The sequence below is a fragment of the Triturus cristatus genome, chromosome 3_1, assembly GCF_964204655.1.
Source record: "Triturus cristatus chromosome 3_1, aTriCri1.1, whole genome shotgun sequence".
NCBI lineage: Eukaryota > Metazoa > Chordata > Amphibia > Caudata > Salamandridae > Triturus > Triturus cristatus.
This window is the reverse complement of record NC_140583.1, coordinates 35291928-36161632: the sequence shown is the minus strand read 5'-3', so window position 1 is coordinate 36161632 and position 869705 is coordinate 35291928. Positions and strand designations below refer to the sequence as shown.

Sequence of the window (869705 nt, the reverse complement as noted above, 5' to 3'; positions counted from 1 at the left end):
TAGGGAAAAGGGTGTGGCCGCACACTATATCATATTCTAGAAAAGTTTGCTCCTTTGCATCATGGTACATGCTGTCCATGATTTGGGCTCCCCTCAGCGATATCGAAAGATTGAGGGTTGTAGAAATAGTCAACAAAGCAATGCACAGTTTTCTAATAACTCCAGCAATACATTAGTTCAGTAGCAAGATGAAAGAATAAGGGAAAACATTTGAAACATCACGGCATTTGCAACAAAAATGTCTTAATCCGAAAATATCCTGAAATGACTGAAGAGCTCCATTGGCAAAGCACGGCAACACTCGGAGACAACAACAGGCCCAAGATGCTATAGCACACCAGATCTATCGATGCAAAAGAGTCACACCATTAGAATACAAGGCTCAAGGACCTATGGGTAGATTATGCCAGTATAGATATACAAGGCATTCACTGATGTATTTTTCAACATAATTCCAGTATCAGAGAGTCAGTTAGAAATTACAGAACATCAGTACCTATAGGTTGATGTAGCATCCTCCCCGGCCTGGACTAATGAACACGCCACACAGACCTCCGGATTGCACGTCTTCACTACTCAGCATACAATCACACACTGCACTCTCGTTATGTCATAACCGTTAATAACCGCACCATAACACCTCCCAGCAAGTTATAAAAGCCTTGTTGAGCCTGCCCAAAACCGCAAGGTCCGAGTGCACATAGTCTCATAACACTACATCTTCCCCCTTGTTAAATAAAAAGTGCAAACAATAGTCACATTATATTTCTTCGATAAGGCGTCAAGATGCTCGCACCAGTTGCCAGATCGAGTGGTATGAAGAGGTTGAGACGCGCCCTGTTCCTGCACTGATGGCACAGGCTCGGTTGCTTGATCTGGACCAGGGGTCAACCTGTACTGAGAGCTACTTATGTTCAATGAAATGCATTGAGAGCTACTAATATTATTAGTGTTGTATAATCTCCATTTTTTTAATATGTATATAAATTCAACCAAGCAAAAGCTTTCTAATTTAATAATCTGGGCTGCACACAGGTGAGCTACTCAGAGGTAGCTGGAGAGCTACAGTAGCTCACGAGCTACTGGTTGTAGACCCCAGACTGGACTGTCAGGCGAGGCCGCCTCATTTGTAATTACAGGATCTGACGACAGTCGAGGTCAGTGCTTAAAGAGTGACAAGTCCCGTGTGATGGACTTTCTGAGACGATGCGCCGTCACCATATGTCCTTTGCATGTCACAACCCTCAAAGGATTGACAGCAGAATGTCTGTTTTCTGATTAAGTTTCTGCTTGACCAGGACCAAGTCACCTCATCGAAGGCTGTGTCTTGTGCTCATTGACGACGGTCAGCATATGTTTTCATTCCAAGAAGTGTCCGTGACACAAACCTTATCAGCATGCAAGGATCGATCTACTGTCCATTGTGGCAGTTTGGTTCCGATAGCTCTCCTAGATAGCAAGGTGGCAGGACTCTCGCCAGTTGTGGAGTCAGGAGTTGATGTGGAGTTGATGCAGGCCCTGGTTTAACTTGATTCTTTCCATCGATGCTCGTTGAATTACCCATTTGGGGTACCCATTATTCACTCCACAACACCATTAGCTTGCGTGGAAGCCATTTCATAACTGTTCTTCATCATGGATGAGCCTCCCAGCCTTATGATACTAAATAATTACCAAAGACCTGTGGAACGAGAGCAGAGGTGACGTGACCCTGGATGTGCTAAACATTATTTAATGTAAGCAGCTGATATTGCAAAGCAAGGCTAGCTTACAGACACCATCACTATGGGACATGAGGCTAGTTTAGCAACACGCATTTACAGATCCCTTTCCTGTAAGTAGCAAGGCCTGTGTGTTTCTGATAGGAAAGGTATTACAACAGCAGAAACCATTTCCAGTACATTGTACATTGCATCAGCCCAGAAAGTACCCAACTGTCACAATCAAGAAACACTTGGGTAACAAGAACCCCACCACCTCACGTCATGCAGGTATCACGCAGTGTTGACCTCTTCTGATGAGCCTGGGGTTCAATAATTGTGTAACTTGCCAAGTCTGATGATGGGCAGTAGACACCCGTCCATTATTTCTGAGAAACTGTTTTAATTTTGCACTTTTAATAGACATGTATTGATAAATCATAACTCCCTTTTTTCCGTGGTTCGCAAGCATAAAAGCTTGTGTGAGACTTCCCCTTGTTGGAGATTTGGCCGCTAGCTGCCTGTCTCCATGTGCAATTATTATTGGCTTGTATTAAATATCTCTTCATGTCATGAGCTGACCGAGTCTGTTGGTTATTTATGTTGAATTCTACACTTGATGCCTCAGGGGTGGGCTCTTTTGGTGTTTGGCATTTACTGGGACCACAAATTCCTTGAACTCTTTGCTATTGAACTGCGGACCATCGTCAGATTTGAGAATGGCGGGGATACCTCACGCTGCAAAGATGCCATCCAGCCGCCAATGGCTGTTGATAATAACTCCTCTACCAAAGGAAAGCATGAATACGCATCAATGACTACCATGAGATGAAGTCCGCTTCCTAGGGGCTCAAAACAATCAACTGCAGGTCTCTCCCAGGCGCGTGCAGGAAGGTCAGACATTGTCACTGGGTGCTGCGTCACTCTGAGGGAAAAACAGTTGCAAAGATGGCACCCTTTTGGTTCCCTGTCCACTCGTTCATCTAGGCGTGGGAACAACACTCGGTCTCTTAATGCTCGTTTGGTGGCTACACTGCCACAGTGTCCTTCATGGGCTAGTTGAATAACTTGCTGTCTTAGGCTCTCTGGTATGATGATTCGTGCGCCTCGCAAGTCAACACCTTCCCTGGTAACGGATAGTTCATCCTGTGAATTTTTGAATTGTTGAAATTCAACTTTGCCAGCAAACGGTCAAGCATGGTTCCTTCATGATTGAGTTGAATGATGTATTTGAGGTTAAGCAGGTTCATATCAGCATTAGTAGCAGCAATGAGCTGTTCAACTGATGGGGCTGTTGGTGATCTGGACCTCACAATGAAGGTAATGTACTCGCAGACATTCCTCAGACTGTGCCGCTGTAAAGATACTCGTGAAAAGTACTCAGTAGGGTGCTGATCTTTGCCGGGCTTGTGTGCAATTGAATTGTAATACTCTTGCAGCCGCAACGCTTGCAGGCCAACACTACAGCCAGACTCTCCTGCGACTGAGAATAGGCGCATTCTGTGTCAGACAAGATTCGAATTGAATAGGCCACAATGTGTCTCCTGAGCGTTCGGTTGACCACTATGTTGAGCAAGAAGTGCCCCCAGCCCCACCAGGCTCACATCGATTGTGATCTCAGTATGTAACTTGGGGTTCAAAAAGGCCTTCTCAGTTGCATTTTCAAGCACTTGTTTTTTTTCTTTTGAAGATTTGATCACATGCAGCAGACCACTGAAAAGGGACATCTTTTTTGTCAAGTTTGTCAATGGGGCACTCACAGTAGTAAAGTCACAAATCTACCTTGAGCAATAACTGGTCAAACCTAAGAAAGATTGCAGCATGGTGACATCTTGTGGGTAGCAGGTGGCTGATAGTGCTTGCACTTTATCTGGCTCAAGAGTCATTCCCTCATCAGAGACTATGTGCAGTAGTGGCTCCTGGAGGGAGTGCTGCAGGGCGGTGAGGTGGGGCGGGGGAGGGGTAGGCTGGTGGGTAGTAAACCACGGAATACGGCCGAACGGAAGTAAATACATAAATAATAATGCAGTGTGCACAGTGTCATTCATTTTGTTTATTTATTTATGTACTTACCCCCGTTTGGCCGTATTCCGTGGTTTACTACCCCCCACCCTGCCCCGCCTCACTGCCTCGCAGCACTCCCTCCAGGAGCATGTGCACAAAGAATTTGAGTTTGGTCTTGTGAAACTCACACTTTGCTGCATCTAGAGTGAGACCTGCCTCAGCAAATAACTTTGCGTTGCTCCAAATTCCAGTATGACTTCACGGTAATTGGAAACACTGGTTGAATTACTCGACGTATAACATTCTGAAATATTTCTGCAGCTGACGAAACTCCAAATCTCAACCTGTTATATCTGAACAAACCAACATGAGTCAAAAAAGCAGTGATGTACCTGCCATTGTCTTCCAACTCGAGCTGATGGTATCCCTTGTTCAGGTCAAGACAGGAGAAGACTTTGGCACTGTTCAGTTGCATGATCATGTCCGCTATGTGTGGAACAGGGATGTCTTTTTCTCTTGATTGCTTTGTTGGTCTGGCGCATATCCACACAGATGTGCATTGCACCTCCACTGTCTAAACAGGCATGCACTGGACGAGGCTCCTTGAAGAACGTGAATTGGCGCTTGCACTGACAATGTTTTATGTCTTATTGTCACTATGATTGACCCTTGACTCTGCAATGGGTTAGAAACAGCGCGCGTACATACTTTCATGCTTGACAGGTTGAGGCGTGGCACAGGAGATAGGCTGTTAACTCTTCAACTGGCATGACATTAATCGACACACCACTGTCGATGATAACGGTTATGGCACAGCTGATGACCTTTATTGTAATCTTGGGGCAATGTCCAAATGAATTCTTTTTTGCATGGTTGTTCCCCTTTGATGTTTGTTCCTCTTTGCAAGCAGCCAAACCTACATGTGCCTGTCGTTCCTTGGCTGATGTCATCATCAAACATCCATCTTCTTCACTGACGCTCAATAAAGATGTTGACAAGCCTTTGTAGGATGAACATGAAGACGATCGACTTGTCGTAACTGATGTCACTTTTTGGCTTTATGAGTGTGGAGAAAATGCTTTTGGAACCTTCCGGCATACATTTTCTCTTCTCACTGCGACGTAGTTAGTTTCTCTTTCACTTTGCAAACCATTATGAAGTGGGTTTCTTTACCACAACCTTTGCATGTTTGTTGTATGGCTGGACATTTGGCTTCATGGGGAAATAAAAACCCACATTTGAAATCAGCTTTGTCTTCTTTGGAGGCGTCGACTTACAAGCATCTACCTTGTGCTCGCTTTTCATGACCAATGCCAATTAATTTCTCGCTGTTGCAGCTTTCATATCAGCAGCTTGTCGATCTGCTTTTTCACCAGCCCTTGTAGCAATTAGTACTTTCTCTGAACTGAGCGTCTTTCTCAACATGCGTCTACCTAATGAGCCTGAAATACAGCCATCAATAACACTGAGGCATATGGCTTTGCCATCATGACAGTCACTAAACTTGCAGTTTTATAAGCACATCAAGTCTCTCAACAAACTCATCCATCGTTTCAGCACCTTGATTGGTTGAAACTGTACCTTTCATAGTCGACATTCGGCATCGGATTGAACTTGGCTTCCGACGCCTCCGTGATTTTGCGGAATGATATGGCATCAGTCTGCAAGATTTTCTTCAGCACTTCTTTCACTCGGCACTGGCTCGGTTCTTTAAATATTAAATAATTGTTTTTATCACCTACTCCTTCTAGGGCATCTATGAGGTCTTCAAGCTTCTCAAATCATGCAGTCCACTTGGTGCCAATATTCTGCTTCTTGGCGGTGTCGCCTGGCGATGGCGGTTTCAGAAACGCAGCCGAGTCGTACTTCGCACTCTTTTCTATTGCAGTTGAGAGCATTTGCCGTTCAGACAGCTTTCGCTGTGCATTTGAATCCATGCCTTCTGTAAGCTCTGGCCTTGTACTTGACCTTGGGCCGCGATGCCCGGTCGGAGGTTGTATGGCATTTCCGTCCTCCTTGATAGTGAGTTCTCTGTTTCTCGCACCTGGTTGCCATTGCTTTCATCTTCCTTCTTTTTTTTTAAATTCTTTTTATTGTTAATCAAAACACCGTCACAGTTTACATTTGATAGAAATCATAAGGCATGGTGGTTACTGACACATTACACACAATTCCACAGTATCCTGCGAAGTATTCTTTACAGTGCATGATAGAACATTAAGTTATTATATCCTCCGGGGGCGGCTATGCCGGTAACATAGGTGGCTCGCATATGGTACCTCTATAGTCGTTCCATTTCCCCCATATTTGTATCCATTTTCTAGGGCATCCTCTCGTGACATACACCGTTTTTTCTCGAAACATGGACCAGTCCATGTCCCCTTGCTATTCCCTCATCGTCGGGGATGTGTGGACTCCCCACTTCCTTGCAAAGTTCTTCGTAGCACATTCAAGCCTAGTGTTACCCAGGTTTTCTCTTTACTCCTCAAGTCAGTCGGCTCCCATATATTTAGGAGACACCGCTTGGCCTCCATTGTTATTGTCTGCCCCAAAACTTCCCTCATACATGAGGTAACCTCCCTCCAATAGCTCGCTATGTGAGGGCATACCGACAGTACATGGAAAAAGGTGCCTTCTTGGCCACACCGCTGTCTGCAATTGGTGTCATTTCCATACCCCATCCTGACCAAAGCTGGTCCGGTTACATATATCCTGTGCAGTATTTTCAGCTGCACCAGTTTCAACTTTGAAGATATTGCCCCCACCCTCAGTGATGCCAGCGCTTCCATCCACACCTCCTCATCAAGTTCTGTTTGGTCACTTTCCCACGTTGCACGGAGCCGCGGAAGGGGATCAGGTGAATGATTTATACGTTTTAGGTACGTCAGGGAAATTCCCTTCTTGGGCATATAGCCGTCCAGAAGCCTGTCCTCAAGAGGAGAGGCCTCAGGAGGGGTCTTCCCCTTCAGGATAACAGAGTGTAGTGCATGTCGCACCTGCAAGTATCTGAATCTTTCAGTGTCTACAAGGTCAAATTGGACGGCTGTGAAGGGTGTTACCTCTCCTTTTTCCCAGAGATCGCCCACTCAAGAGATCTCTATAATGTCCCACTTGTCGAATGCCTTCGTCTTCCAGAGATCTCTCAGTCGTTCAGTGTCCCATAGTGGGGTAAACCGCGTTATGGTCTTTGCCCATCCCATCCCATCTCATTCTGGACCAGGTGCCAGACCTGTACAGAGTGTTTTGTAGGGCCTGTCAGGGGGAAATTGGCTGGTTTAGAATACAATGCTCTTATGTAATTCCCCCGGGGAGGAGCCACCTATCCATGGCATAGCCAGGATACGTAGGGGGCCGGTGTATACAGTGGTTGAAAGCTGTTAGTTTTACTACCCAGTAGCATTTTTAATATTTGGCAAACCGATACCCCCATCATACCAGCTCAGCACTAACCGCGAGAATGCGCTACGTGGACGACCATTTCCCAGAGCAGTGACCGCTGCGCACTTTCCACCTGTCTGAAATATAATGGGGGATTCTGGGCAGGTGAATTTAGTAAGACGTATAAGAACCGAGGCAGAGACATCATTTTAAATAATGCGGCTCTCCCCAATAGTGACAACGGAAGAGATTGCCAATGTTCTACATCAGACTTCAGTTGCTGCAACGGTGGTTAGAGGTTAGCACTATAAAATAATTTGGGATCGCTAGTGATAAAAATCCCCAAATATTTAAACCCCTCTGTCACTATCTTGAGTTGATATTCTTTTGGTAGGACCGGCGGTGTGCCCTGAAGCACGAAAATTAGAGACTTGGACAGTTAATAGTGTATGTACCGATATTAGTAAAGATGTTAAAGACTCTGCGCAGGGATCTATTTGGAGAAGTATAACAAAATGTCGTCTGCGTGAACGATATCCGGTCCTCCCAGTCATCAGCCCAGCGCAGCCCTCTTATTACGGGGTTTCGTTGGATCCAGCAGGCCACGGGTTCTACTGTAAGCGCAAACAGCAGGGGGGACAGGGGGCACCCTTGTCTAGTCCCCCTGTGGAGGTGGAATATAGAAGATTTTTTGTTGTTGACCACTACCTGCGCTAGTGGGTCAGTGTATAAAAGTCGGACCTAATTGATAAATTTAAGACCAAATCCCAACCTTTCCAGGATGGTGAACAGGTATGGCCACTCTATGGTGTCAAACGCCATGGTGGTGTCTAGAGACACCACAACTGCATCTTCCATTATGGTGTCAGCCCTACCCATAACACCATGTACCCTCCTTAAATTCAGGGATGTATTACCAGACGGCATAAAGCCAGATTGGTCCGGATGGACCAGCTCTGGAAGGACACGAATCAAGCGGTTGGCAAGCAATGTGGTCAATATTTTGGCCTCTGCGTTCAGCAGCGATATGGGTCGGTCCGACGTGCAGCTGTCTCTTGGTTTCCCCTCCTTAGGTATCACTACTGGGGTGGCCAATCTTTGGTCCTGGGGAAGGGGTCTCTCCTCAAGACTCTCTATGAACATTGCTCTGAGGTAGGGGGCTATCTTATCAGGCTGTAATTTGTACAATTCTATTGGGAGGACATTAGGGCCCATTGCTTTTCCATGGGGGCCATCGAATCGCTATAGAGGCGACATCTGTACCCCACCATTACAATCAGCCTCTGGAGACATGCAGTCTCCTTAACTCATCCCGTTGTGTATGCTGTGCTGTATCATTGCTAAACTTGTATGTGTCTGATTGAATTATCTTCTTGATTGTAATGTGTTCAATTTCTGGAATGAAGTCGATGACTGTTAATAAAAAGAGTTAATAAAAAAAAGAAAATTAGAACAATATATTGAATAAATAGCTTCCCAGATGAAAATGAGACAGATGGTCGTATTACTCGATTGAAGTCAGTTTATTTTATTGAAAAGCAGTTAATTCTTTAAAAAGCACCACACAATTGCTTGCCAACGCATTTCATCCCTCACTGGACTTCTTCAGGGCTTCATCATGGTCTTTATCTGCTGGCGGTGTGCAAAATGATTCACGGTGATTTTTATTATTAAAAAGCGGCGAAGGCGATACAATGTATTAGTGATATGATTCACGTAATCAGTATTATTCCAGTAAGCGTCACTAGGCGTCCGAGACGGTTCATAGGTGTCAATAATATAGGATACTGCGGTATTTAGAATAGTCAATTTAGTAACAGATTCCACGTTACCGATGTTATGTCAGTCTATGTTACGACCTTATCCGTGGAATAGTTGAACACAGGATATCTGTAAACCCCTGGCTTTTCAGTGAGTTGTGGGCAGGGCCGGCTTTAGGGCGGTGCGACCGGTGCCACCGCACCGGGTGCTGGCTTCCTGGGGGCGCCGTGTTTGAAAGTTTATTATGCTTTTGAAGCACCTGCTGCAGCGTTTCTTTCCCTGGCAATTACCAGGCCTCACATAAATGTCAAGATAAGTCGTGTGATTAATTATCTTCCTGGAGAGAGATCAGCGTTTTGTATAGGTGAGGTTTTGACTTCGGTGAAGTTAGTGCAGAGGGTTAATATGCCTGCTGCAAAGAACGCGTACCAAGTAGATTACAGAGTGCGTATGATGTAAACAGATCAGCAGGTTACTGCTTTCAAAAGAGACATCCTTTTGTTACTTGCAATTTATAAATTAAAGTCCTAATATAGGATAGTGAGCTATTAACTTTCATCCTAGAACTGCATACACACTGCAAAGTATACATTATTGGAGCATTGATTAATGTTGCAAAAAGGGTTAATTTGGCTAGAAATCGATTCTTATTATTAAAGAAAACTCTCTACTAGCCTGTTTCTTTTTCGACTCTGAGTTTGTGCTTCTCCACACCAAGCACTCTTAAACTATACTGCCTACCAGTATGGATGACATGTGACTCCTACACTTTTAGTCCTTTGGCTTATGTAACATTTCCTACACACTGATTTACACACGTATGTTTGATTGTCTCGGACACCCTACACTGGTATGAGTGGCGCTATATAACTAATTCAATGCATCTGAGAGAGAGTGATTATGGTGACTTGGTCACTGTTAAAGGGTGCTAGTGAGAGAATCCGTGGTGAAGGTGGACATTGGGTGGGCGCCAACACACATTGTCGCACAGGGCGCCACCAGCACTAAAGCCGGCCCTGGTTGTGGGCAAAGTATGCTGCCCTCTGCACGAGTGCGGCCGTCCGGTTCCCTCCAGGTACCACATTCTAATTGAAAGTTAAGCGAACAACCACAGTGGACAGACCAAAACTACCAGAAGGCAACCAAATTACTCCCCACAACCATGTTCATCCAAACGTGAACGTGTGGATGACACAAACTTTATCAACATCATCCTTGGACCACAGCTGTCGCAAAGTTCAAAATTCAGCATGGATAGAGGAAGCCCGGGATACTGCGGAGCACCGAGGAAGCCCGGGATACTGGGGAGCACAGAGGAAGCACCGGGATACTGCGGAGCACCGAGGAAGCCCGGGATACTGCGGAGCACCGAGGAAGCCCGGGATACTGGGGAGCACCGAGGAAGCACCGGGAGATACAGGCACAGAAGAAGCAAAGCGAACATCAGCGCATAGAGGAAACAACAGATAGAAAAAGGCATAGACGAAGAAGTGGATACCTGAGAGCACTGGATGCAGGGGGCACAGAGGGTGGCATAGTGGAAGCACAGGATAGTGGAAAGCACAGAAGAAGCACTCAATGCAGGAAGGTACAAAGGATGCAAGGATACCAGAGGGAATAGATAAGGCACGGGATATTACAGAACATTGAAGAGCCTGAGGATGGGTCACTTCATGTCTTTTCTTCCTTTCTCCCTACTCTTACTTCTATTCTTTCTCCCTCCTTATTCGCTCCTCCTTCTTTTCCTGCACATCCTTCCCTTGCTGCTTTCTTTCTATACTCCTTTGTTTCTCCCCTCCTTACAGCCTGTCCTTATCTGGCTTCCGTCTCTGCTTTCCTCCTTACTCCTCTCCTCACTTCCTACTATTCTTTCTAATTTCCTTCCTCCCCTCCTTCTGTCTCACTCCATCTCCATTTGTTCCTTCTTCTCTCACTCCCCCACCCATCGTTCCTTCCTTTCTTCCTCTTTCGCCCTCCCGTGCCTTCCTCTTCCTCCCTCCCTTTCTGTCTGTCTTTCTCCCTCCCCTTCCTTCCTTCCACTCTCTCTTCCTTCTGCCATCCGGACACATTTTGCTAAAACATCTTCTGGCTCTTGCAGGTCCTTGTGTGGATAGTTATCTTTTATGTCACATGAAGGTTGAACATTTGAAGAGGGAAAGGTCCATTTTAGGTCTCGCCTAAGACGTCCTAGGCGCTGTCTTTTGAGAGACATATTGTTTTCTAACAGCAGGCCTAGCGACACCCCCTTGTTTACCATTGGTAGGCTTCATTGTTTCTCATTGTTTCTCTCATTTGCTTGTTTTTTATTGGTCATCTGCTGTAGACTGCTGTAGACTTCCGTCCTCTTTCTGTGTTTGTATTACTTGTGTTTTTCCACTGCTCCTTTTCTATAGTGCTACTTCTTTCTTTGTGTTTCAGTGTGTCCCCCTCGTGTACTTCTCCCCCTTCCCTGTTCCTCCTGCCAGCTGACCCTCCGCTGTCCATCTTGTTGTCCCTCACTCACCATTCCTTCATTGTTTCTCTTGCTCCCCCACCCTCTGTTGCACCATTATCCACGTTGGCCAGCTCTCCATGTTGACCATGTTGCCACAACCATCTGTCCTCCTTCGATGGTCCGTGTTAGCCCTCAATTGCGGCCTTCCACCATTGTCCGCATTACCCCGGGCACCCTCTTTTCCCGTCCCAACCACCATGTTGCCCTGTCACTCTGTTTTCGATGTTGCCTCCCCTCGCCATAACAAACAGATGCCAATGCTGGCTGCGTCATATCACTTTTCTCCCAGGCCGGACTGGCTGTACCAGGCGTTGGCCGTTTCCCCGAGATGCTGGAAGGATGGGGTCCGCTTTTGTTACGGGGGGCGGTTTTGTGGCAGTGCAGCAGTTTTAAAAGCACTGCAGAGTTCCTTGTGTATCCAACAGTTTTCAGGCGACAATAAATGTGCCAAGGTAACTCTGTTGATTACCGTACCTGCTGGAGAGAAATTGATTTTTTATCTATTGGCAGATTTGACTCATCTTAGTTAGCGCAGAGGGTTAATATGCCTGCTGCAAAGGGCATATACTATTCAGATCACAGAACAGTAGTTTATGTGTATAACTCAGCGGGTTACTGCTTTTGTCACGGATATCATTTTGTTACTGTGCAGTTTATAAGTTACAATAGTAATGTGGGTTAGAAAGTTATGCTTTTTTGTTCCAGTCTTTCATTATCCTAATTTTTCTAAAAAGCACTTCTTTGGGTAGAAATAAATTCTTAATAGTAAAGTCAACCCTAACCACTTTGTTATATTCTGAATGCTGAGTTTGTACTACCCCAGACCAAGCACCTTTAAAAAATGTGTACCAGAATGGATGCCGTAAATTCTACACCTTGTGGTTCCCTTTATCTTATGTAAATTTTCTACACACTGATTTACACAAGTCTGATTCATTGTCCCTGTATGTGTGTGTGTGATGTAAGATGCTCTGACACCCTACATGGGTATGAGAGGCGCTAAAAAACAAATGAAATACATGTGAGGGAGGGGCTATGGAGAGATGAGAGGCACTGTTGGAGGGTGATAGTGAGGGAATCATTGAAAAGCCCCAATAAAGATTGTATCCTGGTGCTCCATTTTTGCAATTTTTTCCAAATGGTCTTGGGGGAAGAACCCCCAAGCCCTCTGGGCTTGTAGTGGTCAGGCTCGCTCACTGTGCTTGTCCACTATGCACCATCTGGGGGCTGGTCTGACAACATTTGCCAGGCCAGCTTTAGGTTCCCAGTCCCTGCTTTTTCCCCACTCCCTCTGTTGTCCATGATTCACCACCCCCACTCGTTGTTCTTTGTTGCCTCCTGCCCTCTTTCCAGCCACCATTAAAAACAAGCATTTGCAATGCAATAGGTCTCGCATTTGTGAGAATTAAAGCTATTGGCATTGTATGTGGCAATGCCTTTTATTTATCGTTTTTGATAATCAACACAAGTAAAAGGCACTGTCATTTACAATGCCAATAGCTCAAACTCTTGTAAATGCGACACCTTGGAAAGTAAAAGAGTGCCTGGCGCGCTAAAAGTTGCAGGAAAGTATGTAATGTTTGCAGTAGGAGAAAGGCAATAAAGAAAATAGCAAACAAACCCGTGATTGTTATAGAGTCAAGAATTTCACAATGTTATTCATTGTAGACAAGGCCTAATGTGGCCGAGAACTAGAAGTCTAAGCAAACTGGCACCCAAATACATGGCAGTCAGAGCTCTTTGATCAGCCACCTGAAAACGAATTCCACAACTCAAATGTGGAGACAGATTATCAGAAGTACACAGAACAGGAATCTGGGTTCTGCTGTCACGTTGCATGCATATTGTTGCAAACACTCGAACTTGAGAAATCCTCTGATGACGGAGCTGTTGAGGCGGGCATCTGAACGTGAGAGAACCAGTCACGCAGAGGGTGACAACTGAATACTAAAGGTGAAATCTTCCATGCATTTCGTTACACAACTGCTACCACTGAGCGTCCACTATTCTTGCTGAACATTCACTGCTTCAAAGTGATCACAAGAGGACACCTTAGGGCTGGTAGAAAAACGTGCAAATAAATAAACTGCTCTCTGTACCTGTACTGCAACAGAAGTTCACCTTCTCTCGCCAAAGCTTGTTCACCCCAAAATCATGGACACTAGGAGTTGTTCTATGTATCCATTGTGTTGGTGGAAAAATAATCACATATAAAGGAAAGTCTTAGGAGGCACATGATGGTGGCGAGGGGCAGAAAAACAGTGGTGGGATGATGCATAAAAATATTTGTACACAGAGCCAAATAACCGAAAATAGGACTACGGGGAAAAATTGGCGAGTTAAGATGGTGTCGCAACTAAACCACTGCTACACAAAAGGCAAACTTAACTGATTAACATTAGTAATCAGGAAACGGTCTCAGAAAAGACTGACAAAAATCTCAATCCATTTTAAAGAGCTGTTCAACTAAGAAAGGGCACTTAAGTCAGGCACGCTGCGGTATCAGTGGTAAACACAAGTACAATAACAGAGAATATGAAAAAATATTTTCAAAAGCAGCAATAGAAGCTAAAGAAAAGAATCATTAAACATACAAAGTAAACGGTTGTAGTGGGTGAATGCACAACAATGCACAATCGGTAAAACTGGACTGCACGCTAGGGGGAAGACGGTCACGGATTGGGGTGGGCTCCAGGATGTAAACAGGAGATACCATACTACTAACAGAGATAAGATCAGCACTTCGCCGAGGACACGAAACGCAAACACACTTTAACAAGAACAAAAGAAGCGTGAGCAAAAAGGAGATGGAGAGGGCGGAGCGAGTGAGTGGCCGGGAAGTGTAGGCGAGGAGAGAAGCGCGCGCCCGCTTGGAAGAGCAGTCTGCTCTTTTTTGAAGCACATACTCGTGCTTGTGGCGTGCCCCTGTGCGCTCCCATAAGGTGTATGCTGCCACAGGCACGAGTATGTGCTTTGAAAAAGGCAGAACGACAGCTAATGGTCTCCTGGGCAGCGCACTTGCGCTGCGTAGGCGAGACCTAAAAAGCACAATGATGCATCCAACGCTGGCCACTTCGTAGCACTTCATTTAACTTTCAGCCACGCTGCTGTACAACATGGTTAAAAACATTGACAAAGTTGTTACCTTGCGTAGGCGAGACCTATTAGCATTGCCTATGCTTGTTTTATGATGTTTGTAGTACCATGAATGCTAAACGGACTAATTGAAATAGCGCCAACAGCATCCCCCATTTCTTTGCCCCCTGCTGCTCCTGCCCGTTTACACCATCTTGGCGCCTCAGGAGTCGCGTTAACGACCCTGATGCTGCCTTTACAAGCAGCCCTGGATATCTCTATCCATACCTTGTACCACTGCTCCAATAATTATTAAAATAGAGCTAACACATGCAAGCATTGCCAACCCATTAGGTCTGACTAGCATTTACAGTTATGAGCCAGGCCCATTGCCTTTGTCAGAGTCTGTGTTGTAGGTGTATATAAACCCAAGGGCATTAGACTACTGTACAAGAGAAGCAGAATGTTTTACATAATTTCCAGGCATAGGGAGATTAAGAGATGTGCAGAGAATCGCATGTTGTTGAGCTGGGGTCGCCCTTCGAAGGTGGCTCCCCAGTTCCTAGATCGATAGCACGAAGCGCTAGACCACAGCGCCTTGCCACATCTACATCCCCACAACAGATGGATCGGTCTGCTGACACTGGAGACGCTAATCACACAGTGCCCACCGCTACTCTCTGCTGGGACAGCACGCGCTGATAAACCGGATTGTATGAAGCAAGGTTCTGGCTGCAATAATGGTAAGGTAGCTTAGGTGGGTGATGCGTCTGCACAAGAGATCTGGGCGTAGGAAGTGTGGGGGACGCAGGGGATATATCCCCCACCCAGATTTTGCAGTGGGGAGGACACGGGGGACAATGATGGGGGGGCGAGGGGACAAAATAATTTAACCGCTCTATTCTGTCAGTGGCAGGGCAATTCTGGCACGTCAAAGCACAACCTACAATGGGCTGCACTTGACCTGTGACCTAGTGACCACACCGTCATCCGTTCCACTCAACACGTATGCACAGACGTCACCCAAGGATTACACTGACACATTCGTTATGGGTGAAGAACTGCTGCAGGTTTATTTCATACAACATAAGTATGACGATAGAGTGGGTTATCTTACGGGCGATCCAGGGCAAGCAGCCCCTCGCTGCTCCGCCCGCCTTGCGAGCCAGCACGCACGGTGGGTCGATGCCCGGCAGTGCGGCACATACTTTGCAGATCCTCCTTTGGATCACGTGATCTGTCTAATACTCCCGCCCCTTTTTACGGGGGCGGAGCGTGTTATGGCACACCCCCGGTTGGTTAGGCCCCCCAACCGCCCGAAGGACTAACGGGGCGCCGTCGCGGTCTTCCAAGAACCTCCTTCAGCTCCCGGACCTTGGCTCGGGCACCTTTACTGTGCCGGACAGGGGTACCCTTACTGTACCGACTGTCGCAGAGGTACCCTACTGTACCCTTCTGCCTCCAGATCGCCCTGTAACTCCGCCTGCAACACAAGAAAAAACATTAAAACATTCCAGTTGCGCGCGGCCTACGCCGCGCAGGGTAAGCGGAAAGGGTGGGATCTCGCGCGGCCAGGAGTGTACGCAGGAAGCAGAGGGCGATCTACGGGGGCGGGGGGCTTAAATAGGGCCTGGCCCCGCCCAGCCCAGCGGCCCGCCTCCCCCAGTAATGCCTATTGGGGCCTCCCCTCCCCAAGGCGCGGCCTCTCGAGAGAGGTGGAACAGGGGGGGGGAGGCTCCGACGGGTGGCCACTAGAGAGCTGCCCTGCTGATGTCCCCCTGCGTGGGACGCGGGCAGCGGCATAGTGACCACACCGTCATCCGCTCCACTCAACACGTATGCACAGACGTCACCCAAGGATTACACTGACACATTCCTTATGGGTGAAGAACTGCTGCAGGTTTATTTCATACAACATAAGTATGACGATAGAGTGGGTTATCTTATGGGCGATCCAGGGCAAGCAGCCCCTCACTGCTCCGCCCGCCTTGCGAGCCAGCACGCACGGTGGGTCGATGCCCGGCAGTGCGGCACATTCTTTTCAGATCCTCCTTTGGATCACGTGATCTGTCTAATACTCCCGCCCCTTTTTACGGGGGCGGAGCGTGTTATGGCACACCCCCGGTTGGTCAGGCCCCCCAACCGCCCGAAGGACTAACGGGGCGCCGTCGCGGTCTTCCCAGAACCTCCTTCGGCTCCCGGAACTTGGCTCGGGTACCCTTACTGTGCCGGACAGGGGTACCCTTACTGTACCGACTGTCGCAGAGGTACCCTTACTGTACCCTTCTGCCTCCAGATCGCCCTGTAACTCCGCCACAGCTCTGGGAAGGCTCCCGTCGCTGCCAGAGTCCCTCCCTTTCCCTCCTTTGCTGTTACTGATGCCCTGCCCCTGCGAGCGCCTCTTGCACATCCAGCAACAACATGTCCATCCCTACCCTGGACAGGTGCACCCCATCAGCCTCATAGAATCCCTCCACCTTCTCTTGGATCAATGCATGTCTGATGAAACCCATGCCCCTGCGCTCCATGAATTTCTGCATGGACCTATTGACCCTCCTGCGCGACTTATCTACCGCAGCCGGAGACCTGGCTCCCCTCCAAATCCTGCGGGGGACGATCTCTGACCACCACAGTTCGCATGAACCCAGTGCCTGACTGATGGCTGCCAAGTCAACTTGCATGGACTGAAGCAGGGCCCTCCTTCCCCTGGCAACAAGGTCATTCCCCCCAAGGTGCAAGATGAGGACCGACGGCTGGGCCCCCCCAGCCGCCAGGGCATCGACCCACCGTGCGTGCTGGCTCGCAAGGCGGGTGCCCCGTGCTTCGCTCCATTTCATCCCCGGGGAGCCCAACCATGCAAACTGTGTGTTAACGAAACTCTCCAACCAGTTCCTGTGCGCTGCCCAGCGTTCCAGCCTTGTGATGTAAGAGTGTCCCATCAACCATACCTGGTGGCCTGCCAAATGAAACGATGAAGCAGCTTTAGGCAGTCGTATATTTATTTGCACACAAACCTCTTGGGGTATACACGTTAAGGAACACTCTGAAATGTACATATACTTGCACCTATGTTTCGCCCCACACCTGCCAGAATACTGCGGCCTCAAGGTCGGACATATCTTTTAAAACAGTCGGAGTTGTATTGTATTGTATTGTATAAACTCTTTTATAGCGCTGTCTGCCACCCAACGGGTATCCTGGCGCTGAGAGACTGTAAAAAACCTGGAACAGTAAGAACGAGAGCCGATGGGCCAAGATTGTTGCACTCTATTCTCTACCAAAAAGCCACGTCTTAAGATTTTTTCTGAAATTCAGCAATGATTTGGCTTGTCGTAGTTCTTGGGGGATCTGGTTCCAGAGGCGGGCTGCCGCCGTGATGAATGCCCTGCCTCCCGTCTTGGTGTGTTTTACTCTGGCGACCACTGCCAGACTTTGGCTAGTGGACCGAAGAAGTCTCTTTGGTTCATACCATGAGAATCTATCACACAGAGGGGGCGGACCAATATTGTGAAGGGCTCTGTACATCATGACCAGTGATTTAAACTCAATCCTTTTATTGACCGGGAGCCAATGAAGGTCCCTCAGTGCCAATGTTGTTGAGGAGTCACGTTGTCTCCCCAGGGCCAATTTGGCTGCGGCGGACTGTATTCTTTGCAATCCCTGTATAGTATACAGGGGGGCGCCCAGGTACAGTGAATTGCAATAGTCCAGCTTGCTTAGGATCACACTCTGAACTACCAGAGATCTGGTCTCATTAGGGAGAAGTGGGAGAATTTGACGCAGAGCTCTTAATAAGGCAATACAGGTACCTATGGTCTTGTTCGCCTGGGATTGCAGCTGGAGATCTTTGTCCATCATAACCCCCAGGTTACGGACTGTTTTTACTGCCAATGTCGGGGCGTCTTCCGGTCGAAGCCGGAACTCACCCAGAGGATGTTTAGGTAGTCTAGCTGCACAGCAATGCAGTAACTCTGTTTTCCTGGCATTCAGCTGTAGTGAGTTGGCTCTCAGCCAGTCTGAGACTTTTCGCATGCATGCCTGGAAAGAAGTCATGGGCACAGCATGCTCTCCTTCCAAGGAGAACATTAGCTGAATGTCATCAGCATAGTTGACCACTTCAATCCCGTAAGATTTTATTAAAGGGATCAGGGGTCTCAGATAGGCATTAAAGAGTATGTGGCTGATAGAGTCCAGGAGGATACAAAAGGCGTCAGGGTCACTGCCTGTTGACGATCCGTCAAATATGACCGTAGCCATTCCAAGGCGCGACCTGTCACCCCCATATCTTCTAACCTTGCCAACAGCACTGAGTGATTAACCGTGTCGAATGCTGCCGACATGTCCAGCAGCACCAACATGGAGGAGCAGCCACTGTCGGCACGCATTCGAAGTTTGTCCAAAACGGTAATCAATGCAGTTTCCGTCCCGTGCCCAGGCCGGAAGCCAAACTGGTCCCTGTCCAAAATCAGATGTTCTTCCAAAAAATTTGACAAGGATTTGCTGACTAGTTTTTCCAAGATTTTGATTGGAATTGGCAAAAGGGAGATAGGGCGGAAATTAGCTGGCAGTGATGGATCAAGAGAGGGTTTTTTCAATAGTGGGGTGACCATTGCCTGCTTCCACCTGCTTGGTACAGTACCTTCGCTCAGGGATTGACAACAGATCTGCCACAAATCTGAGAATAGAACGGGTCCGAGCTCCTTTCAGATCTTATGAGGAAGGGGGTCCAAGGGTGAACCTGATGATATCTCCCGCGCTATCTCATTGAAAGAATCCTCCGTAGGGGGGTTAAAATGGCTCAGTGCAGTGTCTCTCCTGGTATCTACACTAATCTGGGAGGGCTCTATATCGTTCTGATTGAACCCACCCACGATGTTGTTGACCTTCTCAACAAAAAATGTAGCAATTTCATTGCACAAGTTTTGTGATGGATGGACAGTACTGGCCAGGCAACCCGGGTTACTAAGGTCTCTAACGATGTTGAAGAGTGCCCTAGTTCCGTTGGGTGCCTGCAGAATGGAGTTAGCATAGAATTTCGCCTTAGCTTTCCTAATAGCTGCCTTGTATTGTATCCAGCGCCCCACACCCTTAACGCCCTAAGGACCCATGCCGGCCTTAGCGGCAGAGGTGGTGGCGCCAATTCGGAAAGAGTGGAAGGAGAATCTGCGCCCACTCCCTGATAAACCCCCCTTGGCAAGGGCGGCCCCCAAGATGCGATCAAACTGAAACCTGGTGAGGGGGGCCCCATCCGCATGTATCAGGACGGGCCCCGGGGTCGCTGGGTGCATGGCCAGGTACTCTCTGACTGTATGGACCGGGCAATACCTGGTGTCCCCCAGTGCCCGTAAGACTACTGTCGTTCCCCTCCCCGCCTGGTCCGTCTTGGATTTACGGATGCGGAGCTCCAGTGCTACATTGAGACAGACATCTGCTATTCCCAGCGCTGCGCCCGACAGGTCGACCTTGGATTTCGCCACCAGTTCGCTAACCCTGAAGGCCCCGAAGAAGGCCAGGCAGAATGCCGTTGCGAAGAGCCTAGCGTCGAACGGGGAGTGGGTAACCAGGGGTACTGCGCCTAGAATGTGCTGCAGGTCACCGAATTCAATGGGCGCCCTGGTGTCCGGTTGTCTGATCTCCTCCCTGGCCCAACCCTTCAGGGCCACCCTGATCTTGAACGACCCCGTTGGGTCGACACCCCCATCTAGCCTGGTATCGTGGCGCATGGCAGCCAGGTGACCACATGTCCATGAGTGGCTTTTGCCGTTCTCTTTGGCCCACACTACGAAGCTCTCTACTTGTTCCTCGCTCCCCGAGGCTTGTCCCCCCTGTGCCTCCACTACTGCTCTAAATGTCGCTAGCTGGGAGCTGTACTTCTTCTGTGTCGCCGGCGCCAGGGACCTCTCCCCCATCTTCCTCAGTCGTTCCCCCACCATAGCAGGCGCCAAAGGGGTGCTGGGAATGGTGTCATCTCCGCCCTTGCCCGCGGCCATGCCTCTCGGAACCGGAGCCACTCAAAGCGAAAAAGAGCGTCAGCTGCCACATTCTTGACACCCGCGATGTGCCGCGCCCTAAACTCAATGTTGTTGCGCAATCCTGCCTTCACTAACTCCCTAAGCAGGCTTAGAACTAGCGGGCAAGAGGCGGTAAGGCCGTTTATGGCGTGCACCACCACCATGTTGTCCAACTAGAAAACCACTTTCCTGTCGCTTAGCGTTGCCCGCCATAAGTGCAGGGCCACGAGGATGGGGAAGAGTTCCAACACTGCAATATTGCTCGTTACTTTCTTTTTACGCCATGCATTCGGCCACCTCATCGCACACCACTCTTCGCCCAGGATCACGCCAAAACCTTCCCTACCTGAAGCGTCTGAGAACAGGCAAAGCTCCTGGCTTGCTATCCACGGGGCCCTCCAAATCACCGTACCATTGAAATTGCTGAGGAATTCCGCCCACATCGCTAGATCCGCCTTCAAGCCTGAACTCAACTTTACAAAATGGTGCTTCTGTAGTACATTGGCCGTGGCCCCCGCCAGCCTCCGCGAGAATACCCTGCCAGCTGGTATCACCCTAGCTGCGAAGTTCAACTTGCCCACCAGGCTCTGGACAGCCCCTAGGGTCGCTTTGTCCTTTCCCAGCAGCGCCTGGATGTTCTGCTGCAAGCCCTGAACCTTATCAGCGGGAAGCCTCGATTCACCTTTAACCGTGTCCAGCTCCACACCCAAAAAGGTCAGGACCTGCGCCGGCCCCTCGGTCTTACCTGGGGCTAGGGGAACCCCTAGGAACTCAGCCACCTCCTCAAAGCGCCTCAACCCTGCCGCACACTCGCCTGTCCCTGCAGGGCCAAAAAACAAAAAATCGTCTAGGTAATGGGTCACCTGCGTGATCCCATGGAGGTCCCCCAATGCCCACTGAAGGAACGAGCTGAAGGCTTCGAAGTAGGCACAGGAGACTGCACACCCCATCGGCATGCAGCAGTCGTAAAAGAACTGCCCCGCCCACTTGAAGCCCAGCAGGTGCTGGCTTGCGGGGTGAACCGGCAGCAGGCGGAATGCAGACTCAATGTCCGCCTTGGCCAGCCACGCCCCTTTTCCCGTTCTACGCATCATGTCAATGGCCATGTCCAGTGAGCAGTACGACACTGAACATGCCCCTTCATCTAACCAGTGGTTCACTGAATTGCCCTCGGGGTATGATAGATGGTGGATCAAGCGATAGGCGCCCTGCTGTTTCTTCGGTACCACCCCCAGCGGTGAAATCAAGAAGTGTTCGAGGGGAGGGCTGCTGAACGGCCCCGCCACCCTCCCCGCTGACAACTCCTTTTGTATTTTTTGGGCTACCACCCCGGGCAGGTCCCTGGCTGACTTTAAGTTCAATGCGTCCCTGGACACCAGTGGCCCCTTGTATGGTATCTTAAAACCATCGAGGAACCCTCCAGCTAGTAGGGCCCTGTCTTGCACTAATGGATAGCGCCTGATGAGTGGGATGAAATTATCCATGATGATGGGGGATGGGCCCTTGGAGGGCCCGGGGCGCTGTGCGGGGGCAGGTGCGCGTGGGGTGATGGTGGGGTCCGATTGAGGTGGGGGGACCGGCCCTTGTGGCCTCATTGGCGTTGCGTATCTGTTCTGTTGTGTGGGGTGGGTTGTGGGGCGCCCTGGCTGGAGGTGCAGGCGTTCGCAGGGTGTTGTGCACCACACTTGCTGCAGCTGTGTGTAAATTTGCATGCTCTGCCCCAGGTGCAATTGCCCCCGTTGTATAGCCGACACGTGCCTGAATTGAAGCGCTTGGAGCCCTGCCTCTGCCCTCTCCCCTTGCCCCCCCGAAATGACTGCTTGAAGGGGCGCCTAGGGAACTGATCCTTTCTCCTGTTATCTGACTCCCCTTGCCCTTTGTACGACTGATCCCTCCCCTCCTGGGTGGGCCGGCACATGTGTTGGACCCATAGTTGGATCTCTTTCTGGTCCCACAACAGGTCCGGGCATATGGCCATTCTCTTCCGGAAGTCTTGATCATAATAAAACCAGCCCAACCCCCCAGAGCGCCTCGCCTCTTCCTGAATTGTGCTAGCATATTGCATGAGGGCCTCACTCTGGTCTGGGAATTTCTGTACAACCACTGCCGCTAAGATGGTGAATGCTGACGTCCAGTTCTCAATTGTCCTATCCGGCCAGCGTTGGTATCTGAATTTTTCCTCCTCCTTACGACCCATCTTTCTAGTGTCCATGCCTGCCGAACCGTGCATGAGTAGTGTAAGGATATCTATGTACTCCCGCCTCCAAATCCCCTCCTTCGCGGCCTGCGGTACCATCCACGCCAGGGAACAACGGCCAGATGCCAAAGGTGCCTGGGTGACAAGGGGTCTAGGAACCTCCCCTGTGCCCTCCCCTACTGGGACAGCTGACCCTGGGGCCACGGCGGGCTGGGCCGGCGGCGCCGCCCCGCTCCCTGTGCTGGGATCGGGAGCAACGTTAGCGGTGGCCGGACCATTAGCAGGTGGGGTGGGTGTGGAAACCGGTGCTCCACCCGTAGGTGCAACCGGTGTAGTAGTTGCGGGGGGGCTAGCATTCCCTGTGGGTGTCAGCACCGAAACCCCCCCAGGCTCACCAGTAAGTGTTTCCAAAGCGGCGTTCTGTCCTGCCCAAACTTGGAGCACAGGAGCTTGTGCTGCCGCGGTCACTGCCGCTGGGGTCACCTGTGGCGGGGCAGACAAAGCGTCCAAGCGGCCCTGGAATACAGTCATGAGGCTCAGCATGTGGTCCATGGCCTTACCCATTTGCGCCATGTCCTTGATGCCTGTGGCGGAGTCATGCACCCCCGATGTTACAACGGCCGGCACGGTGCTACGTGGTGCTGCCGCCTGCCGTTTCTTTGTTGGCGGGGCCTCAGGCATGTCTTTGGTTGTGGGCTTGCGTACCCGGGTGGACCTCCAGGGCTCCGCCCCCGAAAGGCCGGGGTTACCCTCGGCAGGGGGGGATGCGACAACCACGCCTGAGTCGTCCTGCCTGCGAGCTTCGATAAAACCCTGCACCCACGCCGGCCCCTTCTCACGAGCGATCGCCATGAATTCTGCCCACATCCCGTCTTGCGGCACGCTCGTCTGCGTCTCGTCAATCGATGTTTCCTGGGAGAAAAGTGGACTCGGGGTCCCGATATCATCCATGTGCGCGGTGCTCGACCCTTGCGGTCACAGCTTGCACTTGTGCCCCTTCGCGCCTTTCCCGCGATCCCTCGCTCCTTATGTTTGCAGGCTGTCCCCCCGGCGATCTGTTGGGAGAGAGAGAAACGTCGTTAGCCCGGTGCAGTGGCCCCCACCCAGAGCTCTAGTTTACCCCGTGTATTCCTATGCCTTAACCCACATCGATCTTGTCAGCAAACGCTCGTAGCTCACAGTTGCATGTTCGGACCTAAAATTGGGGGTTATGTGCAACCAACAGATGCAGCACATGCAGAAATCTCAACAAGGGGGGGGGCCTCAGGCTAAGGAACCACAGATCGGATAATCAGCATCTACGAGACGATCCCTAGCCAAATTAACCCCTTCTGCAACATAGTAAGTATTCTAATAATGTAAGCTGTCTGCGTTGAGTATGCATTAACAGATGAACGCTCGAAGCACGCTGTTGCATCTGAAGACCTTAAATCAAAATTTTGCAAGTCACAAATGGATGCCTCTTTAGAAAGCAGCAACCCGCTGACCCACGTGCGTCACGCGCACTCTGTAATCTACTCGGCACCCACTCTTCGCAGCAAGCACGTGAACAATGCAATCCCTGCCTCAATCATCGGCCTTCTAAGCAGCCAACCACTACATGCTGCATGTTTATATAGCGCGAATTTGACCAGAAGGTATTGGAGCACTTACGTGAGCGCCGTATTTAAATCACACATCACGGCACTGGGGGCTTAGCATGGTGCAAGTTATATAGCGCGCCTTCGACCAGAAGCTATTGGAGCGCCTTGCGTGGGCGCCGTATTTAAATCACACATCACGGCACAGGGGGCTTCGCATGCTACATGTTATATAGCGTGCATTCGACCAAAAGGTATTGGAGCGCTTTGCGTAAGCGCCATTTTTAAATACCACATCACGGCACTGGGGGCTTGGCATGCTGCATGTTTATATCGCGCGAATTCGACCAGAAGGCATTGGAGCGCTTTGCGTGAGCGCCGTATTTAAATCACACATAACGGCACTGGGGGCTTGGTACCACATCTCATGCTCGAATATCCCCGATCTTAAAGAAGAGTTTGGAATTTTGCCTACTTATGACACTTTGACAGCGTTTCCGGGACTCGAACCCTTGTCCTGTGAGATCCTATATAACCCCAGGCACAAGACTTACCATTGAGCTATAGCTCCTGGCGATCACTGTCTTACATTACGCATCGAGGCACGGGGGGGCTTAAGTGTAACATTCACATGCTCTAATGTCCCGATCTCGCGGGCTCCGCACTCGCAAATGCCGGGCGCGACCCATGGGCCCGAACCTCATATCCCCCAACCGCGTCCCGCTCGCAGGTTGAACCGCCCACAATTTTGCCCCGCTCCCCTCATCCCCCCCACGCAACGCACTCGCTCCCGAGAGCGCCCCGGGTTAGCATCACCCACGATCCAAGCAACTCCCATCATTGTAGTGCTGGTGGGGGGTGAGGGGGGGGGACCCAGGACCCACGCACGCGCATAACGGCTCTCACTGCACAACTGCTGGGATAGCTCCGTGGCGGGCCCCCCACGTAGGTACGTCCTGATGCTGTGCATTATACTCATGCCCGAAGCTTGTGTTATCAGGTTGGAGATTGCTGGAACTCGCTCCATCCGCATTACAGCGCTTTACATGAGCGCCAGTTTCGTAACACAAGGACCCAATCGGGGTTTGATCTTTTTCGTAGGCACGGGGAGATTAAATGCTCTGGCCGGAGACAAAAGATGTCGGGAAGATGCCGGGGCTCGAATCTACCAAATCAGACGCACCGCCCGTACGCTTCCAACCAAGAGCTCGGACAGCCCGTACACATGAAACCGGGCCAGAATATCACCCCCCCCAACCCCTGGCGGTGTTATACAAGTTACACCTTTTATAGTGGCACGGTGCCGGGGAGGAGTGGAAGTCTCACCGTCGAAAGTATCCGTCCCTCCGTCTCCGGGTGGATCCGAACCACCAACCTTACAGTTAACACTCGAACACGCTAACAGTTATCGCCACGAAGACCACGTGCTAAGCGACAAGACGACAACCATTGCATGGGACGGGAACCACTACCGCTGTTTCCAAGCCGAGACATGCGATGCCCGGAGGGGCGGGGGAGGGGTCGCCGCGCGCAAGACGCGAATCGCCTCCTCAAGAGCACGACTACCAGACGTGCAAACCAGGTAGAGCGACTCCAGCAAACCCCATGCGGCAGGCGCTGCCGGGGCGATGCCCCCACTAAGCAAACATCCCATCCCCTCATTTCGGACGGCCTAGTAGCGCTCACAATCGCGCTTTTCCCCACAAGCCCCCAAGGCTCTTCCTTCCCGCCACAAAACTGGCCTAATACGATAGCCGCAGCGGCCTTCCGAGGCGCAGGACCCCACTTGCGCCCCCCCCACCCGTGGCCATCCGAGCCACAGGGCCCCGTCAACCTGGTTCTGCCCAGGGACAGGGCCGGGGTGGGAGGGGTTTTGCAAGACTCACCGTTGCTCGTTGCTCTTGCAAATCGCACGACGACGGAGGGGCCCGGATCGCAGCGTGTGGCAAGGACGTCAACCGTTGGTGTCCGAGGCTGCGACTGAAGTAACGACGAGGTGGGCGATCTCGCGCAGCCAGGAGTTTACGCAGGAAGCAGAGGGCGATCTACGGGGGCGGGGGGCTTAAATAGGGCCTGGCCCCGCCCAGCAAAGCGGCCCGCCTCCCCCAGCAATGCCCATTGGGGCCTCCCCTCCCCAAGGCGCGGCCTCTCCAGAGAGGTGGAACAGGGGTGGAGGGAGGCTCCGACGGGTGGCCACTAGAGAGCTGCCCTGCTGATGTCCCCCTGCGTGGGACGCGGGCAGAGGCATTCCCATTTGTTGTGCTTCAAACCTCTAGGAATGTTTTCTCACCTCGCCCCCCCCCCTCACACACACACATCTGCAGTCTGCACGTCCAGGACAAGGGAGAGCGGTAGTTTGGTGACCGCTGTCTGCATCCTGCCCCTCCCCAGCCCAGCCCTAGCGGATTTGACTGTTTCACGCTGCGCGATTCAGCCAATCAAAGGCGAACGTTTGTTGAAAGGTTTATTTTGTGCAGTTGAACCTCGCCCCGGAACATGACAACAATTAGTATCAGCCCCAATCCAAGCACACTTCTTGGGTTCCGCTGTGTGTCAGATGTGTTGGTCTGTCCTGGTATTTACACAAATAACAATTTAAATACCACTATTTTGTCTTATTTCTTCTATAGCGCTACTTAAACCAATCCAGGGTGTCGGAGCGCTTTACATCACACATACACATTATACATTACCAATAATTCATATGTCTGTAAATCAATGTACAGGTTGTGTTCCATAAGATAGTGAAGGTTACAAGGTGTGGGAGTCTCAAGTCCTTTCTTCATAGCTCTCTGTGCTATATTAGAAGGCTTACAATTTATGAACTGCAAGTAATTTAAGGATCTCTGTGTTAAAAGCAATAACCAACTTACTCATTCACAGAAAATAAAAATATCTGTCATCTGCGTGTTACATACTGTACTTTGCAGGAGACATACTAACAGTAGCGGCCGGGGGTGGGAGTGCTGCGGGGTGGTGGGGCGGGGCGGTGGAGCAGGGTGGGGGTAGTAAACTATGGAATACGGCCAAACAGAGGTAAGTAAACAAATAAATAAATAAAACGAATTTCGTTGTGCGCGCTGCATCCCATTTGGCAATACAGCACACGCAATTGAAATTCGTTTTATTTATTTGTTTACTTACCTCTGTTTGGCCGTATGCCATAGTTTACTACCCCCCACCCTGCTCCACCCCCGCCCCGCCTCACCGCCCGCAGCACTCCCACCTTGGCCGCTACTGCATACTGACCCTCTTTGCTACTTTGGTTCAAAACTGGGACTAGGCAAAACACCTGCCCCTCCAACAAGTGCATTAATCTCAGGCGTTAGCTTACCATGATTATTAGTGTTTCCTGAGATTTAATGGGTACATAAATATCTATGCAATAGATGCGTTAACCACATAAGATGTATTTTAAAATGCAGACTTTTCAACCAATTAAGCCTAACAGACACACTGCCATGTTTCTACTTGTTGTCAATTTCTTTCTGGCAGAGTTTTATTAAATAAATGTCAGTCAGTCAAAACTTTTATTTCGGTAAAATACCATAAAAAGACATAAATACATATTTACAATAAAATTAATAAAAGATGAACATTTGCATGTAATACAATCCATCAAGAATTAAAAACATGTTTTACAAATTAAATGCACATTTAGAACACAATTGAATACATTATTAAAAGGACAAGGTGATATCAATGAGGGTGTACACACATAGAGCAGCATCCCATCCTTAGACAAATCTCATACCTAAAAGCGCTTTCGCTGCAATGCTAAATTCACCTCAGTGAGAGCAGATTATGGTCTATCGATTTTCAATTTTTAACACCTTGAATACCACATGGAAAGGAGAAATCTAGCCATCGCAAACACTATCATGGGGGTAGTATCATATATGAGGATTCTAAATACCTTCTGATAATCCCTGAGACCCCTAGATTTGCAGAGTTGAATAATCCATTTAGCTCTTTCCTGGGGTGTAAAGGGGGCAAAAGAGCACAACATGCAACTCTGACTCGCAGGTATCAACACACTCTGGACAAAAGCTCGTTGGACAGAGCACGCTGGACCACCCATGGGCTAAAGCCCTCTGAGGAAGAGAACCATGTCTGAACTGAATATATCATTTCTTGGCCAGTGGAGGATCGATAACATCCAAAACATTTTCAAAATGGGAACTGATCTTGATATCCAAAAAGGTGTTAGTAAGCCTACCCAAGGAAGAATTGAGTAATATTTCCATTCGATAATGCTGAAGAGCCGCGCTCAATGATTTCTTGGTCTGTAAAGCACAAGACTCCTCTGGTGACGTCCACAGGTCCCCCTTACCTAAGGCATAACACAGGTTCTTAATGTGCATTAGCCATGGGATTTTCCCCGTATTCCCTCTTGACAAGAGATCACCAAGGTCCTGCCTATAGCTCACAAGCTCAGGTGTTGACCAAAGACGTCTCCAGTACAGGAGTGGACGATTTGGGGCAATCTCATCAATAGGAACCAGACCTAAATCCCATCTCAGGGGGGTTAAGGGAGTACTCATGGGTAATTTCAAAAGCCGCCTAATAAAACTGTTCTCAGTTAAAGTTAGAGGGCCAATGCTACAATGGCCCCAGAGCTCTGCACCATATAGCACCCCCCCTCTTGCTTGGGATTTATAGATTTTCATAGGGGGGCCCAAGGATTTAGATGGAGTGTTATTAAAAACCTTCAAAATACCCCCCACAGATTTTGTCAACTTCAAATTGGCCTTCGCCAAATGAGACCCCCATTTCATTTTATCATTAAGAGTTACCCCAGGTAGTCAAATGTAGATACTCGGTCTAGCACTATTCCTTCCATCTGAGGATGAGGACAGTTGGCTGGACTAGAGCTGAAGACCATACATTTAGTTTTGGATAGCTTCAGTTCCAGATTCCTTAGTTTACAAAAGGAGCAGAATGCCTCTAATGTACGCTGGATGCCCATAAAAGATTTTGACAATAAAAGCGTGTCATCCGCGAACATTAGGGCAGGTATCTTTCGCCCCGCTAACCTTGGGGAGTCCAGATTACTAGCACACAATAAATCATCTATCAACCCATTAATGAAAAGAGAAAATAAAGTTGGAGCCAAAACACACCCCTGCCTCACACCCTTTTCAACCGGGAATGGACCCGAAATTTCCCCGCTTCTCCCGTATCTAACCATTGCATATGTTCCATCATGCATACGCTTAAATAGATGGCACAAATAAGGGGGGGCGCCCATCTCCAATAGTAATGCCCAGAGCTTCTCCCTTTGAACCATGTCAAACGCAGACCGAAGGTCCACGAAAATCAAAAAAAATTGCCAGCTCCAATAGAAACCGTCTTCCAATAGACCAACTGTAGTCTGAACAGTTGGTCGATAGTGGAAACTTTTGCTCGAAAGCCCGCTTGAAGAGAAGCTAGGATGTGGTGTTCCTCCATCCAACTCTGTAATCTTGTTAAGAGCATGCGGGCAAACAGTTTCTGTAGAACATCTATCAAACTTATAGGGCGATAGTTAGACGGGTCCAGGGGGGAAGATTTTTTGTGGATAGGTAAAATTTCAGCTCCTAACCAAGTTTGGGGAATCTCGAGGCCCTGCAAAATAGCATTAAAGTAAACCCAAATGTAAGGAGCCCAGATTTTTTGTTCACTTCGATATAAGTCACCTGGGAACCTATCACGACCCGGAGCTTTCCCCAATGATAAACTACTGAGAGCCAGCTCGATTTCCAAAAGGGTACAGGTTTGGCTCTCCAAGTCCACATGTTCCGGATAAGCCATAGCAATAGCATTTGTTTGGGCTGCTAGGTCTATTCCACAGTCAGAGTTACTAAGCAAATAGAGGGGCTTAAAGTGCTCTAGCCACACCTCTTCGCTAAGGTTGGGAATAATTGCAGATGGACTTCCTGCCGAACCAGCTCAAACAAGATTCCAGGATACCCTGAAATCTCGGGCTTCTAAGGCTAGCTTAATACTTGACCACCTCGAGTCCTCCCACTCGGATTTTGCCTCCTTCATCAGGTTTTTATAGTTATCCCTCGCCAATCTAATGCTTGACTGGGTGCCCAACTTTACTTCCTTAATCAAAGCACTCTTAGCCAACCTACAACTTTTGTCGTACCAGTGATCGTTCTTGATTGTCCTAGGCCTCTGTGTGGCAGTACTATAAAAATAACCGGCCATGGAGCTAAGCAGTTTATTGTGAATGGACTGCAGGCCCAGGAGATAATGCTGGGATGAATCTCCATTAAGACTCAAGAGGTGGGAGACCTCTGCTAAAGAACAGGCAACATGGCGGTATAATTCCGCCAACTTAGCCTCTTCTGTCACAATTTTTGCCCACCTAATGCGTCTGCCACCTGCAGCTAAAACCAAATTCACACTGCTCGTTGTTACTAAACCCCTAGAAAAACTACGACCCCGATATTATCTGCTAGTTCTAGTGTCAGTAAATTGTGATCCCTGTCAACCCTAGGGATGACAGAGAAAGCTCCCAGATAGCCCCAAAAATCCACATTCACCAGAATATAATCAATTGTTGAACAATTCCCAGGTCTATTAAAAGTATGTGAACCCGGGACATCGGGAAGAAGTCTGCCATTACAGGCCCTAAGAGAATGTAAAATAACTAACCTATTAATCTCAAGGCCAAAGGCAATAAACGTTTTTCCGGGTACATAATACAGTCTGGGATTGTACAATTTCCGTTCTCATCCGAGGTCACTGAAGGTATCCCAAGAAGGGGTTCAAAATGACAATTAAGATCTGCTCCTATAATTTTGTGAGACGTTAGGGGAAGAGAATGTAAAAGAGCATCTAAGGCACCCAAAATCGATAAGCCCAACTGGAGGGGATAAGGACGTAAGTAGACATTAAGAACTACCAACGAATAGCCAGCAGAGAAGATAAGCACTAAGCATAAAATATCTGGGCACTGAGTATCAATGGTCTTAACTGAACAACCAAGATGAGAAGCAACCCAGATGGCTAACCCCCCCGAAGGTCTTCCCCTGACTCCTTGGACCGCTGGTATATGGAAAGACACATAACCTACCCTCACTGGGATAGACCGTAGCCAAGTTTCCTGAAACAAACATATGTCATAACTATCCATAAACTCTCCCCACTCTGGATTGGGGAGTTTAGACCCCAGTCCAGCCACGTTCCAAGACCCTACTAAGCATCTACGTGTCGCTGTTTGAGAAGAACAGTCCTCAAAAAGTGCACAGGCAACAGAGGAGGGAGATGCTACTGGGTCTAGTACCTGACTCTATTATCCCTCGTGCTAGGCTGTTACTTTGGGAGGATAGGGGAATAACTATTGCTCCTAACCTAGTTCCATGTACCAAATTGTGAAGGGCCGCTTCCGTACTACAGCCATCCATTACCTGACCCCCTTTCACATTCATGGCCCTTCCTTCATCGTGTGTCAATGGTGGTGGTCAATCCACAGAACTAAGTGCATTAAATGAATTGGCGACCGGAATATTATAATCATATTCCTGGCTATGTTGATGGAAATAGGATAGATCCGAGGGCCTTAGAATACGGGGATGCATATAAAAATACCCCAAATGACAGGTATTGATAGAGCCTACTTTAGTCGACCCTCCATGATCCAATATATGACCAACTACTCTTGGATCCCTGAAGTTAATTATAACACAATCCCCGCAAATATCTTTAGGTCTGGTCCCCAACCAACAAACTCTCCGCACAAACAAAATCTCCCCCAAACCTACTTCATTTAGAGGTCTATGGTTTCTTAGCCAATAGATAACTTTATTTTTTAATTCGTAGTAGGATTCCCCCCTATCACTGGGCAATGGAGGTACTCCCGTAAGCACCATCACGTAAGACGAAGCTTCGGGGGGTAACTGCGGATATGAAGGAGATTTAATCAGGCCATTTTTACCAAAATTCACAAGTGGGTTAGGTTGAAGCCTACCCGCCCCCAGATCCCGTGTACCGAGAGCCTTTGGGATAGAATGTTGTTCGCAGGGGGCCGGACCAGTAGCAGCTCGGGGGAGGTTAAGACAGGTAGATGGACCGGGAGCATTTAGGGGTTGAGTTGGCATCAACGAGGGCAGCTGGACTGGGTCCTGTGTGGTAGGTTGTTGAGAAGTACAAGAAACCCGTGGGGTGACTTTACTATTCATGTCAGATGCTCCCAAACCCCCCAAGATACCAGGATCATGTAGAGCAGAATTTAGCTGGGTTTTCCCTGCACCTTTATTATTAATCAGTGTTACTAGTCTGTCGATCCTGGTCGACAGAGATTTAAAAAGGGCATTTGAAGTCTGCTCTATGTGTGCCTGTAAATCAATTATTAAATGGGTAACCCACACAGGCGGGCCCGAGGTTACTGGATGGGGAACAGAATCCAAATGACCAGGAATAGATAAAGAAAGCGTTGTAATTTTAACAGTTTTTTTGGCGAGCTTCTTTTTCTTAGCCCGTGCTCGCGGTTTATGTGCCACTGGAGATACCATGGAGGATGTAAGCCAAGCAGCCTCTACTGGCGCGTTCTCATCAAGTGGAATCTGGGCACATGGTAAATGTGTAAAAGAAGGCAACATAAACGACATAGCATCCGCCTCATCCTGAGTTACTATGTCTACGAACAATTGTCTAAAGACGGTGCAGGGGGAATGGCAGGGGTGATTGACAGCCGCCTCTCAGTGTTTTCAATAGCTGATGCCACCACCCCAATGGTTTTCTGGCGCATTTTGTCAATGGCTGTGAGGCTCGGGAGGGGCGGGTTCGAAGTTGCTAATTGCCTAGTCATTGCGCGTGCGATGGTGGGCTTACAATGTTTCCCCATTATTTATTCACAAGGAGCATAAGCACAAAATCTTCCTTGTGAATATCACAACTAGTTACCAATAGAACAAATACTTAAAATTAAGCAATAACAGTAAAAATACGATTTGACTGACTATATCGAAAACTACAAAACACATATATTTACCACATAAGTGGGTAAATCAAAGTCCAACAGACCCCCGGACACTGTTTAGGGGGGTGGCCCAGCCCAGCCTCCTCCAGCCTCGGACAGCCACAGACGGCCCGCCCTTTGCCCGGGCTTGGCCCGGCGCGTCCCGCGCGCGTCCTCGCGGGACGAGGGACCATGCGAGGCCTTATGCGCCTCCGGGCGTGTAGTAGGCGGCGGGTCCTGCCCAAGGTAGTCCTGGGAGATGAAGTCCTGCACAGCAGCGGCACCGGCGGAGCCAAGCCCGGCCGTCCGACACGCCGAAAATAACACAGGGACCAAGAGTCAAAAAGCAGACGTAACCCCGGCCAGGAAGACAGGAAAAGCAGCCACAGAGTCACAGGATCACGTAGGTAAGCCCGGTGTTAAATAGACCAACAAGGGGACTCAGCACCAGGCGAGGCTTTATGCGCCTCCGGGTGCGTAGTAGGCGGAGGGTCCTGCCCAAGGTAGTCCTGGGAGATGAAGTCCTGTAGAGCGGCGGCACCGGCGGAGCCAAGCCCGGCCGTCCGACACGCCGAAAATAACACATGGACCAAGAGTCAAAAAGCGGAGGTAACCCCGGCCAGGAAGACAGGAAAAGCAGCCACAGAGTCACAGGATCACGTAGCTAAGCCCGGTGTTAAATAGACCAACCAAATAAATGTATAAGTGGAGGTTCAGAGCTTGTGGCGGGGTTGCATCTCTTTCGGGTCGTAGCTTGTCCGCGGCGTCCACGCTGCCGCGGAGCTCCTCCCGATGCAGTGCAGACTTCCGATGTCTGTCGATCTGCCGGCGATGCAACCCCGACAGCCCCTACAGTTGGACTTAATGTATTTGCCATCGTCTTGCCACGAGTCGCCATCGCGGGGGGGACCCTTCGGCTTTATACTGCTCAGCGTCTCTTCGTGCCTCATATCAGAACACCAGCAGCCAGAACCGGAGCCAGAACTCAGCGACCCATAGATCCGCTGGCAGACGACCCTTAACTCCTGCTGTCTCGTTGCTGCCAAGCATGTAGGGGTACAGTGGTAAGCCTGTTCTTGCAGTACTCCTAGCAACATTTCCAGGGTTTGTTTCAACATCCTGATTCTATCATTGGAGGGTGCATTATCCTGGGGGAGGCCTCAGTGGATCAGGGTACTAGCGCTGCAAGCGGTGCCTCAGCCATCCGCCATCTTGCTTCCGTAGCACCCACCCAAGTATCGATCGAATCAGGATGATCCCAACATTTTCAATGATTTTAGAGATGGAATTAGCACTATGGCCATCCCCACTAATAATATGTGGAGATATGAATATTGACTATGAAGTACGCAGTGCCCGAACTCAAATATATCGGGGAAGAAAACCACGTGTTCACAAGGCTGTATCGACCCTGATGACCAGTCATGACTTATCGGATGTGTGGGCAGTAAAACATCCCACCGATTCAGGATATACTTATTTTTCAAACCCCCATAAGACACATGTTAGACTAGGTTAGGTTAGGCATCACATTTATATGTTAACCATGCCTTATTAAGAGGCCAATGCAACTCAATGGAAATTAGAGTAAGGTGATCGAACTTCAGAGATAAACATATACTTCTAGTTTGGCATCTAGGACAGTTTTCAGTGGCAAGAGGCAGGCTTGTGAGACACCCACAAGGACAGCATGGCCGGAGTCCAGTCATGATAGTAACTTTTTTAGTAGAAGAGAAACAAGAATGGCTTATTCTTTTCAGAATCCAGAGGTATTAGCTTGCCATTTTAAAGATTTTGTTTATACGTTGGAGTCAAATGCGATGATGAGCGATGAAACAGCGGGTGAAATTGATGGGAAGTCAGCAAAGTCTATGAGTCTATGGGCTTTTGCATTTCATTGTCCACTAATAAAATCCTGGCTGGCATTCTGATCGATTGGTCAGTTTGTTTGGCCGCAGGGCCTAGTGGTTGGAAGCAGGCCAAGGTGATTCCTCTTTTAAGCAAGCCCTCTGCAGACAAAACCAATCTTGATAATTTCCATCCCATTTTTTTACTAAGATTTTAGAGAAACTTATAAACAAGCAGCTCTCTGTTTTTTGGGACCAAAATGCGCTTCTTCACCCTACCCAGTCGGGCTTCCGCCCGGGTTTCAGCACCAAGACCACACTGTTAGAGGGCTCAGATACAATTAGGCTAGCAGTAGGTCAAGGGAAGCAGGTGGCACTGCTTTTGAACCGGTCTCACATTCGACACTCCTGCAGCACCTCGAAGCCATAGGTGTCGGTGGTTCAGCCTTGGCATGGCTCCGTTCCTTTTTGAGAGACATGTCCCACTCAGTCTGGATGGTCCTGTTTGCCTATGGTCCTGAACCATTCTGTTATGGTGTCCCTCAGGGGTCTGCACCAAGCCCCACATTGTTTTCAATGTGAATATGACAGCTGTGGCACCCCTAATTGCACCCTTTGGAGTACAGAACGTATCTTATGCAGATGATACGCAACTGCTCCTCGCCCTTGACAGAAATTCACTTAATGCAACTCGCAACTTCTAGACCTGCTCTGCCTGTGTTTCAGTGGATGCGCAATAGTGGCCGCCAATATAGTATTAAGAAGACAGAAATTCTGTTCTGCGGGGTCCCCCTGCCCAGCTGGGACAAAGACCATTGGCACAAGGATGTCCCCCCGCCACCTCCTCCAACCATGGTAGCGTGCAATCTTGGGGTAAAATTCGATATTGCTGATTCTTTTGCCCCCCAGGTGGAAGATAGTAGGCACCAGCTTTGGGCTGCTAAAAACTTTAAAGTTCCTCTAACCCCCATCACCCCCGCACCCCTCCCCCCCACCCGCCACAGCAGAAAACAGTGATCCAGGCCTTGATCTCCTCAAGTCTGGATTATGCTAACTCTCTGTACTGGTGCCTACCTGCCTATCTCCCATCTGAAATGAGGAATTAATACCAGCAAGGAGATGGATGACTGAAGAGATCAAGCTGGTTGGTGAGGTGTGAATCTGTTGACAAATACTGAGGGCCTTTGTGTTAAAATTCTCTGTGTGCCAGAACCAAACATTTGAACCTCACACATTCTTTTTTAAGCGACCAGTGCAGTTCCTTTAGGCCTGGCTGGATCTGGGCACTCCTGGGAAGGCGTAGTAGAAGCCTGGCACCAGCTCTGATCTCTGCAAGATAAAAGAAAAAATCCATGGGTGGCACATCCTTCTGTGTTCAAGCAGCCAAATATGGAACTCTTTACCTCCTAACATAAGATCCACTGACAGCCATCTTCTCTCCAGAAAACTACTCAAGAATTGGCTCTTCCCCACATAAGCACCCTACGCAAACAGAAATATACAACATATTCCTCTGTATATAAGCATAATTTGTACAATAGATAGGTACCTATATATGTGTATTGCTTGTGCGACAGCTCCTCCTCAGACAAACTCATATTTTAGTTGCTTGCTACCAAAACAATGGAAGTCGTTTCCCTTGACACTTCTGATAGTTTCCCTCACTCATTGTTGTTTGTGTCTTCACTACAGCCAGGTTGAGGGTGAAACTTTTTATTCTAATTCTGGCTCCTCCACCTCCACTCAACGTAGTGTGATCCTGGATATGTCATTCAATCTAACTTAGCTTCATGCACTGCTAAACTCTTAGAAAGGTGCTACTAAGAGGCACATTTAAAGTGTCTTTTAGCCCCCCCATTACTTACTTTTCGTTGGCTTCATTGTCACCCTTTTTTTCTTCCTTTTCATTGATGAGCGCATTTCTACGCATGCCAGCTTCACTTTGCGTCCATGTTTCTGTTTTCTTCCCTGAAGCATGGACCAAGTACTGTTTCTCAATGTCTTCTTTTCCCAGCTTCTCCTACAAACAATTTTCCTCAACTGCAAAGCTGGTCAAAAGGCAAATACAATTCTGTCTGTTCCTGCTGCTGGATCACCCTCTTCACGCTTCCCAAAAGTTGCAGATATATATGTTATGTTATGTTATGTTATGTTAAATCCTTTTATAGCGCGCAATAGCTATTCCAAAGAGTGTCCCAGCGTGGAGCCAAGAGGAGAAACAACAAAAGTGAGTGACTACGGGAACAGATATGTTTTTAGTAGTTTCTTGAAGCAAAGCGGGTCTTGAGTGTTGCGCAGAGAAAATGGAAGAGCATTCCAAGCCTGGGAGGCTTTAACAGCGAGCGAGCCGCCCCCCACCTTAGACCGGGAGAGGCGCGGCACTATAGCCAACAGAAGAGCTGATGAGCGCAGAACTCTAGACGGAACGTAGAAGGAAAACCGCCTCTGCAGATAGATGGGACCCAGATTGTAGAGGGCCCTATGGGCAATTACCAGAGCTTTAAATTTGACCCTCTCCACCATGGGCAACCAATGCAGAGCGCGAAGATGAACACATACACTACTTCTTCTGGCGATTCCAAGAAGCAGCCTTGAGGCCGCATTCTGGTTCACTTGCAGTTTATTCATGGAGTAGCCAGGTAAGCCAACATACAGGGCATTAGCATAGTCCAAACGAGACAAAACTAACGCCCGAATAACCGTTTCCTTAGCAGACCTTGGGAGGAGAGGGAGAAAACTCCTAAGTGTCTTAAGAAGACCAAAACAACAGCCTGAGATCTTATTCACCTGGACAGAGAATGAGAGATTATCCTCAAACCAAACTCCTAAGTTTTTTGCGAATTTCCCATTAGATGAAGGAGAGGGGAAATCAGGGGGCCAGATCCTACTTCTAAAATCCGAGGGGAAGTTGCCGTACAGAAGGATCTCAGATTTGTCTTCGTTGCACTTCAGTTGAGCTCTAGCAAGCCACCCAAATACCGATGACAAGCCCTTCTGCACAGGCAGAACTGAATCTTCACCCTTGCCCCTTGTAAAAAGGAGCTGGGTGTCATCAGCATACGCTATCACCTTAGCCCCCAACTACTCGGCCAAAAAGACCAAAGGAGTGACATAGATGTTAAAAAGAAGGGGGCTAAGGGAAGAGCCCTGAGGAACACCTGTAGAGACCTCCTGCAAGGACGAGGCCGCCGGTGGCAGCCAAACCTGTTGGACCCGCCCCTCCAGGAAGGACCTCAGCCAAGCCAAGGCCAACCCGGAGACCCCAATCTCAGAGAGGCGAGTAAGCAGTTTGGAGTGCAGCACCATGTCAAAAGCCGCTGACAGATCAAGCATAACCAAAGCTGCTCTGCCACCAGCATCTTGGCAATACCGGATTGCTTCAGAGCTCTCAAAAAGCGATGTGTCCGTGCTGTAGGAAGCCCGAAACCCAGACTGAGCTGGATGCACAGCATCAGATTTTTCCACAAACTCAGTGAGTTGTCTGGTCACCACCTTCTCACAAACTTTGGCTAAGCTGGGCAGAAGAGATATTGGGAGCTAGTTCCCGGGAATCGAGGGGTCAAGAGTAGGCTTCTTCAACAAAGGAAGAATTTTGGCCTGTTTCCACTCCAGCGGAACCCAAGCCTCACCAAGGGAGGCATTAATAATAGCGTTAACCTCGGGGTTAATGATCTCCGCTACTGCTGCCAGCAGTCTTGCCGAGCAGGGATCCGACGGAGAACCGGACTTTAGGCCCTTAAGTATTTTCAGAGAACTGGCGGGATCCACGGGGGAAAAAGCTGACAATGCGTGTTTTGGAGTACCCTGTGGTGGCACAGACGGCCCATCACCCACAGGAGAGTCCGCACACGGAGTAAAAGTCTGCTGGATCAAACGGATTTTCTCAAGGAAGAAACTAGAAAGGGTGTTACAGCAGCCAACCGTGGCTGGGCGAATACAGGTTAGAGCAGCAGGAGACGTGAAACTCTGAACTATATGGAAAATCTCCTTAGTATTGTTGCGAGCCTGCTCGATGCGGTCTGTAAAATCTTGTTTTTTGGCCTGAAAAATGGCCAAATAGTAGATTTTTTGTCTTCACCTCAGAGCAGCCTTCGCCAGAGGACAATAGCCGCAGCGACGCCAAATCCGTTCAAGCTTTTTACATTCCCGTTTGAGCAAGCGCAAATCAAATGAAAACCAGGGATTAGACGGCGAGGCTCTCAAAAATCTAGAAGAGGTGGGAGTAGCAAGCAAACTCATAGACTTAACTAACCAGTTTGTAAAGCCCACGAGACTCCCCTCAAGATTACCAGTAAGGGTCGGTCGAGAGGCCGCCAAGGCCCCAGCCAAGGTGACGGGATCCACCTTTTTATAAGCTGGTTTCCGAGAGATAGATTCCGCCCCACAGATCGGAGCTAACTTCCAGGGGGAAAAGATAATAAAATGGTCAGACCACGCAAGGGGTAAAGGGTCCTCCACAAAAATGTTAAAATTAGAACAGATAGGATCAAGGATATGACCGCCCTGATGCGTTGGATGGACAACCCATTGCGACAGTTGGGCAAGCTGAAAAATATCCTTCAGGGCAGTCGCATCTCTACACGCCCCTTGATCAAGGTGGATATTCAGATCACCTAAAAACAAAAACTGCGAGAAGCGAAGAGCCCTGGTGGTCAGCGCATCGCCCCAAGACTGCAAAGCGGAGCAAGCAGAACCCGGAGAGCGATAGATCAGAGTCCCACCCAGCAGAGAATGGGGGGAGAACCTGATACTAAAGTCCAGTGCCTCCCCCACCCCTCAAGCATGAGTCTCGCCCCTAATAAAATCCCACTTCTCTCTGAAAATGGCAGCCACTCCACCGCCCCTTCCCTCTAGACGATCAGCCCTAGCAACTTTGTATCCCGAAGGGATAGCCAAAGTGGCAAAAGGGTCAGAGTTAGCAACAAGCCACATTTCCGTAAGGAACACAAGGTCCACCGGACGATCAGTAAGAAGCTCAAAGACCTCGTGGTGATGTTTTTTCAGGGAGCGCACATTTATCAGAGCTGCAGAAATGGACAGCGACGTAGCATGCTTAAGCTTGGGACCTAGAGCGGGCGAGACAACTTGAGGATTAGCAGGTAGACGGAAGCCACAGGCAGCACAAGCATGCTCCTGGGGCGTCAACAGGTCAAACTGAGAGTGGATGAGACCTGAGGGCAATCTCAAAGCTGCTAGCTCATCCCTACCGTAGGTCAGCGCGGTCTGGGCGCCCCTAGGCCGGCGGGCAGAGTAGCTGGCCCTGGCCTCTGCCGGGACGCTGACGGGCGCAGACGGGCGCAGACGGGCTTGCCTTAGGCGCGCCTTCAGCGTGCCAGCAGCGCGCCCGCTGCGCGTCCGCCCCTCGCGCATATTTATAAGCCGGCAGCCAAGAAAGACTAGAGAGCGCACTGCCCAAGATGGTGCCTCTAGATGGCTGACCGGCAAAGCAGGAAGTAGGTGTAGCCCCCACAGCACAAACAAAGTTAAATTTCCCCCAGCTGATTTCAACAAGATAATATGTTTGAGGCAGCTTCACGCACACAAAAATTATCAAAAATGATTCCTGCCTAATTTGTTAAAAACACATAAAAATTACACGAAGCACTAGAAATATACACAAATCAGGAATTGAGGCGAGGCAGGCACGAACTGAGTTAAAGTTAAAACCCCTCAAGGCAAGCGCGTCCGCGTATTTACTCATAGTAAACTTGCTTGATGTACATTTTTGGTCGTACAAGACACAAATCATCAGCCTAAGTTCAGCACTCATAGTTCTACAAAGAGGTGGTTAAATACATGAGGTCATCAAGTGCCGCAGCCACAAATGAGAAGTTATCTGGTTGTATCTATAATTCACTATTTCATAAAATATGGCAAATGGGGTTCTACAATGGCACAGTGAATCAGTAACCCCTCCATGGCTCAATGTTTTCCATTCTACCAGATCAAGGGCACCTTCACTCAAGGGTCTCCAAGCAATCAAAACATTCATCTCTAAATCTGTGACCTTTGGGCAAATATTGTTCTCAAAGAGGCCAGGCACCAATAAACCTCCCCCGCACGCCTCACTATTGACAATGTCATCACACAAAGGGTGTGTTTTTCTTTTGAGCTTCTTAACAAATGTTACTTGTAAATTAATCAGCATCGTTTTAAGCAAGCCCTCTGCGCCTTCAGTCATTGTTTCAATTAAATGCTCAATATTTTGGCCCGAATAATCCTAGCGAGAGGCATATTTGTTAGTTTTGAGCATTTTGTCGTTTTGTGAGCCTCCCATATAACAAGGTTGTTGTGCTTTAGTGCATCTCACACACTGCTCATTTGTGACCTTCCACCCATTCATTTGTAAGCTCCACCCACAAACACTATTTTCCTGGCAATGCCCACCGTTGTCGGAGGATGCAGGAGTGATGTCGGTGACCTTGTCGCTGCAGCAGTGAGGACCAGGCGACACTGAGGAAGACCAGGAGCAGTGCACCAGCTGTCTCACAATGAAAGTTGAGTACCAGGGGGTCGGTGTCTGGCGGGAGCACCAAGAAGCCTTGACAGCTGCAACGGGCGTGCAAAGCGAAGAAGGAGCAACATTAGGACCAGAAGAATCCAAGGAACTCACTACATGCAGGAGAGTCGGAGCAGGCCCCAAGCAGGCAGAGGAGCCCACTGAAGCAGGTGAAGAGCCTTGAGAGGACCCACAGGCCGAAGGCACACGAGTCGCAAGAGGACCTCGAGCAGCTCAACAAAGATGAAGGCTTACGGCACAGAGGATGTGGTGAGGATGCTGATCTTGGCAGGGAGAGACGCTGGAGGCTGGGGCTTCTTGTAGCCCGAAGATCTCTGGAGTGCAGAGCCAACAAGCCTTGGCAACGGCAAGTCAACATGGGGCAAAGGGGTTTTGTCCCAGTGGCTGAAATGAGGGATACTGGCCTTAAAATTGCAGAGAATACAGGTCAGGCCTCAAGGGTGTTGCAGAACCAACACATGTGTTGCTGAGCCTTCAGAAGTCTGTGTGACGTCAGGAGCAGCAGACTGGTCAGCTTCATTGTGGTGCCTGCAGTACTTCAGATTTCCTTGATGCCAACAGGTCTGGTGAAGATCCTGGAAGAAGTACAGACACAGACAATGCAGAAGACTTGAAGAACAGCGAGGCCAGGAGCAGAAGGAATCTTCCTTGATGCAGTTTTGGTTGCAGGCGAAGTCCAGCGAAGTCCAAGTATCAAGTCTGTCGAAGAGTGATGTGGTTTCAGGCTTGAGTCTTGTCTGGGGACCCACCTACAGGTAAGCCCTTTTCTACCCTAAGAAAGGGGTTAGGACAACTCAGAGGTCCCGCCCAGAGGAGGGGTTGGACAGAGGGGAGGATACTCCTCTGTCTTCTGTCGAGTTTCACACTAGAGCAGCAGATAAGGGCTCCCTGAACTGGCTCAACCTGGAGTATGCAAGGCGGGCACCAAATGTGCCCTTCAAAGCAGTCTGGAGTGGCTGGCAAGCACCCCCACCCCGTCCAATACACTAAGTCCTGTCTGGGAGGTGGTCACACCTCCCTGTGACAGGTAACCTATTGTTGTACCTTCCCCTGCTCAAGATCAGCTCCTTAGCGCCTTGTAAATCTCCTTACTGAATACATGTTTGGCACTGGGATCCGTGCATAAATCAGAGTGGTCATCAGAGTCCAGGTACGGTCATGAAAAGGCTGACCCAATGACTCCAGGACACCAAGGACCCACTGTTCCACTCCTGGACATTTCTTTAACATATCATCCTTATCAGATGCAGTGGGCTCAATTAAAACTAAAACAAACTACAACTCACAGAATGCACTGATGTGTTAAACCGAAACCCAGAACTCCATGTCTCCCCATGACATAGTGTCATCCGGTTACCCTGGGCATAAAACGACTTTATTTATTAACAACTGTGCCACAGGCACAAGGAGGAGCAAGAGTGAATACTTCCAGGGCATGGCCTACTTAACCTCAGCTCTCCTGTAGAAATCTCATCCCCGAAAGGGTCAGACCGGCTCGCTTGTTGCATCATGGGACGGGTTTTAAACATTGTCAGGCCTGATTTTGGCTCTAAGGTGCGAATCCTACAGTTCACGTGTTCACGATGCCGACTCACACTTTAATCCATCACTACATTTAGGGGCATATTTACAAGAACTTAACGCCGCCGTAGCATCATTTTATGATGTTAAGGCGGCTTGTTTTTTAAATCGCTTTATATACCTGTTGCCGCTAACTGCAGTTAGCGGCAATTTTCCAGCGTAAACATGAATTTTCAAGATCACCACTTCTGTTAGCTGGACTTAATGAAAATGAGATGCAAGGTAGGCGTTCCCGTGAAAAAACTGCTGCTAAACACACTTCATGACATTTAGACGGAAATCCCAGTATGTCGATAACCCACAAAACCACTGCTAAGAAGCGTTTTTTTAAGACCAGAAAATAGCTGGTCTTAAAATTGGTGCAAACACTTGGGCCCACATATGGGATGTCTGGGTGCCGGACAGCGCTGCAAGGAATATTGCTGCGCTGCGCTGCCCTGCGCCAGAACAAAAGGTCAGGAATGCGCCCTATCAATAAAATAGGGCGCATTCCTGGGCCCCATTCATGAAAAGTGTCGCATCACTGCGATAAAACTGCGATTGGACACTTTTCACTGCGCCCTCCTTGCCACAAGATGGCTGTTAGAATCTGGGGTCTCTGGTTGGCGCAGGTATGCACTTGCGACAAGCAGGGACTGTGAGAAGTTGGCCTGATATGTAGTGCTCACTATTCTAGTGATCACTGTGTATCATTCCAAACGACCCTTATTGATGATTGGTTGTAAGTCAACCTTTTAGACCAGCTATCCTAGTAGCGTGGATACGAGCAGTCTTAGGCTAAACTCTAGAGGGCGTGTTAAGCCAGCTGTTTACCATCACATATACCCCTTGAACACCAAGTGAAAGGACACCACACAAGTTGTTATGAAAATAAAAGGATATTTATTTATAACAAGACTACCCTGGCTCTTTATGAGTCAGGGAGCTAAGCACACTACAAAACTCTTAGGAAAATACTTCAGTTGCACAATTTACACAAATGCCCGAGGGGCACGAGAAACCATCTACACTAACAGTGAAATGCGAATGGTTAGAGTCTGGAGGTACTGATTCCGGGGTGATCCGATCAGTGGGACTAAACGAAAAAGGAACTGGACACTTGTAGAGCGAACCTGCGATGGAGCACCGAGATGCTCGATTTACCTAGCCCGGAGGCTGCGGCTGCGTGAAGTTCGTCAAGATGTCGGGAGTCCTCGTGTAGTCTCCGGAGCCTGAAAGAAGAAGTTGCTGGCAGGCGACCAGTGACGATGTTCAGAGCGATCCAAGCCTGGATCGGTGGTGAAGGAAAACCTGAAAGCAGAGGGGACTCAGTTCTCAACCGCAAGCCAGCGATCGGGTGGGTACCAGGAGGGTATCGGCTGAAGTCACCTCGACCAGGTGAGTGGGTGACGTCGGACTCGGCTGTTCCTCGGACCAGGAGGCGCGGCGGCGACCAGGATGGAGGGCGAGCTGTCCCACGAAGGCGTCTGCTGTCGATGATGCTGGGCCCAGGATGGGGCAGCGGATCTTGGCAGTGGCCACCCAAGCGGGGGAGTCAAGATGGCGTCGGGAGTGGACCAGGAGGGTCCGGGGTACTCCTCTGTTGAAGGGGAGCAAGAGCCAGTCTGGAGCAACCAGACCGGGGATGCAAAATAATCTTGGAGCGTCGTGAAGAGGGCCACAAGCCGGTCGGCAAGTGGTCGGACAACGCGGTGAACAGCAAGGAGCGGAAGGGCCCCCCACACAGATCTTGTGGATGCTGGGGAGACAGACTTCGATGCTGGAGCTGCTCAGGGTTTAGGGCTTCTCAAACCCTAGGTGCACTCACTCGAGGGTCCCTCGGTGGGCGTGCTAGATAAGCGTCGTGCAGGTCCTGAAGATAGCCGGTCCCGCAGGTCTCGTCACACCTACGACTCTCAGCTGAGCTGATGAGGGAGGTAAAAGGTCAGAGATGGCAGGGAACTCGGGTCTCGTCGAGCTGGGCAGTCTTGATCCGTAGGAGAGACTTACAGCAAACCGCAAGTGCTTAGGTGGTGCCTGCTGGTGCAGGGTGGCTACTCCTTAGCCACAAGGGAGAGTCTTCAGAAATAGTCAAGAGTTCCTTTCGTGGAAAGTGGTTCGTGATTCGGAGGTATCCGATTATCTGATTATCCAATTTGGGAAGGGGACTCGCTCCTACCTTTATTCTAAGAAAAAGGGGTTGGCCCGTGACTAGGTTCTACCTATGGGTGGAGCCAGGAGGGGGGTGGTTACACCCCTATCCTTTGTCCGGCTTCGCGCCAGCTCAGGGGCCGGTGTGCCCCCGAAACTGGTTTGAGCCGGGCTATGCACAGTGAGCACCGGGGTGCCACTTGCAGTCACCTTCCTTTCAGCCCTGCCCACCTGGGATACACAAACCCTGTCTGGGACGGTGCTAACACCGCCCTCGACAGGAAACCCTTTGTCCAAGCTCCCTTTGCTGGAAGGTCCCCCAGCAGCAGGAGGTCAGACTTGTGTCTGGTGGCAGCATCCATTTTGTGATGCTGAGGCTTGAGTCAACTTTAACCGGGGTTCAGGGTTACTTCCATGTCGTGCCCCTCTAGAAGGGGGGAATGCTAACCCCGTCGCCAGAACTAGCGAGGGGTTCGTATTCCAATTCGTATGACACCTTACTCGACATGTGTAGGTGATGCGATGCCAAAGTTAGCAAATAGTTGGCCCGCGTCACCATGGAACGGCTATTAGGACTTGGTTCCGCAAGCCGTCGACGGGCTCGGCTCGCGCCAGAGCACCATCCCACATGACTCCCCGCACTCTGCCTTCAGGATTGATAAGGCCTGCCATAGGAGTGACTGATAGGAATCCATGTGTCCATTTTAGGGTTAGGTGTAGGAATACTACACCTACAGCAACGGGTGATTACACCACGTGGCCCCAGCTGTCGTGCAGCCAGTTGTGTCAGATTTGGGCGGCCATTCCAGGGGTGGCATAATACATGCTGCAGCCCCTGGTAGGCCCTGGGTACACCGATACCCTGGATACCTGTGGTATGCTGAGACAGGGACTGACAAGGCGGCCCAGTTCCAATTAGTGGATGCACCTAATGTACATGTGTGTTAATTTCGAGAGAGAACAGCTAGGCTGTGGGTCTGATCGGCAGGCCCACAGCCGGGGAAAGTCGTAAACCAATGAAGCAAAAGCAAAAAATCTGGGTGATCGTAGGATTGCAGACCCTACTCTCCTACATGACCCCCCCCCAAACTTTGGGACAATAAGCTAACCTTGACCAGGTGAGTCTTCTTGCTCTAAGTGGAAATACCTGGAGAGCCCATCTGCATTGCCATGATCAGTGCCAGGTCTATGCTCCACTGTGAAGTCCATCCCCTGTAGGGAAATGGACCACCTAAGTAGTTTGGGGTTTTCACCCTTCATTTGATTTAGCCACAAGAGGGGCTTATGGTCGGTCTGAATCTTGAAGTGAGTGCCAAACAAGTATGGCCTCAACTTCTTCAGGGCCCAAACCACAGCAAAGGCCTCCCTCTCAATAGCTGACCAATTCTTCTCTCTGGGGGTCAGCCTCCTGCTAATAAAAGCTATGGGCTGGTCATGACCATCAAAATTCAGTTGCGATAGAACAGCTCCCACACCCAGCTCCGAAGCGTCTGTTTGGACAATGAATGGTTTGGAGTAGTCTGGACTCTTTAGGATAGGTGCTGTGCACATGGCCTGCTTTAGGTCATCGAATGCCTTCTGACAGCTTGCTGTCCACTGAACTTTTTTTGGCATCTTTTTACTTGTCAGGTCGTTTAGCGGGGTCACAATGGATCCATAATTTCTGACAAATTTCCGGTAATAACCAGTCAGGCCCAAGAAAGCTCGAACCTGAGTCTGGGTGGTTGGAGGAGCCCAGTCCTGGATGGCCTGTATTTTGCTCTCCAATGGTTGAACCTGGCCTCCACCTACAAGGTGGCCCAGGTATACAACCTGTGTCTGCCCTATCTGGCACTTGGTGGCCTTGATAGTGAGGCCTGCCTTCTGCAGGGCCTCTAACACTTTCCTCAGGTGGACCAGGTGATCCTCCCAGGTGGAGCTAAAGACAGCGATATCGTCCAGATACGCCGCACAGAAGTCGTCCAACCCAGTGAGAACTCGATTCACCAGCCTTTGGAAGGTGGCAGGTGCATTTTTCAACCCAAAGGGCATTACCACGAACTGATAGTGCCCACCCGGGGTAGAAAATGCTGTTTTGGGCTTGGCCTCCTCAGCTAACCTGATTTGCCAATACCCAGCTGTCAGGTCAAACGTACTTAAGTAGTTGGCCGAGGCCAACCGGTCGATAAGGTCGTCTGCTCTTGGTATCGGGTGGGCGTCAGTCTTAGTGACTGCATTGAGACCTCTGTAGTCCACGCAGAACCTCATCTCTTTCTTACCGCCCTGGGTGTGAGGTTTCGGCACGAGCACTACGGGACTAGCCCAGGGGCTGTCCGAGGGTTCAATGACTCCCAGCTCCAACATTTTCTGCACCTCTGTCTTGATGCAGTCTCTGACGTGATCAGGTTGCCGATAGATTTTACTCTTTACGGGTAGACTGTCCCCAGTGTCGACCTCATGGGTACACCAATTGGTCTGACTGGGTGTCAGAGAGAACATATGTCGAAAGGATTGAAGAACCTGTTTACAATCCCTTTGTTGATGTCCAGAGAGGCTGCCACAAAAGACAACACCATCTACTGATCCATCGTCAGGGTTCTGAGAGAGCAGGTCCGGGAGAGGGTCACTCTCCTCCTCCTGTCCCTCATCTGTGGCCATGAGCAAGCCCATGCCCTCCCTGTCGACATATGCCTTGAGCCTGTTTACATGGAGCACCCTGTTGGGGCTCCGGGGAGTCCCCAGGTCTACCAGGTAGGTGACCTCTCCCTTTTGCTCAATGATCGTGTGGGGCCCAGACCATTTGTCTTTGAGTGCTGCTGGGGCCACTGGCTCCAGCACCCATACCTTCTGTCCAGGCTGGTACACAGTCAGGACAGCCTTTTGGTCGTGCCAAGCTTTCTGTAATTCTTGTCTCGCCTCAAGGTTTTTAGACGCCTTTTCCATGTACTCCGCCATCCGCGAGCGGAGACCGAGCACATAGTCCACAATGTTTGTTGCCGGCTTTCTGAGAGGTCTCTCCCATCCTTCCTTTACCAAACAAAGGGGTCCCCTTACAGGATGTCCGAACAGAAGCTCAAAAGGGCTGTAGCCAACCCCCTTCTGCGGGACCTCTCTGTAGGCGAACAAGAGGCAGGGTATCAGGACATCCCATCTCCGCCGAAGCTTTTCAGGTAGTCCGTGAATCATCCCTTTTAGGGTCCTGTTGAATCTCTCAACAAGCCCATTGCATTGTGGGTGATAGGGTGTGGTGAATTTGTAATTGACACCACATTCCTTCCACATAGCAGTCAGATATCCCGACATGAAGTTTGCACCTCTGTCTGAGACGACCTCCTTAGGGAAGCCCACTCTGGAGAACACTCCAAGTAGGGCCCGTGCCACCACAGGTGCTGTAGTGGTCCTAAGGGGAATAGCTTCAGGATACCTGGTGGCGTGGTCCACCACCACCAGTATAAACTTGTGCCCTGATGCTGTCTGGGGTTCCATTGGTCTGACAATGTCGATCCCCACTCGCTCAAAGGGTACCCCCACCACTGGTAGTGGTATGAGGGGGGCCTTTGTCGTGCCACCTGACTTACCACTGGCTTGGCAAGTGACACAGGAGCGGCAAAACTCCTTCGTATCTTCGGACATGTGGGGCCAGTGAAAGTGTGGAACAATTCTGTCCCAAGTCTTATTCTGGCCTAAGTGACCTGCAAGGGGAATCTCGTGGGCCAAGGTGAGAAGGAAACCTCTCAGAGACAAGGGGATGACCAGCCTCCTGGTGGCACCAGGTTTGGGGTCTCTTGCCTCAGAGTACAGGAGTCCATCGTCCCAGTACACTTTGTGGGTACCTGTGGCGTTCCCTGCAGCCTCAGCAGCAGCCTGCTGTCTGAGGGGTTCAAGTGAGGGGCAGTCTAACTGTGCCTTCCCCAGGTCTTCCCTGGAGGGTCCCCCTGAGCCCAGAAACTCAACCTGACCAGGTTCAAGCTCTTGCGGCTCAGTTTCCCTCAGTTCCTTAAGGTCAGCCTCCTCGGAGACTTGATCCACGACCTGGGGCAAGGGGGAAGGCGAAGCCTTACCCTTACTGCTCCTTTTCTTGGAAGGTGTCTGGTCCGTTCTTCCAGGATCCAGCACCTGTTCAGTGGGGCATCTTTTGGCCTGTGACCTGGTCACAGCAAGGACATGTGCTGGCAAGCCTAACATCTCCATGTGAGTCCTCTGCTCCACTTCTGACCATTGTGACGTTTCCAAATCATTGCCCAACAGACATTCTACGGGGAGGTCTGAACTAACCACAACCTTTTTCGGGCCACTTACCCCTCCCCAGGAGAAATCAACAACTGCCATACTGTGATTGGTAGTGACGTTGCTGGCATTGGTCACTAGGTAACTGGTACCTAGCATGATCTGTCCAGGGTCCACGAAGTTAGGCGTCACCATGGTGACACTGGCACACGTGTCCCTGTAGGCCTGAGCCACTTTTCCATTGATCAAAGGTGTCTGTCTGTATTTGCCCAAAGTATTGGGACTGACATCAGGGGACATATCCATATCCCCTGTACAGACAAGGACGGCCTGAGTGAGCGTGCCGACTAAGTCGTCACTCCCCTCGGTTCCCAAGGTTAACCCAACTAATGCCTTGGGAGGCGCACTACCACTGCTGACTGTACTAGGGGGTGCAGGTGCCTTAGGGGCTGCAGTGGCAGGAGTTTGCCCTCCTTTCTTGGTGCACTCACTAAACCAGTGAGTCTTACTTTTACAGTATTGGCACCACCTTTTTGACTGGCCTTCTTGAGTCTTCTTCTTCTGTGAAGCCTGACCCCCACCCTCTTTGGTTTGTTGGGGACCTGTCGAAGACTTCTGGTCATTTTGTTCGTTCTTGTTACCCTTTTGGTCTGCTTTCTTCTGACCACCCTGGTTCTGGTTCTGGTTCTGCTTGACCCTTGTTCTGACCCATCTGTCTGCCTTCTTTCCCAATTCTTGGGGAGAGGTCAGATCCGAGTCGACAAGGTGCTGATGCAACAATTGGTTCTGACAGTTGTTTAAAATCTGTTCTCGCATGATAAGATTGTACAATCCTGTGTAATCAGTAACCTTGCTACCCAGCAACCAGCCTTCCAAAGCCTTAGTGGCACAATCAACAAAGTCAGTCCAATCCTGAGACTGAATTTTCTGGGTGTCCCGGAACAGCACCCGGTACTGTTCCGTGGTTAAGCCGAACCCATCAATCAGTGTGTTCTTCAGGACTTGGTAGTTGTTAGCATCCTCAGCTCTAGTAGTGAGGAGCTTGTCCCTTCCTTTACCTTCAAAGGAAAGCCACAGTATAGCTGCCCACTGACTTGGGGGGACGCACTGGACAGTGCAGGCCCTCTCCAAGGCAGTTATCCACTTGTGGATGTCGTCCCCTTGTTTAAAGGGGGGCACTATTTTACTCAGGTGTCTAGTGTCTATACCCCTGTCTTTCTCTCTATTGAGACTGCTGCCACCAGTGGGATCTAACCCACTTAATTTCTGCTCTCGGGCCAGGGCAAGTCTTTCTTTGGCGAGGGCAAGTTCTTCCCGCTCGATCCTCAGATTGACTTCCCTCATCTTCGCTTCATGCTCCCTTCTCTGAGGGGACGTCATTCCTCTCTGAGAAGATGCCTGAGAGACATGTGTATGAACCGATCTGCCGGAGCCTCTGGAGAGAGACCTAGCTCGTCCGTTCCCAAGGTTAAGCCTGCTTGAGCGTGGGCCCGGGGCTCCCCCAGTTCCATTCTCATGCCTGCTTAAGTTGGTCCTTGTAAGCCTGCTGACTACCACTGGACCTTTGTCTGCCTCGTCTCCCGATAACTCGTCCTCGTCCTCCTCCTCTGTGTGGAGGTCGAGGTCGGGGTCACCGAGGGTTCCCTCTAAGGGAGGCATGTTCCCATCTGCACTGGGGGGACCTGTGTTAGAGGACCTCCTAGCATCGTACGCCTCTAAGAGACCTATCAGTATTGCGATGGTAGGGTTAGAACCCTGGTTTAGCTTCCTGGAGGCACACAGTTGTCGCATCTCCTTGAAGCTAAGAGTTGCATATCGTGACACGACCTGTGGAGGGTCACTGACCACTAAGGGAGTCTGCGAAGACTCTCCGTGGATCGACATGCCTTTCTAGTGAGGTGTAAGTGTTGCACCTACCTACACTATGGGTTTACCTACTGATCCCTTGCTAGGAGTTGTAGTCAGGGTGTGCTAAGCCCTGTTACACTACAACAGCCGGTTCAGTAGAACTCGGAGTATTCTAAGTTAAGTTATATGTACCTGGGTACTTATGTGATCTTTCACTGTGATATTCTTAGGATACGTGTGTGGTAAAACAACAGCAAGCTCAAATCCCAACCGCTGCTCACCAATGTGAGAAGTTGGCCTGATATGTAGTGCTCACTATTCTAGTGATCACTGTGTATCATTCCAAACGACCCTTATTGATGATTGGTTGTAAGTCAACCTTTTAGACCAGCTATCCTAGTAGCGTGGATACGAGCAGTCTTAGGCTAGAGGGCGTGTTAAGCCAGCTGTTTACCATCACATATACCCCTTGAACACCAAGTGAAAGGACACCACACAAGTTGTTATGAAAATAAAAGGATATTTATTTATAACAAGACTACCCTGGCTCTTTATGAGTCAGGGAGCTAAGCACACTACAAAACTCTTAGGAAAATACTTCAGTTGCACAATTTACACAAATGCCCGAGGGGCACGAGAAACCATCTACACTAACAGTGAAATGCGAATGGTTAGAGTCTGGAGGTACTGATTCCGGGGTGATCCGATCAGTGGGACTAAACGAAAAAGGAACTGGACACTTGTAGAGCGAACCTGCGATGGAGCACCGAGATGCTCGATTTACCTAGCCCGGAGGCTGCGGCTGCGTGAAGTTCGTCAAGATGTCGGGAGTCCTCGTGTAGTCTCCGGAGCCTGAAAGAAGAAGTTGCTGGCAGGCGACCAGTGACGATGTTCAGAGCGATCCAAGCCTGGATCGGTGGTGAAGGAAAACCTGAAAGCAGAGGGGACTCAGTTCTCAACCGCTAGCCAGCGATCGGGTGGGTACCAGGAGGGTACCGGCTGAAGTCACCTCGACCAGGTGAGTGGGTGACGTCGGACTCGGCTGTTCCTCGGACCAGGAGGCGCGGCGGCGACCAGGATGGAGGGCGAGCTGTCCCACGAAGGCGTCTGCTGTCGATGATGCTGGGCCCAGGATGGGGCAGCGGATCTTGGCAGTGGCCACCCAAGCGGGGGAGTCAAGATGGCGTCGGGAGTGGACCAGGAGGGTCCGGGGTACTCCTCTGTTGAAGGGGAGCAAGAGCCAGTCTGGAGCAACCAGACCGGGGATGCAAAATAATCTTGGATCGTCGTGAAGAGGGCCACAAGCCGGTCGGCAAGTGGTCGGACAACGCGGTGAACAGCAAGGAGCGGAAGGGCCCCCCACGCAGATCTTGTGGATGCTGGGGAGACAGACTTCGATGCTGGAGCTGCTCAGGGTTTAGGGCTTCTCAAACCCTAGGTGCACTCACTCGAGGGTCCCTCGGTGGGCGTGCTAGATAAGCGTCGTGCAGGTCCTGAAGATAGCCGGTCCCGCAGGTCTCGTCACACCTACGACTCTCAGCTGAGCTGATGAGGGAGGTAAAAGGTCAGAGATGGCAGGGAACTCGGGTCTCGTCGAGCTGGGCAGTCTTGATCCGTAGGAGAGACTTACAGCAAACCGCAAGCGCTTAGGTGGTGCCTGCTGGTGCAGGGTGGCTACTCCTTAGCCACAAGGGAGAGTCTTCAGAAATAGTCAAGAGTTCCTTTCGTGGAAAGTGGTTCGTGATTCGGAGGTATCCGATTATCTGATTATCCAATTTGGGAAGGGGACTCGCTCCTACCTTTATTCTAAGAAAAAGGGGTTGGCCCGTGACTAGGTTCTACCTATGGGTGGAGCCAGGAGGGGGGTGGTTACACCCCTATCCTTTGTCCGGCTTCGCGCCAGCTCAGGGGCCGGTGTGCCCCCGAAACTGGTTTGAGCCGGGCTATGCACAGTGAGCACCGGGGTGCCACTTGCAGTCACCTTCCTTTCAGCCCTGCCCACCTGGGATACACAAACCCTGTCTGGGACGGTGCTAACACCGCCCTCGACAGGAAACCCTTTGTCCAAGCTCCCTTTGCTGGAAGGTCCCCCAGCAGCAGGAGGTCAGACTTGTGTCTGGTGGCAGCATCCATTTTGTGATGCTGAGGCTTGAGTCAACTTTAACCGGGGTTCAGGGTTACTTCCATGTCGTGCCCCTCTAGAAGGGGGGAATGCTAACCCCGTCGCCAGAACTAGCGAGGGGTTCGTATTCCAATTCGTATGACACCTTACTCGACATGTGTAGGTGATGCGATGCCAAAGTTAGCAAATAGTTGGCCCGCGTCACCATGGAACGGCTATTAGGACTTGGTTCCGCAAGCCGTCGACGGGCTCGGCTCGCGCCAGAGCACCATCCCACATGACTCCCCGCACTCTGCCTTCAGGATTGATAAGGCCTGCCATAGGAGTGACTGATAGGAATCCATGTGTCCATTTTAGGGTTAGGTGTAGGAATACTACACCTACAGCAACGGGTGATTACACCACGTGGCCCCAGCTGTCGTGCAGCCAGTTGTGTCAGATTTGGGCGGCCATTCCAGGGGTGGCATAATACATGCTGCAGCCCCTGGTAGGCCCTGGGTACACCGATGCCCTGGATACCTGTGGTATGCTGAGACAGGGACTGACAAGGCGGCCCAGTTCCAATTAGTGGATGCACCTAATGTACATGTGTGTTAATTTCGAGAGAGAACAGCTAGGCTGTGGGTCTGATCGGCAGGCCCACAGCCGGGGAAAGTCGTAAACCAATGAAGCAAAAGCAAAAAATCTGGGTGATCGTAGGATTGCAGACCCTACTCTCCTACAGGGACCATTTCCTCTAAGTCAGGGCGTAGGATTACCTCTTTAAAAATAACCCCTGCTCACCCTCTAGGTAACGTGGCGCGAGCAGTCAGGCTAGATTTCCAGAGGGCATTAGGTTAAGCGTTCAAGATATCCCACACAATAATCACCACCCCACCACACAGAGACACAAGACTGTATTTATGTGAAAAAATAAAGTTCTTTATATATAAGAATTCTTTACGCAGGCTTTCAGAAATACAGTTCTTCACTTAAATGAGGTTCCAGTTACTTTCAATGCTTTTAGGCAGTCCACAGATGTTAAAATGGCAGTATTCTACTTCAAATAGACTTCTTTTGGTGTCTGTGCGCTTCGTAGCGCCTTTGGTACGCTTCGGACAAGGTTTTAAACGTGTCTTGCCGTTTCTCACGCTTCTCGCGTGAGCATGCATACTCGGGAAGTGAACCATACGGACCGTACCCTCGTAGGTACGTGTCGTACATGTCTAGTGCGCCTCTTTCCAACCCTCACGCTTCTCGCGTGAGCGCCGTCTATGTATTTTCCACAGTACGGACCGTACCTTCGCTGAACAGCTGATGCGACTCGTACCAAAGCCCCCGCTTCACGCGTGAGCAGCGTAGCGCGGCGCCAGTGTCAGTACGGACCGTACAAAGGTCAGTACGGTTCGTAGGAGCGCGCTCGTAGTTGCACAGTACCTTGGATCTTGCAGGGGAGTTCGTGGCGGCCGCAGCAGTCCCGCACAAGGGCGTCTCACGTCGCGCTGCAGTCCCGGATCTCCAGGGGATGGCGATGCTTCGTGGGGCGCTCGGGGAGATCTCAGCTGCCACGAAGGTTTCAGAAGCAGGAGGGTCGGCTCGGGGGTGATTCTTAGCGCGTCGCAGCGCTGTCGGCTTTGCTCCGGGTGTCGGACCAGGTGCTTGGTGTCCTTACAGGGATCTCAGCGGCGCAGGGTCGCAGAGGCTCGGCGCTTGGACGTCCGGGGTCTCTTCTTGGTGTGGCGAGCTACGGCTCGGGGGGCAGCTGCTTGCTGTGCTAGGGCCAGGCAGGCAGGCCTTTGCGGTGCTTACAGTAGCCCCGGTGGCAGACGTCGCGGTGCTCGGAGAGAGAGAGGAGCACACAGGTTCTCTGGGGGTCAGCGTTACAGGATCACCTCCAGCAGCTTCTCTTCTTCTTGGGGAAAGGTAGCGCCCACTGTTCCTGGGGCGCAGTTCAGGGGGCAAGTTCACCAGCAAGCCCTTGAAGATTGTTTAAAAGCACAAGCTGAATAAAAAGTTTCTTCTACAGTCTTTTCCTCTCCTTCCAGCAGCAAGGCACCCACCACAGTCCAGTCTCTCAGGCTTAGAGACGGTACTCCTCCATGCAGCTTTTCCAGGTCCTTCTCTTCAGGCAGAGTTTCTTCTTGGCGCAAACAGGATCTGATTTCTTAGGAGAAGGGCTCCTTCTTTTATAGCACGTTTCTTTTGTTCTTTGTCGCCAGGGGGCCTGGGCCTGGCTCAGTCCAGTTTTGGAGCACTTTGTTGTGGTGACTCTGCTCTTTCTTTTCAGCAGCAGGGCAGAGACATCAGCCGCTCCACAGGGGGCGGAGCCGGCATTGTGGTGGCAGAGCACAGGTCTATTCAGAGTCAAGGTGTACTCCTCCCACCCATCCTGGTGTAATCTCTCTACCCACCACCTGGCAGCCAGCCTGTCTCCTGGAATTCCCCAGCCCTGCTCCTTACTGTTACTAGGCAGAACACACACACACAGCAGAGGCGGACTGAAATGGCCAGGTCAGTAAATACTAACTTTCTAAAAGTAGTATTTACAAACACAGGATATTAAAATAAACTTTACTAACAGAAGTATTTTATTATTCTGAGTTCAGGCATACTAAATATAACTTTCTACCATGCTCTATGAGTCCACTGGGATTACAACGTGTAGTAATTCCAGCAGCCCATTCTGGCCTTTGGAGAGCAGGTAGCCTTCAATAGTGAAAAACGAAAATGGCTGTAATTCACTATTAGGACATGCCACACACATCAGGGCATGTCCTACCTTATACCTACAATGCACCCTACCCTTGGGCCTACCAGAGGGGTGACTAATATGTAGTTAAGTGAAGGTTTGGGGACTGGCAAGTAGGTGCACTTGCGCAATAAGCGCGACAGCACTAGACCGCGCACAGGTTCTGCAGTAGCAGACCCTAGACACATTTTACCAGGCCGCTTCTGTGGGTGGCACAACCAGTGCTGCAGTCCCACCAGCAGCATTTGTGTTTACAAGCCCTGGCACTCCTGGTGCACTTTACTAGGGGCTGATAGTAAACCAAATAAGCCAAACATGGACACCATTTAATGTATACACTTTTCAAAGGGAGCACTTGCACTGTGGCACTGATTAGCAGTGGCACAGTGCCCTGAGCAGCTAACAACAAAACACAATGAGGCACATCAGCAAAAAGTGGAAGGGAAACTCACGCCAAGGTGCCAGGTCTAACAAATAGCCTGACAGTTCTAACAATGGCTGTGCCGTATTTACTGTATAGTGTTCCATGTCACAATCAATGACAGATATGTCTGGAATCCTGACATATCTGTTGGCTCTAAAGTCACACATTGCTGCAGTTGTGTCACAAGCATGACGCAACTCCAGCAATGCATGGGGCCAGCCTCTCCCTATGGCACTGCGTCACCCTTACGCCTGCCATGAGGCATGGCGTCCTAGAATTTTCGCAGTGAAATGTGATAGATTTCACTGCGCTTCTCCTACGATGCTTTGTTGTGTGGGAATGTCCACCCTTTACAAGGTCACGAATATGCCTAAATACGGCATGTAAAGTGGCTTTATGTGGCTTGTAAACATGTTGTGGCACATTGCCCAACAGGAACGTCCAACACGTGACATCACAGCGTTGCACGAGTGCTGCTAGGGCCTCATAAATGAGGCCCTTAGATAATAGAAGAACTCCCACAAATCATCCTTGGCAAGGTCAACAACTTCGTGAACCTCCTGCCATCGCAGCTCGGAGCATCAAGGAGACCACAACCACCACCCCTGACATGCATCGCTCACCTGAACAACTGCTCTGTTCCCTTTGGGTGACAACTGGACCTGATCCCCTCTAAGTGCTGATCTCTGTACACCGGAACTTCCGCAACAGGAAGCTGGGGACCAGGAACTGCAGAAAACCAGAGACTCTCCAGGGCTGTCTGTAACCGTGGAAGAAGGAGAGATGCACAACCAGTCAACATTAAATTAGGTTATCTGCCGTCTGAGGTGTCACATCCGGGGGCTGCACGGACTCCGCACCAGATAACCACGTCGCAGTGGAGCGCACGCCGCTGGGGAAGCTTTCAAGGGAAGTTTTAGGATCCTGTCTTTGAGTGCAATTGCACAACATCGCAGCCGCATGCAGCGACTTCAAACTTTCTTGTTCAACCTGCTGTAGATTGGGATTGGCTTGTAGTTGTGGTGGGGATGCCAGCTCCTCCTACACCTCCCAGTACGACTGGATCCATGAATGACAGTGTTAGACCTGTCAGCCCTAGGCTGGTCTTTCCCTGTGTTTTTGCCCTTGCCTCATTTTTTCCCACCCTCTTTTTCGTTGGCCTTAGGTCTCCGAGCGCCTTTCCATTGCTAATCAGTGTTAAGGTGCAGGTGCTCTTGATGCAGTTCGGGTTACTCAATTTCCCCTTACTTCCGCAGACAGAATGATTCCTCAGTCACACGCACATACACACATCACACGCTGGTGCGGCCCATAACACCAACATTCATTCTCTCAAACTATCCGTGCCTACAAAGGGACATCAGTTCCGAACCAAACTGCTTTCTTTGATAGAGGAAAACCACTTCTCCTGAATTCCCCTAACAATTCCTCCATCAATAGGTCGATCGAATCATTTAGTTGTTATTTAGTCCAATGATACTTTTAACTCCCAAATTAATCAATAAACATTTCAAGGAAATAATCACCCGACACATTAATTCAAATAATCATTTTCTTTAATCTAATTTAAATGCAGGTTAAATCTTAATAATGCAATATCATCTTTAATCATATTTACCTATTCTGGCTAATTGTCGTTTTCTAAGTCAGAACTGGTCCTCAGTAAATTCGTCAGAGTTCTTGTTTATCATATAAAGTCACCGTCCTCTCCGTCAGCATAAGGATGTCTGATCATCGGTTCTCCGTCAGCTGCCCTCTTAGCCCTCTCTAGTCTACTAATATTTATACTAAAATTTACATATCAAAAGTTACATTTCTCATTTCACAGGAATATGATTGGCTAAATTCAAATACATCTCAGCACATCAGGAAACATTTTCAAATTTTCCCATGCGGGAAAAGTCTCAAAGCAAATGTATGGGAAAGAATAATCCGTGGTCCTAAATGTATCAGTTCGTTGGTAACAGGTTGGGTTCGACAGTTCATATTCTCAATTGCAACAGTTTCTTCACGTTCAGGGGCATTGGCACCTCGCCCAAGGTAGTCTTCATGGGCATGGTCTGACAGGTCACACAGGGGACATGAACGAAGTCAGTGCAGGCGCCTTTCTCCATTGTTCAAATGGTGAAGTAATGTACTTTAGTTAGGTTTCAGTCGGCGGCCATCTTTTGGTAGGCCAGAATAGTCAACTTAAGCAAAGAAACACAAAATCGTAATTAATACATGGAAATGATTAAAACAGTGTTATTCGCTTGCTAATACCCTTATGTGTATGCATTTATCTAGCCATATGCAACATCAAAAGCCGTTAATGCTGGTTCATTTAAGCGCAAATCACAATAACATTACTCAAGCAACATTTATCGTTTTAATTTGCATACAAACTTAGTTCACCTATTATTTTAGCCATGCAAATGCATTCCCACGTGTATTCTTTCTGTTAATAAGGTTGGTTTAGTTCTTTCACATCAAACTATTAATTATTATAATTATTTATTAATCATTTTAATATAAACATATATAAATGGATTGAGTATATAAAAAGAAAACATTTTACCCGCTCCATCACTCTCTTCTACCAATATGGCTGCCACAGGCCCCTGCTACTGCGGAGTGGCCTTTTTAGTAGCACCCTAGCTGCCAGGAGCTGGCTGGGACCCTACAACATTGTTGCGACACCAGCCCGCCTTTTTTCTCCTATAGCTAGAGTGGGGAAGCTCCTGGAACTTGCTGGAACCTTCTAGAAGAAGGGTGAGGTTTACTTTTGCCGCCTTAGAGAGTGGTCACCTGACCTAGGGCTACTTAAGGAAAGGAGGGAACATTTTTTAGTCAGTTGGGGCGACGCAGACCTGGGGGAACCTACGCAGGAGTTTTAGGCGGTAGGGCCTAGTCAGGGACCTATGCCACTGAAAGTGACAGGGCTTAGGTGCTGCCTTTTAAGTTGAGTGAGGGATCCTGAACTAGCCCACTGATCTGGGCCAGTGGGAGGGGAACCCAGGGACAACCTACCAAGCCTGACTAAGAACTACCTAGTCACCAAATCAATCTACCACCCCCCCCCCCCCCCCGAAGGAACAAACCTACTAAGGGCACCAAAACCAACAAGCACCACAGAAACTTACCACAGAAACTTACCACAGAACTGCTGGGGGATCGACCAGGTACATGCGCTGTGCCACTCCTGCGCTCCCTGACTTAACCTGGGCCCTCTCCCTAGCTTGTACTGCCGCGGGCGAGTGGCCTGCCACCTCCCAGCCTACCTGCCCCGAGCCGGGGCGTCACTGTGAGAAAAAGGGGGCGCTGGGCGCCAAACCAATCGCCACCCTCCAAGCTGCAGGCCACCCCTTAATTTCCTCCACCCCCGCTGCGAGGGACCTAGAAATCACACACCGCCGCAGCCCTGTGCCGCAAAGTTCGCACCCGATTATCGCTGGGGGGCCCGCGGGGAAGACCGGGGCCCCACCGCCGCCGTCGCGGCCCGTGCGACGCGACCCTCAGGAGAGAGGGCCGCAGGAATCCGAGGAATGGCCTCGTTGGGCCTGAAGCTACTCCGGGAGGGCCTCGATCGGCCCTGAAGCCAGGCACAGAGTCACCTGACGGGGGCGGACTGCCAAACGCCGCCCCCGCCGCTTTGCTATCCGCTGATTGGGCCGCGCCCCCTGCAGGCCGCGCTGTCATAGGCGGCTGCGGGCGCGACGGGCCCTGTCCTCCGGCGGAGGAATTTCCCGAACCACGGGCAGCCTTCGGCCCGGACACCGCCGGGCGACGCACGCGGCTGACGGGAGAGGCTCTGGAGCAAGCGAGCCCCCGCGCAGCCGAGGATCGTCGGAAGTGACCCGCGAGGGTTCGTAGACCAAGGTAACCCCCCGGGGTAGAGGGCGGGACGCCCACGTGGGGCCCGGAGCACGCCCGTCCCCCAGGGGGGATCCACCATCATATCTTTTGGCCCCATATCACTCCGGACAGGGCCGACTCGACGACCGAACTCCGGCCTCAGACTGCCAGACGATAACGGCTCGAGGTCAATGCGCTAACTCCGCTCTCTGCTTGTATGCCCGGGTGAAAGCCCCGCTGAAAGGTTTGGACCTCTGGTTCTGTGTAGCGCTCCAGTGGGATGATGATTAGCTCTTCGGTGATCTAGTCTGGTTAGCGCTCCAGTGAGATGATGATTAGCGCATCAGTGATCTAGTCTGTTTAGCGCTCCAGTGAGATGATGTTTAGCGTTGCCATGATTACAATGGTTAGCACTTCAATGTCCCGCAATGTTTAATGCGCCAATGTAATGCCCTGTTTTAAAGCGCTATGGATTTGCTATGTGCAGCGCTATGCTTAAAGGCCATGTTTTGAAGCGCTATTTAATTGCTATGTGCAGCGCTATGCTTAAAGGCCATGTTTTGAAGCTCTATTGAATTGCTATGTGCAGCGCTATGCTTAAATGCCATGTTTTGAAGCGCTATTGAATTGCTATGTGCAGCGCTATGCTTAAATGCCATGTTTTGAAGCGCTATTGAATTGCTATGTGCAGCGCTATGCTCAAATGCCATGTTTTGAAGCGCTATTGAATTGCTATGTGCAGCGCTATGCTTAAAGGCCATGTTTTGAAGCGCTATTGAATTACTATGTGCAGCGCTATGCTTAAATGCCATGTTTTGAAGCGCTATTGAATTGTTATGTGCAGCGCTCTGCGTAAATGCTGGGTTTGACGCTCCCCAGGATCGCCAGGTGCCGCGCTTTGATTCAATGCCAGGTTTTGATGCTTTAATGAACTGCCAATCTATTCCTAATGAAATGCTTTTGATCCTAATGTTGATCTAAATAAAACTGATTGGTTTTATTCAACCTACTGTTGTGGTGTCAATTATTGCGGGCGTTTCCTGTCTCAGTGGATGTGTGTGCTGTATGGTCACTTTACACGTAAGCCTTTGGATGCCTACCTGCTCGCGCCACGCTACCCCCATAGGGCCTGGTGACCCCCGATCCTACAGACAGCTTGTTGCGCAGACCCTTCACTCCCTGTCTGCAGCACCTGGCGACAAGTAGATTGCAGCCAGGTGCAGACATGTTCAGCGGCATCAATGATTTGTGTGTCAACATCTGAGTTCACTCACAGCCTTTAAGAATAGAGGAGGGAGTAATTGATGCCCAACTCTCGGAGGCATCGCTTCACCGATAGAGACGAGCCCCTCTGCCTCTGCACCCCCGTGGCATAGTCAGGGAATAAAATAACTGTGGTGTTATCCACTTTCACCTCTTCTAGCTTGTGTACCTCCCTCAGGACAACATCACGAACCCTGTAGGAGGCGGAAGAGAAAGGGTCTAGGTCCTGTCCCCAGCAGCGGGTGGCTCAGCAGCACTCGATGGACCTGCTCCACAACAAAGAATGGGGAGAGTGCACCTGCTGGCAGTAGGTCACACAACCATGTCTCAGTATATTCCACTGCATCAGCCCTTCTGCTCCCTCAGGCAGACCCAACACCCTCCCAATGACCAAGCACGTCCTCTGCTGTTCTTGACAGTGACTTCACATGTGCCATTAGCTGCTGCGCCGGGTACTCGGGGGGACTTTGGCCAGTTCCTGCTCAATGTCGTGTCCTTTTGCAAGGCAGCTTGTGATGATCTGCGCGGTCCTGGATGAAGTTGACTGTGATTTTGTCTATGCGGCCCTCAAAGGAAGTCCCCGTTTGTTCGAGGGAGGCACCCGCTGTGATTACAGAGTCTAGTTTGGAGTCCAGGCTGTCCACTGTCACCACGCCAGGTGGCCAACAATCACCAGCTGCTCGTTTCACCAACACGGAGGAGCGGCCAAATATCAATGGCGCCCCAGTCTGCAGGCGGGTCATCGTTGCGCCAGATGCCCAGGCACTATGTATGACATGCGGTGCAGTGCAGTATGGCCAGCCAACCACTCTCCTCCAGTCAGGTGTATGCTAGCCAGGAATCATCGGTCGGGGGGCACCAATGGAAATCCCTGTACACCCAAAAGCTTACTACCAGGGGTTGAGAAAATGGGTTGTGTGATGGAACTATGCATGCCTCAACAATGCATTCCTGAACCACGCATGGCTTTACCACGCAAATTTGTGGCAAAGACATGATTGGTAAAGGGACATGTATGATAAAGATCACACTCCTGCCCCTCTGCCCGAGCCCTAAAACTCAGCCCCCTAAAAACGACTCCAACCTCAGCCCCCCTCCTTGAGCCCTGAAACCAGCCGTACCCTCTAAAATCTACCCCACCTACCCCCTGCCCCAGCCCAACTGCCCTCTTTGCCTATTAACTGCCTCTTTCATGTCCCCTGCTGTGCCATAAAAATCGCAACCCCCCTCCAAGCCCTGAAATCTACCCTAACCCTTACAAACTACCCCAAAACCCCACTTACCTCACCGCCTTGTCCCGATCTTTCATCGACCTGCTCTTCTGCCGAGCTGCAGCCAGCATATGAGTGGTTAAAGCATGTGTGGTTAACCTTGCGATGTCGGAGCACACGTGGCTGAGGCCGCGGTGTACTGACTGTTTCCCCACGAAAGGCAGCACCACCCGGTCGTCTCCTCCAATCTAACTGTGGGGGCCAGATTCTGTGTTCCCCAGTGCCCCAGTGAGTGATGGCAGATCAAGCATCATGCCCAAGAGCCTGGGCCGAATCGACCCCTAGGCCTCCTTCGCTCTGCTCCACGTCCCACCTCCTCCACACCTGGACATCGACACTGGGGCTCAATCCGCTGCGCTCTCTCCAAATCTGACTCAGCCAGCAGGAGCCTCAGCCATGTGGGATTTCACAAGCCTGGGTACAGCTGGCACCTTGAAGTCCGCTGGGGAACCTCCCTATGCAGGTGATGCAAAAGGGCCCCCTTGTGCGTGAATTTGCAGTGAAACCACCACACAAGTTTGGCCCAACTCACTGGCCTCACCCTCCACAGTGTCCGGACAGCCTCACATCCTCCAGCCTGTGATGCAGAGAGGAGTGGCACACCATTGGCTATCTCCTCCGTGCACCCCGGTGTAGTGGTGGTGCGTGTCATACAATACAGACCTCCCTACTTCGGTGCACAGGAGCGCCTCTACAGATCACAGCTTCAAGGGGAGCCAGGCGGTCTTTGCAACGTGTCTCCATGTGACCTGCCAGATGTTGCCACTACGTAAGTGCTGACGCCTCAATGTCTGCGACCACAGCCCATAGGCTTGGGCCTGACGTGGTCCGCTTCTACCGTCAGGCCACAGCGACTCTACAGCACCAGCGCCTCCCACTCCAGGTCTCAGATGCAGGCCCAGCGAGGCCTTCGGGCCCCAGAAACTGTCTGTGCTTCGAGGCATCGATCACCAAGGTGTCGTATGGATGGCTTATGAAAACTGCGGCATCACAGTTTTTCCCCAGCGATGCACCTCTTTTCACATACGAGGCCCTGCCTGGTTCTGCATTTCCTCTTCCCCTGGGACTCTAGCTGGTCACCCTGACTGTTGGGAGGTTTGGGGGGGGTTGTTGACTTGTGCTGAACTTGGCCCTGGCTGCTCCATTCAGCCATCCATTGTTTTTTTTGTTTTGTATTTTTTTAGGTGTATTTATGGCTAGTTTTGCCTCTTGAGGCTGAAAAGTGGCATTGGGCTGATGCGTGAATTTTTTTGCCGCTATTGGGCCTTTTGTCACTTTTCTCTCGCTAACATCAAATCTGTTATTGCCTTGAAGCTAGTGTTAGCGACAGTTTTTGCCGTGGCTAGCTGATACATTTGCCATGTAGCAACGCATTGTACATACGTTGCTGACAAGGCGATAGTTTTCGGTGATAGACAGCGCTAAAAAATTGTTGCTAACTACCGCAAAAACTGGTTAGCAGCAATTCATGTAAATATACCCCTTAGTGTGGCAGCAGTGACATCTGATAGTAGCGCTACGACAGTGGCGTAGCTAGGGGGGGCGGTGGGGGCGGTCCGCCCCAGGCGGCACTATTTTGGGGGCGGACAAAGGTATTTAGGCTTGCTTTCGTGGACGTTCGGGGACGGGCAGAGAAGGAATAGGACTCGGGCAATGTCCTCTTCTTTGAAGAAAGGGTTCACAACCTCTTTCCTTCTTTCATTTAGTTGCTTCCCTGTGAAATGGATCCAAAAAAGAAAAACACTCTTGCGGGAAATGCCCTTTTTCTGACATTTTTCTATTCCAAAGTGCAGCAGGAGGGGGAGAAATATAAGGTTTTAAATATGAAAAATAAATACATAACTAAATAAAGCAAGACTGGGTGGTTGCAAAGTGGCCAGATTGGTTTTATTCACATCCAAACACATCATCCTCACTTTACAGACTTTGCAGTGAAGAGCTACTTTCGTTTTCTCGTCTTTCTGTGAACAGCATTGTTGTCCCCAGGTGGGGAAGGGCCCCATTCCTGGAGGTACTGCAATACCTGGTTGATGGGTGGATTGGAAAACAAAATGCGTACCATGGCTCTGTGTTTATGGATGTGGTCTTTTTAAACCATACTGCTTACGTTTATTAAGGATATAAGCAATGGACATTGAAACGGTTCCCTTCAGGGCCTTCTAGTCATGTCCATAACTTTTCAGGTAAAACCACTCGCTGATTTCTGAATAGTGAGTGAGAGATCGTTCAGGTAACCATGTTGTTTCTGCTTACATTTCACATGCTTTACTTAATTTTGCATTCCCTATGAGTGTTTGCTTTTACTTTTTTTTTTTAGGCAGCATATTACTCTTATCAAGTGCATAATTAGAATTGAGCCACATCCAAGTGCTTATAGCGGGCACAATTAGGTTGTAGCTGAAGGCAGTGCGAGTTTCTCTCAGTGGGGCAGTATGGTGTTCAGTGGGGGAGAGGATGTGGCACTATGGCCAGAACTGTCGAATTTGGAACTGGGGAACCAGGTTCAGCCTTCATGACCAGTCCACCAGACCACTCTACTGAGGGAGCATATTTCCATGCTAGACCTTAGAAGGCCCCACTAGACCTTAGAAGGCTTGATGTCTTAGCACAAGCAGGTGTACCCTAGTGGTGTCAATTGTGGGTTAACCTTGAAGGCCTGTCCACCACAATCCATACTGAAGTTCATCTCCAGTCTTGCGTGCAGGCCTACGAAGCAGCACACCCTAGAACAACAGTGATCCAGTCGCTGTGACTCTGTCACTGAGGTCACATGAACCTTGAGCAGGTTAGGGCGGTGCGAACGTGGGTGTGCGTAGTGTTTGCAAGTATATTATGGTTTAAAAATAACTTGCTGCTTCCTTCCTGGCCTCCAGCTATTTTCAGAAACAATAAAAATGTCATGATAACTTTGGTGATTAATGTTCTTCCTAGATAGAGATGGAGTTTTGTCTAGTGGAAGGGTTGACTCCTGGAAAGGTAGCACAGAGGGTTAATGTGCCTGCTGCAAAGAACATGTACCATGCAGATCACAAAGTGCACTGCTTTAATGGGGGGACCATGATGAATGGTCATTTAATGTCAGCTGTGGATGATGGATCCCTGAACAGTGTCATGTATGTGCATGTTTGCATTGTGCTGAGGGGATTACCAGGTAATTGTTCACGCAGCTCTCTGATGGATGTCACATGCGGTTTTTCTAAGTCCCCAGATAGATCATGCAGTCTGTGTGTTCTCTTTTGTACTGCCAGTCACCGGTGTATTCAACTGTGTAGCCTTGGACTGTGTCATGTATGTGCTTGTAACTTGTCTCCCGGTCCTCTTTCAAGTGATGGCCGTCCTTTTTCCCCAGCAACCCCCCCTCCCAGGGGCGGCAATCTGAGGGATAGCCCCGGGCGCCACAAGCTCTAGCTACGCCTCTGCGCTACGAGGCGTTGATATGTTGGCGCTATGCGGAAGCTGCATCCTTCTATCCGAGTTTGAGCTGCCTTCACCACGCCTCTCCAGACCTTCACATGGGCACGGCCGCACCCGGGCAGGAAGGTTTCCCAACCGGAAGCGCGCATCCTGCTCCCTGACATTAAAGTTTAAAGTTTAACCTGGCTCTGGTCTCTGTGAGCTCGAGACTTTGTTTAGCACAGACCGTGATTGTGCCGTGTTTGTTTGGACAGAAACAATCCCAGTCTCGCTACATTACACCCGCTCTCCTATATCTCCTATTGAAGCGCTTTGTTTCATGAGCTCGAGGAGAGGAGCTGTAAACACAGGACGGGTCAATTCGACCCGAACATGGGCGGATCTCGGGGGAATGGAGGGGGTCGGGAGTGGGGGTGGGCATTTGTAAAATAATAAGTGCTGGGGCCCAGAGTTTTGATCAGAACCTCGGCGCGGCGCTAGAAATCTAGGCTGCGTAGCCTCGTACCCCCTCCTGCCTTTTTAACCCCTCCGTGGCTCTTTAAGCCCCCCTCCCCCAATCCCCACACCCCTTTATCTTTCTCTTAGCGGCTCCTGCTTTTTTCCTTTTTCATGATTTATTCTTTCCATCCTCCTTGTGTGTTTTTTTCTCTCCCTTCTCCTGGGTCAACGGAGAAAAACGAGTGGAGGTGGGCCCCACCGGCTCAAATTAAGGCCAACCAAAGGTAGGGTGACCAGATTTTGAAAACCAAAGAACGGATATTTGGCAAACATAGACGAAGGGCTACAGTGTTACATCCGCCCAGGAGCACACAATGACTGAAATGACAGTGCTTTTCAACATAGAAATTCAAAGGAGGAGGAACTAAACTAAATGCAACTTGTAAAGCCAGCCTCACGCCTGTAAATGACCCTGCCTTCTGATCAAAGCCTCTAGTTTGCCCTGCCTCGGAGCACGTACAAATGCGCCTTCCTTTCTGTTCAGTGAAACATCTCCAACAAAGGGGACATGCCCTAGATTGCCTGAACTCTGTAGGGTCAGCTGGTGAAACACTGACTGTCCTGGGAATCCTAGGACACCGGGTCACCAAAGGAAACGCATTTTAAACATATTGATCGAACTCGAAACACGTTTTAATGACATTTAGCGATGTTTATAGGCTACTGGCGAGTATCGATAAAAAGGGAAATTGGTGATTTGCCAACTAAAAATGTGCAGTTTGCAATAAGAAGCACTTTTCACAAACCAGTTTTCACAAGGTTAGTTTAAGACAACCCCTTTTCACGATTTTCCCAAAATTCTTTTTATGAAATGACAATGAGCTCATGAAATAGTTTTAATTCCATCTTCCGAAGAGGGCTCAGTCTGACCTTTAAACAAAAGCCCATTTTACAGTCAGCTCATCAGGACCCTGCAACATCTGCTTGTTTGCGGCCTCACAGTTGTACTTGTCACAGAATATTGTAGGTAAAACCTTTCCATTTGGCTCGATCAAGTTTGAAAGAAAACATTTTACTAATTGTAATTCATCAAAGGTGGTCTATGCAATCTTTTGCCCATGCATGAAAATATACATAGGTCAAACCGCTCAGAAAATAAAGCTTCGCATTGGGCAGCACAGGAGCAGAATAAGATGCAACACGGAAAATGCTCCCTTGGTGGAACACTTCATGGAAAAGGCACACAATGAAAGAGACTTGACTTGGACAATTATCACACAGATCAAACCACCACCACGTGGTGCGGATGTGTCACAGCTACTAAACAAGGAAGAGCTCCATTGGATATTAAGGACCAACAGTATCCGCATGGGACTCAATCGCCTTGAGGATTGGACGTCCCTCCTCTAACTGAATGTGCAAAATGGTTACAAATTACTGTGTCAAAGAAATGTTTTGTCTCGATCCTTGTATAGAAAATACTCTCTCAATGTGATTTTCTGTATCCATTTCTTAATAGCTGAATTGTTATTTTGTGTGTATAATTCCAAACAGGTTTTGAAAATTTTCACTGTAATTCACGTCACCACCACCTCTATTTCACTATCTCTTATTCACCACTCCAAAATGGCCACCGCGTCTTAGCTATCTGACTGCCATTTCAATATGGCCACCACTTCACTATTTCTCACTCACCACTGCAAGATGGCCACTGCGTCTTAGTTACCTGACTGCCATTCCAATATGGCCACCACACAGTCAGCATTAGTCCCTTCTTTATTATTTATTTTATTTTTCCAGACCACATGCTCTTTGCTAGCTTTATAGCCGGTTCTCTTAGGACAGTCTAACAGCGATCCCCGCCAGAGATGCCGCGTCCTGCGATTCTGCAACCGGCACCACTGTAAATACACAATCCCTAACCCGCATAGCCTTGCTCTAGTCTCACTGTCACTTAATTTGAATAATGCCCGTGCTTCCTTTCCCCAGTGAGCCGTGATCTGGGCGGTTTCCTTGATAAACACGCGGGATATCCTGATATCGACGCACCATTGATGGTAATTATACTCTGCCCCCTTCTCTCACGCCCAATCTGCCCTGAATGCACTATACTTATGATTGCTTAACTTCCCCATAGGTCTTAATCCTTCTCTACCTGAACTACCTTCCCTGCTTTATGGACCAGCCTTGGTAATACCTTTTTCCTCTAATGCAAATGCGCCGTTTACACCAGACTAATCACTATATAGACAACTGTGTACCCAGCACCGTTAAGTCTTCGCTAATGCACCGGTCAACTTTGACCCTTTCACCTCTATTCTAAATATTGTCTCGCACTGCGCCATATGTAACGATCTGGTTTTTAATTCACCTGGTTCCCCTATTGTTCCCAAATGGAACTATGGTTTTTAATATCTTCGCGCACTGCGCCGTCTTTTTTTAAACATGGTGATAGCTCCTATTCTATTTTTCGCCGCCTACGCCAAGCACCGATCACAGTTCCTAAACACACTTCACTATCCAAACATAGTGACTGCACCATTGTTTAGTGCACAGTATGACATCGTTGTTCTAGCACTAAGCATGCCTGAAAAGAACGGTCCGTTTGGTGCAAACCGTATCACTAATTTTATCCATGTCACTTCTGTTCTAAATTTACATGCCTGGCCTTGTATTTACAGTGTTTTTTCCTTCTCTCCCTTATTTTTATTCCCAACAAATGTCGTTTGTATGTAGCATGAAAGGCAAATTGTTTATAATTCCAAGACAAACATGATTTATATACTTGTCCTGAAGATGATGCCATTTATTTTGTTTTTCGGCATCGAAACGTCGTCGACACAATAGGATCATATGTACTGAATATGCTTGTGAATGCTCTGTACAATGGTCACTCAAATTATAATCAGTCTGTTCACTGATTATAAGTATACAGACCGGTTTGCTCGCTGTTGCCGATATTTGTTGGTTTGTCTTGTTCACTGTAGGTCACGGGCTGTGCCCCCTTGACATTACTTTCTGATTTTGTGCATCGCCAAATAAATTCCTGTCCGGCTGGACAAAGGACATAAATACTATTTAGTTTGTGTATATCCTTATCTTAATCCCCCAACTACTAGGGTCCACTGTTTTTTGTAATAAGTTAACGCCCAAGGTCCCTAGTGTATTACCTTCGGGTTCCCTTGTCTCTCATAACTCTTAGTGATTGGTCTGAGCACTGTGTTTCGGGGCTTAGACGCTGACTGGGGCCTGGGCATGTTCTCCACATAGGCTGTAATGCAGCCTGCATGGTGGACATGCAAAGTGCGTAAGACTGTTTGGTCGACCTGAGACGGCCGGCCAAGCAGTCATTGTGCACCTATGAGGGTGCCCCCACTTCTCCCCTGCCTGCCCCTTAACGCAAAGCTGCGGAATTAGGAGAAAATAATAATAACACGCGCTATCATTTTATTTTCCCTTTATTTCACTGCTAAAAAGCAGTGGGGTGATGCTCCTCCGCCTTAGGGAGGACCTGCCACTGCCATACACCAGTAGCGGCTGGTGTCAGGGAAATGTGGTGGGCAGCACAGGGTGGCCTGTTACAAAACAAACAATAAAAACGTACCTGCTGATCATCTGATCGCCGCTCTTCCGCTCCCCTGGGCACAGGCTGAAGCTCCCAGCGTCCCTTACAACCAATCCAGATGCTGATGTCATACCCATGAGAGGAGTGTTGGGATTGGCTGGAGCGAGCTTGTTTTGCGCTCAATCAGGAGCTGGGAGCCTCTGCCTGTTGATCTCTCCACCCAGCAGCACACCTGGGTTGGAGAGATGTCAGTGCACATGATGGTTTGGCCGTCAAAGACGGTCGGCCAAACTTTCATGGAGACTGACAGCAGGCCCCCCCACTCCTCCTCCCCCTGCTGCAGTGCTGGGGTCCCACCCCCTCAAAACTCGGCTACAAAGCGAAAAATAAAATGATCCTCTTTTTATTTTTCATTTGCCTCTGAAGGGAGGGGGCGACGCTCCTCCACCATAGCAGAGGAGACGCTGCTGCAGCACGCCTGATCGCAGGATGCGTGACTCAGAAGTCTCAGGTGCGATTCAGAACGCAGCGTCCATTCCTCCTGGCCGCATAAGGGCCAATCAGTTGGCAATATTATTGCATGTTGATGATTGTGTTGGGAATCTGTGCTGTCCTTTATCAAAATAAAATAGATATTGTTAGAACCCCACATGCAGCAGCTCTCATCTGAGATGACCGAGCTACATCCGTGCAGGAAGCCACCAGGACTAAAAAACTGGCAATAAGGTAATTGTATTGGAATACTTTTGCAACAAATGGTTTTCTAGCATGCAGGGCGGACTAGGAACGTAAAACAGCCCTGGAAAAAATGATTAATTCAGCCCCCATGTGCAGATATGCCAATGCGCGCTAGAAACAGAGCAACTCTTTCAAGTTGCCACCTGGATCGGGTAAAGAGAACCGCCACTCCAGGATGCGGGGCTCCAGCCGTCTAGCGGATTGCCCCCTTGCCCGGCTGGCCAGTCCGGCCATGCCAGCATGCCAGGGATATACAAGTATTGCTTCAATCCCGGAAGACATAGAACATGTGGCGGATGGACAATGCCCTTCAACAGGAACAGAAATAGGGCCTCTTAGCAGCACGTGTTCTAATAATAACATGCATGCTTTGATTTGTGTTCTGGAGCCCCCAGCACATACAGTGCCAAATTCACTAAATATCATTGTTGTTTTAAAATCCGTTAAGGGCAATGCGCATGATGAAATGCACCATTGGTGAGGAATTTCTTCAAAATTCCCTCGCGATGAATGACCACATTCTCTATAATGGTTGTTCACGAACCTCTACACTTATTCTAGGAGTTCGCTCGGCCTGGACACCTAAAGGGGCAGCCATCCATGGAGCACAAGAGGCACCGGGCAGGGCTCTCAGCTTGTCATTGTAACACTGGAGCGAGTATAGCACAAAATAATGTTTTCATTGAGCAATGCTTTATGTTGATGCCCCATTACACCCAATATCAGACTTGAGCTGCTTTTGGTGGACACAGGTTTAGTTTTACAGCAGAACCAGGTTTGACCAGCATTTTTCTGCCAAATACGTGTTTGGTAAGGTGGTTATGCAATGCCTACACAAAGGGGATGTGGGTGTACGGTCTTTGCATACATACCACCCTGAGAAAAAACACTCAAGGCAAACGTTAATGCAAATTCCACACCTCTTACAATGCACTCTGGGAAAGTGATCCCAGGAGCTTTGCATTGGCGGAAGTGGTGAGCCTCTGGTTAGACACAAGTTATATTTTCAGGCTTCAGATCGCTGAGCTATCTTTCAATCCACCCCAAGGTCAGGTATCCGACACCTGAGGTATCCTCAGTTACAATGCTTCACCACCAAAGGACACGAGACACATCCTGTCTTTCCTGCTCAAGCTCTAAAATTGCAACCAGCCCTGCGTTTATGGCCTGAGATCTCCAACCAAATATACGGAAAACCAATATAAGAAAGATATGGGTCGAGATGAGTTAGTGCTTAGAAAGTGCAATGAACACCCTGTGGATCTTTGGGCAGAACTTACCAACAACATCAGAAAACATATGAAGTTAATCAGGAAATAGGTGAATTTTAAGAGCCTTCCTAATCCTAGACTGGCCCTCTCCTTTCTGTAGGCCAAGGCAGAGGGCATTCCAACTATAAGAAGCGATAAAAGAGAGGCAACTTGCCTTTTTACTCCTCCTCCCCAACAAGCCTTTGTAAATCGAAGGGACCGCCGGCAGAAGGAAAGGGCCACACTAAACCGATCACTTAGACTTGGAAGCGAACAAATCCGCGGCTTGAGGCGTGTTTCATAAGGCTCTGTGGGCAAAGCAGAACATCTTAAGATGGTTCCTTCTAGAAACTGGCAACCGGTGCTGCTGACAGTGAGCCTTGAAGTCCCTCTCAAAATACCTTAAACTCATGATAAATCATGGTGCCATGTTCCGAACGCCTTGAAACTTGTACCTAGCTGACTCAGTAGGATCAACATACCACACACTGGTATAGGTCAACGAGGCAGGTGGAAACGTCATCTATACTGACGTCATTCCAGTCAGCCACAGGGGCGGGTCCTAAACTAGGCCTTAAAATCATCCAGCTAGCATCTAGTAACTGGTGCTCTTCAAGGAGTTCAGAAGGCACGCGAGCCAGAACTTTTCAACCATTTTAGTGAATTCTTGCACAAGAAAAATGAGCCTATAGTCAGCGCTGTCTTGTGGTCCAAGTATGACTTCTTCAAAAGGAGTTCGATGATCCCTTTCTTCCATTCACCCGTGACAGATGAAAACAGATGTTAAGGGTAAAAGTAAATGTAAATTGGGAATCGACATGGACAAGGTAAAAGCTTTACAAAAGCCTTACCGAGTGGATTTTACAGATAAGGACATTGAGAATCTGAACAATGCAGGCCGAACAGGACAGATTAAGGAAATGATTGCCTTGCTGAAGAAATGGGGAGATGTAGAAAGATGGAAAGACAGATGGTACCGAAAGCGAGAGGATGGGCAGATAGAACTTACTCGGCATTTCCCCTGAAAGAAAAAGAGAAGGCAGTGACAGCTTACCCCATGAGAGAGATTCCAGGAGGTGGGTACGTACATGTCCCATGGACCAGACAGGCTATTTTGTCATTTACGAATGATTTTCCTCGACTAAGGGAAAAGCCCGTTGAGTGGTACAGACAGGTCGGCAGATTTGTAAAACTGTCAAAAGTACTGTGGATTGACCTGAATAGTCTGTTTGATATAATTGTACCAGCAGACCTGTGGGCAGAATGTAAAATAGTCATAGACTGGCCCACTAAGGAATACCCGAGAGATCCAAAAACAGGAGCTCCAGACCCGGAGGTAATGAAGAAGTATGAGCAGGTTATGGCCTTCTTGAAAAATAAGGTACCTCCCAAGGAAACAGACTGGGTTAAAATAGATCGAACACACCAGGAATTGAAAGAATCAGTCCATGCTTACTATGAAAGACTGATACTAGCTTTTAAGCAGTTCAGTGGAGATGAACACCTGGGTGACAAGGATTTGAGTCATTTTGTGTATAGATTTGTGTATGGTTTGCGACCGGAAATCAGTGAAATGATACGGCAGCACACCGTAGACTGGCAGAGTAAGAAAATTGATGAGATTCTGAGACATGCAAAATACTTCAGTGATGAGATTGAGGCAAAACAGAGGAAGCTAAAAGAAAAGGCAATGTGGGCACAGGTGAAAGTTGCAGAAAGACAGGAAGCTCAGTTGGTTGAACAGGCAAATAACCCAGGAAATAAACCCAGGTTTGGTCCAGGAAAAGGAAAGGGGAACATCGAGGAAGCCAAGAAAAAGTTTCCATGCCACAACTGTGGAAAATTAGGGCACTGGAAATCCGAGTGTAAGAATTCACCGTCTACTAATGAGGACAATCCATCATTGAATTCACAGGTGCAGAGTGAGGGGTGTGGTCAGCATCGACAACAGCAGAAGGCTGATAAGCAGCAGAATCAGGTGCCAAAACCACCCTTGCCACAGAGAAGAGGATCTCAGAAGTACAGCCAAGAGTCGGGATTCTACGATGAAGAGCAGGTAACCAAACCAAAACGCGCAAGCGCAGTTTCTCAGTACTGGCTGAAGAATGAGGGAAGTGACTCTGAGGGAGACTTCTGACATTGCCGAAGAGAGGAAGAAAAGTGCGTACTTGGCGCAACTCTAGAAATAGACCAGGCAGGGCCTTTTGTAGATGGAAAAATTAATGGCGAAAGTGTCACTTTTCTAGTTGACACAGGGGCCACGAGATCAACTGTCAGGTCAGCTGATATAAAGAATCTTCCTCTCTCGGATGAAGATATCCAAGTAGTTGGTGTGTCCAACACACAGATTAAAACTCTACTTTCTGAACCAGTAAGGGTTAGAATAGGGAAATTTTCAGACATGCACCGATTCGTGGTGTGTGACACAAGTCCTGTGAACTTGCTAGGCAGGGATCTGCTATGCAAGATGAATTGTACTATTTTCTGTACTCCAGATGGAATAACCTTTGAGACACCTGATGAGGATGTTCTATACAGAATGACCATGGATAACAGAGAATGTGAGGCTTTGGGAACATATGCAATATTTAATCCAGATGCATTGCCCCCAGAATTAAAACAGACAGTGAAAGCAGCCGTTTGGGATTTCACTGGAGAAGATGTGGGTCTGATGAGAAATGTAGATCCGGTAAAGATTACTGTAAAAGAGGGAGTGGTTTACCCAAACATACCGCAATACAGATTGACACCTGAAATAATTGAAGGAATAACCCCCATAATTGAAAAGATGATCCAGCAAGGGGTGTTAAGAGAAATATTGAGCAGCCCATGTAATTCACCGATAATGGGACTGAAGAAACCTAATGGAAAGTTCAGAATAGTACAGGATTTGAGAAAAATTAACAAGATTGTTGTGCCATGTTGTCCTATTGTGCCAAATCCATCAGTGATTTTGTATCAGATACCCCATGATGCAGAATGGTATACGGTAATTGATTTGTGCCATGCTTTCTTTTCAATCCCATTGCATCATGACAGCCAGCCAATATTTTCTTTTAGATTTGGAGAACGGATTTTGGCATGGTGCCGAATTCCACAGGGGTATACAGAGAGCCCTTCAATATTTAATCAATTGCTAAAGAAATCTCTGGAAAGTCTGACAATGCCTGAAAATTCGGTCTTGGTCCAGTATATTGATGACCTACTTGTGGCATCAAAAACACGTGAAGCTTGTGAAGTAGACACCATTGCATTACTGAATCACTTGGCAGATGGAGGATTAAAAGTATCTCCAGCCAAATTGCAGTTCTGTAAGAAAGAAGTCCAGTATCTGGGACATAATATTGAGAAAGGCCTGAGAAAAGTGGCCATTGACAGGATCAAAATCATTAGGGGAATGAGAGCACCAATGACACAAAGAGAGGTGAGAATGTTCCTGGGAATGGTGGGTTACTGTCGTCAGTGGATAAGTAACTTTTCCCTGATTGCCAAACCATTGATTAAATTGACCAACAGTGAGGTGAAAGACCCATTGGAACTAAACCCAGAAGAAATGGCTGCATTCAGAGAGTTAAAAGGCAGACTATGAGAAGCTCCTGCCCTAGGAATGCCTGACTATGAAAAGGAATTTGAGCTGTATTGTAGTGAGAGAAATGGATGTGCACTTTCAGTGTTAATCCAGAAACATGGACGTCTGAGGAGGCCAATTGCCTATTTCTCAGCAACTCTTGACCCAGTAGCTGTGGGTTTACCAGGTTGCCTGAAAGCAGTAGCTGCTACCTGCAAAAGTCTGGAACAAAGTGAGGGAATCATAATGGGATACCCTGTACGGGTATTCGTACCTCATGATTTGGCAATCCTTTTGACAAGGAGCCGGACACAGTTCATGTCTCATAGTCGGCTGACTAAATATGAGAAAGTCATTCTTGGTGCAACCAATGTGAGCCTGGAGAGATGTGTGAATGTGAATCCAGCGACACTGTTGCCTGATGCTGAAAGTGTGGGAGTGAGAAATGACGTTGATCATGATTGCCTGGATGTACTTGATTACTGTACAAAGCCAAGGCCAGACATAAGAGATCTACCACTGCCTGAGAGTGATCATGTGTTATTTGTGGATGGATCTTGTCTGAGAACAGATGAAGGAGTGTTGAGTGCTGCATATGCTGTGTGTAAAGTCTCAGAAGTTGTGGAAGCATCACCCTTGAAAGGAGTTAAATCCGCTCAGGTGGCAGAATTGGTGGCCTTGACCAGAGCATGCAAGATTGGGAGGAGTGTGAGAGTGACTGTGATGACTGACAGCCAGTATGGCTTCGGAGTTGCCCATGATTTTGGCCAGCTATGGCTACAAAGAGGTTTTCTGACCTCAAGTGGAACTCCTATAAAGAATGCTGAAGTGGTTGGAAAACTGCTAGAGGCGATACAGCTGCCTAAAGAACTAGCAGTTGTAAAATGTGCTACTCATGGTCATGGTGATGATTTTGTAACTGTGGGAAACAAGTTCGCCAATGACATAGCACAATACTGTGCAAGAAACAATCATTCGATTAACACCGAATTCTTAAAATTAGGATTTTTCTCAATTTAGTAGTCCTAAATCTAAATTTAGGACTACTAAATTGAGAAAAATCCTAATTTTAAGACTTTCGGTATTCACAGAAGGCATTTAGGAGTCCTAAAGTTAGGAGTCCTAACTATACTACTACTAAACTGAGAAAAATCCTCATTTTAAGACTTTCGGTATTCACAGAAGGCATTTAGGAGTCCTAAAGTTAGGACTCCTAACTTCTGTGAATACCGAAATGAGTACGTGCCTTCTGTGAATACCAAAATGAGTAGGTGCCTTCTGTGAATACCAAAATGGTAGTAAGTTTAGGATTTTGTCTTAAGTTAGTTCTGTGAATCGGGCCCTACGTGTTTTAAGAGAAATCCTCGGTTTCTTGTTCTGCCACAAGAATTTGTTAAAAGTGGGGACAATTATTGCCAGAAATTCTTCATTTAAGGTCATGGGGAGCATGCTAATTAGACAGTTAACTAAAGGGGTGATAATTATTTTGAGTGACTCGGTCCTACCCCACCAGGGAAAGAAATTTTGGAATTAATGACCTCGGTCTAGTGGGTCTTAAATCTTTTTGTGTATTGTCTTTTCGTTGTGATGTAAGGTAGTGATGAGGTTGTTATTGAATTTTCTCCCTAAGTACTTGATGCAACCTGTGTTATGCTGGCCCAGAGTTAGCCAAAATATCCTTATTTCCATGATTGTTGAGGAGATTGACTTCCGACTTGTTAGTCCCCCAAAACCTGAATAGAATGCGAACAGTTCTTGAATCCACTGAACATGACAAGTCTGTTCCCTCAGGAACCATGGTGACAGACTTCAAACTTTCGCTCAGTCACAAGTGCATTATTTTGCTCAGAAAAATATACAAAGAATTTACGGAGGGGCGTTTTCAATATTTATTGAACCATAGTGATTCTTGTATAGAAAATATGGGCTGCGATGATTAATAGACAGAAGCAGAGAAAAGTTATAATAGGTGTCAACACAGAGAATGAAACAAAGAGTTCCACCATCTTGTTGAGACCGGTTATATATGCATACAGAAAAAGGAATGGCAGTAAGGGATATTTAAAGCTGTACTAACCACTTAGTCACTACGTGAAAGCTTCACAACAATCTTATAGTGTATGTGCCCACCTCTGAGGTCCGCTGCCACAGGACCTAAAAATAAGCATACACAAAATAGAGCACAGAGAGGCACAATGGATGAAACAGATATACAAAAGAGAAAAATAATAATCTTTTTGGAATCTTCAGTATGGATAATTCTTCTTTTAATGTTTCCAGGAAAAATGTGTGAGATACACACAGAAGCAGCCGACGCGTTTCACCCGTAAAAGGGCTTCATCAAGGCGATAACGGAGGTAAAGTGCTAAAGCACGGACTGGTTTCCATGCTCCCTCCAATTAGAGCTCAACACTGAAGATACGTGTCCTCAGAACGAAAAACTAGGAAGAAGAAGCATCTGATCCCATATTCATATATTTGGTCAATAGCTCGAGTAGGCACAGTCGGAAAGCTGTGCAGCTATTGTCTTCCCGAAGTAAAAGACTCGAAAACCGAGGAGTTGTCAGTTCGAGTAAAAATCACGAGGACACGTATCTTCACTGTTGAGCTCTACTTTTCTGTAATCTGGTTGATTTCGAGGCTCCCATCATTCTGGGTGGAGATTTTAATATATTATTGGCTACCAATCTTGATAGATCCTCCGTACGTATTCCGATTCCCTCCCCAGAGAGGTGGGCATATTTGATGGATATGGCAGAGAATTTCAATATCTGTGATGTCCTTCGTGGAGTTAAAGGGAACTGTAGGGATTACACCTTCCACAGTAAGTAGAATGGACACTATTCCGGACTTGACTATTTTTTTTATGGATAGGAAGGAAGTGGAGAAAGTAGTGGGGATCGAACATCTTCCTATACACCTGTCAGACCATGCAGCTATGCTCTTCAAAATCGGGATAAAGGCCGCCCGCAGTATCGGAAGATGGACAGTTAATAGAACGATTTTGTTGCAGGCAGAGAGAGTGGCAAAGATACGGCTAAGTTGAGTAGAAAATTTCTCCTTGAATATAACATCAGCTCCTATACATGTAGTATGGGAAACATGTAAGGCTTGGCTTAGGGGAACGAACAAAACTTTATCAGTGAACTGGGTGAAGGAAGAAAAGGCGCAGCTAACGCAGCTAGAAGAGGAGATGGCAAAATCGGAGGAGGTATTAAAAGCTAACTTACTGTGTGAAGAGGAAAGGAAGGGGATGCTAGAAATACTTGTGGATCTGCAATTGAAGTTTAGAGTTAAGGTTGAGGAGAAGATGATGCAGCAAGTGGAATTCTATACGGGAGTGTTGCGGGAAGCTGTTGGCCTGGAAGTCAAGGTTGGAAAGAAATCATGATTCTATTAGGAAGATTATTGACGGAGATACAGGTAAGACAGTAGAAGAGAGAAATAACATCAAGACATTTTTTCAGGGGTTACATACAGAAGACTTACCGGTAAATAAGGAGGAACTGGAACACTGGCTTCTAGTAAAGCATCTCCCTAAATTGTCTAGCAACCAACAGCAATATCCGGGTCAAGCAATCGACGGTCACAACATTTTGGCGGTAGTGAAAAAACTAAAAAGAGGGAAAGCCGCAGGGCCTGATGCGATTTGTAGTAAGCTATACTCTGTAATTTCAGGGAGAATATCTCATTCTGGTTAAATTATTTAACTCTGTATTGATAGATGGTAGGCCAATCCCGGAGTCGTGGAACTAAGCCATAATTTTCCTGATTTTGAAGCCTGGTAAGAACCCCTTACAGTGTCAATCTTACCACCCAATCTCATTACTCAATTGTGATTATAAAATCGTTACCAGTATCCTTAAGCTCATCTGAATAAAGTGGTGGGGCATTTGATACATGAGGATCAAAAGGCCTTTCTGCCTGGGAGAAATATGTGAGCACTTAAACATACCCTATTAGGCTCAATCGATGTAGCTACAACACAAGGAGACCCACTTGCGTTTGTCCTTGGATGCCGCTAAGGCATTTGATCGTGTTAATTGGAGGTATCTCAGGATTGTTTCATAACACTTTGGATCATCTAAAATTCTGATAGACTCATTGTTTAAAATCAAAAGCGCCCAAGCTGCTAGGATCCTTGTGGACGATAGTTTGTTGTCACCCATAAGAATAGAAAGGGGAAAAAGACAGGGTTCCCTCTTTCCCCCATACTGTTTGACCTTTATATCCTTTGCTCAGAGTCTAAGAATGAATGATGGGATAAAACCCTTTTAAGTCGGAGCATATACCAAGAATATCTCTTTATATGCAGATGATTTAATGGTTTATACTTCAGATGTACTTTCTGCTTAGCTACGTCTTATGACAGAAGCAAGGAGGTTCAGTTGATTTGCAGGGTATGAGATCAATGAAGAGAAAACAAAATAATGGCTGAGAACCAGAATAGTGGAGAGATAACAAGTGTTGCTGATATTAGGTATTTGGAGATAAAAGCAAACAAAGATATAGAGAAAATCACATCGGCAAATCTGAATAACGTGGTGTGTGAGATGGGGAGATATTAAAAAGATGGCAGAATCTTCCACTCTCAACATATGGATGGATATTTTGGTGAAAATGTCTGTTCTTCTCAAGTGTACTTTTTCTGTTTAATAACATCCCATTACATTTCGACAAAGAGGCTCTTTTGAAACTACAAGGGAGCATAACCTCATTTATTCGGGCTAGCAAAGGAATACGCCTTTCTTGGAAGAAGCTGCCAAGGAAAGCTGAGGTAGGAGGGTTAGGACTCTCCAACCTACAACTTTATTGTCGGGATTTTCAGCTTAAAAATAATAGAATGCTTCTGCTACATCTAGACTAGACTTTGTTAAGGGTTATGTTCAGGGATATGTTGTTGGGCTTACTCGAGGAAGGCTTCTCTTACAAATTTGGGGCACCAAAATTCTTTTAAAAAGTCAGACTGAAATGTCTACAGGCCCAGAGGCAGTACAATGCAGCCCACAAACGCACCAAGGTAATCGTGGAACGCACATTTGGCGTGTTGAAGTCACGTTTCAGGTGCCTGGACGTCACAGGTGGAAGGCTTCTGTACAGCCCTGACATCATGTGCAAGATGATCGTTGCATGTTGTGTGTTGCACAACATATGTATACGCAGCAAAGCACCATGGATACCAGTTCCAGAGGCACCGGATGATGATGATGAAGATGAGGCAGGTGGACCACACCCCACTGCAGCCGCAGCAGGAATAGCTCGCAGGGACACCATCATTACAAATTTCTTCAGATGAGCACGTCACATTGTGACAGTTCTTGGCAATCATGGGACAGTACAGAATAACCACAGGCACAGCATGTGCAAATAAATGCATTCCAAAATGACATTCCCTAAGTGCATGTCACTCACCTGTACAGGCACATCACTCAGACAAGTGTGAGTGTGACATGTGTTGATGACGATTTTATGATGTGTTCATGGATGGTGGTTGTGTCACCTCTGTGCAGACGGGCTGTTTGGGGTGTCACGTATTCGAAATACCAGTTCTGTGTGTCACAGCTAGTAGGGTATCCCACTCTTCGGCGTTTCACGTGTGTCCAAGATCATTCTATTTTGGCTGCCATTTGTGACCTACAGGTGACAACAGGGCTCCTTGTGGGGTCAGTTATGTACCACCATGATGCAGGGATGCCCCCTGTGACTCAAGTCCCACAACATGGGCAACATGTATGTAAGCGGGAGTCACTGCCCCTACATTTGTCCATGCTGTCATTATTGCTTGATCATGGCAATGACACGTCTGTGTGCAGGAGGGGTTGCTTGTCCCTCTGCAATGTGAAGGGGAGATGCGGTTTCACTGTGTGTTCCATGAATGTGTCTGCATTGGCGCAGTTAACATGCAGACTGCATGTCAATGTACATTGTGACTATGAGGAGATGCGTATGTGATGCGGGACAATGGTCATTTGTTTTACGTCACGGATGTGGGGTTGTGCTCGTACATTGTCATCTCCCCGTTTTTGTACTCTGCTTTTATGGTGCATTTTCCCACATGACGCGTGGGAATTGCAGGCCTATTGCTGGTTATCCCTGATTTTTGTATCGTGATTGACCTCATCGCAGCTTTGTTTGCATTCGTGCTTGTATTTGTGCGGCGTCGCGTTGGTTTTAACGCAGTCATTTTACGCCTTATCGTGCGTCTATTGCATGGTGCCGCTGTGTTGAGAATATCACGTTAACACAGAGTTATTTTCCCGCGATAGACTGCGATGTCAAGAGTTGCGTTAAGCTACTTTTGCAGTAATTATCACACGTTCCTGAGAATATGCCCTGTAGGGTATTAAAGAAAGGGAAGGTGTGATAAAAAAAATTGAAGGCAGACAAAGGGGGAAAAGGTAAGAAGGGGAGTGTGTATAGGCTGGCAAATACAAAAATGGGGTGGGGAAGTTGTAAAAGTAAAACAAAGAAGTAAAGCCGGAGGATACAAGACCTAAGGGTATTAAAGGAAGGGGAGGTGAGAGGGGTTAAAGCAAGTCCCCCTCGAAAAAGGGGAGGTTACGGAGATGAAACCCCCTCGAAACAATAAATAAATAATGAAAAAAGGCACATTTCTTCAAAATTGATTTCGCCAGCTTGGTTTCAACAACTGGAGAAAAACATTTATAAAAAATGGTCAAAAAGGTTCGGCGACAAAAATTTGGTAGAACCAATTTTTTTAATTATGTAATATTCCATATTCAACTATGCTAATTAATGCCAGTTCATCCAGAGGAACAGCAGTGATGTCTGTTGTGAACACTGGGGGTGGTGCCCATTATTATAATTAGAGTTTTATTTTATCCCTAAATTATGTTTACATATTTTGTGCATGTCTCTAGCTTTACCTGGATATTACATAAGCAGAAAGCTCCAAACATGGGTGTATTTTTGGAGCCTGTGCAAGCAAGGATGTTGTGAAGACACCAGGGTGAGCCTGGGGTTTCCCAGGGCCAACATGTTGTGACCTCGTCCGTCCTGGTGAGGGCGCAGTCTGGTCTGGGCTCACGGTGAGTGGTTAGGAGATCTGTGTAGGTGAGTGGCAGGGACGCCCAGGACTGGGAAACAGCATTCCTGCCCAGTGATAGCCACAGCTGGTTGAGAATCGAGAGCTAGAAAAAGACATCCTTCACTTAAACGAGTATATTCAGAAGCCATCCTGGACAAAACATACTTTGGGGGCTCCTTTATGGAACAACTTTGAAATTATTACCTATTTTCGGCTAATTCATAAATGACAAAAAGCATGTGTTAAACTATGAGAAGCAGATGCATCGAAGGCAGCTGAAAGCTCCAACTGGCTAGCATTCAGCAGCAAAGCAGCAGCAGAAGAAAGCTCTGGCTGGCTAGCATTCAGCAGCAAAGCAGCAGCAGAAGAAAGCTCCAACTGGCTAGCATTCAGCAGCAAAGCAGCAGCAGAAGAAAGCTCCGGCTGGCCAGCATTCAGCAGCAAAGCAGCAGCAGAAGAAAGCTCTGGCTGGCCAGCATTCAGCAGCAAAGCAGCAGCAGAAGAAAGCTCTGACTGGCTAGCATTCAGCAGCAAAGCAGCAGCAGAAGAAAGCTCCTGCTGGCCAGCATTCAGCAGCAAAGCAGCAGCAGAAGAAAGCTCTGGCTGGCTAGCATTCAGCAGCAAAGCAGCAGCAGAAGAAAGCTCCTGCTGGCCAGCATTCAGCAGCAAAGCAGCAGCAGAAGAAAGCTCTGGCTGGCTAGCATTCAGCAGCAAAGCAGCAGCAGCAGAAAGCTCTGGCTGGCCAGCATTCAGCAGCAAAGCAGCAGCAGAAGAAAGCTCCTGCTGGCCAGCATTCAGCAGCAAAGCAGCAGCAGAAGAACGCTCTGGCTGGCTAGCATTCAGCAGCAAAGCAGCAGCAGAAGAAAGCTCCTGCTGGCCAGCATTCAGCAGCAAAGCAGCAGCAGAAGAAAGCTCTGGCTGGCCAGCATTCAGCAGCAAAGCAGCAGCAGAAGAAAGCTCCAGCTGGCCAGCATTCAGCAGCAAAGCAGCAGCAGAAGAAAGCTCTGGCTGGCCAGCATTCAGCAGCAAAGCAGCAGCAGAAGAAAGCTCTGACTGGCTAGCATTCAGCAGCAAAGCAGAAGAAAGCTCCTGCTGGCCAGCATTCAGCAGCAAAGCAGCAGCAGAAGAAAGCTCTGGCTGGCTAGCATTCAGCAGCAAAGCAGCAGCAGCAGAAAGCTCCGACTGGCTAGCATTCAGCAGCAAAGCAGCAGCAGAAGAAAGCTCCGACTGGCTAGCATTCAGCAGCAAAGCAGCAGCAGAAGAAAGCTCTGGCTAGTGTTGATAAAGGAAAGACACAGTGAGGCTGGCTTGTGGATGTTCAGTGGCCCAGTGCATGCTTCTAAAATAAGACATATGCACAGACCGCTTGGAACTGGAGCTTTGTTTACCAGGTATTCGTGATTCCAGGTAAATCCCTCTTTACAGCTGGCATTCTGCATCAACACTGAGAATCAGAGCCCTGCTCCAGGGATTTCTACCATTCTATATCGTACAAACGAATAATGGCTTGCTTAATCCTCTTGCCCTGCCTTGTCCCTGGTACCCTCTGTCGCGCAGTGGGTTCTGCGTGTGGAATCTTCCCAGGTTTTCTGCTTTTTGATCACCTGGTTTTTGGCATTTTCACTTAGGGTGAGCCCCCAACGGAAACACACAGCTAATGGACTGGGCGTGTTTACCGCCTTTTAAGATAAGGCCGCTGCATTGCAGGAAGGGTAAGGAGCACTTGTCTGGTAACACATGAACACGTGTGCACACGCATGTAGGCTGAGCGTGTAAGACTACCATCGTGCACAGCCCGGTAACTGCTCACAGGTTGCTTGATGCAGAGGGGAACCTGCAGGGTTCGCTATTGAATTGGGCAGCCCTTATAATATTAATGGACACTTGGCAGACCTGGCCCTGTTCCCAGGTTCATCCCCCACATTTTTGCCTTTTGCCTCCTATTTTTCTGACCCTGTTTTCGTTGGCTATAGGATCCTGGGCACTTTACCACTGCTGACCAGTGCTAAAGTGCATATGCTCTCTGTATGAATTGTGACCTAATGTGTTTCATGCACAATACTAAGTGATATTCGGTCTAACTGGTATGTTCATGACAAGTGCCTAGTGGCACAGCGACTTACATGATGTGGTCTCATGTATGTTACATGCTATGAAGTGATTTATGGTCTAATGTGTTTTTATGTACAATACAAAGGCTATTTTTAAATAACCTTCTCTAGGGTCTCTATTTGGGGTGTGCCTAGTGTGTCACTGGTGTGTGTGTGTGTGTGTGTGTGTTGCGCAAACGCTTTACACATTGCCTCTGGGATAAGCCTGACTGCTCTGCCAAGCTACCAAGGGGGTGAGCAGGGGGTATCTTGGGTGTGTAAATCCCTTATCCTAACTAGATAAATATGTTCTGCCTGGCTGAGGTGTATACCTTAGCCAACCAGAAACCCCATTTCTAACAACACTCAATAGGGAAAGTCAGTGTGGTTTACTGTCTTGTCTGCTGTGGCACTTTATTATACACATGGGGTGGGGATCTGCCTCAGAGTGCAGTTTTGTTACCATTTGGTGTGCAAAGTCCAGTGACAAAAATTGGGTGGAACATGTGTGCCAAGATCAACTCTGCAAGTTCCAAGAAGGTATCTTCACAACATATGGAGGCATCCAGAACTGTCATGTTTCTCTGGCGCGGCTCAGGATCAGAGTCCAGGCCTTTTGTCACCCTGCTGGGCTATGCTGACTCGATTGCTCTCCTGCAGCAGAAACAACGGCCTCCCCGCACGTAGAGAGCGATCAGCAGTGCTTCACTCAGCTCCTGAGTACGAAGGGAGTGGAGAGACACAATTGCATCCATCAAATACCAGTCCCACTGTACCAGGAATGGGACAGCCCAGGCCCCCTGAACAAAGGAGGGGACCCAGACTTCTGGAGCTCACACAGGAGGGGCACCTCTTTGAAGCTCTGGTGGGAAAGGCCTTGTCAGTGATGCTAGCATGGGGTAGAGCTGAGCCCCCCAGAGGAGATGAGACCAGTGACTCCTGGATGATGACACCTTGAATTGTCCCAGCATGTTGTGCAAGAGGACTGGGACAGAGGCAGAGGGTGATGTAGCACCCTATGATTTGCGAAGGGTTACTAGCTTCTAGAAATTTCTGCTCCCTCTTAAAAAGTCTTGCACATAGGGGAGAGAGTGTTTTTGGTTAGAACTTTACACGGACTGGACAGCTGCAGTCATGGATAACTGGGAAGATGAACCCCCTAATGCCCACCTGAGCTAAGGACCCCAGGACCATTGGGTCTCCCCCTAGGACCAAGGAAGCTGGTTGCCTTACATCACCCTGAGGCCCAGTTGAAGAAAGACTGGACTTCTATACTAAGTCTGGGCGGAGTTCACAGAGTTCCGCTACGCAGATTTCGCGAACTGCAAAAAAAACTCTGCTGCGCTACGTGGAGCTCTGCAAGTGGCGGAGTGTGATAGATAAATGCTGTTTGCTGTGATTTTCAGTGCCAGGTGCTTGTCCGCACTGTGCAATCATCGTGAACGGCACCATGCACAGTGCAAGTGGGCCCAGCTTCCTTGCTGCCACTCGAGAAGATTTTCACTTGAGCTGCAGCTACGGACGGTTTCTCAGCGCGAGCGGTCACAAGCATACGCGACCACTTGCAATGAGAAATCTGACTGACTGCATTAAGAAATCTTGCCAGGAGGTTGATTTTTCACGCTCATGCTCGCCAACTTGACGTTGAACGCGGGCGAGGGAAAAAACTCAGCTCCGCTTCGCGGAGCAGAATTTTGGGGAACTCTGCGTAGCGCGGAGTGCGGGAAACTCCGCAAACTCCGTGAGCGGAGCGGAGTTCATCACCCAGACTTATTCTTTACCCAGGAGGAAAGAAGTGCCAGATGAGAACAAACAAAAAGGCTAATACAGGTAGCCAATGGAACCAACTCCCTGCAAAGTGTGTCACCTCAAGGGCCATGAGGCCTAAGGAAAAGGCTCCAAGAGGCTATGGCTCACCGCCGGGAGCAAAACGTGCCCAGGATCAGACAAAATGGCCCAACGGAGCCTGAGCTAGTGAAGGGGAAAATTTGACCACCCTCTTCCCCCCAGCAAGAACAAAGAGCACGTGGAGCTCCCTTGCACAGTTTGTAAAAATCTCTGGGGTAGGCTAGGGCCTGGGGGTCAACACAAGGAGTTTAGAACAAGAGTGCTCTGGAACCCATCTCCAGGCCCCCACCACCTAAGGAAAAAACCGGGGAAGCACCAATGCAGTCCAAGAGAACCCAGGAAGGTGTCCGGGATCCCAACTCCAGGCCCGATGTCACCAAAAGCTGGAAGCGCCATTATGCTCCCCCTAGAGGAGGAGGATGGGCCTGTGACCCCATTTCCGGGCCCCCAACATGAGTGCAGAAGGGGGAGCACCACTATGCTTCCCAGCAGAGGTGAGCCTGCCCCACTCCTTATGCCCGTATCTGGGTGGAGCAGGCGGCCACCACAGGAGAAAACTCCCTGCACACAGGAGCAGGCAGCGGAGAAGAGCAATACCGTCTCCCTCACCCTCAGCAAAGAAAACTGCTGTCCGAGCAAGGAGCTGGCTGGGGGAACTGAGGGTGGGCTTCCTGCCCTGCCTCCGATGAATGGAGACATCTGGGAGTACCCAGGAGGGACAGCACACCCTTAAAGAAAAGAAAAAGAAACAAGCATTTACAATGCAATGATCTCGGCAATATTATAGGTAGAGCTATTGGTATTGCTCATTATTTTTTTATCATTATTGTATCCCTAAATAAATGGCATTGTCATTTCTATTGGCATTAGCTTTTTTTTTTGCATATGTGATACCTATTGCATTAGCCGAGAGAGAGTGAGGTAGTGAGATAGAGAGAGTGAGGTATTGAAATAGAGAGTGAGGTAGTGAGAGAGAGTTAGATAGAGAGTGAGGTAGTGAGATAGAGAGTGAGGTAGATAGAGAGTGAGATAGAGAGTGAGGTAGTGAGTGATGTTGTGATGTAGTGAGATAGAGAGAGAGGTAGTGAAAGAGAGAGTGAAAGTGAGTTAGTGAGATAGAAAGAGTGAGGTAGTGAGATAGAGAGTGATTGAGGTAGTGAGTGAGAGAGAGTGAAGTTGTGAGGTTGTGAGCTAGAGAGTGAGGTAGTGATGTTTTGAGAGAGAGAAGTTGTGAGGTAGTGAGATAGAGTGGAGTAGTGAGGTAGAGAGTTATGTAGTGAGAGAGAGTGAGGTAGTGAAACAGTGATGTAGTGAGGGAGAGGGATGTTGTGAAGTAGTGAGATGTAAGCAGAGTGGTGTTGTGATGTAGTGAGATAGAGAGAGGTAGTGAAAGAGACAGTGAAAGTGAGTTAGTGAGATAGAAAGGCGCAGCAGCGACCCCCAGCTCCCCAGGCGAAGACGAGGAGGTCCTTGGCGCCGAGTGCAGTGGCAGGGTAAGGGCTTAAGCAGCGGGGGAGCGGATGCGGTCCGGCGGCTAGATTGCCGACCTTGGTGCGGGAAACCATAGTTCGACACTCGGGGTCGCGTCCACATCTCGTGATCCTGTCTAAATCCCTTAACCCCCCCCTCGTGCCTGAATGCGCAACGTAACCGGCGCGCATGTAGAGTGCTCCAATACCTTCGGGCGAGTTTGCGCTATATAAATAAAAAAATTTAAAAAGTTAGGACAAGTACTTTACTAAAGCTGGCTCCTATTACTCCTTAATGTGTACCGGCATCCCCTCATTCCGAATGCAACGATCGTAAAGGAGTCTCCCCCGAGTGGAATGCTAAGTGGGCGCCATTGGTGCGGAGGGCGCAGGAGTCGGTGGAACAGATGCAAGCTGTGGCCTTAACTCTCGTGATCCTGGGTAAATCACTTACCCCCCCCCCCTCCTGCCTGAATGCGCAACATAACCGGCGCGCATGTAAAGCGCTCCAATACCTTCGGGCGAGTTTGCGCTATATAAATAAATACATTTTTAAAAAGTTAGGACAAGTACGTTACTAAAGCTGGCTCCTATTACTCCTTAATGTGCACCGGCATCCCCTCATTCCGAATGCACCGATCATAAAGGAGTCTCCCCCGAGTGGAATGCTAAGTGGGCGCCATTGGTGCGGAGGGCGCAGGAGTCGGTGGAACAGATGCAAGCTGTGGCCTTAACTCTCGTGATCCTGGGTAAATCACTTAACCCCCCCTCGTGCCTGAATGCGCAATGTAACCAGCGCGCATGTAAAGCGCTCCAATACCTTCGGGCGAGTTCGCGCTATCTAATAAAAAAATTAAAAAAGTTAGGACAAGTACTTTACTAAAGCTGGCTCCTATTACTCCTTAATGTGCACCGGCATCCCCTCATTCCGAATGCAACGATCGTAAAGGAGTCTCCCCCGAGTGGAATGCTAAGTGGGCGCCATTGGTGCGGAGGGCGCAGGAGTCGGTGGAACAGATGCAAGCTGTGGCCTTAACTCTCGTGATCCTGGGTAAATCACTTAACCTCCCCTTGTGCCTGAATGCTCAATGTAACCGGCGCGCATGTAAAGCGCTCCAATACCTTCGGGCGAGTTCACGCTATATAAATTTTAAAAAAAAGTTAGGACAAGTACTTTACTAAAGCTGGCTCCTATTACTCCTTAATGTGCACCGGCATCCCCTCATTCCGAATGCAACGATCGTAAAGGAGTCTCCCCCGAGTGGAATGCTAAGTGGGCACCATTGGTGCGGAGGGCGCAGGAGTCGGTGGAACAGATAGTAACAAGCACACCACTGCCTTTCTCCGAGGCGAAGCAGAAATGCCTCGGAGAAACGCAGCGCCGGTTTTCAGATTCGGGGGCGTGGCTAAAAAGTGGAAAGAAGAGCAGGGAACATGCCCCCGAATCTGAAAAAGACGGAGCCTATTTGGAGGGACGGCTCTCTCCTCCAATGGCTGGCCTCCGTTTAGGAAGCCAGCCAATGGAGGAGAAGCAAAAAGAGAGGCGGGCTAAATAGCCACTCTAAGAATCATTAAATCTCCGGACTACCGGTTCTGCCTTCGGCAGACCGGACGGTCCCTCGACCTAAAAAGGACAGCCAGGTGGTACAAGGTGCACGGCACAACAAAGAACCCAGCCAGAGTCACTAGTTACTTATGGATGCTCCTAGGAGGGATGGCCCCATAAGCCCTGTGGGACATTTTAGCAAAAATGTTCTCAGTGATGTGGTGGCCCCAAGACATTAACGTGGGCACATGGTAGCAATGCTTTATTACACTTAATAATTGCAGAGAGATTATGGTTCCTCAAGTCAGTTATGAAATGAAGTATTACCATGACATGTGATTCTGGTAACCTGGTCCTGATGTAAAAGAACACCCTCTATATGGTTATGTGCTGTATTATACATGGGGGAACTGAGTTTTGGGGGTCATGACCCTTTAAGGGTCAAATGCAATGTTGCCAAAGGTATTTCCACCAGCCGTATATATATATATTTGTAAATTGCTGCGTAGTACTTCTTATAGTGTGTGCATAATAAATGTGCTTTTCTAAAGAAAAAGCACACACTGGAAAGTCATTTATTGATTGTTATTACAGTGCGCCAGCAATTGACGATTACTAGCCCACATCACCGACCGTGAGAAGGCCTTGGACTGCTCGGCTTTGCTATCCTGAGAGAGTCAAGTGCTACAATAAGGTGCTTTGTTCCAAGTGAAGGAGTCAATAAAGACCCATTACCTGTGCAGGTCACACATCTAATGGCCTGTTCCCTTTGACGTAAAGTCTTAAGGTCCGACTTCATTTTTAGGTAGGCTCGACTCCATCTTAGGGGATGGAGGTTGCCATCTTCTCAATTTTAGGTAATGGGAGTCACCTAATCCTCAAATTATGCAGATTCACTGTCATGTCTGCCACTAATGGAGATTTCATCTGACTGTATCGTCCTAAAATCTGTGAAAGAGTCATGTCATTTAGCTAAATAGAAGTATAACACCTGATGCGACATCAGTCTGGGACAAGTGTCTACTTATCACCATGTCAAGGTCGACTAAGAACAAATACAGAAATATAACCAAAATAGTGTAGTCCGAATCGATGTCCTTTCATCTTATATGTTCATAAGGATATGTATAGGACGCAAAGCTAGATGCACATAGTTTATGTCAGACATTCCTAAACTTATGTCAGAAATACCAGTCTTGAATAAGATTTAGTATCTAAGGGCTGTCACTCGACCACTTGTCAGGAGAAGTCCTCTGCCCAGGTTATCACGGGAGATTCTGCCGGAATCTACTACCAGCACATTTTGAAGATGCTACAACTCATCTGAAGCTGATAAAGCAGGGCCCCGGAGAAAGGCTGCTACCAGAGCGTGTTTGCCCTTCGCAGGAAACACTGCCTTCACGCCTCAGCCAATAAGGACTGCTCTTGCAGTCAACAAGGCATGCAGTGTGTCTCTTTTCCTAACTCTAGAATGCAAAGTTCTCTACTTTCCGTGCTCTTTTAGTCTAGGGGATAGGAGTAGGACTTTGATGACATTTTAATCATGTTAGAAATTTTCATTTTATTCTTGTTGTTCACAACTTGACTTCTTACTATTTTTATGATATCTGTGTAGTTACTTTTAATGTTCTGAGAAATAGGTTGTTCCTGTTGTTATAAATGCTTTTAGTTAAAAGCGTCCATTCTTCTTAGTGCAGTGTGTGGGTGTGATGTTGAGAATAACGAAATAGGTTTGTTTCTGTTACCACAGTGCCCCTGATCCCATCACAGAGATTGTTGTTAATCCAAAACCAATATCTCTACTTCAACAATGTATTGGGTGGGGTTCTGCGGGGCTACAATAACCTGTCTTTCACATTCAGCGCTGGCGCATTGAACTGCGTTCACCTGTCTCACCCATGGGTAGGAACACAAACCTTGTAGAACTACGCCAAAGTCATCGTTTAGGCAACGCCTAACATCCTCTTATCATGTGTGCACTTCTTTAGCTAAACTGTGACCTGCAGCTCTGCTGCATAACAGAAATGGAAGTGGGCAGGAGATATGAGAAGAACAGAGAGGGAGGCAGAACAGTAGTACGAGAAAAGTGAAGTAGTGGGAGGAAGAAGATAGAGATGAGGTCAAGAGATAGGTAATATAGGGAGAGACATGAGGTGTAGAGAGAAACGTGAGATAGCCAGAAAAAAAGAGCTAGAGAGGTAGCCATCTGAGGCTGCAGATAAACAAAGATATGTCAAGAGATAAGTATGTGTTTAAAGAGAGGTAAACATTGTAAACAGAGAGATAGGGAGAACGAAATGTAGAGAGTATCAGGGTGGGGTAACCAAGGGGTGAGGTTAAGCTAGAGATATAAGGTCAAGACAGACAGGTAACTTAAAGGGAGCTGCGGTAGACAGAGTTAGCATGAAAGTTGTAAGGTAATGAGAGATGAGTTAAAAGGAACAGTAGTAAAAGGAGCGAGAGAGGAAGTGGAGAGATGACGTAGCAAATGAAGGGTCAGGTAAATTGAGAATTTAAGTAGTGTGCACGATGATATAGTGAAAGAGGTGTGATGTAGAGAAAGAAATAGTGGAGAGAGGTGAGGTTGAAAGTAGTAAGGGAGAGACAAGGGTGAGGGAAATAGAGAGAGGTGAGGTACAGAAAGATGGAAAGCGATACAGCAGCGAGGGATACAGGGATGTGATAAAGCAAGACAGCAGTGAAGTGCAGAGAAAAATTTGAAAAAAGAGTTAAGTTAGGTAAATGGAGTAGAGATGTAGAGAGAGGCACGGAGACCAGCCGGGAGAGGGGTGACGACATGAAACAGATAAGGGAAAGGGAGGTGGAGTGGAGAGAGATGTATTGACAGAAAGGTGAGGTAGACCGAGGTGAAGTAGAGCCAGCTGAGACAGAGAAACGGAGCAGTACTTGGAGATGAATACATGGGTACAAAGAGTGGGGTGGTAGAAGAGGAGAGGTGAGAGCAATCAGCATAAAAGGAGGTAGAGAGTCCTAGAGAGAGGTGACACAGGGGTAGTCGGAGATAGGGCTATATAGAGAAGTGAAGGAATTAGTGATTGGGGAGGTAGAAAGAGATGAGGTACAGCAAAGTAAAGAAGTCAAAAGAAAGAAGTGACATAGAGCAAGATAATAGAGAAAGAAAGGAAAGAGGTAGAGAGAGAAACACGGTAGGCGGAGGAAGGTGAAGTGAAGAGATCAAACTAATTATTATAGTGAAAGTGGGCGTGGTCTTTGCCAGCGGGTGGCCTCAGAGACCTGCTGCCCTGGGCTGGTCTCAAGGCCGTAGGCCCCACGGTCTCTTTCAGCACATCTCCCTCGATGATAAACTCACAGTTCTACATCAAGTTCAAAAAGTGATGCCATAAGGGGCAGAAGCAGCAACAAGTACATTTCACAATAAGATAAAATAAACTTCTTGTTAGGAACAGGAATTTTTCTTTCTTTGTTTCCATTTTCCTTCTCTTTCTTTCTTTCCTTTATTTTCCATCTTCGTTCCACCTTTCTTTCCTCCATTATTTTTGTCTCTTTCTTTGTCGCTTTCTTCTATGTATTCTTTCCTTTATACTTTTCATCTTGCTGCAATGTTTTCTGCCTTTCTACCCTATTCTTCAATTCAACTTTATTAAAAACTTTCCTTATTTACTTTTTTCCATCTTTCTTTCTGTATCTGTCTGCCCTGCTCTTACTCCTTGCTGGCACATATTCCCTTCATTTGAAGCTAAAACATGTTTTTGTTTCCAGCGGTATTGATTTTTCCTCCATTCTTTCTCGCTCTTTTGGTGACTGCACTTCGCCTCCACCCTTCAGCCCTGTAATGCCATCAGGTTATTTATGGAATTCTGCCCAATACCTGACCAATGGCAAAGCGTCCTTGAAGCACAATTACGTTTTTTTTATTTTTATTTAATTGTACATCGGACTTTCCCAATTACTTTAACAGGGGGCCCCTAGGAATGTCGGGGCCCTGGGCAAATGACGACTTTACCCATGCTCTATTTTAAATTGGAGTGTCCTGGCACTAAAACCAAACCGAGACTGAGGTTTAATACTAATGAGAGAGGGAAACAGTGAAAGAGACAGGTTTTCAGCTCTTTATGGAAAATAAGATGGTCTTCAGTAGACCTGAGGGTTAGAGCTTGGGCATTCCAAGCCTGGTTATGTGGCCATCAAGATAACCTTTTCCCAATCTGGCTTTCCTGAATTTAGGAATGGATACCAAATGAAGATTAGCAGAGCAAGATTGGAAGTCAGATCCTAGTGAACAGATGGCCCTTTTTTAAGAAAATTGCCAGAAACAGAGAGACGTCCAGATAGACCTCTTGAGAATCGTTAGCCAGTGTAAGGCCCAAAGATGGGTGGTGGTAAAAAGGGCCTGTTCACAAACTGCATTTCATAGCCCATAGAGTAGTATGACTGTAGTAATACTCACGTAGTACAAAATTACATTAAAAAACGTACGTGCTGAGACCTCTCCTATCTTTTCTATGCAGAGAAATCTCAGCCAACGTAGTTGAGAAATGCATAGACGTAGGAATATATTTCTATAGTATATGTGAGAGGGGATACAAAAATAGTTACTTCTAAATGGGATGGGGTGAGGGAGGTGTAAGGCAGTGTTAAGGAGAGGTAAGGTACTACAAACACCCATCCACAAAAGAGTAAGATCACTGCTATTCACAAACTACACTTCTGAAGATGGTATAGTCCGAAAGGTCCCTAAACAGCAGTAAATATACATCAGCCCAGCCTTGGAGTAAGTCTAGCACCATACATGGCCACTCACAGGTACTGTAACTCACTCCCTTAGAAAATAATGAAGGCAGGAACTGAATGTAACACATGGCACATAATATTAAATACATTTTTTTATACACACACAGGTGTGTATATATATATATATGTCTGTGTGTGTGTGTGGGTATGTGTGTGTGTGTGTGGATATATACTTATCTATATATGAATCTTTTTAGTATGTAAATGATTGATTAAATTAAAATGTAAACATTTAATAATTTTAAAAAATCATAACTAAATTATTTTGAATGAAAACATAATGAAGTTCAAATATTAACTTTTTAATAAAAATATATCTTATTTGTATTAAATACAAAAACACATACATTTCAATCACATTTACTAAATATTAATTAAATATTAAAATGTAAATTGTCTTTATATATATATTTTAAAATCAAACTAATATACTTTGATTACTTAGGAAATAAACAATTCCTTGAAAATGTATGCTGCAACGTTTTATTTTATTAGTTTTAGAATAATATTAATTTTTTATAGTATTTTATAATAAGATTTTTACATTAAAATTTTTTTTTTTTTAAAGAATTATTCAACTTTATTATTTTTCCCTATAATTTCCCATGCGCAGACCTTTGCCTACATGTGAAAGGTTGCTAGAGGTAACTTCACACTCGTAAATTCTATCGCCAATGTCCCCACCTCCTCATTTCACAGGGGGTAGTGTGTTTTTTGGTACAATCTACACTCGGAAATTGTGAGTACTTGTAAACTTACACCTAGGTGCAATACTAAATTCACACATAAGTAAATCTACATGCGTCAAACTGTGTTTTTTTTTTTGGTTCAATAAAGGTCTTTAATAACAAAAAAAACAAAAAAAAAGTAAATATGCCCCATACTGTTAGGAAATATCAAATACATTGCCATTCAATCCTCACTATTCAAAGTTCTGCGGTTTACCAACCCTTGTCTGCTGTAGGCGTCTCAGGTTTGCCAACTGGCACAGTATTGAGAAGTGGTATGCCCAGGCACCCGGTGCATTTGGTCTGGTCCCATGATTGGTAGGTGTTTGTTACTGCAGTTGACAGGGCGGTCTCTGGTGTTATTGGTGCATGTCCTGTTTGCATAGGTCATTCTCCTTTCTGACTGCAGGTGTTGTACAGGGACTGCTTGTCTCTGAGTGAATACGCCGACAATGAGCGTATTTCTATAGAATGCCAACAGGATTGCAGCATCTCTGTCACCCGCCTCGCTCTAGACGTTCTGCATGGATGCTGATGATTTGCCTCCCGATCCTGGGAATTTGGTTCCCAAAATGCTTGCCATGTTTAGCCAACTGGGTTAGAGACATTTCAGTTAGGTAGTTTGATGACTCCTTATAAATTCAGTATGGCTACAGTTACTTCCTGTGATATCTCCTTCAATCTTTCAGCGTCTTCCTATTCAAGCAGCTCTGGGTTGTGATTCAACGTGCACCAACATCGCTCCATGTTGGTTGCTCACTCTGGATCCTCTGGGCACTTCTTGTTTCTGCTGTCTTCTGTTACTGCTGCGTGTCTTGGTCCACTTGCCTGAATTTCCAGAATTGTTTTTCTGCTCTGTTTTTGTTTTGGAAACTGGAGTTTTCACCAGTCTGCATTTTTCTCTCTCCCCTGCTTCAGTGTTAACATATCAATCTGGAGAAAGGCCATTTTCTGGGACCAAGAGAAGAAATACAACTGTAACAGTGTAAAGACTAGCTATTGACGTATAGGCTGACCTACATTGGCCAAGACTTGGAGGTGCATCGGGATTACAACATCCTACTAAAATTATTAGAAAACAGAATGGGACTGTCTGGGTAAGAGCTCTCATAGTTTGCATCCTTCCTGCATAATCGCTCACAAAGTACCAAACTAGGCAACTCATTCTCTGACACCTCACCAGTGAGGTGCGGAGTCCCTCAAGGGTCGACCATTGCCCCCCACACTCTTTAACCTATATAGGGAAATCCTCAAACGATCGAACATTGCATACCACATGTAAGCAGACGACACACAACTATACTTAAAGACATCTTCCCTTGATAACGTCATTCAACTAAATAACAAGCGAGTCAAAACTCAGTCCTGGCTATCTCAAAACCACCTCAAGCTGAACTCTCTGAAAACAGAATTCCTTCTTTTCTCCCCTCAAATAGCTCCTCACTCATCCAAGATTGACCCAAGCACCTAGACGCCCTCAACTGCAAACCTACCATTATTGACTCAACGAGATCCCTTGGAATAGCACTACACAAGAACCTAAACATGATAGCTCACATCCGTGCTACCACGCGCCATGCGTCATTCCAACTCAGATTACTGAAGAAAATGAAACCATTTCTGCCACCTACAGACTTCAAACAAGCAGTACAACCACTAGTGGTCTCCAGACTAGAAAACGGTTCGGCGACACTGTCGGGTCTGCCCAAAGCGAGAACAGCTCCACTCAAAACAACCCATACTGCTGCAGTTAGACTGCGCTAGATGCTTTGAACACATCGCCCCATTGCTCAAGTATCCAGACTGGCTTTCCCTCGAGGAAAAATTGCTTGCCTCACATACACACAGCATCACACTTTAACGAACCAAGTTACCTGGCAGAAAAGATTCGAATCTCAGGTGGCAGCTGCTACCTAAGAAGTGCAAACTCTCTCAGACTTGAACCTCCTAGATCCAATAAACAAAAAACTATACACGTTCCTTCTCCAGATCAGCACCAAGGATCTGGAACTCATTTCCACCCAAGGTGCGTTCATACCTATTGACCCACTTTTCAGAAAAGATTCTATTGAATAGACTCCTTTCATAGACTCTCGGGGAGCCTCTCCTCAGGGCGCAGCGGACGTCACAATGTCAGCAATATCTAGATTGGTCTAGATTGGTCAGAAGCACTTTCTACACAGGAGAACTCCACTTCAAACATTGCTCCCCTGGGTACCTGGATCTGAATAGTTTCAGAGCAGCAGCAGAATCCCCACCAGGAAAAATATCGATCAGTGCCTATTGGAGCACAGACAGAATATCGAGTTGTAACTATCGACCCACCATAATACCGAGTTGCAAATATCGTAATGCAAGAATATCGACAGCAAGAATATTGTGGTCCAGAATATCGACAGTAAGATAACAAATATTGGTTTTTTTAATATCGAAGTCATTAATATCGTTAGTAAAAATATCGTTGTTTATATTATCGATTTTTATATTAGTGTGATGTATTTTAGTATGCATTATAAAAATATGTGATTTAATTTTTTTGTATAAGTATTGCTTTTTTTTATGTATGTGTGACAAAAATGTATGTTAATTAAATTTTGCGTTTTAGTTCTGTAGCGAGTTGTGGATTTATAGGGGAATAGGGTGGGAAGTCATTTAATTATAATAAAATGAATATTAATTTTATTTGAAATAAATGTTGTGTTTTAGTTCTGTGGCGTGTTGTGGCATTATAGGGGAATAGGGTGGGAAGTAATGTAATTATAATAAGGTAATTAATAGTTGTTATTTATTAGTATTTATAAATAATTATTTAATTAACTATCAATTGGTTATTAATTTGTATGAATTAATTAATTGATAATTGTTATTGTGTTATATTTTTGGGAGCAAGTTGTGGGTTTATATAGGGGAGTAGGGTGGGAAATAATTTGATTATAATAAGGTCATTAAAAATTGTTATTTATTAGTATTTATAAAAAAAATTTTATATTTAATTATTTAATTATTTATTGGTTATTAATTATTATTAATTGTGTTATATTTTTGGGACCGGGTGGAAAGTAATTTAATTAGAATTAATTCATATTTTTTATTAATCTATATTTATTTATGTAATATTTAATAATTTTAATTGTGGTAAATAATGTATTAGTAATTCGTTATTGATTGGTTATTAATTTGTAATAATTTATTAATTGTGTTAATTGTGTAAATTCTTTAGCAGCAGGTTGTGGGTTGATAGGGGAGTAGGTGGAAAGTAATGTCATTTTAATACTTTTTAAATATTTTTTATAAAATAGTTATTTAATGTTTTGTAGTGTTAATTGTAAGTAATTAATTAATAATTGTTTATAAATTGCTTGTTAATTGTTATTAATTGAGTAATTAATTGTTAATTAATGATGTTAATTGTGTCATGTTTTACGACATTGGTGGTGTGATTTATAGGGGAATATGGTGTGGGGTAAATTAATTAATAGTTTGTTAATTAATGCTAATTAATTTGCTGGAGAGGGAACAGTGAATAATTCCCCTCCACTATCGAACACTTTTCCTACTGTTGCACTTGTTGGAGTGGGAATAGTAAATTATTCCCCTCCGCTATCCAACACTTTCCCTACTGTTGCACTTGCTGGAGTGGGAATAGTAATTTTTACCCCTCCGCTATCCAACACTTTCCCTACTGTTGCAATTGCTGGAGTGGGAATAGTAAATTGTTCCCTTCCGCTATCCAACACTTTCCCTACTGTTGCACTTGCTGGAGTGGGAATAGTAATTTTTACCCCTCCGCTATCCAACACTTTCCCTACTGTTGCACTCCCTGGAGTTGGAATACTAAATTATTCCCCTCCGCTATCCAACACTTTTCCTACTGTTGCACTTGCTGGAGTGGGAATAGTAAATTATTCCCCTCTGCTATCCAGCACTTTCTTTACTGTTGCACTTGCTGGAGTGGGAATAGTAATTTTTACCCCTCCACTATCCAAAACTTTCCCTACTGTTGCACTCACTGGAGTTGAAATAGTAAATTATGCCCCTCCGCTATCCAACACTTTCCCTACTGTTGCACTCACTGGAGTAGGAATAGTAATTTTTACCCCTACGCTATCCAACACTTCCCTACTGCTGCACTCACTGAAATGGGAATAGTAATTTTTAAACCCTCCGCTATCCAACACTTTCCCTACTGTTGCACTCTCTGGAGTGGGAATAGTAATTTTTACCCCTACGCTATCCAACACTTTGCCTACTGTTGCACTCTCTGGAGTGGGAATATTAATTTTCTCCCCTCAGCTATCCAACATTTTCTTTACTGTTTCAGTTAATGTAGTGTAAACTGTATTTTAAAAAGATTAAAATTATTTTAATATTTTAATTTATTATATATATATATATTTTTTATTTTTGGTATTAGTGTATGTGTATATATATATTTATAATTTTTCATATATTTCTAATAATGTATAATTTATTAAAATAGTTTTTATCTATATTAGTTAAATATGTATATTATATTTTATACAAGTATGTTTGATTTATTTTTACATTATGGTGCCGATTCCGATCCGTTTAAATAAATTACCGTACGACTCGTATCCGTATTTTTTTACATACGAATCGTACAAGTGCCGTCCCACCAGTGAAGTACGATTCGTACGTGAAAAATACATACGAATCGCTTCGGGAAAAGTCTACGAGACGTCCCCGGACAGTTTTACATACAAATCGTAAAACTAAAGTCCGAGCGCGCAAGTACGATCCGTATCGCCCTTCCGGCATGGAAAAGGCCCCGTACGGAGCGAACGCCGTTCCACTCGTATCCGGGTAAACTTGTGCCCGGGATACGAGTCGTACAGCCCCCCCCATATGTCAGCACCGTACCCCCCCATGTCCGCACTCTACCCCAGCCCCGTACGTGTACGCACCGTACACCACCACCGTACCCCAGCCCCTTACTTGTACGCACCGTACCCCACCACCGTACCCCAGCCCCGTACTTGGACGCACCGTACCCCAGCGCCGTACCCCAGGCCCGTACTTGGATGCACCATACCCCAGCCCCGTACCCCAGCCCCGTACATGTACGCACTCTACCCCAACACCATACCCCAGCCCCATACATGTACGCACCATACCCCAACACCATACCCCAACCCCATACATGTATGCACATACCCCAACACCGTACCCCAGCCCCGTACTTGAACGCACCGTACCCCACCACCTAACCCCAGCACCGTACTTGGACGCACCGTACCCCAGTGCCGTACCCCAGCCCCGTACATGTACGCACCGTACCCCAACACCGTACCCCAGCCCCGTACATGTAAGCACCGTACCCCAGCCACGTACATGTACGCACCGTACCCCAAGACTGTACCCCAGCCCCGTACTTGGACGCAGCGTACCCCACAAACGTACCCCAGCATTGCGTATGTACGAACCGTACAACAACATTACATATGTGAGCACTGTACAACAACATCGCGTATGTACGCACCTTACATACGCTAAAACGACTCGTACAGAACCAGGACACTGTAAAACAGCACAAGGAGGGTCAATTCGACTCGCACAACACCACAAAACACGTCTACAGTAGAAAAAACATCTAAAAGACTGACCTGGCACATCCAAACAGGCAAACAGAGGCCCAAACTCACAACCACCTCTTATAACACACCCACCAAAATTTCAAACCCAGCCACACCCACAAATGGACCAATAAAAAGGGCCCACACTCACAAACCATGAGCCTTTGCAACAGACCCACTGCTGACAGACACCACACACAAACAACTGCACCCATACACCTTAACTTACACACCTTTACACAACCTCATTCACACATACCCCTCTACACATTCACACACACACCTACACATTCACACCCACACACCCACAACCATCCACACCCACACCCCACACCATGCCCACAGACAAAATTCAAAAGTTCACAAGGGAGGAGCTGGACATCCTTGTCAACGAAGTCATCAGAGTCGAGTCACAGCTCTTTGGAACATTTGTCAGACAGACCAGCATAGCAGAAAAATCACGCCTGTGGCAGAGGATCGTCGATCGGGTGAATGCTGTTGCACCCATCAGAAGGACCAGGAATGAATGCCAAGCCAGGTGGTACGATCTGCGGAGGGCAGTCAAGCGCAAATTGAACGAGGACTACGCCCAGAGCAACATCACTGGAGGTGGGCTGCCCGGCAGACTGGTACATTACCATCCCTGGGAGGAGAAGGTGATGGCCCTGCTTCCGCCGGTGGGAGTACACGGAGTGGAAGGAGTTGCTGAGCCTGGTGAGTACACAAACAACTTACGTAACATGGGGGTAATGGCATCCACACCCCAACTACAACAAATGCACTCACCTACCCCCAAGCCCTCCCCCGGACACAACCACACTCAAAAACAACGCTCATGCCACTAACATGTGTATGCCCCATTCACAAAGCAAGGCCATGCCATGTCCCAGGCTACACAAACCACAAACCCAAGACTGTATGTCCGGGATGCTGGGAGAAGCTGAGTCTGATGTTCAGGTAGGCCTGTCTGGCGTTGTGGAGTGCCTTGTGTGCGTGGGTGAGAAGCTTGAAGGTGATCCTCTTGTCGATGTGGAGCCAGTGCAGGTCACTTAGGAGGGGGGTGATGTGGCGGGGGGCATTGTCGATCAGTCGTGCGGAGGCGTTTTGGAAGCGTTGTAGCCACTGTTGGTGTTTGGATGGGAGTCCTGTGTAGAGTGCGTTGCCGCAGTCCAGTCTGCTGCTGACGAGGGCCTGTGTCACTGTTCTACTTGTTTCGGTCGGGATCCACCTGTAGATCCGGCAGAGCGTGCGTAGGGTGTTGTAGCAGGAGGAGGAGACGGCGTTGACCTGCTTGGACATGGAGAGGGAGGATGCGAGGATCAATCCTAGGTTGCGTGCGTGGTCGGTGGGTGTCGGTGCTGTCCCCAGAGCGGTCGGCCACCAGGAGTCATCCCAGGCTGAGGATGTGTGTCCGAGGATGTGGACCTCCGTCTTGTCCGAGTTCAGTTTCAGATGGCCGCTCCTCATCCAGTTGGCGATGGCCCTCAGACCCTCGTGGATGTTTGTTTTGGCGGTGTGAGGGTCCTTGGTGAGGGAGAGGATGAGCTGGGTGTCATCGGCGTAGGAGATAATGTTGAGGTTGTGGTGGCGGGCCACTTGTGTGAGGGGAGCCATGTGGATGTTGAACAGCGTCGGGCTGAGGGATGGTCACTCACCCCTTACACAAGCACACACCCCCAGGGCAGCCAATGGAGTTAACCCACTCTCACAATGGACATGTGACACAACAAGATCAAGCTACAGCCAAAGAAGCATCCAAGCCCAAATTCGACATGTCAAACACCCTGGAGAACATTTCAATCAGTCCCCTGCAACATACCCATCCACAAGTGAACATTGATCTGAATGCTAGGCACATACAACTACGTGGAGGAACTGTGGCAACTAGAATATGTATGAAACATGGATGTCGCATTAAACAGCATTAACATTGTCTCTCTCTCACACACAGGGCAACGTCATGGATCTCCCCCCAACAATGGGGGGGAAGTATCACAGTCCCAGGCTCGGGAGGAACCTGATCCCACCGGCAGCGACACCTCACAACACTCCGCGGATGACCCCAACCCACCTGGCCCCTCTGGTGTCCAAGCCCCTGCAGCACCTGCTTCAGGTACATCTGTGCCAACCACCACCCCCATTCCTGCCACATCCCAGGAGACACCCAGGAGCCCTCACTTAACAACTGAGCCAGTCTGACCTGGAGGGACAAGGTTTGCCGGGCACCCAGGAGGAGGCAGACAACACCGCAACTGCCATCCCTCAGGGGTCCCGTAGACCCGATGTGCCCACAACGGCAGGCCAGGCTCGTGTGGGCAGGGGTGGTGGGAGTGGAGGCAGGCGGAGGCGAGAACCTGACCAGACAGCTGAAGGGTATGTCACACGTACGCAACATCATGGAGGCATACCGGCGTGACACCAGGGCCATCAGTCAGGTAGTGGCGACCCTCACAGACATTAAGAATCAGCAGGCCGAGCAACACGCCAGTCAATAACAACACCAAGGACGGATGGAGGCAAGACTGGCTGAGCTCCTGGCGGTGCAAACGGACATAAGCCGTTCACTCCGTCGGATCGCCGACAACATGGCCAACCCTCCCTGTGCCACCAGGCGAAGACCAACACCAGCCACAGGAAGGGAGGAGGAGTAGGATTAGTCCGACGGAGCGTCCCAAGCATCGTCAAGGCCTGCATCTGAGGGTCCCCGGAGGAAGGTGGGTCGTCCACGGAAAAGACCGTAAGAGGCAGCGGACCATCCATATCTCCCAGGTCACCTGGGCTGGCACCTGGCCTTCATGCGCAACAGCAGCACCTCATTCACTGACATTCTCTGCCACATGGACTTGCTGGTCACAGTATGACCAATGATGACCAACACTGTGGTCTGGACTCTGATGACTTCAAATGCCAAGGATCCCATCTCCCCCTGTGAACTTTGGATTCTATGCACCCGGTAGAGCACCTTATTTTTTTCTAACAAAACACGCACCCCACTGAGAATAAAACTATTTATTCATTATTAGATGTTGCAGTCATTTTGCATTAGTCCACAACATACGTGTGGGTAAATGTCAAACTATGCCTGAGTGTTGAATTAACTCCAGCCATCCATACCCAGGGATCTGAGTCCGGTACAGGACACACATGGGTCACAATGTATCATCCGATACAGCCTGGGAGCCCAATAATCACCCGTGATGGCCTCAAGCTGCTGAGGGGGGGTTTGCAATACTGTGCGGACAGACCAATCAGGAAGAGAATGATGAAGGCCTAGAGGTCATGGCTCATGTGGAGGTTCCCGGGGAGGGAGTCCCAGGTATGTTTGGCCAGGTGGGAGAACCATCTCCTTCATGCTGGACTTTTGTGGATGTGAAGAATGGTGGCCAGGCCAAGTTTGGATGCATAGAGTTGGGCCAACAGGGTCTTGGATGACAGACGTACAAGGTTGATTTTGGGGTCTGGGGTTGTTGACTGCCTCCTGAGTGTGTGTGAGGAGTGTGAAGGTCATCCTGCAGCACACAGTGATCCCTTGCAGCTATCTCAGGTGGACGGTGATGTTGATGGTGTGCGGGATGTTGAAGCTGAGGTGTGCAGATGCACCCTGGATGTGGACAAGTTTCCCGTGAGTTTGGATGTACTTGCTCCGTAGAGGGCGGGGCAGTAGTTGACACGGCTGGTGTCGTGGACCTGGGGGATGGTCTGTCTTTCCTTGGAGTGGATCTATCTGTGGATCATGTGCATCATGCAGAGGGTGTTGCAGCATGAGGTACAGATGCTGGTGATTTGCATGGCAAATGTGAGTGACAAATCCATGATGCACACCATCTTGTGTGCATGGCCACTGGGTGCTTGTGTAGGGCCCCTGCGGGTGGGACACAAGGAGTTGAGCCAGCTGTACGGGGACAATCCTCAGATGATTACCTCAGTCCTGTACAAGTTCAGCCTCAGGTGGCTGATGTTCAGCCATTCATCCACGGACCTCATGCCTTCTTGAATGTTGGAACTGGCAATGGCTGCGTCTTTGGTGAGGGTGAGGAGCAGCTGGGTGTCAATGGCATACGACATGATGATGAGGTTGTGTGCGCATGTGATGGTGGAGAGGGGGGTCCTGGACACATTGAAGATTGACACGCTGAGAGATGATCCCTGGGCCATGTGCCAGATGACGCCACTATACTACATGCTGAAGGCTTGAGTCCCACTCCCATGGCCTTGCTGGTGGACGGAGCCGGTGTGGAGTAGGAGGGACATGATACGGTTGGTGTGACATGGCCTGGAAGGCGGGGCAGCGCTGTGTAGGCAGTTGGAGTTGCACACTCAGCATGCAAAGGTGTTGTGTGTGCGCTTAGGGTATGCCTGAGAGCAGGCGGTTGATTTTCGGATGGACATTGCTTGGAGGGTGGCTGCAACATCAGACTGTAGTGTGATGTGGGTCATGCAAGGACATGAGGGTCGTGCAATGTGCACGTTGCATGTGCTGACGGTCCTGCCTTTGGCACCGCGTGGCCGCAACAGTGGCACAGACAAGATGATGCCAGCCAAATGAATGGGTGGAGAGAGGCAGGGAGAAGCATCTTTGAGGCGTGTGTGTTGCCGAATCCCGCTACTTTGTGTGCCCTTGTTGCCGGGGCCGCAGCAGCAGGCGGCATGTCCTGGAAACTATGCCAAAAGTAGCACACAAAGACAAGGATGTCAGAAAGGACAACTGCAACAGGCGTATGTAAAGGAAGGAGTGTCCGGTTACCCATGGCACACCCAGAGAAAATGGATGCACAATCACCAAAGATGACTGACACAGGATCAGCAAACAGAAGGCCGAGCTGCGCACAGGAGACACACCCTCAGCAAGCGTTGACGGCCCGTCGTGGGGACCAATATGCCCAAATACATACACAACCATGGACTTCATGCACAATAGAGATTCTAACCCATGAAGAACTGCCTGCATGTAGCCAAACTACACATAGACTCATATGCACAATCTTTGACAACTATGCCAGAGATGCCGCATGCAAAGTGGCAAGAGACCTGCATTCACAGAGATGAGGCACCTTGGAGGGTGAGGAACACCTTTATTACTCAGGCTCACACTAAGGGAAATGCATCAATATGAACAGACTCACAGGTCATTTGGCTGAACATGTGGGACCTACACTGGACACCCCCTTCACAACACAGATGTTGTAAATCCAAACGGCCTGGCACACAAGTGAAGGGGATGAGCCAAACACACCCTGCTGCACACGGAGAGGCTGCAATTCCGCATTGAGCCTCTAATGGGGATGTCCCACACTATGTCCACCCGTAGCATCCAGTATGTTTCTGAGGGAAGTTTTACACACATTGATGCCTTCATCAGAATCCACAAACCATTACAGATGACTGTCACGAAGGTTGACTATCAATTCATGGGAGTCATGTGCCCCATGGTGAGTCGACATGTATGCATGGTAACCCAACATGCACAGGAGCAGTCTCCACACATTCCAAGCACGTAACACCCCCAAAATGCCTTGCTGCATTCCTCACCCAAAATGACTTTTCGCCATGTCCGCGCATGGAACGCTGATTCAGCACACGTTGCAATACTCATGAGGAATAGCAGGAGGCCAATGATGACACGACCAGACAACATGCGCAAGACCCTGTGGATGACAGACACACAAGAAGTCAGCTAAAAGATTGTTATCCGCATACATGGTCATTTACTCTACAGGAATAATGTTGTCACCATGCGAATTGAAAATTTAGTGTCTCAGCTAAAATGAGTGGAATGACATCATCACTCGAGTGACACATCAGAACACACATCTAAGTCACTTAGCATACAGTCAGCTGGACACACACATTGCAACACATGCCACACAAGGCTCCAAGCGTGCACACTCAGACCCAGTGACTCACCATTATGAGAAGAAGTTGCGTATGAGCTGACTCCGGATATCCTCCTCCTCCTCCTCACTTGCCTCGTGACCAAGCCCTTCATCCTCCACGGGTGGATGTTCCTGCTCATGCTGCTCCAGGATGAGTGGCACTGCCTTCTCCACTGCCATGTAGTGCAGCATGCAGCACACAAGGAAGATTTTGCAGACCTTTGCCGGTGCATATGGGAGGGACCCGCCTGTCTTGTGAAGGCACCAGAATCGGCACTTCAGGAGGCCAAACGTCCTCTCAATCACTCGCCTGGTCTGCCCGTGTGCATTGTTGTAACGGTGATCTACAGCTGATCTTGGGTTGCGGAGAGGCATCATCAGCCATGGCATGTTGGGATAGCCAGAGTCCCCTACATGGAAACATCATGTAAAGAAGTGGGTCAGGAGATGCCGTAAGATACAAAGATACCGCAAAACACAGGACAAACAGAGTATACCCACTAACAAGACATGCTCGTTCGTTGTGCAGCCGCAGCATCATTTGTGGCACCCTGCTATGCCTCATGATGTAGGCATCGTGTGCTGACCCTGGAAAACGTGCACAGACATGGGAAATCAGCATGTTAGCAAGACACACCACAAGGGCATTTATAGAGTGGTAATGTTTACGGTTGCGATAGGCGACCTCCTGTGCCTGTGGTGGTACCAAAGCCACATGTGTCCCATCAATGGACCCAATGACATGGGCATCCCTCCCAGGGCATAGAAATCACCCTTGACACCTGTCAACTCCTCAGGAGTCGGAAAATCGATGAATTCATCCAGGTGCTCCAACATGGCTGCTAAAACATCATGCAGGAGACGGCTGAACATCGTCTGTGACATGCCACCAACATCAGCTATGGTGAATTGAAACGTACCTGTGGCAAAAAAATGTAGGGCTGCCATCACCTTCATCTTGGGGGTCAGCGCAGTAGGATACCTGTGTCGTGGTTGGAGGAGTGGTGCCAGCTTGGCGGTCAAGTCCTCAATCAACTGTTGGGTGAATCTGTAACGTCGTATGCAGTCACGTTCCCTCATGGCCCCCAAGTCTGGCATTGGTCTGGCGACAGGCGGTGCCCTGCAGAAAATTTGAATGAATAACGAAGAGTGAGAACATAACATCAATGTCAATTAACTGAGCACATGCTCAACTGCTAATACACATCTGCTAAATACAGAGTTTGGTTTGTGCAATACATCCAGGACACGTATGCAAGCCAGGTGATACTCCTACAAAAATCCAGCTACACCCGTTGATTGTCAAGTCTACATGACATGCCCTGAAACGAGCTGTGGGACAGTGTCAGTGAACAGCCAGAGACATCACAAGAGTAACATACATCCACATATCTGCATTTGAAGCATGTCATCTCATACAGACAGCTGACGGCAAGCTAGATGCACAGATCACATGGAATGTCAAATGTACAGATCAAACACATTGCGATGAAGGGGTACACGTGAAAACAGAAAACACAGACCTTGAGACGGCGCAGATATGTCCTCATGTCAAAATATCATGTTCGATGCATACAGACACACGTTACGTGGAAATCCACATGTGGCATGGTGTGCATAGATGTGTGCCATGCCCATCTACACACAGACACATGTTGGATGCAGCAACAGCAGATGCAGTTGACGGAACACCAACAGCAAGCTCATGGGAACACATGACACATACATGACATAGTCACATCGGTGCACGCTGGTCGTTAAATGTCAGTTGTTAGTGTCCCTGTCCCTGGCATCAGGGGACAGTTGCAGGTGGTGGTGACTGTGCCATACCAGTGATGCTGTGCTTGACACGTTTGTACTACATGCACACATGTGCAAAGTGTGAAGGGGAAGTGTGCCACATAGTGCCCCATCACACATGACATGTGTACACAGGTCATCACACATCAATTGTGCAAATACATGAGGAGACATGTGCAGTATCACTGCCTGACACACCTAGGCCCTGCACATGAAGGACAGCAATGACAATGACTTGATGTACATCCTTGTGCGAGTCTGAGACCTCCATTCCTTTCGTGTGTGCATCCTATCAACAGTGTAAGCGTGTGAAACGCGCTGTACACACGCTCTGAGGGCGTGTGTACGGTCCGTATCACTAGAGTTGTGTGGCCGTAGGAGTACGCGTGGTACGGACCGTACAAGTACGGTCCATATCACTATAGTAGTGGTGCCGTAGGAGCACGCGTGGTACGGACCGTACACACGTACGTGTACTACCAGTGCCTACACGTACGTGTAGGCACTGGTAGTTAGTACATGTACGTGTAGGCACTGGTAGTACATGTATGTGTAGGCACTGGTAGTACCCGTACGTGTACTACCAGTGCCTACATGTACATGTACTACCAGTGCCTACCCATAGGTGTACTACCAGTGTGTACACGTATGTGTAGGCACTGGTAGTACACGTACGGGTACATGTACTACCAGTGCATACCCGTACGTGTACGCACTGGTAGTACATGTACGTGTAGGCACTGGTAGTACACGTACGGGTATGTGTACTACCAGTGCATACACGTACGTGTACGCACTGGTAGTACCCATACGTGTAGGCACTGGTAGTACACGTACATGTAGGCACTGGTAGTACACGTACCTGTACGTGTACTACCAGTGCCTACACGTACGTGAACGCACTGGTAGTACACGTATGGGTACGTGTACTACCAGTGCCTACCCGTACGTGTACTACCAGTGCGTACACGTATGTGTAGGCACTGGTAGTACACATCCGGGTACGTGTGCTACCAGTGCGTACCCGTACGTGTACGCAGTGGTAGTACACATATGTGTAGGCACTGGTAGTACACGTACGTGTAGGCACTGGTAGTTAGTACATGTACGTGTAGGCACTGGTAGTACATGTATGTGTAGGCACTGGTAGTACCCGTACGTGTACTACCAGTGCCTACATGTACATGTACTACCAGTGCCTACCCATACGTGTACTACCAGTGTGTACACGTATGTGTAGGCACTGGTAGTACACGTACGGGTACATGTACTACCAGTGCATACCCGTACGTGTACGCACTGGTAGTACATGTACGTGTAGGCACTGGTAGTACACGTACGGGTATGTGTACTACCAGTGCATACACGTACGTGTACGCACTGGTAGTACCCATATGTGTAGGCACTGGTAGTACACGTACATGTAGGCACTGGTAGTACACGTACCTGTACGTGTACTACCAGTGCCTACACGTACGTGAACGCACTGGTAGTACACGTATGGGTACGTGTACTACCAGTGCCTACCCGTACGTGTACTACCAGTGCGTACACGTATGTGTAGGCACTGGTAGTACACATCCGGGTACGTGTGCTACCAGTGCGTACCCGTACGTGTACGCAGTGGTAGTACACATATGTGTAGGCACTGGTAGTACACGTACGTGTAGGCACTGGTAGTACACGTACGGGTACGTGTACTACCAGTGCGTACACGTACGTGTACGCACTGGTAGTACACGGACGTGTAGGCACTGGTAGTACACGTTCAGGTATGTGTACTACCAGTGCCTACCCGTACGTGTACTACCAGTGCGTACACGTATGTGTAGGCACTGGTAGTACTGGTAGTACACTTACGGGTACGTGTACTACCAGTGCCTACCCGTACGTGTACTACCAGTGCGTACACGTACGTGTAGGCACTGGTAGTACACGTACAGGTACGTGTACTACCTGTGCATACACATACGTGTCAAACGCACTGTGCAACTGGTGCCGTAGAGGTACGTGTGAAACACACCATACCTGTGTGTGGATTTGAAAATTACATACGGGACACATAAGAGACAAGTATTAGGCACTAAATGCATGCTGGTTGTAATGGATACAGAGTTTTCAGTTCAAATTTTTCCATCAGGTGTCCTGGAAAAGTCAGTTGGCCACAAAATACAATGTTGCAAAGTGGTTGTTGACTTGACATGATGCTCAAAATTTGAACGATGCAAATGCTGTCACTGGTGTATGTGGAAAGGGATTGGAGTAAACGTAAGATGCGAATGAATCTGACCAATCACTATGTACTCCTCCAATTGAATGCCCCTCAGCAAGACAGATATAAGTCAGCCAGAACCCATGAGAGGGCACTTGCCTGCACAACTTTCCTGTTGACAACACTGCTGCTGTCTGTGCTTCCTCTGGCACCATGTCAAGGTCTGTGGAGAGGGCCCAGCCATTCACCCAGGAGGAGAATGAGGCATTGCTGGATGTCATCCTCCCACAGTACACCAGCCTGTATGGGAGATCAGGGGAGCAGGTGAGTGCTGACTCCACTACCTTTGACTGTGCACCTTTTTTGTGACTGTCACTTCTGGCATTGTGTCCAGGTGTGACAGATATGCAATGTTGTTTAGAGTGGGTCCCGGGGGGGAATGGCTTATGTCTCCCATGCAGAGCATGATGTAGTTCATGTGTGCACTCCTCACTTGCATTGTACTTACTGTGACATTCACTGCATAGTGCATGACACATTCAGCCTGGCTAATCCTTTGTGGCATTTTTTGTCTATAGTCCTGGGGTGATTCAGTGGTCCCCCCGGTGTGACAGGTGACTGTACCCACAGATGTGTGTGAGTTGAGTGGAGCTGTGGTGAGAGTGTCCAAGTGATGTGTACGACCCCTGGACATTGATGTGTGTGAATGTTCCTTGTCATGTGGGTGAGTGTCTATGTGAAGTGTTGCACCACAGCTGCATGGAGGAGGCAACAGCTCTAGCCATCTGATGTGAGAATTAAGCCGTGCTGTGTGTCTGAGCTAGCCCCACACCTGTGACACCCCACAGGCAAGTGGCACATGTGCAGAGTGAGGTTTGTATCCGCTGTTGCCAATGGCATGTGATTGATCTGTGCCTGTGTGTGCCTGTGTACTCTGCTGAGGTTGCGTCAGTGGCCTGGGGCATGTAACTGTTTGGAGGTGCTGTCCATCAGCCTGGTGTTGCTTGTGATGCACAGTGTGTGCCATGATCATGGAGTGTGTCGCACCCCTCATGCCCCCTGTGTACTTTCAATGCCATGTAGTGCATTGGGGCTTCCACAGAGGCCAATGTCCATATGACAAAGATGCTATTCCTTGGCAGCATCCTATGCCCTGTTCAACATATCAAAGATGTTCAAATGTGTATCTCTCTGACATGGAGCAGGTGTAGTGATGTTGTCTCACTTTGTCATCCTCACAGTTAACTGCCTACGAGAAGGGGGAGATCTGGAAGCGGGCCGTCAGGGCCGTGAGATCGGTGGAGGGTCACAGTCGGCGCCTAGCCCAAGTCCGAAAACGGTGGCAGGACATCCGGTGCTGGACCCGGAGGATCGCCCGGGTCCTGCTGGGGGACTCACCTCCAAGCCCCCACGGCGGGCGCCGACACCTGACCCACCAGATGAGGCGTGTCCTGGCGGTGGTCTTCCCTGACATGGATAGGCAGTTACAGGAGAGACAGCAGCAAGGAGGGGGTAGGTACATGTGTGTTTGTTGTGTGTCACCAGCTTTTGGAAGTGCTCAGTCACCTGGATACACTGCCAGGGTTTATATGTGCAGTGCATATCCTGTTCCCCCAAGTCAACCGGTGCTGTTCTTCCTCCCTTCCCCTCCTTGACATGTGTTCCCTGGTCTGTGTGTAATCACTATTGCACATGGTCATCTAGGCTGCCAGTTAATCCAAGTGCACATTGCTTTCTGCATCATGTGTGGGGGTGGTCTGTGACATGTGTTGGTACCTTGCCTGTGCCCTGTCCTGTTTAGTCATTTGGGGGTCCATATTTGTTGGCACTGATGCTGAGTCTCAACATAGGAGTGTGAGGTTTCAAATCAACAGATTTGCAGCATGCATGATCGATGTTGTGGCCTCAGACATGATGTGCATGAGTGGGAGATATGCATAGTGCCGGGACGGTTGCTCATGTTACAGTCAGATCATTCCAGGACCATGGAGCAGTGTGCCCACTACAATCCCCTGAGGCACCCTTGCCTCGTAATCATGTGTGTCATCCAACACTGTGCCCATTCTCTGTGTGTTCAGCATAAGTTGGCCTCTGTGGCATTGTTCCCTGGCCTCATTTGTATTCATCTAAAGTGTGCTACATGTGTCCACTGGACAGGGTGACCCCATTTGGCTTGTGCATACTCACACTGGGCAGTGCCTGTGTGTCTATTTACAACTATCTGTTGATGGTTGTTTGTCACAAATATGTGTTGGCAGCCTCACAAGGTGATGTGGAGTACATTTGGGAATTCTTGATGCACATTTTTGTAAACCCTGATTAAGAGGTGTCACTTCTTGATCTGTCTCAATCACATTGTCTCAGGTATGGGGGGTTTGTGCGGGCGAGGCCTACATGTCCAAACCTTATGTCTCCTTGCCAGGTCTGACCTGTGTGTGATAATTGTCTGGACAGACACTCAACATGCAGTAACCCAGTGATGTTGTGTAGGGTTTAATGTTTGTGCTTTGCAGCATGTGTCAAAAGTTTAAATACATGATTCCTGCTCATCCATTTTTGGCACCAGTGTGTGGTCCAGATGCTACGTAGTTTTGTCTTTGTGTGCTGACATCTGTGTGGACATTCTGGCTTGCCATGAGGGTGTCTGCTCAGTGCAGGTGTGCCTTATTCCAACACAATTGCTGGCCCATTAGCTTATGCATTGTCCTGTGTTTGGACATGTGTGCCACTCCACATGACAGGCAGTGGGTCAGATGTGTTGCCATCTGTGTCATCATGGTACGGATGGCCATGTGACAGGTGGCATGATTCAAGTTGTTAGTCAAAAAGTCTTGTACCTTGGCACTCACTACACTTGTCAACATGTCTTCATGTTTTCAATGCTTGACTTTGATGTTTTGTTGTGAAGGACAATAATGTGCCTGCATGACAGATGTCTCCCAAGGAAGTGCACAAGAAACCACCTTTACACTTTCTGGGAAGACGCTGGCACGTATTAAAGAAAGGCACAGTTCGAATAAGACTGTTTTTCAGATTATACATATCCATGTTCCCACAGTGTGGTGGCATTTGGGTAAGTCCTTGGTTGTTGCTGATACCAACTTACGAGTGTCAAGTCATCCAGACCACCGTGGTGCCATGTATATGTACTTACTGAAACCCCATTTCTTTCTAACAGTGGCTTCTTTGAATAAGGCTGGCAGCTCATACAATGACTGTGTAAATGTAGTTTTGTGTGCACCTCCTTGTGTGACTTCTTTTATACAGGCACATGTGTGTTCTGTTCACAAAGTGGCACATTCACACATTCTAAACATGTAGATTGTGTAAAGTGGTGTGATTCCCAAGGGATCACAATGTATTTCGTTTGGGTTTCCAAATTACTTACAGGTCTCTGAGTGTGGGGACACCTTCAGCATTGAGGTCTGTTATTTAGCCTTGGGTGCACCAATACTGTTACTTTCACAGTAAACAAGAGGTGGCATGCCTTCATAGTATTGCTGTTCTCAAATGTTCCCAGACACTAGCTTCTCAGTATATTTCTAAATCAAGTTTTTGGCTGTTGTGTCCTATATTTCCTTGTTTCCAAGTGGCATGGTGGGTCAACCAACTGGGCAGTACAGTGCTTACATATGGGCGGAGTAATCTAGATGTTACTCATGATGCATTGCCTGATATGCACTGTGACCTATTTTGTTTTGACTCATGTGTCAGATGTGTACAGGTGACTGATTATTTTCTGTATTTTCACCTTGCCCACAGCATCATCGGAGGAAACCGAGGGAGACACCTACACGGACCTGGAGGAGGGATCCAGCACCGGTGCCACCACTGCTGGTGAGTCTGCAGGAGCAAGTGGCACGGAGGGCGAGGGGAGTCAGGCGGAGGACCTGTCTGGTGGCGAGACCGACTACGACGCTGACAGGTCCGAGGCTGAACTCATCGAGGGGGCGGAGGCTGCTACAACACCTGGCAGCAGCACAACATCTGTCCCCGCCTCCTCCATTCCCATCACCGCCCTCCCAGTTGCTCCGGTCCCTTCTGTCCGTGCAGGGTACCACCATGTCTCCTTCGTGTCAGGTACCGCACCCTCTGCCCATGTCACCCCTGCTGGCCTCACTGCAGAGTCTGTGGACATTCAGCGGCAGTTGCAGGTTGGCCAGACATCAATGCTGAATGTCCTCCATGGCCACACCAGACTGCTGACACAGATGGTGTCGTTCATGGAGGGCATGTCAGCAGCGATGTCTGACCAACGGATGTTGCTGAGGTCCATGGACTCTTCACTGATGGCAGCAGTGAGTCTCCTGCAGTGCTTCGTCCCCCCCCACCCCAGCCCCATCCACACTTCCCACTCCCATTCCTGTCCCATGCACACCCAGACATTCCCAAGCAAGCACCCCACCACACAGGCAGCACACCACCACGTAAGGGCAAGCACACACCTCCTGGCACGCACACTCAGGGGGATAAAGGCACACCCACTGGGTCTGGGGCACACAGACATACACGCAGCCACAGTCTGAGTCCGCATGCCTCACTACCTAGTCCCTCCAAAAGCACTCCCCTTGGCTCCCCTGCCACACAGTCAGACAAGGAGAGCTACATGTCTATGCTGGGCGTCAGCCCCACTGTGTCACCAGCCCACAAACGGGCAAGGCACTCCCCGGGTAGGGGAGTTGAGTCCCCCCCCCATGTCCACCCCCTCCCCCAGTAGTGCTGCACCCCATCCCTCCGACCCCCCCCCCTTTGTGCCTGTGGTTTCTTCCGGTGCAGGGGATACTCTGGACGCCCTGGCAGAAGTGTGCAGTGCCGAGCTCACCTCCACCTTTGGCGCTGCCCCACCCCCTGTGGTGGAGGCGTCCGGCCCTGCACCCACCACACCTACCCTTACTCCTCCTGTCCCTGCGGTGCCTGGTCCTTCCCCACATGATGCGCCCCCCCCCCCCCCCCGTCGACGAACCTGGGGGTTCCACTGTGCAGGCAAGCTAGGGGAGACGCGTGCCCATGTGTCCCCCCCAAGGACTTCTATTCTGGACTGGCCATTGGCCTTTGTATATAGTGTTCTTGTAAAAAAATATTTTTATGCTGATTAAAACATTTTCTTTTTACTTTGAACACTATTGCATTTCAGGTATTGATGTTGATGCTGATGCTCCAGGAGTTGGGGTTGTGGTAATGTGTTATGTTTCTGGCAAAGGTTCGAGTCTGATGGTCATGAGGTGGACCATGGGATCTGCGTGCCATCACAAGGTCTCTGCAAAGGATCTTTGGTCGTGTGTGTTATTTGTTTTTTAATACATTGTACCAAGGAGTGTCCCTTCCTCCGTGGCACCTGACATCTTCCCTGCAGAGAGTTGCACAATTGTTGTGCTGACCTGTGTATACATTTCCTTTGTTGGTGACGGATCCCTTCCACTATGGCCATGCCTGCTCAGCAATGTCTCCGGCTGCATCGTCTGTGCTATCCTTGCTAGTCACTGTACTTGTGTATTGAGTATGTTGCCATGCCTTCATGGAGAAATTCTCCCTTTTCCACACTATGCATGTGTGTAATCCCAGCCTAGCACACATATGGTACTTGTTCTGAAGGGTATTTGGGCACCTGACTCACAATTGTGGGCATTGTATCTGTGGGAACTCCACCCTATTCCTTCCATGAGAGACAACATCTTGGTGGCTGTCCCAGCACCTGTACATTCCTATCAGCCCTGGGATGTGCGTGACAGTGTGTGTTCCCTTTGGCTCTCTTAGTTTAGTAGGCATTGACATGACTATACAGTCTTGTGGCATGATCTGTGTGTGTGTATTGTGCTGCATCCGCCAGGGGTGGATATGCATGTGCCATTTGTCCTCACACCCACATGTGGTGTGTCATGCAGTGGGGGAAAGACATCCATCCTCATGGGAGTGGGACACTGCTGTCAGTGATGTGTTGTTATGGCACTATCACCATAGTCGAAAATTAGGGATGCGTACATACACCCATGGAGTTGTGGTCATCTGATAATGATGTACACACACCCCTGTCTCTGTCCACTGCTGGGAGTGATAGGCACCCACCCCCATGTCTCTGTCCACTGATGGGAGCGATAGGCACCCACCACTCACATGTCTCTTTCCACTGCTGGTATTCCTCTGCACCCACCCCTCACATGTCTCTGTCCACTGCTGGGAGTGATAGGCACCCACCCCTCACATGTCTCTGTCCACTGCTGGGAGTGTTCGGCACCCACCCCTCACATGTCTCTGTCCACTGCTGGGAGTGATAGGCACCCACCCCCATGTCTCTGTCCATTGCTGGTATTCCTCTGCACCCACCCCGCACATGTCTCTGTCCACTGCTGGGAGTGATAGGCACCCACCCCCATGTCTCTGTCCACTGATGGGAGTGATAGGCACCCACCCCTCACATGTCTCTGTCCACTGCTGGGAGTGTTAGGCACCCACCCCTCACATGTCTCTGTCCACTGCTGGGAGTGATAGGCACCCACCCCCATGTCTCTGTCCACTGCTGGTATTCCTCTGCACCCACCCCTCAAATGTCTCTGTCCACTGCTGGGAGTGATAGGCACCCACCCCCATGTCTCTGTCCACTGCTGGGAGTGATAGGCACCCACCCCCATGTCTCTGTCCACTGATGGGAGTGATAGGCACCCACCACTCACATGTCTCTGTCCACTGCTGGTATTCCTCTGCACCCACCCCTCACATGTCTCTGTCCACTGCTGGGAGTGATAGGCACCCACCCCTCACATGTCTTTGTCCACTGCTGGGAATCCTAGGCAGCCACCCCTTACATGTCTCTGTCCACTGCTGGGAGTGATAGGCACCCACACCTCACATGTCTTTGTCCACTGCTGGGAATCCTAGGCAGCCACCCCTCACATGTCTCTGTCCACTGCTGGGAGTGATAGGCACCCACACTTCACATGTCTTTGTCCACTGCTGGGAATCCTAGGCATCCACCCACACACCCATCCGCACCCTTGGTGCAGTACACTGCTGTCCTGGGCATAAAAACACCCCAATATACTGGTTATATGCTGCTCCAGGCCCTAAGCCAACATTCGTGGCGTGTGTACGCCTTGTATCACAAATGTACTGGTGCCCTAGGGGTAGGGGTGATGTGGACCGTACCCCCGCATTCATAGGGTGGGTACGGTCTGTACCACGCGTATCCCTACGTCACCAGTACAATGGTGGTACGGACCGTACCCACGCTCTGAGGGTGTGGGTACGGTCCGTACCACCATTGTAGTGGTGACGTAGGGGTTCGCGTGGTACGGACCGTACCCACGCACTCAGAGCGTGGGTACAGTCCGTACCACCATTGTAGTGGTGACGTAGGGGTACGCGTGGTAGGGACCGTACCCACGCCCTCAGAGCGTGGGTACTGTCCGTACCACCATTGTAGTGGTGACATAGGGGTATGCGTGGTACGGACCGTACCCACGCTCTGAGGGCATGGGTATGGTCCGTACCACGCGTATCCCTACGTCACCACTACAATGGTGGTACGGACCGTACTCACGCTCTGAGGGCGTGGGTACGGTCCGTCCCACCATTGTAGTGGTGACGGGTACGCGTACACGTCCACTTCCGTTGTTGCGATACGCAGGGATTGGTGGACACGCCCCCCGAAGTGACCAGACCCTGGAGGTAATGTATGTCCTCCATATTGTATGTTTTAATTTGTGTAGGGGGTATGTTTCATACCCCTCACCCCCCCCTTGACCCATGGGTGTTGTTCTCACCTTCTGCGGCATGTGCGTCGGGTTCGGTGCACCAGGTCGTAGGCTAGGAGGGGCGGAATGAAACGTAGGATGGGGTCCATGGCTGTCCGTCGCGTACCGTTGCTCCTTATTCGCGTCGTCCTCAATTTCCCGGGAGTTTTTGGCTGCCGTAAAAAATGAGCCGTGCGGAGTGACGTAGGCACGAATCGTACTTGCTGGTCCGTAAAACGCTGCCTGACTCCGTACGGACGTCACGTATGCGATGTCCCGGATCAGAATTGTGGATATTTTTTAGCCGCACGTAGTTTTGTACGATTCGTACGGAAATGGTATTTCTGTACGATTCGTACTTGCTGGTTTGTAAGGTGGATTTCCCGGGTACGAGTCGTACGGAGAATACGCTCCATACGACCATTCGTACCCGGGTTTTACAGGATTGGAATCGGCACCTATATGTATCACTTATAATTTTAAACATTTTCCAATAATTCTAACTATGTTTTTTAAATATGTATTATTTCCTTTATTTTACCTTATTTTTTAAACATTTTTAAAAAACAATATTTTTAACAATGATATTTTTAACAACGATATTTTTTTTTCCTCGATATTTTTGTACTTATCATTATGTAGATACGACTTCGATATTCTGGACAACGATAATTTTTTGTCAATATTTTTGTACCTCGATATTTTCGTTGTCGATATTCTGTCAGTGATCCGTGCCTATTAATGGAATGACGGACGTTTAGTTTGATATCTGTTCCAACAGCCCATTGTGTCATTTTCTTTTGATGTACTTGTCTCTGTTTATTTTTGCTCAGTCAATCTTATGTAAATACCCTTGGTTTGCGCTTTATTAAACACTCTAAATAAAAATAAATAAAAAAAATCAACAGGCAGAAATACTGAATATTGCACCTGAAAGATTCAGGCATCAATGCTGCTGCAAACGTATGACTACATCAATCCCAACAGTGTCCAACGAGGAAGACGAAGAAGAAGAGACATCAGGAAAACTAGTGAGCTTTAAAGAAAAAAAGCTAGTTGAAAGTTGAAGCAAAATAATAACAGTTCCTAACTCTTTACTCTCATAAAAATAAAGCAAGTAGGGTTCAGAAAACAGGAATGCAAGTGTCTTCTTCGCGGATATCATACATGTACTCCTGTTACTTCTGACGTGTATCTTACACCTCAACACATTTTTCAGGTGATAGTTCTTCGGATTACCCTAAATAGGTGTAACTTACCTTGCAAAGAAAAAGAAAGAGGGTAGTGCAGTTTACATCTGCTTTCATAAAGCACCCTAACTGTATGTATATATATGCAGCCTATTTAGTAAAATTGTTGTGACTACAGCCCATTACTCCTTAGCACTTAATTTATTAATCCATCCATCGGATTATCCAATAAACCAATGCATCTAGGTGTCCGCCTTGCCATCTGTCTAAGTGCTGCGCCTGATAACTGCATGGCCTGCAGTTCAAAGGTTTAAATCCTGGCTGGGCTGGTCCAAACTTTCATAATTTATTTATTAGTTTTAGGTATATATAGATCGCTTGATTACTCAAGGTGTCCTGTATAGATCACTTGATTACTCAAGGTGTCCTGTATAGATCGCTTGATTACTCAAGGTGTCCTGGATAGATCGCTTGATTACTCAAGGTGTCCTGGAAAGATCACTTGATTACTCAAGGTGTCCTGTGTAGATCGCTTGATTACTCAAGGTGTCCTGTATAGATTGCTCAGATTACTCAATGTGTGATGTATAGATCACTTGATTACTCAAGGTGTACTGTGTAAATAGGTTGATCACTCAAGGTGTCCTGTATACATCGCTTGATTACTCAAGGTGTGATGTATACATCGCTTGATTACTCAAGGTGTCCTGTATAGATCGCATGATTACTCAAGGTGTCCTGTGTAGATAGGTTGATTACTCAAGGTGTCCTGTATAGATTGCTTGATTACTCAAGGTGTCCTGTATAGATCTCTTGATTACTCAAGGTGTGATGTATAGATCGCTTGATTACTCAAGGTGTCCTGTATAGATTCCTTGATTACTCAAGGTGCCCTGTATAGATCTCTTGATTACACAAGGTGTGATGTATAGATAGCTTGATTACTGAAGGTGTCCTGTATAGATCGCTTGATTACTCAAGATGCCCTGTATAGATCTCTTGATTACTCAAGGTGTCCTGTATAGATCTCTTGATTACTCAAGGTGTGATGGACAGATCATTTGATTACTGAAGGTGTCCTGTATAGATCGCTTGATTACTCAAGGTGTCCTGGATAGATCGCTTGATTACTCAAGGTGTGTTGGATAGATCGCTTGATTACTCAAGGTGTCCTGTGTAGCTTGCTTGATTACTCAAGGTGTCCTGTATAGATCGCTTGATTACTCATGGTCTCCTAGATAGATCGCTTGATTACTCAAGGTGTCCTGTGTAGATTGCTTGATTACTCAAGGTGTCCTGTGTAAATTGCTTGATCACTCAAGGTGTCCTGTATAGATCTCTTGATTACTCAAGGTGTCCTGTATAGATCACTTGACTTGATTACTCAAGGTGTCCTGTATAGATCACTTGATTACTCAAGGTGTCCTGTATAGATCTCTTGATTACTCAAGGTGTGATGTATAGATCGCTTGATTATTGAAGGTGTCCTGTATGGATCACTTGATTACTCAAGGTGCCCTGTATAGATCTCTTGATTACTCAATGTGTCCTGTATAGATCACTTGATTACTGCAGGTGTCCTGTATAGATCTCTTGATTACTCAAGGTGTCCTGTATTGATCGCTTGATTACTCAATGTGTCCTGTATAGATCGCTTGATTACTCAAGGTGTCCTTTATAAATCGCTTGATTACTCAAGGTGTTCTGTATAGATTGCTTGATTACTCAAGGTCTCCTGTATAGATTGCTTGATTACTCAAGGTGTCCTGTATAGATGAAGGTGTCCTGTATAGATCGCTTGATTACTGAAGGTGTCCTGTATAGATCTCTTGATTACTCAAGGTGTCCTGTATAGATCGCTTGATTACTCAAGGTATCCTGTATAGATCTCTTAATTACTCAAGGTGTGATGTATAGTTCGCTTAATTACTGAAGGTGTCCTGTATAGATTGCTTAATTACTTAAGGTGTCCTGTATAGATCGCTTGATTACTGAAGGTGTCCTGTATAGATCGTTTGATTACTCAAGGTGTCCTGTATAGATCTCTTGATTGCTCAAGGTGTGATGTATAGATCACTTGATTACTGAAGGTGTCCTGTATAGATCGCTTGATTACTCAAGGTGTCCTGTATAGATCTCTTGATTACTCAAGGTGTCCTGTATAGATCACTTGATTACTCAAGGTGTCCTGTATAGATCTCTTGATTACTGAAGGTGTCCTGTATAGATCTCTTGATTACTCAAGGTGTGATGTATAGTTCGCTTAATTACTGAAGGTGTCCTGTATAGATTGCTTGATTACTTAAGATGTCCTGTATAGATCGCTTGATTACTGAAGGTGTCCTGTATAGATCTCTTGATTACTCAAGGTGTCCTGTATAGATGTCTTGATTACTCATGGTGTGATGTACAGATCACTTGATTACTGAAGGTGTCCTGTATAGATCGCTTGATTACTCAAGGTGTCCAGTATAGATCTCTTGATTACTCAAGGTGTCCTCTATAGATAGCTTGATTACTCAAGGTGCCCTGTATAGAGCTCTTTATTACTCAAGTTGTCCTGTATAGATCACTTGATTACTCAAGGTGTCCTGTATAGATCTGTTGATTACTGAAGGTGTCCTGTATAGATCTCTTGATTACTCAAGGTGTGATGTATAGTTCGCTTAATTACTGAAGGTGTCCTGTATAGATTGCTTGATTACTTAAGGTGTCCTGTATAGATCTCTTGATTACTCAAGGTGTCCTGTATAGATCGCTTGATTACTCAAGGTGTCCTGTATAGATCACTTGATTACTCAAGGTGTCCTGTATAGATCACTTGATTACTCAAGGTGTCCTGCTGCTGTACTGGGGACTTTGACATGAAAGCAATGATCAGGAATCTTATAGCCTAAAGAATCAATTTATTTCTGAAGATTAAGAAGTCATTGTAGGGCCTCCTGTCCAGGGCACTCCAGGCCACTGCTTCTTGATAGAAAAATTCTGGGCATCCCAATCACGGACCTAATCTTCGGAACCACCAGCAGAGATGCAGAGGGAGATCTTAGATGACGCATGAGGCAGACCTAGAAAACATTTGCACAATAAGGGGTGCATGTGATCTTGGGCTAAAATCCAACCTGTAGAAAATGGTTCCCGGCAAATGTATTTTGCCGAACCATTGTTGATGATTTCTTAGTGTTAGAATGGCTTTCACCAGCTTGAGGAACCCAACCTGATGAAATCATTCTTGAAGAAGCTTTTGTTTCTTCACGTTTGACTTGCTTTTCGTGGCTTTTATGAGGGTCCCTTGTGTTACTCCCCCTTCCATTTTACTTCATTTTTTCAAACTCCTTACTTCCGCTCCTCCTTTATTTTTCTTTACTCTTACTCCCAATATACTCTCTTTGTTTACATACTCCTAACTTTGCTTATTGCTGTACTCCCTTTTTTTACAACTCCTCTTACTCCCATTCCCCCTATACTACTTTTCTACAATAAATTTCTCCCCCTCTTGCTTTGCTCACATTTATTTTACAACCACTTACTTCCACTCCAGCTTTACTTCAGTTTTCCAGGGATGCAGCCTGACTTCAAGTGGTTAAAAAAGAACAAATCTAGTTCAACGCCTTCTCTCTAATTCCAATGCTTCTCAAGTGGTGAGACACCGTGTCGAATGCTGTACACAGCCAAGTAAGGGTAGGGCTGCGGTGCCTACCTGGTCAGTAGGATGGCCAGTAGGAAGGGCGACCAGTGCTACCTTTCCTAACTGAAATGGTCAGAACTGCCTGAAAGGGATTGCGGAGAAGATTGATCTTTATGATTCCGCAAGCTGCGCTTCTTCAGGCAGCGCTTCACGGTACGGGAGAAGAGACACGGGTCGATCATGCGATAACTGCTTGTTACAGATGTATCCAATGAAGGTGTTCAAGGAGGGACTAATACACGCCTTCTTGCAGTCTGAAGCTACGCAGCCAACCACAGAAGAGGACTTTGCCAAACTCAAGCACCAGATCCATTGTGCAAACTAATGTTGGGATAACAGTGGCTAGTTAGCAGGATGACAGGAGCTAACTGGGGTTGTCCCCAGAACCAGAGTTGAGAATTGACATTTGCTCAGTTGTGAGTTGAGTTTTTAGTAAACTAAACCCTGTTGAAAAGGTTGAAGATTCACAAGGTTAAGGTGACTCGTAGGTGGTTACCCATCCGGACGTCTCCTGACAAAGACCTGCCTTACATTGGGCAGCAGACAACTGAAGCGTCAAAAAGAAAGGCGGACATGCGTTACAGAATTCCAACGATGGGGTTACCATGTGCCGAATACCACCAGGTCTGGAAGACTCTTCACGGTTTTAAAATCTTCTTGAGTGACATTGCTACTGTATAAAAACCTTGACCATAAAACTGAGTGTGTGCAAGATGTATTTCCTTTTCATATTTGCACAGAGTTTGCACTGCATTCTGGTAAATATTGATGCGCCAAGCCCTTCCTAAACCTTTATACGCTTTTTGCACTGTTGCCAAAGCAGTGATATCACTTGGAGCGGAAGTGCCCTTATGAAATGAGACTTGGGTTGCCAAAGGTGTGACATGGTCCATTGATGAAGGAATGCGAGAGTTAACAGTATCATTGTTCATCGGTGCTTCTTCTTGTTGGCTACATGTCGTATCCTCTAAAACAGAGCTAGGGGCTTTAGTTTGGTTCTTCTCAGAAGAGCGGCTAAGGTAGAACCCATGTGAGGCGAGTCAAGATCGAGGCAAAGCAGCATGGTCAGAACAGGTCACCAGATCATAACTCAGATCAGACTCAAATTAACTGAAGGCAAAAATAAGGCCTATGGAATGACCAGGAACATATGTGGATCACTCACAAAACAAGTAAGTCACATTTAAGGATCCCTGTTTTACATTTGTACTGATTGTTACAGAAAAATGCACACAGAAAACAATGTATTTTCTATTTTTTATTTGTGGAGTTTTCTATAGCGCAAACATGACCAGAATTGGGTATCAGAGCACTTTACATAGCACCAGTTGCGTTACAGACGGACACATTCATTTTTGTTAGGCATGGGGAGAATACGTGATTTGCCCAGAATCACAGGATGTCAAGCGTCCTTGCTGAGACTCAAACCCGGTTCCGCAGCTCCGAGGTTGACCGTCCTAGCCATTAGGCCATATCTGTATTTATTTTTAAATATAGATAAAAACGGAAATTGGGTGCTTTTTGAGTGATTCTAAATACACTTTGCCATGACTGCCAGGCCAATAACTGTGTAGATTGATAGGTAAGGGGGTGTTAAAAAAATAAGGCATTTTAGTGAAGAGGCTTAACCCCTTCAGTGCCCGCCCCTTTCCCCGCCCTGTGCCGGCCGTTGTATTAGCGGGCGGGGTCTATGACGAGCTGGACTCGTCATGGGCACAGCGCCACCGCGGCCCATGACGAGTCCAGCTCGTCATGGGCACTGAAGGGGTTAAACAGCAGTAGATGTGCACAAGGCTGATACTGAAATGTGCATATTTTCATATAAGTGCATTGATTTATCTTCTGCAGGTGTTCATATTACTGAAACCTGGCAGGCCTTCAAGCATGACTCTATATTTATTGGTTAAATAAATGTTGATATATACCAGTTTCATCTTTCCTTTTTTACAAACCCCATAATAATGATAGATAAATACAGATAAAATTGACAAAAAATAAATATGGATAAATACAGACGAAAATGAGAAAAAAATAAATGCCATAAAACCGGCATATTGGAAGAGGCTGCCAGGTTAGTAGGGACTGGACACATATTAAAATCCCCAAGAGCTGAAAATGCTGATGCTCCTAAAACCAACAGAGTAACAAAGTTGGTGAAGGCGCTAGCAATCATAGTAGTGCCACCTCAATAAATAGCCATATGAATCCCTCAATCCCACTTTTTGCCCTGCTGACCAACATTCAGGATTTTAATACCCGCTGTCACCACAAGGTGAATATTGCGGATGGATGAATCTTTAATCCAAGACAGAGTTATTAAAAATAAATTTAGGTTCTGGTCTTACACAAACTGACATATTGTTGCTATGTTAAAAATGTAGGGCCTGATGACAATTTTAGCTGTTATTTGTCGCACCTGCTAAATAACTTTACCACAGGGTACATTATTTATCGGGTGAGATAAAAAGCACCTATTACGAGTTTGTGGGGAATAACATGCAGATTTTGATGTTTAAAGCACCAAAATCCACACGGGCCAGTAAATACCATACCATTTTCCCATGTTAAGTTTTGCCAGGATCGTCCTGCCGAACGTTCATGAGAGTTGAGGTATTTAATGCATTTGTATTAATCGGATGCGTTAAATACTGCCAAACTCATAATTCAGCCCCATGCATGAACAGGGATTTATGCATTTGGCAGAATACACCAAACACATAGTAATCAGACCTTAGAAGGGCTGAATACAGCGTGACAGGCTAACGTGCACCGGCTCTCTGTCACACGGCTGGTCAAATGCTAGCTCAGCGTGTCACGATTTAGTGGCAGGGGCCATCCTCAGCAGTTGCTGTCTCGTACACATTGTTTTTTCTGAGGTCAAAGGGCCAGTGTTTCTGAATGTGGTCATATTTGATGGGTGCAGACGGTCTTGCCTTTAATATATCTTTGACATACCACACAATGCTCGCCCACTGCTTGGTTGTACTTGAAGGCTGTCTTTATGGGGTCCCGTTACCTTGCACAAGCCTCATCGGTGTTTTAACAACTAGACCATTAGTGATCGGGCCAAAATGGCCAGGGCAGCATAGGGTGACCAGCCTTCCAAGACAGAAACCCCTACAGGCTCCACAGTCAATCAATCAATCAATCAAACTATTTGTAAAGAGCGCTACTCACCCGTGAGGGTCTCAAGGCGCTAGGTGGGGGTGGGAAGCTGTTACTGATTAAACAGCCAGGTCTTGAGGAGTCTCCTGAAGGTCATCAGGTCCTGGGTCTGTCGTAGGTGGATAGGGAGGGAGTTTCATGTCTTGGCGGTGAGATGGTAAAAGGATCTGCCGCCGGTGGTTGTTCGGTGGATGCGTGGAATGGTGGCGAGAGTGAGGTCAGCGGAGCGGAGCTGGCGATTGGGGGTGTAGAAGATGAGTCACTTGATGAGGTATTCTGGTCCTGCGTTGTGGAGTGCTTTGTGAGCGTGTGTGAGGAGCTTGAAGGTGATCCTCTTGTTGACGGGTGGGCGATGATGTGGCTGTAGTGGGGGATGTTGAGGATGAGGGATGCGGAGGCGTTCTGCATGCGTTGGAGTCTCTTCTGGAGTTTGGTCGTGGTTCCTGCCTAGCGGGCGTTGCCATAGTCCGGCCTGCTGATGACGAGGGCCTGAGTGACCGTCCTTCTGGTTTCGGTGGGGATCCATTTGTAGATCTTGCGAAGCATACGGAGGGTGTTGAAGCAGGAGGAGGAGACGGCGTTGACTTGTTTGGTCATTGAGAACGTTGAGTTCAGGATGAACCCCAGGTTGCGTGCATGGTCGGTGGGAGTCGGCGTGCTTCCCAGCGAGGCTGGCCACCAGGAGTCGTCCCAGGCGGAAGGGGTGAAACCGAGGATGAGGACCTCCGTCTTGTCCGAGTTCAATTTCAGGCGACTGTTCTTCATCCATTTGGCGACAGCCTTCATCCCTGCGTGAAAGTTGGTTTTGGCGGTGGCGGGGTCTTTGATGAGGGAGAGGATCAGCTGGGTGTAGTCGGCGTATGAGACTATGTTGAGGTCGTGTGGTCGTACGATGTTGGCGAGCAGTGTCATGTATACGTTGAAGAGGGTCGGGCTGAGGGATGATCCTTGGGGTACGCCGCAGGTGATCTGGGTGGCTTCGGATCGGAATGGAGGGAGGCGGACTCTCTGGGTTCTGTCGGTGAGGAAGGAGGTGATCCAGTTCAGGGCTTTGTCATGGATCCCCGCGTTGTAGAGTCGTGTGCGCAGGGAGTGGTGGCAGACGGTGTCGAAGGGAGCCAAGAGGTCCAGGAGGATGAGGGCCGTGGTTTCGCCGTTGTCCAGCAGGGCCCTGATGTCGTTGTTGGCGGCGATAAGGGCAGTTTCGGTGCTGTGGTTGCTGCGGAACCAGGATTGGGACGAGTCCAGGGTGTTGTTCTCTTCGAGGAATTGTGTCAGTTGTCTGTTGACAATCTTCTCGATGACCTTCGCCGTGAACGGGAGCAGGGAGATTGGCCGGAAGTTCTTGAGGTCCTTTGGGTGTGCCTTGGGTTTTTTGAGCAGGGCGTTGATCTCTGCGTGTTTCCAGCTTTCCGGGAAGGTTGCAGCCTCGAATGAGCTGTTGAAGATCTTACGGTGTTGGGTGCAATGATGGAGCTCGCTTTGTTGAAGATGTGGTGGGGGCGGGGGTCTTATGGTGAACCGGAGTGGATGGTGCTCATGGTTTAGCAATTAGGACAATAAAAAAAACACTTATATTTATATATAAAGTTTTATATAGTGCGACTATAACGCCTGCAGGTTTCAGAGCACTTTACAATGTTCAAGGCAATTTGTATAAAAATGATATCATCAAGAACGGGACATGGTAGGGTAGAATCTCCTAGAGAAAACACCTCAGGTCCCAGATGGACAACGGCCCCAAACAATGTGTATATCCCAGGGTTTGCCACGTTCCACAAGCCGGCAATCCCTTCTAAACATGGCCGTCCTTCTGGAGTGCTACTTACTCTGATCCAAATTGCACTAAATCTTGAGATAAAGGAGCATCAGACCAAAACAATGATCTCCTTTGGGTCAGACTAAAAGCACCCAAAGAAAGTCGCTAGATATCGTAAATGTCTGTGCAAGAAGCCCAAGATCAGGCAGGTCATCTACTATACAGGCATTGGATGAGTTACTGGACGCAAGACCGAACGACCTCCCACTAGTGGTGGCAGGAGATTTTAATGTAACATTTGAACCTCTTGACCGGGAAGATATTCTTGAGATCAAAGAGGAAGGTAATATGTGGCCAATCCCTCCATTAGATTTGCCTCCAAAAACGAAATGGTCCCAAGCAGCACTCCAGTTAAATTCCCTTAGTCTTACACATAGGATACGGACTGTAAGTGGAAGGACCAAGTCTGACAAAGATGGGGGAATGACTTTTGTCTGGCCTAAAGGGTTGAGTCGGATCAATTACATTCTTGTGGACCTTTGCTTATGGCTACTTGTAATTGATATGTCTATAATTGAAAAAACTGAAAGTGACCATAATCTCTTGAGTCTCGCAATTGAGCAACCGTGGGTTGCGAATACTAGGGAGCCCAAGACCACCTTTCTACAAGGGAGGTGACTCCTTCTAACGATGGGCGTGGCCTAAAATGGTCTACAATATTGGCGGACGAATCTAAGCTCGCTAAATTAAAACAAGATCTCGAGAACCACCTACAACTTTTGTCCTTCAGGGCTAGAGCCAGCTATAGTACTTTACACTCCAAGTTTTTTGAACAATTGGCCAAGAACTTTATCAATTACCAACATAATCCCAGGTTGAAAAAAGCAAAGACTAAAAACGTAACCTCCTAGTTCTCAAAAGACTGCAGAACCCTAAAAAGATGGCTGACCCTTGATATACGGCATGGGGACATTGCGTCAATTCGGGAACTGAGGAAGCAGTACAAACTAGCCCAAACGAAGGCCAAGAGGGATTGGGATGAAAGGAGATGGGAAGAACTAAGAGATTCTGTCTCGAGCCCTGATGCCGGCATGTTTTGGTCAATTGTGGGCAAGGGCAATCACGAAAGGTCCCCGCCCCTAGCTAATAATATCCCCCCTCATCAGTGGCAGGAACACTTTGGTTCTCTCTACTCACTTCCCTTAGCACAAGCTACGGAAGAACAAGCGCCCGATCCAGTACAGCCTTCATACAACCTAATATTTACTAGAGAGGAAATTTGGCCTCACTGGATGCAATCGTCTCCGCCAAAGCTTCAGGCCCTGACGGCATCCCAGGAGATCTTTTTAGGTCAGATAGGGAAAACTGGGCCACATACATATTAACCCTTGCTAATGACATCGCGGGAGGAGGGAGCATCCCTGGATCTTGGAAAGGAGCAGAAGTTATCCCTATTTTTAAGAAGGGTGATAGGTCAATGCATGAAAATTATCGGCCGATCAGCCTGATCGACTGTGTTCAGAAAGTCGTCTGTCACTCGCTTCTGGCGAAAATCACGGACTGGATGGAGGAAAACGACATTCTATCCTCCTCCAAGCGGGCTTCAGACAAAAAACGGGCATACTTGATCAGGTTTTTCGGCTATATATGCTCTATTGGAAGGTGGTCTTGTTGGGTAAAAGGAGTCTGTATATTGCATTTATGGACTTAAAAACTGCATTTGACCTTGTTCCTAGGGAGAATTTATGGTGGGTGCTTAGGGAGATGGGCATGCCCATGGGTATTCTTTCACTCATGATTAGGCTTCACAATGAGAATTTTACTAGGGTTAGGTGGGGTAGTAAGGGACAGGTCACCAATCCCATCATGGTGCAGCGGGGAGTCCGCCAAGGATGTGTTCTGGCCCCAACTCTTTTCTCATTGTATATCAACCATATAGCAGAGGCCTTATCTGCCATCCCAAATGCAAAAATAACAATTGATGGACAGAATGCAGAACAATGTCATACATTCACCCCAGTACAGAGATCTGGGCCTAAATCCATCGTTTTTTTGCTCACCATGCCATTCCAGATCTCTTGACTGGGGGAGAATGTATGCATTGTCAGCATTCCGTCCATCATTTGTTTGTTGTAACGCTTTTCGCCCTAAGTGGGATGGGTATTCCCAGACGTGGGACCCGTGCTCACTACGCCACTGGAGTCAAGCTATCCTGGCTGATGACGGCTGATAGCCAGAAACCGGTCCTAGGATGCTTGATTCCGGTCCAGGGAAGACATGGCTTGGCAGTTCGGGCTGGACTGTTCCCATGAGGCACAGGGTCAAGACTGATTTGCATATGGCCATGTCTAAACTGGGGTGGTGTAGTGGGCAAAAGAACGATGGATTTAACCCAGATCTCTTGACTGGGGGAGAATGTATGCATTGTCAGCATTCCGTCCATCATTTGTTTGTTGTAACGCTTTTCGCCCTAAGTGGGATGGGTATTCCCAGACGTGGGACCCGTGCTCACTACGCCACTGGAGTCAAGCTATCCTGGCTGATGACGGCTGATAGCCAGAAACCGGTCCTAGGATGCTTGATTCCGGTCCAGGGAAGACATGGCTTGGCAGTTCGGGCTGGACTGTTCCCATGAGGCACAGGGTCAAGACTGATTTGCATATGGCCATGTCTAAACTGGGGTGGTGTAGTGGGCAAAAGAACGATGGATTTAACCCAGATCTCTTGACTGGGGGAGAATGTATGCATTGTCAGCATTCCGTCCATCATTTGTTTGTTGTAACGCTTATCTGCCATCCCAGCGGCTGTCCCGCCCTCAGCAAAGCAAAAAATACCTACTCTCCTATTCGCAGATGACACCCTTCTCATCTCAAAGACCCCAAAGGGCTTGCAGAACCTATTAGACCACTTCAAGCTCTCGTGCGATGGGAGGGGGCTTGAAATAATACATCAAAAACCAAGCTCATGCTCCTAAATCCTCCTAAATCTTTTAAGGGTAATCTGTTTCTAAATGACATCCCATTGCAGAGAATCGGCTCCATCGACTACCTGGGAATACAACTTTCCAAGGATATGGCCTGGAACCACCATCTTAATAAGGCCTTCCTCAAATTTTCCCAGGTAACCGGGGTCCTGCGTAAAGAACACCGCCTCTCCCACACTAAGCCTGTTGCTCCGGCATTAAAATTGTATAGATGTAAGGCCGTGAGCAGTGCCCTCTATGGTGGTGAGCTTTGGGGGATGGTGAAACCCAACAATCTCCAACAGAGAGCACTCAAAGCATCTCCGACAGGGAGCACTCAAAGCGTCTCCAACATAAAGCACTCAAAGTGTCTCCGACAGAGAGCACTCAAAGCATCTCCAACATAGAGCACTCAAAGCATCTCCGACAGAGAGCACTCCAACCATCTCCAACATAGCGCACTCAAAGCATCTCCAACAGAGAGCACTCAAAGCGTCTCCAACATAGAGCACTCAAAGCATCTCCAACATAGAGCACTCAAAGCATCTCCAACAGAGAGCACTCAAAGCATCTCCAACATAGAGCACTCAAAGCATCTCCAACAGAGAGCACTCAACATAGAGCACTCAAAGCATCTCCAACATAGAGCACTCAAAGCGTCTCCAACAGAGAGCACTAAAAGCAGCTCCAACAGAGAGTACTCAAAGCATCTCCAACATAGAGCACTCAAAGCATCTCCAACAGAGAGCACTCAAAGCATCTCCGACAGAGAGCACTCAAAGCATCTCCGACATAGAGAACTCAGACCATCTCCAACAGAGAGCATTCAAAGCATCTCCGACAGAGAGCACTCAAAGCATCTCCAACATAGAGCACTCTAAGCATCTCCAGAGCACCTAAAGCATCTCCAACAGAGAGCATTCAAAGCATCTCCAACAGAGAGCACTCAAAGCATCTCCAACAGAGAGCACTCAAAGCGTCTCCAACATAGAGCACTAGAAGCATCTCCAACATAGAGCACTCAAAGCGTCTCCAACATAGAGCACTCGAAGCATCTCCAACATAGAGCACTCAAAGAATCTCCAACATAGAGCACTCAACGCATCTCCAACAGAGAGCACTCAAAGCATCTCCAACAGAGAGCACTCAACATAGAGCACTCAAAGCATCTCCAACATAGAGCACTCAAAGCATCTCCAACATAGAGCACTCAAAGCATCTCCAACAGAGAGCACTCAAAGTGTCTCCAACATAGAGCACTCAAAGCATCTTCAACAGAGAGCACTCAAAGCATCTCCGACAGAGAGCACTCAAAGCATCTCAAGAACTCAAAGCGTCTCCAACATAGAGCACTCAAAGCATCTCTAACATAGAGCACTCAAAGCGTCTCCAACATAGAGCGGTCAACATAGAGCACTCAAAGCATCTCCAACAGAGAGCACTCAAAGCATCTCCAACAGAGAGCACTCAAAGCATCTCCAAGAGAGAGCACTCAACATAGAGCACTCAAAGCATCTCCAACATAGAGCACTCAAAGCATCTCCAACATAGAGCACTTAAAGCATCTCCAACAGAGAGCACTCAAAGCATCTCCAACAGAGAGCACTCAAAGTGTCTCCAACATAGAGCACTCAAAGCATCTCCAACAGAGAGCACTCAAAGCATCTCCGACAGAGAGCACTCAAAGTACCTCGAGAACTCAAAGCGTCTCCAACATAGAGCACTCAAAGCATCTCTAACATAGAGCACTCAAAGCGTCTTCAACATAGAGCACTCAAAGCATCTCCAACAGAGAGCACTCAAAGCATCTCCAACAGAGAGCACTCAACATAGAGCACTCAAAGCATCTCCGACATAGAGCACTCAAAGCGTCTCCAACATAGAGCACTCAAAGCATCTCCAACATAGAGCACTCAAAGCATCTCCAACATAGGGCACTCAAAGCATCTCCAACATAGCGCACTCAAAGCATCTCCAACAGAGAGCACTCAAAGTGTCTCCAACATAGAGCACTCAAAGCATCTCCAACAGAGAGCACTCAAAGCATCTCCGACAGAGAGCACTCAAAGCACCTCGAGAACTCAAAGCGTCTCCAACATAGAGCACTCAAAGCATCTCTAACATAGAGCACTCAAAGCGTCTTCAACATAGAGCACTCAAAGCATCTCCAACAGAGAGCACTCAAAGCATCTCCAACAGAGAGCACTCAACATAGAGCACTCAAAGCATCTCCGACATAGAGCACTCAAAGCGTCTCCAACATAGAGCACTCAAAGCATCTCCAACATAGAGCACTCAAAGCATCTCCAACATAGGGCACTCAAAGCATCTCCAACATAGAGCACTCAAAGCATCTTGAGCACTCAAAGCGTCTCCAACATAGAGCACTCAAAGCATCTCCAACAGAGAGCATTCAAAGCACCTCCAACATAGAGCACTCAAAGCATCTCCGACAGAGAGCACTCAAAGCATCTCGAGCACTCAAAGCGTCTCCAACATAGAGCACTCAAAGCATCTCCAACAGAGAGCACTCAAAGTATCTCCAACAGAGAGCACTCAAAGCATCTCGAGCACTCAAAGCGTCTCCAACAGAGAGCACTCAACATAGAGCACTCAAAGCATCTCCGACATAGAGCACTCAAAGCATCTCCAACATAGAGCACTCCAACATAGAGCACTCAAAGCATCTCCAACAGTGAGCACTCAAAGCATCTCCAACAGAGAGCACTCAAAGCATCTCCAACATAGAGCACTCAAACCATCTCCAACAGAGAGCACTCAAAGCATCTCCAACAGAGAGCACTCAAAGCATCTCCGACAGAGAGCACTCAAAGCATCTCCGACAGAGAGCACTCAAAGCATCTCCAACATAGAGCACTCAAAGCATCTCCAACAGAAAGCACTCAAAGCATCTCCAACAGAGAGCACTCAACATAGAGCACTCACAGCATCTCTGACATAGAGCACTCAAAGCGTCTCCAACATAGAGCACTCAAAGCATCTCCAACATAGAGCACTCAAAGCATCTCCAACATGGAGCACTCAAAGCATCTCGAGCACTCAAAGCGTCTCCAACATAGAGCACTCAAAGCATCTCCAACAGAGAGCACTCAAAGCATCTCCAACAGAGAGCACTCAAAGCATCTCCAACAGAGAGCACTCAACATAGAGCACTCAAAGCATCTCCGACATAGAGCACTCAAAGCGTCTCCAACATAGAGCACTCAAAGCGTCTCCGACATAGAGCACTCAAAGCGTCTCCAACATAGAGCACTCAAAGCGTCTCCAACAGAGAGCACGCAAAGCATCTCCAACATAGAGCACTCAAAGCGTCTCCGACATAGAGCACTCAAAGCATCTCCAACATAGAGCACTCAAAGCATCTCGAGCACTCAAAGCGTCTCCAACAGAGAGCACTCAAAGCATCTCCAACATAGAGTACTCAAAGCATCTCGAGCACTCAAAGCGTCTCCAACAGAGAGCACTCAAAGCATCTCCAGCAGAGAGCACTCAAAGCATCTCCAACATAGAGCACTCAAAGCATCTCGAGCACTCAAAGCGTCTCCAACAGAGAGCACTCAAAGCATCTCCAACATAGAGCACTCAAAGCATCTCGAGCACTCAAAGCGTCTCCAACATAGAGCACTCAAAGCATCTCCAACAGAGAGCACTCAAAGCATCTCCAACAGAGAGCACTCAAAGCATCTCCAACATAGAGCACTCAAAGCATCTCCGACAGAGAGCACTCAAAGCATCTCGAGCACTCAAAGCGTCTCCAACATAGAGCACTCAAAGCATCTCCAACAGAGAGCACCCAAAGTATCTCCAACAGAGAGCACTCAAAGCATATTGAGCACTCAAAGCGTCTCCAACAGGGAGCACTCAAAGCATCTCCAACATAGAGCACTCAAAGCATCTCCAACATAGAGCACTCAAAGCATCTCCAACATAGAGCACTCAAAGCATCTCGAGCACTCAAAGCATCTCCAACATAGAGCACTCAAAGCATCTCCGACAGAAAGCACTCAAAGCATCTCCAACAGAGAGCACTCAAAGTATCTCCAACAGAGAGCACTCAAAGCATCTCAAGCACTCAAAGTGTCTCCAACATAGAGCACTCAAAGCATCTCCAACAGAGAGCACTCAAAGTGTCTCTGACATAGAGCACTCAAAGCATCTCCGACAGAAAGCACTCAAAGCATCTCCAACATAGAGCACTCAAAGCATCTCCAGAGCACTCAAAGTGTCTCCAACAGAGAGCACTCAAAGCATCTCCAACATAGAGCACTCAAAGCTTCTCCGACAGAAAGCACTCAAAGCATCTCCAACATAGAGCACTCAAAGCATCTCCAGAGCACTCAAAGCATCTCCAACAGAGAGCACTCAAAGCATCTCCGACAGAAAGCACTCAAAGCATCTCCAACAGAGAGCACTCAAGGCATCTCCAGAGCACTCAAAGCATCTCCGACATAGAGCACTCAAAGCATCTCCAGAGCACTCAAAGCGTCTCCAACAGAGAGCACTCAAAGCATCTCCAACATAGAGCACTCAAAGCATCTCCAACAGAAAGCACTCAAAGCATCTCCAACAGAGAGCACTCAAAGCATCTCCGACATAGAGCACTCAAAGCATATCGAGCACTCAAAGCGTCTCCAACATAGAGCACTCAAAGCATCTCCAACATAGAGCACTCAAAGCATCTCCAACATGGAGCACTCAAAGCATCTCGAGCACGCAAAGCGTCTCCAACATAGAGCACTCAAAGCATCTCTGACAGAAAGCACTCAAAGCATCTCCAACAGAGAGCACTCAAAGCATCTCCGACATAGAGCACTCAAAGCATCTCGAGCACTCAAAGCGTCTCCAGCATAGAGCACTCAAAGCATCTCCGACATAGAGCACTCAAAGCATCTCGAGCACTCAAAGCGTCTCCAACAGAGAGCACTCAAAGAATCTCCAACATAGAGCACTCAAAGCATCTCCAACATAGCGCACTCTAAGCATCTCGAGCACTCAAAGCATCTCCAACAGAGAGCACTCAAAGCATCTCGAGCACTCAAAGCGTCTCTAACATAGAGCACTCAAAGCATCTCCAACAGAAAGCACTCAAAGCATCTCCAACAGAAAGCACTCAAACCATCTCCAACAGAGAGCACTCAAAGCATCTCGAGCACTCAAAGCGTCTCCAACATACAGCACTCAAAGCATCTCCAACAGAAAGCACTCAAAGCATCTCCAACAAAAAGCACTCAAAGCATCTTGAGCACGCAAAGCGTCTCCAACATAGAGCACTCAAAGCATCTCTGACAGAAAGCACTCAAAGCATCTCCAACAGAGAGCACTCAAAGCATCTCCGACATAGAGCACTCAAAGCATCTCGAGCACTCAAAGCGTCTCCAACATAGAGCACTCAAAGCATCTCCGACATAGAGCACTCAAAGCATCTCGAGCACTCAAAGCATCTCCAACATAGAGCACTCAAAGCATCTCCAACATAGAGCACTCAAAGCATCTCGAGCACTCAAAGCATCTCCAACAGAGAGCACTCAAAGCATCTCGAGCACTCAAAGCGTCTCCAACATAGAGCACTCAAAGCATCTCCAACAGAAAGCACTCAAAGCATCTCCAACAGAGAGCACTCAAAGCATCTCGAGCACTCAAAGCCTCTCCAACATAGAGCACTCAAAGCATCTCCAACATAGAGCACTCAAAGCATCTCCAACATAGAGCACTCAAAGCACCTCGAGAACTCAAAGCGTCTCCAACATAGAGCACTCAAAGCGTCTCCAACGGAGAGCACTCAAAGCATCTCCAACATAGAGCACTCAAAGCGTCTCCGACATAGAGCACTCAAAGCATCTCCAACATAGAGCACTCAAAGCATCTCCAACAGAAAGCACTCAAAGCATCTCCAACAGAGAGCACTCAAAGCATCTCGAGCACTCAAAGCGTCTCTAACATAGAGCACTCAAAGCATCTCCAACAGAAAGCACTCATAGCATCTCCAACAGAAAGCACTCAAACCATCTCCAACAGAGAGCACTCAAAGCATCTCGAGCACTCAAAGCGTCTCCAACATACAGCACTCAAAGCATCTCCAACAGAAAGCACTCAAAGCATCTCCAACAAAAAGCACTCAAAGCATCTTGAGCACGCAAAGCGTCTCCAACATAGAGCACTCAAAGCATCTCTGACAGAAAGCACTCAAAGCATCTCCAACAGAGAGCACTCAAAGCATCTCCGACATAGAGCACTCAAAGCATCTCGAGCACTCAAAGCGTCTCCAACATAGAGCACTCAAAGCATCTCCGACATAGAGCACTCAAAGCATCTCGAGCACTCAAAGCATCTCCAACATAGAGCACTCAAAGCATCTCCAACATAGAGCACTCAAAGCATCTCGAGCACTCAAAGCATCTCCAACAGAGAGCACTCAAAGCATCTCGAGCACTCAAAGCGTCTCCAACATAGAGCACTCAAAGCATCTCCAACAGAAAGCACTCAAAGCATCTCCAACAGAAAGCACTCAAAGCATCTCCAACAGAGAGCACTCAAAGCATTTAGAGCACTCAAAGCCTCTCCAACATAGAGCACTCAAAGCACCTCCAACATAGAGCACTCAAAGCATCTCCAACATAGAGCACCCAAAGCACCTCGAGAACTCAAAGCGTCTCCAACATAGAGCACTCAAAGCGTCTCCAACGGAGAGCACTCAAAGCATCTCCAACATAGAGCACTCAAAGCGTCTCCGACATAGAGCACTCAAAGCATCTCCAACATAGAGCACTCAAAGCATCTCCAACAGAAAGCACTCAAAGCATCTCCAACAGAGAGCACTCAAAGCATCTCGAGCACTCAAAGCATCTCTAACATAGAGCACTCAAAGCGTCTCCGACATAGAGCACTCAAAGCGTCTCCAACAGAAAGCACTCAAAGCATCTCCAACAGAGAGCACTCAAAGCATCTCCAACAGAAAGCACTCAAAGCATCTCCAACAGAGAGCACTCAAAGCATCTCGAGCACTCAAAGCGTCTCCAACATAGAGCACTCAAAGCATCTCCAACAGAGAGCACTCAAAGTGTCTCTGACATAGAGCACTCAAAGCATCTCCGACAGAGAGCACTCAAAGCATCTCCAACAGAAAGCACTCAAAGCATCTCCAACAGAGAGCACTCAAAGCATCTCCGACAGAGAGCACTCAAAGCATCTCCAACATAAAGCACTCAAAGCATCTCCGACAGAGAGCACTCAAAGCATCTCCGACAGAGAGCACTCAAAGCATCTCCAACCTAGAGCACTCAAAGCATCTCCAACATAAAGCACTCAAAGCATCTCCAACAGAGAGCACTCAAAGCATCTCCGACAGAGAGCACTCAAAGCATCTCCAACAGAGAGCACTCAAATCATCTCTGACAAAACTTGGCTCAAGTAGGAAATGTATCTGTGAGTCTGCCTATATTTTAGCCACGCGATGGTTTGTATCTATGAGGACAGTGAGACCCATACACCTCCCGTAGTTCAATTTCATGTCTATTTTAATCCTTGTGAGTTTTATATTCAACGGTACCTTTTAAAATTGTACAACTTTTATAATTGAAGTGCACCTTTTGATGTATATTGACATATACGTAATTCATCCTCCGAATCTGTGTCTTTTATGGTACTGTTTACTGAAATAAAGATTTGATGAAACAGCCCCAAAAAATGTGCATAGCCTGTGAGAACTAAGCATCTTGAACGAAACAGTTGGTAACTTTAAAAATACACTTGTAAAATATCAAACTGTCGAGTTAAGAAACAGTTAAAATTCAATAGGAAGCAGGTGAAAAAGCAGAGAGTGTGACAGTATCAATGCAGATCCTCAAGGGGGCGTGCTCGCCATAGTGGGCTGTTTTTAGGTCTCGCCTGAGACAGCGCTTTAGCGCTGCTCTGGCGAGACTTATAGTAAGCGAGTTTTGGAAGTGCAAACAGTGGCTTTTCAGGCCTCCAAATACAGTACATGTGCGCCGTCCAGGCGCGCGCACCATTTGGAGGCCTGAAAGCACTCGTTTGCTTTCACTTTCGCGGGCCACACGGCCGCTTTGAAGTGTAATCGCGATCACTTACATTTCGCGGGCGCTTTGATGTCCTCAGTGAGCCGCGCGGCCACTGAGGACATCAAAGCAGCCGCGAAAGTGCTCAACATATGCCAGCCTGCGTGCCTCTCTCCCCTACCCCCGCACAGAGAACTTACTTTTAAGTAACTTACTACAACTGACAGGGTAGCAATCAGAGGCGCAACTAGAGCCAAATTTCGGGGGGGGCTGAGCAAAAATTTCGGGGGGGGCTGAGCAAAAATTTTGGGGGGGCTGAACTTTAAGCAATAGGCAGAGTGGAGCTGCAGGGGCTCTTAGAGGGGGTGAAACAACAGCAAGGCCTCATTAACATGCAAATGGTCTTTTAAAGACCTGTGAAGTGCTCGGGTGCGGCTGCTTTTTTGCCCGGGAAGGTGTCTCAGACCAGGCTGCCACACACGACGGGGGGGCTGAAGCCCTGTGAGTCCAATGGGTGTTGCGCGCCTGGTAGCAATACACTTCTGCCAATTTTCTATGTTCTCAAACAAACCTCCTTTAAATGTAAAGAACATACGTAATTTGGATAGTATATTTTCCTTTTTTACAGCATTATGCAGTCCAGTAAGACTCTGATAGTAGGCCCTATATAACAAATTGTTTATCATTTGCGGTGCATTCTTACTCAATGGTTCCTCCTTTCGGTCAATTGCTTCATTCCCCTTCCTAATTTCCACCTTTCCCTAGCTAAACCTACCTACACCCTTCTGTTTCCCAATCATTCCTTTGACTTACTTTTACTTCCTTCTCCTTTCTACCTTGCAGTTCCCAATTGTTCATTTTGTTCCTTCTCAGTTCTTTCTCCATCGTTCCATTCTCAGTCTTGATTTCTTTCTTCTTGTTCTATTATTCTCACCCTGTGCTTTATTTCCTCACAAAATCGTTCTCATCTTCAGCTCTTCTTTTCTCTCAATTTATTCCATTCACTTCATTTGTTTATTCACGTTCCTTCCTTATTCTCCAATTTTATACGTTTCCTCTATCTTTACTCGTCCTTTCATCTACCCCTTTCATTTGTTTCTTAACATTTTCACTTTCCTTCTCCCACCGTCTTCACCACCCTTTTGCTTTCACTCCTTCCTCAATTCTCCCCTTTCACTTTCCTCCTGCACGTTTCCTCCCTCCCCCTTTCACTCCCTATTGAGGTCATGCTTTTGCACATCCCTTCTCGTCTCGTGCCAGGGGTAGGCCGTGTTGTTTCCTGTCCCTGGCCGTGCGTAAGCGGGGCTTTTGTAATTGTAAACCAGTTCTCTGCATGAAATGCGTGTCCTGACTGCGCTCTGGTGATAAGAGCGTGAGCTGGAGTAATCAAAGAGAGATGTGCAGCTCCTATTTCAAAACTCGGCAAAAAATGCCCTCGGGACACCTAAAGTGAACCAATTCTTCGCGAACCCCTCACAATCCCCTCAGTGTCGCTCAAGGATGGAAGTGTGTGTGTGTGTGTGTTGTGCGGGGGGGGGTCACTGCAGGCTAATGCGTCGTCAATGATAGACGTATGTACTTCAGACACAGAGCAGAACAAACCACTTCTTAGCCCCCTTGAGAACAAGCATTTGCAATGCAATAGGTCTCGCATTTATGCGAGTTTGAGCTATTAACATTGCAAATAACAATGCCTTTTAGCTTTGTTTTTAAAACATAAATAAAAGGCGGTGTCATTTACAATGCCAATAGCTTAAACTTGCGTAAAAACGTCATTTATTTCGGCGGGCACTTATCACTTTGGCTTCGTTTCATCTTGTGGAAATGAAATTCCCATGGTGCATCTTGCACCATTGGGTCTGGTCATTATTTCCTCCTAATCCAGGAGTTTATGAAAATATCCACTGTTCAGTTGCACTTGTCGGCGCAGTGTTGTTGCTTCGTAGCACTATAAGCAACATATGCTGTATTTACTCAACCGGATCGTTCTAATGCTCCTGTCCGTCAAATGAGCGAAAATCCGGTTCCAATTTCAGCAGCAGACGCACCAACCCACAGAGCTTTCCTCACCATTAATGTTTTCTTACCAAGTTTAACGAAACAAGGGCCGGGTTGGAAAAATGCGCCGATTTTGAGGAGCCATTTAAAAGGGAAATTACGGGGTCTTGGGGAATGGCTCACGCCCTGAGGGTGGTGTCGCCACGAGAGCTATGCCGGGAATGTCGCTGGGTTGTGACTTCATGTGAGAAAAGAGCAGGTAATAGAATGCAAATGCGGTCTTGATAAGACAAGCAAGTGAACACCTGGCCCTGCCTAATGAACGAGCATTTTTTTATTCACAGGAATGACACATCTTATAATTAGAAACCAGGGCCTGCATTCTTTACCTGGGACAGACGCAGATCGCAGCTCCCCCTAAATGTCGCCCCAGTTCCCTGTCTCCAGCCCCAACACACTTTCATGGAGGAAACATTTTTGGAAGGGGGCGGGGAGGGGCTCTGAAATCACACTGCATATTAGTAAAAGAGGTCACCTTCCGCTGTTTGCCTTCCTGTAGTGTGAGTCCCACAGCTTACTCTGTGAGTAGTTCTGCGTTACTCCAGGCTCGGTCCCTTTGCACGGGTGCAAAGTGGTGCAAATGGCGGTGTCAATCAACTTTTGCAGAAAAAAAGTTTTGTGTGGTGTTGAAAAGTCGACACAAACACTCCACAAAACTGCTTCAGCTCACCTGGAACCAAGCACCTGTTAATATATGCAAAGTGGATGTAAAGTTGCGTAAACTCTGCAAACGCCCTAAGATTCCACACGAGGCTAGATCGACTTAAGTGGAATGACCTAGCTTTGTATGGAATTCCTGCACTAGTTGAAAGCAGAGTCAAACAATAGGCATCTGCACAAGTTATTACACCTAATGCCTGTGAAAAAATAACATCCCATTGGATATAACCATAGGCCCTTGCCTGCGCATATAAATATGCCCGGGAGGGTGCCCCTCATGTTTAGATTGCCTTGGCACCACGCTGGTGAACATGAATGATGTCATCATGAGCGAGCAACTCTCGGTAAATATGGGGCTGCAATTTTACCCCAAGGCGGGGCCACTGGCATTATGCAATTCTGCGGCCATGGCTTTTTTTCGAGTAATTATGGATTTTCCGCTCTTGCCACATAATCCATCTGCTGCGTGAACTTCATATTTTAACCCCCAAATATTGTTCCTAACACAAACCTATAAAAAGTTACTTAAAAGGTCACAACATGTTCCACCTCGGTCTCTCCTCACCCTCCACCTCGGTCTCTCCTCACCCTCCACCTCGGTCTCTCCTCATCCTCCACCTCGGTCTCTCCTCACCCTCCACCTCGGTCTCTCCTCACCCTCCACCTCGGTCTCTCCTCACCCTCCACCTCCGTCTCTCCTCACCCTCCACCTCGGTCTCTCCTCACCCTCCACCTCCGTCTCTCCTCACCCTCCACCTCCGTCTCTCCTCACCCTCCAACTCTGTTTCTCCTCACCCTCCACCTGTCTCTCCTCACCCTCCACCTCCTCACCCTCCTCACCCTCCACGTGTCTCTCCTCACCCTCCACGGCTCTCCTCACCCTCCTCGTGTCTCTCCTCACCCTCCACATGTCTCTCCTCACCCTCCACACGTGTCTCTCCTCACCCTCCACACGTGTCTCTCCTCACCCTCCACACGTGTCTCTCCACACCCTCCACACGTGTCTCTCCTCACCCTTTACATGTGTCTCTCCTCACCCTCCACACGTGTCTCTCCTCACCCTCCACACGTGTCTCCTCACCCTCCGCCTCACCCTCCACATGTGTCTCCTCCTCACCCTCCACATATGTCTCCTCCTCACCCTCCACATGTGTCTCCTCCTCACCCTCCACAGGTGTCCCCTCCTCACGCTCCACAGGTGTCTCTCCTCACCCTCCACACGTGTCTCTCCTCACCCTCCACACATGTCTCTCCTCACCCTCCACGTATCTCTCCTCACCCTCCACGTGTCTCTGCTGCACGCCACACACTGCTGCACGCCACACACTGCTGCACGCCTCACACTGCTGCACGCCACACACTGCTGCATGCCGCTGCATGCCACACACTGCTGCACGCCTCACACTGCTGCACGCCACACACTGCCACACACTGCTGCACGCCGCACACTGCTGCACGCCGCACACTGCTGCACGCCACACACTGCTGCACGCCACACACTGCTACACGAAACATTGCTGCACGCCACACACTGCTGCACGGCACACACTGATGCAACCGGCACACTGCTGCACGCCACACACTGTTGCACACTGCTGCATTACTCACTGCTGCATGCTGCACGACACTGCTGCACGCAGCACACTGCTGCACGCCGCTGCACGCCATAGTGCTGCATGCCTCACACTGCTGCACGCCGCACACTGCTGCACGCAGCACACTGCTGCACGCCGCACACTGCTGCACGCCACTGCACGTCACAGTGCTGCATGCCTCACACTGCTACACGAAACACTGCTGCACGCCGCACACTGCTGCACGCCGCACACTGCTGCATGCCGCACTGCTGCATGCCGCACACTGCTGCACGCCTCACACTGCTGCACACCGCACACTGCTGCACGCGGCACACTGCTGCACTCCACACACTGCTTTTATGCAAGTATATGCTACTGACATTGTAAATGACAATGCCTTTTATTTGTTTTAAAACCAAAGCATAAATAAAAGGCATTGTAATTTTACAATGCCAATAGCTCAAACTCTTATAAATGCGAGACCTATTGCATTGCAAATGCTTGTTATGTGTTAGAATCAAAATGTGCACCACAGCTGATACATAAAGTGCTATATTTAACCCCATTTGTCTATGTCAATCTGCCCACCGACCCGACCTTCTGTCTCTCCCTCTCTCTCCATCTCTCCATCTCTCTGCCTCTCTGGCATTGGATGGCAACAGAAACCTTTTCCTAGAACAGGGCGCTATGAGCCTGGTGTCTGTGGTTACAGAATGTACGTAACTAAAGGGGAACTAAAAACAGTAACAGCACAAGCTGGGAGAATACACACAAAAGCAGGAGGCGCAGAACAGGAAAGACAGAGACACAGCACAATTATCCCATATGCATGAGGAATCACAATATTGCCGGAAATATTAGCTTTGCCAATGCTTGTTTAATCAAATCTAGAGCAGATGTAGTGTAAAAACCACGCTATGACTGCGGTTCTCTTCTTTCAAAGTCCAATTTCTGAGCCCACAAATGGTAGTTCAATGAACCTGTCAAATAGGGCACTTGGCCCCATCGAATAATGGGAAACATCACTGGGCCATGAGCAGGACTTCCAGCAGAAGCGTTAAGATGGCGGCACTAGGACCTCAAGCCTGCTGCTGGTATGGACTGTGAATGACAGGCAGGATGACCCCAGGGCAGGGGGTCTTAACCTTCTGACATTTCTGGACTCCCACTGAATGACTGTTGAGAGCTACAGGTAGACACCAGGCAAATGCACACACTATGTAATACTTTCTTTAATTCACAAACAAAAATATATACAAAAAGTCACATTTTCATGGGAGGGTTGGAGTTTTTGAAACCTTGGTTTTATTTCTGAAAGACAACGCGGTATGCAAGACTCTAGCATGCCACTTTGCTTTTTTGCTCCTAAGCAGCCGCTCTTTAATCAGCGCTTCAACTGAGGCCGCCAATCGTCCGCACCGCTGTTTGCTGGGCCTGCGCTGCTTCTACAAATCAAGCTAAGGATGATAACTTTGAGCCTGATTATGAGTGCGGCAGTCATAAGACCGCCGCATTCGTCCTGGCGACGGTCCGTCCGCTGCAATACGCTTCTAAAAGTTGTTGCAGCGGAGGACCACTGGCTGCGCCAGGGAACAGTCATTCCTTGGCTGTGGCGTAGCGGTGCCGCAATGTAACATGCTCAGCGAGAGCCCCCCCCCCCATGAAAAGGCTGGTGGAGCAGAAGCAAAGGGGGCCATCTAGGGCCCCCATGCCCCCCGCTATGAGATACATTCAGTCTGTATTCCCCCAAAGTTCCAGCACAGCATGAACGTCACTGTCAATGCCGTGCTGCAACTTTTTTGCCATTCCCATGGCGTTGCCTGTTTTCCAGGCACCGCCATGGGACAGGCGAAGGACCGTCCTCCATACATGAGTTCAACTCGTAATAAGGCGCACGGTCCTTGCGCAGCTTTGGTGGTGCAGTGTCAGCGGAGAACCGGCGTAGCACCGCCAAAGTCATATTTAGGCCCTTAATATTTAGCTTGAATTTTACATATTTTCATGTTAGACTTGTCACCCCTAGGGAGGTCTTCACCCAAACCTTTTTGCCTGCGTACCCCTGTTTTTGCTGAGTCGTTTTGTTGGGTTTATGATTCGGAGCACTTTACCAGCGCTGAGCAGTGTCTCACTCCACACAGTGCTTCGCTTTCGCATGCGCAGATGACTCTCTGAGCCACCATACCATAGTTATTCCCACTCCAAGACGCCACACAAGCAGCCTTAAGGCAGTCCTTCTAGCGACACTTAGCACCAAGCTGTAGGAAGGGATGGCCTTGAAACAGGCTGATGTGCTGGAAACAAGCAGACCCGCTGTAAAGACATGGGGCCCAATGTATCAAGAGAGTTATTTGCGATTCCCTAATTGCGAATCACAAGGATTCACAATTACAGAATGTTAGACGGACCGGGAGGGTCGGCCGAGGACAAGGGGAGAGGTCTCCGGGGAGAGCCGTCTCCAGCGATCGTACAGATGAGTAACTTCCCCCCCACAGATGTACACCACACAAGGATAGGATTTAACGTTCTTTATAGGCGATTTCTTAAGGTACGATGGAATGGTACAAGGAGGTCTGGACTCAGGGGTCCCCTCGATTCTAGTCTCTTGGTTTGGGAAAGGGGGTAGCGGGACAGTCTGGTTACCAATCTGGTAGATGTGATGATGGATAGCTCACAATCCTCGAGCTCGGTGTTCTAGCTTGGACGGGCCGCGGCAGCGCCAGCAGGTCCCGGTGAAGGTGGTCGTTACACGGTCCGCGGCAGCGCCAGCAGGTCCCCATGAAGGTGGTCGTTACACGGTCCGCGGCAGCGCCAGCAGGTCCCCATGAAGGTGGTCGTTACACGGTCCGCGGCAGCGCCAGCAGGTCCCGATGAAGGTAGTAGTTACAACGGTCCGCGGCAGCGCCAGCAGGTCCCGACGAGGATGGAGGATGCAGAAGGCCGCGGCAGCGCCAGCAGGCAGGACGATAGTTCACAAGGCAGGGCTACGGCAGCGCCAGTAGTCCGTCAAGGCTGAGTTCTTCTCGGTGTCTCTCGACTCCAGGATACAACTGCCTTCCTGCTCTGGAGCTGCCCTAGTTATAGGTCTGGCGCCCTTTGATGTCCGGACCCTCGCACTTGGAGGTCGGGAGGTCCGGGATGAGGGAGTCCAGACACCCAGCAGGGGGGTGGAGCCAGCGCCCGGGGGAGCTGGAGGGCGATCGGCACCTGGCGGGGGAGAGCCATCGACACTTCTTTCTCCCATCGACCTGCCAAGTGGTCCGTTCACCTCCTGGGTGGATGGTGGTGCCGGGATGTCGGGGCCTGGCCAGGCCCAGGGTTAGGGTCGAGCTGAGGCCTCGCGGCCTCGTGGTGCAGTGTCCAAGATGGCGGCCGGGCCGGGCGAGGGAGCCGGTAGTGGTTCGGCCCCATGATACAGAGAGGTCCGGGGGCAGGAGTCCCGTCTGGGGACGGGGTGCGGGTTGTTTCTGTGGGTAACACCTGGAGGGCCGGGGCTCGGGCCCTGTTATGCGGGGGGGGAGCAAGCCCTTCATGTGGCCTGTCCAACACAGAATCACAAAAAGCCATGTATGGAAGTGTAAAGTACAGCTTTTGCGATTCCTAGGGGGTCGCAAATGACTTACCTCATGAATATTAATGAGGTAGGTCGCAATTTACGACCCCCTAGGAATCGCAAAAATCACGGGGATGGTGGCCTGCTGAGATCAGCAGACCACCATGTCCGTGATTGCTTTTAAACAAAGCAATCTTTTTTTTGTAAAGCAGACCGATTTCCTTAAAGGAAAACAAGATGCTTAAAGAAAAAGTCAAATCAAAAGTTTTCTTTTCATTTTTAAAGAGCAGGGAGTGGTCCGTGGGATTAGTGCCTGCTCTTAAAAATGGTTTTACAACATTCAGAAAGGGGAAGGGGTCCCTTGGGGAACCCTTCCCATTTGCGAATGGGTTATCACCTACTTGAAGTAGGTGGTAACATGCGAATGTTTTGCGATCGCAATTGCTGTCACAAAACATTCATACATACCGATGCGATTCGGTATTAGGAAGGGACGCCCTAAACACGCCCCTTCCTAATAACAGGTTACCAAATCTCAAAATTAGGTTTGCTGCATCGGAAAAGCAATTTTTGCGTTCGCAAAGGGGCAGATTCTGAGAATCTGCCCGTTTGCGAAAGCAACAATGCTTGATACATCTGCCCCATGATGCTTAAAGCAGCAGCTACTTCAAGAAGGCCTCACACTTTATTAAAATGTTGAATATAGTGCGTGGCCTTTTCGTTCAATATCTTAAATCCAAAAGTGCCTGTTTGAGAGGCGAGTACATAATCAATACTGTTGGGTGGGGCTGTTTACTCACGGAAAAGGCTACTTCCGGCAGCCTCCTCATGTGAGCAGGGGTGAGACCAAAGCTCACGGCAAGTGCTAGAAATGAGTCGGGGTGCCAAGAATGAAAGACGATAACACATGATAAGCGTCCTTCAGAGAGCCAGCGTTTACACATCAGAGAGCGCGCGCAGCTAACTCTGGCGCTGCCGCCATTTCTTAATAATCCGTCTGTCTTTTTCAAAACAAAATCTTTGGAAGCAAGTCATCCTTCTCCTCACTGAACCAGTTCAAGTATTTACCGTCGCGTCGGTGAGTTCAAACCGAGACAAGCTGAAAAACACAAGCAACCATTTCATATTCAAAAGACGAAAATAATACAGCGAACCGGAGGTTGGCCAAAACCCTCAAATAACCCAACGTTTTAGCATCACTATATTGACTCTCAACTATTGGAATGTATGGACATGAAATAGTTATATGTTTTATAAAATGATTTAAACGGAGGATTAATAAATTGTCAAAAGTCCACGTGTTGTCCAAATATTTTTTTTAAAAGCAGTCAATGGCTGTCTGGAGAACTTTTCTGATGTTTTTGTTGACTGGGCCCCGCCTTCAGCATTGCTTAAGGGCCTCCCCCTTTTTCTCGATGAATAAACGAGGAACACCTTTCACAACAAGACTTGTGAACGCTTAGCCTATTTTTTCCATTTGCTACAACATTGTGTGTTTTTTACACAAACATTTGCTCTGGGAGGAAGAAAGGACAGCGTTAAAAAATGGCGTTCGGACCTCCACGCGAGACAAAATGACTGATGGTGAAGGATATCTTTCACTAGGATCTGCTGAATGTGCAGTTTTTTGCTGAATAAAACGCCTCTAATCCCGTTAATTGCGGCAACGTTGATTTTCCTGCAGCTAAATGTTCCCTTTATTACCGCCTCATTTAGTCATCACTACTTTATAATTTGCTCATGCATTGCCGCATAATTTCAGTGGGTGCAGGGTACTTTGAGGCACAGGCATCCAGGGAGTCGGTAGGCCCAGAAGTAGAGCTCACCGCACAATCACATACCTCGCCAAAAACAGAAAGAGGTGGTCTGCATGACACTGGTGAGCAAGTAGTTTAAGGGAATTTGTTCTTAGACATGAGGACTCCTCTTAGCCTCAGCTGCTCTGAGCAGCACTGAGCCCATCATGCCAGAAGGAAGGACTCTGACGTTCCTGCAGCAGCAGCAGGCATGAACGACACTACAGGTGTGGTGTCTGTGTTTGTACAGGTGCGGAAGATGCAGGGCAGAGACTGGCACTGTATTATAGTTTATTTTGGTGCCCCATGGTCAGGGCCACTGGAATTATGCGTTTGTGCGACCTCTGCAATTTTCGCATAATTATAAATGTGCCACATTTACCACAGAATCCACCATCTGGCACCTCATCCGCAGATTTTAACAAAAACTAAATTTTATTTCTAGCTCAAATGGTTCGTAAGTTACAAAAAATGCAGTGACACGTGTTGCAGCGCAGTGAAGGCCCTTTGGAAAAACTGACTGGTCAGCCTTCTGTTGCTTATTGCTATATTTGGATGTTAAGCGGTACTAACGGGGTGCAACCAATGCAAAGACAGTGTTACCAAGTTTAAAAATGACAACATAATGAAGTAATACTATTACAAAATGTTGCGCATTATACCACATAATTTGCCTATTATGCCGCATATTTTACTCAACCTTGCCACATAATTTGGCCCTCTCCTGCCGCATAATTCCAAGGCCCTGCCTATGGTGTACATTGCTCCTCTTCTTCCGGGGGAGCTTGTCTTCACTCACACACTCCCTGCTCTTGCCTCCACTGGAACACCCTCCTGCTTGAGGCGAGGAAGGTCGCAGATGGTCCAACGATGACGTTGATGCTGCTCCACGTGGTTGTATGTGCAAACCACGCATTCCTTTCCAACGCAGTCCAAGCCACAAATGCATCTTTACAACGCAGGTCGTTACAATGACTAGACTTGGGGAAAGCACTGGACTTTGGAATAGTATAATTTACTACTCCAATTCCAGTTTGTGCAACAGTAGGGAAAGGGTTGGACTTAAAGTCCACATCAGTCCAACAACGCTTTCCTTAAGGCAAGTTGTTACATGGTAAAGGAGTGGTTCGAGCCGCATTGTAAAGGTTGTGTTCCCTCCTCACTAAAGGAGGCGTGTCCTCTGACATTCCTCATGCTAGTAAATACGCAGCAGAAGGATGTACGTCTTCACGATGTCATTACACACAGTGAATGTTCATTATCAGGCCTTTCTACGCAGGACCACTCTGTAAACAGACTGATTCCAGGGGTCCCTTCCATATGGGGGGTGACACATAAGCAGGGCCACTGGAATAATGTGCAGGAGAGGGCCAAATTATGTGGCAGGGTTGACTAAATTATGTGGCAAGAAAGGCAAATTATGCAGCGTAATGCAGCACATTTTGTTAATATTACTTATTTTCTCATTTTTCCACTTGTTAACACTGGCTGGGCATAGGCTGTGCCTCATTAGTACCCGTTTAACACCCAAATATAGAAATAAGCAACAGAGAGGTGACCAGTCAATGCATGCAAAAGGGCTTCCACTGCAACACGTGTCGCTGCATTTTAGTAACTTTTGAACTGTTTGAGCTAGAAACATTTTTTTGGTTGTTAAACTCTGGCGTTTATGCAGCAGATGATGGATTATGTGACAAATAAGGCAGATTCATATTTAAAAGGTTGAGGCTGCACAATCGTACAATTCCACATAAGAAGAGGTAAGAGCGCAGACTGTGAAAGCTCATTGTGAGCGATGAATGCTGAGGAAAAGTCTTAGCAGGAATGCAGAACTCTTGTGTGCCCACACAACGCATGTGGTGGAACCCTTGATGGAGATAGATTTCTCAAGATTAAGCATCGCTCTATTTTGTGTTTCAGACAGACTGCATTTAAAAATGGTACACAGATTTTGGTGCAAGTGAAAACACATGACACATAAAACATGAAATGATGCCTAGTCAATTGCGTTTTAAAAGTGGCACTTTTGGTGCGTGCAAAGTGAAAAACATAAAACGAGGCCTGGTCAAAATTCTTACAGTCTGAAATGCTTGTGCTGAATTAACGTGTTTTTGCAATGTAGAGAAACTCGTGATTGCAGTTTCCTTGTGTTCTCTCTTCCCAGCTTCTTTTCCCTGTAAATTACCCTCCCTGTTCCCGTCTCAAGAGACTTTGGCTTTGTTGCATATTTAGAGAATCCATATTCAGTTCATAACACATCTTTTTATAATGTGTATTAATTAATCAACCATGCACTAACACTACATGTGGGGCAAACGCCTTTTGCATAAAAAGCTATCTAAAACATTAGAGCATGTTGCTATGAATATGCATTAACTGTTTGCGCTTTAAAAATTTGCACTGGTGCATGTGTTATGCTCTGTTGTACATTGCACATTTTTGCATGATGTGCAAAAATAATAGAGAAGCTGCTTTAAACTAATAGCTTTTGCTAGGTAATAACTAATACAGGGTACTAGTATGGGGGGAGGTAAGAAAAAGGGTTTTATTTAATAAATTAATACACTTTTGTGTTCGTTTTGTTTTTGGGACTACCATAAAATTGCTGCCTGGGAATCCAGCATGGCTGGGAATTGTGCTGAATGAGAGACGCATGCGCAGAACCAGCTACATGAACTGCCAAGTGCCTCTAGTGAAGACACATGGGTCAAGGCCACTGTGAACTGTACATTCTTGTCATCCTGCCAATGTACCAGTGTTTGTGGGAAAGTATCATTCCTGCGTGCGATGTGAAAGCATGAAGGAAATAGACTGATACATTTTTTCCTATTTAATGTTTCAATAATGTATAATTATTGATGGTGAAACCTATGATTGTATTAAGCATTAACGCTTCCTTTGTTAAAACCGGTATGAGTTGGATTTGCAATGAGAACAGGATGGTAAGACCCTCATGTCACCTATGCTAACCAATCACAGTGCGAGTTTCTACTGAAACTGCAACATTATTAGTGTAGTCAGCCAAGAATTAGAGTATAGATTAGTGCCTTAGAGACTAGAAGAGATAGGAGGAGGGAGGAGAGGGAGCAGATCTGACACAGACATCATATGGGTTAGGTACGTGAACGTCGCGGGTGCAGCCTGGGAGGAGATTGCGTCCGAGGAGAGACAGAGGGAGGTGGGGTTCTTGCTCATATGTTTTTTTCAGAAAGTCCTTGCACGTCATATTTTTGGCAAGGCAGATCACATTCCTCTGTGGTCTTGTGAAGGGCGGGCAGTCTCTCTCTGTGAGGCACAGAGAGGCAGATTGAACAGCCCAGGGCAGAGAGTACAGCTTATGGAACTGGTTTAGATTTAGATGCTAAAACTCTAAGCTTATGCTTTGACTAACTAACTAGATTTGTAAAGATGTATTTTTTTTATGCATTTATTTCTCTTTATGGGAGACTTTTGCTAATTATTAATTATTGATTAGCCTTGAAAAACTCACTCTTGAATTATAATTTTCCTGAAACTCTGAAGAGTTCTGACTGACATAGAATTAGGGGTTTTCCTCATTTATGGAGTGCTTTATATGCAACCTGTGAAATGTTTTGTATTAATTATTTTTCCTATTTTCAATTCTGTAACCTGATTGAATATTTGACTAATGAATAAAGGGTCAGAGAACTTTAACTTTTAACTAGAAAATAAAACCCTTTAAAAATACTCACAACTCTCTTTATTGGCTTAAATATTAATTGCATTTTTGATTTTTCATGTTTATGTAAAGGCTCCTTAAGGTAAGACACGGTGGCAAGGGTCCACCACCTTTACAGTAGTAAACTAGAGGTAAATGAGGTTTTGGATTAAGAAATTACTGTGAAATTACCGCTGGATCACCCTTTATAATAACAAAAGTGAAGAAAAAGCAGGGGCATGAATGAAATCCAGCAATGGTGCAGCCCAGCATTTCAGGTGGACGAAAGACCAGGCCACCTCAGAGGTGCGCCACAAAGACTTTGCCGGGGCTTTGGTACTCTGCATCGACAAAACCTAATCACTTTGAAAAGGTGACAGATCAGTAGATGCAAGCATAGGCCTGTGGTCCACGACTGGTTATAGAATTAAACAATATTAGTAGATTTATAAATGTCTGTACATAAAAAAGCAAAATTGAAAGTTATAAAATGATCTGTGAAAGTGAAAAAATTAGAAATTTGAGGCTAAACATTAAGTTGGGATCTGGACTATATTGATTTGTGGGAGCAGTGCAGGTTAGGAATGTAGTATGGACGACTGCCGGCCCTAACTGAGGCAGCTCTTGTATGTGCTTACAAGGAAGCTTCCCCTCATAGTAAAATACACAGAGATGTGCTAAACTCTCACATATCGCTTCGTCTTTTAGAAATAAAACTACATTTTGAAGTGCGCCAACCTTCTCATAAAAATTTACATTTTCGCATATTTGTGTTAATAAAATATTTAATAATGTGTGTCTTATACTTGTTTCCGTGTTTTTGTGGTACAAATCATAAAAGAACTTGGGCAGTGGTCCCCGGCTTCCAGCAGTGATACTGTGGGGGTCCATGGAACCCCAAATGTTATGCTAAGATGACATTGAACACCTCCAGGGCATGGAGAACGACTCCCACCACTGCATCACTGAAGACACGGATGATGAGGAGGAAATGCAGGCTGTATCCTTAATATGCCATGATGCTCTGAACAACCAACTGCCCCGGAAGGCCAAGGTGAAGCTACAAGGGCAGAGCCAGTGACTTCCATGACACCAGGGCCACTGTAGACGCCATGGCATCAAAGCATTACAGTCCTAACCCACTCTAGACTACCAATTCACAGGTATATAAACACAGCAACCTTCAACCATTCCACAGAAAGTAATCTTAGCAGGTTGAGTAGCTGATGGCAAGGCAAAATAAGGAGGGAAAACTGTCCACCATGGAAGCTGGCACAGGAGTAAGTAAGGAGGGAGAACCGTCCACCATGGAAGCTGGCACAGGAGTAAGTAAGGAGGGAGAACCGTCCACCATGGAAGCTGGCACAGGAGCAAGTAAGGAGGGAGAACCGTCCACCATGGAAGCTGGCACAGGAGCAAGTAAGGAGGGAGAACCGTCCACCGTGGAAGCTGGCACAGGAGTAAGTAAGAAGGGAGAACCGTCCACCATGGAAGCTGGCACAGGAGCAAGTAAGGAGGGAGAACCGTCCATCAGGGAAGCTGGCACAGGAGCAAGTAAGGAGGGAGAACCGTCCGCCAAGGAAGCTGGCACAGGAGCAAGTAAGGAGGGAGAACCGTCCACCATGGAAGCTGGCACAGGAGCAAGTAAGGAGGGAGAACCGTCCACCATGGAAGCTGGCACAGAAGCAAGTAAGGAGGGAGAACCATCCACCATGGAAGCTGGCACAGGAGCAAGTAAGGAGGGAGACCTGTCCACCATGGAAGCTGGCACAGGAGCAAGTAAGGAGGGAGAACCGTCCACCATGGAAGCTGGCACAGGAGCAAGTAAGGAGGGAGAACCGTCCACCATGGAAGCTGGCACAGGAGCAAGTAAGGAGGGAGACCTGTCCACCATGGAAGCTGGCACAGGAGTAAGTAAGGAGGGAGAACCGTCCATCATGGAAGCTGGCACTGGAGCAAGTAAGGAGGGAGAACCGTCCACCATGGAAGCTGGCACAGGAGCAAGTAAGGAGGGAGAACCGTCCATCATGGAAGCTGGCACTGGAGCAAGTAAGGAGGGAGAACCGTCCACTATGGAAGCTGGCACAGGAGCAAGTAAGGAGGGAGAACCGTCCATCATGGAAGCTGGCACAGGAGCAAGTAAGGAGGGAGAACCGTCCACCATGGAAGCTGGCACAGGAGCAAGTAAGGAGGGAGAACCGTCCACCATGGAAGCTGGCACAGGAGCAAGTAAGGAGGGAGAACCGTCCATCATGGAAGCTGGCACAGGAGCAAGTAAGGAGGGAGAACCGTCCGCCAAGGAAGCTGGCACAGGAGCAAGTAAGGAGGGAGAACCGTCCGCCAAGGAAGCTGGCACAGCAGTAAGTAAGGAGGGAGAACCATCCACCATGGAAGCTGGCACAGGAGCAAGTAAGGAGGGAGAACCGTCCACCATGGAAGCTGGCACAGAAGCAAGTAAGGAGGGAGAACCGTCCGCCATGGAAGCTGGCACAGCAGCAAGTAAGGAGGGAGAACCGTCCACCATGGAAGCTGGCACAGGAGCAAGTAAGGAGGGAGAACCGTCCACCATGGAAGCTGGCACAGGAGCAAGTAAGGAGGGAGAACCGTCCACCGTGGAAGCTGGCGCAGAAGCAAGTAAGGAGGGAGAACCATCCACCATAGAAGCTGGCACAGGAGCAAGTAAGGAGGGAGAACCGTCCACCGTGGAAGCTGGCACAGGAGCAAGTAAGGAGGGAGAACCGTCCACCATGGAAGCTGACACAGGAGCAAGTAAGGAGGGAGAACCGTCCACCATGGAAGCTGGCACAGAAGCAAGTAAGGAGGGAGAACCGTCCGCCAAGGAAGCTGGCACAGGAGCAAGTAAGGAGGGAGAACCGTCCGCCAAGGAAGCTGGCACAGCAGCAAGTAAGGAGGGAGAACCGTCCACCATGGAAGCTGGCACAAGAGCAAGTAAGGAGGGAGAACCGTCCACCATGAAAGCTGGCACAGAAGCAAGCAGGGAGGGAGAACTGTCCACCATAGAAGCTGGCACAGGAGCAAGCAGGGAGGGAGAACTGTCCACCATAGAAGCTGGCACAGGAGCCCTACTGACGAGCCCGCTGCATAGAAAAGACAAGTGAAGCAGTTTACTCTCAGCATCGGCTTGGTTAAGGTTAAATATACCGTCGCTAAATTCCTGTCACTCTTCCAAAACATGGGCTGCATGGATCGAGAGTTCTAACAGCACATCTGACAACGGAAGGGGTGTTCACAAGACCTGCATGGGGTATTCCAGTATTTCATCGTAGCTGATGCTGAAGAGCCAAAGGCTGCTCTCATAAGAGGGATTGTCAATGCAGCAATCCCTGGTGAGAGGGATGAACTCAGACCCATTATGGGGTTAATTGAATACTTCTCAGGAAAGTGGCCCCAAGCTTAACTCCTCTCCCTGTCAGAAACAGGTTTCAGCCACTTTCCAAACTAGAAAGAATTGACTGACACTGTGGGAGCCCCTGTGATCCCCCTTTTCCAAGGTGGCGTCAGCATTCTCAGATTCACACCAAGGATCAAATAGGGCCAAAGGGGGTAAGGGCCGAGGGGAGGTGGGGCTTAGAGAGAATATCCCTACTCCTATAGATATTAATTCTGTGGCGACGGACTCTTCTTTGGTTGAATCCCTCTCTATGGGCACTGCCATTAAGTTGCATCTACCGTGTGCCCATCTTCATGTCCAAACTTTCACTTGCGATCGCCCCATAGTAGGGCAGGTGTCGTTGGACATTCCCGACAAGTCCATCGTAGGACCACTAGCCAAAGAATCAAGGACACTACTGTTGTCATGGAATATCGCTGGACTCCAGGGGAAACCCATGATCCTGGGTGGGGGTCATTTATTGACACCCATGACTTAGTTAAAATGCAGCAAACATGGGCACTGGTGAAATGTACCGCAACTATAGCATAGAAGCTATTCCTTCCACAGCTGGACGCCTTTCTGGCGGACTCATTGTTTGGGTTAAGAATTCCTTGGACCTTACTGTTAAAAGGCTGGCAACCCACAGTTAGGATATTCTTGGTCTTTCTTTGAGAAGCCGCAATGGACCCACGGTGACCTCTATAATGTATTTCTGACAATTATGCTATAGGAGATATGCGCGAACGCAGTGGAATAATTCTTCATATGATTGTACTTTTCTCTATTTTTAACTATTAATTGCTGTACATCTGGCCTTTTATCATTGATATACTGTAGTATGGTGATTTGATGTTAAACTTCCTTTTACTACTGTGTTTTTATTGTATAATTAGGCATAAACTCTGAACTGGTCCCACGAATTGTATTTTTACACTTTTTATAACTGAATTGTTTTATATACTTCTTTTATGGATGGATAATTCCTTCTGAATACAGTCACTATTGATTGATTGATTGACCTCTGTAATGTTTATAATCGCTCACCTCCCCGCAATAGGGAATCTCCCACACTACCCCAACTGGCATGTCTGTTGTCTACGAGAGATGTCCGCTGGTAATCGCAGGTGTCTTGAAAGTCGCCTTCGAGCCACTGGATGGCTAGTCATCTGTTTTCATCTTGGAGGACAAGGCCAGAGGTATCCCTCCTCTTGAGATTGACTCCCTTTCCTCTCGGCCAGTGGCCGCGATGCAATTGTAACCCTAACATTAAATCATGGCATTTGTGCATGCAATGGGAGGTTTCTGTCTGATTTAAACTGCGCTCACGGGGTCCCAGATGTGGCAGAATTGATTATGTCCTGTGGGACCCAGAGCTTTGGCATATAGCAGTTGACTTTGAAGTAATCCATCACACGGATAGTAATCATAGCACCCCGCAGCTCAAAATGGGAAGTTATTCCCTTTGGAATCCCAATTTATTGGGACAGAAGTCTGACTCCAGGGTTAGTCTGAACAACAACAGAAGGTCAATAAAATGGTCTCAACTATCCCTTGATTTGATCTCCCAAGCTGACAAATTCAAAGTATTTAATGAGACACGTACTCCTCTCATTGACCATCCAGGCGCAGGGTTTCTATTAGATCACCTTCCGACACTGTTTCGTGCCCTGGAGTCTCACTTTACTAAGGCCCAAGAGGGTACACATATTCTTTCACCCAAGCAGCTCCCGTCTCGGTATAATAAAGAGTGCTGTCAGGCAAAGTCCATGTTAATCGAGGCTGTCAAAAGTGAAGATAATGAGGGAATCCGGGTAGCCCGATTAAATTATAACGACTGACCTCTAGTACCAAACAAAATTGGGTGGGTGCGAATTGGCAAGCCTTAGTTGAGCCATCCAGTCACAACGACTCGCAGAAGTTCTGGCAAATATTTTCCTATAGCTGCCTACGATCTGTTAGCCCATTGGAATTATCAATACAACACCAACAATGGGTCGATCATTTTTCAAACATATTTCCTATTCCAAATACAGACTTGGGCACCCATGAACATCTTCCCCGAGAACAGGAACTTGCATATGTGACCTCCCCATTGCAGTTTTGCCTTGATGAAACTCTTGGGGCAATTGCAGACACGCCTTCTGGGAAGGCTCCGTGTCCTGACAGAATTCCAGGAGGCCTGTTTCACTCTGAATCCCAGGTGTGGGGCCCCTACATCAACAAACTATCAAATGATAATCTGGCAGGCGGACAGGTCCCAGAATCTTGAAAAAATGCTGAGATTATTCCAAAATTCAAAAAGGAAGACAGAGGTTCACCAAACAATTAATGGCCCATCAATCTTTTGGATAACTTGCAGAAGATTGTTTGCCACCAGATCCTGGACACAATACAGCTCTGGATGGAAGAGACAGACAACTTGACACCTTTCCAGGTGGGTTTCCAGTTCCTAGGCTCATTACAGTGAATCAAGTCTTTTGGTTCGACCTCATAATATCTCAGTACCTCAGGCTTTCTAGAGATCATCTCTGCTTGGCCTTTGTGAACCTCAGAGCAGCCTTCCACCTGGTTCCAAGGCAGCACTGTTGATCCACCTTGGCTGCTATGGGTATTGACCCATCTTTACTGGACATCCTCATATGACTCCATAGTAATACCACAGCACAGGTTAGATGGGGCCTGGGTGGTGATCTGATTGATTTAATTGCAGTGCAGCTTTGAGCCAATCAATCAATCAATCAATCAGGGAATTGTAAGCTTGCTACTGACCCGTGACGGTCTCAAAAGCGCTGGGGGTGGGGGTCAGCAGTTCCGTTCAACCTAATAGCCAGGTCTTGAGAGTCTTCCTGAAGGTGTTCACGGACGGGGCGCATCTGATGTCGATCGGGAGCTTGTTCCAGGTCTTGGCCGCGATGTGGGAGAAGGATCTTACCACTGATTTGGCTCTGCGGAAGCGTGGGGTTTCAGTGAGGACGAGGTGGGTGGAGCGGAGGTTCCTTTTGGGTAGGTGGAGGGTGATTCTGTCATTCAGGTATTGGGGTCCGGGGTTGTGCAGGTATTTGTATGCGTGAATGAGTATCTTGAAGGTGACTCTCTTCTCGACGGGGAGCCAGTGGAGTGTTCGTTGTTGTTGGCTGATGTGCTCGTATCGAGGGATACCGAGGACAAGTCTGGAGGTGGTGTTTTGAATCGTCTGGAGCTTGCAGAGTAGAGACTTGTTTAAGCCGGCGTAGAGGGCATAAACAAGTCCAGCCGGCTGGTGATGAGTGCGTGGTTGACTGTCTTCCTTGACTCACAAGGGAACCATTTGAGGATCTTGCGAAGGATGCGGAGGGTGTTGAAACAGCTGGAGGCAACGGTGTTGACCTGATGATTCATGGAGAGGGAGGAGTAGAGTATGATGCCGAGATTTCTAGTGTGGTCCGTGGGGGTCAGGAGGTGCCGAGGGTGGTGGGACACCAGGTGTTGTTCCATGCCGATGGGATGGTTCCGAGGATGAGGACTTCTGTCTTCTCCGAGTTGAGCTTTAGGCAGCTGTTGATCATCCAGGCTGCGACGTCCTGCATTCCTGCCTGGAAGTTGAGTCTGGTGGTGGTGAGGTCCTTTGTGAGGAAGAGGATGAGCTGGGTGTCGTCCGCGTAGGAAACTATATTGCGGCCGGGCTGACGGACGATGGCGGCGAAGGGGGCTATGTAGATGTTGAAGAGAGTTGGGCTGGGTGATGATCCTTGTGGGACTCTGCAGTTGATTTATGTGCGTTCAGAGAAGAAGGGTGGCAGTCTGACCTTTGGCTTCTGCCGGTGAGGAACGACTGGATCCAGTCGAGGGCGGCTCCTTGTATTCCGGCGTTGTGTAGTTTGGCAGTGAGAGTGAGGTGGGAGATGGTGTCGAATGCAGCTGACAGGTCGAGTAGAATCAGGGCTGCGGTGTTGCCTTGGTCTAGGAGGGTGCGGATGTCATCTGTGGCGGCGAGAATGGCGGTCTCAGTGCTGCGGTTGCTGGTAAATCCGGAATGGGAGGGGTCGAGGATGGCATTGTCTATGATGAAACTTGTTAGTTCTGCATTGACGGTCTTCTCCGTGACTTTCACCGCAAAGGGGAGGAGCGGGATGGGCCGGTAGGTCTTCAGGTCCGTCGGGTCTGCTGAGTGCTTCTTGAGCAGGTGCCTGACTTCTACACGTTTCCAGTCATCGGGGAAGGTGCCGGTCTCAAAGGTGGTGTTGAAGGTGTGTTGTAGTTCGGTGGCGATGGCGGCTCTGTGGTAGATGTGTGGTGGGCAGGGGTCAGGGGGGACCCTGAGTGGATGCCTTTCATGGTTGAGGCGGTTTCTTCGGTCATGCTCAGTGTCCAGGAGGTTATGGTGGGCTGGCTGGTGATGCTGTGGGATCGAGCGTCCGGTCGTTGAAATTGTTGTAGAGGTTTCTGATCTTCGGGTGGAAGTAGGACCCGAGCTTGTCACAGAGATCCTGGTAGGGGGTGTTGTCCGTGGCTTCGCTGTGGGGTTAGGTGAATTCCTGGATGATGCTGAAAAGTTCCTTGGAGTTGCTCGAGTTGGCGAGTATTTTGTTGTGGATAAAGGTCCTTTTGGTGGTTCTGATGTGTTGGTGGTATTTTGTCATGGCATCCTTGTAGGTGGTGTAGTTTTCTGGTGTCTCTCTGTTTCTCCAGTTCTTCTCCAGGTGTCTGCAGGTGTGTCTGCCTTCTTGGCAGTCGGTGTTAAACCAGGCGGCTTTCCTGGGGTTCTGTTTGTCGGGGTTACGTAGCGGGGCGAGCATGTCTGCACAGGTGGAGATCCATGTGTGGAGTTCCCTGGCTGCGAGGTTGGCGTTGGTTGCAGCGGCTGAGGTTGTGCGGTTGAGGGTGGAGTTGAGTTGCTCCTCGGTGCCTCTTCTCCAGTTTCTTTATGGGGGGGCACGGAGAGGGTTTCGGTGGCTTAGGTTTGTCAACTATGAAGTGTACGCAGTGGTGGTCGGTCCATGGGGGTTGCGTGATGTGACTGAAGTGGACGCTGTTTCCTCCTGCGAAGATGGGGTCGAGGGTGTGTCCTGCCTTGTGGGTAGGAGTGGTAACGAGTTGTTTCAGTTCGATGCTGGCGAGGTTGTCACGGAGGGTGGTGGAGTTGGGGTCACTGGGGTTGTCAAGATGGAAGTTCACGTCTCCGATGAGCATGTAGCCCATGGCAGCGATGGCGTGGGGTGCTACGAGGTCAGTGATGGTGTCGGCAAAGAGGACCCGTGGGCCAGGGGGTCTGTAGGCAAGAGTGCCGCAGAGTGTGGAGTTGGGGCTGGTCTGGACCTGGAAGCTGCAGTCAAGGTCATCATCATCTATCCTGTAGCACCGACATCGGACGGCATTCATCTTCCAAGTCTTCTGGTCACCCCTGAGTGACATAGACTCTGTCCCCTCTGCTTTCAGGTACTCCTATTCAAGAATCCACATTTTGATTCCCACGGACACTTACTCCTCTTCCAGCAGCTGCACTTTCCTAAAGTCCTCCATTGGGTTTGACGGAATTTTCTGACACTTCACACATATGCACCTGGCTTCCCTGGTGTAGGTAACGTGGGTACTAGGATATCCACGGGTGGGTTGGCTTTCCAACCTTCTTCAGGGTCCACTAGAAAGGGTCCTTAATCTTTAAAAATCCAACCGTGACTTGCACATAGACTTGTACAGAACACACAGTCGTGTTCCCACACTGCACATGCTCTCCCTGGGGTCCCTATCTACTTACCTTGGGTGGTTCTGTGGGTCCCCAGCAATTCTAGGTCCTCTCGACACTGTCTTGATCCAAGTCATGGTTCTTATACCACTTTCTTAGTAAATGGTTTGGTCCCACCTTGGGTCTCTGTGTATTTCGTACTATTTACTATTTTTCTTTGCAAAAGTATTGTGTGCTTTGTATTTATCTCCATGTTTGAGATACTTGAACACTGTATAGAGTATTATATAATAAATACATGTTTGTATAAATACTTGGTGTGGTTCTTTTCCCTTAATCTATACTATAGGATTACATTCTGGTAAAACAAGCTGCTTTACACTCCGGGACTAAGCCTGAAGGCTGCTCTCCACAGCTACCACTTAGAGAGCTTTCTAAGGTTGTCTAAGACCTCTTAAATCACCATGACAGTTGTCTGGACTGGTGCAAGGTGCCCACTTACATCAGTGGACATCATATACCAGGCCAGCCTCCCACACTTTCTCATCCTCATTCTTTCCACCTTTGGGTTTTTGTTTCTCATGCTCCGGGTTAAATTCTGATGAGGAAAACAATTGCACTGCTCAAAGCTGGCATTTCTGTCTAATCTTAATAATCCACTGTTTGTCTTAATAATACTGTAATCTATAATTTATCGCATGTTTTACCTATGCTCTCTAGCCTGCCTTTAAACGACCAGTGGGAGGGGGGAGCCAGTCACAAAGGTACTAAGTGGCCAATTTCAAGTTTGACACTCACAGCCACCATACAACTAACAAGTAATAAAAACACCAAAAGAACAAGTCCCTGAGGGCAGATGTCATACATGACATGGGGCAAGTGGGCAACGCTGTATTGACATGTCAGGCTATGCTGTGAATGACAGGCACACTGGGAGCAGAGTCAATCACATGTCTGCATTATTACACCTTAAAAGCTGTGAGGTGTGAGGAAGAGTCAGTCACAGGATGGCCTGTGGAAAGCCAGATGAAGGCTCAGTCACATGACAGATTTGCTTCTGAAAGGCTGGTACAGATTTTAAACATGTCAGAACCGTGACGATGAAAAAGTCGTTGTGGTAGGCGCCAACTGTCACATGTTAGGATCCCCTTTGAAAGCTTATCTGGGCTAATTCTTGCACAGGAAAGGTCGATAGGGCTGGGCCAGTGTCACTCTCATCCACAGTACTCTCTCCTCCATCTGAAAAGACTCTGCCAAAGCACTGCTGCATTACATGATGCAAATTAAGTTACAATCATCTGGACAAATTAAGGTTTTGACACCTAAAATATATATTTTACTCTTGTTTTAAGAAAACAAGGTTACCTGGAGAACTTACGGGTATGGAAGCTAAACTGATTTGACCTGTGTGTTTGAGAGCAATTTGTTGATTGTTCCACCCCTGAGAAGCACTGCTGCCACTTTAGCACTGCTGCCACTTTACCACAACTGGCGGCTGCTATGGCACTGCTGTTGCTTTGTTTACAGGGGGCCGATATTACAGCACTGGTGCAAAACCGGCCCCCACCCTCTGGCCCACCAGGAAAATGCCCGGTGCCCGCTACAGCCAGTCCGGCCCTGACCACGTCAGATGAACAACGACAGCCACCCATGTCAGATGAACAAGTATGCCACTCATGTCAGGTGAACAAGGATATTCACCCATGTTAGATGCAAAACGACGAACACCCATGTCAGATGAACACGGACGGTCACCAATGTCAGACAAGCAAGGATGGTCACCCATGTCAGGTGCACAAGGACGAACACCCATGTCAGATAAACAAGGACGGTCACCCATGTCAGATGAACAAGGATGGTCACCCACACCAGAAGAATTAGGACGGTCACCCAGGTCAGATGAACAAGGACGTTCATCCATGTCAGATAACCAAGGATGCTCACTCCTGTCAGATGAACAAGGACGGTCACCCATGTCAGATAACCAAGGATGTTCAATCCTGTCAGTTGAACAAGGACGGTCACCCATGCCAGAAGAATAAGGACGGTCACCCAGGTCCGATGAACAAGGACGTTCATCCATGTCAGATAAAGAAGGATGCTCACTCCTGTCAGATGAACAAGGACGGTCACCCATGTCAGATAACCAAGGACAGTCACCCATGTCAGGTGGACAAGGACGTTCATCCATGTCAGATAACCAAGGACGGTCACTCCTGTCAGATGAACAAGGACGGTCACCCATGTCAGATAACCAAGGATGCTCAATCCTGTCAGTTGAACAAGGACGGTCACCCATGCCAGAAGAATAAGGACGGTCACCCAGGTCCGATGAACAAGGACGTTCATCCATGTCAGATAAAGAAGGATGCTCACTCCTGTCAGATGAACAAGGACGGTCACCCATGTCAGATAACCAAGGACAGTCACCCATGTCAGGAGGACAAGGACGGTCACCCATGTCAGATAACCAAGGACGGTCACCCATGTCAGATGAACAACAACAATCACCCATGTCAGATAAACAAGGACGGTCACCCATGTCAGATAAAGAAGGAAGGTCACCCATGTCAGATAGCCAAGGATGGTCACCCATGTCAGATAACCATGGATGCTCACTCCAGTCAGATGAATAAGGACGGTCACCCATGTCAGATGAACAAGGACGTTCACCCATGTCAGATAACTAACGAAGGTCACCCATGTCAGATGAACAAGGACGTTCACCCATGTCAGATAACCAAGGACGGTAAACCATGTCAGATGAACAACGACAGTCACCCATGTCAGATAAACAAGGACGGTCACCCACGTCAGATAACAAAGGATGCTCACTCCTGTCAGATGAACAAGGACGGTCACCCATGTCAGATGAATACGGACGGTCACCCATGTCAGATAAACAAGGATGGTCACCCATGTCAGATGAACCACGATGGTCACCCCTGTCAGATGAACAAGGATGCTCACTCCTGTCAGATGAACAAGGACGGTCACCCATGTCAGATAACCAAGGACGGTCAATATGTCAGATAACCAAGGATGCTCACTCCTGTCAGATGAACAAGGACAGTCACCCATGTCAGATGAACATGGATGGTCACGCATGTCAGATAAATAAGGACGGTCACCCATGTCAGATTAACAAGGACTGTCACTCCTGTCAGATGAACAAGGATGCTCAATCCTGTCAGATGAACGAGGATGGTCACCCATGTCAGATAACCATGGATGCTCACTCCTGTCAGATGAACAAGGACAGTCACCCATGTCAGATGAACACGGATGGTCACGCATGTCAGATAAATAAGGACGGTCACCCATGTCAGATTAACAAGGACTGTCACTCCTGTCAGATGAACAAGGATGCTCACTCCTGTCAGATGAACGAGGATGGTCACCAATGTCAGATAACCATGGATGCTCACTCCTGTCAGATGAACAAGGACGGTCACCCATGTCAGATGAACAAGGACAGTCACCCAGGTCAGATGAACAAGGACGGTCACCCATGCCAGAAGAATAAGGACGGTCACCCATGTCAGATAACCAAGGACGGTCACCCATGTCAGATAACCAAGGACGGTCACCTATGTCAGATGAACAAGGACCGTCACTCCTGTCAGATGAACAAGGACCGTCACTCCTGTCAGATGAACAAGGATGCTCACTTCTGTCAGATAACAAAGGATGCTCACTCCTGTTAGGTGACCAAGGATGGTCACCCATGTCAGATAAACAAGGACGGTCACCCATGTCAGATGAACAAGGATGGTCACCCATGTCAGATAACCATGGATGCTCACTCCTGTCAGATGAACAAGGACAGTCACCCATGTCAGATAACCATGGATGCTCACTCCTGTCAGATGAACATGGACGGTCACCCATGTCAGATAACCATGGATGGTCACCCATGTCAGATAACAAAGGATGCTCACTCCTGTCAGATAAAAAAGGACGGTCACCCATGTCAGATGAACAAGGACGGTCACCCATGTCAGATGAACAAGAACGGTCACTCCTGTCAGATGAACAAGGATGCTCACTCCTGTCAGATGAACAAGGACGGTCACCCATGTCGGATAACCAAGGACGGTCAATATATCAGATAACCATGGATGCTCACTCCTGTCAGATGAACAAGGGTGGTCACCCTTGTCAGACAACCAAGGACGGTCACCCATGTCAGATGAACAACGACAGTCACCCATGTCAGACAAACAAGGACAGTCACCCAAGTCAGATAACAAAGGATGCTCACTCCTGTCAGATGAACAAGGATGCTCACTCCTGTCAGATGCACAAGGACGGTCACCCATGTCAGATAAACAAGGATATTCACCCATGTTAGATGCAAAAGGACGAACACCCATGTCAGATGAACACGGACGGTCACCAATGTCAGACAAACAAGGATGGTCACCCATGTCAGGTGCACAAGGACAAACACCCATGTCAGATAAACAAGGACGGTCACCCATGTCAGATGAACAAGGATGGTCACCCATGTCAGATAACCAAGGACGGTCACCCAGGTCAGATGAACAAGGACCGTCACTCCTGTCAGATGAACAAGGATGCTCACTTCTGTCAGATAACAAAGGATGCTCACTTCTGTCAGGTGAACAAGGATGGTCACCCATTTCAGATGAACACGGACGGTCACCCATGTCAGATAAACAAGGACGGTCACCCATGTCAGATGAACAAGGACGGTCACCCATGTCAGATAACCATGGATGCTCACTCCTGTCAGATAAACAAGGATGGTCACCCATGTCAGATAACAAAGGATGCTCACTCCTGTCAGATGAACAAGGACGGTCACCCATGTCAGATGAACAAGGACGGTCACCCATGTCAGATGAACAAGAACGGTCACTCCTGTTAGATGAACAAGGATGCTCACTCCTGTCATATGAACAAGGACGGTCACCCATGTCAGATAACCAAGGACGGTCAATATATCAAATAACCATGGATGCTCACTCCTGTCAGATGAACAAGGACGGTCACCCATGTCAGATGAACAACGACGATCACCCATGTCAGATAACCATGGATGCTCACGCCAGTCAGATGAATAAGGACGGTCACCCATGTCAGATGAACAAGGATGTTCACCCATGTCAGATAACCAACGAAGGTCCCCCATGTCAGATGAACAAGGGTGGTCACCCTTGTCAGATAACCAAGGACGGTCACCCATGTCAGATGAACAACGACAGTCACCCATGTCAGACAAACAAGGACAGTCACCCAAGTCAGATAACAAAGGATGCTCACTCCTGTCAGATGAACAAGGATGCTCACTCCTGTCAGATGAACAAGGACGGTCACCCATGTCAGATAACTAAGGATGGTCACCCATGTCAGATGAACAAGGACCATCACTCCTGTCAGATGAACAAGGACGGTCACTCCTGTCAGATGAACAAGGATGCTCACTCCTGTCAGATGAACAAGGACGGTCACCCACGTCAGATAAACAAGGACGGTCACCCATGTCAGATGAACAAGGACCGTCACTCCTGTCAGATGAACAAGGACCGTCACTCCTGTCAGATGAACAAGGATGCTCACTTCTGTCAGATAACAAAGGATGCTCACTCCTGTCAGGTGAACAAGGATGGTCACCCATGTCAGATGAACACGGACGGTCACCCATGTCAGATAAACAAGGACTGTCACCCATGTCAGATGAACAAGGACGGTCACCCATGTCAGATAACCATGGATGCTCACTCCTGTCAGATGAACAAGGACGGTCACCCATGTCAGATAACAATGGATGCTCACTCCTGTCAGATGAACAAGGACGGTCACCCATGTCAGATGAAGAAGGACGGTCACCCATGTCAGATGAACAAGAACGGTCACTCCTGTCAGATGAACAAGGATGCTCACTCCTGTCAGATGAACAAGGACGGTCACCCATGTCAGATGAACAACGATGGTCACCCATGTCAGATAACCATGGATGCTCACGCCAGTCAGATGAATAAGGACGGTCACCAATGTCAGATGAACAAGGATGTTCACCCATGTCAGATAACCAACGAAGGTCACCCATGTCAGATGAACAAGGGTGGTCACCCTTGTCAGATAATCAAGGACGGTCACCCATGTCAGATGAACAACGACAGTCACCCATGTCAGACAAACAAGGACAGTCACCCAAGTCAGATAACAAAGGATGCTCACTCCTGTCAGATGAACACGGATGCTCACTCCTGTCAGATGAACAAGGACGGTCACCCATGTCAGATAACTAAGGACGGTCACCCATGTCAGATGAACAAGGACCATCACTCCTGTCAGATGAACAAGGACAGTCACTCCTGTCAGATGAACAAGGATGCTCATTCCTGTCAGATGAACAAGGACGGTCACCCATGTCAGATGAACAACGACGGTCACCCATGTCAGATGAACAACGACGGTCACCCATGTCAGATAACCAAGGACGGTCTTCATAACAGATAACCATGGATGCTCACCCCTGTCAGATGAACAAGGACGGTCACCCATGTTAGATAACCATGGATGCTCACTCCTGTCAGATGAACAAGGACGGTCACCCATGTCAGATGAACAACGACTGTCACCCATTTCAGATGAACAAGGATGGTCACCCATGTCAGATAACAAAGGATGCTCACTCCTGTCAGATGAACAAGGACGGTCACCCATGTCAGATGAACACGGACGGTCACCCATGTCAGATGATCAAGGACAGTCACCCATGTCAGATGAACAAGGACGGTCACCCATGTCAGATGAACAAAGACGGTCACTCCTGTCAGATGAACAAGGACCGTCACCCATGTCAGATAACCAACGACGGTCAATATGTCAGATAACCATGGATGCTCACTCCTGTCAGATGAACAAGGACAGTCACCCATGTCAGATGAACAAGGATGGTCACCCATATCAGATAAACAAGGATGGTCACCCATGTCAGATGAACAAGGACGGTCACTCCTGTCAGATGAACAAGGACGGTCCCCCATGTCAGATAACCATGGATGCTGTCTCCAGTCAGAAGAATAAGGACGGTTGCTGGAGCAGGGTTTTTACTTTAAAACCAAATACCTGTTTCATTTTCGTATGTCATTATTAAAAGTACTACTGATTAATTGGTAATTACTAAAGATTTGTCGAGTCTTGTCTAACCAACCTTATTAACAGAAGAATTACACGTGGGAATGCAATTGCATGGCTAAAATAATAAGTGAACTAAGTTGGTGAGCGAATTGACAGTAATAGATGTTGCCTATATGATGTTATTGTGTTTTGCGCTTATAATAAACATGCATTAATGGCTTTTGATGTCGCAAATGGCTAGATAAATACATACACATAAGGGTATTAGCAGGGGAATAACACTGTATAATCATTTCCATGTAGTAATTATGATTTTGTGTTTTCTTCGCTTAAGTTGACCATTGTGGCCTGCTGTAAAATGGCCACCACCCGCAGCCTGCATTCGAGTAGATGAGAATATGAAAAGAGGCTTTGCGCTGACTGCGACCCTGTCCTCTGATAGAACTGAAAAGCCATGAACATGACGACAAATCTGGGAGTGTTGCCAGATGCCCCTGAAGGTGAAGAATTGTTACAACTTTTAAATCCGACCTGATGAACTTATAAGGGTCCCATGGATGAGATACATTTTATCCTAAAGAGACATCCGTAGAAGTAACAAATTAGCCATGGACTTCTAATTTCTATTCAGAATTTGAAACTATCAATACATGAGAAAATCTAATGGTGTAGCTTAATGTACCAAGACGACATAATTTCCGCCAATTGACTGTTTTGAAAGTTATACTTGCAACATTTGGAATGTATATTTTGGTATAAATATAAGTAGACTAGAGAGGTCTAGCGCCACTTCTCGAACCAATGATCAGAGGTCCCGACGCTGACGGAGAGGACGGTGACTCTACATGACGGCTAGAAAACTTTTTTTTTTTTTTTTTTTTTTTGAAACCGTTTATTGCAGTTTGTAAAAGTTACAGGTATGGGCCTACAACCACCCGGCCGGCCGCTAGAATGACAAAAGCATATTGCATACATACAGTAAAAGTCTCTCGGCAGTGCAGAGCAGTGAAACAGGAGTAATCAATGGTGCAGGCCACACAGCTCCAAGCCCACAGTACGGTTCCCTTTTCTTGAAACAAAACAACACCAAAAAACCACACCCGCAAGGCAACCCGCGATCCAAAGTAACAGCACGTGCTCCAGAAGTGGGGGATCCGAACCAGCAGCAGAACTCTGAGGAGGGGAATGGGAGTAAATCAGGGACTGGGGGACCGCGCGCCCGCGGCCGAGGGAGGGGGGCCGTCTAGGGAGACGGAGCAGGCGAGGCAGCCGGTAGCAATGGTGGCTCACAAATACCCCCGCGGTAGGCGTTCCAGGGGCCCCAGAGTTTCACCCACGCCCCAGGCTTACCCCTCGCCACATACACCACCTTTTCACGAAACATACACCAATCCATATGCTCTTTCCAGGCCGACACCGCAGGGGGCCTCTGGGATCCCCACAATTGAGCAATGTCCCGCTTAGCTATCATGTATCCCAGAGTCACCCACCGCGTCTGCGGGACCGAATAGTCATTCGGTTCCCATACATTCAGCAAGCATCTCCTCGCTTCAGGCAGCAGCGCGACACGCGTAACCACACGCAGGACCTCATGCACACCACGCCAGAATCGCTCCACCTTCGGGCACTCCCACAGTATATGCATGAAAGTCGCCAACGCACCACAGCCACGCTTACACATTCCGTCACCAGCAAAACCCATACGCAGAAGCCGTGGCCCCGTCACGTAAACCCGGTGAAGGATCTTGAGCTGGACGAAACGAAGGCGAGCCGGGATGGCCACCTCTTTCGGAGAGGCCACCGCGGAAATCCAATCCTCGTCGTCCAGCTCCAGCCCGTCGGCAACCCAGGCCTCACGGAGACTAGTCAGCAGGCACGATCTATCGTTGATCAGTTTTTTGTATATGAGGGAGATCGTGCTGTCCGGTACATGGCCATCCAGCACTCTGTCCTCCAGGGGGGAAGACTCCGGAATGGATGCGACGTCCGGGAAGACGGAGCCCAGCGCATGGCGGACTTGTAGGTACCGAAAGTACTCACTGCCCTGCAGCTGAAACTCCGCCTGCAGTATCTCAAAAGTCTTGAATCCCCCCCTCGTCCAGAGATCTCCCACCGTGCTGATTCCGATCGTGTCCCACTTCTCGAAGCCCTTCGACGTCCACAGGGAGCCCAACCTCTCAGACGCATACAGCGGTGACGCCCGGGTCAAACGGTCCTTCCACCCCATAGCTGCATTAGCCGCGTGCCAGACACGCACCATGACACGCGTCGGTCCCGTCAAACGGGAGTCGGGCGCGCCAGAATAGAGCGCGCGATTGTAATCGCCACCGGGTAGGAGCATCTTATCCATCTCAAATGCCGGGTTCAAGGCGGGCCCATAAAGGCCATGATTAATTGCAGCTAGTTGGAAGGCCCAGTAATACCGTTTAATGTCCGGGAGGGCGACCCCCCCATCGTACCACGGGAGCGTCAATTTAGCCAGAGCAATGCGCGGCCTCCCGTCCCAGAACAAGCGCCGCTGGAGGCCCTCCACCTCACGGAAATAGCGTGCCGGGACCAAGTCCATAGTATTCTGGAGGGCGTAGAGGAAGCGCGGCAGAGACATCATTTTAAACAAGGCCGCTCGGCCGAGCGGCGAGAGCGGCAGACGCCGCCAGCGCACCACGTCCTCCTTCAAGCGCTGGAGGGGGGGTAGCAGATTCCGCTCATAGCGGGCCTCCGGGTCAAGTGTGATATAGATACCCAGGTACCGAAAACCTTGGGAGGCAATCTGGATCGGACAGTCCCGTGGTAGGGCCGGAGCCTCCCCGGAAAGCACATAGACACAGGATTTCGCCCAGTTGATGACCAGGCCTGAGTTGCGACCGAATGAGCGCAAAACATCAACCAGGACGATTAGTGATTTACGCGGGGAGGCGAGATACAGAAGGATATCGTCAGCATAGAGGGACACACGGTCCTCATGCTCGGGAGTCCAGCGGAGACCACGGATAGAAGGGTGCCACCGCAGCCACTCCGCCAGGGGCTCCAGGGCCAGGGCAAACAGGAGAGGCGACAGGGGGCAACCCTGTCGTGTACCCCTCCCCAGCGCGAATGGGGCCGAGACTCGCCCATTCACTACCACCTGCGCCAATGGGCCCGAATATAGCAATTTGACCCAGCTAATGAAACCCGGGCCAAACCCGAATTTCGCCAGCATCGCCCAGATGTATGGCCATTCAAGCGTATCAAACGCCATGGTGGCGTCCAAGGACGCCAAGATGGCCGGCTCCCGCACAAATGGGACACGCGCGAGCACCCCGTGCAAGCGCCGCAGATTGAGCGCCGTGTTGCGGTGCGGTATAAAGCCAGACTGGTCTTGGTGGACCAAATCGCCCACCACGCCAACCAACCGGTTGGCCAACACCTTGGCGAGGATTTTGGGCTCCGCGTTCAAAAGCGAAATCGGCCTATAGGATGTGACCCGTTCACGGGGCTTCCCCTCCTTGTGGATCACCACAATTGTGGCCAGACGCTGGTCCGGCGGGAGGGAACCCTGCGAGTGGGCCGCCAGGAACATCGCGCGCAGGTGGGGCGCCAACACATCCGGGCGTAGCTTGTAGAGCTCGATGGGAATACCATTGGGGCCCATGGCCTTGCCGGATGCAACCGAGCGAATAGCCAAGGCAATTTCGTCCGAGGTGGGAGGGGCGTCCAGCGAATCCCTGTCCTCCACCGTTAGGGAGGGCAGTGCGATGTCCCGGAGCAGGGCATGGGAATCTTCCTCCGAGCAGGGGGAAACCGGGGAGTAGACTTCGCGGAAATAATCCGCGAAGCAGGAGACAATGGCTTCCGGCTCAGTGACACACGCACCATCAACACTCTCAATCAAAGGCACCACGCGGCTCGCTCTCTCCCTCTTATCCAACCACGCAATCAATTTGCCAGCCTTATCACCCACATCATACAATCGCCCCTGCTGCTCTCTACTGAGGCCCCTGGCCGCCTCCGTGACGAGGGCCCGATAGGCCGCCTGCTTTAGGTGTAGAACATGCAACTTGGCGTCTGTTACCCCGCTCCCCAGGTCACCCTCCAGTTCTGCAATCTCGGCCTCTACCCGGGTCACCTCCTCCCGCTCGCGCCGCCGGGCATGGGAGATAAAGGAGAGGGCCTCCCCTCTAAGGACTACCTTGAAAGCCTCCCACAGGGAGATGGCCGAAGAGACCGACCCCACATTCTCGTCGAAATATCGCTGTAAGGATTTGATCAAATCGGCACGAATGGTGGGGTCGCGCAAATACCATGCATTGATTGGGGCCACCCTGCCATCCCCCCTCGGGAAGACATCGAAATGCAACAACAATGGGGAGTGGTCTGAGATACCCCGCGCCAAATGGCGCACCTCCCCCACCCTCCCTGCATGGGCCGCCGGGACAAGGATGTAATCAAGCCGCGAGAGGCTACCATGGGCACCCGAGTGGAAGGTGTACTGTCGCAATGCGGGATGCTTTAATCGCCAGCAATCCACCAGGCCCAGCGTGTCCAGAAGGCCGGGCAGCCACGCCTGTGCCCGGGGGAGGTCCCTAGGGGGATGGCGATCCATAGACCCAGAGGCTACCGCATTAAAGTCCCCTCCAACCACCAGCAGGCCACTCGGAAGGTCCAGAAGGAGGCGCCCCAGGTCCGCGAATGTGGTGGCTTGTAACCCAGGCGGGACGTACACTGATATAAAGATAAACACTCTACCCTCCATTCTTCCCACCAGAACCGTGTAGCGTCCCCTCTCATCATGGCGCACCTCATCAATCTCCAACGGGAGCGAGTTCTTGATCATAATACCCACCCCCCGCGAGCCCGAGGTGAAGCCGGAATGGGCCGCCAAACGATATCCCCGCCGATTCATTGCATGAAAGGAGTTACCTATAAGGTGCGTCTCCTGCAGGAAGACAATATCTGGTGAAATACGTTTTAAGTACTGCAGGACCACACCACGCTTAATCCTATCCCCCAGGCCGTTAACATTCCATGACAACACAGTCAAATCCCTACCCCCCATCATAAGTCGAAACAATCGGTCGTCCCCCATCGAGCATCCTAAAAATAACAACATAGTAGCGGGTTTGCCCTGCGGTGCTAACAAACAACACACCCCCCCCACCCCCCGGTCCCAACAGAACTCCCCCCTCCCTGCACCCCTGCATGAGCCCAGACAGCCCCCCCAAAGTGCAGTGTGCCTGTCGCCCCATAGCTAAAATACTAACTAGTCCCCCAGAGGAGGAGGGAAGCCCCCAACAGACCCCGCACGACCTCCATAGGAGGGGAACATACGCAATCAATAAATGGTGAAGGAACAACGTCCAGAGCAAGGCCTATTCAGTCACCCCTCAATTCTGATCCGGCGGGCCCTCCTCGCCAGCCGCGCCCCCCCCCCGCCCCCCCGGCCCCGATCTCCAGGCAGAGTGTCCAGCCAGTCCCCAGCCGCCTCGGGCCGGTCAAAGAAGTGCGTGCGACCATCCACCTCTACCCTCAGCTTAGCTGGAAAGAGCATTGAGTACTTGAGGTTTAGGTCCCTTAGGCGACGTTTAACACCAAGAAAGCTCTGTCGCTGCTTCTGGACCGCCGGAGTAAAGTCTGGGTAGAAATGTACCTCCATGTTGTCAAGCTTGACCGGTCCCTGTTGCCTGGAGGTCTGGAGGATAGCATCTCTGTCCCGAAAATTAAAAATCCGGGCAATGAGAGGCCGTGGCGGGGCACCAGTCTTAGGTCTGCCCCCGGGGACCCGGTGAGCACGCTCCACCGCAAAAAGCTTACTCAGCCCCCGGGGCTGGAGATGGGTCAGGATCAACTCTTCCACAAAAAGATCCGCCGCCTCCGCCTCTCGTCCCTCCGGCACCCCCACAATACGGACATTATTCCTCCGGGCCCGACCCTCGGAGTCCTCCAGTCGCCGGTCCATCAGGGCGCTCGCCTGGCCAAGCCGTCGCACCTCCTTCTGGAGGGCCACCACGTCTGTCGTGAGGCTCGTTGTGGTGTGGGCCAGGGAGTCGACTCGGTCGTTTGTTTTGGACAAGTCTGCCCTCACAAGGCTCACATCCACCAGGACCGAGTCTATTTTTTGCGCTAAGGTGTCGAAACGCTGGTCCACCGAGGCCTTCATCTCTGCGATGGCGCCCATGACGTCCCGGAGGGTCAGATCCACCGGATGAGCAGATGCCTCCGTCGGGCCCACCGGGGATGCACGCGATGTCTCCGGAGAACCCTTCTGGAGCGTGTAGCGGTCCATACTGTTGGCCTGGTGCGCCGTGCCACGGCGGGTCGTCTTCACCTTCGCCCGGTCGCCATCTTGTTTGGTGGACATGCTGGCTCTTCCACCGTTGTGCCAAGCTCCCCAAACGGGCCGCTATACCAGGTCACGGGTGCCAGGGGGGGGGGCAGGGGCGACCACCGAACCGCGGGTCAACCCACCGCCGGCGGGTCAGCCGGGCTCCTGGACAAGGCCACACCACCGCACCCCGCTCCGCAGCCCGACCCCGCTTGAGAGCTAGGAGGGCGCAAAAGCGAAAGTGAAAGTGCGGGGTACGCCAGTCGCCCAGCCCCGCTCGCCGCTGTTATTCACTTTGTCCCCGGATCGCCCCACTACTCCAATCCGGGGGGCCGGCGAGGAGAAGGCCGCAACCTTCAATCGATGCTCCCACCGGCGTTCGGGGTCCGATTCGAGCCCAAAAAACGGGTGGCGCCTCAGCTCCGGTTCCCCAACACAGTCCCCTCAACAAGGACAGGATATCGCCAGGATTAATTCAGGAGGTCGCGGAGGTCCTCGGGAGCCTCGCACCTACGCGGCCATCTTGGTTGCGCGCTAGGCTCCTCGCCGACGGCTAGAAAACTTTAACTATTTGCTGAGGACCAGTTCTGACTTAGAAAACGACTTTTAGCCAGAATAGGTAAATATGGAAAATAGGAACTTGCATTTAATTGGCTTTTCTTATAAATTTTAGATAAACAATATTCTGTTTGAATTACTGTGTCGGGTGGTTATTTTATTGTCATTTTTATTGAATATTTAGAGTGTTAAGTTGTATCACCAAATCTATAGCAACTAGTTGATGCCATTGACCTCAGGGTACATGCAGATTGGTTAGGTACAGAAAAGTGTTTCCCCTTGTTCATGGCACGGATGGAGTGGTAGGATGAATGTTGGTGTTATGGGCCCCACCAGCGTGTGATGTGTGTGTGCGCGTGTGACTGTGAAATCACTCCGTCCGTGGAAGTAGAGGGGATTCGGAAGCTCCGATCTGCACCAGTTTCTTGGTAGCAGAATGATGGTTAACTATTGTCTTGATCTGGTAAATTTGCGTGTATATAAGCTTATTGATTATTGATTATTGATTGATATTGATATATGTACTAACACTATATGTTGAAATCGTATTGAGTTTTATGTAGTGTGTACGGCTTCTGGGACGTAGGAAGTCGGTGACAGTTCCGTAGTACGGCAGAGGGAAGCGCTGCTCTCGGAAGAGGCGGGATTGTTAGCCCTGCATGTAGACAGGGGAAAACGTGTGACAATTGAAGTTGCGCGTCGCATTGTCTGGGTTCGATAAGGTAGCATCGCCGTGTGTTGCCATTAGAGATGTATTTTCTGTGTGAGAGAAGTGTATATGATAGCGAAGGTTATCTGTGAAGTTCTGGTCTTAGGTATCAGGGATCCTTATGGCATTCCGATAACGCTTATCACTAGAAAGGTAATAGGTATTCTCTGAGCTCGTTAGAGGGACAGAGCAGAGGTAAGCGCTGTTTTGTTAACGTGTGATATAATTCTGTAGTAGGACAGACTGTTCGCTGTTCTTGGGAAAGACAGGATTCTGTGTGAATGTACTACATTTTCTGGTATGAAAGTGCGTGAAGAGAAGGCATTCTGGTTAATTGTGAAACTCTTAGGAGCATTCCGGAGAAAACAGTTAATTGGTGCTTGCTAGAAGGGTAGAGTAGAGGGATGTGCTACTTTATCAACGGAAGTAACGATTCCGTAGTATGGCAGAGGTAAGCGCTGCTCTCGGGAAAGGTGGAATTCTCGTGGGAAAGGTCTTTTGCTGTTCTGTGGCTAGCGAAGCAGACAATGGAGATGTTTGTATGTTGTAACTAACAGACTCGTAGAAGTTGAAACAAAGTCTACCAAGTAGTTTTGTAAAGGAGGGGTAGACGAGAGACAGGAGACAGGAGCAGGAGCTGCCGCAGCGATTGCTGACGTCAGGAAGACCGCGCTGTGATTGGACAGTGGGTTAGAACGGTGGAAGCACGGTGATTGGTGTGCTGGTGTACGCCGCGCAAGGATTGGGAAACATACAGGGTGACGTAGACGCTCCAGGATTGGTGCGTTAGTGTGAGTCGCGTTGAGATTCGTGGACTGAGTCAGTGACGTAAACGCTCCGGATTGGTGCGTTAGTGTGAGTCACGTTGCAATTGGACAGGAGATCGTACAGTTGTAGAAAAGACTAAAGGGTTGCGGGAAAAACAAGAAAATGTATTACCACGCTGAGGAAAAGAAAAAGAAATCCTTGTTTAGTAAGGTTAAGACCTGGTTTGACAAGGATAAGGATATTGTGACTAGGGAAGGACAGTTACTTCCTCCGATAAGAACCCCCGCATCCTTCATGGTTGCAAAGGATGGGTATCATACCTGTATTTGGTTAGACAATTGGGCAAAGTACACCAAAGAGGATGGAGTTTTAGCTTTCCCGGAACATGGCTCATTTAATCTGGCCATATTGAGAAACTTACGGGAGAGGATGATGAATCTAGAGCCTCGGCCTAGGCCGACGCAGTTTGAGGCGTTGACTGAATGGGAAGATGAAATGCATGAGCGGGAAAAGCAGAGGAGTGGAGGAAACTACAGGTACATGTTTGGACGAAAGTATGATCGCGAAACTCATCATGATCGGATGAGAAGATGGCGAGATGCCAGTATGACTGAGGGATTATATCCTGTAAGAACTGCAGAACAGACAGAAGGAAAAAAGTGTACAGAGAAAGAACATAATGTAGAAACAAGGAGGTATGGGGCGAATGAGTCTGAAGATGATGTCTTAGATGACATGTTCTACAAGAGACCACCCCCGTATAGACGAGAACCAGAAGTAGGAACACCAGTTACCCCGATGAGAGACACCCTGTGGATAATAAAGACAGAAGTTATGACTCCTGAGTTGAAAGGCAGTAGTTCTCTTGCAGAGAGAGAGAGAGAAAGGGAGAATGAAATTGAGGATGAAAAGACCAGAGAACTAGCAAGAACCACATTGGAATTAACAGAGAAAATTAGAGAATTGACTAAAAATCTTGAAGCAGTTACGGTGCCTGTAACAATAGGTCCGGTTATGCCTATTTTTGAGAAGCAGAGGACTGGTGAAGGTGGTTTAACAGTTCCATATGTAGGCAACAGACTGGTTGTTCCTCCAGAACAGACAGAAATGAGATCGGGAGAAAATCAGTGGAGATCAGGAGAAAATCAGTGGAGACATACCATATGTGGAGGAGAGTTGAATGTGCAGACTAACTCGATTTTGAATTCCGGTTGTGTGGAAGGGAACAGAATGACTGGAGGATCGATCTTAGAACCACAAAGAGTGACAGAACCAGTGGGTGCAGAAAAATCTACGGGGATAACTGCTGAAGATCTGAATGATTTGCTGAAAGTTTTGCAGGGAAAAGAAAAAGAATCTCAGGCAATTGATATAGCTAGACTACGTATGGAATTGGAGGAGCTAATAGTAGGAACAATTCCTACAGAAACGCTGAAAAACTATCAGGATGGGGAAATACTATTTTTGTGCAAGAGCATCACATGGAGAGCAAAGAACATACATGACAGGTTGAAAGGAATAGCCAGTGAAATGGGAATTGACATGGACAAGGTAAAAGCTTTACAAAAGCCTTACAGAGTGGATTTTACAGATAAGGACATCGAGAATCTGAATAATGCAGGTCGAACAGGGCAGATTAAGGAGATGATTGCTTTGCTGCGAAAATGGGGAGATGTGGAGAGATGGAAAGATAGATGGTATAAAAAACGAGAAGATGCAGCAGACAGAACTTACTCAACATTCCCTATGAAAGAAAAAGAGAAAACAGTGACAGCTTATCCCATGAGGGAGATTCCAGGAGGAGGGTATGTACATGTCCCATGGACCAGACACGATATTTTGTCATTTACAAATGATTTCCCTCGACTGAGAGAGAAGCCCGTCGAGTGGTATAGACAGGTTGACAGATTTGTGAAGTTGTCAAAAGTGCTGTGGATCGACCTGAATAGTCTGTTTGATATAATTGTACCAGCAGACTTGTGGACAGAATGTAAGATAGTTATAGACTGGCCGACAAAGGAATACCCCAGAGATCCCAAAACAGAGGCACCTGATCCCGAGATAATGAAAAAGTATGAGCAGGTTATGGCTTTCCTGAAAAATAAGGTACCCCCCAAGGAAACAGACTGGGTTAAGATAGATCGAACACATCAAGAAGTGAAAGAATCAGTCCATGCTTACTATGAAAGACTAATACTAGCTTTCAAACAGTTCAGTGGAGATGAACATCTGGGTGACAAGGATCTGAGCCATTTTGTATATAGATTTGTGTATGGCTTGCGACCTGAAATCAGTGAAATGATAAGGCAGCATACAGTAGACTGGCAAAGCAAAAAGATTGATGAGATCTTGAGACATGCAAAATACTTCAGTGATGAGATTGAGGCAAAGCAAAGAAAACTGAAAGAAAAAGCAATGTGGGCACAGGTGAAAGTTGCAGAAAGACAGGAAGCTCAGTTGGTTGAACAAGCAAATAACCCAGGAAATAAACCCAGATTTGGCCCAGGAAAAGGGAAAGGCAATATTGAGGAAGCAAAGAAAAGGTTTCCCTGCCACAATTGTGGAAAATTAGGGCACTGGAAATCCGAGTGTAAGAATCCACCGTCTGCTAACAATGACAATCCATCATTGAATTCACAGGTGCAGAGTGAGGGGTGTGGTCAGCAGCAGCAACAGCAGAAGGCTGTTAAGCAGCAGAATCAGGTGCCAAAACCGCCCTTGCCACAAAACAGAGGATCCCAGAAGTACAGCCAGGATTCGGGGTTCTACAATGAAGAACAGGTAAACCAACCAAAACGCGCAAGCACTGTGTCACAATATTGGCTAAGGAATGAGAGAAGTGATTCTGAGGGAGACTTCTGACCGTTCCGAAGAGAGGAGGAAGAGTGCGTACTTGGCGCAACTCTAGAAATAGACCAGGCAGGACCTTTTGTAGATGGGAAAATCAATGGTGAAAGTGTTACTTTTCTAGTTGACACAGGAGCTACGAGATCGACTGTCAGGTCAGCTGATATAAAGAATCTTCCTCTCTCGGATGAAGCAATCCAAGTAGTTGGTGTGTCCAACACACAGATCAAAACTCATCTTACTGAACCAGTAAGGGTTAGAATAGGGAAATTCTCAGACATGCACCGGTTCGTGGTGTGTGACACCAGTCCTGTGAACTTGTTAGGCAGGGATTTGCTGTGCAAGATGAATTGCACTATTTTCTGTACCCCAGATGGAATAGCCTTTGAGACACCAGATGAGGATGTCCTATACAGAATGACCCTAGATAACAGGGAAAGTGAGGCTATTGGAACATATGCTGTATTTAATCCGGACGAATTACCCCCAGAATTGAAACAGACAGTAAAAGCAGCAGTTTGGGATTTTACTGGAGAAGATGTGGGCCTGATGAGAAATGTAGATCCAGTAAAAATTACTGTAAAAGATGGAATAGTTTATCCAAACATCCCACAATACAGACTGACACCTGAAATAATTGAAGGAATAACACCCATAATTGAGAAAATGATCCAGCAGGGGGTGTTAAGAGAAATAATGAGCAGCCCATGTAATTCACCTATAATGGGACTGAAGAAACCTAATGGGAAGTTCAGAATAGTACAAGATTTGAGAAAAATCAACAAGATTGTTGTGTCATGCTGTCCCATTGTGCCAAATCCATCAGTGATTTTGTATCAGATTCCCCATGATGCAGAATGGTACACAGTAATTGACTTGTGCCATGCTTTCTTTTCAATTCCGTTGCATCATGACAGCCAGACGATTTTTGCATTTAGATTTGGAGAGCGAATTTTGGCATGGTGCAGAATCCTACAGGGGTATACAGAGAGCCCTTCGATATTTAATCAATTGCTAAAGAAATCTCTGGAGAGTTTAACGATGCCTAAAAATTCAGTTGTGGTCCAGTACATTGATGACCTGCTTGTGGCATCAAAAACACGTGAAGCTTGTGAGACAGACACCATTGCTTTACTGAATCGCTTGGCAGATGGAGGATTAAAAGTATCTCCAGCCAAATTGCAATTCTGCAAGAGAGAAATCCAGTATCTGGGACATAATATTGAGAAAGGCCTGAGGAAAGTGACCATTGACAGGATCAAAATTATCAGAGGAATGAGAGCCCCAATGACACAAAGAGAAGTAAGAATGTTTCTGGGAATGGTTGGTTATTGTCGTCAGTGGATAGGTAACTTTTCCTTAATTGCCAAGCCACTGATTAAATTGACTAAACGTGAGGTGAAAGACCCATTGGAATTAAACCCAGAAGAAATGGCAGCATTCAAAGAATTAAAGAACAGGCTATGTGAAGCCCCTTCCCTAGGAATGCCAGATTACGAAAAAGAATTTGAGCTGTACTGTAGTGAAAGGAATGGATGTGCACTTTCAGTGTTAATCCAAAAACATGGACGTCTGAGGAGGCCAATTGCGTACTTCTCATCAACACTTGACCCAGTAGCTGTGGGTTTACCAGGTTGCCTGAAAGCAGTAGCTGCTACATGCAGAAGTCTGGAACAAAGTGAGGGAATTATAATGGGATATCCTGTACGGGTATTCGTACCTCATGATGTGGCATACCTTTTAACAAGGAGCCGGACACAGTTCATGTCTCATAGTCGCCTGACTAAATATGAAAAAGTCATTCTTGGTGCATCAAATGTGAGTCTTGAGAGATGTGTGAATGTGAATCCAGCAACGCTGTTGCCAGATGCTGAAAGTGTGGGAGTAAGAGATGATGTTGCTCATGATTGCCTGGATGTGCTTGATTACTGTACAAAACCAAGACCAGACATAAGAGATCTGCCACTGCCTGAGAGTGATCATGTGTTGTTTGTGGATGGATCTTGTCTGAGAACGGATGAAGGAACGCTGAGTGCCGCATATGCTGTGTGTACAGTTTCAGGAGTTGTGGAAGCATCACCTTTGAAAGGAGTTAAATCCGCTCAAGTGGTAGAATTGGTGGCACTAACAAAGGCTTGCAAGATTGGAAGGAATGTGAGAGTGACTTTAATGACTGACAGCCAGTATGGCTTCGGAGTTGTCCATGATTTTGGCCAGTTATGGCTACAAAGAGGTTTCCTGACCTCAAGTGGAACTCCCATAAAGAATGCTGAAGTGGTTGGAAAATTGCTTGAGGCGATACAGCTGCCTAAAGAACTAGCAGTTGTAAAATGTGCTGCTCATAGTCAAGGTGATGATTTCGTCACCCTTGGGAACAAATTTTCCAATGACATAGCACAGTATTGTGCAAGGAATAATCACTCCATTAACCGGAGTAAGGAAAGAGAAATGTCTTCTTGTTCCTTAATGTTTACTAATGTGGTGGGAACATGGGAGGAAGTGAAGCAGTTGCAGGATGAGGCAGGAGATGAGGAAATGAAAGATTGGGTGAAAGCAGGTTGTGCACCAAGGGAAAAAGACCACGTGTGGGTCTATAGGGATGGAAGACCAGTCATGCCCAATAGCATGTTGTCAACAATGGCACGGATGTATCATGGCCAGGGACACCTGGGGAGGGATGCTATGATAAGGGCCTTTAAGCAAACCTGGTACAATGCAAAATTCAGGCTGATAGCAGAGAGTCTCTGTCAGAGATGCCTGATATGTCAGCAATTCAATCCTGGAAAGAGAACAGTGGTGAGCCTAGGTACAATAGGCAGGGAGGGAGGACCCTTCACAAGAATGCAGATAGACTTCATCGAAATGCCCCAAGTCAATAGATTAAGGTATGTCCTGGTGGTAGTCTGTTTGTTCTCCAGGTGGGTGGAGGCATTTCCAACAAGAAGGAATGATGGGGTAACAGTGGCCAAGCTACTGTTAAGAGAATTCATCCCAAGGTATGGGTTCCCAGTGACCATTGAATCAGACAGAGGAGGACACTTTTATAATGAAATCATGGGTTTGATCTGTGAAGCATTAAGTGTACAGCAGAAGCTACATTGTGCTTACCGACCAGAGGCTCCTGGCGTGGTTGAACAAATGAATGGTACCATCAAAAACAGAATTGGCAAAATGTGCCTGGCCACAGGAATAAAATGGCCTGATGTCTTGCCTCTAGTCCTGATGACCATTAGGTCTACTCCAGACAGAACAACAGGTTTGAGTCCACATGAAATCATCATGGGACGTGCTATGAGACATGCATTTGTACCAGTCAACAAGCTGATGACTATAACTGATGACATGATTTTGGATTACTGTAAAGGCCTGGCTGAAGCAGTTCATTCTGTGTTTCACCAGGTTGGAGAAGACGCCACCACACTTGAAAAGAAACCAGCCCATGATCTGAGCCCAGGGGACTGGGTAAGAATAAAAGTCCACAGAAGAAGAAATTGCCTGGTTCCAAGGTGGGGAAGGCCAAGACAAGTCGTTCTGACCACAACGACTGCTGTGAAATGTGCTGGAGTGAAAAATTGGATACATGCAAGTCACACTCTGAGAGTTCCAAATCCAAGTGACGGCACTGGAAAAGAATACTTTGAAGAATCAGATTCCAGTGGTGATGCAGACAGTGAGGCAGTAAAAAGAAAAAAGAATCCTGAAAGGGGGGAAAGTGAGTCAAGAGAAACTTTTGTCCCACCAGAAGAAATTCTGAAAAGAACATTGCAAACTTCAGAGACAAGTCCAGATTCTGAAGAAGTGTCTGAAGTCCCAACTAACAGTGACGAACACAAAAAGAAAGAAAGAAAAGAAAAGAACATTCCAACAGAGGTGACACCTGAATCAAATGAGAAAATTGTACAAGTTCCACCTGAGATAATTCTTGAAGAAGAAGGGACAGAAAAAGAAAGAGAGGGACAGATTGCGGAAAAACCCCGAGGAGGTGTAGGGAACATCGACTACAAGATAGGTGAAGGGACAAGTAGACAGCAAAAAGATTGCGTGTCGGAGACCCGAGGAGGGACAGAAGTAGGGAAATCTCAATTGGTGGAAAAAGAGACTGTTGGAGAAAAGGAAATTGTTGGAGAAAGGAAAATTGTTGATGAACAAGAGGCAACTGAGACAGAATCTGATGAAAGTGAAAGTGAGATACATGAAGGACGAGTTCTGAGAAAGAGAACTTGGATTGGAGAGAGAAACAGTAAAGAGGGAAAACAAAAGAGAAATGCTAAAGGAGATCTTTGGCCCAACAAAATAAAGAGACTGAGATATCGACTGACACGAGTTCACTCATCAAAAGCTGAACAAGTAAACGAAGTGTCAAGTCAAAACCAAACGAAAGGAGAGGAAACAAAGATATCTGAAGGAACTAAAAGAATCAGAAAACCAAACCAGAAGTATAAGTCACCAGAATGGACGTATGTGGCACTGCCTGAACAAGGTGAAGAGGCAGACAGTCAAAGAAATCCAGAGGAGGCTTTACTGAAAGTGGTTGAAGAAGAAGAAGCAGTTGGAATCCTGAGAGTTATCTTGTCCAACATTGGAGAAGAAACAGATGTTCAGGACCTAATACAGTTTGATGATGATGAGGAAAGAGTGAAGAGTGATGAAAATCCAAATTGAGTAAATCCAAAGAAGTCACTTGAAGAAGAAAGTGAAGAAGTAAACTAAGGCCTAATAGATTGTAATAATCTGGTGGGTACTTGCTGCCCTAAACAGTTCGGTAGTGGAGTAGAAGAGGCTAAGTCAAAAGACACGGTCAAATTAACAAGATGGCTAACACTGAGAATAATCAAAGTAGACGTACCTTCATGAAAAGTTGATGCAAAATGTGCTGCTGCTGTGCAGGATTATTAATGCTACTTTGGAGCGTGCTTGCTCTACTGATCTCTTTTAGAGTAACAATTGACACTTTAGGAGGACATACTGAGAACATGACTAACATAGGGAAGAGTTCACAGAAGATAGTTCCGACTAGAACTAGCAATGTATATGTACATAAGGATAGGTCTATTAATGAATTTTCTAGCAATGTGTTTTCAAAATTATTGTACGAATATGTAAGGACAATGGATGTAAGGGATTGCTACGTCTGTATGCAATTACCTTCCTCTGTTTCAGAAGGAGTGACTTATCATCACCTTCCGGCTACGTATGGAATTTCATGTAGTGTGTTGATTAGTATATTTTATCAATTAGGGAAATTAGATTATAACATGTCTAATGTAGATAATATTCTTGGGCAACTGCCTATGAATAAAGAACTGAATCCTGCTAAAGAAGCTAACACCTTAGGTGAGATTTTTATTGAAACTAGAGAATTAACATTAGAATATGTTTTTAGAAACAATTTAACATGCAGTTTGAAGGAAGAGGAGAAAACTTTCCTAGACATGGTTGAGAGAAGAAGGTTGAACATGCATAAGAAAGCAGAAGGACATAAGATGAGTGAAACAGTGTGGGATATTGAGAAAGAAAAAGAGTTGAAAAATGGAGCCAGTCCAACTATGGCTATAGATGCACCACAGAAAGGCAAATTATGTATTACCAGGAAGAAATCCCAGTATGATTATTATTTTATAGGGACTACTGAGTGCCATGATACATACTTTATTGCAACCGGATGGGGATTTAGAGGTGGAGAAGATCCAGTCTTTCCGGGAGTGTATTATATTTGTGGGAACAAGGCTTATTACAGGTTGCCTGACCATTGGTATGGCACATGTTATGTTGGCCTGGTCTTTCCAAAGATTTTTCACATGGATAGAGTAGAAAATGCTGTACAAACTAATTCATTAACACGCTATAGAAGAGAAACATGGACAGAAATTGTAGGAGATATTTTTGGAGCTTTAATACCAGCAGTGGGAATTTCATTGAATGCATATGGCATTCAGAAGCTGTCAACAGTGGTGGATCGCTTGTCAACAAGCACCGCTGGAGGCTTTCTTTTGGTGAATACTGAAATGGTTGCTTTACGCGCTATGGCGATGCAAAATCGACTTGCTCTTGATATTCTATTGGCAAAAGAGGGTGGAGTCTGTGGAATGCTGAAAGTTCAACATTGTTGCACTTACATTCCTGACGAAAGCAAAGACCTAAAGGTCTATATCAAAATATTACTGATTTGCATGAAGAATTAGTACCACTGGAAGCTGAAAGTATCTGGACTAAAATGGCTAATAAGATGATTGCTATTAAGAATTTTGTAGCTAAAATAGGTAGTACCATATTTGGAAAAGTATTATTTCCATTAACGTGTGTAATTGTTGCATTATTAATTCTTAGATTAGGGTGTATGTGTTGTAGATACAGAAGAAATAAAAAGAAAATAACACAAGAAAAGGTTAAAAAGAGACAAAAGAAACGAGAAAGAGATCCACCAGAAATAGAATTAGAAGAATTGAGAGAAAGTATGTATATAGAAACAAAAAGAGAAAATGATAAGGAATCAAGAGTTTAAAAATGAACAAGAAGACATTTTGAATTTCTTCAAAAAGGGGAAATTAAATTGATTTTTTGGGTTTTGATTTTTGTGGTGATAAGATATCACCAAAGGGGGGATTGCTGGAGCAGGGTTTTTACTTTAAAACCAAATACCTGTTTCATTTTCGTATGTCATTATTAAAAGTACTACTGATTAATTGGTAATTACTAAAGATTTGTCGAGTCTTGTCTAACCAACCTTATTAACAGAAGAATTACACGTGGGAATGCAATTGCATGGCTAAAATAATAAGTGAACTAAGTTGGTGAGCGAATTGACAGTAATAGATGTTGCTTATATGATGTTATTGTGTTTTGCGCTTATAATAAACATGCATTAATGGCTTTTGATGTCGCAAATGGCTAGATAAATACATACACATAAGGGTATTAGCAGGGGAATAACACTGTAAAATCATTTCCACGTAGTAATTATGATTTTGTGTTTTCTTCGCTTAAGTTGACCATTGTGGCCTGCTGTAAAATGGCCAACACCCGCAGCCTGCATTCGAGTAGATGAGAATATGAAAAGAGGCTTTGCGCTGACTGCGACCCTGTCCTCTGATAGAACTGAAAAGCCATGAACATGACGACAAATCTGGGAGTGTTGCCAGATGCCCCTGAAGGTGAAGAATTGTTACAAATTTTAAATCCAACCTGATGAACTTATAAGGGTCCCATGGATGAGATACATTTTATCCTAAAGAGACATCCGTAGAAGTAACGAATTAGCCATGGACTTCTAATTTCTATTCAGAATTTGAAACTATCAATACATGAGAAAATCTAATGGTGTAGCTTAATGTACCAAGACGACATAATTTCCGCCAATTGACTGTTTTGAAAGTTATACTTGCAACATTTGGAATGTATATTTTGGTATAAATATTAGTAGACTAGAGAGGTCTAGCGCCACTTCTTCTCGAACCAATGATCAGAGGTCCCGACGCTGACGGAGATGACGGTGACTCTACATGACGGAAGAAACTTTAACTATTTGCTGAGGACCAGTTCTGACTTAGAAAACGACTTTTAGCCAGAATAGGTAAATATGGAAAATATGAACTTGCATTTAATTGGCTTTTCTTATAAATTTTAGATAAACAATATTCTGTTTGAATTACTGTGTCGGGTGGTTATTTTATTGTCATGTTTATTGAATATTTAGAGTGTTAGTTGTATCACCAAATCTATAGCAACTTGTTGATGCCATTGACCTCAGGGTACATGCAGATTGGTTAGGTACAGAAAAGTGTTTCCCCTTGTTCATGGCACGGATGAAGTGGTAGGATGAATGTTGGTGTTATGGGCCCCACCAGCGTGTGATGTGTGTGTGCGCGTGTGACTGTGAAATCACTCCGTACGTGGAAGTAGAGGGGATTCGGAAGTTCCGATCTGCACCACGGTCACCCATGTCAGATAACCAAGGAGAGTCACCCATGTCAGATAACCAAAGACGGTCATCCATGTCAGATAACCATGGATGCTCACTCCTCTCAGATGAACAAGGACGGTCACCCATGTCAGATGAACAACAACGGTCACCCATGCCAGATGAACAAGGACGGTCACCCATGTCAGATAACCAAGGACTGTCACCCATGTCAGATAATAAAGGATGCTCACTCCTGTCAGATAACAAAGGATGCTCACTCCTGTCAGATGAACACGGATGGTCACCCATGTCAGATGAACACGGACGGTCACCCATGTCTGATAAACAAGGATGGTCACCCATGTCAGATAAACAAGGACGGTCACCCATGTCAGATGAACAAGGACCGTCACTCCTGTCAGATGAACAAGGACCGTCACTCCTGTCAGATGAACAAGGATGCTCATTCCTGTCAGATAACAAAGGATGCTCACTCCTGTCAGGTGAACAAGGATGGTCACCCATGTCAGATGAACACGGACGGTCACCCATGTCAGATAAACAAGGACGGTCGCCCATGTCAGATGAACAAGGACGATCGCCCATGTCAGATAACCATGGATGCTCACTCCTGTCAGATGAACATGGACGGTCACCCATGTCAGATAACCAAGGATGCTCACTCCTGTCAGATGAACATGGACGGTCACCCATGTCAGATAACCATGGATGCTCACTCCTGTCAGATGAACATGGACGGTCACCCATGTCAGATAAACAAGGACGGTCACCCATGTCAGATGAACAAGGACGGTCACCCATGTCAGATAACCATGGATGCTCACTCCTGTCAGAGGAACAAGGACGGTCACCCATGTCAGATAACCATGGATGCTCACTCCTGTCAGATGAACATGGACGGTCACCCATGTCAGATAACCATGGATGCTCACTCCTGTCAGATGAACAAGGACGGTCACCCATGTCAGATGAACAACGACGGTCACCCATGTCAGATGAACAAGGATGGTCACCCATGTCAGATAAACAAGGATGGTCACCCATGTCAGATAACAAAGGATGCTCACTCCTGTCAGATGAACAAGGACGGTCACCCATGTCAGATGAACAAGGACGGTCACCCATGTCAGATGAACAAGAACGGTCACTCCTGTCAGATGAACAAGGATGCTCACTCCTGTCAGATGAACAAGGACGGTCACCCATGTCAGATAACCAAGGACGGTCAATATATCAAATAACCATGGATGCTCACTCCTGTCAGATGAACAAGGATGGTCACTCATGTCAGATGAACAACGACGGTCACCCATGTCAGATAAGCATGGATGCTCACGCCAGTCAGATGAATAAGGGCGCTCACCCATGTCAGATGAAAAAGGATGTTCACCCATGTCAGATAACCAACGAAGGTCACCCATGTCAGATGAACAAGGGTGGTCACCCTTGTCAAATGAACAAGCGTGGTCACCCTTGTCAGATAACCAAGGACGGTCACCCATGTCAGATGAACAACGACAGTCACCCATGTCAGACAAACAAGGACAGTCACCCAAGTCAGATAACAAAGGATGCTCACTCCTGTCAGATGAACAAGGACGGTCACCCATGTGAGATAACTAAGGACGGTCACCCATGTCAGATGAACAAGGACCATCACTCCGGTCAGATGAACAAGGACGGTCACTCCTGTCAGATGAACAAGGATGCTCACTCCTGTCAGATGAACAAGGACGGTCACCCACGTCAGATAAACAAGGACGGTCACCCATGTCAGATGAACAAGGACCGTCACTCCTGTCAGATGAACAAGGACCGTCACTCCTGTCAGATGAACAAGGATGCTCACTTCTGTCAGATAACAAAGGATGCTCACTCCTGTCAGGTGAACAAGGATGGTCACCCATGTCAGATGATCACGGACGGTCACCCATGTCAGATAAACAAGGACTGTCACCCATGTCAGATGAACAAGGACGGTCACCCATGTCAGATAACAATGGATGCTCACTCCTGTCAGATGAACAAGGACGGTCACCCATGTCAGATAACAATGGATGCTCACTCCTGTCAGATGAACATGGACGGTCACCCATGTCAGATAACCATGGATGCTCACTCCTGTCAGATGAACAAGGACGGTCACCCATGTCAGATGAACAACGACGGTCACCCATGTCAGATGAACAAGGATGGTCACCCATGTCAGATAAACAAGGATGGTCACCCATGTCAGATGCTCACTCCTGTCATATGAACAAGGACGGTCACCCATGTCAGATGAAGAAGGACGGTCACCCATGTCAGATGAACAAGAACGGTCACTCCTGTCAGATGAACAAGGATGCTCACTCCTGTCAGATGAACAAGGACGGTCACCCATGTTAGATGAACAACGATGGTCACCCATGTCAGATAACCATGGATGCTCATGCCAGTCAGATGAATAAGGACGGTCACCCATGTCAGATGAACAAGGATGTTCACTTATGTCAGATAACCAACGAAGGTCACCCATGTCAGATGAACAAGGGTGGTCACCCTTGTCAGATAACCAAGGACGGTCACCCATGTCAGATGAACAACGACAGTCACCCATGTCAGACAAACAAGGACAGTCACCCAAGTCAGATAACAAAGGATGCTCACTCCTGTCAGATGAACAAGGATGCTCACTCCTGTCAGATGAACAAGGACGGTCACCCATTTCAGATGAACAAGGACAGTCACTCCTGTCAGATGAACAAGGATGCTCACTCCTGTCAGATGAATAAGGACGGTCACCCATGTCAGATGAACAACGACGGTCACCCATGTCAGATAACCAAGGACGGTCTTCATAACAGATAACCATGGATGCTCACCCCTGTCAGATGAACAAGGACGGTCACCCATGGTAGATAACCATGGATGCTCACTCCTGTCAGATGAACAAGGACGGTCACCCATGTCAGATGAACAACGACTGTCACCCATTTCAGATGAACAAGGATGGTCACCCATGTCAGATAACAAAGGATGCTCACTCCTGTCAGATGAACAAGGACGGTCACCCATGTCAGATGAACACGGACGGTCACCCATGTCAGATGAACAAGGACGGTCACCCATGTCAGATGAACAAGGATGGTCACCCATGTCAGATGAACAAGGACTGTCACTCCTGTCAGATGAACAAGGACCGTCACCCATGTCAGATAACCAAGGACGGTCAATATGTCAGATAACCATGGATGCTCACTCCTGTGAGATGAACAAGGACAGTCACCCATGTCAGATGAACAAGGATGGTCACCCATATCAGATAAACAAGGATGGTCACCCATGTCAGATGAACAAGGACGGTCACTCCTGTCAGATGAACAAGGACGGTCCCCCATGTCAGATAACCATGGATGCTGTCTCCAGTCAGAAGAATAAGGACGGTCACCCATGTCAGATAACCAAGGAGAGTCACCCATGTCAGATAACCAAAGACGGTCACCCATGTCAGATAACCATGGATGCTCACTCCTCTCAGATGAACAAGGACGGTCACCCATGTCAGATGAACAACAACGGTCACCCATGCCAGATGAACAAGGACGGTCACCCATGTCAGATAACCAAGGACTGTCACACATGTCAGATAACAAAGGATGCTCACTCCTGTCAGATAACAAAGGATGCTCACTCCTGTCAGATGAACACGGATGGTCACCCATGTCAGATGAACACGGATGGTCACCCATGTCTGATAAACAAGGATGGTCACCCATGTCAGATAAACAAAGACGGTCACCCATGTCAGATGAACAAGGACCGTCACTCCTGTCAGATGAACAAGGACCGTCACTCCTGTCAGATGAACAAGGATGCTCACTCCTGTCAGATAACAAAGGATGCTCACTCCTGTCAGGTGAACAAGGATGGTCACCCATGTCAGATGAACATGGACGGTCACCCATGTCAGATGAAGAAGGACGGTCACCCATGTCAGATGAACAAGAACGGTCACTCCTGTCAGATGAACAAGGATGCTCACTCCTGTCAGATGAACAAGGACGGTCACCCATGTTAGATGAACAACGATGGTCACCCATGTCAGATAACCATGGATGCTCATGCCAGTCAGATGAATAAGGACGGTCACCCATGTCAGATGAACAAGGATGTTCACCCATGTCAGATAACCAACGAAGGTCACCCATGTCAGATGAACAAGGGTGGTCACCCTTGTCAGATAACCAAGGACGGTCACCCATGTCAGATGAACAACGACAGTCACCCATGTCAGACAAACAAGGACAGTCACCCAAGTCAGATAACAAAGGATGCTCACTCCTGTCAGATGAACAAGGACGGTCACCCATTTCAGATGAACAAGGACAGTCACTCCTGTCAGATGAACAAGGATGCTCACTCCTGTCAGATGAACAAGGACGGTCACCCATGTCAGATGAACAACGACGGTCACCCATGTCAGATAACCAAGGACGGTCTTCATAACAGATAACCATGGATGCTCACTCCTGTCAGATGAACAAGGACGGTCACCCATGTCAGATGAACAACGACTGTCACCCATTGCAGATGAACAAGGATGGTCACCCATGTCAGATAACAAAAGATGCTCACTCCTGTCAGATGAACAAGGACAGTCACCCATGTCAGATGAACACGGACGGTCACCCATGTCAGATGAACAAGGACGGTCACCCATGTCAGATGAACAAGGATGGTCACCCATATCAGATGAACAAGGACTGTCACTCCTGTCAGATGAACAAGGACCGTCACCCATGTCAGATAACCAAGGACGGTCAATATGTCAGATAACCATGGATGCTCACTCCTGTGAGATGAACAAGGACAGTCACCCATGTCAGATGAACAAGGATGGTCACCCATATCAGATAAACAAGGATGGTCACCCATGTCAGATGAACAAGGACGGTCACTCCTGTCAGATGAACAAGGACGGTCCCCCATGTCAGATAACCATGGATGCTGTCTCCAGTCAGAAGAATAAGGACGGTCACCCATGTCAGATAACCAAGGAGAGTCACCCATGTCAGATAAGCAAAGACGGTCACCCATGTCAGATAACCATGGATGCTCACTCCTCTCAGATGAACAAGGACGGTCACCCATGTCAGATGAACAACAACGGTCACCCATGCCAGATGAACAAGGACGGTCACCCATGTCAGATAACCAAGGACTGTCGCACATGCCAGATAACAAAGGATGCTCACTCCTGTCAGATAACAAAGGATGCTCACTCCTGTCAGATGAACACGGATGGTCACCCATGTCAGATGAACACGGACGGTCACCCATGTCTGATAAACAAGGATGGTCACCCATGTCAGATAAACAAAGACGGTCACCCATGTCAGATGAACAAGGACCGTCACTCCTGTCAGATGAACAAGGATGCTCACTCCTGTCAGATAACAAAGGATGCTCACTCCTGTCAGGTGAACAAGGATGGTCACCCATGTCAGATGAACATGGACGGTCACCCATGTCAGATAAACAAGGACGGTCACCCATGTCAGATGAACAAGGACGGTCACCCATGTCAGATAACCATGGATGCTCACTCCTGTCAGATGAACAAGGACGGTCACCCATGTCAGATAACCAACGATGCTCACTCCTGTCAGATGAACATGGACGGTCACCCATGTCAGATAACCATGGATGCTCACTCCTGTCAGATGAACAAGGACGGTCACCCATGTCAGATGAACAACGACGGTCACCCATGTCAGATGAACAAGGATGGTCACCCATGTCAGATAAACAAGAATGGTCACCCATGTCAGATAACAAATGATGCTCACTCCTGTCAGAAGAACAAGGACGGTCACCCATGTCAGATGAAGAAGGACGGTCACCCATGTCAGATGAACAAGAACGGTCACTCCTGTCAGATGAACAAGGATGCTCACTCCTGTCAGATGAACAAGGACGGTCACCCATGTTGGATAACCAAGGACGGTCAATATGTCAGAGAACCATGGATGCTCACTCCTGTCAGATGACCAAGGACGGTCACCCATGTCAGATGAATAACAACGGTCACCCATGTCAGATAACCATGGATGCTCCCGCCAGTCAGATGAATAAGGACGGTCACCCATGTCAGATGTACAAGGATGTTCACCCATGTCAGATAACCAACGAAGGTCACCCATGTCAGATGAGCAAGGATGGTCACCCTTGTCAGATAACCAAGGACGGTCACCCATGTCAGATGAACAACTACAGTCACCCATGTCAGACAAACAAGGACAGTCACCCAAGTCAGATAACAAAGGATGCTCACTCCTGTCAGATGAACAACGACGGTCACCCATGTCAGATGAACAACGACGGTCACCCATGTCAGATAACCAAGGACGGTCTTCATAACAGATAACCATGGATGCTCACCCCTGTCAGATGAACAAGGACGGTCACCCATGTCAGATAACCATGGATGCTCACTCCTGTCAGATGAACAAGGACGGTCACCCATGTCAGATGAACAACGACGGTCACCCATTTAAGATGAACAAGGATGGTCCCCCATGTCAGATAACAAAGGATGCTCACTCCTGTCAGATGAACAAGGACGGTCACCCATGTCAGATGAACACGGACTGTCACCCATGTCAGATGAACAAGGACGGTCACCCATGTCAGATGAACAAGGACGGTCACTCCTGTCAGATGAACAAGGACCGTCACCCATGTCAGATAACCAAGGACGGTCAATATGTCAGATAACCATGGATGCTCACTCCTGTCAGATGAACAAGGACGGTCACCCATGTCAGATGAACAAGGATGGTCACCCATGTCAGATAAACAAGGATGGTCACCCATGTCAGATGAACAAGGACGGTCACTCCTGTCAGATGAACAAGGATGCTCACACCTGTCAGATGAACAAGGACGGTCACCCATGTCAGATAACCAAAGAAGGTCACCCATGTCAGATGAACAACGACGGTCACCCATGTCAGATAACCAAGGACGGTCTTCATAACAGATAACCATGGATGCTCACCCCTGTCAGATGAACAAGGACGGTCACCCATGTCAGATAACCATGGATGCTCACTCCTGTCAGATGAACAAGGACGGTCACCCATGTCAGATGAACAACGACGGTCACCCATTTAAGATGAACAAGGATGGTCCCCCATGTCAGATAACAAAGGATGCTCACTCCTGTCAGATGAACAAGGACGGTCACCCATGTCAGATGAACACGGACTGTCACCCATGTCAGATGAACAAGGACGGTCACCCATGTCAGATGAACAAGGACGGTCACTCCTGTCAGATGAACAAGGACCGTCACCCATGTCAGATAACCAAGGACGGTCAATATGTCAGATAACCATGGATGCTCACTCCTGTCAGATGAACAAGGACAGTCACCCATGTCAGATGAACAAGGATGGTCACCCATGTCAGATAAACAAGGATGGTCACCCATGTCAGATGAACAAGGACGGTCACTCCTGTCAGATGAACAAGGATGCTCACACCTGTCAGATGAACAAGGACGGTCACCCATGTCAGATAACCAAAGAAGGTCACCCATGTCAGATAACCATGGATGCTCACTCCTCTCAGATGAACAAGGACGGTCACCCATGTCAGATGAACAAGGACGGTCACCCATGTCAGATGAACAAAGACGGTCACCCATGTCAGATAACCAAGGATGGTCACCCATGTCAGATAACCAAGGTTAGACACCCATTTGAAATGAACAAAGACCATCATCCCCGTCTGATGAACAAGGACAGTCACCCATTTCAGATGAACAAGGACAGTCACCCGTGTTAGATGAACAAGGATGGTCACCAATTTTAGCTGAACACGGAACATCACCCATGTCAGATGAATATGGAACCCATGGGGGAATCGGCAGCCGATCTCCATGGGTCATGAGAGGAACGGATGTAGTCTGTCTCACTATGTTCTACCCGTGAGGAAAGAATGCATCCAATCCAGGGCTTTGTCATGGATGCCAGCATCGTGGAATCTCATGCTTAGGGTGCGGTGGGAGACATGTTGAAGGCGGCCGAGAGGTCCAGGAGGATGAGGGCTGCTGTTTCTCCCCGTTAGAGGTGGGCTTGGATGCCAACGGAGGCGGCGAGGAGGGCAGTCTCGGTGCTGTGGTTGCTTCAGAATCTGGATTGAGAGGAGTCCAGGACATGGTTGGCCTCTATGAACTTGGAGAGTTGTGTGTTGATGGTCTTCTTAATGACCTTGGCTGGGAAGGGAAGCAGGGAGATTGGTATGCAGCTCTGGAGGTCTGTCGGGCAGTTAATGGTTTCATCAGCAGGGGGTTCATGTCGGCATGTTTCCAGTCATTGGGGAAGGTGGAGGTCTCGATGGAGTAGTTGATGGTGCGGCATAGTTCGGGGGCAATAGTGGTTGTGGCTCTGTGGAAGATGTGGTGTGGGAAGGTGTCCGAGGGGGCTCCGGAGGGAATGTTCTTCATGGTCTTGAGGGTGTCACCTGTGGTGAGAGAGGTCCAGTGGAGCAGGATCCGTTGGGGGGGACGTCGCTGTCGAGTGTGGTGGTGGCGGGAGTGATGGACGGGCCTTGTGTGTTGAAACTGTCATTAATCTGCTTGATCTTGTGGTGGAAGAAGGTGCCAAGTTTTTTGCAGAGGTCCTGGGAGAGTGGGACTTCTCTTGTTCGCTGTTTGGTTTGGTGAACTCCTTGATGATGGTGAAGGGATTACTTTGCTGTTGTGTGCATTGGCGTTGATTCTTTCTTGGATGGTGGTTTTCTTCATGGTTTGGAGGAGGATGTGGTGTGCGGTGACGACGGCTTTGAAGGCTGCGTGGGTTTCCGGGGTTTTGTTGTTCTTCCATCTCTTCTCGAGCCTTCTACAGTTACATCTGGACTAGTGGGGAGCAGCATTGAACAAGCTGGCTTTCTTGGCATGTTGCTTGCTGGGTGCTTTCTTGAGGGGCGCCCACGCATCGGAGCAGTTGGAGATCCATCGTTGGAGGTTGCGTCCTGATGTATTGGCATCAATGGATGTCGGCGGTGTGGTTGTGCTGAGGGAGGCGGTAAGATCTGCTTCAGTGACCTTGTTCCAGTCGCGGCGGGGGAGGCGGTGGGTGCGGTGGTGTACGGTGGGTTTGGTGATGGGGAAATTAACGCTGTGGTAGTCGGTCCAGAGGAGTTCGGAGGTGTGGCGGTAGGCCATGTCAGATTGTAGGAAGCTGGCTCTCTATATAGTGTACTGAAGCGAAGTACATTGTGCAGAGTGCAGAGAGTCCATTGGATCACTCACTGCTACACCGAGGGTCAAGTAGATAATACTGAAGCTCTTTTTGTGGTGGTGTGGGCGTGCAGTTGGGCTTATCAGAGGGTAGTGCTAAGCTTTTGTTGCACTTACAGAGACAATACATGAGATACACACTCAAGTATAAATCTGAGACCAATTTATAAAAATAATATCGATTTTTATGTATTCTGTAAGACCAAGAACTTCGATCTACAGTAAGTAATTTAGGAGTTACCATTTTTAAGAGTTCAGAAAATATATCACTTTTGTGCCAATAACGCACCTTTGAAGTCAATGGGGAAATGCAGACAAATGCATATAAAATCAGGCAATGCTTTCACAAAGTTCACCTTCTCCTTTTAGGTCGATAGTGGGACTATGTCCAAAGTTCCAGCAGCTGAAGAGCGGGAGCGTCCCGGTTTATGCCGGGAGCAGGGTGCTGAAGGTGTTGGTAGCTGGTGCGGTACGATGAAAGGGGGTCACCTAGAAAGGTACTCCACAGGGGACTTAGAGGTAAGTCCGGTGGGTTCCACTAGAGGGAGGTGGTCAAAAGGGATGCAGGACCATGTCTGTTTTGTCATTACCGGGGCAGGTGGGCTGGGTGCAGATCAGATAGGTCAGCCGGGCGATGTGCGTCAAAAAGCCTTCAAGGTCAGAAGCAGGCAACTTGGAGAAGAGATTTTGGGACAGCTCGGCCACTCAGGATGTGGGTCTCAGAGGTCTTGATGTCCCTCGTGGGTGCTTGCTTCTGGTATCTTTGTAGTCTGGTATGGACTCATTGTCTCTCTGTATGCTGCAGGGGGTCTGGTACCCGAGATATTGGTACAATGTGGCTCCCGTAGGGTCTGGTATCTCCAAACTTAGTGGGGAGACAGATCTGACCCTCCGGAGCTGTTGCACCTCTTTTGGAGTGAGTGCTGCGTCAGAGTCGTCGGGTAGCAACAAGTTGACAAACTGGACTTAGCTGGATCGATGCCTGCGGTGTGCAGGGGAGTGATAACTTCATTTTAAGGGAGATTCTTGGCTATTTTCGAAGTCTGGAGGAGCTCCAGGTTTCTTGAAGTCTTCACAGGTTCTGGATGACACAGAACACTCTGATTGTCGAGTCCTGGGGGCAGCAGGCTGGGTTTGGCTCCAATGTCTTCTGCAGCAGGGCTTCAGTTCTCAGGCGCGAGTCTTCTTCGTCCTGGTCTTCTTCTTGTTCATTGAATCTGAGTTCCAGGTCTAGGGAGGCCACCTAAATACTGTATTTAGAGGTATTACAGGGGGGGACAGGTAGTAGCTAATGGGCTTCCTACCTTTAGGGTCCCTACACCCTCTAAGTGACCACTTCCTGTGGGAAGATGCACTACCCTAGCCCTGATAGGTTGTGTCTCCACATCTCAAGATAGTGAATTTTCAGGAGATAGCTTCACATCGCCTGCCACACCTTAGGGGTGGTGCTGGTTGAATGTGTACACTCCTCCTCATCTACCTAATTTTCCCGCCTGTTCACCCACCAAAAGTGGACCAGGACAGGGGGGTTGGCATCCCCCACTATCTGGGGAAGCCTGGGCTGAACTTCAAAGGCAGCAATGCCTTTGAAGCTTCCTGCTCTGGATGGCCATTCTGGCCTGGGGATGGTGTGAAGCAATTCCACCCACAGCAGGCTCTGTTTCTGGCCTCTGAGAGCGCAGGCTCTCACTCCATGAGGTCCGAAACAGGCCTGGTGGTGGCAGGCTAGCTATGACTAGTCAGAGATCCCACCAGTGTTTGGTATGTTTTCAGGGGACCCTCTAAAGGGTCTCCCGTGTGTATTTATTTAGAAATACCACACCAGCATCTGTGAGGATTTATTAAGACAAGATGTTTGGTACCAAACATCTTAGGGTACAGTGAAGCCATCATGAAGCAAAGAAACTAGTAATGACAAGTATCTATCCCAGGTACTCCATGGCTTCCCTGCGCACTTTCAATATCCAAGAATGGCTCCGATATTGCAGCGTTATACATGCTCATGCAGATATGCCCACACATGGGATACAGTGCATCCTGCCTCAGGGCTGTAAGGCGTGCAGTACGGGTGACTTACCTATACCTCATGCAGTGTATGAGGTCATGACGTACAGGGCTGTGTGCCCTGTTGACTCATCGGTTTTCTCTACACTAAGACACGCAGCCTGCAGTGACAGTTTGCATGGTCTTGGTGAGGGGTCTCTGGGTGGCACAATTGGTGCTGCAGCCCCAGAGGACCCTCTTCCGTACCCATGCCCTAGGTCCTAGGGGTATCATTTACCAAGGACTTACAGGGGGCTGAGGTAGTGTCAATTGTGTTACAGTTTTCAAAAAGAGGTCTGGCACCTGGCTAGCAGGGACCTAGTGCACTTACGGTTCAAAATCACAACAGGCATCAAGCAAAAACCGAGGGCTAACCATGTCAAAAGAGACACTTCCCTGCACAGATGAACAAGGATGGTCACACGTCTGATGAACAAGGATGGTCATCCATATCAAATAAAAAAGGACAGTCACCTGTGTCAGATGACCAAGGACAGTCACCCATGTCAGATGAACCTCGTCTGATGACCAGTGAGGAGACCGTCGAAGCTTTCATCCTTTAAAATGCTCCCTGCAGAGGACATCCCGATATAGGAGCAGTTTCACCCTTCCTAACACCACTACGACCAGGATGAACAAGAGCAGAAAGGGGGGACACATAAGACAAGACAAGGGTTGGACTGAGACATAAAATAGACCTGCGCACCACAATAGAAGTGACCCCCATTAGGGAATTGGATATCTAAAAAGTGTCCCGTATTTTGAAATTGGGCCCGCTTTGAACTTGTGCAGACGTGCTTTAGTGTTTTGCCCGGTATGGCAGGCAGCATGAATTTCAGCTTGCTGTAGAAATGTTTGTTTTAGTATCAGGAAAATCAACAGTAAAAATCCTGCCAGCAGACCATAAAAAAAAAGGCCAACAACAGCCATGAAACCTACACACAGCCCTGTTGTACCAGCCCCTCGGACACTGCCTGATTGCCCTACAGGTAGAGCACTTGTACCCAAAAGATATAAATAACACACTTTTAAATGAAACGAATTCTCAATTTATAAATGTGAATAATAAGTAAGTATATACAATGCAATATATGATGGTGCAGTTGCTCCACAGTGAGTAGGATCAGTGTGCTTGGAGAATACTTGTAAATAGGTAAGGAAGAGTCAAGAATTGAAATGCCAATATACATCATATTTACACACAATCAGGTGGATCCCTGGCTGTGATTGATTCACATCTTGTTATTCCACAGCTGCAAGATACAGCATGTGTTCTTAAACTTACCCAGAAGTGGAAAAAATAACCCAGTAGAGGTAGGTAGAAAGAGTCGACGGTTAGACCCCAGGCGGTGGACAGGACAATGAACCCTTTGAGACTAAAATGTTGTTCTGTGTAGGAATCGAGGCCACGTATAGAATGGCTTGCATGCTACTTTACTACTGGCCTTGTTGTTATGCCAGTGCAGTGGAGGGGCGTGAACATTTTGAAGTTCATGTTTAAAAACTGTCACTTCCAAAAATGTCCCTCAATGTGTGATCAAATCTGATGTACTTACGTTGAAGCGCTTTTACATGTGAAATAAATTAAACTGTTTGGATTTTGAAGAGTCTATCGCATATTTATATGGTGTTCGTCGCACAGTTTACATGCAAATTATTTTCAGGGCTCGGGTCCTTCATGGGCTCTTAGAACCAAGGCAGGCACTTGGCCCCGCCCACTCTACACATCCTCCGCCGTCTATCTGTGTCTCACAAAGGCCATCACCCTCCCTATTTGAGAGGGAAACAGGGCGGGTTCCAGTGACGGCCAGCAGCTGTATTGAATGCCCACCTCGGAGACCGAAAGTTAATAATTATACAATCGCCAGTAAAACATTTTTTCGAAGGTCCGATCCAGCCTACTCTACGTGTTGTCAGGATCTGGTTTGTCCCTTCCATTGGGTAATTACAGTTGTTAGCTAACCAAAACCCTACTTTGTTTGTAAGAGACTCATGATCTTCAACCTGGCCAAATGCAAGTTTAGGTACATTGGCCAGGATTGCCACATAGGCGCTGCATTCGGGAGGCAGATTTGTAACCAGGGATATTTTCCTTTCCTCAAAGGCTGACACTCTTAAGCCATCTGGTTTTACAGAATTGGATATGGTAAATGTATCCGGTTTAGTTACTGATCTGTCTTCCTGAGATGGTTTAAGTCCATAATTATTAACTGGGTTACCTGGTACCATAGATCGATCATTTCCCTTCTTCCTCACTTCTAAATCAGTAATCAGCTCTTTTAAATTGTAAGGGGGATATTAGATGCATTAAGGCCCTGAGTAATCTTAAACAAGCTCTCAGATGCAACCCCAGAAACTCGGATATAATTAAGGCCTCACGCGCCGAATACACTACAGCTTTAAAAACTAGAAAGACGGAACTCCAAGAAATAGCTTGGGAAGATTTAGGTTTGGCAGCTGATACTAAAAATAGTAAATTGTTCTGGGATACCGTAAACAGCACCTTCTTGAAGGATGATCATATCCCCGAAATTAATTCCCATATCAATAGTAACGATTGGGTAACTCATTTCTCCAATATTTTTAATCCCATTAATACAGTTGAATCACCCACTCAATTTAACCCGCATTCTGATGAATGGCCAATTACTCCTTTATCCATTAGCGTAGAAGAAGTCACAGACGGCATTATTAGCAGTAAGGGAGGTAAAGCACCCGGACCCGATGGGGTCCCCATAGATTTTTACAGGAATGAAATTGTTCTATGGTCCCCTTTTTTAACAAGAGTTTTTAATGCCGCCGTTGAGACCCATTTTCCTTTATCGTGGGGTAAATCCATTATTGTACCCATTCATAAGAAAGGAGTCAAAACTGACGTCTGTAATTACCGCCCAATATCTCTACTTGACTCATCTATTAAGATCATGAGATGGGTCATGCTATCGAGATTAGAAGCGTGGGTCCAAGAGAAGGCAGTTCTTACTCCAGTACAATATGGATTTAGAAAGGGAATTGGCACACTAGAGCAGTGTGTCAATTTGGACCTCCTAATTGGAAAGCATACTTTAGCTAGGGAAGGAAATGTATATCTATGTTTTGCTGACCTCAGCAGTGCTTTTGATCTGCTAGATCATTCAATTTTATGGCTTTTACTGTTAGACATGGGTGCGCCAAAGGAGATTATTTATTTCTTAGCGAGAGTATACGAAAACCTGTCAAGTAAGGTGCGACATGGCCCTCTAGGTGAATACACCCCTTCTTTTAAGGTTAAAAGAGGCATCCGACAGGGCTGCGTTCTGGCCCCATTGCTTTTTTCTTTGTTTATTAATGAAGCTGACGCAGCCCTGAAATTGTTTGAGTCGGATGCCCCCAGGGTTGACGGTATGCCCGTTCCAATTCTTTTATACGCAAATGACGCGGTCTTACTCTCCCGCACCCCTATTGGTTTACAACGCCTTATGGATAATTTTACCGCTTTTTTATTGCCAAATGGAAACTTTTAAACAACAAATCAAAAACTTTCGTAATGGGTTGCGGCAGGAACCCTATAACCTCCAGTTCTTATTACATTGAAGGCTCTAAAGTACAGACAGTCAAAACTTTTAGTTACCTAGGCATTACGTTTGCAGGAAATCGGTCCTGGGTCCAGGAACAGGACAATGCCAGTTCTAAGATGTTGAGGAATATTCATGGCATTATTAGATTCGCTGCCAAACTAGGTAACCGGCGCATTAGAGATATGTTGACAATTTACGAGATACGATGCGTCACCGCAGCTCTATACGGTGCAGGTGTTTGGGGCCATTGTCAATGTAACAAATTACAACAAGTTGAAAATTCATTTTTAAAGCGCCTACTGTGTGCTCCTTTATCTGCTTCTACTGAACTTATCCATAGGGAAGTGGGCATTAAATATATCTCAGACCTGGCCTCAGTACGCCCCTCCTACTATGGAAATCTATATGGTCAAAAGAGGAGACTACGTTTACACAATCCATAATACGGGACAGCCTCGGGTCGGAAAATTGTTTAAAAATACCCTGGCTCAACTATAACATCCACTGGTTTAAAATTTTATTCACATGTAATATCCGATCGGATCCTGAGTGTTCAGCCTCTGTTGTCAGAACCGAGATAAAAACAGTTATGATGGCTAACAAAATAGAGGCGAGATTTCATTCTATTAAGTCCCAATCAATCAACTCTCGTATTCTATTTAGAAATGGACCTTAAACAGGGCTTCCGAAGCTATTTATCAGTCGTGACCAGAGCACATCATCGTTTCGTGTTGACACGCTTAAGACTGGGTACTATACACCATCTTGTTAATTTCCCAGTCACGAAACAGAGTTCTACTCACCCATGTCCATGCGACGGAGTCTCCCACCAAAGTTGTTGCCACATGCTACTTTTTTGCACATTTTATACTCCTCTAAGGAAACTTTATTTAAAACCATTCTTTTTATATTACAATGCTAGATTTTATAAAAATGCCATGGAGTTGCTTCTTAGGTTGGATGATCCGCAACTGTGTTTTTACCTAGCCACATTCCTTTTAAAAGCTATTAACATCAGGAAATCTTTGATTATTGATTATTGATTATATGCTCCTTTATCCTGCACCTGCACTTTGAATTAGGCTCGCTCATACCGAACCAATACGCTATGGGAATTTTGTGACTCATGTTTTTGCACTTTAGTATTTGACACTTCCTCTTTATGAATTCTGACATTTTATTCTTTTAATCCCACTGTTTATATCTTGTTTCGTCGTATTTTATCAAACTGTTTACTGAATGTATTTGCTTATATGTTTGATCTATTTGACCGAATAAAAGCTAATTGAATTGAAATTGAATTGAGAGGGAAACAGGGCTTAAGAATGTTTGCTTGTTCATAAATTCTTCCTCCTAAAAGTCCCACAACATGGAAGAGAGTGAGTGGGAGGCTGAACCCCGCCTTCCCCCAACACCTCAGTCCGAGAGTTGACAATCCGGTCCTTCCAGCCCTGCAGACTCTCGGTGGCGTTAACAAGGCAGGGTTTACCTGGCCCGGCGCATACCTGCCCTTCTTTCAAGAGGCTGAATGTAACCGCAGACAGTGTGGCCTCAATGAAGTCAATCAATCATGATATAGAGCGCTGTAAATCACCCGTGGGGGCGTCAAGGCGCTGGAGTCACTGGCTGATACGCGGTGGGAAAGGAGAGCGCACAAAGAGAAACGGAGGGCCCCGGGGTGGAAGGATAAAGCAGTAAAAAAAGAAGGCAGAAGTGACCGAGGGCAGCAGCCCTGGAGGGTGCAGCCCCTGGCATGAGGCCATCCCTGCCTGGCCAGCAGGTGCCCATGAGTGTCACCAGGCTCTGCTGTGGGTGTGTCCTCGCGCTCCTACGTGTTTGCTTTTCAGACTCGATTTTCAGGAACCAGCAGAGCCGCCCGCAGCTGCTGATTGGCAGAGGGCACGATCACACCAGGAAGTGTGAGACCTCACTGTTGGAGACAGAAAGCGCCCAGAAGCAAGGGGGAGAGCTGATGCTCCAGGGTCCACACCGAGAGGGAGTGACGGTGCGGAGGAACACGACGCACGAGGGTACTCACACACTGAAGTGAGAGAGAGAGACGGGCCCAGGACAGAGAGGCAAGGAGGTACTCACAAACTAAGGTGAGAGGTAGAGACGGTGCCCAGGACAGCGAGTAAAGGGGGTACTCACAAACTAAGGTGAGAGGTAGAGACGGTGCCCAGGACAGCGAGTAAAGGGGGTACTCACAAACTAAGGTGAGAGGTAGAGACGGTGCCCAGGACAGTGAGGCAAGGGGGTACTCACAAACTGAGGTGACAGAGAGAGACAGTGCTCAGGGTAGAGAGGAAGGAGGTACTCACAAACGGAGGTGAGAGGTAGAGACTGGGCCCAGGATAGCGAGGCACGGAGGTACTCACAAACTAAGGTGAGATGTAGAGACGGTGCCCAGGACAGCGAGGCAAGAAGGCACTCACAAACTGAGGTGGGAGGGAGAGCGGCGGTGCTTAGGGCAGAGAGGCAAGGAGGTACTCCCAAACTGAGGTGAGAGAGAGACGGTGCCCAGGACAGCGAGGCAAGGAACCTGAGGTACTCACAAACAGAGGTGAGAGGTAGAGACTGTGCCCAGGATAGCGAGGCAAGGAGCTACTCACAAACTAAGGTGAGATGTAGAGACGGTTCTCAGGGTAGAGAGGCAAGGAGGTACTCAAAAACAAAGGTGAGAGAGAGAGACGGTGCCCAGACAGCGAGGCAAGGAGGTACTCAGAAAACTGAGGTGAGAGGTAGAGACGGTGTCCAGGACAGCGAGGAAATACGGTACTCACAAACTGAGATGAGAGGTAGAGACGGTGCCTGTTAGAAATGAGGGGGCTCTGGTTGACGCAGGTGTGAACCCACAACAAGCAGGGACCCTTTACTTCTTGTCAGGGCGAAGGATGACTCCCCAGAATAACCCCTGCTCCCCCTCTAGGTGCGTGGCGCGAGCAGTCTAGGCTAAGTCTCAGGCGTATACGGTTAAGCAAATGCAATTACACATACAGTAAACCCCTTGCATGCACCACAAACGGACACCAATCAGGAAGTATATAAAAATAAGCTTTTATGTAGTTTCAGCAGATTTAATACAAGGCCCAGTAACGTTGAACTGATGGGGCCACAATTCTTAGGAATACGGTAAAGTTCTCTTTGTTTACGGAAAGTTCTTTAGGCGGGCACAAGGTGACTGTAGGCCTCAGCGCACTTCGTGCTGAGGCAGCGCCCAGGGAGCACACAGCAGATGACAGGGAAATAAGAACGTTGCGGACCCTGGATCCGATGCGAGCTCGCGGTCGAGTTCGTAAGTACAGTACCTTGTTTCTTGACGCAAAGGCGGGTGCAGGATTTCAGCGGCTCTTCGACAGAAGAGCGAGGCGGCGTCCGGGGCTCCCACACTTCACGATGGGTGTCTGATCTTCAGGCTCACGACAAGAGCGGGGTGTTGCAGGTGGCGGGTGAACAAAGCGGGGCAGCCGGGCACGCAGATTACGTCCGGGCCGTCCGAGGCTTGGAGATGCTCACAACGCCGATTCCGGCGGGAGGGTGAAGGTGCACAGCGAGCCTCCGGCGAGCGAGGTGACAGGGGCAGCCCAGCACAGCGTAGGGGGAGCGGCTCCGATCGAGCGAGGCTCTTCCCAAGGCGGGGGCGGCTAAGCAGTCCTGGTCACGGCTCAAGGAGGGACTGGGGCACGAGGGTCACAGCTCCGGCGAGGGAAAGGACACCACAGTCCAGCAGCAGGCGAGTGAAGATCAGGTAGAGCCCAATGGTCCCGGGGCTCAGTTCAGGGGGCAAGCTCAGTTCCAAGCCCTTGGAGATCGTTTTGGAAAAGCACAAGTTTTGAAAGTAAAAGTAAAGTAAAAGTCTTCAGCAATAGCTTCTCTTCTCCCCTTTGGCAGCAAGGTCACCACTGTAGGCCAATCCCCCAGGATAGGGACAGTCTTCCTCCTACAGCTTTCCCGGTGCCTCCTCCTCAGGCAGAGATTCTTCTTGGTCAAAAGCGGATCTAGTTTCTCAGGAGCAGGGCTCCTCCATTTATACAGCAAATCTTTTGTTCTCCCAGGCCAGGGGGGCCCTTGCCTAGTCCAGTCCGGTTTCTGAGCACTTTGTTTACGCGATGCAGGCTTCTTCTTTCAGAGTGCAGGGCAGAGTCATCAGACGCTCCACAGGGGGCGGAGCCGGCATTGAGGGGGCAGAGCACTGTCTATTCAGAGCCTAGGAGCACTCCTCCCACCCATCTACTTGTCGATCGTCCTATTCATCACCAGGCTACCTAGCCCTGCCCATCTGGGTTCCCCCAGCCCTGTCACTCACACCAGCCAGATATCAGATACACATCACGCAGAGGCGGCTGAAATGTTTAGGCAAGCAAAGGCCAGCTTTCTAAAAGCGGCATTTGCAAACCCGGAATATTAAAATAAACCTTGCGAAAAGATGTACCTTATTATTCCGAGTTCAGGCGTACCAAACTCGATCTTCTACCATGTTCCCTGGGTCGGTTAGGATCATAGGGTGTAACAATCCAGGCCGCCCATACTGGCCTATGAGAACAGGGTAGCCTTGCAGTAGTGAACAACAAGATGGCGGTCATTCACTACTAGGACATGCCACGCATCCAGGCTTGTCCTACCTTAGGCTTACAACGCACCCTGCCCGTGGGCCTACCAGAGGGGTGACTAACATGCAGCTAAGGGAAGGTTTCAGGGACCGGCAAGTGTGGGCACTCGCCAGTCAGCATGTCAGTACCAGACTGCACGCAGGTTCTGCAGGGGCAGACCCTAGACACATTTTACTCGGCCGCTTCTGTGGGTGGCACAACCCGTGCTGCGAGCCCACCAGCGGTGCTTGCATTTACATGCCCTGGCGCTCCTGGCGCACTTTACTGGGGTCTGACAGTAAATCAAACAATCCAATCATGGAATCCAACCAACATATACAATTTACAAGGGAGCACTCGCACTGCGACACTGGTTGGCAGTGGCACAGCGCGCTGAGCGACCAACACCATAAAAACACATGAGGCACAGCGACAAAAAGAGGGAGGGAGACTCACGCCAAGGTGCCAGGTCTAACACGTGTCCCCTCCAGCTGAAAAGTGGGGAGAACTACCCTACCCCAGGGAGTTCCTCATCACTAAGGCGGAAAAATCTGGACAGACCGTCAGCATTGGCGTGATCTGTACCAGGGCGATGTTCCACCGTGAAATCCATACCCTGTAGGGAAATGGACCACCTCAACAGCTTTGGATTCTCACCCCTCATATGCATCAACCATCTGAGGGGCCTGTGGTCCGTCTGAACCCGGAAGTGAGACCCAAACAAGTAGGGTCTTAGCTTCTTCAGCGCCCAGACCACAGCAAATGCCTCACGCTCAATAGCACTCCACCTCTGTTCCCGTGGAAGTAACCTCCTGCTAAGAAAGGCTACGGGTTGATCTAGGCCCTCCTCATTAATCTGTGAAAGAACAGCCCCCACACCATGCTCTGAAGCGTCTGTCTGAACGATAAACTCTTTGGAGAAGTTGGGAGCCAAGAGCACGGGCGCCGTGCACATAGCAGTTTTCAAGGCCTCAAAAGCTTTCTGACAGGTGTCAGTCCAAATCACTTTCCTGGGCTGCTTCTTCGAAGTCAGCGCTGTCAAGGGGGCAACCATGTTGCCATACCCCTTGACAAACCTCCTGTAGTACCCGGTGAGACCTAGGAAGGCTCTCACCTCCGTCTGGGTTTTGGGCGCCTCCCAATTCAGGATGGTTTCTATCTTGGGCTGAAGGGGTGCCACCTGGCCACTCCCAACTTGGTGTCCCAAGTACACCACGGAACCCTGCCCGATCTGGCACTTACTCGCCTTGATCGTGAGGCCTGCCTTGCGCAGCGCCATCAACACTTCCCAGAGGTGACGCAGGTGTTCCTCCCAAGTGGAGCTGAACACTGCGATGTCATCCAGGTAGGCTGCACTGAACGAATCCAGCCCTGCCAACACCTGGTTGACCAATCTCTGGAAGGTGGCAGGGGCATTCTTCATCCCAAATGGCATAACCCGGAACTGGTAGTGCCCATCTGGGGTGGAAAATGCTGACCTCTCTTTGGCCCCCTCGGTCAAGGCGATCTGCCAATACCCAGACGTTAAATCAAACGTGCTGAGGTAGTTGGGGCAGCCCCATGCCGATCGATGAGCTCATCAGCTCTGGGGATGGGGTGTGCGTCAGTCCTCGTGACTGAATTGAGTCCTCTGTAGTCCACACAGAACCGGAGTTCGGGTGTGGCTCCCGGCGCTGCAGCCTTTGGGACCAAGACCACGGGGCTGGCCCAAGGACTGCTAGAAGACTCAATTACCCTGAGTGCAAACATCTTGGAGACCTCCTCCTTGATGCATGTCCTCACCCTGTCAGTCACCCTGTAGGCCTTGTGCCGCACAGGTGGACTATCCCCAGTGTCCACATCATGGACGCACCAATCAGTGACACCAGGGACCAGGGAAAACAGGTCAGAAAATTGTCCCAGCAACTGGCGACAATCATTCTGTTGCTCAGGGGTCAGGCTGGAAGAGAGGATGACACCATCCACTGACCCATCTTGCTCCTTGGCTGACAGGAGGTCAGGAAGAGGTTCTGTCTCCTCTTCCATTCCAGCATCTGTTGCCAAGAGCATGCCCACTTGGGACCTCTCCAAGTGGGTCTTGAGGCGGTTGACATGTAGGACCCTTAAGGGGTTCCTAGGAGACTTCAGGTCCACCACGTAGGTAACAGGACTCTTGCGCTCCACCACCTCAAAGGGACCGGTCCACTTATCCTGGAGCGCACACGGCTCCACGGGGGCCAAGACCCATACTTTTTGTCCAGGCTGAAGCTCTACCAGAGTGGCATTCTGGTCGTACCACCGCTTCATCTCCTCCTGGCTGGCTTCCAGATTTGCCTCAGCAAGTTGCCTGAATCGCCTAGTCTGATTCCTGAAGGCCAGCATGTAACTATATACATTCTGGGGAGGTTTCCTGGGAGATTGCTCCCAGCCTTCCTTGACCAGACTTAGAGGTCCTCTGACTGGATGACCATACAGAAGCTCAAAGGGACTAAACCCCAGAGACTTCTGTGGCACCTCACGGTAAGCGAAGAGAAGGCATGGTAAGAGGACGTCCCACTTACACCTCATGGGTCCTTCTAGGCCCATTATCATGCCTTTGAGGGTTCGGTTGAATCTCTCAACCAACCCGTTTCCTTGGGGGTGGTAAGGTGTGGTGAACTTGTAGGTTACACCACACTCTTGCCAAAGAGATTTCATGTACTTGGACATGAAATTGGTACCTCGGTCAGACACCACCTCCAGAGGGAATCCCACTCGGGAGAAAATTCCCATCAGTGCACGTCCCACCACGGGGGCCGTCACTGTCCTCAGAGGAATGGCTTCCGGGTACCGGGTGGCATGGTCCACCAGGACCAGGATGAACCTATTGCCCATCGCTGTCCTGGGGTCCAGTGGCCCTACAATGTCAATCCCCACTCGCTGGAATGGGGTACCGACCACAGGGAATGGCTGGAGTGGAGCCTTCTGCTTCCTTCCACTCTTTCCACTTGCCTGGCAAGTCTGGCATGTCCTGCAGTGAGTATCTGAACTCCTGCGCATTTGAGGCCAATAAAAGTGGGTGACAAGCCTTTCAAAGGTCTTGTCCTGCCCCAAATGCCCTGCCAATGGCACATCGTGAGCCAGCCCCAGTAGGAAGGCTCTAAAAGTCCTGGGGTACCACCAGCGCACGGGCTGACCCAGGCTCAGCAACCTTAGGCTCAGTATATAGGAGGTCGTTCTCCCAGTAAACAAAATGTGATCCTGACTGATCACCTGCGGCCTGGTCTGCAGCCTGCTGCCGCATACCCACGAGAGAAGGGCACTCCTTCTGTGCCTTGCAAAAGTCCTCCCTGGTGGGACCCCCTTCCTGCTGCCAATGGGTCAGCTCCGGCAGGTCTCCCAGTTCAGCTATCTGCTCCCCTGTAGGCTCCAGGACATCCCCCTCAAGGTCTGCTTCCTCCTGGACCGTGGGAACTTCAGGGGACGGCTTCCCGCGCCCCTTGCTCCTTCTCTCTGAGGCCGGTTCCTGGGCCTCCCTCTCAGGCTCCAGGACCTCTTGAGTACCTCTACTGGCTGCCATGGACCGTGTGGTGACACACGCCCAATCCGGCATACCCAACATCTCCAGGTGAGCACTCCGCTCCACCTTAGCCCAAGGTGAGCTCTCCAAATCGTTCCCTAACAAACAGTCTACAGGCATGGCGGGCCTCACAGCTACCTGAAGAGTACCAGAGACCCCCCCCCCCACTCAAAGGGAACCTGAGCCACCTTGCAGTGTCTCTCTGTGTTGTCAGCGGCGACAACGGGGTAGAATGCATTGGGGACCCCCTGCTCTTGAGACACCAGGTGACACCTGACAGCTGTCACACTGGCTCCTGTATCTCTAAGAGCTTCCACCCTATGGCCATTTATGGTCACCCACTGCCTGTACTTCTTAGTGTTCTCAGGCAGCTGGGTTGGAGGGACCACTTCACGGTCTCCTAGCGAGACCAGGGACATCTCTGCGGGACCCCACCCACCTTGGACATCCTTTCCTCCCCCAAGGCTACACTAGTCACCTGCCGGGGTGGAGCACCAGTGGGTGCGGGTTTACCAAACAATGGACACTTCACATCAGAGGCAAAATGCCCCAAATTGTTACACCTGGAACATCTGACGGGCCCCTTCTGAACAGGAGGACCTGTCGGGGCCCCGGTCGGTTTCTGGGGTGGGGGAGGCTGAGAACCCTTCCCTTGGTTCCCTTGGGGACTATTTTGGGGCCCTTTTTGGAACTGCTTCTGTTTACCCCTGTCCCCCCCACTCTTCTGCTGGGGACCCTGCCCACCTTTGGCGGAATCTCCCACGGTACCCTTGTGGACCCTGGTACTGACCCAGCGGTCCGCCTCCTCAGCAAGCTTCCTAGGGTTAGTCAGCCTACTATCGATCAGGTGCTGGCGTAGCTCAGGAAAACAATTACTGGACAAGTGCTCCCAAGCCATTAAATCAAGAAGCCCTTGATAATCATTTACCTTACTACCCTTTACCCAACCATCCAGCGCTCTGCAAAAGAAAGTCACATACTCCACATACGTACTATTGGGAATCTTAGTGCAACCCCTAAACCTCTGTCTATATAACTCAGGGGTCAACCCATACCTAGCCATCAATGCTTCTTTCAAATGGGCATAAGAATTATGAACATCAGCAGGTAAATCTAACAGTGTGTCCCGCCCTTCACTCAGGAACCGTCCCCACAACCCCGCTCCCCAATCTTTCTCAGGGACCCGGTGGGAAGACATGGCTACCTCGTAGGCTCTGAACCACTGCCCGATGTCGTCATTCTTGAAGAACTCCTTCACTACATCCTTGGGAATATAAACTCTTGGTTCCGCCGGTACTGGCGGTGTGCTGCCACCAGAGGGATTAAGCTCCAAACTTTTTGCTTTCAGCTCCAGCTCCCTCAGCTTCATGTCATGCTCTAATTGTAGTTTCTTTTCCTCCATGGCTAATCTTTGTTTTTCCATATCCATCTGCCCATGAAGTTTTGCCATCTCCACCTCGTGTGCCCGGGTTGCGGCCCTGTCTGCCAACTCTTCTGGCGACAGGCTTCTGCCAAACTCATGGACACTTTCTGGTGGAACCATTTCCACCTGATTCTCTGGCGCCTTTGACTCATACCAGGCCCTCAGCGCCTTCACGAATTGTTCCTTCTTTTTCAATCCAGTTTGGGCAATTATGAACTTGGAGCAAAAACCTTTCAATTCTTCATTGCTATAATTCCGAAGTGCGCTTTCTTCCCAATCTATGTCCTCAAATCCAGAGATTATAGAAGCTGCCCTTCCGGCGGGAAGTGAACCAGGCATGGTTCTAACAACGGAGATTCTTGGCAAAACAAAAACAAATTCTAGTCTTGTGGCTGTGTTACTGGTCTGCTCTCACTACGTGGTGATCAGTGATTCACTATACGCACACCACAAATGCAAATCCGTAAAATCCCACCGCTGCCACCAATGTTAGAAATGAGGGGGCTCTGGTTGACGCAGGTGTGAACCCACAACAAGCAGGGACCCTTTACTTCTTGTCAGGGCGAAGGATGACTCCCTAGAATAACCCCTGCTCACCCTCTAGGTGCGTGGCGCGAGCAGTCTAGGCTAAGTCTCAGGCATATACGGTTAAGCAAATGCAATTACACATACAGTAAACCCCTTGCATGCACCACAAACGGACACCAATCAGGAAGTATATAAAAATAAGCTTTTATGTAGTTTCAGCAGATTTAATACAAGGCCCAGTAACGTTGAACTGATGGGGCCACAATTCTTAGGAATACGGTAAAGTTCTCTTTGTTTACGGAAAGTTCTTTAGGCGGGCACAAGGTGACTGTAGGCCTCAGCGCACTTCGTGCTGAGGCAGCGCCCAGGGAGCACACAGCAGATGACAGGGAAATAAGAACGTTGCGGACCCTGGATCCGATGCGAGCTCGTGGTCGAGTTCGTAAGTACAGCACCTTGTTTCTTGACGCAAAGGCGGGTGCGGGATTTCAGCGGCTCTTCGACAGAAGAGCGAGGCGGCGTCCGGGGCTCCCACACTTCACGATGGGTGTCTGATCTTCAGGCTCACGACAAGAGCGGGGTGTTGCAGGTGGCGGGTGAACAAAGCGGGGCAGCCAGGCACGCAGATTACGTCCGGGCCGTCCGAGGCTTGGAGATGCTCACAACGCCGATTCCGGCGGGAGGGGGAAGGTGCACAGCGAGCCTCCGGCGAGCGAGGTGACAGGGGCAGCCCAGCACAGCGTAGGGGGAGCGGCTCCGATCGAGCGAGGCTCTTCCCAAGGCGGGGGCGGCTAAGCAGTCCTGGTCACGGCTCAAGGAGGGACTGGGGCACGAGGGTCACAGCTCCGGCGAGGGAAAGGACACCACAGTCCAGCAGCAGGCGAGTGAAGATCAGGTAGAGCCCAATGGTCTTGGGGCTCAGTTCAGGGGGCAAGCTCAGTTCCAAGCCCTTGGAGATCGTTTTGGAAAAGCACAAGTTTTGAAAGTAAAAGTAAAGTAAAAGTCTTCAGCAACAGCTTCTCTTCTCCCCTTTGGCAGCAAGGTCACCACTGTAGGCCAATCCCCTAGGATAGGGACAGTCTTCCTCCTACAGCTTTCCCGGTGCCTCCTCCTCAGGCAGAGATTCTTCTTTGTCAAAAGCGGATCTAGTTTCTCAGGAGCAGGGCTCCTCCATTTATACAGCAAATCTTTTGTTCTCCCAGGCCAGGGGGGCCCTTGCCTAGTCCAGTCCGGTTTCTGAGCACTTGTTTACGCGATGCAGGCTTCTTCTTTCAGAGTGCAGGGCAGAGTCATCAGACGCTCCACAGGGGGCGGAGCCGGCATTGAGGTAGCAGAGCACTGTCCTATTCAGAGCCTAGGAGCACTCCTCCCACCCATCTACCTGTCGATCGTCCTATTCATCACCAGGCTACCTAGCCCTGCCCATCTGGGTTCCCCCAGCCCTGTCACTCACACCAGCCAGACATCAGATACACATCACGCAGAGGCGGCTGAAATGTTTAGGCAAGCAAATGCCAGCTTTCTAAAAGCGGCATTTGCAAACCCGGAATATTAAAATAAACCTTGCGAAAAGATGTACCTTATTATTCTGAGTTCAGGCGTACCAAACTCGATCTTCTACCATATTCTCTGGGTCGGTTAGGATCATAGGGTGTAACAATCCAGGCCGCCCATACTGGCCTATGAGAACAGGGTAGCCTTGCAGTAGTGAACAACAAGATGGCGGTCATTCACTACTAGGACATGCCACGCATCCAGGCTTGTCCTACCTTAGGCTTACAACGCACCCTGCCCGTGGGCCTACCAGAGGGGTGACTAACATGCAGCTAAGGGAAGGTTTCAGGGACCGGCAAGTGTGGGCACTCGCCAGTCAGCATGTCAGTACCAGACTGCACGCAGGCTCTGCAGGGGCAGACCCTAGACACATTTTACTCGGCCGCTTCTGTGGGTGGCACAACCCGTGCTGCGAGCCCACCAGCGGTGTTTGCATTTACATGCCCTGGCGCTCCTGGCGCACTTTACTGGGGTCTGACAGTAAATCAAACAATCCAATCATGGAATCCAACCAACATATACAATTTACAAGGGAGCACTCGCACCGCGACACTGGTTGGCAGTGGCACAGCGCGCTGAGCGACCAACACCATAAAAACACATGAGGCACAGCGACAAAAAGAGGAAGGGAGACTCACGCCAAGGTGCCAGGTCTAACAGTGCCCAGGAAAGCGAGGCAAGGAGGTACTCACAAACTAAGGTGAGATGTAGAGACGGTGCTCAGGGTAGAGAGGCAAGGAGGTACTCACAAACGGAGGTGAGAGAGAGACGGTGCCCAGGACAGCAAGCCAACGAGGTACTCACTAATTGAGGTGAGAGAGAGAGACGGTGCTCAGGCCAGTGAGGCAAGGAGCTACTCAGAGAGAGAGAGAGAGAGAGAGCCCAGGACAGAGAGGCGAGGAGGTACTCACAAACTCAGGTGAGAGAGAGAGCCCATGCCCATGACAGCGAGGCTAGGAGGTACTCACAAACTGAAGTAAGAGGTAGAGAGATGGTGCCCAGGACAGCGAGGCAAGAAGGTACTCACAAATGAGGTGAGAGAGAGACGGTGCTCAGAGTGGAGAGGCAAGGAGGTACTCACAAACTGAAGTTATAGGTAGAGATAGTGCCCAGGACAGCGAGGCTAGGAAGTACTCACAAACTGAGGTGAGAGGTAAAGACGGTGCCCAGGACAGCAAGGCAAGGAGGTACTCACAAACTGAGGTAAAAGGGAAAGACGGTGCCCAAGACAGCGAGGCAAGGAGACACTCACAAACTGAGGTGGGAGGAAGAGACGGTGCCCAGGACAGAGGGGCAAGGAGGTACTCACAAACTGAGGTGACAGAGAGAGACTGTGCCCAGGACAGAGAGACAAGGAGGTACTCACAAACTGAGGTAAGAGGGAAAGAGACAGTACCCAGGACAGCGAGGCAAGGAGGCACTCACAAACTGAGGTGGGAGGGAGAGCGGCGGTGCCTAGGGCAGAGTGGCAAGGAGATACTCACAAACTGAGGTGAGAGAGAGATGGTGCCCTGGACAGCGAGGCAAGGAGCCTGAGGTACTCGCAAACAGAGGTGAGAGGTAGAGACTGTGCCCAGGACAGCGAGGCAAGGAGGTACTCACAGACTGAGGTGAGAGAGAGATGGTGCCCAGGACAGCGTGGCAAGGAGGTACTCACAGACTAAGGTGAGAGAGAGACGGTGCCCAGGACAGACAGGCAAAGAGGTGCTCACAAACGGAGGTGAGAGGTGGATATGGGTGCCCAGAACAGAGAGGCAAGGAAGTACTCACAAACTGAGGTGAGAGAGAGACTGTGCACAGGACAGCGAGGCAACAAGGTACTGACTAACTGAGGTGAGAGAGAGAGACGGTGCTCAGGACAGCGAGGCAAGGAGCCTGAGTTACTCGCAAACAGAGGTGAGAGGTAGAGACTGTGCTCAGGACAGCGAGGCAAGGAGCTACTCAGAAACTGAGGTGAGAGAGAGAGAGAGGGAGAGACAGAGCCTAGGACAGAGAGGCGAGGAGGTACTCACAAACTGAGGTGACAGTGAGAGCCCGTGCCAAGGACAGCGAGGCTAGGAGGTTCTCACAAACTGAGGTGAGAGGTAGAGAGATGGTGCCCAGGACAGCGAGGCAAGGAGGTACTCACAAATGAGGTGAGAGAGAGCTGGTGCTCAGGGTAGCGAGGCAAGGAGCCTGAGGTACTCACAAACAGAAGTGAGAGGTAGAGACTGTGCCCAGGACAGCGAGGTAAGGAGGTACTCACAAACTGAGGTGACAGAGAGAGACAGTGCCCAGGACAGAGAGGCAAGGAGGTACTCACAAACTGAGGTAAGAGGGAAAGAGACAGTGCCCAGGACAGCGAGGCAAGGAAGCACTCACAAACTGAGGTGGGAGGGAGGGCAGCGGTGCCTAGGGTAGAGAGGCAGAGGTACTCACAAACTGAGGTGAGAGAGAGACAGTGCCCAGGACAGCGAGGCAAGGAGCCTGAGGTACTCACAAACAGAGGTGAGAGGTAGAGACTGTGCCCAGGACAGCGAGGTAAGGAGGTACTCACAAACTGAGGTGAGAGAGAGACGGTGCCCAGGTCAGCGAGGCAAAGAGCTACTTCACAAACTGAGGTGAGAGAGAGAGGCGGTGCCTAGGGCAGAGAGGCAAGGAGGTACTCACAAACTGAGGTGAGAGAGGGAGACGGTGCCCAGGATAGCGAGGCAAGGAGCCTGAGGTACTCACAAACAGAGGTGAGAGGTAGAGACTGTGCCCAGGACAGTGAGGCAAGGAGGTACTTACAAACGGAGGTGAGAGAGAGACGGTGCCCAGGTCAGCGAGGCAAAGAGCTACTTCACAAACTGAGGGGAGAGAGAGAGACAGTGCTCAGGACAGCGAGGCAAGGAGCTACTCAGAAACCGAGGTGAGAGAGAGAGAGAGACAGAGCCTAGGACAGAGAGGCGAGGAGGTACTCACAAACTGAGGTGAGAGAGAGAGCCCATGCCAAGGACAGCAAGGTAAGGAGGTACTCACAAACTGAGGTGAGAGGTAGAGAGATGGTGCCCAGGACAGCGAGGCAAGGAGGTACTTACAAACGGAGGTGAGAGAGAGACGGTGCGAAGGTCAGCGAGGCAAAGAGCTACTTCACAAACTGAGGTGAGAGAGAGAGACAGTGCTCAGGACAGCGAGGCAAGGAGCTAGTCAGAAACTGAGGTGAGAGAGAGAGAGAGAGAGCCTAGGACAGAGAGGCGAGGAGGTACTCTCAAACTGAGGTGAGAGAGAGAGCCCATGCCAAGGACAGCGAGGCTAGGAGGTTCTCACAATCTGAGGTGAGAGGTAGAGAGATGGTGCCCAGGACAGCGAGGCAAGGAGGTACTCACAAATGAGGTGAGAGAGAGACGGTGCCCTGGGTAGCGAGGCAAGGAGGTACTCACAAACTGAAGTGAGAGGTAGAGATGGTGCCCAGGACAGCGAGGCTAGGAAGTACTCACAAACTGAGGTGAGAGGTAGAGACGGTGCCCAGGACAGCGAGGCAAGGAAGTCCTTGTGAGAAGTTGGCTTGGTATATGCTGTTCACTAGTTATAGTGGGCACCTTGTACCAGTCCAAACAACCTCTTATTGATGATAGATTAAAAACAACCTTTATTGAAAGCTATCCTAGTGGTAGCTATGGAGAGCAGCGTTCAGGATAAGTCTTGAAGGAATGTAAAGCAGGTTGTTTTACCGGTCTATAATCTCTTGAGTGGCTAAATGAAAGGAGACCACACCAGGTATATATATAAAATATATGTATTTATTACTAAACACACCTCTCTAGTCTCTTTATGAGGCTAGAGGCAAAAGCACATAAGTTGCACTTCAAATATTACAGTAATTTAGCACAATACACGTTAGGCCCTAGGGGCGGACCAAACCATATACTAAGAAAGTGGTATAAGAACCACAACTTATCTAGACACAAGGCCTAGAGCCTGTAGAATCGCTGGGACACCAAGGAATCACCAAAGGTAGTGACACAGGGTACCCACGGGGGCCGTGTGCAGTGTGAGAACACAGCCGCGAGCTCCCGTTAGCTTCTATGGGGAAAGTCGCGGTTGGATTTTTAAAGTTTAAGGACACTTAGGAGTGGACAAGGAACAAACCCTTTTGGACTTAGATGGTTCTAGGGCCAACACCCACGGGAGCACCAGAGTACTCGTGTTACCTCACCCAGGGAAGCCGGGTGCATAGGTGTCAAATGGTGTCAGGTCGCGTCGTCGTTTTCAATGACAGGAGATGGAAAAGTGCTGATGCCGTGAAATGGAGAAGTGTCCCAAGAGATCCAAGCCTGGATCAAAGATGTGAAGAACCTGAAAGCAGAGGGGACAGAGTCTGGGTCACTTGCCAGTGACCAGGGGCACGATAGACGAATGCCCACCGATGCCGGGTGCTTCAGGTGAGAAGAGGGGATGCTTGACTCTTCAGCCACGAGGACCAGGAGGCGTTGAGGACGACCAGGAGCTGAATTCGAGCTGTCCCATGAAGGATGTCGAATGCTGCAGCATTGGTGCCCGGATTGGACACAACAAGCCTTGGCAACAGCAACCCACACAGGAAGAGAAGAAATGCTTCGGCGCGGACCAGCAAGGTCCTGGGGACCCCCCAAGCGATGTAGAGTCAGGGCACGTCTGGAGCAACAAGGGAAGCCCAATGGAAGTAAGGGTTGCCTTCACAGGGACCCACCAGTCGACGGACCAGGGATCGCAAAGGAGCCTCAAGCGAACACACAAAGGGCGGGCTCACGGAACACTCGTGGAGTGTAGGCCAGCAATCTTCGGTGGAAGAGGTGTTCGGCGCTTGAGCTACAAGTAACCCAATGCACAGCCTCAAAGGACATCGAGAAGCTGATGCACTTGCAAGCGTGTGCAGTGACCAGGAGGTCCGGTTCCACATTACCCACGACAGCTACGGGTCTCAGCTTTGCTGGGGACTCGGGTCGGTCTCGGGGAAGTCTGGAAATCTACCTCCTGTGATGCAATTGCTTCGGAGGTCGGCGGGAGCTTCGGAGATGCACACGAGTCAGATGCTTTGTTGGTGGCTGCCAAGCAGGGGAGTAACTCCTTTACTCCAAGGGAGATTCTTCAGTCATCTGGCGTCGTGCAGATCGTTGAAGTTCCAGGATTCAGTTTCAGAGTTTCGTCCAGGGATATCTAAAGTTCCGGTTACAGAGGTTCCTTTTTTATACCCAAGGAAGGGGTTGGACTAACTCGGGGGACCAACCTATGGGAGGGTTTGGAAAGAGCGGTGGCTACACCCATTTCCTTTGTCCATTTCACCAAATGTGCCCCCAGTGCAGGACTTCAAAGCACTCTCAGAGTGCACCCACCCAGCCCCAATACACTAAAGCCTGTCTGGGAGGTGGTAATACCTCCCTGTGACAGTACACTTATTGTCCAGGCCTCCCATGCCGGAGTTTGGGTCAGCAGCAGGAGGCCAGACTCATGTATGTGGCTACAGCATCCATTTTGTGATGCCAGGGCTCTTTTAAGCTGGTACTGGGTATACCGGCGCTGTCATGTATCTCCATCTAGAAGGGTGGGCTCATACTCCCACACCAGTTACTGGTGTGGGGGTATGATTCCAAGGTGTTTGACACCAAACACAACATCTTTCCGTGCAGCCAGTCTTAAGATAGCATTTACAGTTTGGTTATAATGCACCTAAGAGTATATGGTCGGGCTGCATAACAGACAACCCTGGAGAAGAGATTCCGAAGGCTGCAGAGGGGCTCTGCTCATGCATAGGCATCTTCTCACATAAAACCAAGCCCCCTGCCTTCAGGATTGATAAGGCCTGCCATAGGGGTGACTGATAGGTTTATATGTGCAGTGATAGGTGAGATATAGTGAACTTATATCTCAGTAATGGGTGCAGGCACTACCTTACCCAGGCTGCAGTAGCAGACCTGTGGTGTCATTTTGGAGGGCTTCCCTGGGGTGACATAATACATGATGTAGCCCCTGGTAGGCCTCTGGGGTACCTATGCCCTGGGTACATAGTATACCCTATACTAGGAACTTAAAAGGGCACCTCAGAATCCAATCGGTTGTATCCTAAGGTACTAGGAATCCATTTAGAGAGGAAGCAGCTAGGCTGGGATCCTGAATAGCAGGACTCCAGCCAGACTAAAGTAAAAAAACAGTGTTACATCGGCAAAAAGTGGGGGTAACCATAAGAAGCAGATCCTACTTTCCTACACAACCCCCCCCCCCCAAATGCAAGGACATTAAACTAACCTTGACCAGTTGAGCCTTCATGTTCTAAGTGGAAATATCTGGAGAGTCCATCTGCATTGGCATGGTTACTCCCAGGTCTATGTTCCACTGTATAATCCATCCCCTGTAGGGAATTGGACCACCTTAAAAGTTTGGGGTTTTCACCCTTCATCTGTTTTAGCCATAAGAGGGGCTTATGGTCTGTCTGAACAATAAAGTGAGTACCAAACAAGTGTGGCCTCAACTTCTTCAGAGCCCAAACCACAGCAAAGGCCTCCCTCTCAATGGCTGACCAACTTTTCTCTCTGGAGGTCAGCCTTCTGCTTATGAAAGCTACTGGCTGATACTGACCTTCATAATTCAACTGTGACAGTACAACCCCTACCCCCAACTCAGATGCATCTGTTTACACAATGAACTTCTTGGAGTAATCAGGACTTTGCAGAATGGGAGCAGTGCACATGGCCTGCTTCAGGTCATCAAATGCCTTTTGACAGCTAGCTGTCCACTGAACCTTTTTGTGCCTTTTCTTGGAAGTAAGGTCATTCAATGGAGTCACAATGGAGCCGTAACCTTTTACAAATCTTCTGTAATACCGAGTCAGGCCTAAGAAGGCTCTCACCTGAGTCTGGGTAGTGGGAGCAACCCAGTCCATTATGGTCTGGATGTTGCTCTGTAGTGGTTGAACCTGGCCTCCACCTACAAGGTGGCCCAGGTACACAACCTGACTCTGCCCTATCTGGCACTTAGTAGCCTTGATAGTTAGGCCTGCTTTTTTCAGGGCCTCCAAAACATTCTTTAGGTGGACCAGGTGATCCTCCCAGGTGGAGCTAAAGACAGCAATATCATCTAGATATGCTGCACTAAACTCTTCCAGGCCTGTAAGGACTTGATTCACCAACCTTTGGAAAGTGGCAGGTGCATTCTTCAAACCAAAGGGCATCACCACAAATTGATAATGCCCACTAGGGGTACAAAATGCTGTCTTTGGCTTTGCATAATCAGCTAGTCTGATCTGCCAGTAGCCAGCTGTCAAGTCAAATGTGCTTAGAAACTTGGCTGAGGCCAAATTATCTATTAGCTCATCTGTTCTTGGGATGGGATGGGCATCAGTCCTAGTGACTGCATTGAGACCCCTGTAATCCACACAAAACCTCATCTCTCTCTATCCATCTTTGGTGTGAGGTTTAGGCACAAGGACTACTGGACTAGACCAAGGGCTATCTGAGTGTTCAATGACTCCCAAATCCAACATCTTTAGGACTTCTGTCCTGATACAGTCCCGAACATGATCAGGTTGCCTGTAAATCGTATTTTTAACAGGCAGACTGTCCCCAGTGTCCACTTCGTGAGTGCACCAGGTAGTCTGACTTGGAGTCCGAGAAAACATATGTCTGAACTGGCTGAGAACGTTTCTGCTGTCAGTTTGCTGCTGGACAGTGAGGCTGCCTGCCAAGGCTACACCATCTACTGATCCATCACCAGGGTTCTGAGAGAGCACTCTCTTCTTCCTGTCCCTCATCAGTAGCCATGAGAAAGCCCATATCTGCCCTGTCAACATATGGTTTTAGTCTGCTGACATGGAGTACCCTATGGGGACTCCTGGGGGTTCCAAGGTCTACCAGGTAGGTAACCTCCCCGTTCTGTTCAACAATTGTATGGGGGCCACTTCACTTATCTTGAAGGGCTGCTGGGACCAAAGGCTCCAACACCCACACTTTCTGCCCTGGCTGGTAAACAGTCAGCACAGCCTTTTGCTCATGCCAGGCTTTTTGCAATTCCTGGCTGGCCTCAATGTTTTTAGTTGCCTTTTTCATGTACTCTGCCATCCTGGAGCAGAGACCAAGAACATAGTCCACTATGTCCTGTTTAGGGGGTTTGAGAGGTAACTCCCATCCCTCCTTCACCAGACACAAAGGACCTCTAACAGGATGGCCAAACAAAAGTTCAAAAGGGCTGTAACCAACCCCCTTTTGAGGCACCGCCCTGTAGGCAAATAAACGGCAGGGCAAAAGGATGCCCCATCTGCACCTAAGCTTTTCTGGGAGACCTTTGATCATGCCCTTTAAGGTTTTGTTGAACCTTTCAACCAAACTATTGCATTGTGGGTGATAGGGTGTGGTGAATTTATAATTCACTCCACATTCCTTCCACATTGCAGTCAAGTAACTAGACATGAAGTTTGTACCCCTGTCAGATACTACCTCCTTAGGGAAACCCACTCTTGAGAATATACCCAAGAGGGCCCTTGCCACCACAGGTGCTGTAGTGGTCCTAAGTGTAATGGCTTCTGGGTACCTAGTGGCATGGTCCACCACCACCAGGATAAATCTGTGCCCAGATGCTGTCTGAGGATCCATGGGACCAACTATGTTAATCCCAACCCTCTCAAAGGGAGCCCCCACCACAGGTAGTAGTATCAGGGGGGCCTTTGTGGTTCCACCTGCCTTCCCACTGGCTTGACAGGTTACACAGGAGCGACAAAACTCCTTAGTGTCTTCAGACATGTGGGGCCAATGAAAGTGAAGGACAATTCTGTCCCATGTCTTGTTTTGGCCCAGGTGTCCTGCTAGGGGAATATCATGGGCTAGTGTCAGTAGGAAGCCCCTAAACTTCAAAGGTATTACCAACCTCCTGGAAGCACCAGGCTTGGGGTCTCTACTCTCTGAATATAGGAGTCCACCATCCCAATAAATGTTATGGGTGCCACTAGCATTCCCAGCAGCCTCATCAGCAGCTCGCTTTCTGAGGGGTTCGAGAGAGGGGCAGCTGTGCTGCTCCTGGCTCAGATGTGCCCTGGAAAGGCCCCCTGTCCCCAATAACTCAACCTGGTCAGGTTCCAGCTCCTCTGGGACAGTTCCTTCTTCAGGTCCAAGATCATCTCCCTCAGGAGGCTGATCTGTATTCTGAGTCGGGGGGGAAGGCATTGACTTAACCCTACTGATCCTCCTCTTGGGAGGCACCTGGTCCATTCTTCCAGAATCCAGGGCCTGTTCAGTTTTAGACATTTTGGCCTGTGACTTGGTCACAGCAAAGGAAAAAAACAAAAAAAAGGAAAAAAACAGAGAAGAACAGTTCCTCTTAATGGCCGAGTTAGTAGGGATCGCTGTCCTCTAGAGTCACTGTCCTCCACAATTTCACACATGGTCTTCACATAAACGGCGTTCTCAGATCAGAAGATCTCCGCTAAAGATGCCACCAGGCCCGTTGGACATTGCAGCGCCGGTCCGACGAGGAGCGCCCAATGATGAAGCATGACACCCTAACAGGTGTGTGAGGGCAACAAGATCTGAAATTTTAATTTCCCTCCCAGAACAGATCTAACAGCTGACTACTAGCGATCCCTACTAACTCGGCCATTAAGAGGAACTGTTCTTCTCTGTTTTTTTCCTATGCATATCCTAGGGAGCATCAGAACAGGACCTCTCTAAATAACCAGCTCTCCTATCCCCCTTTTTGATTATACGTTGGTCACAGAAAATACATGTACAGGGATCCCTAGCATTTCTGCATGTGTCCTGATCTCCACTTCAGCCCAAGCTGAAGTTTCTAGATCATTGCCAAGCAAGCATTCAGCAGGGAGGTCTGCACTTACCACAACCTTCTTGAGGCCAGTTACCCCTGCCCAGGAGAAATTAACAACTGCCAAGGAATGGTCTGTCCTGACATTGCTAGCATTGGTCACTTGGTACATTTCACCAAGTATAATCTGCCCAGGATCCACAAGATCCTTTGTCACCATTGTGACACTTGCTCCTGTGTCCCTGAATGCCAAAGCCTCTTTTCCATTAATCAAAGGCTGCTGTCTGTATTTGCCCAAGTTACTGGGACTCACAAAGGAGGACATGTCCATGCCTCCATCACAGATCGGGACAGCCTGAGTTGGAACTCTGACTAGGCCAGAGTCCATCTCAGAACCCAGGGTTAACCATACTACACCCTTATTCTGAGTACCACCAATCGTAGCTGCACTAGGGGGAACAGTTGCCTTTGGGGCAATGGTGGCTGAAGTTGAGTCTTTGGACTTTGTATAGTCACTAGTCCAATGGGTTTTTTGTTTACAGATTTTACACCATGGTTTCTTTTGGCCTTTACCTTTGTTAGATTGGGACTCCCCCCAGATGCAGATTTTTGGGGACCTTGAGAAGACTTCTGGTCTTTTCCCTTCACCCCCCCCCCCCTCCTTGTCAGAGTTCTTGAATCTTGCTTCTTTGGGTCACCACCTTGGTTCTGAACCTTCTGCATCACACTGGTTCTGACCCATGTGTCTGCCTTCTTTCCCAATTCTTGGGGAGAGGTCAGATCAGAGTCCACCAGGTACTGATGCAACAGCTGATTTTGACAATTATTAAGGATCTGCTCCCTCATAATTAAATTGTACAATCCTTTGAAATCACACACCTTGCTGCCAAGCAACCAGCCCTCCAGAGCCTTAGTAGCACAATCTACAAAGTCCACCCAGTCTTGATTCTGTGCCTTTTGGGTATCCCTGATCTTTAACCTATATTGTTCAGTGGTTAGGCCAAACCCATCCATCAGTGCACTCTTCAAGCTTTGGTAATCATCAGCATCCTCTTCTCTTACAGTGAGGAGCTTATCTCTACCCTTGTATGCACAGGAAAGCCACAAAATTGCTGTCCACTGCTCCTGGGGGACCTTCTGTACTTTACAGGCCCTTTCCAGTGCATTAATCCATTTGTGGATGTTATCCCCATTCTGGTAGGGAGGGACAATCTTGATTAGATTGCTATGGTCATGAGACCTCTCCCTAACAATAGGGAAGTTGTTGCCACCATGGGACTCTAGTCTCATCTTTTTTCTAGCTCTATGAATCTCTAGGGACTCCCTTTCTATGGCTATCTGCTCTCTTCTGGTCCTAAGCTGAGCTTCCTCATACTGGAGCAGTCTCTCCTTTCTCTCTTGAGAGGTTTCCCTCCTATGAGAGGAAACAGAGGTCCCTATGAAGGTGTCAGAATGGTTAGACTCCTGAGAAGGAGATCTGGACCTTCTAGGCACACTCCCAACTCTTCCTGGTGGAGTAGAGAGAGGGCCATCATGGCCACCTTCCTCATCTTCAGGAGGAGTTGCATTATCCAGGTTAGGATCAGTGTCATCCTCCTGGCCAGCTCCAGAGGTCAGGTCAGGGGTGTCTGTACCCCTGGGCCCTTCCTCATCAGCTGCCCCACCCACTCTACCTACCCCATCAGACCCTGAGGTCTTTCTGAGATCATCTAGAAGGAGTACATCTATGAGGCGTTAGGTATTTGCACTTTTGGCTGTCTTCAACTTCCTAGTACTACACAATGCTCTCAATTCCAAGAATGGAAGTTTGTCATACTTAGAGGCTAGAAGCCCATTGGCTTTTGGCAAGGACCCACTGGTTCCTGGCCTTGAAGACATACTAGTGAGGTGTGGTGTGGTGTATGCATTACCTACTCTAGTGTGGCCTACTAAACTCTCTTGAGTTGTAGGAAGGGTGTGCTAAGCCCTTGACACACAACTCTAAATTCAGTAGAACTTAACTGTATTTTAAGCTTGTATTATATGTACCTTAGGTACCTTTAGTGGTTTTCAGTTAGCCACTCACTTGAGATTATCTGGTAAAACAATAGCAAGCTGGAATCCCACTGCTGCCACCAATGTGAGAAGTTGGCCTAGTATATGCTGTCCACTAGTTATAGTGGGCACTTTGTACCAGTCCAAACAACCCCTTATTGATGATAGGTTAAAGACAAGCTTTACCCACGACAGCTACGGGTCTCAGCTTTGCTGGAGACTCGGGTTGGCCTTGGGGAAGTCTGGAAATCCACCACCTGTGATGCAATTACTTCGGAGTCCGGCGGGAGCTTCGGAGATGCACACCGGTCAGATGCTTTGTTGGTGCCTGCCAAGCAGGGGAGTAACTCCTTTACTCCAAGGGAGATTCTTCAGTCATCTGGCGTCGTGCAGATCGTCGAAGTTCCAGAATTCAGTTTCAGAGTTTCGTCCAGGGATATCTAAACTTCTGGTTACAGAGGTTCCTTCTTTATACCCAAGGAAGGGGTTGAACTAACTCAGGGGACCCACCTATGGGAGGGTTTGGAAAGAGGGGTGTCTACACCCATTTCCTTTGTCCAGTTTCGCGCCAGAGCAGGGGCTGGTAGCCCCTGCAACCGGTTTGAGCTGGACTATGCACAGGGACACCAGTGCAGGACTTCAAAGCACTCTCAGAGTGCACCCACCCATCCCCAATACACTAAAGCCTGTCTGGGAGGTGGTAACACCTCCCTGTGACAGGAAACCTATTGTCCAGGCCTCCCCTGCCAGAGTTTCGGTCAACAGCAGGAGGCCAGACTTGTGTCTGTGGCTGCAGAATCCATTTTGTGATGCCAGGGCTCATTTAAGCTGGTACCGGGTATACCGGTGCTGTCATGACTCTCCCTCTACAAGGTTGAGGTCATACTCGCTCACCTGGTGTGGGGGTATGATTCCAAGGTGTTTGACACCAAACACAACATGTTTCCGTGCAGCCAGTCCAAAGTTAGCATTTACCGTTTGGTTATAATGCACTTCAGAGTATATGGTCAGGCTGCATCACAGAGAAGAGATTCCGAAGGCTGCAGAGGGGCTCTGCTCATGCATGGGCCCCCGCTCACATAAAACCAAGCACCCTGCCTTCAGGATTGATAAGGCCTGCCATAAGGGTGACTGATAGGTTTATATGTGCAGTGATAGGTGAGATATAGTGAACCTATATCTCAGTAAGGGGTGCATGCACCCCCTTACCCAGGCTGCAGTAGCAGACCTATAGTGTCATTTTGGAGGGCTTCCCAGGTGTGGCATAATACATGCTGCATACCCTGGTAGGCCTCTGGGGTACCTATGCCCTGGGTACATAGTATACCATATATTAGGGACTTATAAGGGCACCTCAGAATCCAATCTGTTGTGTACCTAAGGTACTAGGAATCCATTTAGAGAGGAAGCAGCTAGGCTGGGGCCCTGAATAGCAGGGCCCCAGCCAGACTAAAGTCGAAAAACAGTGTTACATCAGCAAAAAGTGGGGGTAACCATAAAAAGCAGATCCTACTCTCCTACAGTACTCACAAACGGAGGTGAGAGATAGAGACAGTGCCCAGGACAGCGAGGCAAGGAGGTACTCACAAACTGAGGTGAAAGACACAGTGCCCAGGACTGCGAGGCAAGGAGGCACTCACAAACTGAGGTGGGAGGGAGTCGGGCCCAGGACAGCGAGGCAAGGAGGTACTCACAAACTGAGGTGAAAGACACAGTGCCCAGGACTGCGAGGCAAGGAGGCACTCACAAACTGAGGTGGGAGGGAGTCGGGCCCAGGACAGAGAGGCAAGGAGGTACTCACAAACTGAGGTGACAGAGAGAGACTGTGCCCAGGACAGAGAGGCAAGGAGGTACTCACAAACTGAGGTAAGAGGGAAAGAGACGGTGCCCAGGACAGCGAGGCAAGGAGGCACTCACAAACTGAGGTGGGACGGAGAGCGGCAGTGCCTAGGGCATTAAGGCAAGGAGGTACTCACAAACTGAGGTGAGAGAGAGAGACGTAGCCCAGGACAGCGAGGCAAGGAGCCTGAGGTACTTACAAACAGAGGTGAAAGTTAGAGACTGTGCCCAGGACAGCGAGGCAAGGAGGTACTCACAAGCTGAGGTGAGAGAGAGACAGTGCTTAGGACAACAAGGAAAAGAGCTACTCAGAAACTGAGGTGAAAGAGAGAGCGATGGTGCCCAGAACAGAGAGACAAGGATGTACTCACAAACTGAGGTGAGAGAGCGAGAGAGAGACGGTGCCCAGGACAGAGAGGCAAGGAGGTATTCACAGACTAAGGTGAGAGAGAGACTTTGCTCAGGGTAGAGAGGCAAGGAGGTACTCACAAACTGAAGTGAGAGAGAGATGTGCTCGGGTAGAGAGGCAAGGAAGTACTCACAAACTGAAGTGAGAGGAAGGGATGGTGCCCAGGACAGAGAGGTAAGGAGGTACTCACAAACTGAGGTGAGAGAGGGAGAGACGGTGCCCAGGACAGCGAGACAAGGAGCCTGAGGTACTCACAAACGGAGGTGAGAGGTAAAGCCGGTGCCCAGGAGAGACTGTGTCAAAGGCTGCTGAGAGATCTAGTAACACAAGCATTACTGAGTTACCCGCGTCCAACCCACGGCGCAGAAGCACTGTTTCCGTGCTATGGCCAGGTCGAAAGCTGGATTTGCAGGACTCTAGGATGTGATTGGTTTCAAGGAAGGTAACTAGTTGTTTGTTAATTAGGTTTTCGAGCAATTTGCCCAGAAGAGTTAACAAGGATATGGGTCGGTAGTTGGCCGGAGAATATTGGTCCAGGGAGGGTTTCTTTAGGATATGACGAACACAAGCCGTCTTCCACTCAGATGGAATGGAGCCGGTTTCCACCGAACAATTAAAGATCTCTAGTACTGTTGGGGCAAGATAGTGGGGCAAGATAGTTGGCCAGTAGAGCCATTATTTTGGGTGGACAGATGTCCTGAGGGGAACCGGATTTAGCTGTGATCAGAGATCTACTGATTACCCCCAGGGTAAAAGGAGTGAAACTATCCAAAGAATAGGGAGGCTCCTTAGACTGGTCCCCCTTAGGACTAATGGTCTCAGCTCCAGGCAAGGAGGGGAGGTTGAGTTTTGCATAAATGTAAGAAATGTTCTCCTGGAGAAAATTGGCCAGCGAGTCGCAGAATTTCTGAGATATAGCGCCGAACTGGGCACAGGCCCGAGGGGTGACAAAATCATGAACAATGTTAAAAAGAACTTTAGGGTAGTTACCAGCCTGTTCAATTTGATCAATGATGGAATTACGCCTTGAAAATTTGAAATTATGATGATGGCAGGACAGGGCTTGTTTATAGAGATGTTTATCATGCGGCAGTTTGCTTCTATGCCAACGTCTCTCTAGGTTCCTACATTTTGATTTTTCTTGTTTTAGCTTATAGGTGAACCAGGAGGCCGATGGACGATGTTTGGAGGGGCAGTTGTTTTTATAGGGGACTGTGTTGCCAGGGCTTTATTTAGGGCTGCGTTGAAGGATTCCAATAGGTTGGTGACCTGTGGATTGTTTTGCGGCCCGCTAGGAGAAAAAGCTTTCCTAAAGGCCTCAGGATGAAGTCGATGCCATGATCTAAAGGCACGTGGTGCTGGTCTGCTATTACTCTTAAAGATAGGGGGAAGGGGAGACTGAATGTGGAAGGTAATTGAGAAATGATCAGTCCAAATGAGGGGGGTTGGAGCCTTACAATCTAGAAGTTCTGAGTTGGAGAACAGCGGGTCTAGTGAGTGGACCGCTATATGTGTGGGACCCACAACTCATTGAGAGAGTCCTAGCGTTTCCAGGTCCGCTAAGAGCTTAGAGACCTCGGGATTGGTGTGGTCTTCCCCATGGCAGTTGAAGTCGCCTAAAAGTAAAAATGAATTTGAGGCTAGAACGTGTGTGGCTAGTTCTTCCACTAACAGTTGGCTAAAATTAGATTTGAATCCTGGGGGCGATAGATCAATGCTCCACTCCAAGAATCAGAGGCAGAAAGATTTATTTTAAAAATACCCATCTCTACTGAGTCAGAGATGGTGGTTGCAATCCATGTTAGCTTAATTTAATTTTCAAAGGCAATAGCAATGCCACCGCCCAATTTAGGCCCTCTGTCTAGCTTAATCAGATTGTAGTTCTTCTAAGGTTCCTGTAGATGAGTACAGGGGCAGATATAATGCCTCTCAAGTGTCTGTAGACTGATACAGGGGAAGGCACTGAGGTCTCAAAGCTGTCAAAAGAGGTGTAGGGGCAGAACTGAGCCCTCCTTCTTTAGAGGGTGACAGGAGCATTACTGAGGCCTCACAACTGTCTGTAGAGAGGCATGGGTGGCACAGGCTTCACACCTATCTTTAGAAGGGCAGTGGTGTAAGCCATGAGGCCCCTCGCTGCCAATTGTGAAAGGGCAAAAGGATAGAACATATGTCTCACACAGGTGACTGCAGAGAGGTGCAGGAGGAAGCGCAGAGGGCTGTTGCTCACATCTCTAACAGGCTAGTGCACAGAGGTGCGGGTTGGAGAGCTGAGGGCTCACGCTGCCACCTATAAATGGGTACAGACGCAGAAAGGGGTTTCTCATGAGCGAGTGCGCAGAGGGGCTGGATGGAGTGCTGAGGGCTCTAGCTGCCACTTGTAAATAGGTACAATCAATCAATCAGTTGTTTATAAAGCACGCTACTCACCCTGGAGGGTCTCAAGGGGGGGGGGAGGGGGGCAGCTCCGGATCAGTCGAAGTGCCAGGTCTTGAGGTCCTTCCGGAACATGTGCAGGGTCGGGCTTCGTCTGACGTTCACCGGGAGCTCGTTCCAAGTCTTGGCTGCGATGTAGGAGAAAGCTCTCCCGCCTCTTCTGTTTCTGCGGATGCGGGGGACCTCTGCCAGTGCGAGGTCGGTGGAGCAGAGGTTCCTCTTGGGTACATGGAAGGATACTCTCTCGTTGAGGTATTTGGGTCCGATGTTGTTGAGGGATTTGTAGGCGTGGGTGAGGAGTTTGAAGGTGACCCTCTTCTCGACGGGGAGCCAGTGGAGGTCTCGTAGTTGTTGGGTCATGTGTTCGTGACGCGGTGTCCCGAGGACGAGTTTGGCTGCGGCATTCTGGATGGTTTGGAGTTTGTGTAGAAGGGTTCAGTTGATTCCGGCATATAGGGCGTTGCCATAGTCCAGTCTGCTGGTTATGAGCGCATGGGTGACAGTCCTCCTGCAGTCGGGGGGATCCATTTGAAGGTCTTGCGGAGGATGCGCAGGCAGTTGAAACTGGTGGAAGCGACGGCGTTGATCTGGTGGTTCATGGAGAGGGCGAAGTCGAGGATGATGCTGAGGTTTCGTGCGTGGTCTGTAGGGGTGGGTGGACTCCCGAGGGTGGAGGGCCACCAGGTGTTGTCCCAGGCGCAGGTGCAGGGTCCGAGGATGAGGACCTCGGTCTTCTCTGAGTTGAGCTTCAAACAGCTGTCTTTCATCCAGGCAGCCACGTTCTTCATTCCTTCCTGGAAACAGAGTCTGGTGTCTTTGGGGTTCTTCGTGAGTGAGAGGATGAGCTGGGTGTCATCGGCGTAGGATACAATGCTGAGTCCATGCTGTCTCATGATGGCGGCGAGGGGGGGCAATGTAGATGTTGAACAGTGTGGGGCTGAGCGATGATCCTTGGGGTACTCCGCAGTTGATGTTGGTGGGTCCGGAGAGGAAGGGCGGGAGTCTGACCCTCTGGGTTCTGCCGAAGAGAAAGGATTGGATCCAGTTGATGGTGGCTTCTTATATCCCCACGTCGTGAAGTTTGGCTGCTAGCGTGCAGTGTGAAACGGTGTCGAAGGCTGCGGAGAGGTCTAGAAGGATAAGGGCCGCAGTGTGTCCTTGGTCGAGTAGCATGCAGATGTCTTGGTGGCGGCAAGGAGGGCAGTCTCGGTGCTGTGGTTACTGTGAAATCCAGACTGGGAGGCGTCTAGGATGGAGTTCTCTTCAATGAAGGCGGTCATCTGGGTGTTTAAGAGTCTCTCTGCGACTTTGGCCGCAAAGGGGAGGAGAGAGATGGGCCAGTAGTTTTCAGGTCTGTTGGGTCAGCCCTAGGCTTCTTGAGGAGGGGGTTAACCTCTGCCCACTGCCAGTCGTCAGGGAGGATGCCAGACCTGAAGGAGGCGTTCATGGTCCGTACTAGTTCTAGGGCGATGGCGGCGGTGGCCCTGTGGAAAATGTGCGGTGGGCAGGGGTCAGTAGGGGCTCCTGAGTGAGTTTTCTTCATGGTCGCGGTGATGTGTTCGACGGAGGCGGGATTCCAGGACATGATGGTTGGCTTATTGGCAGCGTTGGGGTGGAGGGTGGTGTCCAGCGTCTGTTTGCTGAAGTTGTTGTAGAGGACCTTGATCTTCAGATGGAAGAAGGAGCTGAGCTTGTCGCATAGTTCCTGGGAAGGTGTGACGTCCGTGGCTTCGCTGGGGGGGTTTGCGAACTGCTGTATGACATTGAACAGTTCCTTGGCGTTGGTCGTGTTGGTCTGGGCTTTGTCTCTTATGAAGGTCTGTTTGGTGGTTCTTATGCGCTGGTGGTATTCCTTCAGGGCACTCCTGTGGTTGTTCCATGCTTCCATGGTTTTCTGGTTTCTCCAGGTTTTCTCTAGGCGTCTGCAGGAGTGTCTGGCTTCTTGTAGTTCTGTGGTGAACCAGGCGGCCTTCAGAGGGCGTTGTTTGGCGTGGTGACGGAGGGGTGCGAGCTTGTCGGCGCAGCGGGAGATCCCTCAGTTAAATTCTATGGCTGCGGCGTTGGTGTCGGTCGTGGCGCTGGGTGTGGGTCTTGGAGGAGGATGGTGTTGAGGTGTTCCTCTGTGACCTTGCTCCAGTTCCTTTGTGGTGGGGGCGGGGGGTCTTGGGTGCAGTGGTGGTGTTGAAGGTGAAGTTAACGCAGAGGGGCTGGGTGGTGTGGCTGAAGCAGATGTTTGTTCCTCCTGCGAAGACAGAGTAGAGGGTGTGTCTAGCTTTGTGGATGGGCGTGTTGACTAGCTGCTTCAGTCCGAGGTTGGCGAGGTTGTCGAGGAGCAAGATGGAGTCGGGGTCGCTACTGTTGTCGAGGTGGAAGTTCAGATCCCCGAGTAAAATGTAGTCCATGGAGGTGATGGCGTGCGAGCTCGGCGATGGTAGTTGCGGACTGGGTGCGAGGTCCCGGCGGTCTGTGGATGAGGGTGCCGCGTAGCGTGGTCCTGGGGTGGAGGTGTTCTGTTTTGGAGTGAGGGTCACTCGTGCTGGATGTGGAGAGTCGGAGGGGGTCTTGTATGCGATGGCGAGTCCTCCTCCTGGGCGGTGGCGGCGGTCCTTTCTCTGGATCTTGGAGCTGTTGGAGATGGCAGTGGCGATGTCGTGGCCGGAGGTGGCGTTGGTCCAGGTTTCCGTGAAGAATGCGATGTAGGGTGAGAGGGTGTTGATCACGTCCCAGATCTCTACGGCGTGTCGGTGTAGGGAGCGCACGTTGAGGAAGATGCATGTTAGGGTTTCGGCGGTGCGTGCATCAGGCGGGTCTTAGGCGGTAGTGGGGGTTTTGTCGATGGCGAAGGATCTACGGCAGGGTCTGCACGAGAACTGTCCATGGGTGGTGTTTGGCGAGGCTCTTTCACAGTCGGTGTGTGTTCCGGGATTGAATGTGTGGAGGGTAGTGGAATCGTAGCGGAGGGGCATAGGAGAACCAGAGTTCCTGGTGAAGGTCGCAGTCGGGTCGCGGACGGGCGCAGATGGGCTTGCCTTAGGCGCTCATTCGGCAAGCCAGCGGCGCGCCCGCTGCGCGCGACCGCACAGTGGCCGCCATTAAGTAGGGGAGGGGGGTGGGACTGGATGTGGGGAGGCGGGAGCGGGGGTGGGAGGGGCCACAGGGGCAGCAGCAGCGGGAAATAGGCTATAACCAAGGAGGTCAAGAATCAATCAAGTGCAAGGAATAAACGTAAATTAAAACTAAAATTAAAACAAAAACGAGTCTCCCAGCAAGTCAGGAGAAGAGCAGGTGGTGCTGGGTACAATATGCGAACTCAGAAGGCGGGAGGGCTCAGGAGCTGAGGCGGTGAGGTGCTGCAAGTGGAGCTACTGGGGAGAGTGCTGGCCTGGACCGGAGGTACAGATGCATAAAGAGGCCTCTCACGGGCGAGTGCGCATAGGTGAGGGATGGAGCGCTGAGGGCTCACGCTGCCACCTGTATATAGGTAGAGACGCAGAAAGGGGCTTCTCACGAGCGAGTGCGCATAGGTGCGGGGTGGAGTGCTGGGGGCTCACGCTGCCACCTGTAAATAGGTACAGATGCCTAAAGGGGCCTCTCACGGGCGAGTGCTCAGAGGTGCAGGATGGAGCGCTGAGGGCTCTCGCTGCCACCTGTAAATAGGTACAGATGCAGAAATGGGCTTCTCACGAGCGAGTGCGCAGAGGTGCAGGATGGAGCGCTGAGGGTTCTCGCTGCCACCTGTAGATAGGTACAGACGCAAAAATGGGCTCCTCACGAGAAGGTGCGCAGAGGTACTGGATGGAGCGCTGTGGGCTCTCGTTGCCACCTGTAAATAGGTACAGACACAGAAAGGGGTGTCTCACAAGCGAGTGCGCAGAGGTGCGGGATGGGGCGCTGAGGGCTCTCGCTGCCACCTGTAAATAGTTTCAGACGCAGAAAGCGGCTTCTCACAAGCGAGTGCGCAGAGGTGCTGGATGGGGCGCTGAGGGCTCTCGCTGCCACCTGTAAATAGGTGCGGACACAGAAAGGGGTGTCTCATGAGCGAGTGCGCAGAGGTGCGGGATGGGGCGCTGAGGGCTCTCGCTGCCACCTGAAAATAGGTGCGGACACAGAAAGGGGTGTCTCATGAGCGAGTGCGCAGAGGTGCGGGATGGGGCGCTGAGGGCTCTCACTGCCACCTGTAAATAGGTGCGGACACAGAAAGGGGTGTCTCACAAGCGAGTGCGCAGAGGTGCTGGCCTGGGTGGAGCGCTGAGGGCTCTCGCGGCCACCTGTAAATAGTTTCAGACGCAGAAAGCGGCTTCTCACAAGCGAGTGCGCAGAGGTGTGGGATGGAGCGCTGAGGGCTCTCGCTGCCACCTGTAAATAGGTGCGGACACAGAAAGGGGTGTCTCATGAGCGAGTGCGCAGAGGTGCGGGATGGGGCGCTGAGGGCTCTCGCTGCCACCTGAAAATAGGTGCGGACACAGAAAGGGGTGTCTCATGAGCGAGTGCGCAGAGGTGCGGGATAGAGCGCTGAGGGCTCTCGCTGCCACCTGTAAATAGGTGCGGACACAGAAAGGGGTGTCTCACAAGCGAGTGCGCAGAGGTGCTGGCCTGGGTGGAGCGCTGAGGGCTCTCGCGGCCACCTGTAAATAGTTTCAGACGCAGAAAGCGGCTTCTCACAAGCGAGTGCGCAGAGGTGCTGGATGGAGCGCTGAGGGCTCTCGCTGCCACCTGTAAATAGGTGCGGACACAGAAAGGGGTGTCTCATGAGCGAGTGCGCAGAGGTGCGGGATGGGGCGCTGAGGGCTCTCGCTGCCACCTGTAAATAGGTGCGGACACAGAAAGGGGTGTCTCATGAGCGAGTGCGCAGAGGTGCTGGATGGAGCGCTGAGGGCTCTCGCTGCCACCTGTAAATAGGTGCGGACACAGAAAGGGGTGTCTCATAAGCGAGTGCGCAGAGGTGCGGGATGGGGCGCTGAGGGCTCTCGCTGCCACCTGTAAATAGGTGCGGACACAGAAAGGGGTGTCTCACAAGCGAGTGCGCAGAGGTGCTGGCCTGGGTGGAGCGCTGAGGGCTCTCGCGGCCACCTGTAAATAGGTGCGGACACAGAAAGGGGTGTCTCATGAGCGAGTGCGCAGAGGTGCGGGATGGGGCGCTGAGGGCTCTCGCTGCCACCTGTAAATAGGTACAGACACAGAAAGGGGTGTCTCACAAGCGAGTGCGCAGAGGTGTGGGATGGAGCGCTGAGGGCTCTCGCTTCCACCTGTAAATGTGCGGACGCAGAAAGGGGCTTCTCACGGGCGAGTGCGCAGAGGTCCAGGATGGGGTGCTGAGGTCTCGCTGCCACCTGTAAATAGGTACAAATACAGAAAGGGGTCCCTCACAGGCGGGTGCGCAAAGGTGCACGATGGAGCGCTGAGATCTCGCTACCACCTGTAAATAGGTACAGGCGCAGAAAGGGGCTCTCTCATGGGCGAGTGGTTAGAGGTGTGGGATGGAGCGCTGAGGGCTCTCACTGCCACCAGTACATAGGTCAGACACAGAAAGGGGCTTCTCACGAGAGAGTGCACAGAGGTGCGGGATGGAGCGCTGAGGGCCTCTACTGCCACCTGTAGATAGGTACAGACGAAGAAAGGGGTCTCTCATGGGTACGTGAACAAAGGTGCGGGATGTAGAATTCATAACAACCAAACTTCTCCAAGTCTTGATTGTGTCTTACCAAAGGAACAACATGTTTCCAACTGCAATTTATACACAATCACCATGGACCCCAGCCGGGGTTTAGTAAGAGAAAAAATATTGTTGAAATGAATTCTCCAAACTAATCCATACAAAATTGATAAAATAGCACAATCACCAAAAAGGCGCACCTCGGGACTGATAGGGAATACCAACCATCCACAAATCCTTTTTTAGTTTCCTTTAAAAAGGTTTCCTTCTAGTAGATTCTATAAACAAATGCAAAACCATATTCTCATGTGGTGCCTTCACATCGACAAGTAATTATTAGTAGTATACAAGAAGAAGCCACAGCCCCGGGGTGCATGTTAGACGTAAAGTGTTGTGTCAAATTGACACAGAACGAAAGACCCGGTTCATGAGGGCTTTTTAAAGTACCAGCATATTAAATCTTACTTGTAAAATCATGGTGAGCTCCATTTAGTTTGAGAAACACCCTAACCCGAACAAAGCTCAGAGCTCGCCCATGCTGAACACGTAAGAGAGCTGTAGGTAAGACCAGTATAACCAGTACCATCTTTGATGGAAGAGTTCGGACACCCAGATGGGGAGGAGCCAGGTCAGGTATGGAAGATCCCCATGACCGGAGAAGCTACTCTGTGAGGCCAAACTGGGTGTTAGCTGCTGTCTTGCAGGCATGTAATTATGTTTCGAGACTGTATTGTGGCGAGAAAGCACTCCAAAAAAGCGAAGGAAGACTTTTTCAACACCTTGCGTGACGAGCTGTAGGGACACTGGAGTCAGATCATCGACAAGGCTCAATAGCAAATGTGCTCCAGAGAACAATAGACATGATGAGTACAGTGGGGCTGCTTCCTAGGAAGTCAGAGGGTGGAAAAAGAAAGTGGCAATTGGCGAAGAGCAGCTGGCTAAAGTGGAACACATTGTGTCAAGGGTAAAAGAAGCAGAGAACTTGTGAGAGGAGTTCAGTCTACAGAGGCAAGTCTGGAGACTGAAGCTCTGTGAGGTACCATCCATTAGGCCAAGTGTGGAGAATGCCAGAATTGCTCTGAAGGTCAATGTGGAGGTTCCAGATAACATGAGATGGGCACTGAACATCCAAGTAGTTGGGGTTCCACCATCTCAGTGTTGAAGCCCATATTCTGGCAAAGATAGTCTTTTTTGTTGATTGCTGGACGCCCACTGAATAATCTGGCTTGCCCTCTGGTGAAGAAGGCTTTTGAAATGCCATCTTAAGGAACTAAGTCCAGTGGCAAAAGTATGGTGCCACTGCAAGACCCATAATCGTGAGTCTGTTCTGAAGATAGCAGCAGCTTTGAAACTTGACATTCAGTGTCAGAACCACAGAATATTCTTATTTTCAGAGGTCAGTGTGGGGACCCAAGAAGAGACACGTAACCTCATGGAGTCATAGAGAGAGTGACTACCTATGGGAATTTTGGTAACTATGTGGATTCCTGCTTAAAGAGGATCTCCTAGGGCATTCTAGTTTACAATGACAGTGATACAGTATTGACGAAAGTCCCAAGAAAACTGGAGGAGTGTGGCTGGACTGCAAAGGTGGAGAAATGTTAGTTCAGAGAATGCTCAATATCGAATCTCTGGGCCACACAATAAGAGGAGAGGAGATAAAAACAAGAGTGAACTTTGTTGAGGCAGTATCAGGAGTGCAAAAGGCTTAAAGTAAGGAGGAGGCAAAAACAACCTTGTGTTTTTTAGAGTATTACTCCAGGTCTGTCGGGGATTTTGTGAGTATTGCAAGAGCTCATTTAGGAAGGAGTTGGGTTTGAGAGGACTGTAGACCATCAAGAAGCCTTTGATGTTACTAAGAAGGAGACTGCTAATGACAACTCTCAGTGGGTTTGTTGTGACGAAGAAGATGATATTAACGAGTGATGCTGGTTTGAAAGGATTAAAAGTGGTTTTATTGCAGACTGGCAAGAAAAGAGAAATTGTTATCGTGTTTGCTTCAGAAGCAGCGTGTAAAGTGCATGACATCCATTTGATTTTTGCTACATATTCCTCAAATGTGTAAAGCAGAGGTTTTCAGACATTTTTGGTCTGAGCCCCCGAAGCTAAATATTTTGAAGTTGGGCCCTCCTCCAAAACTTTATGTTAAATATTGGAGGAGCAGGAGGGACAGGACTGAGCTTACTGGGCAGGGATTATGAGATCATTTTAGGGTTTGTTTTTCTGTAGCTCATAATGAACACTAAATGTAAGACTTAAAAAGAGTAAATGCATCAGACAAAAACAAATGGATCAACTAACGTTGCTTCCCTCAATCTGGGTGTTGTGTGCACCTCACACTCCTGGGCTTCAATGCAACAGCACCTGCTTCACTAACAATATACTTCTAGCTACTTTATTGCAAGTGGGCTGCCTCCTCTGCTCTTTTTAAAAAAACACAGTCCACCCCCATTTCCCCCTGTCTCCCTCCTTGCTATTTCCCTGAGGCCCAAGCTAAGGTTTCTACTCTGCTTTAATATCCTCCCCCCTTGGGCCATAGCTCTGAGGTCCACAGCAACACTCACATTGCATGGGTGCACTGCACCCTAATGCAAGTAAGGAACAATAATAAAACAGCAATAATTGAGGTTTAGTTGGCCCTTCAGACCCCTAGGGCCTTTTGCTACTTTTGTTAAAATAACAATCATTCCATCCCTGAATGGTTAATGCGGGCCTCGGGGGCCTCTTGCTGAAAGTGAAAGGGCGTACAGGTCTCCTCTGCTGTAAAAACTAGGGAGAGACGCAAATATAAATATGAAACAGGCCTTTTCACCGATGTGCCTGCTACCTGTGAGAAATGGTAATGTGTGCAATTAATTAATCACCAAATGTGAAGGCTGCTTGGGAGCCAGTATTGGCTTTAATTGACGGTGCCTCTTGAAGCTCCATGGTGACAAAGAGGTGGTTTCTGAGGGGTGATGATTATCAGCTAAGATCAATGTTTTAATGGTCACTTAGAAAAATGTTGGTACTAAGTACAGTCCAATTAAGTATACAGTCTGACTACATATTACTAAAATATATACTTTGAAAGCTGTTGTTTTATCTCAAACACTAAATCATTTTGAAACAGTCTGTCTTATGCTGTGTGTAAAACAATTTAAAAATGATGCCACATAATCACAATGCTCTCTGTCATAGACTCGAACCACGGGGCACTATAAATACATAAGTCACTATTTCCCACTGTACCAACCATGATTCTGTGACTCTCTGGCCTTATAAACATACACAAACACACACACAGCTGCAGTGATCGCATTAACTAACTGAGGTTTCATAACGTAAGAGTGCCTTTGCCAATGATTAATTTGCATTTCTTTTTCATCTAAGGTTTGTGTGTTTTATATATGCAGTTAACTTGAGGTGAAAATAACAGCTACAGAATATGTTGTTCTTTATAGGTCTTACCTACAAACCGTGCATGTGCTGTCGTTGCAAGGTGTATTGCTTACTATACATGGCTCGGAGCCTGCCCATTGCTTACCATTCATTAACATTATTGTCACTCTTCTTTGCTGCCTACTAATTGCCCAGAGCATGCCGCTCGTCACTTCTTTTTTTCCTGTGAAGCATGGACCTCGCAAATTGATTCATCCTAATTAGTGTCTGTCCGCTGCTCACTCTGTGACTGAGGTACTATTTCTTCTTTACCTCGCACTCACCCCATCTCCATGCTGCTTCTTCCCTTGCTGACTCTGTTAAGAGTTAACACCGTCAGGCAAGGAGGCCGTTCGTTTTCGTTTCTGGCACCATCGCTCTGGAACAAAATGCCTTTCCATCTTCGTAGCATACCAGAACATGGTAAATTCCGTAAAGAGTTGAAACCTGGCTCTTTATTAATTAGCCCCGGTCCGTCCACTTGAGCAGTCTACAAGCGCCATGAGACTCATATGAGTGATATGTGCGCGATACAAATTCTACTGATTTGATTTGATTTGATTCCCCTCTCATCTCTCCTTCTGCCCCAACTTCTGAGAGTCATCATAGAACTCCTGGAATTTTAACTCTGAAATATCTTTGGTTTAAAGCTTTGACAATCTCATCCGTTTGCAACAAGCATATTGTTACACATTATCATTTTCTATCGTGACTGAGTAACAAGCACATTTGCTACTCTTGTTTGGAAAGGGCTTTTAACATTTGTAGCTCCACAACACTGCTGCCACCTGGCTCCATCTCCTTTACCCCCCAACCAGTACAATATATGTTGCTCCCTCGCCCACTAGCCCCTCCCAAGCTAAAATGCATTTATTTGTAAACAAACGAGTTCTTGCTGAAGAGTTACACATACTAACAAGCTCCTGCATAGGCATAAGATTTTTACATAGATTGTAGGTCGAGATTCTTGGTAACATATTGTATTTTAATTGCATTTATATAGCATGATGCTTTGAAGTGCTATAGGGCAATTCAGTGGCCACTTGGGCAACTTTCAATACCACACAGTGCCACTTCACGCAACATACATTGCTATTCCATTGCACACAATGCCACTCCATTCCACACAATTCCACTTATTGTTTATCCACTCTACCATACTCCACCCACTGCAATGCCACTTCACTCCCCTTAATGACAATCCACCCCACTCAATACCACTTCACTTAATGTCACTCCACTAAATGCCACCCCACGCTAGTCAGTTACTCAGTATGTCGCACTTCTCATTTATTTGGGGGGGGGGGGGCACCCTCTTAACAGCCTGACTTCACCTGCATCAGATGTGGTGTGTGTGGTAGCAGGGTGCAAAGTAGAATCGCCAGTATCAGTAAATGCTAGAATGCTCCACGAGTCTCAGAGAACTGCCACCGTATAACCTGGCCCAGCACAGCTGCCAAGTTTCCCAGGATCCTAGGTGTGTGTACTGCTCTAGTGCAGGCCTTTTACTTTGAATTATGGGGCCTGTAGTCCTGTTTTATAATGAAATAAACAAGACTACGAGTCCCAGAATTCAAACAAAAAAACCTTGACTGGTGCAGCACATCACACATGGGCCTGCTATACTTGACAGGGTGCCCCAGTCTGTGGGTCTCTCACTGACCAGGGTTGAGTCCAGGGACAATGGTAGCAACCAAAGGTCACACCAGGTGACTCACTCCGTAGCCCCACCCTTCCCCCTCTGTCACGGCCAGGGGACTCCCCCCGCGGCCACTCCCCTCCCTTCTGCCAGCCCCAGGGGACTTACCCCCTCCTCCCGAACCCGCCCTTCCCCTCAAACCCAAGGAAGCAGATGAAGGGGGCTATCATGACCGGCGCCCTGGCCGTGACTGACTGACTGCCTTAGGCCCACCCCCTTGTACCTGCGCCCCGCCCACCGCACGCTGGCTCGTGGAGCCAATAAGCATCGGCCTTTTGTGTGGCGCACTAGGATTGGCCAAGGTGCCTCTCAATGCTCCAATCCGAGTTCGCTTTACACATTAGCCCTCCCTCGGCTCCCTGAACATGTGCAGTCTTGGGATTGGTTGTCACGGGACCCGGAAGTGCCCAAACTACAGACAAATGTCATCCCTTTAAGAGCTCAATAACGGTGGTGGCGCCGGTCCCCGGTGACCCCTGTCTGGAAAGGATGGCCCCTGGGCACCGCTGGTGACGAGGCAGCGGAAGGGTGGTTGTCTGTGCGGTGAAGTGAGCTCGAGCGATGGGTGCAAGTGGGCAGCAGGCTGAGCAGTGAGCCTCTAGCGTCGCCTCAGGTGCCCACCCCCCCCCCCAAGTCCCTGCTTCTCCCCCCCCCCCACCCCCGCCTCCCAATGTGTCCGTTACTCTCCAAATCCTAACTGCACTTTCTGTTTCTTGCCCCTCCTTCCCCGGCTATGAGCAGAACACTGAAGCTGAAGAGGTCGGGCATCCTCAGGATGGCTCTCGGCGGCGCCCTGCTCGAGGCCGACGGCGATGCCAAGGAGCCCAGGCAGTCCTTCCTGCTCCGGGCCGTGAAGATCTTCCTGGTGGTCTCCCTCTACTGGTTCACCTCCATCACCATGGTCTTTCTGAACAAGTACCTGCTGGACAGCCCCTCCCTGAAGCTGGGGGCGCCGCTCTTCGTCACCTTCTACCAGTGCCTGGTCACCGTGCTCCTCTGCAAGGGCATCAGCCTGGCGAGCAGCCTCTGGCCTGGGGGCGACCGCTCGGGGCTAGCGCTGCGCTTCGACCTCAAGGTGCTGCGCAGCATCCTGCCCCTCTCGCTGGTCTTCATCGGCATGATCACCTTCAACAACCTCTGCCTCATGTACCTGGGGGTGGCCTTCTACACCGTGGGCCGCTGCCTCAGCACCGTCTTCAACGTCCTGCTGTCCTACCTGCTCCTCAAGCAGACCACCTCCGCCTACGCCCTGCTGGCCTGCGGGGTTATTCTAGGTAAGTCACTTGTGCGCACAGGTAACGGGGGTGAGTGGTAGAAGTGCAGGTAAGTGGCAGAACACGAGCCTCATGCATGCACCTGACAGTGAGCCTTCTCTGTGGAGGTGAGTGCACACAGACGCATGCCACATTTTAATTCCTGTGCCACAACGGCTTGTTAATTTTAATTTCTGTCCGAGAAATGCATGTCATGTTGTATTATGAAAACAGATTGCTGTGTGTCTCTGTTGGGCTTAAACTCTCTCAAGTCTTGCGAAAGAAAGCAGGTAGTAGTGTCCCTAACTAGAGAAAACCGCACATCCACACTTAAAAAATGTTGTTGAGGAAATAACAGTGACATGCGTGATAAATGTATACTTGATATGTCATCAACAGGGTGCTATTTCAGCCTTTAACATCCAACTACAACCAAAAGGTGTTATGTACACATCAAAAGGATAATGTGCATATACAATAAAAGGAAAAATAAGGCTATTACAGCACAACCAAAAAGGACAATTAGTAAATCCACAGTATTTGGTCATGGGTCAATATAAGCCCGTATCATAGTTGTAGTTGCTTCAACATAAAAGGGACAAAAATAGCGACATCAGTAAATCGTATAGATGACATCAAATCTTCCCAAATATTTTCTTGGTATGCTTTATTACACTTCCAGATATATATATATATATATATATATATATATATATATATATATATAAGAATTTTTCCAGCACACAATAGCCAACACGTGTTTCGTCTGACACACACTTTTTCAAGGCTGGAATGACAAAATACTATCATAAATTTATACAATTAAAAGAAAATTGCATTATTCTAATTTAAACAGATATATTTATTTACGAAAGAAACGGCCAATGGTAACAAACAATAGTGAATGCAATCGTGGAGAACAAACCAAAACAATAATGGATCTATTTCCATTTAATTAACCAACAAGTGCATGGAGAGAATCACCGCAAAGTGAAATAAACAAAGAAAGTGCTGAAAAGAGAAAACCGAAGATTATTATAAGCCCAAGAATTTACAAAGATGCGTTAATATCATACAAGAAACTCCAAAGAGTGAAAGGAAGATTCCAAGTGCTAACGGAAAATAGTGTGATACTCAAACTACTCTATACCCAAGTATATATAAAGAGCTATAGGTAATGTCAACCTACCAAAGATTGAACAAATGAAACTTTATGGAGTGCGTAATATGCAGGTACAGCACATCCCACTACAGATTGTACTAAGATCCAATTATACAGGATACAAGTTGAATAATCCAAAAGTAAGACTAAATGCAGAAAAAGAAAAGTGGAAACGCATAAGAAAAAAGAGTCATCCGATCTGTATAAAGGGCGACATAATATCTTGTGAGTGAGCACAACTAAATCTCAAACGCCAATCACAAAGGATAGCCACCAAAGCATAGAAGTGCAAGTCACACTCTTATCAAAAAACTTTTTTTTATATATAAGTTAAGTACGACATATACTCAGATTTAGTATACAACGTAGCTAAAATAGGATATTCTATGGTGTTGTGTAAATAGCCACATACCCAATTATATGAGAGGGAAACCAGCAATAATAATACGATGACTTGTATAACAGCACTTTCCATATAGCAAATACCTAAGTAGCACTAATCATTGGTCACCAATAGATATTCTTTCAACTGTGGCACAACTCCAATATAGATAAAAAACACCAGATGGTATAGAAAAATAAATCAACCCAAGCCCACGAGAGAGAAAGTCACATTGCGAGACAACTGCATGTTCAATATGGACTCACCCGAAAAACGAAAATTCCAGAAATGAATAACAAAACGGGGAATAGAGAATAATAAATCCCCCGGTTTAAGAGGTAAAGATTCTCAAATGCGAGTGTAGATGAATTCAATGCCAATAAGCAGTAACAGGAACATGTCATAGGCTAACTATGATATGTTGACACCTGAAATAAAGATAAAACGACTGTAAAGAATATGATTAACGCAGCTCAAGAACAAAAACCAAAGTCTGGTTAAAAAGAGTCCAGTCCTCAATCCCGCTTACCTATTCTTACACATGTGTGCGTCGCAGACCGCAGTATGGCGAAAACTAAGTAAGCGGCCATTGTGTTTTCGTCACTAGTGTGTATATATACAAGTCAAACAAAGAATCCTGTGTCAAAGTCACATGACTACAAGATCGAAAAAGCCCACTAAAAATTATTGTGAATCCTGAGTAGACCGGCGCCATCTTAAACTATACCAATCGTCCCAAGAGTATGAACAGTGACGTATTTTTAACCAAGTAACAGTGTAATGAAATGCAAGTTATTTAGTTTTTTGCCATATCTCGGCTTATGATACACACATGTTTTTCAATAAACAAGTGTAACTTGCATTTCATTACACTGTTACTTGGTTAAAAATACATCACTGTTCATACCCTTGGGACGATTGGTATAGTTTAAGATGGCAACTGTCTTCATAATAATCTTTAGTGGGCTTTTTCGATCTTGTAGTCATGTGACTTTGTATAAGAATAGGTAAGCGGGATTGAGGACTTGACTCTTTTTAACCAGACTTTGGTTTTTGTTCTTGAGCGGCGTTAATCATTTTCTTTACAGTCGTTTTTTCTTTATTTCAGGTGTTAACATATCACTGCTTATTGGCATTAAATTCATCTCTCACATTTGAGAATCTTTACCTCTTAAACCGGGCGATTTATTATTCTCTATTCCCCGTTTTGTTCTTCATTTCTGGAATTTTCGGGTGAGTCCATATTGAACATGCAGTTGTCTCGCAATGTGACTTTCTCTCTCGTGGGCTTGGGTTGATTTATTTTTCTAACTTGTATATAAAAAAACTTTTTTTGATAAGAGTGTGACTTGCATGTCTATGCTTTGGTGACTATCCTTTCTGATTGGCGTTTGAGATTTAGTTGTGCTTACTCACAAGATATTATGTCGCCTTTTATACAGATCGGATGACTCTTTTTTTTTTTTTCTTGTGTTTCCACTTTTCTTTCTCTGCATTTAGTCTTACTTTTGGATTATTCAACTCGTATCCTGTATAATTGGATCTTAGTACAATCTGTAGTGGGATCTGCTGTACCTGCATATTACACACTCCATAAAGTTCCATTTGTTCAATCTTTGGTAGGTTGACATTACCTATAGCTCTTTATATATACTTGGGTATAGAGTAGTTTGAGTATCACACTATTTTCCATTAGCACTTGTAATCTTCCTTTCACTCGTTGGAGTTTCTTGTATGATATTAACGCATCTTTGTAAATTCTTGGGCTTATAATAATCTTCGGTTTTCTCTTTTCAGCACTTTCTTTGTTTATTTCACTTTTCGGTGATTCTCTCCATGCACTTGTTGGTTAATTAAATGGAAATAGATCCATTATTGTTTTGGTTTGTTCTCCACGATTGTATTCACTATTGTTTGTTACCATTGGCTTTTTTTTTTCGTATATAAATATATCTGTTTTAATTGGAATAATGTAATTCTCTTTTAATTGTATTAATTTATAGTATTTTGTCATTCCAGCCCTGAAAAAGTGTGTGTCAGACGAAACACGTGTCAGCTATTGTGTGCTGGGAAAAATCTTTTTATATATATCTGGAAGTGTAATAGAGCATACCAAGAAAATATTTTGGAAGATTTGATGTCATCTATACGATTTGCTGATGTCGCTATTTTTGTCTCTTTTATGTTGAAGCTACTACAACTATGATACGGGCTTATATAGACCCATGACCAAATACTGTTGTTTGGATTTACTAATTGTCCTCTCTCAAGTCTTGACGTCTCTTCTTGTCCATGTTTTGCATTAGCGATCACTGCTTTTTAGAAAATGTGATCTTGGTAACTTTTTCTTAAGCTATAAAGTATCAATTTATGATGCTTGGCACCCCCATGCGATGTGTTCTGATGAATTCAGACTGCGTACAATCCCGTCAAACATCCTATCTTGGAGATAAAAAAAAATACGTTGGATTGGTCCGAATCTTATAAGAACTGACAACATGTATGGAGCAATAAAGAGCTAAAGCTCTCACTAGCCAGGTCCAAGAAGAGCAAGAGAGAGCATGTATTTTTGCATCATATTCTTTCACATTTAGAAAAATGCACTGCAAACGTTTTTGATCTTGACTGCGCATTTGTTGTTCATTCAGTAAAAAATGTATGTTGTGCATTTAAGGGGTAAAAGAGCTACTATTTACAGATAAAGGGATCTCTCCTCATGAAAAAATGTTGGTATGGGGTGAAAATAGCAGGAGGAGGAAGTGAAATACAATTCTGCTAAAACTCTACCAGTGAAGGTGGCAATCGACATCAAAGTTGGCAGGTTTGTGTGGGAATATGACATTCCTGGCTGGGAAGAATCTATAATTCCTTTTTAATTTATAAACCGTTATATCTTGAGTTTGTCCCTATTTGCGTCTGCCCCAGCTCATGTTGGATTCTGTTTTAGCTTTTGTCCCCATCATCTATAAAAAGTGTCAGATTTGTGCGTTGAATTCCTTTTCTGTGAACAATGCCATCATGTAACTCAAGAGCCTACCCAGTCTCCCTCCCTACAAGTCTTTGATCATATTACAACTAGTTGTAGAAACACAGATCGAAATGAATATACTCACCTTCATACTGATATTGTTGCAAGTACTCCATGTCCACTGTAGTTCGGTCCGTAGCAAACGTGCGAGAATTAGCATTTCTTCAGCTGAGACAAATTGAACATTATCACCCAAAGCATTCGACCTGATGTTGTGCAAGCTGTAGAAAGTCAAGTGAGTCTCTAGAGTCAGCCGGTCAAGATGGATATTTAGGTCCCCTAAAACAATGTATTGGGAGAAGCAAAGCCCTCGAGAGACCACGGCGTCACCCCATGTATTGAGAAAGGACCCAACAGAGTCAGGGGCCCTTTAAATCAGAGAGCCACCCAACGTAAAATGGTCCGAAAAGCGGATGCTGCAGTACAAGGCTTTACAGTCGCCCCAAGAGCTGGTGTCTCCCCTACAGAGATCCCACTTATCCTTATACATAATAGCCACTCCACCCCCTCTACCCACTGGGCGGTCTGTTCTAGAGATCCTGTAGCCCTCCGGAGTGGCCATGGCGACAATAGGATCAGAGTTACTGTCAAGCCAAGTTTCTGTAATGAACAGAAGGTCCACTGGTTTATCTATAATCAGGTAGAAGACGTCCAGATGGTGTTTTCTTAGAGATCGTACCTTAAGAAAAGGCTGCCCGAATCGGGGGAGGTCTAGTGAAAACAGCACTGTTGTGACCTAGGATCAAGGATTCCGAACGCAGCCTGAGGCCGCACAGCGGGCATCTGGAATCAAGACCGGTGTGCAGGTCCAGCTTAAATAGGGAGGGGCACGGTGTGGGACGAAGTGAGCGTAGTGACTCACCCGTGTAGCACAGCCTATCCACTGAAGCAATGGCTCGACGGGCAGCATGACTGGCCCTGGCCCCTTCTGGGGCGTAGACGGGCTTGCTATAGGTGCGCCTGCTGCGCGTGTCCGCGCAGGGTGCATAGCTATGGCCCCGGCAGCCAGAAAGACTAGAGAGCGCACTGCCCCAAAATGGCAACTCTCACTGGCTGACCGGGATACCGGGAATGCCCTCTCCAATTCAACCCCCCTTCACAATTCAAATTCATACAATAGTGTTACAGATTAGAACAGAATCCAAGTTAAAATAAATATTTTTGAAAAAGGCCTAACGGTAAATTGTTAAAAACAAGAAATAGCAGCAATACGTGTTCAAGGAGCGAGGTAAAGTGTAAAAACGGGAGCAGGAGTCAAAGTAACCCCTCAAGGTACCTGCGTCCATGCAGCGTGCATATTTATGCCCCCGGCAGCCAGAAAGACTAGAGAGCGCACTGCCCCAAAATGGCGACTCTCATTGGCTGACCGGGATACCATGAAGTGAGTAAGCCCTCTCCAATTTAACCCCCCTTCACAATTCAAACTCATACAATAGTGACACAGATTAGAACAGAATCCAAGTTAAAAGAAATATTTAAAAAAAAGGCCTAACAGTAAATTGTTAAAAACAAGAAATGGTAGCAATACGTGTGCAAGGAACGAGGTAAAGTGGAAAAACGGGAGCAATAGTCAAAGTAACCCGTCAAAACCATAAACTGGTTTCAAATTATGTGATCCTGAGCAAGTATTTTTATTCACTGAGACGCCATTTTCTTAATCACATATGAGCACTTTCATATCCACGAGTTCAGCACGTCTGCTGTACAGAAAACTATTTTGTTTGATTTAATAAATTAAACATTGGTTCTATGTAGAATACAAATCTAGCCACACAAAGAATACACATGACCGCTGACTTGCCTCTTAGTTCATTAACTTCATGTCATCAGAGCGGTGGCAGGAATGTTTCTCAAATCATGTTTAAAAACTATCACTTTTCATAAATACGTAATTAAAGCACAAAGTAGCAGCACGTTGCCATTTGCAATCAGCAGATTTTACAATTAAATGGCCACAGAATTTGTCACTGACATATGGTTTTAAAACTATTTAGTGTTTAATGTTTGGAAATAAAGTGGCTGCAAGTAGTTCTTGTTTGCACATTGCCAAAGTAATGTATTCTGATTTACTTTGCTCCTATTTAAATCTTTGTTTGCATTACACTTCTGAATTACAAAAAAAGCTCTTTCATAATTGCTGTTCTATTTTGAAATACTGACATTTGACATCCTTTCGTTTCACAATTCTTCTCCGCTCACTTGACTAAAACCATTACCTGTAATAAGTGAAAGAAAAGTAAAAAACATTTCCCAGGAACAGATAGGCAACAATTAGTAAAAAGTCAAACTGACATTTGCCCTCTGTGCTTGAGCAGTCAGCAAATATGTCAAGATAAAAAAAAGATTTGAAGGCGTCTTAATTGCTCATTCACTTCTGAATGAGCAGAACACCGGTTTCTTCCAGCTTAAGTTTACTCACCAGCAAGGATGAGTAAGTGCTAAAAATAGCCCGACCTGATAAAATCTCACTCGCAATTGTGAGTGGGCGAGTTGATTTTTCGAGGCCTGGTTATTCAGTGCAATGATGCCTACGAGTGAACATGCCCTTTAAAAATGCATGTTATATTATGTTAAGACAGTGGAAGTGTATTGTCTGCAGTCCTAAAGCAAGACGGTGGAGACCCAGACACTTAAATGAGGAAGGATGGAGACAAGACTACCCATAGAAATTCTATGTGGTCCTTTTAGAAAAGGCTTGCTGATTAGGCCATTCTGAGTTCTATCATTTGGTGGATGGTCATGGAGATGAGGCAGTAGATTCTGTTGTTAAAGGTGGGGATATTTCTAGAGAGTGGCTGCTCTTTTCTCTTTGCCTGATTGTATTTCATGAAGGCTGCCGAGAGCCTGGTGCAGAGCCATCCCTTTTCATTGTGCCCAATTGTTAGGTACTACTTCAAGGAACCAGCATCATCATTATCACCATCACCACCACCTGTTGAGAGCACCACTGCCTCGCGCAAAGGCTTTGTCTGCACTGCAGCCAGAAAATGACATTTGAAAAGGTAACTAGTCAAACTGGTTCCTAGACGTTAGACAGTGGATCAGCATCCCCCGTCAGGTAAATGCCTATAATAGTGTGACCCAAACCACCCCACTTGCTTCCAGTTCCAAGCTCCTCCACCGTACAAGCGAGAGAGTGCTCCACGATTTACTCTAAGAGCTTCTGTGATATTAGGACTGGTGTCTGCATAATGTAGGATCCAAATGAAGACACAGACACCTTGCAGGTAACTTGAGCCTGTGTTTATTCCTTCATAAAGTCCAACTCCGTACTAGCAGTGTGTCCAACCCTCCTCCCGGTCTCTCCTCTCAATCGTTGAGTACAGAAGGTGGAATGTTGGGCACAGACGTGCTAGCGAACCCAAACACACTCTAGAACACAATATTTCCCCCTCCCTTATAAAGTAAAAAAAAAAAACACAAGTTCTAATAATACTAAGAAAATAAAAAATTTAAGGACAATAAAATAACAAGAATAAAGGGCAAACACTAAAAATAATCGGATATAAGAAAACTAAACAGTACCACAGTTAAATGAATACAACAACAACCCCTCAATAATTAGGATTAAAAGAATACTGCTGCAATAAACGAATTGTAACATTACTGAAAGTCCACTTCACAAAATCCTGCAAATATGAAGGTTTAACAATTCTTCTGCCTGACCTAGCCATCACATATATGTTGCTTTTACTGGCAGAAGACTGAATAACTTTATTCTTGACATTAGATGCATTTTTAGTGATACTCTTATGACTACTATTAGACAGATCCCTGTTAGCAGTCTCGCCGTCCATTTGTTTCTTTTCGCTTTCCACCTCCTCGTTTAACCACTCAAACTTACTACAACCTGGTGTACACCTGTACTCGGAGAACCCATTTTTGGCTTTATCATTGCATAAACCAATCTTCTGGCTTGCCAAACTTTACAATCACTTAGTAATGCAGCATTGTACATAACTTCCTTTACTTGCAAAAGTTCAGAAAATCTGCTTTCTCTTTTTCTTAACAACCACTTTTACTAAATCACCCACATGGAGCTCAAGTCTTTTAGTGCCATGTTTTTAGTCATATCTAGATGTACACACTGCCTTACCCTCATTTAACTTGTTCCTCACCGACTCTACTGGTACAGCTATTTCCATTGTTTTGCTCCGCCATCCTAAATTGTCTTTAGATCGTGGCTCTTTTCCCCTCATGAGATGAAAGGGTACCTACCCTGAAGAGGTACATTGTGTAATCCTGTATGCCCATACTCTGTCCTTAAATTCTTTCTACTAATTAAGATTGTTACTATTGGACATTTCTATAATAACTTTAATCACACAATTAAGACGTTCGGCACAACCATTAACCCTCGGCATGGTAAATGGATGTGGTTTTTAGAATAATACTATCTTCTTTGCACATTCCACGAACCTATCTGACACGGATTGACCACCATTGTCACTTTTAACTGTTTTGGGTAAGCCTTCCCTTTGAAAAAAATGTCGTCTAGGAATTCTGTAACCACTCTAGAGTCTGCTACATCCACAATCTTTAACTCCGGCCATTTGGGAAAAACATCAACTACGACAATGGTATATTTAGTCCTTCAATCAGTACTCTCTACTGGGTCAAAAAATAACCACCCCATCTTGTCCCACGGTACCTCTGGCACTCCATGGGATGCAAAGGAGGTTTTAATGTTACTTGGTTTTTATCAGAGTTGACACACTTTGAGAAATATCTCACCAGTTTTTCGACTATCCTGTCCTTACCTGTACCCACCAGTACAAACGCTTCTCCCTACTCTTTGTTTTAACCATGCCCAGGTGGCCTTCATGACACCAATTTTATAATCCTTTCACATAAAGAACTTGGTGGCATCAAACTTCCACATCTGAACACCAAACCATTTTCAAAGGATAATTCATTCCTGACTTCCCACTACGCGATTATTTAATCAGTTAATGCTCTTTTCTCCGGCCAACTCTCTGATCATATCCATGTTTCTGGTCAAAATTATATCCGTTTAAGTCTCCCGTAACCAGGCTTCATTATTCACTCCTGATGGATCCTTGGTCCCCAATACTGCCATCCAACAGTCATTCCACTCATCAGGCCGGTCACTTATTAACGGCAAAGAAAGCCTACTCAAACGATCCACAATTTTGTTTCCCAACCCTGTTAAATATTGTACTTCATAATGATATTCTAATAAATTCATAGATAATCTTGCAATCCTTGGTGAGGCATTGTTGAGTCCTTGTGTGGTAAGTACTTTGCATAGTAGTTTGTGATCCGTGTGAAGGGCTACTTTTGATCCCCAAACAAATTGCCGGAAATTGTGCAGACCCCAAACACCCCCTTAAGTTTTTCTCTCTCTATAACAGAGTATTTTTTTCCTGCGGGGGTGTAAATGCTCTTGATGCGAATGTCACTACATGTTCTTTTCCTACTGCGTCAACCTGAGAGTACTGCCCCAATTCCTTTTTCACTGGCATCGGTTATTACATTTTCCTCACATTTAAGATCATGACCACAAAGAAACGGCACCTCACTCATGTCCTTTTTGATACCCTCAAACGCTGTTTGGCAATCTAGATACCGATCTGCATTCTGTTTTTTAATAACTGACTAATAAGGTACATTTAGCACGAGAAAGTAAAATTCAGCTACCCCCCCCTCCCACCAGAAAAGCTGGCACTTTTTCTTTGTTACTGGGTGGTGGGGATTTTTAATAGATAATACAGAATCCTCTTTATGTGCAATGCCCAACTAATTTTGTGTCCCAATTACGTCCTTTCTTTTCCCTATTTTACATTTAGCAGCTTTTGCTGTGAGCCCATGATCTTCCAAATACTTTTATTGACGCCTTATGTTCCTCTTTGTTTTCTCCCATCACTAAAATGTCATCCTGGAAGAAAGTTACATTAGACACCTTTTAGATAATAATCTATACATTAAACGCTGAAACATGGTGTCTGCCGACGCTAGGCCAAAAGGAACTCTTCTGAACTGGTAGCAGCGGGCAGGTGTTTACTATCTTGGTGTAATAATACCTGGTGGTATGTTGACATTAGATAGTCGAAAACCAGCTCATGTTTCTTGTTATATACAGTAATTCACTTATATGTGATAATGGAAATTGATCAATACATTTGTTCTTATCGAAGTCTCTGAGGTCAACACACAATATTATCTTGTCATTGGATTTCCTTGCTAAAACCTGGGGTGCGACCCAGTCAGAATGTTCGACTTGTTCAATCATGCCACTACTTTCCATCCTGTTCAATTCTGTAATGACCTCTTCTATAATGCCCAATAGAATGTTGCAGGCCTTGTGTATTTTGGATACGGCGTTTTGTTTTTTAAAAAAATGTATGTGCAAACCCTTTAAGCTTTCCTATGTTACCAGCAAACACTTTGGTAAACTTTCTGACAAAGTTATCAAAAAGATTTGATTCCCCTTCCACGACCTACACCGGATCCAGGCTGTTGGGATCTAGAAGAACACCTAATTTGCCTCAATCCCACCATCCCAGGACAGAAAGACCACGCTCAGACACATGCATTTTACAATCTGAATGTCTCCCTTTAAATTCAATTTGTGATTCACGAAATCCCATCAATTCTTTTGCTTCCTCCATTTAACTTAAGGGTTTGATGTCAGTTTGGGATAATTTAGTACCCAGTTCACCTACAAACAGATCATTCCATACTTGTTTGTTGACAATGGTACATGGAGGACCAGAGTCTGCCACAAGCTTAATTCGCTTGCCTTCTGCTACAGCCTCACATAATGGTTTCTCTCTACGCTGTCCCTCAATTTCTAAAACCTCTTCATGTACACACAAAACAAATACATCCTCTTGTTCATCACTCAGATGCTCTTCCGTGTTGAATCCTTCCACGAGTCATTTTACAAACTTATATGTGCAACATACTTTTGCAAAATGTCCTTTTTCATTACATTTAGAACACCACTGGTACAAAGCTAGACATCTTTTATTATGAGCAAAATGGCTGGAACTACCACAGCAATAGCTTTTTCCTCTCAACTCTTCCATAAGTTGTCCTCCTCTTCAGTCTTCCATGTGTCGTCCACCCGCCCTTCTGAAATTAGTTTCTTTATTTTTAGGTCGAGGGACCATCCGGTCTACCGAAGGCAGAACCGGAAGTCAGGAGATCTTATGTTTCTGAGAGTGGCTCTTTAGCCCACCTCTCTTTTTGGCTCTCCTCCATTGGCTGGCTTCCTAAACGGAGGCCAGCCATTGGAGGAGAGAGCCGTCCCTCCAAATAGGCTCTGTCTTTTTCAGATTCGGGGGCGTGTTCCGTGCTCTTCTTTCCACTTTTTAGCCACGCCCCTGAATCTGAAAACCGCCGCTGCGTTTCTCCGAGGCATTTCTGCTTCGCCTCGGAGAAAGGCAGTGGTGTGCTTGTTACTATCTGTTTCACCGACTCCTGCGCCCTCCGCACCAATGGCGCCCACTTAGCATTCCACTCGGGGGAGACTCCTTTACGATCGTTGCATTCGGAATGAGGGGATGCCGGTGCACATTAAGGAGTAATAGGAGCCAGCTTTAGTGAAGTACTCGTCCTAACTTTTTTTTATTTATATAGCGCGAACTCGCCCGAAGGTATTGGAGCGCTTTACATGAGAGCCGGTTACGTTGCGCATTCAGGCACGAGGGGGGGTTAAGTGATTTACCCAAGATCACGAGAGTTAAGGCCACAGCTTGCATCTGTTCCACCGACTCCTGCGCCCTCCGCACCAATGGCGCCCACTTAGCATTCCACTCGGGGGAGACTCCTTTACGATCGTTGCATTCGGAATGAGGGGATGCCGGTACACATTAAGGAGTAATAGGAGCCAGCTTTAGTAAAGTACTTGTCCTAACTTTTTTTTATTTTTTTTATTTATATAGCGCGAACTCGCCCGAAGGTATTGGAGCGCTTTACATGCGAGCCGGTTACGTTGCGCATTCAGGCACGAGGGGGGGGTTAAGTGATTTACCCAAGATCACGAGACTTAAGGCCACAGCTTGCATCTGTTCCACCGACTCCTGCGCCCTCCGCACCAATGGCGCCCACTTAGCATTCCACTCGGGGGAGACTCCTTTACGATCGGTGCATTCGGAATGAGGGGATGCCGGTGCACATTAAGGAGTAATAGGAGCCAGCTTTAGTAAAGTACTTGTCCTAACTTTTTTAAAAAATTATTTATTTATATAGCGCAAACTCGCCCAAAGGTATTGGAGTGCTTTACATGCGCGCCGGTTACGTTGCGCATTCAGACACGGGGGGGGGGGGGGGGGGGGTTAAGGGATTTAGCCAGGATCACGAGATGTGGACGCGACCCCGAGTGTCGAACTCTGCCGACCTTGGTGCGGGAAACCAATCTAGCCGCCGGACCGCATCCGCTCCCCCGCTGCTTAAGCCCTTACCCTGCCACTGCTCTCGGCGCCAAGAACCTCTTCGTCTTCGCCTGGGGAGCTCGGGGGCGCTACTGCGCCTTTCTATCTCACTAACTCACTTTCACTGTCTCTTTCACTACCTCTCTCTATCTCACTACATCACAACACCACTCTGCTTACATCTCACTACTTCACAACATCCCTCTCCCTCACTACATCACTGTTTCACTACCTCACTCTCTCTCACTACATAACTCTCTACCTCACTACTCCTCACTACTTCACTCTATCTCACTACCTCACTATCTCACAACTTCTCTCTCTCAAAACATCACTACCTCACTCTCTAGCTCGCTACTTCACTCTCTCACTCACTACCTCAATCACTCTCTATCTCACTACCTCACTCTTTCTATCTCTCTAACTCACTTTCCCTACCTCTCTCTCTATCTCACTACATCACATCACTCACTACCTCACTCTCTATCTCACTACCTCACTCTCTATCTCACTACCTCACTCTCTATCTCACTACCTCACTCTCTATCTCACTACCTCACTCTCTATCTCACTACCTCACTCTCTATCTCACTACCTCACTCTCTATCTCACTACCTCACTCTCTATCTCACTACCTCACTCTCTATCTCACTACCTCACTCTCTATCTCACTACCTCACTCTCTATCTCACTACCTCACTCTCTATCTCACTACCTCACTCTATATCTCACTACCTCACCCTATATCTCACTACCTCACTCTCTATCTACCTCACTCTCTATCTACCTCACTCTCTCTCACTACCTCACTCTCTCTCACTACCTCACTCTCTCTCACTACCTCACTCTCTCTCACTACCTCACTCTCTCTCACTACCTCACTCTCTCTCACTACCTCACTCTCTCTCACTACCTCACTCTCTCTCACTACCTCACTCTCTCTCACTACCTCACTCTCTCTCACTACCTCACTCTCTATTTCAATACCTCACTCTCTCTGCTAATGCAATAGGTATCACATATGCAAAAAAAAAGCTAATGCCAATAGAAATGACAATGCCATTTATTTAGGGATACAATAATGATAAAAAAATAATGAGCAATACCAATAGCTCTACCTATAATATTGTCGAGACCATTGCATTGTAAATGCTTGTTACTTTAGTCTTGCTCGGGTTTCCCTACAGGTTTCTTTTTAATAGTGGATTTATTTAGCACTCCTACACTTTTCTCTTCGTTGGTAGCAATAACAGCCATCGCACACCTAGAGGTAAGTTCTGCTTTGGCTACAATAGCAACCATGTCTTTGGATGTAGCGTCATTCATAACCCCCAATCAGTCTTGAATGTTAAGATTATTGCAATGCATGATTACCTAATCCATTACTAGATAATGTAAATTGCCAAATTTACACGTAAGATCCAGTTTTTTAGAGCTGAAATGTAATCCTCATTTCTTTTTCTTTTTCTCGTTTTCTGTGATAGAAATTTTAAGTCAATTGAAGTGCATACTGTGGGCAAAAAATAAGTATTCAGATCATCCAGTGCATTCGTGAATACTTCACCCTCCTCTCCCAATCTAGGTTATTTGTTGATGCGATTGTAAACTTTGAGACCAACAGGACCTAGACAATGTAATAGAATAATTTTTTCCTACCCGTAAAAAAGTCTTCCTCGTCAAAATTGGATAAATAGTTGTTAAAATACTCTCTCCATTCCTCCACTTTCATGTTTGGTTCATCCTCTTTTATCATAAAAGATTGTGGAGCAGGTCAATTCATGGTGCTCATTTTGTAATGGGAGAGACCAAACAAAATGTATTATGTTGGCTCTGGACTTTGTAGATACAATGTATATAAAGTGTACTTAAATGGAGGTGTGTGTCTCACAGAGTGTGCAGGCTTGATTTTCCTGAAATAGTTCAAAGTAGGTGGGTCTGTCACTGAGCGTACCGGCAAACTAATTGAAGAACTTAAGAGCGCAGCAGGGTCCCATTTACCGTTATCACTATACGAGAGATCTGCAATTTTTAAAATGGTCTCTTTACCTAGAATACTCTATCGGTTACAGAATTTCCCGTATTTTATCTCTCGTACGTGCTTCGCTCAAGTCAACAATATCCTAAATAAGTTCTTGTGGAATGGCGGTGCCATTTGTGTGGCACTACGGACGTGTACACAATCGACATACTGCGGTGGCATCGCGGCGGCAGATGTCTATGCTTATTATGCTACATCCCATCTGTTGATTATAAATTAATGGTGATATATTTGCCTATGGATCCAGCTTTTGCGCTTGAACACCTAGCAATGGAGGACATCCCCCCCACCATCCTGAGGCTCTTGTATAGCCACGTGAACCTCGACTTCCTACCCCCGGCCAGTAAAACAGTAATCCATCTCTGGCGACACACTGTCAGAAGCATGGACTGGCAGGGCCGCTTAACACAGATGACTCCACTATGGCATGGCACATATCTGCGCCCGGTAGCAGCACTGTCTGGGTTTCATAAATGGGATTTATTGGGTATTTCCTCTTTGGGGGATGTCATGCAGGGTACTACTCTTTAATTGCTCCAACATCTACAAACCGATTTCCAGTTGCACCGGACATAGTTTTACAAATACCTTCAAGTGAGGCATGCCCTGACACCCTTGATTCACTCGATCGACGCTCTGCCAGAATTTCATCCCCTGGAAGGTCGACTATTAATGGAAGACTTACGAGCACATAAGATTCGTCAAATCTATCAGACATTAACCACCCACACCCGTACTACATTACATAAAACCGGGGAGGCATGGGAAGAAGACCTACTTGACATGACAGATAATGATTGGTCAGAGGCCCTCGCCAGCCCTCGTGGTGCGGCAGTTTCCACACGCTACCACCATATCTAATTTAAATACATTCACCGTATAAACTTCACACGTTTCCGCCTTTGACAGATGGGGGTCATTGAGTCCCCTACATGCCTCTGATGCGGGGAGGCGGAGGGCACTTTTCTACACACAGTTTGGGAATGTGGTGCGTTGCTGCCTTTCTGGCATAAAGTTGCGTCCTGTTTGGGCCCAGGTTTTATTGTGGGATCTCCCACTTGATCCTAGATTGTTCCTGCTTCATTGTACGGAGGGGATCGGTGGGAACCACTATAAACAACATTTACTCTTTCTGGGTATCACACTTAAAAAGCACGATATTGCCCAACCCTGGTAGTGGACTTCTCCCCCAGTTATAGGTGGGTGGAACAAGGCGATGGATAGCTGCATGGGAGCAGAGATTGCAGTATTTCAGGCCCGAGGTTGCCCTCAGAAGCATAGAAAAATATGGTCCCGCTGGGCTTCTTACCGAGGCATAGACTTGGCCCCTCTATCACAAACAGAACCTTTATAAGATTTGCTGTATACATTTTACCTGACCATTATATTGCTCAAATCACAGTAGTAGTATATAGCGCGAACATGACCCGAATTGGGTATCCAAGCGCTTTACATAGCACCAGTTGCATTACATGAGGACACATTCATTTTTGTTAGGCACTGGGAGATTAAGTGATTTGCCCAGAATCACAGGATGTTCAGCGTCATTGCAAAGACTCGAACCCAGTTCCCCCGTCAAGGTCGACTGCCCTAGCCGTTAGGCCAACTCCTCTCCCCTACTATTGTCCGTGTGTATATATACATTTAGACACCCTGCGCTCAATGAGGTCTATAGTAGCCCATGTCATGTTCCAGTTGTTCTGCCTGCAGGTTTCGCTGGTCATATATTTGTATGTAATCATTGGCGTTTGTGATCAGAAATGTTTCTATAATATATGCAGTGGGCTTCGGCTCCTTAAGTGCCATGAAAATCAAATAAAATTTGTTGTTAAAAAAGAAAGCGCAGCAGACAATTTCTCCCACTAAGATGTCTGCCGCCGGCGTGCTGTGTACTGACGCGCTCATAGAATCCCTAGTAACCAGCACACACCATAGTACTGTTGCGAGCTCCTTTGTATGAGCACGTGACAGTGGCACACAGCTGCAGAAAAATGTAAACAAAAACTAGGATGGCTTGTACACTTAGGCGTTCTAGTTGTTGCGGATGAGAATACATGGGGACACATGATGAGGAATGCTGCATCGCCCTTTGTGAAAAGTGTTGGGCTTTTGACAGGCTGGCTGGGGATGAATGCACAGAGGCGCGAGGAGAACCTGCTGCGGGTGTAGTCACCACAAACACTGCTTTATCTTAAAAGTCTCTGAAATATAAATATACTCCAAAGCGCCTAGTGTAGAGAAAGTGTGACATTGAACTTCCGTAGCTGCAGGGCAATTCAAACGGCAGCAGCTGATATATGGTTCTACTTGCGTTCCTCTGGGAAGTGGCTGCATGGGTGGGAGCTTGACCAAAGCTCAACGCCAACTTGTAGGATTCAAATGAAGACACGGACCCCTGGCAGGTAACTTGAGTACATGTTTATTCTCTTAAAGTCAGGCCCTGTACTAGCTGTGTGGTCAACCTTCCCCCCAGTCTCTCCTTTCAACTGTCGAGTACCAAAGGTGGAATGTTGGGCACAGACGCACTAGCGAACCCGAGCACACTCTAGAACACAACACATAACAGCCAGTCCTGCCAGTGGTAAAGAGACCTTGCCTAAAGTATGTGCTGCTTGCTGCAGAAACTGTGTCCTAGTGGAACTCTCGCATTAGTGCCACGCCTCCTTAGCGCTTTCCGGCCTTGCTGGGGCTGTCTTTCTTCTTCCTCCTCCGAGCTCACGGAGGGATCGGCGCCGGAGCTTCGTTCTCGGAGAGGGCGCCGGAAAGCGCACAGCACACGAGTGTAGTGGTGTGGGGTTTGCGGACCCCGAGGACCTGCCGTTGCTGCCTGTAAGCTCTACCTGCTTGCCACTTGCTCCTTAAGCCCCGTAGTCCTCCCGCTGCCGCACTACCATCGGACCGGCAGCCGAGGGGAGGACTACTACTCCTAGGGGGCTTAGCGGCGCGCACGTCGCATTACGCGCTCGGAGGCGCCATAAATCCAGTCTGACATCGGTGGAGCGGGTGTGACTGTTTGCGGACCCCGAGGGTGGAGCGGGTGTGACTGTTTGCGGACCCCGAGGACCCGCTGTTGCTGCCTGTAAGCCCTACCTGCTTGCCACTTGCTCCTAAAGCCCCGTAGTCCTCCCGCTGCCGCACTACCATCGGACCGGCAGCCGAGGGGAGGACTACTACTCCCAGGGGGCTTAGCGGCGCGCACGTCGCATTACGCGCCCGGAGGCGCCATAAATCCAGTCTGACATCCACGTCGCGGGAGCGTCCGGGGCTAAGCCCGGGCAAAGGGCGGGCCCTCTGTGGCCCTCAGTGGCTGAGGTAGGCTGGGCTGGGCCCTGTTACTTTCATTGCCCTTGTCGTTATTCATATTATATACGTCTGGCAGTTAGAGGAAGGAACATTCTGTGAAATTATTAAGTCGCTTCCTTGCTATCTACTACCGGTTAGTTACTGCTGCATCTCCAGAACTATATTTATTCTCCTATGAACCTTGTACTATTTTGTGACTTTTTCTTCTGGAGGTAAATTACTTGTATAACATCGATTTGTGGGAAAAGTCTGCAGAAGATGTCTAAAAAACTCCGTTCAGGAAGGTTAGTGGGAGGAAAACCTGGTGCTAAAATAGATACCATCCGCACAAGAAATAAATCTGTGAATAATCCCCCGTTGAAGGGTCAATGCCAACTCTTTGAGCTATGGGACATTCCTATGGATAAGAAGTCTAATTCTGCTGTAAAGGAAGCTCTCCGCTCCGCAGTTCAGGAGGATCTTACTCAAGCTGTTACAAACTCCTTGTCCTCATCCTTGCTGACCGCGCCACCGCAAACAGCAGCAGCGGTGAATGCCTGCCCTGTACATCCTGAAGGGGAGGGGGAGAGTAATCTTGTATCTGAAGGAAAACTAGAGAATCAACCACCTATGCCTCAAGCTGTTACTTTGAATGACAGGTTAGGTGGGGATTCCTCACCGTTATCTATTGATCTTGAACTTTGCGGCCGCTATGTAAATACAGCTAATTTGGAGACTCTGGATCCTATTAAGCCTTCTGGGGGTGCTACTCCCTCTGGGCTAATGTTATATAGTAGTACCCCTTCGTTAAACGGACAGGACATCTCTGATCTGTTAAATGTTTCCAGGAGCTCGGGTCTCAATCTTTCTGGTATTTGTCGTCCAGCTGAAGCTAGTGATAAACCGATATCAGAATCCATGATTGCTTTGGAACAATTATTAGCCTCCATTCTATTTCTCCTGGGGAAATTTGTAGGCAGCTCGGATTGTATCCTGGATTCAGTTACCCAAATACTGAAGACATTGTTACAAAAATCACCAGATACGAGGAGTGTTTCCCCCTCCAAGGCTGAACCCAGTTCTCCAAAGGGGAAAATAAATGCGCCCATAGTGGATACTGGCATAAAGGCTGCAGCAATAGTTCATGAAATTCATACTACAGTTCAGCCTTTAACCGCAGTGCCCAATTGTGTTAAGAACTCTGTTCTAGAGATTGAGGAAGAAAACAAATCTATTTCCGGTTCTAAAGTGGTTCAAGATTTATTCCCAATCTTCATGTCTGAAAATAAAAAAGAACTTTCTGAAGATAAACAAGAGGTAAAGGTAAAAAACGGTAAACATAGAAATAATAAAGGGAATAAAAGGAAACCAATCCGAAAATACAGGAAGAAAAGACAACGACGGATAATCTCCCAAAACTCTCTAGTTGCATCGGAGAACGAAGAAATAGACTTGGATCCAACTTCTACGTCTCTAAAGGTGGAAAGTGAATTTTGCCCACCAATGTCTTTGGAAGTTTTGCCGCAAATGGAGGGCCCTCTTCCGAGTTCCTCTCCATCGACTGCGACAAGAGCCCCAATCCTATATCAACTTGGGCCCCTTAACCCTTTGGCCTCCTCTTTCTCTCCTGCCCCAGAGATTGGAGACCGCTCTCTTCCTGCGCGCCATCCAAAAAACTCAAAGGCTCATGTGGACACTCTCGTGTTAGACTTTTTACCTTTATTCGATGCAGATATACCCCTAAACAGAGCATGGCTACTTAAGCGTTTTAGCCAGATTGAAAGTCTCCACCCTATTCAATCTAGGGACATTGAGCTAGTCTCTTTGTCTGGTGGAGACAGGGTTTTGAGTATAAGGGTTACATTTTATTCACCTATCATTGTAAATTTGATATTACAGCAAGCTGAGAATTTTCAACGCACAGGTATTGATGTTCTCCCTATTTTTAACCTTGGTAATACCAACCCTTCCCTTGGGATGGCACTAAAGGGTGATAAACAAAATGGGGTAGCCTCCCCTCTTAGAGACCTGAAGATTTGGGTCTCTAAGGGGAAACGTTCGGTCTCTCAGGTAAAGCCACTCCCTCTGCCTCAGAATTCCTCCTTCATAGAGGATAATAATCGGTGGAATTGGCTGCACAGTGCTTTATCTACTAAGACCACAGATAACCCCAAATTGTTTCACCATCTTTAACACCCCATTGAAAATTATTTCTTGGAATGCGGCAGGGATTCATAGTAGCCCAGAGAAATTTGACCTTTTATTCTCTTTAGGAGCAAATGTGATTTGTATACAGGAAACCTGGTGTATTAATATGCTGGACGTTTCAAAGGATTTCTATGTTTTGGAAGTGCCAGCTGCCCCTTCCAAGAAAGGTCTCGCTAGGGGGGGAATCGCTTGTCTATTATCAAATAAATTGCAGTGGAGATTTTCCCATTACACCGACCCAAGTAAATTTTTTCACGCTATAACAATAGCAAATCTGTTTAGTAATTTTAAAAAGTCACCCATTGTTATTCTTAATGTGTATATTCCTCCAGAAGAGCGTTTTAATCTCATATTGAAGCAGGTATTTCGATATATTGATCAAATTAAAAATGTTCCATCCCCTCCGGAAATCATTCTCGTAGGAGATCTGAACTGCAAAATTTCCAATGCTAGTCTGAAACTTTTTAGAAATAAATCTAAAGAAGAGGCGCATTTTGTTCCCCAACCCCTCTTCCCAGATAAGTTAGTGACTAACAAAAGAGGAAAGATTCTGCTAAAAGAACTAGCGGCCGTTGAGGGACTTATATTAAATGGGAGATTCCCGTCCGATGTGCCTGCCAAATTTACACACAAGTCTCCTTTTGGGTCTTCTATCTTGGATTATGCAATCTCGGATTATGGCTTGTTTCCGTGTATTCAGGACTTTAAGATTATTCCTACATCTCTGAGCGACCATAGTGTAATGCTCATAACTATTTCTTTAAATCCCATGCCCACTGCGCCATGGTCCCTTAACGGCGGGGACGCTGCTTTCCACGCTTCCACGGGAAGGTGCTTTTGGAATCCTTCTGCCATTAATGGGGTCCAGGATATATTATGTGAAACTTTAATAGAATTAAATGAGTGGCGTGGTCTAGAAATAGTTAATTTTGAAAAACTCATGCGAAACATTATTTTACATGTAAAAAAGACTTCCCGCCCTAGAAAAGGGGTAGTGGTGCCTAGTATACTACGCATCCTGAACAAGGAAATAAATAAACTAGTCCGTGAGCAATATCTAGATAGAGTTATGGAACGAGAAAAAGAAATTTCTAGACTAAAAAGAAAGAGATGCAGACTAAAGGCGAAAATAAAAAAGGAGAAGGAAGATACAGTTTGGATCAACTTGAGGGAATCAGTTGTTCATGGTAGGATTAGAGAATTTTGGGCAATAATTGGGAAGGGATGTGGTACTAGAATAAGCCCTTGCCCCATCCCTATAGCTGAAGAGGTATGGATCACTTATATTCGGGACCTCTATGCAGGGAATGGTATTACAGGTGAAGATATTGTCCTAGATGCAACGCCCGAAGGACTCATTAATTATCCCACAGAGGAAGCAATTGAGATGGCTATAAAAAATATGCGTGCCTCTGGGGCAATGGGTCCTGATGAACTCCCTATGACATTCCTGAAGCAGGATCCTTTAAGGTGGAGTAAAATCCTGTATCCATTGTTTAAAGCCTGTTTCTTGTCAAAAATGGTACCTGCCTCCTGGAGGGGAAGTATCTTGGTCCCTATTTTTAAGAAGGGAACCAGGGATAGCCCCAGCAATTATCGTTTGATAGCCCTCCTCGACTCTATCGGAAAGGTCTTTGCGAAATGTCTTTTAAATTTCCTCTCCGACTGGGTCGAGGAGAATAATATCTTGCCTCTTGAACAAACTGGCTTCCGTAGGGGGCATGGTACTTTAGATAACCTCACCGCTCTCCATGTGGTTACTGATAAATACGTGCAGGTGAGAGGGGGGGTGGTGTATACGGCTTTTATTGATTTCTCCACAGCGTTCGATAAAGTAGATCGTAGAACGCTGTGGAGAAAATTGGCAGCTCTTGGTGTTCCAGCTTATCTATTGGAGCTTGTTCGGACTCTCCATACAGAGACTTGGTGTAGTGTCTTGCAAGGGGGCGAAAGGGGGCTCTCCCACCAAATTTCGTCCTTGAATGGCCTTAAACAAGGCTGTTTATTGGCTCCCCTTTTGTTTTCCTTATATACTGTAGACCTACCCGCCGCCTTGTCTGCCAGTGAGGGTATTGCTCCGGTGATGGGGGGGACCCCAATATCCTGCTTGATGTATGCCGATGACGTCCTTATTCTAGACTTGACTCCTAAAGGACTTACAAATCGGCTACATGCCCTTCATGTTTTTGCTGCTGCCCATTGCATGAAGATTAATATATCTAAAAGTAAAGTTATGTGCATAGCCGGTAAGAAGAAGTGCCGATCTGTAAATTTTGGATGGTATATCGGCGGCCAAAAACTGGAGGTTGTTAACTCCTATACCTTCCTGGGGAAAATTATCACGGCTAACTTGAGTGAGAGGCCCCATATTGAGCATAGTTCACGCAAAGCCCTCGCCCATGGCAAAGGTTTAAACTCCCTCTATCAGGCTACGGGGAAAAGGCACTTTTCGTGTTTACTGGAGGTTTACAGGTCTAAAATCCCCGCAACGATACTGTATGGTATAGAACTTATAGAGGTGAAATATTGGGACTTTTGCCATAAGATTGAGGGGAAACTCTTAAGATCCCTATCTTCTCTAAATACTGCGTGCTCTTTGGCCGCTTGTAGGCTCGATTTCGGTCTCAGGAGCAGTTGGGTACAGGGACTATGTGCCCTAGTAAAATGGGTGGCCTGCCTGGCTAGAGCTGAACTAGGGACGATGAGAGCTCTCCTCAGAAGTGAATTACTGGGTAATTTTAAAGAGTTTTCACAACTTGTAAGGAATTTTAGAAAAGCCGTAACCCTTCTAAAATTAGATGAAAACACCTTGTTTTTGTATTCTCCCTTACAGTTAAAACTCGTATTAAAACAGGCCTCGTGGGAACTATGTTTTCAGTCTGATAAGAAGTTAATCTGTGAAAAAAGGGATGTAGACCTTCTCCTTAATTCTTATGTGATGAAGTTGGCCCAACCCTATGTCACATGGAACTTGCCGCATGGTATTCGTAGATTCTGGTTTCTTTTACGTTACGACCTAGTACCTTTAAATCTACTTTTATCCAAATGGTACGGTTCTTCTCCTATGTGCAATTTATGTAAATTGAGTACCCAGGATTGTATGCATGTTTTATTGACCTGCCCTGCGCTCCGTATATTGCGTCTCAGATGGTTAAAACCTATTTGTATCCGTCTGGGCATTTCCACTTTGAACGGCTTTCTCCAAGCACTTTATTGGCCTCCTAATGAAATGTTCTGTTTCTATATTTTTAACTTTTTTAAAGGTTTTTTAGCTATTTATTAACATGCCTCTGGAGATGTTTGACATTGCTTCCTGCTGTAGATCTGTCATTGTATGTTATTTTTGTACTTAAATATGTTTCTTAAATGTTATAATCTTGATATGTATTTGTCTTCTGCTTTTATCATTGTAAACTTCTATGTGGCCCTCTTTTGAGAGCCAAAACATAATAAATAAAATTGAAATTGAATACAAGCCTTCCTGCTCAGAGGGGAATGAGTGTGTCTGGCCCTGCAGGAAGAGAGACTGTCCACACCCAGTTGTGTCCTGGGTGTGTGGAGCACCAAGATGAAGTCAACTGACATGTACAGTGTAAAGATAAGCCTGCTGATATGAATGCTTTTTACTCATCCTCCTACAACCTCACCTACCCTACATGCTGATCGCATACATGAATTTACATCTCTCCCTGTTGTTGCATATAACCTGTTTTTTCTATCTGAATTCCATAGATATTGGGGCACCATAGGAAGCAGAAATAGGGCAGAATTGGAGGTGACAGGACAATTAGCTAACCCATAAGTGGTAACATCAAATTCAGTACTGAACCCTCATTACTGAATGTGATATGTTTTGTTGTGAGATAAAGTACTCTTTTGTTGTTGTGAAGACCAGCATTGGGCTGGGCAGTGAATCTGAGTCTTTCCCGCCCCACCCCAAACACTGCCTCCCTGAGAAGCCTCGGACTGCTCTCCACTCAGAGTCCAGTGCGGAAAGGCAAACAGCCAAAATGACTATGGTTCTAGTCCAGTTTTGCCTGCCTACCCAGTGGCCCCTAGAAGGAGGTCGGATAGAGGGGAGTTGGATTCCCTCTATCTGCGATATCAGACTTGAGGAAGGGGTAAGGCTGCACTGCACAGTGCCTGTATCTGTGGTAGCATGATTGAATGAATAAGCGATGACGTCAAGTGAGAGGACCAGCATGGGCGCTTGGTTCCCTGTAACAGAAATGACCTGTTTGTGGAGAGCAAGAGTCTTGGCCTTTAATTCCAGGTATTAGCAATAGAAAGACTATAGTAAAAAGTAGGCTGTTCTCTTTGTGCCTGTGCCAACATACCTGTGGAGAGGCCATTTGATCATTGGTTTCTGTTTTGCCACAGTGTCAACCTTTGTAGTGTCTATAACCACATCTATATCAAACATTTTGCATTCTGGGCACTATCTTTCACTTGTGGGCTCATTACAAGTGATGCAGTTCTTTTGGGAGGGTGGATGCTGTTATCAGGTGGGGCTTGGTGGAATCTGAGGCAGTATCCGCTGGGGTAAATTGAGGGGAGAATCTGCAGAGGATGGGGGCTGGGTCAATCAATCAATCAATCACTGCATTTGTAAAGCGCGCTACATACCCGAGAGGGTCTCAAGGCGCTGGGGAGGGGGTGGGTGCTACTGGTCGAAGAGCCAGGTCTTGAGGAGTCTTCTGAAGGCCAGCAGGTCCTGGGTCTGTCGTAGGATGGTGGGGAGAGTGTTCCAGGTCTTGGCGGCGAGGTAGGAGAAGGATCTGCCGCCGGCGGTGGTTTTTCGGATGCGAGGGACTGTGGCGAGGGCTACGTTGGCTGAGCGGAGGCTTCGGGTGGGGGTGTGGAAGCTGAGTCGGTTGTTGAGGTAGGTGGGTCCGGTGTTGTGCAGTGCTTTGTGTGCGTGGATCAGGAGCTTGAAGGTGATCCTTTTGTTGACAGGGAGCCAGTGCAGGCCTCTCAGGTGGAGTGTGATGTGGCTGCGGCGGGGGATGTCGAGTATGAGTCGGGCCGAGGCGTTCTGGATGCGTTGGAGTCGTCTCAGGAGCTTCTTTGTAGTTCCTGAGTAGAGGGCGTTCCCGTAGTTGAGTCTGTTGGTGATGAGGGCCTGGGTAACGGTTTTTCTCGTGTCGAGGGGGATCCATTTGAAGATCCTGCAGAGCATACGGAGGGTGTTGAAGCAGGACGCGGAGACGGCGTTGACTTGCCTGGTCATGGGGAGAGTGGAGTCGAGGAAGACCCCCAGGTTGCGTGCGTGGTCCGTGGGTTCCGGGGCTGTGCCTAGTGACGTGGGCCACCAAGAGTCGTCCCAGGCTGATGGGGTGGGTCCGAGAATGAGGACCTCTGTCTTGTCTGAGTTCAGCTTCAGTCTGCTGTCCTTCATCCAGTCGGCTACGGCCTTCATTCCTCTGTGGAGGTTAGCTTTGGCGGTGTGGGGATCTTCGGTGAGGGATATGATCAGCTGGGTGTCGTCGGCGTAGGAGATGATGTTGTGTTGTCGTACGAGGGGGGGGGCCATGTAGGTATTGAACAGCGTCGGGCTGAGGGAGGATCCCTGTGGGACGCCGCAGATGATCTCGGTGGTTTTGGAGCGGAAGGGTGGGAGGCGGAGGCTCTGGGTTCTGCCGGAGAGGAAGGATGTGGTCCAGGTCAGGGCCTTCTCTTGGATACCGGCGTCATGGAGGCGTGCTGATGGGGTGCGGTGGCAGACCGTGTCAAAGGCTGCTGATAGGTCCAGGAGGATGAGGGTGGCTGTTTCTCCTTTGTCCATCAGGGTCCGGATGTCGTCAGTGGCGGCGAGGAGGGTGGTCTCGGTGCTGTGGTTGCTGCGAAAACCGGATTGTGAAGGCTCCAGGATGTTAACTTCGAGGTAGCGGGTCAGCTGTTTGTTGACAATCTTCTCGGTCACTTTTGCCAGGAAAGGGAGCAGGGAGATGGGCCGGAAGTTCTTGAGGTCCTTGGGGTCTGCCTTGGGCTTCTTCAAAAGAGCGTTGATCTCGGCGTGCTTCCAGCTTTCTGGGAAGGTTGCTGTCTCGAAGGAACAGTTGATTGTTTTCCGGAGGTGTGGTGCGATGGTTGCGCTGGCTTTGTTGAAGACGTGGTGAGGGCAGGGGTCCGATGGGGATCCGGAGTGGATGGAGTTCATGATTTTGATGGTGTCTTCGTCGCTGACGCTGGACCAGACGGTTAGGTGACTGGTGCGAGTGGTAGTCGCAGGGGGGTGGATTCGGTGGTGGGTGCGGTGGGGTCGGAGTTGAAGCTGTTGTGGATGTCGGTGATCTTGCGGTGGAAGGTGGCCAGGGAGTCGCACAGGTCTTGGGATGGTGGGATGTCGATGGTGTTGGAGCTGGGGTTGGATAGTTCTTTCACGATGCTGAGGAGCTCTTTGGTGTTGTGTGCGTTGTTGGCTAGGCGGTCCTTGAAGGCGGTCTTCTTGGCGGTCCTGATGAGTTGGTGGTGTCTACGGGTGGCGCTCTTGAGGGCTGTGTGGTTGTCTGGTGTTCGGTCGTGGAGCCATTTCTTCTCCAGCTTCCGACAGGTGTGCTTGGAGATCCGGAGATCCTCGGTGAACCAGGTGGCTTTCTTGTTGGTGTGGTTGGTTGTAGAGGTCTTGAGAGGGGCGAGGGTGTTGGCGCAGTCGTTGATCCACTGTGTGAGGTTGGTCGCGGCGGTGTCTGGGTCGGTGGGTGGTCTCAGAGCGAGGGCGGTAGTCAGTTGGTCCTCGGTGACCTTGCCCCAGCAGCGGCGTGGTAGCTGTTGGGTGCGGTGGGTTTTCTGAAGGTGAAGTGGACGCATCTGTGGTCGGTCCAGTGTGGTTCGGTGGTGTGGTTGAAGGAGACGTGGGGGCTTGCGGAGAAGATGGGGTCGAGCGTGTGTCCAGCGGCGTGAGTAGGTGTCGTTACGAGCTGTTTGAATCCGAGGTTGGCGAGGTTGTCGATCAGGGCGGTGGAGTTGGCGTCGTTGTTGTTCTCGAGGTCGAAGTTCAGGTCCCCGAGGAGGATGTAGTCCGTGGAAGCGAGGGCATGGGTGCTGATGAGGTCGGCGATGGTGTCACTGAACTGTGGGCGGGGTCCGGGAGGTCTGTAGATGAGAGTTCCTCTGAGGGTGGTGTTGGGGTCGGTATGGATCTGGAAGTGCATGTGCTCGGCGGTGGTGAGGGTGTCATCGGTGTTCGTTGAGATTTTGATGGAGTCTTTGTGGATGATGGCGATTCCAAGTTGTAGGTAAATTTTATGCAAATAATTAGGACCCCCTGAAGATTCCTAGGACAGGGTAATATATGTTTGTAGAATAACAACCTAGGCAATTCTTGTGAGTAGCAGTTGTAAATAATTTCTATCTAATAGTCAGAACAGTATAAGCAGTGAGACGAAAAAATTAAAATTGTAATTCTTTTTTAATTATAAATTCTGGGTACATTCACAATTAAAAACAAATTTAATATACATAGTAAAATTATGACAAATACTAAAATAAATTGTGGGTTACACAGGGATAAAGAATAAACAAATATGGTGGCACAACTGTATATTATTCGACGCGCGTTTCGGCGTAGTTAACGCCTTCGTCAGGAAAGCTAAGGCCACAATTCCTGTAATATAAACAGAAATATAAAAATTCTAAATCATATTTCGTCACTGCCAGAGTATTTGTTACAAATTCTCTTAATGTTGAGTTTAACATATTTTAAGTCTGACTAAGTAGTTTGATTTAATAAACATGTGGTATGCCTTCAATCACAAGATTATAATTGTGACTTTGTTGTAACAACGCTGAGTTCGATCACAAAAAGAAGAATATCTGAGACATCATCAACTTACAGATACAATAGAACTATTAAAGCAGTATATTCCATTCTTTAACATTTCAGCCTATTGCTAATTAGTAGTAATTTTTACAGGAAGAAGAAGTAGTGAGAGGATATAGAGCAGATAGTTGTGTTCTCCATTAATTTAATTTAAGACAGGATAATTCGTTACATGTCTACCTGTGCTTCAAGGATCAAACGAGGGGTTTCCAGGAATTTAGGTAAGTTATTTTTCTTGTAGGTGGATGCCTATTAATGTAGAACACATGATTAGCTGATTTTATTAGAAGCCATTTTCTTTATACTAGTTCATCCCAAGTTGATTAATACCTTAATTGATGTTTATTCATTCAAATATAGTAGATGTTGAAAGGGGATGGCTGTTCTTTTATGTTCTGTATTCCGATAAGTCCATGAACATGGCACAACCTAAGGTGATAGGAATTAGAGGATATATAGCTTGCTGATATTTAGAAGGGAATGAAACAGCACAGCTTGGTTACTCATTAGTGCCGTTGTTACATTACCTTATTTAGTGGAAGTTTTACGTATAGATGACAATTCTTTAATGCTTCATTGCAAGCAGTTCTTATATGTTTTAAAACCTAGGAAAATGAAAACACGAGGATGTTCAAGTGACTATTATATATATTTAAGTCTAAATGTGAGTTAAAGTTTGATTTAATGTGGTTGCCGCATTACCTGGTATCGAGTAGATTCTTGTAAGTGCCGGTCTTGATAAAAAAGGTTGATATATAAAACAGTGGCAGTAGAGACGTCGCAGGTATGATATAACCTAGGAGTGGGATGACATGAATGAAGTTAAAGTAATGCGTGGGGGAAAGATGTGGAAATGAGAGTAGTTACTGTGCTATTGATACGAAAAAAATATGTATGCTGCTAATAGTCTGCCAATTTGAAAAGAGTTTCGCTTATTAGATAATGTTTGGATCAAATGTTTTAACATGATTCCTAAATGTGCGAGAGATATCGTTATAGTGTAGTTTAAACATGCAACGTTTGATAGTTGTTAGTAGGCCTTCGTCGTGTCGCATTAAATGAGAAAATGTCTATCGGTCGATCTGAACAGGTTTACTTAAGTATTGAAGGTGCCTAAAGAGTAGACCGTGTCGTTTCTAGTGATATTCTCCGATTCGTTATTTGTATGTTACACGTGGACGCTGCTACATTGTATATACGCGCAAAGCGAGTGATGGACGACTTGTTACAGATTTATGTTAGGATCTAAAATATTAACAGTCTTGAGTTTGTTCTTAATAGCTCAGTCACGTAATCTAATATTAAGTTTTTACGGTGAGATCAAGTGGCGGGCAGGCTTACCTTTACATTAGACGCGTTATCGATGTCGACCGGGCTCTTTGGATAATGGTTGAAACAATGTATCGATGTATCCCGTCTATATATTGGTATTCGTCTTTATGAGTGGTGCCTTCCCATTGGTGCAATTCTAGAGCCTAACGTCTGAAAATTACGTAGCTTAAATGACGTTAGGTTACGTTTACAGCGTATTGAAGTGGCTAACCTATCAATGCAACGTATCACTTTTCAAGTTATGTATTAACGAACGTGATGTAAAAAATACGGCGCGTGGCGTAGCGGAATTCATTAACATATGGTGATCTTTCACATATCGCAATTCGTACTTTTATCGTTTAGATAGTATATAAAAAGAGGTATGTGTGTCGCCGGCAAATGGTACAACCTCCATGTTGTATGAGGGAAGTCTTTTGGATTTTTTCACTAAATACTTTTAAAAATGGTCTCAACAATGAATTACCGTGGGAAAATGCAATCATCTAAAGTACCCTTTAATCTGCTAACTTTCTCAATACAACATGCATTCACCCTCTATCTTAGTAGTGATACACCCTCTCCATTAAGAAACCCTATAAATCCAAGAAAGCTCTGAGAAATCCCTTCCCCTAAAAATAACATAATGGACGTAAGGTTCTTCTTCCTAATCCTTTCCGTAGAACTTCCCCTGTAATCTAATTTTGTGCTGTACCAATTAATTCATTACTACAGCTACAGTACATCACAACAACAAAAGTTTTAAGACTTACTTTTGAGCGAATAGGAAAAATAACAAAAGGCCTCTCATTATGTCACTAATGTGACACAGGATTTATTCCATCATACAACATGGAGGTTGTACCATTTGCCGGCGACACACATACCTCTTTTTATATACTATCTAAACGATAAAAGTACGAATTGCGATATGTGAAAGATCACCATATGTTAATGAATTCCGCTACGCCACGCGCTGTATTTTTTACATCACGTTCGTTAATACATAACTTGAAAAGCGATACGATGCACTGAAAGATCAACATATGTTAATGAATTCCGCTACACCACGCGCCGTATTTTTTAGATCGCGTTCGTTAATACTTAACTTGAAAAGTGATACGTTGCATTGATATGTTAGCCACTTCAATACGCTGTAAACGTAACCTAACTTCATTTAAGCTACGTAATTTTCAGACGTTAGGCTCTAGAATTGCACCAATGGGAAGGCACCACTCATAAAGACGAATACCAATATATAGACGGGATACATCGATACATTGTTTCAACCATTATCCAAAGAGCCCGGTCGACATCGATAACGCGTCTAATGTAAAGGTAAGCCTGCCTGCCACTTGATCTCACCGTAAAAACTTAATATTAGATTACGTGACTGAGCTATTAAGAACAAACTCAAGACTGTTAATATTTTAGATCCTAACATAAATCTGTAACAAGTCGTCCATCACTCGCTTTGCGCGTATATACAATGTAGCAGCGTCCACGTGTAACATACAAATAACGAATCGGAGAATATCACTAGAAACGACACGGTCTACTCTTTAGGCACCTTCAATACTTAAGTAAACCTGTTCAGATCGACCGATAGACATTTTCTCATTTAATGCGACACGACGAAGGCCTACTAACAACTATCAAACGTTGCATGTTTAAACTACACTATAACGATATCTCTCGCACATTTAGGAATCATGTTAAAACATTTGATCCAAACATTATCTAATAAGCGAAACTCTTTTCAAATTGGCAGACTATTAGCAGCATACATATTTTTTTCGTATCAATAGCACAGTAACTACTCTCATTTCCACATCTTTCCCCCACGCATTACTTTAACTTCATTCATGTCATCCCACTCCTAGGTTATATCATACCTGCGACGTCTCTACTGCCACTGTTTTATATATCAACCTTTTTTATCAAGAACGGCACTTACAAGAATCTACTCGATACCAGGTAATGCGGCAACCACATTAAATCATAAACTTTAACTCACATTTAGACTTAAATATATATAATAGTCACTTGAACATCCTCGTGTTTTCATTTTCCTAGGTTTTAAAACATATAAGAACTGCTTGCAATGAAGCATTAAAGAATTGTCATCTATACGTAAAACTTCCACTAAATAAGGTAATGTAACAACGGCACTAATGAGTAACCAAGCTGTGCTGTTTCATTCCCTTCTAAATATCAGCAAGCTATATATCCTCTAATTCCTATCACCTTAGGTTGTGCCATGTTCATGGACTTATCGGAATACAGAACATAAAAGAACAGCCATCCCCTTTCAACATCTACTATATTTGAATGAATAAACATCAATTAAGGTATTAATCAACTTGGGATGAACTAGTATAAAGAAAATGGCTTCTAATAAAATCAGCTAATCATGTGTTCTACATTAATAGGCATCCACCTACAAGAAAAATAACTTACCTAAATTCCTGGAAACCCCTCGTTTGATCCTTGAAGCACAGGTAGACATGTAACGAATTATCCTCTGTCTTAAATTAAATTAATGGAGAACACAACTATCTGCTCTATATCCTCTCACTACTTCTTCTTCCTGTAAAAATTACTACTAATTAGCAATAGGCTGAAATGTTAAAGAATGGAATATACTGCTTTAATAGTTCTATTGTATCTGTAAGTTGATGATGTCTCAGATATTCTTCTTTTTGTGATCGAACTCAGCGTTGTTACAACAAAGTCACAATTATAATCTTGTGATTGAAGGCATACCACATGTTTATTAAATCAAACTACTTAGTCAGACTTAAAATATGTTAAACTCAACATTAAGAGAATTTGTAACAAATACTCTGGCAGTGACGAAATATGATTTAGAATTTTTATATTTCTTTTTATATTACAGGAATTGTGGCCTTAGCTTTCCTGACGAAGGCGTTAACTACGCCGAAACGCGCGTCGAATAATATACAGTTGTGCCACCATATTTGTTTATTCTTTATCCCTGTGTAACCCACAATTTATTTTAGTATTTGTCATAATTTTACTATGTATATTAAATTTGTTTTTAATTGTGAATGTACCCAGAATTTATAATTAAAAAAGAATTACAATTTTCATTTTTTCGTCTCACTGCTTATACTGTTCTGACTATTAGATAGAAATTATTTACAACTGCTACTCACAAGAATTGCCTAGGTTGTTATTCTACAAACAGATGATGGCGATTCCTCCTCCCACTCCGTTGGGTGCGGTCTCTGCGGGAGATCTTGTACCCCTGTGGGATGGCTATGGCGATGTCTGGTGCTGAGGTAGCGTTCAGCCAGGTCTCCGTCAGGAAGGCGACGTCGGGGGCGGTGGAGTCTAGGAGGTCCCAGAGTTTGATGGCGTGCTTGCGAGCGGAGCGGGTGTTGAGGAGGATGCAGCGGAGGTGGTTGGGTTCTCTGGCTGGTGGTGTGGAGGGTTGGATGCTGGTGAATTTGCAGTTCCGGCAGGTGAAAGGCCCCTGGGTGCGTTTCGGGGTGGCCTGGTAGCAGGGGTGGTCTCGTCTGGTGTTGAGTGCGTGGAGGGTGCTTGCGTCGTAGTGCAGTCTGGCGTTGCGAGGGGTGCGGGGTTCTGGCGCTGGGTGCGGGACGGGCGCAGAAGGGCTTGCCTTAGGCACGTCCGCTGTGTGGGGCCGCTGCGCAGTCGCGTCGCGGCCTCCATATGAGGGCAGAGGGAGGGAGGAGCAGCTGGGTGGTGGGAGCGGGGCGGCCAATGGGAGTGAAGGGGGCGGGGCCGCAGGGGCTCAGCGGCGGGGAAAAACCCGGGGAAAAAATGGCGGGAAAAGACGGCGGGAGAGGGACAACAGAGCACAGGGGCACAGAATGAAAAAATAAGTGGCACAGAATGAAAAAACAAAGTGGCACAGAAAGCCAAGTGCAGGGGTACAGAATAAAAAAGGGAGCGAGCAGTCGGGCGGCAACGGAGGTTCAACCCACAGGGCTGTGTGGCGGATGGGGGGAGCGACCTGCCTGGTGACAGGGTCAAAGGTCGCTCTCTACCACCGCTACGCGGCCTCCATATGAGGGCAGAGGGAGGGAGGAGCAGCTGGGTGGTGGGAGCGGGGCGGCCAATGGGAGTGAAGGGGGCGGGGCCGCAGGGGCTCAGCGGCGGGGAAAGACGGCGGGAGAGGGACAACAGAGCACAGGGGTACAGAAAGCAAAACACAGGGGCACAGAATGAAAAAGGGAGCGAGCAGTCAGGCGGCAAAAGCGGCAACGGAGGTTCAACCCACAGGGGGCTGCGTGGCGGATGGGGGGAGCGACCTGCCTGGTGACGGGGTCAAAGGTCGCTCTCTACCACCGCTTCGCGGCCTCCATATGAGGGCAGAGGGAGGGAGGAGCAGCTAGGAGGTGGGAGCGGGGCGGCCAATGGGAGTGAAGGGGGCGGGGCCGCAGGGGCTCAGCGGCGGGGGAAAACCCGGGTTAAAAAACGGCGGGAAAAGACAGCGGGAGAGGGACAACAGAGAAGAGGGGTACAGTAAGCAAAACACAGGGGCACAGAATGAACAAACAAAGTGGCACAGAAAGCCAAGCGCAGGGGTACAGAATAAAAAAGGGAGTGAGCAGTCAGGCGGCAAAAGCGGCAACGGAGGTTCAACCCACAGGGGGCTGTGTGGCGGATGGGGGAAGCGACCTGCCTGGTGACAGGGTCAAAGGTCGCAGGGTCCCATTCCTCTGTTGGCGGCCATGGGTTGGGGTACTGTTTGCCTCTCGCCCGGTTATGGAGGACAAGGGTGTCCCAGGCTCTGCAGCAGTCAGAGATGCTCCAAAGTCAGGTCCAGATCAGTTTTTTTTCCTGGACCAGAATTACTGGGCCTGGCATTTGTGGATCCCGTGATTCTAGCACCAGAAACACGGTCCACTCGGAATGTCCTGGAGCGGTATCCCCCGGAGGGTACGGCTGTAGGCAACCCATAATAAGGACCCTAGTGTGCTTACACTTGCTGTTTGCGTTTGGCTGACACACCTGTGCAAATCGAATCCTTATGCCGATGGTATGTTCACTAAAACTTTGATCACAATGTGATTCTGGAAACTGTTCATCTCGCCACCTGTTCAAAAGTCTTTGAAGAAGCCTCTACTGACGCTATATAAAACAAGCATTTGCAATGCAATAGGTCTCGCATTTACGCGAGTTTAAGCTATTGGTATTGTAAATGACAATGCCTTTTATTTATGTTTTAAAAACGAAAACCAAAAAAAAGGCATTGTTATTTGCAATGTCAATAGCTCAAACTCGAGTAAATGTGAGACTTTTTCGCATTGCTAATGCTGGTTATGAACAGTCATAAAGGTGACGACCCTCTTCATGTGGTCGGTACTGGAAGCTACATCTAGAGTGTGTTGTGTCTGGCTGTGGAAGCTCATCTGGAGTATGGTATCCAGTTCCTAATCCCTGACCTGCAGCAGCACTGCTACTTATTTTAGAGCCTTTATCTAGAATACTTCGCCTAGTTCTACAGGCCACCCACTGAATATTGCTTTTAGTTCTACAGGCCTAAGCTGGAGTATTGTGTTCACATCTGGTGGCCTCAACAAGAACGCAGTGCCTAGTTCTGGAGACCACCTACATATGTATAGTTTTGCAATTCTCGCCTGGCGTATTGAGCCCAGGTCTATGGGCCATATCTGGAACGTTGTGTCTCGTTTGAGAAGCCATAAATGGAATTGTGGGTCAATTTGTGAGAGCTTACCTTTTAGAAGACACATATAGAATATTGTGTACTGTTGTGGAGGTCAGCTACAGTATAATATGGTCAGTTTTGGAAACCTAATGATCGATGCCATCTAAAAAATACTGATACTTGTGTGAGATGCTAAATTTAACCTATTGTGTGAAGATTGCCTAATGCGTAGAGTGTCCAGTTCTGGAGGCTGCATCTCAAGAGTTGTGTCCACCTGAAGATGTCACAAAGGCAGTGATGTACATTGTGTCTTTGGAAGGCAATTTTTTTACTCTGGGGAGAAATGCATTACAAAGAAAATGCCACATAAATAAATGCGTACAGCTGCCAAGGCCTTATTTTCTCTTTGAAGCCCTGTTTCTAAATTTGCACTCTGCATGTTCCCTCTTTCTTTTCCTCTGTGCCCAATAAATAACTATCTCCACCAACTACCCACCTTCAAAACAAGCACCGATCACATTTGCAATAGGCTATTTAGCATCAAGATTCTGAAGAAGGTGAAATGTGTTGCCATTGAAATTATGCTATGTATTACTGTGACTGGACACATCTTTTTGTACAGCTAAAATACATATTTGTTTGGAGAAGTTAGAAGAAAAATGCCAAAGATGCTATAGGCATGTGTTGAAACACTGTTGGCCATTAAAGAACATGAATAAAACAAATGCTTGTTTTATAAAATGCCACAAATAAGACATCCGTGTCCGGTTTGAGTACCTTCCATACTTTCTATTCGATCGTGCCTGTTGGCACATTGGATTAGTAAATTGTTGATGCCTGCTACAATATAATTACATTAAAGGTCATATTGTTAGATCGAAATAATAGATTTGTTTATTTTGGTAATGGGTTTATTATGTGATTAAAAGAAGGAGGCCTTATTTATAAGTAGGTGTTTGCATTTTCCAAAGTGCGTTGCTGGCATGTAAAACACGCTTAGTTGAAACCATTTAATTTAAATAAGGGCTGCCTTTCATCCGGCACCAAACCACATCAATAACTTAATTTTACATCAACCAAATATATTTTTATAACGTTTTAAACAAGAATCTTGAGCCACAGGCGTTCATCAATGTCACCAGACTTGCTTCTGGTGTTAATGAGAGATGATTTATTAATATGATAATGTGCACTTCCCTGAAGTAGATGAGTGCCGTGCATGTCTGAGCAATGTCTCACAGACATCAGCTAGGCCTGCAGTACTGCCCATTAGCCCGGGTACACGCAAATTGGCATCAATGATGTAGGGGTGAGAAGTGCGAGAAATACAAAGAACAGCAGGGCTCTTCCCTAACGGAAACGGGGAGAGTCCTTTAAGCACTCATCGACATTAACAGTCACCTTCATGCTACCCCGGCGATCACGGCGAGCGCAGGAATAAGGAAGCAGCAGCAAGATAAGTGGATCCAAGCACAGCAGTTGAAGTGTATCACCATCGGCAAGCTCCCTGCCCTGGCCACTTCCTCCACTTCTGAATACGGCCCCTGCTGGCAGACAGTCCGCAGGCATAAACAACAGGTAATATTAGTAGAGTTGGTGCTTCATGGACACAAAAGAAGGAGCAATCGAGGCCAAAGTAATCCGAGCTGCATGACGTAAATTACACTTATGAACATGTAGTGGCGAAAAGTAATGTTTAGCACTTAGTCGTATGATAAAGTGCCTGTACTTCTTGGGTCTCGGCTCTTCTTTACTCGGAATAAACAAGCCTTTGCAATCCGTAGTGCACCCACATGGCGATCCTCCAGCTGCTGCGGGTGGGGGTGAACGTGGATCAAGAAGCGCTCAGTGTCTGACCTGCGCATTAAGAAGGCACCGACAGCGGGAGTGCAGGGAAGAGAGCACACAGCGGGAGGGTGAAAGCATTGTGAGCGATGCGGACAGGGCTGTAAGGAAGGGCCCGGAGACTGCGGCTCGGACGCGGTGGGGGCTGCAGGCGCTCAGCGTACTCGGGTCAGCAGATGTCTGTCTGCGAGACTCACAAAACAAGAATGACAAGCAATCCGTAGTGCACCCACATGGCGATCCTCCAGCTGCTGCGGGTGGGGGTGAACGTGGATCAAGCAGCGCTCAGTGTCTGACCTGCGCATTAAGAAGGCACCGACAGCGGGAGTGCAGAGGAGAGAGCACACAGCGGGAGGGTGAAAGCATTGTGAGCGATGCAGACAGGGCTGTAAGGAAGGGCCCGGGGACTGCGGCTCGGATGCGGTGGGGGCTGCAGGCGCTCAGCGCACTCGGGTCAGCAGATGTCTGTCTGCGAGACTCACAAAACAAGAATGGCAAGCGTCGGGCTGAAAACAATGTTTCTTAAATTGCCTACGCAGCGGATCGGCAAAGGAAAAAGCTACCGTGCTGCTCTGGAAACAAAGTAGCAACTTCCAGCGGGAGGCTCAGAGCGGAGAGAATGATACAATGTTGCCGATACGCCTAGGAGCAAAAAAGAAAGCTAGTGGTGAAGGAAACTGACTCACAGGCAATTCCCGGCTACGGCCGGAAAAGAATTACACGGGGAGGAGTTGTGTGTGCGCGTGCGTCATCGCGATCGCTCGGAAAGCGAAAGTGATCGCGATGACGCACACGAGTTTTCAAAGTGCTGCTGGCGGCCGACTGCGCGCGTGCACGATCGCGTGAACGCAAGCGTTAGGCCAGCCAGCAGCACTTTGAAATTCCCACATACAAAATGTCTCTTCGAGCCAGCGCAAGCGCTGGGGCTCAGCGAGACCTAAACACTCAAAAATAAAAGTGAGTGCATGATTCGTTGGTAGTGAGATTTAAAAGAGGTACTTTGAAAGAAAAAAAGTGGTTTTGAATGTTAATATATGACGTGTGTACTCCTTGATGGGCTGTAGTCTTCTGTGGGCATTGAATATCGGTGTAGGGAAGGTGTGTACGCTTGAGGGCTGCAGTCTTTTGTGGTATATTGAATGTCGGTGGAAGGAAGGTGTGTACGCTGGATGGGCTGCAGTCTTTTGTGATGCATTGAATGTCGGTGGAAGGAAGGTGTGTACGCTGGATGGGCTGTAGTCTTCCCTGGGCATTGAATATCGGTGTAGGGAAGGTGTGTACGCTTGAGGGCTGCAGTCTTTTGTGGTATATTTAATGTCGGTGGAAGGAAGGTGTGTACACTGGATGGGCTGCAGTCTTTTGTGATGCATTGAATGTCGGTGGAAGGAAGGTGTGTACGCTGGATGGGCTGTAGTCTTCCCTGGGCATTGAATATCGGTGTAGGGAAGGTGTGTACGCTTGAGGGGCTGCAGTCTTTTGTGGTACATTGAATGTCGGTGGAAGGAAAGTGTGTACACTGGATGGGCTGTAGTCTTCCCTGAGCATTGAATATCGGTGTAGGGAAGGTGTGTACGCTTGAGGAGCTGCCCTCTTTTGTGGTACATTGAATGTTGGTGTAAGGAAGGTGTGTACTCTTGTTGGGCTGCCGCCTTTTGTGGTGCATTGAATGCCGGTGGAAGGAAGGTGTGTACACTTGTTGGTGTTAGGAAGGTACTTACACTTGTTGGGCTGCCGCCTTCTGTGGTGCATTGAATGCCGGTGGAAGGAAAGTGCTTACGCTTGATGGGCTGCTCTCTTCCATTGTGCTTTGAATGCCAGTGTAGTGAAGGTGCTTGAACTTAACAGGTAGTAGTCTTCTGTTAGTGAGATTCCAAAGGCATTGGTATAAGGATGTTCCATGCTATGACGAGTATAAAAGTAATAGTTTGTGTTCTCTTCCCTTCTGCAGGTGGGTTCTGTCTTGGCATAGACCAGGAGGATGCAGAAGGTACCCTATCCTGGCTTGGCATCGTCTTTGGTGTGCTGGCCAGCCTTTGTGTCTCCCTTAATGCCATATACACCAAGAAGGTCCTGTCTGTAGTGGACAACAGTGTGTGGCGCTTGACATACTACAACAACGTCAATGCATGTTTCCTCTTCCTGCCACTACTGCTGCTGTTCGGGGAGATCAAGACACTATACCACTTTGACAAATTGACTGATGTGTACTTCTGGGGCATGATGACCATCGGCGGCTTCATGGGGTTTGCCATTGGCTATGTAACGGGTCTTCAGATCAAGGTGACCAGCCCCCTTACCCACAACATCTCTGGAACGGCCAAGGCCTGTGCCCAGACGGTACTGGCCGTCTTCCACTATGAACAGACCAAGAGCTTTCTGTGGTGGACAAGTAACATGATGGTGCTCGGTGGCTCTTTCTTCTACACTTGGGTGAAGGGGCTGGAGATGAAAAAGGCGCAAGACGAACCCACCATAAAGAGTGTTGCAAAGGGCGGGGAATCAGGCGTTTGAACTTCTGCTCCTCTGGTTTGAGGGGTTCCATTTGCACTTGATACAGAACTGCTCCCCAATATTTGTCTATTAACTTAAGTGCTCTGGGCAGGACACTTCCAAGGCAGTGCTATGAAGACCAAACAGAACTATCTAGAGATGTAAAAAGTTTTGTAATACAAAGTATTGTACCTAGGACATCATTTTGCTATTCTTCCCAGAGTGTGTTTTCCTCCAGCGTGTGTCAAAATAATGTATTGCCGCCGACTGGGTACAGTTGTAATGCAAGGAAAGCACGTTTCACAAATACTGGTTTATGTTTAAACGCTTGCAAAAAGTGTATGCTGATTGTGTAGCTCTTTGGTTTTTCTTCTTGTCCCATGGAAGCACATTGTGTCATCCTGTTTCCTGAAAGCTGCTTTGCCACTGGCAAGCGTCTTGATGTCTCGTGCCATTTTGTGCCACTGAGTCCACTGGCATTGTACACTAATTGTTTGATATGTACATGAACTATTGTCAACAGAAGAGGGGAGAGAGTGGTAGTACTAACCACAGAGAGGACATTCCATGGCAGCAAAAAGGAAATAAATTCTTACCTTGCACTATCCGTTCCGAACAGCTACCTCTAAGTAGCTTCCAGCAGACTTCATTTGCTGCTACTTGCGTCTTAACCCAAACACAGCCATGTTGCACATTGGAATTTGGACAATCCTTTATTCGTTGTGTGTGCCATACTCCAGATTTATCTGTTCCACTTTGCTAGTGTAGTAATACTCAGGGAACCATTAAACTTAATAACAACACACCTATAAATCCCTAAAGAAAGACGCAGGAAGTTTGAGTGACTAGTGTTGGGTCTGTGGTTGGAGCTCAGTTCGAGAGACTTGGTGACTTTGTAGTGCAGTTCCCCCTTAACAAACTGCCATCATTCGGAGTACTTCAGTCTTGTTTTTGTTCTGTTGAAACATGGGGTGGAGAAAGCCTCAATGCTAGGTGTGTTATAGATTACAAGCGACAGTGGGAGATTAAGCAGGTAAAGAGCTAGCGCTGTAACATAGTGCTTAATACGAGTGTTCTGTTTCTAAGTGCTCGAAGATTTTTTTAAGTTTATGGAATGTTTATGGAATTGAATCACATGGGGGAGGGGCAGTGATTTGTCAAAGAAACACGTTGTGTTTAGTAGGAAAATCAGGATTCGAATGAATGTATCCGGGTTCTGAAGCCGAGAAATAAGCAGCAAGCAGCCTATGAAGCATTACATTAAACTCCAGAAACTGGACTACGCCTTATATCTGTCACCAGCCTACAGCTTCTACAACACTCATCCTTTTTTTAAAAATTTTTTTACTTGTAAAGGTGCATTTAACGAAAAATGCTGCCAGCAGATGAACTAAATGCAGACATCAACCTGGCTAGTCTTTTTTTTTTTGTGTGTCACTCCACTATGTGTACTCCCGCAGATGGAAGTGTGAAATATTCGTTTTCATTACAACAAATCATTGCCGCCGTTGTCAGTGAGGTGGGGGGCAACGTTATTCAGCTACCCCCTTGCCTTTTACATTAGATTCGCTATTACATTGGTTACTGCTGCTTGTACGGTTTATGACAGATCAACCCAAAAACATACTGTATAGGACTTGGTATAAATTAAAAAAATAAGTTGTATATTTTTGGCAGATTCCTGGTGGGGTTTTTTCTCTTTGAATCTCTCATCTGGTGCAAAATGTGCAGATATGTTGTAAGTATTGTAAGAAAAAGTTCATTTCAGCAGATTGTTAGGAAAGAAGAGGTAGCCAGGCTGAAACCCGTGCTCAGAGAATAGCTCTTTACAGGAGTAGCAGAGCGTGTTAACATGTTCTCAGACTTGGTCATCTTTGGGAGGATTTTCCCTCTCCACAGACAGAACTGGGTTATGGGACTGTACCAAAGAGATTCAAACAAAAGCACAGTTTAAGAAGCAGAGGGGTGTGTTGCTTCAGACTTGAAACAATAGGACAAACTTAAGAAAGGAACTCCGCACTCTCAAAATGAGGCAAATGGATTTATCAATGTATTTTCAAAATGAAGCAAATGCCTTGATTAATACAGCACTTTTAAGAGGAAGATAAAATATATTTATTACTGCACTTTCCCAGATGTCAAATGAAAATAACCAAGCGTAGCAAATATATATTTGTGTATATACAAAGCAAGAAATCAAACCTTAGTATACATCGTCAATAGAGTGTCCTTCAACATCTGGCCAGCAGTACTGGCGAGCCCTCACAATCAGGCAGAAGTCTCGTACTGGGCCACCAAAAGTCCCTGCGCAACACGAGCCAAGAGTCCCCGTCTTTAATACCTCTACTCACCTCGAGAGATTTCTAGAAACCCCCCCCCCCCCCTTCCTTTGGTTGGGAAATCCAAGCTGGCCGCCCCAGTCTGCGTCAAGGTCACGCACAGGAGCCCGCCAGGCTCCAGTGTTTGCCCCGAGGCAGGACAGTACATTCCTCCCTTACGCTTGTGAATGATATCAACTGCACATACCACAGTACATGTGTCAGAAACTGTTTTACTCTGTGCTGTGAAGAATGAAAACATTCCCATCCTGTAGCTGCAAGGAAGCACAAAATGAAGTTGTGCGCACAAAATGGAGTCGATGGTCACCATATTGCTCATGGTGTTACAAGGGGTCAACGTGTTTCATTCCTTAAGTCGCGTCAATGTGCTGTTTTGCCCTGAACGGTTCTTGTTTCCCAAGCTATCTGGGGTCCCTGTTACATGGTCAGCTACTTCAGTCGCCAAGTTTCCCCCATGGGAAGGTTGTCTGCTTCGTGTAGAAGATGTCCCTGTGGGAAGGACAGGGAGCAGCACACGTCTTCTTCCCAGGATGGTGCCAAGCTTGTCTCAGAACGGAGCCATAGACAATTTTCACCGCTTCCACTCGCATCAGCTTCCTGCATTTGCAGCCTAGTCCGCATTAATACCCCCTTTCACCTTATCTCTGTTCACGCGTCATTCATAGCCTCAACGGTATGTGGCACAACTGCCACATCACCGTTGCCATTGGCTACCCCTTCTCTTACGTACTCGCCCTACTTGTCCCATCCACAGACCTCATCCTTTTGATTTCTGATCAGTGCAAACACCATAAAACAAGTATTTGTAAGCCCTGTGCTTAATAAAGCTTCCTTTGACCCAAAGTCCTGTAAAAAGTACTAAACCATCAGTACTGTGGCTCTCTCTTTGCCATCTGTCTGTAAAAGATTGTCCGTTTGGGCTTTCTGCTGCCTTTCATGACACTGGCAAACACCATCTCTCCAATGAACTGGCTGACCTGCGCATGGTCTCTGACGCAGGCGCCATGGCCTCCCTTGTTCTCCTTAACTACCTGTTTAATACAGCCGTATGTGTAATGCAATCACTCACTGTCGCAGTCCCAAATGAGCCAGCGGGGTCTCTGCAAGATAGGGTTTTCTCAGTCACGTAGCCATTGGCAGTTGTAAAATCTCCTTCTTAGAACATTCTTCTTAATAAAGATGCAAGAAGCTGTGGACTCACCATCACCAGCACTCGAGCTGTGGTCTCACCATCACCAGCACTCAAGCTGTGGTCCCACCATCACCAGCACTCAAGCTGTGGTCCCACCATCACCCAGCACTCCAGCTGTGGACCCACCATCACCAGCACCCAAGCTGTGCTTCTTCGACCGCCATGAAACAGGCCTGTAAATCATGTTCTTATCTAATTTCTTCACCTGTCCCCCTATCACCCTCGTCCCACTTTCTCACTCCTGTGTCCCCCATGGCCGCTTGCCCAATGCTTCTCTGACCATTCATTACTTTTTAAAGAAAATAATTTGTATAATCTGACTACGTTTTCCTTTTAAATGTTAAACTCTCTAAATTAGTTCATATTTTTTGTTGTAATCAGTAGACAGTAGCAGAATTGTGCAGTTGCTTATGGAAAGACTTAAGCAGTTTAGTCCGTCTTGTACTGCCATGGCAGAATGGGACAGGGTCAGCCACGAGAGCTGAGCAGTAACTGCAATTTTGTACCATGCAGTACATTTAGAACTGATCGCTGTACTTTGCTGCCCTCCTTGTACTTTTCTCTGAACACGGCTCCCGGACTGCAGCTGCTGTTCACCTCCGTGGCCCAGGAGATCACGGTCCCACAGGACGGCATGATATGCTTTGTGCACCGTGAGTTGCTGTTGCAAGGCTATGGGTGTTTGTGGGCTGGGGACAGGCTATGACCCATTCTTCACCGGTGGTGTTAATGCTTCTAATTTTGTGGTATTATGTGACCCTCGCCTTAGTAGAAAATATAATTGATATACTCTTTATAGGTTATTGTACCCTCAGAAACATTGGGAGTGCATCCATCAGACATTTATGCTTTCATAGGCATAGCTTTCATATTGTTTGTGTGACAAAACATATCTAAGAAGTGCTTTTGTGTGACATACCTTTAATCAATCATTTCTAAAGCGCAGCACTATCAAACCTAGGGGTATCTGGGCACTGATGTTGCTGTGTCTGCGTCTAAAAGCTAGGCATTGAGTTGCTTTCTAAAGCCTGCCAGCGAGGGTGCCGTTCGGAGGTGTAGCGGGAGGTCATTCCAGGCTTTGGCAGTGATGTAGAAGAATGTGCGGCCCTGACTGTGGGTGTGATTTATGCCGGTGACATGTACGAGGGCGAGCGAGGTGGAGTGCAGAGGGAAGAAGGAAGTTCAGCTGGTGGTTGATGTAGGAAGGTCCATATTTGTGGAGGGCTTTGTGTGGGGGGTGGGGGGTGGGGGGGGTGTCTGTGTCTTAAACTGGCATCTTTTCTGGACAGGTAGCCAGTGGAGGTTTCTTAAGTGAGAAGAGATGTGGGAATGCTTGGTTAGGTCCAGGATGAGTCAGGCTGCGTGTTGTGGTGAAGACCAAGGCACACATCCATGTGTGCCATGCCCACCAACACTGCCTGTAGCATGGGTAAGTCACCCCTCTACCAAGCCTTACAGCCCTAAAGGCATGATGCACCATACCATTAGTGAGGGCATAGCTGCATGAGCTATATTTGGATAGAATATCTGTGCCATTCAGAGGCATTGTAAGTGCTGTGAAGCCATTTTGGGTACATGGGCTGGGAGTTTGTCAACATGAACTCCACAGCCCATTGATGGCTTTACTTAAGTCTGGGAAGGTCGGTATTAAACCTCCCAGCACATTAAACCCACACTGATGCCAGTGTTGGATTTAATAAACCCACACTGATGCCAGTGTTGGATTTAATAAACAGTGCACACAGAGGGCATCTTAGAGGTGACCCCTGAAAAATGACCAACTCTGGTGTGGTCCCCGACAAGGTCCCAGCCATCTGTCGCCACCACACAGGTTTTTGGACCCATGGATAAAGAGCGCTCCGCTCTCTGGGTCTGGAAACAAAGCACATCCTGGGCAGAGGTGTCATATCTCTTCCCCCAGGATTGGCAGGGTCCCTGAAGAGGGAACTTCAAAGGCCTGCCACCCTTGTTAACTACCCCCAGCCTGTTTCTGCTATCAGCAACTGCCTCTGACCAGTTCTGACTCCCATTTTGGGCGCGAGAATCTGCTGGAAAACCTAGCTAGGAAGGTGTGCCCACCTTTGCCAACCCCATCCTTCAGGTGGGGAGGCGAGGTGAAGCCCACATTTCAGTCCCCGCCATCTTATAGATGGGGGTACCCCTCCAATAAGGAAGAGGCGTATGCCTTCCTCCCACTGGAGGGTGGCATACTAGGGGGTGTGTAGACATCTTAAACAAGGGAGCTATTGGTCCCAACCTGCCCACCCCTATAACATGCTTAAATCTAGTATTTAGGGGCACCCCAGAACCTTGCCTCTTCAGATTCGACGTGACAAGAAGAACCGAAGAGCCGTGCTGCAGAAGAGGATGACGACAACTGCTTTGGCCCCAGTCCTACTGGCCTGTCTCCTGCTCTGAAACTTCTGCAAGCTGAACCCAGTGTGTCCTGCAGTCAGCAGCTTCTTCCAAGAACCCAAGAGACCTGCCTTGCCAACGAACTCTGATCTCCCATGTTAAACACCAACCCAAGCCAGGACTCCAGAGCCAGCCGGATCCACGAGTTCTCACCACTCTGCACCCGATGCCACCGGCCAGAGTTCGAGTGGCCTAAGACCCCAGCAAGGTCTCCCCAGCGATCCTGAACTGTGATCTAGCAATGGACGAACTCCACCGACCTTCTCCTTGATGCCTGCAGCCTCATCCTGAAGGGACCCAACAACCGGAACCAGTGAGAAGAGGCCTGAGGTGAACGACTGACGATGTCCTGATGTCCAGCAACTCTTCATCCTCCAGTTGTTGGTTCCCTTCGTCCAATCTTCTGGCTCCAGCCTGCAGCCCTTTTTCACGATTGACATCCTCCATTGGGCTTCCTACACCTCCCGAGCACCCTGTACCTGGCCACCCTTGCTGGTGGTGTGGACTTGGTGCCAACCTGGAACCCCCTTTGCCCTGACCTTACCCTCAGGAGCTTGGCTTCTGAGACTGAGTGGTCTGCAGGTGAGAAGTTCTCAACCAAGGTGCCCCCTAGCCACATTAGCACCCTGCACCCGGCTTCCCTAGTGGTGCAGTTGGTGCACCTTGAGTGCCAAACTGAACCTTGGGCATCCTTGGTTCCACCCTCAAACTCGGAAACCGTTTACTTATCTGCAAACGTTTTTCTCCATAGGACTGAATGGTGGGTTTTCTCTGAAAATTTTAAGTGTTGCAACAAAAAGTAACTTAGTGACTTCACCAGAGTTAACCTGTTTCCTAATGTTCTGTGTTGCTTGAACTCTGTTAGGAGTGTGATTCATGCTAAACTCGGAAAGTAATCCAAAAGTAATAGCTAAGTAATTTTGAGTGGTTCTGAACAGTTTACAAATAGTTTTCTCAACTGAAGAAGTAATCTGAATGTTCTTACAAATCCAGTGTTAGCTGTTTTTGTAAAAAAATAACATTGTACGAAGAGTTTAACATACCTGCCACTGAGTAAATCTTGGTTCTAGAAATAAAACAACAAAATAACTTTATAAACAAACAATTGCTCTGGATTCAGTCTTGGAGTGTGCAACATCATTTCTTCCCTGTGTGTACAGCCAATGCTTAACACTATCCTCCTGATGAGTCTGACTGCTCAACCACACGACCAGAAAAGAGAGTAAGGTATTATCTACCTGTGCTATACTTCTGGGGATCCACTGGACTCTGTACACACTATACCTTACTTTCGTATAGGTGGAAGAGGTTTGGCGCCGCGGCCAGGGCGAGTGGAAGAGGTGTGACAGAGCGGCCAGAGATCACGGTTCGATCCCCGGCACCAGCGGCAGATTAGCACCATGTGACTCTGGGCAATAGCTTGCTTAATCTTCCCGACGGCCCCCAGCACCTAGAGACCATTATGGGTGGTTGTTTGCGCTTTACAAATGTGGATTATTATTATTATAGTATATACAGAGTGAGATTCCTACATTGGTGGGGTCTACTACTTTGCATTTTTTGGACCACTTGGTCAACACCTGATCATATGACTACAATCGAAAAATTGCTTTTAGCTCAGATTCATTTTTTATTAATTGACAATTCTTTTTTCAAATTCCTAAAAGTCTTATTAGGTTCTTGGTTAAGTCCCTTTAGTATTTTAAAAAGTCTTAATTCACTGTAGTAGGGGTAAAAAGTATTCTAGAAGTTTTTTGACCTCTGGTAAAAAGATCCCCACTATTAGAAAAAATGCCTGATGCACAGAATGTGGTTTAGGAGCCCAACCTCACTCCGTACCTCCATCTAGATATGAAACTTAAGGTCTCTGTGCAAACTTAAAAAGAGTTCTGTGGGATCCCATCCTTCCAAGGTCAAGCTCCTGGAGCTCTTGACAGAGTATGCTAAGGACCGCCCTTCTAACCGGGAAGATCCCACCGCAGATATAGATGAAACCAGTGATGGGGAGGATATCATCCAACCCTCACCACTAAATAGAGAGAACAGGGCCCCTGACTCAAAGGATAGTAATCATAGCACCTAGAACTCACACAGGTGGCTCGGGTCTTGGTGAGATCACTGAGGAAAACCTCAGAGAAGGACAGCCTTCTAGCAAGGCTGACCAAAAGGTTGGACCTAGAGTCCAGACTACTGGCTCTAGAAAAACAAAGATTAGAGATGGGCTTGCCCCAATGAAAGGTGGCTGAAATAACAAACCTAGGGAGAAAGAAAGTTCTTATGACCCTAAAATCCCCAAAGAGATTGTCCCTAAATATGAGGAAGGTGATGACATCACCAAATGGTACACAGCCTTGTGGAATAAGGCAAGTGAAGAAGTCACACTGGGGGGCTTCACTTTGAGAACTGCTCTCTGGTAACTGCAGAGACAGATTACTGACCCTCACTGGGCCAGATTTGGACTCCCAACTGAGGAATATAGAATTAGATTCAGAGGGTCTCACAAAACCCCAAGCCAATCCTAGGTTGACTTCATGGACTACTCGGTAAAACCACTAGATGAAAAGAATACATGTCAAGTAATTGCATTAATGAAAAGTTGCACCAGTATCTAGCAGACCTAGGTCTTAATTTTCCCCTAGAATTTGGAAAGAAGCCAGCCCATTGGGTCAAGACAAGGGTGACCAAAAAAAAGGAGTTACAATACCTCCCCAGGGGATACAGGGTGCCCCCCTGATAAAAACCAAGAGTCTTCCAAAGGCTGCCCAAAAATCTGTTCAGAAGGGTGTGTCCCAGAAGTCTTCCCAGTCCACTGGTGGCTATAAGGGCAAATATGTTGATTCCATAAAGGCCTCTTGTCATAACTGTAGGAAGGGTGGACAACCTACTGGAGGTGCTGCCTGCCCCAACAAGAATGCCCCTAGTCCCCCTCCAGTTAGTACTTGTATACCAAATATCCAGATGGGATCCTGTCAAGAATTCCTGTCATGCGAGGGGAGGAAAACGGTAACCAGCGAAAACGGACTACATCTCCCAGGATGCTTAGCGGTTGAGAGGTTATGTAAACAGGAGAGCTGTTACATAACTCAAGGAAAACACGCCCTTATGTAAACAGGAGAGCTGTTACATAACTCAAGGAAACCACGCCCTTATGTAAACAGGAGAGCTGTTACATAACTCAAGGAAAACACGCCCTTATGTAAACAGGAGAGCTGTTACATAACTCAAGGAAAACACGCCCTATAAAGGGAGGAACCGGGAGGTACAACGCTGTCGGATATTGTGTTTACACCGACGTACCTGCTTAGTGAAGAGCAGTGTTCCGGAGTGGTGCTCCAGTAAGGCAAGAACGGAGGTAGGTCGAGTCGTTACTCCCTGGACCGTGTCTTGCCCCATCGTCACCTGTGAAGGACCCGGAAGCTCTACCGGATAACCATTGAGCTTCGCTTTTTGACTCGGCTGAGTCAAAGCGCAGTGGCGCTTTTGCTGGTTGGAGTCGTAACTCCCAGCCCGACCAGAGATACAGGGACTGCCAGCTGTAACGCACACCAGGAGGTGTTTGCCGCGTTACAGACTCGGAAGTTCACAGGATCGATCGATCGAGCGGCTGCTCTCGGTTCAGTCTTCTTTGCTTGTGATTGGGGTATCGGTGACGCATCACCAGGAGGTGACTCCGCGTCCCGGTGCAGTCTGAGGAAGAGGTTGAGCGGCTGCTCCCTTCAGGTAGAGACCCCGGCTGGGTGTTTCCCTGACTCCTCGATTCTCCCCACCACTCTTCGTGCCCCTCACAGCCTACCGATTGGCATTGTCGGCCATTTCATTTCTGCCCTCTGTTGGCATACGCCGGGATCGGCGTATATGCAGAGGACGGTTAGGACCATCCGTGCTGTGGGCTGGTAACGTACTTAGCCTGGAGGATTCCAGTGACTATAACCTTTGTTTATTCCTTGTATTATTTTTGCCTTCATTAAAATAACTAAACCTTCACAAGTGGTTGCGTTCTCATTATCGTGTCTGTTAAACGATCCTGAGACGTTCAGGGCGTTACAGATCCACAGTGTGCCCAGAGCAAATCCGGGTTCACACTGACACTGTTCTAGTCTCTGAAGGGAGGGAGGGTTAGCAACTTTGGCTGTCTGGCCCCCTAATTTAAAGAAATACCTGCAATACCCCTTAGTGAATAGGACTAAGCTAGATGTCCTGAGGGATACAGGTGCCAGTGTCCCTATGGTGAGAGATACACTTGTTTCCCCATAGCAATACCTGAGTGAAAAAACCTATTCAGTCACCAATGCTGACAGTGTCACTACTGACCGTGCCATGGCTATGGTGATATTAGACTGGGGCATGGGGGTGATGGCCTGAAACAGGTAGCGGTCTCTCCAAACCTCACCAACGCTTGTCTGCTTGGAAATTGGCTAGAAAGGAAAACATGCAGCAAATACCTGAGGTAGTGAGTATAAAGACAAGAGCACAAACTCTTGCACAGGATGAAAAAGGGGAGTTGTAGCCTGAAAGTATGGCCCAACCTCCCAAGAGGAAGGGTAAGAAGACTGGGGAACAGCTTCTACACAGCAACAAGCTCAGGACCCCTCTCCTCAGGAGAGGACATGACAGCCCAAGAGGGAACTGAGCCCTTGGAACTTGGACCTTACCAGGTTGAGCTCCTATGCCCAGGGGAGGCCGTCATAGGAACAGCTGTGCTTTGGACAGCAAATCTGTCCCACTCTTGAGAGCCTGAAATAGCAAACTGTTGAACAGGAAAAGGGAGATGTCAGTGGCTCCCGCAGGGTCTATTTTTGGAAGAGGAGCTCCTGTACACTAAGGCCAGAGACCCCAAACCTGGTGCCACTAGGAGAGTGGCAGTGCCTCAACTGTATAGAGTGTTCTTACTTTAGCCCTTGGAATCCCCTTAGCTGAGCACCTGGGCGAGAGTAAAGCTTGGGAAAGGCTGGTCAGCCATTTCTACTGGCCCCTGATATCCCACAAAGTGAAGCAGTGTGTCAGCTCCAGTGTCACCTGTCAGGCCAGTGGCAAAACAGGTATACACCCAAAGGTCCCCTTAATTCCACTACAAGGGGTTGTGGTTCCATTGGAAAAGGGTTGGTGTGGACATAGGATACTGGATTCACCTACAGCCTTGGTTAATAAATGTATACTGGTAGTAGTGGATCATGCTACCAGGTATCCTGAAGCAATTCCCCTCAGGACTACTATAGCTCCTGCAGGAGCCAAGACCCTCATTGGTGTCTTCACCAGGGTAGGGTTTCCTACAGAGGTGGTGTCGGATAGAGGTTCCAACTTCTTATCTGTATACCTGAAGCACACTTGGGATGAGTGTGGAGTGAACTACAAATTCACTACCACTTACCACCCACAAACCAATGGTCTTTTTGAAAGGTTCAACAAGACATTGAAAGGCATGATCATGGGGCTCCCTGAAAAACTCAAAAGGAGATGGGCTGTCATCTTGCCATGCCTGCTCTTCACTTACAGGGAAGTGCCTCAGAAGTGAGTAGGGTTTCCCTCTTTTAAACTTCTGTTTGGCCATCCTGTGAGGGGACCACTTGCACTTGTGAAAGAAGGTTGGGAGAAGCCTCTCCATGAACCTAAATAAGATGTGGTGGAGTATGTGCTATGCCTTCGTTCCTGGATGGCAGAGTACATGTGAAAGGCATCGAGAACATTGGGGCCAGCCAACAGCTCCAGAAGCTGTGGTATGACCAAAAGGCTGCCAGGGTGGAGTTCCTACCAGGGCAGAAGGTGTGGGTTTTGTAGCCTGTGGCACCAAGTGCTCTCCAGGACAGATGGAGTGCCCCTTTTCTTATCCTTGAGAAAAATAGTGAAGTTACCTACTTGGTAGACTTGAGCACCAGCAGGTCCCCCAAGAGGGAAATCCATGTAAACCACCTGAAACTCTACTGTGACGGGGCTGATGTGTCCATGCTGTTGGTCACTGGTGAGGATCAGGAGACCGAAAGAGAACCTCTCCCTGACCACCTCTATTACAGTTCTCTAGATAGGTCAGTTGATGGAGTTATCTATTCAGAAACCCTCACTTGCCAACAGCAGGCTGACTGCAGGCATGTCCCACAACAGTATGCTGAGCTCTTCTTCCTAGCTCCTGGTAAAACCAGTGGTGTAGGTATGATGTGGACATGAGGACAGCTTGCGTGTCAAAACTAAAATATATTGACCAAGTTAAGGAGAGCATGAAAGCTAAAGTAAGCAAGATGCTGGAGTTCGGGTGATTGAGCCCCTAGCAATTCCCTGGGCTAGCCCAGTGGTCTTAGCCCCCAAACCTCACCCCAGGGTGGAAAAAGTGATATGTGGAAAAAGTGATATGAGGTTCTGTGTGGACTATAGAGGTTTCAGTGCTGTTACCAAGACAGACCTCACTCCATACCCAGGGCTGATGAACTGATAGATAGATTAGGGGCAGCCAACTTTCTCATTACCTTTAACTTAACTGCAGGATACTGCCAGATTGGCATAGCCCCAGGAGCCAAGGAGAAAACTGCATTTTCCACACCTGATGGGCAGTATCAGTTCACTGTTATGACCTTTGGTTTAAAGAATGCCTCTACCACCTTCCAAAGGTTGGTGAAACAAGTTCTTTCTGGGTTGGAGACTTTGATGTAGCATATCTTGATAACTTTTCTGTCTTTAGCTCCTGGCAGGATCGCCTGATCCACCTGGGGAAGATTTCATAGGCTCCTCAAACCACAGGTCTAACTATAAAGGAATCTAAATGCCAGATAGGGTAGGTCACTGTTGTTTACTTGGGCCACCTCGTGAGTGGAGGCCAAGTACAACCCTTCAACCCAAGATCCATTCTGGACTGGGAGGCTCCAATAACCCAACCCCAAGTCAGGGCATTCCTTGGCTTGACTAGGTATTACATTTGGTTTGTGAAGGTATATGGGTCCACTGTGACCTCCCTCTTAGAACTTACCTCCAAGAAGATTCCCAAGAAAGTGAACTGGACAGTTGGTTGTCAAAAGGCTTTTGACACCCGGAAAGAGGCAATGTGCTCAGCACCTAATCTCATGGCTCCAGACTTCTCCAAGCAGTTCATTGTGCAGACCGATGCCTCTGAGATAGGGATAGGAGCTGTACTATTTCAGAACAATGATGATTGCCAGGACCAACCTGTTGCCTTTATAAGTAGGAGGCTACTCCCCAGGTACCAGTGTTGGGAGTGTCATTGAGAGGGAGGCCATTGCTGTGGTTTGTTCCTTGAAGAAGCGGACACCCTATTTGTTTAGGACTCACTTTCTAATCCAAACTGCCACAGACCTCTCAGATGGCCAAATGAAAGGTGACAATCCCAAACTCTCGAGGTGGTCCATCTCCCTACAGGGAGGGGACTTTACAGTGGAACACAGAACTGGAACTGCCAATGCAGATGGACTTTCTAGGTTCTTCCACTTAGATGATGAAGAGTCTCTTGGGAAAGGTTAATCTCATCCCCTTTCGTTGGGGGATGGGAGAGGGTTGTGTAGGAAAGTGCCACTTTTTGCATGGTTACCCCTTAACGTTTTGCCAGATAACTGATGCCAACTTGACTGAGTGTGTGCTGTTAATCATGCCCCTTACCCACACACTGCCATTGCAGGCTGCCTGTTTTGGGGCAGACCAAACTGAAGAGTTGACATGTTATACATCCCTGTGTGCCATGCCCACCAACACTGCCTGTAGCATGGGTAAGTCACCCCTCTAGCAGGCCTTAAATCCCTACAGGCAGGCTACACCATACCACAGGTGAGGACACTGCTGCATGAGTTATGTACCCCTACAATGTCTGTGTCATTCACAGGCAGTGTAAGTGCAGTGAAGCTATTTTGAGTACATGGGGTATTCGATGTAGAAGTTGACGTTATGCTACATGTCCCACTTAGTGTCACTGTCTCAAGTTTAAACAAGTAGTGAAATTCATGGAATAGGATAAATATCAAAAAGTACCACATTTCACTCATAGTAGCTCTGGAGACCTTGAATCTGCTGCGAAACCCTCAAGGGCTTACGGACAGTCAATGACCTTCTTTTCATAACGTAAAGGCATTGTAAACAATTGTGGTGCATTGATATTAAACTAGTATTTTAAACCAGTCTCCGGCATTGAGGCTATTTTCTCAAGGTTGCCCACATTTCTTTACAGTGCACTCAATAGTTTTAGGTCTCCTACTATGTGTGCCCACTCAGCCCTTTGAATGCTGACCATGCCCTGTGCATGGTGCTTTCCCTGTGAATGTTGCCCACTGCACACAGATGGACCTCTGCATGCTCGGTTTGAATACTACCATGTCGGCCCTGCCTTATGCGTGCTCTACGCACACAATTCTTACTTGTTCACACTGCCTGCTCCACTTGGTACTACCTATGCCAAACAATATCTTATTTTGCCAAGCTGCCCAACATCAGGGATGTTATACACCATGGGTAAAAACCATTGACAAACACCCTTTAGGCAGAACAAATAAATCCAGAAAAATCCAAATTGCCTACACAGGATCCACCAACATATCACTAATACAAAAATAATATATATATAATACAAAGACAGTGGAAAAGCTCTAACACATAGTAAGAAGCCATTAATATTGTCAACGCCTATAGATCACAGATTGCCGAGACATTTTGGCTTTGCCAATGCTTGTTGGTATTTCGCTGGCACAACTTCAGCCTAAGTGATGGCAGCTGAATAAGTGATACCGGAGTGCAGGTCCTCCCATCGAGGGGTTTGTCCACTGTACATAGAAGATCACTGTCCCCTATTCACTGGGAGGTTTCTTGCCTGTACACAGCGGAGCAAGACGGGACAACAACCCGTCGTACATGGTGTCAGAAGGCCGCTGTGGATAGGTCTCTTTCTTCTGGTCTTCCCACAGCAGTTAGAGCTTTCTGAATGGCAGCTCCCTGGTCAGGAAAACCACACTCCTGCACTTATCACTCAACCACGAAGAACACCTAAAGCTTTTTCTTCAATCTGCCAATTACAACCTCCATCATTTACAGGAGCTCCACATTTAAAGGTCCAGACATTAGGAAGCAAAAGGGGCTCGTTCATTAGTCAGTGGATGGGGTGGATGTCTCTCTTATGATGTGAAAGAGCTTACCGGGTGCTGTTAATATAGTGATTTGTGCAGGAACTGTCTCATGGGCTATCGTTTTTAGCTTGTTTTTTAACATTCTAAATAGGGACATTCAACTACACATCAGTCGTGGGACTACCCCATGAGGGGCTGTCCACACGAAACTAACTGCCAGGAGCGCTTCCTTCGGAACAAACACACGCCACCCCAGACTGGCTTCATCTTGTTACTCATCAGTGAGGTACAGCCTCAGTCCTGAGGTACAGCAAGCCGCGGATCCTCAAGAATGCACTTCACCGCAGACTGGCTCCATCAGTGAGGTGCAGCCTCAGTCCTGAGGCACAGCAAGCCGGGGACCCTCAAGAATACACACCACCCTAGACTGGCTCCATCAGTGAGGTGCAGCCTCAGTCCTGAGGCACAGCAAGCCGGGGTCCCTCAAGAATACACACCACCCTAGACTAGCTCCATCAGTGAGGTGCAGCCTCAGTCCTGAGGCACAGCAAGCCGGAGACCCTCAAGAATACACACCACCCTAGACTGGCTCCATCAGTGAGGTGAAGCCTCAGCACTGAGGCACAGCAAGTCAGGGACCCTCAAGAATACATGCCACCCAAGACGGGCTCCATCAGTGAGGTGAAGCAGCGGTCCTGAGGCACAGCAAGCCAGGGACCCTCAAGAATACACACCACCCAAGACGGGCTCCATCAGTGAGGTGAAGCCCCAGCCCTGAGGCACAGCAAGCCAGGGACCCTCAAGAATACACGCCACCCAAGACTGGCTCTATCAGTGAGGTGAAGCATCGGTCCTGAGGCACAGCAAGCCAGGGACCCTCAAGAATCCACGCCACCCAAGACGGGCTCCATCAGTGAGGTGAAGCCTCAGCCCTGAGGCACAGCAAGCTGGGGACCCTCAAGAATACACGCCACTCAAGACGGGCTCCATCAGTGAGATGCAGCCTCCGTCCTGAGGCACAGCAAGCCAGGGACCCTCAAGAATCCACGCCACCCAAGACTGGCTCTATCAGTGAGGTGACGCATCGGTCCTGAGGCACAGCAAGCCACGGATCGTCTAGAATATACGTCACCACAGACTGGCTCCATCAGTGAGGTGCAGCCTCAGTCCTGAGGCACAGCAAGCCGGGGACCCTCAAGAATACAGGCTACCCAAGACGGGCTCCATCAGTGAGGTGAAGCCTCAGCCCAGAGGCACAGCAAGCCGGAGACCCTCAAGAATACACGCAACCCAAGACGGGCTCCATCGGTGATGCATCGGTCCTGAGGCACAGCAAGCCGGGGACCCTCAAGAATACACGCCACCCAAGACGTGCTCCATCAGTGAGGTGAAGCTGCAGTCCTGAGGCACAGCAAGCCAGGGACCCTCACAAATACACGTCACCACAGACTGGCTCCATCAGTGAGGTGAAGCCTCAGCCCTGAGGCACAGCAAGCCAGGGACCCTCAAGAATACACGTCACCACAGACTGGCTCCATCAGTGATGTGAAGAATCAGTCCTGAGGCACACCAAGCCAGGGACCATCAAGAATACACACCACCCCAGACTGGCTCCATCAGTGATGTGAAGCATCAGTCCTGAGCCACAGCAAGCCAGGGACCCTCACAAATACACGTCACCACAGACTGGCTCCATCAGTGAGGTGAAGCCTCAGCCCTGAGGCACACCAAGCCAGGGACCCTCAAGAATACATGTCACCACAGACTGGCTCCATCAGTGATGTGAAGAATCAGTCCTGAGGCACACCAAGCCAGGGACCATCAAGAGTACACACCACCCCAGACTGGCTCCATCAGTGAGGTGCAGCCTCTGTCCTGAGGCACAGCAAGCCAGGGACCCTCAAGGACACACGCCACCCAAGACTGGCTCTATCAGTGTGGTGAAGCATCGGTCCTGAAAAAGAGTTCCGCAGATGGTCCTTCTGCCTTCTCAGGAAATCCAACAAAGGGAAGATTGTTCCTCCGCGATCTCCCTTGCGTGTCTTCCGCACGATCTTCCAGGCGCACCACACTTTTCTGGAGGCTGATTACCGTTTCCCTTAGTGTTCAGCTCCGTTTGCAGCGTGTCCAACGTCTGCTCAGTGGTAGTGACCCTGTCCGAGAATTTTCTTAGATCACATCGGAGCAAGTAGACATCTATTGCGACAGAGTCAATTTTGTGTTTCAGCTCATCTCTTGTGGCGTGGATAGCTGTGAGCACCTCCGTTATGTAGGGGGGCCAGTCAGTACTTTGCGCCATCTCATCTGTGCTAGTGGCCAGGGTCGCCATCTGTGCCCCAAATTCCGACAGAAGCGGTTGCACATAGTTGGAGATTTTTTTTGCCTGAGCTACCTTGCCACCTTTCTCTTTTACCATGTTTGCGCTATAGGCTCCTTGCTTTTTTGGGGGATTATTATCACTCTTGGTGCGCAGGGGCCTAAGCTGGGTTTCTCTTCATGTGAGATCTATTCTGCCTTTCTCCTAGCCTTGGCTAGGCAACCTCCACCTCCCAAAGTCGACGTTCCTCGTATCCTTATAGTACTGCTAGGTTTCCTCTTCCACCCCCCGCCAGCGTTGGATAGAGATGCCTCTCTATGGGTTTGGATGTTACTCCCCACAGAACTGTTCCGGAGGGTCTCACCTCATGCTCTCAGGCCTCTACTAGTTATGCCAGTTATTTATTGGGCCTCTCATATGACTTTTATTTATTATTTGTTGCAGAGTCATTGCAACTCCTTGGATGCGATGTGTTCTGTGTGAACCTCTGGTGCGTTTACAGCTTTTGTTAATGTCCCTGGGGAGACTGTTCCCCTTTGGAGGTTATGAGTGCTCTTGAGAGGTCTGCGAGTCCAATCTGCTGTGAGGCTCCCTCTCTCACTCATCTTCTTGTCTTCAGCTTAATCTAGGTGCTAGCCGCTTCTGGTTCCCCTCCAGCGCACCACACACCGTCCTCCACTTTTGCGCTGCTAGTCTGTATGTTTGGAGGAGTTATATCTGCTCCGTTAATGTCTCTTGTGATTTCATGCCCCCTTCTGTGTAGTTGCTTGCTGTGGGTAACGGGTGGGGTCGTGGCGGCTGTTATGTTGCAGGCGATCCGGACACCTTGATGCACTCGTGGCTGCGGAGGCAAGGCCAGTTAATTAAGTAATGACTTGGAGCCAGTATGGTGTACTAACTGCTCCCGTGTATGCACGTCGACTGACGTCACGCCCGCGGAAGCCTCTTTATTAACTAGAGGTCACCTGACACGGGAGCCTACCATCAGACCTGTGGGGAATGGGGAAACGTGGTTCGCACCCCTCTCAATAAACTAGGCTGGTCACATCCCTTTCGTCATGGCTGCAACATTACATTCGTCCCCAAAAATAAACAAATGTGCATTGGTCTCTGCACTACCATTGATCAGAATAAACACATTAATATACAACTGGACCAGTCTTATGTGAAGTAGTCCTTCAGCTTTCAAGTTGGCTCAGAATCCTGCCGGAGGCGATACTGAGAGCTGCCACGCCCATTAAGTTCACTACCAGGGGCGTTGACCTGAGACGCTCCCATCAGCTCAGGAGTGCACCTTACTGGATCAGGGCCCCGTTCATGAGTGGAGATTTCATCCAGCACAAGTCCTTCACTGGGGGTAGGACTTTGGATGCCGCTGGGCCCAGGTTCTTCTTCATTTTCAGACCCCAGCCTTTCATCCGCTCCAGACCAGGTCAGGCCCATATCCCTCGAATCGTCCTGCACTGGGTGGAAAGTCTTGAAGTGATAGATGTTCCTGGTCACTGTCTCACCACCCCTCCGAGCCGTGACTTGAGTGCCCTTCAAGTGGACAATTACCAGGTATTCTTCTCATAGGGTAACTGGAACTTGCTGCTTGTCAGACGATTCCTCAGCAGGACGGTGTCGCCTACTTTCAGTTGCGCCGGCTGAGCTCTCCGACGTCTACTGACTTGGGCATTGATACGCTGCCGGTGAGCATCAACCTGTTCATCGTTCGGACCTTGCGGACGCCACAGAGGGTGATGTGGGATTGAGTCGGTGACTACCCGGCCCATAGACAGATGCCCTGGGGCAACCCCCGTGGTGGTGTGAGGTGTTTGTCTGTAGTTTCTCAGAAACATGAAAATAGCTAGCTCCACTGACTGTTGGCGTTCATGGGCTATTCGTATCACTTTGTTCAGAGTTCGCATAAATCTTTCCACCTCTCCATTGGCTTGCAGCCAACGAGGGGTGACTCTCCAGTGCTTAATGCCTAGGGATGTCAGATATGTGGACCTCTCCTGACCCTGGAACAGGGTTCCAGCGTCTGTCTTCAATTCTTGAAAGATGCCATGCGTCGCCACCATTTTTTCTATCTTTGGAATGACTTCAGTTGCACTCAGCGATGTGATTATCTTCAATTCTGGATATTTTGAATAGTCATCAATGGCCACAAAGGTGTTTCTCCCGTCCGGGAGACTTCCAAAGTCTAGACTCACACAAATCCATGGCTGCCGGGGTCTGGGCTCAGTTATTATCAGAGCGGGGTGGAGGTCAAGAAGACGAGTTTTGTTGTAGCACACACGTCCTGCTGCCGCCAGAGTTAAATTTACGTGGGCACGACAGGCTCGCACTGCAGTTAATTTAAATTAATACAAATGCTGCTCCAGCACCGGAGGGAGCCGACTCACCGCCCCTGGAAGCTGGCAGTTGAGTTAACAGCCCGGGGCAGTCCTTGTGCTGGAGTTGTTCAGTACATAAGACGCACCAGTCTCTCCACGCAGCTGCTCAACATCAGAAGTCGGAGTCGTTGAGGCCACAGCAAGGGCAAAGTAAGTGCAGCCTGGAGTGTGAACTCTATCTTACTCAGAATTTAAATATGCTTTCATTATATAGCGCTGGCCGCACCCTGTCTTCCTCCTTGGTTTCAACTGATCCGGGTTTTGCTGATCCATGTCTGCCTCCTTCACCCCCTGTTGATCCCCCGGTCCTCGCACCTTGCACATGTTTCTAACAATCCTAAATTGTCTGCTAAATTGTTTGAGAGATTACTGCGCCGGCCTCAGCCTGTGAGGTATTGTAAAATGGTGTTTGATAGCCTGTCTTGTGCTGAAACTGGGTGACACTTAGACAGCACAGATGCCTCCGTGTGTAACTTGTTCATGTTGGCCCATCGCATATCCTTCCTGTTGGGCCGAGTCCCACGTGGACAGAGAGACCATTCCTGGTGCTTTGCAGCAGTTTTAAAATCTTCATGGAGTTTCTTGTTTTTCAAATGCGTGTACATTCTGATATTTATAAGTTTCCCTCGTCAGCATTGCTTGATTTTGTTTGCAAGAAAGTGTCACTCATAGTCATTGAAATGTGACTCATAATTGCACTTTAATTATTTAAATGTCACACATAGCTATCTGAAACCTTGGCAGCTATGTTTCCGGGTCATGGATGGCAGAAAAGAGAGAGCGATGCAGCCAAGGCTGTGAACGGTTTCTCTGCCTTAGGACGGAAATGAAAAGCAGACAGAAATACATGGGTCACAATTACTAGAAGCACCATGTGTGGCACAGCTAGACAGTGTTCGGTTTTTTGGGTATGGGCTCATAATAGCAGGTTCGTCTGACAGCGAAGGATGCAGCCTGCAGGGGCCAGCAGCCAGCCTGGCCTGTCACCGGCCTGCGCAGCTTTTGTATATGATCTTATGTTTCTGGGGACCCTGCGAGTGCAGGGCTAGGCCTCTGAGGACGAGGCTGCCCGCTCTCCGAGGTCCAGGTGTCCGGTGAAGAGGAGAAATGAGGAGCCTGGAGGAGGATCCAGATTTGCACCACCTGCAGGGGAAACCTTTGGGGATAGGCGAGGCGCAAGGGGTGCACGTGCACCCCATGCAGGATGAGCCACAGACGCCAAATGATCAGGCAAGGGCAGTCCATCTTGTGCAAGGGGAAGCACGTAGGCCAGTCAATGCACAACAGAGGGGTGGGTCCACCATGGCTACTAAAAACAACCTGAAAATGCCCATTGCCAGGCAGGGCCTGCAGTGCCTGCACCATCTGTATGTAACACATCCAGGGGAAGGGACAACAGCAGCTGCGTGACGATGGCTCTGAGGGCCTCTTTACCACCCTACAGGACCATATCCCCAAAGACTCGCTAGCTGTAGGAGCCATGTTTCTGGCAGCCCCAGACGGTGTGTTGACCTGCAATCAGTTAACGGGGGCATGCTGTGAAGAGCCACGTTGCTGGGTGGCAGTAATGGAGCTGTCCACCACGTCAAAACACCAGCATGCTCACGCCCTGAGCTGCCACCTCTTCAATTGCATGTACCGGGGCCACAGCGTATGCACCTTCTCATTACACTGTGGCTACAACAGCTTTACCAGCTCCTGGGTAAATCAGAGTGCCACCTGCCAAAGGGAGCCCGCCAGCAACGTCCTGCAGAGGCTGGCACTGTTCGCAGAGCAGGAGGTAAGAGCAACCAGCTGCTGAAAGGGCAAATTGGCACATGTAGCACACGTGCAGTGTTAGAGGTTACATGTTGAGAAAATGAACTAAATGTCTCCGTAAGCTAAGAGCAATTTCCATCAGTGGTGGGAGGGTCACAGTAAAACATGTTATCTATGATTGAGGTGAAGACAATGACTCACTACATCCTATTTGAAGCACTCACACATTTTTGCCCATACATCGGAGATAGCATCAGGTTATTGCAACCGACCAATTTTTAAGATTGTATTGTTCCTGCTGTAGTCTCAGACAACTTAACCCGTTTTTAGGCCTGGTTTGACAGAAGAACAGTCACCAGACATTATGTGATCAGTTAAGAAAAGGGCTTTAAGCGTCACTACCAGGTGAGGGGATTTGGCTCAGCCCATATGTTGGTAGCCGGCGTACATGTTTTGACTGTGCAGAATTTGTGTAAGTACATCCACAAAGAATGCTTGCCCTCCAAACAGCTGTAATCATTGTGTTTCTACATCCAGCTGGTCTTAGATACTAATCATAATTTACAGGTTTTTATATTTTACTCTGGCAGCACCACAGATGGGAGGGAGGCAATCTTTAACTTAAGACTTCAGAGTGCAGTATTGTGTTTAAGAGCCCATGGACACACTAGTCCACATAGACTTTTTGTCTGCCTTCACAGTTTAAAGGGTGCTTGACCTTATGTCATCAACAAAAAAGAGCTTTCAGAGTCCTACTGAGACAGGGGTTTAGGCTCCATCCACATATTGAAACCGCTGCAGACCTAAATAAAAATAATAACTACCAGGTATGGTAACTTGAAGAATCCATTTGACCTAAATGTTATATACATGACCCATAAACTGGTCTTATTAGGTCATCCTATGGCAATATTACATTTTTCAAAGCCAATTTTTCTTCTTTATCACATACGAGAGCACATTCCAATTTGTGAGTTCAGCATTCCTGCTGTACAACAAAAAATTATTTGCTTTGATTGAATCGACTACCCCTATGATCCTTGCATAATAAGAATCTAGGAGGGCCTGAGCCGGTAGATTGGAAGGGGTTAGTTACCCCGTTCCAATGGTGGCTGGAAGGCTGCTTTAAGGAAGGGTCTGTCTTTCCTGTCCTGAAATAAACTCAGTCAGCCCTCCCTTACTCACAGCACACTGCGCCTCAGTCAAAGCAGGCGTCCCTCTATCCCCTTTGCTCGAGGGTGCCTATCACAACCACTTAAGAGGAACCCTATTATAAAAGCAGTGGTGCACACGCACCACTATCACACCTTCAGCTCTGAGGGGAACACCACCTACCACTGTACACTACCTAGGGATGCAGAATAAATTATTTCGCAGCCTTGTGCATTATGGAGCTGTGTTGGAAATTTAAGATAGTGTCAGAGCTCATGTGGCTGCAATTGGATTATACATGGTGGTTGTTTGTCGACATTTGAACTATGCTTGGACACTAGGGGCAGTGTGTAGGTTGTGAATTTGAAGACGTTATAATGCATATTATGACTATGCAAGTCTAATGCACCTGGATATTTGATGGACATGACCCACTATAAATCATGGAATCACGGGGTATTACATCTGGCTTTCAGAAGTTCCAGTTGAGGATGTGGGTAGAGCCAAAAGAGTAAGTGGGTGGAGCCTGTGGAAGACATGGGTGGAGCTGGGAAAGTGGGTGTGGCCTCCTAAAAAAAATTGAGCACCTGCACTTAATATTTTACAAATTAAGCACTGGTAGTGATGGAAGTGTCGGCACCCCCAATGGATCGCGACGGCCTCCTTTTCTATCTGGGAGTACCGCTGCTCCGTGTCTGTCAGAGAGCGGCTGGCGAAGGCCACTGGAGCCTAGTCCTCCGCAGCGTGATTCCATTGCATCAACAGGGCCCCTAGGCCCTTTGGGCCAGCATCCACAGCAACCATAGTCAGCTTCCGAGAAACAAAGAAAGCTAGTGTGGTGGTATCGGATAAGGCCGCTTTGATGTCTTGGAAGGCCTTGAAATGTGTCCTCGTTCCAGGCCCACGGGGTGGAGTCTTTTGTAAGTTCCCAGAGTGGTTGAGTGAGGGTCGTGAGGTCCCGAATGAACCAACCACAATAGTTTACCATGCAGAGAAAGCTTCAGACTTCAGTGACGTTGGAGGGAGCTGGTACAGTCTTGATATCTCTGACCTTGTCCAGATCCGGATTCACTCCTGCTGCAGAAAACACAGACCCAAAGAACTGGAGTTGGGTCTTAAGAAACTCACATTTCTCCCAGTGTAGCGTGAGTCCCGATTCTCGGATCCGTCGTAGTACTTGGGTCAACCGTGTATTGTGCTCCGCAATGGTTTTGGCGTGAATCATGATGTCATAACTGACATTTATTACTCCCGGGATGTCCATGATCAGTTCATGAATAACATTTTGAAAAACCTCGGCTGTGCTGGATATTCCAAAACTCAACTGGGTGTATCGCCGAAGGCCAATATGAGTGGAAAAGGTCGTTATATATCGGGATGCTTGATGCAGCACCAGCTGATGGTAGCCCGATCGTAGGTCAAGCTTCGAAAACCAGCACGCTCCAGCCATTTCTCCGATCAAGTCATCAATTGTTGGGGCGATGTGTCGGTCCCGTTTTATGGCTGCATTAGGTAACCTCATATCCACACATATTCTTACAGCGCCAGGTTGTTTCGGCTTCCAGGTGACGACAATTGTGGATACCCACGGAGTGGGTCCAGTCACCTTCTCAATGATGCCAGCTTCTTCTAGTTTGGTCAGCTCTTTTTGTACCAGTGGGCGCAGATGGAAAGCTATTCTTCGATGGCGCAGGGCTAATAGTTGTACTGTAGGGTCTATGTGGAGGTGGATTTGTTTACCCTTGAATTTTCCAATTCCTTCAAACACAGCTGCAAACTACACTAGGATGTGCTGACAGACTCCTGATGGATTCCGAAAGTGAACGTTACAATACCCAGATCCTCCGCTGTTCTGCACCCCAGTAGCATGCCCTGTCCATCCTCCGTCACATATACCAGGGACGTGATGGATCGCGTTCCATGGGTGATCGTCGTCTTGAATTTTCCTTTCATCTTCAAAGGCCTGTCCTGTCCATATGCGAATACGGTGATCGTCGTGGGGCCTAATGAGGGAGCTGGTTTCATGGTGCTGTACACGGCTGCAGACATGATATTTATGGTGGCACCTGTGTCTACAATAGCAGTGATGTCCTGCTGGCCCACCTTGATGCTGCACTGAGGAAGGTGTCGTGCTTTTCCAGTTGCCGTTCTGATCATGTGTAAGGTGTGTACCATCTGTTCCTCTCCCTCGTCGTCATCCATGTCACTTGTCTCCCCACTCCCTTCCGGGATGAGGTTGACCACCGGCCTTGGCTTCCTCTACCGCTTTGAGTGGCAGACCTCCTCAAAGTGATTCAATTTCCCACAGCCGGCACAACTTTTGCCGTTCGCTGGGCAGTCCGCCGCCCCATGGGGTCCTCTGCCACAGTAGCCACAATTGCGAGCGTTCCTGGGTGGAGTGTTCACTTGTTATTTTTTGCTGTACCTGGCCGCTGGGCTGGTCCCCACCACGTTAACTGGTTCCACCTTTACGGGCGTTTGCAACGCCGCCTCCATATGAGTGGCTCTGGCTCATGACAACTCCTTTGTACGCCCCAGCATCAATATATCAGTCAGTGACTTCCCTGATTACTCCAGGATCCCACACTCGTCATCAGTTGTTATGTTGCAGGCGATCCGGACACCTTGATGCCCTCGTGGCTGCGGAGGCAAGGCCCGTTAATTAAGTAATGGCGCGGAGCCAGTATGGTGTACTAACTGCTCCCGTGTACGCGCGTCGACTGACGTCACGCCCGCAGAAGCCTCTTTATTAACTAGAGGTCACCTGACACGGGAGCCAACCATCAGACCTGTGGGGAATGGGGGAACGCGGCTCGCACCCCTCTCAATAAACAAGGCTGGTCACATCCATTTCGTCATGGCTGCAACATTACAGCGGCCTCCACCACCCATTTGTATCTCGGTAACACGGGGCCCAGGCCACTCTGGCAGTCATGGCGGCTCCGTGTGTGGCAGAACGGAGTCTCTTCCGAGTTGCAGCCGATCGCTCTGTTCAGCTACTGCGCTCCTCGCAGAGTATGTGGCGTCCTCTTCTCACCTCTCAGGCTACGCTCGCTACAGGTGAGCTGCGTCATCCAGGCCTACAGCAGCTGCTTGTATCTGCTTGCCTCAGTGCCTCAGAGGGCTGCAGATGATCCATGTGGGTGACGGGTAGGGATCCGGCGCTTCTCCTCCTGTCCATTTGTCGATTTTGTTGTTTCCTCCGGCGACGGGCCTTCTACGATTGCTGCAAGATGGTTGCCCTTCTCCGCTCCCCGCTTCTTGATTTCCCTTCCAGGGAGCGTTCCGGAGGCCCTATGTCTGGTTTCTGGTTGGCACCTAGAGGGAGCGGGGAGTTGTTTCGGAGGAATGTCCGCCGTTCACGATCGCCGCAGGTTACTGTTTGCAACAGCCAGGATATTTTCGGATAGCGAGATGGCGGGAGCTCCTGGAAAGCATGTCTACTCCTCCATCTTGCTTGACCACGCCCCCAAGACTTGACAATTGTTATTGGACCCGGTCCCTTTTTATAGCAGAACTCTCCAAACAGATGCAGCAACTGGTACAACTGTCTCACCAGACCAGCAGTCTTCATCACTTAGAGTAGCGGAAACTACAATCTCACCCTCACCTGTGCAATAAACCAGATTGCAGTGCTCAGAAGCAATAGGTCAGCAATGTCTTGATACCAAAGTCTTCATTGAGTTTCTAAAAGTGGCCCTGTACCCATCCTGCCTATATTGATGCCTGGGTCTCCGCCTTTGGGCCACACGAATGTGATTGATACACTTCTGATGTCTGGAAAAGCTATACTCATCACCCCCTCCCCCATCCTTGTGCTATGCTAAATAAGAGGCAACCAAAAGGGATGCCACTTTACTTGTGTAATTAAGACCATGAGCCAAAGTTTAGGGGTGAACATCAGAAGATATCCATTCCTGTATCTGCAGAATTTTGTTTCGATGTTTGCATTATTTACCCAGTCTATTCTCTAACATTGCTATAATCATGAGGTTAGTTCTTCCTACAAATACAGCATAAAACTCTTGATATTTCCCTATACATGTATCTAGCCAGTACTTTATGGTTCCAACCCTTGAGCAAATCAGCAGGCCTTGCTGAAAGGGTGCTTTGCGTGTAGCCTAGCAGTGGACAAACTCGTTGCTTGTTTCTTCCTATCAAAGGTATCTAGAATAACTATCTCACATTCAAATAAGGTATTTATTTCTACAGTTTTGCATCCTCAGATTGTGCGCTAACTCAAAGGAATCTCCTCTATATTCCCAAAACCCTGCATGAAAAATTGTCCCGTACTTAAAAATTCTGATTGCTGCCTCTCCCTTTTTCTTTCTAATGACCCTCTCCTTGTTCAGCATTCTCTGTATTCCTCCTCTCTCTGAGCAGGTTGTATGATGTTAAAATGCATGCCATTACCCCGCATGCTGTTACAACGCATACCTTCACCCCGACTTGCTGCCGGGGGTGCGCTGGAAGTTGGAATAGTATAATTTACTATTCCAACTCCAGTGTGTGCAACAGTAGGGAAGGTGTTGGAGGTAAATCCAACACCTTCTACCCAGTGCAGCAAGACTTTTGCGTTGTAACGACATGCGGGGTAATGGCATGCGTTGTAATGCATGCGTTGTAACAGTTGTTTCCCCTCTGAGCATAGCCTACTTGAAGTCACATTCATATTTGCCTCAGTCTGAATTACTGTGTTACTCTATTCCTGAAAATTGTTCAAATCTTATTTCAAAGACTACAACCTCTCTTTCTTCAAAAGCCGTACTACTGCAACCTAACAATACCTAACCTTCTCTAGTTCATCTGTTAGTCCCACCAACCATCTACATAAACTCACATCCACTCGCGCTCTAATAATGAAAAACACCTACCCACTATTAGTCTACGATAAAGTAACTATCGTAAATGCAAGGAATAGCTTCTTTACGAGCACAAGACTCATCTCAATAACCAACAACGACTGAATTACCCACTGACCTTGGGTCCCAGAGAATCATGTTTAGCCTCATGAATCACATGCAATTCTTGTTAGCCAATACATTCTAGACAAATAGTATAATAAACCCAAAAAATGTATTGTCTTGTCTTTTGTCGTTTATTTTCTTCGTTAGACCTTCTTTAGCCAACACGTGTTTCGTCGTCTTTGGGAAGTATCTCTACAGCTTCATCAGGGCTATTATGTCCAGCTTTCATCAGCAATCAAACCTCCTGTGTGGTGTGATTAAACCTGCGCCGGATGTTGTCTATTCCTTGTGCCTGTTGCAGCACTGCTATCATCAATTGATATTTTCTATTCAAATAATGTGCAATATCGGTATAAGGAAGTAAGTTCTCCCTATCATAAGGCGTCAAAGGAACCGCAGTAACTGTTTCGTACTTCCTGATTCCTGTGTAATGGTGGCACTACTCTGGCTCTCACAAGTCTATTCGTAACACCACAATTAGTGAATATAGTTAGAGCCTCATGGGTTGTAATCCCTGATCGGTAGTGTGTCCGTGTGGATTCTGGGCGAGTCTGCTCCAGATTATACTATTTGTCTAGAATGTATTGGTTAACAAACATTGCATGTGCTTCATGAGGCTAACCATTGTTGTTCAATCCTAGGATTGTACTAGGGGAAGTAGGGTGTAACTTCCCACCATTTGAAAGCACCGCAGACTTAAACCCTGTTCATACACAACTATATGAGATAGCTATATGAGTGCCTGAAACCTCACAAACACTCGACTGTCCGAATTTGCCAGAGAATCATGCTGGCAGGTGTAATGCAATTATTAAAAGAATACAGACAATTAATGAAAAAATAACAAACAACCATTGAAAAATAAGAATGGCAATTGTCTAATCAAAGGACCAGAACTTCACCTCCAATCAGTTGAATAGTCTAATATTTAAATCCATACACTTTGATGCTACATTCATACACTTTTTCTCAATGCAAGAAATTAAAAGTAGTAACAAGCGATAAACAGAAACCTACAGAGGAGCACTAATAAGCAGGTGCCAAGCTTTTCTTACAGGAAGAATGCGAGAAGGCCTTCAGAAGGAGAAGCATGTTTCCCCAAAAAGAGCTGACTCTCCTACTTTCTAAAACCCTTGCTTCACCGTCAAAAACACAACTCGCTGGCAGTGAGGGCTGAACTCGGGGCGCACTGGTATGCAATCTTGACAATTCTGTAAGGTTCGAATCATGCTCAACTTAATGTGGTCCCACTGCTACTGGGCCACGTCCAAACAACAGTTCAAGCGTAAAAAAGAGGATCATGTGATTTATCAATCTTTAATCAATACATTTGTTAATGGAGATGTACTCTCAATCCTTGCGCTCTTTGTCATCCAATCATAAAATGGTCTCTTGGGAGTCTTTCAATAAATTTATCAAATATATCATTTTATTCAATCCAAGAAACATCGACATAGCAGTGGTTTTGAAGAAGGGAACGCAGGACATAGTAGATTGGGATAAATAAAATTATTTAGTGAGGTGCCAGGAAGGGCACAATACATTGAAGGATATAATTTGCGAATATCATGGAATCATGAGCCCTGATGATGTCCACATAGGACGAAGCGTGTTGGCTGGATCGATTTGATTATTGATTGGATCATATAGACTTTTTCTGTCGATGTTTCGTGGATTGAATAACATTTGAAATTTGATATATTTACTGAAAGACTCACAAGAGACCATTTTGTGATTGGATGACTAAGAGCGCATGGATTGAGAGTACATCTCCATTAACAAATGTATTGATTAAGGATTGATAAATCACACGCTCCTTTGTTTACACTTGACTCCTTGCTTCACTGTGCCAACTTCAGAAGGAGAATATGCTTACTACAACGGGTTAGCTAAATTGTACAGTGTACTACATAGGATAACAAGATAGAAACTCATTTGAAATGTATTCAAGTGTGCAATAATCCTAAGACTTTGGTGAGCATCAAGATATGCAAAAAAGAAATTGCAATTAATTAAGTATAATTAGCACACGTCTAGGCACCTAGGTGGATTTGCTTTCTCATAGCATATAAGCAATCATAAAGGCATACATGTATATGAATTTATGTTCTCATTCTTCCATGCTTTGTCAGGGATAGTAAGCGTTAGATAAATCAAATTACAAAACAAAAGTACAATAGTTAGGCGAGGACATTCTCTGTTTTAAATCCTTTTAATTCGCAACTGCCCCGGAGGAGCAGTCCGGGCATTCTTCATAGCGCTACATACCTTTCAAGGCTGCCATCGTTGCTGGGACTGCGAGGACCAGTGTGCTTTGCCAGGTCTTTGCTCACCGCACCTGGGTCCTCTTCCTGGATCCACCTCTCCCCGCTATATTAGTCACGCCCACCATCGCGTGAGCGGGACGCGTGCGGGGCGCAGACCGGGGCGAAGCCCGGGCAACGGGCGGGCCCGTTTAAGCCCGTTCAAGCACGGACAAGACCGGACCGGGCCCCCCCTCTTTGCTCTCCTACTTCATTCCTGCCGTGGCGCAACTCCCTTGATACCATGGATACCCGAGGTAAATCTACAAAAGTACAATGCATGGTTGCTGGTACTTTGGACAGTTTTATTATTAGGGCAAATTCAATTGTCGAAAACGAACTGAATATGCTAGAAAGGCACCTGTCCGACAGGATTACTAGTACTAGAAGGTCTTCGCTGGGTTTACTTGCATCTGCCAGGACCCCTTCCAAATTGGATGACTCACATATAGCTCTCATGGACAGTATCGATCAAACAATTGATTCAGCTATCCAAGATCTCAGGCCGAGCACTTCCTCACGTAGAGATACACTCCAATCTATCCCTGAGTGTATACCCCCTCCCACACTTGAAATACCATCTGATCTAAGGAGTAATTTCAGGTCGCTTCGTGCTCAAGTGCTACGCCAGGGTGCAGTCCCAAAAAGAAAACGAGAGGGGAAGTCTAAACGGGCAAAAAAAGCGAGATTGGATTGCTCTCATACTAATGTATCAAGTACACCACCTGTAACGGTTACCAGCCCAGTTTTAGATCCCATGATAACAACTACTCTAACCCGAGTACATACCCCTCCTCAATCCCGGTCTTCGTTGCCTTCCCCAAATCTGGGAGAAGGGTCTGAGGGGGGGAATATTTGTCTTATAAATACTCTAAATAATGTCCTGACGGGATTTCTCACCTCCCTGATGGCTAGGTTTGATACCATTGATGTAAGGTTAAAAGAAATAGAAAGGGTTATAGCAGCTACAGCTAGTCCCTTGGGGAATAGAGACAAAGTCCATAATGTGCCCGCGAAGAATACAGGTGATTCTCTGCTCCCTCCTTTTTCTAATTCTATACCTACGTCAAACCTTTCTGCTAGAACTGAATCTATCCCATCTGGACTATTACCATCTATACCTAACTCTCCTCTTCCTATCACTCCTATCTCTTTGTCTGCTCAGGGCCAATCGCTCACTTCGCTAGGGAGTCCTGTGCGAGTATCTAGACCAAACTCAACAGAAGTAGGGCAAACCTTGAGGGATCCTGGTGACCGCTTCCATCAAGAAGTGGCTAGTGTAAGACGGAAAAATGTAATAAATCTTCCCCCTGAAGCATCGCCCTATGTTATAATTTTAAGTGGTGTTCCAGAGCTTGCTAATCCCGCCTTAGAAAGTTATGCCTCTCTTAAAAACAAAGTGACTAGTTGGCTAAATACGCGTAGGCCTCTCCCCCCAAATATGAGTTCTGAGGTTCTAATGGTTAGGAGGGTTCCTTGGTTAGGAAGGGTTGTATGACATAATTTCGACAGACAGAAAATCGACTTACAAATATATCGCAACACAAATATCGATGTCAAGAATATCGACATCCTATCTACAACATGGTAAGTGCAAAAATATCGAAAATTAAATATCGATGTCAAAAATATCGTTATTAAAAATATCGTTTTTTTTTTACTTTAAAAATATATGTAAAATAAACCAAATAATACTTAGAAATAAAATAAACATAATTAATTGAATTGTATAATATTTAAAATGTATAATTAATATATATAATTTAATAAAACTTTAATTAGACATATACATATAATATATAATATATATACTTACTTAATAATTAATTTCAATAATAATTTCTGTAACGTATAAATTATTAATTTTTTTTTAAATTACCGATACATCTATACACATAAAACAATAACATCAATAAATATTTAATAATTACATATAGCAAATAATAATCAATATTTTTAATGTAAATAATTTTTATTATTAATGATATATTACAATAGCTAAAATAATATAAAACATATTCAATATCAGACACAATAAAACTACTAGTCCAACTCCAACAAAAACAACAGTAAGGAAAATGTTGGATAGCGTAGGGGTAAAAATTACTATTCCAACTCCAAAGAGTGCAACAGTAGGGAAAGCGTTGGATAGCGTAGGGTTAAAATTACTATTCCAACTCCAGAGAGTGCAATAGTAGGGAAAGTGTTGGATAGCCTAAGAGTAAAAATTACTATTCCCACTCCAGAGAGTACAACAGTAGGGAAAACATTGGATAGCGTAGGGGTAAAAATTACTATTCCAACTCCAAAGAGTGCAACAGTAGGGAAAGCGTTGGATAGCGTAGGGGTAAAAATTACTATTCCAACTCCAGAGAGTGTAATAGTAGGGAAAGCGTTGGATAGCGTAAGGGTAAAAATTACTATTCCCACTCCAGAGAGTGCAACAGTAGGGAAAGTGTTGGATAGCGTAGGGAAAAAAATTACTATTCCAACTACAGAGAGTGCAACAGTAGGGAAAGTGCTGGATAGCATAGGGGTAAAAATTACTATTCCCACTCCAGTGAGTCCAACAGTAGGGAAAGCGTTGGATAGCGTAGGTGTAAAAATTACTATTCCCACTCCAGTGAGTGCAACAGTAGTTAAAATGCTGGATAGCTTAGGAGTAAAAATTACTATTCCCACTCCAATGAGTGCAACAGTAGGGAACACATTGCATAGCATAGGGGTAAAAATTACTATTCCCACACCAGAGAGTGCAACAGCAGTGAAAACGCTGGATAGCGTATGGGTACAAATTACTATTCCCACACCAGAGAGTGCAACAGTAGTGAAAACGCTGGATAGCGTAGGGGTACAAATTACTATTCCCACTCCAGTAAGTGAAACAGTAGGGAAAGCGCTGGATAGCGTAGGGGTAAAAATTACTATTCCCACTCCAGTGAGTGAAACAGTAGGGAAAGCGTTGGATAGCGTAGGGGTAAAAATGACTATTCCAACTCCATAGAGTGCAATAGTAGGGAAAGCGTTGGATAGCGTAAGGGTAAAAATTACTATTCCCACTCCAGAGAGTGCAACAGTAGGGAAAGTGTTGGATAGCGTAGGGGTAAAAATTACTATTCCCACTCCAGTGAGTCCAACAGTAGGGAAAGCGTTGGATAGCATAGGGGTAAAAATTACTATTCCCACTCCAGTGAGTCCAACAGTAGGGAAAGCGTTGGATAGCGTAGGGGTAAAAATTACTATTCCCACTCCAGGGAGTGCAACAGTAGGGAAAGCGTTGGATAGCGTAGGGGTAAAAATTACTATTCCAACTCCAAAGAGTGCAACAGTAGGGAAAGCGTTGGATAGCGTAGGGGTAAAAATTACTATTCCAACTCCAGAGAGTGTAATAGTAGGGAAAGCGTTGGATAGCGTAAGGGTAAAAATTACTATTCCCACTCCAGAGAGTGCAACAGTAGGGAAAGTGTTGGATAGCGTAGGGAAAAAAATTACTATTCCAACTACAGAGAATACAACAGTAGGGAAACCACTGGATAGCATAGGGGTAAAAATTATTATTCCCACACCAGTGAGTCCAACAGTAGGGAAAGCGTTGGATAGCGTAGGTGTAAAAATTACTATTCCCACTCCAGTGAGTGCAACAGTAGTTAAAACGCTGGATAGCTTAGGAGTAAAAATTACTATTCCCACTCCAATGAGTGCAACAGTAGGGAAAACATTGCATAGCATAGGGGTAAAAATTACTATTCCCACACCAGAGAGTGCAACAGCAGTGAAAACCCTGGATAGCGTATGGGTACAAATTACTATTCCCACACCAGATAGTGCAACAGTAGTGAAAACGCTGGATAGCGTAGGGGTACAAATTACTATTCCCACTCCAGTAAGTGAAACAGTAGGGAAAGCGCTGGATAGCGTAGGGGTAAAAATTACTATTCCCACTCCAGTGAGTGCAATAGTAGGGAAAGCGTTGGATAGCGTAAGGGTAAAAATTACTATTCCCACTCCAGAGAGTGCAACAGTAGGGAAAGTGTTGGATAGCGTAGGGGTAAAAATTACTATTCCCACTCCAGTGAGTCCAACAGTAGGGAAAGCGTTGGATAGCATAGGGCTAAAAATTACTATTCCCACTCCAGGGAGTGCAACAGTAGGGAAAGCGTTGGATAGCGTAGGGGTAAAAATTACTATTCCCACTCCAGGGAGTGCAATAGTAGGGAAAGCGTTGGATAGCGTAGGGGTAAAAATTACTATTCCCACTCCAGGGAGTGCAATAGTAGGGAAAGCGTTGGATAGCGTAGGGGTAAAAATTACTATTCCCACTCCAGGGAGTGCAATAGTAGGGAAAGCGTTGGATAGCGTAGGGGTAAAAATTACTATTCCCACTCCAGGGAGTGCAATAGTATTGAAAACGCTGGATAGCTTAGGAGTAAAAATTACTATTCCCACTCCAGGGAGTGCAATAGTAGGGAAAGCGTTTGATAGCGTAGGGGTAAAACTTATTATTCCCACTCCAGAGAGTGCAACAGTAGGGAAAGTGTTGGATTGCGCTGTGGAAAAAAATTACTATTCCAACTACAGAGAATGCAACAGTAAGGAAACCACTGGATAGCATAGGAGTAAAAATTACTATTACCACTCCAGTGAGTCCAACAGTAGGGAAAGCGTTGGATAGCGTAGGGGTACAAATTACTATTCCCACTCCAGAGAGTGCAACAGTAGTGAAAACGCTGGTTAGCGTAGGGGTACAAATTACTATTCCCACTCCAGTAAGTGAAACAGTAGGGAAAGCGCTGGATAGTGTAGGGGTAAAAATGACTATTCCAACTCCAGTGAGTGAAACAGTAGGGAAAGCGTTGGATAGCGTAGGGGTACAAATTACTATTCCCACTCCAAAGAGTGCAACAGTAGGGAAAGCGCTGGATAGCGTAGGGGTACAAATTACTATTCCCACTCCAGAGAGTGCAACAGTAGGGAAAGCGCTGGATAGCGTAGGGGTAAAAATTACTATTCCCACTCCAGATAGTAAAACAGTTGAGAAAGCACTGGATAGCATAGGGATTCTATAAACATAATAACCAATTAAATAATTATTTATACAAAAATAGCATGTTAATAATTAATTTACAAAATAATTATTATTAAATACCAATTATTTAAAATAAATATTTACAAAAATAACTTTGAATTACATCCCACACTATTCCCCCTTTAACACACAACACACTACACATACAAAATACACAATACATTTAAATATCAATTTATCTATTATTTACAATTAATAATACATTCTTTATAATTAATATCGTTATTATTTACTAATGTATACATATTAACTACCAAATTACAATTATTCACACAATTATTAATTAACAATACATTAATTAGCAATAACAACAAATAACATGAAATAATAAATTATTTATATTTACTATATTTAACGTACTAATAACAATTAATTACCAATTAATAATGAATTAACAATTAATTATTATTAATTACAAATAAATATAAAATATCATTAATTATTTTAATTTAATTACATCCCACCCTATTCCCCTATAAACCCACAACCCACTACACATAAAAATTCACATAATTAATGTAATCATCAATTAATCACTTAATAAATTAAATCACCAATTAATTAGTAATTAACAATTAATTAATTAACAATACCAATAAATACATATTAATATTAAACTAATTATAACTTATATATTTAACCAATTAATAAAATTAAATTACAATTAATAATTAATTAACAATTAATTAATCATAAATACCAATTAAACAATACATATTAATTCATTAATTATAATTAAACTACTTCCCACCCTATTCCCCTATAAACCCACAACCCGCTCTGATACTAAAACGCTAAATAAAATATTAAATAATTATTAATCTCTAAACATTTATTTTTAAATGTATTAAAATACATTACAATAATCTTTAACACACAAATAAAATACATATTAAAAAACATTACACTAATAAAATATCGATATTATTGACATCGAAATTTTTGCTTACGATATTACTTACATCTATATTTATGACTTCGATATTGTTGACTTCGATACCTTGGGGTCGATATTCTGTCCATCGATATTCTTGACTTCGATATTCTTTACCTACGATATTAACAACTCGATATACTTGTAGGTCGAAATTTAAAACTCGATATTTAGACTGCTCACCGTTAGGAAGTACTATAAAGAAAATCGGGGGTGACTGTATTTTGGTGAATTTTAGCAATCCCCAGACGGCATCATACATCTGTAATTGGCTGGGTAATACGGGAGGTACCTCCATTAAATCCCTCCCATTGTCTTTTTTCTATCCTCCAACAAATATCTACACCCAGTCCGAGAATGCCGAAAACTGGGTTAGGGTCGGACCCAGCCCAAATAGCAGAAGACAGAGGCACATTCGTTTTGATGTGCCCACACGAGGTGATTATTTGTGTACCAATAGGTACAGCTGCCTTGAAGAGGTTGATTGACTGAGTCGAGTGGATGGCATTTGCAATCCCCCTACTGAGGTTGTGTCCTCTCTCAAGCCACAGTCTCCCCGTCTTACCCTTGTTGATACCCTCCCAACTTCTTTGACGAACTCTAGTGAACCACTTGCGCGTAAAAAATCTCATGCTACTGCAAATGTTCCATCTATATATAAAATCCTTTCGTGGAACATAGCTGGTCTAGCCAACAAACTCACTTGCCCTGTATGGGGCTCTTTTATAGACCTCCACCACATATGTTGTTTCCAAGAAACATGGGCAAGGCAAGAACATTTTCGTTTGGGGTTTGCTTCCTTTTCTATTCCGGCCAGGTGGGGAGGCAGAGAACGCCCTTCAGGTGGTTTAACCATCTGGGTTGCTACCCATTTGGGTTGCAGTGCTAGGATTCTAGAAACAGGGTCCGATGATGTTCTCTGCTTGTTACTGGATTGGCGGATAGGCCTTAAGCTAGCGGTGATCAACGTGTATTCAAGACCCGTGAATCTATGTGCGGAATCTGGGGTTATTGATGTTTTATCAAATGTTTTAACTAAGATCCCCGAGGGTACAATGTTTGTTATAGGTGGAGATTTTAACTCTCACTTTGAACCTCTTCAGGGGCTGTTGGACCAAATAAATCAAGAGGAGGATGAAAGATGGCATATTCCACATGTGGTAGACCCAATGGTTAGGTCTTGGGCCCCACTGGCCGTTCAAATTACCTCACTAACGATGGCCCATTCGATTAGGGCCTGCAATGGTCGAACATTATCTGACAATCCTTCAAGGCCTACGTATAACAAGCCGGGGAGGGAGGCCAGACTTGACTATATCTTCGTCCAGTGTAAGGAGTGGAACAGAGTCTCTGACTTTAAGGTGGTATCTAGGGGGGAGAGTGACCATAATCCCTTGATATTGGATTTTTCTGTATTGGGCCTGTGCCCTGGTGATTCTTTGCCACTACCCAAATCTCTGGCATCAAACAGAGCTATTGTGACCAACAATAAACATAGAATTAAATAGGCTAAATTGGCGGGTAATCCAGGGGGAATATCTAAAGCGTATGCCAGGGTTAGCCCAGCATTGGATGATGTACTTATCCTTATGGAGCAGCATTCTTCCCTTGATTTATATGGAAAATTGGCTGATGTAAACAAAGCATTATTTACCAGCCTAGCAGATATATTGAATCCGATCGTCCCCTGTACGAAAAGGACACGCAGTCGGTACCAATGGTATAACAGGGCATGTAGATCGGCTAAGAGTGACCCGCTGGACGCATTAAAAAGGAAGGCAAGCAGGGATGTTATACAACACAAGAGACAAATTTATCGGAATTTAATACATTATGCCAAGCTTGAGTGGGCTACAGAAAACTGGGTTAGGCTAACATCTGCCCTTCAGGCTAGAGATCGTGTCTACTGGCACAGTTGAACCTGATCCAGCAGTAAAACCAAATATTGCCCCTGAAATATGGGAAGAACATTTTAGCTCCCTCTATAGGGGGGAACATCCCTGTTTGGACCCCCTTATGCCTGAGCCTTCTCTGTGCGACGTTGTTGGTTTAGAGCAGGTTAACTTTGCCTTGAGCGAGGTCCAACATGCCATATCTATGCTTCACGCGGGCAAAGCACCTGGGTTGGATGGGGTTCCTGGTGACCTGTACAAACATGAACCCAGAGTCTGGGCGCCTTATCTCTCAATAATATTTAATGCAATTGCCGGGGGTATGCCAGTTCCCTCTACATGGCTTGGTGCAGAAGTAGTCCCCATTTTCAAAAAGGGGTCGCCTTTGCTGCCCGGAAATTATAGGCCTATTAGCCTGATAGATGTTGCTCAGAAACTCTTTGCAAGGCTAATTCTAGACCGTCTATTGGACTGGATGGAGGAATTTGAGATCCTGAGCCATTACCAGGCGGGGTTCAGAAAGTGCGTCTCAACAACTGACCAGATCTTTAGATTGAGTATGCTCTTCTGGAAGACAGTTAAGGTGGAGGGGGGATCTCTTTATAATGTTTTTGTTGACCTGCGTGCGGCCTTCGATTTGGTCCCACGCAGGAAACTTTGGACTGTGTTGCAGAAATTAGGTGTTCCAGCACCTCTTTTGCAAATTATAGTTCGTCTCCATACCAATAATTTTGCTAGGGTCAGATGTGGGAGAGAAGGAGACCTATCATCTAGTTTTTCCGTTGGCAGGGGGGTAAGGCAGGGGTGTGTTTTGGCACCAACCCTGTTTTGCCTCTATGTAAACGGACTCATCTCCCATCTAAACGAGGTCCCAAACAGAGACGCTCCAAGACTCGCTGGTACAGGGATCTCAGCTATTATGTTTGCTGATGATACCCTGCTACTCGCCAAGACACCTATGGGCATCCAACGAGTCTTGGATGGTTTTGTCTCTTGTTGTTCTGATCGGGGGCTAGAGATCAACACGGCTAAAACAAAATTTATGATCTTTAACCCCCCTAAGTCATCTCGCCCTAACCCGGTTATTCATGGTGTCAGTCTTGAGAGAGTTCACACTTTCGAGTACTTGGGATTGACGTTAAATGAAAAGTTGACTTGGTCTCATCACCAGACTAAATCAAATGTAAAGTTAACCCAAAAGGTGGGGGGTATTCTAAATTTATGGAATAAATCCATGACACATCCCATTGGTCCCCCACTTGAAATTTATAAAATGCAGGCACGTGGGGCAATAACTTACGGTGGTGAATTGTGGGGCCACAATTGTGCCCCTGAAATTGTTGCAACAGAAAACAAGTTTCTACGGAACTTGGCCGCTCTACCATTGAGCTCACCACTTCTCCCTCTCAGGCTTGATCTGGGATTAAGATCAGTAAAGGAGGAATTAGGTTTGAAGCCCTTAACATTCTGGAGGCGACTCTGGGCAACCCCCGAACTCTCGAGTTATCGGTGTGAATTCATGGAATTATATCAACACTCAACTGTACGGAAAATTCCATGGTTTAACTATATAAAGGTTGAATTAGCTAGGTTGGGTTTATCGGCCTTGTGGACAAATCCGCAAGAGGCCTGCAGTACTATATCCCGCAAAGATTTGGTCACAACGTACTATGATCGCAATTTGACTGCTTCTTTAGCAAGTGATACACTGGGGAGAATGTCTAGTACATTTTTAACAATGAAGGATTACTATAAGCTGGAGACTGTCCTGGATGACATTAACCCCATCGGTCTCAGGAAACTATTTCTCCAATGGAGACATAATGCTTTGCCAATTAGAGCCCTTACTAGCAGTTGGCACCCACCTACTTCTAAAAATTGTCCAGCTTGTACTGAAGAGCTGGAGAATGATATTCATCTAATGTTTTTTTGCCCATCCTATGTGAAATCTAGGAAAAAGTGGATTATTCCCATTTGCAGAAATTGGGGTTTTAGGCATCATTTGGATGCCTACCGATTAATGAAATCTGATTTATCCCCTCTAACTGTATTTGCTGTCAGCAAGTATTTAGCTGCTGTGTGGAATATTAGAAGAACTTTTTTGACAAAATGATATTTTATTTGTCATATATGAAGTTCTTATTCTTGGGTAATATTCTTGTGATGATGTAATTTTCTTTCCTTTTCCAGTATGTTTTAGTTACTGTGTACAGATTTGGTGTTATTTGTATTGTATTTCTTTTATGATTTTATAAAGTCAAAATAAAGATTACGAAATGAAATGAAACAATAGTTAAGAAAAAGAGCAAATAATGTGCATTACAGTTAGATGCTAAATACTGATGGCAACTCAGAGGGTGTTACGTAAGAACTCTGTGCAAGCAGGCAGGATATAATGTATGATGCTTTGTATATCAGATCTCTGTACTGGGGTGAATGTATGACATTGTTCTGCATTCTGTCCATCAATAGTTCTTTTTGCATTTGTCACCCTGAGTGGGACGGGTATGCCCAGACGTGAGTCCGGTGCTCTCCATGGCACTGGAGTCAAGGTATCCTGGATGAAGAAGGGAGAAACCCCGAAACTGGTCCTAGGATGCTTGTTTCCAGTTCAGGGAGGACCTGGCCTGGCAGTGCGGGCTGGACTGTTCTCATTGGGCACAGGGTCAAGACTGATTTGCATATGGCTGGGTTCAAACTGGAATGGCATGGTGAGCAAAAAAACGATGGATTTAGGCCCAGATCTCTGTACTGGGGGGAATGTATGACATTGTTCTGCATTCTGTCCATCAGTTGTTGTTTTTGCATTTGTCACCCTGAGTGGGACAGGTATGCACAGATGTGGGTCCCGTGCTCTCCATGCCACTGGAGTCAAGCTATCCTGGCTGAAGAGGGGTGAAACCCCGAAACCGGTCCTAGGATGCTTGTTTCCAGTTCAGGGAGGACCTGGCATGGCAGTTGGGGCTGGACTGTTCCCATTGGGCACAGGGTCAAGACTGGTTTGCATATGGCTGGGTTCAAACTGGAATGGCATGATGAGCAAAAATACAATGGATTTAGGCCCAGATCTCTGTACTGGGGTGAATGTTTGACATTGTTCTGCATTCTGTCCATCAATTGTTGTTTTTGCATTTGTACATCATGGGCGATGCTGCAACAACTTTCAGAGTGGGGGTGCTGCCATTAATGTATATCACTGAAATCATATGGATTGCAAAAAATACAAGCTACACCCTATAACCAACTGCAGCAAAAGTGCCACACCAGTGGCGTAATGAAACTTGAGGGGGCCCCCCTGCAAGGTACATTCGAGGGGCCCCCGAATCAGGAGCTCTCGGGCCAGGTATCTGTGCTGAGGCGGCGCCCCTACAGCTTGGGGGGCCCCGCAGGGGCTGTGGGGGTCTGTGTTATGCCACTGGGGTAGAGGAGGAGACAGAATGTGGAATTAGTCCATAGCTGCTGGCTGGGTAACCAGGTTTGAGTCACAGCAATCGGCTCAACATCAACAGTGATTCTGAGCAAATCACTTAGGTGGCGATCACGATCCGGTAAAAAATTCCCCCGTGCGACTCGTATCGGGTCTTTTTACCGTACGAATCGTACAAGTGCCGTACGAACTGGCAATCACGATTCGCATGGTAAAAAGTCCATACGAACCGCACTGGGAATCATTCCCCACGCGTCCCCGGGTCGGAAAATGTGTCCGACACGTCCTCGGACGATTTACCTTACAAACGTGAAAAACCAAGTCCGACCTAGGAATCACGATCCATCCCGTGCGTCCGAGGTTACAACCGTATGGAAAAAACACCGTCCGCACCGAACTCCTACAGCAACCATGGAGACATGTGCCCGCATACGCGCCCAACACTCCCCCCAGCCCCCGTACGTCCGACACGTACCCCCCGTATATGTATACCCCCACCCGTCTAGGTACACCCCAGTACGTTCCAGTCAAACCCCCACCCCAGGACGTGTCATAGCCCCGTCTACCCACACCCCAGTACGTTCCAGTCATACCCCCACCCCAGTACGTGTCGTACCACCGTCAATGTACACCCCCCCACCCCGTACGTGTCGTACCACCGTCCATGTACACCCCCCCACCCCTGTACGTGTCGTACCCCCCGTGTACCTACACCCCAGTACGTGCGAGCCACACCCCCACCCCAGGACGTGTCATAGCCCCGTCTACCCACACCCCAGTACGTTCCAGTCGTACCCCCACCCCAGTACGTGTCGTACCACCGTCAATGTACACCCCCCCACCCCAGTACGTGTCGTACCACCGTCCATGTACACCCCCCCACCCCTGTACGTGTCGTACCCCCCGTGTACCTACACCCCAGTACGTGCGAGCCACACCCCCACCCCAGGACGTGTCATAGCCCCGTCTACCCACACCCCAGTACGTTCCAGTCGTACCCCCACCCCAGTACGTGTCGTACCACCGTCAATGTACACCCCCCCACCCCAGTACGTGTCGTACCACCGTCCATGTACACCCCCCCACCCCTGTACGTGTCGTACCCCCCGTGTACCTACACCCCAGTACGTGCGAGCCACACCCCCACCCCAGGACGTGTCATAGCCCCGTCTACCCACACCCCAGTACGTTCCAGTCGTACCCCCACCCCAGTACGTGTCGTACCACCGTCAATGTACACCCCCCCACCCCAGTACGTGTCGTACCACCGTCCATGTACACCCCCCCACCCCTGTACGTGTCGTACCCCCCGTGTACCTACACCCCAGTACGTGCGAGCCACACCCCCACCCCAGGACGTGTCATAGCCCCGTCTACCCACACCCCAGTACGTTCCAGTCGTACCCCCACCCCAGTACGTGTCGTACCCCCCGTGTACCTACACCCCAGTACGTGCGAGCCACACCCCCACCCCAGGACGTGTCATAGCCCCGTCTACCCCCACCCCAGTACGTTCCTGGCGCACCCCCAACACAACCTCCTAAGTACGGAGCGCACCCCATGCCCCAACATCACAACCGCATGTACGAGTCGTACAAAGCCACACACAAGGACATAATCGTACAACCAAATGGCCCATGTACACACCGTACACACGCTCAAAACGCACGTACACAACAAGGACAAAACAAAACAACACAACAATACACCATTCGAAAGGCACACAGCCACTAAACATGGCCAACAACCACTAAAATAACACAATCACTGACCTGCAACTGTCAAAAACAAACAGAGGCCCAATACACCACCACTCCTTATAACACACCCACCCAAAATTCAAACACTGCCACACCCACCCATGGACCAATGAAAAGGGCCCACACACACAAACCATGAGCCTTTGCAACAGACCCACTGCTGCCAGACACCACAGAACCAGACTACAAGCGACACCACATCTTACACTTGCACACCTTCACACGACCACCCTCACAAACACCCTCTCATCACATTCACACACACACACAACCATCCACACCCCCCCCCAACATCCACACCCCCCCCACACCCACACCATCCCCACCCACACCCCTCACCATGCCCACTACCAAGAATCCAAAGTTCAGTCACCGAGAGTTGGAGGTCCTTGTTGATCAAATCCTCAGAGTCGAGCCACAGATCTTTGGAACATTGGTCAGAAGCACCAGCCAGGCAGCCAAAACAGCCATGTGGCAGACCATCGTCGATGCTGTGAATGCTGTTGCGGACACCAGGAGGACCAAGCAGGATTGCCAGAACAGGTGGTACGATCTGCGGAGGAGGGTCAGAGCCAAGAGACAGGAGGAACACGACCAGGCCAACGCCACCGGAGGAGGGCCCTCCCGCAGAGCCGTACAGTACCATCCCTGGGAGGAGAGGGTGATGGCCATACTGCCGGTGGAGGCAGTTGAAGGAGTAGAAGGACTCCGAGACCCGGGTGAGTACACAAACAACGCACCTCACATGGGGGGAACTGCAACCACAACCAAAATTAATAACAGGCACGCAACCACCACAAGCCATCGCATTACTCAACCACACTCCATGAGCAGGCACATGCCACTGCTGCCACCATGCCCCATGCACCCAGCTGGACAATGTCAAGTCACAGGCCACAGAAGACAACAACACATGACACGGTAACCCGGATGGCGGGAGGCTGGGCACCAAGAATCACATAGTGCGACTCCAAAGCAGACAACAATGCCCTCTGCCCATATGGCCTAGGTCACAGCCAGACAAACACTGTGTCCCAACACAGGAATGACTTGCCAGCAAATGGCGGACGCCTTGCATCAACACATGGGGGTGAAGGCACTGTTTTGCACATGCCAGCAGCTAATGAACAGCCAACAGTGTGAAAGAGTGGCAGCACACACCACCACAGCAGCAGCGCACAGACACACAGCAGACAAAATGGGTGCCTGGAGATCAGAAACAAACTCACATCAACAGGCCAAGGGCCACTCAAAGATCTGCTAACAGTGTGTGCCCAGGAAGCTGGGCCAAGGTGACAGAGGGTGACACACGGAGGGAGGGAGAGGGGGACACAGAGGGAGGGAGAGGGGGACTGAGAGGGAGGGAGACGGACAGAGGGAGGAGGCTGACACACAGAGGGAGGGAGAGGGGGACAGAGAGGGAGGGAGAGGGGGACAGAGAGGGAGGGAGACACAGGAAGATGGACAGAGGGAGGAGGCTGACACACAGAGGGAGGGAGAGGGGGACAGAGAGGGAGGGAGAGGGGGACAGAGAGGGAGGGAGACACAGGAAGATGGACACAGGGAGGAGGCTGACACACAGAGGGAGGGAGAGGGGGACAGAGAGGGAGGGAGAGGGGGACAGAGAAGGAGGGAGACACAGGGAGAGCAAATCAGTCCTTTGGTGTGTGGGAATGTCTGCTCGTCAGCAGGTGGACTGCGTGCATGGAGACAAGGGTGGCCAGTGCCAGAACCCCCCCTCTTCATCATGGCAAAATGCAGGGCCATGTCACAACCTGTACACGAGCACAAGGACAGCCACCTGCATCATATAAGTGTGTGGATCCACTCCATGTGCACATGTACAGTGCTACAAGGAAGGCGCAAATGCATAGCTCCGCACACATGCACACTCCACTGCTGACTGCAGTCACACTTGACGCAGCAAGTAAGACTGTGCCACACATAGTTAAAGGGGCCAAATTGGTGCCCAAGGGACACACACATGCACAAGTGCACTGTGAGTGGAATGCAAGACAGATCCTAATTCCAAGAGGAAATGTGCCAACTTTGTAACGGATGAAACATGGATGTTGCATGGATCCAAATTAACATTTTCTCTCTCACACACAGGTCAACGTCGTGCTGCACCCCCCAACACTGGGGGGGAACACTCACAGGACCCGGATCTGCAGGAGACCGATCCCACCGGCAGCGACCACTCTCACCACTCTGCGGACGACCCCGACCGACCTGGCCCCTCTGGTGTCCAACCACCTGCAGCACCTGCATCAGGTACAACCGTGCCAACCACCACCCCCACTCCTGCCACATCCCAGGAGACACCCAGGATCCCTGCCCCAACACCACAATGCAGCCAGGCTCGCCAGGAGGGACACGGTGTCCCGGGCACCCAGGAGGAGGCAGGCGACAACGCCAATGCCACCCCTCAGGGGTCCCGGAGACCCGATGTGCCCACAAGTGCAGGCCAGACGCAAGTGGGCAGGGGTGGTGGGAGTGGAGGACGGCGGAGGCGCGAGCCTGACCAGTTGGCTGGGGATCCGGTATTTTCCCATGTCCGTAACATCCTGGACTCATACCGGCAGGACACCACGGGCATGGCCCTGGTTGTGTCCGTCCTCGAGGGGATCAAGGTCCAGCAGGCCCAGCAACATGCGGAGCTAATAGCCTGTCTACAGGTACACCAACGGAGGATGGAGGACAGACAGGCTGAGCAAGTGACGGCGTCCCAGGGGATTCACGCTGAACTCCCATGGCCGACCCTCCCTGTGCCAGAAGGCGGAGAACATCACCACCCACAGGGAGGGATCATGAGGAGGAGGAGGAAACATCCGACGGAGCATCCCAGACGTCGTCACGGCCTGCTGCTGAGGTTCCCCGCAGGAAGCCGGGTCGTCCACGGAAAGGACCGTGAGGGTGGCTGCTACATCACCATCTCCCAGGACACCTGGCCTGGCACCTGGCCCACTGGAGCAACAGCATCACAGCATCAAGAGACATTCTCTGCCACATGGCCCTGCTGGTCACTGGCTGACCAATGTTGACAAAGACTGTGGCATGGACTCTGAGGATTTCCAATGGCAAGGACACCAACTCCCCTACTGAACTGTGGATTCCCTAATCCCGGAAAGCCCCTCACTTTGTCCCCCCCCCCCCAATAATAAATCACACTATTAAGAGTAGATGCCTGCTGGTAGCATTATTACCTAACATGTGTCTTGTACAGTCTAAACATGCCTGAGTCATCTGTTCACTTCAACCATCCACACCCTGGGGCCTGAGTCTGGCACAGGACACATGGGTCACAGTTTTTTAGGCAAGACAGACATGGAGCACCATACACACCCGTGATGGTCAGAACCAGCTGAGGGGGTGGCCGAACAACCGTGCTGACAGACACATTGAGTACAGCAACAGTCATGCGCAGAGGTCAGGGATCCTGGCCCGTGTCCTGGGGGGCACCCAGGTATGTGTAGACAGGTGGCAGAACCATGTCCTGCAAGCTTGAGTCCGGTGGATGCAGAGAATGGGGTCATGGACAACGTTGGATGCATGGGGATGGCACATGTCACAATACCCACACAGTCATGGACATCATGCCCAATACACAGTCTCAGCACACACACACAGCTTGCATCTTGCCACTCGACACATTGACACATAGCCACAATCAGGGAATACCATGCCAGACATGCAGGATGCACCGTGCCAACACACCAGCATTGACTGAGAAGAGGCACCTTGGAGGCATAGGGACACCTTTAATAGTCATGTTTTTGGGATTGCAGAGGCAACTTGAAGTACACATGAACACATCATGTGGAGTAACATGTGGCTCCAACACTGGCACCCCCCTTCTGCAGCACAAATGCGTGATAGCCATGGAACTGGCACACAAGTGTCGGCTAACAGCTAAATACCCACAGCTGCTCACGGAGAGACTGCCATACACCATACATCCGCTGATGTGGAAGTCCCACGCCATGTCAAGACAATGTTAACCGTATGTGTCCGAGGGCAGTGTCACACACATTGATGCCTTCATCACAATCCACTATCCCATCACTGATGACTGACAACCAGGCAGCCCATCTATTCAGGTGTACCCAGCTGCATGTCGTGTCCCATGGGGATGCCACATGTCTGCAGAGGAACCAAACCCCGACCGGGGCAGTGTGCACACATCGTGAACAACTGCCACACCCAATACACCCCAGATGCATCCCTTACCCCATGGAGACTTCCAAACGTGTCCGTGCCTGTAACGCTGAGTCAGCCCACGATGCCATGTCCATGAGGAATAGCAGTGCCACAACAATGCAACCAGAAGACGGCATGCGCAGGTACCTGGGGAAGAGAGACACACAAGAAGTCAGCCACAAAAAGCACAGCCACTTGCATGTGCATTGACTAGACACATGTATGGATGACAACATGCTAGGTCACAATTATGAGTGGGGAAATACTACCATCACTGCCACCATCACTCCAGTGACACACCCACACACACCTCTGACTCACGTGCCATACATGCAGGTGGAGACACGCATCACAACACATGCCACACGGGGACCAAGGCGTGCACACTCAGACACTGGTACTCACCACTAAGCAAAGAAGTCGCGTATGAGCCGAGTCCGGATGTCCTCTTGCGGCTCCACATCCTCCACATCACTAGCCCCATTGCCAAGCCCTTCGTCCTCCACGGGTGGATGGTCCTCGTCATGTTGATTCAGGATGAGTGGCACAGCTCTTTCAACTGCCATGTTGTGCAGCATGCAGCAGACCATGAAGATCTTGCAAACCTTTGCCGGGGCATATGGGAGTGCGCCGCCGGTCTTGTGGAGGCACCGGAATCGGCTCTTCAGCATGCCAAACGTCCTCTCTATCACTCGCCTTGTCCGGCCATGGGCGGTGTTGTAGCGGAGCTGGGCCGGCGTGATGGGGTTGCGGAGAGGTGTCAGCAGCCAAGGCATGTTGGGATAGCCAGCGTCCCCTAAATGGAAAGCACATGGATATCGTTAGAACTGGCGAAGCGGTAGTGCTGCTCGGCCAAACAGAATACAGGACAGACAGACTGTACCCACCAACAACACATGCCCGTTCGTTGCGCAGCTGCATCATCATATCAGGCATCCCGCTACGCCTCATGATGTAGGCATCGTGTGCTGATCCTGGGAAACGAGCACAGACATGTGAAATCACCATGTTGGACAGACACACCACAAGGGCATTGATGGAGTGGTAGTGCTTCCGATTGCGGTACGCCACCTCCCGTGCGTGTGGTGGTACCAAACCTACATGTGTCCCATCTATGGACCCAATGACATGGGGCATCCCTCCCAGGGCATAGAAACCACGCTTGACCTCAGTCATCTGTTCAGGGGTTGGGAACTTGATGAAGTCATCCAGGTGAATCAACATGGCCTCCAAGAAATCATGCAGCACACCGCTGAACATGCTCTGGGACATGCCACCAACATGAGCTATGGTATTTTGGAAGGTACCCGTGGCAAGGAAATGTAGGGCAGCCATTACCTTCAGCTGGGGTGTCAGTGCCGTAGGATACCTGTGCTGCGGTTGCAGGTGTGGTGCCAGTCTCGCCGTCAGCTCCAGAATCAACGGTTGGGTGAAGCGGTAGAGCCGGATCCTGTCATTCTCCTGCATGGTGGCCAAGTCTGGAATTCTTCGGGCAACAGGAGGCGCTCTGCAGTAATTTGGAAGTGACAAGGAAGAGTGAGTGCACTACGAGAACAACTCATGTCTACTGAGCACATGTAAATCTGGCAATACACACATGCCACATAGGGAGTCAGGCATGTGCTACATGCCCAGGACACGTATGGATGCAAGGTGACACTCCTTCCAAGACCCAGCTACACACGGTGATTGAGAACCTCCCCATGCCACGCCATGGAAATAGCTGTGTCCCAGTGCAAGTGCACTGCCCGACGCAAGACAGGAGTGACATACACCCACACATCAGCAGAAGTGTGATGCCGATTGCAGAGACTGGCAGCGGAACACTTGAGCCACAGGTCACATGACATTACACTAGTCCAGCCCACACACCTTGCCATGAAGGTGCACATGTCATGACTCACCACACATTCCTTGTGAGTTTGCTGACATGGCCTTGTCACGCTACTCCGTGTCCCTTGCATACATGTGCACCTCACATCCGATAACACATGTGGCATGGTGTTGGGAACAGTGTGCAATGACAATCTACACACAGCCACATGTTGGTTGCTGCAACGGCTGCAGCTTTTGAGGGTGCTACAACATCAACCTGATGTAAATCCCGGACACATATATGGCATAGTCACATTGTGCACTGTGGGTAGTGACAAGTCATGTGTCATGACCCCTGTACCGGGCATCATGGGACACTTCCGTGTGTTGGTGTCCGTGCCATGCCAGTGACGCTCACCCCAAGTGCGCAGTCCCACATGCACACATGTCAAAGGAGTCAAGGGCATGCCTGGCACACATTGCACCCTCACACAGTACACATGTACACATCTCATCATACATCTGGTGCCTTCTCCACTCAGGAGGCATGTTCCACATCACAGCCTGTGACACCTGTGCCCCACACATGTGGTAATGCACAGACGATGCCTTGATGTCCATTCCTGGACAAGTATGTCCATCCATGGACAAGTATGTCCGCCCTATTCCTACATGTGTGTCGCCTATCACCACAGTGATGTGTAAAATCCGCCGTACTGCTGCTGAGAGGGCCTGTGCATGTTCCCAAATCACTGTGGGAGTGCTGCCGTATGTGTACCCATCGTGATGGCGAGCGTAGATGCGAGTGAACGGTCCGTACCACTACGGGTACGCATACGCGTGCAGACCCATAGTGATAGTGAGCGTAGATGCGTGTGTACGGCCCTATCACTATGGGTCTGCACGCGTATGCGTACCCGTAGTGGTACGGACCGTACACTTGCATCTACGCTCACTATCACTATGGGTCTGCACGCGTATGCGTACCCGTAGTGGTACGGACCGTACACTCTCATCTACGCTCACTATCACTATGGGTCTGCACGCGTATGCGTACCCGTAGTGGTACGGACCGTACACTCGCATCTACGCTCACTATCACTATGGGTCTGCACGCGTATGCGTACCCGTAGTGGTACGGACCGTACACTCGCATCTACGCTCACTATCACTATGGGTCTGCACGCGTATGCGTACCCGTAGTGGTACGGACCGTACACTCACATCTACGCTCTCTATCACTATGGGTCTGCACGCGTATGCGTACTCGTAGTGGTACGGACCGTACACTCGCATCTACGCTCACTATCACTATGGGTCTGCACGCGTATGCGTACCCGTAGTGGTACGGACCGTACACTCGCATCTACGCTCACTATCACTATGGGTCTGCACGCGTATGCGTACTCGTAGTGGTACGGACCGTACACTCGCATCTACGCTCACTATCACTATGGGTCTGCACGCGTATGCGTACTCGTAGTGGTACGGACCGTACACTCACATCTACGCTCACTATCACTATGGGTCTGCACGCGTATGCGTACCCGTAGTGGTACGGACCGTACACTCGCATCTACGCTCACTATCACTACGAGTACGCATACGCGTGCAGACCCATAGTGATAGAGAGCGTAGATGCGAGTGTACGGTCCGTACCACTACGGGTACGCATACGCGTGCAGACCCATAGTGATAGTAAGAGTAGATGCGAGTGTACGGTCCGTGCCACTACGGGTACGCATACGCGTGCAGACCCATAGTGATGGAGAGCGTAGGCATGCATGTACGGGCCGTTGCCATGCATTTGGGGTGCCCTAGGGCCCCCACACGCACCGTACCTGTGTGTGATGCTCCAAATTACATAGGGGACAAGTATTAAGGCCTACATGCATGCTGGTTGTCATGGAGACCAAGTTCAAAATTCGAAATTGTTCTGGAAGGTGCACAGCAGAAGTCAGTTGGAATTTGTCTACTTTGTTGCAATGTGTTTGTGGGGCTGACATCATGCAGGAGAATGAAACCGATAGAGAACCCACAGACTGCTAGGTTTGAAGGGATTGGTGGAAACATAGGATGCAAATGTGAGTGACCAATCTCTCTGTACTCCTGTGCATGAGACTGGGCAGAAGGGCACATATAAGGCAGCCAGGTCCCATGAGGGAGCACTTGCCTGCACATCTTTGCATTCGTCGACCCAGCTGCTGCTACTGATTCCCTGGAACCATGTCAAGGGCTGTGGAGAGGACACAGCCATTCACCCTGGAGGAGAACATGGCTCTGCTGGATGTGATCCTCCCACAGTACTCCATGCTGTATGGGCGACCAGGGTATCAGGTGAGTGCATAGGCCACTGCCACAGACTGTCCCTATGTGGTGACTGTGACTTCTGCCATTGCGTCCAGGTGTAACACACATGCCATGTACTGTCGGGGGGGTCCCAGGGGGGGGGTGCCTGATGTCTCCCAGCAGTGCCCTGAGACAGGAGGGGTGGGGGACTATCACTCACAGCAGTGCCCTGAGACAGGAGGGGTGGGGGCCTATCACTCACAGCAGTGCCCTGAGACAGGAGGGGTGGGGGCCTATCACTCACAGCAGTGCCCTGAGACAGGAGGGGTGGGGGCCTATCACTCACAGCAGTGCCCTGAGACAGGAGGGGTGGGGGCCTATCACTCACAGCAGTGCCCTGAGACAGGAGGGGTGGGTGTGATGCACAGTGTGAGCCTTGATCATTGATTGTGACATTGCCATCATTCCACCTGTGGCACGTAGTGCTTTTTCCCTCACCAGGGGATGATGTCCCTATGACAAAGGTGCAATGCGTTGGCTGCATGACATGCCTTGTTGTAACCAGCTAATTTGTACCCATATGTCTCTCTGTGACATGTGGCTGGTGTATTGATGTGGTGTCACTTGTTCCTCCTCACAGGTAGGCGCCACTGCCAAGGAGCAGATCTGGCTGACCGCCGTCAGTGCCGTGAGGGGTGTGGATGGTCGGAGGCGGAGCCTGCCCCAGGTGAGGAAACGCTGGCAGGATATCCGGTGCTGGACGCGGAGGATTGCACGGCTCCTGCTGGGGGACTCACCTGAGAGCCACAAGAACCGCGGCCGCCGCCGTCTGAGCCACCTCCACAGGCGTGTGCTGCCGGTGGTCTTTCCAGACCTGGAGAGGCGCTTACAGGCGATGCAGCAGCCGGAAGGGGGTAGGTACATGTGTGTTTGTTGTGTGTCACCGGCATTTGTAAGGGCACAGTAGCATGAATTCACTGGCAGGGTTTAAAGGTGCTGTGCAGATCCTGTTTGCCCCAGTATAGCGCTGTGCCCCTGCCACCCTTCCCCTCCTTGCAATGTGTTCCCTGGTCTGTGTGTAGTCACTCCTTCACAGGGTAATGTAGGCTGGCGCTTTGTCCACGGGAACAATGACTGTAGCATCATGTGTGGGGGTGGTGTGTAACAGGTTGTGGGACCTTGCCTGTGCACTGTCAAGTTCACTGCATGTGGGTTCCATGTCAGTTGGCACTGATGCTGACTCCAGACATGGGAGTTGGTCTCTCATGTGTCATGCCTTACAGCGCGCATGTCCCATGTAGTGGCCTGTGACATGATGTGCATGAGTGTGCGATACACATAGTGCAGGGATGGTGACGTGTGTTGCAGTCATTACCATTCAGTAGCATGTAGTTGCGTGCCCACTACTGTCCCCTGGGGCACCTTTTCCTCAGTGGTGTATGTGTCATCATAAACGTGGCCACTGTCAGTGTCTACAGCGTAAGTTGTGCTCTGTGCCATTGTCCCCTGTCACCATGTATATAGACGTGCTATTTTGTACAGGTGTCCACTGTGCAGCCTGACCTGATTGTCCTTCTTCATACTCACAGTTGCCAGTGCCTGTGTGTCTTGTTATACTCATCTGAGGATGGGCACTGGTACCTCATTATTTGTACAGGCGCACCTTGGCTGTTTGGCGTCCAATCTTGCTTTTTGCCTGCCCCTGTGTGTATCACCCAGACTATGAGATGTTGGTGCCACCTGTGTCTCAACAATTTGCCTCGTGTAGGGTCTTGTTGGGGCGGGCAATGCCTATGTGTTAAATCCTGATTACCACTTGCTGGGTCTGGGCAGTGTGTGATGTGTCTGGACACACACGCAATGTGCAGTGACCGAGTCATGTTGTGCATGTTTTCAGCATTACCTATGCAGCATGTGTCTCAAGTTCATGGATATGGTCCCTGGTCATCGGTATTTTCGCCAACGCTGTGTGGTGCAGATGCAGTGCTGGATTGTCCCCAGGGCCTGGGTGCTATGTCAGACTCCTTTTCCTGTGTTTAGCTATTGTCTCATGCTCTCCATGGTATTTCAGTGGCATGGTGGCTCAACCAACTGTGTGTTTCATGCCCTACATCGGTACCCTGTTCAGTAGATGTTAGGGATCTTCCTTTTCAGGCCATGCAATGTTACCTATGTAGATTGGACTCATGTGACAGATGTGTACAGGTGTATGATTAATTTCTGTCTCTCCACCCTGCCCACAGCATCGTCGGGGGACACAGAGGGAGACATAGACACAGACCAGGCGGAGGGACCGAGCACCAGTGCCAGCCGTGACATCGGGTCTGGCACATCGAGTGGGACAGAGGCGGAGGAGAGTGTGGCCGAGGACCTGTCGACTGGCACATCAGACTACGAAGCTGACAGGTCCGGGGACGATGTCTCCGAGTGGGCGGAGGCTGCACCAGCAGCTGACAGCGGAACAACACCTCGCACCGCCCCCTCAGTTTCCACCAGCCGCCTCCCACTTGCTCGTGTCCCTTCCCAGCGTGCCCGGTCACAGCATGTCTCCTTCCTGCCAGGCACCGCACCCCCTGCCCCTGTCTCCACTGCTGCCGCCAATGCAGAGTCTGTGGACATCCAGCGGCAACTGCAGGTTGGTCAGGCTGCGATCCTTAATGTCCTCCATGCCCACGGCAAAACCCTCACCAACATCGAGGCTTTCTTGGAGGGCATTCATTCATCGCAGGCTGACCAACGCAACTTGCTGAGGTCCATCGACTCCACACTGACTGCAGCAGTGGGTCTCCTGCAGAGCGACCTCCCCCCACCTACCCCTGCCCCATCCACACTTCCCACTCCCATGCCTGTCACACGTACACCCAGACGTCGGCATGCACCCACATCAACGGACACGGGCACCACACCAGCAGGGAAGGTCCACCGCACTCCTCCTGACACGCACACACAGGGTGAGGTAGGCACACCCACTGGGTCGGGGGGCAAACGTGTGACACGCAGCCATAGTGGGAGTCCGCATTCCACCCAGTCCACTCCCTCCAAATCCCCTCCCCTCAGCTCTCCTGGCCACATCTCCCCCAAGGACTCCTTCATGGCCGCTCTGTCCCTGAGCCCCACAGTTACACCACCACGCAAGCGGTCAAGGAGGTCCCCGGTCAGGGTGGTTGAGTCTCCCCCCCTGTCTCCACCCTCCCCCGGTGGCGCTGCGACCCATCCCTCTGACCCCCCCCCCCCTCCTTGGGGCCTGAGGTCCCTTCGGGTGCAGGGGACTCCCTGGAGGACCTTGCAAAGGTGTGTAGTGCCATCCTGGCCTCCGCCTTTGGCACTGACCCACCCCCTGTGGTGGAGTCCTCCATCCCTGCACCCACAACGCCGCCCCTTTGCCCTGATGTCCCTGCGGTGCCTGTTGCTTCCCCCCCCCCTGATGCCCTCACCAGTGTGGAAGACGATGCCATTTGACTGTGCAGGCAAGGTAGGGGACACGCATCCCACTGTGTCCCCCATCCAGCTGAGAATCATTGACTGCCCTATGGGCTTTGTGAAGATTGAACTGCCATGCGATCCACGGACATTGTGCTCATGCTGAATAAAGCTTAATTTTGTTTTCATTATCACACTACTGCTATGCTGGTATTGGTGTTGGTGGGGCTGCTACATGGTTTTGGGTGGTGTGTAAGGGTTTGGGTGTGTGGGATATGTAGTAGTGTACTGCTCATTGGTGGGACCCTGTGATCTGTGTGCCATCACAAGGTGTTGGCTAACTTTCTTTGTTCATGTAAGCAGTTACTGCATGGTGCACTTGTCCCAGGGTGTATTCCTTCCTCTGTGTACCCAGCTTTCTTCCCTGCAGGGTGTTCCCAATGTTTAGCGCAGAGCTGTGTCTACATGAGCTGTGTGTGTGACGGAGCCCTTCTACTTTGGCCATGCATGCAGGGCCATGTCTCCACCTGCAACAATCGTGGCATCCTTGGTGATCACTGTACTTGTGTGTGGAGTCTGTTGACATGAGTTCATGGGGACGTGTTCCCTTGTAGCCAGTATGCATGTGGATAATTCTGGCCTCACACACGTGTTACACCCCTCCTGTCTCAGGGCACTGCTGGGAGTGATGGGCACCCACCGACTCTGCACACACCCCTCCTGTCTCAGGGCACTGCTGGGAGTGATAGGCACCCACCCCTCCTGTCTCAGGGCACTGCTGGGAGGACTCTGCACCCACCCCTCCTGTCTCAGGGCACTGCTGGGAGGACTCCACACCCACCCCTCCTGTGTCAGGGCACTGCTGGGAGGACTCCACACCCACCCCTCCTGTCTCAGGGCACTGCTGGGAGGACTCTACACCCACCCCTCCTGTCTCAGGGCACTGCTGGGAGGACTCTGCACACACCCCTCCTGTCTCAGGGCACTGCTGGGAGTGATAGGCACCCACCCCTCCTGTCAAAGGGCACTGCTGGGAGGACTCTGCACCCACCCCTCCTGTCTCAGGGCACTGCTGGGAGGACTCCACACCCACCCCTCCTGTGTCAGGGCACTGCTGGGAGGACTCCACACCCACCCCTCCTGTCTCAGGGCACTGCTGGGAGTGATAGGCACCCACCCCTCCTGTCTCAGGACACTGCTGGGAGGACTCCACACCCACCCCTCCTGTCTCAGGGCACTGCTGGGTGGACTCTGCACACACACCTCCGATTTCAGGATATGTGCGCTTGGCACATACACGGTGGGGGTACGCTCAATGCATTCGAGGTGAGGGTACGAGTCTACTGACACTGGTGTGGTGGGGGTACACTCCGTACGTCCGCGGGTGTGGGTACGGGTCGTACTTACACTGTTGGCATGGGGGGTACGCTCCTTGCATTCGCGGGTGGGGGTACGGGTCGTACTTACACTGTTGGGCTGGGGGGTACGCTCCTTGCATTCGCGGGTGGGGGTACGGGTCGTACTTACACTGTTGGGCTGGGGGGTACGCTCCTTGCATTCGCGGGTGGGGGTACGGGTCGTACTTACACTGTTGGGCTGGGGGGTACGCTCCTTGCATTCGCGGGTGGGGGTACGGGTCGTACTTACACTGTTGGCATGGGGGGTACGCTCCTTGCATTCGCGGGTGGGGGTACGGGTCGTACTTACACTGTTGGGCTGGGGGGTACGCTCCTTGCATTCGCGGGTGGGGGTACGGGTCGTACTTACACTGTTGGGCTGGGGGGTACGCTCCTTGCATTCGCGGGTGGGGGTACGGGTCGTACTTACACTGTTGGGCTGGGGGGTACGCTCCTTGCATTCGCGGGTGGGGGTACGGGTCGTACTTACACTGTTGGGCTGGGGGGTACGCTCCTTGCATTCGCGGGTGGGGGTACGGGTCGTACTTACACTGTTGGGCTGGGGGGTACGCTCCTTGCATTTGCGGGTGGGGGTACAGGTCGTACTTACACTGTTGGGCTGGGGGGTACGCTCCTTGCATTTGCGGGTGGGGGTACGGGTCGTACTTACACTGTTGGGCTGGGGGGTACGCTCCTTGCATTTGCGGGTGGGGGTACGGGTCGTACTTACACTGTTGGGCTGGGGGGTACGCTCCTTGCATTCGCGGGTGGGGGTACGGGTCGTACTTACACTGTTGGGCTGGGGGGTACGCTCCTTGCATTCGTGGGTGGGGGTTCGAGTCGTACTTACACTGTTGGCATGGGGGGTACGCTCCATGCATACGCGGGTGAGGGTACGGGTCGAACTTACACTGTTGGGGTGGGGGTACGCTCCATGCATACGCGGGTGGGGGTACGGGTCGTACTTGCACTGTTGGGCTGGGGGGTACGCTCCTTGCATACGGGGTGGGGGTAGGGTCCGTACATATCCGTCCCCACGCTATGTGATGTTTGTGCGGCCCGTACCCAGGCCTTTGCCACGTGGGTGCGATCCGTCCCGCCATTGTTGGGGTGACGTGTGTGGGCGTGGTCCGACTCGTACCCACGCTCTTCAGGCGTGGGTACGGGACGTACCTGTCTGGTTGTGTTCGCGTGGTGACGGACTTCCGTTGTGGCGGTCGCTGGCTTATCAGGACACGCCCCCACCCCCTCGTGGTGACCAGGGCATGGGAGTCAGGTATGTCCAGGCCATGTGTGGTGTGTGACTTATGTGGTTGTTTTGTGGCCTGCCCTGGTCGTGCCACCCCCACCCCACCCCACTTTCCCACCTCCCTTAGTTATTCTGACCTTCTGCGGCGTCTGCGTCGTAACCTGTAGAGGAGGTGTACTGCTATGAGGGCAGGGATGACTCGTAGGTTCGGGTCCATGTCTGTCCGTCGCGTACTGGTACTCCTTGCTCGCGTCGTCCTGTCGCGTACGGGTCCTCCTTGATCGCGTCGTCCTGTCGCGTACGGGTCCTCCTTGGTGGCGTCGTCCTGTGTGTCCGTCACGTACTGGTCCTCCTTGTTCGCGGCGTCGTCTGTCCGTCGCGTACTGGTGGTCCTTGTTCGCGTCGTCCTGATTTCCCGGCAGTTTTTGGCTGCCGCAAAATATTCACCGTGCGGGGTGACGTCGGTGCGAATCGTGATTCCTGGGTCGTGAATGGCTGGCTGCGAGCGTCCCGACGTCAGGTCGGCGCTTTCCCGGATCGCATTGGTAGGTGTTTTTTGTTCGGTCGGGCTTTTTTACGAATCGTACGGTAATGGTGTACCCGTGCGAATCGTAATTCCTTGTTTGTAAAAATTGACGACCGGGTACGCGTCGGGCGGAGATTATGCTCCGTCCGACGGTTCGTACCCGGTTTTTGCCGGATCGTGATCGGCACCACAATCTCCCAGGAATGTGTCCTTGTGTAATGTAGCCATTGCTCTTGTAAAGCACTCCAATATCTTCATGCCAAGTTTGTGCTGTATAAAACTGCAAAAATAATTGGTTTCAATCACTCATTCAACCCAGTTTGCATCGCAAATGCTGAAGGTGCTTCTGAATCTGCAAGGGGCAAGACCCCACCTGTGCGGCAATGCCTCTCTGCCTGCCACTGACAAGCTAACCCTTTCACAGTTCATAATGGGCTGAATGAGAATTGTCCTTTGAAAATGCCGGGGTGTCAACATGCAGGACAATTGGCATCATGCTGTGCTGTGTGCCTTTGAGTGGGCAGTCAGGAGAGGATCGCCAATTACAGGCCAAACTGCTAAATGTATGCTGGGCTCAAAGCTTTGGTTTGGGGCTGCAAGGTCCGGGGGAGAAGGGGGCCCCGCCCCTTTCTCTATTCCTCCCAGCACTAAATGTGCCTGCGAGGCCCAGGAGAGAGACGCCCCTCCCCTCAGTGGACCTGGCAGAGCTGCATCATAGGGACGAGACCCCACGGGGCCCTGAGCAACTGCCCATCGGCCTTGCAAGCCAGACCCTTGGCTCGGTCCTCCCTGTTAATTTGTTGGGTGGCCTACCTCTACTGCACCCAGGCGCGCAACGCCCATTGGGCTCAAGGGCTTCGGCTCCCCCCTCCCCCGTTGTGTGTGTCAGCCGGGCTGAGACAGCTTCCCGGGCACACACACAGCAGCACCCAAGTACTTCACAGGTCTTTCAAAGACATTTACTTGTTAACAAGACTGTTGTGCTTTCACCCCTTCTTAGAGCCCCTGCATCTTCACTCTGCCTATTGCTGGAAGAATTAGCCCCCCAACCCGAAATTTTATTAGCCCCTCCCGAAATGTGGCTCTAGTTACGCCTCTGACTGCACCCATAGGGTGATCCCTCTCAAGAGTTCCTCCCATGCAGGGGGACTAGCCACGCCATATTAAATAATCAATGTTGAGTGTTTTTTCTTTAAATTTATTTAATGCAGTTTTGTATAGCAGGAACTTTACCAAAAGGTGTCAGAGGGTTGTCATCCTCAAACCAAACGGGGTTTCTAGTCTATGAGTTTAAGAAAGTGGCTCTGTATATACTGTGCCCAAATAGGTACAGTGTGCACAGAGTCCACAGTCCCCAGAGGTTTGGCAGAGGCTAAAGTTAGATATAACCTTACTCTCTAAAGTGGTAGCTTGTTCGAGCAGTACGGCAGTATCAGAGGACAGTGTAAAGCATTTGTTGCACACACTCAGTCAGCAAATGGTCTCACACACTCAAGAACTGTACTCTAGGCCAATGGTTTGTATATAAAAATATATGGTTGTTTTAATTTAGAACCAACAATAGGAATCAAAATATACTTTCTCAGAATGAGATGCTTTAGATAAATACTTTCAATAGGCAATAGACTTTTGAATGCAATAGATACAGTTGTTGCAATAGGCAACACAATTTCAAACACAATATAACATTGAGCTCAATGGGAATTTCTAGTTAAATGCAATTGATTACTTTTTGTATTACTTTTCTTACCACAGGACTGGATCCTAGATTCAATCCTGGGACCTCTGCTGTAAACAGTGCCAAGAAACCAACCGGTGAATGAGCGCTCTACAAATCACTTTTAACATAACATAACAAACAGTTGAGTAAAAACATTTTGATTACAGTTATGATTTTTAAGGAATATTATTGTATTTTAAAAGTTGACACTTTGAAACTTTTTCAGATAGAATCACCAATGTTATCCTATGGGAGGAAATTCTCTTAGCAGGTAAGTGGGGTTATCGTTACTTTTTCTTACTCAGTGTTGGATCCTGGATTCAGCACTGGTGCATCTCCTGTAAACAGTTGAAAGAATACGTTTTTGTTATACAGGTGATTTTTAACAAATATTTGTAAGTTTGAAAAATCGACAGAAGAATTCCTGGCAAAAACCAGGCAATGTTATCCTATGGAGGAAAATCAAGTTATAGGTAAGAATGGTTGTAATTACTTTTCAGGGTCAGTGCTGGGCACCAAGATCCAGCACTGGGATCTCTCCTGATAACAGGTGAGTAAATTCGTTTTCGTAATTTGGCTGATTTTAGGTGAATATTTTAAAGTTTCAAAACTCGACACTTAGAAGAATTTCCAAGTGAAACCAGTCAATGTTACCCTATGGAAGAAAAGTGAGTTATCGGCATTTGGGTAAGTACTCAACTGGCAGAGTTAAGGTGCTGGGCATAAACTCAGGCGTCTCCCAGGGTCAGGTAGGTACAGTTGTTACACCCTCAGCGGCACAGGGGCAGCTGAGTGCAGAGAATGTTATCCTATGGCGGGCAGGGGGCCTTTGGTTGGTGGCTGCTGGCAAGCAGGCCACGCGGCTGTGGGAGCTGGGCTCCTGGTCAGTTACTCAGGGCAAGTGGGGAAGTAGATTAGGATAGATGTTTCACTCCCAGGGGCACTCGGGCGGCTGGGTGCAGGGTGCTTTTGAGCCGTCGGGGGCTCGATGGATTTCTATGGAGAAGCTACAAGACGAACAAAGGCTGCAAGCTCGGGGACGAAGATTCTTCAAGTGCGACCACCACTTCAAGAGGTAAGTTGGGAAGCTATAGGTTAAGTAGGCACCCAGGAGCTGGGCACAGGGGGCCGCAGGGCGCCGGGTGCAGAGGTGTCTTTTCGTGTCGGCAAATCTTACCCTCAGCTGGTCGCGGTTGGGGGGGGGGGAGTCTCTGGTGTTGAGGCTGCAGGCGTCGTCAGGAGCATTGAGGAGGGTCCTTGGGTACTGGATTCTGGGTCACAGTCGCCGGGGGGACGTCCTCGTGGTCTTTGTCCACTCCGCACAGGCCAGGCTTGGCGGGTGCAGAGTGTGCACGAGTCGCGGTTCCTGGTTGGCACAAGGGGCTTGTTACTTGCTTTGAGCAGAACCACTGCTTGTGGGAGTCCCAGTCTTTAAGAGTCACAAGGCAGGCAGGTCCTCCGGGGTTTTTGAGGTCGCTGACCACTGGAGATGCCGGGGTTTAGCAGGTTTGAGGGTCGACAGGCCTGTAGGGCTGGGAACAAATCAGTTGGTGTCTTCTTCTTGTTAGCAGCTGCACAGCAGATTTTCTTGTTTCTTGATCTTCTTGCTTGTTTCGGATTCAGGATCTGAGGAAGGAAGGTTCAGGGAGCCCCTAAATTATATATTAAGGGGCGTTACAGGTAGGTAAAGGGCAGGGACCAATGGGTCCCTTCCCTGGGGTGGGTACACCCCCCTATCTTGCCACTCTCCTGTGGGAGGGGGGCAGTAGCCTAGTCCTGATTGGGCTGGGCTCCCCATCTTCAAGATGGTGAGAGCCCGGAGATGTGCTTCACCTCGCCTCCCCCACCTGAGGGGTGGGGTTGGCAGAGGCTGGCACACCCCCTTTCCTCGCTTAGCTTTTCCTGCCAATCTTCCCACCAGAGAGGGGGTCAGAACTGGTGGGGGCCAGTTGCTGAGTACAGCAAGTGGCCTGGAGAAGCTCACAAATGCGGCATGCTTTTGATGCTTCCCCCTGCCCATCCTGGGGGAGGAGACCTAGCACCTCGCCTAGGATGTGCATTGTTGCAGGCCCAGGAGAGCGGGGGGCTCTCTACCCAGGGGTCCAGCAACATGTCTGCTGGGTGGCAGCCTAAGCAGCCTCTCAGTCAGGACACTGGTTTGTTAGTTAGCTTCAGGGGCCATCTCTAAGATGCCGTCTGTTGTGCATTTTACATTAAATCCCACACTGGCATCAGTGTGCGTTTAATGTGCTGAGTAGTTTGGTATCAAACTTCTCAGTCTTCAGTGCAGCCATCATGGTGCTGTGGAGTTCGTGATGTCGACCTCACAGCACCATATACTCTTAATGGCAACACTGCACTTACAGGGCCCAGGAATGGACTTGGGCACTGTAGGGGTACTGGGCTCATGCACCTGTACCCTCACCACTGGCATAGTGCACCCAGCTAGAGGTATGCCAGGGCAGTGTGTTTGTGGGCATGGCACACATGATGTTTACACAGGGATGTGTGCCATGTCGACTCTCTGTTTTGTTCTGCACCAAGACACTCAGCCTGCAAAGGCAGTGTGTGTATGTGTCAGGGTACAGGGCCTCTAAGGGTGGCACAATAAGTGCTGCAGCCCTTAGGGGCCTTCTCTGGTTACAGTGCCCTGGGTACCTATGGTACCATTTACCAGGCGCTGACATGTGGTCAGAGATGCCAATTGGGTTTTGGCTGTAGGGAAGGAACACAGGCCCTGGGTGCCTGATTGGCAGGAGCCCAGGGCAAACCAAGGAAAAGTGCATCCGTTTTATTTATTTATTTATAAAGTTTTATATAACGCGAACATGACCTACGGGGGTATCAGAGCGCTTTACAGTACATAATTCTCACAAGTTATACATACAGTCGGAAATCGCATGTAATACAAAAGAGGTAGACATTGGTGTTTGGATATAATTGGTGGCAAATAGGCAACAAAGCGTTAAATATTTAGGATGTTAATTTATTCATTAGAAACAATTTTGCTTCTTTTTTGAAGGTGGTTAAAGAGAAGATTCTACGTATGTCTGGTGGAAGGTTGTTCCAGATCTTCGGTGCGATACCTGAGAAAGCTCTGCACCCAGTTCTCTTTTTGTGGAAGGATTGAGGTTTTAGTAGTAGTGAGCTTGCGCTTCGCGTACGTCTGCAACCTCCTGACTGCTCTAGCTTTTGCGCTAGATAGCTGGGGGTGTTGCTATTTAGGGCTTTATGTGTCATGCAGGTGATCTTTAGTTGTATTCTCGATTCGTAGGGCAGCCAGTTTAGAGCCTTCAGGGCCGGTGTGATGTGGTTATTTCTTTTTGTTCCGGAGACCAGCCTGGCCGCAGCGTTAAGCGATGCCCTGATCGGTGCTAGCTTGTATTTTGGAAGACCACAGAGCGTGGTGCTTCCATAGTCCAGTCTTGGTAGTACTAGCGCTTGAACCGCCATTTTTAGATCAGTCTGTGGGAGGAAGGGTTTAAGTTTCCTTAAGATACTCAGCTGAAAATTGGCTCCCTTGGTGGCATTGTAGATTTGTGCCTGCATATTTAAATGTTTGTCAAAGGTGACTCCCAGGGATTTTGCGGAGTCAATGATGTGTGGGGCGCAATCAAAGGAGGTTAGAAGCTTCAGCCATAAGTCTATCTTGGGTGTGTGATTGGGGGGCGAGATGAGGAGGAACTCAGTTTTCTTGGTATTGAGCATGAGGTGGTTGCCATTGAGCCAGTTTGGGGTATTATGTAGAATGGCGTTGAGGGAAATGAGGTCATCTGGTGAGGAGATTTTCATATATATTTGAGTGTCGTCCGCGTATAGGTGATATAGAATGTTTGTGGAGTTCAGCGCATTGGCAAAGGGTTCCATGAGTAGATTAAAAAGGATTGGTGCTAGTGCTGATCCCTGTGGGACTCCTAGGGAGACCATGGAGGGTTGAGAGAGTGATTGCTTCATCTTGATTCTTTGGGTTCTGTTGCTTAGGAAGGAGGTGAACCATTGTAACACCGGACCGGTAAGGCCCATCCTTCGTTCAAGAAGGGCCAGTAGATTGTCGTGTTTAACCGTGTCGAAAGCGGAAGATAGATCAAGGAGTATCAGTAAGCACGATTCGTTATGATCTAACATTTTTAAGATGTCATCCATTATATGAGTGAGTGCTGATTCAGTACTGTGGCCTTGCCAGAAGCCGGATTAGTGTTTATTTAGGAGGTTGAAGTTCTCGATGTGTTTGCAAAGTTGAATTTGAACACATTTTTCCAATAACTTCGCCAGAGTGGGGATGGTGGATATAGGGCGGTAGTTGTTGAGATCTGTGGAGAGGGAGTTGACTTTCTTTAGGCGTTACCTGCCCTATTTTAAGGCAGTCAGGTAAGGAACCTTGCCTCAGAGAGGCGTTAACAATTTTTGCCCATAGTGGTAGACTAGAGGTCTTTATCATTTTGAATACAGATGGGGGTAGGGGATCGGAGAAGTGATTGGCAGGGTTGATCGCTAGCAGGGTGCTACAGATTTCGTGTTCAGGGATGGGTGAGAAGGAGAGCCAGTTGGCATTGTTTTTTGGAACTTCGATCGGAAAGCTAAAGAGGTCCTTGATCTGTGAGTAAAGAGTAGATTCTTGGTCGGTAGATTGTTGGGGAACCTTCTTGGATTGAATGTCATTTTCAATGACTCTAGTCTTTTCTAGGAAGAATTTGGCAAGCTCGTCGCAGCTCGGGGTAGCTGGGTTGCTTAGCTCCACCAGTTATCAGGCAAAAAGTGGGGGGGTTACTGCAACAGAAACCCACTTCCCTACAATGAGATGGTCTTTTTCTTTCTCTTTTGATGCAAAGACCTGGAGTGTTTCAAGCTTTCAATTTGACTGAAACAGTTTTTTAATTGATGTATAAACTGTTAATAATGCCGCTCCTCGTGACGCCTAGCTTCATGACTGTCCCTCACGACCCCCTCTTTTCTGCACCGCCTCCCGCCCTCATAGCTGCCAAGGTTTCAGATTGCTTATGTGTGACATTTTCATAATGACCTTTAAACTACTGCAAAATCCTTGAAATGGAAGATCACTAAAGTACAGCTGCTTTTTAAGATGACTATTGCATTTTCACACAGTGCCTTATTTGCGGTTAGGACCTCATGGCACTATGAATAAAGAAATCAGTAATTCCCAAAGCACAAAACAGGGCACAAATCTGTCTCTCTCTAGTAACACACACAACCTACATTTGATTGTATTAATCAGTTGAAGTTTCATAAGGTAAACGTAAAAGAAAAAATAATTCATTTTCCCATCAATTTAAACTTGCATGATCTATGAGCATCTTTAAATTAAAGTATATCATGGTTGTGTATGTGGTTACCTGAAGAACAAAGACCAGAATAGTTTTAGAACATTTTGTTCTCAATAGCCATGTGATGTCTTTTACACCCACAAACACACTTTGAAAGACGTGATTATTCCCCCATGATTATACAGCACTCACCTTCTGTGCTCTGCTGGACTCTCACCTCTTGTGCCACCAGAAGCCCAGCGAGCGTCTTTTCTTCGGCCAGGTTGTTGGTCAAGGTGGGCAAGTGAGCTTCACACAGTGCTGAGAGATAAGTAGCAGGTTGTAGGTGGCTGCATGCCTCTCCCCTAGAGGACCGTCGGCCAGGGTCCCTCAATGTAAATAACTAGTCAAGCACCTGAGTAGGTGAGGGCTGGCAGGCCTCGATACGCAGGCAGACTGCAGGGAAAACAACATCCTGCCAACACGACTCTCCTTCACAAGCTTGCTGAGCTCTTGAACTGACCTCTAATTTAGCAACTAGGGAAATGTAACAGCTGTCAGCAGTGGTCTTAATCTACAACACACATCTGCTCTGCCAAATGCATTTCACTGGAGTACAGTTTATTAGAAATATTTGCACAGCGCACAATCCATAACTCACAAGTTTGAATGAGCTCTCATATGTAACAATGAATAGAAGTAGGCCCAGTGAAATGAAGTATTTGCCCAGGATCACACCACTTGGTCAAACAGGAAAGAGCAGGCGAGAGGCAAAAACTCGTTGAAAAGTGGCCTTTTTTTACTGCAAAGCAGATCGGAAAGGCAGATATGATTCTCTGTCTTCCTGCTACCCGATGTCCCTCTTCAGACTCTCCAAAAGCGCATGTGTGCATGCAGGTGATAATTACGGCTGCAGTGTGAACGCATACATTATAGGCTCATAGGACTCAAATCACTAACCTAAGAGCAGAATGCATTCTTCCAAATAAGTTTGTCTTTTTAACCATAAAATTCAGGCATGCCCAATACGGAACTCCCTCAATTTAGGGCTTTGAGACAAACATTGAAAAAAGTGAACTAAGTGTAACCAGGGCTTTAAGTGGGATGAAAAAACTGGGGGGGGGGGGGGTCTCTCAAAGGGGCGTGATCAATGTAATTAAGGGTGTGGCTTACAAACATATAAGCTAAAAATCTTTAGCACAGTGTGCCGCCCGACTTGTATTTTGCTGTTCCTGTCATTGCATCTAGAAATATGATACAACAAGTCACATCATACCTACAAGTCAGGACTATTGGCTTTGTCAATGGTTGCAAGTTCCATAAGATGAATACGCAGCAATTATGGCTTGTATATAATGGTAAACAGACATAATATCGAATTCAAAATATTGATAGGACAGAATATCGAGTTTTTAATATAGAATGGACAGAATATCGAATTGCCAAAATATAGTGGTGAAGAATATCGAAAATCAGGTAAGAAATAAAATATCGATTTAAATAATATAGAAGTAAGTAATATTGACAGTCATAATATAGTTGTTAAAAATATCGAATTTTTTTATAGTGTTTTAAGTGTTAGTATACGTGTTAAAAGTATGTATACATTTTGGAATATATGTTTGAATATTTTTAAAGTAATGAATTTTATGTTATTTAATTTTTGTGTAATTTAATTCCGTAGCGGGTTGTGGGTTTATAGGGGATTAGGGTGGGAAGTAATTTAATTATAGAACATTAAATAATAATTTTTAGGAATTATTAATTATTTTTAATTTAATTTTGCGTTTTACTTCTGTAGCGGGTTGTGGGTTTATAGGGGAATAGGGTGGGAAGTAATTTAATTGTTATTAGGTAATTATTAATTGGTATTGAAAATTAATTGGTTGTTGATTAATTATTAATTGGTAAATAATTAGTATTAATTGGTAATTAATTAGTATTAATTGTTATATTGATAATTATGTTAATTGTATTAATTCATTATTTGTAGCGGGTTGTGGGTTTATAGGGGAATATGGTGGGAATTAATTTAATTGTAAATAATTAATTATTGAAATAATTTTTGTATATTGCTAATTAATTTATTCTTAATTAATTATTAATTGGTATTAATTGTATTTATTAATTTTTGGTATTGAAAATTAATTGGTTGTTAATGAATCATTAATAGGTTATTAATAAAAATAAACATTGGTATTAATAATAAATTAATTATTAAATATTGTGTGATTGGTAATTAATTTTAATAGTTTTATTTGGTATTAATAATTTATTTATTTTTAATAAAATATTAAATTATTATTTTCCCTACTATTGCACTCACTGGAGTGGGAATAGTACTTTTTACCCCTACGCTATCCAACGCTTTCCCTACTGTTGCACTCTCTGGAGTGGGAATAGTCAATTTTACCCTCCCGCTATCCAACGCTTTCCCTACTGTTGCACTCTTTGGAGTGGGAATAGTAATTTTTACCCCTACGCTGTTCAACGCTTTCCCTACTGTTGCACTCTTTGGAATGGGAATAGTAATTTTTACCCCTACGCTATCCAACGCTTTCCCTACTGTTGCACTCTCTGGAGTAGGAATAGTAATTTTTACCAATACGCTATCCAACGCTTTCCCTACTGTTGCACTCTTTGGAGTGGGAATAGTAATTTTTACCCCTACGCCATCTGACGTTTTCCCTACTGTTGCACTCACTGGAGTGGGAATAGTACATTTTGCCCTCCCGCTATCCAACGCTTTCCCTACTGTTGCACTCTCTGGAGTGGGAATAGTAATTTTTAGCCCTACTCTATCCAACGCCTTCCCTACTGTTGCACTCTTTGGAGTGGGAATAGTAATTTTTACCCCTACGCTATCCAATGCTTTCCCTTCTGTTGAACTCACTGGAGTGAGAATAGTAAATGTTACCCTCCCGCTATCCAACGCTTTCCCTACTGTTGCACTCTCTGGAGTGTGAATATTAATTTTTACCCCTACGCTATCCAATGCTTTCCCTATTATTACACTGTCTGGAGTGGGAATACTAATTTTTACCGTCCCGCTATCCAACGCTTTCCCTACTATTGCACTCTCTGGAGTGGGAATTGTAATTTTTACCCTCCCGCTATCCAACGTTTTCCCTACTATTGCACTTACTGGAGTGGTAATAGTAAATTTTACCCGCCCGCTATCCTACGCAAAAAATATTGCTTTTTTAAAATAAATATTACGTTAATATATATGTATTATTATCTTTTTTTTTACTTACATTAATTATTTATTAATTTTAAAGTAATTTAAGTATTTTTAGGTATGTTTCAGTTAATTATATGTTTTATTTCATTAATTTTACATTAATTTTAAGACATTTAAAAAAAATCGATATTGTGACTAACTATATTTTTAACAACGATATTTAGGATTCTATATTTTTGTACTTACCTGTTTGGAGATAGGGCTTCGATATTTTGGCATTCTATATTTTTCCTTCGATATTTTGGCAATTCGATATTCTTCTTCTCGATATTTCGTCAGTGATCCGTATATAATATTGAAAAAATTTCCACTTAAAGTCCTGGTGACACCACGACACTGTTGCTGCTCCTGAGATTCAAAAAGAGAAGGGAAATCCAGAGAGAAAATGACTCTCTTTAAAGGATTTCCCTTCACCTACAACCCTCACCACACGCACATCTATGTGCCGATGTGCCTGCGGTCACTGCAGTCCGGAAAAAAAACGGACCGCCTGTGCCAGGGCACAAAACAGAGCCTGATAGAGACCCGTTTTGATGCCTCCTTAAAAAAACTGCCGGTGCACAGAGCTGGTGAGACCCGGCCCACTTAAAGCCCTGCCTAACTGGATAGAGCTGCAGAATTTGGAAATGGGGAACCAGATTCGAGTCCCGGCATCGGCTCAACAATATTGTAACCCTGGGCATATCACTTCACCCTCATCTCCACGTACCTTTAAAAAATACATTCTAACTTAAGGCATTCATATAGAATGCCTGGTTCTCGTGTACAGCGCTACTGCCTTGGGTCAAGTTTGCACTGTATAAACTGCAATTATAAATACAAATAATGAAATTCCCCTACCAATAGTCTTGGCACCTGGAAGTTTCCATTTGCGTATAGTTTCCATCTGCCAAGCCGGGGACAGAACCTGCAACACCGAGTTCTAAGACAGAACAACTATAGAGGGCAAAGGGCTGGCTTTTGGAGAAAAGGAGGCCACAGGACTGCGTCGCAGTTCAACTTTCATTCTGGTAAATTTGCTGGGGGTGGCCCAGTTGGAGACTGGATCCCTCCCTTTGGGAGAAGTTAATCTGTCCTTGAAGGGAAGTGCATGGCTGAAAGGTGGTGCGTGGAGAGGGCTGGCGGCTGAATTACAAGGTATTGTTTGGGAAAAGTGTGTGGCAGGCGGTGTTCAGAAGGGGTGGCAGCAGGCACAGGTGAAAGCTTCTTGGGTCTAATTGAGCCGCCCCCTCCCTCTGTCCATGGCATGTCTGTCCCATCGAAATGGCTCCTCTATAGCAGCAGCGTTACCGGGATGGTATTTCTCTGAAATGGCCCTTTAACCTTAACTTTGATCCACATTCACGACCCTTCTGACCACCAGCCGTTGCATTCGAAGGCCATCACCAACCGATTACCGCTGTGACTTTCGGGCATAGACCTAATTCTCTTCTCGCCTGCTCAGCGTCACGCGACTACGGCATACTTTGGCACCTGGGTGAGTGTATGCAGAGCCATCAGCAGGGCTGCAGCCTCGAGGGATTGTGCTCGGGACCCTACAGACAATACTGGCCCAGCCTTGCCCCACCCTATGCCTCCCCCTGATGCTGAAAACCACACCGCTGCGTGCTGCGCAAGATGTCATCACGTATGCGCCGGTTTATTTATGAGGCGCGGCGGCGGGAGTAACTTTAAAAGTACCCTGCTGTCGGCAAATGTACTGTGTGCCAAGGGGGCCCCTGGAGCTCGCCCCCTCCCCCCGCAACGCGGGGCCTGTGTTACGCCCCTGCCCATTCAACAGGAGAGTGGAAAGGGTGTGGTATGTAGCTGGTGGTGCTTTTTGGAGCACACTTTCAGAAATACATTACTAAACAGTGGCGGCTGGTGACATTTGAAAGTGGCGGGGCGTAAAACAATAGCCAGAGCACCCGAACCCTCAGGAGGTTCTCACCCCGAGAAAATTCTGAAAAAAGAGTAGGCAAATGGTGCATTTTGAACAGCATTGCACCTTTAAACCAGGGATATTTGGGCCATCTCTGCTAGTGAAATATCGTGTAAAGCCAGTTTTATTAAAAAAAACATGAACTGCGTAATTCGTAAATATGGACCATGTCTCAAATGATTTTAGATTTATAAAAAATAATGCGCAGAGCAAAGCTTGTCATGCTGTTTGTTTTGGTGACTTTACTTGAGGAAGCGTATTCATTTTCACTACTTGCACTGAGGCTCAAGACACCCTTGCTACGCCACTGATTTTAAACATCACTTCCCAGGTTTTGCACAATATTCAATACGAATATTAAATACACAGGCGTTTTTTAGGCCATATTAAACACTAGTGCCTTTCAAACAGAAAATGAGTCGGCAGTGCGACCATTTAATACAACACACAGTTGTCAGTGCCAGTGGCTGTGTCAATCAGATTAGTTCATCTCTGGCTATTTTTCCCGGTTTCCCGAGTGACGCTTCTCCGCTCCAATTTAAACTTTCGGCATGTGAATTTAATGAAACACATAACCCGTTGTTTGCTTTCTTGTGCTTAGCAGTATCTTGCAACCTGGCTGCCCAGTAGCATCTTTTCTATAAAACAAATAATACGTTGAGTGTACGGTGTGGCACACCGTTATTGTATATGGAGAGCTGCCACAAAACATTATCACAAAGGCAAGACTGAAAGTTCAAGTGGTTGCACACAGTGATTCCTCAGGTTAACACATAACCAGCAATTTAGTAGCACATTGTAGGCATTCGTCATTTTCAGAAGGCTTAAGCATCTCATACAGGCGCGGCCGGCATGACTGGAGAGGGTACGGGGGGGTTAATTAAATTAATAAAAGAACTTACCAGGCATCTTCTCCGGTCCCGCGTCGCATCACGTCTGCTCTGCAACGTGGTGAAAGTAACTTCTTCCCGCTCTTTTCTTTTGCCAATTAGGAGACTGGGGGGCCGGGCGGCTGAACCTGGTTTACTCTGTCCTGGTATTTGATAGGGAATGGGGCGACTTTGCGCGAAACGCATCACCGCCCGAGCAGGAGCCTATCTTCAAACTCCTGCTCTACACAGGGCATGCGCAGCAAACCTAATGGTTTGTGAATGTGAGTGAGGGGCTTTGCTCCTCTCTCACATGCGCAGACCATCTTTTGAACTCCTGCTCGTCTCTGCCTGCGTGCGCTGTGCGTGACATGCGCACAGCGCACTTTCACCAATGAAGCACACAGGCGGGCCCAGAAATGTAAACAGACGAATTGTAAGCTGTCAATTCATCTGTTTACATTCCTGTTCACCTGTTGCCCGATTCTTTTGTGGGGCGCTGCCCCAACGCCCCTAATGGACCAGCCGCCACTGTTACTAAAGCATGGTGAGATAGCGCATAATCATTTATAGACAGCACATTTTCCATTGAAATGCACACAAAATTTGCACAGACATTGGTGCCGATTCCGATCCTGGAAAAATGTTCCCCGTACGACTCGTATCCGGTCTTTTTACCGTACGAATCGTACAAGTAGCGTACAAACTGCCAAGTACGATTCGTATGGGAAAAAGTCCATACGAATCGCATTTGGAAAATTTCCCCACACGTCCTCGGGTCGGAAAAAGTGTCCGACACATCCCCGGACGATTTTACGTACAAATGTGAAAAGTGAAGTCCGAGCGCGCAAGTACGATCCGTCTCGTGCGTCCGATGTTACAACCGTATGGAAAATGCACCGTACGGACCGAACTCCCATAGCAACCATGGAGACATGTGCCCGCATACGCGCCGACCCCCCCCAGCCCCCGTGAGTACGCGCCGAACCCACCCAGCCCCCGTGAGTACGCGCCGAACCCCACCCGTGTACGTGCGGACCGTACCCCCACCCGTGTATGTACACCCGTGTACGTACGAGTCGTACCCCCACCCGTGTATGTACGGTGCGTACCCCCAGCGCTATGCGCTGGGGGTACGCACCGTACATACACGGGTGGGGGTACGACTCGTACGTACACGGGTGTACATACACGGGTGGGGGGGTACGACTCGTACGTACACGGGTGTACATACACGGGTGGGGGTACGGTCCGCATGTACACGGGTGTACATACACGGGGGGCTCGGCGCGTACTCACGGGGGCTGGGGGGGTTCGGCGCGTACTCATGGGGGCTGGGAAGGTTCGGCGCGTACTCACGGGGGCTGGGGGGGGTTCGGCGCGTACTCACGGGGGCTGGGGGGGGTTCGGTGCGTACTCACGGGGGCTGGGGGGAGTACGGCGCGTACCGGGCCCCCTAATCTGGTAGTTTCGCGGCGTTCTTCGCTTTTCCGGCACTTTTTGGGTGCCGTAAAAATATTGCCGTCCGGACTGCTGTCGGTTCGAATAGTACTTCCTGGTTCGTGAACCGCTGCCTGAAAGCGTTACGACGTCACGTCGGCGCTTTCCCCGGATCACATTTGTATGTATATTTTCGTCGGTCGGTGTTTTGTACGACTCGTACGGAAATGGTGTTTCCGTGAGAATCGTACTTCCATGTTTGTAATGTTTTTTTCCCGGGTACGAGTCGGACGGAGAAAACGCTCCGACCGACGGTTCGTACCCGGTTTTTCCAGGATCAGAATCGGCACCATGCTGTGTTATTGGTAAAAACCATATATATCGCTGAAATGATAATGTGTGGAACTCAGGTTTCAGCGAATATTTATTGTTTGCGCATCTCTTGGTGCCTTGATTTGTTTTAATTCTATTAAAATCTTTGTTCTCATCACACTTCAGAATTACAAATATGCTTCATCTCTGCAGATTTTTTTTTAAATATGAGCATCGTTAATTTATAGGTATTTCAATGTTGTGTGTAGGAAAAAAAACTGATAGCCTACAGCCTTTTGTTGTGTTAGCTGTATCTACCTATCTTTCTCCTTCTCACTCTATCCCTATTTCTTATCTTACTATCCTTCAACCTATCACCAGGGGCGTAACACAAGCCCCCGCAGCCCCCGCAGTGCGGGGGGGCCCCGAGCTGCAGGGGGCCCCTCAGCACACAATACTTAAGTTTGAGAGCTCCGGATTAAATCCGGAGCGAGCGGGCCCCCTCAACTGCTCATATAGAAGCATTGCACTCACTGTTCATTCAGGGCTGCAGTCACGGGGGAGCCTACAGTGGCCAGGACCCTCTTAATGTGATTGTGGCCCCCTGAAACAGGTTAAGTTTTCCAACCTGTTTTCCATTATTTGAAAAACAGGACTTGGGCTGGCTCCCCTGACACCCCCTCCCTCCCCCCATAAGTTATCTAAACACGCAATTACAGTGTTGAAGAGGGCTTTGTGTTTCGCTTTTCCGGATTCCTTGAGCTGGTTCGACACAGAAACACATATTTGTGGAATAATCAACAGTGCTGTCTGCAGCTCTGCTTTCTTTTGCTTGACATTGACAAATTTGTGTATTTTGTAATTTCCTTACTATGCATTTTCAAATGAGAACTCCAGTTATAACATGTGACTTGGAATCTATCTAGAAGGAGCAGGAAGGCAAAGTGTCAGGAAGTAGGAATGCACAAGGGAAGAATGTTGCCAAGTGAAAATCCATTTACTGAACTGTCTGTATTATGTTTTGCATTTTAAATCTTAGAGTAATTGTGCTGAAAAAAACACCACTTCATCAACAATTCCTTAAAATATTTTGGAGTGGGTGAAGCTGGATTATCACTTGGGTGGGTCAGCCTTCTATGGCACACTAGGAAAGTAGTGGACTATTATAGGAGTCCACTATCAGAACCCGTTTTGTTTTTCCATGTATTTGAGAATAATGTTGTGAAAACTCCATTTGGGCTAATGTTTTCTAACCTTTCTGCGTGGGACAACATCTTCATGTACTCCAGTGGAAGTTAGCCTTGCTTGCTTGCCCAGTCGGTCCAATTCAGGGTTGATATTTACTTCCAAACACTTTAAAAAAAATCACCAGCCAACACTGATTAGAAGTGATCCCCCAAATACTCTGGATGGCATTGGATTCACTTGCTCTGTGCAGTGTACGGCTGGTATAAGACATTTTACTGGGGATGGTTTTAATTCCTAGTCTGGCCCTGCCTTCAGATGCTAGGGACTGCCGAGTGGCCAGGTCATGGTGCGATGGTATGCTTGTCCAGTCAGCTAGGGGTGCAGGTAGGCAGGAAGCTTCCTTTAGACACGAAAGAAAACTGACCAGAGTGAGAGGTGGAAGCTGAGTGCAAAGCAAGTGCCTGCCTAGACATGCACCAACTCACCTCTACAGACAGGGTTATCATCTATAATCAGTAGAGAGGCTGCCCATGCTCCATGCCCATGCCCAAGATGGAGCTGTGCACATAAATTTGCTGTTTGGGCGTCATCAGCTTACTTTCTTCCCCTGCAGCCACTGCAATGTGTTGCGCAGTGCAGGATGGTGATGCTGCAGCAAATGCAGTAAGCTTTCAGTGCAACTGATGCACCATGCACTACCACCTACCAGTGTCTTCTGACTCAATCTTGAAGCTTGTTTAAGCCAGTGTCATCCACCTGCAGAGATGCAAGTGTTACCCACGTGTGGGTCCACATGCTGACAGCTATCATCATCCCTGACCAGAGTGTCTTTGCTCTGCACCGTTATTACACCATGTGCAGCCAACAGTGACAGACACAGGTTTACCCTCTCTGCTTCTCAGCCATGCAGGAGCTACCCAAGGGCCTATAGTCAAACAACTCACAAAGCCTGACCACCACCGCCTAACGAAGGGGCCGCTGTAACCCAAGGCTGCCCTTCCTGCATGCAGTTGAGTTCATACATCTGAGACATGAGTTGGAATGACTGTTACTCTCCAGTACATGCAAGGAGGACTGGATACCACCATGTAATAAGAGATGTGACCCAGTAACTGCTGCCCACAGCCAGACTAGTTAAAGCTGCGAGTAAATACCGGTGAAGTAATTCCTCACTATTTTCCTACTACATTTGGCCTCTTTTTGGCTCTCATAATCCAGCTATGGTCTGCTTTATTCCCTATCCCTTTCCTGATGCTACATTGGATTTAACCTACCACTAAGTTTTTCAAGCTAGCCAATTAACATGATTCTGCTGTTTGTGTGTGTTACGAAGAACTGCATTCTTGAAATGATAGACCCTTTAAAGACATCGAGTGCTAGGCAGTGCCTAATTTATGCAGTGACATACAGCACTCATTTTAGGGCAGTGGGGCTTATATTTCATTACAAGAATTTAACCAAGAAGAAATAAGAAGGTCGAAAAAGAGCATGGAGCTGCATGAGAAAGATTGGCAACACTGCTAAAGGGACAGGCCAGGAATAAACAAGGACCTCTAAGAGTGAGACGGAGAAAAGATGGATGATGTGGTGGAAGAATGAAGCATTAGGTGGAATCAACATGAAGCATCATTGGTATTTAGCATTCAGCAGCACTGGCTGTAGGCTCCAAGGAAACAGTCTGTTCACTGCACTTATTTCGTTATAAATTAAACACTTCTGATAAGGGAAGACTAAATGAGCTTGAAACCTTCTCACATAATTTGTCCAATTTCATGTATGGAAACCCTGCTTTTAATAGTTAATAACCAGTGGAACACACAATGCACTCAGTGCTTCTGTAGAGTGCATATATTTCCTGTTTGGCACATACATTATGTTTCGTTGTTGACATTTGTGTAGCACACAGTCTGCCATTATCAAGGTCTTTCAGCACTTTCATTCATTCAGCATGCCCTGCACACATTGCTTGCTGCTGTGGAACAGTGATGCCCATATATTTGAAGAATAAAGATAGAAATGTACATTTTTGTTCCATTTAGTAACATTTTTAATGGGGGATAATCCGAATACCCCGACCATCCCTCGAGGATATGGGCTCATATTAGCAGCAATGTTATGCAGATATATGAGCTCCTGTGCCTTAGGTATCATTGGCTGGTACCTACCATAAGGGTCTCTGCTTTCTTTGGTATTGAAAGCCGAACAGGACCCTACACCACCTGCTGCTTCCTATGGTGGGTTGGGTGTTCAACTTGCACTTTTTACACCCAATTAGTAAGGGGGGAAGTGAATCAGGGTAAGGGAAGAAGAGAAAAAGGTTACAAATAATTTGAGAATATCTTGGGAGAGGGTGAACATAAGGGGAGAAAAAAGTGAAGAATAAGTGAGAGAACCACAAGGAGAAACAAATGAAGGGGAGATGGATATAAAGAAACATGTATAAAGTAACATCAAATTAACAACTTTCAGTGGGACAAGGTCTATGACAGTTTTTTTCTCAATCAATCATATTGTATTGTATTTAAGCAGACAATACATGTATTGACCTTTCTTAAGCCACCTAAAGTTTTCCAAGATCTTTCATGAGTTTGAATAGCTAGCTGGGCTAACTCAGCCTTTTATCCTTTTCAGGTTTATAAACTGACTACAATTAATTGAATAATAATAATGTGTGTAATTTACAACCATTTGAACGTGTAAAACTTTTGTACTATCTGCTATTTAAAAGCCAAGTTATTATTACAATTCAGTATTAAGAAGTTTTGGGCTGGAATCACCCTGCTTGTAAGTTATGATACTGTAATGTAAAGGGGCATGGCTAGGCTCATTTTGTTAAATATTCTCAGATGGAGAGCCTCCTTTCCTAGTACATTCCTGGGGAACATTGAGCCTGCTTTATCTCCCACACTCTGTGCAATATGAGGCAAGAGTATTTACACCACCCACTATGGAAGGTCAGCAGTGTGAGAAAGTGAATTATTAATTGGGGGTGCATGGTAGTCCACCACAAGTAATGAAGTCACTAACTTGTTAGGTCTCGTCAAAGGTTTCAGTAATGTAATCTTGAGCTCAGTCCCTGGTAGCTATGGTTCAGAGCAGACAGGCTCAACTTAGAGAAATTGTGTAAAGCATTTAGAAGCACCAAAACAGTTTAAAAGTCGAAAACAAAAAAGGATAAATCCCACAATCCAATTTATAAAAATAGGAAAATAATAATAAGCAAAATTACAAAAATCCAATAACATAGATATGAATTTTCAATGATCTAAGTGAAAGTCGAGACAAAAGGGCAAAGAACCAATGTTCACGGTAGACGGGTACCTAGGTGCAATTCGTGGCCAAGCACGATGGAGAGCGTGTAAGATATAACAAGCAGATTGTCCCTACTAGAGCCTGGAAGAAGAGAAGATCAAAAAAGTTCCAATCTGAAAAAGGACTTTGTCATTTTTCTGAGGAAAAACTCTCCTCTGTGCAGGACAAACCTGAAACTCAATGTGATGCTGTGGAACAGCCAGAAGGATACCCTTTGCAGTCGATATCCTTGAAGCTCTGAAGCAAAACTTATTAAAAGTTCACAATCTTCTTTTGGTGCCCAAAAAACCACAGAAGTACACTTCTAAGGCTCACAGGACCTCAGCGGGAGCACTTAGAGAGTCTCAGAGTACCAGGCAGAGGGCCTCATCAAAGTCTGGCACAGGCCCGGTGCCATTGGTTACTGGAATTCTTCTCAGGAATGCCCCCTTTAACCTTTTCTGTTCCTGGACCCAGCCAGGGAATCAGCCCTATGATCCTTGAGATCGACTGGTAGGAGGTCCAACCCTCTCAGGTCCTTCTCACAGATCACACATGCCAAGTGCAGCAAATTTGGTCCGTCTGAAATTCTTTTGCAAGTCCAGCAGTGTTCTGAGGAAGGCTGGGCAAAGGTCCAGCTTTGTAGGGTTCACCAGCCTGTCTGAGTGTGTGTGTGACACCCCAAGACATACGTAGTTCCTCTCTGACCAATGCAGTAAAGCCTCCTAAGCCCCTGCCTACCTACTTTTGCAGTCATTTCTGTTTGCTTTACTGCAAACGGGCCCAAAATGCAATGTGTCAGGGCAAATCCAAAATGGTGTCTTAGACTACTCTAAACTTGGCCCTGTGGCTGGGATGTGAGTGGGGAGTGTACTATGGCAATCAAAGTGCCCACCCGCATCTACCATGAAAATCCAGTTTGAGGCAGGCACTGTACCCACAACCAACCCAGAGACAAAACTCTGGTAGGGCATAAGCTAAGCCCTACAGCAACCAAACAAAGGGTACAAAGGAAATGCCTTGACATCCTGCTCTCTCCCTGTCCAGTGTGCCCAAAATATTGCATGTGGCTCAAAAGATCTGTTAAGCTGGATTTGACAATTTGGTGTAATCATGATGCCCACAGATCCACCTGGCATATTCAGTTGAGCTCTGAGGTGTCATCTATGCCCATTCAGGTCAGTCTACTGCTTGTTTATTGGAGGCATTTTACACCTTTCCCAGGCTTGAGCACAGGCTTTGGCTTATGCAAATTAGTCTTCTGACAGTTAAGGCAGGTAAAAGAAAACTTTCTAAAAGTTACCTTCCCTATTTATTAAAATACTGACTTCACCATTGGGTTTTTAATAACTATTAAAATAGTTCTTTCTTTGTTTGTAGCTTGTTCCATTCTAGAGATAGCAGTATTAGTATTTTGATCTTTACTATGGTTTTCTACGTAGTACAGCTAGACCTGCCACAGTGAAATAGTTGTTAGTCCTTGTAACTTTTAGGAGATGGTAATGTTTATTTTCTACATGTCCTCCTTTTAAATGCTATGCACCCTTCCTTGTGGGCTACAATGCTATCATAATTAAAAAAGAGGTTTCTATTTATCAAAAAAGCTATTTTATTAGGTCTCATTGCAGGTTTTACATTGCAGCAGTCTGGCAACTGCAGTAGGCCTAAAACTATGCATAATATGTGCTGCAGTCTACAGGTGACATTCAACTTCCAATGCCGTAGGTATATTCCCACACGTTGTACTATGACCTTATAGACATAGAAAGGTTCAATAAACCAATCAGGCTTAGCCAATTTCAACATGTTGTGAGGGTCAGAGGACATACACTGGGCACAGAACCGAAATGCCACAGTGTGCAGAGTCTTATAACCCACAATACATTTCAGGAAACAATGGGGGTAACCATACAAAAAGGGCAATTTTTTCACATCCATTATCACTTTTCTAGCATTTTGGATTAAAACATTTTCTGTTTTCAGTACCATCCTTAAACTACCGCTCTCTGTTGAATCTTTATTCCAACTATTTAGAAGATCGTTATATCGAGTGCACCGGGTTTGTTTATCAGTTTGGTATGCCCTTCTTACAAAGAAAGAGGAATGAGGAAAGCTAAAAAGTGAGAACATACAAATAGTAGTTCTGTTTGTGGCTATTTTGGAGCAGGCCATAGGCCTTGCATTTTTATATTTGTGCAGCGGGTGATCTATTGGGTACTGATCGGGCTCTAATTTATTGATGAGTAACACCTTTTTTCGGAATAATAATGATAGTTGCGGAAAGGCACAGATTTCTGTTGCTGTTTGTGGACTGGAAATGATTGTTCCTACTGGCTTTTTTACAGACATTTTGGTCACTGAGCGTCAGTGGGTAGCTGGCACTAATGTGAACTACATCCAAACATTTCATTTGTTAAACCATAACCAGTGTGTATTGACGCTTTTCGACAAAATTGCTTACAATACTCAATTTGACTTATATTTTACTCTTAGATTCCTTGAAGTACATGCTAACTGAAACCCCGAACCTATGAAGTTATGTTTTCATTTAGAGTTTTCATCAGTGTTACTTACACTTTGCACTTATAAATGTGCCTTAAATATTCTCAAATAACATTTTGGGGATTCTGCAACTGTAAAGCTGTCTTTGAATTCACCCCAAATTCATTTGAACTAATTTGACTGCTCCAATGAGCTTTGTAATGTTTTATATGCCAGTAAGTATGACATAAGTCTATTCCAACTCCCATGCAAAGTTGACTTCAAATTCTGGTTAATTGTACTCCAGTGTACTAGTCCAACATGCTATATGTGCAACACCAGAAATTCCTGTTCCAACAGATTCCATGGCGAATATCGTATCCCTCATGTAAAGATGTGTTTACAATAAGTGCAGTTTTGACTAACATACTTTAAAATGCAATATTTGTCTCCAACTTTAACCTCTTGGGCTAACAGCATAAAAATAATAATTCGGTCTACCACCCACATCACCAATTGCACTGCATTTTTTCGCAAGCTACCACATCCAACTTGTCCCTACTCCACCCGAGAACATTTCCTTGTCAGTTCTGGGGGGCGTGCCCCCAAAGTATACACTCCTGGCTAAAGCCCTGTGTTTATTTGGCTGCATACTCTGAGAATAATTTGAGAAAATGGCCATCATGGTCCTAGAACTATATGCTTCAGGTGCTCCTTGCGACTTCAGCCTAGAGCGAAGCATAAAAATAGCTCGGCCCAAGAGAGTGACGTTGAAGGGAAATTCAATTTTCATAGTTAAGTGTTCACAAAAGGAAATGGTTTTAACCCATGCCATGCTAGCGTAAGCTACAAACCAAACAAAGGGCCCTTGTCATGTGCATGTTCTGTAAAGTATGTTGCGAGTCTGATTTTGCGAAGTATTTTTGTGGCAAAGAAGGAAAAGAAGAAATTAACTACATTTTCTGTAACTTTAGGTCTAAGCAGTGCTTTTTTGTGAGAACAAAAGTAATGCATCTAAGCGGCTAGGGGGCATTAAGAAGTTGGGGTACACCAGGTAGCCAACGGGCATGGCTAACGGTTGGGCATGTTTTGGAATTTAAAAGTTTTTCTATGAGTGTATGCTCTTTCTTACTGCTTGTGAAAGACTTGTGAACCTAGAGTAAGTCGTCTTTTTGGCCTTGAGTGTTCAAAATGACCAATTTAATATTTGTTTACCCTCCTCTGCACAGGGGCTCACTTGCGCAGTAAACCTCGTTTCTCTGCCTGCAGCCATCTTCATTCATCATTACCAGCCTCCTTTATAAATCATTCATTCACCCGTTCCTCGGTGGCCCCAACTGAGTTGTTTACCAGGTACAAAATAAAAGAAACATACAGCGAATCTGAAACGAAGATTCGACAACAAAAGAATCGATGAGAAAAATGGCATAAACGTAACACACCAGAAGAGAATGTAAAAATATCCTTGTGGAGATGGTGAATGGCAGGTTTATTGGATAGCTGAACCTAGTTCTAAGGAAGACCACGATTCAGCGGATGCCAGGTGAATCCTTTGCTTATGTGGAAGTATGTTAAATATTTGGTACACTAATACACCAGGGGCCATGTCACGTGCATTGCCTGCTAACTTCTGATCTGATGAAAGAGCACATTTGGACTAGCATTTGCACCAATCAAACTGTGCAAAATGACATTTACCTTGAGCAATCCCTGCAAATGTGACGTAAACACAGTGCGAAAATAGCACTTTCACTTAGTCAGCTGTGTGATTGCTTGCACCTGAGGGTGCTTGTGTATTGTGCTATCTAATTTTTGCCATCATTTCACAGATATGAAGGTTCGCTGCCTCTGCCACATGCCTTCAAACCATCAGACCCTCCTGTTACAGGAGATAATTGGCACAAGTCTTCTGGCAACTGCCTTAACATAACTATATTGTGCTGCTCACTAGCAGAATTCCAGACTGTTGTGGCTTTGTGGTGACAACAGTGGTACTCCTTTGAATGCAGGTGACTGCTGTCCCCATACCCAAGCATTGACAGTACTAATGATTGGTGGCAGATGATTCCAGTCTTAGAGTACAGTCTTTTTTATCTTTTTAGCTGAACCTACCTTAGTTTGGGGTGTTGTCTTCTAGCTACATTTGTGAAGAAGGTCATTATTAGAACCCACACTCTGCCTGAGTGCAAGTTAGTGCTTTCCTACATGTGAGGAGGCCATTCAATATAATGGGGTTGCCCTGTGTCCCTCAGAACCTGCGTTTACAGTTATAAACGCGTAGTTTATACATATCAGGAGGGACAGTGACGTAACAATAGCCCCCCCAGAGTTCCAGGAGGCCCACTCTGGCACTATGCACGGGCAGGCCTGAGAGCTCCTCACTGGTTCTGGATCCTGGGGGGCCCCCCTCCATTCACTTTGCAGGGGGGCCCCCGCAAGTTTCGTTACGCCACTGCCTATCACTATCCTTCCTTCCTATGACGTACTTTCACCTTCTCACTGATATATATATATATATGACGTATTGGAATGTTGCGGTTGTTCTTGACTGAGATACGCTATCGGTTACTTATCTGTTTCCACCTGCGTGTGGGCCTAATATATTTCATACATAATAAATATTTATTATCTTCAACCTATTGGCCTCCGTGTCTCAACACCTTTCCTTTCTTTTCACTTCCTCTAACCCAGCAAACTGTAGGATAGTTCACTTTACAAAAACCTCTCACTTTGCAGTCAGAGAAATACTCCTAAACACAAGCTTCCGAATGTCCAGCAAATGTGGCAAGATAAATCCAAATGTTAAAGTGCATATTATTGCTCATTGACCTTATGAACTCCAGCATGGTTATGTTGGGGGGTGCTGCGAGCATCCCCCGCACCCCTACTTCCAGTGCCCATACATGCCTTATATTACATATAAGTCTCTTTTCAGGTGTTGAATATGAAGCCTCCGCACACGTTCGCTAATAGATCAGAACAAACCCCGAGTTCGCGGCACCGTTGTCCTTTTATTCTCAAGTTCATCTCTCCCTGGCAAGGAGCGTGCTCGTAACCATGGCGACCGAGCAGTCAACTCTGACGTCTACAGTCTAAGCGTGGGCAGCCAGCTCCTCGCAGAGCATAATAACACATGGAAGAAACATGACCGTGGAGGCCGGACTCGGGACGGCCAATCAACGTTCGCTGTTCTGACAGCCTATGGCATTTCCTGAACGCTCCCCTGGCGGTGGCAACTTTAGCCAATGAGAGTAGGCGTCGGTTGACAGATGGGAGGAGGGCTGTGGCGGGGCGGGGTCTGAGTCTGACACCTGTGTGCGGAGGGCCGACTGGGAGTGTTGTCACTGTGCGAGGACAGATTGAGCTGCGCGAGGACAGATCGAGCTGCGCGAGGACTTTCACTGCCTGCTGAACGGCGCGAGGACAGCGTCCGTTGCCAGGGCACGAGGGAGCCGTGGGCGCGAGGAGCGTGTGGCGCAGCCCGGACTCTGTGAGGCGGCGTTGGGACACCCTCTTCTTCCCGTATCTCAACACCCGATGCCCCCTCACGGTACCCCCGCTGGCTCGGCCCTGCACTGGTTCCGGAAGGGGCTGCGGCTGCACGACAACCCGGCTCTGCAGGCTGCGCTCAGCGGGGCCGGTCCCGTCCGCTGCCTCTACATCCTGGACCCCTGGTTCGCAGCCTCCTCCGCCCTGGGCCTGAACCGCTGGAGGTGAGGGGGAGGGACGGGGTCAAGTGGGAGGCCTAAGTGGGTGTGGGGAGATATGGTGGGGGTGTAGGGAGGTGGGGTCTGAAGCAGGGCACTAGTCCTAAAATAGAAGTGGGGGGACTAACCTAGTTAATCAGTATGCAAGTGACATCACTGGAAGTGGCATCACAAGAAGTGACATCAGATCTTAAGCCCTCACATATATGTTTAACATGTCTATCATGATTACATTGGAGCACATTTCGAGTGTACAGGGAAACCCTCCTGATTTAGGCAGAAGATTCACACTTTTGTAAGCTACACGTAAAACATTGTCAGCGTAAACTTCCTCTACCCCTAGTGCTTTACAAGAAAAAATAGTGATATTTAAATTATTACAACACCTCCTCAGGGGTAGTAAGTACTATATAAATGCTATTTATTTTGTTTAACTACTGGGAAAGACCTACACATCTGACATTCTAACAGTGCATGTTAGCTCCTCAAAAGAGCCTGAACAAAATGAAAAGCTGCCTTCGCAAGTGTGTGTGAAGTGCTAACAAGGCGTGAGCCTTTGTTTCCCTCAGGTGTGAGGCTCCTGACAGCTTCCAGCCAGGAGATCCAACAAAAGGAGGCCTGATGACCCCTCAGATTCGGCCTTTGTTATGGGCCCAGCATGAGTCTGAAATAAGAAAGCCCCCTCCCATCCCTGCCTGCACAGTGTTGTGTATGGAAAGCAGACAATGTGCAGACGCTGCTGAATGTGTCCTGGTGTTTGTAAATTACACCAGGACGATTCCTGCATGTTTTACAGTGGGACCCAACTTCTTGGCAGGGTGGACAGCATCCACCCTGTGAAAAGAGTGGATGGAGGCCGTGTACCCGCATGTACATCCGACTTGTGCCCTTGTCTGAAGGTTTACACCTGGGCAGTCCACTGCTTGCTCTTCCGGCCCCAGGATCCCCCTCAGGGCCGGACTGACTACCGGGCGTTTTGGAATTCTGCCGAGCAGGGGGCTGATTTCGTTCATGGAGACCTGCGTGTACTTCGAAATAACTAAAGGAAAACAAATTTTGTTCAGTACACGCAGGTCCCCATCAACAAAATCAGCCCCCAGCTCAGCAGCATTCCAAAACGCCAAGTAGTCAGTCCGGCCCTGATCCCCCTACCCCATCAGGATACCCCCCACCCTGTCTTGATACCCCCACCCTGTCAGGAGACCCACTACCCCGTCAGGATACCCCCACACCATCAGGACACCCTCACTCTGTCAGGATACCCTCTACCACCATCAGGACACCACCACCCAGTCCTAATACCCCCACCCTGTCATGATGCCCTCCACTCTGACAGGATACCCCCACCGCGTCAGAATACCCCCTACTCCGTCAGGATACCCCAACTCCGCCAGGATACCCTCCACACCGTCATGATACTCCCCCGTACTAGCCCCCACCATACAAATAAGGTATCCCCCATCAGAACACCCCCGATCAATATTCCCCCTCTTCCTCCCATAAGGATACAGCCATATCAGTAAACCCCCTCCGTCACCATACCCCACCCATCAGCATAGTTACTTCCTTTCTGTTGTTATCATACCTCCCCCCTTCAAAATACACCCCATCTAGACAGGACCACCACCCCCCCACCCAAGGACAGGATTCCTCCCTCTCCTGTCCGGATACCACCCTGCCCACCCCCCTTTGACTTACAAATAAGCATAACATGGCATATAGTGCTAGGGCTGCACTGACCAGGGGTGGCACTCTGGAGGTGAGTGTACCAGGGCACGGTACTAGAGGTGAGCTTAGCTGGTGTGGCCACGCGGATAATCCTGTAGGTAGATGGAAAGGGATATATCTGCAGTGGAATACTGGAGGTGTGGGAAGTGGGGGTGTCTGAGTAAAGTACAGGAGGTGGAGGGACTGAGGGTGTCTGAGTAAAGTACAGGAGTTGGGGTGTCTGAGTAAAGTACTGGAGGTGGGGGTCAGCAAGTGCACCCATATGTGTAATCCTGCAGGTTGGTGGAAATGGGTTTATCTGCATTAGTGTACTGGAGGTGGGGGGAGTGGAGGTACCTGGGTGAACTACTGGGATTGGGGGTCAGCTGGTGCACCCGTATGTGGAATCCTGCAGGTGGGGGGCCTTGGGTTTACCTGCCATAACATACTGGAGGTGGCGAGTTAGGAAGCATAGTCAAAGATGGAGAAAATCAGTGCTTAACTTGAGCCGGTGGGGGCCACAGGCACTCTTTTTAGGGACCGGTACTTACTTTACCTTGTCGGTATGTAGACGGCGAAGGGGCGTAGGGGTTACTGCTAGTCAACAAAAAGGAGAAAGGATGGAAGCAAGGAATCCACTGGGTCTGTCTTCATTGCAGACTCCAGTTACCTCTTTTTAGGGGGTCCTATCACCCCATGATTCTAGGTTCGGCTTTCGGTAGACAACGCCTTGTATCTTGATGGTTCAATCGAGGTCAGCCAGTACTCACGTTCCTGGTGCTTATAACTTTGAGTCCAGGACGTTCCTCGATGTTCAAGTCTGCGTGTCACATCCTGGATGTGTGTGGTGGTGAACGGGTCATTTAGGGCCGCTGGCCATAACTTGGTTCCGTTCCTGCATGTGTGGGATGACGGTCCGTGAGCCAGGACAGGGTCCCTATGAACAGAGGCAGTGCATCCCTGAGACTTCAGATCATGATCTGGTCACTCTGGGGGGCTGTAGTGTACCCCCAGCCGCATTCCTACATCCCGTCCCTGATGTGATGCGCTTGGCTTGCCAGGACTTGGGAAGGGCGCCGTCAGGGCTCCTCCACCCTTTGTATCGCAGGAACACAATGTTCCCGCCTGGAACAGGGCGTGCACGGCCTGCTCTGACCCTAGTGGGATGAGAGGGTGCCAGGTGCCCGTCTGTGAGTCACTGAGTGCCAGGCGGGGCGAGCCGTGTCAGGCCTGAGGCAGGGAGAGAGCATCTGAGGTCTGCTCCAGGTATATAGACACTTAACCTGCTTGTCCAAGGAAACCTGGTCACCTAAGAATACCTCTAACGATCGGAAGATGTGTTCTGAGCGTAACACTGGCGCGTCTCTGTTTGATGACTAACAGAAGTAGTGTGTCCCAAAAATATGAAGGTGCAACCGTGCAAGTCAAAGTGCTGTACAAATGCATCCAAAATAAAAGAACCTTTGTGTGTTGTTTTTTTCAAGGTAACAGAAAATGTAGTTCGCTTATTAGTTAGGAAAGATCGCGGCTCTACCTAAAAAAGTCACAGGAATGCAAGATCAAATGCTCTCAGAATTTCTTGCAGTTGCACATCCGAAGGTGTTTATCAACGACTGCATTTTTAAATCCTGCATAAGGACATGGGTGACTTCTGCATCTGCACCAGCGCCAGTGGATCAGTATGCCTTGGAGTGTTTGGAGTGTCTTTAAACCTACTGTGTTTATTTATTTATGCAATTCTATTTAGCGTGGGCATTGCCCGAAAACATCTGGGCGCTTTAGAGCAGTAGCATGATCCAAGAGTACAGCAAGTTACAGTTGCAATAATTGCGTTCAGAAATTGCATCGGTAGCTGCGACCAGGACAAAATCAGTCGTTGGACAGGGACGCACATGGTTCAAGCATTGATTAGGATGGTGGGGACATACAATGTAGGTCGTTTGTCTCCTGGATAGAGTATTTAGTTTATCACCCTACATAGGAGGGTGAAGAGGAGTGCAGCGCTCTGTGGGTAATGCAGGTGGTTTTAAATTGGGCCCGAGCTTCAATGAGAAGCCATTGGAGATTTAGCGAGGCCGGGGAAATGCAGTCACTTTTCTTGAGACCTAACACGAAGCGCGCTGCTGTATGTAGAGGCGCTCTCAATGTGCCTAGATGTACTTTGGGTATGCCTGAGAAAAGGACAATTCCTTAATCTAGTCTGGATAGGATGAGGGACAGCATCACGGTTTTGAGGTCTTGTTCCGGGATCAGTTGCCTGGCGCCCCACAGCTGCCTGAGTTGATGTTGAGTGGTTTTGGCCATGGCTGTGATGTGGCTGTGGATATTTAGATAATTGTCAAGGGTGCTACCCAAAGATCTAGCACTACGGACAATGGCAGGTTAGCTATCCAGGATGGGAAAGTTGGCCATCCATTCCTGCACTGGGTTTTTAGGACTCGCCTGACACAGCGCATGCGCTGATCTGGCGAGACTTTTAGTAAGGGCGTAAAAAATTCTACCATGGCTTGCCTACAGCTTGCGTGCATGTGCGCGGGCGTGCGCTTATGAGCAGAGGCGCCATATGGCTTTCCTCGTCATGCTCATTAAGCGTATCGCTCACAGCGCTTGATCGCGACCGTTGTAATTATCTCCTGAAAGATGCCACGCCAAGCAAGATCTCTGCAGGCTGCTCTTATCTCGGATCAGCCTGTTATGCAGCGTGCACACCCTTGACCTTGGTGCCCGGTGGGATGGCAATGTTCACACCACCCCAAAGCCCAGAGTGAATGTATGTTCTCAAGTGCTTAGCAGCCTTAAAATGACATCCGCTTTCACTGACTTATAATTTCGTTTTTTTATAGTTTGGACTCATTTTTGCTGGAGCGCAGAAGAACATTGGCTGTGCTGGCGTCACTGTGGTGATAGTCCGTGAAGACTTGTTGACAGTGCTATATGAATGGAAATTCCCTTACTGGAAACGATGTATCCTATTTACACGAAGCATTCAGGTCTCCTTGTGTATAGGCTTTATTTTCCTAGCGATAAGAGAGTCATTTGCCAATGCACATCAGTGTTTAAAGGTTTCTTCCAGCTGTAGATCATGAGTATTGTTCTTAAGTGGGCTGAGGGGCATTCCTTTCACTATGTGGCCCCCTCTCCCGCCCCTCCCATCTCTTACTCTCACCGTGACCGGAGCCCTTACAAAATCCCATGCGATTCTCTTATTTTCAATCTTGTGTTCGGAATTTTAAAAAAACTAAATCGGGTATGTTTTGACACCCCCTTAACCCTCCCCCACCTAAATAACTGCTTTTATGTTTTTTGCCGTGTAAGTCGTTTAGTCCCAAAAATGTTAAGTGTACAAACTTGAAAAAAGTGCAATAACTTTTTAGTTAACTAAAAATAAACCGAAGCTGTTCTCGTGACCTTGATACTCACGAGACAGGAGCAATTTGTGGCTGTCACGTGGCTCATAATATTCACTGGAGAACTTTTTCAACTGCCCCTATTTGCTACATTTTTCACCTAAGCAGATGTTCACTTTTTATTTAATTCAGCGAGAGGAATATTAACCTGTTGTGTGCTTGACACATCATTGCGTTTCTCTAAATTGTGAAATACAGAGTCGCTTTTTTGACATCCCGGAAAACAAAACACGTTAACACATCTGCTGGGGAATTTCGCCTTTTGCAACTGGCGCTTAATATCGGCATGGCTTGACACAACAGTCATCCACATGTGAAGGGTGTCACAGCTTTGCACACTGCAATGGGTCCGTAAACAAAGCGGGGGCTTCCCAGGTCTCGTTACCCTGCTGCGTGGACATTCCAGCGCCGCACTGTATACTGTATATGTGGTATAACGTGTTCACGAGCTCGTGGTGTCTCACTGAGCTCGTGCTTTCTCTGCATTCTGGTAATCACATGCGCGTGTGATTGTTACACGCGCATGCTATGTGTGTATCTTTCAAATGAGCGTTTCATGAACTGGTATTCTCGTGCGATCAACCTCCTCCCTGAACTATGAACGGTTCTGTGTGTCAGTGACCGTTCATACTTCGGAGAGGAAGGACGCACTCCCGTGGTGTCATTCATGTTACTACAATAAAGCTTCAAGATCATCTTTACTCTTTGTACATTGGATTTATTCTACAAAAACTCAATTGAAGCTGCCCTTTTCATTTGGCGACGAGTTGCTTACTTGTAATTTTTCAACACTACAAAGAATTGTGCCTCCTATCGTCACTTTGGAGTTATTCACGCTTCAAGTTACCTCTCCACAGCCACTTCGTTTCTTTCATCTCGCTAAGGAAACTCTCCCGTTGTTTTGCTTCCGCATTCAGGAAACGAGTTTCCGGATTAGCCTCCTTTCCAGCTACGTGTCACTTTCACGCTGAGCCCCGCCTTCTGGTTATTACAAACCCTCACGGAAGAGCTTACGGAAGAGCCAATTGATTGGTTCTAGTAATACTCAACCTCTATCCTTGCTAAAACGCGCATTCTGATTGGCTTTTAGCGCGTGTGTTGTTCTTTTTCATTTATCGAAGGGAAATTGATGAAGCTCACTCGGGACTGAATTGGGAAAGATCGCAAGTAAGTTTTTACACCCTTCACGCCTGAAACCTATTCTTTGCATTTCTTCAGCATTATATTTAGATGCCAAGATACTTATATTATTAACTTTAACCAGCAATTTGAGGTTTTCATTTCAATATACATTTTTAATGGCTTCTCAACAAATATGTCAGTTGGACCAGTTCCTTCCAAGACAAGGCAAACCAAAAGAGGCATGGAAACTTTGGTTTAAGTCTTTTGAGAATTATCTGGTGGCAATAGATGCTGACAGTTACTCTCCCAAACGTAAACTAGCGATCCTTTACAGTTTTCTGGGCAGCTCTGGCCGTGAAACTTTTGATAACTTACCAGTGACAATTCCTCCACCAGGTGAAGGGGATGGATGGAACGTTTACACAGATACAGTTAACAGGTTGAACAAGAAATTTTTAGAACAGCCAAGTGTTATGCTCGAGAGATTTAACTTTATGAAAAGAAAACAAAATTCAGACGAATCCATTGAGGATTATATCTCAGTTCTAAGGAATTTAGCTGCAAACTGTAACTTTGGGGCTGAACTAGATACTTATATAAGAGATCAATTTGTCTACAGCTGCTTTCATAAGAAGACATCAAAATGTTTAAGTAATGACAATGTTTCATCTGTTAATTTGATTCAACATGATCCCCATATTAACAACATTTCTTATAGGCCTAAATTTGTGAAATCTTTTCCACAGAAACAATACAGAAATAATTCATTTTGCTTTAGGTGTGGCTCAAAATCACATTTAGGTGATAGCCCGACTTGTCTGGCACTGGGTAAGAAATGTACAAAATGTGGAAAAATGGGTCATTTCTTTACTGTTTGCAGAAGCAGAAAGATGGTCAGAGTCAGTAGTCTTGATACTAATGAGAGTTCTAAAAATGTCAATGGTGAACTTAGTCAGTCTCTTGTTGATAACTTTGAAAGTCTTATGCTTTCTATTGATTCCCAGGATTTGTCTCCGACACAAAAGGTCAAGGAACCTTTGTGTGAAGTTATTATTGGAGTTGTTAAAATTGACATGATGGCTGATTCTGGAGCACCGGTCACCATTATTTCAGACACCCTGTTGGATATGTTTTGGGGTTTTAAAAAACCATTACAAACTTTAGATACCATTCCAAAAGCTTATGGTGGTCATATAATTGATATGCTTGGTTATTTCACTGAATTTATAACATGTTTAGATTGCAAAATTTTTACAAAAGTTTATGTAGCCATCCAAAGAATATTGTTGGATGGCAGGATCTAGCAAAGATGGGCTTAAAGTTAGTTCCTGGCTCTGAAAATCCTGTTCAAATTAATACTGAGATCTCTATTTCTGCTGTTCATGGTAACTATTTGCCAGATGTTACAAACATTGCTGAAGCTATGTTCAAGAAATTCCCTGAAGTTTTTACCTCAAATATAGGCAAAATCAAAAAGGTTGAACATGTTATCAAGTTAAAGGATAATGCTATACCAATTTCACACAAGCCTAGACCTATTCCCTTAAGCGTTAGAAATGATCTCAAGGTTTTACTAGGTAAACTAGTTAATGAAGGCATTATAAAATCTACAGAATCTTCGGAATGGGTCAGTCGAAATGTAATAGTTAGGAAAAAGGACAATTCGATTCGTCTATGTGCTGATTTGCGCACACTTAACAAAAACATTGTAGTGGATTGTCACCCATTACCAAAGATTCAAGACTTGTTATCTAACATCGCTAGTGCGACATGCTTTACTCTTCTGGATTTAAGGTCAGCGTATCATCAGATACCACTTTCCAGTTTGTCCACTGATCTAACCACTTTTGTCACACCTTTTGGGGCCTATAAATTTCTCAGATTACCTTTTGGGTTAGCTTCAGCGGCAAGTGTATTCCAGAGATTTATGGATCATATGCTAGAGGGTATTGAATCAGTTCAAGCTTATCAGGATGACGTTTTAATTTGTTCTAGAAATAAGCATGAGCACATATCTACTCTCAGAAAAGTTCTCAACAAGTTTAAAGAATTTGGGGTTACTTTGGGCACTGACAAATGCAAGTTCATGCTTGAATCCCTTGATTACCTTGGGCATTCCATATCTGCATCGGGAATCAGGCCCAAATTTTCTCTCACCCAAGCCATTGAGGAAGTGGTTGTACCAAAAAACAAAGACCTCTTAAGATCTTTTTTGGGCATGACAGAATATTATTCGAAATTCATTTCTAATTATGCCCAGGTGGTACAACCTTTATGCATTCTGTTAAAAAAGAACACTACTTTTTCATGGGGAAGTGAAGCTCAGCAAGCGTTTGAGTTAATTAAAAAACTTATTCTTCAAGCTCCTGCTCTCTCTCCATTCTCACCTAGACACAAATGCATTTTTTCTGTTGATGCGAGTCAAAATGGTTTAGGAGCTGTTCTCTGCCAATGGGTCAATGGTAAGGAGAATACAGTGGCTTTTTCGTCTAGGTCTCTCTCTATTCCAGAAACTAATTACAGCACAATTGAGCGAGAAGCACTTGCTTGTACATGGGCTGTAGAAAAGTTTAAAACTTTTATTTGGGGGTCAGAATTTGAAATTTTTGTGATCATATGCCTTTAATACACCTACTAAATGGAAATGGGACAGGTAAAGCTTCCTCAAGACTGGTTCGTTTACTGTCACGTTTACATGAATATAACTTTGTTATAAAGTACATACCTGGTGGTCGTAATGCAAGAGCTGATTGTCTTTCCAGGTTATCATTGAAGAATAACTCGTCATCTTCCAGATTTGATGATGTGGAATGCGTGGTAGCCTCTGTTGAGGATTTTACTACTAACTTACCTCATATTTCTCAAGATGATTGGATTAAAGCCTCTGAAGAAGATTCTATTCTTTTGGCGGTTAAAAATATGATTGTGTCAGGTTGGCCCAAGGAACGTTCGTTACCTTCTCCTCTGAAATCTTTTGCACAGGTTAATCAAGAACTTTCTCTAGTTGAAGGTTTGGTCATGCGTGGTGATCTTGCGGTTCCTCCAGCTTTGTTGCGCTTTAAAATTTTTAAAATTGCACATGAAGGGCATTTAGGTATAGGTGCTACCTCTAGGAGGTTGAAAGAAAATTTTTGGTGGCCTGGTTTAGATTCGGATGTCACAAAGTGGGTAAATTCATGTGATACATGTCTTGTATCTGATAAACACTGGAAAACCATAAAAACGCCCTTGCATAATGTTCCAATTCCAGAAGAGGCTTGGACAAAATTAGCTCTGGATTTTGCAGGACCATTTGAAGTACTTTCGGCAGACAAGAAGTACATAATAGTGTTAGTAGATTATTATTCAAAGTGGGTTGAATTTGAATTTTGTTGTTCTCCCAGCACATCATCTGTGATTAACTTTCTTTCTAGAGTCTTTCTCTCAGAAGGATTCCCAAGGGAGTTGGTTACGGATAATGGTTCTCATTTCACCTCAAATTTAATGGAGAATTTTTTGTCTGCTCATGCCATTAAACATTTAAAAGTTGCTCTATACTCTCCTTCGGCCAATGGTTTAGTAGAAAGGATGAATAGATTTATAAAAGGAGGTATTCAATCAGCCTTAGCTATTAATGTTCCTATTGTGGATTTTTTGAAAAAGAAAATCTGGTCATATCTCACTACTCCTCATTCATCTACTGGAGTTTCACCCTTTAGACTTCTCAAGAAGAGAGATCCAAATGGAACTCTTTGTCCTTCATGGATTAAAATGCTAAGAAAGAATGATGATTCATGTTTGGTTTGTAAAGCTAAACAAAACATGCTTAAAAATGTGACACTCCAACAATCTATACAGAAGAAGAATTTTGATACCAGAGCTTGTAATTATTCTCATGATCTTAATATTGGGGATTGGGTGTTGATTAAATCTCCAAAGAAAGTCAAGAAAGGTTTGTCAAAACTATCACTTCCTGTACAAATTCTTAAAGTGTCTAAAGGTTCGGTGTTTCTGGGACATAAAGGTTGGTGGAGCAAAAGGATGTTGGTCAAGTTAACTCCAGACCAAGCCAGTGAGATTGTGACTAAAAAAAAAATGTGTTTCAAGATGACTTACATTTTTCATACTTTTCAAATGATGTATCCACTGATAATTCCTTGGTCTCATCCAGTAATGAGTTCACTGTACAAGATCTTACTGGTTGTGCATCAACCTCTGTGTCTTATAATGAACCTCAAAATACTGTTGCTCATGAGACTTCTGATCCTATTTACAGTAGACCTACTCGCAATTGTACATTTCCCTCAAGATACAAGGATTATTATTTCTCTTAATATCTTTTATTTTGTTCATGAAAGGAGGAGGGTGATGTAGTATACTGTATATGTGGTATAACGTGTTCACAAGCTCGTGGTGTCTCACTGAGCTTGTGCTTTCTCTGCATTCTGGTAATCACATGCGCGTGTGATTGTTACACGCGCATGCTATGTGTGTATCTTTCAAATGAGCGTTTCATGAACTTGTATTCTCGTGCGTTCAACCTCCTCCCTGAACTATGAACGGTTCTGTGTGTCAGTGACCGTTCATACTTCGGAGAGGAAGGACGCACTCCCGTGGTGTCATTCATGTTACTACAATAAAGCTTCAAGATCATCTTTACTCTTTGTACATTGGATTTATTCTACAAAAACTCAATTGAAGCTGCCCTTTTCACGCGCATCGCTGACACATCTCTATGGAAACATTGGTGCTTTCTTCAGCTGGGCATGCCATTGTGTTCGCTCAACTGCCGCGCAAAGAAGGCATGTGCGCTCATGAAGGTTTTTATTCTGGGACTGGGGAAAGATAACTTGTTGGGGATTGGCAGTTTTCATTTTCTAAAACCACCTACCTCCTCGCCACCCCCTACCAAGCATTGGCAAAGCGGTAAGCCAGTAAAGTCGACTTTAGAACATTTCCTTTTATCGATGATCTACAGCGTCTGACTTTTTTGCCCCCAAAGCTTTGCAGCATCGTCAAATTGCTTTACGTAACAAGCATTGGCATAGCCAATAGGTCTCGCTTTCGGGACCTTATAAGTATTTAGTTATGCAGCACAATATCCTTAGTGCAACAACATTAACTGTTGCATGGTTAAACACTTATAAGGTCTCAAAGGCGAGACCTATTGGCTATGCCAATGCTTGTTGCTTTTGGAGGTGAGATCGAAAGAAATTCTGTTTTAGTTGGGTTGAGTTTTAGATGATGGTTAGACATCCAGTTTTGAATCTTTAGGAGAGTGATGAAAAGGAGGGCAAGGTTTTCAGGGGAAGAGATTTTCATGTATATTTGGGTGTCGTCAGCATAGAGGTGGAAGAGAATCCCAGCTTTTCTGAGAATCACACGTGGTGGTTCTAGGTACAGGTTAAAGTGGGTTGGGGAGTGGATTGAGCCTTGAGGTATCCCATGATATACATTGACTGGTCTCGAGAACGCCTTGCCCATTTCCACAATTTGGGAGTGGTTGGTTATGTAAGAGCAGAACCAATTGAGTACTGTGCCTCCACAGCCCATGTGCTGTTCAAAAGTGGGAACGAGGTCCAAATCTTTGGCAGTGTCGAATGCAGTGGACAAGTCCAGGAGACAGCAAATCCCGGTGTCGAGGATTCTAAAGTAGTCATCGACTATTTGTAGGGTTGCAGTTTCTGTACTGTGGCCTTGGCGGAAACCTGATTGGAGAGAGTCTAGGAGGTTGTTCGTTCGAATGTGTGAAGTGAACTGGGAAGCAACACAACTTTTCAATGACTTTGCCTAAAAATGGAAGTGTGGAGACCAGGCGGTAGTTCTTTGGGTTGAGAGATTGTTTTTTCAAGAGAGGAGAGACTTGACCCACTTTAAGTTATTCTGGAAATTGGCCCTATTGAATGGAGAAGTTGACCATGTTGGTCCATAGGGGCTCTAGGTGTGTGGCAAGAGATTTTCTGATATACCCTCGAATGGCATCCTGAAGGTGGTTTGAGGGTTTAACTTTGGAAATTGTTCACTGTAGGACTCTTTCGGAAATGGGGGAGAAAGAAGAACAAGAATGAAGCGCCTTGCATGGTAGAATCTCATTTTTAGAGGTTCACTGGTTTGCAGCAAGATATGGATGTCTATGACTTTTCTATCAAAGAAATACACAAAGTTGTTGCAGCGGGTCGCTGTTCGCTCAAGAGCGGAAGTGGTGGAGGGCTTTGTAGTTTGTGCTATAAGCTCGATCAGGCACTTTGGTGTGTTCTTTGCGGAATTCACAAGTGCTCTGAAGTCAGAGGATTTGGCTCTAAGGATTTGGTCTTTGTACTGTTTTTGCGATACGTGAAGCTTATTCATACTTCCGTGAGAGCCCTCAGCAAGAAGAGACAGTTCCTACGCATTGTCCGCCCAACTTCCAAGGTGCATAAGACTTCAAGGAAGTACCACCTCAGAAAGGTCTTGTAAAAATAATTTTTAAATACTCTGCAGAATCATTAAATACTCTTCAAAAACAGGCTTAAAATGGCGATTGGGGTGACATCTAACAGCCAGAGGCAGCAATCTCAAGCAAGAGCAATTGTAAATGTGTTTATTTAGTGCTTGCAACGCATTGAAGCACGCTACTCCGGAACCCAATATTGGTAGTTAGTAAAACTTTTTTTTTCTTGTGCATTGGTTGTGCTAGGTTTCTGCAGTTGATTTCATGCATGTTTAGTCGAGTTTGGGATAGGGATAGAATGAACCAGCAAACCGTGTGAAGGAAAGGTTGCAGAGCTGAATTGCATCTGTTGTTCAAACAGTGCAAACGAGAACTCGCTGGTCTGAACTGTTTCAGAAAGGATCAAGTTATGACAGTATGATTCTTTTTTATGGCTTAATACATGTAAGCAGGAATTCCTCTGTGTGTTATGCAGTTGTTATGATACAAAGCTATTTTTGCTTGTGACTTACCTTAAACAGCATATGATATGTTTTTGCAACAATTTACCAATTGTCTATTGGTGTGTTTAATTTCTCACTCAAATTATTGTACATAACTGCAACTATACCTGTTTAAGCGCCTGGATACCCTCACGGTGGATTAGTGCGCTATACAAATCAACATAATATAGGACTGGGTTCGAAAGGTGGAGTATGGAGCAAGGTAGACTGATAGAAAAGGATTTGTAAAGGGGAAGTAGTACGTTTTTTGTAAGTAGTGGTCGTGTGTGCTTGTTAGTTGGCTTGCATGGCTAAAGGGTGGGTGAAAGCTTGAGAAAGATGTTTGGAAGTTCATAGTAGTCAGAAAGGTTTTGGATGAGGCAGAGGGAGTAGGGATGGGAAGGAAGGTTTGTTTTAAATGGCAAGATGCCAATAATATATTTAAATACACACAGGAGATGCTTGGCACATTTCAGCATGATTATACCATGCTACATAAACACCTATATGTACATTGAAGCTGCAGTATTTACATGGTCTGCAGTATGGTTTCAAATATGTGTAATCAACTGGTATAATACATAAGAATGCACATGCCACTTATTGGAGTTATTAGTAGCAGGCGTAACCCTCTATATATGCACTTAATGTACACAGAAGCAGTCATTTTGATATGGTCTGATATACAAATGTATCTAGGGTTGCAATATATAGTTTTCTCCTTATATAAATGTGTCTACTTATAATAGGAGTTTTATCAAAACTGGACGAACCCAATGGTGTTGGTACGATCACTGACAAGCAGTGCTTGGGAACCCACTAAGTGAGTAAAAGGCCCCTCACACACCAACCTAGTTGGTGTCATGCTTCATCATAGGGGCCCCAACCGGGTGGCCGAGCGCCTCCCGGTTGTGCTGCGACGCCTGACTACAGCGGAGCTGGTGTGGTGTAATAGTGTGCAGCAGTGGTGTAATAGGAAGCAGCACGCGGGTGCTGCTTCCTGACCAAAATTTGTGTTCCGAGGAGCGCACTCCTCCCTTTCCTGATCAGCGATCAAAATCAGCCATAGTGTCATTTTTCGCTGCGGTGTCCGCCACTGAGCCGATACCGTTTCCACACACCTTAGAGAGTGTGTAGGTAAATTACCTTTTTAATTTTTCACTATTCACGTGGCTCTACTTTGCCACTCACTGCACTTCCTGGTCCTGAAGAAAGCCCCGCACACCCTGAGGTGGGCTGAAACTTGTAGACCAACCACATAGTCAACTATTAGAAATTAAATTCTTTCGTAGTTGCATCACATAATCTTAATTTTAATATATCCTGAGCCGCCACTAATAAATTTCCCTCGGCAAGGATTCTCAGAGGTATTTTTAAACTTTCACCACATCACACTATTACACCACACCAGCTCCGCTGTAGTCAGGCGTCGCAGCACAACCAGGAGGCGCTCGGCCACCCGGTTGGGGCCCCTATGATGAAGCATGACACCAACTAGGTTGGTGTGTGAGGGGCCTTTTACTCACCTAGTGGGTTCCCAAGCACTGCTTGTCAGTGATCGTACCAACACCATTGGGTTCGTCCAGTTTTGATAAAACTTATATATACTACAGGGGATATGGACGCACCCCTGCCTCCCTAGCTCTCTCATTGTTCTCTCTACTTATAATAGGAGGCATAGTTCAAAGTACAATGATATGTTCTTGCATGACAGCAGCTCTTTTCCTTTACTGTGGGAAGTATAGTTTGTCAGGTCTGAGTATACTGTTCTGGTATAATTTTGAATTGTTAATATAGTCATCATGTGGGGAAGAGCCATCTGTAGTGGAGATGGTTGTCTGTGGATTTTGTGTTTGTGAGTAGGGAATTGAATAGTTTGGCTGCTTGAACAGAGAAAAATGTTCCACCCATGTTTTTTTCTTGTATATAGGAATTATGAGTCGGGGAGCCATTCTCGAGCACAGGTTCCCTTGTATGTGTTGGTTTTTTTTCCTGGTGAAGGGTGGTCCTTTGCCATATATATTTTTGTGTGTGATACAAAACAGCTTGAAGGAGGATCTTCTTACCACCGGTAACCAGCGTAGCACTCTCAAAGCAGGGGAGGTGTGTGCGTCAGGCTTTAAATGTCGGAGCAGTCTAGCGGCAGAGTTCTGAATTCTTTGTAGTCTTCTCATAGTTGACAAAGTTGAGCCATGCTACAGACTATTAGTGTCAGTTTTAATGGGACAAGAGAGATGATGGCTTGAACTGTATTGGAATCCTAGATGCAGGAAGATGCGTTGCAATGTTTTTATTGCGTGAAAGTTTGATTTGGCTACCTTATTAATTGTGGATTCACATACAGTTTTAGAGTTCATGGTAGATTTTTTTACCTCTTTAGGATATTTTAAGAGCTGGTTGAAGATCATCAGGCCAGGTGCAGAGAGGATTGTAGGTTTTCCAGTCGCCACAGGCGAGTAAACCGGTTTTGGAGGGAATCAATTTGAGGTTGGTCAACCGCCCGGTGGCAATCGAAAAGTTTTGATATGTTAAATTATTTTGGGCTTTCCAATTTGAGGATTATTTTCATGTCATCTGTGTAGTTATAGTAGGTAATGTCAAACCCCTTGATCAGACCTGGTAAAGATTTTATGTAGATAATGAAAAGCACGGGTGAGATAATGGGGCCTTGAGGGACATACTGAGAATGGGTATGTCGGCACATACCATCAGGCAAATCTAAGTTTAATTAAAAAAACCTTCATGTGAGATGCGTATATGCTTTTGGTTATGGTCTGAAGCTGCTTGTACTCCTATTAGAATCAATAGAGTTTTCAGACGTTGGCAATAAATTATGTAAGTTTGAGAAACACCAGTGTGTATTTTATACTATGGTAGGTGAAAGATTTCACCTATCAGTCAGGGGCGTTTAGTGTCTTATCCTATTTATAAACATATTTTTGTAAGAAGCATGTTTTTATGTTTGTTTTTCAGTTAATGTTACAAAGCATGAATGCCAATAAAGATCATAAGTAGAACAAACAATATTGTATTTCATTGGCATTTATATACCACTTACTTGTGGTGACGAGAAGTTGAAACATTTTTGGGCGAGTAGATGTAACTAAAGTCCACCCTGAATATAGGTAAAACATTCCCCTAAAGAATTACCCTGTGGTTGCAGATGATGTTCGACCAATGAGCCCTAGGGTGGTCTTCCCCCAACCTCTCGTCTTACTCCTCCATTTTTTTGCTGATCTCGTTTTTGTTGAAAGGAACAAGGGTCCCTGGACGGTAAATAGGGATAACGAATGCACTGGGTGCAAAAACAGTGATACCCAGAAAATATCCAATCAATAAAAATAGTTTATTATTGTATAAAAATGTAATTGAGTAGTAGGTGTAGGGACCCAAACCGGGCACACCTATACAGGTATCTCAAGAACACACAGGCAAAGACAATTTTGTGACAATAAGAATTGTAAATGATCAAAGTCACACTTTTTTCAAAAACAAGACTACTGCACCCAAGACTCAATTTCGCATAAACATATGGGTCAGAGTGATCAAGTCCACGGCGTTTGGATCCAATACACATGTGGGATCATCATCAGGACAATGCATTCTTTGCCTGGCTACACAAACCAATAAAGAAATGAGTAGATTAAAAATGAGACCTTATTGGATAACTCATCATAATTGTCACAGTTTTTGTACCGCCCTAAGTGGCAAGGGCAAGGCTGATACCAATAGACCGCAAATAAAATGTAAGTGAAGACCTGATGTGACAGACCTTGCATTATGGTGGTAAGATTAAGGGGAAGGAGCGTAGAGAAATGGAAGAAATGCCACAAAATTTGCTTGACATAGAGGAGAAAGGCATGAACGTGCAAAGTAGAATCTAGGGTAAAGTGGGGAAAGAATGATAAAACAAAGAAGCCAGATTTGACAGGTTTAGTGGTGGAAACTGAGTTTATTAAACAATCAATCAAAATTAAACGTGAAAGAACTACCATAAATCACTCAATTTCATGATATAACTTGACAAATTTAAGGGCCTAAGGGCCTCATGTAGGTAAATAAATTTTACCGGTTCTTAAATACCGAGCCGTACCGAATCGGTAAATTAGAATCGGTAAGTTATATGTAGGTAAAAATTCGGTAACAGTTACCGATTCGGTAACATTCGGTAAATACGATTCGGAATTCACCGATTCGGTAAATACCGAGGTGATAATTACCGAATCGGAAAATACCGAGGTGGTATCTACCGAATCGGAAAATACCGAGGTGGTATCTACCGAATCGGAAAATACCGAATCGGTATGTACGGATTCGGTAAATAACATCAAATGACTTGACGAAACAGCTAATCCTGTGCAACGACAGCCCACCCAACCAGGAACTGCCCACACCCAGGCAGGTGTACACAATTAGCCGAAGTGGCCACACCCAGGCAGGTGTACATAATTAGCCGACCCTGGAGAGGCTTGGAGTGCAGAGGAGAGGCAGGGAGCAGTTGCATGTGCGAGCGGGAAACGAACAGCATGTCCAGCCAGAGAACACAGAAAGACGGAGGGGAAAGGAGGAGGAAGCTCAAATTCAGCCCCAAGGAACTCCAGGTGCTGGTGGAGGAGGTGGTGAAGCAGCACCAGAAGCTGTTTGGGAGGCAATCCCTGCAAGTGCCTGAGGCCGAAAAGCGCAACATATGGCTGGCCATCCAGGCGCAGGTCAATGCTGTGGGAGTGACCCACAGGGACATTGAGGTCCTCAAAAAGCGCTGGTATGACCTGAGGATTGTGACCAAGAGGAAGATGGGCGACATCCAGAAGGAGGCCAGCCAGACCGGAGGTGGAACCAACAGGGCACCTGCCCTCACCGAACTGGAGGAGCTGGTGGCGGCCACAATCGAGCAAGAGAGCGTCGTGGGTCTTGGGGACGCCGACAGCTCTGCCAGAGCCGCAACACAGCAAGGTAAGACGAAAGCACAGCAATGTAGCCTCCCCTACCCCTATCCCACATCCCCCATTGTGAAACGAGAATCACACTGCAGTCCACACGTGTCAGTGCAGACAGGCAATGCATTCCGGGAGATGTAGTCAGGGCAACACTAACCATGACGTAAATGTCACAGGGCAACAAGGCATGTCACGCACTCGAGGCACAAGGAGACAGAGGACAGATTGGAATGTGAAATGATTTATTGTGACGCTTGCAATGCAGCCCTTCGGGGACACTGAGCCAATGTTGTTTTTCTGTCCACAGATGTGACATCATGCAGTACAGGGCATGCTGCAGGGGAGACGGCACACCGGCCACAAAAATCACCTCTAGCCAGCACGAGTTCAGACCAGGGAGCAGGCCCACTGGCAGCCGCACCACCAACACAGCCAGCCTCGCCGCACACAGAGCCAGCATCACCTCACCGAGAGCCAGCATCACCACAACCACAGCCAGCATCGCCACTCATGTTCGAATCACCGGCCACATCTCCGCTTGCAGGTGTGAGAATGAGGAGGCGTCCAGCAGCCAGGCTACGAGCCTTCGACACCTCGTCAGACGACAGCATGGGCCCAGAAGACCGCACCGGGGCCCAGGAAGGGAGCCATCCCACTGTGCCCCACACCTCACAGGCAGCACAGACGGGAGCAAGAGGGCGCCGCAGGTCGCGTGTCCAGAGTCCACCAGCACCCACTGACGGCCATGGTGTCTTCTTGGGGCTCGAGGGCCAAATGTTGAAGCAACAGCGCCTGCAATCAAAGGCAGTTATGTCAGTCCAGAGGCACATGCGGGTGATGAAGACAAGCTTAGTCAACATGGACACAAACATTGGCGGCATGGCTGCGGGCATTCGGGACATGTCCCAGTCAATCCAGCAGTTGTGCAGCAAATTAGATGCTGACATCGAAGCACGGCGCCGGGAACGCCAGAGAAGGGACACTACCAGCAGGGCACTCAACCGTCTGGCAACTGCGACTTCCCTACTTTGCCGGCGCTCTGTGACGATGCAGGAGGGCCTAACACAGTGCTGCAGCGACCTGTCTCGGGGGATGGTGCAGGTGACAAGTGCACTAGGGGTGCTATTGACTAGTCAGGCGTCGACAACTGCTGCAGGGGATGCTGCGGAGAGCATCGACACCAGCAGCAGCATCACACCCCCCGTCCCCGAAGCACGCAGGAGCAGCAGGCGGCTTGGGGTTGGCTCTAGTGAGGATGCACAGGCCGTGCAATCCACCACTGCAGCGCGTATGCGCAAACATTGATGTGGCCCTGCTTAGCCACTTCCCATTGGGTGACGTAACCCTGGACATACCCCTTGTATAGATGGTATATTGCCAGATTGGCCTGTTCATGTGTTCATGGCGTGGTGCCACATTAAACTACGTCATGACTTCTCACAACTCGCTGTGTCCCCTCACTTACTCAGAAATAGTTGCATGTGATCTCTGCCCGTCTCTCTCTCCCATCGATTGCAGTTGGCACTCTAGCTGCGCTGCCCTCTGGCTGGCCTGACTCATCCTCGTTGTCCTCAAAATATGTTAGTTCCACATCTGTACCTTTTTTCGTGGCAAGGTTGTGCAGCATTGCACAAGTGGCAATAATCTTGCAGCAGGTGATGGGTTTGTACTGGCGTGCGCCTCCGCTCTTGTGGAGGCAGCGGAACCTGCTCTTCAGTAGTCCAAACGTGCGCTCCACCACATTGCGTGTTGTTTTGTGGGCCACGTTGTATCGTCTCTCACTCTGGGTTGCTGGGTGTAGGTAGGGAGTGAGGATGAATGAACGGCATGCATATGCACTGTCGCCTGGATGAGTAAAAGGGAACCATCAGTTACATGCCTCTATACACTCTGATTTGCAGGTTTCAAGGGGCGTCACTGTTACTTACCCAGCAGGTATCCCTCTCCGAATTCGCCGGCACTCAGTCGTGTGTAGATCCCACTATTCTGGAAGATGTAAGAGTCGTGGGTGCTCCCAGGAAACTTGGCAACAATATCTGTGATGATGTTCCCTGCATCACAGATCACCTGCACATTGATGGAGTGGGTGGACTTCCTGTTCCTGTAGATGTGCTCTGTATCAGCTGGTGGACAGATTGGGATGTGTGTACCATCAATACAGCCGATGACATGGGGGAACTGTGCCATGTGATAAAAGTCTGTTTTTGTTTTCTGCAGTGCAGCCTGTGTGTTTGGGAAGCTTATGTAGTGGTGCATTCTCTGCATCATGGCATCCAGGAACTTCCTGAAGAAACGGGACAGGCAACTCTGGGATACACCACCCACCGCAGCTATCACCACCTGATAACTGCCGGATGCCAACAGATGTAGGCTGCAGAGCACCTGCACATGTGGGGGTATGGCGTGCGCCCTTCTTATTGGCTGGTCCAGGAGTGGGTGTAGGTCCCTGATTAAGTCCATGATGGTTTCGGGGTGTAGCCTGTACCTCTCATGTATCTCTGCATCAGTCAGCTGTAATAGTGTGATGCGCTGTCTGTAGATTTGTTCCTCCCGTCGCCACACCCTCAGTCCTGCTGCCTGTAGACGTAGGCGCCTTGCAATGACGTACATGGCGGCCATGTTGTCCACGCTGTTGCATTTTGGGATTGCTTATGTGCATTGTTGATGGTTACCACCTGCTTTCAATCCGTGTTAATTACCGACTCTTATTTACCGATTTTCCTGGATTTCTTAATTACCGACTGCTCCTACATGTCATTTTAAATTTTTACCACTTCATATTTACCACTTCATATTTACCGATTCGTTAATTCTGTATTCGGTAAATATGAATCGGTATTTTAGAATTCGGTAACTATGAATCGGTATTTACCGCCTCATATTTACCGAAAAGTGGTTTTTGGACTCCTACATCTCACTTGTCTGAATACCGGTCGGTAACGGCATATTTACCGAAAATCGGCCGTTACCGACCGGTATTTCGCTACCTACATGAGGCCCTAAGTATTTATTCTGGTGATAATGTTGCAAGCCTTAAAATGAAATAGTTCTGATCGGCTTGTTGGTCTGACTTTAGTCTATATTGGCTAATGTTTCTCTATTTGCATTTAGTACAGTGTCCGTTTCTTTTTTTCATTGTATCGATTTGTTTTCTTGTCACTCAAGCGAGCTTTTGAGAATGTAAGATCACATATCGCATATCAAAAGAGGGTCACATAAAGTATAAGTGTCTTACTAAATAATGTAGAGACAATCTTAGATTTGTTGCTGACTCTCAGCCTCTAACTACCAAGTCAACAAGGGCATAGACCTGGAGCACCTCCCCCTGGACTCCATGTACTTGACAGTTTCAGGGGATCATATTACAGGCAGTGCCCTGGGGGCACAACAGTCGTGTGCACCTCTTTTCTGCCACCTCGGGGCACTGATGTATTACAGAAGGGGCCACAGACTTTTATGTGCCCTTCCTGTAATTCTGATAGCGTCAATCTTACGAGGTTGTCTCCTCATTTCACAGGGGATTGCCCCATATACAAATGATGGTAACAGTTTGACTCTGCGCCTGTGTTATATTATGGATGCGGGCAAAGAGCCAAAAAGTCTGTCTGGGGTGTACTGACTGTGCGCCACAATAATGTGGTGCACAGTCAGTGCACCTCTGAGGGCAGCCCTCTCCCCTACTTGACCCAAGAACAGTAGAGGGACTGTCGCCAGTTATTGGATCAGTCTTCCTCTCTGTTTTCTCTCACTCCTGGGCTTGTTCATCTTTGTACCCTCTGGTGGGGGTAAAGGAAGGTCCCATGGACCCCTCAGACATCCATAGGCAAGCGGGTGAAGTCACTCAATCACTCAATCCACCCACCTGCATGGGGATCTCTGCCCCCCCTTAAAGTGTCCCACCTGCACAGTGAAAGACGGAGCGTATGCTTCAAGCAGCTGCCCTGTGTTTAAGTAACACTGCCCCCTGGGAAGGCACAAGTTTGTGGCTACCCAGGTGGTAGTGCATTGATGGTAATAGCGCATACTTACCTTGTTAAGGGTGCACTGCAGTGCAGTTCTGGAAAGTTAACCCATGCTATAATACGGCCGCAGGGGCCATTCTAGGTACAGTGCCTGGGAGGAGCAAAGGGCATGTGTGCCCATTTTGTGCAACCCCCTCCCATGCACTTTAGTATTATATAATGAACCTCAGACACTTGTGTTGCTCTTTCTATAATACACAGGCATCATCTTAAGGGAAAATTCCCTCTTTAGAATGGGCGCGTGGACCCATGCTAATTAGGTAAACACTTTGCCTCTCTGCTTGTGTCGTATTATAGTTGTGGGCGCAGAGGCAAAGAAATTGTCAAGTGGCGCACTCACTGTGTTCCAGAAACAGGTGGGGCACCATCGGCGCACATAAACCACACTAGCCCCAATGTATAACCGGGGAAGGGACCTAGATGCACAGGGTGCCAGGAGCTAGCCAGCCTCCAACATATAATTCTAAACACAAGTAGGGGTGCTCCTAGAAAAGTGACCTACAGGTGTTTAAACTTGCATAGTGAGTGTAGACATCTCACAAAAAGTGAAGGACTGGCCTCACACACCACCTGGTGTCATGCTTCATCATTGGCCGTCCTCGCCCTCTAAAAACTTGGTTTGATAGAGGGCGGGCATACACCTGACGGCAGGGATGCACTTCTAAACTAAGTGGGGGCCCGTGAGTGGTGAATGTGCTTTAAAAACCATTACAGTTGTCAAATCAATTTTTAATAAGGTGCGCAACTGTATGGTATTTAAAAGGGTGTACAGTGATTTAGGGAAATTATTATCCCATCACCGCTTTCCTGCTGACAGCGACATGTATGTAATAGGGTGCTCCCTTCCTGTTTGCACCTGGCGCACCTAGTTAAAGGTGTGCCATGGCCCAAAAAGGGTCACTGCACCCGTACTGTAATACGGCCCCAGGGGTTTGGAATATTTGCAACCCACTCTAGAGAATGCATTCACAATTGGGCTGGACTTGACAGATGATTAGTGACGCTGTCTACTGCTGTGTGAAAAATCTATGTTCATGTGCACCATTCAGGCCTCTTTAATGCTGAGCCTAAGACTGCCTTATGATTTACTGTGTTAAAATTGAAATTTATGTGTAAAAGATTCATTGTATTACACCTCTATGCGGGTCGGTCATCTTCTCTCTTGTCAGTTGTCTCTATTCAGTCTTTAATCTTTATTTGGTAATTAAGCTTCTGTTCCTGTGCCGGATAAGCTATTTCTTCCTTTGCTGATAGCTTTTCTTTTCTGCTTGACAGGTTTCTTCTCCAGTCCTTGGAAGACTTGGACAACAGCTTAAGAAAGGTGGACTCCCGCCTGTTTGTTGTGCGGGGTCAGCCAGCAGATGTCTTTCCCCGACTTTTTAAGGTAAGGAAGATTCTCATTCTGCTTCTTCTTGTTTTTTAGTCACTATCCCTTGCTTTCGCTGGAGATTGACATGGCTCGGTTTAGACTTTGGTATTACAGAGTGTAAACTTCTGGGGTGATGTGACCTTGCTTAACTGATGTCGGAGGTCAATCCATATTTATTTCATGGCTCAGCCGTTTGATTAGTTGGTCACCAGATGTCAGGCACTTAGTTGTTTGTGACAGCTGAGTACCCAATTTCTGAATCCATTGTTCATCCTATAAAAAGATACCTGTTCATAAACCTAAACTCAGGGCGGGGTCCAAGTGGAGGCAGAGGGCCTTGCTTAACATACTGCAGCTGGAAACATCACCATTTACATATGTCCTGTTCTGACAGAGGTGATGCACTGTTCTTCCTGACACCTTGCATGAAACTTTGCAAAGCTTGCATAACTTGGGACTATGAAGTCACTCATCGCACCTGGTATATTTCTTTTGGTCCCCAGGTAGTGAAGGAATACCTACCTGTCATGCAGAGGAGGGAATCTGCTTGATATCTTACCCGAAAAAGGGGTATGCTGACAGTCAGTCAGTGGAGCTAGTCAAAGGAGGCAGGGTCGCACACTGCCTGGCATACCACCACAGATTTTTCCCAGGTGCATTCTGAGAAATGCAGTGTAAAATAACAGTCACTTTAAAGTACTTAAAAGTATTGCAGCCCCCCAGAAATGGGCAAGAGTCTGGGGAGATTGGAATAAATTCAGAGGGAATATTTCTGAACCACCAGAATTAGATAATGTACAAAGGTCGGATTAGAGATGTTGGAGGACAGGGGGTGGGGGCGGTGGGAGAGACTGTTGCCGGAAGTTCGCTGGAGTTGTGTCCACGTAATGCTTTCATACAGATAAAAATGTATTGGTGTGGCCAGGATACCGAGCTGTACAGATCATGTGAATTGTTGATGCCCTATGTTTTTAATCATAATAAAAATAATTTCAACAAAAAAAAAAGTATTGCAGTGACTCCTCATTAGAGCTGTGTGTCTGATAGGCCCCTGCGCTATGGGCGTGGTACCTAACCTTTAAAGATTGTGAGCAGCATTTCCAAACACCACCAGACCGTTGTGTTACTTTCTGTTGGTGAAGGACAGCAAGCTAGAGACATTTGCCCAGAGATGAACAGGCATCGCCAACAGTGACAAACACTGCAGGACTTGTTATTAGTAAAGCTTATGTGGTTTGTATGTTGAAACAATGGTAAATGTGTTCTGTGCCTCTTAGTTTTCTTTTTTAAAATACGATGCTCCATATCAAACCACAGGAAAGATTGGCTGCAAACCTGTCTTACTGTGATGGGAGCTACTGTGCGTTGGATGGCAGAGATTCTCGGGTGAAAGAAGAGCCATTTTGCGAAGGTTCCCAGTCTCTCAGTAGGTTACCGAAGGCAGCTTGCAGGATTGACCCTAAGTGGGACTTTTTCCAGCATTGAATCTTAACTGCATGTTCTGCTATCACCTTCGCTGAAAATGTTGAATTCGAGCATCGGGATGTCTGGCCAAAGCCCTGAATACTTGACACTAACGGGGTCATTTCCTCTAGTATAAAAATGAGACGCAGAGTGTGCCCAGCTCTGATAATGGCTGAATGTACGAGTTGGATTGGACATTGGGGTGCCGTTCGTGGAAGGAGTTGGACATTGATTTTAATGATGAGCTTTTAAACGGAGGGGTCTATCCAAGGCAGAGCAGCGGAGGAGTCGCCTGAAATCCTTGCTGGAGGCTGTCACCTGAGGAAGTGAGTGTAAAGCGGGACTGCGAGGACCAGCAGCCCCGTGCCTGAACACAGCTGTGTCCTCTTCCCGTACTCCCGCCCTCCCGCCCTGACGCTATAACACTCCTCACGGCCCCCGCTTCGCGGGACGCGTGCGGGCGCGCGCCGGGCGAAGCCCGGGCCAAGGGCGGGCCCGTCTGAGCCCGTCCGAGAACGCCAGAGAACGGAACGGGACCCCTCTCTAACACCTGCTGCTTGTAACTTTGGGAGCCTGGTAAGTGCAAGCCTATTACAGCTCCTTTGTAACTTAGAGAGATTTTGTTTTAAAACGTGGTGACCGGATGACAAAAATGGATAAAACGCAGAAAAGGGATGGTCCTATCTTGCATTCGACTGGGGGTGCCCTAATGGGAACATTGGACAATTTCTTGGTGAGAGTGCAGACAGTCCTTGCTAAGGATATCGAACTAACGGAGAAAAGACTTTCATTAGACATTCTCTGCGACAAGAGGTCTTCTTTGGGGAGTATGGTCAATTCAAAATCACCTCCCTGTGGTCAGCCCGTAAGGTTGGATTCTTCGAGCCCAGTATCGCCCGTGTTGGAAGAACAAACCAACGAGCCAATGATATGCCTTACGTCTTTCATTGAAATACCGGACGATAATGTTGATAATGCTAATATGGGTAATGGGGTCTCCATTTCAGAACCTTTGCTAGGTGTAAAAACTCGCTCAACCAGCAACCTAAATGCGGCTTCCGGCAAGCAACAACCAGCCACCACCCTGAAAAAAAACTGTAGGGGTAACCAAAAGAAAGCCGCTGGGAAGATAATTAATACCAAGGCTGGTCAATCCCTAGCCCCAGCTCCACCGAAGGTTTTTGCCTCACACCCCAAACCCCAAACAACTGATGTAAGGTCACATCCATCACCATTGTTGGGGATGGCGGATGTGGAAGTAACTGATACTGTACCTTTTTGGGCTAAAATTGAAAGTATTCTTAAGAAATTATGTGATCCCATCTACGAAAGATTAGGCTCTATTGAGAGTAGACTTGTGTGTATGGAACTCTCACTCGCATCGGGGAATTCTCGGGGTGGCAAACAACACCAGAGCTCGTCAAAACAGCATTCTGGTATAACAGGCCAACGGATTGTGACCAAATCTACAGTCAGTAATTTGACTAACTCCACATTAGATAATCGGCCTATCCCCCATGAGCCTGACCAGACCCCAGCAGTAGACATTAGGATAGCAGATGAACATCTCTCCCCACACCCGATATCAGCCAGCCCTAGGGATAGTAGAGAAGTAACTGGCAGGCAGTTTCCAACCATTCAGTCCGGAGCACAGGCCTCTTCAGGCCTAATTGATTTACATCTACCCCCTGAAGCTGCCCCCTATGTGGTGATTTTAACTGGGGTTCCCAGCCTGGCGAAGGGGGCAAGGGAATCCTATTGGGATTTGAAGAACAAATGCACTCATTGGCTTAATGCCAAACGACCACTGCCGGCCCAGATGAGTGCTGAGATCTTATATGCAAGGCGTGTAAACTGGGTGGGCAGAAATACAAAATCATCTAAGGGGGATTGTGTGGTTGTTAATTTTAGGGATAGGCGGTGTGTGGAATACATTTGTTCCTGGCCCCAAAACGCTTCCGCTTCTTCCTCTGTGATAAGCACAATGCCACTGTCTTACTTTTATGTATCCAAGCCACAGTTTACAGGTGGGAATACATGCAGGGGCCCCTTGACTAACGGAACCTTTTTTGAGGATATAAGATCGATTAATAGATTCGATGTACTCTCTGGGTTAGCGGACTGTGACTGACTGTTTAGTGGTAGTATACACTCTAACGTTGCCATACAATGTGTATCCTTAATATCATCAGGCACATGTGGTAAAACAAATGTGCTCTTAATGCCAGATGAGGGTACGTGTGATAGCGATCCGCCTAATGGTAGGGATGTTAATACATCCCTTGTACAAGTAAACATGATTGGGACTAGTGTACAAGGCATGCATGTTGAATGTCAGAAGGAAATCTTAGGCATTAACTCCAGGCCTTGTCTTGGTCAAGATATAGTCCCTTCTCCTATACCAATTACAGGGAGTATGGAAGGGGGATCCAATTCTGCAAGCCACGTATTGTTTTTATCTTGGAACGTGGCGGGTATAAACTCTAAGCTAGCATCTCCCCTTTGGGTGGATTTTATCAGTAAGCATGACATCTGTCTTTTTCAAGAGACATGGTCAGTGGATCCGGTGTTCATGCTGGGATATTTGAACTATTTTGCTCCGGCGGTGAAAATGCCCAGGGGACGGGCATCAGGAGGCCTGATCATCTGGGTTAAAAAGAATTTGGAATGTAAATTTCAAATTATCCAAACACAGAACCCCGATATATTGGGAATTAGGCTGACCAGTCCGCAAAACCTTAAAATTGACATTTTCAATGTATATGCAAGGGGCTTACCAGGTGGGAAAAAATCTGAGGTGATATCTGCATTAAACACCATTGTAGAATCTAGCCCCTTTGATGTGCTCCCACTTATCGCTGGAGACTTTAACACGACCTTCGAGCCACTTGGGTCTCAAGACATGCTCCTGACAGAGGAAGAGGATGCAAAATGGGGTGTCCCACAGCTTGAGGCGAAGACTGTCAGCAAATGGACTGAGGCGGCCCTGTACCTGAAAGGGTTCTGCCTGGGTAACCAGCTGAGGGCAGCCAATGGCAGAACCAAATCAGATAGGATGTGTAAAAAAACGTATAGCAATGGCACAAGGGCAAGCAATATAGATTACCTCTTAGTCCATTTGAGGATGTGGCATATGTTAGTGGATATGGTGGTTGAGACACGGATTGAAAGCGATCATAATCCCCTAATAGCTGCGTTTGATTTGAGAATGGGAGCTAGCAAAGATCAAATACCCGATAAGAATGGTCCAGCGGTAGTTCTATCAAATAACGAACGCCACCTTAAATGGCGCCACGTAGCAGTACACCCAGACCTGTTGGATAGCATAGAGTCCCACGTTGAAGAGGCACTGTCGTCAATTACGGCAGTAGGTAATTTAGGACAACTCCCAGTAACATTTGAGGAAATCCATGGGAAGTTAGTTGGAAAACTAAAATCTTGTTTTTGCAAACCCCCCGTAGTGCTGAAAGCCCAAAGAAGTAAGCAGGAGGGTTGGTATAACGCCTCCTGTAAACATGCTCGCACCGAGCTGGGACTTGCTTTAACATCAAAAGATCCGAGCAAGATTAAATTTGCTCGTAATATTCATAAAAAAGCCCTATGGAAAGCAAAAAAGGAGTGGAACGAAAGTGAGTGGCAAGACTTAAAAGCAGCATGTGCTCATAAAGACCAGAAAAAATTCTGGAACATTTTTAAATGGAAAAAGGGCGAAATAGTTGACAGCCCTCAAAATCATGTACCACAGAGCTCTTGGGTAGATTTTTTTAAGTCTCAATATTCGATAGGCCCTGTGGAAGCTAGCGAGTCTTCTCAGGTAAGGCCTTTTTATGATACTCCTGTGTTTAGTGTCGGGGATGTTGACATTGCGCTCGACAAGGTGACTCCGGGTCGTGCACCCGGCATGGACTGTATCCCGGCCGACGTTTTTTTGTACAAAAGAGAGAGGTGGTTATTATATATTATGCACCTAGCAAATGCTATTGCACAGGGAATGCCGATCCCGTACTCTTGGAAAGGTGCGGAAATCGTCCCAATATATAAAAAAGGAGATAAATCGTTGGCTTGCAACTATAGACCCATTAGCCTGATAGATGCTTTACAAAAGATTTTGGGCAGGCTGGTCTTGGGCAAAATCCAGACCTGGATGGAATCAGGTAACGTGCTGAGTCCATTGCAGGCGGGGTTTCGCCCTAAAACCAGCACTATAGACCAGGTATTTAGGTTTATTGTCCTCTATTGGAGGACAGTGGTCCTGGAAAAAGGGGTTTTGTATGCCGTGTTCGTCGACCTGCGGGCGGCCTTCGACTTGGTCCCACGTGGCAAGCTGTGGCAAGTGCTGGAGGGTTTGGGGATGGCTCCGGAGTTGTTGGCATTAGTCGTCCGCCTACATGAGGGCAATTTTGCTCGGGTCCGGTGGGGAAGGCAGGGCGAGGTTACGGAGTCTTTCCCCGTGGAGCGAGGAGTGCGGCAAGGCTGTGTCTTGGCACCGACCTTGTTCTCACTCTTCGTGAACGGGGTGGCCGAGTTCCTCTCCAGGGTCCCCTCAGATGCTCCAGCAATGGCCGGTACCCGCATTCCTGTCCTTATGTTCGCGGACGACACTCTGCTGATTTCGAAAACCCCGAGTGGCCTACAGCTGACCCTCCGGCGCTTTGAAGAATTCTGCTTGCTACGTGGTTTGGAGATTAATGTCTCCAAGACCAAGTTTATGGTTTTAAATGGCCCGAACCCGTGTAGATCGTACAAACCCTTTAGTGGCGTAATTCTAATGAACGGCTCCCCCCTGGAACAGGTGGACGCCTTTACCTATTTGGGAGTAACATTACAGAAAAATATGTACTGGAAAAGCCAAATAGACTCCTCTATTCTGAAGTTTAAACAGCGGACAGGTTTCCTTCTAAAAAGGTTCAAAACCTCGCAGACCCAGCCAATAGCCCCACTCCTTGAGGTTTATACGATGAAGGTACGCAGCTCATCCTTATATGGTTCTGAGCTATGGGGATATGGAAGTAACCCAAAGCGATTGATCGCCATGGAGAGTGAGTTCATAAGGAAAGTTGTTGGCGTACCGCAAAGTACTCCTTTGTTACCCCTTTTTTGGGACTTAGGTTTGAAAACCATACAAGACACTGCCAATCTGCGACCATTGCTTTATTGGCGCAGGATCTGGTCAACTGAGGAGCTAAAGCATTATGCGTTGGGCCTAAAAGAAATAATGGAGAAAGATCACTTTCATAGAATAGACTGGTTGAGGTCCATTAAGGTGTTGCTATACAGACTGGGTTGGAGCAACCTTTGGGACGATCCCCTAAATGCTGTTTTCCCCTCAAAGGAAATTGTTAAAACCAGATACTGGGAATTTATCGCCATCGAATCTGCTGCAAAGGGGTGTACTTCCCAGCTAACAGCTAGATACCTAGAGATCAAGGTTTATCCCAGTCAGGAACGTTATTGGGATTTGATAGAAGCACCAACTGATCGCAAACTTTATTTTCAGTTTAGGTTAGGCACTCTCCCTATTACTTCATTTACATCAAAATGGACAAAAGGGTCCTCGGACAAATGTCCAAAATGTAGGGACAAGATCGAATCTATGAGCCACTTTGTTTTCTTTTGTCCCCTTTATGAGCTCCCACGGAAAAAATGGGTTTTACCTGTCTGTCGCCTCTTAGGCACCCGAAGATATGTCGAGGCATTAAGAATCTTGTGTTCTGACCCAAGCCCACTAATTGCAATTGCAATGGCAAAGTACATAAAGTGGGCCTGGCTAATACGCTCTAGGCAGACAAATATCAATAGTGCCAATTTAGTAGCGCTGATTTGAAGTCATGTATAATGTATCTTTTACCTTTTAATTTCGGATTTATCTGTTTAATTTAAATTAAACTAGGAAGTTTTTCTTTACTAACTGCTTCACTAGATATTATTGTTGTTTACCTAAATTGTTGTTTAGTACAGGTGTAAGTCCGAAAATCATGTGTTTATGGAAATATGTTATGTCTTAACTTATGTTTTAGCTTGTGTATGAAGTTTGGCAAATGTATGATACTTTCATGACTTAATTGTCGAATAAAGTTTATTAAATCGACAAACACTGCAGGACTTGTTATTAGTAAAGCTTATGTGGTTTGTATGTTGAAACAATGGCAAATGTGTTCTGTGCCTCTTAGTTTTCTTTTTTAAAATACGATGCTCCATATCAAACCACAGGAAAGATTGGCTGCAAACCTGTCTTACTGTGATGGGAGCTACTGTGCGTTGGATGGCAGAGATTCTCGGGTGAAAGAAGAGCCATTTTGCGAAGGTTCCCAGTCTCTCAGTAGGTTACCGAAGGCAGCTTGCAGGATTGACCCTAAGTGGGACTTTTTCCAGCATTGAATCTTAACTGCATGTTCTGCTATCACCTTCGCTGAAAATGTTGAATTCGAGCATCGGGATGTCTGGCCAAAGCCCTGAATACTTGACACTAACGGGGTCATTTCCTCTAGTATAAAAATGAGACGCAGAGTGTGCCCAGCTCTGATAATGGCTGAATGTACGAGTTGGATTGGACAATATCTTTATACTCAGCACTGAAGGAATTAGCGGGGTCTGAATGAGTACTTCTGAAATTCGTCACGATAGAGTTCCAATCATTAGACTCTTTGGATAGTTCTCCGTTCTCCTGGAGAATGGAAGTGAATCCTTGTCCTTGTATGTTTGAGTTTAACGTCAGAGGCATATATAGATGTATTAATGTATTCTTTCAAAAATCATTCTAATAGACTATCATGTTTAACAAGTCAGCGTGGTACTTTTCAAGTCTTTGTTTCCTGCCTGATGCTTTCTATGAAACACCTTCATATTTTCTTCTTTTCAGCTCCATTTATTTTCAGGAAATATTTATTTCCATTTTAGGTGGAAGTCGATGATTTTATGACATTCTGATTTTTGTTTAATATTGCTTTTTTGGGACGCAGACCAAAGGCCAGAAGTACAAACTTTTGGAATTGCGATTTTCTAATTGCAATTCTTACCGAATCGCAATTAATAAATCACAATTCTTAATGTACACAATAAGTGTATATAAAATAGTAATTCCTAATGGGTTCCCAAATCGACCTACCTCATGAAGAATAATGAGGAAGGTCGCAATTTGTGACCCATTACAAATCCCAGTCATCACAGGTATGGTGCCCTGCTAAGATCAGCAGACCCCTATGTCTGTGGTTGCTTTTTAATAAAGCAAACTTCTTTTTTTAGGGCTCGCGCCCTGCGTTGCACGGCGCTCGTGCAGGTCGAGAGTCCTTTTGTCCGGGGTTCTGAAACGGACCCTGGAAATGTACACGCTCGTGCGTGTGTTTTTAGTTTTGTGGCCTGCTATTGGCCTTTGCCTGCATGTCAGTTCTTAAAATAGCACACAATAGGCCAAAGGCGGCCATATTGCTCCGCCCATGGCCTATTGGTGTCTATTACGCGCATTCCTGCCATATGGTTTCAATTATCGTGCCCAGACACGGGCGCGATAATTGAAACCATATGTCGCGCGCGCACCACTCGCGGCTTTGTTTTCAAAAGCGATCGCTTTCAGTTTCGCAATCGCTTTGTTTTATTGTGGCCAGCTGTAGCTCTCCATTGATGGGGCTGCGGGAGTCTCTCCTCAACATATTAGTGACCTATTGGCTCATTTTCTATGCTTTTCCTGGGTCGTATGGCCGTGAAATCATCACGCCTACTCGTGTGTTTTTAAAAATTGATCTTATTCAATGACGCGGATGTTCACGTTACATTGTTGTCGGTTATTTTGCCGTATGAGACCCGTCTAGTTTTTGACTTATCAGTAGGTGTGCCCTTTATATGGGCTAACATTTTGTTTGCACACACCATTTCATGCACTGCGGCGCGCCTTTACTGTTCTTTACATATTGCGTACTACATGGACCACTCCTCATGGATAGAATGCTTGCCACTCACGAATTACGCCACTGGGCCTCAAACATATTTAAAGATGGCGGTCTCTTAACCTTCATCACATCACTTACCGGTCTGCTCTCTATATTCTTCTCGAGCCGCATGGCCGTGACATTATCACGCTTACTCGCGTGTATTCAAAACCGATCCGATGGCGCGGGTGTTCGTGTCACATTACTGACGGTTATTATGCCGTATGAGACCTGCTTGTAACTATAGAGGTAAACCATCTGAGAGAGGACCCGGCTGATGCACCATCCCTGGCAGGCGAAAAAAAAAAACACACTCCTCTTCGCGGATGACACCATTCTGATCTCCAAGTCCCCCTCAGGCCTCCAAAAGCTCCTGAATCGCTTTAGTGCGTTTTGCACCGATAGAGGTCTTACCATCAATACCTCAAAAACAAAGCTTATGGCTTTATCACCTTCTACCAGATTTAGGAACAATCTTTTGCTTAATGGTGAGCCTTTGGAGCTGGTAGAATCCTTCGATTATCTGGGCATTAGGGTTAATAGTCGGATGAGTTGGAAAGACCACTTGGCCAAAATGTTGCTAAATTATAAAAGAGTTTCAGGTGCGGTTTTGAGAGAACACCGGGAGTCCATGAGCAAGCCCGTGGCACCGATTCTCGCAATTTATGAGGGCCAAGTATTACCATCCGCACTATACGGCTCTGAATTATGGGGATTCGAGAACACACAGGAGCTAGTCATGTCCGAAAACAAGTTCTTGAGGGACCTGGTTGCCCTTCCCGCTTCTACCCCGTTAATCCCTCTACGGTTAGACATGGGCAGGCGCCCTTTTAAAGATCTAGTGCGCCTGCGCCCACTACTCTTTTGGGTTCGTCTGCGAAGGACCAGGGAGCTTCAAAAGTATGCAGCTGCTTTAGATGAACTCATTTAGCATAATACAGGAAATAGGATTAAGTGGTTGAGCAATCTGAGGCAGCTGGTTGTTCGATTGGGTCTGAGCGAAGCATGGAAGAGCCAAACACCACCACCTAAGCTATTGATAAAGCAGTTGTACTGGGATTGGGTTCAGAAGGAGACCTATTGTAGTTGTGTTGGGGGCTCCCTAACTGAGTGGTTCATGTCATTTAAATGGACAAAAAGATTTGAACCGTTCTTGGATTTTATAGAGAAACCCCTGGACAGAGCACTTTATTTAAAGGTTAGGTTTGGGACCCTCCCAGTGAACGATTTTACCTTGGGGTGGAAAAAACAGGGTGGCCAATCGAACTCTTGTCCAGGTTGCGCAGCCCCTACTGAGTCCGTGGCGCATTTCTTTTTTGCCTGCCCAGCTTAGAGGGTAGCTAGGAGGATATGGCTAAAACCATTATGTAAGGGGCTGGGCGTTAGATGTCATAAAATGGCCCTGAGGATTCTCTGCACTGATACGACTTCCATTGCTATGGTGTGCGGAGTAGCTAAATATTTGGGCAGTGTATGGTTGTCACGCATGAGGCGTATTAAAGCCTTCTCCCACCCCATTTAATTGTTAGAAGGTTTTGGAAGGAGGCCTCCTTGAGATTTGACAGTGTTCCTCTCGTATTGCTTATTAAATTAGTAATTGTGAAATAGGAGTTGTGTTTGTACTTTAGGATTGGTGGGTTCTTGTTTTTATATTTCATTGTATTGTAAATTGTACACTTTTATGATGAATTCTTTTTATCGAATAAATACACATATGGTAAACACTTGCCATATCAGGAGGCGTGCCTTTCATACGGGAAAATACTCAGTTTGCAAGCACTTTTGCCTGCGCTGCAGCACGCCTTCTGTTTCTTTTTATATCACGTGCTACATAGACCACCCATCATGGATAGTACGCTTATTACTCACGGTGGCAGATCTTTTCTAATTAGCAAGCCATGCTCTGCATCTAGATTGACCTTTGGCTTTGCCTACCGGCTTACCGGTTCTCAATGCCTTTCAGGTAAGGGCAGTATTCTAAGGGGGGCTAAAGTGCTGTCCCCTTTTAACGAGTGGCTGCGACCCTTTCTACCCAGACTGCGAGATTGGATGTGGTGGGGCATCCTGGTTTGTAGTGTTGGGGTGGGGGGCTTTTTTGCTCTCCTTTGGGAACAGGTAACTACAGACCCCCCACATCCCCAGCTCCTCCTATTAAAGTGGTTATAGCAATACATGCGCAGAAAAGCCCGTGTCTGCAAAACCGACCAGGTGTACAGTACAGTGAGTCGGTCCCAAGCAAGCTGTAGCACTGAACAGTTGTTTCCGCTGCACTAAAAGGTGGTTTCATTACTTCCCGGGAGTGACACTTGTGTGCAGTGTGCACTACAGTAATGCCGTCCTTTCTCACAAATAATGTATCGGTTGCAGAGCATGGGAGGGGATCCCCCTTTTATCACGGACAGCATTTCATCTATGAGCATTCATCGACATACACATCTCACACCAGGCTCCGATATATTTTAGTCTATATATTTACATGTACTTATGGATGAATTAGCTACGGACAGGTGACGTGTGTGTACCTTGGGCTCTGGTCGCTTCACAGAACGAGTGACGAAGGTGGCGCAGTTTCAGAGGACAGGTAACATATCAAAGTGGAGCCCCTCACCTGAGACTCCTGCGGGGCGGCGGATCAGACATCTCCTCGGGAGGGCTCTGCTCAGATCGTCGTACACACCAGGGGCTCTTCTATGCGCGTCCTAATCAGCAGGGATATAGACATCCGAGGGGGCGTGGCCACATCCGTAGGGGTCAGACACCCAAGGCACTCGAGACTTGTGCTGCAGGGGAGAGACGCTGAATAGCCCTGAGACCTCACCTAAGGCAGACAGACACCCAAGGCACTATAGACCTCTACTGCAGGGGTCAGATGCCGAATAACCCCGAGACCTTAACCTTAAGGGGCAGACACCCAGGAGTTGAGACCACAGCTGTAGCGACCAGATGCTGAGGGAACAAGAGACATCGGGCGGTGGTTAGTGTTGCAGTCAGCGTTCTAGCGGTTATCGCTAGAATGCGTAGTTTACGTGTATTATACGCACGCCACGCCGTGGCGTGCGCTAGTATAAAAATAAATGGGCGTGCCCTGCAAAAGCAGTCACGCCGACACCATCAATGCGTGTGGGCTCCAGTCATTAGCGCGGCGATAATTAGCGCCCGAGGCCCGCTGCGCACCACGTAACAATGGCGACGAGGGCGGTCTGAACCCGCCGTGCATTCGGATTGCCAGCTGTTCGCTGCTCTACTCGCGTCGGCCCCGCGACCGGCACCCCGCCGATCCATCTGCCTGCTCGGACCCATTTCAACGCGGCTCTGAGTGACGGTGAGCGCACGTGTGCACAAATCACAGCACCCAGCGGTTGCGGACGAAAATTCCCGCCTAGGCTGCCGTTTTCCGTGACTTTCAAAGACACTCTCCTCTGTGGCCTGTACAGTTGAAGCTCCTGTCCCAGGATCGGCCCCCCCCCCTGAGTGTGCTGTACTTTTGGAGCTCATGTCCCAGGATCAGCCTCATTGAGTGTGCTGCGCGTGTGCCTCGTTGCTCCCTACTAAGTCGCACCCAGTGGTCCAGCCTTCCAAGTCTTGGTGCCCTTCAGTCTTGGTGCAGCCATGGGTGACGATGCCCGCCCTGCGCCAGCAGTCCCCTTTCACCCACCGACAGGTGTCCTGCCACCGTTCAGCGAGACAGCTGACCCCGCCACAGCCGCCCCACGCTGGCAGACGTGGATTGGCCGGCTCAACAATTACTTCACGGGATCCAGAGAGACTGATGGCACTGTGAAGCGCTCCCTCCTGCTTCACTATGCTGGTGAGGAGGTATACACACTCTTCAAGCACCTTCCCAACACGGGAAATGCGGACAACTATGACGCCGCCGTCGCAGCGCTCAACGCGCATTTTGACCCCCAAATGAATCCTGATTTCGAACACTTCAAACTGCGACAAGCACGGCAGAAGGAGGGGGAGTCAGTGGATGCGTTCCACGCCCGACTGAGAGTACTCGCGGACACACACCTCGCAGGGGACAGGGCAAAAGAGGAGATCAGAGCGCAACTGATATGCGGTATCCGAAGCAAGAAACTGCGGAGCCTCATCCTCCGCCAACCGAACATCCCGTTGGCTGACATCCTGGTGCTTGCACGGTCCCACGACCTGTCCGATGCCCATGCGGAAGAAATGGAGCAAGCAATCACGCGGAACTCGGGGCCAGGCGTGTCCATCAAGGTGGAACGCACCGACGCAGTAAGGACACAGGAGAGGCCGCACCGACAGGCGCCCAGAAGGCCAGCACAAGCTCAGTGTGGGTACTGCGGATACGACGAACATTCAGGTAAACCCTGCCCAGCGAAGGGGAAAACGTGCACGCACTGTGGCACCCTAAACCACTTTGCCTCTGTATGCCGGAAGCGCTCTACGAGGACCGACCACCGATGGAAAAGGCCAGCAAGGAACATGGTGAGGCAACTTTCCCAGCTGTCCCTGGCATCCCACGAGGACGCACGCCGCAGGCCAACGCAGGCGCTGCGTGAAGAAGACTCTGACTCAGACGACGAAGGGGCGACGTACCTAGTCTCGTTCACGAGAGCACTCAAAAGCACAAGGAGGCCACAACCCCGATGTGACATTATGGTAGCAGGGTCAAAGGTGGACGCAGTAATTGATACTGGCGCGTCAGTCACCGTCATGGGAGTGCAGCAGTACAACCGCCTCAGGCCGAGACCCGAACTCAAGACGTCGAAAGCCCGAATTTATGCCTATGGGAGCGATGTGCCCCTACCACTACTAGGGAAGATGAAGGTACCCGTGAGCACAGGGGATGCGGAGGTGACAATCGACATCCACATCATCAATCAGGAAGCGGACACGCTCCTAAGCGGTCACGCAGCCGAGGACCTAGGGCTACTGGCGTTCCTCCGGAAAGTTCAAGACACCCAGACAGCCAACCTACTGGACCAGTTCCCGGAGCTATTCACCGGTCTAGGGAGTATCAAGGGCCCACCAGTCAAGCTCCACATTGACCGCGCCGTTGCGCCCACGGCGCTCAAACACAGACGAATCCCGTTCCACCTACGCCCCCTGGTAGAAGAAGAGCTCAAGAAACTGGAGGAGCAGGGAGTCATTGAGACTCTCACCGGGTCCACACCCTGGGTGTCCCCCATGGTTATAGCTGAGAAGCCCCGTCAGCCAGGCAAAATCAGGGTGTGCATCGACATGAGGCTGCCCAACAAGGCCATCAAAAGGGAACGGCACATCACGCCTACCATGGACGATATTATAGCCGACCTCAATGGAGCCCGTTGGTTTTCGAAGTTGGACTTAAACACTGGCTACCACCAATTGACCCTAGCCAAAGAGAGTAGATACATCACAACGTTCAGCACTCATCTAGGATTGCGAAGGTATCGGCGGCTCAACTTCGGGATCTCGTCGGCCGCAGAGATTTTTCAAAACACCATCCGGGACATCCTGCAAGGCCTGCCCGGAGTCATGAATGTGAGTGATGATATCCTGATACACTCCACAACTGTAGACGAGCACTACCGGCGGGTCCGAGCCACGCTAACACGACTCAAAGAGCACGGAGTCACACTCCACAAAGACAAGTGCCAACTCTTCCAACAACGCATCGAGTTCTTCGGCTACACGTTCACGAGCAACGGCATCCAAGTCGATCCAAGAAAGTCCCTAGCCATCAAGAATGCCCCCGCACCAGCGTCCGCCTCAGAGGTTCGCAGCTTCTTAGGTATGGCTACATACTGCGGACGGTTCATCCCGAACCTGGCAACGATTGCCGAGCCGCTCAGACACCTCACCAAGAATGATGTCCAATGGCGGTGGGGACCGCGCGAAGACCAAGCATTCCAAGCCATCAAGACGGCGCTCCTCGACCAGACCACACTGGTCTACTTCGACCCGGCCAGGAAAACTGAGCTGCTCGTCGATGCCAGCCCGGTAGGGCTAGGAGCAGTGCTCACACAGGAGCTGGAGCCGGGGCAATGGGCGACGCTGGCATACGCGAGCAAGGCGCTCACACCAACCGAGCAGAGATACTCCCAGATTGAGAGGGAAGCACTGGCCATAAAGTGGGGCTGTCGACACTTCCATCTATACGTCTGCGGACACCCATTCACAGTCGTGACGGACCACCAGCCTCTAGTGCCCCTTTTCAAAGGGACAGCACCACACCCACCCCCGCGAATCGAGCAATGGGCCATTGGGCTGCAGCAATACGAGATGGACATCACATATCGGCCAGGCGCCAAGAACCCAGCTGACTTCCTGTCCAGACATCCGGACAAAGAGGAACACAGCCCCGCCAGAAATGAGGAGGAAGAGGATGCCGAAGCACACCTCGATCTCTTAGCCGCTCTGACGTGCCCCCAAGTGCTGACACTCCAGGAGATCAGGCAGGCAATGGAACAAGACACAGTAATAACACGGACCCGGGAAGCTATCCAACGAGGGTCGTGGGCAAACTTCTTGCAATCAGCCAACACGTGGACGGAGGACGAACGCAAAGACTTACAACAAATCTGGCGAGTGCGGAACGAACTCAGCGCGACGAGAGAAGGAATTGTCCTGCGAGGAGCCAGGATTGTTATACCAACAGCGCTACGCCACCAACCACCATCCTCGCCCACAAAGGGCATCAGGGGACCGTCATGGACAGCTTCTCCAAATACCCCCTGGTGGAAGCATTGCCATCCACGGCGTTCACGTTCGTAGAGCCAGCCCTCGAGAAGATATTCAGCATGTTTGGGCGTCCCTCCGAGCTGAAGAGTGACAATGGACCACCGTTCCAAGGCCACAAATTTCGGGACTTTCTCGCACGCAAGGGCATTCGGCATCGGCGGATCACCCCTCAGTGGCCCCAAGCCAATGGCGAAGTTGAACGGTTCATGCGAACATTAAATAAAGTCATACGGATAGCCAGCGTTGAACACCAAGATCCGGAGCGAGAGATCCAACGGTTCCTAGGAGAGTACCCGAGCACACCCCATTGCACCACCAAGCAAGCACCGTGGGCCCTCATGCTCAACGGAGTTCGCCAGGACGGACTCCCCACGGCCCCAGGGTGGACCCCACCACTTTTCCAAGAGGAACAGACTATCCAGCGGAGGGCACACCGCAATCAGCAAGTGAGCCAGTCCCGAGGCAGCAGGAACCGCACCGTCCGGCTGGGAGACAGTGTGCTCATCAGAAATCGCAGGCCCGGAGGGAAATTCAGACCACGGTACGAGCCGAGGAACTGGGTAGTGGAACGAATACGGGGAACAATGGTCACGGCCCGGCGTGGAGCAGAGTCGGCCACGCGCAACATCTCGTGGTTCAAGCGCATTCCCGCCGCAACTGAAAGCTGTAGTGACCACGACAGAGAAGCCGAAGAGGACACAGTGGTCCCCGGAACTGCAGCCGAACCCCAGCTAACCCAGGCTAGCCCTGAGCCAGCACCCAGGCCAGAATCTCCCGGCCCCGGGACCCCTGAGGCCAGTGATGGTTGCCCTGAAGATCCTAACACCCGGGCGACCGCCAGGTATGGACTGAGGGGAACCCCCCCCCGAGCAGCCGCCTCAAAGACTTTGTGTGCCAAGTAAGTGAGTGACTGTTAAGCTCAATGGCGGTGTTTCGTCATCCAAGTTGGAGAGGGTTGTTGCAGTCAGCGTTCTAGCGGTTATCGCTAGAACGCGTAGTTTACGTGTATTATGCGCACGCCACGGCGTGGCGTGCGCCAGTATAAAAATAAATGGGCGTGCCCTGCAGAGGCAGTCACGCCGACACCATCAATGCGTGTGGGCTCCAGTCATTAGCGCGGCGATAATTAGCGCCCGAGGCCCGCTGCGCACCACGTAACAGTTAGATGAAGAACGAGCGAGAGCCTAGGGGTCAGACACGCAGGACCGTCAGCTTCTAGTACTAAAGTACCCAAGGGGATAGGAAACAGACACCTAAAGAGTCTAACACTTCAGCGATAGAGGGGTCAGAGTCCCAGGGAGCCCAGACCTCAGCTTGAGCTGCCCGCTATAGTAGTAAGACACCCAAGGGGTATCTAGACAGAATCTGAGCCTTCAGCGGGTACGGAGTCAGACATCCAGGGAGCCCATACCTCAGCCCTAGGTGTCTGACACCCCGGCCTCCCGAGCCACCCGCTATAGTGCTAAGAAACTCTAGGGGTATACAGACAGACTCCAAAAGAGCCTGACGCTTCAGTGGTAGAGGGTCAGTCACCCTGGGTGCCCAGACTTCCGTCTTAGGTGTCAGACAGCCCCGGAGCTCGAGCCGCCCTCTGTTGTTCTAAGACACCCACGGGGTATAGAGAGAGACACCCAAAGGGCCTGGCTCTTCGGGGGTAGGAGGGTCAGACACCCTGGGAGCACGGACTTCAGTCCTAGGTGTCAGACAGCCCCGGAGCTCGAGCCGTCAGCTGTAATGCAAAGACACCCACAGGGTATAGACGGTCAGGCTCCCTGTAGCTCGAAGGAGTCCCAACCGTCAGCCACCGGTCCCAGCGCTGCTCTCCGGCTCCCTCGGGAGGAGCTGTATTTAAATGCTCGGCGCTGATCCTCTACACAAACACACTCGAGGGACATGGAGCCGCGCCAAGCTGCGGGCTCTGTATCCTGCACACAGGTATGCTGAGGATCACAGGTGGATGGGGAGGGGGGGCAAGGGGGGGAGGGTGAAGGAAGAAGAGGAGGGGGCAGAGGGGGGAGACGAGACCGGAACATTTCACGTGCATAATTTAACAGGGCCGGAACTCTGAATACATATGATCTAAACTGGCCTGGGGCAGTGCACACATGCATGAGTTTAATCAGACTAGAACATTGCACGTGTACGAGCTTGTGAGAGTAGGTATGAGATAACCGGGACTGGAACATTTCACATGTATGATCTATTCAGATTGAAACACTGCAAACGAATAAACTATGCAGATTAAAACGCTGCACATATATGAGCTAGTTTATTTTGTTCTGATAGCTGGACGTTGTAGGAGCAAGCATATCTTCAGTCATTGGTTTTAGCACTGAAAATGTGCAGTGTGTTAAAAGTTAGACAATTTATGGATCATCTATATAGTTATTGAGAAATTACCCAAATCTTTCTCTTAGAAGATGAAAAATAGTTAGCTATATAAATTATCTTCCAGGTTTTCCAGTTGTATTTGCAGACGCGGGATAACTTCATAGCTGGGAATCGTAAAAGCTTTACTCTGAGGGCTGCCTGGTTTGGGGAGGGACTAGTGATGCAAGCGCAGGCCAAAGGCACATAACTGGGCAACGTCAAGAAGCAAGATGGATGTTCTGGGTCATCAATTTCAGTTCTAGATCTAAAGATTTCTTCAACTGACATCACTACTTACCCTCAGGCTCCCAAGAACTACACTGTAATAATCCAAAATTGTTTGCCTCCCTTGCTGCATCAGGAACTCCGACAGTGATAGGGCAGGTTATAGGTTAATTTTCAGTATTTTTAAGAGTTTCAGATCCAAGGACTTCATTATCAAGAAGGGCAGATTGTTTCTGCATTGTGGCCCTACTGTTTGCATATCCCTTCGTCTCACTGCCCACAATAAATTATTTTCAGAAGACCGAACACATCCAAGGCTGGCCTACTAAGATATCAATAGGTAGGGTGCAGTACCACATATGACCAAAAGAGGTCCTCATTTGGACACATATGGTACTGTACCATGCAACATGGCTAGGTAAAAAAACATTGGCATTTATAATGCCAATTACTACAACTTTGTAGACATGCAGGGACATCTAGGAGCAGCTTGTGGTACTGCACCGAGACATGCAGTGCAGGTGCCTTGCTTACTAGGGACCTCTAGGAGCAGCTTGCGGTACTGCACGCACTGAGACATGCAGTGCTGGGGCCTTGCTCACTAGCAACCTCTAGGAGCAGCTTGCAGTGCTGGTGCCTTGCTCACTAGCGACCTCTAGGAGCAGCTTGCAATACTGCACTGAGACATACAATTCTGTTTCCTGGCTCACTACCCAAGCATTTGCAATGCACTGGGTCTTGCATTACTGAAAGTATGAGCTATTGATGTTGCATTATTATTTGCAACACCAATACCGCAAACTTTAATAATGCGAGACCTATTGCATTGCAAATGCGTGTTGTTTTTTTGTTTTAAATGCAGCCTGTTTAAAAACAGGTTGCGTTTATAAGTTAAAAAAGAAAACTTTGAATGTTCATTTTTAGGTCTCGCTGAGCCCAGCTCATGCGCTGGCTTGGAGAGACATTTTGTATGTGAGTTTTCAAACTGCTGCTGGCTGGCCTAGCGCTTGCGTTCACGCGATCGTGCACACGCGAACCGCCAGCCTTCAGCAGCACTTTGAAAACTGGTGCTTTAGTGCGTCATCGCGATCGTGATCACTTTCGCTTTCAGAGCGCTCGCGATGACTCGCTTTTACGGCCGCGCAGCGTTACTTTTACTGCCGCGCGGCCAATGCTTGTTGTCATTCCGGCTGCGAACCCTGGTGTGCAGCAGTGCGCCCCGGCGGCCATGTTGTTTCATGGACTTGAGAAAGTCTACATTATTTTCTGCAAACTCCCACCCACCCTCTTTTATAATAAGGCCTGCCTTCCTCCTTCTCACAGGTGACACAGACGCAGCTTCTAAACTCATTTAAGCTCCCGCGTACGGTTACGTGTTCGGGTTAATTCTTCAATGCACTAACTCTCTCTTTATGGAGGCTCATGTTATAGCCACATTCAATGACCATGTGCGTGGGAACCCGCGGGTGGGCGCTTTTAAACTATGATGTATTGACTGAGCTTGTCTTCGCCATTCACGTGGATAATTAGAATGGAGCTACAAATTCATGTGCATATATTTGGGAACCATCTTTCGTCGAGCAGTTTTTCCTCTTCACTGTATGGGGTTAGGGTGAGACCATAGGATTTCATGCTATTCATCAACTGGCTGTTTCATAGTCATCACTCTGTGTGCAATCAGACGTTTTTAATGTTACACATTTTAACATTCATTGCTTGCCAATGTGGTCTTTTGTGTTGAAACACTAGAGCATGGCATTTTAATGTCTTAAATCACCAGACGTGACGCCTGCCATATAAGTTTGTTGCCGTTGAAGGGGGAGAGATGAAATGCTTCAGCCAGCTCCGGGCGGCCAATGTCGCTGCGCAGCTCGCAGGGTCCCGTGTAACGAGTGATTTTCCTCCAGAGCGAGGACGAATGATTAACACTTCACAACCACGACCAGGTGTCACAAATACATTAAACCAAGAAAACGATACACTTAGGCAGTCTTATTGTAAATAGCAAACACGTGGCGAACCCTTCCCCTGTGCTGTGCGTGCACCAGCACTACATTATAACCGTAGGGAGCGCGACACGCAGAATTGTGATGCCACTTAACTTCCCAGAAAACCCATGCCAATGACTTGACTAGCAAGGCCAAGGGCAGGCCCTTCACGAAATCCACTTTACGTTGCACAGTGTGCCTGAGTCGATGTCATTAATGTGAATTTGGCAAGGGCTCCTGCGGCTGGCTATTCTAGGCGCTTGCAGACAGCAGTTGAGATTAGGAAGGGTAAAGTTAGTCACACTGTGGTGCAACCAAGAATTGCCCTTGATCTTGGCGGGGGGAATAGTTGGGGGCTGCTGCCCCCCTATCAATGCAGTGAGTCTAACTACCCCGCGAGCATCGAGTGCTCGCACCCTAGGTTTAAAGTGATATCCTCGGTCCTACACTTTCTAATGCAGCGCTGGCAGAGAAACGGCGCGCTGGCGCTTATTTATTTGCAGTTCTATATAGCGCGAGCGCGACCGGAAGATATTAGAGCGTCTTACACAAGCACCAATTACATTACACAAGGACACATTCATTTTGGTAGGCACGGGGAGAGTAAGTGATTTGCCCAGAATCGCAGGATGTTGAGCCGAGACTCAAACCTGGTTTTCCAGCTCCAAGGTCAGCAGCTCTGGCCGTTAGGCCACACATTTAAAAACTCCCGTGCTTCTTGGTCATACAAGCTCCTCCTCCATGTCTCAAATAAAAACTGTTTAATGTAATCTGGTAAATAATACTTAGGGGTGCGCTAAATGCCTCTCGATATAACCCGCGATGGCTGTTCATTTCCTCGCTTCCTCTCCCCCCCGTTGTATAACTCAATTAAGTTGCTTTCCCACATTTTTGCATAAACCTCATAAGAGTATCACAGATGACACTACCGAAAGCAAATATAGAAGAATATTTTTAGGACCAAATCAAGCAAATAGCATTCATGAGTAACCTTTAAACCCCCCTCCCCCCACTGAATATAGTTTGACATTTTTCGGTTATTTACGCTTCTCCGTCACACAACTGCATGTTAAACAGCACCTCACTTTGAACCTTCCCATCCCCTTGCGGTTTTTACAAGTTCCGCCACCCAGCTGACGTCATAGCTAAAAGGGATGAGTTTGGTGTAATCAGTGAACGCCCACAAGCGACTTGGTAGACGGGAGAGAATGATCCACCTCCACTTAAAAGTCACTTTGAAACTGCCCTTCCCCTTCCGGTTTTTACAAGTTCCGCCTGTAGTAACCCATTTATATTTTGTTTTAGCGTCCACTCCGAAGTAAGCTGTGCATGTTAAAAACTCAGTGACACCAAAACCTTTGTCCCGCCCTACAAATGTATCAATATCGTATCCTTGCCATATTAACGGTTAATAAATCACCCCCTGCGATTAGTTGATAGACCAATCCTGACCGCTTTTAGTAATCTTGATGGCCGCACATGAGATTGGTAAACTTTTCTTGTTTCTTCTACAGGTGATCTGTCACCTGTTCGCCTCTGCAGGCTGTGCTTAATTTAAACAGGTGGTTGCAGGTGGGCATTCACTGGCACTTATTTGTTGGCCCTAGGACTTAGTTTTCATTATCAGACTTTGATATAGCATAAGACAAAGATAGAAACTGGGGATGAGAAAACAATGACAAAGAGAGAAAGTAGGGAACCTACAAGAGTAAGATAAAGGCACATAAAGTGTATGATTGTAGAATAAGGAGGCATGGGGTGGAAGCAAGGCAAAACTGCTCTGGTATTCGGCAATGTGGCAGCAAATTCTACAGTAGATCATTTTGAGCTTTAATTCACATTAGGGAGAACCGAGTGCATTTTTTCTCTGTTTATTATAATGCATACATGCCAACAATTTGAATGTTCCAAAAGGGAGATTTTGGAGAAAAAGAAATCCTGGTAATTGATTTTCTCTATTGACTTAAATTGAAGAGGAGGAGATTTTAAGCAGGAGACACATAATGGCATAGCCAATAGGTCTCGCCTTTGGGACCTTATAAGTGTTTAGCCATGCAACAGTTGATGTTGTTGCACCAAGGATATTGTGCTGGATAATTAAACACTTATGAGGTCCCAAAGGCGAGACGTATTGGCTATGCCAATGCTTGTTTAAGAGTAGGCAGTGGTCCATGGGACCACCGCCTGCCCTTCAAAAACCTTTTTTTACATTCCGAATGGTCCTTTTCTTTTGCAAATGGGTAAACACCTCCTTTGAGGTATCTGTAAAATATGAATGTTTTGCAACTCGGATTCGGTCGCAAACAATAATGCATACCACTGCGATTCAGTATTTGCATGGGGCGTCCTAAACACACCCCTTCCAAATACCGAATTGTTAACACACATTGCAATTCGGTAACGTGTTACTGAATTGCTATTTGTGCTTTTGTATATTTAAAAAACTATTTTTGGGGTCGCAGGTGGCCCGATTCTGCGACCACAAAAATGCTTTGTTCATATGGCCTCAAGTCCCCAAGTTCATTATCCCTTTCTCTCAGATCCATGTTGTGATACTAGAGAGGATTTCCATTGGTCCAAAAGTTTAATAGGCATGTTTTTCCAGCGTGTTGCTGCATATTTTCCATTCTGTATTTCTCGCTCCTGAAATGGTTTGTGTGGGCACTGTCAATCTCCTTCTTGCATCATGTCTCTTAAGGTCGAGCTGGTGTCTGGTTTGAAAAGACTTATCAGCTTTCCAAAAAGTCACATTAAGCTCAAAGCCCACAAATTCCTTACTGTTGTGTTTATCCTTACCCGGAGCATATCCTGTTTACTTGAGTACTTCCACTGCTCACTTTTAAGAAACTACTTTTTAGGTCTCACCTGATCCAGTGCATGGGCTGGTCTGGCCGAGACATTTAGTGTACGGGTTTTGAAAGTGCTGCCACACGGCCTAGCGCTTGCGTTCACACGAGCAGCCGGCAGCTTTCAGGGCCCGAGGCACCATCTGAAGCTTTCACTTTTGCGTCGCGCGGCCAATGCTTGTTTTCCAAGCTTTGGCCGCGCGCTCACACAGCTCCCGCTTCTACCCCTCCCCCACCACATATGGCGTCTCGCGCGCGGGCCAATGCTTGTTTGAGCATTACACTACGTTCCCCATGTGCTGGCTGTCCTTATTCTCTCCACTCCATTTATCGAGTAAGGCAAAAGTTTTGCTAGTGGCTTTATGCGCGTTGTCACTTGTGTGTACCTCCTCCACTCGGGTTGGTTTTTACACGGTTAACTTATTTACATTCATGCTGTTGCGTCTTTTCTCTTACTCTGGCATTACACTCCCTATTCTTCTCTTCTAGTAAGTTACTAATTGTGCAGTTGGATGTAGGCGCACTGTTACTCTTCTTTACTTCCTCCATTCGGATTAGTGACGCGCTCTACCCGCCCATTACTATGTAGATTACTCTTTCTCTCCCAAGTTTGCGCTTCAAATTTATCTTTTTTTTTCTTCAGTCTAATATGGCTCATTATACTCATTAAGCTTTCCTATCGATCCCCTGCCACTTTGTTTTTGTTACCTTTTTCCCATATTTACATGCTTTCTGTCCTTTGGGATAATGCCTTCATTAATTCACTGCCGCAGATAGGTGTGATTGGTCGTGATTTACTCACGGTGTCTCTTTCATCTGTATAATTGCACGTTGGAGAGTGTTTGTGTAGTAGCTTTTCAGAAAGAAGAAAATCTAACAAGTGCGCGTATGGGGGGAGCTTTGTTAACAGAGGCACGGCTGGTCTCTTTATGTTCAAGAGGAGACTGCCATCTTGTTTAACTCTGATGTGAGCAAGGCAGGTCGCACAGATGGCGAGGAAGAGAGGAATAAGTCTAGCACATAGGAGAGGGCTAATATCATAAACTGGGTCATTACGGTGCACCGAAGCCTATAGAAAGATCGGAGGTGCGCCCAACGCTCCAAATCGGCCCGAGCGAAACCGAAACTTTAAGCTGGGTGCCACCATCTTTGTAACACACAACAACAGCGATAAATGGCGAACAGACAAAGCTAAGCAAGGGACAACGCGCCCACCAACCATAACATGTGAAGGGTGACATACCGCTAACACCGAACGGAGAGAACAACGTAAACCTCTCAGGTACAAAGGAGTCAAAGTAAAACCTTTAGCCCGCTCCGCCCCACAGGCTCTACTCGTGCCAGTCTACAGTGTTATCTAGGCATACCACCCCACCGGCTAAAGCCCAGTGTAATATCGGCAGGGGAACGCAGCCCAAGGATTCTAGGAGAGACCCAGGTCGCAGCCAAGGAGAGCACAGATCATACCCAGAGCGAAGGATCAATACACCACAGAACCATAGCACCAAAAGAACTGCAATACAGCCTAACCCAGCGGGAGGCATAACGTGGAATAACCAGATCATACAGAGCAGCTCAGCAAACTTATAACTAGCGTACAGCCTACATACACAAACCAAGGGGCCACAAGCGCCACTCAGAGCACAACACCAATCGGAGAGTCAAAAACAGAGAGCAGAATCGAAAAAGGTAACGACACTCACAACCAAAAATAACCCATAAGAGAACCGATCATAGAGCGGAAGGTCAGAGGAAAGCTCACCCTACAACAGGAGAAGAGGGGACGAGCGACGATGGCTGGTAACGATGGGAAACCCACGCAACAAGCAAAAAAAAAAGAGTGAGAATCTGGATTCCCCGATCAAACAAAAACAAAACATTAATAGCACGTTAGACATGATCTTAAAAAAATTGGCAGACGTGCATGATCTAGCGAAATCGACCAAACAAACCACAGATGCTATCCAACTGGAACTGGCTGCAGTTAGGGCAGGCATACACGCAGCAAATAATAGACTAGCGGAAGTAGAGCAGAGGGTAAGCGACGTGGAAGATAAAGAACTAAAATCCAACAAAGCTCTGCAAGAACTCTCAAAAACAACAGTAATACTACTAAAACAAACAGCGGAGCTGGACGATCGCAACAGAAGGGGGAACATCAGGATTCTAGGCATAGCAGAAGGTGAAGAAGAGGAAAACGGTTCTTGCATGGCCTTTCTACAGGATATAATACCTAAACTCACCAACCTGAAGTTCGATGTGCCTCTGGAGATAGACTAAGCCTACAGAGTTCCGGCCTACAGACCAACAAACATGATTTCGCCATGGCCCATTATATGCAAACCATTGAGACTCCAACATACGGAAGCCCTATTTGCTTTGGCCAGGAAAAAACAGAACTTGATGTGGAATGGTCAAAAAATAATCCTTACTCAGGACTACTCGAAACACACGATGGACATAAGAAAACGGTTGCTTGTACAAAGAGAAAAGCTGAGAAAGGAAAACATCCTCTTCTCCTTCATAGGCCCAACGAAATTTAAAATCACAGACAGGGGCAGAATGCACATTTTCGAGGACCCCAATGATCTAACCAACTACCTACGAGGGCCGCCTACACAAGAAATGGAACTGTCGCAAACAAACGTGAACAAGAGAAGAGCATCACCAGAACTGGGAGAGAACTTATGAGACTACTTTCACCTTTTTAAAAGTGTACATAAATATATATATTCGAACATCTACCTCATCGTCAACATCTACCTCAATCTGAGTATTCTATCTAATCAATCTGCTACCTCAATAACCATAGGCCGGGATTTTGACCTTTCAAGAAGGTCAGTGAACTGGGAGCTGATATGCATTTGGAAGGAACAACCCCGCGAACTCACCGACGCAGTCTCACGCTTTTTCTCTTTTTAAAGTTTAGTAGCGAGAAGAAAGAGAAATAATATCCTTCTATTTTTAACTCAATGTTATAGCACAAATTTGCAGCCAATGATGTTGCTAATAGAGTAATTAAGATGCAAGTAACTTGTGGCGCGTAGGTGATAAGAATTATACTAATAACACCCCTGGGGAAATGGAGCGGGAGCTTTGCTGTAGCACGTCCAAATCTCAAGATGTAGGCCGCGGAGGGTGAGAGGGAGGGTTTCTGCGGGAGGGGGGGTATCTGTTTTGTATGTCAGTCTAGTTCTAGCATTGTTTTGTCAAGCACTCGTATTTAGTATCTACACCATGTGCCCTCTGGCTCCCCATTTTTTCCACAGACACATTCACGCACAGGAGGAGTGCGATCGGAGCACGGGTAAAGATAGAGATATTCACAGAGAGAGATCGGAGATAAGGACAACACTCACGAAACACCAGGAACCAACGTGAATACTTTCACAAGGAAAGGGATCAGGGCCCGATCTTCACAACCTCAACTTAACCTCACATAATGACACCGAAACAAGGTAATGCACTATCACTCTCATCCAACCTGAAGATAGTATCCCTAAATGTCAAAGGCCTTAACTACCCAGTCAAAAGGAAAAAAGTACTAGACTACATAGCTAAAACTAAAGCAGACATATTTCTCCTCCAGGAAACTAGGCTATCACAAGATGACGCAGGGAGGATTAGGGCTAGATGGGTAGGGCAAATGGCGTGCTCACAGGCCACAGGGAAAAAGCGGGGAGTGATCACCTTGATAAACAAGAACTCCAAGACAAGCATAGAAGACCACAAATGTGACCTAGAAGGAAGAGTCCTATTGACACACCTGAAAAGAGGTGACGAAAAATTTCATATACTCAATATCTATGGCCCCTAACACGGATGATACCACCTTCTGGGAGAACGTATCAGAGAGAATGGATGCACTCCCACAAAATGAGCTAACAGTGCTGGCAGGCGATTTTAATATGGCACTAGACTACACATTAGATAGACAATCACAATGCCACGCACTACTGCCGGGGGGTCATAAAGTACTTAAAAATATATGTACCAAGTACAACCTGAAAGACACCTGGAGACTTCAACACCCAGACACTAGAGATTACACCTTTTACTCAAACCCACACAACTCATATAGCAGGATTGACTACATATTGATCTCTGGCTCTCACACACATCTGATAGAGAACACGGATATAGCCACGAGAACAATCTCAGATCATTCCTGTATCAGCCTAATACTAAATGGTAGACATAATGAGGATCATCCGCGTAGGTGGAGATTCAAAAGCGATGTCTTAAAAGACCAAAGTAATAGCACCAGAATAGAACAGGCCATAAAGGAATACATCTACTGTAACGACACACCAGATTTGGACCCCAAAATAGTTTGGGACGCCCTGAAAGCTACAATTAGGGGAACGATCATGGACATCAAAGGCAAGATGAACAAGAATGCCTAGGCCCAATTAGACCAACTAGGGCAAGATATTCAAAAACTAGAATCAACACACATCTCAGACATAAAGAACGTAGGGGCACTCACAGAACTCGCAAGGAAGAAATATGAATTCAACAGAATTTTAAGCGAGAGAGCAGGTCTGTGGGTATACAAATACAAGGCAATTAACCTGTGCGAAGCCAACAAATCGGGGAAAATCCTGGCATCCTACCTAAAACACAAACAAAGACAACATACCATCTCCGCGATCACTGATTCCCGTAATATCACACACACACATCATAAAGAAATCCTACGCACATTTACTGGTTTTTACCAGGAGCTCTATTACAAGGACCAAACACTAGATGAAAATGGCAGCTTCGAATACCTTAACAACCTGAACCTCCCAAAAATAACATCAGAAGACGCACTCAGCTTGGCGAAAGAGATTAGCTCAGCGGAAATAGAATTGGCAGATAAGTCTCTTAAAACTAATAAGGCTCCCGGACCAGATGGGTATAGAGCCACCTTCTATAAAGTATTTATCACGCTACTACAGCCAATGTTGAAAAAAGCTTTCAACCACTGCGAAGAGACAGGGACGGTCACGCAAACAATGACAGAAGGGAATATTATAGTCATACCCAAGGAGGGTAAAAAAAACCAACTCCCACAAAATTATAGGCCTATATCCCTGATAAACGTGGACTGCAAGATATATGCAAAAATTCTTGCAGTAAGGCTGAACGAGGTACTCCCAAAACTGATAGGGAACACACAAGTGGGCTTCCTCAAATCACGCATGTCACACGACAACACCAGACTCTTATGCCATATTATCGACAGGGCAGCCAGGCAAACAAATCCAGCAGTGGCGATCGCACTTGACGCAGAGAAGGCTTTCGACAGGGTTTCATGGCATTTTCTAGAACACGGCATGCGAAGCTTCAACCTAGGCAACGCATTCATAAAGAAAGTTATGGCTCTTTATGACAAACCTACGGCCCGCATAGTGATCAACGGGACCATCTCCGAAACCCTTAGACTCCACAGAGGTACAAGACAAGGATGCCCATTATCCACCTCACTATTCCTACTCGCACTAGAATCGCTAATCAGAGACATTGAGTCAAACAATCAGATGAAGGGTTTTGCCATTAATGACACTACAACGAAACTATCTGCATATGCGGACGACATTCTTGTCGTCACCGAAAGCCCGGAAACCTCCATATTGGCTCTCATGGACTCCATAAACAGATACTCGGCAAACTCCGGCTATAAGCTCAACAGAGATAAGTCGGAATGTAAACCTCTCAACATACATACCACCAGAGACATTTTGGGAGACTCGGGCCTCACTTGGCAAACCGGGTTCATCAAATACCTCGGCGTTTACTTCGACAAAGATCTTAAAAACACACTAGAATACAATGAGAAAATGCTTTTAACCAAGGTTAAGAAGCTGCTGGAGGGGTGGTCACCCAAATTCATCACATGGTGGGGGAGGATTGAAACAATTAAAATGATGGTCACACCTATGATCAACTATCTTACTAACATGCTCCCCCTAACCCTCAATGTCGACTTCCACCGCAAATTAGACAAGATGCTAAATAACTTTATCTGGTGAGACAAAAAACCAAGGATGAGCCTTAAAAAATTAAGATTGACAAAAATTCTAGGGGGGTTAAACTTGGCAGACTTCAAGACTTTTCAAACAGCCTTCCTAGCAAAACAACGTAGATACTGGATTCTACCAGACCAGGAATACACACCGGCGTGGCTGAAAATAGAAAGTAACAGAATTGCAGTAAGTCAGCGCACAACAAGAAGGTAAAACATGAAAAAATCTTTTTTTCTGTAAATTTCACAAATCTCAGCTAAAGATTAAATTTATGCGTGCAAACCGGAAAAGGCAGCCAACCTCTGTCATAATGTAAAGCAGCAGATGCAACAGCATCTGAATACCGGATGCACAGCTTAGGGAATTGAAGAAAACACTTAACTAGTTTTTGTCGTTCACCTAAATAACTTGTTTACATTAGAAAATTAATCATCACAAATTTAATCGAGCAAAATGCTTATTTAATTATTGAACTGTCATATTCATGAAACTAATAATAGAAAACACTACACATTTGTTTTGAACATAATCAATGGTAATCAAATCTATAAAAAACAATCAATACTCAATATTTCATTGTAACGATCACTTTTGCAAAAACAATTGATGACAAGTCAGAGTTGATGTGGTAGTTAACGCCCAATGCATTTCGGGATTATTCGCAATCCCTTCTTCAGGGGCCTGTATCAGAAAAAATGAAAACGAGAATGCGCTATTTTTTTCAATACTCATAAACGTCATGTAAAACACAATGATCACATAGTACATTCAATGACCTCAGAGTGGACAGCCCTGTATGCACACTAATCCCAGCAATTATCGATCAAAAGCACTCAATATCCATAGAAGAAACCATCACCAGTGATAATGAATGAAATGAATAAATGAGGAAACACTGACTCTAATGAAAGAACCAGCCATGAAAAAACCAATCGTGAATATTCTAATGAATGTTGACTGCCAGAGTAAATTCAGAAACACCGTGCTAGCACCTTGAAAGGTAACTTCAATTCCCTAAGCTGTGCATCCGGTATTCAGATGCTGTTGCATCTGCTGCTTTTGAAAATAGAAAGTGCCATGCTAAACAACCTAGAGCCATTAGCACTTCTAACAACCAACAGACACAACACTCTAATGAACACCGTACTTACAAACACCAGGAACGCCCTACTGAAAGCTGATCAAAAGTTAGAAAATAGAATAACAGACTCGAGATGGGAATCACTATGGTCAAATAACAAAATAAAATACAAAGGCAAGACACTATATATGAAGACATGGGTGGAAGTAGGAATATCCCTTCCCATCCAAGTCGAGGATGAAGGAAGACCCTCCACTTTCAGCTTGCTTAAAAACAAACACACCCTACCCGACATTGAACTATATAACTTTCTAAAGATAAAAGCAGCACTGTCTAGAGCAAGAATGTCTTATGCCACGCCTTCAATCTTCCAGTACATGTCTAGCCTCAACAAAACGGGACACCATGTGTCACACATCTATAGATTACTGCCCCCAAAATACTTCAAGACTCAACACTAAAACACAAACATACTGGGAGTCACAGCGAGGTACCACTCTAAGCGAAAAGGAAAGCCAAATACTATGGTCCTCCCCCACACACAGTAAAGTAACCCCGGTACTGGCTCAGACAAAATTCTGGATCTTACATAAACTACACTGGACTCCCGCTCATCTGACGAAACTGGGCATAAACACAAATGACCTATGCTGGAATTGTAATAGCGAGAAGGGAGATCTGGCACACCTCATCTTTTACTGCCCTAAAGTGAAAACCTACTGGGGGAACATTTTTACCTTTCTAACAGACATGCTAGGGTGTTCCCTTAATCCAGAGTTCGCAACCCTAGTAATTGCACCTATCACAACAGAACCATTGTCTCAAAGAGATAGGGACCTACTTGACCTTTTGCTAACTGCCGGGATTAAACTGATTCTAAACAAGTGGAAGGACACATTTAAGGGATCGTTCAAAGGGTGGCTCAACTGGGTAACATACCTTAGGGGGGAAGACGCAATGTCCCTACGAGACTCACCGTGGCGACGGCCTAACAGAGGGATGTGGACATCTATGGATAAGTACCTAGGCCCATATGAACCCCCCTGAAGAAGGAGAGACTGACACCTGCCGCCTAGCTTTTAGAACGACCCACCAAGCTCCCTCTTTCTCTCACCGTGCTCCTATACACTCACTGCAGATCAAGTAGCTTTCCCCCTCCTACATACCCGAGACCTTCTATTAGAACAGAAGGGGAAGGCAGACTATAAAGAAAATAGAGGGAAACGGAAGGTACTGTAGATCTTAGAAAGCGCAGATTTTGTGCATGTTTTATATTTTTGTATGACTAAATGTTTAGTTTTGTGTGCGTATGTTTTTCTGTTTCCTTATTTATGCAAAAATCTCCCAAATTTTTTTTTGAAAAAAAGAAGCTGCCCTGCGTTTTTGCATTAATCCGCACAGCAGGCCCCGGCCCCCGTGAGGTCATCTAACTTTAATCGGAAACATGGGCGGGGGGAGGGGGACGCTTAACTTCCTACATTCCAGCTATGGGGCTTCTCGGCGCCAAGCGGAGCATAAATGTGCAATGTTAATTGTTTTAGTTGATGCCATTGTATTTTGGTGGGGCTGGGGCCTGGAAAATTTTCTAACCTTCCGCCCTCATACCTACAAATTGTTTCTTTCTCCCATTCTAGTGAAACCTTGTTGCTTCATTAATTGTGATTTGTTTTTTGGTTCGGAATTTCGCCGCCGCTTTTATTTTAAGTATTCATTAATCTACGCTGCGGGGGATGCGCTGTTATTCATTGTTTGCCTTTGTCCAGCAGTTGAGTTCTTGTGTGTTTAGCAGGCTAATGTGTCCAGTGATTGCTGATCACAAACTTTTCTGTGTCGCCATCCCCATCCCCCCAAACAAGGTGTGCTACATCCGCTCCCCTACCCTCTGCTGTGGCTTCAGCCCCCACCCACCCACTGCTGTGGCTAAAACCCTCCATCTCACCCACTGCTGTGGCTAAAACTCTCCACCCCACTGTCTGTTTTAGGTATCTCCCTCCCCCATCCTGCCTGTTTTGAATATATCCTCCCCATTCCACCAATTCCACGTGTGGGCTTTTTGCTTGTATGCCACTCATTACTTCTGTGCCAGGTGCTTGCCAGTTTCCTTCTGTGCTGTGTGATTTTGAGCCATCTGCGTCCTTGCAGTGAGTGGTTGTTTGGCACCCTGTCTCTATTCATTGAGCCTGTTTACTACCTTTTGTCTCGTCCTTCGGGGATTACTGCTAGACCACTCCTGTGCATCACTCAGCACCACTAAGCACCAGCATCTCTTCAACATCACTTGGCACCACCTGAGAGACATCACAGCATTACCGAAGCACCACCAAAGCATCACTCAGCACTATCTCAGCATCACTGAACAACACCTCAGTATCACTCAGCACCACTTCCGCACAAGCACACCACCACCTTAGCACTACGTCAGTTTAACTCAGCATGACCTGAGTACCAGCGCAATACCACCTCAGCACCAGCGCAATACCACCCCAGCACCAGCGCAATACCACCCCAGCACCAGCGCAATACCACCTCAGCACCAGCTCAGCACCACCTTAGCACCAGCGCAGCACCACCTCCGCACAAGCACACCAAAACCTTAGCACTACATCAGTTCAACTCAGCATGACCTGAGCGCCAGCGCAACACCACCTCAGCACCAGCACAGCACCACCTCAGCACAGCACCTGTGCAGCACCACCTCACTACCAGTGCACCACCACCTCAGCATCAGCGTAGCACCACCACAGCATCACTCAGCACCACCTAAGCACCAGCGCAGAATCTCCTCAGCATCCCTCAACACCACCACAGCACCACCTCCGTATCAGCACAGCACCACCTCTGCATCAGTGCACCAGCAGCAAAGCACCAATTCAGCACTACTGCAGCCCCATCACAGCATCGGCACAGTACCACCTCAGCACCAGTGCAGCTCCACTTGAGCATTAGGGCAGCACCAGCACAGCACCACCTCCACATCACTGAGCACCACCTCTGCACAAGCACACCACCACCTCAGCACCATTTCAGTATAACTCCGCATCACCGGAGCATCTGCACAGTATCACCTCAGCATCAGGACAGACAAACTAGAAGACATTGTATATGTTAATTCTTTTTTTAATAGGGTTGTTCAATTGTACATAATGTTTACTTGGTTATATATAAGGTAACAAAAATGCTTATACTATAACTTTTCAACATGCTGTACAGCAGCCGTACTGCTCTACAACATAGCTTAAACCCATTGGCAAAGCCAATAGCTCTGGCAAAACACTTATAAAGTCCCAAAGGCAAGACCTATTGGTTATGCCCTCGTGTTGTTCTCTTCCCGTGCGCATCTCCCCCACCCTCCCTGTTGCTCCTTCCATCATGCTCTTCTTTTCCCTTACTTACCCCCTCACGTGCTACCCCAGTCCGCTCCTTGTTGCCTCCCTCTACTTCCCCCAGGTCCTACATTTTTTTCCTTGATTTAATTTTTTCTTTGATGGGACGTGCAAGCAATTTGCTGCTGGATCTTCCGCTTTACAACTTAAAGTGCTTTCGGGGTTTTTCATTTTCATATTTTTTTATTTACTGATCCATATGAGATTAGTGAATAAAAAAATGGTGCTCTCATCAGCTTCATGTGTTAGGACATGTGCGTGCAGCATACCTCCTGATGCTTCTGTGTGCATACAAAATGTCACATCTGCGTCATTGCTCACTTTTTTCTACTACACATGTTGATGCTGTACAACATGTACAAAAGGCAGTGGTAGAGCCAATAGGTCTCAAAATCGAGATATGTTGGCTTAGCCAATCCTTGTATTGGGTTTGCGGTGCCTAACATAAGACTGAGTTGTAAAGTTGATCCACCTTTTTTCCTAAAACGGTTGACTTGTCCTGCTATGCCTTTGTGACCAGCTGAAGCAGATCTCATGCTTGAGAATGAAGCAAACATAACCCTGTTTCTGTTAAAGTGCTATTACATTTCCAAATGAGCCTCTTTGTGTCTCAGCCAGTCTGTGTATCTGTCAGCTCTCTTCTCTAGACCTCATGCTTGCGACTTGTGACTGGGAGGTAAAGTCTAACAGTGTGGCTGAAGAGGGTTTAAGCTTTAACTTTGTGTTGGAGGTGAAGCGCCACGTACCTCTTGTCACTAAGCAGGCAGTCTGTGTCGCGCTGGAGTGCTTATTTCCCTGCCAGTGCTGGCCTTTGTGTCTAGTTCACTGAGCTGCATTCGCATGTCTTTGGTGAAAATCTGGAAGGCTGCCATGTGGGTTTCTGTGTACACCTTAAGGAGAGCCTGCCTTGTGCTCCTTAACGAGGAGATACTTCATTCCTCCACCTCTCTCTCGCCAGGTCTGGTAGTGGATAACATTTTTACTAGCTAATGCAACAAGAATTTTCAATTCTATTAAGGACACGGAGGCGAGGATTATGCTTCTCTTTACTTTACTGGCAAACAGCAGCCAATGAACAACTTTAAACTGAGCATACCCCGGAAGTACAACCCCCTCCATATTATGCACCAATCATTATCATTCCATAATGTATATATAGTTCGTCATGATGAAACCACTTCCTCTTTCTTTGCAAACAACTTTTAACACAGTCCACCAACTTGACTGTCAAACACTGGACACCACTGATTCCTTCATTGACGTGAGTCCCAACTTTGGTCACGGAATTTTCTCTCCAGATGCAGAGCCGATGTCGCCTGAGCCTGTATGCCGGTTTGTTCTGTTCTCCTGAAATGAGAATATATGTCGTAATATACCATTCACCAAATATATGTTTCAACAGAATGGGCGGGAAGAAACCCTTAGTAAATTACATAATACAAATATCATCATCAGCAATATGAACAAAGTCCAACATCATATTGAAAAACACAGTTTCAAGGGTGGGCTAATCCTCGCCTCCGTGTCCTTAATAGAATTGAAAATTCTTGTTGCGTTAGCTAGAAATTTGTTTATTCTATGTATTCTATGTCAGTCCACGGAGGCTCAGATTATGCTAGTTTAAAGTTGTCCCACCACATTAGTAGCAACATCAACAATAGGCTTATGATAAAACATTTTAAATGTAGTATCAGAAGACCAATCCGCCGCAGCCATAATGTCCACCAAACGAGAACCTGTAGCAAAAGCCTTGGAAGCCATAGCTCCTCTCACTGAGTGAGCGCCAAAGGCTGTCGTATCAATGCCTGCCAAATTCAACAACCAAGTAACCCACCTGGCTAAAGTTGCGGCAGTGACTTGTCGGAAAGGTCTCTGTAAAGATATTAACAATTGTCCTACGACATCATTTCTAAACTCACGTGTACAATCCTCATAATATTTTAAACATTGAACAACACACAATTTACTATGATGCGGGAAAGCAGGATAGGAAATGCACCTAGAATTGGTTTTAGTTTGTCTCGAAATTGTGAATGAAACCCCAGAAGGAGTGAATACTCTCCCCTCTAAGTCCAGAGCCCGTACATCAGACACACGTCTAGATGAAATCAAACATAACAATAAAGTCAGTTTAGCTGATAATTGCTCATGGGATAGACCTTCATTAGCTGGCCAATTCCTGAGAAAACAAAGTACTACGTCCACATCACACAACTGTGAATACCTGGGTTTTGGAGGGTTTACCAACCTGATACCTCTCACCACCATACAGACCAAAGGATGATCCCCCACTGGTTTTCCATCCACGTGAGGATGACCCGCTGAGATAGCAGATCTAAAATTGTTCACCGTCCTATAGGCTAACCCTGTACTCGCCATCTCCGCCAGGAAGTTAACAATCACATGGATTCCAGATCCCATGGGATCCCCTTGCCGTTCATTACACCAACCTAACCACTTACGCCAAGCTGATTCATATCGCTTGTGCGTAGCTGGGGCCCATGATTGGGATAAGAAAAACAGTGTGTTCTCAGAAACTCCCGGCACTTGCCAACGTCTCCGGAAAGTTTCTTGAAGAACCAGAGGATGCGGTTGACCCAGAGGGTCCGTCAAAATTTCCGGAAACGATAGCAGACGTATTGGAGACGCACAAGAAAGAGCCAACGCCGCTGGGAACCACGCTTGTGCTCTCCAACACGGGCATATCAACACCACCTCCGCTTTCTGTCTGCGGATCTGCGTTAACACTCTCGTAATCATGGCGAACGGAGGAAATGCATACAGCATGCCCGTCGTCCATGATTAAAGGAATGCGTCCGAGTTGCTCGCCAGAGGGTCTGGTCTCCAACTGTAGAACAGAGGCAGTTGTGTATTGAGCCTGGACGCGAAGAGGTCTATCACACAAGGACCCCACTTGTTGTTGAGTTGTCGGAAAATCCTGGGGTGAAGACGACAGTCGCTGGAATCTCGAAGTAAACGAGAATTCCAATCCGCCACCACATTGGAGCTGCCCGGAATGTACTCCGCTGTCACTGAAATATGGTGGAGAAGGCAGTAATGCCAAAAATCCTTGGCTATTTCCACTAGTAGACGTGACCTGGTGCCCCCCAGTCAATTGATATACTGTACTGCTGAGACATTGTCCATTCTCAAGAGAATGCAACAGCTCGCTTTCTGCTGTAACAGAGCCCTGATCGCAAAAGAGCCCGCCAGCAGCTCCAGACAATTTATGTGGAGACTCAGTTCCTTCGGGGACCATCTGCCCCCTGTCTCCACTGAACCACACTGGGTTCCCCAGCCCCACCTGCTGGCATCCGATTCTATCACCACTTCTAGCACTGGCGCAAAAATGGCCTTGCCATTCCACGCACCCATGTGCTCCAACCACCAAGAGATTTCTGTCCTGGCCTCGTGACTCAACAGAATTTGTTCTGTGTAACTCAGGCCCTTGCGTAAGTGTAAGATCTTTAATCGTTGGAGTGCCCTGTAATGAAGGGGACCCCGGAAAATGGCCTGGATTGACGAGGCTAACAGGCCCACCAACCTGGCTAAAGTCTGAAATTATATGGTCTGAGAGGACAGCGCTCTTCTCAATTCCTTCTTGATGGCAACCTGTTTCTTCAATGGAAGTAAAAGCTGTGTGGTCACCGAGTTCACCTGGAACCCCAAAAACGCCATTGACTGAGCCGGAGTCATGATAGATTTGTCTGAATTGATGACAAACCCCAAGTCTTGTAGGAGTTGTGTCGTCAATGCCAGATGTTGACGAACTGTGTTCACACTCTGAGCCATTATCAGGATATCGTCTAAGTAAATGATAAGCCTGACCCCTCGCTCCCTTAAGAATTGAATCACCGGTTTTAGGAGCTTAGTGAAACACCAAGGGGTGGATGATAGTCCGAATGGCAGAGCGGAGAATTCGTACCAGTCGTTTCCCCCATTGGAACTCAAGAAATCGCCTGTGGGGAGGAAATATAGGGACCGCTAAGTAAGCGTCTTTGAGGTCCAGTCTTACCATCCAATCCCCTTCCAAGAGCAAGTCTCGGAGTAAGTGTATGCCCTCCATCTTGAAGTGGCGATACACTACACAAGAATTGAACTCTTTGAGATTTAATACCAGGCGAAAGCCCTGATCTTTCTTCGGGATAAGAAACACTGTGCTGGTGAAACAGTGAGGGTGAGGTATAGTTTGTACAATTGCCCCTTTCTGCATCAAAGATGCCACTTCGCTGTCTATAAAAGACCTCTCTACTTGGGAAAAATGTAGTGGTAGTGGTCTGTGTGTTTGTCGAGGTGTGGCATAAAAATCTATCTGAAAACCGAGTACTGTCTGCAGTACTGAAGGGTCGTACGTTAGGGTTCTCCATTTGTGTAGAAACAAAGCAATCCGACCCCCCACCTTGACATTCCCACACTCAGGCAGAATTACCTGAATAGGAGGAGTCTCTGTCGCTACCCTGTCCTCGGTAGCCTCCTTTCTGGAATCTGCCGTGACCCCCACGATTTCTTGTGGGGTAAAAATTGGACATTTGGGCTCCTCCTCTGCCTCTCTGCTCGATACCTCTGGAGGCCTGATTGGATCCACGACCGGGCGCTCGACCTCTGTAGCGACCGGCCCTGGTAAAAAGGTAAGCATTGAAAACCTTCTTATTATTGGCTTGGGCCTTATCCAATGCAGAGAAAGTGGCGAAGTATTTACCTAGTTCCTTCACAAACTTGTCGCCGAACAAAAGACCATTGGCCAAAGTGCCAGCTTCCGTTGTGGCCATGTCAGCCAATTGGGGGTCTATTCGTATTAAAAATGACCGCCTGAGCTCTGTTGAGATTGTGCAATTGGCATTGCCCAAAAAACACAGGGCCCTCAGTGCCCATTCCAAAAATTTCCGTCACATCAAGCGGCGTGTTTGTATCTTTGGCCTGCACCGCCGCTTCCAGGATCTTGGTAATCGGGCCAGAGATATCCAATAATTTATCCTGGCACCCTCTCCAGGCTCTATCCAAACCCTTCTTTGGATCCTTAGAAAATTTCTTCAGGAAAGAGGCCATGTTAGGGTCCAACTTGAAAGTGTCGGCCACTTTACCCAACAAGACTGGTGTAGGACATTCCGAGCGTAAAGTGGCACGCACGGCGCTCTCAAACCCCTGGCAAAGGTTCTCCTTAGCATAATGTGCTACTTCCACACAAGGTACCCAGTCTGTGGAACGCGGGTGGATGATGTTTTTCTGGTCAAAAAGGAGGTTTTTGTTAGGTGGAGGTGCGTTAACATGGTGAGTCTTGCGTTTCTTTTTTGCCGGTTTAGGCGGTTCTATCGTGTCCTTATCAGTGTCAGAGGTGTCTGGGGCAGGCGGAGATGACTCATCCGTGTCCCCTGCCAACAGGTTGGAATATTTGGCCGGAAAGTGTTCGTCATAGGAGCCATAATCAAGGACCGCAGATGCCACTTGCGCAAGGTTACCCGCAGAGGAGGGTCGAGGTGTGGCGTTTAAAGCCGCCTGCATCTGGTGCTTCCCATAATTCTTCAGGGGTTCAGCATATGGCTGTAGAGCTTTAATTAACACCCTGTTCACAGAGCCCTGGACATGGGTATCCAGGGCTTCGACCAACTGCTCCTCCAAATGGTGCTCTTGAGGCACCTCTTCATAGCCACCATAATCATAGTAATCAGCCCACTGGTCATCCTCCTCGGCGTAATACGCCATTGTGTAATAGGAGGTGTGGAGGAGCTTAAGGGGGGGGGGAAGAACCCAACGGTGATCACTGGCAGGAATATAAAGAATAAACTTGCAAGCCAATACCCTGACTACACTGTCCCTGAAAGTGAAAGTACCACACACTGGCCCTAACTCTAAGTAAAAGTACTGAAACCTGCCAAAAGGTCCTGTAATATCGTTGTGGAGGGAGCCACCCTTTACTTCCCCTAAGGCAGAGCCTTTAAAACGCTTTTGCACCCCGTCGGGCGTTCAGGAGGCTAAGGGCTGAGCACCTGCGCTCTTTGATGCGTGAGAAGCCAATCGGGAGTAAATCTCCGATCCGGCTTCTCATGCATGCTTGAGCGTCGTGGCAATGAAAAGAGGACTGGCAGCCCCTCAAGGGCGCTTTGCGCGTCTGCCTCGCTCCTGCTCCACTTCAAAGACAACAAGCATTTACAATGCAATGGTCTCGGCATTGGTAAAGTTAGAGCTATTGGCATTGCTCATGATATTATTTTTGTTTATGTTTTTGTTTTTAAAACATTTAAAGAAACGGCATTGTCATGAGCAATGCCAATAGCTCTAACTTTACTAATGCCGAGACCGTTGCATTGTAAATGCTTGTTGGGGGGAGCTATTGCTGTTCTCTCTATGTTTTGAGTATGTGTGTGTGTGGTTGTTTTGTCATTTAGTCCACAGATCAGGTATACTGTGCGTGCCCTTTTCAGTTTGTATTGAGTTGTGTTTGTTATTTGTGTGATTTTATTGCGTGTGTGGTTGTTTTGTAATTTAGTCCACTGATCTGCTATAATGCGTGTCCTCGTGCAGTTTGTATTGAATCATCGTGTTTTCAGTATTGCTATTCTGTGTTTCAGTGTGTGCGTGTGTGTGTGTGTTTGATTTTTCATTTAGTCCACCACAGAGCTGCTATAATGTACGTGTCCTCTTTCCGTTTGTATTGAGGAGTCGTGTTTCGGTGTTGCTGCTCTCGGTGTGTTAGTTGTCCAGTCATGCTTCCTGTTGGCGGTGTTTTCGGACGCTTGTTTGCCCGATGCTGGGGGGGGGGGGCTTCGACACACTGCAGCGGGGGCACAGCTCACGCTGAAGGAGTGTTTCACACTTCTCAGAGAGCGAGCGGGGGGCGGGATGGATGACTCGCGGCTGCTTCTGCTCCTGCCCACGGCGCGCCCAGAGACCCTTCCTCCTCCTCGAGGCACAGCCCGGGCTCCTCCAGCTAAACAAAACAGCAGCTGCTGGCTCTCGAGCGCCGCGAGAAGCGCTGTTTTACCGAACACGCGCCCGAATAGCGCGATACAGAAGGTACTGCGGTCTGCTCAGCCCGCAATAAATCAAGTGAGTAGAGAAGCCGTCACGAGTGTCCGAGGCGAAGCGGCTGCTGTGTTTTTTTAGGTCTCGGCTAGCGATGGCTGCGCTTGCGCAGTCTCGCTCGCGAGATTTAATGACATTGAGAAGAGGGGCTTGCACCCGCCCCTCTTCTCTCCTGTTCTCCATTGGCTGGCCTCTTAAATGCTGGCCAGCCACTGGAGAAGAGGTCCAGTCACTCCGATTATGCCCCGTCCTTTTCGGATCGGGGGGCGTGTTTTTTGCGAGAAGTCTCAGGGAGGAGACAACAGCAAAACACGCCCCCGAATCCGAAAACGACGTGGCGTTTCTCCGAGGCATTTTTTCTCTGCCTCGGAGAAAGGCGGCGGTGCACCGGGGCGGCCTGTGCTCTCCATCTCCTGCATCCACGGGCTCGGATCGGAAGCACCATTTGGATTGTGTAGTAATTTCCTCCAGGGTTGTGCGGGGCCTATTGCGCCGGGGCTGCGAGCAGGGCTATTGTCTGGGATCGAGAACCGCCGGACTAAATGAGTGCACCGCCTCCATTTTGAACCACCTCAGAAAGCCTTCTAACCAGGGCTGATGAATCCGATATATTTAAAGCCCACCGTGCCAGCCAGGCCTGCACGGGAGGCAGTGTGTCTGTGTATGTTCAGCAGGTGACACCCCAGCCCTTCCTGCTGATGCCCGGTTTGTTGCATGCTCAATTTCTACTGCCAGCTGCCGTTTGTCTGGGTGCAGTGTGCACGGTCTCTTTCTTTACAGGCAGGGTTTATGAAGGTGAAAGGTAGTAATTTCCTCCAGGGTTGTGCGGGTCCTATTGCGCCGGGGCTGCGAGCAGGGCTATTGTCTGGGATCGAGAACCGCCGGACTAAATGAGCGCACCGCCTCCATTTTGAACCACCTCAGAAAGCCTTCTAACCAGGGCTGATGAATCCGATATATTTAAAGCCCACCGTGCCAGCCAGGCCTGCACGGGAGGCAGTGTGTCTGTGTGTGTTCAGCTGGTGACACGCCAGTCCTTCCTGCTTATGCCCGGTTTGTTGCATGCTCAATTTCTACTGCCAGCTGCCGTTTGTCTGGGTGCAGTGTGCACGGTCTCTTTCTTTACAGTCAGGATTTCTGAAGGTGAAAGGTGCACATGTTTCTCAAGTGTCTCTCACCACAGGCCTAGCCGCTTTCCTCCCGTGTCACCACTCGTTGATTGCTCTGTAAACAGAAATGATGATTTCTTTTGCTTTGTTTCATCTGCCTACATGATGTCCTGATGAAAAGCTAAGCATTATAATTTTGCCCATCTCTTGGTGCGGTCCTTTCCAGAGGACACATTTCTCGTGAGACTTGAAGAAATGTACCGTACGTTAGATACACTGCACACGATTTTAAAATGTGTCTGTCTAGATACCAGTCTACATTTGCTTATACATTTTTATTCTCTCTGTACATTTCTCTGAATGCCAGTGTGCAGTGTTCGTTCCCTACTAGGCTTTTCATAATCTGCAAGACGTATGCCTGGTGGAAATTCCAATTAGCTAGAAATTGTTTCTGTCGTATTCAGCTGCGGCGTATGGATTTTTGGACTTTGGGCTATATATGTACAGCTGAAAAAAAGAAAAGTCGTTCTGTTGGCTAGAAAAATACCAAAATAAATCACCAGACACTGGTAGATGACAATAGCAAGTCCCAAGATCAGCTGTTTTCTTTGTATAGGCATTTTGTCATTCGGTGTACACAAATATGTCAGCAATTTGAGGTCACTTTTAACAAGCCAGCTGGAAATTCACCAACTAGGGAGGAGGGTTGAAATAATTTTAAAATAAACGAGCAGGATGCATATCCGGTTTCTTAAAGTATATCAACGTAAAGCATCTCTTACTCTCAAGGGAGTTCATAGTGTCGATGACGTCTTTGCTCAAGAGCAGTTGAAATGTCGAACAGAAAAACATGCAGCATTTTCTCTAATAGTACTACTGCTAGCCAATGTGAAATCAGATATGGTATTTAATTGCTACCTTTTCTCGTGGTCTGGTATGAGGTTATCGCTGAGAAATGTCGTTTCTCCTCTAAGCTTTTCCCCACCCACCCTTAGTAATCACAATCTCATGTGAAATGATGTGTCAGTGGAACACGTTCTGCTCAAAATCTTGGGTTGTTAAAAAACCTAACCAAACGCAATCAGCGAGCCGGCATTTTCCTTCTGTTAATGTAAACCTTGGAAACCGAATTTGGTCAATGAGCCTGTGGATTTCTGCATTGTGGTGTAGGTGGTTTGCAACCCTGTCATTTGCATCGTGTTACGTTTTGCATTCCAGTCTGGCCACTCTGATGTTTGTGCGTTCTGTTTTGTCAGCAGTATGTATGGTCTTCATTTTCTATTTCGAGGAAGGGCAGTGGAGCTTTTTTTTTCCTCCAAGGAAATGACGTATGCTATGTCTCAGCAGCTGCTATCATACTGCCACTGATGGCTGCTGAGAGGAGCAGTAGCGGAGCGCTAGCTGTTGTGAGGTGACAGTGTGGAGAAAGATTGCATTTTGGGCCTTATCCCGGTACTACACAGTCGACATTTCACTCTGCCCCACCATCATATTTGGCACGCCCTACATTTTCTACTGCCCAATTTGCTTCAGCTTTGATTTTCCTTTATCAGGGCAGTAAAACGCTATGCTCGTGAGACACAGGCAACCTCCCACGTGTGCTCTCTGGATAAATACCCGGCTGGTTTAATATCTCAAATGACTAGTTTACTTCCTTCTCTCATGCCCTGGGTCCTTTGGGATTTTGGATCCTTCCTTTTATGCCCTCTGCTGTTTTGCCAACTTCCTTTTGTGCCCTCCTCCTTATTGCACCTTATCTTGTTTCACTGTCATGTTGTCCCACCTTGCCTCTTGGCTTCTTCAGGCCCCTGTCTTGCTTCCGTCCTCTTATAACCCAGTTCCTTATGCCACTCACGTTGTTGCCTATACGTTTCTAGTCTGGTTTCGCCCCCTGTTTCCTTGAGTCTTCCCTACCTTCCCATGCCCCCCATTGCTTCGTGACTCGCGAATGCTGCTTTTATACAATGCTTCATATAGTATAAATGTAATCCCTAGAACTGGCACAACTTTCACAATGTTTCAGACATGTAAAGTAAGGTTTCAGATCATGTTAACCTGTTTACTGTTTTCAACCAGTGTGTAAGGGCCGTCACCAGCTGTTTGTGTTGTTGCTTGCAAAACATAAAGTGGATCAGATCGCTCTACATGCATGTGTTTTGATTTCCCAACCTGCCAAAATGTAGTAGAGCTTCGAATCAAGCTGATCTCCAATGATCAGCGGCCCTATGAAGCAGCACAGCCAAGAACAACAGTGACTCTGTCACTTAGGTCACAGCACCCTTGAGAATGGCCAGCTCTAGGGCAGTGCAACCGGTGAGACCGGGCGCTGACTTTGGGTGGAGACATTATGTTTGCTAGTAAATTAAGGTTTTACAAGCGCTTGCTGCCTCCTTCCTGGCCTCCAGCAATTTGGGCAACAATAAAAATGTCACAATGACTCTGGTGATTAATGTTATTCCTAGAGAGAGATCGAAGTTTTGTCTAGTGGAAGTTTTCACTCCTGGAAAGGTAGCACATAGGGTTAATGTGCCTGCAGCAAATAACATGTACCCTGCAGATCACAAAGTGCACATAATGTAAATAGGTCAGTGGGCTACTGCGTGTGTGTGTGTGTGTGTGTGTAGGTGGCTCTATTTTTGGGTGGGTTGCTCTGTGTGAGTGGCTCTGTGGTTGGCTCTGTGTGTGTGGGTGGCTTTGTGTGTGTGGGTGCAAATGCAATAGGTCTCGCATTTGAGAGTGATTAAGCTATTGACATTGAAAATAACAATGCCGTTTCTTTAAATGTTTTAAAAACAAAAATATAAACAAAAATAATGTCATGAGCAATGCCAATAGCTCTAACTTTAATAATGCCGAGACCATTGCATTGTAAATGCTTGTTTTCTTTTATGTAGCTGGTTGCGTGCAGCCTCCGTCCCCCCTTAGCAGGTGTGTATTGTCACTCAGGGCCACGGGGCAGCGTGCAGTGGAAGACTACCCCCCTCCATTTCCCTCACCACAATGAGAGCCCCCTGCTGTGGCCACGGTGGCGCCCTGTCTGGTGGGAGGCCATCTGAGGTAGCATCATTGGTGTCCTTCTCCCAGAACAGTCTCCACACTGGCCGGCTGTCTGGTGCTGAAGGCGAGGAAACGCAGCGTCCTTTTCGGATCGGGGGGCGTGTTTTGCTGTTGTCTCCTCCCTGAGACTTTTCGCAAAAAACACGCCCCCCGATCCGAAAAGGATGGGGCAGGATTGGAGTGACGGGACCTCTTCTCCAATGGCTGGCCAGCATTTACGAGGCCAGCCAATGGAGAACAGGGCAGAAGAGGGGCGGGTTCAAGCCCCTCTTCTCCCAAGTCATTAAATCTCCGGACTTCCGGTCTGCCGACCGGATGGTCCCGAGACCTAAAAATGCCACACCAAGCGCCGGGGTGCTCCGATCACCATAAAACACAGCACAATTCACGAACACAGCGCACGGACAAGTGACAAAGCACAAGTTATAAACACATTAACCTTTGTCAAGCGCGCCTGAATGCATCTACAAGAAATGAAAGAAACATGCAAAACACTTAACTGGCTGCTGCAGCAGCAAAGAAAGAGGAAGTGGTTTCATAATGACGAACTATATATACGTTATGGACTGATAATGATTGGTGAATACTATGGAGGGGGTTGTACTTCCGGGGTGTGCTCAGTTTAAAGTTGGTGATTGGCTGCTGTTTGCCAGTAAAGTAAAGAGAAGCATAATCTGAGCCTCCGTGGACTGACAAAAAATTCTGTTGGCAATGAATTTTCCTTCGATCAGGGCAGTGGAAGTAGGGCTTAGTAGGACGGAAGAAGTCCTTCATCCTGTTCAGCTGGTCTAAAGGGACAGCGTTATCGATCCATTTCCATGTTTACCTTTTCTGAAGTGCGTCGACTTCATTTGCATCAAACTAAAGCTAATAAACATCGGAGTGTACTATCAAGGAGTGATTTAAAACATTGTAACTTAAGAATGTTTATGCATGGATCCGGAGTCTAACAGATGCTCAGATCTTCTGTTGACTGCATCTGTGTATTATGAAAAGTGGCGCTGTGTTCATGCCTACATGACGCTAATTGGTCGCAATAAACAGTACATGCTCAGAAGGTGTGCGTACATTGTTTGATTGGTAGCTTTACTTGTCCTGCTTGCTCTTTAATCTTGTAGGCTGAGTGGCAAAGCTGATAGAAATGCTGTGTTTTCTCCAAGGTCCTACTTTGAAAGGCCTGCATCTGAGAATTAAACGCAGAGCCATTTGTTCGGCAATCCTCCCTGATAAAACTCCTTATGCCAGCTCCCATGGGGTGTATTTGAAGGAGCTCGCCGGGGTGCAGATGATTCTTGCTGTGAGTGTGCTGCTGACCTATTAGAGAAGGGTGTTACTATGGAGACCGTTGGTTGGAGCGCAGCGCGCTGCTCTCGCAAAAGTAGGCCACGAAATCAGAGAACAGAACAGCCCTGGGGCAGTGTGGGGACGTCATGGAGGGTGCATGGCATCGGACGGGTCTCTACTAGCTTTGCTTCCTTCACGAAGTGCATGTGGCAAAGCCGTCCCAGATTCAGTTCATCAAATATCTTTATTCGATTGTATTTTTTTACAATCATAAAAGTTCATATCACAAATATATATACATAGAACAAATTTCACAAATAGATAATTAAAAAGTTCATATCATAAACATACAATCATGGGGAAGATTACACAGATAAAGAGGTAAGTCCTCCAGTTCCCTTTTTTTTTTTTTTTTGATCAGCAAGAATATGAGACAAAATATGTTGCGAAACTGTTTTAAAACCAAAGCAGCAGACAAAACGAACCAGTTAAAAATATAAATAAGAATACAAGTTTAAAATGAAGGAGAAGTACAATGTTAGATACAGCATAATTAACCCTCCATACTATTCCTGAAAATGATAGCTAGTTTCAGGAAGCTGCAAATGTATAAAGTGCAGTCACTATTTAAAAGTTGAAGGTAAAAAAGTGCTGGTTTGATCTGTGTGAAATTGAGTTTTTTTAAGCAAGGCTTTAGGTATAACTTCCGCGGTACTGTATAATAAGGGCAAATGAATAAAAAATGCACCAAATCTTGCGGAGACTTCCCGTCGCAGCCGCAAGCAGGGAGCACTTGACCTCGGTGTGCCCCTTTCGGAGTTGCTAACAGGAGGTGGAATAAATCAAAGCGGAACCTTATCAGTAGAAAGCGCTCATAGCCGGACATAGGCCAAGTTAGATAAGGTTCCATACTTAGGGTTGTTTGAAGTAAAGCATGTTTCCTAATGCTAGCTTTCAGCAATTCACCCTCCTCCCGGGCAAAGTACCTAGTGAGTGAGAATGTTTTTTTCACAAAGGATACATCGGCTCTAGTTATAATCTCTGGGGCTGAAAACAAGTCAGGTCGTCCTAATTCCGTAAGACGGTCGTTTATGTATCTCAACCATGGTACCTTAAACCTGCCGTCCCAGGTTAAGGCTTCCTTTAAGATGTCATGAGTGAGTGGTATATCTTTATTTAGCCAGGAGGTCAGCCAACATAACAGGGGACTTGCTGCTAATCTATCACTTAGAAAGGGTACCCCTAACTCCTCATGCACCGAGAAGTTTCCAGTTCCCCTTGGCAGCCTCAAAACCTTCTTTAAAAAGTTATTTTCTGCAATCTCCAGGGCTTGTATTTGGCTGTAGCCCCAGAGCTCGCTGCCGTAACAGGCAATGGCAACGCTTTTGGCTTGGTAAAGTTTAAGTAAAGCAGCCACCGGGCTATTACCCATTTTTCTGGCGAACCCGAGTATGGCTGCATTAGTTCGTGTTACCTCACCCTTCTTTTTAACAACAGCTGGGCCCCAAGTTAATTGATTGTCAAGTAGGACACCAAGATAAGAGAAGGTTTTAGAGTTTGGAATTTTTCCACCGTTTATGGATAAAAAATTAGGCTTTCGCATTCCTTGGCCTATTTTCATCACATATGACTTTGAGTTATTAATACTCAAGCCTCGAGAGCACATAAAATCTTGAAATGAGTTTAAAAGTAACTGGAGGCCATTTGCCGTCCTAGAAATAAGGACGGCATCGTCCGCGTATAGCAGAACCGGGACGCCTTTTCGGCCGACATAGGGGTAATCAGCTCCTGTTTTTATCAGGTAATCTTCTAGCTCATTAATGTATAAATTGAACAAAAATGGGGCTAGGATACACCCTTGACGGACTCCCCGATTAATTCTAATGTCACTTGTTACTTTCAGATCTTGCGTGTAACGTACATTAGCTCTAGTGTCTGAGTGCAGGTCAGCCAAAATATGAATTAGGTTCTGCTCAACGCCCATCTTGGACATGATGTCCCACAGTTTACCTCTATCAACGCAATCAAAAGCGGTCGATAGGTCCATGAAGGCCAAGTGAATCGTTCCCTGCCGAGCCAGGGTGTATTTGCCCACTATTAAATATAGATTCAGACATTGGGTTATTGTAGAATGACCAGGTCTGAAGCCATATTGTATAGGGGATATAATTTTATTCTCTGATGCCCATATTGATAACCTATTCAAGATTGCACCACCAATTACTTTAGCTACAGAATTAATTAGCGATATTGGCCTGTAGCATAGTGGACTACCACGGTCGCCCTTTTTGAATACAGGAACTATAGTTGATTGTCCCCAGGACTTTGGACAACCAGAGATTATAGCTGCATTTATCACCCTGGTAAGGACAGGTGCCCATACCGAGGTACAAGATTTAAAAAGATCCGGTGGCAAGCCATCTGGACCTGGGGCCTTATTTCCAGTTAGACCTTGGATAGCCTTTTCTATTTCATTGTCTGTAAAAGATAAAAAGTTTTCCTTAGGTATTAAAAGATCAGTTACTGTCTGTTGGTCATTGCTTTTAAAAATTGCACTAAAATGAGTAACCCAGTCTTTCTCTGAAATATTTGTGCCTAATGCAGTATCACTCGGGTTATCATACATTGGCTTATTTATAATTTCCCAGAATTTGCTACTGTTACCCAAAACTGAGGGATCAAGTAGACGCTCCCAGGTATAGGCTTTTATTTCCTTTTTCCGTTTGATAAGAGTTTTTTTATATATCATACGGAGATTTTTAATATTTCCTGGGTCTCTGGGTTTGATTTTTAGCGCCTTTCTTAAGTTATTACTTGCCGAGGAACATGCGTTATCAAACCATTTAGGGTTATTTTTAGTCGTCCCCTTTACTGGGACTGATAGCAGCGACCCTACTGTTGTCACAATTCGTTCAAAAATATCTAAGATTTGTTCTGGGGGCAAACATGTTAGTACACAATCCATTAAGTCCCTTCCACATGTCTGGTTAATTTCTATATAAAAATTTTCTTGATTTACCATCTGCCATTTCAAGCGACGCTTTCCGTTAATACATTTTAATATACCCCCATCTTCACAGTGCTTCCGTTGTTCAAATACACCCCCACTTAAGTTAATAGAAAGTGGGTTATGATCGCTGTGGATGCTAGTTTGAATCACGAAATTGGAGGCCTGATTGGCAAGATCGGCGGATAGTAACATATAATCTATGAACGACCCAGAACCAGAGCCTTTAAATGTTGGGACATCATAGACTTTGGTCTCAGGGACCAGCGACATGGCAACAAGCAAGTTATTTTCATTTAGCATGTCATTTAAATATGTCCCTTGCCTAGTGTGGCGGAAATGAAATCCATCCATGCTGTTACATCCCAGGGCACCCATAGGGGTGTCTCGGGGGTTACCGCAGGGATGAACATTAAAATCTCCTACAATTAAAGCATTACACGGCAATGTACCTGGTCCTTCTTTCAATAGTTCATTCAATGACAATATATTACACTCCCCTTCGTCATTTATAGCATTATAGAAATTAACTAGTGTTAAAACATGTTTGCCTCGCTTCAGTACAAGCAGTTGGATATTACAATTAACAGTTTTAAGGCTGGTTATATCACACATAAGAGCCAAATTGACAAAAATAGCAAGACCCCCCCTTGCTCTGCCGCTAGCTGAGGGGGCTGCTGGCCTAAGAAAGCTTTGATATCCTTCAATGAAGGCATTATTTCCTTCCATCCAGGTCTCTTGGAGACATATAATTGCAAATTTTCTAACAAATGCGAGCCAGGTTGGATCACTTAGCTTGTCAGCCAGGCCTGCTATGTTCCAGGAGACTAAATTCATATTGAAGACAGTAGCATTCATATTAAAGGGAGCGGCCTCAATGCCGCTGGGAACTAATGTATGATCAGGTTGTTCAGCGCTGATAGCTCCCACAGTTACTGCTGCAGAGGGTTCTGAGTCTATATGAATTGGATGGATATTAAAAGCTTCTATCTGGTGTTGCATTGTACTAATATGCTCCAAGCCGTCAAGTTCAGAGCTAGCTGGAAAAGAATCTGTGACCAAATCTGTAGGGACGCTACTATCTAAGTTAATAAAAGGGGGGGAGAGGTTCTCATCATGGACAAGGTTACTAAATTTAAAATCGATAGGCAGAGATGAAGCTGATAGATCACACAGTCAATCGACACCCTCCATACCATTACGCTCATAGAGGGCATTGTACCTGTTTGAGATAGGAACATTATATTGGGTGTTAGAATATGTTAATCAGGGGGTGTTATGATTGTTATATGATGCATTTATATACTCCTGATTCTCCGGATAAAATGTTGAGAAGTTAACTTTGTTGGGCATATCTAGTATATCATTTCTAAAATAACGTCGATCCTTTATAGTAAAGGGTTCGCGATTCCTCTGAATTGCACCATTATAATTTGGGTTATGCATAGTGTAGTTTGCCTCATCCTCAGTGTTAGGATATGAGTTGCTATGATTTCGTGAAGGGTAAAAATAGCTTAAATCCTTAGTGCGAATTAAGCTATGGATCAAATTATCCTTCCAGCTAGAAATATGCCTTACCGCTCTAGTGTCATCGAAAGTGACTATAATGCAGTCACCCTCGGTTGATTTAAATCTATGGCCCACCCAGTCGACCCTCCTAACATTTGTGATCTTACCATTAATATGGCAGGGGAGCGGTCTATGACTGGTTAACCAGTGACTAACTTTATTCTTTAAATCACCATATCTCTCCGTTTTACCCATTTCTAGTTGTGGTAAACCTATCATTACTATGGTGTAAAGTTGGGATTCAGGAGGGAGATTAATGTGAATGGGTTTCTTGTTTTGTTGGGGCTGCATATACTTTTGCACTGGTCGAGTATTCTGAGGTAGTGGTACTGTAAGGATAGGCCTGTCTGGCTCAACCTGAGCGTCAGGTGGTATGGAGGATGTGCCTTCCGTAGCCCATTCACTTTCATCACCGCCAGATGGGGTTCCCATCATAGTGGTAGGCATAACTGGGGGGGTTGAAGTAGTATTACATGTACTTGTATGTTGGTTAGGATTAATCTGAGCCTTAGCATTCAATAGCATAGAGGAATTCATGTTATAACCCGTAATGTCAAGGTTATCTGTCTGGGTATAGATGTTATTACCTTGAGGCAAATTCGAGAGATCCTTAAGATGAAGTTTATCAGAGTTCTTTAAAATTTGTTCTATACTAGAAATTTTCTCATTTAGGGGTTGGAGTAGGGATTTAAACATCTGTTCCAAACTCAATAAATATGATCTATCAATTACACACACCTCATCAGTCTGCGTTGTCTCATTTATGACGGTTTTGCTGTTCTTAAACAAGTTTCTATTAGACAACGTTACTGCTTGCTCTTCAACTGTTATAATATCATTAGAGGTACTGGATGTTGGTTTAGCCATTTTAAAATTGAGCCATACATCTTTAGCTGAAGACTTGCGTTTGCCTATAGGTTTATATATCTTCCTCATGATCGATTTTGATTTTGTTTTTTGCCTACCATATCGTGGTCTCTTTGTTTTTGGGGAAGGGGATTTATCTGCATCTATGGTATTGATTAAAGGGGAGCTTTCTGCAAGCACAACCCCTGAAGGAGTCAGTGACGTATTTTCCAAATGTAATGCACATGGAATAGCCCCACCAATAGAAGCGGATTGGGGGCTACCTTCAATATTGGTCGGTTGAGTGGGAAGGACTGGAGACGTATTTCTTCTACAGCTATTACTATTTGGCAATCCTGAAAAGGACTGCTGTAATAGCGAGTCCTCTACACTGATGATGGACTCCGCAGTGTTATTTTGCACTGAAGTATGCATAGATAGATTAGGAAAACACAGATTAGGAGTAAGTGAGAGGCGTCTCTCCGTGTTTTGAATTGCATCAGCGACCACTCCAATGGTTTTTTGCAGCATTAAGTCTATAGCTGTAAGGGAAGGCAATGGAGTTACAGGCACAGACTTATTTCTCGTCGTTGATCTTGTCGCCATATTGGTTTTCCTAGACTTGGACATTTCAAGCTGGGTGTTCAACTATTTAGAAATACAATAGGATATAAGTGCCGAGGTGATGCGAGATAGAGTTTCCAAGGCACACAAATCAGACCTATGGCACTTACGAGACACAATGATATCACCTTACAGCAATGGCAACCAGAGAAGAGTTGTTAGGGGGGTAGCCCGTCCCGTCTCCTTCAGTCCCCTGAGGGCCACAGAGGGCCCGCCCTTTGCCCGGGCTTAGCCCGGCGTCGCCTGCGCGCGTCCCGCGACGCGGGGTGTAGGGCCGTTTTAATGGCGCCTCCGGGCGCGTAGGGGGTGACGTCGCTTCCGCCGTCCGGGAAGCCTGGGAATTGGAGTCCGCCTCTTGCCCCGCCTCCACGCTGCGGCCACGAAGATACGCGGCGGCGGGAGGGAAAGGACAAGCCCCAACAGCAGCAGCAGTTGCCCCCGCAGAGAGGACCACAAGGTGGGTATAGGGTCCGGCCGGGACAGTCACACAACAAACAAAGTCGACCCGCTCCACCGGGTGTAGGGCCGTTTTAATGGCGCCTCCGGGCGCGTAGGGGGTGACGTCACTTCCGCCGTCCGGGAAGCCTGGGAATTGGAGTCCGCCTCTTGCCCCGCCTCCACGCTGCGGCCACGAAGATACGCGGCGGCGGGAGGGAAAGGACAAGCCCCAACAGCAGCAGCAGTTGCCCCCGCAGAGAGGACCACAAGGTGGGTATAGGGTCCGGCCGGGACAGTCACACAACAAACAAAGTCGACCCGCTCCACCGGGTGTAGGGCCGTTTTAATGGCGCCTCCGGGCGCGTAGGGGGTGACGTCGTTTCCGCCGTCCGGGAAGCCTGGGAATTGGAGTCCGCCTCTTGCCCCGCCTCCACGCTGCGGCCACGAAGATACGCGGCGGCGGGAGGGAAAGGACAAGCCCCAACAGCAGCAGCAGTTGCCCCCGCAGAGAGAACCACAAGGTGGGTATAGGGTCCGGCCGGGACAGTCACACAACAAACCAGATTCAGTTATTATAGCACCAGTGTCCCTCCAAGCAGCTTGTGGCACAAACTGGTCATCTGGAATGACTGGCCGCAGGCAGTGCCACAGAGAAATTAAACACACTGCTCTCTTCTGCTTAGTACTACTGTTCATTTCATGACTCCCGATGCCAACTCAAAAGGTACAGAAGGCCACGAACCTGGATCTACCTTTCTTTCTAAACAAAAAATATCTTCTGGACTCCTCTCAGTTTGGATTCAGAAGCAATCACAGTACCTAATCGGCACTGCTTGTGGCCTTCCTGGATAACGGCGGTAAAGCAGCATTCATTCTCCTTGACCTATCAGCCATGTGCGAGGCCGCGTTCCACGCGGTCAGTCCCAATGTGCTCCTTGATATTCCTAATAACATTGGGATCAAGGGCACTGCACTGGCACTAGGGTGACCAACTGGCATGGGTGCAAATTCAGGACGGTCGGTGGTAAAATTCAGGACAGAACGTCAAAATTCAGGACAAACATTTGGGACAAAACATACATTTACAGACATATCAGAGGGGTGGCACAATAGTATACAAGTAAGTAAATAGACAACCAAAATAAGTACAAGTCAAAATAAGTTTATTTAAGGTTGAGACAATCGTGCAATCAACATTTGTGCTAATGTAACAATAAACATTAAATAGTATATTTTTATTTGTATGTTTAAATCTTACTTTTAAATGTACAGTGAAAACGCTGTTCCAGTCCCATGACATTAAGAAGCACTTAGATGAATAGCCTATTGTATTAATTTTTACCTTTCACCTTTTATTTATTAAGGGATAATATTTTCAGGGACATCAGAAATTGAACTGAATACTATGTTAAAAGTGGTTATCGCTTCCACCCTTCACAAATATCCACCTTGACAATGTGGTAAATGACCTATAGATGGAGGTTTTGCACAAATGAATGCTCTGCCTCCGACAGTTCTTTTATTTTTATTTTCTCCAGCATGGTGCCAAGACAAAAGCAGATTTCCTTGCCCTAGTCTGATGCAGGAGAAGGCACACAAATTGCTGTCACTACAATAGGGCCCAGTGTCATTCTATATGTGATAATCAGCTGCACTCACAGAATGACAATGGTCCCGTCCACAGTCTGTGCGAGGTTGGTGAGGGGCCGCTGCAGGCAGCCTCTTCAGTTTAAAAGATAAGTGCGAGAAGCCCCGAGTGAAACCTTTTAAACTCATGGGGCCTCTTGCAGAGGAACAGCATACCTTCCTGAAATTCCCCAATTTGATTTTAGTATGATGTCTGTAAGGTGTCCGTAATTCGGGGACCCCAAATTACGGACGCCTTAATGACATCATAATAAAATAACGGACGGTCCTTGAAATTTACGGACGGTTGGTCACCCTACTGACCACTTTAAACTCTTTTCTTTCTGACAGAGAACAATGAGTCACCCTTAATGAGTTTGTTTCTAGCCTCTTCTCCCTTCTCCTGTGGAGTACCTCAGGGGTCGTCATTGAGTCCCATGCTGTTCAATATATACGTCACACCCATTGGTTAGGTGGGCGGGTTCGGCAGGGCACGGCATACCCCTTCTTCTTTAATTCAATAGATTGCATTCCCCTACTTTTTTATTTTAAACATGCATCCCAGGACGGCAGAAATAGCCTTCAGATAAGGCTCAGCATTTGTAGCCGTTTGGAGACAGGCAGGTGGGCAGAGAAGGAAAAGGACTCTTGTCTTTTCCTTATTGCCCAGAGCAGGCAAGGACAGAGTGTTGCGGGGATTCTGCTCATGCACAGAACTATGCACAGGAAACCAGGACCTCAGTGAATTGTGGTGTACCAAAAAACTCACCTCAGTAACCAGAACCCCTATCCGACTAGCATCAGTGTCTCATTCGTTCTCCGTACTACAGCAAAGCTACCAATGATTAGACAACCCAGAACAAGCGACTTAGGGTACTCTCAGGAATGGTGGGAATCAAGAACACTCTTTTGTTTTTATTCTCATACAAGTCTACAATGTGCGTAATCAGAGACATGGAAAAGTTTGAAATGTTTATTTTTAAGGGCGTGCTCTAAGATGCAGTATTTTGGCTAACATAAGCAGACAAATGATTAGAAATAAAGCAATCAGCATTGTTACCATTCCATAAAACACAAAGGGAGAAATCATGTTATAATGATAGTGGAAACAGGTCTTATAGCGCCTTATGTACCACCCTCTCCTGGCTAGAACCTAGTTTTATAATAATAGAAGGTCTCTAGGTTTGAACGGGAAACCCCATACCTCCAAGATCAGCTTAGGTGTTTCACATCACAGGATCAGCAACGCTCTCTGTAGATGGAAAGGTTTTCTCCAAGTGCCAGCATCATGCATGCAATCCAATATTAAAGAAACCCGACTTTCAGATATTTGCAGCTTTGTGCGTGTTGTGTCTAGAGCGTGGGCCGATCAACCTGGATCAACAGCATATATTGTTATTTGACCTTGAAGGCTTCTCTACACAGTGTGCAGACTGAGGTCGCGGTGTAAGTCTAGGGAGGTGATAAACAGACCGTTCTCATGCGAGGAAAGCAAGTAGTTTAACTTACAACAACAGATACCTGTAGTGTTGTGTGCAAAAGCGGCAAAGTGGCAAGATGGCGTTTAACTTCTAATACGCTTATGCTTACATAGCAATGTGTGCAAGCAGAACCCTGTCTTCACTACAAGAGGCCACTTCTGCTCTGCCACTGGCAGCTGCCGCCCCCACCCTATTTCTTTCTCTTATTCCCTCTTTTTCTGTCTCGCTCCTCCTCACTTACTGAAAACCGTGACTTCCTCTCCTTCCTTTCCTTTTGTTTATTTGTTCTCCTGTGAAATGGATCCAAAAAAGAAAAACAGTTTTGCTGGAAATGTGGTCATTTTCAAACATTTTTCTATTCCAAAGTGTAGCCTCGGTAATAAAAGGTTAAAAATGCGAAAAATAAATGTCGAAATACAGCAGGACAGAGTGGTCGCAAAGTAGCCAGATAGATTTTATTCACACACCCAAACACATCAGTGTCACTTTACAGAGTTTGCCAGTGAAGCACTACTTTTTAGGTCTCGGCTAGCGTAGGCTGCGAGATTTAATGTTTTTCAGAAGTGGGGCTTGATCCCGCCCCTCTTCTCCCCTCTTCTCCATTGGCTGGCCTCTTAAGTGCTGGTCAGCCATTGGAGAAGAGCTTTGTCTCTCCAAACAAGCCCCGTCTTTTTCGGATTCGGGGGCGTGTTTTTTCGCTTCTTTCTCATTTTTACTCCCTGCCCCTATTACGCGTGGTGGGCGTGTCTTTTTTTTTTTTTTTTACCGTCGGAAGTTTCGGCCATTTTGTGCGCGGTCGGAATGGAGCGGGATGTGGGGTCGACTCTTCCTTGCTCCAAGGCTGATCTCGGCGTTTCCTGGCGCTCGAGGACGCGCGGCAGATAAGTGACCGGACTCTGTCTTTTCCTTCTTACTTAGAGAAGAAAAATACAGTGTCCGCTTCTGCTCTTCCGCTTCAGCTGCCCCCCCCACTCTTTCCCCTCCTGCTCACCCCTCTCCAGCAGTGTTTTGTACAGCGCCTTCGACGCACACAGGGCCGGCTTTAGTGCCTGTGGCGCCCTGTGCGACAATGCTTCAGCTGCCCCCCTCCCTCTCTGTCTAGCAGTTCTTCTCTTACTGAAAACCTTAACGTCAAGATGGGGTTCTCACTCTCTTTCCTCTACTTTCTTTTATTTGCTCCCCTGTGAAATGGATCCAAAAAAGAAAATCTTTTTTGCTGGAAATGTCGTATTGGGTGGCGTAAGGCTGGGTGGTGCCCTACGAAGCCTGCTAATGTGATCCGCGGTTCGCTGGTAAGGGGCATTGTTCCATCGGTAAACATAGGTAGGTTTTGCGCATGCGCAGAGCGCCAGCGATTGTGGCTCCAGGTTCTTCCGAATACGTCCTTCTCGACGCCCAGCACGGGCAGAGATACTGTCATGACGTAGGGTTATGCCGCGTGGCTCGCGCCAGTCCAAGTTCACCTCCTGCTCCAGTCCAATCCACAGTAGAGTCCCGGGTCTCCGAGGGGCGGAGGCTGCTCATTGTCAGGAACCGGCTGGGGCAGCAGTGGATACCGCACCAGCAGGCAGGTGAGTGCGGGGCTTTTGTCAGGAAGGAGCCTGATGGGTGCCGGTGTGTCCAGGGTGCACTTGTGTCCTCTGTGGGCTCCCCACGGAGGGTCTTGCAGAGGTAGCCTGAAACCCCGGATACCTCTCGGCTCACCCCCAGCCTAGTGCTTATCCACGACCCTGCCCTTTCAGTGACTCCAGAGAGGGACTTCACCCAGCTGGCCTTTCTTATCAAGTGACTCTCAGAGATGGGCCATGAACTACACCTGCCTGGCCCTCCCAAGTAAGTGACTCTCACAGAGGGACTTCACCCTGCTGGGCCTCCTTATCAAGTGACTCCCAGAGACGTACTTCACTTAGCTGGGCCTCCCAAGTAAGTGACTCGCACAGAGGGGCTTCACCTACCTGGGCTTTTGTTTTCTTGTCTTTGTTTTCCCTGGGCTTGCAACTAGTGCACCAATCCTGGAGGTACTGCAAAGTGTGGATTGGAAAACAAAATCTGTACTGCGGCTCTGCGTCCAGGGATGTGGTCTTTTTACCATACTGCTAACGTTTTGTAAGGATATCAGCAATGGACATTGAAATGGGACCATTCAGGGCCCCTTTCAGGCAAAAGCCCTCACTGATTTCTGAATAGTGAGTGTAAAAGCGTTAAGGTAACAATGTTGTTCCTGCTTGCATTTCACATGGTTTGCTAAATTTTGCATTCCCCTATGAGTGTTTGCTTTTTCCAGGATGATGTTACATTTTTCTGTAGGCTGCATATTGCTCTTGTCTATTGCGTCATTTAAATTGAGCCTCATCCAGGTGTTTATAGCCGGCAGCAATTGGGTTGTAGTTGAAGGCAGTGTGAGTTTTTCTCAGTGGGACAGTATGGTGTTCAGTGGGGGAGACGATGTGGCACTATGGCCAGAGCTGCTGAATTTGGAACTGGGGAAGCAGGTTCAGCCTTAATAACCAGTCCACCAGACGAGTCTCCTGAGAGAGCACACTCCCATGCTAGACCTTAGAAGGCTGCGCAAGACCTTAAAAGCGCTGGTGTCTTAGCACCAGCAGGTGGACCCTAGCACTGGCACGTCTGGGTTAACCTTCAAGGTTTGTCCACCACAATCCATACTGAATTTCACCTCCAGTCTTGCTAGCAGGCCTATGAAGCAGCACAGCCAAGAACAACAGTGACTCTGTCACTGAGGTCACAGGACCCTTGAGCAGGGCCAGCTCTAGGGCAGTGCAACTGGTGTGACCGGGCGCTGACTTTGGGTGGAGACATTATGTTTGCAAGTAAATTAATGTTTTAAAAGCGCTTGCTGCCTCCTTCCTGCCCTCCAGCAATTTTCAGCAACAATAAAAATGTCATGATGACTCTGGTGTTTAATGTTCTTCCTAGAGAGAGATCGGAGTTTTGTCTAGTGGAAGTTTTGACTCCTGGAAAGGTAGCACATAGGGTTAATTACGTGTACCATGCAGATCACAAAGTGCACATAATGTAAATAGGTCAGTGGGCTACTTCGTGTGTGTGTGTAGGTGGCTCTGTGGGTGGCTCTATTTGTGTGTGGGTTGCTCTATGTGAGTGGCTCTGTGGGTGGCTCTGTGTGTGTGGGTGGCTTTGTGTGTGTGGCTCTATGTGTGGGTGCAAATGCAATAGGTCTCACATTTGAGAGTGATTAAGCTATTGACATTGTAAATAACAATGCTGTTTCTTTAAATGTTTTTAAAAACAAAAACATAAACAAAAATAATGTCATGAGCAATGCCAATAGCTCAAACTTTAACAATGCCGAGACCATTGCATTGTAAATGCTTGTTTTTCTTGTCTTTCTTTGAACAGCATTTTTTTCGCGGGGTGGGGAAGTGCACCAATACTGGAGGTACTGCAATGCCTGATTGATGGGTGGGTTGGAAAACAAAATGTGTACCGCGGCTCTGTGTTCATGGATGTGGTATTTTTAAGCTATACTGTTTATGTTTTGTAAGAATACAAGCAATGGACATTGAAACGGGTCCCCTCTGGGCCCTTTAGTCATGTCCTTAACTTTTCAGGCTAAAGCACTCACTGATTTCTGAATAGTGAGTGTAAAAGCGTTAAGGCAACCATTTTGTTCCTGCTTACATTTCACATACTTTACTCATTCTTACATTCCCTATGAGTGTTTGCTTTTTCCATGATGTTGTTACTTTTATTTAGGCATCTTTTTTCTTTTGTCTAGTCCGTAATTTAAATTGAGTCACATCCAGGTGTTTAAAGCGGGGCACAGTGAGTTGTAGTTGAAGACAGTGCGAGTTCTCTCAGTGGGACAGTATGGTGTTCAGTGGGGGAGAGGATGTTGCACTATGGTCAGAGCTGCCACATTTGGAACTGGAAAACCAGCTTCAGCCTTCATGACCAGGCCCCCAGTGCATGCTAGACCTTAGAAGGCTATGAAAGACCTTAGAAGCCCTGGTGTCTTAGCACCAGCAGGTGGACCTTTGCTGTGGCAAGTGTGGGTTATCCTTGTGGGCCTGTCCACCACAATCCATACTGAAGTTCACCTCTAGTCTTGTGGGCAGGCATATGAAGCAGCACACTCTAGAGCGACAGTGACTCTGTCACTGAGGTCACAGGACCCCTGAAAAGGACCGGCACTGACTTTGGGTGGGGGCATCGTGTTTGCAGGTATATTATGGTTTTAAAAGTGCTTGTTGCCTCCTTCCTGCCCTCCAGCAAATTTTTACCAACAATAAAAATGTCACGATAACTCCGGTAATTAATGTTCTTCCTAGAGAGCGATCATAGTTTTGTCTAGTGGGAGTTTTGACTCATAGAAAGGAAGTGCAGAGAGTTAATGTGCTTGCTGCAAAGAACATGTACCATGCAGATCACAAAGTGCACATAATGTAAATAGGTCAGTGAATTACTGCTTTTGTCAGAGATATCCTTTTTTTACTTGCAGTTTATAAGTTAAAATCCTAACATAGAACAGTGAGCTATTAACTCTCATCTAAGAGCTGCATGCAAACTGCAAGGTATAAATTAGAGCGTTATGATTTTTCCCCCAGTCTTTGACAATCCTATTGTTGCAAAAAGTATTAATTTAGATAGAAATCAATTCTGATTATTAAAAAGACCCCCCAACCATTGTGTTACATGTTAGTGAGGGAATCCGTGGCAGAGCTGGTCATTAGGGAGCACCAACAAGCATTGTTGCACAGGGAGCCACCAGTGCTAAAGCGGGCCTTGCCTGGCCATCCCCCTCACCCATTGGTGCCTCCATTGGCCTTGTTTCAGCATTAGTATCTGCAACTCACCGGAGATAGGCAATGCAGGATTTGCACGCACAACAAACTAAGTTTGCAAACTTCGCAGTCTCTCTGCTTAATGCACACACACCTTGAACATGTGCTGCCTGCTTTGGGACCACTGAAATTATGCAGCAAAGAATGACAAAATTATGCTGCAGTGTTGACTAAATTATGCAGCAAAAAAAAGCAGCAGCGTAATGCAGTATATTTTCTGATACTTTATAATTTTAAATTTTTTTACACATGCTAACAGTCTCTGGAAAGATTTTGCCTTATTAGTACCAGTGTTACATACAAATGCAGCAATGAGAAAGGTCATCAGTCAACCTTTAGAAAGGTTTGTCCACTTTGCAGCAACATAAGTTACATATTTTAGTAACCTTTGATCAATTTGAGCTACAAACAATTTATTAGTTAACATTGTCAGATTATGCAGATGTATTATGTCTCAAATATGGCAGAGCCGTATTAATATAGAAAACATTTGCAAACTAGGATATTTTGCCATGCATGTTTGAACTGCTCTAATGGAAAAAGGGAGAAGTGCTGATGACAGAAACTGCATGGCTCTAAGACAAAATGCTTGTTCTCCAGTATTTGGGGTGTCTTTCATAGATTCACATGCCTGAATCATTCCCCGTCGTCGGAGTGGGAGTCCCACGGTACATAAAAAAGCAATAATTATGCATATAACAACCAAAAAACCCTGGTAACCTGAACCAGGAAGTAAAGTAGCCTAAGCTACAAGGGAAAAAACTTCCACAGCTATGACTATCACTGTCATTATATACAGTCCAAACTGCAGCCAATCAGGCGGCAGCACCCACCAGAATGTTCTCCTCAGAGGCTCAGGCTGTCAGATTTTCTACCGCACGTCGTGTGAAGGGAGTCTCCCTGGGCTCTGCTCAGTTTTCTTCAAATTTCTACTGTTTCTACAACTTCTAGGATGTCAACTACAAAAAGATCCCTCTTCAGACCTTGTGAGTCCTGCGGAAAGCTTCGGCTTTTTTCTGAAGACCCTCACAAAAAATGCATATATTGCCTCTATCCTGATCACGGAGTGAAGGAGTGCAAGATTTGCCGGACTTTCCCTCAGAAGACCTTAAGGGATAGAGGACGTCTTCTTCTGTGGCTACAGAAGCTTAAGGATAAAGATGATCCTTTGTCAGGGATAGAAACTGCCTCTGGGTCCTCTATCTCTTCCAGGAAAAGGGTGGCTGAAGAAGAGTTTTCTTCTACTGGGGCGAAGGTGTCGAGGAGAGCCCAGTCTGTTAAGGGCTCGGGTCAGTCTTCGTCTTCATCTAAGAAGACGTCTCAACCTTCAGGATCCAAGCCCTCTACGCCCCCGAGAAAATCAGGAAAAACTCTGCCAGCTAAAAGTTTTCCTGAGAGGAATTTACCTCAAGTGAGATTGCCGTCGTCGACGGCGCCGTCGACGGCAGTGGCGTCGACGGTTATTATCGTCGACGCGGTTTCAACGTCGACTATTACATTCTCATCGCCGAGACCTGCAATGATAATGTCATCAGCTTCATCGCCGTCGACGCTGGTCTCGGTGAGTGTTAAACCCATCTCGTCGACGAAGGAGGTGTCATCCATCGTCTCCGTTCCGTCGACGGTAAGAAGCAGGAAAGTTGCTCCATCTACGAAGACTACCTCGTCGACGTCTACTCCGTCGACGAAGATTGTGGTGCCGTCGACAGTTGCCCCGTCGACGAAGAATGCCTCGTCGACTAAGATCCATGCGTCGACGAAGATGGACACGTCAACGAAGACGCCCTCGTCGATGAAGAGTGCCCCGTCGACGACGCCCTCGTCGACGAAGATTACCTCATCGTCGGCGCCCTTGTCGACGAAGATTGTCCCGTCGACGACGACTGCCATCTCGTCGACAAAAACAGCCTCGTCATCGAAAATGGCTTCAACATCAGGATTACCACCGTCGTCGGTTCCGTCGACGCGATTGTCACCACCTCCTCTATCTACCTGCATGGATATGCAGGTGTGGACTGCGACTCCGTCGTCTGTCGTGTCTGATCAAAGGACAACAGCGCCTACGCTTCTTCAGCACAGAGGATCGTCTTTAGAAGCTATATCGCCTCTAAAATTGCCGGCGCAACTTTTACAATCGGAGGATAACGATTCCGAAGAAGATGAGAGATTTCGGACTGCAAGGAGTCCATCGGAGCTTCTCATCAAATATCAAGATGATGATGAGGATGATGATGAGGACCAGTACGAAGATCTTAATATGGAACCACAGCCGACACCTCCTGCACCAGTGCCGTCTGGTCAAATGCCATTGAAACTGCTTGATAATCTGCAGTATATGTTACAAGATTACTATAGACGTTTCCCTCCTTCGGAAACGGCCGAATCTCTTCCGTCGACACCCAGGCCAAGAGTACAGTTGTCGTCGTTACAGTCACCAAGACCACCTTCTCCGTTGCCGTCTCGTCAATCGCAGGTTACAGACGATGAAAGGGAGGAAGGAGAGGTAGATGATCAGTCTATCATGTCGGAGTGGGATAATTATCAGGTACAAACTCCTTCTCCAAGTGCTCCGGCTCCGGTGGACTCTCCCCCGGTGGACATTGGGAATTTCCATTCACTTATGGAAAGAGCGACCAAGAGATTCCTGATCCCCATGGAAACAAAGGAGGATGACTGCTTCCTGTATGACTTTAAGGACCAACCAAGGAAGCAGGTTCGGGCAATCCCAATCATTGATTTTATTTGGAAGGAGGGATTGAGACTGATGGCTACCCCTAATTCTCTTCCAGCAGTGTTACCAAGGCTGGACAAGAAATATAGAGCCCCAAGTAATTCACCAGCATGCCTAATTGGTCAACCTAAGGCGAACTCTGTTATAGCGCAAGCGGTTTAGAGACGGGCTAGAAATCCATCAACGCCCATATCAGCTCCACCTGATAGAGATGGTAGAAGATTGGACGCAATAGGAAACCAGGTGTCCACGATGGCAGCAACCACAGTTCGGGCTGCAAACTTCCTGGCGATTTTAGGGAGATACGACCGTCAGATGTGGTCAGACATCTCTCCTTTCCTCGACAAGTTACCGAAGCCTTCAAAATCCGAGGCCATAAAGATCCTGCAAAGATCCTGCAGGAAGGAGAGTATTGATGCAGCAGTGGATGTGGCATCAACTGGGTTCAGGCAGTTGGCAGGGTCGGCAGTGCTGAGGAGGCAGGGTTGGCTGAAGTCAACATCTTTTCGCCAGGAGGTGCTGTCTAAAATTATAGACATGCCATTTGATGGTGAATCCTTGTTCGGTGCACATGTGGATGAAGCACTACAGGCGATTAAGAAGGATACGGAGACGGCAAGGTCTCTGGGTAGTTAATAATTTCGAAAATCTACCTTCCGTGAAGCCAGAGGACGTGGATCCTTCTCTAGCAGGGGAGGTTATAACCAACAGCGTTCCTTTCAGACCTCTCAATCTGGCCAAAGATCTCAGAATTATCGCCAGCAATATTACGGACAGCGAAATCAACCATATTCGCAGTCTCGTAGGAAACAGTCCTTTCGCGGACGAGAGTCCGGTAAGACGCAATGAGTTCAGCCACCTGCCACCATCTCTACCGTTACCACGTACAAGAAATGGAGGTCAAATATCCCACTTCTATTCAAATTGGTCCAAGATTACTACAGACAAGTGGGTATTAGATATAATATCCAGAGGCCATGCTCTGGAATTCACGAAAATTCCGCCAAATTCTCCTCCCAAAGGCCCACCCCCTGCTCATCTCAAAGAGCTTTTTTCCCAAAGAAATTTGATGATTCAAAAAGGAGCAATCGAAAAGGTCCCTATCCCACAGAAGGGAACGGGCTTTTATTCAAGGTTTTTCCTCATCCGGAAAAAATCAGGAGAGTGGCGTCCAATTCTCGACCTCCGCGCTCTCAACAAATTTTTAAAGAGAATGTCTTTCCGGATGTTGACACTCCAAGAAATTCTGCAGTTGCTTTCGATGGGAGATTACATGGCCACCCTCGACCTGCAGGACGCTTATTTTCATGTACCAATCCTACCCAGGCACAGAAAATTTCTACGGTTCAGAGTGGCTGGCAGGGATTTTCAATTCAGAGTCCTCCCATTTGGACTCCGTTCCGCACCCAGAGTCTTCACAAAGGTCATAGCGCCAGTGACTGCGAATCTCCGTCTGCAAGGAGTTCAAATATTCCTGTACCTGGACGACTGCCTTATCAAGGCGAGTTCAGCCAAGGTAGCATCCGAGCATGTTCAAAAATGCCTCTTACTCTTCCAGTCCCTGGGTCTGTCAACAAATCTGGAGAAATCACATCTAGCTCCTTCGCAAAGAAGAACGTTCCTAGGAGTGACATTGGACACGGATCTGGCCAAAGCCTTTGTGTCAAAAGAAAGGCAAATCAAGATATGCAATCTTGCGCGCTCACTACTTTCAAAAGAGTGCGTTTCAGTCCGTGTGTACAAATCCTTCCTAGGGATGATTTCGTCTTGCATTCATCTCATTCCCAACTGTCGGTACAGAATGAGACCGTTGCAGGAGGAGCTCAATCTGCAATGGCTTCAGACCACAGGATCTTTCGAGGATATCATTCACATCACCTCGCGAATGCGGGACGCCTTTTAATGGTGGGGTCAGATGAAACACTTGAAAGAGGGTTGTCCTTTTCTGGTTGAAATGCCGGATTTCACAGTCACCACAGATGCATCCCTCGAGGGTTGGGGAGCGCACCTTCAAGGAATGACAGTCAAGGGCAGGTGGGCTCTAGAACAGAGAAAGTGGCATATCAACCTGCTAGAACTGCGAGCTATATTCTTGGCTCTAAAATCCTTCCAGGCCATCATCCGAGGAGCATGCATACTTGTAAGAACAGACAATACAACAAGTATGCATTACTTGAACAAACAAGGCGGGACGAGGTCAGCCCTCCTATCTCAGCAAGCGCAAGAGATTTGGGATTGGGCGATTCACCACAAGATCAACCTCAAAGCCATTCACGTCCCAGGAATCACGAATGTTCTGGCGGATTCCCTCAGCAGAACCACAACGTCGAATCACGAATGGGAGTTACACCAACCATTCCTAGACGGGGTATTTCACGAATGGGGGCATCCCGATCTAGACCTCTTTGCAACCAGCCAGAACCGCAAATGCCCATTCTTCGCAAGTTGGGCTCCCCACAAGGACTCGCTGGGAAATGCCTTTTCGATGAATTGGTCGCAAATATATGCTTACGCCTTTCCACCGATCCCGTTGGTTCCACGAGTTCTGCGCAAGATCAAACAACAGCCTTGCCGCATGATTTTAATTGCTCCCAGGTGGCCCCGCCAGTACTGGTTCACATAACTTCTCCTCCTCTCGGAGGCCGAGCCCATACCGTTTCGACCAATTCCACATCTTCTGACCCTTCAGAACGGTCAAATTTGTCATCCGGACCCAGCATCGCTGAGATTAGCAGCATGGCTCCTCAACAGCTTGAATTTGCACACCTAGATATCCCTCCAGACTGCCAAGAGGTTTTGGCCAATGCTCGAGCACCAGCAACTGTTAAAACCTACAAACTAAAGTGGAAGAGGTTTTTGCATGTGGTGTCAGTCCGTTAATCTCCATCCGATCCACGCAAGACCGGAACAAATTCTACCTTTCTTTCTACAGTTGGCGAGGTCTGGTCTTTCCCACTCTACTTTGAAGGTGTTCTTAGCTGCAATTTCAAGGTTTCGGCAGGATGGTATTACCTCTCTCTATTCCAATAGAGTCATCCAGCAATTTTTTAAGGGGTTATTTAGGATGTTCCCGCCTATTCGGCGTCCACCTCCTTCTTGGCACCTTAATATAGTGCTTTCACAACTAATGCGGCATCCTTTCGAGCCCATCCACAAGGCGGATCTAAAGTTCCTTTCTTGGAAGGTTTCTTTATTATTGGCTCTAACTTCTACAAGAAGGGTTAGTGATCTCCAAGCGTTCACTGTTCATCAACCTTTCTGCAATTCACATCTGATTCTGTGGTGCTGCGCACTAATCCAAAATTTATGCCAAAGGTCCCGACGGATTTCCATCTTAATGAACCCATAGTTTTGAAAACTTTCTTCCCAAATCCGCAAACAGCTGCAGAAAGGGCCTTGCATTCCTTAGACATCAAAAGATGTCTGAAATTTTACTTACAGCGGACAGCATCACTGCGCAAATCGGACCAGCTCTTGGTAGCATATGGCAAACCACGTCAAGGCCATTCAGTATTAAAGCCAACCATAGCGCGCTGGATCTCGGCTGCAATTTGTTTATGCCATGATCAAGCTGGAAGACCATTGCAAGCGACCCCAAGAGCACCCTCTACGAGAGCAATCTCTTCATCTACAGCTCTTTTTGCCGGTGTGCCTCTTCACCAGATCTGTAAAGCGGCAACATGGTCCAGCAGCCATACGTTTACCAGACACTACTGTTTGGAAGCTGCAAGTGATGCGGATGGATCAGTGGGACAAGCTGTTCTACGTAATCTTTTCAAATAAGGTGAGCCTCTGTTCTCCCTCCTCCGCTAAGCTTTTATAAGACGCTTTTTCCATACTATTTGTGGCTTGAAATTGTTTTGCATATGTTGAAGCACACATGTATTTCTCTATGGTTATACTGTTTCATAATGTATATGATCTATGATACAAAGTAGCGTCTTATGAGCATAAGGTGATGTACTGCTATCTACTCTGATTCAGGCATGTGAATCTATGAAAGACACCCCAAATACTGGAGAAGAACAATAGTTACTTACCTGTAATCTGTGGTTCTCCAGTATTGGTGTCTTTCATAGATTCACATGCAACCCGCCCACCTCCCTCAGAGGCTTTTTAGGCTATTATGTATTGCTTCACTCCTGTGCGAGAAAATCTGACAGCCTGAGCCTCTGAGGAGAACATTCTGGTGGGTGCTGTCGCCTGATTGGCTGCAGTTTGGACTGTATATAATGACAGTGATAGTCATAGCTGTGGAAGTTTTTTCCCTTGTAGCTTAGGCTACTTTACTTCCTGGTTCAGGTTACCAGGGTTTTTTGGTTGTTATATGCATAATTATTGCTTTTTTATGTACCGTGGGACTCCCACTCCGACGACGGGGAATGATTCAGGCATGTGAATCTATGAAAGACACCAATACTGGAGAACCACAGATTACAGGTAAGTAACTATTGTTCTTCTTCCACTTTTATGAGTATTTGGAACATTCTGTGATTGGAAACATATCCCTCTTTGTGAAGGTATTTTTATGTCAAAGAATCATACTAAACCTTAATTAATCATGTGTATCCTTTGGTTGAATTAAATAACAAAATAAGCTGTAACTGGTCAGTGAAATGCCAAACAACTACTAAAATACTAAAAAGTGGCACTCCACAAGACCAGCCCAGCCCACCTCAACAAACGACTTTCCTTCTACATCCCCAAACGCCAGCTCTGCTCCGCCGACCCCGCACTCGCCACCGTCCCGCGCATCCGAAGAACAACCACCGGCGGGAGATCCTTCTCCCACCTCGCTGCCAAGACCTGGAACACACCCCCACTGAGCCTACGACAGACCCAAGACCCGCTGACCTTCAGGAGGCTACTCAAGACCTGGCTGTTCCATCAGTAGCGCCCCCCCCAGCGCCTTGCGCTTTACAAATGTTTGATTGATTGATTGTTTGATTGATTGAATGTGTTGCGTATTCTGACCACACCTCTGACTCCGCCCACTGACCGAATCCTCTGGTTATTCCCGCCCTCTGAATCTCCGCCCACTTTTTTTCCCCACTTTGACCACTGGTCACACCCCTGGCCTGCTTGATTAGTACCTTTGGTTTTTCCATTATACAGACAACACTCAAATTGTTGTCTCTACCTCAAGTGAAGTTCACACTGCAGCTAAAAGGTTCCATTATTGCATGATGGAAGTGGGCAATTGGATGAAAGGCAATTGTCTTAAGCTTAGCTCTGTTAAGACAGATGTCCTCCTGTTTGGTAGGGACATTTCTTACTGTTCCCCTATTTGGTGACCACAGGATCTGGGAGCCCTTCAACCTCCCATTAAGAAATTACGTGATATAGGTGTCATGATTAACAACAAGCCGACATTTGGAGATCAATCAAAGCAGCCACTTTTTCCTCACTCCATACCTTAAGGATAATTAAGAAAATTCTTCCTTACATTCCATATGTGCTTCAGAGGACAGTAATAGTAACTTTTGTGCTATCCAAAACTGACTACTACAATGCCATTTACAGAATATGCAGCAGCGACTGATGAAAAAACTCCAGAGATAGATAGATAGATAGATAGATAGATAGATAGATAGATAGATAGATAGATAGATAGATAGATAGATAGATAGATAGACCCCCTCAGAATTCAGCAGCTTGCATGCTCCAGTTGGTATCCCAGGCTTTGAATAAGTGTGAATTATAGTTTTTTTAGGGTCCGAGTTAAAGTTACTTGTGATCACTAAAACGGGTGAATTTCAGTGGTTTTTGTTTCAAATGGTATCTTTTACTTTTCATTTTCATCCAACTATAACATCCCTTTAACCTTTGATTTTATATATGTACGTTTATATACGTATATACATATCTAAATACAAATACACCGATATAATATTGACATAGATATCTTTAAACATGTTAAAAATAACTTACCTGCTAAGTAAACACCTGTAAAGTACTGAAAACTTAACTGCGATATAAGGACTATCAATTTAAGGAACTGAGAAGTAAAATCTGCAAATCCTGTAGTCTCCATATTTTATTACTTTCACATCCAAGTTCTCATAGTGGCTTGTAAATCTATGTTGCGTCAAGTCTTGAAGGTTTCAGACCTTCTCTTTCGCCATAATCGGCAGCCCTGTTGGCACTTGAGACCCTGCTCTGAAGTCTACATTGCGCTTCATACAATGCCTTGCAGCGGAGACTGCACTCATACTGAGAGCTGCTGTCTGACTGTTCCGTACATTTGCCTAGATGCCTATAATTTAATTCCCATCTTGTCCTCCTGTCAAAAATATGTCTCAGATCTGGATGTGTAACGCATACTGTGCCTCTCACGTGATTCAGCAGGCAAGGCTATGCTTTGATCCTGCCCTGCAGCTCAAACTGCCTCACATCTCGTACTGCTTCTTGTTTTGCAGCCTAGACTGTGCTCAAGTGCAGCCCTGCATCCCTTACTTTGACCTCCACCTGGACGTCTGTCCCAGACTGCCTCACATCTGCCACTGTGCTCATACATGCCTTTCATTTAGCTCTAAAGCCCCAACAGCACCTCACCAGTTGCCCTGGAGCCAAACTCTGCTTCAAGCTTATCTTGCGGCCCATTGTGGGCTTCACATCTTCTCATGTGAATGACAACTTGTCCTGCAGTCTGGACTAGGCCCCATGTCTCCAACTGAAATCACATCTTGCTCTGCATCCAAACTCTGTCTCACATTTTGACCTGTAGCACGCATTAGACCTCTCATCTTGTACTCCAGCATGTACTGGGCCTCACATCTTGTCCTGCGGCCCTGGCTGCCTGACAGCTCCTGCAGTCACCAACTATTAGTTACAGCTTGTCCTGCAGTCCAGACTGGGCCTAACACCTCCTGCAGCCCAGACCACACCACACCTCATATCTTGTTCTTCAGCCCACAAGGTGCTCACTTCCTGTTCTGTGGCCCACACTGTGCCTAACAACCTGTCCTGTGTCCCACACTGTGCCTCACATCCTGTCCTGTGGCCCATACTGTGCCTCACATCTTTTCCTGTGGCCCATACAGTGCCGCACGTCCTTTCCTGTGGCTCTGACTGTGTCTCACATCCTGTTCTGTGACCCACACTATGCCTCGCACACTGTCCTGTGACTGACTATGTGCCTCACAATCTGTCCTTTGGCCCACACTGTGCCTCACACCATGCCTCACACCCTTTCTGGTGACCCACACTGTGCCTCACATCCTGTGACCCCCACTTTGCCTAACATCCTGTCCTGTGACCTACACTGTGCCTTAGATCCTGTCCTGTGGTCCACATTGTGCCTCAAATTCTGCCCTGTGGCCCAAACAGTGTCATACATTTTGTCCTACATTCCATATTCTGTCCATCATATCGGGATGCTGTGACAGACTGCCCTTGACATCTTATCTTGCAGCCCATACTGCGCTGGACATCTTGTCCTGCTTCCAACACTGCACGTCAGATCTTGTATAGCAGCTCAAACTGCACATCTGCTCTTGTCCTGTTGCTTGACTGCTTCAGTCTACTTATCCTGCTGCCGCGTATTGCACCTTGCAGGTCGTCCTGCAGTTCAGACTGTTCTGACAGGTTGTCATATGGTCCCCATACTGTGCCCTAGATCATGCTTCACATCCTGTCCCACAGCCTGTGAGGCGCCTTATTTTCCTTGGCCGTCTAGGCCATAGCTCACATGTAGCTTTGTTGCCTTCCATTGTTCTTTCTGAGTAATAAGTAGCCCTGGGCACAGCACTATGCTACGCTCGCGTAGTTTGCGTAGTTTGCGCAACTACACACTACGCAAATTGCACGTAGCACAGTGCAAAAGCACGTAGCGGGCATTTTTTGCTTGCTCGCGGTCCTCAACATCAAGTTGGGGACCACGAGCGAGTAAAATTACATCCCGGCAAGACTTTGTCCTCGTTCGCAATCAGCAACATCAAGTTGCCGATCGCGAGCATGGAAAATAAACCTCCCGGCGAGATTCTCAACGCGGGGAGGTCAGGTTTCTCATTGCGAGTGGTCGTGTATGCTCGCGACCGCTCGTGATGAGAAACTACCAGTCCGTATTGAGAAAACTGCCGCTCAAATAGAACAAATCTATTTGAGCGGCAGAAAACGACCGCTTGCACTGTGCAAGATGCTGTTTGCAATGATTGCACAGCAATCCGGCACTTTGCAATCAGTGTGAACAGCATTTTCCCTACCGCACTACGCAGCTCGCGTAGCTACGCATAGCTTGCGTAGTGCGAAGTGCACTTCACGTAGCTATGCGTAGCGCTACTACGCAAACTACTCCCAGGGTTAGTAATAAGTGCCTATGCTTACCACTAACTTCGTTTTTTCCATATCAGACCAACTCTCTTTAATATTACTCAATAATTATAGATAATGGCTGAAAGTGCTTTACTTCACTTTAGGCTTTAGTTTTAGAGGTTGTGCAGTCATGAAGTGAGGCTGTGGAACCGACCAGACCCCACAGGATATTATGGCAAAGATTGGAATATTTTGTGGCAAAAAGTGCCACTTTGCGGGACACAGTTGAGTTGTTTGCAGGATTATTGTGGCACTCGATTTCACAATTTATCATATTCAGCTTTACTCTAATGGAGTTATTTCATAAGGGTATTGCAATCTGGTGCATGTTTGAAGCATCTTGGAGAGCCTGTTTACTTTTGATTGCTTTGTGATAACATTCTAAACCATAGGTCAATCGAATTACAATAGTAGAGGGCAGGCAACCATCCTTTTTTCTGTGGGATTATTTTGTTTTGGGGCTGACTGTCCTGTGTCCCAGAATTTGCTGCTATGGGACACCAAATGTCCTGACATTTGCCAATCAGAAATGACAAAGCAATGAGGGGTTTAGCCGTGGGAGGATATGGTGGCTGGAACAGCAGGGCAGGATGTCTTGAGGGGCCTGGCAGGGTATTGCTCAGTTTTCTTTCATCCTCAAATGCTGTGAAACATCAGTCAGAGGGAGTTCGTGATTTGAGAGTGAATGGGTAGGTGCTGGACAACTCCTCACATCTGGGAGACCAGTTTTCATGCATACACCAGCCATAGTCACATAGCAGTCTTTGGAGTACTCCGCAGAACACACTCTTTCTTCAGTACTTGGAACCTGGAACAATTAGGGATCATTTGGATCCCACTTTTAAATAATTTTTTACAGAGCGGGATATGGAACCATTCTATAAGGTTTTGGGTGGTTCCTTTTAAAATGTTATTTTCTGAGGGAAGTTGTCCTCACCCGCCATGTTGTCTCATGCTAAACCAAGAGCATCCAAAATGGATCACAGTCACCACATTAGTTTGATTCACACATCACACAGGGTTCCCCTACCATATATGTGCTTCACATTCATCGCACATACTCGCAGACATAATATCAGCTCAAGGAGATGGTTTTCACTTAACAGAAGAATTTTACACAAGAGGAGCCAGCATGCTCGCCTTTCTTTGACACAGGAAAGATTCACAAAACACAGTATGTTGCCACCACTGCTTTATAAGATGCATTCTGGACATGGACACTAGCCCAATTCACACTCTGAGGGTAGGCTTGGTGGACCCTTCCAGGTCGCAGACCAGGTCCTGTACTACATGTTATCAGGGGCAGGCCTAGGCCCCTGCTTATACCTAAGAATAACTGGACAGCAAAGACAAAATTAAAGTCAGGACAGCAATTTCATATGCACCCGGGCCAGAGGGCAACATGACATGCCTGTTTGCTGTGTAGGGGATATTCATGTCCCAACATACCCCTTCTGCTCTTTATTGAAGCTCATGCTACATGAGACTAGTCGACTATCTATAACAGGCAGCTATCACTAAAAGGTCTCAAATTCTCATAAATGAACTATTGTAAACCAACCACAGAAAGTTAGGTTTATGTGTTACTGATCTTTCAGTTGTAAAGTGTAGAAGTATGGCAAATTATCTTCTCTGTAAAAACTGTCACATAATCGGACACAGGCAAACTTTGTCAATCAAAGGAGTGGCAATATCCACACCTGGAAGGGCAGGTGAGCAGACCTATGTTTAACCGCAGTGGTTTTTCACAAGGAGGCATTTTCTACCCGCTCCAATTCATTACCTTAGGTTTGTCCATGTCATGCAATATGCACCACCAGGGCTTCCGAGTCCACCCCGCTACACTTTTGTTTAGGCACATGTGCAAGCGTAATTGTGGCCTGCTAGTCTAGCCCTCTATCCCTCTTGTAGATGTGTGTATTTGAGATTCCTGCAGACGGAAGGACATGATTTATTAGCTCTCAATCTGCAGGCAGTCTTCTAGAGTTGTGCCCCAGGTGTATTTGTGTTTGAACTCTTGTGCATCACTATGAAGCTGGGTTAGGAAGGCTCAGAATGCACTCTGCTGTGGAGCTAGGCTTTTAATCAGCATAATTTAGCCTGTCAGCCTTTGCTCTCTATTTCTCTGGATTCCGATCCTCTTGAAGAACACTACAATGGATCCAAGAACCTCTGTGGGGATTCCTCTGCTTCCATGTGTGGACTACGGTAGTGTAGTTCCTATATCCCTGATAGGCTCTGCGCATTGGAATAACAGACACACACTTGTGTGTGCCAGCTAACTCAGAGGTCACTAGAAACTTCTCAAATATACAAGAAGGATTAGTCTCTGACAACCGCATAAACATGACAACTTTGATTCCTTTTAGAATCGGAACAGTCTCAGGATCGTGGAAACAATAGATAACCGTTTCACTCAGTCAACCATGCATGCTTCGTTTCTACAGAGTTGCACAGAAATAGAGAGACGGGCATTTCAATAAAAGGGTTTATTGAACTGTCTTATTTCTCATGCAAGAGATATGAATTGCTACAATCGTAAGACAGACTGCGAAGTACAATATGTACGAGGTTAGCAGTAAGATAAAATAATACTAAAATAGCATGGTTTGTAGCTATGACATATATTAATCAAAATACATACATAAATAACATAAGCTAAAATGTGATACTCATCTGATGCTTCTAAATTGTTCTACCCCAGTGTACCTAACCTAAGTGCAGTACGAGATTTGAAGTAGGTGCCATTTCTAAAGTATAGCTAGCTATATTTTAGCTTAGCCAAGAGTTGCCAAAAGTTTCTCTAAGTTCTAGTCAGCTCCATACCTTAGAATGAGAGAGGTTGAAATCTCTTTTCTGGACTCGATGGTCTAACCCCTTGCAAGGGAAGTCAGAGAGCACTGCAGCTGGATTCTCTGTGAGGAGGATGGCAGCTTCAGGTCAGTGCATCAGGCTGGAACTCGATCTCCTTCCGAACTTGCCGTGGCGAACCGCGTAGTATGGATTTGATCGAATCCTCCGGGAACCGCAATTTGCCAGGGCAAGTGCTGGTATATTTATACCTTGACGGTGTCTAGGAATGCCAGTATTGACGTAAAAGTCGGGCAGAGGAACGTCATGAATGAACCCCTAAGGAATAGATGTCCATGCATACTTTTTTTTTTTTTTAATTAACCCCTTGAGTGCCCCGCCCTTTCCCCCTCCTGTGCCGGGCATTGTATTAGCGGACGGGGTCCATGACGAGATAGTCTCGTCATGAGCACAGCGCAACCGCGCTCCATGACGAGACTATCTCGTCATGGGCACAGAAGGGGTTAAACAGTTTTTATTGTCGAAAACAAAATATCGGCATATTACATGAATCGTCACTTTGTTGTCAGTTCCCACACATTATAACCAGTGCTCTATATTCCATACATTTCCCCCCACATTTTCGACCTCTGTGGTTCCTCTGGCCCCTGGGCAACTTTCCACGGTGCACATTACTAGAGGAGGACGCCTGCACAGAAACAGCAATAAAAAAAAAAGGGAAAATTATTAGCTTATGCGAGGTATAGTTTCTACTCTGGGGTGGGAGAGGCCACAACCTCAGAGGCCAACTGGTCCAACCTCTTTTGCCTCTCACGCCGCAGCTCTATCGTAGTGGAGACACAGACCCCACCTCGGTATCTGTTCCACTTCCCCCACCGGTGGTCCCACTTCCCAGGGCAGCCACGCCCCTTGAATACCGTTTTTTCAGCGATCATTGCTGCGTCCATGTCCTTCGCCCAATCTCGTACCAACGGGACCCCACCCACCCCCCACTTCTGTACAATGTTGCGTTTTGCGATAGCAAAGCCCATCGCAGCCCAAGCCTGTTCGGCCCGGGATAGGTCAGTTGCCGCCCAGATGTTTAGCAGGCAGAGTCGGGGGAACTTTTGCAGCGATTTATCGCACGATCTTGACATTTGACGGGTGACTGCATCCCAATAGTGTTGTATGTGTGGGCATTCCCATATAATATGAAAAAAGGTGCCAACTAGATTACAATTACAAAGAGTTTAGCATCAAAATAGACTCTATGTAGGATCTTCAACTGGATTAGGCGGAGCCGCATGGGAATAGCTACTTCCCTAGGGGAGGCCAATGCGTCACGCCGATCCTTCTCTTCTAATATGCCCAGGTCCGTTTCCCAACTCCCTTTTAGTTTCTGCAGTGGATCAGGGCGGTTATTGATACGTTTTTTGTATGTGAATGAAATGGCCTTGCGGTCCATGGGATCCAGTAGCAACCTATCTTCCAAGGGGGACGAATCAGGAAGAAGGGTTCCACTCGGTATAGCTGTCAAAATGGCGTGCCTAATTTGGAGGTATCGAAATGCCTCCGAGGGCGCGAGTTGGAATTTAGTCTGAAGGTCACCAAAGGATGCCATCCTCCCCCCACCCACACGTCCCCCACTGTAGAAATCCCTATTGTGTCCCATTTATCGAACTCGGGGCATTGACTGAGTCGGCCCAGCTTTTCAGGCTCCCACAGTGGTGTCGCCTTAGTCATGCGATTGGACCATCCCATTTGTCGTGTGACTTTGTGCCAGGTCTCCACCGTGCGGGCGGTGGGGCCTGTTAACTTCAATTTGCGGGGGTTTGTGTACAGCGCCCTATTGTAATCACCCGTCCCCATGAGCCAGCGGTCAGTTCGGAAATTGGGGTCATCATATCGGCCAAACACCCAGCAGTTAATGGCGACTAATTGGGAGGCCTGATAGTAGAGTCGTAGATCCGGCAACCCTATTCCCCCGTCGTACCAGCCCATCGTGAGCTTGGATAACGAGATGCGTGGGGCTTCGTCTTCCCTTAAGAGGCCTCGGAGAATACCGTCGATTTGGGCAAAGTAGGACTCTGGAATAAGTATAGGGGCATTTTGCAACGCATATAAAAAGCACGGCAGTGCTAACATCTTGAACAGGGACGCGCGTCCCAGGAGGGTGAGGGGGAGCGATCTCCAACGGAGGGCGTCAGACTTGAGACGTTGAAGAGGCACGACTAGGTTGTGTTCATAGAAGAGATCCGCATCCGGGGTGACGAATATGCCCAGATAGCGGAAGCCAGGTACCGCAACTAGTATCTCGTAGCCCCTTGGACTGGCCAGAGGAACACCCTGCAATGCAAACATTTGGGACTTAGACCAGTTTATACTGTAGCCTGAATGGGTCCCGAAAATATGAAAAATGTGCAACACGCGTCGTATCGACCGCGCTGGGGAGGCCAAATATAGCAGAATATCATCGGCGTCTAAATAAATGCGGTCCTCATGGTCCGCCGTCCATTTGAGCCCCCGGATCTCCGGATCCCCCCTGACCCAAACAGCCAACGGCTCCAGAGCAAGAGCGAAGAGCAGGGGAGACAAGGGGCACCCCTGTCTTGTGCCTCGGTGCAGTGCGAATGTGGCTGACCTATGGTTGTTCACCGTAACATGTGCGGTAGGCTGCGTGTATAATAGTCTGATCCATCATACCAATTTAGGACCGAACCCCATGCGAGCCAACACTGCAAACAGAAAGTCCCATTCAATAGTGTCAAACGCCATGCTGGCATCCAGAGATAGGAGGACTGCGTCTTCTTCGATAGTTTTAATCCTACCAAAGACCCCATTCACCCTCCGTAGATTACGGGCCGTATTTCTGCCCGGCATGAAGCCGGACTGGTCAGGGTGAATTAAGTCGGGAACATATGGCAGAAGTCGATTAGCCAGGAGTTTAGCCAATATTTTAGCCCCGACTGTGAGCAGAGAAATAGGGCAATAGGATCTACAGTCATCTACCGGTTTGTTAGGTTTGTGGATAACCACGATGGCGGCGTTACAAATATCAGCCGGTAGAATTCCCGACTCGAAACACTCCTTATAGAGGTTAAGCAAATGTGGGGCCAACAGTGCAGACATGGGCTTAATGAGCTCAATGGGGAGCCCGTTGGGACCCATTGCCTTGCCAGAGCGGACTCCATAAATAGCCTTTTGGATCTCAGTCTCAGTAAAATCCACCTCAAGCGCTTCCCTGTCCTGCAGGGAGATGCAGGTAATTCCCATGGTGGCCAATAGGTCATTAGAAATGGTGCTTGAGAGGTCGGCGACGTGGCGTAGACCTCTTTAAAGTAGGACACGAAATTGTCAGCAATGAGTTGGGGATCTGTGAGACGCGTACCGTCAGGGGATACTATTACGCAGACCCACCTAGAGGCCTGCTCTTACGCTCCAACCATGCCAGGAGTTTGCCCGTTCGCTCCCCAAGCTCATACACCCGGTGTGGTGAGGAAAGCGCGCGCACTGTTGCCTCTTCCAGGAGCAACTGCTTATAGTCCTGCCTCTTAACTTTGAGGTTATGCTGCACCTCGTGGTCAGCGCCAACCGCAGCGGACGCCTCAAGAGTTAACAGTTCAGCCTCCATCTCGCCCAGTCTTTTAGACCTCTCAGTCCTGTACCCAACCGCCAAGGAGAGGGCCCTGCCCTTTATTACGGCTCCAAACACTCCCCATAAAATCACGGCCGAATCAACTGTTCCCACATTGTCCAAAAAATTGTTTTCCGCATCCTTCCGTAGTGCGTCCTTAATGTGGGGGACCCTCAACGTCCACGGCTGCATGGTGAGGGTACCCGGGCTCCTGACCCGCCGCAGTGTGAGAGAAGTCAGGACAGGGGAATGGTCCGAGATCCCACAAGCAAGGCAGGAGGCTCCCACAAAGGAGTGAATGTCTTGGGCATGTGTGAATAAATGATCAATACGAGATTGGCTACCATGTGCCCCTGATTGAAATATGAAGTGTGTGTGTAGAGGGTTGTGCCATCGCCATATGTCCACCACCCCCAAAGCATTAGTGAATTCAAGTAATTGTGAGCCCCGCGGGGGATCATCTCGAGCTGGCAGTCGGTCACGGGATCCATCCATGGCCAAATTGAAACCCCACCCATCACCAAGTTCCCCATGGGCAGTTCCAAAAGCAAGGCACCCACTGCTTGAAGCGACATTCGCTGCAGCCCCGGGGGGGCATATACGGAAACAATATTGACAACTCTCCCCACCCATGTACCAGTGACTGCCGCATATCTGCCCTGTGCGTCCATCCAGGTGTCATGAACAATGTATGGACCATTCCTTCGGAGAAGAATTCCCACTCCCCTGGAGCCCGAGGTAAAGCCGGAGTGGACTAACAGCCGATACCCTTTCCTGTTTAAGGCTCCACATGTGTTGCCAATGAGATGCGTCTCCTGCAATATTACTACATCAAGTCCCTGCCGCTGGATATACTGCAGTACGATACCCCTTTTAATTTTATCCCCAAGACCATTGATATTCCAAGTTGCCATTTTAAGCATACCTGCATTAGTCATTATGTAGGTCGAGGGAGGATAAGGCGTAGCAGGATGCGACTGCAGTTGTGGGGCGCCCCCATCCAAGACCCCTATCCCAGGACCAGAGACCACAGATATGGAGTTTGTGAGCACTAAACGCCTTGGGATCGTTTCGAGTGTGTGAGCGACGAACACAATCATGCACCGACATAGAACAAATTAAAACAAGATACCCTAACCATGCCAAACACCAACACCCCCCCGACCCACCTCCCCAACTCCCACTCCCCTCCCTGCCTCCATGCATAACGGACCTAAAACCGCTCGCCACCCCCAACTTGCAGAGTGCCTGTCGCCCACCCCAAACATTTCAAGGTACGTGATACAACCCAATTCCCTAGATCATCAAGAAAGAAAACAGTGCCCGCCCCGGCCCTTCAGCCCTCAAATAGTTAGGTATGGCGAGATCACAAAGCCGAATGTCACAACCTGCCGACAGGCCAATAGTTCTGCTGCAATAATCTGTTCCACCCATGAAGCTGCCCCCCTCTCCACATCAAACCCCCAACACAGCTGAATCACCCAACTTACGAAAAAGAAAAATGAAGAACTCCTCAAGTACTGTCTTGGTGTGCGAATAAAGGGTTAGAGGGAGCCTCAGTCTCCCTAGATAGATTGTATACTTGCAGTTCCGAGTCCATCACCCCTCCGGGGCACCGGTCATTGAGTCATCCTGTGTCAGCGTCCCCTGCCTGCGGCCGCGTCCTTCGGGTCCCCCTGTGTCCCCCTTGGACCTGCGGGGTCCCCTGCCAACAGTTCTCCAGCCATCAAGCCAGTTCCATGCCTCCTCCGGACAGGTGAAAAACCAAAGTTTCCCATCCGATTCGATGCGAAGCTTGGCGGGAAACACCATAGCGTATTTGATTTCTTGCTCTCTTAAGGCGCGTTTCACCTCCAGGAAACTGCGCCGCAGAGTCTGGACCCGCATGGTGAAGTCAGGAAAAAAGGTGACCTTGCTATTATCGATGACCACTGGAGGGGCCGCCCTCGCTGTTTTTAAGATTACATCGCGATCGCGGTAGTTGAACACCCTCGCCAGAATTGGTCGGGGTGGGACCCCAGGCCGAGGTCGTCCCCCCGGGACACGGTGAGCGCGTTCAATGGAGAAACATTTTGAGAGGCCCCTTGGCTGAAGCTGCTTGAGAATCAAGTCTTCCACATAGAGGTCGGTCACCGGCCCCTCCGCCCGTTCCGGCACGCCTAAGATGCGAACATTAATGCGTCTCATCCGGCCTTCATAGTCATCGAGTTGCAGTGTTAGCGCCTCCTGCGTCGTTTGAAGCTCAGACACATGGCGCTTGAGAAGCTCCGAGTCTGCTTTAAGTTCTTTTGTGGTCACCTCAACGGTCCCTACTCGCTCTGACATTTTGTGCATGTCCGCCCGTATCAGGGACACCTCTGTCACCACAGAGGCTATGCTGGCTTCCAGGGAGGTGCGTACAGTCGTGATGGCTAAGAGGATGTCCTGTAATGTGGGCTCCGGTCGACCTCCAGAGGCCTTGGAATTAGACTGTTCCCCCTCCTGACTCCCCTGCCATGCAAATTATCAAGCTTGGCCTGGACCGCGTTGCGACCACTGCGGCCCGTTGCCATCTCGGTAGCCGTGAGTCACAGTCCGTAGCGTGAGAGGAGTGAAGAGCGAAGGGAGCTCCATGGGCTACTCGCCGCCGCCTGCTGCGGGCACCAACCCGCACCGGCCTGTCGGTTTTTGCCCACCTGGCGCTCCCCCCACCCATGACCCGCCCAAGGACGCAGCAGGAGTCCCCAACGTGCAGAGTAAGTGAATAGATGACGCCCCGTTGACGATCGTGCAAATTAAAGGGGGACCAAGCCTGCACACTGAAAGCCTGGAGCGGGATCCGGAGCTGTTATCGCGGTGCAGACCGCCACTTCCCCATCTCCGGGCGCCGTGATGTTGCTATGAGGATGAGGGCCCAGCAGCAGGGACAGGTAAGTACATCTTCCCACTGTCCAGTCCGCCAGGGGCACCCCCCCAAAGGGCACCTCTCCACGAGAGATGTGCATGCACCCTATCACTGGTGCCAAGAAGACTGATGGATGGCAGGAATTAAATGAGGTGTCTCCGGTCGCAAGATACAGGAAGGACACTGGGATCCAGCGCCGGCAGCGCCCACGGCCCAGTCACCACGCCGCGACCCTTCGTCGATCTTTACCCTCTATCGGGCCAGGGCTGGACGTCCCCCGGGCCCCTGAGCAGGTCAAACCCCAAGTGATACCTGCACACGCCGCGGGACTCCGGGCAGCTACCGCCGGCCCACACTGAACTCACCGCATACCAGGAGATCGCGATGCGAGATTCTCCAGTATTGAATCTTTCATAGATTCACATGCTTGTATCTTCCCCGTCGTCATGGTGGGAATCTCACGGTAACAGAATGACCACAGCAGTATAAGAAAAACTGCATAGCAAAATCCCATAGGGAATCATCTTATTTGGTAACCAAATCTCATCATTATGTGGTCCAAGACTCAGCCAATCGGCTGCTAGCCCTGCCCTCACACTCCCCAGCAGAGCCTTCCTGCCTCAGATTTCCAACCGCCTTCGTGTGAGGAGGAGTCTCCCTGAGCTTTGCTCAGTTTTGTTCCTGTGTGAACTTTTGACCTCTTGTTCATCTAGAATTTCCTTCTCTTTGCTGGATTGAGGTACTGTGCTTCATATTTTCTTGCTTACTATGGCTGAAAGCTCTAAAAAAAGGCTCTTCAGGCCCTGCAGATCCTGTGGAAAACCTAGATTGTTTTCTGAAGACCCCCACAAGGACTGCTTATATTGTCTGCACCCAAAACATGTGCCTAAAGACTGTAAGCATTGCAGAACTTTTTCTGCGAAAACCCTGCGTGACAGGGAGGCACGTCTTCTGCTGTGGCTTCAAAAGAAGAAGGTCACTTCAGAATCTGACTCTGAAGAGGAATCTAAGTCTTCAAAAAGGAGGAAATCTTCGACTTCGGAAGATAATACAGAGCTAATAAAGCAAAAGACAAAAGACAAAGGGGCTCCTTTGTCTTCATTACCTCATACTCCTCTTAAAAAATCTACAGAGTCTAGAGAAGTCTCCTCAGCTCCGTCGACGAAAATTGGGGCGTCGCCGGCTGCGATTGCTTTAAAACCGTCGACGACTACGTCGACAACGACTCCGTCGACGTCTACCATTTCGACGACGACAGCGGCATCGACGGCAACGACTAAGACCTCGTCGTCGAAGAAAGGCTCATTGACGATCTCGTCGACGGGATCCTCGTCGACGGCCCCATTATCTTCGTCGGCGAAGACTTCGTCGTCGATGACTACTATGTCGACGAGCACTATGTCGACGATAATACAGCTTTCCACGTCAACGAGATCTCCGTCGACGGGAGCTCCGTCGACGGCAGCTTTTAAATCTCCCAAAGTAAAGAAAATAACGTTGAAGTCTATTCCGTCGTCGACGGGCTCGTCGACGAAGAAGACTAAATCTACAGATTTTACGGCCTGGACGAAGATTTCTCCGCTTCCTCCTTCCAATCTACTAGATTTGCAGTCAGAAGATGAAGAGTCTTCAGGAGTGGCTTATAGTCCGTCCCAACTTCGGATTAAGAGTCAGGAAACGGATGAGGAGGAATATCATGAAGTTCAGGAAGTCTTCTCTTTTCAAGATCGCCCTCCACGGGATTCACGAAGATATGAGTCATTTCAGCAGTCTTATGACTACGAGGAAGAGGAAGAGCCTCAGCCTACTAGTAGAGAGGACTCTATCTCAATGCCGGTTTCCTTAGTGACTGACTTGCGGCTGATGATAAATGACTACTATCGGCGTTTCCCTGACGCTAACTCTCAAGCGCCACAGACGGCGGATAAGCCTGCACAAGTACAACCACCTCATTCTTCTCCTAAAACGACCTCTCAAAAGATACGATCTCCACCAATTGTGACAATTAGAGACGATTTGGAAGACAGTGACGCAGATCAACCGGAAGAAGGAGAACCTCTTCAAGATACGCAGGTTGACGATGAATGGGACCAATATATTCTCCCAACTACTCCGTCTCCATCTCCGACACCGGCGCACTCTCCACCGCAAGATATAGGAGGTTTCCATGATATCATGGAGAAAGCGTCAAAACGCTTTGAGCTTCCACTTCCAGTTCAGGAAGCCGAATGTTTCCTCTATGAATTTAAGGAGGAGTCACGCAAATCTATTCGGTCCATACCGATAATCACTCATATTTGGGAGGAAGGATTGAAAATAATGAGGAACCCGGCTTCAGTGGCTGCTTCAGTTCCTCGAATAGACAAGAAATATAGAGCCCCAGAATCGTCTCCGGCCTGTTTGATTGGTCATCCACGACCAGAATCTGTGGTGACGCAGGCCGCCCAAAGAAACTCAAAAAATCCGGTTTCTACATCGGCAGTTCCCCCGGACAAAGACGGAAGACAAATGGATGGCGCAGGGAAGTGCTTTGCGGTGATGGCAGCGTCTTCCATAAAGGCTTCCAATGCGTTAGCCCTCATCAGCAGATTCATTAGGCAGATGTGGTGCGATATAGCACCCTTACTCGCCCTTCTTCCAGAGGATAAAAAAGAAGAAGCGGCTGCTATTCTGAAGGATGGGGCTAGGGCGGCCTCGGAATCCATAGACATCGCTATGGATTTGTCCTCCGTGGCATTTCGACAAATGGCAGGTGCAGTAGCCCTGCGAAGACAAGGATGGCTGAAGGCCACTTCGTTTAGACCGGAGGTGCAGGCTAAAATAGTGGACATGCCATTTGACGGAGAGAACCTGTTCGGAAAGCATGTAGATGATGCCCTCCAAAGCATTAAAACTGACACAGATACAGCGTGGGCGCTGGGATCTCTTCAACAGGACAGGTTTCAGTCCTTTCGGAGGAGAGGATCCCGAGGGCAATTTACACAGAGATCCTCGTTTCAATCGAATAGATATCAGCCATACAATCAGCAGGGATATCGCCAATACTCAAACAATCAACAATTTCGATCCTCAAACAACTATCATCAACAGTCCAGAGGAAGATCATCTGCGAGAGGGAAATCGCAGCAATCCAATCGACGACAATGACTTCATCAACACATCCGCCACTTGTCCGAGAAGCAGCACGCATTACCTGACTTCATTTTACCCAGCTTGGCTGTCAATAACAACAGACAGATGGGTTTTAGATGTGATTCAGCATGGCCATACTCTGGAGTTTGTACAAAAGCCTCCAAATCAGCCTCCTATACACAGGAGACAAGAACTTCTATCGGCCCTCAAGGCAGAAGTTTTAGCGTTACTACAAAAGGAGGCGATAGAAGAAGTTCCGCGGCTTCAACTCAGGAAAGGCTATTACTCGCATTTATTTCTCAATAAAGAAGAAAGACACATCAAAATGGAGGCAGGTAATGGACCTGAGAGGTCTCAACAAATTCATCCAAAAGAAATCATTTCGAATGCTATCCCTGCAGGAAATACTTCTCCTGATTGGCAGAGGAGATTATTTGGCACTCTGGACCTCTTAGATGCTTATTTTCACGTCCCAATCCACGTAAACCACAGAAAATTTCTACGCTTCATGGTGGCGGGGAGTCATTGCCAATTCAAAGTATTGACTTTCGGACTAAAGTCGGCGCCGAGAATCTTTACAAAGTGTATGTCGCCAATAGCGGCGCACCTAAGACTCCAAGGTCACCAGATTTTCCCTTATCTGGACGATTGGCTCATAAAAGGAGGTTCGTTCAGAGACACCCAACACTCTCTTCAAGTTTGCATGGATCTTTTCAATCAGCTAGGTCTCAGAGTCAACCTAGAAAAATCACATCTCAGACCATCAAAGTCCCTTCAATTTCTGGGAGCTCTAATTTGCACGGAGGAGGCCAAGGCTTATCCATCAGAGGAGCGTATTCAAAAGATCATACGGTTGACAACACAATTGCAAATAAAAAAGTCAGTTTCAGTAAGAATCTACAAGTCATTGTTGGGGATGATGTCCTCTTGTATCCCCCTACTTCCAAATTGCAGGTTCCGCATGAGACCTATTCAAGAAATGCTAGACAAGCAATGGCTTCAGTCGCAGGGATCCTTCGAGGATCGAATAGTGATCACTCCTCAGATCCGAAACGCCCTGTCATGGTGGAAGATCAGGGATCATTTAGCGGAAGGACTGACTTTCGAATCACAGAGCTACAGTTTCGTAATGATGACGGATGCTTCACTTCAAGGTTGGGGAGCGCATCTCCAGGAGCTCGAAATTCAGGGCCACTGGTCAAAGTCCGAAACGCAGCTCCACATCAACTTGCTGGAACTAAGGGCCGTGTTCTTGGGACTCAAGGCTTTTCTTCCCAAGATTCGCGGATCTATGGTTCTTGTGAAGACAGACAGCTCAACGTCTATGTATTACCTTCTAAAACAAGGGGGTACAAAGTCGAAACTTCTGTCAAAGGAAGCACAAGACATTTGGAAATGGCTTCTAGCTCACAACATCTTGCTTCAAGTGCAGCATGTTGCAGGGGTAGACAACACAAGAGCGGATATAACAGCAGATCTTCCGAGATCTCTCACGAGTGGGAACTGAATCGGAAGCACCTTTCCAAAGTTTTCAAGGCATGGGGCACTCCAAGGCTAGACTTGTTTGCAGATCGCCACAATTCGAAATGCAAAAACTTTGCAAGCAGGTTTCCGCAGAAAGGATCGTGGGGCAATGCGCTACAGCTGTGCTGGACGGGGATGTTTGCGTATGCATTTCCCCCCTTTCCTCTAATATTGAAAGTCTTAAGAAAGATGAAATCAGAGCTGTGCCATCTGATTCTGATTGCCCCAGCATGGCCGAGACAAGCGTGGTTCTCAGAACTTCTCAGACTCTCAGTGACACCCAGGATACAGTTCCCATTAGTGCAGGATCTGATAACTATGAACAACGGACAGATACTGCATCCAAATTTGAAATCGCTGAGCTTGTCAGCTTGGAACCTCACGAGCATGAGTTCCACCTATTAAAGATCCCTCAGGAGTGCAGAGAGATTCTCTCACAATCCCGGGCAGTCTCCACAAACAAAACATAAGCGGCTAAATGGAAAAGATTCTGTCAGTGGTGTGCATCTAACGATTTACATCCATTTCGAGTCTCGTCTGATCAGATTCTTCCATATCTGTTGACATTGGCCAAATCTGGACTCTCTCATATGTCCATAAAAGTACACCTAGCCGCTATTTCAAGGTACACCAGAGTTCCTGACCGACCATCTCTTTGGTCCCAAAGAGTCATTAAAGAATTCCTCAGAGGGCTCTTCAGAATGTTCCCTCCAGTTCGAAGACCAGTAGTTCCTTGGCAGCTTAATACAGTTCTTGCACAGCTAATGAAACCGCCATTTGAGCCAATCCATAAGGCGGAATTACAATTTGTCTCATGGAAGACAGCGTTACTATTAGTGCTCACGTCGGCAAGAAGGGTCAGCGAGATCCAAGCTTTCTCAATTGCAGAACCATTCCTCCAATTCAGGCAGGACAGAGTGATTCTGAGGACGAATCCCAAATTTATTCCTAAAGTCCCCTCCAGCTTTCATCTGAATGAACTAGTAGTTTTGCCTAAATTTTTTAAAGACCCGTCAACAGCGGCAGAAAGAGCGTTGCACTCTTTAGACATCAAACGATGTCTCAAATTTTACATCGATAAGACCCAATCATTCAGAAAGACAAATCAACTTTTCGTAGCCTTTGCTGGCCCCAAGAAAGGGGTGGCACTTTCTAGATCTAGTATCTCGAGGTGGATATCGTCAGCAATATCCTTGTGTCATGTCAAAGCTGGAAAACCTTTGCAAACCAAAGTACGTGCGCACTCCACAAGGAAGATGGCAACTTCTACGGCTCTATTTGCAGGGGTGCCATTGCCACACATTTGTAGAGCTGCGACATGGAAGAATGCGCACACCTTTACTAGACATTATTGTCTGGACACAGCATGGAGAAAGGATGCAGCAGTGGGACAAGCAGTTCTACGGCACCTATTTCATTAAGGTATTTATCATGGATTATGACGATGTATGTATGTACAGATATATGTATATTTACACAAATTTTTTCAAATGCTGCAATGTATGTTAACATTCTATCCAAAAGAGCAGAGCCCACGGTTATTGGGGGTTCTAGCCTGGAAATGCAGTTTGGGATAAGTACTGCTTGCTATTCTGATACAAGCATGTGAATCTATGAAAGATTCAATACTGGAGAAAGAACTAGTTACTTACCTGTACACTATGGTTCTCCAGTATTATCTTTCATAGATTCACATGCGGCCCGCCCACCTCCCCATTTCTCAGGCAGAACCTCCTTGTCTCTAGCAGTGTTTTAGTCTCGCACTCGGGCTGGAAATCTGAGGCAGGAAGGCTCTGCTGGGGAGTGTGAGGGCAGGGATAGCAGCCGATTGGCTGAGTCTTGGACCACATAATGATGAGATTTGGTTACCAAATAAGATGATTCCCTATGGGATTTTGCTATGCAGTTTTTCTTATACTGCTGTGGTCATTCTGTTACCGTGAGACTCCCACCATGACGACGGGGAAGATACAAGCATGTGAATCTATGAAAGATAATACTGGAGAACCATAGTGTACAGGTAAGTAACTAGTTCTTTCAGGAGTCCCAGGCCTCTGGACACATAAGCAGCAGCAAATTCAAGGCCCTTCACACTGGGCAGACACAGCGTTTCCTTCCGTCTCCCGCCGATGCGGTATTCGCCCCACGCCGCGACCTCGGCGTCGATTTCCGTGCGCGCCCGATGAGGGGCCGGGCGCGCACCGCATCGCCGCCGTCCCAGCCTGTACTCGAGGTCCGCCGCACTTCACCGTTGCCTCCGATGAGCCAGAGATCAGACCTAGTCCCCAGCCCAGTGGTCGCGTGGTACAGGTAAGCAGAGAGGGCGACGTCGGCCGGGGCAAGCAGTGGTATAACGGATAGTACGGGAATGGTGCACTGGAGCTCAGCTACAGTGCGGCCATTTCCCTCGGCAGTTGGCCACGCCCCCTGTTCATGCATACTTAATGAGTTCTTGTAGAAATCAATATTCAAGCTGAGGGAAATTCCTAAAGGCTTAAGGGTCTGGTTTTCCAAGAATTCGTTGTGACGTGGATGGACGGATGTAGGTGGCCATGCCTGTATTTGGTTTGTACGGACAATGTCTAAATAAGGGCCGGATTTCTATGTCCAAATAAGGGCAATGTGAATTGTACCTATATAAGGGCATAAATCGGGAAACCTATATATGGAATCTAAATCTGCACACAACACCCAGATTTGTGTGATTTGAAATGAGGCTGAATAGATAAGATGAGGCTGAAGCATGTGTTTTTGGGCGCCAAAATCAATCATTTTTAGGGGTAACTATGTGAATCCATAATTTGAGGTATTCCATTGATCACACTTGTTTTTAGGTCTCGCTTAACATAGCACATGTGCTGTCTCTTGCGAGACATATTGTTTTCGAAGAGTAGGCTTAGAGGCTGCCCATTGGTTAGGTTCATTGCTAATCTCATTTGCTTGCTTTTTGTTCGTCAGCTTCTGTAGGCTTCATCCCTCTTCATGTGGTTGTCCCTCCCTTGAAGCATGGACACATTACTTGTGACCTGCCACTATTTATTTTGCTTAGGTGCGACATTTTTCTGTATGTTTAGTACTCTACCAGAGTGCGTCTTTTTCAGTTGACTCCCTAGTATACTTCTCTCCCCTTGTGTTCCTTCCACCTGCGACCCTCTGTTGTTCGTCGTGTTGCCCCCTCACCTGCCATCCCTCTATTGCCCAAGTTGCCCCACCCTCTCGCCATCCCTCCATTGTCAGTATCGCTCTACTTATTAGACATCCCTCTGTTGTGCATTTTAATCCCTACATTGTCTTTTTGGCCCCCACCCTCTCTCTGTTGTCTGTGTTGCCCCCACAGCTGCCTTTCCTCCATTGTCTGTGTTGAACCTTTGTTGCCCATGCTCCTCTCCCAACTGGCATAACCAAAAGAAAAGTGCTGACGGAGCCAGTGCTGGTCGGATCTGGCTCTTTATCCCCACATCCTTCATCATGTTGCCTTCTCCCACAGGCCCCCTCCCTTTGTATTGCCTCCTCATGCACCATCCCATGTGCCAACAATAAAAAGAAGGCGATATGATGTGAGCAGTGCTGGCCATGTCACACTTTTTTTTTATTTTTAACTTTCAGCAATGCTGCACAGCAGCTGTGCTACTGTACAACATGGCTAAAACTATCAACAAGGCCAATACCTGGGTAGGTGAGAGCTATTGGCTCTGCCAGTGCTTGTTTCTATTTCCTTCTTGCAACATTCTTCTTGCCTTTCTGGGCACATAATGACCTGTGATGTGCGTACCCTCTCATTTTAGTAGGCAGCAGCTCTCTAGAAAGGATCAAATTGGCCAACCGAGTGTGTGTGAGACCCTCGTTCTCCTGTATTGGATCTTTCATAATTTCACATGCTTTAATCATTCCTTGTCATCAGCCTGGGAACCCCTGATAACTTTACCAACAGCAGTACATATTTATATACTCATTAACAATGAATATCAATTAAACCTTATCCCTCCTATCCACATCAATATATATGATTCCATCTCCATCCAATCAGAACCCACCACACCCAGCTGTTCCTTTGACAGAAGCTTCCAGCTGTCAGCTTTTCTACCACACGTTCAGTGTGAGGAACCCTTTTAAGACAGTCCTTTAAGGAGAAAATTAACACAGCAGAATCTGAGTATTTGTTTATAATGGCTGAAGCAAGTTCTAAATAATCTTTATGTATAGCCTGTAAATTGTCTGGCAAGAAAATGATATATGTGGAGGATCCACATACAAAATGCTTGTATTGCTTACACCCTGAAGACAAGCCAGCAGATTGTAACTTGGAAGCATTTCTCAAATAATACATTGAAAGACCATGAGAGATAACTGGAACATGCCATTCTGGAGATGGAAATGGAAGAATGTGATTCTTCCACTTCAAAAAAGAAAGACAGCATTAGGCAGACCCTCTGACTCTGCTGCTAAGAGTCGGACAGCTGGTCAAATGCACTCCGGTGCGAAGAAACACAAGGAGCATGATGCACACAGAAAGCGCAGACTGAAAAGTGTAGTAGATCCTGCAAGAGAAGCGTTCCATCAAAAAATCTATGGTAACATCGGAGAACAATAATAAATTGTAGGCAAAGTTCAATGACAGTAGAACGTCGACAAGACCAAAGTCGTCGACAACAAAGAAAATTCAACAATTGCGAGGAGTTGAGAAGGATCCATTGGCGAATGATTTATCGTCAACAAGAGTATTGCCGTCACCATTAGCACTGCTGTCTTCAAAGGCAAATGTGTCAGTGTAAAACAGCCGGTTGAAGACAGTGACCATGAAACAAAAGTTGTTGATGCGCTATTATCATCAAATTAAGAACAACCATCAACAAGAGAAGTACCATTGATGAATGAAAATTTGATGAAAAAAACAGACAACAATGACACCCTCTTTAACAAGAGGAACAATAGAACACATTTTGCAGTCAATGACAGTTTTGCCAATACCATTGCATCCACCATAGCACTTGCTGCAGGAGGTTTCACCAGAGGTGCAAGGCCATTTACTGCAGTATTATCAAAAAGGGTCAGAGCATTATTTGGATCAGATGCAGATCTTCTACAGCGATAGGGAAAGTTTAGAGGATAAAGGGAAAGCAACTCATCCAAGATGATGAAGGTGATTATGACGAGCAGTTAAAGTATAAAGAATGAGAAAGACAAAAATCCCCATGCTTGGACCAAAGAAAAAATAGGGATTAATGGGTACATCCTTCGGAAAGGCTAGTTCAGGTTCCACTGCACATGTTAACCTCATTACGTGATATGATAGCTAATATATCTAGAAAAATCTCCCACCTCAGTCAGCGTAGAGGGAGCAACAATTAGGGTTGTCAAAAATCCCACAGCCACCAATAGTACAACCTGAACAGACACTCACTCTAGAAGGTCATGAAGAACAATAATTAACAAAGGCTACAGTTCCTGATGAAGCAATATCTGTTGAGAGGCGGCAGGATGATAAGGAAGGAGATGCAAGATCACTGTTTACAGACAATAATAATGACAATAACAATGGTGATGATGGTCATATTGATACCATGAGTCCAACAGGGTCTCCTACAGAGGAGTATATATAGAATACATTTATAGTAGAAAAAGATGTTAGTCCAGAGTCAGCATGTAAAAGTTCACCACCGGATGATACTGGTAGATTTCTTCTAATTGTACAGGCATCAGACTGCTTCAGTCTTCCAATGAGTTGGACTGAGAAGTCTTATTTCCTTTTGGATTTCATGGAAAAAGCTCATAGGAGGACACACAATATACTTGTTCTAGATCGTCTGTGGATAGAGGGTCCAGTGATGATGCAGAATCCCTCAACTGCCGCAGTGAATTTAACAAGAATAGAGTAGAAATACAAAGCAACAGATGCAGCAGTGCGCACTTTGAACCAGGTGTGTACTGATTCCGTGATAGCAGTGGCACAACGGTTGTCAAGCAATTATTTATCTCCTTGAACAGCACCAACAGAAACAGAAGGCAGAAAATGGGATTCTATGGGGAAAAGAGTTAATGTGTCGTCTCCTGATGCAGTAAAAAGTGCTAATCCATCAGCTGCTGTGGCAAGATATGATAGGCAGTTATGGAGCAATATGGCACCATTCTAGAATAATTCCTAGAAAAAGATAGAGAAAAGTCTACAGGCAATTCTAAGAGATGGAGAGCAAGCAGTCTCCTCATCAACAGCAATGGATATCTCAACATGCACATGTAGGCCGATTGGAAATGTGACTGTTGTGAGGAGGTATGGCTGGTCGATGAGCATGTCGTTTAGACCAGAAGTCCAGTTATGTGTAGTGAACATGCTGTAGGAAGTTGGCCCATTATTTACTATACCAAAGTAAGGTAAAGTGTGCACAGTGTCCAGTGGAACCCCTTTAGGTAGGCAGAGGTAAATGTAGATAAAACCTTACTCTTTATTTGTGGTTGTGTGGGGAGCAGTAAGGCTTTATCAGAGGATAGTGTGAAGCATTTATTGTACACACTCATGCAAGACATGATGTCACACACTCAAAGACTGAACTCAGACCAATTTAATTTGTATAAAAATATAATTTAGTTATTTTATTTCTAGAACCAATGTAACAACAAGAGGAGGGACAATAGGGCTTTTTTCAGGTCCAGCATACGTGCCCAGGGCAATGTGTATAAAGATGGGTATGCAGTTCCTAAGGGTGAGGGGTACTAGGTTCGATATAGGTTCAATAAGTGAAACCTATTATTCAAAGTGAGAGGGGGAGACCTCTCTTCGGAACTGGAGCCCTCACACACCCAGCAAGCTAGGTGTCATGCTTCATCATCTGGGCTTGCTCCTCGTCGGGCCGGCGCTGCAATGCCTGACGGGCTCCCATAAATAGGGCTCTTTGTCGGAGATCTTTTGTCCCTGCCGTTTAGTACAGTGGGGGTGAGGGTCCCAGTAGTGTAGATGTAGTGTAAGTGAGTTAAAACAGGTAAATTAGTCCTTGAATTGTATTTATTCTGGTAGGTAAATTGCCTGATTAAAAGTCAATAGAGTGGTGTAAAGCTAGGGGTTAAGTGCCTAGATGCCTACGTCCTACGTCCTACTCTCATTCGGTCGACATGTTTCTTGCCTCTGTTGTCAGTAAGATCATGGGCAATTCATCAGGACCAGGGTATCAAATGCTATCTACACAAAATGAGAGGGGAAAACCTACCTCCCACATCGTAATACAGTGGGCAATGTCCCACTGATGTCACGGAACCTAGATCAGAAAAAGGACAGATATTATAATAGCTGTACGTTTACTCGACATTCATAATGTGTCTTATACGCCATAGTGACAATAGCACACTACATATTAGAAGGTGTGCATATACAAGTGATGTCTCACGCCGTTATATAGTGTCTAGGTGCTGTATATAGTGGAAGGGCCAAGCACTAAGTGTTTTAATACCAATTACAACATAAAAACATGAGCAAAGCAGCAGTGGAGCATATTGTTGTGGAAATGCTCACCTAAGGGCCTAAATAGTATGGCCTCATCAATTTCCGGCAGAATAAAAGGGACACCAACAGTTAGTGTCCTGTTGAAAGAAAATAAAAATATAAATAAAGCGGTAAGTGAATGAATCAGTATCCATCCGTAGGTGCTCACATGGGAACAGTGTTATAACATGGAGGAGGAGAGGAGATAATGAGGTGGTTTGCCAATACCCCCTCAGTGTGTCCCGCACATAGGCAAGCTCACAAGGGCACAAAACCAAAAGGCGCTCGGTGAGTAGTCAAACCTCGGGTGCAGCCTAAAGTGCCAGCGCACCAACGGTCATGGAGAGCACCTAGAAATCTCAGCCCCCCGAGGCCAATGTAAAATAGCACCAAACACTGTGGGACTTTTTACCTTTCACTCAACGTTTTTTCACAGTGAAGAGTGAGGTACTATCACTTTTATGACAGAAGCTTGTAATATTTCTGTTACAACATGCCTTCTCTTTTTAACCCTTGTCCCTCCTGTGGCAAGAAGGTCAAGACTGACACTCACTCAGTGTGCCTACCTGAAGCTTGCCATCACTGAAAAAAGATGTCTAGTCATACTCCAAAGGAGGGGGAGAGAATTCGTCTCTATGGCCTCTCAGAGGAGCAAAAATCGACTCCAGTGGAAGATCTCCGGTGAGACAGAAAAAGAAGAGGTCTAGATCGACATTGAGAAGTAAGGTCCGTTCTGTTCCCCATCGGTGTCGGGATCGGCGTTGCCTAGACCTCCAGCAGTGAAGAAACGGGTATCTCTGTCATCGAGACCTCCACCGTCGACGGTATCGGTGAACCACACGACAACTAACAGCAGGCCGAGATGATGAGTTCAACGTCGAACCATCGACATCACTCACAGATATTGGATCAGCCTTCTCTGAGGATGTCAACTCGGCGGCTTTCAAGGTCGAGGAATAGGTCTCCGCCGACGTTGAGGCACAGGACTCTATCGGCGTCATCACATAGACGTTCAACGTCATGGCACTCCCCTCCATCGACGTCAACCCAGCAACGATCAACCTCGAGGCCCAGATCCACACAGCAATGACATTGGTCTACTTCCAGTAGACGTTCGCCTTCGGCAATGCATCGCTCGGCGTCGATACATCGGTCTCTGTACGATCGACGTTAAGGTAGTCGCTGTCAAGATCGATGTTGATGGCTAAAACGCAGCCGGGGCACCACTCTCCATCAGTTACTTCTCTTCCGACGTCGAGAGTTCAATCGCCATTGGTAATCCAAGAGACACTGACACCATGTTTGACGTCAAGAAACTAGCATCAGTCGACGTCGACCCATCATACACATTCTGGCCAACAAGGTGAAGATGCACGCCGTCGGCAGCCTTGAGGTCACCGAAGGTTATCCTATCAACGTCGAGCAGCTCAGCATCATCTCCTGAACTTCCCCGTCCACAGGAGACAGAGGGCCCTACACAAGAGGAGACAAGGAGGCAAACATTACCCTCTGTGTATCTCTCTCCTAGGTGGATGTTACCACTGCATCACTGGCAGAAATCCACAATGGGGCAGGTACGAGTACCACAGGACTAATCCAGTCCCCTACACAGGTCACCACTGGCTCGTCTGGCTCGTCTGGTTCAGGCAGTAGATCTCTCGCCTACCACTCCTTCGAAGGGTTGAGATCATGCTTGCACAGTGTCAACTTCCTCAAGAAGGAGGTCTATAGCTTGTTGGCATCAGAGAAGATGCAGATCACCATCACCTTCTTTGACTCAGTCTTCGAAAAGGGACTATTCTCTGACCCTAACAGACAGTCCGCCTTCGAGGGTCTCTCCAGTGGATGATGTGAGTACCTTCTGAGATGTATTGGCCAGAGGGGCAACAAAATTGAGCATTGGTATGCCTACACCCCAAACTACATCCTCTGTGATTTTTGAAAAATTTCAGTTTCGAGAATTCAGTTCAACATCCTAATCAAAGGATGCACTATCTGGGTGCGACATTTGACTCTGCAATAGGAAAAGTGTTTCCTTCGGAGGAGAGACTATCATCTATCACTCAGAAGTGCAAGTAAATCCTTCGCACTACCTTGCCTTCTGTCCAACAGGTTGCCTCTCTCCTAGGGTCGATTGCATCCTGCATTTTTCTGGTCCCCAACACCAGGCTGAGGATTCGTCCTTTACAACATGATCTGGAGGACAAGTGGGATCAATGGACTGCTCGATAGGACAACAAGATCCATCTGTCGAGAGCAGCCAGATCATCTATCCCATGGTGTATGCGACAGGAAAACCTCTTGGTGGGAGTTCCCTTCCATCAGCCTTCTCCGACATAGTCTTTAATCACAGATGCCTCCCTCCACGTGTGGGGAGCACACTTGGGGTCCCTCCAGACTCAAGGTCGGTGGTCGTCCAAAGAACAGTCGTACCACAGCAAAATGGTGGCTCTAAGGGCTGTGCATCTAGCCCTCAAGGCTTGTTTACCCTCTATTCAGACCAGCTCCATACTAGTCCAGACGGACAATACGACCACCATGTACGATCCAAACAAACAGAGAGGGACTCGATCGTGTCTGTCCCTGGATGCTCAAGTGCTCTGGCATTGGCTTCTAGCAAGGAAACTCTTGATCACAGCGATACATCTACCAGGAGAGCAAAACTCTCAAGCAGATTCCCTCAGTCGTCACTTTGACGATCAGCAAGACTGGGTTCTACATTTTTTGAGAATGTGGTAATCCAAGCTTCGATCTTTTCACAGACGAGACAAACAAAAAATGCCGCAACTTCGTGTCAAGGTTCTACCGGCCAGGGTCGAGAGGAATGCCATTTTGATGAACTGGTCAGGGGGCTTTGTTTATGCTTTCCCCCCTCTCCCTCTCATCTCGAAGGTCGTAACCAAGCTCTCCCGCTCCAAGGCAAGAATGATTCTGATAGCTCCATACTGGCCATGACAGTGGTGGTACCCGGACCGCCTACACCTATTGGAATGTCCACACAAGAGGCTGCTGTCCAGACCGGACCTGCTGTCCAAGATGAACGGAAGCATTCATCACCCCAACCTTCCCTAGCGGAACTTGGCAGCATGGCTCTTGAGGTCCTCCAGTATGGGCACTTCTGACTTCCTCTGGACTGCTTGGGCATTTTGAAAGAAGCGAGAAGGCCTTCTACAAGGCACTCTTATGCATTTAAATGGAAGCGTTTCTATTTGTGGTGTGTACAGAATGACTTCCAACCTACCAATGGGCAAGAGGAGGTAATTTTGCCTTATCTCCTCCACTTAACCAGGTTAGGCCTAAAATTCTCTTCCATAGAGGTACACCTGGTGGCCATTACGGCATACAGGCAGTCACCTTCTCAACCTTCTTTCTTTCAATTGCAAGTGGTGAAGGAGTTCTTGCAGGGATTAAAGAAGGTTTACCCTCCTATCCTTTACTGCCCTAACAGAAGCCTCCGTTCGGCAAACCTCTGGCTCACCCTAGTTCCAAAAATAAAGAGAGCAAGAAGCAGCGGCCGCTCGTTTTCCTATAATGCTGCCAGGGTCTGGAATGCCCGCACTCCCCACATACGTCGAAAGTCCAACCATTTGCTTTTCCCCAAACTCCTTAAAACTTGGCTTTTCCAAGTCACCGCTTAGTATAGATACCTCCTCTGTCCTCTGCCGCAGATAGCACTGGGATACCTCAGGGTAGCTATGCGCTTTATAATTGCCCCTTTTGAACCTATCCACAAAGCATCACTCCAACACCTTACATGGAAGGCCGCTTTTTTGGTAGCAATCACTTCTGCCCGCAGGGTGAGTGAGATACAAGCACTCAGTTCTAAGGAACCGTGCATGGTTTTTCAACACAACAGAGTTGTTCTGAGGACCCACCCCTCCTTCCTTCCGAAGGTGGTGTCGGAATTCCACGTTAACCAATTCATCTCACTGCCTACCTTTTTTCCTAATCCCTCTACACCAGCTGAAAAGGGTTTTGAAATCTACTTGGACAAGTCTAAAGCTATTAGGAAACCTGATCAACTGTTTGTAACTTATGGTTCCATCAGAACATGTTTCCCAGCCTCTAAGCGTTCCCTCTCCAGATTCCAGATGGATGGTGTCATGTATCAAGTTGTCTTATTAGTTGGCACAGAAACCCCTTAGTTCTATTTCAAAGGCTGATTCCACTAGAGTGAAGGCAGCTACAGTAGCTTTTCTAAACATTGGACCGATTGCTGAGAGCTACAGAGCAGCCACTTGGAAATGGATATGTACATTTACGAGGCACTACTGTCTCGACTCGGAATACCAGAGCAGACACTCAAGTAGGCCAAGCCTCCTTGAGAAATGTGTTTAAATGCTAAATCAGCTATGATAGTTTGGTTGGTTCACCTCTCATTTGTCTGCAGGCGGAGGATGGGCTTACTAATCGATTGAGTGCTTAGTACTATTGATGAGGATCCCCTGAAAGAGAAGGATAAATTACTTACCTGTAATCCTAGTTTTCTTCCAGGGGTATCCTTATCAAAGTCATAAGCAACCCACCCTCCTCCACATTCAAAGGAGATTTCTGTAAACCATATCTTTGTGCCCTGACCCTCGGATCTCCGCAAAGAACAACTGACCTAACTGTAACACCTGAGGCATAATGGGAAGCTGAGTGACAAGGCTGCCTTAAAGGCCCTGTGCCAGTTTTTATGTTTACAGTTGCTTTAATTTTCTATGCCAGTGTTGTTTCAATGGAGCCTATAGGCTAATAATGACTGCTGTTTTGCAGATGGATTTTTTGGGGATTCTACTCATTAAAGAGAGTTTAAATGATACTTTTCCTCCTGTGGTCTATATTCTATACAGTGTTCGTCAGTGGATTGATTAGCCTTTTTGTCTTATTGAAGGCAGCATTGATGTGTGGAAAAATATTGTATATAACTATACATCACAACAGTTTTCCCAAAGGGATTCCTCTCCGCACTCCCAACTCCGTCCTTTTCATCAAATAACTTTGCCAATACTCCAGTTTTGTTTAGTTCCAGGGTGTTTATTAAGAGCAAGCCAGCACACCCCTACGCGTTTCAGTCTCAGCCGAGACCTTGCTCACGGGGATGACATAGGCACACATTGAAAGCAGGAAGGTTAAAGGCAAAGCCAGATGGACAGTGCTTTTTATTCTAAAGGCACGTGCAATTTGAAACATTGGCATTTCCCAAACTGTTTGTGTCACGTATTTTACAGTTAGTGAATTAGCACATGTTATTAATTACATACTGAACATAGAGCATTCCCCCTACAGGAATTCACTTTCCCACAATTATCCTCTGTGGCGATAGTTGACAATGGAGGATTCCATTCTGACACAACTAGAGGTATGAGACTTAACTTATGAAGCAGTGTAGTTAAGTATTAGGGTTAGTCCATAATCAACATGCCTTAAACAAACACTTGTTTATTTTATTTTTAACAGATATCACAAGTCCAGGTCCTGAGGAGAACCCCTGGAATAATTAGGAGCTTGAAACGCATTGGGAAAGAATAGTAGCATCATCAGTGTCTGAGAGGGATCTAGAATTGTAGCTACTCTCTCCTTGACAACATTAAATATCAGCGACCCCGGGGCAATACACATTGGCAGGACCATTCATAACATAAAGTGAACAATCCGCCTAGTGTTAATGGGTTAATGAAGGACAGGTCAAAGAAATATTTGATGTTGTTTATGTATATGAATATATTAGTAGGTCATGATATGTTGTTTGATAATTCGTGTATATCAATTGTGTAATGTTTGTTTGTATCTTGTGTTTTTAAAACTAAGTGTTGCCCTTGAGATATGCCTTATTAAAAAAACATTTTTTTGCAAAATAAAAAAATAAAAGTGAAATAAACCACAACGGCTAATGAAATCAGAACATTTGTACCTTTATTTTTGAATAAATCAATAAATATGGCAACTAGATCCCTTGTTAGTTAACACAATAGAAGTGGTCCAATCTAGTTTACGCAAGGACCCAAGCCTCCTTCGTATTAACGAGTTTCCCTTGATGTAGCAGTGCTATGGCTACATTGCAGAAGTCAGAATTCAAGCCTTTCAGAGAGTGTGGGGGCCATATGTCCCTCATGGACCCCCATGACGATTGTCTCTGGTGTTTGTCGCCGAATCACGACGTCAAGAGGTGTTCGTCTTGTCAGAAGATGAACCTGAAGGCGCTGAAGGAGCGTGAGGTAAAACTCTTCATGGCACGGGCAAAGAAGGAGAAGGTCGTCATTCTCCAACACGTGAAAGTTGAAAGAAACTTAAGAAGATCTCGTCGTCTGTCTTCGAAGGGCAAGACTTCGAAGTCGGCTTCTCCAGTTCAGCAGCGCCATACTAAGATGTCATCTTACCATCGCCCTCTCCTTCTCCAAAGGCATCTTCGGCTTGCTCTCCGACGCCGAGGGATTCACCGGCGCCCAGGAATTCACTGGCTCCGAGGGAGTCTTCTCCTGCTCCTGTGGCATCACCTGTACTGACACTAGTGTCCCTGGTGCCGCAGCATCATCCTGCCACTCGGCCTCGGTCAGATCCAGACCCGGTGGTTCCATATCCATCCTTTCTAGGTCCAGGAGTGGATCCCTCGCAATTATTAAATGCGATGTTTGGTGTGTTTGCCAAGGCAGCCTACCCTACCCTCGCGCCTTCGGGCCCCGTGGGTCTGCTTGCATTTAATTTGGGTGTTCCTCAACCATATGCCCAGGCACCCTTCGTGCCCTTCATGCTGGTGGCTCCATCATGGCAGTTCCCAACGCCGAGGTTTTCAAACACCGATACCTCAGTCTCCGTCTTGACTTGGGCCGGCACCATCCTGGATTCGAATGGCGCCGTTGCCTGTTTCTGAAGGGCCACCTTTGACGCAAGCACAGATGTCACTGGCACCACAGATGCCTATCCCGAGGATGCGCTCCAGGAGGAAGGCCCAGAGGCTGTTGGATAAAGTAGAGTACCAGCAGGATCAGACAGAAGAAGGGGAAATCATCGACACAGTGGATGACTTTGAGGGCCTTCACAGGATGTTGCTCCACATCATTCTATTATCATGAAGGTTGCTGATCTGTTGGACTTACAGTTGCCCACGGCTGAGGTCAAGTCAAATTTACGGACTGAGGTGTTGCATTCACTATCTTCTGTGGTTAAGTCCTTGTTTCTGTTCAATGAGGCTTTGACTGAACCAATTTTGGGAGTGTGGCAGAAGCCCCTATCTGCCCCTGGGGTTTCAAGAACAGTGGCGAGACAGTTATAAGGCTGTACCCGGTAATCCTGCCTTTCTAACTTCCCACCCTTCGCTGAAGAGCTTGGTGGTTCAGGCTTCTTGTTCAATAAAGTAGCTGGCTGGGTCGTTTCCTACCAATCCGATGGATAGGGACTCAAACAAGTTATTTCAATCTGCCAAGAAGGTTTTCTCCTCTGCGAGCATGGCCTTGAAGTCTACAAATGCCACATGCCTGCTAGGGATATATATTCATGCCTTAATAGATTCTGCTAAACAGGTGGCTCCTAAACTACCAGAGGATGACTGTGGTATTTTCTTGGAGGTGTTGGCAGATACGCAAGCAGCAGCCCGCCCGGTGATTCATTCTGGGCTAGATACGGCAGACTCTCTTGCCAGAGTGATGGGTTCCTCTGTGGCTACGAGGAGGCATGCCTGGCTGAGGTCTTCAGATTCTCTCCGGATGTGCAGGCCACTGTACTTGATCTGCCTTACGATGGATCCGTGCTTTTTGGAACAAAAGCGGACCCAGCTCCTCAACGTTTCAAGGATAGTAGGGCTACTGCGAGATCCTTTGACTTGCAGTCTCAGCCTAGGGGTTACGGATTTAGGAGTTTTCGATGATTTACTAAAGGCGGCTTCCTTTTGAGCCCGTCAACAGACTCAGCAGCATCAGCAGCAGAACCCTTTGCACAAGTCGTACATGGGAAAGGGTCGAGGCCGCTTACAGAAAGCCTCCCGGCAACAGTCTTCCTCCTCCTCCTCCTCTCCTGCCCCCACCACCAGTAATATTGGAATGCAGCTCTTGATCCCCCATCTTGGAGAATGTTGGTCCCGTAGGAGGCCGGGTGTCCCATTTTATACAAAATAGAAAATCTGTTACTTCAGATCTTTCGGTTTTGAATCTTGTAGAAAATGGGTACGCCCTTCCTTTCCTGGAGTTTCCACCTCCTTACCCTCCTCGCCAGGGCTGGTGTTCGAAGGACCATCTGTTGCTCCTGCAGCAGGAGGTTCTTGCCTTACTACAGAAAGCTGTGATAGAGGTGGTTCCAGAGCAGGAGCGGGATCAGGGTTGTAACTCCCGGTATTTCCTGATTCCCAAGAAGGACGGTTGTTTGAGGCTGATCCTAGATCTCAGGATTTTGAAGTTTTACCTCAGGCAGGAAAAGGTTAAGATGTTGACCCTAGCTCAGGTTCTTCTGGTGCTGCAACAGGAAGACTGGATGGTGTCGATCGACATGCAGGATGCATATTTTCATCTCACCATCCTGAAGACACATCAGAAGAACCTCCGTTTTATGGTGGGTTCTCAACACTACCAGTTTGCGGTCCATCCATTTCCTCCCATACCCTTGGGTTCTGAGGAAGATTCGCCAAGACTGGGCCCAAGTTATATTGATCGCCACAGATTGGCCAAGAAGGGTGTGGTATACAGATCTTCTTCGCCTTTCATCACACACTCCGCTCCGTCTCCCTCTCAGGGCAGACCTTCTCTCACAGTCACAGGGGCAGTTTCTACACCCCCACCTCCAGGGCCTGCACCGTCATGCTTGGAGATTGAATGGGGAAACCTAAGATCTTTCTCTCTCCCACCGGATGTGGTGGATGTTATTTTATCGTCCAGGAGACATTCCACCAAATCTGTCTATTACTCTTGATGGGCCAGGTTTGTGAAGTGGTGTGGAGAGAGGTCCAATGATCCTTTGAAGGCCCATTTATCGGATGTACTTAGTTTTTCACTTTCCTTTGCCCAGCACGGTTGGGCTGTGGCGACCGTTAAGGGCTAATTGTCGGCCTTCCTTTGTTTGCCCGACCAGCCGTCTTTATTTAAGTCCCCCATTGTTGTGAGGTTCATTAAGGGCCTCACCAATAGGTTTCCTCTCACTCCCTTTATAATGCCTTATTGGGATTTGAATTTGGTTCTTACATTTCTGATGGGGTCTCCTTTTGAGCTTCTTCATAGTTGCCCTTTGAGGCTGCTTTCTTTTAAGACTATTTTTCTTGTGGCTATCACCTCGGCCAGGAGGGTATGTGAGCTGTAGGCTCTTAGTTCTAAGCCTCCATTTATAGCTATCCATGCACACAAAATGGTTCTTAGGACCAGGGCTGCTTTCCTACCTAAGGTGGTTTCTTCTTTCCACCTGGGACTGTCTATCACATTGCCTCTCTTCTATCCTCCCCCTTCCCCTTCCATAGAGGGGGAGAGACTTCACAGCCTGGACCCTCATAGAGCGGTCAGCTTCTATCTGGACAGAACCAGGGACTCGAGGTTGGACGACCAGCTCTTCGTTTGCTCTGTAGGGAAGATGAGGGCAAAGCCGTCCACAAGAGGCCACTGTCCAGGTGGATCATCTTGGATCAAGATATGCTACACCCTGGCCAAGAAGGAGCCTCCTGAATCTATCAGAGCTCATTCTACAAGAGCAAAGTCTTCCACATCTGCTTTGGCTAGAGGTGTCCCCGTACTGGACATTTGTAAGGCTGCAACATGGGCCTCCCTCCATACTTGTGTGAAGCATTATTGCTTTGATTCTGAGTTGAGGAGGGATGGTCATTTTGCATGGTCTGTGCTGCAGGAATTTATGGTATGAGTAGGTGGACACCCTCCTCCAGGAGCGGGACTACTGTGGGATTCAATTCAAAAGGTGAGAATCCACAGGCAGATGTATCCATCAGAAGAACAAGTCACTTACCTTAGGTAACACTTTTTCTGGTGGATACAGTATCTGCCTGTGGATTCCTCACTGACCTCCCCTCCTCCTCGTTGTCCACCTTCGTATACCGAAAAAGTTTTTATTGTTTGACATGGTTGTTTTCCTATGTCATTTGCTTGCCATACTGTTGGTTGTTACGAAATGCTTTGTTTCTGAAGCTTTTCTTTTTTATACTGTGTGCATTTGTGTATATATTGTATACTGTATATACTCCAATTATTTTGGCGGTCCACCCATTCGCCTCGAAGGCACGGAAAAAATGGATGGCACTGACGTCAGCACTCCGTCGAGGTCTTCTTTTGGATCCTGTGACGTCAGACGGAGTCACGAGCGAAGCTGTGTCATTGTGACGTCCTCATCGACGTGGGAGAGCTAGGAAAAGATTTCCGTGGAATGCTGGTGCAAGAGAAATTCAAAAGGTGTGGAATCCACAGGCAGATACTGTATACACCAGAAAAAGCGTTACCGAAAGTAAGTAACTTGTTCTTCAATGGGGATTTTCTGGTTGCAACAAACACTGCAGGCTCAGGGACGAAGATCTTCTGGAGGTGACCACCGGTTGGAGAGGTAAGTGGGGATGCTGGGACACCGTCGGTCGGGCCACCCAATGCCATGGGTGCAGGGATGTCTTTAGGTGTCAGTTTTTTCTTAACGGCTCCGGTCGCGGTTGGGGGGATCCTCCAGAAAGGGGGCTGAAGGCATCATTTGGAGACTCAAGGTAGGACAGCAATCACCAGATCCCAGGTCAGGATCGCCGGAGAGACCTCCTCGTGGTGTTGGGCCACCTGAACTCTGGACGTGTGCGTCGGGTACAGACACGCGGATTTGGCCAGAGCCAGAGTCTGTGGGTGAGCAAATCCGGTGCTCACAGGAAACAAACTCTTGGTTTGGGAAGGCAGGGCAGGTCCTCAGAGTTCTTGGGGGCTGCTGGCTGCAGAAAACGCTGGGGTTTCACTGGAGCAGGTTGAGATTAGTACAGGCCGGTAGGGCTGGGGCCAAGGTAGTTGCTGTCCTCCTCTTGTTTCTTCTTCTTTTTAAATTTGTTTTTTTTTTTAGAGTTTTATATAGCGCAAACATGACCCGAAGATATCAGGTATCAAAGCGCTTTACATGAGCACCAATTTTGTTACGGATGGACACATTCATTTTTGGTAGGCACTGGGAGATTAAGTGATTTGCCCAGAATCACAGGATGTTGAACGTCCGTGCCGAGACTTGACCCGGTTCCCTCGCTCCGAGGTCGACCGCTTTAGCCGTAAGGCTACATCCTCTTCTTGTCTGAGGAGGCAAGGTTCGGGGTTGCCCCTAATTTCTAGATTTAAGGGTGTTACAGGTTGGTACAGGTCGGGACCAATAGGTCCCTTCCTTGGGGTGGGAAAACCTCCTCCAGTGGGAGGTGGGTATTAGCCTCTCTCTGATTTGTTGGGTCCCCCCATCTGCAAGATGGCGGGGACTGAGAGTTGTGCTTCACCTTGCCTTGGCAAAGGTGGGCACACCTCCCTTCCTCACTTGGTTTTCCTGCCGATTCTATCGCCCAAGGCGGGGGCCAGAACCGGTGGTGGCCAGTTGCTGGAAGCAGATTATGGCTGCGGTAGCTCACAAAGGCGACAAGCCTTTGAAGCTTCCCCTTCAAGCACCCAGCCCATCCTGAGAGAGGAGGCTTGGCACCTCATTCCAGGATGTGCCTTGGTTCAGGACCCCGAGAGAAGCAGGCTCTCGACCCAGGGATCCAGAAACATGTCTGGTGGTGACAGCTGGAAAGCAGCCACTCAGCCAGGACACTAGAGTTAGGTTGTTTTTCAGGGGGCATCTCTAAGATGCACTCTGAGTGCATTTTTCATTAAATCCCACACTGGCATCAGTGTGGGTTTAATGTGTTGAGAAGTTTGATATCAAAATTCCCGGTTTTCAGTAAAGCCATTATTGTGCTGTGGAGTTCATAATGACAAACTCCCAGCACCATATACTCTTTATGGCATTACTGCACTTACAATGTTTAAGAATTGGCTTACAAACCAACGAAGTCAGTGTAGTGTCAACAAGGTAGTGCCTTGTTGACACTACACTGACTTCGTTGGTTTGTAACCTTTCCCTTGAGGGGACTAGTCGTGTTATTACCCTTCCTCTTCTGTTGTTACTTTGTAAGAATTGGCTTAGACACTGTAGGGGTACAGGGCTCCTGCACCTGTACCCTCACCACTGGTATAGTGCACCCAGCTAGAGGTGTGGCCTACCTATGCCAGGGCAGTGTGTTGTAGGCATGGCACACAGGGATGTGTGCCATGTCGACTCTTCACTTTATTTATTTATGTATTTATTCATTGTTTTATATAGCACAAACTTGACCCCATAGGGTATCATAGCGCATCACAGTAAAGACGTGAATACTTTTTCTTTAGTACATTACTCTAGAAAGCATTTAACAAATTAAAGCCCATTCAAAATTGTAACAGTAACTTCACTCCACAACAAGGACTTTTGCACATTCAAAGAATGTAAGTCTAGAGGAACCGTGGCACAAAGGAATGCAAGAACCTATACAAAACAGTTGAAATTGGACACTAGCAAGAGATGCTCATGAGTATTTAAGCTACAGGTTTTAGGTGAATCTTACAAGATTGTTCGGTAATGGTTCAGTAAAACGTACTTCGTCTCTCTGTTGTATTCTCCCTCTTACCCCTTTACTCCACCCCTTTCTCCTTTAAGCTCCATTTATCGCTCCCCTTTGCTCTTTAAAGTGTTTTCCCATTGAGACCTAGCTGTTTGGCTGATGCCCGGTGGAGCTACCCAATAGCTAAAGAGGAGATGGGCTGTTGACTTCCCCCTCGGCCTTCACCTACCCAGCCGGACTTTGGGCAGACTCTCCTTCGTCTCTCCATCCTATCTACCTCCAACCCCTTAACCCCACCCCCTTACCCTTCTAAGCTCCATTTATTTTGTCTTCTACTCTCTTGAAATGTTTTTCTAGTAACTAATGTAACGTGTAACTGATGTAATTTTGTAATTTCTGTGGAACCTTATGTAAAGCACTCTGATACCTCCGGGTCTAGCCAGCGCTATATAAAACTCTCAAAATAAATAAATAAAAATAATGGTTACTGTAGGAATTTGTTAATTAGAAAGATCTTGGTTTCTTTCTTGATCTTGCGGAGTTAGGTAACCTTCTGATGCTGGGAGGTAGCGAATTCCAGATTCTCTGTGCAGCACCCGAGTATGCTCTGTCATGTTTTTTTCTTAAGGAAAATCGGTGGCTTCATCACTAGGGGCCATATGTAGGTAGCTAAATACCGGTCGGTAACGGCCGAAATTCGGTAAATATCATGTTACCGACCGGTATTTAGGCAATTGAGATGTAGGAGGCCAAAAATCAGGAATCGGTAATTATGAATCGGTAAATACCGATTCATATTTACCGAATTCTAAATTACCGAATCGGAATTACCGAATTCTTATTTACTGATTTGGTAAATAGGAAATGGTAAAAAGAGAAAAGAGATGTAGGTAAATTCGGTATTACCGAATTGCATGAAATTCGGTATTTAAAAGTCGGTATTTAACACTGAGTGAAAGCAGGTGGTAATCAGCTACAGTGCATATAAGCAATCCCAAAATGCAACAGTGTGATCACCATGGCGGCTCTCTATGTGATTTCAAGGCGCCTACGTCTACAGGCAGCAGGTGTGAGGATTTGGAGACGGGAGGAGCGCATTTACAGACAGCGCATCACACTCTTCCAACAGACTGAGGCTGAGATATATGAAAGGTACAGGCTACACCCCCAAACCATCATGGACCTGATAAGGGACTTGCACCCACTCCTGGACCATCCAACAACAAGGGCGCACGCCATACCACCACATGTGCAGGTGCTGTGTAGCCTCCATCTACTCGCATCTGGCAGTTACCAGGGGGTAATAGCTGCGGTAGGCGGGGTATCCCAGAGTTGCCTGTCCCGTTTCTTCAGGAAGTTCCTGGATGCCATGATGCAGAGAATGCAACACTACATTAGCTTCCCAAACACACAGGCTGAACTGCTGAAAACCAAGACAGACTTCTACCAGATGGGACTGCTCCCGCATGTCATAGGCTGCATCGATGGCACACACATTCCAATCTGCCCACCAGCAGCCACTGAGTATACCTACAGGAACAGAAAGTCCACCCACTCCATAAATGTGCAGGTAATCTGCGATGCTGCCAACATAATTACTGACATCGTAGCCAAATTTCCAGGGAGCACCCACGACTCCTACATCTTCCAGAACAGTGGGATCTACACACGCCTGGTTGCGGGAGAATTTGGAGAAGGATACCTGCTAGGTAAATCACTGTGACACTCCCTTATACTTACCGCAGATGAATGTGTATTGCTGTATGTGACTAATGGCACCCTCTTTCTCACCTAGGCGATAGTGCATATGCTGTGCGGTCATTCATCCTCACTCCCTACCTACACCCATCAACCCTGAGTGAGAGACGATACAATGTGGCACACAAATCAACACACAACGTGGTGGAGCGCACGTTTGAACTATTGAAAAGCAGGTTCCGCTGCCTCCACAAGAGCGGAGGCGCACGCCAGTACACACCCATCATCTGCTGCAAGATCATTGCTACTTGTGCAATGCTGCACAACCTTGCCACAAAGAAAGGTACAGAAGTGGAAATAACAGATTTTGAGGAGGATGATGATGATATTGCACAGCCAGAGCCCAACGCAGCAGGAGTGCCAGCAGCAACAGATGGGAGAGAGAGACGGGCAGAGATCCCATGCAACTATCTCTAAGTAAGTAAGGAGACACAGCCACTTGTTGGATGCAATGACATAGTTTTAATTTGTGGGCACTACGCCACAACACAAACGGCCAAACTGGGCTATCAAATTGGTGACATACATTGTAGGAAGTCATGGGTTACTTCACCCAACTCTGTCCTGGCAGTGTGTGCTGCATCAGCGTCTGCGGCCACGCACTACAGTGTGGGATGCCAGTGACTGACTGTCCTCACTGGCTGTGGGACCAGTGGCAGCCCCATGCCGTCTGCTGCTCCTCCGTGTGTCTGTGACAGGGGGGGTAATGCTGCTCCGACTGGTCGTGTCCTCGCTGTCCACAACATCCACAGCACCAGTATTGGCAGACTGGCACGTCAGCAGCACCTCAAGAGCAGTGGTCACCTTAACCAGCCCCCTAGAAACATCAGTGCTGCAGTGCGCAAGCCCCTCCTGCATGGCCACGGAGCGCCTGCAGAGCAGAGAAGTGGCAGTAGCTAGTCGGTTCACTGCCCTCGTATGGTGCTCCATTCTCTGCCTCTCCCTTCGCCGTGTTGCTCTGTCCTCATCCATTTTACTGCACAGCAGCATCACAGACTGGGACATGTCCCGCATACCCGCAGCCATCTCCCTCATGCCCTCAGCCATTGAGGAAATGCCCCTGTCAATGTTGCTCATTTTATCATTGAGGCACTTCATTTGTCGTTGTACCGACTGTATTGTCTTGCCTTGTAGGCGCTGCACCTTCACCATGGTTGCCTCCAGCCCTCCGAAGACACCATGGCTCTCACCCTGTGGAGGTGGACTGCTCACACGAGCCCTGCGGCGGCGTCTTGCACCTGTGTGTGCTCCCTCAACGGTGGACAGCACACCAGCATTGCTATCATCCTGTGGCACAGTGGTTGATTCATCCCCCCTCGAGTCTTCTGAGGAGGACTCGGACACATGCAGTCTGGCAACAGCACGCCTCCTAGGTCTCACCACTGCAGGTGGTGTTGATGCTGGTGAGGTTAGCAGTAGTGGCGTTGCTGGCTGTGGTGGTGAGGCTGGCTGTGGTGGCATGGCTGGCTGTGGTGGTGAGGCTGGCTGTGGTGGTGAGGCTGGCTGTGGTGGTGTTGTGTGCCCTGCACTCGTGGTGGCCTTCTCTGTGATGTGCTTCTGGGGTGCCCTCTCTCCCTTCTCCTGAGCAGTCCTGCGCGATGTGTCGCCTGTGGACTGAAACTTTACATTAGCTCGGTGTACCGGCAGCCCTGCATTGCTCACATCATAATACATTTCTGCAACACTATCTCATTGTCCTGTGCCTGATTATCGCAGATGTGTGTCACATGCCTTGTTGTTCGCTGCGATTCCTGTCATGATAGGGGTTTCCCTGACTACATCACCCATAATGCATTGCTGGTCTGAACAAAAACCTGTACTGGAGTGGGAATCACATTGCCCAATTGGGGATTTGGGATAGGGGAAGGGGGGGCCCAATGCTGCGCATGCTTCTTTCCTTTTTTGGTAGCAGCTCTGGCTGAGCTGTCTGCATCCTCATTCCCAACGACACTTTCAGGCTCTATCGTGGACTCCACGAGCTGCTCAAGTTCTGTCAGAGCAGGTGCCCTGTTCCTTCCTCCTCCTGTCTGGCTGGCCTGTTTTTTAAGATCAGCCATCTTCCTCTTGGTGATGATCCGGAAGTCATACCACCGCTTCTTCAGCACATCAATGTCCCGGGGGGTCACTCCAATGGCATTTACCTGCGACTGGATTCCTTGCCAGATCCTTCTTTTTTCCGATTCTGCAACTTGCAGGGACTGATTTCCAAAAAGCTTATTGTGCTGCTTCACCACCTCCTCCACAAGTACCTGCAGTTCCTTCAGGCTGAATTTCATTTTCCTCTTCCTTTCACCTCCATCTGTGTCCTGGCTGGCCATTGTGTAGGATCAGTTGACAATGTTCAGGCACTGGCTCTGTTGCACTCCTCAGCACTCCCAGCCTCTTCAGAGGGTTCTGATTGTGTGCACCTGCCTGGATGTGGCCACTTCCTGGTTGGGAGGGGTGTGGGTTGCACATGATTGGCTGATTCCTCAATTGATGTGTTTTTGAAAATCCGAGTCGGTAAATTTCGAATCGGTAAATACCAATTCGGTAAATTCCGAATCGGTATATACCGATTTGGTAAATACCGATTCCGGAATACCGGTCGGTATTGTGGAATCAGTAACCATTTTCCAAATTTTACCGAATCGGTAAAATTTACCGAAAAATTAGGTACATACGAAATACCGATTTCTAAATACCGATTCTGTAAAATTCGGTATTTATGAATCGTAAATTTAACTTACCTACATAGGGCCCTAGATCTCTGGCGCTCCTGGAATGTTTGCTTCCACTGGAAATCTCTAATTTCTGAGCTTGGTGAATTGAAGTTTAACACTTTGTGTGTGATACACGCCTTTTGAGTTGAAATCTGGCTTCATACGGTAGCCAATTCAGCGCTTTCAGGTGAGGAGAGATGTGGTCAAATTTTTTGGAACCTGTTATAAGCCTTGTTGCTGCATTGAGGCAGGCTTTTAGAGGAGCTTAGAGGAGCTCTTGCTCCTCTAAAAGTGTTGTGCATTCGTATTCAGTCCTCAAGATTACTAATGCCTGTACTGCCATTTTGAGATCTGATGTTTTGATGAATGGCTTCAGTTTCCTAATATAGTTTAGGTAAAATGGTGCATTCCGAGCAAACGAGTTGATTCGGGATTGCATGTTCAGGCTCTGATCTAGTGTGATTCCTAGTGATTAGATTAATTCCACAATGCTCGGGGTGCAGTTAAGTGCGGTGATCAAATTGGTCCATTCTTTTATAATGGGCGAGCTTTTGGTGGGGATATTAGGAGGAATTCTGTTTTTTGTCTATTTATTTTAAGCTGATTGCTTGTTAACCATAGCATCGTCGCCCTATTGCCTTGTTCATTGTTTTGATATTCTCCAAAGAAGAAATCCTAATGTAAATCTCAGTGTCATCAGCGTACATGTGGAAAGAGATGTTGGCGAGACGGAGTATATCTGTTAGTGGTTCCACATATAGGTTGAATAGTGAAGGGGAGAGGGTTGATCCTTGTGGACCACCGATCTGACTGGGGAAAGAGGCTGACAGGTTTTTCTTCACCAGAAATCTTTGTGTTCTGTTCCTCAAGTAGGACTTGGACCATTCTAGAACATTCCCTGAAAAACCCATCCTGTTTTCCAGACGTTCTAGCAATATATTGTGGTTAACTGTGTTGAATGCTGATGATAAGACAAGAAGGATTAAAAGACATGTTTTTTTCTGGTCCAGAGCGAGTAATGCATCGTCTACTATGTGCAGTATTACAGTTTCCATTCTATGATTTTGTCTAAACCCCGATTGGCTATCGTCTAGTAGTTTAAATGTAGAGATGTTTTAGCTAGTTGTTGATGCACACACTTTTCTATCACTTTTGCTAATAGGGAATGTTGGATACTGGATTAAAATTGTTAGGGTCTGCAGGAATCGCTGTCGTTTTTGTTATGATGGGAATGACTTGGCCTATCTTTAGACAGTTTGGAAAGGATCCTTGAGACAGGGAAGGATTGACTATCGATGTCCAACTGGGGATGATAGCCTGGTTGATGGAAGGCACAAATTGTGCTGGGAGTGGATCGTTGTAGTGATTGTTTGTCTTAATGGCCGATATGATTTTGAAGATATAGTTGTGGTCACATAATTTGAAGGTAGTCCATTGAGCTTCATATCTGAAAGAAACACGTTAATTAGATTCCTCACCTTAGAATATACCCAGGCGTCAGGCTGGATCCAGAAAGATTTTTTGCCAGCAATACCCCTAGGGCATCGCTATGCGTCGTCTGCGGCTCCGCGTCCGTTGTCGGCGTCGTGCGCCGGAATGACGTCGTAGGAGTACTTAGATGCCGCCCTCGCGCGCTGATGTCAGTTCTTCTTTTTTCCACGCCAGACAGCGCCGATCTGGGAAGAGCTTACCCCTTTAGTCACTTTTTGACTAAAACTTTTTGGACTCTTTTGTCTACTCGACTCGAACTGGTGCCGGTAGGATGCCTGGGTTTAAAGCCTGTGACTCCTGTCACCGACTGATGTCGGTGACAGACCACCACCGCCGGTGCCTTTACTGCCTGGGGGCCGACCACGATGCGGAGTCGTGCCTCGACTGCCAGGCCTTGACCTCGAGGCTAGGCGGGAGCGGTCCCGCAAGCTTCTCGAGCTCCGACACTCGGCTCCGCGCCGTTCAAGGTCCCGGTCCAGGAGGAGGTCGAAGGACCGGTCGCGGAGCCGCAGCCACCATCACCGCTCGTCGGGTTCTAAGTCTTCGGGTAAGTCGAAGCATGGTAAGAAGTCCAAGAGACGACACCGCTCTTCGGACTCCCCTCGCCGGTCGCGCGACTCGGTCGAGGGCCCGGGTGGGACCACCCCCGCGGCTCCGTCGGAGCCGCAGGAGCCGCGTCCGTCCCCATACCCACCTGTCCCTGGGACTTACGCGACTCCGGTAGAGATCATTGCCTTCCTCTCGGCCATGAGGGGCCTGGCTCCGCCGTCGACGCCTGCTGGCGCGCCTCTGGGCCCCGCGGGCTCGACTGGGCGGCCTAGCAAGCCGGCGGCTCCGGCCCCGGCGCCGTCATCGACTTCGGTCCCGACGCCGCACGCAGGTCCCCGTGGGATCCAGGCCTGGATCTCAGTCGGTGCCGGTCGACCTCACGACGCCTCCTCCGGACGATGCCGTTCCCCGGTTCAGCCCCGGTCCGGGCCCGGCGCCAGTGCGGCGCCGTCCGGCACCGCAGCCAACGCCGATGGATGACAATTTTATCTACCGTCCGGCTCCGATTATTCCCCCTGTTTATCAGGAATCGGATGACGGGGGCGACTGGGAGGGGTCTGAGGACCCTCTGGCCATGCAGGCCGACTTATCTCAGGACATAAACATCTCAGGACATCTCAGTATATAAACAAGGAAGCTAAAACTAGGCCTGGGCGGTAAATTCCGTTCCGTTCGCGGAATTTGCGGAATTTGGGTAATTTCGCGTTCCGCGGAGAACGTGAAATTGCCCAAAAATTTGCGTTCCGCGACTTCGCGAAATGTTTTGCTTGTTCGCGTTCTCAATATGCGTGTTCGCGAGATATTTCACCCCGAGCACGCACACAGCGATCGCGAACAGGAAAAAAGTATCGCGAACAAGCAATTCCGCGTGTTCGCGGAATTTCTGCGTGTTCGCGGAGATTTTTTACCGTTTTGCGGAGATTTGCGTAACGCGATTACGCAAATTCCGCCCACCCCTAGCTAAAACACACGACATGGTAGTAAGACTCACTGAATAAAGGAAGATACATGCTCTTTCTCAGTCAGGAAGGAGACTAGCCCTATGGTCAGGTCAATGCAGCCTAAAAGAAAGGGACACTTCGGTGCCCTTAACTTATAAGAGATGTCTGATGTCCACCTTCACTTCCACTGTCAAATGGAAACCTTCAGAACTTTCCCATTATAGTTAGTCGTCACTCAATCCAGTCCGAGTATCAATCCATAACTAGCAGCTCTCCTACTGAAATGTTTACCTTATTGGCCTAATCTGGCATCACAAATAAAGCGAAAGAGAGACACAGAAACATGATCTCTCTCTCTCTCTCTCTCTCAGCTTCCATTTATCTCTTCCTGTCTCCTGCGCTCTTCCTCTTTTGCCATCAGGTTCTCCCTATGGTTTACTGCCTGTTAGGTAGGCCTTCAACTGTCTCCTACTGCCTAAACACTGTTGAATAATGCACCAGATGAACAGTTGCCAATTTGAAATTGTAAAGGGATTTAGGACCATTGAAAGATGAAGAATGGATGTTAAGAATAGTGTAATCAAGGCAAGATAACCTTTCACTTGTTACTGATCAAACCAGGACCTAATTTCACAAATTCAAATACATGAATCCAGTGCTATGCACCAGGAGATGTGCAATACACCCAAAGTTTCTAAGTATTGGTATAAACTAGAGGCATGTTTGGCTGAAGTAATTAAGATGTAAATAGACTGGCACATCAAAATATTGATCCATGGGGATATGGAGCGAGCCAACACATTTTAAATATCGTAAGCAATTATTTGACCCGGGCTTGCTAGTGGTGTGACAAAACATTGCTAGGTTATAGCTGGTAAGTAAGATCCCCACTTGCAGAGATTGGCTAGGAGATACAGATTGGTCCATACTTACAGAAAAGGAAATATACAGAAGTCTGGGATGTACAGAGAAATTCCAGGAAACAGTGGTGGCTGGCTAATTTATAGCATGTGTAGCGGTGAGGGGTTATAAAAACACAAACACACGCTTGCATACATAGACACACGCATACACACTTGCATATACTCACACCCACCCATTCATAAGCATGAAGAAAAATTACCTAAGAAAACAGTGGATGAACCATTACTTTTGGGGTAATCTGTGTACTATATTGATAGAAATGTTTTCGTATTACAGTTCTTTTCGAATAAATAAATAAAATGAAGGCAATAAAAGGGAGGTTTTACAGCCTGCCTCTGGCCCCAACCTTTCTATAGTTGTCTCTGCCTTGTCCCTCATTTTCATACTTCTCTATTAGCCAACAAGACTTCTAAGAATATGCACTGTTGTTCCATCTGTCAGTGTAGTGTGAGTGTTATGGGGCTGTTCTTTCTATTCACAAGTCTCCTCTTTCATTCCATTTCCCCTGATCCCTTCTTTACTCATACACTCCTTGGGCGTTGAAGCAACCTTTTGTCTGGATAAAGCACTTAACTAGGAACCAAGATTACATAACGTAACATAATGGACCTTGTTTTATGCTGGTTCTGAGAGAAGAGCTGGTATATTTATTGTTCTTCTGACCGTTCATCACCTAGAGGCATACCTTCACAATACCTGTCTCTCTCTCCCTTTACCTTGTACAGAACCCTGTTGCTCCCCAATATACATATGCATATGTGCAGAAAGTTGCAAGTAGGGATTTTGACATGAGGTTCAATAATTTTAAAGGCTGTTTAACATGTTATGTTATCGGTTATCGGTTATCAGTGCACGGCTACCAAGAAATGGGCTTCCCTGCGCTAATAGGAGTCCTGAGAGAAAATACACTGCTTATGTGAACTATGGGTTTTTAACTGTCTTCTGAAGCTTAGCAAGTTACCGTTGGCTCTTAGTTGAATACGGAGCCAATTCCAGAGCTTCGATGCTAGATAGGCAAAGGACAGTCCTCCAGTTCTGGCCCTATTGATTCTGGGGGTGGCCAGAATAAAGTTATTGTTCAACCTTAGATCTTGTGCTTTATTGTACAGGACAATGAGATGACTATGAATATGTGGTCTCTGAGTATGTTTTATTTTGTGTACAATGCATAGTGTTTTAAATTTTATCTTTTTCTTTACTGGTAGCCAGTGAAGGATAACCAAGGCCGAACGTGCAGACTGTGATCATGGAAAGCTCAGCAGGACTCTAGCTACAGCATTATAAATAATCGGCTGCCTCCTGGTAACATATCCAGGGCTGTTGACAAAAAGCAAATTGCCGAAATCTAAACACAACAAAATGAGACCTTATATCACAAAATGAGACCTTTGGGTTTCCGCAGGGAGCAATCTGATCATCTTACTGAAGGCTCTTAGAAAGCCAAAGCAGGTACCTGCTACCGTCTTGGCCTGAGGAGTGATTAACTCTTTACCTAAGAGAACTCCCAGGCTCTTAACTTCCACTTTTGAGGAAGGGCGGTCCCCCAGACATGAAGGCCACCTAAGACGGCTCCGGGGAAAGGGGGGTTGTTCCCAACCACCATAACGATCTTAGTCCGAAATTGAGGTATTAGGCATTAATGCTGCTTTCCATTCTACACAATGGCTTCTTTGTTTTTTCTCAGGTGACCCCATAGATACTCTAATTCAGTGATACTCAAAGTACAGGCCGGGTGCTGCATGGCAGCCTTCCTGGTTTTTAGATGAGGCCCCTTGGTGAACAGCAGCACTGGGCTGCTGTTTACTCAAACCAGCCCTAACGTTAAAAATATGTTAAAGAAATGGAAATGAAGTTCTAGAACAGAAGTACCTAAGGTTTCCTGCACCACTTAACTTTAGGAACACTTTCATTTTAAAGACTTCTTGCAACAAAGGTAGGAAAATATGATAACATGTCTTCCAAATGCAAAAAGTGTATTTGATTAACATACAGAACCGTTAAACTTTAGTAAATGAAATCATATCAGTGAATTTAAAAGTGCTTTTTTAAAAGTGATATTGTTCAAATATGAATTCAAGAAACATTCCTGCTTCCTTCCACCTACACTGACAACAATCGCAATAGTAAACTAAGAGGCAAGTTACTTGTTATGTGCACTCTTTGAGTGGCATTGGTTGTTATTATGCATGGACAACATAAAAGTTTATTAAGTCATATACAGGCGAAGGTTTTGTATACCGCACACCCTGTAATCCAGTATATAAAGCTTCTCTTATATGTGATAATGAAGAAAAAGGAGTGAAAGTGAAATAAAACAATTGCCTAGAATCATACAATTTGGTCGAGTAGGTAAACTGGGATTTCTGGTTTCACTTGTGCAATTCAGCCACTAGATATACATGCTTCACTTCCCCTTGCCCCATCCCCCACCACGGTGCCACCACCCTGCTGGCATCAATGCGGTTCTCGGTCACACCACACACCAAACTTTTTGGCCCTTGGACATTTTTGCGAGTACCCGTGCTCTAATTAAATACTTGTAAAGAGCCAGCAGGCCATATGTGTCCTATTTTCACCCATACTTGTAATTAAGGGCAGCATTTGTTGGTTTGTGTAGGGAGAAACGTCAAAATCCTGACTCTGCCCAGTGCTTGCTGCAAAAAGGGAGGAACCAAGAGCTTTTTTACTGAGGTCCTGCACAGTGCTCCAAATGTATGATCAACAAAACCAGGAGTGCAGTTCCTCTGGGAGAGAGGGGGGAGAGCGATTAGTCTCTATAGAATGCCCTCACACACCTAGCAAGGTGTCATGCTTCATCATAGGGCTGTGCTCCTCGTCGGGCCGGCGCTGCAATGCCCGACGGGCTCCCGCAGAGGGGCTCTTTTTCGGAGATCTTTTTAGAGACAGCCATATGGGTGCGTGGGGGTAGGTGCAACAAGTGTAGTGAGTGGTGGTGTGGTGGGTTAAAATAGGTATGGTATTGCCAATCAAGGAACAATTTTATTCTGGTGGTATACCAGCCTAATTAAAATCGGTGAACCCTGAAGGGATTATGATGCTCCCCAGGGAAGTAAAAAGGTCGACATGTTTCTTGCCCTATGCCCAGTACGGGTCGGTGGCAATTCTTCAGGACCAAGTGAGAGAGTGCTCAAAAATATAATATTCTCTACTACATAGTGGGTGATAGTAAAATTAGTACATCACCAAGCGAGTCCATTGGGTCCCAAAGGGTGGTGGACCCACTGTTGCGAAACCTAGAAGAAAAGAAAACAGGACAACACAAAGAACAAATAAAGAACAAATTCAGCATTCGAAATAGGTGCTGTCTGGCTACAGTGGGCAACCGTGCAGCAGTGTGATTCATGTTAGCAAGGCTGAAAAGGTGCTACCATGGCTATCCATCTGAAAGACTACTCAGGTGGGGTTCGTGCTAGATAAAGTACGGACTACCGACTACACAATACAATAACAACACCATAAGTGCCAAATGCTGTGGACTACTTCATGGAGTGCTATGTGGCGTGGGACCGTAATAAGTGGCCGAGCAAGTAGCAGGCAAAGTGCATTGGAGGACAGCCGTCCCCAGATCTCTAGGCTAATTTGTAAGCATGGTCAATAAGGGGGAAGGCAAAAATGCGTGTAGCGTCGCTGCCCCCAAATACCGGGTAGCGGGTGGCTTCACAAGTGGTGGAAGGAGGCATTGAAGGTAAAAGATGCATCATGCTCCCAGTGCCAATGGCTACGAAAGAGGAGACCCCAAGAGGGGAGACTCACCCCCTGGGATACAGAAATTGCTGTACGGGTTCGCCTAAAAGCCGAAAAAAGGCTCGCCCTAAAAAACGTAAAAGAAAGCGTTAATTAACCTTCAAAATACCGTAGGCGGCACATCAAATACCGGCATATAACAAACTGCACTCACGAAATTAGGGCGTGCACACAGCCGTAATCCTATTGAGGCTTTGGCTTCCGTAACGAGCAGGCGGGGGTGTGTTCAAAATAAAGGAAGTGCTCGAACGCACAAGGGAAATGACTAGACCGTATGCTTGAGCGGCCATTTTGGGGATGAAAAAAACTTTATTGCACGGTCAATGCGGAAACGGGAGCATAAGTTAGTAATGTTCCCAAAAAAGGGGTATTCTAGCACGAGTATCAGAATGTGTGATTACACGTACAGAGGTGTGATTATGCGGGGTAAAATAATGCAATAAAGAATTCGGGCGGGCGTCTAATAGAATGACGCATAGGTGGTGTAAGAGTGCCTCGAAGTCTTATTAATTGTGGGACAAGGCAAATGGGGGAATTACTCAAATTGCACGTCCTGGGGAATGAAAGTGGACCAGGAGGTCTGGCCACATGAGTTTAAGATGACAAATGTCAATGAATATCATTGTTACTCGTGGGGTGTCATCTGATAAAATGAATAAGACTTCGAGGCACTCTTACACCACCTATGCGTCATTCTATTAGACGCCCGCCCGATTTCTTTATTGCATTATTTTACCCCGCATAATCACACTTCTGTACGTGTAATCACGCATATTGATGCTCGTACTAGAATACCCCTTTTGTGGGAACATTACTAACTTATGCTCCCGTTTCCGCATTGACCGTGCAATAAAGTTTTTTTCATCCCCAAAATGGCCGCTCAAGCATACGGTCTAGTCGTTTCCCTTGTGCGTTCGAGCACTTCCTTTATTTTGAACACACCCCCGCCTGCTCGTTACGGAAGCCAAAGCCTCAATAGGATTACGGCTGTGTGCACGCCCTAATTTCGTGAGTACAGTTTGTTATATGCCGGTATTTGATGTGCCGCCTACGGTATTTTGAAAGTTAATTAACGCTTTCTTTTACGTTTTTTAGGGCGAGCCTTGTTTCGGCTTTTAGGCGAACCCGTACAGCAATTTCTGTATCCCAGGGGGTGAGTCTCCCCTCTTGGGGTCTCCTCTTTCGTAGCCATTGGCACTGGGAGCATGAGGCATCTTTTACCTTCAATGCCTCCTTCCACCACTTGTGAAGCCACCCGCTACCCGGTATTTGGGGGCAGCGACGCTACACGCATTTTTGCCTTCCCCCTTATTGACCACGCTTACAAATTAGCCTAGAGATCTGGGGACGGCTGTCCTCCAATGCACTTTGCCTGCTACTTGCTCGGCCACTTATTACGGTCCCACGCCACATAGCACTCCATGAAGTAGTCCACAGCATTTGGCACTTATGGTGTTGTTATTGTATTGTCTAGTCGGTAGTCCGTATTTTATCTAGCACGAACCCCACCTGAGTAGTCTTTCAGATGGATAGCGATGGTAGCACCTATTCAGCCTTGCTAACAATGAATCACACTGCTGCACGGTTGCCCACTGTAGCCAGACAGCACCTATTTCGAATGCTGAATTTGTTCTTTATTTGTTCTTTGTGTTGTCCTGTTTTCTTTTCTTCTAGGTTTCGCAACAGTGGGTCCACCTCCCTTTGGGACCCAATGGACTCGCTTGGTGATGTACTAATTTTACTATCACCCACTATGTAGTAGAGAATATTATATTTTTGAGCACTCTCTCACTTGGTCCTGAAGAATTGCCACTGACCCGTACTGGGCAGAGGGCAAGAAACATGTCGACCTTTTTACTTCCCTTGGGAGCATCATAATCCCTTCAGGGTTCACCAATTTTAATTAGGCTGGTATACCACCAGAATAAAATTGTTCCTTGATTGGCAATACCATACCTATTTTAACCCACCACACCACCACTCACTACACTTGTTGCACCTACCCCCACGCACCCATACGGCTGTCTCTAAAAAGATCTCCGAAAAAGAGCCCCTCTGCGGGAGCCCGTCGGGCATTGCAGCGCCGGCCCGACGAGGAGCACAGCCCTATGATGAAGCATGACACCTTGCTAGGTGTGTGAGGGCATTCTATAGAGACTAATCGCTCTCCCCCCCTCTCTCCCAGAGCAACTGAACTCCTGGTTTTGTTGATCTGCCCAGTGCTTCCCATGTCAGTCGTCATAGAAACAAACACATGCCCTTTCACAGCAGGTAGGACAGGAAGCATGCTCAGCTCCTGGGGGGAGATGAGGGGAGGCGCTGTTTTAAACTCAAGCCTTTGTCAGTCACATGGATATTACCGCTGCTCTTGAAAGACACAGATTCCAACGAGATGACTGGAGTTTTCTCTTACGGGAGAGCAGTGCCAGTGCTCAATCGTGTAGCGGCTAAAGGACATCAGAGCTGTCCGGCGTAGCACGCAGAGGATGGTAGCCACCCCATCCCATATAGAGGACATGGGTGCATGAAGTGGTCCCTTGTGAGATCCAGATTAGAGCAGACATGGGTGCGAGAAGTGATCCCTTTTGAGATCCAGATAAGAGCAAAGTCATCTGTGAAGTACTTACTCCTCGCAAGGCACAGCTGCTCTTGAGAAGGGTGGCTTGTGCTTCCTTCCTCCCCAGCTCCAGCGAGGCGACTCCACAGAAACTTCCCAGGCTTAGGCCCAGTGTTGACGGAGAATGGTGAAGCAGCAGCTGGCATACTCCTACCTTAGGCCTGAATAGACTGATTTACATGTCGTCCTTATTTGCAGAGTCCAGACGTTAAATAAAGTATTGGTTAATGAGCCCAGTATTTGTCTTCCCCTTGCAACAGGGGCTTGGATTATACATTGGGTACATTGTCCTAGTTTGCATAAATAACCGGATGCACCTGGCACGCTCTGGGACAGTGTGCTTGGTTACAGCAAATGATGCACTGTCTGCAGCGCAGGTGCAGCCCTGCCACCTTGTGCCTATGCTGAGGAGAACATATCTGTGAAAAACAGAGTTGTGCTATTAAAATGCCTCTTCTTTCACAAGATGCGGACACTCCTTCCGTTTTAAGAGATTAGGGATCCCCTCACAGTATGTGATCAAACCCAACCGTGAGAGCATGACTGAGGGGTTCCCTGCCACCCCTCTGCTTCCCTAATAAGGGACGTCCTCAGGGGTAGTGCTGAATGTGCACAACTTGAAATCATACACATTTCTTGCTGGCAAAACCTATTTTACGGAAAAGTGTCTTCAGCCTTATGTGCAAAAAGCAAGCACAAGCACTCTTTGTGCTCCTGGGGCACTGTGCATAATTCAGCCCCAGGTGAGGTGGTCTGCTATTTGGAAATTGCCAGGAGCCAAGGTAGGCATGATCCTTTTGTGACCACCTCAGGTCTATGTCATTCAGCTCTATATTCATCTGCTAAGGCCTGTTTTGCTAACTCAGGTAAAATGTGAAAAATATCACAAAGGAGGCCTTTACCCAAGGAATTCAGGCACCCAAGATTTTAAAAGTGGATATTCTCACTCTGGCACTGGAACAGAGGCTATATGAAAGATGCTCTGATGGGCTTCATCCGCCCTATTCACATAGGAGAGGTGTAAGTGCAGGCTCCTATGTATGGGCAGATGCATGTATATCCATTCTCTCTCACTCGCTCTCACTTTCCCTCTCACTCATCCTAGACATCACAAAGGGAAGGCCCTAGTTATGGGAGGCTGTCCTGTTTTTACATGAAGGGAGCAGGAAGGTTATCCAACTGGAGGGGTAGAAGTAAAACGACCTGTGACCATGACTTCAGATTGAATTCCCACCACCGGTGGTGATGTAGCACTTATAGAGAACACAATCAACCATTAGCACTGCATTGAAGCACCTTTTGGTAATAGCAGAATAACCTTACAAACAAGTGTCCACTGTCCTGGGTTGAGGGAGAGATTGGGTCCACTTTGGGGGCACCCTCGTCATCTACGCCCAACTATGATGTCACCAATAGAGAGATCTTCTACTTAGCTCACAGGATTGACGAGTGAACAGAGGGGAAAGTGAAGAGGCTGTACATGGAAACCTAGAGGGGCATCAACAGCTTTATCGAGTCATTCTGAATACATCCCATCCGCTCCTCGCCAAATATGGCACCTTTAGTTTCACGTTTTCAGGGCTTCTTTTCATTTCCAGTGAGTATTTTAAGATGCATTTTGGACAGGACACACAATTGGAACAGACCGTTTCCCCCCAGTGTTTACAAAATGCATTTGTATATCACATATTAATGTAGCAGGATACTTTCTAGCATCCAGTGATGTACAAATACATTTTTAGGTGTTTGATAAATATTGTCTTTGGAGGCTCACACACTAATAAAACATCTTTGCTCTCATATGTTATGTACAGTAGCACAGTGTGGTAATGCTTCTCACCTACTGCGCCATGTGCTCTATGAGTAAGTTAAATACGTCTCGGGAGCAGATTGTGAAACGTCATGCTTCCTGGTAGTATTCTGTGCTTTAATCATCTTTAATTACAGCTCTGAAGACATTGCTGATGATTGAGCAAATACTTGTTTTAGCGCCTAGACTGAGAAAAAATAATGATAGGGACACATGGAATGAATGCACTGTTAGCAATCACAGACCCAGCATCAGTAGGGCATGTGACCTGCAGTTCCATCACTGCACAGTACTGCTCCTGGAGTGTGCAGTGACTTCCATAAGCTTTACGTTTGACTCCAGCAAACAAATAGTGTACACCTTTGCAATGTAGTATGCATAATGTTTCTAATGCATGTCTTCTGCTGCCTCCCTCCTCTAGTCAACCCAAAACCTGAAAAGCACCAAATACCAAAAAGAACACAACTGAAATAATTTAGTCCCCCCCCTCCTTCCATTCCCTCCCTTTTAAGGTCTCTTCTCTGAGGCCCCACTATCTTCTGGCATATGTTGGTGGATCAGTGTCAAGTCCATCTCTTGCTTGCTGAGGCCCCTTGGATGGGGCGCCACGGGACAGCGTGTGGTCTGCACTGGGGTTGCCTGTGTGCCGCTTCTGGCCCACTGCAAGAATGCCAAGGAGCCACTGCCTAGTCACTTGTGCAACCGCCGGGGTACATGGGTCATGGTCAAAGCATGCTCCTACCACCAGGACCAGGATGCAGGCGGGATGAGCAGGTAGTCGCTGAGTGACCAATTCTTTGGAGTATCATTGGCGCTTTCGGTGTATTAACGGTGTCAGACTCCACTCTTGTTGTTTGATGCTCCATGGATGGAACTGATGACATATTAAACAGGGAGTGACATGATGGGGAGGCCAGTTGCGTGTTGAACCTTTATGTCAGGTGGTGACTACTTGCTTTGATGGATGCAAGTATTCTCTTCCAGGAGATACTCATCAAAAATCAAAATCAGAGGAGAATGAATCTCATGTCCTATTTTTTCCCAGGGTCTTATGATCTCATGTTATGAAGAGCCTCATTCACATTAACCATACAGTGCGGTATATGTTGATTCTTCGCTCTGTTGGGTAAGTGAATAGCATCATCATTGGGTCTTTTATTACTTGAGTGCTCAGTTCCTCCACCCGCAGGGAGACCATCTTGTTTTTTGACTGTTGTGATTAGATAGTGAAGAGTTGTCTAGAAAAAGAAATAGGGGGTGCTTTTGTGGAAGAGTAAATGTTCCACGCCACCTGGTGTGAGGTCATTGTTAGTCAACATGTTTCGGCCCATGGTATTACTGACGGGTCTGTAGGCCTTCTTCAGGACCTATAGAAATGGTTGGCTACCTTTGAGGCAGCTTGTACGGAGTCAGTGAGTCATTTACCCTTCTTCAACAGTGAGCCCAATCGCTCAGCTTCTTGTGTAAGGTATAGGTACATCTTTTGTCTATAACTGGAAAAAATAAAATAGAAGACAGTGTACAACATAGCAGAAAAATGCATTACATTGTATGTATTAGTGCGATTCACATTCAGTGTGATGCCTTTCAGATAGTCTAAGAATCCAACGATCTCTGGGTGCTGCTGGGATCTCTCTATGAATAAATGAGATTTGATTATATGGGTCTCCTTGTTTGCGGAGACTCATGTTGAGGCCATCGTGATGTGTTTTAAGGTGAGGGATCTGGTTGTGATTCCCAATGGTCAAGGAGTTACGGAGGAAAATCTTATATATCGATTGTCGAATCTAGCGACATGCTATCTCTGGTGTCGATAGTGTTATTTGGTCTTCATTTGACAGAGAAGAATGGATACAGGACTGTAAAGAGTTCTTATTGAGAAGAGCGTCTTATTGAAATGAGCATGTCTCAGAAAGTGTTTCACTTTGAAATCGTATCTTGACATGGTAGACCTATTCACAAACGCATAATGATTACAATACGTAGGTTGCGCCATAGGGGTTGATCTTACATTAAGGCAAATTGGGCAAGATCAGATTTGTAAAGCCTAAACGTTGTTTAGCGCTCAGGTAGAACGAGCGGATGTGTTTCTTGCAGATTGAAAGTGGGAGGTGTCGGTGGAGTGGAAACTCCAATTGTATTTGCATAGTGTTATTGATTTTCTGATGGCGTGAGAGAAATGAAAAATAGAGATATTAACTTTCTGAGGAGACGGTTGTTGCTCCTTCAGGGAACAGAAGGAGAAGGGACTCGCTCTGTGAGGGCAATACGAACTGTGTAAGACTGTTTTTCTTTAAGGAATAGAATTGGGGAGCTGGGATAGGGATTTGGATCTCACCTTTGCGGTGTCCTGTCCGCGCTTGTGCTGACTCCGACCTTCGTGCCCCGGAAATGAAACATGCGGGCACAAAGAGGATACTTATGTGTTCCTTGAATGTAGTTAGCATAGAGGAAAGACTTATGCTCGGAATTCGATGTTGATCTCCGTCTTCCCTGTTTCTCTGTCGATGACGAGGGTAGCCTCAGCGTCGTGATGGCCGTTGCTGCTGTAGGATTCTTCTGAGGTAAAATCACCATTCGCCGCTTCTTCGACAGCAGTGAGAGGTGGGAGAGGTGAGCCTCGGCGTCGGGCCTCTTGATGCCGAATGGTGACCTGGTGGTGGCGACACCGGCAGTGATGATCTGGACGCTGATCACCTATGTCCCGTTGACGGAGTTCTCGACGTCGACATGCGGCACCAACAGTCTATGTTCCGACGGCTGTGGAGTTCTGGATGCTGACCTCTGCAGAGTAGTTGCCGAGTGATGATAAGGTGACTTTCTCGACGTCGACCCATGTCTGCTTTTCGGCGTTGGCTTACGCTTTGCAGGTCTTACGTCTTCCGAGCCTGCTACAGCAAAGGGTCCCGACGTCGACTTGTCTTTTGCCGATGGAGACACCGATTGCCTCGTTGATGCATGCCGTCTATGCTTCTCAGATGTCGACCGTGATGTAAAAGGGGAACACCCAAGTGCCTCGACGGAGATCTCTTTTTCGTCGAAGGCGAGGCAGAGCGATGTTTTCTCTTCTCTGTTCTGCCCCTGTGTTCTTGTTTGTCACGAGAGGAGGGCTCTTTGAAAGCATGGCTGCCTCCAAGGCCACTTTCCCCTCTCTTGCAAGGCATGCAGTTTGATCCTCTCTCTGTCTCGAAGTGTCCTCTTGATAAAATGTTGACAGTAGTAACATTTATCAGGATTGTGCGAAGATGATAAACACACAATACTGACAGAGTGTGGATCCGATTTAGCCATCTTCCTCCCACAGGAAGGGCATTTATTGAATAATTCTGGTATTTATGACAGGAAAAATCTCCTAAATTGTTAGAAAACAGCAAAAAAAGGTAGCCAGCATTGAGTGAAGTAGATAAAAACTTCCTGAAAACTCATTTTTAACAGGAAAGGCCAATAACTGAGGAGCTCAATGCTCCAGGATCCTCACAAAAGGAGACAGAAAATAGACCTGACCTAACTTTCACTTGTGGGGCACGATGGGAGCAGGAAGGTCTTAAAGGCACGGCGCCAGCTGTTGTGACTTTATCTATGCAGCCTATGGACCAATTGCCTCCAATGTGGGGATGTTGGTTTGCTCAGGTCAGACCCTTTCAAGTCAAGCTTAGGATTGTACTGAAGGAGTGAATGTTCTATTTTACAGAAATGCTATATATACTTATTTTTATTTTAAATGAAAAATCCAATGCAATTTTGGCATTTTAGCCTATTTAATGTTTTTAGGCTGCATGTATATATATGTATGTTTGAAGGTACTACGTACATGTTTTTGGCTAACCACACATATATATATATATGTATTTTGCATATGCGCCAGGGTCCCCACACGTGGACGGGACTATTTAGTGCTTTTGACTTTGATGAGAATACCCCTGGAAGAGAACAAGGATTACAGGTAAGCAACTTATCCTTCTTCTTGGGCTGTCAACAACTTGGAGTGATGGTGGCTGTGAGACGTTGGCCTGGTATATGCTGTCCACTCGTTAAAGTGGCCACCTTGCACCAGTCCAAACGACCTTTATTGATGATTAGGTTAAAGACAACCTTTATTGAAAGCTATCCTAGTGGTAGCTATGGGGAGCAGCCTTTAGGCTAAGCCTCGAAGGAATGTAAAGCAGCTTGTTTTACCAGATTATAACCTCCTGAATGACCAAATGAAAGGAGAACCACACAAGGAATATATAAAATATATGTATTTATTACTAAACACTCTCTACTAACCTCTTTATGAGATTAGAGAACAAGGCACACAATATTAAAGCACTAGAACAACAGTAAATAGCACAATACACTGTGGGCTCCAGGGGGAGACCAAACCATATACTAAGAAAGTGGTATAACAACCACGACTTGACTAGACACAGTGCCTAGAGCACGTAGAATCGCTGGGCCCTTAAGGAACCACCCAAAGTAGTGACACATGGGACCCACGGAGGACGGGTGCAGTGTGAGAACACAGACACGAGCTCTGAACAACTCTATGGGAAAGTCGCGGTAAGAATTTTAAAGATTAAGGACGCTTAGGAGAGGACTTCAAGCAAACCCTTTGGAACATAGAAGGGTCTAAGGCCAGCACCCTTGAGAGTACCGAGGTACCCGTGTTACCTATCCCAGGAGAGCCGGGTGCATAGGGGTCAAGTGGTGTTGGAAACGCTTGTTGATTTCAATGGTGTGATGCAAAGAAGTGCTGCTGCCGGGAAGATGAGAAGTGTCCGGTGTGATCCAAGCCTGGATCGGAGCTGAGAAGAACCTGAAAGCAGAGGAGACAGAGTGTGGGTCACTTCACAGTGACCAGGGGCACGATAGACGAATGCCCACCGATGTTGGGAGTTTCAGGTGAGAAGAGGTGAAGCTTGACTCTGCAGCCAAGGACAAGGAGATGTCGATGATGACCAAAGTCCGGAGGTTAGCTGTCCCACGAAGGATGTTGAGTGCTGGGGTGTCAGTGTCCGGATTGAACACCAACAAGCCTTGGCAACTGCAATCCTCGCGGTCAGAGGAAAGATGGTTCGGTGAGGACCAGCAAGGTCCTGGGGACTCTCTAAGCTATGGAGAGTCAGGGCACATCTGGAGCAATCAGGAAAGCCCACAGAAAGTTAGAGTTGCCTTCACAGGGACCCACAGGCCAACGGACCTGGGACCGCGAAGGGACCTCGAGCTGAATCATAAAATACCAGCCCACGGAACACTTGTGGAGTGTAGGCCGGAAATCTTCAGTGGAAATACTGCTCGGGGTCAGTACTACAAGTAGCCCAAAGCACAGCCTCAGGGATCGCCAAAAAGCATATGCTGCTGCAAATGGACACGGTGCACAGGGTTGCACGGTTCCCACGAGGGCTGCGGGTCTCAGGATTGCTGAGAGCACTAGTCGACCTCGGGGACACTTGGGAACGCACCTCCTGTGTTGCAGAAATCTTCGGAGTCCTCAGGAGCTCAGGAGATGCAAACCGGTCAGATGCGTTTAAGGTGCCTGCCTTGCAGGGGAGTAAGTACTTTACTCCAAGAGAGATTCTTCAGTCATCCAGCGTAGTGTAGATAGTCGAAGTACTTGGTTTCTGTAGCAGAGTTTCGTCCAGGTAAATTTAAAGTCCTGCATGCAGGGGTTCCTACTTTATACCCAAGGAAGGGGTGGGACAAACTCTGGGGACCCACCTATGGGACGGTCAGGACAGAGGGGTGGCTACACCCATGTCCTTTGTCCAGTTTCACGCCAGAGCAGGAGCAAATGGCTCCTGCAACCGATTTGAGCTGGACTATGCACAGGGACAACAAATGTGCCCCAGTGCAGACTTCAAAGCACTCTCAGAGTGCACCCACCCAGCCCCAATACACTAAAGCCTGTCTGGGAGGTGGTCACACCTCCCAGTGACAGGAAACCTATTGTCCAGCCTTCCCCTGACGGAGTTTTGTCCAGCAGCAGGAGGGCAGACTCGTGTCTGTGGCTGGCAGCATCCATTTTGTGATGCCAGGTTCTGTTAAGCTGGTAATGGGTGTACCGTTGTTGTCATATTTCTCCCTCTAGGAGGGTGGAATCATACCTCCCACAACAGTTACTGGTGTGGAGGTATGATTCAAAGGTGTTTGACACCAAACACAACATGTTTCCATGCAGCCGTTTTAAAGTTAGCATTCACCGTGAGGTTATAATGCACTTAAGTATATATGGTTGGCTGCATCACAAACAACCCCGGAATATAGGTTCCGAAGGCTGCAGAGGGGCTCTGCTCATGCAGGTGCACCCTCTCACATAAAACCCAGCACCCTGCCTGCAGGATTGATAAGGCCTGCCATAGGGGTGACTGATAGGTTTATATGTGCAGTGATATGGACTAGATATAGTGAACCTATATCTAAGTAAGGGGTGCATGCACCACCTTACAAAGGCTGCTGTAGCAGACCTGTGGTGTCATTTTGAATGGTCTCCCAGGGGTGGCATAATACATGCTACAGCCCCTGAGAGGCCTCTTGGGTACCTATGCCCTGGGTACATAGTATACCATATACTAGGGACTGATAAGGGTATCCCAGTATCCAATCTGGAGTGTACCTAAAGTACATGAACAACCAATTTAGGGAGCAAGCAGATCGACTGGGGTCCTGATTAGCAGGATCCAGTCAGACTATGTCAAAACCAGCAAAACACCAGGAAAAAAGTGGGGTTAACCATGCAGTCAGATTCCACCTTCCCACAGTGGCCAGGTGCTTACCTCTTTTACTTCTGCAAGAAGCTGTATCTTTTCGCCCGGGTTGCTAAGCAGCCAGTTACTGTGTCTGAACATTTGCGCTGGGAAGCTTGGGGCAGAAACTTGGTTTGCACGTGCTTGCTGCTTACTCTTGGTTCCCATCCTGGGATTGGGGCAGAGACTCGGTTTGTGCATGCTTGTTGCTTACTATAAGTTCTCCCAGTGGGCTGTTGCCTGGCGGTCCTTGCTTCGCTTCGGTGTTTCGCTTGTGTGGGTGGATGCCCTCAGTGTCATGAGTCTTTTTAGAGTGTGCCGTTAAGGCCTGGCCACTGTTGATCTTCCCTCCTTCTAGGCTTGGTGGGTCGTCAGAGTTCAGTCTGAACCGGCTGGTCACACTTTCTTCTCTTTATTCTTGGTGCTTTAGCATGCATCTTCTTTCCAATTAGGCCGCTGAAACTTTTCATTGCTTGAGTATCTAATCCTTCGGGGTGTAGCGGCATGCACGTACTTTGGGACTGACCAACAGGGACTCCCAGTCTACTGTCTCTGTAGTCCGGCCACCGGCCTTGGATGTTGGGCTTTGGCTTGGTGATGAACAGGGCACTCGCTGATTTCATTCTCCTCTTCTTCTCTTGTGCTATGTGGTATCTGTCCACGTGTCATGTGTTCTCTCCTCTGGGACTTTCTTGGAGCTCCTTCGCCGTGGGCAGTAGGGAGCTGTAGCTCTACTACACTTTTTCTTGACAAATCAGTGCTTGTGCCTTGAGGCTTTACAGTTGTGGTTAGCTTGTGTGGGTGGGCACCCATGGGCCCTTATAGTGGAGACAGTAGGACCTTTGTGACTGGGATGTATCTCAGGTGCAGTGTGTGCTCATCCTTTTTTTTGTATTGGTTTTTATTAAACACAAAACAAGTACAATACATACATTGCTTGGGTAGAAATACACTTATACATTCTGCATATGACATAAAATACATGACAGTGTTCATTGCACTCTGATAAACACAGGCCTACAGATAGGCGTTGTTACTCATCAATTGTTCAATACAGACTGAGATTTTCTGCTTTTTATTTGTTTTTTGTTTTCCCTCTTTTTAGAGTTGACTCTTTATACCACCAATCAACTACGTTCTTTTTCTGCCTCATAGTGGCTCCAGGTCTACATGCATCCAGCGTGCGTTAATACATTTGTGTATTATCCGTGGCGTTCATTGGGTGCGCAAGTAAATATGTTTTAAGGGAGTCCCATATATCTCAGGGGCATGAGGCAAATGGGAGGAGTTCAGCATATGAAAGGGTTTGATCCTGCCAAAAGATCATATCTCTGATTCAATCTTTAAACTTAGGTGCCCTGCCCCGCCCCCATCTACATGCTATCCTTCGTTTGGCTAACAAGAGTGCCAGAGATACAAAGCATTGGTAGCCTACGGCTATATTCTCCCAGTATCCCAGCAGAGCTACCAAAGGTGAAGCTTGAATTGGAGGTGATGTCATCTGTTCTAATGCCAAGAATATCTGCTGCCAATAGCCTTTCAGCTTATCACACTCCCAGGCAAGATGCAGAAAATCCACCCCACACCTGTCACATTTATCATTGTCCCGCAATCTATATTTATACATTTTGACCGGAGTGTAATAGGTGCGGTGTAGGAACTTATAGTGTATAGTGCGCAGGCGACTACTAGAGGATATTTTCTCCATCTGTGCACAACAGAAAAACCATTGTTTGTCCGTTATTTTCTGTCCCAAATCCGTAGCCCATCTTTCCCTTGCAATGCATTGTTTTGGGGCTTGATCTGTATATATACTGTGATACAGTGTAGATACTACATGTGAAGCTGTGTCGCATCTCAATATGACATGTAGTGGAGCAAGTGCCTGTGGTTCTTTCGGATATGTAGGTGTATATTCCTTCATACCTTGTCGCAACGTGACATAAAAAGATATCCATGGGAGAGAGTGTTATTTTAGTGAACATCTGCTGCAGTGTACGGAACTTTCCATTTAAATATAGATCACCCCAACATGTTATATCAAACTTAGCTTTAGTCTTTTTGAAGGCCCCTTCTTGTAATACTGGCATCTTTGAATGATATACTAGGGGAAGTAGAGGTGAGTACAGTACAGGAGCTGCATACTCTTGGCTACATATTGCCAAGCTTTCACCGTACATACAACCGATGTAGGGGCAGTGTCTCGGGGTCCAGGTGTGCTCAGTATAGCCACCTCCAGGGGTATAGGGTCTGCGAGCCATTGCTCTGTTGCAACCTCTGGTATTTATTTAGGAGGATGAAACCAATAATATGTGTAGTGGGCTTGTGCACAGAAATAGTACAGTTGTAGATCGGGGATATCAAAACCTCCCTGGGAGTATGGACTGGTAAGTGTATTGCATTTCAGCCAGGGCTGTTTGCCACCCCATGTTAGCCGAATCATTTTAGTGTGTAAGGTTTTAAAGAAATACCTGCCGGGGTCATATGGTATATTCAGAAATAAATATAAAAGTTTAGGAAGAATAATCATTTTTGATACGCAGACAGTAGCATCTAGTTCGACTCCTTTCCGGTTTGGACCTGATCTTAAAGTATGCAATCCTATGAATTTGGAAGCCTGGTCACTTCTTGATATTACCTCTTTAAAAAAAATTCTAAATGGTATCAAATCGGGCTCTCCCCGCGATTTGATGCCGGCCTCTGTGTTACAGCAGCTGGATTCCTCTTCTCTGCTTCTTATCATGCAACTGCTGAACGCTTCAATTCAGGAGGCTGTTGTGCCTTCTGATTGGAAGCATGCAATGGTGCTTCCTCTTTTGAAAAAGGCCAATGCTGATCCTTCTCAGTTGTCTAATTTTAGGCCTATCTCCCTGCTTCCCATTTATTCCAAAGTTCTGGAAAAACACATTAACCAACAACTAACACACTTTGTAGACTCATTTAGTCTTCTACACCCTTCTCAATCGGGCTTTCGAACAGGTTTCTCTACAGAATCTACTCTGCTTGGAGTTTCAGAGCTGTTGCGGCAAAATCTGGATGTTGGGGACACCGTAGCTCTTATCTTGCTCAATTTGAGCGCTGCGTTTGATACGGTGTCCCACACTGTGCTCCTAAAAATCTTACAGGCCTCTGGTATCACCGGCACAGCTCTTGATTGGCTCGCATCCTTTCTTACCAAGCGGACCTTTCAAGTTTTTTCTTCTAGAGCTACTAAAATTTACCCCTCTCCTTATGGAGTGCCTCAGGGCTCTATTTTGAGTCCCATTCTTTTCAATCTGTATTTTAAACCTCTGGCAACTATAGCAGAGGAAGCAGGACTTAGCCTGTTCTCCTATGCCGATGACACTCAGATCATCTTCTCCCTGTCTTCAGGACAGCGATGCAGATCATCTGTGCTCCAGACAGGCTTAAGGAATATTGCATCGTGGATGCAGAGTAATCTCCTTAAGCTCAATGGCGATAAGAACGAGCTCCTTATTTTAGGGAAGAACAAAGATCTTTGGGGCCCTCAACATTGGCCATGTGAGATGGGAGCTCCTCCTCAGCCCTCTGATTGTGTCCGTAACTTGGGAGTTTTGATCTATGTTGATTTATCCATGAAACAACAGGTTGTAAAAGTAGCCAGGCTGCTTTGCCTGCTTTCTAAAAACTCCCCTACTTCAAGCGCTTTGTATAATCTGCACTGGCTTAAGATTGGAAATAGAGTGAAGTTTAAAGCCATGTGCTATATGCACAAAATTAAAACGGGTTCTTCTAAGTATCTACAAACTTTGGTGCACCCCTATTTACCCTCTCGTATGCTTCGCTCAGCTACCCAAGGTCAATATATGGTGCCTATCATTAAACTTAAAAGAATGGGCAGCCGCTCTTTTGCCTATCTCGGACCAGTGCTTTGGAATTCCCTCCCAATAGCACTCCGCATTGAGTCGTCTTTTCTGGTCTTCCGAAAACTTCTAAAAACTTGGTTATTTGACCAATAGTCAGTTTCCGTAACTCCATTCATTGTCTGATTGCTCTAGTTTTCTGTCAGTCTTAGCGCTGGGAAACCCTTGTTGGGTAGCTGTGCGCTCTACAAAATTACTATAACATAACATAACATAACATAACATAACAATGGGAGTGAGATCTATCTCGTAACGCAGCTAGTGATGTTCTCCATAGCTCTGCCATAGTTTAACCGCATCAGCTCAGCACAGTCATTGGTGATATATATCCCTAAGTATTTCACCTCTGTGTCACACCATTCTATTGGGAAATCAGGAGTGAATCTCTTCACAGAAGTAGTGAGTGGAAACATCTGGGACTTCATCCAATTTATATGTATTCCAGAGAGCTCCCCAAAGCAGACAAATTCTCTCAGTATAGGATTGAGGTTCTGTTAGGGATATCTGAGATAAAGTGTAATGTCATCTGCATATAGTGAGATGAGTATAGGGGGCAGTTGGCAACCAAAGCCTTGTCATGGTGATGCTGTCTTACTTTAGACGCAAGTGGCTCAATCGCTAGCTCGAATAGTAGGGGGGAAAGTGGACACCCCTGTCAGGTGCCCCGTGTAACAGAGAAAGGCAGTGAAGTTTGGCCATTGATTAGAACCTTGGCCACCGGAGAGGTATATAAGAGGAGTATCCATGCTACGAACCCTATAGGTATCCTCATATTTTGCAGTATGGTAAATAAGTAATCCCATTCGACCGAATCAAAGGCTTTTGTGGCGTCTAAAAAGACCGCCGCGATAGCCAATTGGGGGTCTACATTTTTTTATATAGAGAATATCGTACGGAGGTTCTAAGATGTCGCTCTTCCTGGAATAAATCCGGCCTGATCAGACAACACCAACTACTCCATCAACAGACTTAGTCTGTTCGCCAATAATTTGGTGAGAATTTTTGCGTCATTGTTGATTAAGAATAACGGTCGGTAGGAGTTGCATGTTGCTGCAGGTTTACAGTGCTTTAGGAGCGACGTAATCAGTGCCTCTCTCATAGTGCCCGGAAGAATGCCTGTTTCTTGGGCTTCCTCATAGACTTCCTTCAATATAGGAATCAGAGGGTCAATGTAAGTTTTGTAAAAATCTATAGGAAAGCCATCTGACCCTGGGGCATTTCCCGACTTCATCTGCATGATTGCAGCACATATCTCATCACTCTCGAGGGGAGCCGCGAGGAACTCCCTCTGTGTATTCCCCAGCCAACCTATGGCTATGTCCTTCAAATAACTAGGCAGATCAGGTGGCTGTTGTCTGCGAGTTCTATATAAGGTGGTATAGAACGTAGTGAAAATCTTAAGGATTTCTTGGCTGTCCCTGTACCGTGTCCCCTCGTCATCTAGGATCTCTATCACGTGATTGGAGAAATGTGGTTTACTGACTGCCTCTGCCAAGGCTCTGCCTGGTCTCTCGCCCTCCCCTTCTCGTCGCGCCACAAAATATCTCCCTCTGAAGCGTGTTTCTCTCTCTACAGTATTTTTGTACTATGAGAGTTTATCCCTGAACGCTACCTGAAGCATACCACTTGTGTCCTGTCCCATCTCGCCCTCTAACTTCTTAAGCTCTCCCTCTAACTTTCGCAAATTCCGTCTGACGTCCTGTAAGACCCCAAAGCTCTTGGCAACACAGGAACCTCGTATAGTGACCTTAAAGGCCTCCCATACTGTGCCCATATGTGTGACTGAACCTAAGTTACTCTGGAAGAAATTGGTGATTTCTTGTCGCACCTCAGCCTGGAAAGCGGTGTCCAATAGTGCCTCTGTTACAAGCTTCCAATTCCTCGAATTAGTGGTCAGAGCTGGAGGGGATAACACCAGCCATACCGGGGCATTATCAGAATAGGTCTTGGCTAGGTGCTCTGCGTTAACTATCCATGGGTCCACTCCTCGGGTCACGACCCAATAGTCCAGCCTAGCCCACATTGAATGCATTGCTGTATAATGTGTACCTCCCCTCTTTACAGGGTGAAGATGTCGCCAAGCATCCACAAGGCCATTATCAGAGAACATGTCCAACAGAATGCCATATGTTTTGGTATAGTGATGCGTAAGAGGGTTGGATCTGTCATTGGTTGGGTTGAAGGTTGTGTTAAAATCCCCTCCCCATATTATATGTGTGGATCATAATTCCAGGATTTTTCCCCACAGCGTGGTGTAAAAGTCTGGGTCATCTACATTCGGTCCATAACAGCATAATAGTGTAATCGATTGTGATCCCAGACTGCCCCAAGTCATGCAATACCTTCCCTTGGGGTCATAATTCATTTGTCCTGGAATATATGGAGCATTCTTCTTAATAAAGATCACGGTGCCTCTAGAGTTTGTAGAATACGAGGTAAAGACTCTATGTGCAGCCCATTTGCTAGCAGATTGTGGAGTGTATCGTGGATCGAAATGCGTTTCCTGCAGCATGGCAATGTGGATTTGGTGACTATCTAAACATCACAAATCAACAAGAGAGAAAGGGTTTTGAAGGGAATACTCCCGGTCCCCTTTAACCAACAATCGTAGCAATCAAAAGAAGGAGTTATCCCAACAATCCAGGCAACGAAATACTAAAGAAAGCAAGAGAAGAAAGATTTATCTTATAAAAGAACCCTCACTCACCAACCTATTTGGTGACATGCTTCATCATCGGGTTCCCACCCGAGCAGCCGAATGCCACTCGGGTGTGCTTCAACGCATGATTACAGCGGAGGAGGTTGTTGTTTGGTGATAAAGTGTATGTGCGTGAAACAAAATGAATAAAATTGTCTTTATTGTTCTCTAAAAGTATTATGGAGGAACAATAAGACAAGATTAAAAACAGAAGGGGATGTCTTCACAGGTTAAATTAGCCCGTGACTTCCACAAAGTGTAAATAGTGAAGGGAATTGCGGTCTACATGTTTCAGTCTCAGTGCGCCAGAATTTGTCTATGTTTACGGGGGTCCCATAAACCTCTAACATTCCATGTTAGGAGGTGAATTTTAAATGCGTCAGTTGTTTGAGCCATAGATCATATATCATGTTTTCCGCTGTATTGTGTTTTAGGCCTAGTGCTACTCATGTACATCCATGCGTGTATCCGTAAATCTACCCGATTCAAAACATAACATGTTGGTATACAGAATAGTGTTCCCCAGCCCACCCCCCCCCCACGACAGCATCCCAATCATGCTAGCATTACTTTGCCCTCCCAACACCCCAAAAACCCAACTCTTTGCAGACCTGTTAAGGTTATCTAAACTATTTGGGGGAACGCCCTTGGGGAACGTTAGGGGCACTCGAGATTCTCTTTTCTCCAGCAGACCCTGGTACAACCTCCTATTAGTATGGGGGGAGAAGTGGTGCTCGGTATGGTCCACTTTATAAGCCCCAGTTCCTTCACTACCCTCAACCACTCTCTTGTCTCTTTCCCATAACTACTTATCTGATTCCAGCAGTGTAACAGGGGGCCGGCTGGAGGGAATTTGTTACGCTTGCGCCAGTGGGGAAACAGTCCCCAGTCTATACAGCATTGTCCAAGCCTTGATAGGGGAAGATGGAAAGTCCCTCGGTCCGGCATCTGTTCAATTGGTGCAATGTACGGGTCATCATGTCCCTTGATTTTCAGTCCGCCATGGGGGATGTGGATCTGGATGAATGCTCCTTTGTTTCCCAGTGTGGTGTTTGTCGTGTGGTACGTTTAAGAAAGTCATACACTTGTTGCACGTTTGTAAAGAAGTATTGCCTGCCCTGGTGCATGACTCCTAAGTGTGCCGGGTGCATGAGTGCATAACCAATTTGTGCCTTTCAAAGTTTTTGCTTGGCCGGAATGAACTTACGCCTCGCCTCTTGTACTGCCGCTGTAAAGTTGGGGTATGTGGTAAAATTATTGCCTTCAAAGTTCAATTGTCCCTTTTCTCTGGCCAACTCCAGGGCTGTATCACAATCATGAAAACTGAATAAGCAGTCGGAGATTGCTTCCTGGGGAGGTCTAGGGCCCAGCGAGCAATGTGCTCTCTCTATGATCATCTGAGATGAGAAGACCTCAGCGCCAAATGTTTCTCGCAGCAGGCATTCGATGAAATCTTCCATTTGCCCAGTGTTTGTAGTTTCTGGAAACCAATGACTCGTATATTGTTGCGCCTGCTGCGCGCTTCCAGATCTTCATTTTTTACAGCAATCACTTTGAGAAGCTTGTCCATCTGAGCGACCTGCTTTTGCACTTGTATCGTGGTGTCTTCGTTATCCGAAATTCGCCTCTCTGTCTCTTTGATGCGTTTATCCTGCTTGTCGAGTTTGAGGACTATGGAGTCCATGCGACTCGTCATAATGTCCATTTTACTCTATAAAAGTAAGGCTGTGTCGCATCTCGAGCAGTAGGCTTTTGACATCATCTTCCTGGGAGGGCTCTGGTTCTTGTGTGCGTTCTACACTCATATGTTCCTGATCCTCAGAACTGGCGCGTGTGACGGTTCTTTTGGTTTCAAAAGGCAACTTGGATTGTTTACCATCTGTTTTCCCCATTTCAGTTCAAGTACAGTGCAGCTAAGGCAGTCCGACCCAAGAGCAACTGGATAGTGCGTGTTGCGGTCGTTTAGGGCGTATCAGTGTTCACCAAGGCCAGGCACAGTTTGCCTTGTGACCCCGGAAAGAGTGCTACCAGTATGGCTCTTTCTGTTTATTTGCCTCCACCGTATTGTTGTTGAGTATTTTGGTGCATGGAGGCTCTGGCCAGGGACCCGGACCAGACACCTTGTGTGTCTTTGTGGACTGGCCCAATGCGTCAGAGCAGGCGCTATCTATCTGGTGCTGGCCACGCACCCGAACTCCCTCACTCTGGCACAACAGGAGGGTTTTCCCAAATGCTTGCGATGGATTTGTACGGAATCCGGCCGATAAGGGAGTTCCCCTGTGTCAACCCATGCACGTCCCCCACCGCGGCAATGGGCGATAGCAGCGTGTATCACTAGGGGGTATATCAGTGCGAGGAGGCAAGCATGGGAATATCTTGTGCAAGAAAAGTCCGCTTTTTGTTTATCCCTCTTGGCACTTCAACTCCTCACCTCCATATTCCGGGATCATACAGGCTAGGCGGGTCCGCTACCAGCCCTCTTACTGTAGCGGGTGATGGCACGTCGGTTGGAACGTGTGCCGTGCTGCCTGGTCACCACGTGGGATCCCTGGGGCTCCCTTAATCTTGGAGGCTGAGTTTGTCTCCAGCGGTAGTCGCCGCGAATCCGGCGTCAGCGAGGCAGTAGGTCACGGTAGCGTCTAGCGTGTCGCTTGTCAGCCAAAACAGGGATCGATGCATGCCCGAGAGATTGATGGGCAAATAGCTGCTAGTTTTACCGCATTCTTTTACCTGGGCACAGGATAAATGACCGGATAATGCTGCCGAGCAGCAAGAGCCTCACTGCCATTTTGGTTGTGCGCCACGTAGCGCCCCGTGTGCTCATTCTTCTTTCAATCCCGGCAGACGTTCTGTAGGCCTCAGTCTTCCTTGGGTCATGTAGGGTGCGTGACTCAGCCAATGTTCTTCTCACCAGAGGGAGTAATGGGCTGTCCATATCATGCTGCCAGTCAGTGCCTTCTTGCAGCTCACAGGTTGCACCACAGGCAGAGTTTACCCTGTATAGGCCATGGCCTAGCTGGGTGCGCCTTTCTCTTGTTTCTTACTCTACTGGGGTCTCTGCTGGCCAAATGTTGAGCCTCTCATCTCGAAAACTCTGACAGCAGCCTTTTGCACAGAGATGCAGAGCCTGCCTCAGGGAGGGTTGTTTGGCTGGTTTCTGCTCTGACTCATTTGTGCTCTCTCACAGTCATCCGCTGGGTGCTCCGTTGAGGATCATCAGCTGATGCAGACTCCTTGTCCTCCTTGGGGTGTTTATTCTTGGCAGAGTGACTTCTCTGCTCCTTCCAAACCTTTGCCAGCGGCACTGCAGCGTTAGGCCTTTCGTCCCTCTGCAGCACTGTTCTCGGTGGTAGAAGAGATCTGTGCCTGTGCGGAGGAGCTGGTGCAGTACCGCTGCTCACTAGTGGGGGCAGAAACACAATTACCCAAATGTTCAGCCAGGGCTCCAGCCATTGTTATTGAATGCCCAGGGCAGTCAGAAGAGCGACGAGGTGAGTGCTTTCGGTGGGGCAGGCAGGGGACAGTGTACAGAAGCCATGTGGGGCTGACAGCATCCCCAGCCCCCATGTCATATACGCGAGAGCAGGCTAAAATGGCCTTCTCGGGGAGGCAGCTCTCAGGATGTCCAGGGCTTCTGCTTTCAAGGGAATGACGGGGAGCAGGTTTTATGCGCTGGATACTCCCCTAATATTGCAATGTTGTCTGGCTGTATTTTCTGGGGCAACTTAATTGGTCTGGCAGTCGGTTGGCTACTCTCTAAAATCGAGGCCGCGGCCCTTTGTCAGAGGAGTGTATTGAGTGTGGGTAAGCCTTCTCCGGCACAGTTTAGGTTTGGCAGCTGGTGCAGCTCTCCAGTCCTGGCCAGAGTTGGATCCACTCTTGCCGCACACGCTGTCTAGTGGGCAGCGACCTGCACTGCGCCAGTAGTGCCAGTGCCAGCACACTTGCAGCTCTCGCGGGGGCTCTCTTACAAGGTGGCAATGGCACAGTGATCTGCTCCAGCGCAGGCAATGGCGAGCCCCCGACGCCACCCACGGAAGCAGACGATGGCCCGGCTTGCTCATGCAGACTCCACTTTGGAACCACCTCGCTCGCCGCTGCCCAAGAACGGATGAGAGATGTGGAGCATAGATGCCAAGGTTTCAGATTGCTTATGTGGGACATTTTCATAATTTCGGTGTAATTATGAATGACAATAAACGACTGACTATGAATGATACTTTCTCGCAAACAGTATAATGTCACCCCCACTTACTAGTAGCATGACACAGTTGCCGAGTTAAATTAAACAGATTTCCTGTTTTAGCCAGCCTGTCTCTCCCTGGCTGCAATCAATCAAATGAATGGCATGATCAGATCATAATCAATTGACAGAGTCTCAGGCTCTCTGCCATGTGGTACCCGAGGCCGACTCCAGGATGCGAGAGGAGTCCTAGTGGGGATCTTCTCCCTATCCAGTCAGACAATTAGGCCCCTCTTTAACTGCAGTTTAGACTGACCCCGTTTTTGGTGTGGATTTAGAAGCTTTGTTTTACGGCTGGACATCCACATCTGTTTGAATCTGCGGTGTGAGTGGGGGGTGCTTTTTTACAGTAATTAGGCAGGTGTGTGGTTTAGGGTGACCAACTGGCCTGGGCGCAAATTCAGTATGGTGAGTGTAAAAATTCAGGACAAAAATTCAGGACAGAAGGTCAAAATTCAGGACAAATCTTCTGGACAAAAGGTAAGTTTTATTTATCTTAGGCATATCTCAGGCATTGCAGTAATACAGAAAATTACGTTAAATGCATTATTCTAACACAAGATGTTTGGCCCTTGCAGGGCTGGTGGAGGAGACATGCTCACCGCAGCACTCCAACAAAACCATTGAGCGACTGTAAATCATCACCTCAGCCAGGGACCATCCTCCGTCAGTGCCCTCATATCTGGGACCACTCTTCTCTGCCTCACCATTCAGTGCTGGCTGTGGACTCATGCTTCCTTCTTGTTTGGCGTAATGGCCCTGCAAGGGGCTCACTGCAGGCGGGTGATGGGTGGCTCAGCAGGGTTGCTGTGGGCGGTGACCAGACGCTTTTCCTCTTGGGCAGGACTGAGGTCTTCATTATCACGCCCTCCCCAACTACTGCAGGGTACTGGTCTGCCATACCGACAGGGCCGTTGATGATCATCTCTCATTGGGGCTGTTAGCAGGGTACACTTTAGTCAGCACCTTGCGCTGTATCTCCCTTCATTGTTGATGTGTGGCAGCTGGCAGGGTCCAGTCTGCCTCATCACCAATGTGGTGTCATGGGCCGTAGACCCACATTCTGAATAAATGAGCAACACACCAGTGGTTTGGGTGTAGAACTGGCTACAAGCATGTGAACCAAGCCCCTTTATTAGAAGAGTCACCTGAGTAATGACGCCTGTGATGAACGGGTGTGTGTTGAGTACAAGTACAGCCCTAGGTATGGGCTGCTTTGTTACGTGTCCAGCAGGACACCACACTGAAGTATTTTCTATGTCAACGTCAGTGCATAATTTGTAAAAGAATAAGGTCAAGGGCCCAGAGGTGTGGTCAGAAGCCAGCGGCCCGCTTTACAGAATTCCAGGGGTGCAAATACCAAGGCTGCGTAGTCTTAATCCCACTTCATGCATCTTTCATCTCACTCTTGCAGGTTCTGTTCCATCCCACCTGTTTCATTTTGTCACTGTTGTTCTGTCTTTTTCTTCCTCCTTCACCTTTTTTTTTCTCTCTTTTGCTGTGGGTCAAAGTTTTATGTGGAAAAATAAGTACCAGTCCTCAGAAATGAGTGCCGGTGGGCCTCACCTGAAAGCAGCAGCTCAAATTAAGCACTGGTTGACGTAGTTTTCTGCTGTTGTTACAGTCTTGCTGCATCAGATTAACCTATAATTAATGTGTGGCACACTTCCATGTATTTATTAGGCAATCCACTACAATTATATGTCAGTCTTGTATTTAAAGAAATGTCAATTGAATGTATACTGAACGTAAGCTTAGTCTCTTTGTACTTTGGGCTCCTGTGGATACTGGGCTCCTGCAACAATGACAGTTGCATTCAACCCACAAAGGCTGCACTTATACTTATTTGACAACAGAGGGCATTATTAATGGAGCAAAGATCTGTGCTTTTAGGTTTCTACTGCAAAAGGGGATTTTCCGTTCTGTGGGTTTTAACCAGGTTTAATTATGTTAAACCGAAAACCAGAAACACTAGATGCTTAGAAGTTCCAGCATGTGATCAGAGAAGGGCTGATATTTGACTTTAAGGTTACATGCTTCATATGTGTACCAGACCACTAAATGGAAGTGCGGGTTGAGTGTACTGCTACATTTCACTGTTTATTAAAAGATATTTTACTTTCATAGGAATGGGGCGTAACTAGGCTCACCTTCGAGTATGACTCTGAGCCTTTCGGAAAAGAAAGAGATGCAGCCATCATGAAGCTAGCAAAGGAATCTGGAGTGGAAGTAATCATCGAGAACTCACACACACTCTATGATCTGGACAGGTGAGCTGAAGCAGGCAATGAACCGGCACACTCTACTACTCTGACATGTCAGCAAATACAGTCTAGTCAACTCACACTTACTATTGGCTCCATGTGTGCCCGTAATTCAGTTAGAGAAGACACATTTTCTACAACGTTATATCTTCTATATATTCACATACTTGAATCATTCCCTGTCGTTTTGCTGGAATCCCTGGTACATTGAAATAGCAGTATACAGTCTAAAATATACAGTAAAGAGTATATCATGTAAAATAGTATGTTTAGTAACACATACACATCCTTTGAAAGAACACAAACTTCAGCCAATGAGGTGGAAGCTTAAGCGCTCTACTCCTCCTAGTGACCAATATAGCACAGATTTCTACAGCAGATCATGTGTTTGGGAGCTCCCTATCAGAGCTCTACTTTAACGTTTCAATGAACCTCAAATTGTGTCCATTTTCGTCTGCCCTGTATTAGAACCAGTCTTATCTTCAGCACTACTATACTGTTACTGTGAGTTGTCTTTAGGGAAGATTGTTAAAATTTTTGGACCAGGGAGATCTTTTTGATCTGACGAGCAACTGTCACAAACTGTCACCAAGGCTGACAAAGAGAAGAGATCTCTTTTTAAAACCTGTTTATCATATGGCAGCATGAAAATTTACATTGATGACCCACACTCTCATTGTATTTATTGTCTTTATCCTAAACATAAATCAGCAGAATGCAAAATCTGTAAGTCTTTCTCCACTGAGACTCTTACAGGTAGAGAACAGAGGTAGGCATTATTTCTTAGGAATAAAGAGAATATTCCTCCTCCTAAAAGAGATTCCCCCTCTTCAGGGAAAGAATCCGTGAGAAGTGTCCCCGCATGTGCTTCCATGAAGGCAGCGAACAAGAGGAGACTTTTACAGTTTCCTGAGCTTAATCTATTTGATACAGTGCTTCCAGCCACCTCCTCTGCTAACAAACCAGTGTCTAAGTGCTACAGAAACTCACTTGTGACAAAAAAGAAGAAATCTTCTAAGGAAACCTCGGCGAAAATGAGTTTAGTGACGTCAACGACCTTAAATGCTTTACAAAGATACTGTTAAAGACAACACCATCATCGACGATACCATCGATGAGGATGTCACTGTTGAGCATTCAGTCGAAAACAACACCATAAACGGCCAGAAGATCATTGATGACCACCACACTATAAGCATGGCGTCTATGACGACCATACCGTTGACAACAACAACCTTGACTGTCGACAACTATAACCATACCATCGACAATTAACATACTTTCAACTGAATCACCGTAGGGAATCAAATACATGGGAAAAAACGTTTTTGACCTTTAAGGGTGACTAATGTGTATCCAGTACAACTATTTCAGTCAGATCAAGAAGAAGAGGCTAGTGAGTATACCTCACTGACAGCTTGCAGCCAAACGCAATTGTATGTGAGATATTTCTCAGATTTTGCAGAGTACGCACCAGACGACATGTGCGTCAACAGAAGTACAAATCTGGAAGTGCTCGAATGGATTTAAGGCAGAATCCACCTAGAGATTACAGCGAGCCAAATATGTCAATGGGCCTTCTTATAAACTTTGCGAACACAAGGAGATGATGGACGGAGCACTGAAACTTTTCAGACACTCACCCCCAATCACAGATCTGGGATGAATCCGTCATCATTCTTTAGCTCACTTCTCTACCTCAGGTCAGACCCAGCTATATGAAAATCAGTCTTGACCCTGTGCCTCATGGGAACAGTCCAGCCCGAACTGCCAAGTCAGGTCTTCCCTGAACCGGAATCAAGCATCCTGGGACCGGTTTCTGGGTAACACCCATCATCAGCCAGGCAAGCTTGAATCAAGTGGCAAATTGAGCAAGGGACTTATGTCTGGGCATATCCTGCTAACCTATGGCGAACAAAGCAAACACAAGGAGATGATAGATGGAGCTCTCAAGCTTTTCAGACACTCGCCCCCAGTCACAGATCTGGATTGAATACATCATTCTTTAGCTGACTTTGCCACCTCAGTTCAGACCCAGCTATATGCATATTAGTCTTGACCGTACGCCTCTAGGGAACAGTCCAGCCCGAACTGCCAAGTAAGGTCTTCCCCGAACCGGAAACAAGCATCCTGGGACGGGTTTCTGGGTAACACCCTTCATCAGCCAGGCTAGCTGGAATCAAGTGGCAAAGTGAGCAAGGGACCCGCGTCTGGGCATACCCTGCCAGATTAAGGCAAACAAAGCAACCACAAGGAGATGATGGACGGAGCGCTGAAACTTCTCACACATTCGCCCCCAGTCACAGATCTGGGTTGAGTCCATCATCGTTCTTTAGCTCACTTCACCACCTCAGTTCAGACCCAGCTATATGCAAATCAGTCTTGACCCTGTGCCTCTAGGGAACAGTACAGCCCGAACTGCCAAGCCAGGTCTTACCCGAACCGGAAACAAGCATCCTGGGACGTGTATCTGGGTAACTGTCAGCGGCAACCCTGCTCACTAACCTTATAAGCCGGATACAGCAGGGGCGATCCACGATGCTAGAGTCCTTTCTCCCCGAGAACAGTATCACCCTAGAGGATTGAGAGCCCCCTCTACAAGCAACACCACCCCCGGGGAAACGGGATAACTCAGAAGGGCAGAGGCGACTAAATGGGGGAGGTACTCCACTCCTGTTGAGAGAGAAGGAACAGTCATGAGCTACAGGAACCCCGACCCACCCAGCAAGACAAGATATCAGTACACAAGTGAATTCCTCCTCACACTCACTCAGGCAGTTCCCTGTGTCGCACAGGTAGTCGCGTTCAGACCAGGGTACTCACGCCTCCAGGAGAGGAAGAGCGGACGCTCTCCGAGCCTTTCAGTCGGCTCCAAGCGCAGGAACAGCAACACGCAGGTGTCTTCAGAGGCGCCTCGGAGCTCTCCGAGCCTTTCAGTCGGCTCCAAGCGGGGGTGCGGGTAGGGCCGAAGCGGAGAACCTCTAGTCCGGTCTCCAACGCTTCGGTTCCCCAACAGAAGTGAGGAAGGAGAAGCGAAGTGCCACTCAAGTAGTATGCAGGCGGAAGGTGCGGGTGAGCTCATGTGAGCCCGTAGGTTCGTCGGAACGGAGTACGCGAAGGTGAACCGGGCAGCGGCTCACGCAGCGAGTAATTCTCGGGAAGCAGTCCAGCGAGGTCAATTACCTCGAGATACGCCAAAAGGGACTTGATTGACAAGCCCTGTTTCTTCCGTGAGAGCGGCTATTGTACCGCCTCAGGAAGTGCGTTCGCGCGCTCGCTGGGGGCGATGGGTATTGTAGTCTTAACCCTACCGCCTTCCCAGCGACGCGCGGCGTCTCTCAGGGCGCCGATATTCATCGGAGCCGTAAATCCTGACAGTAACACCCTTCATCAGTCAGGCTAGCTGGAATCCAGTGGCTAAGTGAGCAAGGGACCCGCGTCTGGGCATGCCCTGCCAAATTAGGGCGAACAAAGCAAACACAAGGAGATGATGGACGGAGCACTGGAACTTTTCAGACACTCAGCCCCAGTCACAGATCTGGATTGAATCCATCATCATTCTTTAGCTCACTTCGCCGCCTCAGTTCAGACCCAGCTATATGCAAATCAGTCTTGACCCTGTGCCTCATGGGAACAGTCCAGCCCGAACTGCCAAGCCAGGTCTTCTCTGAACCGGAAAAAAGCATCCTGGAACCAGTTTCTGGGAAACACCCATCATCAACCAGGCTAGCTTGAATCCAGTGGCAAAGTGAGCAAGGGACCCACGTCTGGCCATACCCTGCCAACTTAGGGCGAACAAAGCAAACACAAGGAGATGATGGACGGAGCGCTGAAACCTTTCAGACACTCACCCCCAGTCACACATCAGGGTTAAATCCATCATAATTCTTTAACTCACTTTGCCTCCTCAGTTCAGACCCAGCAATATGCAAATCAGTCTTGAACCTGCATCTCATGGGAACAGTCCAGCCCGAACTGCTAAGCCAGGTCTTCCCTGAACCGGAAACAAGCATTCTGGGTTGGTAGGGTATGCCCTGATGTTGGCCATTTGCTCACTTTGCCACTGGATTCAAGCTAGCCTCCCTGAAGAGGGCTGTTAGCCCGAAACCGGTCCCAGGATGCTTGTTTCCGGTCCAAGGAAGACATGGCTTGGCAGTTCGGGTGGACTGTTCCCATGAGGCACAGGGTCAAGACTGATATGCATATAGCTGTGTCTGAACTGGGGTGGCGAAGTCAGCTACAGAACGATGATGGATTCAACCCAGATCTGTGACTGGGGGCGAGTGTCTGAGAATATTCAGCGCTCCGTCCATCATCTCCTTGTGTTTGATTTGTTCGCCCTAATTTGGCAGGGTATGCCCAGACGCGGGTCCCTTGCTCACTTTGCCACTGGATTCAAGCTAGCCTGGCTGGTGAGGCCTGTTTTCCTGAATCCGGTCCCAGGATGCTTTTTTCAGGTCCAGGGAAGACATGGCTTGGCAGTTCGGGCTGGACTGTTCCCATGAGGCACAGGGTCAAGACTGATTTGTATATAGCTGCGTCTGAACTGTGGTGGTGAAGTGAGCTAAAGAACGATGATGGATTCAGCCCAGATCTGTGACTGAGGGTGTCTGAAAAGTTTCAGCACTCCGTCCTTGTGTTTGTTTCTTAACAACTTTGCATTAAATGAAAGATACTTTTGCTAAATTATTTCCGTAGCGTTCATATAATAATTCTAACAAGGGGGTACCTGCTGCTCCCCTCCTCCTGGGTCCTTAACCTACTCCTTTACCAGTTTCACCTGCTATGCTGCCATTACAGCTACCTCCTCCTTCAACGTCAAGAGGATCCTTCCATGGAAAAGACATGGATGATGTTTACTCTAATGGTTCTACCTATTCTGATGTAGAAGGAGTGGGAGGTGAACTACCACCAGATGGTGATGGAAGGGATGATGACTGCCAAGATATTATTGTCCCATGTGGAAACTATGGGTCAATTCCACTTGTTGCTACAGATGATATCTCTACATTTCCTTCATTGATTTAAAGAGCTGCCAAGAAATGCAACCTACCAATGCCAGCTGTAGATCAACCATGTTTTCTATATGACTTTAACCCCTTCGCTGCGGCGCGAATTCCGCCGCAGCGCTGGGGGGGTTTGGGGGGTTGACGGCTCCGCTATGCTCATGACGGAACCACGCCGTCATGAGTCACTGGCGAGCCGTGCTCATGACGGCGTGGTTCCGTCATGACTCCACCCACTGCGCTAATCGCCCGCACAGGCGGGGAATTAGCGCCGCGTGGGAGGAGCGGCCGCCAACGGCCGCAGCATGACGGAACCACTCCGTCATGAGCACACGGCGCCCGTGGCTCATGACGGAGTGGTTCCGTCAAGGGCATGCAAGGGGTTAAAGAGCATCCTCGGAAATACGTTAAATCCATACCTATTCTTGATTACTTTTGGTCAGAAGGTCTGAAATTAATGAGGACACCTGCTACCATTCCAGCTGTGATACCTTGTCTGGAAAAGAAATACAGATCCCCTGGACTCAGCTCCGGCTTGCCTCAAATTCATTATTCAACCAGTATGGAGGTGAAGAACGCCCTGTAGGGAACTGGGGTTTTATTGCAATAGTCCTTATACTTTCTGCCTGGGATTTGATGCAACTTTGACTGAAAGTGGACTGGATTCCTGCTAATTAGGCACCTGGCACCAGTGTTATTTCCCTAAACTCTACCTTTGTTCCACAATTGGTACTACTTTAGGCTCCATGTAAGTCTCTAGTAAGTGGTACCCTAGGGGATTGGAACTAAAGAGGGTCCTTAAGGGCTGCAGCATGAATTGTGCCACCCTAAGGGGCCCCTCACCCAGCTCATACAACCTGCCATTGCAGCCTGTGTGTCTTGGTGCAGAAAAGCATCAAGAGGCGACATGGCTCACATCTCTGCGTGCCATGTCTCCAAAACACATGCATGTGGTATAGGTAATTCTCTTCCAGGGGATCCTCATCAATAGTCATAAGCAATAGAATATTCCCGCCCATGCGCGGGACCCCGGAAACACTATATTATATGTGCCCCACATATATATATCCATATATATATATATATATATTTTTTTTTTTTTGCACACAAATGTCCTGCACGGAAGGAGCACCTTCCCAGCCGGTGCACACGTCGAGATCAGGACACGATCTCGGTATTTATTCAACACAAATGAAAAAGGACGCGGCACTCCTCTCGATGATTGAGATGTTAGTTTAATCTCAGATAGTAACCCTCCCTACGCGTTTCGAACCGTAGTAATAAGCAATTGCAGCCTAATAAACACCAGAGCTGAATCATGCTGTAAGGAATTTCCACCATACATGAAAAACATGCATTAGAAACAGGAGAAACAATAACAAAATTTGTTTAGAAACTGTTTTGATGCCCAGCAAACAGTAGAAATTCTCATAAATCACTGAAAGCATAGGAAGCTCCCAGGCTGCATTGCAAATACCCAGTCTAAAAAGACTGAAAAGCTAACCTGTAGTTGCATAGCAATAAACTGACACCGTGCCTTTAAGGCACTCCTGACCCCCAGCTTCCCATCATGCCTCAGGGGTGACAGTTAGGTCAGTTGTTCTTTCCGGCTCCTTCAGGAAGGATCCTGGCAACACAGCTCCACTCTTTTCTGCTTTTTGTCTGAAAATCTTTTCACTTTTCACAACTTTTATTCCTTACTTCGACGTTTTTCATCTTTTGAAGTAAGAAGCTGTCTTTTTCTGACAGGTTTGGGCATTTTTTAACAACTTAAAATGCCATCTCTTTTTGACTCTTGCCCTTCTTGTGGTAAAAAGAAGGCCAAAACAGACTCTCATTAGGTGTCTACCTGAGGATCATGATCCTAAGACCTGCCCTCACTGCCAGAACCTGTCCAGAAGAACCTTAAAGGACAGGGAAAGAATTTGCCTGTATGGCCTGGCAGATAAATCATCTAGAGGAAGATCTCCGGTAAGGAAGGGCTCCAAGAGGTCTAGAACGCCTTCTAGAAGCAAGTCCTCACGTCCTTCTGCTTCAGCGTTGGGCTCGGCGCTGAGACAAGATCTTCAGGTGGGTCATTTATCTAAGAAAAGACCTTCGACAGCGGGCTCGCCGTCGAGAAAAGGTACAGCATTCTTCACCTGCTTCTCATCGGCACCGGTTGCCGTCGAGACGGCGTTCGACGTCGAGCAGACGGGAGGTCCAACTAGCGAGAAGTCAGGAGCCAAGATCGACATCTGGAATGCGTGCAGGTTCGACGTCGAGTGCACGCTCGACGTCGAGACAGGCCTCGGTGAGGTCTGGGGATGGATCGGCGGTCCTGGTGACGGAGTCAGCCTCGCGTCATTCGTCCTCTCACTCTTCCAGGAGGACTTCTTCAAGGTCAGCCACTCCGGAAGCTGCTAACCATGTCCGCAAGTCTCCTTCAAGATAAAAGGAGGCCCCTTCGGCTATTCAGTTGTCCCCAAGATGGCAGCTGCCCTTACGTCACTGGCAGGACTCAGGGGCGACAAGGCGAATGCAGGAGTATGCCGGTCTGGTTCATAGATCTCCTCTTCAGAGATTGGTGGACGAAGTGGACAGAGTGAGTCCTCCCAGGCATAGGCACGAGAGGTCCTCTGAGAGACGGCACTATAGATCGCCCAGGCGAGAAGAACGCGTAGTCAGATCACGAGAAAGGAGGCACCGTGCTCATCAGCGAAGTAGAAGAACACCATCTAGTTCCTCGACTTCCTCTACCCGGTCCTCCAAGAGGGATTATTCCCCCACACTATCGGACAGCCCGGTTTCCAGGGTCTCTCCCATAGATGACATTAATACATACCATGAGGTTCTGCAGAGGTGTGCTCAGAAGCTCAACATTGAGATGTCTGTCCCGCAAGTCACGACGACAGTGATTTCCAAAACTCTTCATCAGAAGACTGCATCTCGGCCATTGGTTCCTGGGATCCTTGACCCGGTCATGGACACTTTTTAAACTCCAGCAACCATCAAAGCGGTGCCGGCTCGCATCCTAAAGAAATATAAGCCGGCTACCTCGGATCCGGTCTTCGTCAAGACGGACCCTCCTGCAGACTCAGTCATCGTGGTGGCAGCAAAGAAGACGCATGCTGTAACGGCCACTTATTCTGTTCCACTGGATAAAGAGAGCAGGTCTCAGGACTCGTCGGGTCGCATAGCCTGCACTTCTGCGGCTGCATCCCTTAAGGTCTCCAGCGCGGCTGCGTTGCTAGGTCGTTATGACAGAGCTCTCTGGGACTCTTTGGAGCGGTTCAAAACCAAGCTCCCAAAAGAAGACCAAAAGGATTTTGACGAGATAGTCACTGAGGGATCTTTGGTGGCAAATCAAATGATTAGCACAGCGGCAGACGGTGCGGTGCTCTCAGCGCACTCTTACGCGCATGGAATATGCGCTAGGAGATCGTCCTGGTTAAGATTGACAGGACTAAAACCAGATGCGCAGCAGAGGATCTTGAACCTCCCATTCTCTGGCTCTTCTCTCTTCGGCACACACGCAGATGTAGAGATGAATAGAATGAAGACCGAGTTGGACACCCTCAAGGCAGTTGGGTTGGAGAAAAAGAAGGAATTTAAACGCCGCTACAAATCCAACCAGCACAAGGGGCCTCAACAGAGGGTTCAAGCCCCTCAGTGGTCCCAGAACAAGAACCAGGGGAAGTCCCAGTTTTGGGGAGGAAAGTCCAACAGAGGTAGAGGGGGTCACCTGCAGCAGTCCTCTACCACGGCGAGAGCAGGAGGGAAGTCATGAGCAGTGGCTTCCTCTGCCACCGTTGCCCACTCCAGTAGGAGGAAGTGCTTCACAACATCTGGCAGAGTGGGACAACATCACAAAAGATCGCTGGGTGCTGAATATACTGCACAATGGATACGCGCTACGTTTCCGTGCGCTTCCAAAGGACATACCACCGAAAAAGTCTCGTCCTCACCAGTTAAAGCTGCTTCGAAAGGAGGTGAGGGCTCTTCTTCAAAAGCAGGCTATAGAAGAGGTTCCGCCCTCTCAAAGAGGAAAAGGAGTTTACTCCAGGTACTTTCTTGTCCACAAAAAAGATAAGGAGCACAAGTTTCGACCGATCCTGGACCTTCGACTTCTGAACAAGGTCATAGTGAAGGAGAAGTTTCGCATGTTCGCCCTTCATCAAATATGTCCACATCTGCAAGTGGGGGATTCGATGTGTTCGGTGGACCTCCAAGATGCGTACTTCCACATTTCCATTGCAAAACGTAATCGCAAGTACCTACGGTTTGTGGTCGGCCACAAACATTATCAATACAAGGTCCTGCCCTTCAGACTCAAGTCGGCCCCGCGAGTCTTCACCAAATGCATGGCAGTGGTGGCAGCTTTTCTTCACAGAAAAGGTCTCTTCGTCTATCCATACTTAGACGACTGGCTGCTGAAAGGTCCATCCCCGCTGCAGGTGAGGCACGACTTCCAGATCTGTCTACAACAGTTGCACGATCTCGGCCTTCATGTCAACATGGAGAAGTCAGTGCAGCAGCCCACCCAGACCATCCACTACCTCGGCTCTGTTCTGGACACAAGCGAGGGAAGAGCGTATCCTTCGGAGGAGAGACTGTCTTCGATGAGATAGAAGTGCAGGCTTCTGCTCCAGGTGCAGAATCCGACAGTCCGGCATGGATCCGACAGGATCCATGGCGTCCTGCATCTTTCTCATTCCCAACGCCAGGCTGAGGATGCGGCCTTTGTAGCAGACTCTGGAGGACCAGTGGGATCAGTCAACAGGTCGCTGGGAAGATCAGATATGTCTCTCCCAGGCGGCGAGATCCTCCCTCACATGGTGGACTCAGCAGCGGAATCTGATGGTGGGAGTCCCTTTTCACCAGCCACTTCCAGTGTCCCCAAGATGGCAGCTGCCCTTACGTCACTGGCAGGACTCAGGGGCGACAAGGCGAATGCAGGAGTATGCCGGTCTGGTTCATAGATCTCCTCTTCAGAGATTGGTGGACGAAGTGGACAGAGTGAGTCCTCCCAGGCATAGGCACGAGAGGTCCTCTGAGAGACGGCACTATAGATCGCCCAGGCGAGAAAAACGCGTAGTCAGATCACGAGAAAGGAGGCACCGTGCTCATCAGCGAAGTAGAAGAACACCATCTACTTCCTCGACTTCCTCTACCCGGTCCTCCAAGAGGGATTATTCCCCCACACTATCGGACAGCCCGGTTTCCAGGGTCTCTCCCATAGATGACATTAATACATACCATGAGGTTCTGCAGAGGTGTGCTCAGAAGCTCAACATTGAGATGTCTGTCCCGCAAGTCACGACGACAGTGATTTCCAAAACTCTTCATCAGAAGACTGCATCTCGGCCATTGGTTCCTGGGATCCTTGACCCGGTCATGGACACTTTTTAAACTCCAGCAACCATCAAAGCGGTGCCGGCTCGCATCCTAAAGAAATATAAGCCGGCTACCTCGGATCCGGTCTTCGTCAAGACGGACCCTCCTGCAGACTCAGTCATCGTGGTGGCAGCAAAGAAGACGCATGCTGTAACGGCCACTTATTCTGTTCCACCGGATAAAGAGAGCAGGTCTCAGGACTCGTCGGGTCGCAAAGCCTGCACTTCTGCGGCTGCATCCCTTAAGGTCTCCAGCGCGGCTGCGTTGCTAGGTCGTTATGACAGAGCTCTCTGGGACTCTTTGGAGCGGTTCAAAACCAAGCTCCCAAAAGAAGACCAAAAGGATTTTGACGAGATAGTCACTGAGGGATCTTTGGTGGCAAATCAAATGATTAGCACAGCGGCAGACGGTGCGGTGCTATCAGCGCACTCTTACGCGCATGGAATATGCGCTAGGAGATCGTCCTGGTTAAGATTGACAGGACTAAAACCAGATGCGCAGCAGAGGATCTTGAACCTCCCATTCTCTGGCTCTTCTCTCTTCGGCACACACGCAGATGTAGAGATGAATAGAATGAAGACCGAGTTGGACACCCTCAAGGCAGTTGGGTTGGAGAAAAAGAAGGAATTTAAACGCCGCTACAAATCCAACCAGCACAAGGGGCCTCAACAGAGGGTTCAAGCCCCTCAGTGGTCCCAGAACAAGAACCAGGGGAAGTCCCAGTTTTGGGGAGGAAAGTCCAACAGAGGTAGAGGGGGTCACCTGCAGCAGTCCTCTACCACGGCGAGAGCAGGAGGGAAGTCATGAGCAGTGGCTTCCTCTGCCACCGTTGCCCACTCCAGTAGGAGGAAGTGCTTCACAACATCTGGCAGAGTGGGACAACATCACAAAAGATCGCTGGGTGCTGAATATACTGCACAATGGATACGCGCTACGTTTCCGTGCGCTTCCAAAGGACATACCACCGAAAAAGTCTCGTCCTCACCAGTTAAAGCTGCTTCGAAAGGAGGTGAGGGCTCTTCTTCAAAAGCAGGCTATAGAAGAGGTTCCGCCCTCTCAAAGAGGAAAAGGAGTTTACTCCAGGTACTTTCTTGTCCACAAAAAAGATAAGGAGCACAAGTTTCGACCGATCCTGGACCTTCGACTTCTGAACAAGGTCATAGTGAAGGAGAAGTTTCGCATGTTCGCCCTTCATCAAATATGTCCACATCTGCAAGTGGGGGATTCGATGTGTTCGGTGGACCTCCAAGATGCGTACTTCCACATTTCCATTGCAAAACGTAATCGCAAGTACCTACGGTTTGTGGTCGGCCACAAACATTATCAATACAAGGTCCTGCCCTTCAGACTCAAGTCGGCCCCGCGAGTCTTCACCAAATGCATGGCAGTGGTGGCAGCTTTTCTTCACAGAAAAGGTCTCTTCGTCTATCCATACTTAGACGACTGGCTGCTGAAAGGTCCATCCCCGCTGCAGGTGAGGCACGACTTCCAGATCTGTCTACAACAGTTGCACGATCTCGGCCTTCATGTCAACATGGAGAAGTCAGTGCAGCAGCCCACCCAGACCATCCACTACCTCGGCTCTGTTCTGGACACAAGCGAGGGAAGAGCGTATCCTTCGGAGGAGAGACTGTCTTCGATGAGATAGAAGTGCAGGCTTCTGCTCCAGGTGCAGAATCCGACAGTCCGGCATGGATCCGACAGGATCCATGGCGTCCTGCATCTTTCTCATTCCCAACGCCAGGCTGAGGATGCGGCCTTTGTAGCAGACTCTGGAGGACCAGTGGGATCAGTCAACAGGTCGCTGGGAAGATCAGATATGTCTCTCCCAGGCGGCGAGATCCTCCCTCACATGGTGGACTCAGCAGCGGAATCTGATGGTGGGAGTCCCTTTTCACCAGCCACTTCCAGTGTCCCCAAGATGGCAGCTGCCCTTACGTCACTGGCAGGACTCAGGGGCGACAAGGCGAATGCAGGAGTATGCCGGTCTGGTTCATAGATCTCCTCTTCAGAGATTGGTGGACGAAGTGGACAGAGTGAGTCCTCCCAGGCATAGGCACGAGAGGTCCTCTGAGAGACGGCACTATAGATCGCCCAGGCGAGAAAAACGCGTAGTCAGATCACGAGAAAGGAGGCACCGTGCTCATCAGCGAAGTAGAAGAACACCATCTACTTCCTCGACTTCCTCTACCCGGTCCTCCAAGAGGGATTATTCCCCCACACTATCGGACAGCCCGGTTTCCAGGGTCTCTCCCATAGATGACATTAATACATACCATGAGGTTCTGCAGAGGTGTGCTCAGAAGCTCAACATTGAGATGTCTGTCCCGCAAGTCACGACGACAGTGATTTCCAAAACTCTTCATCAGAAGACTGCATCTCGGCCATTGGTTCCTGGGATCCTTGACCCGGTCATGGACACTTTTTAAACTCCAGCAACCATCAAAGCGGTGCCGGCTCGCATCCTAAAGAAATATAAGCCGGCTACCTCGGATCCGGTCTTCGTCAAGACGGACCCTCCTGCAGACTCAGTCATCGTGGTGGCAGCAAAGAAGACGCATGCTGTAACGGCCACTTATTCTGTTCCACCGGATAAAGAGAGCAGGTCTCAGGACTCGTCGGGTCGCAAAGCCTGCACTTCTGCGGCTGCATCCCTTAAGGTCTCCAGCGCGGCTGCGTTGCTAGGTCGTTATGACAGAGCTCTCTGGGACTCTTTGGAGCGGTTCAAAACCAAGCTCCCAAAAGAAGACCAAAAGGATTTTGACGAGATAGTCACTGAGGGATCTTTGGTGGCAAATCAAATGATTAGCACAGCGGCAGACGGTGCGGTGCTATCAGCGCACTCTTACGCGCATGGAATATGCGCTAGGAGATCGTCCTGGTTAAGATTGACAGGACTAAAACCAGATGCGCAGCAGAGGATCTTGAACCTCCCATTCTCTGGCTCTTCTCTCTTCGGCACACACGCAGATGTAGAGATGAATAGAATGAAGACCGAGTTGGACACCCTCAAGGCAGTTGGGTTGGAGAAAAAGAAGGAATTTAAACGCCGCTACAAATCCAACCAGCACAAGGGGCCTCAACAGAGGGTTCAAGCCCCTCAGTGGTCCCAGAACAAGAACCAGGGGAAGTCCCAGTTTTGGGGAGGAAAGTCCAACAGAGGTAGAGGGGGTCACCTGCAGCAGTCCTCTACCACGGCGAGAGCAGGAGGGAAGTCATGAGCAGTGGCTTCCTCTGCCACCGTTGCCCACTCCAGTAGGAGGAAGTGCTTCACAACATCTGGCAGAGTGGGACAACATCACAAAAGATCGCTGGGTGCTGAATATACTGCACAATGGATACGCGCTACGTTTCCGTGCGCTTCCAAAGGACATACCACCGAAAAAGTCTCGTCCTCACCAGTTAAAGCTGCTTCGAAAGGAGGTGAGGGCTCTTCTTCAAAAGCAGGCTATAGAAGAGGTTCCGCCCTCTCAAAGAGGAAAAGGAGTTTACTCCAGGTACTTTCTTGTCCACAAAAAAGATAAGGAGCACAAGTTTCGACCGATCCTGGACCTTCGACTTCTGAACAAGGTCATAGTGAAGGAGAAGTTTCGCATGTTCGCCCTTCATCAAATATGTCCACATCTGCAAGTGGGGGATTCGATGTGTTCGGTGGACCTCCAAGATGCGTACTTCCACATTTCCATTGCAAAACGTAATCGCAAGTACCTACGGTTTGTGGTCGGCCACAAACATTATCAATACAAGGTCCTGCCCTTCGGACTCAAGTCGGCCCCGCGAGTCTTCACCAAATGCATGGCAGTGGTGGCAGCTTTTCTTCACAGAAAAGGTCTCTTCGTCTATCCATACTTAGACGACTGGCTGCTGAAAGGTCCATCCCCGCTGCAGGTGAGGCACGACTTCCAGATCTGTCTACAACAGTTGCACGATCTCGGCCTTCATGTCAACATGGAGAAGTCAGTGCAGCAGCCCACCCAGACCATCCACTACCTCGGCTCTGTTCTGGACACAAGCGAGGGAAGAGCGTATCCTTCGGAGGAGAGACTGTCTTCGATGAGATAGAAGTGCAGGCTTCTGCTCCAGGTGCAGAATCCGACAGTCCGGCATGGATCCGACAGGATCCAAGCCGTCCTGCATCTTTCTCATTCCCAACGCCAGGCTGAGGATGCGGCCTTTGTAGCAGACTCTGGAGGACCAGTGGGATCAGTCAACAGGTCGCTGGGAAGATCAGATATGTCTCTCCCAGGCGGCGAGATCCTCCCTCACATGGTGGACTCAGCAGCGGAATCTGATGGTGGGAGTCCCTTTTCACCAGCCACTTCCAGTGTCCCCAAGATGGCAGCTGCCCTTACGTCACTGGCAGGACTCAGGGGCGACAAGGCGAATGCAGGAGTATGCCGGTCTGGTTCATAGATCTCCTCTTCAGAGATTGGTGGACGAAGTGGACAGAGTGAGTCCTCCCAGGCATAGGCACGAGAGGTCCTCTGAGAGACGGCACTATAGATCGCCCAGGCGAGAAGAACGCGTAGTCAGATCACGAGAAAGGAGGCACCGTGCTCATCAGCGAAGTAGAAGAACACCATCTACTTCCTCGACTTCCTCTACCCGGTCCTCCAAGAGGGATTATTCCCCCACACTATCGGACAGCCCGGTTTCCAGGGTCTCTCCCATAGATGACATTAATACATACCATGAGGTTCTGCAGAGGTGTGCTCAGAAGCTCAACATTGAGATGTCTGTCCTGCAAGTCACGACGACAGTGATTTTCAAAACTCTTCATCAGAAGACTGCATCTCGGCCATTGGTTCCTGGGATCCTTGACCCGGTCATGGACACTTTTTAAACTCCAGCAACCATCAAAGCGGTGCCGGCTCGCATCCTAAAGAAATATAAGCCGGCTACCTCGGATCCGGTCTTCGTCAAGACGGACCCTCCTGCAGACTCCGTCATCGTGGTGGCAGCAAAGAAGACGCATGCTGTAACGGCCACTTATTCTGTTCCACCGGATAAAGAGAGCAGGTCTCAGGACTCGTCGGGTCGCAAAGCCTGCACTTCTGCGGCTGCATCCCTTAAGGTCTCCAGCTTGGCTGCGTTGCTAGGTCGTTATGACAGAGCTCTCTGGGACACTTTGGAGCGGTTCAAAACCAAGCTCCCAAAAGAAGACCAAAAGGATTTTGACGAGATAGTCACTGAGGGATCTTTGGTGGCAAATCAAATGATTAGCACAGCGGCAGACGGTGCGGTGCTATCAGCGCACTCTTACGCGCATGGAATATGCGCTAGGAGATCGTCCTGGTTAAGATTGACAGGACTAAAACCAGATGCGCAGCAGAGGATCTTGAACCTCCCATTCTCTGGCTCTTCTCTCTTCGGCACACACGCAGATGTAGAGATGAATAGAATGAAGACCGAGTTGGACACCCTCAAGGCGGTTGGGTTGGAGAAAAAGAAGGAATTTAAACGCCGCTACAAATCCAACCAGCACAAGGGGCCTCAACAGAGGGTTCAAGCCCCTCAGTGGTCCCAGAACAAGAACCAGGGGAAGTCCCAGTTTTGGGGAGGAAAGTCCAACAGAGGTAGAGGGGGTCACCTGCAGCAGTCCTCTACCACGGCGAGAGCATGAGCAGTGGCTTCCTCTGCCACCGTTGCCCACTCCAGTAGGAGGAAGTGCTTCACAACATCTGGCAGAGTGGGACAACATCACAAAAGATCGCTGGGTGCTGAATATACTGCACAATGGATACGCGCTACGTTTCCGTGCGCTTCCAAAGGACATACCACCGAAAAAGTCTCGTTCTCACCAGTTAAAGCTGCTTCGAAAGGAGGTGAGGGCTCTTCTTCAAAAGCAGGCTATAGAAGAGGTTCCGCCCTCTCAAAGAGGAAAAGGAGTTTACTCCAGGTACTTTCTTGTCCACAAAAAAGATAAGGAGCACAAGTTTCGACCGATCCTGGACCTTCGACTTCTGAACAAGGTCATAGTGAAGGAGAAGTTTCGCATGTTCGCCCTTCATCAAATATGTCCACATCTGCAAGTGGGGGATTCGATGTGTTCGGTGGACCTCCAAGATGCGTACTTCCACATTTCCATTGCAAAACGTAATCGCAAGTACCTACGGTTTGTGGTCGGCCACAAACATTATCAATACAAGGTCCTGCCCTTCGGACTCAAGTCGGCCCCGCGAGTCTTCACCAAATGCATGGCAGTGGTGGCAGCTTTTCTTCACAGAAAAGGTCTCTTCGTCTATCCATACTTAGACGACTGGCTGCTGAAAGGTCCATCCCCGCTGCAGGTGAGGCACGACTTCCAGATCTGTCTACAACAGTTGCACGATCTCGGCCTTCATGTCAACATGGAGAAGTCAGTGCAGCAGCCCACCCAGACCATCCACTACCTCGGCTCTGTTCTGGACACAAGCGAGGGAAGAGCGTATCCTTCGGAGGAGAGACTGTCTTCGATGAGATAGAAGTGCAGGCTTCTGCTCCAGGTGCAGAATCCGACAGTCCGGCATGGATCCGACAGGATCCATGGCGTCCTGCATCTTTCTCATTCCCAACGCCAGGCTGAGGATGCGGCCTTTGTAGCAGACTCTGGAGGACCAGTGGGATCAGTCAACAGGTCGCTGGGAAGATCAGATATGTCTCTCCCAGGCGGCGAGATCCTCCCTCACATGGTGGACTCAGCAGCGGAATCTGATGGTGGGAGTCCCTTTTCACCAGCCACTTCCAGTGTCCCCAAGATGGCAGCTGCCCTTACGTCACTGGCAGGACTCAGGGGGGACAAGGCGAATGTAGGAGTATGCCGGTCTGGTTCATAGATCTCCTCTTCAGAGATTGGTGGACGAAGTGGACAGAGTGAGTCCTCCCAGGCATAGGCACGAGAGGTCCTCTGAGAGACGGCACTATAGATCGCCCAGGCGAGAAGAACGCGTAGTCAGATCACGAGAAAGGAGGCACCGTGCTCATCAGCGAAGTAGAAGAACATCATCTACTTCCTCGACTTCCTCTACCCGGTCCTCCAAGAGGGATTATTCCCCCACACTATCGGACAGCCCGGTTTCCAGGGTCTCTCCCATAGATGACATTAATACATACCATGAGGTTCTGCAGAGGTGTGCTCAGAAGCTCAACATTGAGATGTCTGTCCTGCAAGTCACGACGACAGTGATTTTCAAAACTCTTCATCAGAAGACTGCATCTCGGCCATTGGTTCCTGGGATCCTTGACCCGGTCATGGACACTTTTTAAACTCCAGCAACCATCAAAGCGGTGCCGGCTCGCATCCTAAAGAAATATAAGCCGGCTACCTCGGATCCGGTCTTCGTCAAGACGGACCCTCCTGCAGACTCCGTCATCGTGGTGGCAGCAAAGAAGACGCATGCTGTAACGGCCACTTATTCTGTTCCACCGGATAAAGAGAGCAGGTCTCAGGACTCGTCGGGTCGCAAAGCCTGCACTTCTGCGGCTGCATCCCTTAAGGTCTCCAGCGCGGCTGCGTTGCTAGGTCGTTATGACAGAGCTCTCTGGGCCACTTTGGAGCGGTTCAAAACCAAGCTCCCAAAAGAAGACCAAAAGGATTTTGACGAGATAGTCACTGAGGGATCTTTGGTGGCAAATCAAATGATTAGCACAGCGGCAGACGGTGCGGTGCTATCAGCGCACTCTTACGCGCATGGAATATGCGCTAGGAGATCGTCCTGGTTAAGATTGACAGGACTAAAACCAGATGCGCAGCAGAGGATCTTGAACCTCCCATTCTCTGGCTCTTCTCTCTTCGGCACACACGCAGATGTAGAGATGAATAGAATGAAGACCGAGTTGGACACCCTCAAGGCGGTTGGGTTGGAGAAAAAGAAGGAATTTAAACGCCGCTACAAATCCAACCAGCACAAGGGGCCTCAACAGAGGGTTCAAGCCCCTCAGTGGTCCCAGAACAAGAACCAGGGGAAGTCCCAGTTTTGGGGAGGAAAGTCCAACAGAGGTAGAGGGGGTCACCTGCAGCAGTCCTCTACCACGGCGAGAGCAGGAGGGAAGTCATGAGCAGTGGCTTCCTCTGCCACCGTTGCCCACTCCAGTAGGAGGAAGTGCTTCACAACATCTGGCAGAGTGGGACAACATCACAAAAGATCGCTGGGTGCTGAATATACTGCACAATGGATACGCGCTACGTTTCCGTGCGCTTCCAAAGGACATACCACCGAAAAAGTCTCGTCCTCACCAGTTAAAGCTGCTTCGAAAGGAGGTGAGGGCTCTTCTTCAAAAGCAGGCTATAGAAGAGGTTCCACCCTCTCAAAGAGGAAAAGGAGTTTACTCCAGGTACTTTCTTGTCCACAAAAAAGATAAGGAGCACAAGTTTCGACCGATCCTGGACCTTCGACTTCTGAACAAGGTCATAGTGAAGGAGAAGTTTCGCATGTTCGCCTTTCATCAAATATGTCCACATCTGCAAGTGGGGGATTCGATGTGTTCGGTGGACCTCCAAGATGCGTACCTCCACATTTCCATTGCAAAACGTAATTGCAAGTACCTACTGTTTGTGGTCGGCCACAAACATTATCAATACAAGGTCCTGCCCTTCGGACTCAAGTCGGCCCCGCGAGTCTTCACCAAATGCATGGCAGTGGTGGCAGCTTTTCTTCACAGAAAAGGTCTCTTCGTCTATCCATACTTAGACGACTGGCTGCTGAAAGGTCCATCCCCGCTGCAGGTGAGGCACGACTTCCAGATCTGTCTACAACAGTTGCACGATCTCGGCCTTCATGTCAACATGGAGAAGTCAGTGCAGCAGCCCACCCAGACCATCCACTACCTCGGCTCTGTTCTGGACACAAGCGAGGGAAGAGCGTATCCTTCGGAGGAGAGACTGTCTTCGATGAGATAGAAGTGCAGGCTTCTGCTCCAGGTGCAGAATCCGACAGTCCGGCAGGTGGCATCCCTGCTAGGATCCATGGCGTCCTGCATCTTTCTCATTCCCAACGCCAGGCTGAGGATGCGGCCTTTGTAGCAGACTCTGGAGGACCAGTGGGATGAGTCAACAGGTCGCTGGGAAGATCAGATATGTCTCTCCCAGGCGGCGAGATCCTCCCTCACATGGTGGACTCAGCAGCGGAATCTGATGGTGGGAGTCCCTTTTCACCAGCCACTTCCAGTGCAATCGGTGGTGACAGACGCGTCTCTGCAAGGCTGGGGGGCACACATAGGGTGCCTTCAGATACAAGGACGGTGGTCGGCGAAAGAACAGACCTACCACATCAATATGCTGGAGCTACGAGCAGTCCACCTTGCTCTGAAAGCTTTCCTACCAGCAATCGGGTCCGATTCGGTCCTGGTCCAGACCGACAACACGACGACCATGTTCTACCTAAACAAACAGGGTGGAACTCGGTCGCGTCCTCTTTCCCTGGAGTCATAGGGGATCTGGCACTGGCTTCTCGCCCGGAACCTCTCGGTGGTGGCAGTACACCTTCCAGGAGAGCTAAATGTCAAGGCAGACGCACTCAGCAGGCACTTCGAAGATCAGCCAGACTGGGTGCTACACGACGAGGTGGTGGCGGACCTTTTCCATCGTTGGGGTCGTCCGGAAATAGATCTATTCGCAGACGACGAAAACACAAAATGCCACGCCTTCGCGTCCAGATTCCACCGTCCAGGGACAAGGGGGAATGCGCTTTTGATGGACTGGTCAGGGACATTTTCCTACGCCTTTCCTCCTCTGCCCCTGATCCCGAAGGTGGTGTCCAAGCTACTCAGATCCAGCATGACGATGATTCTGATAGCTCCAGACTGGCCACGGCAGTGGTGGTACCCGGACCTTCTTCATCTGTCGGTCCTTCCACACAGGAGACTACCTTGCAGGCCGGACCTGCTGACCAAGATGGGCGGGAGAATTTTTCATCCCAACCTTCCCTCACTGAACTTGACAGCATGGCTCCTGAGTTCCTGCAATACAGACATTTGAAACTGCCTCCTGATTGCATGCATATTTTGAAAGAAGCAAAAAGACCCTCCACAAGAGCGTCATATGCGTTTAAGTGGAAGAGGTTTTTTCTTTGGTGTAGAGAACATCACCTTGATCCTACGAAGGGGCAGGAGGATGTCATTCTCCCTTACCTTCTGTACTTAGCAAGATCGGGTTTAAAGTATGCTTCTATCAGGGTGCATTTATCTGCCATTACGGCGTACAGGAGATCACCTAGTCAGCCCTCTTTTCTCAAAATGCAGGTGGTCAAGGACTTCTTACAGGGGTTGAAGAAAGTGTATCCCCCTGTTCGAAACCCTTCTCCTCCGTGGGAGTTGAACCTGGTGTTATCTAAATTGATGGGCCCACCTTTTGAGCCAATCCACAGAGCTTCCTTGCAGCATTTGTCTTGGAAGGCCGCTTTTCTGGTAGCCATTACATCGGCACGCAGAGTAAGCGAGATCCAAGCTCTGTGTACCAATGAGCCTCACACTGTTTTCCACCATAACAGAGTAGTTTTAAGGGCGCATCCATCTTTTCTCCCTAAGGTGGTGTCTGATTTTCATATCAATCAGTCTATTTCCCTTCCATCTTTTTTCCCAAATCCAGCGACCCCGGCTGAGCGGTCGCTTCATTTCTTAGACCTCAAGAGGGTGCTTATGTTCTACTTAGAAAGTACCAAGGGCATAAGGAAGACAGATCTGTTATTTGTCAATTATGGCGCCATGAGAACAGGCTTCCCAGCCGCTAAGAGATCCATTTCGAGATGGATTGTATCCTGCATTACCTTAGCTTACCAGCTGGCGAAAAGACCCTTACCGTTGCCTCCTAAGGCGCATTCCACTAGGGGGAAAGTGGTCACAGTTGCTTTCTTTCATGACGTCCTAATGTCAGAGATTTGCAAGGCTGCAACCTGGAAATCGGTTCATACCTTTACGAGGCACTACTGCCTAGAATCTGATTCCAGGGCTGATGCTCAAGTAGGCCAAGCCTCCTTGAGGAATCTGTTTGGATAGTTTTTCTTTTTTTGCTCTATCCGAGCTTGGTTTTCTATGCTTACTGATCACATTTCTGTGTTCTCCTTTGCCCGCAGGGAGATGAGGTGAGGCTCGCTATTCTATTCTAATGCTTATGACTATTGATGAGGATCCCCTGGAAGAGAAGGATTAGTTACTTACCTGTAATCCTAGTTCTCTTCCAGGGGTATCCTCATCAAAGTCATAAGCAACCCTCCCGCCTCCCCGGGCAAAGGACTGTTATATTTTGGAGATATTGTTAACTCTTTGTACCATGTTTTTCTCAGTCTCCGCAAAGAACAACTGACCTAACTGTCACCCCTGAGGCATGATGGGAAGCTGGGGGTCAGGAGTGCCTTAAAGGCACGGTAACAGTTTATTGCTATGCAACTACAGGTTAGCTTTTCAGTCTTTTTAGACTGGGTATTTGCAATGCAGCCTGGGAGCTTCCTATGCTTTCAGTGATTTATGAGAATTTCTACTGTTTGCTGGGCATTAAAACAGTTTCTAAACAAATTTTGTTGTTGTTTCTCCTGTTTCTAATGCATGTTTTTCATGTATGGTGGAAATTCCTTACAGCATGATTCAGCTCTGGTGTTTATTAGGCTGCAATTGCTTATTTTTATATATATTACCTACTGGCGGTCGCCAGTAGATAGTTATAGTTAGGACCGTGTTTCCATAGGAAATCTGAAAATTCTATTTTGAATAACTTTGGCGCTGGTTGACGAATCCTCGCGAAATTTTCAAAACTAATGGGGCGCTCCGCTCAGCTCCTACCCTGAAAGTCTTGGGTGATTCGTCAAGCGGGGGCCGAGAAAAAAGGGGGGTCCCAGAACGCGTTTTCCCCATGCATTTTTCCATAGGACCTTTAGTTGAAGGTACAGCCCGAACGGCTGAACAGAATTACTTGAAATTTGGCAGAGAGGTAGTCCTCAGGTCAGGCATGTGCCTTTTGCATATATGGAGTAAATCTGTTCAGTATTTCCTGAGAAAATTGCAATAAAGCACATAAATATCTATTGCCGCGCACCGTGCGCGCACCGTGCGCACATGGTGCGCGCACCCTAACGTGCGCGAGCGTATTTCTGATTGGTGGTTACATGTCAGTCAACGTTCGAATCGGTCGAAATCAGGAAGTGTCGGCCGCCATTTTGTTTGTTGTGGGAGAGTGAAGAATAGAGGTGGCGAACGTGAAAAGGGGGCAGGGTAGAGAGTTCCTGACCCCCTAGCCTTTGTCAGGGGGTCCCTAAAGGACCCCGAAGGGAGAAAAAACATTTTTTTTTTTAAATCGCGGCGTGCGCGCACCGTGCGCTCACGGTGAAAAACCTTAAAAAAAAAACAACAAAAAAAACATACATAACTTAGCATTTAAAAAAAACGTACAAATTCACTTAAAAAAACCATAGGTTTCACACACGTTATAGTTAGGAATTAGCATTTAAAAAACCTTGCAAATTCACTTAAAAAACCATAGGTTTCACACATGTTATAGTTAGGTGGACATTTCACTCGTAAAAAACCAATGAAATTCCCCCTTTATAATTAGGTCAGATAACTATAACTCGCGCGACCGCCACTCTATCACAAGGATGATGTCATCAGTGATGTCATTAGTGATGCCACTGACCATGTCATGAGTGATGTAATATGTGACGTCATGAGCACTGGATTGCGGGCGCGCGAGTTATAGTTATCTGACCTAACTATAACGGGGGAATTTCATTGGTTTTTTACGAGTGAAATGTCCACCTAACTATAACATGTGTGAAACCTATGGTTTTTTAAGTGAATATATATATGTATATATATATGGATATATATGTGGGGCACATATAATATAGTGTTTCCGGGGTCCCGCGCATGGGCGGAAATATTCTAATGCCTATGACTTTGATGAGGATACCCCTGGAAGAGAACTAGGATTACAGGTAAGTAACTAATCCGTCACCCCTACAGCAGGCCTTACAGCCCTAGGCCTGGGTGCACTATACCCCATGTGTGGGCATACCTGTGTGAGTGGATATGTCCCTGTAATATCTAAGTCAATCCTTAGATATCCCAAGTGCCCATGGAAACCATAGCGAGTACTAGCGCTGGACACCCATAATTACTAGTTCCCCAGCTCCATGATGGCTTCACTGTACCCACAGATGTTTTGTACCAAACATCACATATTGATAAGCCCACACCAAGGCCTGTGATTAATAAATGCTCCCAGAGAACACCTTAGAGGTGCCTCCTGAAAACCTACTGACTACTAGTGTGTGGACTGACTGGTCTTACCAGCCAGCCACCATAGACATGTTGCTGATCTTCTGAGGTGAGAGCCTTCGCTGTCAGAGTTCAGGAACAAAGCCTGCTTTGGGCAGAGGTGTTTACACCTCCTCTATGCAGGATCTGCATTCCAGGATGGGAAGCTTCCAAGGCTTTGCCGCCTTTGTTATGCAACCCTAGCCTTTCCAGGTAATGGAGATGCCTGCCCCCCTGTCCTGACCCCACTTTTTGGCCGCAGGACAATTAGTAAGATAGGAGGTGTGCTTAACACCAAGCTAGTGCCACCTCTAAGTGAGACTAGCGGATGTGGACACCACCTTTTCAGATTCCTTCATCTTGTTTTGGACAGAATTAGCATTCTAAAGTTAGGGTTATGCCCACTTCCCACAGGAAGGATATAGAAGGTGTAGCCACCCTAAAGGTAGGCAGCCCTCTGGCTACTACCTGTCACACCCCGTAACACCACTAAATTGAGTATTTAGGTGGCACCCCGAGCCCAAGAACTCAGTTTTTATGGATCAAAAGAAGAAGGACGAAGAAGAGTCTCTGCCTGGTGAGAACTGTAGAACTGAGAAAATTTGGCACAAAACCCTGCCTGTGTGAAACTCTTTCTCTGCAATCACAACAGAGTGAATCATTCTGCAAGCTGGAGAACTACGAAAGCCTTGGGTAGCCTGCCAGCACTACGAAACTTGCCTACAGTCTCCCTTGGAGTAGAGGAGCTACTCCCCTGCAGTCCGCAGGCACCGAAGAGAAGAGTCTGGTCAAACATCTTACAGCTCCCCGGCCTGCCTGACACCGCAGACGACCAGGAAGAGGTACCCATGCTCTGGAAGGTCAGATCTGTCTCACCACCAAGTGTTAAGACACCATGACCAACTGGAGCCATGCTGCACCAATACCTGGGGTACCCGATGCCCTGTACCCAGTAGCAACAGTGGGAGTCCAATCCCTGTTCTCACTGCACCACGACCGAGCAGCTGTCAACTCGTCCTCAAGTCCCCCTGTGCAGCCTGTTTCCAATTGGTCCCACTTCTGCGTAGCGCACAGGTACCAACCTCCCCAGCTCCCTGCTTACATCTGAACCTGGGCAGTTCCCGAAGAATTGCTTGTAGTACTTAGGACCTTTGGCCCACTACAGTCTGAAACCCAGATGGTCAAACCCTGAAACCGACTGTACTTACTGTATGCACATATGACTTTTATCTCCATAGGATTGCATTGTGTGTAAAGGAGCACACCTTTAAAATGTTTTCTTACCTATAAAAATTGCTTAAAAAAACAGTATTTACTTTTGAACAAATTTGTTGGTTTTACAAAATATGTAAAAAGAATTGTTATTTTTCTTTGGTCTTTGATTTATTTTTTGAGTGTGTCTCATTTATTGCCTCTGTGAGTACAACAAATGACTACCTTCTAATAAGCCTAACTGCTCGCCCACACTATCGCAGAAGAGATCATTAGTAATATCTACTGTAGCCTCTGTAAACCAATTGGGGACCCACTGGAACCCCTACAAAGTCTACTTCTTTTTAGTGCACTATATAGAGAGCCAGCTTCTGTTCCAAGTTCTTCCTAATAAAAAAGAAGACGGGTCAATGGAGGCCGATACTGGAACACAGAGAACTGAACAAGTTTATAAAAAAACAGTCAGTTTGGATCCTTATTCTGCAAGAAGTCCTCCTGATGATGTAAGATGGGGATTATTTTACCTCCTGGGACCTCCCGGATGCTTACTTCCACATACCCATTCACTGAAAACACAGGAAGTACCTTTGATTCTCAGTAGCGGGTTAGCACTACCAGATCAAGGTACCCCCTTTGGAGCTCAAATCAATGTTGAGAATATTCACCAAATGTATTGCTCAAGTTGCCTCTTTTCTCAGGAGAGAAGGCCACCAGGTGTTCTCATACCTGGACAACTGGTTAGTCAAAGCGCCATCCAGATAAAGAGCAAAAGCTTCCACGAATGCTTGCATCAATCTCTTATGGAGAACAGGACTCATTTTGAACAGGGAGAAATCTTTGTTGGTGCCCCACAAAAAGATTTATTTCTGGGAGCAATACTCAACACTCGGTTGGGAAAAGCCTTTCCATCGGCAGATGGAATAAGAAAGTTACAGACCATGTCAAAGGCTATTGCTGGAAAGCAGTCAAAGTGATGCAATACAAGTCCCTAATAGGTCTGATGGCATTATGTATAGGTCTCATTTCATTCTGCAGGCATTGTATGAGATCTGTTCAGCAAGAGCTGGATTCACAATGGAAACAGATGGAAGGATAATGGGAAGGTAGGTTCGCATCACAAGGCGCTTGAACAAGCTCTGATCTGGTGGAGAATTCCAGAAGACATAACTGCAGATCTCTCTTTCCTAATAGTGACAAAAAGGTTATTACTCACCACGGATTCGACCATGAACAGATGAGGAGACCACCTGCAAGAGCTTTCAATAAGGGGCCTTTGGTCAGATGCCGAGAAGAAGCTTCGGATCAATGGGTTGAAACTCCGTGCTTAAGATTGGGTTTACAAGCGTTTCTTCCCTGATTGGCAGGTCAGCCAGTCCTAGTCAGAACAAACAACACAACCATGTTTTGCATAGCCAAGGAAGGAGCAACGTGGTCCAGGACCCTTTCAGAAGAAGCTTAGCTGCTGTGGAACTGGCCCATTTCTCACAGGATAGACATTGCTGTGGAACATCTGCCAAAACGATCAGGCGGCTGTGGTCAGCCAGCAAATGACAGACTGCCACGAGTGGGAACTGGAGGAGAAGCAGGTGGATTATATTTTTAGACAGTCGAGCCACCCCATAATCGATCTGGTCCACTCTGAACAACAGGAAATTGCCATGTTTCGCAAGCAGGTTCTGGCATCACGGGACGATGAGCAGTACTCTTTCGATCACTTCGTTTAAGACATTTGCCTGTGCCTTTCCTCATTTTCCTGTGATTCCCAGGGTGTGGAAGAAAGCAAAAGTAGAACATTGTACTTTGATCCTGATTGCTTTGGCATGGCTTTGCCCGTACTGCTAAAGCAAGCTGCTGCAGTTGGCAGTACACCCAGTCGTTCCTTTTAAGGTGCATCCCAGGATGTTCTCCAGCCACATGGAGAGATTCTCCACTACAATCCCCAGTTGCTGAACTTGACAGCGTGGTACCTGACCACCTAGAATTTGGCCATTTGGATCAGTCGCAAAAGTGTGAACAGATCCTGGTGCAGGCTTGTGCTCCAGCAACCAATAAGACTTACAACGCTAAATGGAAATGTTTCTGTGTCCGTGTTAGAAATGAGGGGGCTCTGGTTAGCGCAGTCAAGTACCAGCAACAAGCAGGGACTCTTTACTTCTAGTCAAGGCGAAGGATGGCTCCGTAGAGTAACCCCTGCTCACCCTCTAGGTGCGTGGCGCGAGCAGTCAAGGCTAAACTTCAGGGCGTACACGGTTAAGCACTTGCAATTATCCACACAGTAAATACTTTACATGCACCACATACGGACACCAGGCAGGTTGTATGCAGAAATAAGGCTTTTATATTTTCAGCAGATTTAGTACAAGACCCAGTAACGGTGAAACGGTGGGGCCACGATCTCTATGAATACGGAAAGTTCTCTTTATACGGAAAGTTCTTATGCGGGCAACGAGGTGAACTGTGGGCCTCAGTGCACTTCGCGCTGAGGCGGCAACGGGGAAGCACGCGTCAGACGACAGGGAAAACAGAACGTTGCGGACCCTGGATCCGATGCGAGCTCGCGGTCGAGTTCGTAAGTACAGTACCTTGTTTCTTTTCGTGAAGGCGGGTGCGAGACACTCAGCGGCTCTTTCAGAAGGGCGAGGCGGCGTCCGGGGCTCCCACGCTTCACGAGGGGGGTCTGGTCCTTCAGGCTCACAGCAAGAGCGGGGTGTTTCAGGTTGGCAGTGAGCAAGGCGGGGCAGCCTGGCACGCCTTCCACGTCCGGGCCGTCTGAGGCTTGAAGATGCTCACAACGCCGATTCCGGCGGGAGGGGTGAAGGTGCAGAGCGGGCCTCCGGCGAGCGAGGTGATGGGGGCAGCCCAGCACGGCGTAGGGAGAGCGGCTCAGATCGAGCGAGGCTCTTCCCAAAACAGGGGTAGCTAAGCAGTCCGGTCACAGCTCAAGGATGGGCTGGGGGGCCCGAGAGTCAAGGCTCCGGCGAGGGAAGGGACACCACAGTCCAGCGGTGGGCGAATGAAGGTCAGGATGAGCCCAATGGTCCTGGGGCTCAGTTCAGGGGGCAAGCTCGCTTCCATGCCCTTGGAGATCGTTTTGAAAAGCACAAGTGTCTTGAAAATAAAAATAGAGCAAAGTCTCTAGCACAAGGTTCCTCTTCTCTCCTTTGGCAGCAAGGTCACCACTGCAGGCCAGTCCCCCAGGATAGGGACAGTCTTCCTCCTTACAGCTTTCCCGGCGCCTCCTCCTCAGGCAGAGATTTTTCTTGGTTCAAAGCGGATCTGATTTCTTAGGAGCAGGGCTCCTACATTTATACTACATTTCTTTTGTTCTCCCAGGACAGGGGGGCCCTTGCCTAGTTCAGTCCAGTTCTGGAGCACTTTGTTGACGCGATGCAGGCTTCTTTTTCAGAGTGCAGGGCAGAGTCATCAGACGCTCCACAGGGGACGGAGCCGGCATTGTGGTGGCAGAGCACAGTCCTATTCAGAGTCCAGGTGTACTCCTCCCACCCATCTACCTGTCAATGTTTCTATTCACTACCAGGCTACCTAGCCCTGCCCATCTGGGTTTCCCCAGCCCTGTCACTCCCACAAGCCAGACAGCAGATACACATCGCGCAGAGGCGGGCTGAAATGGTTAGGCAAGCAAAGGCCAACTTTCTAAAAGTGGCATTTGCAAACGCAGGATATTAAAATAAACCTTACGATAAGATGTACCTTATTATTCTGAGTTCAGGCATAAAGAACTCGATCTTCTACCATGTTCCCTGGGCATGTTAGGATCATAGGATGTAACAATCTTAACAGCCCATTCTGGCCTATGAGAACAGGGTAGCCTTACAATAGTGAAAAACGAAAATGGCTGTAATTCACTATTAGGACATGCCACACACATCAGGGCTTGTCCTACCTTATGCTTACAATGCACCCTGCCCTTGGGCCTACCATAGGGGTGACTAACATGAAGTTAAGGGAAGGTTTAGGGACTGGCAAGTGGGTGCACTTGCCAGTCAGCATGTCAGTACCAGACTGCACGCAGGTTCTACAATGGCAGACCTAGACACATCTTACCAGGCCGCTTCTGTGGGTGGCACAACCAGTGCTGCAAGCCCACCAGCGGTGCTTGCATTTACATGCCCTGGCACTCCTTGTGCACTTTACTGGGGCCTGACAGTAAACCAAATAAGCCAATCATGGAATCCAACCAACATATACATTTACAATTGGGAGAGCATATGCACTATAGCACTGAACAGCAGTGGTAAAGTGCCCAGAGTCAAAAAACAGGCAACAACAGGTCATAAAAAATGCAGGAGGAAGGCAAAAAGTTTAGGGATGACCCTGCAAAAAAGGCCAAGTCCAACACTCCGTTATAAGAATAATGGTCATCATCCACTTCAAATAAAGCCTTCTCCAATCCTGCCATATTTACGCGTAGCCAAACGTAGTCCCTAATATTCTTCAGTCAGGGTCTATCTTTCTGCAGTATCAAGATTCAAATGGACTTACAGTTCGATGTTTACTTTGTTTTTCCGAAGGATCATTAAACAGTTCATGAAAGGGCTTTTTCGAGCATTAGCACCTCTTCAACATCCTCTGGTTCCATGGGAACTTAATAGGGTCCTCAGTCAGCTGATGTCTTATAGAGACATCTAGCTACAGATTCCTTACCTTTGACTTATGCAAACTTCAGGCTGGATCAATCAATCAATCAATCAATCAGTGCATTTGTAGAGCGCACAACTCGCCCGTGAGGGTCTCAAGGCACTGGGGGGGAGGGAGGGGCGTGCGGGGGTGCTGCTACTGCTCGAACAGCCAGGTCTTGAGGAGTCTCCTGATGGCCAGCAGGTCCTGGGTCTGTCGTAGACGGATGGGGAGGTGGGAGAACGATCTGCCGCCGGCGGTCGCTTGACAGATGTGGGGAACGGTGGCGAGGGCGAGGTCAGCGGAGCTAAGCTGGCGGTTCGGGGTGTAGAAGGTGAGTCGTTCATTGAGGTACGCTGGTCCGGTGTTGTGGAGGGCTTTGTGAGCGTGGGTGAGGATCTTGAAGATGATCCTCTTGTTGACGGGGAGCCAGTGTAGGTCTTTCAGGTGGGCTGTGATGTGGCTGTGGCGGGGGATGTCAAGGATGAGGCGTGCAGAGGCGTTCTGTATGCGTTGTAGTTGTTTCTGGAGTTTGGCTGATGTTCCTGCGTAGAGAGCGTTGCCATAGTCCAGTCTGCTTCTGACGAGGGCCTGGGTGACTGTCCTTCTGGTACCGGTGGGGATCCATCTGTAGATCTTGCGGAGCATGCGGAGGGTGTTGAAGCAGGAGGAGGAGACGGCGTTCACTTGCTGGGTCATTGACAAGGCGGAGTCCAGGATGACTCCCAGGTTGCATGCGTGGTTAGTGGGCATCGGTGCAGCTCCTAGTGCGGCCGGCCACCATGAGTCGTACCATGCGGAGGGGGTGGATCTGATGATGAGGACCTCCATCTTGTCTGAGTTCAGTTTCAGGCGGCTGATCGTCATCAATTCGGCAATGGCCTTCATTCCTTCGTAGAGGTTGTATTAGGTGGTGGTGGGGGCCTTGGTGAGGGAGACGATCAGCTGGGTGTCGGCATAAGAGACGATGTTGAGGTCGTGCGATCTGGCGATGTAAGCGAGCGGTGCCATGTAGATGTTGAAGAGTGTCGGGCTGAGGGATGATCTTGGGGTACGCCGCAGATGATCTTGGTGTCTTTAGAGCGAAATGGGGGAGGCAGACAGCTCGTCACCGCACCCACCCACGCCGCCAGCCACACGCTGGACCCCATCTTCTCCACAGGCACCCACGTCGCCTTCAACCATACCACCAAACTCCACTGGACCGACCACTGCTGCATCCACTTCACCTTTAAGAAGCCAACCATGCACCACTGCACCCAACAACTCCCACGTCACTACTGGAGCAAAGTCACCGAAGACCAACTGACCTCCACCCCTGCCCAGAACCCACCGGAGGCCTCCACCGACCAAGACACAGCAGCCCGCAACCTCAGACAGTGGATTGAAGACTGCGCCAACACCCTCGCACCACTCAGGAAACCCCCCCATCAACCACGCCAGCAAGAAAGCCACCTGGCTCACCGACGAGCTACAGACCTCCAAACGTGCCTGCCGGAAACTGGAGAAGAAATGGCTCCACGATCGCACACCTGACAGTCACGCAGCCCACAAGGACGCCACTCGTAAACACCACCACCTCATCTGAATGGCCAAAAGATCCTCCTTCAAAAACAGACTGGACAACAACGCACACAACAGCAAAGAGCTCTTCAGCATCGTGAAGAACTCTCCAACCCCAACGCCAACGACGTCCCGCCCTCACAAGAACTGTGCAATGCTTTGGCAACCTTCTTTCACCAGAAGATAGCAGACATCCACCACAGCTTCAACATCCCGATCAACCCGACCGCGCCAGACTCCTCCCCCGCGAACACCACCTGGACCAACCACCTGACCTCCTGGACCAACGTCAACGACGAAGAAACACGCAAGGTCATGAACTCCATCCACTCTGGATCACTGTCAGACCCTTGCCCTCACCACGTGTTCAACAAAGCCGACGCAACCATCGCACCCCAACTACGGAAGGTCATCAACGCCTCCTTCGAGACAGCCACATTCTCGGACCGCTGGAAGCACGCCGAAATCAGCGCCCTCCTCAAGAAGCCCAAGGCGGACCCCAAGGACCTCAAGAACTTCTGACCCATCTCCCTCCTCCCTTTCCCGATGAAGGTCATCGAGAAAATCGTCAACGCGCAACTAACCCGCCACCTCGAAGACAACAACATCCTGGACCCGTCCCAGTCCGGGTTCAGACGAAACCACAGCAAGGAAACAGCCCTCATCGCCGCCACAGATGACATCAGGCGACAACTCGACAACAGCGAATCTTCAGCCCTCATCCTCCTGGACCTTTCGGTCGCCTTCGACACGGTCTGCCATCGCACCCTAATTACACGCCTTTAAGAAGCCGGGATCCATGAGAAAGCCCTCAGCTGGACCACATCCTTCCTCTCCGACAGAACCCAGTGAGTCCGACTCCCACCCTTCCTATCCGAAGCCACCAACATCATCTGCGGCGTACCCCAGGGATCATCACTCAGCCCGACGCTGTTCAACATCTACATGGCCCCCCTCGCACAAGTAACCTGCCAGCACAACCTCAACATCATCTCCTACGCCGACGACACCCAGCTCATCCTCTCCCTCACCAAGGACCCGCACACCGCAAAAACGAACCTCCACGAGGAAATGAAGGCCGTCGCCGAATGGATGCAGAGCAGCCATCTGAAACTGAACTCGGACAAGACAGAGGTCCTCATCCTCGGTTCCACTCCCTCGGCCTGGGACGACTCGTGGTGGCCTACTACGCTGGGAACGGCACCCACACCTACCGACCACGCAAGCAACCTCGGATTCGTCCTCAACTCCTCCCTCTCCATGTCGAAGCAGATCAACGCCGTCTCCTCCTCCTGCTACAACACCCTCTGCATGCTCCGCAGGATCTACAAGTGGACCCCGTCCGAAACAAGGAGAACTGTTACACAGGCCCTCGTCAGCAGCAGGCTGGACTACGGCAACGCACTCTACGCAGGAATCCCAGCCAAACACCTGCATCGACTACAACGCATCCAAAACGCCTCTGCACGTCTGATCCTCGACGTACCCCGACGCAGCCACATCACCCCCCACCTGAAAGACCTGCACTGGCTCCCCGTCGACAAGAGGATCACCTTAAACTCCTCACCCACGCACACAAAGCACTCCACAACACCGGACCAGCCTACCTGAACGACAGACTCAACTTCTACACCCCCACCCGCCAGCTCCGCTCAGCAAACCTCGCCCTCGCTGCTGTCCCCCATATCCAACGAAAGACCACCGGTGGCAGATCATTCTCCTACATCGCCGCCAAGACATGGAACACCCTCCCCACCCACCTACGGCAGACCCAGGACCTGCTCACCTTCAGAAGACATCTCAAGACCTGGCTCTTCGAGCAGTAGCCGTTCCCCCCTCCCTTCAGCGCCTTGAGACCCTCACGGGTAAGTAGTGCGCTATACAAATTCCCTGATTGATTGATTGATTGATTGACACTCTGGGATCTGCCGGTGAGGAAGGAGGTGGTCCAGTCCAGTGCTTTGTCGCGGATCCCTGCGTTGTGGAGGCGTGTGCAGACGGTGTGGTGTCAGATAGTGCCGAAGGCGGCCGAGGTGTCCAGGAGGACGAGGGCCGTGGTTTCTCCGTTGTCCATCATGGCCCTGATGTCGTCGGTTGCGGCGATGAGGGCTGTTTTGATGCTATGGTTGCTGCGGAATCCGGATTGGGACGGGTCCAGGATTTTGCTCTTTTCGAGTAAGGAGGTCAGTTGTCTGTTGACTATCTTCTCGATTACTTTTGCCGGGAACGGGAGGAGGGAGATGGGCCGGAAGTTCTTGAGGTCCTTGGGGTCAGCTTTGGGTTTCATGAGTAGGGCGTTGATCTCGGCGTGCTTCCAGCTCTCCGGGAAGGTGGCGGTCTCGAAGGAGCTGTTGATGATCTTGCAGAGATGGGGTGAGATGGTGGAGCTTACTTTGTTGAAGATGTGGTGCGGGCAGGGGTCGGATGGTGAACCGGAGTGGATGGTGTTCATGATTTTGATGGTGTCTTCGTCGTTGACGTGGGTCCAGGATAGCAGGGGGTCGATGTGGCTGGGGGGCGGTGAGTCGGAGGTGTCTGTGTCTGTCAGGGGGTCTGGTTGCTGAAGCTGTCGTGGATGTCTGCATTCTTGCGGTGGAAGAAGGTGGATAGGGAGTCGCAGAGGTCTTGTGATGGCGGGATGTCATTGGAGTTGGAGCTGGGGTTGGAGAGTTCCTTCACGATGTTGAAGAGCTCTTTGCTGTTGTGTGCGTTGTTGTCGATGCGCTCTTTGAAGGAGGTCCTTTTGGCGGTACGGATGAGTTGGTGGTGTCTGCGGATGGCGCTCTTGTAGGCTGTGTTGCTGTCTGGTGTCTGTTCATGGTGCCATTTCTTCTCGAGCCTACGGCAGGCCTGCTTGGATGACTGGAGGTCAGCGGTTAACCAGATGGCTTTTCTGTCGGTGCGTCTGTTCGAGGGTTTCTTGATCGGGGCGAGAGTGTTGGCGCAGTCGTCGATCCATTGCCTGACGTTTAGGGCGGCGGAGTCGGTGTCGGTAGTGTCTGTTGGTGAGTTTCGGGTGAGGGTGGTGATTAGCTGGTCTTCGTGACTTTGCTCCAGCTGCGGTGGGGAGCCCGTTGTGTGCAGTGGTGCGTGTAGGCTTCTCGAAGGTGAAGTGGACGCAGCGGTGGTCGGTCCAGTGGAGTTCGGTGGTGTGGCTGAAGATGACGTGGTTTCTGGCTGAGAAGATGGGGTCAAGCATGTGTCTGGCGGAGTGGGTAGAGGTCGTGACGAGCTGTTTGAGTCCGAGGTTGGCAAGGTTGTTGAGCAGGGTGGAGGAGTTGCTGTCGTTGGTGTTCTCGAGGTGGAAGTTCAGGTCTCTGAGGAGGATGTAGTCCATGGACGCAAGGGCGTGCGTGCTGACGAAGTCGGTGAAGGAGTCGCTGAACTGTGGCTGGGGGCCGGGTGGCCTGTAGATGAGGGTTCCTCTGAGGGTGGTGTTGGGGTCGGTGTGGATCTGGAAGTGTAGGTGTTCGGCGGTGATAAGCATGTCGTCGGTGCTGGTCGAGAATCTGAGGGTGTTTCTGTGGACGATGGCGATTCCTCCTCCTGGTCCGTTGGTGCGGTCCCTGCGGGTGATCTTTTAGCCGTCAGGGATGGCTATGGCGATGTCGGGTGCCGAGGAGGGGTTCATCCAGGTCTCCGTCAGGAAGGCGCCGTCTGGGGAGGTGGAGTTGAGTAGGTCCCAGAGTTCAATGGCGTGTTTGCGGGCGGAGCGGGTGTTGAGTAGAAGGCATCGGAGGCTGTTGCGACCTACCCCGGTGGGCGTGGTGGTGGTTTGGAGGCTGGTGTAGCGGCAGTTCCGGCAGGAGAAGGGTCCATGGGTCCGCTTCGGGGTGGCCCGGAAGCAAGTGTATGATCGGCCGGCGTAGAGTGCGTGGAGGGTGCTGGCGTCGTAGCGGCATCGAGTGTCGTGGCATTCGCGGGGGCCAGGGGGTCTGGCGCTGGGCGCGGTTCAGGCACGGACGGGCGCAGACGGGCTTGCCTTAGGCGCGCCAGTGGCGCGGCCGCACAGAGGCCGCCATAAGAAGGGGAGGTGAAAGGGAGGAGCAGCTGGGAGGCGGGAGCGATTGGGTGAGCGAGGGGAGTGGGGCCGCAGGGGACGCAGTGGCGGGAGTGGCTGAGAACACTAGGAAGGGCTGAAGGGGAGAAACGGACAGAGAACGAAATACAGGGGCAGAAGAAAACAGACTACAGCGCAATTACCATACAATTACCAATACAAATACAGTACAATTACAGCTAAGAATTACAAAGGAATAAAGAATACAGACAAGGGACAGAGCGAGCAGACAGATACTTACGGCTCACCACTAGGCCACCAGGGATGAGGCGCAGGCGGGAGCCTGCGGGTGGAGGAGGGCCTCGAACTCGCAGCAGCAGCGAGAGTTAGGAGCAAGGGACACAGGCACAACAGATGGAGCTGTGCGGCGTGGGGAGCGACCTGCCTACAACAGGGTCAAGGGTTGTTCTCTTCACCGTGCAGCGGCCGCCATAAGAAGGGGAGGTGGGAGGGAGGAGCAAGCTGGGAGGCGGGAGCGATTGGGTGAGCGAGGGGGGTGGGGCCGCAGGGGACGCAGCGGCGGGAGTGGCTGAGAACACTAGAAAGGGCTGAAGAAGAGAAACAGACCGAGAACGATATACAGGGGCAGAAGAAAACAGACTACAGCGCAATTACCATACAATTACCAATACAAATACAGCACAATTACAGCTAAGAAATACAAAGGAATAAAGAATACAGACAAGGCACAGAGCGAGCAGACAGATACTTATGGCTCACCACTGGGCCACCAGGGATGAGGCGCAGGCGGGAGCCTGCGGGTGGAGGAGGGCCTCGAACTCGCAGCAGCAGCGAGAGTTAGGAGCAAGGGACACGGGCACAACAGATGGAGCTGTGCGACGTGGGGAGCGACCTGCCTACAACAGGGTCAAGGTTCAGGAAACCTTTGTTCGAGCAATAGCCCTTGCGCACGGTCAATTCGGCTCTGCTTGAATTTGGTGTCGTTCGCGTTGGTTATGACGTCCCGGTCACCTATATCGGCGCCACCCAGGCGTGCGGACATCAGTTCTATTCTTTCGCCCCAGTTAAGCGCCGATGCGGGGAAGAGCTACCCCTCTGTCGCTTTTCGACAGGCCTTTTTCGACTTTTGCGACTTAGTCACTTTTTTCTATAGTGCGCAAGAATGTCTTAGAGGAAGCTAGAGTTTAAACGGTGCGTTGCTTGTCACCGCATGATGTCGGTAATCAACCCCCACCTCGTCTGTAACTGAAGCCTGGAGTGCGACCACGACTCAAAGTCGTGCTCGGACTGTCGGGCCATGGCTCTGAAGGCCTTGCGCAAGCGGGCCATGAAGCTCCATGCAGCCCGGCAGTCGACACCATCTAGCAAGACTCCGAGGTCACAAGACTGCTCCCGGAGCCCCCAGTCCTCTTCATCCCATTCAAGGTCATGGGGACACTTGGGGAAGCAGCACAAGAAGAAGAAGTCCATGTGGACATTGTCTTTGCCTCGTTTGTTGTCCGTCGACAAATGAGGTAAGGATCACCAATGCTCTAGGCACTGTCCTTCTGAGCCAGGGTTGACTTCGTGCCTCCCTTCCTTTCCGGGAGCCGAAGCCACACCCCCTAAAATTAAAGATTTTTACGAGGCCATGCGCCACGTGTTTGAGCGGGCCGACCCCTCCGGTGAGCCCTTGGGCCCCGCGGGGTCAGAAGGGGCCCCATCGGATTCGTTGCCATCGGTTCCGCCCATGACACCGATCGGGCCTAAGGGATCCAATCCCGGATCCGCAACAGCGCCGGTCATTCCATCGCGACCTTTCTCCGGCGTCGGAACCGAAGTTGGTGCCTCAGGGCTGCCGGTGCCCACTGGGGGTACCAGCCCCATCCTTTTCCCCGACGACACGGAGTCAGAACCGCGTTGCTTGACGCCAATTCCGACAGAACCCTGGGGTTCTATGTTGTCTACTGAACATTTTGATGATGTTTTGGGCTATGGAGAGGATTGGGAGAGGTCTATGGGCCCTTTAGGATGTTTCTGCAGAGAAGACGGACTGGTATGGGGAACTTAGGAAGGCCAGTGAACTGGACACTTCCCCAGATACTGACATGCTCTCTCCACCAACTGTGGCTACAGAGGAGGGAGCATCTTATGCCATGATGGTCAGGGGAGCAGTCAAGGTCCTCGGACTGGAGTTGCTCTCTATGCAGGTCAAAACTAATCTCCTGACCGAAGTGCTTTGACCTGGGGCTTCCACCTTTGAACCTCCATTAGCCTTTCAATGAGGCACTTACTGATATCCTTCTAGGCATGTGGTCAAAGCCTAGTCAAGCGGTGCCTGTGAATAGGAAAATTGCACTATGCCATCGCCCGGCTCCGGGCAATCCAAAGCCAGCACCCCACCCCTGAAAGCTCAGGCTTCTACTTCCCAGGGTATGTTCCCTTCTGCCCCTCCTGAAAGGGAATCCAGAAGGCTGGAATCACTTGGGAAGAAGATGTTTTCTTCTTCCAGACTGGCATTTCGACCTGCTCGGGACTTGGTTTAAGTTCAACACGTCTCTTTACCCCTGCCAGTCACTGCAGTTTGGAAGCTTGCCAGCCTCCTATTGACCCTGTGTTTCGGGTGGCCAGCAATCTGGTCAGTCCACGAACCCCCCCCAGCAGCCGCAGCCTCCAAGCCTTCCTAGTCTGCCCGCTTACCATAATGGGCGTCCAGTGGTTGGCAGTATTCACCATAACCTGCCGGCTGTCAGTCCATAACATTGGACAGGTGGGTTTTATAGATTTTCTGAAGTGGCTATTCCCTCCCCTTCAAAACTATCCCTCCCTCCATGCCACCTACTTATGACAGGCTGATGGAGGACCACCTATCTCTTCTCCACCAAGAAGTGACACTTCTTTTGGCTAAAAGAGACATAGAAAGAATGCCGGTGCTAGGGTAGGTCAAGGTTGCTATTCCCACTACTTTCTTGTGCCCAAGAAGGACAGATGCCTTATTCTATCCTCGATCTCCACTCTCAATTTCTTTTTCAAGAAGGAGATCCTCACTCTTTCTCAGGTCCTGTCTGCCGTGGACCCTAGAGAGTGGGTGTTGGCGTTGGACTTGCAGAACGCATACTTTCACATTTCTAGCCTGCCTGCTCACAGGCTTTGCTTGCGGTTCACGGTGGATAACGAGCATTTTCAGTTTGCTGTGCTCCCTTTTGGCCTCATCAGCTCCTCTCGGGTAATCAACAGGGTGATGACAGTGGTTGCATCTCATCTGCAGGAAATCAGGGGTGTCAGTCTTCACCTTTCTTTCTCAAAAACTATCGATTACCTCAGGCTCACGAGAATAAATGTCACAAACTAATCCACATGGACTAGCATGATTGGCCCACACTACACCAAATAAAGTTTATTCACAACCTCCATTAAAAAACTAATTATTGAACCTTATTATCCCAAACATTCTTCCATATTGCGACTAACAGCACCGGAACTAAGCATGCAAAAAACATAACAAATAATTAAATTTCCAATATCTCCATGCACCACCCACAACCCCTTCAAAAATCGTAGCAATATCACTTCACGCACACATAATGCATGACTGATAAATCACTTTCACAACTCAATCCCTGCTGCTAAACTCCTGGTGGAGGTAACAACTCACCCCCGGCTGGAAAGCACCTGGTGGAGGATATGCATTACTATTACAGGAGGAATACAAACTGTCTTGTTTATTTTGTTTTCAGCCCTGAGGAAGCCCTGACCCGAATGACCGCGAAAGGGGGAAACACGTGGCTGTTTTAAAAAGCTCTTTCTGTTTCAATATGCAATGACTATTGGAAACTATACATATGTGAAACCACAACCAGGATTCAGAAAGCATTTCTTCACCCAGAATGAACTGAGAAAAGGAGGAGAAATTACTCACTTGCCCCCCACTGATCATTGACTGAGGTACAAAAAGGTTCAGTACCTTGAGATTCACCTCCTCCAACACAAAATACAAGGCTACAACGTCCAGGAGGGGAACCTTTTGACCTTCTCTTCTTACCTTCACCTTTCTTTATGTCTGCAGTGGGACCTGAAGTTCCAGTGGGCACAGCATCAGGGGAATCTCTCTGACATGTCCCAGATCTCGGAGGGAACTGCAAAGCACCTGCAGTGGTGGTTTACGAGCAGCGATTGGGTCAGCGGCTGACCCCTCTCCCTTCCCCAACATGATCTGACAGTGGTGACTGATGCGTCACACCTGGGATGAGGCGCCCATCTGGGAGAGGTTGAGATCAGTGGACTCTGGTCTCCGGTGGAATAATGACTTCACATCATCCTTTAGGCGCTCCATGCAGTTCGATCGGCATTGAAAGCCTTTCTGCCCTCTATCCAGAGAAGGCTAGTGCAAGTGTTTACAGAGAACACCACTGCCATGTGGTACTGCAACAAGCAGGTCACGGTGGGGTGGTATTGGGTGGGGTCATGAACCCTTTGTCAAAAGGCCCTGCTTCTCTTTATATGAACCTGGGTGGTTCAACATCTATTGGATTGTCTGAGCCAGAGAGTGGACAAACTCATCCGAAGATGCCTAGGGATCACAAAGGGCATCTCCATCCGCAGGTAGTGCAAGGTCTCTTTCAGCAGTGGGGAGTGCCTTGGGTAGATCTGTTCAACACCGCGTGAATGTGCAATGTCAGCAGTGCACCCTGGAGTTTGCAAGGCGGCTCTCGCTCAGAGACGCTTTTTTGTCACAAGTGGATCGCAGGCCTACTGTACGCCTTTCTGACCATACCACTTTTGCCCAGAGTTCTCAAGAAGTTCAGGAACTACCGGGCCCAAGTCATACTTGTGACTCTGGACTGGGCACGAAGAGCCTAGTATCCTGAGATGTTGAGAATGGCCATCGGTCCTCCGATCAGGCTGCCCCTTTGGCAAGGGTTCTCCACCCGAAACCTATCAATTTTCCTCCTTTTAGTGTGGAAATTGAGCGGCAGCAGTTAACAGCTTTCAACTTTCCTCCCGAAGTCTGTAATGTTATTCTGGCAGCCAGATGTCTCTCCACCAAGACAGTACACGCCTGCCAATGGAAAACGTTTGTATCATATTGTACAGAAAAGTCTATTGACCTTTTTTCTGCCTCTTTCTGCATTGAGATGCTGTGTGAGCTGTTGCGTGTGCCAGAGCTGTAGCCGGAGGTACTGAGGACCAAGGACCATGCTTTGGAGGACGCTTGTGTTTTACCATCGACAGCTCCGACAGCACCAGTAATCAGCAATCCCAGCAATCCTGGAAGTTTAAACTGTCAAGAGCCACAGCTCCTTCACCCTCCCCCCGGAGCAGAGCGTCGGAGGGACGCAGGGAAGTTTGGGGGCACGGGAACAGTGAATAAGAAGACGGCAAGTGCGGCCTTTCGCATGTGCCTCAAAAGAAAATCTTGAAAGTCGCCACCCTGCCTGGTCCTCTCCTTTCCCCCTCATGGCAAAAAAAAAAACAAATTGGCATGAGCGCTACAGCCATAGCTGGCTGCAGGGAGTGTAAGCCCTGCAACCCCTGAGGAAGCGGCCCGCTAATGCTGGGTGCGGCTAACGGGTTGTTTCAGTTGGCCCGCTCGTGCCAGAGTCTGGAGTGGCCACCCCCCCCCCCCCACAGTCTTCAAGAATCTGTCCATAAAAGCAGCAATTTATTGGATGTTAGCAGTTTATGGGCTTTAAGCATACCGAGGAGACAATGATGACAAGGTGAGCTACATTTCTGTCCTTAATGCCCCCCAATTTATTTTTATAATGCTGTAGGCATCTGATGTTGGTGGTTGTGCTTACAACGAGACTGACTACATTCTGGATGATCAAACCTGTATGTTTTCAGTGAATATTGATGCTATTTGTTCCCTCGTGGCCCACGTTGTGTATTTTAATGCTTTTTGTTCTCTTGTGGCGGCTTCGTGGCATCCCAAAAAGACTGCTACTATAACTTCGCCTGTGCCTGCGTTGTTAATTTCCCAGAGGCAACCGGCTAGTAATATGTGATACCACTAAGGGCAACCAGTTTGAGTGTTCAACTGGTAACCACTGGTGCATCAAGGACCAAAAGTAAATGTTCTTCTAGGCTGGTAAATCTCAAATCAAATCAAAGTGACCCCAATGGCATTTAAAGAACTGATAAATCGCAAGGGGGCGGAGCTTGCCAGAGCCTAAGATGGCTGCGCCTTGAGCGAGCTCCGCGAGTCATCGCAATTATCCCACAAATATCCTGCATGCATGCGTTCATTGTGAGCCCTAACTGATGGCAGGAGACTACCTGAGACAGCGCCAAAGCCTGCTGTGATTTTTACCGGGATCTGTATGCTGGTGCCACTGGTGACGACTGCGGCCTTCGCTTGCAGCCTGCGCAATTATCCATCGGATTGCGTCCCCTGCCTGGGCCCACCCGGGAGAGGTTGGTTCGGAGGTACGTTGTGCCACTGGCCGCATTCATGACCTTAGCGGGCCTGTGGTGGCTGTGTTTGTTCCCGATCGTCCTTGCGAGCCCAGGGGAGCCCGCCAGAGAGCTTAGGGCGGACTCCGCATTGACTAACCCCGGTGCACGACTTGGCAGGGCAGCGGCTGCTATGCTGTGAGGCGGTTACCGGCGGGTGGATGACGGTCCTGTGGACGGCTGCCGGGACCTGGTGTGCATCTGCGACGTGCCTGTTTGGGGTGGTGCTGCAGCCATACGGGTCGACGCGTGGACCGATCCGCCAGACACTGGGCTGAAGACGGCGCTCAGTCATATTTGGAAGCCCTGTGGTGAGGAGCCGGGGTGGGCCTGAACGTTGCGCAGCTGAGGTGCATGTTTCCTCCGGCTCTGCCTGCCTGGTGAGTCCGGCTGCTGGCGCCCTGCTGCGTAGCAAATCTAAAGCTATCACTGGATGCCCTATTGCCCGACTGGAAAGTCCATTTGGGACTCTTGTGCAGGTGTGCAGCGGTGTGCTGCTGCAGAGATCGGTGAGCGGAGGCCACCAGTGGTGAGCTGGGGAGCCCCATATATCTGACGTGCCAGTAGAGGTGACCTGGCGTGTGTGGCTTCCTGGGGGATCCTGGACATATTGCTTATCCTGCCTGGGTTTGCTTCTGCATTGCTACCCCCTTATACCCTACCTGCAATGTAGGTGGACTACCATGCCCTGCATGCCTGGAGCGCGCTTCCTGGATGTTCAATACAGAAGAGATCTGGTGGGTGCTTCACTTCTGCTGTGCTGGTGGATCCCCAAGACTGTGTTGCCCACTTTTGGAGCCAGGGGCACCCAGCGGGCCAGTGTCTACTAATGAGCGAGTTGCGCCTAAACCAGTGAAGTAAGAGGATTGCGCTCTTACCTGCACTAGTGGCTGGCGTTAGAGTAACTTTGGACAGGGCAGTGATGGTACCCCTCTACCCCAGCAATACAACATGGGCAAGGTGGACAAAATCAAATCCAAGATGCAATTCGAGCAGCGCAAATCGAGATCCAGGGACACAAAGGGGGCCCCTCCCCCTGAGGAATGGGACGATATGTTGGAGGAGGCAGCAGGGGATCTTGAACAGATTCTTACGGCAATGAAGAAAAGCCTACAGAAAAGCCTCATTACCATTGACGGTAAGATCAATTCTTTAGCATACCACATTGACAGAATGTCAGAGCGTCTCGATAAACACGCTGAACGAATCGACATGACCGATAGGAGAGTCTCTGAGGTCGAGGAGGCACAGTCAGAGGTCGGCACAGTCCAAAAGCAGTTTGCAAAAACACTAGCCGCACTACAGGAGAAGGCAGAAGATTTGGAGGCGAGATCCAGGAGGAGCAATTTACGTAGTATGGGGCTGCCGGAATCCACTTCAATCGGTAATATGGCCGTGTTTATTGAACAGATGCTGGTTACACTCCTGGGTCGAAAAACCTTCTCAGATATGTTCGTGGTTGAGCAAGCACATAGATCGCTTGGCCCCAGGCACCCCCCGGGGGCTCCGCCGCAGCCAGTAATTGCTAAGCTCCTAAATTATAGGGATGCTGCCTTAAGCAGGCAAGAGCAAAAGAAGCCCTGCAGTTCGAGGGTTCTACGATATCCCTGTTTCCTGACTTCACCATGAAGGTGCAGGAGTCTAGATGACAATTCGAAAAGGCATTTACACAATCAAAATATCAATAATATATAATGTCAACGTGCCGAGATAACTCCTATGTAGGTGGCGCGCACGTCACTTTCAGTGCGGACTATGCCGAAGACGCCACACGAATCTAACTGACACCACCTACTGGCACTCAGGGGTATGCTTGCAAAAAATCTTCCAGATCCAGTCTAACGCCTGGGGAATTCAAAGGTAATGAATCTGCAGCTAGATATTGTGTCTAGCAGATACTTGTTCTGTCGCTTAACTACATGCAGTTCAGAACAAGAGGAACCTTACTTTTCATGCCCATGTCTATTATTATTATGGTGGTCCTGAAGGCTTTTTTGTATGCATGCCATATGTAACTTGTGTTGGGTACTGTTTACTTGAATAATAAGCATAGATGTTATGTACAGTGCAGGATAAACTGCCAAATAAAAATGAAGTTGTTACGCCATTTATGAAAAATAAAAGAAAACACATAAAAAGTAACTCTAGCTAATGGACTGTCAGACATGATATGGAGATTATTACAATGAGAACGTGGATGGGTAAGTCCTGTGCATATCCGTATTAATTTTTCACAGCCTAACTCAGAGTTGCTCAAAGGATGGAGAGTGGCCACTTTATGCTTCAATATAGAAGACAAAATGGAATTAAGATTACATTAAAAGAATATAAACCTGCTACCTATCAGTGTTTCTTTATGAATTCATGCAGGTTTCATTAATCCTTTCAGCGTATGCTCTCTGTTACACTGCACAGTGTGGGTGGAAGTGCATATTGAGCCTAAGGTGCTATTTCATTTTTTGTTTTTATATTCTTTTTTTTTTAGCCAAAACTCAAGATAGCACAATACAAGCAGCCATCCACTGAGCATAATCAAGCACAGTACAATTACAGTAGATCATCCACGTAGTTCACATGCATATACAGTCTTTGTTCTCAGTCAACTTTCGGCATTTGGTAAATCGTGCAGCCCACCCACCCGTCGATGAAGTTCAGTTGTAGGAGACAGGCATATCTTGCCTCTGTGTACATTCCATCTAGACCACTTTCGATCCCATTTAATCGGGCATCCTCTATATTTGAACACGTCCCTCTCTACGATCATAGCACTATCCATGTCTCCCACCCATCCCACCAGTGATGGTGGATCCCCGACTCCCCATTTTTGTGCAGTGTTGCGTTTCACCAGACCAACCCCAATGATACCCACGATTGTTCTGTTTGGGTTAAGTCTGTTGCTTCCCATATATTTAGAAGGCAGAGTTTCGGGGAGGGGAGCATCTCCCTTCCACCCACATCTTCCATTCGCTTTGTGACCGCTGACCAGTATTTTGAAATGATAGGGCATGCCCATACTGTTAGAAAAAAGGTCCCCTCCATGTTACACTGACGAAATGTCTTCTGTATAATATTAGGATTTTTCCCAATTTAGTAGTCCTAAATTTAGACTTAGGACTACTAAATTGAGAAAAATCCTAATTTTAAGACTTTCGGTATTCACAGAAGGCATTTAGGAGTCCTAAAGTTAGGAGTCCTAACTATACTACTACTAAACTGAGAAAAATCCTAATTTTAAGACTTTCGGTATTCACAGAAGGCATTTAGGAGTCCTAAAGTTAGGACTCCTAACTTCTGTGAATACCGAAATGAGTAAGTGCCTTCTGTGAATACCAAAATTAGTAAGTGCCTTCTGTGAATACCAAAATGGTAGTAAGTTTAGGATTTTGTCTTAAGTTAGTTCTGTGAATCGGGCCCAAAGTCTTTGAAATAGGAGTCGGGGATCCTAAACTGTGTATTTTGTAGTGCATATAAAAAACGAGGCAGCGCTAGTATCTTGAATAGTGCTTCACGACCCAGCAAGGTCAGCGGCAAACCACGCCAATGTTTTATGTCAAGTCTCATGAGTGCGTACCAAATATGCGGAATATATGTAGGATACGGTGGATCGAGGATGCAGGGGGTGCCACGTACAGTAAAATGTCAACTGCATACAGGGATATCTTGTCCTCATGTTGGTCCGTCCATTTTAGTTTCCTTATCAAAGGCTCCCCTCTGATCCACACCGCCAGGGGTTCCAGTACAAGCACAAAAATCAGTATCGAGAGAGGGCATCCCTGCCTCGTTCCTCCGCCCAATCAAAACCTTTGCGATGTGTGTCGATTGACTACAACTTGTGCCATAGGCTCAGTGTACAGCAGCTTAATCCAACGTATAAACTTCTGACCAAATCCCACTCTCTCCAACACTGCGAAGAGATATGGCCACTCAGTCGTATCAAAGGCCATTTTAGCATCTAATGACAACAAGGCAACCTCTTCTCGTATTGTATTTTTCCGACCAAGTGCGCCATGGAGGCGCTGCAGATTTGCAGCCATCTTCCGGCCGGGCATAAAGCCTCCTTGATCCGAGTGCACCCAGTTACGCCAGTCTAGACCCCGTGCTTGGATCACTACGCGGTGGTACCCGGTCCCTCATCCCATCGAGTGCCGAGTTGAATTCGCCCCGAATCACTATGTCATTTGGAAGGTCAAGTATGCACCTGCTAAGATCCTGAAGTGTGGTTTGTTGCAGTGCTGGGGGAATGTAGACAGATAATACTGTTAGTGTTCTTCCTTTCCAAGTTCTGGTGGCTTCTGCAAATCTGCCCTGATCGTCTACCCGAGTTTCTTTAACCATGTCAGGGCGATTCTTACCGAGCTGTATACCCGTCCCATGGGAACTAGTTGTAAACCCGGCATGCGTCACCAGTCAGTAACCCCATCTATTTAATGCCTTGCATGTATTGCCCACCAAATGTGTTACCTGTAGAAGAGCGATGTCTGGTGTGTCTCTCTTCAGGTACTGTAGGACCATCCCTCTTTTAATTTTATCCCCCATGCCATTCACGTTCCATGTGAAGAACCTCAAGCCCTCTGCGCTATTTCATTTTTGAGTGTTTATTACAAATACGTGAAATCTTTAAACTTTTCTACTGGTCAGCTGCTTAGGTGCCTGCTAAGCCATAAAGAGCTCCGTTGCTTCACTCTGCTTTCAAAATGCCTGAATGATGGGGCGGAAGGCTGTGGAATACACCTCTTTCCTGTGGTCCAAGTTGAAACAATGATTATTCTTCAAATGGCATTTTCTTCCATTGAATCTAAACTTGTTGTTTAGGCCTTTTCTCAAATTCTTTTACCCCACTGTTTTTAAGTTGTTTAATTCGTAGTAGATGAAAATGCTTCACAAAGGCAGTAAATACTTGCTTTCTAAAAAGCATTAAAAACGAAATGCAAATCTCATTTCATTGTCTGATGAAAGGAATTAAGCATTGTCTACAAACACAAATGTAATAGTGTGTATTTTTTGTTTTCGATGCATCTGCACATATCTTGAATTTCATTTTTCTTCTGTAATGTAGATTTTGAAACGTGTTCTGGTTTTATTTGGCAGAATAATCGAACTGAATGGCCACAAGCCCCCTTTGACATACAAGCGATTTCAAGCCATTATTAGTCGGATGGAGCTTCCCAAGAAGCCTATCGGTAGTGTGACCCTGCAGCAAATGGAGAAGTGCAAGGCAGAAATCCAGGATAATCACGATGAGCGATATGGTGTGCCATCTTTGGAGGAGCTTGGTAAGTATGGGGGTGAGAGGAGAGTGGGGCGGATGTCAGTGTAACGAAATGTACCCAGAATCATCGGAGAATGAGAATGTATTTTAGGCAAGACAAGGGCTGACTTACCAGCACTTTCTTGCTTTCTCCATATCATGATGTGTCCCTGTAAAATGGCAAGCATTGCCCACTGTGCTACTCTGCGTTGAGTAGTACTCAAACAATGTGAGAGATTTCAACTATCCATGAAGTTGAAATCATTGCTCCTGTATGTCTGATTTCTCTGAATGTCATACTTGTACAGCACCCGCATTATGATTTAGTCCCACAAAGGTTAACTTGTTCCCACAAAGTATCCTTAGCTTCCTTTTGCCAGTGTTTCTTGGAGACCAAGATGTGTAAGGAGGGGGCTTTTGTGAAGAGCACTTCGCAATTTTCAAAGTGGGATATTGAAAAGATAGAGCTTCAGGGCCAAAACAAATTTATAAAAAAGTTCCAGAGTTAGTAAGCCTTTCATAATTTTTTTATCAAAACTACCTCAGAAGATTGAGTGGTATTAATCCTTAGGATACAGTTATATCTAGTGAAGCGTTTTTTAAAATTTAAATCTGTGCATTTGGATAAAAAGCTACAGTGCTGCCTCGCATCTTTAGTGAACCTGCATTTGATTCCGCATTTATAAGGAGCAAGCCATGCTTCTGCTAGGTGAGTAAGAATCAACTCTACTGACTTCTTCGCACCATATCACACACAATAGTACACTATTCATTAGACTTCCATCAGTTAACCAACATGCTTGAGTTATGGGTATTGGCACCTTTCAGAGCCTATTACTTTGCCTCTTAAAATGTGGCAGGTGAGGTTTGTGTTACATGATCTGCATTGAAAAGCAAATGATATGCTATTTTACAGTGGTGCACACGTCTGTGAGGCTTGGCCATCCATCAGGAAAACACGCACTAGAGCTGAAGAGATCAGGTACCAAGATAGCAAGAAATATAGATGCAAGGCAGGAGAGATTTCGCTCTGTACTACACTAGAGCTGAAGAGATCAGGTACCAAGATAGCAAGAAATATAGATGCAAGGCAGGAGAGATTCCGCTCTGTACTACACTAGAGCTGAAGAGATCAGGTACCAAGATAGCAAGAAATATAGATGCAAGGCAGGAGAGATTCCGCTCTGTACTTCACTAGAGCTGAAGAGATCAGGTGCCAAGATAGCAAGAAATATAGATGCAAGGCAGGAGAGATTCTGCTCTGTACTACACTAGAGCTGAAGAGATCAGGTGCCAAGAGAGCAAGAAATATAGATGCAAGGCAGGAGAGATTCCGCTCTGTACTACACTAGAGCTGAAGAGATCAGGTGCCAAGAGAGCAAGAAATATAGATGCAAGGCAGGAGAGATTCCGCTCTGTACTACACTAGAGCTGAAGAGATCAAGTACCAAGATAGCAAGAAATATAGATGCAAGGCAGGAGAGATTCCGCTCTGTACTACACTAGAGCTGAAGAGATCAGGTACCAATAGAGCAAGAAATATAGATGCAAGGCAGGAGAGATTCCGCTCTGTACTACACTAGAGCTGAAGAGATCAGGTGCCAAGATAGCAAGAAATATAGATGCAAGGCAGGAGAGATTCTGCTCTGTACTACACTAGAGCTGAAGAGATCAGGTACCAAGATAGCAAGAAATATAGATGCAAGGCAGGAGAGATTCCGCTTTGTACTACACTAGAGCTGAAGAGATCAGGTACCAAGATAGCAAGAAATATAGATGCAAGGCAGGAGAGATTCCGCTCTGTACTACACTAGAGCTTAAGAGATCAGGTACCAAGAGAGCAAGGAATATAGATGCAAGGCAGGAGAGATTCCGCTCTGTACTACACTAGAGCTGAAGAGATCAGGTGCCAAGATAGCAAGAAATATAGATGCAAGGCAGGAGAGATTCCGCTCTGTACTACACTAGAGCTGAAGATATCAGGTACCAAGAGAGCAAGAAATATAGATGCAAGGCAGGAGAGATTCCGCTCTGTACTACACTAGAGCTGAAGAGATCAGGCACCAAGAGAGCAAGAAATATAGATGCAAGGCAGGAGAGATTCCGCTCTGTACTACACTAGAGCTGAAGAGATCAGGTACCAAGAGAGCAAGAAATATAGATGCAAGGCAGGAGAGATGCTGCTCTGTACTACACTAGAGCTGAAGAGATCAGGTGCCAAGATAGCAAGAAATATAGATGCAAGGCAGGAGAGACTCCGCTCTGTACTACACTAGAGCTGAAGAGATCAGGTACCAAGATAGCAAGAAATATAGATGCAAGGCAGGAGAGATTCCGCTCTGTACTACACTAGAGCTGAAGAGATCAGGTACCAAGAGAGCAAGAAATATAGATGCAAGGCAGGAGAGATTCCGCTCTGTACTACACTAGAGCTGAAGAGATCAGGCGCCAAGAGAGCAAGAAATATAGATGCAAGGCAGGAGAGATTCCGCTCTGTACTACACTAGAGCTGAAGAGATCAGGTACCAAGAGAGCAAGAAATATAGATGCAAGGCAGGAGAGATTCCGCTCTGTACTACACTAGAGCTGAAGAGATCAGGTGCCAAGAGAGCAAGAAATATAGATGCAAGGCAGGAGAGATTCCGCTCTGTACTACACTAGAGATGAAGAGATCAGGTACCAAGATAGCAAGAAATATAGATGCAAGGCAGGAGAGATTCCGCTCTGTACTTCACTAGAGCTGAAGAGATCAGGTGCCAAGATAGCAAGAAATATAGATGCAAGGCAGGAGAGATTCCGCTCTGTACTACACTAGAGCTGAAGAGATCAGGTGCCAAGAGAGCAAGAAATATAGATGCAAGGCAGGAGAGATTCCGCTCTGTACTACACTAGAGCTGAAGAGATCAGGTGCCAAGAGAGCAAGAAATATAGATGCAAGGCAGGAGAGATTCCGCTCTGTACTACACTAGAGCTGAAGAGATCAGGCGCCAAGATAGCAAGAAATATAGATGCAAGGCAGGAGAGATTCCGCTCTGTACTACACTAGAGCTGAAGAGATCAGGTACCAAGATAGCAAGAAATATAGATGCAAGGCAGGAGAAATTCCGCTCTGTACTACACTAGAGCTGAAGAGATCAGGTACCAAGATAGCAAGAAATATAGATGCAAGGCAGGAGAAATTCCGCTCTGTACTACACTAGAGCTGAAGAGATCAGGTGCCAAGAGAGCAAGAAATATAGATGCAAGGCAGGAGAGATTCCGCTCTGTACTACACTAGAGCTGAAGAGATCAGGTGCCAAGAGAGCAAGAAATATAGATGCAAGGCAGGAGAGATTCCGCTCTGTACTACACTAGAGCTGAAGAGATCAGGTACCAAGAGAGCAAGAAATATAGATGCAAGGCAGGAGAGATTCCGCTCTGTACTACACTAGAGCTGAAGAGATCAGGTGCCAAGAGAGCAATAAATATAGATGCAAGGCAGGAGAGATTCCGCTCTGTACTACACTAGAGCTGAAGAGATCAGGTACCAAGATAGCAAGAAATATAGATGCAAGGCAGGAGAGATTCCGCTCTGTTCTACACTATAGCTGAAGAGATCAGGTGCCAAGAGAGCAAGAAATATAGATGCAAGGCAGGAGAGATTCCGCTCTGTACTACACTAGATCTGAAGAGATCAGGTGCCAAGAGAGCAAGAAATATAGATGCAAGGCAGGAGAGATTCCGCTCTGTACTACACTAGAGCTGAAGAGATCAGGTGCCAAGAGAGCAAGAAATATAGATGCAAGGCAGGAGAGATTCCGCTCTGTACTACACTAGAGCTGAAGAGATCAGGTGCCAAGAGAGCAAGAAATATAGATGCAAGGCAGGAGAGATTCCGCTCTGTACTACACTAGAGCTGAAGAGATCAGGCGCCAAGAGAGCAAGAAATATAGATGCAAGGCAGGAGAGATTCCGCTCTGTACTACACTAGAGCTGAAGAGATCAGGTACCAAGATAGCAAGAAATATAGATGCAAGGCAGGAGAGATTCCGCTCTGTACGACATTAGAGCTGAAGAGATCAGGTACCAAGATAGCAAGAAATATAGATGCAAGGCAGGAGAGATTCTGCTCTGTACTACACTAGAGCTGAAGAGATCAGGTACCAAGATAGCAAGAAATATAGATGCAATGCAGGAGAGATTCCGCTCTGTACTACACTAGAGCTGAAGAGATCAGGCGCCAAGATAGCAAGAAATATAGATGCAAGGCAGGAGATATTCCGCTCTGTACTACACTAGAGCTGAAGAGATCAGGCACCAAGATAGCAAGAAATATTGATGCAAGGCAGGAGAGATTCCGCTCTGTACTACACTAGAGCTGAAGAGATCAGGCGCCAAGATAGCAAGAAATATAGATGCAAGGCAGGAGAGATTCCGCTCTGTACTACACTAGAGCTGAAGAGATCTGGCACCAAGATAGCAAGAAATATAGATGCAAGGCAGGAGATATTCCGCTCTGTACTACAGTAGAGCTGAAGAGATCAGGCGCCAAGATAGCAAGAAATATAGATGCAAGGCAGGAGATATTCCGCTCTGTACTACACTAGAGCTGAAGAGATCAGGCGCCAAGATAGCAAGAAATATAGATGCAAGGCAGGAGAGATTCCGCTCTGTACTACACTAGAGCTGAAGAGATCAGGTACCAAGATAGCAAGAAATATAGATGCAAGGCAGGAGAGAATCCGCTCTGTACTACACTAGAACTGAAGAGATCAGGCGCCAAGATAGCAAGAAATATAGATGCAAGGCAGGAGAGATTCTGCTCTGTACTACACTAGAGATGAAGAGATCAGGTACCAAGATAGCAAGAAATATAGATGCAAGGCAGGAGAAATTCCGCTCTGTACTTCACTAGAGCTGAAGAGATCAGGTACCAAGATAGCAAGAAATATAGATGCAAGGCAGGAGAGATTCCGCTCTGTACTACACTAGAGCTGAAGAGATCAGGTACCAAGAGAGCAAGAAATATAGATGCAAGGCAGGAGAGATTCCGCTCTGTACTACACTAGAGCTGAAGAGATCAGGTACCAAGATAGCAAGAAATATAGATGCAAGGCAGGAGAGATTCCGCTCTGTACTACACTAGAGCTGAAGAGATCAGGTGCCAAGAGAGCAAGAAATATAGATGCAAGGCAGGAGAGATTCCGCTCTGTACTACACTAGAGCTGAAGAGATCAGGTGCCAAGAGAGCAAGAAATATAGATGCAAGGCAGGAGAGATTCCGCTCTGTACTACACTAGAGCTGAAGAGATCAGGTACCAAGATTGCAAGAAATATAGATGCAAGGCAGGAGAGATTCTGCTCTGTACTACACTAGAGCTGAAGAGATCAGGTGCCAAGATAGCAAGAAATATAGATGCAAGGCAGGAGAGATTCCGCTCTGTACTACGCTAGAGCTGAAGAGATCGGGTACCAAGATAGCAAGAAATATAGATGCAAGGCAGGAGAGATTCCGCTCTGTACTACACTAGAGCTGAAGAGATCAGGTACCAAGAGAGCAAGAAATATAGATGCAAGGCAGGAGAGATTCCGCTCTGTACTACACTAGAGCTGAAGAGATCAGGTACCAAGAGAGCAAGAAATATAGATGCAAGGCAGGAGAGATTCCGCTCTGTACTACACTAGAGCTGAAGAGATCAGGTGCCAAGAGAGCAAGAAATATAGATGCAAGGCAGGAGAGATTCCGCTCTGTACTACACTAGAGCTGCAGAGATCAGGTACCAAGAGAGCAAGAAATATAGATGCAAGGCAGGAGAGATTCTGCTCTGTACTACACTAGAGCTTAAGAGATCAGGTACCAAGAGAGCAAGAAATATAGATGCAAGGCAGGAGAGATTCCGCTCTGTACTACACTAGAGCTGAAGAGATCAGGTGCCAAGAGAGCAAGAAATATAGATGCAAGGCAAGAGAGATTCCGCTCTGTACTACACTAGAGCTGAAGAGATCAGGTACCAAGAGAGCAAGAAATATAGATGCAAGGCAGGAGAGATTCTGCTCTGTACTACACTAGAGCTGAAGAGATCAGGTACCAAGAGAGCAAGAAATATAGATGCAAGGCAGGAGAGATTCCGCTCTGTACTACACTAGAGCTGAAGAGATCAGGTGCCAAGAGAGCAAGAAATATAGATGCAAGGCAGGAGAAATTCCGTTCTGTACTACACTAGAGCTGAAGAGATCAGGTACCAAGATAGCAAGAAATACAGATGCAAGGCAGGAGAGATTCGGCTCTGTACTACACTAGAGCTGAAGAGATCAGGTGCCAAGATAGCAAGAAATATAGATGTAAGGCAGGAGAGATTCCGCTCTGTACTACTTCAAATGTGTACATCTCGTATAGAAATTTCTGCTTAGAACGCTTTTAGAACGATAATCACAAGGAAACTTCTATAACATTAAAGAATTTCACTTTTTATTTATAATAATTTTATTTGTTTTCTGTATCATTGATAATAGCATACAATAATTTTTTAAGTTGGTTTGTAGTGAGTCAAAGAAACTTGTAATAACTTAGCGAAAGCTAAAATATCTAGACGAAAGAATATCACAATGAAGGAATTAGTTATTTCCCCCTATCCCCTCCTTTATCACTATGTACCTAGTTTAAAAACCTATATTAATAACAAGCATTGGCATAGCCAATAGGTCTCGCTTTTGGGACCTTATAAGTATTTAGTTATGCAGCACAATCTCCTTGGTGCAACACATTTCCCACATTTCTTCTGCTTTCTAAATTCAAAAGTGAAGCTGGTTCCTGGCATTGTACTGTAAATATTCATACTGCTTTTGATCCTGCACTGTACACAAGCATGCACCTTCTGTCCCTATGCTTGCTGGTGAAAAATATATCTTCACGTAATGTGCAGCATCAGAGGGAGAGCAGGACTTTATGCGGTTTTTAATTTGGAAAAATGCAAGAAACTATTTCAAACATCATACCAATTCCAACAAATGGCAGGTTTGAGTTTTTTTAAATGAAGACACCATCATTTCCCTTCTAGTGCAAGAAGTCTCTTCTGACAAACAGTAGTCACATTATATTACAAATGAGCAGCTTACAGTGTAACCTTACAGAAAGCGCAACCTCAAATCTGCTTTGTCAATGGCACCCCACACTGTTTTTTTAAGAGAATAAAAGATTTTAAAAAAGATGTCAAAATCAGAATGATGCAGTCCAACTCAGCATCGAAAGGGCTGGCACTGAACACACATCAAATGTTGCTTTCAAAAGAGAACTGTCAGCTGGGAATGACATCTGCAAGGTCATACTGTCAGCTATTCCTAAAAGACGTCCCTTAATGAAGCGACATCTTCTGCTATAACATTACCAAGGCTGTGAGCATGGCTGTGTGCTGAAAAGACTGCATTAGTAGAAGACAGCTGTCCCCTCAAAGAAGTGTGTTATGAAAAGAGGTTGAAAGATGAAGATTGCTTTATAAATGGCTTACACAAAAGGCACAAACCTCAAAATATTGTGTAGTAAATACTTTTAAAAAAAGAACAATATTTTCATTGCATCTTTAAGAAAGTCGAGGCATGAACGTCTTTACTTTCAGAATATATAAAAAAGGCTGGTATCCAACAGCATGTTATGAACACAGGATGGTAAAGACATGAACACGCAAGGGACAATTTGCCAATAGCACATTGTCTTTATGACAGACTGTGGCATCCAAACAGCCCTTTGTTAAAAACATAAACCAGCAATTAAAATGTCATTGTGTCAACAAAGTAAATTCATTATTGAAAACTCTTTGGGTCAGTTGTAAGCTACACATCATGTCACATCTGGAGTCTAGCAAAGCAACTACATAATGACCCATCATCAATAGGAACACAGGTGGAGCAATGCAATCATCCAGAAAGCGCCAAGGCCATGAGGGTCAGCCAGTCCAAGCAATGGGAAGCCATCAAACACAGATGAGTGCAGCTTACTCGAAGTCCTCTCTACCCCTGTACTACTTTTTGAAGATCTGATGTCATAAGGTTGACATAAAATAGTTCTGTTTTTTTGCCAGACCCAAAAAAAAACCTACTCTTGTGACTTCAAGGCAAAAGCTAGTATTTTAATGAGAGGTGTTTTTAAGGCATGCCGCAATTTGTGAGATAATGTCAATTACAGCGTATTTCTACATATTTGTTTTTTTAAAACTTACTTTTAAAGAAAATCTGGGAACCCTCAAACAGTTTTTGCAAATTAAATTAGAATATGTACGTAATAATTTCAAGAAAATAAAGACTGAGCGAAAATAAATGTCCATTAAATGGCGCTCCAACCACATTTTTGGCTCGTTCATGGTTCTGTAGTTATATTGCTACATGGTTTAAAAGAGCACTAGTGGAAATATAAAAACAGAACTGCTTTGTTATACAGATTTTACAGGATTTAGGACTGAATTTTAAAAAATGCGACTCCTTATAATGAATTGTTTACAAGCTTTTGGCTAATGACTGCGAGCACGGTACTTTGCCTTCCAGACGACCCCGTTGCTGCAGGATGGAGGAAACAGGCAGATCCCATGTCTTACTGAATCAATCCTAACAAAACAAGCGCGCGCAAAAAGCATTGGCCGCTGAAAGTGAAATTACCCGTGACGGAGAAAAGACAGATGGCGGCAGCGTGCGTGCATGCGCATGTGCACGCAAGCTTGAGGCCAGCAAAAGCCTCTGGTACCACTTTGAAATCCCCCTTACTAAAAGTCGAGCAAGCAGCAGCGCATGCGCTGCTCTAGGCTCGACCTAAAAAGGAAAACTTTTGAAAATAACTTACAACGCACCATTTTGCCAATAAACAATTCTGATAGGTTTGCAATCTCAACATTACATTTTTTTAAAGTTTGCCTCACTGATACATGCTGTGGAACATTGGTGTGGCCATAACTCTTGCTACAGATTTTTGAACTTTAAAAAAATATATATCTATCCAAAACAGACCTAATCCTACAAATGTGTTTTATCAGTTTATAATATTCTTTTTTGATACTTTGTTCTATCTCTCTGTGTGGTTAAGGAGGCTTTAAGTAAATACAATTTTAGTTCTAGGCAATAAATCTTCCCTTCCTCAGACCACTTTAGAGCGTCTGCATTGTCCCATAATATGTTTTCATACTACAGTCCAAGGTGCATTGTGGGTAAGATAACCTTAGCGGGGAAATGCCTGTCTGTTATAGTTTAAATTATTGCAAGTTATATTCTTTGAAGAAGGTGAATGTGCTCTGAAGATGCAGTGTATCGATCTCAGATTGGCAACAACATTTTGTATAGCTCCAAATGCTTTTTTGCTTTTATTTTATTACTTCTTTTGCACATTGCCCAACCTAAATTGTCAGTCAAATTCGAATTCATTTTTATTACTTCAGTGCTATGTTTTCTTCACTTCTAGTGCTGTGGTGCTTGGGTTGGAGGGCAAATGTTAATTTTACTTAGTTCTTGGGCATGAAAGATGTACATATTTAATGTTACACATTTATCTGTGTGTATAATAATGATTTACGTCCACTTATCCTTCACATTACAGGGTTTCAGACCGATGGTCTGGGTGCTGCTGTGTGGCAGGGAGGGGAAACTGAGGCCCTCTCACGGCTGGATAAGCACTTAGAAAGAAAGGTAATACAGTGTTAACTGGCATAATATTTGATATATTAGTAATCGATCAATTCAGTTAGCAAATATGTACCAACAACTGTGCAATTCTGGATTTTAGTTCAGTACCCTACCCTCCTCCCAGAGTCCTGCCTTTTCCTATATCAGTATTCACTTTCTAACTGTGTGCATCATTTTATTAATGGAGATATGTCACTGAATCCATGATTTGTCTTCAGTAGCTATTTACATTCTTTCTGAGGGAACTTCCTATGACTACTGTCATCCTGAGGAAAACATACTTGGCAGAGTCCCTGCCAGGTTGAAGCTACAGTGCTGCTGCTTGATTTCCTGAGCGTGCCCAAGACTTAGACAAGCTGTAAGGACCCATATGGAAATGGGCTCTTTTTTTGTGTTTTTTATATTTTTTACAGAGTTTTATTTTGCGCAAACTTGACCCTAATCGGGTATCAGAGCGCTTTACAGAGCACCAGTTGCTTTACATTAGGACACATTCATTTTGGTTAGGCACGGGGAGATTAAGTGATTTGCCCAGAATCACAGGATGTTCAGCGGCATTGCCGAGACTCGAACCCAGTTCCTCAGATTCGAAGTCGACCTCCCTAGCCGTTAGGCCAACTCCTCTCCCCTACTTAAGGAATCCTATCACCTACAAAGCTTTGTGTGTTATTGGAATCAATATGCAGCAAGCTCCGTTTAATATTATTATTTCATAATTCCTTCTACCTAATGCTTATAGAGAAGAAAATGCCACCTTCTACATTGACCTTGTCCATGAATAGTCTTGAGCCTTTGATACAATTTATTATTTTTCCATTTTTGAATCTGTACCATTTGCATTTTTTATAGGCCATTTTGATTTATCAATTGTGGTTTAACCAAACAGAAATCTCACTTGTCTTCTGCTGTCCCACTGTGGCTAATCTTAGGATCACTGTGTTAATGTTGCTCTTGATGCTGTTGGACAGTGACTTAACCAAGGAAAATGATAACATTTTAGTGTGTTTAATGAATTTCAACAGGGGTAGAAAGTGTTCCTCTATGAGCAAATTTTTCAACCTGATAGATACTTCTAGCTGCAGATTCCTTACTTTTGAATTTCCGTTGCGCCCGGATGGATCCGGAAACTTTTGCTGAGCAATACCACTTGCGCACACCGTCGGGTGTCCCTATACGGCTCCTTGTGAAGTCGTCGGTTATGACGTCGCGGTACCCAGGCGTGTGAACGTCAGTTCTTTTCTTTCTGCGCCATTTAAGCGCCGATCCGGGGAGAGCTACCCTTCAGACGCTTTTTGACAGGCTTTTTCTTGACTTTCTGTCAACTTACAAGACTTTTTCCATTGTGTAAGATGGTTGTCATTGAGGAAGACTGGATTTAAGCCGTGCAGGGCCTGTCCCCGCACAATGTCAGTCACCGATCCACACCTCGTCTGCCTCTAGTGTCTCAAGGGCGACCACGATCCGAAGTTGTGCTCGGACTGTCATGCCATGGCTCCTATAATTAATCAACAAGAACTGGTCCCCAGACATAACAGGGAAAGGTATGTGTACGTAAATACTGATTAGTTCAGTGAAAAACCATTAAGTTTTTTAGGAAAGGCCTCACCCACCAACCTAGTTGGTGGCATGGTTCATCATCGGCCCCCACCCGAGGCACCGAGTGTACCCCAGGTGTGCTGCGACACCTGAACTACAGCGGAGCGGGTTTTTTTTGTAAGGTGAGTGTGTAGTGCGAGTGAAGTGCATGTGTAACTTAAAAACAGCTGTCCCAATGGTCCCAGATATCAAGTAAATTAGTTTAATGATGGGCCATGGGCAGTATTAAAAGGAAGGCGAAGGATGGTTCAGGAGGTATCAATGGCCACCACCATCCTGTGGGGTCAACATGTTTCAGCCAGTGCCTAGATACTGGTGCTGGCTTTCATCAGGACCAAAGTGCAAGAAGTGAAAAAGACACTAGAATTTTCCTGGATGATCCTGCCTTTCGCAAAGACTGGGCTCAAATTGCCTGACGTTGTACTAGAGACTGGCTGGTCTTAAAAAAATCAAAACAGCCAAACGCCTGTCAGACGCCATGATAATTGATATCCAGAACACTGAGAGCCATTTTAAAACCACAGTGACGTCATTTAAAAAGAAACTTGATGAAACAAACAAAGAAATGGGAGAATATAAGGAGAACCTCACCCAGGCGAAAATCACAAAGTTTCAAAAAGATCTGAAGAAATTCAGCTACTCAAAAGTCTACCCTTATGCAGATGAAAACTACACGGCCCCTCCAAAATCGGACAATACCTCAGAACAATCAGGGGACTCTAGTTCAGCCTTCAGTGACTCTAGCAAAGGCTCTAATAGATCCAACAAAGGTAGAGTCTAGCAGAGTGTTTAGAACCGTCTATGTGTGGCACGCGCTAAGGTGCCCTAACTGGCAGAGGGGGTGTCCCTCTTAAATCCAATCCTATTAAAAGAAAGACACACAGGCGTACAACATATAACAAGTAGTTAGCCTCTATGGTTGTCAACAAAGAGCAAGTCACAAAGAGTACCGCTGTGAAAGTGCCAAACGGTACGGTATGTGAGGCGGCGACAAAGGTGCTACAGTGGTAGTGTGCACTAATGTATGCGATAAAAGTGTCAGTTGCTACGGACACGGTAAATGAATAGGTGAGTACAAAATTAAGTAAACCTAGAAATGCTGACTCCATAAATTAATGGGACCGGCTCCATAAGTCTGGAGTGCGGTGGTCTGTCAAAATACCATCTAGACAGAAATCAAATGGCGAGAGGAACCGCTAGCAATCTGCAGTGGAGAGGAGAAAGGAAAAAAAAACCCTGACATCCAAAACTTACTAGCAGTTGACAGAACTCCTACCAGAGACCTCCGTGGCCACTCTCCAGCTCCGATAGAAGGTAGATGAGACATGAAGAGAGCCGGTTTAAATAGTGGCCGCAGGCAGATCTGGTTCAGCTGGAAGGGGCGGGGTTACCGCCAAAACTTGGGCCTGTGAACATAGAAAACAGACACACGCCACAGATGCAGGAAAATGAAAGGCAGCCTCGCGCATGATATTGTGTGTTCAAATTGAGTGTGAAGAGAGACAGTTTAAAAAAGGAGTTAAAAAAGGCGTTTTTTAGAAATGCCTGGGACTGTAGAAAACGAGAAAAATAAATTAAGTTAACGCGGAAGTGATGTCAAAGGGCATGTTATGTAACAACATGGCAGTACCTATGTGTAAACGTTTAAGAAAAAAGGGGGGGGAGCGCATCCAGAAAAGGAAAGGGAAGCTTATGATACGATGCAGGGATGTAAAAAAATTCCAGTGAAAGCTTGGATGTAAAAAGTGTTTCCAGTGAAACGTAGTTACAGGAGAGTCAGTTATTAAGGGAGTTCCATGGAATCTGATCGTTCAGACCAGAGATGTTGGTTGAGAGGTGATACACCCAGCGTTGTTCCTTGTTCAAGAGAAAATTAGTCATGTCTTCATTTTGAGGACTGAAGAGATCAATGACTGTCCAAGAAGGTCATTAGGAGTGTGACCCATTTCTAAGAAATGGTTGGTCAGTTTCCTTATAGTCTTTATGCAGCGGATCGTGCTGCGATGTTCCACGATCCTGAGTCTCACTTTATGTGTAGGCATTCCAATATATCTAAGATTGCAAGGGCATACAATCAGATAAAGTACGTAAGCTGAGTTGCAATTGGTGTGTTTACTCTGGTACCACACGCTATTGGGCTCCAGATCCAATGATTTTGAGGGTTTTGTCAGGTGGCAGACACTGCAATCTCCGCAGGGATAGTGGCCCCCCACATTCGGGAGGCCCCAGGCATTGCAAATGGTATTACTAGTCGGTTGCTTTTGTTTAGGGCGAGTGTGGACCAGACGGTCCTTGATGCTGGTGGCACGTTTATGGGCAAACAAAGTCAAGTCCCAATGTCTGGTGCCAGTATTGAGAATGTGCCAGTGTTTTTTGATTATTTTCTTCACATGGTTACTAGCCAAGTTGAAAGTAGTAACGCATGTCAAGGGTGTGGCTTTTTCTTCTCTCATGTGGTCTTCAAGGAGGGCATCGCGGTTCTGATTGCGGGCTCTCTTTTTGGTTATTGCAACCATCTTTTGGGGATAACCTCTCTGTTGTAGTTTTTCGGTTAAAGCAGCTGCCTGGTGTTTATATGCAGTGGTAGAACTGCAATTTCTGCGTAATCGCAAAAATTGGCCGAAAGGGAGATTTTCCCTTAAAGGTCTCGGATGGAAGCTGCTAAAGTGTAAGAGTGAGTTTTTTGATGTGGGTTTATAAAAAGTAGTGGTAGTGACTATACCATTCTCACTCTTTAGGGTCAGATCCAAAAAGTCCAGAGTATCAGGACTTGCTGTGTGGGTAAACCGTAGAAAATTGTCACGAGTGTTGACCCAGGTGGTGAATGCAGCTAAGGACTCAGGTGATCCCCTCCAGATGAGGAGGATGTCGTCGATATATCGACGCCAGAGTCTTATGTTGGCGCTGAAAGGGTTGGTGTTGCTCAAAATATGGGTAAGTTCGAACTGGTAAACGTACAGGCCAGCAACACTAGGAGCAAAAACACTGCCCATACTGGTCCCGTTGGTTTGAAGGTAGATTTTACCCTCATATTCGAAAAAATGTTCTTTGAGCGCTAGAGAGGCGCACTGCAAAATGAACTGTCTTGGTGTTTCGTAGTTCCAAGAATTGGCGTACAACATATCCTCCAGGACTTGGATGGTAGCATCCTGGGGAATGCTGGTATATAGACTCTCTATATCAAGACCCACCAAGAGATCAGTGGTGGGATCAAAAGTAATGTCTTTTAGGATATACAGGAGGTGTTTAGTATCACGGATATAGGTCGTGGCTTTTTGAACCATAGGTTTGAGAAAAAAGTCACAATACCTCGAGAGAGGTTCCAAGAGGGAGTTGATACCGGAAACAATTGGTCTGCCTGGGGGAGGTCTAGAAGGTTTGTGCACCTTTGGTAAGGTGTAGAAGTAGGGTATCCATGCATTTTTGTTGCACAAGTAGTCCGCTTCCTGTTTAGAAATGTGCCCTTGCATTTCTGCATGTGAAACAAGAGATAGTATGGTAGATTTTAGCTGGTCAGAAGGATCCTCATTTAGGAGTCTGTAGTTGATAGTATCATCCAGCAGCCTCTGACATTCATTGGTGTAATCAAGTTTATCCAGGATCACAATCCCGCCACCCTTGTCAGCCTGTTTGATGATGATTTCTGAGCTGGCTTGAAGGGAGGACAGGGCGTCCCTTTCAATTTTGGAAAGATTATTAAAAGGGCTAGGAGTCTCTAAGTCAATAATGGCATTTTTGACTGCTTGTTCGAAAGTAGAAATCTCCACTGGAGGTGCCCCAGGTGGGGGGATAAAGGTGGATTTCATTCTTATCCCAGTTTCATTAGTTTTAACATTAGCTGTGGGCTCCAAACTAACGTCGGTGGTATCAAAAAAAGCTTTGAGTTTAATCTTGCGGAAGAAACTAGCCAGTTCCTTGTGTAGAAGAAATTTGTCCAATTTATTCGTGGGGACAAATGAGAGCCCTTTGTTGAGCACTTGTACCTCAGTGTTTGTCAGTAGGACAGAAAATAGATTGAATATGAGGGAAGTATCATCTGTGGTATCTTGACTCACTGTCCCAAGCTCGTCCCTGGTTGGGGTTCCCTCAGTCGATTGCGTGTGTTCGCACTCACCGGTTCGCTGTCCTCCACCCAGTGTACTTGCTGGTTTCTTCTGCGACCTTTTGCGCGCTGGCCCTGTCCTAAAAAAGGGGGGCATTGGTTGTTATGAAAAAAGGGGGGAGGGGGCGGTTGTGGCCCAGGGAGGTAGTGAGGGGGCCAACCAAAATATGGTTGTGGAGCCATAAATTGTGGTGGTGGGTAGTGTTGTTGTTGCGGCATATTCCAAGGTTGTTGCCAACGCGGGAAACAACCTCTACCTTTGTTGGATCTATTAGAGCCTTTGCTAGAGTCACTGAAGGCTGAACTAGAGTCCCCTGATTGTTCTGAGGTATTGTCCGATTTTGGAGGGGCCGTGTAGTTTTCATCTGCATAAGGGTAGACTTTTGAGTAGCTGAATTTCTTCAGATCTTTTTGAAACTTTGTGATTTTCGCCTGGGTGAGGTACTCCTTATATTCTCCCATTTCTTTGTTTGTTTCATCAAGTTTCTTTTTAAATGACGTCACTGTGGTTTTAAAATGGCTCTCAGTGTTCTGGATATCAATTATCATGGCGTCTGACAGCCGTTTGGCTGTTTTGATTTTTAAGACCAGCCAGTCTCTAGTACAACGTCAGGCAATTTGAGCCCAGTGTTTGCGAAAGGCAGGATCATCCAGGAAAATTCTAGTGTCATTTTCACTTCTTGCACTTTGGTCCTGATGAAAGCTAGCACCAGTATCTAGGCACTTGCTGAAACATGTTGACCCCACAGGATGGTGGTGGCCATTGATACCTCCTGAACCATCCTTCGCCTTCCTTTTAATACTGCCCATGGCCCATCATTAAACTAATTTACTTGATATCTGGGACCATTGGGACAGCTGTTTTTAAGTTACACATGCACTTCACTTGCACTGCACACTCACGTTACAAAAAAAAACCCGCTCCGCTGTAGTTCAGGCGTCGCAGCACACCTGGGGTACACTCGGTGCTTCAGGTGGGGGCCGATGATGAAGCATCCCACCAACTAGGTTGGTGGGTGAGGCCTTTCCTAAAAAACCGAATGGTTTTTCACTGAACTAATCAGTATTTACGTACACATACCTTTCCCTGTTATTTCTGGGGACCAGTTCTTGTTAATTAATTATACTTATACCTAGGGGAATTGAACTGTTTCTCTTTTTTCTTCCTCGCTCTCTTATTGATTCTTAGAATGCCATGGCTCCTAACACTTTACAGGAGCGGGCTTTGTAGCTCTTTGCAGCCCCACAGCCGACTTTGTCAAGTGATGCTCCGCGGAGCTCCCAGTCCCGATCGAGGAAGAGGAGGTTGTGGGACTACTCTCTGAGCCCAAAGTCCTCTTCGTCATACTCGAGGTCATCGGGACACTCAGGGAAGAGGCACAAGAAGAAAAAGTCCAAGCAGACATCATCTTCACCTTGACTGTCATCCGTGGATGAAGCAGGTAAGTAGCACCGATGCTCTATGCATGGTTTCACTGAGCCGGAGCCAGGGTTGACTTAACGCCTCCCTCCTTTTCCAGGAGCGGGAGTAACCTCCACTCAGATCAAGGAGTTCTACGAGGCCACGAACTGCGTATTCAGGTTGACCCCTCTGGTGAGCTATTGGGCCTGCAGGTTTGAAGGTACCCCGTCGGATATGACCCTGCAGCTCTGGCCATGGGGCTGGTGGGGCCTCGAAGATCCGATAACGGATCAGGGGTGAAGCCGATCGTGCCACCTCGACCTCCCTCAGCGTCGGACCCGAAGTCGGTGCCTGCAGCGCTGCCGGTGCCCATTGGCGATGCCAGCCCCATCCTTCTCCGTGACGACACGGGGTCTGAACGAGGTCGCTCGACGCCAATTTCGACGTTGATTAAACCCAGGGGTTCTATGTTGTCGCCTGAACATTTTGTTGATGTGTTTGGCTTGGGAGACGAACGGGAGGAGTCTATGGACCCTCTGGAACACCAGGATGATTGTGCAGAGCAGTTGGACTGGTATGGGGAACTTGGGGAAGCCAGTGGAATGGACACTTCTCCAGATACTGTCATGCTCTCTCCGCCAACAGTGGCTACGGAGGGGGGCATCCTATGCCATGGTGGTTAAGAGCTGCTCGTGCCACTGGAGTCATGCTATCGTGGCTGATGAGGGGTAAAACCCCGAAACCGGTCCTAGGATGCTTGTTTCCAGTCCAGGGAGGTACTGGCCTGGCAGTTCGGGCTGGACTGTTCCCATTGGGCGCAGGGTGAAGACTGATTTGCAAATGGCTGGGTTCAAACTGGAATGGCATTGGGAGCAAAAAAACGATGGATTTAGGCCCGATCTCTGTGCTGGGGTGGATGTACAACATTGTTCTGCATTCTGTCAATCAATTGTTCTTTTTGCATTTGTCACGATGAGTAGAACGGGTATGGCCAGACGTGGGTCCCGTGCTCTCCATGCCACTGGAGTCAAGCTATCCTGGCTGATGGGGGGGGGTGAAACCCCGAAACCAGTCCTAGGATGATTGTTTCCAGTACAGGGAGGACCTAGTCTAACAGTTCGGGCTGGACTGTTCCCATCAGGCGCAGGGTCAAGACTGATTTGCATATGGCTGGGTTCAAACTGGAATGGCATGGGGAACAAAACAACAATGGATTTAGGCCCAGATCTCTGTACTGGGGTTAATGTACAACATTGTTCTGCATTCTGTCCATCAATAGTTCTTTTTGCATGGTGGTTAAGAATGCAGATGAGGCCCTTGGACTAAAGCTGCCCTCAGTGGAGGTCAGGACAAATCTCCTGACTGAAGTGCTTTGGTCTGGGGGTTCCACCTCAGAACCCCCTTTGCCCTAATGAAGTGCTTACTGATGTCCTTCAAGGCATGTGGTCCAAGCTTAGTATAGGGGCTCCTGTGAATAGGACAATCACCCACCGTCATCGCCCTGCTCTGGGCGCCCCAAAGTGCCTAAGCCAACACCCCACCCCAGAAAGCTTTGTAGTGCAGGCATCCACATCTCAGGGCACATTCCCTTCGTCTCCTCCAGATAGGTAATCCAAGAGGTTGTATTCATTTGGGAAGAAAATGTTGCGCAAGTGCTGCTACAAGTCCGGGAGGAGGCCCGGGCTGTGCTCTCTTAGGCAGTTAAGGATGGGAGAGATGCAGCAAAATTCACCATAAGGTGTGGCCTTGATAAGACGGATTCACTGGGCAGAACAATTCCTTTAACAGAGGTCTTGAGACGCCAGGCCTGGCTTAGCACAACTGGCTCCAGGTGATGTCCAGGCAAATCTGATGGGCTTGCGCTTTGATGGAACCCGCCTTTTTGTGGAGAAGGCAGATTCAGCCCTAGTGAGGTTCAAGAACTCTCGAGCTACAGCCAGATCCTTGGGCCTCTCTCCTACTCCTCGTATCTAGTCTACCTTTCGCCCCTTAGGTGGCAACTAAAGGGGGTATCCAGCCGTGTCAGCCCTCTCCCAGCCACCATCCTATGCAGGCTTCCCAAGCAGGACGGGGATGTGGACGCGGTTCATTCCGGCCTATGAATGGAAGCCAGAAGTCGTCAGCCACCCTGCCCTCGGCATCTGCAGCCTCCAACCACTTCTAGTCTGACTCTGCAAGATCACACCACTTCAGTTGGCGGGAGAATCCATCATCATCTTCCTCACTGGAGGTCCATAACATAGGACAAGTTGGTCTTGCACATCATTCAGGAGGGCTATTCTCTTCCTTGCCTTTCTTTTTCTCCTCCCATTCTGCCAAATCAGGAACGGCTGACGGAAGATCATTTAAAATTACTCTAGGAGGAAGTAACAGTTCACTTGACCAAGGGAGATACAGAAAGGGTCCCTGTTTAAGAAGTAGGCAGTGGCTGTATTCCCCCTACTTTCTGATTCCGAAGAGGAACAAAGGGTTGCGGCCCATTTTAGATCTTCAGACCGTCAATTTCTTCATCAAGAATGAGAAATTCAAGATGCTAACTCTAGCTCAGGTCTTGTCTGCTGTAGACCTAGAAGAATGTATGGTAGCACTGGACCTGCAGGATCCCCATCCCCATCCTGGCGGGCCACACCTGTGGTTCAAGGTAATCCACGAGCACTTTCAGTTTACCGTGCTCCCATTCGGCCTTACCAGTGCCCCTCAGATGTTCACCAATGTTATGGCAGTGGTCACAGCTCTATTCACAATAGTGTATCCTGACCCTGAAATGGTTAAAAAAAGTAGGTGTATACCGCCGAAGTGTGAAGGAAATGATTCCTTTTGTTATTTAACCCTCACACACCCTATTGGTGACATGCTTCATCATCAGGTTCACCCCAACTCCTAAAGGTCAGGGTGGGCTCAACTGTATCTAAGGGAGCACTTAGGAGATGTAGGCCAGGGGGACTTACAGATAAAAATCCTACTCCACCACCCAGGTATCTCTTTATTAGTGGTGATGTAGTGGATGTTAAAAAAGTATAAAAGAGGATCTGTGTTGGAGGTTATGGTCCTAAGACCCTAAGAGATAGACAACATGTTTCAGCCCATAGGAGGATGGACAAAAATGGTCCTGGGCTTTCGTCAGGGCAAAATGAGGATCCCTCCCTGGTAAAGATCAAAATTATTGTTGGATGACCTATATAATATTATTTGAAAGTGCAGAAAGCTGCAACCGTTCATGAACAAAATTATGACAGTGAAAAATAATAATCACATTTTGGAGAATACTTATCTCCCTTCTTCCAGAAACGAAAAAGAAGAAAAATAGAGAAGAAAAAGGAGGAGAAAATGACAAAACACGTATTGTATTACAATGGCATTCATGAAATGCCCACCATGTTTTGGGTGCACCTGACCTCATCATACAAGATCTATGCTCTCATGATCTCACACAATCTCAATCAAAAATGCTCAAATGAATACATTGATTAAAAAAATGCCAGTGTGGCAGTGTGCGTACTGACCAAAACGTATATTTAATAAAAAAGTTGTGAGAACCGTCATTTCCAGTTGCACCGCATCCACTCATAGTGTTACCAACCCGTGTTGTAATTCAAAATATATCATGGTGGTCTTAGAATGTGAAGGTATAATATCATAGTGACCACAGAATTAAGCGTTATGTCAAAAAAGCCAAATGCATAGTCAAAAGGTAGCCCACTCTATTACATGAGAAACACTTGATAGAGTATGGATGTCGTAATGTAAACACACTCGGGAATAAATGCATGGGAGATTTATGTGCCATGCATGCCAGAAATGAGCAGATATACTGCTGGTTACCCTTACCCAATTCGGGGGGAACTCACGCATCAACAGGGTCCCGATAGGGTAGCCTTGTTGTCAAACGCTATGCGGGGAAATTAAGCAAAAAGCTGTTGCGTTAGCGCTCTAGCAGCGAACAAGTTAGAGTACCTTAATCGTAGCTACAGCTCTTCTCACTTACTACTCCAAAGGTCCTGCCCGGCTCTATACCTATTTGGTATCTTGGATCCCCGGCAATCACGCCATGTGTACCGAGAGATTCATTTTATGTGAATGGAGGCATACAGCCTCGCTGTCTGCCAGGGGGAGTGGCGGGGGTTTGACGCATCAAGCGCGCGTCAGTGTCCATGCACTAACCAGAAACCCGCGCATGGTGGCATGGAAACGGTAGTTCCAGTGGATGCCGTTTGTAGTTCGGAGATCGTTATTGAGCTCCTGTAATGTGTTGCGTTAAAAACGATTATAACCAAAAAAGGCAACGAAGAGGCGAGTCTTAGTTCAAAATGTATTTATAATTATAAATCGAGGGAAATGAAGGAAGTAATTTGTTAATTCTCCTTTAATGATTGAAAAAACTAAATTTTTCAAGGGGTTACTTTCTGCCTGAGATTGGAAAACATTATAAGTGGTATTTCTCACTATATGTATTTATAAGGGGTAACTCTCCGTCATGGAGTGGGAGAGAAGCAGTGCCCTACAGAGGTGTGGTATTCAATGTAATGAGCCATGCTGTAATTTTACCACTCTGCCAATTGTATTAGACAAATCTATACTATCGATATAACGACTCATACACTCTGTGTCGGTGGTGTTGTCTGCAATTACCCGACAGCCGTGTATTTAATGTCTTATGGTCCTGTATGTATAGATGACAATTGGGATATTTGGCAGTCAAATGACCCAAATATTGAGATTTTTTCAGATTGTGTATGTTATTTTTAGAATCTTCTTTGTTGAAATCCTAATAATCTATCTGAATAGTTTTCAACTCTGTTCAGTGCGTTCCATGGAATGGAATCATTAAGGCCCTGGTTGTCAGTGCCCAACCGATATACCCATCGTTGTTCTCGTTCAAGGAGTCTTTTTGATATGTTGGGGCCATTCTTTACTTTCTCAATTACCGTCCATTCAATGTGCCTGTCACTGTGTTTCATTTCCAGGTAATGTGCCGTCAGTTTTGTGGCCGTGATTGTTCTCCTGATTGTGCTTCTGTGTTCCCCAATTCGTAGTTTAACTTTTCGTGATGTCATTCTGACATATTTTAATCTGCATGGGCAGATGATCAAATAAACTACGTTTGCCGAGTTGCAATTGGTGTGGTCACGTTGTTCCCAATTAGATCACATTCCAAGATCTATGCTTTTTAGTATGTTTGGTGTAGGGACAAACTGCACAATTGCCACAGGGGAAATGGCCCTGTACTGGTGGTTGGTCCCACAGGGTCATTTGAGTGTCCTGTGTCGGTTACCAATTGTCAGTGTGGACCAACCTGTTTCTTATGCTTCTATTCCTCCTGAAAGAGAACATTGGTTTCTCAAATTTCAATTTATTCGATGTTAGTATACGCCAATTGTTCTGTATTTAATTTTTTGATCTGATTTGAAGATAAATTGTGTGTAGTAACACAGATGAGTGCTGTGCTTTCCTCCCTGGTGTTTGTTTCTAATAGTACTTCTCTAGGAGTATTCTGTGATCTCTTCTTTGCTTGTTCAATCACCTTTCGGGGATAGCACTGCTCTTCCAGTTTAGTTGTTAGAATTCTGGCTTCTTTATTGTAATCATCCAGGTTTGAGCAATTTCTTCGTATCCTTAGATATTGGCCCACCGGGAGATTTCCCTTCAGTGATCTGGGGTGTGCACTGTTAAAATGCAGGAGTCCATTCCGATCAGTGGGTTTTTTGTATAGTGAACTCTCCAGTTTACCATCCCTGGCCAAAATGGTAATGTCCAGGAAGGATACCCTCATGTTGTCATGGGTGCTGGTGAATTTAAGATATGGATTGATGTTATTAATCCAAACCAGGAAGTTCTTAATGCTGTCGTCATCACCATGCCAGATTATAAAAATGTCGTCTATGTACCGTACCCATTTCCGTACATTTCCATAGAAGGGATTGTTTCTCCAAATGTATTCCTCCTCTATGTACCCCATTTAGAGACAGGCAATACTGGAGGCAAAAGTACTGCCCATCGAAGTACCATGTACTTGCAGGTACAGTTGGTCCTCGAACCTGAAGAAGTTTTCAGTGAGGGCGATCCTTATAAGTTCCACCACAAATTTAATTGGAGCCTCCCACAGCCTTTCCATATTCCTGAGTATGGTATGTATGACTTGGATACTCTCCTCCTGAGGGATGCTTATATAAAGCGCTTCCACTTTGAGGCATAGCATAGTTTCTTCTGCTGGGTCATATTGGACATCTGCGAGGATATTTAGTAGGTGTTTAGTGTCCCTCACATAGGATTTCAATTTAGGGACCAACGGACGTAGGAAAAAGTCGGTGTATTGTGAGAGCGGTTCAAGGACTGACCCTATTCCAGACACAATGGATCTTCCAGCGGGAGGTATCTTCCCTTTATGTATTTTGGAAATAGTGTAGAACAAAGATGTTCTCGGTTCCTTGTTGTTGAGGAAGTCTCTCTCATTCCTTGTAATCCATTCTTTTTCTAATGCATTCTTTGTGATCTCAGTGATGGTCCTCTGTAATCGTGAGGTAGGGTCTCGTTGGATTTTTTTGTAGTACCGGGGATCTGAGAGGAAGGAGATGCAAGCAGATCGATACGCATTAATCCCCTGTATCACTATTGCTCCCCCCTTGTCAGCGGGTTTTATGACAAGATTCTTCCTCTTGCTCAAGGTCTCCAGGGCATTACGTTCAGTTTTACTGAGGTTGTTATATGACTTGTGGTTAGGTTGTAGAAGCTCAATGTCCTTACTTACTGCTTGTTCAAAGGCCATTACCTCTGGTGGCATCTGCGATGGTGCTGGGTTAAAGGAGGATTTCTCACGCAGTGTGGTGTATCCTGTATCCCTGTCTTGTGTTGGTTGTCCTTCAAAGAAGGTTTTTACACAGATCTTATGGAAGAACTCTTCAAGTTCACATCGTGTTTTGAATTTGTCTATGTGCGTTGTAGGGACAAAGCCTAGGCCTTTAAGTATCTCCAATTCTGCTGCAATAAGTGTTTCATTAGTGAGATTGACCACCAAGTGTACCTTGAGCTCGGGCCTGCCACTTGGTCCTTTGTTTGGCTTCTTGTGTTCATCCGTTTGTCTTCTTCCCATTGCACTCTTCGGTTTTTACGTCTTTCTTGCCTGCCTCTCCTCCCGCCCCGTCCTAAAAAATATTGTTGGTTTTGATTGGGCTGGTAGAATGGCATACCGTAGAATTGTGGTGGGACTTGAAATGGTTGTTATTGGTATGGGTTTTGCCATGGGAAGGATTGTAGAGGGAACCCTTGGTTATATCCCCATCACCTTTGTCGTTGTTGTTTTCCACTCCAGCTTTTGTTGGAACCATCGCTGGACCAGTCGTCTTGATCCGAATTTGTAGAGCCTGAATCGCTCCTATTTGAGGATCCTGTGCCACTATCTGGTTGTTTATTGTAATCTTACCGGATGTACGGGTAGACCTTCTCATGTGAACATTTTTTGTGGCCCTTCTGTAGTTTGTCGATTTTTCTCTGCATCAGAAATTCTTTGTGTTCAGTAATCTCCTTGTTTACCTCCTCCAATTTTACACCGTGATTTTTACCTGTGTTATTAGGGCGTCCTCGCTTGTTTTTATGTTTACCAGGAGGGCCTCAGACAGTCTTTTGGCCGTATTAATTATTAAAATCAGCCAGTCGCGGGTACATCGCCACGCGATGAGTGACCACTCCTCTTTAAAGATGGGATTGTCCAGAAAAATGTGGGGTTCATTTGTAACTAGCAAGCCAGTAGGTGCAGCATTGCCTTTTAAATATTCAGTCATGATTGCGCCATGGATCAGGATCTTCATTTGATTTAGTTTGAGTTCCTTTAATTCATCCCAACTCTGGCTCTGGTCTAGACACTGTGTAATATTCGTGACCGGTAGTAGTGATGGTGCGGCCAAAATTGCTGTGGCCATGTCATCCGAATATCCAATGCCTAGTTGTTCTGACATACTGATCTTTTAATGGTATGATTGAATTTATCAAAAGTTTTTGTTATGTGGGTGCTTAGGTTGGGCAGTTAACACTATGCTTCTTTGGAAAAACGCACTTTCTATATTCAACAATTGTTGAATATAGCTCATCTGCGCAGGTTAGGGGTGTAAGTCTTCCCCTACCTCAAAGACTAGCTGTTGAAGGCGTCCTCGCCCCAGGCTGTCATCTCCTACCTTCAGACTATGGCAAACCTCCTGCATTCACAGGAGTTTTCTATAAACATGCCAAAGTCACACCAGACTTCTTCTCAGACACTCCCGTTCATTGAAGCAGTTCTGTACACCGTGCAGTTTCGGACGTATCTCCCAGACTGCTCGTAGTCAAGCTCGAGGTCTCGACGGACATAGCGGTGCCTCCTTCACCGAGCAGTCAGCCGGGTGAGGTGAGGCTTTTCTCCCACAGAACGCTGGGAAAGAAGATAAGGTGACAGTACTAAAGCAAAAGCATTGCTAGTCTGGTAGGGTGGCTACGGCCACACACTCATTTTGATGATAATATCATGACTAATCTTTGAGATTCAATGTTTCTGTACACTATTTTTACCAAATTGATCCTGCAGTAGCCTTGAGTACCATCATTATTAGGTCCTGAAGAAAGCCGGGTTAGACAACCATATCGGCTGAAACATGTCGACCTTAAGAGACCAAGTCGGGAATTAGTCATATTTGTTTTAGACTAATTTGGTTTTTAGATATGACACCTGGTCAATTCGTAATAAACATATTTTTTGACCACGTAGTCATTTTTAAAGCACTATCACGTTATAGCACTGCAATTTTTTGAATCCTCCAAAAATACTATTGCACACTTTGGCAGGAGATTTTTCCATTCTGGGATCATTGGGACGGGTACCCAGTAGAGCCGGGTGGCTCGAGAATGTGGGCCCTGACCTTGACACCGTAGAGTCTCAAATGACGAAGCTCCGCCAATAAGGGTGGGCTGATGGACTCTTAATCTCCTTACTTAGTGATGTACTAATTATCTGAAGAGGTTTGCACGGTATATACAGCATTATGCGGCGTTTTGTTCTTTATTTTTGAACTTAAGACTTTCCGTGAGTGTATTTTCGGTTTATTCTGGGGATTGAAGGTGCTGTAGTCCTTAAACTAGTTCCCCATGACCCTTTTGTAGATTATTGCGAAGTTTCGGACGTATCCTCACGAGCAGCGAGTCCAGGATATTCAGGCTATGATTCCCATGTTTCAGCCTCTATCCTGGATTTTGGTGAGACTGACTCTGAGGCTGTTGGACTTCATGTCCTCCTGAATCCTATTTGTAAAACATGCCAGGTGGCGTATGTGGGCTCTCCAGTGGGCCTTGAATTCCAGTGGGCACAACATCAGGGAAATCTCACCTACGGGGTCCAGATCTCGGAAGAAACTGTAAAAGATCTTCAGTGGTGGTTGACAAACCCCAATTGGGGCAACGTCAGACCCCTCTTCTTTCCCCAACCAGATCTCACAGTTGTGACAGATGCGTCACTTCTGGGATGGAGCAGCAATCTGGGAGAGGTGAAAATCAGAGGACACTGGTCTCCGGTGGAGTCGGGGCTCTACATACATTTTTTGGAACTCCGAGCGATTGGCATTGAAAGCATTTCTTCCTTCTGTCGGGGGGAAGTTAGTACAGGTGTTCATGGACAACACCACCGCCATGTGGTACTGCAACAAGCAGGGCGGGGTGGGGTCATGGACCCTATGTCGGGAGGCCCTGCGTCTCTGGAGATGGGTGGAACAGCAGGACATAATCCTGGTGGTTCAACGCCAGGCAGGTTCTCTGAACGCCAGGGCAGACAAACTCAGCAGTTGATGCCTAGCGGATCACGAATGGCGTCTCTAGTCAGAGGTAGCACAAGGTCTCTTTCAGCAGTGGGGAGTTCCTTGGTTAGATTTGTTCACCTCCGAAGAGAACGGGCAGTGTCAGCAGTACTGCGAGCTGAAGTTTTCAAGGGGGCTATTGCTCGGCAATGCCTTTAATCGCGAGTGGAGCTCAGACCTGCTGTACGCCTTTTTGCCCAAACCACTCCTGCCAAGGGTTCTGAAGATCAGGAGTGACCTGGCCCAAGTCATCCTTGTGGCTCCAGACTGGGCGAGAAGAGTCTGGTATCCAGAGCTTCTGAAGATGAGCATCGATCCTCCGATCAGGCTGCCCCTTCGGGAGAATCTTCTGTCGCAGCAGCAGGGGAGGGTCCTCCACCAGACCTGTCAACACTACACCTCCATGCCTGGAAATTGAGCGGCGGCAGTTGATCACTTTTGACCTTCCTCCCGAAGTATGTTACAATATTTTGGCGGCCAGGCAGCCCTCTTCTAAGAGAGTATACGCCGGCCATTGACAGAAATTTGTATTATACTGTATAGAAAGGTCTATTGACCCTCTTTCTGCTTCTCTTTCCACTGCTCTTTTATTCATTCTAACCCTTGCCCAGCAGGACTCTGCCTTGGGAACTCTCAAGGGTTACCTTTCTGCTCTGTCTGCTTTTTTTGCGGCTGCCAGACCAGCCCTCTCTCTTTAATCTCTGATTGTGCATAGGTCTTTAAAAGGGCTGGCTCACTTGTTTACACCCATGCCCATTTATGGTACAGTGGGACCTCAATTTGGTCTTCACCTACCTAATGTTTGCTCCCTTTGACCCTTTACATAACTGACCCCTCCGGCTATTGACCATCAGAACAGCCTTTTTTTTTTTAACAACAAATTTTATTTGTCATTTGCACATTATACGCAGGGCTCTGTAACCCAGAGGCCGCTGCAGCATCCAGTTACAAAGCAATAACACAGCAAAGGACATTTTCAATTTTTAAGAAAGGGAACCACAAAGAAGAAACAAAGCAAACCCATTCTTTGATCTAAAGTGGAATCTCGGATCACCACCCTCCCCCCCCCCCTTCAAGTTGCGCTCCGCCCACTGAGAACCGCTCACCCGCCCGCACCCATAGTCCACAGAGAGGAATAAAAAAATAAAATAAAAAAAGACGGCCTACTCACTCTAATAGAGGCCCGTCCCACCCGAAACACCCCTGCGCCGCCCGCAACCTCCCTACCCCCACATCGCAGGTCCCCCCACTCTAGCCCTGTCCTAATCCCACTGGGAGATCTTCCGTCCCCGCCGGTGGTTCCAGCCACAAGCCCTGATAATCCGCCCACCGCTTCCATATCTTAAAATGTTTACGCGGACAGCCCCTGAGCCACAACAAAAGGTTGTTCCAGCCCCATACAAAAGTCTAGGCCATTTTTCCAGGCGACCACCGAGGGGGCCCGCTCATCTTTCCACATCCTGGCAATATCACGTTTCGCCAGCGTAAGGCCAAGCAGCATGAGGTGCCATTTATAAATATTGCCCCCGATGCCAAGGAGCAACGCGAGCTGCGGAATGCGCGGGAGCAGCCATCCCAGGACCTCAGACAAACAGGAAAAGATCCCACTCCAGAACCAATCCAGCGACGAACAATGCCAGACCGTATGTAGGAATGTGCCCTCCTCCCTACCACACCTGAGGCATTCCGGGGAAGCTATCAAACCCGCTCGGTGCAGTCTCACCCGAGTATAGTATACCCGGTGTAAGTATTTGAATTGAACTAGGCGGAGGCGCATCGCAATGGCCGCTTCCGGCCAGTGCCTCCCCCCAATCCTCCTCTTCCAACGAGCCAACATCCTCCTCCTTCACCCTCCGCAGCCTGTCCAAGGTGGGCGCACTATGGGTGACCAGGGACTGATAGATCCGCGATATCTTTTTGGTGACAAGATCACCCATAAAGACTTTCGCCTCCAATGGGCTAAAGTCGGGAATGTCAACAAGACCCTCCAGGCTAGGGGAAAGCGCATGGCGGAGCTGGAGGTAGCGGAAAAACTGTGTCCGGGGCTTTCCAAATTCTTGCTGTAGATCCCGAAACGATTTAAGGGACCCATTCCTCATCACATCGCCCAGGGTGGATATACCAATGTCGTCCCACCCGCCAAACCCCTGCAGCGCCGCCAGTTCCGGCAGTCGTCCATTGTGCCATAACGGAGTCTCCCCCGTCAGTGTGTTCCACCACCCCATTCGCCTCAGGGACTGCCGCCAAATCTTAAAGACCACTCTGGACACCTGCGGCAGCGCATTCCGCAGCGCTGCTGAGTATAGGATTGTGTGGAGAGTATGCCGACCCATGAGGTGTCTCTCTAGAGCATATGCCGGGTCCCCTCTGTCCCCATACCACCACTCGTTGAGGACCAGCAGGTGCGATGCCTGATAATACGAGAGCATGTCGGAGGTCGCCAGCCCTCCACAGTAGGTGGAGAGAAAGCACGTGCGCAACGCCACCCGCACCGCCCCCGGTCCCCGCAGAAACTGGCCTAACACCGAATTCACCAGTCGGAACCAGCGAGGCGCAATCGGGTACGGGTGATTCTGAAGTTGATACACTAGGCGGGGAAGTGCTACCATCTTAAAGATCGCCGATCTACCATATATCGTCAGCGGCATTCGGGACCAGGTCGCAACGTCTTCCCGGACGCGTTCCCAGACCGGCGCCACATTTCGTTCCCACGATACCTCCGGTACCTCCGACAGGAAGACCCCCAAATATTTGAGACCTCAATCTGCCGTTTGCAGCGCAGACGCCCACTCTCCCACCCGGTCGCCCAAGACCCACAAAGTGGACTTACGAGGATTCACATATAATCCAGATGTTTCCCCGAAGATTCACATTATCTCCAGTATGCGTGGTCCCGACCTATCTAATGCTGTTAGGAAAAATAAAACGTCATCGGCATATAGGGCTATTCTGTCCGACAGTCCAGGGGCCCATTCAAAACCCCGCAGTTGCGCATCTATACGCACCAATGCCACCAATGGCTCCATGGCGATGGCGAATAAATAGGGCGACAGGGGGCCCCCCTGTCTAGTACCCCGACAAATAGGGAAACCAGGGGAGACCGCGCCTGCTACACGGACCGAAGCCGTTAGGTCAGTATACAGAAGCTTAACATATGACAGGAACCGAGGGCCAAGATTAATCCGGCGAAGTAGTGCAAACAGGTAAACCCAGCTTAAAGAATCGAATGCCCTTTCCATATGCGCCAGTAAAAGCGCCGCCGGCTCCCCCGTCCCTCGCACCGCCGCCAACGCAGCATGAGCCCTCCGAATATTGTGCCGCGTGGCTCTGTGAGGCATGAATCCAGCCTGGTCCGGATGAACCAGGGTCGAGATATAGGGCAGAATGCGATTAGCCAGGGCCTTGGCCAGGACCTTGGCCTCAACGTTGAGGAGAGAGATGGGGTGATAGGACGCATGTTGCTCCGGAGGCCAACCAGGCTTATGGAATACCACCACCTCCGCATGTCGCCAGTCCCGCGGGAGCCGGACGGTCTCCCTGGCCTCCTCAACCGCCGCACAGTAGTATGGTGCCAATTGTAGGTGGTGGCGACGAAAAAACTCGCTTGGGAACCTATTTGGTCCCGGCGCCTTCCCGGAATTGAGTTCCCCTAAGGCCTTACCCAACTCCTCCTCCGAGAGGGGGAGTTCCAGCTGGTGGCGCGTCTCGTCAGAAACCGCCCTAGGCGGGAGGTCCTCTAGGAATTTGACCACTGTCGCCTCCGCAAGGCATTCCTTTGTTGCATAGAGATGCGCATAGTAGGCGGCGAAGCTTTCTGCTATGATCGACCGGTCAATAATCAATGCACCTCTCTCATCTAGCACCCCCGGCAGGACCTGTGGAGCAAACGCCCCCTGGCAGAGCCGATGTAGCATCTTGCTCGACTTGTCGGCCCATTGATAAATTCTACTGCGCGTCGCTAGCCACACCTGGCGAGCCTCATCCAGTAGGAGGGAGGCATAAGATTGGCACGCCAGCAGCAGCTGTCGCACCTCCAGCCCGCTATCTGTCCCCTGACTCTGACGCTCAAGTCCCTCCACCTCCGCCTCCGCCCGAACCAACGCTTCCCGACGCTATCTACGGGCCGCCACGCACCATGCAATGTCGACCCCACGAAGGGTGGGCTTCATGGCTTCCCAAAGTATTACCGCGTTGTGGGCTGACCCCGCGTTGGCGACAAGGTAATCCGCGAGCGCCTCCCTCACACATCTCTCATATGCTGGATTTTGCAAGTTCCACACGGCTAGCCGCCAACGAAACGGCTGCCGCCCCTTGCCCCACCGCACCGCAACCAACACCGGCGAGTGATCTGACAGTCCTCTAGGAAGGATAGCTGCAGAAAGGACTTGTGTACTGCGGAGAGGTATGTATATTCCCTCCGATCACCATGCACATGTCGCCAGGCGTTTATCCAATCAAGACTACGCACCATGGAAAGCGGTTTTGTGGACTGGGTGCTCCCCAGACCTGTCCCTGTCCTTTCCCAGATCCACGATGTCATTCCAATCCCCCCCAACAACTGTAGCCACATCCGGCATTGCCGCCCACAAAGAGAGCAGCCGCTCCACCATGGACCACTGTAAGGGAGGGGGAGCATACACGCAGCCAATCACAATAGATTCATCTCCTATCTTACCCTGAAGAAATAAGTACCGCCCCTGCGGGTCAAGCCACTGTTGTGTATGCACATAAGGGACCCTGCGATGTATCAATACCGCTACCCCCCTGGATCCCTGTACGAACCCAGCGTGATAGACCTGCTAGAAGCCATAGCGCTGCAGGCACAGGGCCTTAGAGCCCATCAAATGCGTTTCTTGCAAGAGGAGAATATTAGCCCCAATCCTTTTGGCCTGACGCAAAACTGCTCCTCGCTTAATTTTGTCCAGAACCCCCCTTACATTCCAACTCACAATACGGAGAATGCCCGAGGGCCCCCCTATCCCTATGTTCCCCACAGCCATGGGGCGTTCAGCTGACATAAAACACAAAGACATGGTTCCCCCTGCGGGTGTGTATGGCGATATGAGCACAATGTAAGAGCGCAACTCGTCCCCTTAACTAAACCCCTACCCCAAAACAAGCCCCCCACCCCATACCTCAAAAACACTGAAGTACCTGTCGCGGCGTGTGCGCCCCCGGACCCCCAACGGGGAGGCGTGGACCGCACCCGCCAATGGATCCCCAACACACAACCCATGTCGCCCAGAACACCACCCTGACCAGGTAGGGACACAGCCCTCTTTAGGAGCTCCCTCGTGACCCAAAGAAGCGAACAGTCACAGAGTCCAAGGGAGGCGGTAACACGGCATCACCCTCCTCACACGCATTCAGGACCCAAGGAAGGGGGCTGGGTGGCAGCATCCCCCGAAGCCAGGGCCCCCCGAGACGCAGAGCGCCTCTGGGAGCGCGATCGACCATGTCCTCTCCGACGGCAGCCCGAGCAGTCTTGGATGGGCCCTCACTTAAGGATGAGTCGGAGAGCCGCCCAGATGGCGTATGCGCCCGCACAGTTTAATCGGTCCACTTAAATACCTCTTCAGGGAAGTCGAAGAAGTGCGTGCGGGACTGGAAAACCACTCGCAGGCGGGCTGGGAAAAGAAGAGCATATGGGAGGTTCAGTTCTCTCAGCCTAGCCTTTGCCGCCATGAACAACTAGCGTTGTTGCTGTACCAGTCGGGTATAGTCCGGAAACACCAGGATGCGGTGGTTATCATATAGCAAGGGTTCTTTGGCGCGGGCCTGTTTCAGCACAGTGTCTTGGTCCAGGTAATACAAAAGTCTTGCAATCAATGGTCTTGGACGGGCCCCCACCGGGGGTTTCTGCAGGAGCGCTCTATGGGCCCGCTCCACGACGAAGCACCGGGAGAGCGCCTCAGGCGGGACCCAGCTCTCCAGCCACCGTGTAAGGAATCGCTCCATCCCACCATCTTCGCATCCTTCAGGGAAGCCCACGAAGCGCAGGTTGTTCCTCCGGGCCCGTCCCTCCGCATCCTCGACCCGAAGCGCCAGTCCCTTCTGAATGCTCTCCAAGCCCGCCACCTTCTGTTTGAGGACACCGACATCATCTTCCACCCCGGATATGCGGGTTTCCGCCTCCGTGATACGAGACACTGCATTGCGGAGATCCTGCCGCAGTAGCATAACATCCGTGCCCACAGAGCCAATTTTGGCGTCCAGCATATCACGGGATTGGGTGATCGCCGCCATCAGGGCAGCATTGTCCGGTATGGCAGCCTGGGAGGACCCGGCTTCCCCACTCGTAGCCCCCAGGCCCATGAACTTATCTATCGGCCCCTGCTTCGTGGAGCCCCCGCCGCCCTTGTCCCTGTGCCTGCGGCGCCTCCCGGAGTCGGTGAATAGGGCGCCCGCCCCAGCGACTCCTCTTAAGCGGCACACGGTCGTCAAAGTCTCTGCCTGGCCCACGCCCACGGAGCAGCGCAATGAGCAGAGGATAGATGAGGAGACAGCCCCGACCCCGGGCCAGCAGTCCGCCGGCGTGGGCCACGACACTCCACCTGCACTTCAGCCGCACCCTGAGTCGCCCATCAAAATCAACTAGCACCTAGGTCGCTAGGCCCGGCCAACAGCCCACGAGCTCACCTGGGGCGCGACCCAACACAGCCGCCGACCGTAGGCCCCAGCAGCTCGCTCCGGATCCAGGACCACCGCTCCCCACCGGTGATTGCACCCCGGGCTCTCACAGCACCTACAAGTTCTTCGGGTATACCCCCGGATCCCTGCGGTCCCACCGCTCCGTCTGACCTTTATTTCGCCACGTGGTCGTTGTAGGGCATCCCCGACGGAGCACCCCCGCTGCCCGGCCGGACTCCACAGCGGCCCAGGGTACCCCCAAGGCCGGAGCACCTCCAAGTCCGATGGCTGTTCTCGTCCCCGGACTCAAATCACCCCGGATCCGTCGAACAGCACTCGCGTGGACTGTCCCACCCCTCCGCTGCGGCCCGACCTAGCCGCCGAGCCCCCAACACCCACGATGTGAGGGGGGGCCCTAGGCAGATGGGCGCCCTTTTCTCCTGGCGCTGCTGCCCCGCTGCGTCGATCCTTTGCCCCGGAGGGGGGCCCCCGCACCCGTAACCGCCAAGGCCGGCCCGGTCCCAGGCACACTGTCCGATCCAAGCCCACGATTCCCGTGGGCCAGTGCGTCTTCCCCCCACTCAGCTCCTCTCCGGTGCAGCAACTGCCGCCATGCGTTGTCCCAGGAGCCCTCCGATGTTCACCGCGGCCCCCGGGCCTCTCGCCGCACCTGCCACCGCCCTGGGCCCTCCGTAGCCGCTGCGTGCCTCGCGTCAGTTCCAGGGGCAGCCAACTCGAGGCCCCGGCTTGGTCGTCGCGCACTGGGCCGCGCCACGCGCGTTCGCCAGCTCCCGGCTTTCTTCTGTCCGGTCACCGCCTCAGCTCACTCAGCACTCCCCGCCAGGTGCCAGTGTCGCCACGCTCCCTCCAGGACAAGTCAAAGGTCCGAGGGAGCCAGGATGATCGACGGATCTATGTTGGGCTGGACGGAGCTCACTAGCACACGTCCGCCATGTCGGCTTGCTAGGCCACGCCCCCCCAAAACAGCCTTTTTAACGGCAATTACATCTGTTCAGAGGAGAAGTGAGTTGCAGGCATTATCCTGCATGCATCCCTATCTGACGTGTTTGCAGGAAAAAAGTGGTGCTTCTTACCATCACGTTGCCTGCCTTCTTTTCTCCCCGGCATCACTCTAAAGAGGAAGAGCGCCTCCACCGACTGGACCCAAAAAGAGCATTGTCATTCTACCATGACTGCACAAAAGAGAACCGGGTGGACGACCAACTCTTTGTGGGGTACGTGGCATCTAAGAAGGGAAGGGCAGGGCAGAAAAGAACCATCTCTTGCTGGGTTGGTCTCTGCATCAAGCTCTGCTATACCCTGGCAAAGAGGCACCGCCCTGAGGGATTAAGGGCCCATTCCACAAGGGGAAAGGCTGCGACTAAGGCCTTGGTTTGGGGTGTCCCAGTCCTGAACATCTGTCAGGCAGCAACATGGGCATCTTTGCACACATTTGCCAAACACTACTGCCTGGATAGTCAGGTCCACAGGGAATAGAATTTCTGCCCGTTTGGCCCTGCAGGACTTCCTAGTTTGAGGTATTGGTCCGCAACACACCGCCGGGATGGTATGGCTTGGGTATCTAATTCAAAAGTAAGGAATCTGCAGCTAGAAGACTGTATTAGAAAAACAACTTACTAACCTTCGGTAACAAATTATCTGGTAGAGACTCTTTCTAGCTGCAGTTTCCATACAGCCCCACTCATGCCTCTCTGCTTTGCGGACTAATGTTGTAGGGCTAGGGTTACTCCCCTTTTCAGGGTCCTAGTTCTTCCCACGACTATGTCAGTTACTTCGTGGATCTGCGCTTCTGGTGTGGAAAAAACTAAAAGTACTGAGGACCGCACGCCTGGGTGGCACCTATATAGGTACAGCGACGTCATAACCAACGCTAACAGCAACATCATGCGGAGCCGAACGGAGCAACCCAACAGCGCACACAAGGGGTATTGCTTAGCCAATGTTTCCAGATCCAGCCTGATGCCTGGGAAATTCAAAGGTAAGGAATCTGCAGCCAGATAGAGTCTCTAACAGATAATGTGTTATCAAAGGTAAGTAACTTGTTCATTAGGTGTTTATTGTATGTAAAAAACCAGTAACAAAAATGTGAGGGGAGAATATAACTTTTTATATAGAACACATTTTATGTTTATTAATTGTATATGTTATTTTTTATTTTAGCCTTTGAAAATTGTGAATTTTCTAAATGTGCTCATCTGCACTGGTGCAAATTGAGAAAAAGGCTGCATTGATCTTGGCCAGAATATCTAAGTGCATGTTTGGGTCCTGGAACCGTTTTATGACTGAGGGAAATAACACTTTCAAAACAGTGCCTACGCAATGGCACAATTACTTATTTTCCAGTTAATATTTTTCCTGTTTTATTTTTAAATAAAACAAAATATAAGAAGAATAAACCCACCAGCAAATAAAAATGGATTTAAATATACATGAAATAGCACCGTTCCTCAAACTTATGTGCTACCCTTTGAAAAAGAGAACTTTAAAGGTACCTCTTTCCCAGGGACCTAGACCTCTCACAGACGAAAAACTGCATTGTCAGTTTAAGGGAGGTCCACGGTTCACCTATGCAGCACAGTTACAGTTAGTTCTCTGACCATTCCTCAAGGGAAGGTTCCTTGAACGCATGAAAGAGTCTCTTTTTCAAGCATATTTTTCCAACAAAGGAACCTCATGGATGAAAAAAAAACACAAATAGTCCTGCCCATGTGAGGGATCCCAAAGAATTTATCATGAGAAAAAAAACTCCTCTTCAAGACTGGTAGTTTATTGTCTGCTTTAATATATGCATAGGATACATTAGCTAAAATTAGTTTGCATGCTCAGCTCATATACAAATAAACCAATTACAAAAAAAAATAAATTGGAGTGTTTTTGTTCCTTTAAATAATGAGCCTTTTAAAAAGAAAAGCTTTACAGGATTGGATGTAATTGGGGACTGATAGGCAGCATATCAAGAAAAACTCCAAAAGCAGCTTTAAGCAAAGCAAAACCACCTGTGTCCCACAATGCCCTATATTTTTTTCTGCTACTGTGAAGTCAGATCACAAAGCTCTATTCTTAGAATAACTACTACTGAGAAATTACTTTACCATTGAATTTTACTGCTTTTAGCTTTTTTTTCTTTACTGCTGTGTAGAATTCCCTCAATCTTTGTGAGGGGCGTGTAGGAAAGTGCCCTTTTTGACATGGTCACCCTGACTTTTTGCCCTGGTACTGATGCTTTATGACTGAAGTTGCATCAAATCCCGGCTAAAGAGGTCCCCAGTGCCAGTGCTCTTTCCCTAAAACAAGGTCAATGTTCATTTATAACCCAATTGGCAAGCACTTTTGCACCCCTGTTAATCCCTAGTAAATGGTACCCCTGGTACAGAGGGCATGGGTACTAAAGTGGGTCCCTAGGGGCTGCAGCATGTATTATGACACCCTATGGGACCCACACAAAACTACTTTCAGACTGCCATTGCAGGCTGAGGTGAATTTGTGCAACTGATTCTGAGAACAAGACATGGCACACTCTCTGTGTGCCATGCTAATGTACACTTCATATACTATATGTAAGTCACACCTACAGCAGGCCTTAGAGCCCTAAGGCAGGGTCAGTGTATTATATGTGAGGACAAAGCTGCATGAGAAAATATGCCCCTGTGATGTCTGGTACCATTGCTACGACATTACAAGTTATCAGGAAGCCATCTTAAACATATGTACTGGGCACTTGTCTTTACGAGTTACCCAGCTACATAATAGCTTCACTGAAGATAATGGTTTTTGGTATCAAGCACCTCATCTTAATAAATCTGTACTGATGCCAGTACTAGATTTATTATGAAATGCACCTAGAGGGCACCGTAGAGGTGCCCCCTGTACCCTACTAGTCCTCTAGTGTTCTGGCTGACTGATGTCTTCCAACCTGCCACCACAGGCGAGTTTCTGACCCCTGAAGGTGAGAGTCTGCGCTCAGAGGACATGAACAATGCCTGCTCAGGAGGAAGGTGAGCACACCTCCTCCAGCAGGATGGCTAGTGAATTAGCATGTCTAGGCCAGAGGATTCAAAGCCCCTGCCGCCTTTGATAGGGGACAACAGCTTCCTCCCAGACCTGGGGAACACCACCCCCTGCCTCGGGCCTATTTGGCACTAGAGCAGGCAGTAAATTAGATAGTCAAAAGGTGTCACACTTACATATAGGGAATATAGTCACCCCAGGGGTAAGTAGCATATTAACTACTACCTTACACTTACTACTACCTTACACTCCCCTTACACTCCCCTCGCCCACAAATTCAGTATTTATGTGGCCCCTTTACACCAGGAACTCTGATTCATCTACCTGGGAAAATAAAAAGGCCAAAGAAGAGCCAACAACGCAAGAACTGTGGACCAGCACCGAAATTGGTGCCACACCCTCTGTAGTAGTCCCCAAATCCTACATTGACTTTATGAATATCTGTTCCTTCTTTACTATCTTTCAGTTTTAAACGCCTTCATACTAAGTCAACATTCTTTGCAAACACGGTGAAAATAATAAACTCAAATTCTAGTTACATAATTCAATTTATTGTATAGTGCATTTATTGGGTAAGAATTTTTCAAAACCTGTGTTTAATTTTACCGTAATCTGTGTGTTTCATAATGTTGTTGACTATTGCGCTATTGATTTTGAAAACTGTTATTTCTTGTGTTGCTCTACTTTTTCACTTCATATCCTATTTTGACTATTTCAGGCATGGGTTGCCAACTATGAGAGGCCAAGAATGAACGCAAACTCTCTCCTGGCTAGTCCTACAGGTCTCAGCCCATACCTTAGGTTCGGTTGTTTGTCGTGCCGCTTGTTTTATTACAGGCTTCGTGACCTTTATAAAAAGGTAAGGAATAACTGAAATGCAATTGCGTGCTAACAGAAATGATCTGCAGCTGTGCTTAATATTATTTACAAGTCACTTTGTTGTATTGCCCACGTCTTTGGGCTTTTTTAACTCTGTTTTTAATTTGGTTTCAGGTCACCTACAGTAGGCTGAAAACTTGCTTTCCTCTAGTTTTGTGGGGGCATGTGTCCCATACACAGTAAAGTTATTTTCCAAAATGGGACCTTTCATAGATTCACATGCTTGAATCATTCCCCGTTGTCGAAGTGGGAGTCCCAAGGTATAATTAGAAAGCAGTGTGAGAAGTTGGCCTGATGTATGATGTCACTAGTTCTAGTGTACACCTTATATCAGTCCAAACAACCCTTATGGTGATTGGTTGTAAAGTCAACCTTATAGACCAGCTATCCTAGTGGTAGCATGGACAAGAGCAGTCTTAGGCTAAACTCTGAATGGCATGTGAAGCCAGCTGTGATACCATATATAATCCCTTGAATACCAAATGAAAGGACACCACAACAGATATATATATATAATAAAGTGTATTTATTCTAGTCAAACCCTCAGCACTCTTTATGAGATTAGAGGTAAGTACAACACAGTCTTATTCAAGCATACATTAAGTCACACAGGTAAGTAATACAGTTAGGCCCTAGGGGCCACGCAACCATATACTAAAGAAGTGGTATAAGGACCACTGTCACGGAAATAGGATCGCTGGGGCTACACTACACTAGCAACAGTTAGGAAGTGGGAGGCCCACGGGATTCAGGTGCAGAGTGGAAACACTCACGCGTAATGCGTAAAATTCGATAGAATTACTAGCAGTTAGAAATTAACAGTTTAAGGACACTTCTGAAGCAGCTAGAGAGTCGAGACTCGGAAACTAGACCCTAGGATAGTCACTACCCTTGTGAGCACCGAAGTACCCAAGTTACCTAGCCCACAGGCTGCGGGTGCATAGGTGTGAACTTGCGTCGGGTTTCGTCGTGGACTTATATGGATGCCTGAAGGAAAGTTGCTGACAAGCGGTCAGTGAAGAGTGTCCGGTGGATCCCAAGGCTGGGATCAAGAAGAGAGGATACCTGCAAGCAGAAGGGACAGAGTCAAGGTCACTAGCCAGTGACCACGTGGAACCAGGAAGGAACCAGGCGATGTCGTGAAGATTGCAGGTGAAAGGTGAAGCTTGTCGCTGCAGCCACGGGTACCAGGAGACGTCGAGGACGACCAGGACCAGGAGGCGAGCTGTCCCACGAAGGCTCTTGCTGTCGGCGGCGTCGAAGTCGAACTAGGACTCACCAAGCCTTGGCAAGCGGAACCCACGAAGAACGGAGGACTTGCTTCTGGTGCAGACCAGGAAGGTCTGGGGTGCTTCTCTTTCGCAAGGAAGCGGGAGCCAGTCTGGTGGAGCCAAACCAGCAGTGAAGATTTCAAGGTGTGTCGTCACAAAGGCCGCTAGCCAACGGGCAAGCAACCGGACAGACGCGGCAAGCAGGAAAATGCAGAAGGGCCCCACGCAGGACTCGTGGAGTGTGGGGGGCTGATCTTCGGTGCAGATGGTGCTTGGGGTTGGGGCTTCTCAATCCCCGGTGCACAACTTCGAGGGTGCCTCAGAAGCTGCGCTGGAAGATACTCGCCACTTTTCCCAGGTAGCCGGTCCCAGGTCTCTCGTCGCCTCCACTGATCTCAGCTCGGCTGTGGGTGTGGATCAGGGTCGGAGAAGTCTGGAAGTCAAGGCTCTGGTCGGGCTCTGCAGTCGGTCCCTCGTAGAACTTCAGCAAAGCAAAGGGTAGTCTCTTGATGGTGCCTGTTTGCACAGGGTAGCCACTCCTTGGCCACAAGGGAGATTCTTCAGTCTTCTTCTTTCGTCGAATGTCGAAGGTCCAGAGTTTCTGTTCAAGTTGCAGGTTCAGGATAATCTAATCTCCTGGGGCCCAGCTACCACTCTTATACTAATCTGGGGGGCTGGGTTGCCTGCTAGGTCACGCCTTATGGGTGGGACCTGGGAAGGGGGTGGTTACACCCCCTTCCCTTTGTCCAGTTTCGCGCCAGGACTGGGGCTGGAGTGCCCCAGCACCGGTTTGAACTGGACTACGCATGGAGCACCTTGTGTGCCCCAGGCAGTGTCTCGTTTCATTCATCCCTCCCTGCCCCAATAAACTAAGGCCTGTCTGGGGTGGTGCTCGCACCTCCCAAGGCAGGCAACCTATTGTCCAAACCTCCCTTGCCGGGATCACTCCCAGCAGCAGGAGGTCAGACTTGTGTCGTGGCAGCAGCATCCATTTTGTGATGCTGAGGCTTTGGTCAGAGACTAACAGTGAAGTATGATTTTAACATGTCTTTCCCTCTAGAAGGGGGGAATAATATCCTCATGTCCAGAAATGGTATGGGGGTATTATTCCACAGTGTTAGACACCTTACACGACATGTTTCGATAAAGCCAAACCATAGTTACCATAACCGTTTAAGATTATAAGGCACTTTAAGAGTATATGGTAGGCTATATCATAGAACAGCTATAAGGACATGGTTCCGAAAGCTGCAGACCGGCTCAGCTCATGCTAGAGCACCATCTCACATGTTACCAAGCACTCTGCCTCCAGGATTGTTAAGGCCTGCCATAGGAGTGACTGATAGGTACACATGTGTCTATATGTAAGTTAGGTATAGGAACACTACACCTAAGCAAGGGGTGATTACACGACCTTGCCCTAGCTGAGTGATCAGCCAGTTGTGTCATAATGGAAGGCCAGGCCAGGGGTGGCATAATACATGCTGCAGCCCCTGGTAGGCCTAGGGTACACCTATGCCCTGGGTACCTAAGGTACACTGTACAGGGGCCAATAAGGTGATCCTATCCAAATGGTTTATGCACCTAAAGTACATAGTATCAATTTAGAGAGAGAACAGCAGGGCTGTGGGTCTGATTAGCAGGCCCACAGCCACATCTAAGTCAAAAACCAGTAAAGCAAAAGCAAAAAGTGGGGGTGAACATAGAAAGCAGACCCTACTCTCCTACAAGCAGTATAAAATGAGACGCATCACCTATAATGGCTAGAAACATACACTTCAATAACTTAGCCGCATCATTTATTAAGACCTATAGTTCAGGCAACAGCACCCTCTGGAACATTCCCCACAGAATCTTTACTCCCTCAGATTTTCAACTTCACAGCATGTGATGCATGTCTCCCTAAGCTCTGCTCAGTTTTTAACAAATGTATTCCTTATGTAAGACTTTTCATCAGTAAGAACATTCAACCTACACCTGCCAAGATCTGATTACTCAAGATGTCAGAATCAAAAAAGAAAGTACTTTTCAGACCTTGTAGAACATGTGAGAAGAAGAGGCTACAGTCAGAAGACCCACACAAGGAGTGTATTTACTTTACTCCAGTATTGGAACTTTCATAGATTCCCATTGCTTGTATCATTCCCTTTTGTCGAGATGGGAGTCCCCGGTAAATAAAAAATACCATAGAAATAGGTACAAAAACAGAATAAGACCTAGGCCTCGTCACGTTTTGTAGCATATTCACCTCTTTTTGTGAAAGAGACCAAATAAAATGAACAGCCAATCAGAACAGCCTCACCCCATAGAACCTTCCTGAGAGAGCCTCAGAGCCTCAGATTTTGTACCGCACGTTGTGCAAGGGATTCTTCACTGAGCTCTGCTCAGGTTTTTCTTCAATTTATTGCGTAAAACCAATCTCACTTCAGATTCATCATGTCGGACAAGGAGAAGAAGGCTCTTTTCAAAGCTTGTGCCACCTGCTCCAAAAGAGACTTTATGTGGAGGACAAACATAAAGACTGTATTTATTGTTTGTATCCTGACCACAAAGCTACTGACTGCAAAATCTGTCGGACCTTCTGCACCAAGACCTTGCGGGACCGTGAGGGACGGCTTCTCACTTGGCTTCAAAAACTAAAATCACGGAAAGATCCTGTCTCCAGTGACAGTGAGGATGCATCATCGGCTACTTCATCGAGGAGATCTCCAAAGAGGGGTAGGTCTTCACCTTCTACTTCTTCTGACCCCCATTCAAAAGCCTTGCAAAAGACCTCTCATAGGTCTGACAGGCATAGTCCCATCGAATCTCCTCACCGAGGTGTAAAGGAGAGGTAAGGACTGGCTCCTGATGTGGCACCCCAAAAGAAGACAAACTATGTGCCTTCTACTTCTCCTCCTTCTGAGAAGGCTAAAACTTTTAGAAAACCAGCTGCTTCTGTCCCATCAGATGGTAAAGCTGAGAGAAAAATTTGTTCGTCAACGACGACAACTTCGATTCCGTCGACGACTACTTCAAAATCTTTACCGGCGTCTACTTTGGCTCTAGCGAGTTTCCTCGTCTCCACCGGCTTCGCTGACGACGACGGTGACTTAGACGATGACGATGGCTTCGACGTTCACCCTGTCGTCGTCTACTCTGACGACGTCCACGAGGATGACGACGGGTATGGTGTCAACGGTAACCACGTCGACTGCAACGACGACCACAACAGCTTCCAGCTTGATTCTGACGACGGTCTCGAAGACGGTCCCATCGACGGTGGCTCTCTCCTCTTCGACGGCTGAAATATCGGCGGCTCCGTCGACGACGATACAAAATGTGGCAATTTCTATACGGAGACGTCGCATTACACCAGAGATGACTTCTCCCCGAAAAGTGACACTTCTGCCTCCAGCTCTCCTTTCAGAAGAGAAGTTTTCTGAGGACGATGACGGTCCTTACTGTGCTGCAGTTAGCCCATCTCAGCTGCATGTCAAATATCAAGACTCTGACTCAGACGAGTACTACATGGAGCAGCAACAATATGAGCCACAATTGAGATCTCAGGAGCAATATCAACAGGAGATGGTCTGTATGCCATCTTCCCTCATTACGGACTTGCAGTTCATGCTATCTGATTACAAAAGGAGATTTCCAACTTAATCTCCTGCCCTAGAAATGGTGCAAGTGCCTCCAACTCCACTTGCTCTTCCAGTTTTACCTCCGCTTCCTCCTCAAACTTCATTGCAGGAGTTACCTGAACCACAACAAACTGTGGTTACTCTTCCGGACCCTGACAGAGAATGGGAAGATTATATCATTCCGGATCCCGCCTCTCCCATTCCAGAACCAGCAGATTCCCCTCCTGCGGATATTGAGGGTTTTCATAATCTTATGGAGAGAGCAAGGAGCGTTTGCAGCAGGAGCGTTACGGCGCTGCCGCGCGAATTTTAAACATTCTTACCTATTATTTCTTTTTAGGTCTGCGGATCTGCGCCTCACTTCCCCCTCACCTGCACTATAATTCGTGCCCTCACCGCCGTTTGGCGGGCTGGTTTCCGGGGTGGCAGACATCTTGGGTTGGGGAGCGGACCGGGTAGACAGCGCTTACTGCGCATGCGCCAGTGGTTGAGCGGGCATTTAAGGCGAGTCCCCGCCTTCCTTTTCCCCTGACAAGGAGCGTTTGCAGCAGGAGCGTTACGGCGCTGCCGCGCGAATTTTAAACATTCTTACCTATTATTTCTTTTTAGGTCTGCGGATCTGCGCCTCACTTCCCCCTCACCTGCACTATAATTCGTGCCCTCACCGCCGTTTGGCGGGCTGGTTTCCGGGGTGGCAGACATCTTGGGTTGGGGAGCGGACCGGGTAGACAGCGCTTACTGCGCATGCGCCAGTGGTTGAGCGGGCATTTAATGCTCCTCCCCTAGCGCAGCGGGATCGCGCAGCGGGATCGCGCAGCGGGCGTGCCTTCGCGTGGCCAGAGTCGTGCCAGAGTCCTGCCCGTCTGCGCCCGTCCGCGCTAAGGACGCGCGGGACGTGGCGAGCTCCGGCCTGCTCTCGTCTACCCAGCACTGTTGCCATGCGTATATACTCCAGGGAGCGCCTGTATTCCATTGGCAGGGTGAGCGGTCATTGCATTCTACAGCCCGTTCATCCATTATGTGGCCCCTACCGCTGTCCCTGTAATGGTTTGGCGCTTGACCCTCCGCAGCTTCTTTCCCGGCTTTGTCCCTCTGCCGTTCGGCACTACAGGGGGCTACCGCCCTCAATGCGGATTTTGAATCTTAACGTCAGGTCGATTCTTACACATCAACAGAATGTGTACGACCTGATTGAAAATGAAGTCCCGGATATTTTAGCCTTAACCGAAACATGGCTTCAGGAAGCCGACACTGCTATTCCCAATCTCGCTTGTCCTCCCGGCTACTCAATGTATATTGCGAATAGGCTATCTAGAGGCGGAGGCATAGCTCTGATAGTGAGATCTAGTTTTTCCTGTGTGTGGACCATTCTCAAGATCGCTGGCTGTGAAAGTGCCTCTTTTAAAGTCTCTGTCAGCCCAGAATTTACACTCTCTGGGATGGTGGTGTATCGTCCGCCGGGCAGTGATGTGGCGTTCAGGAATGCTTTCCCGGACACTGTCGCCACCTTGGTCACTGACTGTGCTAATTTCTCCATCTTGGGCGATTTAAACTTGCATTTTGATGCTCCATCCTGTCTGACAGCACGTAGTATTCTTATGGACTTAGAGGCCTTTCAACTTTTTCAGCTGGTCTCCCAGCCTACTCATTCCGGGGGACATATCCTTGACCCTTTTTTTACCAACTTGACCGAGGCTAAAGTCACGTCGGTGGCTCCTGTAGAGTGGTCTGACCATTCTTTGGTATCCATCTATTGCCCTATGACTACCAGCATTTCCACCTCTTCAGCCAAGCGGGTACCCAGGAGACCCTGGAGTAAACTCAGGCTGGATGACTTTTACCATCTTCTGTCAGTGGAACCTCTGGCCCTATCTAACAACGTAGAGGAGGGGTACGATCTCTTCTGCGCTTGGCTCACTAGGGCTCTGGATGTTTTGATACCTGTTGTAACAACGAAGATCAACCCTCAAGTGTCAAGCCCCTGGTATGACGATGCTTTGCGTGCTCTGAAGGGAGCCTGTAGACGGGCGGAGAGGGCCTGGCGGAAGACATATGGGGCTGAGTTAAAAGCTACATATGTCGCGTCCGTCAAGCTCTACCACCGGGCCATTTGTCGTGCCCGAGCGGCATTTTATGTCGAGGAATTCCGGAATAGCACTAACCCGTCGAAGGCCATCTTCAAGGCGGTGAAAGATCTTATGTATAAGCGGGCTATCTCTATGGCTGAGAGTTCTGTCACACACTGTGAATCCCTCGCTTCCTACTTCTTGGGGAAAGTCCAGTCTATATATCGGACGTTCCCGAGCACTGGTATAGCGATGGGTAGCCCTAAGGAGACACCTCACCAGCCCGCCCTGCTCTCACTTCCCCCCCTTACCTTGGAAGGGTTTGACAAACTTGCTACGCAAGTTAAATCTGGGTCTCCATCTGATCCAGTGAGGCCTGCTCTCTTTCGAGACCAGACCTTTGTGGGGCGCGTGGCTATACGCTCTCTTGTCAATCTTTCCTTAGAGACCGGGGTCGTTCCCATCAGTTGGAAGCGGGCGGTGGTGTCTCCGATTATTAAAAAACCATCTCTTGACCCGTCTAAGCCGGAAAGCTACCGTCCCATCTCGCTGCTGCCTTGGCCAGCTAAGTTGACAGAGGCCCATGTCAATCTGGCCCTGTCTGAATACTTAGCCCGGTCCAATGCCCTCGATCCCACACAGAATGGCTTCCGTGCTGGCCACAGCACGGAGACTGCCCTTCTGGTGATGGTGGAACATCTCCGTGCAAGGTTGGATGCTGGTCAGACGGCGGCGCTGATTTTGTTAGATCTCAGCGCCGCATTCGATACTGTATCCCACAGCATCCTCCTTGGGCGGCTCGAGGAGATTGGTATCGGCGGCCTGGTGCTGCAATGGTTCCGCTCCTTCCTAGACAACCGCTCCTTCTGTGTTTCCATCCCACCCTTTAAGTCCAGGTTCCAGCCTCTGGCCATGGGGGTTCCGCAGGGATCCTCGCTGAGTCCCACGCTGTTCAATCTCTACGTGAGACCGCTGGGTGATGTCGCAAGGCAGTGGGGCCTAACCATGGTCTCATATGCCGACGACACACAGCTGGCGGTTACTCTCAGCGGGGATGCGGAACAGGATGCCCCCAGGTTTCAGTCCGGACTGAAGGCGGTGGCCAGCTGGTTGACAGGTAACTGTCTCCAGCTCAATGCCACAAAAACAGAGGTTATGGTTGTCGGGAAGGGAGCGGAGCTCTGGGGCGATCAGTGGTGGCCTTCGGAGCTGGGCCCCACTCCGACCTTAGTGTCGGAGGTGAAGAACCTTGGGGTCTGGTTAGACGCTGGTCTGACATTTATAGGGCACACCAAAAAAATCGCAGCCTGTTGCTTCGGTCTACTAAGAGGCTTACGGCCGGTGCTTAAGTTCTTCGATGCCCCTACCAGACAGCTTGTGGTCCAGGCAACCATCATCTCCCGTCTGGACTACGCCAGCTCTTTGCTGGTGGGGGCTAACCAGGCTGAGTTAACCCGTCTGCAGCGGGTGCAGAACGCCGCTGCGAGAGCCATTGTTGGACTTCCTAAGTTCTGCCCGGTGTCTCATGTCATCCGTTCTTTGCACTGGCTTCCGGTGAGGAAGCGTATTATCTTCAAGGTCTTGTGTCTGACCTTCAAAATCCTTAGAGGCATAGGCCCTGAGATCCTGGCCAACGCCATCTCTTTTTATGTTCCCACCCGCAATCTTCGATCTCAAGGTCAGGCTCTTGCTGTTGTCCCCAGATTTAGGCTCAGCAGGATGGGGGGCCGGTCCTTTAGGGTGAGAGCCGCGTCAATTTGGAATACCCTCCCAGTTGAAATTCGGCTGATAGAGGACTTGCTGCCGTTTCGTAGAGCCATAAAAACCTTCCTATTTTAGCTCCCTTGTTTTAGTACTTTTCTGTTGCATCATCTCCATGTTGTGTTATGACTGCTCCTTGTCTCTGCGCCGGGATGCTCCTTTGCTGGAGTCGCTGTGCGCTTAATAAATTGTTATAACATAACATAACATAACATAACAGAGCTTCTAAGCGTTTCGATGTGCCCATTCCATCTGTGCAGTCGGAATGTTTTCTATATGACTTTAAAGAACCATTCAGAAAGTCAGTCCGCTCCATCCCTATCGTGGGTCACGTCTGGGATGAAGGGCTAAAGGTTATGAAGTCGCCTGCCACAGTCATTCCGGTTCTTCCTTGTCTGGAAAAAAAGTACAAGGCGCCTGAAGATAGCCTCGCTTGTCTTGTCAGCCATCCTAAACCGGATTCTGTAATTTCTCAAGCGGCCCAGAGAAAGTCTGAAAATCCGGCGGCCCCTCTCTCCACACCACCAGATAAAGAGGGCAGGCGGTTGGATAATGCTGGGAGGAGGTTCTCTCCTATGTCTAGCCTTCTTGTCAGAGCAGCCAACGCCTTGGCAATTCTCGGAACGTATGATCGCCAGATGTGGTGTGATCTGTCCCCTTATCTGGACCAGCTGCCAGAGGAAGCTAAGGTGGAAGCCAAAAAGATCCTCCAGGAGGGAGAAAAAACATCTTCGGAAATAATTGACTGTGCTAGGGATATTGCCACTACAGCCTTTCGTTCACTAGCGGGAGCAGCAGGCCTTCGACGCCAGGGTTGGCTTCGTGCCACTTAGTTCCGGCCTGAAGTCCAAAATAAGATCTTGGACCTTCCCTTTGACGGTGATGCACTCTTTGGGAAGGACATTGACGATGCACTGCTGGATATAAATAAGGATACTGAGACTGCAAAATCCCTTAGGACTCTGCATTACCACAAGGTCCCTATCCGTGGAGCGAGGGGTAGAGGCTTTCCCTCCTAAAGAGGCGGATATCAGCAGCAGCGCTATTCCTCTTACTCGCAGCCATCTCAATCATACCGGCCACAATATTCTCAGCGTCAAGGCCAGTTGTCTTCTTTCTCTCGTTCATCATCTAGAGGACGACAAGGGCACCAGGGGAGGGATTCCTCTAAGCGCCAGTAGCGGCTTCTTGGCTCTTCCTACTGTTCCTTTGTCCCCTGTAACACCAGTGGGAGGCAGGATATCCCAATACTTCCACAACTGGCAACTAATTACATCAGATCGATAGGTTCTCAATATAGTTCTGTCAGGCAATACTCTGTAGTTTCAACATCAACCACCATCCAAAGCCCCTGGCGCCACCGAATCCAAAAATCTACATCTTCTACGTCTGGAGGCACACCAACTACTCCTCAAAGGAGCGATAGAACCGGTCCCTCGATCCCAACGGGGAGAAGGATTCTATTCCCGGTTCTTTCTTGTTCAAAAGATCGTAGAAAAATGGCACCCAATTTTAGACCTGAAGAAGCTAAACACCTATCTCATCAAGCTCTCGTTTCGGATGGACTCCTTACAGGACATTTTGCGGCTCCTCAGTCCAGGAGATAACATGGCCACCCTGGACCTCGAGGACACATACTTTCATTTCCCCATCCACCCTGCCCACAGGAAGTTTTTACGCTTTACAGTAGCCAAGAGCCACTTTCAATTCAAGGTCCTGCCTTTCGGACTCAGATCCGCTCCGCCGATTTTCACAAAGGTCCTAGCCCCTGTCGCAGCATTTCTCAGGAAACAGAAGCTCCAGGTCTTTCCCTACCTGGACGACTGGTTGATAAAAGCTCCGTCTCATCGCGCAGCAGAAGAGGCTGTCAAGACGTGTACACAGCTCTTCTGTCAACTGGGGCTCCAACTCAACACAGAAAAGTCAGTACTGTGCCCGTCCAAGTCGGCCCCGGTTCTTAGGGGCCATTCTGGACACATCTTGCTGCAAAGCGTTTCCTTCAAGAGAAAGACAAATAAAGCTGGTGACCTCAGCTCGTCGATTGCAAAGAAGAGGGTCTCTTTCAGTTCACCTCTACAAGTCCCTTCTGGGGTAAATCTCATCCTGCATTCCTTTAATTCCCCATTGCAGGTTGCGAATGCGCCCCCTCCAAGAACAACTGGATTTGCAGTGGTGCCAGGCAGAAGGCTCTTTCGAAGACAAGATCAAAATCACTGAGCCCTATGAAAGAGGCTGCAACGTGGTGGACGATCAAGGACAATATCTCCCAGGGTCTCAGCTTCAGGGTCACCCCAGCGCCTCTAATAATAACAGACGCCTCACTAGAAGGCTGGAGAGCAGTCTTACATGACCTTCAGGTAAGCGGCCGCTGGCTGCCTCAGCATCGCCTACTCCCCATCAATCCGCTAGAGCTCAGGGCGATTTTTCTAGCCTTGCAGGCCTTCCTTCTGCGGATTCAACGATCCTCTGTCCTGGTCCGTATGGACAACACGACGGCCATGCATTACGTAAACAAGCAGGGAGGTACAAGGTCTCGTCGACTATCCAAAGAGGCTCAGGAGATTTGGAAATGGGCAATACAGCAGGAGGTATCGCTCTCGGCGGAGTATCTTCCAGGTGCCCTCAACAAGACAGCGGACACGCTCAGTCACCTGAAATCAGTGAGCCATGAGTGGGAATTGGACCACGACATTCTGGAGGAGATTTTCACTCTCTGGGGCATTCCGCACATAGATCTCTTTGCCACTCCAGAGAACAAAAAATGCCGACTCTACGCAAGCAGGCATCACCATCCACGTGTTAGTGCACTTGAGGTCATTTAGACAGTAGACACAATTTTGCAGTTTGCAGTTCCTAATGCAGTTGCAAGCTAGTAGATCCAACACAGTCTGAGGTGCTAGATGCTCCTCCATGCAGTCCACTAGCAGTTGCTCTGCCCCCTCGCGTGTTTCCAACTTCCCGCCCCTCCTAATTGGACTAGGTATCTGAGGATCATTCAGAAGACATCTCTTGCTTACAGCATCTTGATAATTTGCACGTTCGGCATGTTTCTTCAGACAGTCCCTGGAATGTGGAAGTTGTTGACTGTCTATCCCACCCTTCTTTGCACAGAAAAGGTTATATCTAAAGTCATTCATATGATGTCCGAAGATTTTGGTGCATACTCCAATTTGTCCATTAGTTCTTCAGAGAGATCCTATTTGTTTCCAAGCTGCAAAAATGTTTCTCCAGTATTGGGGTATCTTTCATAGATTCACATGCTTGAATCATTCCCCATTTTCGAAGTGGGAGTCTCACTATACATTAAAAGCAATAAGTAATGACTTCAACATTACAGTTAATAGAGAAAAAAACATTCCCTTTAATACTCGTCCTAGTCATTAGGAATGGTCCAAATTCCAGCCAATCAGACAACAGCACCCTCTACCACCCTCTCCACAGAGGCTCCAGGCTCTTAGATTTTCTACCTCATGACATATGAAGGGATTCTCCCTGAGCTCTGCTCAGTACTTTCTCTTTTGGCCTACTGAACAATTTTCTTCTTCAAATCAACATGTCTTCTACAAAGAGGTCTCTTTTTAGGCATTGTGACTCCTGTGGGAAGCTCAGACTTCACGCAGATGATCCCCACAAGAAGTGTATTTACTGCCTTCACCCTGATCATCAGGTGAGAGACTGTAAGATCTGTAGAACTTTCAATCCAACAACTTTGAGAGATAGAAAGAGACGTCTTCTTCTGTGGCTACAGAAGTTGAAGACCAAAGACAATCCTCTGTCTGATGAGGATAGTTGTTCCTCCCTAAAAACTACTGCTTTTAAAAAGAGGGCAAGTGAGGTCGGGTTGGTGTCTCCTAAGGCTCTTAAGGTGCTGAAGAAACATCACCATTATTTAAAATCTGATGATCAGCCCTCCTCATCTAAAAATGAGTCTGCCTCTCATAAGGGTCAGTCTGTGCCCTCTACTCCTTATATAGCCTCATCTAAGGTAAAGTCAACATCCAGGTCTCTACCAGAGATGATTATGTCACCTTAGAAAGACACTCCGTCGACGAAGCCGTCGACAACGTCCTTGTCATCGAAAGCTTCCATCGCCACAACTAGGACGATGACAACAGCCTTCTCTTCAACTCAAACTAAACTTATTATATCTTCATCCACTTCTCCGTCGACCATAGTTTCTGTGACGATTCGTCGACGGATCATTCATCTCCGCTGCGGCTGTCAGCGGCTCTGAAAAACAAGAATCTCTCGTCGACGGTAGCTTCGTAAACAGTAGCCACGTCGACAGAAGCCTCATAGCCTCATCGACAGTGGCTCTATCGACGGACCTGAAGCCGATATCCACGAGCCTGTGTTGTCGACCAAAACTCTGTCATCGACATCCTCCTCGTCAACGATTTTGTCCGCAACTCACGGTAATGGATCCGATTCTGCCCCAATGAAGAGACAAGTTGCCCAGGACACTGTTTTATCATCTACAGTTTCCCAATCTAAAAGAAGAGATTCACAAGAAGTGATTTTACATATCCACACCTCTCCTAGTAAGGTGTGTCCCAGTGCTCCAGAAGAAATATTTGATTATGGAGATGAAGAAGAAGATTCTGATGATGAAGGCATGTTTGGCGTGGCTCACAGTCCTTCAGACCTTTGAAAAAAATGCCAGGGGGATGTCTACTATCCTCAGGACCCCAACCAGGATAGACAAAGGGAACAAATCATTCAAATGTCTGTTTCCCTAGTATCAAATCTAAAGCATATGGTGGAATATTACTACCGCAGATTCCCTCCTTCAGAACCAGCTACTTCAGTCCCTCAAACTCCTACTGTGCAGCCATCCTTGATAATAAAATCTCTTCCTCCTTCTTCTCCACCACCTGTAGCACCACAACCACAGGGTCAGGAGCATTACACTACTGATGATGAGAGAGAGGAGGTGGAGTTGGATGAGATATTACCACATAACGACTGGGACGACTATCAGATACAAACACCATCTCCTTCCACCCCACCTCTGGTGGATTCACCATCCGAAGATATAGTTTTTTTTTATACCCTTATGGAAAGAGCGGCAAAGAGATTTCAGCTTCCCATAGTCACCAAGCAAGCTGATTGTTTCTTTTACAATTTTAAGGAACATAGTGGAACATAGTGGATTTTATATGGGAGGAAGACCTAAAAGTAATGAGAACACCAGCCTCAATTCCAACAGTTTTTCCGAAGTTGGAGAAGAAGTATATGGCGCCAGACAACTCGCCTGCCTGCCTTATAGGGCAACCTTAGCCAGATTTGGTAATTTCTCAGGCGGCTCAGCGCCATGCCAGGAATCCTGCTTCACTCCTGTCTGCAGCTTCGGATAGAGACGAAAGATGTCTTGACTCTATTGGCAAAAGATTCTCCACCATGGCAGCAACCACTGTTAGAGCCTTTCTGGGTAGATACAACTGCCAAATGTGGTTGGATATTTCGTCCTTTATTGATATGTTGCCTGAGGACTCGAAGACAGAAGCAAGGAGAATACTTCAAGAGGAAGAGAGGATCTCGGCGGAAATTATTGACTGTGCTGTAGATTTTTCATCTACAAGTTTCCGAGAGTTGGCTGTGGCAGCAGTCCTAAGACGACAGAGTTGGTTAGGAGCTACATCTTTCCGTCAAGAAGTACAGACAAACTTCATTGATATTCCTTATGATGGCGAATCCTTATTTGGCCAACAAATTGATGAAGTGCTGCAAACGATTAAGAAGGCTACAGATACTGCGAAGGCGCTAGGCACCCTGCAGTTTAAGATGTAGCTTTTTGGTGGAGCCAGAGGACCTGGCTTGTCTTCCTTTCGGGGAGGTTATGGCCAGTATAAACAGTTCCAACCATATCAGGGGCAATCCCTATATACATCAACACAACATCAGCAATGGTACAAGCAACCTCCTGCTGCTTCCTACAAGCACTATAGACGAAAGACAACCGTCAGAGGCAGAGAGACAACCAAGAAACAGTGACAAAGGCCCAGTGCCGGCCACAATCCCCACCAGTCCTCACAAAATTGGTGGAAGGATTTCCTGATTCCTCCTCAAATGGTCTACAATAACACCAGACAGATGGGTCTTAGATATAGTTTCCAACTGTCACACTTTGGAAGATTTGCAGACTGGCAGCTCCTCGTAAAAAAGTCCATTTCAGTACGGCAGTACAAATCGCTTCTGGGAATGTTATCCTCCTGCATTCCCCTCATTCACAACTGCCACTTGGGGATGAGGCCCTTGCAAGAAGAACTAGACAGTCAGTGGTTACAAATCTCAGGGTCCTTCGCGAATATTATAAGGATAACACCACAGATGAAGGAGGCGCTACAATGGTGGACTCACAGCACGAACATAGCCACAGGCCAGTCGTTCTTAATAGATTCTCCTAAATACATAATTATGACCGACGCCTCCCTCAAAGGTTGGGGAGCACATCTGGAGGGTCTGACAGTCAAGGGCAAATGGGACAGCCAGCAACGGTCCCTACACATCAATCTGTTTGAACTAAAGGCAATTTTCTTTGTCCTGAAGTCCTTTCTTTCAAAAATCTCAGGAGCATCAGTTTTAATTTCGAACAGACAATTCTACAGGTATGCATTATCTAAACAAGCAGGGAGGGACAAGATCGACTATGCTATTCCTGCAAGCTCAGCAAATTTGGGATTGGGCAATTCAACACCAGATAACAATAACAGCGAAACATGGTCCAGGAATGGCCAATATCTTGGCAGATTCTCTAAACAGGTCAGTCTCGGCCAACCACGAGTGGGAACTCCACCAAGTGATGCTGGATCGCCTCTTTCTATCTTGGGGAAAACGGAAATTAGACCTATTTGCGACCAGTCAGAACCGCAAATGCTGATTCTTCGCCAGCTGGCTGCACCAACAGGGGTTGTGCGGGAATGCGATTTTCAAAGAATTATGCCTATGCTTTTCCTCCGATTCCTTTAATTCCAAGGGTGCTCCAGAAAATGAGGAAGGAACCTTGCCGAATACAACTCATAGCACCCAGGTGGTCTCGTCAGTTCTGGTTCACAGAGTTTCTCCTTCTCTCGGAGTGCAAACCCATTCTGTTATGTCCAATAACTAAGCTGTTAACAACGAATTACTGCGAAGTCTGCCATCCAGTCCCAACATCTCTTTGATTGTCAGTTTGGCTCCTGAACACTATGAGTTCGCAGATCTAGTCATCCCTGCTAACTGTCAGGAGGTGCCTGCGAATTCTAGAGCTCCATCCACAATCAAAGCTTACGAGCTTAAATGGAAGAGATGCTGCCATTGGTGTGCAAGCTCCGAGGTACATCCTATTCAATCTCCTCCAGAACAGTTGCTACCTTTTTTCTTGCAGCTGGCTAAGTCTGGTCTCTCTCATTCCTCCGTTTAGGTTTTCCTCGCTGCAATATCCGGATTTTGGTGGCATTATGGGTCACACTCGCTTTGGTCATCAAGAATTATGAAACAATTTCTAAAAGGATTGTTTAGAATGTTCCCACAGATAAGGCGTCCTCCTCTGACTTGGCATCTCAACGTTGTGTTGGCACAACTTTTGAAAGGACAGATTGAGCCCATTCATAGAGTGGACCACAAATATATCACATGGAAAACGTCTCTGCTGCCAGCTAGACGAGTAAGCGACGTACAAGCTTTCACTATTCGTCATCCTTTCCTTTCCAACCAATCCTTCCTACATCCCTAAGGTCCCATCGGATTTTTATTTAAATGAACCAGTCCTATTGAAAACTTTTCTCCCAAATCCACAAACACTAGCCGAAAGATATTTACACTCCTTGGATCTAAAGAGGTGTATAAAATTCTATTTGCAGAAGACCACCAGCATCCGCAAAACTGATCAGCTGTCTGTAGCATATGGGAACATCAGGAAGGGATATCCTGTTACTAAACAAACTATAGCACTTTGGACCTCATCAGCTTTTCACTTCTGCCATCAACAAGCAGGCAAACCAATATCTTCAGCAGTGAAAACTCACTGTTCAAGAGCTATTTCCTCTTCGACAACCCTCTTTGCGGGTGTGCCTTTACAACAGATTTGCAGAGCAACAACCTGGTCCAGCAGGCACGCATTTACAAGGCATTACTCTTTGGAAGTCGCAAGCAATGCTGACACAGCTGTAGGACAAGCCGTTCTCAGTAATCTTTTTCAATAAGGTGAGCCTCTCTCCTTCCCACTTTCCTATATGTTTGACTATTGCTTTTATTTGATTGATAATTGAATTTGGTTTGTTTTATCGTGTATACATTGTTATGTACATTTGTATATTTAAATATATATGCAGGTGAATATATTTTATATAAATATATATATTCATACATATGTGTATGTATTTGTGATGCATTTTACTACGTACAAGATTACGTATGTTTTTTACTGCATGCCTTATATCAGCATACATACCTATAATACTACTGCTATCTATTGAGCTTCAAGCATGTGAATCTATGAAAGATACCCCAATACTGGAGAAGAAAATAAGTTACTTACCTGTAAACATTGATTCTCCAGTGTTGGTATCTTTCATAGATTCACATGCGACCCACCCTGCTCACCATAGAGGCTCCCCTGCTTATCTTTATACGCTTAAATTTCACTTTTGCTCGAAAATCTGAGAGCCTGGAGCCTCTGATGAGAGGGTTCTAGTGGGTGCTGTCACCTGATTGTCTGCAATTCGGACTATTCCTAATGACTAGGACAAGATATTAAAGTGAATGTTTTTTCTCTATTAAGTTTAATGTTAAAGTCATTACTTACTGCTTTTAATGTACAGTGGGTCGCACACTTTGATGACGGGGAATGATTCAAGGATGTGAATCTATGAAAGATACCAATACTGGAGAACCACATTTCATGTGTAAGTAACTTATTTTCTTCCTGTGTATATCTGTTGGCAGACAGGATTTTGAATGCACGTACTTTTCCTTTTCCCACAGATGCGCTTACTGGGTCACATCTGGTAAACATATGGAGACCTATCATAGCTCGACAAACATTTTTACTAGGAGTTGAAGCTATTTTCCCAATGTCAATGATACACACGCATGTTTTAGTACCACATTTCAGAAACAATTTAGCCATGATTCTGTCATGGAATCCAAAACACATAATAAGCACATCGGAGTTATCTGAGCTTATCATTACTGCCTCATAACCCTAATTAGCAGCGTGTGCAAATTACATTATCAATGTATCTCATCCACCTGGTCACATGCGATTTATACGTCTTTAAATGAGTCACACTGAGAACCTGTTCCTCCCACCAGCCTACATGTAAACACGCATTGCTGGGGGAGAAACAGGCTCCCATAGCTACACCCCTCACCTGTTAGAATACCTCCTTACCAAATAAAAATAAATTGTTATTCAAACACCATCTTATCAACTCTAAAAGCATTATATTATGGCAATACATGTGGTCTTTTTCTCAGATAGTGTTGTACTGCCACTAAACCATCTTCGTGGTCAATACTGGTGTACAGGGAGGTTATGTCGAGGGTTATAAGGATGTAATCACCAGACCAGAGGACATCATTCAATTTAGTTATAAAGTCCCCAGTGTCCTTAATGTATGAAGGCAGTCTTTTAACATGTTCTTGAAGATAAAAGTCCACATAGTTAAGATATTTTCAAAAAGGCCTTTCTTTGCCGATGTAATTGGTCCACACGGAACTGGGGAAACTCCTTTGTGGATTTTTGGGATACAGTAAATGACTGGCAACACCGGGAACTCATTGTGTAAAAATAGAAATTGATCTTTTGAAATCAGACCCTTACGTTTCCATTTAATCAAATCATGCTTCAGTGCCTCTCTGATGGATTTATATTATTTAATGTTGGGTCTTTTGTAACACTTGATTTCGTTAAGTTGTCTGTAGGCCTCTTGTAGATATTCTTGTTTAGGCCAGAGGTTAAAAATATATATTGCGAAACCCTGCCCAAAGGCATTGGAGTGCTCTCTGTGAGCACTGGTTCAATCACACAAGGTCAGACTTGTTTATTAGACACAGAGATGTCTACAGGATGTTGAACTGATGCCAGATTCAACCATGGTTCCCCAGTTTCTGAGGGGGCAACCCTGCTGTAACACCATGTCCTGAAGTCACTGCTCTTCTTTTAAGGCTTAGCCAGATCAATCTAATGTCTCTTTAGTGGTCATGCAAGATTCCTTCCGTACACATCATATCAAGCCATACGACACTATATAACATAACTAAAGAAAATTGACAAAATCAATAGACCTCTCATATCCGAGACCTATTTGCTTTGCTAATGCTTTTTTGGATCTAATTTTAGCCATGATCTTTTGATTTTACTAAAACGCTACATATAATAACCTTACCTATATGAGCTTTCAGCCAGCTCTCTGCATTAATTGTTCAGTTGTGTCATTCACATGTTTCTTCCTTCCACTTGTATGGAGCAATTGGTCAGCCCAAATCATCCGCTGTCTACTTTACTGTAAGTGATGGCATTGTGACCTTTCACAAGCAGCACGTCTGCATACAAAATATTTCCCTTAAGTGCAGAGGTCTATTGTGGCAATAACTGCTTTTTGAAGAAAAAAAAAAACCTTTCTCTTTTAACCAATATTTCTTTGTTTTGGCAAGGGAAGCTCCCGCAACAATGACGTTTTACAAAACCCATTATAAAACAAAACAAGCATTGACAAAGCTATAATTTTGGTAGCGAACTCTGCACCTATTGGCGATGCCAATGCTTGCATTAAATAGTTGTTTACAATGACAAAACATTTAAGTTTTAAGTGTTCACTTTTGTCAAAATTGTCTGCTAAATGTTTTCTTAAAGAAAAATTAAAGCCATTTAGGCATTCTTTAGTAAATTTTGAAAAGAGATTTCTGTTCGTTGAATACATTGCAAGATTCTGCAGTATACAGAACAGAGAATCTGTTTTGTTTTCAGAAAATATATTAACTCCAAATACTGATGGCACACTTGTCTATATGTGTGACATACTGTCACTAATGTGGCCTGTGCCAGCACTTTAATGTGGCTGTGTACGTGGACATATTTGACTTGCATTATTCTATTGGGTGTGTGTGTGTGCGAGCGCATGTGTGTGTTGTGTGTGTGTGTGCGAGCGCGTGTGTCTGTTGTGTTGTGTGTGTGTGTGTGTGTGTGTGTATGGGTGTATACACACTTGTACCTGCTACTGTCCATGCTCTGGGTATTTTACTTTTTTGGAAGTTGGTGCTTCTGATCTCTGTACCAGTACTATGTCTTACATGCTGTGAGAGAGTGCCTCCGAATGTGCTTGTGTATCTTCTTCATCACAAGCGTCTTGGAGGTGATAGATCAATTAGGCTCTCAGTTTATTAAAAAATGATCTTGATGTAGACATGGAGTGAATATTTGATAAATTATGCTATTTCGACTTAAAATATTACCATCTTTGATTCATTCATTATGGTCTATCCTTCTTTAGGTGAAAAGGAACAGCATGCCACCACTTTCGCTATATGGCCAGCTACTTTGGCGAGAATTTTTCTACACAGCTGCCACAAACAACCCAAAATTTGATCGTATGGAAGGAAACCCAATCTGTATCCAGATTCCCTGGGACAGGAATCCAGAGGCCTTAGCTAAGTGGGCAGAAGGGAAAACTGGGTTTCCTTGGATTGATGCCATCATGACTCAACTACGACAAGAAGGTTGGATCCACCACCTTGCCAGGCACGCTGTGGCCTGCTTTCTGACCAGAGGGGACCTTTGGAACAGTTGGGAGAATGGTGTTCGAGTGAGTCTTCCTCTTATTTACTTCATTGACTCTCCTGGCATTTATCCACAGCAACCTCCTGAAAATGTCTTTGTTTATGGTTTGTATCAGTAGAATCTGGAAGATGTGAAGGCCCGCTTTTTCTATGCTTCTATCTTCTGTATGTCCTTGACAAAGATCATACTGCAGGTCTTCAACCCTAAGCAAAATCACCTCTACTTGATATGTTCACACATCCCATTGTTTCGTTATTTTAGGATACAAACACCATTGTGTTTAGCTTTTTTCTTAAGGTTTTTATAACTGCACTTGATTGTGTTTACTTCTTTCAGAGTACACATTCAATTCCAGAGGCATCTCAACACTGATGAACAGTGAGCTAATTTCTATTTAAAACAGAGTCTCGTAAGAAAGTGTTGAGAGGGATTAACAGGATGAAAATATTAGCTCCTTCCTAAAATCAAGGTGTGAGAGCGTGTGGTTCTGAGATCCAATACCAGATTTTTAAGTAGCTGAGTGGACCAGGTATGGTTAAGGAGTATGCTTAATGATGCTTATGTGGCAAGACTTTTCCCTAAAGTTTTAGGCCTTGTTACGAGTTGTGTTATTTTTCCTGGAATGACAATTCAGGGTGAAATAACTCAGGTCGAGGTTACCAGTGTTTCAGGGCCCAGAATTACCAGGTTTGAAATCTCTGGAACTGATCATTCAGTGCCTGGAGACACGGACCTCTCCGAGAGACTGTGGGGGCCGGCGTTGCGGGTAAGCACCTTTATGCAGCCCCCACTGTGCCCTGCTGTAGACCCGGGAAACAGTTAATACTCCCGGACAGGCACAGGTGTGCCTGTTATCCAGTATTGGGGTATCTTTCATAGATTCACATTCTTGAATCTTTCCCCGTCGTCGAAGTGGGAGTCCAACAGTAATATAAATAAAGCAGTAATTAAAGAACTTTCATAGGCTATCATGGAGGCAACCATGACTATAATAGCCTATCTACCTCCTTTTCTAAAAAAGGACCAAACTTAAATACAACCAATCAGTAACCAGCACCCTCTAGAACCTTCCCAAGAGAGGCTGAATCCCTTAGATTTTCACCGCACGTCATGTGTGAAGGGAGTCTCCCTGAGCTCTGCTCAGTTCTTCAATATTTCTCTCAAATAAGACTCATTTTTCTTACTGGTCAATGTCTGATAGGAAATGACTACTTCGCCCTTGTAAATCCTGTGGGGAGAAAAGGGTTCATATTTATGATGCCCACAAGGATTTCATCTATTGCCTCTATCCCCATCATGAGGCAAAACAGTGTGAAATCTGCCGGATCGCCACTCACAAAGGAGGAAACCAGAGGGCTCAACAATTTCAGCCATATCAATCTCAATATTGGCAATCTTATAACCCTCCATCTTATCGTAAATTATCTACGGCTGGTTTCTCTCGCCAGGGAGGCCGCAAGCTTGCACCCCAACAAGGCTGTGACACAGGCAGAAAACACTGAGCACGTCAGGGTACCAGCCCATCTTCCCTCCCTGCCCGTGGGTGCGAAAATTTCCAGTCATGTTAAACAGTGGCACGAAATAACATCAGACCGCTGGATGTTGGACCTAGTCACCGATGGTCACACTCTAGAGCTCCTTCAGCGGCCGCCAACCACTCCACCCAAGGCCCCCCTCCCCTCGTCTTCACTTATTACGAAAGATAGTCTTGGCTATGCGTCTTAAAGAATCTATAGAAAAAGTACCATTCGCTCAGAAAAGAAAAGGTTTTTATTCTTGTGTTTTCCTAATAACAAAAGAAATCAGGAGAATGTAGACCGATTCTGGACCTAAGGAATCTCAGCAAGTTTCTGAAAAGCAGACGTTCTCGATGGTAACCCTCTCCGATATCCTGGGTTGCTCAAACAAAGGGGATTTCATGACTTTGCTCAACATGGAAGACGCATATTTCCATATCCCAATCCGTCCGAAACCCCGGAAGTTCCTAAGATTCACGGTGGCTGGTACCCACTATATATCATATCAGCACAACGGATCTTCACCAAGTGCCTGGCACCAGTAGCGGTGACCCTGCGGTCTCAGGGGTTTCAAGTATTTCCGTATCTCAATGATTGGATGCTTAAAGCAGCAACAGCGCAGGAGGCCGATCGGACAACAAAAGCTTGCCTCCATTTGTTCAATACCTTGTTTAACAGGGAAAAATCAGTTTTGCATCCAACTCAAGTAACATCTTTCCTGGGAGCGTCCATAGACACCATTCAATGCAAAGCCTTCTTGTCCCCGGAAAGACAGATACGCCTGCAAATGCTTGCAAAGACCATATCAAAAAAAGGATCAGTTTCTGTGCGAATGTACAAATCGCTCCTGGGGATGTGCTCTTCAGCGATATATCTGGTACCTATAGCCAGACTGAAGTTGAGGCCTCTTCAGGAGGAACTGCAGAAACAGTGGCAACAAGCTTTGGGATCCTTCAAAGATGTAATTTGAATCATAGCACGGATGGTGAAAGCACTTGCAGTGGTGATTTCAGGCAGCAAATCCCGTTCAGGGCCTAACTTTCCTACAGAGCACACCAGATTTCATTCTAACCACCGAAGCCTCCATGAAGGGCTGGGGAGGTAATCTACTGGATTTGCAAATTCATGGCAAATGGTCTTCGGTGCAGAGAAAGCAGCACATCAACAGCTTTGAGCTTAAAGTCATATTCTTATCTCTCCAAGCTTTCCTAATAAGAATAGCAGGCTGCTCTGTGTTGGTTCTTAGTGACAATACAACTAGCAGACACATTAAGCAGGTCTCTGCCCAGTTGTCATGAGTGGGAGCTGAAACAATTCCAGCTGGATAAGGTATTTGGAAAATGGGGGAAACCAGCGTTGGACCTCTTTGCAACGGAGGAGAACATCAAATGCCAGTACTGTGCCAGCAGATTCCCTTTACCAGGGTCAAGAGGGAATGCCCTTTTAATGTTATATGTCTACGCTTTTCCCCCCATTCCGTTAATTTCCAGGGTACCAACCAAGATGAAATCGGAAGGCTGTCGTCTGATCCTGATAGCTCCATGTTGGCCCAGGCAATACTGGTTCCCAGAACTGCTCCTGCTGTCGGAGTGGAAGCGTATTCACCTACAGCCATGCTCAACGATGTTGTCGAGGAACAAGGGCCAAGTGAATCATCCGGACCCACACTCTCTTCCTTTGCAGGCATGGCTCCTCAACGATGTTATCGATGAACAAGGGCCAAGTGAATCATCCGGACCCACACTCTCTTCATTTGCACGCATGGCACCTGGATTCCTAGAATTTAGGGACCTAAATATACCGCAAGAGTGTAGAGAAATCATGCTAAATCCCGTACTGAAAGAAATAAAAACATATCATTTGACATGGAGACGATTCTATTTCTGGTGCGAAAGAAATAACGTTCACAAACTGTAAGCTCCTGTTGAGCAGATTTTGCCTTACCTCCTCTCTCTGGCTAAATCAGGTCTCACTTTCTCTTCAGTGAAGGTTCACCTGGCTGCAATTTTCCATTATAGGAAATCTCCTGAAGCTCCTTCTCTCTGTGCATCGAGTCTTATGAAGCCGTTCATGAGAGGTCTTTTCCACGCATTTTCCCCGTGCTGGCGCCTCCTCCAGAATGGAAGCTCAATGTGGTACTAGCGCAGTTGATGAGACAACCATTTGAACCAATTCACAAGGTGGAGCTTAAATTCCTCACATGGAAGGTATCCCTCTTACTAGCTCTTATTTCTACAAGGAGGGTGAGCAAAATACAAGCCTTTACAACCAAGGAACCTTTTCTACATTTCACTCAAAACTACGTAACTTTACAGAATAACCCGACGTTTATTCCAAAGGTACCCACACAGTTTCACCTCAACAAGCCTGTGATATCACAATCTTTCTTTCCAAACCCATCTAGCCCAGCAGAACGGACATTACAAACGTTGGATATCAAGAGATGCTTGAAATTCTACCTACACAAGATGAAGGAGTTCAGGAAAACAGATTAGCTCCTGGTCGCTTACGGAAGAAAAACAAGGAACGCTGTAACGAAGGCTATGGTCGCCAGATGGGTCTCATCCGCGATTCAGTTCTGTCACAAAAAGGCTAACAAGCCTCTGACAGCAGGAAACTAAAGCACACTCTACAGAACAGTTTCTGCATCGGCAGCTTTGTTTGCCGGAGTGACATTAGACAAGATATGCCATGCTGCGACATGGAATAATGTCGACACTTTTACAAAGCATTACTGTCTGCAATCTATGCAACAAGAGGATGCAGCGGTTGGCCAAATGGTACTGCGTCATCTCTTCAATTAAGGTCAGCCTCTTTGTTTGAGATGCTAATAAAGGTATTACGTATGTCTGGAAATGTATAGAGAAATTAATATATAACTGTATTTGACTAATTTTAATATATTTGAATGCTTGTGTATCTTTAAAGATTTACGTCAACAGTGGTGGTTTTAGCATTTTATTCTGCTGGAACGTTTAGTGCACACATTTTATGCAAGATTCTAAATGATTAATAGAAATGTTTCTAGTAAATGTGTATAGAATTGGGAATTTAAAGTTACATGTCTCCCACCGCCACTAACGACTGTGCAGTTTTATGGTACTGCTTGCTATTCTAATTCAGGCATGTGAATCTGTGAAAGATACCCCATTACTGGTTAAGAAAATAAGTTACTTACCTGTGACTACGGTTATCCAGTATTGGTATCTTTCATAGATTCACATGCAACCCACCCTCCCCGTGGAGTCAGTTCTCATTGAATTTGGGATCCTTACTTCCCACTTGTGCGTACAAAATCTGCGGAGAACTGGCCTCTGCTGGGAGTGTTCTAGAGTGTGCTAACAGCTGTTTGGCTGGATGCCAAAATTTGGTCTTTTTTTAAAAGGACATAGATAGGCTACAGTTTAGTTGGCCTTGGGCCATTATAGCCTATGAAGGTTTTAAGGCACTGCTTGAATATTTTACTGTGGGACTCCCTTCTCGACAAAAGGGAATGATTCAGGAATGTGAATCAATGAAAGATACCAATACTGGATAACCGTAGTTGTAGGCAAGTAACTTTTTTCTTCTTCAGCAACGCCGATGACTACTCTCTCGTCGTCGAGACCGTCGACAGTACCGTCGCCAGTACCTATGACATTGATGGCGAGCATCAACGCCCCGATACCTTCGACACTACCCATCGCCGTAGACGTCAGCGGCGAGGTTGCCATCGTTCACGCCGGTACAACGACGACACCATCACCATCGACAACGGCTCCACCGCCCACGACGGATCCAACGTCGACGAAGGCTCCACCGTCGACGAGCACACCGTCGACGACCATTTTGCCGTCGACAAGAAAATCAGGGTCGCCGATGGTCTATCGTCGACGGGCCCATCGACGCTGCTCCCGTCGACGAAGTCACTGCAAATGCAGTCCACACCATCCAGATTGTCCAGAACATCACTGCGGCCTGGATTCCAATCGCCAGGCAAGATTCCGCCTTTACTCCCAAGTCACTTTCTAGACACATAGGAAACGGATGATGATGGTCCCTTTGGGACTGCTCATAGTCCTTCTGAACTTCAGGAGGAGGATGAGGACTATTATGACGAGGAGCAATACTACCAACACTTTCCAGTTCCTCCTATACAGTATCAGCAATGTAGATATTATGTCGATCTACCAAGACAAGAACCTGCTCAATTACCTAATTCTTTAATGCAAGCCTTACAGGCCATGCTCACGGACTACAGAAAAAGATTTCCGCCTCTAGGAGAACACATTACTACCGCCGCCTCCATCAGCACCATCTGAAGCACCGCTTACACCAATACTGCCTCCTCCTGCTACTCCTAGGATGGCGCCACGTCCCATCATCTCTGTTCCTCTTAGAGAAGATCCATCCTCTTCTGAAGAAGAGACTGAAGAGGGAGGAATTCATGATCCTCCTCTACCCACTGGTAAATAGGATAACTATATTGTATCTATACCATCCCTCCTCCATGCCGTCCTTTTGACTCACCTTTAGCGGACATTGGAGGTTTTTATAATCTGATGGACAGGGCTGCATCCAGATTTCATCTGCCCACAATAGTCAAGCAATCAGATTGTTTCCTTTATGACTTTAAAGAAAAATCAAGGAAATCGGTAAGGTTTATACCCATTATAGACCATATCTGGTAGGAAGCACTTAAAGTAATTAAATCACTGGCTACTGTAGTGCTGGTACTGTCAAGATTAGATAAAAAATACAGGACGCCCAAGGATTCCCCCGCAAGCCTTACGGGTCATCCCAAACCGGACTCTGTGATTTCCCAAGCGACTTAGAGAAGATCAAAAAATCCTTCCACCCCATCATGTCTCTACCGGACAAAGACGGACGATGTTTGGATTCTTTTGGGAAGAGAATCTCGTAGATGTCAGCAATCTCTGTCAGGGCTGCTAATTCACTAGCCATTCTGGGCCGCTACAATCGACAAATGTAGTCCGATATCGGAGTCATGCTGGAGTTTATACCGGAGGAAAATAAACAGGGATTTCATAAGGTCCTGGCTGAGGGAAAGTGCACAGCGGCTGAACTTATAAACTGTGCCATGGACATAGTCACAAGAGGCTTTTGACAACTAGCTGATGCAGCTGTTTTAAGATGTCAAGAATGACTTAGGGCAACGTCATACCATCCAGAAGTGCAATCAAAGATACTGGACATGGCGTACGATGGAGAAAGTCTATTTGGAAAGCATAGAGACGAAGCTCTACTAGCCATCAAAACGGATTTAGACACGTCCAAAGCATTAGGTACCCTACAGTATCATAAAGTGCCCTTTCAGGGTGCACAAGGACGTGGAGTTTCAGGCTATAGAGGTACTTTCCAGCGCACCCAAAACTATCAGTCCTTTCATCCGCAATATCATCAGGGTTACCAGCAGCAATCCTATCGACAGCCAATAACAGCTGGTTTCTCAAGACAAGGCTCATGCAGGAAACCAGCTTCTCTTCCAGGGGATCCTCATCAAAGTCATAAGCACTGAATATTCCCGCCCATGTGCGGGGACCCCGGAAATAATAAAATTATATATGTAAAAAACATACATATATACAGCTCTGTATATGTATAAACATATATCATTTTTTCCAAGCAAATGCAGCTCCCATAAAAGGCTAGGCAATGTAAATATACACATCCAATAACACACATATATCTATATATATGTATAAAGGTATAACAATACACCCAAATCTCTTTTTTTTTTTTTTTTAATGAGGTAAACACTCATGAGAAAGCAAAAAATAAAGAGAACAAACTGTGGAAAAACACAGATGTATAACACATTGCCAGCCTGCAGGCTGCATTGCAATACAATACCATAGAGACTAAAAAGCCCTGTACAGGTAAAAACTGGCACCGTGCCTTTAAGGCAGCCCTGACTTCCATATCCCATCATGCCTCAGGGGTGACAGTTAGGTCAGTTGTTCTTTCCGGCTCCTTCAGTCAGGACCCTGGAATTCAGCTCTCTTCTTTTTTGACTCTTTAGTCAAAAATTATAACAACTTTAAGATTTTTTTTTGGACTTCTTCTTACAATTTCTGTGAGGAAGTCAGTATCCTGTGTTTTTCTGACTGATTTTTCAACCATTTTGTCAGAAAAATGCCTTCTTTATTTGTTCCATGCCCATCTTGTGGAAAAAAGAAGGCTGCGTCAGACACACATGAGGTGTGTATCATCTGTCTGCCGGACTCTCACTCTCCAGCAACATGTCGTCATTGTGAAGACCTTTCCAAAAGGACTTTAAAGGAGAGGGAGAGGATTAGGCTGTATGGCCTAGCAGAACGGTCGACGTCGAAGCAGTTGGTCCCTGTTTGCTCTCCATCGACGTCGGGCTCGGCGTCGAAGACTCCAGCGGCGGGATCGTCGCTGAGAGGTGAGGAGTCAAGGGGAAGTCATGCTGCAAAGAGAAAATCGACGTCGACTTTATATTCAGCGTCGAAGAGGATGCGTTCGACGTCGACGGCGTCTAAAAGCTCGGCGTCGAGGACTCGGCGCCATAGTTCAACGTCGAAGAAGCATCTGTCGACGTCGAGAGAAGATCGATCGACGTCTGCACAGAGATATCGTTCGTCGTCGAAAGAAAGACATCGTTCGACGTCGAGGTCGGCGAGACATCATTCGACGTCGCGAGAAGAACGTAGACGATCTCCACAGTCGACGTCGAGACCAAGATCGCCGTCAAGATCAAGATCGCCGTCGAGGAAACATCGTTCGACGGCGAGGAGGCTTTCGACGTCGTCGGAGCTTTCGACGTCGAGACAGAAGTCTCCGTCAGGAGTGACGTCGAGGCAGACGCCTCCGTCAGGGCCGACGTCGAGGCAGGAGCCTCCGTCGGAGTCGACGTCGAGGCAGGAGCCTCCGTCGGAGTCGACGTCGAGGCAGAGGCCTCCGTCGGAGTCGACGTCGAGGCAGAGGCCTCCGTCGGAGTCGACGTTGAGGCAGGTGCCTCCGTCCTCACAGGTCTCCAAAGCTTTGGTGAGGTACATGAAGCCTCCGTCGAAGGTAATCTCGACGTCGAGACAGGAAGCTCGGAGCCTCGAAGATTCGAGTCAAAGATCTCCGGTGATAGGCTTATCACCGTCGAGGCAGCCCTCTGTTGAGGGTACGCAGGAGGTTTCACATATTCGCCTCACAATTCGACCAGTCTCAAGGCGAAAATCTCCTCATAGACTGATATATACAGCTCCGGAGTCACCGCGTATCATTTCTATCTCGCCTTCAGGATCAGAGGGCTCAGGTTCAAGGTCAGCATCACCAGAGCTTGTACATCAATCTCCAGTTCCTGCAAGAGAAAGTTCGCAGGAGGAGGACAATGCTGTGCCTCAAAGTCCCGTAAGGGAGATGCCTCAGGACCCTGCTATGACAGACACAATAAAGGCATCGCTAACAAGAATAAGGGGCGTGGTATTCCCAGCGACACCGATCAGACCAAGATCTCGAGAAAGAGAATCCCGAAGTCACTCTCGAGCACCAAGAAGGCGATCCAGGTCTGCCTCCCTCAGAAGAGAGTCGACCAGATCAGAGAGAAGGCGCCGTAGGACCCCTTCTACCTCCCCTTCTTCCAGATCATCCAAAAGGGATTATTCACCGACACTCTCGGAGACGCCACCCTCTCGGGTATCTCCGGTAGATGACATTTCTACATTTCAAGAAGTGTTGTGTAGAGGAGCTACAAAATTAAGTATCCCTATGCCGGTTCAGGAGACCACCACATCCATAATTTTTGAAACTCTTCATGAGCGCACAGTGACACGCCCGTTGTTGCCATTAGTCCCCGGTTTGCTACAACCGGTAATGGATATCTTTCTCACGCCAGCAACCACCAAAACGGCGCCGGCGAGAATTCTAAAAAAGTACCGTCCAGCTCCGGAGGATCCGCTATTCCTTAAAACAGATCCTCCACCGGACTCTGTCATCACCGCCGCTGCCAGAAAGACGCATGCAGTAGCTGGCTCTTCAACGGTGCCACCAGATAAGGACAGTAAAACGCAAGACTCCTGGGGGAGGAAAGTTTGCGGCTCAGCATCCTCAAGCTTGAAGGTGGCAAGTGCCTCGGCTCTTCTGGGGCGCTATGATAGGTCACTATGGGACTCTCTTCAGAGGTTCGTTGAAAAAGTTCCATCAGAGGACAGACGGGACTTTGAAGAGATTTTGCATGAGGGGAGTCTAGTCTCTAACCAGATCATAAGTGCAGCGGCGGATGGGGCAACACTGGCAGCGCATGAATATGCACATGGAGTCACAGCCAGAAGATCATCCTGGCTTAGATTGACGGCCCTGAAACCGGAAGCGCAGGCAAGAATTTTAAATCTGCCTTTCTCCGGTAGTTCTCTTTTTGGGTCCCATGCAGACGAGGAAATGGCCCGTATGAAAGCAGAGCTGGAGACCATGAAAGCAGTCGGGCTTGAAAAGAGGAAAGAGTTTCGACGCCGCAAGGGAAATGACAGGCGCAATTACCAACAGAGGGTTCAAACCCCTCATTGGCAAAAGAACCAGGACCAGCAAGGTCAAAAGAAACAGCAATACCAGTCCCGCAAGCCATCCAGGGGACGAGGTAACAACAGGCAGTCTAATGCTGGAAACAAAGCACCGGGGAAGCAATGAGAAACCGCTTCCTCCGATGCTGTCCACCGCTCCGGTGGGAGGAAGTGTTGCGCATCATCTTCCAGAGTGGCAGACAATCACAAAGGACAAGTGGGTACTCAATATACTGCGTCATGGGTACTCGCTTCGTTTCAAAAGTCACCCCCCATCGATTCCTCCTGTCAAGTCATCCCAGCATCTAAAGCAGCTCAGAGAGGAGGTAGCGACGCTACTACTCAAATCTGCAATAGAGAAAGTGCCCATAAACCAGAGAGGAAAGGGAGTTTACTCCAGATATTTTCTCATCCAAAAGAGGAGTGTGAAGGCGGAGTTCAGACCCATTTTAGACCTACGGATACTGAACAAGCACATAAGAAAGGAAAAATTTCGCATGCTGGCGCTCCACCAAATATATCCTCTTCTCCGGATGGGCGATTGGATGTGTTCACTGGACCTTCAGGATGCATATTTCCATATTCCCATCCTAAGGAATCATCGAAAATTTCTCAGGTTTGTGGTAGGCAACGCTCACTATCAGTTCAAAGTCCTCCCATTTGGCCTGAAGTCAGCTCCTCGAGTATTCACAAAATGCGTGGCAGTAGTAGCGGCTGCTCTGAGGCGCGCAGGAGTCTTCGTCTATCCCTACCTAGACGACTGGCTAATAAAGGGCTCATCGCCACAGAATGTGCGGACACAGCTGTCGCTATGCCTGAACTTATGTCGCAGGTTGGGTCTCAGAGTGAATGTCAAAAAGTCCAATTTTTCACCAACGCAGAGAATACACTACCTGGGTGCAACTATAGACTCCGTAGTAGGAAAAGTGTTTCCTTCGGAGGAAAGACAGTCATCCATTATGCTAAAAGGCAGACAGATTATGACCAGCAATCTGTCGTCGGCAAGGCAAATCTCATCTCTGCTAGGGGCCATGGCATCCTGCATCTTCCTAGTGCCCAATGCCAGGCTAAGGATGCGTCCTCTCCAGCAAGATCTCGAGGACAAATGGGATCAAAGGAACTCTCTGTGGGAAGAAAAGGTTTGCCTCTCCTCTGCAGCCAAACAGTCAATCAAGTGGTGGCTGAAGCCAAGGAATCTGCAAGTGGGGATTCTTTTCCATCAAGAGCCCCCAACTCAGACCTTAATCACCGACGCATCCCTTCAGGGATGGGGTGCGCATTTTGGGACTCTGCAAACTCAAGGACGGTGGTCCAGCAGCGAACAGTTGTACCACATCAACATGCTGGAGCTCAGGGCGGTCCACCTAGCCCTCAAAGCGTTCCTACCTGCGATAACGACGAGTACCATTCTAGTACAGACGGACAATACCACCACAATGTACTACCTGAACAAGCAGGGGGGTACTCGATCCAGAACGCTCTCGCTGGAAGCTCAGTCCCTGTGGCACTGGATCCTAGCAAGGAACATCTCATTGAAAGCGGTGCACCTACCAGGAGAACTCAACGTGCAAGCAGACTTGCTCAGTCGGCATTTTCAAGAGCCAGAGGACTGGGTAATCAACGACGAAGTGTTAGAAGACATCTTCGGGGAATGGGGGCGCCCGCAAGTGGACCTCTTCGCGGACGAGCAAAACACAAAATGCCGAGGCTTCGCCTCAAGATACCATCGACCAGGATCCCTAGGGAATGCCCTTTTGATCAATTGGTCAATGACATTTGTGTACGCTTTTCCGCCTCTCCCACTAATTCCCAAGGTGGTGACCAAGCTACAGAATTCATCTGCCAAGATGATACTCATAGCACCGGACTGGCCGAGGCAGTGGTGGTACACGGATCTCCTACACATGTCGATCCGCCCCCACAAGCGGCTGCCGTGCAGGCCGGACTTGTTATCCAAGATGCAGGGGAAGATTTACCATCCCAGCCTTCCCTCGCTGAGCTTAACAGCATGGCTCCTGAAGTCCTCCAGTATGGCCATCTGAACCTCCCTCAAGAGTGTATGTCCATACTGAAGGAAGCCAGGAGGCCTTCGACAAGACACTCCTACTTCTGTAAGTGGAAAAGATTTTATATATGGTGTGCTCAGCATCATTATGATCCCACTAAATGCCAGGAGGATGTAATTTTGCCCTATCTTCTACATTTAGCAAGGGCAGGGTTGAAATTTTCTTCCATAAAGGTTCACCTAGCAGCCATAACAGCATACAGGCGTTCGCCTTCACAGCAGTCATTTTTTAAAGTGCAGGTAGTGAAGGATTTCTTGCAAGGACTCAAGAAAGTCTATCCCCCTGTTAGACCTCCCTCTCCTTCCTGGGAGCTAAACTTGGTTCTGTCGAAGCTCATGGGTTCACCTTTTGAGCCTATTCATAAGGCTACCCTACAGCACCTCACATGGAAGACAGCATTTTTAATAGCCATCACTTCAGCACGGAGGGTCAGTGAGATACAGGCCCTCTGTTCTAAAGAACCCTACACTGTTTTTCATCTAAATAGGGTGGTGATGAGAACTCACCCTTCGTTCCTACCCAAGGTGGTATCGGAGTTTCATGTAAACCAAGCCATCTCCTTACCAACCTTTTTTCCCAACCCCTCCTCTCCGGCAGAGAGGGCGTTGCATTCTCTGGATGTCAGAAGGGTCCTAAAATTCTACCTAGATAGGACTAAGAATATCAGGAAATCTGACCAATTGTTTGTGAACTATGGGATTGTCCGTATGGGCTTTGCTGCATCCAAACGTTCCATTGCTAGGTGGATTGTTTCTAGTATTACTTTGGCCTACCAACTGGCTCAGAAACCATTGGGGGCGCGCCCTAAAGCGCATTCGACAAGAGGAAAAGCGGCTACCGCGGCTTTTCTCAATAATGTCCCACTCTCCGAGATCTGCAAGGCAGCCACTTGGAGATCTGTCCACACTTTTACCAGGCATTATTGTCTGGATTCGGACACCAGGGCAGACACTCAAGTAGGACAAGCCTCCTTGAGGAATCTGTTCCAAACATAATCATTTTCATGATTCTTTTTCTCCATGGGTGATACAACCTTAGTTTCATTTGCCTGCTGGTGGAAGGGGAGCTTGCTACTCTATTCAGTGCTTATGACTATTGATGAGGATCCCCTGGAAGAGAAGGGTAAGTTACTTACCTGTAATTCTAGTTCTCTTCCAGGGGTATCCTCATCAAAGTCATAAGCAACCCACCCACCTCCCCAGGCAAATGAGAAGAGGTGTATTATTCATTATGGAAAAGGTATATCTTTGTGTTTAGGACTACGGTCCCGCAAAGAACAACTGACCTAACTGTCACCCCTGAGGCATGATGGGATATGGAAGTCAGGGCTGCCTTAAAGGCACGGTGCCAGTTTTTACCTGTACAGGGCTTTTTAGTCTCTATGGTATTGTATTGCAATGCAGCCTGCAGGCTGGCAATGTGTTATACATCTGTGTTTTTCCACAGTTTGTTCTCTTTATTTTTTGCTTTCTCATGAGTGTTTACCTCATTAAAAAAAAAAAAAAAAGAGATTTGGGTGTATTGTTATACCTTTATACATATATATAGATATATGTGTGTTATTGGATGTGTATATTTACATTGCCTAGCCTTTTATGGGAGCTGCATTTGCTTGGAAAAAATGATATATGTTTATACATATACAGAGCTGTATATATGTATGTTTTTTACATATATAATTTTATTATTTCCGGGGTCCCCGCACATGGGCGGGAATATTCAGTGCTTATGACTTTGATGAGGATACCCCTGGAAGAGAACTAGAATTACAGGTAAGTAACTTACCCATCACAAGCAAGCAACTCAGGTCGCAAGCAGTGCTCACATCACGGTACCAGCTACTACTCTCCCCCCAACTAGTGCAAACGTTTCCAGTCATATCCTTCAATGGCGCAATATTACACCCTACATATGGATATTGATATCTTATGGTCACACTCTAGAATTCATCCAGCACCCACAAAACACTCCACCCAGGGGATTGCACCCCCCTTGTCTTCACTTACTCAACCACTTACTCAACCAGGAAGCTAAAAGTATGCTACTGAAAGGGGCAATAGAGAGGGTTCCCAGTGGCACAAAGAAGAAAAGACCTTTTCTGCCGCTTCTTCCTGATGCGCAAGAAATCAGGAGAGTGGAGACCTATTTTAGTCCTCAGACGGCTAGTTACACTCTCGGACATCCTTCAGCACCTCAACAACGGGAACTACATGACCTCACCAGATTTAGAGGATGCTTATTTCCATGTTCCTATACACCCCAAACACAGAAAGCTCCTCCGATTCACAATGGCTGGTACCCACTGTCCGTTCCAAGTCCTACCTTTCGGCCTCAAATCTGCTCTGCGGATTTTCACTAAGTTTCTGGCCCCAGTGGCAGTTGTCTTGCAGAACCTGGGTCACCAAGTGTAGGAGAGTAGGGTCTGCTTTCTATGTTCACCCCCACTTTTTGCTTTTGCTTCACTGGTTTTCGACTTAGATGTGGCTGTGGGCCTGCTAATCAGACCCACAGCCCAGCTGTTCTCTCTCTAAATTCATACTATGTACTTTAGGTACATAACCCAATTGGTAAGGGTCACCTTATAGGTCCCTGTACAGTGTACCTTAGGTACTCAGGGCCTAGGTGTACCCTTGGCCTACCAGGGGCTGCAGCATGTATTATGCCACCCCTGGCTGGCCTTCCATTATGACACAACTGGCTGATCACTCAGCTGGGGCAAGGTCGTGTAATCACCCCTTGCTTAGGCATAGTATTCCTATGCCTACCTTATATATAGACACATGGGTAACCTATCAGTCACTCCTATGGCAGGCCTTAACAATCCTGAAGGCAGAGTGCTTGGTAACATGTGAGATGGTGCTCTAGCATGAGCTGAGCCTGTCTGCAGCTTTCGGAACCATGTCCTTATAGCTGTTCTATAATATTGCCTACCATATACTCTTAAAGTGCCTTATAATCCTCGCGGTTATGGTAACTATGGTTTGGCTTTATCGAAACATGTCGTGTAAGGTGTCCAACACTGTGGAATACTACCCCCACACCATTTCTGGTGGTGAGGATAGTATTCCCCCCTTCTAGAGGGAGAAGACATGTTAAAATCCTACTACCCGGTTAAAGTTAACCAGAGCCCCAGCATCACAAAATGGATGCTGCTGCCACAGACACAAGTCTGACCTCCTGCTGCTGGGACTTCTTCCAGTGAGGGAGGCTTGGACAATAGGTTTACTGCCTTGGGAGGTGCTAGCACCACCCTAGACAGGACTCAGTGTATTGGGGCAGGGAGGGATGAATGAAACGAGACACTGCCTGGGGCACACAAGGTGTACCATGCATAGTCCGGTTCAAACCGGTGCTGGGGCACTCCAGCCCCAGACCTGGCGTGAAACTGGACAAAGGGAAGGGGGTGTAACCACCCCCCTCCCTGGTCCCACCCATAGGAGGGACCTAGCAGGTAAACCAGCCCCCCAGATTAGTATAAGAGTGGGAGCTGGGTCCTTAGGACTTTAGATTATCCTGAAAACCTGCAACTTGAACAGAAACTCTGGACCTTCGACATTCGACTACGGAAGAAGACTGAAGAATCTCCCTTGTGGCCAAGGAGTGGCCACCCTGTGCAAACAGGCACCATCAAGCGACCTGCCGTTTGCTTTGCCTAAGTTCTACGAGGAACCGACTGCAGAGCCCGACCAGCGCCTTGACTTCCAGACTTCTCCGACCCTGATCCACATCCACAGCAAAGCTGAGATCCGTGGAGGCGATGAGAGACGTGGGACCGGCTACCTGGGAAAATTGGCTACTAGCTTCCAGCGCAGCTTCGGAGGCATCCTCGAAGTTGTGCTCTGGGGATTGAGAAGCCCCAACCCCGAGCACCATCTGCACCGAAGATCAGCCCTCCACACTCCACGAGTTCTGCGTGGGGCCCTTCTGCATTTTCCTGCTCGACGCGTCTGTCTGGTTGCTTGCCCGTTGGCTAGTAACCTTTGCGACTACGAACCCTCAACTTTTCACCGCTGGTTTGGCTCCTCCAGACTGGCCCTTGCTTCCCTGTGAAAGAGAAGCACCTCAGGCCTTCCTGGTCTGCAACAGAAGCGAATCCTTCATCCTGCATGGGTTGCGCTTGCCAAGGCTTGTTGAGTCCAAAATCGACATCGACGCCGCCAACAGCAAGAGCCTTCATGGGGCAGCTCGGCTCCTGGTTCTGGTCGTCCTCGACGCCTCCTGGTACCCGTGGCTGCTGCGACAAGCTTCACCTCTTCACCTACATCTTCACGACATCCCCTGGTTCCTTCCTGGCTCCTGGCTGGTGACCTAGACTCTGTCCCCTCTACTTGCAGGTATCCTTCTTCTTGAGTCCAGCCTTGGAATCCACCGGACACTCTTCACTGACTGCCTGTCAGCATCTTTCCTTCAGGCATCCATAGGAGTCGACGACGAAACCCGACGCAAGTTCACACCTATGCACCCGCAGCCCGTGGGCTAGGTAACTTGAGTACTCCGGTGCTCACAAGGGTATTGACTATCCTAGGGTCTAGTTTCCAAGTCTCTAACTCCTAGCTCCTTCCGAAGTGTCCTAAAACTCTTTAATTCTAAACACTACTATTTCTATCGACTTTAACGCATTACGTGTGAGTGTTTCCTCTCTGCACCTGAATCCCGTGGGCCTCCCACTTCCTAACAATTGGTAGTATAGTGTAGCCCAAGCGATTCCCTAGGCCTAGGCCTAACCTGTGTTCGTGACAGTGGTTCTTGTATTACTTACCTGTGTGACTTATGTATGCTTAAATAAGACTGTGTTGTACTTACCTCGAATCTCATAAAGAGTGCTGAGGGTATTTTGACTAGAATAAATACATTCTATTTTTTATATATATCTGTTGTGGTGTCCTTTCATTTGGTATTCACGGGATTGCAAATGTTATAACAGCTGGCTTCACATGCCATACAGAGTTTAGCCTAAGACTGCTCTTGTCCATGCTACCACTAGGATAGCGGGTCTATAAGGTTGACTTTACAACCAATCACCATAAGGGTTGTTTGGACTGATACAAGGTGTACACTAGAACTAGTGACATCATATATCAGGCCAACTTCTCACACCAAGTATTTGCAAATTTGGACGATTGGCTCCTGAAAGCTCCATCAGCTTGTCTAGCGGCTGCTGCTACAAGAGATTGCATAGATCTTTTCGGCAAATTAGGCCTTTCTATAAACCAACGAAAATCCTTCTTTTTTCCAAGTCAGACAATGACGTTCCTAGGGGCCGACTTGGACGCCATTCAGAACAAAGCTTTCCTTTCGCAAGAAAGGCAGGAACGGTTACAAAAAAGACTATCAAAAAGAAAGTGCAGTTCTGTGAGGACATACACATCTCTAATGGGCATGCTTTCCTCAGCAATCGAGCTAGTGCCACTAGCTCGTCTTCACATGAGGCCTTTGCAAGAGGAACTCCAATGTCAATGGATTCAAACTAGGGGATCCTTCAACGATGTGAAAAATATCACTCCACGGATGAGAGAGGCATTTGAATGGTGGACTTTGAAGTCACACGTCTCTCAGGGCCTCTCCTTTCTGCCTTTGATCTCAAAATTCATAGTCACCACCGATGCTTCAATGGAAGGTTGGGGAGGTCATCCTCAAGACATTCAGATTCAGGGAAAATGGTCCTCGTCCCAGCATCAGATGCATATCAACAGGCTGGAGTTGAAGGCTATTTTTTTTGCCCTGCATGCTTTCCTCCCTCGGATAAAAGGTTAATCGGTTTTGGTCCACATGGACAACACCACAAGCATATTTAAGTCAACAAACAAGGAGTAACCAAATCTCTTACTCTCTCTCAGGACGTCCAGCAGCTCTGGAGCTAGCTCATATTTCACAGGATATCCCTAACAGCGGAACATGTTCCAGGGCTTAGGAATACTCTGGCAGACACCCTCAGGAGGACCAAAGACAACTTCCACGAGTGGGAACACAAACAAGACCAACTGGACAGGATTTTTTCACATTGGGGGAAACCAGCGCTGGACCTGTTTGCGACCCACACCAATTCCGAATGCCAATTCTACGCAAGCAGATTCCCTCTCCCAAACTCTCGGGGGAATGCTCTTTCAATGCGTTGGTCAGGTATATATGCTAACTCCTTTCCTCGCATTCCACTGATACCCAAGGTCCTCGCGAAAATGAAAATGTGGCACTGCCGCCTTCTTCTGATAGCCCCTGTGAGAAGTTGGCCCTTTAAGAGCATCATACTCCTCTAGGAGTTGTCTTAACTGAAGGACGGTAGGGTTTGCACCCTGTTTTATTCCTCTGGAGGTACACAATTGTCTCATCTCCTGGAATGTTAGGGTATCATATCTAGAGGGGGTCTTCTGCAGACCTGACCCTCCTGAGAGAGCATCTACTTGATCTCCTCCCAGAGACATGATCTAGTGAGGGTGTGGTGTGTGCACCTACCTACACTAGTTGTTTCTACTAAACCTCTCTGGTAGTTGTAGTCAGGGTGTGTTACTCCCTTCAACCTACAACTACTAAGTCCAGTAGGACTTAAGTATTATAATCTATGTTATATGTACCTAGACAATATCTGTGTGATCTTTCAATTTAGTATCTCAAGATTACAATGGTATTACAACAGCAAGCTCAGATCCCAACCGCTGCTCACCAATGTGAGAAGTTGGCCTGATGTATGATGTCACTAGTTCTAGTGTGCACCTTATATCAGTCCAAATACCCTTATGGTGATTGGTTGTAAAGTCAACCTTATAGACCAGCTATCCTAGTGGTAGCATGGACAAGAGCAGTCTTAGGCTAAACTCTGAATGGCATGTGAAGCCAGCTGTGATACCATATATAATCCCTTGAATACCAAATGAAAGGACACCACAACAGATATATATATAAAATAAAGTGTATTTATTCTAGTCAAACCCTCAGCACTCTTTATGAGATTAGAGGTAAGTACAACACAGTCTTATTTAAGCATACATTAAGTCACACAGGTAAGTAATACAGTTAGGCCCTAGGGGCCACGCAAACCATATACTAAAGAAGTGGTATAAGGACCACTGTCACGGAAATAGGATAGGCCTAGGCCTAGGGAATCGCTGGGGCTACACTATACTACCAAAGGTTAGGAAGTGGGAGGCCCACGGGATTCAGGTGCAGAGTGGAAACACTCACGCGTAATGTGTAAAAGTCACTAGCAATAGTACAGTTTAGAAATAGATAGATTTAGGACACTTCCGGAGTAGCTAGGAAGTCGAGACTGGAAAACTAGACACTAGGATAGTCACTATCCTGATGAGCACCGGAGTACCCAAGTTACCTAGCCCACAGGCTGCGGGTGCATAGGGGTGAAGTTGCGTCGGGTTTCGTCGTCGACTCCTATGGATGCCTGAAGAAAGATGCTGACAGGCAGTCAGTGAAGAGTGTCCGGTGGATCCCAAGGCTGGGATCAAGAAGAGAAGAGACCTGCAAGCAGAAGGGACAGAGTCAAGGTCACTAGCCAGTGACCACGTGGAACCAGGAAGGAACCAGGCGATGTCGTGAAGATTGCAGGTGAAGGTGAAGCTTGTCGCTGCAGCCACGAGGACCAGGGAACGTCGAGGACGACCAGGACCAGGAGGCGAGCTGTCCCACGAAGGCTCTTGCTGTCGGCGGCGTCGAAGTTGGACTAGGACTCACCAAGCCTTGGCAAGCGGAACCCACGCAGAACGGAGGACTTGCTTCTGGTGCAGACCAGGAAGGTCTGGGGTGCTTCTTCTTTGCAGAGAAGCGGGAGCCAGTCTGGAGGAGCCAAACCAGCGCTGAAGATTTCAGGGTGCGTCGTCTCAAAGGCCACTAGCCAGCGGGCAAGCAACCGGACAGACGCGGCAAGCAGGAAAATGCAGAAGGGCCCCACGCAGGACTCGTGGAGTGTGGGGGGCTGGTCTTCGGTGCAGATGGTGCTTGGGGTTGGGGCTTCTCAATCCCCGGTGCACAACTTCGAGGGTGCCTCAGAAGCTGCGCTTGAAGATACTAGCCACTTTTCCCAGGTAGCCGGTCCCACGTCTCTCGTCGCCTCCACGGATCTCAGCTCTGCTGTGGATGTGGATCAGGGTCGGAGAAGTCTGGAAGTCAAGGCTCTGGTCGGGCTCTGCAGTCGGTCCCTCGTAGAACTTTAGCAAAGCAAAGGGGTAGTCTCTTGATGGTGCCTGTTTGCACAGGGTAGCCACTCCTTGGCCACAAGGGAGATTCTTCAGTCTTCTTCTTTCGTCGAATGTCGAAGGTCCAGAGTTTCTGTTCAAGTTGCAGGTTCAGGATAATCTAATGTCTTGAGGCCCAACTCCCACTCTTATACTAATCTGGGGGGCTGGGATACCTGCTAGGTCACGCCTTATGGGTGGGACCTGGGAGGGGGTGGTTACACCCACTTCCCTTAGTCCAGTTTCGCGCCAGAGCTGGGGCTGGAGTGCCCCAGCGCCGGTTTGAACTGGACTATGCAAGGAACACCTTGTGTGCCCCAGGCATGTCTCATTCCTTTCAGCCCACCCTGCCCCAATACACTAAAGGCTGTCTGGGGAGGTGCTAGCACCTCCCCAAGCAGGAAACCTATTGTCCAGGCCTCCCTGGCTGGGATCACTCCCAGCAGCAGGAGGTCAGACTTGTGTCGTGGCAGCAGCATCCATTTTGTGATGCTGAGGCTTTGGTCAGAGACTAACATTGAAGTATGATTTTAACATGTCTTTCCCTCTAGAAGGGGGGAATAATATCCTCATGTCCAGAAATGGTATGGGGGTATTATTCCACAGTGTTAGACACCTTACACGACATGTTTCGATAAAGCCAAACCATAGTTACCATAACCGTTTAAGATTATAAGGCACTTTAAGAGTATATGGTAGGCTATATCATAGAACAGCTATAAGGACATGGTTCCGAAAGCTGCAGACCGGCTCAGCTCATGCTAGAGCACCATCTCACATGTTACCAAGCACTCTGCCTCCAGGATTGTTAAGGCCTGCCATAGGAGTGACTGATAGGTACACATGTGTCTATATGTAAGTTAGGTATAGGAATACTACACCTAAGCAAGGGGTGATTACACGACCTTGCCCTAGCTGAGTGATCAGCCAGTTGTGTCAAAATGGAAGGCCAGGCCAGGGGTGGCATAATACATGCTGCAGCCCCTGGTAGGCCTAGGGTACACCTATGCCCTGGGTACCTAGGGTACACTGTACAGGGGCCAATAAGGTGATCCTATCCAAATGGGTTATGCACCTAAAGTACATAGTATCAATTTAGAGAGAGAACAGCAGGGCTGTGGGTCTGATTAGCAGGCCCACAGCCACATCCAAGTCGAAAACCAGTAAAGCAAAAGCAAAAAGTGGGGGTGAACATAGAAAGCAGACCCTACTCTCCTACAGCCCCTAGGTGGCCCAGACAGCACTGGTACATAGAGCTTCTCCCCCTCTCGGAAGCCCAGCCGTCCGCTGCCAATACCAACTCTTTTGGCCAGGAACCATGGTCAGATGTGTCATCCGGAGCCAGCATCTCCTTGTTTGCATGCGTGGCTCCTGGATTATTTGAATTTAAGGATTTCACTATTGCACAAGAGTGCAAAGACATTATCGCCAGATCTAGTGCGGATAGCACAAACAAGACGTGCAAACTGAAATGGAAGCGGTTCTGCCTTTGGTGTCTGCAAAGCAAGGTGCATCCATATCTCTCTGCTCCAGAGCACATCCTACCGCAGTTACTGTCTTGGCAAAATCTGGACTGGTATACTTCTCAATTAAGGTTCATCTCGTAGATATCTCTAGATATAGGCGCTCCCCAAAACGTCTTTCTCTCTGCTCTACAAGAGTTGTACAGCAATTTATGAACTGTTTTGTACTTATCCGCCAGTTCAAGCTCCACCCCCCTGAGTGGTGCTTAAATGTAGTTCTATCACAATTGATGTAGCAACCCTTTGAGCCCATTCATAGGGCTGACTTCAAGTACCTGACATGGAAAGTAGCTGTCTTGCTCGCCCTAATATCAACTAGAAGGGTTGGCAAAATACTAGCTTTCACCATAAAACATCCTTTCCTTCATTTCACAGATGAAATGGTTATCCTCAGGACGAATCCCAAATTCATCCCTAAGGTTCCATCGAAGTTCCACTTAAACGAACCTGTCATTCTCAAGACTTTCTTCCCGGATCCATCTACACCTGCGGAACGAACTCTACACACTCTAGACATCAAGAGGTGTCTTAAATTCTACGTACAAAAGACTGAGTCTATCCGCAAGACAGATCAATTGTTCGTAGCCTATGGACAAGGTCATCAGGTCAATGTGGTTTCTAAAGCTACCATTGCAAGATGGATAGCAGTCACAGTACAGTTTTGCCACGCTAAGGCAGGAAAACCTTTGTCAAGCTGCATGTTCGCTGGAGTGCCACTGGAAATAATCTGCAAAGCTGCAACGTGGAAAACGACGCATACGTTCACGCAGCACTTCTGCCTGAAGCCGATAAAGAGTGCTGATGCAGCCGTCGGACAGGCAGTTTTCACTCTTTTTGTGAATATGTTTAGAAATATTATTGGCACTACCCACCATCCACTAAGGGTGCTTACTTGTTTTACATTACTGCTTGCTATTCCGATTCAAGCATGTAAATCTATGAAAGATACCCCAATACTGGATAACAAATAAGTTACTTACCTGTAACTGCAGTTATCCAGTATTGGGGCATCTTTTATAGATTCACATGCCTGAATCATTCCCCGTCGCCGAGGCGGGAGTCCCACAGCAAAATACAAAAGTAGTGCCATAAATAAATAGTAGGTTAAAAAGAAAAAGCCTAAGGCCTAAATATTAGTAGCCTATCTACCTCCTTATAATAAAAAGGACCAACCAATCAGCTACCAGCTCCCTCTAGAACACTCTCAGCAGAGGCAGTTCTCCTCAGATTTTCACTGCACGTCATGTGGAAGGGAGTCTCCCTGAGTGCCACTCAGTTTCTACTCTTCAGCTCTTCAGAATGTCTGAGAGGAAAGCTTTATTCAAACCCTGCAGAACCTGTGATAAGAAAAGGGTCCATGTTGATGACCAACATAAGGATTGCATTTATTGCCTTTATCCGAAGCATGAGGCAAAAGACTGCAAGATCTGCCGCACTTTCCCTACCAAGACTTTTAGGGATAGAGAGGAAAGACTACTTTTATGGCTCAAATCCTCTTCGGCTGAGGGGGAAGATCGAGCCTCTACTTCTAGCACGAGAGCTAGATCGCATGACAGCTCTTCTAGTGAGGGAGGAAAGCACCACAAATCTTTCCATGATGTCACTGACCCTTCCCAGAGGTCACCTAAGCTTTCCTCTGTGTCAACGCTGTCTCCACCCTCTACATCGGTCAAGGAGTCTAAGAAAATATCTTCTTCAAAAACCGTGAGTAAAGGACATATCAAATCTGTCTCTTTGACTCCCTCATCTAAGTCGATTTGTGTGACTTCTTCTGCCCCATTATTGACAGCAACTGTCTCGACGACGGCCATCACCTCACCTATTCTGTCTACCAGAATCTTAATCACAACTAAGACTAAGTCCGTTCTTCAAGAATCGTCGACGAAAAAATCATCTATGAAGTTCCCGTCGATGACCACACTGAAACGTCGGATCCATCATCGACGGCAGCGTCGACGAAGCCTCCATCGTCGACGAAGGCGTTACCATCGACGAAGTCTACTTTATCGTCGACGTCTGTCCCGTCGACGATGACACCGCCGCCGACTATTCCGTCGACGACTGTTCCGTCGACAACGAGCCCGTCAACAGTGGCACCGTTGACGAAGAGCCTGTCGGCGAAGAGCCCGTCGACGACGGAGATACCAATTCAAATCAACGAGTTGTTGGTGATTACTGTACCTTCACAGTCGACGCCCATTTCGACTGGTCTTTCCCAACTCAAGACTTTCCAAAGGCCCATTGCGCAGGATTATTGTAAGATTTATCTGCTTCTGCCTTCACACCTCTTAGAAACTTACGTAGAGGATGATGATTATGAGGACGAGGATGATGAGGGACCTTACGGCATAGCTCATCATCCTTCTGAGCTTAACATCAAATGTCAGGATGACGATGACTATCAGGAACAATATTATCAGGAGCAACTTATGGTTCCACATCATAGACATCAGTTCCACAGAAGGGAGTCATGCCAGAGGGAAATGAGTCACCTTCCTCCAACGCTGATACAAGATCTTCAAGCTATGCTTGCCGATTACCGTCAAAGGTTCCCCCCTAAACAGGCTGTCTCTGAAAATCCACCCACACCAGCGGTGGTTAATGATCCTATACCTGAGCCTGATGCTCCTTTTACGCTGGCTCATCCTTCGGGTCCTTCTGAGCAGGTGCAGCATGACACTTCCTCCTCTGAAAATGAGGTTGGGGAGGGTGAATTACCTGACAATGCTCACGTTCCGGATTCCTGGGACGAATATATTATTCCGATGCCTTCTCCGCCTGTTCCGCTATCCTCTGATTCTCCTCCTGAGGACATCGGGGGTTTTCATAACTTGATGCAGCGGGCGGCCGCTAGATTCCAACTGCCTGTTACTGTCTAACAGACAGATTGTTTTTTACACGATTTCAAGGAAGAGTCCAGGAAAATCATGCGTGCTATACCCATCATTGACTATATCTGGCAGGAAGGGGGCTAAGATAATGAAGATGCCTGCATCCATTCCGGCAGTGCTTCCTCGCATAGAGAAGAAATATCGTGCCCCTGCAAACAGCCCATCTTGTCTTATAGGTCATCCACGACCAGATTCCATCATTTCGCAAGTCGCCCAACAGCGATCAAAAAATCCTGCAACGCCTATCACCATGCCACCTGACAAGGAAGGGCGTCGTCTGGACCTCATAGGCAAGAAATTTTCCTCCATGGCAGCGGCCTTTATTAGAACTGCTAATGCTCTAGCGATTATCGGCCGTTATGACCGACAAATGTTGTCAGAAATGGCGAGTCTCATAGACCTCATCCCGGAAGGTCATAGACAGGAGGCCAGTAAAATCCTATTGGAGGGTGAACGTGCTGCCTCAGAAGCTATAGATTGTGCACTGGACATTGTTAACACCAATTTCAGTCAACTTGCTGGGGCCGCAGTGCTTAGACGCCAGGGGTGGCTAAAAGCCACTACTTTTAGACCTGAAGTCCAAACAAAGATTCTGGACATGGCCTACGACCTGGATTCTTTGTTTGGCCAGCACATTGATGAGGCCCTCCTAGCTATTAAAACCGGCACGGATACCGCTAGATCTTTAGGCGCCCTTCAATACAGGCGCGGGTTTTTCAGAGGCGCAAGAGGATGTGGTTTTTCGTCAAGAGGAGGATACCAATCGAACAAAACAATTTGGCAGTATCAATCTCAGTATCGACAACCATATAATCAGTCATCATACCGCCTATCCTTAACGGCAAGTTTCTCCTGTCATGGCGGTCGAAAGCGATCACAGAATCAAGGCCGAGACACTAACAGGAAACAGTGATCTCACCTGGGCGCCAACCAAATCACCCTTCATACCCGTGGGTGCGAAGATTTCAACCTATGCGCACAGGTGGCACGAAATTACATCAGACCGATGGGTTTTGGACCTGGCCACCAAGGGCCACACCCTGGAATTTCTCAAACAGCCACCTACTACTCCGCCCAGGGGTCCCCCTCCCCCTTGTCTTCACTTACTATTCAAAGAAGCCTTAATAATGCTCCTCAAGAAAGCAATAGAGAAAGTTCCATCATCTCAAAAAGGAACAGGTTTCTATTCTCGTTTTTTCCTGATCAGAAAAAAGTCAGGGGAATGGCGACCGATTCTCGACCTCCGCAAGCTCAACAGATTCCTCAAAAAGCAAAGTTTATGGATGGTCACGCTTTCCGAGATTTTAAGCTGTTTAAATGAAGGAGACTTTATGACTTCTCTGTATATGGAGGACGCGTATTTCCACATCCCTATTCACCTCAAACATTGCAAGTATTTTGATTCACAGTGGCTGGCGCCCACTATCAGTTCAAAGTGCTCCCATTTGGCTTGAAATCGGCACCAAGAATTTTAACGAATTGCTTGGCACCAGTAGCAGCAGCATTGAGATTGCAAGGAATCCAAGTGTTCCCTTATCTCGACGATTGGCTGCTCAAAGGTCCTTTGGAACACTAAGTCAATGTTGCCACAGCAACATGTCTCCATCTCTTCAACTCACTGGGGCTGACTCTCAACGAGAGCAAATCACAGTTGCATCCACTTCAGGTCATTCCTTTTCACGGAGCAACTCTAGACACGGTCCACTGCAAAGCATTCTTGTCACATGACCGCCAAATACGTCTCCAAAAATTGGTCACTGTCATTTCAAGAAAAAAGTAAGTTTCTGTCTGGATGTTTGCATCACTCCTGGGGATGTGCTCTTCTGCAATAAATCTCCTGCCCATGGCACAGCTCAAAATGAGGCCTCTTCAGGAAGAACTACTCTGTCAATGGCAGCAAGCCTCGGGGTCTTTCGACAATTCCACCAAGATCATGCCGCGCATGGTAAATTCTCTGCATTGGTGGTCACAAACAGCGAATCTGGCCCAAGGCCTCACATTCCTTCAAACCATTCCAGACTTTGTCTTAACAACCAACGCCTCCATGGAGGAATGGGGAGGTCACCTACAGGATTTGCAGATTCAAGGGAAATGGTCTCAAGTGCAGAAACAGCAGCATATCAACAGACTGGAGCTCCGCATCATCTTTCTATCTCTGCAAGCTTTACTCCCAAGGATTGGGGGTCCTCAGTGCTGGTCTGTACCGACAATACGACCAGCATGTATTATATCAATAATCAAGGAGGAACAAAATCAGCTACGCTCTGGCAGGAGGCACAGGAGTTGTGGGAGTGGATCACGCTCCACAAGATAACCCTGAGAGCCGAGCACGTCAGGGGTCTCCACAATACTCTGGCAGATACGCTGAGCAGGTCCCAATCAGACTGTCACGAGTGGGAGCTGGAACAGGAGCAGATAAACAGAGTAGTCCAGGCTTGGGGCAAACCAGCCCTGGATCTATTTGCAATGAGGGAGAACCAGAAATGCTGAAACTATGCCAGCAGGTTCCCTCAGCAAGGCTCAAGGGGGAATGCCCTGTTCATGCGATGGTCAGGGATTTGTGAATACGCTTTTCCCCCAATACCATTGATCCCGAAAGTGCTCCGCAAGATGAAGCTAGAGAGGGTTGCCGACTAATTCTGATTGCCCCTCGTTGGCCAAGACAATATTGGTTCCAGGAACTTCTGCTATTGTCTCAAGCCAAGCCCATTCGTCTTCATCCAACGCTGACGATGTTGTCACGGGACGGAGCCCAAGTGGTTCATCCGTACCCACGGTCCCTGCACTTGCACGCATGGCTCCTGATTTCTTAAGAGTTCAAGGACCTCAACATTTCGCAAGACTGTCATGAAATTTGAGCTAAATCTCGGGCTCAGAGCACAATCAAGACTTTTGTTCTTGGTGTGAAGCGAATAACGTTCACCCAGTTCAAGCTCCTGTGGAACAAATCCTCCCTTATTTGCTTTCTCTAGCCAAATCTGGGATTACCTTTTCATCGGTCAAGGTCCATCTGGCTGCTCTTTCCAGATTCAGAAGATGCGCTAAACTTCCTTCTCTCTGTTCGTCCTCTCTTGTCAAACAATTTATGAAAGGACTTTTTCGTGCATTTCCTCCGGTGCAGGCACCTCCTCCAGAGTGGGAACTCAACACTGTTCTAGCACAATTAATGAAACGTCCATTTGAACCGATCCCCAAAGCTGATCTTAAATTCCTCACTTAGAAGGTCGCCCTTTTACTGGCTTTGACTTCCGCAGGAAGGGCGAGTGAAATCCAAGCTTTCACTATTAAGGACCCCTTTTTGAATTTTACTCAGGACTATGTAACTCTTCGAATGAATCCTAGATTCATCCCTATAGTACCATCACAATTTCACCTGAATGAACTGGTAAGGTTAAGAACTTTCTTTCTGAATCCATCCAATCCAGCAGAAAGAGAATTACACTCTTTGGATGTTAAACGCTGTTTAAAATTCTATCTACTGAAGACTAAAGATATCAGATGTTCAAACCAACTGTTAGTGGCCTATGGTCAAGCAACACTTGGAACTGCAGTGACAAAGGCGACAATTGCCAGATGGCTTGCATCTGCTATTCATTTCTGCCATGAGAAGGCCAACAAACCTCTACAAAGGAGAGCCTAGGCACATTCTACAACTATGGCAACTTCTACAGCATTGTTTGCTGGAGTGACTCCGGTAAATATTTGCCATGCTGCGACATGGAAAAATGTGCACACATTCACAAGGCATTACTGTCTTCAATCTGCACAACAGGAAGATGCAACTGTTGGACAGGCCGTCTTCCGCCATCTTTTTCACTAAGGTTAGATTCATATATTTTCTCTCTTTCTGTGCTGTTTATATTGAATTCTGCATTCATGCTGCTATGTTTCACAGATTATGTGTTAATTTGCTTTCGAGACAGATACATATTTATATGTAATATATATATATATATAAATATATATATATATATTCCAGCTCAGTCACAAAAAGATGTGAAGCACTCACGGGGCAACAGGTTGGTAGGTAAGCACTTCTTTATTGAAAAACGCGTTTCGGCGTGATGCCTTCATCAGTTTCACGAGGTGCTGTATATTCCCGGTCTGCTCGTTGGTATAAATATACTGTCCTCAGTTCTCATTGGATCTTCCCGGGCCAATGGCAGGGCACTCCCACTCTCTTCCACCAATGTGACGATCTTTCACATAGCCCTCTTGGCCCAACACCATGTCCCCCTCGCCAGCTGGTGCATCTACGATATATCCGCAGGCGTCGGTCAAATGGCTCGGCGTCTTGAGACTTGTATAGCTCACGACCTAGATGGTCGACGGTGCACGCATTGCAGCAGCGGTTCAAGCAATGTAAATCCAGGCTCCAAAGTCCCACCTTGTTGCTGAACTCTTCAGGCGGGTGCTTTCATACGCGAGGTGGGGATCGCGTAAAGTATTCCAGCTCAGTCACAAAAAGATGTGAAGCACTCACGGGGCAACAGGTTGGTAGGTAAGCACTTCTTTATTGAAAAACGCGTTTCGGCGTGATGCCTTCATCAGTTTCACGAGGTGCTGTATATTCCCGGTCTGCTCGTTGGTATAAATATACTGTCCTCAGTTCTCATTGGATCTTCCCGGGCCAATGGCAGGGCACTCCCACTCTCTTCCACCAATGTGACGATCTTTCACATAGCCCTCTTGGCCCAACACCATGTCCCCCTCGCCAGCTGGTGCATCTACGATATATCCGCAGGCGTCGGTCAAATGGCTCGGCGTCTTGAGACTTGTATAGCTCACGACCTAGATGGTCGACGGTGCACGCATTGCAGCAGCGGTTCAAGCAATGTAAATCCAGGCTCCAAAGTCCCACCTTGTTGCTGAACTCTTCAGGCGGGTGCTTTCATACGCGAGGTGGGGATCGCGTAAAGTATTCCAGCTCAGTCACAAAAAGATGTGAAGCACTCACGGGGCAACAGGTTGGTAGGTAAGCACTTCTTTATTGAAAAACGCGTTTCGGCGTGATGCCTTCATCAGTTTCACGAGGTGCTGTATATTCCCGGTCTGCTCGTTGGTATAAATATACTGTCCTCAGTTCTCATTGGATCTTCCCGGGCCAATGGCAGGGCACTCCCACTCTCTTCCACCAATGTGACGATCTTTCACATAGCCCTCTTGGCCCAACACCATGTCCCCCTCGCCAGCTGGTGCATCTACGATATATCCGCAGGCGTCGGTCAAATGGCTCGGCGTCTTGAGACTTGTATAGCTCACGACCTAGATGGTCGACGGTGCACGCATTGCAGCAGCGGTTCAAGCAATGTAAATCCAGGCTCCAAAGTCCCACCTTGTTGCTGAACTCTTCAGGCGGGTGCTTTCATACGCGAGGTGGGGATCGCGTAAAGTATTCCAGCTCAGTCACAAAAAGATGTGAAGCACTCACGGGGCAACAGGTTGGTAGGTAAGCACTTCTTTATTGAAAAACGCGTTTCGGCGTGATGCCTTCATCAGTTTCACGAGGTGCTGTATATTCCCGGTCTGCTCGTTGGTATAAATATACTGTCCTCAGTTCTCATTGGATCTTCCCGGGCCAATGGCAGGGCACTCCCACTCTCTTCCACCAATGTGACGATCTTTCACATAGCCCTCTTGGCCCAACACCATGTCCCCCTCGCCAGCTGGTGCATCTACGATATATCCGCAGGCGTCGGTCAAATGCCATTGGCCCGGGAAGATCCAATGAGAACTGAGGACAGTATATTTATACCAACGAGCAGACCGGGAATATACAGCACCTCGTGAAACTGATGAAGGCATCACGCCGAAACGCGTTTTTCAATAAAGAAGTGCTTACCTACCAACCTGTTGCCCCGTGAGTGCTTCACATCTTTTTGTGACTGAGCTGGAATACTTTACGCGATCCCCACCTCGCGTATGAAAGCACCCGCCTGAAGAGTTCAGCAACAAGGTGGGACTTTGGAGCCTGGATTTACATTGCTTGAACTGCTGCTGCAATGCGTGCACCGTCGACCATCTAGGTCGTGAGCTATACAAGTCTCAAGACGCCGAGCCATTTGACCGACGCCTGCGGATATATCGTAGATGCACCAGCTGGCGAGGGGGACATGGTGTTGGGCCAAGAGGGCTATGTGAAAGATCGTCACATTGGTGGAAGAGAGTGGGAGTGCCCTGCCATTGGCCCGGGAAGATCCAATGAGAACTGAGGACAGTATATTTATACCAACGAGCAGACCGGGAATATACAGCACCTCGTGAAACTGATGAAGGCATCACGCCGAAACACGTTTTTCAATAAAGAAGTGCTTACCTACCAACCTGTTGCCCCGTGAGTGCTTCACATCTTTTTGTGACTGAGCTGGAATACTTTACGCGATCCCCACCTCGCGTATGAAAGCACCCGCCTGAAGAGTTCAGCAACAAGGTGGGACTTTGGAGCCTATATATATATATATATATATATATATATTATAAATATAATTGACTATTGTTTTCTCAAAGCTTGGTCATTACAGGTGTTTTCAATGTTATGGATGTAGTTTGGGAGTTTACAAACAATTGTTTCCCACCATTCTCTAACGACAGTATTTTTGGCATACTGCTTGCTACTCTGATTCAGGCATGTGAATCTATGAAAGATACCCCATTACTGGATAAGAAAACAAGTTACTTACCTTTAACTACAGTTATTCAATATTGGTATCTTTCATAGATTCACATGCACCCACCCTCCTCACCGTCGAGTCAGTTCTCAGTGATTTTGGGATGCTTACTTCCCACTTGTGCTAAGAAAATCTGAGGAGAACTGCCTCTGCTGAGGGTGTTCTAGATCTAGAGGGTGCTGGTAGCTGATTGGTTGGAGCTGACTTTTGGTCCTTTTTATTATAAGGAGGTAGATAGGCTACTAAGATTTAGGCCTTAGGATTTTTATTTTTAACCTACTATTTATTTATGGCACTACTTTTGTATTTTACCATGGGACTCTCGTTTCGGCGACGGGGAATGATTCAGGCATGTGAATCTATGAAAGATACCAATACTGGATAACTGTAGTTACCGGTAAGTAACTTGTTTTCTTATCCAGTATTGGTATCTTTCATAGATTCACATGCAACCTACCCTCCTTCCCGTAGAGGCTCTCCTTACACTCCAGTATTAATATCCACACTTGTGCTGGAAAATCTGAGGGATTCAGCTTATCTTGGGAAGGTGCTGGTTACTGATTGGTTGTATTTAAGTTTGGTCCTTTTTTAGAAGAGCACCCAATAAACCCCGGTGCAAGCACTTATTCCCCATTTTGGGGAAACCCTCTTCATTTTCCTTTTTCTGAAGGAAGTGTCGTCACCTAGATGCGATGTCCAAATGCCCTGTTAACAATGTGCCATGTTGTTATTAACCAGCAGTATTTTGTTTTCTTGGTTTTTGGAGCCAGATGGAAAAAATACACAAATAATTCTGTGACGACTTCCTCTGTAATTTCCGAGGACATTTCTGCATGGCGCCCAGCTGGGCCAGATTAATTGCTTGCATTTTATGATTGAAATTCAACTATTTCAATGCTTAAGTAGCAAACTTGGTGCCTCATTTTTCAAATACATTTTTTGCACTTCAAAAGTGAAAGGCATTGCAGTTCATGTTTCCAGGCTTGTTTGAAGGGGTCTGAGTAGTTTTAGGGCATTTATGGTCTGGACCACAGGGGACTTTCCCTCATAGAAGGTAAAAGACTCTGCAGGCTGGATTCAGGGCTGGGCAGTAGGGAACCTTTCCTCGCAGAGAGAAGGAGGTTCTGCAGGTTGGTTTTAGTGTTGGGCCACAGGGGATCTTCCCTTGCAGAAGGCAGGAGGCCGTGCCGGCTGTTTTCTGGACTAGGCCCCAGGGGACTTTCCACATAGAAAGCAGGATACTCTGCAGGCTGGTTTAAGGGTTGGGCCACAAAAGGACCTTCCCGTGCAGAAGACAACAGGCTCTGCAGGCTAGTTTCTGGGCAGTGTCACAGGGGAACTTTCCTCACAGAAGGCAGAAGCTCTGCAGGTGGATTTCTCGAATGGGCCACAGGTATCCTTTCCTCGAAGAAGACAGGACACTTTGCTGGTTAGTTTTAGGGCTGAGCCACAGTGGACCTCCCCATGCAAACGACAGGAAGCTCTGCAGGCTGGTTTTGGTTCTGGGTGAAAGGGATTCTCTCGTAGGGGATTTCCATTGATCGTCATAAGCACTGAATAGTCCTGCCCACGTGGAGCGACCACCGAGCACTTTTTCATAAATATCTTCCTCAGTGTAGACTTTTGCCTTTCTTCAGGAAGACCTGCAGAGTCACTTAAGAAGGAAAAACATTATGGTGCCTAAAGGAATAGGCTACAATGGCCCAATTCATCATCTTGTACTTAAAAAAGAAGGAAGTATAGGTGTTTAATTTCATGATGTTTAAGAAAACAGCATAAATCTCTTAAATCCTTTTTTTTATAGCGATGAAGGAGATCAGGAAATTGTAGCCTCATAGGCTGTCATTATGTGAGTTAAAAATAGAGGTAGTGCCTTTACGAATGAAGGGACCATCAGTAACTCATCATGCTCAGCAGGGGCCAGTTGCTACAGCTCATTTTTCCGGCTTGTGCTACAGGACCCTGGAGCATTGAGCTCAGCCAATTTTGACTTTTTTTCCTCAAAAGTTTATAGTAAATCTTGTTGACAACTATTTTACTCGTTTTTTCATCTCTCCCTGGCTTTTTCTGATTTTTCCCTGACAGAAAATTGAGGTTTTTGGACTGAAAAAGTGCCTTATTTGTTTGACAAATGCCCAGCCTGTGGGAGAAAAAAGGCTACAACAGACCTCCGTGAGGTTTGTATTATCTGCCTTCCTAATCAAGACGCACCCTGAAGGACAGGGAGAAAAGTTGCCTCCATGGTACCTAGAAACGAAGACAACAGATGCAGTCTGAAGGTTGGACCTCAGGGCGAGGAGAGGGTCAGTCCTGTACCAGGGCCTCTAGAGGGCTTTCCCGGAAGAAAACTGCAGAAAACCGCCATTTGTCCAGGTCGGGGAGAGGTACAGCACCTACCTGTTTGCCATCAATACAAGGTTCGATGTCAAGGAAGCACCATAGATCATCGTCGAGGCAGGGTGTATCAACGTCAGTGACAACACCGTCGACGCACAGCCTTATTCAACATCGAAGAGTTCATTGACTACGAGGCCCCCACAACAGTGGACGTTGAGGCGCCTTCGAAGGTCTTCGTCGAGGTCCATACCGATATCGAGTTGCCATCGACTAACATCGCCGACAAGCAGGTCAACGTCAAGGCTTCTAGAACGGTTGATGTTGAGGACTCTTTCAACGTCGTCAAGACTACAGGAGGCAAGGAAGAAGAGGACTAACAAAGAAAGTATGCAGTTCCTAATACGCAGGCAGGCTATGTGTATGCAGAGTGAACTCTAGTGAATCCTAGAGTATAAGAGGGGAGAAGGAACTTCTCCTTGTTGGAATAAGACCCTCACACACCCAGCCAGCTAGGTGTCATGCTTCATCATCGGGTCTGCTCCTTATCGGGGCGGCGCTGCAATCCCCGATCGGCACCCGAATTGGGGCCTTCCTGACGGAGATCTTTTTTCCAGAAGCCGATTGGTGAAGTGCAAGTGAGGGCCCTAAAAGTTGGTGTAGGTGATAATGATGTGTGTGTGAAGAATCTAAAATAGGGGAGGTGGTCCACTCAGAATTTTTTTTTTAATGAACGTGGCCCCAACCCTAATTAAAAATAATGAGACAAACCAACGCTATAACCAATTACAAGGATACTGGTATGTAGCGTCTTGTCAAATGGTCGACATGTTTCTTGCCTTGGAGTCAATTAGACGGCAATTCATCAGGACCAGAAGAACTACCTACACTTAAGTGGTGATGGTCTAAGGTAAAGTATACAATTGACCACCCTTACAGCACCCAAAGCAAGTGTGGTACCTGTAACTCAAAAAACATAACCTGCAAGGAAAAAACAGATTGACAAATTTATCAATACAAGTCAGTATATTATTCACTACTTCATGACAGGACATGCAACGTGAATTTGATGCAAAACTCATGCTCTTCAAGGTTCATGACATGCATGAAAACGTGTCTTTTATGTAGTGAATCTGAGAACAATAAAAAAATGAATGCAGCAAGAGAAGCACACAAGAAAATTCACTCACCCATTAGGGTCATGGCATTGGTGTTTCAGATCCGGCTAGTGGAGACACTAAGTTGTAGTGTCCTAATAATATTGGAAAATAAAATCAAAGGGAGACATGATTGATACACGTGGATTGCGCGCAGAGTCCGGTGCCAAACGCCCGGGGTCATAAAAGACACAGCGGCCCAGAATGTTACTTAAGAAACTTAAAGGTTCAAATTAAACCATAGCAGTGCCACGCCTCCATAGTAAGGCACACAATGTATGATGACAATATTCATGAAACCAGAGAGACGTCGCGTGGTGCCTCTGCAAGCAAGAATATCACCCACAGTCCCACAAAGGAGAGGACAGGGTTGTAAACATAGCCCGCCAGAGCCTCACACGGGGACGCCAAACCGCGTCTCCAACTAAAGAAACAACGTATAATTATGATGGAAGCAATCAACCAATACGCGCAGAGACTCGCGCAGTTGCCAATGCAGTGGAGTTAATAATTCCTGGGCATTGCTATTTTAAACCGTCGTAGAGTCAGTGCCGCAAAGTTGTGCGAACGGCGATCCTATACAAAGTGGTCCCAGGAGTGACAGGTTTCGAGACCTATGCGAGATACAGGGCTTTTTCCGCAAAATTCGTTTACAAGCCTTTTTTCAAAACCAAACACCAACATCTAACAATGACTCAGGTCTACACAGACCATCTACATTTACATCCAATAACAGTATGGTTCCCAATGAAGTATTGACTTTTGAGAAAGCAGTACTCCAAGACCTCAACAACAGGACGCTTTCCATCCCGTTTCATAATCTAACTCGTGTAGAAGAAACAACGATCAAAACCTTGGCGATTGACTCTAGCATCACCATAAAGCAGGCTGACAAGGGTGGGGCTACAGTCATCATGTCTACCACTGATTACAATAAAGAATGTAATAGGCAATTAAGTGACAGGAAGTTATACACTCCAATAGGAGAACATCCCACCCCTAGGTTGAGCAGAATAATCTCCACAATGGTTTTCACTGCTGAAATACAAGGGTGGATTACCAAAAAAGAAGCTGAATTTCTCATAACCAAGGAACCAATTACTCCTTACTTTTATTGCCTACCAAAGATTCACAAAAACACTACCCCGGTCCCCGGACGCCCCATTGTCTCAGGGATCAGTTCAATCTTGGAACCGTTGTCTAAGTTTGTAGACCACTTTATTCAACCACTGGTCAGGGCAACACCATCCTTCATCAGGGACACCACGGATATGCTCAGTCTACTGGAAGGTACCCAACATCCAGAATCGATTGACCTTCTGGTCACACTGGATGTTGAGGCATTATATACCAATATCCCACAGAGAGCCACTCTTGATGTGATTGAAGATGCGTTGTCAAACAGCGAATGGAATTCGCAGACACCAGTAGCCTTTGTACTAGAGTGTGCTACTCTAGCATTGACAGAAAACTTCTTCGAGTTCGATTCCCAACTTTACCACCAAACCCAGGGCACATCGATGGGCAGTACATTTGCGCCGAGCCTGGCATGTATGTACATGTCGGCATTCGAAGACAGGGAGATTTTTCACACTAGAAATCCATACCTACAAAATATTGGGATGTGGAAAAGATTTATTGACGACATCTTCATCCTCTGGAAAGGGGACAGAGCAAAATGCATTGAATTTTGTTCATGGATTAACACCCTGAACCCTTATCTGAGATTTACCAATACTATCTCTTCCTCAACAATCCCCTTCCTTGACCTCACAATCAAATTAGAGGGTGATAACATCTCTACAACCCTCTATCGCAAACCAACCGATAGGAACAGCCTCCTACTTTATAGTAGTCACCATCCGAAGACCCTGAGACAGAATTTACCTTTCGGACAGTTCCTTCGTATCCGAAGAAACTGTAGCAACCTTTCTGATTATAAGAATGAATCACACACATTAAAGAAAGACCTCTTAATGCGTGAATATCCTAAAAGGATTGTTGATACTGCTCGTAAAAGAGCTTTATTCAACAACCGTGATACCCTGTTGGAAGACAGGGTCAAAGTACCAGACCCAGCAATGACTTGTGTCACTACATTTCCCCTGACTCACACCGAATAAGAAAAATTATTCGTCAACACTGGAACATCTTGAACATAGGTACACTCAATTTACCTATTCCTCGTTTTGCCTTTAAACAAACTAACAACATCAAAGATATGCTCATCCACACTAGGCCTAAAAAACAAACTACCATTCGCCAAAGCACCTTATGGGGCCTTCCCCCAGTCACAGGTCACTATCCCTGTGGTTCTTGTTCCGTCTGCCACCTCACCAAGGTGACAAATAATTGAATTTTCCCAATGGGGTCTCATGGACCATAAACACACATACCAATTGTAATTCCTCCAACTGCATCTATTTGCTGCGATGTAAATGTGATTTACTCTACATTGGCATGACCACGAGACAGGTAAAAACACGCATAATGGAGCATAGAAGTAACTTCAGATGCTTGAAGAGCAACACCAAGATGACCACACATTTCAAAGATACACAACATTCACCAGACTCCTTTGAATGGGGTGTATTAGAAACTCACCCCGGAATAACAAAACATGCTTTATTCCACATTGAACAACGATGGGTCCTACGATTGGCCACTGATAAAACTGGATTAAATGATGAAATACCTTGGAGCCTTCTGACCTGAAAACACTCTTGACGTGATTACTTTGTTATCTTATCATAAGTTACTTTGATCTGATATGAACCTCCTTTTCTATCAAATGATGAATTTTTGACATTGGAAACTCCCACACAGTCCAAACCCGTGTATTGAGTAATCTTTTTGATATCTAGAGTACACAAGAATAATTACTTATGTATTAACACAGTTGTCTACCATGACTACCGGGACTCTAGTCCGTGTTGTTGGATCACATTGTAATCAACTCATACACTGCTCTGTTTTGTGTTGATTTTAATCTACTAAGCATTCTTCCTTCATAACAACAGAGAGGGGGTCTAATACATTCTGACACCTAGTTAGGGTTTATATAATTTCTCACTTCACGTTGTTTGGTAGTTCACCCAACCATAGGGTGCTTACAAGTAGCACACGATAGGTATCACGAGCCATTGTTAAATTATTTTATTACATCCAATCCGCCTCCTGTTTTAACCTCACCTACCCGAGCTTAATTTCGAGTGACTTGGCTGGTTCCTTGCGAGTGTGCGGTGAGTCCGGGGCTTGAGCTCGCCTGGTTGTGAAGGTAACACAGTGGGTTCCCTTTCCAAGATGGCGCCTTCCCTAATACGGCATTCTAGTCTTTTTCCGGTGAGTGACCCGGAAGTCCTTATACCACTGCACGCTTGCTCCGGTATATCACACGCCCACTGATAGCACAACATTGTGAATCCCGGACCGGCCACGTGGGGTAGGTCTACCACCACCTCCGTTTTTGGAAACCCGTGAGTACTACCATTTTTTTTCCTCCCCCTTCGATGATTAGTTGTGCCGCGACCTCCCACATACTTGAGACCACTTTGTATAGGATCGCCGTTCGCACAACTTTGCGGCACTGACTCTACGACGGTTTAAAATAGCAATGCCCAGGAATTATTAACTCCACTGCATTGGCAACTGCGCGAGTCTCTGCGCGTATTGGTTGATTGCTTCCATCATAATTATACGTTGTTTCTTTAGTTGGAGACGCGGTTTGGCGTCCCCGTGTGAGGCTCTGGCGGGCTATGTTTACAACCCTGTCCTCTCCTTTGTGGGACTGTGGGTGATATTCTTGCTTGCAGAGGCACCACGCGACGTCTCTCTGGTTTCATGAATATTGTCATCATACATTGTGTGCCTTACTATGGAGGCGTGGCACTGCTATGGTTTAATTTGAACCTTTAAGTTTCTTAAGTAACATTCTGGGCCGCTGTGTCTTTTATGACCCCGGGCGTTTGGCACCGGACTCTGCGCGCAATCCACGTGTATTAATCATGTCTCCCTTTGATTTTATTTTCCAATATTATTAGGACACTACAACTTAGTGTCTCCACTAGCCGGATCTGAAACACCAATGCCATGACCCTAATGGGTGAGTGAATTTTCTTGTGTGCTTCTCTTGCTGCATTCATTTTTTTATTGTTCTCAGATTCACTACATAAAAGACACGTTTTCATGCATGTCATGAACCTTGAAGAGCATGAGTTTTGCATCAAATTCACGTTGCATGTCCTGTCATGAAGTAGTGAATAATATACTGACTTGTATTGATAAATTTGTCAATCTGTTTTTTCCTTGCAGGTTATGTTTTTTGAGTTACAGGTACCACACTTGCTTTGGGTGCTGTAAGGGTGGTCAATTGTATACTTTACCTTAGACCATCACCACTTAAGTGTAGGTAGTTCTTCTGGTCCTGATGAATTGCCGTCTAATTGACTCCAAGGCAAGAAACATGTCGACCATTTGACAAGACGCTACATACCAGTATCCTTGTAATTGGTTATAGCGTTGGTTTGTCTCATTATTTTTAATTAGGGTTGGGGCCACGTTCATTAAAAAAAAAATTCTGAGTGGACCACCTCCCCTATTTTAGATTCTTCACACACACATCATTATCACCTACACCAACTTTTAGGGCCCTCACTTGCACTTCACCAATCGGCTTCTGGAAAAAAGATCTCCGTCAGGAAGGCCCCAATTCGGGTGCCGATCGGGGATTGCAGCGCCGCCCCGATAAGGAGCAGACCCGATGATGAAGCATGACACCTAGCTGGCTGGGTGTGTGAGGGTCTTATTCCAACAAGGAGAAGTTCCTTCTCCCCTCTTATACTCTAGGATTCACTAGAGTTCACTCTGCATACACATAGCCTGCCTGCGTATTAGGAACTGCATACTTTCTTTGTTAGAGCTCTATTTACAGACCTGTATGCTGGACCTGGTTAATCAATTGTCCGTTCATCCCCCCTTTTGAAATAAGGAAGAAGAGGAGACATATTTATTAATCTCCCAATTCGGAGTATGCCAAAACATACTCCCCTTTTTCATGGGTCGAACCATGTTCTCATCCAGGGGATACTCATCAATAGTCATAATCTATGAATAATCCCCGCCCATGTGCGGGATCCCGGAGCATATAGAAAATACATATATATACATATATATATACATATGTGAAAACATATAAATGCAGCCTAATAATGTTCAAAACATGGCAATGCTGTAAATTACATATTTTTGCATAGTAGTGCCCCCGTAACCCGTAAGGAAAAAAGGAAGCATCAGGCAAATTATAACACAGCACTGCTTTATTGCCATAAAGCAACATGTAATTGTAGGCATTCGCCAGTAGGCTGCAGTAGAGTATCAAGAAACCAAGAAAACTGACACCCTGCCTTTAAGGCATTAGAGTAGGGGGACCGTGCCTTTAAGGCCTGCCTGTGACCCCCTGCTCCCATGATGCACTACAGGTGGCAGTTGGGCCAGTTCTTTTTTCCGGCTCCTTCTGTGAGGATCCTGGAGCTTGAGCTCTTCAGTTTTTTGACTGAAATTTAGAATTACAGCTTTTTCAAGCTTTTTTCGACGTTTTCTGGCTTTTAAGGGCTAATTCTGCTGGTTTCCAGTGAATTTTCCAATTTTTTCCAGTCAGAATGTCTCCTTTATTTAGGAAATGCCCTTCTTGTGGTAATAAAATGGCACTGGCGGATCCACACTCGGTGTGTATTGTGTGTTTACCATCAAAACACGATCCTGACCAGTGTCCCCACTGCCAGAAGTTCTCAAAGCGCACTCTGAGGGACAGAGAGCGCATTAAACTGCATGCAAGACTGGAGAAGGAACGAAGCCGTCGTGAAGGCGAGCATTCCTCATCAAGACCACCTTCTTCAGCTACGCAAGTACAGAAACGGCGACATACCAGCTCCCCGAGCTCCAAAAAGACCAGGAGTCCAAGAGGTTCGCCGTCGACGTCGAGGATGCCGGCGAAAAGGCAGAGAACTTCGGCGTCGAGGGATTCATCCCACCATCAAGAGTCTCCGCCGCGCAAAAGTAAGTCGGCGTCGAGAGGCGGCCCTTCGGGCTCGAAGGCTGCTAGTCCGGTGACATCTGGACTGTCTCCGTCGACGTCGAGGCTTCCGTCGACGTCGAGACACTCTCCGCCACCCTCGAGGGGGTCGACGTCGAGAGATGCGGCGATGTACATTCCGCCGCGAGTGGGCCGGTCGCCGTCAATGGTTACCCCCCACTCGGCGACATAGAAGGTCGACGTCGAGAGGAAGATCGACGTCAAGATCACCACGTCGACGTCGAGAGAGGTCAACGTAGAAGTCGCCCAGTCGATGTCGAGAGAGGTCGACGGCGAAGTCGCCCAGTCGACGTCGAGAGAGGTCGAAGTCGACGTCGAGAGAGGTCGACGTCTAAGTCGCTCGGTCGACGGCAGGAGAGGTCGACGTCAAAGTCGCCCAGTCGACGTCGAGAGAGGTCGACGTCGAGGTCATCTAGCCGACGTCAGGTGCCAGAGAAGAGGAGATCGACGTCGAGGTCTCCGCGATCGGCGTCGAGACCGCCGTCGAGACCAGAACGGCATACCTCACACTTGCCGATGGTGACGCAGACGTCGTCAACGTCAAGGGATTCGACGTCGAGGGCGAAAACTGGACCGCCCGCGGAGAGGTCCCCAGGAGAACAGTCATCATCTCCGGGACTGCACATCGTGCAAATATCTCCGGAAAGATCACCCGAGGCTCCATAGCGGTTCGGACTGTCACCGCGCTGGTTACGAGATGTGGGCACTGGCGCATGTTGGAGTCCGGGATCGGACTACTCCCGCAGGTATTCCCCACCGCGCAGGAGTAAATCGCCTCCGAGGGATCCAAGGACAATTTCACCACGCCGGTCTCGTTTCAGGGACCGTCGCACCGCGCCAAAACGTCCAAGATCTCCGTCCAAGCGCAGATCAGGATCAAGGGCTCACCATAGCGAACGCTCCCACAAGAGGCGACGCACCAGGTCGTCCACTGGGACTTCATCCACAAGATCCTCAGTCCGGGACTACTCTCCTACTTTTTCATCCACGCCTCCATCGCGAGTGTCCCCGGTGGATGACATTATAACTTTCTCGGACGTCCTGGGTAGAGGGGCGCAGAAGTTGAACATCGCACTGCACGTCCCTCAGGCACCCACTTCTGTGATCTTTGACACTTTACACCATCGGTCAGCTCCCAGACCTCTGCTCCCGTTGGTGCCAGGATTGTTAGAACCAGCGATGGCCACGTTCCTTACACCGGCTACAGCGGGCTCGGTTCCCTCGAGAATAGCAAAGAAGTACAAGGCTCCGACCGAGGACCCTTTATTCTTGAGGGCGGACCCGCCAGCGGATTCGGTGATCGTGGCGGCGGCCATGAAGTCTCACTCAGCCTAAGTATCTGCTTCTGTCCCCCCTGAGAAGGACAGCAAGCTGATGGACTCCTACGGCAGGAGAATGTGCAACATCTCTGCCTCGCACATGAAGGTCGCTAGCGCTTCAGCCCTGCTGGGGAGGTATGATCGCTCCCTATGGGATTCCCTGGCCAGATTCGTGGAGAAATTGCCTAGGGAGGACAGGCAGGACTTCACGTAGATCCTCCATGAAGGCGGACTGGTGGCCAACCAAGTAATAAGCGCAGCGGCGGATGCATCAGACCTAGCCGCGCATGGCTACTCCCATGGCATCTGCTCCCGCCGTTCGGCCTGGCTCAGATTAATGGGCCTCAAACCAGATGCGCAGAAAAGAATTCTTAATTTGCCGTTTAATGGGTCATCGCTATTTGGAGCTCATGTGGACGACCAAATGAGCAAGATGAAAACGGAATTGGACACCGTAAAGGCTGTGGGACTGGAAAAGCGCAAAGAGTTCCGCAAGCGCTTTCGCCAGGGCGACAAACGTGCCTTTCACCAGCGCGTTCAAACGCCCCAATGGTCCTCTCAAAACCAACAGATGTCCCAGTTTCAGCAAAGGGGCCGGGGCAGAGGAAGAGGAAATGCTAAACAGCAGCAGTCCTCTAACAAGCAACCTCCCAAACAGTGAAAACTTACTTCCTCCGCGCTCGTTCGCCACTCCGGTAGGAGGAAGTATCACCGTTCACCTGGCAGAGTGGAATGCAATTACAAACGACAGATGGGTGCTGAGTATTGTAGAGCGTGGCTACTTGCTGAGGTTCAAATCTCCCCCTCCGCAGGTACCCCCACGGAAACAGCCACTCCCTCCCAGCCAAAACAAGCTTTTAAAGGACGAAGTTGCCACTCTCCTCTCCAAAAACGCCATAGAGTAAGTTCCAAACAGGCAGAGAAATCAGGGAGTGTATTCCCGGTACTTTCTTGTTCAGAAAAGAGGAGCTATCGGAGACTACAGACCCATCCTCGATCTCCGCCTACTCAACAGATTTCTCAGAAGAGAAAAATTCAGGATGCTAGCACTGCACCAGATCTTCCCACATCTACACCAGGGGGACTGGATGTGTGCCATCGACTTACAGGATGCATACTTCCACATTCCTGTCTCAGCGAAACATCGGAAGTTTCTCAGATTTCACATCTTTCGCCAACATTATCAATACAAGGTCCTGCCATTCGGCCTCAAGTCCGCGCCACGAACATTCTCAAAGTGCATGGCGGTGGTGGCTGCATTTCTCCGCAAACGGAAGATATTTGTCTACCCCTATCTAGACGACTGGCTCTTAAAAAGTTCCACTCCGGCTCGACTCCAGAGTTATCTCTCGTTCTGCCTAAACCTTCTACACTCGTTGGGCCTTCAGGTCAACTACAGGAAGTCGATCCTCAATCCAACTCAGCGGATCCACTACCTGGGCGCCTCTCTAGACTCCTCAAGCGGAAGCGTGTGTCCTTCGGAGGAGAGGTTATCCTCCATGCTGCAAAAAAGCTGCACGCTTCTCAGCACGGAATATCCCACAGCCAGACAAGTGTCATCTCTCCTGGGATCCATGGCCTCGTGCACCTACATCGTGCCCAACGCACGTCTGCACATGCGTCCTCTGCAACAAGACCTAGAGGATCAGTGGTCGCAGAGGTCCGGCCGCTGCGAGGATCACATTACCCTTCATCAAGCCACCAAAGATTCCATCCGGTGGTGGATGAAGCGCTCCCATCTGCTTCACGGCGTCCCTTTCCATCAGGCGCCTCCGACACAGGCAGTGGTCACAGACGCCTCCATGCAGGGCTGGGGGGCTCATATGGGCCGGCTTCAAGTACAAGGTCTCTGGTCCGCTACCGAACAGAGCTATCACATCAACTTCTTGGAGCTACGAGCAGTCCATCTCGCTCTCAAGTCCCTGTACCCATCCCTGCAGACCGACTATGTTCAGGTTCAGACGGACAACACCACAACTATGTTCTATCTGAACAAGCAAGGAGGGACCAGATCACGGGTCCTGTCTCTGGAGGCCCAGTCAATCTGGAAATGGCTTCTGGCGAGAAACCTGACGATAGTCGCTGTTCACCTGCCAGGGACCCTGAACGTGCAGGCGGACGGCCTCAGCAGAGACTTCGTCGAAGCGCACGACTGGGTGCTCAACGAAGACGTCGCTCAAGACATCTTCCGCTTGTGGGGCATACCAGACATCGAACTGTTCGCAGACGCGGACAACAAGAAATGCCCCGTCTTCGCCTCCAGGTTCCCTCAACGGGGGTCGCAGGGGAACGCGCTTTTGATCAGCTGGTCGAGGACATTGCTTTACGCTTTTCCTCCTCTCCCTCTCATCCCGGCTGTGATTCAGAAGTTCTACAGGGCCAGAACTCGGATGATCCTAATAGCACCGGAGTGGCCCCGGCAGTGGTGGTACCCAGATCTACTCCAGCTGTCGGAGGTACCACAGAGGAGGTTGCCATGCCTGCCGAACTTGCTGACCAAGGACAAGGGGAGAGTGTTCCACCCCAATCTCCCCTCCCTCCGCTTGACGGCATGGCTCCTGAATTCATCCAGTACGGACATCTAGATCTTCCACCGGACTCTATGAGCATTCTTCGGGAGGCAAAGAGGCCCTCCACGAGGAAGTCGTATGGCTTTAAATGGAAAAGATTCTGCTTCTGGTGTAGAGATAACACCCTTGATCCGATCCGGGATCAAGAACAGGTTATTCTCCCCTACTTACTGTACTTGGCGAAGTCTGGGTTAAAGTACTCTTCCATCAGAGTGCACTTAGCTGCTATTACAGCCTATAGGAAGTCTCCTACCCAGACCTCATTCTTTCAGATGCCAGTGGTAAAGGATTTCTTAGAAGGGCTTAAGAAAGTTTACCCACCTGTGAGGTCTCCTTCCCCTTCCTGGGAACTGAACATCGTTCTCTCTAAGCTGATGGGAGCCCCTTTTGAACCGATTCATAAGGCCTCCTTGCAACATCTGACCTGGAAGGCTGCCTTCTTAGTAGCCATCACTTCGGCCCGTAGGGTTAGTGAAATTCAGGCCCTCTGCTGCAAGGAACCTTACACTGTGTTTCATGCTAATAGGGTGGTGCTCCGTACCCATCCGAGCTTCCTACCCAAGGTGGTCTCGGACTTCCACATTAACCAGGTGATCACGTTGCCCACCTTCTTTCCTCAACCGACCACTCCCCCGGAGAGAGCCCTACACTCTCTTGACCTCCGGAGGGTTCTGAAATTCTATCTGGCTAAGACCCTTACTCTTAGAAAGTCAGACAGGCTCTTTGTGAACTATGGGCCCACGAATACCGGGCTGTCTGCATCCAAGACATCTATTTCAAGATGGATTGTCTCTTGTATAGCTTTGGCTTACCAACTATCCCACAAAGTGCTGCAGGGTAAACCTAGAGCACACTCTACTCGAGGGAAGGCTTCTACGGTAGCACTCCTTCGCAACGTTCCCATGTCTGAGATCTGTAAAGCGGCTACATGGCGCTCAGTCCATACTTTTACGCACCATTACTGCCTAGATTCAGACGCGCAGGCCGACGCCCAGGTGGGGCAGGCTTCTCTGAGGAACCTGTTTGCATAACTGTAAATGCAAAATGTATTTTGCTGTTTGTTTTTTAACTGTTTTTTGCTCGTCCGCGAGACTTTGGGTATGGGCTTGCTACTCTATTCATAGATTATGACTATTGATGAGGATCCCCTGGATGAGAAGGATTAGTTACTTACCTGTAATCCTAGTTCTCATCCAGGGGTATACTCATCAAAGTCATAAGCGACCCACCCACCTCCCCGGACGAGCAATGTTTTCTCTTTAAATAAGTGATGTATGGAAGGCAGATTTACTCAGGTGCGGAGGCACCGCCAAAAAGAACTGGCCCAACTGCCACCTGTAGTGCATCATGGGAGCAGGGGGTCACAGGCAGGCCTTAAAGGCACGGTCCCCCTACTCTAATGCCTTAAAGGCAGGGTGTCAGTTTTCTTGGTTTCTTGATACTCTACTGCAGCCTACTGGCGAATGCCTACAATTACATGTTGCTTTATGGCAATAAAGCAGTGCTGTGTTATAATTTGCCTGATGCTTCCTTTTTTCCTTACGGGTTACGGGGGCACTACTATGCAAAAATATGTAATTTACAGCATTGCCATGTTTTGAACATTATTAGGCTGCATTTATATGTTTTCACATATGTATATATATATGTATATATATGTATTTTCTATATGCTCCGGGATCCCGCACATGGGCGGGGATTATTCATAGATTATGACTTTGATGAGTATACCCCTGGATGAGAACTAGGATTACAGGTAAGTAACTAATCCTTCTCCTCCACCTCCTCCTCCAAAATCTCCAGTGCCTCCTACACTGGCACCAGTTTATCCCACACCGAGGCCCTGATCTCGGCACCATCATTCAAGTAATCAACGCCATATCCCAAGGCCCTTATCTCCATCTTCCAGGTAATCCCACCATCGTCACTATTCACGACGGTCTCGGTCTAGACATCGTACCACGGATACAGCTTCCACATCTACTGGACGATACTCTCCAACACTTTCAGATTACCCACCTCAACGCATATCACCGGTGGATGATAGCACTACATTCCAAGAGGTCTTGGTGAGGGGAGCTCCAAAACTTAGTATTGCTATGTCAACTCCAAGTCCTACAACATCAGTAATATTTGAGACACTTCAACACAGTCAGCATCAAGACCATTGCTGCCACAAGTGCCAGGTCTCTTAGAACCAGCTATGGATCTCTTCCTAACTACGGCCTCAGTTAAACCAGCTCCATCGAGGCTTCAAAACAAAATTCGCACTCCTGAACAAGATCCTGCCTTTCTCCGTACTGACCCATCTCCAGACTCAGTTATTGTGGTAGCATCAAAAAGCATCATGCCATTACTCCCACTTCTATAGTGTCTACCAATAAGGAGAGTTGAGAGTTCGACTATGTGGATCAGAAAGTTTACAGCACCCACAATTAATGCAGCTAGTGTAACTGCACTTCTTGGCAGGTATAACAGGGGACTATGGGAATCCATGCAGCAGTTCGCGGAACATCTCCCTAGAGATAAACAGGAAGACTTCATGAAATTCTAAATGAAGGATTAATGGTTTCCAGCCAAATGATTAGTTCTGCAGCAGACTCTTCCCTTTTAGCGGCACATGAGTACTTCCACGGTGTCGCTCTGAAAAGACATTCTCGGCCCTGCCTCACATCCCTCAAGCCAGGTCTCAACAGAGGATATTGAATCTCCCATTCTCTGGTACTACCCACTTCGGAAGCCACACTGATGATTAGATGGCACAAATGAAAGCAGAAATTGAGCCTCTAAAGGAAGTCGGCTTAGAAAGACCCAGAGAGCAGAAGAAATCTCTCAGGCCTTACCAACACCATTTCAGTTCTCAGAGGGTTCAAACCCCACAGTGGTAACAGGGGTGCCAACAGCAGCAACCACGCCAACGACCTTATCAGCCATACCAACGGTAGCAAACTAGGGGAAGATCCAGAGAGCACCCTGCTCAAGTAGGCAAACAACCATCGGGATAAAAACCCTGAATGACTACTCCCCCCTCTTCTGTTACCCACTCCGATGGGGGGGGGAAGCATTTCTTGTTATCTGGCAGAGTGGCAAAACATAACACAAGACACATGGGTTCTGAATATTGTTAAAAATGGATATTATCTCAGATTCACTAGTCCTCCATTGTCCATACTTCGGAAACTGTCCAATTTCCAACTTCCTCACTAATGATCGAAAGTCAGCATCCTCTTACAAAAGCGGCGGAACCCGTTCCTCATAAATAATGAGGGATAGGCATTTATTCCAGATACTTTCTGGTGAAGAAGAAAGACAGTTACGGATTCTGGCATTACATCAAATCTTATCCCCATTGCAGCAGGAGGATTGGCTTTGTTCCATCGAACTTCAAGATGCATACTTTCATATTCCAATCACCAGAAAGCATTGAAAGTTCTTAAGCTTCGTAGTGGGGCAGGGCCATTATCAGTACCATGTACTTCCATTTAGCCTGAAGTCAGCACCGAGAAATGTCTCCACGCACAGAATATTAATTTACCCATACCTAGATGATTGGCTAAGTAAGGCGTCAATGTGTCAGGAAGTCCAGCTTCATTACACTGGACTTGCAATATCCTCTAAAGGAAAGGCCTTCATGTTAACCTCAGAAAGTCAACGTCTAACAAGATTCAAAACTTGCAGTATCTGGGAGCCTCCATCAACACATTACAGGCAAGAGTTTGTCCTTCAGAGAAGAGACGCTTTTTGATCCTTCAGAAGTGTTATTCGCTCATGAAAGCCTCTCATTCAACGGTGAGAACAGTATTGTCTCTTCTCTGCTCTATGGCCTCCTGCATCTTCCTCACACTGAATGCCTTTCTCCACATGCGACCTCTCCAGGAATGTTTTGAGGACCAGTGGGACCAACTGACAGGAAACTGGGAATACCAGATAAAACTATACGCTTTCCCTGAAATGGTGGTGCTCCCCATCCAACCTGCTTTGAGGGGTGCCATTTCATCTGGAGGTTCCTCCTCAAACAATAGTGACAGCTGCATTGCTACTGGAATGGGGAACCTACATTGATCACCTCCAAATTCAGGGCAAGTGTTCACAGAGAGAGATGACATATTATATCAATCCCCTTGAACTACTCGCAGTCCATCTGGCGCTGAACTAAATATGTGTAAACTGGGAAATTAAATCAATAGTTTACTTGGGCTTATATTACATGTATGGCACACTGTTCCTGTTTGGCCACGTTGCATCCCTAACTTGGTGCAGCAGGCGCAGATCTGGTCAGTGAGCCCTCTCATGATGAATGTGCTGCACGGAAGTGGTGCACTAGTGAAATCCGACCAGCTGTTTGAAGCTGCCAGCCTGTCTTTCACTGTACATGCAGGAACCCGGCCTGTAGTTGAAAGATGGGATTCAGAGATTCCCCCTGCAGGGGGGTTCAGTGAGTGACTTTACCCGCTTCCAGAGGGAAGGGGGTGGGTTAATGGAACCCCATATTCCACCTTTCAATAGACTCCCTCTGCAGTCCACCACCTGTCTGTAGAGCACAGTCATTGCACCCCACCAGCTCCTTTGCGTCTGCACCTGCATCTGTTATATGGCGCAGCTACACTGGCAAAGTGTTCTGCACAACAAAAAAATGACATGGGAAGGGGCAAAAAAGCATCATTCTGATACATAAAAATGTGCTAAACAGAATTACTCCAAACTTGGAGTGAAATGTGAACTTTATTCATAGGATATCCTTGGCTTGGTTTGATATACATATACATGTGTGTGTTTACACACATATGTGTGCACATATATGTATATTTTTAATAATTATAATATATATTTGCATAATTATACATTTGCATATTTTTTCAAAGTAGACTATTGGTCTAGACAAGTTGCCCCTGAGGAGGTTTTCATCTTTAAAATTGACCTTTGTATTGTCAAGGTGACATAACCATGTGTCTGGATTACATCATGTATCTGTAGCTGGCTCTGTGAAGAGCTAGTTATTACTGATACAAAGAGGCTCCCAGGTAATGAATAGTAGTTGAACATCAATGTTATTAAGCACCGTCCTGTCCTCTCCCCTCCTTCCTGCTACACTGGTCGCCAATTGACCAGTGTTACTACCTTCATTAACCCCAACAAAATAGAACTGTAAAAGTAATCATTTCAGCTAGTTGGTGCGGGAGGCCAGTGGGCTGTTTTGCTTCCTGCATGTTACTTAAGCAGACAAGCCCCTTAGACAAATACTGGAGTGGTAAGTTGAGTGCATGTAACTACCAGAGACTATTCGTGTGATAACAGAACTAACTTTTCTTCGGTATTGAATCCTTCATAGATTCACATTCTTGAATATTTTCCGCCGTCAAGGTGTGTGTCCCAGAGTAATTCTAATTAGTAGCGTCAAGCAAAGTATTATAAAGTAAAGCTAAAACCAGTGAGATTGTAGACCAACGCACATCGTTTTATGTAGAACTAAATCTCAGCCAATCGGAGAGAAGCTCCTGCTTCATCCTCCTCCCTCAGAGCCACCACACCTCGGATTTCTAACTGCATGTCATGTGTAATGGAGTCTCCCTGAGCTGTGCTCAGTACTTTTAGGAAACTGCTTCTTTGGTATCAGTTGACTGATTTTGAACTTTACTGCTACAGATCTCAGCTGTTCCTTATTTTGCCAAAAATCTATCATGGCAAAGGGTTTCAAGAAGGGCTTATTTAGGCACTGAAATTCTTGTGGAAAGATAAGGCTCTGTCCTGAGGACCCTCACAGGGAGTGTTTCTATTGTTTATATCCTGAGCATAGAACCTAAGGGCTGCAAATACTGCAGAACTTTCTTTACTAAGACATTCAAAGACAGAGACTTAGCTTCAAAAGTAAAGACCCGAAGAGGCTCCAGTCTCTGGAGAGGACGAACCATGAACTCCAACTGAAAAACCCTACAGAGGGCAAGTTCTGAAAAAGGGTTACGTGAGGAGTCACCAAAGAAAATATCTAAGGAAAAAGAAAGGAGAAGGAATGACAAGGTCAGAACCCTCTATGCCTTTTGAACCTGCTTTAGCTCCTCTTCACAGACCACATGCGCCGACGGAAAAACAGTTCGTGGGTATGGTATTGTTGTCAACTACCACCACGATGTCAACATCCACTTCATCATCAAGACAGGTATTGACAATGTCTTCATTGTTAACTAGACTGTTGACTACAGCTCCGTCAGAGAAACTTATGATGGCTCCCCATCCTTGTCACTGTTGGTGAACACTTTGTCAGCACCATCGTCGACGACCACTCTTGACACCTAAGTCGACGGCTACTCTGACAATAACTGCAACACTCAAAGTTTCGCTTGCACCATCAAGGTGAGCACCATTGATGACTATTTCTGATGATTTACTCAGACCAGATCAAACCTCTGTAAGAAGGGTTTCACCTTTACCCCCTGTCTTGCTGTTGGAAATGGGAAGTAAGGACGAGGATGAAGATGATGGACCCTTTGGGGCTGCAAGTAGCCTATCACAGCTGCATGTAAAATGGCAGGAGATGGATAAGGCACATGAACAGGAAGAAACATCCTGCTTGACTAGGTATTTTGCATTCAGAGATAGATACCAAGCTAAAGAAAGATCCTATGAGTAGTTCCATGAGACCTATCCTTATGAAAAAGTATTTGAGTGGCAGTCATTTAAGGAAACAATTATGCAGGTTTCTATTGCTCTAGTCTCAGACCTTGATTTGGGAAAAAGGGGGTGGTGATGGACAGAGTTTCTGAATGATGCAGAATACTCTTACCAAGTCAAGAGATCATGGTTTTAATCCATCACCGTTTTTTTAGCTCACTGCACCATCCCAGCTCAGAACCTGGCTACATGCAAATTAGTCTGTACCTGTCCCAGTGCATGATGGGAACAGGGCAAACCAAACTAAGAAGCCAATTCTTGTACTGGGAAGGAAACAAGCTAGTCTCAGACCTTCGCAAAATGCTTAGTGATTACTATAAATGATTCCCAGAAAGAGGAACTGGCCTCCTCTGCTAGTTTTCCATCTATTCCACCAAGGCTATTGTTTCAAGAAGAAAGTCCTGCTAAACGCAAAGAGTTATTCAACAACCAAGGAAGTTGGATCCAATTACCATTCACGACGATTATGTGGCTGAAGGTGATGACGATGAAGAGCCATAGAAGGTGTAAAAACCTCATGAGCAGGCTGCAATTACAGGGAGTGATGGGGACGATTGTGTTGCATCAATATCAGTCCCTCCAAAGTCTCCTGCAGACAGTTTGCCACCGGGTGACATAGGGGGGCTTCTACCCTCTCTAGTACCTATATAACAAACTGATTGCTTCCTATATTATTGGAAATAAAGAGCAATAAAATCCGTGAGGTCAATAACTATATACAACCGTTTTGGATGGAAGGTCTCAAAGTCATGAACCTTTTTTCAACTTGTGATGGCGGTAAATACCAGAGAAAAAATATAAGGCCCTTGACAATTTACCAACTTGTCTGATTGGACATTTGAATCTGGATTCGGTTGTGATGCAATGAAGATCTAAAAATCCTACCACACCATGCTCAGCTCCTCCTGATAAAGAGGGTTGGAGAGAGATTGGACAATATAGGGAAGCATTTTTCAGCTATGACCATCAGAGCATCCAAGCCTTACTGGGCATATATGATCGCCAGATGTGTTCAGACTTAACACCATTTATTGACTACCTGCCTGAGGACAAAAAACAGGAAGCAAAATCAATTCTTCACAAAGTAGAAAGAAACATCCTCAGAAATGATTCACACAGCAATGGACGCTTAGACTGACTTTAGACAAATGGATGGAGTAGCAGTGTTAAGAAAACAAGGCTGGCTGAAGGAGATCTCGCTTCACGCAGAGGCACAGGTGCAGGTACTCGATCTGCCTTATAATGAATGCGCTCCGATAGATTAAAGCTGATACGGAGACTGCAAGATCATCAGGGCTACTCCAAAAACGCCAGTTTCAGACATTTTGTGGTGTCAATGGCAGAAGTCAACACACATTTAGGTTTTCAATCTAACAGATTTCAGCCTTATGTTCAAGCCCAACAGGGATATAGACAGCAAATTCCACAACAATATAGAATACCACCAGCTGCAGCTTACTCTAAATAGCCTAACAGAAGATAATTGTCAGGTACAGGATCAGTACAGGAATCTTCCAAAAGACAGTGACAACACACTGACTCCTGTCGCTTCTTTAGGCAGAGCCCTTGACTGTAAGAGACACTTTTATATCAATTGGAGTGACATCTCTTCTGAGTCATGTGAGATGGACATTATACAACAGCCTCACCCTCTCCCCCCCCCCCACCCCCCCCGGAAACCCCATTGCAGGAGGCCACAACGCACATCAACACAATCGACTATTGGATCATATGGCTTCACTAGAAGTGCAAGATGCCTGCTTCCATTCCCGATCCTTGTCAGACACAGGAGGTATCTCAGATTAGAGGTGGCTGGATGTCACTACTGATTCAAAGTCCTCCCTTTCGGATTCAAATCTGCCTCAAGAATTTTTCCCAAATATACAGCGCCAGTAGCAACCTATTTGTGAAAAAACGGGTATCAAATGTTTTCATATTTAGACCACTCACTAATAAAAACAATTTCGTTTTCAGGCTGCGATATGCTCGACAAAAGCAGGTCCTCATGCCAGGTCCTCTCCCTGCTTGCCCACAGTCTGCCACCCTCTGCTGCCTTCTGTTTGCACCCCTCTGCTTTGATTTCGGGTAATTTTTCTGCCTCTTTCCTGTGCATTCTTGCTTGTTTCTTCCCTTGATTTTTGCCATTCTCCTGCTTGGCTGTGCCCTCTGTTGTTGCCTGTTACTGCACGTTTTCAGATCCTGTGTTGCTCCTTTTCTATCGTTTTCCGATGGTTTTCAATTGTTTTCTAATCCTGTTCTTTTTCTTGTTTGCTCCTTTCCTATCATTTTCTGCTCCTCTTCTATCATTTTTTGCTCCTTCTCTATTGTTTTCCACCACTCCTTTTCTATCGATTTTTGATCCTGTTCTGCTCCTTTTATACTCCTTTCCTACCGGTTTTATCTCTTTTTCTGATCCTATCCTGCTTCAATTCTGATAATTTCTTGGCCTTTCCTCTGCTCGTTCCTTGGCTTTCCTCTGCTCCTTTTCTTGCCCGCAGTCATCCACCCTCTGCTGCCTTCTGTTTGTACCGTGTGTTCTTTCATTTTTCTGCCTCTTTCCCGTATGCTTCTGATTGTTTCTACCCTCTATTTATGCTATTCTTCTGCTTGTCTCCGCATTCTGTTGTTGCCTGTTACTACACGTTTTATGATCCTGTTTTGCTCCTTTTCCATCATTTTATGATCCTTTTCCATCGTTTTCTGATCCTTCTCTGCTCCTTTCCTACCATTTTCTGCTCCTCTACTATCCTTTTCTACTCCTTTTCGATTGTTTTCCGCTTCTTTTCTGTTGTTTTCTGATCCTGTCCTGTTCCTTTTCTGCTCCTTTTCTACAGTTTTCAGCTCCTTTTCTGAGCTTTTTCTCATCCAATCCGCTCTTTTTCTGATAATTTCTCGGTCTTTCCTCTGCTCGTTCTCTGGCCTCTTCCAGCTGTTTCTCTCCTCCCACCACCCAGTGCCCCATACTACTCCAGAACCTGCTTAATGGAGGCCGCAGCACGGTGGCACCGCCGGCGTTCTGAAGGCAAACCTGTCTGAGCGCACCTGCGCCTGGACCGCGCACAGGTTCGGGGCACCTGGTCCTCCCGCCACCTGCCGATACACTGCCAAAGAACTCCAGGACCTACACCCTGGATGCCAAAACAACATCTGCTGCACTTCCCCCCCAACCCTGCGATCAACCAAAGGACCCTCTACCTGCCTCCATTGGACCTTTTACCTGATCCAGAGCCGCGCCCGCTCAGAAGACCACGAACAACCCAGAACCGCTTCAATACATCCTGCTTAATGCCTGATCCCTCTGAAAACATGCCATGGAAATCTAGGACACCATCACCACCCTCTCCCCTGATGTGGCCTTTATCACCGAAACGTGGCTCAACATCACTTCGAACCCCAACAGCGCAACCGCACACCCAATGGCTACAAGATCATACACCAAAGACCGCACCAACAAACACAACGGGGGCATCGCCATCATTTTCAAGGAAACCATCAGATTCACTGCCACCAACGACGACCTCACACCTCTCATGGAACACCTCAACTTTAAAGTACGGACCAGCGCCAATACCACGTCTACAGACCCAGGGGAACCCGACCGACTTTCTGCAATGCCATCTCCAACCTCTTCACCCCCTAGCCATCGACTCCTACCACTACGTCCTACTCAGCATTCTCAATTTCCATGTTGATGATCCCAACGACACCAACTCCACCAATCTCATAGAGAATCTGAACTGCATCAACCTTTCCCAACTGGTCACTGAAGCCATGCACAAACTGGACACACACTCACCGCCATCCTCACCTCCAGCAGCAGCAACAAATTCAGTCACAACACATAACTCACCTGGACCGACCAGGCCATCGTTCACTTTACCATCTCCGACACTCAGCACACCATCACCTAGTGTCACAGCTCCTCCCAACACAGATGGGGCAAGATAACAGAGACTCAGTGGACCTAGGCACTAAGCACCACCCAATCCGAAGCTTCATCAGACATTGACCAAGCCATGTTGAACTTCTCTGCATGGATCACCAATTGCGCCGACAGAGTCTCCTGATGAAACAAACAAAGAACAACAAAACCTCGAAACAAGCCTGCTGGTGCTCCAAAGAGCTCAGAATCACCAAGTGCAACTGCTACCGACTCGAGAAACAATGGCGCAACACAATAAACTCCTCCGACAGAGCTTCTCACTAGGCAGCTCTTAACAAATACCATCTGCCCATCAAGGAAGCCAAGACAGCAGCCATCACAGCCTGCATTGATACAGCCACCAAGCACACAAAAGAACTCTTCAAAAGAATCAAGAAATTCACCAGCCTACCTGCCACAGAGAACACCATCTAGCTCGCACAAGAACTCAAAATTGCCACCATCTGCACAGCAGCCTTCTCTGACAGATGGAAACACGTAGAGGTCAGACCCCTACTAAAGAAACCCTCTGCGGGCCCCTGCGAACTAAAAAATTATCCACCGATCTCTCTGCTCCCTTACCTGGCCAAAGTATTCGGAAGACCATCAACCAACAGCTCACCGATTATCTGAAACAAACCCACCTCCCAGTCCGGGTTCTGCACCAACCACAGCACCGAGACTGCATTGATCACTGCCACTAATGACATCAGAACCTTCTCAATGGCGGCAAGACTGTGGCCCTGATCCTCCGTGACCTCTCTGCTGCGTTCTACACCATCTCCCACCACACCCTCATCAACAGACTCTACAATATCGGCATGCAGAAAAACACCCTGGAGTGAATTGCCTCCTTCCTTACAGGACACACTCAAATTTGGCTGCCTCCCTTCACCTCCGAACCCAAGGACATCATAAGCAGCGTACATCAAGTATTATCTCCAAGTCCCACCTTGTTCAACACCTACATGACCCCCCTCACAGACATTATCAGATTTCACAGCCTTAGCTTAATTCCCTACGCAGATGACACTCAATTTATCCTCTCTCTCACCGAATTTCCCTCCAATGTCAAAAGCAGCTTTTGCGACGCCATGACCAATGTAGCCAGCTGAATGATAGAGAACTGCTGTAAACTCAACTTCAACAAGACAGAAGCTCTGCTCTTCAGGAACAACACCTCTATCTGAGACCACAGCTGGTGGCCAGCAGAACTCATACCAACACCCACCCAACCGACAAGGCATGCAACCTAGGCATCATCCTCGACAGTGAACTGACCATGAAACAACAAGTCAACACAGTAGCCTCCTCCTGCTTCCACACCCTTTCCAAGCTATGCAGAATCTTCAGATGGATACCAGTTGACACCAGAAAGGCCGTCACTCAAACCTTTGTCACCAGCCACCTGAATTACTGCAACGCTTTCTATGTTGACATCTCCACCCAGCTCCTCAGAAGACTCCAGACCATACAGAATGCTGCAGCTAGACTCTTCCAGGACCTCCCGAAATAGACGCACATCACCCCCCACTTCAGAAACCTCCACTGGCTCCCCATCCAGAGGAGATGCCTGTTCAAGATTCTTACTCGACTACAAAGCACTACATGATCAAGGACCATCATACATCAACCAACGACTGAACTTACATATACTCGCAAGACACCTGCAATCCTCCTCACCTTGTTCATGCGTATCCCGCTGCATCCATCACAGCTGAGACCGCTCTTTCTCCTACATCACCACCAAGACCATGAACGACCTGCCACTCCATCTCTGAACAGCACCCTCTCTGGCAGACTTCAGAAAGAAACTCAAGACCTGGCTTTGTTATGTTATGTTATGTTAACTAAGTTTCTAAAGCGCGCAGCTGCCTCAGCAAAAAGGAGTCCCGGCGCTAGAAGTAGAGGGACAGAAACAACAAAAAAGCCCAAAAGAAAAATAGAAAAAAGAGTGGCAGCAAAAAGCAAGATTACAATGCAGGAGAAAGAAAGGTCTTGATGGCTTTACGGAAGGTCAGCAGGCTATCCATACTGCGAATATGAAGAGGCAGCGCGTTCCATAGCTTAGCTGCCAGACAGAGAAAGGACCGCCCCCCCCCAAATACGGAGACGCTTCACGCGGGGAATCACGACCAAGTGTTGTCCCAGGGAATGCAGCTGGTGTCCAGCAACATAGGGTGTCAACAAATTAGCCAGAAGTCCGGGAGAATCGAATTTAAGAATTTTAAAAGGTAAACAAAGAACCTTAAATTCAATTCGCTTAGCTATGGGCAACCAGTGCAATTGTCGGAGAACACCAGCTTCAGTGCACCTACGCGGAAGCCCCAGCAGGACTCTGGCAGCTGCGTTTTGGACTCGCTGAAAGCGCACCACCGCAGCTTGATTAGCTCCGAGAAGGAGCGAGCTGGCGTAATCAAGTCTCGATAAGATCGCCGCCTGGACAATCAGCTGACGAGTGGGTGGGTCAAAAAATCCCAACAGGGGTCTAAGTCCACGAAGAAGACCGAAACAAGTCCCAGCTACCTTCTTGGTGTGGTCTAGAAAGCTGAGAGAGGAATCCATCCAAACTCCCAGGTTTTTAACCACTGTCTTGGGAATAGGCATGCTGCCAAGAGTAGAAGGCCACCATTGCTCACTCCACAGGCGCCTATCTTTCCCCACCAACAACACCTCGGTTTTATTAGCATTGAGCTGGAGGCAGTTGGAATTCATCCACTCTGCGACTGCCGCCAGACCACTTCTAAACTTAGAAGCGTCTTGCATAGAGTCGTCGGAGAGGGCCACCACCTTTGCGATGGAGACATCGCGCCCACAGCGGTCAGATAATCCTAGGGATGTCTGTACTATGCTATAGAAATGCTGATTGATTTTTGTTTTCAAGCATTCAAGAACTTAAGTCTCAGACTAAACAGAGAAAAATCCTGCCTTACTTCGAGCACATAAATTATCTTCCTTTGGGTAATGCTAGACACAATGGTCTCTAAGGCTTTTCCCACAAAGGAAAGGGTTATCAAGATGGTAACACTAGCCTCTTTCCTCTCAAGAAAATCAATTTCATTCAGACAGTACAAGTCATTCCTGGGAATGATTTCATCTTGCGTTCCATTGATTCCTGTTGTCTATTCATGAGGCTGTCGAAGGAACCAATAGACATACAATGGAAACAGGATCTTACGATGATTTTATCAAGATAACACCTTAAATGGTAACAGCAATGAAATTGTGGATTAAAAAAAGACAGCATTTCTAAGGAGTTGACATTTCTCACTAAGCCACCAAATTACGTGATGACAAGTGATACGTCTGTGGAAGGTTGGAGACTGCATCTCCAGAACTACGAAGTAAGTGACATATGGTCTAGGAAGAAAAAGAAAAGCCATATAAACTTCCTGGAGCTAAGGACTTTGGCCTTGAGGCTCTACACCTTTCTTGCAAGAATGAAAGGATCTGCAATGTTGGTTCGAACAGACAACACAATCACAGTGTTTTATTTAAACAAGTAAAGAGGAACGAGATCGCTAGTACTTTCCAAGAAATCACAAGACATCTGGAATTGGTGCCTGCGTAAAGCACTGTCCCTGAAGGTAGATCATATGCAAGGTATGGACAATCAGTGGGTGATCCTTTAAGCAGATCTTCCAAGGAATGCCATGAATGGGAGCTGTCACAAGCACAGCTTTCAAAGATATTCAACAAGTGAGGAAAAACTACCTGAGACCTATTTGTTACTTCACTCAATCGCACATTCCAATATTATGCAAGCAGGTTTTTCCACAATGGATCTTGGAAGAACGCATTTCAGATTGCATGGACAGGAATCTTCACATATACCTTTCTGCCAATCCCTCTGATTCCTTGGATCCTGGAGAAGTTGAAGAAAGAACTGTGTCAAATTATTCTAAGAGCTCAAACGTGCCCAAGACCATTTTGGTGAACAGAACTTATTCTCACGTCGGAACAGCAACACATTTCACTCAAACCAGCCTCAGGAATGCTTTCGATGAACAGAGGCTAGGTGATTCACCTAAATGTAGAATCATTCAATTTAGCTGCCTGGCTGCCGAACACAATAAGTTCCACCAGTTGAATATCCCACAACAGTGCAGAGACATACTAGCGAAAGCGAGAATCAAATCTATAAATCATATAAAACAAATGGCTAAGGTTCTGCAATTGGTGTACTTCGAATAATTATTGTTCTTTTTCTTCCACCTCTGCAAAGGTATTACCATATCTTCTCAGCTTATCTCACTCCAGCCTTTTGCATAGCTAAATCAAAGTTCATCTCACAGAAATATCGAGATTCAGAAGATCCTGGAATCACAGATCTTTATGGTCGGACTGACTCATAAATTAATTTTTGAGAGTACTGCTGGGAACTTACCCTCCGATAATAAAACAAAAAACAGGTTGCATAGCAGCTAACACAGTTCTGGCACAGTTAATGTGTTGTCCTTTTGCATCTATACACAAGGCCGATATCAATATCTCTCATGGAGGACGGCTCTTCTCACTGCCTTTATATCAGCTAGGCGATTACAATACTAAAGCCAATACCTGCAAATAAAAAAGATAGGGTTATTTTGCGGACCAATCCTCATTTTATCCATAAAGTAGCAACAGTTTTTCTTCTTAACAAACCTAATGCTTACAGAATCCATTAAATAAACAGAAAGAACCCTTCATACTCTTTAAAAGCAGTTTGAAATTTTATATTGACAGAACAAAAAAACCTTTGAAAATCTAACCACGAAAAAGTCAAGCCTTATCAAGAAGTAGCATAGCCAGATGAATATCAGCGCCCATAGCTTTTTGCCATGAAAAAGCAGTAAGACCACTCACAGTTAAAGTATGTCTTTTTTCGACAAGAAATGTTGCAATATCTACAGCACCTTTTACCGGGATACCACCACCTGACGTATATCGGGCAGCCCCATGGATAAATAGGCACACCTTCATTAGACGCTACTATCTAGGTACCACTACCAACCAGGATGAGACAGTGGGTCAAGCAGTATTTCGCAACCTTTTTCAATGAGGTGAGCTACTGTTAGAACTATTGACATTATTATTATTATCTTTATTTTTCTCTTCAATAAATCACAATATAATGCATATGGATGTTTCCCACCTCCACAAGTTAGCTTCATTGGATCAAGTTTGTTACTACTTCCTATTCAGATTTATATCTGGAACACTCATGCTCTGAAATCTGAGGTGTGGTGGCTCTGAGGGAGAGTCATGATGCAGGAGCTGCTCTGTGGCAATCTCACTGGTGGACAACAGGAAATATTCAAGCATGTGAATCTATGAAAGATATCAATACTGGAGAATCACAGCGTACAAGTATGTAACTTGTTTTTTACTATGTTAGCACTGAGCGTTTGTCTTTTCCAACTAGGCCCATGCATATTCCAAGGACAGTCACAGTTCGTCATCGTCTCTAATGGAGTGAATTCATCCAAGGGTGAGGTTACCTTGGCCTCTCGCTTCCAGAGCTTCTTCACAAAATCAGTTGCCTGTGTGGTGTTGCTGAAGATGTGAAATTTGCCATTCATGATGATCCGCAGTCATGCAGGATAGAGCATTGTATATGAGATGCCAGCTTGCTGCAGCATGCTTTTGATTGGCAGGAAGGCTCATCACACTTTCTGCACAGACTGAGTATATTTCTGGAAGAGCAAAATATCGGTGTCCTTGAAGTGAAGGTCCTTTTTCATCTGGCTATTCAAAGGGCAATGTCTCTGTCTCTACAGTTTAAGATTTGTGCATAGGACGCAGGGTTTCCACCGGCGGAGTGTGCTGTAAGATGGCCTGATGAGAGCACTCATCCACAAATATACTTGAAAATCACCCCCTTCCAAAGAGTTGCACCAGTAAGGTTTCAACAAATTCTTCCATTTTGCCGGTGACAGATGATTCAGGTATGCCTAATAAGTGCAAGTTGTGCCTGTGGGATCTTGCTTCCAAATCAAATTTTTTGCTTTTTGACGAGTATTAGCTGTTCCTCTACAGATGTTAACTTACTGTCATGAGAAAGCAAGGAGTCCTCCACGTCTGAAATTCCCTGTACCACCTTGTCAGTTCTCTTAGCCTGTTTATCCATGTGTTCTTTTATCTGGTCAACTCATATGACTAAGAAGTCCACTGCAGCATGGCCTCCTCTGCCCCCACCGGGGCAAGGGTTGGTATATATTGTCTTATGTTTTTTGCTCAAATGTAAGTTTACCTTGGCACTGATGATTTTTCCTCATGTTGCATCCTGGATTGATGAGGATCGTCACAACTATTACAAGATTTCAGTTGGTCAGCACATTATTGAAGCAATGTCTCAGCCAGCCAAAACATGTGAAATTGTGGTTATCGTCTTTGTGGGGCAATCCTGTACCATAAGCTCGACCAGTGGCCAAGAGTTTAGCCTGCTAGTCTATGAGGCAATCCTGTACGGTAAGCCTGACCAGGAGCCAAGAGTTTGACGCGCATGGGTGCTGTACACACTTGACTGCAGTATTCCTCTGTGGGGTCCTGTGGGCTTGGACCTACCTTCACTAGGCACTAGGAAGCGGGAGTTCAGGATATACATTTCTGCAGACAGGCACGTGAGGGAAAGCTCTCCTCAATAAACAACATGTATTCAGGGAGAGGTGGAGCTTTACACAGATTTCCTACCTCTCATGCTTTCATCATGCCTTCTGGTCAATGACAGGCTCCACCAACGGCGCCCAAGGCCCACAGTCTATCCGCCCCATTACTCTAGGCCCTACTTGGAGGTCCGAGGGCCTAAGAAGGGGCACATACAAGTCGGGAGCTTTGCAAGCCCCAAAGTCCAATCCTCATGAAGTGCCCCTCGGGTTCGAGCCCTTTCATTCAGCTCCACCAGTTTCAGCTGGGCCATATGGCTCACCCTAATCCCTCCTGCGCTCAGCATTCCACTTAGCTGCACGCAGTGTCCTATCAGTGTAAGCAACAACTAGGCTCCTTCTCTACACCAGAGGCCCTAGGCTGTCAGACACAGGTGGGACACAGCCCCCGAGTGCTAATGAACCCACGTGGGGCAACTGCACGGTCTAGTTGCCACGCTGCAGGACAGGATCACAAGTTGCCCATCTCCTACGGGCTAGACCTCCATGCAGCTCCAGTTACTAGCAGTGCGAAGGCCGCCACCATGGCCGAGGTGGACTCTGCTATTTCCTAACTTGAAATTAGTGGAAAGCTCCCTATTGTGTTCTCAGCTGCAACTTGTTAATTTGGCGTGAATGACTGTAGAAGAGTAGGATCTGCTTTTTATGGTTACCCCCACTTTTTGCTGATGTTTCACTGTTTTTCGACCTTAGTCTGGCTGGGGACCTGCTATTCGGGACCCCAGCCTAGTTGCTTCCTCTCTAAATTGATTCCATGTACCTTAGGTACACCACAGATTGGATTCTGAAGTGCCCTTACAAGTCCCTAGTATATGGTATACTATGTACCCAGGGCATAGGTACCCCAGAGGCCTACCAGGGGCTGACGCATTTATTATGCCACCCCTGGAAAGCCCTCCAAAATGACACCACAGGTCTGCTACTGCAGCCTGGGTAAGGTGGTGCATGCACCCTTTACAGAGATATAGGTTCACTATATCCCACCTATCACTGCAATTAGAAACCTATCATTCCCCCCTATGGCAGGCCTTATCAATCCTGAAGGCAGGGTGCTTGGTTATATGTGAGAGGGTGCCCAGGCATGAGATTAGCCGCTCTGCAGCCTTCAGAATCTATCCTCCGGGGTTGTCAGTAGTGCAGCCTGACCATATACTCTTAAGTGCCTTATAACTAAACGGTAAAATGGTAACTTTGGACTGGACGCACGGAAACATGTTGTGTTTGGTGTCAAACACCTTGGAATCATACCCCCACACCAGTAACTGGTGTGGGAGTATGATCCCACCCTTCTAGAGGGAGAAACATGATAGCACCGGTATACCTGGTACCAACTTAAAAGAGCCCTGGCATCACAAAATGGATGCTACAACCACAGACACAGACACGAGTCTGGCCTCCTGCTGCTGACAGAAACTCCGGCAGGGGAGGCCTGGACAATAGGTTTCCTGTCACAGGGAGGTGTAACCACCTCCCAGACAGGCTTTAGCTTATTGGGGCTGGGTGGGAGCACTCCAAGAGTGCTTCGAAGTCTGGACTGGGGCACATTTGGTGTCCCTGTGCATATTCCAGCTCAAACTGGTTGCAGGGGCTACCAGACCCTGCTCTGGCGCAAAGCTGGACAAAGGAAATGGGTGTAGCCACCCCTCTTTCCAAACCCTCCCATAGGTGGGTCCCCAGAGTTAGTCCAACCCCTTTCTTAGGTATAAGTAAGGAACCCCTAGCAACAGGACTTTAGATATCCCTGGACGAAACTCGGCAACTGAATCCTGGAACTTCAACACTGTACTCAAGATTAGAGGACCGGAGCGGGCTGGGGCGTCGTCCTTTGGCACAGGTGATGCTGAAAGGTTGGCTCAATGATGGGCCAAAGCACAACTTCCCCACTGGTCGGGTTTGTGTGCTGTGCAAGAGGTGGCCGGTGTCCTGGGGTATTGGGTATCTCGGCACCCATGGGGTCCACGGCGCTAATCTTTGCTGTGCACACTCACTGGCCTCTGGGATGCTTGGGAACCCACCTAAGGGTAGGCAGAAGTCTTCGTTGTCCGTAGGAGCAGCGGAGTTCCAACCGGGTCACTTGCAGTGTTTCAGGTGCCTGCCAAGCAGGGGGGTAACTCCTTTACCCCAAGGGAGATATCTTCATTCAGCTGAGCGGCAGCTCGTCGAAGTTTCAAGTCTTTGAAGCAAAGTTCTCGTCCAAGATTAATCTGAGGCTCTGGGGACCCTGCACCCACCTTTATCCAGGGATTAGGGGAGTGTCTGAATCAGAGCCCACCAATGGGAGTTCAGGCGGGAAAGGGTGGCTACACCCTCTCCCCTTTGTGAGTTTCCCGCCGGGGCAGGGGACAGGATGCCCCTTAACCGGTCTGAGCCGGTGTATGCAGAAGTAGGTACTGGAGAAGCCTACGTGCAAGTTTGAAAGACATCCTAAGGTGCACCCACCCAGTTCCAATCCACATAGTCTGTCTGGGGAGGTGGGGACACCTCCCTGCAACAAGATCCCTATTGTCCAGCTGCTGTGGCTGGAGTTCTGCCCAGCAACAGGCAGCCAGAATCGTGTGGGTGGCGGGTAGCATCCATTTTGTACTACGTGTGCTCTTCTAAATTGGTGTCTAAAATCTGCCGCTTTTACCATATCCCCCCTCTAGCAGGGGGGGAATCATGCCCTCACTCCCATGGCTGGATTGGGGGTATGATTCCATGATGTTTGACACCAAACATGACATGGTTCTGTGCAGCCACTCTCAAGTTATCACACTATCGCGATTACTTATAATGCGGTTAAGAGTATATGGTATGGCTGCACTACAAACAACCTCGCATTAGTTTTAACGAAGGTTGCAGAGGGGCCCTACTCAGGTAGGGGTTCCCCCTCACACATATCTCAGCACCCTGCCTTGTAGGATTAGCAAGGCCTGCCTTAGGGGTGACCTATGAGGATATATGTGTTGTATTTAAGTGGGATACAGGATACCTATATCCCTGTAAGGGGTGCAAGCACCACCTTACCCAGACTACAGTAGTGGTCTGGTGGTGTCAGTTTGTATGGCTGTCCCAGGGGTGGCACAATAAGTGCTGCAGCCCCTGGTAGGCCTCTGAGGGACCCATACCCTAGGTACCTAGGGTACCATCTACAAGTGGCTCACAGGATGTCCTCAGTATCCAATTGGTATGTACCTATGGTACTCACATCAGTTTAGAGAGGAAGCAGATAGGCTGGGGTCCTGGATAGCAGGGCCAAAGCCTGGCTAGAGTAAAAAACATCAGCAAAAAGTTGGGGGCGACTATGCAGTCTATGCCACTCTCTTACATAACCCCCCCCCCCCAACGGCAGGGACATTAAACTAACCTTGACCAGTTGAGTCTCATGTTCTAAGTGGAAATATCTGGAGAGGCCATCTGCATTTGCATGGTTGCTCCCAGGTCTATGTTCCACTGTATAGTCCATCCCCTGTAGGGAAATGGACCACCTGAGTAGTTTGGGGTTTTCGCCCTTCATCTGTTTTAGCCATAGGAGGGGCTTATGGTCGGTTTGAACAATGAAGTGAGTGCCAAACAAGTATGGCCTTAGCTTCTTCAAGGCCCAGACCACAGCAAAGGCCTCCCTCTCTATAGCTGACCAACGTTTCTCTCTGGAGGTCAACCTTCTGCTAATAAAAGCTACTGGTTGATCCTGGCCCTCTTCATTCAGTTGTGATAATACAGCACCTACCCCCACCTCAGATGCATCAGTTTGAACTATGAATTCTTTGGAGTAGTTGGGGCTTTGGAGCACTGGAGCAGAGCACATGGGCTGTTTTAGGTCATCAAAAGCTTTCTGACAGCTGACAGTCCACTGAACCTTTTTGGGCATCCTCTTAGAGGTTAAGTCATTTAAGGGGGTCACAATGGATCCACATCCCTTTACAAATCTTCTGTAGTATTCAGTCAGGCGTAAGAAAGCTTGGACCTGAGTCTGGGTGGTTGGAGCAACCCAGTCCATGATGTTCTGGATTTTGCTCTGTAGTGGTTGAACCTTGCCTCCACTTACAAGTTGGCCCAGATACACAACCTGACTCTGCCCTATCTGGCATTTGGTATCCTTGATAGTGAGTCCTGCCTTTTGCAGGGCTTCCAAAACTTTCCTCAGGTGGATCAGGTGATCCACCCAGGTGGAGCTGAAGACAGCAATATCATCTAGATATGCTGCACTAAAGTCATCCAGGCCTGTGAGGACTTGGTTCACCAACCTTTGAAAAGTGGCAGGTGCATTTTTCAGACCAAAGGGTATTACAATAAATTGATAGTGGCCACCAGGGGTTGAGAATGCTGTTTTGGCTTTTGCAGTTTCAGCTAACCTTATCTGCCAGTAGCCAGCTGTCAGATCAAATGTGCTCAGATATTTGGCTGAGGCCAATTTATCTATGAGCTCATCTGCTCTGGGAATGGGATGTGCATCAGTCCTAGTGACTGCATTGAGTCCCCTGTAGTCTACACAGAACCTCATCTCTTTCTTGCCACCCTGGGCGTGAGGCTTGGGTACCAGGACTACTGGGCTAGCCCAAGGGCTATCTGAGGGCTCAATAACTCCCAATTCCAACATATTTTGGACTTCTGTCCTTATGCAGTCCCTGACATGGTCAGGTTGGCTGTATATCTTATTCTTCACAGGCAGACTGTCCCCAGTGTCCACTTCATGAGTGCACCAGGTGGTCTGACTTAGAGTCAGTGAAAACATATGTCTGAATGACTGGACAACTTGTCTGCGGTCAGACTGTTGCTGGGCAGTGAGGCTGCCTGCCAAGGCTACACCAACTACTGACCCATCATCAGGGTTGTGAGAGAGCAGGTCTGGGAGAGGGTCACTCTCCTCCTCCTGTCCCTCATCAGTTGCCATGAGCAAGCCCATGTCAGCCCTGTCCACATATGGTTTCAGTCTGTTTACGTGAAGTACCCTGTGGGGACTTCTGGCAGTGCCAAGGTCCACCAAGTAGGTGACCTCTCCCTTCTGTTCCAGTATGGTACTCCATTTGTCTTGGAGGGCTGCTGGGGCCACTGGCTCCAACACCCATACCTTCTGTCCTGGCTGGTAGACCAGCAGTACAGCCTTTTGGTCATGCCAGGCTTTTTGTAATTCCTGACTTGCCTCAAGGTTTTTTATTGCCTTCTTCATGTACTCGGCCATCCTGGTGCAGAGACCAAGTACATAGTCCACAATATCCTGTTTAGGGGGTTTGAGAGGTAACTCCCATCCCTCCTTCACTAGACAGAGTGGCCCTCTGACAGGGTGGCCAAACAAAAGTTCAAAAGGGCTGTAACTAACCCCCTTCTGTGGCACCTCCCTGTATGCAAAGAGAAGGCAGGGCAGAAGAACATCTCATTTTCGCCTGAGCTTTTCTGGGAGTCCTTTGATCATACCCTTGAGGGTCTTGTTAAATCTTTCAACAAGCCCATTGCATTGAGGATGATAAGGGGTGGTGAACCTGTAGTTAACACCACACTCCTTCCACATTGCCTTGAGGTAACTACTCATAAAGTTTGTAACTCTGTCAGACAATACCTCCTTAGGGAACCCTACCCTGAAAAAGATTCCCAGGAGGGCTCTTGCCACCACAGGTGCTGTGATGGTTCTAAGGGGAATAGCTTCTGGGTACCTGGTGGCATGATCTACTACCACCAGTATAAACCTGTGCCCAGATGCTGTTGGTGGGTCAAGGGGACCAACAATGTCAGTCTCTACCCGTTCAAAGGGAACCCCCACCACAGGTAGTGGTATCATGGGGGCCTTTGTGGACTTACCTGCCTTGCCACTGGCCTGGCAGGTAATACAAGAGCTACAAAAACTCTTGCAGTCCTCACTCATTTGAGGCCAATGGAAGTGAGGGACAATTTTGTCCCAAGTCTTATTTTGGCCTAGGTGTCCTGCTAAGGGAATATCATGGGCTAGTGTGAGCAGGACACCACTAAACTTCTGAGGTACGACCAACCTCCTGGCTGCACCAGGCTTGGGGTCTCGACCCTCAGAGTAAAGGAGCCCATCATCCCAATATACCTTATGGGTTCCACCAGCATTCCCAGCAGCCTCAGCAGCAGCCTGCTGTCTGAGGGGTTCAAGAGTGGGGCAGCTTTGCTGCTCCAGGCTCAAGTCTGCCCTAGAAGGTACCCCTGTCCCCAATAACTCAACCTGATCAGGCTCAAGTTCCTCTGAGACAGTTCCTTCTTCAGGGGTCAGATCCTCTTCTGCTACAAGAGTCTCTTCAGACTGATCCTGGTGGGAAGACACTGCCTTTCCCCTGCTACTCCTCCTCTTGGGAGGTCCTTGGTCCATTTTTCCAGGATCCAAGGCCTGTTCAGTTTCTGTCAGCTTAGCTTTTGACCTTGTCAGGGCAAACACTTCTGCAGGGATACCCAGCATTGCTGCATGGGTAGTTAGCTCCACCTCAGCCCATGCTGAGGTCTCCAAATCATTTCCTAGCAAACATTCTACTGGTAGGTCTGCACTTACCACAACCTTCTTTAGGCCAGTTACCCCTCCCCAACAGAAGTTCACAACTGCCAGAGCATGGTTAGTACTGACATTGCTCGCATTGGTCACTTGGTAAGTTTCCCCAAGTATGATTTGGCTAGGGTCCACAAGGTCCTTAGTCACCATGGTGACACTAGCCCCTGTGTCCCTGTATGCTAGAGACTCCCTTCCATTTATCCTAGGCTGTTGTTTGTATTTGCCCAGACCACTGGGACTCACAAATAGGGACAGGTCTCCATCACAAACCAGCACAGCCTGAGTAGGTGTTCTGACTAGGCCAGAGTCCTCTCCAGATCCCAGGGTCAACCCTACTATACCCTTATTCTGGGTACCACCACCTATAGCTGAACTAAGGGGAACAGATGCCTTAGGGGCAGGTGGAGTGGTGGTTGTGGAGTCTTTGGCCTTGTTACAGTCTGAAGTCCAATGGGTTTTCTGCTTACAGTTTTTACACCATGGCTTCCTTGGCTGCTTAGCTTTGTTAGATTGGGAATTTTCAGATGCAGCTTTTTGGGGGCCTGTTGAAGACTGCTGGTCTTTTCCCTTTTCCCCACCCTTCTCAGAGTTTTTGGCATCTTCCTTTTTAGTTGCACCTCCCAAGGGCTGGACTTTTTGCTTGATCCTGGTTCTGACCCATTTGTCTGCCTTCTTTCCCAATTCTTGGGGAGAGGTCAGATCTGAGTACACCAGGTGCTGATGCAATAGCTGATTCTGACAGTTATTAAGGATCTGCTCCCTCATGATGAGATTGTATAATCCTTGATAATCATTTACTTTACTGCCATTTAACCAACCCTCCAGAGCCTTGGTAGCACAATCTACAAAGTCTACCCAATCTTGATTCTGTGCTTTCTGGGTATCTCTGAACTTTGACCTGTATTGATCAGTGGTTAGACCAAACCCATCTATTAAAGCACTCCTCAAGATATAATAATCATCAGCATCCTCTTGTCCAACAGAGAGGAGCTTGTCTCTTCCTTTGTCAGCAAAGGAGAGCCATAAGATTGCTGCCTACTGCTCTACTGGGACTCTTTGAACCTTACAGGGCCTTTCAAGTGCAGTGATCCACTTATGGATGTCATCCCCTGTCTGATAGGGGGGCACAATCTTATGCAGGTTCCTATTGTCAGGAGCTCTCCCTCTAACTCTAGGGGTATTATTACTGCCACCAGGGGTCTCTAGACCCCACTTCTTTGAAGCTTTCTGAAGCTCCAGGGACTCCCTGTCTAATGCTAGTTGTGCTCTCCTGAGCTGAAGCTTGGCTTGCTCAAACCGGATCAGTCTGCATTTCCTCTCTTCAGAGGACTCTCTTCTCTGAGAAGAGGCAGAGGTCCTGTTGGATCTCCCAGAATGGGCAGACCCCCTTGAGGGTGATCTGTTCCTCCTGTATGGATCCACCACTCTCCCATTAGGGATGGAGGGGGTACCCCTTGGGTCCCCACCTCCATGTTGTGAGTGGTCTGGTTCTTCCAGGTCGAGTTCATTGTCCTCTTCCTGGTCCTCATCAGAGTCCACCACCTGGGTGTCCTCTTATGTGGGATGCCCACCCAACCTGTCTACCCCATCAGACACTAGAGTCTGCTTGAAGTCTGCAATGAGCAGAATTTCTCTGAGACGTTGTGTGTTGGCACCTTTGGTTGTCTTCAAATGTCTAGCAGTGCACATCTCCCTAAGCTCAGCAAAAGAGATTGTCATACCTGTAGACTGGGACCTTTTGAGGTCCTTCCAGGGCCTTATGGGCTCCTGATCCTGAAGACATTTCTAGTGTAGTGGATTGTTGAATCTGCCTACACTAGGTGTGGCCTACTGAACCCTTTCTTGAGTTGTAGTCAAGGTGTGCTAAGCCCTCTACACACAACTCCTAAGTTCAGTAGAACTTATTGTATTCTATGCTGAATTTATATGTACCTTAAGTACCAAAGTGGCTTTCACTTTAGAAATTCAATTTGTTATCTGGTAAAACAATGGCAAGCTTGAATCCAACCGCTGCCACCAATGTGAGAAGTTGGCCTGGCATATGCTGTCCACTAGTTATAGGGGACACCTAGCACCAGTCCAATTTGACTCTTAAGGTGATAGGTTAAAAGACAACCTTTAAAGAAAGCTATCCTAGTGGTAGCTGTGGAGAGCAGCCTTCAGGCTAAGTCTTGAAGGAGTGTTAAGCGTATTGTTTTACCATGGATAACCTCTTGAATGACCAAATGAAAGAGTAGTCCACACAGGTATATATTCAAAATATATGTATTTATTCTAAGAACAAATCCCACTAGTCTCTTGTGAGGCTGGAGGTAAAGATACAATTCAATAAAGCATTTATAACAACAATAAATAGCACTGGAATCACAGGGCCCCGGGGGGGACCAAACCATATATTAAAAAAGTGGTATAAGAACCACGACAGTTCTGCAGACAGTGCCTAGGGCACTTAGGATCGCTGTCCCCTTACGAAACCACCCAAGGTAATGAGGAAGGGGAGTGTTTAAACTACAGTCGGGATCCCTATTAAACCCTATGGGAAATGTCGCGGTTGGAAATTGCAAGTATCTGGACACTTCTATCAGGAGGTCAAGTTCAGGAGTTTAGAGTTAAGCTCTTGGTGGGCCCACACCCACGATAGTACAGAGGTACCACTGTTACCTGCCCCAGGGAAGCCGGTGCATTGGTCGTTTTCGGTGTCGGTTCGATGTCTCGTTTTCAATGGAAAAACGTGAAGAACTGCTGCTGGCGTGAAGCGTCGTCGATGTCGTGCAGATTGAAGATGGAGATCTTGAAGGAAAGGACCTGAAAGCAGAGGGGACAGAGTCTGGGTCACTAGCCAGTGACCAGGGGCCTTAGGAGAAAGAGCCCTTCAATGTCGGGTGTTTTCAGGTTGAAGACGGGTAGCTTGGATCAGCAGCCACGGGGTCCAGGAGGCTTCAAGGAAGGCTAGCTGCTGGAGGGCGATGTCCCACGAAGGATGAAGGCCGCTGCGGTGTTAGTGTCTGGATTGGATCCACTAAGCCTTGGCAACCGCAACCCACGCAAGAATCAAGAAACAGCTACGGTGCAGACCCACAAGGTCTGAGCGAGGTGACTGTAGAGCAGGCCTGGAGCAACCAGGGGAGCCCTTTAAAGTAAGATTTGACCTCCGCTAGGGCCCACCAGTCGAGAGACAAGGGACCGCGGGAGGCAGCAATTTGGAGTGCGCAAAGATGTCCCCACGGGTCGCCGGAGCGGGCTGGGGTGTCGTCCTTTGGCACAGGTGATGCTGAGAGGTTGGCTCAATGATTGGCCAAAGCACAACTTCCCCACTGGTCGGGTTTGTGTTCTGTGCAAGAGGTGGCCGGTGTCCTGGGGTATTGGGTATCTCGGCACCCACGGGGTCCACGGTGCTAATCTTTGCTGTGCACACTCACTGGCCTCTGGGATGCTTGGGAACCCACCTCAGGGTAGGCAGAAGTATTTGTTGTCCGTAGGAGCAGCGGAGTTCCAACCGGATCACTTGCAGTGTTTCAGGTGCCTGCCAAGCAGGGGGGTAACTTCTTTACCCCAAGGGAGATTTCTTCATTCAGCTGAGCGGCAGCTCGTCGAAGTTTCAAGTCTTTGAAGCAAAGTTCTCATCCAAGATTAATCTGAGGCTCTGGGGACCCTGCACCCACCTTTATCCAGGGATTAGGGGAGTGTCTGAATCAGACAATGGGAGTTCAGGCGGGAAATGGTGGCTACACCCTCTGCCCTTTGTGTGTTTCCCGCAGGGGAAAGGATGCCCCTGAACCGGTCTGAGCCGGTGTATGCAGAAGTAGGCACTGGAGAAGCCTACGTACAAGTTTGAAAAACATCCTAAGGTGCACCCACCCAGTTCCAATCTACATAGTCTGTCTGGGGAGGTGGGGACACCTCCCTGCAACAAGATCCCTATTGTCCAGCTGCCGTGGCTGGAGCTCTGCCCAGCAACAGGCAGCCAGAATCGTGTGGGTGGCGGGTAGCATCCATTTTGTACTACATGTGCTCGTTTAAATTGGTGTCTAAAATCTGCCGCTTTTACCATATCCCCCCTCTAGCAGGGGGAATCATGCCCTCACTCCCATGGCTGGATTGGGGGTATGATTCCACGATGTTTGACACCAAACATGACATGGTTTTGTGCAGCCACTCTCAAGTTATCACGCTATCGCGATTACTTATAATGCGGTTAAGAGTATATGGTATGGCTGCACTACAAACAACCTCGCAATAGTTTTAACGAAGGTTGCAGAGGGGCCCTACTCAGGTAGGGATTCCCCCTCACACATATCTCAGCACCCTGCCTTGTAGGATTAGCAAGGCCTCCCTTATGGGTGACCTATGAGGATATACGTGTTGTATTTAAGTGGGATACAGGATACCTATATCCCTGTAAGGGGTGCAAGCACCACCTTACCCAGACTACAGTAGTGGTCTGGTGGTGTCAGTTTGTATGGCTGTCCCAGGGGTGGCACAATACGTGCTGCATCCCCTGGTAGGCCTCTGAGGGACCCAAGCCCTGGGTACCTAGGGTACCATCTCCAAGGGGCTCACAGGGTGTCCTCAGTATCCAACTGGTATGTACCTATGGTACTCACATCAGTTTAGAGAGGAAGCAGATAGGCTGGGGTCCTGGATAGCAGGGCCACAGCCTGGCTAGAGTCACAAAACAGTCAAAACATCAGCAAAAAGTTGGGGGCAACTATGCAGTCGATGCCACTCTCCTACAGCAGGCACCAACGAAGCAATTGCCGGTCTGCAGCTCCGAAGCTCCTGCCGGACTCCGAAGTATCTGCAGCCCAGGAAGAGGATTTCCAGACTTCTCGGAGGCTGACCCGAGTCCCTAGCAAAGCTGAGACCCGCAGCCCTCGTGAGTAACGTGGAACCGGAACCCCTGGTCACCGTGAACATTTGCAAGTGCATCAGCTTCTCGACATCCCTTGAGGCTGTGCATTGGGTTACTTGTATCCCACACCCTGAGCAGAGAATCCACCGACGATTGTCGGCCTAGTCACCCCGAGCGACCCTTGGGCCGCCATTTTGTGATTCCTCTCGAGGTCCCTTCGCGATCCCTGGTCCGTCGACTGGTGGGTCACTGTGAAGGCAACTCTGATTTTCCTTGGGCTTCCCTGGTTGCTCCAGAGATGCCCTGACTCTCCACCGTGTGGTGAGTCCCTCAGACCTTGCTGGTCTGCACCGAAGCATCTTTCTTCTTTCTGCGTGGGTTGCTGTTGCCAAGGCTTGTTGTGTCCAATCCGGGCACCGACGCTGCAGCAGTCGACATCCTTCGTGGGACAGCTCGAATCAAGCTCCTGGTCGTCCTCGACGCCTCCTGGTCCTCGTGGCTGAAGAGTCAAGCTTCACCATCTTCACCTGAAACACCCGACATCGGTGGGAATTTGTCTGTCGTGCCCCTGGTCACTGGCAAGTGACCCAGAATCTGTCCCCTCCGCTTCCAGGTTCTTTACATCTTCGATCCAGGCTTGGATCTCTTCGGACACTTCGCATCTTCCCGGCAGCAGCACTTCTTCGCCAGCTTCCTTGAAAACGACGACGCAACCCGACACCATTTGACACCTATGCACCCGGCTTCCCTGGGTGAGGTAACTCGAGTACTCCGGTGCTCCCGTGGGTGTTGACCCTAGAACTGCCTAAGTCCAAGAGGGATTGGTCCTCGTCCATTTCTAAGTGTCCCTAATCTTTAAAAATCTAATCGCGACTTTCCCCGTAGAAGCTAACAGGAGCTCGCGGCTGTGTTCTCACACTGCACACGGCCCCCGTGGGTCCCCTGTGTCACTACCTTGGGTGTTCCTTGGGGTCCCAGCGATTCTACAGGCTCTAGATTTTGTGTCTAGTTAAGTTGTGGTTCTTATACCACTATTTTAGTATATGGTTTGGCTCACCCCTAGGGCCGGACGTGTATTTGTGCTATTTTACTGTAATATTTGAAATGTAACTTATGTGCTTTTACTTCTAGCCTCATAAAGAGACTAGAGGGGTGTGTTTAGTAATAAATACATATATTTTATATATATACCTGGTGTGGTTCCCTTTCATTTTGTCCTTCAAGAGATTATAGACTGGTAAAACAAGCTGCTTTACATTCCTTCAAGACTTGAAGGCTGCTCTCCATAGCTACCACTAGGATAGATTTCAATAACTGTTGTCTTTAACCTATCATCAATAAGGGGTTGTTTGGACTGGTGCAAGGTGCCCACTTTAATTAGTGGACAGCATAGGCCAACTTCTCACATTGGTGTGCAGCGTGTGGAATTCTAGCTTGCTATTGTTATACCAGATAATCTCAATTGAATTGACTAACTGGAAACCACTAAAGGTACCTAAGGTGCATATAATACAAGCTTTAGAATACAGTAAGTTCTACTGACCTTAGAGTTGTGTGTCAAGGGCTTAGCACACTCTTTCTACAACTCAAGGGAGTTTAGTAGGCCACACTAGAGTAGGTAGTACAATACACCACACCTCACTAGTGATGTCTTCATGGCAAGGAACCAGTGGGTCCCTGCCAGAAGCCAATGAGCTTCTTCCCTCCAAGTATGATAACCTCCCATTCTTGGAATTTAGAGCATTATGCAGTACTAGGAGACTGAAGACAGGCAAAAGTGCAACCACCCAACGCCTCATAGAGGTACTCAGGCAGGATGATCTCAGAAGACATATAGGGTCTGAAGGGGTAGGCAGAGTGGGAGGGGCAGCAGACGAGGAAGGGCCTAGGGGTGAAATTCCCCATGACCAGACCTCTAATGCTGACCAGGAAGATGACACTGATCTTGACCTGGAAAATCCAGCTCCCCTGGAAGATGAGGAGGAGGGCCACAATAGTCCTCTCTCTGTCCCTCCTCGAAGAGTTGGTGGTGGGCCAAGAAGGTCCAGATCTCCCTCAGTGGAGTCTAACCATTCTGGTTCATCTATAGGGACCTCTATCTCTGCTCATAGGAGGGAAACCTCCCAGGAGAGGAGAGGGAGACTTCTGAAGTATGAGGAAGCACAGCTTAAGATCAAAAAGCAGCAGATAGCCCTAGAAAGGGAATCCCTAGAGCTCTACAGAGCTAGAAAAAAGATGGGACTAGAGTCTCATGGTGGCAGCAACATCCCAGTGAGGCTGCTGGAATGCTAGTGGCACCCATAAAATCTATTGGGATGATGGACTCCTTTATTCAGAGTGTAGAGACCCCAAGCCGGGTGCTTCCAGGAGGTTGGTAATACCTTTGAAGTTTAGTGGCTTCCTATTGACACTAGCCCATGATATCCCCTTAGCAGGGCACTTGGGCCAAAACAAGACTTGGGACAGAATTGTTCCTCAGTTTCATTGGCCCCATATGTCTGAAGACACTAAGGTGTTTTGTCGCTCCTGTGTGACCTGCCAAGCCAGTGGGCAAGGCAGGTGGAACCACAATGTCCCCCCTGATACCACTACCTGTGGTGGGGGTTCCCTTTGAGAGGGTTGGGATTGAACATTGTTGGTCCCATGGATCCTCAAACAGCATCTGGGCACAGATTTATCCTGGTGGTGGTGGACCATGCCACTAGGTACCTAGAGGCCATTCCACTTAGGACCACAACAGCACCTGTGGTGGCAAGAGCCCTCTTCGGTGTATTCTCAAGAGTGGGTTTTCCTAAGGAGGTAGTATCTGACAGGGATGCAAACTTCATCTCCAGTTACTTGACTGCAATGTGGAAGGAGTGTCGAGTGAATTATAAATTCACCACACCCTATCACCCACAATGCAATAGATTAGTTGAAAGATTCATCAAAATCTTAACGGGCATGTTCAAAGTCTCCCAGAAAAGCTTAGGCGCAGATGGGACATCCTTTTGCCCTGCCTTTTGTTTGCCTACAGTGCCACAAAAGAGGGTTGGTTACAACCCTTTTGAACTTTTGTTTGGCCATCCTGTTAGGGGTCCTTTGTGTCTGGTGAAGGAGGGATGGGAGTTACTTCTCAAACCCCTAAACAGGACATAGTGGACTATGTACTCGGTCTCCGCTCCAGGATGGCTGAGTATATGAAAAAGGTAATTAAAATCCTTGAGGCAAGCCAAGAATTGCAAAAAGCCTGGCCTGACCAAAAGGCAGTGCTGACTGTTTACCAGCCAGGGCAGAAAGTGTGGGTGTTGGAGCCTGTGGCCCCAGCAGCCCTCCAGGACAAATGGAGTGGCCCCCATACAATTGTTGAACAGAAAGGGGTGGTCACCTACTTGGTAGACCTTGGAACCCTTAGGAGTCCCCACAGGGTACTTCATGTCAACAGACTAAACCCATATGTTGACAGGGCAGACATGGGCTTGCTCATGGCTACTGATGAGAGACAGGAGGAAGAGAGTGACCCATTCACTGACCTGCTCTCTCAGAGCCCTGATGATGGATCAGTAGATGGTGTAGCCTTGGCAGGCACCCTCACTGTCCAGCAACAAACTGACTGCAGAAAACTTCTCAGCCAGTTTAGACATATGTTTTCTCTGACTCCAGGTCAGACCACTTGGTGCACTCATGAAGTGGACACTGGGGACAGTCTGCCTGTGAAGAATAAGATTGACAGGCAACCTGACCATGTCAGGGACTGTATAGGGACAGAAGTCCAAACGATGTTGGATTTGGGAGTCATTGAACCCTCAGATAGCTCTTAGTTTAGTCCAGTGGTCCTGGTTCCTAAAACTCACACCAAAGATGGCAAGAGAGAGATGAGGTTTTGTGTGGACTACTGGGGTCTCAATACAGTCACTAGGACTGATGCCCATCCCATCCCAAGGGCAGATGAGCTAATAGATACTTTGGCCTCAGCCAAGTTTCTAAGCACATTTGACCTGACAGCTGGCTACTGGCAGATCAGACTAGCTGATGATGCAAAGCCAAAGACAGCATTTTCTACCCCTAGTGGGCATTACCAATTTGTGGTGATGCCCTTTGGTTTGAAGAATGCACCTGCCACTTTCCAAAGGTTGGTGAATCAAGTCCTTACAGGCCTGGAAGACTATAGTGCAGCATATCTAGATGATATTGCCGTCTTTAGATCCACCTGGGAGGATCACCTGGTCCACCTGAGGAATGTTTTGGAGGCCCTACAAAAAGCAGGCCTAACTATCAAGTCTACTAAGTGCCAGATAGGGCAGAGTCAGGTTTTGTACCTGGGCCACCTTGTAGGTGGATGCCAGGTTCAACCATTGCAGAGCAAAATACAGACCATAATCGACTGGGTTGCTCTCACTAACCAGACTCAGGTGAGAGCCTTCTTAGACCTGACTGGGTATTACAGAAGATTTGTCCAGGGGTATGGATCAATAGTGACACCCCTGAATGACTTAACCTCTAAGAAAATGCCCCAAAAGGTTCAGTGGACAGTTAGCTGTCAAACGGCATTTGATGACCTGAAGCAGGTCATGTGCACTGCTCCCATTCTGCAAAGTCCTGATTACTCCAAAAAGTTCATTGTGCAAACAGATGCTTCTGAGTTGGAGGTAGGGACTGTACTGTCACAGTTGAATGATGAAGGTCAGGATTAGCCAGTAGCTTTTATTAGCAGAAGGCTGACCCCCAGAGAGAAACGTTGGTCAGCCATTGAGAGAGAGGCCTTTGCTGTGGTTTGGGCTCTGAAGAAGTTGAGGCAATACTTGTTTGGTACTCACTTCATTGTTCAGACAGACCATAAGCCCCTCTTATGGCTAAAACAAATGAAGGGTGAAAACCCCAAATTGTCCAAATAGTCCATCCCCTACAGGGAATGGACTATACAGTGGAGCATAGACCTGGGAGTAACCATGCCAATGCAGATGGACTCTCCAGATATTTCCACTTGGAACATGAAGGCTCAACTGGTCAAGGTTAGTTTAATGTCCCTGCGTTTGGGTTGGGGGGGGGGGGGGTTGTGTAGGAGAGTAGGATCTGCCTCTTATGGTTACCCCCACTTTTTGCTGGTTTCACTGTTTTTCGACCTTAGTCTGGCTGGGGCTCTGCTATTCAGGACCCCAGTCTAGCTGCTTCCTCTCTAAATTAATTCCATGCACCTTAGGTACACCACAGATTGTATTCTGAGGTGCAATTTTAAGTCCCTAGTATATTGTATACTATGTACCCAGGGCAGAGGTACCCCAGGGGCTGAAGCATGTATTATGCCACCCCTGGAAAGCCCTCCAAAATGACACCACAGGTCTGCTACTGCAGCCTGGGTAAGGTGGTGCATGCACCCCTTACAGAGATATTGGTTCACTATATCTCACCTATCACTGCACATAGAAACCTATCAGTCACCCCTATGGCAGGCCTTATCAATCCTGAAGGCAGGGTGCTTGGTTATATGTGGGAGGGTGCCCAGGCATGAGCTGAGCCCCTCTGCAGCCTTCGGAATCTATCCTCCGTGGTTGTCAGTAGTGCAGCCTGACCATATATTCTTAAGTGCATTATAACTAAACGGTAAATGGTAACTTTGGACTGGCTGCACGGAAACATGTTGTGTTTGGCATCAAACACCTTGGAATCATACCCCCACACCAGTAACTGGTGTGGGAGTATGATCCCACCCTTCTAGAGGGAGAGACATGACAGCACCGGTATACCCGTTACCAACTTAAAAGAGCCCTGGCATCACAAAATGGATGCTGCAGCCACAGACACGAGTCTGGCCTCCTGCTGCTAACCGAAACTCCAGCAGGGGAGCCCTGGACAATAGGTTTCCTGTCACAGGGAGGTGTAACCACCTCCCAGGCAGGCGTTAGTGTATTGGGGCTGGGTGGGAGCACTCCAAGAGTGCTTTGACGTCTGCACTGGGGGCACATTTGGTGTCCTTGTGCATAGTGAAGCTCAAACCGGTTGCAGGGACTACCAGCCCCTACTCTGGCGTGAAACTGGACAAAGGAAATGGGTGTAGCCACCCCTCTTTCCAAACCCTCTCATAGGTGGGTCCCCAGAGTTAGTCCAACCCCTTTCTTAGGTGTAGGTAAGGAACCCCTGGCAACAGGACTTTAGACATCCCTGGACGAAACTCGGCAACTGAATCCTGGAACTTCGACGCTCTACTCAAGATTAGAGGACTGAAGAAATCTCCCTTTGGGTCAAGGAGTGGCTCCCCTGCTTGGCAGGCACCAACAAAGCAATTGCCGGTCTGCATCTCCGAAGCTCCAAAGTATCTGTAGCCCAGGAAGAGGATTTCCAGACTTCTCAGAGGCCGCCCTGAGTCCCCAGCAAAGCTGAGACCCGCAGCCCTCGTGAGTAACGTGGAACCAGAACTCCTGGTCACCGTGCACATTTGCAAGTGCATCAGCAAGTGCATCAGCTTCTCAATGTCCCCTGAGGCTGTGCATTGGGTTACTTGTAGCCCACACCCCGAGCAGAGAATCTACCGAAGATTGTCAGCCTAGTCACACTCTCGAGGTCCCGTCGCGATCCCTGGTCCGTCGACTGGTGGGACCCTGTGAAGGCAACTCAGATTTTCCTTGGGCTTCCCTGGTTGCTCCAGACATGCTCTGAACCACCCCCGTAGGGGAGTCCCTCAGAACTTGCTGGTCTGCACCGAAGCATCTTTCTTCTTTCTGCGTGGGTTGCTGTTACCAAGGCTTTTTGTGTCTAATCCGGGCACCGACGCTGCAGCAGTCGACATCCTTCGTGGGACAGCTCGAATCCAGCTCCTGGTGGTCCTCGACGCCTCCTGGTCCTCGTGGCTGAAGAGTCAAGCTTCACCTTCTTTACCTCAAACACCCGACATCGGTGGGAATTTGTCTGTCGTGCCCCTGGTCACTGGCAAGTGACCCAGGCTCTGTCCCCTCTGCTTCCAGGAGCTTCACATCTTCGATCCAGGCTTGGATCTCTTCGGACACTTCCCGGCAGCAGCACGTCTTCGACAGCTTCCATTGAAAACAACGACGCGACCCGACACCATTTGACACCTATGCACCCGACTTCCCTGGGTGAGGTAACTTGAGTACTCCGGTGCTCCCGTGGGTTTTGACCTTAGAACTGCCTAAGTCCAAGAGGGTTTGGTCCTAGTCCCTTTTCAAGTGTTCCTAATCTTTAAAAATCTAACCGCGACTTTCTCCATAGAAGCTAACGGGACCTCGCGGCTGTGTTCTCACACTGCACACGGTCCCCGAGGGTCCCCTGTGTCACTACCTTGGGTGGTTCCTTGGAGTCCCAGCAATTCTACAGGCTCTAGGCCTTGTGTCTAGTTAAGTCATGATTCTTGTACCACTATTTTAGTATATGGTTTGGCTCGCCGCTAGGGCCTGACGTGTATTTGTGCTATTTTACTGTAATATTTGAAGTGTTACTTATGTGCTTTTATGTCTAGCCTCATAAAGAAACTAGAGGGGTGTGTTTAGTAATAAATACATATATTTTAAATATATACCTGGTGTGGTTCCCTTTCATTTGGTCATTCAAGAGATTATAGACTGGTAAAACAAGCTGCTTTACATTCCTTCAAAACTTAGCCTGAAGGTTGCTCTCCATAGCTACCACTAGGATAGCTTTCAATAACTGCTGTCTTTAACCTATCATCAATAAGGGGTTGTTTGGACTGGTGCAAGGTGCCCACTATAATTAGTGGACAGCATATACCAGGCCAGCTTCTCACAATGACTCACTTAGATAAAGAAAGCCCTAGTGATTTTGCAGGTTATTGACAGATATAGCCTCCACCTGCCAGAGACTTCCATAGAAGTGGCCATTTTTAATAACTGCTGTCTGTCTCTGCCTGTCCTTCTATTGCCTCTGACTTTAAATAAGATTCCCATTATGGAGAACTAGGATTGAAGGTAAGTAACCTTTTCCACTGATTAATTTTTCCCTCTACTGATTCCTAATCGTCGAATATACATCACTGATACATGGCACTCAAGAATATCTTTAACATCCTGCCAACGCACCAGGGCCACCTTTTATGTGACTTCATTCTTGTATTCATTTTATTTAATTTACAATTTTTGTAAAATGCTATTAACTGCCCTGTGGTTGCCTCAGAGCGCTTTATGGAAAAAAATACACATCACAAGAAATTAGTGAGCTGCATCATAGTACATATGACATAGCATCACTTTTGGGTTGAGATAGAACCTTGATAAGTTACTGGTGGTCGACTACGTCATTGAGGATTGTCCAGGGGAGAATGTGGCATTTCTTGGAGTACTTATGTAGACTAATAAAGAGCCATATGGAGAAAAATTCTACTGTGGACCAGCAAAAAAAAATCTCAACTATTTCTCTTAGAGGATAACTATAAGTAGGTGTGTAGCAAAAATGATTCTAGAAAGTGACAAAATATATGTTGGTCAGAAATATTTCAGTTATGAGACAGGGAAATGAGAGTTTTACCATATAAGAGAAATAAGGTAAAACAATGAAATTCTGCTTTCAGTAAACCAAAGTTGCTGCGCTGCCTTGTATCAAAGGGAGAGAGAAAGAAATTGCCATATCTAATAAGGTATGGTCAATTTTTTCCCTCCCAGTGATCTAGCACACTTTTAGCAGCCATGCTCCAACACACCCACACCTTTGGGCTATGGTGCAAAGGTGGGTACGTTCTCTGAAGCGTAGGTTTGTAATGGAAGGGGTCCCTTCCAGTACTAAAACTATGCTTTAAGGCTTCTTGAACTTAGTATGTGTGCTGTACAGTGCAGTATAAATGTAAAGTTGGAAAAACAGGGAGAAATTAAAAACGTTCTCTTTGTTACACCTGCCTCGAGGAGGCGTAAGACTTTGGCGCAAATACATGCCTTCCAATGTTTGTAGATAGGGATTTGCATCAAAACCCATTGGTAATTGCATGGTAATGCTCATGCACCAATCATGGAACGCCCACCCCCTATATGTATATATATATAATATATAATAACACAAAGCAGGGCATAGCGCAGCTTTGCATTACTTTGGGATCCTATCCAATGCAAATCCTCAATTGTTGTGATATTAAGGCCTAGTGACGTCTTCCTGAAAAAATCAGGGTCAGGGGTCATATTGTTCTACTTCCTGTAATGTCATTAAGGTCAAAGTGTATGGGATGTCACTTCCGCTACCCCTGGGATTTTGGTGAATTGATTCCCCCGAACCTCCTCTATTGGGTAATAGGCATAACCTGTGTGCCCCTGTACCTTTCCTTATGGTACTTGACGTTTCTACCTCTCTTAAAGACAAATCATGTTTACTTTAAGGAAGTGTCAGGGGTGCTGTATCAATTGTCACTACAAGAGCATGATGAGATACCAGTGGAGTGCACTTCCTTAAAGGAGAAATGTCAGTAGTCTGTATGCTAACAACGTTAACATCCAAATAAAAGCTCTATTGCTTCACTAATGTGTGGTGAGAAGACCAAGTAGCCACCTGGCAAGTCATTGGCAAAATCCCCTGATGGAATGAGCAGTTATTTCTTTTGACAGAATTTTTTGTCTTCATTTAGCATTCCCTGATCCTTAACTTTGTCCCCCCTCTTAAAATGTTCTCTTTTGCAGCAGCCACACCATTGGCAGGACTCCTTGAGTGCCAAAAGCTGTCTGTCCATGACTAATCTGGAGCACGCTTTGTTTCCAGTCTGTGCATCCTCTTCTTTTTAGAAGGTTTTGAGGCAGAAAAGAGAAAGTTGGTCATTCAGTCGATTGGTTCAAATGAAATTCTATTCACCTTAGAAAGGAATTAATGTATGAGCTGTAAAAGCACCTTCTCTTTTGGGAGCACCTTTTAAGGCAAATGCGTTCAGTCATCCCAGTGCTTTCGAAATCTTGAAACCAGGATGTGTAAAAAAGAAATGAAGGGTGCTTCTTTTGTATTTTTGCAAAGTGTTTTGCTACATTGTAGATTTTTCCTTTGAAACAGCTTCCTTCATCTTCTTCTCCCCCGTCTTTTCTGCTGCTCAGGTGTTTGATGAACTCTTGCTCGATGCAGACTTCAGCGTAAACGCTGGTAGCTGGATGTGGCTGTCCTGCAGTGCTTTCTTTCAGCAGTTCTTCCACTGCTACTGTCCTGTGGGATTTGGGCGACGGACAGACCCCAGCGGAGATTTCATCAGGTAAGAGGATGCTAGAGTGTGCTTCCGAGCAGAGAAAGTGAGATTCCAACACTAGCAATTATTGGCAGCAAAACATACATTGATAAAATTGAGGACTCTTTGCTATTGAAATTGGATGGGATATACTCAACAAGCCATGTTTTTGTGAATCTGTATCTTGAATTTACTGGCTTGCATCTCACAGCAAAATGACTTGTATAATAATCTAAGACTTGTATTTCGAATGAGGCTGCACGCATTAATAGATGTGTAAATACATAGGTAAGTAAGCCTCTTTAGTCCTTTGTACTGGATAACCAAGGCACCAGGCGATACAAAAATGGCGTAGTAGCACATCCAGAGTTTAGACTACAGCCCCTAAAGTGGGAGGCTGCTCTGTTCCTAAGATCCATCTCTTCTTTCTTAATAAGTTTACTTTAAGTTTAAGGGCCAGTGATGGCACATATGCGCCTAGCCCCTGTTACAAATCCACTTTTGTACCACTTTGTTTGCCATAAGTTGGCAGGGTATGCTCAGACGTGAGTCCCTTGCTCACTTTGCCACTGGATTCAAGCAAGCCTGGCTGAAGACGGCTGAAATGCCAGAAACCGGTCCTAGGAAGCTTGTTTCCGGTCCAGGGAAGGCATGGCTTGGCAGTTCGGGCTGGACTGTTCCCATGAGGCACAGAGTCAGACTGATTTGCATATGGTCATGTTTGAACTGGGGTGGCAGAGTGGGCTAAAGAACGGTGATGGATCAAATCCAGATCTGTTGACTGGGTGTGAGTGTTTAATTGGTTCTGATGCTCCGTCCATCACCATCCCCTTTTGTACCACTTTGTTTGCCATAAGTTGGCAGGGTATGCTCAGACGTGAGTCCCTTGCTCACTTTGCCACTGGATTCAAGCAAGCCTGGCTGAAGACAGCTGAAATGCCAGAAACTGGTCCTAGGAAGCTTGTTTCCAGTCCAGGGAAGGCATGGCTTGGCAGTTCGGGCTGGACTGTTCCCATGAGGCACAGGGTCAGACTGATTTGCATATGGTCATTTCTGAACTGGGGTGGCAGAGTGGGCTAAAGAACGGTGATGGATCAAACCCAGATCTGTTGACTGGGTGTGAGTGTTTGATTGGTTCTGATGCTCCGTCCATCACCACCCCCTTTTGTACCACTTTGTTTGCCATAAGTTGGCAGGGTATGCTCAGACGTGAGTCCCTTGCTCACTTTGCCACTGGATTCAAGCAAGCCTGGCTGAAGACGGCTGAAATGCCAGAAACCGGTCCTAGGAAGCTTGTTTCCGGTCCAGGGAAGGCATGGCTTGGCAGTTCGGGCTGGACTGTTCCCATGAGGCACAGGGTCAGACTGATTTGCATATGGTCATGTCTGAACTGGGGTGGCAGAGTGGACTAAAGAACGGTGATGGATCAAACCCAGATCTGTTGACTGGGTGTGAGTGTTTGATTGGTTCTGATGCTCCGTCCATCACCACCCCCTTTTGTACCACTTTGTTTGCCATAAGTTGGCAGGGTATGCTCAGACGTGAGTCCCTTGCTCACTTTGCCACTAGATTCAAGCAAGCCTGGCTGAAGACGGCTGAAATGCCAGAAACCGGTCCTAGGAAGCTTATTTCCGGTCCAGGGAAGGCATGGCTTGGCAGTTCGGGCTGGACTGTTCCCATGAGGCACAGGGTCAGACTTATTTGCATATGGTCATATCTGAACTGGGGTGGCAGAGTGGGCTAAAGAACGGTGATCGATCAAACCCAGATCTGTTGACTGGGTGTGAGTGTTTGATTGGTTCTGATGCTCCGTCCATCACCACCCCCTTTTGTACCACTTTGTTTGCCATAAGTTGGCAGGGTATGCTCAGACGTGAGTCCCTTGCTCACTTTGCCACTGGATTCAAGCAAGCCTGGCTGAAGACGGCTGAAATGCCAGAAACCGGTCCTAGGAAGCTTGTTTCTGGTCCAGGGAAGGCATGGCTTGGCAGTTCGGGCTGGACTGTTCCCATGAGGCACAGGGTCAGACTGATTTGCATATGGTCATGTCTGAACTGGGGTGGCAGAGTGGGCTAAAGAACGGTGATGGATCAAACCCAGATCTGTTGACTGGGTGTGAGTGTTTGATTGGTTCTGATGCTCCATCCATCACCACCCCCTTTTGTACCACAAATCCACGTGAAGCATGTTTCACACAGACTAATTTGATGTGCTTATAAACTGCCATGCAGCTTCCTGTTAACTCGGCGCTTAGTGGATGAGGGTGCGGATGCACCTTGCTTGGGAAATATGGCCCTCTGCTTAGTAATTGGTTTCTGGCACAGTAGGGCTAGAGATGGTGTTGATTCATACCTGTGATGAATTTGTGTGCATAACGTACAACCATAGCTAAAAGCATGCTTTCTTCAATTTGATGGAAAGATCTGCTGAGCACCAGCATCTCTACTGTTGGAAGAAGAGATATGCATCTAAACTAGTAAAGATGAGTCTCAACTTTTATCTTGAAGCAAGGCTATGTTTGGTTGAGGGGTCATATAAATGAGCAAAAACAAGCTGTTTTGGAGAGCAGTGTTTTAGGGGCTTCTTTTCTCTTGCTTTGCTAAACGGACAGTGCACCTTACAGCCTGCTTTAACAAGGTGCTTAGTGTGAAAGAGTTGGCAATGACTTGTATCAATTATAGATGTGTTTGTAAGAGAGGAACAAGCCTGTCCCCTGGAGAAATGTGGACGAGATAAAATGTTTTTATCTCCATTAGGACCTTAGGAGTTCTGCCCCACAGGCTATTTGTTCACTGCCTAATAAGAAGATTAAGGGCTTTATTTAGAGTTCAGAGTTGATGGAAGGTCCTGAGAATGAACCTGTGGAATTTCCTACACAATAGCATGGTGGAGGGAAATCAGCCAGTGTATTATCCTCCGGATTTAGCCCTTCTTCACAAATTAAAGATTTTTTCATTACCAATACACTCTAAATCAGGCACCAAAATAGTTACTAACTGAGTTCTTGAAATACATGAAGAGGCCTGACGGACAACCAACTTTTCCAAGGGAGAAGCTAGGGATTCTTTGTTGTTTATCAGATCTCTTGGGCCTTTTAACCCCACTTGTAAAAATTGTTTTAACAACGTATGTCTGCACTTGGATTGCATAATGTTTAGCCTCCTCTGTCCTCAATGAAAGTGCAGAGCTATCCTTCTACTCTTTTGTGATAAATGAATTAAGTGTGTATGGAGGGCTTGCAACAGGTGTATTTTTTTGCAGAATCTTTGGCAAGCCACATTTGTGAGGCCCAGAGTGAAGCACAACACTATATCTCCTGTTGGGTAGAAACGTTGAGTTACTTTGGTATTACTTGAACTGAGTTATGAGTGAACAATAATGCTGGCAGTGATGTAATTGATGTGAGTGATGTGACGCCCTCGTCAATGACTTTCCCATTAAGACCCATGGGACAGGCCTCGATGACCATGACAAAGAGACCTTAATTGATGGCAACCCTGTTGACGACCAAGCCCTTGTCAACAAAGACAGCTCCATCGGCAACCAGACCATTATTGATGACAACACCATCAACCACCACCTCAAGGAGGTCTATAAATGTGACTGTAAGTCTCTGAATTTGAGGAAAAGGACTTAGATGAAGAGGAAGTCCACCAGGATTATGAGCATCGCTGCAGACCTTTGATGCTGACAGCTCTCCTCAGTCTTGTCGATGTTGCCATTCTTATACGTAACCAGAGGTCATGCAGACGCATTTTGCATTTTTTACAGTTTTTCAGTAGATGATCGATACCTTTTAAAGATTACTTCCTCAATAGCCTGCCAGGCACCTACAACTATTGTGTCCTCAGCTCCAACCATACATACTCCACCACTGCCTCCACTTCTACCACCTATGCCTCCTCTACATCCTCCATCTCCGTTACCCCTTATGTTATGAGAGACACTTCCTAGAGTTGTCTACCACTCCCACTGCTGCTACCCACATAGGCAATAGTGAATTGGATGCCTATATCTTACCCATTGAGGGTGATAAAGCACCCGTTCAACCATAATTACTTCCAAAAACATAGACTACTTTCATACTCTAATGGGGTCGGTGGCTTAGAGATTCAATTTCTCAATGGCTTTGGGGGAGCAGCAATGCTTCTTTTATGAAAATACTAGATTTTGTTTTGTCAGAAGACATCAATCAAGGCTGCCTTGGCAATCTCGGGCTGTTATGACTGCCAGATGAGACATAGTATGTTGCCACTGATCAACCTCCTCCCTAAAGACAAGAGAGAGAGTACAAAGGCAATTGGCATGGAAGGAGAACAAACCTCTGTAGCCATAATCGATGCGTCAGTAGATGTATCCAATGTAGGTTTCCACCAGCTGGCAGGAGCAACTGCTTTAAGAAGGCAAGGACTGGTGAGGTCGATAGCTTTCCAACCAGCGGTGCAAGCAAAAATTATGGTTATGCTATTTGATGGACTCACTCTAATTTAGAAACACGTTGACGATGATCTACAAAACATTAAATATGCTGCTGACATAGCCGACCTCATTTTAAGCCAGGATATTGACATTATTATACTAACAGAATCATGGCTATCTGACTCTTCCTCTCCTTGCCTAGATATATTAGTCACCCCGAACTATTGCATTATGAGACTAGACAGACCAATAAAAAAGGGAGGAGGCATTGATTGTATATATAGATCTGACTTTGCCTTCACGAAAATAAAATCAGACCCTCTTGAATCATGTAAGTATCCTGGTATGTCATTAAGATCCACCGATAATCAAACGTGCAAACTTCATACATTCTACCACCCCCCAGGCAAAAACACCAGATTCGTAGACCAGCTGATAGAAATCATCAAAGCAAACTCGACCTCTCATTCCAATGATATTTTCTTAGGAGACCTCAATCTTGATTGGGAGGATCAGTTTGACAATCAGATCAACATACTCAAAGCCTTCCTTGAAAATCTTCGCTGGTCCAAGAATGTCTTCTACCAACCCACTCCAAAGGCTCTACCTTAGACTGGATCAAAGCTAAAGAAAAAGTTATAGATAATATTAAAATCACCCCATGCGACTGGTCTGATCATCACATCATTACCTTCCAAATACCCTTCACAAAACAAAAAGCTTTCTCACAAGCAAAAAAAACCTGAAAATAGGTTCGGGACACCCGAGGGCTCAATATGGATACTGTCGCAGCACGCTGTGAGATAGAATTGCAACCTCCTAATAATATGGTGGACGTCAGTAACCTCACAGAGTATTACAATAATACAATGTTGAGTATTATTGAGGACATAGCCCCGCTAAAATTCAAAAGGATTCCTGACAAAGACAAAAACCCTTGGCTTAATGGTGACCTCAACGAAGAAAGACGGTCACTCAGATTCACAGAGCGGAAATGGCGACAACACCCTTCCTCACCCCATCTATTACAACTAAAACTGGCCAGGAAAGTATACAATAAAAGCATTCTAAACTCAAAAAAAGACTTCTTCAGGAAAGAATTGGACAATGCAAAAAATAGACAGAGGAAACTATTCGATCTGCTAAAAGAGCAATCTAATGAAACGGCCAAATCTGCAACAACTGCTACTAATTCAAAAATATACGCAGCGAAGACTTCTCCTCCTTCTTCACAGCCAAAGTCAAATCGATGGAGGAGGAGCTCAAAAAAGCAGCTGAAGGCCCCGATATCTCTAAGAGCACCCCAGATGAGTTTCAACTTCAACCAGACCGGGAAATGCCTAAAAATAAGGCTGGATGGTCTGAATTCAAGTCTTTCAGCGACCAAGACATTGCAAAGATCATCTCGACCATTAAACCAAACAATCACTACAACAATCCTTTACCTGCAAAGTGTTGGTCTACAATAAACCAACTGCTCATCCCCTCATGGACAAAGATCATCAACGCTTCACTGGCACAAGGCTCAATACTGGACTGCCTAAAAACAGTGCAAGTCACCCCAATCTTAAAAAACCCAAGAGAGAACCCCTCTGACCCCAACAATTTCAGACCAGTAACTAAAATTCCCATGCTAGCCAAAGTCCTGGAAAAATGCGTACAACAACAATTGAGCGAGCCATCATATCTCGGAATTCAATCTGATGAATGACTTCCAATCAGGATTCAGACCAAACCATAGTACTGAAACAGTGATCCTGCACATCGTGGATGACGCTCTACTTGCCCTCGACCCCAATGAAACTTGTCTCCTAATCCTGCTCGACCTCACTTCGGCATTCGACATAATTAACCATGCCCAAATACTAGATTGAATGGAAAATAGGATGGGATTAGAGGGCACAGTCCTAAAATGGTTTAGATCATTCTTAGAGAATAGAACGCAAAAATTCACAGTCAACCAAACATTATCAGCTTCGTCCATAAGTGAGATCGGAGTTCCTCAGGGCTCATTACTATCCCCGGCACTATTCAATTTGTACGTAGAGCCACTCACAGAAACCTTACAACGAGCAAACACCTCTTTCCACATGTACACAGATGACACACAGTTGTACATCAAGATTACATTGACGAAAGAGATAGATATCATGAACCAAGCACTAAGAGTACCATCCATTGGCTAACCAGTAATCACTTAAAGCTTACCCCTCATAATACCGAATTCCTGCTGATTTCCCCCCAGAAAAGCGCTACGAACATTCTAGAGTGAACCAAGCTGATCACAGCAATAAACTATACTCTGAGGATTATTTATTCTTTCAAATCCCTGGGAATTATACGAGACAAAAACCTGGATATGATTTCGCATATCAACACAATGGCAAAAAATGCCCGGTTCCATTTTTTAAGCTACCTCAGAAAATTGAAACCCTTCTTAAATAAGGCAAACCTCAAAACAGCAGTTCAAGCACTAGTAATTTCAAGGATCGAGTACGGCTGCACAACCCTAGCTGGTCTCTACAAGATTTCAACAGCCCCACTAAAAGCCTGTCTCAATTAGGCCACAAGACTCATAACTGACTCCAGGAAATTCTACCACATCACCCCTCATCTGCAAGAACTCAACTGGCTGCCTTATGAAGCAAGAATACAACAAACAATGGCTTGTATTACCCACAAAGCGATACACTACAAAACACCAGGGTACCTAGCCCAGAAAACACCAGGGTACCTAGCCCAGAAAATCACACTATCAGGAGGTTGCCGTGTCTCCCGGAGTCAGGGAGGGCTACTACCGAAACCGGCCCGATTCCGTAAGAAAATAACTTATGACCGAGCTTTCTCTGGGGCAGCGCCTAGAATTTGGAACACTCTCCCCCCCTAACATTAGAAAGATTTTGTTAATCTCTGCTTTGAAAAATGAAGCCAAATATTTTTAAATGAGTAAAATCGGAGCAGACTTGACATTATCATTGATGTAACATGATCATACGTATGCTACCTCTCATCGAACATTAACCTCTTTGGGGTACTGTATATATGTTTTATTTTAGGCTTTAATGTTGTGTACAAAATCACTTGTATAACTACTGTTGACTTGGTAACAAAATTGTTTTTAGATATGTGAATGTAAAGTGCTCTGATACCCCACTCAGGGTCATGTATGCACTATATAAAACACTAAAAATAAAATTGAAATAAAATAAATTAAAACAGACACTGGCACTGCAAAATTCAATGGCATTCTGCTGTATCGCTGTTCCGGCACGGCCGCTTTCTATGGCTCATGAAGATCCTAAGCATACAGAGGAGGTTTCAGTCAATATAGAGGTGAAGGCCAAGCATATTACACCCCACAGCAATTGAGATATGACTGGGAAATACATCCAGCAGAAGTCAAAGACAAGGACATGGCAGATCTTCGACGGAAGATGAGTGTGACTCATTTGCTCTTCCAAGACAAATAAAAGAGCACTTGACTCTTCACAGCTGCCCAGTCTGCAGCTGCCCTCACACCCACAAGTCTCCATTTCAGCAGGTCGGGAGAGAATTTTCCTTTTTGTCTCCGCATACGAGTCCATAACATCGGACCAGTGGCTGTGGCAGATTGTATACTAGGACATACACTGGAGTTTGTACTGAAACCACCTGTCTGCCAACCTAACAGGAGCATAATCCTCTCTTGAGGGAGATGCAACTGAAAATTCTCCTCCTTTAGTGATAGGAAGATTCTTTTTGAGCAAAAAGAAAATAGGACAGTGGAGACCTATTCTAGACCTCATGGAGCTGAACAAGTTCCTGGAAAAAAACTGACTTTTTCGCATGGTAACACTCCAAGAAGTCTTTCTAATACATCAGGAAGGAAATTGCATGGCTTCCCTGGATCTTTTCAGTGAGGGCAGAATTATCAATTCAAGGCCTCAAATCAGCACCACAAATGTTCACCAAGTGCCCAGTTCCAGTTGTTTCCTTCCTCAGACAACAGGGTATACACATATTTGAGTGACTGGCTCATCATGGCACCATTTGATGAAGAGGCAAAGGCTTCTTCGGTTGCATCAATCTGTTTCATAGATGGGTACTGACACTAAACATCAACAAGTCCTCTATGTAACTAGTGACAACACTTCAGTTCTTGAGAACGATACTGGACATGCAGCTAGGAAAGGTGTTTTCCTCGGAGGACAAAGTGATAAAGCTCCAAGCCATGGTGAAGAACTACTCTGCAAGCAATCAGTCACGATCAGGCAATACAAATCTCTGCTGGGCCTGATGTCATTCTGCATAGGCCTTATACCCTTTTGCAGGCTACGGATGAGACCCATTCAACAACAAGAACTGGAAAAAAAAGGGAAGCATACAGGCAGCTCATGGGACAACATTGGCCAAGTCACCAGACAGCAGAAACAGGTGATGCTATGCTGGAGGTTCCCCACAAACCTCAACGCAGACCTACATTCCATCCCTGACCTAATAGTACTAACAACGGATGCACCACTGAAGGGCTGGGAAACTCGCATGCAGGAACTGTCAACAAGAGGCCTGGGACAGGCACAGAAACGATGCTTATATCAGTATCGTGGAGTTTCATGCATAAGACTGAGCATACAATCTTTTCCGGGAGCTAGAGCGTCCCCTGCCCAGCTTTGTGCTTTTTACGAAGCCCTCCACTCTATCTTTGGGCAACACGGCTCCACCATCGTGTCTTCGGGCCCCACAAACTCGGCTGGCGGCTCTAGGCCTTCGATGCTGGCAGCTTCGGCCTCAGCACTGCAGGGCCCCCAGGAATCCAGGCCTGGATCTGTAACGGTGCCAGTCGACCTCACGGCACCTTCTCCGGCACCGATTCCCTGACAACGCCTCTGCCACCTCTGATGCGGTCGTGTCCCCGGCCAGCGTCGACCTTGGCCTCCCCTCGTCTTGGACACGGAGCAGAACCGGCGTCGACAGATGCCGGTACCGGCGTCGACTGATGCCGGTACCGGCGTCGACTGATGCCGGTACCGGCGTCGACTGATGCTGGTACCAGCGCCCACCGGTACTTTTGTAGCACTTTTCTCCGCTGGCGTTCCCTAATGCCCTGAGTGGCAGCCAGAGGAAGGTGAGGAGGACTGGGAGGGGTCTGTTGGCCCTTTGGCAGACTAGGTGGAGGAGCCGGACTGGAGGGAGGAGTTAGGGGAAGCCAGTGGTCTGGATACCTACCCAGACCTTGGCATGCTTTCTCCCCCTACTGTAGCCATGGAGGAGGGATCCTCCTATTCTGTGGTGTTGCGTAGGGAGGCTGATACCTGGGGCCTTGAGCATCCTATGGTGGCAGTCAGAATGAATCTCCTGCTGCCGTTCAATGAGGCCTTCACAGACATCCTTCTAGGCACTTGGTCCAGGCCTAGCACAGGAGCTCCTGTGGACAGGATGGTTGCCCGACGCCACCGCCCGGGCACGGGCGACCCCATTTTCCTCTCCCAACACCCTACCCCCAAGAGCTTGGTGGTCCAATCCTCAACATTCAAAGGCGCGTTCCCTTCTGCTTCCCCAGACAGGGAATCCAAGAAGCTGGACCATCTTGGTAAGAAGATGTTTTCGTCCGCCAGCTTAGGACTGCGGTCAGTGAACACCGCATGTCTCTTGGGCCGGTACACCCACTCTGTGTTGGATACAGTTGCGCAGGTGTTGCCACAGTGCCTGCAGGAGACCCGGGTCACACTCTCCCGTGCAGTTGCAGAGGGGAGAGATGCAGCAAAGTTTGCCATCCGCTGTGGGCTGGACAACGCCAACTCGCTGAGTAGAACGATTTCTACATCAGTAGCCTTGAGATGCTACGCCTGGCTGAGATCCACTGGCTTTGCTGGGGATTTCCAATCGACTCTTTTGGACATGCCCTTTGATGGAAATCGTCTGTTTGGCGACAAGGCAGACCATGGCTTGAGCGCTTCAAGGATTCTAGAGCTACGGCCAGATCCTTGGGCCTCACTGCCACCTCTCGTCCTCTGCAGTCTGCCTTTTGCCCCTTTCCTGGCTACGGAAGGGTTGAACCTACCACGTTCCACCCAGGGCCACAGGACGGCGCAAGCTACCCAGCCTCTGTGGGGCCTTGGACGTGGGACCCATCGCCGTGGGTGTGGGTGCCAGCAGGCGGGCCAGTCCACCAGTCCCTCTGCAGCAGCCTCAAAGCCCTCCTAGTCAGACATTTCAGAGCCACCAGTTGCCAGTAGGTGGAAGGATCCGCCATCACCTCCCCCACTGGCACAACATCATGTCGGACTGGTGGGTTTTGCAGATAGTCCGAAGGGGCTACTCTCTCCCCTTCGAGACTACACCTCCCTCCATGCCACCAACACTCCATCGCATATCGGAGGATCACTTGGCCCTTCTCCGTCAAGAAGTTATGGCTCTCTTGGCCAATGAAGCTATCGAGTGAGTCCCTGTCCCGGAAGTGGGTTCTGGTTGTTACTCCCACTACTTCCTGGTGCCCAAGAAGGACAAGGCCTGCGTCCTATCTTGGATCTCAGGGACGTCAACCGCTTTCTCCGGAAGGAGAAGTTCAAAATGTTGACATTATCTCAGGTCCTTTCTGCCCTAGACCCTGGAGACTGGATGGTAGCGGTGGACTTGCAGGATGCTTATTTGCACATCCCCGTCTTGCCAGCCCAAAGGTGCATTACCTACAGTTCACGGTAGGCCACGAGGTTTCAGTTTACCATGCTCCCTTTCGGCCTTTTCAGCGCTCCTCGTGTGTTCACGAAAGTGATGGCGGTTGTCGTAGCTCACCTGTGCAAATCAGGGGTTCCAGTCTTCCCCTATCTCGACGGCTGGCTGCTGAAAGGCGGGCTTGCCCCAGGCTGTTGACTCCCATCTCCAGACTACGGCGGACCTCCTGTATTCGCTGAGGTTCACTATCAATGTGCCGAAGTCACACCTGATTCCCTCTCAGAAGCTCGTTTTCATCAGAGCAGTTCTGGATACAGCGCAGTTTCGGGCTTATCCTCCCGAGCAGCGAGTCCGGGATATTCGGGCTAAGATACCGATGTTTCAGCCTCTATCCCGGATTTTGGGGAGAATGACTCTGAGACTGCTGGGCCTCATGGCCTCCTGCATTCTGCTGGTGGATCATGCCATGTGGGATATGCGGACTCTGCCATGGGACCTGAAGTTCCAGTGTGTGCAGCATCAGGGGACTCATTCCGATGTCCTCCAGATCTCGGAGGGCACTGCACACCAATTGCAGTGGTGGCTAACGAACCAGGATTGGGTCAACGGCAGATCCCTCTCCCTTCCTCAACCGGACTTCATGTTGGTGACAGATGCGTCACTTCTGGGATGGCGGCCAACTTGGAGAGGCGGAGATAAGAGCCTCTGGTCTCTGGCAGAGTCCAGGCTCCACATCAACCTTCTGGAGCTCCGTGCGATCCATCTTGCACTGAAAGCATTCCTTCCTTCTGTCAAAGGACGAGTAGTGCAGGTGTTCATGGACAACACCACCGCCATACTGCAACAAACAGGGTGGGGTGTGGTCGTGGACCCTAAGTCAAGAGGCTCTACACCTTGTCCTCTCAGACTCTTAACCTTAAAACTTGCTTTTCTGGTTGGCATCACCTCTGCTCGCAGAGTGAGTGAACTTCAGGCTCTTTCTTCTAAACCTCCTTTCCTTGCTGTTCATCCGGACAAGGTTGTCCTTCAAACTAGACCTTCTTTTCTTCGCAAAGTGGTTACCTCTTTCCACATAGGACAGACCATCACTTTTGCCCACCTTCTTCCCACCCGCATCCTTCTAAAGAGGAGGAGAGGCTCCACCATCTGGATCCAAAACGTGCGCTATCATTTTATCTGGATAGCACAAAATAATTACGGGTGGATGATCAGCTCTTTGTTGGCTATGTGGGCACCAAGAAAGGTCGGGCTGTACAAAAACGAACCATCTCACGATGGGTCGTTCTTTTCATTAAAATCTGTTGTTCTTTGGTGAACAAGGAGCCTCCAGTAGGGTTGCGTGCCCATTCCACCAGGGTAACGGTAGCCACTCCTGCTTTGGGACGTGGAGCCCCCTTCAGTGACATCTGCCTGTCAGCCACGTGGGCATCATTGCACATGTTCAATAAACATTACTGGCTGGATAGCCAAGTCCGGCAAGACAGCTTCTCTGGCCGTTCAGTTCTTGTTAGACCTGTCAGCCCTTTGGCTGTTCCCTCCCCATTTAATTTTTTTTCCCTTTACCCTCTCATTTTTTTATTCCTGTCCATTAACTTTTTTTGGTGTTGATGTAGAGGCTCTGGGCGCCCCTTTCTCACTAGCTGAGGGAGAGGCGCAAGGTGCTTCACTGAAGAAACAGGAAGAGGGAGGTTAGTCTCACAAAATGGTGGTTCCAACTGTCGCCTCAGAACCTGGGCCATAGACTGCCATGTGAAGTTCCGGAACCTTCTGGGCCACTCTGGCCAGTCAGGCCCCAGGTGATAAATAGAGGTGAGGGCGGGGCGGCCATTTTAGGACTTAGTTGAGCTGTGAGGTAGTCAGGAGAAAGGCACCTGAGTGGGGAGGTGGCTGCGCTAGATAGGGAATGGACAGGTCTTAGGGTCTGCACGACTTCCCTCTTCAGCTGACACCACCCTCAACCTTCTGACCGGTCCCTGAACACAGCCAATGACTTTGGAGGTCATCGTCCCGCTGGGGACTCCCATGTAGTCAGTATCCCTGAGGGAGGACCAGGGGAAGAATCGCCGTCTGGGACTACCTTTCCCTCATCCCTGTTGTGTCTGGGATGTTGAATCAGACTGGCCCTAGCGATTGTCCTTCATTCCTGACTAAAAGGGGAGATGTCCGTGCCCAGGAATTAAGAGAGCTTTGTTAGCCCATTCATCCGCTCCAGTGAAATCTTGGCACCCTTAAGTTCAGCCCCCCCCTTTTCTTTCACGAGTCCCTACCTGGAACGATCACCGCCGCCACCCAGAGGTCGGGAGGTTGCCTGTTGTCCTCCGGAGGTGGCCCGCTGTTGCCGAGAGTTCTGTGGAAGGGCTTCATGTGAGCGACCGGTGAGCAAGCGACGCCGCTGTCAGGGTGAGGAGAATCATACTCCGGAAGAAAGGGACGGGCTTCAGCCTTGAAGCCGCCGTCCTGCTGTCACGTGAGCGGGGCAGACGCCGAAGCGCCGCCCCACTGTTGCCAGATCAGGGTGAAGGCCGCGCCCCCGCAAGCCGCGCTGCTACGGGTGGCTGCGGGCGCGCCTCCCCTGAGGAAGCGGAGTAGGATTAAGCCTGCGCCTAGCCTAGGAGTCCACTGAAGAGGGGGACAACAGCGGTGAGTGAGCGCTAGAGCGAGACCCCCCACCAACTAAGGAGACCATACTACGGAGAAGCCTGTGGGATAGGTAGTCGGTGGTTGTGCTCGGTCCTCGCCCCCCCCCCCCCCCCCCCCTCCGGGAAGGACTTCCGTTTATCAACCAGTGAACTCCGCTTCACGAAGAGAGGGAGCGCACCTCCCGGCATCGCCGAACTTCCTATGAGAGGGACCCAAGGTGTACACAGTAAGCTGGGCAATATCACACGGGGGAAGGTACAAGAGAGTACGTGTTGAAGGCCAGATGAGGGCCCGTCAGAACCAATTGTTTGTTCCTTGGGGAAGCCAGGGGCCAGTGGTAAATACCGGCACTTTGGCACAACCACATGTGTGACTGAAGTCAATGTAATAGCAGTTTCAAGCATAGCGCTGAAGGCAGCAGATCGAGTTCTAGTGACAGCGAGAGTTCATGTGTACTGCCTATCTGGAATGGATTAGTCTTGGTAATGAAGTAACCTACAAATAAACTGCCTAGAGATAACTAATTGACTGCCAGCAGCATTGTCATTTTCCAGCTAGTATCTAAATGTAATGAGTTGATTATTGATGACAGTATAAGAGTCAGAAAGGATAGCCGTTAGGGGAACCATCTGTCAGAAGAACACCATGCAGACTAAATGATTTTCTGAAATTGTGGAATATGTAAATGTTGTGTGGAGCGCTCTCTGTGAGGATTTAACTTAGCGCTCCTGAGTCAAGGCAGGATGGGAATCTCAGAGGGGGCTTAAGTAGCTGCTGTACAAAAGTAGAGAAGGGAATGGTACTGTCAATTTAAATGCAATGAAATGTTTTACCCTGAAATGTGAACCTGAATAACCACGTTTGAGAAGGAAAGATAAAGACATCTGAAAGAAACACGTTAGTTAGATTCCTCACCTTAGAATATCCCCAGGCGTCAGACTGGATCCGGAAGATTTTTCGTCAGCAATACCCCTTGCGCGTCACTAGGCATCGTCTGCGGTTCCACGTCCGTCGTCGGCGTCGTGCGCCGGAATGACGTCTTCGGAGTACTTAGACGCCGCCCTCGCGCGCTGAAGTCAGTTCATCTTTTTTCCGCGCCAGTAAGCGCAGATCCGGGAGAGCTACCCCTTTAGTCACTTTTTGACTAACTTTTTCGATCCTTTTTGATCTTGTCTCGACTCCGATGCCGGTAGGATGCCTGGTTTTAAAGCCTGTGCTGACTGTAGCCGCTTGAATGAGGAACCTGGCTCCGCCGTCGACGCCCGCTGGCGCGCCTTCGGGCCCCGCGGACCCGACTGGGCAACCTTGCCTGCCGGTGGCTCCGGCCCCGGCGCCGTCGACGGCTCCAGCCTCGACGCCGCAAGCGCCCGAGGGACCCGTTCCCGAGTCCCCGCCGACGCCGGTCGACCTCGTCACGCCTCCTCCGCCGGCGTCGACACCGGTACCACCTCCGACGCCGACTCCGCTCGGCGTCGAGCCCCGGTCCAGTCCCGCTCCGGGCCCGGCGCCGATACGGCGTCGATGGACGCCGCGTTCGGCGCCGCTGGAGACACATTTTGTCTATCGCCCGGCTCCGATCCTTCCTCCTGCATACCAGGAATCGGATGATGGGGACAACTGGGAGGGATCCGAGGATCCTATGGCCGTTCAGGCTCAACTGTCACAGGACTGGGCAGATGAACTGGGGGAGGCCAGTGGCCTGGATACCTCTCCAGACACTGGATTCATCTCTCCTCCGACTGTGGCTTCGGAGGAGGGTGCTGCTTTCTCTGTGGTGCTGCGCAAGGCGGCCGCAGCCCTTGGGCTCGAGCTGCCTGCCGTGGCTGTGAGGACGAACGTCCTCACTGAGGTGCTTCAGTCTGCAGCAAGCTCCACTGAGCCTCTGCTGCCATTCAATGAGGCCCTCACTGACGTTCTGCAGGGCACCTGGTCCAAGCCCTCCAGAGTTCCTGCTGTGGACATGAACGTCGCCAGGCGCCACCGCCGTGCTCCGGGCGACCCCAGTTTTCTGTCCCAACACCCTACCCCCGAGAGCCTGGTTATCCAGGCCTCTACCTCCCAATCCTCCTTCCCGACCGCTCCGCCGGACCGGAATTCCAAGAGGCTGGAACAGTTTGGCAAAAAGCTGTTCTCCTCCCTTAGTTTGGGCCTGCGGTCTTTGAACACCGCCTGCCTCTTGGACCGTTATTCCCACTCTCTGTGGGATACGGTGGAGGACGTGCTGCCCCTGTGTCCGGAGGAGGTCCAGACACGACTTACCCAGGCTCTGGCCGATGGGAGGGATGCAGCGCGACATGCTATCCGATGTGGGCTTGACACTACGGACTCGCTGGGTAGGGCGATTTCTACCTCAGTGGCGCTTAGACGTCACGCCTGGCTGCGGTCCACGTCCTTTTCGGGCGATGTCCAGAGCACCCTCATGGACATGCCCTTTGATGGCACTCGCCTTTTCGGCGAGAAAGCGGACAGTGCGCTGAATCGCTTTAAGGACTCCCGGGCTACGGCCAAGTCCTTGGGCCTCTCGGCACCGCGGTCGCAAACTTCCGCTTTTCGCCCCTTTCGTGGCCAAGGAAGGGGTGCCTCCTCACGTATGCCTAGCCACCAGCCGCAGAACCAACCTGCGCGCGGTCGCGGACGTGGTTTCCGCCAAGGCGGTTCTGGAGGACGACAAGGTCAGCCCACATCCACCCCGGCAGCATCCGCCTCAAAGCCTTCCTAGTCCGAGCTTTCAGGCCCATTCCACGCCAGTGGGCGGCAGAGTTCGCCATCACCTGCTCCACTGGCGGTCCATCACATCGGACAGGTGGGTGCTGCAAATCGTCCGAAGGGGCTACTCCCTCCCCTTCGAGACGACTCCTCCAGCCATGCCACCGCAGCACCACCGTATCTCGGGGGATCATTTGAATCTTCTCCACGAGGAAGTTTCGGCCCTCTTGGCCAAGGGGGCCGTCGAGCGCGTTCCGAGCCCAGAAGTAGGTTGTGGTTGTTATTCCCACTACTTTCTGGTTCCCAAGAAGGGCAAAGGGGGCCTACGCCCTATCTTGGACCTCCGGAACGTCAATGCCTTCCTCCGGAAGGAAAGGTTCAAGATGTTAACTTTGGCTCAGGTTCTGGCTGCCCTAGACCCTGGAGACTGGATGGTAGCGTTGGACTTGCAGGACGCATATTTCCACATCCCCGTCCTGCCGGCCCACCGGCGTTACCTGCGGTTCACGGTGGGCCAAGAACACTTTCAGTTTACCGTGCTCCCCTTCGGCCTCACCAGTGCCCCTCGGGTGTTCACGAAAGTGATGGCGGTGGTCGCAGCTCATCTGCGCAGATCTGGGGTTCCAGTCTTCCCCTATCTCGACGACTGGTTGTTGAAGGCGGGCTCGCCCCAGACAGTCGTCTCCCACCACCAGACTACGGCGGATCTCCTGCATTTGCTGGGATTTTCCATCAACGTGCCGAAGTCACACTTGAGTCCCTCTCAAAAGCTCCTCTTCATCGGAGCGGTTCTCGATTCGGCGCAGTTCCGGGTCTATCCACCGGAACAGAGGGTCCGGGATATACAGGCCCTGATTCCCATCTTTCGGCCTCTATCCTGGGTTTCGGTCAGGCTAGTGTTGCGGCTTCTGGGGCTGATGGCCTCCTGCATCCTACTAGTGCATCACGCCAGGCGGCGCATGCGGGCTCTGCAGTGGGACCTAAAGTTTCAGTGGGCCCGGCATCATGGCAACCTGTCCGACCATGTCTTGATCTCGGAGGGCACTGCACAGCAGTTGCAGTGGTGGCTCACGGACCGCGATTGGGTCAAGGGCAAGAGCCTCTCCCTTCCCCAACCGGAGCATGTCGTAGTGACGGATGCGTCCCTCCTGGGATGGGGTGGCCATATGGGAGAGGCGGAGATCAGAGGCCTTTGGTCTCCGGCGGAGTCTCGTCTCCACATCAACCTGTTGGAGTTGAGAGCGATCCGACTTGCACTGAAAGCCTTCCTTTCCTCTGTCAGGGGAAGTGTCGTGCAGGTGTTCACGGACAACACCACCGCCATGTGGTATTGCAACAAACAGGGCGGGGTGGGGTCGTGGACCCTTTGTCAGGAGGCTCTGCGCCTCCGGATGTGGCTGGAACACCAGGGCGTCACCCTAGTGGTTCAACATCTGGCGGGCTCTCTGAACGCCAGAGCAGACAAACTCAGCCGCCGGTGCATGATGGATCACAAATGGCGTCTGAACTCCGAAGTGGCGCAAGATCTCTTTCAGCAGTGGGGAGAGCCTTGGTTAGATCTATTCGCCACCGAAGAGAACGCGCAATGTCAGCAGTTCTGCGCGTTGGAATTTCCAAGGCGGCACTCGCTCGGCGACGCTTTTCGTCACGAGTGGAGTTGCGGTCTGTTGTACGCCTTTCCGCCTATACCACTTCTGCCCAGAGTGCTGAAGAAGATCAGGCACGACCGGGCCCAAGTCATCTTGGTGGCTCCGGATTGGGCACGAAGGTACTGGAATCCCGAGCTACTCAGTATGTTGACCGATCCTCCGATGCGTCTGCCCCTTCGGGAGGATCTTCTGTCGCAGCAGCAGGGGACGGTCCTCCACCCGAACCTGTCCAGCCTCCACCTCCATGCGTGGAGATTGAGCGGCGGCAGTTGATGCCATTTGACTTGCCTCCTGAAGTCTGTGATATCATTCTGGCAGCCAGGCGTTCCTCCACAAAGACGGTATACGCCTGCTGGTGGAACAAATTTGTGGCATGGTGCACAGCAAAGGCTGTGGATCCCCTTTCCGCCCCTCTTTCTGAGGTTCTACTGTTTCTTCTTTCTTTGGCCCGGCAGGGCTCTGCCCTGGGCACCCTGAAAGGTTATCTTGCTGCCATCTCTGCCTTCTTGCGGCTTCCTGATCAGCCTTCTCTTTTCAAGTCCCCTGTAGTTCCACGCTTTCTAAAAGGCATTACTCACACATTCCCTCCTGTCCCTTTTGTAATGCCTCAGTGGGACTTGAATCTTGTTCTCACATTTCTCATGTGTGCTCCCTTTGAGCCTCTTCATAATTGTCCTCTTCGTCTGCTGACGCTTAAGACTGCTTTTCTGGTAGCCATCACCTCGGCTAGACGGGTGAGTGAGCTCCAGGCTTTATCTTCAAAGCCTCCTTTTCTCTTCATCCGGACAAGGTTGTCCTTCGGCCTCGTCCCTCCTTTCTTCCGAAAGTGGTGACTCCATTTCATCTTGGGCAGTCTGTCACCTTGCCCACCTTCTTTCCGCCTCCGCATCCTTCCAAAGAGGAAGAGAGGCTCCACCGTCTGGACCCAAAACGTGCGCTCTCCTTTTATTTGGACCGCACAAAGCAGTTCCGGGTGGACGACCAACTTTTCGTTGGATACGTGGGTGCTAAGAAGGGGAAAGCTGTGCACAAACGGACCATCTCTCGGTGGGTCGTTTTGTGCATCAAAATTTGTTACTCCTTGGCAAAAAAGGACCCTCCTGTTGGGCTGCGCGCCCATTCTACTCGGGCCACAGCGGCTACTACTGCTTTGGGACGGGGTGTCCCTTTGCAGGTCATCTGTCAGGCGGCGACATGGGCTTCGCTACACACGTTTGCCAGACATTATTGCCTTGACAGCCAAGTCCGGAGGGATGGCTTCTTTGGCCGTTCTGTCCTCCAGGACTTTCTGGTGTGATCTTGGTTCGCAGACCCACCACCGGGGATGGTATTGCTTGGGTATCTATTCTAAGGTGAGGAATCTAACTAACGTGTTTCTTTCAGATGAACAAGTTACTTACCTTCGGTAACGATGTATCTGTAAGAAACATTAGTTAGTTAGATTCCTCACCGACCCACCCATCCTCCCCGTTCTGCGAACTGACATCTAGGGTTAAGGTTATCCTTTTCAGGCCCCTAGATTTTCTTTTTGGCACCAGTGTCGGTCTTTGCATGGCTCTGCGTTCCTGGCGCGGAAAGCTATGTACAAGAACTGACGTCAGCGCGCGAGGGCGGCGTCTAAGTACTCCGACGACGTCATTCCGGCGCACGACGACGGACGCGGAGCCGCAGACGACGCCTAGCGACGCGCAAGGGGTATTGCTGACGAAAAATCTTCCGGATCCAGTCTGACGCCTGGGGATATTCTAAGGTGAAGAATCTAACTAACTAATGTTTCTTACAGATACATCGTTACCGAAGGTAAGTAACTTGTTCTTCTGTTAAACTTTATAATTATCCGGTGTAGTGTCATTTTTAAGTGGTGTTACGCTAAGGTGTGAGTTGAGTGTGATGCAAACACGATAGGCCATAGTGGGATAAAAGCCTTTTGACCTGAGCCAAACTACCTCAAGGGCGTTAGGTCCAACAAATTGGTGTTCAGCGGTGGGATCCTGAGTCTGTGCTTGCATCCACTCATTAGCAGTGTAGCGCGCGTCACACCCTACACCTGATTGTTTTTATTGGAGTTTTCGCCAGGTTGTCTCCCTGATTGGAATTTTTCGAAATTGTCCTGTCCTGTGGTGTACTTCCTCTTAAAGGAAGGGTCTCCTTTCTTGAAGTTTTCTTCTGCAGTGTTGGGTCCCACCTGGTAGGATGGAGTTTGAGTTGGGTAGGCTGGAAGAGTATACCGTAACCCAACTAAAGGAATTCTGCCAGGAGAGGGAGGTATTTTTTAAGCCGGGGGCGAAGAAAATAGAACTCCAAACTAGCTTGAGAGCCTGGGTTATGGCCCACCCTAGCGGAAAACGGGAGGCGGAGGGGCCAGGACCGGACATTACGGAAGGGACTGAATTACTTTTCCTCCCTGAGAGCGGCAACATGGACGTAGGACCTAGTGCCCCTTCAAGAGCGGGTAGTAGCGCTTCGGGGGGGAGCCTGTCTTCCGCTGACTTAGTTGACAGGAGGGAGGAGAGGCAGTTCAAAATGGATCTAGCCCGCTTAGAGAAAGAAAGGGAGGAGAGGACGTTCCTCCATGAGCTCCATTTAAAAGAATTGGATCTCAAGGCCCTACAGCTTGGAACCCCCAGCAGTCCCGTTGGTGGCAGCGTAAATAGAGAGATCACCAGGGAGCCCAGACCCTATCTGCCAAAGGACGTAGTCACCAGCTATGGTGTCGGGATGACATTGCTAAATGGTTGGCTGCCTATGAGATCTCCTTACGAGCCCATGGGATCCCCGAAGCTCAGTGGGGGGGGGTGGTCTATATAGGTATATGCCTCCGATGGGGAGGGATGCCCTGTTAGCTCTGGAGCAGCGAGAACAGACCGATTACCCCACCATGAAGGTCGCCCTAGTTAGAAAGTTTGGGCTGACCCCTGAGAAATACAGGCAGAGATTTCGGGGTAGTCAAAAGCTGGCCACCCAAAATTGGGTGGACTTCCTGGACTACGCCAAGAAGGCCTTGGAGGGCTGGGTACAGGGCAGTGAGGTGAAAGACTACGAGGGGTTGTATAACCTGATTTTAAGGGAGCACCTCCTCGAGAAAAGTTTTCCGGAGCTGCGTCAACACCTGGTGGACAGCAAGCTAACTAATCCTAGGGAGCTTGCAGAGGAGGCAGATATCTGGGCAAGTACCCGGGTATCCTCAAAAGGGACTGGAGGGAATTTCCAAGGGGCTGGTCAGGGCGCCCCCCAGAAGAAAGAGGGGGGAGACAAAAAGAAGGAGTTCTCTAAAGGCCCCCAAAAGAGTTCGCAAGGAAAGGGATTAGGATTCCCCCCTAAGGTTGGCCCCCACAAACCTCCTTATCCTGACCGTGGTCAGCAGCCTAGGGTTGTCCGTTGTTATGAGTGTGGCGAGATTGGGCACTACAAGGGGGATGCCAAGTGTCCCAAGAGACCACACCCTCCCATTGGAGGAAAGACCCCTGGGGTGGCGAGTGTAGTGCTCGGGGAGGAGTTGCCCCTAGACAGGGGAGGTGAGTGGGCAGGGCTAACATTAGTGTCCCTAAGGGATTGTGAGATGGTTCCTAAGACCCAGGTGCCCTCGAATACCTCTAAGTACAGGCAATGGGTCACCATCAATGCCCAGAGGGTGGAGGCTCTGAGGGACACAGGAGCCAGCATGACTATGGTAAGGAGTCAGCTGGTGTCCCCAGAGCAGGTGGTTCCCAACGTAGTCCACCCGGTTGTGATGGCTGACAACCGAGAGGGTCACTATCTGGTGGCCCAGATTCCCTGTGAGTGGGGAGGGTTTGCGGGTCCTCTACGAGTTGCGATAAGCCCTGCCATGCCGGTCGACTGTCTGTTGGGAAATTACCTTGAACATTCGGCATGGAAGGAGGTCGAGTTCAGGGCCCACATGGAGATGTTGGGGACACCTGAGTGGACTTGTGCCAACACACGGTCCGTGACTGCCCGAAGAGGGAGTTCACAGAGGTTGGAGCCTGGGACAAAGGCCCAACCAGCTGCCAGAAAGGGTAAACGGGGACAGGGGAAGCCTGCCCCGGCATCTGAACCTCAGAAGGTGGATGGGGCGACTGAAGTGGTCCCGGAGTCTACAGAGGGGGATGTGACTTCCCTGGAGGGCTTACCTACCCCTGCAGAATGGCAGGTGGAGGGAGGACCTACTAGGGAGGAGCTTTGTCGGGCCCAGAAGGAGTGCCCTACTCTTGAGTGTTTGCGGCGACAGGCCGAAGCCCAGGCAGCGGGTAACGATTCGGGGAACTTCCACATATATTGGGAAGATGGTCTCCTCTATAGCGAACCCAAGGCTCCGGTGCATGGGTCATCCCGGGCCTTGGTAGTTCCCCAGCGTTACCGAGCCTTCCTGTTGGGATTGGCTCACGAAATACCTTTGGCAGGACACTTGGGACAGGATAAGACTTTTGCTCGACTTGTTCCCCATTTCTACTGGCCTCAGATGAGGATTACGTCCGACACTTTTTGTAGGACGTGTGTAACCTGCCAAGCTAGTGGGAAAACAGGGGTGAAGCTGAAGGCTCCCCTAGAACCACTGCCTGTCGTTGGCATCCCCTTTGAAAGGGTGGGCATCGACATTGTCGGGCCATTAGATCCACCAACGTCTCCGGGCACAGGTTCATCCTGGTTCTGGTGGATCATGCCACCCGGTACCCAGAGGCTATTCCTCTGAGGACCATTACTGCACCTGCGGTGGCACAGGCTCTGATGGGGATTTTCACCCGGATGGGGTTCCCCAAGGAAGTTGTGTCAGACAGAGGTACCAACTTCATGTCGGCATACATGCGGGCTATGTGGAAAGAGTGTGGAGTCACTTACTGGTTCTCCACCCCTTATCACCCCAAGACCTTAAAGGGCATGATCAGGAGTCTGCTCGAGAGCCTGCGGAGGAAATGGGACGTCCTCCTACCTTGTTTGCTGTTTTCCTACAGGGAGGTACCACAGAAGGGAGTGGGCTTCAGCCCCTTCGAGCTGTTGTACGGACACCCTGTGCGTGGACCCCTCAGCCTGGTGAAGGATGGATGGGAAAGGACTCCCAGAAAACTTCCCCCGGATGTGGCGAGCTATATGCTGGCCTTTCGTAGCCAAATGGCTCGGTTGTGGAAGCAGGCTTCCGAAAATCTAGAAGCCAGCCAGACGGTCATGAAGGAATGGTATGACCGAAATGCTCACCCGGTGGAGCTGGAGCCTGGCCAGAAGGTGTGGGTTATGGAGCCTGGAGAGCTTAGTGCCCTCCAGGATCGCTGGTCAGGCCCCTTTGAGGTGATTGAAAAGAAGGGTAAGGTCACATATGTGGTGGACCTTAAGACCCCCAGGCAGCCCCATCGAGTGCTCCATGTCAACCGCCTCAAACCCCACCAAGAGAGACCTGAGGGCACGTTGATGATGGTGACTGATGGATCAGAGGAAGAGGAAAGTGAACCTCTTCCTGATCTTTTCGCGTCCCAGGAAAAGGATGGGTCGGTGGAGGGAGTGATCCTCTCACCATCCCTAACTCCCGGACAGCGGAGGGACTGCCGCCAGGTTTTGGAGCAGTATGCCTCCTTGTTCTCCCTTATCCCGGGAAGGACTCATCTGTGTACCCATGATGTGGACACAGGGGACAGCCCACCTGTGAAGTACAAGTCCTACCGTTTATCGGATAAGGTGAAGGCTAGCATCCATGGAGCAGTCACCAAGATGCTAGAGCTGGGGGTGATTGAACCTTCAAGCAGTCCCTGGGCCAGTCCGGTGGTACTGGTACCCAAAGCTGCCCCGCCGGGCACCACCCCAGAACTCCGGTTCTGTGTGGATTACAGGGGACTGAATTCTGTGACAAAGACCGATGCTCATCCTATCCCGAGGGCGGATGAGCTCATTGACCGGTTGGGAGCTGCCCAATATCTAAGTACCTTTGACCTTACATCCGGGAACTGGCAGATCTCCCTGACAGAGGGAGCAAAGGAAAGGTCAGCCTTCTCCACACCCGAGGGTCACTATCAGTTCTGTGTGATGCCCTTTGGGCTCAAGAACGCCCCTGCCACATTTCAGCGGCTGGTGAACCAGGTCCTCTCCGGGATGGAGGCCTTTTCGATTGCGTACCTGGATGACATCGCTGTCTTCAGCAGCAGTTGGGAGGACCATTTGTGTCACCTTCAGGCTGTCCCTCAGGCTTTGCAGCAAGCGGGTCTGACGATCAAGGCCAGTAAGTGCCAGATCGGGCAGGGGTCGGTAGTGTACCTCGGTCACGTGGTGGGTCGGGGCAAGGTGCAACCCCTCCAGGCCAAGATTGAAACCATCATGGCCTGGGAACCCCCCAAAACTCAGATGGAGGTCCGAGCCTTTCTGGGCCTCACTGGCTACTACCGACGCTTCGTCAAGGGGTATGGTACTATTGTGGCTCCCTTGACTGAGCTCACTTCTAAAAGGCACCCTCGACGGGTAGTCTGGACCGAGGGGTGTCAACAAGCCTTTGACACCTTGAAAAAGGCGATGTGTGCGGCGCCTGTCCTCAGGGCCCCTGACTTCTCCAAGGAGTTCATCGTCCAAACGGATGCGTCGGAGCATGGCATCGGGGCAGTGCTGTCGCAACTCAACGAGGAGGGTCTGGACCAACCTGTGGTCTTCCTGTCTAGGAGACTACTCCCCCGGGAACAGAGGTGGAGTGCGATTGAGAGGGAGGCTTTTGCGGTGGTGTGGGCTCTGAAGAAGCTGCGGCCATACCTGTTTGGCTCGCACTTCCTGGTTCAGACCGACCACCGGCCCCTCAGGTGGCTGATGCAAATGAGGGGCGAGAATCCCAAGTTATTGAGGTGGTCCATCTCCCTACAGGGAATGGGTTTTAGGGTGGAACATCGCCCAGGAGTGGACCACGCCAATGTTGACGGTCTCTCCATGTATTTCCGCCTTAGTGAAGAGAACTCCCAAGGGATTGGGTAGCTCTCCCCACTTTCAGCTGGGGGGGACGCGTGTTAGACCTGTCAGCCCTTTGGCTGTTCCCTCCTCATTTATTTTTTTTCCCTTTACCCTCTCATTTTTTTATTCCTGTCCATTAACTTTTTTTGGTGTTGATGTAGAGGCTCTGGGCGCCCCTTTCTCACTAGCTGAGGGAGAGGCGCAAGGTGCTTCACTGAAGAAACAGGAAGAGGGAGGTTAGTCTCACAAAATGGTGGTTCCAACTGTCGCCTCAGAACCTGGGCCATAGACTGCCATGAGAGGTTCCGGAACCTTCTGGGCCACTCTGGCCAGTCAGGCCCCAGGTGATAAATAGAGGTGAGGGCGGGGCGGCCATTTTAGGACTTAGTTGAGCTGTGAGGTAGTCAGGAGTAAGGCACCTGAATGGGGAGGTGGCTGCGCTAGATAGGGAATGGACAGGTCTTAGGGTCTGCACGACTTCCCTCTTCAGCTGACACCACCCTCAACCTTCTGACCGGTCCCTGAACACAGCCAATGACTTTGGAGGTCATCGTCCCGCTGGGGGCTCCCATGTAGTCAGTATCCCTGAGGGAGGACCAGGGGAAGAATCGCCGTCTGGGACTACCTTTCCCTCATCCCTGTTGTGCCTGGGATGCTGAATCAGACTGGCCCTAGCGATTGTCCTTCATTCCTGACTAAAAGGGGAGATGTCCGTGCCCAGGAATTAAGAGAGCTTTGTTAGCCCATTCATCCGCTCCAGTAAAATCTTGGCACCCTTAAGTTCAGCCCCCCCCCCCTTTTCTTTCACGAGTCCCTACCTGGAACGATCACCGCCGCCACCCAGAGGTCGGGAGGTTGCCTGTTGTCCTCCGGAGGTGGCCCGCTGTTGCCGAGAGTTCTGTGGAAGGGCTTCATGTGAGCGACCGGTGAGCAAGTGACGCCGCTGTCAGGGTGAGGAGAATCATACTCCGGAAGAAAGGGACGGGCTTCAGCCTTGAAGCCGCCGTCCTGCTGTCACGTGAGCGGGGCAGACGCCGAAGCGCCGCCCCACTGTTGCCAGATCAGGGTGAAGGCCGCGCCCCCGCAAGCCGCGCTGCTACGGGTGGCTGCGGGCGCGCCTCCCCTGAGGAAGCGGAGTAGGATTAAGCCTGCGCCTAGCCTAGGAGTCCACTGAAGAGGGGGACAACAGCGGTGAGTGAGCGCTAGAGCGAGACCCCCCACCAACTAAGGAGACCATACTACGGAGAAGCCTGTGGGATAGGTAGTCGGTGGTTGTGCTCGGTCCTCGCCCCCCCCCCCACCACCCCCCCGGGAAGGACTTCCGTTTATCAACCAGTGAACTTCGCTTCACGAAGAGAGGGAGCGCACCTCCCGGCATCGCCAAACTTCCTATGAGAGGGACCCAAGGTGTACACAGTAAGCTGGGCAATATCACACGGGGGAAGGTACAAGAGAGTACGTGTTGAAGGCCAGATGAGGGCCCGTTAGAACCGATTGTTTGTTCCTTGGGGAAGCCAGGGGCCAGTGGTAAATACCAGCACTTTGGCACAACCACATGTGTGACTCAAGTCAATGTAATAGCAGTTTCAAGCATAGCGCTGAAGGCAGCAGATCGAGTTCTAGTGACAGCGAGAGTTCATGTGTACTGCCTATCTGGAATGGATTAGTCTTGGTAATGAAGTAACCTACAAATAAACTGCCTAGAGATAACTAATTGACTGCCAGCAGCATTGTCTTTTTCCAGCTAGTATCTAAATGTAATGAGTTGATTATTAATGACAGTATAAGAGTCAGAAAGGATAGCCGTTAGGGGAACCATCTGTCAGAAGAACACCATGCAGACTAAATGATTTTCTGAAATTGTGGAATATGTAAATGTTGTGTGGAGCGCTCTCTGTGAGGATTTAACTTAGCGCTCCTAAGTCAAGGCAGGATGGGAATCTCAGAGGGGGCTTAAGTAGCTGCTGTACAAAAGTAGAGAAGGGAATGGTACTGTCAATTTAAATGCAATGAAATGTTTTACCCTGAAAAGTGAACCTGAATAACCACGTTTGAGAAGGAAAGATAAAGACTTCTGTTAAACTTTATAATTATCCAGTGTAGTGTCATTTTTAAGTGGTGTTGCGCTAAGGTGTGAGTTGAGTGTGATGCAAACACGATAGGCCATAGTGGGATAAAAGCCTTTTGACCTGAGCCAAGCTACCTCAAGGGCGTTAGGTCCAACAGTTCTCCAGGACTTTCTGGTGTGAACTTGGTCCGCAGACCCACCTCCGGGGTTGGTATTGCTGGGGTATCTATTCTAAGGTAAGGAATTTATAACTAATAGTCTCTTTCAGATGAACAAGTTACTTACCTTCGGTAATGATATATCTGTAAGAGACATATATTGGTTATAGGTTCCTTACCGCCCCACCCATCCTCTCCGTTCTGCGAAATGACTTCTAGAGCAATGGACTCCCTTTCAGCGCCCTAGTTTTGTGCACCAGTGGTCAGTGTCTTGCATGGTTCTGCGCTTCTGGTGTGAAATGTCATGTAAAGGACTGACGTCAGCGCGCAGGGGCGGCCTCTAAGTGGATACTGCGATGTCATTCCGGCGATCACGATGCCAACGGCGAACGTGGCATCGGCGCTGGAGTCAACCAGCGCCACTTACCGACGCACAGGGGTACTGCTGAAGAAACATTCTCGTGATCCAGTCTGACGCCTGGGGGTAATTCTAAGGTAAGGAATCTATAGCTAATATATGTCTCTTACAGATATATTATTAACGAAGGTAAGTAACTTGCTCATTGAGGCCACTCCCACTGTTTATTGCTATTTAAAGTTGTTGGGGATTCTCTGCCTGATGACTGGGAATGATTCAAGCATGTGAATATGTGAACAGTACCAACAATGGCAAACTAGAGTTACAGGTTACTAATTTCTTGTGCTTCCACACTAGAAGAGTTGTAGAACACTTGATTTATGGAATGCCAGAGAGTGTAGAAATGCCCTACCCACGGTGATGAGAGTCTTCAGTAATGTTATTTCACTTGTGTGTATGAAAGTTGTAATAGCAGGTGTGTCAATTACTGTGAAGTGATGTGTTACCCCATGTCAAAGTGTTTATGTTCATAGCAGAGAACTATAATGTACATTATTGCTGTGACTGGTGGGGCAGTGTAACATAAAAGACGTATGACAGTATGGTAACACTCTGTGCAGGTCACCACCAATCTCAGTTATGAAGCTTAAGTTGGAATAGTATTTCTAATGGTAGGAAACCAGCGCTACAAGAGTTTTCATGGACAGTTGATCTGTAAACCTACACCTGTGTAAAAATGCATAAGGTCTGAATCACAATGAGGTGACGGTTGCAAACATATACTGTAAAATACATAACCATAATACACACTGTTCACAAAACTCTCGATCAAATAATAGCTTGCATTGATATTAAGTGTCAGTAAAGGTGATGGAACTTTATAGATAGCTGAGTTGTGTGACAATTATTATTAAGAATGTTCCTTCACATGAGTTCCTTCCAAGAGCTACAAAGCCCCTTTCAGCTCTCCCAGACACAATTCCATCAATATCTTCAGCTCTGGCACGCCCTAGCATTGTAGCAATCAAAATGGGATAATCTCCCAGATTTCAACCCCTTCGAAGCTAAACTCCTTTTTGGTCCGATATGGAGGGTAGGGGATCTCTCACATTTATCACACGTTGGTACGCAACGCCCTGGAGCCACTAAGACAACTTAAACAGAAATAGGAAAGCTAAATGGCAAACCTTGACGATACCGACTGGTGTGAGGTGGTAATGGCAACCCAGGAGTTATCTACGTATCCCCCTGATTCCGGCTGATCCAGTTCCACTACCTCCATGACACCATTCTTACGCCAGATGCCTATGGCACGCGGACCACATCGCAAAGCCAACCATTACACAATGCGTTTGGCCTGATGCCGACTTCTTCCGTATGGTTTTGAAATGTCTGTGATAGCACATTTATGAAGCCGTGTCAGGGGCACCCTCTCTGAGTCTTAGGGCACACAGTAGACCGGACACCTAAGTCTGCTATACTGGGGATCCTAGAGGATGTGGGGGACACTCAGGGTGCAGGGGAGAAAAGACTTGTGGGGATGGTCTCCTTGGACATTGTAAGTGGAAGAGCCCCCAAACCCCACTGTGGTTGCCTGGAGAAAGGGGGTGACCTGGTATGCAAAACAATAACAGACAATCTATGAGGCAAGGGGCTGTACACAAACACACTTTAAAATATTGGGCAAATGGTTGGAATATTATAGGTTGGGGCTCAGGTGTATGATTGATTGAGGCTGTGTCACTGATTTATCTGCTGTTGTGCCATTATTTTATGTCTGGGACTTGGGGCTGGTGCAACAAGTTATATTATGTCTATATTACATGTATAAACATTCAACAAAATTGGTTATCCCCCCTAAAAAAGAATATTCCTTCACACAGACAGGCTGCCTTGTGGACAAGGGACCAATGAAGCATACTAGTCAAGACACAACAGAAAAAAGAAAGTAAAGAAAGTTATCAGTGTTCCAGATGTAAAGTCATTAAAATAAACTGTTCACTTGACTGTAATTAAAGTTTAAGTATTTTAACGAAGAGTTTAAGTAAGTCTAATGTGCAAGCTTTCTGTTCTGTTAAGGCGATACCTGCCAAAACTAAAGGCATATCCTTCAAGATACATTTATGAACCCTGGAATGCACCAGAATCTGTGCAGAAAGCAGCCAAGTGCATCATTGGAGTAGACTACCCAAAGCCAATTGTAAACCATGCTGAGGCCAGCCGACTTAACATTGAGCGCATGAAGCAGATCTACCAGCAGCTCTCTCGATATCGTGGCCTCTGTAAGTAAAAATACTTCTGATGTGATTACATGTATGCCGTAAACTGATTCAGAATTTAGGGCTGCTAATAAACTGTACTGTGGTTAGTTCAGTATATAGAATATATTTGGCAAACGTTATTATGGGGTCAGGAACTGGCTAATTTAAGTGATCTAAAACTAGAATACCTACGTAACAAGTTTAGAGATCAGTTAACAGACGTACTGCCTGCTGTTAGGCCTGTGGTGACGCATCCACGCCACAGTTAGTGGAACGTGTGTTTTATTTAATTTTTGATCCCAGTGGCTGTGAGGAGTGTTAACCTAAAATGGCTTTCCATAGTTTATTGCACATCTCTTTCAGTTATAGACCAGTCATTTGCACATCTCTCTGACCTTTCCATAGGTTATCCCTCATAGTCTCTCCTATCCGTCCTTAGGCTATTGATCAGAGTATATCATCTCATGTTATATCACAGCCTTTTTACATGTCTCCATTGTAGGAGAGTAGGGTCTGCTTTCTGTGTTCACCCCCACTTTTTGCTTTTGCTTTACTGGTTTTCGACTTAGATGTGGCTGTGGACATGCTAATCAGACCCACAGCCCTGCTGTTCTCTCTCTAAATTAATACTATGTACTTTAGGTGCATAACCCATTTGGATAGGATCACCTTATTGGCCCCTGTACAGTGTACCTTAGGTACCCAGTGCATAGGTGTACCCTAGGCCTACCAGGGGCTGCAGCATGTATTATGCCACCCCTGACCTGGCCTCCCATTATGACACAACTGGCTGATCACTCAGCTGGGGCAAGGTCGTGTAATCACCCCTTGCTTAGGTGTAGTATTCCTATACCTATCTTAGATATAGACACATGTGTACCTATCAGCCACTCCTATGGCAGGCCTTGACAATCCAGGAGGCAGAGTGCTTGGTAACATGTGAGATGGTGCTCTAGCATGATCTGAGCCTGTCTGCAGCTTTCGGAACCATGTCCTTATAGCTGTTCTATGATATAGCCTACCAGCCTACCTCCCGGCAGCTGTGTCCCGTAGTGAGGGGATTGCACCGTTGCTAGGAGGGGTGCCAATAGCCTGTCTGATGTATGCCGATGATGTGTTATTGCTCGACTTAACTCCCGTGGGTCTGGCTAATAGGCTTCAGGCTCTTCAGGACTTTGCTGGGGAGCATTATATGAAGATCAATATTAATAAAAGTAAAGTGATGTGTATTGCCGGTAGGAAGAAATGTCGCTCTACTAATTTTGGTTGGGCCATCGGAGGGCTTAGATTGGAGGTCGTAACTTGTTATACGTTTTTAGGGAAAATATTCTCAGCCAATATGAGCGAGAATTCTCATATAGAGCATTGCTCCTGCAAAGCTCTTGCCCAAGGTAATGGGTTAAAGTCCCTATACCTGGCAACGGGGAAAAGACATTTCTCTAGTCTTCTAGAAGTATTTAGAGCTAAAATCCCCGCAACCATCTTGTACGGTATAGAAATAATTGAGATAAAATATTGGGACTTTTGCCATAAGACTGAGGGAAAACTCCTAAGATCCCTCTCGAATTTTAATAATGCTTGTTCACTGGCTGCTTGTAGGCTGGATTTCGGACTCAGGAGTGCCTGGGTTCAGGGGCTGTGCGCCTTAATAAGGTGGGTAGCCAACTTAGCCAGAGCGAGAGTGGGATCCCTGCGAGTTTTACTCAAAAATGAACTTTTGGGCAATTTTAAGGAGTTCTCTAAACTTGTTACCAATTTTAGAAGGGCTGTGAAAATCCTTAGATTGGATGAAAGCGCTCTTTTCTCCTATTCTCCCACGCAGTTAAAGCAGGTCCTCAGGGAGGCCTCTTGGGAGTACTGTTTTCAATCCGACAAAAAAACAGTTGGAAATAAAAGGAATGTGGAGCTGCTGGTCTCCTCCTATAGGTTGAAACAGCCCCAACCGTATGCCCAGTGGAACCTGCCACATGGGATTCGTAGGTTTTGGTTTTTATTACGTTATGACTTAATCCCTCTTAACGTGTTGTTGTCTAAATGGCATGGCACTTCACCGTTGTGCAATCTATGTAAATTAAATAATCAGGACTGTATGCATGTACTTTTGATTTGTCCTATGTTACGCAGCTTGCGCAAGAGATGGCTTAAAGTAATTTGTCTTCGCCTTAGCATTGTCACTTTACAAGATTTTCTTCATGCACTTTACTGCCCACCAAATGAAATGTTTTGTGCTTATGTTTTTAACTTTTTTAAAGGATTTTTAGCTATTTATTAAATTCTCTGGAAGATTGTGCCGGCCCGGCCATGTGGGACTGTTGGTTCGCAGTGTACCTATTACGGTTTGAATACTATGTTTTTACAATTTTCGTATTTCTGATGACTGTGTTGTTTTGTTTGTACATGTTTATGTGGCCCTCTTTGAGAGCCAAAACATAATAAATAAATTTGATTTGATATAGCCTACCATATACTCCTAAAGTGCCTTATAATCTTAAACGGTTATGGTAACTATGGTTTGGCTGTATCAAAACATGTCGTGTAAGGTGTCTAACACTTTGGAATAATACCCCCATCCCATTTCTGGGGATGAGGATATTACCCCTCCCTTCTAGAGGGAGAAGACATGTTGTAACCTACTTACCCGGTTAAAGTTAACCAGAGCCTCAGCATCACAAAATGGATGCAGCTGCCACGACACAAGTCTGACCTCCTGCTGCTGGGAGTGATCCCGGCAAGGGAGGCTTGGACAATAGGTTTCCTGCCTTGGGAGGTGCGAGCACCACCCCAGACAGGCCTTAGTGTATTGGGGCAGGGAGGGATGAATGAAACGAGACACTGCCTGGGGCACACAAGGTGTCCCATGCATAGTCCAGTTCAAACCGGTGCTGGGGCACTCCAGCCCCAGTCCTGGCGCGAAACTGGACAAAGGGAAGGGGGTGTAACCACCCCCCTCGCAGGTCCCACCCATAAGGCGTGACCTAGCAGGCAACCCAGCCCCCCAGATTAGTATAAGTGTGGTAGCTGGGCCCCAGGAGATTAGATTATCCTGAACCTGCAACTTGAACAGAAACTCTGGACCTTCGACATTCGACGAAAGAAGAAGACTGAAGAATCTCCCTTGTGGCCAAGGAGTGGCTACCCTGTGCAAACAGGCACCATCAAGAGACTACCCTTTGCTAAAGTTCTACGAGGGACCGACTGCAGAGCCCGACCAGAGCCTTGACTTCCAGACTTCTCCGACCCTGATCCACATCCACAGCCGAGCTGAGATCCGTGGAGGCGACGAGAGACATGGGACCGGCTACCTGGGAAAAGTGGCGAGTATCTTCCAGCGCAGCTTCTGAGGTACCCTCGAAGTTGTGCACCGGGGATTGAGAAGCCCCAACCCCAAGCACCATCTGCACCGAAGATCAGCCCCCCACACTCCACGAGTCCTGCGTGGGGCCCTTCTGCATTTTCCTGCTTGCCGCGTCTGTCCGGTTGCTTGCCCGTTGGCTAGCGGCCTCTGTGACGACACACCTTTGAATCTTCACTGCTGGTTTGGCTCCTCCAGACTGGCTCCCGCTTCTTTGCAAACGAGAAGCACCCCAGACCTTCCTGGTCTGCACCAGAAGCAAGTCCTCCGTTCTTCGTGGGTTCCGCTTGCCAAGGCTTGGTGAGTCCTAGTTCGACTTCGACGCCGCCGACAGCAAGAGCCTTCGTGGGACAGCTCGCCTCCTGGTCCTGGTCGTCCTCGACGTCTCCTGGTACCTGTGGCTGCTGCGACAAGCTTCACCCTTCACCTGCAATCTTCACGACATCGCCTGGTTCCGTCCTGGTTCCACGTGGTCACTGGCTAGTGACCTTGACTCTGTCCCTTCTGCTTGCAGGTTTCCTTCCTTCTTGATCCCGGCCTTGGGATCCACCGGACACTCTGCACTGACTGCCTGTCAGCAACTTTCCTTCAGGCATCCATAGAAGTCCACGACGAAACCCGACGCAAGTTCACACCTATGCACCCGCAGCCTGTGGGCTAGGTAACTTGGGTACTTCGGTGCTCACAAGGGTAGTGACTATCCTAGGGTCTAGTTTCCGAGTCTCGACTTCCTAGTTGCTTCAGAAGTGTCCTAAAACTGCTTAATTCTAAACTGTACTATTTCTATCGATTATACGCATCACGCGTGAGTGTTTCCACTCTGCACCTGAATCCCGTGGGCCTCCCACTTCCTAACTGTTGGTAGTGTAGTGTAGCCCCAGCGATTCCCTAGGCCTAGGCCTATTCTATTTCCGTGACAGTGGTCCTTATACCACTTCTTTAGTATATGGTTTGCGTGGCCCCTAGGGCCTAACTGTATTACCTACCTGTGTGACTTAATGTATGCTTGAATAAGACTGTGTTGTACTTACCTCGAATCTCATAAAGAGTGCTGAGGGTTTGACTAGAATAAATACACTTTATTTTATATATATATCTGTTGTGGTGTCCTTTCATTTGGTATTCAAGGGATTATATATGGTATCACAGCTGGCTTCACATGCCATTCAGAGTTTAGCCTAAGACTGCTCTTGTCCATGCTACCACTAGGATAGCTGGTCTATAAGGTTGACTTTAGAACCAATCACCATAAGGGTTGTTTGGACTGATATAGGGTGTACACTAGAACTAGTGACATCATACTTCAGGCCAACTTCTCACATTGGTGAGCAGCGGTTGGGATCTGAGCTTGCTGTTGTAAAACCATTGTATTCTTGAGATACTAAATTGAAAGATCACACAGATATTGTTTAGGTACATATAACATAGATTATAATACTTAAGTCCTACTGGACTTAGTTGTTGTAGGTTGAAGGGAGTAACACACCCTGACTACAACTACTAGAGAGGTTTAGTAGAAACAACTAGTGTAGGTAGGTGCACACACCACACCCTCACTAGATCATGTCTCTGGGAGGAGATCAAGGAGATGCTCTCTCAGGAGGGGCAGGTCTGAAAAAGATCCCCTCTAGATATGATACCCTGACTTTTCAGGAGATGAGACAATTGTGTACCTCCAGAAAGTTAAAACAGGGTGCAAACCCTACCCTCCTTCAGCTAGTACAGATCCTAGAGGAATATGATGCTCTTAGGGCTTCACGGGCTGGTACCCTAGGTACAGGGGAGGGTCTACCCACTACAGATGAGTCAGATGGGACTTCAGATGAGGAGGTAGACATCCAAGGCCAAGTAGGAAGACTTAGCCAGGCTAACCTAAGCTTACATGGGAGTTTGCATGGGGTCCCCCCATACAGACTCCCAAGTGGGCTTAACCAGAGAAGCAGGAGAGACAGATCCCCTTCAAGGGAATCCATCCACTCCCATGTCTCTAGCATCTCTAATGCCTCTTCTCACAGGGGAATGACTTCCCCCCAGAGAAAAGAGCATGAAGCCAGAATGAGGGAAGCTAATCTAAGGATTGAGAGGGAAGAACTTGCCCTTGCCAAGGAGAAGCTTGCTCTGGCTAGAGAGCAAAAGTTAAGTGTGTTAGAACCCACTGGTGGCAGCAATATCCCTAAGGATAGAGACAGGCACTATGATAATAGAAACCTGAGCAAGATTGTCCCTCCCTACAAGTGTGGGGATGACATCCACAAATGGATAACTGCTTTGGAGAGGGCTTGCAAAGTACAGCAGGTACCCCAAAGTCAGTGGGCAGCTATCTTGTGGCTCTCCTTCTCTGAGAAAGGTAGAGACAAGCTCCTCACAGTTAGTGATGAGGATGCAGACAATTACACTGTCCTGAAGAGTGCTCTAATTGATGGGTTAGGCCTAACCACTGAACAATACAGGTTGTTGTTCAGGGATACCCAGAAGACACAGACTCAGGACTGGACTGACTTTGTAGATTGTACCACTAAGGCTCTGGAAGGCTGGCTAGTGGGAAGTAAGGTTAAGGACTATACAGGATTTTATAATTTGATCATGAGAGAACAAATCCTTAACAACTGTCAAAACCAGCTACTGCATCAACACCTGATTGATTCTGATCTGACTTCTCCCCAAGAATTGGGAAAGAAGGCAGATAGATGGGTCAGGACTAGAGTGAAGCAGAAAAATCATAACCAGGGCGGTGATCAGAAAAAGGCAGACCAGAAGGGTAATGATCAGAAACAAAAAGACCAGAAGTCTTCACCAGGCCCCCAAAAGGCTCAGGGGGAGGGTGGTCCCAAAAAGGATAAAAAGAAAGATGGCCAAAAGAAACCATGGTGCAACTATTGTAAGTCCAACTCACATTGGTTTAGTGAGTGCACCAAAAAGGATAAGCCCCCAGCCACCATTGCCCCTAAGGCAACTGTACCCCATAGTTCAGCTGTAAGTGTTGGTTCCCAGCAAAAGGGTGTAGTAGGGTTAACCCTGGGAACTGAGGAGGATTCTGGCCTAGTCAGAATACCTACTCAGGCTGTTCTGATCTGTGATGGGGACTTAGCCTTGTCCTCTACTGTAGGCCCCAGTAACCTGGGCAAGTACAGACAGACTCCTTTTATCAACCAAAGAAGGGCTCAGGCCTACAGGGACACTGGGGCTAGTGTCACAATGGTGACACCTGCCTTTGTGGACCCTGGACAGATCATACTAGGTGAGAATTACCTAGTGACCAACGCTAGCAATGCCACTACCTCCCATAGTGTGGCTATTGTTAACTTCTCCTGGGGAGGGGTAACTGGCCTCAAGAAAGTTGTTGTTAGTTCAGACCTTCCTGTGGAGTGTTTACTAGGCAATGATCTTGAAACTTCAGTTTGGTCTGAAGTGGAGTATAGGACCCATACAGAAATGCTAGGGATAGATGCACATGTCCTTGCTGTGACCAGGTCACAGGCCAAAAAGTGCACCACTGAACAAGTGCTGGATCCTGAAACTATGGACCAGTCACAACCCAAGAGAAAGAGCAGTAGGGTAAAGGCTGTGCCTTCCCCCCTGACTCAAGTCGTGGATCAGCCCTCACAGGAGGATGATTCTGAGAGCCCTGAAGGAACTGCCCTAGAAGAACTTGAACCTGATCAGGTTGAGTTTCTTGGGACAGGGGGACCTTTAAGGGCAGATCTGAGGCAGGCTCAATTAGACTGCCCCTCTCTTGAACCCCTCAGACAGCAGGCTGCTGCTGAGGCTGCAGGGAATGCTCAAGGTACCCATAGAGTGTATTGGGATGAAGGGCTACTGTATTCAGAGGCTAGAGACCCCAAGCCTGGTGCATCCAGGAGGTTGGTCATACCACTGAAGTTCAGAGGCTTCCTTCTTACATTGGCCCATGATATTCCCCTTGCAGGACACTTAGGCCAGAACAAGACCTGGGACAGGCTTGTCCCTCACTTTCACTGGCCCCATATGTCAGAAGAAACCAAGGAGTTTTGTCGCTCCTGTGTCACCTGCCAAGCCAGTGGCAAATCAGGTGGCACCACAAAGGCCCCCCTCATACCACTACCTGTGTTGGGGGTTCCCTTTGAAAGAGTGGGCATAGATATTGTAGGACCAATGGACCCACAAACCGCATCTGGGCACAGATTTATACTGGTGATAGTGGACCATGCCACCAGGTATCCAGAAGCTATTCCCCTGAGGACCACAACAGCTCCTGTTGTGGCAAGAGCCCTGCTTGGAGTATTCTCCAGAGTGGGCTTTCCAAAGGAGGTAATTTCTGACAGAGGTGCCAACTTCATGTCAGGATATTTGACTGCAATGTGGAAGGAGTGTGGTGTGAACTACAAGTTCACCACACCCTATCACCCACAGTGCAATGGGCTTGTTGAGAGATTCAACAAAACCCTAAAGGGAATGATAAAAGGTTTACCAGACAAACTTAGGCGAAGATGGGACATCCTTTTACCCTGCCTTCTGTTTGCTTACAGAGAGGTCCCACAAAAGGGGGTTGGCTACAGCCCTTTTGAGCTTTTGTTTGGGCATCCTGTAAGAGGACCCCTATGTTTAGTAAGGGAAGGATGGGAGAGACCTCTCACACAACCCAAACTTGACATAGTGGATTATGTACTTGGTCTCCGCTCCAGGATGGCAGAGTATATGAAGAAGGCTTCTAAAAACCTTGAGGCAAGCCAAGAACTCCAAAAAGCTTGGCATGACCAAAAGGCTGTGCTGACTGTTTACCAGCCAGGGCAGAAAGTGTGGGTGTTGGAGCTAGTGGCCCCAGCAGCACTCCAAGACAAATGGTCTGGACCCCACACTATTGTTGAGAAGAAGGGAGAAGTCACCTACTTGGTGGACCTTGGGACTCCCAGAAGCCCCCACAGGGTGCTTCATGTCAACAGATTGAAGGCATATGTTGACAGGGCAGACATGGGCTTACTCATGGCTACAGATGAGGGGCAGGAGGAAGAGAGTGACCCTCTCCCAGACCTGTTGACTCAGAACCCTGATGATGGCTCAGTTGATGGTGTGGTCTTTTCTGACAGCCTCACTGTCCATCAGCAACAGGACTGCAGGCAAGTTCTGCTAACCTTCAGACATATGTTCTCTCTGACCCCAAGTCAGACCAACTGGTGCACCCATGAGGTGGACACTGGTGACAGTCTGCCTGTGAAGAGTAAAATCTACAGGCAACCTGACCATGTCAGGGACTGCATACAAGTTGAGGTACAAAAGATGTTGGAGCTGGGAGTCATTGAACCTTCAGAGAGCCCTTGTGCTAGTCCTGTAGTTCTTGTGCCAAAACCTCAGACCCAAGATGGTAAGAGAGAGATGAGGTTTTACGTGGATTACAGAGGTCTCAATGCTGTCACTAGGACAGATGCCCACCCAATACCTAGGGCAGATGAGCTCATTGACAGACTGGCAGCTGCTAAGTTTTTGAGCACATTTGACCTGACAGCAGGCTACTGGCAAATCAGACTAGCTGAGAATGCAAAGGCCAAATCTGCTTTCTCGACCCCAGGAGGACATTATCAATTTGTGGTAATGCCCTTTGGTTTGAAGAATGCACCTGCCACTTTCCAAAGGTTGGTGAATCAAGTCCTTACTGGGTTGGATGATTACTGTGCAGCTTATCTTGATGATATTGCTGACTTTAGCTCCACCTGGGAGGATCACCTGGTCCACCTGAGGAATGTTTTAGAGGCCCTGCAAAAGGCAGGCCTCACTATCAAGGCCACTAAGTGCCAGATAGGGCAGAGCAAGGTTGTATACCTGGGCCACCTAGTTGGTGGGGGTCAGGTTCAACCACTGGAGAGCAAGATCCAGACCATAAAGGACTGGACTCCTCCAACTACCCAGACTCAGGTCAGAGCTTTCTTGGGCCTGACTGGGTACTACAGAAAGTTTGTTAAGAACTATGGGTCCATTGTGACACCACTTAACGACTTGTCCTCCAAGAAAATGCCAAAGAAAGTTCAGTGGACAGTAAGCTGTCAAAAAGCATTTGATGACCTGAAGCAGGCCATGTGCAGTGCACCTATTCTGAAAAGTCCAGACTACTCCAAAGAGTTTATTGTCCAGACAGATGCTTCTGAGTTGGGTGTGGGAGCTGTTCTTTCACAACTTAATATAGATGGTCAAGACCAGCCCATTGCTTTTATAAGTAGAAGGCTGACCCTTAGAGAGAAACGTTGGTCAGCTATTGAGAGGGAGGCCTTTGCTGTGGTTTGGGCCCTGAAGAAGCTGAGGCCATACTTGTTTGGCACTCACTTCAAGATTCAGACAGACCATAAGCCCCTCTTGTGGCTAAATCAGATGAAGGGTGAAAATCCCAAACATCTTAGGTGGTCCATTTCCCTACAGGGGATGGACTTCACAGTGGAACATAGACCTGGGACTGACCATGCCAATGCAGATGGACTCTCCAGATATTTCCACTTAGAACATGAAGACTCAACTGGTCAAGGTTAGTTTAATGTCCCTAAGTTTGGGGGGGGGGGGTTGTGTAGGAGAGTAGGGTCTGCTTTCTATGTTCACCCCCACTTTTTGCTTTTGCTTTACTGGTTTTCGACTTAGATGTGGCTGTGGGCCTGCTAATCAGACCCACAGCCCTGCTGTTCTCTCTCTAAATTAATACTATGTACTTTAGGTGCATAACCCATTTGGATAGGATCACCTTATTGGCCCCTGTACAGTGTACCTTAGGTACCCAGTGCATAGGTGTACCCTAGGCCTACCAGGGGCTGCAGCATGTATTATGCCACCCCTGACCTGGCCTCCCATTATGACACAACTGGCTGATCACTCCGCTGGGGCAAGGTCGTGTAATCACCTCTTGCTTAGGTGGAGTATTCCTATACCTATCTTAGATATAGACACATGTGTACCTATCAGCCACTCCTATGGCAGGCCTTGAAAATCCTGGAGGCAGAGTGCTTGGTAACATGTGAGATGGTGCTCTAGCATGAGCTGAGCCTGTCTGCAGCTTTCGGAACCATGTCCTTATAGCTGTTCTATGATATAGCCTACCATATACTCTTAAAGTGCCTTATAATCTTAAACGGTTATGGTAACTATGGTTTGGCTGTATCGAAACATGTCGTGTAAGGTGTCTAACACTTTGGAATAATACCCCCATCCCATTTCTGGGGATGAGGATATTATCCCTCCCTTCTAGAGGGAGAAGACATGTTGTAACCTACTTACCCGGTTAAAGTTAACCAGAGCCCCAGCATCACAAAATGGATGCTGCTGCCACGACACAAGTCTGACCTCCTGCTGCTGAGAGTGATCCCGGCAAGGGAGGCTTGGACAATAGGTTTCCTGCCTTGGGAGGTGCGAGCACCACCCCAGACAGGCCTTAGTGTATTGGGGCAGGGAGGGATGAATGAAACGAGACACTGCCTGGGGCACACAAGGTGTCCCATGCATAGTCCAGTTCAAACCGGTGCTGGGGCACTCCAACCCCAGTCCTGGCGCGAAACTGGACAAAGGGAAGGGGGTGTAACCACCCCCCTCCCAGGTCCCACCCATAAGGCGTGACCTAGCAGGCAACCCAGCCCCCCAGATTAGTATAAGTGTGGTAGCTGGGCCCCAGGAGATTAGATTATCCTGAACCTGCAACTTGAACAGAAACTCTGGACCTTCGACATTCGACGAAAGAAGAAGACTGAAGAATCTCCCTTGTGGCCAAGGAGTGGCTACCCTGTGCAAACAGGCACCATCAAGAGACTACCCTTTGCTTTGCTGAAGTTCTACGAGGGACCGACTGCAGAGCCCGACCAGAGCCTTGACTTCCAGACTTCTCCGACCCTGATCCACATCCACAGCCGAGCTGAGATCCGTGGAGGCGACGAGAGACGTGGGACCGGCTACCTGGGAAAAGTGGCGAGTATCTTCCAGCGCAGCTTCTGAGGTACCCTCGAAGTTGTGCACCGGGGATTGAGAAGCCCCAAGCACCATCTGCACCGAAGATCAGCCCCCCACACTCCACGAGTCCTGCGTGGGGCCCTTCTGCATTTTCCTGCTTGCCGCGTCTGTCCGGTTGCTTGCCCGTTGGCTAGCGGCCTCTGTGACGACACACCTTTGAATCTTCACTGCTGGTTTGGCTCCTCCAGACTGGCTCCCGCTTCTTTGCAAACGAGAAGCACCCCAGACCTTCCTGGTCTGCACCAGAAGCAAGTCCTCCGTTCTTCGTGGGTTCCGCTTGCCAAGGCTTGGTGAGTCCTAGTTCGACTTCGACGCCGCCGACAGCAAGAGCCTTCGTGGGACAGCTCGCCTCCTGGTCCTGGTCGTCCTCGACGTCTCCTGGTACCTGTGGCTGCTGCGACAAGCTTCACCCTTCACCTGCAATCTTCACGACATCGCCTGGTTCCGTCCTGGTTCCACGTGGTCACTGGCTAGTGACCTTGACTCTGTCCCTTCTGCTTGCAGGTTTCCTTCCTTCTTGATCCCGGCCTTGGGATCCACCGGACACTCTGCACTGACTGCCTGTCAGCAACTTTCCTTCAGGCATCCATAGAAGTCCACGACGAAACCCGACGCAAGTTCACACCTATGCACCCACAGCCTGTGGGCTAGGTAACTTGGGTACTTTGGTGCTCACAAGGGTAGTGACTATCCTAGGGTCTAGTTTCCGAGTCTCGACTTCCTAGTTGCTTCAGAAGTGTCCTAAAACTGCTTAATTCTAAACTGTACTATTTCTATCGATTATACGCATTACGCGTGAGTGTTTCCACTCTGCACCTGAATCCCGTGGGCCTTCCACTTCATAACTGTTGGTAGTGTAGTGTAGCCCCAGCGATTCCCTAGGCCTAGGCCTATTCTATTTCCGTGACAGTGGTCCTTATACCACTTCTTTAGTATATGGTTTGCGTGGCCCCTAGGGCCTAACTGTATTACTTACCTGTGTGACTTAATGTATGCTTGAATAAGACTGTGGTGTACTTACCTCGAATCTCATAAAGAGTGCTGAGGGTTTGACTAGAATAAATACACTTTATTTTATATATATATCTGTTGTGGTGTCCTTTCATTTGGTATTCAAGGGATTATATATGGTATCACAGCTGGCTTCACATGCCATTCAGAGTTTAGCCTAAGACTGCTCTTGTCCATGCTACCACTAGGATATCTGGTCTATAAGGTTGACTTTACAACCAATCACCATAAGGGTTGTTTGGACTGATATAAGGTGTACACTAGAACTAGTGACATCATACATCAGGCCAACTTCTCACATCCATATACTGTGCCTCTCAATCTCCTATATAAGGTATTCTTTTCTGCCTCATGAGGCTATTCCTTAGGGTCTCTTTCACCCCTTGATAGTGTGTTCATCAGAGTATTTCACAACTCTCCGTTGGCAGTTTCATGTATCTCACTTTCCTTCACCATTCTCCTCATCTCTCCATATATTAACATTGTGGTCTCTGTCATCTCATCAGAGGTTATTCATCAGCGTCTCATGCACCTCAGCATATGCAGTGTCTCTCATATTTCTCTTTAGGCTACTACTCACAATCTTTCACACCACTCCATAGCCTATTAGTCAGCATCTTGCAACTCTTCTGAAGCTGTATACCCTATTCTCCTACAGTTGTTAATCAAAGACTCCAGCACCATCTGGGTCCTTCTCGTAGAGTAAGGATCAAAAGACCAAAAATTATATTTTCTCTTCCAGGGGATCCTCATCAATAGTCATAAGCACTGAATATTCCTGCCCATGTGTGGGGACCCCAGAAATAATAAAAATTATATATGAAAAACATATATATACAGCTCTATTATATATCTAAAACGTATTTGTAGCACGCCTGAGGACTATGAAATATGCAAGCAAGAGGCACTGAGAAGATTGCGCATTAGAGGGTACAAGGAATCTATCCTCAATGAGGCAATCTCTAAAGTAGATTTAAAATCCAGAACGACACTCTTATCTCCCAAGAGCCAGTCGGAAGACAAAGATAACTTGAACAATATTCCTAGACTTATCACGGCGTTCAACAGGCAGGAAAGACAGATTAAGGCAATTGTCAAGCGCAATTGGCCTATCATTATGACAGATGGTGTATTAGCTCCTGTAATGCCAGCATATCCCACGATTCCCCATAGGAAGGGCCCTTCCATGAGGACACAGATCGTGAAACCATTCCCTGAACTAGCTGCTGTGAGACCGTGGCTACAACCTAAATTGGGGTTCATTAAATGTTCCTCTTGTAGAGCCTGCAAATTCGGAGTGAATACTGACACCTATTCAACCCCTTTTAGCCCCAATTCAATAAAAATTCAGGGTAGATTCACTTGCAAAACGGAATTTGCAGTGTATGTACTGACGTGCACCTGTGGACTTAGATATGTGGGCAGTACTAAGCTGCAGGTGCACGTCAGAATCCTACAACATTTACGAGCCATAGTCAACAATGATTCTTCCTATCCTGTGGCTAGGCATTTCAAAATGGTACACAATAACGATCTGAAGTGTTTGACATATTATGTAATAGCAAATGTACCTAAACTGAGACGTGGGGGAAACAGGGAAAGAATCCTTAGGCAACTGGAATCTAAAATGATTATTGAATTAGATAGTAAGACCCCGAATGGATTGAACAACACAGATGAGATGTACCATTTTTTGTAAATACTAGAGAGTCACACCTTTGGGCTTATTCTGTATAGAAGACACATGTTTCCTGTAATATGAATAACAACAATAATAATTTTTATCGATTTTTTTACTAATTTTTTACTTTTTAATTAATCTTTGGGAACTCCCGGAAACATGATTTTGGGTATATGATCTCCGATCATACAGTTAAGATGACTATCATCCCCTCTCCCCTTTTCACTTTTGCACATGAAAACATCAAATGGTTTTAGTTAGGTTTTTAGCCCGTATTTTAACTTTGTTGAATGTGGGTTTTCAGCCTTCTTTTACTTGATATCTTGATGTTTTTACATGTTTACATGCACACATTTTTTACAGTTGATTATCGCACTTGCACTTTACGGTGATCCATGGATGAATTAGATAGTTAGTATTTTTAACTTAGATGTGTAACACTGCACTGATCAGTCTGCTTACATAGGATGTAGTTAATTAACACAGCATTTAGGCTGACATGTTTTATTACGACCATTAGATTAATACTGTTCTATCCTCTTAAATTGTTGCATTATGGCTATATATTTATTTATCTAAGGGATAAACAATTTTAACATTTCTTGAGGATCAAATATATGTTTTTTATTATATAAATAATTTTTTATGGAAAAAACTTTATTTATTAAACATATTTATTAGCTTTTAGAATTAAGCTTTTAAAATGATTTTTTAGTACTAATTTCTCTATTTGGTCGTATATTGTAACAAAATTGTTGATTTACAAGCATTTAAGCAGTAATGATTCAACATATGTGAAGAAAACAGACTTTTCACATTGCCAGTGCTGTGAAGTAATTGTTTCACTTTCTATGTCTATGCACCATGTGGTGTGGTCACTCCCATCACTGTTGAGCATTTAAAAATAATGACGAGAGTGCTTCAAGCTGACTTGTGAGCAAGGGCTTCTGTAGCCCGAAACGCGTCAGGTTCGAGGTTGAGAGAACAATAAACGCCATCTAACCTCATTCGATTGGGTCTGCTGTCTCTGTTCGCCATTTCTGTGGAGGTGCAGGGAAATCTTCGTTGTTTCTATATATATATATATATATATATATGTATATATATATATTCACTGAAAAAACCATAGGTTTCATACATGTTATAGTTAGCTGTACATTTCACTCGTAAAAAACCAATGAAATTCCCCCGTTATAGTTAGTGCAGGCAACTATAACTCACGCGACCGCAATCCTCTGCTGATGCTAATACTGTATTTAGACACTTATTTGCCCCTGTCTTCTTCCATTAAATTATAGCTATACATATATTACAAATATTTTTTTTTCATAAAGACACATATGTCATCAGCAGAAGATTGCGGTCGCGTGAGTTATAGTTGCCTGCACTAACTATAACGGGGGAATTTCATTGGTTTTTTACGAGTGAAATGTACAGCTAACTATAACATGTATGAAACCTATGGTTTTTTCAGTGAATTTGCAAGGTTTTTTAAATGCCAATTCCTAACTATAACGTGTGTGAAACCTATGGTTTTTTCAGTGAATTTGTACGTTTTTTTTAAATGCTAAGTTACTTTACGCCATTCGTGGCGTGCGCGCCCAGTTAACGCAGTTCGTTCCGTGCGCGCACGGTGCGCGCACAGTGAGCACGCGGTGCGCTTCACGCACCGCGCGCCCACTTTACGCAGTTAGTGCCGTGCACGCACGGTGGTCACGCGGTGCGCCACGTTATGCGGGATGGGCCATGTATGCACGATGCGCTTCGCGCACCGTGCGCACATGGGGGACATATTATGCGCATCTTTGTGAAATGTATTTTTTGTTAATTTCATAGTTGTGATAGGCCATGCACAAATGGTGCCCTGCGGGCACCATTTAAACACGGGGTGGGGAGAATGTGGATAATTTTTTTTAAATTTTTTTTTACCGTACGCGTACGGTAAGCGTAATCGGCGAATTTCCGAAAAAAAAAATTTTTTTTTTTGGGCTTGGGGGTTGTTTGGGGACCCCTATATCAATCCTGGGTGGTTAGGATCTCAAGAAACTGCCTCTTTACACATTTTTGGGCTTCGTTTTTGCTGCCCAACTCAGAGAGCGAGAGATAAAATGGCGGCCGCCGCTTCCTGGTTTCGACCGATTCGAATGTTTACTAAGATCTAACAGCCAATCAGAATCGCGCTCGCGCACGCCACCGTACGCGTACGGTAAGCGCACCGTAAGCGCACCGTAAGCTGGCTCAGATATATATATTGGTTTAAAGGCTATTTTCTCAGAATCTACTGAACAGATTTACACCAAACCTACAAAAGGCACTTCCTTGACCTGAGGACTACCTCTCTGCCACATTTCAAGTAATTCTGTTCAGCCGTTCGGGCTGTAGCTGTGTCTAAAGGTCCTATGGAAAAATGCATGGGAAAAACGCGTTTTGGGACCCCCCTTTTATCTCAGCCCCCGCTTGACGAATCCCCCCGAGACTTTCAGGGTAGGAGCGGAGCGTAGCGCCCCACCTATTTTGAAAAATTTGCGAGGATTCGTCGACCGGCGCCAAAGTTATTCAAAATAGAATGTTGCGGATTTCCTATGGAAACATGGTCCTAACTATAACTACCTACTGGCGACCGCCAGTAGGTAATACATATATATATATATATTTTTTTTTTTTTCTCATATCAATGCAGCTCCCATCTAGGAGGCTAAACAATGTAATTACACACATAAAGACTGTATTTGCCAATATATATAAAAACACAAGAGGGCAAAGTAGCACTTAAACTCTGTTTTTTAATAAACAAAGTATTCATAAATAGCAAACTGCAAATAAAGTAGACATTGTTAGCCTATAGGCTGCATTGTAAACCAATAGCATAGAAAATTAAAGCATTTTCAACAAAAACTGGCACCGTGCCTTTAAGGCAGCCATGACCCCTAGCTTCCCATCATGCCTCAGGGGTGACAGTTAGGTCAGTTGTTCTTTCCGGATCCTTTAGTCCCTGGATTTTCAGCTCTTCCTTTTTTGACTTTCTGTCAAAAAATATCTGAGAATGTTCTACTTTTTGTGCTTTCACTCGACGTCTTTTTGCCTTGTGTCCCAGAAAAGGTTTATTTTCTTTAAAAATGCCTTCTTTATTCGATCCTAGCCCTTCCTGTGGCAAGAAGAAGGCCAGAACAAATACACACCCTGTGTGTACTCTCTGCCTCCCTGAGTCTCACTCTTCTAACAACTGCCATCATTGTAAGAAGTTGTCGAGAAGGACCATCAAGGACAGGGAGAGGTTTCGACTTTATGGCCTCTCTGAAAGAGGTAGGTCTCCTGTGAGGCAGCAGAAGAAAAGAACTCGGTCGACGTCGAGAGGAAAAGTCCAGACCTGTTCTCCATCGGCGTCGGGATCGACGTCGAAGCTGCAGATGACGAAGAAATCGGCGTCGAAAACTTCAATGATGCCGGCGCATCATCAATCGACAACAAAATCATCGTTGACAAAGATAACAGGTCCTCCGTTGATGTCAACCAGGTGACGCCGACGTCGAGAGACAGGTCTCCGTCGACGCCGGCTGGGCGTTCAACATCGAGGCACATCACTCTGTCGTCGCCTCATCATCGGCGATCGACGTCGAGGCACATCAATCCGTTGTCGCCTCATCATCGGCGATCAACGTCGAGGCACAGGTCTCCGTCGAGATCAGTCCAACGATCTTCGACGTCGAGACACAGGACATCTCCTTCGGCGTCGAAGCAGAAGTCTCCACCGAAGTCAGGTCAAAGAACTTCGACGTCGATCCGCCCTACTACATCATCAACGTCGAAACAGAAAACGCCGCTGAGATCGGTACAAGGTTCTATGGCGTCGAGGTAGCCACGGTAGGTGATCCGGAGCACATAGGAAGAGCGCCAACTGCCTCTACCTTTCCACGGCCACGCTGAGGAGGTCCATCCTTGAGCGAGGGAGGGCCACATCTAGGGACACGCATAACGACGTGTTCCTCACCTAATATCTCTACAGTTTCTCCTATAATAAGGACCCATGGGATTATAGAGCGTCTTTTCCCGATTTCCAGTTGACACACCTTTTCTTAGGTCCTGATGAAGCGCTCCAGGATCCATTAGGGACCACTTATAGCGCGAAACATGTTGACCCCTTGATATATCTACACATATTCACCACACGGGTGAGAGAAGAGGGATCGTATTTGTTCAATTTCCCCTCTCACATAGGCAATAAACTTTGCTTCTCCATCCCCGTGATATATTTTAACCAGACTCTAAGGACATCCTCAATAAATTGTTAGTGTCCTTGGGCTCTTTTTATATTTCACTCACCACCACCACTTTGACCCACACACCCCCATGCCCAAGTGCAGCAAACTCCTAAAAGATCTCCATCAAAGAGCCCCGTCAAACGGGCCCATGAGGGACTGCAGCGCCACCCCCACGAGGAGCACCAGCCCGATGATGATGCTAAACACCCGCAAGGGTGTGTGAGGGCACCTCTAGACCCACACAGGAGTACCTCTACTCTTTCTCGGCACACTCTAACTCATCTGGAGACACTTCACACTTCCCTACAGCCTACCTGGCTGTTGATTCTCCTTCCTTTCCCTACAGGAACTGTTACCATCCTACATTGCTGTCGCATTTAACTTGGGAGCTCTGGTACAGGACCTTTTCCAAACAGCTCCTCGTCCCCCCTCTTGTGTTTAAACACTAAACAATGTAATAAACACATAAACTGCTTATGCAAAAAAGCATTATATATATATAAAAACACAAGAGGGCAAGTAGCACTTGAACTCTGTTTTTAATGAGTAAACCTCATGAAGAAAACTGCAAAATAAAGCAGATATTGTTAGCCTACAAGCTGCATTGTAAACCAATAGCATAGAAAATGAAAACATTTCAATACAAATCTGGCACCGTGCCTTTAAAGCAGCCATGACCCCTAGCTTCCCATCATGCCTCAGGGGTGACAGTTAGGTCAGTTATTCTCTCCGGCTCCTTCAGTCAGGACCCTGGATTCACAGCTCTTCCTTTTTTTAACTTTCTGTCAAAATGTTTTGGTATTTTAGAAGATTTTGACTTTCACTCGACGTCTTTTAGCCTTAAAGTGAGAGTGGAGCCATTTTTGAGTTTCAGAAAAGGTTTATTTTTGTCAGAATTGCCTTCCTTGTTTGATCCTTGCCCTGACTGTGGCAAGAAGAAGGCTAGATCAGACACACACACTGTGTGTCTGCTCTGCCTCCCTGATTCTCACTCTTCTGCCACTTGTCATCATTGCAGGAAGTTGTTGAGACGGACCATCAAAGACAGGGAGAGGATTCAACTTTATGGCCTCTCTGAAAGAGGTAGATCTCCAGTGAGGCAGCAGAAGAAGAGGACTCGGTCGACGTCGAGAGGCAAAGTCCCGACCTGTTTTCCGTCGGGATCGGCGTCGAAGCTGCCGGCGACGAAGAAATCGACGACGAAGACTGCAGTGGTGCCGACGCACCATTCTTCCAAGAGATCAACGTCGCTCTCAACGTCAACTAAGGTAAAGGGCCCTCCGTTGTCGTCAACCAGGCGACTATCAACGTCGAGGAGCAAGTCCCCGTTGACGCTGGCTAAGCGTTCGACGTCGAGGCACATCACTCCGTCATCGCCACATCAACGGCAATCGACGTCGATGCAAAAGTCTCCGTCAAGGTCAGTCCAGAGATCTTCGACGTCGAGGCAGAAGTCACCGTTGAAGTCAGTCCAACGATCTTCGACGTCGAGGCCGAAGTCGCCGTCAAGGTCTATGCAGAGATCTTCGGCGTCGAGATACAAGACTCCGTCTCCAACGCCGAGGCGTAAGTCTCTGACGATGACACCAGTTCATCGTTCGACGTCGAGACACCGGTCACCAGACCAGGGGCGGCTGGCGTTGAAACACGGTACCACGTCGGCATCGAGTAGACGTTTACTGTTGAGAGGCCGGTCAACTGCTAGATTGAGTCCCCCGTCCAAGAAGAGAAAGCTGACGTCGAGGCAGGCTTCAACGTCATCGAGACGATGTTCGACATCGAGAAGCCAATCTGTTCGGAGACGTTCCAGATCAATGTCGAGGCCCCAGTCCAAGCAGGCGTCACGTCCAGTAAGCCTGTCCACGTCACCGTCACCGACGTCAAAAACAGGTTCTCCTAGCTTTCACAAGGGTTCAACGTCAAGATCTCCAGATGTCGTGATCTCGACGTTCAGCAGTCCGTTGTCCAGGGGACATCAAGATTCTCCGACCAGGCCTGCACAGGAAAGAGAGAACTCTGTGCCTCCACCACATGATCCTGAGGGGCGAGAAGGGCAGAGATCGCCTTCCATCCATCTTTCGCCAAGATGGTACAGACCCTTGCATCACTGGGCCACTACTCCAACCGCAAGGGCACAGCAGTTTTCCAGCCCCCTTAACTGATCCCCATTGGCTTGTCTGGTACAGGAGGTGGATAAAGGAGCCAGGGATCGGAGTCGTATTCCTGCGCACACGCACAGAATAAAATCTAGATCCCGAAGCAGGAGGAGAAGGCACAGATCTCCAGCACCTTCCTCCTCTTCCACATGTACGTCACACAGAGACTATTCACCTACTCTGACTGACAGTCCACCGTCGAGGGTCTCTCCGGTGGATGATATTAGCACCTTTCAGGACATGCTGGACAGGGGTACGGCAAAGCTTAACATCCCAATGACGACTCAACAGAGTTCGTCCTCTGTTATCTTCGAGACCTTGCACCGAAGGGAAGCATCTAGACCCCTGCTACCTCTGGTACCGGGTTTAATAGAGCCAGTTATGGACATCTTCCTTATGCCGGTGACACTCAAAACCGTGCCGGCTAGGATTTTGAAGAAATACCGTGAACCGGCAGACGATCCACTTTTCCTGAAATCTGATCCTCCACCGGATTCTGTAATAATCGCTGCAGCAAAAAAGACCCATGCTATTGCTTCCTCCTCTACTGTTCCTCCAGATAAGGAGAGCAAGACACAGGATTCGCGGGGACGGAAGGTATGTGGCACATCAGCTTCTATGTTGAAGGTGTCGAGTGCTTCGGTTCTCTTGGGCCGGTACGACAGGTCTCTGTGGGACTCCCTGCAAAGATTCACGGAGAAGTTACCACAAGAAGATCGCAAGGATTTTGACGAGATCTTACATGAAGGCAGTTTGGTGGCTAAGCAAGTTTTTAGCGCTGCAGCGGACGGGGCTACACTTTCGGCTCATGCCTATGCGCATGGAATATGCGCTAGAAGAACCTCCTGGCTCTGACTCACAGCACTCAAACCAGAGGCACGGTCTAGAATCCTTAATCTTCCCTTCTCTGGATCCTCTCTGTTCGGGGCACACACAGATGAAGAAATGTCCCGGATGAAAACGGAACTAGACACACTTAAAGCCGCGGGTCTAGAGAAAAAGAAAGCGTTCCGCAAACGATTTAGGCCTTACAACTGGCGATCCTCCCAACAGAGGGTTCAAACCCCTCATTGGCAGAAAAACCAGGATCAGCAGGGACAGCAAAGGTCACAATACCAAGGTCGACGTTCCTCCAGAGGAAGAGGGAACCAGCGTCAGTCTAACACCTCCGCTAAGACGCAGACCAAGCAATGAGTATCCACTTCCTCTGTCGCCGTTCACCACTCCAGTGGGGGAAGGATTACAAACCATCTCGAAGAGTGGCGAGCTATCACGAAGGACCAGTGGGTGTTAGCTACGCTACAGAATGGGTACTCTCTACGTTTTCGACACCAACTACCCTCAATCCCTCCGGTAAAATCATCGGTCCGTCAGATAAAGATATTGCAGAGCGAAGTTACCACCCTTATGCGAAAGTCAGCCATCGAGAAGGTGCCAATATCTCAGCGAGGACGAGGGATCTACTCAAGATACTTCTTGGTAAAGAAGAAGGATTGATGTTGGACTTGGCCCTTCTGGTAGGTTCACCCCTGAACTTTTTGCTTTTTATTGGTGACTTGGTGTGGTGATTTTTGGTTTCTGCGCACTTTCCCTGTGTCCCAGGGTAAAGTGCGTGCGCGCTCTGAGTGCATGTGGTGGGATAGGCCTGCCCTCCCATAGGAATGCATGGGGAATGTATGTGTCCCTAGTAGTTCCTGATGCGTGGGGTGTGCAGGCCCGAGTTTGGTATGTGCGGACTCGTGTGATTGAATGCTGCGCGATGATGTGTGCGGCGTGCATGTACCTAGTATGGAAGTGCCACTTCTAGAAGTGGGCACTTCGGTGTGCAGTGTAGAATGTGTGCCTTGTCGCATGATTGGCTGGTTGAGGTCATGTGACGGGCTAGGGATTCCCCAGAGTCAGGATGAGTCACCCAGTGGTGAATGGGGAGATCAGCAGCTAGATGGGTGGGAGGAGTACACCTGGGTCCTGATTAGGGCAGGGTTTTCCCCACACAATGCTGGCTCCGCCCCCTGTGGTGCGACTGACGACCCTAGCCCTGCCAGTGAATAGAGTGAGGGGCTGAGCACATCAAGGGTGCTCCCCAACCAGCTGCGACTGGTTTTCCCCCTCACCCTGAACCCAGAACAAATGGATTTGGTGTATGAAAGAGGGGCTGTGACCCCATGAAAATGTTCTTGTTCTAACTCGAATCTACCAGGGGCGTGCTGCTGCTGGGGCCCAGGGGAAGGCTTGCCTCCCTGGGCCCTGCCCAGCCCCTGGATGCCCTGGACGCTGGAGGACTTCTGGGACCATTCTTTTTGCCCTTGCCCCTTACTTTCTAAAGGCCTCTTTGCTGGGAGCTTTTCTGCTCCATGTCTGTATGCCAGGACATCTGGGACCGTTTTCTCCCCTGTCCCTTTGCCAAGGCTTGTTACGGCCTACCAAGCGGCTGGGAGCGCGTGGGCCTCGCAGCACGGCGCTGCACAACGAGCAAGAGCGAGGGAATCCCCAGCGTAGGGATTCCCCTATGATGCGTGCTTTCGCGGGTGCCAACCCCGCTTATTTGGTCCCTTAATTTGCGGGTGCCTACCCCGCAGTAAATTGTAATTTACGGGTGCCACCCCACTTTATATCTGTGTTTTGCGCGGGTGCCCACCCCGCTTGTGGACTGTTTCTACACCGAGGGAGCCTACCCCTCATATTGCCGACATTGTGAGATCACCGCTGCGGCCCAGCAGGAAGTCAGGCACGGGTTGCCTGGGACGTGGGCGGGGCCTGGTGAGCACGACCCGGAAGTGACTGGGGCTCCCGTTTGCTGTGGGAGCCCCGCGTGTTGCTGGCGTCCGGCTGGAGCCACCCCACCTTGATGGATGCCCCGAGTGAAGGGAGGAACGCAGCGTCAGTTCTAGCAGGGCTCCCGTGTGCCGGTGGAAGCCCTGCGTGTGCCCGGGAAGCCACAGAGGTCTATATCAGCGAGGGGGGCGCGAGGCACAGAGTCGGTGCCTGTCCCCTTCACCCGAGTGAGAGCCCAGCCGAAGCCTGCCCAGCATGAGGAGAGCCTCCCTAAGACCAGTCGGGTGAGTGGGGGCTCTGGGGGCGCATTGATTGGTGCTGTGATGACGTGGGTGCTGAGTGGTCCTGCAGGATAGCGGGCCACTCCAACGAAGGGCACACATTTGTTTAGAGCCCAGTGAGGCTCGAACCTGGGGGCAAAGTAATTTCAAGTTCCCTTTTGGCTGCGATACTCACAGCTGCCCCGCTACTCAGTGGGCAGCTGCAACGATGGGGCGTTAATTGTTTTTAGAGCCCAGAGAGGCTCCAACGTAGGGGGACATTGGTTGTTAAGAGCGTGACGCTCCAACGCTCGGGGCCATGATTATTTTAAGAGCCCAAGGCGGCTCCAACAAGTCGCATAGTGATTTTCAGGGCCTACGTGGCTCCCATAGGTGGCGCCATAATCTGCAGAGCCCCGTGTGGCTCCAACCAGGGGGACATGTTTGATTTGAGGGCCCAAGCTTATTTGCCTACCACAGCTGCGCAGCACTTAGTGCCAGCTGCAGCGTTTAGGCCCTGTGCTTGTCCCCAGCTGCCCAGCAAGTAGTGGGCAGCTGCTACGTTTAGGTTTTGGCGCAACCTGGACTATAATGTGATTTTGGTGCTAGGAAATGTAGAGTGTAGTATGTTCTGCGCACCCTGTGTTCATGCTTATGGGGGTTAGGAAATGTACTGTGTATAGTATGTTTTGCGCACCCTGTATTTCATACCTCTAAATGTGGTTATTTCTGCCTAGAAGGTTGTCTTACCTGCTTAGGTTGATCGTAGGGAGAAGGTACTTCCCTGTGCGATGTGCGCCCCTAGTATAGTTATACTTAGGTGGTTAGGTCTAATGAGAATTGCATAATGTGATTTATGCCCCTGTGATAGATGCAGGATAGGTTTTATACCTGATGCTAGTGTGATGACGCTGAGGTCATTATTGCGCCAGTAGAGACTGGTTGTGCTCTACAGTTACTTTGTGTTATGTTCTACGTTTACTATTGGTGATTTGTGCTATGTTCTAAGTGCTAATTCCTGACAGTGGTCCATGTGGCCCTGTCCCCTGTATATATAATCCCTTGTAAATTCTGCCCGTGCCTGTTGGCACATTGTAAAGTGTGTGTTTTTATCTAATGTGTTTGGTATAATACAAAGGTTATTTTTATATAATACCTTGTGTGGAGTTTCCTTTGTGGTGGGCCTTGGGTGTTGTTGCTGGGTGCGCACGCAAACGCTTTACACATCGCCTCAGAGATAAGCCTGACTGCTCGTGCCAAGCTACCAAGGGGGTGAGCAGGGGTTATCTTTGGCGTGTAACTCCCCAGCCCTGACTAGAGTGGTGGTTTCTGCCTGGCTTTGGCGCAAGCCCTAGCCAACCAGAAATCCCATTTCTAACAGTTGATAAGCAGAGTACAGACCCATTCTGGATCTGCGAACACTCAACAAGTCAATAAAAAAGGAGAAGTTTTGCATGCTGGCTCTCCATCAAATATATCCACATCTCAGGAAGGGAGATTGGATGTGTTTGCTGGATCTGCAAGATGCCTACTTTCACGTTCCGGTCAATCAGCATCACAGACAGTATCTCATATTCCTAGTGGGATCTTCACACTACCAGTTCAAATTTCTACCCTTCTGGTTGAAGTCGGCTCCCCGAGTGTTCACGAAGTGCATGGCAGTGGTGGCAGCAGCACTACTCCACAGAGGCATCTTCGTGTACCCATACCTGGACGACTGGCTGCTGAAAGGTCCCTCCCCCAACAGCGTGAGGAATAATTTCCCACAATGCCTGGAGCTTTGTCACCGGCTAGGTCTTCATGTGAACTTCGACAAGTCATGTCCACAACCCACACAGAGAATCCATTATCTATGAGCTCTGGTAGACTCCGAGGTAGAAAAAGTGTTTCCTTTGGAGGAGAGACAATTATCCATCACACAGAAATGCAGGCTCATTCTGGACAACAGAATGCCGTCAGTTCGTCAGATTGCCTCCCTGTAAGGGTCGATGGCATCCTGCATTTTCCTGGTTCCCAATGCCAGACTACGAATGCGTCCTCTACAGCAGGATCTGGAGGACAAGTGGGATCAGCAAACGGATCGTTGGGAAGACAAGGTAAGTCTCTCAATCGCAGCAAAAGCATCCATACCATGGTGGATGAAACAGGAGAATATGCAAGTAGGGATACCTTTTCATCAGGCTCCTCCCTCTCAGACACTAATCACGGACGCCTCCCTCCTGGGCTGGGGAGCCTACATGGGTTCTCTTCAGACGCAAGGACAATGGTCAGTGAAAGAACGCTCATATCACATAAACATGTTGGAGCTGAGAGCAGTTCATCTGGCCCTCAGGGCTTTCCTTCCTTTGATTCAGGCAGGTTCAATCTTAGTGCAAACCACCATGTACTACCTGAACAAGCAGGGGGGAACTCGCTCTCGCACTTTGTCTCTGGAAGCTCAAGCTCTTTGGCATTGGCTCCTGGCACGGAACATATCGATCACAGCGGTACACCTGCCAGGAGAACAGAAAGCAAAGGCAGATGCTCTCAGTCGATATTTCGGAGACAGACAAGACTGAGTACTCAATGACGAAGTTGTCGAGGACATCTTCCACACTTGGGGTTGGCCCAGCATCGATCTCTTCGCGGACGACGAAAATACAAAATGCCAAGACTTTGCCTTGAGGTTCCATCGGCCAGGGTCGAAGGGGAATGCCCTTTTGATAGACTGGATTTGTGTACACCTTTCCACCCCTTCTGCTCATCCCGAAGGTGGTGACCAAACTCTCTCACTTGCACACCAGGAGGATCCTGATTGCCCTGGACTGGAGGAGGCAATGGTGGTACAAGACTGCATGTCCATCCTAAAAGAGGCAAGGAGGCCATCCACGAGGCATTCCTATGCGTGCAAGTGGAAACGTTTTATATGTGGTGCGTTCAAAACAATTGTAATCCAACTAAGGGGCAGGAGGAAGTCATTTTACCGTACCTACTTTATCTAGCTAAAGCAGGTTTGAAGTTTCCCTCCATTAAGGTGCACTTAGCTGCTATCACTGCATATATGCGCTCACCTTCTCAACCTCCTTCTTTAAGTTGCACGTTGTGAAAGACTTCTTACAGGGTCTGAAAAAGGTCTACCCTCCGATCCGGCCTCTTTCGCCTCCCTGGGAGCTGAACCTGGTGCTATCAAAGTTGATGGGTCCACCTTTCGAACCCATTCACAAAGCGACTTTACAACACCTCACGTGGAAGGTGGCTTTCCTGATAGCGATCACCTCAGCTCGCAGAGTGAGTGAAATACAGGCCCTCGGCTCAAAGGAACCGTATACTGTTTTTCACCTTAATAGGGTAGTATTGAGAACTCATCCCTCTTCCTACCGAAGGTGGTGTCGGATTTCCATGTGAATCAGACCATATCTCTACCGACCTTTTTCCCTAATCCCTCCACTCCAGCTGAGAGGACTTTACACTCGCTTGACCTAAAAAGAGTTAGGAAAGTGGGATCTGCTTTCATGGTTACCCCAATTTTTTGCTGGTGTCATTCTGTTTTCTGACTAGTCTGACTGGGATCCTGCTGATCAGGACCCCAGTCACTGCTTCCTCCCTATGTTTGTTATGTTAAGTAATTTGGTACCTTCACAATTGCCTACTGGTGTACCTAAGTAAGTCCCTAGTATATGGTACTGAGGTACCCTGGGCTTAGATACACCAAGGGCCCCCCATGGGCTGCAGTATGTATTATGCCACCCATGAGGGACCATTCAAACTGTGACTGCAGGCCCGCCATTGCAGCCTGTGTACGTTGGTGCCAGCACCACTTACAACAGATATAAGTTTCCTTATATCTGAGGTCACTGCACTGAAAGCCTATAAGTCACCCCTAAGGCAGGGCTTTCAATCCTGAACGCAGGGTGCTAGGTTATAAGTGTGAGTGTTCCTTGCATGGGCATGGCACCCCCTACAAACCCTGGATTTGATTCTCAAGGCTTTGTAAGTGCTGTCAGCCATTTAATGCATATAGTGGACATCAAGTCAAATACGAGATACCTAACTATATATTGGCTGCACCGAAACTGGTTATGTGTGGATGTTGGAACTGATTCCTGTGTTGGATGTAGGACCCATGTACTGGCGGCTCCCTTAGGGTGCCCCTCTGTATTCCCGGTACCAGTCTTTCATGGTCTAACAGCAAGCTAGTGCTGCTGCCGACCACAGACACGATTCTACCCTTCTACCCTTCTGCTGCTGAGTCAAGCTCGAGCAGGAGAAGGTAGAACAATATGTTTCCTGTCGCAGGGAGGTGTGACCACCTCCCCAGACAGGACTTAGTGGGGGTGCTTGCCAGAGCCACCAGACTGCTTTGAAGTGCACATTTCATGCCCTCCTTGCATTCTCCAGTTTGAGCCAGTTCAGGGAGCCTTTGACTCCTGCTCTGGCGTGAAAACTGGACAAAGGACATGGGAGTATCCTCCCCTATGTCCAGCCCCTCCTCTGGGGGAGACCCTTGAATCGTCCCAACCCTTTACCTAGGGTCCTTGAGGGCATACTTGTGGATAGCTCTTCAGATTCGTCGTGGGACAAGATTCAAACACGAAACCACTTCAACTTCTACCGTCTGGGCACATTAGACTTCGCCTAGAAACGAAGACTGCACCAAGGAAGACTCCTGCTGCTCTTGGTCTTGTCGTCCTGCCAGTCTTCTGCGTAGTCTTTGGTTGTGCTTCTTCCAGGTTCCACTCCAGGCCTGTGGGCATCAAAGACACCAGAAGGAGTCTCCCTTGGAGTGAAGGAATCACTCCCTTGCATCTGCAGGCATCACAACCAAGCTGACCAGTCTGCTGCTCCTGACGTCCTACGGACTCTGAAAGGCTCAGCAACACAGGTGGTGGTTCTGCAGCTCCCTTGAGGCTTGGACTGTCCTCTCACCAGGTTTGAGGCCAGTAATCCCTCGTCAGAACCATAGGAACAGAAAACCTGTGCGCCGCGTGGACTTGCCGTTGCCAAGGCTTGTTGACTCTGTCCTCCAGAGATCGTCGGGCTACAAGAAGCTCCAGCACCTCTTCCTACCAAGATCTTTGTCCTCACTGCATCCTCTGCACTGTGGGCCTGCATCTTTGGTGAACTGCTCGAGGTCCTCTTGCGACTTCTGTGCCTTCGGCATGTGGGTCCTCTTAAGGGTCTTCTTTGGCTTCAGTGGGCTCACCCTGCTTGCTCGGGCCTGCTCTGTCTCTCCTGCATTTGGTGAGTTCCCAGGAACTTGCTGGTCACAACGATGCATAATTTTTGTTTACCACGTCTCTTACTGCTGCCAAGGCTTGTTGGTGCTTCCGCTGTACAATGATCCCCTGGTTCTCGGCTTCTGACGTGGGACAGCTCGTGAACGGCTCCTGGTCTTTCACAGATTCGCCTGGTCCTCGCAGCTGCAGCTGCAGCGACAAGACCACCATCATCACTCCTGCATCTTCCGTCATCGGTGGTCATTGGTCTTCTGTGCCTCCTGGCATATACTCTGCCCCCTCAGCTTGCAGGTACTCCTCTTCAAGAATCCACCCTTGGATTCCACTGGAACCTTTCACCCAGCATCTTTTTTGAAGTCCTCCATTGTGGTCTACAGCGGTTTCCGACATCACTTTGCACCTATGCACCCGGCTTCCCTGGTGTATGTATCCTTGTTCCTGGGGTATTCAAGGATTCGGTGACTCTCCAACCTTCCATCTTCCACCGGGTTTCTTCAGGGTCTAGTGTTTAGGGTCCTTCTTCTAAAAAACTGCAACTGCGACTTTTCCCGTTGACTTGCATTTAGTATGCGGCTGTGTTTCCACTCTGCACACAGCCTCCGTGGGGTTACAGGGTACTTACCCCGGGTCGCTCCTTGTGTCCCCCGCTCTTCTGAGCCTTATGTTCCAAGTCACGACTTTGGTCACAGTTTGCATTCCACTTCTTTAGCACATGGTTTGGTCTCCCTCTGGAGACCACTGTGTATTTGTATTTACTTACCTGTTGTACATTTGAAATGTTGTGTGTATTGTGTTGATATCTCTTGGTAGGAAATATTCCAATGTGTTAGTGAGTGTGTATAATAAATATAACTATTTTAATAATTACACTGTGTGGTTATTTTTTATTTTATCCACACTACATGATTAGTTCTGGTAAAACAAGCTGCTTAATACTCCTTCTGGACTAAGCCTGAAGGCTGTTCTCCACAGCTACCACTTAAAGAGCTTTCTATGGTTGTCTAAGACCACAAAAACTCAACATAAGGGTTGCCTGGCTTAGTGCAAGGTGCTTCACTTAAATAAATGTTCACCATATACTAAGCTAGCCTCCTCCTCTAGTGGCCAAAACATCAGCCATGTGCATAAGCAAGCTGCTCTCTGTATGCACTTCAGAACCATATAATGTGTTCCAGAGGACATGATGCTGCTAAGGGTTCATCCCATCTTTGTCCCAAAGAATCTGTCAGAACTCAATGTGAATGAGTAAATTGGTGCCCCCGTATTCTACATCCAACTTTTTAAAAATCTCAATAGAACAAGGGTAATGCAGGCAACCAATCAACTATTTGTGTTTTCTGGAGACAACACGACCTGCTGCATGTGTGACCATTGCTAGATGGATTACTGTTTGTTTCAAATTTTTCACTGTTTCACTGTACGTGGTCCTTAATTGCATTGAATGTCTGAGCATACTCCACAAGGACCAAGGGAGCATCTGGTATCCTCAAGGCATGTACCTGTTAGATAGATATGCTGGGCTCATACAAAGTTACCACTTAGATTCAGCAAGCACACCATTTAATGTTTCTTCTAAGAGCTATGATTTTCTTTTCATCGAGAAGTATTTCTTTGCAGCAATTCCAATCCTCATCTCCTCCATTTCTTTCAGGTATGTTGGCTTCAGTGCCCTCCTGTGTTGAAGATCTCAGCTCCCCTATCTCAGACATTGGTCAAGGGAACAATTTAAACGCACGTAGGTATCATCCTTCTTTGTTGAAGGTGTGCATTGAGGGGGATTCTCAACGTATTTTTTTGTATTCCTAAAATAAAATCCGGAGACGTTTCAAACTATAAATCTGTTCCTTCCCTCTCAGGTGATCTTCATTGATAATCATGTGCACTGAATAGCACTCTATCTCTCTCTCTCTCTCTCTCTCTCTCTCTCTCTCTCTCTCTCTCTCTCTCTCCCCCTCTCTCTCTCCCCCTCTCTCTCTCCCTCTCTCTCTCTCCCTCTCTCTCTCTCTCTCTCTCTCTCTCTCTCTCCCGGGTCTTGCAGGGACGACATCTGTTGGGATCATGTGGATTTGGCAAAGTACACCGATCTTGTGCATGTCTCTTTTTGCCATTTTTCTGCTACATTTTGGGTATTTTGAGGTCAATAAATATATTTCCGCTCAGAAAATATTTAGAAAATGCACGACACCCTAAAGGATGTTGAGTGAACCACTTTAGAAAGGTTATCTGTTAGAGACATCTAGCCGCAGATTCCTTAACTTGTGAATTCTCCACAGGCGTTAGACTATCTATGGAAATGTTTCAGAAGTCCCTCTGTGTGCCGGGTTATAGCGCCTTACGACTCTGTGATGACGTGGACTCCGCTTGTGACATCAGTGGAGTCATATAAGTCCCCGCAAACATGCAGATGTTACGTTCTTCTTTTCCGCACTGCAACACGGACCCGGAGAAGTGGTTCCTCAGGCCGTTTATTCTGGCCTACTTCAATGGTTTTGTTAGTGAGAACAGTGTGCCTTTCTCCAATGTCGTCAGGCTTTAAGCCTTGTGGGTCCTGTACTCGACAAATGTCAGTTACAGACCCGCATACCATTTGTATGTGGTGTTTGGGGGAACACCACAACTCTGAGAATTGCGGCTCCTGCCAGAGACTGAAGCCAAAGGCGCTCAAGGAACGCCATATGAAGTTGCTGGTGGCACGTCTGCCACGGTCCTCGAAGAATTTATAACCTTGGTGTTCGTCTCATGCTGCGGTCCATTTGCTGGGTCGTTCCAGAACGTCGTACTTCAGAAACATCCTAGAGTAAGCGTGGGCATTTGAAGTCGTAGCACCCACCGACTTCACCTGGTGGAGATTCCCTCTCCCTCGACTCCTCCCGATCCCCGGTTGAGGAGGCCGTTTGTGACTCCACCTCCCGTTGCCCCGTCTTTCTGATAGTCGGGGCATCGCTGGCCCAGATGAGGGAGTATTATAACTTTCTACATCTCATCTTTGGGACCCCACCTTCCACTGGAGCACCCACGGGCCCCTAGGAGGTGAGGGGAGCCACACTGGTGGGTATGTCCTCAGTGTTGGTTTTGCCATTTGAGTCTATGGGTCAGCGCCGGTGCACAACCCTTTGGGTACTCCACCTTCGGCGTCCATTATCGATCAGCCGACTCTCACATTGATGTCGGTGGCGCCAATCAAAGTCTCTCCTCCTCCTATCAAGGTCAAAGGGTCGCCTTCTCGACATCGATCAGAGTTGGGTAAAGTCGGTATTACTAATTGGGGGGAATGTGGCATTTTCACTTCCTTCTCAGGGTGAGACTTCTGGGAGATGCCTTGTGGCAGGTGATGCAAGGGAGTCTGGCCCTTTTTAGCCCATATCTGAAACTATTCCATCGCAAGTGGATGAGAGTTTGATATCTGCACTTGGTGAGGTTTGTGGGCTGGAGTCTTCCCTAGCCTGGGCTACTTTCTCTTCCTAGCCTCTCTGCTGAGGCAAGTTCCTCATACTAAGATGTGTTGAGGAGACTGGATGCAGTTTTGGCCTGCCTACAATGAAGAGGTCGACCAACCCTCTGATTGATGTCCTTTATCAGGGGCAGTCAGGGTAAGAGCCTGTTTTTCCATACAGTGAGTCCCTGTTCAACATATTGTTGAGTACTTGGGACATAGAGGTCTCGGTGAACCGCACTATATCTCACCGGCATTTGCCTGCTCCAGGAGATCCAGTTTGTCTCCTCCGACATCCTACAACTCATAGCCTGGTGGTTCAGATGGCTGCATCCTTTCAAGATATGGATTCTTCACCTAAGATTCCATTAAATTGATCGGACATCACGAATCCAGTCAGGTGATCCTCACTACTAAAACAGGTTCCCCTTTCGACCCCTGCCCTCCCTTGATTTAACACACCATAATTGATGTTTTGAATCCTATCATAAACAAAATAATAAACTCCTCTTTGTCAACTGCCGCAGAATGGAAGCTCGCAGCAGTTAAACCGCTGCAAAAGAAGCAGCTTGCAGACCCTTCTACCCTCACTAACCTTCAACCCATCTCCCTTCTGCCATGCCTCAACAAAATCACGGAAAAGCTTGTTAACATCCAACTTACAACTTATTTGGAGGAAGCAAACTTGCTTCACCCAAACCAATCCAGTTTCAACATTCAACAGAATCAGCCCTATTGTACAGGGCTGAATCCCTCAGAGCAGCCCTTGATCAAGGAAAAAATGCAGTCCTGGTTCTATTAGTTCTGTCCGCCGCGTTCGACACGGTCTCACATGCCATTCTCCTAGACCGTCTTGAATCCTATGGCATGTCCCATACTGTCTTGACCTGGCTAAACAATTTTTTGCAGAACCGCAGACAAGTTATCACGCTTGGCCAATATACTTCTAAAGAAAAAACACTGCTCTCTGGTGTCCCACAGGGTTCCAGTCTCAGCTCCACACTTTTCAATGTATATATAGCCCCGCTGATCAGCCTTATATTGTCTTTCAACATAGAGACCATCTCCTATGCGGACGATACGTAGCTAATTCTGGTATTGAACTAAAACACCACCCAGGCGGAAGAAAACCTCTGCCTATGTCTTACCGCCACTTTCCACTGGATGAAAACCAATCATCTAAAGTGTAACTCAGAAAAGACAGAAATACTACCATTAGGGCAAGATAATACCTTTTCCCCGAACAATTGGTGGCCAGCTGACACCACTCCCCCGCCCAATACAGTGACAGTGGTCAGAAAACTAGAAATCACATGTGATGCATCACTTTCATTCAAACAGCAATCACTGGCAGTTGCTGGAACCTGTTTTCAGATCATAAAATCACTCAATTGTTTTTGTTTACTTCCTATCTCAGCCAGACAGACAGTAGCTGTGGCCCTAGTCACATCTAGACTAGACTACTGTAATAGCCTCTTCGCAGGCACAAACAAGTCAGCTCTAAATGGTCCAACACGCAGCAGCACCTCTAATCCTTAGATGGCCGAGGAGGTCTTCTGTCACGGCGGCCCTAGAAACCCTCCATTGGCTGCAAATTCACAAAAGAGTTTTGTTCAAGATCCTGATAATTACCTTCAGGATAGTCCACTCCACAAGCCCACACTACCTCCGAAATAGATTCACGCCGTATATACCTTCCCGGAATCTTAGATCGCCTAACGCAAATCTGTTGAAAATTCCAGCATTCAAATATGTTTTCAAGGGAGGAAAATCTCTCGCAGTGATTGGCTCTAGGGCATGGAACAAGCTCCCTAACTCGCTCTGACAGTTTCAGTCCAAGACACTTTTCAGGAAAGCGTTAAAGACCTGGATTTCTCAGCCCCAGACGCCCTTAGTAGAACCCTTATCTAAACACCTTACTGCTGGCACAGCCACCCAGTACTGTTTCCTCCTCTTGGATCCGCTCAGCGCCATGATGCTCCTTGGAGTGATAGTTGCGTTATACATGTGTACAATTACATTACATTACATTAAACAGGCACTCTAGGAGTCAAGTTGCATGTGGTAAGCACATCTTAGCTTCCTCTAGTTCTGCGTTAAGGTCTACCAACACGTCTTGTGTTCTGGGACGTTTTTCCCATGCTCTATGGGACATTTGCAGACTATGTTGCCATCACTTCTGGATAGCCTTCGTCCTGATGTCAAAAACTTGATTAGAGATGGTGGCCTCTTCGGTGGTGCTCTGGCGTCATGCATGGTTAAGAACTTTAGGCTTTTCAGAGGCTGTGCAGGCAACTTTAGTTGATATGCCTTTTGACGGCGCCCATGTTTTGGGGCTTAGGCCGATTCAGCATTGAGATGCTTCAGTGATAAGAGAAGTGATACAGAGCCTTAATTACTCTTTCTCTGTTATATGCTCTTGAATTTTGACCCTGTACTTGGGTTGTATATGTGTTATTGGATGTTTATTTCTCAAAAGGATTAACTTTATTGGGGCATTGCCCTGTCCATCTTTTGAATACACCTGATTGGTGATTCTGCGAAGTGAAGATGTTATTATTTCAATACTGTTCTTAACAGTTTAAGTGGTATAAGGATACCAGAGGTATCTTATTTTTCTTTTTTCCTCTGATAATGGCTTCTTGATCAACAGGGTATTTACAGGTGATGTTTCTGGTAGGGAAGCTTACCTTTTCACATGCTTCTTTTGAAGCATTTAGCTATGCAGGTATGCATTACTGTTGACTTGCAGTATTTCTTATGGAGACATTTTACTTATGTGAGGCCTTGTATATGGAGTGTATACCAGTTTTTTTGATAATACTCTGCATTTCCATTTCTGTGTAATTTTGGTCTGTGGTTTGCCCAATGAGGTTCTTTGTGCTACTTTAGCCGAATGCACTTTTCATTGCTTTCAGGTAGTGCGCGGTTGGCTTTTGTGTTGGATAATTTTATGATTATGTTCCATGGTGAGGGGATCATGACATGTATTGAGTTCCTTACCTGCACATGAGCATTGTTCCACGGGTGTGTGCTCCTCTTTGCTGGAGTCGGTATGTCTGGTAAGCTCAAGTTGTCTGATGTGTATTCTTCTGAATACTTATAGTCTTTGTTTCCTCCATTGTTGGAGGTGATGTTTATTCTGATGGAACATCATTGTCCCGCGGGCTTTGATTCGGGCAATATCTGAGATGCAGTGTCTGAATAGTTACCTTAAGGTGTTTACAGACATGTCTTACATGGTTGGAAAGATTTCTGTTTTTCAGAGGAGACGGTTTGTTTTTGGATCTTTCATCATTTTTTTGGTTTTTATGGATTTTTTCCCATATCCTTTAGCATTGGTACTATTGATAGCCATACATTCCTGTTTGGAGGTTGGGTGTTCTCTGTCTCCCTGGGGATATTTCCTTTCTCTATCAAATATTTGTCATGTCCTGTTCCTTACAGCCTTTTAGGGGATGATAATGTGAGGTTATAACCTGGTGCTTCATTGTTCTTAGAGAACTAATTATTCCTCTATGGCCAGATTATATCACAGCTCATATGTCTTGTGGACAGTTATTCCAACGGGGTTCCCTTTTCGGGAAATGTTCAGGGACTTGCCATATTTTATTCATCTTGACTCTCTAGGCCAAGTGTTGTAAGTGCTTGCTAATGACAAGGTGTCATTTTCATGCAGATTTTCATTAGGTAATACTACCATATTAGGATACTTTTGGCAGGCAACATTATCTTGATGCTAAGTCAACCAAGGTGTTTAGTTGAGGGTGCAATATCTCTCTTGATACTATATTGTATGGTATTTCAGAGAGCTGATTTTTCAGTTCTGTTTATCCATGTGTTTTATACAGAGTATATAGAAGGGTGTTGCACATGGGTTTACATATGTGGAGTTATGATTCTGCTACCTGTAATAAAAAGTATTACATTTAAAAAAAAATATTGTGAGAAGTGATTTCATCTCTCTTCTCTGTAAGTTTGGATTAGGGTCTATATGCATGCATGGAACGCTGTGATATAGAGCTGGACATAATTGTTGGATTTTTATGACAAATTCATATCTGTTAATTATCATCTTTCCGTTTCTACAGGCACTCTACATTATTTGAACATTCGGGTGGTCAATTTTGCTAAAACATGTCCCTGTTGCAAAGATGGACTATTATGTTTATCTACCTTGCTACTTGGATTGGTCGCCCGACCTTGCAGTGAATGAGTAATTCATCTTGGTTTTACCGTAAATGTTTTAAGGCCCTTCCTTTCTGGAGTAATTAGGTTAGGGTTTCTTCAGATATTTTGTTACTGATGTAGAGAATGCAGGTTACATGGCATTTGCTTAGCCCTTGTCATTCTTATTCAATGGCTCACTTAACTATTGGGGTTAAAATGCTATTGTCCTGGAAGTTCTCCTTTCTGGATTTCTTAGGAAAGGTTTTTTAAAGACTTCCTTACTGTTGCCTGTTGTCTACGGACGCAATGTTATTCAGCGGCCCTTGGTGCATGGTTTCCGTGCATGCAGGGTTGTTTTAATTTTATTTACATTGCCTGTGGCCCTGGCCACAGTTTTTATAAGACGTTCATGCTCTTAATCTTCTAATTCTGACATATGCTTGGTCCCTCTGAGAACTTTTATAGGATTAGTTCGCAGACCCTCCTCTGGGTGGTTATATCTAGGGTAAATAATTCACAAATTAAGGAATCTGTGGCTAGATGTCTCTATCAGATGAACAAGTTACTTACCTTTGCTAACGTATTACACACTCTAGCCTCAGATTCCTTAAAACCCTGCCCATCCTCCCCGCTCTGCGAACGATCTGTAGTGTAAAGGTTAGACCCCCTTTTCAGTACTGGTGTGATATACCAGTGACCTCCGTTTCACATAATTGTGTGATTCAATGGACCATTTGGTCTTAATTCTTAAATCTTGACTAGGTATTGCCATGTCTTTTATTTCCAATTGCTTTGTCACAACATTGGGTCTTTCCTGTGGGCCTTGTCTGGGTATTATTGAGCCCTTTATTTTCATTTTCGAAATCAATCAATCAATCAATCAGTGTTTGTTAAGCGTGACTACTCACCCGTAGGGGTCTCAAGGCGCTGGAGGGGGGGCGGGGTGCAGGTTCCATCCCCTCAAGGAGGGGGCCTATCCAAGGCCCAGGTTTTGAAGTTTCTAATTATGTTTTAAAGATACAATAATCTTTTTTGGCACACTGTTTCACAGTCAGTTTCTATAGTGGCTCTGCGTTTTAGCAAGGAAGGTTTCATAGAAAAAACTGACATCCGCTCGCCAGAGGGGAGTTCTATTACTCCACTGACGTCACAACCAGAGTCAATGTATTCACGGAATCATAAGGCGCTATACCCGGCACGCAGAGGGACTGCTGAAAAATATCCGCATGCAGTCTGACACCTGGGGAGAATTCACAAGTTAGGGAATAGGCGGCTAGACTGTGTCAGTATTAGATAATACATTACCAAAGGTAAGTAACTTGTTCTTCTTCAAAGTTCTGTGAAAAAAGCCTTAAAAAGGCTGAGCTCTGTGCTCCAGGATCCTGTCAGCAGGAGCCTGAAAAAAGAACTGTGTAAACCGCCAGATGCAGGACATGAAGGGACACAAGAAGTCAAGGTGCCCTTAAAGGTGCAGTGCTGTTACTTATACGGTTACATTGCCTTGTTCTTCCTTATCATTTACTGTAAAATAAAATAAAGGGGGGGTGGGTGGCCAAGCCAGCGATGTAATGAGAAGCGTCTTCCCGTGTCTCCTCTCTTACGGCAACTTTTTCAGCCTGTAACATCGTATTGGGGTCTGTTGTTTCCACCACACTGCTGCCTTGAGTGCCCCGCTTTCCTCTGCTGCCCAGGGACTGGGTCGGGAGTTGTCCCCCACCTGCTGGCGCTCTCCTCGCAGCCCCCGGCCGGGCCTGCCCACCCACATCTTGGGGCCTTCTGTGACGCTGCTTGCTGTGCCGGCTGGCCTACCGCAACCAGCATGCCATGCTCCGTGCCGCCCCTGGATAGGGTGGGTGGCCTGTTTGGGTAATTGTGGATTGTGCCCCGCTTGCCTGAAGTGGGGAAGGCGGAACCTGCCTTCGATGTCGGCGGTGCGGCTTGGGACCTGTCGCGACCTGCACTCTGGCCCATGAGGGGGATCCGGGCCTGCCTGCAGGCGCTGGGCCTCAGCACCACGTACCTGAGGTGAGCAGTAATCGGCTGTGAGCTCGCACAGCGGGACCTGCTCTTTGCTTTTGCTTCCGTCCTGCTCCTTCCAAGCACCCACTTCGGGGGCCACACTTGGCTGTGACGTTGCACGCTGTACCCCCCTGGTCTCCCTAGTGGTGTGTGCGGTGCACCTGGATGAAACAAGCTGTGCATCTCTCTCCTTGGACTCTCACTGTCACTTTGAAATGGATTGACCCAGATAACACGCCTGTCATAGGGACTCCCCCTCCTTACTCGATATTGGACTCTGTTTGAACTGTGTGGGGGCCCTGCTGCTCTTCATTTGCTCTTGCTTGGGATGTGCCTGGATTGTTTAAGGCCTGTGCAACTACCAACGCCCCTCGGATATCGACTACACCGTATTGCTGCGCCTTGCTTCCCTCTCTGATGCTTGTTCATGGCGTCACCTTTCTGCAATGCCACAAGGTAAATCTACTAGGGATACTCCTGCCAGTCAATCTAAGGACAACCCTGTCACCTCTCTGTGGCATAAAACTGGACCTTCAACCATGAATTCCTCTGACTCTTCCCCAGCTGCCTCATGTGGTGATCTCTCTGATTCCCCTCTCACACAGGCCTATATGAATATCTTTCTAAAATAAATAAGATCTGAAATTGTCTCTCTTAAGCTGGAAATTAAAACCTGCCTTCATTACCTTAAACGTGATGTCACAGAGATGGGCAGGCATGTCAATGACCTGGAATCCACAGTTGATACCCTTAGGAGGGCCAGGAAAATCTATGGCATAGAATTACCACTTTGGAGGAGCAACAAATCAAACTTCATTTAAAGCAGGAGGACTTTGAAAATAGGAGCAGGAGGAAAAACCTTCATATTATGGGAGTCCCTAAAGGGGCATAGGGCTCAGACATCATGACGTTCACAGTCGACCTCCTCCAGGCAGTCAGGGGATGACGACACTTCCCCTCCTGCCCTGGGTAGGGCTCATTGAGTGGTCATGGCCCGAGAAACCCAGACTTTGTCCTAGATATCCTCATGCATTTGCACATTTTTTTACTGAAAAAGAAGGTATCCTACCAACCTCACGCCACAAAGTTGACTTGGTCTTCAAAGGCCATTCCATTCAAATTTTTCAAGATCACGCACATGTAACTTTACGACACCGCAGAGACTTCAAGCCCGTAAAATAGAAGCTATGCAAAATTAATGTAAAATACCAATGGGGCCATTCTTTTGCTCTGATCTTCACATGGGAGGGCAGGCGCTAAGTGGTCCACTCCTTTACGAGATGGCTAAGAAACTTGTAAAGATACAATCTGACTCACAAGAGGCGAGCCTGTCTCTACCACGTACTCTATTCAAGCTAAGCAGGATATCATTCATCATCTCCGCAATCTGGACGGCCCGTCCTTCACTGGCACGCTCCACTTCAGCCACTATCTAACCTAAGGGATACTGTGTCTTAGGGTACGCTCTGTCCCTCCTGCCTGGTGATTGCACTCTCTGGGTGCCACACGGCTGTGTTATGGACTCTGGCCCCTCCGCAGTGGCACGTTGAGGAGATTCACCCCCAGGGACTAGTGGCTTTGCACCTTGGAGCTCTTCTCCTCTTACAAACTGGCATCTGGGACCTCACATTGGGTTTGACTCGGGCCTACTTTATTGCTTGTTTGTTCGCGGCTGAGTGGACCCTAGCTACGGAGGCTGAAGATGTACAGACTTGCTTGTTGTCTCTATGTCCCCTCCCTCGATTCATCCCTTTGGAGAGTAACTTCTCGAGAATGGCTCATGCCCAGTCATGTAGGTTATTCCAGGACTTGAATCGAATCATTTGGCCCGGTTGGCCTCTAACTGTTTGTATTGTTTTTTCCTTTTCCCCTTTTCTTTCCTTTCTCGAGTGGTCGGTTGGTGGTATATGGCTCTTGGGGCCTCTCTCTTGCCTTCTTTGCTTTATGGGATGGTATTCCTCCATCTCTGGCCTAGGGGACGTCTCTTGACCCAACCCTTTTCACCTCCAAAATTGGGTCTCTGTTTCTTCACTTATCTTGTGCTGCCACCAGGGCTCCTGACGGCCACCTTTGAGTGTTCAGGGATGGTACCTATCACATTGTTTTTAGGTCTCGCCTGAGCCAGCGCATGCGCTGCTCTGGCGAGACTTGTAGTACGTGGGCTTCAGAAAATGCTACCACACGGTGGCCTAGAGCTTGCGGTTAGGCGCGCGGGCGTGTGCTGGCTTTCCTTGCAGCACCCTTCTGTCATGCTCTTTTGTATCCCCCTCTCACTTTGCACTTTTGCGGCCACGCGGCTGCGTCACTTTCACGGCCGCGCGGCTCTCTCACTGTATGTGTTCGTGGACTCCTAGAAGTTCTTTGCACGCCGCTCAGCTTTATAAGAAATGAGTAAGCAAAGTATATCCACCGGATTAGCATGAGATGTGTGTATCTCGGAATGTCTTTCTTTGTCTTCTCTCGCGACCATTCTCTTTTTTAAATAGCCGACTTTCCCTCGTTCGTCTTTTCTCACTTTTACACTCTTGGCTTAACACTCCTCCCCCTCCCCCACCACAGAGCGCGTCTCGGGGCCGCGCGTCTTTTTGTTACTTGTTAGTTTTCCTAGTTAGCAACAGTTTGAGATTGTCACTTTCATTTTAAATTATTGCTCTTTTCAGGCTCCATAACAAGTGTTATTCCAGTTCGGGAGCATTTTACTTTGTACAGTCACATAGATACTTTTCTTTTAACTCTTAAGGAAACATCCCTCGTGTTGGTTGTCAGCAGTTATTCATGCCAAACTGCTAGAATGCTGTAATTCTTTAACCAGCACTGCCGCCGATAACAGAGCCTCTAGTTCTCACTGCTCAGCAAATGCCTTCTGCAGTGTTCGGCTCCGAGCAACCACAATGTTCAAGAATGTGTGAGTTTACTGCAGATCATTAGCCCCCGCCAAGGGTAGCACTTGTGATTCCCAGCGCCGAACAAATTTTGCTGCTTTCTTCCAGTTCCTCTTTTGTTTTTCCGATGTGGTGCTCTGGGGCTCACCGGCTTTTATCATTCACTTCTGGGTTTGTGGTTTGCCAGTGTTCCAGTTTCTGATTGCAGCCTTCCTCTTTGATGGGGAGAAAGTTGCAGTGATGTTTTAAAGGGCGGAGTGGTATCGTCCTTATGGCTTACACCACCACTGTTTTGGATGCTATATATATATATATATATCTATATCAGGAATGGCACTCCCTAACGAGGTAATTTCTTCTCATTTATTAAGGGTATTAGTAGTATTCCTAGACAGGCAATGTGCTTTCCTACTTTTAAAACAAGCATACAGTTTCTTATTTATGTTACTCTCACCCTATCTTCCGTCTCTAGTCTACTCTACTCTATTGACACTTTATTTACTAACACCCACATAGCCAATAGGTCTTGCATTCTTGGTCGAGAGTAAATGTGGTTTACACACTTAATAGGTTGGATTAAATCTGGATTGGTTGCAGCTTTGGCATCGATTTTCTTGTTAGTGTAGAGTCCACTCAGATTTTTCAGAATAATACACCCGCCCTCTATTCTAACATTTCAAGGATATTCACCAGAACAAATATGTTGAATATTGGCTGTCAGTTTCTTTTCCCTTATGTCCACTCCATGAGTGTACTCTGTTTTACTTCACCATTCCCTATGCCCTCTCGAGATGAGTGCGTAAGAGTAGTGCTGTTAAACCTTGAGTAGCAGCTTTAACGCGCCATGGTTATTTTCTGGTGGCAACGACCCCATTGGCTCCTGCTAGGTTCTTGCTTTGCCCCTAATGAACGATTGGGGGGGGGGGAGGCTCTATCAACCTTCGTGACAGTGACTGATCTTCTCCTTGCCACAGTCGGTGTTCATATTTTTTGTTGCAGTCCACACTCTTTGCACGTTTTTACACAAGCCTACCTTGTTTCTAAAGGTGCAAGACCTGCACATGATTCCTTTCTCGATGACGGCCATCGAAATGTCTGCACCTCTCTGGATGTTTGTACTGTGCACACAGTGAGCTGCAACGTCGGTGTTCTGGGATGCAAGTCAGTGCTGTCACAGCTCCGATACTGCACCACGCAGCACTTACAATGCACCTCCGAGACTCCGTGCTCCAAAAGGCACTTGCGTTGAACTTGGCAGTTGCGTTGCTTCTGGTGGCCTTTATGTGCACCTTCACTGGACCCATGTTTGCTGCAAAACCATCTACGTGAACAAAACAGGGCATAGTTTGCTGCTGCCCTGACCTAACCCCAAAACTGACTTGATTCATTTAACTAACCATTGGCAAATGTCAGGATACAGCTGCAGCCGTTAATGGTTTTCTAATTGCTCCATTAGCAGAGTGTGAGGGAAGCCCCGCTACAAGCACATTGCATTAGATATAAGTGCGTAATAAATATATAATCTGCTGCAAGGTGACAAAGGCTGCTGCGCAGCTGACACGCATCCTGTTTGTCCAGAGTGAACAGATAAACAGATTTTGATTTACTTCTGTCCCGGAGTGCTGCCTCTTTCATTTAAGTGGAAAGGGGGGAGGTGAGGGTGTGTGTGTGTTTTTCCTTGTCTGGGGGCCAAAACTTTTTTCTATAAAGGAAATTACTACTTTATGGACGTGACCAACTTTGCTCTCATCTGCTTTAAAGCCTTCAGCCCTCGCGTTGGAGCATTTCTCATTTTCATTTGTGTGGGGGAACGAGCACAAAGAAAACAGGTAAATATTTCAGTGTCTATGCATATTTCTGGTGGAGTTCCCTTAGCATCTGCCACTCCTTGGTTCCAACCTCTAACAAGCATTGTCATAGCCAATAGGTCTCGCTTTTGGGACCTTATAAGTATTTAGTTATGCAGCACAATATCCTTGGTGCGACAACATCAACTGTTGCATGGCTAAACATTCATAAGGTCCCAAAAGCAAGACCTATTGGCTATGCCAATGCTTGTTTTCACTAGCTAGTCTCCTTGCACCCAGGCTATGGCTAATACAACCCACATTACATTTTTGCCCCTTAACGTTCGGGCCTAAATGCTCCAAACAAGGCACACCAAGTGTGGTGGCATCTCCTTTTACAAGACCCTGATGTCATTTTTCTTCAGGAAACTCACCTTCAGAGCTCTGACAAGCACCGAATGTCCCATCCTAAGTTCCTGGTTCGTATTGGGCATCCTCTACAGCTGGGCTTGCTTTGTTGAAGGAGTGCCCTATAATGACCTTCACCTTTTTTCATTAATATTTGTTATTCCTGGAAGTGTGTCTAGTTGGGGTAGGAGAACCACCAACCTTTTTTGTTGTTATGTTGGGCTGCAGGGAGTGCTGCAGTCCCCCAGCAAAAATAAAAAAGGTCACACAGTAAATTTCCTGGATCATTGAATTTATTATCCCAGGAGAGCTTCCCATTTGCTTTTTAATGCACTCTGAGCTGGAGCGGTATGAAGCGGCTCTGGTGCACTTTGTGGCTTGATTTTTTTTTCAAAAAGGCTCAAGCACATCTTCAATGTTTTTTATTAAAAATGCTTTATTAAAAATATTTCTCTTCCAGGGGATCCTCATCAATAGTCATAAGCAGTGAATCGAGTAGCAAGCCCATTCTCCGCCTGCAGACAAATGAGAGGTGAACCAATCAATAGTCATAAGCACTGAATATTTTCGCCCATGCGCGGGGACCCCGGAAAACTATGAAAAATTATATATGAAAACATATATATACAGCTCTATATATAGACATATATCATTTTTCCACACATCAATGCAGCCTCCAATAAGGTAACAAGAGAGGCTAATCAGTGCACCGAGAAACAGTTTTTGCCACCATATTACATAAAAACCAAGACAAGGAGGAAAAGTGTCACTTGAACTCTCTTTAGTGAGTAGAAGTCAAAATACTGTTTTTGCAAAACAGCAGTCATTATTAGCCTATAGGCTGCATTGAACAACCCTTGCATAGAAAATGAAAGCAATACTAAATGTAAACAAAATACTGGCCCGTGCCTTTAAGGCAGCCATGACCCCTAGCTTCTCATCATGCCTCAGAGGTGACAGTTAGGTTAGTTTTATTTTCCGGCTCCTTGTACTCCTTGTACTGAGTATACACACTCAGTGTGTATACTCTGCCTGCCTGAGTCTCACACTCCTGATGCTTAACAACACTGCAAGAAGCTGTCTAGACGTACTCTCAAGGAGAGGGAGAGAATTTATCTCCATGGCCTCTCTGAGAAGCAGAAATCCACCTCCAGAGAAAGATCTCCTGTAAGGCAGAAGAAGAAAAGGTCCAGATCGGTGTCAAGAAGTAAGTTCCCAATCTGTTCCCCACTGGTGTCAGGATCGGCGTTAAATAGACCTCCAGCACCAAAGAAGCAGGTAGCTTCGCCGTCGAGATCGCAGTCAAGGCCTCCATCGATGACAGTATCGGTGTCGAAGAGCAGACCGTTGGATCCTCCGTTGGCGTCAACTCGGTGGCAGTCAACGTCGAGGAATTGGTCTCCGTAGGTGTTAGCCAAACGTTTGACGTTGAAGCTCAAGACTCTGTCGACATCACAGGTACGTTCGATGTCGAAGCACAGGGCTCCGTCAACACCTGCACATAGACAGTCGACGATGAAGCACAGGACTCCGATCGACGTGGACGCTTCATTTTGACTGATCAAGATCAGGACGCACGGCGTCATCAACCTCGAGGTCGCCGGAGGTTATCCTGTTGACGTCTAGCAGCTCAGTGTCATCTCCAGAGCGCTCCCGTCCACAAGAGCAGAGGACCCTTCACAGGAGGATGCAAGGAGGCGAAAATCACCCTCTGTATATCTCTCCCCTAGGTGGATGTTGCCACTGCATCACTGACAGAAATCCACAACGGGGCAGGTATGAGAACCTCAGGATTACTCCAGTCCACTGCACAGGTTGCCATTGGCCTGTCTGGTGCAGGCAGAAGATCTCTCACCTACCACTCCCTCAAGGGGTCGAGATCAGGCCTGTTCAGGGACAACTTCCTCAAGAAGGAGATCTGCATCTCGAGGTCATCGAACATTCACAGATCTCCGACTCGTTTGCATTCTTCGACGCAGTCGTCAAAATGTGACTATTCTCCGACCTTAGCAGACAGTCCACCTTTGAGGGTCTCACCAGAGGATGATGTTGGTACCTTCCAAGAGGTACTGGCCAGGGGGGCAAAAAAATTTGAACATAGAAATGCGTACAACCCAAACCTCATCCTCTGTGTTTTCGAGATATTACACCACAGATCAGCGGTCAGTCTGTCTAGTACCGAGTCTCCTGCAGCCTGTTATGGATGTGTTCCTCACACTAGCAACTATCAAGACCGCACCTGCAAGGATCTTGAAAAAATACAGGCCTCCAGAAGATTATCCACTATTCCTTCGATCTGATCCGCCTCCAGACTCTGTGATCATTGCGGCGGCTAAAAAGACACATGCAGTCGCGTCATCCTCAACAGTGCCTCCTGATAAGGACAGTAGAGCACAGGACTCTTGTGGAAGAAAAGTCTGTGGTACCTCGGCCTCCATGCTGAAAGTTTCAAGTGCCTCGGCTCTGTTAGGGCACTATGATAGAGCCTTATGGGATTCTCTAGAAAGGTTTAAAGACAAGCTTCCGAAAGAGTACCGTCGGGATTTCGAAGAGGTGCTGCAGGAAGGAGGTTTGGTGGCTAATCAAATCAGTAGTGCTGCAGCTGATGGTGCAACCCTATCTGCCCACTCCTATGCACATGGGATCTGTGCCATACGTTCATCCTGGATTAGGACACTAAAGCCCCAAGCTCAGAAACGAATCCTAAACCTACCCTTTTCAGGATCTTCCTTATTTGGCACGCATACAGATGACGAAATGTCAAGAATGAAAATGGAGCTAGACACCTTGAAATTGGTAGGTCTTGAAAAGAGATAGGAGCTCGGGTGCAGATACAGGCCATACGACCGCCGCCCTTTCCATCTGAGTTCAAACCCCTCAGTGGCAGAGGCACCAACAACAACAGCACCAAACCAGAACCCATGTATACCCAGAGGGAGAGGGGCTTCAAGTCAATTTGCCACCTCAGCAAAAGCTCCATTAAAAACAATGAACGATCTCATCCATCGTCGCGGTTTCCCACTCCAGTGAGGGGAAGTCTAGCTAAGAACCTGGAAGAGTGGCGCAGCATCACAAACGATCAATGAGTATTAAGTACGCTGGAGAATGGGTAATCTCTACGCTTCCATCATCACCCTCCGGACATGGCCCCAGTAAAGACTGCCTGCTACCAACTGAAGGCACTATTGCAGGAAGTATCCACTCTCCTACGAAAATCAGCCATCGAAGAAGTTCCTATATCCCAACGGGGTCGAGGGGTATACTCAAGGTACTTTCTAGTGAGAAAGAAAGATCAAAAATCATGATTTCAGACTTATCCTAGATTTGCGCTCTCTCAACAAATACATTAGGAAGGAAAGGTTTTGCATGTTGGCTCTCCATCAAATATATCCTCTTCTCCAGCAAGGGATCCGGATGTGTTCTATAGATCTGCCAGATGCATACTTTCAACTCCCGATCATTCGACGTTACCGGAAGTTCCTGGCTTTCTGGTAAGAGCCAAGCATTATCAACTCAAAGTCCCGCCATTCGGGTTGAAGTCAGGTCCCCGAGTGTTTACCAAATGCATGGCTGTAGTAGCAGCTGCTCTAAGGCGACAGGGAATGTTTGTTTACTCTTATCTCGACGACTGGCTTCTGAAGGGTCCATCCCCCCAGTGTATGAGGGCCCACTACAAACTATGTCTGGCCCTTTGCAAAACGCTGGGCCTTCATGTCAATTTCGAGAACTCAGTTCAACATCCTACTCAAAGAATTCACTATCTGGGCGCAACAATAGACTTCGCAATAGGAAAAGTATTTCCTTCGGAGGAGAGACTAGCATCTATCATTGTGAAGCTCAAGCAGATACTTCATAATACGTCCCCTTCCGTTCGGCAGGTTGCCTCTCCTGGGGTAGATGGTTCTCGTCCCGAATGCCAGGTTGAGGATGCGTCCTTTACAGCAGGTTCTAGAGGACAAGTGGGATCAACGAACCGCTTGATGGAACAACAAGATCCATCTGTCGGGAGCAGCCAGATCATCTATTCCATGGTGGATGCGACAGGCAAACCTCTTGATAGAAGTTCCATTCCATCAGTCTCCTCCGACGCAAACGCTAATCACAGATGCTTCCCTCCAGGGTTGGAGAGTGCACATGGGGTATCCCCAAACTCAAGGTTGGTGGTCAGCAAAAGAGAAGATGTATCACATCAACATGTTGGAGCTACGGGCTGTGCATCTAGCTCTCAAGCCTTTTCTTCCTTCCATCCAGACCAGCACCGTATTAGTCCAGACGGACAATACGACCACCATGTACTATGTAAAAACAAACAAGGAGGGACTTGATCATGTTCTCTGTCCCTGGAGGCTCAAGCGCTCTGGTATTTGCTCCTTGCAAGGAAACTGTTGATCACAGCAGTACATCTACCAGGAGAGCAAAACGCTCAAGCAGATTCCCTCATTTGCCATTTCGACAGTCAACTAGACTGGGTTCTACACGATGAAGTGGTGGAAGGCATTTTTCGGGAGTGGGGTCGTCCAAGTATCGACCTTTTCGCGGACGAGACAAACAAAAAATGCCATGACTTTGCATCAATGTTCTACCGACCAGGATCGAGAGGGAATGCCCTTTTGTTCAACTGGTCAGGGGGTTTTGTGTATGCTTTCCCCCGTTCTCCCTCTCAACCCATAGGTCGTAACCAAGCTCTCCCATTTTAGGTTGAGATAGATTCTTATCGCTCCAGACTGGCCATGACAGTAGTGGTACCCGGACCTTCTTCCCCTTATGGAATGCCCACACAAGAGGCTGCCGTGCAGACCGGACCAGCTGTCCAAGATAAACAGGAGCACTCATAACCCTAAACTTCCCTCACTGAACTTGGCAGCATGGCTCCCCTCCAGTATGGACACCTAGGGCTGGACTGCATGGCCATTTTGAAAGATGCGAAAAGGCCTTCTACATGGCACTCTTATGCATTCAAATTGAAATGTTCCTATTTGTGGTGTGTACAGAATGGTTTTCAACCTACCAAGGGCCAAGAGGATGGGATTTTACGCTTTCTCCTCCATTGAGCAAAATAAGGCCTGAAATTTCTCTTCCATAGGAGTACACCTGGCGGCCATTACGTCATACAGGCAGTCTCCTTCTCAACCTTCCTTTTTCCGGTTGCAAGTAGTACAGGATTTCTTGCAAGGGGGATGAATCTGGTTCTGTCCAAGTTCATGGCTCCACCTTTTGAGCCTATTCACAAAGCATCCCTCCAACACCAACACCTTACATAGAAGGCCGCTTTTCTAGTAACAATCATGTTTGCACGGAGGGTGAGCGAGATACAAGCGTTCTGTTCGAAGGAACCGTATGTGGTTTTTCACCACAACAGAGTCGTTCTGAGGACCCACCCCTCTTTTCTTCCAAAGGTGGTGTCGGACTTCCATGTTAATCAATCCATCTCGCTACCTACCTTTTTTCCTAATCTCTCTTCACCAGCTGAGAGGTCTCTTTATTCTCTAGACCTGAAAAGAGTTTTGAAATTCTATTTGGACAAGTCTAAAGCTATTAGGAAATCTGATCAACTGTTTGTAAATTATGGTTCCATCAGAACAGGTTTCCCAGTCATGTATCAAGCTGTCTTACGAGTTGGCTCAGAAACCACTTGGCACTACTCCCAAGACCCATTCCACTAGAGGGAAGGCAGCTACGGTAGCTTTTCTGAACAATGTACCGATTGCTGAGATCTGTAAAGCAGCCACTTGGAAATCGATACATACATTTACGAGACACTATTGTCTCGACTCTGATACCAGAGCAGATACTCAAGTGGGCCAAGCTTTCTTGAGAAATGTATTTCAATGCTGAATCGACCGTAATTACTTTGATTGGTTTACCTCTCATTTGTCTGCAGGCGGAGGATGGGCTTGCTACTCTATTCAGTACTTATGACTATTGATGAGGATCCTCTGGAAGAGATGGATAAGTTACTTACCTGTAATCCTAGTTCTCTTCCAGGGGTATCCTCATCAAAGTCATAAGCAACCCACCCGCCTCCCCAGGTAAATGAGATTTGGTTCTTTGAACGGTATGTTTGTGACCTCACCCTCGGGTCTCCGCAAAGAAAAACTGGCCTGTCACCCCTGAGGCATGATGGGAAGCTACGGGTCATGGCTGCCTTAAAGGCACGGTGCCAGATGTCAATGACAGACCCTTATCTTGTATGCTTCTTGTAGGAGGCTGGCTTAGTATATGAAGCACACTTATTTAAGTTAAGCACCTTGCACTAATCCAAACAACCCTTATGGTGTTTTTAGTGGTCTTAGACAACCATAGAAGACTCTCTAAATGATAGCTGTGGAGAGCAGCCTTCAGGCTTAGTCCAGAAAGGGTGTTAAGCAGCTTGTTTTACCTGAACTAATCATATGATGTAGGTTAAACGAAAAAGAACCACAAGGTGTACTTATAAAACATAGGTATATTTATTATACACTATCACTCACTCATTGGTATATCTCCTAACCGGAGATATCAACACAATACACACAATAATTCAAATGTAAACAGGTAAGTAAGCACAAATACACAGTGGTCCCCAGGGGAAGACCAAACCATATACTAAAGAAGTTGAATGCGAACTGTGACCGAAGTCGGAATTTGGACCAGAAGGCTCAAAAGAGCTGGAGACACAAGGAACCACCAGAGGTAACTACCCAGGAACCCCACGGAGACTGTGTGCAGAGTGGAAACACAGCTGCATACTCAATGCAAGTCAATGGGAAAGTCGCGGTTGCAGTTTTCAAGAAGGACCCTTCCCAGTGGACCCTGAAGAAACCCTGTGGAAGACAGAATGTTGGAGAGTCACTCCACCCGTGGATACCACAGGAACTAGGATACCTACACCAGGGAAGCTGGGTGCATAGGTGTGAAGAGACGTCAGAAACCGCTGTAGACCACAATGGTGGACTTCAGGAAAGATGCCACTGGCGAAAAAAGTGGAAGAGTCCGGTGGAATCTAAGGATGGATTCTGGAAGAGGAGAACCTGCAAGCAGATCGGACAGCGTCTATGCCACTCAGAGGTGACCAGGAGGTACTGAAGAGCAATGACCACCGATGACGGAAGATGCAGGAGTGATGACGGAGACCTTGTTGCTGCAGCCCTGAGGACCTGGCGACACTGTGGAAGACCAGGAGCTGTTCACAAGCTGTCCCGTGTCGGGAGTCAAGTACCAGGGGGTCGTCTTCCTGCAGGGGCACCAACAAACTTTAGCAGCAGGAAAAGACGTGGTAAATGAGAAAGATGAAACGTTGGGACCAGCAAGGTCCAAGGAACTCGCCAAATACAGGAGAGTCAGAGCAGGTCCGGAGCAAGCAGGAGTGCCCACTGAAGCCAAAGAAGACCTTCAAGAGGACCCACAGGCCAATAGCACTTGAGTCTCAGGATGACCTCGAGCAGCTCACCAAAGATGCAGGCCCACGGTGCAGCAGATGCGGTGAGGATTAAGCTCTTGGCAGGAAGAGATGCTCGAGGCTTGAGCTTCTTGTAGCCCGAAGAGTCAACAAGCCTTGGCAATGCAAGTCGACAAGGTGCACAGTGGTTCTGTTCCCGCGGTTGCGACTAGGGATACTGGCCTTAAACTTGCTGAGAGGACAGGTCAGGCCTCGAGGGAGTTGAAGAATCACCACCTATGTTGCTGAGCCTTTCAAAGTCCATGGGACGTCAGGAGCAGCAAACCGGTCAGCTTCATTGCAGTGCCTGCAGATTAAAGGGAGTGACTCCTTTACTATAAGGGAGATTCGTTTGGGTGTCTTTGATGCATACAGGCCTGGAGAGGAACCTGGATAAAGCACAGGTACGGAGGACGAAGAAGAATTGCAGAACAGCGAGACCAGGAGCAGCAGGAGTCTTCCTTGGTGCAGTCTCGGTTCCAGGCGAAGTATAAGGTGCCCAGACGGTTGAACTCAACCACGTCGCGAAGACCTGCCCCAATTGCCGCGCCAGTAACCCCAAGACCTTGAAGGAGTGGTCCTTCAAGCTCCTTGCCGCCCGACGTGCAATGCCGGGATGGTCTCGATCCCGGTCGAAAGTAAGGTCCCAGGATCAGTCATGGAGCCAGAAATCTTCATCACCCTCAAAGTCCTCGGGTCACTCCGGTAAGTCTCACTGTAAGAAGAAGAGTAAGAAGTCGAAGAGGTCTTCAACTTCGCCTCGTCTGTTGGCTGACCAGACGAGGGAGTGTCTCCATTCGAGTCCTTGCTCTGCGGTTGAGCCTGCACCTTGGTCGGCTTCGCTCTTCCCGGTGTTTCTGGGAGCTGGTGCTGCTCCCACTCAACTCCACGAGTTTTATGAGACCATGCATCTCATATTTGAACAGCATGTTCTCTCCGACACGCCTTCTGGCCCTGCGGGTTGGTCAACACCGGCAGCTCACATCCTGGTGCTAGTCGGACAGTATGGATCCCCAGATGAATCCAGACCGATGCTGATCATACCACCTCGATCTTCCCGGGCACCGATCCCGGCTTCGACATTCCCGGAACTTCCCCTACACTGATCACAACTTCGGTGCTGACTGGAGCCATGCCTTTTAGACTCGAGCCTCAGCCCTATTCATATGAGTTAGGACTTGAGGAGGATCGGGAGGGGTCGTGGACTCTGAGGAATACCAACTAAAGGAGGCCAATGGAATGGATATTTCTTCAGATACTAGCATACTTTCTTCTCGCTCCGTGGCTACAGAGGAAGGACTGTCCTTTGCCATGGTGGTGAGGAGGTCAGCTGAGGTCCTGGACCTTAATCTCCCCTCAGCAGGCAAAACAAACATCTTGACCGAGGTGTTTCAGCCGAGAGTATCCCCCTCAGAACTGCTACTCCCATTTAATGAGCCCTTCACTGAAGTCCTGCTTGGGACTTGGTCCAAACATAGCACAGTTGCTCCTGTAAACAGGATGATTGCCCGTTGCCGCCGCCCTGCCCCATGGGACCCCAACTTCCTCACATAACACCCTAGCCCGGAGAGTTTGGTGGTCCAAGCCTATACTTCCCATGTAAAACCTGGCTGATTCCCTATCACCCCCACTGGCTAGGAAATCCAAGAATCTGGACAACTTGAGGAAGAAGATGTTATCTTCCACCGGCCTGGCACTTTTGGGCCGTTACTACCATGCTCTGTGGAATTCTGTTGCACAGGTGCTCCCCATGGTCCCGGAGGTCACATATCTTTCTCCAGCTCTGGATCTTTAATAGATTCACATGCCTGAATCCTTCCCCGTCAGACTGGGAACCCCTGGTATACTTTACCAACAGCAATACATACTTAAGTCTTACTCTATTATAATCTCACAACCATCTTTTCCAACCTGTTCTCATCTTTTTTATGATCCAAACTTCAGCCAATCAGAATGCTCTACATTCAGCTAGCTGTTCGCCCACTGATGCTTTAAAATGTCTGATTTTCTACCACACGCTCAGGTGTGAGGATCCCTAACTGACAGCTCTTGAGAGAGAAGATTTGAAAGTATGTAGCGGTTAAAAAGTCCATATTTAAAACATGTATATCATATGGGAAAAAGAAAATGTGTGTAGAGGATCCTCATATAAAGTGTCTTTACTGTCTGCATCCTGAACACAAGCCAGTAGAATGAATATTTGTCAGACTTTTTCCACGAAGACATTAAAAGATCAGTAGAGGTGCCTGGTTCTTACTATTTTAGAAAAAGAAATGGAAAAAGGAAAATCAACAGAGAAGTGAGAGAAAAGGCCCTGTGACCCTACGGTTAAGAGTCGGACATCTGGTCCAGAACAATCAGGTGACAGGCTTGAAATTCACACGTCAAAGGGTGAGGGGGCTTTAGACGAGATACCTTAAAACAAATATAGACTGAACAGTGTGACAGATGCCTAAGCATCACTAAAGAAGAGTGATGTAAGTAAATCAAAAAGCCAAAAATTATCGACAAAAGAATACAGTCGAAAACACTGACGACTAGAGCATTATCATCAACAAACGAGAGATGGTTGACTGGAGACTCACCGTTGACTAGAAACATAATGAAGAGGGGAACGAGGTTAGGTTAATCGTCTACGGAAGGTTCGTCGACAAGAACATTATCATTGGCAAACGAGGGAAAGTTGATAGAGGAGTCAGTCAAAGAGTGAAAAGACGAGAAAGACATCGTTGACGCGGAATGTATTATCGCCGAAGCGAATATGGACGATGAGAAAAATACCATCGACAGGAAACTCATCGTCGATGAAGATGATGCCGTTGATGAAGGGAAACAAGCACTGGCAAAACCATTGAAAAATAAATGAAGGGAAATGCAAGTTGAAGAGGTAGAGGCAATATTGGAGACAAAGCTGGTGTTACCAGTGCCACCAGTACCACAACAAAAATTATTTCATGACACCTCACCTGCAGGCTAAGACCAACAATGATTTAGTCGGGGAAGTACTGTACCTGATTTGGATCAGTTACACGTATTTTTTGTGACGACAGTGCTGGGGAAGAAAGCTCAACTCATCCATATGATTTAAACATACAATATATTGAGGATGAGGAGGAATACAAGGAATGTTATGAAGCCCAAAGAAAGGTACAGAGGCATCCATCAAACAAATTGATTCAGGTACCCATGCATATGTTGGCATTGCTGCAAGACATGATTGCAGATATTTATAAGAGACTTCCGCCTCAGACAGAAGAGAAAGGGCAGAAGGAAGCAAGCACCCCTCATCTCCCGATCCTGCAACAGAAAGACAGGAGGTGCAGCAAGGAAGAGAATCCAGATGAAATGCCAACCGACGAAGAAGAAGTAGGAATGCCATTTTGTAGGGCAGAGGATAACAGTAAAAATGAAGAGACTACACACTGAAAATGATTCTGAATGAAATCAGTTTATTGCATCAAAGAATGTTAATCCAGAGCCTGCACAACGTTATTCACCCTCAGATGACCTAGAAAGATGTCATTCTCTGATACAGAAAGCCTCTGAATGCTTCAGTCGCCGGTCTCTGTTTCAGTAAAATCATGGTTTTTATTTGATTTTACGGAAAAAGCGCACAATATCTATGGGAAGAACATTTGACAATGATGCAGAATCCTGCAAGTGCATCAATAAATATATTCAGACTAGAGAAGAAGTAAAAGGCTACTGAAGATTCAGCAGAATGTATTTTGAATCAGGTGCCAACTGATTCATTCATTTCAACAGCCGCTCAACGGAGATCACGGAATCCATGATCCCCATGCACTGCACCTACAGACAAGAAGGGCGGAAAATGGGCTTCAATGCGGAAGGGAGTAAATGTGCTGGCTGCTGATGCAATTAAGATTGCAAATTCATCAGCAATTGTAGCTCGATATGACGGACAGCTATTGAGCGACATGGCCCTACTCCTAGAAGAATGACCAGAAGGCGATAAGGAATGCAAAGCCAGTATTGAAGGACGGCGAGCTCGCATCAGCATCACTAGAGGCAGCCATGGAGGCATCAACGTGCAACAGCCATGCAGAGATATGGCTGCTTAAAGAGCACAGCTTTCAGACCGGAAGTACAGGCGCAGGTGATGGATATGCCATTTGATTGAAGAAATGTTTTTGGAGGCAAAGTGGATGAGGCAATTCAGTCAATAAAGGCGCAAACAGAGACGCACATTCGTTGGGTAGGTTGCAGGGCAGGCAGCCTTATTGAGGATATCAAAAGCAGTTCGTTCACCGAGTATAGCAAGAATCTTATTTTCGGCCCGACAGGAAGAATACTACATATGTCCAGGACAATTCATTTGGCCAACAAAATAGAAAGAAGAAAGGAGAAAGGACAAGGCTACAGGCAGAGTCCAGGGAGAGCCAGAAAATAAAGTCAGTCTTCAAGATGAAGTTGATGACTTTTTAGAGAAAGGAGCCCCTAACATTCAGCTGCCGGTTGTAGGGAGAATGCGGTTTTACTACAAAAATTGGCAGCACGTAACAACAGACAGATGGGAGTAAGATATTGCAAAACAAAGGCATGTGTTAGAATTTATGTACGAACTCTCTTCATGCCATTGAGGAAAGGGAAAGATATTATGAGAATTGCGGAAAGAAATATCTAAATTAATAAGAAAAAGTGATTGAAAGGGTGCCAACGAAAGAAATCTGTGATGGGTTCTTTTCAAAGTTTTTTCTAATTTTAAAAAAATCTGGAGAATGGCGTACAATATTGGATTTGAGAGAACTAAACAAGAATATAAAACAAAAGAGTTTCTGCCTGGTCACTATACAGGAAATTCTACCCTTTATAAAGAAAGGAGATTTTTTAAGCTCATTGTACCTAGAAGATGCATATTTCAATAAACTGATTCACAAGAGGCACAGAAAATGTCTCCATTTTATGGTGGCAGGATGACACTAACAGTTCAAGGCCATACTCTTTGGTCTGAGATCAGCTCCTCAAATCTCTGCAAAATGTACGGCACCAGAAGCAACATTTGGAAGAAGGAAAAAGCGGTATGGTATATCCATACCTAGACGATTGGCTCATAAAGGCAACATATCGAGACGGAACAGGGAGATAAGGAAGTTGGCCCAAAAGGTGCTTTCACATTTAGGACTTGCAATAAATATGAAGCAGTCGAATATAGAACCAAGTCAGCATTTGGTGTTTATAGGAGCAAGATTGAGAACAGTGAAGGGGAGGGTACTCTTTCCACAGGAGAGACGCAGGTGACAACCCTGACGGAAAAGGAAAAGGTAACTGTAAGACTGATAAAGGCGATATTGGGAACCATGTTGTCATGTATTTTTTGATAGCTTATTACTGACTTCGAATGAGAGTAATTCAGAAAGAACTGTCCAGGCCATGGTAGCAGAAGCATGGATATTGGGACATTATGATCAAAATGACTCAAAATATGAAGGAAGCGTTTCGCTGGTGGAAGAAAAGCGAGGATATTTGCATAGGATAAAGTCTACAAATGAAAAGTCATAGAGATATCAGACTATGGATGCTTCAATGACAGGTTGGGGAGCACATTTAATGGTTTTGGTCAGAAATGGAAAAGAGATTATACATAAACATATTGGAGCTCAGGGCTGTGCGGCTGACGTTAAAAGCCTTTCAGCAAATAGTGAGGAAGTGTCATGTGATGATGATGGACAATACAATAACACTGTACAATATACAGAAACAAGGAGGCACAAGGTCATTGTTTCTGTCGAAAGAGGCCAGAAGATTTGGAAATGGCCCATTGCCAACAAAATGTAAGTGATGGCGCAGCATGTTCCAGGAGTAAACAACAAACAGGCAGAGCATTTGAGCAGACAACATGTCGATACTCACAAGCGGCAGATAAACTCACAGCAATTAAACAAGTTATTTGAAAGATGTGCAAATCCCTCCACAGACCAAAACAGCAAATGCAAAACATGTGCGAGCAGACGGTTTTGCCGAGGAACACAAGGCAATGCATTCGCAATAGATTAGAGAGGAGAGTGTGTTTGTGCATTTCCTCCAGTAGCGTTGATTGCAGGGGTATTGTGCAAGATGAGGAGCAGCACTAGCATGGCCCCGTTAACGCTGGTATGTGGACCTATAAAGATGTGCGTGGGCAGGCTGGTGGAGTACAAGACGGACATGGGGCAGGAACCCTTGCACCTGAAGGCATGGTCATCAGGACTTTGCACATTTGAATATACTAGAGGACTGTAGAGAAATATTAAAGAAGGCACGGGCTCAGTCGTCAGTCTGAATGTATAGTATGAGTTGCCGACAATTTGTGCTCTGTGCCCGTGAGCAAGAACTGGTTCCGATATGCATGGAGCCGCTTGAGTTTTTACCAGATCTATTTAATTTTGCAAAATTTGCATTGTTTTATGGGCCAGTGAAAGCGCATTTAACAGCAATTTGGAGATTTCTTAATGGAATTTCTTTATATTTACCAAGAATAATTAAGGACTGTATGAGAGGTCTATTTAGAGAATTTCCACCCATACAGAGAGTGGCCCCTGAATGGGAACTGAACACAGTGTTAGCAGGTTTGATAAAGGCACCATTTGAGTCAATCCACAAAACAATATTGAAGCATTTGAAGTGGAAGACTGCTTTTTTATTGGCCATAAAATCTGCAAGGAGAAAAGAACCGCATTTAAAATGTACAAATAAAAAGTAACACTGATGACGAATCCAAAATGTATACCGAAAGTGTTAACCATTTTTCATTTAAGACAAATTATAACATTCCCAACTTGCTTTGCTAAGCCAGTAACAGGAGGTGAAACGGCATTGTATTCATTGGACATTAAAACATGCCTGATGTTCTATTTACAGGCTACTGAAGATATCAGAGAAACAGATCAGTTATTTGTTGCAAAGGGCTTGGGAAGGAGAGGAAAGGCAGTGTCCACGCAGACGAATGCATGATGGATTGGGGCATGTATTGCTACAGCTCATACATTGACGAATAGGCCGCTGACGTGGAAAGGCAGGGCACATTCAACAAGAGCAATGGCAGTGTCAACAGCTTATTTTGCAGGAATATCATTGGAAGATATTTGCAAAGTGGCAACTTGGAAGGCAACACATGCCTTTGTGAAGCATTATTGTGTGTACTTGCAAGTGAGCAAGGAGGCAGAGATGGGACAAGCAGATTTAAGGAATTTGTTTGCACAAAGTTAGCCTCATTTCCCACCTTCAACAATTGTGAATTATAAACTGCTATGTTAATCTGGTATTCAAGCATGTGAATCTATGAAAGATCCTATCCGGAGAAGGAAATCAGTTACTGACCTGTAACTCCGGTTCTTCAGCACTGGTCTCTTTAATAGATTTACATGCAGCCCGCCAGTACTTAAATGAGGCTTCCAAATGAAAGAAGAGAGTAATAGGAACTAGCAGCTCCGAACATCTGACAGTGAGAAGCATCAGTGGCAAACAGCTGGGTGTAGGGCATTCTGATTGGCTGACGTTTGGATCAGAAAAAAGAGGAGGATGAGTTGGAAAAGATGGCTGTGGGATTTTGGTAGAGTGAGAATTAAGTATGTACTACTGTTGGTAGAGTATACTAGGGGTTCCCAGTCTGACGACAGGAAAGGATTCAAGCATGTGAATCTATAAAAGATACCAACACTGGAGAACCAGCGTTACAGATAAGTAACTTGTTTCCTTACACGAGAGTTTACAATAAACTCATTTGAATATCAATGATAATGAGTCTGAGAGTACTGAAATCTGTGATAAAATAATTTTGCATGCGCTTCTCTCCTGTTTGATGTTCTTTTAGTTACAAAATTGCTGCACTCTGGGCATACGTCCCCTAAGAGGAAACATGAGGTAACTGAAGAAGTGTCAAATGAAGAGCTGTTTAAAAGAACAAAAGTTACCAGTTGGCATCCTCCAGATGTTCTCACCAAAAACCTCTAAAAGGTATGAAAAGTTAGGAAGCAGTCCTTATTCTGTTATTCTGTTCTTTCCCATCTTGTTTCCTGTTGTGTACTCCTTTGTCACGCTAGACATTTCCATGGACATTATCTCTTTCTCAATCCCTGGTACTTTATTTTTTTCGTAGTTCTTACCTTGCGTGTACACCCAAGCACCTTCTGCCAGACAAATGAGATGTCCTCGACATCCAGCCTTTCAACCTTTAGGGGGAGCGAGGGAGCTACTGTTGGATGGCAATATGAGGATGACTGTATCACTGCTATAACCAGTTACACTTCATCACTTCCTCCTCAGCTCTGCGTTATGCCATCTCTTAATTTCCCTTCAAATTAATTTCTCCCTTGCTTCATGATCGGACTCCTTTCTTTAACCACCAATTTTCTGTAATCTAAAACTGTTTCCTCTTTCATCATTTGCCTCTTGTGCTCTTCCTTTCTACTTACTTTAATCATGTGCCCTTGTATTATTCCCCCTTTATCTTCCCTTCTAATCTCTCTATTAGAAACTCAATCTTTCCCTTTCACAGTCTGGGGGTATCCTGCAAGTGAAACTCCTTCTGTCTAACACATACCCCTTCCTGCAAGTGTGGACACCCTTCCCTTTTCCATTTTTTCCTTCAAATACTGTGGCTTGTAACCTTCTTCTGTCATGCTCCATATTTCCACACACTTGGCTTTTCTACAATACTCATGTGTCTGTGCAGGTTAATTTAACCACACTGGCTTTAAGACCTTTGTATCATGCTGTCCCATTTTCAGGAGCTAACCAACAAACCCTCTACATCTCCTATTTGGGAAACACTTATCAGTACAACCTTGTGTTCTGTATGCTGCCATCAGTACAAGATCCAACCAAAAGGTACTTTTCAGAGGGCCTCAATACCATGCACATGAGCGGTTCACCTTCACCACCTTTCCTGTCAGTCCAGTTCCTGAGTAGCAAGAGTTGGCACCAATATACTCGTTGCAGACACATGGTTTTTCATAGACTCTTCTCCTTCTGTCCTCCTTCATGGGTTTTGAATTATTCAGACCAGGGCCCATGCCTTACTGAACCATTGCCAATGTTCTGTTGCATCTGGGTTTTATCTCTGTTTTCTTCTTGATAAAAAAAATCAGATGTCTTCTTGGATGTTCTGAGCACAAAGATAAAAGCTCAGGAAACCATCCTACGTCCGGGGCACTGTCAATCAATCAGGTGTTTGTTAAGCATGACTACTCACCCGTGAGGGTCTCAAGGCGCTGGGGGAGGGGGGGTTTCACAGGTTCCAGTCCATCAAGGAGGGGTCTGTTGAAGAGCCAGGTTTTTAGGTTTCTTGTGAAGATGGGGAGGGATGTTGTCTGCCTGAGGTGGAGAGGGAGGGCGTTCCAGGCTCTGGCCGCGAGGAAGGAGAAGGAGCGACCGTCTGATCTGGTCTTTCTGGTGCGGGGGACCACAGCGTAGGAGAGCTGGGCTGATCGTAGGGTCCTTTGGGGTGCGTGGAATTTGAGTCGGCTGTTCAGGTATGCTGGTCCGGTGTTGTGGAGGGCCTTGTGAGCGTGGGTGAGCATCTTGAAAGTGACTCTAGCTTCGATGGGGAGCGAGTGGAGTGTCCGCAGGGGCTGGGAGATGTGGCAGTGTCTTGGCAAGTTGAGGACCAGTCTTGCGGCGGTGTTTTGGATGTTCTGTAGCTTGCGGGTGAGGTTTTTGTTTATTCCGGCATAGAGTGCGTTGTCGTAGTCGAGCCTGCTGGTGACCAGGGCGTGAGTGACGGTCGTTCTGTGTTTGAGGGGGATCAATTTGAAGGTCTTACGTAGGAGGTGGAGGGTGTGGAAGCAGGAGGACGAGACAGAGTTGATCTGGTGGTCCATTTTAAGCTCTGAGTTCAGGATGATTCCCAGGCTGCGTGCGTGGTCCGTGGGGGTGGGCGGGCTTCCGATGGCCGGGGGCCACCAGGTGTCATTACAGGCATCGGGGTTTGGGCCCATGATGAGTACTTCCGTTTTGTTGGTGTTTAGTTGTAGGCAGCTGTTTTTCATCCATTTGGCAACGGCTGCCATGCCTTCTCGAAAGTTGTGTCTGGCGATGTTGGGTTTGTTGGATAGGGAGAGGATGAGTTGGGTGTCGTCTGCGTATGACACAATGTTGAGGCCGTAGGTTCTGACGATGGGGGCGAGCGGAGCCATGTAGACGTTGAAGAGCGTAGGGCTGAGGGAGGACCCCTGGGGGACTCTGCAGGTGGTAAGTGTAGGGTCCGAAAGGAAAGGGGGGAGTCTGACCCGCTGCGTTCTGCCGGAGAGGAGGGAGCGGATCCAGTCGAGGGCCTTGTCTTGGATCCCTGTGTCATGGAGTCTGCGTATTAGGGTGCGGTGAGAGACAGTGTCGAACGCCGCTGAGAGGTCGAGGAGGATGAGGGCTACTCTTTCTCCTTTGTCCAGTAGGGTGCAGATGTCGTCTGTTGCGACGAGGAGGGCAGTTTCCGTACTGTGGTTTTTTCTGAAGCCGGATTGGGAGGAGTCGAGGATGTTGTGCCCTTCGATGAATGTGGCAAGTTGGCTGTTGATGGCTTTCTCAATGACTTTAGCTGGGAACGGGAGTAGGGAGATGGGTCTATAGTTTTTGAGGTCGGTGGGGTCCGCCGAGGGTTTCTTCAGGAGGGGGTTGATCTCAGCGTGTTTCCAGACGTCGGGGAACGAGGCAGTTGTCAGGGAGCGGTTGATGGTGTGGCAGAGCATGGGTGCGATGGTGTTGGTGGCTCTGTTGAAAATGTGGTGGGGGCTGGGGTCCGTGGGGGCCCCGGAGTGGATTGACTTCATCGTCTTCAGTGTGTCTTCAGTGGTGAGGGCTGTCCAGTTGTCGATCGCTGACTTCAGGGTGTCAGGGGTGGTTGGTGAGGGTTCAGTGTGTTGCTTGTCTTTATCGAAGTTGTCGTAGAGGCTCTTGATTTTGTGGTGGAAAAAGGTGCTGCGTTTGTCGCAGACGTCTTATGAGGGAGAGAGGTCGGTGGACTCGCTGGTGGGTTGGGCGAACTCCTTGATGATGTTGAAGAGTTCTTTGCTGTTGTGTGCATGAGTGGAGATTCTGTCTTCAATCGCTTTTTTCCTCGTTTTTCTGATGAGTTGGTGGTGGGCGTTGGTGGCAGCTCTGAAGTTGATGTGGGCTTCTGTGGATTTGGTCTTCCTCCAAGCCTTTTCGAGGCGGCGGCAAGTGTGTCTGGACTCTCGAAGTTCGGTGGTGAACCATCTAGCTTTCTTGGTGTGAGTGTTGTTGTTTTTCTTGAGGGGGGCTATGGTGTTGGCGCTGTCCGAGATCCATCTGTGCAGGGTCTGGGCTTCGGTGTTGGGGTCGTCGTTTTCCGCGATGGTTGGCATGGAGTTGCTGAGTGATGAGGTTAGTTGGTCATCGTGATTCTGGTCCAGTTTCTTCATGGGAGCAGATGCTGGTGTCTGTGGATGGTGGGTGTTGTGAAGGTGAAGTGGACGCATCGATGGTCAGTCCATGGGAGTTCGGTGGTGTGGCTGAAGGTCGAGGGTGTGTCCTGCTGAGTGCGTGGGTTCGGTCACGATCTGGTGGAGTCCTATGTTGTGGAGATTGTCCAGGAGGGATGTGGTGCTGGGGTCCAGTCGGTTGTCGAGGTGGAAGTTGAGGTCTCCCAGTAGGGTGTAGTTGGTGGACGCGATCGTATGCGGAGAAATGATGTCTGTGACGGACTTGGCGAAAAGTCCGCAGGGTCCAGGGGGTCGGTAGATGAGGGTTCCTCGGAGGGTGGAGGTAGGGCTGGCCAGTATCTTGAAGTGAAGGTGTTCCATGAGGTCTGTGGGCTTGTTAGGTAATGTGCTCAGGCGGAGGGTGGATTTGTGGACGATGGTGATTCGTCCTACCGGACAGGTGGGGCGGTCCTTCCTGGAGATCTTGCATCCTTGGGGAATGGCGATGGCGATGTCCGGTGCTGAAGTGGTGTTGGTCCAGGTTTTGTTAAAGAATGCTACGTCCGGGGTAGTGCTGTCGAGGAGGTCCCAGATTTCGGTGGCGTGTTTGTGGAGGGATCGGACGTTGAGGAGGATGCATTGCAGGGTCTTCAGTTCGGTTGTGTTCTTGTGGGCAGGTTGCGCTGGGTCCATGGTCTTGGCGGTGCTGCAGGTGTGCCGGCAGCGGTGACAGCTGAAGGGTCCATGGGTGTCGGCTGGTGATGCTACCTTGCAGTTGTTGTTGCGGCCTGGGTTGAGAGCGTGGAGTGCCGCTGGGTCGTAGCGTTGGCGGTGCAGAGTTCCAGGGTTCTTGGCGCTGGTCGCAGTCGGGTCGCGGACGGGCTTGCCTTTGGCGCAGCCGCACAGCGGCCGCGCAGTGGCCACCATTAAGTAGGGGTCAGGGAGGGCTGAACAGCTGGGAGGCGGAAGTGGTGAGGGGAGCTGGGTTGGGCCGGTTGCACTGGTAGTGCTGGGGAGGAGGGGCCGCAGGAGCAGCAGTGGCGGGGAAAAACGGGCTGAAAAAGGCAAAAGGAAAAAGGCAAAAAGAGACAGAAAAGTGCAAATAAGGCAGCAAAAGTGCAAGAAAGAGGGAAGGAAAGACAGAGGACACAGAAGGAGAGTGAAAGGGGGAGATCAATATGAGGGTAAAAAACGAGTGAACAACGGAGGAAAGACACAGAAGGAGAGTGAAGGGGGGAGCTTGAAATGAGGGGAAAACAACAGAAAACTGAGGAACGACCCAGAAGGAGAGTGAAGGGGGAGATAGAAGTGAGGGTAAAAAACGAGTGAAAAAGGAGAGAAAAAGCAGAGCGAGAGAATGGAGACAGATGTCCACTGGAAGACCAGGGATGAGGCACAGGTGAAACCTGCAGGTGGAGGAGGGCCTCGAACACCAACACTCGAGAGTGCAGGGGCTCGGGGGAAGGCTTCACTTAATGGTGGAGCTGCGAGGGAGGGAGAGCAATTTCACTGACAATGAGTCAGTGATCTTGCTGTCTTTGATACAGCTCCCACTATCCTCAATACCAATGCAGCTGCTTTAAAGTATACAGGGGGTGCAAAGTCTGCCTTTTCCAACCATCACCACCAGCCTGGGGCCATATCTTGCTGATATGTTTGCTGCTTGCATTCACCACCTACCAACACTTCAAAATATGGGATTGGTGGCATATTGCGAGGAAGTGTCCATTGGTGCCTGGTGGCACAACTCGCATTCAGCCCTTCACATTTATGTGTTGGAGCTGAAATAAATCTTTTTAGCACTGATAGGTTTCCTAACAGTGATGCGATCCAGAGTGGTGATGATCCACACAAACAACCCCACTGTCTATGTGAGTAAACCAGGTCTGGTGGTTTAGTGGACTAATGCGTCCATTGTAGGGGCCTTTGTTTGACCTCATGGTCACAAGTTCAAAGCCCGGTGAGTCCACTCAGCCTTACATTCTTCTGAGGTTGATAAAATGAGTACCATTGAGTTGGGTAACAATAGGCATATGTTAATCAGCGTCAAGATACCCTTCTGGGTGAACGTGCTCATTACAAATACACACGTTATGTTTGTTATGTTAAGGCAAGTGGTTACTCACTCACCAAACTGCTGCTGGATGGCAATGGCTCTAGGAGAATGTGCCCAGCAGCATTACATGTTCCTGCTGGTCTCCTACATTGCAGTAATCATTAGCAGCATGACAGACATCCTGAACAAGCATCTCCATGCCTCACATGAGTTGGAAATGTTTCAAGAAGTCAACATATTCCGTCTCCGTGGCCTAGCATCAAACTGGGGTTGAGGCCTTTGAAACTTTTCTGATCAGCTGCTCTAGTTAATTTGCATCTTGTATTAATAAATGTCCTGGTTTCCTACTGGACAATCTGAGGTTGGACTGGAAGGGAGTGTGTTTGTATACTAATACTACCCCCGTACCAATTCAACACAAAGGGGACACCAAAAGATCAGGTAGAGCCCAAGATGTGTGCTCATAGTAGCAGTTCTGAATTGGCTGCATGAGGTTTAGTACTTGGAACAGCTTTAACTTCTGTAGAACGGCCATTCCTTCTGATTGATACTACTACCCACATACTATTCAGCCTTTGAATCCTCTCATGTTACAGATTGGATCAGGATAAAACCTCCAATAGATACTGCTTGATTTGAGCTCACAGCAGGTGGCTGCCTTTAGAGAGGCCATGCAAAATATTCAACATGACTCCATCACCACCTGGTGTGCCTTCCGAAACTTTAAACTCTTAAGGGCTTCCAGATGAAATTCTGCTGGCGGACTCTTCCCTGCCGCCAACTGAAACTTCTTGCAGTCTGCCCTTGGTACTGGGCCGTGCCTCTTTTCCTCTGCCAAAGGTCTCTCCTACTGTTGTCTCTTCAACGCCATTATCACCTCTGGCAACATTGAATCTGAATCCACCATCTCCGGCCCCAGGTTCGGATGCTTTGACAGGGATGGTGTGCCTCATATTGCACTGCCATTACTAAAGCACAGCCCTGCGTTAAAGATGATTCTCCTGTATTGGATCTTTCATAGATTCACATGCTTGAATCATTACCCGTCTTTGAAGTGGGACTCCCACGGTAAATATAAATCAGTAGCAAAAAAATAAAAATTGTAGTAAATGCAAAAGACATTCACTTTAATAGCTGATTACAGTCATTGAAAAAGGCCCAAAGTCTAACCAATCAGGCAACAGCACCCTTTAGAACCTCAGAGGCTCCAGACTCTCATATTTCCTACTGCATGGAAGTCTGCCTGAGCTCTGCTCAGTATTTCTGATTTCTGGCCTTTCTGACAGAATTATTTTCTCAGAAACCACGCTTTTGGTTTTCCTCAACCAGCTTTTCATTACTAGAACATGTTTACCACAGCCAAGAGAGCTTTAATTCGGCACTGCAATTCTTGTGGTAAAATGAGGCTTCATTTTGATAACCCTCTTAACAAATGCATAAGATATGCATTTACTGCCTTCACCCAGAGACTGTAAAATGTACTGCATGTTTTCTCAAAAAACATTGAGGGATAGAGAGGCTAGACTTCTTCTGTGGCTACAGAAGTTTAAGACCAGTGAATTCCAGTGCTTAATTTGTAAAATATTAAGTGCAGGTGCACAAATGTTTTAGGTGGCCACACCCACTTTCCTGGCTCCACCCACTTACTCTATTGGCTCTACCCACATCCTCAACTGGCACTTCGGAAAGCCAGATGAAATACCCAGTGATTCCATTATATATAGGGGGTCATGTCTTTAAAAAATAAACATGCTGGGTCATGTCCGTCAAGTACCCAGGTACGTTAGGCTTACAAAGTCATGATATGCACTATAACATCTCCAAATTCACCGCCCACGCACTGCAATGCACCTGGCTGCGACATAATCTATCCTGAAAACATAGGTAGTGTACGGTGGTAGGTGGTGTTCCCCACAGAGGTGAAGGTGGGATAGTGGTGCGTATGCGCTACTGCTTTAATAATAGGGTTCCTCTTAAGTGGTTGTTATTGGCACCCTCGAGCAAAGGGGAGAGAGGGACTCCTGCTTTGACTGAGGTGCAGTGTGCTGTGAGTGAGGGAGGGATGACGGAGTTGCTTTCAGGGCTGGAAAGACAGACCCTTCCTGAAAGCAGCATCCCAGCCACCATTGGAACGGGGTTACTAACCCCTTCCAATCTAGTAGCTCAGACCCTCCTAGATTCTTATTATGTACAGAGCTTACGGTTAGTCTATTCAATCAAACCAAATAGATTTTTTTGTACAGCAGGAATGCTGAACTCACAAATTGGAACGTGCTCTTGTATGTGATGAAGAAAAAAGTGGCTCTGCAAAATAAAATATATCCATAGGATGACATAAGACCAGTTTATGGGTCATGTACATGACAGATCAAATGGATTCTTCAAGTTAGCATACCGGGGGGTTATGATTTTTCGAAGTCTTCAGAGCTATCAATATGTGGATGGAGCCGCTGTCTCAGTAGGACTCTGAAAGCTCTTTTTTGTTGATCACGCACCCTTTGAACTAAACAGCCTGAAAACTAAAATGAATTACAACAGTTTATAAAATAAAACCACTTACCACCAGATTGGGTAACTTGACAGACCATGGGTCAGCCTACACACTACCGTGTACATTCAAAAAAGGCCATCTTAAGAGTGTTTTTAAAGCAGCTAGTGGTGGGGGGAGGACACAGCAAGGGGAGATGAGGTAACGAGAGCAGGGGCACCGAAGACACAAGGAAAAAAAAGAAATACAATATTAAACAGTGACTTGGAAGGTAATAACAGTCTTGTTAACTGACTTATGGATTGAAAATCGGGTTCTCATTAAAATCACGTCATTATCCTCGATAGGTTTGTCACTTCGTGTTTTTTGTCAATGGGGAAATCTGCAATTATGTCCTTTAAGTGGATCGATAAAAAGATTACATGAAAATATTAAAACACATTTTTTTTTTCTAAACTGAAAGGCAAATCGCACTGTGATCTTGTGGGCCCTAAGGTGACATTGTGGGGAAAACAAGACAGACAATAAAGTGCTCGGTATGACTGGAGCGCTGGAGAGGTTTGTCCAGTTCCCTTTGTGTCAGCATGGTCACCTGAAACTGCGCACGCTGCCGCCCAACCCCAACCCTCGCAGAACCAAATCTGTATGTGTTTGAAATAAAATGCATTGGTTTTTATAATATTGCGCTAACATTTAAAGGCCAGAGGTGAACTACTACCGCAGACGCATGCAGACAATCGGCCAGGTAGGCGCTCGTTCTGCAGTAGACTAGCATACTTTTTCAACGAGTGGGGAGTGTAGGGTCAAGGGAACGTTGGGGGGAGGAGGGCGGGGATCTGGGTGCGTTGTCAGTCAGGTAGTGTTCGTAACCGCAACAAAGCCAGAAGAACGCGGACACACAATGACTGCAGAGTGCAGACAGTGCACAGCGGTGCGTGTGTTAACTGATAAATTAGGACACACTGGGCCGGGCGGGCCTGACAGCCTGCAGTGCCTGCCTCACCTGGTGCTGCAGCTGTTGCCTGTTACTGGACTAGTGGCTACACTACTACTGCTGTCTGCGATCTTCAACCAACGTCGTCGTCGGTCGTCGCACTCAGTCGCGCTGGCTGGGGAGTTCAGTTAAATGGCGTTGATTGAAGTGTCACCAGTCACGTTGACTCGGTGGTGGGGTGCGACCAGCCCGAGCGCGGGTATGCTAGGGCGTGGCAATGCGCAATCTGAAATCTGCGCACACTCACGCTGCCTGCTGCCGCCCAACCCCGGCAGAAGAACCAAAAATCCAGCCCAAATCAGTGTCCCGCCCCGCCGGCCGGGAACACTGAACTAAGGGCAGCGCGGCCGCGGAACATAGAGTTTCCACTGACTCTGACTGGGACTGTGGATTAATGAGAGAGAGAGAGAGACGGACGAGCTCAGCAGCAGATGTTGCGGACGAGTTCAATTAAATAACAGTAACATTGTGACACACTGCCAAGTCCAGTACCAGTAGTGAGGTAAATTATTATCAAAGAAAGTCAATGATGTGCAGCAATGCGTGTAGACCCGGCCCTGATAATTAAGTGCCGGTGCTAAGCACCGGAAAGCACCGGCACAAATTAAGCACTTGTGAATTCCCTCCATCCGATGAGGACAGTGATACTTCTCTAGAAACTGTTGCTTCAAAAAAAGATAGAAAGATCTGTGGAGCTCCTGTCTCCAAAGGCAAGTAATGCAGTGAAAAAACAACACCTATCTTCTTCTTCTGAGGCAGAACTAAAATACACAAGCCAACAACGGACCCTCTGTCGACGGTTCCACTGTCAACGACACATCCATCTAAGTTAGCTCCACAGCAGCTTGCAGATATGTCGACGAGGCCATTATCTTCACTGTCAATTAATTTTTTTTTAAAACATAGATACTTCTATAATTTCACCTATATTACATGTAAAACGCAACTATTCTTAGGAGATGCTCTTAGCCGAACGTACCTCACCGAGCAAGGTGTCGCCTGATCCTCCAGAGTGCTTATTTGATTTAAGAGGACAATGATGAAGAATAGTCCGTGTATGAGGGAATGTTTGGAGTGGAAGACATCCCTTCGGTTCTTCATATTACATTTCAGGAGGATGAAGATGACCACCATTATTATCTTCAACAGGATACACCCCACCAGTTTATGAAGCAACAAGAACCTTCAATTCAAATGCCCGCATCATTAGTCATCAGCTTGTAATGTATGTTGCAGGACTGTTACTGCAGATTTGCACTTTCAGAAGCTTCTGCTTCTGTTCCACAAACACCTATTCAGAGACCACCTCCTCTGCTAACCTCTCACACAGATCCCTCTCCAATTTATGGGCCATCTCCGGCACCATCATTACCTATGCCGGTTCCTCAATCCCCATTGGAAGACCATCCTTCCACGGATGAAGACAGAGAAGAAGGGGAACTTGATGGCATTTCCCTTCCAAGTGAATATGATAAGTACCGAATTCAGATGACATTTCCAACTACTCCAAAGCCAGTAGATTCCCCATTGGAGGACATGGGGGCGGGGGTTCATACAGTCATGGAAAGAGCAGCTAAAAGGTTTCAGCTTCCCATGGTCACTAAGTAATCTGTTTGTTTTTTATTTAATTTTAAGGAGCAAATCAAGAAACAAGTCCGTGCAATACCTATCGTCGATTTCATGTCGGAGGAACGGCTTAAGGTCATAAAGACTCCAGCTTCTATACCAGCCGTGCGCCCTCAATTGGAAAAGAAATACAAGGCACCTGATAATTCTCTGGCCTCTCTCATTGGACAACCAAAGCCAGACTCAGTTATATCACAGGTGGCCCAGCATCGTTCAATCAATCCCTCCTCGCCCCTAACCACTCCTCCAAATAGAGAAGGAAGACGCCTCAATTCCATAAGTAAAAAGCTCTCTGCCATGGTGGCTACTACAGTCCAAGCTGCAAACTCGCACCCAATCCTATGAAGGTACGACTGCCAAATGTCTGCAGATATGTCACCATTTATTGACCTCATACCCAGTGTTAATTTGTAAAATATTAAGTGCCAGGGCTCTGACCAGGAGGCCACTGCAGCTTGCACCACCCATCGCCCTTGTCATCGCTGCCAAAACAACTAATAATCATCTCTCTCACATGTAAACACGACAATTCGGATTATTCCAGGTCCCCAAAGCTAAACGAATGGCTAGGGAGGTAGCTGTTAGCAATTTTTTAATGTATATTGTGTTCCTAAACAACCTTTGTTCTGCTCATCTCTAAATTAGATGAGCAGCGCCACCATGTGGTAAACTGTTCTAAGTATGGTGTTGACAATTAGGTGCCGGTGCCGAGCACCGGAAACCAAATAAGTGCCGGTGCTGGGCACCGGCTCAAATTAAGCACTGCTCTTACCGGAGGATTCTAAATCATAGGCGAGAAAGATTCTGCAGGAGGGAGAAAGGATTTCCAAACCACCAGCTCCTTTGACTATCATTCAGATCACACCTAAGATGAAGCAAGCAATGCAATGGTGGTCACACATACCCAACATCTCTGATGGTCTCTCCTTCCTGACAGACATTCCAGAAAATGTGATAACCAAATGCCTCTCTTGCTGGTTGGGGGGCTCATCTTCAGGACTTGACGGTCAGAGGCAAATGGAATGTCCACCAAGCAGCTTTCCATATCAACCTTTTAGCGCTAAAGTCCATTTTGCTTTCTCTAAAATCCTTCCTCTCAAAAATCAGAGGCGCGTCAGTTCTTATCTGAACCAACAGCACTGCTTAAACAAACAGTGCAAAACAAGATCAACTGCACTATCCCTCCAAGCACAACAAATATGAACCTGGGCCATTCAACACAACATAATTCTCAGAGCAGAACATGTACCCGACATATCAAACATGCTTGCAGACTCGCTAAGCAGGAACAGCTCAGCCTGCCACGAATGGGAGTTACACCAACCGACTCTGGACCACCTTTTTCATCTCTAGGGCAAGCCAAATTTGGATCTGTTTGCAACGAGCGAGATCCGCAAATGCAAGTACTTCGTCAGTTGGCAACCCCAAAAAGGGTCATGGGGGAATGGATTTTTAATCACATGGTCAAGAATTTATGCATACGATTTTCCCCTGAATCCACGGATCCCAAGAGTGCTCAGAAAGATGATGAAAGAGCCCTGTTGAATTCTTCTCATAGCTCCCAGATGGCCCCACCCGTTCTGGTTTACAGAACTCCTCCTCCTCTCGGAGCAGAAACACATTTAGTTGCAACCAATACTGACCCTATTAACAATGATTCAAGGGCCGTCTTACCAACCCGGCATCTCTTCAATTGTTGACCTGGCTCCTGAGTTCAATGAGTTTGCCAATCTCGATATCTCATTTGACTGTCGAGAGGTGCTTGCCAATGCCACAGCACAGACCACATACAAGACGTACAAACCTAAGTGGAAGAGGCTTTGTATCTGGTGAACCAACCCAGAAATCCATCCTTTCAATTCATCACCAGAACAGATACTGCCATATCTACTTCACCTAGCAAAATCTGGTCTTTCTCACTCTTCCATCAAGGTCCACCTGGCCGCAATCTCCAGGTTGCGTTGAGCCAGCAACTCTCCATCTTTAAGATCCTCAAGACTAATAAAACAGTTTACTAAAGGATCGTTCCGATTGTTTCCTCCACTCCATCCTCACCCTTGGCAACTCATCATTGTACTGTCGCAATTAATCAGACACCTGTCTGAGACAATTCTTGAGGCAGAACTAAAATACATCTCTTGGAAAACAGCACTTCTACTAGTGCTTACTTCAGGTAAACCTGTAAGTGTCAAACAAGCATTCACAAATGGACAACCTTTCTTACAGTTCAAGATTGACTGTGTAATTCTCTGGACTAATCCAAAATGTATCCCTAAAGTACCATCTGACTTTTATTTTAACGATTTTCTTTACCAATCCTCAAACACCAGAGGAAATTTTTTTACATTCATTAGATGTCAAGAGATGTCTCAAATTCCATATGCACAGAGCTAGCAGCAGACGCAAAGCACATCAGCTATTTGTAGCCTATGGAGACCTCAGAAAAGGGTTTGCTGTTTTGGAGCAGACTATAGCAGCGTGGATTGCTTCAGCCATGAAATATGCCACCGGCAAGCAGGAAAACTGTTATCTGCTACAGTTAAGGCCCGCTCTACCAGAGTTGTCTCCACATCAACAGCTCTCTTTGCTGATGGGACAATTCAACAGATTTGCTGAGCACAAACCTGGTCCAACAGGCATGCTTTTACTCTGCATTATTGCCTTGATGGTGTGGAAAACTCGGATGCAGCTGTAGGGCAAGCAGTTCTACGTCATCTCTTCCAATAAGATGAGCCTCTTTTTCTTACTACATTCCATTATACTGTGATTATGTAGATGGGGATATACATGTATTTTTACTATACTGTTAACTGTTTACTATTCTGTTTCAAGCATTTGAATCTATGAAAGATCCAATACTGGAGAAGAAAATATGTTCTCCAGTATTGGATCTTTCATAGATTCACATGCTTGCATCATCACCGACACCAAGGTGGGAGTCCCACTGTAACTTCTATAAAAGCAATAAATGCTATATGTAGGCTACCATGCAATGAGAAATCCCTTCCATTGCTTTTCCACATTCTTTTATAAAAAGAACCAAAGTTGAAACTATAACCAATCAAATGCCAGCACCCTTTAGAACACTCCAGAAAAAGGCTGAGTCCCTTAGATTTTCTACCCCACGTCGTGTGAGAGGGACTCCTCCTGAGTTCTGCTCAGTTTTTCTTCACAATTTTGCCATTTCTTCAAATCTTGTTACCAGAATGTCAGAATCCTCTAAAAAAAGGACTCTTCAGATCATGAGGATGTTGTGGTAAGAAGCGATTGCATGCTGAAGACCCACATAAAGACTGCATTTATTGCTTGCATCCTCATCACAAAGTTAAGGATTGCAAGATTTGCAGAACCTTCTCCACTAAAACTTTGAAGGATAGAGAAGGAAGGTTATTAATCCGGCTACGGAGACTTAACATTAAATCTGATGTACCTTCTGATGACAACGACTACTACAACAACAACGACCAATGTCTCTGATACTTTTACTACTACCACCACTGCGGCGCCAATGACCACCGCATTGTCGACAGTCACTCCACCGGCGCCAGTGTCGACAAAGAGCTCGTAGATGGCTCAGTTAAAGAGGCTTTCATCTTTACTGCTCACACCCGTCTTTCACTCATCGACATTCTCATCAACGACACCGTCAACGAGACGTTTTTTCAAAATCCTTTCCTGGTTTCACCATTGCCACCAAATCACATATTGGATGCGCAGGAATCCCGGGGTGATTAACTTTTTGGCAAGCTCATAGCTCATCGGAGCTTAATGTTAATTTTAGAAGGAAGAAGATGATGATGAAGGAATGTATTATGCCCAGAATTACCCCATCAGCGATACGTGCAACAACCATATATGGACACTGATCATGAGCCCATGGTTCACCTCCCAGTTGCATTGATTCAGGATCTGCAGGCAATGCTTCAAGATTATCGCACATACTTTCCTTCACCTAGAGACGTAGTTTCACCTCTTCCTACATGTTGGACTTGGCCCTTTTCCCTGAATTTTTTCGTTTTTTATTTCTCCCAAATGGCTGCCACAGACCCCTGCTACTGCAGAGTGGTCTTTATTAGTAGCACCCTAGCTGCCAGGAGCTGGCGGGAACCCCACAACAATGTTGCGACACCAGCCCGCCTTTTTGTCCCATAGGTAGAATGGGGAAGCTCCTGGAATGTGCTGGAACCTTCTAGAAGGGAGGTGTGGTTTTACTTTTGCCGCCTTGGCTAGAGGTCACCTGACCTAGGGCTACTTAACAGAGGGAGGGAACTTTTTCTAGTCAGTTGGCCAGTGGGGTGAAGCAGAGCTGGAGAATCCACGCAGGAGTGTAGGCGGTAGGGCCTAGCCAGGGACTTATGCCTCTGAGAGTGACAGGATTTAGGTGCTGCCTCTTAAGTGAGTGAGGGATCCTGTGAAACCCACTGATCTTGCCCAGCAGTAGGAGGACCCAGGGAACCTCTGCCCAGCCTGACTAGGAAGGACCTAGTCGCCAACTCACTCCCTACCCCCCTGTAACAGAACCCCTTAAGGGCGCCAGATACATCTGCGCCATCAAGACTTTCCAGAGCAAACTACTTGCCGGAACTGAATGCTGAGACTGCGTGTCCAGCTTGAACCTTGAAACTACCTACCTAACCCATTGTGGTATCGCTGAGGATCAACCAGGTCTTAGCGCTGTGACCCCTGCGCTCCCTGACCTAGCCTGGGATCCCCGGCAGCGTGCTCCGTCAAGCGCGGAGCCCCCAGCTTAATTTGAGCCCCCCCCCCCCCGTGGCATGGAGGCTGAAGTGCGCTCACCGCTGCGGCCCGGAGGCCAGAAGAGTGCCCCTCATCGTCGCGCGGCCCGAGGAGAAGCCCGGGGCCCCGTCGCTGCCGTCGCAGCTGTGGTGAAGGTGCGTGAGGCCGTGGCCGGCCCCCGTCGCAACAGGATCACCTGCGGACTTCAGAGCCGGTGTGGACGCCTTCCCGACGTCGAGCAAGGTAAGCCCGGAGGCTTGGGACTGACCCCGGTGCGCCCCCTACAGGCTGGGAGCCACACCGCACCCTGAGCCCGGGTTCCCTCTCCGTGGGAGTCCCCTGGTCACCACGACAGAGAGACCCCTCCGAGGGATTCACCCTTCTTCCCCACTGACTATCCCGGCACTTTGTGTCTCCAGAACTGCACCGGAGTACGAGAGGCTCGCTCCGTGCGACTCGTTGTGCTCCGTGAACTGCTCCGTTCTGAAGTACTCATTGCTACTGATTACGAGTAGCGCGATGTTCTAAATGCTCCGGTCTGAAGTATACCTTGCTATTTGATACGAGAAGCGCTATGTTCTAAATGTTCCGTTCTGAAGTATACATTGCTACTGATTAAGAGTAGCGCTATGTTCTAAATGCTCCGTTCTGAAGTATACCTTGCTATTTGATACGAGAAGCGCTATGTTCTAAATGTTCCGTTCTGAAGTATACATGGCTATTGATTAAGAGTAGCGCTATGTTCTAAATGCTCCGTTCTGAAGTATACATTGCTATTGGTTACTGATTACGAGTAGCGTTATGATCTAATGCTCAGTGCTGACGTAGTCACTGCTTACTGATTACGAGTAGCGTGGTGTTCTAATGTTCAGTGCTGACGTACTCACTGCTTACTGATTACGAGTAGCGTTATGTTCTAATGCTCAGTGCTGAAGTATTCGCCGCTTCCTGGTTACGAGTGGCGCTATGTTCTAATGCTCTGCTCTGAAGTATGCACTGCGTGCTGGTTACGAGTGGCGCTATGTTCTAATGCTCTGCTCTGAAGGTGTTCGTTAGATTTGTCCCTGCACGCCCCCAGGAGTAGCGCTACAATCCCCAAACCCTACCACGGGGAGTAAAATATACAAGGTACTGGTGAATATCATACTGGTGAATATCATACTGGTGAATATCATACTGGTGAATATCATACTGGTGAATATGGTGCTGGCGGATCAAACGCTGACATAAGTGAATTGCCATTATCATCTCCTTAACTGAATTTATATCTCATGAAGTGCATATATATGTTATGACTTGCCTTGTTATCCCATGAACTGCATTTATCTCGAACTGCTTGGATAAACTTGAGTTATTTGCATAAATCTCTACAGTGTGGCGTCCCTTATTGTGTGCGTTCCTTGCTTCAGTGGATGTGCGTGTTGTATGGTCGCTTTACACACAAGCCTTGGGGTGCCCAGCCGCTCGTGTCACGTTACCCCCTTAGGGCCTGGAGACCCCAGGTCTTACATTGTTGGCGAGCGGTGGGATATTAGGACCTGTGACCATACAGCACCCTTCTGTGAAGCGGAGGGTGCCACAATTAAACGCCTGTTGTTTCCAAGCTCTGCAACTTTTATTTGCTGTATTTATTGATTCCACTGTCCAGGACGAGAGTGTAAAAGAATCCTGGTTAGCTGGTAACTGTCACCCATATCCTAGGAATTTCTTCCTTAGTATCTAGGTCCCCACCTGTCAAGATGGAATTCCGGTTAGCTGACCTCGAGGGGTACTCGGTGAAGCAACTGAGAGAGTTCGGGATGGGGGTGCCTGGGGTGCGGAGGGCCAAAGGACCGTAACTCCGTACCGCCATAAGGGCATGGGTAGAGGCCCACCCAGAAGGGAGAGAGGATGAGGGACAGGAGGCGCCAGATGCACCTCAGGAGGAGAGCGCCCAAGAAGTACTAGACATACTTAATGTGGATATGTCTGAAAATGTGCCCCCAGGGAGACGTTCTGGGGCCAGTAGTAGGACAGGGTCTAGGAGGAGCGCGTCTCCAGAGGAGTATGAGGACAGAAGGGAAGAGAGGCAATTAAAGTGGGAGCTAGCGAAATTGGAACATGAAAGAGAAAGAGAGAACAAGAGATGGGCAATGGAGGAAAAGAAGACGGCGCACGAGCTGCAGCTGAAGGAGATGGAGCTGCGCGCACTCCAGATAATTGCGTCCAATAAGGACAATGGTGGCAGCGTACCAAAAGACCCCCAGGAGCCAAAATTCTATTTACCCAGGGTGTCTGAGGAGGCATTGGGGTGTGACCCTGAAGGGGGTGGTGCAGGGATCTTCCAACCCAGCGAGGTGGGAGAGGTAGCAAATAGCCCAGCTAGGTCCCAGAGAAGAGAGAGGGTTGTAGGGCCTCACGACCTATCTATAGGAAGGAGTGAGACTGGGAGGTGTCCCGAGGTGCCCCAACCACAGTCTCAGGGCCTGGGAGCCTAGGCTGTCCTGATGTGCCGCCCGGTAAAAGGGAGCCCCTAGTGTCAGGAGGACCCAGGGCTACTGTAACCAGCGCTCCTGAGGTTCTGGGGTTGGCCCAGTCGCAGGGTTTAGATCCTGGGCTGGGATGCCAGGTTCAGGGGTTGCCTGACCTGGCGGGTGGGACGTCTGTTAACAGTGTCCCCCCAGAATTGACTTCCAGGGGTACTTCTCCTGTTGGGAGGGTGAGGAACTCTGGGAGGGGGTGCAGGGGGAGGGAGGACTCGCCCCTGGCACCGGTGCAGCCTAAGGGTTTAGACCCTAGGCTGGGGAACCAGTTGAGGGGTCAAGGCCCTGGACTGGGGAGAGAGTGGTGGTCTGAAGGTGCCTCGCATGGGAGTAGGGTGAGGAACCCCAGAAGGAGAGGTAGGGGGAGGAGAGCCTCGCCCCTGATGGCTGGTCAGCCTGAGGGTGCGGACCCCAGGTGGAAGGACCAGTGGCAGTTTGGGACTGCAAGGAGGAGGAGAGGAGTGGTCAACAGGCACTACAGGCCTGGGGCTACTGCCCCCCACTCTGCGAGACCACACGGGCCAGAGACATCTGGATGGCCCAGGGGCCGGTCCTGGCCACAACCAGCTAGGGAGCCCCAGTGGGGTGGCTTTGTTGGTCCAGGGAGGCTTGAGAGGGAACCCTAGTGTTCCTTAGCAGAGGAGAACCTGCGGGTGCTCCTGCAGTTGCGGGCCTGCGTCCACCTTTTCTCGCCCCAAGCAGCGAAGCCCATCAAGGCATTGATCGTTCTACCCTGGCTTTTGGCTGGAAGGGGGTTGTGTTGGACTTGGCCCTTTTCCCTGAATTTTATCGTTTTCTATTTCTCCCAAGATGGCTGCCACAGACCCCTGCTACTGCAGAGTGGTCTTTATTAGTAGCACCCTAGCTGCCAGGAGCTGGCGGGAACCCCACAACAATGTTGCGACACCAGCCCGCCTTTTTGTCCCATAGGTAGAATGGGGAAGCTCCTGGAATGTGCTGGAACCTTCTAGAAGGGAGGTGTGGTTTTACTTTTGCCGCCTTGGCTAGAGGTCACCTGACCTAGGGCTACTTAACAGAGGGAGGGAACTTTTTCTAGTCAGTTGGCCAGTGGGGTAAAGCAGAGCTGGAGAATCCACGCAGGAGTGTAGGCGGTAGGGCCTAGCCAGGGACTTATGCCTCTGAGAGTGACAGGATTTAGGTGCTGCCTCTTAAGTGAGTGAGGGATCCTGTGAAACCCACTGATCTTGCCCAGCAGTAGGAGGACCCAGGGAACCTCTGCCCAGCCTGACTAGGAAGGACCTAGTCGCCAACTCACTCCCTATCCCCCTGTAACAGAACCCCTTAAGGGCGCCAGATACATCTGCGCCATTAAGACTTTCCAGAGCAAACTACTTGCCGGAACTGAATGCTGAGACTGCGTGTCCAGCTTGAACCTTGAAACTACCTACCTAACCCATTGTGGTATCGCTGAGGATCAACCAGGTCTTAGCGCTGTGACCCCTGCGCTCCCTGACCTAGCCTGGGATCCCTGGCAGCGTGCTCCGTCAAGCGCGGAGCCCCCCAGCTTAATTTGAGCCCCCCTGTGGCGTGGAGGCTGAAGCGCGCTCACCGCTGCGGCCCGGAGGCCGGAAGAGTGCCCCTCATCGTCGCGAGGCCCGAGGAGAAGCCCGGGGCCCCGTCGCAGCTGTGGTGAAGGTGCGTGAGGCCGTGGCCGGCCCCCGTCGCAACAGGATCACCTGCGGACTTCGGAGCCGGTGTGGACGCCTTCCCGACGTCGAGCAAGGTAAGCCCGGAGGCTTGGACTGACCCCGGTGCGCCCCCTACAGGCTGGGAGCCACACCGCACCCTGAGCCCGGGTTCCCTCTCCGTGGGAGTCCCCTGGTCACCACGACAGAGAGACCCCTCCGAGGGATTTACCCTTGTTCCCCACTGACTATCCCGGCACTTTGTGTCTCCCGAACTGCACCGGAGTACGAGAGGCTCGCTCCGTGTGACTCGTTGTGCTCCGTGAACTGCTCCGTTCTGAAGTACTCATTGCTACTGATTACGAGTAGCGCGATGTTCTAAATGCTCCGGTCTGAAGTATACATTGCTACTGATTACGAGTAGCGCGATGTTCTAAATGCTCCGTTCTGAAGTATACATGGCTATTGATTAAGAGTAGCGCTATGTTCTAAATGCTCCGTTCTGAAGTATACCTTGCTATTGGTTACGAGAAGCGCTATGTTCTAAATGCTCCGTTCTGAAGTATACATGGCTATTAATTAAGAGTAGCGCTATGTTCTAAATGCTCCGTTCTGAAGTATACATTGCTATTGGTTACTGATTACGAGTAGCGTTATGATCTAATGCTCAGTGCTGACGTATTCACTGCTTACTGATTACGAGTAGCGTGGTGTTCTAATGTTCAGTGCTGACGTATTCACTGCTTACTGATTACGAGTAGCGTTATGTTCTAATGCTCAGTGCTGAAGTATTCGCCGCTTCCTGGTTACGAGTGGCGCTATGTTCTAATGCTCTGCTCTTAAGTATGCACTGCGTGCTGGTTACGAGTGGCGCTATGTTCTAATGCTCTGCTCTAAAGGTGTTCGTCAGATTTGTCCCTGCACGCCCCCAGGAGTAGCGCTACAATCCCCAAACCCTACCACGGGGAGTAAAATATACAAGGTACTGGTGAATATCATACTGGTGAATATCATACTGGTGAATATCATACTGGTGAATATGGTGCTGGCGGATCAAACGCTGACATAAGTGAATTGCCATTATCATCTCCTTAACTGAATTTATATCTCATGAAGTGCATATATATGTTATGACTTGCCTTGTTATCCCATGAACTGCATTTATCTCGAACTGCTTGGATAAACTTGAGTTATTTGCATAAATCTCTACAGTGTGGCGTCCCTTATTGTGTGCGTTCCTTGCTTCAGTGGATGTGCGTCTTGTATGGTCGCTTTACACACAAGCCTTGGTGTGCCCAGCCGCTCGTGTCACGTTACCCCCTTAGGGCCTGGAGACCCCAGGTCTTACACTACACCAGCCATATCAGCGTCTCTGCCTCATATGCCACCTCCTACGCCTTTAATGACCTTGTTCCAAATGTAGCCGTGCCACTGAGACAGGATGATAATGAGGATCATAATCAGTACAACGGTTGTGAGGAAGGTGAACTTCCAGACACTCATTTGCCCATCAATTAATGGGATGATTATTTAATTCCCACACCTTCCCCTCCCATTCTTCAATCAACGGACTCACCACCGGAGGACATAGGTGGTTTTCATGCCTTGATGGAGAGAGCAGTTTCCAAATTCCTGTGCAAGTTTTATTCATGATTTTAAGGACCAGTCCAGGAAGTCTGTTTGATCAATTCCTATAGTTAATTATATATATGGGAGGAAGGTATGAAGATTATGAAAACACCAGCTTCAGTGCTTGCAGTCCTTCCCAGGATTGACAAAAATTACAAAGCTCCTGATGAAGCTCCAGCATGTCTGGTAAAACAACCAAAACCATATTCAGTAATATCCCAGGCTACGCAGCGCACATCCAAAAATCCTTCTACGCCAGTTACAGCTCCACCTGACAAGGAAGACAGGCGTCTTGATTTTATTGAAAAAAAGGTTTACCACAACTTTTTGCACGTCAGTTCGAGTTGCCAATTCTTTAGCGATTCTGGGAAGATACGATTGTTTGCCAAATGTGGTCGGATAGTTCACCATATTTAGATCTTGTGAAGATAAAAAGCAGGAGGCACGAAAGATACTAATGGAGGGAGAAAGATTGGCTTCTAAAATTATTAATTCTGCGATGGATGTGGCATCACTCGCCTTTTGACAACTAACAACAGCAGCAGTTCTTAGACGCCAGGGCTGACTTAAGTCTACCACCTTTCAGCAGAGGTATAAAGCAAAATTCTAGATATGCCTTTCAATGGCGATGCACTTTTTGGTAAGCACATTGACGATGCCCTTCAATCCATCAAATCCAATAACTGACACGGCCAGAACCCTTGGGTCTCTACAATTTAAAAAACAACCCTTTAGAGGTGCCCAAGGTAGAGGTACCTACTTCATTTCAACCATACCAGTAATTTTGCTCTCCCTACTAACAGCACCAGGCCTATCGTGCTCAACCAGGGGCTGCATATCTCAGACAGCAGTCCAGACGTCGACAGCCATAGCAGTCAAGGGACGCTGTCCGAAAACAATGACAGCCCTGTACTACTATCTATACCGCCCCCCCCTTCCTTTCATGGGAACATGCATCTCTCAATATTACCACCAATGGCAACAGATTACTATAGAACATTATTATCAGCAACCTCCTGAGGCCGAAAGCCGGGAGTTTTTATTTGAGATTGATTTTAAAATTGTCTGTTTGCTCTGTGTTTGCCTGAACCTCGCTCCCCCCCTGGGCATTTCACATTTGTTTGGCCTACCTGCAGTTCCCGCACAGCGTCTCCATCGCTGCCTCGGGTCTGCATTCGCTCTTGCCATCACTTCCTGGAACTCCCCGGGAACTCCCCAGGACACGCCCACGAGCGCTGGGCGCGCCCCCTGCAATCGGCAATTGACTATTTAACGCGCGTCTCGCACTCGCGTTCTGCATTATCAGCAACCTCCTGAGGCGGAAAGCCGGGAGTTTTTATTTGAGATTGATTTTAAAATTGTCTGTTTGCTCTGTGTTTGCCTGAACCTCGCTCCCCCCCAGGGCATTTCACATTTGTTTGGCCTACCTGCAGTTCCCGCACAGCGTCTCCATCGCTGCCTCGGGTCTCCATTCGCTCCTGCCATCACTTCCTGGAACTCTTCGGGAACTCCCCAGGACATGCCCACGAGCGCTGGGCGCGCCCTCCCCCTTCCTCTTCCTGCCTATAAACAATGTGCCTCCATCCGACGCGCAGCGGACGAGCGCAGCGGGCGCGCCGCTGGCGCACCAAAGGCGCGCCTAAGGCAAGCCCGTCTGTGCCCGTCCGCGTCCGACCGGGGCTCGGGGCCAGTCACTCTGCCCTTCCTGCTCTTGCAACTCAATATTCTTCTGCGGACATTCTTAAGTTGCACGCCGCCTGGCCGCTGGCCCCTACTATATATTCGCAGCTCAACCATCTGGGGTTAGCCTGTACTCGTCGCTCCTTTCCCGAGTTAGTTGCTCGCACACACGTCACCGTCCCTCCAATCTCTCCTCACTCTCCCTCCCGGCGCCCGCTCCCCAATCTGGAACTCAAAGTATGTTACCTTAATACCTGTTCATTAGCAAAGCATCAGACAGAAATCTTTCACCTCCTTGACACTGACAGTCCTGATATTTTATTTCTTACTGAAACTTGGCTTCACGACGGCTCCTCCCCTGACATTCTGGCCGCCATTCCTCCTGGCTATTATATTGTTCAAAGCAACCGGGTCTCCGGTAAACCTGGAGGTGGCGTAGCAGCCATCATCAAACATCCTCTCAGGTTTTCCGTATTCACCACTTCTTGCATCCCCCAGGCTGATTGTCTTGTTGTCAGACTGGATTCCTCTGCACCCCCCCTCATTTGTGTCTTAGTTTACCGCCCTCCACAATCTATGCCAGACTTTCCATCCTTGTTTGGAGATTTCCTTTCCCAGATAACCATCAACTACTCCAAAATCCTTGTCCTCGGGGACTTCAATTATTGGCCTCTGGATGAGAAGGAAAGCGCCTGTTCGGCAGCCTTCTCTGAGCTATTGCGTAGCCTAAATTGCTGCCAGCATGTCAATACTGCCACTCATACCAGAGGACATATACTGGATCAGGTCTGGACCTCCAATCTTGTGATATCGGCCCTTCTCATCTCGCCATGTGCCTGGTCCGACCATTTTTCTATTGCTTTCTCTCTCAAAATTCCCACTCCCCCAAGCAATTTCCTTGATTCCAACCATTCCGCCCGTAACTGGAACAAAGCGGACATTGACCACTTCTTTCATTTACTCAGGACTTCCATCCCTTTGGAATCTGACTCTCTGGACATCCATGCTCAGAACCTAAATCTCTGGCTCGAGTCTGCCAGCGACGTGGTTGCCCCCCTCAGACGGATCAAACTCAGACGTCTTCATGACGCACAAAAATGGTTCTCTGAGGACCGTAAAGCCTTAAAACTCGGCCTCAGGCAAGCCGAGCGTCAATGGCGCAAAAATTACTCCTCTGCAGCTAGGGCAGAGTTTTTGTCCCTTCTTAAAGGCTATAAATCTGCCATCGCGTCTGCTAAAGCCTCACACTTCTCCAATAAAATCATGGAGTCAGCCAATAAAGCTAAAAACATCTTCGCGATCGTCGAGGAACTATCCCATCCTGACAGAGTGTCCATCAAACCCCTTCCTTCCCAGATGCTCTGCGATTCCCTTAATCACTTCTTCATTGAGAAGATTGCAAAAATCAAAAACAGTATCCAGGCACCGCCCCTCCCGTTCCCCTCCCTGTCTCCAGTTTCCCCCTGTGTAGACCCCTCTCCTTCCCCGCCCCTTTCGCGGATCCCTGTCATTACGGAATCGGAGTTTCCCGCTCTTCTCAGTAAAGTTTCCTCTGGATCCCCCACTGACTGCTGCCCCCCCAAGATCTTATGCAAGGCCTTCTTGGCCTGCCCCGCTCCCCCTTTGGCTCTTCTGAATTCCTCCCTCACCTCTGGTCAAGTTCCCTGCATTTTTAAGACAGCAGAAGTGGTACCTATTTTTAAAAAACGACTGCCGATCCAACAGTTATGAGTAATTTTCACCCATCTCTCTCCTTCCCTACCTCGGGAAGGTACTCAAGACCCATGTCACTAACATTCTGAGCTCCCATGTTGAGCGATCTCATTTTCTCGATTCCCAACAGGCCGGATTTAGGCCTGCTCACTCCACCGAGATGGTCTCTCCGTTATGGAAAAACTATGAAGAGGAGCCGACTCTAACATCTGCCAGGCCCTGGTTCTCCTGGACTTGTCGGCCGCCTTTGACACGGTCGACCATGCGATCCTGGTCGACCGTGTCAGACAGGCCGGGATCGAGGGTACTGCCCTTGATTGGGTTCGCTCGTTTCTCTCCTGCCGCCAAAAAGCGGTTCGTCTGTCACAGTTCTCCGCAGATAAGGTCGACTTGACCTGTGGTGTGCCTCAGGGATCCTCCCTGTCCCCCCTACTTTTCAATCTTTACCTCACTCCCTTGATCAGCTCTCTCCGAGATAAAAATGTCTCCGCATTTAATTATGCGGATGACATTCAATTAGTCTTTAACATCGACTCCTCGGACCAGTCAGTTGCTGATTTTCAAACTGCCCTCTGTCACATCAGTAACTGGATGGGGGCAAACCATTTGAAACTGAATCCCGACAAGACCGAACTGGTTCTTGTCGGAGGCCCTTCCAATCCTTGGAACTCTAACTTCTGGCCCGCCAGTCTGGGTTTGCCTCCCTGCCCTTCCACCTCGGCTAAAAGTCTAGGAGTTATCATCAGTAAAGACCTCTCAATGAAACCTCAGATTAATGCCACTATCTCTGCCTGCTTCTATCAACTGCGTAAAATCCGTAAAATTGCTCGCTTTCTTACTACTGAAGCTCTTATTTTGGCCCTTTTAGCCCTAGTCATTTCCAGAATCGATTATGCTAATTGTTTATATGCAGGCATTCCCGACTATCAGCTAAAACGTTTGCAACTTGTCCAGAATCAGGCAGCCCGCCTCATTTTCCATCAACCTAGGCATTGTCATACTCGCCCTTTGTTAAAATCTTTGCATTGGCTCCCTGTCTCTGAACGCTGCAAATTCAAGCTGGGGTGCCTCATCTTCAAATCTTTGGCTGGTCTTAGCCCCGTGTTTATTTCTTCTCTCATTCACCCTTATGTTCCTACCCGCAATATGCGCTTGGCCCACCTGGCTCTCCTCAAAGTTCCCAGAGTTAAGCGCAAGAAATGGGGCGGTCTTAGATTCTCGTTCCTTGCCCCTTCTTTTTGGAACACTCTCCCCTTGGATATAAGATCGGCCCCATCTTATACTCACTTCAGATCTCTTCTTAACCCCTTCCATGCTCATGACGGAACGGTTCCGTCATGAGCATCGGTTGAGCTGTGCTCATGACGGAACCGTTCCGTCATGGCCCCGCCCGCGCTCGAACCCTTCAGCACCGCGGGGGAATCCGCGCAGCGCTGAAGGGGTTAAGACTCATCTTTTCCGTTTTGCTTACAACTAACTTTTCCCTCTTTTCTTCCTTTCCCTTTTCCCTTTCCCTTTTTCCCCCCCTCTCTTCCTCCCACTTCCTCCCCAGGTAGCTGCTTATCTTAGCGCCAAGAAACCGCATTGTGAACGTCGCGCTTTACAAATTTCTTTTACATTACATTACATTACAACGGTGGGTCCTGGATCTTCTCAAGTGTGGCCATACGTTAGAATTTATGGAAACCCCTCCTCCTCATCCACCTCTTTCAGCACCTCTGACCCACTTACGTATGCTGAAGCAGGAAGCATTCACTATGCTACTGAAGGGAGCGATAGAGATAGTTCCATCTTCTCACAAGGGAATTGGATTTTATTCCCGCTTTTTTCTAATAAGGAAAATGTCGGGAGAATGGTGTCCCATTCTGGACCTCAAGAAACTAAACAGATACCTGAGACAGAAATCTTTTTCGCATGGTCACGCGAAAGTAGATACTGCAAATGCTCAACCACGCAGATTTCACGAACAGTCTCGATTCGCAAGAAGCTTATTTTCATGTCACTATACACCCCAAGCACAGAAAGTTCCTCCATCTACCTGTAGGAGAAGATCATTATCAGTTCAAAGTCCTGCCATTCGGTCTAGGTTCAGCCCCTCAAGTTTTTGCAATAAGCCTTGCCCCAGTAGCTGCACATCTTCAATTGAAAGGTCTTCAAATTTTCCTTATTTAGACGGCTGGCTGGTGAAAGCTTTATCTCGTCAACAAGCCTTGGAAACCACGTCTGCATGTCTGCACTGTTTCCATTCTCTGGAGCTCGTCGTCAATTACCCCAAATAACCAACTTTCTACAAAGCAAATGATAACTTTCCTGGGAGCAACTCTAGATACTTTACAGGACAAAGCCTTCTTTTTTTAATTTTTTTATCTTTTTATTAATGAAGAAAAACAGAGTATTAGCTGTGAACAATAAAATAATACAGTGCATGGAGTACATGAAATCTTCTCATGCTTACAGGCCAACAATTTCAGCCTTATATTTATGACCACACAGCTTCGAGGTAGCTGTCACTTCGGCAAAGGTGGGGACGCGCTCAAAGGTGCACACAACATCCCTCTTTATTTGTTCCAGGCCCCCCAGATCTTTGTCCATTTCTGTGGGCATCCTCTCGCCTTGTATATTACCCTCTCCATCTGCATGCACTAGTCCATATCAGTCACCCAAACATGGAATTTGGGCGCCGTGGTTCCCCTCCAAGTTCACGCAATGTTACGTTCAGCAACCACATTCCCCAAGGTGACCCACGTTCTTTCTTTTGCAGTTAGATCAGTGGCCTCCCATATATTAAGAAGACATAACCGGGGAGTAACTTTCATCGATTTACCACAAATTTCCCACATTTTGGCTGTCACCTTCCCCCAATATGAGGGTACTATCGGTCAGTCCCACCACTGGTGTAGATACGTCCCTTCCTGGCCACAGCCTCTAGGGTATAGAGGGGAGCTCAATCTACCCATTTTGACCAACCTCAAATTGGTATAATATACTCAATGCAGAAGTTTAAGCTGTATTAGTTTGAACCTGGACTTTATAGCCACCTCCGGAGGGGATGCTAGTGCCTCCTGCAATTCTTCATCTCCTAAGTCACCCACATCCTCCATCCAACTGGCTCGGGTTTTCTCCAATGCATATGGGGTATTATTTAATATCTTCCTTTAAGTCAAGGAAATTGCTTTGTCTTTGAGATAGTCATCAGGGAGTCTATCCTCCAACGGTGAGGCGGCCGGTAGATCTGTATCCTTGGGAATAGCCCTGTGCAACGCATTTCTAACCTGTAGATATCTAAAGATGTCCCCCACACTCAACTCATAATCTCTTTGAAGGGTACTAAAGGGGACTGCCTTATCTTCCGCCCAGACGTCATCCACCCTTGAAAGCCCGATCAAATCCCATTTGTCAAATCTAGCATATTTTGCTAGAAGCCCCAGCTAACCCGTCTCTAGAAAGGTAGTGGCCTGCGTAAACTTATTTTTCCATCCCAAAGCGGACGTGGCCCCCTGCCAGAGTTTGACAGTAGTCTCCGTTGGACTATATTTTGGGCTATGCATATTTCCATCATATAATGACCTCTGGTATGACCCTGGTGTCATGCTATATCTATCCATCCTATATGCAGGATCGGTTACCGGCCAGTGTACCCAATAATTCAGGACAAAGCATTTTTGTCAATAGAAAGACAATAATAAGCCTGGCACACATCCTCTTCAAAAGAGAGATCATTACTGTCCGTCTCCTCAAATCTTTACTGGGAATGATATCCTCCGCCATCCTTTAAATTCCTTGCGCCCGTCTCCGAATAAGCCCGTTTCAGGAGCAACTGGACACCCAATGGTTTCAGGTCATTGGATCGTTTGACTATCTAGTTCGGGTCACGCCTACAATGAAAAAAGCGTCTTTGGTGGCAATCCTCCAAAAACATCTCCAAAGGGCTGAGTTTCCTATCTCTAGTTCCTCACTTCATTATCACCATGGACGCTTCTCTGGAAGGTTGGGGAGGGCGTTTACAGAAGCTCCAAATCAGAGGCAGATGGATTGCCTCTCTATCCAAAATGCACATAATTTTCCTGGCGTTAAGAGCCATCTGTCTAGCACTTCAGTCTTTCCTTCCAAGAACACAAGGGTCTTCCGTCCTCATACCAACAGACAATGCCAGCTGCATGAATTACCACTACAAGCAGGGAGGTACTCAATCCCACATCCTGTCCATTGAAGCGCAGATGATATGGAACTTTGCGCTTTTACACCACATCTCAATTAAAGCGCAGCATCTGCCGGGAGTGCAGAACAGATGTGCAGGCACTCAGACCAGAACCGTCCAAACTTGCCACTAGTGGGACTTAAATCAACCGATTCTCGATTACATCTTTTATCAATTGGACAAACCCAGTCTAGATCTCTTTGCTTCTCTAGAAAATCGTGAATGCCGGTTCTTCGCCCGCAGGGCACCTCAGAGAGGGTCATGGGGGAATGCATTTTGGATAGGATGATCAGGGACTTTTGCTTACGCTTTTCCACCATTCCCTCTAATTACTAGGATTCTCATGATAAAAAAGAGGGAACTGTGCCGGCTGATTCTCATTGCTCCTCACTGGCCTCGATAACATTAGTTCACGGAGCTCTTGCTGCTCTCAGAAGCCCAGCCTTATCGCCTCCTATCAACGACAAACCTGTTGACTATGAACAAAGCCCAGGTCCTTCATCCACATCCTGTGTCTCTCCAATTGCATGCATGGCTCCCGAATTCGTCGAGTTTAAAGATCTAGATCTCTCTCAAGACTTCAGGTAAATTCTTTCCAGTGCAACGGCTGATTCCACGAACAAAACCTATACAATAAAATGGAAACGTTTGTGTGTTTGGTGCTCCAAAAATAAAGCTCATCCACTTGAATCTTCTGCTGAGCAAATTTTACCTTACTGTGTCTCTTTGGCGAAATCAGGATTTGTATATGCATCTATCAAAGTTCACCTGGCTGCCATATCTCATTTCAGACATACTTCTAACGCCTCTTCACTCTGTTCTGCAAAGATTGTGAAGCAATTCATGAAGGGTTTACCCAGGGTACTTCCTCCAGTCCAAATGCCTCCTACGCAATGGAATCTCAACGCCATTCTTTCACAACCCATGAAGTCACCCTTTGAACCCATTCACAAAGCAGAACTCAAATTTCTCAGTGGAAACTTGCATTACTGCTAGCCCTCACTTCTGCTACAATGGTTAGTGAGATTAAGGCCCTGACCATTAAAGAACCTTTTCTACACTTTACAGAAAATTAAGTCTTCCTTAGAATCAATCCACGTTTTATTCCAAAGGTCCCATCGAAGTTTCACCTCTACAAATCCTTGATTCTACAAACCTTTTTTCCAATTTTATCCACACCTGCTGAAAAAGCGCTGCACACTTTGGGCATCAAAAGATGCTTAAAACGCCACAAGGACACATAACGTAATGGAGTCTATTGGTGGAGAAACAGACATGCATAATCACGGAATTATTCATTCTGCAGAGGCCCACTGGAGGGAGGGAAAAATGAAGTGAACAGCTTGGGAAAGCGCAAACCTGCTAAAGGGAATCATTTTATTGAAAGGCACGCCAAAACCCACTGAAGGGAAACAAGCTTAGACTATATGTCCCAGCATGCAACACATGTTGTACTCACCTGTGAAGCCCACTAATTGAAATAAATCACATGCTGGGAGAAAGCCTTTCAAGCAACACTGCGCAGCCTCCTGAAATTCCTGCTGCCTTGAAACAAGTAAGGCTTTGAACAATTTCTGAAATAAAGAATGCTGGTTTGCTTTATGTCAATGTCAATGTCAAATATTCTTGTAAAGTGCACATCTCACCAGGAGGTCTCATGGCGCTAGTAACAAAATGACAATAGTACAGACAGCAACCTGAAATCTAAAAGCAAACTTACTGAGGAAAAAGCCAAGTTTTCAGCTTTCTACTAAAGCATTTGTGGTCGGCTATGGACGAGAGGTGTGATGGTAATTTATTGCATAGCATGGGGGCAAGGTAAGAGAATGAACGGCCACCATTACGCGAAGTTCGAATGCGAGGCTGAACAAGGTATGATTTAGTACCAGACCTTAAAGATCTTCCCGGTATATACCAATGAAGTTTTTTATCTAGGTAGTACGGGCCAGTATCATACATTATCTTGTGTGTGAGACTTAAGATTTTAAAATGGCCTCTTTGTCACACCGGTAACCAGTGGAGGGTTTTAAGGTTGGGGCGGAAGGAGATCTAGGGGGAAGATTAAGAATAAGTCTGGCTGTGGTATTTTGAAGAATCTGGATCTTGGAAAGCAGGTCTTCATTAAGAGCCGTAAACAGAGCGTTTCCATAGTCAGGATGGCTAATAACCAGGCCCTGCACCAAAGGTTTCCTCGCTTCAATGGGTAGCCACTTGAAGATTTTGCGGAGGTTACGCATAATCCCGTAGCAAACCCCTAAAACCTGATTAACATGGGTTTTCATAGACAGAGAACTGTCGATGGTGATTCCAAGTTTACGTACTGCTGACTTAGGAGAGGGACATGTGCCTGATTCCGAAGGCCAACAGTCTTGCGCCCAGAATTCCTCAGCTCTACCGAACAAGATGATCTCAGTCTTGCTGCCATTTAGTTGTAACTTATTTATACTCATCCAGTTGTTTATTTGGACCATACAGCTCTTGAAACGAGATCGCTTGCCAACATAATCAGAACCACAGGTGACAAGGAATTGAATATCGTCAGCATACGACACAGTCTCAAAGCCATACGATCTAATGATACCAGCTAGAGGTGTTAGATATAGGTTGAAAAACATAGGGCTGAGAATGGAGCCCTGTGGGACCCCAACAGTAACTGGATGACTACATGAGACTATTGAGTCTACAAGAACGGTAGTAGAATGGTCTGCCAAATAACTCTCAAACCAGTCTAAGGCCTTCCCTTTGATACCGACCTCCCACAGTCGATGTTTCAAAATACTGTGGGAGATGGTGTCGAAGGCTGCAGACAGATCTAAGAGAACCAGGATTGCTGATTCTCTTTTTTCCAATGTGAGCCTGATGTTATCAATAATCTCAACGACCGCAGTCTCCGTGCTGTGGGCGGCCCGAAACCTGATTGTGAGGGGTCCAGGAGACCAAGGTTCTCTAGATGGGCAGTGAGACGCTTATTAACTAGATGCTCCAGTACCTTCCCAAAATAGGGTAGCAGTGAGATGGGAAGATAATTAGCTGGTAGGTTGGGGCCAAAGGTTTTTTAAGAATAGTCTTGACTTGCGCATGTTTCCACCTAGTCGGGACTTTGGCTTGCTCTAGTGACATGTTAAAAATGACAGTTAAAACATTAGCAAATAGGGGCATGAATTTAGCGCAGGATCGAGGTGGAAAAGGGTCTGCCGGAGAACCTGATTTAATCTTGGTTAAGCCATCTAATACTTCAGTAATGGTTATGGGTTCAAATTCCATTAACAGGGGGACATCATTTATTTCCGGCAGTGGAGGTGCCATAGACATATTACTGATTAGGTGATTGAAATCTATGTCATGATGAGGAAAAGAAGAATAGATGGTTTTAATTTTATTATCAAAGAAGGAATATACAGAATCTACCCACTCTTGGGTAGGAGAAAAAGAAGACTGCTCAACCCGAGGGGAAGTGAATTCTTTCAATATTTTGTAGAGTTCCTTACTAGAGTGTGCGGCATTGTTTATTCGCTGAGTTAAATAGGTCTTTTTGGCCAATTTGATGTTTTTTATATAGTTAAGATGAGACTGCCTGTAGTTCCTGCGATCTTCGTCAGTTTTGGTTCTCCTCCACTGACGTTCGGCTGTTCTACTTATTTGTTTGTCAATTTTCAGTGCCTCCGTAAACCTTTACTTTTTAGTTTAACCTTGGTCAACGTGGCGACCTTATCTAAAACGGATATAATAGAGGTTTCTAAAATACTTGTGGCCTGTTCCACAATATCAGATTGACATATCTGCTGTGGCTTGAAGTGGGCTAAAAAGCGTCTGGAGTTTAATTAATCTGTTTCAGAGTGTGTCTTCAAACAGAGGATAATTTGCAAGCATATATATAGATATATATATATATAGACCTCTCTGTATGTATATATATATATATATATATATATCTCTGATAGAGACTTCTAGCTGCAGATTCCTTACCTTTCAATTTCCCAGGTGTCAGGCTGGATCTGGAAACTGTTGCTGAGCAATACCCTTGCACGCAACGTCCGGTGGCTCCATTCGGCTCCTCGTGACGTCGATGGCGTCGGTAACATCGGTTATGACTTCGCAGTGCCTACATAGGTGCCACCCAGGCGCGGGGACGTCAGTTCTTTTCTTTCCGCGCCAGTTAAGAGATGATCCGGGAAGAACTACCCCTCTGCTGCTTTTTGGCAGGCTTTTTTTCAACTTTTCTTGACATTTTTTGAGTAGCGACTTCGTGTGCGAGGGATGTCTGGTAGGAAGACTAGTTTTAAACCATGCGGGACTTGTTCCCGCATGATGTCGGTTACCGATCCACACCGCGTATGTTTGTGGTCTCTTGAATGCGACAACAATTCGAAGTCGTGTTCAGACTGTCGGGCGATGGCTCCGAAGACCTTGAGGGAGCGGGCGATGAAGTTGCTTGCGGCCCGTCAGACACTGTTAAGCGAGACTTGGAGGAGGTCACGGTCCCGTTCGAAGAAGATGAGGTCGCGTGACCGCTGAAGGAGCCCTAAGTCCTCTTCCTCCTGTTCAAGGTTGTATGGACTCTCAGGGAAGAGGCACAAGAAGAAGAAGTCCAAGCCGACTTCGACTTCACCTCAACTGGCGTCCGTTGTCGAGAGAGGTAAGAAGCACCGACACTCTAGGCACGGTTCTGCAGAGCCGTAGCCTGAGTCGACTTCGCGCCTCCCTCCCTTTCCGGGAGTCGGAGCGACTCCCGCTCAAATTAAAGATTTTTACGAGGCCATGCGCCACGTATTTGAGCGGAAGGACCCTGTTGCTGAGCCCTCGGGCTTTGTGGGGTCAGATTGGGCCCCATCGGGTTCGACGGTTTCAGCCACGGCGCCGGTGGAGCCTCAGCGATCCGATCCTGGTTCCGGGTCGACGCCAGTCATACCAACACAACCTCCTCCGGCATCGAACCCATAGTCGGTGCCTGCGATGTCGCCGATGCCCGTCGGTGGTGCAAGCCCCATCCTCATCCCCGATGACACAGAGCTAGAACGGCATCGAGCGATGCCGATTCCGACGTCGACAGAACCCAGGGGTTCTATGTTGTAGCCTGAGCACTTTGTGGACGTGCTGGGCTCAGGAGAGGAATGGGAGGAGTCTGGGGATCCATTAGAGAACCAGGATGTCTCTGAGGAGACTATTGACTGGTATGGAGAACTTGGGTAAGCCAGTGGTCTAGATCTATCCCCAGACACAGGCATGCTTTCTCCTCCTACAGTGGCTACAGGGGAGGGAGCGTCTTATATCAGAGGGCAGCTGAGGTCCTTGGACTGGAGTTGCCTAATCTCCTGACCGAAGTGCTTCAACCTGGGGCTTCCACCTCTGAATCCCTATTGCCCTTTAATGAGCCACTTAAGAACATCCTTCTAGGAACATGGTCCAAGCCTAGCACAGGGGCTCCTGTGAATAGGACGATTACACGCCGCCATCGCCCAGCTCCGGGTGACCCAAAGTTCCTCTGCCAACACCCCACCCCAGAAAGTTTGGTGGTGCAGGCGTCCACATCCCAGGGCGCATTCCCTTCCACTCCTCCGGATAGGGAATCCAATCCAAGAGACTGGACTCCTTTGTGAAGCAGATGTTTTCTTCTTCCAGTGTGGCATTGCGGTCGGTGAATAATGCATGCTTATTGGGCCGTTTCTCCCACTCTCTTTGGGAGACGATTGCGCAGGTGCTGCCACAGGTCCCGGAGGAGGCTCGGGATGTGCTCTCTCAAGCTGTCAAGGACGGGAGAGATGCAGCAAAATTCGCCATACAGTGTGGTTTGGTACGACCAATTCGCTGGGCAGGTTTACTTCAACGATGGTGGCCTTGAGGCGCCACGCCTGGCTTCGTACAACTGGCTTCTCAGGGGATGTCCAGGCCAATTAGATGGACATGCCCTTTGATGGAACCCGCCTTTTTGGGGAAAAGGCAGATTCGACCCTGGTCAGGTTCAAGTACTCTTGAGCTATCGCCACATCCTAGGGCCTCTCCTCCACTCCTTGAGGCCAATCATACTTTCACCCCTTTGGTGGCAACTGAAGGGGTTTCCAGCCACGTCAGGCCTATCACAGCCACCGTCACACACAGACTGTCCAAGTTGCGTGGACATGGACGCAGTACATTCCGTCCTCAGGATGGAGGCCAGAAATCGTCTACTACACTGCCCCCAGCAGCCTCCAAGCACTCCTAGGCTGATTCTGGAGGACCACACTATTCCATTGGGTGGGAGAATATGTCACCATCTCCCCGCTGGAGATCTATAACAACGGACAAGTGGGTCTTGCAGATCGTCCAGGAGGGGTAGCCTCTTCCTTTCCTTTCTTTTCCTCCTCCTATTCCGCTAACTCAGGAATGACTGGCGGAGGATCATTTGAAGCTGTTCCAAGAGGAAGTTACAGCTCTTTTAACCAAAGGAGCTATAGTAAGGGTCCCAGTTTCAGAGGTAGGCAGTGGCTGTTATTCCCGCTACTTTCTGATTCTGAAGAAGAACAAGGGGTTTTGGCCCATTTTAGATCTTCGGACGTCAATCTCTTCCTCAAAAAGGAGAAATTCAAAATGCTCACATTGGCTCAGGTCTTGTCTGCCCTAGACCAAGGAGACTGAATGGTGCCGTTGGACATGCAGGATGCATATTTTCACAGGCGTTACCTGCGGTTCTAGGTAGGCCACGAGCACTTTCAGTTTACCGTGCTCCCTCGGGTGTTCACCAAGGTGATGGCGGTAGTTGCAGCTTATCCACGCAGGTCAGGGGTTTTAGTCTTCCCCTACCTAGACGACTGGCTGTTGAAGGCATCCTTGCTCCAGGCAGTCATCTCTCACCTTCTGACTACGGCGGACCTCCTGCATTTGCTGGGGTTCTCTATAAACGTGCCGAAGTCAGACCTGACTCCTTCTCAGACGCTCCCTTTCATCGGAGCTGTTCTGGACACAGTGCACTTTCTGGCTTCTCCTCCCGAGCAGCGAGTCCAGGATATTCAGGTTATGATTCCGATGTTTCATCTTCTATCCTAGATTTCGGTGAGGTTGACTCTGAGGATGTTTGGTCTCTTGGCCTCCTGCATCCTGTTGGTAAGACATGCCAGGTGGCGTATGCGGGTTCTGCAGTGGGAATTGAATTTCCAATGGGACAACATCGGGGAAATCTCACCAACGTGGTTCTGATCTCGGAAGGAACTGCGAAGGATTTGCAGTGGTAGTTAACGAACCGCGATTGGGTCAACGCAGACCTCTCTCCCTTCCCCAACCAGATTTCACAGTTGTGACGGATGCGTCTCTTCTGGTATGGGTCGGCCACATGGGAGAGGTGGAGATCAGGGGTCACTGGCAGAAATGGGGCTCCATATAAACTTGTTGGAGCTCTGAGCGATTTGGTTGGCATTGTAAAGCATTCCTTTCCTCTGTCAAGGGGAATTTGGTGCAGGTGTTCACGGACAACACAACCGCCATGTGGTACTGCAACAAGCAAGGCGGGGTGGGGTAGTGGACCCTTTGTCGAGAGGCCCTGCGTCTCTGGGCATGGCTGGAACAGCAGGGCATAATACCTGGCAGGTTCTCTGAACGCCAAAGTGGACGATCTCAGCCGTCGATGCCTTCAGGATCATGAATGGTGTCTCCAGATGGATGTGGCGCAAGGTCTCTTTCAACAGTGGGGAGAACCTTGGTTAGATTAGTTCGCCTCCGAAGAGAACGTGCAATGTCAGCTGTACTGCGTGCTGGAGTTTCCAAGGCGGCTATCGCTCAACAACACGTTTCGTGAGTGGAGCTCAGGCCTGTTGTACGCCTTTCTGCCCATACCACTCCTGCCCAGGGTTCTAAAGAAGATCAGGAGCGACCGGGTCCAAGTCATCCTTGTGGCGCCGGACTGGGCAATGAGAGTCTGGTATCCAGATCTGAGCATGAGTGTCGATCCTCTGATCAGGCTGCCCCTTCAGAAGGGTCTTCTGTCGCAGCAGCAGGGGAGGTTTCTCTACCCAAACCTGTCAACTCTGCGCCTCCATGCGTGGCGATTTAGCGGCGGCAGGTAATGGTTTTTGACCTTCCTGCCGAAGTCTGTAATGTTATTAGGCGGCCAGGCGGCCCTCCACTAAGTCGGTATATGCCTGCCGTTGGCAGAAATTGGAATCATATTGTACATAAAGTTCTATTGACCCTCTTACTGCTCCTCTTTCTACTGTACTTTTGTTCATTCTTACCCTTGCCCAGCCGGGCTCTGCTTTGGGAACTCTCAAGGGTTACCTGTCTGCTATGTATGCTTTTTTGCGGCTGCCAGACTAGCCTTTTCTCTTTAAATCTCCTATTGTAAATAGATTTCTGAAAGGGTTGGTTCATTTATTTCCACCTACACACTTTGTTATGCCACAATGGGACCTTAATTTGTTCCTCACTTATCTGATGTGCGCTCCTTACGAGCCTTTGCACAATTGTCCCATCTGGGTATTGAGCAGCAAAACAGCCTTCTTAGTAGCGATTACATCGGCCCTGAGGGTGAGTGAATTGCAGGCGTTATCCTGCTCGCCCCCTAATCTTATCTTTTTTCCAGACAAGGTGGTGCTTCGCACCAGGGCATCATTCTTACCAAAGGTTGTGACCCCATTCCATATGGGTCAGTCCATTACTTTGCCCACCTTCTTTGCTCCCCCACATCCCTCTAAGGAGGAGGAGCGTCTCCACCGACTGGACCCAGAAAGAGCGTTGTCGCGCTACCTTGACCGCACAAAAGATTTCCGGGTAGATGACCAACTCTTTGTGGGATATGTGGGAGCAAAGAAGAAAAGGCAGAACAGAAAAGAACCATCTCTTGCTGGGTTGTTTTCTGCATTAAAATCTGTTATGCCTTGGCGAAGAAGCAGCCCCCTGAGGGATTAAGGGCCATTTCCACAAGGAGAAAGGCTGCGGCCTTGGCACGGGGTGTCCCAGTTCAAGACATCTGTCAGGCAGCGATGTGGGCATCATTGAACACGTTCGCAAAACATTATTGCCTTGATGGTCAAGTGCGCAGGGAGGGGCACTTTGCGCGCTCAGTCCTGCAAGACTTTTTAGTCTAGCTCATGAGCCCGCAACCCACCGCCGGGATGGTATGGCTCGGGTATCTCATTCAAAATTAGGAATCTGCAGCTAGAAGTCTATATCAGATGACCAAGCTACTTACCTTCGGCAACGCATTATCAGGTAGACTCTATCTAGCTGCAGATTCCTTACAGGCCCACCCATGCATCCCCGCTTTGCGCACTGATGTTGTAGGTCTAGGGTTTCTCCTCCATTTCAGGGCCCTAGTTTTGCACATGTCAGTCACTTCGTGGCTCTGCGCTACTGGCGTGGAAAAAACGAAAAGTAGTGATGTCCGCGTGCCTGGGTAGCACCTATGTAAGCACCACGACATCATAACTGACGCTACCCAAAACAACGACGTCGCGCAGCGCCGAATGGAGCAACCTGACGTCTCATAGTATTGCTCAGCAAAAGTTTCCGGATCCAGTCTGATGCCTGGGAAATTCAAAGGTAAGGAATCTGCAGCTAGATAGAGTTTCTACCAGATAATGCATTACTGAAGGTAAGTAACTAGTAAAATCTGAGAGTCTGGAGCCTCCGTAATGAAGGTGCTAAAGGGTGCTGTCACCTGATTGGTTGGACTTTGGGCCATTTCTAATGACTCTGACGAACTATTACATTTTTTACTACTGCTTTATATGTACTGTGGGACTCCCACTTCGATGACAGGGAATGAATAAAGCATGTGAATCTATAAAAGATACCAATACTGGAGAACCACAGTTACATTGGTTGATTGGGAAGTAGACATCATATTAACTGCACTATATTACTATATTACAGATATGTTGGCCTTTACCTGGATTTACAGAATGCCAGTAGTCTTGTGGCTCGCCTGGGTTGTCTCTTGATCCAACATATAGTCCACCTACTGAGGAGAGTGCATCATTTGCAGTGATCATTCATAGAGCTGCATAGGTTGCGGAATGCCTTCTTCTATCAGGAGAGACAAAAGTCAATTTGATTATGGAAATCTAACAATTTAGACCCTCTGTTTCTGAGCCTCTTTGACCCCTCATTGAGGCACTAGTAGATTCCATCTTGGCAGTTTTGTCTAATCTTTTTTGGCTCTAGCTGTTTTCCAGCTCATTGCCACGAGCCAGAACCAGGGAACCTGACGTTTCTGGCACAGCATCCTACATCAGAGAGTGCAGTGGTGCAAGATTCTTCATGTAAAATTAATCCTAATCCCTTTCCTTCTGCTCCTCCAGACAGGTAGTCAAAGTGGATTGATGCAATCGACAAGAACGATTTTTTTCTGGCAGTTTGGCACTGCATTACTTGAATGCTTTGTGCATTCCAGCATGCTGCTGCCACTGTCGCCACAGCATTTAGGAGATGGCAGTGGAGGCTCTGTCTGGGCTACCAGAGAATCTCCTAGTGTCTTATGCACAAACCTTTCTGAAAGGGCAGGACATGGCCAAGCAAATGTAGCTTTCTGGCCTGGAATTCACAGACTTGTTTACTTGTGGGATGGTGACCAGTATTATCAGCTGGAAAAATTCTGTATTCCTTTCACAGGCTTTCGGTGGTGTCAAGGTTTCCTTGATAGATATTACCTTCAGTGCAAATGACTCTGGGGTAGGAAACTGATTCTGCTTTGTAGTAATTTATGAATAGTTGTGCAAAACAGCTTTCTCTGTGTCTAGACTCCTCAGCACTTCAGTTCCACAAGCAAAATAGGAAATTTTGAGGTTATTTCAGGGGCCTTATCTTTAGTCAAAGTCATTTTCGGGCTTTCAGGGCTAGACAAAGCAGCGATCTTCCTTCTCCTTGCCGATAACCAAAACCTCTTTCCTTTGCCCTTGGGCGAACACAAGCGCCTAATGAGGGCTAGATTCAGAATGCTTGGCCTGCTTGCATTCAATAACTTTGGACCAGTCAGACCTGCAATATGGCCAAGGTTCCTAAGCCTTACCCTTTCTGTTTACTCCTCCCCACATTCTCCTAGTTTTCATGCCATTTTTGATAGAACATGCTCAAATTCTCTCCAGGGAGGTGCTAATGCTACTCCTCAATGACGTCTTTGGGTATTATTCCTGTTACTTACTGGCCCTCAAAAAAGCATAAAGGTCTGCAGCTGACTTTAGATCTCAGAAGATTCTTCCTCTTTCTCTGGAAGGAAAAAATGAAAATGATAACCCTTGTGCAAGTTCTACTGGCCTTGGACAGAGATAACTGGATGGTGTTCTTGGACCTGCAGAATGTGTACGTTCATGTGCCAGTCCTGCAGTGCCACAGGAAATCCCTGCATTTTGCTTTGGGCTTATCTCTCTTCCAATTTATGGTCCTCCCCACTGGTCTTTGTTTACTTCCTTGAGTCTTTACGATGGTCATGATCGTTGGAGGTCATGGATACACGTGTTATTTTATCTCAGCAATTGGATGTTGAAGGTGGGCTTGCATCAGTTATTCTTTGACCACCTTCAGAGCACTGTTTTCTACTGTTCAGTTTGAAGTTCTTCATCAACATGTCCAAACTCCACCTCCGACCCATGCAGAGGATACCATTCATCAGATCTATCTTGAATGCTGTCACTTTGAGGGCTCTCATGCCCACTCTACATATCTTGGACATTCAGGCTACTAGTCAGATGATTTAGCTGTGACTGTTTTGTAGGTGCCAGGCAGGTTATTCTCATGCATTCTGGTAATGCAAGAAGTAGCACATGCTGACCATACAGTAGAACTTACGCTTGCAGTCCACTCAGCAGTGGAGGTTGACTGATGTACTAAATCTGCATTTCATAGGAGGCCTCTGAGACTTACATTGCTAGATGGTGGACATCACTCTGATCTACTGTAGGCCATTCTGCTCTCTCCCGGCAGTGGCCACAGTGTCACTCAATCAATCAATCAATCAGGCGTTTGTTAAGCGCGATTACTCGCCCGTAAGGGTCTCAAGGCGCTGGGGGAGGGGAGTGGGGGTGCAGGTTCCAGTCCATCATGGAGGGGATCTGTCGAAGAGCCAGGTTTTGAGGTTTCTTGCAAAGATGGGAAGCGATGTTGTCTGTTGGAGGTGGAGCGGAAGGGCATTCCAGGCTCTGGCCGCGAGGAAGAAGGAGCGGCCTCCTGATCTGGTCTTTCTGGTGCGGGGGACCATGGCGTAGGAGAGCTGGGCTGATTGTAGGTTCCTTTGAGGTGCGTGGAAATTGAGTCGGCTGTTCAGGTATGCTGGTCCGGTGTTGGGGAGGGCCTTGTGTGCATGGGTGAGCATCTTGAAGGTGACTCTGGCCTCGATGGGGAGCCAGTGGAGTGTGCGTAAGTGCTGGAAGATTTGGCATTGTCTTGGCAGGTTGAGGACCAGTCTTGTGGCTGCGTTCTGGATGGTCTGTGTAGGAGAGTAGGGTCTGCAATCCTATGATCACCCAGATTTTTTTGCTTTTGCTTCATTGGTTTATGACTTTCCCCGGCTGTTGGCCTGCCAATCAGACCCACAGCCTAGCTGTTCTCTCTCGAAATTACACACATGTACATTAGGTGCATCCACCAATTGGAACTGGGCCGCCTTGTCAGTCCCTGTCTCAGCATACCACAGGTATCCAGGGCATCGGTGTACCCAGGGCCTACCAGGGGCTGCAGCATGTATTATGCCACCCCTGGAATGGCCGCCCAAATCTGACACAACTGGCTGCACGACAGCTGGGGCCACGTGGTGTCATCACCCGTTGCTGTAGGTGTAGTATTCCTACACCTAACCCTAAAATGGACACATGGATTCCTATCAGTCACTCCTATGGCAGGCCTTATCAATCCTGAAGGCAGAGTGCAGGGAATCATGTGGGACGGTGCTCTGGCGCGAGCTGAGCCCGTCGACGGCTTGCGGAACCAAGTCCTAATAGCCGTTCCATGGTGACGCGGGCCAACTACTTTTAAATGCATTATAATCCTCGCGGTTATTTGCTAACTCTGGCATCGCATCACCTACACATGTCGAGTAAGGTGTCATACGAATTGGAATACGAACCCCTCGCCAGTTCTGGCGACAGGGTTAGCATTCCCCCCTTTTAGAGGGGCACGACATGGAAGTAACCTTGAACCCCGGTTAAAGTTGACTCAAGCCTCAGCATCACAAAATGGATGCTGCCACCAGACACAAGTCTGACCTCCCGCTGCTGGGAGACCTTCCAGCGAGGGGAGCTTGGACAAAGGGTTTCCTGTCGAGGGCGGTGTTAGCACCATCCCAGACAGGGTTTGTGTATCCCAGGTAGGCAGGGCTGAAAGGAAGGTGATTGCCAGTGGCACCCCGGTGCTCACTGTGCATAGCCCGGCTCAAACCAGTTTCGGGGGCACACCAGCCCCTGAGCTGGGGCGAAGCCGGACAAAGGATAGGGGTGTAACCACCCCCCTCCTGGCTCCACCCATAGGTAGAACCTAGTCACGGGCCAGCCCCTTTTCTTAGAATAAAGGTAGGAGCGAGTCCCCTTCCCAAATTGGATAATTCTGAATCTTGAACTACTTTCCACGAAAGGAACTCTTGACTATTTCTGAAGACTCTCCCTTGTGGCTAAGGAGTAGCCACCCTGCACCAGCAGGCACCACCTAAGCGCTTGCGGTTTGCTGTCAGGCTCTCCTACGGATCAAGACTGCCCAGCTCGACGAGACCCGAGTTCCCTGCCATCTCCGACCTTTTACCTCCCTCATCAGCTCAGCTGAGAGTCGTAGGTGTGACGAGACCTGCGGGACCGGCTATCCTCAGAACCTGCACGACGCTTATCTAAGCACGCCCACCGAGGGACCCTCGAGTGAGTGCACCTAGGGTTTGAGAAGCCCTAACCCTGAGCAGCTCCAGCACCGAAGTCTGCCTCCCCAGCATCCCCGAGATCTGCGTGGGGGCCCTTCCGCTCCTTGCTGTTCACCGCGTTGTTCGACCACTTGCCGACCGGCTTGTGGCCCTCTTCACGACGCACCACATTTGTTTCATCACTAGTCTGGTTGCTCCAGACTGGCTCTTGCTCCCCTTCAACAGAGGAGTACCACGGACCCTCCTGGTCCACTCCAGACGCCATCTTGACTCCACCGCGTGGGCTTGTCACTGCCAAGATCCGCTGCCCCATTCCTGGGCCCAGCATCATCGACAGCAGACACCTGCGTGGGACAGCTCGCCCTCCATCCTGGTCGCCGCCGCGCCTCCTGGTCCGAGGAACAGCCGAGTCCGACGTCATCCACTCACCTGGTCGAGGTGACTTCCGCCGGTACCCTCCTGGTGCCCCACGATCGCTGGCTAGCGGTTGAGAACTGAGTCCCCTCTGCTTTCAGGTTTCCTTCATCACCGATTCAGGTTTGGATCTCGCTGAACATCGACACTGGTCGCCTGCCAGCAACTCTTCTTTCAGGCTCCTGAGACTACAACGAGGACGTCCGACATCTTGCCGAACCTTCCACAGCCGCAGCCTCTGGGCTAGGTAACTCGAGCATTTCGGTACTCCATCGCAGGTTCGCTTTACAAGTATCCAGTTCCTTTTACGTTTAGTCCCACTGATCGGATCACTCCGGAATCAGTCACTTTAGACTTTCTACACTCCTCCCCTTCCACTTGCAGTGTAATGGTTTCGTGCCCTCGGGCATTTGTGTAAATTGTGCAACCAGAGGTATTCTCCTAAGAGTTTTGTATTGTGCTTAGCTCCCTGACTCATAAAGAGCCAGGGTAGTCTTGTTATAAATAAATATCCTTTATTTTCATAACAACTTGTGTGGTGTCCTTTCACTTGGTGTTCAAGGGGTATATGTGATGGTAAACAGCTGGCTTAACACGGCCTCTAGAGTTTAGCCTAAGACTGCTCGTATCCACGCTACTAGGATAGCTGGTCTATAAGGTTGACTTACAACCAATCATCAATAAGGGTCGTTTGGAATGATACACAGTGATCACTAGAATAGTGAGCACTACATATCAGGCCAACTTCTCACATTGGTGAGCAGCGGTTGGGATTTGAGCTTGCTGTTGTTTTACCACACACGTATCCTAAGAATATCGAAGTGAAAGATCACATAAGTACCCAGGTACATATAACTTAACTTAGAATACTCCGAGTTCTACTGAACCGGCTGTTGTAGTGTAACAGGGCTTAGCACACCCTGGCTACAACTCTTAGCAAGGGATCAGTAGGTAAACACATAGTGTAGGTAGGTGCATAACTTACACCTCACTAGAAAAGCATGTCGGTCCACGGAGAGTCTTCGCAGACTCCCCTAGTGGTCAGTGACCCTCCACAGGTCATGTCACGATATGCAACTCTTAGCTTCAAGGAGATGAGACAACTGTGTGCCTCCAGGAAGCTAAACCAGGGTTCTAACCCTACCATCGCAATACTGATAGGTCTCTTAGAGGCGTACGATGCTAGGAGTTCCTCTAACACCGGTCCCCCCAGTGCTGATGGGAACATGCCTCCCTTAGAGGGAACCCTCGGTGACCCAGACCTCGACCTCCACACAGAGGAGGAGGACGAGGAGGAGTTATCAGGAGACGAGGCAGACAAAGGTCCAGTGGTAGTCGGCAGGCTTACAAGGACCAACTTAAGCAGGCATGAGAATGGAACTGGGGGAGCCCCGGGCCCACGCTCAAGCAGGCCTAACCTTGGGAACGGACGAGCTAGGTCTCTCTCCAGAGGCTCTGGCAGATCGGTTCATACACATGTCTCTCAGGCATCTTCTCAGAGAGGAATGACGTCCCCTCAGAGAAGGGAGCATGAAGCGAAGATGAGGGAAGTCAATCTGAGGATCGAGCGGGAAGAACTTGCCCTCGCCAAGGAAAGACTTGCCCTGGCCCGAGAGCAGAAATTAAGTGGGTTAGATCCCACTGGTGGCAGCATTCTCAATAGAGAGAAAGACAGGGGTATAGACACTAGACACCTGAGTAAAATAGTGCCCCCTTTAAACAAGGGGACGACATCCACAAGTGGATAACTGCCTTGGAGAGGGCCTGCACTGTCCAGTGCGTCCCCCCAAGTCAGTGGGCAGCTATACTGTGGCTTTCCTTTGAAGGTAAAGGAAGGGACAAGCTCCTCACTACTAGAGCTGAGGATGCTAACAACTACCAAGTCCTGAAGAACACACTGATTGATGGGTTCGGCTTAACCACGGAACAGTACCGGGTGCTGTTCCGGGACACCCAGAAAATTCAGTCTCAGGATTGGACTGACTTTGTCGATTGTGCCACTAAGGCTTTGGAAGGCTGGTTGCTGGGTAGCAAGGTTACTGATTACACAGGATTGTACAATCTTATCATGCGAGAACAGATTTTAAACAACTGTCAGAACCAATTGTTGCATCAGCACCTTGTCGACTCGGATCTGACCTCTCCCCAAGAATTGGGAAAGAAGGCAGACAGATGGGTCAGAACAAGGGTCAAGCAGAACCAGAACCAGAACCAGGGTGGTCAGAAGAAAGCAGACCAGAAGGGTAGTAACAAGAATGAACAAAATGACCAGAAGTCTTCGACAGGTCCCCAACAAACCAAAGAGGGTGGGGGTCAGGCTTCACAGAAGAAGAAGACTCAAGAAGGCCAGTCCAAAAGGTGGTGCCAATACTGTAAAAGTAAGACTCACTGGTTTAGTGAGTGCACCAAGAAAGGAGGGCAAACTCCTGCCACTGCAGCCCCTAAGGCACCTGCACCCCCTAGTACAGTCAGCAGTGGTAGTGCGCCTCCCAAGGCATTAGTTGGGTTAACCTTGGGAACCGAGGGGAGTGACGACTTAGTCGGCACACTCACTCAGGCCGTCCTTGTCTGTACAGGGGATATGGATATGTCCCCTGATACCAGTCCCAATACTTTGGGCAAATACAGACAGACACCTTTGATTAATGGAAAAGTGGCTCAGGCCAACAGGGACACTTGTGCCAGTGTCACCATGGTGACGCCTAACTTTGTGGACCCTGGACAGATCATGCTAGGTACCAGTTACCTAGTGACCAATGCCAGCAACGTCACTACCAATCACAGTATGGCAGTTGTTGATTTCTCCTGGGGAGGGGTAAGTGGCCCGAAAAAGGTTGTGGTTAGTTCAGACCTCCCCGTAGAATGTCTGTTGGGCAATGATTTGGAAACGTCACAATGGTCAGAAGTGGAGCAGAGGACTCACATGGAAATGTTAGGCTTGCCAGCACATGTCCTTGCTGTGACCAGGTCACAGGCCAAAAGGTGCCCCACTGAACAGGTGCTGGATCCTGGAAGAACGGACCAGACACCATCCAAGAAAAGGAGCAGTAAGGGTAAGGCTTCGCCTTCCCCCTTGCCCCAGGTCGTGGATCAAGTCTCTGAGGAGGCTGACCTTAAAGAACTGAGGGAAACTGAGCCGCAAGAGCTTGAACCTGGTCAGGTTGAGTTTCTGGGCTCAGGGGGACCCTCCAGGGAAGACCTGGGGAAGGCACAGTTAGACTGCCCCTCACTTGAACCCCTCAGACAGCAGGCTGCTGCTGAGGCTGCAGGGAACGCCACAGGCACCCACAAAGTGTACTGGGACGATGGACTCCTGTACTCCGAGGCAAGAGACCCCAAACCTGGCGTGACCAGGAGGCTGGTCATCCCCTTGTCTCTGAGAGGTTTCCTTCTTACCTTGGCCCACGAGATTCCCCTTGCAGGTCACTTAGGCCAGAATAAGACTTGGGACAGAATTGTTCCACACTTTCACTGGCCCCACATGTCCGAAGATACGAAGGAGTTTTGCCGCTCCTGTGTCACTTGCCAAGCCAGCGGTAAGTCAGGTGGCACGACAAAGGCCCCCCTCATACCACTACCGGTGGTGGGGGTACCCTTTGAACGAGTGGGGATCGACATTGTCGGACCAATGGAACCCCAGACAGCATCAGGGCACAAGTTTATACTGGTGGTGGTGGACCACGCCACTAGGTATCCTGAAGCTATTCCCCTTAGGACCACTACAGCACCTGTGGTGGCACGGGCCCTACTTGGAGTGTTCTCCAGAGTGGGCTTCCCTAAGGAGGTCGTCTCAGACAGAGGTGCAAACTTCATGTCGGGATATCTGACTGCAATGTGGAAGGAGTGTGGTGTCAACTACAAGTTCACCACACCCTATCATCCACAATGCAATGGGCTTGTTGAGAGATTCAACAGGACCCTAAAAGGGATGATTCACGGACTACCTGAAAAGCTTCGGCGGAGATGGGATGTCCTGATACCCTGCCTCTTGTTCGCCTACAGAGAGGTCCCGCAGAAGGGGGTTGGCTACAGCCCTTTTGAGCTTCTGTTCGGACATCCTGTAAGGGGACCCCTTTGTTTGGTAAAGGAAGGATGGGAGAGACCTCTCAGAAAGCCGGCATCAAACATTGTGGACTATGTGCTCGGTCTCCGCTCGCGGATGGCAGAGTACATGGAAAAGGCATCTAAAAACCTTGAGGCGAGCCAAGAATTACAGAAAGCTTGGCACGACCAAAAGGCTGTCCTGACTGTGTACCAGCCTGGACAGAAGGTGTGGGTGCTGGAGCCAGTGGCCCCAGCAGCACTCAAAGACAAATGGTCTGGGCCCCACACGATCATTGAGCAAAAGGGAGAGGTCACCTACTTGGTAGACCTGGGGACTCCCCGGAGCCCCCACAGGGTGCTCCATGTAAACAGGCTCAAGGCATATGTCGACAGGGAGGGCATGGGCTTGCTCATGGCCACAGACGAGGGACAGGAGGAGGAGAGTGACCCTCTCCCGGACATGCTCTCTCAGAACCCTGACGATGGGTCAGTAGATGGTGTTGTCTTTTGTGGCAGCCTCTCTGGACATCAACAAAAGGATTGTAAACAGGTTCTTCAATCCTTTCGACATATGTTCTCTCTGACGCCCAGTCAGACCAATTGGTGTACCCATGAGGTCGACACTGGGGACAGTCTGCCCGTAAAGAGTAAAATCTATCGGCAACCTGATCATGTCAGAGACTGCATCAAGATGGAGGTGCTGAAAATGTTGGAGCTGGGAGTCATTGAACCCTCGGACAGCCCCTGGGCTAGTCCCGTAGTTCTCGTGCCGAAACCTCACACCCAGGGCGGTAAGAAAGAGATGAGGTTTTGCGTGGACTACAGAGGTCTCAATGCAGTCACTAAGACTGACGCCCACCCAATACCAAGAGCAGACGAACTTATCGACCGGTTGGTTTCGGCCAGCTACTTAAGTACGTTTGACCTGACAGCGGGGTATTGGCAAATCAGGTTAGCTGAGGAGGCCAAGCCCAAAACAGCATTTTCTACCCCAGGTGGGCATTATCAGTTCGTGGTAATGCCCTTTGGTTTGAAAAATGCACCTGCCACCTTCCAAAGGCTGGTGAATCGAGTTCTCACTGGGCTGGACGACTTCTGTGCGGCGTATCTGGACGATATCGCTGTCTTTAGCTCCACCTGGGAGGATCACCTGGTCCACCTGAGGAAAGTGTTAGAGGCCCTGCAAAAGGCAGGCCTCACTATCAAGGCCACCAAGTGCCAGATAGGGCAGACACAGGTTGTATACCTGGGCCACCTTGTAGGTGGAGGCCAGGTTCAACCATTGGAGAGCAAAATACAGGCCATCCAGGACTGGGCTCCTCCAACCACCCAGACTCCGGTTCGAGCTTTCTTGGGCCTGACTGGTTATTACCGGAAGTTTGTCAGAAATTATGGATCCATTGTGACCCCGCTAAACGACCTGACAAGTAAAAAGATGCCAAAAAAAGTTCAGTGGACAGCAAGCTGTCAGAAGGCATTCGATGACCTAAAGCAGGCCATGTGCACAGCACCTATCCTAAAGAGTCCAGACTACTCCAAACCATTCATTGTCCAAACAGACGCTTCGGAACTGGGTGTGGGAGCTGTTCTATCTCAACTGAATTTTGATGGTCATGACCAGCCCATAGCTTTTATTAGCAGGAGGCTGACCCCTAGAGAGAAGAATTGGTCAGCCATTGAGAGGGAGGCCTTTGCTGTGGTTTGGGCCCGGAAGAAGTTGAGGCCATACTTGATTGGCACTCACTTCAAGATTCAGACCGACCATAAGCCCCTCTTGTGGCTAAATCAAATGAAGGGTGAAAACCCCAAACTACTTAGGTGGTCCATTTCCCTACAGGGGATGGACTTCACAGTGGAGCATAGACCTGGCACTGATCATGGCAATGCAGATGGGCTCTCCAGGTATTTCCACTTAGAGCAAGAAGACTCACCTGGTCAAGGTTAGCTTATTGTCCCAAAGTTTGGGGGGGGTCATGTAGGAGAGTAGGGTCTGCAATCCTATGATCACCCAGATTTTTTTGCTTTTGCTTCATTGGTTTATGACTTTCCCCGGCTGTGGGCCTGCCAATCAGACCCACAGCCTAGCTGTTCTCTCTCGAAATTACACACATGTACATTAGGTGCATCCACCAATTGGAACTGGGCCGCCTTGTCAGTCCCTGTCTCAGCATACCACAGGTATCCAGGGCATCGGTGTACCCAGGGCCTACCAGGGGCTGCAGCATGTATTATGCCACCCCTGGAATGGCCGCCCAAATCTGACACAACTGGCTGCACGACAGCTGGGGCCACGTGGTGTCATCACCCGTTGCTGTAGGTGTAGTATTCCTACACCTAACCCTAAAATGGACACATGGATTCCTATCAGTCACTCCTATGGCAGGCCTTATCAATCCTGAAGGCAGAGTGCAGGGAATCATGTGGGACGGTGCTCTGGCGCGAGCTGAGCCCGTCGACGGCTTGCGGAACCAAGTCCTAATAGCCGTTCCATGGTGACGCGGGCCAACTACTTTTAAATGCATTATAATCCTCGCGGTTATTTGCTAACTCTGGCATCGCATCACCTACACATGTCGAGTAAGGTGTCATACGAATTGGAATACGAACCCCTCGCCAGTTCTGGCGACAGGGTTAGCATTCCCCCCTTTTAGAGGGGCACGACATGGAAGTAACCTTGAACCCCGGTTAAAGTTGACTCAAGCCTCAGCATCACAAAATGGATGCTGCCACCAGACACAAGTCTGACCTCCTGCTGCTGGGAGACCTTCCAGCGAGGGGAGCTTGGACAAAGGGTTTCCTGTCGAGGGCGGTGTTAGCACCATCCCAGACAGGGTTTGTGTATCCCAGGTAGGCAGGGCTGAAAGGAAGGTGATTGCCAGTGGCACCCCGGTGCTCACTGTGCATAGCCCGGCTCAAACCAGTTTCGGGGGCACACCAGCCCCTGAGCTGGGGCGAAGCCGGACAAAGGATAGGGGTGTAACCACCCCCCTCCTGGCTCCACCCATAGGTAGAACCTAGTCACGGGCCAGCCCCTTTTCTTAGAATAAAGGTAGGAGCGAGTCCCCTTCCCAAATTGGATAATTCTGAATCTTGAACTACTTTCCACGAAAGGAACTCTTGACTATTTCTGAAGACTCTCCCTTGTGGCTAAGGAGTAGCCACCCTGCACCAGCAGGCACCACCTAAGCGCTTGCGGTTTGCTGTCAGGCTCTCCTACGGATCAAGACTGCCCAGCTCGACGAGACCCGAGTTCCCTGCCATCTCCGACCTTTTACCTCCCTCATCAGCTCAGCTGAGAGTCGTAGGTGTGACGAGACCTGCGGGACCGGCTATCCTCAGAACCTGCACGACGCTTATCTAAGCACGCCCACCGAGGGACCCTCGAGTGAGTGCACCTAGGGTTTGAGAAGCCCTAACCCTGAGCAGCTCCAGCAACGAAGTCTGCCTCCCCAGCATCCCCGAGATCTGCGTGGGGGCCCTTCCGCTCCTTGCTGTTCACCGCGTTGTTCGACGACTTGCCGACCGGCTTGTGGCCCTCTTCACGACGCACCACGTTTGTTTCATCACTAGTCTGGTTGCTCCAGACTGGCTCTTGCTCCCCTTCAACAGAGGAGTACCACGGACCCTCCTGGTCCACTCCAGACGCCATCTTGACTCCACCGCGTGGGCTTGCCACTGCCAAGATCCGCTGCCCCATTCCTGGGCCCAGCATCATCGACAGCAGACACCTGCGTGGGACAGCTCGCCCTCCATCCTGGTCGCCGCCGCGCCTCCTGGTCCGAGGAACAGGCGAGTCCGACGTCATCCACTCACCTGGTCGAGGTGACTTCCGCCGGTACCCTCCTGGTGCCCCACGATCGCTGGCTAGCGGTTGAGAACTGAGTCCCCTCTGCTTTCAGGTTTCCTTCATCACCGATCCAGGTTTGGATCTCGCTGAACATCGACACTGGTCGCCTGCCAGCAACTCTTCTTTCAGGCTCCTGAGACTACAACGAGGACGTCCGACATCTTGCCGAACCTTCCACAGCCGCAGCCTCTGGGCTAGGTAACTCGAGCATTTCGGTGCTCCATCGCAGGTTCGCTTTACAAGTATCCAGTTCCTTTTACGTTTAGTCCCACTGGTCGGATCACTCCGGAATCAGTCACTTTAGACTTTCTACACTCCTCCCCTTCCACTTGCAGTGTAATGGTTTCGTGCCCTCGGGCATTTGTGTAAATTGTGCAACCAGAGGTATTCTCCTAAGAGTTTTGTATTGTGCTTAGCTCCCTGACTCATAAAGAGCCAGGGTAGTCTTGTTATAAATAAATATCCTTTATTTTCATAACAACTTGTGTGGTGTCCTTTCACTTGGTGTTCAAGGGGTATTTGTGATGGTAAACAGCTGGCTTAACACGCCCTCTAGAGTTTAGCCTAAGACTGCTCGTATCCACGCTACTAGGATAGCTGGTCTATAAGGTTGACTTACAACCAATCATCAATAAGGGTCGTTTGGAATGATACACAGTGATCACTAGAATAGTGAGCACTACATATCAGGCCAACTTCTCACAGTCTGTAGCTTGCAGGTGAGGTTTTTGTTTATTCCGGCATAGAGTGCGTTGCCGTAGTCGAGTCTGCTGGTGACCAGAGCATGAGTGACGGTCTTTCTGTGTTTGGGGGGGATCCATTTGAAGGTCTTACGTAGGAGGCTGAGGGTGTGGAAGCAGGAGTATGAGACAGAGTTGATGTGGCGGTCCATTTTGAGCTCCGAGTCCAGGATGATTCCCAGGTTGCGTTCGTGGTCCGTGTGGGCGGACGGGTTTCCGAGGGCGGGGGGCCACCAGGTGTTATTCCAGGCAGAGGGGTTTGGGCCCATTATGAGTACTTCTGTCTTGTTGGTGTTTAGTTGTAGGCAGCTGTTTTTAATCCATTTTGCGACGGCTTCCATGCCTTCTCGAAAGTTGTGTCTGGCGGTGTTGGGCTCGTTGGATAGGGAGAGGATGTCGTCTGCGTATGACACGGTGTTGAGTCCGTAGGTTCTGACGATGGGGGGCGAGTGGAGCCATGTAGACGTTGAAGAGCGTAGGGCTGAGTGAGGACCCCTGAGGAACTCCGCAGGTGGTTGGTGTAGGGTCCGAGAGGAAAGGGGGAAGTCTGACCCACTGCGTTCTGCCGGAGATGAAGGAGCGGATCCATTTGAGGGCCTTGTCCTGGATCCCTGCGTCGAGGAGTCTGCATATTAGGGTGCGGTGAGAGGCAGTGTTGAACGCCGCTGAGAGGTCTAGGAGGATGAGGGCTACTGTTTCTCCTTTGTCCAGTAGGGTGCGGATGTCGTCTGTTGCGGCGAGGAGGGCAGTTTCCATACTGTGGTTTTTTCTGAAGCCGGATTGGGAGGAGTCGAGGATGTTGTGCCCTTCGATGAATGTGGCAAGTTGGCTGTTGATGGCTTTCTCGATGACTTTCGCTGGGAACGGGAGCATGGAGATGGGTCTGTAGTTTTTGAGGTCGTTGGGGTCCGCCGAGGGTTTCTTCAGGAGGGGGTTGACCTCGGCGTGTTTCCAGTCGTCGGGAACAAGGTGGTCGCCAGGGAGCTATTGATGGTGTGGCGGTGTATGGGTGCAATGGTGTCGGTGGCTCTGTTGAAGATGTGGTGAGGCAGGGGTCCGTGGGGGCCCCGGAGTGGATTGACTTCATTGTCTTCAGTGTGTCTTCGGTGGTGAGGGCTGTCCAGTTGTCAATCACTGGCTTCAGGGTGTCGGGGGTGGTTGGCGGTGGTTCAGTATGTTGGTTGTCTTCGTCGAAGTTGTCGTAGATGCTCTTAATTTTGTGGTGAAAGAAGGTGCTGAGTTTGTCGCAGAGGTCTTGTGAGGGAGGAATATCCATCGACTCGCTGGTGGGTTGGGCGAACTCCTTGATGATGTTGAAGAGTTCTTTGCTGTTGTGTGCGTGTGTGGAGATTCTGTCTTCAATCTCTTTTTTTCTTGTTTTTCTGATGAGTTGGTGGTGGGCGTTGGTAGAAGCTCTGAAGTTGTTGTGTGCTTCTGTGGACTTGGTGTTCCTCCAGTCCTTTTTCGAGGCGGCGGCAAGTGCGTCTGGACTCTCGAAGTTCGGAGGTAAACCATCTGGCTTTCTTGGCGTGGGTGTTGTTGTTTTTCTTGAGTGGGGCTTTGGTGTTGGCATTGTCGGAGATCCATCTGTGCAGGGTTCGGGCTACGGTGTTGGGGTTGTCGTTTCCTGCGATGGTTGGGGTGGAGTTGCTGAGTGAGGAGGGGAGCTGGTCTTCGGTGATTCTGGTACAGTTTCTTCGTTGGAGCAGGTACTGGTGTCTGTGGATGGTGGGTGTTCTGAAGATGAAGTGGACGCATCAGTGGTGTGGCTGAAGGTGATGGAGTTTCCTGTTGTGAGGAGGGGGTCGAGGGTGTGTCCTGCTAAGTGCGTTGGTTCGGTCACGATTTGGCGGAGTCAACAGATGCTTTGACCCTCTGCTGGGGGGTCATTTGGACAGAGTTGAAATCCGGGGTTTCTACTACCTGTTGGAGCAACTTGTGCACAGAAACCTGCCATGTGTGTCATTCAGATACCATTAAAGGTGTTTCTGCTATTAATCATAGGCAGGTTGTTCTCTGTACTCACATAGAAAGTAATCACTGTATGGTAATGCAGCAAGCAGGGTGGCATGGGGTCACTCTCTGTCTGGATGTATTCAGGTTGTGGTGCTAGGTAGCACTTTACTTGAAATCATTGGCTGTAGTTAGGGGCCCTCAACTTCAGGTTGCAGGAGCTCCGCAAACACCATCTTTTTGACCAAGAAAGGGATGTGCAACCACAGGTGGATTGAGAAATCCAAAAAGTGTGGTAGGCTTTTGGTGGACTTTTTCATCACACCCAGAAATACTCAGTATCTACTGTTTTGGCGAAATACAGTTTCTTTCTCAAGGATGTCTAAATCACACCTCTTTAGAAGGAGTGTTGCAAGAGTGCGTATATGCACACGGATGTGGACGCAGCACCAGTATGTCTGTCTCAATGGGTAGCTTTCAGTCCTGGGCTGGTTGCCCTGGGTGGCAAGAAATACCTTGCATCATCTTTGTGACTGCTCAGGATCTCTCTGTTTTTAAATATAGCTATACAGCACAATATATTTTTTCTCTTCATTGTGAGCAGTTGCTCCTGTTGGCATCAGTTTGGTGTAAAACAGTAGCTCTGCTTTGTAAAGTATTTCTTCCAGAGCCATAAAAACTGCAGATAAATCTCATTTTCATGTCCTTTGTTTACTTGTATGCCCGTCAGGGCGAATTCTCATGCATGTATAAGGATATGCTTCGAGGCAGTATTTCTGTGCATGAAATATTTCATAAAAAGGTCCACTCATTCCTTCCACACATCTAATCTTTGAGATATTTAAATGCTGATGTTTCCGAATGATTCTTATGTGTTGCTTTTCTTTCCTGCTTGCAGATCGTCGAACTTTACTCTACATGACATTGGATAAACAGGAAGAGAGCAGTTGGTTGTGGAGGTATCAGAAAGACCACGACTCTGTGAAGACTGCGGCTTGCACCAACGTGTATTTATGTGCCTGGTTGTGTGTAAACCAAACATGTCTTTGCTTAGGGTTCTTAAAGTTCTTTTGTGGTTAATTGTCAGGTTCCGCCTGTAGCATTAATTGGAAGTTGGCTCAAAAAAGAGTCAATATTCTGATCCCACCAAAACCACATTAACCCAAGTTCTGCTATCCTCTGCATGCAAATCCAAGGACACAGTGCTCAGAGAAACGTTTCAGTGTTTACTCATTGCCAAAGAGTCCGTGTGATACTAAACTAAAACTGAATACACGAAGAGTCCCCCTCCAAGTAGGGAGGCCTTTGTACCCTCTCCTGTGGCATAGTTGAACTGTTGAAGCCTCGGAGTTATCTTCTATGGGAGCATTCTCTCTCTTCTTCACCCAATGGTCGCCTGCTGTACTTATCCCTTGCTGCCTCCTTTCATAAGTTAGTGCTGGACAGTGCTATCCTAGCATGAGAATTCTTGTTTCTACACTGTGGCTGTGATCTGTATTTCAGAAATTCTGCAGAGGTGTGTTGAGCATAAAAGATAGATGTGACGGTCCTTTCATTTCAGGTTACCTTTCTCAAAGTTATTCAGCTGAAAACATATAGTTTATTTACGCAGCGTGGAAAAGCTGCAGAGTACACTTGATATGGGAAAAGTAACAGCGTTCTTTTGATCATGGATTTCACTCAGCCTTTATTGGGGTGTCATAATTATTGTTAAGTATCCAACAGTGTCATATCTTTCTCTGCATTGTTTATAGTCCAATAATTATAGATGATGCCCATATCCATACTGGAATGAAATTAGCTATGAGTTGCTATTGCGTCAGTCATCACTGGAGGCAAGGCCTATATGAAAAGGTCTTTGGTGCTTTTGAAGGTCACTAGCAGAAGACCTTCTGCACCGAATATGGTATTCTTGCTGTATTAAGGGGAAGACATGTCTACTGCCACAAGTGCAGTGCCTTGAGGGAAGCATATTTAGGCTTGTGTCTTAGCTGCATATGGAGGGTCCATTTTCAGATTTCTTGCTGTAATATGCAGCATACTGTGTAAGTAACTATTTGTAGCCTCCTGCAGTTGAAAGAGAAAGTCTTCCTCTGGTCAAAGGCCACCCTTTGCGTGTTTAGGGTAGATAACCATTTCACCTGTATCAAGTTCAGGTTATTTGTATCTGTGCTTTGTAATGTAAAATGCTAATTGAGAAGGCATCACACAGTAAATTATGGATGAAACCTGGTCAAAATCTTTCATAGGCAGTTACCTATTCCGGCTGACAGCATTACCCTGATTTGTGCTGCTCTCCTTGCTTTTGAGGTTGTGACAGTACTTAATCACAACCCACCACCCACCAACCAGCACCTCAGCTTGGTTTGCTGTTCCATGTCATTTGGGAAATATTTATATGTTTAAGAACTTCTCTTGTGTGCGTACATATGGGAAAGATTGGCTATGAGTTCAATCAATTAAATGACCTCCTGTCCTTTCTCAACGACCAAGGATCGCGTGTGTTTTCTTATCAGGTAACACTTAAGAGCTCATTGCCAGCACCTTACAAGTGCAGGATTTGGTTTGCCTAGCAGTGACATTTGGAGAGGTTATCCCTGGCATTGGTATTTTTATTCCATCTATGATTGGTGAATACCCTAGGCCAGAATGAAAAGAGCAGCCTTGCATTTATGTAGATGGTATTTCTGTAGCGCAAACCTACCCAGAAGGCAGCTGAGCAGTGAACGTGGTCAGAGCCTTATTTGAATATGAAAGACTTAAGGTAGGACAAATGATGAGAATATGAATGTACTTTGCAGTCTCAAGAATGTTGTCTTATCCTGTGCAGAACAAGGATTTGCTGCTTAGATTGTGGTTGTATGTAAATATTGTGCAATTGTTTCATAAATTTATTTTAAACACCCTTTCTTGTGTATTGAATTTTGTTATTAATATGTGATTATTAGTCTATAAAGTATATCTAGAAATTGTTATATTGCGTGAGCTAGTGGATCCTTCACATACTACACAGCCACATCTCGAGGCACACATCCATTCTCCATCAGTGGTTCTTTCATAGATCCACATCCTTAAATCATACGCCTAAGACGAGCGGGAAGCCCCATGGTTACATAACATTAGCAGTAAGGTTACATTTCCATACAAATACATTAAACACACATTTATTTAGTATCCCATTCAACTCATTCAAAAAACTTTGTAGATTCACACATATATATGTGCAACCTATAAAAAGGCTATATGTTCCCAAATTTAATTTCGTTTTTATTTTTAAAAAGGAAAGGGGTTGAAGAGCAATGTTAGCAAAGAGACTGCAATTCAAGCATTGAAATATTGGCACTGTCCCTCCCAGGGCTGCTCAGTTACCCAGTATCCCATCATGTCCTACAGGTGACATTTAGGTTAATTGTTTTTTCCAGCTCCTGGAAACTGGATCCTGGGGCATTCATTTCCAACTTTATGGCTTTATTTCCATTGGAAATCTTTCCAAACAGATATTTTTCTTATTACACTTGACAAGACAACAGAGTACATTTAGACATTTTCCTGAATGAAAATACCCTTTTTTCCGTCAGGATGCCTTCAGTATTTGTCAAGTCTCCTACCTGAGGGAGGAAATGGCCTAATCACACCCACACAGATTCTGTATTGTTTCGCTTCCTGAGGACCATCTTTTGGGAACCCTCTGCCAAAACTTCTCCAGGAGAACTTTTAACAGAACAGGGATCAGGCTGCATGGCCTACAGGAAAGATGTCAGGAAGCAGCTTCTGATTCATTCAAGGACTTGCATGGTGGTAGATCCCAGGAGAAGCCCCATCAGAGAAATAGCACCCTTACTACTCATGTGCCTTTGGTCTCTTCTCAGCTTCCTCCTCAAACATCTCCACCACCTCCTCTCCCTGCTTCCATAATACCTGAAAGGGATAGGAGTCATCTTACTCTGCGTTCTCCTACTAGGACGCCAAGACATTCCAAAACTCCTAGTAGAAAGCAGAGATTACGCTCAAGATTACGAAGATCATCTAGAGGGAGATCAACATCTCATTCTCAGTTGAACCAATCCAGCAGTAGAGCTAGTTCGCGCTATAGGAGATGAGCTACATCTTGGTCTTCAACTTCAGGTTGTTCTATTAGAGACTGCTCACCTACTCTCTCTGATTCACTTCCAGCAAGAATCTCAGCAGTAGACAACCCTACCACAGTCAATGAGGTAGTGGTTAGAGGTTAGAGGAGCTGTAAAATTAAATATTGCAATGCCGACTCCAACTACATCAACCTCTGTGTTATTTGAAGCCCTCTTTCAGAAGACTGCATCCAAACCTCTTTTTCCACTGAGTCCCATGGTTACTTGAATCTGCTATGCAGCTATTTTAACAACTGCATCAATAAATCCTGTACCATGTAGACTTTTAAATAAGTACAGTCTACAGGATCAGGACCCTCTCTTCTTAAGAACAGACCCTCTTCCAGACTCTGTCATTGCTGCTACAGCAAATAAGTTGCATGCCGTCGCTCCTCACTCTTCAGTTCCACTGGATAGAGTAAGAAGATGGTTTCTGTTGCAAGACACATGCGCTTGACATTAGCAACAACAATGAAAACCACCAGTGCCACTTCATTTTTAAGAAGATATGATCGATTTCTCTGGGACTCTCTAAAACGATTGAGAAGCTACCTAAGGAAGAAAGGTAGGACTTTCAAGAGGCCCTTTGTAGGGCATGCTTCGCTCCAATAAGATACTTGGTGCAGCAGGGAATACCTCACATCTAGTGGCCCACACATATTGCTACAGCATCTGTCTGAAAAGGAGTTCATGGCTGAGGATAACTGGCCTGAAACCTGAGGCACAACTACAAATCTTGAACTTACTATTCTCAGAAAACTCTCTCTTTGGTATCCATGCGGATGACGAAATCAGCTGCATGAAGTCAGAAATGGAGACATTAAAAGCTGTGGGTCTGGAAAAGAAAAAAATGAGGCGATAAAGCCTAAAAACAGACCCTTCTTTTCCAGAGGGTTCAAACCCTTCAATAAACACACCAACAACTACATCAGAGACCACCTTACCACCATCGTAAGCCAAGCATAAGAGGGCATACAGCTTTTTTCATCCTTTCACTCAGGATCCTCTTATTTCACAGACAAATGATCTGATCTGACTGCCTCCTGAGGGGTGTGATGGGATACAGAATGTACTGTGGGGCCCTTAAAGACTCAGTGCCAGTTTCGCAATGCTCTGCATGGCAGCGTATTTGATAACATTGCCCTAGACTCCATTTCCTTTTTAAAACGTTTTGTGAAAGATTTGGTATTTAGTGACTTCTAGTTTTTATTCAATTGTCTTTTTAAAAAACAATTAAATGAAATGTGGTTATTTGTAGCTTTTTTATTGGCTGCAAGTATATGTGTGTGTGTGTGTGTGTGTGTGTGTGTGTGTGTGTGTGTATAAATGTATACATGTACAAAGATATCGCAGGGTCGCAAAAAAAATAGAAAATGGTGGCCCGATTTTAATTTTAAAATATTTGGGGAGGGGGCGTGAGTGGGACCCCCTCCCCAATTTGCACCCCGGGGATTCCATTCCCTATGGCAAACTTTAAAAGAAAAGGAGAGGGGGCACACGGCGCCCATCCCCGAGACAATTGCAGCCCGGGTACCCCCATTACTGGCCTGCTACGTTAATTAAGGAGGGGTTGTTTGGCCCCCTCCCTGAGCCTCTAAAGGCCCCAGGGACCCCACCCGAGCGGCTAAGCTTTAACCAGAATGGGACAACCCCCGTCCTCAAGCCACTTAAGGCTACTAAGACCCAAATCCAAAGGGCCCGGCTCCACAAACAGTGTTCCGAGGAGCCCACTACTGGGGCAGAGTTGCCCAGCTTGCAGTAGCACGGGCAGGCACTTGTCTGTTCCAACCCAGCGGGAGCAGTAAAAATGCTCCCACTGGGTGGCAGCAGATATTTGTGTCAGGGAAACATAGATTGGTCCCACCCTTCATCCATAAGTGCTTCCTGTGAACATACAGGAAGCCTGTCTGCCATTAGAGAATTCTTTGACAAGCAAGGATGGCCGATGATAAAGCATGACACTTGGGGGGTGTGAGGTCATACTGTTACATTTTTTAATTCACTCGCAAAAGTCGAGAAAAGCTCATAAGCAGTGTAGTCCAATTTTGACTCTATAAGCCAGATAGGGACTTTAGGGTTGCTAGGATTAGGAAATTCCCCTAGTGTGGACCCTTTCTTTGTATGTGTCATTTGCTTGCTGCGGTGTGTATCATATATGGGAGGATGCAAATATAGACAGCCCAGTTTTCCTCTCATTCCCTCGACCCACGGGTAGTGAGATGTCATAGGTAATACTATGATGCGGATTCTCCTGGAAGATAACTAGGTTTACAGGTAACCTTATCCAAAAAGTTACAACCAATGACGTGAAGGCATATTGAACTCCTCTTACACGGAAGCCACCATAAAGCAGAATTTCTACCACACATCATGCATTCAGAGCTCTGCTCATATTTTTTTCTTTTCCTTTCCTTTGCAAATACAACTTTTTGATCCAAAAGTATAACTGACCATTCTTGTGCCACTTTCCCTATAGGATTGTAGCATTGGAAGCTGTTTTCAGTATTTTTACAGTTATGACAGACACCCGTTTAAAGACCCTATTTCGACACTGTGCTTAATGTGTTAAGTAGAGACCCACATTCTGATTGCATTTATTGTCTTTGTCCGAAACATAAAACTGAGAACGGTAAAATCTTCCTACTTTCTTCACAAAAACTATATGCAGCTGAGGGAATCATCTCTTGAGGTGGCTTCAGAAGAAGGAGGCATCTGAAATGATCACCAGAAAGGAAAATGTGTTTAAAGCAGGCCTAAAACATGACATCTTGTTCATTGTTGAACAGGAGAAACACATAAAAACGTACTCTAAGGAGTCTGGCAGGCAGATGGGCAGACCAGGTAAATTGTCTGTTGAGGCACCTCTTTATCTGATAGAGACTTCTAGCTGCCGATTCCTTACCTTTGAATTTCTCCCGGTGTCAGACTAGACCCGTAAGATTTTTCAAGAGCAGTACCCCTACGCGGCATTATGTGGCATCGATTGGCTCCACGTGCATAGTCCAGGCAGGGAGGGATGTCCGCTGCACCTATATAGGCACCACCTAGGCGC

The 869705-nt window shown here is 47.8% G+C and overlaps 2 protein-coding genes across 5 annotated transcripts; both read left to right on the top strand.

Moving 5' to 3' along the window:
• Window positions 1-204692: 204692 nt before the first annotated feature.
• Window positions 204693-284299, top strand: SLC35C1 (solute carrier family 35 member C1). Of its 4 annotated transcripts, none has more exons than XM_085646713.1 (3): window positions 204693-204986; window positions 242489-243021; window positions 282088-284299. In XM_085646713.1, the coding sequence occupies exons 2-3, from the start codon at window positions 242523-242525 to the stop codon at window positions 282648-282650; spliced, it is 1062 nt and encodes a 353-aa protein (XP_085502839.1). In that variant the 5' UTR covers window positions 204693-204986; window positions 242489-242522; the 3' UTR covers window positions 282651-284299. The 4 variants fall into 4 exon arrangements, with proteins under 4 accessions (XP_085502839.1, XP_085502841.1, XP_085502840.1 ...); XM_085646715.1 differs by lacking the exon at window positions 204693-204986 and adding an exon at window positions 215196-215216; XM_085646714.1 differs by lacking the exon at window positions 204693-204986 and adding an exon at window positions 242119-242360.
• An 81229-nt stretch (window positions 284300-365528) lies between these two features.
• Window positions 365529-865432, top strand: CRY2 (cryptochrome circadian regulator 2). The gene is made up of 12 exons (XM_085646709.1): window positions 365529-365935; window positions 389291-389399; window positions 531515-531657; window positions 578215-578399; window positions 587928-588016; window positions 616300-616440; window positions 636656-636967; window positions 720341-720492; window positions 750106-750308; window positions 780599-780682; window positions 808874-809016; window positions 863425-865432. The coding sequence occupies exons 1-11, from the start codon at window positions 365760-365762 to the stop codon at window positions 809011-809013; spliced, it is 1734 nt and encodes a 577-aa protein (XP_085502835.1). The 5' UTR covers window positions 365529-365759; the 3' UTR covers window positions 809014-809016; window positions 863425-865432.
• The last annotated feature ends 4273 nt before the right edge of the window (window positions 865433-869705 follow it).

Bases quoted from the DNA above. Each gene is read 5' to 3' on its own strand.
- SLC35C1 (XM_085646712.1), top strand. From the start codon at position 242,481: ATGAGCAGAACACTGAAGCTGAAGAGGTCGGGCATCCTCAGGATGGCT. The intron at 243,022-282,087 runs GTAAGTCACTTG...TCCCTTCTGCAG, and splicing joins GGCCTGCGGGGTTATTCTAG to GTGGGTTCTGTCTTGGCATA.
- CRY2 (XM_085646709.1), top strand. From the start codon at position 365,760: ATGCCCCCTCACGGTACCCCCGCTGGCTCGGCCCTGCACTGGTTCCGG. The intron at 578,400-587,927 runs GTAAGTATGGGG...TTCACATTACAG, and splicing joins GCCATCTTTGGAGGAGCTTG to GGTTTCAGACCGATGGTCTG. The intron at 616,441-636,655 runs GTAAGGAATAAC...ATCCTTCTTTAG, and splicing joins TTCGTGACCTTTATAAAAAG to GTGAAAAGGAACAGCATGCC.